A 1,064,754-nucleotide genomic window follows, 5' to 3' on the forward strand; every position below is an offset into this window, starting at 1 on the left:
CCACTGGTGTTGTAAGAGCCGGGCCGGAATTGCAAAAGCCAACAATGCTGACTGAAGGGCCTGAAAAGTTACTAGTGACACACGGTGCCAGTAAACCAGCCCCCACAGACACCATTAAAAAGATTTGCCTTTGCCATTGATTCACGTTACTAGTAGTTGTCCAAACTTGGGGTGTTTTGGTGCAATTGCTCCGTGATGAGCAAAATCTGATTGCTGCCACTTGGGAAAGCTTTGCGAGATACCTTACCCAGCTCTTTCATTTTTTTGCTTGTTAGTGCTTCAGCTGGCATCGAGGAGCCTTGGATGGGGTGTGAACAGCACTTACTGCTCATGTGTAATAGCAGGGGATTTCATTGCAGCCCTTAACTACAGCAGCTGAAATGAGACAAATACAGTCTTGTGGTAAGATCCATATCCACATTTTCAAGACTGACAGTGAAGTAGCATGTGGACCACTTGCCAAATATTATCGAAGATTTTCTATTATTCTTAAATCTTATCACCAAGACTGGTATTTCTTTTTTTTCTTGGAACCTAGCTATAGTTTAGCGATCATCTTGCTCAAGAACTTGCTGCAACCCTTAGAAAAAGATCCACCAAGTTTATCCTAGGTCATAATAGTCCCTCCTGGCTTTGTCAGAGATCCCCCCTCTACTTCCTCTCTTGTCACAGTGAGCTTCTACACTAAAGCCAAGAACTACAGTTCATCAGGAAAACTTATCCAAGTCTACATCTTCTCCATGTAGATTAGGAATTCAAGGAATTAATCCCATGGGATCTTAGTTAAATCTGAATTAATCAGTATAATTCCTAGGAAAAGTGTGGGGTTTGTGTTATTTCTCTTTTCTCTTTTAAAAGCTGCCGCATTGTGTTCTGAGTGTATTTTAGCTCAAGATAGGATGTGACAATTTTCAGCAAAGGTTGAGGTCTCTATAGATCCAAAAGGGAGGAAGCAATATCATGACAGACATTTATGCAAAACATGAAATGCCACTGTACTGTTAAGGATTACTGAGTTACAGAAATTCTCTAGAAGGTGCCATTTCCTTAGGTGTTCTTTAGCAATGCCTGTGAATGTTTACAGACCAGGAACAGGAGAGGTGACAGCAATAACCTGTGATATTTCCTTAACCCTCAACAGATATGCAAGACAGGCAGAAGGGGGAAATAATTTAGTCCAAAACTAGAAAATATTGACTCAGGGAGAATAGTTTATTCTTCCTAGCCCATTCAACAGTGTGCTCTCACATTCCTATTCACTGTTTCAATAGAACATTTTTTTCTTGTAGTATTTATTATGCAATACTGATTGCAGAGTAGGGATAGAGGGTGCTGTCCCAGGGAAGCCTGCAGGGGAAGGAAGGGTGGAGCTCTGGCTGTACCTTTACAGTAAGATGGTGTGAGGCCACACTCGGCTGAGACACTTCTGAAGGAATTAGCTTCCTTTAAAGGAGGGAGTGTGGATATCCGTGTGGACTGACTTCTTCTGCTTCTGGTTCAGATCTCACTGAGGCAAGTCTACACAGTGCAGATCAAGTTGTTTGCTGTTCTGTTCTCCTGCTGAAGAACTTGCAAAACGAAAAAAAAAAACCAAAATAAAGCTCAAGTGCTAGTTGAGAGCCTTGTATATATTATTCTTGACAGAAGAAGAGATTGTGGAATTTAGATAGACTTGCTATAACAATTTCCAGCCTGAAATAATGGAAGATCTCATTGATTTTGGGGGACTTAATTATAAGAAAGTTGAATTCAGTTCCTCAAAATGTAACATTTATAAAGTTGCTGGTTATTGTCAACTGCCCACACAATGCAGATTCCTGTAAATGCTGCTCTTGTTCCACATGCAGCTTTTTGACCTCTTGTTCTGTAAACTGTACTCAAATTGAAGGTTTTTCCATCTTTGAATACAGCCCCACTGCTTGTTTTTTAAATATATTTTTAAGGTAGTGGACACATTGGAAGACATTAATTAAGCACATAAATATTTGCGGTGCATTTTTCAGAGCCAACATAATTTAGTTCCTAAAGAACTAGTTTCAACAGCACATAAACCAAATTGTTTGCTTTTGGTTCAGGTTTTTTTAGTTTCAGTTTGATTTTTGTCTTTAATCTCAGCAGAGTTAAGTTGGCAATTACGTTCTGCTCTTCTTGGCTGATTCTTCTTTACTGACCTCAAGCTAAGGACAAAATGTGACTGTGTCAGGCTTCTCCAAGCATGTGATACAGTGTGAATTAAAGAGTGGATGCCAGAGGTCCGTGTCTTTCCCTTCTGCCTCATAGTGCCAGAGAGGGCTCGGCTGTCAAATCCTGCACCTCCTTACAGATGTGGGATCCTTGGGCTCCCCCAGCAGGGACAGAAGGCACGTATTTGGAGCTAGGCTGGAACAGGTGGAGTTGTGACGTGTCCAGGGCACCAGGGTAACGAGTCACGCTGCCCCTTGCACCCTTTTGCCTACTGGGAAGATGAGTGGTATGTGCGAGGGTGCCTGTGCCTGCACAAGTGGATAAACTCCGTTGCTCTGGAGCAGGGAGCCAGCACAAACAGATTGTGACCTTGGCTGCCAGTGCCCTCACATTTCTACAGGTCATCTGCAGCACCCTGTGTGTGCTGGAAACCTTTCTGTAGATCCCGAGGAGGTCAGGATTGCAGTGACCCATTCTGTGTTCTGTCTCCTACATTTGTTTTGGCACATGCCAAAGAGTACATGACAATACCCTGTCACCATTTGGCAAGAACCATTTCATTGTGAAGCCATGACTGCAGTGATGCAATGAATGTTTTGCTGGGTATGTTTTACTTCTGACCTGGTATTAGACAATAGTTTTCCCTGACTGACATTTTATATTTAGAATCACTCTCACAGTGTTCAAACCCAGAGTAATCATTGTTGCAGTTTCTGCCCTTCTGGAGGACAATAAAATAAATAAATCATAAAAATAAATTCACATTTTGAAGACAGCTAATGCTAAGTCCTTTGAAAAGCAGTTATTAAGCCAGTAAGTCTTTACAAGAGTCACAGAATCACGCAATGGCTTAGGTTGGAAGGGATGTCAAAGATCATCTAGTGATAATTCACTGCCAATGACCAGGGACACCTTTCACTAGAGCATGTTGCTCAAAGCCCTATTATTCAAATCAAAATGGGGAAATCAGAAAAAACACCCTACAAGAATTTTATATAGATAAAAGTAAATATTCATAAGAATTAAAATGAATAATTCAGAGAATTTAAATGTTCATTAGTGGTATAGTAGCTACTCCATGCTTCAAAATCCTTAACTGAGATGCTTGGTCTTCTAGCTTCCATAAAAAATTATGGCAACTTACTGCAAAATTTATTCCTGAAACTATACACTGCATTGAAGACACACATTAAAAATGAGTTAGTTTTCTACTGTTTTCATAACAACTGTACTTTGCTAGTTGTTTTTTTTTTTTTTTAATCAAGTGAGCTAATCTAATTAGTGCACCATAAGATGATGATAGGGCTGATTCTCATAGGCTCATTCTGTACTTTAGCCTTAAGTTAGCAGAGGCAAGACAACTGCTGGTCATAAAGGACATCTTTTCACTTTTTTTTTTTTTTTTGCACTGCACGGTGGATATTTCCAAAAATAGGCTTTTGTGAAATTGCTGCATACAATAATAGGACTGTATATTGCTCTAAATGCTGATATTTGATAGTTTTGCTTCTACATCCTAGTTGGAAGTTGAAAATTTAGTGGTGTACGCTCCAGACTCTGGTTTTCGTATGTGATGAAGGTACTAAAACCAAGAAGCAGCAGTGGAACTGCATGAAGACCTGAGACTGCTGCTAGAATGGGTTTAAATTCTGTTAATCCTCCACAAACCTGAGCTCAATCCTGCACAAACCCGAGCTCTTTCATCATGCAGAAGAACTAAAGCAAAGGAGTAGAATATAAAGTTTCAAGTGGAAGATGCCACATGTCTATAGGGAGTACAGGACAGTTTTTATTAAAGCATACTGTCAAATATATGTTCTACTAAGGAAAATACATATCTAGTAAAGAAAATATATCCCATCTTTTTAGTTTTCTGTTTCAGTTTGGTGATGGCATACTGAATTACTGTGCAACATCCTCAGGAATTGAGAATTCAGTACGAATTATTATAAAGTGACCTAGTCATTTACTCTAGCTAATTAGGTGCCCTCAGGAACTGTACATTTGTCTATGAACATCAAAGGGTTTTTATGTATTATCTCTTTGAAACCTCTTGTGAAAATGTAATGCCTATGGCATTTTTTTACAGATATGGAGGTGGGCCCAGCTAAATTACAGGCCAATGGTCACTTAGGAAGTGCTTAGCAGAGCAGAGGCAAAGCACAGCTTTCTCTGAGGTCCAATTGCTTTCCTTGGCCACTGCCTTTCTCAGGAATCAGTAACTGTTCCTGTTGCCCTCAGAGAGGACAGGACAGAATAAACTGGTAATAACTGGCAGAGGCAGGATTCCACAGGGTAAGTAGAGCTAGCCTCAGACAGATTCTAAAGGATGATGTTTTTACCACTACCATCCTGATCCTGGCCATGCAGTTTCTGCTTGTTGTGCAAGGGGTCTGGTTTTTACTGGATCATTTCTTGAGTCCTCTGAGCTCATTAATATGGCAGAAAACATACCCAGACAAAATAAAAGTGGATTGTTCTCTGCCAAGAAGCTGAATTGACTCACTTGCTGTAATGAGTGCCAGAGCTGGTGGAAAAGCAGAGCTTACCACAGCAAGGAGCATGGGAAAGGTTAAGAATAAGTAGGAGATGATGTGGAGGAGACTGGGGACAGCATGAAATATTCAGCAGCTGCAACCTCTTAGATTGCCTCAGCTGCTGACAGACCTTCAGCCTCCATATCATCAAATCAAATGTTAGCCATCTATTAGGAAATTCTGGAGATGCTAATGGCTGCATTATTATCATGAAGACTAGACTGTACTGTCTGCTTTTGAGAACAGCTTTAATACATTGATGTTTTCAATTTTACATCACAAAACAAGCGTATCTCTCATAAAACTGATGGGAGAGGTCAACTACACTGAGGTCTTCTGGAGATTCTTTATGCTCCACTTACACCAGAAGGCAAAATGGTGTTAGTTACCTGCAGGTGGAGTTCTGGGGGATTCCCAGGTAATGTACAGACAGCTGCTGAGAGAGATGTGTTTGCCTGGCCCTGGGAAGAGAAAACCTAGGGGACATCTCACTGCTGCCTATAACTTTGCCTAGTGGAGAGTATAGAGGAGATGGATCTCCTGGAATATCAGTGAGCATCTTGTCATATGTAAATCACCCACTTTATGTATGCTTTTGTTATTAATGCTGTTTTAACTTTCATTTTCTTATCTCATTGCTGTTCCCAGGAAATCTGAACCTGTAATCTCTGCCTTTTGTCTCTCTTGCTGGAGTGGGGGAAGGGAGTATCTTGTGGTTTTCTTTACAGTGGGAATACTAAATTGAGGAATAGTATTCCTAACCCTTAACAGCTGAAAAATACACCTCACCAAGAACACTGAAATGAACACCAGCCTTGCCGAGCTTCATAAAAGATGCCTTGCTGTGTTTTGTTGAGAATTGAATTGCATTTGAAATGAATCTGAGAGATATTACATATATTTCTTTCCGTGGTTGCGAAAGCAGAACCTCAAAGTTGTGCTCATGGAGAAAGAAACAACCCTGCTCTAGAAAGAAGAAACTCTCAGATGTAATCCACTAAAATACACTCTCAGCAAAACACAGAGAGGAAGATAACTAAGCTATCAATGAAACTGCCCAAGAGAAAAAGGTTCTTTAGTAGTGGAGGATAACTGAGTTTGTGAGGTAAACTCAAAACTATCCTGGGGAAGGTATAAGAAAGCTGTGACATATCTAGTAGATATCATTAAGGCAGAAAGCCCTGTCATCCAAAGAGAAAGTGGATATGTGGAATGATCTTCAAAGACTGAGTTTGGACATTTTGATGATTTATTGCTTGCTTTCTGAGCATCTGCTGAGACCACGTATTTTAAGCAAAACTTAGGAAAGCTGATCTAAGAATGCACTTTCCTGGTGCACTGGTGGAGGAGCATGACACACAAAAAGAAGACGCTTTTCTGAAACAGTGACCAGTTCAGCTCTTCTTGCCCCAGTCCTGGAAGGTGAGGATGAACTGCTGACCTTACTGTCCTGATCCAGCACAGATACGAGGCCTGTGTCAGTCCTGGAAACCCAGGGTAATGCTGGGCTTAACACCTGCCTCTGTCAGACCCAGCTGGTTTACAGCCAGGCCTGCTGGGCAGGATGCTGGAGCAGAGGTGAAGATAAGGTGACTTTCCCTGGGGTGACTGTAAGATAACACTTCAGTGGGAGCATTGCAGGCAGGCTGAGTGCTCAGGTTTGCATTCTGGATTCTAAAGCACAGACACTTGTGCAGCAGGAGGTATTTCTTACGGGCTTATATTTGCAGATGGCTTCACCTCTGCTATCACTTATGGCTATTTCAATAGGTTATTGTGGAGTTCTATACGTGGTCAAATTATGTTGAATTTATACATTGTCTGAATGGTTTCCCAACAGCAGGTTTCTGTTTGTCTTTAATGTACCTCAAAACATAGTTTCCTGCTCGGGTTTCTTGAGGTGAGCTCCTGATAACTGTGGCTCAGGGCCTTTGCCATTTCAGTCTGCCTATCAGTGGTTTGTTAACAGAATGTGTGTCAATCTTCATATTACAACTCCTTATCAACTTCTAATTGCAGTAATGCTCCTGGTCCATTATCAGAAGAGCTTACTCATAGCATTTGGTTCTTTCGAGGTTACAGTGCTTTTCTGCGGGAACAGGAGCTTCTTAGGGGCAGAGGGAGAGCTGGGGTGGAAACTATTCCAGCTGCCTTATTTCTGAGTCATCCCTGTGAGTACATTGACTTCTAGAAGCTGCATTGATTCTTCTGTGTAGTTTAATAAGATTATAATGAATACAAAAGAATGATTTGTCCATATATACTCCTTATTGAGGATATTTGGACAAAATATAATAGAGGCATAGATAAAATCATAAGGCTACACATGCAGGTGAAGAATGTCAGTGTAACACTGGTAAAATTAATCTATTTATTGCAGAAGTGGAAAAATTAACTTTGTAACAACATAAGTTTCCTGTTATTCCAAGATAAATTTATATCTGGCTGTTCATTCTGTATGAAATTATATTTTGGGTATAATAATACAAAGAAATTAAATTACTGACTTTAACCTCTTTTATACATTTGTTTCTACAGAGACTCAGCCTGAGGCAACAAAAATTTCATATGCTATGTATGTAGTTCATTCTTCCTGTTCTATGGAGAAATAATTATCTAGCTAACGAGCAAGACACTGCACAGTGAGTGCACCACAGCTAAATGCTTCAAAAATACTTTAGGAAAATTCTTGCTCCCCCTGCAGTCAAAGGAAGCTTTTGCAGTGCATTTAAGAAGGCAAGGAGATGTGCCCGTCTCCTGTGGATGCTCTAAAATAGGCTTGATGTGTGCTTGCTTTGCTTTAGCACTGCTTACTTAAGAAAGAAACAAGACTAAAATTTTAACATAAAAATGAGTTTCTTTCTGCTATCTTTGCTTACTGTTTTGTTTGCTGTACTTTTGTAAGCAACATGAAAACAGTGAATAGAAAAGACCTACATCCATGGTGTATTTTCTACAGACTTCTCAGATGATGGAGCACCCAAGTCTGCTAAAACAAAAAAGAACTGAGGGTATTAGAAACCTTGGAGGCATATGAAACATCAGGAAATACACTTCTATTTATTCACAATAAATTCATTATGTGAACTTTGAAAAGAAATGGTATGTACACTAAATAATTATAGTTAATACACATAGATATAGATATATACATAGGTATAGATATAATAGATATGATTGAGTAAATGTCTTCTTATATATATATATGTAATAAAAACAGAGATAAAGTTTTGTATTATATAATAATTCCAGATATTACATTAAAATAACATCACAATATACATCAAATAGCATAAAGTAGTAAGTGGCTTTCTAATAGTTCAGTGCCACTATTTTAGTAAAATAATTTAGGTTGGGAGCGAACTTACAAAGTTGCCCCATCACCCTCTTCTAAGGTGGAAAGGACCATCTGTTTTTTGCCTAGACATTCAGTTATTCTATGCCTTAAGTTACCAGATGACACAATATGCAAATAAAAAGGGTTTTTTTTTATATATATTCTCCAAAAAGACTGATTCCTATTTTCTTTTTGCCTCTTCCTCTTTAAAATTTTGTAATAATTAGAAGCCTGATATAAACCACAGAACTCTTCTGTGGCTGAAATGCTGTTTTCCTTATACACATCAGCAGAAGATTTAACTTTTTTGTAGTTTTGACAACAGAGACAGTGTATGTAAAACAAGTGGTCCCAGCTAACAAAGCACATTTCTCCTGGGAGCTTTGTGGGCAGGAGAGGGAGGATTTAAGAATAGCACACTATCTTTTTGCTGTGTGAGAAGCCCTCATCAGGTAGACTTTAAACAATCAGCCTCCTGAGTAAATTTGATGCACAATCACTCACTAAGGAAGAGTTTGTTGAGGAAGAAAGGGAAGAAGATGCTTTCCTTGAATGTGCTGTGGCCTTTTACACACAGAGCAGCAGGTGAGTGGATGCTGTACTTTTCCCACAGTTGCTCTGCCCCTCATTTGTTGGTTCAAGTTCCCAGGCTGTCCTGCTTATAGGGAATTTCACCAGTTGTGAAAAGTTCATTCTGCACTTTCATGAACAGTTCATTTACCTCAGAAGACAAAGAATGAGGAACTGGGCTGTGTTCTGCAATAGAAACAGTTCAAAGGTGGAGTGTCCATTTCTTACCAAATCTTATAAATTAAGTCTTATCTCTTAATTCAAATGTTAACAGGTTCAAATGCTCCTTCTGACCTTTGTGCCTTTAAACATGTAGTGTCACCTGGAGCAGGTCAGTCTAATAATATTCTGTGATTTTGAGCCTGAGGGCTGGAGAATTAAGGAATGAAAAAAAGAAAAGAAGTCTTTCCAGTCTTTGGGTAAAACAAGTTCTCAATTCTCAAGTGGTTTCATAAGAATATATTTTTAGAGGACAGGACAAAACTCCTTCCTTCCTGCTCTACAAAGATACCCACTGTTCCTCATGTCAGGTTGATGTTTATTGCACTGAGAAACATTCCACCGTGTAAGAGGTATGTCCTAATCACTAGTAATTGAATTAAACACTTAAAACAGCAAAAGGGGTTTTATTTTTCCTCTCCTCCCCTCCCCTGCCCTCCATAGCTGCCAGGGCTGTGAGTCAAGGTGCTGGTAGTTTGTCCCTTTCCCTGGGCTGCTCTAAGAACACACAGAGTTAATGGGAAGTGCCCATCCATTGCTGTGCAGGGCTGCTCAGACCTGCCCAGTTCATCCCAGGGGTCACATGGCTTGGCAGCAAAGCCAACAACTGAATGGCCAAAATTGTCTCCTCTCTGTCCCCTCCTTAACCCCAACTGAAAGGCAGCCAGGCAGTGACCAAGCAGCCTCTGCTCTTTAGGAGCTTGTGCTTCACACTGAGGGTACAGCTGGGTCTGCAGAGAAGCTGTGGGATGGAACTGGGGAGATGTGCAGATACGGTATCCAGAGTCCAGTCTTCTCTTTAGAATGACTTAAGTGATTTAAACACTTCAGTAAAAAAAAAGCCCAACCCTCCAGGGTGTCACTGACATATTTTATCAAAATCCTTTTGCTGGGATTTTTCTCCTGCGAAGCTGAGAACCCTCAGAAAAGAAATGTAAACAATAACTATCTGATGGCTGTGGAATGTGGGCTGGAGATGGTTTACCAACAGGTGCATCTTTAATTGGTCTCATGTGAATTGTTTTTACTTGATGACCAATCACAGGTCCAGCTGTGTCGGGACTCTGGTCAGTCACGGGTTTTTTATTCTCATTCCTTTCTAGCCTTCTGATGTCTCCTTTCTCTTTCTTTAGTATAGTTTTCTTATAATATATATCATAGAATAATAAATCAGCCTTCTGAAACATGAGTCAAGATTCTCATCTCTTCCCTCAAACACCATCATATCAGGGTAGTCATTAGAGATCAGGACCACTGACCTTAGCAGCTGTATTTTAGAGCTCCTCAGGGCTACCAGAACACTGTCAGTAATGTGCCCTTTTTTCTCTCCAGTCTGTGGGTGCTAAACAGCCTGCTTTGACAGCGAGCAGCCTTAATCCTGCATTTTGCCAAAGCACAATAATATGGGGTTCAAAGTACTGTTCTAGTAAAAGGCTAGATACAAATTTCCATGGAAATTGATTGCATCATGTATCACACATGGGTGAGTCAAGGATATTGTGAAATATTTCCCACTTACTGGTAATAGTAAATCCATAGCAAAATGTGAATTATGCTCTGTAAGTGCTCCTTATCATGGTATCTGCTATGTATAATTATTTTATTGACCTCCTGTATTATTTTACTTTGCCCTGTCTGACTTAGCATGAATGGCTCTTGAGTTTGATGATACAGATATCTGATAGATCACTATAATTTTTAGGTTACAATTTCTGTGCTGTAAACAATGATGTTTGTGCAGCTTGATGTAGAGTGAGGTTAAAAAAAAAAAGAAGAAATCACACAAATACTAAACATCTCTAATTTCTGATAATTTGTCTCATTCTTCCCTTTACCAGTAGCTTTACCAAGTCATTAAAGATGCCAACTACCTAAGATGAAATAAAAGATAAACAATTTAATGGAAGAAAAGAAAAGGAAATAACCAATTTTACTTGACATTACAGCCTTACATTTTTTCAACATTTCTGTAATGCCCAGAAAGATACAAACATTCCTTAATACTGATTTAGGAATAATCCAGTTGTTCTGATCTATGTTTCCTGCCTCTTACTGGTTTTCAGAAATTTCTCTGCTTTTTTGGGATTCTTGATGCCAGCATTCATACCTTTCACTATGGAAATGTAATTATATGGCCTATGGCCACAGTCTTTGGTGTTTTGCTTAGTAGTTACTGAAATCACTTGAATTTTTTCACCTTTTGTATAATCAAATCCAAGAGATTGTTTTGTTTCCCTGGAAGTGTTATGTAAACCCGTGCTTGCTATTAAGTGATTTTACCAGTTGAGAAAATTAGTCATGTAATATTTATAGATCTCATACAGAAACAGATGATTTTGGCAGTGTTGCCAATACAGCCCCAATTCTCAAATGTCAAATGTTGCTTTGAGGAAAAAAACTTTCTTTACCTTTAGTTTCCATTTTCTTCCTTTGTGGTTATTCTGCTACCTCTTTGTCTAGTTTTATATCCAGCTTTTGTCTATTGTGTCATTGTGCTTACTGTCACACATATTTGTGTATTTCATTGTATTGTATTCACACATCAATGCTCTTTTATGCTGCAGTAGCAGCAAACATTTGCAGAGAAATATTTGTTGATTGTTGTGCCAAATGCTTTATTTTCTGCCTCCTTCCTATTTAGGATCACAGCCCAGCTGAGGTGGGAAGGCATCTGTGAAGATCATCTGGTCCAAATTTCTGCTCAAAGACGAGTCTGTGAGAGCAGATTGCTCAGGATGGTGTTCATTTGGTTTTGAGTATCTTCAAGGCTGGGGCAGAGTGGAAGGATCAGCTCTCTCAAACTGTAGACAATGCTCTGCCTAATGCAGCACAAGATAATATTGGCCTTCTTTCTACAATGACACATTGCTGGCTCGTAATTTAAATTTTTAAATGCTCTTATTTCTAAACCTTTGTATTGTTTCTGTCCCAGTCTTCCTGAATATGTATATATATCTTCCATAAACCCCCTAAATACCACACTAAATATACACTTTTCATTAACTCACTGAGTTCCATCTTAAAGTAAACATGTTTGTTTTCTTCAGAAACCACGCTGGATCCATTTTTCTGAATTTTTTTTGCTCTTATTCATGTAACTAAATAACCTTTCCCTACCAGTCTTCCTTGCAAAATCTCAGTTGCAGCCTCCATCTGAAAAAGCTTCCCTGGTTCTCCATGCCCATCTAATTGCTCAATTTCATGTTTTTCTGCCCTTTTCCTTTAACTATCTCTTTCAAAAGAATCAACTCACTGAGCCTTTGCTTTTAATCTGCTTTTTAGAAAGTTTTCCATTAAAACATTCCTCCCTCTCACTTCCTTTGGCAGGTCTTATGCCCCTGGATAATGCTCAACAGCAGTAAACTGTGCTGAATATAATTTCTTAGCAAATGGAACTAGTGATTTGTCCACACTTGATCCAAACCCTCACATTTTCTGCTTTTCCTGTTTTTCTTCACTCATGGCATTGTTGCCCAGGATTACCTAACTCAAAAAAAAAAAACCTGTGGGCAGTGATGGTTTCTGCTTCGCATGGACCAAAGTGCAGGAGGGTTTTCTATCATTATTTTGTTAAAAGTACTCAGCAGATCAATTGCTTATTCTGTTGCTACTCTCTGACAAAATTTTCAAATGAATGTTACTGACACAGAATTTAGAATAGCTCTAGAAGTTAACTGCTGGGAAGATGGAAGAGTAAGAAAGTGAGGAATGTAGAAATCAGAGTCAATTTAAGAGCCAGTACTTGAGAAAAAAAAAACCATGAAAATCACCCAATTATCATGGGATGGCTCTACCTAGAAATTACAGACATGTGCCAATGCAACTAAAGAAACCAGACCACTGTTACACTTCTTGAATTTCTGCAATTTTTTGTGGTATTTTGATATACTGACAAAAAAAATTCCCTTCTTAGTAGCCTGACTGCCTTCAATTTTATTGTTACACAGATATGTAGTAAAAAAACCTAAAAAAGAAAGCCCTTATCTGTTGCTCAGTCCTGTTTTACAGATAACAGCTCTTTGCCTGACTGTAAAGCCTGACCACTAGTGGGTAGTTGTCACTGAACCAAGAAGTACATTAGCAGCTGGATGCACGATTTATTTTTAACAAAGACCCAATGCAAGCATTGTATCATATGTCAGCATTCTGTACAGGTAGGCAGTCTTTCAGATAATCTTTATTGTTCTTGGAAATGACATTTGAAACTTTTATAATATAATTTACCAGTTCTTCCTTAGGAATATCCTGTTTTATCCTAGAGGGTGTGTGTAGCCTCAGTGGAATCTGACAGAAAGCCAGGAAGAGCACTGCAAGTACTGTAGTGCACTTGTCCTGCAGAGATGAATAGTCTTCCTTGTCCTCAAGGTGCAGCCAGGTGAAAGAACAAGCTCCTCCTCTCATCAGCTGGGATTTGCTGAGGCTTAGAGTTTATTAGATCTAGAGACCTGCTGAGCAGGGAATCATGAGCTCACCCAGAGGCAAGAAAGCAGAAAAAGATTCTTGTGAAAAGGAACTCAAGTTCTGTCAAAATTGGTAAAAACACTTCAGCTCTGCTGCCCTCTCCCTAGGATGGTGTGGGCTGCTGGAATCTCTGCTTTAGACGCTGCAGCTGTAAAAGCACTCCTTCAATAAAAGGTGGAGGAAGCAAATATATTTCCTTCCCAACCTACAGGTTAGTTTTATCAGTCGTCAATGGTTTCCAAAGATTTAACACCTTTCTATCTGATAAGTAGGATGCAATTAGCTTCTACTTAATTAAGTGAGCATGTGTGAGTGATCATTTCAGACTTGTGAAGCCAAGAATGCAGTGTAACATCCCTGTGGGTTTCCTATAGTAGGAAGTGATCTGACATAGTCAGGAACTCAAGACCTTTTTTATTCTGCAGGAGATGCCTTGGGTTCAGGGATTTGGGGCAGCTGTTTTATTTGTGTGATACCTGAAACACTAATTTTCATCATTTCTATTTGCTATGCACACTCAGGTTTATAAAATGTTTATTTTACATTGCTGAAATGATTTATGTTAATTTCAAGCATTTAAAGAACTTTTCAATGTATGAAAACCATTAAATAAACCTAAAATTGAGATAAACCACCAAACCCTCAGTGTATAAGGACATCATTTGAAAATTTAAATACTTACAGAGAAATAATACATCTTGAGCAAAAATCACCCCCCCCCCCCAAAAAAAAGGTAATTACTAAACTTCCTGTCTAAAATCAACTTCTGAAGGAATGATGAGGCCTACCATAACACAAATTCTGTGAAAGGATCAGAACTAATGTGTGCATCCTGGGAAGCTTAAAAAGTGACCCCAGAGTACTGAATAACAAGACATGGAAGGTGCAAGCATGAGAGTTATAGGTGCTGATAAAGCCTTTTGCTGAGCTGGGTGCTGAGCTGGGGAATAATATGCTTCATTGCTTGAGGAGTGGTTGTGGTTTGCACTCTGCACAATGTGCTGAGAGCCAGGCTCCTCTCTGCTGCTGACTGAAGTGCATCAGACCCTGGGGTATTTCAGCCAGCAGCACAGAGCAAGCCATGCACAGTGTCTGTGCTGTACATCAGGATTTCAGTAAATACAGCTCTATGTATCTGCACACTGTAGACCACCTTTTATTCATGTTGTTATTTGAGGGTGCTAAAAAGTAGGTGGCATTTAGATGTAAATATTCTTGGTTGGTTTAAAACCATCCATTTCTAAGTTATCATGGTACTTGTTAGGAGACAAAAAAAAAAAAAAAAAAGATAAGAGAATAAAAAAAAGAGAAGTTTTTGGTTTCTGGCCAGACACAGACAATGGAAAGAGAGGAGCTTGCCCAGCTTGCTGCCTTCTGACTTTACAGGATGATTCACGCTCTGCAGGGCTTAAAGGCTTATGTGCCCATGTGTGGTTATGCATGGAAACCTCAGGATAGTCTCTGCCATCAGTGGGATCACTTGTACAATAATGTGCTTTGTTCAGGATACATCATTTGTGACCATTTGTGACCATTAATACAAAAGGATATGGGCAGAACAGTTTGATTACTCAAGGTAAATAAGGGGCTATGAATGAAGAGAGGTTGAGACTGAAGGGAAAGATTTCTGAACTGTGGCAAGATCAATCTCCTAGTTCATGTAAATGAGTGAGAGAAGAAAAGAACATGAACTGAAAAAGACTTCACTAATTGGCTACTTGTTACTACAAAAGATCAGTGCTGGGAATATAATGTAGATCAGCTTCAATATGCTTTATCCAATACTGTTATCTCCTCCCAAAGCAAACTCCCCTTGGCCTTGGAGATTTTATCAGAGGGTGCAATGTTCTTGCTTATAATTTTCTCATATGAAAGGCCTTGCTTTTGTTTCCTTGATTTGTACATAGATTGAACCTGTAGCAATGTCTGCATATAACTACATATGTATGTGATCCACAGAAGAGAAAAGGAATTTAACACAGGAATAAATTGTATATTAAATGAACTAGAAGGAGCACGAAAAGCAACAAATGTTCCCTATTATTACCCTATTTGTACTTGAATTACAAATGCCTCTGTAGTTAATGAAAAGATTTAGTGGTCACTTTTGTGTGATGAAACAATTGCTTCATTTTGAAGTATCATACTCTGGGTGCAGACCTTGATGGATATAACTACATGGAAGGTATTGTGCTCCTTGAGTTCCTGAGTTAAGGCTCTGGGCCCCAAGGACAGCCAGACTTCTCATTGCTGCATGGGCAATCACTGGCCATGAACAGATGGAAAAAGCAAATATAGGTGGGCACCAAAACTCTTTCACCTTTTCTAGAATGGGAGGGCTCTCTGTGTATCCATGGTCTTTTTTTCCTCCTTGGAAATGCATGGTCAAGAGAATGATGTCACAACCACTTTTTTTTTTTCCACACAGCAAGTAAAGGGCTGGAGTAATTAATCCAGGAGACTCCCTTTGGCCTGAGATATCTCAAAACCAGACTTGCCTGGCACTCATTTGTAAGATAGGAATCCTCACATTTTACCTAGAAAATTCTACTGATCTTTTTCCTACTACCAGCAATAAAGAAAGATGAAAAGTAACTGTATATGATGAAAGTTCTTCCCTGTTTAAAGACTGCTGATTTACTCAAATAATCAATTATATTGGTGCAATGAATGCTTTGAAAACTGGGTTTTCAGTTCAAATCAAGTTAAACTTCCACATACACTGGAAAGCTTGAAATATGTCTGATTTTGCTGCTGTAAGGAATAGAAATAATTCATTATTGTTTTTATGATGGAGTACTGGATAACATGCTTATCTCCTTCCCATAAAATCTTTCCTTCCAAAGATCAAAAGGTTTGAAAATATCCCCTTTGTCCTATTGCACAAATAGGACCTACTTATAAACTAGGTCATAATTTTAAGGTGGTACCTTTAACCTTTTAAATTTCAAAATTTGTGGGTAAAGGTACAGACATACCAATTAAGAGTAGAGCTAAAATAGTTTGACAACCAGAGAGAGCTTACTGTGTACATACCTGCTTGAGTATATGTACAGGCAAATTGATTTATTTTATGCACTTATTCCTACTATTAAATTTAACAAAAAGCTGTGGAATATTGTCTTATCAAAAGATCCCAATTTATCATTTCTAGAATATAAACATTTCACCTGCAAATGACAGGCAGCTGTCTTTGCACTCTCTGACCAAACAGGCCCAGCCTAAGCAGAGGCCAACCAAAGCAGAGTGAGGGCAAAAAACTGGCACATTTGTCTTGAAGATAAACTCTTGAACTGAAATAAAAAAAACCTCAGGATCAGAACTACTTAGGATCAAAATTAAAGCAATTTCCTCAAGGAAATTCCTTATGAGTAGAATAATGAGAGTTGGAAACATGGTAATTTACTTGAAATTTTTTTTGTTTGTTTTTTTTTTTTTTTTTTGGTGGGGGGAGGGGATAGGGTTACACAGTCTTGATATATTGGGTTTCCTGTAGTGAGTTACACTGACAAAAATAATTTGGCATGGCCTCACAATCTAAGCTACATTTACAGACGAAGAGACTGACTGAAAGATTCCCTAAGGTGCTGAAGCTTCCTTTTCTCTCACATCTGTTTCACTGGGCACGGGAGGCACAGCCCACGTGGGGAATCTTTGCAAAAGGGGTCAGGTGCTTGTGTGTTGTACCCAGCCCATTCAGGTCTGGATCTGGCCCTCAGAGTGCTGCACTCAGAGCAGTTTATAAGCCACATGGCAAAAATTCATACAGGACAGTGCTTGTTAGCTGAGGATAACTCTTCCAAGGTCAGGAGTGAATGTGGAAAACGTCATTAGAATATGTGGGTGTCCCGAGAGCCTAGACTGTCAGGATGTTAATGTGCAATTTCAGCGACAAGAAATTACAGTTTTATATCTCCCTTCCATAGGTACACAAAGCTACTGTGCAGAAATGCAGACAATGTTTGAGTTCTTCTAGAGAACTGAAAACATTCCACATGCATGACAAAAAAAGGTCACTTATTTTATGCAAATCTAAGTGCCTGAAGAGAAGTCTTAAATCCATACTTAGATAAATCTATGATAGTAGATTGATTTTACAGTGCTTCTGGATAGCTGTGCTATTCTGGCAATAGAAGCACTTTAAAATATCTGTCCATTTGTATCTTCCTGGTTTTGCATGGATTTAGATTATTAAAAAAATATTTTGAAAACTCTCTGAGGACTATTACAGAAATGCTTTTTTATACTACCAAAGGTTTTCCCTAACAGTCTAATAAGAAATATTGAGCTTCAGTGAATATAGAGCTCTCTGGATCTACAAAAGAGGTAAAACCTCACAGAGATTTATTTCTTACTTTCCTCAATGCATTTCATCCAGGTTAGGAAACATGGGAAAAAATTGTTGGGCCAGTATAAATGTGAGAAGGCTTGAGATTGGTCCATAGTACCAATGAGAGATCAGAGAAAAAATTACAATAATGTATTAATGTTAATGTTAAGCATAAAAGAGTTGGTCTGTTATGACAGTAGCTTTGTTTCCACAGTGTCTTGGTTTGAAAAGACACGTGTCTGCTAAGGAAGGCAGGAGCCTCCCCTGAACTGGAAACTGAAAACCCCCTCCCTCCAAATTGTTATAAATGTGAAATTAAGGGGGGCTCTCAGGCAAAGATATGGGAGCAGGAATAACAGTTCTTTATTAGGGAAGAAAATAAATAAAAAAAACCCAGCAACAAACAATGCAGTAATACAAAACAAGGCTGACAGAGTCAAAATATGGCCTGACACCCTTGGGGTCAGGGTCTTGGTAGCAGTCCAATTGGAATGGTGGCTGCAGTCTTCCTGGAGTGGCAGGTGTGGTTCTGTTGGAGCAGTGATCCTGTAGAAGGGTTTACTCTTCCTGTGAAGATCCAGTGGAAAAGGCAGCTGTTCCTCTGAGAATTCAATGGAAAGGCTGTTCTGGTGTCCTGAAATCTCAGATTATATCCAGGTAGGAATGCTTGGTTCCTTCCTCTGGGCAGAGGTTCTCCCCATGGGATGATTAATTTTATCAGTCATTCAGTGACAGTCTATGGCCTATTAACAGAAGATGTCTCTCCAGAGGGAGGAGTGGTTTGTGGAAGATATAAAGAAAACTGCCCAATTAACAGAAGATAACTGCCAGACCTCTAACAGATGGCAAATAGAATACATATTGCCTTGCAGTCTAGGCCACACAGGGAGAACTTTTACAGCAAAGATAGCTGATGAGACTTGCATTAAACTGCCAGTGTTGTCCAGTTTTTGTGCTGGTCCAGTTTTAGATGCTGTTGATCCTAGCATGGCATATGACTGGGTACAATATCACTTGTTAAACTGCTCTATGAATTAACTACAAATGTGTAGGTAGGGACAGAATGACACTTGTATTTTTTTCATGCCTATGTCTAAGAAGACTTTGGAAGAAGTCTGATATTATCCCCAATCGTATGTTGCATCATAGTAAATAATTAGGAAAATGACATTAACAGAAGTTTTGTTTCTGGCTGGCAGAGGTGGAGGCTTCTGAGAAGAACACATGGTACTGAATGAGGAAGTTACAATTCAGTGAGAATTAAAATATATTTCTAATAGATTTCTCTTATTATTGCAATGTATGGATGCATAATGATGCCTTTTAAAGCAAATTCTGTCTATCCTATTGGGATCAATTCAAACAGTCCATTATGTGTTTCAAACAGTATTTGTCTTCTGCCCATAAGGAATACTCCAACACCAATCTCAAAGCCATATTCACTGTTCTCACACCTTACACTTGCTGGATGAATTCCTACTTGCCCCAGGTATTTTCATCCACTGCCCCTCCCAAGACAAACTTCCTGGCTATGGTACTGAGTGCTAAAACAGACAAGGCCTAACTTTCAGATCTAACTTGTCCTGACAAATGTTGTCAAGTTTGCCAAAGCAAAACCTGAGAAAGACGCTGTGCTGTGCTGCTTGGTGGAAAATTATATGTACAAGGGTCTGCAGACAACAAAGTAGGCCTGCTGTGCAATGCATTTTTGCTTTGGCACCTCACTCTTCCAACCTATTTGGCCTGACAATCTTGACCTGTCAAGATGTCTCGCCATGTCAGCTAAAAGGAGAGTGATGGCTGAAATGGGGTGCACTGTAAGCGGCCAACAGATGAACAGTTTCTCTAAGATTGTTCTGAGTGTTTGACTCACCAGGGCTTTTTTTTCTTACAACAGTCCATCTGCCTGGACTGAGAGTTTTGAAATCAGCTATTTTAACAGTACACAGTTTCACAATGAAGTTTTATTTGGACATAAAAGAGGAAGCAAGTTCAGCGTGTTGCAGTTCAGTCAGTTATAAAACCCCCTCATTTCCTAAGGGACTTTCTTTCTATACTTCTTTGCTATAGAGGTTTAGAAGTAAAACAGATGTTATCTTCGAAGTGCAATTAAAAAGGAAATAAAAACAGAACGTTGCATTTTGGGGTAGGACAGACCCACAGGAAGCTTCAAACTAGTTAGAAGACATCAATTTTTCTGTACCTGGCCAGCTGCTGTATCTTTGGAGGTAAGAACTAAAATATTCTGCATATTATATAAATGTATGAAAATGTTGTCCTTGCTTATCAAAGTGGCTTGGTTCTGTTTGTGTGGCACCACAGTTGATAGTTGGTAGAATGAGAATGCACTTTTTTCTGTTTTGAATGCACATGTGTTTGCAGAGTCTCAGCTTCTGTCCACAGACACTTACTGCTGCCTTAAGAAATGATGAGAACATTTCTAAGGTGCCATTTCTAGGGTGCCATCTTCACAACCATGAGCAACTGTGGTTGCAATGAGACTTCAAAATGATAACAAATTTTTTCCTCTGATACTTCTAAAGACTTTCATAAAATCAGACTAAACTGGTTTTTCAGCTAGTGAGCCTTACTAGCTGTGTTTCTTTTATAATAATTAAGATGTTGTTATTGAAATTTCTGTGCATGTTACTGTACTAAGTAATGTCCTCCAACTGGAGTACTCTATTTGTAGATTATAAATAAAACCAGGCAACAAAATAGGGTAATGTGGGCATCATATTTAAAAAAAAAGTTCATAAGAAGAAAGATGAGACTTCTCTGAGAATACGATGATGTTAAAATTATAAACAAAGAAATTAATTTTTTCCAATTCTCTGTGAATTTCCTGGTTTGCTGCAGATTCACAGCTTGACAAGGGTATACATGCACAACATGCCTCCTCCATTTCTTCACTCTTTCTGGGAAACACTTTCATCCTTTTCTGTCTTTCTTGCTTTACCATTTATTCTTTTAATTTCTAGACAGTGTGTTCTCTTCTGTAAGAGTTCATGTCAATTTATTGCCTCTCTACTTCAAAAGCTTAGATTCAAAATGTTGCAGTACATGTAGTTCAGTCATAACAGCTAACGACTCATTAAAATTAACACAGACATCCAGAGACATGAAATTATTTCCACACCAGGAAGAAAATGATAAAAGCACAGGGTAGAAATATTATGTAGTCAAGTCTTCCTTATCAATGTAGAACCTGATTCTTTCCTGCCTCAGATTTCACGCTGTTGTTTACAGCTGTGGGTATGAGATGTAAAATGCTATCCAACCAGATTGATGGGGTCCTAAACCAACTTTGTATAGACATAGATGATGAAGAAAAGTATGGAAAATTATGAACCAGGCTTGGTCTGTATGATGTTTTAAAGAACTTGAACTGGGTGGAAAAAAAACTTGGGTGGAAAACTTTGAGAGCTCAAGAAGCTATATTTACCAACAGTAAATACAGTTTTCATTGTATTTTTACGGAAGTACGTCCTCCCCAACTCAACTTAAAGATACAACAGCACTCAGAAATACACTGAGAATGTATTTATTTCTAAATTAAAGAAGCTGAATGCTCCTGAAACTCATTGCCATCCATTTAGCATGATCAAAAATTGGTAGGCGTTTGTATAACAAGAGCATTCAACAGTATAGTAGACTTCTTGGGGAAGATGTCTCCCCTCTTGCTTCATTTAGCCTGTCTTTCCAGCAGATTCCCTCATACTCTTGATATACAGGATTATTATTCTTTCAAACCTACTTGTTCCCCTCGAACCAGCTCACATTCCCCCATGGGTGAGGTACTCCAGCTTTTCCACATCTCTTCAACTGTTGACGTGTGAATAAAGACGATGAACAGGGCTTATGTTTTCTCCTGCGGGAGGAACAGAAGATGGGAGTCAAGAGAGATGTGGGGAGGGACAAGAGTGGTTTGGCTCACAATGACTGCTTAAAGAGCCTCTTGGTGCATCTCCTGGTCCCTGGATCTTTCAGAGCAGCAGCCTCAGGGAGAGGAAATGACAAATGTAGTGGGCAGCATTTGGATGCTTGTGCAAAACCACCCTCTGGCTATTCATCTTCTCCTCTGCTGTGGGCAAAGTGAACCACTCCTACATCAAACAGCAGCCACTGCTATTGTAGAATTATAGTCAGAGAGAAGCATAGGTTGGAAAGGACCTCAAAATATCATCTGGTCCAACATTTCATGGGAGAGGAAGCCTAGATGAGATTATGTAGTGTCACTCATGCATTGAGAATGACACAGGAACAGGCGGGAGGCAGTATTGTAGAAAGAGCAAAGAAGCTTTATTCAAGAGAACCGCGTGGTTTATATAGAGTGATACGATAGATTCTATTTGATTGTCTAACCAACAAAAACATCTTCCTCACACACTGTCCTTGAGAAGAGCAGACAGACGAAGTAGAAAAACACCACCTGTAGATTGTTTATACTTAACAAGCTATCACACCCTTACAACTCCCTAAAAATTCTCACAAGCCGCTGTGAGAAACGCTTGCCGTTTCTCTCTCTGTCCCATGGTATCCACAATGTAGAACCTTGTCCAATCCCACCTTGAAAACATCCAGCGAAGGGGACTCCCCCACGTCTCTGGTGAGGTTGTTCCAGTCATTGATTGTTCTCACTGTAAAAATTTCCTTCTCTTACCTCTTTTCCCTGGGAGCACTGGGGACATGGTTTAGCAGTGAACATGGTGGCGCTGGATGAATGGTTGGACTTAATGATCTTAGAGGCCTTTTCCAGCCTATGTGATTCTGTGATTCTATTCCAATGCAACTTGTGCTCATTGCCACTTGTCTTCTCCATGTGGCTGCTTGTGAAGAGAGAGCCTCTGTCTTCTTTGCAGTTGCAGACACTGGAATACTATGATGAGCTGTCCCCTTCCCCACGTTTTCTTTTCTCCAGGGAGAAGGGTCCTAACTCCTTAAAACTTTCCTCACAAGGCAGCTTTTCCACCCTTTTATCATCTTCTTGGCCCTCCATTGGACCATCTCCAGTCTGTCCACATCTTGTCTGAATTTTTTGGAACCAGAACTGGATGCTCCAGGGGCAGCCTGACAAATGCTGAGTGGGAAGATCCTGTCTCTGTCTCAGCCAGCTGTGCCCCCATGGGTGCAGCTCAGGATCTGATTTTCCTCATTGCTGCAGCCCCGCTCTGCTGGCTCAGGGTCCCCTTGTTGTGCTCCAGCTCCTCTCAGCAAGGCTCCCCAGGCACACAAATCCTGTGCTGGGCTCTTTAGTTGTGTCATCCAGTGCAGGAGCTGCCACTTGCCTTTGTTATCCTGATGCTGCTATTGCTGTCCCACCTTCCAGCCTGGGCAGGTCCCTCTGTAAAATGTGTCCATCTCACCACACAATTTGGTGTCATTAACATTCCCTTTACCCAAGCCAAATGAGGTTCAGATACCAAAGATCTGTAGGCTTCAGGCATTAAGGAGAGGCTCTACTTACCCATGTGCACAGCTCATTATACTGCCTTCTTCACTGTCCTGGTTTCTCAGTGCTGGCTGCACTGAGGCTTCCTGGGAGCTGTTCCACACTAGCCCCAGGGGAAGGTGAGATATGGGTCCTGCAATACTTGTAAGCTTGCTCTACAGACTATGCTGCTTGCCAGGACTCTTGCATGTGTGTCTGGCAATCTGAGGTGGATCCCACACCTCACTGAGGGGATTTTTGTATCTCCACAAACTGGAAAAATGTCTCTTAAAATAGGGAAAAAAATCAGACAGATCCATAGGATTTGAGTTCTCTCAAGACAGGGAGACTGTCATCTGGGATCTCATCTAGTAAATCAGCTAGAACTCAAGGTATACTCTGTGATAAGAGCTGAGCTCCAGTCTCCAGCAGCACAACTTTAATGTCATTCAGAGCCCTGGTCAGGGATCTGAAAGCCAGACATATGCAACACAAGATTGTCTCTTCTATGAGTTTCCATCCCCTCCTTTTGCAATGCAGAAGAATGTCTCTTTCCCCACTGAGCTGTGATCTCAGTGGGCATGATGTTCTTTCCATTCTCTCTAGCAACTTTTCATCTTGCTTAAGTTTTTGAACAGGACACAATTTATCATAACTCTGTGCACACTTCTCAGGCTTTCCGTAAGTGCTTATCCATGAGAGCCAAGAACTCCCATTCTGTTTTCCTGCTCTCAGACTGTAATTTGAGTTCTTTATGCAAACATTGGCACTGTCTACAAGCACTACAACCTAGCAAATTTGCTGCCATACACTGGTAATACCCCTGGATTCTCCATGTGACCCTGAACATTCATCCTGCCTTCAGGCTTTTCTTCTGCTGAAGAACTGAACAAAAACCTCGAGGAAGACATATGAGTTTTTAAGATCATCTGACTGTAATAAAGACTATGTCAGATAGAAAAGACAGTGTAAACCAGGCAGTCTTCTCCCTCTATCTCCACTAGGCTTAGACAGAGTGTAGTCAGTGCCCATTGCCAGGACATTAGAAACACAAGGAAAATTCTTTTTGTTCATCTTATACGCAAAATGTGTCAGATCACAATTGTAAAAGGGACTGGTTTTCCTTGTGCAACAAAAAGTTACACAATTATTTTCAGGCAGATGTAAGTGAAATCTGGATTTAAGGAGCATGAAACCCAAATATTGAAAGACATCAGATATAATCTCTGTGCCCTTGGAATCCTGGTGTGCATGGAGAGGGGATTAAGAGAAGAGGCACGAGAAAGCAGAATTAATGGAAACTGCAATCCTTATCAGATTTAAAATGCAAAAATTAAAGGTGGCACAGTTGCATGACAGTTGGAGTGATGGGATAATAACTTGTCAGGCATATATTATATCAAGTACTAGGACAAGAAACACCAGAGATACATGCACCTCCCTTTTGCATTCATGCTCTCAGCACTCCTATCAAAATTTCTCTCAGATTTCCATGCAGAGCTGGGAAGAGCCAGATCAGTGTGGCAGCCTTTGCCAGCTTCAGAGGCCAATCTTGTAACTCATTCAGCAGAACACACAACTGTGAGAACAATGAGACCCTAATATTTTTGAATTTGCCAATTCTTTTGTTTCCACTCCTGTTCTCAGTGTGCTCCAACACTCTTAAAATAAGCATAGCAGAATGCAGTGCAAAGAAATGAAACCAATGGTTTCATTTCCCTCCTGTAGCACCTTATGGCAGAAACAAGTCACATCTGGGGAGCAGGAAAGACCAAAGTGTCACATGCTGCCTGAGCACAACTGCCCTTGCCTATGTTGGTTGAGCAGTGGACAGGCTGTATGTTACATTTCCACTCATTTTTCCAAATCCACCTTAAAAATAACATACAAATGAATGCATAATAGTTCCAGATTCAAGCTAGCCACGGTTAGTAGTGACTTTGCAATAGGGACATCTGGGCCCTGGATAGAGAAGGGAAGGGAGGGAAGAGAAGCCTTTGCAAAAGGGGAACAGAAGCAGAAGACAGAGTTGATAACCTGAGCAGCTCTAACATTTGGGTAAGATTTCTATGGGGGCACCTTAATTACAGCTAAAAGCCAAAGCAAGACAACAGCAGCATACTACAAGAACTGCCAAGCCCCAAACATGATTTTCCTCCCTTATGTGTAAATAGGTCACTTTTAATTAAATGTTACTGACTTTGGGAAATCTCACACAACTGGGAGCAACAAAGAGAATCCAGGGTCACCAAAGCAAGTGTTTGGACACATCTAATTCCCATTAATATTTCTGCCTGAAGGAAGGTTATTTTCACCTTTCTCTTCTACCTTCTTCATGGTGTGGAAGTGATTCCCTTCTCCCAAGGAAAGTCTTGTCTCACACTGTGACATTTATGCAAAGTCTATCTCCATGCTTAGACAGGATTTAGCCAACAATTATTAGTGCAGCATTTTGCATTAGCAACTGTGACACATGAAAACTTTACTAAGAAATGAGAGTCCCTTCACTCTTGGAAAAGACCATTTTTAGTATATATATAAAAAAAATTTAATAATTTTAATTTATTTTTACTTTAAATCTGCCTTCTCTTTGCTGGACCAAACAATTTCTTTAGAACATCTTTCCCATTGATTGTATCCTTGACATCTGTCCAAAAAAAAAAAAAGACAGAGGTGGATTTAAAACAATTTTTTTGGTAGTCCAGCTGCCAAAGCTTGGGAAGGATATTTACAGCATGTGTGTCCTTGCTGGCAAATCCTGTCTTTAATTACTAACATTTCTGTGCAGCTTTTGGGTCTGAGCTGCCTGCTCAGAGAGTGGAGAGAGTTAGTGACTGCTGGAACCCAACTGTGCCTTTGCATGCAATGAAAACTGATTCCAGAGCTGTGGTATGGCTAATCCCACAGTGAAAGAGCAAGCTGGAGTATTCTGAAATGTGCACTTTCCTGTGCATTGCACTGAAATCTGTCTCCTCAAAAGTACCCTGCAGATATCTATGTCTAGGATCTAGTTTAAAATCCTTTTATAGCAACTGGAGAGTGATAAGCAAATCTAGGACACAATTCACTTCATTTTGATTTAGGTGGCTAAACCAGGCCAGATGAATCATGCCTCCAAAACGTTTTGCTTTTTCCACTGACATTTTCACGTATAAAAAGTAGAGACCGTTAATTCCATCCTGATTGCAATGCAGAAGTGCAAAGTGCAAATTTAATGGTCTGAGATTTTTTAATGAAAAAGGAACAACACCTACAGTTGTTGATTAGTCTGGAACAGAAGGGGTGGTACTCTCAATATGAATATCAAATCACCAAAGTTCAGAGGCAGCTAACAAACCACACATAACAAAAGTTGCTTCAAATCATATGAGACAAAGGGGAAACCCCTGACTTCTTAAAAGCATATAAGAAAAAGGGGGAAATCCCTGGCTTCTTAATGAACTCCAGGGCAAAATTAGATGCATTTTAGTGTAAGCTATTACAGCTGCTATTCCACAACAAAAGACTTGTCCCTCTCTCCACAACTCACTATCCATTGGATGCATTGGATGTGCAATACATTGTGTTATACAAGATATGCTTTGGTGAGATTCAGCACAACAGGGACACTGGCTGGTCACTTCACTCACTGACTCAAGTGCCCAGTAAGGCAGAGACACTCCTGCTCATGTCCAAATTGGAGCCGTCTCTTTGCAGCTAGTAACAGACTGGTAAGAGAAATCACAGCTCAGGGAGTTTAAAATGAACATTTTGTAATTAACTTGTTCTTATCATTTTTGTGTCTGCTGGTGGTTCCTTTCCCTTGGAGAAGGATGCTGTCAGAAGGTTACCTTCACAGAATCACCTACCTTTGGGAAGACCTGAACCCTGCGCTCTACGAGAGTTTGCCTGATGAAGGGGTGTATGAAATGAGCTCCATTAGTTATTCTTCCACAGGCGAAGCACAAGGAAAAAGCCTCCTTCAGAGATGCAGATCTGCTGGCAAGCACATTTCCTCAGTCTGCTCTAGAGGCAGCAAGCACAGCAGAAGGCAGAAGGACAATCTCCCACAACCTGTCCAGCACCCAACACCCACAGGGCAGCCACCTCCAGCTACGCATGTCTGTGAGGAGCTGACCAAAAAAGTCACCTACCGGGTTCCACCTTCCTGCAAGAGCATTTGCAAGAACTACAACGATTTGCATATAGCTGGGGACTACGTGGTGCCAATCAGCTCGGTCACCACAGATTTTGCTTGTGACAGTGGCATAGGCCCCTTCTTGGAGTCCTCGGAGATCCCTCCGGCCATGGAGTCCGTGAAGGCTCCCCCCATGAGTGACACCATCCGCAGGCCAGGCCAGGGCCACTCCTCGTGCTGGCGGCTGGCCAGCCTGGGGCCCCACCTGCAGCCCCTCTCCGACTCGGCCCTCAATGACTACCTGGAGCAGAAGCTGCTGGAACTGTACAAGCAGTACATCATGGACAGCACAGCCAACAGGGCATCTCCCACCCAGATCCTGGCCTCGGAGCTAATCATGACCAACGTGGACCAAATCAGCATGCAGATATCCCGGGAGAGGAACATGGAGGCTGTCAAGGCCAAAGACATCGTCATTAGCCGCTTCTTACAAATAGCCAGTGGGAAGGTTTCCTCAGAAATGAGCACACCTACTCTGCATATCTCCCAATACAGTCACATTAATGCTTAGTGTTGGAATGCTAGACAGTTTTTATGTTCTTCAAAGTTGGTTTTTGGTTTAAGATACTTTCTGCTTAATAAAAATTTATTTACCATCCACCACTTAAATAAAACCTTTCAGTACATATTAAACGAGTAAAACTACCTGTACTCCTGTGCTGTGCAGCTCCTACTCTGGACCAGTAAGTTATTTTTTTTATTTTAAGCTTTTTTAATGAACCTCAGACATTTAAAAAAGTTTCACAGAAAAAAATACTTAGAGCATATGAAACTCTTCCAGGTGCTCAGGTGTTCTCTTTCTGCCCCACATACTTGAAGAATCATTTCAAATTTCCTCTCTCTGGCAGCTGCCATCCTACCTCTGGGTCTGTGCTTATGCAGGCTTACACTCATGTGAGGACAAGCAAGCACAGTGATGGCACAGCCACAGAAATAAAGAATTTAGGTTGTCATCCACTTCACCTCCCTGCCCTTAAGGGCTTTACTTGAGGATATTCCTCACAGAAGGTTTTATAATTTGTTCTTAAAGACATTAAGGGATAGACAGTTTACAGCTCTTTCTATGCTAACCCTAATAATTTAATTGGTGTCTTCCTGTTCAAGAGCTACCCTCCCTTTTTGTGAAGCACAAGCTGTTTCCAAACAGACAGCATCCTCTGGAGTGAGTGTGTAAACCTGTGTGCTTTGCACTGGCTTGAACCCTCACAATGAGCACTGGGGACCTGTGATCACAGACAGACGCCACCTTGGCCAGGTGCTTACACACCTGACCCTGTGGAGGGGTCATGTGGGGACAGCAATAGTAATAAAGGCAGAAGAGGAAAGAAAATTGACCTTTGTTATGAGAATTGCATGTTGAAGGCAAATGGCTACTCCAAAGCCAGTTGGATTAATGTGAACAGTGCCCTGGAATGCAGAAGAAAAGCTGAAATGGAGCATTTGACACTGTGACTGAAAAATTCTTTTGTTAGGATTGTTGTATCATAGATCAAGGTCATTTGAACTTGATGTAATAGGACCTTCTAATAGAAGGTCCTATTTTGTAAAATTTCAGCAAGTCTTAACAAAGAAGAAAGAAACAATAACCAGAGCTGCCTTATGGCAAGGGTTGGTACCTACTCTGAGTGTTCATAATGTATATTGACAATGCCAATCCATCATTGGTTGAAATTCTGAGTATCAGTATAATATAAATACTAATTTATACTAAATATTCATGAAATTATTTCATGTTATTGTTTCCACAGTGTTGTTTTGGCTTTTATGTGCTTTTCCCCCATATTTATTTATTGATGTATTTTATTTAAAGCAGATTTTTATATCTATTTCAAATTCCAAATGTAAGGTGATAAACATGCCAGCTTATTCTGTTGCTGCTGTTTTTCCAGAGATTACTGGGATAGCCCAGCATATTTTCCTGCATGTGCAGGTATTAAAAAAAGTTGCCATGAGAACCTGTGATGCTTAAATCCAGAGGGTGTACCTCTATTGCTCTAACAGCCTACCCAAATACTATTATTCAGCAATTCAAGACAGATAATTTCTGTCATGCAATATTTCTAGACTGTGATCAAATGCTATTTACAAATAATAAAAAAGGGCTATTTTTAGGGGAAAATAACAATCATGGTAATGCATAGGCACACACATACATTCTGCATGCAACATCCATTACCAACAACCTGGAAAAATGACTTCCAGAGGAGAGCAAAAGCATGGAAATGTAACAGCTTTTATATCCTACAGATACAGATTCAGGCTTTTCAAAACACTAGGCTTTTGTTCATGCCTATTGACATTCACATCACTGAATTTCAGTTGCAAAGATGTAGTGGAAAGCAACTTGCAGAGTTGAATGAGTAAATCAATACCCTTGCTGAAAGATCTGACTCTCCATTAGAGGCCACAATCAATTCTTGCACTCAGCTCTCCCCACTCCACAGAGCTCGTCCTCCACAAACCGAGCAGCATTTTATCATCTCTTACTCAGAAATCCCAATCTTCATTTCCACCCAGACACGTGGGCAGCACCTGGTCACCATGTCCTCTTTCTCAGAACAGAAACAGCAAAGAGGGAGGGCAGCTGGAGAACAGGGGCCAAGGGCTCTGCCCAAACCCGGGTGGAAACCCCACAGCTGCTGTGCCAGGGGCTGCAGCCAGAGCCAGGGGCAGTGCTCAGAGAACAGCAATGCAGAGCAACAACTTAAATACACACAAACAGGCTCATGCATATGAAGGGCATGTTTGATATTTATCAATCAACTACAAACCATTCCATTCTCAGGCAGCTTTCTTCCAAGCAACTCATACTTCCTGCAGTCATACTGACTTTCAAAAAAAAGATCCTATTTTGTATTGTCAGACTGACATTACTAACTTCATTTTATTTTATAAAAAGGTCATAATCATTGCAGAAGCTGATTTATTCTGGAAAGACAGCATCAGCCATTTCTTCCCCACATACAGTTATTTTCTTTTCTCTGCCTAAATATAAATGCCCATTTCACTCTGAGCCCTGTAGTGTGCCTGTTTCTCACATGAATTGCATACCAGCCACGTGCCATTATCTGAAGCACCTCTTGAATGTCAGGCAGTTTGTACATAAACAACCATTTCTTCCTATCTACTATACTCAGATGAAAGTGCATTTATATCTCTGTCCTTCTTCCATTTAAACCTAATCTTGCTCTGCACAGGTGCCTCTCTAGGTGTGCCTGTTTCCTGCTGAAAGCACTTGGATAGCAATTAGGCTGCTATTAGCATGACTCAGGTTGTTATCTAAAGCGATTATCGTTTTCTCTCTCCCCCTCTCTCTCTCCCCCACCTCCTCTTCTGCCTCAGGGTCAAGCATTTAAAGAGAGAGATCCCAATTTTTTAGTAGCTCTCTTAATTAATTTTTAGTCAGGGGCATACATAATTTCTTGACATGAGCTTGTCAAAATGCTGATCGGAATCCCTGTGTCTAGATAGTGTGTGGAGAGGAGAGGGAGAGGGAGAGGAGAGTTTGAATTCTGCTCTCGCAATACATCCTAACAGTATGGCTATTTTAATATGACTAACATAATTTAAGAAGGCAAAGAAAATTGTCATGAACATTTCAGTAACTCTTTGGTTGAAATTTTGACCAGCTGTCAAGAAACCGTTCTCAGAAGGAGAGTTTATAGCCACCTTCAGCACACTCCAGCAGCTTCCTTAGGCATTTTTTTGCAGAACATATTACTCATTGCTGACAACATGATTATAGCAGCTTGGAATTTTATTGTTTATAGATGTTGTAACTGTGCCTCCAATAGTCTGAACCCATCACTGTGGCAGATGAACATTACTCCTGGACTCCAGGAAGGTTGGACTGTGTAGTGTGACAAGAAAAGCCCTTGGCAGAGGGAGAAAACAGAGGGAAAAGGACTTTGTCAAATTTGTTGCAACCTGTAGGTCCTGCCTTTGATTTTAACCCCTTTGCTGGCCTTGATTTCTTGTCTGTACCAAGAAACACTGGAGGGAAGAAAAATTGATATAAAGTGAAGACTGGGCTTTGTGCTGAATGTGAAAGTGAGCATTTCATGCTCTGGTTGTTAGGTTCAGATGAAGGCAAAAAGCCAGCATTTAAAACTGAAATAAAAGAAGTTCTACAGTGCTGACTCCAGCCAGGCATACTGCTGGAATTTCACCTTGGGGAAGCTGGGACCTCCCAGCACCCCAAGGTTCATCTCATTCCCCTTCTACTGTCCTTTCAAAGATTGAAGCAGTGGGGATTTATTTAGGACTATCCCTTCCCTGAGCTTCTTCCTACCACAGGTTTCTCTCTGAGAGAGGACCTGCTGGGATGTAACCAGCTGCCAGTATAAATGGCTTGGGCAGGAGGGAGTAAGAGGGACTGCAGGTTTTGTTACCTTGATTATCAGAATTGCTGTAACCTATCTTGCTGCTATGGACAGTATGGGCTGGGAGACATCCCTTGTTCTCCCAGATTCAGGAAGGATAATTATCAATTCAGGGAGATCAATCAGCATGTTGCAGTGACATCTCACTGCATTCTTTAAACCAATACTGACATATGAAAGGACTGCCACCCTTTTGGTAACTGGTGAAGTTACTAACTTGCCACACACCTCATTAAATGCAACAGCTGGTGTGTGCCTGCTTGGCACCTCTCTGTTCACAGCAACCCCCTCTCTGACAGACTCACACAGTGGCTATGGACAGTGCTCAGAAGGGACATGAATTTCTCCATCTGCATTAATTACATAGAGTGTTGTAGGGGGATAGAATATAAGTAAATAAAGGTTGTATAGAAAGTAATCTTATGCCCTAAAGAGTTTCAGCTGGGTTAATTATTAAAGATTAGGAGCAGGCCTGACTTTACAGGCCACAGCCAATAAGAAGAGTGTTACAGAAGAGTGGATTGGTTGGTTGAGAGGGATCTGGAGTCAGTTGGCTACTGTGAGAAAACGGAAGAGTTAGTGCCTAGAGGAGATGCCTATGAGAAACATCAAGGAGGTATGAAACTCTAGCAATATGGAACCCTTGCAATGTAATGACAACAATATAATGAAAACAGAGTGTGAGCATGACAGCAGCCAAAATCAATGTATTGGCAACCAAATTGACAGGGCTGGTCTCTAGCTGGTGGAGCCATGCCAGCTAATGTGGACTGAGACCTGCTCACCAATTTGTGTTGTGCTGGGTAAAACCATCACTGTCTTTGAAGGGCATTTGCAGTTTAGAAATGTGTAGCAGAATATGACTAACATGTAAAGGAACAGAAGTTTAGGTCAAACCAGAATTATTCTGTGCACTGCAGCATTATTTCTGCTTCTGCTGCACTGGGAAGAGCTGGTTTGCTGCCTCTCAGGCATTTCTGCTGACAGGATTAGGATGGCTTTTCGGAACATTAGGCAGGTTTTCTAAGGGCTGAAGGGAACAATGCTCCTGAGGCTCATTCTCACACCTTCTTACATCTCTTTCAGGGCAAATGTTGAATGAACTACCTTGCTTGAAGTGGAAATCCCCTCTAGGAGTATTAACAGTGCCTCATTTTGTTAACATCTGGTTATTACTGAACTCTGTGCTGCTGTCCTTCACAATGTGACACTCCAGCTTTAGCTTTCCACACAGCTGGTCACTGAGGGCTCCTGCATTTCTGCCATGTCAAAACCTCCAGGACTGCCCCAGCATTTCTCGCCATCCTCCTGCCATGCAACTCTACATTTGGTGGTTTTGCAAGCTGTGCTCTCTAATCGCCCCTTGCCCCTATAATCCCCCCTCACAGAAGATGATCCTGGCTCCCTTAACAACCAGAACAATCAGTCTGATGGCAGAGTCAGATCTTGAACATCTGGAGGGAACCACTGGCAAAGGGAGATGGGGAGGCAAAGGCTGGTGATGGCCTGAGTTCCTGTGGGAGAAGTGAGGGACTCCTGTGAAGGTGGAGGAAGCCCTTGCAGAGCTGAATTTGTGAAACAAACTGGGAGATGGTGGGCAGCTGAGGAAAGAGGTTTCACAATCTCCCCAGGGAAGACAAGCCTGAGGGATGGCAGCATTTCCAGCCACTCCCTGGATGGAAGGAGTGTCTCTGTACTGTAAAGACAGCAATCTCCCAGCTCCACCCATGGCATTTTTCAAGCATAAGGAGTTGTAGGATCCCAGTTGGGGTTTTGTTCCTTCTCTCTGCAGCCACACCTGGGCAGGACACACAGCAGTGCCCACCAGCTCTGCTGGACAGACGTGTTCCAGCCTCCACTCCTGCTCCTGGGGGTGACTGGAACCTGGGGCTGCTGATGCTGCTCCTGGAGCAGTGGCCACTCCACAACCTTCCTCCAGAGCCCACACTGGCTGTCTCAGCTCTATTTCCCTTCTTTACTGAACTTTGCTTGCTAAACACAAAGTGGGATAGGAAACCTTTCTTAAGAACAAGCAATGGGAATGGGAAAGACAGGAATTACAGAGTCAGGCCATGCAGTGGCTTTTTTTACAAATAAATTTTTCTGTAACCTGAGCTAGACTATGAGAATAAAATCATAGTTGGCAGAGCTGACTTTGGTATTTTCATTGATGCAGTTGTCTAACGTTCATCTTTACACACAAGGTGCCTTGACTGAAAATGGATCCTGTTTGGAGGGTAGAGATGGAACAGATAGAAACCAACCAGTAATAATTTGGTCAGTACCATTTTAACACAGGTGACATATTCCTATGCATTTCTACATAGAAACCATATCAAAAGAAAAAAAGAAAGATCTTAACCAAGATAGGCTTACCAATTTTAAGAAAGAGAGGTTAGAGCTTTTCAGTTACAGCATTTTAAGCCAATTAATCTCAAGGTTTAGGTGACCTATTTAGCAAAAGCTGGCCAAAGTGTTACTAAAGAAGCCCAGTGCTTGACTAAAGTACATTCAAAGCCATACAAGTGTGCAACTCAAATTGCTATTAAGACATTCAATTTTATATAAATCTTCACAGTTCATTATAGACAGATGTGACATTTGGATTGGGTGCAATGATAGAAAGAAATCTATTAGTAGAAAAAAGAACTAGTTAATTATTTTTAATTCACAGAACTAATTTTTGCTTCAATTTACATTCTTCAAACCTATAGCATCCAATTTACAGTTTTAGTTCCAATCTGGCTACCAGCTCTTTGTGTACAATTTGCTTTATCATCTTACCTTAGAAACTCTGATCTGTGAGCACTTAATTCAATTTCCTTTCCTCTGGTCTTGCTATTTTCTTCTTCTGTTACTTTGTCCTTTGGTTGCATCCCTTCTGTCCAGGTGACTTGCAATGTGCTCTCCTTTGGCATAAGGATGTCACAGGGATGTTACACAACTGAATCAATGGTGATGTACAGAGCAGATCTAAGGTAGCTTTTTTCCCCCTTCATCCTACTTTTAGTTCAGGCCTTGACCAGCTAAATTTAGATAAGAAGCTAGAGTTTTAGTCATTGGAAAAACTATTAAAATGAATTGATTACAGCAACATAAGCTTTATAAAACAAGTATAGTAAAGTTTCTTATTTCTGTTAGCCTATGACCTATTGCAAAAAAAAAAAAAAGAAAATCCAGACTGAACATAGAGTCCAGAGCACTCTTATGGAAAATGGAAGGTCTATTAATAAGTGTACTTTTGAAGACTGGAGCAAAGCAGAATGGTTTCTGATGGAATCACATTCATTAAATCAATTTGAAATTATTGAAATGCTAGATTCATCCCTTTGTAAAAAAATATATTGCCTTTCAGTCAGGAAGATGATTATTTACTAATTATTTCATCATATTTCTAAGGTACTTGTGTAATGATCAATTAATCTGATATCAGCTGTCATTGCATACACTATAAAGGTTATTGAACTATTGATGTATAGAAATGTGCAATTGAAGATCAAAGGCAGTAGTAAGAAGATAAACCAGTTTGAGATTGCATTTTGTTTGCATGCCAGTTGTCAAGTACTGTGAAATGAAGTTCATCAGTGACCTGTTTCCTTATTCTGCTTACATGAACAACAGCACATGGGAAAATTCCATTAATTGTATTTTTATCGAATGAAGTCACTGAAGCCTCTGATCCTTGACTGTTAGATGTGATTAACATATTTAAAAAAACAGTAAAGCAAAAGAAGATGAAAAACAGTATGATCTTTCAAATACAAATTTAAAAATAATATTTAAAAGCCAAGTTTTGTTATAGGCAAGTTGTATCATCTTGACTCCAATTAAATAGCACTTTTCTTTGCAAGTCATGACCTCAGTGGACTAAGTCATTAAACAAAGTATTAGTCAGTTTAAGTAAGGTACCAGATGGAAACCTTTAACACAAAGAAGGAAAATTTATCCAAAATATATGAACAGTAACTTCATTGATGTGACTGGGAGAGAAGCTTTCTGTTAGATGTACCAAGTTAGATTGATGTTTTCACAGTGAGATGTTCAACTTTCATAATCTCATGCATGTTTCCATGCATGATTTGTTATTGCTATTATTATTTATTTGTCTTGCTTTTGATAGATAGAATAAGGTAAGGCTGTAAGGAGATGTAACACTTCATTTTTATTCATGTTTGATGATATGAAGGCAGGATTGCAGTGGAAGAATTAAGAGAGAAGATTGATGTGCTCAAAACAAGGAAATAGTAAAACTTTTTTTGTAGAAGGGTGGGGAAGGCAGGACTGAATCAGTCAAGGATTTTGTAGTGCTTGAGAATGCAGAAGCTGAGAACTTGGACAAGAGCCATCTGTGTCTGTTGATGGACACAGCAACAGGTTTGTATTTGGCATGCGGAATAAACGTAAGGTAAAAGGACACTGAAGATGTAGCTATTGTGAAACCAAATAGAATTAAAGGGTTTTTTAAATTGTTGTTTATGCAGAATAGAATAAAACATCTTTGTACTCTGAAGGTAAAGATAAAAAGATAAAAAAGAATTCAGGAGAAATGCAAAAGAAAATATACTGGGGACATGAAGACATGGAGACAGAGGACATTGAATTTAAAAGGAAGGGCAAAGTTTTACAAGAAAAATGAAGACATGAAAAGGTAAAGTGTAATGGAACCAAAAGGTTGAAATGTAATTTGAATTTGGCATGCTCAACAGTTATTTTATCAAGAAAAATAATGAAGAAGGAAATAGGAAAAAGTGTGATGTCAGGTAAAGGATGTGAAAGGATCTAGAGCTGTGGTCAACAGAGTTGCAAAAATCATTTGTCTAGGAAGACTTAGAAGTCATAGCTGAAACAGGGAATTATGCTCATAGAAGAAAGGAAAGGGAATAGAAAGGAGATATTTTAAGATGAAAAAATATCATTGAACTGGAAGGACTGAGTGGGCATATAAAAGTTTGCAGTACTGTTGGCTAGGGACAAGTGGGAAAGAAGCAGAGGGAATGACAAGATTGGTAAGACACAAACAGATCAGAAGAGGCCAGTGTTCAGTGAAAACAGCCCTGGAGAGCTGAGTGGGGCTGCCCAGTGTGTGGTGAAATGTACAGCACTGGGCTTGTGTCAACACCTGCCACAGGAACTGGAGGCAGAGACCAGAGAGAAAGAATGTGAAAGTAGAATGAAATGCGGGGAAAAGACTCATGGGTTCAGATCACAGGAATTAGGAGGTATGAGGAGAGAAAACCTTAAAAAATTGTATTTAGATGAGAAGAAAGAGAGCAAAGAAAGAGAGAACAAAGAAGCAATGAATAAGAGAGAAACCTGAGACTCCCAGGAAGTGCTTTGATCCAGGATGCACAATGACAATTTGCAAGGAAAGACAGTTACTTGAGTGTTGGAATAAATCCACCAAGACTCCATTTTCTTCATGCAGAAAGCCAATTCTTTATTCACAAAGCTCATATTTGTAGGAAATATCAGAAGGCACTGTGTTAAACCTAATTGTAAACTAATGAAACTCACCAGGTTTAACTAATTTAACTAGTGAAACTAGTTAAACCCAGTGAAACTCAGTTCATTGGTCAGAAAGGGCCATTGTATATGTCTATCAAATTTTCTATCTCTAGATAGATTTACATTTTTCCTTTGTGAGGCCTCATGACACAAATCTTATTGTTCACACAGGTGCATTTGTTTTTCACCCTCAGAACTGTTGTGTTAAACAACTTCTCATTCTCAAAATAGCTCCACAAGTGAACTTGCAAATTTCTTGTTAGCTGCACTTAGAAGAGATGACAGGCCAACTTTGGCAATTTTAGCATTTCATAAGGTTTTCCTTTCATAATTCTTCTACCTATCTACGACATCTCACCCTTTTCATTAATTTAAAAAAGGTTTATATGTTCTGATGTTAAAACAGCTAGCTCTTGTGAGGATTTTATCTCATTAAGGTTATCACTGGTTATCTATTAGATATGGGATAAGATATATAAAAGATTACAATCAACCAAACATATCACATTCTATCATGTCATTGGCACAGGGTTTCACAGCATGAGAAAACAAAAGAATAATGTCCAATGTCTCTTAGGGAAATGGAAATAAATTACCATTGTTTTGAAGTCCACGTAGCTGAGACTCAGGAGAATGTTCATTAGCTGGAAACGCTGGTCTTTGACATCACTGGATGTCCTCCTGGATCCTGGAACAGGGAGTAAGGAACCTTCCATGAAGAAGGTTAGTAGGAACACTATACCATCATGATGACATAAGGCTTTTGTTGGCAAATTGCCTCTGCAGTTTTTAGACACAGATATGTCTTGGCAGTCCTGCTTCTGTTCCTGTTCTGGCCACGAAGGCTGCATGGTGATTAGGTTATTTCTCTTTCCACTGGGCCTCATTTTCTTGGAGGTGATTGGTGTCTGATTGAACGAACAGGTGACTGCTTTGAACCTGCTGATGATAAAGCACAAGCACACCCTCTCTTCAAGCCAATGAATCAATTAGGCTTTCACTCAGTTGGGATTTAGATTTGATGATCTTTTTTCTAAATTTCTAATAATGTAAATATTGCATTATTCAAGATGATTTGTTGTCTAAATTTCTAATGCACACATTACATTATTTGGAAGTTCTTAAGGCACTAAATTCTCCTTATTTTGGTTTTCTTAAAATAAGATGCATGAGTTTGGTTATGAGCATGAAGAAACATCAAGGCAAAACAATACATGTAATGAACAAGAAACTGACAGCAATCAGGAATAAGTCAGGTACACCAATTAAGAATATTTCAGATAATACACGTAATTAATAATACATGCAAAATTAGATAATTAGGAATCTCTGGAATACTGCACATCATCTCAGAGTCTGCAAACAGTCGACAAACCTCAATTTAGTGAGGGCTTGGATAATTATTTCCAGATAATAATTCACAAGCTCACTCTAAAAATAGGTTCAGCTGTCATATATAAAGGGTCAAGTTGCCAAGTCAAAGTGATCTGAATTTAGTTTTGATGCAGATAACATCTGGGTGTATTGGCAGATTCTCCATCCAGGTAGAGCCAAGGCCTGGCCACTGCCCAAGCTCCAACTGGGAGGGAATTCCCTGAACACATTTTAAAACAAGGTTCCTAAGAATAGCAGTTATGAGTAAATGCCTTGGGGTTAAAGACTAATCAAACCTTCGAGTACCTGGATCCCTCTGAAGTTTCCTTCAGGATAGAAGTGCTTCAAACACAGCAAACTGCTGGAGTGCTTCTGTAATAATAACTGGGGAAAACCACTTGACTAGCAGTTTGGAGGAGGCTTTCAATGAAGCTCAGATATCTTTTTATCTTTTTTTGGAACTCTGAAAAAAAATTATGAGACAGCATTGGGTCAAACCATAGAGGCAGTGCAGGGACTAGCCAGAGAGCTAACCTGGTCCAAGAGATGCCTAAGCAGCTAGAGAACAAAAAAAAGGATCCTGAAACAACTTATGTCTCTTAGATAACTACGCAAAGAGATGTTAAAGCAAATAAGAAGCCGGCTATAAATACAGTAATAGCATCTTATGAATAATGCCTATAATAAAATCAGTAAATTCACATCATGTATTCGATATATCAGCAGTGACCATTTTAGGAATTTGAAGAATTTGAGATTACACCTTTCTAAACAGTCATGTATCTATGACAGTAAAATGAAACAAAGGAAAACACTAAAACAGCTTACAGTCAGTAACAGGCATAATGTAGAATCATAACTGACTCTTCTGTGTTATCTATGGAAGATCAAACAGAGATTAGATAAGCAGAGATTGCAATGAGCAATGGAATCTTTGACAAAATCAAGGGTGAGCACACTGTATCTTCTTTATCCACAAACAGGTGTTTGTCAGTGTTTCATCACAGCTGTTTTAGTCAGAGTCATCTTATCCTTTAAAAGAAAACAACTATATATCTTACAATGTAAAAAAGTAATATTTAGCTGTCTTAAAATGCAATGCAAGATGTAACCAGATGTATTCTATCACCATCTGTTAAAACCAGGTGGGGCAGTGTTCTTTATCTCTTCCATGACCATCCCATGATCTCTCCCTCATGGAGAGATCTTCTGTTAATGGCCCATTGAGTCTCTCTGCATGACTGATAAAAATTACCTCATCCCATTGTGAGCTGCTCCACCCAGGGGGAGGAGCCAAGCATTCCTACCTGGATATAATCTGAGATTCAAAACATCACAGGCAGCCTTTGCCCACTAGATTCCCAGAGGAAGACCAGACCCTTCTATGCCAACACTGGACCTTCAGAAGAAAACTCCACCTTTCTACAGGATCACTGCTTCAACAGAACCACATCTGTCACTCCAGGAGGGCTGCAGCCACAATTTAATGGGACTGCTACCACCACCCTGACCCACAGGGTGTCAGGTTGTATTCTGACTTTGTCTGTTTCGGCAGTAAAATTTTTTTGGTGAGCTAAGTATTTCTAAACTGCTGCAGACAAAATTCAAGGTTAAGGACTTAAGAACTTAAAATTAATTGCTGCAAATAATCTTGCGAGAAGAGTAAAGAGGGAGAAGAGAGAGCCACAGGCCCATAGGGGAGTGGGGCTGGGTTTGGTTCTGGGGCTTGGAGCTGCTGTGTGCAGCCCGTGTTTGGTGGGGCTGAGGGGCACAGCAGGACCATGGCTCACAATGCAGAGAAGGCCAGGACAGCCTTGGCAAGATTCTGGCAAGCCCAGCTCAAGGAAGGAAAAGTCAAGGGGCAAAGGCCTTTCCTTGCATCAGAGTGCAATGAGCTGCCTGAAGCTGAGAAATGGAGGAGACAGAGCATTGGGGAGATTTCTAAGAAAGTGGCACAGATCCAGAATGCTGGATTGGGTGAATTCAGAATTCGTGACCTGAATGATGAAATCAAAAAAACTTCTGAGGGAGAAAGAACACTGGGAATACAGAGTAAAGGAGCTGGGAGGTCCTGATTATGCTAGGATTGGCCTGAAAATGTTAGATCATGAAGGGAAAGAAGTTCCAGAAAACAGAGGCTACAAATACTTTGGGGCTGCAAAGGACTTGCCAGCAGTTGGGGAGTTTTTTGAAAAGGAATCCCTGCCACCCCCACGGAAGACTCAGGCTGAGCTTATGGAGGACATTGACGCTAAGTACTATGGCTACAGGGATGAAGATGATGGGATTCTGGAGCCCCTGGAGCAGGAACATGAGAAGAAAATTATAGCAGAAGCAGTGGAAAAATGGAAGAAGGAGAGAGAAGCACAAGTAGCAAGAGGTGAGGAGGAGGAGGAAAAAGAAAACATATGCTGTCCATGAGAAGAGTCTGATGAGGAAGGTGGCAAGGAGAGAGAAGGTAAAGATGGCCAACAGAAATTAATTGCACATGTTACAGTGCCAGCTCAACAGGAGATTGAGAAAGCTCTTGTACAAAGAAAGAAGATAGAGCTGCTCCAGAAGTATGCCAGTGAAACCCTTCTGGCACAGAGCGAGGAGTCAAACACACTTTTAGGACTGTAACAGTAATGTTGGGGGTTGGGATTTTTCTGTTTTCCCTTGTTAGTGTGGAATTTTTCCCTATTGAGTTGCTGAGAAGCACTGATGGCCAGGTACTTGAGACAGCGTGAGGGGAACTCCTTAGGGAGTTTTTGGGAGTGTTCTCTTGGGTGGGGCAAGGGAGCAGGGATACTGTGAGAATGGGGGGCAGAGGAGATGGGTTTGCAGGCAGCCCCTCTCTCTTGCTGTACGGCTTCAGAGGAGGATGGTCAGACCTGCAGCCTGGGGAAAGGAGTTGGCTGCCACCACCATAACCCAGTGGGGAACCTTTCTCCTGCTGCTGGGCCCTGCATCCCCCTGCCCTACCAGGACATCTGCAGGTTCCAGCTATTGCCGGGGAATTTTGATACTTTCTCGCCCACTGCCCCAGGATTTCTGCTCATCCCTGCTGTTCCAGCCTGCTGCTTCCCAGAGTCCTGCAGGGGCACTAGGATCGGCTGCCCCAGGGTTTGTGGATCAAAGCCTCTCCTCTCTCCTCCGTCCCTTGCCCTCTGGGCCGAGCCGCCATTGCCGGGTGCTGCCCGAGCCCGCCCCACAGCGCCCCCTGCAGCCGCAGAGGAGGCACTGCACTGGCCCCGCCCCCGGGAGCAGCAGCGCCCCTGCCGGCCGTGCCCGGAACTGCACCCAAGGGGAAAGCGCCGCTGGTTTGTGTCTGTTTGTTAATTCTGTAGCTTTTTTTTTTTGTTTGCTTTATTATACACACTAGTAAAGAACTGTTATTCCTAATCCCATATCTTTGCCTGAGAGCCCCTTAATTTCAAAGTTCTAATAATTTGGAGGAAGGAAGAATTCTCCATTCAAAGCGAGGCTCCTGCCTTCCCTAGCAGACACCTGTCTTGTAAACCAGGACAGATTTTGGCACCCAGCGGTGGGGCCCGAGGGCATTGAGAGAAAAAGGGTGAAAAAAGAGTGACAGCTCTTGAATAATCTAATTTTTGTGTGCTGCAGATAGAAACCTCTTTAGGCATCACCATGTGGTCTATCTTACCCTGGTTTGGGTGGCAGTGGTTGTGGCTACCTTTCCCCCATTTGCAGGCCCATTTCTAAACATGGGTTGTACAACTAAGGCTACTGTGGCTGTTATCTAGTTTGCTTTATGCGTTAATAAGGTAAGGAATTAATGTATTTTTAATTTCCTCTGGAAGGGAGGCACATGGATTCAGAGCTGTCACACACCAACTCTGTGGTTTTGGAATTACTTTAATAATGGTACCCACTGTGAGGAAATGACACCATGGGAAATTTTCTGCCAACCCTTCACCCAGCTCTTTGGGTCTGCCCCACCAGTTTTTGAAGGGTTCAAACCTTCTCTAAATGCTAATGATATCATACAGTGGTTGGTGTTGCTGATAGTCTGATTCTGTTTAGCATTGAGAGATAAGGGGAGATTGATCTGGGTAACCACCCTGATACCTACCCCAGAGACTAGGGATGCTGCCCCAGGGCCTGACCCTGCCCCAGAGCCCACCTCAGAAATGAACCACCCAGATAGGCTGGGGGTTCTGGTAAAGGAGATGCGTGAGATGGGCCAGATACTGAAGGAATACATCTCCCCAGCTGGTGGGAAACCCTCCTCCTGCCTCAAAGAGAGAGAGTCTAACAGTGCAGCAGTAGAACCCGTGGATGTTACCACTGTCCAGGTTCCAGCTGAACCACAAAAGCAGTCACAGCCAGCAGCAGTCACCCCTGCAGAAACAAGGAGGTCTAAGATGAAATCAGGGCACCCAGATAAGGATAAGAAAGGAGGGCCCTTACAACCCACAGGGGAGCAAGAGGTTGTAATCATCACAGAGTCCCTGATGTACAAAAGTCTCCATAATCTGTACAAAGACATTGTATGACAGGGACATGAGGCTTATACAACCTGGCTACTCTGGGTCTGTGTTCTTGTTCTATTTCTAGAGTCCCATACTGTTGTTAATCAGATTTCTGAAGTCCCATACCTCCTTGGTGTGTTCTTATAGCTATAGATCTTCACAGCACAGACTCCTCCTTCTGCATGTTGTTCTTTCTTAGTTCAAGGCTCTCTCTGACTGGCTAACCTGCCCCCTTTTATCCCAGTTATCTTCATTAGTCACAGCTGCAGCCCATCACAGCTGCAGCCTATGAAGAACAACTGGGACCTCCTGGGGCAAAGCCTATATACAGATATTCAAGTGCAATACATTTCCTCTACTATAGGTCTGGGACCTTATGGGTACAGGTGTCCAGCTGGATGGTGGTGAAGCAAGGAATTTGGAACCCTTGACCCACGACTCAGGTATGAATCAGGTATTCATTTGTAAGGGAGCCAGCCAGGGTCCTTCTCCCTCTGGAAGCAGCTTTTAATGAGTGTAAGGAGAAGTTTCTCCACAGGGAGAGAATGCCGGAGCACTACCATAGAATGCGCTGAAGGTCCTTGAGGAAGGGATCCAACAGCTGAGAGAAGTGGCAATATTGGAGGGACTCTTTGGGAGGGATGGACAGGATGATAATGACCCCAACAAGGTCAGGTGCACAGGGCAAATGTTGTGGAGCCTGGCAAATCTGGGGCCATCTCAATACACCACCTTCATTGCAACGATTAATGCCGACACCAACCGAGAGACAGTGGGTTCTGTGGCCAGCAAACTCAGGAATTCTGAAAATATGATCAATGGCCCAATGCAGGCTCATGTCTCTGCTGTGATTAAGGAACTCGAAGAGGAGATGAGGGAGGAGGTGTGGAAGATCAGTGCAGCACCAGTGAGAGTCACAGGCCCCAGAGTCAGAGCCCAAGGTTTCCCAGCTAGAGAGAGATGGTACAGCCCATGGGCTGACCTGTGGCTCTTCCTGTGTGACCATGGGGCAGACATGGGATGGAAAACCCACTTCCATCCTGGCAGCACGGGTGCATCAACTCAAGGAGGGAAACACTAACTGAGGGAGTTCCCCTAAAGTGAAGGTAGCCTCAACCTCCCATGACTGAGCTGCCAGGTATGATCTACCAGATCCCCTTGAAGGAACCTGTAGTATGTATGCCCAGGAAAGAAATAATAATTGTTGGAACCCAGGACATTGCTCTGACTGCCCTGGAGGACTCAAAACCCTGGCAGGGGGCTCAGAGACCTTGACACAGAATCAAAGACACCTGTGCCTTTGATTTTAATCCATGGAAACAATTACCAACTTTGTGCGAGGAGTTACAAACCACAAGAGTTTGAATAGAATGATAGTGAATTTATCTCTGGGTGAAAATGTAGAATTTTGGGGTTTTTAGAATGGGGGTTCAAGAGGCAAGATGGAGGAATCTGGGCATGTCCTGTCCTTCTTCTTCTTGTCCTCCATCTTCTGCTGTGATGGTGGCACTTTTGGATTGGTTTCGAGTAGAGACAGAGTGTCTAACATAGGTGATAGGTATTAGAAAATTATTGTAAATGAAGTACATGTAGTTTTTAGTATAAAAAGATAACACCACCCTGAAGGTGGTCAGTGTGCCTCAACCCAACCCAGCCAGAGAGATCTCAGCGGGTCAGAGAAGGAATGTAATAGATAAGAAATAATAAACAACCTTGAGAATGAGAGCCAAGGAATCCCATCTTCTTCTTCAGTCTCGGGGCTGGGAAAAAGAGACTTTCTAACACCTCGGGGTCATCTTAACACCAGAGACCTCGTCAAATAACCAGGGTTAGAGGAAAGCCAGTCTGGGCTGCTGATGAATGGAAAGACATTGCCACTTGGGTAGAGAAGCTACCTGTGAAAGTCCATCATGTAGATGCCCATGTCCCCAAGAGTTGGGCTAATGAGGAGCACCAAAACAATGAGCAGCTGCACTGAGCTGCAAAGAGAGGGGTGTCAAAGATAGATTTAGATTGGCAACACAAGGGAGAGTTTTTCCTAGTTTGATGGGCCCATGATGCCTCAAGTCATCAGGGCAGAGATGCCACCTCTAAGTGGGCATGAGACGAAGGGGTGGATCTAACCACCCCTCAAAACAGCTTCACATTGGAACTTGCAAATTTCTTGTTAGCTGCACTTAGAAGAATGGACTCTGACCAGCTCAGTGTGTGAGTTTTCAGCTGAAATTCAAGCTGTGCCCACTGATTTACCATATCAATGGAGTCAAGGAGCATTGATTTATCCTCCTGTTTGGAGGCTTTCCATAAGTTAGAAGGACATCAGATCACTCAGAAAGATGCTGGATTGGATTAGGCAAGTTTAGAAGATCTGAAACCTCTCCTGGCCACGCAAACCTTTTGTGAAACATTTTTTCCTAGAAAGAAACAAATTAGAATCAAATCTTTTAGGCTGGATGCAGAGTTTAGGTTTAAATTTCCCCCTGATCATTCCATGCAAAGCAAAGGAATTCCCCTAGCAATATCTGGGCTGTTCCAGGAGCAGATACTTCCCTTTGGGGCTCTGCAGCTTCAACAGCACCTTAAACTAAGTGAGCCCACTCATCACTTTCAGTGATACCGGCACGGATGGGACAAAGGATGGGATAAATGAAAGTGATTAAATTATCTGGCGTCTGGGCGTCACAAAACTGTCCTAAACACTGATCTCTTCTCTCTGGTGACCAGTTTCAGGATTTTAACCTCTTCTGCTTCCTTTTCATTGCATTTGGTATCACTGCAGAGTAAATCTTCACCTATTCCACCTGTAAGTAAAAAAAAATCCTAAATTTGCATAAAAAAGCTAGCTTTGAGTCAAGTATTAATTCAGTATCACACTGTTGCAATGGTAGATGTATCATTGCACACAAGACAAAGTGAGTTCTGACTGAGCTAAATCTAAGTAACAACCACTAAAAAACATGCAAAAGCAAACCAGACAAAGTTATTTATTTCTTCCTTTTTATGTATGACTGAAGAACTAGTGAACATTTAGTATGTGTAAGATTTAAGGTTGAGCAAAGAAAAATGAGAGAAGTTTTCATCAGAGTATTTATGACAGTTTGGTTTTATTCAGTTTTAGGGATTTCTGTACTTAATCTTTTCACTTTTGGGCCTGGGGAACACATTGGACAAAGGGTATCAATATTAAGAAGAAGCAGAGGTTTTTGTCTGCTTCTCAGAAATGGAAAAATATATTTAAAGTATTTTAGCATTAATACATGCAACAGCCACAACTGAGTTTATGAACCAAATGACTGATTCTGAAGAAATATGTAAATAATCTTCCTCATATAAACAGTCTGATTTAATATTGTGGCTATATTTAGGGTAGTGAAATTATATCTCAATGCAAAGCTAAAAATGTATGAGTGCATGATTCAAACAATTTGGTTTTAAATCCTTTTTATAAGGTTTAGGCCATAACACATTTAGGAACTTGTTAGCTAAATTGACATGTGCAGTGGTAATGTTAGTCCAGAGCTCCTGTAATTGAAACACATTGCACAACAGGGCTTTAAAGGAGGAATATTTTTTGGCTTAGACATGTCCTGATTGTAGATCAAACTCGGAGCAATTTCCTTCTGAAGCTTTAATCTCAGATCACAGTTTTAAAACAAGTCTCTTGTCCTCCCCAAAAGCTGGGTGAATTTAACATCCCTTTTCTTATGCACAAGATCATGAAGTAGAGTAGTGGGCATTCTGCTATGATTTATTTATCAACTAAACTGCAAGTTTGACTAAGGCTAAAAAAAAAGTTTGAAAATGTGCAGTGAATGTGCAGTGAAATGAACACAGGGCTGGAGCCATGGGAACATGTCTTAGTCTCTGGTGTGGTCATTCAAGAATGGCAGCCAGCTAATTGAAAAAAAGTAATTTTTTTTTTTTCTAGGAAAAAATTATGAAGGAGAGTTTGAAACTGCATGTGATCAATACTCAGAATTTTCTTATCTCTCTGAGTCTGCTGAGAGTCTGAAACAACTGCTCTGAGCAAAGAAACCAAGTATAAGCCATTTTCAAAAGTTTTTGATGTGAAGAACAGAAAAGGAGAGGAAGAAAATGTCCAGCAAAATTCCTCTGCTGCTGTTCTGCTTCTCCAAACCCGGGAAATCCAGCCCTGCTTCAGAGCTGCAGATGCTCTGTGGGGGTTCAGATGGCACCTCCCTCAGCTGCCCTAGTCCACCTTTAAATGTCCTCATCCTTGTACCCACTCTCGTTTCCCCCCAGCACGGGCAGAGTAGGTCACTGAGGTTTGTATTTGCCCATCAGCAGAGGGGTGCTGGAGCAGCAGGAGCTCAGGGGCTGGGCTGCAATGGCAGGCAAGGTGTGGACAGGAATGGTTGAATGCAAGGCTGGGGAAATGGAGGCAAAAAAAGGTGCTCATTGCATTTTGGACAATAGCTCTGCTCCACTTCAAGATGGGAAAACTGAGCCTGTGCCATCTGATTACCTGCCAGATGCTAGATCAACCCTGGATAATTTTCTGGAGCTTTCTTATTTTGAGGGGAGGAATTCTGAGCTCTAGCAGCTCTTAATTCTAGTTTGAATATTAGTGCCAGGCAGCCCATGGTGAGGAAAGGTCTCACTGTTTTTTTGGCAGGGTTCCACATGTGGCAGGGGCTGTGGCCAATGGAGTGTAAGAGGCTGGTGGAAGGTGCATCATCATCCTGACATGCATTTATATTTGGTGAAGATTTTCAAAAAGATAGTATAAAAATAGTAGATATTGGAGCATAACAAAAATGACCAGATTTGACTTAACCCTTTTTTAAGAACTTGTATAATGATGTAACAATAGCAATAAATATGCTTTATGTTAAAATGCCATTGCTTCTCAAAGGAGTTTTACCTGGCAGTCAGATTTTAGAGGCTTTTTGAGGGGTTGACACACTGTGTTACTGATGCCTGAAGCTTTCAGCCTCCAGGTATTCCCAAAATCTGACCTCCCTGAACCCCTGGTTTATGTGGTGGAGCAATGCTACCCACTTGAGGATTGAGGATTGAAGTGGCTGCAAATCAGAAGATTGGTGTCCCAAGGAAGCAAAAGGTCAGAAGAAACAGGCATTTGGGTACTTTTCAGAAACAGGAAATAAAAATATATTTAAGGGATTTTTAAAAGATTTAGGATTTCATGATCTACTTTTCTGTTTAAGGAGGTAAAACATTAAAAATGCCACAGGTGTCGTTCTCAACAGGGCCAAAGGAGGTTAAATCACTCTTCAGACTCACAATAAGGATGGTTAATTCTCATATGTGAACGGTGAAAGTGACAGTCTTTATTAATTCCTTGAACTTTACAAACAGAAGGTGAGAACAAAGGAAGAAAGGAGGACTTATCTCTTGTTTATTTTTCTGATGTAAAAATTAGTGTTCATCAACTCACTTTAATGAGTCACTGAGACAGAAAGGCAGTAAAAGCATCTCATTTGTTTCGCACATCAGGACACAGATACCCTATCTCCATCACACCATAACGAGGAGTAAAAATCATATCCCTTTTTTTGGAGTTGTCTGGATATTTTACTGTACATAAGCATAATAACTGTTATTTTCTGTCATTTTCCAGCATTTTCTTGTTCTTAAAAACAGGCAGTTGAGCTCCCTTATCTCTACTGAAAGTGCAAACCCAGAAATGGTCCCTGGAGTCAGTGACTGATGAAAACTGAGTGAATACAGAACATGTAAGAGGTTGCTACACGAGGGCAATAAAACATGTATACAATGGCCATGGAAAAACTCTCTCACCTGTGAGCTTTGTAGCACTGCTGGGTGCAAGAAATATTGCAGCATCTGGGTGAGCTGGGATTCAGGTGGGGTGAGAGGCATGAATAAATGAGTGAGAAGAGAATTGGCTGTGAGGAACTTGCCCCTGGCTCTTCTGCAGCTACAGCAGAGCTGGCAAAGCCCAGGTGTAACTGAGGGCTGGTTTAGTCTCTGCCTGCAGAGCAAGTTTGCAGGGACTGAACATGGGAAGTGTGAATGATCACCTCTTTGTCCTGCTGAGCAGCAGCTCCACTCCCATCAGACAAGAGCTCCCTGGCTGCACTTCACCTGCATGAGGAGGTGCAGGATGCCCCTGGCGGGCTGTGGTGTTTGAAAGGTGGGAGATGCAGCTGAGCCAAGGCCTGCACTGCACTCCTGAGACAGCACCGGGATGGGGTAGGGGTTTTGGTTTAAGTTTTGGTTTAATGTGCAATAGAGATGATTTTTTGGGTGTGCACTGCCCACAGCAGCAATCGCTCTATAGATCTTGCAATAATTGGTGAGTACAGGCTCCTTTACAAGAGAGAAGTGATTTCCACATTTTATCTAAGTGCACTATTAGTCATCTGCCATTGCTGATATATTTGACTTATTTGTCGTCTAACGTTTGAGGTAAATGCTATTTAAGATTTATTGTGTAATTTCCACTATGCCAATGTAAAACATATAGTTTGTTGCCATCAGGTTGGGAAAAAAACCCCAACAAAATGATGCAAAAAGGGTGTCAAGATATGAAACTCCCCAGTGACAAATGACAGAGGCACCAAATATACCTTGTTCCTGTATATCACTTCTTTGATGATGATGTGCTTTTTATATAACAATGTGGGTTTCTTTCCTGTCCCCAGAATACCCTTGGAACTGAGTAGTGCTGTCCCAGCAATGTTATTATGCTGACAAAAAGATTTTAATTTTTAGACAGTTATAAAATATATGAATGCAGGCATAATGTTTTAGTTGCATAATGTAATACCAGGAATAGCTCACCAGTCATCTCAATCAGGTCATAATTCACTCAAAATCTGGATAATTTGCAGTGTACCTTGTCTAAATGGAGGTCAGAGAAGATACTGGTAAGGTCAGTATTCAGTGCTGGTACTGAAAGCTGGTACTTGGTAGATAGGAAAATAATTGTGAACTGTATAATGTTTGAAATTTTTTTTTTCAAAAAAACATTTCACTGCAACAATCTTGGGCTCTTTTTCAGTTTGTAGGAATTCTCATCCACTTACAGTCATTTATGCTTTCTGATTTGAACAGATCCACAAATTAAAGGAAGAGCTGCCTTCAAATAATTAACTTTCCAGTCTTTTGGAGTTAATAGGGTTGATGTAAAATCACCATTATCAAACCTTCTAAAATCTGATAAGAACTCTAAAATGACATTGCACCACATCTGTTCCATTCAGTTACACCCATTTAAAATAATTGCAACAGAAAATCCTCATTGCTGAGAAAACTCTGGACAGCTGGAGTCTTCCCTTTAACCTACATGAAGCTAACAGGCATCACTTCTTTCTTGTTAGCAATTCTGCACAACATTTCTCCTGCCAGCCAGTGCAATTTAAATCACCTGATTGCCTGAAGTAAGGTCAGGGGCATTTAAAAGATGAACAATTACTCTGAGTGTTTTTTAACAACATGAATATATTAGATAAGTGAAAAAAATTATTATTCACTGTGAGAATAGTTACAGAAATTTCTTGGAAATTTGCTATATTCCTAAATAACAAGTGTCTAAATTATTCCCATCATTAGAGGGATGCTTTCAAACGTTGTAAACATCAAGAAAAAATTTAGATTAAAGATCTAAGCCAAAACTTGTAGCTGAAAACTCAGCTCATCAATAATTCAAAGTAGTTCTGGGAAATGTAATCAATTTCTTCGCAATGCTTTATCTTAACCTGTGGCTGTGTGGGTTTGATTGCTCTTCTGTGCCACAAGGTGTCATTGTTTTACCATTATCAGCTTTAAAAATCCACACTGTAGGAAAATCTGCAAAAAATTTCCTTGTCTGGCATTTTAAGAACTTGGAAAGAGACACAGATAATTATCTAGGTTTTAGTTGCTTGAGAAACGTAGAAAATAGCAACCTGTCAAAGACTAGATCAGAAAGATCTCTTTGACACCTGCTAATGCCCCAGCAGGCCTTCAAGGTCTTCAGGCATGTTGGTTTTTTGCTTCCCAATATAGAAGGATTTTGTGTGGCCATTTGATCCCCTTACCTGGGCAGGAGGTGAGGAGCTCTAGCTGTGTTTGGGAGGCTCAGAGGATGGGCAAAGCCAGGTTTCTGTGTCCCCAGGAGAAGGGCAGGAGGTGAGGAGCTCTAGCTGTGTTTGGGAGGCTCAGAGGATGGGCAAAGCCAGGTTTCTGTGTCCCCAGGAGAAGGGCAGGAGGTGAGGAGCTCTAGCTGTGTTTGGGAGGCTCAGAGGATGGGCAAAGCCAGGTTTCTGTGTCCCCAGGAGAAGGGCAGGTTCCCTCCTGCCCCACTGCTGGCTTGATCCTGGACTGATTTGGGTTGGAAGGGACCTTTAAGGGGCATCTGGTCCAACCCCTCTGCCATGGGCTGGGACACCTGCCCCCAGGCCAGGCTGCTCACAGCCCCACCCAAACAGGCTCTGAATGTTTCCAGGGATGGAGCTTCCATTACTTTTAGGGGCAACCTGTTCCAGTGCCTCATTACCCTCATCTTAAAAAATTTCTTCCTAACATCCAAACCTCTTTCCATTTAAAGCCATCCCCCCTTTTCCTGTCACTGCAGTCCTTGTAAAAAGCTCCTCTTTGTCTCTCTTGTACCCCTTTAAGGTACTGAAAGGGGCTCTAAGGTCTCTCAGGAGGAGCCTTGTCCTCTCCAGGCTGCACAGCCCCAGCTCTCAGCCTGTGCAGCTGTGCTGGTGTTACCAGAGCAGAGCTGTGTGTGAGCTGAGCCTGTTCCACAGACAGCAGGCAGCACTGCCAAGAAGAAATTCCACTGTCAAGCACATACAGGGAGAGAATGGACTTGAGCATCAGCACTAGTAAGCCCCAGAATTCAGGAGATTTTCCAGATAGATGCCTAGCTGCCAAAACATGGCTCAATTTCTCAGGGAAGGCCTGGGGGAAAGCAGGTATCCATCACTTTTACAGGGCTTGCCTGGGGTGCTGCTGGGAGTTGGCTGCTCAGCCAGGATCCCTCTGTTGGGAATGGGAACCAGCAGGGAGCTGCTCAGCCCCTGAGCTGTTTGCTCTGTGCTCAGGGCAGCCAGAAACACTATCTCCAAAGAGGTCATGATGCAAAAACCTTGAGAAAAGACTGGTGGTGAGAGAGAGGGAAAAGGAGGGAGTAGGATGAGCTGGCTCACAAATACAGCAGGAGAGATCCAACATCCAATTGCAAGACTGGAGGAAGTGCTGGGAAAGAAGATGTAACAAGAGAGTTGTACAGGAATGTTGTGCAGTGAATGAGGAGCTACTACATGGAATTTTTTGCCCAGGTGCTTATGACCTTGGGGAGGACATTTGAGGTTCCCACCATGGGATGGTTTAATAGGAAATGTTGATGTGTCAGTAGGAACCTGTTGGTGTATGACACAGGCATTCAGTGTTGAGACAAAAACTGTGAGTTAAGAAGTCCAGATACAGCCATCTTATATGTATCCATAAGTTATAAATCTAGCAACATATTGCTTAAATAAAAAATAAAATAAAATATACCCAGATATCCTAGGCATCAAATCATATCGCTCTGAGCTGAAAACAGAGGTTTAAAGTAGTGAGTAGGTATTTCATTTTGTAATTGCTCTTGGAAATCTCAGTGGACCTTCCAAAACTTCAAAACCATTGGAAATGTTTCTTCATCCTGGAATGAAGATTACTGACAGAATGGCATGTGAAAAGTTTTCTGGAAATTGCTGTCTAAATCATTACCTTTTCTGTGCACAGAGAGTGACACTCTGAAGAGTGTTGAAGTGTGGAAAAGAGAGGATTTATCCACAGGAGTTTGCTGGATGTCAGAAAGACATTAGGCTGTGTAATTGCCTCAGTCAGTTTGCTGTAGGGAGAGGAAATTATGGCTCTGTTGCATCAACTTTTCTTCCGAATTTTATCACTGGTTGGTTAGAGATACATTTTTTGAGCAGCCAGAGAGCTGTCATTCAGTATTGATACTACAAGAGTCATAAAAAAGCACACACATTATTCTCTTTGGGCCTTCTGCTTTTCTTACCAAACATATCTTTTTGTCTCTCTGATTTAATACAAAACAAGTCCCACTTTTAGTGCAATGTCTCTCACCAGAAGTTCCTGCAGGTGTTGAGCAGTGTGGCATCTTCTGCACTGTGTGCTGCTGCCTCACCTGGCCCTGCTTCCAGCTCACACTGCTGCACATCTTCTCTGATAGGTTTCTCTGTGTTCAGCTTTTTCACCCTGCTTTTATTTCTGCTTTCATTAGGCTTCCCTAGCCAACATCTGCATGCTTTTAAGTATCTAAACTGAAAATCAGTCTTCATAGAACCAGTGTTAAATCTTGTGCTGTCAGTCAGAGCATGACTTGTGTCACTGGGACAGAAGGTCTTTATGATCTTTATGAGGAACACCTTTAGGACCTTTATGCACTGCATAAAATCTTTCCCCAGGCTGCCAAGGGTACCCATCACCTTGGCTAATGATTCCACAAATGTCACCATGTTAATGATCTCTTTTCAGCTCAAACTGTAAGCCATGGATGTCTATTTCTCTTGAGAGAGATAACTTGTGTACAAACTGCACCTCAAACCAAATGGAAAATAATAAATAGTAATAACATTTCTGATGGAAAAGTAACAGTTTCAATGATGTTTCATCCATCACAAAAAACTCCCATCAAACCAGGAGCTTTTACTGTGCCCTTTATTTGCAGGAAGAGGTGAGGCTTCAGCCTTCTCTTTTCCCTCCCTGTGTGCTAGTGCAGATGCAGCAGTGGAGGCTCTGCTCACTGCTCACAGCTGTGGCTGTGATGGTGTTTGGGGGTTTCTGGAGCCAGACCTCAATCTGTTGCTGGCCAAAGGTCTCAGCATGGACCTTTTTCTGCTGCTGCCCCGGGAGAAACAGCTCAAGGGCCCCAGTGCTGCTTCAGCCTCACTGAAAACATTTCTCTGGCCCCCAGAGCATCAAGGCAAAGAAATGCCCTGACTCTTTTCAGGTCTTGAAAATACTCATTTCATAAAAGCTTTTTGCATTTGCCAGATTTTCAGCAGCTGATCAGGAGCTGCCTGTGAAGTCACAGCTTGGTCCTTGAACACCTTCCAGGCAGGAGCTGACCATGTACCCTGTTTGTGTGTCCTGCTCGGTGCACAGTGGGGTATGTGTAGATTCACTGAGAACACTCAAGCTGTCATTAATCAAAGAAAAGGACAAAAATCAAAGTATTTGTCTTTTCAGAATCCTTCCAGGCTAAATGGGCTACCCCTCTTCAACTGCTTAGCAAAACCACTCAGTGCTTGGTCAGATATTGCTTCTGAAATATGTATTCATGTAGAATAGCCACTGGCCATAGTGAAGGAGTGACATGATGACAGAAGTGTCAGTCAGACTGCCCAGTTCTGGTGCTCCCTTTGTCACATTGTGCCAAACATTAGAATAGAGCTGTGTGGATGCTGAATGCAGAACCAGGTAAAATCAAAATTATCTTCAACATGGGGAAGACAAAATCAGTGAGATTACAGGGGACTTTTCTTAGCCAAGTTTTACACTCACCAGGTTTAACCTGAATTTTCAGCTCCAAACCAGACTGTAGTGATTAACTGGACAGGTGAGTCAAGTGCATGATTTTCCTCTGTGGAAAAATTAAGAGAAAAATTATGTGATCCCTTAGAACATCTAATCTCAGTACCAAGAGATACTGAAGACTGTGTAGGAAACAGGTTTCTAGTGACCAAATTATTTTCTATTCTTTCCCACTTTCATTATGTTAATCAAGGATACGGGTGCTCATCTACCAATTATTGTTCAAAGGCTCTTCATTCCTATTTTTGCCTTTGAAATTCTCCCCTCATGGTACTGAACACATTTCCAGCAGTCTGGCTTATTCAGCATTTATCACATACCCAGTAATCCCTATTTCTCCAGCTTCTGTGCTGAAAAACATTAGCTCTATATTTCAAAAAAAAAATTAATAACCACAGGGGCACATTTCAACTTAGCAGAAGCTCAGGATTGCCTTGGTTTCCCACAGCAACCATCAGGAATACTGGAAGAAAATAGGTCAAATGAAAACATTATTCCATGACAAAATCAGAAGCAGAGTTATCATAGTATTATTTCTGAAAGCTCAATGCACTATTGTTAAAATGGTGTGCACTACACACCAATTCTTCTACATTTTTATAATTTAAAAAAAAAAAAAGATTATACTGTAGGAATGTTTGACCCATTTTGATAGAGACCAAAATTAATGGGTCAAAGAAAAACAACATTTTCACCTTTGTGTGGCATTTTATTGACACATTTTCTGGAAACTTACGGATAGAGTTAATTCTGTGTTTCCTGTTTGGGATGTTGCTATAATGATTATAAATTTGACAGCTACAACAATCTACAGTGCAGATGACAACAAAATATTGATCTTGGATCAACAGGAATTTAATTTTGGCTACCTTTCTTTTACAGTTTCCTTTGTTAGTAGCAAGTGGATACATCACAATTTGATGTTGCTTTTTGTGCTGCTATTTGTTATTTCATCCCAGAAGCATTTGGGAGAGTCTCTGATACTCTGGAGAATTACTGTGTAGAACACAGAGCAGAGAAGACTTTAAGATGGTTATGATCCTTCCACAAAGACAATCTGTTCTTCACAAAGGATAAACAAGATATGTTAGCAAATGAGGTGAATCTCTGAGAAAGTGTGAAGCAATACAAACAGGGTTTAAATAGATCACTTACTTTCATAGAAAATAAAGCAGGATTGAATTTATAAACACTTTAGTTAATAAATAGAGAGAAAATCCCAAATTTTCAATCAAGTGGATCAAGTTTGAGAAAATATATGCATTTAACATCATCACCTTATTTTGAGCAGGAATTGATTGCAATGAGGAAAGTAAATGTTCCTATTGATAAGCAGACAAATTCAATTTCAGAACCTAGATCTTTATAAGCTCAGGAGAGCAAACCATTTCTCTGAATATAATATATTGCTTGGATTTCCTCAAAACACTTTCTATGGGAGAACAGAATTCTGCACTCACTGGACTGAATAGTGTGAAATGTTGATGAACGGAAGGGGTTTGGGGTGGTTGGTTGGGGTTTTTTGCCTTTTTTTTTTCCCACTTGGAAGGCAACATAGCACCCAACTCTTCTATTCCTTGTTCCATGCATTGTGGAACCAAGCTAAAGGTTACCTCTTTCTTCTGCTGGTTCTGTTCAAAATCACTGCACGACGAAATGTGGCATTGAAATTTTTAATTTGTTCATTTTGGTTTTTCTGAATGATATCTCCATCCTGCTACTTTTCTGTCCTCTGATCACAAATGCTAATTACTCTCTACAGTTATTCCTCTTCCCCTTTCACCAGGTCCTGGCTTCAAACCTGTGTCCCACCAGGGAGCAGTCTGGGCTGAGTGGTTTCCTCTTCTGGCACTGATCAGCTTGTGCCACCAGACCTGTCCCCTCCATCACTGGGACCTGCTCAGGCTCCATCCCAGCTCCACACAAACCCTGCCTGAGTGCAGCTGAGTGAAACTCTTGCTTCTCACAGACTCTCACCTGGACTGACACTCCTTTATCACAAACAGGAGTCTTTGTACTCATCCGTGCCTTTCAGGCATATGGATTTCAGATTGTCCTCTATGCATAATTTTATACAAAAAGCATGATATTCTGCTTTTACAAATAAACAGGAAGGAAATTAGGCATTAGATAACAGCTGTTGAGCTTACTGTCAGCTATTTTGGAGCAAACTGTGACTAAATCTATGTAACAAAGGGGACTTGCATAAAGGAATTTACTTTATTCTTCATTATAATGCAAATCTCTGTGTCCTATTACTCCAGCTACAGTATATTATATCAAAATAGCTGATGATGCAAACCAGATTTCACTGCTGCTGAGACCTTGCTCTCTGACATTTCTTCATTCATTTGGGGAAAAAGCCCACGATTTCCTTCCAAATATCTCCCCTAAAAGCTTTCAAGAGATAAGCATTTTCCCCCTGCTTTATTCTAATGTAAACTTGAACCCATAAAGTTTCATCAGAAGAGTGTAAATCTTTCCCCTCCAGAAGTTATCTGCCATGTTTCTTCTTATCCTCTGGATGACTGCAGTAATTTTTATGCTGTGCTGTCGGGAGTGTAATGTTAAGTGCTTCATTAATGATGATTTGTGCCATGGAAAAGTTTAAAATGGGCAGATCATGGCAAGGACCTGACATTATTTATTTTCACTCTTTGTATTAAACTCTGCAAAGAACATTTTAAGAGCAGTTTTGCTTCCACTTGGGGATGCCATAAGCAGTATTTCATATGCCATTGCCTCAGAGACAGCATTAACCAGGACAACAATAATAATGGCTGCGCACATTGCTAATAAATATTTGCATTTATTTGTAATAAAAGGGATACATTTCACTGTGTGAAAGGAAGGAGATAAGTAGAGATGCTTGTCTCAATTTGGAATAAATGATAATTCCAGAAATTTTCTGCTTGAAGGGTTAAGAAGTAATCATTGTAACCCAAGGACCCAGGCCCTGCAGAGTGTGGTACAGCAGAGCAGCAAACACAAACTGGGAGCTGGGAATTGCCCTAGGGAACAGGCTGGGGCTCCCTGGGTTTCCCTGCAGGTGAAAACAAGGGGATCTCACTTTAACTGGAGGTGGGGAGGGAGAGGAAGGAGCGGGAGGAAGGAGGGGATGCCTCAACACTCAGATGTGTTGGTGGATTTAGGTCCTGACCTGGCTCTTGGTTTGGGTCCTGTCCAGCTTGTTAACTTGCCTGGAGAGTGAGCCGGGGGCAGAACTTGTGCTAAAATCCAGGTGGGAAAAAATAGTCACAGCACAAATTAATACAGGAAAACTGAAAGGTCCTTTTAGCATTTCACTATCTATTTTTTCCAATCACCACACTATATTAGAATACAAGAGGAAACAGAAGCTCATTTGCTAAGCAAAATTCTTTTTTGCTAAGACCAGCACAGGGTGGTATAATATGGTTTCTTTGCTTAGCTGCAATTTTTGCAACATGTCGAAAAACCATTAATTTGAAACAAATTAAAGGAAGTGTATTTTTTTTGTCTATTTGATATATAAATGGGCATTTTAATACAGCTAAAATCTCACATGACCTCATTTAAACACAGGTAACACCAAACTGTAGGTAATTTCATGTGTGTGCTTTGGCTCATTAGGACTGTATTTCTCTAGGGAGACTGAAGCTTAAGAATGTACATTAGGAAACTGAAGATTCTAAGCCCTTATCTGTGGATTCCAAGGTGGCTTTTGGAAACAAATAATGAGAATAAGCTCCATTTCATAGTAAAAAAAAGGTTAAAAATACAGTATGCCAAAAATCACTTTTAGGAGCAGTATTAAATAAGTTTGTAGGAAAGGAAAGGTCAAACATAGTATTAAAGGGCTCTGAATTAAATACCCTAGAGAAATTAAATTGTTAATAAAGACTCTTAGATCCCCTTTACAATTAACATTTCTTGGAACCTCGAAGAGGCCAGATTGCCTGTGCAATGTAAAATGTCACTGGAAAAATATTCATTTAATCAACATGGATTAAAATATATAAATCTTTGCCTGGTTCTACTCAGATGCAATAATTTTCCAGCACACGGCTGTAGCAGTCAGATATCAGCCTGGATGAGTTTGTGCTTAATAGTTCAATCATTCTTTGGTGTTCTTGTATGGGAAAAATCCAGACATTAGTTTTATAAAGCAAATTTTTTCAGAAATTACAACTCCCACAATAGAAATGAAAACACAAATTAGATGTTAGGGACCCTCACCAGTTTCAGTGACCAGACTGCTGCTTATTTTAATATGTCTGGGAAAAAAACCCCCACACAAATGGGTTTATGACACAGGAATTATTTAGTACCGATTGTATTTAATTTTACATTTGATCAACAAGCAAAATTTAATTTGATGGCAGAGAAAGAGAGTGAACAAGGAGGTGATTATCACATGGGGAGGGAAGGACCTGATGAGGAGAGGAGTCACCAGAATGGAAAAGGAAGGAGGGAAGCCCAGCTGGGAGAGCATGCCAGTGCTGGTGCCTGCTGGGATCCCTCCCATCTACCACCCCTCTCCTGAGCTGAGATAGATCAGCTTCTCACTCTCTCTGCAGGATGCAGCAACCCTGACACACTGGCACTCTGTGGCATGATGTGAAAGACAGTAAAAGAAAGGAATATGTTCACTCTAATTAGCAGGGGGAAAAAATAATGAAGAAGCAAAGATATTGTTGTGAACTAAATCTTGTCAGGGTGCAGGCTCACTTTGAGATTTGTCCAACAAATTTGTCCCAACAAATCAAATTAATCTGAAGTCTTAATGTTTATATCCAGGATTGTGATGACCTCACACGAGCAACAACTTGCTGGCAGTATTAACAATGGAAGAACTGATACTAAGAAATGTTGTCATTATAGTGCAAGGGTTCCACATTGCTAGAGTCTCACACCTCCTTGATGTTCCTTGCAGGCAGCTCCTCTAGGCACTGACTCCTCCTTATCCTCACAGTCACCAACTGACTCCAGTTCTTTTATAACACTCTTCTTATTGGCTACAGCTGCAGCCTGTTAACATCAGGCCTGCTCCTAATCCTTAATAATTGGCTCAGCTGCAACTCTTTAGGGGGTAAGACTACATTCTACACTACCTTTATTTACTTATGTTCTATCCCCCTACAAAGGAACTCCCAACACATTTAAAGCAACACAGATGTCATATGTCTACTCCCAGTTAGCAGTACAAGACATTAGCAAGCTCAGTGATCAATTTTAAAGTTTTATAAATCCTGTATACATCCATTTGCCTTCTGAATAACGAAACTGCCTTGTGGGTTCATTTTGCCCTCCCATTTTCTCCACCTAAAAGCAGCACTTTGGGAGGCTCATTGCCATTACAGATGCTGTATGTGCATAAAAGGAGAGTGCCTGTGGAGAAAGCTCCATTTCAGATGTGCTCCCTGTGGAGTGCATTTTTTATCAAAACCCATTTCTGATAAAACATGCTATTTGAGCTATTTTTCAGTTGTAAAGAATCTCATGCAAAACTGGTGCAGTTGGGCCATAGTATGCAAAGTCTGAGGTGTCCAAGACTTGGTGTATGAGTTGAAGCTGCAGCAGTAAAGGTATGGGGTGCGGTCAGGACACTGCAAATCACAAATACAGCTACGTGGAATTTTTCAAATTTAATACATTACTCTCTTGAAATGTATCTGTAGAGAAATCAAAATAATTTCTCAATATATGCTGAGTTTCACCCTTCCACTTCTTCCCTTCTTCCCAAGTAAAAATGAAAATAATTTTGGATCTAGTTCTACCTAGTTTTTCCACCATAAAACTGTATCTGTTTTCAGATTTCAGATTGACCAACCTGTGGAAATCTCAGCAATTATATTTTCACAAATGAGGGAGCTGGGTAGATGAGGAAAATGCTTTCCAGGCCCACTTGGAAAAAAAGGCTGAAGTAAATATCCAGTTCATGTGAAGTATCTGAGGCTCCATACACAAAGAAAAGTGGATGCCTGTCCCAGAGGAAACATTTCAGGGACAGTTAATGCCTCATCACCTTGGTCATCAGAAACTCAACAAAACTGAAAAGCAATTAATCCTGTGGAAGCCACAATCCATTATTCTCATGACAGTAGAATCTAAACAAAACTTCCTGACTTCTGTGTCAAGTGTTTGTAGAATCACAGAATGTTTTGGGTTGGAGGGGACCTTGCAGATCATCTGCTTCCAACCCTCCTGTCAAGGGCAGGGAAAGCTTCCACTAGACCAGAGCCAAGGCTCCATTAACCTGGCCTGGAACACCTCTAGGGATGGGCATCCACAACTCTGCCAGTGCCCCACCATGCTCTCAGTACAGAATTTCTTCCTGATATCTAATCAAAATCTACTCTCCTCTGCTCCACGCCCTTGTAAAAAACCCTTGTCTCTGTTTCTCTTGTGGGCTCCCTTTAGGTACTGAAAGGAGCTCTAAGGTCTCCCTGGAGCCTTCTCTTCTTCAAGATGAAAACCTGAACTCTCTCAGCCCATCTTCATAGGAGAGATGTTCTGTTCCTCTGATCATCTCCATGGCCTTTCTCAAGACCTACTTCAAGAGGTTCTTCCTGTGCTGGGATCCCAGGACTTCATGGATGACCCCAGGAGGGTCTCACCAGGGCAGAGGGGCTGAATCACCTCCCTTGACCCACTGCTGATGTGACACAGCCCAGGATACATTTGCCTTTCTGGGCTGTGAGTGCACATTGCTGGGTCATGCTGAGCTTCTTGTGAACCTTTGTCACCTTCATTCAGGCAGTAATTATCAGTCTTAAAAATAGCTAGGCTTGCTTTGTTCTTATCAGTGACAGAAATGCTACCCCAGAGTCTCAGCACTCTGGATGAGTGGGAAGAAAGCAAGCAGCAGACAAGGCAGACAAAATTGGAAGTAATCATGCAAAAATATAGGGGATTGAGGGGGTGGAAGGGCGGGAGAAAACATCATCTTCATTTGAGAGGAAGAACTTGAAGAAACTGAGAAAGCATGACAAAGTACTAATGGTCACCAAATGTAGGTGTTGGTGCTTCTTCTATAAAAGGAGAAATTTTGGGAGCTGATCTTTATCTCACAGAATTGTTTAGAGAGAACAAGGCAATAAAGGAAGGAAAAGCAGTGTGCTGTGCTGTGGCCTAAATTGAGTATATATTTTTTCCTTAAATTAAGATGGGGTATCTTTGAATTTTTATTCCCTAATAAGGGAATGTCATGGTTCCCTGGCAAATATGAGTTCCTCTGTCCATGGTTCCTCTGTGAGTTCACATATATTTCATATATGTGAAATATGAGTTTGTTAGCATCAGTGATAATTTTGACAGATAGACTGAAACATTTTCAGTCATACATTAAAGAGAAGGAAGTTTATTAAAGGAATTTTTCTTCCAATCTTTTTATTAGGTCAGCATAAATTCAGAAGTTTTTGGCAGTTTGAATAAAAAAGCCATATACTGTGTGAATCAAACTCATGTCCTCTTTCAAACACTGAGGTTTTTTCTTATGAAAAATATCTATATTTCTGATGCCAGAATATTTTTGCATACTTTGCCTACGGAAAATGCAGGAAGTCACACAGGTGCAGTAAATCAAAGTACCACATCCATGAAATGACCATGTGTGGTATTTTGGTATTTTAGTTTGAACCAGGATTGCATTTTTGTCTCTGCTTGCTGCATCTCACATCAGAAATTTGTTGTGGAGGATGCAAACAGATTCCTTGATGAAAGTGAACTGCAGACACTGCCCGGTGGCTGTGTAAGGCACTTCAGCTGCTAATGAGCAATTAATGCACAAAGCCAGAGCAAAGCTGCTCTGGCAGAGCCCCCCCAGATTCCTGTGGTGTGTTTGACCTGGACTGCTGCAATCAGCAGATCTGCATCAGCAGTCTTGGTGATGGGAACGGAGCAGAAGTGCCAGCACTCCGTGCTCCAGGCAGCACCAGCCCATGGGGATTCAAGTGCATTGCCCAGTCCTGGCTGGGGATGCCCAGCCTGTCCTGTTTGACATCTGGACCCACAGCCAGGGGCTGAGCCAAGGTGCAGCTCCAGAGCTCCCTGGCCTGGACACCTTGGGGGCAGGGTGTTGGGTCTCTTATCTCCTTTCTCTATTGTCCTGATAGAGACTGCTTGTCCAGGAGTGCAGGCACAGCTGGAGAGGAAAAACTGCCCCTATGCTTGGACACTCAGAGGATGAGTTATTTGGGGTTTGTTTTTTATGTCTCCTGAGAGCCCAATGTGTCAGTCTGCATGGTGCCTGTCTGACAAATAGAAAGCCCTGCTTCTGCTGCTTTTCAGAAGTCACATCTGCCTCAGAAAAATAGGATGTCTTCCCTGAATATACATTAACTATTCCTGTAAACTCTGCTTTAAATTCAGGTTAAACAGATAATGCATGAGAAGCCATAAGTTACTGGTAATGTGTACAAGGATGTTGTACCTTCTTCAAGGCAAACACAAAATTAAGGAAAAATGGAGCAAGGAATAGAGAGAAGGGCCCAATTTATTAAAGTAACATTTTCTTTTTTTTTCACTAAAAAGAATGTCTGCTTTCTCAGGTGTAAGGCCTCATTCCAAGGGCTTTATTTTTAATGAGAAGAAACCACCTTGAAAAAATGCACAGTAGTATATAACCACACTAGGCAGACAGCTTTGTTAAGTGATTTTTCCCTTCATAGATTTCTCAGGCTTCTTAGACCATACATGTGAGCAATATAGCACATACAGGAAACATTTTCATTCTGGACACAGAGGTTGGAACACATATCACCATATAGACATTTGCACTCATTAATAAAAGTACATGTATACTCACATGCACAGCCAAATAAGCTTCTGTCTTTTGCTATTCTGATTTGTGCACAGCTATAGAAGTATCAGTATCTATATCATTTTGCCCACCTATATTTCTTTCTATGAATGATAAATAATTAGTGGTGTAGCTATAAAGCTTATGTATTTCTAGCCAATGACACCTTCAAGGTTCCTCTGCTGCCTACTGCTTGACCTTGGTTTAAAAGCACACAGAATGGAAACCTTGAAACCAAGATCAGCAGGATTCATTCTGACAGAAAACAGATGCAGCACAATGGAGAAAAATACACATTTAATTTTAATCCTTCTTTTTTTTTTTTAACAGCCTGACTATTATCAGTTCTTAAAAAAAATCCTAAGGTACAGACTGTCCTTCACACAAGTATCATACATTTAATACTCCAATCAAGTTTTGATTGGATAACATTGTGACTACAGTCACTAGCAATGTCTACATTGTTCCTCCCTTTGGGCAGGGTAGCAGGAGAACAATGTGGAAGTAACGTAACAAAGGGCTGTGGCCTTAAAATGACCCTTCTTAATGGAAGATTCCTGACTCCATAGAAGTACAATAAGAGGCATTTTATTTCATAATATTTGGACAGGAAGGTTACAAGACTGCAATGTAGATAGATGACACACAGTGATGTGACCTTAATGCTACTGCTTTTGTCTTACATTACTTTCCAGTTTTATGTTCTGGCTCAAGCCACCTAATCTTATGTAGGGCTTAATGGGCTCCTTGTTTTCTGAAGGGGAATGAAGACAATTATCTTTACAAAGTGGGGAACAGTGTTTGAGATCATGTCATGTGTCACTGGTGTGGGTCCATGGAAGGGACAAACCCCAGCCTGGCTCTCCAGCTGCATTGTCCATGGGAAATGATGGCTGAAGAGAGAGAAATCTGCTGAAGTCTTCCCACTAGAATGACTGCTTGCCACTGCATTGTTTGGTGCTTGTATAGACAAAAAAATATAAACCTTTGCTGATATTGGTTGTTAATTTGGTGCTTTTATTAGGAAGAAAAGATAAACCTTTGCTGTTGTTTTTGGCAAAATAAAAATGAAGGGGTGCTTAGATAATGAAAAGAGGCAGATTGTGTATTCTGGACTGCTCAAGCTGTTGGTGACTAAAGAAGGAATGTCTTAAAACTGCTAAAGCATAAGGAAAGAGAATATAGGACAGTGTTCATAAAGAAAGCAGCAATACTTAAAAGAAAAATTAACTTAGAATAGTGCTAAAAAGGACTGGCATTGTATTTGAGTGGAAAAAGGGATGCATTCTAAAAGGATTGAAAAAGATGCTTATAATTGTTGTGGGAACAACTGGCAGACAGTGTACATGTCCAGAGTCCATTCTTCATCAGAGTATGCGGGTATGGTTTGTAAAGACAAGAAGATCTTGAAGATGATGTGTGTAATTTAAAGAATCACAGAGTGAATGTTTGAATTTTGGAAGCACATGAAAATTAATGACAATTAATTGACCTATTACTTTGGTTTGGAATTTTCTTTGTCTTACAAAAGTCTTACAATTAAGCACATAATTTAATTACAATTACTAATGCTTGAAGACACAATATAACAACAACTCTTGAGCCAACTTTGACAAAGCAAAAGATGGCTAACAAATTGGAAAAGGGGAGGAATGAATTGTTGTAACAATTGAATCTTTCTGTCATGCCACAAGAATTTCTGCAACAGAAAGGACTATTCCTTTCTTTTTCATGAGCATTATAAAATCTAGTAACACATGACTCAGGCTGCCTCAATTTGTGAAAATAGAACTGTTTTCCAGTGCACATGCACAGACTTTTACTAGTTTCATGTAGAAGGTTAAAGATTGTTAGAGAATTTCTGAAATGGTGCCATTCTGTAAATTACATAAAAGCAGCAAGCAGACATCCAGAGGTTTCTTCATCACACATTAAATATCACACCATCCTCTTTTCTGTAATGGCCATCTTTATGGACCTCAAATCACCAGTGTGGTTTCTTCCCAAGCCCTTTTCCAATGTTTCTATTTATTCAATTTGTTTCTACTCTGATGATGCTCTCAGTCCTGTAATTGGGCCCTGCAAAGGCAGGAATTGCCTGATGTTTCAAGCCTCCTTCTGCTGTTTTCAGGCATCACCATGTCATGGCTGGCCTCACAGTTCAGCACAGAACAAACTTCTCTTTTTCACTTTTAATAGGAGATTCATTCTTCATTTCTTTAGGGATCACTGCCCTCAGGTATAGCTAGACAGTCTTTGTCATGCTGATTTAGTAAGCTCTTTTTCATCTTTGCTTCCCTTTCTCAGTGCACACATACTCAATACATTCATATATCCATACTTGGATACATCAGAAGCTCCAAAATGTTTGATTGTAAAGCTAAGTAAAATATAGGCAAGAAAGTGTGCTTTATTTATTCTGGGAATACAATTATATACAGTTGAATAGGAGACTCTCCTGTATAACTACACGCAGCTTTTTTTTTTTTTTTTCCCTTTTCTATTTTCTTCTTTATAAAATTGAACTTTTCTGAAGGAAACTGTGCTGGCGATAATGAGAGCTCTAAGAACAAAATGTCTGATAATTACAAGAAGCAAGATGGATAGAAGAATAAAGACACTGAAAGAAAGGCAGAAAAAGTCCTGGAAACTGCACACAGGCCTGGGAGCATATTATTGAATCTGAACCATAAACTTTATTTATGTAATTTTATCAGTTACACCTAATTACAAGAGTGAATGCTGGCAGAGACAGAAAACACTTCACTGAATTTTCATGCTTGCATTTCCCTCTTCTTATTTCTTTTTATTGTTAAACAATTTAAATTAATGTTTAGTTAAGATCATTTAATCTATAAAATCATAAATTCCCTATAGCATGTTTTGGAAGGCAAAATAAGCTGCTAACCTGAGAGATGAGTAAGAGGAGCCTGAGGTATTTTTATCAAAGCAGCCTAAGAAATGGTGCATTGCAGACCTCAGCTGAGACAGTGCAATTAAAGGGAAAGTCAATTGATCACAGGAAGAGAAGGACAAATTTCAACAGTTTTTTTGTCATTTAGACTTCTAAATTATTGTGTGGGATTCACAGTTTTAAGGGAAGGTTAAAGCAAGAGACTTTGTAGTGCAAGAACAAATATCTCTTGGGGGATGCATTGCTGATCCTCTGACCAGTTTTCCACCCTTAGGCTGCTGGAGCAAGAGCTGGGGACCAGTGTCCTCAGCTGCCCTGCTGGGTAGGATGTGCCATTGCTTCCTACTGCACTCAAACTCCATTAATTGGGTAGCAAGGGATCTATTTCACTCTTCAAAACAATGAAACCAGTTAGAGATGATGTTTTGGGTTTTTTAACATGAACTGACCTTCACAGGCTTATGCACTTGGCAAAACCTTTGCTTTATATTTTAGTTTTAGAATGATTCTTTAAGCTGCTTGCTCACAAGTAGAAATTTCCCATTGGAAGCTTCTGTTCTTTTTGAAGAACTATTAATGAATGGGCCAGGTGTCATTTTCTTATCTTTTGAAGTGGGGTATCTCAAGGAGTCTGTTCAGGTTTAAATTAACCTAAAGTTCTTGCAGGCAAGCACAAAGCACTGATAGTTCTATGAATAAAGAGAACTATATAAATAAAGAGAGGACAATTATTCATATACTCTGAAATGTATACTGATCACTGAGAAATAAGAAATGAACTTCAGAATATTGAAATACATAGGACACACTGTCTTAATTAGATTTCTGTATCAATTTTGAGCTTAGAAGAACATCAAAAGGCTTGATTCAAAAGGAAAAAAAAACAATACCTTGATTTTCTAAGTAACAGCTGACAGTTTAATTTTACTGCCATCTTCTAGGTTGTAATTTGGCAACAGTTTTTTTTTCCTAATATATTTTAAATGAGGTTCTATAATAAATCCTACATTACACTGAAATAAATAAGGTTTTAACTTTGGCTTTGTTCAAGATCTTAGGTCAGAAATAGAATTTTTTTATGATTTATCTTGAAATTAATATATCCAAGCTACTGTTTAAACATTAAAACTATCTTTCCTTCCATGATAATGTGATTTATGTAATATCTGAAAATATGGAGCAAAGCATGAGGTTCCTGCTTATCAGCTGAGTTAAGCAGTTCAGCAAGTTAGACTTCAAGCATTTAGGAATTTTTAAGAAATGAACAACTTGAATCTACACTTCCTGGCCACTATGTATATCTGGACTTGGCCATACTTTACTGACAGTGCAGGCAGGTGCCTCCCTTGTCAGTGCTCACCTCCAACCAGGTAACAGAATGACCTGGATCTGGGAATCCACAGTTACCCATAGCATTACAGGTATCCTACATTTACACAATAATCATAAGTCACTTTGGGCAGTCCATTTGCAGAAGGTGACTGCCTTGCTCTCCAGACTGAAATCTCTATTCTCTCAGCCTTGTGACTCATAATGCACCTTTAGTCATACTTTAACCTTCAGCATTGCATTCTCTGTCACATTTTATTGCTTAATACATGCTGTTGAGCACAGCAACATCACAGCACCAGATAAACCCCAGTGCCTTCTGCATGAAAAACAACTTCACTCAGCTTTTTAATAAGAGTTCCTTTTAATTTGAATGCTTAATATGAACGTTCCCCTTTGATATGAATGTTGCATTCATGCCCTTGACATACTTGCTCAATAATAATAGCAACAATACTGTCTGTATAAAAAAGGGTAAAATGGATATTTTTTGCCATATTATAAAACCATGTTGGTTCACTGGGTTTCATCTCATTAGGCTTGATACTTTTTTTTTTGGGTCAATTGAGCTATAAAACACAATAGAGTTGGGGATATGTTAGGAATGACTTGAATCTCTTTATATTCAATGACACCTTCCCTACCTTTTTGTATTTTATTTGGGATATAATGAAATAACAGTAGCTGGGGAGAGGTAAAGGAGCCCCAAAATGCAGTTGGTATTTCAGGTGTGGCAATAATTTATTCTATGACTTTATAAACCATATGGATTTACAAACCTACATTCTATGGCAAACAAAATGTCCTGGGCTTTTTCAAAAAAGAGAAGCTATTGAGCAATATGTTATGGAGTTGATAATCCTTACCAGTCAAATATCACATTAATAAAAAGATAATGGGATTTTACCTGATATAGTCATTAAAGGCAATTTTTTTTTCCATTTGTCATTCAGTTGTTTTCACCCTTTGCTCATGTTCACCTCAACCAGGATTCCATCAGATTTCAGAACCTGCTTGTAAGGATTTAGGGAAACTAATTGGAAAACCTCCTTTATGGAGAAGCGTATGAAAGTTTATGGAAGTGAAGAGGTGATCAGCTTTACTCACATCCTAGTGAGGGACAGTGAGAGACTGAGTGGGATATTAGCAAACAGGCTGATCTCTGCAACTGTGGCAAATGAAAAGCATCACTAAATTCTCTAGCTTTTCCTTCATTAATAGCTACTACTTGCTATGACCTTATTTTCCCACCACAATAAGCAGGAATGGGAGCTTGGCCAAACCTCTGGAGAAGTGGGCTGTGCTGTGGGGGCATGGAGCACACTGATTCCCCTTGGGCCAGCAGGCAGAGGCAGCTCCCTTACCTGCATTTGTTTGCACTGCAGTTTCCTCCAAATGAGGGGATTTGGAGGAAAGGAGTGGTGGCATGAAGAATTTATTTCCTGCCAAGTCATTCCAGTTGCATGGTAGCTTAAAGCAGTCCCCAGCCATAAGAGTGAAACTGCAGGGGCTGACAGGCACTGCTCCTTCCCTCTTAACATGGGCTGCAGCACCACTGCATGTGCCCAAACTGAGTTCCTCATAACCTCCTTAGCAGCCCTTCAATTAACTAGAAAATTTGCAAATAGCTTTCAAAGCTTTAATCTGCTTGCTTTCATCCTTTTCCTGCCACTTTGATGAATTGCCAGACAGGATAAGCAAGTGGCAAGACAAATACTTTCAGAGGTGGGAAAGTGTCAGGTTCACAGTGCAGAAAATGCATGTCCCCCAGTGATGGAGTCTAAATTTTAATTTAGTATCTCTTATTTCTGGGAAAGAGTAAAAGGATATCATGTTTCATCCAGTCTACTGGATGTATTTAAATTAGCATTCTAATTTAGATCAGGAGTAAACTCTTGAAACTCTGCACTCAGAGGGTGAATGTCAAGTCTCCAGCTGGAATGGCTTCCCTCTAGGGATTGGTTTCTGTTGCCCTGTCTGACCTGCAGTGTGGCTGTAAACAGGCACAACAACTGAGAATCTCAAAGCTCAGACAGAGCAAGCAGTTCTTGCTGATGCTGCAAGGGAGCTGCTTAGCTCTGCTCATGTATTCTTCTGGTTTGAAAGCAAAACCAGTGAGAGACTCCGGGTCTGAAATACAATTTATTAGGAAAAGTAACAAAATACATGCACTAATACAAAAGAAAAACCACTGACAGAGTCAGAACACAACCAAACACCCTGCTAGTTAGGGTGGTGGTAGCAGTCCAGATGAAATGGTCTTGTTGAAGTGGTGATTCCCTAGAAAACATCTGGTAGCTCTTGTGTTCTGGAAACCAGTGGGTAAGAAAGGGCTGCCTGTTCTGTCCCAAAGCCCAGATTATATCCAGGTGGGGATGCTGAGCTCCTCCCCTGGGCAGAGCATCTCTCAATGGGCTGAAACCGTTCCGAGTCATGCAGTGGTCCTTGATTACCCATTGAACAGAAATGGCTCCTGAGTTATCTCTGAGTCATTGGCAAGGCATCGATGGGCCCATTAACAGGAGATAAGGAAAAACAATGCCCCTCCTGGTTTCAGCAGCTCTTGAGGATGGGAATAGAATACATCTTTATATTGTAACCTTGGACATGTTTATGTACATATTATATATCCTCAGGCTAGAACTGCTTCTAGCAAAGGCAGACTTTAGTAAGACAAAGAAAATTCCAAACCAAAGGGATAATTCAAGATTCCTTCATGGGGAAAGCAATCTGCTTTGCTTTCCACATTTGGAACCAGCAGCATTGCTACCAGTGGGACAGAAGGGCCTGTGCTGTTTTCTAGCTGTGTCCAAAGACTGCACATAGGCACCAAAAAAAAGTTCACTGGTAGTGCCAAGAGCAGCTTCTATTTTCTTACTAACCTTGGAAGACTCCATGAAATCTGAGCTAATTCCAGGCTGCCTTTTTTGATTATTTTTTTTTATTTTATCTTAAATCAAAATAATGTAAACAAATTTACAGTAGAAATTAAAAAATATCAGTTTCCTCTGAGTATGTTTAATGAGGCATATGGCTACTCTATGCAAGAATTTTATCTACATGCATCCTGAGAAGGTGGTAACAAAGTCAGCCTGCATGTCTTGAGCCATCAAGGAGGAGATTGCACAAAGTAGGTCCAGCTCCTCTTTAGACCCACAAGATGTGAGTGCTCAGCAGCTTCTGAAATCCAGAGGGAATATACCAATGTGCACCAGACTTCTGCCTAATTTACTAATATGTAAAGTGACTCTAGAATTCTTTCCAAAATCTGCTTTTGAAGGCTTAATATTCAAGGCTGAAAAGGATTTTGTGTTTTTTTTTAAATCTGACATTCATTAAGGTGAAAAATAGTAAAAGAAACACTAAACATTAAATGAGGATATAGTAAATGTTATTTTATTCAAAGTTTCACCTTGGAGAAAAGCAACAGTCTCCTCAAATCACACAAGACTTGCAAATATTGGAAAATAGAATAAGAGAGAACTTGTAAAAATCATGCAGATGTACTGTTTCACCACATGTACCCCTAATTAAACAAAGGGAGGTAGAAATTAGGGTATTTTTTTCCTCTTCTAGTGTTAAACGAAGACAGATGACAAATAATATTGAACTGGATAAGAAATAATTATCTCTGTAATCCTAAAAATGTCCACTACAATGCCATCAGACACTGTAGCTCCAATAAAGAATTATTTGGAAATATAAACCTATTTTCTTTTAATTCTATGGGACTTTTCTAAAAGTGGAAGTATTTTGATACTATTTAATGTAGTTCAGTGAAGAGTTAGTCTTTTTAAATAAATGTTTCAGGGTATTTAAAGCTATCCAAACATTGATCTTTCATATGACGCATCATTAGCAGAACTAAAATTTCTACAAGGTTTTGGAGCACAGTAGCAGAAATGAAGCAGCTGGTTTCAGACAGAAACTGTACATTTCCCATCTCTATTATTCATAAGGTTGCTTGCTGGAACAGAAACGTTATCCTTTCTGGTGAAGGGGATAACACTCACTTTAAACCCATACTTACATTGTTTCCTGGATCAAGACTGTCACTGGGATTCTTGATTTTCAGCAAAAGATTATTTTTCAGAGGCACACGGGGATTCAGTGAAATGGTATTGACTTTGTAGCAGCTGTATTTATTTAAAAAAAATGCTGCTAAATTATTTTGTCATCTGTGAAAAATAAAATCAAGAAACTTCCCCCAAAAGCCTTTTTCTCAGTAGCCCTAAGTTCTGTGATTTGAAACAGGGCTTCAATAATGTACTCAGCACAGAAAATTCTGAGTATTCCACTGGAAATTGATAAAATAATTTAAAGATTCCTGTTAAACAATGAGATTTTTAAAGATGCAAAGAGCATTCAAGCTCAGTTTATGAGGCTGAGGAGAAACTTGTGAAAGAAAATGCTTACTACGTAACTGTCTTTTTATAGTTGGAATAGTCTCCTGACTTTTAAATAATTTCTTGCACATCACCCTGCTCATGACAGAGGAGAGAGGAAGGAGAGGGAGCTAGCTGATTCCTTCCTTTCTCTGGAACTGTCTCAGTGCACAATCCTAAAATAAACTAAGATGCAAGGGACCTCTGCAGAGCTCCTGGCCCAGGCTCCAGACTGGAGCAGCTGATTTTGGTGTCAGACCAGGCTGCCCAGGCTTGGCCACCCTGTCCTGGGCTACAGCAGCACCAGAGAAGGGGCTGACCCCGGCCCCTCCTAACAACAGTCCCAGGCTGTGGCTGAAGAAAACTCTCACAAAATTTTTATCCCCTTGCCGCAAAGGGTCAGGGAAATCTGAGCCCACTTCTCTCTCCCTGTGAGGGTCTGTCCGAATTTTCCCTCGTCTGCTTCACGATCGTCATTTGAGGACCACTGAAGAGAAGACCCCCCTGTCTTCTCTGTAGGAGAAAGTTACAGAGGCCACAGGGCTCGAGACCTGAGCCCAGTGCTGAGCTGCTGTTCACAGGAGTGTTTGCTGTATGCTACACTGAGCCCAGTGAGAAGAGGAAGGGGCCACTGTGCCCTTTTTGCAACAACAGCCTCGGAAGCTGTCCCACCTCCCGGCCTGGCTGGACTTCTCCTGAGTTTCGGGTGGTCCCCCACAGAAGACCCCTCTCACTCGATTGCACCCGCCGTGAGAGACAGACTGGGATGTGAGAAGCCTCTCCATTAAAAACCAGGATGTGAAGAGGCCCCCTCGCTCTTTCCAAGGACTGGGACTGAAACCCCCAGCCCAGGGGAGCTGTGAGGGGGAGGCAAGCTGGCCAAACCGAGATGTTTGCCTGCAGGTTGTGACCCCTGGACTGCTGAGAACACGGACTACCTGTTACATCTATTCCTTATTGTATCTGTTTCCCCCCCTCACAATTTCCAATAGAATTATCATAATAAAAACCTCTGGTTAGCTAGAGATTTTGAGATCTCCCCTACGTAACAGGCGGATCCTCGACTGGACTGGACCAAAGGACTTTGTCTCTATGTTTGGTAGCTATATCCCCCTCTTTCTCTCTCTCTTTTCTCTCTCTTTCTCTATCTTTTCCTCTCCCTGAATCCCTCTATCCCATTTTGCTGTGGTCATTCAATAAAGGTGCATTTGTTTGATCATCACTGCAAACCCCCTGTGCCGTGTCGGTTCTTTTTGCACCCTGAGATCAATCCACGAATCCCGTTCGTAAGGACGGATCCTGGCACTCCCCAACAGCTCCATGTGGGATATTTCCCTGCCTCTCTGGTCATGTGAAACAGAGACTGGGAGATCCCCCTCCTCTTCCCACCCAATGCAGGAGACCCTGTCCTGCCATCACACAGACCCATTCTTGCAAGCTCAGGTAGCATGGTTTGAAGAGGCAAAAATTGGAATTTTCAAGGCAGTTGTGTCAGTAGGACATCTCAGGGAGTCACACTTCTGCTACAAAAAATACATTTTAAAAATATAGCTACTTTTCCTCAAAATTCATGGCTTTACTGTGCTGCTTTCCTAAGCCACAGACTACCAATATAACTGCAACTGCCTTCTGCCAGGGAAAGTAGAACCCAAAATAGTTTCTCCAAGATAAACAAGACAATTTCTTCTACAAAAATAATGCCTACACCAAAAATTACACTGATGTAACTGTACAGATGGAGCAGTAAGATTTCTCAAGATTGATTTTTCCCTTTCAAGTCTGGCTGCCTGAAGTTAGATCTCTCAATCTATTTTCTGGCATGTAGACAAGTGATCTGATTTTCATGAGTGCTCAGCACTAGGCAGATTCCCAGAAAACAGTTTACTTTTCAGTAACTAATGCCACTTTTAGAAACACTGAAAGACAGACAAATCTGGGTTGAAGGGTTTCCTGCAACTATTTATATATTGTATTTTTATTTTTTGGTTCATCTTGCCTAAAAATAGAACAAGTGCTACCAATTTAATTAATTTTAATTCCCTGAATTAAAAAACAAAATCCCTTGCTTAAACAGCATCTCATATTATGAGTCTTCACTTGCCTCTGGGAAATGGTACAAGCAAAATGACATTCCTATCCCATGTGATCCATGGTTCCTCCAAGGGAAGAAAGTGGAGACCACAGATAACACATTCCCTCTTTCTAGTTTTTGTAGACATTATTTTGCACTGCGTACAACTTTTTGTTCAAGTATTTATAAATGTCTTCAATGATCTTTAAAGAAGAATGCTTTGAAATGAAAAATATGATTACTGTGGTTAGGTAATGGAGAAAAAACTAAGAATCCCAGAAGAAGAAGAGTGGGATTTGTGGATTGCTGGTTGTTGATTAACCAGAACACACACGTGTGCACGCTGTCTCAGGAGGCACAGCCAGGAGGAGCAGTGCTGTGGGGTGTGCTGCCTTCTGCCTTCTCTCCTGCTGTGGGGTATTGTGGCTCGTTTTTCGTTTGTTCTGTTCACCCCCATTGTTCATGTTGAAAGGTCCTGCCCAATCCCAGTTAACTGTCAATCCCCAAACCCCTCCCCAGTTTCTATGGTTATCACATGTATCTTTTTGTTCCCCACCCCCGGTTGCCTGCCTGTCACTCGGCACCCCTGCCTCCTTTTCCAGAAGCTTCTGGGCAGGGTGTCGGGTGATTGGCTCAGGGGCCGGGGCCCCTCCCCTAATTGTACAGGATTCGTTCTACTGTTATGTCAATCCCCAATGTATCCTTCCCTTCCCTCTCCTGATTTGTTACCCCTCACCCCTCCCGTCTCCTTTAAAACCTGAGGTTTTCCCCACCTCGCGGCTCTCAGCTGTCTGTTCCTGGGCTCTGTTTTGCATTGGGAGTGTTTGGTTTCCCCGGGACCTAATAAACCCGATAAAACCAAAGAGACTGAGAGACGCCTTTTCATCCTGCGGCTCGGAGTTTTACAGCGGCCACCGTCCTGAGGGCAGTTTAGTGCCTTAGGCGCAATACCCGGCTTCGTGCTGGGGAAGCGCCCCTTTGGCTGGAGACGGGCTGGTCATTGTAGCCTGGGCGTGCTTTCCATCGGCCACACCGCTCCAGTGGGGCAGATCTGGGCAGCTGCTGTGGGAAGGGAAGCTCAGACTCTTTCTGAGAGGAGCAATGGGTGATGCATGTGGTTGGGATCACCAATTTGCTCTTCACTTGCTAATGTGACACTGTTAATATACATTCCCCTTCATTTAGGATTTCTGGCACTATCACAGCCTAGTCCTAATGAAATATGAAACAGCTCATTGTAGATTTTTACTTCACAGGGATTTTTGGAATGGCACATCCATATCTTTTTATGTCACTTTAGTTGCTGATGTTTGAACACAATGAAGTCTGCCTGCCTGCTGTAGTTAGCGTTTGTAGTAGGGGTTTTTTAAAGTCATTTCTGTCCTTGTTCCTGTTGTTTAGCTTTAATCTTAAATAAAAGCACAAGAAATGCTATGTTTTCAAAGGCACAGCTGAAAAGCCATTGACAACAAATATTTGTAATATTTTTATTCCACTTTACTAAACTCTTCTACTTGTTAGGAGCTCTGATTCGACCAAGTTAACAAGGTTATCAGTTATATGTCCATTGTCTTGTCCTGGCTTCCTCGGCTGAGCTGCTGCAGCAAACAATGCAGGAGTGATGCTTTGTTCGAGCAGCAGGATGGAGGCAGCAGGGAGGGGCAGGGCTGCCAAGGCAGGAGCTGCTCCTGAGGCCAGGATTAATCAGCCTCTGGCTCTGGGGGCTCTGGGCAGCCCCCAGGGGTTCACCTCTGGGAATCTGCAAAGCATCCTCACACCAACGCACAAGCAAGCAGGACACTGCAGGCATGAGTTATCCATGCTGACACATGCTAAAGACCTTGGAAGAGAGGTAATTAAAAGCATTTTAAGGGATTAAATCTATGCATTTACCTTAAAAATACATTTCCACTCAACCTATGGCAGAGTGCCGAAGTTATAAGAATAACTGTTTAAATTACCAGTAAAAAGGCAAGATCATTGCTTGCTCCCTTTTCTGCTCTTCTGTGTAAATGCCAGGTGCATTCAGCTTTCCCCTAAGTACTGTCATAAATTTGCTGTCTCCCTGCTGGCATAATTAATATATGCAACTGTTGCTATCTAAAGAACAGAGGGTGCTAGGGCAGCAGCTGCACAGTTGGAGAGCTCACATTAGCACCATGCCAGTTGGCTGGCAATTCTAATCACTTTTGTACTGTCATGATTCTTTGAGAAGCAGAAAAAATATTAGCTTCTGCTACAGAATTCAGTTGGTCAAATGGAAGTAACAGGAGCACCTCATGTGCGTACTGCAGGATTTACAGCACAGTTCAAGATTCAGTTTTTCCTGGAATTGTATGTGGAAAGTACATCAGACATTATGGAAAACTTTGACACTCTTTTCCCTTCTCCTTCCTGCTCCCAGCACCTTTCAGTGTTACTGTTTATACTCCTACCAATAACTAGTGATTGGTTACCAATAACTAGTGATTGGCTGGAGACATCAGGGGATGCCTTGAGAAAATTTTAGAGGCATTATTCAACACCAGTAAAGAATAAAATCTGAGGTGTTTCTTTGAACTTTTAATAACAGAATGATAAGAAAAATCACTCTGCTCAGTTCTCTACTGACAATTAAGTTGTGGCCAGCATCCTGCTTCTGGACAGCATGGTTCAAAAATTGTATTCAAACATGATGTCAGCTATAACATACCCAAATTACTGCTGTCTGTGTGAAAGCATCCTGCTGGCCAGGACCAGCAGCAGCATAACTCAAACTGTGTGTGAAGCCATCACTTCCAGCAGTGTTTTAGCAGGTGTGAGCACAGTGCCAGGCCCCAGGATCTTCTCCCATAAAGGTGTGTGCCTTCAGCCATGTCTCCAGCACTGCACCCTCCACCTACATCCCCCCTTTCTTCTCCTCCTGTGGCTGCCACTCGCCCTTGCAGTGTCTGCCCAGCCCTGTGTGCTCCTCAGCTCCTCTTACACTTTCTTATTCATGTGCTGATTGCCCACAAGTTACCAGCATGTTTCTTCCCTGTCCTCATTTTCTAAATGATCTCAGTGCTTTTTGTAAATGCTTTTTCCAAGGGATGCTGCCTTGTGGAAACCATGGGCACAGGGAATATTTCTCTGTCTGTTCTGGGGTGCCCTGACCCCCAGGGGAGCACTGACTTTGACCCTCACTCATGGAGAAAGCTTCCTGGACTTCAAGATAAACTAGAATCCAAAAGTGTGAAATAGATTATAGAGAATAGTGTAGGTGCATTTTCTCATCTTGGGTGAGAAATTTAGGTGTTGGCATTTTTAGTATGTTGTGGATGGAAGCAAGATGGAGGGCACAGGGTGTCATCCTGGGTTTCTTCTTCATGCTTCTTCTTCCTTCTTCTCCATGGGTTTGGGTGGCATTCTGTAATTGGGCAGAAAAGTCCCCATTGCAGCTCTTTGGGATCAGTTATTGGGTTTAAAGGGAAAATAATCCAGGTGTCAGTTCTTCATTGGATAGTTCAGTCTTGAAAGCCCTTGTAACAAGAGATTGTTGGCCATTTTGTGCCTGCTAATGAAAAGCTGCAGAACTCAGAGTAGTGAGACTGTGTTACTGATAAAAAATAATAAACACCTGAGTCTGAACATGAACTACTGTCCCACTGCCTTCAATCCAGACCCAGAGAAACCAACACTGCCTCACTTTCAACTTGGGGCTGCTGAATTCTTTGCATGCACCATGGTTCCTTACCCTCTTAAATCAGGTCACACCCGGCCTCTTATGCCACTGTAGCTCCTGGCTTCACTTAGGAGAAAATTCCAAACCAGTGCAACAAAAACACCCTGATGTTTTATTTCAGTGGATTGCCTTCAGAAGGATGCAGCCTGGGAGAGACAGGGAGTGTGGAAGAGCATTGCTTCCTGCAGCTCTTTGTGTGTGCCTATGCACCTCAGAGCTGCTGTCACAGCATCCAAACTCACAACTACCAGCGATTTACCAAAATAAAACACTCAATTGCCTTCAAATCCAGGGGTAGACTGAGGTACTTAAAACCCTTTATGCTCTTCTGTTGTGGGGAGCCAGTGCTGGAGGCCAAAGGTGGAGAGAAGCCACGAGAAAGGATGGTGGATTCCTGCCTATCCCCTTCTCTCCCCACACCTGAGAAAGAGGCAGCAGCTCTGGAACACTTCATGTCCTCTCCAGGTGTGCCCCTTGCTAGGACAAAAGCTTGTCCAGTTAGTATTTAAAAAAAGCCTGCTGTAAAATGCTAATGAGGGCACTTCCAGTCTGCTTTGTTGGGTAGTAAAAAATAGTATATGTGTACCATGGTGTATGTGTACCATGGACGAGAACAGATTCCTAATTTCAAAAAAAATCCTTGGCTCCAGACAAAGCCTTGCTGGGTCACAATCATTTCAGGCCACTGCAGTAAGGTATTTAACTGAGGATATTTGATGTTGGTTGCTTCCTAGTACTTCAAAATCGCTGTAACTTTCAGGTTAAATACAAACAGGGCATGCATTGTTCGTTACAACAAGCATATGTTACTAGAATTCATAGAGAGTCAAATGTGACTCTTTGAAAGAGAAATGTCAGGGGATCCAGAAGGGTTTTTGTCTGTATTTTTCTTCTCAATGCTGGTTTTCATCAGAACTTCACTCTTGGCAGTTTTCTTTGTGCCAGTAAAGTTTCAGTGAACAGAGCTGAAAACAACTCACATGGGGACTTCACTCAAATGTCTGATCCCTACAGGAGCAGGTAACCAGGTCCAGTCTTTGTGGTGCAGGAAGCAGTGATCTACACAAAGGGCACCAGATGCCTCGGCAGAGCCTTTGAGTCTCCAGATCCTTTGAGGATTTTATTTTCAAAATGCTGTTGTGACAGAAACATTTCAGTAACAGAGACACAGGTGACTAATTCACCACTGTGCTGTACAGAGACATCTCAGTCTTCTGGGTTCCACAGGCTGAAATCCCTCTTGAATAGCTGCACTTATAACCTTTCAAATCAAACACTGTGGCATCCCCTACAACCCCTGAGACATGTCCCCACACCGTCCCTCCCCACCTCCCCAAAAAAAAAAACAACCAAAAAGCCAACTCAAAACCCCAAAGGACAAAAAAAATCCAAACCCAAACTCCGCAAAACAGAGAGAAAGAGAGGGAGAATTAATGTTTCACATGGGGAACTCCTGGCTAGCACCAGACCATCAAAAATGTTCTGGGGACAGACCGTTCTGGGGAAAAATTCAGTGTGAGTCAGGAATGCCATGCTGTGAGAAAGGCATACTACAAATTAGGATGCATAAACAAGGCTATTGTATTTAAGGCTTGTCAAAGGCTGTTCCTCCTTTGCTCAGCATAGTGGCTGATCCAACTCTGGACACTGTGCAAAGTATAGAGAGTGTGCACAGAAGGGTAACAGAATGATCAAAGTGATTCTTATATTCCTGGTAGCAAGTGTGAGGAGTACTCTCCATTCTGGAAACAACAAGCACTGTCTTAAATTTCCATAACAAAAGATGAAAAGAGAGGATGGAGAACTGTGTACCAATAAAGCAAATTGTTTTGGTAAGTCAAGGGAATTCCATCCATGTAGCGTTTTAAGAGCAAGATAGCTCTGGTAGAAATTATATATACAGCTTTGGTTTCCTCAGGCAGAAGAGGAAATCTGTGTAATTCCCATTTTCCAAAAGTTTGACTCAACAAACTTCCAGGTGAAAGGGAACAAGTCATGATTTGTGAAGTCTGCTTCTCATGTTCATCTGATTCTGGAAAGGGAAGTGGCTGGGACTTTACTGGAGTGAGTTTTTAGTTTTCAGCTATACACTGTCCAACACAGGGGGTTTTTTGGGCATGTCCCCAAGTAACTTCTATGTTCCTGTGAATAAGTATCCATGAAAGCTCTTAGGTTCAGGTGGTCTCAGAGGTGAGTCGAAAGCAAGCAGGAATTTTGGAGGTATGAACTTTGGATGCTGTTACTTAGCAGAATTTTGGTTTCCCTGCATCCTTGAGAGGAAAGACTTTCTTGGGAAGATGGTGGGGAAGAAGGAAGAGCCAGGGACCCACAGGCTGCTCAGCCTGTCCTCAGTCTCTGGGGTACCAATATTTTTGGAAGTCACTTCCAGCCACATGAAACATGAAGGTGGATTTGCTAAGGGCAGATTATTCCTGACTAACCTGATTTGTCATGGTGGATGTTTACCTTGCCTTTAGCAAGACTTTTGCCAGGATCTCCTATAATATCCTTAAACTGGTGAGTCATGGGTTGGATAGTGAGTTGCAAATTGCCTGGGCTGTTGGGCTAACACTGGGATGATCAGCAGGGCAGAGTCCAGCCAGCAGCAGGGCAGCATCTGTGACCCTTGAGGTTCATAATCTCCATCCTTGGAGAGATGTGGAAGTGCAACAGGAGCCACCTGCTGTAACCACTCCTCCTTCAAGCAGCAGGTTGGGCCTCTCCTGGTCCCTTTTAACCCACAGGGCCCTGTGCAAAACCCTGGGCTGGAGTTTCCTCAGACAGTGTGCTGAACACAGAGGGCTGTGCTGTAGATCAGGATGAGTAAAGAGCAGTTATAGCAAATCCTTCTATTTGAATGAAAACTTAATTTAAATTAATTTAAATGGCCAGGCTGTTGGGGATTGAGATGTTTTCCAGTGTCAAGACTGTGGTCTTGTAGGGTCAGTGAGGAGGGAATCTACAGAAAATCCTGGTGGTACATCAATCTCCCTGGCAGCTCACCCTCCTATCTGCTCCCTAGCTGTTGGTCTGGGAGGTGTGAGAAGAGATCTCTGACAGCCGGTGTTTTCCTTTGATGTTTGATCAGGTCTCCTCGAATTCCTTAGCCTTTTCTCTCCTGGGAGCATGTTGGTGTGCATCCTGTTTTGCAGGAGGCAGTATAAGCCTGCTGAATGTGAGCCTCTCCCTGCTTTCCTTCCATTATGGAACCAGGGATGTGTGAGTCTACAATTTATTTAATACTATTACATATGTTTCACAAAAAAGTTTGGCAGACTTGTCACAGCTAAACTACCTTTCCCCAGGATTCAGCAGAGATAAAATGTATCTTGTGCTTGAAAGGAGTTGTAATTTGAATCACAAATTCTTTTGTGTCTGGTTTATCAGCAGAGTGAATCACTTGGCAATCCAAGTTCTACAGTACTATTGGCCTATTGAAATTATCTATAGAATATCCTTTACGCATTTCAAGTCTACTGCTAGAAACTCAGTGGACAATTCCATACGATTGCCATATTGTTAAGATGAGCTGGTGCTTTATTTGAAGTTCCTGCCTATCAGCCAGAAGGCTCTGAGTGTAAAAAGGATTTTAAAATAATCTTTTTTTAAAAGGTTTTTGAAGGTTTACAGCTAAGTCCTTTGTGGCTGGACATAGCTACCATGCCACAGCCTGATCAGAGAAGGTAACACCTTCATGTACACACTATAGAGCCCAACATCTCAGCTGGGATTTCCAAACCTTTAGGACTCAACACATGCAGCATTTACAAACTGATTAGGACTAATCTAACAGATTCAGGTGAGATCTCAGCTCCTGACATGTCTTCATTCAAAACTCAGACCAAAGGGAAAAATAACCATCCTTCAAGGTACTAGAGTTTGGTACATTTTTGAAAATTTTCGGCATAAATTCCTAGCCAAACATAGCTTTTGTGAGTTTGCCATCTGTTACTCCTCCTTAAACATTTTTAAAATTCAATAACAGTGATAGACATGTCATGGCCTCAGAGATGTTGTGTTTATGTCCATGGCCCACATATGTTATAATTCCAAGCTATTATTTCTGATTGTGCTCATGCAGGATGTGCTCCCAGGGCCAAGAAATGCAAGAGCATCAATTCTGTGAGAAATGACATTGGAAAAACACCCCCAGCAAGTCCCACATGCTATTCTCTAAGACTCAGCCTGTTTTAATATATTTCATGCACACACACACACAAACAAAAATTTTAGTTGTTTCTCAGTGTTCAGTGAAATCTCAAATACAAGATTTAGTCATTACTGTTCCTGGTTTTAGAACAGAACTGCTGTTGGCATTAGATACCAATAAATATAATAATTAAACACTATAAAAATTCTGCAAAACTCTGGGTGATGTCTCTATTGTCAGACCTCCCCTTCCAATTTCTCTCTTTTCTACTTAAATTGAAATTTTTACAAGAAAGGAACTTTCTCAAAATACATTTTTGCAAAACCCTTGCCAGCTTGGTCCTTTGGGCATGAAAATAATAATGAAAAAATCCCAGTAATAATATTTTTTCAGACTATTATATGGGAAAAACCACAAATCCCTTATATGTGTAGGATTAATGTTCTGTTAGGGTGGTAGACTCACAGCTCTATCTCATGTCTACCCAACTCTCTTGACTAATGTGTTTGCTCTACTGAACATAAACAGACTTCTGTAAAATGAACAAAACAGAAATTTTAATTTAAACTTCAAGGAAAAACAAAAATTCACATTCCACCCATTGCTCTCCAATCTTATTACAACTCAAGTCCTTAGGAAAACAAAATAAATCTAGGCAGTCCAGATTGTTTTGCTTCATACTATTACAAAATATAAAAAATGTAGAAAATAAGAAAATGAAGAGAAAATTATTTAATGAGTATTATTCCTTAGAAATCAAAGGCTTTTAATGAACATTTTAAAATTCCTTGGTAATTACCTATAAAAGAGGTGTGCCCTTTTGTGAAATTATGAATTTAATTATAGCAATGTCCTAGGTTTGACCCAATTATGTTGTGTTTTTTTTTGTTGCTGTTCTTTTTTAGAAATAAATTGCTCTTAGTCAGCAAACTCTTTGGATGAGAACTCTCTTGGAGGACAGTGTTTGCAGAGGTTAGCAATAGGCAGTACAAATAATCATAATTTAGCCTAATTTATGCAGTTATAAATAAGGGTGGTTGTTGGGTCATCCTGCCCCAGAAGCATATTCCTTACCAGTGCTGATTTGAAGAATTTTTGGCATTTAATTCTTAATTTTTTTCTGGTTTTCTTGTGAGTCATTTGCCTGGGAAAGATTTCCTGAGGGGATTTGGCAGCAGGCTTGACTGCTGGCCTTTAGGAATGACTTCTTTTTCCCATCAGGGATATAAAGGAACAGGGCAATATGATTTCATGTCTTCTCATTTTTTTGGGACCAGAGCTTGGAAGTGCAATATTCAGGTGAGCTTTCATAACATTACACACAGAAGTTATGTAATGAAAAACCTGTGTTCTTTTATTCTCTCAAGTATGTTATATATGTTCTCTAACTTTGTGTAAGGTATTAAGAAATCCTTGGCTTTTATGATGAGTTAGATGTAGTACCCATGTACACCTTCTGCTGTTGGCCCTTTTTCTTTGAAATTTCACAAGGTGAACCAACAAAAAGTTGCTTAACTTCATCCCTTTTGCCTCCCATGGAAATCTGTAACACACTCAACATAGTCCTGGATTTGAAGGTCTTTCCTGGAAAAGTCTGTGAAGTGACTCCCTGATTTCAAGGTACACACAACAGAAACACACACGACAGAAAGAGCCCAATACCCAGCAAGAGGCACATTTTTATATCTGGCTCCTTCCTGGCAGCACCCCAAGGCAGAGGGTGGAGGATCCTTGCACATTCCAGAGAGGTGCTGGACGTGCCCATGATGTCACTGAGCCAGTGGGGTGCATTTATCAGAGATAACACACTGTGTTTTCCCTCCCCAGATGTGTGCTGTCCCCTCTGTGGTGCACTCTGTGTGTCCTCTTGTCCTTTCTCAACCTGATTGCCATGCTGGCAGCTCAGGCAGGTGGGAGGGGGAGTGCATAGGCAGATAGCAACAAAGTGTACTCGTTAATTTTTCAGTGTGCCCAGTCTTTCTCTGGTGATGAAAATATGGTGATGAATTAAAGTCTTTGGTTTGGTTGTGTTTGGTTTGTTGTTGTTTGGGGTTTTTTTGTGGTTTGGTTTTTTTTTTTTTTTTGTTTTTGTTTTTTTTTTTTTTTTTTTTGTTTTGTTTTTTGTTTTTGTTTTTTGGTTTTCTTTTGCTTGTCTAGCTATGTCTTTTTGAGAGGTATGGTCAAAGGCAGAACTGAAACTGCTTCCCTTTCTCCAAGGTCCAAAGCTCCTGAATTCTGTGCATGCTTAAAATCAAAGCTGTACCTAAGAGTGAAAACAATTCAAATTGTCCAAATAATAAAATAAATAAAGTTTTATGGAAAAAAATTCTTTAAGCTGGAACTATGCACTCTACTGATGTTGGAAATGTTGGAGCTGGGTGAGAAAAGCTGCCTATGGTATCTGAGGACCTTGATCCCATGCTGAAATCCATCAGATTGCAACTTGAAATCCAGATTCAATTTGGTTGCTTGCATTTATCTTACATTTATCTTACATTTTCCATGAGCAGAAGTTTCAAACAGTAAGATATGACTTGACTATCTACACCACAAGTTTCTTTAGTTTCTTGCCTGTTATCAAACTGAACTCCAGTGCTGATTTTGTGAGCTGCAAAGAAATCCTAGTCTCAAAATTCCATCCTGAAAGAAGCTGAAGACAAGCACACACAGACTGTTGGTGCTCTTTATGTCAATATTTACACGTCTTTTGGTGGGTTAATGGTAGCTTCTGAGTGTCTTAGTACTGGAGGAGAAATGACATTGAAGTTAGATTGTCTTCCCTTTATTTATTTACCTCAAAATTCTTTAGGAATAACATTTGTATTTGTTTAAACTGTGAGCAAAATTTACAAAAGGTTAATGAACTATTATCCCATTCTACCACCTATGCTAAGATTTTCAGTTTTCACTATCTCCTGCTTCTTACAAGATTAACCAGAAAAGAATGGATAGAAATACCAAAGCTGAATAGAATACAGTGTTAATCCACTGATTTTTTGTTTGCTCTGCTTCACAATTTTTATTCATCTTAAGAGAGGACAAAAATTCATAGAGATACAAATATTTAAGGCACTGAGCTAGCCTGTAATTTGAAGGCTCTTTCAGCTGCTTGCTTTGAAACACACTTCTATGACCTGGGGCTCTTGTAAAATGGAAATACCAGCACTCTGTAGCTCACAGAATGTTGTGAGAATGAGTACATAAATATTTTGAGATATTTCAAATGGATTGGGATTAGATGGGTAATAAAGGTAAACCAGCAGGTGAATTCATATTTTTTTCTGAGGAGTAAATTAACTCTTTTAAAAGCATTGAGGGCATTATTTCAGGAACCCTCAGTTTTACAGTTTTAAGTTCTTGTAAAGAAATTGGGTGCAAAAATTACATAAATACACAATTATAAGTTTTCAAATATGTGGAAAAATAACCTCTTTCCCCTCCCTTTTTATATAAAATATGAAAGAGGGCTTTATTGCAATGTAAAAATAATTATCGGGATTGTTGAGGTGCTTAATACAATTTCAGATTTCTCAAGTAAGTTTTTCTGTAACACCACAGGTAATTTAAAATATGTTTAGACTTGTGTCTAGGTACACCCTAGGTTGGATGAATTTGAAGATTGGAGTACAAAGGTCACTTTATTTGTTCCTTCAAGCACTAAACAGCAAAGTTTGGAAGATCACAGGAGACTAAAAACCAGCAGATTGCATAAAACTGAGAGTTCAGTGCAGAAGCATAAAACAAATGCCACAATATACTGAAGAATCACAATTTGTTTTAGAGACAATTTCATTTGAAGGAGTCCTGTTAGTACTTGTGATTGATTCAGTAATGGCCTCAGCATATTTGTCAGGGGGAAAAATAATGAGCTTGTTTTCATGGTATCTAGGTGAAGAAGGTCAAAATGAAACATGAAATAAGATAATACCAATCCTAGTGTAAATATGAGAGCACTGTCGAGGCCAGTCCAAATACTATGATGACTTTTCCAAAATGGAGCTCTCCTAGAGGAGGTCTGAGTGGTATTTCTCTGCAGTCTTCAGGAGTATGTATTATCCATAATAAATCCCCAAAATGACCCACAATAAAATGAAGTTGTAGTTCCAGGAATAATCAATATTTCTGGTTTCAGCAGTCAAACCTAGCTGTTCTCTTGCAAAGGAGAAGTGCTGTCTATCTCAAACCCTTTGAATTCTTTACCAAGCAATGCAGCTGATGGTAGAGTAGCAGGATGTGCCTACTGTTACAAACAAGGGAAATAAGAAAGGAGATGTTGTTCCCTAAAATTCACTGTTGAGTATGGCTAAAATTCACTGTTGAGTATGGCTAAAATTCACTGTTGAGTAGGGCTAAAATACACTGTTGAGTATTGCTAAAATTCACTGTTGAGTAGGGCTAAAATTCACTGTTGAGTAGGGCTAAAATACACTGTTGAGTATTGCTAAAATTCACTGTTGAGTATGGCTAAAATTCACTGTTGAGTATGGCTAAAATTCACTGTTGAGTATGGCTAAAAGTCACTGTTGAGTATGGCTAAAATTCACTGTTGAGTATGGCTAAAATTCACTGTTGAGTATGGCTAAAAGTCACTGTTGAGTATGGCTAAAATCCACTGTTGAGTGTCTTAGGGTGGCAGCGGAGGGAGAGCAGCAAGGCAGGGCAGAGTTCTCCCCATCCTCACCAGGGTGCTCTGCCCACAGTGAGCTTCAGGTGAAGCTCCAGTGCTTTGTTCTGTAACATGACTACTATGAGCTCATAATATATCCTGGTGAAAAGACTGAGTTTTTGCATCATGGCACTTATTTTATTCTCCAAATTATCAAGATGAATAATTACTGTAATTGTCATCTCAGCTATGGCAATGGCAAATGCTGTCCTTTGTATGTTGGAGCTCTTTAAAAATGTAAGTAATTTACTTCAAGTACATTCTATTTTGGGTTTATTACCTTGTGCTTTCATGAAGGGCCCTCTTGTCCTTCAAAACAGGAAGGCTTAGTTGGACCCCCCTGTTTTCCTCATTCTATTGCATAACTGGCCCTTACCTGTTATTTTTTTAAAAACAATCTTATAAGTCTTTTTTTTTAAAGGAAAATCATGTCCCCTTCATTTCTGTTCATCATTCCACAGTCTCATTTTTTAATTTATTTTAGCTTGGTTTCCTAAGGCTTGCACGTGAACTCACCTTCTTTGTAGATGCCTCTATACCCTCATATGTCAATTTATAATGATGCTCAGTTCATTGACCAATTTTATCTAAATTTGTCAGGGGACAGACATCTCAAAGACAATTAGTTTCCTATAAATAACTTCTGAAGAAGTGTTAAGAGAAGAGAGCAATGTGACCTCACTTTAGCAGACAGCAGAGAATTCACACCTGACAGGGCCTGAGGGTGCTCCTGGGCAAAGTCTCCTTCAGAGGAGCTCTGATGCCCACTGGCAGCTACCAGGACATCACAGGAAAACCTGTTTTAATCTGGGGACTAATGGAGAAAAGAGGAGAAATTGAGGAGCTTCCAGCACATACTGGAAGAATACTTGCATTTTCCCTCCTCACTTCAAACTTTGAAGAAACTTTGTGCAGTAAGGGGCTAAAGCCACCTATCATCCTGTTCCTCATGGGCTCCTTCCATCTTCCAGGAGGCCCCAGCTGTAGGAGCCCCACGGGGCCACCCTCCCTGTGAGGAGCAGCAAGAGCCCAGAGCAGCTCTGGGGGCTCTGAGCCTGGCACGGGAGGGATGGAGCTGGGAGGGACTCACAGCCCTGCAGCCACCCTGGCTCCTGCTCTGTGTCACTGCTGGAAACATGGACCTGCCCCAAAAACTGCAGGGAGGCTGTGTCAGGGAGCAGGAGCACTGAGCTGGGAGATCAGGCTGTGTCTGGTGTGTGCTGGGAGGTGTTGAACCCCAGAAATGAGCTCTACCTCATAAGCATGTATTTATTTAAGATCAAACCAGGTCACATTTAATTTTCACATTCAATATATTCTACTCTGTTAATCCTGTAATAATGATATTAATTTGGTTTTGTGTGTTCAGAAAGGCAAATAGTGTTTGAATTGGAAATTTATATTGTTCAACTGCAGCCCAACTGGAAATAGTAGAGGAGGTCAAAGAGGATGATAATGGTCTCTGGTCTAATGGTCTCTGTGTTATTTATATGCATCCTTAGGGAATATTTGGCTTTTTGTTTTTTCTTTTTTTTTTTTCTTTTCAACTTTAGTCTGTTATCATCACTACTATGAAATTTCAGCTTAGGGAATATGCTTGATCATTCCTAGTACTGCTAAATGCTTCTTTGTGTTAATCTCCAGTGAAACATAATTCAAGGACAGGGCCTGTGAAACTGAATAATATTCACTCATGTGAGCAGTGTTAGGGAAGCAAATTTTCCTCATAGCTGACTATTCAAGTATTATTTGCTTTGTATAAAAAGAAATTATGTTGTTTGCTTACTCTTCTTCACACTTAAAACCAGTTCTAACTACATATCCTGGTTGATAAGTAACCTGATGCTTATTGAGGGAGGCTGATCCCCACCATACCAGCTGATCAGAGTAAAGAAGATTCCATTTTCATACAATTGGGAAAAAAAGTTGCCTATTTCCCCTTGAACACACAAACTGCTTTCACCTTTCCAGTCACTAACACTCGTAAAGTGATGTTATCAATGGCTAAGGGTAACAGGGATCAAGAAAACATATTTTCTTATCTTTCAAGGCCAGAAGGTTTTATCATAGTTAGGAGACAATGTTACATGAACCTAAACTTTCTGCTGTAACAGAAAACAATCTGAACCATGTTTGGAATGTTTACTATTAGTTATACAAAACCATACAGCTTTAGATCTAATGATATCAGCTGTGAGAAAAACTGGCAATGCAGTGTATTTAAAACTATTCCACCCATTTGTAGATATATTAATAACTGATTTTTTATTTAACATTAAATGTCCTTTAAAAACACATAATTCTTATGTTCATTCAATTCCTATTAGTGCAAAATTTGCCAGTGAGCCCTCCTCAAATGCCAAAGGATGTCCAGGACTGGCCAGGCAGCCTCTACACATGGGTAGGGTGGAGCTGTCAGCCACAGCCCCAGCTGACCCCCTTTGTGCAGGTGATCTGCTGTTTTCAGGGGCTCTGCTGAAATCCCAAAGCCAACCTTACCAGCCTGTTTAACTAGGCAAGACTGGCCCTTCTAGGAAAAAAAGTCAGATTGACTTCTCTAGCAATAGGATTGAAGCAATTTTCATTGTGATTTTTTGTTTTGACAATTCCAATAAATATCTTACCTTGCTTACAGAGATGCTTCTGGAGCCACATACCCTTGAAGAACCATTAAGCAATCCCATCAAAGTGCCCTGTAAATCTTCCTGACAGAAAGTAGTATTCAAAGGAATAAATATAATTATCATGTTAACATCTTCATTGGGGTAAAAAAAATCAAAGGCATTTTCTTTGAAAAATAAGATTAGGATGATGGTTGCTATTGAAGCAATACTTTCACAATTACAGAAATTTGAATGTGGGGGTTCTTTTCTATAACTCAAACAATTTAAGTGATTCTGTCTAATCTCCACAGAATTTAATAAAATCACATACAAAATCCATCACACAGCAAAGTTTTTTGTTTCCATAATTTGACATCATTTAGTCCAGTTTTGTAGAGACAAACGTCCTGCTGCTGCAAGGCCAGAGCTGTCCTAAAGCCAGTACTTTTGTAGTTGAGTCCAGTTGAGGAAATCCTTTATAGCATAGAATCCTGAATTAAACATTAGATTTTTCAGTTTTAGTGCAGAAGTCTGGGGAGAAAAAAGCATTCTGTTATGCCTATGTTAAAATACTTTTATAGCTGTTGACTTGGGAAGATTTATTGCCTGGGTCTTAGAAGAGTGACTTTAATCAGGGCTGGAGGGCAGCTCTTCTGCCAGAGCTCTGCCTACCATGTAGGCATTCCTGAATCTGGAAAAGTTTAAGCAAAGAAGAAATCACATGTGTATGTGTTTCAAAGGTGTGTTGTCCAAACTGGCTTAGTTAGAGATTACCAGTCAGGAAAATCAATTCATTTTGAGGTTTCTTTGTACAATGAGACACTTTGCTGTCAGGAGTTAGAGAAGAGGTCTTCCTGATAGTGCTGGTCTTTGGCTTTAAGAATTCCTTTTCTCTAGGTAAAAAATCTGGAAAGAGGGTGGATACCTCCATTATGCACTCATCCTTCTCCCTGGCAGGCCTCAAACAATACAAAGGAAACAAAGAGGAAGCAGTTTCTCATTTTGCAGCACTTGACAAAGATTTTTACAAACAGTAAAATCTTACATTTAAAGTAAGGAGCATTGAAAAGGATTACATTTATGAAAAGGTGTACCAGCACAATTCTTTCTTTCTCTTTTTGTCTTTTGCCAGAAAACACCAGGAAAGTTCTTCCTGGCTGATGATATTGCTCATCAATTGCTATTGAAAGTCTGATCAGGTGGTGAAGATACCCTTCAGCCTGCAAGAAGGATTACAGTGACAGTGAGTGCTTTTGGGACACAAAGTAAAATTAACTTCTAGGTTATCCCCGTCAAGGACCATTAAGTCCTGAACTATGAGGGACACGGTGAGCAAGTCATATTTTAACCTCCTCTGAGCACAAAAGCAGGCAGGTTCTTTTCCTCCCCCAACAAATCTGACCTTCGCTGAAATTTATGTGAAAATGAAAAAATAAAAGAAAGCTGTAGCCCTGCCAAACTCTGATGATGTGACTCATTTTAATTACTGGTATTTGGAAATTAAATGGCCTGAGTTTCATTCTGTAGTTTGCTGCAGGAAGAATGATTTAAGCAAGCTCCAAACTTGCAGCACCTTTTACAGCAGGTGTGCAACAAGGCATTCATTTTTCTTTTAAGGGTGTCCTTGTAAACATAATAACAATTAGGAAGCCAGGGCTTCACATCAGAATCTCCTGTGCAGTCTGGCATTACCTCCTTGGGCCACTTCATCACTTCTAATTTTCTCAGCAAGTTCCTCAAATAAGAGCTTTGATAAAATGACATTGAACAACATCAGATGAGGACAATTTCCCTAAAAGCAGAACATGAGAGACACAGCCAGAACACATGCACTGCTAAAGGAAACTTCTTGCTTTCCCCTTATCAGCTTCATTAAGCCAGAATATTCACTGCACCCAAGCATGATTCTTCATTCTCTGCCAGCATTGCTGAGGAAACAAGAGCTGTCTTATGGCAGCAGTGGTGGGTTTCCTTGCTCTTGCTGTTTTTTCACATTGTATTCATCTAAAAGAAAAGGGAAAGCATCAGAGGTGTATTATAGCCATGGTGACACTATCAGCTGTGACTCACAAAAGTCACAATACACTTGTTGTTCATTTTACATCTAGCTGTATTTTAGCAGTGACTTTTCATATCTTTAGTCCATCTTTAAAAAGAACAAATCAATTGCAAAATACTCAACGGGTTTGCAGTGCTGTGTCCAAGAGAGGTGGTGAACTCTCTTAAAGGGAATTTTTCTGTCCTGTTCAATGTTTTGGATAATTTTTTTCCAGAAATTTAAATTCATCCTTTTGAGAATGAGTAAATGATGCACAGTTTTCAGATTTGGAGGGTGAAGGGAGGCCTGAAATGTTAATTAATTTGTGATTCCTAAGTTTACTCAGGATCCTGGCCTAATTTAAAATATTTAAAAATATGTTTTGACTTCAGTTTACACTGATCATTTTGAATATGACAGTAAATATTTCTACTATTTTTATTAATGAGGAATATCTACTATTTTTATTGATGAGAAAAATGTACCCTTTTAAACTATTAAGTACATCTTGTTGTCAGTTTTTGAAACTGTATTCTATACATCATCCAATAACAGTAGGGAATAAACAATATATTTAAATCTGTACTTTACAATAAGAGACAATGGAATAATTTCAGAAAGATGCTATTAGAGTGTACTAATCTTTATGCTTTTAAACTTACATTTTGAACACCAGCTAGGAATTATTTATTAAATGAAAACATATTTGAAAAATCAAACACATTTACTGACAATACATAATTATCTCACCATAAAAAATAATATTTCATCCTTGGTTCCACACATTCTAAAATTCTTTTCCTTATATGTTCCCCAATACTCTTGAACCATTTCAAGCTAAATTCTAAACAGGATTTTATGAGGACCATACTGGCTCAAGTAGAAGTCATGAAATAATAAGCATTGTATATGACTGCAATGGACTGCAGAATCCTGAAGAGTCTTCTTTTAAGATAGTTTTTGATATATTTTAAAAATATAGTGCCTGGCTGAGATATTTTCTGCCTTCCCTAGTGTTTCTTAATAGTTAGCAAAATTTCTACCATTATTTTTTCTTTGGGAGGTTCTCCTCATAATACATCTATTTTAAGGGTTATACTACAGGAATACATTTAAAATGTTAGTGTTCTGGTCCCAGCAGTTGTGGTACAGAGAGTTTTGGAATTGAAGTGTACTGTGCCATATCTCAGTTATGGAGCTATCTGGTAAGTCTGCACCCAAATGAAAAATTCAGAATTATTGATGGTCTAGATCATCAGAGCAAAGAATGTCTGAAAAACAAATTACCCAGGAAGGATATGCAGTGTGTACAGATTAAGGGAAGGTGCAAACAGCTGGGCTCTGGAATGAGCAAAGTACATGGTGAACTTTAAAAGGGGGGGGATGAATGTCAAATGGTCAGCAAATATATAAACTGTCATTTTTCACTGATGCATTTCTGTCCACTAATATTAAAAAAATGATGGAAGTGAAGATTATAATAGGAAAAGATGAGAAAGAGATGGGTGCAGCAGCAGTGTTGCAACTACTTTAGTTCTGAATTTAAATTATTCTAAAACATTACCTCATTTTCAGTGAAGTAAAAGCTGGTAAATGAAGAACCAAAACTGTGTTGCAATAGTTTCTAGAGGAGAAAAGATCTCTACTTCTCTGTAGCGTGTTTATTTCCACCGTTATAACTATATCCATTTTTCCATCCTTGCACTTTTGGAGGGCTTTTCCTGGTATACAATATGAATTTTTGGGAAGGCTAGCAGATAAACATAGAGGAGCATACAAACAAAATGAGGAGAGTCTGTTATAATCTGGCAGATTTATGTTGGGTTAATGGCTCCCAGCTCTCAGTGAGCTCCTGGTCTGCTCCCCATCACTACCAGGATTGGGGGAAAAATGCAGAGAGCATTATTTCATAATCCCTTGGCATGGAGATTGATTAAATAGCAGCTTAATTTCCTGTTCACAAAGAGCAGTTTAATCACGGTTCTGATGACTCTGACAGCTACAGGCTCCATTGATTTATAATTTACTGTATTCTTTGGCTGAAAGAAGTTGATACTCAATTTTGAGCTGAGTCTATAGATTGGAAAAAGAGTACTAAGACTGATAATTTTATTGAGCTCAAGATTTATTAGTGTCAGGCCTTGTGATACACACACCTGTCCTCTAAACCTGTGACTCTGCTCTGAAATCAAATAACTGCATAATTCACAAAAAAACACTATATGAGAATCTAAGGAGATGATTTTTCCTTTGTTGACACACAATTTAAGGTTCCTATTAAAAATCTTTCTATCATGTATCCTAGCACTGGGAATATCCAAAGGCTGAAAAATTTACCTTTTTCCACGTTTTCTGTTGACTTTTAAAAAATACCTAATTCAGTTCTTGTTATGCAAATTGTATTGGGAAGAAAAAGTAGGCTGGAGGACCCAGGCTGTGTTATTGACAGAGTGCTGTGATGAGATACAGCCTGTCAATGCTAGGTGCAAAGTTATATGGCCATTCTGATGACATGCACATGAAAAGAATGATTTTGCACATGAGATAATCACCTTGAATTATGCAAAGTGCAGCTTCCTCCTTCCATATCTATCATATATTACTGCTGGGTCAGATAAGTTGGTGTTGGATGGTGGTGACATATTTCAGTCCAAAGTGGGCTTTTAAAGATGAATTATGAACCCCTAAAAATAAAATAGGAGTTTATCACAGGACCTTCAACTACAGAATCACTAGTAAGCATAATTAATACTGAGCTCAAAAATGGGCAATCTGCTGCAGTCCTCCACTGGAGAAGGAACATTACATGAATTAGAATGCCTCAGGTAATGAAGAGAAAGAGATCTATTATTACCATGAACTTTCTGGTTCCATTATCTTCACTCCAAACCTGTATCCACTCCCACAGAGGTACCTATGGAAAGAATATTGCACACCTGGTTGTCTCAGGAATTCTGAAATAAATACAAATCTGTGAAAAAGTTACAATATGTACTGAGACACCAGACTTTATTTAATGATATAAAAAAAGAAATAAGAAGCAGAAATTGATGAGAGGGTAGCATCAATGATGATATTGGCATAATTCTATCTGTGCTATATTTTTATGGAGGAATAAAATTGGACTGGCCTTGTCACTCAAGCTCCAAGGACCCTGATTAGATGAGCTGGGAGCAGGTAACAGGAGAAGTGCTCTTAAGATCAGGCTGAATCATAGCTCTTTGGAAAAAGCCCTTTTAAAAAGGATTTATAAAAGGGGAGCCTCTTTTGTTTGGCAACAGTGGAACACAATGTCAAACCTACCCTGGTTATCCTCTATGGATTCCTGAACAGTGGATTCCACTCATACTTGACCCATCCAAACACAGCTCTGAGTTTTTCCACACAACTTGCATTATTCTTGTGCTCATATTTATAGTTCTATGTGTACTGTCACATATATTACTCACAAAAAACAGAGGCAACCTTTTGTTGTATTTATGAAGAAATAGAAGCACAACTCAAGTTTCTTGCAAATTTCATTTAAGTTACCTTTAGATCTTTATTACCATTCACAAATATTAGCACTGATATGCTAACTGAAATATCTGTGTGGAATATGAACATTTTTTTCATTGAAAAATGACATTTATACAATATAACATAATTATTTTTAAAATGTCTACATATTATTCATATTTTCTTTGGCTTCTCTTTAATAATTAGAGTTGAGGAGAATGGGTGGTAAATTTTACTATTTGGAAAAAATGATAAGACAAAAAAATCTTTCATTTATTTTCAAAAAATAGATCTCTACCATCTGCTTCTTACATCTTCTGCAATCTCCACATTATATAGAGCATGTGGTGTAGGTGTCCCTCACTTTTAAGAATTTATCTGTTTTAAGTGTACTTCGAAAATTTTTCAGTTACTATTTATATTTTCCCTGGCCACAAAACACCAAGATACTCTCCTGTGTTTCAAAAATAGAGTTATTTAATGTAATATACCTGCAGAAAATTTCCTTACATCATTAAACTACAACAACATTGCAACTGCAAATTTACAAAGATGGAAGTACAAGAATGTGCATAAAGAACAAAGAATCTCAAACAAGTATCTGATTTTTGAAGGACATGTTTTATATTTATGATATACTGATTGGCAGGAAATACCAATGTTTATTTATTTTCCCTGACATCCCAGATGGTTGTAGTAAAATATTTTTCTTTAGCACTATGCCTTGCTTTTATCCACTGTGGCCGTAGCGGTGCTACTACTTTTTGAATACAGCCTTCACCTTGGCTGAGCTCCATTTAATTCCTGATTTCTCTGTTCTCACTCTCTTATTGTGCTGTAGTATGAGGAGGGTTGAGTAAGCATAAGGAAGCACATCCAGTTTTGCAGGGAGTAGGGAAGTGAATTCTCAAAGTGAATTCTTACAACAGAAAGGAGACGACTGGGACATTTCAGAGGTTGTGGATCTCTGTCCCTGGGGACAGTTCTTCCTTCAAAGATCCAGTGGGCAAAACCCCTGAAACCCAAAACTCAGTGTTGAACCTAATTTGAGCAGGAGATTGAACCAGATGTGTTTCAAGGGTTCATCCCAACTGAGGGGCTCAGTGAGCCAGAGACAGCTCTATGTGTGCAGCTCTGGTGAGATTTGGTAGCACCAATGGGCCAGGAGAGGCAGGATTGGCTCTGCAGATTGATCTATTTCAGCAGATGAAGCCCTGCCCTTGCCATAGTGATCAGGAAGGCAGTGAGATTACCAACACTGTTGGAAAGGACACTGTTGTGGCACAGGAAATTGAATATTCAAGATGCACTCTATGTATGCAAGGCATTTAACCTGTAGAGGTAACAGGATACACAATTTTCCACTTAATCCCACATATTTTATATCATCTGTGGTCTTGGTGAGATTTTGTCCTTCTGTCCCTGAGTGTGAGGGACTCTGGGCAGACAGACCACCCTCTGCATCTCTGACTCACAGCCCCTTGCTGCAGATGGGCTTATGTGCATTCCTTCTCCATGGACACAGCTGTGGATCACTTTCCTATTTTCTACTGCTTTTCCCTCCTTTTCCCCTGTGCCTGAACTATTGGTATTCTCTTATTTGTGGCCATGCTTTTATTTCTTGACATGTTTTTCAAGTTCTAGGTACTGTTCCACGTAACAGATTCTCCCTTCCACCAGCTGATGTGTTAGTTAGCAATAACTTTCCTTGTATACTTCCCCCCTTCAAAATATGTTTGCTATTTTGTATAATTTAAATTTTTTAAGCTTTATTTTAAGGATTTTGTCTTTTTCTTCAGGTTTCTCTCAGTAATTTTTCAGTCATACCCAAATGTCACAAAGCCAGTTGTGCATAATTGTTACAAATGCAAGAGAGCAGTTTAGCTTGTCACCCTCCTGAAAGCACATCCCCAGCTGTGGGAACAGATTGTGCTGGCCATATGTGGCTGCAGCACTTCTCAAATCTTATCATATCTCAGGTAAGAAACTGAAGCCACAGCCTTGACTAGAAAATTCATAATGAAATGTGACAGAGGAGGAGATGGAGAACCCTGCCATCCTTGTGTGCTATATTACACATTGTCAGTCCTGTCAAGTCAAATCTGATATAAGTGAATCACATTAATCAGAAAATGTGAATTTCTATTTGACAAGCTAAAGGAGCATAACATCTTCAATTAGACTAGCTACCTAAAATTAGCTACTGACACAAGCAAGTATACATGGTCAATTTGCCTGCCTGAAACTGAAAATCAAGCAAGACATGTTAGATAATAGATAGTCCCAGACTGAATGCAAGGCTGTAACTCACTCTATGGGCCACTGACGTCACATGAAACCAAAATTAATTCAGCTATAGGTCCACTGTGGGGTCATCTGTTGGTGTCTGATTTACAGTACATATTTTAACCTTAAGTGGTTTATACTCTTCATCAGTATTTCAGTTCTTTGGTCAGAAAAGATGGTAGAAGCTGAAGTCCATCTTTCAGACATATTCATAAATTCTGTGCTGCTCTGAGATCTCAGCTATGAAGAAATGATAAGAGGCTGCATAGGTCTTTTATTTTTGTTGGTTCAGTGCACAGTAGAAACTTATTTTCTACAAGTTTATTGGGATGGAAATAAAGGGAGGAAAGACAGGGAGAATATACTTCAGAGACACATGGGCAAGGGCAAAAAAGGCTTCAGGAAGGATCGTTTCTAGGTGCCCTCATTCTGAAGCTGAGGCTGGAAATTGCTTAGAACCTCACCAGATAGGGTACTAATCCATGAGCAGATGATTTTCCTGTCTTTGCAGAAGTGTAGGGATGTGATCCCTTTGAAAATGGACAATATGAGAGCAGTTCTTGGCACCCCTGTGCACCTCAGTATCAGTGTTTAGACAATCGTTAGGCAATTGCTGACTTAAAGACACACAAATCTGCTTCTTGAGGCTAAGTTATCTCTTGGCAGAAAGAAATTAAACACACTCTAGAATCTTAGCAAAGATTATCAGATATTTCTGACCTTCTTCACAGGGAATCTGAACTCAATTCAGAGATTAGATTAATTGCTTTTCTTACCAGTTGCCCTGTGGATCTTTAGAAACTTAAACAAAATATATGAAGCTAAAAGTCTCTAGTATTTCCAAGTTTTAGAAAGTCTGTCTTCCTTCCATAAAGATCAGGACTGTAATAATTATAGCAATAATAAGTAGCAATTACAAACAAAATAATAATCCAGGATTTACAACATTAATTTCCTCTAGGCTTGTGCAGCCATGACTGTGTGACTGACACAGAAAGGTCTCTAGCACAGTTAAGTATCTGCTCTCTCTCATATTCCTGGTGGGTTGCTGGTTTTCACCTCTCTTTCCTTCTGAGAGTAAATTCCTTCAAGCTATCTAATATGGACTACTCCTATTTCCATAACAACTAAAACTCCTTCATTACCCTAAACTTCAATTAGTTTGGCATCTTAATCACTTCTAGAGAAATACAGTTCCAATAGGGAAGAATAAGCAGACCAAAGACATGGATTTTGGGGCCTGAGCGGAACATGATCATGTGGTTTGACCTGCTGCACAATGTAAAATATTTTCTACTGATTGCAGCATCTTCATCAAGCTTTAAATCTCTCACTGTAGTGATGTGTTATAGAGTGAAGAGTTTTTTCTCTAGTTAGCTTTTTTAATGTGTCAGCTCTTCGTCTTGTGTGAACCTTGTCTTTAAAAGGGAATTAGATAAATATCAAAACTTGTCCTGTGGCATTTACAGAATGGTCCTGCTAATATATTAGGAAAAAAGAATGACCACAGGCAAAGATTAAATACTTACATAAGATGGAGAGGCAAAACATTGTTTTCCTTGTTGTAACTGGACAAAGACAAAGGAGAACAGATGAGTCCAGAGACAGAATTTCAATACATGATGAGGCAGTACATGTTCATTGGGCAGACCCCCTCTCAAATGTTTGGCTGCATCTGCCACATGACAGAAATGAAGGCATTTTGGGCACAGAACAGGGCAGAAGACATTAGGAAATAACTTCATGTGTCAGAAATAATGCATTAAGCCACCTCTGTCCACTTCAGTACAGTACTGAAGGGACAGGCAGTGAACAGAGCATTAGAGCAGTTGTTTGACAGTTCCTCTGGGGAATTTATCCATTTATTTAAATTTATCAATTTATCCATCCTGCAGGCTGCAGAGCAGTTTGAAGAACTGCTCCACGGCTCAGGCCCATGAATGACTTACAGCAGCCCATCAGGAAACTTTCCAGACTGAGTTCATCATTCCTACCCCAGGACAGCAGTCTAGGATGAGATGAATGATAGCAAAGGGCACCTCTGTCCCTGCATTGACCCTCTGAAGGCAGCCTAAATTACTTTGATTATGCTGCCTTTGGTTTGAGATGAATTTCACCTCATGAGGCGTGAGCTCATCCCCGTTGTACTGCTCAGCCTAAATATCAAAGGTTTGTCCTGAATAAAGGAAGGGCATCATGCAGCAACACTGGCACAGGTGATGAGCAGTAATATAATAGGAAGCCACAATCTGATTGTCAGATCTTTACAAAATGGAGTTCTGAGCTCTTACAACCCTTTGAGAATAAATTGGATCTTTTTCTGTTATGTCATCTTTGCTTTGAGAGCAGAAATTCTTTCTAGATAGCATTTTCAGCCATAATTCATTCAAACACTGTACTAGCAAAATAGCTAATGAAGGCCTTCAAAACTGTATTTGTGATATAAACCCAGAAAGATGCTTTTAATAACAACATTGCTTATCCTTTTCTTGGCAGAGTTATGAAATATATTTGGAAAGCTCCAGACAATCCCACAACTATGGAAAGAGTTTGACCCAGCTTGGATCCCACAGTTAAATCACTCAGGGAATTTCAGAGGAGACTAAAATCTCACCAGAAAATTTGCTTTAATCACAGGTAATTCTTCTTTCCCCAGGTAATTCTTCTTTCCCCATGATTTTCTTGTCTTTTTCCCATTTTTTTCCTTGACTGGGAAAGAACAATAAGTTGTATACATAAAAAGGGAATGGCATCATTTTCTATTTCAGTACCTTTATGGTTTTTAATTGAATAACTCCAGCATCTTTTGACAGTTTTGCTTAGGGTTTTTGACAAGTTCACTGAAAACAGAAACAGGCTTCAGCTATTTTTTTTGTTCAATCCTTTAGACTCTAACTTTTGTGTTTTCTTCTCTTTCCATCTCCCATAAATATAGAAATAGAATCATAGAATATCCTGTGTTGGAAGGGAACAACAAAAATCATCAAGTTCAACTCCTGGGCCTGCACAGACACACCGAGATTCACACCATGAGCCTGAGAGTGTTGTCCAAACACTTCTTGAGCTCTGGCAGGCTTGAACTTGAATAACACTTCTTATTTCTAGTGTTCCTTTGGCAGATTGCTCTCTTATTCTCTCTGAAGTTACAAGAAATCCTATGTGGAAGTGCAGAAGGAGGTGCCAGAAAGTGAACACAATTTATTTGAAATATTTGTGAGCAATGACATTTAATTGTGAGCTTTGCAGCAGAACACTTGAAGAGTTCAGGAGTTTTCTGTTGTATTTCATTCTACCACAAAACATCTTTTCTGTTCAAAACTCTGGGACTTTTCCCAAAATCATAATTAACTGTGTCATTAGCAAATAAAATTAATTTATATTGTTTTTACAATAATTTTTACGAGTAGTAGGAGTTTTTCATGCCTGTTTTCTGAGTGAAAATGCAACACAAACTTCTGAAAGTTGGATAATATGTAAATAGGGTAATGTAAATATGTGGTAATGTGAATATTATGCCTTCAAAGTTTGTTACACCCTGCACAAAGCCATTTGATATTTCATTAAAAGAAAATAGACATGATTATTTGTCAAAATGAAGTTTCTAGTTTTGATTTTCATATTTCTTACACTGATAGTGCATTACAATTTTATTAAGAAAATGAAGAGTTGACATGGACCAGAGCCCAATGTTGTTTGGAGCTCAGTTGTTTGATTTTTTATCACAGATAGAAAGGAGAGGATACTATCTGTACAATAAATCATGCTATTGTTAGCATGGATCATTAAAATACACATATCTTCATACTCCAGATTTTTTTGATAAAAGAAAGGAGATAATTCTTTGTCACTTATGTTCTCTGGTTTTAATCACAAAGTTCAAAATATGAATGTTCTCAATGGAAAAAAAAATTAAATTCAAATAACACATTAAGAAATAAACTATTAACTATTATTTTTTGTCCCACTTAGGTACTGACTGTGTTCTAGACTTTCACAGCTGTGCTGGATACCCCTCACCTAAAGAGGGAAGCACTAAGGACAGTTCTGAGGAGGCCCCCAGATGAGCAGTTATTCCAGTTTCCTGACTGTTGTAATTCTGTTCACATTCTTTTTTACTCCCACCCAATCAGGAAACCTATAATTCAATTCCTTTAATTCAAATCCATTATCACTGGGTCTATCTGAGGATTTTCATTTCTCACACAAACTTGGAATCCAATGACCTCATGGATTAAATAAAGGAAAAAAGGCTGAAAATCCAAAAAAGTAAATCAGCAGGAGCCATCAATACCAAAATAAGCTGTCACACAAACAAAGGAATAAAAAGTAGACACAAAAGTATGTCCAAAGTCACCTTTCATTTGTCAAAGAAACCTGGAACAATGCACACTGATGAAAGATTTAAAAGTGAACTTCACAGACTGGATGCTTCTCGGCCACTGATAATGCAGAAAAGATGCTGGGCTTGTTTGCTGAATAAACATCACAGGAAAATCACAGAAAACCTTGGTTTGACTTATGCAAACATGTTTATTTAGTTTACCTCACTCAGGGATTACCCAGTGTAGGTTTGACAGGAAACAGATTAATTCAATGAACTTTCCATGCATTTACTGTGTAATTATTAAGGGCAAATGAATGTTTCATTTTGTCAGTTTATGTACTTCAGGTAATAACATCTCACAACAGCTGTCAGCTACACTTAGAATATAATCTTTAATTCATAGGAGAACAAATAATGGACAAAAGGTGTAGGTTGCAAATATAAACTTTTTTTGCAACTGACTATTTGTCTGTCTTGTGTGCTGTGACTTCTCTAATGTCTTCACTCTCCAAAAATCCATATATTCTTTGTTCTAGCCTCAATTTTCTCTTGCCACCTTTCAGAACAGAGGGCTGCTCAATAACATCCCTCCACAGGATGCCAGCTCTTCCTGCTGCTTGCTCAAACTGTGATTTCACTCACCTTTAAAATGTCTAATAAAAGCTTCCATGTTGCTCCCAGGATCTCAGCTACAAGAGAGGCCAAACAAAGCTGATTTTGATCTTCACTACTCTGAGGGAATTGCAAAATGCAGATTTGCTGAAGCTCTAATTCTACTTTCACTTTGGAAAAAGCAGTAGGTCAGTCATAATTCCTTATGGCAAGGCTAGTATTAAAAATCATAAGAGAGATTTCTATGTGAAAGAATTTTATAACTTGCAGATTATTAGGAAATTCATAGTTGATACAATTTAATCAGTCTTTCAAAAACAAAGAAATGAGGTTAAAACATATCCATTCTTCTTACCACAACATGTTAGAAAAGGGCAAATTAATGGGGTTTTATTTCTCCTTACTCAGCCTTCTCATTGTTATATCCTGATCAAGTTTTTCTTATCAGCTGCTGAGGAACCTGGCCCAGAGCATGTTGATCTGAGAGGAGACTGAATGGGAGAGGAAATTACAAAAGTTTAGTGGTCTTACTGAGACTGTTCCAGAGCCTCTGAAGAAAACATGCTGTTATGCCATTACTGCTCTTTGCAGGAAGCTTCTGTGAGTAATTTTGAAAGCTTCAAAGTACAGCTTTTCATAGATATATTTTTAGAAATTTTAAATGCTTGGTAAAAGCCTTCAGACCTACCAAGGAGGATGGATAAAGATTTTGTGAGCAGCTTGGAAAAAAAGAGCAGTAGTGATCTGGAGATACAACAAGGGTTTCATAAATGTCTCTGTGAAGTATGTAAAATGCTGTTCTGCAAATTTTATCCAATGCCATAATTCTGTATGAAAATTTACAATAAAGGCTTTTGAAGAACCAGATCTGTGTTTCACAGAAAGTCTATTCTGAAATGGAACTTTAGCTATAGAATCACAGAACCTTTTGATACCTCCATTTCTTTGCCAGTCATCCTCCTCAGCATATTGAAGGACACCCACTCAATCCCTTTACTTTAAATAGGATGACACACATTATCACCTCTTTTTTCCACCCTCTGCAGAAGTTTGGTCCAGCAGAGGCTCAGTTACAGAGGAAGTTACACAAAGAAATTTAGGAAAAACTTTTTTTTAGCTAAAACTCTGACACTATTTTTTGTTTCACACTGATTACTGAAACAGTGTTCAGCATTCATTTTCAAAGACCAAATGGGATATTCTCAATATTTTTATGATTTTTCATCTTGTTTCTAGTATCTCTAAAAAAAACAAAAAACAAACACCAAATGAAAAACCCTTTCAGAAATCACTACACTGTTACTTACATTTTGCTTTCCCCCACCATCACATATATATTATGTTGAGAATACAAACACTTCAGTGATATCTATTCTGTTGTGATATGCAGTATAAGGAAAAGATCTTAACTTGTTTGTGAACTGATGCACTTCCACTGAAATAATGAAATTATGTTAGCTTCCTGTTAATTGTAAAGATTTTTGTAAAGCATACACATGGGAAAGAAATAATTAGGTGCTATTTCTTTCAAATAAATAGCATTGCCTACCCTTAAAATGAAAAGTAATCTACTTTTTTAACCTACCACAGCAGAGAAAGACCTATTTTTAAGATCTTTAAGAAGGAGCAGTACCTGATATACCACAAGGTAATCAGGCTGGCACCATGAAGGTAGTGCCTCCCTGGAAAAATAGTGTTTGTTGATATTGTATATGGGGGAAACACGAGTAGGAACAGGTGACTTTTGAAGGAATGTGCCACTTGCAGAAATAGTTCATCAGTGCATACATAACCTATTGAAAGATAAGAGCATGCAGCCTCCCACAGAAAAATATCTGACCTCTATTTGATTAAGGCCTTTGCAAAGCAAGATTATTTTGTTATTTACTCATTGAAAGAAAATCAATTGCTGCTACATAATCCTATTGACAAAACCTGCATGAATGCATGGCCTATCAACAACATAAACACTTAAAGCACTAAAATAAATAAGCATCCAGTCATTGAAAAATACAAGCTAGTCATTTTGGTTTTACCATTTACACTGTCACACTCTTATGCCAAACACCCACCAGGTTAACAAGTATTTATCTCAATTATTTCATGAGAATGAAAAGAATTCTGATTCATCTCTGCTGCCCTTCAAGAGCACTCCAAGCTGTAACCACAGGACTCTGAGCACTGGTTCCTCCTGAAATGAATGTTTAGTTTGTATCACCAGTCTGTAGTACAGAAAGCAGCAGATGAGGCCATTTTTGCTGCATGCATGCTGAAATAACCAGCATTTCCACATTAGAGTTTCTGGGGTGGATGATCCAAACCTGCTTGCAGCACATAAATTCCATAAGTTATGTAGGACTTGGACACTCCAAGACAGCTCTGTGAGCTTATGCAGAAAAATACTTTCAAGTAGATACATTTTTACTATAATCCAGACAGAGATGTGATGGGCACAGAGATGTATGAAATATTTGCTAGTCATTTATGAACTGTAACTCCACCTGCATTTTAACTTGTATCTCTAAGGGAAAGAATAATAATTAGGCAATCACCCTAAATTTGCTCAGCAATCTGTGTAACTGTTCTCCATCTCAGTAACATTTAAGTCACGAAAGCATCACATTTCTGTAATATGTGAAGTAACTTCATGCAGTGGGAAGGAGCTCTAATAATGGTTCTACTTCAAAAAAAGGCTAATTTACATGTTTCTGTCTTTTTAGGCATCCAAAAAATCTGTACTGGTACCTACTTCTGAGACCCAAAGGCAGACCTTGTTTTATTTTTAGGTGGCACTGAGAACACTGTGTGGGAAGTGTGTGTGTGCCACAAACAGGGAGCATTTAAACATTCCTGGGCCTTTTGCCTTTCTGAGCATTTGAGAAATTCCTCACTCTCTGATAATCCTGGAAATGCTTTTGCAGTATCTGGATGTTGTCCAAGAAACTTTTCAAGCAGCCTTGGAAGAAGTCACCCTGAATTTCATTTTGCAAGACAGACTCAGTATGATACTGAACACATTTCTTAATGCAGTAAATTAGCAATTCCCAATAACAGAAGTTTCAGGACTATAGCCACAGTATTAGAAAATCTAAGAGATGACACTAACTTCATCCCCAGAAGTAGAAGGTTATTGGAGTGGCACTTTGTGAACATCATCTTAGATCCCTGGAACACATTTGCACTGTACAGAACCTATACAAATGTCGTGCATGGATTTAAAACCTGTCTTCACCACAGAATTGTTGTTTGAATCCCTGACCATAATTAAAATATTAATTGCCTTCAGTAAAAAGAAGAAGATTCATGATAAGATTTCCCTGTTCTCTTTTTAAAGAGTTTTGAAAGGGAGTAACATTAGGTTTGGTTACATAGAAAGTAAAAAAGAGTCAGTAGAAGCCCAGCTTTTGGATAAATGGTGTGAAAATTAAAAACTCAACTATTAAGTGCCATCACAAAGGCAAAATTCTTACAAACAGTAGATTATAAGCATAGTTATATCAAATTACAGAATTTATTGTGAATCCAGCTTGTATTCCTTAATTTCTTTGCACTACCTCTTCAACTATGAGTTTGTGGATAATTCAAGAAACTTCTTTTGTATTTTCCACACCATGAAGGGCTTTTGAAACATCATATATCTGTTCACCATGCAATAAAGAATAACAGCTAAGAGAAAAAATTGTATTTAAATAGAAATCAAAGGTTGTGTTGCACCCACAGATATTTCTACATCATCAATAAGAAATAAAAAAAGCTGAACAGGACAGCTGGGAATGCATGAGAACTTGGACAGTGCTGGAAACCAGAAACTTCAAAGAGTTAACAGTGTGAGTAGTGTAAGGGTGACTTTGAGAGTTGTCTTTCTTATTAACTTTTAAAATTAAATCCTGATAAAGTGAATCATGGAAAAGCTTTTAATGACTCAAGTTTAACTGAATTACTTTAAAGTATTGCAATACCAATTTACTCCTTTGTGATTTATTTCATGTAAGAAGCTGTTATGAAGAAGTGTCTGTTGCTCAATCATTGGAGGAATAACTTTATTTAGGGCAATAATCCATTTAGAGGAAATACTGACATTAAAATGTGTGCCTCAGACTTTTAAGGCTATTTTGAATTTTGAATACAGCTGCAGCTGCTTTCCTCTGCAGAGCTGAACCTAAGCCTGAATGCTACCAAAATGTAAGAGAAAGAAAGGATGAAAATGAAGTTTAGGAAAAATAAAGCAAGTTTTAAGATGGGCTATAAAATATTATATAAATAGATGGCATCAAAAAAGAAGTTGGGGAAAATAATTTTAGTTGCAGAAGATGTGTTTTGTTCATGATAATCCAAACTATAATGTCATTGTTTTTTTCACTAATGACAAGTTAGAGTACATTTACTATCTACCTACTGTGCTTACCATTACTATCATTTACAAATGTACATTAGTACATTTACTATCTACCATTATTATCTACCTACTGTGTTTAGTTGAATCTGCCATCAGAAAAGAACATTTAAAAGTAATTCTTATGTAACAGACATCCTCACTATTACAGGACAAAGGCTCTGAGACATAAGCTGATGGCCAGATGAATTCAGATATTAGATATAAATAAAGTAAATTCTGTAGGTGTAAATTTATTTTAGAAAGACATTCTCATGAAAGGGATACCAAAGGCACTCCACATCATGTCCTTTCAGGAAAGAGGGAGGATTTTATACATTTGCAGGATTTTCTATCAATTATAGATAGAAATCTATAAAAATTCTATCAATTGATTTTCTATCAATTATCTATTAAACATTGAGGTCTTTTTCCCTCTGGTAAGATTCTCTTTCCTGGAGAACTTTTCCATGTTCGGTTTTGTCATTAGGGTTTAAAGCACAGCACAGGTACTCTGGGACTGGTGCTTGTACAGGAATATGTGATGTCCGTGGCTTGGGAGGTCACCACACAGACTGACTTTGTGCCTGCAAAAGTGGTACTTTTGTCCCAGCCTTTCATTCAAAAATCTTGCTTGACAGCAAGTTATTTTAAATGCACATTGAGGAAATTTGTAAGAAACTATACACGAGGATTGATGCTGCTGAGGAAAAACTACATGCAGGGAAAGAAGCAATGCCCTTCTATGACTGTCTCTTTTCTCTAAAAACTTTATTTTTTCTAAAACCAAAATATCAGAGGAAGACAAGGGTACCTGGTTTCTACCTGCATCTATGTTTTTTCTGTTCGTTCTGTTTCTGAACACTGGCCTGATCACATAAAATGCTCCTTTTTTGAAAAGCTATCTCTTGCAGGAATCCAGTTTATTCTACTTTTCTCTAAGGATTCTCTATGTAATAGAGCTCCAAGAGCATCTTCCACACAGAGCAATTCCAGTTGTTGAAATGCAGCCTTACCCTGTAGGGGGATACAGGATGGGTAAATGAAGGTGGTATAGAATGTAATCTTATCCCCTAAAGAGTTGCAGCTGAACCAATTACTAAAGATTAGGAGCAGGCCTGATGTTGACAGGCCTGTAGCCAATGAGAAGAGTGTTATAAAAGAGTGGATTGGTAGGATCTAGAATCAGTTGGCTATTGTGAGGACAAGGAAGAGTCAGTGCTTAGAGGAGCTGCCTACAAGAAACACATAGGAGGTATGAAACTCTAGTAATGTGGAACCCTTGGAATGTAATGACAATAGAACCTTTGTAATACAATGACAACATTACTCTTCCTTCCCGTGGAAGAATTTTTTCTCTCATTTGCCCCTTACTGGCACTTGCTGCAGCAGTTTTGTCAGAGCATTGCACAGCTCTGTGTGAAGTGGGAACAGAATCCTGTTGTAGCCACGTTAGGAAGCTCTGCAGTGGGAGCAGGGTGGGGAACAAACAGTGCTGGGGATGCAGCAGTGGAGCCCTCTGGATTCCAGGGGCTTTCCTTTGGGCTGGCTCCACTCTGGTCACCTGAACCAAAAGCACTGGCAGCTGGAGAGCAGCAGGTGCATTTCTGGGGACAATATCTCAGTCTAGCTGCACCCAGAAGAATCTGGTTGGTACAATCCAAAACCACTCTGCAATGCAAGCAGTCTGCAGGGATGTTGAGCTGAACTAAAACGCTGACTAGACTGCTGTATTAAGATTCCCTCTTCCCATGTTTTTTCATTCACCTGAATTGGATATGAAGCAAGCCTTCTGAGATAAATAAATGGAGTATTCCCCCCAGCAATAGCACCTGTGATGGTGGAAGCCACAGCTGAGGTAATATTTTCAGCTCTGGTGCACTTTCCTTCTCTTGATTTTCTGCTTAATATTTGCAGAAGCAGATAGTCAAATATTGTCTTGAATATTTTTCAAAAAAGTGTCATGCAAAGACACACATCACAAGACTAGAAGAAAACAGCTAAATCATTGTGAAAGAACGCACCCAGGAAAGCAAAATATATTTCAAATACCATCTTTGAATTTGACATTTATTATGCCTATATACTATTTTGGGTGTTTCTGAACTATTAGAGGTGGCTTGTTCATTGATATCAGAGAACAAGCTATTTCTTAAGAAATGTGATCAATAAATTGAACTGGCAGAGCTGTCTTAGTTAAAAAAAAAAGACTAGTAAATGCATAACTGTCACCAAAACAAGTTGGGAAGGGAAGAAATAGTATCAACTATTAAATGAAGCAAGATTTTTAAAGAAGATAAGCAAGCCAAATATATTAAATATTTATTCATAGCATCCTGGACAAGCAAATGAATCAAAATTTGCATTTTAGCTGATGACCATGGTATGACAAAAGTAGAAAGTCAGAGTGCAAGTTGAAAATTGTCACTTAGAAGTTCCAGAAAATAAGTATATCAATTAATATATATACAAAGGTGACTTTTAAAGTAACAGTCTGTAGACAGTCTTTAAAAAAACCCTGATCTGTAGTTTCAGAGAGGGGCCTTGAAGCTGTCCTCTGAATGGGTTTGCTCTTCTCACTGAAACTACTGCTTTTACTTTTCACTTCACCTGAAATCAAACACTGAGGAGCCCATCAGGGAGAATGACAAAAGAAAATCCCAGAAAACACAAGAAATAGAGGGGCCATTTTCATCTCAAATCACTGCAAGAGATTGTGAACACACCAATCAATTAAAAATGAATGTGATTATGTTATTCCCTCAAAAAACCACTGTTTTTATTACGATGCCACTGTTTTCATTACAATCTCTTGCTGATAATGCAATTTATTTGTAAACAGCTTTGTAGGAAAAATATCTGAGTTAAAGCAGTAAGGAAAAATAACACATCATGAGGCTGCACTGCAGTAAAATGCTTTGTTCTGGATATAAAAAAAAAAGGAATGTTCAGTGCAAGGCCTCCTTTTGATGATATAGAAGTTGTCAGCAGAGACCCATTATTGAATGCATGCAGGATAAACCTGTATGAAGCCAGTATCTCTTAAGAGTTCAGGAGATTTGGTACTTCCCTTATGATTTTTCTGCCCTCCCTTTCCTTTTTAAATTTCATGGTTTCCAAGCAAAATTTTAAAATGTAAAAATTGCACAGTATCATGGTTTGAACATGTAGAACACCATTCATATTTCAAACTTTCAAAAGCCTCATTAAAACCCCACACATGAGTTTGCTGCTGCCCCTTTCTTGTGTGCATAAAAGGCTGAGTTCAGCACACCCACAAGAGGCTGTGCTGAAGGAGGAAAGGGATTCAAAACTCAGCCTTTGGAAAAAGACAAGACCAGATTCCCAACACAGCAGTGCACATGCACTTCTCAAATGATAAAAAGTATAAATTGGCAATAAGTTTTCACAAGGAAGATGAGGTCAGCTTGCCCTTGTGTGCTGTTGGAAGCTCTCAGTCATACAAAGCTGAGGACACTCTAATAGGTTGAACTTGTTTGGTTGAAAAACTTTCTCCCTCAGTGGATCCAAATTAAGATTTTCCTGACCTTGACAGAAAGAAGCAATTAACTTGGAGTTTTCACTCATCTGCAGCCAACTTAAGGTTGGTCAGGCATGCTGTTATAGTATCTTTGTGAGGAAAACACAGCAAAAATAGACTAACCCCTGAAGAAAAAAGTACTGAATGCTAGGAAATTGCCTGTGTAATTTCAAGACCTACACCTTCCCAGAATTATTTTTTTGTCTCCATACAATTTCAGAGTTAAAGCAAAAAAATTTTACAACTCTATTTAGCCCCAATAATGCTAAGTTTTTTTATGTATAAGAATTTGCACTGTAAACACTGAAAGAAATTAAGATTTCTTATTCCTAATTTCTAATTACTTTGAAATGGAGCAAATTAAGCTAACCACATCCAAGAAAATAATTAGAAAACATACCCCTAATCTAGAAAAGCTGGTGTATTTACTAATTTAATCAACTAGAAAGTTATAAAATAGTAATAAAAAATAATTTCCCTCAGCATTTTATACACATTTTCATTAGTACAGACCTTAAACCATATGTCACTATCTGAGGAAAAAGTGGTCATCCTCCTCAGAAATTCTAGAGCACAGGAGAATGAAGGGGTATGCACAGATATGAAAATCTGAAATGACTATTATGAGCTAAAGGCAGTGTGAGATTAGGTTTAGTGCTCAGCCCAAATGCACCCAGCCCTGAGCTGGTGAGAGCATTTATTTTTAATGTAGTCTTTCCTTAGAGCAGACTTGGAATTTGAACAAAGCTCCCTCCAGAAACTCTACTCAACAATGTTGACAATATAAACCCACAGTCTAAAGGGAAAATACCCCTAAGTTCCACCCAGCCATGGTATGCCAGTCTTAAACTGTAGAAATTCTCAACACAACCACTTAAAATATTTCAGTCCAACCTCCTCCTATGTCCCCCTGACAGCTCATGGTCAAAGCAAGCCATGGATATGACCTTGACCCATGGTACCCTTTGCCTCTCTACTGGTGTAAGGGAATTGGCCTACAGGTGGGAGAAAGATTTACAATACTAAAAATGCAATGAGAAAAGGGATCTGGTGGGGCTCTCCATTGCCAGCTACTTTTAGGGCTATCTGAAACATCTGGGCACATTATCTTTTATGTGTATCTATTTCAAAATATAAACTCCACCTAGATTTGTTTGGAATGCTTAAAAAGAAAGTTTAATGAAAACTAAAAGTTTGTAAAGGTCAGTAACTGAATTTTCTGTAATTAATGGGTCTTCTTTAGCCATTAGGGAATAGTTTGAGATCAGAGCTCCATTTAGAAGCCCACTATGAAGCTCATGAATTTCAGCCTTCAGATGAAGTTCCAGCTGCAAACAAACTACATTAGTCTGAAACATTTGACCAAAAAGGCATTCTTCTCTAATGTCAGTGAAGTGGACACATCTTGCAGAAGTTGCATTTCCTCCTTTCCCTCCTGCCTTCCTTCTGCTGGGGGTAATTTCTGACCCATCCTGACAGACCAGCATTTACTTTGTGTTAGTATTAAGAGATGATTCTTCAACTCTATTTGAGAATTCTCAATCAAGAACAAAAGTATAAACCCTGTAGCTCCTGTTTGGAGTGTACTCTACAAAGACATACTTCTATATTTTGAAATCCATACATGAGCTGTTATCACAAGAAGCTGTAAATAGTTGCCCTTCTATGCTCTTTTTAATTACAATGCAAATCCTTATCCGATTTGGGATTATTTTGATGACCAGGAGATAGTAACACAGCCTGAAATAAATTTTGAAATACTATCTATCTCTGCAGTGTGGCATTATTTAGGTTTAAATGCATTTTTATTATTGGAACACCTGTTAAACTGATGTGGTAGGAGCAGAGCCCTTTCTATTATTGTTATTATGATTTTTATATTATTACTATCCCTTATATTTTATACACCACCCCAACTTTCTTATTGCCAACAACAGCATCTCTGATCTTCCTGCAGCTGTTTTTTTAAAAGATGCTCTCCTTGCAAAACATGAGGAAAGCCAAACAGGACTCTCTGCAGAGCAGCTAAAAACTTTGGCACACTTAGGGAACTGCTCTGAAAACAAAAGGGAAAACATATGCATTAAAAAAGCCATTGTGTTCAGACATCAAAAGTGTTGACTAACACCTATTAAAAGGCAAAGGAATTCTTACTTTTAAGTTTATTTTAGACATTTTCATTGGCCACCACTCTCTTTTACATATTTCAGAAGCTGGGTGTGAAGCAGCACTAAAGCCCAATACTGTCTGATCAGGTTCTTTTAGATATTCCATGGGAGGTGTAATGTTTAATAGCAAATGTACTTATTTAAAGGTTATGCTACATGGGATTTCTGATTTGTCAGAGTGATACAAAGTATATTGCCCAGCACAATAGAAATGTCAGTTCACTTGGCCAAGTGCATGAATAGGAACTGCAATATGGAGTTCAATCACAATATCAGCATGGTTCCCATTGCTGGCCTTTAGGAAATGCTCACCACCATGACAAGGGGGTCCCCAGTCACCAGGAAATTGCAGAGCCCACCACAAGCCTTTTGTTCTCTTTGAAATTCTGTTATTTTTTCAGTTTTTGTACTCTTTGCTGGGGTAAGTCAGGTATTCTCCTGGTCTGGCTAACTCAGGGAGATATTCCCACTCTTCCAATGAGCTCAGGGAGAAACTTTTACCATGCCTGTTGATCCACCCAGCTGCTGACAGCTGCTTACCTGAAACAAAGGCCACCCTCTGGTCCCCTTGGGGCTGAGTCAGCTTCTGTAGAACAGCTTTAGTCAGTCAAACCCTGTATTTTTCCCAAGCTTAATGGGAATATTTCCTTGCCCATTTTCTCTGCACCTTCTTCCCTTTGGGGCTTTATTGGTGAGTCTCATTTAATTTACAGACTTAGAGAATCATGAAGGAGAGTACACTCAAATACAGCTGAAAAGTATGAAACAGAAAGGAAAGAAAATAAGAGAATATTATGACCGTAAAGGTGATGGATTCCTGAGATGCTGTACAGGAGTAACCAATTCTGGCAGGCAGAACCCCCTCCCCAGGCACTCTGTTCACAACCTGCCCCACCTCCCTGCCCTGGGGCTGGTGCAGCTATCAAGGATCCATATACACCTCCCTGAGTAGCTGTTTCTCTGTCATGAATAAACACTCCTTTCAAAACAGACCTCTGCAGCAGGAAGATATTTAGTCCCCTTTCACAGGAGGGAATTGGAGTCTGAGACAGACTGTTTTATCCAAGGTCAGGCTCAGTATCTGCTGTCTGAGCTGGGAATGAGCAGAGACCTGCACCGCCCTGCACCCTCTCTCTGCCAGCATTCCATCCAATTCTATCATTGTGTTTGTATTGAATATGACCTTAATTTGCACTTGCTATCACCTTAAAATAAGCTGCTGCCTGCAAGCCTCCTTGCAAGCTTGTAAGGAGTTAACACATCCAGGCTAAAGCTTTCAGTAAATACGATTTATTTTAATTACAGCCCACTACAGCATGACATTTTTTTCCTCCAAACAACAAGGACATAAGTCTCAATGCAATAACTTTTCAAATGATTAATGAGAAAGTAGGTCAATACCAAGGATTGAACGGTACAGCAACACAAAGTTAATCAAAGTTAATATTTAATTCACCGGGAGAATAATCCTATTTTGTTATGTTCCAGACTATATTTTTAAATATAGTGCTAATATGGAAATAGAATTTCTTTTCAACTCTTCACAATTCTAACATGAGCTCTCTAACTGCTTCCATTGCAATTAAAGCCCATAATACCACAGGTCCTTTTTTCTTATAACATGGTAAAATATGTTAGATTTAACACCTGAAATTAATAGTGTCATACTATTAAGCCATTATTAGACCTTTAAAATCAAGGTAACAGTTACAACATTTTCAGTTTGTATATCCATAATTTTCATTTTCTGTGTCTGAAAAAAACATCAGAAACAAAAATAGCCAAAACCTCCTATGCCATGCTTTAGCATAGTGATTGCATAGTGATTAGCTGGAGAACCATTAACATGTGGAAGAAATAATTTAGCATCTAATGGTAAGCAGAAGGATGAAACAGGTGGCAAACAGAAACACATAAAGGGTTCTGTTAAGAGAGCACAAGAGACAAATTAAATTAACATATTATTGTGAGTTTCTTGAATTGCTTGACTGCACTGCCAGCACTTTTGTTAAACAATGCCTTTTTTTTCATCTCTGAGGAACATTGTATTTCTATTGCCCTTGGTATCTCATCAAACTTTGTAATTATGAAATAATTTCAGAAGAGTGTTTCTAGTGAAAAGAACACTTGGCTTGTCACTGTTCTTTACTTTCTGAATAATGTAATCATGCTTTTAAAGGTCATAGATGGAACTTTTAGTAAACAAGCTTTTCTTTTTCCCCTTACTTTGGTATACCAAGTCATAAACATTTTTGGTTTCCATTTCTGTTTACCTGACAATCAAAGCACAAACACTGAGATGGAAACTGGGCTGTTCTGCTTACAATTTTGCACTGCCCATAACTCCTTTAAAGCTCAGAAGCATAAAGAATTTTCTATACAATCCCTAAGTCAAGGAAAGCAAGGAAATTCAGCAATAAGCAAATACAGGACACTTTTTTTCATTACTGAGTTATGGGGGAAAAGGCAAATCACAATATTGCAAACCAAGTTCTACTCTCTGCTGTCACCATGTTATGGGGATATAACTAAAGGCAGTCACAGGAACTGCTGTGCACAATGTCCAAGCAAAGCTCCATTCCTGCTAATGGAGCTCAGGGTAACCCAGGACACCTTTAACAAATGCAATAAACTCTGGACAGCAGCCTGCAATTCTACAGTTCTGTGAATTACCATATAAATTTATAACTTATGATACCTCTCAGTATCATATGTCAAATACAAAATGTCTCTGCTCTGAATGATTGCTTTTCATTAAAGAAAATGTATCAGGGTATTGTGTCTGGCCCTTTGCTCTTTTCTAAATTCTAAATCCCTACTCTGGGCCTTTGCTCTTTTCTCTCCTGAATCCCTGGGCCTTTGCTCCTTTCTCTTCACAGCACAACACAGTGTAAGTGCATGTGACAGAGTGTGCCTGTGTGGTGTGCTGGAAACCATTACACTGACAGCTACATGTCATAAACAGCAGCCTGAAAACAGCATTGAGAATGTGCTGAAATGATGGCTTTTGAGGTAATTTAGAGCTATATCACATTTCCCTTCACCTTACCTCTGTCTGTGCTCTGTGATGCAGTTCTCAAGCACTGCACTTCCATTGTCCAATGGCCATCACAAAAGAGGGCATAGGGAAAGGTGAATTTCAAGAAAGCAGAATTGAAAAATTCTCTCAAAAAACTGTGTCATAAAAACAATGCATGTGGTGTAGTGGACATGAGTCAACAAGGATGCTGTGAAATGCAATCAGAAAAAAATGATGATTTTATTCACAGTTCATGCAGTATCAACAGACAAAAAAATAGAAGAAATGGCTCTAACATGTAAAAAGAATTTACTTGCCTACTCTGTTGCTTAAATTCTGATACTAATCTGATGTATAAATTTGGCTTTAATGTCATTATAAAGCAGATATACTTTTAAATATCAGATATTATTTTCCAAAGTCAAAAGAGTCCACAGTCCTAGCAATGCAGAATTTGCCATGCTTAGGACTTTAATTATCTAGTCTGAAATAGCATTTGTGAGTATGTGGAGGGCCATGCTGAATATGTTTTCTAATAGTGCTAGCCTCATCACTAGGACCACAAGCTGCTCATTGCATTTCACAAAACATTTCATCCTCCTGTGAATCTACTGCAGCTTTCTTTGGGTATGGGCAAGTCCTTTACAAATGGAATTTCAACAGATAACTTACAGACTATAGCTGTGGAGTACTGGGTACTCAGAAAAGGTGCAAAGTCACCTACAGCTGGATGTATGCTAGCACCATGCAGGTTGGTGGTGTTGTTTTTGCACTTATGAGCATAGAATTTGCCCTTCCTTTGCTGATGTTTTGAGAAAAGTCTCATAGGCTTGTAGGAAAAGCAAGAGAAAGCCAGCACAGTTTCATCATGTGCTGCTGATAAGAATGTCTGAACTATTACAGTCTATTTGGGAATGTCCTTGGAGTTTTAACTTAAGCTTCTCTAGGGGAAAGAGAAGTCCTAATAGATCATTCTTCTAATAGCAAGGATAACAAATAGAGCTGATATCAGACAGCTGTTGTATATCAGGAAAAATTGCCTCCTGTTTATTTTAAAATGACACAGTTGAACCACATCTGCACTGCCTTATCACACATTTTCTGGACAAAAGTCTTCTCCTGCTTATTATCTAGTATGAGGATAATAATAAAAATAAAAATAGTCAGTGGAAAACGGGCAGTAGAAGCTTTGCTGAAATAACCTCTGGTTAGTCACAGTTTCTCTACCCATGACAACACTTGAAGTGCTTGAGACAGCAGATGAAACAAACACTGTAGTCCTGCTTCACCAGTGATGCATGATACAGTCTGTATTTCTGTTTATCCAGTAGTGACAGGAACATATTACTGCCTCTTGCCTGAAAAATGGCCCAGACGCTTTTGTTTGCTGATGAAATTTTATTTAAGGAATATAAAAAACCCCAAACTTCCCTATATTGTGGTAAGATAAATTGCTTTGAGATAGTTGGTGTTAGGCCTGGCTGGACACAGTCTAGTGTCACACAAGTACAGGGAGGGGGAAAGAAACCAAAATCGATTAGGTCTCTAGTTTATCAGTGCTCTTGGATTTTTTCATACAGAACATACTGTGGTGTTTCTATGGTCTGAATTATAAGTCACAGAGTGGTCCAGTAATGCAATGATTATGTAAATTATTGCAGAATGCTTCTGCTGCATTCTTCTGCTAGAGCTCCTTTTGCTCTGAGCCTCTTTATGCCATTCCCATCCATTTCTAACTTCATGAAGCTAGGACAGAAAGACACAAATAAGACAGATTTTTTTTTTTATTTCACTTTATTTCAGTGAAAAGCACTGACAGCAGAAGTGCAGCCAAGAAGGCAGGAATAAACCAAGCCAAGTATCCAAATCTCTTTGAGTAATTTGGTTTGAATTTAGGTATTACAGGACTAAATTGTAAGGTTATGATAAAGAGGTGAACAGACAGGGAGAGGCTTAATTTAATTTATTAGGAGTCAGAAAGGCACATTCTCCAACATTCCAAGGTTTCAAATATTATGCTCAGGGTAGATTTCTTGAATTCATGTAAATAATCAGATTTTTTAAAGTTAAAGCACTGAGTTGAAAGTTAAGCACTGAGAGAACTGTCCATAGGTTTAGGTCTTTTAGTGACGCTGTTAACAACCATGGCAAAACACAGGATGTGAAATGGAAAACCAGGGACTGACTCCACCCTGGAAAGGTAGGATGCAATTTCTATGAACACTGGTCAAGCTTCTGCCCCCTCTCATTACTGGCTGAGCACTACAAAGACTTGGCTCACCTGTGACCTCTTCATAGTGTACAGAATCTGAATGAGAGAATAAAAAAAATCACCTTAACTAGAGGATTTAGTAGAAACTAACTCAAAACCATAAAATATACTAGTCATAGAAGAAACCAGTAGCTATAGAGGGAAAAGGATGGATGGGTGGATGGATGGATGGATGGATGGATGGATGGATGGATGGATGGATGGATGATGAATGGCTTTCAGAGTCAAAATAAAATGAGCTAGAGGGCAAATCAAGGGGGTCACAACCTCTGGAACAACTTTCTGATAAATTATTTGTCGGAATCACACTGTGGGTCATGAATTGTTTTTCAGCCACTCATGGTATGTTGATGCTTTTTCCCATCTCTTAAAAGAATGCATTTTCTTGGACATTTGATTTTTGTTTTTTGATTGTTGTATTTTTTTCCCTTATCTAATTAATTTTCAAAACAGTGGGTTTACTTAAGTGATGACAAATTTTTAACCAAAAGATTTCGAGCATCCTCAGACTGGTAAATTGAACATTGAACTGAAAGGTTCAAGCATTTTACTTGCTCATTTTCAAAAGTACTGGAAAATTGATTTTATTCCTATTACACACTTGCGTGATATAAATGAAAGCAAAAACTAAAGCTGGCAGAGAAGGCTGCATTAAAATATGTGTATCTGATTGTGAGTCAAATGAATCTGTGTTGCTCTGTGATGGCCTCTCTAGCTGATTAGAATGTTTTAAGGAAGCAATTGACTTTTCAGCAGTCATAAAAATCTTGGAACTTTCAGTTCATTAATCTAACCATGGTCTTCAGAAGCAGCTGCATTGTTTCACAATGAGTAAACACATCCATATAGGAATATGTTTGAATAAATATTTCTGAAGTAAATTTAATACCACCCCTGGTATAAAAATTGCTATAATTTTTTGGTGTATAAATTTATTGAAATAGCTTATTTTCTCTTGACACAAACAAAGAAAAGTAGAAAAGCTGGTTTGTTCCTTGAACTGGATATTTTCTTCATTACCCTGAGTTAAACACGGAATTCTCAGCACCAGAATAAAGGGCTAGCAGTGCAAAATCATATGACCATAAAATGATTTAAATTAGAGCACAACTGAAGCATTTTACTGAAAAAAGTCAACAAAAGTATTCAGTCCAAATCACTCATTCAAGGGTGAATTTAATGGAAATAAAAAATCACAGACTTATTTCTTATTATTTACATTTTAATTTAAAAAATCACATTACTCTTGCATTCCATTAAGAACCAAATAAAGCTTTTGATATTTGCAAACACCCTTATCTAGTGGGAAACTGCAGACATGTTTGGCTCTACAAATTTACTCTGCCTGTTTCTACCATCTTGTTTCCATTCCTCTCTGCATGGCTCTTGGTCTGCAATGGAGCAGCTGAGCAGCTGCAAAGCTGCTGAAACAAAGAGCAATGTCTTCTCTATACATAGCTCCAAGATTTATTATTTTTATACCTTTTTTTCATCAGTTTACCATAGGACCATTAAGATGCAGTGTTTCACTCATCAAAATCAGTGGGCTGAGCAGTTACATGCCCTGATAGTACATATGGGATATACAGCAAGGCTTTCATGAAGGTACAACTTTAAATGGGGAAAATAAAGCCTCTCCCTTTTCATTAATCCACTATTTATCACTGGATTAAAATACTGAAGCTTTCACTCCTTTTTAGCAGTCAGATCTAAGATAACAGCATGCAAATTGTGTGTATTAAGTTGGAGTCTCAAAATGTTGGCTTTTTTTTTTCCAGATTGTGTCCTTGAGGATATTAATAGTATTCTTAATTTCATCATAATGATAGGTTTCAACATAGGAAAATTATCTTCTCTTTCACTTGATCTTCTTCCTGCTTGTTCTCATTTGTCACAAAGAACTAAAACACCACTCTGATGGCTTTAGATGATTATGAAGGAACAAGCCCTCCTATCCAGCTTTTCTAAGCATCTTTTCTTCTCCCCAGGCCCCATTCCCCAGGAGCAGTGAAAGCTTTCAAGAAACATGGCACAGATGTGTATTGGTATCTTCTATATTTGGGAAAAACTACTGCAGATATGACTGGATCCTGAACTTAGGGGCCCTGTAATGCCTACAGAAGCATTTTCAGATAAAAACTCAGGATTAATGCAAGTGAAATGGGAAATTTTGCAGAATTGATCCTGCTCTGGAGTATTTACTGGATGGAAAGGGCTCTGGCACATCACCAGTGATGATATAAAGGTAAATGTTCCCAGTGTTGGTATAGTAGCCAGAAATGCTGACTTTTTTAAAGGGCTTTTACAAAAAACCCTTTTATGTTAGTTTTCACTATTTCTCTGAAAGTGGCAGTTTGACCCAGAACATTTAATAGCCAGCATGATCCAGACCTTTGTGAACACTGCTCACATTTCTCAGGGCTTCATGGTGAGGAAATTGGCTGACCTCTGTTTCAGCTGATTGGAGAACCAAGTTTCCAGTTTGGTTTTGTATCTTCAGGGAAATGAACACGCTGTGTTGAACATGGCCTGCAGTATTTTAAAATTAAGGTGTATGCTAAGCCTGGTGTGGAAGGGAGGATAAACTGGGAAATCCATAATATGTGGGAGGAACCTTGGCCTCACTGAACCCAAGGAAAAATTTATTGCTGGCTTAAACAAACCAGCTGATTTGCTTCAGAATTCTGTTTTTGATTATAAATAATCTCAGGAAAAAAAATTCATATCTTTGTTGCTTGTCCTTGAAGTTTTGATCCTCTTCAGCCAATTGTGATAATCCCTGTGCCAAAGTGTTCACAGTCTCTTATTACTAGTCAAAGATCCTAAGCACAATGACACACATCTCAGTCTTTAGTTATCATCATTCCACATAAATGGCAATAAAAAAGCAGGCTGGGTCAGGAAATCCATGAGCACTCCTTATTTTCTCTGGGGCCAGTTGCACAATTGCTGGGGATAATCATGAGTGCTTACACATGAACCCTCACTGAAGAATCTTTTGATGGTTACAGACAATGGTGAACACCTAATACAGAAAACTGAAGTGCTCAGAGACACAGGGCATTGCAAACAGTGTATTGATACAAAGTGCCCATAAACCAGGCAAGGTGAGAGAATTTAGAGCAGGCTCTCTCACTACATTCCCTTCCTTGCACTTGTAGGACGGATTACAGGTGATGTGTCTGTTTCTGTGTCACAAAGCCTACTGAATGACAACACTTACCCAGAGCAGGTCAATTTACTGTTTGAAATATGTCCTTTAACTTTCCTTAATTGTCAGACTTTAACAGTTACCTTAAATTTAATTCTGTTGCATTTAAGGTCTAGCTTTATGATGATATAATTTATTTTGGACATTACTGGTGACATTGCTCTGCCTGTCAATGGAAACACAAAAGAACATCATCATAATGAATATCCATGGACTTATATAAATCACTCAAAATACTTCTGATATGTACAGAGATTTTCCATTGACCCTGTAATGACTTTATTAAAACTGCTTCCACACAAGCTGTGTCAGCAACAGGGACATGAAATGATAGTGCTTCAGCAACATCACCTTGGCTTTTAAATATTTTGGGGAAACACTGTTAATTTTCTTTTAGTAGTGTATCATCCTTCCCAAATTAGTCTCAGAGAACAACACAGTCTCCATATACTGGAAACACATGAGATTTCCTTTTTCTGTTACTTCATAACTTCAGGAGTCGCAGTTGTCACTGGGAACAAATCAAAGTTATTAAGAGTATCTCTACCCATCCAAATGAAGATGTGAAGCCACTGCAGGTTTAATTTAACCATTAGATGAAGGTGACACAGCTGACAGCCTGGAGGACTTGGACAGTGACTGTCATTTCCACCGTGTCATTGCTACTCCTCCTAGACTTAATAAAACTATTCTTGTTTAATTTTGTGGGATGGCAAAAACCTGAGAGGACTTTCTTTGAACAGCCCAAGACACCACAATTTTACATAGGCCCTAACACTGCTGTAATTCCAGAGATCAGAGAAGAATGCCAGGAGTCAGGCTGGAGCTCAACATCTACTGTGGCAGTGGCTCAGACTCTTTATATCCTTTGGTAAGCAGGGCCTTGGAAAAAAACTCACTCAGCCAGTTTCTCTTACAGTAAGGTAATTTTTCTTTTTCTCCTTTAACGTTTTTAATTGTAGCCTGACCTGCTTCCAAGTTAGGCACTCTTTCCTTACCAGGAAAGTCTGTCAAAGATTCAGATCCTGGCCACGACTGAAATTTTTAAAATACCTGGACTGACAAAGATTTTGGAGGTGGAGGGGAAGGAGGCTGATGGGAGAAAAACATCTCCAGGGAACTTCTGGGATTTGTGTGTGTAAAGCACTAAGCCTTGCCAAGTCTGGTAAAGGAAAAAACACAATTTTGCTGCAGGAGAAGTAAAAAAGAAGCTACAAAAGATCAGATTAAATTTTCTATGCTTTCTGTGGAAACTTTAATTGCAAGGATAGAACATAGTTAAGAAAAACTAAAAAGTCATATTTCAAATCAAAAGCAAATATGACAGTTTTAATGAAACTAACCCTCACGTAATTGGTGAAAGTTTGAAATATTAATATCTACAATCAGCAACAGCTTCAATTCTCAGACCTACTGCAGTTCTGACACATTAAAGGACAAGGTAATGATGTGATTTACTGTGCTACAGGTCTACAGAGAAAGCTTGACTGGAAAAAAATGGAATATTTAAACTGAGTACGTTCCTGGATGTAAGAGAGAGATAAAGAAGTGTCAATTATGACATTGTGGGTTTTTTTTCCTTTGCATGGTGCATAAAAGTAAGCAAAAGAAATGATAAAATTGTGATAGAAGGAATTCACAATCTGCCTCTTCTAAGGAACCCAAATTTTCAGAGACAAAACCTAGAAAGACATGCTTTGATATGATAGAGGTAGTAAAGAAATAGCAAACTAATTTGCCAAATATTCTGGCGAAATTTCACTAAAAAGAGAGATCTATGTGAAGTATGATTTGCATGAGAATTAAGGGAAAAGTATTTATCAATCATTTCTTTTTCTATGGGACCAACTATCTTAATTCTGTCTGTTCTTAAAAGGTGTCTATTCCCTGCAGGTCTTTCTGTGTTTTCAGTTCTTTTTCATTTTCTTTTCTTTATTTCTCATAATCTCAAAATTTCTTCTTCCAGTTTTCTAAGCTAAAGTTTTCCTCTCGATGCTTATTTTCTATGTTACATGTTATGGCTACTCTACCACCATCCAATGTACTTCCTTTATTCCTTAATTAATATTCAAGGCAGAACAAGCTAAACATTATTAAATTGATTGCCTGTTACATCCTTATTGAACAATTAACTGCAAAATAGCATATGATCCTTGATTTGGCTGAGGTTTTCAGTGACATTTATGCTACTGATTTCAGTGTTACTACTGAAATAGTAGTATATAAAGGTATATAGAGGTATATAGAGGTATATAGAGGTATATAGAGGTATATACCAGTATACCAGTATATAGAGGTTCCAGAATGTTTCAAGAAGTGGACCTAAAAAAATGCAACTCCTACCACTCAAGTCTTTAGATATGAGAAGCACCAGAAGATTCAAGTTCACAATCTTTTCTCTTATTTTTTTTTTCTTTTTATCATAAAATACTGTGTGCATCTTTTTAACACAACACATTACATGAAAATTTTCAGTTATGAGGAGAAAAATTAAATTTTTATAGTAGTGCACTCTAATATTCAACTCTGTCTAGGCCAAGCCAAAAGAAACTACTCAGATACAATATTCTTTAGAATTCTGGTAATTTTTCTAAGTGACATAACATACCACTTAAAAACATCAGCACTATGCAATAGCAAAAAGTGACTTAATAAATTCACAAAATTACAATGAACAAAACACACTTACTGAGGAAAACAATTTCCATCTCCAACTCAAGAGATGTGTAGGCATTCATGGATGAAAATGGGGATCAATGGTGAAGAGGAGAAGTAATTGAAGGCCAGAAAAGCTCTCCCCTTGGATTGCTGGACCTGTTCTCATGGAAGACATGGTAATGCAGCTGAATGGAGAATTGAAACAAGAAAGACATCCTACCTCTGCTAATAAACAGCTCTGTTCTTGAAAGAAGATCAGAAAGCCATGTAAGATGTAACAGAAGAGGAGCAGTCTGACATGGGTTCCCAGTGAAATATGCAATCCTGACCCCAAAGACTAATGATTCTTTAATGTAGGAGAGTAGAATAATAAATGTGAGTTGGGGAGTTACTGTCTCTCTCTCTGGCACTGGTGGGAACAGCACCAGTGGTACCCTCTGTAAAGTTACGATGTCCACACTTCAAAGGCTTTTAGAAAGTGGCAAAAGTGTTGCAATGGCACAAAGGATATCTAAGAAACAGGTCTAAAGAGAAAAAGGACCTTCAAAGTTTTAGCTTGAAAGTTGTTTATAAGATAAAATATGTTTCACTTATTAAAAACGAGGTGGGTATTGGCAGGGATTATTCCTGTGACTTTAAATTAATAGGGAAATGTGTAATCAAAGCGTAGCAGTTATAAGCAGAATCTGGAAAGTAGCAACACAGTGCTAATTTTATACAGTAAGAGTTGCAAAAACCTGGATAAACAACCAGTGGACTGGTGGGCATTAATGTCTTGGCCTGAGTTTGCAAACTGGGAGGAATGCTGTCCTGCTGGGGCACAGCGCTGAGCAGAAGCTGCGCTCAGCCACAGCTCTGGGTTTAGCAGTGCCCTCAGGAAAGCAGAAAGGGGAGTTGATGGTCCCTCAGCCTCAAAGTCTGAGCTGCAGCCCAGCCAAGGATGCTGTCAGGCTGCAGCTTGGCTAGATTAAGATGTCAGCACTTCCCCCTGTACTTTGGGCTATCAATGACAGCAACTGCACTGAATGTACCAACGGGACTGCTGGGTCACTCCCTAATCCGATTGCGTTGGAAAGATCTGGGTTAGAAAAATCCTTCCTTTAAAGAGGGTAAGCTAACGTGATTGTTTTGACAAAACTAAAGATACAGTCTGCCTTGTCTGCCAGCAGAACAGAATACTAAATGATTTCCCTGCTAGCTACAGAATGGGTAGAAAATTTAGAAACCTGGTGAATGGTGATTGAAGCAAAGAGCACAAGGAACTGCTGAAGATATTTGAAGATCATAAGTATTTGTGATACAGATTGTAGGTGAACCTTTAAATTAAATATTTACCTTTCAAACGCATGTTTGAAGAATAGTAAAAAAGAAAGAAATGCAGCTTTAATACCATAACACAAATTTGACCTAATGAGAAATTATATCACTGATTCACCAGAGGACTGTATTTTAAATACCCAACTGGGATGAAATGTGTCTGAATTAAAACCTATAGAAAGATGTATGGATTTTAAAAACCTGCACATTGATATTCAGATAAAATACATGCCAAATTATAGGCCTATTTGAATGGAAATTTTATTAGCAGAGTATCCTGTGATATTAGTCACAAATGAAAGTGTATCTGTGAACTCACCAGCCTCAGACAATTAGCTGCAGTAACATACAGAACTTTGAACTTAAAAATTGGTGCAATGGATACATAGTATCCTCCTGCCACTGTAGAGCTAGAATGTGTTTTATTCTTTAAGCCACAACCTTGAACAGTATTTAACTTAATTGAGCTTTTTGCCTGTTACCCATCTGTTGTTCTGTATCAGCAATGTGTTCTTCAAGGTAAGTAACTGAAAGCTATTTTCTACACTAGTATTTTATAACACAAGTCCCTTATTCAGAGCCATTAGCAAAAGTACAGATCAATTTTGCATGATATTTAAAAGAATAATTTAAAACCAAACCTTGTTACAAGCCCTCTCCCACAATACCTATTATTTTCTGCTCTCAAGATTTAGGGCTTTACCTACCTGAGGGAGCAGTTCCACTTGGTGGCTGAGTGGAATACAGGTTTGCAGAGGTATTTCCTGCTCTTTCTCCATTTTCCTGGAAGGGTGGTAAGACCACACCTTTCCACCTGCTCTGGCACCCTTTTTAGCCCTAGCTGAATTCAGTTCAGTTCAATTAGCAGATTACTACATGGCTTTTTCCTTGATGCGTCAGTTTTTTGTTGACTGACCAGGGACAATTCTGCTGTATCCCGAGTGTTCCAACTTCTCAGGTGGGGCAGATACTTCAGAAGTGTCACTGGGTGAAATAAAGCATGGAAAGCACATTTCAAGGTACCTCATTTCTCTGCTATTTTTCTTGCAATGGCTGTCACAAAAATGCTACCAGGTTAGAAAGGAGATTTGGTTCACCAAAGGATCAGGTGTGTGCCAGAGCTGGGACAAGGAAAGCAGCAACAACAGCACTTTTGTGGGAGTCACCTCTCAGCTCCAGTGAGCTGCTAGATTGGCTCAGGAGGGATTAGGGGACTGCACCCTGAAGCATTGCACACTGACAGATGTTTGGGAGCCCCATGAACCCACTTTGGGCCAAAATATAAGTTATTACTTATATCTAAACACTGAAACCCCAATAGCATATCTAAATATGCTTATACAGTTTTGGATTGCTGGGGTCCACAGCTCTTTACAAAGCCCAAAGATCAATTAATCTTTTTTTAATGGGAAACAACTGAGTGCCTTTCACTGTAAAAGGTTTACAAGTTTGCTTCTTTGCCTAATTTTGCCCACCCCAAAACCTAGTTAACTCTAACAGAATAACTAGCATTAGGTAAGGTGAATTAGCATATGGGTACATATTAACATAAGGAAAAATATGGGTACATATTAACATAAGGAAAAAGGCCAGGCCTGGGGTATGTGAGGCCTCCTTAAATTTACTATCTGCCAATGGAAATATGACAGTGGAGTGCATGGTCCAATAAGAGTAAATTGATATTCAGAATTGCTATTTCTGCATCCAAACTGCCACGGCCACATTTTACAAAGAACTGACAACAACAACAACAACAACAACTTCTTCTTCTTCTTCTTCTTCTTCTTCTTCTTCTTCTTCTTCTTCTTCTTCTTCTTCTTCTTCTTCTTCTTCCCTTTTGCATGTTCTGGTTTCTTTAAGATGTGTTAAAAGGCTGATTTTGTACCATTACAATTTATACCAGATTAGATATCATCTGCTTTCAAGCATCTGGCAGGAAGGTCTAAACCTGGAATAAACTCCTTTTTATATACTCTGGCTAATTCCATAAAAATGGAATGCTCATCCTGCTCCAGAACAAGCACATACTGTTAGGTGATACAGAAACACTGTCAAATCACAGTCTTAGGGAAGCTGAAAAGTTCTGGAATTTCTGGTCATCATCTCTCTGGACCTGGGTCCACCTCAGCCACCTTTGGCCCAAGCTCCCAGGATGCTCCTCCTCAGGAATCCGTTGTCCCTCCAGGAAGGGGACAATGGTGCCATCAGGAGTGTGTGGTACAGCACGTAGGTAGAACTACTTTTCCCTTAATCCCCACATTTCAAAAAACACCCCAGGAAAAAATAGGGGAAATGTGAATGGTGATCAGTCTAACTAACAGATAGTCACAATGAGAAAAGAATGAAAAGCAGCAATATACTTAAATTCTAAAACCTTGTTTTAACAAAGCATTTATTTTTACATAAGACATATTGCTTATCATATCCTTATAGCAATATTCCACATTATATGTTCTTTTTCTGTAGGAAAAAAGTTAACTTCTCTTATGCTAATCACCACATTGAGTCTGCTTTACATCTGATCTTAAAATCATATTTTATTTTTCAGCACTTACACTAAAAGTAATAGTGTGCATTTATAGGACATCAGGATCAAATTCTATGCTAGAAAAAAGCTTTTCTCAAGCTAATGGTACACTGAAGCACCGATGGCATAAAAACAAATGCTTGTTTGGTCTTGTTCTGAAACTGAATCTTGCCCTCTGGCCAAGAACCAAATGTGCTACCAGATGAGTGATAGGGAGACACTGAGCAGCCACAGGAGTGAGTGAGGCTGCCAAGACTGCCCTGTATCACCTCCATATCCAAGGCTTTGTCTGAGTTAAAGAAACCCTGTAACCACAAACACACACACACACAAAACCAACCCAAAACAAAAACAATCCAAAAAAGCCCCAAACAATACAAACACACAATCCTTTGTCTGGAAGCTTGTCAACCTATTCATGACTGTACCACAAGGAGCTTGGTAATACCCATGTAACACCAGATCTTCCAGCAGAAACCAGGCACTTTCCCTTTATGCTAAAAGGGTTTTCGTGCATTTTCCATCAAACAGTTTGGTTTCTGTTTGGGATTTTGGTTTTGGTTGTGAATAGAATGCTTTGTTGTTAACTGAGTTTGAATGCTATGGACAGACAGAACCCAGATTTGTAAATAAAGACTGAACAAATTGCTAAATACCAACATGAAAACCACAAATAAATATTTATAGGATAAATAAATTAAAACATTCTTAATGTTTTAGCTCGGAAATAGATGATCTACCCTGAATAAAATGAACTTCCATGTGTATCTGAGTACATTAAGAATTGGAATGAGAGAAATGAGTGTTTACATGCACTTGTCAGAGAAGGAAGTACACCTGTAACTGCAGCAATGTGATTTCTGGCACTGCATAGTAAACCAAGTTTTGGTTACAGTGTGGGGTATACATTTTGTTATAATTATCAAAGACAAAGTCTTTTTGTATAAGTTTGTTTAGAAAATGAAGAGTCAGCAAAATCATTATACACCAGACAAACTGCATCTACATTTGAGAGTTGTTTGAAAAAGAAATACCTTGAAAAATTAAACACCTGCAACCAATATTGCTACACTGGGAAAAAGAAATCTATTGTAGACTTGGTATAAAAGTTATATTTACAAATATTTCCTTTGTCTATAGCCCTGTGTAAGCAGCATCCTCCCATAATAAGCAGAACATTCCCACAGTTGGAGTCCAAGGTCAAAGCTGCAAAGGCAATGATTCCAGTCTCAGCTGCACCGTGCTTTCCCATAGATATTTTCCAAGTTACAAATTCATAAAAAACACATCTAGATTCCATGGTCAGGCTAATGATCTGTACCTCATAGGAGAAATGCTGCTAAAGACAACTAAAAGCTTAGCAATACTCTTTGTAAAAATTGGCAAGATTTACCTCTGAAGTTAGTGAACAACCCCTTCCCAAAAAATCTAAAAAGGAAAAAGACAAAAAGGGCTCAAAGAAACCATCTAAAATCTTAATGCAGAAGAAACACTGATGACTAGAAGAGGAAACAACCTAGAATGGCAAAGAAATATTCTAGACAAATAAATGACTGTTTTGTCATTACCAGTGATACTACCCAAATGAAAAAGTTGGTAATATTTAGTATTAGTACATTTGTTTTGTAAATCTAGCATCTTTTCGTTCTTAAAGAATGTTTGGTGAAACCACTGACCTGTCAGCAAACTTTAGACATCACTGAATTGGTTCACTGTAGCAGTTCTCTTCCACTGCAAAGCCAATAAAGGCCTTTATCATCTTTGGGTCTGTGGAAAATGTGTTTCATAGGTAAAACCAAAAGTATGATAACCTAGGTGTTGGACAGCTTGTGTTTGTAAAACAAGGTTTACTCGAGAGAGGTAGCCCATCAGTGTTTTATAAACTTTGTAAAAAAGTGCCTTACAAAAAGCACAAATCATTTTTAAAGAATATCCCCTCTGAGTCCAATTGTGAAGAAAAACTTAGAGGGAAAAGACTGTGTGACTCTATACCTGTGTAAGCTGACAGGGTAGGGCTGACTTCATAGGGAAAAGAAGTTGCCAAGATCCAGCTCAAAATTGTTTAGTTTCTACAAAATCCAAAGCACTCAATGGTATTTGCATAAAAACCCCCAACAAACCAACTAACCAAACAAAACCCAAACCCCCCAAAATTAACAAAAAACCCTCCAAAACCAAAAACAACACCAAAGCAAAAAGCACTTTTATGGAAAGAAAGTGCAGCTTTTCAAGGGTGATTTAGTCTTCTCTTGGTAGCAGATACTGGTGGAAAAGGTACAGAATTTTGCTTAAAACCAGCTACTTTCTCTAATTCTCTGTCAAGTTTCTTCCAGATCACATGAACCAGAAAATGTTTCTGTTTTAGCCCATATGCAGGAGATAGAAGTAATTTCATTTTCTGTAGTGTTTATCCACTCTGCTGCACCCACTTTTATTTAGCCCAGATGAGAAGGTGTTTATTTTTCATTCAAGAATCCATATTTGTCAATCACGAGTCCCCTGTCCCTCCTGTGTAAACATCAAGGCCTGGAGGGATGGGAGGATTCCTTGCTTTGGAGTTCATATGACACTTGGAGGACATGGGTCACAGAAAAGTAAATATCTAAGAGGAGGGATTCATGGAGAAGCAGAGCCTGAAGGGATAATGCAAACGGGTGGAACAAAATGACATCAGAAAGATGGGCCAGGTGCTGACAGGCAGAGCAGGGGAATTATTGATGGGAGTGGTTCCATGGGGGATCCCAATGGGTGCTGCAGCTGCACCAGCCCCAGGGCACCCTGACAGTCCTTGTTTGCAACCCTCACAGAGCACCCATTTGGGCAGGGACGTGTCCGACTCTCCCTCCCGCACGGCAGCACTGTGCAGTTCATTTGGCACACAAGGCATCACTCCTTAGGGCAGGCATTGACAAAAGTCCTCGATGTCATTAGTGGGGTCACCTTTTTCCCCTCCGGCGGGAATTTAATAATTTGGCCCAATTCAGCGCTCCTTTCTTCACCAATGCACCCTTTCTCTCTCCTCCCGAGACCTCTCGGGTTCTTGTGAAGGCAGCGGGGCCGGTTCTCATTTCTCGGTGGGGTCCCACAGGGGCGGGAGCTGCTCCCTACAGTGGCAAAACGCGAGAGCAGCAGGAGCTTCCCTGCCCTGCCTTGCCCTGTCGAAGCATCCCGGGATAACATCAGCCGGGATGGGACTCGGAAAGAGGGGCCGGGAAGGGACATCCCGCGGCCCCGCGCTGGGCGAGGAGGCTGCAGTTTGCCGCTGGTCGCGCCGCAGCCTGCGGGCAGAGGCGGCCGGCTCGCCGGCTCCCCCCGGGTATCGCTGTCTCAGGGAAGGAGGAGGAGGGTTTGGTTTTTTTTTTTCATCTCCTCTCCTCCCCCCGCCTCTTTTCCAGCCAGTAAAGAGTGTCTGCCCCTTTGAGCGGCCGGCACAGCGCCTGCGGCTGCACACACACACACACACACACACACACACACAGAGACACGCACACACCCCCGCCGGCTATAAATAAGTTACGGAGCCGGGCAGAGGGCGAGCGGTGCGCGTCTGCCGGCGGGAGCAGGAGGCCGGGACCGCCCCGCCGAGCCTCCCCGGCTCAGCCCGGCCCCCGCCGGCCCCACGGGTGCCATGGCGTGCCGCTGCTGCGCGGAGGGCCGGCGGCACAGCAGCATCCTCTACAGCATCCTCCGCAGCCAGGAGGAGCGGGCGGCGCCCGCGGCCGGGCCGGCGCCCCGGGGCTGCCCGTGCGGGTCGCGGCGGAGGGTGGCCCTGCGGAGCCCGCAGGTGGCTTGCAAGGCGGCCTCGGCCGTGCTGGTGAAGACGCTGCGCTTCGTGCAGAACGTGCCCTGCTTCCAGGAGCTGCCGCTGGAGGAGCAGCTGCTGCTGGTCCGCAGCTGCTGGGCGCCCCTGCTGCTGCTGGGGCTGGCGCAGGAGCGGGTGCACCTGGAGACGGTGGAGAGCGCGGAGCCCAGCATGCTGCAGCGCATCCTCACCGCCCGGCAGCACGGCGAGCGCCCACCGGCACCGGCACCGGCACCGGCACCGGCACCGGCACCGGCACCGGCACCGGGCCGGCCGCACCACGGCCCGCACCTGCCCTCGGCCGGCGAGATCCAGGCTATCAAGGGCTTCCTGGCCAAGTGCTGGAGCCTGGACATCAGCACCAAAGAGTACGCTTACCTCAAGGGGACGGTGCTCTTCAACCCGGGTGAGTGGCCGGGCGGGGCAGCGGGGTGTCTCTGCCACAGGGGAGAGCCCGCTAGCATCCCCAGGGAAGCGGGGCAGACCCGGGGCTTTCCGCGGGGTCAGAAAGGTGCTGGAGGAGAGGGACGCGGAGCAAAGTTTCACCTTCTGCCCCCTCCGCAAGACCCCGGCCGCAGGCAGGGAGGGAGTCCGGCTGCAGCTCGGTCTGGGGTCCGGAGGGCTGGCGCTTTCCACAGGTGCTTTCCACGAACAAAGCGAATTCCGGGCGCCTGGCAGTCGGTTAGAGAAGGCTGGGAGACAGCAGAGGCTCCTTGCTGTTTCCCTGGAGCGGCGGGATCTCTCCTGCCCGGCCCGAGGGGAGCGGCTCTGCCCGTGCCGTGCCCGGAGATCTGCGCGCCCCGCAGGGCAGGGAAGGCTCGGGGCTTCCAGCAGCAAAGTGCTGCTGTGGCTCTGGGTGTAGCACTTATGATCGGGGTATTATTACTTTTTTTTAATTTTTTTTCTTTTTGCCTTCTCTCTTTGTGGAGAATCGCATAGATGCAGCTCTACCAAGTGACTTATTATCGGGTTGTTGACTGATCTGGAAGGCAGTCAGGCTATGGCATGTGGATATGGCACTTCCCAAGCGTGGCAGTATCCTGTGAAAGCGGGACAGGCTCTGCTGGTGCTCCCGCTGCCAAACTGGGAGTTATTGATGGTTAGGTTCCTGTAGTGGTACTTTGCATTTATCATCCTGCTTTTGTAGCTTTGCTTTCTATACAGATAAGAGAGAAAAGTTACAATAGTTAAGGCGAAGCTTATGTTACACAAGTCAAATTTGGAAGCTGGTGTAATGCAAAAAGACAGAGGCATTGTTCTGGAAGGAAAAATTTCTTCTCTGAAAGGGTGGCCAAGCACTGGAACAGGCTGTCCAGGAAAGTGGTTGAATCACCATCCCTGAAAGTGTTCAAAAATGTGTAGATATGTTGCTCGGGAGAATGGTTTAGTGGTGGACTTGGCAGTGTTAGGTTAATGGCTGGACTCAGTGATCTTGGAGGTTTTTCCACTCAAAATGATTCTATGGTCACATAAAGCCTTAATTCTGCACCTTCCATCTTTCTGTCATTCATTGGGAAACTTCCTGTCTCATGCTGGAGTCAGTACTTCTTGCCACTTATAAACTGGAGTAGAAGCAGTAGTCAAAAGAAGCCTTAAATGTAAACAATGCATTTTTGCAGAAGTGAAAAATTGAAAAAGTTATTTTTCTTGTCTTCCCTGCTGTAATGGTGTTTTGGAGAGCATTCTTCAATCAAAGTTTTTATCAACTAATTTGTTTAACACCTAAGTGAATGTTGACAAACATCATGTTTTAGGTTTGTGAAGAAGAGTATTAAATATCCAGAAAACCAGTATGATAAGAATTTGACCTGCCCAATAAAATTTGGCATGTTGGCTTTGCATATAAGAAGTCCTCTAGCAATTTAATTTGCTTCTTTCCTTGAGTGATAATTACAGTCTGTGAGCTGTTAGGAGTTGTTCTGTAAGAATAATATTGTTTTATAAACAAAAATATATAAACAAAATAATTTATTTTTCTTTTCAGATCTACCTGGACTGCAGTGTACTCAGTACATTGAAGGATTGCAGAGGGAAGCACAACAAGCTCTAAATGAACATGTCAGACTCATTCACAGAGGTGATGAAGCCAGATTTGCCAAGCTGAATGTTGTTCTCTCCTTGTTAAGATCTATTAATGCTAATGTGGTTGCTGAATTATTCTTCAGGCCCATCATTGGAGCAGTGAACATGGATGACATGCTTTTGGAAATGCTTTGTGCAAAATTATAATTAAGATTATAAAGGTGTGTAAAATAATGACAAGAAGTCTGGTGCAAAGGAAGCCCCAGAGCAGGATAGTGTAAAGTATTGTAAATAAACTAACTTATTGTTTTTACATAGATAGTATTTTTGTATTCCATAATAAAATATTCTTCAAATTCTGGAAGTAATTTTTATTAAACACAGTGGTTTTGGAATAAGGTTATGCTCATCAGAACAAGCTTTAAGGTTGTAGAGAATGTTCATATCCAAAGGTGACAGGCTGTTCTTTTACCCTGCCTCTAGAATAAAGAACATATTTACTATATTGTACTTTCAAGGTGAGTAATCCCTGGTTTTTCAAAATAAGCAGAGTCTTGCTGCTATTCTTATTACTTCTATTGACTTTAAAGGGTCAAATCTGTGAAGGTTATTAAATATTCACCCAAGGTTTTCTTCCATATGGGGAATATGTGTTAGGAGTATTTTGAGGCTTAATGAACCTTAAAGTAGCTTCATCAACTCAAATATTTGCAGTAAAACATTCCATTCAATGAAATAAATCTTTTCCCCAAACCAAAAAACAAATAAAAACCCCCTCCAAAAATATCCAAACAGCAAATGTTAATTAGGGTCAGCAGGACTAGCAGGGTGGACTCCACATTTTTATTTAATCTAGATATCTGCTAACTGGGACTTCAAAAGTCAGATTCTCCAGACTACTTATTCCTACTGACAAACCAAATTATTATGCTGAAACATGAGTGTACCACAGGTACTTCCATCACAATTTGTCACAATTTGACATGTGACAGTGCCTTAATTAAGCCTAGAGCTTAACATTTTATTTTATTTATTTTTTTTAATTATTTTTTATTATTTTATTTTATTTTATTTTTCTTGGACTCAATCCTTTCTCCCAAAGTCACTGTGTTTTCATTGGAAAAATACCCTGTTTTAAAAATAAAATGATAAAGGTAAAATCAGTGATTTAAGGGGGATTTGTCTCATAGTTTTCCTTTCTTTGCATTCAATTTTCTAGCTTTTCCCTAGGGGAATATTGGTAAAGAAATCGAGAGTGAAATGTGACAGTGCTCCCAATGTAAAAGGCATCAGTAAGTCCATGTATTGTTCAGACATATATTAACCACCAGCAACAGTGTGTTTTGTTTTTTAAAACACACTTAATAAAGTTGAAGGAGTTGCTCTCCTTGACAGGAGGAGTGCAGGGGAGAGAGGAAGGAGCTGGAAGAGCTTTCTTTTGCTGCCACCTTGCGCAAAGGACAATCACAGCTCCTACCGAGGTAAGGAGCAGGGGCACTCTTGTTGGCTTGTACCAACAAGATAAAACCCAGATAAAACTTATGGGAAGCAGAAATTGTTTGAGAAATAGCCAAACATTCCTAGGTGTACAGGTTCATTCAGAAATATCACTGAGATTTGTATTGCCATGGCACTAAGGATCTCCTCATGGGCTTTGACACTGTCGCTGAGGAAAAGTAACCGAGCAAGAAACACAGCCCCCATCCCAAAAAACAATGGTGGTCCATAAATGAGCAGGGTTCTGGTGCTCACATAGCTCTGTGTAGGCTTGAGGAACTTCCCAAAATTCAAAAGAAGAAAAAAATGTAAGTAAAGTGATCTTTACTACTAGCCCAGACTTCAGATCAGTTCAGACCATAATAGAGCAGGCTTAGTTTTTATATTAGGTTGATCCTTTTATATGTACACACATGTATATGCACACCTATGACAAACATCTACATGTGGATAATATCTATTATGCATGTGTAAATGTTCTGTGAGTTTACAATAGCTTTTGGACTTATGTTATCTCTGTAATACAAATATGCATATATGTTTCCCTCTTTGTAGGCAGCACACCAGCTGACAATAGTTAGCTTTCAAGGATGTCTGACAAAGAAACCCCTTTCCACAAAAGCAGAAAGCATGATGCTAAAACATTTAAAGAGGGGGTAGTGGCAGGTGGTGCATCTTGGGTAAGGACTAGAGTGAACTCCAACAGCCTCAGATTGAAACAACTTCATTGCCACACGGAATTCATTAATACTCACACTAATGTTCAGACTTCTCTCCTAAGTGGCAGAAGAGACTTGTTTGCAGTACTCCTAACAATGAACTTTAATAGCTGAGCCTTGGTCACAGGCCAGCATTTTCACCTGAACAGTCACCTTGAGACATCTTGGGTCTATTGTGCCACTAAATACTGTAGTTTTCATGACTCAGGGGTACCTGCCTACATCCCCAGGTTTGTTGTCTCAACAAATTCTATATTCTGCTCAATTTTCTGAATTTGTAATGAAAAATGTGCACTGCAAATCCACCTTGAACTGTACTCTATCATATTTCTCTTGGACCAGCAATACTGTTAGTCATTCAGCTGTTGTCTATTCTAATGGAAGCACCTGGGAATGGTAAGTAGGAAATCTGAATGTGGAAACAAATTTGTCAAGGTTTTTGCAGAGAACTGTCAAAAAAAAAAAAAAAAGACTTTTTGTAGGCCAGATTAAGAGGAATGACAAAGCAAGACATTAAAAAGAGATTTGTAGGAGGAACCAAGCTGAAGACTTGGGAGAACTGTGCAAGAATGAAGAGTTGGCGTGATTCTGGAATGCAGTGGGGAAGGGTCTGATCTCAGTGTGGGGACAATGTGCTAGGAGCTGAGTAGAAGGAGCTGGAGAGAGCTTGTAATTCACAGAACAAGCCAGAGGCTGGGCAAAAAGGTCACTGTGGGAGCATTCATCTGTCAAGTCCAGAAGATTTGCAGAGCAGGGAAGAGCCCATCCCAGAAGCTGACACTGAAGAGGACACAGGCATCCCCCTGACTGCTGGGACAGGTGCCCTGTTCTGTCCCTGCTCTCTCCCTGCTCTCTCCCTGCTCTATCTCTGTTCTCTCCCTGCTCTCTCTCTGTTCTCTCCCTGCTCTCTCCCTGCTCTCTCCCTGTTCTCTCCCTGTTCTGTCCCTGCACTCTCCCTGCCCTCTCCCTGCTCTCTCCCTGTTCTCTCCCTGTTCTCTCCCTGTTCTGTCCCTGCTCTCTCCCTGTTCTCTCTCTGTTCTCTCTCTGCTCTCTCCCTGTTCTGTCCCTGCCCTCTTCCTGCTCTCTCCCTGTTCTCTCTCTGCTCTCTCCCTGTTCTGTCCCTGTTCTCTCCCTGCTCTCTCCTTGTTCTCTCCCTGTTCTCTCCACTGCTTTTGCTGATGGCAGCTGTGCAGGGGTGAAGATTGAGCTCCTCAGCCTTTGATAGCATGCAGTGCTCACAGAATTAAGCAAAACTCCTCAGATCTTTAGCCCTGGGTGCTCTACAGCAGCTTTTTCTGCTTGGTAGGAGAAGTACTGAGCTAGATCCCTTTCTGTCCTTTGCAGGGTGGGTGAACTCTGGCTCAGATAACCCAAATGGCCATGGCCACTGCTGTGGCACAAGGGGTGATCTTTGTGGTTATCCTGGGCAGCAGGAATAGGAAAAAGCACTGGAGGCCTCGGGGAGGCAGGGTGGGAAGCAAAGTGGCCATTCAAGGATGCTTCTTGGTGATGTAGCCTTTACTAGAAGAAGGGGGACAGGTCAAGACCCTCCCACAGCCTCAGGTAGTGTGTGAGAGCTCTGTTTGTCAGCTGCCTGGGGCTCCTGAGGAGATAAAAGCCTCCAGCCCTGCCTGCTGCTGAGCAGTGCTGTGCTGGGAGCTCTGAACTGTGCTGGGAGCTCTGCACTGTGCTGGGAGCTCTGAACTGTGCTGGGAGCTCTGAACTGTGCTGGGAGCTCTGCACTGTCACATGCAGCTCAGAATTTCTTGTCATGTTCCTAGATGTACCAGTAAAGATTGCTTTTTGTGGGAACCCAGGACATTCCTCTGGCTGTCCAGGATGACCAGGACCCCTGCCAGGGGTCTCAGAGACCCTGGCACAGAGCCCAAAATGCCTGTGGTTTTGATTATGACCCCTGGAGCAAGTTACCAACCTTAGATGAAGATCTGTAAGCCATGACAAATTAGGTAGAATAAGAGTGAATTTATCACAGGGTGAAAAAGTAGATTTTGGAGTTTCTAGAATGGGGATTCAGGGGGGCAAGATGGAGGGATCTGGGTGTGTCCTGCCTTTCTCCTTCTTCTTCTTGGCCTCCATCTTCTGCTGTGATGTTGGCACTTTTAGATTGGTTTAGAGTAGAAGCTCACTGTCTAACGTAGGTGATAGTTATTGGAAAGTAATTGTAAACATTGTATGTGTAGTTTTTAGTATAAAGACATAACACCGCCCAGGGGCAGGCAGAGTGCCTGGAACTGTCCTGCTGGAAGGACCTTGGCAGGACAGGAGAAAGAATTTTATAGATAAGATACAATAAACAACCTTGAGACCAATAAATGAAGAGCTCTGACTCCTTCTTCAAGCACCAGGCTGGGAAAAGAGACTTTGGAACTGTTCTTGGGGTCACTGACCAGTGAGAGATCCTGACAGCTTTTCAGATCAGATATTGACATGGCTTCTGAGGATATTTTAGCATTTTCTCTGCTTGCTCTCTATCCCTGTCATTTCAGGCACCATTTTTTTCCAGCCCTCCAGGGTGTTAGAGGCATTTTAATGAAGAGCAGTGTCCCAAGCAATGTAACCCTGCAATCCCCACCGTGTGTCTCAGGCAGAGGCAGTGCTGTACAAAGAGCCATTCCCACCCAGCTCAGCAGAGATTCCCATTGCTCCTGGCCAGGCCTGCCCCTCCAGCAGCCCAGACAACGGCTTCTAATCACAAAGCACCATGTGCCAGAGCAGCCTTGCCATGCCCTTCTCTCTGAAGAGATCTGAGAAAGGATAATTTAAAAACCAAGCTGCATTTTCAGTTGTATGAGTGCTTCTTTTAGATAAGGAAAAGCATAGCACTTATTTATAATCTTACTTTTCCAAGTTTAATATGTAACCTTTGTTTTGGTAACCTTTCTAATAGTTTGCTTTAAACTTGTAGCATTTTGCTGTTGTGGGTAGACTGTGAACATTGTTAATGCCTAATGAGTAGTAACTTTCCTACTGAAGGTGGGATTCTGCAACTTAAATTTTCTTGGTTTGAATTGGCCTCAAATACTGGCTTGAAATTATGCTAGTCAGTCACTTTCATCTCTTTTCAGACAGAATTTATTCCTCTAGTGGACCTCCAGGGCATTGCAATTTATCAGTTTTTAATTCACTGAAATAAAGTCTTGAATGGTGAAAGCAAATATTATATCCAAAAAAAATTTGAAATTTCGAGATGCAGCTTGAGATTTGAACACATATATTGTCTTAGGACTCCTAATATTTATTTTAGATTATGGAAGTGTAGTATTTTAAATCTGAAAGTACATGAGTAAAATTCAATAGCTGAGACAAGCAGAGACTGTCAGAGGAATTTTGACAAAAATATTCCTAAAATATTCCTAAATCTACAAGCTCTGTGAGGTCACAGGGCTTATAGACTTATCAGTTCTATGCAAATCCACAAATCATTCACATTGTTGATATAGATCACATTGTTGACAGGAATGGGTAGTCATTTCACTGCTTGTGTCAGTATGAAATTGGTCCAGCTTCACTTACATATTCACAACATGCCTAGATGCAGTAAATAACCACACAAGTGTTATGAAAACATATGTGATACACAGACCCTTTTTCTTCTGTGTGTAGTTGTTATTTACTTTTTTGTATAAGGGAAACTATACTCATTTCAGGTTCAGAAAAAAAGAACCTGTTCTTCAATTGTGTAGAAGCACTCACTGTTTAGTCACATGGGATGAATTTCACCTTGCTGAAACTGAGCTGTCTGAAAATTTAACATCCAGTCTTGTTGGGGCATCTGGGCTGTGCTGGAGAGGATGGAGAGACACAAAGATCTCCAGCTTCCTTTTGATCCCAGCATCCCTACTGTAGGGTGGCATCATGGATTTGTACTTTGCAGAATAAGGCTTGATTCAAGTTATACACTGAACTGTCAATCACTACAGTCTGGTAAAGTGAAATTTTAGAGTCCTTACAGTTTGGTAAAGTGAAACTTCTGGGAAAACCGTCAGCCATCTTCTCCCAGCTGAGACCACAATGAAGCTTCTCATGTATGCACATACCCATACACACACACATAGCAAAGTGTAGCAGGACAATTCATATTCTGTTCTTCTAGTGGGGCTGAGTTAATAGAAATAACAAAAAAGTCAGTAAAGCCTCCAAACACAGAGAAAAAGTGTTTAGAAAAAACTACTTTTGTACGTGTAACTGCATTTACCTTAGGAGCAGGCCTGCAGTTCCAAGTTTTAAATCCACAACTAATATCTGCCATCTCTAAGTAAAAACTAGCTGAAGAAAATGAATCTGTTTTTCAGAGAAAGAGACAATCCAGTTAATTTTGTCTCTTTGAAACTGGAATCAGTAGATAGGGTTGACTGATCAAATGATAAAAAAAATCAGTACTGGAACTAGGGGTTTTATTGTTATTATAGGGGCTTTAATTTTTTATTTTACTATTTTTCCCATGCTATCTTTACCAGATCAGGGAGATATAGGAATAGATGTGACTCTGCCTTCAAAATGTTGCAACTTAGCCAGCAGCAGCTGTTCAGTATACTACTTCTTGATGAGTACACTTCAGTGCCCTGAAGAACCAGAGCTGGAGGAGATCTTTAAGAAGATTTTCCACAAAGCTGAGGAGCAGTGCTGCATTTCTAACTCTAGAATAATTAGGTGGAAGTCCTGCCTCTCCATCAGCTGACTCTCAAACAAGGTAAAGAGAACAAAATCCTATTGCAGTAGGATCTGAGGTCATCTGAGCTGGGAATTTCAGCTGTTCCCAAACAAGATCAAATGGCTGACATAGCATTTATGACCTGTAATTTATAAGTTGTTTCTAGCTGATTTCCAGACATACTAATCTGTGCAGAAATTGAAGGAGGTAAGACTGATGCTTGAATGGGTTCTGATAAAGAAGTCCCAAAACTCAAGAAGTTACCACCTTTAAACTGATTTTCAACATGTCCTTCCTATGATTTCTGAGATTTTGAGTTGTGAACAGAAAACTTTCACTGGCATTTGCTATGGTCAAATTATCACAGCCTAGTTAACACTTTGAATTAAGGTGGGTGCATCATACAGCTGAACTCTAAGGCACATAATGGCCATCAGCTGGAATTAGTTATTGTGTCCAGAAATCCTGCTCAGAAGGATTCCAGCTCAATTAGAAGTGTGCCCTCCTGTAACCAGAAGCACACCCAAGCTACAGCCCAGCCCAGCCCTGCTCTGCTCTGCTCTGGGTGGAACCAGAGTGTGATGCTGCAGTCTCCTCTCTCAGCTCTCTTCTTCCCTCCCTCCCAGTGGTTTCCATGGGAAGTGCATCAGACATGTGGGCTGAAAGGAAGTCGTGGCTCCTTCCAGTTAGGTTGTTGCTCTGGACAGCCCCACACACAGCAGCTTGCTCTGCTTTCTCCAGATGCATTGGGGAAGTTGTAGATCACTCCTTTCCTCAGTACTGAGCAATCCATGTTTGTGCTATCCGTGCCTTTCCCTCCTTGTCACTATCTTGCATGTTGGGACAAAAATTTTAAAGTATTTTTTACCTTGTTTATGGGACAAACAGAGAGACCTTGTAAGTGTAAAGCAATTACTGATATCATGAAGGAGGCACAGCTTATTTAGTTTTGCCTGGCTCCTGAAGAGTCCAGTATTCTTGGGGTTGCTATGGTCTCAATGTCTTCTTAATGCAAACCACAGAAGTAATTCAGCAAATAAACCCTTTTTCCATCAGTTATTTTATCACAGAACAGCAAAGGTGACAAGAAAAAAATATGAAGAGAAGCAGTAAAGCTGAATCAGGCCATAAATTACAGTGGGTGTATATTCTGTTCTTCTACATAGTCATATGGCTGGAAGGGATTTCATGGTGTCATCTAATCCATCCTCCTGTCCTGACAGGATGAATTGTACACCATGTCATACATGGCAAGAGCTTGTCTAATCTGTCCTTAAACATTTTAGTGATGGGGACTCTATGACACCTCCATTCAGTCTATTTTTGTGTCACTACCCTTAAAATCCTAAAGTTTTCCAGGCATCTGAGCTGGCCCTTCTATATTGTTATGTAATTTCCCTTTTTCTTAACTTATTCCCCAGCCATGTGGACAAACTTTGTGGCAGAAGACCCTTGCATATTTGAAGGCTGTTAAGTTTACATTTTGTGGAAAGCTTCTTACCAGGATTCTTTCAATCACTCATGTACCCTAGAACCTCCTACACACCCATTTGGTCAGCATCTTTCCTGAACTGCAACTCACAGATTTTCTACTGGAATAGAAAAAAAATACAAATTAAGAATTATAGTCCTCTATGATCCATTTACACTATCTTGTCATCAATCTTTAACCATCACAATGAACTTTTCCTATACATTTTTATAAGTACTTCTTTTATATCACTCTAGCACTTTCTGATAGTCAATAATCAGAGTTAAAAATATTTTCCAACTTCAGTTCTAAACATTCTGCACAGATTTATACTGCATTTATACTTTTCTAATCTCATGGCTGTCGAATTGATGTTATATGCAGTTATATTTGAAATATCTCTTGGACTTTCTTTATTCAAGGTGGTCTTGACACTTGTGAAATTTAAAAATAAGACTGTTCAAAACACTTAGAAATTCCCTAGTGGGACTGTTCTTAAACTGTCAGTGTGGGTGGATGAGCTTGGTGGATGGATAGTTTTCAGTGCCTAATTGCCCTGAATCTATGAAATGCAGTTCATTGCACCATCAGCATATGCCATTGTCTCAATGACCATTATTTTGTTTTCTTGACACAAATAGGTTGCACTTTATGGTGGGTTTTAATTTACTTATTTAAACTGTCTTAAACAAAGAAAGGAAAAGGAACCAAGTGCATGTGTAACATAGCAGTTCCTCTGGAATTAGTATGCAGAGAATATGAAAGAAAAACAGCTAATTTTGTTTGCAACAAGAAGAATGCTTTACATCAAAAGAAACACTATAATTTCTGCAGACCTTTTACTTCACAAACAACACAGGCTTTTCTACATCAGGAATTTTGCTGGAGAAGAGGAAAAATGAAATAAAATAAAAAGAAAGCAGAAAGATTAAAGGAGCATATGATGGCTGCTATAGAGCCTGGCAAAATCTGCTACCCAGCAGGTCTCCCTGTGTCTGCTGTGCCATACTCTGTCAAAAGCAGCTCCCAAGTGTGGTGAAGGAAATGTTAACGTTTCTAATCTTGGATGTATTCAATGGTGCCATCTCAGTTTCATCAAAAACCTGTAATAAAATACATCCAGAACATTTTCCCTCATGAAAGCTTAGTGAAACACAGATGTTGCTGCTCCATATTTTCCCAGAGAGCCTCACTGACTCCTTTCACAGGAAATCTGGGCTTCCCATAACCCCATCCTTGCCTCTAACAGCAGCCTGCCATTTCCATCAACATTTTGCTCTGCAGAATTGCTGTTATCGTGCAACACTGTGCTTCCAGCACATTAAACTGGTTAGAACTGAGGCAGCAGAAACCTATCATTGCTATTGCTGGGGAAGAAAGCAGATGCTGTTCATATGCATACTAAGAAATGAGCAGAAAAGAACCTCAACTGATGACTGTTTTGAAACTTAGAGAAATGTGAGAAAAAGCACAGTCCAAAAGGCAAGGAAATTACCTTTATCAATATTCACCTTAAGCCTGTAGAAGAATGATTGGGATCCATGCTGACATTATCAAAAGCTTTCTTTCTTGCTCATGTAGTTTTCAATAACAGGCTTATTTTCTCTCTCTCTCGAGACTGGAATAGACAATTAAGGTTTTTAAACATCTATGGTTTTTTTTTTTAGTAATCTGCACAATGAATATAAATCATCTGTATCTTACAGTGCTGCTTCATGAAAGTCAGTATTTTAATCTATTTTATTCTGTGACATCCTGTGGTTTTCCTTAAAATCTGATTTTTAAAAATCTCTATTGATAATTTTTTTCTTAATTTTAATAGTTTTCTCCCTAAAAATATTTTGCATACAAATATTATTATGATCCCTGCTGAACACTTTCCAGTACTATCACGGGCACATGCATTCACATAAATTTTGTGTACCTAAGCAAGTCCTCATTTATGTGCCTAGTTATTAACTTTGAAGAAATACCACTTCTAGACACAGAGTTTTGAAAATGATGCTTTGTAACTTGAAGAATCTTCTTCCATTTGTAACTCAGCTGTCTGACATTTCATGATCTAACACTTAAGTGGCAGGGTACATTGAGATGTATTCATGTATTTGAATAGTTTAACAGGGATTTTTAACTCTGCACACTGAGGCTGGCAGCACCAAGTGAGAATCTCATGGCAATCATGGTGACCAGTGGGCTCTCAGGGTAGATATTTCTTCTGACAAGTGAAATAAATCTGTCCCATCAAAGGAAAGGGCTGCCTTCAGGAAGCCAAGCAGCAGACTTGTTAAAACTGCTGGTCATTCTCTTGGAGGCATTTGGAATTGGAAATTCCAAATATATAAAGATAAAGTGTATCAGGCTGGACCTGACAGCTTGAGGAAGACAGGGCTGCTGCCACTCCGTGTCCCCGAATCCAACCGATAACAAGCTGAAAAATTATTGCCAGCAGGCACAGGGCACATGTAGAGAGAGATGTGTGGCAGTGCAGGTCAGTGACAGACACGCAGGGCATTCCCAAGGCACAGGCAGCACCCCCAGCCCTGTCCTGCTCCCTGTCTGGCTGGGCAGGACTGCAGACCAAACGTGGGAGTCCAGGAGCACGAGGGATCCATGCACGAGCTGGATCCAGCCAGCAGCAGGGCTGCTCCTACAGCTGAGAGATTTTCTCAGTCTTACTGAGGGCACCTGCACACGGGGCTCCAGGGATGCAGCCCCACTCCAGCTGCTGGCAGATTCACAGGCAGGCAGGGACACACACAGAGCATGAAAGTCCCTTGCTGGAAAGCACTTGAAGGTGAACTTTAACAAGTAGAGAGGCAGACTGTGATGATCAACACAGGGACAGAGAACTGCACTGACCAGACCTTGCTTATGTGTTAATGGACCCTTTTGCTCCCTTCCTTCCCCTCAAACTCCCCAAATCCTTTCCTTTTTCTCATCTTTGTGTCCTCCCTTAAAAATCCCATAGAAATCCTGTGCAATCCTAAAATATTTTTCCCCTGATGTGCACCACCCCTAGACAGGAGCCATCCTTTGTCCAAAAGATGGCTCAGCCCCCAGTGACTCATGGTGACAGTTTTCACACCTGGACACTGGGACTGAGGCTCTGCTGGGGCAGCCCTGGACAAGGCCCAGACAGGATTCCCTTCCCTCTGAGTCTTGAATTGGGATTTCCCCCCTGCCTGATGTTGTCCCTCTGTGCTCCTCCGGGTTTATGGCTGCAGGGGTGGGCTGGGAACTGGCTGCACAGAGTGTTATTTGGGGTGTCTCTGCTCCACTGTCTCTCTGGGCCCTTTCATGGGTGGGCAGGTGAGCTTTTCTTAGATAACCTAACATGTTCATTTTGTCTTGTAACTACTAAAAACTCAGTAAGGCTGAGAAAATCTCTCAGCTGTAAGAGAATAAAATAGATCTTAAGCTTCTGCCTTCTGAGATATCCCATGTGTTATTTTTTTAGTAATTTAGTAATTTAGTGATATATGATAGCTAGGGCCATTCTACTACAGATATTATTTGCATGTTAGGCTGCTTTATCTCCCATCTTTCAAAATACACTTCCACGACTACAGAAATTATTTTTTTCTGTATTTCTTTGAAGAAGTTCAGGATGATAAAATCTCTTGATTAAATTTTGGTAGATCACAGATATTTTCACCAAAATTACATCAGTTATCATCTTGTCTACATTTGTTAGTTTTGGGGGCGGGTTCCTGAGATGTGATGATGGCGTGTCAATGAGTGCATTTTGATTCCAAAGCACTTTATAACAGTAATGTTCCTCCATGTAACTTCACAGTGCCACCTATACTTCCTCCTTGTAGTATACTATACCTTGACCAACACATTTAAACTGCAAACAGTGTGAAGCAGAAAAAAAGTCAAAGATCCATTGTGCAATTACAAAACAAGGTCATTAGCTTGGCAAATTCAGGCTAGGATGAGGCTCTCAGTTGCTATACATACAATCATGCAACTTCACTGACTTTTCCACAGGCTGGAGAAGCAACTTGAGCAGAACTTGGCCCGTGGCATGAGTGACATTTCACACAGCCATGGTGCCACTTCGCCCACCCCTGTCCCCAGCCGTGTTTCAGCTGAGCTTCTGAGCACCAAACTCACTCCCCAGCTTCCTCACACAGTTGTGGTGTGACAGAACTCAGTAAAAACCTCCTTCATGTTCGAAGAGCTTAACAGAGTTTCCTAAGAGGCAAATGTGTTAGAAATGGATCTGAGACACCTACCCTGGACTGCAAAGTAGTGTTAAAACCAATGGGTAAGAAATGCTGTTAAGCACCTGAAAAAATGGCCTTTTCTACTTTGCACCATTCCATATAAATTCCATATAAATTCTTGTTCAACATTGTGTCCAGTGGGTGAGCAAGTGCTCCATGGAGTACAGAAGTTGTAAGACATGTTATGTTTACCTGCAGAAGAAGCTGAAAATGTTCCCAGCTGCAGTGCTTGAACTTTTAACCAAATTCCTCTAGCACAACTAAAGGTGTAGTGTGAAAACTAAGGCTTGACTTGAACTGCAAGGTAAGGGATAACTTGAAGAGATTATACTATCAAAGTAACTGTCCTAAATTTTTTCAACAGGTATGTATGAAAGGGAGCTTCTGCAGAAGTTTTGATTACTCAGAAAAAAAAAAAAAAAAAACCTTTCTTCTAACACAAATAGCCTCAACTAATTCCCTGCAAAATGTTGTCAAAGCTGTTTTATATTGACAGCAGTCCTAACCTTGCTCCCTTTGAAAATGAAATGGGAAAAGCATACAGAATGTAATGGAATTGCTAGAGCTGGAAGCTAGACATAATATCAAGGTTAGTAGTGGAGAATATACAATAGGATTTTCAACTGTTAAGGAACTTGATCTTAACTCTTATCTTCAAAGGAAATACCTCTAACAAGCTGGCATTTTCCAACATGGTGAAAGGCAGGAATTTAAGGAGCAGACCCGAGGGAAGCGTGCTGCCTAGTGAGTTACCAACACCTACACACTGCAGCATTTTGATTTTTTTGAAAGCTTCTCACCCAGATACTATCCAGCCCCATCTGTGCTCAGCTTGAGAGCTCTGCTGCAGCCAGAGCTCAAAGCTGCAGGCCAAATTGGAGATGCATGAACTGATCAAAATTTCCTCTAATCCTACCTCCAGAATAAGTGACTGAAATGAATTCCATCAGCTCTATACATTTGCAGCACTGCCCCTGGCACATTTGAGTTGATTGGCTTATTGCCATAATGGTTTCAGGAATATACTGCGCTATAAATGCATGAGCTCTTCACAGCAGTGCATTACAATCAAAATTCCTACACATCTACACCTGCTATTATTTAAATTGCTCACTGCAACTTCATTGAACATGGCACTTTATTACAATGGATGCTCAGCAAGAAAATCAAATAGAAGAGGACAAAGGGATAAAATCACAAGAAAATGTGAGCACGTAATCAAAGGAAAAAATATGTAATGCTCTGGGATCTCTACTCTTATCCTCACAATATTAAATCATTCTCTTCTTGTCAGTAAGGGAGAATCTAAATGACTAAGAAGGCTAAATGCAAGTTTGCAATGCTGAAATAGACACTAAGGGGTGAAAGAAATCATGAGTACTTAAAAATCATCATCGAGCCTCCCTGCAAAATCAGCATAACTAGGATTTCATTCCAAGTGACTAAAAGTGTCCAAAAAGAACTCCAAATAAGCTTACTACATTTTTTTTTAATGACTAATTTGGAGCACTATGTAAATCATACAGTGCCTCTAGAGAGGGAGAATATATTCAAAAATATGATGTACCTCAACTGTATTTTTCAGGGCTACACAGTCCAATGTCTCCACGGGGCCCATTCAGCAATGCAGCTGCATGAATCTTCTATTTCTATAGGCAGAACAGGCATGTGGCTCAATTGAGGTTTTTGGTTTTTTTCCTAACATGTGGGCCCTAGTGGTTACCTTTCTTTAGATGCAGCTTCTCAGTCAGAAGAGCCAAACCCTCTGAGAATGTGTGATTCTATCAATATTAAAGCTTCAGGATTTGTGTGCATTTGATAGCAATTTTATTTGAAAGGAAATCTATTCCTTTTTTTATAGTCAAATATCCTTCTTAAAGGCACTGAAATGAGATGCATTTTTTTAAAATTGCTTGTCTCACTTTGCTTTTTAGTTTTACATTTGGCTTTGATGAGCATCAGTATAAAGCAGCAAGATGTAGGTTTGGTTGACAGCATTCCTCTCCTCCTGTAACTGAGCCCCTCTGTAGATCGTATAAAAAAATTGTGTTTGATTTACAATCAAAACAAAGGAAAATTTGAAATTCTCTGTGGAACAGAATTCTCATATTTTGTACAGCTTTACCATTGGATGTTTCTTTCACTAATGGCAGGTGAAATATTTGGACACACTTGGAAAGCAATTTCCATTGGATATTCTCTTCTGGTTAATAACTTTCCAGTAAACCAATATATTACCTTAATTTTGCCTCTCCTAGGCATTCTCAACTTCGAAGAGACTCCTCAAAGTCTCAGAGTAAGAGAAATTGTTTAGTTTAAAATCTGTAATGATGAGAGGGCTTAAACAATAATAACCAACTTTATACTGACTCTTCAAAGTCAATCTGACTGTACTCTTTCCTATTTAACTACCCAGCTGATTTCTAAAAACAAAAAAATATTGTTAGTGAAATCTAAATTCTGTAGAATTCTAGCTTCGGTGCACTTCTTACACCAGCTAGCAGAGAACTGCATGATTGTGTAATAATCTGATATATGCCTCTTCCTTTTCTATCTTCACCCCCCTTGTTCATGGATCCATCCATGTTCTCAGATATATAATGGGAACATATAATTCTGTGATATCTGTCACTGTTACACTGTTGTGCCATTTTTGCTGCTGACTGTTCTTGAAGACTCAAATACCAGAGTCACTTTGTGCCCACATTATAAATCTCAGGCTGAAAGGACTAAAGCTCAAGATTTTTTTTGCATTAAGAAAAACAATTTGCCCCTATCTGGATATCAAATGCAAATATGTCAGCAGAATATGTCAGACTCCTTCTCAATTACTAAAAATAAATTTTTTCTATGCCACATACAAACGTTCTGTATCTCAGCCCTTTTCAAGTCTTTTTCTATAGGCAGTAGTCTCGTTATTCAGAGCTTAAATTGCAGGCATTTATGTCCCAGTAATGTTCAAGTAATCAACTTGAAAACTGAAATACTTCTCAGTTTTAGTACAAGCCTCTCTCCAGGAGCTGAAGTTATGCTGATTTTATATTGCCAAAAAAGAAAAAAACTTAACAGTGACAAGTTGCTCTGTTGTCTTTGTATTCAGTAAAATCTTTGCTACATTTGTTTATTCCCAGCCCTGTCCTCCATTTCTAAAGCACTCATGGGCAGATCAAATACTTGACATCTGAATTATTTAAACTTTGCCATGAAAAGAAGTGATATTAATACTTGAACAAATTCAGTCTGTGACTTGGCAATAAAAAGGGGCTATAACGGAGATATATGAATTGCTAAACATAATTTGAATTATGCATACAAACTTTATGGATCAGCCTATCAACAGATCATCTCCTGTTTGTCATTTGATGCATATTAACTTCATGCACTACTGCTTCAGCTCCTATTTCATGTGAATGTTCACTGATGTTTAAGGTATATTAATTCACAACAAAAATAAAAGTTCTTACAAGCTCATATTCTTTTCCCTTCAGCATTGTAACTTGTGTAAAATTCATTTCCTTCAAAATTAAATACAAGAAGATAATGACTATAGTATTGTAACTTTTGTCATTCTGTAGGTATATTGTTTTATTTTCTTCCAAGTTTTTTAATTTAAAAATCAAAAATGGAAAAAAATGCAGGTTTTGTTCTGAATATTATTTTCTAAAAATGTGTGGTAATGGGAAAATTGGAACCAACAGAATTGACTTGAGTCAGGGAACACATAGACATTATTATTTCAGTCAGAGCTCCTGTATTTTTTAGGCCTGAAGGAGAATTAAATTAGATATGTGGAATTCATATATATATATATATATATATATATATATATATATATATATATATATATATATATATATACCCTACCCAAACAAAGTCCACCCCCAATCCATCCTCAGACTAGTGTAAAATATCTGCAATTTTTGAAGTGATATTTCAAGAAACAAGTGATTTTGCTCTGCGCCTGAAAATCTCTTATTTCTCTCAATATGGTACTGGATGTGCAGTGCTATTTTCAAAAAGAGGCTTTATCTGCATGTTTCTGTGCCTTCACACAGCATAAGAGTCACCATCCTTAGCAGCATCACTTGGATTGGGAGCTTACCTTTGAAAGGGGATTTTCCAGTCACCCCCATTTACCATGCCTTGGCTCAGACCATGGAAAAGTCTTGAAGAGCAGGAGTGGATTCCCTTCAGGTGGAACAGAGCTGGGGGGTGAGCTCAGCTGCTTGTGGACATTCATGTGACTGGGCATGATCTAGCTCTGGAGCCTGGAATCTCTCCTGACACTGCTGGGGAAAACCAAACAGAACCAAACCTGCTTGGTTAGAGTAACTAGCCTTAGTTGGTTAGATTAATGCTTCACTAAATCTGTTTTGGAAAAGCCAACATGTCACATACTCATTGCTCACAGAGATTATTTCTCTCTCTCGGCTCTGATTTTGAGGCTACACCAAGGAAAAGGAAAATTAAAGTTCCTGTGGTATTTGGTGTGCTTGTTTCATGGGAAAGGGAAGGCAGTCTGTGCCCCTGTGTTGTGTTTGCATGGCCAGATTTGGTAATGGAGGGAGCTACAGGGGTGGCTTCTGTGAGAAGCTGCTGGAAGCTTCCTCCATGTCCAGCAGAGCCAGTGCCAGCTCCAGGATGGACCCACTGCTGGCCAAGGCTGAGCCCAACAGGAATGGTGGGAACACCTCTGGGATAACTTATTTAAGAAAAAGAAAAAAAAAATATTTTGCAGATACAATTGCAGCCAGAGAAGAAAAGAGTGAGAACATGTGAGAGGAACAACTGTGCAGACACCGAGGTCAGCGGAGAAGAAGGGGCAGGAGGTGCTCCAGGTGCCAGAGCTGAGATTGCTCTGCAGGCCAAGGTGCAGCCCATGGTGAGGCAGCTGTGCCCCTGCAGCCCATGGAGGGCAGGGGGATGCAGAGATCAACCTGCAGCCCACGGAGGAGACCCAGGCTGGGGCAGGTGGGTGCCTGAGGGGAGCCTGTGAACTTGTGGGAGGCTTGTGGTGGAACAGGCTCCTGGCAGGTTTCCTGGTAGGATTTGTGACCCTGTGGGGGACCCACACAGGAGCAACCTGTCCTTGGAGGACTGACCCCATGGAAGAGTGACCCACATTGCAGCAGTCTGTGGAGAACTGTTCCTGTGAGATGGACTCATGCTGGAGAAGTTCATGGAGAGCTGTCTCCTGTGGAAGGGACCCCAGGCTGATCAGGGAAAGGACTCCTCTCGTTGAGCAGCAGCAGGAACAACCTGTGATGAGCTGACCATGACCCCCATTTCCATCTCCCTGTACTGCTGGGGGAGGAGTTAGAGCTGGAAAGAAGGGAGGGGTGCAAGGAAGGTGTTTTTAAGGTCTTATTTTACTTCTCATTATCCTGCTCTGCTTTTGTTAGTAACAAATTCAATTAATATATCTAATTCTGGCCTGGTTTACCCATGATGGCATTTGATGAGTGATTTCTCCTGGTCTTTATCTCAACCCATGAACATTCTTTTTATTTTCTCTCCCCTGTCCAGCTGTGAAATGGAGTGATTGAGAAGCTTTGGTGGGTGACTGAAATCCAGCCAGGGCCAACCTACTACACCCTCTCTATTTTCCTATTTCCTTCTCAGAACACTCCTTGCAGTTGATATCTTCTATAATCTCCATAACAGTATGGTCCATCTGGCTTAGCACTCAGGCTGGGCCAAAGCACTTGTGAATCTTCTCCTTTATTATGGGTATGATTGGTTATCTCTTAGCATGATGGATGGAAGCTGATGCTTCCAACTGAAAGATTACATGTCCACAGGGAAACACAATTACAACGTCTACATAATGAGATGACATCCACATTTGCATGATTTCCATAAGTAATTAGAATAAAGGACTGTTAGCTACAGCAAATACATAAATAAGGTATGAAATCTGGAAATCTGAGATAACTTGGGGAGAGGAGGGAAGGGAGGAATGCAACTTTCTGTAGTTGGGCACCACCAGTTCTGGGGTTACAGGGCAGGTGCAGATGTGGACCTGATCAATGGTCACCCCCAGGTCACTCAAGTTGGCCAGAGTGGCCAGGTCACCGTGGTTCCCTCCCTAGGAAGTCCACTGAAGGTCATACAGGCTCCCAGATAAACAGAAAGGGACTTTTCTGTGACACATTGATGCTAAAGATCCTAGGAGAAGTAAAAAAAAAAAAAAGAAAAACGACACGAGAAAAGCCTTTTGAAAACTGTTTTATTTTGATTGTTATGCACAAAGCCAGCAGCTCCCTGTATTGCATATACTTCTCCTGTAATATTGGGCATATTCCAGTAAGTGAAAGAAGATGCCATCAGAAATACAAAAGATGTGAAGGGCAAGTTGTTAAATACAATCACTCTCCTTGGAGGAAATTTGTGGTATTTTTCTGTCAGGTTTTAAACCAATACAGGGTTTCTCCTCAAGCAGTGCAATTTGTCACAAGGGAATTTAATTTTTTTTACCAGGCAGTATTTTGTGACTGCTGTTTCCTGTACTTCAGTGGAACACTAAATTTTGTGGAAGTCTGCATTTCCCTTCCACTTGAAATATTAGGAAATAGGCTGTGTAGTCCTTCAGAAAAATATGTAAGCCAAAGAGCTATTATTTTTATTTTTTAGTATTTATTTTTAAATATAGTAATTCCCAATTTTGAAATAAAATTTTATGCTTAAATTGTAAAGAAATATTGTCTGAATTTTCTGCTGTGGAAAAGTAATCTTGAAATATTCCTTTTTACACCAATAATGTTAATAATGTAAGCACAAAAGGCATGCAAGACATAGCAAATCAAACTCCATACCTGGACTGGGAATATTTTAGTTTTAATTCTGTATCCTCCAATGAGCAAACCTGACATGAAATAGTTCTGTCATGGCTACTTCTACTACAGAGAAACACCTCAAATACCATTCATTCAGTGAGTTTCCTATGGAATATTGTTTTTAAATTATGTAGAAAACAAAGTTTTGAAATTTCAGTCATTTCAAGGTGAGTACCTATATTTGTATTGTTATATTTACTTTTTAATAATACAAGTATTTAATGCATTTATGTAAATATAACTATATTGAATTCATATAAAGTTATACCTTTGCATAGATTTACATTAATAAAATGCTCTTGCAGTAAATTTTATTATGGATATAATTTGGATGGTATAATATTTATATGAATAAACATTTATACAATATAAAAACAGTAAGTGGCAGGAATAATTAAATAGCTGAGCTTCTTATTTTGGCCTTTGCAGCCCAGAACACATGCTGCTGCACTGTGATGAGGAGGCCTGGCCCCTTCAGGAGCAGAGCTGCAGCACATCCCCTGCTCCTCTTTCAGCTGCAGGGGATATGCCAGGTCTTGTTCTCTTCACTCTCTTAAGGCCTGAGAGCTCTGTTTTAGTGGCAGAGTAAATTTGGCTTTGTTTTCGTATTGGAGCACCATTTATATTTTACCTCTGTTGAACAGGGACGCAGGATGATCACTAAACTCTCTAAACAAAACTAGGACAGAACTTACCCCCTGCTTGGGGAACCTGAAGCCAGGCATTTTATACACCTACATCTGAAATTTTGGTTCATGTCTTGCTCTGAATCAAGGAGTTACATTACACAGGTAGCTGGGTCTCTCAAAAATGAAGAAATGAGCTGACTGTACACGTGTGTGCTGTTAATCTGAAAGGTAGAATTACATGGCCTTATGTACATAGTTCTGGTAAGGTTCTGCAAATGACACCTGTCTGCAGATGAGCTGCTGAGGAACAGGAAGTTTGTGTTCAAGCATTTGAGGAGGAAGCTGAGGGATGCCTTTGAAATCTCTGCCTGAGTTGTCTGAGGATTCCTCTGAGGATTCTTTTAAAGCACCCATTTATTATATATTTTATTTATATCAAAACCTCTCTGCATACGACATTTTGTGCTCTCACGTCCCAGATATCTATTCCACTGTCTTGCCCTCTTGCCAGTCCTCAGACACTAAGACACCACCTTTAAAACATTAATTTTCTTGTAAGTTGTCCCTAGCCTACAGAGAAAGTACAGCCATCTTTGCTGCTCTTGTAATAAAGAAAACAAAAATGCCTTAAGAAGGTGGCAGAGGGGAGAATGGATCACTGCTTTTGGGAAGCACAGTTAAACAGACTCCTGTGGCAGATGTGAAATGTGAAACTGCTGAAGAACAGGTTTTGTACCCTAGGCAGAGCTTTGAAAACTGAGCAGGTGAAAGAGTCACTGGAACTGGGCTAAAATATTGGAGCAGGGAGCAAGAAGCAGGAGGATTTGCAGTATCAGCTTTTGACTGAATTTGAAAGCCCTGTAAGAGCAATTGTGAGGTTAACAAACAAATAAACAAATATATCCTAAATTATTAAATAAACAGATATATCCTAAAGGATGATGTTTACTGAGGACTGACAAGAAATGCTCATTAACTAATTAAAAAGTTAATATGCTAATGAGAATTTCACAGATACCTGGGAACAAAACCTGTAGTAGTACACAGTATTGTTAGAAAAATTGTTTACCCATCATCTCATCTGATCTCCTGTTTATCTTCCTTGATATTTTAAATGGCTTACTACAGCAATAAATAGGATTTCTGTATGCTCAGAAGGATAAAAACCATCTCTTTGTCTTCTCAATCTTAAGAATTTTTTTTATTAAATACAATAATATTCAGGTCATATTGTTTGTCAAGCATCATTAAAATATTTGACTCCTCACAGGCAGCTGTCCAGATTTTATGCTCACTACTGCCTTTGATCCATTTTGTAAGGTAGGCAGCAAAATTTTTGTTTTGTATTAGCTTCCTAAATACTCAGATTTTTTTTCCCCATAATTTTTTACAGACTTTCTAATAATTTTCTACAGACTCATAATTTTTTACAGACTTTCTAAGGAAGAGTTATTGCAAACTATTACAAGTTATTTTATTGTCTTATATTATTGTCTTCTTTATAAATTACTTAGGGTACTCATAATTTTATTACTTTACCTCAAAGCCATCCTGCTTACACTAGTAAACTCTCCTTCCCCTGAGATAGTACTGTTCCATATCAACTTTTTAAGTCTAAAATTTTATTTGGAAAATTTTGAGAACTCAGTAAGCAATCATTTCAGAACAGTGTGAAGTGTCAAAAACTATCAGAAACCTAAAAACAGTTTATCATTTAGAAGGAAAGCAATCAACCCAACCTACAAAGCAATCACCTTGCTGGCTGCTAAATTTACCAGGCACCAATGAGAAAAGCACTCTGGGAAAATCAGTGTCAGAATACAAAGTTATACTGAAACATTCAGTGACACCTGCAGGGAACCCCAATAAAAGAGATGATACTGGGGCAGAGACAATCTAAGTTTGAGAAATTGCAATATTTGACATGATTATATCACTTTGTAAAATAATCTATTCTATTCTAATTAATTAATCTTTTATAAATAAAAAAAAATTAGGTGACTTAAAAACTTAATTTAATCAATTTTAGTTATGATCCTGGAGATCAACACTAATAAGTCTAAAAGTTTTGGAGCACATTTGAAGGAATATTACGATAAACAAGGAATGTCAATTAAACCAATCTTGTCAGAAAAAGCTTAATTCTTTTTCAGTAACAACAGAATTATAAAGAAAATTAACATTTATTCTATCATTTGATTTAACTCTTTTTTTTCCTGAATATTTCATTATTGGTTAATTATGACTGTCTTATTTTTATAGACTGTAATACATAAAAACTTTTATTACGATTATTAAGTACATTTAATGAGTTTCCATTTTTATCAACCATAGACCCTCTAACTTTTCAGTTTTATGGGTCTTCTATACTTCATTGAATTACTGCCAAATACCTAATCTTCCAGAGAGAAATGTAAACAGTCTGCATTGTATATATCATCACAACAAGGCTTCTCTTGGCTGGTTGACCTGATATGCAAGCTTCTTTCAGATTCCTTGGTAACTCTTTTCATACTGTAAATTAAAAAAAAAATAGGGAAGATAGGGAAAGATATTAGCAATGTATGCTTATTATAGATAGAAAATGTTATAAATTATAGCCTACTAAGCTAAGTCCAGAAAGATTTCTGTGTAGGAATATGTAAATTGACAAGAAAGATATGTAACAATAAGAATATGTTATAATAAGGAGAAGTGCTGCCTTGCTGACCCTGTACCTTTTTAATTTCATATTCAGGCATTTCCTTATGCACATCTCCTTAGGGCATTTGAAACCTCTTCATGGCTGACAAGGGTTCACACTTTCTGCTCCAGAGTAGCCCAGCCACAATGGCTTTATGAAGCTGCATTCTTTAACCCCCACAGATTTCAGCTGTCAAGGGTTACACAGACATGTGCCAGGGAATAATTACCCATTGCTCAGGTGGCACCTAAAAATTACTTTTTGAAGAGCCTTCAAAAACTTCTTTCCTGAGTTCTGTCATTACAGGGTCATGTTACCTGAGGTACCACTGCATCCATGTGAGAAGGAGGGATGTTAAAGATAATTATTATCTGTTCCTGAATGTTTTTTAAAATGTTTGTGCTAGTTACAGTTCCCAGCAGTTTACACTGGGTGCTGTTCCTAAAGATGGCACCTGGCTCCTGGCAGGTGTAGGTAATTACTGATGAGCAGCACAGGCTTGTGTAAGCCAGCGTGCACAGTCTGCCTTGTGAAATGCTGTTTGCTCAGTCCTTCATAACTTTTAAGTCTCCAGCATAAGGAGGGCAAAATTCTGATGCTGTTGAAGCCAAATATCTGTTTTACTTTTCCTCCAGCAGGGCCAGCTGTTAGGGTCCCTATTTCCCCGAGGAAATAGGCAGCTGCATGCCTGCCTGGAACTAAAGCACAGATTTTCAGCTGAACTTTGAGATGAAATTTCAGAAAGAACATGCATTCACACCCACACCCACAAACCCTGCAAACACCCTCACAAAATGAGTGCATATTAAGCATGATGGTGTGGGTCATTTATTTATGGATAATGGAAAATATTTTAAAGAAGATTCTTTTCTGCTGTAAAAATGGAATTGTAGTAATGGGGACAATTACAAGCGAATGGAAATAAAAAATAATAATGACAAGGGAATGGAAATTAAAAAAAATGATGATTAGTCAGGAATACATTTGGGTGTGGTGAAAAGAGATGCCTCTACCATTTATTTCAAGGTTAAACTACCAAATGCTCAAATATGTCTGCAACTGGCTCAACAGCATTATGGATGAATAGGCACTATGCAATCAGAATACATTATAACCCTACAGAGACAGTCCAGGAGAAATGATGCTGATAAACAAGCCCATATTAAGAGGAGTGCCAGAAAGACTAAAAATAAAGCTTTTTGACAATGCAAAATTGCATTTTGCTAAATATTTTATTGGAAGAATGCAATATTGGATCTGCCAGCATGAAAGATTACATAGAACTTTTGAATTTGGTTCTGCTTCTTGTTCTGACAAAGTATCTGGCTAAATTACAGCATGAAACAAGTATTCCAGGACAAAAATCAGGCCTCAAACCAGCTTAAATTGTCCTGGAACACTCAGTGTGATTCTTCTCACTCTTCCCCCACTTTTCCACTCCTTCCCAGGGAGGTTCAAGGGAAGTCTGTGCAGGGCTTTTTCAACTGCCTGTAGGCTGGCTTCCATACATTTGGTTTTCTTTCAATCCAAGCTTCTCTGAATGATACCTTATGCTGCAAAGGCTCAAAAGGGGCAGAATCAACTTCTAAATGTTCTTGTTTTCCGAGTCAGATTCCATAATGTTATCTCTAGTCTGATAGAGAGTATAAAATAAAATAAAGTCTTTATGGGTAGGGTAATTTTGACTAGTGTTAGCTTCCCTGGAAAGTGCAGCAAGAGGAAAGTAACTCCTGTAAATTTTTTACTATTTAAAAATATTCACTATACAGTTCACATGTGAAAGTTTTGCATAAACCAAAAGGATATTACATTAAATTGATAGGAAAAAATGGGCCAAAGGAAAGGTATTAGACAAATGAGAATGACCAGAGCAAAATCACCAGAACATCACTGAGTTTATAAACTCATATTGGGACCACAACCTTGTTCTTCAGCATCTGACCTCTGGGTCCCACATAACAAGTACATTTTCCTTAGACCATTTTGAGTTCAGTTTTGACTCCAGCTGGTTCAGTTTCAGTTCCAGTACAAACCTCTCAGAACTTTGAAATAGGATTTGCTTTTTGTTCTGGTTTAAGCCAAAAATAAAATGGAAAAAAGGACTACTATTTGCTCAGCTCCTTTGCTCCATTGTTCACTCATCCACTGTTCTGAAATCAGACTTTTCAATACATGCATATTTTGAAGTGGACTAAGTGGGAGGACACTCCACTGCTAATAACCTTCCTTTAAAACTTGAGTCTGTGGATTGTGTATATCCAAAAAACACTTTGGGTAAGAGTCAGTGTGTCCCAGCAGGGATGAGATGACTAGATAAGTAAAAACCTCTTCCAAAGAGCAGGTTTTATCATATCTGAAACTGGGTCCATATTTATCAACTTGAAGATAATGGAAGATCCATTTACAGCTCCTGCTTCTATGTCAGATTTTTATTCCTGCACTACACTGAAGCACATCCACACTTCATCAAAGAAAAGTCAAGCTTACACTCGACTTATTTACTGTCAGTTCTCATATTAGAGATTTACCTTTGTATAATACTGAATACTTATAGTGGTACAAGTGATACTATGATCTTGAAAGGGCCAAGGTAAAGCACTGAGCTCTACTTAAATCAAATGCAATAGGACTACTATTCATCTATTTCTGCCCCTACTCTGATTTCTGAATAGTTGAATCTCTAGGATATCTCCATGTTTTAGCTGTTTTCAGTTGGCAATCCCATCTAGAATGGTTGCTATGTTTCCATTCATAGCATCCAGGGAATATGTGAACAGTAGTGAAAACAGCAGCAGGAAATGCAGAAATGATCCTCAGCAGCATATAGGCAGAAAAAGCAGAATTACTTTTTTAAGCAACGAGAAATGTGCATCAAAAATTTAACAAGTCCATATGCAGCAAGCAATGTGGCACATCATCTTTATTGATTACCACTTCCAGAGCAGATATATACAGTTCACAATAGAAAACACACCCTGCATTAAATTTCAGCTTGTTCTAAATCCCTAGCAGGAATAAAACAGTTAGGGAAAAGGGCATACATAGTCTTTGCAATAAAAATGGTCATTCTGTACCCCTGCTGTGTGATCTAATGATAATGTTGAGTCAAACATGAGCAGGGGAACAAAATTGGCCAGGCTAAACAGAGATATTTGGCTGAAACTCAGGACTAAAAGGAGAGTTTATGACTTTTTGAAGGAGCAGGTTATGCAAAAGGACTACAAGGATGTTTTGAGGTTATGCAGGGAGAAAATGAGAAAAGCCAAACCTTGACCAGAAATTGTCTGAATACTGCTGTAAAAGACAATAAAACCTTTTCTATTAATACATTAGAAACCAAAGGAGGGCCAAAGGGAGTCCCCATCTTTTATTGGATCCACAAAGGGGTGGTAACACAAGTGCCAAAGGCTGAGGAAAAGACTGAGGTGCTTCATGCCTTGGTCTGCAGTAGTACCACCGGTTGTTCTCTGGGTGCTGAGCTCCCTGACCTGGAAGAGAGGGAAGGGGAGCAGAATGAAGGCCCTGTAATCCAAAAGTAAATCTTCAGTGGCCTCCTACACCCCTTAGATACACAAAAGTCTATGAGGTCAGATGGGAACCACCCAAGGGACCTGGTGGAAGTGCTCACCAAGCCACTTTCCATGATTTACCAGGAGTCCTGGTAAAGCCCAGGGAGATCTCAGTTGACTGGAAGGGACCTAATGTCCATCTACAAGAAGGACTGTTAGGAGGATCCAAGGAACTACAGGCCTGTCAGCCTGACCTCAGTGCCAGGGAAGGACATGGAACAGATCATCTTGAGTGCCATCATGTGGCACAAATGGGACAGCCAGGGGATCAGGCCCACACAGCATGGTTTTAGGAATAGCAGGTTCTGCTTGACAAACCTGATCTGCTTCTATGCCCCACTTAGTGGGTGAGAAAGAGGCTGTCACTGTTTACTGGACTTCAGGAAAGCCTTTAATACCATTTCCCACAGAATTCTCCTGGAGAAACTGTCTGCACATGGCTTGGAAAGCTGCACTGTTTGCAGAAAATGACATATTGGGCAGGAGTGTTGATCTGCTGGAGGGCAGGAAGGCTCTATAGAGGGATCTGGGGTTGGTGGTCCAAAGCCAATTGCACAAGGCTCAACTAGACCAAGTTTTGCACTTGAGTCACAACAACCCCAGGCAGAGCTACAGGCTGGGGGAAGAGTGGCTGGAAAAGCCTGGAGGAAAAGGAGCTGGGGGTGCTGTTCAGCAGCAGCTGGACATGAGCCAGGTGTGCCCAGGGGCCCAGGAAGGCCAAAGGCACCTGGCCTGGATCAGCAATAGTGTGGCAGCAGGACCAGGGCAGGGATTGTCCCCCTGTGCTCAGCACTGGTGAGGCCACAGCTCAAATCCTGTGTCCAGTTTTGGGCCTCTCACTACAGGAAAGGCACTGAGGGGCTGGAGTGAGTGCAGAGAAGGGCAGCAGAGCTGGGGAAGGGTTTGGAGTCTGATAAGGAGCAGCTGATGGAGCTGGGGATGTTTAGCCTGGAGAAAAGGAGGCTCAGGGGAGACCTTGTCATTCTCTACAACTCCCTGACATGAAGTTGTGGTGAGGTGGGGGTTGGTCTCTTCTCCCAAGTAAAAATGGCAGGAGCAGAGGAAATGGCCTCAAGTCGTACCAGGCAAGATTTATTTTAGATATTTGGAAAATTTTCTTCAAGGAAATGGCTGTAAAACACTGGAACAGGCTGCCCAGGAAAGTGGTTGAATCACCACCACAGGAGATATTCAAGTGATCTGTAGATGTGACACCTGGGGACTTAAATACCTTTTCCAATCAAAATGATTCTATAATTCTATTCCATGATTACCACTGGTGATGATGATGAGGAAGGGAAATAGGGTGACATCTTACACACTGCATAAGGCCATAAAATATTTCTGTCTTGGAAGAGCAAGCTTAGCATAGCCCTTGTCCCTTAGTAGTAATCAGTAGTCCTACTGATGTCAAACTGAGATAGGGCAATAAAATTTGCATTCTTTTGATTAGAGAACTGAGATTAACATTGCAAGTCTCCTCTGATTATATCTGAGAAGATGGGAAGTTGTATGAGAACTCCGGGGGGAATGTGATAGCCCTTAAATGAACACAATTTAAATGGAGGGTATCAGGTCTCTCACTCCTTTGAAGGCAGAAAAAAGAGTAGCTTCAAACTGGTACCATGTGAATATCATGCAGCTTATCTGATATTCACTAACCACTTCAGGACTCTGCCATTCCAAAGGCCAAAGGAAAATGTGATAGTAAGAAGCAAAAGAAAGTGCAAAACACTGGTGATGGGCAGCACACCTGTCTCTGCTCATAATAGGGAAAAAACATGAACTGAATAAGAGAAAAATAGAAAGTCACTTTTAAGATTAGTTGTACTGATCCATACCATGAGTAACAATGAGAATTTGCTTTTGGGGATGAAAGGAAATGAAAGAAAACACATATTTCTTAGCCAACAATTTTTGATGAGGTCAAATTCCCGCCAATTACAGACTCCTCACGAGTTTAAAGAATTGGGGCAAATGTAGGAAAATGCTTAATTGGGTTCTCCCAAAAAGGGACAATAGGCCTATTTATGTAATCACTTTTAAAAATTCCTTTTATCCTTATGCAATATGAGTCCAGAGTTACAATTTACTCATTTTCTCATATCTTCTGTTGCAGCAGGCTTCTCTCCTAGCTTGCTTGTCTAAATTTTGGGCTGTTTTTGGAAACAATCTAGCAAGATAACATGATTTTTTTTGATATGTTACAGTTTCTGATATGAAAGTTTCAGGCATAGCCCATTATATTGCTTAGCATGAATTATGGTTTAGACCTTTATTGGGCTTTTTAAAAATTCCTTTGTATTTGAGATTTTAGTGTTTAATTAGGATTAGTTCCTGCAAGCACACTCGGATATTTCTATAAATAGAACTGTAATGGATGCACTGAGTGAGGTGAAATTCTATTGTGCTTGGTTGTCTTCTCCCTATTGGTAGCAAATACAGCTGACAGAAAACAAATACAAAAAACAGTTCACAAGAATTCACTCAAAGGAGGTCAGACATTTAGAGACTTCCTTGAAAAAATGACCCCCAGACTATTCCTTTTCCTAGCACACAAGGACCAGCTGTTCCCATCTGTGCAGGGGTCTAACTCCTTTCTGAACATATATAAATCCTGGTTCCATGGTAACATCTGGCAGTAAATTCAACAAATCAGTGTGCTTTTTTATTTATTTAATATTCTTCATAGTCATTGCTTTGGCACCTACCAGGGACATTTAGTCTTCTGGTAGGACATCATGGATACACATGGCTCATCTGAAATCTCCTCAGCCCCGAAGATTTGTCTGTATAAATTTGTATTATGGAAAGAAGTATTTTCCTTTCAACACTGAAACCTCTTGCTCTCAGAGCACATTGAAGTCCTGCAGATTTCAATTCCAGAATAAAGTACTCTCCCTTCCTCAGAAAGGCTGCCAGATTTTTGGGCATGCTAGAAAGAGATCACAAGCAGAGGAAAAAATTGAGAAAAAAATTTATTCTGTGCATTCCCAACAGGTAGCCAAATACATATGGCAGATTACAGAGGGACCCTGCTTTATTTATTCATGTCAGTGCTTGAAGGAGAGGACCATGATAAGCAGCCCTGCTGAGGGATGCAGGATGCAGCCCGCAGATGGCACTGCTCCCTCACTAGTTCTCTTCTCAAGCCAGCCGTGACTCACAGTTTGCACTGAAGATATTATTTTTTCTCCTAGGGACATGTTTACTTTGTGCATCCTGAGCCACAAACAGAAAAATGAGCTCTTCTTCAATGCAATATTAGCAATGAAAATCCTGTAAAACCTTTAAAGATCGGGATGGGCCATGTTTCACTTGCCTTTTGCACCAGACTGCTCATACAATTAAATAAAATTGCTCTTCCTGGTTCAGTGGGCTAAAGCCCTTGCCTTCTGTCCAATTTAGTATGGAATTCCTTTGTTTCTAGAAAAAAAGGAAAACAACTAAAAACTTACAGACCTTGCAGTGGCATGAAAACCTGGGTGTCTCTTTAAGAAAAACAAAAATATCTGTCAATTGATAAGCAAACAGGTGAATTGATTAAAGTAATAAATTTAAACACACACACAGACGCACACACACAAAGAGAAAATAAACAAATATGTCCTACTTTGGGAAGCAGCTTATGTTTGATCAGGCTTTCACTGAAGATACAAAGGTAGCAAGTAAATTGGACAAGGAAGAGTTTTCCTCTCTGTTCTCTGCAGTGGCACCTCAGTAAACAATGCTGGGTAGAATTTAACACCAGACTGTGGCAAGGGAAGCAGCATGCTGTAGTAATTTGGTGACTGCATGCTCTCCTTTTATCTATCTGCAGAGACAGCAGCAATGCTTGCAGTTAATGTTTCATAGTGTTTTCCAGACTTAAGTTAGAAAAAAGAAATGGTTTGCCTAAGTTACAGCATCGCCAGTTGTTTCTTTGAAAAGCACTATTTTCTTTGGTTTTTTTAGGCAACAGATTTCAGTTTTCACAGGGGACTAATCTTGAGGACATGAAGGTGGCCATTGCTTCTGCTTGCCTGTTTACACTGATTTGACCAGCCTATAAAGCCTTTCAAAAACCATGTTCTTACATGCTTAGCAGAACTCTTCAGAGACTGGCTGTAAAATCTTGCAGCGTTCAATTTGTGCTAGGCATGCACTCAACTCTACAGAAGGCTCTGCAGGTATCTGTCTTGAGCAAAGCTTTAAAAATAGACTGAATCTTGCTGCTGCAGGTACAGCTCCTAACGCTGCACAGGCTGAAGTGCAAAGCCTGCCCTCAATGAACATACATGAGACAGGACGGATGCCAGCAAGGGATTTCTACACCACAGCAGATCTCAAGGGGTTAATATGAATAACAGCATTTAAGGCCTCCAACAAGGCAGTGACAAACCTATTTGGTAGGGAGGAAAGATGATAACTCTTTTTGCTCCCCACATGCCAGTACTAAGTACTGAAGTTGTAGCCACTTCTCCTTGTTGCGTATCACGAGGAGTTTGCCATGTCTGGGCAAATCCATTTGTTGTTTCTGCTCTTTCAGGTACACAGAAGAAGGGGAAGCCCAAATTCTTGACTTGTCACGTTGTTTTCAAGTCCAGTAAATTGTAATCTGTTAGCAAATTGGGAGGCATGTGTCCTGTTAAAGACAGAAATTCTGATGGTTAATTTGCCCAGAGCTTAGCTAGATACACCTATCACTGAAGTCAACGAGCAGACTAAAGCTCAAAGCAGATTGAATCTGACATATTCCTGAGGAGCTGCTGAATAATTCCATCCTTTGCCTTTTCTCACACTCCTTCTATGCTTTTTCTGCTTGCAGCTTGATTCTCTTTTTCCTTTGTGTTTGCTTAATGATGGCTGCCATTTCCCCTCTCCATGAACAAACAAGCTCACCATTTTCTTTAATGCTTCTATTTGAATTATCCCTGTAAATTCACCAGAATGATAGAAGTGTTATTTTGCTATCTACCCCAGCTGTGACTCTTGCTGATTTAAACTCAAATATGCTAAAATGAGTTTTAGATGAGGATTCTTTGTTCTATTGTCTCTACAGAATTCACCATTCCAAACGTGTTACTTTGAGAAGAAAAAAAAAATTAATATCCTGTGCTTGAAGAATTCTTGGAAAAAACCAGTGGCCTATGCACATAAGGAAGAGATACTTATCTGAATAAAGATATGTCTGTTGGACATATGAAGATGCTCTATATGCATTCTCCTTTGAAAACCTGTCCTAGTCTCACCCACCCCACCTTGTTTCCCTCTGACTCATTCTAATCCGACTCTTCTGAAGTTTCCTTGACCTTTCCTTACTGGTCTTTCTTGACTTTTCCATTTCATGCCTTTATATAAGGTAGATGAGCAGTTTTCTTTGTACCTCTGACAGCTTTTTCCTTATAGCCACCCCTGTGGGTTTGAACAGCATTTATCTCTGTGTAAAAAGGCTTTTACTGGACTATTTAAAACAGAAAAAAAAAAACCCAACACAATTTATATGATGTTCCAAACTGAGTTTTTTAAGCAAGAAAGAGAAGGAAAATATTTATCAGGTCTTAAAATAAGTAGTTCAGGTAATGAAAGCTGATTGACAATTACTTCTGTCCTTTAAAAGAAACAATTGGACTGAGGTATTTGGAACACCTGTTGTATGAGCTAATATTACGAGAGAAAAGCTTGAATTGTTGATTCCCTAACAAAGGTATGTGCTAATTCCCTTTAAAAATGAATAGGTTTTAATACTGAGCAAAATCAAGTTGTCAGAGAACTTGACAAACTATGACACACACAGAACATTGTTTGGTAAGTGCTGTATCTAGGGTTGGCTTCAAGCATGCTATGAAAATGCAGTAGAGCACATCAGCAGAGTAAAAGTAGGGAAAAGGAAAATTGCAAAGTGGCTGTGCCCCCCTGACTGCTCTGCTCTGGTCAAGGTCCTGCAAAGACAAGGATTTGTCATTTGACATTTGCTGTGACTGTGTGAAACTTTGTGGCTGTAAGGCAGTAAACGTGGCTGTGAAGAAGTGAAACTCCTCTTAGAAGTAGCAGTTATTCCTACATCTCTTGCCCTACCTCTGGTTGCAGCAGGAGCAGCAAACCTGGTTCTCCGGAATCCACTTGATCCTGACAGTTTCAGGGAGGAAAATGTTTTTCTCTCAGCCTTCTTCTGATGCCACCCCCACAGTTTTGCCTCAGCCTCTCTGGCTTCTTCTGTCCCTGTGGCAAAGTAGACCCACCTTGGCTGTGTTGCTTTGCAGAAGCAAACCACCAGTTCAGCTTGGCTATGGATATATATCTCTGCAACTACTGTGAATATATTACACACTGTATAGAAACAGATGATCTAAACCTTTGAGTCAAAGTCAAAGACATAATGAAAATTATTGACAATTTTGGACATAAATAATTTCAGAGCTTTCTGTGGAATGGGATTTGGTTCCTTCTCATTTCAGCCACCACTGTGATGATGTGACCAAAATAACTGTCAAGCACTGAGATGCATTAATGCAGATAGCTATAGTAAACCCTCTGAGGAAGTTAATAATACTTTATTTTCATAGCAGGGAATTAATAATGTGCAGTAAAAAAAGACACAAGGCCACTGTTAAACAGAAAATATAAATATATAAAAATGCATGCAGAACACTGTTACACATAAATAAATACATAAATATATCTATAAAATCCTTGATTCAGTTAAAGAATTATCTATTGGTGTTAGTGCAGTTGGGTTCCTTTGGAAAAAAATTAAATGTAAACTTGTGTGTGACATGTGAATAAAGATAACCACATCTGCAACATCCACAGCTATCAGTAGAAAAATAAAACAAAAATGATACCTAATTCTCACTGAATCATTAACAAGGATCTTTTGCATTTTAAATCTTCTTTTGTTGAAATTGTCAATTTATAGAAAGAAGTAAGACAGAAAAACAATCATCCAGCTACTGCGGTCTGTGCCTCTCTTCCAGAGACCGATGCCCTCTGAGCTGACAGAATTTTGGATAGAATAGTTTTCCCCTCCTTGGCAGAGCAACACTCAGCTAGGGGCAAGATGCTCTACAGCAAGTTTCACAGTTATCAGCTGATAGCAGAGAAACCTAAAACTGGAGTCATGTTTTCTGTTCCAGGCTCCAGGCATATGTTCTGCTGGCTATGTCTTCTCCTGCTTGTTTCTCTCTGGTATCATCACCTCTCCTCTGCCTGCTGAATTTCCCTCCCCCAGTCCTGTCTCCTGAGATGCCTCAGCCTCCTTCTCCAGGCAGGGGTCCCCAGAGTCTCTCATCCCATGGGATCCTTCCTTGGTCCTGTGCTGGACTTCTCCCCCCTCCTGCATGAGGCCGCTCTGCATCTGACTGTGCCACAGGACCCATCAGGAAAGAGAATGTTTCTGGGGCAGCAACGTGCAGGTTTTGTCATTCTCAAAAATATTGAGAGAGAGACAAGAGAATAAACTTTCCATATTCAATTTCATTATCTGCAGTACCTCCAGCATCCCAGGGAACTTGGAGGATGCTGGAGGTACTGCAGGATTTCCCTGCAGGAAAGATGTTCCCAAGCCCTCATAGCCCTTTGTTGCAAGCTACTTCTCTTCCTGCAGAGATGATGCACTCACTGTCTTCTCAGCTGTATGGGTTGAGAGGGGAAGAAGTTATTTCCAGCTGAACAACATAAGTATTATATTGTAAGTATAAGTATCTTATTTTCAAAAGCTGATTTTAGTCCAGATGTCACAGTATTTTCATGAGAAGACCACTCCTGATATTGCCAAGTATAAAACCACAGCACAGCCACATAATAATTTGACATTATTTCAAATAAAATATCTGCATATTTTTTAACATTTGCTAAATAATGTGTTTGCCTTAGGTGGAATAAATAAAATGAAGAAAAAATACTGCAAACACCTGAAAATTGCCTCTTTATGAGAAACACTGAACAATTTTAACAGTAGAAGTTTCCACCTCTCCTATGTCTATTAATCAAATTCTCATATATTGATTAATTTTGCTTACAGATTTTTAAAATATTTTCTTTGGTTTTGGAAGATGCATTTCTAAACACAACTCTAAAGCTACTGGTGCTGTCCCTTAGAAAGAAGAATGTAGCTTTGTAGGTAAAGAATTAGAAAGGAAAATAGGAAATTAAGTTTTTAGAGCTCCCCCAAATATAAACCTAAGGATGTCCTTTAATCTTTCCAATCTTTGCCAAAAGGCAAACATTTTTCTATATACAGCTTATGTCAGTCTTCCAAAATAAAGACTCCAATTGTTAAAAGAAGGAAAGACAAGTGATTAAAAACTGAGCTTACTAACAGTTAGATGTTAGGTAACTCATTCCTTTATGTCCTTTTTCAATTTGTAGATCTAACTTGTAAACTTTTAAGAGGAGTTACTTTCTATATTTACTTGTGTTTATTTATTTGGTTTTATTGTTCCACAGCTTTTTGCATTCATAGTAGTAGAGAAATGCTAAGCTTAGACTGACTCCTAATGTGAAATAAGCAATAGACAACTTCCAACTGCAGTTGTAAATGTTGAAGTATGCTACATAAAGTCTGTCCCAAAATGTGTATTTTCTCATAAGAATATGTTTATCTCAAAAATACTGTCATAATTTTTATAATTCTGCCTGTAGTCCTTAATTCCTCAGGATTTTTACTCTTTCATGTTTCAAAATATCTTTCTTTTCTATCTTAAGTTATGGTATGGGAGTCAACTGTACACCATAGTAAGTGGACAATTTTGCAAAATTATTATAAATCAAATTACAATGTGACAAGGTTCGAGGATTTAAACTATTTGACTCCAAGATTTATTTACTTGTCCTTGTGTATGCCCCACTGTGTAATATCTGAGTTGCAAGAAAAGCAAAATATTTCCATCATCCATTTAGTCAGTCAGTTATACAATGTTCAATATTGTGATAGTATCCTTTATAGTTGTAATTTTGTATTATCTGCAAATTAGTTTCTTTGCTGTGCCTTTAATAAACTCAGCAACAATAATGACACATACTGTTTCCCTGAGACAGGCTGAGGCTGAGAAATATGCAGAGCATGATTAATTAACCAAGTGAAAGAAACTACCCAGCTGACAAAAGTAATCATTGGCCCAAATGACCTTTGATGTCTCAGTGGTTTTGGCCAGAGGGCTTGGCAACTGCATGAGGGGGAATGCTAAAATAATCTACAACTAATGAATTAACATTCTGAAGCTGGTCTATTTTCACTGCAGAAACCACAGGCCTTAAAAGAAGCCATTTCTGTTGTTACAAAGCCTGGTGGATTCACTCTTCTGAAATAAAAGATAGAGGCACTGGTGCCTTAGTTTTTAATAATATGTTCTCTTTTTCTACAGTAAAAAAGAAACACCTGGCCTTTCTTGTACTGGCCATGTATTTCTTAGTAAAATTTTTTACAGAGTAATTTTCTGAGTGTGCAGTCCAACTATCATCACATGCCTGGTCATGCAAGTGCTGTGTTGGTCTGACTTTGGTCATTGTCTGGTCTGCACATCCCCCTTTGAACCCTACTGTTTCAGGGGCTGAAAAAGCCCCTGAAGGGCTTTTATAGGGTTGGTACAGACTCAGCTGTTGCTGTGGTGGTGCCCTCTCTACTCTGCCACTCAGCAGTTAACCTCATGCAGGAACAAATCCTTTTCCACCCAGTGTCTCCTCTCCTTTGTGCCCATTCTCTGTTAAATCACAGTTGTGATTATGAAGTGCCCTGAGCTGCTGTGAATCTGCATTGCTCACCACTGTATTTAATAAGAGTCTGTGTTCCTGTTGCTCCTGGCCTCTGCCTTTAGCCTGTGTGGTGTAATGGAGAGACATCCTCATCTGGAAACATTTAAAGATGGGGAAATGGTACCACTGGTGACAAGTGAGAGAAAAGTGTATCTAGCTTAGATTTGGACTGTGAGAAAGAGGTGGCCACTCTTAGCACTCCAGCACCTCCTTGTATATAGAGATGGTGCAGAAAAGCATGAACATAAATGGGTAGATAGCTACATACACAAATTTCAACAGAGTGAAACTCACTTCCTAGGAATGGCTGACTTACAAAGTGCAGCTCAGCCTCATCCTTCCCTTCAACAACTTAGAAACCACTTTCTTGTGAAAATACAAGCTAATCCAAGCACCTAAATGAAGCCTTAATGAGGCAAAAGGCAGACTTTGAGAGAAGAGGTGGCATTTTTACTTAAAACCTGTAACAGGAATCAGCTTTAATCTTTGCTCAGTGTACTGAGGGAGTAGGTCGCTGTCATTCTTCCATTTGAGAGCCCACTGCCAGAGTTGTACACCCTGTGTTATCTTTGCTTTATCATACCCTGGGACATAGTCACAGCCAGCCTTGAGGCCAGCAGACCCTGAAGATATGCAATGCAGGAAATGGTGCCCATTAGCATGCAGCAAAGAGAAACAGCTCTTTCACTTTGCTGCAGAAATCACAACTCTTTAAGGCTGAAAACATAATTATTGTATTATTTGTTAATAAACACAACATATATATTGTTAATAAGATCCTGAGTAGGGCTGGAAGTATAAAAATCAAATGGCATCTGGATGTTTTAATAAACCATCACTTGAGAAATGGTGTGTTATTTTAATATCATTAACTGGCATTTGTGCAAGGAGGATTTTTAATTAGTAAATTGGAGAAATTAAAAATGCAGTGCATCAGCTATTCCTGTTCAACACATCTCTGATCCTTTTTTTGGATGACTTATATCTCTCATTTGCTACCAGATATGACATAGTGATCTCCTTGGTATTTAGATAAAGGCAAAGCACTTAGGTTTATATGGAGGTATTCTTCTCAAAGCTACATTTTCATCAATACTTTTGAAACTTGTGGCACAGCTAACAGATAAGCTAAGTTAAACTAACAAAGCTATTTTCTCTCTGAGCTTGGGAGCACAGCCCTTTTATGCTACCCAATTGACCTTGCTCCTTTTTTTTTTTTTCTTTTTTAGAAAATACCTGAAATTCTTCAAATACTGAGGTCAAAGGAAGGCCGTTATTTCACTAACTTTAATTGTGCTTCTGAATGTCTATTATTAATTCCTTCCCTAAACAAATTGACCCACACCAACCTACTGCTCAGATTTTTTTAATTGTGGGAAGGTGTGGCAGAACATTTGATGTTTTACTGGTTAACCAGAGCAATACTTCAGACATTCTTCCTAATACACCTACAAAGCATCTACCTTGTGAAGCAAGTGAAAGAGCAGAAGGATAATTAGGGTACAGAGGATTCCACTATGCCAGTGTAATCCAGACAGCGATGTCTAATGAATGAGAACACAAAGGCATACAGCAGCTGTCAGTTGAATGCATGCCACAGTGCAGAGCAGCTCTATAAATGCTTCTGAAAGATTTATAGACTTCTGTTTCTATTCTGGTATTCTGAGAGCGTATATTATTTGGAGGATAATGTAGGGGGAGATGGGATAAGGATGGAAGAAAATTAGATCCCAAATTAGATCACAGATTAAGATGAGGAGTAAAACTGCTTGTGAATTATCATGGGCTCATAATAGAGCTACTGTATACTCCACACCCAAGAGAAGCACTTAATACCCTCTGCTTAGTGCCAGGGTGATTTTGGCTAAAAAAAATAGAAATTAAATGGAATTACAGCCTGCCTTAGCTAAGTACACATCCAGTAATTAATGCACATTTGGAAGTGCTGCTGAGGGCTGTGTTGCAGTTGTGAGGCTGCTGGGCTGCAGTTCTGGAGGCCTGTGCAGTGGGGCACACATCCGTGTGTCCGTCTGTGCACGGGGCTGTGTCTGCAGGAGGAGTGAGGCAGCCACTATGACTGCAGCATATGGCTATGGAAGATATATTTGCTTCTTCTGAATTTTCCTTCTTATTTCTGTCTGACATCCTCTGTCAGGTTTCCATGCTTAGCTTCGTCAATCTTCATTTCCCTCTTCAGGCTCTCTGGGAGGAATTCAGCTCTGGAAATCACTCTCTGCAACTTGCTAAATCAGAACTCAAACTAAAACGCCTTCATCTGTGCCTCAACTCTTTTTTTGTGACAATCAGTTAGATAATAGCTTGGGAAGGGTTACCATCACTCTGCACTAGGGCAGGATTTACTCTCAGTGTAAAATCTGGGCATGTTTTTATCTAGTCTACTTTGGAGTATTCCTAATGGTAGTCCTGCAATTACCCCTCTTGGTAGAACTTTCCATTGTCTAATTGTCCTTGTTTCTAGCATTTTTATTCCTTGTGAATAACCTAAATTAATTTTCATTCTTCAAGTTTCAGCCACTGCTTCTTATTATATTGCTCTTATTATAACTTGAAATACTTTCTCCCCATATTTTATGTTACTTCTCCTGAAGGAGTTAGGCACACTTACCATACTTGCTCTTTGCCATTTTTCTCATAGCTGTACAGGTTGCACTCCTTTCCTGTCACTTTTTAGATTATGCTTGCTAAACATTTGTTATTTTTTACTGTTTTCTCTAATTTATTCCTGGATTTTATTCAGTCAGGAAGCCCACCATACACATTCCATTAAATAAAGGAAAAATGATCATGGAACCTAATTTTTAATAGCCATTTTAAGAGTGTTCTGAAGATTTATCAAGGTATTACATACCTAATTAGTCACTTTTACAAGTGCAGAAACACTGTGTTCTGTGTCAGCATAATTAAGTTATGTTAATGAGTTTAATAAGTAGTCTGAACAATCAAACTTCTTAAAAGTAAATATATAATTTCAGAAAAAAAAATTTGTTTGGTGTCCTGACAGAATGAATCAAAAACTAATTTAATCTCATGAATACCGCTGAATTTGTAATTATTCTGAGTTACACAAATAGTCTTGGAAAGAAACAAAATTTCTGTACTAAGAAGGCTGCAGATGACATCCAAGGGGGAGAGAGCAAGTTCATAGGTAACAAAAGCAGTTGATGCCAGTAGAGAGAACTGCACCCCTGGCAGTGAGAAAGCAGCTCTCATTTATGTTGAAATTATCTTTCAAGGTGCTTCAATCTGAGAAACAGTAACCTGTCAGGAGAGGTTTTTATTGAAAAATAAATGCTATATAAAAGCAAAGGCTTGCTAATCTAATTTTGTATGACCTTATTTTGTCCTTGGGCAGGCACTTTCAAAAAGCTGCAGTATATTTCAAAACTGGTAGTTGTGTTTTAGAACCACAAGAACCAACAAGGTGTCTGACCATCAGCACTTAAGGGCCCATAGCAAAAATATTCTGAAGACCTGGGGATTGTTTCTAATGCCTCTTGAGCAATTTCCTGTGATCCACAAGAATTTGGGAAGACTTGATGAGTAAAGTTGCAGTAAATAGGAGCCTGGTGTTATTGAAGGACACCAGCATCGGGCCATGCCCTTCATCCTAAAGTCTGTAACCTAAACATAAGAGGACATTTGGACAAACTGCTGGTCACAGCTAAAACTTATGTCTCTGTAGAATAAGAAAGACAGGCAGGTGCACATCTCTTCCACTTGTAATCTTGGTTTGTGCTTCCACAGGGGAACCATGGTTTATTTACAGTATCTCCTGGTGCTGGAGTGTGACAGAGCCCAGCCAGAGAGGAAGATCTGATCTGTCACCCAAAAGGGTCCAGAAGTGCCACTGTGCCAGTGCAGGGGACGTGGGCTTTGCAGCCAAGTTTGTGAAAGGGACTTCAGGGATTGCTTCGTCTTGTATTCCAAGGGCAAGGATGGTAAGAAGGATGAATCACAGCTTTACCCCCAAAACTGTTGGTTCTAGTGACAGGCTCCAGGAGGCTTCACTGGGTGTCTGTGATCAGAAAAGTGACTGTGTTTTATATTTTAAAGAAACAAAACCAGCAAGACATACTGAAGTCTCGCTAAGCTTTATGAATTTGCATTTTCCTAAATATAAATTAAAACGTTTTCATAAAAATCTTTGCCTTCTTGCATGTTTTAGGTACTTTCACTTTTGAATTTATTTTTTTGTATGTATGTTTGTTTTAATTATTTTTGAGACCTAATGATCATGGAGATTTCCACATTGTCTATCTTTCACCAGAGTCGTGCTCTAAATAACATCACTTAAGCCCCTTACAAAAAGGTGCAAGTGTATTCTCAGTCCTACAGGTCAAAGCATTTGTATAACCTCATTAGGGAATGAATTGTAACTTTAATCTCTGGACCACTTAATAGTCCTTTGGTTCCACTGCCTAGAAAGGGCAGTGGGCCTTAGAAAGGGCCCAGCTGGATGTGACAATGTGTGATTTCTTCACTGAAATCTAGACTACTGTATTTAGATATAGACTACAGTATTTAGATATATAATATCTATGATATAGATATTATATATCTAAAATATAATAGAATATTATAGAGTAGAACTGTGGCTGCTGTGCATGGTGTTGTGACACACTGACCATTCCACTGCCCATGGAGACATTCATTCCATTTATTCCAGACACACATTCCTCTTTGGCTGCTCTAGAGCCAACCTGATCTGAAGCATATGTTCTGTGGATGAGGGAAACGGGATGAGAACATGTGGGTGGGAGACCAGACTGATATTTTCCAAGATTCAGGTCCTTAAAAAAGCAGGGAGAGCATTTCATTTAATTTAGTGGCAGAGTACCATGCTGGCAGCTTGCAGTCACTTTGGAAAACACAGTTGAGAGAAATGAAAAATCAACAAATATTATTGTCCATTTGAAAGCAGCTGTAATTCAGGCAGAGCTCAGCAATGGATTGTTGTTAGTTAGGATCTGGGGAGAGCAGATTGCAATGCAGGGCTGAGCTATACAGTTATTCCACAGTAGCTGATGTGTTTCTCACCTGACCAGATCTAGATTCACTTTCAAGAACAGATAATTCTGTCTATAGCCAACAGGCTGGTGCTTGCTTGCACATGCACTGTTAACGAAATAATGTTTTTCATCACACCCTTTGGAAAACCATCTGATTATCTCAGATATTTAGGTCCCAAAAATGCCCTAAGAGCATGCCATTTTGCTGACAGTCAGAATGAGCATTGTCAATTAGTTTGAAAGAGAAAAGCTTAAAGGGATGAGCAAGAATTCCAATGTTCAGCAAACAGCAAATGTGAAATTTTAATGAGCTGTTGAAATGAGAGGTATGGCTATAACAAAATCAATATATCATCACACTGTTTAGAATAAAAATCTCGACATATGCCTCTATATGTAAGTCTAAGGTGGCAAACCTCATGGAAGAGCCTGAAGGAAAAATCCATACTGGAAAGAAACAGAACATTTAGTGTGTTTCACCAATAAATGATGAAAACACGTGGCCTCCCCTAGGTTAAAAATAACTAATTTGGAAAAATGCTTTATAAATTAATTAAACAAAGAAATTTTTGTAAAACTTCCTATAGATTCATAATTTAGGTAAACAGTTTTACGTGAGAGAACAGGCAGTAATTTCTGGATTAAGTGAAAGAAGGAAAAAAGGTTTTGCTGGATAATGTTCTAAAACTTCTTTAGTTGTTACTGTTAATTTCTTCTGTCATTGTGATCTGGATACATTTTTAACAGAATTTCATTGTTTCATTTCTGGGCACTGGCCCATGTGTATTTCAAACATAGAATATATATTTCCAAACTGTTGTAATTAGTAATGATTTTAAAATTACTTTACTGTTGCTTGTGTCACAATTTTTCCAACATTCATCCTGTTCGGAAATAAACCATGAGTTTAATGTAGATATTTGGAAATTTAGGATTGCTCTATCTTTTCAATGATATAAAGCTGCACTAGAATTGATTTCTTCCAAATTTTTATGCATATAGTTATTTACCTTGTAGTCAACCCTTGTAGTTCTGATAAGTAAATAAATTTGAATTTAAAATAATCTTTGCTGAAGCCCTTGGGTTGGCAAATGATTTTCTTACAAATAACAACTGTTTCTATTTAGGTTTTCATTATTTCTGATAGAAAAGAAATACTAATACATGGAACAGTGATAATGAATCTTGAACAGATGGAATTGGATAAAAATGACATAAATTTTTAAAATTATATCTTTTTTTTAAAATGGAAAGGGTTTAGTTGTTTAGATGAAAACAATGAAGAGGATTTTGTAGAAGATAATGAAATATAACCATATTTAATATGAAATAAAGCACTGTAAATTAACTCAGTTGTCATTGAGAATAACTTTGAAGGGAAGTCCTCCACTGTGCTCTCTTCCAAGAATACTGATAGGGTACAAAAGAAGCAGTCTGTATTCTTGAAAAGTTTGTTGAGATTTCCACAATAAATTTTAATGTGTTCATCAGTTTCAAAATGAAACATCTCATGTTTTCTTTTTCATGTTCCACAAACTTGAAAACACCAATAAACAAAATCAGATTTAGATAGTAAAATCTTTCAGAAAGATTAAGTCATGATTATGCTCTCATTTGTGCCTTTATAACAACATATATAAATCCAAATATCCCAGTGTACATTATTCCTAGCTCATATTACAAAAGAAAAATTGAAAGATCATTTGCAGTTTTTCTTTTTCATACTATGCATTAAGTAGAAGCTTTAATGGTCTATTCCACAGAACGTTTAGAAGTCTCAGTTAGATAAAATGCTTTTGTGTTATGTCCTTACAAACATACTCTTGGAAAAAGTCCAACTCCAAAGGAGCTATCACTCAGAAATGCTTGAGGATGGAAAAATAATGATTCATTTTTTGTAGCTGCAGACACAAATCACAGAAAGGTGATGTGACTTGCCCAGGGATATACATGCAACCTCTGTCAGGGCTGGGATTTACGCTTTCATCTTGCTGCTCAGTGCCTTAATAAGAAAACCTTTATTCCTCTTGCAGTCTGAAAATGACCGGCTTGGCTGCAAAACATTCCTGGATCTGAGGAAATAATATTGTCCAGCCCTTCTGAGTCCAAGTGCTCCATGAAATCTGCCTGCAAGAGCTCCCAGTCTCCAAAATCTCCCTAGCTAAACTGGGCATAATTTAAATTTGAGGGTCAATTAGCAGGATTCACAATGCACATTGTTAGAGACTGAGGCGATTTAGCACAACTGTGACAATGTATTTCCAGCTCGTATCACATACATTAGCTGTAGGTGCTGACTGAGATCTCTCAATCATTACATTAAAAAAAGGGACCAAGTTTATTTTAAAAACATTCTTTCTTTATACTCATTGGTAATAGCTCTTCCCCTGTGTTCTTTGCATGCTATGCTTGTCTTCTGTAATTAATAAATTTGTGTCCTCTAGAATTTAACCGCTATGTTTAGTTCTTGTTATTACAGTATTTCTACTGGTTGCCAGCCATACAATGAGGCTTGATATCCTGTAGGGGTGAGGGGACTGAATTTCTCAATGGGTGACATGCTAAAAGCAAGGTTTGAAAGGGCAAATTTTTAAAACAGTGAGCAAAATTATCCACATGAGACTGAAGGGCAAAGTAATAAAACTTTAAAACCATTAAGTCTGGAGGCCATGTCAGAACTTTGTAGTAGAGGCACAGATGGTGCGCATACTGATGAGCAGGAAAACATAAAAGAGTGAGCAAAACTGTATGGGTAAATGGAGAATTATGTAACACTTACTGGGGCAACAGATATTATTTTTTTAAACCAAAAACCCACTGTAGACAGCAAAGAGAAAATCAGATGGAAAGCTGTAGTAATTTCTCTTCCAAAAGAAAATTGATGAGTAAAGCTGTGCAGAGAACAAATAACATAAATATAACATAAAGATAGTGAAGTGACAATGTGAGATTTTGAGACACAGAAGGGAGTTATGTGGGACTGTCACATCTGGGAGTCTGCCTCTGAGATTTCAGAATCTGCACTGGTGGTATTGAAACTCAAGGTTTGGAGTCCCCTTGTTGTGTTGTCTTGGCTGAATGCTGAATTGTTGCCTCATCAGTCCTGCATCATCATTTGCCTCATCAGTTGCATCATCAGTCCATGGCCTCTTCTCATCTCCTGAACCTGGTGAGCTTCTTGTCCTCTGCCTTTGGTTCTGAACAATGTGTGTTGCTCTGACTGATGACACACAATAATCACTCTGGAGGGAATTTTCTAAATCATCCCTTTATTTGCAGTTCAACTAAAGGATTGATGACTTCATTCATAACAGTAACAAAACATTCTGCCCTCCTACTCTCCTAACAGTGGTATCTTCTGTACTATAAGGTGACAGCTTTTGCAACCTACAGAGGTAAAGCTGTGTACAGCAGCCAAGCTGTAAATTGTCTGCAATTGCCTTGGAATAGCTGTCCCTGAATCTGGGTTTTCATTCTAAAGGTTATGAATATCTGCAACATTTACCATCATAAATATTCCCATTATTAAATGGCAGTAATAAATGTACTAAATGGGATTAATAAAATGGTATTTTTTCTGAATCCATCCTGCCAGAAGGTTCTGTGATCCATGCAGTCCTGAGATGTAGCATGCTTGTCTACTTGAAAGGCTCAGGTCTGGATGGGAAAACACCCCTGGGCACATCAGCAGGACATGTGGGAAGCAGAGCAATGAGGAAGATCAGGCAATCACAGAGGTTGCTGATGCAGCATTTCTCTTGTTTCCAACAGGTGTTCTGAAGCACCGTACAAGCCTCTACTCCTTGGTTAAACACTTAAATGGTTACTTTCTCCAGGGAGCACCATCAGCAGATGCTAATTACAACTCTTGGGTTGCTATTACTTAATCTAGCCTATCAAATGTACCAAATGGAAAAAGAAACTGAGAAAGTATTCCCAGTCCTTCTGTACAAAAGCTGCAGTGTGGCTTTCTTCACAGCCTTTCTTTGACACATCTCATTCTGGTCACCAGCTGTGTTCAGATCCTCAAAATAATTTCCTAAGTTTCCTTCATCTTTAAGTTTATTGCTATTCTGCCAAAATGTAATCAGTTATTTTATTCCCCTTTTCATTGTTCAGTGTTGACAATTTAGAAAACATTAAGCATTAGCAATATTATCCCTTCTGTTCTCAAGCTGACACAGTACTCCTTGACCCTTGGGTATTTTCCGAGTTTCTCAGCTCTGCATCTGAACTCAGCAAAAGGAAGTGCCATGAACAATGGGAGAAGCAAGGAAAGGTGAAATTAATGCCATTTCACAGTTATCCAAAACCATATTGGTAGAAATTGAGCTATGTCCTTGTGGGTGCTGCACTTGGGATCTGCAACTGGATTGTTACCTTATAAAGATGACTCCTGTTTTATTATCCCTTAACTATCTGTGGTTGAAAAATAAATTGCCTAGTATACACATGTGATAAACAATACTGCTGAAATGATGCAAAAGCTTTAGAGATGTCATTGTGGTCTGTGTTAATGGATATGCTTTCAGCAGAATTTTTTTATGTGTGCCTTCAAATTTCACAGCACTTTAAAAAAGATTAACAATCTTAGAAACATGGGTGAAATATACTTAATGAGCTTATTCTGTGCCAAAATTAAATCTCTGCCCTCAATTCAGTGGCTGTAACTTCTGCATCCATTCAGTATTTTAGGCAGGAGGAATGAGACCCAGAGACACGACTTGACCAGTGGCATTTGCTGAACTTTCTTCTACCATGGAGCTGTGTGCTAGTGGTGTGTGTGTGGTCTGACTGCACTTCTGATCCCTGTGTTGACAAAGTCCAGTCAGCTATAGTCCTCTGTCTTCCACACACAGTGAATATGCAGCTCACTGGGCCATAGCATCACTACTCTAGATACTGTGTGGAAGACTTCAGCAAAACCAGTTTTTTTCAGCAAGTTAAAGGAGCCTGCAGTGAGATATGGTAGACAGATATATGAGGTGGGCTTAAATAGCTGAGATACTTATTAAAAATATAAGCATAACTTTATAACTTGCTTGATCTTTCTATGTGGTGCTTCTGAATTCACTAAACTTTGTTTACTGTGTGCTTTACATTCACAGACAACACATTTCTATTCATAAGCTCTCAGTTCTAATAGGAAATACAGAAAACTTCCTCTGAAAATGAAAGTAGCAGCAGTATATCTGAAAAACTGCCAGGTGAATCACTCCTCTACCACAGCACTGACAGCAGCATCTCCTCGTGTTTCTCCCTTTGCAACAGGCTCTTTGTCACAGGCCTCCTCTCTTCCATTTATAAATCACCCTGTACAAGCTGTGTCAGATGCTCCCAGCACCCAGCAGTGCTTTTGGGCAGTCCTGCTCTGCCAGAGCTTCCTTGGCTCAGCTGCTGCAGTGCCCAGTTTAGTGTGAGAGCCTCCTCCCCAGCAGCTGCTGACCCCCTGTCCTCTTGCTGCTGAAGGACATTACCTCAGGGACAGGGCAACGAGCATACTGAGAGTCTTTCTTCCTGCTTCACTTTTTCCCTCCAAACACATTTCTACTCTTTGGGTAGCATATGGTAATCTGTGTTGGCTCATTTGAGAAATCCTGGCGTCCTGGTTTAGGGCAAATTTGGGAGAGAATCTCCAAAGGGGGCCCCTCCAGAAAGCAAACCCACATGGCCCCCTCCCCACAACTGGTTCAGGAAGGATTCCTCAGAGAGAAGTGGAAAGAACCTGTTTATTTAACAGGCACAGCACCCCCCAGCACACAAAATGAACAATACCAGATGACACCACTCTTTCACCACTCTAAAAAGGTGACAAATTCAGAAAGTCTCTCCGGGGGTGGTCGCTCTGCTCTCAGTCCCTCCGGCGCTGGGGCAGCTGCTGCAGCCACAGGGTGCAAACTCTCGGTGTTCCCAGGTGCTGGTCTGGATCAGGTTCGAGTAGGTCCAAAAAAGGGAAAGGAGAAACAGTCCAGGAAAAGAATTTGGACTGTTTAGCTACTAACTAATAAGCAGAAGCAAAAAGCGAGAGCAAAGCAGGAGCAAAGCAGGAGCAAGAGCAAGAGCAAAGCGAAAAGCAAAGAGCAAAAGCAGCACCATGTTCTGCCCTGTCTGTGTGTCCCGCCAGCCGTGGGGGAGCGGCTGATAAGAAACCAAAACAAAACTTTCACTCTTCAGAGCCAGTCTTGAAGGTGCAGCACAAAATATCCAGTATAAACAGAACACACAAATGGGGATACAAGCGCCATAACATCACCCTAGGACACCTGGGTTGACCTCTTGTGTTCACTGATATGTGGGAGGTTCTTGGTGTGCCCCACCACGCCCCTGGCTCAGCTCTGCTCCTCACAGAAGGACAAGGCTGCCAGGGAAGGTGCCAGTCTGTCCCATGGGACCCTTTGCTACCTGCTCTGGCCATGCTGCCCCTCATGGACAGGAGACTCATGGATTGCAGGCAGAAATCCAGAATGGACACAGGCAGCTCTGTGGTCCTCACAGACATGAAGCTCTGCTCACAGTGAAGAATACTCTGTGAGAGTCACATGGATTTGCTTTACCCATCCTTTCATTGCTTCTTATGGTGAAAGGATGATCTATGCAGGCTGGAGATCATAAATACCACACAGAAATAAGAGGCAAGCACTGGGGGCATGGATTCTGGTGGATATTTATGGCAAAAGAATGGCATTTCAGAGTGGATTTTGCTGCTTAGTTCATCCAGCTAATAACCTTCTTTCTCTGCTTGAGCATCTTTCCCAAGAGCTCCTCCAAACCCATCTGCAGGCTTGACAAACTGCTCTGCTGGCAGTGACATCTCATTCTGTTTTTAATTTTTCCTGGGAGCCCTGTGATTGCTCTTGATTGTACAACATGCCCAGACAGGAAGTCATAAATGAGAAAGGAATAAATGACCTTGGGAAAGATAAAATCTAGGAGGGAGCTGGCTCTGTCATTGCCAAAACATTTATTCTGGGTCTTCCCTGCAGTTCCCAGACAGAGGGGGTCTTGCAGCAGTTCATGTGGATTTCTCTGCTGGCTGCAGCTCATTATTGGTTTCTCTCTTCTCTGGTACACCTCAGACATTGTCAGGAATCAATCCTGTGATGAATGGACTTTGCATGGAAGCTCTGGGAATGTTATGGTATCCCTGTGTACAGGGCTCTCCATAGGAAATGGTCAGTAACTCTTTCAGATGAAAATTGAGCAGCATTTGCCTCCAGCAGGCCCTAAGAGCCACCTCCTCTTTAGGTGCCTGCAGTGCCAGGCCCCAAATGTGCAGCCCAGTTTCAGCATTTCCTCAGCTTGTCAGGGGTTCAGTAAATACCTAATGTTGAATTCCCTGGCTGAAAAGAAACTGCACCATAAAATGCTTATCTTCTTTAAGTTGTTTCTAATTACTTAACTATTTCCCACAGACTTTTTTCTCTGACAATAACTGGTAGGTTCCCATCAATTTGTGATGTTTCACTTTTATTGTGCAGTGGTGGTTACTTGGCTTTCATTGATTGGCTAAGTGTTGATGTTTACTTGTTAATAAAGGTTTTCTTTGGCATTAATAAAGTTAAAGTCAATGTTAATACAGTAAAAGCTGTACCTTGGTGATGTGTCTGTGTGTTTGTATTATAAGCATGGTTTTTAGCTTTCAACAGGTAAGTTTAACACAGATATTTTATAGAGGTTTTACTTTCAATTGTTTAAAGATAAATTAATGAGACAAATAACTTTAACACATACAGCAAAACAACTAATAAAAAGGGTTCTCATAGCTAGGGATGATGAAGATGTGGGACTGTGTCGTTTTGAGGAAAAAAGGAATAAAATAGAAAGCCTTGGAGTGAAAATTATTCTTGGATCAGATAAAAGACACAAGGAACTATGCCAATTAAAAAATGAATTGTGCTTGCCTTGTGATTATTCCAAATTCTTTATGAGCCAAAAAAAAATTACATGTCTAATAATTCTAAATATTCAGCATTAGATCACATTGTCCTCTGCAGAGCATAACCAGTGCTTGCAGCTGGTTCATACCATGGCTTCCTAAATGCTCAGCCTTCCACATCTTCACACTTAACAAAGTATATGGAGTACATAGGTTTAATATACTAAATATTTTAGGCTAAATTAACTAATTACCTTTGCTTCATTAGTGTCAAGACATATTTCTATCTATATATTTATATCTATATATCTATATCTCTATCTATCTATCTATATCATCTATATATATCTATACACCAACAATATATATATCCATAACTATATTTATATCTACGTCTATCTATATCTATATCATCTATATCTATATCTATATCTATATCTATATCTATATCTATATCTATATCTTTATCATCGATATCTATATCTATATCTATATCTATATCTATATCTATATCTATATCTATCTAAGTATCTGTCTATCTATCTAAAGTGGTAACTACTGGAAACAGTAGGAGTACTGAGGCCAAGTGTTATGTCTTGGAAAGCACTTTCCACAACTTTTTTAGGTAACACTACTGAATTGCTTACTGAATGTTACAATTACATAAATACTCTGCAGCTGTAGGATTGAGCCTTCTCAGTTCTGGTGCTCCTTTGAACAGTGTATCTCTTCTTAAAATCCAAGAGTTTGAAAAAGCAGAATAAAATATTCAGTAGGAAAAATATTGAAAAATATTGGTTTATGATAACAATATTAATAATTCCAATGCTAAACTAGAACTTTTCATCTCTTCATAAAGAATTCATAGGTGAAAGCAACATTTTAAATTATGCAGTAGTTCTTACCCCTGCCAATGAAAATTCCGTTTGTGCTTTCATGTTTTTACGAAGTACATGCAATAGGGTATCCAAATATTTGAATACATCTATTCATCCTTTATCTGCATCAATATTATCTTGATATTTATTTTCAACCTTCACTTGGCACTTCATTTCTTTCATTATAAACTGATAAAAAAGGTTAGCTTCTTCTATGTGTATTGTTAAATTCATTAACTCAAGTCATAAAATCTTTAGCTTTTTTGCCAGGAAGTTAATTTCTTTAATTAGTTCAGAAGCCTTTTTGGAGGAGGAGTTGCTTTTCTCTGAGTGATATTGCAGAAAATTCAAGCTTTGCTTGCAAAAAGTTTATCACTATTGTCTAAAATTTTTCTTTGTCCTTGTTTTTAAATCTCATAATTAGAAAAATCAAACTCTTTGCCCATTTCACAAGCCAAGATATTATTATCTTCCATTTTTTGATTATTGTGAGAAGCATTTTCTAGCCACCTCAAAAACATTAAACATAGCCACGGCAGGATTGTTGAACAACTCAAATTTCCCACTGAGAGGAAGAAAATATCATTTATGTCAGCCTGTTTCTTGATTTAGATTAGGATGAAGTTGCAGAGGTAACCAACCCTTCTAATATTTGTCAAGCTGTAGGGTGACCTGGTTTATGCTGATTATTGGAGCTGTGGAGTTTGGAGAAGAGGTGCCCTGGTTGCCCTTCCCTGCAGCTGATGGGAGCGACCCAGAGGACCAGCTCGAACCTCTGTGTGCCCTGCACACCACACTGTGGGAAACTTGCAGACAAAAAACAATGAAGGCCTAACAAATTATCCTATTTGTTTGTAAAGGAAAAAATGAAATAGATCTAAAGCACAGAACACAACAGAAATTCCTCTGGTTTGTACTTCCCAGCCCTGCAGACTCATGCTGCTGAGGAAAGCCAGTGAGAGCTGCTATTCATGAAACAGATTAAACAAGCTTTGATACCAGCAGCCACTGCCACACAGCTTCACTGACCTTGTCAGGGAATGTTTCTTTGTCCCAGTGTTAAAGCAAAAATAAGTTAGCCAATCTGTGAAGTCCCTCAGAAGGTCAGTGGGCTCTCAGAAGTATTTTTTGAAGAGAAATGAGAGTGGAGCAGAACATGGTGGTGACTGAGGAGTCAGCTGGTGAGTGGCAGGGCTCCACCAGGGATGAGTGATGCCAGGGCAGTGCAGCACAGCTCAGCCCTGACTGAGGGTCCATGACACCAGTCCATGCCTCACAAAATCACAGGGTGCATACAAGTTGGGAAGGATCAGCAGATCATCTAATCCCAGCACCCTGCTCAAGGTGTGCTCCAGGGCTGACCTCCTGCAGGGGGTGCCTACAGTGAAAACAGCTTGCATGCTGAGATCCTAAGGGATACCTCCTCCTGTAGTTTGTTATAAACTATGAGTTGCAAAATGATTATTCCCCTGTCTGTGGGTTTCTTGGAAGTGGGAACAGGTTTCAGTCCAGTGCCAGGGAGTGGACTGAAATATAATTGCTATGTTACAATTGAGTCAGAAGTTATTTCTAATGGACAGCAAGACTAGTTGTACCATCTCCCAGTTGACACATTCATGATGATCTCAGATTTTGCATGATGTTGGTGGCTGGATTTCCCAAAGGATGTGAATGACAGAATTACAACCCAGTACACTGATTTATGATCTTTTAGCAGGCAGAGCAGGCCAACCAGCACACCTCTTATAGTAATTTTTCCTTTAAGAGTTAATCTTATAACTACCTCTGGACTGAGAGTCTGAGTGTTTTGTGAGACAAGCCACATAAATCCATGTTGCTGGTTCAAATATTGCTGGATGAACAGCAATTCAGGCTGGAGGTGACTGGCAGGAAAACCTGCCTATAGCATCCCCCAGTCAGGAAGGAGCAAATCTTCAGCAATATACTGACCAAGTCCAGAGCTGAAAAGTCCAAGCACAAATCTGTTGGAATGAACAGTGAAGTTTTCCTAGTTCTCCCAGCAGTTCTGACAAAATTATCCATACCAGAATGCTACTTTTCAAAATTTTATTTAGCTTTTTCCATATGCCTGTTGTGTTGGTTCTTCCTGACCAATGGAAAAGTGGGTTGAGATTATCATCTTAAAAGGCAGCTAAAATATATGTTAAATAGTTTTGTTTTTTTCTTTTTTCCAGATTTCTGTGGCATATCTTCTGCATTCTCACAGTTTAAATATGAAGAGTTAAAATCTCTGAACATACTGCTCTTCCAGGTGTATAGCTGAGGCAAAAATAGCTAAATGTCACTTGAAGTAACATCCAGGAGAAAAGTGAGTTTCATAAACCAAATCACCCCCAAGTTCTTGCACAGCATACAGAATTAGTATGCTTAGGTTTGCACTTTTAGATTTAGACTGAGGTCTTTCATCACCTTCTGATGCAGGGAAATCTTTGGTTTGTGCTAGGACCTAGCGTTTTGAGATCAGTCCATGCAAATCTTTCCCATACAGAGAGCTACTTTAAGTTCCAGAAAGATATTCTCTTTTATGCTTGAACTAGACTGATGAGGTTTCTGAGCAGAGAAAACTTATACTAAGTGGTAAGGTAAGTGGAAAAGCCGTGAGAAGTATCCTAAACATGAATCTACCTCTATGTCAGTTCTGTCTTGCTGATTGCTCTCTGTACACAAGTTTGATCTTATACCAGAAGAATTTGACCTTGAGACCTGCTTGATTTACTCCTTGCTGAGAATTTTATTCTCCTGCTACACTTGGCAGCATCTAGAACCATTTGTTTCCTGAGCAAGTTCACTTACCCTCCAGGGTATACCAGCTGCTGATTTTTTAATTTATTTAAGGGAAGTGAGAGGAAACAATCCTGACTCTGTTCACCCTAAACACATTTTTTCAAATAAAATTAATTATATTGTGACTGCTGAGTTTATTTGTGTTTCATGATATCCAAGTGACTTCCCAAAAATATTTATATTCTATTTAAGTCTAAAGCTACCAAAACAAAAGTTAAGCAATTAAAATTTCATTAAATTATCACATTAGGGTTTATCTGTGTTGTACTGAAAAGTGATAATAAACTGACAAACACATGACCAGGAGACCAAATAAGGCTCATTTCTTCAAAACCACTTGCAAAGAAGTGCAGAAGAAAGAGCAGATGAAACAAAGCAAAACCTTCATTAAAGCACTCCCAGTCTGAATACACGCATAAAACCCAATCAACCTGCTTTTTAATTCTACAGATTTTGGTATGATGCCAAGATAATTTCCAGCTCATTTTTTCCAACATTAAAATAAAATTGCTCAGCAAGCTTCTTCAGGGTAATCAGGAACACCTCACATCTGCATTATGAAACGGACAATTTAAAATATTTATCCTAAAGCCACAATGCAAGACAAATGGCAGCCTGTAAAAAACCCATCAAAACAACAGGACACCTGACTAAAAAAAGAGATCATCTCATCAAACAGGACAGCTGGCCATCTTCCTCTAACATTTGAATTGCAGATGTGCTTCACATTCTCAGCATTATCCTGTAGAGGACAGGAAAACCTTCTCTTCTTTATCTTTGGAAATGGGATGGTTTTGTCCAAATTTTAGATGAGAAATATTTCTTGATATCACTTTTAGGCACTGCTTCAGGACATAGTGAGCTTGTGGCTGTGTGGAGGCAGAGGGTGTGTGATTCTACAATGAAGACCAAGTGTAAGCTCTCAAAATGAGGGCATCTCCTCTGGCTTGGAAGTCGCCATCCCAAGCTGAGATGAAATCTCTCACATTCTCCTGGCCAGAGGGACACTCCTTGGCACTATCAGAAAATGTCTCACTAAGACATTTCCCTCGTTCTGCTTCTAGGGTTGGATCAGTATATCTGGGATTTTGTGCTCATCCAGATTCCTTGTCATTGAAGGACAGATGAAAGATCCACCTTCACAGGGAGGCTGTAGGGTCTTAAAATCCTTTGGCCTCTTTCTGCCTAAGCACTTTAGTATTTTTTGAGTTTGAGAGGAGCTTACATTTAGTTACTGTGCATCCTGATACAAAAATAACCTCTCAATCTAGATGGGTTCAAATTTGCATTACAGACAAAAACAGTGTGTGGCGTCACTCACTCGGGGTCACCAATGCTACAGTGTTGTGAGGGTCCTCAGGATGAGGTGAGAGATGAGAATCTGACTCCAAGTTCTCAGAAGGCTGATTTATTATTTTATATTATATTATATTAAAAGAAATTATATACTAAAACTATACTAAGGAAAGAGGAGATATCAGAAGACTAGACAAGAATGATAATAGAAACCCGTGACTGACCAGAGAGTCTGACACAGCTGGACTGGGATTGGTCATTAATTAAAAACAATTCACATGGAACCAATCAAAGATGCCCCTGTTGGTAAGCAACCTCCAGACCACATTCCAAACAGTCAGACAATTATTGTTTACATTTCTTTTCTGAGGCTTCTCAGCTTCTCAGGAGAAAAATCCTGGCGAAGAGATTTTTCAGAAAATGTCATGGTGACAGCAGAATGTAAATTCCAGCCCCAGTTGTCAACACAAATGAGCTCATGGTCAGCCAATTGTCATTGAGTGCTGGAGATGCCCAAAGGGTTTTTTGGGAAATGATCATCACACGTCTAACTTCCTCATGGAACAATTTAACTGTTAAAAAATGTCCATGTCTTAGTGACTATTGGATGCAGAATTGGTGGGACAGGCAGTGTCAGGGGAGTGTGACAGGGACCTCTTGCAGTGGATGCAGAATTGGTGGGACAGGCACTGTCAGGGGAGTGGGACAGGACCTCCTGCAGTGGCCCCATCTCAGCAGAGGTGCTGGGAATGGTGACCAGGGTCTGACAAGGGCCTGGCTGGCAGGAGCACTGCTCAGGCCAGGACCAGGAGAGTCTGAGCTGGGGCAGCTCCTGGGCAAGGAGGATGAGGGTTTGTGAGAGGAGGACTCTGGTCATGCTGGTCAGGGCCATCAAGAAACATTAGTGTGCTCAGGACACTGACAGTAAACTTGGTTCAGAAATACTCGTTAAAGTCAACAAGAAACAAAATATCCTTTTGTCTCCAACCAAAGAGTGATGTTGGTCGGACAGGAAATAGTGCAGAAGGAAGACTGAAACTTCTTGCCACAAATGCAAATTAAAATATGTTCAAAGGAAAACATGTACATTAATAAAACATATCCTACCGAGATAATTAAGCATATGGAATTATCTGTACAAGAATGCAACTAACTTTTTCATTTTCATGCAAAATGAAATAAAAAATGTCCTTTCAGATCAGTATGTAAATCAAAACCTAAATAAAATCATGCAATTTTTAGACCATCTGCCTTCAGAGAATGTTTTTGACTGTGATAAGCTATTTAATGATGTTGCCCACACTAACAATGCCTATGAATTAGAGGAGTCATGTGCCTCGCAACAATTTGCTCTTATGTGTCTTTTCCTAAATACCTTTTATTGCTGCTGTTACACCCTGTCACTGGATTTTATCCAAAGGAGGGTGTAATTAAAGCTGGCTGAGAGCTCAGTTCTCAGAGCAGAATGTTGAGCTTGGTCAGATGGATGCTGTTTCATGCTTTGCCAATGATCACTGACTGATATTCAAGCAAAAGGCAATATTTAAAATTATATAATGCACCTGGTCATGTTTTTCAATATGTTCTATGGCTTATAAATTCTTGTTTGAACCCAATGTGATTTACTTTATCCTCTGTCACATGAATTTTGATTACCCAGCTTATTATGTGTAACTGCAAACATTGCTCATAAGATTATCGACTCCTTAAACTCAGCTGTAGCGCATGAAGGCTTGAGCTTCTCTTCCAGTAGATTGTGAAAAGTCTACCTAAAAATCCTAAGTTATATCCACTTTAAATACACACACTTTTTATTAAATACATAGTATGGCTTACATGATTGCAAGAGAAACTGAATAAGAGATTTTGAGTTTTCATTTCAGGACACAGAATGAAAGAAGGGGATATTGCTGCCAGCACATGGCAGCAGCTGAAGCGAGCCCCAGGCTCAGGGACCCAACTTCCTGGGAAAAAGAGGAATATCAGCTGGGTTTCTGAACTTGTAGATAGTAAGTAGGATGAAATTCTACAGACTTATCTCAAATCTTCCTGTGATAGTTATGTTCGTGCCTATAGAAATCACATTTCTGGGTTTTACTAAAGAGTCCGTTCAGTTCACATTGCTATCAAAGGTGAAATAAAACAAGATGAAAGGTCCAGGAAAACCAATCTCTGAAAGGATTCTGGTGCCAACACCATCTCATGAATGCTACAGTCAAGTCCTTCTGTTGATAATTACTTGCTTGGCTGCAGTAGAGGTGAAGAAAATGTCCCTAGTAGTACTATAAATGATGTGAAATATGCTTGCTTCTTACTTTTCATTGCAAATGAAAGAATTTCTGTAGCTTTGTTGAGATTCACAAAGAGCTTTTGAATTAAAATGGATCTTTGTCAAGAAGAGAAAAATTGGTATTTACAGCAAAAGCATTGAAAAAAATGCTAGTCTTTGCCATTCTCATGTGAGAGACTGTAAAACTCGCCTGAGATTCTTTTTGTATTCTCTAATCCTTAAGATGACTCTCAGGAGTTGTAAATATAGATGGAAAAATGAAACATGAGACTCTAAATGATAACGTATCACATTTCACCTTGCTTTATTCCTACAACTTATGGCTAAAATGGTAAGAGAGGAGAATTAACTCATTAAAGGGGAAGAGATAATGCCTTAAAGAACTTGAAAATTCTCTTTACTTTCATGTAAGATAGAGAGGGCCTGATTTGCATTTATGCAAATCCACTGGAAGGGATGCAATTATACTAGCATAACTTAATGTAAAGATGAATCCAACTTGATGTCTTTCTTTATAGCTTCAGGGCAAAAAGCTGAGTTTCACAAAGACCTTTAAGGTGAAATTTAAGGTTTCTAGTTGATGAGTCGTACCAATGCTTTTGCCTCAGGAAAACATTTAAAATAATCTTTGTTTTATTTCTTTTTGAAAGGTAAATCTGGGGATTAACTGAGAGTTACTTTTCAGTTGTGTGCATATTGGTCATGTATATGCTGTAACTCAGCCTGCTGGTCAGCAAAGCCCAGATTTTTTTGCTTACTGGGGAGATATTATATGATGGTCTTAGTAACAGCCAGTTCTCTAGAGAACTTCAGAGATGGGTCAGAATTTAAAGAGCTGTCAGTCCTTGAAACAACTTCTTACAGTCAGCATACCTGGAGCTATATTATTTTATGCATTTCAGATCAGAGCAGTAAACCCCCATTTCTCAGAACAGCTGTGTTATCACTGTATGTCAGAAGCAAACATTTCAGTAAGTACATTGGGCATACTCTATTCTACACATAAGGGTCAGGGAAAGGATACATTCTTTACAAAAGATCTGACCTGAACAGATGGTGATGTGAAACTGGTTGATTCCTTTTTAAAGACTTTATATATATATATATGAATATATAAACAGGTATGTCAATATCAGCAATTAAATATATCAACATTTATATATATATATACTCATGTATCAACAGGAAAAAAAATATGATAAATGAGAATAGAATCAGCTTTTTTGAGTTAGACATTTTATACAAACCAAAATTCCAATGTTAGTGGCAAAAAAAAAAAGCCATTAAATAATCTCCAGCATAACAGAACATTCAGAAGCCACCTGTGAAGCTCTGAAAACATGATTACAGCAAGAAACCCTAAAAGCCTATGTCTATTCTTCAGTGTCATCAGCTTTATATTAGCTTAGCTCAAGTACCAGAAACAACCTCATTGCCACAATTTGGGATTTCCTTAAGGTGTGTGTTGCTGAAGATACCCTATTTTTACAGCCCATACTCTTGTGTTTATAGCTAGCTCAGCTGTCTCTAGGTGAGGGAAGGCACAGGCAGTTCCATCCTTTTATATCCTTTTATATGCTTGGTTTAATGCATTTACCCTAGGAAAAGAAAATCTAATGGGTACCCTGTCCCTATTGCCACATCACTACAACAGAATCCTTGAAGTTGCTGCAAAACTGAACTGGAGGTTTCTTGTCTTTATTACTAATTCAGCCCGAAATTTTTGTCAGGAAAATTTTAACAGGTAGGTAATCTTGTACATGATTTATACATAATGTCAGAGACATAATAATGTGTAATGCCAGAGGCATAATAATGGGTATAAACATAACTAGAAGAGTACTGTATTTTGTTGCAGTCCGGGAACTAAATGGGGATTAAATTAAGTAACAGCATAAAAATCAACACTAGGAATGTACAAGTCACCTGATCACAAATTACTATATTACCTCTCAGGATAATCTCATGCATAAAATGTCAGATTTAATTATGTTACACTAGTTTAAAACTTCTATAATTTTTATATGTCCTCTTGAATTCATTTACCACTCAAATGTAGCAAACATACTTATGAAATTTTCATAGAATTTCCTGTACTGCCTTGTACAAGTAAACACTGTGTTCAATTGTTTTGGCTTGTGAAATAATAAAATGAAATGTGGAAATCATGGTAGGATAATAAGTGCAGTGTCTTACAATGCCATTTTTACTGAGACTGAGGTTTAAAAATTCCCTGGTTTTGATTTGTGGCAGATAAAACCCAAAAATTTCTTTCCCCAGTGAAATTATTGGTTTTAGGCAACTCTCCTCTGACTACCGTGCTGGCTGTCCATATGTAATAGGGGATTAAGGTAACCTAGGAAACCAGTATTAACAGATGTAAAGGTCTACTATTTTTCATATTTTCCCATTTCTTCTCTTATCTCAGAGCTGTTGATATGGTCCATAATAAAACTCTTGCTATTCTACTGATATATATAAAGACATTATAGTACTCAGGCTACTGGGGCAAAAAGGTCCTTCTGCAGGTGTGCAGAGAAGATATAAAGTGTATGGGGATTCAGAACACACATCTCTATAGCTGCCTCAGGAATGAATAAGGAAGATGTTTTTTAGGATAGCTGCAATAATTGACAGTTCCAGCTACAAATAAAATACTGAAAGTAGGGAACAGAGAATGGTTTTATTTTGTTTTACTGGATGAGAATAGGTATAGGCTGATTAGTTTGCTCATCATACTCTAGTGTGTGGGTGACAATACCTTCCTGTTGATGATAAAGACAACATTCTGTGGTGCATGAGATAAAGAGATGACCAGAATATTTGTTCAAATACAGCTTTTCTTTTCTAAATAACTCTGCCGAGTGGCTTCAATCAAAGAAAGAACTTGGAAGTTTGAGTGAGGGACCTCTTGCTTCAAGTGAAGGTGGAGGGAAGGGAAATGGACAAATCTAAATGTTCCTTTACTCCTCACAGATGAGTTCAAGAAGGGAATAGATAGCTACAAATTTCCTGACTTGTCCTGCCTTAGTGACAGGATGTGTGCAAAAAAGATGCTGTGTGTCCCACAAGGAGACATCTCTGGAAGACACTGCATCTCCATTTTTATGTGCTGGCCAACTTATCTGTCCTTCTACTTACCATAAACTGTGCCACCAGGAACTGACAGCTTACAGCTGGATCCCAAGAGCACACTGACCAATTTCCTTTGCTTAGGCAGAGTTCAGCATAATTTTCAAACTCCTAGCACAATGGAGCTGCATGGTCTACTTTAATGTCTCCAGACCCAGAAAAGACACAGAAAAATTAAAGGCCCAAATGGAGATCATGGCTTGGTCTCCTGCTGACTGTGGATTGAAATGTTGCACTTCAGAAAGTTTGGATCTTCCCTTCAGCCTGAAACTTGAGAAGGACACCCACCAGCATACTGTTCATATCCCAGAAAAGATCTGAGCTTTCCTTGCATCTCACCAGGAAGCTTAAAAAAACCTGGGTTCCCAAGGTTTTCAATTCACCTTAAGAGAATATACCAGTCAACACAGGGGAAAATAATGAGTTCATGTAGCAGTACAACACAAAACCTCTGCTTTCAAGTTAGAAGTCTGGCCTCAAGCATGTTCCACCCAGCACCAACAGAGTTTACCAGTGAGATTGTTTTTATATGAATGGGAGATAACACCTGCAGAAAGCTACAACACCCATGGAACATCTTTGCAGGAGGAACAAATAACTGATACTGGTGTTAATTGTGGGAAAGGAGGTAGAAATGCCATTTCTGCTCCTCCAGAAAGCAAATACAGCAGACTCATGCTCAGCTGAGGGTTTCTCCTTTTTGGTAAGCAAGGCAGCTGAACTAAGCAATGAAGTGCTGCTGGTGTACTTCATTTGACAAGACAAAAAAAAAAAATCCCAGGGAACATGGGGAACCTTTTAGAACAGTGCCAGAAGACAAGTGGGGGAACGAGCTTCAGAATAACCTTCTCTGACCTCCATCTCAAAAAAAGCCACTTCCCACCCAGTAAGAGGAGACTGTGGGAGGAAAGAAAGGTCTGACTCACAGCAGAAACAAAAAAGTACTGCAAAAAGAACAGCCTGCATATGCCTCAATAAAGAGATCTCGTATATCTTTAATTAGCTCATTATAGAAGAGTGTAAAGCACTAAAGGAAGCCAATATGGAATTATCAAATCAAATGGTATTAAAAAAAGAAAGCAGGGAAGGAAGAAGTTGCTCATGCTACAGGTTTGCTGTTAGTGTGCTGTTCTAAGCAAAAGGGGAAAAGAAGGAAGAAATAGAATAAAAAAGTTTGGACATAATCTGCTGTAATAGAAGTGTCCATAAGAGTGAGTGGGGAGATTATACTACTGCCTCCATCATTTTTTGTGTGTCTGTATTCCTGAAGAGAGCTTCTCTTTCCTTATCCATGTTCACTTTCAGCTTTCCAAAAAATCTAATACCCCAGGTTAGAGAAATGTTAAAAATGTACCTGGTATAGCACAATATATAAAAATGTAGACATCAAGTGTAACATTATCCTGACACTTAAAGATAAATTACATTAATTTCACACTGTACCTACCTCAGCCTCTCTGATCTGCAATTCTGCAGCAAAAGAAATGAGATGAGCACTTCAGGTATGGTAAGTGGTGTTGCTGCAACTCACATCAGTGTAAATTTTACTTTGAGCTCTTTTCTCACAGAAATGACTGCTAGATATTTTGGCACATGCACGCTTTGAGCTTCTTTATATTCCCTCAAGTTGCCAAAACAGTGCAAAAAGGCAAATAGGCTTTAGAGACCAAACAAGCTCAGCAGCTTTTGCAAAAACATTCACAGAATAGTGTAAGGAACACAAAGAGATGCCCTTGAACTTATCTCCCCTCGGTGCTAATGGAGTGGAAGTGTGCTATAGTGACTTTCTCTGTGCCTCTTGATGAGAGCTGTGCTAGAGAGTAGTTGGCATGCCTTGGATCCTTAAATGGTATTTACAGTACTCTCTGCTGTCTTCATTAGCAATCAGAGTGGCTGAAATAATGACTAATACTGTAAAAATTATCTAAAGGGAAGAAGAGAAGATGCAAACTCTCAGTCAAAGGTGAGGGAAAGCAGGGGGAAAATTACAACTCTCCTGACCTGGAAATACAGCCATTAAAAAGCTGACATCTTTCTTAAAAGAAACATGGAACTTGCCATATTTTGGGTGCACTTTAAAATAAATAAATACATGCTGAAAAGATTAATAATTATGAAACTGACTTGTAAGGGCCATCTCTTATGTTTCAGCATGTTTGACCCTGTTCCTCTAATGCCTCCCATCTTGGGGAGGGACAATTTCTTGAGAGTTAGCTACATGTGAGCTAGGTGGTTTCTTATGAATCATCAGCCAGGACAGGTGACCCCAACTGACCAAAAGGATATCCCAGACCATGTGACATCCTGATCATTATCCAAAGAGGGGGGGAGAAGGAGGAAGGGGGGAATGTGTGGAGTGATGGGGTTTGTCTTCCCCAGTCACCATTGCCTGTGAGGGGGCCCTGCTCTCCTGGGATGGCTGAACACCTGCCCAGCCATGGGAAGCACTGAATTAATTCCTTATTTTGCTTTGCCTGAGCACGTGGCCTTTGCTCTCCATAGTGTTTAAGAGGAGCTGAGTCATGGTTAAGAGTTTTTGTTATTTTCACATCTAATGACCAGACAGGCCTACCACCCTCCAATTTCCCACACACAGTCAAAATCACTAATCTCTCTTATATAGAATATTGTAAATAATTTCCAAACTTCCTGCAGCTATAGAACCTAATGAATGTATAGAGTTTATTTATAGAGTTCAGTGCCAAGCAAGGACCCAGGTTTGCTGCAGCCCAAAGTGTGGGCAGTGAGCCAGCCCCATTTGCAGAGCCCACGGAGTGAGCTGGGGCACAGCCCCATACCTGCATGTCTGAATGGGGTTAACTTGCATCCTCTTCATTTGGTGCCTGTGCAGAGCCTGCTTGAAATTGTCTACACAAGGAAGAAGCTTGTTTTATCTCAGTGGCTCTGACCCCATATTCTTGGCTTATTCTTTCTTCCTTCTGTCTAACATTCTCACAGATCACAGTGTAGAAGGAACCTGTAGAAAGGTGCCTTGCTGACCTCTCATCTGGCTCACGCTCTAAGGCAATAGCTCATTTACCTTAAAAAAAACAAAACCAAATTCCAAAACCCAAACCTACTGAGAGAGAAAGAAGTGCAACTGCACTTCTAGAAAAAGGAAAAATCCCAGATGCTTTTAGATGTTCAGAATAAAAGAAAAGAATGTAATTTAGTACATCAACTTCTAAAAGTCCTCTCTCTAAAACTGAAATGCAAGAAATTTGCAGTGGCTTTTGAAACCATGGTACAGAGTTATCCTATTTAATGACCTGTGGGATTCAGAATAGCAGTATGATAAATGTGAGACAAATATCAAGGGCTTGATCCTGCCCCTTGGTACACCAGTAGAGCATTACTTCCAGCTGTTTAAAATCAGCTCCTGATTGCATATGGCCTCATAACGTGGGAGGCAAAACAGGAAAATCTCCTTTGGCTGTGCATATTAGCACAAAAGGTGATTTTTTTATTCAGGAATTGCTGCAAGTGGCTTTACCTTATTCTGTTATGTAAGAAATCCAGCACTGGGTTTCAATTTACACTGCCAGCACAGAGCAATGACACCACAGCTTAAATGTAAGAATAGGCTTTGTAAAGAAAAAAACCCAACCATCCAAATGAAGAGTACCCACACAACACATCACCCCTAAAAACCACTGGCACTGTACTGATTTTCTCCCCAGCCTTTTTCAGAGATGCTGGTTAGAATTTTTTATCTCAGTGTTTATTTGCGGCACCACTGAGTTTCACAGAGGTTCGTGTTTTCAGAAAAACAGTTTTAAAATTACTCATAAAAATAGTTTGGAGGCACAACAGATTTATTCACATGCCTGCATATTTTATTTTTTTCCAACCTTATTGACCCAAAGAACTCAAAAACATAATGCTTTTCCTACATGACCAACATTCCACAATATCTGCTTTAGTGGAAGAAATATAAAAGGAGAGAGGAAAATGAATGATCAAAAGGAGAAGGGAAACAGGACATATTCAGACAAGTAACACTAATAAAATACCTAAAGTAAATAAAGGAGAATGAGATGAACAGTATAGAGAGCAGAACAAATTATGTACTGACACAAGCTAAACAAAGGGTTTTAAAATCTTCTAAGGGACCACAGATGACAAAAAATCAAAAGAAAAAGGAAAGAATTATGTAAACAATATCCCAGAGGAGAAGGAGAAATCCAAGTACATCTTCCTTTATTTGTACTTTTTTTATATAAGCACTATTCCCTTATTCTTTTATTTATATAAGCACTATTTTTCCATTTACTTGCATGGGAATCAGATAAGACTCTTAATGAAAAGCAGAGAAATGGAAAGCTTTCTTGAAGATGAAGGAATGATAAGAATGTGTTCCTAGAGAAAAATAATAAGAATTAATTCAACATTTTGAAGATGAAATGTTCTCCAAACATTGTGCAAATTATTATTGGGATCTGTAAAACTCAAGAAATTAGAAAAGAGAATTTATCACTCCCTTAACAACTTACACTAGCTTTTATTTTTCTCATAGAAAAGGGTCCTTGTAGAATCTCTGAAGTCAAAGAATCACAGTTTACAGTTCTGCCTCTTGTAAAAGTTTGCCCTTTTGTCTCTCCTTTCCTCCTGCCATCCCCAATAAAATGAACCTCAAATGGGACTCTGTGTATGGAATTCCCCTGGCACCTTGAGCAACAGGATAGGTGACATTTTCATGCTCCTAAAACGTGCTCAGAGGGCACAGGAGAAATGTTTGCCTTTCTGCTTCTGTGTAGCAAATCTGGACAAAAGATCAGAGCCTGGCATGGCTGTGGGGCTGAAAGTCCTTTAATGATGCCTCCTCTCCTGTGTGGCAGTGTGGCATGTGTGCAGGATGAGGGAAAGGCACTTTCTTACTGTCAGGAGCCTGTGCCATTGTGTGGGTGCTCCAGGTCTCAGGAGTTCAAAGAGAATGTTCAAAATGCACCCCAGCACGACCCTCCCACTTACTCATGGATGCATTTGTGTCTGTTTATTAATTTATATATTTTATATATTTATTATTTGTACGCTCTTATATGTATATCAGAATTTGGTCTTCTTCTTTCCATTGACTTGGCCTCTCCATAATCACAGTTTCCTCTTTTTTTCCTCTTGTAACTGGTTTATTTCTCTCCTAAAGGGCGAGAGGCCACCAAAATAATGGAAGACACAGAGAACTAACCACACCAGAGAAAATATGACATCAACAATTTAGGAAGTCCTCCAGGACTCCCTTGTAGGGGGGAAAGCAATGGACATCATCTGAAAAGTTGAATGCACAGAAGGCAGCAAAGCTTGGGCTGCAGAATGAGGCAGAGAAAACAAAGATGAGTTTAGATCAAGCTCCTTTGCTGAGAGGAATGAATATGAGCTGGGTTTAATGACAACACTATTAAGTGAAATGTTTCTGCTGCAGCAAAGAAGCAAAATGTAGTTGGAACACATGTTTTGCTGGTAGGGACAGAGAGGAATCACTGGATTTCTCAGATATATTAGAAATAGCAGCAGGATTTAATGACAATACAAGGGGAAAAGAAAGGAGGGAGAAGTTAAAAAAAACCAAACCACCAACTTAGTGACACTGATGACTACAGGAGATGAGAGGGTTGCCAGTGGGGACAAACAAAGCAGAGGATTTATGTGAAAAATGTGCAAGTTAGCCTCCAGGAAAATTTGAAGTATCAGCAAAATTTGGGAAAGATCTGTATTGGATGATTCATCTTGCAGGGTATCTTCTAAATGTTGTGGTAACCAACTTGAAGTCCTCAGTTTCAAAATATTTTGAACACTCTACAGACCTTAGTTTTTGCATTATTCCCTGAGTAGCCAAAAAAAACCCAAACCCTGTAACTTGAGTTGTTTTGTTTTTATCTGGGTGAGTTCCTGGAAGCTGAGTAAATTGATGAAAGGAAACCAACATCACATAAGCTTGAACTTGAGAAAGCTTAGTTTGGTACGGAAAGCAATCACTTTAAATAACCCTCACTGTTTTCAGGACATTTGGATCTAATGTAGAGGTTGGCTAACAGTCACCCCTCCTCAGTGACTCGGTTTGTCTGTGTTTCAGGTTCTCCTTGCTGGCTGCCAGCTGCCATTATTCCTGTGTGAACCACTGTCTTGTGACAGGAGAGGAAAGCAGTTATTTGGAATGCCTCAAAATGGTATTTGCTTTTATTCAGGATGCATGCATGAGAGGAAATTTGTGCAAGGTTTGAATAACTAAATCTCATGTAATGAAAAAACATTGGAAGTGATTGGTGCTTTGGGCTTTGGCTCCTTCCATAGTTTGCAGTTCTGGAGAACTATGAAAGCAGTGTGAAATATTACAATCCTTCCTGGGGAAGAGTCCTCTAGAGCACAAAGTGTGGAAATAGTCAGCAGCTCTGTGAAATCAGAAGTTTTAATGACTTCTTCTGCTTCAATTTTCCATTCAAAAAAAAGGAATGTTATTTTACCTGCATTTTAGAGATAGTGTGGGAGGTGACCTACTTAAGGGTTACAAATCATTCTCCTTTATAATTTTTAAACAGTGCTGTTTAGCTGAAATGAGAGCACTTGTGAACAATCGTAACCATGGTCTTGAATTGATAATTGTGAGGCATCTTTTGTTTCATAAATTCACACTGAGAACATTTGTAGCACCTTCAGTGGTTTCAAGCACCTTAGTGAAGTTTCCAGACCAAATATTTGACTTCATCAAAGTGAAAGACCCTTTTTTTCTAAATGATGGCTTAAAATCTACAGAATAACAAGAGTCATAGTAGTAGTAGTAGTGACAGCAATAATAGTAGCAATAAATAATGTCATTATAATAATGATTAACTCTAGTTTTGGTGACTGAGAATTTTTCCATTTATTCCAATGGATGTTAGATATAAGGCCAACTCATCTAGCCATAACCTCCTTGGCTGGAACTTTGTATGGAACTGCTGATGTCACTGTAGCAGCAGGAATTCACAAAATATACCTTTCAAAGTTGAATGACCTCCAAAATTACTAAAAGCCATTGAGTCAATTGAGATATTAGCGTTATGGCATACTGCAGTTTTTCCCAAGCTGTTTCCTGATAACTCAGTGTTCCATAGTTGATAATTACCAATTTCTCTTTTTGTCTCTCAGGAGCTGATGACCTTATCATCTCCTCTTTTTCTAACATCCCCTTTTTCCTGACTGGTGACACCCACATTTTTCTTTCAGATTGTCTAATTGACTAACATAATTAAATTAAATACAGAGCAGGGATTTCAAGTCCAGAACTGCTTTGAAATTGCTAGTTCAGAACTAAAAAGTATATATTATCTTCATCTGATTTTTTGTAGAATAAAGACGGCGGTACTTCAAAATGAGTTGTCACTTTTCTAAAAATAACCAAAATCTCCCTCATTGAAATCATTATCACCCTAATTGTATAGAACAAGAATATAAAAAAAAGACATATTATCCATATTTCAAGCATACTTCTGAGATGTTCTGAAATGTTTTCAATAATCCCAGTTGAAGTCTGAGTACTGTTATTTCAGAGAAAAATGGGAAAGCCCTGTTCTGCAAATAGTCACAGTTTATATAATGCTGAAAAAAACCCCCTCAGAAAATGGAAATGCCTGAAGGTGGTTGTTCAAGGCATCAATTTTCTGCTGAAACCTCAGAAACTCTATAACTGGAGTTTGGTTTTTTTCCTGTACACTAGTACAGTTGTAGAAAGAAAATAATTAGAGGATATATCTAACACAAAAATGCAATCATACCCAATTTAAATGAAAATTCTGATTTAGGTCTGCATGTACAAATGTAGATATCATTTTATTATGCTCTGTTATACTCACTGTGACCTGAAACAAATATTTTCAAAACTGTCTTCTCAGGCTAATGGACAGGAAGGAAATGTAAAAGAAAAGCATGTTTTTAACAAGAAACTGTTTGCTTATTTGTTTGTTAGTTTATTTTCTACATAGCTTTATTTATTTTTTTGGGTGCTACTATTGTATATCAAATTCTAAGTAAATGATCTGGTTTTCAAGATATAACATTTATATTATTGGTTGTCTTGGTTTCCAGGAAATGTTCTTTCTCTGCTGTTCCTTGGGGAAGTTAAAGAGCAGCAAAAAGAGAAGGCGCAGTTGCATTTTGTCACACCAGAGCTCACCCCTGCAGCTTGGGAAAGTGTCTGGCTTGAAGAAAATCTCTGGGAGCAGCATTGTCCCCAGGGGAGGAATTGCCCAGACCTTGTTTATGCCCTGGGCTTGGTGGCAGTTCATGGCAGCTTGGCAGTGCTGCCATCCTGGCAGCTTCTGCAGTCAGCAGATCTCTCAAGACTGAAATACAGCCCTGTGATTACTCTCATTATATCTATTATCCCAGATCCATCCAGCTCAACACAGGAATAGAAAAAAAATTATGTTAATTACTCCCCAGTTATGACTGTTGTGGGGTAACAAATTCTTTCATATAGGAAGTCATATGAGGAAAACTGGTGAAAGTTTGATAATATAAAATGCTGACTTCCTTAGCAAATAAATTGTGTTTTATTCAGCTTTTTAAAGAGCAAAATTAGCAAGAGCAGACTCTCCCTTGTGTGGGATGCCAACTCCATTTGCCTATTTTTCTGGGGAAATTGAATATCCACTAACCCTGTTTCTGAACTATGTTTTATTTTGGGACAGACTTTAGATGGCAGACCTCATTAATAATTTTTCCAGTGTACCATGAATGACAAATATGGGCTCAATATGATAAAAGGCAATTCAGATACTGGTGAACTCACCTATATCAGCCAGGTAATGATTCCCTTCTCCATGTTAAGTTTATTTACATTAATACAAGAAATTGTAATGCACAGATATGGGTGTGTGGCAAACATGCTACAGTCCATGAAGTCACAGACAAGCAATTAATCTGTGCTAACTGCCCTGGGCAAACTCCTCTCACACAATGTACTGTGGGGTAGCAAATGTTGGTTTTGCTCAAAGGCAAGCAACTTAACATGAATTTGCATTTTCCAATGAATAATTGTGCAAATGACCTGGCTCTGTAAATTCACTCTCTATCTTTGTGGTGGGTTGTTCACCACAATTCATACACCAAAGCCTGACTACAAATTAATCTCCACATCTTCATCTCTCTTAGCAGCACAAGTCAATTACACTGGGAAAGTTTGTGTGCTACAGTGGGCAAGTTGTACCAGCAGGAAGCTCTGGTATAACTGCCTGGGATGCAGCTTTATGCTACCAGCCCCTTTCATGTTACAATCAATGCAAGCTAATGTAAAAATTGTGCATAGATTGGATCTAATATATATGCTAATGCACAATAGAAAGCTGCCACTCTTCTGCTTAAAATGATAGAGCACTATGCAGAACATATCACCTCTTCAAGCAAAACCACCATTTGGCTTTTGAAGGGGCCCCATGATTACTAAAATAAAAATGGATCAAAGTTAATTTGCACCATGTCACCTTGATAGAATTGACTGCTTGTATTTTGCATGTACCAAATCTTTTTGTGTCAATTAAATACAGACTAATTTCCTAAAAATTGATGCATACTCTATGACAGTAAATGAACAAACAGCTAATAAGCCAGTCATTTTTTCTCACTGAAAAGCAAAAAAAAAAAAGCAAAATAAATAATTTTCTTTATTGTTTGGAGGGGGACTAATGAACTGGTTCTTTTCAGATTATTTGAAAGGGAAACAAACAGTTTCACTTTACATACTACAAGTACCATCAATTTAGTGATAGACATAGCCCTGATTTCAGCCCTGGTGTTTTGCCAGTCTAGCACAATGCTCTCAAATGGAGAATGATAATGTTTTTGGGCACCACAAAAATGCAAAGAGCTGCAAAATGTAAAATACCCAGTGCTTTTACATTTTCCTAGTGCCTACTATATACCAAGAAGAGGAGAAGTCGCTGCCAATACTAGCTACAAATATTTATTATATAGAGATATGTCAAGGGCAAAGTGAAGTGCCTTGGAGTGCTGCTCCTGGTGTAGAGGCTTGAGCATTTGCAGCCACACTGAATGACTCTAGAGTGTTCTCACTTTCCTGCCCCAGGTGGAGCTGATCTCCAAATTGCCACAGAGAAGCTGAGAAGGGGCTGCTCCTGTGAGGAGTCTGAGATGCTTCACCACAAGAAGCCAGGCAAACAGAGCAAAAAGTCAATGGCAGTGGCAAGTACTCAGCACCTTTGGCAATCAGGCCAGAAGACATTCTCTTCATCTTCCCACAGGTGGATTGAATGAGAAAGACACCACGAATAGTTCAAAGCTTTAGAATGAGCAAGTTCACTTTGTCAGATTTTCAGGTCTGTGCTCTCTCTCACCTTGCATTTTTGACATCTTTTCTAACTAAAACAGTAAGAGAAACAGCCTGCCCTGAAGCTGGTCTCTCTAGTTTAATTAAAAGCTTTATTTCAGCTTTGTGTAAACTGTGTGTGCTAAATGACAGCAATTTCAGCAAAGAAGAATACTGTTTGCCCTCCCACCAGTCATCTCCAGGTCAACTGCAGAGGTATGGCCCAGTGGAGGGACAAGGACAATTGAAATAACTTTCCAGTTCCAGTCACTTTCATCTGTTTCAATGCCATAATTCAATTTTTTCCTTTTCCTTTTTTTTGTAGAGCTCAAAATCTTTATGCTCTGCACTTCTTTTGACACCCACTGCCCCACCAGCATGATCAGTGAGAGGAGTGGAACAGTAAAAGTTAGAGGACCCATGGGTTAAGACAAAGACAGTTTAATTGGCAAAGCAAAAGCCATGCACATAAGCAAAGAGAAACAAAGAATTAATTCACTGTTTCCCATGGGCAGGCAGATGTTCATCCATCTCCAGGAAAACCAGGATCCTTCGTGAGTAATGGTGACTTGGGAAGACAAACTCCATCACTCCAAACACCCCCACCTTCCTCTTTCTTCCCCTCATTTTATACATTGAGCCATGATGCCACATGCTCTGGGATATCCCTGTGGTCAGTTGGGGTCCCTGTCCCAGCTCTGTCTCCTCCCAGCCTCCCAGGCACTCCAGCCCCTCACCAGTGTGGCTATAGGAAAAGCTGAAAAAGCCTTGGCTCTGTGTAAGCCCTGCTCAGCAATAACAAAAACATCCCTAAATTATCATCACCGTGTTCAGCACAAATCCAAAGCCCAGCCCTGTATTAGTCACTGTGAAGAAAGTTAATTCTACCCCAGCCAAAACAAACACATCTGCAGAGGTGAATCTTGCTCTTCTGTATCTCTGAAAGTTTAAAAATAAATTTACCAAAGGAAAAACCAAAAAAAACCAAAAACCCCACAACAAAACAAAAACTACACACACGCATGCACACACACACACACACATATATATATATATATATAAATTTCAATTGTCTTCACATCCTAAATCCTGGTCAATCCTAACAGAAGCTAACTGCCATGTGACAATACTCCACATGGGCTGTATGTGTTAAGAATATCTTCAATGTTTGCAATGATCACATCACAAATGACATTGACAATTCCCCATTTGAGCCCATCACCTTCAATCCTGTGCTCCACTGCAGCTCCATTTTTTCCTGAGCCAGTGCCAAGTTCTCATTCTGCCATTCCTAAAGCTGGATGCCAAGTATCATGGACTATCTTTCTGCTCAGATTTGACATTTTCTCACTCATAAGCATCCAATATTCATAGCTTTGAGTGGTAAGCTCACTATAAAATCATAACTTTTTTGTCCCAAATCTGTTTACTTTAGTTTTAAAAGTCAAAATTAGGCCTTAATAGCAGAGATTAGTTTGAATAGCATTTATCTTTGGATTAATCTCCTGATATGCAAAAAAATTATTGAAAATATTCTTTTGCAATACACAGTAGGTTTTATGACAGGTACAAGTGGACTAAAAGTGGGCATTTTTTGACAGACTAAAAATCAATGATATGTTAGTTATGCAAGTCTTTCTGTTTTGTAATCCAGTCAAAAATTCATTTAGACATGGTCCTGAGCAGAGAGGTTGGACCAGATGGCATCCAAATGTTCCTTTCACCATCCACCATCCTGTGATTCTGCTGTGTGCCTTGCCCCTAACAATACTGGGGACCCAAGGCACTTCATCATATAAATTCAAGAACTAAATGCTGCTTCTGGACTTAGCTGGATTAAACAGGCATGGATGCAGGACACCAAGATTCAAGACCCTGGTTTGAATGACAGAATTAATTCAGAATATCAAACTCTGGGTTTCCTCTCTTATCACTAAGTTACTAACTGCTATGGAAGTGTCTACTGGTGGGTGTTTGGGTGGAGGGGAATTACAGGAGATCAAACACCAAATTAGAAATATTTTTCAACATTTTTAAACCAACTAGGTTGTTTTTACATATCAGCATTTTCTGTTTAAAGATTTATACAATATTTTCTAATTGCTAGATAGTTGGGACTTAGGGTGAGATTGTTACAATAAAATGCATATTGTATACAATACAATATTGTTACAACAATATTAGGAGATTGTTACGAAGACCTTTAGTATTAATTACCACCCTAAAAATTAAATGTGTGCAATTACAGTTCAAAACTAAGACAAACAGGACATTTCCTACCATCACGTGGTATTTATTTAAGACACCAAACAGGTTAATTTTGGAAGATATTTGAAAATATATTCTTTCTAATAACAAGATCTATGGTGATCAAGAACAAAGACAAATATTCTCTGACAAAAACCAGATTTTAGGGCAACTGCAAAATCACTAAAGACAGGGTAGACACACATTACAAAATTAAACAATTAGTAGCAATTGTTACAATGATTTTGGAGTATCTTTTTCTGATTTCAGATTTCACTTGTGATTTTTTTGCGGGGAAAAAAACCCCAAACAAACAAACTTCAAATAAAGACTAAAGAATCTCAATGAATTGCTGCCAAAACAAGAGAGCCACAAAGGTGACATAATGAGCTGCATCTTAGCAGAGTCTTTTTCAACACAACTGCTGTGGCTGAAAGCTCTAAGTGCCACAGGTCAGCAATCCTATTCCATTTAGACCTGCTGGCAATAGCTGAAAAATAGCCATGGTGAATACCTCAAACAAGAACACTTACAGTGCCTTTGATGAGCTGGTTCATCCGAGGCTTACATACACTGAATCATAATTTATTGCAGCTGGTTATTTCAGGAGAAGTCCTGCTGGCCACCAAGGCAGAGCTGGTACATCCAGTGGGATATGGTGGTGTCTGTATGTGCAGCTCCTTGCAGAGCACAGGGGCTGTATTGAAAGACTTTGCTTTCACTAAAAACCATGTTATTAATAGCTGCAGGTGCAAATGAAAAGCAGATATGGTTTTTTAGGTAACAGAGTAAAGAGCAAGGCAAAGTTAAAATATATTTGTGACTGAGATTGTGCCTCACCTCAACAAATTTTGTCCCAGATGTGTAGGTGTGTTTCAGAGAAGTCAGGAAACCAAGACCTGACACTACAGCTTGTCCTGTCTCCAGTCACCAGCCTGTCCTCAGCACTGTTTCTGCTGCAGCCCCGTTGTCAGGTCCCCATTTTGCCACTCCAGCTGTGAGAATCTGTTCCAGTTCTACATCCAAGACAGTTTTATTTTTTTCAGTTTCATCATCTCCAGGTGAGCACATCTCTATTTCCTTTCCTACACATCCTTTGTCTGTCCACAGCAGTTTTCATCAGGGGACTGGAAAGCATTTCTCTCAGCACACAGGTCTCCTCAGTGCTGTGAAAGAGCAACTGTGAGAGCCTTTCACCTCCCACTGGCTTTTTCTCCTAAATGCTGATAACATTTGTATGTTGTCCCAGGCACTGCACATATTTTGTGAGATGGATTGATGGTGAGGAAACTACTGAAGTCCTCTCTCATCCGTCCCTGCTCTGCACTGCTGGTGTAATCAGATGCAAGTTCATTTTCTCCCTCCCAATGACACTGGGACCCACTATTCCTAAGTTTTCTGGAGGAAAGGTTCAGTAAACAGGACATCTGCTCCCCCTCAGCCAAACCCATAGAGGCCATCTTAGGAGCAGGGAAGGAGGGTGGCAAGATCATTGGACTTGGTGCACTGTTCCCAGGGAAATCCATCTGGGAACACTGATTCTGATGTAATCAGTGAGGAATGAAGACTGGTACTAACAATTACAATTGCATTCAATGCTATTTTGCTCAGGAGTAGTAGTTTTTATCTTCACAAAACAATCACAAATTACTCTGTTTAAATAAGTGATTAAAAAGGACCAGGGCATACCATGAAGAAGTGTGCAGCATGTGCTGTGTTGAAAATGCTGCCTGAAATCACAGAAAGGTTCAGTTCAAGACAAATAATACTGAAAAATAGTTCTGACAGCATCAGATAGTCCTCAAAGTGTTTGAGGAGATATAAATTACTTTGGACATTGAAATAAACATTGTTCTTTTTCTCTTTGCAGAATAATTTGTTACTCTCAGCACATAATCAATCTAAAGGCTTGTTTGAATTCATGGAGATGTGCCTTTGCTCTGCATCAGAAAAGATTTCTCATTCCAAAACATTCCTCATTACTCCTCCCTGCTGGGAGGAAAAAGTGGATAGAAAAGCCTTCTCACTGCCTTCTTTCTCTCTCTCTACCCAATTATTTAACATAAACCTGAAGACAAATGATCTGTCTCTTTGTCTCCTCTCCTATCCTCCATTTGCTTTCACTCTGGAGTATATTTGGTACCTGAATGACACAAAAATCCCTAGGATGGTAAAGAAAACACACAGGGCTGTGGGGCTGCCTCAGACAAAATCCTGAGTCTACTCTCATCATTGGTGCAGAGTCCTTTGCACCATATGTACAACAAAAGAAAATGAGACTTGGGAGTGAAAATGCCACAGCTGTGTCAAAAAGGTGCTGCAGTGGGGTGAGGAAGCCATGATCACTGGGACAGGGATTTTTATCTCATGGTTCTGCTCCTCCTCTGTCTCTGCTTGAGTTCCAAAAAGGCTGCCCCTGCAGGGAATTTCCAGCATAATCTTTGTTGGTATGCAAATGTCCTAAATTGTCACAATCCTGATTATGAATATATTTATAAATATGTGAATATATAAATATGGCACCCCATATTTATATATTTACATATTTATAAATATATTTTTATAGATTTATATATTTAATATATAAATATATTTGTACATATTTATATATATTACTATATATTTAAAATATATATAAATTTCCACACGTCTGTGTACACTTTTATGTACATACATAAGTATTTTCTCACACATTCACACATGAGCATCCTCATGTGTCCTCATGTCCTCCCTCTCAGTTGTGGTGGTACAAGTAAACTAACTTTATGACCAGTGAGACAATTTAACCACAGATAACATGAACAGAGGCTTAACCTGATAGAGTGGAACAGGGAAAAAAGGCAAATTTGCCAATCTGAGAACATCTTACTGCACTTAGTATATTAGATAAGCATTTTGTTCCACTATCTCTTCTGTAATGCAGCTAAGTCTCCCATTGATTTGTACTTGGAAATGTCAGAGTTCATTTAAATAATGATATAGAAGGGAGAAGAAACTTTACAGAGATGGGATTTAAAAGCATTTACAAGATAGAATGAAGGAGAGAATGTCAGTCAACAGGATGTTCTACAGGGAGCTGTAATTCCTGTTCAAATGACACCTCCCATAACTGTGAAAAGAGACTTTACAGAGGGAAGGCGCTTCTGCCATGCAGAAAATCAGTTTTTAAAATTGAATCTAAGAAGTTAAATGTCTTGGTCTGGGAAAGTTCTTTGGTAATGTTTGAGGTTTTCCTGACCTTTACTCGCCTAAGGGAAACTGTGTCTGGAATAAGTGCCAACTGTGTATATGTGCATCACCATATATTATGAAATAAAAACTTCTCTTTATCCTTTCAGTTGTGCTTGTAGATTAAACATTTATGAAAATTATACTACTTGATCTGAGGTGTGATTTGTGTCTTGTTTCATGAGAGAGACTGCAGCTCAACTCATGCTCCATAAAGCTGCCAGATTTGTTAATAGAATCTGCAAATATAAGACCCTGGTATGTGCCAGCAAATATTTTTTAGTAGCACAGGAATTTGAATGATAAATCCAAAAGAAATCCTCCTATCCTGCAAATTCAGTAGACTTTACAAACAACCTCATGAAATGTGAAGGCTTTTACTCCCAGAAGGATTTGTGGAATCCCCAGGGCTTTTCCCATGCCAGATGTTATCAGCAAAATACTGGAAAAGGTTGTAGGATAGGGAACAAGTTTGCCTAGATGGGAATAGACTGATAAACTGAATACTCTTTCACAATTCTGATGAGATGCTGCCAAAAACTTCCTGGAGAACACATGATGGATCTAGAACAAAAATACAATTTAAAAAAAAAATAGTGCAGGAAAATTTTGCAATAGATTCCTTTAGTACTGTCTATTTTTTTTGGTCTATAGATGAAAATTTGATGTAAGAAGTGAAAGTCTTACATTAGACAAGAATTATCAGTGAGAAGAATGTCATGTAGAAAAGAAAAAAGAATGTCAGATTTTATCTTTGATTTGAGGAATGAACCTTTGTTGCCTCTAATGACTATTGAAATTTAAGGAAGATTTTTATCCCATTATTTTTAGGCATTCTGAAGACTGTGTTAAAGTTTTAATATTTTATTCTTATATTTGCATATAATATTACTTAATTTCTATGAATTCATGATAAAAATCTTAATGAAAAGCAGAGAAATGGAAAGCTCTCTCCAAGATGAAGGGATGATAAGAATATATTCCTAGAGAAAAATAATAAGAATTAATTCAACATTTTGAAGATGAAATATACTCCAAACATGCAAATTTTTATTGGGAATTTTAAAACTCAGGATATTGGAAAAAAGAATTTATCAGTCTCTTAACAACTTACACTTACAAATTTTTGTTATAGAAGAGTCTTTGTAGAAGTGCTAAAATCAAAGAATCACAGTTTACAGTTCTGCCTCTTGTAAAATTTAGCCTTTTGTCTCTCCTTTCCTCCTGCCATCCCCAATAAAATGAACCTCAAATGGAACTCAAATGGGAAAATGCCATTCCCCTGGCACCTTGAGCAACAGGATATGTGACATTTTCATGCTCCTAAAACGTGCTCAGAGGGCACAGGAGAAATGTTTGCCTTTCTGCTTCTGTGTAGCAAATCTGGACAAAAGATCAGAGCCTGGCATGGCTGTGGGGCTGAAAGTCCTTTAATGATGCCTCCTCTCCTGTGTGGCAGTGTGGCTTGTGTGCAGGATGAGGGAAAGGCACTTTCCCACTCTCTGTGCCATTGTGTGGGTGCTCCAGGTCTCAGGAGTTCAAAGAGAATGTTCAAAATGCACCCCAGCATGACCCTCCCACTTACTCATGGATGCATTTTTATGTGTATGTTTATTTTGAATTTATATATTTATATTTGTATATGCACTTATATGTATATCAATCTTTTGTCTTCTTCTTCCCACTGAATTCTTGCCCCACTTGAACTCTGTTCCTACCTCTAGCCTATCTCCTGCTACTGCCTCATAAATCCTTAATCCTCTCCAAACTCTCCAGACCAGCGCCTGTTCCCCAACAGGAGCTGCCCAAATGGCCTGAGTTTGGTGACACCATCACGGTGCCAGATCACCCCTCACACCCCATCCTGCCCTGCTCCCAAAGTCCCTTGCACATTCTGTGCCACTGTCACCCTCTGGGGAGCCCCCTCTGTACCTGCTGGCCTGCATCAGAGCTCTGTGCCACACAAATCCTGGTGGATGGGTGGTTTTGGATGTTTTATCCAAAACACACACACACACACAGACACCCAGGTACAGTCTGGGGAACACAGGATGTGTGCTCTGCTCTCACTGAGAGGCTGCAGATATATCTGTTTTTCTGTTTTAGTCTGCTCAGTGTCACAGCTTTAGATATTCCCTAATGCCTTTGAAACCTTTTGGTGATGAAGGATATTAGTCTGCATTTTCAGACTTTGGTGCCAGAGTCCAATGCAACAAGATGGAGAGGAGGGACAGGAGGGACAGGAGGGAGAGGAGGGGTAGTGTGGAGCATTAGACACAGTCAGTCCCTGTGCAATGTGTGACAGTCCCCTGGACAAGAAATAAGAAGTTACAGCTCTGTAAGCACCTCCAAACCTTGCAGTGAGTGTGTGCCTGCTTCCTGATGAGCTGTCCACTGCTTTGGACAAAGCTTGAAAAACCCATGTGAGCCACTCACAGGAAATCCTTTTTTCATAATAAAAAAGAATTATCATATAAATTCTACTGTAAGGATGCAGCTTGCATCCTCACATAATGGGATCCTTTAACTTTGGAATTGTCCTGAATAACTGAAAGTGTGTTAAACATTTTCTAGTAATACTTTTCAAAATAGAAGTAAAAAGATCTTAAAGGAATAGTTTGGACTCTCAGGCACATGAGGTGATTCTTGGCATGTCCTGTACAGGACCAGGAACTGGACCTGATGATTCTGATGGGTCCCTTCCAACTTGGCATAATTTATGATTTTATGATTCTATGAAACTTGCATGGTGATACATTTTGGATCAAAACACTTAGCCAAAAAAGGGCTACTTTTTTCTCTGCCATGAATCTTCATACACCAGTTCTTTCAATTCTTCAATTTTTGAAATGAAAGGAAAACAAATGAAATAAATTTATGCAGAAATAAATAAAAAATAAGAAAATAAAAATCAGATAATAATGAGATGGAAAAGTTTGAATTAAACTGTGTGTAAGCATTATTTTTAGTTTGTTTGATTTCTCTTAGAACACATACATATAATCTTTCTACTTAAAGGGAAAGTCACTAGAAAAAGTAAAATTTTTTATATGTTTGAAGCGTTCCTTTTCAGCAAAGTGGTGATGGAAAAACTATAAACATTCCTTATTCTACTGAAGTCTCTACTGCTTAGTTTGAATCACCACATGAATTTTACAGATTAGCTCTAAATTGTCTAAAATAAGCATTTCATCAGTTTAGAATCTGACACTTTGTGTAAGTGACAATAGAGAGGAGTTTTACAATTATTTGCTTTTTTTACCAGCTACATAAGTTTTTATCTTAGTCAGTACATTTACACAAAAGCAGGTTATACTTCTAATTAATCTCTTTGAACTTTTTTTACTTTTATAATGATTCTTATTACTTTTCATGGAACAGCCACAACTTTTGTAACATTTTGTTTAGTTTGGATAACCAGAGCAGTGTTGCAAGTCTGTGATCACACCCCATCATTACCCTTTCTCCCTGCTGAAAACTGACTTTTTTTTCCTACTTAGTTTTCTGTCTTTAGCTCTTCTTACTCCCTAACAGCACTTTATCTTTCATATCATGACAACTTATGTTCTCTACTACCATCTTATAATGTACTTTTTCAGAAGAATTTGAAAATCTGATGAATCACAGATTCAAACTGCTCTCTGAATGTGTAAGGTCCAGGAAACAAAAAGGGAATTTATTGTTTTTTTGAGGTTGGGATTGGAGGCACTTGAGATGGTAGTTTATGTTTGGACTTTTATTATTAGTGTTTATTATTTCTTATCAGTGAAACCTCCTCACAACGATGAGTTTGGTAGCTTTTCATTTGCAATGTACAAAATGGCTAACAATCTTGTGACAAGGTCTTTTAAGACTAAACTATCCAATTAAGAAAGGACACTTAGATTATTTCCCCTTTTAACCCAATAACTGATTTCTCAAAGCCCGCTATGCAGATTTTTCTGTCCAATTACAAAACATCTCTCAAACTCATGAAGAAGAAGGAAGAAGAAGGTGAAGAAGAAGGAAGAAGAAGGTGAAGAAGAAGGAAGAAGAAGGTAAAGAAGAACAACTTGTCTCTGCATTAAAACCTCCATCTTGCTTCATATTTTTTTCTATATTCTAAAACTCCAAACTCTAAATTTTCTACCTTGTGATATTACACACTTTTAACTAACACATCTGTAACCCAGTACTATCAATTAATTTTTGAAGTCTTCTCCACAGCTTCAGGTCAAATGCAGCGTTCTCTTGTGGGTCTGTGCCTTTAAGGCCTTAAAATTCTCAGCATCCAGGGTTCCAAAAGGAATTAGCAGATAAAAGTAACTTTGAGTTACGCCAGTAAATCGTAAACTGATTAGTTTGCTTACTTAAAGAAATACTTTGCCTTCTGCAGGAAAGACAAGGACTCTGACACATGACATGGAGTCTGAGGATTTTATTTTGATGTGCATTAATGCACCAAATTGCTTACCTCCTTAAAAAAAATGAAAAAAGAAAAATACCTCACCTAAATGTTTAAGTTGTTTCTTTGTTTTTAAAGTAGCAGACCTAGGTCTGTGTGCCTGATGAATGGTGGTGGGAAGGGGATGAAAACAGCATGGACACTAAAGAATGGAGATGAAGCACAGTTCTCCTACTGTCTAAGGCTTATGTCCACAGATACTCATGACTGAAAGGCTTTGACAGGAGATTTTCAGAACCAGAATGGGAAATATGATTACTGTTGTGGGCAGGCTGTACCTGACTGCCATGAGATAAACTGCTGATATTTACATTATGGTAGTGCTTGGGGGGGTCCACTTGGAGGCTCAGTTGTATTTCACTGTGTGCCTGCACATAGAAAAGAGGTGTCTTGAGGAATGCTTCAGCCACCTTAGATTTGGAACCAAACCCATCATTGCCTTCTTCCCTGGCACTGAAGTGGGAGATATTTTCTTTGCTGGATTCAGGTGGGAGCTGAGTGTCACCAGAAACCTGGGTGACAAATTGAGCTGATTAGGAAACAGTTACCTTTCTTCATCCCCTTCTCTCACATGTCAGAAAAGCTGTGGCTAAAACCCCAAACATTTACCAAATCCATGAGGAATTAACATGTAGTTTACCATGAGATGATAACACTGTGTCATCTGACAGCTGTAGCTCATGGATGTGAAAGTCTAGGTGACCCTAAAGGAAGCAAATATTAAGCTATCTTTCCCAAATCTACTGTAGTTTCCTTACTGTCATGGCCTCTGAGACATTGCTGCCCCCAAGGTCCTACAACCAGAGTGTGTGAAGGAGAGGGAAACCCAGCACAGAACAATTTGTTCTGGGAATACATTTTTCTTTCTTCTATTTATCCTTCAGGGCAATTTAAAATTTCTTTTAAGCCTTGAAAATTATATTCATCTCCCTTCTACTGTTTCTTTTCTTTTCAATGTTAATTCTGTAATGAGATCTTTTAATACTCCAACTCTCCTCCTTGATTTCCCCCCTGGCTTCCCTAGTATTTATCAATGCAAACTATAAATAAGAAAAATACAGAGATGGCTCTCAAAATAACATCTGCAGTGGAGGACCTGTAATAGCTGCAGATTACATAGGAATACCCAAAGTAGCTGTAAAATTTGCACGTTTGGATGTGGTTAAGACTTATGGAGCAGCTTTTACAGCAGCTGCAGAGCCCTTTGCTGCTGCTGCAGACTCACCCTTGTGCAGTGCTAAACCTGCAGTGAGTATTCAAGTGGACACTGTGCATTTCCAGGAGGTGCAATGGTACCTTCGGCTACAGTGGAGACAGAACCAACAGAGATGAAAAATCATTGCAAGCAGCAAAATTGTCTGGAAGTTAGGAATACAGAATGAAGCTGTTCTCACCTGCAAATTTCCATTACAAGGATGAGAGCTTTTCTAAAACATAATACTCTTGAAGGATAAAAAAGACAGTGGTTCCCATGGTGATGAGAGAAAGGATATTGGAATGAAAATGTGGAGGTCTCTTGAAATAACTAGCAAACAAATCTGTAAAGTTGATAATATGGTGAGTAAACACAGAACTATGGTAATCAAAAGAAAACTATTGAATCAAAAAAAGGCACAAGATATGGGCTGTTCTGAGGGTCAGGAAACACTCTGTTTTGTGGTGGTTAGATATATATGACTTTTATTTGTGGAAAAGCTATATTAAATTTTGAATAAAAACGATGAACCTATTTTTTGTTGCTAGAGACGGTTGTATATTTACCCCAAACTGTTTTGGATTTAAAGAAAAAAAACCCTTAGGTTTCCATGAAAGTGGTTTACATTACCTTGTTAAAGGCCTCTTTTAAGTTTTCAGAAATTGCCAAAATTATATTGCCTTTTTGTAGGTTGTCAAATATATTGAATCTGAATTTATATATTCAGGATTTCAAGAAATCATAGTGGTGGTATAAAGCTTAAGAAGAGTCTTGTATTCTTGAATGTACTAATATTTTCAATGCAGCACATTCAGACTAAATATCTTTGAGCAGATATGTTGTTAAAAGAATATTTCTATAACATAATTTCCTCTTAATTTCCTCTTTCTCCCAAGAAGTTAGTGCATGTTAAAGAATTTATGTACATGGACATTTAAAATAATTCTGCAGCATGGTACATCCCCAGCTAATTTTCAAATTTTCAGACATGTTCAATCATCAAATTTGATGTCCAATCACCAGATTATTTGATCAAATGCCAAATTTGAGGCACAGTGAAAGAATGAAAAACTATTCTGTGATTTTTCCAAAGAAATAAGACAAATGAAATATAAGTACAAAACTATTTGGCAGAAGAAATATATGTCCTATAAAAGAAAATGTAAAAATGCTTCCAGTGTGGGAGAGAATGTGACCTGAGAAAGAAAACAAGGAGATTGAAGATAAGAGCAAGCTGAGATCATATATCTGTATCACTACCTGGTCAAAAATTTTATGGATTTATCTTGACAACATAAGAAAGTTTTGGTAGAAACACAGATCCCTTCTTTTAGTCTCCAACAGCCTGGGAAGAGCACTGCAGGGGGTGGGGTTAGCATGGGTGCTGTATTATGCTTTTTAATTGAAGCTGGATCAAAATGTACCCTTTAAGAAATATTAGCACTTCCTTACTTGCCTTATTTTTCCACTTTGAAAAATCCACTCAGCTTTGTCTCAGTCTCAGCTGCTGATGGATTTAACCAGGCAGCCTTATTCACATCTTCCTGCTTGTGTGTTCTCCAGCTTGCAGGATCTCATGCAATTCCAGAGAGAGAGCATTTAGAATTAAATCTATTGAATGACCTCACACAGGAAATAATCCATTTTATTCAATTTCCTTTGCCATGGATTTAGCTTGCAGACTTGATATACAAAATCCTCATTTTGGTGTACTAAACAAGATCAAAGATGGCTCTGACTATTCCAAATTCCTTTGAAAAGCTAATCTGAGTCATTATGCTTTAGACAACTTCTCTCCTAGGAGGCTCTTCTTTAATGAAGCATTATTCACCATAGCACAGGATCTGCTCAACTAAAATAAGCCCAAGCATTTTAGAATTTTACAGCTGCTGTAATTAAGCAAACATTGTCAGACCAAACTTTTCTAAAATCATGGATCCTAAATTTTCTTTTTGCTATATATATATGCATTAAATTTAGTGGGTCAGTCAAGAACATTTTCAGAAACATTTTAAAGTGGGATATAATTATCTGTTGCCAATATGCAAAAAAATTTAATAGGGAACATAACCAAATTCAGTGCTTATTATGATTAAAAGCAGTTTTGAGTTCATTGCTTTGTTCAAGCAGAAAGCAAGAAATGGTCTTATGAAATGATAGGGCTTCATCCAGTGGAACAGAATTAAATTGAATTGAAAATGAAAGTGAATTGAAATCTTTAGGGTCTTTGTCTTTCAGCAGGTAATGCTGCAGTTAGAGGTAGCATTAAGGGCTCGGATTTCTTCTGACAATATCTCTTGGCTGAAGAATATCTCTTCAGTACTCCAAACATGGTAGCTGTAGGTACTGAAACATTCAAAGTATTTTCATGAAAATATTCATAAGACTACTGCTTGAAAAGACAAGAATCCATCTTCCGTAAGAGAGTCTGATTCCATTATATGATTTCCTTTAAGAAAACGTGGGTAAGTTTTCATGTTTATTTATAGCTGCTGCTTTCATTATATCTTGCTTTCTTATGTGCCATTTCATGCATTATGCAGGAGAGAAAATGAAACAAGACCCAGTGAAAATTAGGCTACAGAACATGCCTGAATTTCACCAACTTAAATCCCCTGAAGTATATGAAAAAGGGTGTATTTGGTGCTGCTGGTGGGAGAGGCATGGGCTGGGCTGGGGGTACCCAGGAGCCGGCTGTGCTTCCTGTCTGCCGAGGAGGAGGAGGAGGAGGAGGAGGGAGGAGGAGGAGGAGGAAGAGGAGGGAGGAGGGCATCAGTGCCCATCCCCAGGGGAGTGAATTGAAGAGGCAGCGTCCAGGGGATTCACACACAGCCAGTGACTCTGTGGCAATACATGGGGAGCCATGCCTGGAATATGATCATTTTTACATCCACAAGGGAACAAAACTCAGTGGCTTTCACTCTCATTATCCAGAAAGCCTTAAAATGTTCCTGCATGTAGTCAGCTGGACGGAATTTCCGGTTGCAGGTAGTTGGTGTCTCCTTCAGCACGCCTCTGATAAAGTCAAATTGACAGGATGCCTGTGTAGAGTAACAGCACTGCTTATGACTGACCAATTCTTACAATTCCTTTTAGAAGTCTAAGGACACCCTTTGATTTTAACATTGCTTTAAAAAATACTTTTTTATCTCTTCTCATTTTCTAACTTCTAGGAATTAAAAAAACATTATCCCCCTGAATTCACATGACTCTATCTATCCTTTTTAATCCATCCAGACTTCAACATAATTTTATTCTTTTAACATTTGGTTTCATCACTCTTCTGTACATTTTCTGTAGGCTGAGAAAGCTCCATAAGGAATTTTATTACAGGCATTAATATGACATCTGATTAATGCAGCCACCATTATAATTAAAAAGCCCTTGTTCCAAGAAAATAATTGCATTTCCTTTTCTTTTGATTCAATTATATTAGTATATTACCCTTACATTTCAAATTTCCATTTTTAAGTTGTAACAAATTTGGATTGCTTTGCAATTTTGAATGTTTTTAAAGATTATTATTGGTCCCAAAAATTAGACAATCAAGAGAAAACACATATCTCTATATAGAAGAAGCTGCTGTTACCAATACTAATACCAAATTTTTTCTCTAATCCTGGACTTCAGCCAAAAATCCACAAGTGGAAATGAAATGCTGAATAGATTTAAAAAATGAATCACTTTCTGCTACATGGCAACTAATACTGAGCTTTCTGAGAGAACCTGTCTGAGGATATGGCAACCTTCACTGTAGCTTCTGTGAACAGAGCAGATCTAAATAATCATTTGGGTCAATTTCTGTTAAATATAAGAACAAAGCTATTAGCATTTTAACATGAGCAGAGTGAAAAAGTTACTGAGAATGATTATCTTCTAACCATGGCTACCACTCTCAGGCAAGAATGGTGCTTCAAAAGGCATATGCAAACATGTTATTTTGGGAAAATCCGAAATATAAATAACTTCTCATACAATCACAGAATAATTGAGGTTGGAAAATAACTCTAAGATCATTGAATTCGACCCCAGAACTGCTAAGTCTACCATCAAACATGTTTCCAATTGCCACAATTACAAGTCTTATAAATACCTCTGGGGATGGTGGTTCAACTAGTTCCCTGGGCAGTCTGTTCCAATACCATACAACTCTTTCCCTGAAGAAAATTTTCCTGACATTCACAATCTACACCTCCCCTGGTGCAACTTGAGGCCATTTCCTCTGCTCTTGTCACTTGTTATGTGGAAGAAGAAACTGATCCCTACCTCCCCCAATCTGAGTGTCCTTTTCTTCAGGCCAAACACCCCCAGCTCCCTCAGCTGTTCCTCATCAGACCTGTGCTCCAGATGCTTCCCCAGCTCTGCTGCCCTTCTCTGGAGACATTCAAGCTTCTCAAAGTCCTTCTTGTAGTGAGAGGCCCAAAACTGGACACAGGATTTGAGCTGTGGCCCCACCAGTGCTGAGCACAGGGGGCAATCCCTGCCCTGGTCCTGCTGCCACACTATTGCGGATCCAGGCCAGGTGCCATTGGCCTCCCTGGCCCCCTGGGCACACCTGGATCATGCCCAGCTGCTGTTGATTGGCACCCCCACATCCTTTTCCTCCAGGCACCTTTCCAGCCACTCTTTCCCAAGCCTGCAGTTTTGCCTGGGGTTGTTTGTAATTCAAGGGCAGGGCCTGGCACTTTGCCTTCTTGAACCTCATACAATTGGCTTTGGACCATCCACACAGCCAGGTCAGATCCCTCTATAGAGCATTCCTGCCCTCCAGCAGATCAACACTCCTAATCACCTTGGTGTGGTCTGCAAAGGCTCTCAGGGTACTTCTGCTCCCCTCCTCCAGATTATCAGTAAAGAGGTGGAACAGGACTGGGGCCATTACTGAGCCCTGGGGAACACCACTGATGCCTGGCCCCAGCTGCATGTAACTCCATCCCCCACCACTCTCTGGGCCTGGTCCCACAGCCAGTTTTTACCCAGGAAACAGCACCCATCCAATCCAACAGCCAATTTCCTATAGGAGAATGGTGTGGAAAATCGTGTCAAAGGCTTTACTGAAGTCCAGGTATACAACATCCATGAAATTTCCCTCCTCCAGTGAACAGGCAGCCTTGTCATAGAAGGAGATTAGGTTGGTCAAGTAGGACCTACCCTCCATAAATCCACACTGGCTTGTCTTGATTCCCAGGTTATCCTACCCATAATGGCACTCAGGATGATCTGTTCCATGTCCTTCCCTGGCACAGAGGCATTCTCCTTCTAGACCTTCTTGTAGATTGACATCACATTTGCTGAGTTCTGGTCAACTGGAACCTTCCTGGTTATCCATGACTGCTGGTAAATGACAGAAAGTGGATCAATGAGTTCTTCCAGCTCCCTCAATATCCTCTGAAGCCAAAGGAGATTTAAAAGACCATCCCTTGGAGGACTCTCAAACAGTCTCCAAAACAAGCCAAAGTCTGCCCTACAGAAGTCCAAGGTGGCAGTTGTGCTGACCATCCTTACTTCTCTGAGAATTGAGAATTTTGAATTTCTGATCACAAGATGGCTGCCAAACCTCATGTCACCCACCAATCCCTCTCTTATCCCAAACAGCAAGTCCAGCAGAGGAACTTCCTTAGGTGGGTCCCTCACCAGCTGCATCAGGAAGTCATCTTCCACACACTCCAGGAAACTTCTACATGATTTCCTTTCTGCTGCGAAAATTTCTGAAGTGTATTTCCAGATATCTTACCAGATGTGGATTTGGTAAGCTGAAATCTTCCATGAGAACAAGGACTAGTGAGACTTCTCACAGCTGGTTACAGAATATTTCATCTTCCTCTTCCTCCTGGGTGGGAGGTCTGCAACAGTTGTGTGAGTCATCCCACCACATCTTGTGATGACAGCTATGTGATCATTTTCCAGTTGCACAATAGTTTCCAGTTTCTCCTGTTTGTTGTTCCTGTGTATTAGTGTAGGGAGATTTCAGCTGGGCTGTTGATCCCAACACCCTTTTGAATGCCTAATTGCCCTTATTCCTGTGTGTTCTATCTCAGGCACTTCCACCATTCCTACCACATCAATAACCTTTGTGTCTTTGCTGTTTCTTGGATCTCCAGCCCCACTGAGACAGCAGACCAAATGACATCACCAGCAACCATCCCTCAAATACTGGTGTGATGTCCCCAAGGTTATCTTGAGTGAGTTTGGTTTTATCCCTTTTCCCCTTCAGATCCATTTAAAGTTCTTTCATTGACCCCTAATAACTCCTGTGCAAAGATCCTTTTCTCTCTTTGAGACAGGTATAACCTGTCAAGCATGCAACCTGAGCTTAAATCTCACTCATTCGTGAGAAACTTCTGACTGTGGCAAAGCTTTGAAAGCTTGAGACCTCATGAAAGTTAGTCTGGGCAGAATCAATGATATGTAGACTTACTTAAATTAGCACAATAGCTAGATTGATGAAATTGAGGTTATAAACATCAGACACAAGTTAGTTATGTTTTCCTTTCACAACTTGAAGGTTTTTCATTTTCCTTCCTGCCCACACAATCATTTTTGTTAAAATTCTTCCACAGGAAGAATTTGTGTTTCTGGAAAAAACACAAAACTGACATTTTGGAGACATTATCATCCCTGCATGTGCACAGAACAAGAATCAGCACACAAACAAAAATACAAGTATCAATGCACTGCCCCAGAAATTAAGTGTCAGTCTGACTCTGAACATTTATAAATCAAAGAAGTATGAGATTATTATCCACTTGGCTCCTTCTCCTTCAGGGTGCCCAGAAGCATGCCAATTAGTGCCAGCTGTGCTGTCAGCTATTCATTAAGTCTATCAGGAAACTGCTCTGAGATTCAGGGGTTTCATTAATTCCTCTAAAATCATCAGAGCAGGTGCTTTACTCGTAGTGGGAAATTCAAATGCTTCCTTTCAAGACAGCTCATATATGTTTAAGTATGGTCAATAATAATGTTTTTGAGGGCTATAAATGGCAGAATGCATTGCCTTCTTTGCTCTTGTCTAATGAAGTAAAGCAAGAGGCACTTACTGGCAGCCATGGCCCTGATGGTGAGTCCTCTCTGAATCTTACCATGCACATCCTGCACCTGGGCTTGTGCTGCAGTCTGGTCAGGTGTAAGTTCAGAATAAATAAGCAAGAAAAATGACAGTAAAAAAATTCCACTCTCAAGGATTTTCCTATACTTCAGGAAAAAGCAGATGGGATTTGCCCCCCTTCCTGCTCCCCAGATGGGTGCCCTCAGCACCAGCCAGCTGACCCTACAGAGCCTGCTCTCCTGAGGTAGCATTTGTCACTGCAAAACTTCAACTATTTTCTGTTCTGGGATCCACTTGGATACATTCTCCCTTAGAAATAGAAATTACTATGGATAATTGTCCTCTTTAGTTTAAGACATTAATATAGAAAGCTAATACTTGATACTTTTTCCTGACTGACACAATCTGGATGTTATTATTATCCTCATAAAAGTTTCTTGCATGTCTTGGATCCCAACAATTGCATCTTCCTTCAGAGAGAAAGAAACTCTTCACATTTTGTTTTATGAAACAGGAATATTTGTAATGGCATCTGTTATTTCATATATCCCTTTCACTATATTTGCTTTGCATGTATTTCTATCATATAACCTTTGTCTTGTAAGCACATTAAAAAGCTTGCCCATTGAAGTCCATCACAAATAATTACGCTATAAATTTTGTAAATATTTATTTTCTCTTAATTACTTTCTTTAGACAGAGTGACAGAACTGGAAATACTACTGGTGCAAGGAAAGCAACAATAACTGTTATAATCTAAGCATCTCCATCTAAGCTCATCTTTATTTTTCTTATTTTCTTCTTCATGTTTGCAGAACCCTAGAGTCAAGACCTGAGACACAGAAAATAGAGTTTGCCTCTATTTTCTATGCACAGGTGATACTTTTTTTTCTTTTTTTTTCCTTTTCTCTTCAATGAAGGCATTTCAATTTGCTTTTATTCATTCAAATACCCAGAAGTGTGCATTAAACAAAGTAGTTCCCATATGGTGATTTTGAATTATCATTTTTTTTCCAAATCTTTCCAAATGGGACAGGCATATTCATTATTAATAACTTTAATTTCACAGTCTCCCCACTTGCACATTGCCATGATAGCTTTAACTGAAATTTGTGTATACACCTATATTCATATGCATTACATGAAATCAAGAACCACCTCATACTGGTGATGCCTTTTTTTCCCCATAAATTTTTAAATGTAGATATCTACCAAATTATAGTTTCAAAAGTAATTGTGTAGCTCTTCAGGATTCACAGTAAAATTCCCACTGACACCGACAAGAGCAGAGTCAGTTTTGTGAGAGCAACACTTCAAAAGCTTTGTGAGGACTCCATGCTGTACAAATGTTTGCAGGAGGAACCCAGGGCTTTTATCTTCCCCATCTGTAATTTGTTAATGTGTTAGACTGTGTTAACTCTGATATTTTTTTTTTCTCTTTTTTGATGTTTAGGACAGATTTTTCTGTCACTTTTCCTCAGCACTAGAAAAATAGACAACTTCAGAAATTTTTTTTTTCTATACAGGCAAGTGTAATTGATATCACTTTTTGGCTAGAAGTTACTAAAGCTTTGAGTTTGCCCCATGACAAATGCTTGCAAGGGTTTGGAATGGGATTGTGTCAGTTTTTATCCAACTAAGAGTAACTTCTGTCCATTTCTTGCCAGCATTTATTCAGCTGTATCCATGTGCTCAGGTGACATCATGTGTCCACAAAAGAATTTGTAATTATTAGACAAAAACTGTGTTCCTACTGAGAAATGTAAAACAGGAACTAGCTCTGAGACTGGCAATGTTTTCTTATAACCCTGAACTTTTCCACTGTAGAACCGTGAGTTTCAGCTGATCAATTTTGTCTGTGAAATACTTCCTTATGCCATAAAGAACCATAGGGAAGGATGGACACTTTTTAAACAACACGTGGGTACTGCTGCCAAAATGTCTTTTACTTAAATAGGATTGGAGTCCACATTTAATGATGAAAGTGCTTATATGTGATGAAAAGGCTTCTATAGTTGCACTGCTTTTCTGATTAACACTTCCCACAAAACGAACCAAAAGTAATGAATTTTATTTAACAGCTCCAAAATTATGACAGAAAATAAGATTTACAGTGCTTTAAATCTTTCTTTTTCTCCTAAAAGAATTAAATGCTTTGCCTAAAATACTAAAAAATTAATTTCTTAAGTTCAGTTGATAAGAGGCATGAGAAATGAGGTTTCCAATCTTTCAGAAGCTAGAGCCATGGGTAAAGTGTCTCATCCTGAGGGTCCCTTGCCACAAAGGGCCAAGGGCTGAGAAGAGCTGTCCAAGGCAGCTGAAAAGAGAAGAGTAGGTGCCTCATTCTGGCTGTGGTTCTCTCTCTTGAGCCTTATTTGAGATGATGAGCTCATGTTGATCCTCTCTTACACAGAAACACCTGTAGCTTTCCAAGGAGACAGATAAGCAGGGATGGGAAGAGGAATGAGAATTTTAGAAACCCACACCACCAGGGTCCACTTTACTCAGGCAGGGACCCTCTGCCTGTGCCTGACTTGGTATAAAAATATGTATAAAAATAACTGAAGACTCAGACCCTCCATAGCCTACGAGAGGTTATGTGCTGATTTTAACGGAAATGGGTTTTCAGTCAGATCTAGGGAACTTTTTTTTCACAAATGCATTTATTAGATTGGAATGTGGTTTACCATAGGGAGTGTCAAATGTAATAATAGAAATTCACTTTGAAAGTTTTTTTCCATTCAGCTTCTGCCATCCTATGAATATTTTGGTTTCCATTTCAATCAAAGACTAAGAAATTACATGTGTGAGGTGCCCTATTTGGACAAACTCTGCCTTATTAAATATCATGTATTTCACCAAATGATGAAAGATTTGGTTTAAATGGTTTAAATGATGCAACAATTTTTAACAACTGTGAAAATAATGAGAAAATAGGTAGTGTATACATTTAAATATATAGCCACAGCTGCATGCTACACCCAACTGATAGGAGAATGTAGTAAAATCACATTTATATTCTCAATCTTGTAGGGAATCATTGTCACATTTCTAAATAAATGCAATAAATGAAGCATTTCAATTTATATTTTTTTAAAAACCAAATTTTTCTGTGGAGGAAGTAATAAAATTTTTTTTCAACTAGCACTACTTCTGAAAACTTCATTTATGAAGACCATTAGTCTGACCTCATTTACCAGCACGGAATTCACTTCAAACTGATTATAGTAGCAACTTATCTGTCATGCTCTTTTGAAATAAAAAGAACAAGAAAAAAATGAATCAATGTAGTAATTATATTAAAATATCTACATTTTTCATAATTGGTTTTATGTGTTAACAAGAAAGAACGATGTAACCAATGAAGTAATTACTTGCTTCTATCTGATCCCTATTTTTGTAAGAAACAAAGTTAAACCCTTAACTAATTATTTTAAAATTCTTTTTTTAGTTACTTTTTCTATTCTGGAGCCCCAAATTGATGTTTTCAGTGGAATAATTAAGCTAAATGCTCCTCTCTTCTGCATGTATTCATGTAATGGGTGTTGAAGAGAGGAAACAACAAACAGGTCAATGAACAGATTACTGCAGAAATTGAAACCTTTCTACTCTTTCCTGCTTGGATGATCTATCCTAGGCTGAAAGGAATTAAAATTCAGTGCCACAGCTTTAGCTGAATTAGGGCAACACTCCTTCTGCTCCCTTTAGCTGTGGCTAAAGGCAGTACTGAATTTTATTGCCTTCCCAGCTGCACATACATGTTAATACCAGAGCCAGGTGAGCCCTGTTTTACTTCTGAAGTGTATAGAATTTGTTTGTGTCCCAGATACACAGAAGGGCTCTCCGAATTCAGCTACAAGTCAGTGTTCTGGGAAGTCTGGTGGCTTGGATTCTATTTCCATGCTTAATAACATAGACTGCCTCAAAATTATTTCTTTGTTCAAGAATGTAAGGAATTAAGACACCATAGTCAATTTTTCAGGTCATTCAGCTTGGAACTGTTATTGAAAACTAACTTAGATTCAATCCTAAGTCAAAATTTAACTCTGTGAATACTTGCATACATGTATAGATACATATATTTTATACAAATATATTCTATACATATATAGATCTTTACATATACACACATGGAATCATGCCCACTCATGCACCACAGACACTGCTATTACCTCAGGATGACAACAAAACTCAACTTACTGATGATTGCCTTTGCCCAAATAGGACCAGCAATGAATTCAAATCAATCATTAGTCCCTGCTCCCCTAAAATGAATTCCTGACTCTGAATTAACTGTCATAACCTTGTGACTCCCATGTGTCTCCCTTAAACATTCCTATTGTCACTTATCCTCAGTTTGGTACTCGAATTTAGGATATTTCCTATGTAGGCACTTGTGGCTGCAATCTACACTGGAGCAAATTACTGCTACAGCAGAGTACCTCATTATCCCCCTGGCTGATGGCAATATATTGTTACAAACCCTTACTTTTGTCCTGTGGTATTTGAGAAAAAAACTTGGCATTTTGGGTTTTGCTGAGTCCTAACTCCAAATCCAACACCAACCTCAGCATGAAACGTCCAGAGGTGCAGTAAGTCCCACCTGCTGTCAGAAAGGTGCCACACTTTGCACTTTCAGAGAGGCCTCGTGTGAGTCCTCCTTCCTTGAGCTTCCCAACAGATGATTGAGGTCTCTTGCCTTTAACCTCAGCCAAACCCATAATGCAACTTTAAGCATAATTAGTCTACAAAACTCCGTGGATAAACAGCATATCCCTGAAAATCAGATTTTGAATTATTTGTTTCTGCCAATGCCTCTGATCCCAGTATTAACTGCTTAAGAGGATACAGAAGTTAATGTACCTGGTCAACTGCTGCTTTCAGCTCGAGAACTGATCCATACTGTACCAAAATCATGGCCTAGTTACACCAATACACATCAGGACCATAAATCATAATCTCAATTCCTGCTGACACCCAGGATCTCGAGTCTATATATTTGGAAGGCTACAGACACAAGCCCAAGTCTCAAACTGTAATCTATCTCTGAACACCAAGTAACTTTCTCTGCTTTTCTGAACTCTAACAGCCTTCCTTCTCCTGTTCAGGACTACCCCTCAGGTTAAAACTACACCACTGCAGCTCAGCCCAATCCTACAAGCCTTGTATCTTGCTTCCCTCAAAAAGCAAAAAGTCTACCCTTAGCCCAGAGATGATCATGTTCATTGTTAGTAAATGTAAAACTTTTTCTGACCATAGCAATAATCGTAGCTACTCAGTTGTTCCTGCCCTGACCCCAGAATTGAAGCTGAGCCACATCTTCTTCATCCAGAATTTACTAAAAACATTAAGATTTTCTGTAAATTTTCATCATCTTAGCCACAAGGATATAATATGATTTAAGCAGTAAAACTATTTATTTAGACATTAAATTTAAACTTTAATATATTTTGCTGACAAGTGAACCCATCCTGGTCCAGACTAAAGTATGATACTTATTTCTCTCCACCAGAGCATTCTCACCAGCCTTGTGTGACTCAGTTTATTCATTATTTTTCTTTTGTCCAAATTGTATCCAAGACATGAACTTTACTGCAATATTTTAAGCAGTCCTGTGACCTAAATTCTCCTAAAATATAACCTAGGCTAGTCCTCACTCTGAAACAATTGCACATGTTAAATCAGTAATTGTCTTTCTCATCTGTGCACATTCTTCCCTCTTGCTTTGGCAAGCAGATGAGCACAGGATAAGAACAAACAAGGTGTTATAGTTGGGAATGGCAAGATTTGAGTTAGAACTAGATTTTGCTTTACCATTTAAGACAGCAGGGGGTGGGAGGAATGAACTTTAATATATGAAGGCCCTAACCTTCAAATTAACCAGCATTAGAGGCCATCTTAACGAGTGATGGCTCAGAAGATGAACAGGAATAAACATATAATCATATGTGAATTTGAAAATGTGTAGATACTTGGTCTTGATTATGTGTCAAAAAATTAGAGAATTAGAGTTTTCTTTTCTTTTTTCCTTTTTTTTTTTTTAATGTGGAAATATTATGGTTTGATTGCTGTTCTTATAGCTATCTATATAAATTTCCAGACAAAGTGATAGAAGTGGAAAACCAATGGGGAAAAGTTTATCTAGTTAGAAATACCTGTGGCTTGCTGAAGAATAAGAATAATTCTTCTATATATAAAATAACAGAGTTGAACATTTCTTTGACCTCTGCAGGAACCAAGGAGGAGCTGGGTGTTTGGTGGAAGGAATGGTTCATTGATCATTTATGAGACTGTAATTTGACAATCCAAACATCACTTTTGATTCATTAAATAAAGCTGACTACTATTTCTATTAAATATTCTTGGTTCCTGCCTTTATGAATGCTGCCTGGGTCTCTTCTGAGACTGAAAATCTGAAAGCACAAGTTTCTGATCTAATGACCTGCTTGATTCTATAATGCCAGTATGATTGCCTCCAGGCCATCTGCGGCCTGTGACCAACATGAAGTCCAGGAACTGATAGAGAACTGGAGATGTTGATGCTAACAGTAGGATTTTATCCAGCAGAATTTGTATTAGAATTTGGGATTAAGACTGGAGCTCATGACTGCTGCCCCTATGAGGGTGGAAGCTGGTTTTCCCCCTGAAGCTCATCAGAGCAAGGGGGAAAGACTGATATTATAAGCATATAAAAGTTACATCCTAACTCTGTGGATCTGTCATGATATAGATACATTTTGTTCTTTAAATCCTATTACTTCTAGTCTTAACCCTAATGAAATTACTGTGCCACCACTCATCAATTCCTAACAGTCTTATAACATTCACTTGTGAAAAACTCCTACCCCAGCCTCACAGGACTGAGTAATAAATCTCCCAGTGCCTTCTTGCTCTCCAGTCCTCTAACTCTAGTCTTAATCTCTTCTTGACAGTATACAGCCAAATCTGTCACTGGCTCAAGAATTAGCATTAAGCTGCACGTTAGTGCTGTGACTGACTCTTCTGAAAACACCCAGCTGGGACACTTTGTCAGACCAGGAGCTGTCAGGAGATCCCTGCTACCACTGCTAGAGCAGCAGTAAAATTTAGAACACGGGAGACAGCTGTATATCTTGGTACTGCTAAGATCAATAAAGGTTGTTGCTGACATGGCAAATATCTTACGCAGAATTCAGGAGGAGAATGAATTAGAGCAGTTTTCATCATGGCTGTGGTTAGGTGTGGAACAATCCCATGTTTCTGCTTGAAAATGCTACATGTCTAAAGGTGGTGAGCAGTCCTGGAACAGGGAAGGTGAATCATGGGGTGTTTGAGGACTTCCAGATCATCCCTGGGAGAGGAGGAAAGACTGGTTTGATCCTGCAAGATTCAGGGGAGGGATTGTTTTAGCCCAGAGTTAGATCTCAGGATAGCAGAGGTTGAAGGACTAATTCCTGATTAATTCTGCTACATTCAGCCTATAATTTATTCTGAGACTGTGAGGGGTGAGTGCTTGTTGTGATAAGGCTATTTTTAGACCTGTAGTGGGGTTTGGGACAGCTGAAGTATGAGAATTCCAAGTATGATTCTGCCTGGCACACAGAGTGGGACTTTTAGATACATTTTGTTCTGGTCCTGGTTAGATGGAGCTAATAAACTCCTGTGTTAAATATAGGTTTGGCATTAGGCTTTAGGAAGAAGAATTATTGTATTTGATCATACTAAGAAGGAGTGAATGCCAGCAGAGGGTTGCCAATTGACTTTGTTAAAGGTAGTGTTACATTTAAGTCAAACTTAGTGTCAGCCTTTGGGAAAACTGGCTGAATTTATCTGGGGTTAGCTTAATTGCTTGACTATATGAGAATAAACTAGCATGAGGTAAAAACCAGGCTTTTTCTTTAGATTGAGATACTGCCACGGGAAAGAAGGTATGACTGGAAAACAACAAATCAAGTGAGCCATTTAGTTGTGATTATCGCTTGAGTTAATCAAGGACATTACAGTACCTTGTTTTTATCCCAATGACAGAATGTGGCTTAGAATTAGAATCAAGTCCGACCACTGTGTTTCACTGAGAGATCCTACAAAGCCTGCAGAGATAAGATGAAGGTCAATGCCAGCAGTGGCATTTGGCATTTGATTGATATCAGGACTGGGGAAGGTCGCTGCACTTGCATTTAATGGTTGTGTTAGGGCAGGCACCTGAAAGAGCAGAGCCAGGTTTATCGATTGAATTTCCGAGATTAGCAGGGCTAGGATGATATCTTAAATAGGTCATACTAAGTGCAGGGACTAACAAGAATTGCTGCTCTTCTGAGTTAAGTTTTTGATTAGAATTTGCTGTGTCAAGAACTAAAGAGCTGAGGCCAGCAGGCTGGAGAGGAGTCAAACTGAGAAGGTAGGCTTGTTTGTTTTGGATGTAATTATCTCTGGGCTGTGACATACCTGATAGGACAACTATGTAGATTAAAAGAAAAAACACAAGGGGAGTGGGATAGTCCAAGTGATGAAGAATTCTCATAATACCCATGCCTTGAAACTCATTGCATAACCTTACCTTTATTGCAATTTATAAAGCTCAGGCTACCACGAGTCCCTTTCACTTTGAAGCTGGAAATGTTGCATAGCTCAAATAAATGTACCAAGAACAGATTTATCCTGCTCAGGTACAGCAGTGGATTTTAGCTAATAAGCATTCTGAAATTTAGAGCGCTGGACAGCTCTGGCTGGGCACAGACTCATTCTGCACCTGAGGCACATCAGGACTTATTATTTCACATATAGATGAGATTGCCCCCAAACACATCACTGTTTTAAAGCAGATCTCAGGAAAAAACAACACAAATCAAACCTCCCCCTCAAAAAATTATAGAAGTCCAACCAAAACACACAAATCTGATGATACAAAAGTTGAGAACATAATTGCAAGAAAATTTGGAATTGATGATCCTTGTGTTTCTTTCCCAACTTAGAATATTCTGTGAACTGGAAATAAAGTTAAGAATATGCTCCTTTGCAACCATGGTGTGAACTATTGTAAATGAAATATGTGGAGTTCAGAATTTTCTATGGGGTTTTGCTTTCCTAATTTTTTTTTAAAAAAACCAAAATAACAAATTAGAAGACATTATGTTCATAATTTCACTACTGGAAATATTAATAAAATATAAATTTTTAGTTTTGTTTCAAATGGAACTCTCAGTTGAAGAAAAGAAAACAAGTTTTTCTAAACTCCCAGAAATTTTAATTTTTATTATGACATAAATATTCAATATGTAGCCATATAGCAGTTGAAAGAATCTAAATTAATGGGTAAACTCATATAAAAACTTTGTAAAATGGTTTTGAACACTTGCTTTAAAGAGGGGTAGACTGAATTAAAACGAATTTACTAAAGTTACTAATTTTCTCCATGAAATAAAAGGAATTACTCTGGATTCAGAATTCATGTGATGCAATTTTGGGAAGGATGTAGCACCTTTTACATACCCTGCTTAGGTGAAGCCCTATTTCAAAACCAGGAAAATTCAGCTGGCTAACTGTGAGGATTTCTTTGCCTTTGGTTCTGTGATGAGTCAGAATGTGCACTTGTACCAAAGCAGCACAGAAACCTCCATCCCTACCCATGGAAACATGGAGTAACCAAAGTTAAACATTCAGGTGGGGCAGTAGGATTTAGTGCGGTGCCCCTGCCAGCAGTGTTTACACTGATTTTACTTTTTCACTTTCTCACTGGCACCCACAGTGTTGCAAAGAGGTTGGTAGAGCAATGAATGTCAGGAAATGCCCTGAGGTTACAATACTGCACAAGCCACTGCTGCCCAAAATTCCAAAACTCTGTTTCTTCTTTGACTGTGGTCACATCTGAGCATCAGAGAGCAGCTGATCTGAGCATTTCTGAGCACTCAGAGAATGAAACAGCATTGACAATTATGCTTAATTAGTGTAGTCTGGGCTCATTCTAGACAAGGACAATGCTGGAAAGGAAGAAAAGCTGATGGTTAATGGTGAACAGCATTGACCTGAGCTCAGAAATCTGATCAAAAACACCCTTTTGTGTCAATGGAGCGATATCATACACACGTATGATCCTAATAAGATAAAAAGAGGAAAGAATTAGGACTTGAGAACAGAAGCTAGCACTGAGAGAAAGATTTTTAAGGGAATTTTTTCATCCACCACAAAAATTTTAAATGAAGACCAAGAATGGGAATTTTCATACTGAACTATTACCTAAATACCTAAATAATTAGCAAATACTACACATTGTAGTTAGGTTACCTAAATAGTCAGCATAGGTTAGTTGTAGGTTACCTTAGAACATATTTAGGTTACCTAAATAGTCAGCATATACTACACATTGTACTCCCTTTTCAACTAGAGAGAGGCTTTTTCACAATGGGAATAATTCCTCCTGTTTTAGCTGTTGAATAATCTTTGGATGGATTACCCTCTGGAGACACCCTAGCCTCCCAAGTTTGTTTAAAGTAATAAGAAAGAATGTGGGTAAGATAGAATGTGTTTTTATTTGGAATTACCTGTTTGTCTGCTGAAATGGGACCATAATATTTCAGTTGCAGGCACTCCAATAATAGAATGGTTGCAAGTTCAAAGAGGTCATAAACCTGTCTCTGACATTTGGATAGTTTTAAAATTAAAAAAAAAATCTGAGCAACAGGAAATATTTTTTTGATCTTTAACTTAGAGACCTAGCTAGATCTTCTGCTGCCTACGTTATTCCTCTCTCACATTATTATTGCATTCATCATCTTACAAGTGCATGCAAGTACTTTTGAAAATACCATATGAAGGTTCATGGGGTCTGCTGTCTGTAAAATCATTCTGTCTGACATTTTTATAAAACCTTCATCAGAAGTGCTCCCATGAGCCTTTACCCATTTAGATGAGGTCAGTATGTTCCTGTTCCTGTCAGGTAAACCTACTCATCTTTCTGAATATGAAATGATTTTCTAAAAAAATGTCAATTGTAAAACAATCTTAACTGCTGTAATGTAGCCTATGGTAAGGATGGCTGTTCTACAACCAACCTTGTATAATCTTGTCCACTTAAGTGAAAAATAACCTGCATATATCTGCTTTGATCTTGATCTTTGAAAAATATCAGGCCAACAGACATTAAGCAATTCCTTGTGAAACTAATTTTGTAAACAGATATTTGCATTTCATGACATATATATTAGCATAGAGTGATTGACATCAAGTTTTTCCAGGGTTCATGTTCTCAGGCATTTACATTTCATACCAACTTTATTTTTTAAGCAGAGAGAAGGAAAAAGAGGGAGTATGTTTCTGTTCCTCCCTCAGATTTAGCAATGTGAACAGCCCTGGCAAGCAAGCTAGACTGAGCACGCCTTGTCCATGGTACACACATTTCAAGCATGGGAGGAAAAGGAGGTTTCAGGCCATGTCTTGTCTGGTTCCATGGCCTGAGCTCCCACTCAGTGAAGACCTGGAGAGTTCATTGAAGTACAGTTCCATCCAAAGGAAGTTCAGATCAAGCATGCTGAGCCAAATCTGTAGTGTGGACCAAAGCATGATAAGGGGGGGCATTGGAGAAATGTTTTGAAATAGTATTCCTGATCCAAGCAAAGCAGTAATCAATGCTCAGTGAGAATAAGCCTCAGGAAAATATTAATGAAAATAAAACAAATGTTGTTTTCACCTGCTTTGAGCCTTGAAGACACAAGAGTCAATTCACCTTTCACCATCACCAGCTGGCAATGGAGATGAAGCAAAGACATTCCTTTCCTGTTTGCTTACAAAAATTGAATTATCCTAAAGTCTGCTTGTGACTGTGTTCACAGGGGTTCTTGGATGAGGGAAGAGACGAGAATGTTGACTCCATGTTCAGAGAGCTTGATTTATTATTTTATGATATATATATATATATATAACATTATAACTATACTAAAAAGAAAAAGAAGGACAGGTTTTCTCAGAGGCTAGCTAAGCTAAGAATAGAAAAGAATGAATAACAAAGATCTGTGTCTCGGACAGAGAGTCCAAGCTATCTGGTCTGTGGTTGGCTATTAATTGTAAACATTCAAGATGGGCCAATCACAGATGGACCTGTTGCATTCCACAGCAGCAGATAACCATTGCTTACATTGTTGCTGAAACTTCTCAGCTTCAGCAGGAAAAATCCTAAGATTTTCACAAAAAGATGTCTGCGACATCTGCTTGCTGGGATTGTAACAGGAAATTTTGAGACTTATGCTAACACTGCTAATTGCAGACATGACACCAAACCATATCCAGGTGTGGAAATAAAGTCCTTATTAAGTGAACAGCTGTGGAAATAATCCCTTTTTGTCTTATTGAACAAATTGCTGATTCAGAGAGTCAGGTTATCCTCTTATTTCATTAGCAGCAGAAGTGTTAAGGGCATCAAGGCACAAAATTACCCATCTGGGACAAAATTACCAGGCACCCAAGCAAAAGTTTTTCCTTTGTGAACTGTTGAAAAGCTAATACCACCTATTCTATCTGTTGTCACAAACCTTTGTTGAAATCACCAAACTGGTAGCAACTAAAGAAATGTGCGATATAAGAAGCAGATTGTCCTTTGAGTTTGATATATAATTATGGCCTGAAAAAAAAATTAAAATATGATAAGATGAATTAAAAATGACTTAAACAGAATAAATCCAGACCATGGAAAATGGCAATGTGAAAAGGCCTTTTACTGATTTAAAATTTAATTGAATTTCAAAATGTTCCACTTCAGTTAAACACTGAGGAAGCTCTGTTGTGTATTCACAATTTCCTGGATGTCCCAGAACTGATTGATGACAAGTGAGTTATCATTCTGTCACAAGAGACAGTTATATATGAAAAGAATAAAGAAATATTTTCTGAGCATGAAAACTGCATGTGTATTTAGCAAGAGACTTGTTTTTAATATAGTGTCGTTGCACTTTCTTAATAGGTAAGACATCTGTGATCTATCACTTGGGCCTAAACACTCAAATAGATTTTGAAATGCTGGTATTCAGCAGTTTAGCCCAAAATTACACTGGGGATATGAGTTTAAATGCTCTCATTTAGGTCACAGTAACATATTATGGTTTAATCAATACACAGAAGCAATTGTTTACTGTTTGTGATAGTTAATGTTGTTTAATTCTGAGAATTAATGACTTGGATAAAATGAAGAGTAAAAGCCATATTCTAATTTGTGAGAAGGGCAAGTTTCAGTTTCAGAGAATTACAAACTGTTAAAAGAATGAAAGACAAGAAAATATCACTGCAATCACTACAAGTACATAATTTCAGCTTGGAGGGCATTTTTTAAGTACTGCAATAGGGAAAAAAATAAAAGAAAATTTGTATTAGTCAAAGCACAAACCAGATTTTTAATGAGGTATAGAAAAGTCTCATAAAAATCACTGGAAGGTTGTTTAAAATGCACAGTTTTGGTTCATAAAATTTACAGCTCTCAAGGGCATTAATTTTTAAGGATTTCACATGACTTACAAGTCATGTAGCCAGTCATAGTCCATCATGAAATGTGAAGCATTAGCATATTTACCAGTTACTATTGGAGACAGAATCATGAGGTTTATAATGAATATACTGGGTTTTGTGTTTGGTTGTTTTTTTCTCCCCTTCTGTGGTAAAACATGCTGAACAGACCATAACCTCAAATAAAATAGCAAATAGCATTACTGTTTTTCAACTACTGAATCAAACTTGCTGCTTCTTCCATTTAAACTTCCATTTTCTCTTCCACAACCTACTGCATTCACTTTTGATTTGCTATGAGCTTGGTTAGCTATCAAAATAAATCAAATGTGATAATGTATTGGTACTGGATTGCCATTGTAAATATAAGTTAGAAGTGCTATTTTTAGTTTTAAAAGTGCAAGTCAATAAAATCAAACTTTATATGCTACAGTGTCCAGAAAAACAGGTGTCTCTAACACAGAAGAAAAATATAAGGTGTCACTGTGTTTAGGGTTCTTCTAATGGACACTAGACCTGTGCTTTTCAGGAACTAATAGATGTGAACCTTTGTGTAATTTTAGATTTGAACTTTAGAAGAATACAATCTCAGGGAATTTAATCAAACCCTGAAATTAAGAGGATTCTGATTTACTTTCTCTTCAATAGAAACAATCTTTCCCTACACCTACAGGTGCTCCACTGGAATGTTGCAAGTCAGGTTCCTGGTAAGAAAAAGCTGATCAGTGTCATGGTACCAGGGTATGTTCTCAGTGTCGTGTGTTTCATTGGATGCTGTGAGTGTCCTTTAAAATGGGAATGGTCATAAATAACAAATTCCACTGGCCCAGGCCATGACTGCCAGCCTTGCTGAGATGCACATAAGGCTTTCCTCAGGATCCTCAGCTTTTGCACAATACCCAAGGGCTAGGAAAAAAGGGTTTCTGAAATTCACTGTGTTCCTAGAAACTAACAGATAGCTTTCCAATTTCCCATATATGCCCCAAAGAGCTAGGTATGCAAAATTTGGAAATGAGAACATATTTAATTTTTTCAAAGCACTATATGTAAACTCTATGTGCTTACATGCAAAAGTTGTATAATTATCCCCATCAGTTTTATCTTCAGGAGAAAGGATAAAGTTGTGAAAATGAGTAAGCATTCACAAGATCACACATTTTCATGATGACCAGGTTATTAATGTTTTTAGAGAATGTCTGTGCTTACAGTGAATACAAATCTAAGTTGAAGAGGACTGTGGGAAAGAGGAGAGGAAGGGAGGGGAAAATTGCACTGTTGCTGCCACTCTTCACAGCATCTGCCCATATCAGAGAGTGGCAGAAATAGGTCTCTGCCTCTCCAAAACCCTTAGGCAGATGTGCACTGCCTTGGGATGCAGAGAGAGGCCTTCTTCAAGGGCCACAATGCAATCTATCCAGGCTTCTGAGCTTTCAAACTTGGATGCTTCCACTCTAATTTGTATGGATGAAGGCAATGGGTTAAACACAACCTCACTATAAGTTCTCTAAAGTGAAAGCAAATCTTTAGTCAACAATTGGAAATAAAAAAGATTTATCCTTTATTTGTGTCTAAATTCCTCCAAAAATTTGGAAAGATTTTTTTCTCCATATAGTAAAGAGAAGATAGTCCTGGAGACAACAACCCAGAGGGAGCAAACTGAAGAGGAAAAAAAGAGATTGGTGTGGAGCTGAGTTTTCCATTCTTTGCAATATATTTGTGGCTCAGCTTATTTTTAGACACTTTTTCTGTTGCTAATGAAATGTTTCTGTTACTCTCGGTAAATCCAAAAATATTACCTTTGTCTCAGCTTCATCATTATCATTAGGTGTTCTTGAGGGATAATTCTCTCTCTGAGGTCCCCATACCATATAAATGGAAGGCTATTGTCATTGAAGCTGAATTATGTTTTATTAAAAAAAGTTATTTATATCTAATCCAATTATATTGATGATAAAATGTATGTCATGTATATTAACCAGCTATATATACAGCCTGACATGCAGAGATATTAAAGAAAGTAGTGATGTGTGCCCACTGTTGGGTGTGTTCCCAAAAAGCCCTGTCACACTCCATCACTCATTCATGGCACACAGCCCGAGTTCAGTGGAGCTCCAGCTGCTGACAGGCCCAGTGCTGCTGCAGCCAATATCAGGGGGTTTCTAGGAAAGGCTGTGACAGTCTCCTGCATCAGGTGCCATCTCTGCAAGGGCATCTGGAGGTTTTGCAGAGTGCCAGGAAAATCCATTTAATAAACATGTGCTGGAAAATATCTCAAGTGACACAATATGCTGGCAGGTTTCCTAAGGAGCCACTAGTGTGGATTATTCCAGAATGTGGCCCCAAAGCATGTTTGAAGAATATAGAAATTAAGTAAACCTGGTAGGTATCCTGTCTGCAAGAAAATTCACACTTTTCCAAAATATGAACATGAAATTAATAATAATAATCAACTCCCCCCTACACACACTAGAGAGTGCTCTGTTTTAGAGACCATGATACTCCATTTCAACTAATCCAATAGCAATGCCTCCTGAAAAACATAAGCAGACACCATTAAAGTTTAGTCCATGATATTATGTACGTGTTTCACCTGAATCTCTGTAGCCATGATATTTTCTGAAAAATCCTTTCCTTAGGATTTTTTCTCCTGAGAAGCTGAGAGGCCTCAGGAACAAAATGTGAACAATGGTTATCTGCTGCTGTGGAATGCAACAGGTGCATCTGTGATTGGTCTCATGTGGTTGTTTCTAATTAATGGCCAATCACAGTCAGCTGGCTTGGACTCTCTGTCCTAGCCACAAGCCTTTGTTATTCATTCCTTCTTTTTCTATTCTTAGCTAGCCTTCTGGTGAAATCCCTTCTTCTATTCTTTTAGTATAGTTTTAATATAATATATATCATAAAATAATAAATCAAGCCTTCCGAAACATGGAGCCAGATCCTCATCTCTTCCCTCATCCTTGGACCCCTGTGAACACTGTCACAAATCTCATTTTCTGTTACCTGCCTGTTGTGTTGGACCCTGAAAGGCTGCACAAATAAGCAGTAATGTGGTTAAGAGTGAGACCCACTGTGTCTTACACTTAGCATAATTTTTATTGTTGTATATATGGAACAACAGGTGCATCTAATTCTTGGCAGAGAAAGAGCTACTCTGTTAAAACTGTCAGTAATTTCTGTACAGCTCTTTTAAAGAGCAGTTGAGCAAATTAGAAGTTTCCAACACTTGGGGGTGGAAACAGCTTCATGCTGAGGATGATTTTCCATTTCAGGTCCTTTGAGTGTTTCTGTCATGGCTGCTCAGAGCCCTCATTCTGTTCTCCCAAACTGGGACTGTAGTGTTTTAATCTGGATGGTGACATGGTTTGTGATACTCACTGCTTTTCTGAATTTAGGCTCTCATCAAAGTGGAGCCCCATTCTGTTCTAGTGAATCTATGTCACCTTCCTAGCAAGGCTCATGTCTGGAGTATGACAGTGACTAAAAGGGAATTTTAGTGAATTCCTACTCTGTTACCTCTCTCTGGATGCAAATCTAAGTGACAACTGCAAAGCAGGGTTTAGTTTGTTGCTGCTTTTTAAAGGATCAAATGCACATAAATAGTTAATATCTAGTACTCCATGTCATTTAGGGTAATAATTTTGAGATATGCTGTGTGAGTAATATTTAAAGTCACTCTTGTTTTGGTTCCACTTTTCTACATTGCTCAACTGAAGTTTGGATTCTTTATTGTTATTGAAAACAGATATAAACACTGATAGAAAATGATTAAGCTATTTTTCTCGGGTAACAATGTTTCAGAATTTTAGAAGGTTCACGTTTTAAATAAATATAACAACTTCTTAAAACTGTATAATTATACATTTAAAATTCTATTACTATTTAAGTTTCAAATTCTAAAAGCAATTAACTTTTCTTAATTTGATAAAAGTAATTAAAGTATTTTTAAAATCTTCTGAACTATAAGAACATGAAGTTTGCTGTTGAAAGAAGTGGGACTACTGAAAATCTTAGGTTGCATGTGTGTTATTAGTTTGAGAAAATTAGTTTGAGACATTCTATTAAAGATGCTGCAGAAACACCATGTACTGCTCATTCATGTGATCACAAGAATGAACACAGAAGGAACTTATGACTTTGTTTGTATTGCTTATGAAGGTGATAATTTAGGTTATGCTTTAAGCTAGCTGGAGAATCACTCTCCCTCTGTTACCAAAATGGATTTTTTCTTACCAGCAAGATGATGATATTGGAAGATACTGAATAGGGAGAGGGAAACAAGGGACAGATCAGAGTTATATGAAAAATCATCCACCTGAAAAATGAATGAACACAATTCTCAACAATAATATCCTATGAATTACCTTCACAGTACTTTGTTGTGAAATTTGTCTCTGTCCTAGATGGCAGACTCCAATGTCAAGCCTGCCCCCAGAAGGTACATGATATTCCTTATTGCTGGAGCAGAACCATCAGACAGAAGAGGAAATCTGGATACTCAGCCTGAATGTGGATTATGAAGATTAGAAAAAAAAAATAAATATATGTATGCATAGATTTTTTAAATTTAGTTTTGCTGATGACTTAATCTAACATGAAATTATGTACCACACATAATATTACTTAGAACTGCTTTAGAGATCTTTATAACATTCAGTGTTACAAAATTACTGTTTCACGCCTAAAATGTTTAGGTTAGTGCTGCATTTTCTCAAATCAGGATTATTCTTTTATTCCCTTGGGGGTTATTTTATTTTTTTTTTTGGTGAACCAGCCTGCTTGTGCTGGTTTTGGCTTGGACAGAGCTAATTTTGGCTTTGGTAAGCTAATTTTCTCCATAGTAGCTGGTATGGGACTGCGTTCTGGTTTCATGCTGGACACAGTGCTGATTACACAGGGATGTTTTGGTTATTTCTGAGCTGTTTGCACAGTGTCAGGACCTCCCCTGTTTCTCACCCACCCCACCAGTGCACAAGATTTTGTGTGCACAAGATGTTGTGTGGTCACGGCAGGGACAGCTGACCCCAGCTGACCACGGGGACATCCCAGACCATCTGGAACGTGTGGCTCAGCACAGAGAGGGAAAAGGAGGTGTTCAGTGATCGTGTTTGTCACTGCATGGTGGAGCCCAGCTTTCCTGGGATGGTTGAACACCTGCCTGCCCGTGGGAAGTACTGAATTAATTCCTTCCTTTTTTCAGCTTTGCTTGTGCGCACAGCTTTTGTTTACTCATTAAATTGTCTTTATCTCAACCCACGAGATTTTCTTACTTTTACTCTTTTGTTTCTCTCCCCCTTTTGACCAGGAGCAAGCAAATGAGTGACTGCAGGGGGCTTAGTTGCCTGCTGGGGTAAACCATGACAGTGCCACAATAAATTGTATATTTGAGAGGTATGTCATGTATTCTGTACCCAATAGATTCCAGAGAGATCCAGCTGAAAGATGGTATGCTGAAAGAACACTGCTGAAAACACTGTGCCATTTTCAAGCTAGGTATCTGTCAGACCTGAACTTGCTTGATAGCACAGAGCCTTGTCAGAGTGTGTTTAGAAGATTGTATGCAAAAGATATGCAAAACCTAACATGAGAAAATTGAGCCTGAATTGAGTCTTTACTCAATTTTCAGGTCTCTGTGGGATTAGTGCAAGTAGTTGCCATCAGCATCAGTACAGCATGACCAAGAAAGCAAGAAGATAAGAATAGTAAAAATAAAGGTTTTTCTGAAGATGTTAAATCAGAAGGAAGAATTTTTGCCCTGTTTTCACAGTCTATAGCACTGTCTTCTTTAGTGCACCTGCCATCTGTACCATGGTAGACTTCAATAAATTTCTCCATGTATCTGAACCAAATAACAATGAAAACCCATTAAAATATGTATCTGGCTCACAATATATTGCAAATTTTATGAATTCACCTACTTTAATATATCAGATATTTTGTTTGTTTGTATAACTACTCCTGTCATATATTTATAAATTACTTGTTCCTGTTGGGCATACTTTTTCTCCTTTAATCTTTCACAAAATTCAGAAAGGGAAAGAACCAACAACGTTAAAATTAACCCATTTAATTCCATCCAAAGAAAAGGGCTAGCAAGAGATTCTGAGACTTAAAGGTAGACAAAGAGAGAACCAGAAACAGTTTTTATTAATAGATGTGAATTGTCCTTAAAGGTATGTAGTCTCAATACAGTTTTCTTTTCATGCCTAAACAACTACTGAATTTTTCTCAATTTAAGAGCCAGTAAATTAATGAATAAGTATGTTTTCCAGGTTTTTATCAAAACATTCAAACTTCACAACAATGAATAAATTAAATTGAAGAAAACACAATAAAGTAGTATAAGGAAAGGAGAAGGACTCTAGGGACTTTCTAACTTTTAATCAAGGCTGCAACAAATCCCTTCTTCTTGAGACGTTCTCAGATATGCTAAAAATAGCCAAAAATCCTACCTAAGGGATTTTCTGGATACTCACCTCCCACTGATATCTTTGCATGGTTAAGCCTCTCTTCTCAGGTATTAAGCTCATATTCTGTCCCATCCATGTATATGTTGTGTGGATTTACAATGAAGTCATGAGGGACTTCTGAAAACTCTACAATAATCTGGTGTCAAATCCTTGAAGAAATTGTATCCAGGTTTTTTTCTCAATCTCCAAGTAGAAACAAACTGTAGAAAAAATCCCCAGTATCACTTTTATCTTGTCTTATAAAAATAAAATTTGCTGTTAGTACTTTACTTGATTGCTTTGGAAAAGTGTATGAAACAATATGTGACTGAAGCAAAGAGCATTGCAAAAAAATATCCATCTACGAAACAAAAGGAAGGCTACATCCACTGAAAAAACCCCTGCCCTGTACATTCTGAAACCCAATGCCTTTGGCTGCCTCATGTTTTTTTGGGAAAATCTAATAGTTAATTTGTTGGAGAGGTTGAAACTGCAAACTTTAGGCAATGTTTGAAAGGAATGAAAAGAGGAAGTATATGAATTTGGGCATCTTCTTTATAAACAAGCTGCTCACCCACAGGCTACAGTCATTTTTCCTTTGGACTACTGAATATTTAATTGCTGTATATGAAGTAGAATGGCTTCAATGGAAGGAATCTACCCAGTTTCAAATATCCTTACCTGATAATGCTTAAATCAGTCCCATTGCCCTTGGCAGGAACAGAGGATGAAAAAGCAAAGCCATCACAACCCTTGCACCAGTTCTGAGTTTGAGAAGGAGTTTTCGTTTACACTGAGCTCAGAGGCTGAATTTCTGCTGGGGACAGACAATCTATATTGACCTCAGGGAAGTGTCTAACTCTGAGAGAAAGGCACATTTTATTATATATGTTTGTTCTCACAGTTCTCTATCCTCTGGCATAAATGCTCATTACTCTGTGTGCTATTTTCTGTGATTTGCCTTCTTAAACACGAGGTTTTATTCCTGTACAGTGCAAAGAACATAAACCCTTAGGAAGGGCTGTGAATGTTGCCAGGTAACTGTGCACTGTAAACCTGGGCATTGAACTGTCAGTCTGCATTTTGAGATTAACTTCTCCTGAGCTGTGCCAAATTCCTCCATAAGGACTCAGCATAAACCTGTGTTTTGACAGGTGCCGGTGACGCTGACACCGAAATATCCAGCGATGGGCAGAGCATGTTGACAAAATGATACTTTTGTTTTTCCTTCTCCATCCAGCTTGAGGTACCAAAATCAGCCCTTTCCAACCTCCTTCATCGTTCTTTGTTCTCCAGGTCAAATCCTACCCCTGTGTATACTTTTGGAACCCCACTTATTTCCCCATTCCCTTGGTGACAGCTGTATAGTCACATTACCTTCATTTAGAGTCAGTTGTGGCACCTAGGCAACCCGAGGGCATCAGTAAATTGGATCATTGCCTCAGATTGCACTCGGTGTTATTTTGTTTATTTCTGGGGAGAAACCTTCATTTGAACACAGCTGTAGCTGCCTCTAGCAGCAGGAGAAACAAAATCTTACATTTTTAACCACATTTAACAGATAATACTCTGAACAAGTAACAGAAATTATCTTGTTTCATGGGTAAAAATGAAAAATTTTTAATTTAGGTACTACTGCAGTCTTGTTCTCTGCCCCAGCACCTTTTCAAGAATCTGATTTAAGCTGACAGAAGATAAAAAGATTTAAAATAATGCCTGACACATCATCCATAATCCTTACTGTGGTGCCATCTTCTTGCCCTCTTATTTAGTTCAATACAGTGGCAGGTGGCAAGGACAAGTCAGGTATCTTCACCTTAGATTTCTGGATTCTCTTAGACCACTGGGGTAATCTGGATTTCATTGGTACATTCCATAGCTAGAAAGGTACTTCTGTGTGGAAAGACAGTACACACAGGCAAAAAGAACCAAGAAAGGAATTCCTGACAGTGGGATGGGGTTAAACTATGTAGGAGCTGAGATAAATGAAAGACGCTTGCCCTGAGTGAAGCAAACCAAAATAATATTGAATCATCTGTGCACAGATTTTAAAAGGGAAATATTGAAGGCTCCAAATTCAGTTAAAAGTACCTGAATTGGTATTTTTTTGGCTGTGATTACTTGGTTGATATTAAACCTAGATAACCAGGGCTTTCTAGAGCGCAGCAATCATCTTTCAACATAATGCTGGCTTACATAAGCACTGAACCTCTGTAAACTGGCATTTTTTCTTGGCAAATACAGGCGATGACAACTTAGAAGAGAAACAGGAAAGCTTTCCAGAGAACGATGAGAGGATCTCCTTGCAGATCACAGTGGTTCAGTGTCGTGGGTGTACCTGGCCAGGCTCTGGTGGCAGGGAAGCTGTGACCCCAGAGAGCCCACGCTGCAGCAGGGCTGCTGGCAGAGCTGTGACCCCACAGAGGATCCACACTGGAGCAATTGATGAGAAACTGCAGCCTGTGGGATGGGCTCACGCTGGAGAGGCTTTGGGAGAACTGCCTCCCATGGGATCTCCATGGGGTCTCCATCCTGGAGCGGAGGAAGAGTATGTGGAGAAAGAAATGGCCCCCTGGGCTACTCAGAGAGAGGAGGTACAGAAGTTGGGAGTGAAGCTGAGTCTGTGAGGAACAGAGATGTGTTTACAGATTTGTTTGTATTTCTCATTATTCTACTTGGATTTGACAATTAATAAATTGATTTCCCCAAATTAAATCTGTTTTGTTCATGACAGTAACTGGGGAGTGATCTCTCCCTGTCCTTATCTCAACAAAGAAGCCTTCCATTGAATTTTCTCTCCTTTCTGTGTTCAGGAGGTGGAGAGAAAGTTCAGCTTGCGGGTACCCAGCAGTCAGCCAAGGTCAGTTCACCAAATGAGAATAGAGAGCAAAACTGAGATTCTACAGGAATAGTTTCACAATAAACAAACAAACAAAAAAAACACACCCAAACAAACAAGAAAACAAACAAAATAATATCACCATAGCAGTATGGATTGAGATATGTGAAATAAGAGAATCATTCAGCAATCCAGAAAATTCATTTAGAATCAAAACAGAATATCTTTAGTGGTCTGTCTTTAAATCTTATCTTGAAGGCTGCTAGTATTAGGAATAGCTGCACAATATAGCACCTCAATAGTTCCACTACAGAGAAATGCCTCATGGGAGAAGAAAACAAAATGATAGCTTCACTTTTTGTTTTTTAACTTATTTTTAGAGTGTTGATCCAGATCAGGAACCTAGGATATTCAAACTCCTTCTCAACAGATTCAAACGGAGTTACTGTAAAAACATGGCATTTTTGAGGCCTAAATCATGTCTTGGAAAAGCTTGTTCAATAGAATAAAAACCCCCAACAAAACAACAAAACCCCCCAAAAAGCTAAAGACTGGCATTTCAAATGTAAAGTGAAAGATTTACTGACATGTATCAGCTTTTTCCTTCTCAATTTTTTCCCCATATTACATTACTAATAATGTATTTTTCTTTCAACTTGTGAATTAGCTGAGTCTCATTTTTAGATGGCACACAATAAATCTCATGCTTTGCTTTCTAATAGTTTTGTTTGTTTGGGTTTTTTTTGTTGTTATTTGGTTTGGGTTTTTTTCTTTTTTTCTTTTAGTTGGCTGTTCTCTCAAACCCATGAAAAGCATGTTTCAAGCATTACTTGTGTTGTTATTTTGTGCTTTCAGTTGATCCATAACCTGTCACGGTTTGATGCTTCATATCAGAAGTTGCTGCAGCCTTTGAGAAGCATATGTGCTGATTCATGTTCCAGCTCTGTTTTCTCCAGAAAAACACTCAAGATTACAGTTAAATTAGGTCATCAGTTTGATTGAAAATGCAGAAGAAATTACCCAAAACACGTTTCTTATTTTGGGTATAGAAATGAGGAGAAAATAAAAATCAGGGTTCAGAATACCTTTTATTGAAAGTCTTGTGTTCAAGTAGTAAGTGATATTTTTTCTTTCTCCACTGGTGAATTAAAGCAAACAAATGAACAAACAAACAAACTGAAACAACAAAACAAAACCAGTAAAAAACCAAACAAAAACCCAAACCAACCAACCGTCCAAAAAAAAAAAAAAAAAAAAAGAAAATTGGATTTTTTTTTTCTAGAATGCATAGTAAAACTATCCCAAAATACTTCTTTTAGAGTATTTGTGCTTTAAGGTATATTCCAAAATATGTGAAACTGATGATAAGATCATGAGAATTAACAACTTTCTGTCCTGGTTTGCAGGAAATGTGCAGGAAGAGCTGGGGCACACAGTGACTCATCTACATGAGTTAATTAAACATTGCCTGTGGTGCTCTATTATCTCACTCTCATGCTGTTAAAAGGGTCTCTGGCACAATTTTACTCTGGGCCACCAAGGGCTCTCCTAGTCAGTGCCTAAGCAAGTCTGCATGATTGCTCCTAATAGACAATTTGGATAGGACACCTCTTTTGGATGCCAGAAGAGTTTTAATTGTACTGATGCACAAGCTGGCCCCAGGGCCAAAGAATGGGCCAGTCACTGCTTCCTTTGCTACTTTCAAGGTGACCAAAGTGAGGAACCCTTGGGAAAATACATTGTGAAAATCTGTAGGGAAAAGCAGTAGGGTCACTGGGAGAATCCCCTCCACATAAAGAATAAACAAAAAACTAACTAAGAAATATAAAAAATGAGATACTTGTAAAGTGAACTTAGAACTGTGGTCAGATAATATCAACAACACCAAAAGTCAAGCTGATTTACAACTTGCAAATTAACTTATACCATAAAAATTGTCATATAAATAATCAATACCAATAAAGGTGTCCCAACTCTACCCTGACTCCTGCTATATGGCAAGGATAGAGCACAAATTAAAGGCAGTGTTGGCATGTACTCAAATATAAATTAAAGCTTTGTCTTTTTTCTGGTATGATTGATGAAAAAGGTTAGTCAACTATGCCCCAAAATAATGGGAGACACAGTAGGCAAGCAGAATTACTAAATCTAAGACTGAAGTAAAACTCAATTTGGAGATATTTCAATTTGGAGATATCCATTCCAGAGGTCTAAAAAATTTGCACATTTAATCTAAGTCAAATACCAAGAACCGTTAATACATTTTTAAGGCTGATAACTGTACCTCTTGGCAACAATTGGAATAGTAGCATCTACATTTAATAAATGGAAAAAGAGCAACAGCTGAATTCAGTCCCTTATCTGACTTAAACAGTAGGCAGGGCTTTGGATTATTTAAAATACTTCTGAAAGGTATGGAAGCAATTAAAATGATGGTGAGTAGTGTGTGTCTATCATCTGTGCATTGTGCAATACCATCGAGGTAAGGTCTCAAAAAATGAAAATGAAATATAACTAATTGTAGAGAACTCAGAAAATAAAATATATGAAAATGAAAATATAACTAATTGTAGAGAACTCAGAAAATAAAATATATGAAAATGAAAATATAACTAATTGCAGAGAACCAGACCTAAGCATGTGTTTTCTCAAATTTTGACTGTTATGACAGGAAAAATGTGATTGGAGCAGGGGGTCCTGTGAAGGTGAGGCAGTGCTGGTCTCAGCTGACTTTGTGCTTCACCTTGAGTCTCATGCTCAGCTCCTGCCACCCCCAAATCACCTCCTGCAAAAGGGCTGGCTGGGCACACATGAACCAAATGCATGAAAAGGCTAATTTTCATAAGAGGTGTGCATCTGGTGAACTAAATGAGGAAGGGGATTGGGCCCTCTCCTTCTCTTTCTTTGTCTCTCAACTCCAGCTCTGGACCATCCACATGGCAGGACCAACATGGGATCTAAAAGCTGCTGACATTCTTTATCTTCTGAGGAAAACATGTCTATCCTATACTGAACACTGTTGTGAGAGCTGGGGGATTATGAAGGTGTTTTGTGACTTGTGAGCCAGGACAGGTGAATACTGAAGGGTACTGTACAAAATTAAGGGCTTGTTTGCCTCCTCTCTTGGGGAAATCTGTTGTACAAATTTAAGGGCTTGTTAACCAGTGTTCTTCAAGTCTAAACAGTGGGCTGGTTGCCAAAGTTATGGTGAATGTATGATAAAGAGTTCCTTGACAATGAGGTCTGGCGTCTTTCTTCAGCCTAATGAGAATTTACCAAACACCACCATTGGGTCGTGACACTTATCAATCCAGATTTCAGTAAAACACACATGGGACATTATTAGACAATACAGAAAAACTGATAAAATAATAGAAAAAGAGGATGATGATATTGAAAGCAAACCTTTTAGTCAGGAGAGGCTGGTAATAAGCTCTTAGATGAGTATTGAGGACAGTCTTTGCATCCTGACCTTGCTTAAATTTGGAAAAGTTCTTATTCACAGCTCTGGGATGCACTGTGCACTGTCAATGAATAAGTCTAAGGATTCCACACACAAACAACAGAGGGCTTAAAGAATTCACTGAAGCCTGGAAGCTGATGAGGGATTGTAAAAATTGCATCCAAAAAAACAACCACTAAAAACAATGAGCAAGCCCAAAACCTTATATATAGTACATTATGCATAGAGCAAGTAGTTCATCATTAGGCAATTCTGAGTCATTGTTCAAAACATTCATAAGAAAAAAAAAAAATAATCAGGAAAACTACATGTGAAATAGAGATAGACATATCACTGACATTTTAGAAAGCCTTGGTGGAAGATTTCTTGTAGATCCTCAACAGCATACCACACCAGAACCACCACAGAGCAACCTTTTAGATGCTGAGGGGGAAGAGAATTATGGGAAGACCAGACTATCTCGTCTTGTTTATCAAAATTTAAAAAAGGCCAAGATGAATGAATGATACATAAATACCTAATATATTCTGAGTAAATGCAAAGAATGAGAGAATTAATTAATTGTACAGAGAAACAAAATTGGCACAGAAAAAATAAATTCAAGGTAAATATATAGTGACTTGAGAATGGTAGAAATTGATGGCCTGGAACAATAAATATAAGAGTAATAATAAAAAACTACTTGGATTTAAGTTTAGGAAATGTACCACATTGGGTACTTAGGGCCCTTATAGGAAGGACTGGCCTTGAAGCCAGTAGCATTTCTCCTAACACAATATTTGTAGGACTGTCCTTTATTTCTCCTCTCTGGCACCTTCAAGAACTATCTGAGTAGATACCAAGATTTTTTTGCACTTCTTTTTTATAAATTTTTATAACTTTTTTAGAGGAGATTTACATTTCTACTTCACACCTTCACAATTTATTTTCCAAAGTGGCTGCATCCTACAAGTTATTTTAAGACAGGAAGATTCTCAAGGGAGAAAAGTTTTCCCAGAAATAATTTCACAATTGAGTAATGGGTGGGGAAATTAATACATCATAACCACTTATTCACAACCACCAATTATTGATTCATTTTTCTGGAAAGAGGGTGAAAGTCTCTCCCTCATATGATTAAGTGACCTACAAGTAGTAGTTAGAAGGAAAATCAACTTGTTTCCTGTTGTTTCTGAGTTGATTTTTTTAAATCAAGACTAATATAGGGATGAACAGTGACAAAAATTCCTGACCTGTGAGAGTAATCTCTTCAGGAACAAAGCTGTCTCTTTCCACACTGAAATAAAAATCTTTGTAACTCTGTCCCATGTTCTCCAGATTCTGCTGATGTATAGAACATATTGGACATCAAATCTTAAAAATTGTCCACTCAAAGTTAAGCTGGCTTCAAACCACAATAGTGTCTATAAAATGGTCCATATAGATTTGAAGACCAGACCTCATTTTTCAGTCTCACATTACAAGCTCTGAAGGGAACTATCAGCAGCTGGCATTTTATTTTATTGAGAAAACAGAAATCTAGGATAGAATATTCTTTTGTTTTTTTATATCTGATGTCTTTTGTCACTTTTGAATCAAATCCTTGATGGTATTTAGTATTTGTTTAAAATGATCTCACTTCTCCCATTTTAATTAAAAGTTATAAAATCTGTTGTTTACCCAGGAGATTAGATCAGAGCCATTTCATCCTATTTACAACAAAGAGAGTCTGTAATAAGTCCTTGAAACCCCTTCTAATCTCTAATATAAATATTTATTTAATCAGTTTAAAAATTATAATTATTTACCAGAGAGACTGAGGCAACTTCTACGAAGTTATTATGGATGAAAACATAGTTTTTGAGGCTTTTTAAAAAACTTAATAGCTTGAAACAGTTTCTTTGGAACATGCTCAAATCTCTTTTGGCAAATGATTGTTTAGGTTGCTACCTTTTGTATTTCACTTACATATAACCTAAGGAGATTTTTTTTACCCAGGCATCTATTGATTACCTTAATTGTTAATTAACTATTTGCTTGGAAGAATATTTTCTGTCATTTCAATCATTAGAATAAATGCTGCACTAATATCCTGGTTTCAGCCTTAAAATCATGACATCTCATGTTACTTCAATTTCAAATTCACACCACTTGTACTGGGTTTGTGTTGTCTTATATGTCAAGAGTTCTATTACCATTACAGTGCAAGGATTCCATACTGCCAGAGTTCCACACCTCCTCAATGTTTCTTATAGGCAGCTCCTCTAAGCACTGACTCTTTCTGGTCTTTGCAGTAGTTATCTAACTCCAGATCCCACCAATCCACTCTTTTATACCTGTAGACAATATTCTCATTGTCTACAGGTATGGCCTGTTAAGATCAGGCCTGCTCCTAATCTTTAGTAATTGGTTCAGCTGCAACTCTTTGGGGGATAAGATTACATTCTACACCACCTTCATTTACCCATACTGTATCCCCCTACAGGTTTGCACGACAAGGTTTTGGTAGCAGGGGAGCCATAGGGGTCACTTCTCTGAGAAGCTGCCAGAAGCTTCTCCCATGTCTGACAGAGCCAAAGGCTACAAGAGAGACCTGCCACTGTCCAAGGCTGAGCCCACCAGTGATGGCGGCAGTGCCACTGGGAAAGCAAAGCAGGAAAAAATCCAAAATGTGCAACAAGCATGAGCAGCCAGAGAAGAGAGGAGTGAGAATATTTGAGCAACAGACCTACAGGCACCCAGGGCCAGTGAAGCAGAAGTGGAAAGAGGTGCTCCAGGTGTCAGAGCAGAGATGAAGGCCATGGTGTGGCAGCTGTGCCCCTGTGGCCCATGGAGCTCCACGATGGAGCAAGTATCACCTGAAGGCCATGGAGGATCCTGTTGCAGAGCAGGTGGATGTTCCAAGGAGGCTGTAACACCACAGGAAGCCAGAGCTAGAGCAAGTTCCTGGCAGGATCTGTGGACCCATGGGGGACCCATGCTGGAGCAGTCTGTTCCTGAAGGGCTGCACCCCACAGAAGGGATCCATGCTGAAGCTTGTGAAGGGCTGTAGCCTAAGGATTCATGTTGAAGAAGTTCATTGAAGACTATATCCTGTAGGAGCAACCCACCCTGGAACAGGATGAATGTGAAGAGTCCTGCCCTTGAGAAGGAAGGAGCAGCAGAGACAATGTGTGACAAAATTACTACGGCCCCATTCCCTGTGTTCCTGCATGGGAGGAGGAGGAGGAATGATGAGTGATCTCTCCCTGTCCTTATCTCAAGACATGAGCCTTTTGTTATACTTTCCCTCCCCTATCCAGATGAGGAGGGCAGTGACTGTGGCTGGGGTTGGCATCTGTTGTCCAATCAAGGTCAAACCACTACATAACAAGATCCCCTTTTTTATACATTCAAATAAATTTATACTCTTTAACTTTACAACCAATTCTTCAAAACAAAAATGTCCTCTTAGACTATTAAAAAGCAGGACATCAAAATCAAAAATCGAAGACAGAAATGTAGTGTATTGATAGCACACAAAATTCTGTGGCCAAGCAGAACTTGTAATAATTAGTTACAGTTAGGGGAGTTTTGGAAGTTAACTTGGAGGAAGTCACCCCTTGCAGTGGGGAGTGTAAAGGTGGCTGAGCTGGTACTGCCTGGAGGTGTTCAAATGTTGTGGCTCAGCATTGCCTGTGGATCTCATTCATTTGGGGCCTGAGAAAGGCCTGGAGGAGGCAACAAGGAATTTATCTATCCTGTGAGATGAGAAGTCAACGAGCATAGGAGCAATAGTCCTTTTTCTTGCATCTTCTTGCATAGTTTATTCTTCCTTTAATGCTTTTTTGTATTCTTTCCATTTCCAGTAGATGTGGTGCTACCATCAGATGCAAGATGATGCTCGCTGGAGAACAAAAATCTTGTGCTTGTTGTTGGCAGTGTATCCAGTGCTGCTGACAGAAAAGCCACAGTCTATTCCCACATCAAATATTTAGGCTGTGTTGCTTCTGACAGCTGTCTCCACCACAGCCAGTACTAAATCTGAAGACAGTCAACACCTAATTTCTCAAGACAGAAATGAGAGTGCTATATGAAGTAATCATAAGGGGCCCAGGCTTTGTCCTAGCTTTACCTTGCTCAGTGCTTATTTCCCTGCAGTATAAGCAGGGAGAACATGCTGACCTGGGTAAGGTTCATCAGCATTCAGAGAAGAAGAGCTATTTGATTTTGTGGTTTGCATATTGATTTAAAAGAATGAATCCATTCTGCATGCAACTGGAAAGTAAAACACTTTAAAGATCTCTGACTAATTTTCTGGAGCCTATTTTTCAATCTCTAGACAATGCATTTGGACATCGCTTCTACATTACTGTTTTATCTCCTCTGTTCACATTATTCTCAGTACTGCAGTTCCTGTTCTGCAGAAAAATATGTTTACTGTTCATTTTACTTTTGACATTTGTTTTCACCGAGCTTTGAAACTAATCTGTGTACAATCTATGAGTCCATTTGAAGTGAGGGTGTATTTCCCAGACCTTTTGGAGCAATTTTGAAAACTTAAGCTACAATTACAGATCTACCTTGCATCATAATGCCTCTTTTACTCAGCATCACCTTTTATAGTATATGACTATCAGGGTGTCTTTTATGTTTCTTGTTTAACAGAAGAACTTCTTTTAAAATTCTCCAGTTGAAATAAAACAGCTTTTTACTTGCAAACAAGAATTTTATTTGCACTTCAGTGGATTCTGTAAATACCTGAGCATTTCATGTTCAGTTATGTGTGTATTTCTTCAGATGACATTTTGACCTCCCTGATCCAGTAGCTGACATGTAGGCTCCCAGTGTGGGAACAGTTGCATTTCACAGGTCTGTTCATAAACCCATGTTTCAATTACAGATACAACACTAAATTCCTAACAACACAAACTTAGTACTGAAATAATACTTTTTTTTTTTTCCCATTAAATACAAAATGCAATTTTCTATGCAAAATAAAATAAATATGAAGAAAACTTGCTCCCAAATAAAAAAAAAAAAACCAAAACAAAACAAAGAAAACATAGGTTAGATGTCCTGGTTTGGGACAAATTTGGAAGGGAATGATGGGGATATCAGGGTACAACATCATAAAGTCACCCCAGGACATTTGGAAAAATAAAAGGTGTAAACAAGTACTCATAAATAGAAGGAAAATTTAATCACTCAATGCAATTGATTATAAGTGGTACATGTCAGGAGAATCCAAGAAAGATGTCCAGAGGTATTCTAAATGTTTTGATCAATATTAATGCTTGTTGGTGCTTTTATTCTTTCTGTTTGTTTGCCTCTTTCTTTTTATTTACTTATTTTTGAAACCAAGACTCCATCACTCTTTAAGCAACATCTTGTTTACTTACTTTTTTCTGTGATTGTCCCTCTTCAAGCATGCAGCCCTATGTGGCTTCCCAGCCTGTTCACACATACATGATTTTGGGAGAGAATACAAGAAATTAATAAAATTTTTGCTCTTGTTCTAGTCTCAGTCATGTGTCTAAGAATTGCAAGGAATTCAGAGTAATGCAGTAAAGAATAGAGAATGATGTTCTTCAATTTTTTTATTAATGTCTGTTAAATAGCAATATTTAAAAAATGTAACTAAATATACATAAATATTTTTTGAATTTACAGTGGATACCATATTTCTGTGCACGTCACATGCTGGTAGTTGAGTAATCATAACTCTTATGATGTCTAATCAAATGCTAAATGCATTTCCTGCCACCATACCAGGCCAATGAATCATGTTAATACTGGTGAAACCATGATCATTTATTCAAATGATCTTACTAATATTTTGTATAGCAAAGATAAAAATCTCATGAGAAGTAGATGAAGCAGACAAAGTTCAAAAGGGTGAATGCCTGTAGAAACAATATTTTTTTAATATAGTTCACCTTGACTTCAGACTGCAGGTGCAAAATACAGTAATATTAAAAATGTATTTAAATATGAGTTGCTGCAGGTGAACCAATTCAGTTGTCACATCTTAAAAGTCTTGTGATACTCATGAGCTACAGAGACACGGGTCTGGCACAGGTCTATGGCCCGGGCTTCTGGAGCCAGGAGATCACCAGCCCTTTTGACAATTTAAACTCTAGCTATGACATAAAATAGACCTTTGTAAGAGCTGCTGTGCACTGGTGCCTGTCTCTTATTGCAAGGCCCCAAATTCTTGTGTTACAGAGGTTCAAATTTGGAGCAATTCCCCAGCATCTGAGGAGCATCACGGCTTTAAAAAATAATAAAAGAGTGGAAACAAGTTTACTGTTTCTTGCATCTTTCAGGACTTCTGAAGGTGAGGGTCTTGATAGGAAGGCAAAAAAGAAGCTGGTTGCAGTTCATTTGTGTGTTATAATATGGGTATAAACACATTGTCTTGGATAATGATTTATGCCTCTGCACTTTAGAAGAGAGCCACAAAGCTTACAGTCTGTTCAGAAACTCAAGGATGGAATTTGTCCTAACCCAGGCATGATGTCATATTCAACAAACTTCAAAAAAGAAGAACATTCATCCAGGTTTTCAGTAATGCCCTTTTTGACATTTTCTTATTAGCTTTCATTGGTGCTGTGATTTGAGCTCCTTCTGCTCCACTACAGTTTCTGTATCAGTCAGGGTCTTCCATGATGCTGCTCACACAAACACACCACACACACACATGGAGTGCTAAAAATGGTTCCCTACCATGTTACTCTGTTCCCCACCATGTTGTTCTATTCCCCTGCCACCCTGTGGTTCCAGTGGAGCTAAACTGTCACAAAACTTGAGCAGTGCTGTAACAAATCAAACAAGTTTGCGCCACCCACACACAAAGTCTTTGCCCCAGAGAGTTGTGAGACTGCATTTCTTGCTTTACAATGGTTAGAACCATAACCCTTAGAGTTTTTAAGAAAAAAAGAGTACACAGGAAAAAAAACCCAAAACATATCCTAAACAAAATATCCTTAAGAAATAGAACAGCAGAACAAGAGGAAACCACAAGAAAGAAAACATTAGAGGTCAGATTCTCAGCTGCTGTGAGCTGGAGCAGCTCCATTGCCTCCAGGGGAGCTATGCCAGCTTATCCAATACATATGCTCTGGCCCAGTGTGCCCTTCTAGTCAAATCTCTGTACTGGTACCTTCAAAGCTTTCCCTATCATGCTATTAAATTTGTATTGCTACCAGCAAAAATTTCTTTTGAAAAAAAAATTTGCATACGCAAATTATTCACATTGCTTTATTTTTTCTTTGTCAGTTCACAAAAAAAAGTATTTCAAGTTGTCATAACCTTGCATTTAGTCAGTGAAAGCGTAATCTTGAAAGGAGGACATTGTTTTACAAATTGGACACATACCCTGTTTACTTTCCTCTAAAATTTGCACACTATAAAGCAAGTGGGTTTTTTTTTGTTTTGTTTTAAAACCTTCTTTGTATATTATCATACAAAAATATTCATATGCAAGTAATAAAGATTTTTTTAAACATCCAACTTTTTTAAACCTAAATCAAAGTCACACCAAAAGGGTTTTTTTTTTGTTTGGCTTTGTGTTGTTTTGTTGTTTTTTTTTTCATCTAGACAAAGTACACCTTGTGCTTTAACAAACTTATGGCATCATGTGCTCTTTACAAGGATTCTATTGAAAAAGCTCATGTGTTTTTATTCATTAAATAATGTAAAACTTGCCTACTTTTGTGGGTTTTATTTCTCTTAATCCTCTTTTACCCCCCTCTGTGTTATTTGTGTTTGTATATATGTGTGGAAAAGTTAAGGCAAGTGCAATCAAAGTTACAAAAATCAATGTTTCTATTGCTAACATGTGCAGCATTCATATTTAGTGAGTGATGTCTTTTCTCTTGTAAGAATAAAATTGATGAAAATACAAAATGCTTAATATGTTGTAGCTATTACAATAAGGTCTTCATTTTTTTTTCCTACCAGTCTTGGTGAATTTTCCAAAAGTTAGGATAACATAAACATGTTCATTTTAAAGCAACATACACTGAAACTAGGTAACATTTTGATCATGACTCTCTTGCTTCTCAGCAATAAGTATAGTATTACTACAAAAATGCAGTTCCTTTTAGCTATGACCTATCTAATTTTTTTTAAAAAATAAATATAAGTAAATCTCTTTAGGTAAAATCTTTAATATACAGTAGGCATAAATATAGGTTGACGTACTTCTACTTAACTTTAGTGCTTATACTTTTAACTTTAATGATTTTGAACAAAGTGTATAAAGGAAGAGACATATTTTCCAATTTATAGTCATACCTGTAGCCTTAAAGAAAACCTTGAAAATAATGCATATGTTAATTTATGGTTTGTATGGCAATAGTTATGGACATTTAGAAAAGGCAATGCCGCTAAAACTTCAATTAAATTGTAGAATAAACAGAAATTCATGTTCATAAATACTGGGCCTGATTCTGCTCTTTATTTTTGCACCATTTATACAGACCTACAGTTAATTCTGCTGACTCCAGTAGAAGTATTTTTTTTACTTTAATTACTTTAAACTATAAAGAGAATTAAGATAAAAGGTGCCAAAGCCTAGCATGGAACTTCCTCGCTCCATTCCATCAATGCAAAATTAAAGATGGTAAGTAGACATTTATCTCTTCAATGTATGTGCATATATTCAACAGGAGCTACAAAGCAATTCCACACTGCTGGTTCCTCAGATTATGGAAGTCCAGCTGAGAGCTTTATTAACAAAGTGCTTTATCAAGATGCTTATCCAGGTGATAACTTTGAACAGTGGGTTCCCAAAAAGGGAATATCACTGCTTGAGTTGTGTTGTGCATTCTGCTTGTGGACAGTCAGCTCCTTCTGAGATGAGTAAAGGAAATAAATAAAATTAAAGAAACGAAATCCCCTAGACAAATTGCTTTATTTGTATTAGTTTTGCAGCTTTTTTAACAAAAGAGTAGGTGATGAATTTTTTCTTCTAGTATTTGAAATAGACATATGTTCTTTCTGTTAAAGATCTTTTTGGTCATTTTGTTTACTTGTCATCTGAAGAAGGTGCAGAATGCACAATATGCTAATAAAAAGATTTACTTATGAAATGGTGCATATGTTTAATTTTATATATTATCAAAAGTTTCATGACATTAGTAACTGCACAGAATTTAATAATGTGCTTTTCTTGCAAAATTCAGAGGTGGCTCAAAACTGCCATGAGTGACAGCAGGGGATATTTAGCTGCATTGTTGGGACATAATCCCTTTTACTCTAAAAGCTAAGATTAGTATTGTTTCTTTTAGCATACTCCACTCACTACTTGTTGCTGCTTCACCACTGCCCAGCAATGGGCAGCTGCCTTCTTTAACTTTATCAGCATGCTGAACATGTACCATTATCAAATCCTCAAACCTTTATAATGAAGCTGTCACAAATTATTTATGAGTTTTCTGAATAATATAAAAATATCTTAGGTCATATTTTTACAGGACATGTAAAATAAATTATAGCAAATTACCTAGAGCAGAAGAAACCATAAGAGTTTGTCATGGTTTGACAAACTGACCACAGAGTTACAGGAAGAAGGGGAGGATAGCTGTGTTCTAGTAAAGTATTTGAAATAACCAATGATAATTTTGTAAGTTCCTATAGATTCACCTTGACTTTGAAATATTTTATTTTATTTATTTTTCAAGACCTTGGAGAGCCTTAGAAAGCCAACAGGTAGCAATCAGAAGGCTGGAAAAAACTCAGCTTTTCAAAGGAAGCTCATTTCTCAGTGAGCAGAGGGAATCGGACTCACTGTGCCTGAGACTCCAGGTATAATAGCACCTGAAAGTACAAATTTCCCTTAAAATACCTATTTTTTGGATTGGCTATGAAGTGGAGAACTGACAGAAGTGGGAGCTAAGGAAATCCAACAGCTCTTTGAACAGTTGCCATGAGCACATTTGTGCTGAAAGTCTCCTGACTTTCAGACTCGTTTATGACTATTTTACTCCAGTTCTCTGGACTTCCACTCCATTCTTTTTAATAAACTCATGTAGTGCAATGGTATCTCAGTCCTGATGTGTCCTTATGAAAACAAAGCAGAACAAAACAAAGCAAGTCCAAGCAAACAAAAACACAATTCAAGGAGCTACAAGGAATGAAAACATTCTTGAAAATTATATGCATGTGCATCTCAGTCTCTGTGAAACTTCCTCTGCTCTAGATTCCTGTCTGAGGGGATCTTGAAAGTTGTATATCTGGTAAGGTGTCCAGGATGACTAAAAGGGAATTTTTCTTCAACATTCCCTAAAGAACATCTTGGTAAGTGTCATTTCAAGCAGATAGCATCTTTGCTGCTGCTTCTCACTCTTCAAACAACTAAAAACATTTAAAAAATGTAGGAATAGTATTTGCTATGTGGTACTGAAGGCTATTCACAAGCTCTTTCGTTTAGAAGAGTGAAGAGGTAATCAGAGAAAATAAGACATGAACTGTACTGACAGCATTATTTGCAATAGGAAATTTGGCAGATATTCAGATAGGTCCTATTAACTAGGAAAAAAAAATCCTACATCTAACAAGGTTCTATAAATGGCTTCAGATAGCAAACAGTTGGTGAAGGAAGTATCTTCTAAACTTGGGTTTCGAGGCAAGAGGTATTTGTAATTTCTGTGGCAGCAGGACTAGATGAATGCTAGTTGTATTAACCTGCCTGGTCATGGCATGACCAATAAAAATCTTCCCGGTACCTCTCCCACCCCGTGTCACCCCAGCAATGTATCTGTGTCACAGCATCCCTAGCAATCCCTTGGTTACAAGTTTGTCATCTCCTTGCAGCACATGGGAAATACCTTGCTATGAAAAAACCCAGATTTTTGGGACTTCCTTGCCTTTTTTTGAGGGCTACTTATTTTATTTTGTTGTGCAGTTCTACGATTAAATGGTTACAAGTTAAAATACCTATGTACAGGAATAAAATTGCATAAAGTGCTTTCTGTGATGTAAGATTTGAGAGTGATTATTGCAACAATTTTGTCCCAGATATCTGCACAGTTTGCAGATTCATGTGTTTTGCTGAGGTAGGCATAGGTTAGTGGTATCAAAGAAGGAGCCTGGTGTCACTGAAATATTTTGCTAAGAGAGATGGAGAGACAGTTTTGTCATTGTTCTCCTTACTGCTTTGTATTTACATAATTGTTCCATATGAAGTTGCCTGGGTGTTAGGATGACAAATGTACAGCATTCTAATGTGGTGCTAAAGGTAAACAGATAATACTAATTGTTTAAGTTTTCTGCTGAAACATTCCTAAGAACTCAATTAGGGCTGCAGTGAGCTGTTCACCAGAGAATATTAACTCTGGCAAACAACTTCTTGTATGTCTGTAAATTCATTGTGACTTGTGTTTTAAATTTACAAAGAATAATGGGATTTTCTAAAGAAATCTCTCTGTGATTTACCTGTCATGCAAAGAATGGAGAGGAAATTTGGAAAAGACTTTTACTTAACTTCCTACAAAACATCAGGGGAAAAAAACCTTCTCTTGAAAAAGACTCCTACAAACCCAGGTTAAAAAAGATTAAGTAATTGCATTGCTAATTTGTTTTTCTTTCTTTATGTTTGTTTTTCAAGTGTGTGTGTGTGTGCAGACTGCAGCCTAATGGAATATCTTGAGCCCATAACTGATATTTTAAAGATTTTTTATCTCAGAGAAGATCAGAATAGTATCAGAATGTTCCTTCACATGAGCATTCTATGTGGATGTGAAAAATGGTATACTGAGAAAAAAAATACAGCCTTTTTTCAACTCAAAGCTTTACTCCTGCAAGTCACAGGAAAAAAGACATCTACTCACCCTAAACACCTCTGCAAAGAGTTTTAGTGTGGACCCCAGCCTGAGGCCTTACAGCAAGCTTTGAGTGCTTGTACTTCAGTCTGCAAGGTAAACAGATATGAGAGGAGGGGATGGGATGGGATAGGATGGGATGGGATAGGATGGGGTGGAAATTCCTGCAAGAGTGCTCAGGTGTGGTGTTACCTGACTGAGATGGCAATTTCCTGTAGCTGCCATTTAGTGCATTGCACACTAACCAAGCAAGCTGACCTCTTCCTATGCTCAGTGCTGGCATTCGCTTTGAACATGGAGCAAATGGGAAATATTGCAAATATTGCCAGCTGTTCCTGCTCTTCCAGCTGCTTTGCCACAGGATATCTGTCCCTCAACATCTGATAGTTCTCATGTTTATTTTCACTAACACCAGTAGCAACTTACTGCCCACCTTCCCTGCGTGTTGCCTACAGCAGGTAGGACAGTGGTGTTACCTTGAGGTTCCTTCTGTGCCTACCTGACCCAGGAGCAGCTAAACATGAGGCCAGAGGGGCCTGTGCTCTCCTTCTCCATGCACAGGAATACACTTTCCCCTCTGTGGAGCTTCTCAGTTGTAGACATGTGCTGCAGCTGCCTCCTCTGGCTTGCATTTCTTTATCTGTCACAAAATGAATTTGAGAGTATGGGCTCAGTAGGTATTAATTGATCCTGGATGAATTTGTATTTTTGAGGAGGGCAGAAGAAGAGCTAGTATTTGATTAACAGAGAAAGAGATGGTTAAAAAACAGATCTATTTTATTTTTTCATGATTTGTTCCTTTTGACATGTTCTGATGCTTAAGAGAGGTCTTTATAAAAGATATCAATAACTCCCTCAAATTCTTAGCTCTCGTATTTTGCTTCAAATTATTTTCCTTATACTAGTGATCAATAAAAATGTTTGTACTCTCTATAACCTCAATACTAGATAAACTATTTAACATTTAGATCCTAGAGAATCATGAAACTCTTAGTCCCCCCAAATAACAATACTTGAATCGACTATTGAATGACTCTGAAATTATGTTATTTAAGGTATTACCTTTTTAATGTTAAGAATGCTGATAAGCTTTTGGGATGAATCTGGTTGTAATTACAGGTTAAATATGTCCCTTTAAAAAGCCTCAATAAAAATATACTCATTTTTCAGTAACCTGGACAGCTTCAGAATTGATATGTTTTCTACATAAGGTATCAGACCTGCCTTTGTAATTTCTTCTCTAACTACTTCATGATGCTATGGACTCTAAACATACACCAGAGCTTATTAATCCAGAGCAAAAGTCAAACTTTGTTAAAATCAGAATTAAAAAAAAAAAAAAAACAAAGCCAAAAAAACCCACCCAACAACAACAAAAACAAAAAAAAAACCCATAGGAAAATTCTTAATAGCTGAAACATTTTTATCATTTTAGCTCCCCAGGGCAACAACTTTGAGTTTTGGATCATCAAGTCAAGGCGGTTTGGTGAAGTGTGATGCTGCCAACATATTGGAGGATAGGGACAGAGTCAATGGGAAATGGCCCAGCAGAATTACATCATGAACAACAGCTCATATCCATGCTAAATTCAGTGAATCTGAAATTAAAGACACAATGGTGTTCTTCAACCTCCACTCAGTGGGCTATTTAGGAGGTGAAGAGATGTGCCTATGCAGAAAAAAAAAAAAAAGGCCAGGGAACTTTCAACCCTCATAATACAAGGAAACATTCTTATGAGGTTGCTTACATTTTTTCTGTTGCCAACCACTTTAACCTATTTCTCAGCTGGATTAGAAAATGTGTCCTAATATCAACAAACCAGATAGGGGGTGGGAGTGAAGGAATATAGTTATTCTAGTTAATAAAGTAAGTCTGATACAGAGATTTTTTTTAGTGCTAACAGATTTTTGCCTTCCTCGTTATAACAACAATAGAAGACAAACAAAAATCTCTCTGTGCTGGACTATCAACAAGTACAAAATCATTCGGAAGTGTATTAGACATACAGGGACATATTTGTGCTGCTGATCTGTCTGGATGGCCTCCAAAAAAGCCAGTTGCTTGATGTAGGTCAGCCAGAGTACAGAGCTTTGCATGACAAAAGAAACCACAACACAGTCAAAAAGCAAGTGGGTATTTTGCCCTTTATTCTCCATTGACCATTGTTCTATTTTGAGCTTACTTTACTACTGTGGTTTTTCTTCCTTCTTTGGATTTTAATTAAATTCTCCTTAGGCTTACTAGCGTGACATTTTCTTCTTTTTTTTTTTTTTTTTTTTTTTTTTTTTTTTTTTTTTTTTTTTTTGTGTAAAAATGAAGGAATCCTTTTTACTAGGCCACTTTTCCCAAATCTCACTGCTCTACCTATAATTTAAATGAGTCATTAATGTGCAATATCCAAATAAAACTTTGTGAATTTGGATCAGACGGGTATAACAAGCTTTCTGACTATTATGGAACTGATTATCACCCATTATGTAAAATACCCATGGTTTTCACAGCTGTGCAGAAATAGAAAAATCTTAGTTTGCATCTAAGCCTGACAGTATTGAACTCTGAAACAGATCATATCGAAAGCGTTTGATGTTGGCTGCCAGGTGAGAACTGGGTCCCCACTAAAATTCAGAAGGCATTTTGCTGTTCCTTTCCTTGCAGCCAAGATTTCAGCTTGTCACAGACTGCAAATATGAATTCCTTTTCTCTTTGTTTTTCCCAGTTTTCTTCTGCCACACAAATCAATCCTGCACTCATTCAGTTTTATTAGATTTACTCTCAAATCATAGTGCTGTAACTGAGAACAGAATCAGACCCAGGAATGTATTTTGCCTTCAAAATAATTAGCTGCATTCTATACATTCTCCCATTTCTTTCCAGCTATATATGCTCTCTGGAGACCCTATGTACTGAATTTACACAAGCTGTATAACAAGAGTCCTTTTATAACATGGACTACCATGATTGGAGAGAGCCTTATAAAGACAGAGCACCACACTTGGATAATTCACGTGCATAGAATCCACATACAGACCCAAAGTTATTGACCAGGCAGAGTAAGTTTTTCTGATCATCACACTGTGCCTTTTTTAAAATAAAGTGCTATTTGCTTATGGCTAAACCTTATATGTGGCTATTGCATGCACATTTCAGGCTGCATTGTCAAAAACCAAAACACCTTCACCAAAAATGATGGAGCCTAAGCACTAGGGCAATGACAATTTTTGTTGGTTTTGGTTTGTTTGCTTGTTTGTTTGTTTCCATTTTATTTTGCATTCCAACAGAATTTTTGTCAAACATAGAGCACGTGAACACACAACACTTTCCTTCACTGTTCCCCACACAGAGCTGTTCACAGAAGAGGAATACTAAGGAGGAATGTTTCTAAAGCCACAGACAACTTTTCCACTTATTTCAGGTTTTGTGGTTTGTTTCTTTTTTTTTGTTTGCTTGTTTGTTTTTCTTATATTTAATATTATGACAAAACATTATAAGAAAATCTTCCTTTAAGTAGTGTGAATATCAAATAGTATTTGTCAATCCCTGAATCATGCTATTCAAAGTGCTTAAATCTACACTAAAAATAGAAGAACAGAAAAGTACTTCCCATGTGGCTAAGAAAAGACCTACCCATTGTCAAATAATTACATCCTACATTTATTCCACATCCCAGTCTTTACACCAGGGCATGTAAAGGGGAAAATAATAATGCATTGCTTTCAGAGGATCCTGGGGTATTTGGGAGTGTTGTGATTTAAGCCCAGATGGAAATTAAGCACCACACTGCCACTCACTCAACCCCTCCCCTTCTCCCACCCTCAGCCCAGTGAAATCCAGGACAGACATCCAAATGAATGAAGGAAAATGCCATCAGTGCCTGACAGGTGTCTGTAAGAGCAAATAAATAATAGCTTTCTTAAAGCAAACGTGCAAAGTTCTCTTAAAATTTTATGTGACCTGGCAGCCTAATTTCCATTTTGTGGATGTTTGGCACATGTCCAGAGACACTATAATAAAGAACAGGTTGTAGAAAAGGACTTGAGCTTAATCTCAGAGAAATAAACATTTTAAGCAAATAAAAGTGTACACCTCAAAGGTCTATTAGCTTCTTATGCAGATACTGAGATTTCTTGACTTTCACAACAGAAGCACAGTCATTTCCTCCCACACTGTCAGTTCTGGATTGCTCCCACAAATATCCCCCAAACTGCAGCTTCTCCACTCACTTCTCATTAAGACCAAAATATTATAAGCTCTACTTTTCTTGTTGTGACAATCATGATGAGCAAACCCCACAACATCCCTTATATTGGCCGATATCATTCAGCTGCCATAAAAACACCTAAAGCTAATTAATTAATTAAATAGACTCTAAGGCCTGTTTGCCAGGACACCAGTTACACTTCTGCCAGGGTAAATCAAACCCATGGCTCTATGACAGTGTGCTGCAACCAGTAACTCTACTCCAGCTCCTCTGCTTCTGCCAGCGGGGACTAGCAGGGAGCTTGGCCTGAATATGTTGTAGAGCCTGCACCACTCATCTCTCCTTCTAAAACCAGAAAGGACTTTCTGTTATTTAAAACATAAGTATGAGTAAGGTGCTTATTTAATTTGTCTCAAAGATGTCTGGATGTAAACACAGTGGTGGGCTTTTATTCTTCCCTGTCAGCCATGGTACATGCATTATTTGCAACTCCTCAAAGATGGAATCATACATAAAAATAAAACTAATTTATTTATTCATTAAAGTGAATAAATTGTTTTTAATACTTCCAGGTCTGATTTAAATATTAATTTTGTATAAATAAAGTTTATTCTGAAAACAGTTATATTTCTGGTAATCACGTCATTTTTTTCTGCCTGAGTTCTTACTGAAATCATGTTGAAATTAATAAAGTTTTATTTATTGTTACAAGCTAAAACCAAATGAAAGAAGATTTCTTAATCTTGAATATATAATTTTAAAGCAAATACAGTTTTTGGAACATTAAAATACAAGGGACTCTGAAATCCACAGGAAAATAATGTTTTGCTCTTACTTTTTTTTTGAAAATAACACTTTCTATAATACAAAGTGACAAACCATCTACAATACTGTCCTTTTTATTCCCCTTTGGTTTGGAAGTCATCACTGTACATATCAGCAGGACTCTGCACTTCGGTGTCTATTGCCTCACTTGTCTTACTCGCCTGACATTTGCAAATGTTATTTGCAAGATTTTGAAAGTTGAAAAAGAAAAAAAAAAAGAGTGCTTAAAAAATAAAATCCACAACCACATTAATACTTTTCCAGGATGTGTTAAAAATAGGGTTGCTTTTATATTTATAAAAGGATACAACCAACTCATTCTTAAAATAAGAATTAAGAAAGAAACCAAACCCAAGAAAGCAAAATCCAAACCGGCTATAGTTTCTACACACTCTAGTGACTACTGTGAAGCAACCGATACAGATTGGGTATTTTCTCTTGTTTGACAGGTATCTACCAAGTTACATGTTAGATGGTCAGACTGTAGTGTTACCCCAAATGGGGGTCTTTGTAAGGGCAGGGAAGGAGCAGTGCACATTACGGGAGTAGAAATGAAACTGGAGCTCTCAGTGAGCAGTGGGGTCCTTCTAAGAACAAAAACTCTCCAAAAGAGGTGAGCTGCAGCAGGCATGGCTAGGCAGGCCAACAAAATGGATGGTGCTTCTGATATCAACATAGCTTTGTCCAAGCATTTTCAAGAGAGGTTATAAACAAACAAACAAAAAGTCTAAAACTATACTAATGAAGCAAAAAAGTTTCCTATCTATACAGCAGTCTCTTCATTTAAAAAAAATGTAAATATACAAATTCCAATGACATATAAAACAAAGTCAAAAATGTGAATGGGAAGAGACATGGGTAAAACAGGAAGACTGATGCTACAAAGAAATTGCAAAAAACATATGTACAAGACCCTGTTTTTCCTCGTTTGTTATCGATTGTAATGCGTGTTTAACAGCAGCAGTCGAGGATGTAGTTCCAGGCACCAGACTGCAGACTCTGCTCCTACTCAAGGGGGTTGACAGCCCCTTGCATGTCGGTCACCAAATGACACTGGATATACTGGTCTCCCGTGGCAGGAGGGGCAGTATGGCACTGTTTGTGTGAGCCTCTTCGGGGTTCTGCTCCCTGTTAGTTTTTGTCTGCGGCCGCTGCCCGTTTATAAGTGTCATGGGGATGTTGCAGTAGGTGTGCTGGTTACCTATTGAGGTAAGAGGCAGGGTGCCAGCAGGAGGTACATCGTACTCATAGCTCCGGTAATAGTGTTTCTGGCGCATCTGTGAATGATATGTGTTATGAAAGGTGGAGCGCAGGTCTGGATGGGCAGTGGCAAGAGCAGTGGAGGTGGCAGCAGCCATGGAAATTGCGGAGACTGTCTGCAGTTCCCCAAAGGGCCCCTGCTCACTGACATCTAAAACCTGCTCATTTGTCATGGGTTCAATCCTCTTAAAAGGCATTTCGTACTGTAAACGTTTCCAGAACTTGGAATTCAACTTGTTGCATTTTGGTCCGTGCCATTTAATGACAGTGAGGAGCTTGATGGTATGTTTTAGGGCCTCAACCTCCTGGTAGTTCATAACTCCTCGTAGTTCACTGCATTCAATCAGTATCACTTTGATTTCTCCCGTGACTAACATATTTCGAAGCCTTGTTTCCAGTTCAAAGATGCTCCAACCTCTTCTTACCACGTAACTTGGAGTCATGACGATGATCAGTCGCTTGCTTTGGTCTACACATCTTGCCACATCTTCAATGTAGGCTACAAAACAAAACAATTGCTCAAAATGCAATCTAAGAAAACAGTCTGCTCTCATAAACTAGTGAGAAAGAACAGAGGCAAATCCCTGCTCCCAGAAGATCTCACTAAAATATGCAAAAATATCATTTATAAATGTGCCAGGCTGGCCCGGCAGACCATGATCTTGAGCAACCTGCTCTATGTGGACCTGATTGAACAGGGAGGTTGAAAAAGATGACATCCACAGGCCCCTTCCAACTTCATACATTCTGTGTTCCTGCAAAAGATCTATTCCCACATGTGCTATGGATTGTGAGTGTTTCTTCATGAGCTGTGGCTTTGTATCATCTATATTGCTATTGGAGCAAATATGCTCATCATGATTTTTACCTTTAAAAAGGCAAAGTCACCCAGTTAGACAACAGAGCAGCAGCCATGTGCTTCAGGACCTCGGTCTCAAACCCAAATGATACTCTAAATTTTTTGGTAGGCTTATATTCTGTTTTTCCTTCATGTCCCTGCCACACACATTCATAAAAAAATATGTAAATTAAAAAAATCCTGTAAATTAATGTTGAGTTTGCTGTAGATTTTAAAGGAAAAATCCATTAGACTGTTTGATGTTCTATGTTGTTTGCCTATACCAGGTATCCTTTTTTTTATCTTTCATTAGAGGTATTGAACTTAATCACTGTCTATATGGTTACACTGAAGTCATGAAGAATATTACAACAACTGACAAAATGTTACTGCACTTATGTTGGAATATGTGAGAGGAACATGAAAAAGATCTACTTGTACCAGCTGGAATCAATTCTAGTATTCAGTCTCTGAGAATGATCAAGTACATCCACTACACAATTGGCTACAGTGGGCACTGACAGAATTCACTACTTTTTTCTGGTGTAGAAGTTATTACTCAACCATTGCCTTAGTCCAAACACAGCTCTTTCCTTCCTGTGTGAATTTCTGTAATACTAAGGAACCGAAAACAAAGAACTTGGTATTCATTCCTAGATATGCAAGTTCTCAAAAAATCTGAAAAATGTTAGTCTCTTTCATTTCCTTTACTTTTGCATCCCCTTTCCTCACTGTTTTATCTTCAATTAAAACAATACAATTACTAAATAATAATCCTCTTATCTGGGAAATGCACATTAATATTTGGTGGTTTATCCTCACCATTCTCTAAGACATGGGAGAAAAGATGACATTCTGAAGGAGTAGCTATAGAAACAAGACTAAAACAATCACTGCAATCATTCATTTTCTCATTCAATATCACGTGAGAATAAAGACATGACTTACTTCCCGTGGGAATCAAATCTCTGTCTGGTATGAACAACTTGTATCCATAATGCTTTTCCAGCATATCTGGTAGAATCTCAAGAGCAAATCTTTCTTCTTCTCCAGTTTCTTGATTCCACTGGTCAGGATCCACTTTGGTATAAGATAGATATGCATCATAGTCTTTGTTATCTAAGGAAAGAGGGAAATTAAGTTAGTTTATTCCTTATTCTAGCAGTTTTCCCAGATATTTCCCCAGATATTATTTCTGGGAGAATTTTCCAGGAAGAGGAAATGGTTTAGATAAAGTGGCAAGGTTTCACCCAGTCTCCAGATATGCATCCATTCAGCTTTCCTGCTTCACATGGTAGGGATAATCCTGAGTTACACAGAAGCAAGGAAGAAAGGCTCCATATCCATAGACAGAAGTCAGTTTATGTAAGAATCTGGATGAAGAAAATCCATTCAACTGCAGGGTGACAGCTCATGAGCACAAAAGTCAAAAGTCACTGAGAAGAATTTGCATTCTTCTCTAGCATAAAAGGAGAATGAAGAGCATGGAAATAACTAGGCTAATGTGCAAATATCTCTGCTGCATAGTAAAAGCATGTCAGTCTTGCCAGAATTTTACTATAAATTTAGGACCTGAGGCTGAAATGCTCTACGTGTACATATAGCATTCCTTTTAAAACTCTCTAACTCTCCAGGTCTGAAATTATTGCCAAGCTTAAATCTTCCCAGCATCAGCTCCTGATAATGCAGTTTAAATTTCTTGAATTCTGTGCACTTAAATTTGCAAATTTAATGTTGCATTAATGTACATTTCATTACTTAACAGTGTGTTACTTCAATATGAGAAATAACCATGCCTGTGTTTTAAATGTGTTTGCTGTGCCTACTTGAAAGACTGAATCAAAAGAGCTGCCATTAATTTTCATTAGGAGGTCAATAATGCCAAGTGCTCTGGAACTAATTCAGTGAAATGAGAGGTCATGTTTTGACTTTTGTTGTGAAGAAAGCAGAGGAAAATCAATGACAAGAGTAATGAAATGTTAACATCCTTCTAACTCTCTTGACAACATTATGAACAGACTACCCAGAATATCAATTTCTTATAAAAGAGATCTGACTGAATATTCTAAATACTGTGTGTCATAAGTAATGTAATATTCAGTCAGTGCTGACTTCATTTATTTATTGAGCAGCTCCTTTCTTCATTTTACACCTTTTTGTAGTCTGGTAGTAGTATTTTGAAAAACCTGCCAGCTGCAGGGAGTATGGAGAGCATGTAAATGAAATTAATGGAGCGGTGCTAATCTTGAGCAGTCCTCTCTCCCTTCTGAGGAACCATATCCCTTCTGAGGAACCATGTGCACTATGCTAATTAACATTTGCAGATGACAGAACAAATGTGGTTGTACTGTTACTACTTTTAAACTTTTAAACCCATGAAATGGCCATTCTGTGCTCATTCTGTGCCCTGCACATCTTTTGTGCGATATTATCTAGTGCATTGTTATAGCCACAGAAAAAAATGAAACAAAACAAGTGAAAAAAACCCCAGCTAAAACAACAGCAAAAAAAAGAAACTAAGAAAAAGAGAAGCACTGCCTTTTTTGGGTCACACTTTCCAGGATTTTTTGGGAGTATTTATGAAAACATGTCCTTTAACAACAGAAAAGCATCTCCTGACTTTTATAATGCCTTAAAATAAGACTGATTTGATCAAGTATGATATAGATGGACATACACTGCAGCTTTTTTTCCTGCAGTCGGACAGTGATAACCCAGCAAAAGAGTTAGAACACAGTGAGGTCAACAATGGGGAAATTATATGGGGAAATTATTTATGTAATTATTTTATATAATTATATATGGGGAAATTATTACAACGGAAAAAGTGCTGGTGCTGCAATGGAATATTCTATTGTCATCCATTAATGGTCATGACCATGGAACATGCTTGAGACAAGTTCTGCTCTGTTCAAAGTCTTTGAGTAAAGATGAGAATGCATCATTTTTCAAAGAGATAAATAATAAGAAATAAAGCAGAATTCTAACTGTTTTAAAGGCTGAGTATTGCCTGATAAGATACAAACACACATTCTTACTTGGAGGGGATTATTTGTGCTGTGACATTGTTTTATTGCATATGCAAATCTCACACTTATGCATTTAGTCAAAGTACACATTTTTCATATCATGGAGGCTCCAGCATCTCAGCATCTCCCCTAGCTACAGCTGCATCACCTGTGTTGCAGGGAAGATATCTTTCCCTCCTAGTTTTACTAGTCTTTGTAGGGCAAAGAATGGTTGGGGTCTAGGGTATATCTGCAGAGATGTGTTCAGGCATCAGGCATGGGGAAGTTCTGGATTAGTTCACCACAGTGAGGTCAAATGCAGCTTGTGCTCAAGGTGTGATTCATTCAGTCCACAAATGTTTCAGTCAGCCCCAAGCCACCAGTACTGCAGGACTTCAGGCAAAACAGACTGTGAGTTACAAACTGTCCTATCAATTCAACCATTCTATGGAGCTGAAAAGGAGAAGTTTGTAAGTGAGCAATGGTCATGGAGCCTCACTCAGCCACAGGTTTAGATAGACCTTAGGGGTAAACACTGAGGGTCAAATCTCATCTTCGTTAAAAACACATGGAAAGATTAGTTCACTTAGTGGCCCAGGTTTCTAGGCAAAGCACCTGTTGCATCATTTTGGAGCATGCATTCTTTAATCCTGCCCATTCCTTTTGGTACTCATCTAAATGCAGAGTATGCTGTCATACTCCCTGTAACTTTCTACAATGTTAATCTAACAGAAGTGATATAAATTTTTAGGGGATGAAGCTGTAAATGCTTCTTGTTATTCCAAGGATGTGCTCAGCAGCAGTCACTTAAAGGCTCAGTGTAAGCATAAAATGAAACCCAGACTCTATATGCATCTACTTTTTCACATGCAAATGGGATCTTTGGGTAAGTAAATTGCTATCAGACATCTAAGAACTCATCTGTATGCATGGTCTCTTAACAGCTACACATGAAGAAATGATAAGCTGGTGCCTACAGAAAGAAAGATAAAACTTCCTCTTCTACAGGGACCACCAAGCACATTTAACATCAAATTTGCATTATAGATGTATGTGTTTTCTAATGATTTCCATGTTACACTGCAAGAAGTCAGCAGTTTGGGCCTTTGAGGGTTTATTAAACTTAAACATTGAAGATATTTCTGCTAATGGGGGACAGAGAAATCATCATGAAAAATTAAAAAAAGACCAAAAAACTTTCTAGAGTATTTTTTTTTTCCTTATCAGCCATGTTCAAGCCAGTGACAAATTCTAACTTTCATCTGGCATTATACATTTTAGCACATGACCGATTAAGAGATCAAAACAAGGAGAAATCCCACAATGTTGTATTTCATAGTGAACCTTATTTCAATGAAGCTCTAAGACCTAGAGGATGGAGTCAGCCCATGTGTCCGTGTGTCCTGAAATCCTCGGAGCAGTTTGTAGTGCCTTCAGACACATTCAGTGCAGTGGAGGCAGCTGGCCATGCACAGGATTTCAGTGGGAAACAGGAGATTGGATCCTTCCAAATGCTGCAGGGAGCTGGAGTCAAACTGATACAGCAAACTTTTGTCTTAAAAAAACATGATCTGTTCAGGAAAGGTTATAAAGAACCTTTCAAAATTTCTCAGAGACTGTAGTTGCTTAAAAATTATGGCATTTCTTAATCTGTATTTGCTTCGCTATTTTGGGGGCTACATTTAATATATACATTGGGATAGTGGTTATCCTTAATATAATGAAAAAATGTCATTTAATGCTGAGTTGAATAAACCATTCAAATCCTAGGTCTTTCAAAATACTTCTACTTTTCTTCACACTATTTACTGTTGCTGATGTAACATTTTCTATTATTTTTAAATGTCAAGCCCTTTTAATATTAATAAAAATTAAGAACTACCCACACAATTTTTTTCCATAGCATAGTATATTTTAAATGTAGCATTCCTTGTGATAGTTCATATTGTTGTGCAAGTGAGCAATGTTGAATTGTATGGGAGTATTTTTTTTCTACTTTGTATCTGAACTTTTTAACCCATAACAATCTCTTAGTTTGAAATCCAAAGATGATCTTGGTAATATTTGATTTTTAAAGATATATATATATATATATATATATAAAATAAATTACACATGCACTTTAAATTCTGTGAAATAGGAAGAGAGAAAAAATAAGGAATTTTCCTTTGAATTAGGACATTTCATGTACAGAATCTAGAAAAATCCCATATTCAGTGGAGACATAAATTGAGTTTTTATTGTTTGAATTATATTTCAGATGTAAATAAATAGCATTAACAAGAAGAGTTAAAAAAAACAGTTTTCCAGCAATAAAATTGTAATTAAATAAGAGAAAAATCCCTTTTTGTAACCAGTAATGTTTAGAAAGAAGAGAGCTTCATTTTTCTAAGGTGATTTTAATAGAATTTTAAATTGATATTCATAGAGCAGGACTTCTTATCGTCACAATTTGCCAATAGCCAATAAGAATATATAAACGAGTGGTGAGACTGCTATTGCAAACTTATTTTGTGCATCCCCAGGGAAGATTCAGTAATTGCAAAGTCACTAACTTCAGCAGTAATTTCAGTCTAGCTATACCTGCATAGCATAATCATTAACACAAGTGCTTTGGTGGTGCTTAAACCAATGGTAAAAGTTATATTTGAAAGTTAATAACTTAGTCACACAGAAACCTGAAGAATATTAAAACGCTGCCATTCCTTGCTGCTTAAGAGTTTCACTGGGATGAAACCCAGGAAACCACCAAGAAGTATTTATCTGCTCTTGTCCTGGACAGTTAATAAGACATTATCTGGGCATTCCCATAGGTTCATCCATGAACCCTACTAGTCTTTTGCAGCTAAATTATAGCAAGGACAAAATCATGATTACATTAGGACTCCCAGGTGCAACAGAACCTACAAGGAAGAACCAGTTTCATCAATCTCCCAATCTGAGCATTGATTTGCTTTCCCTCAGCAAGAAGCAGAAATTCATCTCTCATGAAAGGGCAAACACCCAGACAAGAAACATTACAGATGTCATGCACCAAATCCAAACAAGATTTCTGGAACTGGGAGAGCTCAGCAGTGGCACATTTTAATATTATTAGGAGCACTTTTGCTTTCTTTCTTTATTTCAGCAATGTGGTGGAAAACAAACAAACAAACAAACAAACAAACAAGCAGCCACTTTCCCTCCTCCAGAACTGAAACTCCCCAGCCTGGGCCCAGTGGCCTTCCCTGTAACAGAGCTGCACAGAGGCTGTGTCTTCCTTCAGTTCAACAAGGTTTCCATGGCACAGAGAGCTGAGACTGAGGACACCACAATGAGCTCCTGACCAATATTTTAGAAACATCTGATGGAACCTAAAGGCACCAAGGGTCATTGTGAAGGTCATAATTTCAGCTCTCAAACAAAACTCTCGCTTTCTAGCTATCAGTTGCCTACAGTCTTTTTTATTTCTCGAGCCTAAAGTTTGACTTCTCATTACAATAAATTTAGTCAGGTTTTGTCTTCAATTACTACTTGTTTTTGGCAGCCTCCTAGTGTAAAACTAGTGTAACATTTCTTCTTTTCTCTTTTTTTTTTTAAGATCGTGTTCACCTTTGCTTAGTAATTCCTTGATAAAAAACTTTCACCAATTTAAAAGGTTAAAAATCTACCCAGGTAATGGTAGCAACAGATACTTGCAAACTGTTTCTATTAGCTGTACTGTATGGTCCTGCCTCTGAAACTAGAATCTAAACCACAAACACATGTAGAGTATGTTTGCCTATCTGACCATGTCCAATGGTTTTTAGCTTGTCACCCATAGACTTCTGGATTTATCCATAATGTAAATTAAAACTGGCATACAGTCATTCAGATATGCATTGGAACCTGACAGATCTTGAAATGGCAAAAAAAAAGAAGTCAAAACAAGCTGTTTTGATCACTTTGAGCCTCCTATCCACTCTGAGGCAGGATCATAACTGCACCACTGGGAGAAATTATTCTCCTCTCCACCCTCACTGTGGTTGATGTGGCTGGGAATGCTGGGAACTTGCACAATTTGATGAGCAGGAAAAATAAAACAAGAAAGTTGTCCCAGGTAAAATAATGGGAAAATTTCCACTGACTTTAGGGTGCCTAGAAGTCAGCTTATATTTAAATAAAAAGCAGATTTCTGTATAGTAGTAATATCTCTTCTGATACAATTAGCTTTTAAAGTCATAGAGTGCAAGCTAGAAAGAAGTCAGGGCATGTGTTGATCACTGGTACTTGTAAATGGCTATTTACATTTTCACTCTGTCAGTTAAAGTGCCATACTTCTTTTCATAAAGTCATTTAAAAACCGGGAACAACAGCAAGAGAAGGTCCTTGGAAAGTAAAAAATACATGAAAAGCCACTGCTAAAAAGCTACACAGAGAATGAACGTGGTATAAAATCCTTTTTGTTGCAGCTCAATGTGCAACAAAACAGAAGAAATCATCACTTCTAAGAGTGGCTTTCACTAATATAATTTTAGTCCCTAAAGTGTGCTTTATGGACAGGGCTTTTAAAAACAAGCTTTTAAGTTTAAGGCTGCAAAGCTATAAAGGTTACCTGACATTTGACAAAGATTAGCCCTTAGAAGTTCCCAGTGAAGTATCTATTTCTGAAAATGTTGTTGTTTTCAGAACAGTCAGGACATTTCTTTGTTTGCAGGGCACTTCAAGCTATCATCTTTACTGTGTATGTAGAAAGATCTTAAACTGGATTTTTCCTCCTAAACAGATTTGGGAGTTTCTGGCCACCAAACCAGTAGTGGTGAGTTATGGCTCAGAGATGCAAGGTCATGGCAAACACCTGCAGGTAAAAAAGGGTCAGAGTTTTTCTCTTGCCCCTGTGCTCCAGTGACTGGGGGAGCTGTCAGACATCCACAGTGAGGTCCCAGACTGGACAGGGGCACCCTGTGCTCCTCTGCACTGAAGGACACATTGTGGTGTCCATCAGCCCATCCCCTGGTGAGGAGCCAGCTCCTGTGCAGTTGGAAAGCACAGGCATGGAGTGAGAGGAGAAGCAGCAATGTTACTGTATTCCGAATCAGTAGGAAAGTCAGGGAATCAACCATAAAAATATAAAAGGGGGCTTCAATTCCCGTTCTCAGGACTGAGCAGGAGTGTCTGCAGGAGAGTGAAAAACAGAAGGAGAGTCTTGTCCTTAGGCTGAGAAAAAACACTGAGAAATGCAACAGTGTAAGTTAGAGAAATGAGCAATTGACAGCTGCGACCACTTCTTTAATCTGCAGTATCCATACAGAAAGTAATAAATTGAGTTGCATTAGCTGTGAGGGTTAAATACTTTGTTTTCAAATACTTCTCACAATTTACCCATGCCTCCCACAAAAATGTGTATTTTAGTTAGCTTCAGAAAAACTGATGTGTCTAAGGCTTGAAAAGGAAAAAGAAATTGTGATGAGATTTGACATCCTTAAGGGCTTGTTCTCTGATCAGGGAAGAAATGAAGCATTGAATTTTAAAAGAGATTTTCTACTGAAAATTTTAATTGGACCTCACCTTTAAAGCATTTCAAATCCTCTCTGGGTACAATACAGTGCATACAAAAAAAAGACTGTGATATTTTGATGTTTGCTTATCTCCATGCTGTCCTGGAGTATGACAGAACATGGTGTAAATTATGAATAGAACGTGGGCGCTCTGCTGCTGCACTGCAGGAGGTGTGGTTAGAATAGGATTTTAGAGTTCAGCATTTTGTGTCTGTCAGTAACAAACTAAGCCCAAGGAAGGGATCTCGGTCTATGTCTGCAATTTATTTCTGCACAAGACATGTCTTGGGCTTCTTTGGAACATTTTCTCTCCATCTTCCTTCTTTTGCACGAGTTTAAGTGGAAGAGACAGAGTGAAATGTGCAGCTGTAGTCACTTCATTAGCACAATGGGTTTTATCCATGTTGCCAGCATATTGAACATGGTAGAAGCTACAGGTTTTCATTAGGAATTTATAAATAGTATTTTTCTTTTTATATTGCTGTGGTTAAGCACCCAAGCTATCAGTGTTTACCCTGATCTTCTAAGGAAAATCCATGCTTGACCTTCTTTAACAATGACCTTTGCTCAGAAGGATAAACTGAATGGATATTGGTTTTCCTTCTTTTGAATTATAGTATCTTTTAAAGGTAACTTTTTTTGATGTTTAATATCCATGATTCAAGTATTGCTGTCCCCAAGTGACCAATGTTTGGGATGGGACAAGAGAGAGAGGCAAGAGTATAGGACCTGGCAGAGTAATTCCTCAAAGGAATTGGAATTACTTGAGAAAATGATAAATGACAACTACAAAAGCAAGAATTACTGATAATAAGAGAGAAAAAAATAAGTTACATCTATCTAAACAGTTTTTAAGTGTCTATTTCTGCATATTCTAATATGACTATTAATAAATTCACATAATTTATGGAAGTAAGCGTGCACATTTAAACTGGCAGCTGCTTTGTGGATAGGAGAGGACCTCAGCTTCTGTAAAAAAAGGTGTCTGTCAAAATCCTCCATGACTCATGGTCCCTCTGGGCCTCAGTTTCCTCCTCAGTAAAATAAATAGAATAACCTGACTTTTTTCCTCACTGAGCTGCTACATTAATGCATCTTTTTGTAAATCCCGTAGAAGGTTCAAAATGTTCTGATGTTCTTTGGCTTGTTGTTCTGAGCATTTTCTATTTTGAATCCTTGTGCATTTTTAGATGGGAGGCAGAAATGGGTCATTCCCTAGTGATTTTGTTATGGAAGTCTTATATAAGGACCTGTAATTCTGCAACTGCTCTTTTCCTTATCAGTGACAGATTTAGCTATCACTTGTTTATCAGTACATATTTATTTTAATATATCACAGTGGCTTATGCCTACAGGCTATTATCTTGACCTGTAAAAAAAACCTTTTATTAGTATTTCTGTGGGAAAAAAGGTCCTGTCACCAAAGACATAATGTTAGCCCAAAACATCAGGAAATCTGATCCAAGAAACCAAATCTAACTAATCAGAGCCTGCAGCTCAACCCAGTTTGCTGTTCAACAACAATTTTGATTAGTAAGGCTAGAGGCAAAGATTACCTTTTCCTTCAGTCCTTAAAAAGGTAAAGATGAAAATTCACGCATATGTTTGACAGAGCTGGTGCATATAATGTGGGTTACTTTTGTTTAGGCTGGATGTCCTTGAATCACAGAACAACTTTAATGACCATTTGCAGCCTGCTCAGTGACTAAGTAAATGAACTCAAGCAAATGAACTACTGGGTATATTCCCAAACACTCAGTACAGTTTATTGAAACTGATCAGCTTAAACAAGCAGTAAATTGAGATATACTTCAACCTCTACCTATTTGTTCAACACAATTAGGGAAAACACCCCCTTGCTCACAGAGAAGTAAAGCTGGCTTTCAGTACTGACAGGAAGTGAAAATCTTTAATGCACAGATGTTGGCAATTTACATTCAGTGTTGGGAATAAAAATCTAAAAGACATGGATGTCTTCTGGAGCTCCAGAGAGCAGCACATACACCAGCTCAGCAGTGACTGTGCTTATGTGCTGTATGAGAAATGTATATTCAAGTCAGCACCTGAAATTGCAGTTGTTAACACATCTTGAACTGAAACGAAATTTGGGCCTTGGTGGAGAGAAATAAAAGACAGATATTCTTAGAAAGTAGGAAATGTGCTAAGAATCTGCCTTACCTCCATCTAGTTCTTCAGCTCCAAAATGATTTCTGTAGAAGAGCATAATCTCTATCTTGTAACACTTGTAGATAGTCACTAAACAAACAAGCAGCAGCAGAATAGCACCAAGCCCACCAGCAAGCTCAACTGTGTACATCAGCTCTGCAAAGAATTACAAAATGCAGTAACAACCACATTCCAAACCACAGAAAGATAAGCAGCAGACCTTGCATTTCTGTTGAACATTAAAATAAAATAATGAATGATGGGTTATTTTATGTATTTATTTCATTATAAAGCCCTTGAATGAATACCTAATTGATGGGGTTTTTATTCTTCAATAAGCTGTTTTTTCCCTCTGATACACCATATGAATTGCTCATTTAAAAAACAAATTCTGCTGGGGACGTGTGTGTGTGTGTGTGTGTGTGTGCGTGTGCTTGTCTATCAGTATGTGCATATATGTGATATATTTTGTAACTCTCTTCCTTTTTTATTTCTGTAGATAGATCACAGTTTACTTTACCTAGATAAAGGCCGACATTTGACTTAGAGTGAAAGCAAAGGTGAATGTTTCCTTCTTGAGGACGATAATGCAAAATCGGCTCTTCCCTTATTCCATACACAAATCGAATGTGGGCAAACTGGACAAGATTAAGAATTTCATTATTTTTTCCAAAATAAAAATAAAAATAAAAATAAAAAGACCCCACAAAACACTTGAGAGATGTGAAGACACATTATCCAAGGAACCCTACAACCTCACATCTCAGTTATATTTATGTTAATATTTTTAACAGTTTCCCAGAGGTCTGCATTTTATTCTCACTTTTCCCCCAGTGGGCTTAGCTGATGTGTAGACACAGCAAACAGTCCTGGTTTTCCTGTTGTGACATTCCCATTCAGAGCCCCTGGTGTCTCTGCTGCATCTGCTCACAGGATGGATTGGGATCATCACCATGGAGCTCTGCTCCTGAGGACAGGGTGTGGTCAGTTGTGGCCACCACAAGTGTCCAGCACCAGCAGAGGAGCCACTTTTCAGGCCAAAGGAAACATGCCACCATGGGCTTTTGCCTCCCCCAGTTTGAAGGAAGCTCACAGAGCTTTGTTACTTTTCATTTGCTCATTGACTGAAAACTGGCAGTGACAAAAAAGGAGGGTAGGAGGAGAGTTGTTAACAATTCTGTAATTTGAAATCACTAGATGGCAAGTCTGAAGAGCTTCCATGCTTTTCCAAATCACTCAGTTTTGAGGAATGATGAAACACCAGATCTTGGACATCTGAGGTACAGAGTTTGGTTCATAGAAGATCTGTGCTGGAACAAGTGTTATTTTCACAGGGGGCAGCTTCTCTCTGAGTGATGTAGTGTGGACCTGGAGAAACCTTTTTTGTGTGTGGTTGTGCAGATTTGATAATCCAGCACAATACAATTCAATTAGAGAAATAAAAGGTTAGAGGAAAAAATGAAAACTGCATTTATTTGACAGCATCTACTGAGAATCACACACCTTTTTTTATATTATTATGAGGCAACTGTAAGAAGATTTCATTGCTCTCTAGAAGACACTAAAAGTATAATAAAATAAAATAAAAAGGGATTTATATTCCATGTCATTCGTTCCAAAACTGTGCTGGAAACTCTTTTGTGTTAGATATTTTTAAGACTGGCATGGTTATTTCAAACTCCCAATACTTTTCTGGTCCAGAGAGGGAAATGTTATTAAAAACATTCAATAAAATATGGTTTGCATAGACAAATAATGCAGTATTTTAGAATATAAATGGAAATGGAAATTACTCTGCACTGGCTTACTATACCTGTTTATCATTTTGTAATACAGGTGATGCAGCTCTTCAATGGTAACTAGAAGAAAGGCTTTAATATTTCAGGTTGCTAGGCACAAAGTACTCTATTTATGTGCCTGCTGTTATGACTCACTAAAGGCAAAGAAAAACTTTACAACTGGAAAACAGAAGTTTTTTCTCAACTAATGATTTTTATATTAAATGGAAAGAAATAACTGCAGGTATTCATCTGTTTTCTGTCATTGTGCATGAAATCAGACTAATGCACTGCATCACTTTTGCCATCAGAGTCCCCCTTAGTTATATGTTTCCCCATAAAGTAAGATTATGCCTTTATGTTTGCTTCAGTAAAATCTATCTGAAAGCACATGAAAGTGTCCTTAATTAGGCCATCAAAGCAAACAACAAAATTCTGTAGTCAGCCTGAAACATATAAGCAATTACCTTTTCATGTGTTGCTGCTGAGCCATCGTGATGGTACACAGATAAAGTGGCTCTTTCTTAAACAGATTTGTTTGCAGAGGAAGTTTCATGGTCTATTGATCTAACAGAGCCAGCTTGTACTTTCCTCTGTGCTGGACAGCATCTATCAGCACATGTTCACTCTGTGTTTTGGGTGCAGTTTGTCAGGGTTCAGAGGCAGACAGAGGCAGTGACCAGCCCAGCAGATTGCTGCATCCTTACACCCAGCCCATGAGGTGCCTGAGCTCAACCCAAAGTGCTGGAAGTGGGAAGAGCTGGAAATGGGAAGTGCTGGAAATGGGACAGCAGCACCATGGAGGGCAGGGGGATTGGCCTGGGCACAGTGTCACACCAGGTTGATTGTTTTCAGGCCTTCAGTTTGTCTTTCTGCAGGATGCTGACTATGCCCTAAAAGGCCACTGACTAGCTCTGAGATGCCTCAGGGGTTTTAGGAACAGTATTACTCTGTGTTGAGCTGAACTGAAGGTGGAAGAAGCAGAAGGCACAGTCTTGTCTCTGCTGTTGGCCCCTCAAGTGACTGAAGCCATTTCACATTTCTGTGCCTTGGTTTTCCTAACGCGAACTGGGGAAGGTGCTCTGGCTCCTCCCTAGCAGAGCTTACTCCTGAAAAATGCTCTGTGGGTGCCAAGGGTGTTGGTGATGTGTCTGTCAGCAGTTTCAACAATGATGCAGTGACTGTTAAAGACAAGGTAAAGAGTAGCAGCAAGGTTGCAGCTCATGGCTACCTTCACAATAGCATTTTTTTCTGCTGCTTTATTCTGCCTTTTACAGCGTGATTTGAGCACAGTTGCTGCAGCAGGCATTACACTCCTTTTGAAGTGTGATCTGTTTTTCCTGCTGAAATTCAAGTTTTCTGTAGAGGCTACATGCTAAAAAGATTCCATTTCTTCACAATTCCACATCAGAAGCAAGATATGAGAAGTGCAAACCTTTTAAAATGTAGTTAGCCCCAGCGTTGCGGTGCTCAAATTACAGACCTGTCTCTCCTTAAGGAGCTGAGACTGAATGTAGAAAAGAGTGAAGGAAAATTACTTGGCTAACCCTTAGGGCAACAGGCATTCTGTTAAACACAACAAACGAGCAAGTGCCAGGGAGTTGCATCCAGAAGCACAGCAATCATTTAGTTACAGGCAATTAACAATAGTCTTCCAGTAGCTCAGGAGTAGTTCTACTCTAAGGAAAACACATTGATTGCTGCAGCAGTAGTAGATTGGTTCCTGAATAAATAGCTTCAATTTAAAACAAGATTTGTTACAAGCATTTTGACCAATGGCTGCAATTTTTTTCCTTATCAGGAGGCTTTGGCCAAGCAACTCAGTGAAAGAGACAGCTAATTAAAACAAAACACGTGTCCTCCCCAAATATCAAGCCTATATGGCTTGTAATAAATGCACTTATTTTATACCTTTTCCTTCTTAATTATTGGACACATTTGTAGGTTATGTATTTGATCTTCACCTGGATCTAATATTTGATAAACTTCCTTTCACTGTGTCATACAGGTAATTCACTTATCATGACTGAAGTTGTAAGAAGAAAGTAAATAAAAGTGTTCTGTCAAAGATTCATATCTTTTGACTTATATGACATGCTTCAGGGGCTTTACATTTATGATCTGTAAAAATTTAAAATTAATTTTATTCACTAATTAGGCCTCATATAGCTGAACTGCTAAGAAAAATAATTATATTTCAAACATTCTTTTTTTTTTGTGATTTATAACACTTTGAGCACATGTGATTTATAGCTGTGTATTCAGTTTCTGAGCCTTTTTCAAAATCCAATTACAGTCTATCTAAGGTTTCAATTTTGCAATCACTTACACAGATTGCTCAACTTCATGGACTATAAGTAATCCCTCTGAAGTCAACAGGACTATTCACAGAGCTTCAGGTTAGCACATAAATAAATCTTTGCAAATTTGTGGCCTAAACTGATTTCCATTCTCGACTTGTCTTGGATAATTTAACTCACAAAGAGATGTTTGGTTAGAGGCAGATCTCAGTTTGTTTAGGTATATTTTCACAGACTTCAATTATTAAAGGAACCATAAAGATAATAAATATAATTTGGAAGGGGAGCAGGGACTGCAGTGTTATAACATGCAGGTTTGGTTACAAACAGGGTTCTTTCTTCTAAAGGAAGAAGAAAGTTGCCTAACACAGGAACGCTTGTCTGAGTCTCATTTCAGAGATCAGCCGTAAACAGTAGGCAGAGTTTAAGCTAGCAACAAAGAAACCCATACTCACAGTTTTAAAATTAAGAAGCATGTATTTTTTTTCCTCCTTTTTTTTTTCTGTTGCTTTGTTTTGTTTTCTTTTTTTTTTTTTTTCCTGCTTAGTAAATTATTTGTTATGGCATAGCTGTAAAACAAATAATCTTCCCAAAGTATTTGGAACCACAGCTTTAAACAGCATACACATATCCAATACATGTATGTTTCAAAATGCAAAAAAAAAAATCTGGTTGTGCTAAAGGTACCTAGATGGGTATGTGTGAATATCCTATATGGATATCCTATATGGATACAATTATGAATAATTACTGATTGATTCTGTAGGACAATAGTACTTCTGATTGCAGTAGAAGCAGATTTGGGCTACTCATTAGCTTGATTATGATATAATTTCTTAGCACAAAGTATATGCTTTCTGCCAGCATGGGCCACCCACGCCTGTGGATATCTGCAGAACTGACTGAAGCTGGCTGAATTTAGTTATGGTTTTCAGTATGGTTTTCAGTGCAGTAATTTCATTTTATTCATTAGAACTATTGGGACCTGGTTTTCTTTCTATATTTTTATAACAATAAATCATATATATTCCTGATTCCCTTATGAAAAAGAACTAGTCATGTTTGGGATTATATATACATAAGCATGTATGTGTGCAAATGCAACACAGTGATCTTGTTAATCTATTCATTAGTATGGCAGAAAACATTTCTGAGCCTTAGTGCTGCTGGATTTCCAGTGTTATTAGAAGAGAGATAGTAAATTATTATAATAGAAATATATTCTTAATGGCATTTTTACTTCTGCTGAGAAGTGCAGGATACCTGTTCCCAGTAGCAGAGTAATTACACTGACTATCTCCAACAGTATGTTAGCTCAAAAGAGGATAAGGTTGGGAAAATATGAATGCTGCAATGTTACTGAAGCTTACTACATTTAAATATATAACAATGCATTTTAAAGGCAGTTTATGATATAGATTGAAGGGAAAAAGTGTCATGGTGTGGGACTGCAGTAATCTTTGGTTATCTTCCCCAAATTAATGATATGTGTATGATGAAATTTTCCTCATTAGGAGAGCTTCTTGTCCTTTATGATGATCACATCCCCATTCATCTGTTTAGCCTAAAAATAAGTTTTGCACCTTTAAGACTAGTTCCAAGAGGAAAAGAAGGGAGAGAAATGCAGAGTTTGTTATCAGAAACTGCATCCTTCTCCTGGGCTGTGTTGTCTGCCGCATGAACAAACGGCGGTACAACGCTCTCCTTTGCTTTTAGTTAATTTTTAGCTAGCTAAGGCAGAGAACTCCCCTTGAATGTGGTTTTTCTTTTTCTTAGAATTGTTCAAACCTTCTCTAGACTAAAGACCCAGAAGAGCACCAGGAGCTCACACCTTTGACCACCAGGGCCTGGCCTGGGCCATGGCATTTCCAGCGCCGGAGGGACTGAGAAGAGACTGAGAGAGCCAAGCTACAGCCCACAAAGGGACTTTCTGAGTTTGTCATCTCTTCTGGGTGACAAGAAGTTTTATTGCTTTATACTGTTCATTTTTTTGTTCTAGTGAATATTTTGCCTGTTAAATAAACATTTTTTCCGCTTCTCTCCAAAGAAATCTTTTTCTGAATCAGTTGGAGAAGGGGCTGATTAAATTTGCTTTCTAAAAGAACCCCTTTGAAAATTTTCTCCCAAATTTACCCTAAACCAAGACACTTCTATTTGTTAATTGTACTACAGAAATCAGACAAGCCCACACTATTATTCCACTTAGAATTTCTGAAAGAAATTAATGTAAGAGGCACTGAGGAGTGCTAAAAATGTGGGGAAAAAAATTGAGTACTGAGTTCCAAGGATGTAAGATCATAAACCATACTGTTTGCATTTTTTTTTTTCTGAGGATAGGATTAAAGAATAATTTAGCTATGCATGGATTATGGGAAAAATTTGTGACATTTTATTTGAAAATATTTTCATCCTTGCCAATCAAGGTTAGACTTGCACTTAGACATTACATAGAAGGAAGTACTATGATAAAAGTGGTACAAAAGCTGTTTTAAAAAGTAATCTGTGAAACAAACCAACTTGTTTGACACATTGTCAGCATGAAGAATTGTGAGATGAAAGTTACACGTAGGCATATGCTGAGTAATCTTACAAACTGTTTCACTGGAGTTATCTTAGTCCAGTTTTCTAAAGGATGAGAAAAACCTGACTGAATAAAAGAGTGGTCTTATGAAGAGTTTCTTTCAGGCAGAGGTCTTTAGCATTCTGTTCCTTGACTGATTTTAGATGAGGTTGAGTGTGAAAGGACAGTCATGTTTGGTTAGGTTTGGGACAAGAAGGGAGCTGATATTTGACCTTTGGCCCTGTGTCATGAACCTCTTGGGAGAATGAACATTTGCACTGCTGAGCACAGTGACAACGTGAAGGCTTCTTCAATGGCCATAGGTGAATGAAAAATCAATTCCCATCCAATCCAATTTCAATTCCAGTTCTAAAACCTGATGAGGGTCTTGGAAAAGCCTTTCCTGCAGTGCAGAATAAAAACTGAATACTTTATACAGTGGAAGATAGACTCATGTAAGGTCAGAACTGACCAAGTGGGTTGGAATTCTTCCACAGTTTAGCTTCCACTGAGACTCAGGGATTCACTGGAGTGAACAAGTACTCAGGTCCAGCCAGCAGAAGCTGAAATACAACTCACTGTTCTCATATTTCATATGATGAGTTTCCTTTCAGAAATTTCAGAAGCATTGTGAAGCTTTTTGGTGAAAGGAGATATAACACCTGGGGTTTCTTTGCAGAGGTTAGAAAAGAACTAGTTTCTTTTCTCTTTTAAGTCTTAATTGTCACTCATCACTACCACTGTGTGAAATTGTGTCTAACTGACTGAAAATGCATATAAAACATTCAAGTCTGTAAGTAATAAACCAGATTTACTCTATTATGTGAATGAATGCAATTTAAGGTGCTTGTCAGCCATTCTGTTATCATTAATAACCATATGAAGATAATTTGGAATTAATTTCTATTCAGAATTTTCTCTTACATTGTACAGGAAATATTAATAAAATGTTTATGTATTAAGAAATGATGAGTTTAAAAAAAGGTAGTATTCCTCAAGATGCATTCCCTCTAGGAAATATTACCTTGCATATTTTTCAAACACATATTTTCATGGGCAATTTAAACATACTCTTTCTCTAAACAATATATTTCAGTGAAAATATTTACTTTTCTTGACAGGAAAAAAACCCCAAACTTGTTTTAATTACCCCTCATTAACTTACAATCAACAAGATTCACATATGCCCACTGAGAACACCTATGACAGAGAAAAACAAAGGGAAACCATAAAAGAGGCCAAGGGTAGGAAATTAGATGATAATACTATGTTGATGACAATGGGAAGAAAGGGAATTAGATACTTTGAAAAAATGCATGAAAGAATGTTACCTTAGTTCTGGTGTCTGTCCCAGGAAAAATATCAGTAATGTTATTAAGCTTTTAAAATAATATCCATACTACTTAAAGAATAATGCCAAGATGGAATTTGAGATTATTTTTGCTGTAGAGTTCTACTTGAAGACATACAGAGAGGACTTTAAAAAAAAAATCACATAATTAGATAATAACCTGTATTTACAACACAGTCTGTGATAAGATTATGAAGACTTTGATCCTGCATGAAAGTCATACTTGTCAATACATAATATTGCAGAAAAGCATTCTTTGTCCTCATGCATTGAATTTTTATCTACTACATTGATAGACTGTAAGTTTGTCTTCTTTAATTAAAAAACTTATGAAAAAATGGAATGGTAATCTGTGATCCAACTGTTATATCATCTGCAATCTGGTCTGTCATTAATAAATTTCTGCTTAGCTGCTTTCAGTACCACTCTCAAAATTGATTTCTAGAAGGTTCCTCTACCTAGCTGAAGATTAAACTGTAATTGCTCTGGATGATCAATGCCACCTACCACCAGTAAGTAACAAAATCAACCTTAGATTATAACAAGTAGGTTTTTTTTTCTCACACAGAAGGGAAAATAACTTGATTATTGTAAGGGTGACAGGGATTTGGTCAGAAGGTGGAGGAAAGGGATGAAACTTAAATCTTTTGGGTTCTGATTGATTTTTCCTATTTTTTTACAAATTTTGTTGTAATGAATGAGGAAAAGGAAACAGCATTGTCATTGTCATGGTTAAAATGCTCTACTGCCTTTAGCTTTGAGTTAAATGCTCTCTATGCACAGCATCTGAGGAAATTTAGGACTCTAAAAATTGTTAGCTGCCAGCAGAAAAAATAGATCATAGGGTTTCTCCATTGATGTCAAAAAATAAAAGAAGCTGATGAGAAAATGAGAGCTGGGCTCCCTGAGATAGAGAGCACTGGTGTTTGCACCAGAGGGAGGTACCAGGGCCCCAGCTTTTCCCAGTGCTGGATGCTGAAATTGGCTTCACTTTTCCTGCACAAGTGGTGGTGGAGTCCAGGGGCACTGTGCTCTGCTCCCCTCCTGAAATGAGCTCATGTCAGGAAAGGGGAGGCTCTGGCTTCCCATTCCATCAGGGGAAAAGCAGCAGCCCCTTGTCCCTGGTGAATGTGCCAGGCTCTGCTTTGGGCCAGGACCAGCCTCTGATGGAGCCTGCTCAGGGTTTCTGTCAGGTGAGAGTGTGTCCCTGCTGGGCTGACCAGGGGGATATGAAGGAAGATGCATCCAGGCTTTTTCTGGTGATTTAGCCTGTTGGCTTCCTATGCTTTCAGGGCCTGTGTAAGTGTAGGTATGTCTAAAATCTCCACCTGGACTTTTAAGTGTACAGAGATTCTACTGACCAGGGTGAAGCAGCAGTTGCAAGGGTGTTAGAAAGGCTTAAACTTTGTACCTCAATACCCAGTGCAGCATTTAGCCCTAAATACCTCTTCTCCCAGGAACTCTCTTTGTTCAGCAGCAGAGTTTTCTGCTTTGCTATCCCTTCTGATCCTGGTGATAATGTTCCACACAGGAAGTTGAAGAAGGATTAAAATTTCTTTTTCAGGTATGCAGTGAACATTCCAGATTCATCATTTTTGTACTCTTATACTGCTGGAAAAAAAGGATCACTAGCTAGAAACCCAGCCAAAACTACTACATCTGCAAATATCTTGGTGTTCAGGAAGCAAATTTACCTAATTGTTAGGTCCCTATTGGTCCAAGTCAGCCAAATAATCAGAAATTAATAAACAGCTAACTCATTCCTAGCAGAGGCTAAATATGGATCTAAACAAGGAAACCTAAACTGAAAGGTTGTCATGGTGATGTACAGGAGACTAAGCAAGCAGTGCAAAACTCCTCTTCCTGGGAGACCTGAGAGACTAGCACAAATTTTTATCTGCCATGCTTAATTTATCTTTTCACTGAAACACTTGTCAACTCCCAAAATGTGTAGAAGGCTTGTATCTGGTACCTTTTGTCTTTTGAGGGCACAACAGACTTGGCTTCCAGATCTATTTCAGATTCAGCCTTACTTAAAGAGGAAAAAAATATTTTTGGGAGTTTTTCTGCTATTTTTGTCCTTTTACTATTTATAAGGGCAATTAAATATTGAGATTACTTCCTCTTAAGCATGTTTTCATGAGGCCACATATTTTAGTATGTCTGACTTACTGAGTTCTCTAAGAAAGGGAGAAGGAAAGTAGATTCTTGCAAAATTCATGCATGCACAAAGTTAAATTAGAGATCTGGTTGTCACAGAACAGAGAAGACTTACATGTTTTCAGTCTTGGAGCTACTGCTTGTATGGAAAAGAAAATAAGGACTAAGCATCAGCATGTGACTTAATAGGTGTCAGTTAAATAAGTATTGGTTTTAAAGTAATTTGAGCTTTAAAATATTTTATTTTCAGTATTCCATCAAGTAATTTGATTGTTTAGAGCAAGCTGTTGGATTTCAGTGCTTTTTGGGTTAAGCTCTTGCTCTGAGTTCAAATGCCTCTGAACCAGAGTATATGACTACTAGCTGGTATATTATTGAGGTTCAACTACCTAATAAGTTAATTTCTCATCTCAGAAAATTCAAGAAAATATGACAAATGTCAGGCTAAGCAGAACATCTGGTAATTCACATCTGCATCTTTTTAAGAAGCAATGACAAGAGTTTAGAAAAATGGCTACAAATGAAGTTCTATTCAAGTAATTGGAGGTACCCAACAATACATTTAAATAAATTGGTCACACTCTCTTGATTTATGGTTTCTTTCTAAGCTTAGACAGACTTTGTATACTACAAAACTAAATTTAGGGAAGATATCACTGCTTTGATATAAATTGAGATGCCACAAGTACTTCAGCACCACAGTAAGATCCTGGTTTGCTCACTTTTACAAACAATCTAAAAAAAGCACAGGAATGTCAGCAAAATGCAGACACTGCTCCTGCTTATTCTTTGCTTTCTGAAGTCAACAGGAAGCTACATGAGAGTAGGGAGTGTCAATCCCAGGGATGTGGAGCCCCCTCTGGGAGGTAAAGTGGACAAAATGGGTCTGGGAGCTTTGATTTGCAGATTTTCCATCTCCCTGTAATTATCTTGGTGGGAGATCCCATTAGGCAGGCTGGGATCATGGGATGTGAGTGGTGAGGAGAAACAGGGAGGTTCTTAGAAGCTTCTGTCATGATGTTTCACTTCAGAAATGTTGATGTAAAACAAAAGTGTTGGAAGGAAAATGTCCATGTCAGGCTATGCAGGAACCCCCCTGGCTTGGGGTTTAGGTGGCATTTCTCAGAGATGTAAAAGGTTTTTATTTTTGGTTTTCCTAAAATTTGTAATATTTTTCTTACAGAAAAATATTACAGATGTATCACCTGTGGTTTCCTACTATTCTTTCTCTATTGAGCCTTCATAAATTTTAAAGTGAATGAATTATTAAATGCATCTTTTATAGAGATCTAGTTAAAAGGGGTTACTGTATTTTTTTCCAATGACATCCATAATTAACAACCTCCTTTCTCTTTTATTTTGCAAGTTGTACAAATTCCTTGGGAAAAATAACCATTGACTATTAATTCTTAGGGAGCTAAAATTCATGCTTGCATCAGAGGGAATCTCCACAAACTGACCATCCCTACACTTTACCCTTTCATGGAGAAAAGCTGCATATTTACCCCTTTTGTGTAGCAGAATACTGGCATGGCGGCGTCCGTTCCCATTCTCCACGTAGCAGGAATAATTTCCTAGGTCTGCCTCTTCAACCGAGTCAAGAATCAATGAGATGGAAACCTCCTGTTCCCCAAGATGCTCCTTGAGAACCCTGAGGAAAAAACAACCATTGCTGCTGTTCTGCTTGTACCACAGTGAAGCTTTAGATAATCATGACAGAACAATGCTACTTACAACTCACAACTCTCTGGCTTCAAATCTGGCTATGGTTTGATGCAATCTTAATTTAATTATATCATGCCCTTTTCTTCCTCACTTCTAATAAGGAGTTTTGGCTTTGTAAATGTTAATGAGAGCTGCAGTTCATTGTCTTCCTAAAGAAGAATGATATGCACATGGATAATATATCATTGCACACTTTGATGGAGACTCTGATCCATGAATCTTGGAACAGTAGAAGAGAGAAAACTGAAAACAGTTATTCTGGGGTTTTAGACTCACACCAGGAGTCTGGGCCAAACACAATATTTGTCCTTTTTCTGAGGCTCTTCAACATGCCGCTCAGGAACAACATGTTCATACCATGGTAGGAGAGATAATTTCTGGGATGCATTATAAAATTTTATAATGTTTTATCAAACAGTAGGAAGAACTGGTACACCAGGTGTCACTAGCTCATAGAGATTATAAATAAAAGGCTTCCTGTGTAAGACTCCACCTGTCTTCCCATTACTTTCTTTCCCTCTTAACAAGACCATCAGTGGTTTCAGGAACTCAGGAAAGCAAATGACAAATGATTTTTTGCAGGCCTGACAAATGAAATGGAAATGAGCTTTTCTGCTCCTCCCTCCGCAAAACAAGAAAGTTATAACAGGTTTATTGTCACTTTTTTTTTTGTCAGTCATCAGCTAGTTAAGTCACTGGCTGAAGGACTTGGGAAAGTTTTAAACACAAAATATAGCTGAATTTATTGTCACATGCCATTTAGTTTATTGATCTTGACTTTTGTCGAATAAACTTGAAGTACACTGGGGTGAAACACACTTTCTTCTTGCCTGTGTCTGGGGATCATGACCTTGAAGGTCACTGAGGTCTACTTGATTTTGCTAATTGTGATTGTATTGTGCATAATTTCTTTTTCTTGGATTCTATTCGTCTATGTCTCATTTTCATTACAATTATTATTAGTAATATATGTTTACTATTATAATTAGTGTTATTGCTACTATTATAATCTCTTATTTTGTCTCAATTATTAAACTGTTTTTACCTCAACCCACAAGTTCTATTCTGGTACTTCTCCCCACCCGAGGGGGATAACAGGGGAGTGAGTCAGTGGCTGTGAGGAACTTACTTGCTGGCTGAGGTTAAACCACGACATGCACACTAAGATTTGCCTGAATTTCTGAGTTTCAATTTCTGTGATACATAGAAACAGTGATATTCACACACACAGAGTTTAAATGAATAAGGAATCTCTTCAGATCCAAGCAGATATTTCACATTGGGTAGGATTTAGTAAGCTATGTCAAGCATGTAATTCTCAATACGAATCCACATTAATTTCTAAATGAGGCATCACTTTTAGGAGCAGTAGAAGTATATGGCATGAATTGCCAGATCCTCTCCCAAACAAGTATTTCAGTAGATATAAGCAGCCCACATAACAGGATGCTTGGCTCTCACAAGCCAGATAACATCCCAGGAAACTCAGGTTTTTTTCATGAAGAAATCAAAACATTCCAAAAGGGAAGTCAAACTTCACCATTTATTTAAGGTTTAATGTTTGAAAATACTTTTTAAGCTGATTTTCTGAAGATATTAATTTTTCTTTATTTCATCTTACTAAGTGTCCTCGTGATTGTTTTTGTAGATTGCCACCTTTTGAAAAAAGGTAAATTCCAGCACACATTTTAAAAAAGGTAAATTCCACCTGGCCAACATTACAGCTCTTTTTGGGTAGCTATTCTGCTTTTGCAGGTCTCTAACATCAGATTTGGGTGAGGATGGCATTTTTCTGTTCTCTACTGGTGGAGTCAAATAGCATGTGGATGATGTTGGAAAAAAATATATCAGACCCAATATGCTCGTTGGTTAGTCTGTGATAAAAAGTGTAACATTAACTATCAAAAAAATACAGAGAAAAAAAGAAAAAACCTTTTTCTTTTACCTAATGTCACTTTCCCAGACTCGATTATCATCCAAATCTTCAATAAACTTCTCCCCTTTCATCCAGTAGATTAAAGGACTGACATCTCCACTGTATCCAAAGAAAGCTCTGCAGGTTAGATTAGCAGAACCACCTGTTGCAAAAAACGTAAGAAAATATTTTTATTTCAAAATTTAAAATCAGTTGCTTTTTAAAAACCAAAATATTCAGAGGGTTCCTCAATTTCCAGCTGTTGTTGAAAGTTTCCAAGAGTATCTGCTTGTCTTGACACAATACATTTTCTGAAAATAAATGCAATAAAAATGAAATTAAATCATATGTAAAAACAGGATTAATTTTTTTCAAAACATTTTCTGTTTGGTAAGGACATCAGAGATAATTTCTTTTCAAAAGGAGCTAACTTAATTTTTTTTTTTCTCTGAAAAAGATAAAAGTTAGGTAAAATAGACATGCAATTTCATCTGTGTTAGTTCAGCCTTGCAATGCTTTCTGCAAAGAGGCTGGTATATTCCTGTCCAGTTCCATTCCCAAGGGATTTCTGGTAGAAGGATGTGTGCTCATTGCTACACTTTAGCAGGAAAGTTTGAAAAAAGCTCCTGTGAACTAATTCTGAACATTAAAATCCATTAGAATGGGAAGAACCATTAGCAGAGCATGCAGCAGGGAGCAGAAATTTCATATATATGCACAGCACTACTTATTTAATCATTATAATGAGGATTTTAAAAACTAATATGCCTTCGCTTTATTTTCACATGGAGCCTTACATTGTGTTTGTACCACTTGGCTTTGGGCTTTACCTTGGGCACATACAGGGATTGAAATGGCAACTTGCACAATTTTTGTGTGTTGGCAAGACTGGATAAAGCAAGAGGACAGACACAGCTGAAGATCCCCCACTGGCTGCTCTAAAGATATCTGTCCCAACATGCACCAACTCTTCTAAACTGCCACATGCATTCCTTTAGGGCATAATTACACAGTAACTTAAGGAAGAGTGGGGATTTAAGAAGATGTCTTTTCCCCTCACGAAGAGAGTATTTCCCTGGAGTTTATAATACTGCTAAGACCAAATTAACATTTTATTCACACTTTCAGTTTTTAATTTTTGGACTTTAAAGCTAACAGACCACAGCTCCTGGACAAAAATTAAGAGAAAAGCGTTTTTATCACTACTACATCTGTACCAAGATGCCATAAGCCCATCTGGGTTCAATTAATTTCCTCGAAAATACACTGTTCTTCTAATTTCCTCAAAAATACCAGGTTCTGTCAGGACTTGGTCTTTCTCAAACATACAACATTAATATTTGAATTTCATATTTACTTTTTAGCATGAAAACAAATGCAGGATTCTGTGTAACAAGAAGTAATTATTAAATAAATGTCTTACAAATGACTACCTTGAACTCTCACATCCATGGCATGAAAGGTACAGAATCAAATGTTTTTGTTCCAAATGTGCAACACCAAGGCAAATACCATTTCTGCTACTTTCACAATCTGTTTTGGAACTTTAGGATCTCATTTTATTTTAGTCATTTCAGGAAGGTTTGGTTGCTACCATACCTTTTGCAAGCAATGGCTGCTAAGGAGACAGGAGTATTCCAGTACTTGAAACTAGGATGGAGAGAAGGGTCTCCTTCATAATCAAAAAGTATGAAATGGAATCTCTTAATAATGAGAAATTTTAATAATCTCACTTAGTCTAGAGCAAAGCTGCCACATATAAGTTGAGTTTCTTCAGAGAGAAGGCAAAGACTCTCTTTCTAAAAACAAGCATAGCTCCTGTTTTCAAACCCCAGGGAGCCATGGTCAGGACACCTCCCTGGAAGCTCAATTTCTCAATCTCTTCATGGCTCAAGAAGTGCAATTTGGAACCCCTGGGAGAAAGATTTTTGCAATCTTGAAGCCATTTGAAGGGAGTGAGATGAGCACGGGGACATATTGTGGTTCAAGTGCATGAAAACCTGTAGTGGAACAAGATCAATTCCTTGGTTCCTTGCCATGCAAACCTGGTTTCTTACAGCAGTTGCATTGCAGATATATTCCAAGTAGAGGGTGGGGGGTGGTGGGATTGTTTGGTTTTGGTTTTGGGGTTTTTGTTTTGGTTTTGCATCATAATTATGATGCTTGAATGTGTGAAAATGAAAATATAAAAGCTTAAAGGATTATGAAAGTCTTGGCCACAGTGGGATCTGTGCACTCTTGAGATGGGAGAAGGTACCTGCACATGTGAAGCCAAAGCAGCTTCTGTGATAATTGGAGAACCCCTATGGCATTATCCACCAGACTCAGAGTGCTACCTAATGCATCACTGCCACTTCTTGGGCTTTTTCCAGGGCTTTCCTACCAAGCCAAGGCTTGGTTGAAACTTTATAGCTTTTAAGAGCTGGCAAGATCACAGTTAGAGAGACTGTAACTTCTGGCCAATTTATCCATAATTCACAGAGATTAGACACCACGGGTGCTGGACCATTAAAGCTCTCCAGGCTCCTGCAGCTAACAGGTACCCCTGAGACATGATTTTTGCTCTGGCTGGGCTTCTGAGCCTTTTATAGATGAATGTTATGAGCATAGATTTGTTTTTCAAAAAATAAACATCTTCTGGTAAGAGCAAAACTCAAAACCAGAGAGTTTTTAAGATTAAGGTTGTTTTCTTTATTAAATTCTTAAAGAAGTTTTCTCACTAAATAAAACATGCAACCATATCTTCAAGTGTAGAATCTGAAGTCTCCATTCAACGTGAAAAAGTTGCAAGTGAGAAATAAATTAGGAAGAATGTAATGCCACTTAGTAGTACTGTGTTGATTGCAGGTACCCAGGGAAGGCCATTAGCATGCTGGGGCCTCAGCTATAAATTAACTGCTCTGTCTATCTTGAGCAATCTTCACAATAAGCCAGTGGGATGTTCATTAGCTGGCCATCAAGGAAGATTCAGTGACCAGCTAATGACCAACTGTGACCATTAATAAGGGGCCCTGTTATCCAGAACTCACAGCTCTGTGCAGAGGGCATGGGGCTCCCTTGGAGAAGCAAAGAGGCCTCCAGCTGCAGGCACATGTAAATAAAACCTGACTGCAGGGCCATGCTATGAATGGACTCAGTATTTGGGGAGCACATCTTGATTTCTACTCCAGAGCTGCCATCATGAGAGTGAGTGATTGGGTGTTGTAGGAGGGGCTGTGCTTTTCTCTAGATGTTCAGCTTTGAAGGGAGCAGGCACAATCTCAATTGTGGCACCAAGCAGCTGTTCTGCATGGACAATCTGCTTTTAAAAGTCTGCAGATTTGTAGAAAACATGAAAATTTGTAGGAAACATATAACAAGTAGCAGAGCTGCTTTGCTTCATCTTTAAGCTAAGGTATAAACAACCTGTCAATCAATTAATAGAAATCCCTCACAGTTAACCTTAGGCAACTGTTTCTCTCCATGTCTTTTCTGTACTGAGAAAAACTAGAGGACAGATCTGAAAGTCATACAAGTTTCATGAAAGGATATATAATGATTTCTATGCCATTAGTTTAAATTTTTCTGTAAATGCTGGATTACTACAGTTTTACAGCCTGTTTTTGAAGGATTTTAATTTTGTATTTTAAATTTACTGAATGTTTTCAATTAAATTACTAGGGAAATTAATCTATTTCTGTCCCCTTTGCTATAAGATGTAAATTCAAGTTACATCCTGGGTAAACTGCTTTGTTTTGTTTTGGGTTTGTTTGTTGTGTTGCTTTTTTTTTTTAATTCATATTTTTTTAATGGACCCTGGAAAAATCCAAAGGCGTCAGAATAGAATTATTAAGTGAAACCTACAGTGTTGCTATTTTTATTGGCATCCCCTCGAAACAACAAACAGAAAAACAAAACAACTTAAAGAAAACATCAAGAGAAAAACAACACTTTTGACTTCTCAGTATAATTATAAATTTTTAAACTGTGAAATAATGCACCAAAGACATGCAAGAGGACACATAAGAAGTAAATTCAACTGCACTTTTCTCCATCACCTTTTTTTTTCTGATGAATATGCTCTTAGAGTATTGAGTTTATTTTTGTAAAAATTGGAATGTATAGCCCTACATGCTGCTGCTGCTCCCTGTGATAAAGTCACACTCAGCTCAATCCAACTGGGTTCAAATTCAATTAGTAAAAAGCTCTTTGCCATCCGAACTCAGACCTGTTTTTGTTGCACAGTACGCTTCCAAGTAGAGCAGAATGCAGGAAGGGACCACAACAAGGTATTCTTCCTTGAAATCAGCAAACATCTCGAGCAGAACAATACAGATTTTGTGTTCATTTTCACAAATTACCAACATTGGGGGCTCTTTGCTAAATACTGCTGGGGGAGCCTGTGCCCAGCAGAGGGCACTGTCTAACTTCCAAACATTATTGAAAAAAAAAGGAATTTCCTAGTGAATAACTTCTCATTAAAGACATCAGCCTGCTAAGAACGTGCTAGCTGTAATTAGAAAATAGTGAATGTTTTGTGATTGCTGAAATGCCATTTTGTGTGGTCAGCTGAGATTCCACTCACACAAGTTACCACAGAGAAGGACAGCACCTTCCTCTCCTTTGAGTTGACAGGTTCTTCAGTGAAGGGCAACCATTTTTGGTTGGCAGCAACTGTAATAATAAAGAATGCTCTGCAACCTCTTTTTAGAAGATCTCTCAAAAACATATTATAGAAGTGTTTGAGAGCCATGTTCAACATCTAGTAATATTGAGGGCCAAAAGACTGAAAATGTTAAGTGCACTGAAATGTGGGACTTTCTTTTACTGTAAAATGTAAACCATTTGTACAACTTATGTGCAGGAAATACCTAGGCAATACCTACACACTTACAAGTATGCCATTTATTTGTAATGTTAACTTCTCAAAATGAAATTGTAAAAGGTCAAGACAGATGCAATCAAAATCTTGCACACAGGAATTAAATACTATTATTTCCATTCACATTTGAGGAAAAAATACTGCCAAATTATCAGTCTTCCAAGTGGAGGGCTGTGAAAGCTGGTAACTTCCTAGGTGTGACAGATCAGCAGTGACAGAAACAAGTCAATGACCCACTTGTTTTGCCAATGTCATCTGACAAGGCCAGCGGGCAGGTAGGTAGAAGCTGCTCTCATTTTCAGAGAAGTCTTGTGTCCTGAAACAATTCAACAGTATTTGAAAGCCTTCATGCAAATGTGATTAAGGAAAAAAAAAAGAAAAATGAGGTACCACATAGTTTTCAGCTGTGTGACTTGATCAAATGATCATCTACCCTTGATCTGTAAGGATCCTCTTAGAAGAGGGTGAACTGCAGAGATTCTTTTGGGTTCCTTCCCTGCATGCACAAAGCACCACCTATTGCTATCTGCCCTCCAGTTTCCATACACATTCTTGCATCTTGATAACTTGTACTCCCTTAATATAATGTAAATGTCCTGCTGCATGTTTCCCACAGCGAGTTAGGAAAAATTAAACAACCAACCAACCAAAACAAAACCAAGCAAAACCAAATACTATTTTCTGAAACATAACTGTAACCTGGGAATTGCAATATTCTAATCTCAGCACTGAGTAGTAGTTTTTGCATGTTTTTGGCAAGTCATCAGGTCTTGCTTCCATACAGTTGTGAAGATGCAATGTGCAAATGCTGTTTGTATTTTTAATTCAGTATATGTAATTTTGAGAGGGTTTGACATAATCATTCACTAAGTGTTTTCATGTAAGCATCATACAAAGTGCTGAATGTGATTACACAGCTATATTTCTTCATTAATAGGCCTGTCCATATTTTGCTGTGCTGCAGAGTGGAATTTTGATTGCATTGGAATATAAATCACATTTTGAATATGTCCTTCAGGTCACAATGGTGTAAACTTAGAGTACACACTACATTCCTCCACAATAAAAAAAATCAGGAGAGATCAGGAGAAGGTGCTCATAAAGACCAGAGATTTTGTTTTTGAACTTCTAAGCAAATCCCTTCTTTCCATTTCTGTTTGTTTGGTGTTTTTTTTGGTTTTTTTTTGTTTTTTTTTTTAATTGGAAAGAGAAACCAAAAACCTAATTCCTGTTCATTAGATTTTTCTGTGTTGTTTTTTTTCACCAAGCAGATAGTCCTGGTTCACCACAGAGCTGAAGTCATTCACCTGTTCAAAGTTACCCATTACCACATGAAAAGCCCTTTGCCTTCCAGGGCTTCCATCTGCTGAATTCCAACTCAGCAGCAGGATCCCTGAAGGAAGGGTCTGTATGTTCCTGTCTGTATATTCCTGCTGATCAGCCCTGAGATACTGGAGTGTTCAACACTTTATAGGGTGCAGAACTCAAACATATACAGTGAGATCTAAGATCAACCTCTGCGTACAAAAATTTTGTAGTGGCTTTCTTCATAGCTTGTGAAGGAAAAGAAACCCAAATCCTTTCTGCTTTGGATGGGCTCTTTAGCAGCTGGACTGTCAGAGAAGAGTCAATGAAGACAGCAACCACCAGAGCAGACTGCAGAAAATGAAGTGACATATGCGACTTGGGGCTGAAGATGTCCAGAACATCTCTCAGGTGTGTGGATTGTCAAACTTGCCCTCGTTTCACAAGAGGTAACAAAACCCCTGAACCAATAATCTTGATTTTCCTAACAGCAGGCCTCTCCTCTTGATAGATGGTAATGTCAGGCTGATAAATTAGCTGTTCAGCAAGTATTTTTCACTCCTTCCCCTTCAGAAGTAGAGGCTGGAGTGGAAGACAACTATCACAACATAAAGCAAGTATTGCTAAAGAAAAGGAAAGCCACTGCAATTGTATTACAAGTTTGACTTAACTTTTACTCTAGAAATTCATATTTTAAAGTTTTTTTTGAAAATGCATTTATAGACACTTTTTTACTGTGTCCTGTCTGTGAGATCTAAAGATAATTTCTTTTTTAAAAGCTAAGCTGTTTTTAGATAAAAGTCACAAGAAAATATCCTAGGTAACAAAATATCTCTAATTGAAAAAAAAAAAAAAAGAGGAAGAGGTAGCTCTAAATGTCAAACTTCACATGTTTGTTACCACTTACAGACTTGTGTCTTGGGAGTTTAAATCTGTTCATACCACGCACAGCTTAATATTGTTCACTGTTTTGTTTCTGGATTCTCTTTAAACCACACTGACTTTGATTATGGTGTCCTGGTATTTTCATTTGAATCATGTTGCATGGTAAAAAAAACCAACCTCTGTCCTGACAGCCCAAAGTTCCCATTGCACAAAGGAGTCCAAAAGGGCTCCCATAAGGGACATGTGGTTCCTTCCTGTGCCTGGAGAGAGTCCCCAAGTCCCACACCTGGGGCTGCCACTGCCCCTCAGCAGTCACTGACCTCCAGAAAGGCCTTGTGTCTTTGGCTTTGTGGAGTCCTGCTCTGAGTCCTAGTTTAAAGCAAGAGAGGTTTCTTGCTTAAGGCCTTCATGTTTTGGAGAGTAACAAAAAAAAAAACAAACAAAAAAATTCAATAATGCAATGTGTGTCCCTCTGGTAAAGAATATTTACTGGCAAGAAATGCAATAGGACCTATCAGCTCCTGCAGTTTGCAGTTCCGTAGGTGACTCTGGGCCTCAAGAAACTACAAAGCTAGAATAAGTTCTCTGCTAGTTAGAAAAGACAGTTTCAAGCCATTACAGCTCTCACTGCATATTTATCCATCCCAAACAGAATCCAGAGGTAAAGCAGCAGCAGCAGCAGCTCAAAGCCACTTGAGTGGCTCTCTTGGTCAGAGCACAGCTGTTGCTAGACTTGTTTTGCTGAGGAACTACTTGAATAACACACAGCAGCCCAGCACAGGTCCCTTTCTGCTTTATTTTGCTTGTGAAAACTGTTGATACAATTGCCTTTTTTTTTTTTTTTAACCTGAACAGCCAATAAAAGCATTCAAATGTCTTGCTATGGAGGTTTTTTTATAAATCCTGTTTTCCTCTTCTTTCTGAACAGACTATAGTGGGTTTGTTTAGGCCTCTGGTGGGTGCTAGTCCATGTCAAAAAACTCTGCTCATAAATCATCACAAGCAGTACCTTCTCCCAGCCTCCCTCTCAGGTGCACTGCACAATATGTTCTGTACAAAGAATAGCAGATGATGTTCTGGATTCTAGATAGTGATAAATGACATAGTTATTTTCCCAAACTTTGCAAGCAACTTAATGTCAGATCACACTTAAATATAAATATCAACAATCTTAAGGATCAGCTTTATCAATTCAGGCTAAATACAAATTCAACTTCATGTGGCTCTTTCATCTCCTACCTATTCATCCTGTTGATGTCTTTGGACACAGAATTTAATGAACAGCATTAGAAAATATGTTTTACTGGAATGTCTTATAATAGCTGCTCTTTAACTGCTTTGGAGAGAGGGACTGCAGTGTTTGTATCATCATGAGGTAATTTGAGTGCATACATCAAATTCTCAACTTTGGAGTCATGCTTATATACTAAATAATAAATAGTGTGTTTATTTTCCATTGGTCAACCTGACTATTCTTTTCCTCTCTTTGCTCTTTTTTCATAAACAAGTTTACCACTGAGTAGGACTGAGTAGGCTGCAGGGAATTATTTGGGTAAGGAGGTATTCTGAGAAAAATGCTGTAGAGATGGGCTGCATATTGAAGATATTAAAAAAAAAAATAAAATTAGAGCCTTTGCAAGTAGTATGCACAATGTCACCTACACCTGGGCTCTTATAAAGGGACTCCTGGGACTCCAGGTTACAAGCAACAAGTAATTAAACACTCTGTCTTCCTCTGGTGGTCTTTCTCTTCAGCACACACTGTGAACATCATCAGATCTGAGATTTTAATTAATTAATCTGTTCTGTCAGATCAGATCATGTGACAGAGAATGTCATTTGGAAAAGACCTAGACTAGTTTGTCAAACATTTGAATGGGGAAAACTACTGCTCCCATGAAGCAATGTGGCACAGCAGGATAAGTATAATTGAAATAAACCATATCTATTATGTAAATCAAAATACTTCAGTTTAGTTCTAAAATATGTGACAGCACTAGCCTGTTCAAATTTTCACCAGGAAAGCTTTTAAGAACCTCTGAAAATTGGAGCCCTGGTGAAATGAACCTACTGATTACTAATAAAACAGATAAATAAAATCAGCACCAACTTTCAGTTTACTGCAGTAAAACTTCTGATAGTAGAAAGGGATTTTATGTTTATTCATACTGGGTTTTCCTACTTGAAGAGAAGAAAGAAAAAGAGTGAGATATGTAAATATATATAGTTAAATGTGCTTCTGCTTTAAATCAAGAAGGTGTAATGCAATGGACAGAGAAAATACTAATTCTTAGCATAACTTTAGAAACAATTTGCCATTTAATTAAATATCATATGGACTAGTATCTGTTCATATAATGTTAAAATCCTAGCACATCAAATGTTTCTATTGCATAAAATGGAAATGCATGCTGTTCCTAAGAGCACTAGGCTTTCTGCTTTTACACTGTAGTCATTACATTATGTAGTCTTTCTATTTCTCTCACACATGTTAAGAAATTAACCTTTAGTTAATAAGTGCTTTCCTAAGAAAACACTGAAACAAAATCCATTAGAACAAAACCCTCTGGTTCACAAAGATGCAAATGGAGAAACTCATTTGCTTCCCAGTGACAAATGTGCCATACTCTGGGACCATACACGTGCTGGAATAATCCAATGCTATTGATTGGCTTCCTTTCCACATGAAAGGCACCCAGGTGGTTTTTTGATTATACCTCAGTAAACTGCAGATTGATAGACAATGCTTGGTGATAGGCAGCTGAACAAATATCACAAATGGAATAAAAAAATCCAGCTAGCACTGCATACGTGCTACCTGAAGTTTAAAGAAATCTTGCACTTTAAAGAAGTTTATAAATGGGAGCAAGTTTGAATTCTTGATGCTGTACCCTGCTTTCTGACCTTGGGAGCAGAGGACCTGAGTTACAAGAATTCCCACAGGGGAAAATACGTGTCTGGCCAAAGGGAGGGCTCCTGCCACACATTCCTGAGCCATACAGATCCACCCTGCAGGTCCTCACTCTGTATGAAAGCTCCTCTTCTATGGCAGAGCCTGCCCACTGCTCCCAACCCCTTATCTCTGGTTTTGATGTGAGTGAAGACCAGTGAACTTCATTCCCCTCTGCAAAGAGTAGCTATTCCTGTATCTCTCAGGACAGAGGGGGAGAGTTTCTTGTACTGCTAAATAACACCTGATCAAGGGCTGGCTTCACGTTGGCTTTTCCTCTTTAACAGAAAATGACCTGGCCAAACTGGAGGCACTGTAGGAGGAAGCAGAGCCTCATGTCCCCATCTGTGTTTGAAGTAGGTGCAGTCCTGGGCATCATAAAATGTGATTCTCCCAAAACAACTTCCTTCCCAAGAACAATTAGTCATTAAATTATTCTGGTTTGTTGAATATTTTTGTCAAGAGGAGATGCTCTTCAATACTGGAAAGTCTGAACAGCAGCAAGGCTGAAATGATTTCTCCTCTCACAGCAGCCATGTGGGCCCTGTTTCTCTCTCCTTTAGTTGTCATTTCCATGGTTGCACAGCACAGGGTCCTGCCAGCAAAACTTCTGAGAGGTTTAGGGCTCCTGTGTCTGAAGGCAAATGCTTGAGGTCAGCAAGTAGGATATTAATCCTCTTTACTTACATAATTGTGAATTTCCAGAACAATCTACACAACCCACCCTCCTCGTGCTGCATGCCCACCAATGCTGTAACTTCTCCTTGTTGTGTTTTTTTGTTTTGTTTTGGATGCTATTTTGTTTTTCCTCTTTTTTTGTTTGTTTGGGTTTTTTGTGTGTTTTTATTTTTTGTTTTGTGTTTGGTTTTGTTGATGTTCAGGTGATTTTTTTGTTTGTTTTGTTTTTTGTTTGTTCTTGTGTTTTTCTTTCTATATTTTCTAAGTGTTCTGAGAGTCTTTGGAGTTATGGCATTTCTAAAAAGTGGAGGAAAATGAAGGAAAATTTCACCTTGTTCCATTCAAGCTCTGGGAATACAGAACACTGTCTCTACAATGCCATTTGTGCTTTTAACAGTTTCTGGAGGTCTCAAAGCGAGGACTGAAAGCAGGGTTTGAGTGACAATAGAAATATAAGGCACCACAGCTGCTGGTTACAGGAACAGAGAAAAATATTCATGATGCAATGTTTATGATACAAAATGTCCAAGGAGACATTTGGTGGTTTCAGGAGACAGAGGTGGCAGGCTGGTGTCTGTACCAGCACAGGTCTCTGCAGAGCTGGGTGTGCCACCACTCACCCCGTCCCCTGTCCCCCCAGAGCTGAGGCTGCCACTCACCCCAAGCTGCATGGTGGCTTTTTAATGGGGACACCTGTCCACAGGGGACCAGAGCAACTTTGCAAAACCCATTTGCACTTCTGGCTCAGAGCTAGAAATTTAGTCTGGGGAAGAAGAAGAGGGTGTATTAACCCTTGCACTAAATAGCCCATCACCAGCTCTAAAGAATATCATTGCAGCTACAGGCTTTGATTTTTATTGATGCAATTACTTGCAAATGTTGTTATAAACTACTGGATAGTAAAACATTGATGGATTTTTAGAAAGTGCTTGGTACAGTGTTTGCTTTCTGTCTTTTGCCATCTAAACGACATCCATCCCTTTAAAAATGTGTCATAAATGGAGACATGAAAATTATTTATAAAACAGTCCAAAATGGATGGCATTAAGCATTAAGTACTGCATGATCACACATCCAGCAAGTTTCTTGTATATGTATAGAGTGGACTCTCAAAAATCCATACTTAAGGGAAGTCATAAGAATCATATGAGGTGAGAATAGTGAGGCAAAAAAAAAAACACTTTAAAACACTGTAATGGTAATTTAGGATCATTGATCTACAAACACAAGAAGTGGGAAAGAAAACAATCATCCATACTGAATTAGAGCAAAGATCTACTACCCCAGCATCCTGTATCTGTACCATTCAATAGCATGAGAGGCAAATATTTAGGTATGACTGTCACAGTCCCTGAAAGCAGCCCAAGTTTTATGATGAAAATTTTGACAGACTTTAACTACAGCAATGCAAATAATAAAAAGCAAGGTCGTATATCTGCCCTTTGTAAGCAGTTTGTCTGTCTGTTCTAACAGGATGCGCATATAAAATAGGACCAAAAATATGTTTCATTAGCACTGGGATACAAAAAGAAAAAGAAAAAAAATAGGTCTTCTAATGGAAGTTCAGCAATGTGCTTTTTAAAGAAAGCATGCATTTATATGAGAATTTAAAAGATGTAAATTTATTGGTATAAGAAAAAGCGAAGTGATTTTATCCAATTGAGTGCTTTGTATCCAACTTGTTATCATTTATTTTCTCCACATCTCAGTATAATCAAAGATAGCTAAACCTCAAGTTTGGAGAGAACTGTTAAGGATTTTTTTTTTTTTTTAATGCATTAGATTTTGGATAGCAAGTATGCTAAACTATACTTTACATAACTTGTTGTTCTAAAACATTTTGTAGTGTGAGATGCTAAAGTTCAGCTGATAAATAATGAGCTTATTTAAGAAGCTTGAAAAAAACACAGGAGAATAATAAAAGGCAGAGGGAAAAGAGGCAAAATTGTTCCTGTTCTAGGTCATCATATAAAGATGAAGTGAGGATTTTTTTTCAAGACTGAGATGGCAGGCAGCAGTTCCTTGGTGTCAAAGGCAGGTAATAGGATGACAAAGGGTGTTTGGTCCTGTATCTTTTCTATTTCATTTCAGCCAGTCTCTGAAACGAATACCTGTCCTGATGAGTGTGAGGAAAAAGCTAATTCAGTAGGAACAGCAATAACTTTTCAATGTCCAGCTCATTTTCCCCCCCTTATATTACAATAAGGAATTCTTCTAAAAGCTATTTCCATCTTGAATGTGTCGGTCAGTATTGTGTGAAAGAAGAGGCTGAGAAGCAGAAAATGATTGCTTTTAGGTTAGGACCTGACCTCTTCAGGGGTATGCACATGGAAAGCTGGATGGTGGGAATAAGGAACCTCAGAGATGGGCTACTGGCACCTACCCAGTGACAATGCAATAGCCTAAAACCAGGTTCCAAAAAAGGCTGAGCTGCAAGACAAGGATTTTGCTGTTTCTCCTCAAAACAAAACCCCTCAACACTCCTGCTGTCCTGTTCCCACAGCCAACCTGTGTCATCCCATCCCTCCTTCCCATCCTAAAGGTGTCCTGCAACCTCCAGCACCTCCCTGCCTGGAGACAACTCCAGGCCTTGATCTCCAGCACCCAGGACAGGCAAGAGGCAGCCTGAACCCCGCTAACATGTAAATTCACCTTACACCTCTGTCTTCACACATAAAGTGAGGAAGTCTGGAACCTGCCAGATCTCTAACATAAGAGATCATTAAATATTATGAAATTACTTTGAGGTGTGATCATAAAAGATAACAAAGTCAACAAAATAAGACACTGCAGAAGACGTGTGGGAGAACTGGCTGAGAGCAGCCACTTTCCTTCATCCTTGAGAAAGATTCTTCTGCTGTAACTTTAGGAATGGCATTACTAATAAGAACTAGCTAAGAGCAGCAGTTTGCCATTCTGAATAAAATGAATCATTCCTAATATGATTAGCACATGTTACATATTAGAATGAATATGAAATTTAAGTTTGAAAAGAGCATTTGTCGAAAAGGCAGAAGAAAAAGGTTGACATGACATTTTCTTCATAAATGAATGCTTACAAGGAAAAAAACCCTCTGCTTTCTATGTTCATTGTAGAGGTATTTCTATTAAAAAGCTATTAGTTACTCAAATGTCACTTTTATGAATAAAAACTTGTCTTGGTGCCATAGGAGATGTTGCAGATGAGCTCTTGTTTACGTAAAGAACGGAAAACTCATAGATTTTCACTAAGAAATGAAAAAATGCAGAGCTACTAGCTCACCCTTTCACTAAGTGAGAACATGAAAAGCTCCAATACATTATTTAAAATTACAAAGGCAAATTGTTAAATAAGTTAGACAGGAATAAAATAATCTTTGATATGATTTTTTTTTACAGTTTTATTTATCAACTGCTCATAAATGAATAATTCATAGAGTGGACAGATTGGGTTCAACAGAATTAATTTTCTGTGGCTTAGACTGTGGTATGAAAAGCAGAGATTTCCAGGAGACAGGATTTCTGATAAAAAAGATTTGCCATTTTATTTTATTGATTTTTTTCCCTGTATGCTAGTTTATTTAGTTTGAATAGATCAGCACTTTAGAGCTGTTAGACCAGGATAGTCACAAAAGCAAGGCTGGCCTGCTAAACAAGATTGTGGCATCTCTCCCAGGACTTGCAGAATTTGTATTCAAGTGATGCAGGAAGAAGTTTGGTAACCCAGTTGGACCTTGACCACTTATTTTCCAAGAGTTTTTAATTTTTTTTAAGGAAAGCAAATTACTTGGGGCAAGGGATCCCAAGGTTTTCCTGCTACAAGCTTCATATCAATGATCTTGGAAAATCTTATTTGTCTTTCTGCCTGGAAACACAGTCTTTGAAAGTCCAGCTTGAGCTTCTCAAAGCTGTAGCTTGTAGATTGCCTTACTGTTGACCACCTCAAGACCCAGGATGCACCAAGACCACAGGTGCAGTGGTCATGTTGGACAGGAAGGCATCTTCCAAAGTGACATTTGTAGCCCACAGGAAATTCTGACTTCCAGTTTTATTGGTCAGGTAGGAACCATCCCTCATGGCTATCAGTATGCAAGGTGAGGACTTTGTAATCTTGGTGATCTTTACTGACTTGCCATGGATCTAAGATGTTTGATTTACCAAAATGCTGTGAAGCCCATTTGTTCTGTCTGAGACTATCTTTTCCCAAAAATTACTGACCTTGACATTTAGGTGTAGTTTCAGCTCTACTACCTGTAGGACTTTGGGATACTTACTGTCACTTTCTCTTCCAATTTACCTGCCATCAGGGCTCAGAGAAATTTGTCCCCTAATCCTCTGTTTAGTTTAATTCAACTACAAGGGCAGCAAGTTGATGAAATTCCGCAACAGAGACCCTCAGGATCATGATAGGCCTGAGTATGTCCCACAGGAAACCAATAATCAGAAAATAATAGCTAAAATCCTGAAAGCAATAGAGCTGTAAAATGCTGTATTGGATTGTCTGCTCTGCTTCTGTACCAGAGCTTATTTATTCTGGACCCCATTGGTGTTATAAGTGTAGCCTGCATTGCTTGCTGTAGGTCTATGAACACTGTTTCTTCTGAGCAAATTTGATTTAAATTGCAATGGAACCTCCTTCTGGTGGAGGCCAGTAAATGTCACTGTGATAACAAGCACTGCTAGTTACATTTGTGATTGCTCATTTTTTCCTTCACTATTTCTTCATCTGTTCCTCAAAAAGGTCATTTGTTTTTGGCAGGCTACTTGAAGAAGTGTGAAGAAGGGAGAATATTTATTAATGCATTTACATAAAGGGTGTCAAGTTAAATTCAGTATAATCTGTAGGGCAATATTACTTTCAACTTATTAGGAAAAGAATAAATAAAATCAGAATGGCTAGGCACTGGAAAGGGCTCTAAACAAATTGGTAGTGAAACCTTAGCAAAGCACCCTTGTTATCACTCTTGTCTAGGCTGCACTTCTGCAATGAGGAAACTGCTTAACACTCTGTAAGCTCTGAGATGACTCATATGCTTCAAATTAAGCATTTACATAACTGTTTATAGGCTGGGGGCATTGCATCATAACCTCCATGGGGGAAGAGAATAATCTCTCCCATATTCATTACACACCAAAAATTTAATTCTTTTTCTAGAAGTCTTCCTGCTTCTAGTCAGAATATCTTTGCAGTTTAAGTAATAACATCCCAGGTGTCTTTTTATTTTTTTTTTCTTTTCACTACTGACTTGCAGTAAACATAGTGCTTTTGGGATACTTTTGTACCAGAAAGGCAGAGGAAAAATGAAAAAATAATACCAAGTTGTAAAGGTGCAAATCAGGGAAAACATTTTGCAAGGTAAGTCATTGTATTAGGGAAGGAAATATATGTGGAATAAAAACAGGTGTTGGTCATTGCTCTGTCTTATATTGATATTGCATATCATTAACCTACAATTTAGATGAAAACTATTATATAGAAATAGGTAGATGTTCTTAAATGGATGTTAATGTGCTGTTTAATGCCTCAGGTATTATTTGAATACATCTTTTAAAATACAACCTGTAAGCATAATTCATCTTGTGGGTGGTATTGTAATAGTGATAAATTTGGACCCTAACTACAACCTGATGGGGTTTTATTGGTTAGAGGCAATATTTGCTAGAAGATGATGATGTGAAGGACTGGAAACATTAATCTCAAAGTTAGGACAAACACTTGTCCTGTTCACCTCTAATTAAAATCATTCTGACTTCCATGCTATAAAACTGGTCTGTCTCCCATATTTTATTAATTCATAGAATCATAGGGCATTTTGTATTGGAAGGGCCCTCCCAAAACCATCAAGTCCAACCTCACTACAATGATGAAGGTGGGGGGGGGGTCCTATTTTTTTTCCTGTTTTTTTCCTATTTCTGCAATCCACTGGGAAAATTTAGGTCCCCAAATTACATAAAAATGGGTGGGTTTATGTTTACAAGATGTTTAGTTTCACATCTTATATGGATAGCATTTTGTATTTCTGAGGTGGTCTATATAAAGACCACCTAAATTATTCTGCAGTGTTGTTAAGTAGTACAACAACTTTCCTGATACAAATGGCTGGGTCTATATTTTCTGTTCAGCTGAACACAATTAATACACTTCTATGGTGACTAATATTGTGAGAAACCAACTGCAGAAGAACTATCTGGGCTGCCAGCAGAACTCCCATCCTTGTCTGGGATTTCACCCACTGTCCTCGCAGCACCACAGCATTTTGTACAGTAATGCTCCATCTGTTTGTGGCTGGCAAAATAACCCTCATCATTAGCACTGCCCAGCTCAGCAGCTGTAATAGTATAATGAAATATAAAACCATTTAAAGCTCCTATTGCTGTGAGATAAATGCAGGAGTTCAAGCCACATAACTGGTTCTATGCAAAGGTGCATCACTTTGGAGTCTTTCACAATGAGTGAACAGCAGAGAAATGGAATCTGGTTGTTTTTGTGGACTAAGAACAAGGGGGTTCAGTCAATCTCTCCTCCATGGGTCTCTGGATAATTTTCACTGCTCACAACAATTACTCATGTCCTTCTTGTATTTCTGGCTCATGTTACCAAGAAGAGTCCTGTCCAATGCTGCCTGTCTTCCCCACCAAATGCCATTGTGATGACCACAGACAAAAGAAGAGCATGCTGAACTGGGAAAAGAGCTATGACATTGGCTCCTTTGGGAGCCAAGATGGATAATTAAGTCTTGGCCTAATTGTGAAGACAGAGAAACAAAATCAACTCATACCTTGCAAGAGAGGATTTTATTTCTGGTGTTAGGGGATGAAAATTTCCTGCTAATTTGAAAGGAAGTCATAGAAACATGGTGGCTGCAGCAAAGATCTTTCAGATCCCTGAGTCCACATCCTTCATGCAGGATATAGTTTTCATACTTCTAACATACTCAGTGTATTTTACTGGAGCCTAGCCAAAAGACCAGCAAGAAAGTTGTATAATTTGGAAAGAAGCCAAGACAAATGCTTTTTGATTAAATACTATACAATTAATTTTAATTCACTTTAACATTCTCTAGAATTTATCCCCTTTATTGGTAGATTGAAATATACTCCCTTTGGGAGAGTTTTAGTAGGAATATTTGCCCTCATGAAATAAACATGTATTCCCATTCTCTTTCCAGCTGCCTGATAGAACAGTTGGGGCAATGGTTCCTTTGCCAGTTTTGCCAGTAATCTCTGTGGCTTGCTTGGATACAATCTATATCTTCTTGTGGATGTATGGGTAATAACTCAGTTTAAATGATCTGTCTTCCTCTTCTGATTTCATAGAAAACATAAGGTTTCTACACACTAAAGATATGGTAAGAAAAGCCTTTGCTTTTTTATGCATAAAATGGAGGACTAACCAGAGACTATGACATCGTGGGAATTGACCCGTTTAGTAATGCTTCATAACTAATTCTTATCCTCCTAAGAAAGGCATGTTAAGTCAATTAAAAGATTCATGCATATAAATTGCTTGGAGCTATTCAAGGATGATGATAAAAATATAGTGAAATTTGTAATCCTTTTGGTAAAGAGGGAAACCTTACAAACAGAAGAAACTGGAGTGGGTAAAAAGCAGAAATACCCACTATAGACTCATTTGCAAACAGACACAGCCTAAACAAGGTTCATTTCCTCTCATTTAGAATTGTGATCATCCCAGTTACTTAGGAGATGGCAAGGAACAGAATTCCCAGCAAAATACTATATAGACTATGACTATTCCTGCTTCCTCAGGTCTGCACAAAGCTTTTACACAATGCACTTTGCCTTGACAAAGATTTTTTTTTCAGTGAATGTCTAGTTACAGAAAGGAAGAAAGATGAAAAATTATTTGTGAATTAAGATGAATTTTGGCTAAAGAAGGGTAGAAAATATCAAGGGAGGTATTTCTTATATTTTCAAAAAGAGTTTTTCAATATTTCTTACTTTAATTTATTATAATTTGAGAAATGACCTACCCTGACAAAGGAAGGACTTTTCAAAAGGGATTGAAAAACTGGAGAGGAAATGCCACTTATTATTTTGTGCTGAAAGACATAGTTGGCTTCTCCAAAATGAGACACCGTATGACATCATTGTTACATCTAATATTCCTGAAAAGGTTATCTAATTTCAACCCTAAAAAGTGCACTCATTTCTTAGCCAAGTATTGATCCTTGGCAGATTCAAATCACAAGGGCTGAACTCTGCTAATTATTGTGAGAACAGACTTCTTTAATGTTTTAAGTTCCCATGTCTAAATTGTCCTTTCCTCATGCAAATGGCATTTTTTCACAGCAGGGAGGAGGGGAGGGCTGTTGCATCTCCAGATGAGATGAGTTCTGAGCTCTGTCAAGAGGTGAGATGTGTAAACACTACTTTAACACTTTATATTCCTTCAAGCCCCTTAGACTCAGGTTAGGCTATCTCCTGTGAGTTCAAATTTCCTTTGAACTACACCCTCTGAGTGACAGTGACAGTTTACATGTTTGTGTGGTCACTGTCATCTCGTGTCAATGAAAAGCAGTGTGGACATTGAATTACACGGAGCCTAAAATCATGGAGGAGCCTGCATGGACTTTACTTGACTTCTCAGTATTCTAAAAACAACAGAGTGAACCCAAGAACCTGGAAAGATCACATGCCAAGAAATTTTCTGTGTATCCTTTCTGAATTTTTTTTCACAAAACATTTCCCCAGATGAAACAATTTTTACTGTAAACTGGAGTTTACTGTAAAAATTTTAACAGATAACCAGAAGTTTACCTGCTACCATCTATAACAAAAAATACTCCATCTTTTTTTTTCTTTTGGTGATGTATCAAAACTAAAATGGAATATGATTCCTTTGGCCTGGAACAATATATGCCATACCAGAACATTTTCTATCCAGGTTACTGAGCTTTCAGCAGTTAAGGTCATTTTGACCTTTGTTTTAGTACTTCTATTCTATATAAGGCCAGGAGAATTCCTGTTGCAGGAATAGACAAAAGGTGTTAAAATCTCCTGAACCATTGAGACAATGCTTTGTTTAGAGTTTGACTTGAATTCCAAATTAAAAATTGTTTTCTGCCATATTCCATGTACCTCTGGCATTCAGATGTAATCATCTCAAACAGGGTACTAACTCTCATGAATGACTAATGCCTGCTGTACCCCCACTAGATGAGCTGTATTGAATTACAGTTTATGGAAAGGTTTGTTTAGCTGGTTTTGGTTTTATCGGTGTTTTGTGTCTTGTTTTGGTTGCTTTGTTTATTTGTGGCTTTTTTGTTGGGTTTCTGGTTGTTTGGTTGGTTTTTTGTGTGGGTGGGTTTTTTCTTTTTTCGTTTGTGGTCTGGTTTTTGGGTTTTTTTTAGTGTACAGAGTACTTTGGATTGATATTAGGGAAGCTGAGTTGAAGAAATGTCTCAGGCACTTGGAGGGCCATGCTGGGAATTCTGCCCTGTAATTCATCAGAAAAGTCTTAACCAGAAAGCAAATTTACAAAGAAGCTGTCAGTGTAACCATACAAGTAACCAAGAACATATCACAACTTTCACATATTCTCACATAAACTGAGGTAATTTACTGAAACAAATGGGCAGCTGATATTTTCCCATTCCAAGGTGCTGTGAGGATAACCCCAGGGTCTGGTGAAACTTCCAAACAGCCACAATTAGCCACAGGTGTAGGACAAGATTCTTTCACATTGGCCAAGTCTAAATACTCTGGAGATGAACTCTTGTGTTATATCTGATTGTGGTTTTGATTCAGCACTGTGGTGAAGAACATGGATTACCTTTAAACATTCCACTCCTCTCTCTGCTGCACTCACACAAAATAAATTAGGTAAAAATCACAGGTTACAATAGAAAGTGAATAATTAAGAGCTAAATTGAACTAATATCAAACTGCCTAGGGGGAAAAGATAATTTCCATCCACATCTCAGCGATGGTGTAATAAACATTGTAACAATACCACAGAATTACTGAAAACCCATAGCACATTTTTAACCTTTCTTGTAATGGTCCTTATTACAGGCATTAAACTCATTCATCAAAAGGTTTGACATAAATTATAGAAATAGATTAATGATGTACACAGGTGTATGTGTTTGCTTAAATTTAAGCTGCTCTTACTGACTTATTAAGATTCTTTAGGTTGAACAGAGTTTTGGTTTAGATTTTTTTATATTTAATTTTTTTTTTTGGTTTTTTTTGTTGGACAACTATCTCACAGTTTTGAATTTTCCCAGTAGAGATTCTCCATAATTAAGACTTCATCAGACTTTTCAAATTCAATCATTTTTAACTTCTGGAAAAATAGTTTCATTTGTTTCTAAAATTTTTCCAAGAGCGATCTCAGTGTCACTCATGACCATTACCATTGCCTAATTAAGAATAAATGAACTTTATACATAAAACCAAAAACAGTTAAGCCAACAGAACAGTATACTTGAGAAAAAAATTACAGGTTATTTCCAGCTGTGACAAAAAAAAAGGCCCCTATTTTTAAATTCAACTCAAAAGTTTTTAGTGATGAGCATTTTCATAATTTTTCATTATAGTTTGAATTCCTATAGTGGGAACATATTTGTGAAAAAAAAAAAAAATTAATCACAATTTACCATGTTAGACATACCATATATCTGAGTATTGAAAAGTTGCATAATTTTTCCAAAAAGGATGAATGATAAATATCTGGTAAAAGTTCATTTTTATGATGATAAGATTAATTAAAAGAATTTCAGGTAATAAAAATATATAGAATTAAACATGTAATCTAAAGTAGACCACACTGTTCTTTCATTAACCATGTTTCAGTTGCACAAGTCAAGAAAATAGTGAGAAATACAGTTTCATATTTTAAGCCTGGGCTTACTTAATACAGATTTTCATAATAAAAGGGGACTGTCCTTGCCAATCACCAAGTCCCTCCAAACCTGTAAGTTAATCTTTTTCTTGATTGCAGAGTAATTATTAACAAAAGAATGAATTATATAATACAGTGTCTTCTTTAAAAATATTAGGCTTAGATGTGCACACAAATGGAAATTGTACATGCAAAAAGAAAGACAATCTGCTTACATGCAGTTTACTCTGAAATATTAATTTGTACAGTTCTGGCTTTCAGTGACTACAGGACAAATCTTCAGGTTATAAGTATGTCTGCATTTAATATGCCCTTTATTAAAGTGTGAGACATTTCAAATGACTGACAAAAATGTTATAAAAAACCTATTTAATCCTCCTCTATCTTTCCATCCCACCCTGAAAGATAAGAGTCTATTCAAATACTATTCACATATGACAAAATTTCTGAAAACAGGCACCGTTAGTCTTGAGACCTACTGTCATTAATAAAATTCAAAGCAGAATGTGATATCTATCCTACAAAAAGGGGATTTGAGGGAAATAGATCTAAAAAAAAATCTGTTCCTTGAAAATTATTACTTTTGTTGTTGTCCTTTTAAAAAAAGAATTCTATATAATCACAATCTGGATCTTCTTTTGGTTTTCTATTATTATGACAGGAAGTTTGAAATAGATTGACATAATATGATAAATAGTTACCACAATCCCTCTGGGTCTAAACACTTGCAGAGATGTTCCTGCCCATGCCACAGTTCCATCTGAACACCAGGCACATTTTAAGCAGGCACACACTCACGGGTCCCTCCTCTTTGGGCTCTGCATCTCTTGACTCCTTCCCTGCTGTTTCTGAGCAACTTGTAATGGAGTGTTCCATGGAGGAAAGACTTCAGGCAGAAGTCCAGAGAAAGAGGAAAGGAAAATGTGACTGCTATCTCTCAGCAGGCTCTGGAGTGTGAAATGACAGTGACTAACTACTGTGGCCATACTGCTCATGGGGAGAAACAAAAATGAAATCTCCTGGTATGGAAAAGGGTTTTATTCAAAGTAAATTCTATATGGTCACAGCTTCAACAGTCTTCATTGAAACCATGCTACTGAAACCTCTAAACACAGAGTAAAAACCCATGGATTTAGAGCACACTAACTCTTTTTCAAAGCAGTCTGCACAATCACTGTCAACTAAAGAGAGACTCCACAGTAATCTGAAATCAATTTACATTACAAGAGTCATTGGACATCAGTGTCTCATCATTTGTCACTATATGAAACAATCTAATATTCTGCCTTAGCAGGTGCTCCACTGCAATTATTGAACATAAATTGCAAATCCTTTCCTATTTCTGAACTTCCTTTGAAGTACGAATTCAGAAAAATAGTGATCTCTAGTATTCCAGGATCCAATCCCTTTGATTTAAAATGTTGTAAACACACTGCTCATAAAAATGAAAAATAAAAAGAAAAAAAAAAGCCTCCACAGAATTTACATGAGGGGGAGAGTAAAAGGGGCAATTACATTAAAGAAATCAAAAGAAAATTGTTTTACGTCTTCAAAGATTTGGCTGTTTAGACACTTTTAAAAATGAGGAAATCAGGAATAGAAGAAACTGATGAAAATACCACTTGTTTTCTGCACCCACACATGTGGAAAAACACTTTGACTGATGAAAATTGTTTGTGTGTGAAAGAAGGAGAGCAACTCTGAGCATATTCAGATCTTGTTCTTCCTCATGCCATGAATGTGCCTAAATCTTGTTACTTTCTTCAGTAGCATTTGTGATATCTGTCCTTTCTGGACATCCCTAACCCCTGAAGACCTCTCATGTAATTTCTACATTAGCCTTCTCTCTAGCAGTCCTGTAAATTTTTCTCTAAATTTTTCTCACTCACTGCCATAAAACCTGATTACTAAGATCTGCTTCTTTTAAAGCAGTTTTGACTATCAAAAATCCTTCATGTCTCTACCTTCAAGGCTATCCAAAATAATTTTATTCTCTCATGTTTCAATCTTTTTTTGTTTGTTTAGTTATCTAAACATTTTTCCACTCCTGAATAACTCCAAATAAAAAGTCCAACACAACATTTTAAAAGTGAACTTTTTGCTGGAAAAATAAATGGAAGCTTTGTTTAAAAAAGAAAACAAAACTTTAAAAAAATTCACTCAGAAACTATGGTGAAAAGTTTTGATTGATCTGATTTACCTTCAGGTTTTAGTTCTTGAAAGCTTTTGTGATTTTGATGTTTTTTAATTCCAATTGAATAATATGAGGGAAAAGTCATAGGAGGACATGAAACTGCCTCTCAATAGTTATAGCTCCTAGTATAGATATTTGATTCTAAGTGGGTATGTACATTGCCACTAGACAGAAAGTGATTTTACAATTTTCCTTTCATCTTAATCCTTGCCATTGACCAAGTTATGAGGGGTTTCAGCGGCAGAACAGAAATGATTGATGTATTGCCATGGTTTCAATAGATTCAGGATAAAAGCATAAATACCTAGTTCATAGCTTTAACTTCCTCCCTCCTGCCTCATGCTGCCAATCTAAGGATTTGGAGTGTCAAGTAACTTGTATTTCTGGATAGAAAATTTTTTAGAGTTTAGCTGTGATAAATAAAGTTTAAAAAGGTTCAAGTTTTCAGTGAAGGAAATTTTTAACCAGAGATTTGAAAAAAAAAATAGAAGCATAATTCCAACAATAATTTCATTGCCTACTACTGGGCTTTAATCTTCATCAGCAAATGGATGAATGGGTACAATTTTCACCTATTCATCTACCTTTGCAGAAGAAGTATTCCATGACCTTTGTACTAGCTTTGAAATTCAGGATGTGTTGGGAAGGGTGACAGTTTGACAAGAAAGTCTCACAGATATGTATGTTAGCAGAAAGATTTTTGAATGTAGAATCTGAAGAAGCAATAGAGATGGAAGCAAGTTTTGATATAGAAGAAAAGAATTGCTGAGCCAGTCTTAGCGGATAACCAAGGAGGCAAAGGGTGTGTTAGTTAGAAGGGGTTTTTATGGCTTACAGCAAAGGATAAACCCACCCCAAACAAGAAGATGTTTTTACCAAGCAGGAAGATAGCACAGGCAAACAACCTGCTGATGTTGCAAGTAGAAGAAAGTTCTCAGAATTTTCCACTGCAAGAAAACTGAACAACAATTTCTAGCTTAAACTGTAATGTACTAACTTTTAGAGATTGGAGAATAGTAAAATGAATATGGTAATTCTAGTAGTTATGATAGGCTATAGATAAAAATTAAGGTATAAATTGGTTTTAGTGTATTAAGATGCTCAGCAAAGAAAAGTATATAATGCTTTGTAACCAAAACCAAAGGGTCTCCAGGGCTGCCAACAGCTGGAGCTGACAGCTGTAGGCACAGGCTCTGTTGCCCATGACCCTGGACTGCTGTAACATCTTGGATGGAATAAACTGCATTTTGGAGAGCCCCTGGAGTCCCACATCCCTCATTTCAGCTCTTACAGGATGTTTGCAACATCTTTTCTGTAACTAACACAATCCTTTCTGCAAAGGTGCACACAAGGAGATGTGTGGTAGGCAGAGCTGACACAGGAACACACAGAAGGTGGGGTATTTGGGGCAGCATTCAGAGCCAGCCAAGACAAACCATTCATCTCCATCCTGGATTATCAGTAGACTGTTGCTCAGCTATTGGTACCATAGGAGAAACCAGACCCCAGATCCTGCTAACTAGGGAAGGATTTGTAGTCATTAGATCACCATGTGGTTGTTTGCAGAACTCATCTACATCTAATCCTTTGACAGAGAAGAGGTCGTAACCCATGAGTTAAGATAACATGACCATGTTGGAAACAACCCAAGGAAAAGTGGCATAACCTGATTAGTTCTGATGAGTAGAAATCACTTTTGTCTCTGTGCTCTTGTAAGATGGCAGGCTTATTGTGCCTTCCACTGTTTAGGTCACCCATACTTGGAAAACTAAGACATGGATTTTACCTGAGCTCCTGGTCCTGCAAACTCACGGTGACATTCACTGCACCATTTTCACATGCTCACTGTTCAAAATGGAACAGTATTTTGAGGGTTGTCTCATAAACTTAAAAACTGATATGTTAGGAAAACTTCAGCATAAGCCCCCAGCTGGGTGGTGTTTATCTCTGTCACACCAAATATGTGATATCTCAGTATCCAGCTTCATGCCAGCAACTCTTCACCCACCACTGCCCTCTTAAATGAGAATTAGTATTTGAACTACTTAACTGTATTGGTACATGTGCAGAAATAGATGACATTTTCATTTTTTCCTTCAAAGGATAGCTGTATTGGCTCACTATGGAGTTAATCTTACACAAGTTTACCAAATATAAGATGAAATCGGAATCACAGACCAGAAGTTTTAAAACTGCACTGCTTTAGTTATCCTGAAGTATTGATTTTCCTTCATATCAAAACTCATTCAAGGAATATTAATATTGCCAACTTTCTTTTAACATAAACTTGCAGTTTGAATAAGATGCAAATAGCTACCACTCTTAGAAATGAAGAAAACTATGCTATCCACATATTTTGCAGCACAAAGTTGAAACTAAACATGCCATTTTCCACCAAAATATTGTTTCCCATTACTGAAGAGAAGTGTTGGGCCTGAGGACCTCATGCATTACAAATCTCATGTGCTTTAAATTGCTAGTAAATCACTTGCAGTTTTGCCTTTAGTAGTTTCTGCCGAGCTCAGCATTTATTGCTTACAACTGAATACAGCCACCTAAATCATCCATCACAATTTTATAACCTACTGTCACTTTCCATTTCATACACCAAAGAACTGGCACATCATCAGAATGGCAATGGGTGAGCACACTCCAGACACACTGAATAGCTCTGTGTGGGCAGCTTGATGCAGTGGTTTTAGCAGCACAGGGGGAAACACCCATGAGTTTCTGCCATCAGCCTTTGACCTCACTTGAGGGGACAGAGATCCAGAGCAGAGCCTTGCCCACAGGATGGAGTTCAGAGCTCTTGCTGCCATCATGTTGCTTACAGTGACATGAACATTTCTGCTCCTCATTGACTTCACACAAGAAATGAGGTGAAACTTCACCCAGAGGTGCCAGGCACACCGATGGCCATGGAGCAAGCATGCCTGGACCTGGTTTGCATGACTGACCATGATTTTGCCATGTTTAAGCTTCTGATTCCCTAGGCAGAAGTCAAATATGAGCTAAAGTCTCTCCCTAGATGTAAAGTATGTATACCTGGAGATAGCAAAATGTCTGGTTTTGACATTTAAGTCCCTAAGGAGGTAATACCAAAATGACTAAATTTAGAAAGGGGTTAAAATTCAAATCTGTGATCCAGGCTGGCACCTCTTTATTCTTCTGGGAATACTGAACAGATCATGGTCACAGAGGAGTTGAGAGGTTCAGTGGTCTGGGTTTCTGGATGCTGATGGAGTGGTAAATAGCAAAAATTCAAAAGTTTCAGTGAAGCCAGTGTTGAACCAGGTCCAAATTTGATGTCACTATGTAGTACTTGTAATTCAGCCTCACCACTTGCTGTTGAAGGTTCTCTTGCCATATACATATTTTCTTGGTGTCCAGCCATATTGATTCTAAACCATCTAGTTTATGCATTCATTTCAAAAGGATCTAATCCAAATTCCTAAAATGGATTTTTTTCCCTTCTCAAATTTCACATTGTCCTTGCATAACAGCAGCTGAGTTCAAAACTCTGAAGTTACACCTTATTACTCCAACTCTGGGTTTTATGATGAACAACTCAATCTGTAGAATTTTTTCTGAAAAAATTCTACAAGATTCCTTCTACTGTCTCATCTGTTACCCTGTTAATAGCTGTCATTTCATACTGTGTTGAATTGCCTTTTTTTTCCTTGAATGGCAAACTAAATGCATAACATAAAGGACATTTCCACATGTCTGTTATAAAGTAGCATTTTAGATTATTACAAGCACATTACCTCAACAGCAGAGTCATGTCCTGTTGGCATAGGGTTGGTAAAAAAATCCAACAGGAACTATAGAGATTGTATCCAAATGGATATTACAGACAAACTAAAGGCTCCATCCATTTACCCAACAGTTGTAAAGTCACTTAGATACATTCTTAAGGAGAACAAGGAGCTCATTTCCCTGTAATGTGATTGATCTGCACTTTAGATGCTGTGGGGATGGATGCTTAGGGAAAGGGATGAATAATTTTACTGCAGAAACACAAGAAGTTAAATTTATAATTATAATCAATAATAATGATCACCATTAATCATTAGTCAGTCAATAATTATTTAGTAACTAATCACATCCACCTAAATATTAATTATTCATTAACCGATCAGTTTTAATCAACTAATAGTTTATAACCTATTATTATTAATTACCTAAAGGCAATAAACCTCACAAAAGGATGCTTTTTATATTTTTCAAAAATTCTTTCATATTTATTTTCTTCCTCATACTTTTAAAGAAGGAACCCCCATACTTTTAGAGAACATAGCTCCCAGTGCTATGTTACTGGAGCTTTTCATTTGAGCCAGTACCAGCCTGCCACAAATTAGACCCTTATCCTTAATTTGTCTTGGCTAATTAACTTGTTCCAATGGAAGATGATGCATTTAAAAGAAGCAAAAATTAGAGGTAAAAAAAGAAAAAAGGCCCATCACTGAACATCACTGAAGTTGTACTTCAGTATTTGAATACAGCTTTTGGCTATTCCAAAGAACTGAGTGTCACTTCAGGAAATTTCAAGACACCTTCAATCAAAGCCTTTCAGAAACCTTCTTTTTTCAATGTTCTGATGTACACTTTTAGCTTTCTTACTTTTGAGTGCCAAAGAATGGGATGTGTCACTCAGAAATTAGGAGCCCCTTCTCACTGTGCTGAGGGTCTATCCAGGCAGAGGCAGTTTGATGCATATCAGATCTCACAGATTAATTTGTGGAGAAGCTGAGAATAGAGCTGCTGTTCTAAGTATATCTACAGCTTTGAAGGTAGATGTCAGAGTGCAGAGAGTATATCAGGAAATGCCATCTTATTTTCTCTGGGCATAATACACAAACCTTAAATTTGAGTGAGTCATGCTGAACATTCAGGCTGTAAAGTACATTCATAAGTCCAGGAGTCTTCATCATAAAGGCTTTACTGAGGAAAAATGATACTGAGTTTTTGTTAAGGAAAAATAATAAAAACGATATTCATTTATATTTTTTAGTTCACATGAAACAGGATACAAACAAAAGGAGAGTGGATGTAATAAAACTGGGAACTCTGATTTCAGAAGCCAATATGTATCACCCAAGGTTAGACTGTGTTCATAAATGCATGCCATACACATTTTAATATGAATAACTATAAAACTATGACCTTGAGTTTCAAAAATCAACACAGAAATTCAGAAAGCTATATGATGACTCATTGATTTAGGGAAAAAAAACCCAACAGAACAAAAAAACCAAACCAAAAGCACAAAACCAAACACGCAAGAACCAAATGTGCTCAGAACAAATTCACATTTTTATTTGGTTTTCTACAAGTAAAATGAAGTTTTAAATGCATGTGCCTGTATGTATGGTAGGCAATTAGTAATAGAGGGAGGTCTCTAAATGAGGGAGGTCTCTGAATGTCCAATTAATTGACTTCCAGTTGTAGTTTGGGTCTTCTCTTTTTATTCAAACAATGGAAATGTTATAGCCATGCTGGATATGCTTCCAGCTATGTTTATTCATCTGCTGTTCAGACCATAGTAGCTTTTCTGGCTACACCTTCATTCAAATAGTGGAAAAAAATAGAAGGAATAAACATGCCTGGTCCACAGCTGGTATAAATCAGTGCAGCTTCTCTGTCTTCAGTGGAATGACGCCAATTTATAGCAGCTGAGGATCTGGCTCTTGAAGCCAAGTTATGAGCCAGATGAGCACAATGGGATGCAAAAAGAAGGCATAATGTGGCCATAAATTTGCTCAAAGGCTCTTCACATTTCAATGATAGTCTCTTTGTAGAATTCAATTAGCATTGCTGTTTCTACTCATAAAATATATGCTCTTCCTGAATAATTTTTTCTTCTTTTACACTGTCCAGAGGCCAAATCTTACAGCTGCTGCTGAGGCTAAATTCTATTGATTTCACAACATGCCTTCAGTATGTAAGTTGGACTATTTCACAGAATTTCTGAGTTAAATAATATGAACTTGGAGAGCAGTCTGGAAATATTCTTTGGAGTGCAGAATGTAACATTTTTCAGATGTCTCAGTCCCTCAAAGGTTCAATCCACAGTGCTGCCTCTTCTGTCATTTCATTTTTGCAATTTATCAATTATGTTTTATGTCATGTTAGGTTTTGTGTTCTGATATATTGAAAAAGTGCATTTGTGTGTGTGAAGCATATGCTATAAATCAACAAATAATGAAGAGTCAGAACCAAGTATCTTATTTACTGTGTGGTAGTAGCAAAAAAAAAAAAAAATAAAAAGAGAAAATTACGGGAATAGCTTTTTCAATCTTTGTTGTAAAGCAAGGGAGAAAATAATTTAAAAGAAAATAATTTAAAAGAGCTTTTGTTGTAGTATGCCATTTGCCTTTAAAGTTTATTAGAATTTTTAGTATGTGAAAAGTTCAAAACTAAAAAAAACAGATGCAAACCCCAGCAATATATCACCATTGTATTCATGCATTTTCCTGCCAATTTAATCCTAGTAGCTAGTTTGAGCCTTTTTACTGAGTCAACAGCTTAGGAGGAGCAGCAGTTGTGACAATCCCTTCTCTGTTCTTCCTGGGCTGAAAAGCCATGGCAAGCACAAAGGTCAGATCGTTATTTTCCTTACACTCTGCTGCCACTAGCTGCTTTATTTAGGTGCTAAATCACGACTCCTTGTTCTTTCTACCACAGTAATATCTGCATCCCAAGAGTGGCTGACTTTCTCTAGCCTCTTCTGTGTACCATCCAACAAGTTTTTCAAAAACATACTGCAGGAAAAGGAGAAAACCACAACTCCTTTCACCACCCTAATATTCCCCTGAGGATTTATGTTTGGCATTTTTCCAATTATATCTCAAATTTAATCTTTCAATTTGCCTGTACAACTTTCTCTTTCAGTTATTTTTTTTTTTCACACAGATGTTAAGCAACTTGTGCCCCATCTCTTTCCTTTCCTTTCAGATTGCTCCTTGACATCCCTCCTTAAAGAACATCCACAAACTCTAACCAGATGGATTAATGGTACTACAAAGGAAATTACAGGAACTTAAAAATAGTAGACTAGCATAGTCATCTGGATATGAACCTTTTTAAGAGCATTAGAAAAGAAAATTTATTATAATTTTTGTGTCTAACATGTCTGTTCAGTCATTGCCCATCTACTTTGTCTTAAAATTTTTGGGCAAGACCTTTGCCTTCTTTTATATTCTATGGCATGTGGAGCTGGATGTGAGTGGAACTGGATGTGAAGATCCATCCAAAGATGGATCCTCACAATCAGGTCAGAGTCCTCAGCAGTTCTTGAGCTGGGAACACAAAATTTCAGAAAACAGAAAAAACTTCAGAACATTTCAAAAGAAACTGCAAGATCTGGAGGATGTAATTACACTGCTACAACTTAGGCCACCGAATTGCTGAAGAGAGAATAGATCATAAGGTGTAACATTTAGGAAAAGCAAATCTTTTAAAATAAAAATCTGTAGTGTGTTGGGAAACACTTGCTCAACATAGAAGGCTTCAAAAAGCTAATTTTATAATCAAAACTAAAAAATATGAAAACTTTCTTAGAAACAAAGCCAACTATTTAACTATAATAGAATTAAAAACATTCCAACTGGAAATATAATGAAAAAATTAATAGTGCAAAATTCTTTATTAAAGTCATAGCGAGTTTTGAGATGATCTGTACAAGTTTTTCTGTTTTATTTTATATGAGCACCAAAACTTTCTCAAAAAAATTTTAATCAATGAATATAAATTTCCCTTTAAAACACATCCTCTGATTTGAAGCAGTAAATCTGTCATTTGCTTTTGTGGTTTGCAATTTTTCATTATGACAGATTTTAATTTTTCTAATCCAGTCTTATAATTGTGCAAAACCAGAAAAAAGACTTGCAAATTTTGCAGGTTAATTTAGGCTAAACCAGTATTCAAAGTAAACTGCTGTTTTTGTTTGCTGCTACTGACTTTGAATGTGGCCAGGCAGCTCAAAATTAATTGCAGCAAATTTTGGATGATTTTATGTGGTCAGAAAAATTTCTATCTGATTCCTTTTCCATACATCAGAAACAGAATTTTTTTTCTCTTCTCTCACAATGTCTGTTACATTCATGAACAAATACCTATTTTACCAAACAAAATTGGTTACATACACATGATCTTACGATGGTCTTTGTTCTTTGTTATCTGGGGCCATTAATGTCTGTACAAAATTAGCATAAGGAATCTGTTTCATTTTGGCAGGGCTCTGTTTCTCAGTAAGAAGTCTGTCTGTAAGAAACCAAGGTTCAAGAAAATTCCTTCCTCTCAAGCCTTCTGTGCAGCTAGTTTGCCAGCCTTAAGGACTTTTTCTCTTCAACAAACACAAGGACAATACTTTTAAAAAACTTCCAAAACTGTGAAAATAAAGGTGAAAATTTAGTTTCCAGTTATTTTTATTTTCAGTGATAACTGTTAGGCTTAGAAAATCCAAACAAAAAATGCTTTAGTTCAGTTTCCCACTTTAAAAAGTGGGAAACTTTAGTCCTGTTCCAGTTTCCAACTGAATTTGTTCTAATGTACTGCCTAGATGCCTAAGAGAAATCATAGGAGAAACAAAATATCTGCTCTTCATCAGGCAGAAAAATTATCTTCTTTCCTCTCATCACAACATGAACTTCCTCAACTTCAATGTTTGCCAAAGACTGTCCTCTAAACCCATTTGATTTTTTAAATCCGATTTTCCTAGGTAATAGTTTGAAGACACTAAAAGCAGAAAAATTATTCACCTAAAACATCAAAGTCAGATTTTTCTTCTATATGTCACTGGAGGCTAAGTAAGTCTGTAAATAACATACAGTTAAAAAACTTTCAAATGACCATAGTAAATCATTGGGATTCAATACTAATATGTTCTTATGGCAGTTTTCTATGGGTTTGGATTTTGATCATATGGCAATTTAAAAACAAGAATTTATATTACTTTACCAATTAACTTCCCATAGCGAAGTTATAAATTATTTTGAATTAAGATTTTAAGTGAAGCTAGCAGTTTTTATGTCCAAATTATTAATATTAAGAGGAAATTTCAATATGTTCTTGTGCCTGTCTAGTTACATAGTTGTGTTCATGGTTTGTTCCTTTTCTGTCATTTGAGTGATATTATTCCATAATTTTTCGAAATCATTATATGCCTAATATAATTAATTCCTTCTTATTTGTCAAGGAAAGTTCCTTTGAGCGAGAAGTGCCTTCCTTATGAGGGATACAACATTTTGTATTTTGTGAGCTGAGAAAGAATGCTGTAGGTTATGTGATTTCTTAATTGAGATGCTCTGCTAAATGGCATCTGAAATTCCTATGGCTATAGTAGCATGGTATTGACATATATAAAGGGATGGCTAAAGAATATTGGCAAATATTTTGTCTTTAGAGAGTTTCAAACTTTCAAACAAGAATGAAGGAGGAATGAAACACTGAATTTGTACAGTGATATTTCAGATCATTAGAATATTTTAAGTATTATTTTCTTGTAAATATAGATACTGATTAAGCAATAGTTGGCTAAACTAAAAGTTCAATGATCTTACTAGATAAATAACTGCTTTAGGGAATTTTATTATTTTTTTACTTTGGAATCTTATATTTTCATAGTTTTTGTATCCGATTTTCAAAAAACAATGTCATAAGCCAGCAGCTAAGAATATGTTTAAGTGTTTTCTTCATCAGAGCTCTTCATATACTGTTACAATCACACAACCTTGTACTTTCTGTGCTTCTTTTGTGCCTTTTTCTTTTCTGTTTTTACTCTCAGATCTGTGATGTACCCTGAGAAGTACAGTTAGAAAAAGACAGCTCTGTGACAAAGCTTCCTCTGTGTACTTCTTGTTTTATATTACAATCCGAGCTTTCCTTGGTTAATGGCAATATCTCTATAATGTACTTGCCTATTGCCTATTGCAATTATTCCAGGGCACTAACACAATACAAAGAAATAAATAAATAAACAGGAAATCCAACACTGCAAGTCTGTTCAGATGTTTTAATACGCCTCATTTTTTTAAATCTTGTAGGAAGTTTGGATTAATAATCTATTACTAAAGTTTTGGTTTAGAAATTCAGAGAAATATTCTTGTCCACTGAATTATGTATAAATATGATTTATTATTCTTGGGTTTGAGTCTTGTTGCTTATGCCATCCTGTCTTTGCTCTTTTGTCTTGCAAGGATGGGAACACTGCTTCTACATGTGTCAGTATGATTGTTGCCAGTCACTAAGTGCCACACAAATTGTGTCACCTTGGTGCATTGCACCTTGGTGCATTGCAATCTTTAGGAATCCTGTGTTGAAAATCTGCCTCATAACAGCTGGATTCTATCCACAGGCCACTGATTTAAAACAGGTGTCAGACAAACAGGTGTTTGTCTGACACACTTTGCCTTTTCATCGTTCGTCCTCTTCTGACACTTATCTGCATGAAACACTAGAGACTTCTCCATACAAGCTATTTCATAACTTTGTCTACTTTAAGTATGAATGATGTTCTAGCACTGATTTTTAGCTATAGAAGCAGCCTAATTAACAGACATACGAATTTTTTCCTCTTAATAATTGAAATTCTAAGAGGCAATTTAAGGTAAAAGGATATTCTCTGATGATTAGGAACAGCTTGATATCATCTTGGTTTCTTTCATTTTCCTACCTAAATTATTCTATTATTCTGTTATGCTGCTAAAATTTTTAATTTCAGGGAATTGAAAATTTAAAGACATACTATATTTGATATGAGAATGATGGGAGAGCTTTTGTCTATAACAAGCCAAGAAGTTTTTAAGGAGGTATAGGGTAGTAATACAGACATTTCTTTGATAATTGTTTATAATTCTCATACAAAAGGCTGTTGATGGATTCTCAAGTGATGTCTGATCGTTACAAGAGGGACCATTTGATGAAGATAGGACAAGATTGAGCAATCTCCAATGGCAAGGGCAGAAAAAAATTATGTTAATAAGGTATAAAATTCTGGTGTTCCATGAATAATGCCTAAGATTCTCTATCTTTTATTATGGTTTTGTTTGTTTGTTTAGTTCATTGATAATTTTGGTGATTTAATAAGAGATATTGTTTCTCACTCCCAGCCTTATCTAGTGCTTGATCAGGGCACTGTGAACACTTTCACATGGGGTCCTGTATTCTGGAGGATTCTGCATTCTGGCTTACTGAAAAGAGAAAAAAATCTACTTTGGAGCCTGAGTGGTGGGCTAGTGAAGAAGGATGATATTGAACTCCTCTTGCCTGAGCAGAAAACTTCTGCCTGGCTTTTCCTGGACAGCTGGGGAACTGTGGTAACCAACTTGATATAGCTAAGTAAAGTTAACGCTGCTGCAAGCAGGAAACTCATCCATATCCCAGAACAAATTAATCCAAATTATTGTGGAGCTCTGCTGAAGGTATAAATCTGTAATTCTTATCACAGCTGTCTCTGTGGCCTGTCCTGGGAGGTGCTGTTGGCAGCCTGCTTGTTTATCTTCCATGTTGGCTGGGAAACATCTCTCGTCTGCTTCTCAACTGGTTCATCATGGAAATATTAATTTCAATTCCTCTTTTAAGGCTACTATCATAACACACAAACAACTTGAGGTAATCATTAGAGGTGCAGTTTTGCACCTTTTCTGCAGGGAGGAAAGAACAGGTGGATATTTTACCTCAACAATTTCAAAACTGTTAGTTCTCTTTTGGAAGTCTTTACTTCACTCTATAAAATCTCTGGGTTGATAATAGAGGCTTTAAATGCAGCACTCACTGTGAATGATTGATAAAAGGAATGAGTATGCAGAACAGAAGGATTATGGAGAAAAATACTGAAACATATAAGAGGTCTGAAGGGATTGACATACAAGAATAGATTAAAATTTTAATATGTGTAGAGTAGCTAAACAAAAACTGAGAAGGGCTTGATAGTCATGCAGGGAGTAAACACAATAACTTGAGGCAACTGAAGGAAATTAATCAGAAGAAAAATTAGTCTGAAAAAAATTAGGAAAAGTAGAATCGATTAATTTCCCAGAACAAAAGGGGAATTCCCAGCACTTCAAGCCTTAAATCCAATATAGAGGAAAAACATAAGAGGGTGTTCTCTTGGGAGAATTCCCTCATTGCAAAGAAATATTACTTTCTGACCTGCTAGGTCCTTTTTAGCACCAATTTCTCTGTCTATGTAATTAACAGCAACAACACTGCAGCAAATCCTTAGAATACTGTCTCACATTCACATGAGCAAAGGTGGTAACTATTAACCATGTCATACTGCAGGAAAGTTTTCCTAATTCTGGTTTCTAAGAAAAATGTGTTAGACTGTAAGCTAGGCTAGAAGCTTCATGAATATTGAGATTAAGTTATCTTTTTTCCTTATTGTCCCTCATTTGCCACCTGTACATAGTAGTATATATTGCTCAAGAGCTTATCCAGAAACAGGCTTTGAGAATATATTGTCCCTTGAAAAATGTAATTAATTACTATTGTTTCGGCTAACAGATTTCAATTTCAGATCATTTATTTTCTAGAGTCACTGATGAGCTGACTGGGAAAATGAAACACTTGAGTTTAATTACCAGTCAAAATTACAGCTTTCTAAGCAGGTACTTCATCTCATACCCGTTTTCTAATTGTCTCTTCTTATGACATAATATGTAGTTATATCTGCTGCCTTTCACATTGTTAACATCTTACTACTGCTTTCAAGCCAAAAAGAATATAAGATGATTGTAAGATGACTTAAGTGTGGTTTAGAGTGCACTAAATAGCACAGTTTAATCTCTCACAGATGCTCACTTATTTTCCCATGACCAGTGCAGAAATGAAAAAAGGAAATTGCTTAAAAATAACACACTGACATTAAAACTTTTAGGTATTTTCGAGGATAAGTTTATCAGATATAATGCAAGTGAGACAATGGATATAACCTACATTATTAATGTCAGTGATACACTGCCATGACTGCTGAAAGTAGAACTTGGAGCCAGATTCCCAGTGGAGAGTCCATGCCCTCAAGGACCTAAGCTCTGCTCCAGTGTGAGCATCTTCAAGGTAGGGCCACTTATAACAAAACACATATCAACACTGTCAGCCTCAAAAAACCTAAAAATATCAAGAAGTAATATTTTATCACCACCAGCTTTATAAAAACAGATGCTGTTCCTGAAAAAGAATAGCTTTCTTCTTCTTCTTCACTGGCTTGCCCAGTTATTTGCAGATATTATATTCTTTACATTATTTATTTTGCATAATTAAATGGATTTTCATCTGGTTAGTTAGCTGAACTAATAACTCTTCATATTTGACCTCCATCTTATATGTTTCTACTCCCATATTCTCTGATTTGATCTTTGCAGCATTATTCTTTCTCCTTGGAGATGGGAGATATTAATTCAGTGTAGATGAAAAAGTGAAAATCAAGTTTAGGAATTGACTACATCACAAGTCCAGCTCAAAATGCAATATTTTGTCTATTCCATGTAGGAAAATGTTTATTTCTATGATCTATACCTTATAAATCATCATTAGTTCTCATATGTATCTAAACATGTGTCAGGAGTCTTTACCAGAAATTTTGTTTTTTGCAGTTATGAATTACAATTACTGGAACTAAGCAAGCTGTTAATGGGATTGAGGAGCCATAAAGCTAATAACTGCATATCTTTAAAGATGATCAATATTTTCTTTTTTTGGAATGGACACAATTTATTCTTATTAATTGCAGATGTGAATCAATAAGACAAATACTATGATTTGAAACCATGTTGTGTTTCCATTTATGTTATGTCTTGCCTAGTAAGAGTGACAGAGAGAAGATGTAAGACCAGACAAGTATCAGGTCAATTCTTAGGATGTTGACAAACCATTTGATTATTTAGAGTTTACTGAGCTCTAACAAATGCATGCATAATTTAGAACCACAGATCTTCAATACTGTTGCTGTTCATCTAACTATAAACAACATTCATTTCAAATTATTGTAATAGGAAAAATCTGATGCTCAGTTGTTTCCTTATGTGTCACTGACCACACATCACCTTACTCTTGTCTCCAACAGGAAAATTTTCTGTGCTTTGATTCATTTAGAATCCTCTCTCTCATCCACCAAAAAAATCACTTACATAAATCCACCAAAGGCAAAAATGTCTCTCCACATACTCTCCATAAATTGTTGCACCTTTCCTATTTTCTACTTCTGGTTCATATATGTGGCCACAAAACCATATATAAACAAAAATTGTTTCAGTTATCTCTTGGGTTTTACTTTTATTGGTTTTGGACCAGTAGGAAAAAACTCCCCAAAATGACAACCCAAAAAAGGGCAAAAAAAAATTGCTGAAATCAGCTTTAGAGATGAGCCAAGGCAAAAGTAACAAACACATAAACACACACACTTATATCCTCTGTCTCCATGTTTCTAGGATGCTTATTCCTTTTATTTTGATGGAGATTAAAAGGGGTTTCTTTCAGTTTTGTTTGTTTTGGCTTTGGGTAGTTTTTTTTTTTTTTGGGGTGTGTGTCTCATACACAAGATATTTTTTAAAGTTTTCCACATATAAAATTTAGGTTCTTGTACTTATTTATTTGACTTTCTAGATTTGAGACTGGGTACAGGTCTTTCAAGTGAACAAATGTTCAAAATAGGAAATTTCTCATGATGAATTAGGGATGTTCTGGGTAGTTTTGTTCTCATCTCTTCCTGCCTCCCTGGTCTTCCTTTTGGTCTTTATTACCTTATGTTTTCAAGTTTCTGAAGTTTTATTTTTCCTGACTGCTAATATTTTTGAAGGCAAAAGTAACTTTTTCATTAACATTTATATAATTTTATTTTTAGAAGATGGAAAAGAAAACATTATCTTAGTACTCCAGAAAGGTAATAAAATCTTAAAAATACAGGGATTCAAATTAAGGTGACAAGAAGGAGCACATTACATGTGAATGTATTGAATTAAACAGAATGCTCTGAAACATAAGGTCACAGCATATAATATATCTTATAAAATATTTTGCACAAAGAATGGATTGTGTGTCTATCCTTCAAGATCTTTGTAGATTTCAGATGCAACAGTGAGGACCTCAGGAGTGAAAGCACTGGAGAGAAAACTGCTTAAGATTTTGGTCAGGAGTAATTAATGAAGAGAGCAAAAGAAATAGTTTAGGTCATTAGATTTAATTCTCTCACATTGTCAGCAAATAGAGACAACAGCCATAATGCAACATCCTTTTCTTAGGATGTGCAACACCTGTACCTTCAGGTTAAGATTAAAAGTTTCACTAGACAACAGGGACTCACGAATTCACAGTAAATTTTAACTAAGAGATGGAAATGAAAGAACTGTATATGTGTTTTCTATGTGTTTCCAATCACACCAAAAAACTGGTTTGTCTCAAGAGCTTGTTACTGGCATATTCCTCCTTCAGAAGGCAAGATTTCCATACTTCCATACAACATTTAGAAAGCAAAATTTCCAAAGCAGCTTCTCCCCTTTTCCCACTTCCATTTCACCTACAGTGAATTAGTACTAATCTTTAGAATAGGTTGAAAAAATTTAAACCCCCCCCCCCCCCCCCCCCCCAAAAAACCTCCAAAAAAAACCCCAAAAAACCAAAACCAACCAACCAACCAACCAAACAAAACAAAAAACCAAAACAGTTCTGGTCATTGAGGACACAGAATGCTGGGAAATTTGTCAACCAATTTTGTATTAAGATACACCAATGTCAACTGTTATGCAAGCTAGAATTAGATAGTTCACATTAAACAAATTGTGAGGATTTTCATCTGCCTCAGGCATTTTCCAGAGTTTGCTTAAAACCCTGTATTATTTTTCTCAGTCATAAAATAGGCCATATAGGAATTCAGCCATTTATATATTAAAAAATATAAAATATGTTTTTTCTCATTTTCCCAACATAACAGGGGAAAACACGCTAGCACCAATTTTATCATTATTATTTTTACTGTGTTAGCTAGGCAGGATGATGGCCACATTTCTGTTGGCAATGCATATGCACTGGGATAGCATATTCCCTACCCTTCAACATCAAAAGTCACAAGTCATTATGCAGGAATCAGATCCAGCAGCTTCCCATATCACCAGAATTTCAAATCTGAGGTAAGAGATTCTTTGGCAAAGCTTAGACCTAAAAAGCTTTCCTTTGCCTCCTCTTTAAGGAAGGAAAACTCTCACCTGCTCCAATGTATTTCTGACCTAACTCACTTCCTGTATGGGTCACAGAGAGATGAATTTTCTTTATCACAACCTACTTCATTTGAGTGTGCTGTTGGTGTGGTAATATGCCATTTTCATTAATTCTAAATGAGGTCCATGAGTGTGCTGGTTTTGACTTGGGTAGAGTTAACTTTCTTCCCAGTGGCTGGTATGGGGCTGTGTTTTGGATTAGTCTTGAGCACAGGGTTGATCACACAGGGATGTTTTTGTTATTGCTGAGCAGGGCTTACACAGAGCCAAGGCCTTTTCTGCTTTTCCCACAGCCACACTGGTGAGGAGCTGGGGTGCCTGGGAGGCTGGGAGGAGACAGAGCTGGGACAGGGGACCCAAACTGACCACAGGGATATCCCAGAGCACATGGTGCTCAGCATATAAAGCTGAGGGAAGAAGGAGCAAGGGAAGAATGTTTGAAGTGATGGGGTTTGTCTTCCCCAGTCACTGTTACCTGCAATGGGGCCCTGGTCTCCTGGTTGAACACCTGCCCAGCCATGGGAAGCACTGAATTAATTCCTTGTTTTGCTTTGCTTGCACGTGCAGCTTTTGCTTTCCATATTAAACTATCTCTATCTCAACCCATGAGTTTTTCAGCTTTTATGCTTCTGATTCTTTCCCCAGTCTCTCTGGTGGGGAGTGAGCCAGCAGCTGCCTAGGGCTTAGCTGCTGGCTGAGGTTAAACCATGGCAGTGAGTCAGCAGCTGTTCTGTCCTTTTCCAGCTCAGATCCTGCCCTGCAGAGGCAGCTATTGAGCCATCAAAGGCAGGAAGATGTTACGAGACCTGTAATGCCCCATAACTTTGATATGCAGCTCACCCAGCCACCTCATTCAAGCAATAAATATTTCAGAAGGGCAGCAGACAGATAAGTGAGTAAGTGAATTAATTCATGCGTTCTTATTTATGAAATGCTTGCTCCCAGGTTCTGTTAAAATTTTACGCATTGGAGAAATGGAAATTTACTTTCATGAAATGACCATCAGCTTCTCTCTACTGCAGAACTGGCACTGCAAGCAGCACACAGGCAAGGGCACAACCTCCTTTTGAAGATCAAAAGCCCTGATAAAATTGTCACACCATTTCTGTGAGCAAGATGTGCCTATCATTTAAGAACAAAAAAAAAGTAATTTATTCCATTTATGGCTCGTTTTCCTTGAACTTTAATTAACTTATAGAGGGTCAGAAATCCTGTTTATGCTTCAAACAAAGCTGCTTTTCCCCTTTGAGATATTTGGTCTCTTTCAACTTGTTCCCTGATAAAAATATGGTTGTGTTGAGGCTACCCTGATATGAAATTCTTTTCTCTTTCTCTGTCCATCAGAGACTTCTGTTACTTGAAATATATATTTAATATATATTTTTTCCTGCAAAATATTTATCTATCACTTCGTTATTGTTTTTGATCTGTTATAGAAACTGAATAGATTTTCATTTTTCAATATATTTACCGGTGAGGCCTAATAAAAGATCCTTATTAGAAGCCAAAATAATGCATTTTACACCATTCTGTTACATTAACTGAGGAGAGCAGGCTGACTAGGAGAAGCCTTCCCCTGCCCCCAAAGCAACAGGCATGCCTGCACCATCCAATCCAAGCATTTGGTGTCCCTTCCCAACAGGAGGAGGTATCAGTGTGACAGAGCTGTGTAGGGATGGCAGCTCTTGTCCCAAACGTGTCACAGGCATGTTAGCAGTCTGCATTTGAGGTCTTCAACCCTGAATGCAGTTAGTAATGCTGACACCAGTTCTTGGGCTGGTCCAGGTCAGTTCATGCAGTTCTTGTAACACATGCTCCAAACTGTGCAATTGTGCTCTGAGAAATGCCCTTCCTCCCAGCCAAGGCCATTGCCTGAGTGAGAAGTGATGATACCACAAGAAATGTGTCTGAACTTTTGAATGATTGTGGTAGGCTGACCCTGGCTGGGCTCCAGGTGCCCACCAAAGTCACTCTGTCACTCCCCACCTCAGCTGGACAGGAAAGAGAAAATATAACTAAAGGTTCATAGGTTGAGATAAGGGTGGGGAGATCACTCACCAGTTACCATCATGGGCAAAACAGAATTGGCTTGGAGAAATGAACTCATCAACAATAAAATCAGAGTAGAATAAGTAGAAATAAAGCCAAATTATATAACACATTCCCTCCTTCTTCCCAGGCTCAACTTCACTCCAGATTTCTCTGCCTCTTCATTGCAGCAGTGCAGGGGGGCTGAAAAAGGGGACTATGGTCAGTTCATCACATCTTTCTGCCACTCTGTCCCCCTCAGAGAAGGATTCCTCACTCCTCATTCTGCTCTCTAGCATTGTTCAGTACGTGTTTTGCCTGTTGCCTCTCCCAGTTACTGTCCTTATCTCAAATTCCTCATGCCACATGTTGGGTGCCAAAAGGGAGACTGTGGTGGGTTGACCTTGAATGAACATCAGGGGCCCACCAAGCCCTTATTTTCCCCATCAGCCAGACACAGTAGGGGAAGAAAATAAGAGGGTAAAAGCTTGTGTGTCAAGGCAGCTAAAAAAAGCAAAAGCAAAGACATATGTGGTAGCAAAGGAAACCAGAAGATTTGTTCTTTACTCCCAATCAGCTGGTGGTGTCCAGCCCTTTAACATTTTACAGCAGCATTATGTTTAAGCAGAAACAGATGCATTATTTCTGTAAGCATAAGTCTCAAATTAGAATTTGCTCAACAAGGCATCTGGTCCTACGAGGTATAGGATGTTAAGTTCATGACACATCTTTTGTAGCAAATCTTCATAATAGAAATAACTCTGAACAAAGATTTTGGAGCTGAAAAATCATAAATTCTGAAAAAATTCGGATTTGGGGTTTGGCACATTCTCCAAGTGGGTATTTCAACTTTGCTTTTGGTAAAGGAGTTGACAAATTTCATAATAGTTATTAGTTTTCAGTCATTTTTTGTAAGCCAGTAACATTGAGAAATGCTGGTTCATTTTAGCCATCAGTCCTTCATCAGTCAAAACTTTTTATACTTTGTAACCTTTATTCTTAGATTCCTTTCAATTCCCAGCATGGGCAACAAACCCACATCTTTATGTCTGAATTCTGTGGTTGAGAATTTCTTTTCCTGAACTCATTCAGGAACTCTCATAATGATACAGTGAAGGTTTATGATATTTCCTCCATCATGCTCAAGGTGTTTGTTTCATATCACATAGGGTATAAACCAATATTGTACTTTAAGAAGAAAATAGCATCTCAGAATAAAATCTGGCAACAGGAAGAAGAAGAAAGCACTGCATGTTTTTAAAGTTTGGGCAGGACAGAGATCTTTGCTTCAGTGATATATAAAGTCCTCAGCTGGACCAATATTTTAAGAGAGACTAAATAAAAGGATTCTTAGCCATCTGAAACTATCTGATTTAATTTGAGAAGCAAAGTCTTGGATTTATAGCTACTATGACCAAAAGAAAAGAAAGTTGACTGTTTTTTGGAATAAGTTCTTATTCCTTTTAGCAACATATTGTGTATATTTAAGCATATGACAGTCAAATCAGATAGGCACTATCCTGGGTTGACTGAATCTGGGGACAAGAAATGTTCTACATCAAGAGCTGAGATTTTGAGCTTCCCCTTCCCTTTCTCTATCTTTGTAAGTCTCTGGTAGAAAGAATAACAATCTCATCGCACATTTTGCATAAAATAAATAAATAGATAAGTTATGCAGATGCCATATGTATCATGTATAGGTACTCCAAAATCTTGCACGCCAGCTGAATTTTTAGTGCAGACTCTCTATACTTGTAAAATAAATCTTTGGAAAAAAGCTCTGCTTCCCTTTTACTGTAATACTGCAAAGAAAAATAGGCAAGACATTGCAAAATGCCAAAAAAGAGAGGTGTCACCCAAGAGCATATTAAAGGCAGCAAATAAATTGTTGTGAATTCACAGCTATATTTCATTTCAAACAACTTTCCATTCTTGAGTGCTAGAAGTGACCCATTGTTGAAAAGCAATGTGATTTGTGACAGTGGTGGTGTGAGAGTTCAATGCAGGAATCTGTAAACACACTTTGGTTTTATTTCAGCAATTGCAGAAGCAGACATAAAAGACCATAGTTAAAGATTTAGATTTTAATTTTTTTTTTTAATGTTTCTTAAATCTGTGTTTAAGTGGGCCACAATCCCCCCTTATCCTCATATCGACCTCCTTAAAAATGACACAACACTTCAGGAGAGAATGATATTGACAACTAAAAGTAAACATGTTGCACTTTATTCAGGGATTCAAGCATGTCTCACCTTGTCAGCTTTCAGATGTTGAGCTGAGAAAAATAGGTGCAACTTTCCATTAAAGTTCTGCTTTAAGCCTGGTAGCTAAGAACATAAAAATGATACCTTTAAGAAGATTCCTAAATTCTAGCTGTGAACCACTTAGAGCATTGATTTTCTAAAGTGCTGAGCACTCTGCAGCTCAGGACAAGTGGTGTCCGTGTTCACCTTTAGGTGTCCTTACATTTGGGTGCTTTGGGTATTCAGGCTACATGCATAAGTGCTTAAATAGATTTTACTAAAACTGCTCTACTGGGATTTGTGAGCTAAACACTGTCTTTACCCAGATTTCAAGGTGTCAGATGCTATGGTCTGCTAAAAGACCCGTTAAAAATTTTCAGATGTGAATTCTGGGAGTGTAATCAAGATGAAAACAGGCGATGGAAGCGTAATGGAGAATAACTGCAATGTGTTTCTCTTGTTTACTTTATGATCTTGAGCCTTGACTTGATATTCACACCAGACCAAGCTGCTTATATGCACTTATTCTGAGCTGAAATAGCTCTGTTCTGTGCTTGGTTGGTTACACAATGTTGTACAAATGTATTTCAAGCCATTTTATTAAAGAGCTTCCAGTGACAGCCAGCTCCAGGCACTGGACAGTACTGGATGGGATGGTTATTCATGACAGCAAGAAATCACTGGCTGAAGGAAGCTTGGGAGTGGTCTGTGAATGATGGAAAAGAGCAGCAGAAAAAGGAGGACTGATTTTGCTGGGGGATGAGAATGTGATAGGAAGCTAAGTCAAGAGACGTAGAAATAAAAGGGAGAAGAAGAAGTAAAATATGTGCAGATGAAAAGAAACTAGAAATAGAAATATCAGTGTGATTGCACAGGGTTTTGTCATCAATAATTAATAGTTTTACCATGACAGAAAGGAGAAAAACAGTCAATAAAAGGATTGAGAATGAGTGATGGGATCAGAGTAAGAGATAGGAGAGGAAGTTTTCTTTGGTAAGGACACTCAAATTAAAATGGAACAGAGTAGCAGGCAGTGGGGGTACATAATTTCAGGAAATCAAATCAATATATGCTTAACTCATAAGCATACTTGGATTTCAGCAATGTAGTACTCTAAAACCAGTGACTCCCAGAAACATTAAATGGGAAAAAAAATTGCATATTCTGTCTGACTATATTTTTGCTTTAAAAACACAGTAAAAACATACCACAAGTGTGTCTGTACCTCACTGGAAGACACATTCACAGTGTAAAATTACATTTCTTCCAAGAATCCTAAATGAACTACATACTTCAGGTTGTCAACTCGAACTCTAGCCCTCATTACCTTAATGGATTTAACTTAAACTCTTGATCACATGTAATATTGTCCATTGGTGCAATGATATTCTTCAGTCATAGAAGGAGGGCAGGTAGCTGGCAGCCTGCTCTCAGCACCACTGGCCACAGCAGGCTGCTTTGGCTGCTGCTGAGTTTCTTTGTCATGAGGTCAGGGGGACAGGGCCCCCAGCCACAAGTCCTGATATTCAGCAAGGATGGTCACAAGGAAGCTACACTCTTTTTGGTGGCCTGGTACCTCATTTTTCTATCTGTTAATTACAACTGAATCAGGGAAAGTGTGCAAGAGTTGCAGCTCTTATCTGCAGGATGTGTTGCTGCTGCTGCTGCTTTGTGTTCCTGCTTGCCAGCTGAGTGAGTTCCAGGGAACAGCTACTGGTCTTTACACCCCAGATACCTGCAGCCTTGTATTGATACCACAGTGAGACTTGCCAAAAAGGAAAAAGGCATCAGAGAGGCTAAGTAGGCAAAGAATTCTAAACACTGAAGCAAGTGCCATAATGAAAGCCATTCTAATGAGGCAAGTAGGATGGACTTTGACACAGTGACCACATCAGACAGGTAAAAGTAACTTGCTTGCCTTGATAAATCGTAAAATTCTTTTTTAACTAACAAAAGTCTTAGCTCAATAGAAACCTCCACAGCCATAGATTAAAAGTTGCCTCTTTTCTTTTTATCACTTTATAAAACTGTGTTTCCTGTGCTCTGAGAAAATGATCCACAGGTGAAAGAAAGGAGGATTGTCATTGACTCACGAGCATGAGTCACTTGGAAAAAGATTGGGCTGTTAGAGCTGGGGTACAGATCTTTCTCTTTTGGTGTCTATATAAGACAGCTCAGTGAAATTCTAACACGTAATTTAGCTATATTTTTTGAATTCAGAGACTCTTTTTCATCACAGAAGCATTGCAGTTCCCCTATGATGAATGTTACTATTCAAGTACTCAAAAAGAAATTCAGTGAATTGTGTAAGTATGTTATTTTTTATTTTGTTAAAACACACCCTCTAACTTTTGAGAGAAAAACTGAGAGCAAAAACAACCAAATTCCATCCCCTTTTCAAAACAAATAAAAGGAGTCATTTTAGTGGAAAAGTAAAGAGTGGGAAAAAAACCTATCTTAAAGACCTGAGGGAACTGGCCATAAAATCAGCTACAACAAAAGAATCCAACCAAAGTCTCAGAAGAATCTGGCCTTCACATGTCTAAGTCAATTCAAGACATCACAGAACTTGCAGTGACAAAGCACTCATAGGACATGACAGCTTCATATCTGAAACCCAGTCAGGTTTCAAGGTTAAAGCCATATTTATGTTTTCAGAGTTTTTCTTCCCAATTTTTAAGGTTATATCTATGAATATTATAATATCTAATCTGAAAATTTCTAATAGGTTAAAAGGCAATCTATCATCACCTTTGAAATGTGATGTTAACAGCTTTATAGCTGAATTAGGCCATGAAAAATGGCTAAAGGTTGTCTATGAAAAAGCTCTTTTTTATGACAGAGATAATTGAACCCATAGAGAGGAAAGTATAAGCTGAAAATGATTTAGAAAATTCATCATGAAAGTATGTAATTATATTAATTTAGAGAGAAAATAACTTTTTTTTATTATTTACCTATCTCTAATGAATTCATCTTTCTCTGAACAGACAGGCTAAATGAATGTCAAAATGTTAATGATGAGCAAGTTGAAAGTTAGACTTTAACCTCAGCATGATTCTGAGCAGTTAAAAGAGTATTTCTGATGTCCTTGTAATGCAACGTGAGATGGATCTTTGTCAGCCTTTTTTTTCTTTTTCATTGAAGGATAAAAAGAAAGATGTTGGGGAAAAATTAAATTCAATCAACTTGTTGGCATTTTTTTTCCTCTTCTCATATCAGTGTATTATGCAAAGAAAGTGTCCTAAGAGAAGTGAAAATTTCACTTCAGCCTGCATATAAAATGATTTACATTATTCTCAAAAGCTCATTATTTATCACCTCAAGATAATGAAGGTGAAAGAATGAAATATGAAGAAGGAAATATAAAGTCCTGTTACTGATTTTTAGCTCTGCATATTAGCTGGAGTGCACACTGACTCAAAATTTTCCCATTTTATCAGTGTTTATTGAGTAATTTATAGTCAGTACCATTAATTGCCAAAGTAATGAAACCAATGAGAGCAGCTCTGTGGTGAACAATAACGAGGAAGAACATCCTAAGAACTGGGTGATAACTAAGCTGTGTCAGACCCCACAACATGTAACTGCTTTTTAAAATGAGTGTTCAAATATAATTTAATTGTTCATTTAGACATTTTTCATAATGAAGCTTTATTGTAGATCTTCATTTTCTTAGTGTCCTAATTAAAAAAACCAAAACAATTAGCATCTCTATTTAGTGTTAGGACTCCCCATAATTTTGTGAATTCTCATAAGGAGAAGGCATTTTTCTTTTAGTGAGTTTTAAGTATGGAAAATATTTAAGAGAGAATGAAATGAAAAATTTTGTTGAACCTGCTTAATAATTTAGTGGTGTTCACCATTCCTTAAAGAAATATTTTGCTATTATTTCTATTTTACTGAAGTACAGATTCAGTGAGGAAAGGAGTTCTTGTAAAAAAGGAGTTGAAAGATTTCTCTGGACAGATTTTGTAAAAAAGGGTCATGTTTCAGGATATTTAGGTTTAGACTTGTGTGTCTTGAAAATCTCTTAAGTGTTGCACCAAATTATGGGGAACTACTGACATTTAACAGTAGAAAATTGGGGCTGTTTCTGCTCCCATTTACAAGGGTTTCATATGGGTATATGCTGTTTTCTTCTGTTAAATCCATTTTAATTTACATAAGTGTACTGGAATGGAAAAAAGGGGTCCATTTGGGTTATTTATTTGCCCATTATGTGCATATTTCTATACATTTCATTATAACCAAATCACAGCTGAAGAGCTCTTATAATGGTCTTGGTCAAAGTTCAGAGCTGTTGCTCTGCACCCTTCTTCCCAGTTTGCTAAATAGAACAGAACAAAAAATATCTGTTCAGAAAAGGACATGAAAATACAATATGTTGTTCTGCCTATGCTTCTCTGTCAGTAGCTGAATACAGTGTAAAGGAATAACTGTGGTGATTCTGTAGCAAGTTAGTGTTCCCTCACAGAGAGAAAATCAATATTTCGATCAAACCAGCTATTAGAACAGCAGAGAACAAGCTCCCAAGACACAAGGAGGAAATTTTTTACAATGAGGGTGGTGAAACACAGGGGCAGATTGCCCAGAGAGGTGAAAGATGGTCCAGCCCTGGGAGCACTAAAAGCCAGGGTGTGCAGAGCTCTGAGCAGCCTGACCGAGCTGGGGATGTCTTTGCTCACTGCAGGGGGGGTTTGAATACATGACCTTTAAAGGTCCCTTCAAACCCAAAGTATTCTGTGACTCTATGAGTCCATGAAAAGAAACTGGTCTGAAAAAAGGGCTACACTTTTCATTGCATTGTTTTGGTATGCTGGCATTACAGAGGGACAAAAATAAAAGTACACGTCTTTTGTGTACAGTGGATTTAAATCCAATGCTTGTCACTGAGATATCTAATAAAAAATAAGTTTTTAATCAATTTAAGCAGAAATTCAATAGAAAAGCACATGGAAATCTCAAAATCTCCTTTGGATGAGAATATAAAATGTGTGTATTTGCTTACAGGAAATAAGAAATAGGTCAATAAAAGATTCATTAACTTTTTTTCATAGATGATATTTTGCAATATATGGAGGGTCAAATGAGCAAAATATATTATAGTGAGTATAATTTGGAAACACCTGTGACTTATTTCCATATCAAAGGACTGTGTATTAAAGACAAATGAGATGTTTATGCTACCTGTAAAGGAGAGCTAGCTGCAGATACTGAATCAATAACTCACTGCTTTATGAAGCTGAATTTTAAGTTAGTACATTTATTCAGATATCTATTTTCAGATCTCTACATTAACACAAGAGAACACAGTTCAATATTGTAACCCAAATGCTTGTCATTTCAGATAAAAACAAAAATATTGCTATTAAAACATACTACATGTGAAGTACTAGTACCAAAAAGGGACCTATCCCCCATGCATTTAAATCCATGAGAAATGGTATAATACAAGAGAAAAGAAAATCCAGGATTTTACAATAATTCTCTTGAATATGTTGTCCTTTTTAACCTTACCAGAAACATGTTCTTCAATCATTCAAACTAGTTTTCTCCAAGAAACAAAAGTACTAAATTCTCTGCATGAGTTACTCTCACAGTTCCATCAATGAAGAAGAAAAGGAAAGGTTGTCTTTTATGTTTCATATTAGGCATACTTTGTCAGTGCTGTTAAGTTACATTTCTGTGGATTAGATTCCTGTTAACTGGTTGATTTTTGCCAGTGATTACCTCAGAACATTATTGATATCATGATAAGCACTAGTGAAATAGAGTTTTTTTCATCAATATATTGTCTTGTGATGCTCAGATGTATCTTCTCCTTGGTAATGTCTCTCTCTGTCTAAAATAAGTAAGCCTTAGATGAAGAACAGATAAAAAAACATGAACATGCTCAAATAATTGGAATGTATCCCTTTTATCTATGCCTTCTTTCATAAAGATCAATAGGAAAGTTGAATCTTCATCTGTCCTCGAGAGAGGGAACAGGGTGCACAACCTCTCCTCCCTGGGTACAATTTTGCTGCTAACAGGGAATGTACTTCAGTCTGCAAGTGATTTTTCCAAAGATGCTTTTAGGTGAGTAAAATACATGTTTTGGAGTGTGAAGAAACCATACAGTAATTATGACTCAGATGGTCTCTCCAACAAGCCTTTATGTGTACTTTGGGTATCTGAAAGGGAACATTGAACCAGATGTACATTGACATTCTCATATGAGATTTAGTCTTGTTAGCATAACTACTAGGAGTGATTCCATATTTAAGTAATTTTTTTAAGATTATCTCAAACCATTTAGCCATGAAACATGTCTTTTTAGTTTTCTTTACATCTGAGTGTAATTGCCAAAGGCGTCACTGAATGTATTGATGGAAAAATGGCTAAAATTGCTTAGCATGAAATGTGCCATTGTGGGTAAGCTTCTAGTGAGCCCCCAAAATGGCAGTGCAGAATAAGGGTCCTCTCATGACACATTTCACCTTTCAGAGAAAAAGGAACACTGATCATCTAGTTGTTTTTTTTTCTGAGTCATGAAAAAGGCAGTAGGTATGACTAGTTTGTCCTGGTGTCTAATTAACAATGAGATTAATAATGTATTGGAGTCTACTGTGTTGTCTGCACCTGCACTGACAACAATAGCAAGAGGCCTGGCTCATGTCTAGACATGCACAGGTAGATATCTTAATTTGTAGATTCAATATCAGTAACAAAATTGCAATATCTGAGGAAATATAAGGAGAGAATTTACAATTTATGAGGAGATACTGAGCAAAATTATCAAGCTGTGTAAGTGTTTAGAAAATCAGATAGTAGGTGCAGCATCAGAACTTGAGCAGAATATTAATTTCTGAACCTCTTATATACCAGGTATCTTGTCACAAAAATCAGGGAGATGCAGTACCTGTACATCCTCCGTTTTAACCTACATTTATCTAAACAAACTCCATGTGTATTGTATATTGTTTGATTTTCCCAGGAAGACAAACTAGGTTCATGCCCAGGGTAGTCTGAAGAAACTTATGGAAGAAATCACAGTGTGCAGCATTTTGAGAAGCCTATTGAGAAGCACTGCATGTTTATCATAACCTAAGCATTGACAGAAAAAAATAATAGCAATAGCTAACTCATGTTTTGTCTAATGATTGCATGTATCCAGTGCACTTTCAAATCAAATCTGCTTTTCAGAGGAAGTGTTTGGACATTTTCCTTGTGAAGGTACCTAGAAACGCCCAGATTTTAAAGAGAGGTAGTTGCAAGACGTGTTTCCAAAAGCAAGGTAGCATCAAAAAAGCAAATTGTTTCTTTTTTTTTTGTTCCATCCTCCCCTGAATCCTTCAGTATCCAGAAAAAATGCAGAGTTGATGATCATGTCCAATGCAACGACCAGTTTTTCTCAAACAACTTATTATTTTAACTTTTTGTATCACATTTGAAATACTAATAATTACAATTCTTCACAGTGCCCTGCTTTTTTGTCTTCTTTTATTAAGATTTTATTGCTACATTATAGATAGAGGAAACATTTTGGAGCATTTATTTGAGATTTTTCTTCTATTTATCTCCTGCTGCTCAAAGGGCAGCTTTACTATTCCCCTGCATCACAAATGATAATGTTTTTCCTGGATTTAGTACATTCTTTCTATTTATTTGAGATTCCTCTTTCCTGATCTTACTAAGACTTAGAATGTTCCATTTTATTGGTTGCATTTCAAATTTCAGACCCGTGGTTCTGTTGTTTCAATCCAAGATCAGTCACAAAGGTTTCTATACAAACAAATCACAAAATGCAAATCCTGCTAATTGGGATAAATTAACAGGAATTGGAGTGAAGTGCTGTAGATCTATGCCAAAGTGGCTTTTGTTTTCCATTTCAGATTTTAAAAAAACAGTTGTCCTTTTCAGTTCTCCATGACTATATCAGCAAAGACTTTCACTTTAACTATTACATACAAAATTTTTAGGAGAAGAACATTTAAGTTAAAATATATTGTAACAGAAGGGATTTTTACAACAGTTTTTCTGTTATTGTGTTCACATGGTTCATGCTTAGAAACAGTTGAGAGCCCTAAGCATAACCTTGTGCCTGCTTAAGTGAAATTATCTTTCTTGAATCACTAGCTAAACCACTTCGTGACTTAAGTGACACTTTGCTCTTTTTCACATTCATGTCTTACATTTCTGCTGCATGATCAGCACTTGACCTTGGTTCATTTGCTGCCTGACTGCAGAGGAGTGTTAAATCAAATAGAGAAGGATCTGGGTATTACTTGCTGATGAAAGTATCCGTGCACAACAATTTGTACTTGGCTCTTTTCAGCATTTGACCACTCCACGATGGCAGGAGTGGTGCCTGTGGCTCAGTCCAGAGCACTGCACATGCATCGAGGGCCATTCCAGTTCCACAGGGTGCTTTGTGGGATGGGTTTGGGAGACCTGTGGCCTTGCAATTGCAGAAAGAATGGTCATCAAGGCTAGTGAATCCTTCCCTACCTATCTTACAGGTTCAATTCAAAATCCACAATTTCCTCTTAGTCAAGAGTTGGAATTTGAAGCTGATTCTTCTGCTTACATTGCAGTAATACTTGCCCCCTTATAAAAATATTACTGTTGCTTACATTCTCTTCTAGTGAGGCTTCAGAACTCACCATCATCTCTCCATGGAGCAGGTTCTGGACAATTAACTAGAAAGGTTTTTTGGTTGGTTGCTTGGTTGGTTGTTTGTTATGGTTTTTTTTTTTTTTTTCTGAGACACATGAATTTAAATATGCTGGAAAAGAAATCAGTCAGTTCTGGAACTTTAGTCAAAACACAAGCACTAAGAAAACAGTTTGACTGTCTTCACAGTAATGGGCTACTCAGTTGGTACAGAGTCCAGGATGCTAAATATATAAACATAAATAAATATAAAAATACATATGTATATGTACTCTTGCAAATTTTGGCAGTTCTGATAAGTTCCAGACTGACAAGAAACTGCAATAATAGTGAGTCTTTCAGTGGTAACTGGCACTCTCCACACACATTTAAAAAACTTCTGCACTAAAGGTTACCATGATTGACTTGTGCTGAGACTGCTCATACTAGGTCAGTTCAAAGCTCTCTCTAGCCCAGTGGCCAGGCTTCATGGTGGACAAATAGAAGGCTACAGAGGTTAAAACTGGAGCAGAAACCATGCTTGTTCTGCAATTAAGAAAATATTGCAGTGTATGTTAGGGCATGTAGATTCTTTCTTGACCATGGTCTCAAAGCCTCCTCTTCCCCTGGCATTTAAATCTGCTTGTTCTCAGTTATTTTCTGTAGAGTGAATAAATACAATCAGGATGGTATTGAGAAACCATGAATCTACAGCCCATTAAGAAGTTCTTCCTGTGCATTTCATCAAGCTGTTCAGAGCTGCCATGCAGTTCTACAGGCTATTTTCTCTATTTACCATGTACAGAGGGAGTTTACAGAGAAGGCTTGAATTACCCTCCTTCCAAAGAGAACCCCATGTGTGCCCCAGATCTGCTCCCTGTGGGCAGCTTTGAGCCACACACATGGAGGTGGCATTCAGTCACAAGGATGGGCCTGAATCTATTCTGAAGTTAAACTCCAAAATGTAAAAAGATGCAAAATTCAGGCCTTGACACAAACCAGCTCAGTCTATTTGACTGCTGATATTGCACCAAATTATTTGTTAAGGTAGAGATACTCACTGCCTCCAAGCTTCTGATTTCAGTTTATAAACTCCAGTATGAAAGTGATTTTCGGCTTCTTAAATCTCAGAATTCCCCACACTGGAAGGAAAACATTAGGATTGTGTATGTTGTATCTATCTTTCAACTGTCAGTATTATTAAACCATTCAGGGGCACAAATACAGCTTTTCATTTCAGATCAAAAGCCAAAGCAGATAAGTGGGACTCTTGACAGCAAGTTGTATGCTAATAGGAAACCAAAAGATGTTTATGAGTTGAAGTCCTTCCCAATCCTCTTTCTGATTATTGAATTCACTCTCCATTATTCAGCTTTGATTTGAGCATAAAACACAGTATAATTGTATGGAGGCTGGTAAATTTGTACTTGAACAGAACATTAACTGCAAGTATGGCATCTCTTATGGAAACCAGTTAAAGGTGAAATTGATACATAGGAGACACAAGGGCACTTCATTAAAGCAGGAAAACCATCAATTTAAAAGGCTACACAAGAACACATATGAGTGTTGAAAGAAAAAAAGAAATTAGCATTTCTTCTGGGACGGGCAATATTCTTCTTGGGAAAGGATGGAAAATGTAGTCATTTAAAAGTAAAAAAGACTTCAGATCTTTAGAAAACATCCAATGACATTGGCAAGAAGTGGAATACCAGAGGTAATTATTCTTTTCTTTATAAAATTTTCTAATTCTTACAAGAAGAATGGAAGGTATGGATAGTTATGGATACATTGGTTGCCAGCTTGCCTGGTGGCATGGGGTATTCCAGATATGGCTATAGCATATTCTCTTTCATAAAATTAATTAATACTTCTTAAACCTAAACTAATTTAATTCAGGAAAAGGCCCATGGTTTTCTTCTGAAACGAATCCATGCAGATGCTGGAGGAACTGCAATTGTGAACAATTATAAACATTATTTTAAAATAGACTGTCAGTATCCTGTGGGTATGCTCTGATAGCATGAAGAGGTTTGCATTCCCACTGTTTTGGCTGGTGTTACTTTACAGGGCAATAAAGCAAGAGACATTGCAAGAGAAACTTTGCACGCCAGGAGGAAAAGGTCGCCAAGCAGGGAGAGTTATACAAAAGCTTTTGAATCAAAAATAGGAGAGGAAAACAGGCTGTTGCAGTCCTCAGACTCAAATTCCTCCAGTAACAGAGGAAAAGGGAATGTTAGTAAACCTGAAAACATGAACAGCAGTTTTCTTGGCATCATTGAAGTTGACTAAAATGGTATCAAAACAAAGCTATCTGCTTTTTTTTTTTTGTGCTTTGGAGAAGCAACTCATCCTCCTGTTAAAAATTTGAAATTAATATTAATTGTGTAATGTAACAAGTGATAAACTAGTTTATCTATATCTTGAACATGTGAAAGCTTAGAAACATTTTTTCAGGCATTTTTTTCTCAGAAGAACTCATTATTTTTTTCTCTACCCTTCCTTTTGTTTTATGCTTTAGGCTAGGTCTTATATTGTATTTGGAGAAAAAGAGCATGTTATAAAGTTCTTCAAAGGCAAAAGTTGGAGTCAGTTGTCATAAATGTGGCCATCAGTTCAGAGGCACTAATACACAATCACATCTGGTCTCAGTTATGAGCTCATAATAGAAAAAGTATTAACTTCCTTTATTTGTATAAATGAAGTTTGCAACAATCATAACTGTTGTTTTATATCATTTGATAAATTATGACATTTGATAAATGGAAATAAATGCAAATTAAAATATCTGTATTGCTGTACTAGGTAAGAAAGAACATTTTACTCAGAGGTTAATGCCTTGCTGGTTTGAGGAAGAGGGAGATGTCTGCACTGATCCTGTCCAAACTGCATTAGCATTTAAAGAGAACTAAGAGCCACTGGTGATCCAGGAAAGTAACTTCTGCAAGGTAAGCTGTCTGCCATTGTTCTCAATGACGAGAAAAGATTTTTGAAGTTAAATAACAATGGCATAAACATGCAAGTTAGCATTCTCTCCAAAATATCTTATGAACATAATCTGTAGATGCATAGCTGGCTGGAGATAGAAGTTCCTGAAATTCAAGGTAAGTATGGGTCAATTTGGTACAATTTCTAGAGAGATATTCATCTGGCTTTAAAATTATTTGATTTTGAAATTATACAAATATTTTCTTTTCTGACGCTTCTGTCTTTATAACTTTGGCTCCTCGTTTTTTTGGTTTTGTAAATTAATTGCTTTTCAAAATGGCATGGCATTTATTTAGAATGATTTAAAGATATATGGATCACATGCACTTCAGGGATATAGTTCCAAGATATTCTTACAGCACAGCAAATTTCAGCAGATAATACACAGCATGCTTCTGCACAGGCGAGTTTGAGAGACACTACTGTGATATATAAATGGGTCAGGCATGAACTGGCAACTGCTCTCAGCTGAAAAATTTCTCTTTTCTAAAGGAAGTTACACTTAAGGAGTACACTTAAACCTTGATAGGTCTCATGGAGTTTATGATATAAGAACACACAAAAGAAACTTAGATGAATGAATATCATAAAGACTATATATTTCAAATGTGTTGGTTACTCTTCAGCTAAATCAGAGGACAAAGATGTCACGAATCTGAAATTATATATTGCTAGAGAGGACGTGACAGCTACTTTTCAGCTATGTAAATAATGAATCTACAATACTAATATGAGTGTTTTCTTCTGCAAAGATTTTGTGGTGCTTTTTTTTTTGAATCGTGGTGTTAAAGATGACATAGTAAAACTTATAGTTCTGGGGAAAATTATTAGAGATAAAAGTTATCTCACTTTTTTATATTTCATATGAGCTAAATATGGGCAAAGTACAGTTTTGGCATTCAGAAGCTATAAATTAGGCTGTATTGCAGATCTGTCTCTGATGGTCTAGTGCATGGAATGTGAGTGGGTTTATAACAACTGCTTTCAGAAAAATGACTAAGGATTAAATCATTTTTAGTTAGGAAAACCTGTGCGTTGTCTCCCTAGATATTTTTAGGCTTTTGCTCTTTCGTACAAAGGGAAGTACTAAATGTATATGGGATGAGGCAGATCTATTATCAGAAACACTGATTCTTAAAAGCACTAAATAGTTTGAGTGCCTACACATTTGCACACTCAACTTGCTATCACTTTTCCTAAAGTGCACCTTGTCAAGACTTTCTATAAGCAGCCCTACCATTCCCTTAAGGTACCTTTGTAACCCCTCAGTGTAGACAAAGAACACATAAGTAGATGATTTTGAACATCCAGGTCATAATTTATATGAACACTGAAGTATGGTGTGAATAGGGATGATAGCTCTAAATGTACCAAACTAATTCTATGAAATCACATGTCCTTTTCTTTCTTTCTTTTTTCTCAAGAACTGCCAGTCTTTCACTGGGAGAGACAATGGAAAATAGTAGGTCACTTCTAATCCCAATGGACAGGGATGAACACAGTCAAAATTTCATGTAATAAAATATTTTTTTTAAAAAAGCAGTAATACTAAATTAGTAGTAGCTTCCAATTGTATCCTGTTGCTTTCAGTCTCAGCAAAACTGCTGAGGGAGAAGTGGCCACAAAAGAATGAGAAAATATGAGGATGGGACGATAAAATTGTACCAGTCCTAGAGCAAAAACTTACACTGTGTGTGAGGATCAACAGCTCAAACAACAGAAATAAGCACTATTATTAGCCACAGGTTTCCCAGCAGGATCAGACTCTAAAGCAGATGAATTTGGAACAATGACAGTAGCAAATGTCCTGCAAAAATGCTAGTGACAGGAGGCCTTCAAGGATGGTGTCCTGAGGTTAGCTGATGCTCATCAAAATAAACCATATTCAACACTAATTCTATCTGAGCACTCCCATCCCAGAAAGCAAATCAAATCCAGGGCTGCATCACAAGCAGCATAGGCAGCATGTCAAAGGAAGGGATTCTGTCCCTCTACTCTGCTCTTGTGAGACCCCACCTGGAGTAGTGTGTACAGTTTTGGTGTCCCCCAATGTAAGAAAAACATGGAACTGTTGGAGAGTAAACAGTTCCAAAAAGTAACTCTGTAAATCCAGAGAAGGCCATAACATTGATAAGAGGATGGAATCACCTCCTTTATGATGCAGGTGGAGAAATTTAGGGCTGCTCAGCCTGGAGAAGAGAAGGTTGTATGGAGATCATTGCACTGGGATTAAATCACAATGGAACTGTACTCTAACCAATAGAACAGGGAGTACAAGCCCAACAAAACAGGAACAAATGTTAAGTTGTCAATGTTGATGCATGTGTTGTATGGGAAAAACAAAGATTTATTTGTGAAAGCAATACCATCAGGGTCTAAGACATTTGTCTTTGACACTGAAAAAATGTCATTTTGAAATAGATCCTGACAAAAACTCCTGAAACTGTACTTGTATGTGGTGGAAATAGATGTGTCTGTATGAGAACTATTTGTGGCACTAAACTTACAGACAACACCACTGTAGAGATGAGCAATCACTCAAATATCTGTAATTTTACCAGAATTGTGGGAAGTGACTTTAGTTATTCAGCTCAGGTCACAACCTACCAACTGTTGTAATGTAACTGCACATCATATGATGATTTAGTGCCTACCCCACACTGGAATGAACTTTACATTGGTAAAGAAACTACTGCAACATGATGGCCTGTGCCAGCTGCTAGAACATACTTGAACCAATGGACAGAAAGCTCTAATCCATGACACAGAGAAGATATACTATGTCCTGGAAAGAGTGAAGAATGAAATCAGTGCTGGTGGAGCACCTTATTCCTTATGGTTACCAACAGTAACAAACTCTAAATCAGATGCTGCACCCCATAATCACTTTGTTAATTTCCATTGTATTATACTTGTTGAATACTGTTGAATATTGAATACTATTTTATCTTAAAATATGGAGAAAAGCTAGGGGGTGACATTATTCCAAAGACCACCTTGCATATATATTACTACTTATTCACATTTATACTCACATTTAACAAAACCTGGATAATTAGGTAATCTAACAAAAAAATAAAAATCCCTCAAATTACAAATTAATAGGGCCTTAATCTGTTTAAAGGCACAGAGGCAATCACACTGCCACTCTGTGGAGCAAGATGGACTGAGGAGTTTTTGCAGGTATGCCTTTATGCATTTAAATGTATAGAGTTCTGTGTCCATGTGTAAGTATATATTGATTTAAATACCCTCTAGCTAGTACAGTATGAACGTTGCTGCTCAGATCTATAATTAAATCACTGTTGCAATTGTAGTAAACTCTATCAAAACACTTTGTAAATGTTGAATTAGTCAATGATTGAGTACTGTTAAACCCTTTTATACATTTACCCTTCTGCAACCCCGGTTTCCATGTAAGTCATTCTAAATTGCTTCTAACTTGATTTTCCTTTGCATGTTTCATTATGTAGTAAGTAATAGAGTGAACCTTGCCATTGACTCTGTTAAAGTCACAAATTTATGATAAAATCTGCTTTGACCAGTACCTTTGACAATGATTCTTTAAGTGGCCTAGAACACTCCTTCATGACAAGAGAGGAGAGCCATTGATGGAGCCCAGCATTAATCACACTCGTGATTCCTTAATGAGAAACGTGAGAAGAGCCAGAGAATTTAAATTCTTTTCATAGAAAAGGAAAAACTAGGACTGGATCTTACTCTAACTTTTGCAAACTCTACATTTGCACAGTCTACCTTGAAGATAACTGACCCTTGGTCAATGGAATTAAATTAGCACTTGTAAGATGCAATACATCTGGCATGTTTTGGACACTAATTGTGTTTATTCAAAAGGACATCCAGGTCAATAGATCAGAAAAAAATACCTACATTGAAGATTACTTAAATTTAAAGATGACTTTCACTCCTTTCTTAGGATTGTGTAGAGCTTGACTTCACTGTATGGCAGAGAATTCTGGGCACTGGTGTGTAGCCACAGATGTGTCTGGTAATGAAAACAAAAAACTGCTCTCAAATAAAGCTGAGGCTTCCTGCTAGAGGTAGAAATGAAGTGCTACTTCAAATATTACAATTCTTCCTATAGAAGGCCTGAAGATCCCCTATACCTTTCAATGCCTGACTTCTTATAACAGACTCTATTTTAGGAGGAAGAACAAGATTTTTAAGATAGTTCTTTAAATTTTTTTTTGGTTGGTTTGGTTTGGTTTTGATTTATGGCACCTTATTTTCAATCTGGTGTCATGAATACTCAGAGGTTAATGAGTTAACCATCCCAAATTGTCTTCTGATAAAATTTTACAAGCATGGGTTTTGTTACTTAACACACTTCTAAAAATTATATTTTTTAGTTTTAAGAGCTGAGCTGAAGAAGAGCTATAAAACTCCTCCAGCCACCTGTGTATTTCCTGCTATTATGAAAAATTCTATTTTTTTTATTGTTTTAATTTTAATATGTAATAAAGATTAGGAAATCATATTCCCACAGAAATGAGTGTACTCTAAAATTGGCACATCTAGGGTTTGCTGCAGATTCTAAAGAAGACAGAGCTGACTCATTTGGTTTTAAAATGGACACATTGAATATAGCACATATAGAGAAGAATTAACTAACTGTAGCAAAATGCTTTTCACAACTGCTTCTCTCTGCTGGAAATCCCACAATTATACTTAAAATCTAAGATAATGAGAAAGTCTCTAAGCTGAAAAAGCACTCCCTTTAATAATTTAAATTCCAGTTTAAGATATAATTTTCTAAACAGAACAGAAATTTCTAAATTTTTAAAACCAGAAATTTTCTAAAATATCTTTTTCCCAAATTTAAATTGAAATTCTTTTCACTTGCTAAGATATTATTTCGCTGCAGTTCCTTATAACTCACTGCTACCTGCACTGGCATCTGGTAAGGATAAAGAGTCTCTTGTCCCACTTGGGACAACAGCAGTGACCCCAAAGGTACAACAGCTCACTAGAAAAAGCTGGAGGGGTAGGATGTGGAGTGCCCACTGAGGTGGGACTACAAAGAGCACAGCATTCCAGCAACAGTCAGGGAAGAGATCACAGGGATGGACACAGCAGCAGGATGTAATTTCAGATAGCTGTAGTAAGAAATATGGCCAGCTCCCACAAGAGCTCTACTGAGCTGGGAGGAATTTCCTTCAGATGCAAGCACCTGGTACTCCAGTACTGAAGTTGTGGTGAGCTTCCTCTTCTGCTTATTTCACCATGGGGCACTATGGACAAATACACATGGTATTTGTAGGACTATTTGTAGCACAGGACTTTCCACGTGCTCCTCATAGGAAACTGTGTATCTGGTTCAAAACAATTCTAGGTTCTTTCTGGTATTATTAGCAAACATCTGTTTTAGATCCAGACTGTTTTCCAGGTAGGCGAAAATGGTAAATGCCAGACATGCTATCCTTCAATAATGGACACAAAGGATATAGTTTTCATTGCTTGGTGGCATAAATACTTTTTTTAAAAAATCATATTTTTTGTCACCAAAGGGTCAGTGTCTATAAAAGTCAGATTTGACACTGCATAGGCAGAATTTGCATTACTAAACTTAATTATTGTAAACTTAGGCACAACTATATTTTCTTATTGTCTTGGTTGAGATAAAGTTGACTTTCTTTTTAGCTGCCCATAAGTTGCTGTGGTTTCCAATGGTGTTGAAATCAGAGTTGATAACACTGAGTTGTTTTAGTTGTTTAGTTGCTGAGCTGAGCTCACAGTGTCAGGATCTCCTCTGTCTCTTGCACCATTCCCCTGGGAGCAGGCCTGTACCAGAGGAAATTGTGAGGAGACACAGCTGAGACACAAATGACCCAAATGACCACAGGGATATCCCAGACCATTTGGAGCTCGTGCCCAGCAATAAAATCTGCGGAGGAAAGAAGGAAGGGGAGCACTCAGAGTTATGGTATTTGTTTCTCTGAGCCACCATTGTGTTGATGGAGCCCAGGTTTCTTGCAGATGGCCGAACCCCTGCCTGCTGGAACCCACTGCAAGTGGTGAATGAATTCCTTGTTTTGCTCTGCTCGTGTGTGTGGCTTTTGCTTTACCTGTCAAACTGCCTTTATCTCAGTCCAGGAGATCTCTCACTTCTGTCCTTCACCCCACTGCAGAAGGAGTGACTGAGGTGCTGTGTGGTGCTTGTCTGCCCACAGGACTTTAACCACAACACTGCTGACCATCTCAGGACCACAGAGACAGAAATTTAAAATCCAAACATCCCTTATGGGGGGCAATTTATACTATGAAGGTGTGCAAGATTTTGATGGGTAGATTTCTGCAGACACTTCTCTGTGAAACATTTTAACATGAGTTCATATAATTTCAAATAATTATGTAATAATATCCAGATCTGAAGGTATTATTGTTTAATTGCACAATAAATGTTTAATAGGATTGGATCTTTATGCAATAATTATGCTTTTTGCATTTAGAAAATAAAATAAGGAAATATCAAGTAAACATAAAATTTAAAATAATTTTTTAAATTAAGAATAAAATATACAATCTGAATACCTGAATATATTCTATGTATATGTCTTGGGCTATGTGCTGGTTTTTGCATAGCATGCTTTAGATAGAGCAGCACTATCATGCAAATATAAAACAGAGAGGCAAGTTAATAACATTTGTGCAGTACATTTTTTTACAAGAAAGTATGTGTGCTATTTCAAAAGCATGTTGTCAGTTTGCTAGTTATGCCTTCAGGAAATAGCCCCATAAAATGAGTGCAAGCTGCCCTCTAAATTACAATGCAATTTTCTTATTTTAGTAGAAGGTAAGCATTTGGAATACCATCTTGTTTATCACAAATAGGGAGCACCACATTTGCTCAATGGAAAATTTTAATCAGTTAAGTGACAGTTGTGGATTCAATTTAACCTTTTTTAGGAGTCTGTTTGAAATACTTAACTACAGAATATGCTGCAGTTTAGGTGATGAAAATGACCTGTCTGTAGAATTACCATTATTGCACATGTAAAGTTATGTACTGGAAGAGAATTTTTGTACACTGCAATATCAACTGGATTTATTTTAGCCAGTTAAAAGAGGACCTACCAGAGCATTAAAAAAATGGCTCTCGTAAAGGATAAATATTGTCCTCTGACCCAACTCATCTTCCACCTAGTTTGGGTTATTTTACCTGGGTGGGGGGTGAATCAGGGTTTCATGTATCCATTCCTTCAGTTAGTGTACATTTGAGTATTTACTTCTTTAAGAAGTCTCTAAGATCTATTCGGTCTACTGTACTTATATAACACTGATCAATTATTGTGAATAATTTTTCAGTTGCAGTTAACCTAATATATTTACAAAGGAAAACTTTATGAGCATGCTAAAATGCTTTATGGCAGGCTCACTTTCTTTAAGCATGCTATAAATCACACTAGGTATGACAGAGCCCTCTTCACTATGGAGCCCTCTTTATTTTATGCATGTTTAATATTTAAGAAGTAGGTCTTTTGTGTCCTAGCAAAAAAAGCTCATTATATATGTGCAATTCTCTATATATAAATATATATATATATATATATATATATGATCAAGGTAGAAATGTGGCATTCCTATCTGGAGAAGATGAATCACTGCTCTGGAAGTCATGTTCAGGTCCATTGTAAATGGACCAGAAGAAGTGTCACTAGCCAGTTCTTGTGGCACTGAAGTGCAGAGTGTAGAAAAGGTTACCCTGTAAAAAGGAGGTTCCAGTGGCTTCACTGAGTAGACCTCAGGATGCTTCCATGGATTGAGGAATCCTGGGTAATCAGGCCTAAAAATTCTCCAAGGGTTTCTTCTCAGTGAGCAGAGGTCACTCATGACCCTGCACTAAGATGTGCCAGGGTGGAATGGAGGTGGGCAAATAATGAACTAACACAGCACAATGATTTCTGTCTTTCTGTCACAATCATAATAAACTTAAGGACTACATGTCTTACAAATCCAAATGTTATTTTTCTTACCGGTGCTAAAACAGAATGAAGTTGCAGAGCAGTATTCCTGAGAGCCAGATTCTGTTACACACATTGGACATGAAGTGCTAATGGCTTCAAAAGAGGTTAATTGCAAAGGAAAATAATGTTCATTATGAGGAAGGACAACAGAATATAAGCCTCAGAAGTTTCATAGGATTTTATCCAGAGGGAACCATTATGATCATCCAAATCTGATTTCCTGCAAAACATCTCCAGAAACCTCAACTACTGATTTCTTCACTTCACATCTTTTAAAATGATAGCTAATCTTAATTTACAGAGTTTAAATGCTGGAAGATGCACTACAAACTCCAGCATGTTTTGCACAGTTTAATTAAATTTTATTGCTGAAAAGTCTGCCTCATTTTGACTTTGAATTTATTAAGCTTCTGATTCTAGCCACTGGGTCTCATTCTCCATTCATCGTCAAGATTAAAGAGCTTTCTACCAGCAGAATACTTTCCTCATGTGGGCAGCTGCAGACTACAAACAACTCACCTCTTAACCTTCTTTTTGTTTAGTTAAATAGATTAACTTTTTTTTAGTCTTTTACAGTTGAGACAGGTTTTTCAACCTTTTATTATTATTTGAGTTCTTTTATAAATCATTTCCAAACTGCTGACATTCTTTTTATACTCTTTAAATGAAAACTGTACAAAGAATTTCAGTAAGTTCTTGCTATCATGGATAGCACTAACCACCTCCTTGTTAGTCTCACTTTTATTAAAGGTGAGACACAAAGTCCATGTGTGGCTTCAGAGCCACAAAATCACTTTGTAACCTCAGGTTCAGATGGGTGTGCCCCGTGACCTCCAACCGCTCTATGGGAACTGGTAAAGGTTCTTTTGAAATCTTTTACTTTAGCTAGAGATTCCTTTAAGCTATACTTCTAAATAACTTTCAAACAGAACCAGGTTAAGGAATTCTTGCATATATATCAAAAAGCCACCTTCTATAATGTATGTATTATTCTGGGAATAGAACAATTCAATAGCAGAATAGACAATAATTTAGTCCTAGATAGAACTAATATTTTTATTGATTATAAAATTTAAAATAATTAATCAGAAAAAGATAAAGTAATTATAAATAATTGCTTAATTGCTTAAAAAAAATTCCCCTTGGGTAAATAAGGGGGTTTAAGTATCAGCCATTAATTGTATAAACAACTCTATGCCTACTAAGCTGACATTGAGGGATATGATGAATAGCTCTGACAAAAAGAGTTTTTAAACTAAAAATGCCAGTCCAAGAAATCAGCTTGAAGTATTAAATATCTTCTCTGTATCTAAAACCTTTCTGTTCACAGTCAAACTGAAAGGAAAGCATTACTTTTCCTCCAAGTAAGTAGACAAGCCAAAAAGAGATATTTTCAGATTTTCTCTTATAATATTTTTACCACCCATGTTTTGGTACCCAAGAAGCAGAAAGATACTAGTTATGGTGGTTACCCCTGTTAGGGCTTTTTTTAGAGCATCATTTCTGTCTTCACAGAATTTTGATGAATTACTCTACTTGACAACTGCTTAAATGTGAATTAAAGTTTGAATCAGTAGCTGAACTGGTTTTCTTCCAAATCAATTTTAAACATGATTTTAAAATTCATAGTCTAGTGATAAAAAAACATTGTTCTTGGCATCTGCTGTAATGATTGTCCATTTTCCTGAGGGCTAGACTGATCCTCTCCTCAGCATAATAAAGGTTTCCTTCTTGTGAATGAGGACTCTGGGGAGCATATTTTCCCTTGTACCATATGTCTCCCTACCTCCTTCTCACTTTGCTGCTCTATGTGTTTTGTGGAATGGACAAAGGACAGTAGTTAGTTCCTGCCACAGGTTTGTAGTCTACATATTCTGCTTCTGTGGGACTTTAAACTTGTCAAGACTTTGGACAGAGAGCCATCTCCTTTTCTTCAGATTCCTTATGAACAGACAGCCACACAAAAGAGCTGCTGGGAATGAACATTATCACTTTCCTATTTCTGCTTTCTCTCTTATATTAGATATCCAAGGAGAATGCACAGGCTTGTCCTGATCCATCCTCCACATGTTCAGACTGCTCCTTAGAAAGAAGTGGCTGTTCAGCAGATGGTATTTCTTCAATATAACTGCTGCCTTTTTGATATTCTGAAGTAACCTCTAATTTTCACACAGGTAAGAGAAGCTGCTGCACATCTATGGACCAGTGACATTTGGCAGGTGAACTATATGTTTTATATCCTGCTTCTAAAGAAATTACTAGAAATTGCTTCAGTGACACAAAACTGGGGGTATTTTCCTTACTTTCCTCATGGTGTTTGGCAATTATTTATAAAAAATGATTAGCTGCTTTCTCATTAGTAAAGCAGTGTGAAACTGAAATCCTCACTTGCTGGAAAGTGTGCATTAAGTTCTTGTTTCTTTGACTTTTTCTCATTGGTGTTCTGCTTGTGCGTGCTGAGGAACTTCTGTGAGAGACAGATTATGACAGATTGGCAAATTTTGGTTCACTTTTACGTATGAAACTATGCAAAGCCATGAACTCCTTACAGAATTGCAAATAGCATCTTAGTACACGACTCACATGCTTTTTAGAGCAGAGTCAAATCTGGATGAATTCCCAGGGGCTGTGCAGCCCTCCAGATCCTCTGTTCTCTTACACTGGGTTTAAAGTTTTGCATGGTGCTAACATATAAGCATTTTCATAGACAAAGGTAAATTTGAAGCCCTGTAGAGTTTTAAGATGCTCCATGTGGGGTCGGTTTTGGAAGTATTGATTGTAGTAAATGATGTAAATCACACTTATAAGCATTGCTGTAGTTAGGTATCTTGATCTTGGGTCTCGTCATAGAAAACAAAACATTTCTGCTAGGAAACCTACAAAATCACACAATTAATTCCAAGTACAAATATTTGCTGCTGTTTGTAAGGATTTCTTATCCAAACATCAGAGGACACTCATCTGTTTCGTTTTCCCAGAGAGGTATTCTAGACTGAGTGCGAGTTCTGCACTGCTCCATGCTGAGATATAAATAATTCCTGTCAGGCTCAGAATAGTTTTGCAAGCCTTCTGAGCACCTGTATTACATGGAAGGTTGGCTTCACCTGCTGTCCATCATTATGGTCCCTGGAATACATTTTAGGATGTTGCTAGACCTTGCTTCATGTCTTGAACTGAAAATGTGTTATTTTGCTGGAAGTGCATTTGTTCACATTTTATTTTTCAAGCTGATATTTTTAGACTAAATTTCTAATCTTCCCATAAATACTATATCTCATTATAAATTTTATTATTTCTTTGTAGCAATATTACCACATATTAATTCTCTCTCCTGTTTTATGTATCATCAGTAAAAACCATTCATGTGAGAATAATTCCAGCTTCCACAGCAAAAATTAAGATATTAATCAAGATGGATAATAAAGTCATGTCCTGTGGAAAGCCATTAGATACTTGTAGTCAACAAAATGCTATTTATTATCATTATTAACTTAGGATAAATTAAGCTATAATAAAGGTTAATTATATAAATAAATCAGCTTGGACTTCTGAATAACATAAAGCAATTTGTTAATATTTCCTGCATAGGCTCTTGCCCTCCATAAAACAACCAGTATCCATTGTTAGGAAAGAAAAAGGCAAAAATATTTGTAAGAGTACGACAATGAGCTATTTATAGTTAGTATTGAAACAAAGCAGAATCAAATAAGCATCAGAGCTTGTTTTGTTCATTTGATAGGCTATTGAATGATACATTTGCTCTTAATAGCATTTTTTTTCAAATAATAATAAAATTTAGTGTTATGGATTTCACATTCAGGTGTACCCTATTTGATGACAATAAGTGAAGACATTGGAAAGCTTAAATTTTAATAACCTATAAGCATAAACAATGTGCAATGTAGGAAGTTTTGTTTGTCTAAAAGAACAATTTTCAAAGCAGGCTGTAGAATAGAAAATGTTGCTACTTATTTTCAGATGTTCTTTGCTGCAAAAAATCACCAAACTTCATGCTTTAACTTTTAGTTATGGTACAGGTGAAAATATGGGTTTATGTGTAGGGCTACACACCCAGTCCTACCAAATATCTAAAGATGAAGCAACAAGCAGATCAAAGGGAAGAGGTACTTAATGACATTTATGAAACTTTAAAAAAATGTACCGAACAATTTATTATGTAAGAATGCACTTGTGGTGTTTTACACAGCCTTTAGATTCAAGTAATTAAAAATATATGAATTAATTTGGAAATAATCTCAATTTAAGTTTATTCAAATGCAAAAAATGCATTATGATCAGCGTACTGCATTTCATGTCCAGGCAGGTACAGGATACCTGTCCCTGACATTCAGCACAGGTTCAGATTTATCCCATGGGTTTGCTGCTCTGACTGTTGCTACTGCTCATGGGCACCCAGGAACTTTGCTGTCTCACACACAGGATGCCTATCAGCCTGCCTTCCTGAGACTCATTCTGTGATCATCAGTGGCTTCTGATTTTATCTTTTTTCCCTTCTTGGAGTGGGATGGATTTCACCTTCACACCATTGACAGAACCACAAGGCTGCTGCTGCCCCACTGCTTCAATGCTCCTTCCACAGAAGCTCACAGGAATAAAACACTCCAATGGAAAGACCAAGCTAGGGGTGAAACCTGATGGCCCCACATACAGAGGTCACAAATTGTAATTATAATGGTAGCTTTATGGAAAGAAGAAACAAAATCTCTTGGTTACTGGAGTCCCACTTGCTTTCACAACCAGAAATATTCTGACTAAAACCTGCGCTGTGTTTCGATTGATCACGAGTTCAAAGATCCATTTCAGACATGGAAAGAGAATTACAATGATGGCAACACCTGACTTCTCTAATGGCAAAGGACTTGCAGGTACTAAGACTGCCATCAAAGTTTTAAAAATAGTTTGACAGCATATACATATATGCAAACATATATACATATATACAGACATTTTGACAGCATACCCATATACTGTGGTATGGGATAATCAGCTTTTACTGGTACCACTTTGGAGAGCATCCTATTTCCCTTGCTTCTCTTCATACTGATAAAAACATCAAAACTCAGATTGCTTTTCCTTCACCCAGGTTTTGACTCTAGTTCTTCTACTGGGCTTGTTGTAAGTTCCATGTTTAAATCAGCTTTTCTGCTAAGGAGGAAATTACTTTATGGATGACATCCTGGTTCAATTTACATCAATAGCAATATTTTTGTGGAGACAGAATTTCATAACACAAGCTCAAATTATTTTTAAAATTATTACTGTAGGAAATGCAGCTTCCAGAGGCAGAATTTTTGTTTCCTGATGCTTTTAATAACATAATAATGAACAATTTTTCACACTTTCTTATAAGTAAAGTGTCATCTTTATCCAGAAGAAAAAAAAGGACAATGAAAGTAAAAAAAAAAAATCCCATGGTGATGCAAGCAAAAGGGGAAAAATAATTTAAAGAATAAATTAAGTATAATTGTGTACTACAATGCTATACACTAATCCACCTGATTTTTTTCCAATGTTATTTCAGAAGAATGCTATTCTTTAAGGCTATTTTTAAAGAATGTTTTAATTTATGACATATTTCTATGTGTCCTGCTTTCCATATTTGAAAATATTGGCTTCATTTTCAGTACAATGAGAACTGCTGAATTTTCTCACTTTAGATGTACCAAAAAGTCCTTGTGATGTACTTAGATAGGTTTCCAAAGAACAACAGCTTCTTGAATCTGTAATTTTATTTTGGACTTGAAACAAACATGTTATTATGCTGCTAATTGTTGTCATCAGTCAACTCCATTCTTGAAAAATATGTCTATCATTTTGGTGATTAACTTGCTTTGGGAGAGTTGTTAATACCTTAATAAATAAGTCAATACCAGATTTTTTTTCTGAACTAAAACAGACACATAAAGGTCTTAGAAGTCTTGATATTTAATAAAGATAGATGCATTTTTAGCATCTCTTTCAGGTCTTTTTCACATTTGATTTTCATTTTGCTGCCATCTTTCACTATTTCTGACAATATCATGTTGGATGAAATACAGTGAGTCAGTAAGAGAGAATGTGTTGCAGACTTCTGTTTATAACCTAACATCTGACTGATTCATATTAGAACATCTTGTCAGCCACACAAGAGAGTACAATGTGTTTGTTAGCTGGATTCTTCATTTAGAATGTTTCTGGGTTTGTTGATACAAATTCTGTATCATCAGAGAAAGAGGAATGTTTCCTCTTCCTATTACAATTAAAGGATGCCTTCTGCTGCCAACAAATGCACTTGTGTTGGCTTCTAAAGACACAGTCCTCATGAAAGAATTGCAATAAATACATTTTGGTTGGGTTAAACAACAGATGGCTGACATCTTCTACAGTTTCATTTCTCCAGTGGTATTTTGCCACCCTTTGAAAAGCTTGAATTGTAGCACTTCTTGTGTTATTGTTGATTTTGCAATAGGAACCAATCTGGAAAGCAGTAATGACATCTCCAAGAAGGGTAAATGTTTTTCTGCAGTTCTCTGCTCATAAAGTCTGAGACAAAGAAAAAGAATAGGTAATCTGAAGCGTCCACCTTTAGTTATGTAGCTCATCTGTGAGAGATTGGAGCAAACAAAAACTATGCTGGCAATAAATGTCTATAAATGTCAGTATGCCTCCTTCCTCCTTATTGAAAAAGGTGAGAAATTGTTGTAAACTTCCAGTTCTTACTTTCATGCCAAGACCTTTGACTTTGGAAATAATTGACATTGTAAAAGCTTCTTTTTTCTTCTCTAAGCCATTTGGGAATTGGAAGATGTAATGGAAAGTCGAGTATGGCTGGTAACACTGGAGGGCTTCTAGATGAAACAGAAACATTTGGTCTGAACTCAGGAACACCTTAGGCATGGATTCCCCGGTGAAAACCTTCAGAGCTGCCAGTAGAAGTAACAATCTAAAACTTTCTCTTTGCAAACAAATGTTACCATGACTGACCTTCCTGTGAAAGGAAGAGGGTCATGCTGCACACAGCTCCTTTCATCTCCTGCTTGGGGTCAAGCAGTGCTGTCCTCAGCAAGCAAAGCTCTCCTGCCACTCTCACACATGAGCAGCAGAGACACGCTGGGACAGGCACTGCCTTCATGTCCTCCCACCCCTTACCTTCCCTGTGCTCTGCACCACACCCAAAATACCTTCTGCACTTCTCCAAGGTTTAATCAGTCATGATTATTTCAAATGGATCCTTGGGAGCCTTATACAGACCAGATCACTTGCAAGAGGAGAATAAGTTGCTTTGAAGCACGGTTAGGCTAATATCAAAATGGTTTTTGCAGAGATGAAAAACTGCCCAGAGATATGTCAGTTTAGACAAAGATGAACTTTTAAAAATAAGTGTGTGAAGAGAGAAAGAGAGAAAGAATTTATGGTACAGGCATAAAGATACACACATTCTCATCCAAAATGTTCAGCCAGCCTAATCCTGATATTCAAAAATGTTTAAGGGTTTTGTTCATCTTCCAAAATCAAATTTAAAAAAGAAAACAAAACCCCCAAAAACTGAACAAAACTGAAAGCCCCAACACCTTCATATTAGCTCCTTTCCTTTCCTTTCCTTTCCTTTCCTTTCCTTTCCTTTCCTTTCCTTTCCTTTCCTTTCCTTTCCTTTCCTTTCCTTTCCTTTCCTTTCCTTTCCTTTCCATTTTCCTTTCCTTTCCTTTCCTTTCCTTTCCTTTCCTTTCCTTTCCTTTCCTTTCCTTTCCTTTCCTTTCCTTTCCTTTCCTTTCCTTTCCTTTCCTTTCCTTTCCTTTCCTTTCCTTTCCTTTCCTTTCCTTTCCTTTCCTTTCCTTTTCTTCTTTCCCTTTCCATTTTCCTTCCCACATTTCTTGAGCAGCATTCCTTATCAAAGTATATCATGTCATCTGAGCTAAAGAACAAGCTGAAAAAGAGCTACATATTTATCATACCCTGTATAAGTTTTCTTTGGGGGAAAGCAAACAAGATCAAAGCACACTTCAGTATCCAACACATCCATATTGATTCAATGTAAAGATGTGCTGTGCTAGGAACTATGTTATATGAATTTTTAACTTGGTCAGCAAAAGAAGAAGTATCTTGGAGTCTAAAACTTCCAGTGCTCATTTTTATCACTGCTCACAGATGATAGTGCCATTTTTAAATGAAAACCATTTGGCTTTAAGGACATGGGATAAAGGAGAGCAATACAGTGCACTAATCTCTGAGATAGAAAGCATTTTGAAAAAGCTTTCAGGAAAAGCAGTCAGTCATATTGATTTGGAAGGCAAACAAAGGAACTTATGGATCAGAGAAAAGGCTAAAGAACTTGTACAGGGCTCTTAATGACCAGAGCTGAATGCTGGCTACCCTGTGTATTTTCTTTTTAAATACTGTTTTTCAGGGGGAATTCAAGGTAGATCCTAATGTTTAGTTGAAATAGAGATACTCCTTCAGCATTTGGGTTTGGGCTATTTTATGTAAAGCTGACTTGCCTCCCTTTTTGACAGAAATTGAGAGAATGAAACAGAACTGGTTGTAGAATTCCCCTACAGGGTATCCTGAGTGATGTTTGGCAGAGTGGGAACTTGGAGAGCTACAAGGGGACCATGAGGAAATTCCCTTTTCTTACCAGATGATCTGTACTGGTATGAATTGGCCATCACAGTGATGGAGCAATGAAATGCAATGGGACACAGCCTCTCCTTCCATGGCATACAGAATACAGGCCACTTTGGGAGGTCCTGCCTGGAGCCCCAGGGCACTCCCCCTCTCCCTCTTTTCCTTAGCAGTTGGATACTACTCCAGATGCACTCACTGATGTCCAGTGAAGGGAGAGGATCATTTCCACAGACATGCTGGCTGCACCACAGCCAACACAGCCCAGGGTGCTGGGGCAGCCTTTGCCACAGGCCCCACTGCTGCTTCGTGTTAACCTGCATTCTCTGCACCTCTCCTGCAGAGCTTTCCCCAGCAGTTCTCCCCCGCCTTGGGTTGCTTCATTGTCCTAGGGTGATGATATGATGCTTGTATCCCCAGTAATCTGTTCTGGTTATGCTGGATATTATGTTCTGTGCCTTCAAGACTGGCTCTGAAGAGTGAAGTTTTGTTTTGTTAACAGCTGTTCACTCCCCCACAGTCAGCGGGACACAGACAGGGCAGTACACAGTGCTGCTTTTGGCTTTTTGCTCTTGCTGCTGCTTTGCTCTTGCTTTTTGCTTTTGCTTGTTAGTTAGTGTAGCTAGGCAGTCCAAATTTTCCCTGGACTGTTTCTCCTTTCCCTTTTTTGGACCTACTCAAGCCTCCTCCAGACCGGGACCTGGGAACACCGAGAGTTTGCACCTTGTGTCTGCAGCAGCTGCCCCAGCGCTGGAGGGACTGAGAACAGAGCGACCACCCCCAGAGAGACATTCTGAATTTGTCATCTTTTCAGAGTGGTGAAAGAATGGTGTCATCTTGTATTGTGAATTTTGTGTGCTGGGGGGTGCTGTGCCTGTTAAATAAACAGGTTCTTTGCACTTCTCTCTGAGGAATCCTTCCCAAACCAGTTGTGGGGAGGGGCCATGTGGGTTTGCTTTCTGGAGGGTCCCTGTGGAGGTTTTCTCCCAAATTTGCCCTAAACCAGGACATTCATGCCATTCCAAAGCCAAAGGATTCACCCCTTGCCCATGCAGAGCATCTTTCAGTGCAACACCTTCAGCTTTTCCTTCTCATCTTGAGAGGGGCTCACAGGTCACGTGAAGAGAGGATATGAGACAAAGCAGTGAGGAATGTTACACCAGCCCCTTTCTGAAGATAGAATTGATTTTATTTTTTAAACACCAATAAATTAAAGAGATCAGTGTGTTAAGCATATGGCCTCATTAATACACAGAGCAGAGAGGGGATTTAGCAAACAGATGAAGGGCTGCCTGCTGGGACTTCTCCCCTTATATCTTTCTACATGGCTGTGAAAATGGTTTGTCCAGAAAAGCAGAACCTGCAGCACAGAGGGGAACTTGTCTCCACAGCCACAGACCCAAACCTTTTATGCCTGGGGTCAGTGAGCAGTAAACAAGGGTTTGAATTCATTGCATTGCTACCTGGGCATGAAACTGTGAGTAGGTGAGAGAATGAGAATGAAAAAAGTATTTTCTTTCCTTCCTGTTTAAGCTCAGAACTATTTCTGTCTCTTGTAAAAAGACACTGGATAGAAATTCATAATGCAAATGCTTTCTCTTGGTGGAATAAATGAATCATAAAGATACAGCCATTCTATAGCCACTTTTTCATATTAGGACAGTATTCTTATAAATGTTTGTTTTTAAGTATGAGAAACAATAGAAAACTTTTTTAATTAAGTGGCTGGAGTTATTAATTAAAAATACACGAACTAATAATATAACCAAGAAACAATACTTGAATATAATGCAAAGAAATATTTTGATTCAGGACTTAAAAAATGAACTAAATCTAGTATACAGAATTTATTAAAATGATTAATAATGACATGGAATTGCTATTTTAATTGCTTTGTTAATCATAGGGGCATTATTCAAAGTTCTTTAAGATGAACAACTTCATTTGCATGTGTGCTGTTCCTAATTAGTTTGATGCTTTGTGCTAATAGAATGGTCCCACAGCAAGAATGTATCTTTAGAGTATTTGTAACAAGTAATTTATTAAAGGTTAGTCTTCTACATTTGGTTATGGTGAAAGAGTTGGTGACTTTGTTGAACACTGAATGCTGTTACTGCCTTTTCATGACTATGACAAAGGAGGGAAATGTATTGTCCTCAGAGATGGATGCAAAGAGGTGACAAGAGCCATTTATGTAGTTAGGAGAAAATAACCAGTAGCACTTTGTGAAAATGACATTTAGCAAAAAAATATTAAAAACAATGACAGCTACAGGCTGTCTAAATTCATATCAATAACACCCTTGTTTTCCCCTAGCAACTAAGAAAAAGTGAAGGAAGACATTAAGTTGGATTACACAAAAAGTCCTTTTTAAATCTTTGGATCTAGGGATGAATAACCAGGAGGGTGAAGCAGAGCTGGTAAATTCAAGGCCAGGTTGGATGGGGCTCTGGGCTACGTGCTGCAGTTAAAATCATCCCTGCCAGGGTTTGAAGTGGATGATCTTCAAGGCCTCATTCTAACCCAAACCATTCTATGATTTCATTCTATGAGGACACTCCTCCAGAGCAGTATTTGAAAACATTAAGAAGATAAACAAAAACACCATGGTGCCATTAAAGAGTTTTCTATCTACTTTCAGTTTAACAGAAAGCAAGTTAACATTGAATTAAATATATATGCCTATTATTACTTTGAATAAGGATTTTATTGTTATTGCATTGAATATTTTAATAAACTTCATGCAGTAAACACTGAAAAGAACATTATAAAAAACTCATTCATTTTAATTAGTCCTGTTATAAATTATACAAATGACACTGCTCAGCTGCCTAGCAGTAAGTAAAATGCCATTTCTGAATTCAGATGTAAATAACTGTGAATGACAAGAATATGTTGATAAAGGAGGATATAATTACTGCTATTAGCATTATACCTAAAAAACAATTGAGGAATGAGTTATACCTGTTAAAATAGAAAGCTTTTTTGAAGAGAAACCCCAAAATATTTTTTCACATGCTCATATCAATCCAGTTTATTATATGTTTAATGAATGCACAACACAAATCAGTACAGAAAACAAAGCAATAAGAAAGAAAGAAAAATATAATCATTTTTCTGATGATTACATGCAATGAACTCTAACTTATGGTGATACAGATTTTAATTAGTCTGTGTTTGATGAAAGATGAGAATGAGAGGCAACAGTTATCATTTAAGTTTTGCTTTTTTGTTGATGTAGTTCATTTGGTAATTGTTGGAGTTTGTGAGTAAATATGGACCAAAATTCTGTAAATATGAAATAATTTCTTAATTAATTTTGCGATGGAAAGGTGCTTAGATTTAAAAATGCGTGTGCTTAAAAAGTAAAAATATTTTAAAACATTTTTAACTAGTATAATTTGGATTGATTTGAAGTTTCTTCAAATCTTATTTAAATAAATGTAAACAGAATTTATTAAAATAGTATAATTGTCATACAGCTATCTTGTTTTTTTGGTTAATTTGATCCAAAAGTACTAGTTTTCAGTTTTCAGCAAATTGAAGGATATTGTCAGCAATTTGAGGGATGTTATACATACTAATTTATATATTAAGAGCTCCAAACTTTTACTGCTGTTTACGTAAAAACATGGAACTCCTTGTGTCACTGTCATACAATTGTTATTTATTAAAATGTCATCACATGTGTTGGTGATCTATTGACAAAGTTATAAAGTATTAAATAATTATTTCCTTCATATACTGCCCAGGAAACAAATGCCAGTAAATGGTTTCAACCAGTTTTAGTTTTGTTGTTTTTTTTTTTTTTAATTGCAACATAAGTTAATTTTCATTGGTCACATTACTGATATGTTAATTTTTTCTAGATAATGGGATTAATTAACTCTCTTTGCTCAGAAGTGTAAAATAAATAGATATACAATGGTATCAGGTTCTGCCTATAGTGGCCTCCTCTGGTCATTTCTGTAGTGTGTCCATGGAAGACACAAGTGTTCTACTGATTTTCCTCTCCTTTCCCTCCCTAAGAAGTCAAAATAAAATGAAGCCACTGTGCTTTCCAAAGTGCTCTAAGCCCTTCTGCATTAGGTAGGTCCTAATTGCTTCTCACCATGTCAGAAATACCATCATGACTCACAGGTTATTTATACTGCAACACTTCTGCCCCTTAATTCTGCCAATTTTCACCATCACATCAGGTCACAAAAATACACTGAGGTATTTGTTTGGATGTGCAGCAAGGATAGATTCAGCATGGATCACTGTGTGCCAATAATGCCCTTCACTCATCTCTGAGCCCATTATATGCTGAACCAGCTTTGTTAGTGTGCATCCACTCGCACTTATGGGTCATAAAGCCATGCCCAGTCACCACATTAAACCTGATCTATAGCTGTTCCCGACTACCTAGGGTGTTCTGTCTGAAAAAATATTAGAAACAGAGTAATTCAGTCATTTTCAAATTGCTCTATGCTGATTTACTTGTCCTTAAAACCTGACATCAAATCACCATTGCTGATAAAAGTGGAGAGGAAGAAAATCTGTGCATAGCAGTTCCAAATGGAAGCACTTGAAGTAAAAAGATATGAATGCTGCTGGGAGCACTTGCAGCAGTGACTGATCTGGCTGTAGATTGATCTCTTTTGTTCAAGCCAAGCCTGCTGTCAGCAATAGCTTGTCTCTCTTTCAGCTGATTTTAAAAGCATCACCCAGAAAATTAGCAAAATGAAAAGGGACGCTTCTCCTTTCTGAATCCCACACCATGCATGTACAGAACTTTGTATGGTCTGGCAAAAGAATGCAAAGCAATGAACTCACAGATAAAATTTAAGAATCCACAATGACTTCCAGCTGGGGGAGTACTGTTAAAATTTAAAGTGTTTGTGGAGATAAAACATGGTTACCTATGGCCCCTGGAAATGGGGGAGGGAGAAGCTCAGGAAGAGCTACAGTTGCTGCTGGTGAAATGAATGATTAGCAAGTAAAAATAAATGCAGGAGAGACAGTCTAATATTCACTTTTGAGGACAGAGTGGCAATGACAGTGTCCCTGTGCATCATTAAGCTCCCAATCCGAATCGTGATGGCAGTGGAAGAAGAATTTTGTTATCTTGCTTTTTGACACATAAAAGCCAAGTTTGATGAAAGATTTTGTCTGAAAATTATTTATCTTAGCTGTTCCATCAGATTCCTTCATTTTGGTAGAATTTGAAGCTTTTGGGAGTGGGCATGAATAACAAGTAAACAAGGAATTTAGTTGGCAATGCTCATTTGCCTTTTTCTCTGTTAGGTAACAAATGGTACAAACAGTAACACCAAGATATATATTGCTGCAGTATTCTATCAAATTTCATTGTGGATTCAAATGAAAGGGAAAAGAAAATCAGAAATATTCTACTTGTAAACTTTCTGTAAAAAACAGATGAGATGCCATCCTAAGAACTATAATTTCCATGTTCTTTCTTTTCTACAGAGATGGAAAGGGATCATTAGGAATATATATAGCCCAGCAAGCAGGGGACTGTTGGATATCTCTGCAAATAATGCATAATAAATCAGTGAACAAAAGCCACGAAGATTCCACTGTTCAAAATTTTGTTTTTAAAGCCCCATGATGGGTGGTCTAGCTTAAAAAGAAAAAAATTCCCCCCCCCCCAAAAAAGGTTGTTTCCCAGCAGCAGAGCCCTCTCATTATTTCAAATCTCAGGTTTAAGGCTTGAAGAAGCAGCAGTAGGGTTATTATCCTCTGTAAGATTCAGTCTCCTGTGACAATTTTTGACACACTCTAACAGGATAACAAGGCATGGAAGGCTGACACAGGAGGATGATAATGCACTTGAGATTGCCTTTTGAGTAATTATGTGATCCCAATTAAATTAGTTTAGAATGTCTTAAAAGGCAGGTTAAAATTCAGTATTCATTGTCCATCTTTATCTATGAGTTGAAGTCCTGCTCAGTACCCTGCATAATTGCCATGAAAGCAATGATCAGAGCCTCATTGCCAGGATTCATTACTGAGCTTCCTTTGCAGTGCTCACAGCTGAGGTTGTTCCCCTGTTTTTCTTGCATTTGAATGCATGAGGTTCTGGTAATAAATGTCATTTAGGATATACGTAAAGGTACAGTCACCCCAGTGACAACTTCAATCCTAATTAAGCATTTGAAGTATTTCTAGAAAAGAAAAGGTTATTTATGCTTGTTCTTTTAATGACATATGGATCTGGACTCTCTGCAGTCAAACACACCTTCTGATCATAACCAGAATATGGGTGCACTTTGTGAAAGCTGTCCTTCGGTTAAAAATGAACTGCTTCACCAATTTTCTTCTCAGAAGAATTTTTGCACTAGTATTCCAAAAGTATTTTTTCAAGGAAGAATTATGCAGGCATTTTTGATTATTTTTATGCATGAAGTACATGCATTATTATGCCGTCCTAAAGGATGGCAACTGACAGCAAAGAGACTGTTAAATTTAAAGAAAAGCATTAACACATAGCTGGTCTCCCTTTTTACTGAGACAGTAAATGACTTGTGTTTGAATATATGCATAAGTGCAATTTAATTATTTTGATCAGTGACAAATAACTAACTCAGGCAGGTTAGCAAGAAATGTAGGCCATAATCAGTCAGTTAATTTGTCTTTGTAATTAACTGTACCCTCCAATGGTTCTCTCTCCTTGATTCTATAACCCCAAAGTACCCTTGTAGTTAGCATCAGTAATATAGTTTCTCATTCAAGTAGAAGCAATTGGCCCATTGGTCCAGCAGTGCATTTTCAGCCCAGATATCAGAGGATGAGATGGCACCCAGCTATTCAATAGCAGATTAGATGCAGCTGCCTCTAGGCATGCAGGGTCAAATTGGTCAAGGCCCACAATTACTACTTAAATTAAATTATATCTTTATATGGTTTGAATAAAAGAATATCAAGGCTCCATCAGCCTGACTGTACACATGAGGGTGAACAAGCCTTTAGAAACCCCTCAAACCATGCCCAAGCTAATGAGACCACTTCACTTCTTGGGAGTTTCTGCCCAGTTCATCAAATCAAAACTGCCAGAAAGAGAAATGTAAAAAGAACAATGACAAAAAAAAAAAAAAAAAAAAAAGCCATGATTATTCAGTAATGTTTGAGTACTTATTTAAATTTGCATTAAATAATAAATTCATGAGATTTGATTTTGATTCTTTCTTAAATGCAAATCGCTGCAAATTTATGTGGTCGATGAAGGAAGCCATTGATAAACTGTATGTGCCTTTTGGCCTGAGATGGTCAATGCCTTCTTCTGGAAAGAAGGCTGCAAACTTATTATTTGAATAACACAGTACAACTGACTATTTAAATATACTAAGTTCTCACAAAATTGACTTCAGCAGTTTCTTTTATGCGTACACGTGTATAGATAATCTTACATTACAAACATGATATGGCAATGTGAGATACTGTTCAAGCAATTGCTATCTACAGTGGTTCACACTTCTTAAAAAGATTTCATAATCCCAAATATCCCATTAGACCAAACAAAATAATCACAAGAGCGTATGACCAGAAGCTTTTCAGAGTATAAGTATTTGGGTTGCACAAGCAGAAACTTACTCAGACTCAGACTCAGTGTAAGGAAAAGGCTCCAGAGGCTCAATGACTTGCTATAATCCTTGATAATGAATTGCTACCATTAATTTAATAAGTCAGTTGTGAGTTGAAATCCAGAGGAGAAGCCAAGAGCATCTTGACATCTTCAAAAATGTTAAGAGTTAGAAAGTCAAGTTTGGTCAGCTAGTTTCCATAAATAATTTTTCAATTCTATTAAAAATAAATTAAATCCATCATTTTAGGAGCACATCCAGTGTGTGCAGCTGGAATTTTGTGAAGGAAAAAACGTGGTGTAAAATTTGAGTTGATATAAGATTGGCCTTACCCCAAGAGGAAATTATAGATTTTTCTACCAATCACAAAGTAACACAGAGTTTGCCAGACTTAAAGTGCTTAGCAATATTCTTGGCAAAGGCTGGTATATAATCATCTGTCAATTACACTACTGCTGTGTGTTGGAAAAAGAATTAATTTTGACTCCATTAAAATTTGATCTCCTTAATCCAGGCCTTGATATCTTTTTTCTAGAGGAATACATTTTTCTATGCAGCATAAGGTAGAGATTTCAAGCTTTTCAGATTATTCCCACCATGTATTACCTGGAGTAAAAATTAAAGGGGAATATTTTGCAATTCAAGTTGAAAAAAAAAGACAGCTACTAGAAGCATAATGTGAATTTTCTTTCAACAGAAAAATGCATCAATTTTAGTCCTAGCCTGTCTCAAATATGGAAATCCAAGATCATCCAAAGCTTAAGAGAAAAAAGATGTTTTACTTCACAGGCAGCAGAAGGTTGTCTATTGCAACAATAAAACACATTTGTGATAGAAACAGAGTTTTGGTCCTTCTAGAATTAAAAAACGTTTCCATAATATCATTTATGTCTCTTGGTAGCTGTGGAAAGTTTTGTGTTTTTTCTGATTTTTTGTCTACACATGTGACCACCTTGCTGTACTCATCTCTAATAAACTAAACTTTTTTTCAACTTTAAGCTTGAGCTTCATGTAGTCAAACAGTTTGTGATTCAGTCACGATGGTTCCTTTTTAAAATTCTGATCCAACATTCTACATTGCAAAATATTAATATGTCCTCAATATAGCGTCATTAGGGAATTCAGATCTCCCCTGAGCTTCCCTTTTTTCAAAATTTAGTATTTCCTCTAATAGTCTAACATTCCAGTCCTTGGAGATTTAAATTTTCTTTCTTTAGGCTTCTTGTCTCTGTTGTGATGTTCTTTCTCCTCTTTTCCTTGGGAATCATGGGGCCTCATGAGTCAGAATCAACTAATTCATTTCAGTGATCAGAGTCAAACTGAAAAGGTGTATTTGTCCTTCCCTTTTGCAAGGAAAAAAAACCCAACAAAAACGACTTCAAGCAGTGTCAGACACTTTGTGCTTTGTTGCATTCTTCATCTGGTGGCTGCCTGAGTACATCAAGTTCCCTCTTACTACATATCATGGATTTCTTTAATCAATAGAAAATCTCATCTTCGTCTGTTAGATTCCTCCCTTTATGTGGTTCTCCATTTTATCATAAATACACATCTTTCTTCTATTATACTAAGAAAATGAGAATTCAGTGTTACTTCTAGTGGGGGTTTTCTGACACACAAAAACCCCCAGTGGCTAACTAGAATATAAAAAGATTTTTAGTAAATTTTAAATGTAAATCTGAGTCTTTGTTTAGAAATGAAAAGAAAAAAAAAGTTGCGGAGAAAATTTCTTGCTCTCTCAGTACACTGAAATAATTTGCTTAACAGTCTATTTAATGTTAATCTCACAGACTATTAGCAGTCTTACATAAATATGAGTTTAAATCCTAGAATTTTGTTTGCTTGAACACTGTTCTATATGATACAGAGTTTCACAGATTATTTACATGTTATATAAAGTAGGACCTTTTGTTTTGAGTCTGTTGCATTTTCATTTTAAATGACCTCTTCTCCATTTGGTATTGAAAAGGGCTATAGATTTTAGTCTGTATGATTCATGATTTTGTATATCACATTATGTAAAGTTTTGCTTTTCTTCCCACAGTAATTAGGTTTAGTCTACATATTCTCTTAAAATAAAAGCTTCTGCTATTCCTGTCTCAAAACAGTTTTGCAGTATTTTACTGAATTTTTGAATTCAATATATTTGTGATATTAGCTAAAATAGACTTCCATGTCTAAATCCCAGTGCAAATCACTGAGACCAGCTATTATCAAAACTTCCACCTCACCTGTTCCTCTCTCCTTGCAAGATGAATACAATCTAGCATCTTTTGCCATAGATTATAAACTTAATTGCACAAATAGCATGCTATTTTAAACTGCCTTCTTACTATTAGGCCATCTCTTTTGAAAGGAAAGAAAATTTAAGATATTTAGAAAAACTGGGAAGAAGGATTTCTCCCTTCCTTTTCCCTAAGCTTTCTTTCTGTCCTTCTAGAAGACAGTGGCTCCTTGAGCTCTCAGCTGCATCTCAGGTGTGCTCTGCCATACAGGAGTGTTGGCCACTGAGGATCTGCAGGACATTCGTGTATCCAAACACACCCATGTTTCTGTGCCGTAGCAGAATGTTTATAGTTGTATTTGATCTCAGAGGGCTTTTCCAACCTAAAGGATTCTATCTCCGCACAAAGGATGCGCTACTGAGGCTGGTGCCAGTTAAGGAAGCAGCTGAGGGAGCTGGGGGTGCTTAGCCTGGGGAGAAGGAGGCTGAGGGGAGACCCTATTGCTCTCTAAAGTTGCCTGAAAGGACTTGTAGACAGCTGGGGGCATTGGTCTCTTCACCAAGGGCCAGCTGATAGGCTGAAGGGAAATGGCCTCAAGCCACACCAGGGGAGGTTTAGACTGGATATTAGGGAAAATTTCTTCACTGAAGTGGTAGTCAGGCATCACAAAAAGCTGCCCAGGGTGGTGGTGGAGTCAGCATCCCAGGAAGTGTTCAAAAAAGCATACAGATGTGGCCCCTGGGAACATGGTTTAGTGGTGAACTTGGCAATGCTGGATTAATGGTTGGACCTGACAATCTTAGAGTCCTAAGTGATTCTGTGATTCAATGCAAATTTTTTTCTTCTTCTAGGTGGGTCATGAGGCTTTTGGTGAACCTCACCTAGTTTCAGGAAGTTATCTGATTTGTACTCTTCACAATTTACTGTAATTTAAACTAGTTGTGTTTAGCTGCATTTGTCTCTTTTTGTTCCCTGAAAAAGTGAAACTTGAGGATTTAAGTCCCTGATGTGCAAGTGTATGAAGTTTAGAATATACTGGGGATATATATTTGCTGTCCTCCATGCTTTTGTTATAGTCAGTCTTTGAATGAGAGCAAAGAACTAAAGATCTTTGTTTTGGTGTGGTTCACTCCTGGCATCCTTTTTTTACCTTCTTGAGGCATTCTTCAAATATGCCTCTTAGATATGCCCAAGAACAAGTTAACTGTACAATAAAGGGCAAGAAATACACAACATTTGACTACAACAAAAGGAAAAGAAACAACAGATTGAGAAACTCGCCCTTTCACACACCTGAGCACAAACATGCACAAACTGCAGTGAAAAACTTGGTTTCCCCTTGCAAGTGAATTCCCCATGAACTCTGCAGGATGGCTTCCTGGATGAATGTCTGCATATGTTTTACCTATGCACTTTGTTGGAATATAATAAGAAAACCCCCTCATTACGTGAATTTAGGTAACTCAAAAAATCTGTTTATTGTTTAATATTCTGTCATCACTAATTTTATGCTTCAATTAATTTTCTGCCCTATTTTCTCATGCTATATGAGAAAGCTACTTGTACAAAGCCATCTTTTTAAAATTAATTTCATTTCATTTTCCTTTCTGAAAAAGGCCATCTGCATGGACACGCTGAGAAAATGGAAGGAAAACTTCACATCTTTAATTTTATAAATCAGAATTATTCATATGATTAAGCTTTGTAGAGCTTAAATAACAAACTGACTTGACATGCCCCTAACTTGCATAACCATTGTCTCAGGAAGGTAACTTAGATACAGACTGTCTGACTGTGTGTGGAATTAAGCATAGAAAGCCTTGCCAGAGGTGGGTAGAGGGGGTAGGAGATGGCCTTGCATTCTTTCTCATTGCGCAGGGTTTTATTTTTCCAAGGTGGGTGGTTGCCAGGAAACAGTAAATACAACTGAAAAAATGGATTTATTTGACGTGAATCCCTTAAGCAAGGCGAGGGAACAGAACAAAATGCAAAGACTGAGCTGGGGATCAGTTGGAGAAATCCACATTTGTTCAGGTGATTGCTGAGAAAGCTACACACAATATTTTATTTTTGCATCCCTTCCTGCCCTGTTTCCATCTCCTGCAAGAAAGGAAGATGAGCATAGTGCTGGCAGCACCATGATCTTTGAAGGCAGCTTTTCTGGGGTGATGCCTGCCATCCAAGAAACCTCTGTTGCTCCCACATGGTGTCAGGGAGCCTGGGGGAGAGAACCTGCTGGGCTGTGCCAGTCAGGCACTAGGGTGCTCCCCACAGCCCCAGCTCCACTCCCACCTCCCTGACTCCTTTCCTTCCCCTCCTGTTCGTGCCTTCTTCCCTTTTCCTCCTCCCCCTGTTTACAGCCATGGAATTAACGTCAATTTTCTTCTAGCTCTGCTTACACAACATTCTGTGAAATATTCATTTCCCATGCATGTATTTCATCCAGACTGAAATTTGCTGGATGCAAAGCACATATCCTTCTTGTTATTTGGTTTTTTTCTTTTTGCTTTGTTTCTGTCTGGTACAATCAGGCGCTATTCTTGTTTGTTTCCATGCATCATCACAGCAATAAATATAAATAATAACAGTATGTGCAAATTATCCATGATTAACTGTTTCTGGGATAAGATTATCACTTCTCTGGGATTCACCCCTCCCATAAGAAGTCTATAATCTTATATACATATTAAATCTTTGAAATGATTCAGAAATGTTAAAGCAGGAAGATTTCAACAAGGGAAGCTGAAATCTGCAGCTCCCTAATAACTGCTCTGACATTTTTATGTAAAGATTTTTTCAAAATACATTTTAATTGATAAATTTTGTTATAAAACTTGAGGCTATCCTACCCCAGTAATTATGTGTACTATTAATTTGGAAGTGTGCTGGAGAAAAGAATTAGTGCAATTACCTTCACTGTAAAAACGGGTATCTGTGGACATATAATTTAAGACACCATTCAAACATATCACACTTTCCTTTTTATCTATTCATTTTTGAAGAATGATAATTGGAGAAAAATTCTTATGTCATGGCTCATATTACTGATTTATGTTTGTTGTAAATTTACAGACACATAATATTATAGGAGAGATGTTCTGAGCTGGGTAAAAGATATGTCTACCTAAGCAGCTAAAGTTATTTGAACTCTATTGTTCCCACAGTTATCATATTTTATTCAAAGGTTCTCAGAAGTTTAGACAGAAATTTTGATCTAAGTAGGGGTAATATCATTTATCTATTCAAAAATGCCTATAATTTGTAAAGATTTGAGGAAAGTAGGATATTCTTGACCTTGAATTATTTAAACTCAGAAATATCAGGCTTAGGATGAGTAAAAGCTAAAATTCTTCTCCAGTTAAAAAGAAAAGCCACATTCAGCCTATAAGAAATCAAGTTTTCAGAGAAATTGGGAATTCAAAAGTGTAAGCATATGTTGTACTGTCATCTAGCAGTTCTGACATCAGTGCATGCCCTGTTATACTGCACACATTTTGCAGAGCAAGAAAGATGAAAGCATAAAATCTAGCCAGTACACTTGTACAGCCCAAGCTCCTGAGTACAGCAGGGGAAATGCCTAACCTCTCATGGAGTCTGGCTAACAACTGCAGCTGAAAAAGACACCATTTCCTGAAGGGGTACCTGCCCTGCTGCTGCAGGAGTTTGTGCTATGGAAATCCGACAGATGCTTGCCTTGAGTAAAGTGGATGTCCACCAAAATAAAGAGATTTCATAGAGGTATAACTTACCCCAGTGACTTTCCCTGTGTCAGGGCACATACTGTCAGGGGCACAGTGACCAGAAATCAAAATTTCCTCAATTGCAACCCTGTAATACTTCTCTCAAATCCCATTGCCTTAAATGTTTACAACCTTTGCAGTAAGATTTGCTGTAGGGAAACGCTATGGAGGCAGGTCACACTTCAAGCCTACCAATTCTGACAGTATCCCTTCCGTGCATTTCTGTTTCAAAGGATCAGTGTGAGCAACTGCCACTTCTTATCGTGTAAGAACACTCACTGATCTTACTACTGCCAACTTCTTCACTGCACTGCTCACTGAAAACGTGGTGACAAGCTGGAGCTGTCAGGAAATCGTGTCCTCTACAAATATCTGACTTCAGCAAAGCTCTAGCTCATACCAAATCCATACTATATTTGCATCATATAAATATATATGTTCCAATACATACTTAATAAACTATTATTTATACAATACAAACAGCCATGGAAAGTCTGCTATTTTCACGATGCATATGCGCAGTCACAGAAAAAAAACCTTTATAGCATTTTGCTATTGTTATTTTTGTTGGGCTTTCTATTTTTGTTGCCTTGTTGTTATAAAATATTACTTTGAATTAAAACAACACAGCAAATTGCCTATTTTGTGTATGCATATGTGTGCATATACACAAATCCCTGAAAAGAAAAAAACAAGAACCTAAAAATAATGCTTGAGTTGTTTCAGTTCCTTTGATGTTCTCAGTTTATTACGGTGCTCATCATGTTTTTCAGAATATCACCCATATTTTAATTCTGTTTTTATTATATTTTCAATCTTTAAACATGAATCATTAAACTTTCAAAAAACAGGTCAGTTATTATTACTGTTTTCTTAATAGGAAAATGAGGCAAAGATGAACTAACTTACTGATGGTCACACAATGTCAATCATGGTATTTGTCTTGACAGAAGTTCACTTTCATTTTCCTACACATGGCAAAGTGTTGCTCTTCTCTGACTTCAAGGAACTCAGCATTTCTCTGGACTCTCTAGTGTAATAATTTCTTGAATAAATATTTAGGACAAGAATCATACAGAAAATGGTGGTCTAAGCAATTTCGGTGGGCATTTTACTGATGATTCTGAAGTGTTGGTGAATTACATTTTTTAACCTGACTATAATGTCCTAATTAATTCTAAAAACAATATTTCATCTCTATTTAGATCAGAGAAGGTGTTTATTTCCAGGGAAGATATTTCATTCACATTTGTATATGTTTCCTTGTTTAGACAGAAGGTTTTATGAAGGCTGCAGGCATCAGGCATCTAGAGCAGCATTCATTCCCTGCTTCTGATATTGCTCTTTCCCTAGTGTGTTATGAGAACAAGGCTCTGCATTCTTTCACTCATTTCCCTATTCCTGAAATATGGGAAATACAATGTCAGAGCTGTGCAAAATCATTCCTCAGCCTGCCTGTGATGCAAAAGTCTGAGTAGATTATTGACTTCAATAATCTGGAAATGTGGGTGTGCAGAAATGAAGCAGATGCAGGATGGTGGAAATGCTTCAAAGGGAATATGACAGGAGAGAAGCAGAAGGAACAGGGGTTCCTGTTTACTCTGGCACTTCATTCTACCTGCTAATCCCAAAACTACAGATCCCAATAGCATTCTTGGTCTGTCCATAACAAAGAGATCTATTATTTTCTGTCGTGCCAGATCCATTTAGATCCCAGACAATCTGTTCCTACAGTTATTCCCATTTGTAATTAAAATCTCAGCTATATCTATACAAGCAGCTACATGCCACAAAATAAATGATAATGGTAGCTTTATTCCCTAGTGGCATTTTTTAAGGATTAATTTATAAAATTAAAATAGTATTTGCAATTGTGTTATGAAAAAGTATGATTTGAAAATACATGTTGAGAAAAAGATACTTCTACTTGAGAAGAAACTAAACACAACTACATAAAAACTTAATAAAGGAATATTTTCCCCCCCAACTTTCTTTTACAAATTCCTGAATATCTGTGTAATTTGGAAAACATATGTCAAATCAGGAGCCTCTCCAGGTCAGGACTGACAAGAATGTTGTAGTTCAGTGTGCTTAGTTATCTAACATAAAGAAGAGAAAACTTCATGTTCACACACCATTTCTATGGTTAAACTATGACACTTGCTCTTATTTCAAAGATTATTTAATAGAAAAGTCAGTTAGTGTCATCGTCCACTGACTTCTGACACAAACATCAAATGTTTCTGATAGCACATGCTGACCTTGCATGACATTTTTACTTTTTCCTATATAGTATATAGCAAATGGCTTTAGCATGGTTCCAAAGCAATTTAAACTACAACCTAATTTTAATTAACTAGGGGAAAAAACCCCAACAAAACCAACAACCAAATAAAGTCAACTCTTAACAATTCTTTTTGATGAAATCATCAGTTTCCATCTCAGGTATTTGGAATAGGAATTTAAGATAATTAAATTATTTTAAATACTTAGGGGGAACTAAGATGATTTTTTTTTCAGAAAATTGCAGAATAAATTAAAACATCACTAGACTAAATATAAATACACAGATAAATATATTTGCTTGTATTTCAAAACATCTCTAAAAGCAGCAGCAAATATGTATTATTTAAATATGTTTTGTTTTCAGAAACAAACATAGTAAAAAACTGAACCTGTTAACAACCAACTTTCCTCTTTATTGTAGGCTTAAACTGCTATGATGCTGTAGAGTGTGGAGTGCAGTGAAAGCAGAGAAAGTATAAGCCAGCAAGAATAGTAGAAAAAGTGTATTTGTCTTCTGAGCTCTGCTGAGAATTGACTCTGGACATTGCAGGCTGCCCTCATGCAGTGCCACACCACCAGCTCCATGTGGGGCAGGTCCAGCTCATGGCCCCACTGCCATAAATGTTTGTGTCTTGCTCATTGATGCTGGTATTGGAGAAACTCAAAAAAACATTTGATATAAAACTATGGAGTCCTCCTGGTTTAATTGATATCAATATGGTGTAAAATAAGGAATGCAATGTCAATTTGTAATTCTATTTTTTGGATAGCATTTGAATTTAAAGGCTTGGCTTGTGCAATGGGTTGATGACAGCCAGCAGCTAATCATGGTTTGTATAACTGCTCACTCACTCCTTCCCTACAGAGCGATGGGGAGACAATGGGAAGGCAAAAAGAAAAAAAGGTCTGAGTTGAGAAAGTTTTATAAGTGAAGAGAAAAACCTAAAAGCAGTGTAAACTGCAAAAGCAGAAAGCAGTGACAAACAATCCCTGGAATTGAATGTACAGTAAGAAGAGTGAGGAACTGTAAAGATCTTAAAGATCACAACTGCATTAAGCAGTGCCAGGGCCACGGAGGGAGCTTGCTGTAAGCCACCACAGCAGCAACTTGAGATCTGCAAAGAGAGGAACTTGTAACAGGAAAGCCCTAATTCCAGACCTGGGAGAGGTGGGCATACCCAAGTGAATGCATCCAGACAGTAATTCCCACTGGGGCAGATGGCAGGAAAGGAAGCAATGCTCCGGGATCCACGAGGTGGTAATTATCTTCTGCTTGATCTCTGTCTGTCTCCTCTCTCTGTCTCTCTCCACCCTTTTGCCATTCCCAGTTTATTTCTATCTCTCTACCTCACATTTACTGTTAAAAACCCCTGTACTTTGACATATGATCTCATTTGCACCTTTATTCAGGCAGAGGCATCTTTCAGTAAATTGGATCTTAATTGCTTCTTCACCTCACCTGTTGCTGTTAAGTCAACACTGTGACCAGCAAGAGAAAGTAGCAACCCTCCAAGTCAGAGCAAAACTCATTTAACAGCTTTAAATTAAGTCTAGAACACTTTGATCAGACCTATCATTATCTGGAATCCCTAGAGCCAGATAGATCTGTGTTGGGTTGACACTACCAGCAGCCAAACATCTACACCTGTGCTCACTCAGTCCCTGCTCCAGAAGGACAGGGCCGAGAATAGGAAGAAAAAACACTCAGAAAAGTTTTGGGTGAAGTAAAGACAATTTTTCAAGTGAAAGAGCAGAAAAAAAAAAAAAATAAGCAATGCAAAGAAGATCCCTCACCACCTCCTATAAGTAAACTGATGCCCAACCAGTTCTGAGCAAAGGCCACCTTGGAAAGCAATATGAAAATCCCTTTCTTTTCCTCTACTTCAGTTTTTGTTGCTGAGCATGATATTAATACAACATTGCCCAGTCTAGATCAGCTGCTTAGGCTGTGTCCCTTCCCACCTTCTTACCCACTCCCATCCTGGCTACTTGCTTGGGGGGAAGGAGACAGAGTGGGAAAAAGAGAAAGCCTCAGTGCTGTGCAGTTCAGTGAAAGCCAAAATATTACCAACGAACGCTGTTTTAGACACAAATCAAAAACATTACAACATATGGGCAGCTTAAGGAAAGTTAATTCTGTCCCAGCCAGAGCAAGCACAACTTGCTACATAAGATACTCGACCACTTTTTTGCAAAATTAGAAGAAAGATTAGCCAATATGCCCTTGCTTAGGTTACTTATACCCTTTAATGCAACAGGATTTGTAAGAGGGCCAAACCAAGCCCTGCCTAGTCCCTGGGCAGGTCCCAGGAGTTTCCTGGACAAACCCTGAAACTTCCAAAGGAGGAGGTCATTTGAAGGAAATTCTTCTCCACATGGGAGGTGTTAGGATGATTACAGCATTAGTTGAGTAGATCTCGCTCACATCCTGCTACATAAATGCCTGACTTGATACAGAAGCTCTATTCTGGGCTTCCTGTAATTTGCAGGAATTACACTGGTCCATTTAGATGGGAAATGCAGTGCTAACAGCACCTGAGTTTCAAGTGCCAAAGCTGGCCAATCAAGGATGCCTCAGTACTCATTGAAGGGTATAATATATTTCCTTAGGGAATTCAGCCAATTACTTTACAGCAGTGTCAGGAAGGGATAAATCATCCACTTTAGGTACTTACTGCTCTTCAGGTATTGATGTACTTGTCTAGGTGCCAAAATTCAGCGTCGGAAAGAAGACCTGAATATCACTAATTGAAGAACTAACTTGAAACAAAGCTCAAAAGTATTACATTTAGCAAATCTGCCTAATGCAGTCACAGTTCATAGAATAATAGAATCATCAAGGCTGAAAGGGACCTTTAAGATCATCCAGTCCCACTGTCACCCCAACACTACCTACTGTACCCTTAAACCACATCACCCAGCACCAGAGATCCAGACACCTCTCAAGCACCTCCACACCTCCCTAGGCAGCTCATTCCAATGCCTGACCACCCTAAAAGGGATTTTTTTTTTTCTAATATCGAATCTGAATCTCCCCTGTCTCAGGTTAAAGACATTTCCTCTGGTGCCCTCACTACAGGCATAGTACAAGAGATCTGCCCCCACCTCAATACCTCCCTTCAGGTAGATATAGAGAAATTAGGTCCATGACTGATTATGGGTTCATTTGATGTTACTGACTGGAATGTTTCTTCTCCGAAGAGGAAATAAAACCAAAATACCACCAACAAAACAGAACTAAAACCATCATCAACAAAGATAGACAAAACCAGATGACTGTTGGATGTTTTCAACTGTAAAATAAATTTTGGGCACAATTTTCTGCTACTTGAAAGTGGTTCTCCAACACTAGCAAAATGGAGAACAGTCTTCATATAAAGTGAATTTTCTTCAAACAAACTGAATTGAGAAACTACACAAAACAAATAGCTATAAAAACTGGAGGTGGGGGGAATTATTTTAGGTTTATTAGACAAGCCATAGTATTCCTAAATATTCATTAAACATTTCTAAAAATTAATTGACTAATTTTACTTAGGTTGAATAAGTAAATAGATGACAAATAAGCACTTTGATGGTTCTTATCAGATACCTTCACTCCTGACTCTCCAGTGCATTTGTTGCCATTAATCAGTATGCTGCAGTATTGTCAGAATAATAATTAACTTACACAGAATACAAGCAAGTCTGGTAAATAAAATCACCCACTCTGACAGTCCTGTATGCTACAGTCATTAGTAATTAAAGGCAAGAAGGCAGACAAAATTACAAAATTTTCATCCATGTAAGTAATACATACCCATGCCTCATGAAGAGTGAGGTTCAAGAATATACCTAGGACATACTGTTCTTTCCTAAGGCTTAGGAGATACTTCATTTTCACTACATTGAACCTTTGTTCTGTTTGAAGCCATATTCAAGACCACAGAAGTATCATGTGGTTGTGAAAATAATTTAAATTATTCTAGGGGATTTAGCATGGGGTGGCACTGCCCAACAGTAAGGAGCAACTATTAAAAGTTTATAAATATTACTTCAGTGACCACTCCTTTACTGTGGACAACTTTAACATGACTCCAGACTCCTTTCTTAAGTTGGGATAGTATAGAAATGCTCACAGGAATAAACACAGAGGATTCTGACCCTCACACCAAAGCAATCAGCCTTTGTTAACCTCCTTAGAGGAGAGCACCTCTCTGAAAGCTGTGAGGCAGGAACCCTGCAGACTCCCTTTCCAACCTCCCCTGCTCTAACTTTAAGTCTGTGTCTTGCTAACCTGAATCAGGTGTGCCAAGAGGAAAAACAGCTATGGGCAAGCTTTCTTCTGGTTTTCATTACAATATGAAAATACTCCTTGATAATTAACCTGGATCACTTTTCTAGTAATTTTTTGGTGTCGAAGAAAATGAATAATTCATCTCTGCAATTATAGCTAATAAAACTGCATTAAAAAGGAGATAACAACATTTTTTACAAATTAGAGGTGAATTTTTTCTAGATGATAGTGACACCATAGAGATGCTTTACTCCTTGCAAACATAAAAATACATCACAGCATAGAACTAAGAGATTTTAGTTTTTTTTTTATTTAAGTGAGATATAATTAATATAATTATGCTTATAATTATAACTTCAACACTTTTTTTTTAATTTTTTTGTTCTCTGTTGGGGGGAAAAGGGAATATTCAGTAATAGATGGATGTAAAAAAATAGCAAATTATGATTTCATGTATATGTACTGTTGTCAATACCAGCTCTGGAAAATAGCCCATGGTCTTTAACATAAGATATAATGGGGAAAGTAGAAAAAAAAAATACAATCTTTCCTGTTTCTGTGAAATTTTACACACTTGTTACAGAAGTTTTACATGGTCTGTGAGAGCCTGCAAAAGCTACAGACAAAATATAAATGGTCCAGTAAATCACAAATCTTTTATTTCAGAGACTATCAATTCTCAAGTGCCTAGGCTGAAATATAAGCTATACAAGGCAAGAATTCCATTGCAGAGGGGTTTTTGGTGTGTTTGGTTTTGTGGGGTTTTTTTTTAAGGTGATATTTTACCCATCTTTTTTTTTTTCCCCTCTGGGTAACTTGTGTAAAACTTGAATGCCTTTTCCATGATGCAGCCCCTTTCCAATTTTCCATAAAGTGGTTAATATTATATCTAAAATTAACATTCCTCTTTTATGCAAATACACAAATAATATTTTATAATGAGTGTGAAAGATAACAAAAAACACTTAAACACTTAAAAATTGCATGTATGAGAAAGTACTCAAGGCTCTTCAGACTCTCAGAGAAGCTGTTCAGAAACCATTAAAATAAAAATCAATCCTCTCCATCCTTAAATTTATAGCCCACTGCTTCTGCTGTCTTTGAAGACACCATCCTCAAGGGTCAACACATTCCCAGTGTCAGCTCTCTCATCTGAGAATCAGCTATAGTGCAATTCCTAAAAGAGTCATCTCTCCCATGTGAGGTCCAGTCTTTCTTATTTTCACTACCTGGAAAACCTGAATAATATTTAGAATTTTAAAGGCTGTTTTATAATTATATTTGACAAGATAGATAAGTTTTGCCAATTAACTCTATTTTCAACAGTGGACTTCTGAAAGATATTATGGACGTTCTTCATTTTTGTCCAGTTCGTATACAAAAAAAATTAATATGCAAATGAAGACCATCTTTAAATTTTTGGGCTCACTCCTTAACTCCTGAGATTTAATGGACATGATTGCATTTAAACCTCTAAAAAAGAAAGCAATTAGTATTTCAGTGACTATTAATTCCCTTCCAATGAAAGATGCAGCTCAACCAAAGTCAGTCTAGGTGAAATATTAAGTGGATGGGACATGTACAAATACCTTTATTCCAAGTCAGTCAGGATGTAACCAGCAGGATTCCCAATTAACAAACCACTACCATTTCAGCTAAGAAATGTAATGTCTTCTGCATGGAATTTCTGAAAACTTCAGTGTTTGTCACTATTATTTATATGCTTTTATATAGTTTTCTTTTAATTTTTCTTTATATATTTATTTTCATATGAATTTATAAGATAGAGTTTGTTGCATGATTTTCTGGATTGCACACGTCTCAGTCGTTATTCCTTCTTTTATCAAATACAGTAATTGGTATAAAATATGATATAAATTGGTATAAAATCTTAGCATTCACCAGCAATTAAGGATATTCACACAGTTTGTGATAAAGCAATAGTATCCCCATCTCTGGAAGCGTTGAAGGCCAGGTTGGACAGGTCTTTGAGCAGCATTACCTGGTGCAGTTCAAGATGTCCCTGTCCCTTGTAGGAAAGTTGGAACTAGATGATTGTTTAGATCTCTTCCAACCCAAAACATTTGGTGATTCTATGATTCTACATCTCAGACATCTCAAAAGCAGCGGTCATAGATTAGCATACAAGAATGTATTAAAACAACTTAGAAACATACAAATATGGAATGTTTCAATTAGTTGAGGAATTTCTGGGAAAGATCAATCCAGTTATTGAAAATGAGACTCCACTTTACAAGTTGATTGGAAGGATGTCAACACATTTTCTCTACAAATTGCTTACTTCTGGAATATGTATAGTAACCCATTTTTTAATTCACAGGAATCCTATAAGCCTTCAGTACAGAGAAAACATTGAGTTTCTTGGGTAAGTAGTAAGACAGCTGTGTAAAGCATTTTTCCCAACCAGGCCAATGTGACAAATGAGCTACTCTTTAGAGTATTTTAACAGCTTCAGTGAACTGCAACAGGAGGTGAAGAGACACCCCATTGTCCAACCTGTATATCCTAGGGATAGGCATCAGCTTGATTTATTACAAGAGCTTGAACCCAGCCTGCAGCAAAGGAGAAGCAGTTTCAGATCACTAGGGAGGGCTGGGCTGGGCTAACTACTTCACTGGAGTCAATCACTCTTACACAAAGCATCTGCCAGAACTCTGCTACGAGAGATTTACAAATCAGGGATCATGACAAGTACAGAATGTTCTGTGCTGCTTCTGTTTTTTTTTCCTTGAAGTTAGCAGTAAGATGATTTGTATTCAGTGCTCTTGTTTTTCACCATGTTACAGCCTATTTTGCTTTAAGTGCAGTTCAAAATTTCTCACCATAGCATGGCCAAATTAACTCAAGTTTTTCGCTGATTTTGCTTATGTAAAGGAGCTCCATGAGAGATCACTGGGAGCAGGCACACTGCACTTGCTTAACAGTGCACAGACAAAAAGCTTTCCTCTCCCCTCACTGCCCTTTAAAATGATTTCAGCATATGTCCTGAAGTCAAGCTCTGCCACAGAGCTGACTTTATAGGCTGTGGTTAGAGGAAAACCATGCTTTATGGAAGCCAGTTACTTGACTTCACACTAAATAGATATCACCATTTTGGCAAGCACATTTGCCAAACCCTCTGTGTTCCTCCATGCTTTTGCACAGTATTTTTTTTATGTCAGCAACTTGTGAATGTGATAAAACATAATTATCCATAATGGGATACAAAGTACAGCACTATTACTTTACAATGATTGTCGAAGTTGCATTTAGAAAAGTGTATGGGCTGCATCTGTGAATGCACTTCCATTGCTGCCCCAGTGAATTTGGCAGTAAATTTTGCTAGTCGTGCTTCAACAGAAAATCAGGAAATTTGGTATTAGAGTATAAGCAATTGTAGGATCCTCAAGTAGTTTTGAATGAAAGATGGTGAGCATGCTAGACATTTTCATGCCTAAAGTTTTTATATCATTCATGTATTTTATTGAAGTATTTTGTATCATTCATGGATTCCTAAATAGGTGTAAAAAAGTAAACAAGTCTGAGCCTGGCTGGATTACAGAATAGAGCACAGTTCCTTCAGTGTGTATGATAGCAGCTTTACTCATTCTGACTTTGTAGGAAGGGAAAAGGCGACAATTGTCAGTACTTATGCAACACTTTGTCGAACATGAAATGTGCTCCCTGCCAGGAAGTGTCTTTTCAGTTTAACCTCAAAATGTCAAAATATCTCTGTTTCCTAAGTTTCCTTATCAGCTCTTTTCCCAGTGAAGCCTGTTCACAGCAAAAGAAAGAGTTTTAGTTTGCTGCAGAATGTGTCTAAGAATAAATATTCTAACACTGATTTCAAGAGCTTAGTTATTGGCTGCTTTGCACTGATTTTATGGTAACATGTTATGTTCAGCAGTGATCTTTGGGCCACTAAGTATAAAAGCTTCTAAACTTAAAATATATATATAGATGCCAAAAACCAAGCTTATGGTTGAAATGCACTATATATCTTACCCAAGAGCTGACAAAGAAGAGCTGAAGGATTTGATGGCTTTGTGTTCTAATTGGCAAAAACACAAAGTGTGCCCTCCAATTTCAGGAGCTGCATCCTGATTTCAGCTAAGACATCACGGTAGTTAAGACAGTTACCTAATCAGCCTTCTCCTACTGCAGCCAATGGATGGGGTATTCATCCCAAACTTAGAGGAAAACAAGACTGACAGCCAATAATGCTGTTTAAGGGGTTTCATAATGTATGTTTTTGCTTTGTAATGAGAGTAGTTTTCCTTCTCTTCAATCTTTAGTACACAGGTTATATTGCAGTTAATCTTCTCTGCTGTTAGATTGAGAGAGTAAGAAGTACAAGAAATATCCTCTCAGTGTAATCCCAGAAGTCATTCTGCATACGATTTTATTTAGAAATAAATAAAACTTATGGACATTTCAACAGCTGAAACAGCTTTTCTGAGTAGTTTTGCTTTATCTACATTAAACAAAGACACAGTATATTATTCCTTGTGAAAATGGAGCACATTGAAAGAATTTGCCTCAATTTATCTCTCATATATAAGCTTCAGAATGAACAGAGAAGAAAGAGACATAATTTTAGAGAGGAGATTTGGATTTTTCTGTTGCAAACCTAATGACAGTAGGGACACAGAAATACATAACTAGGATATCAATATCAGCTTTTTACACTGGAGCCAAGAAATTTTACTTCTCACTAGAAACCAGGCTACAGACAAAGTAAACTGTAGTCCATGTGGTGCACAGATTTTTACCAGATGGGAATTTCTACCAGCTTTTTAGGCTGGCAATATTAGAGTTCCCAGTATGCCTCTTTTAGTCTTGGATATGGGCCTTAAAAACATTTCCTTAAACTGCTCCTAAAATGATTTTTCTTTTATATAGCACCTTTTAAAGAGTTTTGAATGGGTGAAACATTATGTGAATTATTCCCAATAGGATATTTATTTTTAGATTTATATTTAGTAATACATTATATGGCATTAGAAGTACTACTACTAGTAGTAGTAGTACTAGTAGCAGTAGAATCATTATTACTATTATCATTAATTTGCACCACCATTAATGCATATTTTTAAACACTTGTGTCTCTATATATACATAAGCTTATATGTAAATAGATATATCTATATACATGTATGTAAACATATGTATATATGTGGTTTTTTATATTAAGTCTATATATATGTGTATGTACACGCATAAATATCTCTTTGGAAAAAACCCTATAATATAACCATGTATTACAGACAGATATTAGGGCTCTCAAAGTGCTTGTTCTCAGAAAGTGTGTAAAAGCAGACACATCATTCCTGCAGCAGCCTGAATTATACCCAGTGCATGGTGAGAGAGCTGATATTACATGCATCTGTGATGTGACAAATCACAGCTTTCTGGGACTCTCAGAGGAAAAATACCATCCATTTTTTATTTTATCTGTTCATAGTATTTAAGTGTAAGGATATGGAATTTCTGAAAAAAGTTAACACTGGAAGATCACCTGCTGACTTTTACAGAAGAAAGTTATTTCTAACAATAAGATGCTTCATTTTCTTCCATTTTCATTTCTAAATGACTAATGCCATAAAAAAGTAGTAAATTTGAAAATAATCATAAAACTAACACACAAAGTAAACCCTCTTGAAAAAAATACATATTATTGATAAAATTTGCCATGAGAGACTTTCAATTTGATATAAGTGAACAATTTTACATTTCATAAATGTGATTTATGAAAACATTTTACAGAAATAAAAAGATGTTATAAATTGAAAATGAATGTATGATAATAAACACTGGTTTGAGTAAATGTTCTGCCTCTATCATTTGCACATATGTGTTTATCTGAGAATTTAATTTAAAAAAGATTTTCTAACTATTAATTGAAATATTAAAAAACCATATAACTCCATAGTAAAAAACAAACGAATGAAAATATTATATAAGTCCTTATTTAAGATGTTCCTTGAAGAATAAGAATATATTAGATAGTCTGTACTGTTTCCTCATAAATTGACGTTCATGTCCAAGAAGATGGAAGCTATGCCACATTGAGAAAAAAACCCAATAGAAGGAGAAAGGGATACATCTGCAAACATAATTTCCTCACGTTCAGTTCCAAAGGGAATCTCTTTTCACACCACTTCATAAACTCTGTTAAGACCAGAGAGCTGCCATGTGACACTGGCAGTAAATAGGTTAATCAGTCTCATGACCTGTTCATGGTGTGACAGGACTTGTTTGGCTCAAACCAGGCAATCAATGACATTGGCTGCGGTTCCATGGGTGGGAAGGGCACATCCTTGTGCACATGCTTAAGGGAATAAAGAAAAATCTCTGATCTTTGGGGAGACAAAGAAGGCTTGGTGGCTACTCTCGTTATTCCACATGTTGTTAAACATAAAACATGGCTAAATTGAATCTCTGTCCTGAGGCTTCCTCAATTTTCCAGTGGTTTCTTTTCCTCCTAACAAGCAAGATCTCCTTTGTGGGAAACTGCTGCTAAGGGAGCCTCACTTTCTGTCTTGTAAAACAGGACACCTGAGTAAGGAGCTAATCCTGGACTCCATCCTGTCTCTGGGGGACTGAGGACCTGTCAGTAGTGAGCAAGGTGGAAAATATGTTATCAGTGTCTGATAGCAGTCATATGCTGAACAGAAAATGCTTGATGTTACTATCAGAACACTCTCTTGTGGGCTCTGGGGCTGCAGTCTGCAGCATCACCTCAGGGATTGCGTGACAAAGGGGAAATGGAAAGAGGATTGTCAGGACTTCAAAGGAAGTTACTAGAGAGGTGCTTTGGCTTGGGCAAATCTCTTGGTCTTGCATAATTGATAAGCTATTTTCTTCCAGTCTGACGAACTTTAAGTAATGGCTTTTAGTTTTAAAGGAGTGTTTTTGTTCTCTGAAGAAGCACGGAGTTTACAAATTGAGGAAGAAAGTGTTGCAACATGTAGTTCTCTACTGTTCAGATTAGTTGATTTCATTTGAGAAGTACTGGACAGAAGTCAATAAATAAAATTTTCCTTCACATAAAATAATAGTCACTTCTGGAGAGATAAGGTGCCTGAGGTCCAAACTACATACAGATATTCCTTATTTTACCCCAGGAAGAAGCCTAAAATTCACATTATATAGCTGAGCACTGGTCAGGGGATGCTGAGGTGGAGGTTTTATATGCTTCAGACTTACCTTCCTCAAGGCTATGACTTCAGATTTAAGAATAATCACGAGCATTAATAAATACATTCTGAATCCTTGAGAATTAGGAGTATCTCAGAGGATACTCCATGAAAAAGGTGAAAAGGATTAGTCCTCTGGGAAGCAAGAGTAGGGAAATTAGAGGATTGTATGCTTTAGAGGAGATATAACTTGTATTCTTGCCTAATCCTAAGGCTGACTCTTTCCCTCCAGGGGATGTTATAGCATTGTGATATACCTTTAATACTTTTTCTTATGGAGCAGCAATGCAAGGAGGCCTTGATTCCTGGATGATGGTTCCAACAGGAATGCAAACATGGATACTGTGGTTATTATGAGACTGACCTATCTTTCAAAAAGGATAAAAGCTCAGAGGTATTTTGTTTAATCTTTTTGACATGTTTGAGAAATACATGGTTGTTTTTCTGAAACAAAAATATAAAAATTTCATTACTGACCAGTAAATATTAACCTGCTCCAAGTGCTTCAAGTAAAGATGATCCTGAAATGTTAGTTATATCAGAGATTATCTGCCTTATATCTATTTCGTATCTTTTCTTTGAATAAGTTGCTTGATGACTAAAGAGGAAGACATTTTCTAAAATCCATCTTCTCTAAAATTCCAATTATCATTTAACTACAGCAAGTATGGATATTTTTTCTCATAAACATCTCCCATTGTTTTTCGGTTGTACAGCATTAACTTTTGCAGATATGGCCATTATTCTAACCCACACATTTTATTAACCTGTATTTCATTTTGTGAGTTTTCTCAAGTGTTTCATTCTCTTACTGCTTATTTCACTTGCTTGAGATCCTGTTGATTATCTGAATTAGTATGTTTATATTCCTCTTCCTGATCAGAGCTGCTAGTTGCTATGCAACTGTTATTCAACCATTGATATTCAACTATTACCACCAAGAAAAACTGAGGATTTAAACAACAGATAAAACTGGTCATTGTATTTATCTGGAAGTGGAGGCTTCTTCACTGTGGGAAACGTGTCAAGCACCATGCATGGAGTATGAGTGTAAGGGGCATCCTGAAGCTGGGGAGAGCTCATTCCCTGGCGCCCTTCAGACCACTCATATACTCCTTGGAGGGCCAAGCACCTCCCAGGCACAGGGAAAGCATCACCAACACCGTTAGGACTTCCTAAACTATCATTTCTCTTGTAGCTGTTGTCTTTTAGCAGCTTGTAATGTCTAGCTGCTTAAGAACTGATGGTGAGAAGCCAGAATTACTGATTTGATTGCAAACCTTTATAAACAACTGATAGCAAAATATAGATGATTTAATAGATTTTACAAATATTTTCTAAACACTCAGTTATCTGTGCATAGCCATTAGAGAGTCTATTATGGAACAATTACTTGAAAGAAAAGCAGCATAATCTATAAAGTCAAGATTGCAGATAACAAGAAAAATACCTGTTAAAGTATTTAATGGGTTTTAACATGAGTTCATGCCTTTTATATTTTTCCTAAATATTCATTAAACTCTGCTGGCAAGCTTTAGAAAATCTTAAATAAATGTAAACAGAAACAAACCCAATTGCTCTACACAATTCACACCTCCCAAGATTTTGTATACATCACTTAGATTTCTGTGCACCCTGTAAAAGCAGGTAGCTGCAGCATCTTCTGTAGATCATTTTAAATTGTGAACTTTTCAAAACACACTGAAATATTTCTTTACTACTGGCTTGAAAAATTCATTCATTCATTCATTCATTCATTCATTCATTCATTCATTCTCTATATATGTACTAATAATAAATTCACATGGTCATGAAAATGATAATAAAATAATAAAAATCTAAAATATTTTCCAATTAGCAAAATAATTTTTTGCTAAGGATATGTATTTTAAAAAAAGGATATGTGCAGGTGATTTTGATATATTCTGCCTGAGGGTCTGAAAGTGTTTTTGGGACATCATTGCTGCCTCACAAGATTGCAACAGCAATAGTAAATTATTTTCCTAATTTTATCACAGAGTAAACAGTTTAAAAAAGATATCATCTATTAGATGACAGAACAATTGCATTACTTTTTGATGAAAGATTTCTTCATCATAATTTTTTAAAATTTTTTGTTTTCTGTTCACCTGGGAGGGTGTCCTTTTGGCCGCTCCTGGTACTCGTGGTTTGCATGCAGAAATAGCATGAATAGAGCTTCATGGTTCTGTTTGATTCAATCTCCTTACTCATGTCTCTTTTAAAGAAATTTTACTGTCTATGAATAAAAATAGACATATTGTTGGATTTTTTTTTAAAGCAGCAATAGGACCCCCCTGTCACATAAGATTTTCATAATGAAACGATTGTGAGTTGACCTGAGCTTTCCTTGTTGCTGTCTTTGCAGCAATGTTATAACAGCTTTCCTCTTTAATTTATGAAAAATATTCTACAAAATAGAATTATAATTTTATATTTTCTAGCTTTTAGCTGTAAGTACAGGGGAAAGAAATCATAACCTCTGGGCTCTGACAAATTATGATAATTGACATTATTATAATGCCTAAGAATTTCAGGCATGTAACAGACCATTATCCTTGCAAACTACAACACTCACAGTTGACCTTTATCCTGGTGTTCCTAAATATATAATATACATTTAAGATGAAAGGCAATAGATTGTTATAGGCAGATGCAAAAATGCAAGAGAAAATGAGATGATGGCATTAAAAAGAGAAGTATTCTCAAAGCAGTTATCTGTTTTCCAAATTTCATCACATTATCACTCACAGCAAAGATTTGGATTTTGAAGGAGAATGTTAGCATAGCTTGTAGAAGTTCTTTCTAGCAGCAAGTACACCACAAAAGAAAGCTGAAAATTCTTACTTGATAACTTGCACCTTATAAGTGAAGCATTCATCTGACAGAAGAAGAAAAGGCCTGAAATAGGCCAAACGTGGATTAGCCTATAAGTCTAGATGGGGCCAGCTATCCATAGATGAGCCTGGGGTATAAGGCTTTCAAAAGAAATCAAAGGAAACAAGTAATGATATGGATTTAAAGGGCAGCACAAAAGGATCAGATTCCAAATGAGAAAACAGGGAATCTTGTTCCTGGTGGATCCCATCCTGCTCCAGAGTCTAAAAATGATGATTCCATCTCGGGTCAGTCTCACCATTTCCCAATGTCTTAAATTTCCAGGCAGATGGAGACTTGCTTTGCTCTTAGGCGTCACCAGCCAGATGAAAATCTACTCTGGATTGAAAGGGAAGATATTTGAACTTCTCACTTACACTGCCACATGTGGCTGCATTTCTGGGTGACGTCCAAGTAACCAATGCTGCAATCCATTTAGAGGAGGGAGGAAGTGGTATTATGCTTCTTCTGAAAAGACTTTCAAGACATGCCATAAATCTCGACTATCTAATGTCCAGCTTATATTGTGCTTGGTATTTGACTTTGCTTGCAAAATAGTTGGCTAGTACTATCAGCGCTCCATCAAAAGCATGCATATAATTTCGCTCCCTCCAATGGCAGGTAATAAAAAATGCTATTCTCTCCACTTGTCAGAGGGGAAGGGTTTGACTTGACTTAGAGATGGAAAGATGGATCACTGCAGTTGAATCATTTCCACCTCTTAGCGGGTAGCAAGGAGCTTCCTTGACTCCCTATGGACTAATTACTTTGGTATAAATACAGGAGGAACTATCTGCCAAAAGGTAATTAGGTGTTTCTATAGGTGTATGTCCTACTTGACAGCTGAGAAAGAATTTAGCTTTTCTTTTCACAACAATAATTAATACACTTTGCAAATGTTTCTCTAGCGCATTCTTTTTCACTTATTTCCTCAAACTACTTAGTCTGACAAACTAGAAAATGTCATTTGGTGTTCTCTGAGGTCCCTCAAAGGGGAATGGAAGAACATTTGGGCAACCTGAGAATATTACCAAGAGAAAGAGCACCCTTGTGTCGGAAGCAGAGCAGAAGTTGCCTTGAGCCCTAAGCATTGTGTTTAGGACTGTCCAAGAGCAGGTGTTGCCATGAAGCCACCCACAAGTGAACACCAGGCTAGATGAAGATGTAGAGGTTTATGGAGAGAGGATGAGCAGAATAAGTGCAGAGCTGTAAAGGAAGCAACCACATTAACCTGTAAAGGTGACCCCCAAGTAATTAGACTGCTTAGGATGTTTACTCAATTCTGTTCTTAAAAAAAAAAAAAAAAATTCCAAGCAAACTCTATGAAGCAACACAAATTTCAGATTTAAAGATACATGCACACAGAAACACACAGAGACAGCAAGTGAGGGTGCAGAGCTCATAAAGGTACCGAGTTTTTACAATATTTGTTGGCTATTTGATATATCCATGTGTGTGAGAATAAAGATGCCTGGTCATCAGCACAAAGTTTATGTGTGTAGTTTTTCAAATATTGATAATATAATTTAATTACCAGGTACATATTTGGTAGAAATATCAATAGAATTGAATTACAACAGAAAAAATGAAGCAAAGTTTAAAGAAATGTATAATTTATGATCATCACTGCCACTGAAATCCTTATTTACATTGGCATTTATCATTTTACTTGAATGATTTCTAATATAAAGCATAGGATATATATATGTAATACAAACCATTCATGTTACTGCTAATACTTAAAAGGCCTCACCAACCAAAATGTTTAACTAGCTTCCAATTTTGATTGCTTTTAATGGAAACTCTATTAGAAGTTATTAAATGCAAAATCATAGTCCGTTAACTCACACTATGGTACTCTGAATAATTCTGAAAACATAAGAAATGTCCATGATTTTTGCATCTAGTTCCACTTATATCTTAAAACCGTGGAATTGTTTTTGTGTTCCAGAGGGTCATGGATGTTAAAAATGCTTTTTTGGTTTTTTCTTTATTGAAACTTTTAGTGAGAAAGCTTTTACAGAATTAATGATTTTACAGATTTAGTTATGAAAATTTCACTTCTGAAATGAAAAGCCTGTGCATTGTTGCTTTATTGTTCTTTAGACACTATACCACGGATCCCTGAATTTTTCTTTCAAGTGGCAAATTTGAATATTTAAGAGCCTGATGGAGTTTATTGCTACCTTGCTCTGCAAATGAATGTTCTGTAAACATGAGCTTGGGTTGTGCATATTACATAGTGGGAACAGATTCTTCTTATGTTTGGAGTGGCTAAGCAAATTGAATACCATCTTGCATCAATACTAATAGGAAAAATGTACAAAAGGTATAAATTGAAGTTGAATGCAAAGCTGCATAAATCAAATTAATTCAAAGGTGCAATTTATGTGAACAGCTTGGTTTTGATACTAAAATGAGAGTTTGTCAACCATTCCAATGGACTTCTTCTAAGAAAGGTGGATCAATTTAAGCTTTAGTCTCTATTCCAACACACTGCACATTAATTTCCTTTTCTAGCATTTCAAAGCTGACATTGGTAAAAGAAGCTTTGCTGGATTCTTACACATGCCTCATTTTCCACTCTTTTCCACCCTGTGCTACTTATCTTCTTTCACAGTATGAGGCTGGTGTAAGCCTTTTAAAGAGAAGTGAATTTACCTTGAGTTAGTCTCTTTTGCTATAAAGGGATGGAAACCTTGCTCTAAGGCTTTCTTTTGAGTAGCTATAGTCCACTGTACTGGGCCAAATTTCAGTCCTAGGTTTCCCTTCTCGTTGGGACCTTGCTTCACTGCTCCTTCAGGAGGCCAGCTGAAGGAGGAGGCATCTCTGTGAGTTCTGTGCAGGAGTGATAAACTCAGGTAACACTTCATTCTGCATCACCAAGGGGTTTTTCCAGCATGGATAGGTATCCTGGAAAGGAGTAGTTCTCCAGATTATTAACATAAATAGATCTGAAATTTAAGGGCAAATTACCTAAATAAGGAGAGTGAAGAGAAACCTGTATTTTCAGAGACAGATGGAGAGTAAGAAATTATTCAAAATGCTCTGTACTGCCTCTGGGAAGTTTTTGACTCATGAAGGAGAGGAGGCACCTTTACAGCTGCACAAAGGAGGAATGAAGAGATATCCAAAATCCTTCTGAGCTCTGAAGAAACAGCCCACAGCACATCCATTGGGAAGAGGTATGAGTGAAAGGTCATGTGTAAAGTAGTGGGTGAAAGAGTTTTGAGTTTTTCTTACAATAATGCAATGAGTTACTGACCAAGGCTAAACAGCTCTTTTTCATCTTCCCTGAGGGCCACACACTAATCTGGGACATTAATCTGTACATCATGAGAAGGCAGACAGACAGCCAGGGCTCCTCTGCTGTGCTAATGCTTCCAGCTTTCGTTCTGAACTGTGAAAAAAGAGACAATCCTCCTTGCAGTGACAGCATCTCCCATAAAACTCATTACAAAAAGCGTATGTGCTTGAGCATTAACCATGAATAATCATTTAAATGCTAAACAAAAATGGAGTTTGACCTCAAATTTGGAGAAAAAAGCTTTTAAGTGCATTATTTATGAGATGTCAAGAAACTGCATATTCTCAGTGATAAAACTATGTTATTATCTAGTCAATGTAAGTGAAGAATAAATACTTCCATTGATTACTGAAATTTATAAACCAAAATCCCATGAAAAGAAAATTTCAGACCCTAATTGACATAATGAAATATGAAAGCTAAAGTGTGTTATCAGAGTAGCAAACAGAGATTTTTCTTTTCTCATCCTGTGTTTTGTTGCAGGACAGCACCACTTAGACATACATCAGTGCCAGGGGGATCATGGAGCAGCTCACCTTGAGTGCCACCCCATGGTAAATTCAGGTCCAGGTCATGTGTAGATGTGGCATTTGGGAATGTGTTTTAGTGGTGGATTTGGCAGTGCTGGGGTAATGATTGGAATCAGTGATTTTGAAGGGGTTTTTTCCATCCTAAATGATTCTATGATTCTAAGGAATCTGGCCTAGAGCTGAGCAAAGAACAACAAAATGAGGAACTGTGTTTTCTTTCAAACTTGTTCTCTTTATGTCTCTTCAAGCTTCATGATTTGTTTCCAGAATACAATACATGCTTATTCTTCCTCTTTGAGAGTTAACATCTAATTTCTTGACACTATAACAAATATACTCTCATAAAATCTATTCCAGTTTTGCTGGCCTTCTTGCCAGACTTTAATACTACAGTTTATCAACTCTTTCCAATCCCCTTGCATGAAACAAAGAAAGGGTGATACAAACCCTTTTTGCTCTTTTAAGAGAAAAAAAGTCTTAAGCATTCCCAGGTGTTCAGGCAGACCTATTCATTGATCAAATGTTTTCTGAAATGCAGAGGCAGCACAGTACCAAGATTCAAGCAGATATTGATCTTGTTTCATTGCTCCCCAGCTCAAATAACCCTGGACCAGAATAAACACAGGGATGATTTTAACAGACACTTCCATTTATATCTTCCACCTCTCAGCGGCAGGGTACTTGTATGAGGCCAGAATCTGTACACTGAAATCCACAGCACTGTGTGAGGAACACTGGATTTGTACCTATAAATTGTTTTAAGCTTGCTACTTAAAGAGATTGTCATCTGCTGAGTGACTCCTCTGGTCTGCAGCTGCCCTGCTGGGGGCAAACACATCAATTGTCCTGGGATATTTGTTTGGGTACATGGTAAAAGGTTTGCTTTCATCAGTGAAGATAAAGTCACAAATACTAGAAAGGGTACAGCTACAATGTGACCACATGTGCATATGTGCTTCAAAGATTACCCTGTCCATTACAGATTGTCCTAAAATACTTAAATGCAATTAATAGAACACATAATCTGCTCAGGTTTTTATATGTCTGCCTGCACATGAATTACATTTGTAATTAGCACATTTTCTGCTAGTTTCATTTACAAAATGAATATATTAATACTGAAATAACAGTATAACTTTTCACTCAACAAGAGAACATCTGAACTTTGACAATTCTGTTCCTATTAGCCAAGAGACAGTACTTCAGTCTCAAAACCAGGGGAAAATAAGGCTGTGTGTGGATGCAATTGGCCACAAAAGGTGGTTACATAAAAGCATTTTGCCTATGCCTACACCTTAGACAACTGAAACTTATCCTTTCTATTAATGCTATTCAGGTAATATAACTGTGCCTATCTCATGGTTGCATGTTTAAGTACATAATAATAAATCAAATAAATACGATCTTTCAAAAAGTGTAAAGAAACCACTTGCAATTATTCTGCAAAATAGACTTAGGTATTGTTATCTTAGCTTTCAAATCTACTGACTCAAGCAGGGAAAGATTCATTAATAATGCATTCTAACTTCATAGATTTTATACTAATTTTTCAGTTATCTCCATACATCAAGAGCATGGGATGAGCTTACAAGAAAAGAAGACCCCTCAGGAAAATAAACCTTACAAACTTAGCAAATGTATCTGAGAGCTACGCTTTGAATTCATGCTTGTGATATGTGTTATTACATCTGCTTAGGCAGCAGTTAAGTCTAATTAATCTTTAATTGCAATTATACAGAGAAAGTAGAAAATTTAACCTGTTTGCCAATGGTGGGTTTCTGTCAGCTTCAGGTAGATTCTATTTTAATGATTTTTTGTTTTTTTGTTTTTTTTTTTTTTTTATTTATTTGTTTAATCTGTTCTTGTATTTCTGTTGAAAAATTAACTCACTGGCCTATTAATAACTTTGACATATTTTCTCCCCTTTGACTTTTAGTTGCACTGGTACTGCTAGCAAATATGTAAGGATTGTGTGCACATAGGAGCTTTCTCTGCTCTTGTAAAAGATTCTTCAACACACAGAAATAGGAAACAAGCAGTTATCTAGAAAAAACTGTATTTTCTTGTTATTCACTTAAACAATGTATTTCATGACACCTTATATTTGAAGTAAAACTTTTTGTTATGACAGCATCCATTTTTTTTCTCTTTTTTTAACCAGGTTTAAAATCAAATTGATTTTGAGAAGTACAAAGTACTTGATATTAGTTAAATGATGGGTGTTTTGTAGTTGTTTACATTTTAAAATTCATATTTTATGGAATGTAATGAAATATGAAATCACTCTCATATAAAGTAATGGTGTGTAGTCACAATGCATTGTATATCTATTTCATTGATCTTCCAACCTTAGTCTGGGTCTATAATGAATTTCCAAAAGGGTAAGTACAATGGGAAAACGTGGAGCATAGATGTTCATAATTTAAAATCAGTAATTGAATAACTCCTTTAGAAGGTCTATGGGATTTTCTTCTAGCCACCATTTTGTTTCTTGTAAATACAATAATTTTACCTCTGTGAATGTTCACAAGAACAACTTGGTAGCATCTGTAAAATATCAGCCAGTACTGCAACTGTAAGTGAATTTTAAGTGAATTGTGAGTGAACTGTGAGCTAACACATACACACAGGAGCTATGCTTCTACTGCTGTGCAAAGACAAGATATTACAGCATAGGAAAGAGACACACAAGAAAGTTATGCAAATAGGAACACCGAGAACCTGTTTTGAAATAGGTTCTTTTTTTCAACTGTTCTGAATAACAACTGCAAAAGCATGACATATCTTCTAAACCTAATCCACGTCAGTAAGCAGCAATATAAAGATGTAATTTAAATATTTACCTCTTTTAACTAACTGTATTAGGTAAAAATAAAAAAACCTCAGGTGTCTCATGGCCTATAAAGTGTTGAAAATTAATTGCCTTGGTGTATCTCAATACACAGATAAACAAAAAAAGGCAAATAACAAGAGGACAGCTAACTACACTGACAAATGGTACTCTTTCCATAATACAGCTCAGTACTGGTTTCAAGGACTCAGAATTCCATCTGAGTTTAATTTAAAGCCACTGGAAGTTAGTCTTGAAAAAGGAAAGTAACAATTACTATTATCTTCTTTTTTATTTGAGGGTAGTGATGTTGGGGGGTGTATTTTACCTCTTTATAACAGAACACAGGAAAAAGAGCCCAAATATTCAGTGAGAAACCTGAAACCTGACTATTCCCTTACAGAAATAAATTTTCAAGTGTGTACTTATATATATATATATTTTTTTTTTTTTTTTAATTCAGGAATTAATATGTTCAAAAATACACAGCTCTCTGTTTTGTTGACCTGCTGATACTTTTGATTTAGCTTTTGATTTTCTTTGAGTTATCCCAGAGAGGGAAAGTTCATAACAGTCACTGCCAACAGGTGGATGAAGGTGTTCCTACTCATGTTCAGTGCTGTCTCTCTTCTCATCCCATTTAACAACACCACAGTGGTCCCACTTGGCATTCCTCCTGCTCAGCCCAGGAATGCACAGGCCAGTAACTGCAATGGCTTTTCAGTGACCAATGTATGGATTACTGAGGATACAGTCCCTGGGAGCACCTTTGTGAATCTTTCACAAGGTAAGGCTGAGTACCCTGCCTCTGGACTGGGCAAGCTGAGGAGATTTGACTTTGCCTTCTGGCCCTGAAAAATGCATGGCTTTTAGACAGATTCCACAAGAGAGATGTCTTTAAAGCAGCTTTTCTTGAGATGGAATTCAGGACCCTGGGGGAAAATAAAAATAGCCAAAGTATAACCTAGAAATGTGAGACCTGATTTTTAGAATTTTGGTGAGTTGGCTGTAAATCACAAAGTTCTACCTGTCTGACAGAGCTGTCCAGTGCCAAGTGTTAGAGCCTCCAAACATGGGCTTTAGGGCAGACTGGACAGTACAGGATAGACCCTGGCCTGTGCAAAAAGCTCAACAGCCTCAGCAGCCACTAGATCATTTTTAAGTCCTTTTTTAGTTTTTATGGGCAGTCTGAGGTACACACAGACACTCAGTAAGGCACAAGCACGTGTCTTTATTTTAGATATGCTCAGGGTAGTGATAGAATGCTGCCAATGAGATGTTACTTGCATGCCCACCCAAACACCCACCCACCAACACCAATGCTTCAGCATTATTTATTGTCATCACCTTCCTGCACAAAGGACTAAGGTAGATCAGAAAATGACTGTGGGACCAAGGCCATGGCTCTCTCATCCTTAATGTCCTTAAGAGCAGAAGATTCTCCAGAGGTAAAATTCTGTCATAACCTATGACAGCACTGGCATTCTCTCCTTTCCTTCTCTTTGTTCAGGTTACTGCACTTCAGAAAATCATCTAAGGACCCAGAATCTCACCCATTGTGCTGCTGATGAGCAACTTTATTGCAGCAATAGGGAAAGAACAAACCTAGCTTTTGTGATCTCAGCTCCTGGTAGGGTGGGAAAGACAGGATTGTTACTCTAGGTACAGGGGAAGTGAAGAGGCACAGGAGAAGGCCAGCCTGCAGGTAGAGTAGGATATGCAAGATGGTTGGGTCACAAAATTGCTTCAGCAATGAGCAAATCTGGTATCTTTCAGCTAATGCAAATTTAAAATTGCTGTGCTATCACCCTATTGATAGATTGCTGTCACCAGTTTAACAGCTTTCTGAGACAAACTATAAAACAAATAATAAAAGAACAGCTTCAGAAACAGCCATATAGGCAGAGAAAACAGTAGGAGTGGAAATAGGATAAGAAAAGAAATATCTTCAGGATGATGAAAAAACACACTGTGAACAATATCATGAAAGCATCCAGCCCTCACTGCTACTGAGAAGTTCATACACACAGCAAATTTCATGGAAGGAAATAGCTACCCATCTGATACAAATATTAAGAGGTGAAAAGGAGGTGGGGCAAAAAATTTAAATACTTTTGAAAGGAAAATGGGGCACAGTGCAATTGTTGATTCTGATAATTTACAATATGAAATTGTTGAATACTTTGAAAGCATAGCTCCTCTATAAAAACTGAAATACAGTATTATTACAGTGTTAACTACTGAGTTGACCCTTTTAAAGTGACAGGCAGTTCCTGTTGCTTTTATTACTGAATGGCCATGTTGGACCTCTCTTCCCAGGACACTCTAAGAGATAACACTATAGACAGATCATCTGGTCTTTACAAAGTAGGTGGATGTATTTGCTACATATAAAAGAGAAACTTTGGCATGAGGTTCTGTGAGAGTACCAGCAGGTAGACTCTCCTGGGTGGAGATGGAATGCTTGAACAAAATTCCTCCATTACCCCCAGGGGCAGAGATGGAGGTGTCACCATCCTGTGTGTGGTGACTGAAATGAGGGGATGTGACCGTGTTCACAGGGGTCTTAGGATGAGGGAAGAGACGAGAATGTTGACTCCATGTTTCAGAAGGCTTGACTTATTATGATATATATTATATTAAAACTATACTAAAAGAATAGAAGAAGGGATTTAATCAGAAGGCTAGCTAAGAATAGAAAAAGAAGGAATGAATAACAAAGGCTTGTGACTGAACGAGACAGTCTGGACAGCTGGACTGTGATTGGCCATTAATTAGAAACAACCAGATGAGACCAATCACAGATGCACCTGTTGCATTCCACAGCAGCAGATAACCATTGTTTACATTTTGTTCCTGAGGCCTCTCAGCTTCTCAGGAGAAAAAATCCTAAGGAAAGGATTTTTCATAAAACATGTCTGTGACAAGGGGACACTAAAGAGGGTCAGCCCCATTTACCCATGGGGATGGCAATCTGAGATATGCAAGAGAAAAAAGCAGATTAAGGTAAGCCTACAAGGAATTCCTTTCCCTGTGTTTTCCACATAGTTTCTTTTACTCTTTCATCACAAATTAGGTATAGTTCTAGTTCTCATGAAAATATTTCCATTACACAGCCTGAAAGTATTTATGGGTTGAAAGAAAATCCTTCTGCACATATCACATGGAATTGGTGCTTCAAATCAAGCTCTTTTATTTGGGTTGTGAAGAGAATTTTTTTTCAAAAACATGGAAGACCTTAAGGTTTTACTTAACATTAAAACCTAGAGTCTCATATAAAAGAGTTACCTTTGCTGCTTAAATAGGTGCAACAAAGTAATTTATATCCCCATGATTCAGGACATAGGAATTAGAAAATCCCAAAGCTTTTCTTATATAAGGGAATGAATTTTGTCAATGCATTTGGAGAAGGCCTATTTCAAATGCTGGGGGCAAAAGTGAACAATAATTATTTTTTCCATGGGGAGGCAGGATGCCCACAGCATCTCTAATGTCTTTCCTTGCTGCATGACCAACAAAGCTTCATGTCCCAAGCTTTCCCAGCACCAGCATGGTAAGTGAGCTTTCTATCTTCCTTTGACTCAGATTTTTATTCTGCCTAAAGGAGAGCACATCTTTCACATACTGTGACTCAATAGAAAATTGCTGTCCTCCCTGCATTTTTTTTGTCCTTAGATCATATTTTAAGTACCTATTTCTCATGCTATGAAAATAATGAAATATCATGGGAAATATAGAATATGAACAAACTATAGCATAGCTGTTCTACCTATAGACCTGCACAAGAAGCCATAAAAGATATGTCTTAAAAATTAAAATAATTTATGAATATTTAATTAAAGCTTATTTTCTAACTGCGTTTTTGAAATAACTTTTTACTGTTGGAGAACATTCCACAATAAGTAGCCACACTGAAATAACCAAGGATTCCCACTGTGCTTTTGCACTATACTGATCTGATGTTAGCCCTTTATCCCTGTAAAGATGCTTTCCTGACAACTCAGTGATTAATGGAAAAGAGGTGAGTTGTTAAATATTCAGCTTTCATGTCTTGTATTCCCTTGACAGAGATCTGTAATAGTCACACATATGTAAAAATCCTTTGAAATGTTGCACTCATTAAAAGATTTTCCAAACCTTTTCAGAAATTAAAAATGGAAAAAACTCCAGTGGTTTTATATACAGTGAAAATGTCAGGAAAGCTAAGAACCCATTATTATGTAGTCCATTATGTCTGAAGCAGGAAGAGTGTTACCAGTAAATATAATATTCTCAACACTAACTCCCACAGCTTTTAATGGAAAAATATTTCCCATTTTTCAAACCTTGCAGGCATAAGAGGAAATGACTACTTAACCAGGATTATCTTGTTTCCTCCCCTTTAAAGATATGTATCTTGATTTTAAAAATATGGCTTTATCATGGTTGTCCTATTCTATTTAGACACTTAGACTTAAGCAGCATTTGTGTTTCTCATTCTGACATGACTTTGACATTGTGCTTCTGCTGCAACCAAATCTCAAGCTATGGGGCACTTTTTCATCAGCATTTTTCAAAATAAGTTGTTACAGGGGCACTGAAGAAACTCCTCCCAACTAATGACACCACTAACCTGAAAGAGACAGCTCTATGCAAGGAATGATCAGCTTTTGGTAACTCTGCAATGGTTCTTTCTGCTCTTTTCTGACAAGGGATAGCCCTGAATGTGAAGTGGAAGTGGAAGTGTGGCAGGGAAGGGAAAGTCACTTGACAACAAAAGACCACCAGGATCACTGAGGAAGTGCCCACAGCTCCTGGCCCATCTTGGGAGGTGAGAGTAATTCCTTTTCTCCAACTAACCCAGGCCTTTGCCTCTCTGTGAGGACCACAAAATGAACATTAGTGGCCTACAGTTAGACCCCATGTAAAAGCCTTGCGTGGTGAGTTAATGAGTTGGATTCACACAAATTACTTCTGGGGGAAAAATTACACATTTCTCAGCCGTTCCGATCAACTGAGCCAAAACTTTAATGAGGAATTAACTCCTGGAAGTTCCAGGACTCAGGTTATCAAAGCTTTGTCAACATGACAAATTGCCTGACAAAATCTCTCTTTATCTAAGAACTGTTTGTGTATATCAGTGGGTGAATGAATATATGTAAAGGGGTGGGGGTGGACACTGAAATGTCAGGAACAGACTCTACCTGATGATAATTTCTAAACGACTTCTGGCCTCTAAAGGCATTCCTGTTTTAGTTGGATTTGATGATTGCACAGATTTTACTAGCAAGCACAGAAAAAAAACGTGAGCAACAGAGAGAATTTGACACAGACTATCACAGACCAATACAGAAACAAAGGCAATGGTCCATGAGAGGTACAGAGAAACAAGATGGCAAGCACACCCTTGTCAAAGCTAGTGCAGACCTCTCCCAGGCAGGATCTACATCATCCTCCATAGCTGATTTTAGTCATGAGCAGTCATTCTCACAAATCTTATGTGACAGTAATAAGCTTAAAACTGAAAAACAATAGTTAAGATAAATGGATATAGAAATGCTAACGCTTCAAAAGGCAAGTGAAGAGTGCCCTATCAATGATTCTCAAAAGGCAGAGCACTTGCTGACCACCTTTTTTCTTCATCTTATCTATTTTTTCTTTGTTTTTCTCCTATTTTCTTGTACATGCATCCTATTTTCTGATACCTACTAATTGAAATCTGCTTTTATGTATAAGCATTCAACAGAAACACAACTAGATAATTATATACCCATCACGGTCTAATATAAGTCACACATTAATACATTTCCTGCAACAGAATTTATTTGCATTTCTTTCAGTTTTTATCTAAGAAACAGAAGAAATCGGTATTAGCTTTGCAGGCTGACATTAACCTAAGTAGAATGTTATTAAGGAATCTCTCACTAAATATGAATTGAATGTTTTTAAGGAATCTCTCACTAAATAAATATGTAATCCTGGCTTCATGAACAAGACAGATTCTTTCTGCCCTTTCATTAGAGTCGTAACCCAACCACACAATACATCCTCCTTCTTTTCTGCATTTAGCTGCTGCTTGTAGCATGTTCCAGTACCCCAAAGAGAGAGTCTGTGGATTTCCCTTTCCTCTGCCACAACACGGGCACCATGTGCTGTCCTAATGATGTTCTCTGTAAAGGACTGAAGTGGTTGTGTTTCACCCCAAGATTCCCTCCTCCTTTCCTGCTGTCTGCCAGTACTTATTTTGTTTTAACTAAACCCCTGTAAAGATTTTGTGGGCTTCCTGAATTCCAACTGCCTGATGCCTGAACTTCTGGTTTTTAACAGGCTGGATTTTTCATTTTGCTGGAGGCTCTCAGTTTATGCCTGTTACACCTACATCTAGTATACTTTTATTTATTACACTAATTGCCACATGTTTTTTTCAGCTTTCTCAAGGCCAGCTGTCTGACTAAAGGTCTTTCAAGGACACTTCAAATTCCTCTGAAGTTATTTCTACAATTTAGTTTGTTCACTGAAAATTGACCAGAACACCAGATCTGACATATCGGACTATTTCTAAATATCACAATTATCATTAAAAATCAGGTGGGCTAAACTCCATAGTATGCATTTTAGTATCAGTCATATCAGACTGATTACTTATCATCTAATCCCTTCCAGAAGTAAGGTAGTGTTTTCTGTGTTGCTAAAACATAAGGAGGCTTCAGCCTGCAAATAATGGGATCATTTGGGATCAGTGTACAGCAGAGTACTAATAAATACTGCTTTGAAATCTGCAATCCCTGCACAGAGATTACAGATTCTACTGCACATTTGCATGTGGAAGATTTTCTCTGTTTTGTTTCCCATTAAAATTGGCAGTGTGGCAGATAGTAGATGCACCCAAACACATGGTCTGAGTCTTTGAAAAGTTGCTGAAATACCAAATGAAAGCTATGCTAAGCAGCATTTATTTGGATCTTAGTGCAAGGACTCATGCTGAGATTACACCATAACCTGAAAGAGTTTTCAGTATCCAGAAATGCCAATCAAATGAAAACTACAAAGGTTCACTGGTAGCTTCCATCTTTTAGAGTCCTGTGGGATGCCTGGCAGTTGTAAAATGTCCTCTAATAAGAAGGGCATTGAATAGATTGTATAGAACTTTTTATTTATCCAGTTTAATTTTTAGTGACACTTTTACTGCATGGAATAAGTTTGCTCTTTCCCTTTCTTTCTCTTCTTGTCTGGGAAGAGTGTGGTAAGGGAATGAGGAAGATGGCAATGTCCTTTAAAGGGTTTAGACCAATATAGGGTTCATGGTGTGCACTGAAGAAGGAGGACCTAAGGAGCAATAACTGTAATCTAAAGCTCTTTCAAAGGAAAAAGCAAAACAATTACTGCTGTTGTGGTAGCAGCTGCCATGACCAGATATGACTAGTTGGTGCAGCTCTACAGAGTCTGTATAGAGTGGAATAGAAGTATTTCCTCAAGAAATTTGCAGTCTTTGTGGTGAGCAAACATATAGAACTTCATGTGGAGACTGTGAATCAAGCAATAATTTCAGTTACATTTTATGCTGTCTGGCCATCGTCAATAAATCTATTTAATTAATAAGTGGTCTGAAAGAGGATGATACTTGTCTTAGCTATATCTGTCATCTATGAAATGCACAAGTGGAGTGTTAGAGGATTCTTGATGTTCAGAGGTACATTCTTGAAGTTCAGAGTTCTTAAATTTCTATGAGTTAAGGTAAGGATGTGGGAGAATGAAGATGTTTCTGAGATAATGACTTTCTTTTGTTAAATGACTGTCACTTTTATGGAAGATACTGGGGAAGGAGAAAGTCTCTTCTACTCTCAGGGTATTTGGGTGAAACTTCAGCAGGAGAGGAAGTCCCTTTCATTACAAGAACTGCCACTTGTGAAGACTCTGCTGTTCCAGAATATGCCCTTTCACAGAAATCTTTCTTGCTTTACTGATACCAGAAGTGCCTGTCCCACCTCTGCTAGCAGTATAACCAGAGACTAATTGGAAACTGAATTCTTTAAAATGCCTCTCAGATAGAAAAGTGGAGAACAGTCCATTGCTGGCAGGTACTGTAGCTCTGCAAAAGGCACAGTGTTTGAATTCCAGGTAATCCTTTCCATTAGTTACATTAGAGTAACTCTTGAGAATAGTGACAGCAAAAGAAGGCAAAACCCAGACTAGAAAACCATAATTATTCAGGACAAGAGATAAATATGTATCATAAAGGTGCTAGAGACTATCTAAATAAAGAAAGCTAGCTATGTTTGAAGGTAAGAAACAGAATTGGAATCCACAAAACCACAAAAAAGGGCTAATGCCCTTTATGGGAAGGAAATAAGTGGTAGCAGTATTGTGTGTAAGTCTCTACCTCCAGTGGACAAGGAAAATTACTAAAGGGAAAAGTGTACAGCCCTCTAGACAGTGAAGCCTGGGAAGGAGAGAAGGTAAATTTTACATGCAGTTAGCATAAAATATTGAGAGTGCTTTTTAAATCTTTAAAGAATCAATTATATTGTTTTTCTAATACAGAATTGTTTCAATTGCTCTCAGGCTTCTGAAACATTTATCTCCATACAGAGATCACAATCTTGAATCTCATCTTATGTACTGAAAAGGGTTTGAATTGCAAAGAGAACTGAAGATGATTGACTTTAGAGAATCAGAAGAAGTCTGAGACAGGAGAAACTCTTAAAATGCCCTCCAATACCATGCTTCTGAAATAAGCTTATCATTACTTAAATATGCCAGACTTCTACCTCATGATATTTTTAACTTATGACTCCAAGCAGTTTGTTTTTAAAAGTGAAATTTTAAGAAAACATGTTTAATTTAAACATTCGTAGTAGTATTTTCTACTTATATCAAAATTAATGTACAGATTTTGACAGTCACTTTTTCCCAGGATTAGTCATTAAAGGAAAAAAATCCTAACATTAATGCAACAGAAGTTATTTAATTTAGCTACACATCAGAGATGCACTTTCAAGCCACCAATTCCTGTTATCATCTTATGTTTATAAGGAGGCAGCACAGATCTTTACACGTTTTGACCTTTATTAATCATTGACTGATTCTTTTTATTTTTCCTTCTCCAGTCTTAGAGCAAATTAAATATTCTTTAGATCAATGTTTTAAGTAGACAGAACTGAGTAGCACAGGTGCATGTGGAAGGATGAAACCTATTGAAAAAACCCTGTCTTTTTATGGTTTTTCCCTTGTTTAAGTTGAAACACAAAATTTAACAATTGTTTAAAAATATTTTTTCTTATCTATTAGAAAACACTCAACTGGTAAAATCCAACTTTTCCTTGTCTTTTGATATAAGTAGAAAATACTACTACGAATGTTTAAATTAAACATGTTTCTTTTAAAACACATTTATGGCTTACTAACATAAGGAAAATGATGCAGGACATGGGTTTTCATCTCTGCATGAGAAAATGTTTGGATTTTTATTTTATTGTTATTCCACACAGCCTGTAAAATCTACAGCTACAGTAATCTAGGCCCATTTATGCCTATAATATGCATAGGTTATATGTGGATGCCAATCAAACATTTTCCCTTAAAAAAAAAAGCTACTTTTAAAGGCAGACTGCTGGCTTTAAAATTATTTACCTTTCTATATATTTCATTAAAAATATGTATGTATAGAATTTACTAGGGAATAAAACTGATGATACATATCATTGGCTTTTAATTCAATAGACTCTCTAGTCCCACATTTTTTTATAGTTGAGACTGTAAAAAATTTATAAAATAGCTTTACTTTTGCTCAGATTTTAATACTTTTGTCTTTTAACCTATTTGCATGTATTTCTGTGCTGCAAAAGATGAACTCCAGGAACAGCTGGTAATAATTTTTAGATTATTGCCTGTGTTGGGTTTCCTAATTAATTTTCAAATAACCCCAGAGTTTTAATCCAAATATAATATTATGTTGTATTTTCAGGAGCAAGGCAAATTCATCTATAGGTTTGCCTATATGATAGATAATGTATTTAGGGGTAGGTAAATTACTGATCATAAATAAATAAACGAATCATTAATAACTGTGAAGAAGCTGTAATATATTGAATAGATAAATGTGATATTAGATTATTTAGTAAGGATTTTATATTGTGCTTTAAATCATAAATGTGGTACCACAGTTCAAAGAATTGCAAAGCATTTGTGCCACAGCAAGTGATAACACATACTTAGAGCCTTTTGGAAAGTAAAGAAAACCCCATAGCCTTAAACCTCAGCAATGATTTACCTTCCATAACCCAGGAAATGGTGTTGGGGGTCAAGAACTGAGACTCAGCTCATCCACAAGTCAGTCCCACTTGTGACCCAAATTAAGTGGCTTTGAAATAACCAGCAATACCTGCACCAGCTTCCCTCTCCAGACACCTCAAACTACTGAAGCCCTTATTTTTCCATCTGTGGGCTGCTTGTAAATTGCTACTGGCAGTTCAACACTTTGTATCTCCTCATCCATTAGGTTAATCCAGAATGAATCATACTGAATTTGGGACACAGATCCTCATGAATTACATTTCATGCCTTGGGATATTATGACAGCTCAGAGGAGTTGGTCCACACCCACACTTGTTAACAGATTGCCACAAAGCAAAATCAGAGATAGGGGCAGGGGTACTGCAGAGGGGTGGGCGATGGATCAGGCAGTGACACCATCTTGGTATAATAAAGATAACACTTCTAAATGACAAGCAAAGTTCAGCAGAGGGGATCCTCAAACTCGGAGAGAAACTGACTTGGTACAGTCTTCTCTTTTGGTCTGCTTCAGGCTGGAACTCTATTTTCTAATTACAGGAAGATGGAGTTGAGAAAAAGGATGCGTGCAAAGACTCACTGAACACAGTGAGAGTGAGGCTTTGGTAGTTTGGCATGAGCAGTGAGGACACAGCAGCTCAATTTTCCTGAAGAAAAATATAGCTTTGACTGAAAGGGAAAGAATTTCAAAATATTACTAATTAAAAATGACTAATTTGGAACCATTTTCACTGATAATTGCCTGCAACATAGTCAGACAAAAGTAAAAATAAGATATCACTCAATCCTTACATTAATCATAACAATGTATTGTACGCATTGTAGTTTTTCAATGTATTGTACAGATAAGGTTGAGTCAACAACCTTACTGTTGCAGTTGTATTCAAATCAATGCATTTTTCATAACAAAGCAATGTTTCAAATGCAGAAACAATTTTATTTTTTCATGCCACTGAGAGGAAAAACTAAAAAAATGCATGATAGCATAAAGAGACTGAAAATGTACCAAATAAAATATAATTTTCCTAAATTAAAATTATCTTTCAATTTTTCTGGGCTGTGGAAGTATGAAAATTATTTGTTATGTTGTTCTGTGTATCATTACTCTATCACGTGCACTTCTGCAGAAAAACAAGAACCATCATCCAATGTGCTTGTTACTCATATTGATGAGTAAAAAGGAGATGGAGCAAGAACAATGGCTAAACAAAGTTAACTTAACATCTAATTAAAAAGTTGATATGAGTAATACCCTTTTTCCTTTTGTCACAGTTAAATGTCTGCTTTGCTCTCAAGCTTTTTTAACTGGATGCCAGATACTCAATTAAGTAGCAGTATGATTCAATATATCTTTAAATAATATCAAAATAATGGTGTCCTCATCATGGTCATGGCAAATCATTAGCACATCTTAATAAATGGAGCTACATTTCAACAAATTTAGCAGTCAAAAATGTAAACACATTAGAAGACTTGGACTATAAATTTCTGTGATATACCACACCTTTTCCTCCTATAAAATTCTTCTTGTTAAATGGCTCAATGTAAAATGTTTGTGAAAGCCATATTTTAATATATTTTTTGAATCTGGCATTCATTCACCTGTTATATCACGGTATCATGAAAGAAGATATTCACACACTCCAAGTTCAGGTATGTCATCTCAGTTGTCTGAAAAAAATACTCTAAAATTCTATAAAGGGAATGGAACAAGTTGTCAGTTTGCCAAAGTCCAGGCATAGCCATTGAGATGGGAAAGATGCAGGTAGCTGCAAAGCAGTTCCACTCTGGTGTGATATGATTTGTGTCATGCAGGTGCCTCTTGATCTAAAGTGACATTTTCTGGGAAGTTACAGTGACCAAGTCTAGACTTAGAGTGATGCTTCATAACCAGTTTGAGCCAAAACACCTTCTTCCACCTTTTCTCCCTGGCTGCAGCTCCCACTCTCACCATGTATTGGCATGAGGGCTTGCTGCACTCATGTCACCATCAGTAGAGAAAGTTATCCAGCTTAAATTGGTTTCCTTTCCTTTAAATTGCTTTTCAGCCCTGCAAGGAAGAGTGCTGAAGCTGGATGAAATAAGAGGAGTGTGAGGGGGGCAGGTGTCAGAGCACACAGATTTGCACCTCTCTACAGCAGTCATGAAACATCACACCATTAATGGCTGGCATTGCTGCCAGGTGAAACCCTGTGTCCTCTCAGGAGACTCTACTGACTAATCCAGGAACCTACTTGAGCCAGAGGTCTCAACTGAAAAAGTGAACACTCTTCATAATGTATAAATAGCAGGAACACAAAGGTATGACAGCAGCAGAAGTTAGGCATCCTAATGGTGTTTGTGCATCTTACTCTAAATGGGAGTTTATGTAGGGGGTTTTTGGGTAATTTTTTCTTTCAAGGTGACTGTGTCAGAATCATTTTAAACAGAAAACAACTAGACCAATGGGTTTGCATGTCCATAAATTGCAGGAAACATTAGGAAAATTTTCCTCCTCCCCAGGCCTCTTTCTGCTGTAAAAGTAGGAGCCTGAAGAGTCACTTCCCTCTTGAACTGCTGGCTCAGTCTGCCCTGGAAACCACACTCCATTTTCTACCTCCATTTTCCTCCTTTCCTCAGGGACAGACTGATATAAGGAACTCCCCAAATAAAACAACTCTGAGAAAAGATGTGAGTATTTATAAAACTAAAATTCAGGCAGTGAATTGTAATGGATATCAGCTCTCAGAAAAGTCTTTCAAATACACTGAGTTATGCCTTGCTTGTGTCCCTCCAGTAACTACTACAATAACATTTTAGTACTCATTTTAGTTTTTGAGGTAAACTAGGTTGAGCTATAATTGTTGATAACACATTTGCATGTGTGTCCACTATAGTAAGTAAATTATTCTGAATGTTCTAAAAAAACCCTAAAGATAATTTATTCCCTAACAGCAGTTCCAAAATATTTTGTCTTGGATTTTGCCTTTCTAAATGTAACTTCTGTTTGTTTGGTTTTGCTAAGAAGAATAATCTTACTGATTTGACTATCGCATAATGGAAAATATTTGCATTTAAAAGCTTTTTTAAGTGCCTGACCTTTCCAAAGCACTGGGAGACTGTAAATGGCACTTTGGATAATGTTGCTATGATAAGATATTAGCTGTGTTAACTACCACTTGACAAAGGTTAAAAAAAAAAAAAAAGAAATATTGGCTACTGTATTTTTAAGTTGCCTTCCTTTATATGAGTATTGAATATCTTTATTAAGAGTTGAAAAGGTCTTCCAAACAGAAATCCTCTAATTTTGACTTAAGTGGGATGAATTCTCTTTTTAATATAAACTTACGGGAGATTAAAACCAGACACAAGAAACCCACAAAAATTCTCTATTATAAACCTGTAGGTATCTTTGTATCAATCTCTAAACATATAAAAACAGCACCAAGAAGCTAGCCCTCCTTTGATTTTTAATGAGAAGAAATGTACCATGCATCCTCTTGGATATCTCATGAAAATCTGACCGTGAATGAATGATTAAAAATTACAAGCATTTATTACTTCAAATTAATTGCTTCGAAAGCTGTGAAAGAAACTCAATTTATAACCCCACAGCCTCACATCTCCAATCTATTCATTACATTAGTGTACAGAGAAGTAATTTTGCAATGGTTGTTATAAATTTTTTTAAATATGCCTAATGTGGTTAACTGAAGTGTGTGCTTCATTTATTTCTGTAGTGAACATGAATAGTTACTTGATATGTTTTATTTCATGGTAAGTATAAAATTCAGCTAATATTTCTTTTCCAATATTTTCAGTTGTTGTAAACTAGCTGTTGGAATGACACCAGCATACTGGTAATATAACACATAAACATAACTAGGTGAAGGACACTTTAAGCAGCTGAAATTACTGATTCAGTAGAAGGTGACATTTGCTGCAGAGCTCCAGCTAAAAGCTCAGGCCTCACAAATACCTACATCCTGTAAATTTAAATTTGGGGTTTACTGAACTGAATGTCTTCTCTCTCCTTTAACTTCCTCGCTCCATGGGTCTCAAGAATTACCTCTGAGCAGTGAAACAAGTGTTTAACACCTGGGGTTTTTTGCATTTGGTCTTTTATCTGTGTATATTTTCAGATTGACATGAAAACTAAGTACTCAATAAACCTCTTGTTTCAGGTGATATTTTACTTTTTTGTGTGGAAAAGAACAAAAGTACCTAAGTAGTCCATTGTCAGAATTTTACCTCAGGCAAAAGAATGAAAAATTAAAAGAGGACACATTGTGGAAAATACTGCTGTGTTACCTTTTGTTTATAACTCTTTAAAGCATTCTCAGACAGATACAGGACACCAGTTATGGTTGGCATGTGAACGTTGAACACGCTGCCAGTCTCATTCGTCAATATGAAATTTATAATTAATATATAACAACCATGTGCATCCTAATATTCTCAAGCCTATCCCAAAACAAAGGTGTGCACTGACCTACAGTTCTTCATGCATTCATTACTAAAAAAATGCTATGTAAAGCTTTATAATACATGCCATATGTAAACTGTTTGAATTATTTTCATTTTTAATATCAATTATGCTGTGTGGCATCAAGTTGATTTTCTGTGAGTATTATTTTTTTTATTTTCAAGTTCCTCAGATATTAAATATGTAAAATTATATAGGTAACAAATTGGATAATCATTAAAAACATGTGTTGATTATATCTTGAGATGATATAGCCTGTGTATTCATCTACAATATCCTATAAAAACAGACAAGAATAGCACTTCAGAATGCACAATCTGGAGTCTCAGTGTTACTCATATGTTAACAAATATAAAAAAAGATCCTGTTCAGCTGATTGCTTCAAAATATTCACACTACTATGTTGTAAGCTTTAAGAGTTTATCAAAAGCATTTAAGCCCTTCAGCCCCTCGGTGTTCCTTCAAACAATCTTCTATTTTCCAGTGACCTGAGAAGGTCTCAAATTCCTGATAATTTTTGCTATTAAGAATGCATGCAGATTTAGATGGATTTTTCAGAATGAAACCTATGTGCAGCACTAATTCTAAATACAAATCCACAGTATGTCTAAGACAAAACCAGTGTTCAATGCAGCTTCATGTAAAATTACCCCTCCATTGAACTGCATGGGCACATGCTGACTTCACCTATAGGGCTGGAAAGCATTTATCCTAGAGCTGGAAAACAGAATAATTCCTGTAAAAACTGTAAATTCCTGGGTAAAATCTGCACTAATGTTTGTCATTTCTCCAATACATTATTCTTGAAATGAGCTTTATGTCTGATTAACTTTGCTGCTCACAAGAGAACTGTATCCCTGTGGCAAGACATTTTGGAGGAGTTAGTTACTTTAAATGCAGTTATAAATGATGGTGCACAATAGTAAACTTTTGAGTTTGACATTTGCTGTTTTACATTTTAATGCTTGTGCATAGCACCACTGTATGATGATTTGGGTTTTTTTTTTAAGCAAAAATAAACACTTGTTTGTTTTTCAGCATCATATATGATTCAGTCCCTACATATAATTAAGAAGCACTAAGTACAGCTTATAGAAAAAATCTGGCAAAAAATTATCACAGAATAATATGATTCCTGATTTTTTAAATGTATAAAATTAGCCTTTCTGGGACTTTAATTTCACATGAAATAATGTACTATATGTGCCTAAATTGCATTTCTTGCTGTAATCAACGATCTTGGTTATAATAATTTATATCCTGCTGTCAGCCACAGAGCATTCCTACAAAGGTTTTGCTGTATCTGAGTATTTTTCACTCCAAGAATAAGGAACATATAATTTTTGATTGTTTAAGTCATAAATTATCCAGGATTATCCAACTGATATGCAAAGTCTTCTCTCATATTATCAAAATAAACTGGGTTGTATTGCACAAGCATTATGAAATAGAATATTCTCATATATCTAGTACATAAAGAATCAAGTTGACATAGTTGCAGAAATACTGAACAGACACTCTTGATTTCATTAAATCCTGTTTAGATGTTTAACACAGATAAGTATGCTATATAGCACTCTAGAGCAGACATTTCTCAATGGATTATAACTTAGCACAAATAAAAAAGGTCCTATTTTTACACCATTAAATCAGATAAATGTGTCCCAGAGAAAACATTGATAAAGTGGGATAAAATTTGAACAAATGCATTGTCAAATTTTGTCCATATGTAAATAAATAAATATAATACATAGGGAGAGATTAGTTATACATGTATATGTATTTATTTCCAGACACACACAAATGCATAAAGAGAGAAAAAGAAGGCTTTAAAATATATATGCTATTTTTAATATCTTTACCATGACCTTTTGGGATTTGATTAAATTAGGTAAAAGAGAGGAAGGAAAATCAGTTGAGATATTGTCACTGGGTTGTAACCACAAACTTTTCCTTAGTGCAGTTGAATGTTTCTGACTCCCTCACTGTCCCTTCAGTAAACTCTATTGGGCCCTTCATGGACAGCCTCAGCTACACAACAGTTGGATTAATGCAATCTGAACGTTAAAAATTTTAAGATTGGAGTGTAGGCTACCTTGAAAAGACTTTTTTTTCCCCCAAAAAAAGTCAGATTTTAGAGATTAAAACTTCTGTTATCACCCTCTTTACTAGATTTTTTATTTTTCCTAAGTGAGGACCCTTGTTCAGAGCCCACTTTCATGTTTTGCATCTGCCTTCGTAACTTGAAAGCTGAAAATGCCAAGAATAAAATTATTTTCCCTGTTTAAAGTAGAACATGTAAAAGAGTCTGTGTGCAATTTTGGTCAGGTTGCATCTGGTTTGACTGAAAAAAACTGTACATACATGCTCAAGCAGGTATTTTGATGTTCTGAACTTCCTAATAGCGCTGCTTCAGAGAAATAAAGAGAACTTTTTTAAATAATTTCTTCCCTTCCAACCAAATGATCCTGTTTGAGCACATTTATAAAAAAACCAGACAATAAGACATTCATTAAATTTGCTTAAACTTAGTAAAAACCCCTCACTGCTGCTATTATTGCTGCTTCTGACACTTCACAGGCTCTCAATTTTCAATGTGTCTCTCCCATAATGGTCCTCAGAGCCTACAACAACAGGGCTTGGGCTGCTTGGCAGATCTAGCTATTATCATTGACAAAAAGACAGCAAAATTAACAGCAAAATGCAAACTTCTGCCCCAATCAGATAAATATTTCCCCTTGTAAGATTTTCCTGAATGGTTGGTTTATATTTTCATTTATATCTTGGTAGGAAAAACTGTCAAAAACATTTTTAGTTTTGTTTCTTTCTTTGTTTTTGTTTGCTTGCTTGAGGTTTTGTCGTGGTTTTATTTGGTTTTTTCCATATGCTGATAGCATATATATTCTCCATCCATTTACACTAGATCTCAAATATTTCACTTTTTATGAACTAGTCTGCAGTTAAGTCATGAATTATATGAGTTTTTCAGCAAAGCTTTTTTCTAATGTTTCACTAGGTGAGTATAGCCCAGGAATTGATATAATATGAAACCAAAATATTTCAGAACAGTCAGGTTATAAAATTCTCAATGAAAAAAATGCTTATTTAAATCTAACTTTTTTGCAATAAATAGTTCGAACAGGAAAAAAAGTATTTTTAATTTTTCTTTTTTTTTTTTTTCAAAGCACTCCAAGTTGTTTTTTGAAAGGATAATCCAAGTTCTTAAATAAATATTAAATAAATAAATTGGTACTCGAGAATTAAATTTTGAATTTACAGTTTTAATTATTCACATGTGAAACTATTGCCCATATAATGTTAATCTGATCATAGAATATATCAAAGACCATGTGTCCAATTGATACATATGATCAAAAATGTTTGATTTTGTTCAAAGACAGTTGATGTCTGTCTTTTATAATTATATAAACTTGAAATTCTTCATATAATGAAAAAAATACGTTTGCATTGCAGATTGAATAGACCATTTACATGTGAGCTGAAGAAATTAAAGTTCTCAATATTCTTTCAATTCAATTTCCATCCTGAAAGGAGTCACTGATTGCCAGTTATTGCATATCACTTTAGTTAATTTATTTATACATCTACTGATAAATCTAGTTAAGGATGGCTTTTGTCATTAACAAGGTCAATTTCTGTTGAAGATTTTTACGACAATGCAGTGCTATAATTGCATCAGCATTCTTCTGTCCCTATTACTACCTTAGAAATAATATACTAAAAGAAGTTCAATGAATTTTTTTCTTGAATTTGTGCAGGGAAAGGTGAGAAAGAAGAAATCCCCAATTCACTATATGATAATTAATTTAATTTTTTCAAAATAATGTTCTAGATAAAAACATTACTTGGTCACAAGTAATGTCTTGGGTTGGATACACTTTAAGAAAATTCACTTTATTCAGATGACAGGGAAAGTCTCCTGGTTCCTGTACAAACTTACCTTTTAGGTCCATTCATATTGTGCTGGAAGTACTTCATTATTTTTTTGTTTGATTGTTTGTGGGGGTTTGTTTTCTTGTTTGTTTGTTTGTTTGTTTCTCTTTTCTAACATCACATTTACTTAGCTGAAAATAATTCAACAATAGCTTTATTTTTCTGGGTGAATTTTGGCAAGTCAAATTGCAGCCCTGTGCAGAACCAGGAGACACACTGAAAAAGTGGGGAGGACAGAGGCCAACTAACTTTGTGAGGTGTTTAAAATAATTATTTCATGTTTTGTAATTTTTTAATCCAAATCCATTATTGTCTGTTGTGGAATCACATTTGTCTTCTTTAATAATATGACATGAACCAACTGGTTCCTAAAGTCAGACTTTTTTGAGTCAAGCTAATAGTATTCTTTGTTTCCTTGAGGGGGGCAGATATCAGCAGTGTTGGTGTGAAGAACACTGTAACCTGAAAGGTGGAACTGAAAAGACTCAGAAGTTACCAATAAAAAGTCCCAGAATATAATTTTAAAAATAAATTTACATATAATGGATATGATATATTTCTTTCATAAATACATAACATCTGCGTGACTCTATAATTAAAAATATAGTTACCCAAAGTTTTAGGATTTCTGATATATAAGAACAATGTTAATTAAATCCTTCCTGAACAGGTTAGGGTCTGTGTTTTCATTATTATTACAAGGGGGTCTTATGTTATCAGGGATTTGTACATTTGATTTGGTTAGCATGTTGAAGGTAAGAAGAAGAATATCGTGGAATGCTGTTCCTTGGTCCTTATGTTCCTCATTCCCATGCCTTGCCTCCCCTGGCTTCCTGCTCATTGCCATCTTTTCTCTCCCTGGCCCATGCTGCTGCCAGACCACAGAGTGGCTCAGAGCTGAAAACACTCTTCATCTTCCTACAGCTCCAAGCTTTGCAGGACACAATCTTTGGAAGAGTGTATTTAACATAACATTTTATCTGGAGATGTTGTTTCCAGAGAAGTTGTTTGTAGTGGGGTGATATATCTACCCAAAAGCCTTTTTAACAGGAGAAAAGCTTGAATGTAATTAGCATTTTTTATCCTTGCAACAGGATTAAGTAATTGATTGTAAAATTGGAAGTGAAGTAACAAACAGAAAACATAAAGTCCAGAAACTAATCTTTCTTTCCTCATCTAGTTTTTTGTACTTCATTCCTTAGCTCTCCCATGATATTTTATATGAAAAACCTTTGAGAAATTAAATTATCCTTCAATTTTTATCCTGTGCTTCTATCTCGTGCATTTCTGGTTACTATTCAGTTAAATAAACAGATATTTCTGATGATATATCAAGATATCTCTATAAAGTGACTCTCTAAAGTTGCTGGTTGCAGCACAGCCATGCTTAACACACTCTCAAATACCAGCTGAAGAGCACCTTTTCCACAGACAGCTCTGGATACCTTGAGCATGATGGGAGCCTGTGGGTTCCGAGGATTGCGGTGTGCAGATTCTGCAGCTCTGCTTTCTCAGCTTTTGCCTTAGCAAGTCTGACTTAAGCCATACCAGTCACTCCTTAGGGAAACTGCTCACATCCTGCTCTGATGTTGTTTTACTGAGGCCAAGCAAGATAATAACCCAACAGGTTTGTGGTCCCATGCATTGGTTTTAACTGCTGTGTATAGAAGAGCCCACTATGCCTCGTGTCTGTCACCTAGCAGTGCTGGAGCCAAATGAGTAAGATGTGTCTTAGATATGTCTTGGGAGCTGGATACACCTCCAGTTAGGTACTGCATGGAGGTGTTCTGTTTCAGAACTGAATCTCAGTAGCTTTTTCAATGGAAATACACTGGTATTACTGAGGTCTTCCTCAGAAGTGTGCCCAGCACTGCTCCACAGGGGAAGATTTGGAGGTGAACCATCACCATTGACCTTTCAGTACATCATGTGCACCTGGAGCTGCACACATCCCTGTAAGGTAGGTATGACCTCCCAGAACATTCCCTGACACACACACATAACCTCTTTCCTTTCCAACTCCAGCTGGAGGACTGCAAGGTGAGAAGGACAGAGATATGGCAGGAGAGCAGGAATTGCCCCAGCCCCTCAGCAATTGATTATCTGCTAAAGAAATCCTGGACTGCCCCAAGCTCCTAGTTCCTTGCTCTATCTTCACTTTGGGAATGGGAATACCACCCATTCCACTTCTCCAGCATCCACCAACACTTTTATTTTCCAAGTAAGGGACAAACACACCATCCCAAATACATTCTGGAGGATTAACATTTTCTGGCAGTGTCTAGAGTGGTCACAAAATGTGGCCACCCCAAGTCTCAGCTGAGTAGGATTCTCCTGGCTTCAACAGCTATCTAAGTGAATCTTGGCATTATTCCAACATTAAAATATTCTTCATCTTTGCAAGGTATGAACTGACCCCCAGAAATGAACGCTGGCTTTCCTCAGGGAAACATAGATCTTTCAAAGGTTATCCAGCAGGACTAAGGCATTAAATCTAAGAGCAGAAAAACACAGTTTTATGTTAGGGAACCATCAGTTTTTTTTTTTCACTTGTTCCAGTTCTCACAGGTTTTTTACAGGCTTTTAAACAACAAATTAATATATTCTTGTAGCTTCTTGATATAAGGCTAAGTACTGTAACATCACATTAATTTATGGTCAGACTTTCCCATCCGTGCCTGAAAGTGATGTTTTCAAGTAAACTCTTTTATATTCACCAACATCTATTTAGTTTTCTGAAAAGTGTCTTTTTCAAACCCAGTTCTTTTCAAATTATTTGATTTTTTTTAGAACTATGAGAATTCAAAACTGAGATTAATTCTAAAACTCATAGACAAAAATCCTCTAGCTGGCCATTAATAATTACACTCTTCTTGAAATAGTCTCACCATAAAGTATATTTAGCAGGACAACATCAAAAGCCAGAAAGGTTCTGCCTTTTGGTTTTGGTTTTTTTTTCATCAAAAATATCTCAATAAGCAACATTAGTTAAAAAACAAATGTGCAGTCACTCTGTTCTCTGTTCCCTAGTCTTGTGTTCAAACAACCTAAAATCATTTAGGGCTGGCATCCAGGAAAGATTTTCTGAATCAGTGTATCAGAAACAATACCTTCAGAACAATAGAAAACTCTAGAAGGAAACATGCTACACGTCTCCTTTTCTATACAATAGTTTCTAAAAAAAAGGGTATATCAGCATATCAGAAATTTACCTGGATAGCCTGAATCATTCAAAGTAATAGTTTACTAATATCAAAGAAAATATGAGATATTCTCTGGCCACTATTAGGCATAAGCTGGTAATCACCATAAAATGCTCTGCCAATGACTGTCAGAATTAATTTGCAAGCCTTCTGCTTTTTCTGATATTGTGTTGCAGAATGTACTGAGCTTTACTTGCAGTATTTTTTTCTATGAGATTTATATATATTTTTTCCTACGAGATTTGTTTCCACCAGATTGGTTTCCATTTTCTCCTGTAGCCAACATGCTAGAAAATCTATCAATAGGTTACTGTTCTGACACCAAAGCATAATTCCAGTGTAATTACAGTTTGTTTCTTACAAGTTGCCCTCATTGCCAATCCACAAAAGAGATAAATTGCTATATCCTGTGAAATTTAGTAACACATGCACTCAATTTTGGAGTCTTCATTACCTCTGCAGGAGTAGGACACAAAAGTGACCAATCATAGCCACCACCCACTAGACTAGAAAAAGTGAAACAAAATGCTTTCTTCATGCCTCAATTTCTCTTCATTCACCAGTGCATAAATATCCATTCAGAATTATCAGATGCTATTATGATAAGACTACTGTTTGCTGGATGATTTGCCCAGCACAACCTTTGCAATTACAGAATATCTTTGCTGCCAATAAAGCACAGACGTCTTCTGAGCAGAACTTAAATCACAAAATCCCAATGAATCCCAGAGTAAGTATGTATAAATATACAGAGAAGGAAAAGTTTAGAAAGAAAAGTTCAGATACTCTGGTCACTGTTTGACTTTCAGCAAGATAAAACCTAGTATCAGTAACCAAAAGCTTAGCATTCAGTATTAATTATTAAGACTTTTTTTGTCAACAACAATTTTGTCAATGATATAGCACACATCTCTGCATGGAAGCCACATGTGTCTAATGTCTTTTCAATTAAATTATTAATGTCAACATGCCATCACATTACCATCATACATTAACACATTGAATTCCTTCATAAAATTTGAACAGAGGTTGTTTGCTACTTACCTAACTGGGTCTCCTGAACTGTTAGCTTACTCTCCAAGGGGTGTAAAAGCTTTGGTGGTTTATCTGTTAGTGGCGCTAGAAAAGAAAGAAATTCACATATGTAGTGTTCTGATTATTATTGGGTAGACTAAGACTTGGTTTTATACCTATTATTTCAAGAAAGCTCTGGTTTTCTTTTGTATTAATAATGTTCATGCCTTCAGTAGTTGTAAAAGTTTTGGCTTAGACAGTAAATGTAGCATCAAAATTAAAGGCCCTTTATTAAGAAAGTAATTTCTTTAAACCCCCACAAAAACAAACAAACAAAACAAAAACCACCAAAAAAGAAACCGAGCAATAAAACAAAACCAACAAAAAACCCCAAACCAACCAACCAAAAAAAACCCCAAGCAAAAATGCACTGACATTGCAATTTTCTCTTTTGGTAAATATTATCCATAATTTCAGTTTGCTGTAGTATTTAATTACTTCTATAAGGTATAGTCATTAAAAGATAAATAACATAAGTTACTGTAAAACAATTTAGAATATTTAATGACAATTTTATTTGAAAGATATTCCCAACACTGAAACTTCGTAAAGTGAAGTACTAGATAAATTTTCAAAATCCAAGGAATGAGTACAATGAAATAATGTCAAGATTCCTAATACCATGGCTTCTCTTTTACCTTTTAGTCTACCCTGAAATAATATTAGTAGACTTCATGCAATAATGGAATAGAATGAGTTTTGTAGTGGTAAAAAACCTTCTGAAGGTTGTTGAAATGTGTTCAAACCATGCATGAATATAAATCCTCCTATTCTACTAAATATAACATCTGCTTACTTGATTCATAGAAGTGACATTGATTATTACTACTTTTGTTGTTGTTAGCAAGTGTACTTTTTACTGTGTCTGAGAGATGAGTACATGCCATATGAAACAAAAAGAATATTTTTTTCCCTTTAATTCTGGTAGTAAATATTCATGGGAAATTTCCAACTTTTCTAGTCACCTGCAACATTTTGATATTCTGCTTTTCAACATCAATTCATACTTCAGTTTTTAACACAGATTATGGGCTGTCACAGATTTAAAATACATTTGACATTTTGATATAGCTCTAGAATATTTGTTCCCTTCAACTTGTCAAAATCAATGCTCCTTTTCTTACTGACACACACACATACCCATATGTGTATGGGCTTAATCTACTAAACACACTTGTCTCCTGTCAGTGGAATAGCAGGAGAAGTTTATTTGCATTCTCTTCATTATGTTTCCTGTGGTCTTTTAGTAAATTATCAACATTCTTTAAAAGGTACAGCATTAATTTCAACTTTGCAACAATTACAGAATGGAACTATTATCAACTTGTGTTTCTGCTTTACAGAGATTATCCTTTATATATAAAAGCATAAACCTACTCAGTTGGTATCAGAGGTGTTAACCCATCAGACCTAGCAATGAATCAAAATTCAGGGGAGTGGTAAAACACGTGTACTTGGTCCAAAAACCCTCTCTCAGTTCATTCTTCTTACAGCTCCTAGTCTCTATGGGAAATCATTCTGCACTACAGGCTTTGGAGAGAGCTGAAAGAATTTTGGGATCATCTCTGGCTTGCTACTTTTCTTTACACCAATGCTAATTCTTTTTATCTGTTTTTCTCTCTTTATTTTTTTTTTTCTTAAAGGCTAAAGTGGGTGGAAGGGAAAAGGATTCAAAATATCTTTTCTTCTTAAACTGTAAAATTAGTCATTCCCATTTCTTAACTTCTCTGTAAAGGCTAATAATTTGTCAGCACATTGCCATTTTTTAAACATCCACTATGAATTTAAATTTAATTTTGCATTTCTGTCATTCTCAACTCAATTATTATTTATCAGATAATGTCTTCTGAGTCACTGTTTTTCTAAATCTGTTTTGAAACCGTGAGCAAAGTTCCCTCATTGTAAGTAAAGATATAGTAACTTGTGGAGTTAATATGAATGCAATGAATAAGTAGATTAAAAACCAGCATTTTTTTCAGTTTAAGCAAAGATCAACATTACTTTTATGATCCTCTATCTCAGGTCTCTACTTTTAAATTAAAAGGCCCAGGATGTGGAGATAACATATCCTTCAACAGAAGTATGAAGTTGTTATAAAATTAATGTCCAGTTTAATTTATGAGATTTAATACATGATTTAAAAATAAAATGCTACTGAAAACAATAAATTAGACACATAACTAATGCATCAGAATCACAGGAGCATGTAGGTGGAAGGATCCTTTGGAAGCTGAGTGACCCAACCTCCTGCTGGAAGTAGGTCCAGTAGAGCAGGTTGTCAGGACCCCCTCCAGTCACATTTTGTGCATCTCTGTGGGTGCAGATTTCACCACTTTGGGTGTTCCAGCTGCCAACCACCCAGTGGCCCTGGGCTGGACTTGGTTCACTATATCTGTCTTTTTGAACAGCAAAAAGCTGAAAATTTCTCGGTGTCCCAGGTGTGGCCTCACAAACACTGCAGAACTGGGAAGGATCATCCTCCTGAACATGCTGGCTAAAGTCTTGCCAAGAGCTGTGCAGTTGGGATTCACCAGCTCATGCTCAATTTATTGTCCACCTGGGCTGACAGGACCATTCATGCAAAGCTTTTTCCTACTCAGTCAGTCCCAGGTTCTGCTCTGCTGCATGGGATTATTCCACTTCTAGACCAAAATGACTTTTGCCTTTATTAGACTCCATGATTTTCTCCAACTTTTCAAGGCTTCCTGAAGGAGCATGTCTGTTCTCTACTTTGTCACCCATTCCTCCCATTTTACTTAGAGTGCACTCTGTCCCATCCCCCCCCAGGAGTACAAAACCTCCCTAATCAATAGTAAAACAAATATTCAATAAAAGCTAATTGTGTCATATGCTTATTTTAAAGGGATAGTTACTAACGTTTGTAACCATAAGAGTTTCTATTTACCATTGTATTCCTTTAGATGTCTACCAATCTCACACTTTTGTATGTCTGTCCTATAAGCAATCACATTTCCCGGGGCCAACTCCTTCACCTGCCTAGAAAAGGAAAAATAACCTTGGGTACTCTGCATTCCAGAGCTTTAGACTGTAGGGAACTGCTGTGACTAAGAGTTATATAAGCAAGGAAGAGAATTTTAATAACTATATGTGCTTAAATATCAAATTTTCCAAGGTGATCTGAAACTTTTCCTCAGTCAAACAGGGCTTTTAGTGTCTGTTATTTGATCAAGTTTTATCTAAGTTCTTTCTGGCATATTAATTCCAGTGAACTGATGCAGAGGTGACAATTTCCCTAGCTGCCTCTACACCTCTCAAGTGTACACTTTCCATCATGGAGAGTCAACATTAATGGACAACACAGAGTTACTGCAATCTTCATTTAGTTTCAGGAAACTCTGGAGTAGACCTATGTATCTCCTATAAACTTTTTCATATCCTTAAAATCATGGGGAATGACTTAACTAAGCCATCGGAGAGTCTGATCAAAATCAATATTATTTTCAGACAGATATATTGAGTCACAGCTATCTACTAAATTGAACAGCAAAAGCATAATTTAATCCTTTCTTTCTAAAATTTTACTAAATAGCAAGAACTCAAGAAAATTTATAAAACTCACAACTACGTCTGGTCTCTTAAATAAGTTAAATACCTTTTATTCTTTTTTTTTTTTATATAAATGCACAAAGGCAATAATTTTCATGTCCTACAAAAATATCCATGATTTGAAAGTACTTCCTGTTCTGTACTGCATGCAAAGAACAAAAATCCTTTGAATATGTTTAAAAATATAAAAAGAAGATCCTCTTCCCACCAGGTAGTACTTATCAACATGGCTGTCACACAGGAGGAACAGAGTGATCGGGTTCCTATTCTTGCATGAGGGAATTCTCAAGTCTCTTGGCAAGAATCTTAGTTCCTGGATATTATTATCTACTCATGCATGGATTCACTTCTTCCTTCCTCCCTCTTGGCTTTCTCTTTCTCTTTCCTTCTCACTTCTTTTTTTTGCTTTTGTTTTTCAACACCCTCGCATGACTCCTCGCCCCTCCACTGTCCACCCCCACCACTTTAGAATCAAGGAATCATTTTAATCAAAATTGGTATATTCCTCTTTAAAAACAATGGGGATTGATAGGTCAGTGCCTTTTAAAAGAAAGCTGCTTGATCATAAATCAAGTTTACAGCTCATCTTATGTTTGACTTCTGAACCATCATTGATGAATGGTTTGAAAACAAATATGTGTCAAACTTGAAGTAAACTAAAGCTAAAAAATAAAAAGGTGAAGTAACCAATTCTGAAGATTTATTAAAAATTAATATACAACTTCAGAAATACCAGTCAGCTGCAGACATATTGATCCTGCTCAGAGAAAAAGTGGCTAAATTCACATTCCGTGTCTATCAGATCGGATGTACATTTAAAATATATTGAACAATTTTTCTGGCGGTAATGAAAGTGAGAGCCACCACAATCAGTCACCCTGCTGGAAACCAGCCAGAAGATAATATTTTTACATCAGCCACTGACTTCCATGCTCCTCTTCCTACGCTGCTGCTTTAGCTGTAGATGAATGTGGTCACATGATAGGTACACACACTTGCTCTGTGCAGAACACCATCATTCAGGGAGACCAGCCAACTGTTAGATTTTAACACATGCAATGAAGAAATCTTAATTCAACCTGTATATCAAAATAGCACTAATCTGGACATCAAAATGGAGCTGCCTCAAAATACACAAACTTAATAATAGAAAAATTACAATTCCAAAAATCTAGGTTTATGCGTGTTTTATGAAGTGCTCTCAGATTCTCCCTTGAAAATAACTACAAAAGGTTTTAATTTCTTAGAGGAAGACAGGGTTTTGTGGAAATGTCTAAAAATCAGAAAGCCAGTTTATTGTCTGGACATTTCATTCCAGGCAAAAATTCACAGGAATAGTTGCCTAACTTGTCCAGTCTGAGTTATATATATTTTAGAACATTTCAGGTTCAAAAGTTTTATTGAAGTAAAAAGTACATTTTGAGGATGAAAATCCTTCTGATCTTACTGAGATTTGAGATAATGCAATGAGATTAAACCTCTTATGTTTATGAACTTAAACCATTTTAGAAAAAATGACTGACATGTCTCTGGAAGATATTGTAACTATAGCACAGGATTAAATAGGGGGAAGAATTCATTGCTATGCAAAGGGAAAATATTCCTACACTTTGAAATCAAAGGACATCAGAGACATGGAGTTCTTTTCATGAAGTCTGTGCTGTTTCTTTGAATTCAACCCACAGTTCAAAAAGATTCCATCTCTTGGTTTGTGTTTAAAAACTTAAGAGAATTCCTCATTTCCATGTACATTCTTGCTAATTTTATTAGCTTGTGTTTCTTTTTCTCCTGTATTTGTCGTGCCAGTTTTGTCATAGACTGATAATTGTGAAGACAAGGTACTTCTGTCAGGGGAGGGATGTCTGAGGAGGATATAGAGGAGGTCTGACTGACAATAAAGCTGAACAAGTTTGCCCACGGAATCCGTGGCTGGAAGTGTTCAAGAACAGGCTGGATGGGGCCCTGAGCAACCTGGTCTAGTGGAAGGTGACCCTGTCCATGGCAGAAGGACTGAAACCAGATAATGTCTGAAGTCCCTTCCAGCCCAAACCATTCTACAATTCTGCAGCAGAGGCAGGAGCTGCCTGCTCCACACGCACTCAGAGCTGTCCTGGGTCTGGCTGTGAAGCGCGTGGCAGTGCACTCACCCTTCCAACTACCTCATCTGAACATTTATTCAAGCATTGTCAAGCATAATTATCTTATGCCCACATCAGTGGAGAAGGTTTGAATCTAGAGTAAAACAATGGATTGGGTTTAGATTGCTATGTTAAAGTGTCATGAGAGGGCTCTGAAAATAAAGCACTGTCATTGGAAAGCCCTCAGTTACGAAAAGTTGCCATCGATGGCCATATTCAGGAACCATAAGTAATTATAATAATAGAAGGAATAACTATAGCATTCCAGTTGATAATTGCAGTGCCTTGAAAAACTCTGATGTATACTTTTATGTTTGGTTTCTTTGTTTCAGTAGAAATGTCTGAAAAAGAAAATGCAGTAATGCCATAGCAGTAGTCTACAGTAGATTGCAATAAAATTATGTCCGGCCTGAAGCTACAGTCTTGAAACATTAATCCACACAGTCACTGTCCAGATGAGTGTTCATATTGAGAACTCTGAGATTCCTGAGAGTAAATGTGAGCTGAGCAAATAAAAAGTAATGCAACACAAGGATGTTGTTTTTTTTCCTTATTTCTCCATATATAGTATAGTCCTATGTATTCGGACCTATCAATAGAGACATCAATGCCTTTTAAAAACTTAATATATGTCAAGGTCTTTCATAAGATAGGAATTCTTTATACCTGCTTGAGATTTAACAACCTTAAATCTCTACTCTCAGTTACATTCAGATTGGTTTTCATTCACAAGGGCATAATTTAAAGTCACATATGCCATGAATTGCATAGCAGCCCTGTAAGAATATTCTGCCTCGCTGTGTGCATGCTGAATCAAGCAGTTCAAACTGGGGGCAGATACATATAAGGACACTGAAGTTATGTGTGCAAAGCCATAGGCGTACGACTGTAAATGAGCTGTCTAATGTGACTTTGTTTCCACTATGACTGACTCAAGATCAGCTTTTATCTTCTGAAATGTTCCCATAAATCTTACATTGCAAGACAAAAACGTCTCTCCTTTCAGTTTATGTCTTTCTCATTGTCTTCTCCTTACCATTCATTAGAAACCCACAAAAACAACAAAAAAACAATTCCTCACCTCTACTGCTTTGGGCATATAAATGAAAATGGTTTTTGTTTTTTCCACCTAATAATTTCTTCTGACGTTTTTTGCAAACTGGCCATAATCTTTAATTTTTTCAATAAGCATTTTTTTCAAAAATAAAAACCTTTATAGTCCTTTGAATAGAATATCAGCCCTTCCTAAAAGAAAGTGCAGAAACAGCTAAACTTGTATTCGATAAAGAGGTTGCAAAAGTTTTCATGATGCATATGGAGAAGAGGCATTACTAAAATGAAATATAAAAGGTGGGAAGAATATTTGCAAGAAGCCTTTTAAAATGTTTTAAACCTGTGAGTCCCCTGAGATTAACAACACACTCAATACTGGAGAAGAGTAAATGAAGCCAGATGTTGGGGTTTTCATTATCTGCTCATCTCTAATTGAATCTGATGTGACACTTGTGCTATACCTATGACTTCAGAGGAGATGTTAGTTTTCTTGAACACACAGTGACATTTCCCAGAGATCATCTCCATGGAAAAAGTACAAATAATCAAAAGGTTGCCATGGCAGATGTTAATGCAGTCTTGAAATACAAAAGAACAAAAGAATATATGTAGTCAAACAATTGAGTGAAATATCAGCCTAATATCTTGAGATGCTCTTGGTCTCTTTCTGTGTGGCAGATTTGGGATTGATATATTGATTTTATGAAGAAAAAGGGAAGAAATAAAGTAAAGCTTTAATTCTAAACTTTTTTTTTAAATTATAGTGACAGGATTCCCCATCTCCCACAAGAAACCCCAAACAAAAAAGAGACCCATAGTACAGAAAGACAAATATAAATATTAAAGTATCTAAAAAATCCAAAATCTTTTTCTCCTTTGCCTGTAGTATCTCTACACTACACCAGTTTTTGTACAAAACTGATTCCTATAGGAAGATAATGGAATGAGATTTCCTATGTAGGTTTATGAAAAGGATGTCATGTTAAAGCCTGGTCTTCCTGCATGTTCTGTTAAATTTTTCCCTTCACTTGGGTCTTGGAGGTGTCAGATCATCTGGAAGAAAAAAGAATGTTGTTGTTACAAAAAATCAGATTATATATTATCAGTGCATTTTTTGAAAATAAAATCTCTTGTTAGAAAAATAATTAATTGATATATCAAGGAGCATTTCCACTAGCAACTCCTCTGATGTTTCAGCCTAATGAAGCAGCTCATGCATGTCATTCAGCAGCAATGCAGTCAGAGCCTGTCAGGGAATCTGCTCCTCTACCTACATGTTAGCTCATGCCTTTGTTTAGAAGAGTCATTAGGGAAGTGGTATCTTTATAACTCTTGTATAACAAGACTTTGTGAAAAAAATAGAAACACACAGTAGCCTCCAATGAGGCTACCTGAAAAGATGTCATATTCACCAAGCAAAACATATTTATATAAATAATAATGATTTAGGCAAACTTATTAGAAAAGCCAGACTAAAAAGTTATCATCAAGCAAGCATTCTGCATCACACTATTGAAATTTCTCTGCATATCATCCTAGATTCTAGGATGATTCATTCCAGGATGAATGAAGGATTCATCCTTCTCATATTGTTACCCTAACCTCTTTTCCTTCCTTTTATCTCTAGGTTTAAACACAGAAAATAAGGGGATGGAAGTATCATAAGGTTATAACTTCTGTGACTAGAAAAAGTACATATTTTTAACAATTACTCCATAATTCTTTCCAGATGACCCCAAGAATCTCTCATTTATACAGCCCAATTATTCAGTGATACCTACATTTTCTTGTTCAGCCCTACCTTCACACTTGTCATTGAATATAAGTATTTACTATTTTTTTTTTACTTATTATTAGTGTACCCTGTCTCAGATTTAGAGTTCAAACCCAAGAAATGGAGTGTGGTTTAGAATCATTTGAATCATAAAGAACCTAGAAAAGAACTTAAAGATCATCATATCCAACTGCTAATCCAGCACTGTGCAATCCAATAAACCATGTCCCCAGGTGTCACATCTACAGGTCTTTTAAGTACCTCCTGTTCCAATGCCTGTTTGTGGACCCTCTCCAGCACCTCCAAGCCTTTTTGTAGAGAGGGCCCAAAACTGGACACAGGATTTGAGCTGTGGCCTCACCAGTGCTGAGCACAGGGGGACAATCCCTGCCCTGGTCCTGCTGCCACACTATTGCTGATCCAGGCCAGGTGCCTTTGGCCTCCCTGCATCCCTGGGCACACCTGGATCATGTCCAGCTGCTGCTGACCAGCATCTCCAGGTTTTTTTCCATCAGGAAGAATTTTCTTTAAAGTACCCCATTGAAGGTAGCATCAGTAGAAGAATGATTTTAGGAAATGAATGGTAATATTGGGAAAGTTGTTGCTGCCTTGCTTTTATTATTTCTTCCCTTTTTTGGAGTTAGGGCAGATAGGTCTTGGATATACACTAGCTCATGACCTTTGAAGACAAATTCTAGATAGTCTATTTTTTTTTTAATAATTAAATCTGATATAAATCTGCTGATAATGCTGACATTTCAAAGTAAGATTTCTTAGCCTCTGAGGAGGCCTTGTAAAGAGAAGAGGACCCTATGCACCCTGACCACTTCAAATCTTCCAGTGAGCTGACATTTAAAGGCCTTACAATTAAAGATTTTACATATTTCATAGAGTTTTCTCTTTCAGAATTTGTATTCAACCTTTTAATTCTGCTGCTCTATTTAAAAATCATCTAATTTAAAAGGTGACCTGCTCTCATTCTCTCTGTTCAGTTTCTGTTCAGTTTTCTGTTTTAGACCTGTAAGATTAGAACAATTACTTTGTTCTCCAAGTAATTTCAGTGATCTAGTCTTCTGAATCTGTCTTTGGTCTGCTAGGAATTTGGACATACTGTCATTTCTTGTGACCTAAAAACTGAAAAAAAAATCCTCTTTCATGAACAATAAGAAGACTTTTTATTTGCTTTTTGTACTCCTTATTTGGTGCACATGTTTTTTTCTATCCTCTCAGGCAGCTTTTTTTCAGCATTTTTTTCTATTGAGACAAGGGTTTTGCTTCTAAGTTGGGTGATTTTGCACTGTAAGAAAGTAAATATCACTCCTAATCTTCAAGAAAGGCTAGAAGGAGCATCTTGGCAGCATAGGCTGGCCAGCCTTTCCTTAATTCCTAAGAAGATGATGGAACAAACAGTCCTGAAAACCATTACTAAGATTATTAAGAACAAGATGATGATTGAGAATAGTCAGCGTGGATTTACAAAAGTAAAATTGTGCTTAACCCACCTGGTAGCCTTTGATGATGAGATGATGGGCTCAGTGGGCCTGCAGGCAGCAGCTGATGCTGTTTATCTTGGCTTAAGGAAGGCTTGAAAGGCTTTTGTCTCACTGACAAACTCGATGGATTTTTCCCATAGGGAGATGGGTTGGCAACTCAGTGAATTGCTGGACTCAGAGGGCTGCAATGAGCAGCACAAAGATTTTGGAGCCTGCACCACTGGGATCAGTGCTGGTGCAGCACTTCTTTAGTGATCTGGATAATAGAACACAAAACTGGGAAGAGTGGTCGATGACCAGCAGGGCTGCTGCCACTCAGGGGGACCTTGACAGGCTGGAGAAATGATCTGACTGACAGGAACATCATGAAGATCAACAAGGTGAATTGCCAAGTCCTGTCCCAGGGGAGCAATAATCCCAAACTTCAATACAGGCCTGGAGGTGAGCAGCTGAAAATCAGATGGTCATGGAAGGACCTTGGATTCACAGCACATGGGTTAGCTGTGAGCCAGCACTGAGCTCTCGCAGCAGTGAAGACCACCTTGGGCTGCATCAAGCAGAGCATGGCCAGCAGGTTGAAGGTGATCCTTCCCCTTTTCTCAGCTGTGATGAGACACAATCTGCAGTGTTGGGCTCTGGACTCTCCCACACAAGAGAGATTTTGACGTACAGGGATCAGGGCAGTGAAGGGCCACAGTGATGACACAGGGATTGGAGCATTTCAGGCAAGGAGAGACCAGAACTTAGACTGCTCAGCCTGAAGAAGAGATTCCTCAAAGGGATCTTGTCCATGTCTAAGCAACCATGATGGCTGAAGTCACGATAACAGGATCATACTCTTCTCAGGGTAAGGGACAGGATAAGAGGCAATGGCACAGGGGAAAAAAAAAAAACCAAACAAAAAAAAAACCCACAGGAAATTCCACTTAAACATGAGAAAAATGTTGTTCACTTCATAGATGGTGACCCACAGGAACAGGTTGCCCAGAGATACTTTATTTTCTTCATTATTGGAGATTTAAAACCCAACTGGAAATAACCCTCAGCAGTCTGCCCTCTCTGTCCCTATTCTGAACAGATGATTGGAACAAACTATCTCTAGCAGGTCTCCACTTGTCATATAATTTTCAGCAAATATTTGTACTGCACAATCAGGTTTAGAAAGCCTGGAGAATTCCCCAGCTATCCTGAGCACTCAGTGTCTGTGCAGCAGGTGGGATGGGGGATGTGCCATGCAAATTGCACTGTAGAGCTCCAAAGCTGATCATACAGATGATGTGCCTGGTTCTTTACTGTGTGTACAGATCCTTCCATTGTAACAGCAGACACTGGCACAGAGGACTTCAGGTTTGCATTATCTCTATACAAATCTTGTCGGAAGTCTCAGCTGTGCAGCTTTTGTTTCCATACCTTTTCTGGTTCTCAACATGGTAGGAAATCAAGGTCTATCATATGACATGAAAACCAAAAAAAAGTTACATAGTCCATGTAAGGAGAGGGAGAAGGATATGAGAACAATATCTGACACATACTGTCCATTTAATGTGCCAAGCTTTAAATAAAGCTCTGTCTACAAGCCCAGTGTGGCAGATGTTATATTAGCACATATCATACGGTTCCTTGGCAACAAACAGAGATTAGACATCATAAACATTTGGTCTGCAGAAATGTTACCAGAGCTGGTGATTACACAACCATATTTAATGCTTGGTGCATAAAAATATCCACCCTAGTTGTGTATATACTAACTGTGTGTAAAGCAAACTCCAAACTTTTTCAGCAAAGGGCCTAGTTAAATGGGTTAGAATTTTCTAATCTCGTACAGAGTTTGTCTACAAGGCACTATTCAGTGTCATACAAGGATTCCCATTAGAAAGGACATGTCTGTGCTAAAATACTCTATTTCAGAAGTTCAGTGATGTGTGTTGGTGAGCAAGGGAAGGGTGCACTGCAAACAAATCCAGGCTGCTTCTAGTGTTTGAGCTCCATGCCACTGCACATGCTACAGCATGTCACCAGGGATTCAGGAGCCTTCATCCAGTTTCCAAAAATGGTGTAGATACTAATGTGTAGATGTCATGTCAGTCCTCAAAAACTTTTTATGGATCCCCTTTGTTTAATTCCTATGCTTTTGTAAATCCTACTTGGTGCCATAATCCTTGTGTAAGTCTAGGAGCAGGAATCTAAATCCCCATAAAACAAGTGACTTGCATGTAAAGTTTTTTGGTTTTTTTTTCTGGAAAATGCAATTTTCTAGCAAGTTAAACTCTTTACAAATGGATAAGAAATCTGGGATGCAGAGTCTGTGTAGAAAGTAGCACCACAACCCATTTTGCATACAAATACTCTTGACTTCTGTTTATATGGCTGACTTTTCTCTGAATGCTCAAAGTACATTACATGCCATGCTAGTGAAAAGAGAAAATTAGCTGTCACCTCAAATTCAAAATACAAAACCCCCAAAGCTGTATGGAACCTTAAAATGTAGATCTGTAGCACTTCTACAAGAAATGAAGTTGTTTTTACAAGTAACTAGAGAAAGAAAAAGATCAAATCAGAAGTGCATCAATTTTTGCGGATGACAAAAATTACAGAGAGAATAGGAAAACTTTGTTTCCATGAGAAAATACTCATTCTTATATTGACTGAGGGATTGTTCCTCAGAAATATTTCATCCTTGTATTCCATTTTGATAGCAAAGAACAAATTTTCTTTCCACAAACAGCTGCGTGTAGTAGCTATTATGTTACATGGCTCTGGGTCTTTTAAGGAGAGAAAAAGGCAAGTAAAAGTTATTACCCAGCAGTAATAGCCATATCTTTTCTATATAGAGCACTGATTGCAAATAGTCTGTCCAAAAGTCTGATATCTCCATTAAACACTTTTAAATTCTTAGTAACAAAAAAGTCCTATAATATTTAGGCCATAAAGATTAGTACACAAGGTCTCCACAGACAGGACAGCAAGCTACTGTATCAGAGGAAGAAAAAAAGATCCCCTAAGTCAAATGAACAACAGATGTGTTTGGGATCCCACCAACACTTGATAAATTCACTTCTATCAGAATAAGTAGTGAAGCAATAATAGGGGGGAAAGCTCCAAGTGCTGCAAGGTGCACTTATACATCAAGCAGATAATTTCACTAGAAATGTGTGATGTTGTCATGTTTTCCTACATTACATTCATACATTACATTCATTACCTTCTCCTACATTACATTCATAGAGCCATGCTGGGTTGGAAGGAATCTCTGAGATCATCTATTTCTACCACCCCTTCAACACAGCAGGGACACCTTCACTAGACCAAGTTCCTCAGAGCTGCATCCAACTCGCCTTGGAGCACTTCTGGGAACTGGGCATCGACAGCTTCTCTGGGCAACCTGCTCCAGTGTCTTACCACCCTCACAGCAAACACAACCAGGTCTATATTTTAATTACTAAAAGATGCAGATGGATTTTCATGATTAGATGGAACTTCAAAATCAGTGGATATCACATTACCATTGTACCCCACAGATATCTGGCATTCAGGCAAACTAGACAGACTTGTCTTAAGTGTAAAGAATCAAAAGGCTTGTCAAAGTGTTGTTAACTATAATGAAAATTCTAACATTTTCTTTCTGACTGAGTTACATCTCTGCTATATATATAATTACAATATTTGTTGTTTTCTTCCATGCAACTTCTTCCAGAGAGGATCCAGAAATTATTGCCTCTGTCAGAGGTTTAATTTACCTGTAACATTTGTTAGTGGCACACATGGAATTTGTCTCTGTGTCTTACACAATACAGGTAAGATGTCATAGGTTTTACTATTGCAAATGGGTTTCACCAGGACTTCAAAAGCTGCCATAAGTCCTTTTCATGCCTGATTCATAATATATAATCCTGGAAAGAAAAACACTGAAAGTAGCAGATCAGTGACACTATTTTTCAAAAAAAAAAAAACCAAAAAAAGGTAAGTATTATCCTTTTTTTTTTTCCCTAAGCTGTTTGAGAAATCCCATGTTCATGGTGTTCTCTGCTTTCTTCCCTTCAGTTTTCATTTTTGTCTAATAAATTCAGGTAAATCTCACTGTAGATGTCCAGAGCTGATTGCTGGGGAACATGCAGTAAAAGATGATGTGGCAGGGAATGGTACCTCAGCTAGGATGGCAGCAAGCTTAGTAAGCTCCAGGGCACTAACTTAAATTAGTCATTGAGTGAAATAATCACAGATTGCTAATGTAGAGCTCACCACAATGGAGGTTTAAAAGATTGAAAAAGCACTCCAAAAAAAGGAAACTCGAGGGTACCTTCTGTGTTAGGACTATGCATCATGTGTATTCAGAGCTAAAAATTAAGAGAAAGGAAAGAAAATCACTCCAAATTCACTTTGCATTAGGAAGAGTGGAGGAAAACATGACAACATCACACATTTCTAGTGAAATTACCTGCTTGAGGTATAAGTGCAATTTGCAGCACTTGGAGCTTTCCCCCTATTATTGCTTCACTACTTATTCTGATAGAAGTGAATTTATCAAGTATTGGTGGGATCCCAAACCAAATCCATATGTATATCTTTATCCTTCATGCATATTGCAAAAATATTTTATCAATATGCTACAGATTAAGTATTCTTCATCCAGACTCATGATAAATTTGAACTCAATATATTTTACTTGTGACAGCAACAGAAATATAAATAATTAAAATAAAAAAAATTATGCTGAGCCAGATAAATTTCTGGGATTTCTTTCTCAGAGTAGAATTCACTTTAAAGTATCAGGTAAATTCAAACTATCAGAAAACAACAAGCAAGAAATTGAAGGAATTATTGGGGTGGAAGAACTCTGGAGACATGACATAGTCAAATTCCAGGGGAAGACCTCATACTAGGGAGCAAATGTGGAAAGCAAAAGGAGTCTCAGTGAATGTGTGTTCCTTGGTATATTCACATCTTTTTTTGTTCCTGCTTTCTTATTTTTTAAAGGGAAAGGCAGGAAAGGAGAATATTTACCCTGGGTACATATTTCAAATCAAACCAAACCTTATTCACTAGAGAACAAAAAAACCAAAAACAATGCAAAGAAAAGCAAAATAATAAAGAAAATCATGATAGAAAATTGTCAAGTGTAATGTTGGACAGATTTCAAAAAACTTATTTCATAAACAAATATTGTAAAAATCTTAAAAGCAGGCTGCATGAAATAAATATTTTTGAAAAGAGTCACTGAAAAATTGTACATTTTTCAATACCAGGAGCCCTATTCAAATATTAATCAGAATACCTCATCAACATGTGGATATTTCAAAGAGTTTCTACGTGTGCATTTATTGTGTGAAATATCAGAATCACAGCTAGGTGAGGCTGCAAAGAACTGCAACCTGGAGGTCATCTAGTCTAAAACCCCTGCCCAAAACAGGGCAAAATTACCAGCTCCTGTTCCAGGAACCTTCAACAAAAATTTTTGTTATATTAATGAATTTTAATCTTCCTTTTCATCTTGCTTATTTTCTTTGATAAAGATGTTTTAGATGAAGAAAGGAGGCTCCTTAGCTCCAGTCCGCTTCTGCTTTGTCCATGGGAGAACAGCCTCAAGCTGGAGTTCTGACATAGGAACTCACGAGTGTGAAACTTTTCCAGACTCTTCTGAAACAGGTTTTTCACTGCTAAACTTTTTGCAAAGAAAATAAGGGCCAATTTCTCTGCCAAGTGTTGTCATTTTTTGAAAAAAACAGACTTACTAAAAGCTGCCTGCAAGTGATAGCCAAGTTATTAATAGATGAGCATTGGCAGCAGACCTAGGAACATTTAAAATATGTTTTTAATCTCAAGAATTATTTCATACTATAGATTTTATTTATCAGCCTTAGAAAATGTTACTTTTCTATCAAGAACAATCAGATATTTTCAAATTATTTCTATGCATGCTAGTTTTTTTATTATTGTAAATGCACTTTAAGATGCACTTAGTAAAATGATTTTTACCTCCTTAATAAGCATTGTACTCTTCTGTATAAACTGTTGTCTGTTTAGTCTGCAGATATGTTTTAGCTTCTGCATCTCTCATCCTTCCCAGATATTTAAGTAGGTTTAATGTGCATTTCTTGTTGTGTTTTGGACATTTGCAAATGGGAAAAGACAGGAATTGAATATGGAAAACATAGATGGATGGCTATATACTTATATCAAAATAAATAAGAAATTTTTGATGGTCAGATGGGGTTAACAATGACAATGTCACATTTCTGTAACTCTGGGATGGCTAAAATTTGGAACAATACGTAGATATATAAACACTGTCTTCTAAAGTAAGTGAGACATTCATGGAAATATAATAGACTCTCTATTATCTTCTGCCTATAAGCAGAAAAAGTGCTGTTTTTGAGAAAATTATAATGGGCAAAACCTGTCCTTCCTCTGTTGACAATTATTTGGTTATAGATAAAGTATTAAACTAATTATGTCAATAAAGTAATGTCTCAAATTATTCATTTTTCTCAAAGATTTTCCTCCAGCTCAGCACTTTTGTCCATATTTTACACTCAATCATTGAACTTCTCAGCAGAAATAATTTCCACAGATTTTTAAATTGTATGAGTATTCAGGAACCAGAGCTCTTTAGCGATGTAGATGACTTGCACTAAAATCATGAGCAGGGCTTACAACTTCCCCAGAGGTTTAGAGAGAGCAAACTCTGCTTCTGGGCCCATTGGTCCAGTCTGAGACCAGTCTCACAATGTGCCAGCTGGTGCAAAACCAGCAGTCTGTCCTTCTGTTTTATCTTTGTTCTATCTTTAGTTAACAGGTCCACCGAGCAAACTAATGCATCATCATGGAGCTCCTCTAAAATCAGTTGTTTCACTAGGAATGGAAGTTGGTTTTTTTTAATTGTATTTGGTAGGCACCACTGGCTTAGATAGTTTGAAAAAAAATCCTTGCATAATAAATGAAAAATAAATACATAATTCTATATTAGAATGAAGAAAAACCATCAAGAGATCCCTGTTTCCCCAAACTGTGAACAATACAGGATATAAAATTTAAAGAAAAATGAAAAAGCTCTCAGTGTGGAAAGTAAGAATATAGGAAATACTATAGGTTTTATCCACAAATTTCTGTATCTTTTCATTCAAGTAATTAACATGATTAAGCACAGTTTTCCCATCTGATTTAATTAGCTATAATCATACCAAACTATTGTAAGTGGGCATTCAAGATCTATGACACATCTTTTCAAATCCGTGTACACTTATTGTGAAAATGAATGTAATAGTAGCACTCACTAGCCCAAGGCAATTACAGTTACAAGAACTGCTTCTTTAGTAAAAGGTCACAATCTGATGTCTTGCATTTGCCTGAAATAGCCTTGTCACTCCACAAATTCTAACAGTGAAAACATATTTTCAATAATCATGATTTATTAATTTAACTTAAGAACTGATTCCATGTTCTTCTGAATATTTTAATAACAAAAATTTAAAATATATATTCTTGACAGAAATGATGGATTAAACCTTTAAACTGCTTTTTAATTTTAATTCAAGCAATTTATACATTTACCTATAGGCATACTGCTGAATAAAGTACTCCAGTTTTATGAAACACCAACGCTCTGACCATGATAATTCCTTAATGCTGTGTGAATCACTGAGAACTTTTTTAATGACCCTTTCAAAATTACATTAATCCTCAAGTTTCTTCCCACTGTCTCCTGATTAATTCACTTGCATTTTGCTGGAGGCAGCATGCATAAGTCTTTGCCTTCAGCTGGATGGCTGGGGAGGATGCTTTTGGTAAAGTTCACATCAAATCAGTCAAGGAGGAGTGCTCTTCCTCTGTCTGGCCATTCTGTGTCAGTGACCTGGCTCCTGAAGCCACAACTCTTTTCCAGAAACTCTTTTTCTTTCCCTTTTTCTTACCCTTTTTCTTACCTGCACTGCAACAAACTAGAGCTGCAGAGAATGCAATGTAATTGGTCACTTTAATTTTTGCAATTCGTCAAGCAGTATTTGGGGAGAGGAAGGGGGATAGTATAGAAATGAAATCTTAAGGATAGATATTTAGGAAAATAAATACTTTTTGAACATTCTGTGTCTCAAGAAGGAAATGGACTGACAATGAAGCCAGCTTTTGTTTGAAAAGCATGTGGAAAATAAAAATGCAGAATGTTCTTGGTTCACATAAATTAACCACAAAACCACACCTACCAAACCTATGAAATATGAAAAATCTACTTGTGGGGGAAAAAAGAAGAAAAAAAGCAGAAAGTATTATGGAATGAATAATGCATCCATACTAAAGAATGGCTATTTGTGACAGACTTTCCCAGCTCTGTAGTAACCATCAAATTTCTTAGGAGATGGTTACATTTCTTGTTTGTCTTTCCTTTGGATTTATTAATAAAAAGGCAAAAAACACATATAATGTAAAGATATCTTTATAAGTTGCTAGTAAAAAAATGCTGTAATGTAGATTTTTATTGAAAAAATATGTTTCTCTCTTGTTGACTACATGTAGAGATGAAATATAATAAAAAGTGCTGTCTTTAAACTAGGTATTTTTTAGCAAAGCACAGTATGGATATTCGGAATGACAAAGTATCCTTGCAAATAAACAGAAGAGAAGAAAGTGAATAGAATTAGACAATTTACAAACCAATTTAGAAAATCCACAGTTTACTGAATTATAATTCTGAATTATAACCTGTCTCAGACAGTGACCTGTGTCATTGTTTCATCTGTGTCATCTTCTACTTCATCTTTCTTTCCAGGTATATAATGAATATATTGAACACCACCTGCTTTCCTATGAAATCCTGTATCTTTTGTTTTTATGAAAACACACAAGCTTCATTTTTCTTTGGAAAAACAATTCATCACTATCTGAAACACCTCTCTAGCTTGAAATCTAGATCTATTTAGCATGCAATATATAAAATTATTTATCTCGTGAACCAGACAAACAGCAAAATATATTAAACCCCACAATTTAAAATTTCCCAGCTATTGACAAAATATGTCCCCTAAGAATTTTCATACAAAGGTATAGGCTTTTTCAGCAGCAAAATTAAACTCGGGTTTTGTTTACACTTATATTTTCTGAAACAGGACCAAGTTGCCATTAAACTAATATAGTTTTCTTTATTTCTTTATGATTGAAGTATTTATTGATTCACAGGCAGACACATTGCAACTAATAATAGCCTTCTACCTCCCTCTATACTTTCCTCCAAATAAAATTATAATCAGGAAAATTATTCAATCTTATAATAATTGGCAATGACATCTGAATGCATTATTACTTCCACAAAAAAAAAAAAAAAAAACAACCTTTTTTCACAGCATATATTCTCCTGCATAAGAATCTATAATCTCTGTTTTACCTAAAAAAATATATTCAGTTCATGCATGACTTATAAAACCTTAGTTGTATTTTGAAAGTATTTGTCTTGTTTAGATGCCTGGAACAAACAGTGATTGGTGTCAATGTGCTTCTCATTCATAAATATGTGTAGCAAATATTGTAGGGCTGTGTGAGCAAGAGCAAGTACGTGAGCAATACAGGAGCATCAGAAGAAAACTACATCAAGCTATTTATTCAAATTCTTCATGTGATATTCTAAGATCGAGTCTCATCTGGAATTGCTGCAAGGGGAACAAGTCAAAACTTTATTTATTTTAATTATAATCAGTTGCAGTCTATCTATATTTGCAACCTTTCCTTAGTCATATATACTTTATTAATCTCTACATTCACAAGAATGTACCTTAAGCTTGCATGTTTATTTACTCTTTCAAGTTAAGAAGCAATTGAAGATGTGATTTCTCAAACTTCATGAAGCAATTAATCTAAGCACAAAGAAATCCTCTCCAAACAAATTTTTGGTACAATGAATATTATCAGAATAACCTCTCCTTCTAAGTAGACAGGTTACAATCTTGAACATGGGGTTTGCTTTCTTCTGTTGCTCAGAGAAGAGAGACAGAACTGCCACATTTGACCTTTGTCTTTTCTTCTTGGAGAGGGGAGGGGGCAAGGCAAAAACCTCCTGTCTAATAATGTTGTCTTTTTCACTGAAATGCAAAAGCTAATCAGAGTGCTGCTTTTTTGGCATTAAAACTTTGAACTTAATTTCATAGGTATTATGGATAGAAATGTCAAATGCAAATGTAAAAGTAAGTCAGAGCAAGTAAAGAACAGAACAACAAACAAAGGAGATCAAAATCCTAATGCGCTTCCTGTTCGACATAAAATCCAAATCCATATTAACATTGATATTCTCAGCTATGGCAGTGATGGAAAATGTCACCAACACATCCACAAAAAATTCTTGGGGCACTCAGCTGTGGATACTTTCATCTGCTTAGTAATAACCAAGTGGTTACATATGGGAAAGGACTTGTGAATTGTTAACATCAGCAACTACCCCTACCTGGTGTGCAGCCAAAGGGGTTTAAAAAAATTATAGATAATTAAAAACTAGAAAAATATATTTTAAAACCAAAATATATTAGGTAGACTTCAGGAGATCTGTTGCTTGAATGTAAGCCCTGCTTTTTCTTTAAAGAGACCCTATCTGAGGTTAGAGGTCAGACCAAACCAAACCAATAATTTTAGTATCTTTCCTGGTAGCACACTTTCACTGGAGTAGTGGGGAAGCACAGACCAGAATCACAGTAAAGAGGTGTGCAGGCACAGACACAGCAGCTTTTTAATCAGACATTTTAAGGAAGGGTTATCACAAATAGGTCACTGCCTGGTTCTGAAAGATGGTCAAATATGAATTCTAATGCATGGATTTCTACCACTGGCCACAGATCTTAAAATGCAGTCAATATAGACAGGAAGTCTCTGTCAGAAGGCTTAACAGGAATTTATAAAGATTTTTCTACTGCACAGTATATATGATCATGTGTATATTTAGACATGTATATATATGTATATTCAAAAACACATTTGCAAATGCAGTTTGTGAATGTGCTTCTCATTCACAAATTCAACTAACTCAACTAACCCATTTTCTGAAGAACTGAGGAGCAGAGAGATTTTAGACTACTGCAACCACTCTGGATTAAGTCCCAAACAAGGGCTATGCTAACCTTCCAGGCTTGTGAAAGACACAAAGCAAATTTTTAAAATGTAAATTTTTTTTTCCAAAGAAGATTACAGAATTAAGGTTGAGATACAAATGCTTCAACATTTTTCTTTACAAATTTTCCTCTCTGAGTCACCAACCCATGAAATAAATATGCTCTTTAAGAGTAGGAGCTCTTTTAGAAGAAAAGAAAGAACTTTCTCTCTCTTGTAATTCTCAAATAATATATGAAATGAATCAGAAGAAAGCAAAGCAACAAATGGCGTCACGCCTCTACCAGCCTGAAATCATAAATGCTGAAAGTATTGTGTGTTCTGATTCATCACAGTGAACTTCCCCAGGAATCTGAAAAAGGTCATTCAAATATTAAACAACCCACTATTTCACTCAGCTAAAAGCACACTGTAGCTCTATGCTGTAATCCTAAAATGGCATCTCAGCTGCCAAGTGCCCCCGATGTGAGCAGTTGCAGCTTAACTAATGGTAAGCTGGTGACAGAGTTTTCTTCTCTACTGCCTGAACTACAGCTAACTGTTATGAGAATGTCAGTGGTAAAAAGTCCTGACAGGAATACCTTGGACATTTAAATGTGGGGTGTTATTTGCAATTAAGAGCTAGTAACTCTTAGCCTGAGGTGCACCTTGTTCCCCTAAGGCCAGGAGAGTAAAGCCTCTAAAGCAGCAATCCCTTATAGGGTTTACTCCCCACAAACTGCCCCCAGTCACCCTGTACACAGAGGAATCAAACATGCTCTGGGCTAAGGGAGCTTGTTCCAAGTTGTGTAGAATTACCATATTCATAGCTGATAATAGATGTCTGGGGCAGGAGCTGTACCCTGGTGTCCATCCTGAGTCCCACTGCCCTTTCTGGCCAGGGGCTGCACGTGGGTGTGTGAAAGGATCAGCTCATTTCCAGCTTTCAGTAGGTCTGCCTGAAGGTGCTGGTCACACTTCATCAAGTGCCCTGTTGACCAGGCTGCATTGTCAGCTCCTGTCTTAGACAGAAGATTAATTTCTTATCACATTCACACCATATCAAACTTTTAGAAAGTCACACAGATGAGATTGAGTATTTTTAATGATGAGATGTTCTTCAGATCATTATGTCCTCATCAAAAAAACAGGAAAAATTTTACTGTCATTTGCTCATCAGCAGGTTGGGATAAAAACAATAGCAAATATCTTGATTTTAACTTTGCTGCTTTCAAATTTGCTGCCATATACTACATGGAGATCACATTCATTTAATCAGCTAATTAGTTGCAAGCAACCTCTGATCTTTGCTAAAGATTAAAAATACATTTGTTAATGAAATCTGTCTTGAATACAGCCTTTTGGAGGGATTCAGAATATCTAAAAGAAGAGCATAATATTTTTATTAAGTTTACCGTGGAGACCGAATTTACGCACTTGTAACACTATTATGACCTCTATTAAAGACAAACTGATAACCATTGCCATGGTAACCAAAGAGATTCAGAGATCTTATAAGAGTTTTCATGTGAGAACTTAAAAAATAACAACTCTACTTTCCTTTTTATTCCAAAAAGTCAATCAACACTAAGCAAACAATTATTTTATATACCTACATATATTTATAAATATAGAAAAAACATGAAAGTTTCTTGCAAAATTAATTATATCCATACATGTAATACTAAAAAGTAGGTAGCTAGGTAAATTCTCCTTTGCAAGAAATCTATATTTTGCAATAAAATCAGAAAATTTATTCTCTCAGTCCAATAGGAAGGTATTTATAATTAACCCAAAGCCTTCTTCCACCACTGGTCTCAAGTAGATGATAATACATACATTATACATAACTTAGATGGTTGTAATGTTTGTCAGCAATTATATCAGCAGGTTACTTTTGTGGGGTTTTTTTTGTTTGGTTTTTTTGGTTGTTGTTTGTTTGGTTTGGTTTTTTGTTTTTGTTTTTTAATCCCAAATCATCTAGGCACTCAGAACCAAACCAAATTGGATGAAGGTGTATGTCTTTGCTGCAAACACTTGGATTCCAATCACTTTTCTGCTTAATGTGACGCCAGTTGTGAAGAAGAAAATTTCAATAATTTGATGTAAAGTTGGTTAGCTCTATAAATCATTAAATTCATTATTTAACATTTTCTCTTGAAGCAACTTCAGACTGTCAGTTATGAAAAATAAAGGAATAGACTGGTTCCAGCCTCTATTTAACTTCAGACAATGTGTAAGCCATAAATATATTTTCAGAAATTCTTTTCTCCTCCGTACGCTGTTCTAATATATATTCTGGAATCCACAAAGGTAATCTTTTTATAAAATCTGCAAAGGAACACATAATCTTTATGAACCTGAGAATTTTTTGCTAAAACCAAGCCTGTATTTGTTATCTATCATACTTACAGCTGTAATAATACACCTCCTGTAAAGTATCTGGAATGTGTTATATGCATTATATTTATATCTCATATAAAATTATCTATACTTACAAGTAAATTTGAAATATTCAGTTTCAATATTTTAAGCATCAAAGCATAATAATTTATGTTAAAGCTCAAATGGATACATGCAATAAAAATTTCAGTGTCATGCAGTGGTTATAGGTTATCTTGTCAAATAACCATTAAATGCCTTGTTATTATGTTTAGGTAATCAAGTTGAATTTAAAAACTTGTGGAAGTTCCCTTGAATGACCACCCAATGTTCCAAATACTTTAATAGAATTAGAAAATAATTCTTTATATTTTCAGTTTTTCCCCATTGCACTTCTGGTTCCTGTAGAGTAAAAAGTTAGGGGAAAATGGTTCATCAAGTATTTCCACAGATACGATGGAAAAGTGGTGGTTTAGAATAACATCCAATAAACGTTCAACATCCAACAAATATTTTAGATTTCCATTGAATCTGAATGATATCTGAACTCTGTGAAAAGCACCATAGTGGTGACTTCTATACACACGATGACTTATGGAATGCAGATGAGTACAGACCCTTCACTTTTTTTTCCAAATCAACAGTATTAAAAGTACTAATAAAAGGAAAAATCATTTAACAACTCTGTTCCTGTACTTCAAGTTCTTCATACAGGTTAAAAATAAGAGCTGTTTCATAGATGTGGGCTTGATGACTTTTTAGATAAGCATGCTGTAGAATGATGTGATGAAAAGCGCAATGAAATGCTGAAGTATTAAGAAATTATGAGTCATTTAAAGAGTAATAGGCTGAAGTCACATTATCATATGTGGCAATTTTATCTAGAGATTTCCTGCATTTTGCTTATAAAAAACTATTGCTGCATACCATCAGGAGTCTAATATAAATAGGCTCCTTAGGTATTCATTAGCTATCATATATGGAAGTAGAAATGAGGAGCTTTTAAAAACATGAACATCTATCATTTTTTGTTAGAAACCCAAAGAGATTTCTCTCCATAGTAGTCATTGAGGATTAACTAGTTTGTAGCCCCATGGACCCCCAGTAAAAAGTCTCCCAGCTAACCAAATCATGATTGCCAAAGAAACCCTGGTCCATCTCAGAATACAATTTTCCAGGGCCTGTTTTCACTTTTGACAAGACTTATAGAACATTTTTTTCTTCTAAACTTGTCCCATCCATTTGTCATGTACGCATCTGACAGTGCGAGAAGGGTAAGTGCTTGGCATGGACACTCAATCACAGTGTCAGTGCTTAGGGCTTACTTTTAGGTGTAGGAACACCTGAACCAGCTGCTCAAATCAGCTATAGTCTGAACAGAACTGTCAGTGCAAAGCCCAAAGTTAGTGAGGTGCCTTCTTCTCAACACCTCTGCTAACAGAAATGAAACCTGGCCCCTAAGCGTCCTTCTTTCTCATTAAAACTGTGGGTCCACAGTCCATACAGGCAAACTAACAAAGGTACATGAAAGATGAAGGTTAACAAAAACACTTGCCTTTAGTTTGGGGAAGTGTTACAAATACACAAACAAAAGATAACTTATTTTCAGAAATGGCTGAACTCCAGTAAAGTACTAAACATTCATTTTGATAATGGGAGGATTTATCAGAATATACATTCTGAAGTAGGGATATACTTATGCTGAAAAGCAGAATATCCCTGAGTGGCTCAACGCACTCTCAATGTGCTCGTGTACTATTGCTCTTTGTAAGTACTATACTAATTACCTAATGATTCTGAAGTATTTTTAAGTGCTATAAAAGAGCCAAGTACTAGCAAAGTTGTATTATTATATTATGGGACAATTAAAATACAGATCTATGCATGTTTTCCTCTGTATATAATTGCTTAGTGGGTTTATTTTCTGATTTACAAAAGAAGAATGACAGAAAGTTGAAGTCCCTCTGAAAACCAGTGAAACCAGTTCTGTTCACAAACCTAATGATGCTTTTCCCAGGATATTTGTTTAATCAGTTTGTTGTAACAGACATATTTGAAGGGGAGTGATATCCTTCTCTACTATGTGCTCTATAGGGCTGAAATTAATACATTTGAAATTTTATTTGATGATAATGCTTATTATAAGAGCAAAGATTCATAGTTAGACATATTTGTGGAGTAATACATTCAGTAAGTCATATCATGTCTAACAAGTGATTATAAAAGAGATAAAAGAGGACATCTATTGGAATATGATCCCAATATTGCCGGATGGAACGTGCCTGGGCTCGTCCGGCCCTTGCTGCTTGACCAAGGGCGGCAGCTGTGGTGGTTTCACCTCAGAGACGCCTTTGGCTGGCTGGATGCTGCAGCTGGGTGCTTGGGACAAGTCCAGGCAAGCAGGAGCTCAGGTTTACCTCTGGTGGAAAGGCTTTAGGTGAGGTGAAGGAAAAGGAGATGGATTCTGCCGGAGGGTTTAATCCAGAGTTTTAATCCATGGTCACAGATCTCTGAATCTTGTAACAGCTCCAACAGAATCCAGACCCCATGGTCCCGTGTCTTTTTAAGGAAAGGGGGAGGGGAAGGGGCAGGTGTGCCACCAACCAGGTGGGAGGGGGCAGTCTCAGGGGACAATGACACCCAGACTGGCCAATGACCCCAGGGATGAGGGGCATCTTTGGAACTGCACCAACCAGACGAGGCCCTTGCTGGAATGTTGAGATTGACGGGGACAGCACTTAGCAAGGGGGCAAGGGGGAGGGGAAGGGAGAGCTTGGCACACCTGAGGGACTGGGAAAGGTGAAACAGGACATTGCTTCACACCACAACAGACATCCTGATTCTAAATTCAGTCCTGCTAGAAGCAGGTTTCACACATGCTCCAATCATCATAAGAAACATGAGTTATTAATTATTTCTTGCTATAATTCTCAATGCAATCAATTTACTGGCATCTTTCCTCTTTGCAAAATATCACTGCTGTTACACTCCTGAAAGTGTGAAACCATCTTTGACCACATGATTTGTGTTATCTGATCTGAGGTGACACACATGTACTGAAGTATTTGAAAAATCAATGTTTTGCATTTATTGGGATGCTGCTGTCATAGTTGTCTAACCCAGGTGAAGGCACAGGACTAGAGTGTGACTAGACAGAGTGTACAAAGATGTGTCTGTATGCAAGCTTTTGTCCAACCCAAACAAAACAGGATGCTTTTTGACTGTCATCACATGCACCATACATTTGTAGTCTATAAAGGTCACTGTGGGACTTTCTATGCAGAGGTCAAGCTACATAAATCTCTCAAATTCCCCCACCAAACCAAAACGTACTTTTACTATATTGATTTTAAATTTTAACCCTATTTTGAAACTAGCTCTACTCATGAGCGTTGCCCTCAGAGTTCAACTGAACAGCATCAGTATTAGAAACCTTAATCCTCTTTTTAGACTATCATAAAGGTTATCAATCCACATATACTGCTATGACAAATTAATATTTTGTTTCTTACTGCTTACAGTGACAGGAGCTTGTGTCATGAACCATATATTGTATTGGCTAAAAGCCTATAAATTGTCAGTTTATGTCTCATAGAGGCAACTGCCTCCCATACCAAATTCTCAATAAATCAGACAAAGTATTTTTAAATTGCAGTATTTGTCTTTCGGAACTTTTGTAAAAAACAACCCAGTAATTTCTAAATTGTATTTCTAGCTGTCTGATGCTTTTGCTGCTCCACTTGGATTGGAGCTATTGATTCCAGATGTGAAATTATAGAGTCTGGAGACACAGGATAGCTCCTTATGACGTTCATCACAAGGCAGGTATTTCAGCAGTACCAGTGTCCCCTTGGCTGTTCATCAGTGACAGCTGTTCTTTCGTAAATGTAACTCTGCAAGATCATTAGAAAAGTAACAGAAGAAAATCTATACAGCAATTTTACTGATAGAAGGAATGATGTCTGCCTGAGAGACAGATATAATGGCAATATTACTTTTATCTGCCATTTGTGACTGATATAATTTTTTTTTTTTAAATTCAGGAACTTGTTGAATGCTGGTTTTTGTTTTGCTTACACCCCTTCAGCAAATACAGTTAATTCCAATATTTGAGTAACTGAAGACAAATAATGATAATTTTTAAAATTACATTGACCTTACAGTGGACAAATTTATTAATAAAAGTCTCACTAATATTGTTCTGGCCAAGATTATGTTGTTAATTTTACCATTTTACTCACTGTGAATCAATGAAGACAAGGGAAATGCAAAGTCATAAATGAAGGAGACTTTCCCCATCACCACAAAATCTAAGACTGAATAAGCTGCATGACTCTAAAGTGAGTGGTGAAAAGATTAAAGATGAACAATAAGCAAGCAGAAAACATGGTGAGATTGCAGAAAATGTCTTTTTTTTGAAGGAATCCTACAACTGAAGGCTCTCTCTGAGACTTATGTAAAGGATATTCATTCATGTCATAATTTTAAAAATTCAAATAAACCTTACAAATGTGGGCTGGGTTTAGGCATCTGATTTTACTTTATGCATGACCTTATCATACTTGGACTTTGTTACAATCTGTATGCAGACCTACAACATACCTACAGTACAGGAGAGGAACCTAAGATGCAAGTCATTACTTTTTTCAGCAACTATGACACATTTTTTAGAATTTTGCCCATGATGATCCCACTGAATTTTGTACCATCTTACTTTTTTTTAATTTTTTTTTTCCTCATCTCTATGCCAGTGAGTAAAAGAATGAGCCTGCCTAGAACAACTTTTATGATAACTACAGAAAAATCTCTCAAGTATGATGGTACATTGGAAATTCAGCAAGAAGTAATCACAGTGTGTGCCTGTCTATATATTCATGCATGTTATGTTGCCCCACGGACTTACTTTTCTTTTTGCAAACCAAACCTAACTCTAATTTTAATTTCTGAATTCACTGCAGTATAACAAATTATTACAGAAACTATGTAATAGAATTTTATAAATGCTATTAGTTCTCTCCAGCCTTTTTTGCAGCTGTAGCTTGTTCCTACAATCCTCTCCTGCTGAAGTCTTGCTGAGGAATTCAGGGGAAAAGAGTGACTAATTTCAAAAGTGGAAGTGATAAACTCAGGACATCATGCTCATACAGCTCTCTTCTCTTGCTGCAGCTAAACAATAAAATTTTATGCCAGTAATTGATGGTGGTAGTATGGCAAAAGTTTACCACATAATGAGCTATTTTCATAGTAAAGTTTTTAATTGTAGTTTATCTATATTAAAACTGTGTTGTAAAGCTCCCCAGCTCGTTTACCATAAAACAACCTTCAGCAAGGGTTGCAGGATATAATCTCTGGATAATCTTTTCTGGAGAATGCATAAAACCCCCCCATCCATTTCAAGTTATATTACTACTTCATTTATAAAATCCCTCAGCCATGATGAACCGTAATCCACTTTACTGAGATGTGCTGCTATTAAACAAAGCCAGTATTACCTGCCTTCTTTGCCTCGTCCCTGGTGTCACCTACACCATCAGGATACTTTGGTGCAGCTCACAGTTCATCACAGCTCTCCAATCAGGTGAAAGGAGCTGCAAGATCTGAGTGTGACCAGAATGGAAATACATGGGAAAACCCCTCAGTTTAATAGTGTTTCTTGGCTACAGCTAATGAAGTTGTAAGCAAGAAGGGTCATATTGCACACATAACAGGTATATTTTGGTGGGTATCATTTTCTGGGGTGTTTCAAAATAACTTTACTGCAAATTTAAAGAACCTACTGCAGTACAGAGAGGAGCAGAAGAGGCTGAAAAGAAGTGTGGAGAGAGAAAATCAAAAACTGAGAGGTCTCCTCCTCAGTCTGTAGAACCTGCTAAACCTTATTGGAGTACAGCTGAGGACATAAAAGGAAAAATGTCTGGTGAGGACAGATGGAGGAGATCTCCTACACAGTAAAGAAGATGTACTTAATTTCTAATCAGTGTAATATTTATTTAGCCAGTATTAACTCATTTATAGTTAGAGAAATTATGTTTATGAAGTCCGAGGAACATAGGGAGCATACGAAAGTGTAAAAGAAAGGTTTGTTTTCAAACAAAATTATTTCACAGTGTAAAATTCACCTGCTGGTGACAGATTATGGCACTCATCTGCTGGATCAGCACCTTAGCACAGTTTGTTTAACTGTGAAAAAATAAACTTTAGTGGGAATTTTCTGTTCCAATGGACTGACGGAAATCATAAGAACTCATGTTTTCTGTTTCTGCAGATGATGGAAGTTCAAGGAAATCTCCATCTGTATATTTCCAAAATAATCTAGCTTAAACTAGGTTTATTTTCAGAATGTAGGCATACACTATGGGACTGACAGCACCAGATGGGTGATTCTCCACTATTTATTAGCTCCTAAAAGGAGGCAAAATTCAAAACTATGTTAACCCATATTATTCACTGGTACCTAGAGGTGCAGTGGCACCTTGATTACATTCTGTGTTGCAGTTTTGAACTAGAAAAGCAGAGAGTGTGTGCCAAAACCAGCAGTGTCGTGTGTCCTGCAGGGTCCTTCATTAAGGTATTGATAGAATTATGTTGAGATAATGAGTTAGCAACCCCCACAGCAGCATCAAGTGCTACCCACATCCTAGCTTCTGTGTTAATCATCCATGCAGAAAAATGAATCCAAATAAAATGCTGTATCTTCTCTTTGTAATGACAATAAGCTATTAATTCATTTTTAGATGAGAGATGCATTTTACTGGTACAGACTGTCTGATAAAATGGAAATAATCAAACACAGTATCAAGATTTATATAAACTCCAGTGAAATGAAAAAGCAAACAAAAAGCACTATTTTCCTCTCAGGAATCAAAGAACACAAAATACAGTTTTATATGATGTGTTAGTTGTTTTTTTTTTTCTTCTTTTAAAGCACATGAGATGCCCCGAATTCTGCATTTTGCAAGTACTTCAGGTAAAAAAAACTCCAAAAACAACAACAACAAAAAAAACACCTCTGCTCTCAACAAAAATTACTTTTTGAAATTTGCAAAGTATCTTGGCATAGTCCATGACATTATGGACAACAGGAATGACTCTCCACTTAGATACCAATTTATTCTATGTATGCTTGAGGCTCTGATTCCATAAATAAACAAATAAGTAATACAATCAGAGTGTATCCTAAGATACAACACATGAGGTTGACAGCTGCATCACCTCCTCTTTGTAATGGCAACACGGACTAAATACACAATTATGATGAGTGCATAAACAAATGTCCCAGAATAACTAAATTCATTTTTATCAGAAAATTTCCTAATTTTCCTTTCTGATGGTATTACTGCAGCCAGAATTTAAACTCATCTCCATTCCTTCACATACCTTAGATCTTTTCCCCATTAAATCTAAGCCATGTCTTTTCTCAATTTTCAAGTAGAATTCTACTAGTAAGTGCTTTATGACTTTCCCTTTTAGTTCCTGAACAGTTCCACCCATGAAATGAAGGAGATGGGGATGCTGTGCAGCCCAATATTCATATTAGTCATGAAGAAAGTGGGTGTATGAAAAGATTCCAGGCACTCTGACTGGAACATCTGATGTGGGCTGGAGCATAACAGGATTCCAAACCCTGTCATGTTAATTACTGGACATCAGTTCAACCAGTGACTCTACATCTGAGAGACAGGGAGACTAATTTTAGTTTAAAGTGAAGGAAGTTTTGTCCCTCCATCCTGGGGGAATTGATATTGACAAATTGTTTAATGTGTACTGTAACTCTTCTTTGATAACTATAAAATATAGAATTTTAGGAATACTAAATGACAGAATAGCATAAAACCAATTGGGAGACCATTGGTCTTTGCTATTTTTGCTATTTTATTGATTTTTTTTTTAACAATCAATACTTATACATAAATAAGGAGCTAAACAAAGATTCTACCAAGCAGAGTTTTTCTCACACAGGTTTCTTTTAAATGCTTGGTTTAAAAAGGCCTGAAACTACTGATATGTGATTTTTAAACAAATTCTGTCTTAATATATTTGTTTTTCTTTACATATAATGTAAAACTACTGAGCATATTTGCAATCCATGTGAAGTGGATACAAATGTAATCTCTCCCTTCAGAAGCCATCATGCATTGAATGGGTTTTTATGAACCATATGGAAATTAGTCAATTATTTTAAATTATTCAAATGTATGTTCAAAATCTCATAATTTATTTGTTTTAGAGACCCATTTCTAGATGTCACAACTGATGAATTTATATCTTCTGTCTAAATGTAGATTTATACTTTATTATTCAATAACCATGAATTTTCTGGTGAATGTGAAGAAGATTGCCATGTGGAAGAATACTGAAGTTCTGCAATATGAAAGTGATGAGGCATCAGTTGTTTTGTCTGTTTGTAACCAGTTTCCATTCTAGTACTGCACCATTCTCACCTGTTTCCTACTTAAAATATTCATTGAAATGCACACATCAGGGCATGCATCTCAGGATTGACAGAAGTGTGAAAATTGAAACAAAAGCTTTATGTTGATGTTTTAGAAAAGAGCAAATCCTTCCAGGAGACTTAATCAATATCAAGAATGATATGGAAATCATAACAGATGAGAGTAATTGATTGAAGGATACAGCAGGATAAAAGAATATTTCTCTTTCAGTATGAGCTGCAGGTATGGAATGCATTCAGCTGAAGCAAATAATAACATTGATTTACATTTGTTTGGATGAACTAATGGAAATTCCCATCAAGGCACTGACATTACCATCTCCTCTTTGACAATACAGCTTTATGTGTTTTGAGAAGGCCTGGAAAAAGGCCAATAAAAAAGATTGCACATTCAGAGCCAGAGATAAATTGTAAAATCTTTGTAGTTATATAATTAAATGGGAAAGTTTCCTTTGTTAGACTAATTGATGAAAAACTCATCATGTGTGTTTTAATCTCTAAATTCTAACAAATAAAACTGGCAAACTCCTCTTTTCCTGCAGTATTCACAGCAAATCAATCCCTATAGGAATTGGGAAAAACACTTGCCAGTCAGGTTCCCAAAACTCCAAAATCCCAATATTTTGAAGATGATTATGGCTAAAAAATTGAGCAAAAATTATTCATAGTTTGGTACAACTAGTTTAGGACACATCATTTTTTCACAAAAATGCTGTGGTTCACTTAACAGTACATAGAAAAGTTGAACACAAAGACTGGCAAGCCAATGTGACAAGAAAGCTGAAGAATGAAGATGACATATTACATATCATCAGTTATGAGGTCCTTTCAACTTTTTAATTTGTGTGTGAAAAATGTCTTGATGCAGCCTAGTTGGAAAAAACAAAATTAGAAAGAACAGAAAATACTTAATTCTTTATGAAAATTCTGACCCAATCGATTAAGCCAAATCATGACTTTCTGCTTTAATCATGGAGCCCTTTTGTGGACCTGACCAAAGCAAATTTAATGGAACAGACAAAAAGAGAAAGCTGCACAAACTAAAGTTAAAAGAAAAAATAAAATCTATGTACAAAATAAATTATTTTTGCCTTTACTAAAACAATATTTTAATCCTAATATATGTTGACTGACAAAAGCTTGACTAATTCATTGGACTCACTGTACAAGTGTTTGTTTCATTTTAGTCAGGAGGGAAGTGCTTGGAAACTGTTACGTGCATTTGCACAGAATTTTCTTAATTAGTCCAAGAAGATAGATTGCTCTGCACTTCAGAAAAGATTATACTGTTATAAATTCACACACACACACTCAACTGTCCCTATTACACTGTCGCAATTTTATGATGATTAAGAGGTTAGAGAGCTCATCTGCATATATTTCTGATTTGTTTTTTACAACCAAATATTCCTCTGTGGTATTGTCCTACACTGCAATACACCAAAACAGCATGGAAATAACTAGCAACAAGAAAGCACTGGCATTTGGACCAACCTATATTTTTCAGAATGTTTCACTCAGTGCTTACCAGATCTGAGTAATCACCAGACATTAGTGGATTTTGTCCTGTCCTGTATACAATATGTGAATATTCTGCCACAATTTCATAACCTGGGAAGATATATTTTGCACAGAAAACATGTTGATGTCTTTCAGCTTACAAACACTACTATCAGAACTCAGTACTACTAAATATTCCTATATTTTATTACACACCTTCTTCCTATAAGATAACAAGGATGAAAACTGAGTTACCACAAAAGGTGGAGATTGCCTTTACACATTTATGACAGCCTGCAAGGAAACTTAAAAAGGGATGGAATTTTTTTCTTGTATGAAAAAACCACAAGCCAACCTAAAGAGATAAAGAAAAATGGAGAGACACAGTCACATGAAACTATAACAAAATTAAAACCATGAAAACAATTCTTCCTCTACCCTCTCAGGTTTAACGATAATTGCAAGAACAATATCAACCCAAATAGAGCTCAAATTGCCTAAGATAGTTTTCTAAAAAATAACAGGAAAATCAAGAGTAAGAACAAAATCAAGGATATTTTCTTCACACTTAGAGCCAGATACAAGTAGGCAACAGTTTAATAGTATCAAATACCACTTATATGAAATGTGATACCAAATACATTTTTGACAAGGAATATGTCAGGTTTTATAAAGAAAGAAGCAATATGAAAATTCTCAGATTTACATAATTAGATTTTTACCAGAATAAAAACATTCTGTACATTGCATTTGAATGCAGCATGTTTATTCCATTTTCTTAATCAAGAACTCACCCTGAACCTATAGGAATAATTATGCAATATTTTTGATTTCTCACACGGAAATGTTTTTTTTTCATGCATATATTGATGATATCTTAGAAATGTGATTTATGATTTCATTAGACTGGCATTGGAATTAGAAGGATGTAGATACCATGACATACATATATAGAGCTTATAGATCATATTCTCTGATATTCTCATGAACACAATTATAAGACAAAAAATACCTCAGAAGAATAATATGTGGCTCTCACACCCCCATGCAGTGTGTCCAGCAAGACCAAATTTCTGCCTTAGCAGAGTAGTAAGACCAGTGTGTGCTACAGGACTCTGCTAATTCATGTGGAGGAGCCAATTTTGAATTTTGAATTTTTTTAGAACATTTAATAATTTTTACTTTGCAGCTGTGCAGCTTGGGAAGATGTATTGCCAAAGAAAACTGATAAAAAATAGAAATTAAAAATAGAAATTAAAAAAAAAAAACCACAAGTGATACATTTTAAGTGGAATTACTACTGCACTCATAAATTCATATTGTCTAAATAACTCTCCTTTAAGAAAAGTTTTTGGTTACTTGTTTGTTGGTTTGGGCTTTTTTCCTTCCTTTAATTGGATAACTATTGATAAACAGTCTCAAGGTGTTTGTATAATTAGATTGATTTCTCCAGTTTAATAGCTGGATTTTGGAGTCATGTCTTGGAGTTATCTTTATGTATAACTTTTTAAACCTATCTCATTTATTGCAGCTGGAGCAATGCAGATTAGACATGCCCTGGATATAAGAATTCTTCTGAGAATTCTCTCGGCACCATTTTTCATGGGCAGAACCCTAAGCCACTACATTTAAGCATGTTTAGTACTCTGTATTTCTGAAGTATCTTGTCTCAGTAGAGACAAGTCTAAAGTGGCATGAAAATAGGATTGTCATTTAGTAACAGCTGGAACATGTCTGCTTCTCTTCCTCAGGTCTGTGATCACAGGACACAAAATTTAAAGGTGCTCATCCCTAACTAATCAGAACAAAATAAATAGAAACAGGTCATTTTTTCCAATTTCATGCTTTAGTCTCTGAAAATAAAATTGTTTGTACATAATGCAAAAGTCATGGAAAACGAAACCAAAGTATTTGTCTGACATAAATGTAAAGGAAAGTCATAAATGAAAGATGATTTAATACAGGAAAGATAGGAAGAACAGCATATATCTTATATGGATTTAATTTCTTCACCCCAAATGTTACATTTATCAAATATCTGCTGTGCACAAATACTTAAATTATTATTTTTCAATTTAACTGCAGGATGACTGTCTCTTAAATAATAATTTATTTGGAAACATATTAAAAGAATTAGGTTTTAATGGGGTTTATGCAAAATGTTACGAACAAAGATTCCTGGCTAATTAAAGATAATAGAAATCTAACTGAAGGATTTTTGCACTAGGTAACAGTGAAATTTTGCCAATTCGTAAATATCAGAATTTTTTTACAAGAACTGCAATTTTTCAAGTTCTAGTTTAATTTATCTCATGATAATTATACATTGCTCTTGGTAAATAACAACCATGAAATTCTCCTATAAAGCAGTAACATTGATATGTCCTCAGTGGAATCCCACAATACTTTCATACACTTTGATTTTATGGATTTTGCTGAAAAGTTAGTTATATCCCTGTAGATAACCATGGCAACAACGAACATGTTTATCCAGCTAACAGGTTCAAAGTTAGAAAACTGTCTTCAGAAGAGAAAAATTTACCCTTAAATCACTAGCTTCATGTTTATAGGAATAAACTCATTAGGAAAATGTTTATATTGAAATGAGAACAACATATGAATGTGCATTCAAACTATAAAAATACCCAGAAAAGTAATTGTATAGGGTGTTAAAAATTAATTGCAAAGTCTCTAATGTTATTTTTATAGGAAGTAAAGCTAAAACACAAAACAGAAGAAAATACTCAATGTTATATTTACAGTTCAGAGCCTTCAGAAATAAACTTTAAAAGACTGCCAGTGTTTCTACTCCTCAGTCTCCCAGTTTCCTTTTGGCAAACGCAGTGGAATGAATGGCTCGTCTATCCCTCACATTTCTTATCGACTCATTAGCATTAAGCGTGAATGGTTGTGACACAGCAGCAGTTAAAGACTAATTTACAAGGACACAAACAGCATTTTATGTAGTAGAAAGACACTAATAGAATAGATGCTGGTTTGCTCAAGTCATTTCCTTATTACTGTACTTACATAAAACATGGCCATACTGTACAAAATTTACATAATTGCTACAATGGGTTCCTAAGTTCAGAAATTATTTTCCTAGGTCTCTTGTCTGTACAATCTAAATTTCATTATTTTTTTGGCTTTCCTTGGGCAAGTTCCTCTTCTAGTAAACATCACAACAACAACAACAATAAATTAAAAAAATATAAAACAATCAAAAAAAATCAAGACATAAATTCCACCAAATAACCACACAAGACGTATGAGATGTACAAAATTAATTTCCACACTGTAAACTTAGCTACACAGGTATTAAAGATAAAAGAGGTAGAGGCAAAGAAGGAAAGTATTACCACTTTTTATTACAGAACACTCCTGATCTACAGGATCTGATACACTGACCAGATAGACCATCACAACTTCCCACTGACACAGACAAAAGAAGACATTGGAACATTTTCTCACCCCTGTGCATACTTGGAGGAAACTGGGAAAGGAATGAGAAAAAGATAAAAATTTCATATACATATGCTGCTGGCTGTTGAAAGAGGGAGGGGTGATGGGGGAAGAGCTGTGGTAGCACTGGCTCATTATTTCCTTCCTGAAGTGTTCTTCTCTCACACATAATTCATTTAAAATGGAGAAAGGTTATCAAAGAATTATTAAGGATAAACAGCAATCACTGTTTTCACACAACCCAAACATCTCTGTTAATACTTTGTAAAAGTTACTCACTGCTCTTTCATTTCTTAAAGGAAAATAAAAAAAAAAAAAACAACCAAAAAAACCAACAAACCACAAAGGCCCTTTTTTTTTATGATTTTTAAGAATATTTCCATTTTGAGCAGGTTCATAACCAGGAGATTAATTCTACTCAGAGGGATATACAGAGTTCTGTTCACATTTTTTCCCTGGTAATTAAAAGCAACAACCAAACAACACAGAATTATTCCATGAAAAGAATGATCCACAAAGGTACCAATCCTCTCCTAAGCATAAAAAATCTACAACCCTAATTAAAAAAATAAATCTCAACATTCTGTATAAATTCACACACTACAGCTGACTGAAAAAACTCAGACCTTGTCCAACCATCCAAAGATCTGTGAAATTTCCCTTTGTTTAGCAGAGATTTGTATACATAGAGTGAATGGAATGGAATAATCTTTCCTAGATAATTGACAATGTGAGAATAACAAGAGGTGAACTGAGAGGAAAACAAAATTTCCTATCAGGCCCAAGTCATAAAAAGCAAAAGCAGCTTTTTTTTGGTGCTGCATGCCACGGAAAGGCTCCCAGGGTCCACTCTCCAAGCACAGAGAGCGAGAAGGCTGCATTTGTTTATGTTCCCTGACATTACAGAGGATCAAAAGGGCACAAGACATCTGTTAAAGCATATGGGGTTGGCAGGAGGGCAGCAGCACACCAACATGTACGTCTGCAAGGCTGGGAGGAGGGAAATAAACCCATTTGTGGGGCACTCACAGAGCCCCCAGAGCTGGGGACAGGTGGGACTGGGAAGGCAGAGGTGGAGAGTGAGGTACCCATGGGGGGTCAAAACCACTGTGAGATGCTGTGGAGGAGATGTTCAGGAGGGATGTAGGGGTGAATGGAGAGAACAGGCAGCCTGAAAAATGGAAAAGGAAGAGGCAGAGATAAGTTTAAAAATGACAGCTCTGGTCTGTAGACAGGTTTAGTGCTGTCTGTTTGCACAGCTATAGATGGGTAGAGAGAGTGACAGCACTGGGCAGTCACCAGTGCTTTCTCCATGCTGGATCTCAGTGCTGAGCTATCCCTACAGCACTTTGAGCCCACCAGAATCAGAAAAGGGCTTAATAGCTCACATTTAAAACAGAATCAGATATGTTATCCTGTGACCAGGGGTCTTCACAAATCAATATTCCCTTATCTCACACATGAGGTATGAAATTATTGCTTTGTAGGTAAAGTGCAGAAACTTTAATTCATGCACCCAAGGTGATACAGTATGCCTTCAGTAATACTGGAAACCAAGATATGTCACATGCCTAGGCTCATGTCCTAACAAACCTTCAGAACAAATGTACCACAAATTCAGTTAAGTGCTCACTTATATACTTGAGGTTTTCCCTCCATGACGTAGAGATATACACTGTAATATATACATAACTATATCTATTTATTAAAGTCATAATGCCATGTAAAGTATGCATAAATGCAAATCTTAAATGGAAATCTGTCTAGAAAATTTTGAGGTAAGAAAAAGAAAAAAGAACAGAATATTATGTACTCTTATGCTTGCACTTCTGATGACCTTATTGTTTTTATGCCAGAAAAAAATCAGTAACTAGGAATTTTCTGACAACATATTTTATAATGAAGCTCTTGTTGGAAAACACTTTTCCTATCAAATGTCTGGTAATGAGCTCTGCAGCCAGAAACAAACACAAATTTGGCACCAACCAAAGATATCAGACATGCTGTATGGATGCCCAGTAGATTTTGTCAGCAGATGATTTGGAAAAAAAAAATCATAAACAAAAAAAATTAAAAAAAGACAGCATTACAAACTAACTGAAAAATTCTCATGGTCTCCAGAATTCATTACCATGTCCTTCTGTCACAGACAAGGGCAGAAAAGACCTGTACCTTCCTCCAGCAGCAGGGCTGGATGCAAGCAGTGCTCTGTACCTGCACAGCTCAGGGAACTGCTGCGAAGGAAAGGTGGAATGGGGATACAAAGGGACATCAGCAGGCAGAACACCATGGCAGAAGGAAAAGGATCTTGCTGTCACATTGAATCAGGATTGAACTGTGGCATATGGTAACTGCACCAGAGATGTTATACCCTTTTGGCATGGACCCTGGATACAGAAGTGGAAAGGGAGAGTCTGTTTAGTCATTAGTCCCTGCTCTGTATCAGGGTTAGAGAACTGGATTAGAAAATAATAACTAGCAGAAGTATTAATATTGGAATATACTTTTTAATCACTGGTAAGTCTAAAGAACTTTTCTAAAAAAAAAAGTCTATTTCTTTTTTGTTTCAACTCAGAAATATTTTACTATTGGATTCTCCCAGCTATTCCACCTCATTAGAGCTTGCAAAGAGAAAGGCAAAAAAAAAGTAATCTTTTGCTCTGTTTTCCCCAGGGGAGTGTCCATACCAACACAGCTTTTGCAGGCAGAGCATCACTCCACCTGAGACTCTTGAAATGAGGCACAGCTGGGTGGCTGAAATCAGCTTTCAAGAAATGGCTGGCAGAGTGGATCTCAGGCTAAGGCAGGAAAGAGCAAGTGAGATGAGAAGTGAACTAAGCCAAAATTTCACTGGAAATCCTGGTTCCTCCATCTGTCTTCTGCTTATCTGCAGCTCTACTTTCATGTTCACTTCAGTAGATATGGACATTCCTTTAAGAAGTAACTCCAGTCATTTTAGTGGCACTAACTTTCTAGCAAGCTTATTTCCTACGGCCTGTGTGCTGCTCTGTTTCAGCACGTGTTTAATACAGCATAGACAAGATTCACATTTACAAAGTCATTTATTAGAAAAAAAGAGAGAAAAAACATCTTAGTAATGTAAAATGTCTGAGGATAAAAGACATAGGGAAATGTAGACAATGAGAATATAATTAGTACTATATGACATGTGGTGAGATTTCTGCTTTTGATCATTAGCATTCCTACAGCTTTGTCTGCCCAGGAATAATGAGGATAATGGGGTGCTTTTCTCTAACTGCACTCATAAGGTATGGAAATTAAAGAAATCTCTACAGAGTCTGAAATCTGAAACTATAAATAATAATGAAGGTTCTCTTGTACCCTGGAATTAACTAATGACGCATTTTCTGAGAGGAAAAAAAAGCAGTTCCCAGCACCATGTCAAGTGTCTGGCTGATGGTGAGTAACTCTCCAGCTCCTCCTCTTATTCTGATCATGCAATGAGCAAAAGCACTTTGAGGGCCTAAGATTTTATGGAGCAGCATTATACAGTTCATATTTTCTGCCCCACAATCATTTTTTCCCATGTAGATTTTGTGCAGGTCATTAGCACAAAGCTTCTCAGAAAGGCAGACACAAAAGGGTGGGACAGACACTCAAGGTAGTTCTGAACATGCCATAAATGAGAGAAAAGGGTTCTACTGAGCCCTCTTCTTTGTTCCCTGAGTTGGAATGACTTAAGGAATTGTTTCAGGGTTAGGGTGAAATCAAGGAAGCAACCCCTGTGTCTCAGGGACAGGGAATGGAGGGATGATAATAGAGTCTTGGGTTGGAGACCTTGAAAAGAAAAATCTTTTTGATGTACAGTGTAATTTTTCTATTTCTTTTATAGGAATTACAACAGCTGGTGGGTTTTTTTCCAGATCTGTTATATACCATTTATTTTAAAACATTCTTTTCATTTCTGAAGTGATTTATTCGCTATAGAATGCAATGGCATTTTTGGTTCTCACAGTAAGAAATAAGGCAAACATATTATGACATTCAAGATATATAAAATTTAATTCTCACTGGACATGCAAAGTGACTTCATTTGTGTATTAATAAATTTTTCCTATGAACAGCAGCAGAAAAGTTAACATTTTCTCACCAAGATACTTATGCAACCCATTTTTTAAAATTCTATCTTAGCAAATAAACAGGAGGTTAACAGTGTATTTTGAAAAGTAAAAGAAAACGAAACTTTAAAGTGCATGTATGTGAAAACAATGATAAACTCCACTTTTTAGACAACAGTAAAAGAAAATAAGTGGATTCTAAACCAGTGACATAAATAGGTTTTCTATTTTTAACATCACAAGGAGGTAGAATAAAAATATTCTCTTGATTCAATACTAAGGTGGAGTTTTTATAAAAGATTTTTTTTGTGAAAAGCTCTAGTTGGATGGAGAAAGTATAAGGATGGAAAGCAGGCATATCACTGAATATACTTTTTCTTTCTCATATCTAGAAAATGCTTTTAAAGGCAAACAAACATCATACTTGGTCATCTTAGGTTATTTTTAAATCTGAATATTGCCTCAATTCACATCTATTTCACAAGACCCAGCTCACTCTTATCACACTAAGCCATCATATGAAGACCTTTAAGCAGTAATTGGAAGCAACTTTTCAATGAGTAAAATTAGATTAAATAGATAACTCCTGAAGATTATTTGAGGTAACAACCCTTTGTGCTCATATCTTTTGCACAGCTTTGAGTTTGGGCAATGGCAGAATTCCCACGTTACCCCCAGGGGTCTCAGAGTTCTTGTTGACAGATCATCTCAGGGTATAAGAATATGCTTGTGCTTAGGAAAAAATCTTCAGTGTTACAGAAGAGAATATGAGGAAAAAACCATAAATGGCATCAGGAAACCATAATGTGCTCTCTGGGAACCCTGTGCAAACCATTGACCTTGTTACCTGTGTTGCTAATTCATCTCTGCAAAGGTTCCCCAAACTAATTGGTGTGTAGGCATTTTGATTGCAAATATACTTGTCAGCAACCTGGATTTCAACAGAGGTTCTGTTTAAATAGCTCTCAAAGAGAGAGCATGTAATTTGTCCATTTTTAATAACCTTCATTGAAAAAGATCATATCAACCGTCAAGAGAGTGCAAAGAGCAAGTGAAATAATGAGGTAATCCAGGAAAACCTTGTAAGAATCACAAGACAAAAAAAAAACCTCTAAAAAAACTCTAATGAATGACTATGTCCTTAAATGATGAGTTATGTTTTAGAGCAATGCATGATTTCAATTAACAGCTGCAATAGAAAATGTAAAATATGAAATAGAAGCAAATATTTATGAATATATTTATGTGTAACTGATATATAACTATATCTGTACATAATTAAGTAAATACCTGAGCTCAATTCTGACATGCAGAGTCACTCTGATATTTTATTTTTCTGATTTTACTCTCATCATAAATCAACTTATATTATTGGAATCTGACATATTAAGCATGTACCTCAAATAAATTATTCAAAGGCATTCCATTTGAGATATCACCGCTTTAATTTATGCTTCTATGCTCACATGCTTAAAAGAGCTAAACAGATCTCAATATTAAGATTTTTGAAAAGTGCAATAAATAGTGGCATTTGAGTATAGAAAATAAGAGAATAACAATTTCTTTAACTGGACATGCTTTATGTGGAAATTGCAGAAGGTGTAGATGAAATTGAATTTTCTTCACCACTTTATTTTTAATTAGCACTTATTATTGTTTATTCTTTTCCCTATCCTCCTTTTTCAACTTCTGGAGTATTCAGATATTAATAATTTATTTCACAAGTCTGGAAATTTTGGTAACATTTTGTCTGATCTCCTAAATTCATAGGCCAAAAACACCACCAGCATTTTCTGGAAATGCTTTATCTAAAAAATATTTTTATATTGCTGTTGAAAATTCACACTATAGTATGAATTATTGGAAAGTACTGTTTGATACTGAATAATAGGGAATGGAAAGAAGAGTTGGCCAAGCATTTATAACAGTGCTAATGGAAGGAAAGTTTCCTACTTAATTTCTGGCTTGATAAGGAATGGAAATAAAGATAGAGATTTTGAATATATTATAATTTAATCAAATTTAACAGCTAGTAAAAGAATTTGAAGTTTTGTCTTAGTTTGACCTTTCTCTTGTCTGTCTTCATGGTATTATCTTTGTAAGTAAAATAATTCACTGAAGTTCAGGAAGATTACTTTTGTGCAACAAGGATTTAATCATGTAATTTTTCTGAATCATAACTCAGTCAAAAAAGATATATAACACAGAGAAACAGAAGGAAGACAGAATGAAAGAACAAATTAATCTTTTTTGTGAAGGCCATGTAGAACATCATAATAAATACAAAAAGTAAGGATTTGCTGCACTAATAATTCCTCTTACTAGCCTGATAAGCATTTAGAAAGGTCAAGATTTTTCTATATACCATCCAAATTACCCTCTACTGATACAAAACATGAAAATATTATTTGACATGCTGTTTTGTCACCATTTTTAACCATTTTTAATAATTTAGAATACCATATTTTGTCTAAGGGATCTCAGGGGATTTTCACGGAGACTTCACTTTTAAAATTGAGTGCAGAAGTGACCAAGAAAGAGATACTGCACTATGGATATGAAATTATTACTAAAATTTTAATAGCAAGAAAAACTTCACTTCAAAATGTAAATCCAGATATTTTTGATTAAATGGACAAAACCCTTAACTAAAAGCAATTAACAACCACTGAACAAAAAAAAAATATTTTTTCAAGAGAGCTGAGAAGCTCTGCCAGAAGCTCTTTGCTGTATGTTTTGAAAAGTGTATTGGCCTCATTTAAATTTACAAAATAAGCTCAAAAATTATATAAAATATCATCACAAATAATTCAGTTCAACTGTTCACTCCATGTAGGATTTTAAAAATACCTTTAGTTTGTTTTATTATGTTTATGGGTTTTATTTGATTTTTTAATTTTTTTTTTTTATTGTTGATAGTTTTAACATGACAAAGCATGCCCCAGGTATTTTTTGCCTTCTCTCAGTGAAGAAGGAACCAGAAATGTGTTTCAGAAAGTGGAGGAATTAGTTTGAGGTTGGTGGCTTCAGTGATTGATCACTCTGAAGATATCTTTGGAGAACTGAGTAAGGCCATTAAAATTTTCCATCTAAATTAAGTGCAGAAATACAAAGATTTTTAACTGGGCTGAGAACAATTCACCTTTGCTTGAACATAGAAATGGAAATTCCTGAAGATTCATGGCTTTGTCTTTAGATGCCTAAATGTGTTAAGAATTAAATTCTGTCAGACTGTTTCAGGAAATCAGTCAGAAAACTTGTGGCAGACCATGGCATTGTGCCCAAACACCTGACACAGCTTTGTTACTTCCGTCCAGCAGAAGTAACAGGCAAAATTCTTCATGACGTTATGGGATTTGTACCTTTTACCAAAACTGCTGAAGAAGGTAACACTTAGTCATCTAGACATGTGGGTCTTCACAGTCATATAAATATAGTTGTCTATGAGCAAATATAGAAAATTCTTCATATTCAGACTCTTGATGGATTATAGGAACCAGTGCTAAAAATAGTTAATCACTTTCTACTCTTGTGCAACTGCCAGACCAAATGTGACAAAGATTAGCCGTCATAATGTGTTCAACATGCTTTAAAGTTCCTACTGAAATGTATGATTCAGCTGCTTTGATATGCACATTTTGCTGAAACAGCACAACTATTTATCTTCAGAAAAGTGTACAATTGAAAGAGCAAAGTCTGCTTTTGATCACCGCTTTGAAATCTTCATTAGCACAATTTTATTCAGAGCTGCAGCTGCTTCTCTGCTGGTGGAAACTAATCAATCAAACTGCAAACTTAGTTCTGAAAGAGTACAAAGCAGCAGCCAAGTATCAGTGTATTTTTGGTGTGGCTTTAAAGCACACTAATAAGGAACAGAATATGTAATTCTCTTTATACTAAATACACTATTCACAGCAATGACAGTTAATTAGCAAGTAAAATGCAAAAGTAAATATTTGGCAAGATTACAACTTTTAAGCAAAGGAGTGTAAATGAACTACTGGGGCAAGTAACAGATGTTTCCATAACATGTACCTATCAGGAGGGCTTTTAAAATGAGACCAGCAACAAATTCTTTCAATTATATTTTTACTTTCATTCTAGTTAGAAGGGATTAGTTAGTAACTCATCCTCTGTCATAACCTGCAATTTATTAACTGGAAGCTTCTCTAAAGTTGTTTTTTTTATCTCTTGACTGCCTCAGGCTACAGGCATAATTGAGACTGCCAAACACCAGAATTGATTGAAAGGAAGTTTTGAAAAACTTTGTCTGGTTTTCCATTAGCAAATGCACTAGCATGGCCAAAAAACCTCAATGTGAATTTTGGCTGGACAATGTTGTCTTTCATCACTGTTAAGGAAGATGATAACCCTTTATACAATTTTCATGAGAATTTATGAATATGTAGCAAGCAGAAAATTCTATCTTGCTTACTCCTTTGCATGAAAACGTTATATAATCTCAATTAGTTCAATGGAACAGAGCAGATGTCGACACTGGGTATGTATTTATTGGTTAAAATACATATGGGACAAGTACAGATGCCTCTCCCTGGCCATGTGGTGCACAGTGAAATGACACCCTATTCCAGAGAGAATAAGGCTGGGAGTAAGGACACATCTGGGGATGTGTCAGTAAAGACACACGCCACATTCCCAGAACTGGAAATTATAAATTATTCATGGAGGAAAGTATTGTAATTTTTGAAAAATTAAGAGAGGCAGAATTAGCTTGCTAAGCCAGGGTTGCCTTAACCCTTCTGCAGCACTCAATTGACACTACTTTGCCAATAGGAGGGCAAACGTGGCCACAAAGGCAACTTGTGATGATGTAGATCCCAAGCTGCACCAAGCTGTGCGCAGACCAAGCTCACATGGGCCTGCCAGGTATCCCTCAATCACCCAGGCCCCTCCAGGAGAAAAGGCCAGTGGGATCCACCCTGGCTCCAGGATGTCCTGCTTGGATGGGATGCTGCTGCATTACAGCTGCCCATTTCATCTGGGGTCTCAGCCCTGTACTCCATACAGAGACATTTGAAGCAGTGAGAAACAGCAATAGGAAGGACATTAGGCAATGCTACCAAAGTATCAAACACAGTAGATAATCAGGGCAAAACCACTGCTGCATGGAAACTTGAAATAATGTATTTGGTTGCTTGTTTTACTTACACGCATCCCAAATAGGTACAAGAGGAATGAAAGCAGCAGACATATGACATAGTCTTTTTTCCTAGAGAATCTTTAAAGATGTAAAAGAAGCTGGTATATAAATTGATCGTTTTTAGGCTGGGAACTGAAGAGTTGCAATGATTTTTGTAAAATCCTTAACATCCTGCAATCGTTGAGTTAGTTGACTGTGTCAATGCCATGTGAAATAATACAAAATGACAATAAATTATTTTTTATATATTCAGGACAAAATCCTGTGTATCCTTGGCTCTGTTCTCTGAAAGCAAACTGTAAACTGATGAAATTTTCCTTATGGTAATCTATTTTATGGTAACAAATGTACAAACTGGTGAGATTTTTGTGGAATTTTTTTGCAGCCTCAACAAAGAAGCCATAAGAAATCACCTGAACTTAACAATTCTGGTTGGCACATATTAGGAAGTTACAAGACACTGAAAAATGCCTTTCAAAAAGGAAACAATCAACACAAAATTCAACAATATTTTCTGAGAAGAACATATGCAAGTGAATAATCCTTGTTCTGATATGTAGTTTGGCAAGCCTCTAGGAAAAGTAAATGCTTTGTGAATGAAGAAAAATTTTTAGTTTCTCAGAGAGTGATTTTTATAAATATAAGGAGTATGCGAACAGAGGTAAAGTCCTCTCTTTTATTTCCCTCAAGATTGTTTTCAAGCAGTTATTTAGTTCTGCCATAGACAATCTAATAAAAGAAGATATATTTTTCTTCAGACACTATTAAAGTAGCCTGTATAATTTTTTAAAAGCAATTTGCAACAGACATTTTATTGCTCCAGAATTTTCATAGATGTCAGCTACTATAAAATAATGGGCACATTACTCACAAACACAGGCTGCAGAAAGACAGTTTTTCCAGATATCCTGATCTCATTCTGTCATTCAGAAAAAAATTCCCATTTTTCTAATATGTAGAAATCTTCAAAGTTAGCACAACATGTACACCTGTGATCAGAAGATGTGTTAATTTAAATGAACAGCAAGAGGTCCAGCAGACTTTGACCCTTTCACTGATCCTCCTTTGAGGATTACATAAGAAATGAATGGGTGGTGATTTAATTAAAAAAATGAACTCTTTCTGGTTATGCATGAGTAAGTTCACAGACCAATAAAGATTAACACTTAACATTTGCTTGTTTTAACAATGCTCCATGGGCCTGTAGAACTGCATGAGGAGAGCTTTTCCTCCTGTAAAAGCTTACAGTATTACAGGGGTAGATCCAGAATGACTCTGAAAATGGCTGGTGTGTAGAGAAGATTTTTAAGTGAAAAGTAATCACAGGCAGTAAAAATCACTCTAAGAGTTTCAAATGAGAAAACCTAAACCAAAACAAAACTTGTCAGGTTTTTAGTGTCATCCTTCCCCTAATGCCTCTCACCACAAAAGTTACAGCACACAAAACTGTGTCAACAGGGTAGGAGTTTTTAATATTTTCTATTTATTTGTGATTTCATATGCGCTCTAGCAAGTCTGGATAAAGAAATTAAACCTTTTTTCCATATATATTCAGTATACACATGACTCAGAGAGAAATTAGATTGCCCCTGGTACTGGAAACTAGTAAACAGAAAAATATTATCCTGGTTTAGTTTTTTAAACATATATATGAACAGGTAATTGTGTTCTCAATACATGCATATAAGAAGGAAGGAAGGAAGGAAGGAAGGAAGGAAGGAAGGAAGGAAGGAAGGAAGGAAGGAAGGAAGGAAGGAAGGAAGGAAGGAAGGAGAAAGAAGGAGAAAGAAAGAAAGAAAGAAAGAAAGAAAGAAAGAAAGAAAGAAAGAAAGAAAGAAAGAAAGAAAGAAAGAAAGAAAGAAAGAAAGAAAGAAAGAAAGAAAGAAAGAAAGAAAGAAAGAAAGAGAGAGAGAGAAAGAAAGAAAGAAAGAAAGAAAGAAAGAAAGAAAGAAAGAAAGAAAGAAAGAAAGAAAGAAAGAAAGAAAGAAAGAAAGAAAGAAAGAAAGAAAGACATTCTCCAGGTGAAATAAAAGTGTTATTAACCTCATAAACTACAACATTGACACAGAACTCTAAAGCTGCAGCAAAAAGCCCTAAAGTTAATGTAGCATTTGTGCCATTCAGCTTCAGAGATGCAAAAGTTAAGGAAATAACTATTGTAACCAGCTGATTTTCTCCTGGAGCTCCTATCATAGCATCCTATCATCCTAGCACTGGTACAATAGTTAGATGTGATGAAGGACTTTTAGAGATTCTTATCTGCCTTTCATAAATATTGCAGGACTTAGCCCCTAGATTTTTGTTCAATTGACATCATAAAAAATAGTCCCTGACTCCTCAAGCATATTAAAACAAGATTGGAAAAAGCCTTTAAGGATCACCTGGTCCAAACTCTCTTGGTTAAACCACACATACTCATTGATGAAATGGGAGGGGGGACAGGAAGTGAAATGTTTAAAGAATAAAGCAAGTTTTGATAGAGACATTAGAACTTTAAAGGGATAGAGATTTCATCAGAGTTCTCACTTCCTCATAAGAAGAAACTCCACAGCAAGAGCAGAATAAAGTTTTGCTGATGTGGCAGGAAATGCTGGAAAACATTTTGCTGAAACAGAACCAATAGTTGTGACAGGAAAGCTGACAAGCCCAGTTACACAAACAGCCTCCCTCTATCTTATGTGTTGAGGCAATGAGAGGAACTATTACCTTCCAAGTAAACTAGTAATTTACTAAAAGTTACAATATTAAGTTACAACATTAAAACAGAAGTTTCACTTCTCCAGCTTTGACTTATTTACAAATAGAAATATGTATAAAATGGTGCAAAGTTGCTTATCAAAGGTTTAGATGTGGACAAGAGTACAAACACTAAGATTTTCTATTTTATTTTCTGTCTGGGATGTAAAATAGCTGCTATAATTTAAATTTACTCTAAAATGTGCGACATATTTCAAAGAAATATGTCGCCTATTTGATCAAGTCCAAACAAATTGCTGAAAGCATAAATTATTCATTACCCATCTGAAATCAATTTTAAAAAGCCCAAACTCCTCCCCATAATATAAGTAACAGAGTTGACTGATGTATATCTCCAGAGGATATCCTTCTGTGAATTCATTTAAGAACTATTCCTACAGTGAAGGAAGATGATTTGTTCATATATGTACAGATTTTACATACCCACCAAGGTAATTTTCTCTTGTAGCTTGCCCTTTTCCCTGGGAATATTGAAGCTGATGAGAAAAAAAGTGCTGTGGAAAAAGAAATCCCTGCATGAAAATGAAAGTTTCACTGACTGCAATATTTAAGAACTGAAGGCTGAAGGCACAATACTTAATGCTCCAACCAAAGTAACCCTTTCTATAGGTGGTTTGAATCTTGTATTCCTTTAAATAAGTATCTCCTTATTTAAAAAAAAAAAATGTCTAGTTCTACCCAGAATTCAGAAAGGTGGTCAGATAAACCTGCTGGCATGTCGTGTATGAGATCCCATAGAGGTTTATTGACTTAGTATCTTACAAAATATTATACTTTTGGCTTCCTCTCAGCTTCTAAGGAGTCTGTAGGAGGTTAATGACCTCAAAAAAACTTGTTATAAGTCAACCAATCTGTGACTTCATTGACATTTTTGGAAAGAGTAGGAGATATTTTCTATGACTGTGGTTATGGCCTAGGATGGTTATGACTCCATCTGTCCACTGAAATCTTAAGGATAAGTTGAAGGGTTTCCTTCTTGATTCTGCACTAGTAAAGGCTGCTCAGGTACCAACAGCCCAGGCCTGGTCAAGACTTCACTCCTTTTCATACAAATTCTGAGCAGAACAGGTATTTTGTGCCATGAGACTTGATCACCCCAGCTCAGGTACAAAAGCACCCATCAAGAAGAACAGCCATAATTAGCACAAAATGCAAAAGGCCATCTGCCAAGCAGCCATGGAACACATTCCCCACCTTGGGCATGCTTTGGCCCATATGAACTGAGAGATCAGCTCAATCCCTCCGCTCTGATCCCTAAAGCCATTGGCAGCAGTTGCCTTCCCCTGGCTGGCATCATCTCTCCCCTGGTAATTTTCTGCTGCATTCTCCCCTGGAATCCATCTGCTGACCCCCACAGAGCCCCCTGAGTGCAGGGGGCAACCTCTGCATTTCAGAGAGAGTGGAGAAAGACATTTCTGTTCCTAAGGTACAAGGACACTGATCTGCACAACTTCCAGAGCTGAAAAGTTGGCATTTCCAAAATGCAACAGTCCTTTCAAGAACTGTATATAGAATAAAACCCAGGCTCATCTTCCCTGATATAAGTGATCAATCAATGAACTATTAAAGCTAATTTCCTAGGCTAAAGATATTCCTAGTATAAATCCAGACAGCAGAACTTTGCATAATATAATCTGACCTTTTGTACAATGCAGGGCAGAGGATTTCTGCCCTGACTGATTGTGTTTCTTTACACTTGAAATAAAATTATCTTCTCCACATGTTAAAAAGCAAAACCTCATTTAAATGGTATTAAAAACAAACAGACAAATTTGGTTTTTACTGTTTCTAGTTAAAAATTGTTACATTTGCAGGAATTCAATGCTCTGATAGAGCTTAGATACACTTTATTCCCCACATCTCTTACATAAAATATTCTCTGCCAATTAAGAGAAGTATTAAAAAATTATTACTTTGTAATATCAATTTTGTATAAGCTAGACTTCTAATCTACATCCATTCTGAACTGGCAGTTCAGAAATTATGTGGAAACAATACTAAATTAGTGGCAACAGAAGTTTACTTCTTTATCAGACAGAGAACATAATTTTTAATTATATGTGCCTGTACAAATGTAATGATGAAGCCATTTATAATGAGGTACAACCAGCAAATTTGAAAACATTTTAATTAAAAGGCATAATGGTGAGAATTATGTCTGTCTTAACTAAAACATTTAAATTATAAACAAAATGTTGTAGTAAATGTCTAGACCCAAATACATTAAGCTCCCAAAAAACCACTTACATCCACTCATTCCTCTCCAGCTCCCCCGTTTTTAGACTCAAAAGTGCTTTGCTTTATTAGATTAACACTAGAAGCTTTAGATTTTTTCAATGAACAACTTAAAGTCATTAGGGAAGACAGAGCAGCAATAGCAGTGGCAGTTTTCACCCTTCTGTGCATGGCAGAGAGCTCTGTATTTCCCTGCCTTGGTCCAAGGAAATCCCTCCAGTGAGGGGATGTTCTGCTCCCCATGGCCCCAGGCTGTGCTGGGGGCTGAGGCTCAGCTCCTTCCTCTGCCCAGAATGCATCAAGGACCTCAGCAAAGCCACCAGCAGCTCTCTAGAGTTTCTATACAAAAGTGAAAATACACACCCATGCACTGCCACCTGATAAATGAAAAGTCTGAGCTTATATTTCACATTGGTCTTTTTGCCTGATTTTTTAAAAATGTATGGTACTGCCAATTGAAAAAATCCTTCATCTTCTGTATTTCTCTGTAGATAAAACTTTCCAGATTTTTATTGTGAGGATTTAAAACTATGGAAACATTTGCTCAAGAAAAGAAGCCTTACAACCTTAGTATCTTTATTTATATTGATACTGTGTTCTTGTTGTACAAACACATTAACTATAAACACAAATGAGCCATGTTTTACTGATTTACTGAAGATGTTTTTTGTTATAATATCCCTGCTTCCATTTTTAAGAGTTTCATGAATCATTAAATCATCCAACAGTGCATATACAATAGAACGTCAAGTAAAAAGAAATAATTTAAAAGACATTTAGTTTTATTAATAATAGCAACAACAACAGAAAACTCACTATAAATGTTGACTTCTCATTAAAAATTGATTTTATCTCTATACTGAGTTTTATATTTCTCCTGTGCATTGCATAGTCACATACCCATACTGACAGAGGATGCTGTTCTGATTGCTGCCCCATTTACAATCCATGGTATACTAAAATGTACTCAAATCATAAGTAATAAGGATGCAGTTTTTACACAAACTCAGTAATATAGTTCAAATCTTAGAATATTCTTATTTAATTCCTTAGGTAATTAAGCCATACAGTATGATTCAGTTTAAGTACTAGCAAATGGGATGTAATAAAGACTGCAAATGCAAACTGTTTAGATTAATGTAATACCAAGGGTGTTGGTTAAGCAATTCTATTTTGCAATCAACTGTCACTTGTTTCATTTGAGATAAGTAAAACATCTAATAACTTTATATACAAAATACAAAATTTTGGGAGAAAAGAAGCAAGGACAAAGACTTATAGCAAAATACAGAGGTAAAACTTGTATGGTGATGGTTATTTCTTTTATTAAAAATTCTGGCAACACATGTCATTTAAAATATTTATACTGATATATGAATATCAGATGCCAGTATTTTGGTTCCTTAATAAAATATACATTTTAAATATGAAAAGGAAAAATAATTAAATTAGCTATAATTTGATCAGAGGGATACACTTCTAAAAAAGTGTGATATTTCTAAATAGCCAACTGTGTGATTAGTACTATATAGAAGTATTTGAGGATTCTTCCAAGATTTTCTGGAGGATATATTAAAAACTCCTTGTGATTTTGTAGTTAGTTTTTCATGTAGTTCCTATAAGTCATTCTTTTGTATAAAAACCAAGAATTTGGCAAGCATACCATGATGTAAAAATATGCGAGGTGAGTCCTAGTAGGAATTTAGGCAGAGGGCTAAGTGAAATATAGGTTTGGGGGAAAATTTGCAGCGTAAGAGATAAGACCAGAGAGAGATTCAGCAAAGACTAAAGCCATTTTTATATGTAAAGAAGTGCTTGCAATTAATGCAGCCTTGAAGAAATGTGTGTTAAATAGAAGCACACTCATCTAAATTAGCTTAGGAAAAATGTTTTGTATGCTGGGGATGACTTGGGAGAAAGTATGTTGTACTTCCAGACTGATGCTGTGCCTGGAATTCAGAAAAGGGAATAAATGATACTATGAGAGATTGCTTAAGTGCCTTTTCAAGTGTTCCTCATGAAAGTACCTTCACCAGACAAAAAAAAAGTAAAATGAAGTGTTATATATAATAATTACATTTGGAAGGCAATTGGTGCTGGAGTGAGTTTATTTATAATAGATTATTCTAAATGGTAAATGGAGGTGTTTGTGTAAATCACGGCATAGTTTAAGCTTTTTTTTTAATAGAGAAATCTGCATTGATCTAGATGGGAATGTCTGAGATATAACCAAATACTCTATAATCATTTTCAGTCTGCATCAGATTGTCTAAATTTTGGTAGATTAATCACATCAAACAAAATCTTAGATACTATAGATATTTTCATAGAATCATAGAATCAGTCATAGAATCACAAAATGGTTTGGGTTGGAAGAAGCCTTAAAGTTCATCTCCTTCCAACCCTGCTGCTGTGGGCAGGGACACCTCTCACTAGACCATCAGAGCCCCATCTTGAGCACTTCTAGGGATGGAGCATCCACAGCTTCTCTGGGCAAACAGTGCCAGTGTCTCCTTCACAGTAAACACTTTATTCCTAATATCTCATCTAAACCCACTCTGTTTCACTTTGAAGCCATTCCCCTTGTCCTGTCACTCCAGGCCCTGGCAAAAGTCTTTCACCATTTTTCTTGTGGACTCCTTTCAGGTACTGGAAGGCCACAAGTAGGTCATCCCTAAGCCTTCTCTTTTCCAGGCTGAAGAATCCAAATTCTACCAGCTTTTCCTCATGGGAGAGGTGCTCCATACTGTTAATTATCTTGGTGGGTCTCCTTCTCCTACAAGTATTTTCATGCATTTTTCCTGTTGCATTTACCTTATCATTAAAATAATCAAAGTATAGTTTATATATGAATGCAGTTGAACAAAAATAACAGGAGCAGTAATTACAATTAGCCCTATTCTGATCCCAGAGATCTATCAGTGACCATTTACAGCTTTTACAGCTGGTGTGTATTAACATGTGCAATGTAATGTGAGAACTGATGTTTATGGGTTGGAAGACTACTTAAGATCACAGCTCCTCAAGGTTTATTTTAAGCCTTTTCTCATCAGTGTAGCATTTAAACTAGGTAAGCAGCATTTAGAAGTCATTTTGTTGGTTTCCTTTGAACTAAAATGCTTTGGAAGTTTTTAGCATGATTCTGTGTGGTGTCTCAGACTTCTAGGTTACTGCTTGATCAGACACAGGTCAATAACTTTATAAAAACACTAATGGCAATTTATTTGGCAGTGGAGCAGATCAGGGTCTCTTCTTCACACATTTACAAACCATAAAGAATTATGAAAACCTTTATGGTACTGTAGTCTAAATACAGAAAACTACTGTGAAATTTGTATTTACATGGCACATTTAGTTCAGTGCCTGCTTAGTGAATTTTCTATTTTATATTCAGAAAACAAGCAAATAACTTTATTATAGTTTTGCATAACTTTAGATTTCATCAAAATAAACTTAAATAAATAAATTTTATAAATATAAATCCTAAAATAAATAACACTAAATAACTTTAATTCACTGTGTTTACTGTGTAATAATCATTGCATTGATATGTCTGTTTAAAAAAATATCAAATTTAAAAGATAATTTGAGAAAAGAGAGCAGAGAATAATATACACAAATGGTTACAGAATGAAAGAAGAGAATAAAGAGAAACAGAACCAGTTGTTTATAAATTGCAGCTATTTAAATGTGAGATGATTGATAGCTGAAACATGTAGAAGATATATCCCTCATTAACACTTGAAACATAGTTTTAGGGAGAATTTCCCCTGAACCCACTCCTTTAATTATAATATACTTGAACTGCAGAACATGTTAATTAATGTCCACAGTTCATTGCAAACATAATATTTTTGTAAATTAATAAAAAAATGGGAAAAGCTTTAATGTTATTTTGAAAATTTTTCACTACACCTGTATTCATTAAAGCTTTTTGTGCATACTGGATTATATAGGCATACAGCAAAATAATAAGTAATACTGATCTAAAAGCCAGCATATAATACTTGAAACCACTTTCCCTTATTTCCAGAGAGACTACTTTACTGTAGTGTCTAAATCTTCCCTCCATCTCATCTAAACCCCTGAGGTTAATCTAGCAGTTATTTTGAAGCTGTATTCTGCTCTGGGTTTACAGGTCTTGAATAGTCCATTGTGTTGAACAAGAAGAAAAAAGAGAGATTTATCAAGTGTGATATTTTGAGATTGAACTGATTGCTTATTCAATAAGCACTGCACTAAAGGCATGACTATTATAACTCTCACATAACATCAGCTCCCAAAAACAAATAGTTTTCTGAATACATAAATTAAACTACAGGACTGATGCAGACAAGTTTAAGGCAAGACACATATGAGGAAAAGGGGAAAAACCTCTAACTTTTGAGAGAAAACATCTCTTCTACATCAGTGTAGAATATTCTGCTAACAAGCAGGATTTCTCCCATCTCCAGCTCACTTTCCCAGCAGCCCTCTCTTTGGCTTTCACCACACTCCTGTTCAAAGTGGTAGTGACTGTCCTCAGCACCTATCAGACCTGTATCAGACTGTCCGTGATTTTAGCATTTTAAATTATTCTGCTTTAAATTGATTGCAATACTTTTGCTGAACAATGCGTGGATGGGTTCCATGCACTCTACTGTTCCATTGAAAATATGAGCAGGAATACACAGATTAAAAAAGAAAAAGGCATTTGAAAACGTTATTTCAAAACAGTGAAATATTTCCAAAAGCTATGGAAAGATGGTAGTTGACACAAAGCTCCATCTTTCAATATGCTTTTAGACTTCAAGTTTTAAAATGTAATTATTTGCACTGGCTTAATCACTCCATGGTCTTGTTTTCACTAGCTCTGGTTATTATTACTAAATATCACCAAAACATTATTGTTTCAGAAAGCTTATTTAAAATAAATAAAATCATAATAATTTATCATTTAGGGAATAGTGTGGACTAGATTTTTTGTTGTATTGACTATATATAAGAAATAATTTATGCCAAAATGCAAATATGTCTTGATCTTATTTCATTACAAGCTGTATCATTACAGAAGTGACTGCTTATAACTAGTTTCAAGTTAAATCTATTCAGCAAATTAACATCTCTGACATCCCAAGAATCAAAATATGTTAGAGGCACACAACAAAAACTTTTCTTGCTGCAACTTCTGAAGATTGTTGCATCCAGCTACAACTTTAACCTGGATTCTTGACAAGTGCTGTGCATCAGTTCATAGGAAAATCACAAAAGCGATGATAATAATCTTTTAAAAATAAGTATTTTTTAAAATTAATAAATGTTTATACTTAATGTTAACTTCAGCTATTTAACTGTAATTGTACTCATAAGGTATGAAAAACCATAAACTTAGCTTTGCAAAAATGGAATCAAAATTCAAATGTACCTTTTAAGATTAATCTTTATGACTATTGAAACTACCCTTCAAACTTTATGAACCTGGATAAGTTTTTTTCACAGTTTCCTGACTGAGTTAAATAAAGTACTCAGCCAAGAGCAGATGTGTAAGTCTGCAATGGAAGAGGGGGCAGGGGAACTGAGAAGTAACATTATTTAGTTTGTTTTCTCGTTCATAGTCTGAAGAATAAAGTCTTTCATTGACTGCAGTACTCATGACTCTTTCAGAATTTTCAATGCTCATTATTTAACAAATGATTTAATAAGTAATTCAGACATTAGGCTGTACAATGCATTCAAAACCCAAGGATGGAAGAAACTAAATATTTTATAAGATAGAGAAATTTCTAAGTAACATCAGTTCCATTGTGATTTCATACAAATTTGCTTTTTTGTGTACATTTAGAAATAGGTATCCTGAGATACAGCCATCCTCATTAAAAAGTCACAAAAAATCTGCATATATTGCAACTTATATTCTTGATACAGCAGCTTACCAAAGCATTGCACAGAAATCGTTCTAAAAAAAAAATTGCTTTAAGTATGCCTTAGGAACATTAAAAGTGTAGCTTTAAAGCCTCCATTCAGGGTTACAATAGTTCATGCATCAGCAGATGTTTTCCCTTTGACAGGATGCTTATACTCCAAATACGACTGCTAGAGAGAGTGAAAGAATACACAGTGCTTTAGTGCTGAATACTGAAACCCGAATGAAATTTATATGGGTTCATGCCCTATTTAGGAGATGCATTTTTAAAGGGGACTTGGAAATAACTTGGAAATAACTAAAAGGATCTTGAAAGACAACAACATTCAGTGTCCCACCACTGAATAATGAATTATTCAGTAGCAGGATACTCTAAAAGACCACAATATATATAGCCTAGATGAAACCTGAGCTGGCAGGGTGCTGTAGGGCTGCCCTGTGCAGTGTGGGTGTGCGCATATGGGAAAGAATTTGAGAGATCCCAGCAAAGGCTCACACCAAAAGCATAATGTGTCAAATTCTATGAGGTTTTCCAGGAAGAATTCACCTTTCCATTTTGGTGCTTCTCGTGAAAGCCAGAAAGAGACAGAATAATGGACAAAAAATATTGGAAAGAAGTTGATTTGAGTTTGGTTTTCCTGTGGTGGGGAGGAGAAAACCCCCAACAAACAACCACAAATGAAGCATGGAGGACTTTAAATCCCACATTATATTACTCTACCTGGGTCTGCCAGAGCAAAAATCCTTGCTGTTCCCCACACAGTTCATTGCTGGACTTTGAGGAACACCCATGGTTGCCCTCTCCCAGGTGCCACATCCCGCGTCTGGGACAGGGCAACTCTGAATGTACATACAAATGAGAGGCTGGAGAGTGGTGGTGTGGAAAGGGACCTGGAGTTCCTGGTTGATGGAAAGCTGGATGTGAGCCAGCAGGGCCCTGGCAGCCAGGAGGGACATCCCTGTCCTGGGGGCATCAGGGACAGCATGGCCAGCTGGGCAAGGGAGGGGATTGTCCTGCTCTGCTCTGGGGGGAATTCACCTCGAGTGCTGGGAGCAGTTTTGGGTGCCACAATACAGAAAAGATATTGATGTCTTTTCTCTATGACCAGTGACAGGACCCAAGGGAATGGCCTGCAGCTGTGTCAGGGGTGGTTTAGTCTGGATATTGCAAAAAGGTTCTTCACCCAGAGAGTGGCTGGGCACTGGAACAGGCTCTCCAGGGGAAGTGGTCACAGCACCAAGCCTGACAGAGCTCAAGAAACATTTCAACAATACTCTTGGGTATGGTGTCATTCTTAGGGTTATGTTGTGTATGGCCAGGAGTTGGATGTGATCCTTGTGAGTCCCTTCCAGCTCAGGATTTCTATGATTCTATGAGATTTTGAGGATTATGGGGTTTTTCTTAGTTTTTAAGAACTGTTTGTATCAATAAGGTTACTGGGCAATGAAAAGAGAGAGTCCTGTTTTGTTAGCTAAGGTACCTCATTAAAAAGACAAAATGTCAGCTGATTGCCTTATTTTGCCAATTTTATATATATATTTGGCATTTAAGAAGGAATGAGACATACCTCTTCCAGAACAGCAAATCCCTTGTGTTTATGTAGGAAGCTGAAGATGAAATCCCTGATTTGAATTTCTAACACATCTTTTAGTCATTTTCTTTCAGTAAATCTTGTCCTGCCCTTGGGGTCCACTAGCACAGTAACTTTCCAGGGACTGAACATTTTCAGTCTTCCCCAAGTGTAATTTTCTAATCCTCTCCATATATGTTGGATATGTTCCAAGTTTCCAGTTTATCTTGAAACATAGACTCCTAGAATTTCTCTGTTCTGTTTTCTTCTCCATCTACTTTTAAAAGGACTCAAAGGAAACAGACAGTAATACTTTCATTATCTGTCCATATTCTTGTGCTACTAGGAAAGTTTTTCTGGTTCCCATTAACCTTTCCTCTCTCTGGGTGGAGATTAAGCACTCAATCCCTTTCCCTAACACATATTTCTTCTTTCTTCCACTCTGACAAAAGAAAATGTAGCAACTTCCTTATTTTTTTAATAATTGCTAAGAGCTAAATCAGTAAAAAATGGCCACGGAAAAGACTGTAAAATAGTTCGGTTTAAGAAAATTTATATATACCATTTTTATCTATTGGAGTTGTAAAGCCTATAATAAAATATTATGGCAGGATTGGTAAAATGCTGATATTATATACTGTTTATGAGGAAAATTTTTAATACAAAATGCTTTTTGCCATCATCTCTTGTTAACAGCTACCATGTTGATTCATTGGTCTTTTTGTCTAAATTTCATATCAGAAAAAAAACATTTCAGTAATTATATGTTCTCTGGGGTGATTTCCAGAATAAATGTGCTCTGTTGAATTAAGAATCTGTTGGAAGATCGGTGGACTGGAGTAGAGGAACGGGGAATAAAGCAAGCTTGACTAAATGTGTTTGCTTGTCAGAATCTCATGTCCTTTCTAGAAACTTGACTGGAAAATAAGATAAGTGCACACTTTAATCTCAACATATCTGTACAGTGAAGATAGCTGCATATTTTCTACACTTAAATGGGCCTCCTATAAATTATTCAAATATGTTCTTTCCACTCAAACTTTTCAAAAATATGTCTTTGTAGAAACTGAGTACTACAGACTAGATTGCAATACAGCCAGACCAAGACAGGCAGAATTTCTGGGTCCATCAACTATATCAAATTGCTAATTCTCATCCTTCCAGTTTTGATGATCAATTACATAAGAATATTTTTAGGTGATTTTTAAATTATTATTATTATTATATCTTTAAATGAAATCAGAAGGCAGTGGAGATAAGCTAATAGCTTGGTGTTTACCATGTCCCTGACAGATCCATGAGACCAAAGCAGACCAAGGCAGTGCACCCAGGTCAAGGAACAGCCAAACCATTTCAGGACCACTGTGTGCATACAGCTACACAGTGCATCATGTGTGCATCAGCTGTCGTTATGTTTGCCAGTCATGTCCATCAGAATCTCTTCTTTCCTATGATTCTGCTAGAACCTCTGAACTTCTTTCCCTTTCCCGCTTTTCATCATTACTTGTGATTCATATTTACTGTGTATCTCTTTGTCCTCAATATGTGTTTTAATTATCCCCCAATCTGCCACCAGAACATTAATGAAACTTGATTTTACCACTATTTTTTCTGTAGCTTCAAAGACCTCACTCTAGAAAAAAAATCTTCCTGATTTTCACTCCTGCTCCATGGCAAAGGTGATTTTCCCAAGTCTCAGCTTTGTCTGTCCTTTCTCCTACTCTTACAATATTTTCTCTTTGAAGAGTTTGATTCCTTTACATTCAATTCACACACTTTCCTAACAATGCATTAAATTTTTTCAAGTTTAAATCCATTCTCTTATACCTTTTAACACCTGCCAAATCCAATTCTGTTCATAAGGTGCTATCGTTTTTTTTGTAGTAGTACCATTTTTTCCCCTATAAACAGGATCACTCTGTTTTGTAGATAAAATAAAAGAATACATAACATTAGCCTTTTTTTTGCTTTCTTCTATTCCTCATTGAGACACAGAATTATCTGTTTATGCCATGCTTGCCTCAATCACTCTTTGTATTTTAATAAAAATAAATTATATTAAATTATAAATAATATTAAGCCTCTTAATGCTGATATTGGGGGAGAAAATTTTATAGGTATTTAAGGAACAAAAATGTTTATACATGAAGCACATATGCATTTAATTCCAACAGCTTACATAGAATGCACTGAGCAAGCAGACCTATAACGGTTAAAAGTTATATCAACTACTTTTCCTTAAATTTCACAATCTGTGACTGAAATAACTTTGACTTGACAGAGGATAACTCTAATAAGCTCAGAGGCACACAGTCATGATGAGTATTAGTATTGTAGTGCTGTGGTTACTGTAAGCATGATCGGATCCTTTAGGATGAGCAGTTTGGGTTTCCTGAGTTCACCTCAACCTGCAAAGGACAGCAAGATCTCTTGGTCGGCCCTGCAAGCCCACAGGTGTCCTGCTGGTGTGCAGAGGCTGCCAGGAGAAGGTGTTCAGCTCCCTGGTACCAGCTGGTGCTCACAGCCTGGCTCTGCAAGGCTCATTCTCCTCTGCTCTTCCCTTCTCTACCACAGCGTTTGGGTGGCCTCGCCAGCTTCCCTCCCTCTCTCTGGGACCTGCAGCTTCATGTCCTCCCCCAGTTTCTCCTGACAGATGGCTCACTGCTCCCAGTGAGACACCTCTTACTGTGATCCATCTCCCAGTCTTGGCTGCAGTTCTTCATCTGGGGGTTGCAGCTCCAGGAGTGATCTCCATAGATAATGAGTTCTGAAGCTGTTTTAGCCACAATGGTGTCATGCTATTAATGTGTAACCCAATGAATTGGTATCTATGTTCATTCAGTAATTCAACAGACAAAGGCTGGATTCTCTCTTGCCACAAGCAATTATAAGTTTGTGCTGGGTTGACAATTTGTTTCCAGACCCTCCTCACCTCAGCACCTGCCATTCCTTCAGATATGGTCAGAAGCCTTTCCTGACATGAAAAAAGATTTAATTTTTCTACTGCAGCTTATCATGCCAAATCTAAATTACACCCCACATTTCTCTTTTAGTTTTCACTCTCCTCAATTGCATTTTACTCTAAGAGCATAATAAATATCCAACTGTGTCGGAAAATATTGCTTCTAGCTCTGAAATCTGGTTTCATCTAGCTGAGAAACATCAATAGGAAATGTTATTAAAAGACTTGACACTTTCTGCAAACCATTCTCCCACAGAGTTATCATCCTTTGTCCCCTTTCATTTAGTACGAATATGGTCAAGTCACCTCCATTCTATAAAAAAAAGACATGCAATGTTCCTCTCCAGCAATATTTTTTTTGTCCTTTCTCTTCAGTTACTGTGGGCACAGAATATTACAATAGTTATCCCTAGCTGAGTTTCCATATGTTTTCCAGAAACCACTAAAACAAAGTCCTTGGTACACTCTGCAGATTAGATGAAAAGAAATGCCCCATTTTATTTTTTTAATTTTTTATTTAATAGCTTCCTTAAGACAAATTTTTTCCCCCTGTCTTTGTCTTTCTTCTGCTATTTGGTCCTTTCTCAGATTTCTTTTTACTCACCTGAATCACTATTTCAGTCCATTCTAAACATAAAAATATGATCTCAAATCCTGTCATAATTTTTCTCCATGGTTACCAGAGTCCCCTTGGCCTTATGCATTTTCCTTTTAAATTATTTATTTCATGAAACCTCTCCACGGAAAACAAATTTTCTTTCCATTCTTACAACACATCCCAGAACTGTATTTTTGCCAAAAATTTACCACATGTGACTTCAGGACCTTATACCTGTAGTAGAAAACCACATCTCTCCTAATATTTATTGCAGAAAGAAAGCCCAAACAAGCACAGTGTTTGCATTGATCTGTTTCAGATGACTATTTTAGAAAGCATGGCTTCCTAGTTGTGTCTTATTTCAGCTATGAAAGAGTTTGGGTGATTACCCATTAGAGCCATGTATCCCTATTCAGGATATCAAAGCTAAGATCTTCATTTGACTTTTGATTGATATTTTACTGGATGCCCAACTGTAAATTTAATTTCAGTTGCCTAAACCATGTTTTTTTCACACTGTTCCTTCTTGCTGCTTTGCTCTTATCACCAATAATCTCTATCCATCTCCATCCATCCAGACTTTTTTCTTGGATGTCAACTTCATATTTCTTACTCAAGTCATCATATCTAGGTTATCTATATCTTGACAAGTTTTATTTTTACAACTGAGACAATGAATGTCCATCATTTTAACCTTTATTAGCTTAGTCCTTTTTTGTTCCATCTCAAATTAAAAGCTATTCAAGATACACAGGACAAATTCATAATTCACTCCTATTACTTTGATGATACAAATTCCCTCTTTTTATTTCTCTGTTGGATTCCCCTCTTTATCATATCATAAATGAAAGTATAGAAAAAAAAAAGGCTTCACAGTATGTCAATAGTATTTTCATTTATCCTTCAATATCAAGGTTTCACCTTGCACTTGCCACTCACAAAGTGCTCACAAAGTAATTCCCTCTCCATGTCCTCAAGAGCAGTTCCCTATTTATAATTAACAATGAATTATTGTTTCCTTGTGATTGTTTATGTATTAATCATAATACCATTATGGGTTCTTTTTCACACTTGCATTGCAAGCTATTTAGGGAAAGAAGAGCTTTGCTTCATTGTACAAACCCCTCTCAAGTGGGGTCTGGACAAGACCTTCTTCTATTGTGCAAATAAAATTATAAAATGAAAATTATATCCTTTTTAATGCACAATTTTTGGGTGTATGCTTTGTATAACAGGAAAGTTTCATACCATAATGTCATGACAAGACACGGGGAGAGATTAGCTCTCTTCCTCAATGGATGTTCTGTGACCCACAATTAAATGAATTAGTTCAATAAATTCATATCTCTGAATCCTTGTTATTAAATTCTCAATTGCTATCTAAAAATTACTTTAATTGAAGTAACACTAGCAAAGTACGGTCCATTGGTATTCTGTGAGCTGTACTGTCATATTATGACAATTACTTTGATGTAAATATTAGATATTAATATAGTCATGAAAAGTACAACTATTTTCTATCATGAATGCAGCATTTTTACTTTCTAGGGTTCTTCTCATTCAAATGGAATGAAATAATTACAATATTCTGACAATAAAGTGAAATGTAAGTTCTTTTTTTGGTTTTTTTTTGCTAATAGTTGTGATTGAGTTTTGAACATTAATGCAAATGGTAAAATGGGGAAAAAACACATAATTACTTGATTAATTTAATGAAATCAAAGGAAACAATCCAGAAGCAACAAAATGACTTCAGAGTGATGAAAGTTGTTATCATCTATGGGTTTTTAATGTCATCAGAGGGTACCATAAAGGTGGATTATTATCAATAGGCTGAGATAATGAAAAATTTGAGTGTTGCACAGGAAGTTGATCTGAAATATTTGTATCAGGAATTAATCTACCACTCTGCCATGGTATGATGCAGTACATGAGACTTCCATGTAAGGCCACAGAAAGGGCAAGTGAGTGTACACTTAGCTCACCTCTGACCAAATTCACAACTGCACCCAGTGTCAAGGCACCTAATGCAGCCTCTGAGAAAACATCTACAAGATTATCAGCCTAGACATAAATGTAGCAGAGGAACCATGCACAAAGAGCTGATATCACACAGCTGGTGCACGAGGCACGTGTACAGAAGGTACATCCATGTTTCACAGCAACAGAGCGGGAAAAGAAATTTTAACTAAGAACCCCAGGCATCATTCTTGAAGGACATTTTCATGGATCTTTCTATTTTCTAAATTCTAGTCAGCTGCTATGAGCTAAGGAAGAGTCCACCTGTGCAAATCACCTCAATTTCTAAACTGAGGTTATGTGGGACATATAATTAGTGAATCAATTGATATTTTGCCCCTACAATTTTTTGAGTAGTTTGCATAGTGTATGAAACCATCTCTGGGGATAGACTGTGGAGGCAGGAGGTATGTGAAACCCAACCTACAAGTCTGAATTTTCGGGAAAAATGAATATAAAACCCATGACTGGTTACAGATGTTTCTTTGCAAGTTCCGGGCTGAAACATCTTAGTGTACTAAAACAATGAGGGCATTCCTTAAAACTTACAATTACTATCATTCTAAGGTTGAAATTAAAAAAAATATTGCTTTCTTTAAAATGTTTTTTGCTGTACATATAAATTAACTTTTATCTCCATGACAGCTTGTTTTCACAGCTGGTCTTTTAAGTTTTAATCCTCAATTTGGCTCCTGAACAGAATCCACACTTCAGGTTTTTATTTAATATTCAATCCCCTTCCTAACACCTGTCAGAAACCAACTTTTGAACAGGAAAGCATAAAGAAGTGCACTTTAATTGTTCATTAAAAGCCTTCTGTGCAATTTTTAAGTGCTAGGAGATCAGTAAGAAAACCCTGAACAGTCATACCTCCTTCCATAATTCTGGATTTGTGCACAAAAATATTTTCACAATCTTTTCTACCTCAGTTTTCAGAAACATTTGTCAAGGGTAATGCTCTATATTTAAGAATACGTGTAAACAAAAAGGTGTTCTTTTCAAGTATTTAATTTATATAAAACGTGTCTACGTCCCTCAAGATGAATTAACATGGGTAGAATAATGAGACTTCATAAAATATGCTCAACAACAGTCAGAGCCAAAGTTCACAAAACAAAGAATGATTAATCCCTAGTAATTACCATTCTGTAAAAACCTGTTGTGGCATTGTAAGACAAAGGACTTGAAAATGTAAGATTTCAAAATGAAAATAAAACTAATTATTAAAAAAATATTATGTTTTTTGTTAGTGGCAAGCAGAGAATCAAGAGAAATACCAATATGTGAACCTTACCAAATCTCACTTTTACTTATATGGAACATATCAATACATATACAGACACAAGCTATTGCATTCTTACACTAATGAGCTCTTATAATAATCATTTTTGATGGGATACATGAACATCAGCTCTGTCTTGTTTCAATTTGTTAGTTCTTCCTTTACACCATCAGTTGTCAAATTAGAGCAATAATAAAAATGCATGATGTTACTTTTCTCTATATGAAATATGTTAAGTAACTTGACAACTTCTTTCAGATGATGAAGAGACATCCAGAAGAATCAAATATTGCCCTTACTTATTTTAATGGTATTTTTTTCTTTAATGAGCTCAAAACCAGCTGCTTTAATTTTAATTATTCAGTGTTAATTTCCATTTTGTTTGAGCCACAAACTGGGACTTCAAGAACAATTGCCCATTCTTTTAGCTTCAACATCTGAACAACATAAAAAATTATATCATGTAGAGGGAAAAAAAAGTTTTTAAGTATATTTTCTTTCATAATTATTTTTCTGTTTGTCAAGGTTGCTGAATTTTGCTTGCTTGCTTTATTTTGGGTAGGTTTTTTGCTTGTTCATTTGTTTGGTGGTTTGGGTTCTTTGTTTGGTTTGTTGGAGTTTTTTTTAAGTGTAGCTATTGAATAAAAATAAATCTACAGCTTTGTGCTTTGCTCCTCCAAAGGAAGTGTAAGACCTGAAACTCATTAATCATGAAGGGCTGTGCTTTACCTTGTGACATTGATCATGCCAGCCCCTAATCGATCAAAAGCATCGTAGGGGCATTTAACTCAGTTTGAGGTCTACGAAGAAAACCATACATTATTCAGAGATGTCTGGAACTCAAGGGCCAGGAAGACTGATTGCATAAAGAACTGCAAAACTAAAGGAGTTTTAGGTTCTGACATGGATGCAATAACTTCAAAGAAGATGAAAAGTGTGGAATAACAGTAATGGAAACTTTATTTACCAAAACTACTGTGGTACAAGTTTCTTATCTCAGCAAGATATCAAATAATAATGATCTTCAGATGCAATTGACCTGTGTGAATTTAAACTCATGACCTGAACATGACAGATCATATATCCCCCTATGACTTCTTGAAGATAGCAATTTGGCATTTGGAATTACTGTTTTGAAATAGATAAAAGCATAGTGATCTTTGCACGGCATAAACATGGATCAGAAAATATATACTAAAACCTTTATGAAAATACCTTTATTTTCCGCAACTCTTGATAAAAAGATTAAGAAATCGATAAATGGCCATCATGTCATGGAGTCATTAGATATCTGGCTTTGTAAGCTATGAAGAGGATCCAAGTTGACAAGCATTCATAAATGCAACAGCTGAATTCCATTTCCAATTCTATCACTGAGGTATGGAGAAATATCTTAGAAAATTAAAGAAAATATTAAAAAAAAAAAATACAATGCAGACATTTTGAAGGAGATACATTTTGATCAACCATCATTCCAGACTAATAATATAGACTTCTGGTAGTTTTAAAATAGATTCATGGAAGATTGCTGGCTCCTCTCTTTTTTAACTCTGTTTTTTATCTTTTCGTAAACCCACAGAATTGTTAAGTTTGGAAAAGGCTACTAAGACTATTGAGTCCAGCTGCTAACCCAGCAACACTGTTTTCACCACTGAACTTATGTGCCACACCTACAAATCTTTTAAACGTCTCCAGGGATGGTAATTCCATCAGTTTCTTGGGAAGCTTTGATAGTCCCTTTTCCACGAAGAAATTTTTTCCTAATATCCAATATAAACTTCCCCTGGTGCAACTTGAGACCTTTTCTTCTTGTCCTATTACTTTGAGCTTGGGAGAAGAGACTGACCCCTGCCTTGCTACAGTCATCTTTCAGGTGCTTGTAGAGAGTGATAAGGTCTCTCCTGAACCCTTCTTTCTCCAGACTAAACAAGCCCAGCTCCCTCAGTTGACCTTCCTTATAGTAGAGGAAATGTATTTAAATATCTGTATAGAGGCTTTGCCCTGGAGGTCCTGGTTGTCCTTGATGGGCTGCAGCTGCGATGTCCTTAATTGGGCTGCAGCTGTGACCAATGAAGATGACTGGGATAAAAGGGGGCGGGTTAGCCAGTCAGGGAGAGCCTTGGAGGAGCCCTGAATTGAGAGAGAACAACATGCAGCAGAAGGAGTCAGTGAAGATCTGCAGCCATGAGAATACACCCAAGAGGTATGGACTTTAGAAATATGAGAATATCATTATGAGACTCTAGAAATAATAGAACAACAACACTTCCTAGCATCTGTGCTTCAGACCCTTCTCTAGCCCCTCAATGCCTTTCCTGTAGTGAGAGGCCCAAAACTGGACACAGGATTTGAGCTGTGGCCTCACCAGTGCTGAGCACAGGGGGCAATCCCTGCCCTGGTCCTGCTGCCACACTATTGCTGATCCAGGCCAGGTGCCTTTGGCCTCCCTGGGCCCCTGGGCACACCTGGCTCATGCCCAGCTGCTGCTGACCAAGGTCCTTTTCCTTTGGGCAGCTTTCCAGCTACTCTACCTCCAAACATGGAGCATTGTCTGAGATTGTTGAGATCCAAAGAAGGATCCAGCATTTGACCTTGTTGAAACTTATGAAATTTGCTTCAGTCTGTCAATCCAGCCTGTTCAAATCCCTCTGCAGATCCTTCCCACACTCCTGTCCAGCTTGTGGTCATCTGCAAACTGTGGGTCCCTGGATCTCCTCATCCAGATCATCAAAAGAGATTCAACAGGACTGGCCCCAGTGCTGAGTCCTGGGGAACACCAGGGTGTCCGTCTCCAGCTGGATGTAACTCCATGTCCCATCAGTTTTTGGGCTCAACAATCCAGTCAGTTTATCTAGGAAACTGGGCACCTGTGCAAGCTATGAGCAGCCAATTTCTCCAGCATAATGCTGTTGGAAATGATGTCAAATGCTTTTCTAAAGCCAGGGAAGCAATATTCACAGCCTCTCCTTTACCTACTAAGTGGGTCATGTCATAGAAAGAGATCAGGTGAGTCAAGGGGACTTGCATTAAACACCTCAGCCTTTTCCTACTACTTTGTCATTATGTTTCTCTCCACACATAAAGGATGAAGAGTCTCCTTAGCCTTGCTTTGGTTGCTAATGTATTTATAGAAATATTTTTACTGCCTTTTACGACAATAGCAAAGTTAACTTCTAGTTGGCCTCAGCCTTTCTGATTTTATGCCTCCATAACCTCTTGACACCCTTGTAATACCCCTAAGTGGCCTCCCCCCTCTTCCAATGGTGGTAAACTTTGCATCCTGAATTCCAGCTGGTCTCCAGCCAAATCTTTCTGTTCAGCCAAGCCAGTCTTCTTCCCTGTCAGCTCACCTTTCAGCACAGAGACACTCCTGCCCCTTGAAATTTTCCATCTTGAGCAGTCTCCAGCCTTCCTGGACTCCTCTATCCTTCAGTACTACCTCCAAAGGGACTTTGTCAAATAGTCTTTTACACAGACTCCAGAAGTCAAAATAGCAGTTCTGCTGACCCCCCTCCTTTTTTCCACCAATCATTTGTCTGATTATATTGAATTGTTTTACTTCAGCATGAACAACCATTCTGTAATGCCAGTTATTATGCTCCTACATCCAATTTATTTAATTGACTAAAATGGGCAGAAATTGGCTTTTTCAGCCTCCAGAGAACATTCAACTTCCAAATGACTTGGTCTGGTTTCTGAGTGAAAAATTGATGTTGCCAGCTGACCAGTCATCTCTGATCAGGTAGCTCACATCTAAACAAACAACCAAAGAACATTCTTCAGGAATATTTACACAAACAACAAATAGCAATTATCTTTATGATTACTATCACATTAACGTGTTTTACAAACCACCAATATAAGCTGGCATGCAGAGAGGGGGAAGACATGCTCCTTTATTCATTACTACAGAAAGCTTAAATGAAATGCATGACCAAGTCGTTGTTTGCATGGGACTGAAGAATACGAGATGCATTTCTCCATTTCTTATAGTGGGTGCCTTATAATGCCTTTGTTTAAAAGATTTATTCCTTCTTTGTTCAAAAAACCAAATTCTTCTTAAAAAAGACATTATATGATATTATTTAAAGAGTTCTAGTTCAGAGAACATGAATGGCACTAAATTCATCAGTGCCTCCCTATCAACTTTAAGCAGAAGGATTATAGCAAAGAAATAATTTTTTCTGTGCCTTATCTTCAGTCTCAGAGGGAGAAGACTATGGCAGACATAATTATATTCACAATGAACTCAGAGGAAAGTAGTTCTGAGGTAAAATTTTCATTAAAACAATTACTCATATCTCCATATGTTAATTTATAAACAGATGCTGAACTGTAGGATGAGGAGTTTCTCCTACGTATCAACTATATTAAGAGGTAATGAGCTTTTTAAATAGTTGTCATGAGAAGTCATGTACCCAGAAATTTCTGATAAATTTCAGTGACAGAGAGGAATAGACCCATTCAGACAGTGAGCCTTCAAATTATATCCAAAGCATGACATTTTCCTCCATGCTGTATCTGAATTGCCCATTAACCAAGATAAGTGGAAACAATCTGACACCAAATGTCATCAGCAAGATACATAAAGGTCATTAACTTATTAATGCTACACTCAGCACTTGTGCAACATTGGATGGCATCACTTTCCTTACATGACACAAGAAGGGCAATGATACAGAACAATAAACCATCATTTGAGAAGACTTGCAGGTGAGTATTCAACAGTAGAAAATAGAATGAAAACAATTGTCTTATGTTCAGAAGTCAAAATTTAGGGCATTTTTAACATGAACCTAAAGTTAAAACATTTTTAGCAGCTTCTTCATGGTTATCTTGGACAGTATGCAGTAATATCTAATACTGCATGGCAACTTGTATATTTTTTATTACCTTTGAAGCTCAGCTCTAAAAGTTATTTCTCATTGACATGACTAGGACACTGCAAACTTTAACATCTCTCTTCAAATCAAGTAATCCCTTCAGCCTAGTTGATATTGCAAAATGTGCTCCAGGCATTTTCTTTTTAGCACCATAAATGAGATAGCGTTCAGCTCTCTTGCATACTTATGCTGCATATGAAAGTAAGGAACATTTATAACTATTGCTGAAATAGAGTGATGCTAAAAATCTAAATTTAACCTTCAGAAATGTGAAAAATGATGCATCTATTTCTATATTTTCACACAGATTAAAAATGCTTACAAAATAGAGAAGATCTGCAAATGTCTGAGTTCATGAAGAATTAAAGTGTTCTGATGTCCTTAGCTGTACATCTATGACAAAAATCATAAATGAGATTAGGTTACCAAGGAGGCAGAAAAATAATTTGCCCCTACTTTTGGTTATTGTCAAATGCATATTAGATTACTGGAAAATATGCCATTTATTTTAAAATAAAATAATGATTTATAAGGTTTTTTTCCACAACCATTTATGCTCACATACTCAAATGTAATAGGTATCTAATATTAAACTCAAGTCTAAGCAACTGTCTCAGTAAATATAGATTGAATTGAAAGTCGGGCATCTCAATATCATTTGGGATTTGACTCATGGTAAACAATGAAAAAGCAAACCAAATGAGGTTCCTGATGTCAATGTTATTTCAGAGGAATAGGAAAAAAACAACCCAAGACTGTGAATTTTGACATATTCTATTAGTTTTTTTCCAGTAAAATCAGTATTCTTACTTTGAGACTCTATTGTGAGTGCTTAATCAGAAGCTCAAGCCAAGAAGTGGTTTCAGTGAGTGAATTATATCTTTGGGAGGAAGAACAGAGGCAAATTTCAGAACAGACCTGCAGTTACAAGCTATACAGTAAATTTTTCTTTATATTCATCTGTGTTGGAGGCTTCAATCTCATTGAAAATGACAAATTACTTTTCCCCATCAGCCTCCCCTACATTTACCCCTGCAAATCAGTGGCTGATATGTATGTCCTCTCTGCTATTTTGATTTAATTTTTATCTTGTATTAAGAATATAATCTGTACATCTATAGATCTACCTAGGTTTTCTAGATTTCTGCAGTATTGCCAAAGTAGTGCCCTTTAAATATCAGTTCTATCAGCAGAGGCTTAAAAGACTTTGAAGTGGCTGGTGAGATTAGAGAGGTGACAAAACACACAACTTGCATTTTCCACAAAAATGCTGTCAGTGTGACACAGCTATAGTATACTTCTACCACTGAATGTAAGGGAAGAATCCCATGCCTTCCTCTACTGGAGAGCTAAGACATCAGCTATTCTACTTTCTGCTCTCTCATTCTCTTTAAAATACTTAGGAAAGCAGCGAATCTGAAAATTATTAAACCACATATCATAAATAACTGATAAGCTATATTACAGTCTTTATTTAGCAGGAGCATGTAATAAGAGGAGCCAATTGTGTTAATAAATACGCACACATATATGCAGAGAGGAGGAGGGAAAGGGAGGAAGAGGGGGAAGAATAATTTCATTTTCTACTGAAATACTGCATTCTCTGGTATAAAATGAAGCAATTAACAACAGTTCACAGAACTGCATAAAACCGGAAGTGATTATTACAGCCAATTAAAAGTGCAGAGGATAATTACATTTGGCAGACTGCAAACCCTTGCTGGAATCTGTCCAGAACACAGGTCCAGACCAACAGCTCAGTTAGTCTGGAAGCTGGTTCCAAAGAGCAAGTGCCCAGGGTGAGTGTGCTGAACATTGGCTTTCACACAAGCAGCTGCTTACTCATGAGCTGGCCAATGAAGCTGTCACAAGAATGGTGCAGCAAAAAGAGATTGTCAGCATCTACCAGGCCATAATTAAACCTCATCTCTGTACTTTTTTTCAGGCATGTACTTCCTTTCTGTGTATCAGCTGACTAAATAATTGTCACAATTAAAGGTGCTTCAGTCAATAGAAATTTCAGCTGATTGGCAATTTCAATGAAGCTTCAAAAAACCACCACTGACATAACTTTATCTTTTTCCAACTGGCATCACCAAAATTCCAGAAGCTATTATATTGACAGTCAAGTTTAACTTGAAATTTTCTGAATAAGCCTGTCAGACATCTATTTTTTATGACATTGACATCCTGTTTGTCCTATATATGGCTACGAATGCTGGTAAAGAATTCACCAAGTAAAAAAGGAATATAAAACTTTAAGGTATAACCTAAATTCAGAACTTATGCTTTTTCTACCTCCTTTTGTATTCTCTTGCAATGACCTCAGCAGCCTCTCAGTAAATAAATGAAATGGATGAGGCAAGAAGCATGGGACACAACAATGTTCAAAAAAGGCATTCATTCTTATCCACATCTATTCATGTTACCATGTTTGGTTCACTGATATATTCTCAAAGATACAGGGACTGGGTGAGCCTGGGAGGCATCTCTGGACATTGCCTGGCCCAAGTTCTGCTTAGAGCAGGGTCCATGACAGCAGGTTGCTCAAGTGGAGTTTTGAACATCTCCAAGGATGGAGACTCCACAACATCTCTGGGCAACCCATTCTTGTCTGCAATCACCTTCATCATGAACACTTTATTTTTTTTAAATATTGAAGAGGAATTCCCTGTGTTTCCATTTGTGTCTCTTGCCTCTCATCTGCCTCTGGGCACCACTGAGAAGAACCTGTCTCTGTTGTCTTTACTGCTCAATCACATTTTTATGGGCATGTATATGTCCCCCCTGAGCCTTCTCTTCTCCAGGATGAGCGGTCCCAGCTCTCTCAGCCTCTCCTCATTTGTCAGATGCTAAAGATCCTTAATTTGGATCCTTAATTTTAGGATCCTGATTTAATAGTTAGGATCCCTAATTTGGATCCTTAATTTAAATCCCTTCCCTGGGCTTGCTCTACTAAGTAATGTCTCACTTTAACTGGTAAGCCCATTCTTTTAGCTAATTTTCTGAGATTTATTTTCTAAGAAAAGAAGTACAGCTGTGCTGTCACATCCATTTGAGAAGTAGCTACAATTTAATTTTATGGTCCAAAAACAGCAGCAACACACCTTAAATACAGATCCTGAAATTTATTATCATTGTCAGTAAAAACACCACAACATTTACTAAGGAGTTTTCTAAATAAATGTATGAACGTATTTCGTACATAACTAAGTTCTTTAATTCAGTTTCTATTTTTGCTATCCATAATTACTCATTTTACTGTGAATCTCCCATAATTTTGTAGCTTAATTTCAGTTTGCTTCTCAATGGAAGAAGTTCTTTTGATACCGCTGATTTCTACGTGCTTTTATATACGTAATTAGTTATTCAAACCTAACTAATTCATTTTTTTGCAAGTAAAAAAACTTTACAGAACAAAAGGTTTAAAGGGTATTGAGTCTCAGGATATATTAAACTGTTTATGTGTTTTTCTCCAGCTTGTTGCTGAGGTAAAAGAACATTTGTAATGAATGATGAATGGGCTTGTCCCTGTAAAAAAATATGGATAATATAATTCCTTAGGGTTTATTACTGTATTTAATGCTTGTATTTACTAGTTAATACATAAAATCACGGAAATACTTATATAATTTTCTCATCTAAGTCCAAAGTTTGTTTGCATTTAATCCCAGAAGTTTCAGCATTTCCAGAAAAAAAGAAATAGATTTGAAGATTAATGATAAAGGAATGAAAATGCTTCCTATAAAGTAATAGTACTGATGTATTCTAAAGTATCTAAGAACAATATTATAGTCATGCCTCTTTCACCACGTTTATCCAAAAAATATTGTCAAGATTAATTACCATAAGACCATTAAGAAGTACTGTAAATGCATTTAGGAAATTAGGTGTTTAATTGAATCAACTATGTGAAGTTTTCTTTCTGGTTCTGTGTGGGTCCAGCAGAGACTATTTTGGAAGACATAGTGGGTGAAGGGGCGCTGCCCTATCTGAACCCCTTTGACCACAATGGGAACGTATTTAGGTGAAGATGTAGAATCACAGAAGTAGAGCAACAATGTCCAGTGTCTATTTCATGTCCTTCTGAGTGTTATCATCAGTATGAAAAAACATAAAGAAAGAAAGTTCCACTGAAGGTTTTGGAACAATCATCAGCCTCAGGTGCTGCAGACTGGACTCTCTCTGTGTGTAGGAGTTAAGTGAGAAAGAGGAAGAAGAAATTAAGAGTAAGGAAAATGAACACACAATGGGAAAATTGATGAACCATTTGAAAACTATCAGTAGAAAATTTGCTGCTAAACATTTCTATAATGTTTATGGAAAAATTATTCTCTTCAGTAAAAAATTATTTCACTTGGCAAATTCAAGCCCAACTACTGATGACTTAATGTAATATTTCAGGAGGGCATGGAAACTGTTTAGAAATAAGCAGGAGAGCTGAGTGTTTTATGACTCTCTGGGACCTATTGCTTTTATTTCCCAAGCCATCACACCAATTACAGACCCTTACTGGAGACTGAATGCTCAGTGAGAATAGGAATAGATATATTGGCCTCTATAAAAAAATAACTGATTTTCTGTAGATGGCGTCATCAAAAAAAGAGTCACAACTCCCATCTCCAAATGATAATACAGCTCATCTTGGATGGATCCAACAATGGATCCATATAAATTTGTTGCTACATAATATATTGGATTCACTGAGTATCTCCAAAAGTCACATATAGTTCCATTTGGCACTACTAATTTGATCCTATTTTCGGTCACCTGAAAATTTCAGCTTTCTTGTAGAGCTTAAAAAGGACATAAACTGTAATCATAATGATCAATCAAATCTTAGGAAAAATATTTAAATTATATTTAAGATATCACTATTATAATGGAAATACTTTGTAATTCATTTGACTTCTAGTTAAAATAATATCACAATTTGATTTGAATAATTAATGAGAATTGTAGCATAGGAACTTCAAAATATTAAATATATTGTACACTGAACAATAGTATCCCTCACATCACATTTTATTGTATTTCATACTGGGGAATGACTTTCAACCCCAAACTACTTCTGCACTTCTGTAAAATTGTATGAGAAAGAGGGCCCTCTTGACATCATTCAAATCCCAAACAGGGCTTACATTCTGATAACTTACTCTTTGCTGAGTAATTTACAGCTCAGACAGAAGATGCTCCTCCTACCATTTAAACCGTAAAATCACTGTTTAATTGGTAGGAGAGAAGAGAGAGATCTTCTATTCCTTTTAATGTGGAGCTGGATCCTCAAGAAATCCTATTAATCTCACACCAGGACCTATACAAACAGAGAGGAGAGTTTGGAAATCTGGGCTACTTATGTTGGCGTGCAAGGAGCTGAAGGCTGCTGCATGTTAATGGGCACAGTGAGTTTCAAAAGGTGCTGCACAGAAATACAGAAGGAATCCCCTGGGGTAAACCAGTGAGGAGTTACCTGGGATTCTGCTGCTGGTGTGTTATTGCTTTACAAGTTAGCAGCACTTAAGCTAAAAGTTTGTGTCAGCTGATGATATCCACTTTGATTTGAAATAGAATTACAATAAATAGAATTATCTTCTATGGAGATACCAAAGAAGAGACCTCAAAACCTTTTTTTCCTGGCAATGTTTTATACTTCATTGGGTGAAAGGAAAATATGTATATGGGTTAACTGATCTCATTCCATAAGAGTTCAATAGAATTCAGCAATTGATTAACTGTTCCTAAAAACCTGCAAAACAGTCTTTTCCTTATCAGGATGAAACTCTTAAACACTCCTCCAGCTATCCAAACTCAGTCTTTGCAATTTTATTGAACCCACTAAATGACTTCCACTGTTTACTGTTTCAGGGGGTAGATTTACAGAAGACAGCAGATGGAAATGTGAAGTAGGAGTTCACTGGTTAACCACAGAAACCAAAGGTAAATGGATAAACTTAAGTTTTTTGTGCTCATACCATTGTCTCCAGATGACTATTAAGGAGTCATAACTAAAATTTACACTCTGTCAACTATCTTTAATTCACTAAATTCTTTTCTTTCATTCTACTGAAAAATCAAAGTTTTTACAAATCAACCAGTTGTTGCAAAAGAGGATGAACTAGATTTAAATAAAAGATAGCACAAAGTGGTAAACTCTAAACATCTTTAAGACTGATAATGGTAAATGTAAAGGTTCACAAGGAAGATACTTTGAAACTTTCATATAAACTTGATTTTCTGCTTTCATCAAGTCTTCAAAATTTCTCCTCCATCACCTACTTTATGGATCAAATATTCCATCCCATGCAAATAAGCACAGCACAGGAAAATAGTGCAGAGAGAGATGAATTTGAGCACCATTCTTAACACTACCTTTGATTTTTAAACCTTCTGAGCTTCTGAAAACTCTGCATGTTTTGGTACTGTTTACAATTTTGTAGCCAGAAAACTCTGAGAGACATGGTGCAACAGTCAAAAAATATGATGAATTCAAACTGGAGAGAAAATATGAATTCTCTCATTGCAGCCATATTAATTCAGCAGCAAAACTAATAAGAGAAATTTATAAGTAGTTTCAAAAAGTAAAATACATCAGATTTTTAATCCTTGAAACTCTTCCTATTGCCTCAAAATTTATTTAGAACAGATTTAATGTTTCCATAACAGAAATTCTCCAATATTACTTGCATCAAGAAGCGTATTTTATAGTCATCAGTGTTTAATTTTCAGCCAAAAAAAAGCCTAACTCTATTCACTGAGTGTTTAATGAGGTGAAAATACATATTACCAGATGAGAGTACTTCTTATTACCATTCTCCTCATCCTAATCGTGCTGTACAACAGAGGCACAGGAAATTGTTGATCAGTTTCAAATCCTGGCCTAACATTCTTTCTGAGTAGTCATTTTATATGACAAGATCCTTGTAATTATGTGATCAGGTTTTAATTCCTGTGTGCTGTGGCCCCTCTACATGAGAAGTGCATGGCCTTCATCTCTCCAGGGTGACACTACAATTATTTTACACTGGTATACATTCAAGTATGACAGGAAGGGTAGAGAGGAAGAATCTGATCAAACAGAAAAACTTGTTCTAGTTTTACCAGATGCTGGACCTCTTTTACCTTGCTTAATGACAACTGTGCATTGGTCATTTTTATTAAATTAAAAAAAAAAAGTGCTTTATTTTTCTTCATTTGATGAGGAATAATATGAAATCCTTACATGTGAGCAATTGAAAGCTTATTTTGTGGATTTGGAGATTTAGGTATCCATAATTTGCTATGAGTAACTAGGTATCTAGTTTGCTGTCCTACTAATTTCTGGATTGGCAGTGACAAGGAAAAAGGGTTAGATGCAAAAGTGATGATTTTTTAAAAAGACTATGTGTCTTAAATCTGGCATATCTCATAGGGAATATTGTCACTTGCAAGAGAATTCAATACACAGTAAAAAAGAAAAGAACAATCTAAAGAGATATATTGGGTGAAAAACAAAAAAAGGAAAGTGCAATTGTGTCCTCTTTTCAAAGGAAAATGAAGGTACGCGTAAGGTAAATGTCAGAATGAAAAACAGCGGTGAAAAGCTGAGAGCACCTGGGCACATCAGCCATGAGTCTGCTCTTTGCCTCATCCATAACTGTTCAGCTGCCTCCAGTTCTAGGAGACTACTTGTATATGCTCTTTGTTTTGTAGCTCTAAGAGCAGTACCCTTGGTCAAAAGTATCAAGGTGGTCTCTGCTGACCCTGAATGGATCTGATCTCACCAATACTGGCTGCTCTAATGAAGTAAGCAAGAAAGAGACACTTCAGTGTGAATCAGCCAGTCCCTGATAGGGGCAAGAGCCCAGGTGAGCAGCTCAGATCAATCACTGGTGGTTTTCTGGCCCAATGGCTATAAACTGGTGAGACAAAGCTGTGTACTGGCCACCAGCACATACATTGTGTGTTTGTCTGTGCTTTTGTGAAATTTACTTCTTCTGAGGGTCTTCAAGATAACTTCACACTTTGGGAGTGTATCTAGGTGAGTGCCTTACACAATTGGTATTTTAAATTGATCACTGGCTTATCTGTATGCTTAAACTTCTGGAGCTGTAAAATAAAAACCACTTTAAGTATAGCTAGGAATAAATACTGAAAGGTTGAAGAACTCCAAAGCAGCCAAAGTCTGACTTTACATCCTTCTTGAGCAACTTAAAATCCCAGGGTGCAGAATTTTTGAGTCCTTTTGGTAACTCTGAGAATTATGAACTATTTTCATTGGTTTGAGTTACCAATGCATTCATTACCTTTGCATTACCATTTAGTTGGAAAATTTGAAATCATATACTTTTATATTTGAGAACAGGAATATTCAACAGCATAACAACTGCATCTCTTTTTTAACCCTCTCTGTTAAAACTTTTAAAGCAGATTTGTTCTTGGTTTTCAGCAATGTTACTTAGAATAGAATCAGTCACTAACTACTAACAGAAAAAAGTTTCAAACCAAGAAAAAAATACCATTTTTCACACAGTGCTTGATTGCAAGAGTTGAATTCCTTCCCGCAAGATCTTGTAGAGGCTTTAAAGGTACATAGAACTGTAAAAAATTGTGAAATGGAGTTTGGAAAAAGACTATTATTGCAGACAGCAGTGGAAAAATTCCCTGAACTCCAAGTAAGAGAAGACTGAAAGTTATTCTTGGGAAATGTCATGGTCATGACATTCAGTTCTTTCATTTCTCCTTACGTAACTACTATAGACCAAATGTGGATATATGGACCCTTTCAGGGTAGAATTAGTACCTTTAACAAGAGCTTCTGAAAAGTTCTGTAATTAAATCCCAGAATCCTCTAACTAAAAACCATTTCCCAAGACTAAATATAAGAGGAAAGCTTATTTCCATGAGCTACAGTACATGATAAAAGAGCTTTTAAATATTAAATGATATATGCAACCAATAATAAACATATTCTGTATGAATGTGTCCTATTTAAATTTCTCAGTATTTGCCTTCTGTGCAGAATTCAGTAGCTACTTCATTTGTCTAAGAGAAAACATAAATACATACAGTAACTACTTTCTTATTACTTCAATGAAAAATTCATGTCTTAGGCTACAAATCTAAGTTTTGTTCACTAGGTTTGCTATCTATTGGGAAATCAGTGTTGCAATTCTGCTTTTTGAAATTATTTGGGTGTTCAGGGAGCGAGAGAGAGAACATGAAGGAAAGCTGATTATTCATCTTGTTTTACATACATTTAATCCAAAACTACTTGTATATGCTATTTGTTTATAGCTCTAAGAGCAGTACCCTTGGTCAATAGTATCAGTTAAAGATGAAATCACTCCTTATTTAGTTACTACCACAACACAAGATTTCTTTTCTTTTTTCTTTTTGCATTTTAATTCAAAGTATTCAGAATTCCTCAAATATTTTTATCTATGCTAAAAACATAGAAAGCAGGATATCTGTCTATTAAGAAAGTGATAAATGTGCTCATAAAAGGTTAAAAAATAAATTATATTAGTTGAAACACTCTTAAGTTAGAGTGATGAATATGCCAGGAAAACTTTACAAAGATAAAACAAAATCTTCAAGAAGTTTTGGTCATTACTAAATTAGTATCTCAGTAATAATTATATATTTGGGTTTGTAAAAGAATATGTTGGGTCTGTAAGTCATGTCACACCTACTCTTCTGGAAACTACTAATTTAATAAAGATATTCAGTATTAAGATATATCCATTTTTATCCTATAAATTAATTATTTAAAAGCAAGAGCTGGGCTAGTTTTGTTGTATTTCTTCTTTCACTATTTAATGCACTCCTACCATTTCAAAAGCAGAACACACATCCATGTTTTTACTACGATACATCTAAATGTACCCTTTGGTTTTGAATTAACTAAGAGATGAGACTGGATGACTACAGGAAAAATGAGGAATGTAAAAAAAAGATGAACACAGAAAGCACATAATGAATAGAAATGTCATGCCCCATTAAAAGTTACTCAAGAACTAAAATTCAGATACAGCCCAAAGTGATGTCAGCTATTGGCAGCAGGCTGATAACAGGGACTTCCAGGCAGCTGGATCATGGATGTATTTCCCTAGAGAGGATCAAATATACTGTGAGTACCTGATAGATGTAAACATAAGGCAGTTCCAGTGCCAACTAAAACAGTCTCACATCAATACAAACCTTTAAATACTCTTTTGCATGAATAATATCTTTTTCTTAGGAAAGTTTATTTGAGAGTGGACATTCTGATGGACAGAAATGCCTCATGGAGGAAGCTGAAAAATGTAGCATGGATATCAAAATAAAAAAGCAATTTATGAGAATTTTTTCTCCCTTCTTACAGCTAAACATGATCTAAAATCACAATTAGGCCTAGGGCTCATAATGCTTTGGACCATAATTCTGACACATGCTGGGCAGTAATGTCAGTGCTTATAAGAAGACAATTAATTGTGTCAGTAAGGTTTGACTTGCCAAACCACAGCCCTACTGCCCAAAATTGGCTTTTCTTCCATAAACTATGATACTAACACCAATGTACATTAATCTGAGAGGCAGCATCTTTCAATTCTTTTCAGAGAGGAGATATTCTACTGACCTCCATCTCTCACTATGAAGAAAGAAACATCATTTCTCATGTCCTGTGAAACAGTAATACAGAAGAAGCTGCTGTCAAAGGGCCCTGTAATGCCATCCTATATTTGTCAGGGTACATTTCTCTTCTTTGAGAATACAGCTAAGATTATACACAAATTCATACTCCTCTTTTCCCCATTTCTTGGTCTTTGTCATTATTACTTTATATCAAAGATTCTATATCAAAGATATCTCAAAGAAAGAAATTAGAGAAGAGACTGCTTGGAAAACATGCTGCATAGTTTTCCAATAAAAGTATTAGCTCAAATTCAAATAGTTTTTTGTAAAAAATAACAAACCAACACAAACAAACAAACTTTCTTGGAATTTCTGTGATAATGATTATTTTTAGAAACAATTTCAGCAATAGATAATATCTCTATATCTGATAGGCTGCAGCCTATCAGACTAAAAAAGCTTTTGCCAATCTGAGACCTGTTTTAAATGCCAAATGCAAAGGAAATATCCCTCCTACCTCCAAGAAGTTGCTTCTGCTTCATATTTCCACAGTTAATGACATTTATTACAATGTTTGCGTAGGGACCAGGAATAGAAATATTTTTCCTTTAAAGAACAGAAGTGTTAAAGAAAATGTATTTATTCCAATTTCATAATTTTTTCTCTGTCATTCTATTTTCTTTTTCTATTTTAAAATTTTTTGACAAAGAATGAGAAACTTGCAAATGGCTAAAAAGATAAGATGTTTTGAAAGGAATCTCATTCTAAGGCCATTTTGCTGCACAGTCTCTTTCCAAAGTAATTTTTTTGGTTAATTAATCAGCTCATGCCATGTTTTAAAAAGCTTATTTATTTAAGTACGTATTGAGAAACAAATTAAAAAAGATCAGTCTCTTTTTAAAGCAATGGAGTGCTACTCCGGTTTGATTATATTCTGGTTATATTCTGGTCCTTCAGGTGAACACACTTCTAATCTGATTCATGCAAATTTATTTCAGTGAAATCATAAGAGAACAGAGCAAAACAATTTTATTTTCATAATTCTTATTTTTCTGGGAGGTCACTCTAAACGAGGCAGCAGTGCTGTATTGAAGGAAATCACTGGAAAGAACTGGATATTTATAGTTTAAATGCTGAAGGTGAGAATTGTTGGCAATTAAAAATTGTAATCAAGAGCCTGATGTACCATAACTAGCACCAGAGGTGACCAGGAAAGACAGTCTTCAGTTTTGGTCAAAATTAGGGGGAAAATTGCATTCATAGGAATTATGTCTCAGGTCTGAACAATCTATTATTATTCTTACTTCCTCCCATCATGTGTATACCTATGTACACACACCTGGTTCTATGAATGCCACGCCTATTTTTCACTTCGTAAGGTGTCTAACTCCTTGGATAAGCAAGAGTCAGAGAGGAAAAGTTTACATGGGGAAAAGTCAGAGTTTCAAGACAGCTTAGTCCTGCTCCATGGGTACTTTTTTATTCTGAAGAAGCACTAATGGTAGATAGAGACATCATCTAACACTAAGTCTTGACCTCCTGGGGAAGCAGAATGGCAGTCCCATTTGACCCAACTTTTCACTGCCATGTGAGGGGAAGGGAATGTAATTCTTAAAATGGTCTGAGGGTCAGTGAGGAGCTAATGAAAGTTTTCCATGAAAGATGATAATTCAGGAAGGAACTTTAGCCTGCTTTATTATCCAGAGAGTACCTACTGGGTAAATAAAGTTGCATCTACCTATTGTGGAGCTCTACATGTTTCACAGGTATGCTCTTCTATGTCTACAATTATGAAACTCAGAGCAGTATTAATTCAAAACATTTTAATTTTTAAAAAGCTAGTTAAAAAAAAAAAAATCTTTCTATAAATCATTCAGGGTGACTGATGCATTCCTCTGATGTCCAAATGCTGTTTGGCACATAATAAAATTATGAACCAAGCTGGAATTACAGAATCTGAAGGGAATATCTGAAGACTTTTCTGTCTCTCAGAATGTGATCAGAAGAGTTTGTGACCAGGAAGGCAAGCACACTAAGTGTTGCATGCCTCTAATTGTAATAAAGAAATTGGAAAATGTGTTTGAGAACATTTTCTGCATTTTACTGAGTACGAAGCTAAAGATTGGTCCCAGCAGTGCCACATCCAACCTGTCTTCAGTTTACTAGAAAAATCTAGATTAGCTGGAAATGAGCAGCTCTTACCTGCCAACACCACTCCGGGAGATTTGACAGTCACAGGCAACCGAGGATTGTGCAGTTTTCACTGCCAGTTGGATATGTTGCCTGGTTTAGAAGCACTGGAAACTTTAGACAGAAAAACAATTACCAAGTGGGTGCTGCTGCAAAGCATTTTGCACAGCTCCTCTTCAAGGAGCAGGGCTGTGGGCAGCCTGAGATCCAGCAGGGAGGGAGACTGGTAGCAGCACAGGAAAATTTCAGCTGAGCATTATGGAAAATTCCAGTGTCTGCCTCGGCTCTCGGAGCAAAGTTCAGTGTTTAATTTTGCAGCAGGTTTGATGAGATAGGAGCTGTAGAAGTGCAGTGCTGCCGTGAACTTAAAAGCAATGACTTGAAATTTGGGCAGGATACTGACAGCAGAGTGCAAGTGCTCTGCTTTCCTTTCACATTTTGGGATAGGCAGAACAGGCAACACTGATTTCTGCTGTGGGGTTTTTAGCTGGTGGGGTTCTGTTTCTTTGTTTTGAAGTAATACTGCCTTTCTGAGTGCAAATACTGATTTTTACCCTATTAATTGCTATCTGAAAACAATTATCCATGATTGAAGCAAAAAGTACTTGGTTTCATGACAACTGTCTCCAACTTAATTTTAAACGTCCAAAATATTATTTGAAATTAGAAAAATATTCAGAGAATACTAAGTGAAGTCTGGGATCCTGACAGAGAAATGATGAACTTCAAATGCAAAGAGCAAAGAATCACCTTCTATTCAGGACCTTGGCAAGAGTTAGAGCACACACTAATACTGATACCTACTGTCAGCTGCTGAACTATGTGGCTCCAAAATACAGCTGGGCTGAAGGGATCTTGTAGTGACATAAGAGAATACCACAGCTTTTTTCATAGAAGCATAGTGTCACAGAATTGTTTAGGTTGAAAAAGATGCTTAAGTTCATCAAGTCCAAGAGCTAGAAATGCTGTTAAACAAATTAAAATACATCACAGTCCTTCAACATAAAAGTTTGCAGTTTAGCCCAACTCTGGCTGATCCCCAGGCAGATCATCTAGGAGTAATTTGGGTATCTCCTTAAGTAGGGATCAATACATTTAAGTTAAATTCTAATTCAGATAATCCAATCTTCTTCTTTTCTGTGTACAAAACATACAAAAAAACCAACCCAATTTGAATCTAGGCAACACTTCAGTAACCATCTTGATTTGCCATTCAAGCATTATTTTTTCCATTTCTATATCAGCCGCAGGCAAACTATTGAAAGATATCTTGAAGTCAGACAGAGACCATTTAATTTCAAATGAAGTTATTTATCCTGAGTGGCAAAGAATCATGATGTCATGAACCAAATTCTTTATCTACAAACCAGAGCAGAGAGGTTTCTTCATCCTCCCTGCACTCTTAATGTATTTTTGGGACTCTGCCCAATAGTGAGGCTGGTAGTGCAACCTCCAAAACCATCCAAGTCTCATCTTCTCTGAGATGACCCAAAATGGTGCCAATTATTGGTCACTGTAATGGCATTTTCTGTGATGTAGACATTGTCAGACAGGAATCACAATGAGATATGCCTGTTAATTTATAAATGGGAATTTTGTGTGGTTTTGTCCCTCTTCTCATGAATCTAGTACAGATGACTGAGAGATTAAGAGAGATTTTGAGTTCTGAGACTTTGAATTCATCAGCAGTGAAACTATTGTTTTGTTTTTTTAAATATCTCCAAACCTGGAACTGTCTGAGGACACCCAGAAAGCTCCTGCCTATGACTGCTCTTGTAATGCAGTATTGCAGTATCTGTTTAGAAGGTGGTTTTATTCATTTTGTTGGTAGCCTGTTTTTCAAGAATGACTGCCAGACAGGGGTGACATTTCACCAACTCCAGCAGTGTCACAAAAATCATCATTTGATGGAACTGCAATGCAAGTAACAAAATTATGTCATTCAGAAATAAGATTTTGTGAACATTGTGATCTTTTAGGCAGCACATCTTCCTAGTTAATTCCCACAAGTACTACTAAGAGTTTTTGAGCCTCATTTGCTGCAATATCTGCCTTCTCTAACATTTCCTCCTCCCACATTTCTTCACTTCCACACAGTCTAAGTTCTCAATTATATATTTTCATTTACTTATGCATTCGTATTTCATTAACCATTAAGATTTTGCTCTGAAAAAAAAAAAAAAGATATTCCAAATAATTTTATTTAATTTTTCCTGTATTAGGCAGAGGTATATTTTCCAGAAGGAAAACAAGGGGATAGCAAGCAACTGTTATAGGTTTGATTTCTAATGTAACCATTCACTTCTTAACAGATGACATATGAAAAAAAGATTAGAAGAATTCTAAATGCTTGTCTAGTTGTCAAACTGCCTCAGACTCACAATTTCAATATTTACAGCCTGCACTCTAACCTGTTTAACAATGCTTGGTGAAGTTCCAAGCATGTGGATCAAGTCTCAAAGGACAATCAAGGTTATTTAAAAACAATTTGGTATGTGGATGCAAAAGTCCCACCTTAGATTTAGCAGACAAAACTAAAGGTATTTCTGATTTTTCCTAGCTAAGGTGTTCTGCTTTTACTCAGTGCAGCAGGAGGAGGAGGATTTACAGGCTGTGACAGATTATTTGTATAATAAAGCCATATTAAATGTTAATTTAGTTTTTTACAAACCTATTCTAATATTCTTCATACATTTATATTTCAATATTGTTTACCATTTGTGCATAAGATGCAAAGATATCTCTCAAATGTCTGTATAGGTAGCTAACATAACCTTAGGGAGGGAGAAAAATGGGTTTATATATTTGACAGTGTTGTTTACTTTGCTATAATGCCATTTCTAGAATAAAAGCAACAAAGCAAGTAAAGGAACATCATGCAGTGGATTATGTAGTAATAGCTTCAAAGGCAATTTGGAGCCTCTCACTTTCTTTATTCCTTAGAATGAGCACAACAGTTTTAAAGGTTTTCAAACAGGAAAAGGCTGCATGCTGCAGTTGAAGTATTTCATGATGACAGGTAAAGGCAAAGCTGACAGGTAAAGGCAAAGCTCTTCAACGTATTTCATACAAATTCCAAAACGATTTTGAGAGCTACCCTTTGGAGGGGGAGAGGGAAATCATGATTTTTTAAACAAGTAAAGGATGTCTAGATTTGTTTTTGGCTGATGTTTTCACTGTATCATTCTATACACACTTGGGCAGCAAGCTCTCATGAAAGCATTATTTCAATGATATTCAGGTACAGTACATTCATCACCAGCTAATTTAGACAGAAATATATATTGCAAAAATTTAACTAAAAATCTATCACCTTTGAACTTCTCAGCAGTTAGAATCGAAATACTTACAGCTTAAACTGAACAAATCTTGTATAACAGTTATACAGCCCGCTGGTACATAAATGATAAATTAAAAACCTCACATAACCTTATTTTTTAACAGAAATTAGAAACAAAAGTCAGCGCAATAGCTATGACAATGCTAATGATATAAAAATACTCAATTTTAAAAAATCCATTTAGTAGTTTAAATAGTGACCAATATTCTCTATCATAGCTGTAGCTGTATTTTACTCTTCCCAATTATTAATATCTTTAATTACTTTTCACAGTGGTTTGTCTTGTTTTTCTCTCCCTCTGCTATTTCTTTTTATAAATCAGTTGTACTGAGTAAAAAGAAATCTAAGCGTATTCATTCCACTTCTATTGTTTTCTTTCATGGAATGTCAACAACTATTCCAGTTCTGAAGAGTTCCATTGTACCATGGAATGTTGAAGCCAACAGTGGGTTTTAAAAGCTGTGATTATAGCAGCAATTCATGATGACAGATACAACTGTATTCATTTAAATATATTCAGAACTTCTGACTACCTCACCAGTCTTTAGTGTCAATACTATCTCGTGAAAATCCCACAGTAGGGAAAATCATACTTGCATTTACATTGGGCTTCCTGTAGAAAAAAAATAAACCACTGTCTTTTCTACGTGTATTTTTCCTTTCTCTACTGGTGGAAGCCTATTACTCCCTCTATATTTGCATATTCACTTTCTCCCGTACACCACAAATGTGTTGCAGTCTTCTCAGGCTCCCATTGCACAGTAGAGAGAAATATATGCTTGTCTTAAATAAATGCTCTATCCACAGCTATTCTGCTGCCCTGGTTTGAATTTACAGCTACTCTTCTCCTGCACCCAGGAAATCCATCATCTTATTTAGGAAAAAGAGTTGGTGTATTAATTACTATAGGAATTAATAGTCTGCCTCTTATTTCATAGAAGAACTTCCTAAAAACACAGCAGGATTTTAAATCATCATTCTCTTGTTAAAAATGAATTTTCCTTCCAGGCAGAAAGTTCCATATATTTCTTAAACTACGTGTTACTCAAAATTTGGTAAAGGTCACATGCAGCAAAGCAGTTTTAAAAGATTTTTTTTTCTCCTCACAAAACAAACAAACAAAAAACCACAAAAGCAACCTGTGTGATCCACTCCTCTCAAGATTTCTTTCTTTCTGGTAGTCAGCAAACTCCATTCAAATTTAATGAATGTGTGTATGCGTATGTTTAATTAAAAGACTTGAATATTTACAATTAAAAGTAGAAGAGGTAAAACTGATTTTAATACAATGTGACTATTATTTTTATTAGAGGTAAAATAGGTAAAAAATCACCAAATGCCTCTTAGCTGTAGATGAGTACACTTTTCACCCTCTTTCAAATTTTTAACATAACAGCCCACCAATCCAGTACAAATGATTTTTTTCTTTTCTCAAAATCCCTTACAGACTACAGGTTTAGCACTGGGTTAGCTTCTCTTTTAATGTCTGAAATGGCACAAAACATTTTTTTTCTGTCCTAACTTGTTGACAATGTTAAAAGGCCTCTAAAAGAATAAATACCCTTTTTCTATGCATGTTGAAGGTACAATCCACATCCTGAAAATTTAACAGTAGTTCAGTTAATTTAACTAGATGTTATCAATTGCCATAAATGAACAAGAATTAGGACCACCTCCAACTGAGTTTTTGAATCAGAATTGCATTTCTTACTCTACTAATTTTATTTCCTCTTCCATAATATACATGAGAAGGAGCTACAAGGACCTTCCACACATGTAGTTATCATTCTGCAACAATTAACTTATTAAAAAAACCCTCCTTTCAGCCCACAAAATCCTTTTAAAATTACAGAAGTAAATTTGTCATTTTTTCTCTTGACTCTGTATAGTATTTTTAATCAAGTTAATGCAAGTTTTCTGCCCTTTGATACTCTGAAGCACTCAGTTTAATAAGGAAACCAGATCAGCTCATGTTTTCTTAGAAGAGTGACTTTGTCGTACATTCAAAAGTGGAAAGATAACTTTCAAGTTGTGAAAATCTTTTAATTTGGCCTGAAATGCCCAACCCTCCCACAATTTATCTTGTTTGGATTAGTTTTCTTTTTTAATACAGTACATTTTTAAGAACTGCTGTTTTCAAAGGATGGATTATAAAAAAACAATACTGACAGTTATCATGTGTCTTATGGAACTATTAAGTAAAAACAAGACCCTGAACTTGTATGTATAATATTTTATTCCAATTTATTTATACTATAGTCTAAAGTAAGACACCTTCAGTGCTTCATGCTTTGTGCCCACCCCTAGCAGGCAGTTCTACCTGTATGTCTTTTGAGTGGAGTTTATAAATCCTTGTTCTCTCAGCTTTCTGTGCATATCAAAACTACTCTGACAGATCACAAAGATGTTTTTGAACCACGTAGACAAGAAGACATCTAGAGCAGAACAGTACAGACATTAGCTTTTGAAAATACGAGATGTAATCTGCCAACTACCATTTATAATATATTAGTGTAAGACATTACAGAATACATGCAGAAGCATTTTGAAATGTCCTTGACTTTTCAAAAGCCAGACTAGATCTTCCAAGCATTTTTCTTCAGTATTTGGAGCTTCTCTTAGTAAGAGAAATAGCTGCATAGGGCTATTTCCTATATAAGTGTACAGCTTTTTATTTGTGGATGAGAATAGGAAAAACAATAAATGCTTTTCCTCGTGTGATCACATAATCTCTACTAAATGTCACATTATCCACATTTTGCAAGTGTCTTTTCTTCCTAAATCTCTATTCCTGCCCTCCCATTCATCCTAATAAACTGTCACTGCTCAAATGTAAGCAAAAAGTCTAGACAGGGCTAGTATGAAAATGACAAACAGCTCACCTAGCCTTAATTTTTCGTTTTTCCTGATAGTGTCAGAGTAGCTCCTCAGAAAACTGAGTTTACTCATAAAAATCTAGATATTAAATTAAAAGAATAAAAAATCATATGCAACCCACACAAAGGAATGAGCCTATTTCTATTTAAATGAGCTTATCACAATGCATTTTTTGCCCTTTGCCTCTTTATTCATGAGTGACTTTTTGAATTCTGAACGCTAACTCAAAAATTCCAATGGAATTGTTTTGAAGGAGCAAAACACCTGAAAATTCAAAACAGGATGTCAGCAAGGCTCTGTTGCTGCATGGAGGGGTGGCTGCTGGCCTGGAGGCTGTGGCCAGGTGGGAAGGTGCTCACTTTGGCCCCACAGGAGCAGTGGCCCCTGCTCCCTCCATCTCGGGGGATTATTGTTGTGCTGCCTTTCTTGCCAGGATTTGGCTCTTCCACTGCCACTACCCACATTGTGCCCAGGGTGGGATGGGCAGATGGGTGGTTTGCTGGAGGGCAGGAACAGCCAGAGTAGTGTTTGTGGGGAGGCAGTGTGGCCCCTCAAATGTGCCTCCTGCTGCTGCACCTCGTAGATGTGACACCAAGACCCAAAATGCATCACTGGTTTGGGCATTCATGGGGCAGGCTGGGCAAAGAGGCTTTGAGAGAGAATGGCTTGGGCCACTGAAATCACAAACTGGGAGGCAATTACAAAGACATCTGCATTTTCATTTCAGTGAAAATGCAAAGAGTCAGAGGGTCTAACCAGTTCATGTTAGAACAGGTCCAGCCCAGGATGCCATAAGGCAGCTGGTGCTGGGGCTCTAGTGCCAGGCTCAAAGCTCTGAAGGAACCAGATGTTCATGGCAAGTTGTTCTTCTCACTTGGATGTGCATGGAAGACATGAGGTTTCCTGGCAGAGCTATACAACAAGACAACAAAAATCACCTCTCTCCTCAGTTCTTTACTCAGCTGGGCATTAGAGACTATTGACAGGAACATTAAAAATGCCCTGTTAGAAGATGTGTGTAAGTACTGAACAGAAATAGGAGCTTAAAATAAATTTTCCATCTCTACACTGAAGTGTCGTAACCCACCTACTTTATAATAAAACATTTATTCTGTTTACTGCAGCTCTCAAACCAAAACCATTGTTTTCAAAGAGGACTCATTTTTCTTTATATTTAGTTTGTGCTGAATTGGGAATAGTGAAGTATAAAAGGAAAGCTTCCAGTTGTCTTGCAGTCACTATCATCACTTTCAAATAAAGCACAAAATGAAAAAGGGAAATTTGGTGTAACACGAGTAACACACTGCAGCACAGTTTATTCCAACTGCCAAAATTAATCAAAACAGAAATATTTTAATAAAAAACCCTATACTTATTTTGCACACTGCAGCTAGCTTAAAGAAATGCATGCTGTGATTCCATCCTAAGAAAACTTAAATACCATGAAAAATAATAACAGTAATTTTGCTTTAGGCGTATCAAGGTAAAAGCAATATATTTTATTAGACCAACTGGTACATTAAGCTCCTGAGATTTAAAGATGCCTTGAACATCCAAAAGCTTGTGCTTTTTTTTTCCTCAGCTGTACATCTTGTTTAAAAAACAAATAATATTTCTACTACAGATTTGTACTTGTCTGCTTTAAAAACCTGACATGAAATTTTACACTTATTTTATAACAAGAAAATATAATGTAGAGCCAGCTTGCCATTTCCAAAGGTTATAACCATAACAACCGTGAAGCCTTAGAGTAGGATTCATGTGATTTAGATGCCTGTATTATAAATCTACATTTAAGTTTGTCAACTAAAGCCTTGAATAGTCAAGAGATGGAAGTGGAATTCTGTAAAACTCAGCTCATCTGATGTTCCACACATTGGCATAAAGAGGATATCAGTCACATCACAGAATTGCCAGGAGGAGCAGCCAGCTCATGTGCCAGTGGGTATAAATATTAAACTTAGGTGAGAGGAGTCTTACCTCTAGGGGAAAAAAGCACACAACAGGTCATGTATGCACCATAAATAAACCTTCCACAACTTGAGTAAAATTAAGCTGTGGGACTAGTAGCTCCACAAAGGGCTTGTTAAGGGCTGGAAATGTTCGTTGTCATATCAAGTGTCTGGAGAAATATAATCCTCTTGTTGAACATGGAAAGAATGCAGTGAGGTGAAACAGAATGATTTAGAAAGGGGGAAAACTCACAGGCATCTTTCTACTCTAGTTCTTCCATCTTTACTTTGTTTAAAGAATGTGGAGGAAATTCACTGATTTATATCACTCCTCAGTCATATTTCTATAAAGTTATAGCTAATATTTTTAAATTAATCCTGTTCTGGGTGTGAATATAATACTCCAAAGCAAAAGGAAAAACTGCAATGTAGAAATGGAAAAATTTCAGTGCTGGTTCCAATTTCTTTTTCATATTCAAGCAATTATTATGTGTTATCACATTCACACAGAGAAAAAAAAAAAGCTGGTGAAATTGTTTTCTTACCTTAAGCTCTCACATAGATAAGTAAAGCATCAGAAGTTAAATTCTTACACCATTTTGATGTAGTAATTTCTATTCCTTTTAACATATCTTTAAGTTTTAAACTTTTCAGATAAAGTACCCTAGAGTTATTTCTCTTGACTGCTGAATTTTAGTTCTATTTTTACAGTAAGTCAGTAGGTGTTTTACCCAAATTTATTCCAGTAAGGACTGAAACAAACTGTTTACCAAAGTGAGTACACTAGGAGGAACTATAGTTTCAGTAATTCAGAATTAAAATTTGTACTTTATATTCATGTAGAAATAGATGCGTAGGTTTTTCCTTTTTATTAATAAAAAATAAAAGTTAAAAAAAATCTCTTGTTCATCCTGTTTTGGAGGATCACTATGCAGCTACCATACATTTTGCCTGTTCCTAAAGCATGAAGAAAGAATATCTAAATTACCTTTATAAAATTGTTTCATTCATCAATTGAAAAAAATTGCATGACAGAATAACCAATAAAACATCAGGGTGATTTGCAGAGCTGGATTCTTTAAAAATTGTTTTTAATTTTTAAAATTAACATCAGTTCTGGTCTTTCATAACCAGAAAGTCAAAAAATGAAAAATTGACTCTTTAAGTCAAAGGGCAAATGGACACCAATCTCAGAGAAACTAAGATTTCAGTCTTGATTCCCACTTGTAATAACAGAATTCTGTCACATTCACATTTTCTAAAAATCCCTTCACCCAGGATTTTTCTCCTGGGAAGCTGAGAAGCCTTGGAGAAAAATGAAAACAATAATTATCTCATTTGCTTCTCCTCTGTTTTGCTCATGTGGAATGTGTTTGGAGATTGTTTATCCAACAGGTGGTTGTTTCATTGGTTTCTGGTGTCAGTTGTTTTCACTCGTTGGCCAATCAGGGTCAAGCTGTGTCAGGACTCTGGAGAGAGTCACGAGTTTTCATTATTATCGTTTTAGCCTTCTGTCAGTATCCTTTCTGTATTCTTTAGCATATCTTAGTATAGCATTCTTTTATATAATATAGTATCATAAAATAATAAATTAGCCTTCTGAGAACATGGAGTCAGATTCATCATTCCTTCCTTCCTGCCACGGGGGTCCTTATAAATACAATAGAATTCCAAGTAAAACTTGTTTCTTAAATTTGGTATTGACTGTTTTTCTATTGTTTATATACTATGATGTTTTGGGTAATTTATTAATACTTTGAGACAACAGCATTAAAAAAAAAGCCTTTTTTTCCCTTGGGGGGCTGGTGAACGGGAGATGACAATATTTTGGAGGATGTCAATACTCTTTAAAAGAAGTTACTCTTTTAATATACTGGAACATATATTAGATACCTTCTAGATGATTTTGAGGCTACTATTCTATTAACACACATTTCCCCATGTGATATTGCTGCAGTCAAAATGAGGTGTCTTTCCTTTTCTTCTGTAAACAAAAATTTCCTGCTTCTAAAAACAATTGCAATGATTTCAGGTACATGTATTGTCTGGAATTTCTCTTTAAGCATATGTATTACCAATATAATTTTGCTTAGTAGCTCTGAGATTAGAACTTGCCTAAGCCATTTAAAAGACACTGAAGGCATTGGAAAAATTGTCTCCACTTTAAACCTAAATATTCAGTCAGTCTAATTGTGTATAGACTGTTTTTAAGAATGCATACAGATTGTTTTTAGGATGGGGGCAATAGAAGGTCCTTATGCTATTGTACTGGTACATTTTATACTCTGGTTTATTAAAGTACCATCCTGGAAGACTCCACTGTACATATAAATTATCTAAAGCAGTATAAGAAAAGCTTTGGAAATGACAAATGTTTAGTTAGGACAGTATAGGTGGATTTAACGTACTCTAGGGGAATGTAAAAGTAAAATGAAGTCTTCTGATCCCATAGCAATAATGTGAAACATTAACATTCAGTGTAATTTATCTACTTTTTCAAAGGTTGTTTAACAAGCATCTTGGGTGCCTTAACAACAGATTTATTTAATTTTGTGAGATATTATTAAACTACAAGTTTATAAGTCTTTTATATCTTTAGTAGTCACTAGCACTTTTTTGTGATAAACTTTTGTCTGCAAATTCTTTCTCTCTGTAGAATTCATCTTAACAACTTCACTACACTAAACTGAAACAATGATCCTGGTAACAACATACATTCACATTGTTTTTATTTCAGTATTCTCCTATGACTCATGAAGAAAGGGAAATTGACTCAAACAAATAAACTTCTATTTTGGAAATGTCATTTCTCTATTTTTTTCCCCTCACCTGATATAGAAAACCAACTTTTTTGGACTTATTATTTTACATTAGTCTTTAACCTTACACACAAAGCCAAAGTTGAAGAAAAAAAAATCTTCAGGAAAAAAGTAGTATAAATTAAAAAATATATCAGGTTTATAATAACACATCGAAATAAGCAAAATTGTTGTAAATTTAACAACAGTATGCATGGTAATGCACTGCACCTCTTGCATAATATCTAATTTTTTAATTTAAGTGGAATTCTTCATTGTGATTGTGGACTAAGATTTCTTCTATTTCTTACCAATTATTGAAATATCCCCCTCACTTTTGTTGTCACTGTATTGTCCTCAGGGAGTACAGGGCTCCAGCAGAAATCATGACTACATCATCAACTACTAGTGGCCACATCCTGGAGGACTTTTGGTAAATAACAGAAAGAGAGCAGTATCCTGTGCATGAAATAGAACATTGTCCAGAATGATGAGCACATAAACACATCACCCAACGGGAACAAGTTATTCATCAGGTCTTTATTCATCTGACCACCCTGCTTTTCCTAATTCTTTGAATTACTTTCTGGAGGATCTTCTCTCTACCCTAATTATGATATGAATAATCTCTAATAATTAAAACTGGTCTTTGTGAGCAGCATAGGAAGACAAAGGAAGAAATGTCAAAAGGTCACCAGCAGCAAGGTTGAAAATCTGGAATTTTTTTCTCACTTTAACTTTTGCATCTCTTTGCCAAAGTGCTGAAGCTGGTTTTCTAATTTATCAATGCAATTTATAACACAGAGTACATGACATCATCTTCACTTCCTTTGAAGTAAAATACATAAAGCTTTGGTCATTGCTGTTTTCATATAAGCCTGTTTTTGAATGATCCTCTAAACCCATTTACAATAAATATGTAAAATGAACATTTATAGAGAACATTTTATCCAACATCAACATAATGTTTTGATTATTATTGCTCAAATACACACAGGAAATTAATTTAGATCCTTGTTTTCAGGTGCATTAAAATGATTGCAAATCACTCATTTCTAATTTACAAAAAAAAATCATCCTACTCTTCAGCCATAACTGTGTAAACCTACAGGATTTTATGCATTTTAAAATGCTAGGTTAGTATTTTGAACATGCTGCTTTCATAATGAGTCTATTGTTTGCTTTATATTTTATTAGTCTTTGCACAGAGTACTGGTAAATAGAACTTCTATCTGAGTATGTTCTGGAATTGAATTAAATTAATGATGAACGAAAGGAATGAACATCAGCTCTGATAATTATGGGATCAGCTGAATCAAGTAGTCACTGGGTACATTCAATATGGTTCATACCAGTCAATAACTTCAGAAACGAAGCAGAGTCTGTGCTAAATCTCTAAATGCTTGGAAAACAACTCTCTTTGTTCTTTAATACTTTTCTCACCTAGCACCTGCTAAAAATAAAGAGGAACATCCTAATGGCAGCACCTCTGTGCATTCTGAATGTGAATTGAATGTGAAAGAGCAGCACACCTGGAAGAAATTGAAGCCAAATTTTTGGGGAAAAAATAGTGAACATTTTGTCTTACACAGTTAAAATACAGACCACTAAGAGCAGGCTATAACCTTCAAAGTATGTGTGCATGTGTGTCCTCTTCAGGACTTTTTTGGTTTTGTTTTATTCACAATATATGGTGGCTAGCTGTATATAAAAGATTCACATGTTTTGAGCTGTGAGGCTAGGTATATAATTTAATTATAATTATTTCTTCATACTATTTATTTTTAATCTCTGATCTTTTAATCTCTAAAAATACATACATACATGTAGTCATTTAAGATTTCCCATTATGCTAATGAGGACTAAATCTGTCAGAAAGCAAAAGAGACAAAGCTTATTTGATATGACCCAAACTTTTAACAGCACTAAGAGTTGACTACAGCATAACTGAATGAGAAAAAATGCATTCCTTTTTTTATTGCCTAAAAAAACCTAGAGATGAAAAAAGTCATGGGTTGAAGACAGAAAAATTTAAATAATAGCAAAAAAATTACTCTGACAATTTATTATTCCTATAGCTTGATTGTAAACATGTTGGAATCTGTAAATCTAAAATTGTGCTCCTTCCAGCGGGAGTTGTTTCCAAGGGAACTTCTCAGGGTCTAATCACTGAACAAAGAAAACAAAGGATATCTCTGAGGAAAGGTTTCAGGATTAAGGACCTACTGACTAGCTCTGGTTCCATCTGCAAGGTATAAGGTTTTCTTACTTCTGACAGAATAGAAAAAAGTGTTCTAATATTTAAAACTAAAACAGAATAAGTAAAATTCCAACTGCAAGTATGATAGGGTCTTTTTTTTTATGATGTTCATGGTGGAGAACGATATGTTATTGCAGTGGGAATGGGTATATTCTTTCTGACACAGGCTGGACATCATTTGACCTGAAGGAAACCCTTCAAAAGCAGAAAGAGTTTGCAAGTGACTTAGAGCATACATATGACAAAAAGAGCATACAAATGACTTAGTACTATAGCTAAAAAAAAATAAAAATTGTTAAACCTAATATTTAAATAAAATAAATCACTGAAGGAAAGTATTTTTGACCCATGTTGTGCATTATGACTTAATTAATACTGTACTTTTCTAATAGGCTTCTTTCCCAACACTCAAAACATTCTTAATTAATTCTGTCAGAGACAGCAGGAATGCCTTAATTAAAATTCCACGTATAAAATTCCATGTATATATTCCTTTGTACATTGCAGGACATTATGGAATGTGTAATTGCATAACCAAAACCCAAAAAGCCTACCAATTATGCTTTTTATGTGAATATTTTGATTAATTACAAGCTAAAATAATCAGTATATATTGTTTTGCAAAACAGAGAATTTCTAGGTCCCATCTCAGAACAATAAAGAAATTGATTCAAATTGCTTATATTTTTTCAGCGTGAGATAAACATCTTCAAAAATTTGAAAAAGTTTCCATTAAGATCAAAGAAAAAAAAAACTAAACAAAAAAACCCAAAACAACAAACAAAAAGAAAAAGGAAGCCATGAAATAGTTGTTACTCTAAAGGTGTATTATAAAGTTGTACCCAAGGTGACATTGAGTACTTATAATTTAAGCTTAAAAGGGGAATTTCTTTTCTCATTTTTTAAACAGAAAGGAAATGATATTTTTCCATGGCTTAGGGGTTTTCAACTGTTATACTTAGATGAGATGGATACTGCCTATTAAGTGAGTTTGATCTTTTTCTAAATGTGTGGATTCCCTTCTTATTTTTCAACTTCAATGATAAATCAGAATACGAGCCATTCCATGTTTCACTCTGAGGCACACAGATATTTAAGGTCTAAAGCACAGAGGTTATAACAAGAATATACAACACCAATATTGAAAAGAACATGTTTATAATTGCATCCATAGTTAATGGTCTGTAAGAGCAGCAGGTTTCCCTAAAGGAGACAGCAATTCTGACAAAACACATTGTGTGGGAGAAAGGAAGGGAGTCCTTAAATGGTGACTGTCCACAGTTGCCCAGAGAGAAGAGGTAGTAAGGAACAGGTGTAAAAAAATTAGTACTATGACTAAATCTACCTGCTTGTTCTGTTTATTCACATAATATTATAAAGATGATATGGGGTTTACTAATTTGGAGGTTGTCCTTAAATCTGCTGGGGTTTGCAGAGGTGGAAATCGAATGGTTCCCTCCCTATGAATTCATTCATTTTTAGCACATCAAAATCAGCCTCTCTTTCTGTCTTTGTCTAGTTAAACATTAAATAGTGAACTCCTACCTACACTACAAGTGATGAATTACATTTTTTAAAAACTATTCCTACAAATAGTAACATGAATATGCTTCCAATGCTTTTTTTCTTTTTCTTTTCTGTCAGTCTGAGCCTGTTGAAATACTGCTGTGCAGTGGAGCACCAACCAAAAGGACAGAAGACATCACTTAAAAATACAGTAAATATGTACTTTTGAAATCCAGGTACCAAATATAGCAAAAGATAATTGACATTATTCTGGTATAAATCACACACTTGAAGAATCTTTCTCTGCTTTCTTTATATCAGAGTCAATCAAACAGAATATATGGATGTTTATTGTGAGGTTAATCACTTGACAGTAATTGCCTATCTGTACTGACCAAACAAATCAATGTTGTACAACAACAAAGAGATCCTGGTTATTGAGTTTAAATAAATATTATTGATTACTTGAATTTCCCAAAACAACACAAACAATATGATTTCCAGACATATCCCACAGTGGAAAATTGCATTCCCTAATTGACCATAATTTCTGTTCATGTGGAGGGAAAATGGGTTACAGTGAATGAGAAAACAAACTTTTTACCATTAAAGAAAACTGTTGCAATTCAACATAATGCTTAACATCAGTGTGTTACAAGTTGCTGCTGTGCTTTAGATTTATATATTATATACAAAAAAAGGATTAAGAACAACCCACATAATTATTCTGGAAGACTTTTCTTGGTTTACTAGATATTTTGAAGGTGCAAGAACTTCTACACACAAGCCTCTTTGTCAACCATATGGATCTAGTTCACCTCGAATTTCCCAGGAAAATCCTCATTCTGCCTTCTTTTAGGAAATATATCATGGAACTACACAGCATTACTTAGATCATGATGCACCCTGCCTGCCATTGTAATCCTATAATTGTAAAAGCCCATTTTTTACCTTACATGTATATTCAGCTCTATGTTTTACATAATTGTAAAATGGAGGTTAGAGGTCTGATGAAGACTTGAAAATTCAATGGACCATTCTTCACATTGTTCTGCTGCTGTGGATGCTACTATTACAGTATATATTTTGCTTTCATTCATAATAGATTTTAAATATTGATGTGGTAGTTTTAAAAGCAGGTTATATTTAATGCATCTGTTTGCTGAATTATAGAGTTTATTCATGTGACATAATTACTATGTGACTCTTAATACTTCAAAATGTTTTCAAAGCCAAGACTAAATGGATTAAAAAAATAATCAGACTAATGAAAACTAGATTAATTGGTAACTACAGCGCATGATGATTGAGATCAGGAAGTTCTTGAACTATAAACTAGAGAAAGTACGGAGTGAATAACAGGGGAAAAATGCTCCTGTCCCTCATCATGCACTGCTCAACACTTGAACTGGTCTCACTGGGACAGAGCTACCTCTCTTGGGTTGTGGCTACAGCTGCTCTCATGTCCAAAGACAATGAGAGCTTGTACCATGGAGTTATAGCTACAGGTTTTTTTATGTCCCAAGTAATTTAATAACATGACAGAATATGATAGACATTTTTTTTTTTTCTGTAAGAGGACATGTTTTCTGAATCTACCTGTTCCTTGACTTTCCACTAAAAAAAAAAAAAAAAGAGCTAGCTGCCCAAAAGCTTTTCAAACAGAACAAAACTCAGACTTGCCAAGGTATTACGGTATTACAGATACCACTGTGAAGTATTCAGGACAGTTTTAATGTATCAACCATTCATACCTGGGCACGCAGCAAAGATGTGTGCTAATGGTATGACTCAAACCCACACAACTTGAACCACAATATTCAGTGGTTTTTTCCAAATATAAGAGATAGAAAAAGCCTGTAATTACCTGTAACTGTCAACTCCGTAGTTCTTCTGACAACAAAGAATCCATATTTTAGCTCACAGGTGTAATTTCCAATGTCATCCTCTCTAACTTCCCGAATGACAAGAGTGTCCTTTTTAAACACAATACTTGATCTCCATGTCTTTGACTTGCATTCCTGTTTAAAGAGAATATAAAACTTCAGGGATTGTGTTCTTACACTTAAAATGGATCACTGTGGACAATGCTGCCCAAAGTAAAGTTGGCTAGACAAGAGCCCAGGCCAGATATAAATGTATATAAACTAAAGATGTAAAAATCCAGCCCATTTAGATATTGGTTAAAACTAATTTTATCACCAGACTTGATATTTATACCTCTGGCTAGAAAAAGGAGTTGATTCCTTTGGTGGTTTTTTTTTTGACATTGGTTTGCTGACTTGCTCATATTTAATTTACTTATTTAGCATTACACTTATGTCTGCAATCTATGACTTTTTTATTGCCAGTAGCTCAAGCTGCAGGGGATAATTATTTTTTTAATTCAAATTTTAAAAAACATTATAATTAAAAAATGTAGAGAAACAGAAGATTAGAATGAGAAATAAGTATGCTATATATCTCTTTCTAAAACAATCTTAGAATCAAAGCTCTCTGTACCTAGAAAAGATGCATTCTTAATATAAAAAAGTATTTTATTAAAGACACAAAATCCAAGATGAGAATAAGAAAATAGTTGGCTACACTTCTCCTATCTTAGATATGCTATCAGTTAATTTGGACATTATTATTCCAGGCCACAAAATTTTAAATTTTAAGTTGCCCAGTCTTGTATACCATAATTAATTTTACTGCACTGCCCACAGGAAACACTACTTGCAAGAACTTGGCCCTTAAGTAATGATCTAGAAAGCATAATACAATATTGAAGTAAAGTTATTGATAAAAACAATGAAATTATATTTGCAAATATAAATTTAAGTATATATGTACAGAAATTTTGGTAGCATTTGCTGAATTTTATGCTGCAAAATTAAGCTGTTTATTCAGGTAAAGCAGACATAGATTTCCCATACAGTTTAGTAAAGAAAGCATTTTAATTTCTCAATTAGTTAATTCTTTTCTACCATTGGTTCTGTTGTGTTTTCTTGACAAAATTAAAAACAACCCAAGCTTCATAACACACTTAGATCAAGAGAATCATAAAAACATTGCATAATACACATTTGAAGGTATAAATCTCTTGCATTCCTTACCTTATACCACAGAATTTCAGGCTCCCTAAATGGAAATAAAAAATCTTCAATTTCAGGACATGAGATTTCCTTGCTTTTGCTAAGTTCAGCTTTTTCAAAATATTTCATCTTTGAATTGTAGCAGAGCCCGGTGTCGTTTTCACCCACCGTCAGCGAAATGGACACTTTCATACAGTAAGTTGAGTTTCTGTAATGCAATAAAAATAGAAAGAAAAGTCTAATAAAGTGGAACTCGAGTAAAACACCAAGAACCACATATTCATCAGCACTGAGTATGCCTTAAAACGGAAGTGGCAACATTTTACAGACGTTAATTAAAGCTAATCCTGTGATTAATTATAGAATAAAGGGTGTTTCAATCTAAGACACTGCCAGTTTGTTGACCATAGCTTTCAGTGCCCATACTCCCAGGACAAAATGTTCTGCATTACCTACAGACTTCATGAGCTTGTGTTCTCTCCTGAAACTTGTTGCTGCATCTGCTTCTGGGTGTTGATAAGCAAGGTAGGCAGAGACTAGGGAACCTTGTCTGCCTTCCCACATTCCACTGTGTGATTCAATCGGACAAAAAGACAAAACTGCTTGAATTTTTTTTTTTTTTCATTTGAGTTTCCAGGTGGGGAGCAAATGAGTGAATAAAGTTGAGTACTCCCCAGGAGCAGACTGTGATGGTGTAAGACTTCTCTCCTACTGTTCTGTAAATGCATTTTACCCCTGGCCTGCTGACAGAGGATCCTGCAGAGAGCACTGAGGAAAGATTCACCTCCCTATCACCATTCTAATTCTCTATGAGCTGATTGCTTATTTATAATGGACTTGTGTGTATCAGACATGGCAGAATCTCAAAGATCAATTTCTTGATACCTGTTTCCTTTTTCTGTTCAATAAGAGGGAATAGAAATACTTTGGGATAAAGAAGAGGAAAACTTAATTTACAAAACACTAGAGTCCAGTTTTCTACAGAAAATGCAACCCTGTAAGTAACTATCAAATTAGAGAATAGTGTTAGAAACATACATTTTTAAACAGAATGACCCTTAGCTGTTGATCTAATTCATGGACTTGTAAGGCAATCCAACACAAAATTATTTCCTTATAATGAAGAAGCATAATTTGTTACCATGTTTGAGAAACTGGCTGTATAAAGCAAATAAGGTTGTTTAAGCTTTATGCAAGTCAAAGATAGGATCTACTGAATATGGATCACTCTTGCTGCATTTAAGCTGGTAAAGAGCCAATTCCCATTCTTACCTGTATATGCAACTGAAAATCCCTCACTTTTTAAAGAATATTTTTTCATTAGTGTAAATGATGTAATTTCTCCATTAATTTGTTACTTGAAATATTTTATTCATTTGGATTTTTATCATGTGTCTTGAAAATATCATAAAAAGTCACTTAATTCTGCTTTTCCAAATTCGTAAAATGCTTTTTTGCCTTTTTTTTTTTTTTTTCCTTGGGAGACTCATCCCCTGGAAACAGGTTCTGAACAATTCATCAAACTCTGAGGTTTAGGAGTAAACTAACTAGATGGGAATGTCCTCTTATCAGATGACAGGGAGCAGTATATAGGGAGTTGTTTGACTACACAATTTTCACATTTAAATATTCTCTTTAATTCCTTCCTTGTTCCTATGTTTAAGCATCATGTTTAGTTCATATTACTGAATCTCATTATTTAAATATTTCTCGGAGAACATGGCAGGGGAAAAAAAAGGGAGGACACTTTACTGTCTTCCCAGTCTCTGAAGAAGCAAGGTTAGTAAAATTTTTGCATAGGCATCCTTCAGTATTCGGAGTGAATTTTGCAAAAATTATGATTAAATGTTTTGATCCACTAAAGAACTCTGTTCTGCAACAGTGACAGTGTCAATTGCCAGAGACAGAATTTTGTCTGAGGCACATCCAAGTTTCCATCGCAACAGCAGATCCTTTAGCAGATGCAGCTAAGGCTTCCTGCTCCATAAGAGAAGAATTTTGGAAATATTTCAGAATGTTTAAATTCATTGTTTGAAGTGGATATTTCTAAACTGTTAGATACAAAGTACTGAAAAATTTTGGGTGGATTTTTGTCAGCTGAGCCCCCCAACAGAATTTTCTTTCAAAAGCTCAAAACATTATCAAAAAACCCCTACAATTCCAGATACCCACTGGTGACACAGACTTCCTTATTTCAATTCTAAATACTAACTGCACTGTCAGTCTGACTCATCTCATGCTCTGTGTCACAAACCAAGGCTGTTGGGATGAAACAAAACTCAAAGAGGCAGGTACAGGAAGCAGAGCAACACAAAGAGGATGAGGTAAGAAAACCAAGATAATGGGTTCACAGTACAGAAAGAGAAAAAGAAAATTAAAAAGTCCCCAGGTAGGAATGAAGAAGAAGAAGAAGAAGAAGAACAACAACAACAACAAGAAGGAGAAGAAGCAGAAGTAGCAGAAGAAGAAGAAGCAGAAGAAGCAGAAGCAGAAGTAGAAGGAGAAGAAGAAGAAGAAGAAACAGAAGGAGAAGGAGAAGAAGAAGAAGCAGAAGGAGAAGAAGGAGAAGGTGAAGGAGAAGGAGAAGCAGAAGGAGAAGAAGAAGAAGAAGCAGAAGAAAGAGGGGCTGAGTTTGCTGGTTACACTAGAGCATGAAGGATACAGTAGATGTCAAACCTCTCAGGCACAGAAAATGTGGCAGCAGAGCCCTCTGGAGCATGCACATACAGCAGAGGGTAAAAAATGCTCATGTGTTAGAAGTAAAACAGTTTTCCCTATGTCTCTCACTTGAGGGACCAGATAAGTAGCAAATAAAACAAAATAAAAACCCTACAGCATGAGTTTAAGGAATTTTAAAAATTGGTGTAGGCCAGTTAGCCCCAGCAGGTCACTGCCCCCCCAGTGGCTTCTGGAGCATTTGTTCAGGACAGCAGTTCAGAAACTTCATATGCAGGATTTCCTTTTACTGGATTTGGGTTTTTTTATGTTATTTGGGGATTCTTTTCCCCAAAATATATTTCCCCAAACTGCATTTTAACTCACTTATCACATGATATTTTTTGGACATTTCTTTTGTTTGTTTGCCTTTACTTTTTCCTGAATATGGTGATAAGAAGAGGTGACAAATTATTAATTTATCCCTAATATGACCAGTCCCAAATGTTCACAAATATAAAGTTAGCAAGAACCTTTTTGCATATATAAGTGAAGGTTTTCATTTTCATCTGTTATTCAATAGATTTTCAAGTACTAAAATAATGAGATCTTAAAGTACAAAATACAATAAGAATGAGCTGTTTGGTGTTTTTTATTTAAGACACCAAAGCCATTTAACTCAAATTTATCTTAAAGTTAAATGAACAGGTAACTTTTTAGAGAGAAAAGGAGGAGACACAAGGGGGAAAGCTGACAAGAGAACACACACACACTAAGAGTATCTTCTCTAAGCTTTAGCTTTTACAATATTCCCATCTACATTTAAAGGAGTTGCTTCGAGAATTAAGTACTTAAAGCATGGTTTCTGTATAAATACATATCTGAAATGGGCCAGATGGGTTTATGCTTACAAAACTACTTTTTTTTTCTCAGAAAAAGACCTCTGATAATTGTCAGTCTCCAGGCTCATCAGAGAGAGCTCAGTGATGGATTCACAGAGCTCAGTACTGTCGAGGCAGCATCCCTCATCATCCCTATTCATGACAGAAGAGAAAGTGGGACTCTTCCTGTTACTTGTCCACTCCAATGCTTTGCCATTATGCTATTTACAGAGTAAACAAACTAGAGAGCAAACAGGAAGCCAGAAAATCTCTCTTATGTTTCTCTTCATCATACAGAGTTGAGAAGTATCTTTATTTCCAACTGAGTTGGAAAAGTAACTTTATTTCCAATTCCTTCAGAACTGGAGATTTAAAAGAAAGTTTGACAAAAATCTTTTTTTTTTTTTGCAGTTTTATTTTAAATTTTAATAAGAGAACTTAGCCAGTGGTGTACATATTCACTTTTGAAAAATGATTCGCTCCATTTCTGGGGAAAACTTTTGTTGACATCATTAATTATTTTTTTTCATGATTTTGCAGACACAATTTTGTCCTTTTTCAGTCCAAGTAACTTCTGTTACAGTTATTTGGATGCCTGAAAGCTGGAGAGCAAAGAATTCATTCAAGACAGAAACAAAACCACATTATTGATAATCTACTCGTGCTCCTGGCCTGTGGCTCCAAAGGCTCTTTGTGAGCTTTTAAACTTTCACACAAAAATTTTTAAAGCCTCTACATAGCAGCAGGGTTTTCTGAGGACACCCCTGAGGCCTTGGGCACGTGGTGAGGGGGGAAGGCCAGGGCACCTTGGGGCAGCCAGGATTACTCTGGTGCTCTGGGGTCCCCTTGGTGGCAGGATCCGATGCCCCAGCAGGTCACTGCCCCCCAGGGGCTTCTGGAGCATTCATGCAGGACAGCAGCTCACAAACTTTATATGCAGGATTCCCTTTTATTGGATTTGGGCTTTGTTTGCTATTTGGGTTTGGTTTTTTCCCCCCAGGCTCTGGAATGGCTGACTCCCACACTCACTGGTTCTGATATCTAGGATCACAGATTGCCTTTTCCACAAAGCTTCCAGAGCCAGCAGAGCTGCAAGTGCTGGGGCAGTGCTTCAGGCATGGGGAAAAGAGAAGAAAAGTGGAGGGAGATGGACAGAAGCCAGCTGGAATTTTCCTCTGTGCCTTAGAAATTATCTCCTGCTTCCATACCCTGGGGGGCCAACCCAGTTTGGAAACTGCTTTTGACCTCAATTGAATTACATAAGCACAGATTTCTTCTCTCAAGGGTCACCTAATTATGTGCATGACACTATGAAATAACCCAGTGCACAGGAGCCTCCAGCACTATTTGAATATCAATACTCTACAAGATACTTGTTCCAACGGGTTTGAATTAGACACACCAGGAAATATTGTTTAGTTTTAATCCCTGCTTCCATCCTTGGAAGCCAAACCTTCACATTTTATCTTTTTCTGACACAAGTGGTACACACTGCCATCCTGAGTTTCCCCTTCACTCCAAACCTGTCAAAAGAGAATGTCAAAATGCAAAGTCTAAATGCACTAGAATAATGCTTTCCTTGTGTAAGAGGGAGCTAGTGACTGATATGAAAGGGCTTTTATTGATGTTCTGAAAAATATAAACTAAATTAAATTAGACTTTACAAAAGGAATTTAATTTTCTCATCCTTATAATACCTTAAGGCTTCTTTTTTTTTGGGTAAACTAGAAAAAAAGGTGTAAATGTTTATGTTACTGATTTTTCTGTATGATCTCTGTCTTTTTTAAAGTCAAAGTGAAACATTTCTTTATAAGAACTGGAATCATACTGATATTGATTTCCATATTTTAATAAAATTTTGCTTTCTTAGTAAAAAATACTCAAAAAATTATTGTAATAACCTTAATTATGAAATTGTACTGGCAATTACATGGAAGGCAAAATTACATAAAATTAACTAATTTCCCTAATTTCCCTATCAAACATTTTCTTTCACATTAAATCTTGCTTTCAGATACATTAAAAGAAAAAAAATCCATAATCTTAGTGTACAGGTATACAAAAATATTCCTATAATGTAACTCTGTCTGCACTCCTACAGTATATGAATTTAAATCTAAATAAAATTAACTTATTTGAAGTTAAAAATTTCTTACAGAGAAAATGTGTCTATGTGTGTATACATATGTGTCTATAAATCAGTCATATGAGTATGTTAGAGATTCCAGTGATTGTAAAAATAATACTAGAGGTATGTGATTCAAAAAAGACACTATAAAATTTTAAAAGCATATTTATAGTATACCTATATGTTATTTAGTATGAGAAAATTTTGATTTTAAAAATAACTTTCTATTAAAATATTTGGTATCAAAAATTCAGAGAATAGCACTTATGGATTGAAGGTAGAAATGTTAGAGGTAGTTAAAAAGGATAGTAGTAAACCAAAAAAGCATTGTACTTCACAGGGCATATAGGGTGAGTAAAATATGGATTGCCACTAGTCTGAATTTAATTGCATAGTTGATATTTTAGTGCTAGTTACAAATTTAGTGCTAAATTAGCTCCTCATTTCAGTAAGGCTTCCCAGGATCATTAGTGAAGAAATTTTGGGCTAGTGAGTCATAAAGTGCTACAAAGGAGATGTGTCAGAATGATACTAAACGTTTTCACTGCAGCAGATCAATGTATACTCCCAGAGGAGACAGAAGTATGAAGAGCTGTTCAAAAGTGTACCCTTACAGATGAAAATCCCTTTAGCTTTCAACAAACTGCAGTAGGGAGATAATACCAGAGCATGAAATTCCTCTAGGTATGGTCTGTCCTCAATACAGGAGCTGATGGCACTTGCTTTTTCTTGGGATCCTGAAGGATCCTGAACAAGAGTAATTTTTGCACCCTTACTTAGCACCATATGCCAGAATAGCAGAAGCACTTCTTTCAAAAATTGCAAGGAAGTAGAGTTATATTAGTCCTCCCATTTCTTTCATTTATAGAATCACAGAATCACAAAATGTTTGAGTTCAGAAGGGAACTCTGGATGTCATCTTGTCCAACCCCCCTGATCAAGGAGAGCCACTTAGATCTGCTTGCCCAGGAGTGTGTTCAGATTGCTTTTAAATATTGCCAAGGATGGAGACTCCACAACCTTCCTGGGCAACCTGTTCCAGGGTTCAGTTGCTCTCATGGTGAAAAGTGTTTCCTGATGTTCAAATGGAATATTCTGTGTTCCCGTTTGTGCCCATTGTCTCCGGTCCTGTAACCAGGCAACACTGAAAAGAGCCTGGCTCCATGGTCCTGGCACATTCCCTCAGAAATGTATATCTGCCAGTGAGACTCTCTGTGCCTTCTCCAGGGGAAAGAGTCCCAGCTCTCTCAGCCTGTGCTCACAGTAGAGATGCTCCAGTTCCTTTATCATCTTCATGCTTCTTCATTGGACTCTCTCCATGTTTCTCTTGCACCAGTGAGTCTGGAACTGGACACTGAGCTCTAGTGGTCTCACCAGTGCTGAGTGAAGAGAAAAGGCCACCTCCCTTGGTGTGCTGACAATATTAATACAGCACAGCTCATCATTCACCTTTTTTGTTGCAGGGGTACATGGCTTGTTCATGTTCAGCTTGCTTTTCACCAGAACCCCCAAGTCCTTTTCTTCAAAGTTGTCTATATTTTTGTTCATGAAACATCTGTTTTCTCAGGTGGTTTTTCACCCACAGGGGATGGAGGGGAACCGTTAAACAAAATAAAATACTTTTCCCAAGTAAAAAGGACAAAAAAAAAAAAAAATAGGGCTGAAAAAATGCAGACTTTTCGGAGCCTGTTCCAGCAGCTGTGCTTCTGTGCTCAGGAACAATTGAGTGTTACTGCATCCTGATGACTCAGAAGGTCAACAAATACTGGAATGTCTTTATCACCAAATCATCCCTTTTGCAAATGCCTTCTTTTATAGTACTAAAACTGAAAACATTGAAAATGCAGTGCTGCTAAAAGGTTCTCCCTTGTTCCCTCTCTTTGCTTGATGAACTCACACAGTTCTCAGATAGAGACAGATCCTGTCTCAAATGTTAAGTTAGTTTTCTGTTCTGCTGTCAAGCAAATGCATAAAGAATATCCCATGAAGGTATCTGTCTTGTTTCCAAATGATTAGATATTTATCTGTTGCTAACTCTGCATGAGTCTGTTATTTTCTGAATAGAAAAATTACTCATTAACAGTAGATATGGACCGAGATATTCAACAAGTACAACATTTATGATAGATATTAGAGTAATGACATTTGCACATGAATAAGATTCCCTCAAAAATCTCTCCATAACTCTTTCCCATATCTACCCAGTAAAAATGGGAATGCACAAAAAAAATCATCACATTTAGTAGGTTCAAGGCTGTTTCCTAACATACTGATGACACTTTTCCAGACTCCTGAAAATTCTCTAATGGGATTTAATGACAATTCTGAATTAAAAAACCTAAATAATTCCTAGAATTATGACTCCTACATTTGTTAAAATAAACAAAACAAAGAAACAAAAAACCTAAACCCCTCCCCCCAAAAAACTGAAACAACCCCCCCCAAAAAACCCCAAACCCCTACAGTTTTAATTATACTTGTTTTATACCTACTTTCCTAAGAAGAAACAATTCATATACCAGTCAGTCTTCCTTAACAATCACAGGATTAAAAGGAAGACAGTAGTAGGACACCTCAGTAAGAGCATTGCTGTGAGCAGATTGAGCCAGAACTCAAATGAAAGCAGCAACTTTCTGCAGAAAAGTGAGTTTTTGGAAAAGTTGCTACTGCTTCTACTAAAGCAGAAATTTAGAAATGTGCAAGAATTTTTATGAAATTTATACAACTGAAGACCTCCAAGTAAGTCCTGAATTTCCAAAGGCAGCAGGATTTGAAGGAACAAATCAATAAACAAAAGGATAAACAAGATTTGGATTTGTCTTTCATTTGAGCACCATAAAGGACACAGGAAACTTAGCTTTTAACCATTTTGACTGTGTTCATATGAACACAGCTTTACAACAAGCTTTACCTCAAAACAGTTTCCAAAATTTTCTCAGTGTGATTGGTAACAATGTAATAAATATTTTTATTTCACTCAAATTTTAGGCTCTAAAATGTGCTCCTGACACCCTTCAGGCAGTAGCTGAAGATGACAGTTATGGAAGCTCAGGAAATATAAACCAGTATTTACACTATATTCATATCAACAGCATCCCTGAAGACAAACATGGGCAAGCAATGACTTCACCCACTCGAGCTACCAACTCTGCCCAGCACTGAAAGTGTTCTCAGTTCAGCCTCCAGAGCTTCTATCCAGTTTGCATTTCTGCCCTTAAATGTACTAAACACCATCATTATGTCCATACAGTGAGGGGACAAAATAATCATCTTTACAGAGAAGATAAAAGAACTCAGTGAGCCAGTTCAGGTTAACATTATTTGAGATCTTTGGAAATATTTCATTGAAGAGGCTGGGACAGCCAGAAGGACACACTCTTTGTTGTAAGCATGAGTTGAGAGTCCATGCTAAAGAATTATTAATTCCTTTCTTCTACAGAATCCCCAAATAAATTATTTTTTCTTTTCCTCAGCATAAAACCAATACCTATGGACTTTCACTCCTAATGTCACATTTCCATCTCCAGTGACTGAGCCTAAGTACAACACAACACATTTGAGAATTCAGCAGAGACAGAGGTCAGTATGTATTCAGCAAGTATATGAAATTATACTATTATTTGTTCCATGTTATTGTCTACCATCAAAGTAAACAACTCTGATGTGACAAATGAAAAGGTTTTGGCTGCCCAAACAAACAGAGTGTGAGGATAAGGCACAGGCAGGTGCCAGACACTATTGCTATATATTTTCATTTCTTGATTTAGCTTTCAAGCTTGCTGCTACGTGTCATCCTCAGAAGCATGAATCACCCAGAACATGCAGACATGAAAATCCAAAGTCATATGAACAGCAGCAAAATGAATGTATGAGAGCTTTCTACAACGAAGCTTTGAATAATTCCACCTAAATCAAGTGTGCTTGTGTAAGCTATTTTCATTTCACGAAAATGAGGTTTGCTTTACACATTTTAATTCATACCTCAAACAAAAAAGGTAAGTTGAACAAGTTTAAATACATTGCAGATAATTGAAAGTCACTTCTTTTTCAGTTGGACTATGATGTAACATTAACGTTTCAGAGTCTTTATACAGCACTTTTCACTACAGATGCAGTAGGGACAGTAGGAGACACATCTCTCTCAGACATATTTTTTTCTTGGTGGTGGACTCATAGAAAAGTCCACTTCATTTGTCAGAAATGCAGAATCTCCACTTTGGCTTGTCTGCCTGCTTCCTCCTATAGCAGGACACAGCTTCCAGCTGGGCTGGTGCTGGTTCCTTAATCATCTGCTGTTCTTTATCACCTAGCTTCACCCACAAATTCCCCACTATCTAAATATAGGAATAGCTATATAAAAAAGTTCAATTCCATTTATAAATACACTTTGACTCAAAACCCTGCCACCAGTTTTACAATACGTAGAGAATGAATGAATATATAAACTATTTATGAGTAGAAAAAACCTATATTGTCATTTATGTACCACATTTTCTGGTTTCTATTTTTGTTTCTGCAATCTATTTCAGTCACATTTTTTTTTCTCCATACCGGGAAAGAACAAAGAGAACCTGTGAATTCCTGTATTGATTAAACACTTTGTCACATTTTTCATGATGTGGATGAATTAATTTGCAAGCATTTAATATTCAGAGCAATTTGAATTAAATAGCTATTTTCTTGACATTTGTTCAGAAACATGACTTCTGCTTATGCTCTTGATGTTAGAGTCAGGTGAAGCTAAAACCAGAGGGATGAGGAGAGGCTGCAGGTTCATCCAGCAGCTGGGCTAAGCACAGGTACCCACAGGTGGGCGCACAAACACACACGCACAGGAGCTCACAGGGCTGCTCACACACACACACACACAGGGCTGCTCACAAACACACACACAGACACAGGAGCTCACAGGGCTGCTCAAAACACACACACACACACGCACACACAGGGCTGCTCTCACACACACACACACAGGGCTACTCTCACTCACACACACAGACAGACACACAGACACAGGAGCTCACAGGGCTGCTCACAAACACACACACACACAGGGCTGCTCTCTCACACACACACACACACACACACACACACACACACACACACACACACACACAGACACAGGAGCTCACAGGGCTGCTCACAAACACACACAGACACACACACACACACACAGAGGAGCTCACAGGGCTGCTCACACACACAGACACACACACACAGGGCTGCTCACACACACACACACACAGGAACTCACAGGGCTGCTCACACACACACACACACACAAACACACACACACACACAAGGCTGCTCTCACACACACATACAGCCACACACACCGGAGCACACACACGCCCACACATACCCACACACACCTATCTGCACAGATGCCCTGTGCTTGCTGAAATAATGAACTGCAGAGCTGTCCCAGCCCAGTGCCTCCCCTCCAACTGATCAAGCAGAAGCCAGCCAGTGGAATACACAAACAGTGTGGGTGCTTCCAGCCACTGCCTTCAGCCTCTCATCCCAGGAGCTGGCCCAGGAGCACTGCTTGCCCCAGCTGCTGGCCCTGGCACATGAGGCTTGCAGTTCCCATCAGCTGCTGGTCCTCAGACAGCTTACCCTGCTCCCCAGCCAGGCCAGCTCAAAGCTCACTCGCATGCACCAAGCCATGCTTAGTGGAGGCAACACACCCACAGGGAGAACTGTTGCAGTGTGTTTTGTTAAGTTATTAGGTTGGTTTGTTCTAATCCCCTCCTGTCTGAAAATGGTTCTGCCCCAGTTCTCCCTTCCCGCCTTTGGAGCTGTCTGTCTTCCTGGCTCCAACCTAGCCAACAATGTATCCCCTAAACTCCGCCCTGGTTTCCCTGGAAACCCTTGTATTTTTTCTTCTGATCCCTCCCCGGTACCCCGCCAATCACTCTCACTGCCCACCCTTACTGCTAGAATGTTCCAGCAGGGGAGTTCGATGGTTGGCTGAGGAACCGGGGCCCCTCCCCAGAATGTTTTCTGTTGGTGTTGGCCACGTGTCAATCAATCCCTTGGACCCCACTCCCCACTGCACCCCCATTGGCCCAATGCCCGGCACCTCCCTACCCCTAAAAACCTGTTGTCAGCCCCCCCCCCACCCCGGCTTCTCCTGTCGGTCCCTCTGGGGTTCATTAAAGTCTGGATTAAGCCACAGTTGGAGTCTGCCGTCTTCTTTCCTCTGGTTGCAGCCTTTACTAGACTCCGTCCTGCACAAGGTGTGCCTACAGCCGCAAGCTGGACACTGCCTGAGGCGCTATCCCGAAGGCAGCTCTCGGGAGAAGGGCCCCCTGGGCTGCTGGCAGTGCTGGAGCTAGCCGGACGCTGACAATAGAGTCACACTGCTGCAGAGAACTGAACTGAACTGAACTGCCATTTAATGAGAAGATGGGACAAATTATATAGCTCAAACTAGAGTACTTACCATGAGCATATTTACACTGAACAGCATTTTATCTCCTTTCCCTACTATCCTCTTGCCTTTTATATTCTACTCCATTTCGTTCCTGCACATTAGTCTCTCTATCTCTGGTTCTTCTCCTAGATAAGATTAATGCATCCTCAGAATCACTTCAAAAGATAATTTAGCAATAATTTTACATAAACAAAAAAGCTTTTCCTCTCTGCATCCCATAGGAGGCCCCACACACTATTCAATCCAAAGGCCTTTCCAGGAGGGAGCATCTCCAAGTGATTGGGTGGTTTTATGCTTACAGGTCATGGGGATTTGTTACCCATCTCTGCTTCTCTAACCCCTCACTGAGCCTTTGTGTTTTCCACAATCATCTTTAGGCACTAGAGTGTGACTAATTTGGCTCTACATGTGTGGTAGCAGACAAGGATTCATTTTAAAACAAAGACCATCAGCCAGTTTTCAAAGACCATACAGGGTAACATTCTTGACAAGTTACTGATTTCTTCCCAGTATCCCTTGTTTCCCTTGCTGGGTCTTTCCTTGCCTCTCTTTATAAATGCTCTTCTCTACTCACTTAGTCACTTTCCTGGAAAAGATCCCATGGGGTTTCTCTCTAAGACTATTTTTTTATAAAGTGTTCACTGTCCTTTCTTTGCTACTTAATCTAAACACTTCAAAATCACTGCATGTTGTGGCAAATGTAGTTATATGTAATCATAACTACTTTTGAATGCTTCATATTCTGTAATACTGTTCTCTAAGGATTTTCTGAAACTTTCTATAATCCAAAGCAAATGCACACAGAATATCTAATCAGTTTCTGAATCTTCCTAAAAAATTTTAAATACAACTTCTATTTTCTTAAACTTGAGTTTTACAGCAGTATTTCTTCTACCAGGTTTTCTCTGAAGTTTTAGTTTCCTTTTACCTACCATTTTTACTCCCATTCTAATATATTTCAACCACAATTTTGTCTACACCATGTAAGCATTATATTTACATCAGTATATAAATAATTATAAACACATAGATAATGTACCAATATAAATTCCTTAAATCCTAGATATTCTCAAAACTTTTTTTTTGTGTTTTCAAGAAAAACCCCAACAAAACACAGAAATATTTATCTCCTAAGCTAACCCATTTTGGAGCTACCACAAAAAAAATAAATCTAAAATACTACCAAAAATGCCAGATAAAATTTCAGGATAGAGAAATTATAACTGTCACCAAAAAAACTGTACTGTGATGAGGGACTGAAAGCACACAAAAATCAGAAAAGTCTTTTTCTTTCTGAGCCACTTAGGAGTTTGGTTTTTTAACAGAGATTGTTATGGGAAATCTTCCATTGTAATTATGCATCAGCAACTGCCACTCCATATAGAAATTGATAATTTCTATATAATTTTTCCCTTTCGTCTTTTATTTTGAGGATAAAAATAACTCATAAATATTTCAATTTCCAGTTTCTGAAAGATGTAGAGCAACAGTGAAATGCTGAGGTCTTTAAGAGCACAAACCATAGTACACCAAAGAAAATACCCAAGGAGAGTGTTTTTTTTTAACTGTACAAGACACTCAAGTGACACAAATGTTTGAGAAACATGACTTTGAAGCCCTCATATTTTATTCTGCTTCCTTCATCTGCAGGTAGAAATGAATGAGATAATCTTGATACTATAAAGAACAATAGCAGAAGCCCTAAAGACTTCAATCTACAAAGGCAGATTTTTTCCATGTTTCAATTTCCTGCTCTATGATGTTAGTGACAATACTGTTATTGTTGTTATAAAATGTGTTGACAATAGAATATTTGGCCCTTAAGAATTTATTTCCACCATCTTTAAGGGTTCGCTTTAAGTTACCAAGTTTTCTGTTATTTTATTAAATCATTTTCTAAATAGATAATTTTTGAACATGTCACAAAATACCAATGACGCTAGTACAGTTAAGTGCATACATATATGTATATTGAAAAGTAAATTGCCTCAGAAATGAAAGCTATGCTATCAAAAGTGGAATGATAAATAGAAGTTTTCTATGTTTTATATATGTTTGAATCAGAAAATGAATTAGCTCATTTCTCCTAAAGTCAAAATATTTGAAACATGGGAGTTTTATGTAGAAGGCCAGGACTCAAAAATATGTTCAAATATATTGCAACATAAAGGTAACCAGCAATTTTGATGTATGATAGCCCTGATAAGCATCAGAGTTTCTCCAGGATCCCTTTACCATGAAAACAACTCAGTCTATTGGTTTTTAAAATAAAGAAGTTATAAAACCAGTTTCCTTCACACAGTAAAAGACACTAATAGGAAAACAGAGAATATGAGAATAGCTTTCTTGGATTCATATATGGTTTTTTTTAGTTTTCCAGCTATTTCACAATGCATACTAATGATATTACTCTTTCACAGTAAACACAGGAACTGTAAAAAACCAAACAAACCAAAACCAAACTTGCACTGGAAAGTACTACCAGCACATGAATTTTATCTGTGACAGCAAGATAAAGGTTCAGTAGAAATAAAATATTTGGTTGTTCCTTATTCCTCCTCAGACCTAAAACAAACTAGTAGGATGACTTAATTCCACAAATTGTGGGGGTTTTGTGTATTCTTCCTTCAGAGCATCAGCATACACAATTATCCAAAAAAGATGTGTACTTGAAGAAAAAGCAATATCCAGTGGTTATACTGGTTTAGAAATAATTGAGGCTATGTCACTATCTATAAGATAGTCCCAGAAAGCTCTTGAATTTTGGGGGAATGTCCCTCCTTTTTAAATTTCTTGTAAACTATCATTTCCAGAGAAGCAAGATTAGACACATAAAAGCAAGTCTGGTTTGGGAGGATTTTACTTATTTGAGCAGATTTTCTCAATTTTTGCGCAAGCTAATACAGCTTCCTGTCAGGAGTTATGAATCTCCCTGCAGAGAACAGAATTGATTTTTTTTTTTTTTTTTGGTGGGGAAAAGCTGTGCAATGGAGTTCTGTTCCTGTATCAGCTCAGTGACAGCTCATCATTACTTTGTGACTGAAGGCTGTGCTGAACACTTGGCAGAACTGGCCTTATTCTGTTGACAAAGCAGAATTTTGCCACAATCTTCAGTAATGCCTTGCCAGAGGAGGGATAGGCTGCCTGTTCCAGCACACAGATTCCTCCAAGACACTTCCCTGGTGTAGCTCCCTGCACAGCTAGACTCAAGTCTCAAGTAAAAATATCAGTGATGGTTTCAGCCAGCAAGATGATTTTTGATATTCAAAAGCAGAGGGAAATCCCTACAGCAGCACGCAGCATATGCACATTTATGTATAGATAATGTTTTAAAACTAGGAGAGGTTTTACAAATTTCTTTATAAAGAAATTGATATTTTTCTTTGCCTTGATTATGTCATTAAAACAAAAAGTAGCAAGTCCCTGACTTTAATGATTACTATATGCCTTTCACTCTACCTTTCTGTGTACTTACATTATAAGTAAGTTATTAGCTATATAATTATACTTTACTTTTCATTGTGAATTTAACTTATTTACATGTCCAGTGTAGACTAGTGTTTCCCAACACTTGACATTTCAGACTATGAAACATGGCTTCAATACTTTCAAACATTACTCCCAATTACAAAATCTCATTGGATGGGTTGAGATTCAGAGATGTTGCTATGAGGAGTGCCATGGAGAGCCCCTGTATGCAGCATGGTGTAATCTGACACAGGAAAGAAAAAGGGAAAAAAGGAAAACAAAAAGAAAAGAAAAAGAGAAAATAGGAAGCTACTTCAGGGCAGAGAGAAAGTCACATCATTTTCCTCAATGTCCCCAAGGCTACTGAGGCCCTCAAGTTAAAATACAGGCATGAAGAGATCTTGTATATCAAGTGTAGCTCAGAAGAGAAGAGAGTTGTTATATAATCCCTATAGCCTCTCTCCTCACAAAAAAAATCCCTGAATAAGATTGGTTTTGTGGGGAAAGTGTCAGATTTGACTGCAGCACTACTAAAATATCATTCTTTTATCACTTGCCCTCATTTCAGTTTTAATAAGCTCTCTTGGCTCTCTTATCTTTTTATGTTCACTCCAGAGCAATTAAACAGAAATGCAAATGTCATACTCATTTTTATAACAGTGTCTCTTATAAAACTACAATGAAGACAGCAGATTATATATCTGTTGAATGATCTATTTTCTTTTTGTCAACAAAATCTACCCAATATGAAGAAAATGCCTCTATGTGTACCATATGTGTGTTTGCATGTTTTATGAACATGGGAAGATTATTGCTTACAATTCAAGCACAACTTCTAAGGAAACATTAGACTTTGAAAGCTCAAATCAGTTAAATCAGGCAGGGAGAGAGTTTATGAATATTCAGTTTGGATTTCAAAACAGCTGCTCTATTTGACCATTATAAAAATTACCAACTTTTTTATTCACTAAATAGAAACACCCAGTAAAGTGATATTGTGTTACACAAATATCTCATAACTACCTTAATCCAGATGTATTTCATCGAGCCATCTTTCCTCTTTAAAGAGAAATGTCACCAAAGAGGAAAATAAAAAAGGAAGAAAATTCAGATTTATTTTTCTCTGTTTGTCTCTGAAACCAATCCAGCAATCCAATGGAGACACAGAGAGTATAGCACACAAAATAATTCAGTAAGCATCCATCCTGAACAATGAACAACATGCTGTCACAATGAAAAACATCTGATCATTACCACCAGTAGAAAAAAAATCTCCCCCAAACTAAGTGGGGTACACTTCGCCACTAGAGGTTTTCTGACACAGAATGCCATCCATCTTCTGCTCAGGTATTTGCCTGTGACCTCAGCCACAGGCAGCCAAGTGTTTCACACTCTGCAATACATTTACCTCATCATCTGTGAAGTGTAAAAGTGTCATTTTGCAGAGGAGGAACCGAAACAGAAAGACTACTTCCCCACTCCTCACAAATAGCAATATGACAAAATATCATAAAAATAATTTCAATCCAGGCCTAAACATTTACCCTCCAAAATCAACCCTATTTCTAAATTAACACACCACAGGATGAAAAAGCCAGAAAGAATATATGAAAGAAAAAGCTATGATCTTCCCACTTTATTTGCAGCATCCTTGTGACAATACCATTTTTCGCTCCACTTGTTCCATCTTTATACAAACTATTCACAGCCATGTGTAAAAACAGGCTGGTAACATCAGGAAAATAGCAGGAGTATCTGCATCTATATCTGCATATATAATATATATATAATATATAAATATATTATATATATTTTTATATATAATATATGCAATATATTATAATATATATGTAATATATTATTACATATGTATTTTTATTATATATGCATTATTATATATGTAATATAATATATATTACATATATAATATATGTAATATATTATATATTTATATTATTATATACATATATAATATACATATAATATAACATATATAATATATATAAAATATATAATATATATAATATAATATATAATATATATAATATCTGCATCTATCAAGATGCAGATAGACTAAATAGCAGGGACTGTGGCAAACAGCAGACAGCTTAGGAGAAGGGCAGGCAGGTAGATTAGAAGAAGGGCAGGTAGATTAGAAGAACCAGACAAAATAAAGGGCTCTGTTGGGTTTGTATGGTGAGGGGTCAGCAGCAGAGGGTTTCAGAGGTGACCTGTGTGAGATGAGACCAGGGCTGAGCCACATCAGACAGACCCTGCTCCAGCCACCTCCCATAGATCTGCCTCAGGACACAGCTGGGCTCAGCTGCCAAGAGGGCCATGTCCCTAGGAAAGCTTATTTAAGAATGAATTTCAGAAAAAAACACACTGCAATTGCTGTGGGACAGGACTTAGAGAAAACTGGAAGAAACAGCCTTGCAGACTCTAAACATGGTGAAAAAGGGAGGGGTGACTAGTGGGTTAGCTGGTGTAAAGTTTTCTGGGTCTCCTAGGAGGTTGGGGGAGAACAGGGCCAGAGAGATGAGTAGGGAAAGTATTAGTACAAATCCTAGAATGTCTTTAATAGTATGGGTGGAAAGGGATTTTGTCGCAGTCTGAGGGGATGCCTAGTGGGTTATTTGAGCCTGTTTCATGGAGGAAGGTGAGATGGATGAGTGTGAGGCCTATGATGGCAAATGGGAGGAGGAAATGAAGGGCAAAGAATCGAGTTAGTGTGGGGTTATTGACAGAGAACCCAACTCAGGCCCATTTGACTTGTGTTTGTCCAATGTCGGGGATAGCTGAGAATAGGTTTGTGATTACTGTAGCCCCTCAGAATGACATTTGACCCCATGGTACTCATAGATGTATTTCATAGAGCCATCTTCCCTGGAGCAGAGAATCCCCTGCAGATGGGGACACAGGCTGTCTCCCTGCATCTCACAGAGGATCATGTTGGAGCACACATCCACCTGCAGCCCATGGAGGGTCCCATGCTGGAACAGGTGGACTGTCCTTGAAGGAAGCTGCAGCCTGGGGAGATCCTGTGCAGAAGCAGGGTTTTCTAGCAAGAGCTGCATTTCATGGGGTGTTGGGAAGGATGAAAGTTTGACAAGAAAGTCTCACAGATATGTATGTTAGCAGAAAAGATTTAAATGTAGAGTCCAATGAAGGAATGGAGATGGAAGCAAGTTTTGATATAGAAGAAAAGAATTGCTGAGCCAGTCTCACTGGATAACCAAGGAGCCAAAGGGTGTGTTAGTTAGAAGGGGTTTTTATGGCTTAGAGCAAAGGATAAACCCACCCCAAACAAGAAGATGTTTTTACCATCTTCTTTTTTACCAAGCAGGAAGATAGCACAGGCAAACAAGTCAGCAAAGCTCCAAGTAGAATAAAGGTCTCAGAATTTTCCACTGCAAGAAAACTGAAAAACAACTTCTAGCTTAAACTGTAATGTACTAACTTTTAGTGATTGGAGAATAGTAACATGAATATGGTAATTATAGTAGTTATGATAGCTATAGATAAAAGTTAAGGTATAGATTGGTTCTACTGTATTAAGATGCAAAGGATCTCCAGGCCTGCCAGCAGCTGGAGCTGACAGATGTAGGCACAGGCTCTGTCCTCCCTGACCCTGGACTGCTGTAACCTCTTGGATGGAATAAACTGCATTTTTGAGAGCCCCTCGAGTCCCACGTCTCTCATTTAGGCTCTTACAATGGGGGACCCATGCTAAAGCAATCTTTTCCTGAAGGTCTGTACTTGTGGAAAAGACCCATGGGGAGTAAATCTTGAAGAACCACAGCCCACAGAAGAAGCCACACTGGGTATCCTCATGAAAGACTGTATCCTATGGAAGAGGGCCCCATGCTGGAGCAGGGTAAAAGTGTGAGGAAAGAGTGGCAAAGATGAACTGCTGTGGACTGACAGCAACCCTCATTTCCCATTCCCCTGTGCCACACTGGATTGGTGGGGATGAGACAGAGAACTTGAGAAAGAGGAATGAAATCGAGTCTGGGGAAAAAGAGGAAACTGAGGGAAGCTGTTCTTAGTTTTGCTCTTTTTTCCTCACAATCCTACATTTAATTTTCTCCCAATCAAGTCTGATTTTGCCATGAAGGTAAATGGTAAATGATTTCCCTGTTTTTATCTTGACCAACAAGCTTTTTCATCTTATTTTTCCGCCCATCCTGTTGAGAGAGGGGAGTGTGAGAGCAGTTGGGTGGGCATATGGCAGCCAGCCAAGTTTAACACATCACAAGGGCAAATCATTAACTTCCTAATGGTACTGAAAATAATTTTGAATCCCAAAGCTATGATAAAATATTTGAGTTTAATTTTTACTGCCGTTTAATTCTCTCATGATATTTTATTAGTTATACCATCCTCCTCAGCAATACCTTCATATATTAAAAAATGACTTTGTTTTAGATAGGCTATTATATATTGTAAGCTTGAAAAATTAGACATGACTTGCATGATTTTCTGCAGGGTTACAGAATGAACACAAAGATGACATGGTAGGCAAGAGCATTACTTGTTTGAGCATCACTTCTGAAGACTAGACAAGAACATCACTTTGATGTACAATATCAAGTTTTCTCCATAATAAAAGCAGAAAAAGACCATAAAATGTAGCATGACTGAAAAGCTGTCTTTAGGAAGACCAGAATAAAACTGCATTGCAAAAGAAATGGTCTGAAGAAACTTGGGGGGTCATATAGGAAGGATTGTAAAAGGACTATATCTACAGCTGAGTGAAGCCAGAGATCTTTTCTAAATTTGGAATAATTTATCTTGTCTATTAATTTTCAGACAAGATAATTATCTTAATCTGTCATATAAAGCGATGAACAAACAAATAAATGCAGACTCACACAAGTTTTCAATTCTCAAATGCTTTCCAAAACACTAGTAGTACTGGCTCAAAGGTGATGTGTCTTGAGATAGAGGAGTAGCTGCAGGCACAGTACAGAGCCATCTCTCCAGTATGCAACAGCATATAGTTAGAAAACATCTTTTTTATAGAATACTTGGCGCTTTTCAAAATTACTTTCAACCAACACTGCTGTAAGTATAGTATTAATAATGATAACAACAGCAATAAACAAATAAAAGGGATAAAAATAATTTTAATTGATGGATTATTCAAAATAAATCACTCCGAAGGACATGGAGCAATCCTCCTTAGCCATACTTTGATGTTGCTATTCAAACACATTGCATCTCTCTGTGAAACTTCTATTTCATTTAATCTTCTATTCTAATTAGCACACAGGAGTAGCTGGAAAGGAGGCCAAGCAGCATTAGTGCACAGCAGAGCTAGCACAGTTACTGCTCCAGGTCCCAAGAGGGAGCGGTGTTACGCTGCATGCAAACAATCTGGCCTGCTCCCTAGGGAAGAGGACTGAATGGGACATAGCATTCTGTACTTCTGAAAGGTTGAATCAGGAGTTTGGATGCTTTCATTTCCTAGCCAGCTGAAGCAACTTGGATGCAGCTGCTATTTACTAAGCAGGCTGGCCTCTATGATCATTTTAATGGGTCAGGGATACCCAACATTAAAGGCATAAATGTAACAGAGCACAGATTTTACAAAATCTGTCTCTCTACACACCAGTTTTAAACCCAGTCTTACAAACTCCTTTATACTGAAAATTAAGAGAAATCCCATCTGTTTTTCCCGTAGTTCAAGTCTTAGCATTGTAATGTATTATTTGTATTCTAGTAGCATCAAATTCGCCAGTCAAAATGAATGCCTCCCTATTTTAGGTGTTGTGTACAAACACTCAAGAAGAAAACACATGACTGAAGGCCTTATACAAAAGAAGAATAGACCTTTCATAAAGAGAAGGAAGAGTGTTTAGGATGAAAAGTTACACTTTTTTTTTTTTAACTTCTTGTTTCAGAAAATTTACCTTTTTTATTCTAAAATTGAAAAAATAAGTAAGATGAGTGTGCTTAGACTGTAACTGGTGACAGGTAGATCACCAATGAAAAGAAAAACCTGGACTTCTAAGGAAGTTTTTGAAATCATTTGTATCTTAAGGAGAAGCAGAATGTAGGCAGAGAGGGCAGAAAGCCTGACAGGAAGAGAGACCTAGAGGAAGGCCAGCTCTGAAATGAGTGATCTCTGAAGTGTCACAGAAAAGTTCCTGATCTAAAGTTACAGTGAACAGAATTTTTTACACTTAATTGCATAAGTTAATAGCAGAGCTAGGGTATCTTTTGGTTTATTTTCTGTCTGAGGAGGAAGAAAAGGTGGATTAAATTCTTTAAGAAATCAATCAGCTTCTTACCATGTTGCTTCACAAGGGCTTAATTAGACCCCAGGTCTCCTCTGCTCACACCACAAGAGCTGATATTGAAAACAGGAGTATAAAATCTCCTGAGTGATCTCTGTGCAACACTGGGAATGGCATGGCTTTGGTGAGCAGGAGCTGCTCCACGAGCAGGGTTATCCAGCACTGCCTCATGGAAACAACACCCAGCTCTTGAGGCCACTTCTCAGACTGCTTTTCTGAGGCCTTCAATACCCCAAAGTGAAAAAAAAAAATCTTGTTACAATTGATACAGGGTTAGGGAATTGCATTCCTAAGGAAACTATTGCAGGTAGTCAGAAGTTGGTGCATAATATCATAATTTCCAACAACATTTTTGTCTGAAGAGCTGAGGATAGAAAAAGAAACCCCTTAAAATAATATTAGTGATATAAATCCATAAAGAGAGTGATAGTGATATAAATCCATAATATAAATCCATGAAGAGAGCATATGAGACATATTTTAAGTAGATAGGAACGGGATAAGCTGCAACACGAAGTGGACACCGTGCTTCAGAAACTATCAGTAAAATACATATTTTTCTGGGTCTTTAAGTTACAATCAAGTCAGCATCTCATGAGATATAGGTTAAAGAGATATTTGCACTTCCAGATAGTATATTTATAAAATGGGAAAGACAATACAGAGAAGATGTGGCAAAAACACCCAAAACCAGCCCACCTCTGTGGAATTAATTTCTAAATACCTTCCTTATCACACTGGAGAAAATGCTGTGATGGTACAATTTCTTGTTTTCAGAGAAATTAAACAAAATAGCCTTGAGATCAGAGAGAAAAAACCTCATTTTAAGAATTATTGCTTTTGTCAGCAGCTGTTACTCAAATTTCTTACATATGGTGCCAAGAAAAAGTATGCTTCTTCAGATATGGTACAGTACATTGTAATTTTGATAGTTAGAGATTTATTTCTTGAATTCTGTTCAGAAGAATACAGATACTAAAACTGAGTAGAACCTAAAGTAACTTAAAAGAGTCAAAGCTAACAGAGTAAAAACCCATATGTCAATATAAAACCCACCCAAAAAAGTAACAGTTGTGTACACAGAAACAAAATCACACAGGATGTACTATAATAAACAATCTCTAGTGACTGCAAGCAGACACTCTTTCAAAGAAAATCAAAGACTGAAAAGAAAAATCTTTTCCATGTAAAACGAATTCTGCAATTACTTTAAGGCAAATGAAATATTTACATTAGTAAAAAAAAAATCAACCAAACAAAAAACACCACAGACTAACTATCCAGTAGTCCACCCAAGTACACCTGATTTACCTGTGTAAAGACCTTTTCCATGATTTGCCACAGAAGGTATCCTCTCTAGGGAAAGTGGATAATTTCAGTGACCTGGGATTACAGGAACATCAGGAGCATGAATCTCAGCTATGGAACTAATCAGATATGAATGAAGATTATGAAGCAAAAATTAAAAGTTGTGACCAAGTAGACAAGGGTCAGGAAGCACAAGGGCCTCAGCCAGCCAGTCACCAGGGGTGCTCCCAGGGCTAAGTTCTGGGTCTGGTCCTGATTAACACCTATAATATCTGAATGTGGGAATTTAATGTTCATTATTTCACTGTATCCATTCCTTGGATTTGGAAAACTTAGCCTTTTTCTACTCCTCCACAAAGTTTCAGTGTTAGTAATATCTTTTCAAATAAAATTTTCCTCAAATATTTGGAATTCCTTTACAGTAATGTAGTTATGTTATTTATGCTTCATGATTTGTTTTCACATGATCTGATACTAGATCTGTACATTTCTATATTAAATTTCCTGCTCTTCAACTTAATAAATAGCAATTTATACCTGTAGATGCAAGGTTATCTTCTCATTCTGGTTTTAAAAGTCAGCACATTTTCATATGACAATGTGCAATTATTAACTGGTCAGAGAATATTAAGGATAAATTCCATAGCTAGGGGACTAATAGAAGTCATTAAAGAGATAAGACTGACATTGTCAGAAGAGCAATATTAAAAACTCACTCTGAAACCCTTCAATATTTAATTTGATATTTTACATAAAGAACAAAACTGACATTTTATAAGCATAAAAATGGCATTAATGTCCATAGATAATTTATATCAAATATAATAAATTCAGTAAAACGAGTAAGAATCTGAGAGGTGAGGGACTTGAATAAGTTTAACCAGGATGAGTTAAAAGTAAGGTTTATTTGTCCCTTCCTGAGTATTTCCATGAGTGTGCATTTTTCACTGTTACAACCACAGCAGCTGAGCTATCAATACAATTTTGTACCATGAAATCCATATTCCACTCCCAAAAAACAACTAAATCAAAAGATTGCCTATAAAGCAAAATCCTCAGTCTTTTAAAGTCTATACTGGGGATTTGATACCCTCTTTAGCAGCTTTTTGAGTGTTGCTATTATTAGATGGAAACATTTCAGAAGGAATGGTACATTAGGAAATCTCAAAGATAATTGAAACACATTCCTTTCCTAACTCCTAGTGTTCCTCATTGGCTTGTGAATTCCTTCTGGGAGAAATTTGGTACATGGATGATGGTACATGTACTTCACTAACACACATTTTGTTTGGATATCCCTGCCCTCCTCAGAGCAGGGATTCAACTATCCAATCCACAGGCATGCATGTGCAGTGCAGCTCTTAAAGATGTCTTACATGGAGAGGATATGTGTTTGTATCAATAAAACTTTGGAAATATATTGTATTTTAAATTTAAATGTAGACTGCCTAGAAAATAACCAACAAAATCAGAATCATTTTAGTCCACTATGTAATTATTTTTACTTTTCTTTCTTTCTTTTTCATAAATAATAAGCATTAAAAGATCCTGAGGACTATATGCTGGTTCTTTCTATTGAAAGAGAGAAAAGTAATAGGATGAAATAAACCCTGAAAGATATCCTGCAAAGTAACAGAATGTCATCTGCCTTAGAAAAGCTTGTGCTGACCGAGCTGCTGTCTACCTTTGCAGAAGTCATCAATATATATATCAAATTTACTATATACATCAAGTGGTGTGCTTGTGTATTGTGCTCCATGAAAACTGGTTCTTCTGTTATTATTCTTCTCTGAGCATACACTTGTGGCTGTAACTCCTATTGATTTTCTCAGAAAGGGATAGCAACCAGGCTGTATAAAGAAGTGCTCTATTATTACTGCTGGGAAATGAGCTGTTTCCTACTCCATCTTTTATATAACCATCCACTGAAACATCCATCCCCAGCCACCCCTGCACACACTTCTCAGTTCAGGAGAGTCATATTCTGGATAATTTTTTAGCTCCTTACAGTAATTTCAGTCACACAGGAGCAAATAAGAATCAAAGGTGAAAGGCTCTAAGTGTCCATAGAAAACCTGGATTCCCGCTGAGCTGGTTTTCTATACTGTGTGTCCCTTTGGAGCTGCTGTGTGTTTTGGCTCTACATAAGATGCCTTATATAAGAAACCAACTCAGGCCAAAATAAAGCTTTTTTTTTCTCTGACCATTTCATAAGCAAATATTCTTATCTAATCACACTACCTAAAGCATTGCCTGCACTGCCAGACACAGGACATACATTCTTGAAATTCGCGTCGTGCTCTTGTCCAATTTGTGATATGTGCTAATTGATTCTATATTTAGTATATTTGGTGGTATTTTTATATTACTAAAGTCATCTTCAAGATTCCCACTGAGATTTCTACTTACCCATTATAATGAAGATATTTTTTTAAATCACAGTGGGGTTTTTTTGCACAAGACCGAATGCCAAATATTTAACTTTTTTAAAGTTAATATAAAGACTCTTTAGTAATCCCTATCAGGAGTATACTTTTAATTTTGTTAATATCATCTGGCCATGGCTACCCTAGTATAGTAAATATAGTAGAACAGAATATGGCACTGAATAATTAAACACATACACTAACAGATGTATGCTGTTTCTTTGATTTTCAAAATGAGAAATTTTAATTAATTATTAAAACATTAAGAGGAATCTGATCTCTCTGCTGTTATATAGGTAAGTAGATCATTGATAGTAAACAATCATAAAATTGTTTTTCACACACAGAGGCAATTCTACGCTGCAAAACTGCTTCTATACTGAAATAAAGATCAGATTTCCCTTGTGTGATTGTGTTTAGGAAATGTATTGAGTGAGAATAACTGACTGACAGACTCAGAAGCTCTTTTTGATTATATGAAACAAAATTTTCTGTAGGTTATCAAGTGACTCAAAATTATCCCTTCCATGGTGTTCCTGGTCATAAAAGAAAACCATATAGATTAAAAAAGAACCAAGTAGGGTATTAAAGCCACTACTGCACTGATTGGCACTTTAGGTGTGGATAAAAAATAATGAGTGTATTCATTGTGATGAGAAATTCACAATAAAAGATAATTAGGAGATAAAAATCTTGATGCAGCACCTAAGGAACAGTATACAAATAATGGAAAACAGGATTCCAGGTTTGCATCTCAGCTGTTCAGTAGCTTAACTTCACTGAGCACTAAAAATTTCAGCATGAGAAAAAAATAGTGTTTTTGCTTGCTATTAGCCATTGCATTTGAATAAGGTGTCCTGCAGGACAAGCTCAGATTTAAACCTGTATTTAGGGTTTACCAAGTAAGCTAAAGGTCTTTTTTTTTTTTTTTTTAGTGACAGAGAAGAATACTGGAGTGATTAGTATTAATAGTCAATATTTTTCAAGTGTCTGATCATGAAACACCCCAGAATAGCACAGTTCTTCACTCTGACGAGTAAAATAACAACTAAAACCCTAAACTATAATCCTATAAAAGGAATGCATGAGAAGGATAAACATAAAGATAGATAGATAGATAGAGAGAGAGAGAGAGAGAGGTAAAATATCATAATTTAAATTAATTATGATGAAAAAGTTTCCTTAAGATATTAAGTCAAATCCTGTCAAAATATTACTACTGCTTGTGCCAGGAGAGACAGCAGCTAGGCCATGCATGGCTTCCTAAAAGTGGTCTCCACCATTACTGCAAAAACAAGACTGCCATGGAATATTTCCAAAATTGAACCATTCATTTTCCAAAACCTCATAAAACTGCTTCTAATCTTCATTTTTTCTAGGTTTCCCTCAAGATCAATAAATTCTTAAGGCTCTTGTATGATGAATTAAAGATGAAATTTCTGCTATCTGATCCAAAATCATAAAAATACAGGCCGTTTGCAAGTAGATATACATGGAAAGGGTTGTGAAAAAAATCTGAAAACTGCAAAAAACCACTTTATACAATTGATCTAAACGCCTCCGTTGACCATACAGGCAATGTCATTGCAAAATTATGGAGACATAATTATTTGCATGTCTTTTAGAGCCATTTTCATGTAGTGCTATGACTGAAAACAATTAAAATTCAGATCTTTAGGGACCCAATGGCAATGCTGTCACAATACAATTTTAGACAATTTAATTTAGATGCTGCAGCAGCTGCTTTTCAATGAGATTTTGATGTTTACCCAATTTTGCTGCTGGGTTAATTGAGTCATATTGAGGTCAAGTGGCTTGTCTGCAATCACCCAGATGTAGGCTCACTGAGGATTACAGCTCAGGACTATCACATCTATAAACCTCTGTTTCCCCCAATAGGGCAAAAATACAAACAGAAATAAACTAATCAATGAAACACTCTCAGTAGGAAATTATGTCAGCAGCCACAGCAGCAGATGACTTGGGTTACTTGTGTTACTGAAGAATAACCATTAAGTAAAATGGAAGAAAATACATTAACATGAAAATGCAAATAACAGAAGAGTAAAACATTTTAGAATTGATCTCATCTTAACAAACTGACTTATTTTAAAAATACCAACAAGTTAAAATTGAATAATAACCCAAGCAGTAAAGTTTAAATAAAACCTCTTGCTTTTGCTACAGAACAAAATAATTTCTTACTGAACTCATTACATCAACTGACTGCTTCTCTGTCTCAAAGCCATATCCAGAATTGCAGGCAATGTGGAAAAAACACTTGCCCAAAGAATAACCTGAGCTGTCAAACCATTAATGGATTCAACTCAGCTGAAACTATTCTGGGGAAAGGTGTCATGGAAAATGGCCCTAGTGCATCTGCAATCTCAGCTGCAGAAATAAATAATTTAAAAATTGTAACTGTCCAGGGGCACTCATAAATAATTAAAATTAGTGTATTTTTACTTGGAATATCACATTCCTCTTTCAAAACCATATTTCAAACTGTTATGTAATCCTAGTTTGGAACATATGTATCCATGATTTAGCTGCAAGTTACAGTAGGAATTACTAGAGCATAACTCTGCCTTTAGACTCCTTTGTAAACACTGTCTCAAAGGTGATGTAGGGAATTAAAATATACACCATACAGGACTAAGTAAAAAACAATAGAGTTTTTGTATGTGACTAAAAGAAAAAAAAAATTACCACTAGTTTAGGTTTGGCTCATGTTGTTGTGAGGGGAACATATTTCAGAAGTTATTCTCTCTCTGCATTTTAAAGATGGTATCTCCCCACAGCTGGTATTTCAGCTGGTCCAGCAACTTTCTTCTCTGGAGTTATTTTGAACCAGAGACACAATCCTCTGATTTCCAAATACAGCTTTAAAATTGACATCTCATCTTCATATTTAATTGTTATATGGCAATTTGAAAAATACCATCTTGTAGTTGTGTTGAAAATCTCCATTTAATACAACACATTGTTCACCATTTAGATTTTGGCAAAGAAAAATGATGGCAAGAGGACAGATAAATGACAGCTAGAAAATAAAGCAATTCATTCTGATAATATTAAAGTCAAACAGGGAATATAAAGCTAAAAATTTATTAATCTGACACAAAACTTCATTAATAAAATAAATGTTTCTCTTTATTTTTTTTTGTTTAGAATATTTTATCAGTTGAAATAGTCATAACCAGATATTTTAGCATTTACTGGCAAGCATGAATAATAAAGAGAAACAACTAAGAAGCCATTAGATTTTCCTGTCTTTTCTACCTTATTTTAGAAGGCACTTTAAGAGTTATTACAATGATTTTTTGGGGTGGAATTGGAACTGGCAACTGATAAAACCAAGTTCAACTACTTCCTAATTGTCAGAAAACCTCCATGTGTGTCAAAACTTGTTATTGAAATATGCTTCTCAACATTTTCTAGAATTTTAGCAATTATAAACATCTGAATGAGTAAACTCTAAAATGCTTCTATCACAGGAAGAGATGCTATAATATCATAGAAGTTTGAAATATCACATAGAGCAAGAATATCACAACTGTATATAATGTGGAGGAAAAACTTTCAAAAACTTTTGCTTTTCTCCGTTTGTATTTCCTTTGGTTAGTGTTAGTTTTAGTTATTTAGAGATGATTTTTCTTGAACCACAGAAATAGAAGTTGTCTAAACTAATCCTAAATTTCTTATTGTTCCTTTGAACACAAAATTTCTCTTTTTCATGTTTTCTACATTTAAACACCATCCAAAAATCTTTATGGCAAGGTCCTGGATGTTCCTATTGGGAAAGACAGACCAAAAATGAGAGAAGGAAGCAGATCAGAGACATTACAGACTTCAGATCAGAGACTGATGATACACAAGCAGATTTGTTAGTGTGATAATTATTTCACCAGGAATTTATGATTGTAAGACAGATAATCAAGCTTTCAAACATTGTATGGCCCTGTTTCGTTTTTCCAAAACCTTCTGTGATTCCCTAGTGATTTTAGTTACTGATAGAGGAGAGCTTGAAACTGTTGTTAATAAACACAGGAAAAAAATCTCAAGTATTTGCACAAGAAGGCCTTATTGATAGATGGGGTGCTATTTATTACACACTTTGTCACAGAGTTCAGATTTCATGACAGAGAGAAAGAAGAGGAATAGAAAGAACTGAGCCCCTCTCAGTGAATCAGTCTCTAAAGAAAATATTAGGAAACTCAGACTAAAATAACAGTGAGTTGATAGAAGACCAATTATAAGCTTTTAGTTACTTTGTTTAACAAATGGGCAATCTGCAGGAATACCTTATTATTCATATCAGGTCTATTATCTGGTTCATATCATAATAATATTATTCATATCAGGTCTATTATCCAGCTCAACAAGGATAAGTCCTGCATCTGGGAAGGAGCAAAGCTGGGTACAAAATTGTGCTGGGAGACACCCAGCAGCTTTGGGGCAAAGGACCAGAGGGAAATTGATGTCCTGGGGAACATCAATTTGAACATGAACCAGCAATGTGCCCTTGCAGAAAAACAGGCCAATGATATCCTTGAGTGCATGAGATGGAGCAGTGCCAGCAGATGGAGGTGGTGCCACGCCTGGAGCAGTGTCCAGCTCTGCCTTCCCCGGGTCAAGAGAGACAGGGACACTCTGGAACAGCCACTGAATTGATTGGGAGACCTGGAGCACTTCCTCATGTAAGGGAAGGCAAAGAGAGCTGGGGCTTTCTAGCCAAAAGAAAAGTCTCAGGGGGATCTCACTGATGTATATAAATACCGGAAGGGAGGGTGTGAACAAGATGGAGCCTGGCTTTTTTCAGTAATGCCTTGACACAGGAAAAGAAACAGAGAAACTTCTGTCTGAATGTCAGGAAGCACCTTTATCTACTTCTTTTTTATGTCCTGTGCTCTTGAGAGCAGGGCTGCCATTATGAGACAAGTGTTTGGGGAAACACAGCAGCTGCCACAGGGATTAGTTACAGTGGATTAGGATCTTCTTCTTGCAAACAGTTCCATGTCAGCAGTTTATAAATGTAACTGCAAGAAAAATGAAGCCTAACATTAACTACTTGTTCTTAGAATATCATATGCACTAATTTCCATGATACATGCTTTATATATTTTTAGGGGCACTCTGGTATCAAGGAAGAAATTCAGCTCTTCTAGATGAGACAGGATAAGATGCTATTTTATTTAGTTTTTGTCCTTCTACTCACAGGGCTGATGCCTCAAGACTTGGATGGGTGCCCCTTCTTTTGTCATCGAAATTAAGTCATTAATTCCTGTGTCAGAAGAATCCAGTTTCAACAAGGAGATGCAATTGATCACAATTTTTAAAAATGTAATAGGAAATGGTGTGGAAAGCTTATCATTCTGACCTTGCAAAGGAATCATTAAAATAATGTTAAAAGGGATCTACGAGTACTGTGTTACATAGTGCATACTGTGATTTTTTAAAATGGTATTATTTATATCTGAATTTAAAATTTCAACTACAATTTTTGAGCTTTTATAATGAGAAGTATGTTAACAGTAGGAGACAATTCCTCAAGGAGAGTAGTTGACTTCATGAATGCATCATGATAGCCCAATCTTATCTTGATTTTATGTGCACGTACATGAACACACAAGCAATACATGTACATATTAAAACACCTCCGATTTTTAGTTTGCTGACTCCAAGAACATTAGCATTTTCTTTGTTTATATTAGCAAGATGAATAGATAATATTCATGTTGCTTGCCGTATGCTAAGTAATAAATTTTTCTGGCAGTTCATTAAATACTAGACCAAAGCAAATAAACTCAATCATATGCAGTCAATGCATAAAAACCTTGAATGTTGTCTGAACATTTCACTGTCATGGATGCTAGTGATACTCTGACAAAAACAAAATACTTATGGACAGCATGATCCTATAAACTCCCCCTATTCATACACTCCTTTTCTTATTTTCCAAGATTTAAATGTGTGGTGGCAGTTACACAATTCTGCAATGCAACCTGCAACGTTCTTCACAATCCAATCTTATCTACATACATAAATAAGATTTATTAATTGGTTTCACATTATTTTTGTTCCTCATACATACTCTCTCATGCAGAAAAAAGAAATAAAGTTCATTTTCAGATAAAATTACAATTAATCAACACCATCTTATTTACATTATTTGTTTCATTTCAAAAATTCACAGGCCACCTTGGCTGCCTATTAACTTCAGTGAAGCATCTTGTCAAAATCACCCATGCAGTCTTGTCTTTTCATATATAGTGTGAATTATGTAATCATCAAACTAACATGCAAGACTAGACAATGATGATAAATTCAAAATCTGATAAACAATAATACAATAATCTGCCTTAAAATTCCTTTATTTTTTCAAAGCACATAAAGAAGTATATCCTATGTTCTGGAATTCTTTGGAACCTTTTTTTTTTTTTTTTTTTTTCCTGTTCATAACTTCTTTTTCTTTTTTTCATCTTGTATGACTGGACATTTAGATGTTATCATGCACTCATCATGCCCTCTTTCACTACAATATTACAAAAATTGAATGAAAGAACAGTGAAGAATGAATAAGCATGAATGGCATGAATAAGGCCATGGGTCAGATACAAACACTTATTTAGCACAATACAAACCCCAACTATTTCACAGTATTAAGCTCATGATTTTCTTAAGGTCTATCAAGGCCTCTTGTTAAGATTCCTGGATAACTACTTTAGGCTCCTTCTCAGGGAAGGATCTATTTCTAAATAACAATATTATGGTGCATCCTGAGGAATAAAAGCTGTGGTTCCATTGCCAATTTTTTTTTTCCCTACATCTGAAGGAGTCATACTATAACCCTGTAGTCTAACCACCCATCTGAAGTACACTATGAACTGCATAGTTTTAGTTCTGGAATGTAACTTCTGTTTGAGGTGTAGCATGTATTTTAAAAAGATAATTTTATTCAGTTTTAATGTTCCTGCAAATGAAGGATTCACCAAACCAAAGGCTCTGACTATACTAGCCAGAAGTCAATCATTTCTTCTAGCCTGAGTGCATGTTGCTTAACTTGCTGGCCACAAAGCCTCATCCTGCCTTTCACAGAGCAATTTGACTTGATGTTCTTGTCCTCTGTCACATATTTAGGATAACAGATGCAGAAATAAATCATGAGTTCAAGTCTGAGCATTATTTAAAATGACTACATAGGCCTTTTCTCAGTCACTTCATTTCTGGGCAGAGTTCCTCTTCCTGTGCATGTGAAGCATTCTCTGTTCTAGAAATTTTAATGCATATACAATGGGATTAAATGGTCACATTTTGGAATAGGCTTACATTATGAAAATTAAAATCAGTGTTTACACTAATCTAATTTATCATCTGCCAAATGTCTCACTAGTATAAATCTGCCAGGAGTAGCTGTATATTTTCTCCAGGAAAAGGAGATCTGTAATGGCCAGAGAATGGATTGAAATGTTTAAAAAAAGTGCTAACACAGTAGAGCTGTCTCTGGCTGTTGTCTGTCAAGGTTCTCAACCTTATCTCATATCATCCTGGATGCCATTTGGCTCATTAGTTACCTCTGCTGGACATGGCATAACTGATGCAGGGGTGCACATATTTCAACTAATATTTGCTAATTTAAAAAAAAATGCATATATAATAATAATCAAGTAGCTACATATTTATTGACTTGACTACACACTTAAACTTTTCAAGCTAAAACAAAATTTTCAGGTAATGGCAAAATGCTTGTCTGCTAGTGTTTTGTGTTTATAACAGTAGCAGCTACAATAGTGTTTGCACAATAAAAGAAAGCAGAAAAACCTGGATCACTGTCATGGTTTGGTTAAATAGCTGGTTTTATACTGCACTTCTTTATACTTAATATATTGCATTCTTGACTTTACTTGGATTTAGGATGGCATTGTATTGATCAGAGTGTTTTTCATAATATTTTACTACATTTAGTCAGATATTTTTGTTTTGCTTCCTTTACTGAAATTAAAAATGCTTTGAAAGCATGATTAAGTTAGTTAAAATATGGCTTTAGGTTTCCTAAAGCTCAAAATTTTTAGAATTAGATAAACCAGTGATCTCTAACTGTGTCAATCCACTTAAACTTTCTTCACTGAGGGTACTACATAATAGAAGAACTAATGGGCTATGAACTGGAAGAGAATACCTTTAATTGCCTCTATTTCACTGTGTTAAGAATATATTTTTAATAGAAAATATATTCTTATATTTTCTAGAGAAAGAAAATATATTTCTTATATTTTCTATTTCTATTCTTATATTTTCTAGAGAAAGGTCTAAACATGTCTCTCCTCCTCTTCCTCCTTTCTTATGCATACCACAGAGAACTGGAAACATATTACATTACTTTTTGCTCTCTAAGCTGTAAAAGTTTAATAGGAGACACATAATTTTCATTGTCTCTGTAGAGAAATATATATCTTCAAGACTATAAGATCAAAATTCCATGGTGATCATGGTACCATGGATTATCTCAAATTGGAGAGGACACATAATGATTGAGTCCAACTCTATTTCTCACAGGGCTACCAAAACTACATTATGTAGGGATACAGTGCTAAACACAGAAATTTTGAGTAAATATAAATTATGTGAATCATGATATCCTTGTTTATTTGTCATCTTCGTATATTTGACTCATTTTAAACAAGATGGAGAATTTTTTTGCATAATTTCCAGTTCTGTTTCTTTTCTAAATGCACTAATTCATATAAAGTTCATGACCTCATTAGGATCATAAAGCTTTTTCACATGCTCTGCATGTCAACCTCTAACTTTTAACTGAAGTTGTAATTTGCCAATTAATGAAGCTGAAATGACTGAAATAAATATACCCTTTATGCACTTAAAAAAAGTATAAAAAAAAAAGCTGCAGTAATTCTGAGTGTAGTACACAATAAGCAAATCACCCACATTTGATTGTGATTTTTATCTATATCGTGACACCAAATTTACTCTAAACACATAAAAATTACTTCCTTGCCAATTTTTATCTAACAATTAATGAGTGCCTAGCACTAAATATTTTATCCTTTGTTTTTTGTTTTTTTTTGGTGACAGAAAATCAAACTCATCATACAATTCTCAGTGACTATTTGTACATTTTCAAGAAATATCGTCCACTGTATGATTCAGGTTTATACAAAGATATATCATTTATGCATTATAACTTGCAAAATCTGCAAATTTGATCTACAGTGCTTCAGGAAACATTGACTCTCACACGTCCTCCAAATAGAAATATTGAAGAATCAGAAGGAGCTAGATACTGGTTCATGTAAAATGTTCAAAACTCTATTAATCATGTAGCTGTTCACTCAAAAACATTACTTCCCCTTTAGCACTCTTCACTGTTGAGAGTCTATAATAGTTATTCTGTCACTCAAATTAAATTTCTTTGCTGCATTTTCTAAACACCAAAGAGCAAAACATGATGGTCAAAGTAAGTACTGCATGTCAATGAGATTCTCAGTGGCAGTAAAAGTACTGAAACACAAGCAGAATTCTCATTTAAAGCCACATTTAAATGAGACTTTGAGAGGAGAGACTTGAATTTGCTGCAGTTTCCCAGAGTTAAGGTTTTAATGCAGTATCTGCTGTTCTGTCATACACAAACATTACTCTGCAGTCTGCTACAGAGCCTCATCCATATATTTATCCCCCCTCCCATCATTGTAGAGAGAAGACACACAATGCTGGGTACCCTCCACACCCCACCTAAGACAGCACCCACTGTCCTGTGTAAATGACTTTATGTCAAGTCTTTTCTGTAGATACATAGCATATCTCTATATCCTAGGAATACACTAGGAACCCACTGTCCAGCCCAGCTTATCTCACCTGTCAGCCAGCCATGACTGTTCTGCCCTGATGGGACTGAGGGACTCTGACTTTCAGTGCTTGAAGAACATATTCCGAAAATCTGGGTCGGAAGATATTTTCCTCATATGCAATTGCATCTTATCTCTTTCACTGACACAATGTAACTGTCATTAAACCTGGCAAAATTCATGTCTTCAGACCATATCATGTCCAAAGAAATGGCACTTACTGATTAATCATGTTGATCATATTATTTTGGCTATAAACACATTAATCCAAACTCTTCCATTTTAGCTCATTTAATTTCATTTTAATGATTTTTCTGATTTTCCTCATCTGCTAAACACCCACAAGATTTGAAGGTGTGGCTCTATTTTTCTCATAAAGAATAGGAAAGCACAGCTTAAAAGTACCACTCTAACAAATTGTGCATTATTGCATACACTATCAGTTTATTGCCCTAATTAACAACTGGGTATTTTCTCTCTGGTGAGCAATATGAGAGATTAACAGAGTCCTTGTTTTCATTCATTCCCTATTGAACACTTCCTGCAAGCAACACGTTAAATTCTAGGACCTTAGATTGATTTTGAAATGATTCCCTAAATAAAGTTCCCACCAAAAAAAAAAAAAAAAAACAAAACAAAAAAAAAAAACTGCTATGATAAGGAAAACTATTTGTAGTAGGAAAGCTGAAATTGTTTTTTCAAAATAGCTGAAAATATTTCAGGCCAGACAACTTTTCTAATATAATACCTCAAATAATGAACAGGCTTGAGTTTGAGAGAGGGTTCCTGAGGCCCATAAAGAGTCTGCATGCTGTTTTGGCTTCAGTACTTGAAAGCCAAATGGAAAAATTAACAATTTCAAGAAGCACAAATGGAGCATTTACTGTCAGCGTATCATAACAGTCCAGTAGATCTCACATTGTTTGAGGCCATTCTTCTTCTCGGTTTGAGTGATGAATGGATCAATACAACATTGCTGCTGCAGAAAAAGGAACTGTCACTCACCAAGAAAAGAAGCAATGCTACTGTGGAGGAAATCTTTTGGGGAGAGGGTATTTTGGCCCGTAGCAGCAAGTGTTCTGCAGCAGGGAGATTGGACACACACTCAGTGTCCCCTCAGCATCACCTCTGCCTGCCTGGGGGCACTTGGCCCTCTCACTCCTTACCTGGGAGACTAAAAATGGTACACCCTAAAAAGGTGAAAGCTGTGCATGTCCCTGCCAGGTCTCACTGCCATCTTAGAGATGTATTGGACAAGGACAAGGATTCAGTATAATTTTGTATAGCAGTAAAGCCATACAATTTATTAATAACTTTTATACCTATAGTGCTATGGAGCCTAGGGTAAAATTCATAGGAGAGAAGAGTGGGAGATAATATATTAATTTTAGCAAGGTATGCACATCTCATTGAAATTAAAATCATAAGACCCTGCTGCCATGTAATCTGTATATTTTAAATACCTGAACAAAAAATATGAAGTAAAAAACCTAGATGTAAAGGAATGCAGTAATTAAAGGTTCCTTAATCCTGCCACCCTGTGTGCCTATATTACAATGTTATCTTTAAATAGCATGAGAACTTCTTTTTCCCCAGTCTTTCCTCCCCTCAGCCACTTTCTTTTCAGATCTGGCACTCTGGATGTGCAAGCCCCAGTAAATGTTCTCTGATCTCATCTTTCTTCCTATCTGACTGCTCAGTATGCAGGTCCTGGTTTGACTTACTGCATATCCTGAGCTGAATACAAAGGATTTCATTTCCTTATAAACTCATATATAGTTTTATCACTTCACTATCCAGGTTTTTCATTAAACTTTCACCTTTCAAACTAGCATATTTGGCTGCAATCTCACAGGGAAAATATTTTTCCTTTTTCTGCCAAACCTGAAAACTTTGGCCCAACAATTCTTAAAGAGATAGTTTTATGCACTGCAAAATTAACTGAAATTTTTGATCCTTAGATTAACTTCTCTCAAATAAGCCTTGACTGAATGAAAATGACTATTAAATGACATGTACTTGGAATGACTGTATAGGCAGCTGAAAAAGCTTACTCCATGGGTAAATAATGTAGACTCAATTCCTGAGTTCCAGCTGCTTAACTGTGTACTCAGTGCGTGTTGTGAGGACTCTCACATTCATGTTTAGACTCTAAATGGTTATGAAGGACATTTCCAGCAACTCTTGAATTTTACCTCAAATGAAAACACATTAGTGTGATAGAAGGAAAGAAAGTGTTTGTAGTTTTTAAGAGCTCTGAAGCTTTTAATACAAATGGATAACTGCAAATCCAGGTCCCACTGGAGTTATCAGCCATTTTCCAGTGGCTAAGTCAGAATCTCAGTCAAAAACTCAGACACTTTGAGAGGGAAGAGTTTTATATTGAAAAGTACTTGTATTTTCTGCACTTTGGTAGCAGTGTAAGCCCTTTCCTGCTGGGGAAAGAACTGCTCCTAAAGCAAATGAGATTCAGATGCCTTGAAGCCAGAACAGTGGCTCAGTTAAAGCCTTTTTTTTTTTTTTCGGTATTAGTTTAAGTGCTAATTCTCCAGATACTCTTTTCCAGCTCAGCTGAGAATAGTGACAAATCCAATGCCTGTCAGTCCTGGAATATTGCCTATCCAGGGGTCCTGAAGCAAATTAAACAAAGATGCTGGTTTAGAAGCCTCATCTTTTGGTTTTTACACCTTGTTATTCGCCTTATGCAGAATCATACTGCAGGACAGTGTATCACTCATATGCCTTGCCTGTATTCTGGTAGAAAGATCTGGGGGTTTCTGAGGCTGAGAATCTTCTCTGTTCTGCTGCTGAAGAGATACAAGGCCGGAAGGTCTGTGCACCTTATCCTTCTTTCCTCAGCATTGAGAGTAAAGGGATTCTGGAAGCATACTTTCATTAAAAGATGAGATCAAGGCTTTTATTTTTCATTTACCTCAACATATAAAATGTTATGCTGAAATAAATTTAATTTTTATTAAGCCTTGCCTTTTTCCAAGGATCCACAAACAGACAGTACAAGAAAACTATAGCCAAAAGCAAGGATGTTACTAGCAAAGCTAATTTTAGTATGTAACACTGATAATGAGCACACAAATTTGAATACTTTTTGATTAAACTTTTGCCTGTAAAGTACCATATTAATAGCCATACTTTAACCAGCACTAATGATAACATGAACAATAACTATTTCAGTAGATATAATGTTGCACATAGAGAAACTGCCTGTAAGTGTCATTACTCATTATCAACCACCACAAGGGTGTATTTGACTATGTGCTCTTTATTTAATAACATACCATATCTGAGGGTTACTGACTGCTATTTGAAACACATAAGACTTACATTCATGGTATCTAGATTGAGAATAGCTCTGAACCTGAAAGTCATTAATCCCATTATATCCTGCATCTACAGATACATGTATGGTTGAGGCCTCTAGCACAAGAGAGATTTGAGAGGTTAGAGAGGGTAGGAGAGAGTCCAGAGAAAGTCCATGAAGGTGATCTGTGGCACCTCTGCTTTGGACAGGCTGAGAGAGCTTTGTTAGTTCAGCCTGGAAATGAGAAGACTCTAAGGAGACTTTCCAGTCTCCTTGAAGGGAGCTTCAAAAAAGATGGAGAGTGACTTTTGCCACAGGCAGATAGTGATATGACAAGGAGGAATGGTTTTAAGCTAAAAGAGGGTAGGTCTAGTTTATGTGTTAGAAAGAAATTCTTTATCCACGGGGTAGTGAGGCACTGGCACAAGTTGCCCAAAGCTGTGGATGTCCCATCTCTGGAAGTGTTCAAGAGCAGGCTGGATGGGGCTCTGAGCAACATGGTCTCATGGAAGGTGTCCTTGCCCATGGCAAAGGGTTGGAAATAGATAATCTTTAAGGTTCCTTCCAACCCCCGTGATTTTATTATTATATACAAAGAGATATATCTTCAAATATTGCACATATTTTCATATTCAAATCTGTATGTATGCTGAGCATAGATGAGCAACTATGCATGTGTGTGTGTATTTACACGCACAAACTAGCTCTTGCAAAAAATGAAAAAAGGAGCCCTTCTCACTGTCTAATCTTGATTAATTTTCTAAATGAAGACCAAATTTAGCACTCAAATGCTAAATGCTGTATCATAATGCTTGCAACATTAAAAGGCTGAAGGAAGATTACAGAGACATCATTGACCTTTAATCTTCCCAGCTTTTGCAATTATATACCACAAGATTTGTTTGGTCACTCTCATCTATTGAAATTAGCACCACCAGGCTATACTACTTTGACAGATGGTAACACTAAACATGCACCAAATATGCAAATTTCATTATTTTCTCTCTATAGTGGGGAAATCTGAACAATATTTTATTTCAGTGTTACAAATAAGTTCTATCTGTTAAGTCTGCCTGTAAGCTTTAAAAGACAACATTAAAAAACTGAAGCAAATTTATTTTTTTCATAGTACCATCAATTCAGGATACATTTACTAAAAAAGTGTCACTCTTTAGTCATTCTATAGACACCATTGGAACTGAAGAAACAATTCATTATGAAATGGAATCTTTGCAAGCATGGGTTGTTATTTACCTCTTGCTTATGTGTGAACTCTGATTTTATGATAATAGAACAAGGAAGTGAGATATTTTAATCCAAATGATTTAGGTGTTACAAGATGTCATTTTATTACTTCTTGCACATCAAATCTGGAGTCACTTTGAGTCACTTCTCCAAGTACTCTACTCTCTTCACAATGAACTATTGAATCATGTGCATCAGCAATCCTTTGAAAAACCTGCTATTTTGACATTGCCAGACTCAGCAAGTAACTTGCTTCTTTCATGCCCTACATTTCCCAGGCAATATTTCATTACCATCAGTATCAGTATTTTTTCCCTCCAGTTCCTTCCATACTCTCTCTTACTTGTGCTTTTGACTAGGAGCCAGAATTCCTATAAAATTATTTACTGGATGGCCAAAAATAAAAAGAATCTCTTAGATGTATTGGAAAACTTCAATGAAATAATTTCATTAATTAATTAAATTCTATTTAATTGCTGTCTACTTATTTTTCACTGCTAACCTTACCACTGTTTTCTCCTTCATTGATTTTGTTATGACTATAACAAGTTTCCAAATGTCCACCTGATTTGCATCCAAATTTTGCTGAACACTTTTCCTTACACGTATAAAATAAAAAAACCCCTCCAACCATTTTTTAAAATATTTTTCTCACCATGACATCCTCTTATATTTACTCAATTTTCTGTAGCATACACAAACAACTCCTAGACAAATAATTAATCCTAAGAGTGAAGACTTGTGACAAAGATGTTTCTTCTTTCTTTCTATATCAGATAAAGATGATATCCCAGCTTTTTCTTTTTAATTTTTTTTAATAGAGGAGAAGATTGAAGAGAAGGGAAAGAGGAACGGAGGCCTTCACCTTTCCACTCTTCTTTATACTGGGAACTACACAACCTTTTCTTCATTACTGGGAATGTTGGCTGCCTGTCTCTGCCTTGTGAAGGAAGAGGAGAGGGAAGGAAGGGTCAGAAAAAGGACCATGGAAGAGCTTCTCCCTGCTGCTAGGACTGCTTTAACTCAGTACTGTCCTGGGGGAAATAGTCTAATTGCTGTGGGAAGTAGATGTTAATGGAACTGTTACAAAGACATCCTGAAAACACAGCACCTCCTTCCCAACTCTATGTACTCTTACCATAGTGGTGGCAGAAAGTAGTCAGTAGGGAAATTCCCTACAGTGTCTCTGCTGTATTCCTAACCTTTCTGGGTCACACCCCCTTTTCCGATTGAACCCTTCTGGAAAAGTCATGAAAACATCATCTCTCTTCACCAGAGATCATCTGATATTTGATACTTCTGGGAGCCTGACTAAAGGCTCACAACTGCTGCTTTTCTTGCCATTTTCTAAAGTATTATTTGTAATAATTTTTGGTCAGAAATCTTGGAAATACTGAACTAATTACTAAAAGACATTTGTTGTACTGATGTCTTTTAAGTCAGTTTGATAAATTTTGTGAGCATCAATCACTATTTTAGATTTGCATTTCAGAAAAAAAAGATAATAAATTAATTCAATTCCATTACTTTCTTGTATTATAAACTCACCCAGTGAGTTTAATATTTTAAAATGCCAGCTTCATGTCATAGCATTAAAGTACAGACATATGTCCCTTGACTTTTATATCAGCCACTGCATTTCAATGTATGTGATGGAAACACACAAAGTTAATTTATTTTAGAATGCAGTTTAAGACATTTCAGTTCTGTCATCCACTTGCATTCATACACCTGTGTGCTACATCTAAACTCCTACTGTAGCTGTCAGTCTGCCTGATGGAGCCTAGAAAATGGTTTAGCTTAAAAGCCACAAAAAGCTCATTTTATTTACCTTAGAGTGGGTGAGTAGTGGCATGTGGCTTACCCAAATGTATCCCACATTCAGCCTCCTCCAGATCTAGTGTCAATATGTCATTCCCTTGGAAGTGTCCTGGAAATGCTCCTAGAGCCTCTACAACAGCACTAGACACCTATCCCCGTGTAATGGAATCAAATCTTAGCTATATTCTAACATCACTTAAACTGCCTTCTGTCCTGAGAACAAGGAGAATTAAAAAAGGAAACAACTGACATGCAGCTTTTTAGAACCTAGATGCTTAAACTGAACTTGATGTCCACAGACAGCTTATATACAAAGAGGTAAGCACTTGCATGGCAGATTAAAAATACAATATTAGATATTAAGAGCAAACTTAAATGACCAAGTAGGTGGCCCATATTACTACTAGCAATACAACTTGGTTGTTTTGAATTCTATGAGAGAAAACAAAAAATAAAAAATATCTATAAAAATTTGAAAAAATTAAAAGCCACTGTTTCGAAAATGAGTGAAAATAATTTTAGTTCTTGGCCTTTGTCTTCCATTTCTTGTAGCATTGTGAAGAAAACAATTGATCCCTGACTTAAATATCTATTATATGGAATTAACTTTATTTGTGTTTTCTCTTTCTCCTGCATTTGCTAAAGAGGCAGCTGTAAAGCCACTTCTTCCATTCTGTTGCAAGTTTTTTTGACTTTTTCTAAGATGGATGAAGTTAGAAGCAAAGTGTAAAACAGAAAAAATACTGCTTACTCTTTAATAAAAAAGAAGCTATGGGGTTTTTTACTATGAACAATGCACAGCAATACAACCCGACTATCTTTTAGGACTTTCCTCTGTTAAATTACCTATGCAAAACCAGACATCACAGTCATATTTTATTTTGTTGAAATGAGATCTGAAGTGTTACTTTTTTTGGTCAGAATTATTAATTTAGTTGTGAGCAGAAGAACCTTGACAATCAAAGGGCGAATCTAGTTTGCTGAAAGTGTTCTTAAGGAGAAACTAACGAACCTCTAATGAAACAGTGGAAGAATTAGCCAAACTGCTATTTGTTACACTGCTTAATTTAAGCAAATATCTCAACAACAAAAGAATTAGCAGTAAAAGAAACTGGATATAACATAAAAGGCTTTTTTAAAAATCTTTCTTCAAGTATTATTTACACCAGTCCTATAAGTTGAGAGATGTGAAAATGACATATTTATTAATGTTAATAAATATTAACAATGCCTTCTGCTCACTTCAAATACACTATTTTTTTCTTCTTCTTTTCCAATATCCAAATTCTTCCCCTATTCTGTGAAAGCATAGGCATTTGCTATTTTGCTCTCATAAAAATTAATATAAGTCTTTATAGAAACCTTTAAGTCCTACATAAAAGAATTATCTGGACTAACCTTTTCAGTTCTAGCCCATCAAGACTCCTTACATACATATTCATGATTCCACCCACTGACCATAAGGGTCATATTGCTCCTTTTTCTACTCATCATCATGCTTGTTTGCTTGTTCTTCATTGTTGAGTTCTCACTCAGCCAAGCAAATAGCAAACACATGCTGGAATTTAGCTTTATGCAAAAGTTATACCAACTCCCCAATGAGAAAATGTACCCTGCACTCACCTGTTCATCTCCTCAGTATGAGGTGTTTGCTTTGCCCTAACACACGTGGAAGGTGTTTATCGTGTACAATGCTAATGTCAGACAGCTGACCTCCTGCAGTGTCAGGACAGGGGAGTGCAGACTGAGTATATTTCAATCTCCTCACTTTCAACAAGCATTAACTTCAAGAAAACCCCACATTTATTTCTAGGAGCAACTGCTTTTGCCATCTGTACAGAGCACTTAATGTAAGCTCCAGCTACCCAACTTGTATAAATTCCTAATGTTAGCCCGAAGGCTTTTTCAACTCACCAAGCCTCTCTAAGTTGCAGTCAAAAATTACATGGATATTTGACTAGCCTACCAAGCTTGCATTTGAAAAGGAGATGGAGCAAACATAAGAAAATAAGAGCCAGATAGCTTGTGATGGTTACCATCTTCAAAAAGAAGAGACCTTAGAAAAAAACTGACAAAACTTACAAGCTTACAAATGGAGTGTAAAAATAATGAAGACACAGTTAACTGTCCCCCATGCTCTCTATAAACCAAATGACCACAGAGGCAGGGACTAAGGAAAGTCCATCTCATGTGTTGAACAAGGTTCTCCTGAACTTGCACACCACTTCAAAAGGCTGTCAGAGTTGTTGTTTTCTTAAAACAATAGGATTGCTAAGGTTGTCAAAGACCTCTAAGATGCAGGAGTCCAACTGTTAACACAGCACTTCCACAGTCACCACTGTGCAGCTGTGTCCTATCACTTGTTACCCAGGACAGTGAGTGGTGATACTGTCTTAAAGGAATTAATAGAATAACAGGCTCTTCTGAGACTTCCTTCTTTCTGAGTATTGCTAGCTCACCTGGTATTCCTTTGAGAAAGCTTATTTCTCTTATCCATTGTCAGATTCTTTTGTCAGTAATACACATAAACCTAACCAAAGATCTCATGCAGGTCTAGGAAACACCATGATTATAAGCTTTAAAGACAAACTGGTTTAAGACTTCATTTTCAGATACTTTCTCCCTGGGGAGGAGGGGGTATGTTTGTTTTGTTTTTTTGTTTTTTGGGGGGTTTTGTTTTGTTTTTTTTTAATTGAGATTTGATATGTAGTTGTTATATGAATGCTTACTCTTTTCTTAAGATAATTATTTTTAAAAACTCTTTAAAGAAATAAAAATACTTATAAGCATATATAGCCAGGATAAAAAGGTCCTCATTGGGTAAGACAGATTTCAAAAATGGTTGGTACCCAGAAGTAGCAATTCCCATTTGTAAACATGTTTTACGTTATTCAAAATGTTGAAGAAATGATGCTTCCACCCGGCTTATGAAAAATTCATGCTATTTCTTTTCTTTGCTCACCATTTCCTTCAGTACAGCAAAGATTTCCTTATACATTGTGCGTTCAAGATTTCTGAGAATTAATTAAACAATTGTGAATAAATTAAATATGTAAAAACATATGTTCTTCTTAAATTGAATTGGTAATTGAGCATGTTCCTACTGTGGATGGTTAACCTTCATGGCAAAGAAAGCAGGAAAGAAAGAAAATGAGAAAGAGAGAGAGAGAGGAAGGAAGGAAGGAAGGAAGGAAGGAAGGAAGGAAGGAAGGAAGGAAGGAAGGAAGGAAGGAAGGAAGGAAGGAAGGAAGGAAGGAAGGAAGGAAGGAAGGAAGGAAGGAAGGAAGAAAGAGAAAGAAAGGTGGTTTTCACTAAAAATTACACATTATTTTAAAATTCCCATTTATTATTTCAGATTTATTTAAAGAATAACTATGTGTTGACAACAATGCATCATTCATATAACTGTGATTATTTTTTGTTTGTCAAATAAAATATATATATATTAACCATATAGCAGGGAACTTATGTGATTCAATAATGTAATATCTGTATGTTTGGATGCATGTACTTATCTATGTGTAAATATAAAAACAGAAAATACAACTGCTATGAATTTGAATAGTGATATTTTAAACATGCCTAAACATGTTTAGGCATGTTTAAAATATCAGCAAAAATAAAAGCTGACCTTAAAAATTACTTAGAAATACTGCTATATTTGAAGCCTCTTCCTTCAGACATGCAAGACTATAGGAAGGGGAATGGAGCTAAATGCAAGAGTAGACAATAATCTGATTTCCTTCCTTTCCTTCCTTCCTTCCTTCCTTCCTTCCTTCCTTCCTTCCTTCCTTCCTTCCTTCCTTCCTTCCTTCCTTCCTTCCTTCCTTCCTTCCTTCCTTCCTTCCTTCCTTCCTTCCTTCCTTCCTTCCTTCCTCCCTCCCTCCCTCCCTCCCTCCCATCCATCCATCCATCCATCCATCCATCCATCCATCCATCCATCCATCCATCCATCCATCCATCCAAAAATTCTGTTCACACGATTTCAGACTTTACCTCTTTGTCTAAATTCTCGTACTGTGTGTTACTAATGGAAACAGTTAAGCATACTGAAGCAGGTGCTCAGGTTTTTTACCAACTGGGGATGAAAATAGATTTGAACAATCTCCATAGATGCTGTTATTCCCTGTTTGAACCTTGTTGTCATCTGAATTTGAATCTTCAAAGCTGAATATCACTAAATTAATTATAGGCAGTATTTTTATGGCTAATAAGTATCTAATGAATTTAAGTATGTTAAAGATGGAGAAGGTTTTTCATCTATAATATAATTTGCAATGCTTTATTTAAACTTCTATTGTTATCTCTATTTGTCTATATCCTAAGCATTCTTTATAGATACTCCTATGTTTCTGAACAAGAATTGTTCATACTGTTCATTTTTCTCCACTAAATGTTACAGCTTAACAAAGGAATTAATGTTCATAAGCATTAAACACATTCATAAATATAAACCATGGCTGGATGGCAGGATCTCAAGGGTCATGGTGAATGGTGCTACATCCAGTTGTTGGCCACCACTAGTGGGGTTCCCCAAAGTTCACTACGGGGCCAGTTTTGTTTATATTTTTATCAATGGTTTAGAAGAGGGCAATGAGTGCACCCTCAGTAATTCTGCAGATGACAGTGAGTTGGGCAGAAATGCTGGTCTGCTAAATGATACAAAGGCTCTGCAGAGAGTTTGGGACAGGCTGGATCAATGGGCTGAGGCCAACTGCACGAGATTAAAAAAGGTGAAATGATGGGTCCTGCACCTTGGTCACAACAGCCCCATGCAGTGGCACAGGATGGGGAAAGAGTGGCTCAAAAGCAGCCCAGCAGGAAAGAATCTTGGAGTTCTGCTCAACAGCCCAGGTGACCAGCCCAGGCCAATGGCACCTGGCCTGGATCAGCTACAGTGTGGGCAGCAGGAGCAGGGCAGAGACTGTCCCCTGTACTGAGCAAAGGTGAGGCCATTCCTCAAATCTTAGGTCCACCTTTGAGCCACTCACTGCAAGAAAGACATTAAGCAGCTGGAGCATGTCCAGTGTCCAGGGAAGGGTTGTGGAGCTGGTGAAAGGTCTAGAGAGTAAATCATATGAGGAATTGCAGAATGATCTGGGATTGTTTAGTCAAAAGAAGAGGAGGTTCAGGAGAGATCTTATCTATCCTGATAAAGGAGGTTGTAGCCAGCTGCATCAGGGGAAGTCCAGGTTGGACATCAGGAATAATTTCTTCCCTGAAAGGGTAGTTAAGCACTGGAATGGAGTGCCCAGGGAAATGAAGTCACCATCCCTGGAAGCATTCAAGAAATAACTGGATGTGGCACTTTATGCAGTGTTTTAGTTGATGTTGAGCTCTTCGTTGAAATGCTGCAGTCTGTGATCTTGGAAATCTTTTCCGACCCAAATGATACTCTGATTCTGTGATTCTCAATCACATAAATGTTCACTAACATCTAACTATGCAACTCCAGTTCCACTGGTCTATGCTGATATTATGTTGGGTAACTACTAGAGACATTGTAATTGATGTTTTCAGGCAGGGAAGGAAAAGAATACATGAAGGAAGTGTTCTCTTGATAGGAACAGTATTTCAGCTATTTTTGAAATTTTAAAGGCAGAATTTTTGACAGAAACTTCTTATTATTTACTATTATACCAGGTATATATAACATATACATAATTTCTGGGAGCTGCACTTGAATATTTACTTTAACTCTTAGTGCAGCTTATCCAGCTATATTCACAGTCCATGTATGATAAATAACAAGAAACCTTGTGATGTGACATCCCTCTCTTCATGAAGGGGGGGGGTGTCTAGGATTGACCCCATCCTCTATACTGCCATCATCAATCCCTTCCCGTTCCTCAGGTGTGGCTCTGGGATGGGGTTCTGACCAGCAGCAAATGCAGCCTGCACCCCAGTGGGGCAGAGTGGTCAAAAATGGCAGTGCTGGTGTGGGAAGCAGCTGCAGGGAACAAAAAAGCAGCTAAACTGAGACAAGAGGAGCTGAGCCCAGAGCAACAGAGTGGCAGCACAGTGAGACATGAGCAATTTAGCTGTCAGAGGTTTGTCCATCATTGTTTTCCATTGTCTTTGACTTAGAGATGGGGAAAGCCATCTGTGGGAAGCTCCCACCAATTTGTCTTTGTCCTGGTGGCCACACAGAACTAGGTCAAGGTGATGGACACCCTTTGAGTGTAAACACTGTCTTAGGTTGAAAGATGTGGCTGGGGATGTGTATTCTATTGCCATCTGATAGAGGTGGGGCAGTTTTCTTCTGTTAAGTGGGTCCCCTGTTAAAAGCAGGTGGGGCAGTTTTCTTTACCTCTTCCACAATCAATCCTCCCTCCAGGAGTTATATGCTGTAAATGGGCCATTGAGTGCCACAGCATGACTGATAAAATTACATCATTCAGTTGTGAGATGCTCCGCCCAGGGGAGGAGCCAAGCATTCCTGCCTGGATATAATCTGAGATTGGAACACCACAGGCAGCCTTCTCCACTGGATTCCCAGAGGAAGACCAGGCCCATCTATACCACCACCGGACCTTCAGAGGAAAACTACAGTCTTGTACAGGATCACTGCTTCAACAGAACCACATCTGTCACTCCAGGAGGGCTGCAGCCACCATTTCAATTGGACTGCTACCACCACCCTGACCCACAGGGTGTCAGGTAGTATTCTGACTCTGTCCATGTTGTTTTGTATTACTTTATTTTTTATTTTTATCTTTTTTTTTTCCTAATAAAGAACTGTTATTCCTACTCCCATATCTTTGCCTGAGAGCCCCTTAATTTCAAAATGATAATAATTCAGAGGGAGGGGATTTACATTTTTTATTCCGAGGGAAGCTCCTGCTTTCCTTAGCAGACACCTGTCTTTCCAAACCAAGACAAGTACCTTTTTATATGTTATTAATATTTCTGCTATTGCTGTGCATTTCTTACTCCACTGCTGTTTGCTTTCAGTAAACAGTTATCTCAACCAATGGTCTCTGCCTTTGCCCCTCTCTTGCCATAGGGGGTGGTGGGAAGAGGAGTGGTTTATTTGTAGGTCTAATTTCTGACTGGTAGCAAACCACCATAGTAGTTTAAAGCAGATTACATGGTCCTACATACCTCTGGATTAAATGCAAATCCATGTAAAAAAAGCCATTAATACAGGTTGAGATGATAAACATAAAGTATGTTGAGTAGCTAAATTCAGCATTTATCTATACTTGCTGGATACTGCAACATCAGATAATTAAGGTTTTCTTTATATAAACAGAGGAGATTAATTATGGTATTTTAAATAGCATTATGGAATAATTGACAAAACTGTTTTCATTTTCATAGCTACGGTTACACACTTATCAGAATATATTAATCCACATATAACTAAAAATTCTCCCACAGGAGCTTAATTTGTAGGTTTTTGTGGTTTTCTTTTAAAGAAAACTGTCATCATCAGAAAAACCATGTTGAATATGCTATTGGCCAAACAATGTGATATGAAATGTCTCACAGGTTATATAAAGAGCTCATAGAATAATGTTTTTATAAACACATTATTTAGTAAAAATCTCCTTCAGCACACACAAACCAGACAGCATACCTGTGCTCCCCCTCCCTCTTATCCAAGACAAATACCAAAACCAAACAACCAAAAAAAAAAACCATAAAAAAAAAAAGGCAGACAGTAAACCTTTCCAGTTTGTTGATAAAACAATTTCCACCTTTTCCTTGCATCACTGTTCTATCTTCATTGTGCATTCCTTTTCTAGCCACTCAGTCGCTCTACATTTTGCTTTTTGACTCTTTCTATTATGTATTAGTAGCAAGAACACGTTTATAGTTATCCAGATAGAGAGGAATGCTGTAAAGGGCTGGAAAAATATCTCTGTGTAAACCATATTAAAGATGCAAAAAGAAGCTGAAACCTGTTGCAGAAAGCAGAAGCAGAATCCAGTCCAGTTTCTGGTGATAAAACTTGATGAATCAGAAAGTTAAATTTTTTGGAAGACATCTGGCACACAGCCTCTATTATCAGGTTAAGCCAGATGTAATTCTGAAGGATGTATGCAAAAATGCTGAAATTTCACCTTCTGTTTTTTCTTGATGCAACTACTTTACATCAAATAACAATTTTTTTTACAGAAGAAAAGTCAATTCAGTTAAATCATTTCATGAAATTTACATAAAATTAAATCTGAATGTAAAAAAAATGAATTTTTTTTTTACGCTGGGATAGTGATTCCAAGAGTAAAACCAGAATCAGAGAAAGGAACAGATGACTTATTCATCCAGTCCCAACCACCTTATAAATTTTAGATTTTAGTATAAATTACTAAATTTATACAAAAGCAAGTTTAATACGTTCAAGACATTCAATAGCAATTTCCAGTCAGGCATAAAAACCTTCAGGGAAGGGAATGCCAGGAGGAGAAGAAAAAAGAAGACAGTCAGAAAAAATTTCTTTGGCATTAAAGTCTCACTATTAAAAGCCTTGTTTCACGTTTGGTCAATTAAAATGCAGTATAATAAAATATAGTACCTTATAACACATGCATAGAGCCCGCTGTCTTGTACCACTGTTGGTCTGAACCAAATGGAGTCTTCTTCTTTGCTCATTCTGGTTCCATCAAAAGCTATAGGTTCCTCAAAATCTCCAGGTCCAGAGCTTTTGTACCACATCAAACTAAGTCCAGCACTTTGGGCTAGGGAGTAATTAGCTCTAATATATCCATAAAACAGTGCACATTTTATACGAACAGGTTCTCCCACTAGAACTTGATATTTCTTGTAATCCACAGACCAGTCAGTGCATCCATCAGCTACAAGAGAAGAGAAAATGACAAGAGATTGTCAAAGGTTTTGGAAAGCACTATTCACACAGCAGTCTTTATTGTGGGAAAGTATTGTACTTGAAAAAAAGTCCATTGAGGGACTAGCAGTATACTTTTTATCCCTGAAAAATTAACTGCATTTTCATGATGTTTATGTCTTGTACTTGACTATAGTGGACAGAGCCATTAGGACATACATTGCTAAATGTTGATAATCTCTGAGCACTAACTGAGCAATTGCTCTTTTATCTTTCGTGGAACTCCAGCATGACCAGTTATAAAATGCTGAAGTGAAATTAGTGCAACACAGAGGGCATGTGGTTCACAGGGTATCACCATCTAAATTGCATCAATCAAATATCTTCAGTGTTACCATGTAAGTGAAAGCCTCAGAAGATATTAGGACAAGGAGTTGTGGTCTGAACCAAATTGTATGAAATTTTGGGATAGATTTGAAGGAAGAGAAAAAACTGCCTTTACAATAAGACCAAGTGCACAAAAAATTACTTCTAGGAAAATTACTATCAATAATATAAATGGATTATTCAAAAATATGTTAGACAGATCTTAGTTTGAATTCCTGACTTTCCAGAACTACATTACAAATTATGGTTATTAATATTTTCTTTTTTTTCCTGTTGAATAACATCAGCCCTTACCAATACTGTCCCACAATAACTGCTCATCAGAAAGCAAAACTAAATTTATTTGACATGCCAAACTCCAGTAACATAGCTAAACCCCAAGGCCAAAAAAAAAACCACCAAACTCACAACCTTGTCCCCTGTATTTTTAGTTAAGAACACAAAAACAACAAAAGGAAAAGAGCTATTTTCTACAATGCCTTCCTTAACAAAAGTTTGTATTTTTTAAAAGCAATTCAACCATGAAAATTCACCATTAGGTTCATACACTAAAAAACTCAGTGTCCAGTCTCAGCTGGTTAACCAGGCCCTAATCCAGTCAGTAGAAAGCAATCAGTACATCCAAAGGACAATTTATTTCTTCTCAATACTATGTCTCATATAAATATTTTGTCTTTGAATTTGACACTTTATTAACTTTGAAAGAGCTCAGGTAGCTAGATAGCCATCTTAGAAAATCAACTTTTGAAAAGCTCTATTTTCATTCTAGAATTGTTCTGACTTTAACAGAGAATTCCAGCTACTGTGCAAGGTAAAGCAGTATTTGCACTTTAAACTTAGACAATATTCTGATCTGCTACCTGGGAGAAAAATATACTATATAGTGATTTTTTGAATCCTGTATTTAGGTAATGCCACAGTACTTATTGTATATTGCAAAATAAGAAAGAATCATACATTTTCACACATCCCTGTGTAAGCAATACCCTAAGTTGATCCAACATAGAAAGCTGGGGCAAAAGTGAGTGAATTGAGTGAGTGAAAATTTAGAGTGAATTTGCATTGTGAACAGAATTCACACAAACAGATATTTCATATATCTTTGGACCGTCTCCTCCTGCATTAACTTTTATGACCAGGAAGGGAAAATAATATGTCCCTGTTCCAATTTTCCTACACAACAGTTCCTAAAGATTAGTAAGTGTTGTTACAAGGCCCTAATAAGACTTGTACTCATGTATAAATTGAAGTGAATGGAAACAAAGCTACACTATTAGCTTCCCCTTAGGACCAAAGAAACTAACTTTCATGTAGTCCAGGATTCAATTACATCTTTTATCATTTCATTTTTACCTCTCTGAAAAAGCATTCTCTCTCACCTGATTTTATTTCTCTCTGCTTCTAAGTCCCAATGCCAAAAAAGAATTAACAGCCAGCTCTAAGCAGTGTTAATTTCATTATATGAGTTACCAGGTAATAACTTCTTCATTATACTTTATCATCAGATTGTAATCTTGCTTTTCACTGCTTAATTTAGCTAGTACAGGATGGTTTACATTATTAGTTTGTAAGTTATGTCTTCTCTCTCAGGATATTCAGTTCTAATTGTTCCCAGTTCCTTTAACTTGCAGAATCCATGAGAATATATTGCTGAATAACACCAACTCAAGCTCTTTGTATTGGAGGAAGGATTAAATATGCAGGGCAGGTGCCACTGGCTTTGTTTCAGCATGACATTTCTCATAAGGGACCTGGAGGTCCTGGTTGGTGGCAAGATGAGCCTGAGCCAGCAGGGCCCTGGCAGCCAGGAGGGACATCCCTGTCCTGGGGCCATCAGGGACAGCATGGCCAGCTGGGCAAGGGAGGGGATTGTCCTGCTCTGCTCTGCATTGCAGGGGCCTCACCTCAAGTGCTGGGGACAGTTTTGGGTGCCACAATACAGAGAAGACATTATACTGTTAGAGAATACCCAAAGGAGGGCCATGAGGATGGTGACAGGACTGGAGGGGAAACTGTATGAGGTCACTTGTCGTGCTTAGCCTGGAGAAGAGAAGACCAAGGGAAGACTTCATTGGGGTCTTCAACATCCTCATGAAGGGAAAGAGAAGGGCAGGTCCCAATTTCTTCACTCTCATGACCCGTGGCTGGACTTGAGGCAATGGCATGAAGCTGTGTCAGTGGAGGTTTAGGTTGGATATTGGGAAACTGCTTCTCAGCCAGTAGCTGGGCACTGGAACAGGCTCCCCAGAAAAGTGGTCACAGTACCAAGCATGACAGAGTTCAAGAAGTGTTTGGACAGTGCTCTCAGGCACATGCTGTGATTCTTGGGGTGTCCTGTGCAGGGCCAGGAGTTGGTCTCCATGATCTGATGGGTGCCTTCTAACTCAGAATATTCTATGATTCTAGAAAAGCCTCCTAGGGATCACTTGAATTATCTATATATTCATGGAACTATTTGTTCATTTTTTGGCACAAAGCCCATCAAAATGTCCCACCATATTTTAAGATAATGTCTACTTGTCCTGTATTCAGCTGGGAGAGAGTTAATTTCTTTTCAGCAGCTGTTATAAGTGCTGTGTTTTGGATTCAGAACTAATGAGCACACACCTGGAGTGCTGTGTCCAGCTCTGGGCTCCTGAATACAAATTATATGTACAGACAGCAATGTCCAACAAAGGCCCACAAAGCTGATTAAGGGACTGGAGAATCTGTGCTGTGAGCACAGGCTGAGAGCTGAGACTGTTCTGCTTAGAGGGGGCTTAGGGGGGGTCTTAGTAATGAATACAAAAACCTGAAGGGAAGGTGCAAAGAGCCAGCCTCCTTCCTCTGGTGCCCAGTAATAGGACAAGAGGCGACAGGCACATATTGAAACACAGCAGGCTCTTTCTGAACACCAGGAAACACTTCTTTTCTGTAAGGTTTACCAAAAATTCACACAGGAGGTTGTGAACCCTCCATTCTTGGAGATATTTAGAAGCCAGAGAGATGTGGTGCTGAAAAACCATTTCTGGTTGGACCGTATGACCTACAGAGGTGTCTTCAACCTCAATCATTCTGTAATTCTGTGCTTTATTACAGTTACACTCAGTGATAACCTTAAAGAAACATATGTCCTCTTCTCAAAGTGGTCTTTGAATGAAGTGAACATGAGAGTGTTTCTCTTCCTGCTTTCAGAAATATTATACCACTTAAACTGCCAACACTGACATTCAAGTCACTTAGAACTGTGTTAACTGAATTACAGCTGGAAGGCTCAATGCCCTAAAAATCTTCCAGGAAAATCCTCACACTCAGCCAATGTGCTAATCTATGTGAAGGTGCTAATTCAATTTTGTCAGATATAATAGAAAATCATCATTCCCATCATAAGACACGCTGTGATATTTTCTGATAGCTGATATTTCAGGAGATAACAGTCGGTCTCTGCATAAAATGCTCCCAATTTCACAGTAACTTAGAAACATAAACAGAAGCTTAAAACCACATAATGAAAAGGAAAACAGACTGTCATGTCCTTAAAAATAATACTGTGAACATTCAGATGATGATAGCATGCATGCACCATAACCAGCACTTTCTGCATGTGGTGTGTAGAGCACGCATGCTTTTTTCAGTCTTGAAAAGCTTGGATGTATCAAAAACTAATTAAAGCCCAATTTCTAGATTCCTTGAGGAACGTAAAGATACATTTAAAAAGACCCAAACATATATTCAGAAAATTCTTTTGATTTTTATATTGACATTGCTACCTTAAAAATGTTACATATTTACATGTTAAATGTGTGCTACTGGCTTTGCAAATAGGGACAGAAAACAACAAAGTTTTAATATACATTCAGATTTTTTAATACTAAATAGATTGAATATTTGTAGTCAGTTTCATATTGTAACTGTGTCCATTTCTACCTTGACTGGAAGTTTTTTTTTGTTTGTGCAAAAGTAGGGCATTGACCAAATAAATTGTCTAATGTTTCTTCTCTTAATTATGGCTGCTACTGACACAAAATCAACACCTCCAATTACAGTCATTCAAAACAACTATGGGGAAAAAAAATAGACTCCATACTTTTCAATGTTTTTACTTATACCGTCACATCATCAAGCAGTCAATCATGTTTTATAAATTGAAATATACTTGAATAATTCAACAGCTTTGAAATTTCAGAACTGCCTTCAAAAGAATGGTTGTAGTCCCTAATCTCTATTTTAATATGCTGCCTGTTATTGCTACACATAATAGCACAATACAGAGTCCAGGATAAATATAATCCACTCAGTTATTTCCTTGAGTGATTTCAGGGTATGAAATAAACCACACTGCATCACTCTCCTAATAATGAGATCGTTCTGCTCAATACACAAGTGTCTTGCAGGCTGTATCTGGATAGGAACCAACACACAGAATATCTAACATTACTAAGAAGGCCTTCCCCTTTATTTTTGGCATCATATGTATCATTTTCAAGGTAAAATTCAGTGCTGAAAAGGACAAAAATATAAAGTTAATAACTCCTGGGTCTGCTATTACAGCCTGATCTCATTTAAAAGCTTCAATTAAAGGGCTAGAAAAGATCTTCACTTTTTCAATACATTGGTTAAAATCTGATTTCCAGATAGAAAATAGGTCTGATGGTTAAAAGCAGTTCTCCTAAAACATTTATAAAAGAAATAGCAAATTATCCTAATTGTTTTTCATATAATGATATTTAATAAAATAAAAATTAGCAACAGATTTACTTTTTCCCAGTCACCTGTGTTCCTAATTCTGCTCTGAATTTTATATACAAAGGATTATGCAATATCACCGTCTCTTCTATTTATTTGTCAGCTACTTTGGGGTTTTTTAATTAGGCATTTGCACACCTGACAAAGAAGTGACATCATAAATCACAAAAAATTCTGAAAAGTGGGCATGTAAAGGAGAAAGCACCAGGTCTTGCTTCTAAAGCTTAAAAAGTTGTCAAGGAGGGCACTAAGGGATGCAGAAATAAGAGAGCATCTTATTTAAAAGAGTATAGGGAGAGTAAATATGATGGGTAGAAAAATCAAAGGATGCTGTATACGTGCTGTAAGATTTTTGGGTAGGGTGGCAAATAGCAAGGGCAAGAAAGCAGGCTTTCCTTAATTGGCTGCTCATAAAACAGCATTTTAAAAGTTCATAAGTGATGCATAAGACTCAGGATTACTTTCTTTAAAACAATTTCCACAACAAAATCAAAATCACAGTCAGTTCTGGATTACTTTACTCTTTATCATCCTTGTTACTTTCTGCTTTTTGCTTAGACTAGCTAGCATTAAAATAAAAAAAATAAAAATTAAGATTTTATAGTTTATAGCACCCTCATTACAGTGCCTGAGCCAATTACCTCTATCCAACATAACACATGGTATTCTAGTGTGGGTTCTCATTATGAAGACATGCAAAGATTGTCTATTTTTGGTTTGCGTATGCTTTTATTTGATACAAAAATAAGCTCTGACAGGAATGAAGAAGCAGAGCTTAGAAACAACACATTATGGAGATGAGAGAGAACATGGCCAGTTCTATTCTTAGACTCCTTATATTTTGTTTTTTCAAAGTACTACCAGCACGAAATTGGGAAAATGAAAAAAAAATATATTAATATTAATGTTATCAAATGACCACATCAGGTATTTTATATGCAATTAAATTTCTTTTTGCGCTGACTGCTGTTACAGCTTTACATATTGCTATACTGCACTTCTGGTGGATACAGCATTTTCATTTTGAAAAGGCATTTTTCATTCTCCTGAAAACTCATGTAAAATTATGGTTTAAGATAAAAACACATATTTTGTTCTCAGTCTAAAACTGTGTAGTGGCTGTCAGGAGAGGGTGCCAGTAATGGAAAAGATGTTGAATGACATTTCAGGCAAACAGAAAAATTATTTTGGATATCATCATCTATTAAAGAAATTAGTTCCTAAAAATTGCACTTTTCCCAACACCAGACAAGTTGTGAAAGGGGTAAATGTGGTGGTTGAGGAATTTTGGCAAATGCATTAGCTCACAGGAAGAGGAATAATGAAAAAATAAATCTATGTCTTGCCATAAATTAATTAAAAATACTGCTTTTCAGCTCCAGAGTACTGCACTAACAAAAAACAGGGTATATATGCCTAGGTACTGGGCTACTTAGAGACATAATAAGCATGAAAATAGCTTTATGTCAATCTGGTGGGAAGGTTTTTTACATCATTCTCTCTTTTACCTAATCCAAGCCAAATTAAATAGAATTCTTGTCTGAACTAATACTATTCCTTTAATTGCCACAAGTATTTTGTAGAAAATGTTAAATCACAAAGCTATTTTAAGGAAAAAAACCTGTTCAAGACAGACCAATGCAGGAGCAAATGCTGCACTTCCTAAGTTCCTACTCTAAACAAAGAGATTTTCCCAGTTGCTTATTCAGTCCCTTTTGCATCCTTCCAACCCTCCTATTCTGTTTTACCATGTCATATAAATTAGGAATCTCTGTAAACACACACTTTAAAGGTGTCCTGGCTGGACTGGACTGATCAGGTTCTGCTGGATTGACCCCAGGACAGCAGCAAGAACCCACATAGCTTCTCAATTACTAAGCCACACATGCAACAGAACAGGGGAAAGAATAGGAAAAGCAAAAGAAAAGTCATTGGTCAAGATAAAAGTAGAAAAGAGAAAACCAACAAGTGATGCATAACCACTCCCTCATCATTATCTCCCGCAAGCAGAGCAGTGCCCAGCTGGTGTCTGAACAATGGCTACCTCAAAAGCCATGATGAATGAATTTATTTCTGGTCATATTATTTGGCATGGAATATCCCTGTGGCCAGTTTGGGTCAGTTGTCCCAGCAGTGTCCCCTCTCAATCCCTTGTCCCCCACCCTTGGGGAGTAGAATAGGAAAAAGAGAATTCTTGTGGTGCAAGCACTGCTCAGCAACAGTCAAAACACTGATGTGTTACCAACACTTTTTTAGTCACAAATCCAAAACATAGTGCCATAAGGGCTGCTGTGAATAAACAAAACTCCATCTTGCCCAGACCTGGTGCACAGATCCTTAATCTGTTTGCTTCTGTCTACTACCTTCTTTCAATTATTCATTTCCAGCTCAGGGACTGTCTGTACATTTACAGTTACAGCATAGGAATGGAGGCATAATTTAATCAACAGCCACAAAACACAAATTTGTTTACTAGATTAATTTCCAAAGCCTAATATTAAACTGCATTAATTTCTGTGCCCATTTGAAATGAATTGGTTCTTGTTATATTTACTATAAAACTTGATTTGAGGGTGGCTCTACATCCTCTGTTTCTTTCACAGAATCACAGAATAGTCTGAGATGGAAGGGACCCTCAAGGATAATTGAGTTCAGCTCTTAAGTAAATGGCCCATATTGGGATCATATCCAAAATTTTGGTGCTGTTAGCAGCAAATCCTTATGTGGCTATACCAGATTATCTGCAGTCCTTTCTGAACTTTAAGAGTTCAAGTTTCTTTCCTCCCTGCTCCCCAAACATGCTGTCCTGCTAGACTGTTATGTTTTTAAAGACAACTTCCACCCAGGCTCACTATCACACAATTTCTATATAATGTATAACTTTTTATGTAATCTTATATATATATATATATATATATTACACATACATGTTTAGATATAGAATCTCAAAATGAGGATGTGAAGTCAAGTCTGGTACATGCTGGTCTTAAAACTCCTTCTGGAATCACTAAACAAAGTGACTGAAATAAAATAGTAACTCAGCCTGAAGAGAACTGGGGAGAGGTTGAACTAATTTCTAAAAATTGAACAAGCACATGTAAGGGTAGGGTTTTTTCCCTTTAGAAAGGAGATTTCCCAGAGAAAAGAATCTCTGGGCCATACTGGGGTATCATGTTGCATAGCAGATGTCAAATTATTTCATCTCTTCCATAATCTCTCAATTATTGAAACTGCTTCTGAAAATACATTCTGTTCACCAGTAGCTTCATTTTGGAGATTATGAGGAAGATCAAGGATTTTTTCATGTTGGAATTTCAATAGCACTCGAGTAACAGCTGCACTGTATACCTCTAAACTATTTCCACGAAGAACTCAACCACTTAAATCACAAAGTTGCTGAATATCAGCTGAACTGTGATAACTAAATATGTGAGAACTGTCCACTTGCAGTAAATATAAGAAAAATCAGCAGATTAGTTCATAACACAAGAGGATTAAAATTAATCAAATGACAACATGTGCATAGGAGAGTACAATTACCCTGTTGCTGTGACTTATCTAGTGGAAATTTCTTAAACTGCATTATCATGGCTATATGACTAATACTGTGCAGAAATGCAAAGGATTGCAGTGAGAGCTCCAGAAAGAGCTAAAACCCAAATGAACTTTGAATCAAAGTATCATTGTTTAAAATTTCAAAGATTAAAAGGCCTAACCATATAATCATTAAGTAGAAATAGGCCATGATGTTACAAGGAATATGCATATTTTTAAAAATTACATATTTCTGTCTATCATTCTGTTCTACATTACTTTAACTTCTAAAATACTGGGAGAAATTTAATATATGGAAACTGGGATCTAGGATTTAAGATATCACTATTCTTTGTGAAAGAATATGTTAACTGCATACAAATCCCAGTGGTTTTGATGGCTGTTTCTTGTCTACAAATAGTCCTGCTAGACTGAAACTGCAGATATGGATTTATTTAAAGCCATGTATCTGTCAGACAGCTATTTGTGTTTAGAACTGCAATTAAATAGAAGCTAGAATGCAGTATAGCATTAGAGAGCACAAAGAAGCTCTAGGAAGTTTTTATTTTTCTTTACTCAATATGACAAAGTAACTTATTTTTCCCAGAGCTGGGAAGAATTTTTTTAATAATCTGTAGCATATATCACTGTTTCAATTTTAATTACTGTGTGTGTGCATGTGAAAATAATTGACCTAGTAATTGCAGTGTTCTTGATATGGATGATAAGGATATGATGTCAATATTTATATCAATATGTTAATACAAATGGATGGTGCCATTAGGAACCTGCTAAGCAAGGCTTTAGTAATCATCAGCAGTTTTGAGGCAGTCCAAAAATGTCGCAGACATCTTTCATGAAAAATCCTTTCTTAGGATTTTTCCTTGTGAGAAGCTGCAGTTTCAGCAACCAAAGTAAACAATGGTTATCTGCTGCTGTGGAATGCAACAGGTAGACCCGTGATTGGTCTCCTGTGGATGTTGGGATTTCCTGACCACTCAGGGCAGAGCTGGCTCTTGCTCTCTGTCTGAGACACAGATCTTTGTTATTCTTTCTTTTCTATTCTTAGCTTAGCTAGCTTCTGAAGAAACCTTTTCCTTTCTATTGCTTTTTAGTATAGTCTAATGTAACATATATCATAAAATAATAAATCAAGCCTTCTGATCATGGAGTCAACATTCTCGTCTCTTCTTCATCCTGAAAACCCTTGTGACCACAGTCACACAAAAACATTTAAACACTTGAAGAGAGAACAATGTCTTCTTCCCACAGATGTTTTGGGGCAGGTCAGTGGAGCAGAGCTGGACGGAAAGGCTGAGTCTGGGAGGACTCAGGAGGCCCAGGGCAGAGAGGTCTGGCAGGGCAGTGGCTCTGTGGCCTGGTTGTGGCTGTCAGGGCACCCTGGTGGCCTGGGAATGACCAGCAAAGCTCTGGGAGACCAGAGGGATTCTCCACAGCACAGGTCAGCATTGTGCTGCCACCAGACAGGGGCAAATAATGACTAAAGATGGGGGAAAATCCCCACAAGCTGCTCCCTCCACTAGGCTGTATCTTCAGCAGGTGGCATTTTTAAGAATTACTGCCCCTGTAACAGTCCATTCTATTCTGTCATTACATATATTAACCAGTTTCAAAAAATCTGGCAATGCAGTATCTATTACACTGGTAATAGGTACTGGAACTCTGGTTTGTGTACATGTGGACAAGCATCCAGCTTCTGGGAAGGACACATTTCCCTTCTCTTTTGCATTTCTTTTCAGTCCCAAGAGCCCTTCAACATTTTCTGTGTGAATGACTGAAAGGAAAAATAAATTCTTGACATTACCCTGAACCTCACTACCAGCCCACAACACAGTACCAACTATCATGATTAGGAAATATGTATTAACCAAATATAAGAAATGTAGTCATTGTCAGTTTGTAGACCCTCTTTTATACAAAAAACCCATTATTTAATGGCTACCAAAGACTCTGAGACTACTAACAGACTCTGGGAACAAGAAAAAATGTATTCTCATTTCCCAAAACCACAAAAAAACCTTCTATGAATGTATAACAGTGGCATAATTTATCATCAAATGCCTAAAGAAAGGACATATTTTCTTATGAAACAGAAACTAATTTTTAATTTAAGATGTTTCTATGATGTATTCTCTTTTCCTGCAGATGTTACTAAGTACAAGCATGGTAGTTTAAGCCAAAAGGAACTTCATGAAAGACTTAGCAAGAAACAACAATATTAACTGAACTTTAAAGAGAAAATATTAACTATAGTAAATCTGCACTCCAGGATTACAAAAAGTCATTATAAATCTGTTTGTACACTTTTTCTCTGTTTTAGAAGAACCCATATTATTACAGCATCTGGCATTTTCCTTCTTTTTTTTTTGGGTCCATATTAAGTCAAGAAGCTAAAGCTTATGAAAGTTATTAAATTTTGTAAATCTTTGCTCCTGTCTTTGACATTTTCTCTCTTCCCACATCCACATGCCACATGTTTGCCACACTTGAGACAGCTTACCAAAGAGAAAGAGGTCACTAGAATAATACAGTAGTTCACTACCTCAATCTCATTAGGCAAAGGAAATTTAAATCACTAATATTTGAGTTTGAGCAGAAAACTTTACACCTTTCACCAAAGTTTACTTTAAGGCTTACTATGAATGTTTTGGTTGAAGCAAATCTAAAGAAATAGAAAGGATTTAATTGAGTGAGGAATCCAAATCCCACAAGATTCAGATAAAAAGCTTCCTCAGGTACCTTTGTGGATCAAGTAAGCACACTGATGTGCTTAGCTGCATTGAATTTCAAAGACAAAAATCAAAACATCAGAGCACTTCCTTTTCTCTACTTATGCTATATTCTAGAATACATTCAAAATTAAACTCATTAGATAAAGCAAACAAAATGCATTGTTACACTGAAATACATTTTTGCATCCTGATTCTATGAATACCATAGAATTTTTTTTTTGACTGAAATTCTGAAAACGTTTTAAATGAGAAAAATATGTCGTCTTCAACTGAAAGACAATTTTTTGATATGTTATAAAACGAATTTTTCATTCTGGTTAAACAAACAGACACAAGAATATTTATTTGATTGTAGAATTGCTTTTTCCTTCAGTTACATTGGGACTCATTATCAGATTGGATGGCTCAAATATGCCCTAGCTAGAGCTGTCCCAATGGGAAATGGAGTACCCAAAAGCTGTACCAATGGGAAGGTGGGATACCAGGACCCGTCCCAGTGGGAAAATGAGACACACCAAGGGTTGTCCCAAAGGGAAGACAATGCCAGAAAGAAATTCATAAACTCAACTCCCTGACTGGATAACAGGAGCTTTTGGCAGGGGTTGTTCATGGCCATGGCTCACCAATCCAAGGAACCCACTGACCTTAGGGAAGAGGAAGACTGAGCAAGCAGACTAATTTGCATAAAATAACGAGGCAATCTTTTAAACAATATAAGATGGAATACTAAATACTTAGAGAGCCACATAATTGGTTTGTTAATATATGTAAATAATGAAAAGCATTGATAGTCCTCGTGCTGGCTTTGTGGATTTGCCATCCAGCAGCCCTTTCTGTGCAGAACTGAAAATAAATCAAATACTTCCACTCTCTGGGGTATTATACTTCCACTCTCTGGGGGATTGGCTTTCATGCACACTGTGGGAAAGAGCAAATTTTGGGATAACAGCTTTGCCATGGAAACGTTAATAAAACATGATGGTTTTCCAACCATGCTAGCCTGTGCCTAGTCCATATTGGGTGCAAGACAGGTGCAGACAAGAAAACTGAGATTTCAAATTTAATTGCTGCACAGTTGCTGTGGCCAAGATGGTCACCATTCACCACTTCACCAACAAGAGCCTCTCTGGGAACAAGTGACAAATCACAGAGGTCACCTCTCTGAGTCAGCTCCCTGAGTCCTGTACCAAAAAAGCTGTCATTCAGCTGTTTTAGGAATCTCCTGGACCTCTTTCTACCAGTTTTCTGGTGTTCTCAATTAACACCCACAAGCTTAATTCCCCCATAAGGACAAGGGTGGTTGATTTGGAGGCATCCCTTGGGTTCTTAAACAAGAAATTTTTGGTGCCACTGTCTTGGCTGCGTGGCCAAGAGCAGCTTCCCATGACGACAGTCACATTTGTTTTTCCCTCAGTCCTTACACAGAGGTCTGGACATTGCAGCCCCTCCATTACATCTGACAGTCACAACAGTGCCCTGCAGACTCACACCCTGCAGCAGTGCCCTGCACTCACACCCTGCAGCAGTGCCCTGCACTCACACCCTGCAGCAGTCCTTGCACACTCACATGCTGCAGCAGTGCCCTGCACACTCACACACTGCAGCAGTGCCCTGCACACTCACACACTGCAGCAGTCCTTGCACACTCACACCCTGCAGCAGTGCCCTGCACACTCACACCCTGCAGCAGTCCTTGCACACTCACACACTGCAGCAGTCCTTGCACACTCACACACTGCAGCATTCCTTGCACACTCACACCCTGCAGCATTCCTTGCACACTCACACACTGCAGCAGTGCCCTGCACACTCACACCGTGCAGCAGTCCTTGCACACTCACATACTGCAGCAGTGCCCTGCACACACACACTGCAGCAGTCCTTGCACACTTGCACACTCACACACTGCAGCAGTGCCCTGCACACTCACACCCTGCAGCAGTCCTTGCACACTCACATACTGCAGCAGTGCCCTGCACACTCACACCCTGCAGCAGTCCTTGCACACTCACACGCTGCAGCAGTGCCCTGCACTCACACCCTGCAGCAGTCCTTGCACACTCACACCCTGCAGCAGTGCCCCACACTCACACACTGCATCACTGCCTCAGGCAATCACAAGGAAGCCTTGCCCACTCCTCTGCTGGCACTGTGCCCTTCACACCACACTGCAGCCGTGCACTGGTGCTCCCAGCAGTGAGCTGTGCACACTCACACTCACACTCAGTGGGGCTGTGTCTCTTTGCACACTCACGGGGTGCCCTGCTTGCACACCCCACTCATGCTCACAATCCTGCCCTGCACACACACCTTTCTGAAAGAACCCAGCCTGCAAACCCACACTGCGCCTTTCCAGCTGCTGAAGAAATGAACATTTGTACAAAGGAATTCAATGAAATTAGAAATGGTTGTAAGAGCACCTTATAACCCAAATATTCCTCTGAGACTCACTTTTATTGAGTGATGCTTCACTCTGTTTGATCTCTGTATAGTCTTTTTGCTACCTCTAATGCACGGAGGTAAAGAATATGTATATTTTTCAAGATAAGGTCACAGAGCTGAAATAGATTTTGATCTGTGATTATTTAAAACTTCTTCAGGGATTTTTCAATTTTAGAATGGATTCACCTTCTATGTATCTTCACTGTCTTCCTCTACACATATAGGCACATTTAAATATAAATTTCAATTATTAATGATGAATTTTCTTGCACGATATAAGAAATGCCAATGAGAATAAAATCTGAGTGCAATCTGGAGCTGTGCAATTTGAGGGTCGCTGGTGTCACCGCCCTCTGCTAATACTGTAGGAAGGCAACATGTGGAATGTACAAATATAGGATCAGATCTATGTCAGAAGAAATGAGACGTGACTGAAGTAGACAAATAGATATAGATACCCTCATCTGTATAAACAAACATGAATTTCTGGGTTTATGTCCAGATGGAGCAGAGAAAAAAGACCAGGGACTTTTTCTACTAGGAAAAAAAAAGACACTACTTCCATCTTTTCCTCTTCTGAACTAAAAGAAATAAAATTAAGGGTAATGGAGTAGAAAAAAAGAGTATATCAAAAAAATGAGAAAGAACCAAGACTGGATAATCCTGAAAAGCTGAGAAAACATATGAAGAACAACATATTTGATAAAGTTTCTTATGCTTTTCATTAACAGAGCTGGTTATATAGCTCCTTGTTTTGTCCTATTTTGTCATGTTCCTCCTCAGCATTCAAGTCTTTTTCATGTGAATACAATAGCAAACAAGTGAATTCCTGTAATAGTTCATATTATCCCCCCATACTTTCCTTCTGGGGTAAATAATACATGTCAATTTAGAACATTTTCCAGCACAAAGTTCATGCATGAACATGTTTGACTGTTTTAGGATGTGTTAAGGTCTGTTTCTTCTTGGAAAGGACTGAAATTTCTGGAAGACAGATAGAAGAAGATACAGAAAAGCCTGAAATTGCAACACCGACTTCTGAATTTCTAAGCAATTGAAGCAGTGGGGAAGAAATTTAGCCTGAATACAAGTTCCCTTGTGATAATCAAGTTTTTTATTTTGCTTGGACTTCCCACAGCCTTTATGCCTCTGGATAAAAGTTCTTGGTTCATTCTAGTGTCTTCAATCTGTGTTTAGACACCAGGTTAACTGCCTGAAATAGGGATACAGCAGGAGAACAATAGTCTACCAGGACTCTCTAGGAAGCCAGGAGAGAAAACCACAACAACATACACAGATATATGCCCATAAACATTTTTCTTCTTTTTTTTTTGTTTGTGTCTTTTGGGGGTTTTTTGTTTGGTCTAGATTTTTTTGGTTTTGGTTTTCCTTGTTGTTTTTTTTTTTTTTTTTTTCCCTGTCTTGAGTAAGAAAAAGATATATATCCTTATAAGTACAGGTATACACAGCTTACATATATTTATAAGGCAGGATCAGGTTGGCTCACTTTACCTGGCCTGCACTGACTGGGCATGAAAGAGCCCAATATTAGCACAGCAGTGCACAAGCTGTTAAGTTTTGTACTTGAGGTTGGGAGCAGCTCTGTGCTAATGAGACTGCACAGCTTCCAGCCTGGAGAGCTGCAAAGCTCACAACTGTCAGTGTGGGCATCTCCAAGTAACACAGAACTTCTACTTCCCCTTTCCAGATGAGCTCAGCCTCTCAAAGCAGTCAGAGCAGTTACAGCAACCCCTCATTCATTTTTTCACACACCTTCCCCAGGGTTTCCTGAGTGCTGCCATTCATGGTCCCATTTTACAGCAATAAATTAGTGCCACTCCAGCAGCTCGGGCTGGCTGCTCACATGGATTTTCTCAGCACATTAGCCAAACAGTAGGAGAAGCCACACGTGTCTCTCATTTGACACTTGAGTCTCATTTCCCACTTGGGTTTGCCAACAGAGTAAGAAATAGTATTTATCAAGCTTCTCCTCAATACAGTCTTCTTAGTATCAAGGGAAAATTGTCTTTGAGAGTAAAGTTGTCTCCAGTTGAGAAATGTTTTCTGCACTGCTATGTTGAGAGTGTAAGTAAACTTAGCTCTCACACTGGTCATCAGCAGATTAATTAGCACTGTCCTCTAATAAGGCTTGATCTTTAATGATGAAAAGTGTACCCAAGGAAAAGGTTCAATTATTTTTTTAGCTTAACCATAGCAAACAACCAACATGAATAAAAAGATTATAGCTTTACAGAAAAGTCTGATTAATACAAATGACCCTGACATAGAATTTTGAAACAAATCTCTTTTACTTTCAGCTAACCTTTGAAATTGAGGCCAACACTTTTCTAAAGGATTTTTTTATTTAGAAAAAATCATATCATGATACACAAACCTACTAGCAGCAAGACAGAAAAAAGAAAATTTAAGGTAAGGTTTTATGCCTCCTTAAATGGCAATTGCAAATCCGTTCTTTAATGTGCCACTAACCCAGAGGGGCAGGTAAGGAAATAAAATCAACACTAAAACACAGCCACTGTAGACTATGTGTGAAATTTGATGTGATTAAACCTCACTGTATGGCACATGCTGTATGATTTCACACATAATAAATTAAATAAACAGGATAAGGTATGCAAATATTAATCCCAAAATTCTCACAGACTTGATCCTCAGGAAGCTGTTTATCTGTTTCCTCAGAAGAGATTTTTAAAATGATGATTAAAAAAGAAAGAAAGAAAGAAATTGAAAGGAAGAAACTGAAAGACTATTTTTAGTTATAGAAATTGAATGATCAAAATTAAAATCCAGGTCTCCTATTTAACTTGGCCTGCTTTAGATGATTATTTATGAACTCTAGGTGATATGACATTTTCATTATTATAAAAATATTATTAGTAACTCCATAGTTAAGGACACACTGAGATTTTTGCTGAAAGTGATTAAAATTCTTCCATTTCACACTTCATTGGTTTAATCTTTGGTTTAGAGTTATCACAGTATCTTCATAGCAGAACTGATTTTCTTTTTTTCAAAAATATCTCTCAGAGAAAAAAAAAACAAACCCAAACATTAAATCAATTCCTTCTCGATTTTTCTTTTATCACATTATATAGCTTTGTATGTAACCACATTTTAGACAGGTTACATGTCAAAATGTTTTATTCCATTTATGCATTATATTCCCCCTCACAAAAGTTGAATTAGAAACCTAAACCTTCCTTTCTCTTTACTACAATTCAGCAACTCACCCTATCTCTATCATTACCTTTTATCCAGTTTTTTTGAAGAAGAGATAACTACAGAAACCAGCAAAATTATCTGTTCAATTCACTGAAATCAGGGTGCCTTCAAGATTGAGTCAGTCTTAATAAAAAATGCTTTTTGGAATGGAAGCTGGAAAGTAGAACAAGTGGATAACATTAGAATAAAAAATATATTCACTTTTTCCTGACAAATAATTATATTTTATATTCATACTACTACACAACAACATAGAACTTAATGCAAAATATCAGGACTTGAAACAAAATATATACAAAACTTCATTTTTTTAACTTTTGCTTATGACAAAATGGTAAAATACTGCTATTCATAGCAAATCCAGATTTTAAAATGAACACTCCTCAGCAAAATTGTATTACCAGCCTCTGGATCTGCCTTACTATAGTAGAGGAAATGTATTAGAATATCTGTATAGAGGCTTTGCCCCAGAGGTCCTGGTTGTCCTTGATGGGCTGCAGCTGCGATGTCCTTAATTGGGCTGCAGCTGTGACCAATGAAGATGACTGGGATAAAAGGGGGGTGGGATAGCCTTGAAGGAGCCCTGAACTGAGAGAGAGAAATATGCAGAAGAAGGAGTCAGTGAAGCTCTGTGGCTACAAGAATATGCCAAAGAGGTATGGACTTTAGAAGTCTGATAACAACAACACCTTACGTAGGGAAAAATCCCTGTTTTCTTTCTGTTGGAAAGCTCCCCTTCTCTAGAGAAGCTCCCTGACATGATGCTCAGTCAGGAGTCACTCAAGAGCCTGCACGTGGGCTGCTGTGATGGGTTAACCCCAGCCAGGTGCCCACCAGAGCTGCTCTATAACTCCCTCCTCAGCTGGACAGGGAAAAGAAAATAAACATAACAAAAGGCTCATGAGCTGAGGTAAGGACAGGGAGAGATCCCTTAACAAATACTGCCACAGGCAAAACAGACTCGGTGTGGGAATATTAATTTATTGATGATCAAAATCAGAGTAGGATAATGAGAAGCAAAACAAATTTTAAAAATGCCTTCCTCCCACCTCTTGGTCCTTTGTGAGCTGAACTTTACTCCCAATTCTCTACCTCCATGGCCCCAGTGGCACAGGGAGATGGGCAGTGGAAGTTCATCACCTGTTGATTGCATCTCCTGCTGCTTCCCCCCCAGGGAAAGGAGTCCTGCCTCTGCTCCAGCATGGGTCCCTCCACAGGAGACAACCCTCCACAAACCCCTCCAACGTGAGTCCCGTGGAATAAAGCTCTTAATGAACAAGAGACCTGTTGGTCTCTCAATAAATGGCTTCTTCTTTCCCTCTCATCACTTTCCTGTCTGGAGTGTGTTTTCTCATTCGTGGGAAAAAGGCCATTCAAATTTTGTGTCTAGAGATGTCAGGTTAACCAATCTCTTCTTGGTTATCTTAATTTTTTTCCTGTTCTGATGGTGCTGGAGGGGGTCAGAACAACAGATGAACTACACCCCGGCTAACTGACAAAGGTATTAAAAGATGTATTTGTCTAAAAAAGAGCAGAATTCACTCCACTGCAGCCAAGTATAGTAAAACTGCCAGAAAGGATCAAATTAGTAAGTGCCCAAAACACTCATGAGAGAGTGGTTGTTTCACTCCGCCAAAAAGATTTTAGAAACATGGTATTTTTTGCTGTTCTCTGATTTCCAGGCATACTGGAAATTTTCAGCCCGACTAGAAAATTAATTAATTTATAAGGTTTTTACTTCATCTTTGATTTGGCTGCTTTCTATTCAAAGTATTCTGTCTGGGGTTTTTTGTTTGGTTTTTTTGTTCCTTTGGTCGGTTTTTTCTTTTCTTTTTTGTTTTTCTTTGTTTGGTTTTGATTTTGTTTTTGTTGTTGGTTGAGGTTTTTTGGTTTTGTTTTGTTTCATTTTTTTATTTTGCCACATGTATCCAACATCACACCACAGTGTTAATAAATAGTCTGCTATGGAAAACTTTCAGTATAATATAAAATTGTTCCTATTATGATACAAATAAACCTCTGAACGAGGAAACAGAAAAAAAAGTTTTCAGAACTAACTCATAATGTTATGCGACAGGTATTTTGTTTCCAGTGTGAAATATCCTGCAGATCTATTGTGAAAAGCATATTTTAAAGATCATTAGAATATCAGATTACACCAAAGCATTCAGTGATGTAGAATTATTAACTTCTTTGTGAATCAAGCCCTGTTGAAAAGGTGGCTACATAATGTAATAGTAAAAGAATTAACCACTGTGAATAAAAGACATTGAAATTAAATTCTAAAATGTTAAATCAAAAAAGTTACATAGTAAATATAAGGTAATGAAAAACCATCCAAAAGTAAATAAGGAACTGAAGATTTCATAAGTTAGTATTTTGATCTATCTGCATATAAATGCATTATTCTATCTTTTATTAGAAAAATCATAAGAACTATTTCACTAAAATAAACATGTAGAGATACTGGAGGTTAATGAAAATAACCTTTCATGGGGAAATATGTGATATATACTTGAATACTAAAGAAAATTAATTATGCACAAACAAAAATGGAATTCATCAAGTTTTATCACAATAAAACTACTCCTAAACACTCTTGTACAGCGCACCTAGGTACAGACTTTGAAAGAATTTAAAAATGCCCACTTTTTCTCTTCCATTATAAAGTAATCTAATTTTTTTAATGGCAAAGCAGGGCCAGGTCTTCTGAGTCGATGTTTCTTGTTGTTTATCAGATCTACCAAAGGAAGAAATAGAGATTCTTATAGTAATTCCAATGTTAAGACCACTTTTGTTTGGTTCTTTTTTTCTGAAACTCCTACTGGAAATTGCTGCAGAGTCTCTGTCTTTGATTGTTTAGAAACTCTCTTGTATTTCAGAGCCCATATTTAATTTATACCTTACATCTACCTGTGGTCAGTTTATATCTACTCTTGTTTGTGCAAGTGTACTTAATTTATTATCTCTTATTTGTGACTCGTAATTTGGGAAAGCCCTACAGCAGCTTATGGTCATCTCCTATGCTCATCTGAAAGCAAGAGGAGAGAAAAAACAAAAAAACAGTGACTCATCTACATGTGTCTTGATCACTGTAGTACAAGGAACACTCCCTTTTGAACTTGTAGAATATTACTAGTAGTACTAAGAAGTTTCATTGTAGCATCAAATTATACTAACAAAAATATTTTATTTTTTGAAGATACATTAAAATATTGGAACTAGTGCACTTCAAAGGCAGAATTAAAAAACTGCAGCACTGAAAATAATTGCTTCAGCTATTGATGCTATAAGTTGCTTCCAGATGGGTCTAGCATTGTCAAAAAAAATACAAATTTATTAATTTCAATAAAAGGCTTCAAGAAAACTTTATCAATATCTTTATCAATATTCAATATGATCACATCAGACTATAGTCAGTTATTTCCTTTAGGTTTTCTCCAGTTTGACTAAAACAAGTATATGCTGCCTGAGAGAATTTGAGATCACTCCGAGAACCATTACATTCAATTTTCATTATCCATTTCCTCATTATAATTTATTATTGACATTTTACATCTATTGCTAAAGTACACACACAGAAGCAGTGAATCTCAATACAACAATATCAAAGATTGGAGACATGCTCTTGTAAGAAAAAAAATATAAGCATTCTTTTTTCTTCATTTTGCCACAAGGTGATTATTAAGAATTATTTAATTCATATATTGTAAAACATATGGAAAATTGAGATTTTGGGTGCTGACTACCCAGAATGTCTACTTTAGGTATCCGATTTGAGTGCCCAACAGAAACTTGGTTTCCTGACTACTCAATAGAGAAAGGTTAGCAAGGAGGCAACCTGGAATGTGAAAATTAAACAGTTAAAATTAGGTGGTGACTAAATTGCCCATGTTTGCAGATGGAGACCTTGAGCACTGAATCCTGGGAGGAGAGACCTCACCACAGGGTTGCAACAGCAGCACCCGCCCTTCCTGTCCTCTGCATCTCTGCTGGTGGGTCAGGTCATCTCCCCGAGTAGAAGCCAATGAACAAGGACGAGTTACAGCACAAGAGATGAACTGAAACCAAGATTGCTTCCAGTTTATCCAATGCTATGAGATCTGGAACTGTGGTGGGCCCTGTAATATGGGTGGGAAAACACAAAAGAATATTTTGCTACATAGGCACGGATAAGAACCCCTACAATTTCTAAGACAGAGGGTCACCACTTGTACAGCAGAGCAGACACCCATGTTTGCTAAAGGACTTTTTGCTGTAAGGACACAGCAACCCCCAGATTGCCAGTGAAAGAAAATCATATCTCCATACCTTGGTTTTGTAGTCTGTACATAGTCACGAACAATATCCTTCATCCTCCCTTTCCCCACGCCCCTGACAAGAGCAGGGCTAGAGAGGAAGAGATAAAACCAAGGTGGCATTGCTTCTGAGCACCACTGGCTAAGCATATTTCCCCTCCTTTCAGCAAGACAGAAAAGGAGTTTTCCCACCTCCCTTTCCCACTTCCAGAGAGTGTAAGTTACCAAAAATCAGCTCTCAGCAGCTGTAAAGCTGGAGCCAAGCAAGCTAGCCTATGTGAAGAAATCAGACAACTGAACAAACACATGGGCTGGAATCAACCCCCAGCGCTTCACAGATATTCTGCTCAAAAACATTTCAAAATATACACATAGATGCATTACAGCAGATCAGTTTCACCCAGTGAGAAACAAATTAACATCTGTCTAGAAAATGATGCTGTGTTGTACACTTTGTCTTTCTCTGCAAGTCCCCCTCCAGTTTTCATTCAATTTTAATTCCTGCTCAATTCTGTTTTGCTGAAGAGTGAACAACTCGGGGATTGCAACTCTGAACTGCATGTTTTCTAGCTAGTGAAAAATGTATGTGTTCTAGTAGGTGTTCTTGCCAAGACAAATAAAATGTAAAAACATAGTGATTTTTATTATTAAGCCTGCTTTCTCAGATATGGGAATTTCAGAGTCCCTGAATTCAGTAATAATATCTGCTATAAGAGATTAGACAGGCAAGTACTAATTAAACTGCTGGGCAACAGCCATGTTATCATTGCTAAACAAGAAATACCTGAACAGATGTGTCTCAAACAAAGGAAGGAGATGCTACTTTAAATAATTCTATGGTTCTTCAGTTCACCAGACCTTTCAGATGATAGAGTCTGAAGCTTACAAAGATAATGGCTTTTGTCTTTTGGTTTTGGAAGAAACTAAGAAAAGATTTGAACTTCAAAAAAAAAAAAACAGAAAAACAAACCACAAAGCATACTCTAAGTGGCATAAAAACTGCAACACAACATAAATGTGTTTTCTATTAATTTCATAAGTTTCTGCAAGATAATTCCAATACCTTGCCCCTTTCCCCTGCAGAAAGAGTTTATCTTTCACCCACCTGTAGATCAATGTAATGTTAAGAGAGACTGATGATGTTAGCTGCTAATTTTGATTAACAGTAATGGTAGAAGTAAAACTTAACAGTAGTAGAAGTAGTAGTAGTAGTAGTAGTAATGCTATTTATAATAATATTTTTTTAGAAGGAAAACTATAGGATAGCAAAAGCAAAAAAATGAGTTTGACAGACATAGAAAGTACCTCCCTGTCTCTCACTAACCATTTTCCAGGGGTTATTTGGTCAAATGGATTCAGAATCTAAACTCTGATTAAAGTGAGTGAAGTGTTATAGACAGTTTTCTGTTAGCCATTGTGAAAATCAGAAAAGGAATTTCACCACTATGATCAAGTCTTTTAAAGGTCATTACAATTTCCAGCTGGATATTCACTTTGATAACAAGACCTGTTCAGCACTTTTTTCATTCTTTTTACAAATGTGATGCAGTGCTTGTATTGTTGAAAAGGAGTATTTCAAACATGTGCTAGCTCTCTTCTCAGAGAGTAAAGTAGTTACATATATTTTTAAAGAGAAGTCACTGCAGCATCATTAGTTTATAATTAATTAGTTTGCAATCAAAGGCATAACTGGAAATAAATAAAATCTTTATGAGCATTGATGTTTACTGTTTTGCACAGAAGACATAGCCATGTCCATACATATTTTGGCATAAAAATTAATTTTTCCTGTTGGTCTCCTGCTGGCACGCAGTTGAGGGGAAATCAGATTTACTGTTGACTAAGAAAACAAAATTTGTAGCAGACTTTACAAAGCAACAGCACTCCAACATATGTGATTATTGCAATATTAATTAACAATATTAATAATTAAATATTAAAAACTGCATTATATTAAATGTAGGGCAGAATAAGCATCACAAACCATATTTTCTCTCCTTTGACAGAGATCTTGAATTTTACAGGTATGGTGTTTTAAGTGAGCTGATGAAAAAACTCAAAAGCTCATAACTTTTCCTTATTACCTACACTTTGCACACAATTACTTTTGTCTTCTGAGTGTTCAGAAGTCCCTTAAATGAGCATTCCTCACTCTTCAGTTTCAACACCTTTTTTGCTTAAAGATAAGTGACCACTTATATCTTGGGGTACTTACTTGGCTATTAAACAAAAAAATTAGCAGTGCAGGTAAACAAGCTTTATCTGTATTCTGTTTCACTTTTAAACAAGAATGATTAGCTCAATTTTCATAATTTCAGATGACAAGTTGTCAAAAATATGCTTTTCCCCTTCCTGCTGTGTCTTGAAAAAGCACCTCCTCTCTTCTGGTAAATTATTCAAAATCTCTTACCAGAATATTTAGTGCTCTTTAAAAACAAAAAGAAAAAGAAAACAGAAAACCTGCAGTTGTGCAGGACAAAGCTGTGCATGGTGTACATGTATTATAGGAATTCATTAAAAGTGCCACTTCTCTCACACATCAGATGAAGTACTCCAGATATATATGTCAGGATTCTCAAAGAACAGCAAGAAAATTTCTATAGAGATAAGGTCAATTAATGTTTTAAATCCCCAAGCACTGATTTATAAATCTAGTAAAAAAAATCAGTGAAAGATTTCTTGAAATAATTCGGATCATGCTTTTTTTCCCTACATACTAAAAAGACATTTTAGATATCGGATGGGGCACTGTGCCATTAATGTGTTCATGTAGGGAAAAAAACCCAGTCTACTCCCACTACTGCCCTGTCTGGCCATCCAGGTGCCACTCTGACAGCCCTTCTGTCACCACCTGCCCTGGAACCAAGGACCCTTCCCAGTGACACAGACCACACTCCCAGCCAGACAAGGTTTCCTTACTAGCTCGACCCCAGTTTTCCCAGATCAGAGTCTCAGACACCTTAATTCTTAAAATAATTTAATCATGTGCAGGAACAAAATGATAGCTTGAGCTGGGTACCTCTGAGGAGGGACCTTGACCAGAGGAAACTCCAAGGTTCTAAACCCTCACAGTCTAAATGCTGGAAAGTCTGGGGCTTGGTGGCTCCTGACATGTCTCTGGGTGTCTCTCACCTGGTCCTGGGCCATTTATTTGTTAAACAAAGGGTCATCACCCCTTCACAGACCCTTTCCTCATGATCCTGACCCCCAAAGCTCAGCCTGCTGCTCTCTCTGCAGCTGCACTCTGAGCTACCTGCCCTGAATATATTCATTGACACCACTTCCACTGCACTATGCTGGTAGTTAAAGTTCAGGAGACATAAAAAAATACTTGGTTTTCACTTTTATTTTCCTTTCCAAATTTCTTTCCATTCACTTGAAAGTTTATTTTTCCTTACTGAGTTCTATTCTTAGTTATAAACATTTTTATTAATGTTTACGGTCTAGCTTTGCCACTTTGGCAGTTTGCTAAGGGCTCCTCCAGGGAGAACTGAACCTGACAAGGAAAAATCATAGAATCAATAAAGATTGGAAAAACCTGCATTATCATGGAGCCCAAACCTTGACCAATCACCTAGACTCTAAACCTTGTAAATTAGGCCACAGCAGTAAGTGCCACATCCAGTCATTTCTTGAACACCTCCAATGGCAGTGACTCCATTACTGTCCTGGGCAGTCCATTCCAATGCTCAACTACCCTTTCTGTGGAGGAATTCTTCCTCATGTCCAGGCTGAACCTCCCCTGGTGCAGCTTGAGGCCATTTTGTCTTGTCCTGTCTCGAGTTCTCAGGGAGAAAAGGCTGATTCCTGTCTTTGTTATAACCTCCTTTCAGGCAGAGGGCAATGAGGTCTGCCCTGAGCCTTTCTCCAGGTTAAACACCCCCAGCTCCCTCAGCTGCTCCTCATGGGACTGACTCTCCAGACCCTTCCCCAGCTCTGCTGCCCTGCTCTGCACTCACTCCAGCCCCTCAATGCCTTTCCTGTAGTGAGAGGCCCAAAACTGGACACAGGATTTGAGCTGTGGCCTCACCAGTGCTGAGCACAGGGGGCAATCCCTGCCCTGGTCCTGCTGCCACACTATTGCTGATCCAGGCCAGGTGCCTTTGGCCTCCCTGGATCCCTGGGCACATGCTGGATCAAGAAGAGGAAGTGAAGGATGCACAGCTATCAGCAAGTGCCACTTTATGCTGACTGTTGTATTCATGGCATAATTCAACCTTGATTCTAAAATTCTTTTATATTAAAGAATTTGATGACGAAAATTAATAAGACCTCCCACATGCTGAGGGTTCTTCAGACGTCAAATGTCAGCAAAACTGAGACCAAACAGTCCCTTTTCAACTTCTACTTCTTTTCTACTTTTTCACCTTCCCTTCAACCATTTCAAGCAGGTAAGAAGCTGTGAGGCAGATTTTTATACAGCAAAGCACACGAAGGCAGAGACAGGTTATTGAATTGTATTTGCAGTTTTAATTTGCTAGGCAGAAGCTAATCTTCCTCTGTTGTATCCTTGGCTTACAGAAACCCACAGTGGGATTAGTGTGCCTTCCCAAGTGCCAGTGAGAAGTCCCATTTTCTGAAGCTTTTGTCAGAGTAGGTAGAAATGAGCCAGCATCTTGCAGCACAGAGACTCTCAAAATCTTTCAATGCCTTAGACATCAGTAATTATTTAGTCAGGAAGCATACAGAGGAATTAATCCCTACCTGAGAACCATTTGTTGTTGCGGCAATAAAACCCCTTATATCAGCATGAGTCGTCCATACTTTCATAATAGAGCTCTTTTTCCTCCCTCTAAGCTTCATGTAATTACATATTCAGAAAAATTCAGTGCAGCAGACTTCAGATTTACCTATCACATGTCTTACAGACCTCATTAGGGGAAAAAAGGAATTGTGTAAGAAAACCAATTTATGTTATGCTTTCAAACACATTAAATTTGCAAGTGAAAGTTAGAATTTCATATCATTTTTCTTGGGCATATAATTCATTGTGTCTGTATAAGCATAAGTGTAAGTATATGTATGACTGAGTGTTATGGATGCTTCTAATCTGGTAACAACAAACATTAAAGATAGCAGATTTTTCTATTTTCTTCTATTTACTTCCTCATTTCAAAAAGGCCTCCTTTCCCCCTTGTTCAAAAGGAACAAGAAAAAAACTTGCCAGGAAAACAAACACATCATGCATAGACCAAAAAAAAAAAAAAAAAAGATCCAAACCAGAAATTGTTTAAAAAAACAAACCCTGGTCTGAGACTCAAGAAAAAACAAGCAAAAACAAACCACAAAACAAGATAAAATAAAACAAAACCAACAAAAATTAATTTCAACCAAACAAAAAACCCCTATGAAAATAATCAACCAACCAACAAACCACCCAATACCCCCCTCAAAAAAAAACCAAAAAAACCAAAAAAACCAAAAAAAACATGGAAAACAACTCAAGAGCATTAAATGGAAAACACCAAGTCATACATGACCTTTTACTTTCTTGGTGCTGTTTCACACACATATGTTGGGTTAATTACTTTTTCATCCTCTTACTATATTTACACCATGACCCATTTTTTACTATTCATTTTAACCTAAGTCATGAAAAATCCACAGGATTCTTATGAAGTATAAGAAAAGATGGTTGGAAGAAAAAAAAACAATTGAGTTTGAAGTAATTGATTGATCCAACTTGTCCAAGCTGTTTTTGTCAGATACATTACAGAGGTATCAGTAGCAACACTAGAGTTAATGCTGTATTGAAATGAGCACTTAAAGCAGGATTAAAATTCTCCCGTTTCATCCTTCAGTGATTAAAATTAGACTCCAAATGATGTAGCAACTCTTCAAAAGATAAGTACATACCAGGCAAATTACAGATGAACATTTGAAAATAATGCCTTATTAAACATTCTCCCCAAGAGCCTTAGCGTGCTGGTATCACCTTAATATCAGAAATGTAGAAATGTTTCAGAAATTTACCATACCTTTAGATACTTTCAAATTCAAAATGCTTTTTAGATAAGCAATTAAACATTGTTATTAGCCTCATTTCTTTTTGTTCTTGTATGTCAAACAAGATCATGTGCTGAACCTTTCAGCAGTGCCTGGGCCATGTAAGCACTTGTGCTTTCTTTGCACTAGTGCCTGCTCAGCTCCAGAGGTCTGACTATTATTTTTACTATAATCTTTCTTCAGATTGATTATAAAAATAAAAAATTCATGTCAACCCTGAAAACTTCTTGTTTTTGTTTTTTTTTTACTGGAAAACAGAAAATTCGTGCAATTCTTTAACTCAGAAGAAAAAAATAAATTCATAATAAACTGCTTTCAATTAAAAATAACAATAGTCGTGCATTTTATATTGCCTTCCTCAGGTCCCTCTTCCTCTCTCAGGTGAGGGATGCTCTGAGATGGTTACATGTGAGCACAAAAGGGCTGTGAGAGCCCAAGGGGAGCTGCAGGCAGCCAAAAGAAACCAGAGCAATTGCAGTTCACCTCAGCCACCAGGTCATATATTTCCCAGGAAACAGCTATCACAATACCATGAAAATCAGTTCTGACACATTTAAAGAAACAAATCAATGCAGTATTTCCTAATAATGTTTAAATATTTAAACTTGTTACAGAGTTTGTCAGATGATGGTATTGTGTTCAAGTAAAGAAGGAAGAAAGACTGGATAAAAGCCAAGTTCTTATATTAACAACATTTACACAAATTAGAGGCATTGAATAGATCTTTGTGAATAACTTCAGCAAATCTGTGAAGTGCTGGTAAAATAGCTACAAATAACATAAGGTATATTCTAAAATAGTTTTTTGTCCTATGACAGAAGTTCTTTTTCCCTCAGAAGGACCTTATTAGTTTTATCAACTTACTGTGAAGCACATTTTTATGTGATTATTGTTTTAATTTATGGATCCCAAGATCATTCAAATGACACAAACGTGGTATTGGATTTGTACTGTCCTTTATGTTGAAGCCCTAAGGTGGTTGCCAAAAATATTTTAAAAAATTAGATCAAAGTAATATATTCTTGCAGAATGTTATTTAGTTGAGTTACCAACAGCTCCTCGAATATAAATCCTAAATTCAGTTACGCTGTACAAACTGTTATTTTAAACACCTTAGTTTCTTTCAACAACTTAACATGCCTGTATTATTTGTTGAAACCTCAACTAGTTTTTCTCTGGGTGTTTTTCAAGATTGCATAACAAAATCTTCACAATGGCACCTTACTGTCTAACATATGAATTTTTATCATAGAAAGCAGTATTTTTTCCCAGTATGCATTGCCTCACAAGCAAGCATTAAAGCCAATAAAAACTCTGTGAATTTTCCATTGTTCTTTTGTCATAAAATAAAAATTATTTAGTTTAGACAATCTTGTGAAAATTACAAGTAGAATGCAAAAAAGCCCAACATAAATATTTGCAAGACCAGTGTATGCAGCAGGTTAAAGAGAAAAATGGTGGGAAAGATGGAAGAAAAGAGCCATTGTAGGTTCTGAATCTTGGTTCTGAATCTCTAAGATCTCCAGTTATTTAAAAGTCATTACTTGTCTGACAGCTCTGCTGGGCAAGCCCACCAAAAGGACTGAAAAGCTAACTGGTTAATACCTGATTGTTGTCAGAGGCAGCTTTTTGTTTGCATGGGAACTGAAAAATTCAGCTTTGGACTTCTCACAGTGGTATCATTCATGGCTTCCCCCAGAAAATTGTTCTGAAGCAAAATAACGTAAACTGAGAGACAGTTAATTTTATTCACTTTATTTAATTTGCATTTGATTTGCGACCTGCAGAGGTACTTGGATCATCTCTTTCTCTGAGATAAAGTTCTCTGAGTATAAATTAATTGGAAGTCTTGCCATGCCATTCTTTCCAATGGCATGGAAATTTTGAATTTTGCACCTTGTTTTAGGTCTGCGGAAGCTTTGCGTTACCCCCAGGCACCTACAAAGTCTAGTGGTAATGAACCTAACATCAAGGCAAATAAGGATGTACTTTACTCAAAGAGTACTCTAAGGTGTATTTCCTCTAGCTCTTCCACAACAGGGAAGCCAGACAGTTCTCTGATGAGTCATTCATGAAACTTTCCAGTTGTCCCAGTCTTCCTCCCAACCCATTCAAGTGCCACTGATTTTGAGTATAGCAAAAAAACTCCACTCTAAAATATGATCAGAATTAGACACACATGATTACTAAAGCTCTTAGCCACCATCAAAATAAAAAAGAAAAAAAGGTTTTGGTTTATTTTGCTGTTTTCAGGAAATCCTGCTGCCAAAAATCAAATGACACAGCTGGAAATCATAATGCTCCATAGAGATGGAAGGCATTTTTTTTTAAATTTCATTTAGAGAGAAGTAATTGTGGAGGCTGCTCTGCTTTCTAAAAATAGATAACTGCAAAACAAATTAATTTTACATTTGCATTTTATAGGCTCTTCACTTTCCCTAAAAATATATGAATTCAAGAAAAGGAACACACTATTAGTCACTTTTTAAACACACCAAATACACAATTTATATTATCTAAAAGCCTCTATTTTCCATCTTCAAGTTTCTTCTTTGAAATGTTTTACATGAAATACATGATAGAATTGTCCCCTTATTTTGGAGTTTGTGATATAAACAAGGTCACTGTATAATTCAGAGCACAAAAACCTTTCTGATGGTGAAAAAATTGAGTCTTAGTACCACGCTATAAAGTTAATTGGGCCACTGGGAAAAGATATTTCAGGTAAGTAGCTACAGTAGATATTTCTTTGCCACCCTGTAGAGATATTTTTCTCTGACTCCATCAGTTTACTTGCATTTTCTCTAAGAGAGTAACTTAAATTATGGATAAAGCTTCTCTCTAACCTATTTTATACTAATATCAATACACCATTCAATCTTCAGCAAAATGCTCTTGCTGGAAAATAAAGTTCACTGTAATAGGCTCCTAACAAGGAATTTTTCAGGCCTGTTTCTTGTTTTCTGGACCTGTTGTTCTCAGCACTGATCACTTGAATTTTGTTTTCACTATTCTGGACAGGAAAACTGCTATAGTATGCTGACTTGAAGGGCTTTGCAGTTATTCTAAGCAGAAGCACGGAGGTCACAACCAGATTAAGTCCAGAGCAATTGTTCCTCATTATTGCTTTCAGTACTAATGTGTTCCACTTAAGGCAGAGCAATTGATTATTGGTCAGGTCTTTTGGTAAAGTTGAAAACCACGGAAGAAATGATTCAAGCTAAGACAGGTGATGGAATCCTGACAGGGATGATTTATCCATGGATAATGGTATATGGTATTTCAGTCATTCTATGATGGAATGACTGGAACAGTAAGTAAAGACTGATGTCATCTACCCAGACCTCTTCAAGGCCTTTGGCATGGTCCCACATGACATCCACATCTCTAAACTGGAGACAAATGGATTTGAAGGATGGAGTATTTGGTGCATAAGGAATTGTCTGGATGGGTGAAGAGAGCTGTGATCAATCTTTCATTGTCCAGGTAGAGGCCAGAGACCAGGGCTTTCCCTGAGGGCTCTTCTTGGAATGGACGCTCTTTAATATCTTTGTCAACGACACAGAGAATGAGATCGAGTGCCCCCTCAGCAAGTTTGTAGATGATGAAAAGCTAAGCAGTGCAACTGGCACACCAGAAGGACAGGATGCCATCCTAAGGCCCCTGAACAAGCTCAATTAGTGGGCCCAGGTCATCTTCATGAAGTTCAACAAGGCCAAGTGCTGCACCTGAGTCAGGGCAACCCCAGACATGAGTACAGACTGGGAGAACAACTCACTGAGAGCACCCTGTGCAGGTGGACTTGGGGTTCAGGTGGACAAGGGGCTGGACATGAGCCAACAGAGAACAACCAGAGCCAAGAAAGACAATTGTGTCCTGGGCTGCACCCAGGGCAGCAGATCCAGGGAGGGGATTTGTCCCTCTACTCTGCTCTAATGAGACCCTACTTGGAGCGCTGTGTCCGGCTCTGGGGTCCTCATCTTAGGAAAGTCCTTTTGGAGCAATTCAGAGGTAGACCACAAAGGGGATCAGAGGACTGGACCACCTCTCCTAGGAAGACAGGCTGAGGGAGTTGGGGTTGTTCAGCCTGGAGAAGAGAAGGCTCCAGGCAGATCTCATAAAAACTTTGCATTTGGGGCCTAAAAAAGAACTGGAGAAAGACTTTTTACATGGGCATGTGATGATAGGACAAGTGGGTATGGCTTTAAACTGAAACAGAAAAGATTTGAGTTCAATGTTATGAGGAAACTCTTTACGCAGGAGGTGGAGAGGAACTGGAACAGGTTGCCCAGAGAAGTTAATGCATTATCCCTGGAAGTGTTCAAGGCAGGTTGGGTGGAGCCCTGGGCAATTTGGTGGAGTGGAAGATGTCACTGCCCACAGCAGGGCTTGGAACTAGGTGGTGTTTGAAGGTTCCTTTGGTGCCAAACCATTTTATGATTCATTCTATCATTCAATGACTCTTGTGACTAGGATTAAAGTTTACAGTGATGAAATCATAGGGTGACTCTGATACTGTGATGCATAGTTAAACCAGAAATGCTAGCTTAGGCTGAGGCCATGTGGTCAAGCTTTAAAGTTCCTTTAGATCTACCTTTTGATCTGACCTTAGCCTTTGCTTACTTGCTTAACTTGTCAGATGTAAATAAATAAATTCTTAAGGAATGAAAACTACAAGTTTTATGATTTTAGTAAAGAAGGAGATGGAAATGAGGATAAGAGAACAGGATGGATTGATTACTTTTTTTTTTTTTTTCCAAAGCACTGCCATACCTCTTTGTTGAAAGCCCACATTTGGGCAGAGTTAAAAATATTTCTGTTCTCCTTTTAGAAGTTATGCCACAATCTGTACCAATACAAGCACATATTACACATGAAGCATTTCTGATGCTAATTGTTTCCATTAGATTTTTCAATTATAATGTTGGTATAACATTATGAGGTACAATCTGGAATAAAAAGAATGACTGCAAGAGTGAATAGTAAGTTACATTAAAATGTACTTCCAGCTGGCAATGTTTTGCTTTAAGTGACTCCTTGAAAATACAATGCAAATTAAAGACCAGCTTGTGTAACAGAACTTGATACCAGTTCATTGATATTTTTTTAATGCAAAAAAAATCCTGTCTATGAGACCAAGCATTTATTTTTAGGCAAACATTATCATGCATCCTCACAGCCACAAAAATTAGACAGGAAAACAAAATATCATAAAGATTTAATTTACATTCCATTTTCTGCACATATATGGGAAAACCACAAATTGCTCTACATAGGACAGTCCTTTTTATATGTGCTTACAGATAAGAACAGCTTTTTAACATCTTTCCAGATGTTGTTCCCCACTTCACACAAATGACATCTTTAAACATTAAGACTGAACTATCAGACAGTGAAGGTCTAGCTGGCTTGCTAGAACCATGATGCATGAATCCCATGGATAGGCTGCAAACATCTGCACAAGCAACATTTATTCTGCACTTTTGAGCTTCTCATCTGCATTATAAACATTAATATATCTTCCCCTCTCTCAATTGTTTTAATAACACCAACCTCTGCATGTGTTCAGAAGCATGTTATTACCAAACTATCTGGCTTTTTCTCCTCCAAATGCTGATTTTTTCTCCCCCACCAGCTTACATTATTGTGAGATCTAGGACAGGCACTACTCAGTCCTAAGCCTGAAAAAAACAGAGGATCTTTGGATACTGCTGAGTCAGAAAGGGTTTCTTTATGCCACAGGAAGGCAGTAAATGACAGCTTCATAATAGAATTCACTACAGGAGGTAAACACAAAGTACAGGAGTTATGCTAGGTATACTAGTTTGCTAATTTTGATTATATAATGTTATTGGCACATAAACAAAAAAAACTCAAAGGTAAAAAAAATCTTTTTAAGATTATCAGAAGATATATTTGTAATTAACTACATTCACATAAGGAAAATTCACCATTAGTGCCTTGCTGTGAGACAACAATAAATTAAATCAGGAAGCTCAAGGTTTGAACAGAGAACAAAAAAATCACATTTTATGTTAGATGGTAAGTACAAGAATAGCAGAGGTACTTTTGATCTTATTACCTTCAGAAGGATGTCACTGGTGTCACTCAGTATAGTCCAACTATTACAAACTTACATTGCAGCCCTTAGCAAATTCTGCCCTTCACCAGTTCTTCATATTGGAAATTGTTCTCTCATAGCTTTCTTTCAATTTGTTCCATGGAATTTTCAAGGTATTTAGGGCTGGGATAGTGCCTTTATGGACATGTACACGCAGTGCTGACCACTGCCAGACTCTGGCCTGTAGCAGAAACCATTGTGGTTCTATGATTATGACTTATCACACTCCTTTCATCCATGAACAGTCTTGCAAAACGACTTCAAATTGGTATTGCTTTTGATACATATTTTTTTATTATGACAAATATGAGAAGACACTTTTAACTTGCTAACAGTCTCTTGAGATTTAAAAAAGAGCTAAAACCTCAAAAGGCACAATTAAATGCTGCCTTATGATAAGAACACAGGTGGAGAATTATGAAGAATAGAACACTCTTTTTATATCTCTGTCAAATATGAGAATTTTTAATAATTATTTAGGGAATAGAGATGAGAACTATTACTAAACCAAGGATGAAATGCCTATTAAATGATATTTCTATAAAAAGAAAGCCTAGGTTAAAAAATAGTGCTGAGAATTGTTGTGTAACATGCAAAATTTTTTAAAAATCAATTTTATTTTCACACTCCTTAGTTCCAGTAATGTAAGAAATCAATCTACAGCTCTCAATAGGATTGCAAAATTTTATCAAGGACTTGTTTGCAACTAAAAAATAATGTTGGTTAAGGGCCTCCTTAGTGCTCTCTTATTACCCGCAAAGATGATCTATTTCTGCAAGTCAAGCTGTACATAATTTGTGCTCTGTCAGAAAACAGACTCATGTACTCACACTATGCCACATAAGTAACCAAGATTAATTATAATAACAATCCTGGAAATACCCCCACTTATTAGTATTTCATTCTAATCTAGTTTCTCCCTAGATTTTCCTTAAAGGAAGTGAAAAAAACCCACACTAGTTATTGGTTTTTACTGTGATTTTATTATGATTTTGCTGTTACTTTCCCATTATCAAGAGCATCAGTGCTGTAAAAAATTCTGCTTATCACAGTATATATTTCTGTAATCTCTGACCTCTTTGTGTTCTGAGCCCAGGATAGTCCCATGACCCTCAGCAGTAATTCTGAATTTACTTTCACTAGATATGACTGGGATGAACCTTTCTGGCAGCCTCTGACAGACTGCTCAGTCACAATTTTAACTTGAACAATTAATCTTTCTTTAAAAGGTATTTGTTTAGCTTACGTACTCAACAAGTTGTTGGAGTTTGGTTGGTTTGTTTGTTTGTTTTCTTTTTCCCTCCCCTCCAAAACAGAGAAAGTCTGGAATATGTTAGCTGTAAAGTCTGTCAACCTTATTGACAGATATATAACACTATGAATTACCTTCACTGTCATATGTCATATTAACCAGACTTGTTATCTTTTTCTTGGCTCTCCTTATAGCTTGTTTTTTTTTCAATAATGTCCTGCTTTCATATTTTGGACTTTCAACTCTGTGAGTGTGACCATCTCTCCATGTACATGTTCATGCCACTGTCCCTTTCAACTGTGCATGTACTAACACAATATAAATATCAAAATGTAATAGCAATATTTAAACTGCTTTTAACACCTTTGACTCCTAATTCTTTTTTCTCTTTGTCTATCCAAATTCAGTAAAGCTGATGGTTTATAAACTGTTTAGGTTATGAGCTTTATCACAAGCAGTTGTTCACAAGTACAATCAAAAGCACTGATAAAATAAATGTAATGTCATAATTTTGTAATTTTGTATTAACAATCTTTTATGAAATTAATTTTAATTTCCTGAAAAAGGGAATCTTCCCTGCTTCTCCCTATATTTTTTTCAAGAAATTTTTCAGTTTCCAGATAGTATAAAAAATCTACTAAATCTTTCTTCTGTAGCTTGAAAGAGACGCCAACTTGGGCTGAAATTTGACTGGGTATTTTAAGGCAAGTTTGGAAATTTCTCATCATTGCATTTGTAACTGGGTTGCTGATGCAAATTTGAGTAGGCAAATCTAATTTGAAAGGCAAAACATTTGTCTGTCCAAAGTTCATTTTATCAGCACATAAATTAAGGTCAAAAGGAAACTGCCATTCCTTCTCAAGTCTCAGAAAACATAATGTTAATAGTGCCTTCTCCAGCTGACTACAAACCATTACAAATCCCATATTTTTACCAGGATGCTAACCCTGCAAAACATAAAGTCACACAGGCAAGTAACTGTACTAGAGTTCTGAAGTACTACAGTTACCCAGATTCCCAATTCTCCTTGTTACCAGATGCTAAGCAGTAATTCTGCAATAATTTGTCTATGTAACTTAGAGACCCATTAGACTCAATGCTCATTTCTCTTTCTATGTAAGAATAATATGTACTGGGGAAAAATATTGGCAAGTTTGGGATTTTGACATGTGTCCCAAACAGAACTTGTTACCTACTTGCAAAGGATACTTCCCAAGCCAACAGTCTTGGTGGGTTTATTCATTTCTCATACTTTCCTTTTTCTTCCTGATCAAGTCTACTTTCTTAGCCAGCTTACGTCACGATTTATCTACTGCACTTATTTTTGCCTGTATACAATTCCTTCCTTTCCTAAGCTGCCTTCACAAGACAACAATAGTTTTCTAACGCCACATACTATACTATCTGTTATCTCAGCATTTTGGCTACAAGTTTCAAAATTAACACCCTGGAGAAAAAGAGACTGGAGATTGATGCAAAACATATTTGTAGTAAGACATACCTGTAGAGTTCACTTAAGGCCCATCTATCACTCCATCAAAATTTTATTAAAAATTCAGAAAGATAAAATGATTGCCTGACATCCTCTTACATAACATCTTCTGATGTTATCTCCTGATAACATATTTTAGTTACCAAGATTTTTCACATGGTCTAAACCTCAATAATTGAATTTTTCCAAACTATATCCATAAACTGATCACTCTTGAAAAATCAAAATGGGTAAATTAAATACTTGATGATAAAAACATGGCTTTCTTTTCCACAATCATGTGAAATCATTAGATACATGCCTAGAAATTATCCAGATAACCTCTTAGGCAGATTAGTCTGTGTAAGAGGTTACTTTTCATCATTAGTGTAAGTGTGCTACAGGAAAGCACCTCCACCACGTTTGGATTGCTCGTATAAATTTCTTGCAGGCACACTTTAAAAAAGAAGTCCTTATTCTCAAACCTAAACTGCAAATGGGAGGACAACTTTTTATATTAAAAAAAAAATTCAGAGATCTAAAAAGCTGATAACCAGCTGTTGAGACATCAGTTATAGCAACCAAGAGGTTTCCTCATTGCAAACAGCAGAGGACTGAATGTAATGTTCTCTAAAGCAAGACTAGGAAAATGAAATGCTTTGAGCAGAAAAGTGAGAAAATATCTACTGCAGCTTTTGGGGGCTCATATTTTTCCTTTTCTCTTGAGAGAGAAAAAATAAAAAGGTCTAGGAAACAATGTACCATTCTGCATGCATAGAGGTATTCAATGGGATGCTCATAAAAGAACTGATAAAGAACAACTTGTCCTACGCAGCAAAATAAAAGAGCATAAATAGGCTCACACGATGAATCACAGCATTTGTGCAGGCCAATCTACATAGAATTAAAAGGAGCTATTATAATATTCCATCTTGAATCTAGGGGAAAAAAAAGGAAGTGACCTAGGTCAGTTTTTTTCTAGGTAGATTCAATAGTTTTGTCCTTGAAAAAATGGGGAAAAAATAAAGATATTAAAATTACTACTTGATAAATATTTTCTGGGTTTTTTTTTTCAAGATTATGTACAAAGAAGCATACTTGTTTCCCTCCATCTATGTAAGCCTGGATACTTGCAACTTTGACCTCATCTTTTTAATATACTCACAGCAAATCTGTCAGCCTGTCTGTTTCTGCATAGCTTTAACCTTAGACTACCCTGTCCTGTCCAGAAAAAAACATTAATGCTTTAAAGAAAATATGTAACTTGTATTTATATTTATTTAACTATGCCATTGCTTTTCCTCATGTATACTAGTCTGAGACAAAATTTTATTCTTTCCTGTTGGGAAAAAAATACAGGCTTTTTTTTTTCTTTACAGTAAAATACATATGTTCTGGTAAACTGTGTGGCTGTCATGAGAAGATATACAAGGAGGGCAGGCAGATCAGAAGTTTGACTCAGAAATGAGCTATGATTTCTTAATTTCAAGCACCTCTTTATAGCTCAAGTGTACCAGCACTATTTTGGGGTCCATCTTCCTTTTTCTTGTAATAGAGCTCTTCTAATTCAAGCTCTTCAGTGCTCAGAAGTCTCCACATGATGGCACCATAAATACTTTAAACTGTTTTTCTTGACTGTGAAACAAGTTGGAAAACCTGTGCCAGTGCAATGAGATGTTGACATCATTGCTACACTACACTTGTACTCCACCACATTTTACCAGCTAATGGTTAGTTCCTATTAGTAATGATATTAAACACTTTCTAATATCTCTCTCTAGCCATGAAGCTGAATATGATCTTGTTCAAAGTTTTTTGTTCTTTGAGCAAAATATTTGACAAGTAAAAATATTTCTCTTCAAAGACAAATAATTCTGTTGTTAATATGAAGATTGTTTTAATAGCTGTTACTAGCTCCAAGATTTTTGATCAAATCAAAATACCAAGAGGAATAGCTTACATGTAATTTGAATTATGCAAGAATATAGTTTTGTCTTTTTCAAGAAAGAAAAGTTGTTAAAAATTTAGTTTTTATCCATTTTATTTAGTTTTTTTCATCCAAAGCACCAAAGCCAGCTGTAAGATGGCTTATAACTTTGTACCTTTTACAAGCAATAAGGAAGAGCTACTTGTCCTTCTATCTGACAGTTAGGAAAACTCAATAATATTTGCTTGTTAAGTTCTTTCTGATAGCAAATTTTTCCTTCCTGAAACTATTTTAGAAGTCCCATGAATCAGATCTTATCCAAAAAAGATTTTTTTTATTCATGCAAAGTCTGAGAATTTCAATTTTGGTAAAACAAGAGGAAAGATTTTGAAAATGAAGCATGGAAGATTCATGTATTTATAACAGGCTCCAGGCAACTTCAGGGAACTTTCATCAAAGTTATGGAAGAGGATAACTTTCACTGAATTTTCTTAGTCACTTTCACTTCCTTCATTTTCACAAATAGAGCCCACCTTCCACACTTATCTTATAGAAGTTAAGGGTGAATAAGTAAACCAATTTTAAGATGGAACCAGAAAAATGCCATCAATGGCTTGGAGAATTTATATTATACTGTTCTAAAAATGCTGAATGCATCAGCAATATAAAGCATACAACTTACTTTAATGAAATTAGAAACTGGTTTGAAAGAAATCCAACAGTCTACTTTAGTCCAATGACAGAGAAATGGGTCTTCTGATGCTCTGTCATTTAGGGATGTAGAATGAACAGTTGGTCTTCTCTTTTCCTTCTGTTTTGTTTTTTTTTTTTACTGTTTTGTTTTTGGGGGGTTTTATTTCGTATTCTCAATGGGCTGTGTGAAATTCCCTGTTGTAAAGATGAGCACCTGAGAACATATATTTCAAGAAGGAAGTTGAATAAAATTATTGTCACACAGTCCTTCAAGATTACCTACTTGTGTGAACTCCAACATCAAACTACCCTGCCCCCTCTCCCAAGGCTGAGGGCATAACTCTCCTGTTGACTTTAAATCTCAAATCTTACAGCCCTTTTACTTGTTGAATTATGCAGGTATTGTACATGCACCTTACAGAACAAAGTACATTATAATTTTTATCTGCACTGAGGACCATGTCAAAATTAAGAGAAAAGTTCTGTGTATTCAGCTGGTTTCTGAAAAGTAACATGCAGTTGTTTTCATCAGAGGAGCTTTTGGAGAATGCTCTGGTCATGATATACAGCACCATTTTACCTCTCAGTTATGGCATAATTTTGAGGGCTTTTAAACATAGCCTACAAACAAGATCCACTAGAATTTCCACCCTGAATATATTTATAAAGATTTCTAACAGCCACATCTAAACCCAGATGTGACATTTACTGTTTCATAGATCTGAAATGGGCTCCCAGGCCCAAGCCACAAAGAGCAGTAACCCTGTCTCTTTGCTAATAATCTGCATGTCTTTCCCTACTGAGAGCCATGTGTGAAAGCAGCAAAAATGTTCAAACTGCTCCAAGAAACTATTCAATTCTTTTACTTGCCTCTGGTGTGTCTGCAAGGCAGCAATCTCTTTAAATGCCTGTGATGATTTGGAATATAAGAGTAACAGCCAAAATGGGGAAATAGGATATTTATTAACTTGTTTAATATATTTTCATTATTGTCAATTGGAACCCATTCTAAGTGTAGTCCTCTACCTCAATATACAAGGGTTTATCACAATATGTCAGAACAGAAAGCACAGTAAAAAGAAATTACTGTCAGTAAAAACCAGTACAGCTTATTATAAGCTCAGAGGCAATTTGGAACAAGTTTAAAATAGATGCTTTCAAATACAGTTGGTCTTGAGTGACTTATTTTATTTTTGCTAATGGAACAAGGTTAAAATGACATGATGATAAGGAGTCTCAACTTTTTAATTATGTATCTCCTTTCATTTTAAGCCTTCATTCTAATATAATTTCTCTTCACTGACAGAGGCTCTGGCACAACTGGTGGAAGCATCCTCCACCTGCTGGAATCCATCAGCTGCACAGTCTCTGCCTGTGCCTGGGCATGGGAGGGCTGCTGCCACAGGGATTTGAGAGTGTGGCTCTCTCCTGGAAATACAGCCTTGTTCCAGTCATGCCAGGGCTTCTCTAGGGACACCATCATCCTCCTCCTCCTCTTCCTCATCCTTTCCTCTTTCTCCTCCTTACTGGACCAGAAACTAAGAACTAATGTACTCCCTTAGGTAGAAACCTCATACAGTTCTCCTTGCTGGAGGGTGTATGTAAAATTATCATGCATTAAAAATAGAAAGGGTTAAAGCAGTGTTACTTTTATGTGCAACACAAGCACCTAATTTTATATTTAGTGACAGAACATCTATGATTGGGTATTTAAGTGAATTAGCATATTTCTAAATAATTTTTATTCATATTCTTGAATGTTTATGATTTATAGACTTCCTCATTTACTAACAATAATCGCTGAAATACTTCCCTTGCTAAGTGGCAAATGGCATATTTAAGTTGAAAAAAGATAAATTCCCAGACATTTCTGACCTTCCCTTCAAGAAGTTGAAGGAGAGAGGGACATCAAGGGTGTCTTTGCATTCCACATTTTTCCTCTTACATTTTGGGTCCCCTGGTACCCCTGCAGGGACAAAACAGATTCTTAAGTCATCCTTAGGGAAGTCCCCAAGTGTGGGAATGTAGAAATGCTGGTAAGAGGTAGTGGGACTCAAGTGCTTTACTTTGCAGATGCTGGGATTACGCAAGGGAACTTAATTCTAACACAGGACATGAAGCAGCTGAGTGATGGCATGTGGAAATCCTCAGCTTTGTCTCTTCATGCCCCACAGGGTCTGTGCTGATTTTGACAGGCCACACCATGGAGCAGTTTGTCAAGTCAGTCTGTCAAGGTGTCTCCTAGGATGCTGTTCTAAACTTACTTAAATGGGAACAATTGTGACCTAGAAATAGCAAAACTGACTGCTGTGCTCCCACCCAAGACACCTGTGATCTCACAACATACTACTGATATATTGGCTGTTAGAATGTATGTTTCAGTAACGTGTTCCTTGAAGTAATATCTGCTGTCTCACGTGTCAGGCTTCTGTTGCAAATGCATTCAGCGTGGCTTCTCTAGAAATCAATCCATATCTGAGAAAGCCAGAGGAACTAAACACAATGCAACCTTCATGACTGGAATCCCTATCTCCTTTCTTTACAATATGATGAAATAAGTCAGTTATTAGTGCTTGTCAAAGGATAATTCCACATCTCTTTTATCTGCTCCAGAGAAAATGTATTCTTTTCTGTGAATGAAGGGAAAACCAGAAGCACTGGGTATGTGATGTTATTGCTATGGTTGGTGGGAGCTGCATCTCAGAAAACAGCCACAGAGCTGTGAACAGCTGTTCCCAGGTGAAAAAACATCCCTTGATTTACAATGAGCTATGGGAGATACAGAGGATTCCAAACTCAGAATAAAACGGAAATAGTTGTATAAGATGGCATGAAGATCAGCATAAATACATACACCACATTTGCTTATGTATATATAAACATTTTCCACAATCAGCAAAATTTGCATTTGATATTGTGAAACTCTGAAGATCTGTATTGATAATTTGGGTTTCTTTTTATGCTCATGTTTTCCTTAATAAAAATAAGTTTAGCTCTGAATCTACTTTGTCAAATATCACTATAAATTAATAAAATAAAATATCAGCTCTACTTTAGAATACTTGAGAATAATTTCATAATTTGTTAAGACTTTTTATTCATCCATGCATTTCTAAATATCATAGAATCATATAAACGCATAATACTTTCTGTTAGAAGGGAACTTTAGAGGTCCTCTGTGGTCCAACCCCTCTGCAATGAGCAGGGACATCCCCAAAGAGATCAGGTTGCTAAGAGCCCAGTCCAACCTGACCTTGGAGCATTTACTACTTTTTTGGACAACTTCTTCCAGAGTTTTACCAGCCTCATAGCAAAAAATCCCCTTCTTTCTTATATCTAGCTTAAATCTAACCTCTTTTGGTTTAAAACTGTTATCTTCTCCTTTCGCACTACCCCTGCTAAAAAGTTGCTCCCCTTTTAAGCCTCCTTTAAATACTAAAAGCTGCAACGTGGTTTCTCTGCAGCCTCTCTCCAGGCTGAACAATCCCAGCTGTATCAGGCTGTCTCCATAGCAGAGATGTTCCAGCCCTCTGATCATTTTTGTGTTCTCCTCTGGATTCACTCCTGCAGCTCCCTGTCCTTCCTGTGCAGGGACCCCAGAGCTGGGTGCAGCCCTGCAGGTGGGGTCTCACCAGAGCAGAGCAGAGCAGAGCAGAGCAGAGCAGAGGGGCAGAACCCCCTCCCTCCCCTGCTGCCCAAGCTGCTTTGGATTCAGCCCAGGACACGTTTGTTTTTCTGGGCTGCAAGGACACAGTGCTGGCTCATGTCCAGCCTCCCACTCACCAACACCCCCAAATCCTTCTCAGAGGGGCTGCCCTCTCTCTGTTCACCCCCAGCCTGGATGGACATCAGGTGTGGGATCTCAGCACATCGTTCCCGATGTCCAGAGATGCCAGGAGAACCCTTGGGGGTCTCGGAAATCCTGGAATGTTGCCAAGAGTGCTTGGTGGCTTGATTTTGCTCCATCCACAGAAGTGACAGCAGTTTGAGGACATGAGAATCACTTTAGAGTGAAAGGTGTAAAAGGGACACATTTAGAGGGTGAAATATAAACTTTAAGGTTTTTGGTACAGGGGGGTTATGGAGACAAGATGGAGGGATCAGGGCGTGTCTCGTCCTTCTTCTTTCTTCTTCTTGTCCTCCATCTCCTGTGATGATGTTGGCACTTGGGGATTGGTTTATGGTGAAAGTGCACTTGCCAACATGGGTGAAAAGCATTGGGAAATAAAGGTAAATATCATGTACGTAGATTTTAGTATAAAAAGACATGACCACCCCATGGGTGGTCAGAGTGCCCTTGGCTGCCTTGCAGATCAGACGTCTGTTGGGCAGACAGAAAATTCTGTAGATAAGGAACAATAAACAATCTGAAGATCGAAAAGCTGAAGAGTCCAGACTTGTCCTTTGAAACGTGGGCCACCCAAGAACCACCCTACCCGTGTCGGGGCAGAGACAGACAGCCGGACCCAACAATCAGGGCTTGCCCAGACCCAGGCTCAGGTCTTGTTGAACCTCATGAAGTTCCCATGGGCCACTTCTGGAGCTCGTCCAGGTCCCTTTGGATGGCATTGTGTCCCTCAGACATGTCATCCACACCACTCAGCTCAGTGTCAGCTGCAGACTGGCTGAGGGTGCACTCAATCCCACTGTCTATATCATTGCTGAAGATATTAAACACTATTGATCCCAATACCAGTGCCAGGAGGTCATAACAATTTGATGATTTAATTATGATTCTTATGAGATGTCAGTGACTTCAGTGTGAAAAACCCAGCATGTCATATCAAATCATTTCTGGTTCGTAAAAAATGAACTCCATTTGTCATGGAGTTTAAATTCATTTAAATTCATTTAACTCCAATCAATATATTTACAGCTTTTAGGAAAATTTACTATTTTAAAATTTTTCTCCCATGAAACAGTAATCTTAATCTTGACAGGGGAAGAAATATCTCTACCAATAGCAGTAATAGCAGTTCCACTGATGTCAACAGTCATTTTTCATTATTAGCTGCATATATAATTTCAGTTATTTAAATTTAGATGTTCTTGACCTAGTTTCCTTTTATTTTTAACCTAAATAGCTCAAATATCTAGGAAAAGACTAAAATGTTTCTGTAGAGATTGACAGCTTTGAGCACATGATGATATGAATGCTGCATACATGTATTTACTTAAATGTTACCATCCTGGTTCAATATAAAAAACTGAATCAACTGAGGAAGGTAAGAAAAAGGCAAAGCTTATTTCTTAAAAAAAAATGTCAAGGATGTCATTGCTGTGCTGTTTCATGAGGGGCATGAAATAAACCTCAGCCTGACACCTGCTCAAGGCTGAGTTGCAAGCAGTCCATTGAAAGGCAACATCAGCCTAATCAAGGAAGATGAGATAAATTGGTCTAAAAGGAATTGTCAAAAGCACACAAGGAAGTATCTCAGTTTAGGCATGAGATGCAAGTATTCTGTATTTTTTGGTTTTAATCTCTTTCTTGTCTAGGTTCTATAACTTGGAATGGATTAATAAACTATACTTTTTGTGGGAAAATCTTATGGTTTTTTTCTCTGATGAAGAAATTGTTTCATCACACATTTATTTTTTGAAGGCTCATGGGCCTTTGATTTGGCCTCAGGCTAACGGATTTTAGAACCAGCAAGATTTCAGCCTAATGATGCATTTAAAAGTGGCTAGGTGGTATGGCTTCTACTCGGAATGAGGAGCAGAAAACAAGATTTGTCATTAGAAGGTGCACTCAAGAGTAATTAAAACAAATTTGAAGTACAGTCCTCCCTGGTACTATAACATCTGTTTTGAATTACCACATATTTGGAGTAACAGTTGGTCTTTGCTCTTTATGGCTTCATAATGAACTAAACCTTAAGAACTAATTCCTAAACATCACTAGCTTGGATTCCTAAGCATGCTCAATTATATGCTTTGTCATACCCAGAAAGGATTACTGTCTTTGTATCATGGATAAAATATAAATATGGAGGGGATTGCTGCTTTTTGCCAAGGCAGAATGTTTCAAAAGAGTGTTTCATATATAATTTTTTCTGCATGCTACAGCTGCAACTGCAAAGCATCAATAAGCACTTAAATCTTAACCACCCTGTGTTTTGTTAATATGAGATGGGAATAACCTGTCAGTTAATCACATAAGTTAGAGTGGAGTATGTTCTGGTAAAGCTTAATATTATTAAATAATGCAAGTTCTTGGGTCTTAATTGATGTGTATGTTAAAGTTAGTTTATGCAGCATTTGATTTTTGTCTCATTTGAATGGATTTTCTTAAACTATGGGAACCTGCTGAATTCATGGTTCTTTGTAGAAAGCCTTTTGTTTTTAGAATATACTGGGCATCCATCCATATAAATTAAGTACAGTGTTTCATACAACTTTTTTGAATACTAATGAATTGCAAAGGTGACCTCTGGAAATACAAGAATATGGTGCTTCTGCTAAGGAACCATAGTTCAGCTTCCAGAACACAAAATATTTAAAGAACATTAAAGAAAGTAAAGAGAAAATGAGGTTATAATTTTAAACTGATTTAGTTAGAACTTTATTTTATATTCATTGAACTTCACAGCAAACTCCCACTGGCATCAGTTTTATTGGATTAGATATTAAGTGACAACTCTACACTGCAGTTAGACTGCCAAAGCCAATGTGGTTTCCTACACTGCTTTTAATCTTTATTCCATTATTTCTGACCACTTCTTTTTTATATTCCTCAACTACCAATAATAGTTTCCCAATTTTTTAATCGCTGTGGTCCCAGGGGCTTAGTTTTAAATATTATTACTCTGCATCAGTTACCAGCTCATCTGTTCCTCTTTTTCTGTTACATTCCGGTGAAAGTTCTGGAGGAAAAGTCTTATGGGAACTGGGGTTGTTTAAACTGGAGAAAAATAAGCTCAAGGGAGGCCTTAGCACTCACAAGTGCTTGAAAGGAAGTGGTAGCAAGGAAGGCCTTGGTCTTTTCTGCCAGGTAACAAGTGACAGGATGAGAGGGAATGGCCTCAAGTTGCACCAGAAGAGGTTAAATTTAATTATTAATTAAATTCTTCTTTGAAAGGGTGATTGAGCATTCAAACGTGATGCCTTGGGAAGTGGTGGAGTCACCACCCCTGATGCTATCTGAAATATGTGTAGATGTGGCACTTAAAGACATGGTTTAGTGGTGAACTTGGCAGTGTTACATTAATGGCTGGACTCAATGATCTTAAAGGTCTTTTTTAACCTAAACAATTCCACAATTCTATGCTATCGTCACACATTTTAAGGTACTTCGGACAAATATTTGCTTCTTGCATTGCTTTGATTTTTTAATTCAGATTTGAAATTTCCTGGATGTAATTTAAAATTGTTGGGATGCAATTTCACAATGATAAATCTAACTACAGATTTATTGGTTTTGCTTTTCTTCCTCTCAAATGAAGAATTATATCCAGAGTGGAAAAGATTTTTACCCCCACAGACTGCCTTGGTGAGACTTGTTATAGTCTAATAAAATAGAAAAAAGACAAAAAAAGAGAACTGCAGACCAACGTGTCTCACTTTGGAGGCCTGTAAAAGACCCTCCTGGAAACTATGCTAAGACAAATGGAAAACAGAGAGGGAATCCCTGACAGCTTTCATGGCTTCACTGAGGGCAAATTGTGCCTCTCAAATCTGGTGGTCTTTTCTGGTGGGTTTACAGTATTGGTGGATAGGGGAGACCCACGTGTGTCATCTACCTGGACTTGTTCAAAGCCTTTCCTACTGAGCCACATGACACAGTGGGAAAATCCTTGTCTCCAAACTGCAGAGACATGGGTGGAGTGGAGCTCTCAGTGGATAAGAAATTGGCTGGATGGTCATACTCAAAGATTTCAGCCAGTGGGTTGATGTCTAGGTGGAGAATAGCAAAAGAATAGCAAAGAGTGATGTGCCTCAGTGATCCGTACTGGAATCAGTATTATTGAACACCTTTGTCAGGAAATGGACAGTGGGCTTGAGTGCACACTCAGGAAAGCTGCAGATGATGCCAAACTGAGTAGTGTGGCTAATAGTCTAGAGGGAAAAGATGCCATGCAGAGGAAAGATGGGCCCATGATCATTGGGACACTGATCATTGTCCAAAGCCCAAAATAAAAATTTATTTTGGGCCCAAAATTTTTAAAAGCCTTGAAACATTAAGCCTTCCTGGACAGTAAATCCTGAGATATTTTTGTATTAGCTTTCTTGGTTGCCACTTTTAACACTAAAGGCTAATACAAATTGTTTCTTTCCCCCACCATCATAGAAAGCATTTCTGTGACAAAAGGATAAACCAAACTCTTTCTGCTGTCAGCTAATCAGTACTTCAAAATGTTGTCTGCATAAGATATCTGCACTCCAAGGAAATCAAAATCCTAACACTTTGTGATGAAAATTAAAAAACAGCTGTCCAAAATCTACAAAGTTTGCAGCATGCACTATTTTTACATGCATGCTTCAATTAGCTGCCAAATGCATTGATTGAAGTTCTGAGAGGTTTTTTTTTTGCTGTTTGTTTCTAGCATATTCTACAAAAATATCCCTACTGGGAAGACTTCAAGTGAGCAGATATATAGAGTCATGAGTAAATACCCTGTATTATAGAGACTGAAATTTCTATGTTGCAGGGAAACAGGGAAAGACGTCTGGATGTGTGTGCTGTGACATTAGAGATTTGCAGAGGAGTTATGTAGGACTGCACTGAACTTAACATATTTGTTGGAGGACACAAAACTGGTACATGGCTTTCAGGGGAATTTTAAAAATGGGCAAGAAATATGAATAGCAACTTTCTACTGATATAGACAGCCAGAAATTACTTAATGGAGTGTCATGTGGTTTTCTGTTCTAACTCAGCAGAAAAAAATTCTGTGAATTCAGGATGCACATCAGAAGTACTCAGTTTCCTCAGCAAAGAAAGACATCACTTTCCAGTCTCTATCTCATCTTCCAATACCATGTGACAAACATGGAGTTTACTTGTTTATATGTTTTTTATCCACCATACATTTATTTTTATGAAAACTTCAACGGCAGAAAAAACTCATTCTTTTCCCTCTCATTTATTTTGTACTTTTACATCACTCTATTCTTTTATAGTTTATTCCAATCTAAGTCTCCACAGCCAAAGTGATTTCCTCCATGTTTTCTTATTGTGAAAATCTTTTCCTAATTATATCTTAATCGAGTCCAAATTTCTTTGTCTTCTTTTCAAAGCATTAAAGCATGCTAACAGAGTTAAAACAGAGTCAACCCCCATCCCCCCCTACATAATGCCATGATGCCCAGGACACTTGCAGTATTATTTTAAAAAATTCAGTTTCTATGTGTTCTTCTAAATTCTGTGGGTAGGTTTTAAAAGGGGAAGCTCCCATGCATGCCATTTTAATTCAGCAACTGCTTAGGTGTAAGTCTACCCCCCACTCACTTAGAGCTCCCTTGTTTCTCAGAAGTTTTCTGAAAGAATAACACATCATATGCATCCTCAGCTAACTGCAAGTCCAGAGCTTTTAGCAGTACAATTCTTCAAAAATGTCAAGGAAAAAAAAAAATCCTCATCTTATTAAAAGTACTGGTAGAAATCACACAAATTTTTCATGAAACAGATTTTCACAAAAAAACTAATATGTCAGTTAGCAGGTTAAAGAGCAATGGTTTAAAAGCTTTGCTCACATCATACTGTGTTCGTTACATCCTAGTCCAAAACTGTTGCATGAACTGAAGTTAAATGCTTTTATTTTCTGGTACCAAAACACAGTATCAACAAAATGTTCTTTGAAATCTCAACCTAAAATCAGTGTTGTTAGTAAAGTGTGAGAGGAAAGAATTCAAATATACATTCTAAAATTACTGTGCCACAACATTTTTTTCACCCCAGTATTTTTATACCTAGACACCCCGTAATTCTGGAAATAAAAATACAAACAGTTTGAACAACCTTCTCTGAAGAGCTGAGTTTCAAACTTAGCATGATTGTTCAGTCCTTCCTGGGGTCACTAACATCAGCATAAGAGTTCTTCAGATAGTCTTAGTAACACTTTTGTCTTTTTCCGGGGCAAAATTTTATATTGTGTTCTGTTGTGTCAGGAATGGTCATACTAGTGGTCTTCAGCTTGGAAAGAAAAACATCCCTTAAAATTAAAAATTAAAATCCATGATTGATCCATCGCTGAGTTTGTAGTAAAGAGGTATTGGGGAATATGATGATGAAAAAAGGTTAGGAAAGTTTAAGAAATGTCTTTTGTGAAAAAAATTCTTGATTGTTTGTTTGACTTCTTGTCTCTCAACCATAGTGTTTTTAATGTTCCTAAACATTTAGCTTTTTATTAGAAAAGTCATAGTAAGATCAAATTTGGCTTTTAAATCAATGGATTATTTTTAAATTCTAATTTGATATAACTTTCAGAAAAAAAGGAGAATTCAAATGTTATACTTTTTAGTGTTATAATTATTTTGAGTTTGTTTTGAACATAGAAAAAATGGCATATATCTTATTTTAAAAAGGATCATTAAACATGTCCATAAAGCGAAATAACCAGTCTCTAAACCCCAGTTGTTACACAAATAGGAACAACAATGAAAGTGGCAGCATACCTCTTTCTACTTTAATTGTTTCACTTAAAGGTACAGGCAAATAAGAAAATTAATTACACACCACAAGTGGGTGTGAATAACTTCTCAGAAAGTTCCTTTCAGGATAATCCTTCAAAGGAAACCGAGGAGATGAGTACAAAGCTTCAGAGATATTAAGATGGATATTTAATATATCTCTGTCTGACTTGTATTTTAAACTGTAGAATAAATGAGGAACTTAAGCATTGTAGCAAAATTTATGGCCAAAGATGCACAAGCTTTTAAATACCCCTGATGCATGTGCATGATGATATACAGGATTTTCCCTTACAGAGCAGAAAATCTGAATTCACTAGAGTGATAGCTAGCATTTTGAGGAAAGAACAAACTTCTCTTCAAAAAACCAGATAATTATTTCTGACATGACAGATAGGTTGCCAAAATTTTATAGCCAAAAAAAAATATGTCTCAAAATATCACCACAGGAAAACATACCCAGAGCATTACTGCCCCAGAAACTTTATGTTGACTAGTTTTATGTTTAAGCATTTGCAGAAGACTGTTATTTAAAAAGCTCTTACTAAATTTTAGTAAACACCTAAAACAATTTTCTTCTGCATTATCAATTGAACTGCCTTCTACATTCTCTCCAGGATGAGTATAGACTGATCACACACTCAAAATCAAATTCTAAGGAAGTGATAGTGGAAATAAATCCCATCTTAAAGAAAGATAGTTTCATTTTTCTCAAATCATAATGAATTGGTCAAAGAAATCCTAAAAAGAGTTTCATGATTAAGGAATTTATAAGTAGGAATGAGTTTATAAGTAGTAGTGAATCTTTGCAGGCAGAAAGAAATTTTTTGGTAAAAGTTTCACTGGACTAGTTTTTGTTAGCAGCTTTCTGCAGCTTTTACTGGAAAAATATGTGTTCAAAATGTAAGTATTACTTTACATTTTATTTTCACACCAAGCCCCCACCAAAACAGATATTTCTCTGCCTTTTCCTGAAATAAGCAGCTCAGAGACCTCAGTGAGTGCTACAAACATGCAGCCTGATGGAGCCAGCCAGCTCTGAAGTCACACAGTCCTTCAGGGAGCTCCTGCTCTGAGCTGGCTGGGATGCAGTGCAATGCTGGGAGCAGAGGCAGCTCAGAGATTTGCTTCCTGAGCTGAACTCAGTGTTTCCTGTGGAAATGTCTTGTGGGGAGGTGTTAGGTTTGGGCTGTGCGTTTCCCTACCCAAGATCAAGTGGATTGGGCTGGAACCAGACTTATGGATGCTGCACAAACCTGGATGGGGGTTTGTGCCAGAGGACCAGGTGATATTAGTGACTTTTCTGTAGGGGTGATCTTTTCTTTCTCCTGGTATTCTGATTACTTCTTTGTCAAGTAAATCCAGATACTCAACATTTCACATGTGATCATGCCTCCTGCTTTAACTCCAGCAACTGACACAGTCACTACTGGGTTGGTACCACCCATAACAGTCCAAGATCTTCTCTAGGTTTGACTGCATAGTCCCCATTAAATCACACAATGTACTTCATCCCCCCGCTTAGTTTATGTATTAATTTATTCCCTTGCCACGTTGTGCAAATGTGACAGCACATTATGAAACCTGAAAGAAAATCCAAACTCTAAACACGAATTTCACAGGACAGTACAAATAGGCAGATTGAGTGCTCTGATATATGTGTAGCTCTGCTTATTAAATCAGAGAAGGCAACACTTTGAATGGGCAGCTGGGCAAATCTTATGTTCTGAATACCAGAAGGATACCTTGAATGAGATTCTTTTAGCTAGGAAAAGGAATAAAACCTGCAGGTCAAAGGAAACAGTTGAACAAGTCCAACTGAAAACTCAGAATGTCCAGTTTACTGGAAAAAAATTTAAAAAGGAAGTGACTAAAGATTGGTACTTTGATACAACTGCACTCTCTTACTATGATTTTAGTATGAATAAGTGACTCAGTATTAAATTCAGAAAATAAAGGCAGTCATGATAAATGGGGGAAAAAGGTGTACTTCATCCCTCAAAAAAAGTCTTTGTTTTCATGGATTCTTTTAATGGAAATTTTCCATAGTTTGCAATGCCATGTTGTGAAGTAGATGAGATTCATCATTTGTCCTGGTAAATGAATTTTCTTGCAGTGAGGAGTATGTAAGCTTTCCTTACATCTACAAATTCTGTGGCAGAGAAAAGACTAAATGTAAAATGAGAGCCCATATTGTATCTCATCTCTAGGAGCAATTTCAAACAAATGAAAGTACAAGACTACATTGCTCTAGTTCTAATTTTAAAGCTAGAACTACACTTTTAATGCAGCTGAAGTCACAGAAATTACAAAATTCGTCCTTTTAATATATTCTAAGGAAAGAAGAGTGGCAAATGTGTTAATGTTAAATTAAGAACATTATTAACCTTTTAAAAGAGAGAAAAGCTATCTTTGAAGGTTAGCATCAGTGTATAAAAAATTGTAGCCTCTCTTTTATTTTTTAATAAATTTGAGCAATAAGTTAAATGCTTATGATTGGGTATTTTTTCAGCTCTCTAATTTCTGAGCCTCCTTCTCAAATGTGCTACTAGTACTGATGCCTTGTGAAGGCTGACCTAGAACAGAGACTAGATGGTGCTAAAGAAGAAAAGTAGGGATTTATTAGAAGGCCTCAACAGATCTAACTTGGGCAGCACAAGAGCCCAGCCAGGGCTACACTCAAGATGAACCAAAATGGTCACAAAATGCACAACTGGTCACAAGGTCTCTCACTTTTGTAAGTTCTGGTCCATTGGCACATTGGAGTTAATTGTCCAATTATAGCTTTAGGTTATGAAGTCCCTCCTGCTTGTTTTTCTCTCTTCATTCCACCATTGTTTATGCTCCTGGGCCTGAGATATGCATCGATTGTCTCCAGCTAGAGAAGGAATTGTTTTGTCTCCCTACTCTGTAAAGAGAGCTTACTATCCCCTAATATGGAGCTAGACTTAGACACTAAAGCAGAACAGAATCTGAAAAATATAAAAATAAAGCCTGAGGCATCAGTGCTACTGACAATAAAAACTAAAATTCTTGTTTTAGTAACAAAGTTAGAGATATTCTATGATCATAATTTCCAAAATAGTATTAGAAGTCTACGACATGAAAAAAAATTCAGAAAATGATAGCATAATTTTTCACTTCTAGACATTGCTGCCTACATGAAATCTGTCTGCTTACCAGCAACCCATTAGTCACAACTTTATTACTTTTCAAGGGTTCAGGACCTTCCTCCCCAGGATACCAGAAAGATTATATACAGACCATGCTACTGACATGCCCAAAAAAAAAAATCACTTGACTGAGAAACAGAAGATTCAGACAAGTTGTTCATTTTATCATTACCAGTGTAACAGAAAATTAAGCTGCCTTGATTTTCAATTTTTTTGCAATTTTCCTTTTAAAGGCACATGCATTGTTTAACAAAAGAAAAAAGAAAGAGAAACAATGTAAAGACTGGAGAAATTTATTGCCTCAGTGATTATTTAAGAAAACTGAAGAACCCTACAGGCACAACTTCTACCTGCACACAGATGTAAGTTCATCCCATATCTTAGTTACTGATGGCCAAGTCTTCAATTGAACAATAAATCCTATTTCCTATAGAAATTAGTATGCTTATAATATAAAAATTATTCTTTTAGACACACATTTTTTTACATGCTAAAAATCTTTAAAAACTGACAGAAATGTTTTCCAACAATGTTTGAAACATGGGGACTCAATCCAGGTTTTAGACATACCATAAAAATTCAGTAGGAGTTAAGTGTTCCAAAGCCAAGCAAAAAAACACAATCCAAACCCTAAACTAGTATGTTTAATAACAGAAACTTTATGGAAATAGAATCTATAATAGAATCTAACTAGAGTCCATGTCAGCAGATTAAAATATTTTAAATGCAAATTGAACTTACAATAAGTCGGTCTGATAAAAATTATAATTAAAAATGCAACCTTAGCAATAGTTGAAAATAATCTGCGTATACATTATTCACTTCCCAAGCACACTTAATTGACTAAAAGTAGAGGGCTTTTTTAATTAAATGTGTGTGTATATTTATGTTTTTGTGTGGACACATAAAATTCTCTTAATTGAAATATGCCAGTAAAGAGTATTTGAAAATTTGTAATTAAGCCAGTCTAATATTAGAAATATAATTACAAAATGCATCCTTCGAAGTAATGTGATATATTATTTTATTAAAGTAATATTATCATTAAATAAGAATCACTAACTACCTAAAAGAGAAGGAGTAGCTATAGTGCAAGGTTGCAATATATTTTTTTAATTATTCTTATAGGGAAGAAAAAAAGTTACATATAGCTCTTTAGGACAGAAACAAAACAAAGTTAATAAATTGCCTAAGCTATATTCTTCCCCTTCCTGCATCAGATCTTGCTTCTTGTAATATTCTAGCCAATGCTCCAAGATTGAGACCCCTATGCAATTACAAGCAGTGTCAGCTGGCAGTGATCTGAGTGAAGCACATAATCCTGGTTCTCTCCTATTACAGCTAAAAATATACTTTTTTTTCAATTTCTTTTCTTCAATCAGATGCTCTGTGTCATCTCAAGAAAACAATTTGATCGTGCAGGAATGGAAATCACTATGAAACATAAGGCATGGCAAATGAAACAGACAAGTTCCTCTTTTATGAATATTTTATAACAGCTTGACTATCCAAGCAATGTCTTTCACTATTTTCTCAAATTTTCATATTTCTCACTTTTCCTTTTTTACCCCATTTATGTTTTCTTCTCTTCATGTCTTTATTGCTAAAACAAGATCACTCAGAAAAAAGCCCAACAAAACCAAACAAAACAGAACCACAAAAAAATTCCCACTAAAACCCCAAATCCAGCATCAAAACAGTACTGGGTGCTTGTTGGTGAGTTGTTTCATGAGACAATGTTTTATATACCAAACACAGATAAGAGAACTTGCACAATTAATAATTTTCTGAAATGAAGCCTCTGTAAGCCAAATATCAATTATTTAGCTATGGACCAAATCAGTGCATTTTGCAGATACCTGAAACAGAAGCTTGCAGGGGTGGTGATGCCAGTCCCAAATGTATTCCTAATGTTAGGATAGACACTCTATCCTGCTGTTTTTGAATAGGTTGAAGATGTTGACAAAAAGTTTAATTCTATTGAATTCTCAATAGGTTTTCTAATATTGAATACCAGTAATTTCACCGTTCTAGTTTTACCTGCTGTCTTTGAAAAGGTTTTTCACCCAGAAGGTGGTTGAGCACTGGAAAAGGCTCCCCAGGGAAGTGGTCACAGCACCAAGCCTGACAGAGCTCAAGAAATGTGGCCAGGGACTCTTGGGGTGTCCTGAACAGGGCCAGGAGTTGGACTTAATGACCCTGATGAGTCCATTCTGATTCACTTTATTCTATATTCACTATGATTTTATGATACAGAGGCTTTGCTTGCTTAATTCAATATCATTTAAGGGAATCTCCAGTAATACAGTCTTTCAAAAGAGAGAACAAAAATTTCTTCCCCTCCTGCCATCATATCTGAAGAAATGCTAAGATCTAGGAATATAAATTTAATGTTAAATTTTAAATCCTTTGTATAGTAATGTATTTAAATATCTGTATAGAGGCTTTGCCCCAGAGGTCCCAGTTGTCCTTGATGGGCTGCAGCTTCCATGTCTTTAATTGGGCTGCAGCTGTGACCAATAGAGATAACTGGGATAAAAGGGGGTGAGTTAGCTGGTCAGATAGAGCCTTGGAGGAGTCCTGAACTAAAAGGGAACAAGATGCAGAAGAAGGAGTCAGTGAAGATCTGCAGCCATGAGAATACACCAAAGAGGTATAGACTTTAGAAGTCTGATAATATCATTATAGGACTCTAGAGAAATAGAAGAACAACAATTGGTGACCCCAATGTGATAGTTAACAGAAGATAAGACAGCCAAGAGCTGTGGTGATAGTTAGTAGAAGATAAGACAGCTGAGAGCTGTGGCAGCCGTGAGCTGTGACAGAACATAGCTTTTGAGTCAAAGAGCCGTAAAAGAATATAGCTTCTGAGCAAGGAGTTATGTGTGTTGTACATAGCTTGTGTGTCATGAGAGAATATGTGAGTTGTACATGGCTTGTGAGTCATAAAGAAATGCATGTATTGTACTTAAACATCTATACAACTGTTAACAAGTAAAAGAAAAGGGGGAAATATAGTAGAGGAAATGTATTTAAATATCTGTATAGAGACTTTGACTCAGAGGTCCCAGTTGTCCTTGATGGGCTGCAGCTGCCATGTCTTTAATTGGGCTGCAGCTGTGACCAATAGAGATAACTGGGATAAAAGGGGGTGAGTTAGCTGGTCAGAGAGAGCCTTGGAGGAGCCCTGAACTAAAAGGGAACAAGATGCAGAAGAAGGAGTCAGTGAAGATCTGCAGCCATGAGAATACACCAAAGAGGTATAGACTTTAGGAGCCTGATAATATCATTATGAGACTCTAGAGAAATAATAGAACAACAACACCTTTGCATTTGCTCTTTGTCACTGTCAAAATATACCAAGATAACATTTATCTAGAGGGCAGATATAAATGTAAGTTAAGTGCAGTGTGTTTCAGAAGTAAATCTGTAGTTCATCAAAAGAATAATAAATTTAGAAGTATATTTAAAAATCCTAACACGAATTGATGAAACAATTTAAGATTTATATAATCTTTAAGTACAAACATAATTAAAAATTTTCAGTGTTGTTCTAAATAATATTTTCAGTTGGTCTGTTTATCTTGTGGAATATGCACTATTGCTAATGAATTGGTTGATCATAAAATTAGGTCTAAGTTCACCAAAACTTTACCATCCTAGGAGCCTTTTTTTTTTTAAATTATGTAATCATATATGAAGTTGTAGCGGGCACTAATTCCCCAGGATGTCAGAAATATTATCAGTTTTCCAGAATAAGACTTTAAAACAAAGCAGAACCTAAATCTATAAGACTAGAATACAACAGAAATTATGCTCTTGGATCTATACACTTTTTCATCCAAAATCCAGTATTCAGAAACTTGCTTCTAAACACAGCTCCAGTAGAGGCTAAAAGCAGCATTTAAAAAACCGAATTTATCATTCATCATATAGTGTTTTTTATTGAATTGTATTCAGAAGTCCTGTAGATTCCTTTCAAAATTACTAGGTTAAATTTGCCCTGTAACATGTGTCTCATTAAACCAATACAGACACTTTCTTCAGTATGTCATTCACCAAATATTGGAACAAGATGTTCAAGAAATCTATATAATCAATAATGCTTCACTTGATGTGTTCCACCACTGAGTCTTGCTAAAGCTGGGGCTTCAGTGAGTGACCACTGACAAACCCCAGTTAAAAACTCTGCCTTTCTGACAGCTCTGAACAAACTTCTGATGTAAAGGAGCAGTCAGTCACCATTAGAATAATTATTACAAATCTTAAGTTACTATTTTAAAAATATGCATTTTTATTATTATTATTAAACAACCCTGCCAAATATTTACTCTGCATCAGAATCTGGAGCAGGTTAGCATGCCACTTACAGTTATCACTTAATGGATCTCTGCTTTGTAGGATTTGTGACTACTAAGGTCTTAAACATTCAGGGAAACATTATAGTTTCCCTGCCAATAGCCAGGACATAACATATATAAGTAGAGCTTTTCCTTCCATAGAATAAGTGGTTAATAATTGTTATAAGGAAAACAAACCAAACAAACAAACAAATACACTAACAAAATCTTAGTACACAGACTGTAGTGTAATATTAGGCTCTGTGAATTAAAATATTTTAGTTGATACTTCCTAGCTTAAAACTAATTGTTTAAAATTATGTCTTCAACACAGATTGATCTGTGGATACCTGAGGTTTGTGAAAAAAATCTAATGAGAATAAATACACCATGGTAAATGATGCTTGAGACTATTGTATTTACTCCTGCTTCTGTCAAGATCTGAAACCCAAATGCAGATACAGTTCACATATTTCATGCCACAAGTGTTAAAATATAATGACTTCAATTGCTACTGTTTATTTAATTAAAATATTTTTGGTGAAGCTACAAGAACACCCTTAAAAAAAAGGTTTATCAATGTTTATATATTACAAATAATCATCATACACTGTCTGTAGTTTTCCATAGAACCTCATATTTTTTAGTTGACCAAAACATTAAACATATTTTTTAGTGTTGCACATGAAAATAAATGAAATTTTTCATTTTATTTGGAATTAATTGATTTACCATTATTGTAAAATATTAACATATTATTTAGATGTCAATGAACTGAGCTGAACAATTAGAAAAAATTATCCTCCACCAGTTGTAGCAAAAGGCAATTATAACTGAAATTTAAAACCTTCTTGCATTATGGAGTTTTTTTGTTTTAATTTTTTTTGTTTGATTGCTGGTTTTCTTTTTTTCCTGTTTCTTTCTTAATTAAAGCTTTACCAAAGAAAACACTTCTCACATGTAGAACAAAAGGACTGTATCTTCTTAGCACCTCAGGCACTTCAATGGTGCTGCACACTCACGACCTTTATTACAAAAGCTACACTAACACAAATGATCCACATAAACAAATAGCTGAATAAATTTTTGTACTAGTTCTGCTGAAAACTCTGGAGTAAAACTCTATCCTGGCAGGAAGCTTGCCATGAACCTTAATAAGACTCATAGATTCATCTGTTTTCATAGTCTTAAGAATTTCAGATACTTTAAAAAAATACAGAATAGTTTTTTATTAAGCGTCATAAACAGTGCTATTATTTCATAACTCTGAAAGTGAAACAAGAACCATTTCTTTAATTTGATAATTAGCTTTGAAATGCAAATTTCTGAGTCCCATTTTTCTGAGAAGCAGGGTTTTAAGGACAAACATGAACAGAACTTGTATAAATGAGCCATAAAGTGACCAATATCCATTATTAGGTATCACATCAAAACTGTTGTACCTCCTATGGAATTCAGCTTAAAGATCTGAGAGATTATCTTTATACAATTTTAGGAACAAAGCTCTCCTTTATCCCTTCAGTTGTCTTTGAGAAAATCCCTACCTTGTTAGCTGTAGCCAGGTACACAAAACCCAAGATCAACACTACTCTCAAAGATTATTCAATTACACCCTTGAAAAAAACATGAAAAATAAACCTTTGTCATGACACAGGTCTCTTCAGAATGAGCAAAAGAAATAAATAGAATATGGGATGAAATGAAATATGTACTCTTCCATGCAGGGCGAGGCCTACTGGTACTTTTGAGATGAAAGTGCAAAAGGGAGGTAGGCTGACCAAAAAAAAGGAGCTTCCTACTGTACATCTTCACATGCATGTGATTATTGCACATGTACGTTTGGCAAAAATAGATTTTACACTTTGCATTTCAATTCTGGCTGTTCAAATGTCCCTCAAACCTTTCTGACAGATTTTCATTGCTCAGGGTATTGGCCAAGGCTCTATTATTTTTTCCCTGTGGCTTTCATTATCTAACCTAGATTTATTAACCCAGATAGCAGGATTCCTGGCACCCCCACCTGGACTGACCCAAAGAGTAAAAGTGAGTTCAGGGAGCTACCAGTTGTAATGAAGGGTTATGAAAGGAGATGGTCATGGCAAATTTCTGTAGATGCAGAGAGTAGATTAACTTTTTTTACATAATAAAATCTTACCCAGAATTCTGTTCATCTTTTTATAAATAAGTGTATGTTTGTTAATTTACCCTTATGTGAATTCATTGATGAATAAAAAATAGTTTGATGTCATACAAAAACTTATTGAAGTTCTAAATTCTCAGTGGGGTGCTATTCATCCCTCCATTAATACAGGAGTAGGATGTAGCGTATGTTTTAACTACTCAGACCAGTCGGACTGTGAAATCCAGATACAAAAATCATATTAAAGCTGTAAAGCAGAAATGTAAATGAAAGATGACTGCACATCCTCTACAAAGTAATCTGGAAATTGTTAAAAACAGGTTGTCATCCAACTGAATTCACTGTAAATTTCCTAATTGATTTCAGTTTGAGTGGGTTTTAGAACCAGGTATTTAATGACTGGTCATGCTTTCAGTTTGGGGATATAAACAATAAAGGAAATATTCAATTTTATTTTAAATTATGCAATGATTTCTATTGAAAATTGGCAGCTGCCAGCATTCCAGAAAATGAGACTGCTAATTTATATGCCAAAATAGAAGCATTTAGCTTCTGAGAGACTTGATAAAACTATCTCTAAATGACTATTTGCAAAATCAAGTGCATATTTATAATTGTGTAAGATTATATTATTTCTTCCAGCTTAAATCTGGGAATATGAAGTTTTCTGCATAAAAACTGATTCACTGGATTTAATCTTTCTCCTTAATAGATACTATACTGCTAAAAATGTTTTAATTATAAGGTCCAGCCTGAAGTTACCCAGATCTTATTTGTCTGTCAAAATAGTCAAGGAACACTTTATTTTAACAAACAAGACTGTTACTTAATTGGGAAAGATTCAACTTAGAGATCATATCTAAGGAATAATGCTAAAAATATTAGTTTACTGTCAAACTGTAATACCCAAGAATACACCAAAGGAAATTAGAATGCATTTACCATGTAAGGTACAATAAAATTTATCTGGATTTTTCAAGGCTAAGTTTTCATTTGCTAAGAAATACAAATAAAAGAACCTAAGTTACTCTGGAATTCCAAAAAGTGACAGAAAAAATGTATTGTACCACATTAAAATTGCTAAATTAAAACCTTTTATTTGCTATTACTTCTTCTAGTGATTCATGTCTGAATCATAAATTGAAGTTAACGGGATAAATATACAAAATCCAATTTAGTTTTCATATATGTAATAATTTCACATCAAATTATGATGGTACTCATGAATGATAAAATTCTAATCAACTTAAGTTAGTTTTTATAAATCAAATATGTTTAAGTTGTCAAAAAACAACACTGAAATATTTTGTCTCACAGCTTCAGATGAGGGAGTATTTTGTTTTCTCCAGTCATATTTTTAAGTGACATCTGATGTAAATGGTAGTTATAGGAACCTTAAGAAAAACTTTTCAATAAGCTGGAACTGACTAATTTTCATCTGCACTTAAGTTACAATACCTTTTTATTGCTTTTCTTTTCATGGCTTAATTATGGTCCTTGAAAGCTCCTAACTCCTAAGTTCTTAGTTTCACCAAACTTCTTTCACTTCAGATCATTCCATACTTATAAGAATGGAATTAATATTAAATATGAGAAGATAGGCTTATAGTAAAGCCAAAGTTCCTATGAAATTATTTCAATGAAGTCAGAGATAATACCTTTACAGTCATTTTTCTGGGAAAACTATTTTTTGTCACCAAGCTTGACTACAGCAGTAGTTTTCATAAGTGTGAGAAAACACAGATGGTATAGTAGAGTGACTTGATATAAATAAGCTACCTTGCCTCTATGTATTGATTTTGACAAGTTTCCCCTATTTCAGTTCTTTTGAGAGAGTCAAAAATAAGTGGTGATCCTATGATTTCACTTGTTTGCATAACTAAAGGCACAGCCAAGTCTGATAATCATGACTGGCAGTTGGTAAATTGATGTCCTTTCTTGCAATGATTACTGACACGGAGAACAAGAAAAGCCCAGCACATTGTCCCCTCTCTCTTTCCAAATGGATCTCTCATTGGCTCATCAATTGTACTCCAGTTTGTAAGATCACAGCTTTTATTGTACAACAGAGAAGCAGTTTCATAATTTCACTAGCAAACAAATAACACCTCCAATAAACACATACACAAACACACTAAAGCGGACAAAACACAACTCCAGAAGAGACTGCAAGAAAATGCAAAAAGAATGCTGCATGTGTATACAAGTTTCACCCTTCTACTAAGGATTTATGGAACCTTTCTTCTTCAGGCTTGATGGCATAAATGAGCTTGATAATAATTTGTTGAACATCTTAGTGAACATGAAGCTCTGAAAGAAATGGATTGACAGTACTGAACTCGCTGGTTTGAGTATTTTGATGAATTTATGCAACAGTTTAAGTAAGAATGTTACAAGATCTCATTAAATTAAATTAATAATTACAGACTGAGGAAGATTTACTTCTCATAAATGCTTCAGAATTCATACTAGAAATTTGGAATTCACAGCTCTTGGCATTGCAGCAAATAGAATGGCAACTCCGAAAGTCACTCAGTGCATGACACAGCATCACAGAACATCCTGAGTTGGAAGGGACCCACACAGATCATCAACTCCAACTTCTGGTTTTGCACAAGACAACCCCATGAGTCACCCCATGTGCCTGGGAGCATCCAGACACTTCTTGAGCTCTCAGCTTGGGGCTGTAACAACATCCCTGGGGAGCCCATTTCAGTGCCCAGCCATCCCCGTGTGAAAAACCTTTTCCTAATAAAGAGAAACTTCATTCTATTCAGTTTCAGACAAATTTTGACTTTGTTTGTTTGTTTTGACTGATCATTTTCTCTAAAATTTAATAAAGTACCGTTTTACACGTTTTATATATTTTTAATTTTTTTATTTGGAATACTTGTTCTACTTCTAACACACAACACACTGTTTCATCTTCTGTTTTCCTTATCTATAACTTTGCGGGATTTTTCACCTTCTTATTGGATGTTTGCAGTACCAAATTTTTTCTTAAAAGATCTCCCTCTTTCCAGTCTCCATAACCCTTGAAACCCACTGAAAGATATCTTACAAATAGAGCCTTGAGTGTCTGACTATTCATCTCATATGTTTTCTCAGTCTTATCTAGCAGTGTCTTTTTTCATGTTCTTACTTTCCACATTTCTCCATTTTGTGCTTTCAAAGCTTTTAACCCAAAATTTCAAAAGAAACAACTTTTGACAGCCTATGAAAATCACTCAAATTTGTAATTTCTCTGAGAATTTAATGTTATTCTAATTAAGCTGACCTAATTATGACAAAAACTAATGAGAAAATACTTCTCTTTTTGAAGTGTCTTTAAGGCACTTCAGCATGAAGCTGGTATTTAACTAAGGTATTACTGATGAATTCAGGTATTTAAGCCCACCCTAACCATTCAGGAAGTTTTAGGAGCTTAACACCTAGGCTCAAGCTAGTTAATTCTCACAGAATTAATCCTTTTATGAAAGCCCTTTAGCTAACATTGTTTCAGGTTAGGGTTTTAAGGAATCTCTTTTGATTTAAATTAAATGAGTTCTTGAGTATTTAAAGTAGTTTATCTGTTATTTTTCTGCTTCTGGGAATTCCAAACTTGAATCTCTTTAAATAACAGTTACTATAAATTACAGAAAAGGTTTGATATATAGGTCAGGTTACTTAAACCTCAAGTTCTATCAGCATCAAATAGATGGAAAATAAATTCACCCTGCCTCTTCCTACTATTAAATTGATCTTTACCCACAAAGACACAGCCTGTTAATGTTGAGCAGTGCCCTCTACACCTGTGGAACCTTAGAAAAACATTTCAGCAACACCATATGGGGACAACATGAAAATAAAGAACCTTTGACAATGCTAACAGGAACTGGGTGATTCATAAGCTAAAAGAAAATTCTTCTGAGCATCCCTGAGCTGAGCTAGATCTATAGAGTTGTTTAAGTGATAACTAATAATAACATGTTATTTCTTTCCCAAAGAAACAAGATGTGATAGACACTATACAAGGAGAAGATCTGATACTGCTTATGTAGGACATTCTTAATTAGGTCCTGCACTGTGCATCTGCTTAGTTTAACATGGTGAAACTCAATTAAGCTGCTTTAACTCAGACAAGCCCTTGAACCAGTTGATGTCCTTAGAACAGTATACAATTTGCTTTAAAAGTTAAACGAGTTGTAGTGATTCAACTTCTAAAATGTGTCTATTGACGTTTGACATTGTTCCTCTGAATGAGTGTGACAAATATAGAATTATAATTTATCCACTCAGTTTAATGACTAAGCTAGTTTTACTTTTTTTTCCTGTTGATTTCTAATGGCCCTGCATAGCCAATTTGCTGATGTGAAAGACAGCTGGAACCTCTCATGTTTTATGAATGGTAAAGCAAAACTCTGACCTCAGTTTAAACTGCAGGATTACTGACAGCAACAAGAAAAGTGGGAACATAATTTTAAGAAAAATGTTCTGAATTTGAAACAGAATGGTTAATTTAGCTTTTTATCTGTTTTTTGTCACAAGGTTTTGCAGTTTTCCGTGGAATACCACAATTTATTTTGAATCATGCTTCCCTTCTCCAAGAGAACACCCAGAAAAAAAGTCAAACTGTTGGAAGGGAACACAAGCTACTTTGAAAAAAAATGTGTGTGTGCTTCTATATCTAGTCATTAAACATGATGCCAGTTGTTCTAGGTTAGTACAACAAACTGCTTTGCAAAACAAGTCAGAACACAGCACGACTTTGTCTTGGTTTTCCTGCAGGAAAATCAGTTTAAAAACTTCATAATATCAAGTGCTAATTCAAACAGCTTTGAGCTGAAAGTCAATGATATGCAGCAAATATGCAAACCCAAAAATACTGAATTAGGAAACACTTTTGGATAAGAGTACTTATGAGCAGGAAATGCTGTCTTAGGAGCTAAAAAATAGTACAGCTTGTATTGAAAATTATTAGCTTCTTCTGAGGACCTAATAAAATTTGAGACCACAGGACTGAAAGATATAATTCAAAATACCCATGCACGAAATGATTGAAAATAATTTCTTCAGCCTTTTTTTTTTGTTTTCCCTGCGATAACTCAGATTTTCTGATTTATGTTTTTCCTTCAAATTTTATCACTTATAGACCTCAGGTGTGTTACTCACCTGTTAACACCTGGAGAAGACTATGAAGCTTACACTCATTAAATAATAATTTCTGCTGTCTCTCTCTGTCTTCCTCTCCTCCTATCTTCTGAGCCTACTGAGAACCTTCGACCCAACTGTGGAGAGAGAGCAGCGGGAAGCGAAGTGAAGGGACGCACACAATTCTTCTAGTCCCCTTAAGAAATTGCTGTGACTACCACAGCTCACATCATCTCCATTCATAGCTGAAAAAATGCAGCAGTCAAGTCTCTAACAGGACTGTTTCTCTGGAGTTGCAGGACTTATTTACTAAGGACCAGTCACATCCAACCTGCCACATTTATCAGGCTCATGAAGCTATAAGGCATTCCTGCAAACATCATACTCAGCACAGCTCTGTAGGAAACAATAGCAAGGCTTCTTAACCATTCATTGTCACAATTTAGGTCCAAACTAGAAAGTTTCACCAATTTTCTGAGCTAAAGGCTAAAAATATCAGACAGAGTGTGGCTGGGCACTGGAACAGGCTCCCCAGGGGACTGATCATGACCAAGCTTGACAGACTGCAAGAAATTCTCGGCCAGGAGGTGGATTCAGTGATCCTTGAGGGTCCCTTTCAACCCAGGATATTCTATGATTCTATGGGCTGAGGATTTGCAGTATGAAAAAGTAAAGCATGTTTTAATTAAGACCTACAGTGGTGACAATTTTAAGTCACAGAACTTAGACAGGTTCTTGAGCTTTAAATAAATTTCTCATCTCATTTTGAGTTAGAAGACGACACTGAGTGTACCTAATGTCTTACAAAATCTACCCACCTACAGCAAGTTCCAAATTTATAAGACTTCTTCAATTGTGAAAAGAATTCTTACTGAATATGCTGTATAGCTGCATACCATGTGCTCTGAGGGAAATTAATGATTTTAGAAGAATATTTTTCTAGAAGCAGAAATAGAAGGAAAGATGAAAGATTGCATTAGAAGAGTCCAATAAAAATAAATATATTTTTTTTTTATTTTATTTGTATAATCTCTTTACTTAGTAGGAGGATGATGGGAAAGAAAAAAAAATATCCTCAGGACTTTACCAGCACTCAGACTTCTTCATTCGTTTGCTTTAGTAATTAGCGACATCACAATGTTGACAAATTCCTTATACATAAAACTCCCAGGTCTTCTTAATGCAGTAAGAAATTCCAGACAGAGATATATCTTTATCATGCTAATATCGTGTTCCTTGGAAAATGGGAGTGGGGAATGAGTATTACACTATTTTTAAAACGTGTAAGAAATTAGTGGAACTCTTATGGGTTGCACGGACTTGTGACTTTTACCTGGCATTTTAACCACCAACTTTATATGACAAAAGTGTCAAATAAGATATTTGTGTTTCATATAGTTGGAGTCAACATGTAACCTGTGTGAGTACACTAAACCAAATAGTAAAATGACTAACCTTCTGAGGAGAAAGACCTAAAATCACACTAAATGTAAGCCCTCAGTTCTTTTATCATAACATGCTTCCTCTCCGGAGCTTTAGATTTTATTCTTAATAGCTCCAAGAAGTAAAGCTCTGAAAACAGTCTCATCTTGAAGTCTTATCCTATATTCTGTATGGTTAAAACATCTTCAGGAGGTTAAAGGGGGTTTAAGAGTCCTTGTCACAGATAAGAACCAAGACACAATATAGTCTTCACTTTAGCTGCCATAAGGATAAAGAAATTGAGATTTTTGAGATTTTTTGATCCCTTGGCAACACTTTGAAGAACACTGGGATTATTAGACTGCTTCAAAGAGTTGCAAAAGGCTAATAAAGATAGATAAAGTTTAATTTATGCACACACATACATGCATACTTATATGTATACACATACACACATATACACACACAGAATAAGATTGTAGGCAAAATATGGAAAAAAAAGACTAATAAGTCTACTAAGGGCTGAATATACATATTTAGATCTAAAAAATCAGGGTTTACATCTCTACCACTGGTTAGAAAGGTTTAGAGCAAGTAGGCAGCATACATTCTGTTTTATTAATTACCTGAGTTTGCCCTTTTATCTTCTGTTTGCTCACAGCAATTTGTTAGATCCATCTACAAAATGTCAAGGCATTGAATCTCAGATCATGAAACCACAACAACATGAAATTCTTCCCAGCTGGAATAAACATTTGAACTGCTTTACAGATGGTCAGTCAGTCCCCTATTAAAAGTTCTTGTGCTGGAGAGGAGGGAAATGATCTGATGAGAGTGAAAACCTCCAAGGGACATGAACAAAGATTTCAGAGAACAAGAAGTCAGCACTCTCTTTAACATGTCGCTCTACTGTTGACAAACGAAAAGGTAAGCATCCACTGGACCTTGAAAGAAGGTCCAGTATCTCCAGGCCTCCAAATGTCCTTTTAGACCAAAACTGACAGGAGCAGGACAGCTCTCTTTCTCTTCTGGACAGCTCTCTTTTTTATTATTTGTAACAACACAAACTAATTTTCCCCCCTTACCCACACTTCAAAATGGCTTTTACATGTGAATTACATGTTTTCCAGTATTTAGTCTTTCCTTTGTCATGGGAAGAATTATGGGATTGAAGATATTCATAATGGAATAGCCTGACAATGGAACATCTAAATATTCATAGATGATAAACAGAACTTCTGTCTGATGAAATATAAGTGTAAATGTAATAAACGCCTGCCTCTGCAACAAAATGAGTTTAAAAGTGAAGCTCATTTTACTGAAAATTCCTTCAAAAGGGCAAAGAAAATAATGGAACTTGGCAAATGTTCAGCATGTATTGGACTTCTGTTATTACAACAATTACATATATTATAATGTAAATCACAAACTCAAATCTCAAATCACAAACCCTTTTTAAATAAAATTACATGTACGAAAGCAATTTAAAGCAGAGTTTGGCATATGTCTTGAAATCTCCAATATTTTAACTGTATTTTTCTTGAGAAAATACTGTGAACCACCTGTCTTAAACTTTTTCTCTTTTTCAGTATGTCATGCTACAACAAGGCTACTTTAGTAATCATTTTTACTATACAATAGTCTTCAGATTGTGTTTAAGACCAATAAAATTCTACATCCTTATAAAAAATTAAATAATCTTGCTTCTGTAAAATTTGAGCATTTTTGCAGGCCTTTCCATACATTTCAGTTCTTGATGGCCACAAAGGGACGATCTAGTAACCACAAAGCAAGAAATATTGTTATTTACTTAGTTTAAGAAGAACCTGCTTAATGAAAGCCAAGAGGAGATTCAGACTGCTCTAAAGGGAAAAATTAGGAGAGCATTGAAAAGAGAATGTGTGGGTTTTTTGCTTTATCACAGCAGAGCCAATTCTCAGTGTGAAGCCTTAAAAAGCAGTGGTTGTTGAACAACTGACTAGATGCGGTAGTTCAGACCAACTCCAGGGAAGCAGAAACAATTACTTGTCTGACATAAGAGTTTTTATCTGAATTACTATTTAAATCTAGAAATAATATATAAAAGAAATAACAGTAAGAACAATCACAATGTTTTACCAGTTTTATGAGGCACAATTTCCAATGCATCTCACTTTAGTCATTCTAATAGAGAAGAATTTTTACTTTTCCTCCCCTGCCTATAAAATAATAGATACTTAATTTCTAGCATTTTCCTTTAGCAACACTAACTCAGAAATGCTTAAGAGGATGCATATTTCTGGATCACCGCTCTGTGTGGTGTCACCTTCAAGACCTACCATAGTTTGGAAGGTCCCACCAGACCTTTCCAATTGCAGATTAAGCACAGCTATGGCAGAGAAAGGCAATAAATTTCCAGTCAGTCTTCAGTTGTGTAAAAAGTCTCAAATGCATGAGTAGAAGGAGCAATTTTCCCAAGGAGAGTTTGAACTTCTGTTGCTGTTCATAACCTTTATCATGTCACATTAACTCCTCTGTGAGGGAACAGAATGAATGCTCTGCCTTTGGCATTACAGGCCCCATTTTGTTGTCAATGGTCAAGGTCCTTAATAGAGTCAAAATACACAAAAATACACTGTAGGATTAAAAAGAAGTTGAATTAATAAGTAAACAGGCACTGCAGATGGCATGTGTCTGCATCATAATATACATCATTTTAGAAATAGTTTAAAAGAGTACAGTCCAGTTTTACTGCTTTCCCAGATGACAGAATTTCCTGCACACATTTTTTATATACAAAAGAGACAATTATTGCATGGTAAATTCTCAAAAAACAGCCTACAAATCGAATTCTAGGGATGTAAGATTTGTCATCACAAATATCTACGTGATGTTTATATGTAATTATTGCTTGTTAACATCTTATAAATATTTAGTGACTTGATTTGCATGCTTCCATAGACATCCTGAAATGACCTGACTGTAAATCTGGAGGGAAGCTATAACATTTGTTTTCCCAAAATATAGATGAGTTTTCATCTCTTCCATCTTTTCAACTTTTTGACAGCAAAGAATGTTTAAAAATGTGGTTCTATTATTATCCACCAGTTCTATTAGTCTATCTCTTTGGAAAGTACTTTCACTCAGACTTTCTATAAATCAGAAAAAAAATTATTCTCTTCTATCAGAGTAAAAAACATTTTCCCCCTTCAGTGAAAATTTGCATTAAAATTACTTAAAAAGCAACTGCATTGCTGTCACTCAGTTTTCTTTGTCTCAGTTTTGAAGATATTTGGAGGCAAGCATTATTTTATTAACATCTATCCATGCAGTTATTGCATTTCTAAATGATAATTTCTTGATATATATATACATATATATATACATATACATATATATTTGTATGCATGGAATGGAGAAGTAATGATTAAAGAAAACAGACAAATTAGGATGGAGAAATAGCATTCTAGGAGCAAAAGTCTGTGTGTATTCTAATGTGCCAGCCTTGTTATAAATCTACACAGCAGCTGGACTGTAAATGGTGTATGGTCACACAGTTGACAAATTAGACCTGCCAACAGCTACAAAGAGAGGAAAATGGAGGGAACTTCACTGCAGAACAAAAAGGCAGACTTTCTTCTTTGATTTAAATTTGCATAAAAACATAGTATGTTTTTTGAAACAATCACATGCAAATAAAGTACGTCAGAGAAAACAGTCCTCAGACAGGAGCCCTCAATACAATAGCCCAGTGAATGGAACACTGAATCAGCCCATGCACAAAGAGCTTACTCCCAATCTCTCTTTCTTTTCCTCCAATCCACTGAAGCAGAATAATACCTCATTGCCTGTACAGTCTTTCCTGTACATTCTAGGCCAGGAAAAACATATACTACCTGACAGAGCCCGAGATTCCCTGGTGCCAGCTTTCAATTTAATTATACAGACAGAAAGGATTCTGAAAAGACTGATGTGTCAGTAGCTATAAAGATCATTAAATCCTGTTCCTGTGGACAAAATCTTGAGTCATTTTCAAGAGGCTAAAATGGAATGGCTTCTGGCTTTTATAAACTAGTTTTGAATCCATACCAAGGCTAACTCTGCTCATTGCATACAGAATATGCTTTCATAAAAATCTGGGTTGAGGAAATTTGGGCCCATGTGAAGAACAGGCTCCAGGGCTGTAGACTGCATGCTGACAAGCTGTTCACCAGGTTTGCTCTATTTGCATCCCACACTTAGATGAGCTCATTTGGTAGCAGAGCTCCCAGGTGTACATTACTTTGATTTCTGGACCCTGTGACTAACTCACATGCATCTGCTAAAATAAATTAGTCTGATACCATTTCCTCCCTTTAACATTTCCAAAACTAATGCAAATTCATTGTTGATTAGGTCATGGTCATGAAGGAATTTTGAATCCTGATTCTAGTCTCATTCTCGGGTTTCTCCAGTACATGGCCCTTAAGACTATTAGAGTCACTCCTGATTTATACATAGACATATAAGAAGATTACTGATGCTGTGTTAAGAGCATATGTGAGCATTGGCCAGAAAAAAAACTATTTTCATGCACTTAATTTAATTGAAAGCATCCAAGAACCTATTGGCTTTTAAGCATTGATTCATTTATATGCATCCAGAAGCCTGAGAATATGTAGGTTTTTATTTAAGTGAAAAACTGAGTACCTCACAGCATCACAGAATTCAGTAGACCGTGTCCTTATTTCAAAGCTTTAAAATGCTTTAACTAAACACATCAGTAGGGAAAGACAGTGTAAGGAAGAGTATGGGGATGTTTTCTGAAATGTGAGAAAGAAGGCAGTCAGTTAAATTTTAAAGTTTTTACATCTTGTCATGCTCTGTTGCTGCAATTTCTTTTCAAATATTTTTTTTTAAAAATTACCTTGAATATATTTGAATGCATAGCTTCCTGTTTTCCCACCACAATTATCCTACCCAAGATTTCAGTTCTCAGCTTGAAGAAGATTTAAATGAAGTTGTGGTCTAATTTGAATGAGAATCTCCAGAATTCCTGAGAAGATCCAGAGCTGAGTCAGTACAAAATAAGCAACAGTCACTATAACACAAGCAATAATCAGGATAATATAAGATGCACACATATTACTTGAGGCCATAAATGGTAAGATTGCTTCAAGACCTCTCTACGAAGTGAATACAACAAAAGAAGGAATGAGCACAATCAGATCACATCCTTTTTCTCCTTATCTTGTGAAATGTGTCACTCCGGTAACAAACCATTAACATGAACTAAAACAGAGGCTACATAGTCTTGGTGTGAACTCTTGGTAGATGTTCTTAGTCTATGGTATCTTCATACTCAGTATGAGAAATTCCAATATGGGTTATTCTAGTTAGAATAAGACAAATTTTTGAATTCTAATAGGCCCATAAAAGTAAGTAAAACAAATACTGATAATGATCATGGAGATATTTTTGTGATATGTTTTTGTCCCAAACCTTTGTTTTATTGTTCATGCAATGAAAGCATAACAATATTTTTCTATTTTATAAAGACTATAAGAGGTTATAGAGATACCATCTGAGCTACAGGATTTGGAAGTTTGCAGCAACATTCTGTTTTCACTTTGGACTAAGCCCCAAGTTCATCAACCTCTCAGCCGAACTGTGGTTTTGATAGAAAGGAAATGCAAATGTGTGCCTTGGATAGAAATCTCAGCACGTACATGCAGTTCCAGTTAAAAATGTTAAATAAAAAAAATCATAAGCGTCTGGAGACACTGAAAAAGAAAGTTGGTATCATGTAAACCAAGTTCAAAGTATATTCTTTTGTATGGATGAAGAGCAACTTGAAGCAAGTGGAATTTCTCCAGAATTAAAAATGTGTGAGAGTACAGTTAGTCTTTCTTTGTTCTCTGTAGTGATTTGCCAAAATAAAAACTATTAATATAGCTTTCACTTTAAATGCAGGCAGCTGAGTTTACAAAGTGTGCCAGTCTGTAAAGCACCATCACATAATTAATGAAAATTAAGTGAAGGAAGAACTTTGTATATCTGGTCAAATCTCACTTCAATAATGTATTTATTTCCTAAATTTAATAACTTTTTGGAAGTTTCTTGAGTAGATAAATACACTCAGTATTGGTTTCTTGAGGTTGGGATTTCAGGCACTTGAGACAGTATTTCATGTTCAGACTCAGGTGTTTATTATTTCTTGTCAGTGAAATAGTCTCAGAACCATGAGTTTGGCAGCCTTTCATTATCAAGGCACAAAATGGCTATCTCTTGTTACAAGGCCTTTTAAGACTGAACTATCCAATTAAGAAATTACACCAAGATTATTTTCCCTTTTAACCCAATAACTGATCCCTCGAAGCCCACAATGCAGACTTGTCTGTCCAACTACAAAACATCACCCAAACCCATGAAGAAGAAGGAAGAAGAATGTAAAGAAGAATAAACTGCCTCCACCCTAAAACCCCCATATTGCTTCATATTTATTTCTATATTCTAAAACCCCAAACTCTATGTGTTCCACCCTGTGATGTTACACACTTCTAAGCAACTACACACACATAATCCCAGTGCCATTGATCAATTTTGGAAGCCAATTCCATGGCCCCAGGTCAAATGCACTGTTCTCTTGTGGGTCTGTGCCTTTAAGCACAGAAAGTTTAAAATTCTCAGCATCCAGGATTCCAAAAACTCAGTATTAAAAACAACAGGCCTTATTCACTGTTTGAATTTTGCACTAGCTTGTAGGCGTTGACTCTTTTTATACCTTTCTCCCTTACAATTATTTCTATATTACTTTTCTCCATAAATGGCTATTGGTGAAATAAGGTCTTCATTCATTTCTTTAAAAACAAAAAGGAAAACCTGGATGAGAAGTGCTCTTTCTTAATGACATTTTCACCAGGTTTGCTGGCCTCTTAGGTGGGTTTGTTTCTACTTCAGATTTTCTATAAATCTATAAATTTTAGTTCCAAATATTGTGTCCCTTTAATCTTTCAATTAAATAAAAATGTGCTGTGGGAAATAAGAAGTGAAAAAGAAATTTTCAGTGGTCCAGAAAATAATCTACATTAATATAGGCATATTCACAACATTTTCTCTCCTAGCTGTGTATTTGGTGATTCTTCTGCTTCACTGTAAAGGTGTTAATGTGCCAGAACAATTTCACACCCAGTTCCAGGAGCCAAACTCTTGCATTTCCTGTGTGTCACTCCATTCTTGCATGTACTTCCTCCAAATGCTTCTGGTCCTCACCTCTCCCCATCAGAAGCTTATATCAATGAGTCCTCTTTGGATTTCTTCTAGACTGGTGAAAATAAGGGTGATACACCTTGGCTTCACTATGGAAAGCAAGATCCTAATACGCAGAATTTGAACATTGCCATCTGCCTATCACGCTTCTATCTCATTTCTTTCTCAACTGATAAGTCTTTCTGAAACTAAAATATGATACCAGGCTATTGTAAAAGTGACAGTTAAAGTCTATTTTTTGATATAGACTCTTGTACTGACCCCTCAGAGGCCTTCTCTCATACAGGTTTCAAGAATTTGTAACTTGCTTTACACTCACGATTGTAAAATAAAGTTCATTTCCTACTTCATCTTATTGAAAATTATCTTTTAGGTCTAGAGAATTTGGATTTCATTAAATTGGAATCTTAGAATAAAAGTTTCAAGAAATTGTCTTTCCTAAACCAAGATAAATGGGAAGATTAAGTAAATAGGAAGTTTCTAAAACTAAAAGGCAAAACTGAGGACATTTCCATTGCTGTAAAGTTTGGGAATGATTCTATTATAAAGAGGAAGAGAAAAGTGCAATCTCTTGAAAAAAAAAAAAACAGTAAAAAGAGGTGAGAAGATAGAACATGGAAGAACTTGTGATATTAATTTTGTTATTTAGGCATTAATGATCCAATTTCTGAAACAAAATTCTGAATTAATGTAATGAGTGCTGCAGAATGAGTATTCATTCTGTATTATGTTCTCTTTCCTCCTATTGAAACAATTCTGTATAGTGCCAAATGAAGACCTTCGGGCTACCTTACATAACCTGACTAGAATATTAGAGTTTCTCATGCAAGATAAAGCACGTAAATGTATTTTGCTTTTTTTCCACTAAATCTTTCTGCTTAAGTATAGATCTACTTGAATTTCAACATACATCCCTTTTACAAACATGATGAAGATAAATCATGTCTATTTTTATGCCTTTTTTGTTTTGGGTAAAAGTATCTATTTTTTTCATGATTTCCCCCCCACCCTCCACACAGGTAGAATTTGGTGTGAGGGCTCCAAATCCTGAGGTCAGGCCAGTCTGAAGAAATCTTTAACTCCCCTTTTCTTGAGATTAATTGGAACAACTAGATGGAGCTAAGAACAGCACTCTTTCATTTCTTTTCTCCTGGAAAATGTTTTTTGTTATCTATGTTTATAACAAAAAGTACATTCACACTGATCTATTTGATAAACCAAAGCAAAATGAAAGCTATTTAACAACTATATATAAACTAGTTTGCACTGATAGGCTGTATCATTATAGCTGTGAAAACAGTACATTCACATTTTCTGTCTTGTAAATGACATCTCAGGTTTGAAGTTCACCATGTTATTTTAAAATGTACTAAGCTTTTGCTATTATTTCATATGAGTTACTTATCTGTGCACTAATCTTATATAACATTGCTGTTTAATGAACAGAAAGAACTCATGCTCAAACAACATTTGGAAAACCAGCTTGCTAAATGAATGTGATTCAATTACAGTATTAGTAGCTATTTGTGATATTTTAAATAGAAACTGTTCTGGAAGAATCTCCATTTTAAGATGTTTTGACAGTACTGCACATTCTCCAATGAAGGTCTCAAATTAATTATAATACAGATAAATGCAAGTTTTAACCAAATCATAAGTTACCAACAACAAGGTTTTAGTTTTTGTATTCAATTTTTTTTTCTTAATGTATTAATTTCTTTCTCTTTTTCATAAATAAAAATTATAACATTTTAGAGACATAAGTCCTTCTAAAATTTTGATTTTCTTAAAATATGAGTGCCTTCTACATTGTAGTACAATTATTCCAGCATCTCAAGGACTAATTTCGCTGTTTAATAAATATATTGCCACACACTCCCAAATCAAGGGAATTCATCTAATTTACTCTGCCATTCAAGTTTCTCGTGAGGTCTGATACATTTTACATGGATGGCAAATTATTCAGTGATTCTGATTATGACAAACTCTTGCATCTAAAAAAGTAATTTTCTGCCTACAAATTTTCTGCTAATAACAAAAGCATTCATTTGAATAAGTTCAGTGAATGAGGAATGATCTTTTTCTTTTGCAGCATGAACGGTGCATCTGCATTAACAGGAAGTTCCTTCATGACTTTTGGCATTCATATTGACTGTGTTCTTTTGATCCACCCCCTCCAAGAAGCTGAGGGAGTGGGTCATGAACTCCCCTGTACTGTTAGAACTTGCTATGTATTTTATAAACTATTTTCAGCAATACTTGTTTCTGTTACTAGTCTTTTATGTGGGTTTTTTTTCAATTAAGCCTTGCTGAAGATACTTGCCTTAATCTTTTGCTGTCTCCACAAAGCCATCTGAGAGCTGAAGAAAAAAATAGCTCATTCTGAGAAACACCTAGTTCTGGGTTTTTGCTTGCATTCTGCTTTCGTCTTACTGAGTTTCTTTCCATTAAAGCTATTCATCCTTTTTGTTTCTCTATAGGGGACATTTTGTTACCATCTCCCCTTAAAAGTCCTTCATCAGATAGAAGGGGTCAAGTCACAAGGACAAATGGACCAACACACAACTCTAATTTGAGACCAGAGCTTTGCTGACCCTCATTATTTTTCAGACATAAATGTTTTGCTTTCCTTCACTCTTTCATTCTCTTCTATCTGCCCCTTAGTGTCGAAAGGAGGATGTTCTCTTATCTGTCTCATTAATCATCTCTGACAGCTAGAAGCCTTATCCACAGCAATCTTTCTGTAGGATGCTGAGTTCACCTCGCCGTAGAAGAGGACTGAGCTTTGACACTGTGATCTGCAGGCACAGCCTAGGTGCATTATTCAGCCTTTTCTGTGGTTTTTATGGGGATTCTTCATCATACGGGGGCTTGTCAACCTACATTACTTAAGTGTGACAAGATGAAAGGACATCAGCCTTGAGCATGATGGACAGGAACTTTCATGCTCTTGTGGGATGACACTGACTGATAAAACTGATATAATGAAAATTATCAAGTGTTGTCAAAGTAATTTAAAGACAATTTGTGCTGCACCTTTTAGTGTACTTGCGTATTTTTTCATCTTACAACTAGGTAAATAAGATGCAAAAAGAATGCTCATAGCTAAAGGTCAGTAGCTGTTTACACCAATCTGCCACAGGCACTGGAGAAAAGCAGCAGTGCTTACCTAGTCCACTAATCAGACTTCCTGGTGGGACTGGCAGGAATGGAGCTACAATAGAAATAACTTTTAGACACAGTATTGTGATTTTTCATGTCATGTGGAAAATTGCAAATTCATTATTAGTCCCAAGAGGCAGAGGAAGTTTAAGGATCACCTGGGTTTGGTAATCATGAGTCAATGCATTTCCTAGACATTATGAAATCTAATAATTTTCATATTTGTGCAAATAATTTCTAATGGAAAATACCAATTGCTGCACCCAACATTCTATTACAATGTGCTGAATACAAGGTAGTTTTGTACAGACCTCAATGCAATAGCACTGTGTTGGCAATATTCTTGAAAACATAAACCAGGAAAGTTTAAATGTTGGGGTTTTTTTTCTGTAAGTATAGATTCCATCAAGTATCTTTAGATTGATAACTTAGTAATTTTTTTAATGTAGCTCATAATAATCCTTCAGGATACACAAGGCAGATGAAAATAAATAACAAATGGCTATATGTGGCAGCATTTACCGTGACTGAAAGACTGAATACATTTTTGATGTATCTTGAAAAAAGGCATCATTTTCTTTCGCATACAAAAAAAAATTCTTACATTAAAATTTTCCTTTCACTTTCCCTCAGGATACTCATATAATCTATGAAGAGTTTCAAAAATTACTGTATTTAGAAAAAAATAAAGACAGAAAAAAAGAGCACAGTTACAGTCATTTAATGATAACAAAAATCATAATCTTTGTGTAAACACTCATCCAAAATTGACCTAAATATCTTCTCCTCTCAGGTCCTGAAACCTCAAATTAATATGACAAGTAGCCCACACTGAAAGCAAGCAAGCAAGCAACCAACCAGACACAACAACAAAAACATGAGACTCTGTATTGGCAAAGGGAAGGAAGAGAAGGGACTGTAACTCACTGGGATATTAGGACTGTTTATTTCTAAAATATATCATGTCAGAGCAGCCAGACAACCACATTTATCCCTTTGAAAGAAGAAAATACATAGGGCATAACAAAAAAATCTGACTCATTATGGACCTATCAAAATGTCATTTAGAGTTGCAATGCAAATAAAAAATATGGCCTGAAAGTGAGAAGAACTCCTCATGGACCATATTAAATGCAAAAATAATGCTAAACAGTGATAGAGAATCTGAAAATCTGCTTTCCCACCAAGGATATGACAAAAGAAATATATACTCCCTAAACCCCATAACTCATCATTCACAGAATTTCTGAAGTCTTTGTATTTTTGCAAAGTAGAAGATGTGTTGTCAGTTCCTTAAATATATTACAGAACTAGGCATCATTTTGGAAATATGCAGTCATTTTGAAATGTAGTGACCTATGGCATATTGAATCATGAACGTTTTGGCCTTTGGTCTATTAAATAATGCATCCTCTGTGTAATGCTTTTGGACAGTGTCTCCAAAAACTGTGTATACAAGGGCATATGTTTAACACTAGAAAACAAGACTTTTAAAATTTAGACTTAGTATTATGGAATTTATCAAATAATTAGGAAAATAATGGGGGAAAATCATGTAACAGAAAAATAGCAAAGATTTTATTGCCTGTAAAATTGATGTATTACATTATAAACTGTTCACCTAATGTGTATTGAGCATAATAACTGACAACAATATAGGATTCAGACTTCACTTTTGAAGTTTTAGTAGGTCAAAGCTTTGTGTCCTGTTAATACTTTGACAAAGCACCTGTTATCTGAACTATCCTTATAGAGGATAAATTCCTGTATAATTTTAGCAGCCATTCCAAAATGCCCCAGTCTCCCACAAAACGCCCCAGGATCTGACAGAACATTTATATAATCCATCATCAAAACCTGATGACTGAGATATTGCCCAGAAAAAAATTGTTTTGATGGGACACATCTCTGGTAATGCCTCAGCACAGCCTTGTGAGTACCATCACTCCCACACAGCCATGCTCCCAGGACTGTGGCTCTCAGGAGTTCTTACAAGAAAAAAAATTACTCTCACAATCACTCTCAGCCTGGCTCCAGGCTTTATCCATTTTATTTTCCTTAGTTTCTCATGTGAAGATGTTCTATGGGAAAATCAATAGGAAGTCCAAAGATATGATGCAGTAGGATCAACAAATTTGGCCTTCTTTACCTGAAAAAACCATGTGCCATATTTTCTCTGTATAGCTGTGCAAATGGACCTGCAATCTGGTCTAACACTTGCAGGGGACTCATAAATGACTCAATAGAAATACATTTTTGTGTGCTGTTTTTTCCTGCAGTAAACTGATTTTGTTCCTTTAAAAAGGTCAATGTAAAGTGTTTGCATTGCTGTATCTTAATATTTCCCACATGCTTCTCCTAAGAGGATGAAGGAAGTAACAAAGTGTCACCTGTGTTGCAGCCCTCAGTAAGATGTTATTTCAGTATATATATATTTTTTTAACAGGAGAGAGTTTCATTTCCCAGGAAATGGAAGCAGAAGTAAAATTCAATGATGTTAGGTTTAATGTATGAGTCATCTAAGCAAATTAACTATTTCTCCTGTATATAAAACATTACTCACTTCAAGCCATAAATATATAATTAAAAATATAACAGTCTACAAATAGAAATGCAAGCACATACTTAAAGTTTTCTCAGATAGCTACAATGTCTTACCTTCAGCACTTCAACAAGTCAGTCCAGTAATTTAAAAGTCTAGTTTTTCGTCTGAGTATTATAATTACTGTAAGGAAATCTATTCAGGGTGTTGCATGGCCAGTAGCTAACCATTAGTGTGAACAACTCTAGTCATTTGTCAGAAAGCAAAGAAACCCCAGAGCACACCTGTGTTTCAGTACAAAAATGTAATCCTGTAGCAATAAACCTAAGCCTCTATTATATTCAATGAGTTTTGAAACCACAAAAAGGGGCTAGAAAACTTGAGCCTTTGCCTTTTCAAGAACCATGTAATGACACAGCATCAATGCCTATCTGTCAGCTATGGGTTTCTAAAATTCAATTCCCCTGGGGTAGAGTGCCCTGCAGCCATGGGGCATGACATTGTCCAGGCAAGGAGAGCCAAACTCAGGACCAGGTAACACAGGTGTGAGCAGTGGCACTGTTCATGGAGGCATGTTTCTTTTTTATGTTTCTTCATCCCAAAGTCTCTGCACTGCTCCCTGTTTTCAAGCAGTGAACATGAAGGGTGGAATAGGAATCAGCATCTTTCTCTGCTGTCCCATCTCTCCCTTGGCTAGCAGAGGTGCCAGACATACTGACAGGGCACACTGCACCGTACCAAAAGGTTAATGATTCCTCCTTGTGTTCCCTGAGCAGCTCAGGGTGGTGTTATAATCTTCCAAAAGCAGTAACTCCCAGAGGCTCCACAAGGCAAGCAGAGATCTGCATGACCCTGACTGGATCCATCCAACAGTCTAGCACCCCAACAACCTGGAAAGTGACCTCCAGAAAGCGACATTAGCACTTCACTTCAGAGAAAGTAACAGATTTGTATAATTCATGAAGAAAAAATGAGGTGAGAAATTCCCACAAAAGAGGGTTTCACTCCAAAAAACACTAGTAACCCATGCTCTCTCTAAGCCAATCCACACCAGGCAAATTATGTCTGAGTCTTGTTAAAGAAACAAGCTTTTCTGAACAGCTTGATTGCTATTATGAACCTTGCAGTGGGAGTTTGGCTTTTAGCATATGTGAAAGTATGGTGTGCTCTGCTTTATGTATATAAACAATTTCCCCATAGTAACATAGTAAACATTGCACAGAATAGATACGGCCACAAAGCCCAAGCACCTCCTTTTGGTGCCTAGCACTTTCAAATGACTCTCCTTGTGGAACGAGTTTTCAAACAAACAAACAAGCAAACAAAAAATCTTTCAATAAATCTTAAAAAAAAATCTTTCGATGTTACTAAAGTTATTGAGATTTTAGAAAAGAAGGATATATTTGGGGTAACAAAAGGGGAAGAAAAGAAAACATAAGGCAGATCTCTAATGTTGTTGTGATTTAAGCAACAGACCAACTGCAGAGAAGAGGAATAAACAGCCCATGCTGTAGGATCCAGCACATTTAGAGGGTCTGGGTATGTCAGTGGTACAGAAGGCCTTTCATGCTGTGCAAGAGGCAAACCCATGTGCATGGCATGCTGCTGACTCTGCAACACAAAGCTTGAACAGAGAATACTCTACAGGGTCCTGAAGGAAGCTGCACTTGTTTTCTAAAAGAATTTAGAACCTCAAAATTTTTAAGAAATGCAGGACACCCTGATATAGGGAGTGTTCATTAAAAAAAAAAAAATACAACCAAACGAAGAAGCAAAACCAAACCCCAAATGAGATTCTTTAAAGCACTTTTTGTGCCACCCTACATATTTCAGAAGTATTGGAACACTGTCTTGAGGGTCAAGAGTCTTGTTCTGCTTTACTGGAGTGCCCTCATAAAAGGGCAAGGAGAGTGATCTCCAGTGGCACTGTCAAAGGGTGCAGGAGCAGATCACAGTTTAAGGCTCTGAGGACAAGAATGCACATGATTTTGAAGTGAGGTAAAAGATCTTTTTTTAATAATCTAATAGGCATCTATTCAACTTGTGAATGTGTATTCAATCTATTCTGTTTACAAGATGTTCTGTCATAAAACCCAAAACCAGATAACTTCTAAGAATTTCATAATTGCAACAACAAAAAAAAAAAAAAAAAAAAAAAGAAAAAGAAAAAGAAAAAAGGAAAAGTTTTTTTTCATCCCAGAGCAAAAAATTGCGCTAAGATAATGGAAACTTTTATACTCTTGACACAGGGGCCTTCTGGGCCTTGGCAGATGCCTACAAAGCCCTCTTCAAAAAGGCTGCTTACAAAGGATTGAGACTTAAACATTGTGAAAACAAGATACCATTACTCTTTGACTTGTAAAATCAATCATTCACTGTAAAATATTGTGGCCTCTCTATCACTTTTCTCTTTTCCATGACTTTTATTTACCACACAAGCTTCTTTCCTTTTCTTTCCTTTTTTTTTCTTTTTTGTTTTTTCTTCCATAGTCTCAAATAGCTGTAAAGGATTTAAACATGTCACCTAATCCACCCTGTTGGGGCAGTGTCAATAAGCCCATCCCTGTGAGCCACATTTTCTTCCATTAACTGCTTCTTTTACAATCTGCTTTATCGTCCTCTAGATTGACCAGGAAATGTTACAGCTTTCCAAAACTTAATAAAGCTTTTCAACCACTTGTCTGCATATTGCAAAAAACAAAAACAAAAACAAAAACAAAAACAAAAACAAAAACAAAACAAACACGAAAAAATTAGGTTGTCAGAAATTCAGCATCCAAAGATTCACATGGCTTGTATTTTATCAAACCAATCAAAACAAAAACCCTCTGAAATAGGAATTAATGCATTTCATGCATTTTCCACACATCTTTCCTGTAACACAGATATTCATTAATGTGGACCTACCTGGTTTCTAAGGAAATGTTCTACAGACCTTGCATAAAAAGACTTTGAATGTGTTATGCTGCCCCAGTATCTTCAAGCAGTAGAATAACCAATGATTTATGGACTGAGAGAGTCTGAAGGGCTTCCACAGAAAACAGAAAGGAATAAATAATGACAGAAAATGTCGACAGTGATGTATCAGTCAAGGCATTTTTCTTCTCAGTAGACAAGGGACAACCATTTTTTTTGTAAATAGGAATTTCATCATGTTTCTGGTCAGCCTGGTGATATCACCCTAGCCTTGATGAGAATTCCAGAACAAGCCACTAAATCAAGGTCCTTTTATGACTACATTGTAAGGCAATAAAGTATAATTAGAGCAGAATTTCTGATTTTCTTTTCATATTTCTAGTTCTTTGAAACAGAATAATTTGGATTTGTTAGTTTTTTTGAGGGTTTTTTTTGTTTGTTTGTTTGTTTGTTTTTTGTTGTTTTTTTGCTTTTTTTTAAATCTACCTTTACAATATTTGTATGTTTTCAGCAACTGTAAATCAGAAAAAAATGAATATTTTTTCTATATTTTGTGGAAGATCCAACTTTTCAAAATTTTACATAAATACAGGAAAATTCAGAAAACTCACTTTAAACTTTACTCAGACATTTTTCTTTTCTAAAAACACCCCACTTGTGTGAACTCGTGTCCACATGCTTGAAATCTTGATGTATGCATAAGCTTTATGATGGATTAAGGCTGTGATTAATTAAAGCTGCAGGTTTAGCTAATCATCCCGAAATTTAATTTTCTTCAAAATCCCTCAAACTTTAATATTAATATTGGAAAGAAAAGTAGAAGCGGCATCTTTTCATTCATTTCCCACTCAGCGAGAATGAGGGCCTTTTATCAGCACTTTTCAGGCAGGGAAAATTGATGAAATGGAGAAAGTTTGGAGCAATTAGAAAAGTAAGTCAGTCAGATTTTTTTTAGACAAGTCCACAGAGATTATGTTAGCCCAAGATACAAAGAGGCAGATAAATTGGGCTGTCTGTGGGCTATGCCTTGTTCTTCATTCATGTAAGCAGCAACACTCCCTCTTCTCTGCCTGTGTGCCAGCAGTGGTCAGCCTCAGCCTCAAGGGTCAGGTGGACAAGGTTCTTGAGACAGGATTTGGAACAGTTCAGCTCCTCAGAATAAAGGAAAAAGTAATTTCTCTAGAAATTGCATTCATTTGACACATACAAGAGTCTGAAAGCAATGCAGAGCATCCTTATGTGTTTTTTTTACATCACATGTAGGTCTGTATTCTATGCCAGGTTAGATATGCATTAAAATGATAGCACAAATTCTGATAGGTCAGTGATCATTAAAACAGTGGAATATTATGCAAAATTACATTACTTTTTTAAAAGAAAGCAAAAAGGTTGCATAAAACATTAAATCCAATTTTGCATTGGATTTAATGAAAGTTTTCATTGTATAGAATTATAAGGTACTAATTTGTTTTAGTTTTGAAGACTATTTGTACAAATCAAAAACTGTGTGAGTTTTCCAGCTAACAAGAAAAATAAAGGAAAGCAGATTTAGTGACAATCTAACATAGTAACATTAGGATTAGTAGGATAAACTAGAACTAAGTATTTTTTCTACCTAATAAGATGGTTGTAAGATCAAAGTAGTTCTAGAGAGAAATATTTTTGACCTAAAATTTTAATTAATTTTGATTAGTTCAGAAGAAAACCTTTCTTTTTTTTGATATGCAGAAAATGACAACAGAGAATGTACTGGCACTAAAGGGAAAAAAAAAAAAAACATTCACTTTCTGCTACATTCTTTACTTTCTGAGCCCAACGTGACTATAATTTAGGTGTCAAGTAAAATTATGTTAGAAAGGTTTTCCTTGTCCTTGTTTGTTCACATCATAACATTGGCATGTTTTTACAGTTCAGCTGGAAAGAAACAAGAGATTTGAACTAAGGGACTCAGGTTTGAAATGACAGCAACAGAAGGAAAAGTCTAAGCAGCATTTTTCTGCACCGTAGTTATCTGTAAGTATCTTGCAGAAATATATATTTTATGGACAAAGGGCAAGTTCAGAATGACAAATAATTACATCCTGGGTCCTTGAACGAGAGGAAAAATATGACCTAAATACTTTCTTTGACCCCATAGCAATGGCAAGGTTTTTATTCTCCCCTCTCCTCCCCATCCCAGAGCTGTGTAGCTGAAAGCACACAGTGCTTGGCAGTGGCTCAATACAACATATTGTTTCTCATCCCACCTCCAAGCTGGATTTGAAGGAAGGTTTTCTGTTTTAGACATACATAGGGTAGCTGTGAGGAAAGATTCATTTTAAATCTGCAAAATAAGAGAAAGTCTGACTTATGTCCTATAGCTTGTTTTACCCATTTCAATATCAATAGTATAAGTTTTAATACCTAAAAGTTTTGCATTCCATATCAATTATTACAATTTTTTCTAAATCCCTGATAAGACACAGTGACCATTAATTGCACATTTTGTGATGAAAATGCTTTAAAAAGTATTTCTTTTTTCGATTACTGTGATCACAGAATCACAAAATCATTATGGCTGGAAGGAAGCTCTGGAGGTCACCCAGTCCAAGCTCCCTGCCAAGGCAGGGTCACCTGGAGCAGGTGACACAGGAACATCCAGGTGGGTTTTGAATGTCTACAGAGAGGGAGGCTCCATGAACTCCCTGGGCAGCTGTTCCAGTGCTCTGCCATCCTCAATGGAAAGTTCTTCCTCAGCTTCAGGTGGAACATCTTTTGGTTTAGTTCATGACCATTAGTCTTTCACTTCCTGCTGTTATTATGGGAAATTTATTCTTTATCCTTCTATTTTGTCTTTCTTCTTTCTAATGAAAAATGGCACCTTCCCAAACTTTATTATATATCTCCTTTTCCTCCTAATAATTTTATTCTGATTCTCTGATTCTTCTACATATATCTAAAGATCTAATAACTGCAAAACATTTGAAGTGTGAATTATGAGGACTATTGATTTATTGTTTATTACCTCCACAACCCCAGATGATCTTTATGTCACTCATGTAGTATATCTTGGGGATGACTGTAACATAAATTAATTAAGTTTAGTCTCATGGAGGTTCTTTCCCTATCACCTAGATAGATCCTATATGGCAAGGGAATTTTCTGTGTTTGCTTCACAGCTTATACATTTTCAAAAAATCATTATTAACAGGGAACAGAAACATTTTAAGTATATGTTTACTAGGAGGAAGCTGCAATGACATTACAGGAAGAAAAGAGCAGATTTGCACTGAAATATCATATCTGAAAGACACCATAGGGATTTGGAGCTGCATAGAAGTTGATGATATAGAGATAAGTATTGCAGATGGAAATAAAAGTTTTAACTGAAATATTTTAAATCTATTTTTTTGTTTGATTGTTGCTATTTTTATAACCTGAAAAGAGAAATCTTTAAATTCTAATATTAAATTGTGTAATGGCTTTGTTCCTGTACACTTTTCATCCGTCAGAAGTGATGTTTTCCCTCAGCATTGCCAATGATTTCATAATTCCAAGTCCCTACATTGGAGGTTCTTTGCATTAAAGATATGTTCTGGAGGGTGTGGATAAAACTGTGACTCAGACAAGACCTGAAGAGGAGGTATAAAAGAAACTGCTGCTCCAAGACATGTTCTGAGCTGTCACCCTTCTTAGACAAGTCTGTAGGCCACGAGTCTTCCATTTTTTGCCAGATTTAAATTATGATGTGCAAATTGGGATTCATCTCTTTGAAACATGTATAAAGTTGGTTAAAGCCAACAACTTTCTGTGTGTACACTCTAAAGGGACCTCTGAGGGCACATGCCTGAGATGCACAGCTCAACTTGCAATCTAGACCTTTGAATGCATCAGAAATAGTGAACTAAGGTAGAGACAAAACTTTGCTTCTAGTTCTTTCAATCAGCCTCTTTCAGCAGCTTAATACACAGGCTTTTGCACACATTTTAACTTTCTGCAATTTCCTTTCCTTATCTGCAACACAGAGGTAGCAGCAGATGTATCACAGGCTGAATGCAAAACAAATTCTTCTGAAGAACTTTTTGAGATTCTAAGGTAGAAGGCATATTGTAAATGCTAAACATAATTATAATTATACATACTAATATATATTTTCGTCACTCTGAAATTACCTTAATAGAGCAGAATTTTCTTAATTGCAATATACCCCTGTGGAATCAGGAATGTGCCATTTGACCAGTTGTCCTAATAATTTGAGATCCTGAGAAATACATCACACTGGGAGATTTTTAAAATTAGTACAGAAACAGGCTTAGGTGATGGAACAAATCTCCCCCTATGTAAATGCTTGATAACACTATTAAAAAAATCACATCAAAAAATGAAGTTAGAAACAGTAATGCATTATGGAACCCTAAATATGTTATTCAATTATCTTCTTGACAGGGTGAGAAAAAGCTGAAGTAAGAGGCCAACAAAGCAGGGTATCTCTGTAGAAAGCTGTTCCTGTTAACCTCAATGAATTAAATTTTGCCAGGCCAATTCTTGTGCCACTTAATCAGACCAACCACTACCTTTATCCACTGCTTTTAATTAGAATACCCACTGCACTTTTACTTCATTTTGCCACTTCCCTTTCGTTTATTTCTCCGGAGTGTTTTGCGTAGACGAGGAGTTTTCTTGTTTAGATATCTTTAAAGCACTGGCCATTGCAAACCCCTGTCATACTACATATAAGCACTTGTAACACAAATAAAAACACTGCTGGAGTACCTTAATCTCTTCTAAATAGTCCCCTTTATCAGAATATTGCATCACCTTAATTATTTTATTCCAAAGGACACAGATATTACTCTAAATAGAATTAATACCATTTTGTATTATTACCACCTTTCTTCTACTATTATGGTAGCAATCCCCATGGCTCCTTCATCTCTCCCTCCCTCCCTCCCTCCCCACTTCCTCCCACCCCACTTCCTCCCTTTATTACTACTACTAATAATACTAATATCATCCTTACTACTACTACTACTACTACTGCTACTACTACTACGGACAGTAATTTTAAAGCAAGAAAACTCATTTGTGTGTCATATCCTAAATTAGACATTCTCCTAAATTCCACTTGGCATGACCTCACCCCTTCCCAGCAGGTTGGATAAGTGATCCTCTACTAGTTGCAGACAGCAGTAAAATCCAGAAGTGACGGACTGGATAGCACTGCTATAAATAATTCTAAAATTATAGTTAGATAAATATTACATTTCACTAAGAATGAATAGGCATCTGTGTTAACAATAAAAGCAAGTTAAAAACCACACAAGTTACAGACAGTATCACAAACTCCTTCCCATCCAGCTTTACACATGAAAGGATGGGTATCAAAGAAAGCAGGCAAGGGGTCATTTAGGAATGAGGCTTCATACTGCTGCTCGGTGATGGGGCTTCTCCTTCCAAACACATGACATGGTGCTATTAATTCTTATTTCCCCTTTAAGAGTCATGATGCAGCCTTGGTCACAAATTTGCACAATTTGTTATGGTATCTGCTCTCACAGATTAAAAAATACCATTATGTTAACTATAAAAAGAAAAAGAAAAAAAAGAAAACAAAGAAACAAAAAAGTGGCAATCACATATGTCCATGAGCTCCACAATCTATTTCTTTAAGCTCCCAGTTTACAGAGGACCAACCCAGAGGCCTGAGGTCAATATGAAGTGCAATAAAATATTCAAGAATCACACTTGTCCCTGTGATGAGAAGAAAAATACCCTGGCAGCTTCCTAAAGCAGCAGTTTCCTGAAAGGGGAAAACCTTTCCCCAGACAGTTTGATTTCTGCTGTGTCAGGGGAAGTTCAAAATGAACATCAGGAAAAGGTTTTCCACTGGAACAGACTCCCCAGGGAAGTGGTCATGTCATCAAGCTTGTTGCAGTTCAAGGCATGTCTAGACAATGCACTTTGTAATATGGTTTAGTTTTAAGAAGTCCTGCAATGACTACTTGATGATCCTTGTGGGTTCCTTTTACCTTGAGATATTCTAAGTTTCTATAAAATCCTGTCATTTCAGTCACACCTCAGTGTGAAATTGCACCCCTTTTCCTGGATTTAAAAATACATTACTTTTGAGCCCATAAGTATAAAATGTGCTTTTTATGTGTTAGCAGGTTTTTTGGGAGCAAGAATGTCTAATGCCTGCAAAGAAAATTTTCACTTTCCTTCTATCAGATATTTGCTGTTGCTTACCAGCCACATAAAGCTGGCAAGCCCAGTACCAGCATATCTCTGGCAATTGGAAATATGGATTTTAATGCAAGTTAGTTAGAAAAAAAAGACAAATAATTTCTAATGTGCATAGAAAGTTTATCATTATACCTTCAATCTAAAAATACGCAAAAATTATGAACATAAGCAAGCCTAAAAGATCACCTGTTGTCTGTAGAATACAAGAACAGGAATCCCTGAAGCTATGTACAAGCCACTTCTACATTATCTAGCTAAGGACCTTTTCTTCCTCTGCATATCATTTATTACATTCCTTTTCTTCTTGTAATTTTGAATTTTAGCTCAATTCCTCTCTGTTTGCTTAAAGCTTATATTAAGGATTGAGTAGATCTTCCAAAATGTTGCACAAAATAATTGCTTTTCATTAGGAAGTATCTGGTGAATTAGCTAGTTATATTTCTTCAATTCCAAACATTAGCTAAAATATGCAACTAGTTAGTTAATTCTAATCTACTATTTCACACAGTTAATGAATTATTCATAGGTTCATGCAGCTGCTGAAGTACTGCAAAAGCTTAAATTTAGCACTCAGATGGCACACGTGGCAACTTGGCAATTATTATTTTTTGGAATATGGCTTTAATTTAAATTCATATGTGATTGATGTGATATGACATGCTGGGAGTACAACAGATAGTTTAATCAACAAATGGTCCTTATGAATAATGTTGATGGCAAAAAGTTCTATTCAGTTTCATGTCACTTTCCTTATCCTTAAAATGAATTTCAGTTCTTGTTCAGCTCTTGATATTCAATGTGTTTTCTTTCATTAGAAATACTGAAGGGGGATGGACAGAAATGCAAATAGGAAATAGATTATGATAATATTTAATTTTTCTGTGAGTTTCATTTCCATTTATACCTATTTATCTTCACTGCCTTGGACTTGGTCCAACATTTTCTACCAATACTAGTAAAGTTTTAGATCAGAACAATGATCTACCAATATATTAAAAAAAATATGGAACAGTGTTGCCCTAATTGGCATGAATATTTTTTATTTATAAGAAGAAATTCTAATGACAGTAAATGAAGTTTCTTAATTCATAATGATTGAAATATTATGAAGAGGAATTGTCATGACACTTGAGAGGGCTTTCCTTTAAAGATTCTATGGAAGCAAGAAACAAATTTGTAATAAGCTAGATACTTCCACAGTAGCATGGAAGTGTCAAATATCTTTCACAACAAATTTTACAAACTTTTGTTTTGTAACAACTGAAATTCAAGTAGCTATTTTTGGAAAAGTAAAGGAGAAAAAAAAGGTAGGATTATGGATATTAGCTTGGTCTAGAAAAGGTAGATATATGATCTCACATATGCAGATTGCTGGAGATGCAAAATGTTGCCTCCAGCATAAATGTTATGCTGCCATTCATAACTCAGTAAATAACTGTCAATCCTCACAAACATGGCTCCAAAAATGAAGATGAATTCAGGAAGAAATATCACAGAAAGTGATTTCCAAGCTTTGTTACCATGATTTTGCTCACTGGGTAAAGACATTGGGGTTTACTTTGCCCCAATGCCCAAAAGGTTCCTCCTGAACCACCTTTCCCCCAGTGGGAAGTTCCCACAAGCACACATCTTTACATCCTCTCAAACATTGCTGCAGGTAGCAGCTTGCAGTCCTGCTTGCTGACAGTGCTGGATGCACTTCCAATATCTTTATTTCTGTTATCCCTCTCTTACCCCCCTCCCATTGTACTCTAAGGCATGTGACCTGCATCTTTCTCCAAAATGAGATCTAGGATCCACATATGTCTTTGTTTTGTTGCTTTATGTTCCAAGTGTCCCATTAAAAGCCATCTTATGATGTTTCCAGCATTAATGGAGAATAACATAGATCACTTTCTGAGTCACAACAGATAAAAGGAAGTAATGGGATTTAAGGACATTACAGTGAAGATAAAATCATTGCTGAGGGTAGATAAAGGCTGACAGCCTTTTAGGTATTATTTCTTTCACTAAATGTCTAGGAAAATATTTTCAGTTAGTCATCTCATTGTTCTGTTCCTCTGTAAAATTTAACAGTTCTAGGAACATTCTACTCAAATCAGTGATGTTGACTGGGAAAAATATTCCGTGATCTTCCATATAACTAAATTTAATGAATATAGAGCCTAACCTTCCACAAACCCATCTTTCTTTCCTTGTTACAGGTCATCTAGTATTTGTTCCTCTGGAGCAAGAACTTAAAGCATGGATGCTCTTCTTATATGCCTTAGAAAAAAGTTCCTATTTGAGACATTGAAAAAATACATGCTGTTTAAATTGACTTGTTGAGAATTCACATATGACTAGAATAAATAAATGTTCCACATGGGGAGCACCTCTGAGACTCAGAAATTCCCCAAGTGCATGAGCAGATGGCACAAGGGCTGCATGCTCTGCTGAAAAACATTAAGGTGTACTTGTTATGTTCAAAATATTGATTTCAACAAAAAGAAAAAATACCCATCTTTTTATACAGTATCATTAATTTATTTAGCTGTGTGATAGAAATTAAAAGAAAAAAAAAAACAGAGAAAAGTATTTTAGGGGAAAATCTCAAAAATAATACTGTTATAATTGTTATGCAGAAACTTGGATTTTGTACTCTTTTCTGTGGGGCTGTTCTTCCTCCTCCACTGCTACTATAGGTCTTAGAGTCTGCAGCATCATAGCAGAAGTGGAACACTGCAGCATGCCATCAGCTATCCATGTCCTTCTCTCAAGTGCATCATGTTGATGTCAACAGTTTCTTGCTCCTCATTTCAGGCCAAATGTGTATTTCTAACAGTTTCTCCCCCTCATTTGGTTGCGGTGTTTTATTGCTTGTTTTTGTTTTGGGTTTTTGTTTGTTTATCTTATTTGTTTGTTTTGGGTTTTGTTGTTGTTGTGTTTTGGGGTCTGTTTTGTTTTATTTTTGGGAGTTTTGTTTGGTTTTTTGTTTTGGTTTGATTTTGTTGGGTTTTTGTGGTGGTTTATTTGTCACTAATATATCTTAATTTCCCATATGTCATACAAACATCTTTCCTATCTGGCATGCTTGCTCTGTTCTCCTGTTACTTCTAAAAAGCTGGTTTTACACAGGTGTGAAGGCAATATTTCTCTATCAATAAATAAGTGACCACTCATGAGTTTTTTATAGCCCTCAGGGTCCTCATACCACCAGGTGCCACCTCTGTCATCATCCCATCCATGTATGCCCTCTACACTGCATGATATTCCCCCACATTCCCAGGGGGCTCTGCGTCACTCCCAGTCTTTTATTCCATTACATTCTGCATCATTATCATAAACAGCTCATTCTACACAAAAAAATTACTTAGTAGTACTATCTATACAAAAATTATACTACTTGGTTGCAAAAAGCTCAGCAAAAGTAAAACAAATTAGGAAACAGACATTAGAAAATACGTCATTAGAATATTGCTTTTACAGCTGAACATTGTCAAACATAGCTCTGAGCAGGCCAAGAGAAATCCTGACAAAGCCTAAAAAGTCCTGAGGATTTGCAGAGCTACTGTGAAGCCTGAAATCTGTCATTAGCAACGCCAATAATGTATTTATTGGGTTACAGGGCTCAATGCTTAGATTGTCTCATAAACATGCAGAATAGCAAGACTTGCCTAGAACTTATGATGGATTTTTGCAGAATAATATAAATATATATTAATTTATTTGTCAGTGCAATGGAATAATACACAACAAAGTTACTGGAGGTTTATAATTTATGATAAGCTACTTAAGGAAGAGAGATAACTGAATGGCTCATCTAAAATATAAACTGAGTAATCATAAATGGATATTTTTTCCACAGAAGATGATTTTGATTAAGGGCCAGGCTTTGCCCAAGTTACATATGCACAGCTGCTACTGATGCCAATTGTAGTTGTGGTGGTGTGTATCTGAGTGAAGGATCTGTTTATGGATAGGGATGGAACTTGTATTATTATTTGCTTTCTAGAAATAATAGGACTCTGGAACCTCATATTTTTCATATATATATATATATATATATAAAAGAAATAAATTTCTTGATAGGGCTAAAAATCAATTGGAACAGATTTTATCACTTCTGTGGAGTAGTACCTACTTGTCTATCTGATATACAAGCTTCTTGATTCTGTAGAATTATATCCTATATAAGAAGTATTCAACATAAATAAAGAAAAAAAGTATCTTAGAATTTATAAACAATTCCCAAAGTTCAAGATAAAATATTCTACAGAAAAAGCAGAATACTTTAGGATAACTCCTTTCTGCAACTCATTTTATGAATGACATTCTTTTTATCAATGCAGGTTCTAATATTTTTAGATTCAGGTTGCACTCCCATCAATTTAAAGAATTGCAAACTTGAAACAAAATCACTTTGCCACCCTCATTATGAAAAATTGCCAACACATATGTGAGATTTCTATGGAAAAACTATTAATCAGAAACTCAGATGACCAAAAGACAATAGCACAAATAACTCAAAAGATCTTTCAATTAAATCCACATGAACTTTTTCTGACTTGCATTTCTGGAGTCTAAATAATACCACATATATGTTCCTTTCTTTCAAGATCTACTTCCTTTCTCCTTAATATGTTCCAAAACTCTGAACTTTTCAAATTCCACTTGAAAAGTTCATCCACTCATGCAATTTCATAGGAATAGACACAGTCTAATGTGCAGCCTATATCTTTATTTTCTTGTAAGTTAACCCACAATGTCAGCAGCACAAGAATACCTATTTGTAGGTATTATTGCGGTGCATTGTAGTAAAATCAGTTTAGTAAAAAACAATCAAATACTCATTTTTTAAATATAGAAAATATTTCTAACTGCATGCATCACCACCTAAATCATTTGAATCTAAGCATTTTAGAAAACACCACCATGATTTTCCTGATTATACAAGCTTTTGGCAAAACAGCAATTTATTTCAGTTAGTAGCCATGAAGTTGCCCACAGATGAACTATATAGTCAGTGGGCTGCTTCTGAAATTCTCCTTAATATTAATTTATCCTCTTAATCTCCTGAGATAGCTAAAAGTAAGAAGTTTTAAGAGTTTTAGGGCACAATTTGTGTTTTATTACCTTTCTAAGATATACCTACGCTGCTTTTACATACACTTTTGACATAGAAGCATGGGGCCCCAAATTTCCTGTAAATATTCCAATAATATTGAGAAGGGAAATGTGGAAAGGTAGAGTGTGAGGTTCAGGTGAAAGCATTGTCCTTATCCCTCTCCTGTGTAATAAATATTAAGTATCTAATAAATTTTGTGCTCATCATTAAAAAAATCCGATATATATTTTCAATTTTTTAAGGTGGTCATGAGAATGAGAAGGACCTCTCTGTATTCTCAGTGTAGGAAAGTGCAGCATTGTCACATGAAAACAGGCAGGCTGCTGCCCTCTCCCTTCAGTTTCATAGGACTATGACAGAAGTGAATGCAGAACTGCTCTTTGTTGTTTTCTGCTCTTTGCCTGGCTCTTTGTTGCAATCTCAAGTTATTTTTACCTCCTGTCTTTCTAAGTGGGAATTTATTTTAACAGTAGTGTCAAATGGTAGAAATGAAGCAGGACTTCAGGGCTGATACCAGTGAAGACAGAAGGAGCAACAGGATTTCAATAGCAGCAGTGAGTTATTGCAGCAGCTCAGTTTGTGCAGCCAAGTTCTTAGTCAGCAACATGCCTGGGTTGACATGAAATTTGATGGAAATAAATAAAACTACTCTGTGAGTAGTTGTCAAGCTGACTGACACAGATGATTCCAGGACTATTGGCTTTATGTCCCATTAGAAAAGGAAAAAAGGAAAAGGAAAAAAGAAAAGAAAATAGTTTAAAGGAGTGCCACAGTGAAAGGGGGATAAAAAGAACAGTCAAAACATGTTTGCCATGTTGTTATGAAAATGTTGACCTGCAGCACTGGAGCTCACAGACAGTGCATAACCAAGGCCAGGTCACTCCACTGACACCCAGCAATGCTTTAGCTTGTCTCTGCTTCCTCTGTGTTTTTCAGACATGCCTTCACTCAGGAACAACATAAATATTTTCAATCCCAAAAGTAAAAATTCCAATTTCAGTGAGTCCCTCAACAGAAGTTTTTATCAGCCAGAGCTGGTAAAGTTTTTCAAGGCATTACATCCATTAAGTAAGAGAATTTAAATTTGGGGATTTGTTGGTTATATTTTTCTGTCTTTTTCAGCCATCTAGATTTAAGGATGATATATCCTATTTTGGAGGAAATGAAAAAATCTGTGGTGATACCCACAGGAAAAAAAAATAATTATCAGAAGAAAAAAGAAAAAAAGAAGACGGAAAATAAAGAGGAAGAAGAAGAAAAATAAAAAAGACTAGACATTAGACTCCAACTAAGTTTCTGGGTTTACCAGCACCCATGTTTAAAGCAAATGGATGTGTATATATAACCTCAGAATTTGGAGCTCTCTACTGGCACAGCATTTTGAAAGCAATTAATTTGTTCTAGGTTTTACTACGCTGTGCCAAAAAAATGGCATTACTCTTCCATGACCTACTTCTGACTTCCCATTAGGCTGATGGGAATGTTTGCTGAACTCTTTAGAGAATTTAAAAAATATATAATGATTGAGAAAACGTATAATTTTGACTGAAAACAGAAATGGGATTTTTAAAAAGAGAAGGGATATTTACTACTTAGAATAAAGTCAGTGGGCTGTTTCTGAAATTCTCCTTAATACTAATTTGTCCTCTTACTCTCCTCAGATAGCTAAAAGTAAGAAAAGCAAAACAGGTTTTGTATTGTTTAAGTTCTGTTTGGTTTTTTAGCCTGCCATACCTTCCTATAGTTTTTCAAGAAAATAATTTCATAGCTAAAGTGAGATCCTTTATATACTTCTAATTCTTTAAGGCATTGACGTTAATAAATTCACAATATAAAAGAGTTAGATGTTATAAAATAACCTGTTATTGCTGTGATCTGAAACACACACACACACACGCACACAAAAGATTCCCATATGTATTTCTAAAGCTGAAAATCTAAGGCTCCAAAATTGCATTACAGTCCCTTGTTTAGAAAATTGAACAGACACATATCAAGATGAGTTCTTTTGAAAAAATATTTTTTTCTCTGATCCTAATATGATAAGGCTAGGCAAAAGAGCAAACAGGTATTATTAAATATTCATGGTAGCTGATTATGGGGGGTGTGGTGGTTTGACAGGAAATGTGTTTTCTGGGATGCTGTGGTTAGGCCAATGGATGTTCAGATTTTAATATTGGCACCTAATGTGGCCATTAGGACATGGATCCGCCTCTGAGAGCACAGGGTTAAAAGCAGAGCTCTCCCCTGGGAGGGTCCTTTTGGGTTTCCGACGGGAAAGAGTTCGGGTCTCTCCCCCGGCCCAGCTGCTGGCTGGGTGGCGGGAGGGGAAAAGCCATGTAGCCGGGAGAGGTAGGCCTGAGCCCGGGGGTGGGAGAGAGAGAGAGAGAGAGAGAGAGACACCGGGAGCCATCAGGCAGCCCCCCCTGAGAGAGACAGAGAGAGAGAGAGAGAGCCGCTGCCTGCGCTGCCTGAGACTGTAACCTTGAAACTGGATAAACATGGGCCTGTGCCGGCAGCACGGCTGGGACGGAGAAGAAGCGGGGGGTGCAGCCGGCCACTTGTAGGAGCTTTTAACCCCTTTTTGGACAATGAAAACTTTACAGATCATTGACCTTTCCTAGAAGAGAGATAGAGTGGAAGATGAAGAAGGAAATGGGCAAGTGTGAGAGAGGTCTGGGCAAGTGAGAGATGTTGGAAGAATAGAGAAGAATCTTAGTGAGAAGAGATGATGGAGTGGCTTTTGCTGGACTCTTTTTGTACAGCCATGGACAGAACCATGTTCCTTGTGATACAGAGACTGCATCTAGGGGGAGGCAATGCCTCAGAACCAAAAGGGTTTGGTGTGGGTACACCTTGGCCCCAGGAGGTGAAAAATATGGGGGGGACAGATGTCCCGAAGCTGAGACTGTGCTGTTTTGGAGTGAGATGAAGCATCCTTAAAAGTCGACCCTAGAAGCAGCTCTGGTCCGTGTTCAGTGGTGAGAGCACTGGACATGAAAGGAAGAGGTCACCATTGGCACAAGAAAGACTCCTTCTCCTCTTGATGAACTGAGGATTGAGTATTCTGAAGGGTGGTGCTGGACCGAATCGATGATTTGGGGGATGTATTGTATTGGGAATTTGGTGGGGAGGAGGAGGAGATGTGTTTGTGAAGTTTTCATTTCCTTGTGTGTTTCTTTTTTTTTTTTCCTCCCTTTTCAGTGTAGTTTAGTTAATAAATGTTTTTCTTAAGTGGGAGCCTGCTTTGCTTATTCCTGGTCACATCTCACAGCAGAAACCAGGGAGAGGGTATCCTCATGGGGGCACTGGCATTGTGCCAGTGTCAAACCATGACAGGGGGACATTGTGCTATTTTAAGAACAGAAAATTTGTATCAGGAAATCTTGTGCTCTGAAGAGAGCTGTGTCATTCTATTAAACAGTAGAGAATAATCAGGCTAACATCCCACTTGGTAGTAAGCCACTTATAGATGTCAGCAAATATATTTATCTTGTTAGGGAGATTGCCTCGAACAACAGTGATCCTGAGATACAGAGCACAATATCCCTGGACTCAGCTGCTTTTAGAAATCCTGGAATCATCTACACACCAGCACATCTAAGTGGAGAGTGAGTAAAGACATATTGGACACACTTCTTGTGTATTTAACAGTATAGCTTTATTAAAAAGATACTGAAGGATAAACAACAGCTGCTGGTTTTGGAGATGGAAACTAAAATGCTCTAAGCTGCAGACATAGAAATATGTGGTGCCATTCTGTCCTTCTCCCATTTGCACCCAGAAAATAGTCTCTATCTGTGATGATTTGTATCAACAGGCATAAAAGCACATCCTTTTTATGTATATGTAAAGGTTGTATGGACCAATCTCAATCAAAATGCAAAACCTCAAAAAATGGCACTGAAAATTCAAGTCTGGGTGTAGCTTGATATTCTTAGGTTTGTCTCTGCCCTTAAAAGCATCTCTTAGAAAAAAAAAAAAAAAAGAATTATCTAAAACCAGCTCGATACTAAGTTCTGTTCCATACATTAACAAGTCAGAAAGGTATGGCAATGAGGAAATAAATATTTAACCAAAACAGAAGGTTCTCACTCTGAGAAAAAACAAAGGAAATAGAGAAAAAAAATTCCAAACCAATGCTTTGTAAGAGTTTAAAAAAGTAGAGTTCTTTGCAAAGGTTTATACACAAAAAGTGATAAATATGCAATTCTGCAATTTTTTGTAACTTTCCCATATAAGATTGACAAAATTCCTTTCATAGGGAAGAATGAGCATCAGAAAACTACACTGAGTTACTTTTTTTTCATTTTTTTCAGATTTGAACAGCTAATCACTACAATGATACCAATATTAATACATAGTCAAGTTGACTTTCTCCCTTGGAGAGACAAGACTGAGGGCTAAGATGTATCTAAACCACCATAATAATCCATAAACCTAATCCAGGTCTTTATGGTATTTAGGCACAATGATCTTGGATGACCTTACAGTGCAAAAAAAACTTATCAATGTTTAACAGGCCTCAGTACAATATTTAATATAGGATTAGAGACAAACAGGAACACACATCACAAGATCCTTGGGCTTTCTGGCCACCAGAAGTTAAATTTGTTTACAATTGGTGCATATGGAACAAAACAGAATCATAAATCATGTTTATTCTCCTTCTGTTTGCTTCTGTTTGCTTTAATCAAAAAGCTAATTTTATCTAGAAATTATTTTATCCTCCACTAATTTTTCACACTTTTCCCCAAAAGAGTTTTCAGGCAAGAGTGGACAGTGGTGGAACAGCTGATCACTTATTGTTTTAAACAACAACAAAAAAAAAAGTAGCTTGAAGATTTGTCACTTTTCAGACTCAGTTTCGAAGTAGCATTTATTGAAGGCTCTCTTTAACAAGGGTATTTCAGTAGAGCTGGATAGCAGAATGCAATATATTTTACCTTTGACCACTAAAAATACATTTTCAAAGGATATAGGACTCTTTGAAATAATAATAAAGCTGAATAAATCTATTTTCTCTGCAATCAAGTAAAAAAAAAAAGGTTTGTTTTTTTTTTTACTTAATAAAAGAGTAAAGAGTTTTCAGTTTATTTGAAGCATTTTCTAAATGTTCTATGCTATGTTGTCCATCTCTTAACTGTGCCAAAACTAGGTTTTATTTTTGCATTTGAAATGCAAAGTTATGTGTTTCTTTCATTAGCTATAACCAGTCTATGTAGATTTTTCTAAATGCTTGGTATTTGACACTCACAAAAGGATACAGTCCCAAAGTAAAAAGAGTTAAATATGTAAAAAGGTTGAAATTACAGCAGAATTATTTCAAATTAAATTATATCTTTAGGGCAATATGATAATAAATTAAATTTCTGAACACATAAGAGGGGACTGAAGTTCCAGGAAATTTGCTGAATTCTCCTAATATGCATGCTGTTTCTTTTCAGGCTTTATACACTTCTCACTTTTGGCAGGAGGCACAAGTGCTGCAACTGCTGTAAAGGACATTTCCACAGTGTTTTAAGTTTGACCCTAATGTTATATATCACTTGAATTAATCCACCTAACTTTTTAGCCTAGTTTTGAAAACTTTATCAACCTGTGATCTTTGGGTATAATTAGCTGAAACTGCAAGCTTTGGATCAATACTTTAAATTGACATGCCTTTGAGATTTGTTAAATCATTGTCTTCAAATACCATAAAAACTGTGAAGTTCTTGGTGAATAATTTATCCAAAGTGACTTCAGTAAGTCATTCTATAACAAGTCTTATTGATCTTGATAGCATTGCATGAGGCATGACTTGGCTGAACTGATCTAAGGGATACCTCAGAAGCCGGAATGTTTCCTCTTCCCATTCTTCCCTGTTTGGCAAAGAGATGAACCTTGCCAAAATCTGTGTTAGATTTTATTTTTGATAGCAGTCAAGTATTCCATTTTTCATATTTTAAAACAGAAGTTCAGTGTTAAAGGAAAAGCTAAATGGTGATTTGACTATTTCAATGTATACGAGTGAAGGAATGCAGGGAGTGCCCTATAAGGGCTTATCCTTTTATCTCTTCAAGAATTACCATTATCAAACTGCAATCTACAGAAGAAAATAGATATTGCACATAAAAGCATAAAAGAAGACAGAATTAAAATGAATGCTATCATTATTATGTGGACTTTTCCCCTAAGAACTTGAATAAGTTTCCTTTATATAATTCAATATAATCCTTCAGACAAATATGTGAGTAGAGTGAAGAAGTCCAAGAGAATGTATTTTAGTCATTTAAGGTTGAGGGTAAAGGGAAGGAGCCAGCCAGAATACTTATTAATGTCTTATAGATGTAACGTTGTCTCATAAGCTTTTGCAATTTTTCATTTTCCAAACTTACAATCCAATCAGAAATATAAAAATAGACTCCTTTCTTAAATTTGAAAAAAATAGCTTTTTAGGGTAAAGTTTGTTTGTGACCTACCTATGAATGAGAAAAAAAAAATGCTCATAATGGCTGTCAATTTGGCGGCACAAAAATTTGGGAATGCAGGAATACCTTTAGCTCTAACTTTCTAAAAGGAAAAATCAAGAATGAGCACAGTGCCTGGAAGGGCATCCTCTCACATTCACTGCCATTCAAGAGAATCATAACTTTTGAACTATTCTTGACCTGCTGGAAAGGAATGATGAGGGCTCAGACAAGCTGCATGACTTCCTCAGCATTGATATTGCTGGTGGCATGCACAGCTCTTGACTTTCTTCATTACTGCACTTGCATGCTGTGATAGAGATAGAAGGAATAATTAGGAACAACTGCTTTGATTTTCACACTTTTCAAGTTTGTAGGATGCCTTGTCAAAATATAGAAACATACAAACACAGAAATATAGTATATGCATGCACAAGCACACACATGCAAACAAACACAAAAAAATTCATCCATAATATGAAATAATGCCAAAACAAAATTCAATTACTGCTGTACAGAATATAGATTTCATTTTCAATGTCCCTGTATTTGTTCCATATCAGAAAAAAAAAGACATTTTGCTGCATTCCTTCTGAATACCTAAGAACATCCATTGATCCAGAAATCACAGCCTGATAAACATTGCTGTACACAGTGTCATGGAAGCAGCTCATTATTTTTCCTATATGAAGCCAGTACACTGCACTGTCTATGTACATCCTCTAGAACTGTGACAGATCTTTCAGTTGACATTGCTGAATGGTATTCCTGAGGTTTCACCCAAAAACAAGCTTATCAAACTACTTGGAAACACAATTATTGTGCAAGCCCTGCAGGCTTTTCTGATTGCACAGACTACGACAAAGACCAATTTTTTAGGCACAAGAGAGGGAAAGGAAATGAACTAGAGATTAGAGGAAAAGTGGAATTTTGAATATTTTGTCGTTTGAAAATTTCTTTTAAACTTTGCAGAAAAAATGCTGAGTGACTTAATTTACAGGAAAAAGCAAGACATATAGTTACAATGTCCATGAAAATAGAGCTACATTACTACAGTAGACTGTGCTGTTATTAACTGATACTTCATTTAATTATAAATTTTTAAAAACTGCATTTACTCTGAGCAAAGATAGTAGTGAAATTTACGAGCTTGAGTTTTTCCCTCTCTCCTCTTTCCCTTTTTTTTCTTTTTAGATCAGGAAGATAACAGCATACAAGTATTTTTAAGAACTTAAATATACAAAAATTAATATTAGCAATGATAGTACACTGTCTGTACTTCTCTGTCTGCACATTTCCTATGTGCAGAGCCACTGGAGCACTCCAGGGGAGGACTCCCTGATTTATTTATGAAACAGAAACAGTGATCAAATGGAAGAAGAATGATACTGTGTCTGGAAGACTAATGGCATTATAAGGCTACAAAACCAATGAGGGAAGATGGCTTGTGATATTTCCTTCTGGCAGGGAGGAAGGACAGGGATTCAGAAAGGGAAGACAAAAGAACAGAAAGTTAAAACTCCTCTTTAAACTGAAGGACCAGACTGACACAAATATAAATGGATACAAGTAACCAGGAAGACAGAAGTGTGATTTTATAGTGCAGATGGACAACAAAACTAAGGTGGACTTTTGCCAATTGCTGAAGGTGTGATATCCCAGAGTTAAAAAGAATTAGACTTGACTACCCTGAATGTCCTCTTGTTCTGAAGAAGCATGATTAGCAGAGTGTCTCTTTTAGATGGCAACAGAATCATAAATATTATCTGGTTAATGCTTGAACTCAATGACCTTTGAGATCTTTTCCAGCCTTAATAATTCTATTATTTTATGATCTATATGCTGATTCAAGTATGTTTGCAGATCTATACTTATCAAGTATATGTGAAGCATTACAGTGGCAATTTCCTAATATGTTTTTCTACCTTTAGTGGTTGGATCCTATCTGGCCAAAAGTCATGAATACAAGAAAACAGCAATACATTGTGCACTTGGATAATACATGCCTATGAAATAACAGTTTCCAAGAAAAAAAAAAGGTTCATGTGGACATCAAAGGAGCAGGGCTTACTTGAAGCTTGATGCTAAAATATTTTCTGATGTAGTTTTAGCAGTATTTACAGACATACAAACACTTCCTTTTATGTTTGCCATCCCTTTCCTTTTTATCACCTTATGGTCTAACACATTGTCACCCCTGATAGAGAAATCTTTGCTAATGTTCGATTTCCAAGGGCACAACATGAACAAGAGTAATAAAAGTCATTCAAGAAGACAGCAGCTGAATTTTAGTCTAGTGCAAGAGCTCTAGCAGGTAGCATAATGAAGTTTAATTACTGAAACATCATTGAACTTCTTGAAGAACTGAGCAAAGTAAATACAAAAGTCTTCTGAACTAAAAAATAGAGTGACCACTAAGGTTTGAAAAGGAAGACTAACATAAACTATAATAACTTGTCTGTTTGTCATTGGACAATGATGTGCCTTTTAAATAACTATCTACTGAAAACTTCAGTACTGAAAACTCAAATTAGGTTAATCAAAACAAAGTCCAACACAAAGAGATGAACAATATTATTCAAGATTTTCATAGCTTAAGATCAATCTCATGATAATTTAAACATTGGTAGGCTTTGTTTTTTAAACATTATTTTTTTCATCAATAAAGAAAAAGAATTTTCTTAAAAATAGATGAAGTGAAAAAGACAACTCAAAAAACTAATGGAAACATTATGATCTGATAGTCAAGATGGTAGGAAAGCTGTTGAGTGTCTGAATGTCTGAATATAACTTTTTTCATAAGCAATGAATATCAGTTCTACAACATCACGCAGATTCTCCCTTGGGTAATTGTAATACTGCCAATACTGTTCAGCATTATAATTAATGATCCAGATGATGGGATACAGCCCACCCTCAGTGATTTTACAGATGATACAATACTTGAAAGAGTGGCTGATGCACCAGATTGGTGTCCTGTTATTCAGGAAGACCTCAAGAGGCTGGAGCAATGGACCAAAAGTTTTAGAGATCAACAATGGTAAAGGCCATGTCCTGACCACGGAGATGAATAATCCAAGCACCAGTGTATGCCCCACCTGGAAAGCAGTTTAGCAGGGAATGTCCTGGGTGTCCTGGTGGACACAAAGTCTGGACATGAGTTTGCAGTCTGCCTTTGCAGCCAAGAAGGCTAAAGGAACCCTGGGCTGCATTATGCAAGTGTTGATAGCAGGTTGAGGGGAGTGATCCTCCTTCTCTACTCTGGGAAGACAAATCTGAAGTGCTGGGTCCAGTACTGGGCTTCCCAGTATGATAGAGATGTGAACATACTGGAGTGAGTCCAATGAAGGAGCTCAAGGACTGGAGCACCTGGCATAAGAGGCTGAAAGAGCTGTGACTTGTCAGTCTGGAAAAGAGAAGGCTCAGAGGAATCATACTCCCTGATGAGGGACTAAAGGGGACAAACATTTCTCAGGCAGAGGGCACCAAATGAGACTTAAACACAAGTAAAATCTTCTTTGAGAGGAGGAAGGTCGCATCCAGAAAGGTTGTCTAGAGAGGCTGTAGAGTCTCTTCAGTCAGAGATATCAAAACCCAGCTGGACACACTCCTGGCCACCTGCTCTTGCCCACCCTGCTCTGAGCAGAGGCTTGGACCAGGTGATCTCCAGAGGTGCCTTCCTGCCCCAGCCAGGGTGGGAGTTGGTCATTCTGTGTTTCCATGAACAAGTTATGCGGCTCAAACTTTTTTCCCAGGGATCTAATTGTATCTCTAGATTGCAATCTTTTCTTCCATGCCTCCCTCTCATTAAACTTGACAGCATGACAGATGTTTTTATACTGCTGATAACAAATTTCTACCTGCCTAATGCACACTGCATTGTGCAAGTCCAGAAAGCCAATTCCGGTAAACAGAGGCAGCTCCACAGCCACTAAACTCTTTATGTCTTCAGTCATAAAAATGAATTCTGATGACTTATTGCCTAGAGGGACACAAAGTAAAACTTTTCAACCATCTTTTCTTTATGCCTGAAAGTGTGTGTGTGCACATAGAAGAGGGAGTGCACTAGTTGGCTGTTAGGGAGATTTATATGAGCATAACTTGGATGTTTCTCAACAGATTTAGTTGCTAGTGTAATAAGAGTGCCCAAAGAGTTACTGTCCCTCTAATGAGTCACAACACAAATAAAGGCTTTGAAAAAGATCCATTGTTTCAGACATTTTTTGAATACCTAGAAAATGTTTTTTAAAAAATCCCATTGATCCATAGATTCAGAGTTAGGTATTATATATATGTGCGTGTGTGTGTGTGTGTGTGTGTATGTATGTGTGTAAAATATTCCAAAGTCATGGAAAAATCCTGGAAATGTAACTGGGAATTTCAGTACTGCAGCTGTTTGAAGACTAGAAAGAGATTTTTAATGTAATACCATACTCGGGTTTAGTGGGGTTTTTGTTTTGTTTTGTTTTTTATCTGAATGGTGTATACTCAAGAAGCACTTTATTAAAGATTCAGGATTAGGTTGTTTTGTGTCCATGTGACTGATACTGGCACATTGTCTTGAGGCTGTTATTTCCAGAGGAGCAGAACTCAGCTTGATCTGACTAGAGACTTTGTGCTGGCTTGGACAAGGGCAAGGTAAGTTTCTCATGTGGACATAGTCCAAGTCTCAGAGCAATGTAAATTATCTTGTGCATGCACCTGCTAAAATAAAATCACCTTGTCCAACACTTGGAAACAGCTGTTGCAAGGGAGCAAGTGAGATTTGGATGCCTGTCTTCTGCAACAAGCTCTAAAAATTGAGAAAGGTAAAGGACAACCTCAGCTGTGTATGAGGCAAACATAGAGACAAGTTGTGAGAAATCCAGGTTAGTCAGGACAAGATGATTCCAACTATTAGGAAGCTGTTCATAAGTTTACCTGATAGAAGAACTGCTCACAGCTTGTCAGAACTTCAGAGGTCTGTAACAGAATTGAAATGAATATGTAGCAGCTTTCATTACACAGAAGCAAAAAATAATTGACATTGACCACCTGCTGAGAGAACATCAGCACTAATGTAATGAACTTCAATTTGCAGAAGACAAAAAGTGCTTTGTCACAGTGATGCACAGATACTACTGTACACTAGACTTCTGAAAGTGTCGTGAAGAGCTGGAGTCCTTAGAAAGAGCACCAAAGGAAAATCATGTTTTGTGATAGTTGTATAGAGCTAGCCACTCTGGCAGCTAGGGCCTGTCTGCCTCCTTCATGCCTAAATATGCCAATATGAATATCCATGTATATATAAATTCTATATATGCTATGCATACCCATATGAGTCTGTATACATACTTGTTCATATGCATATGCCCATATACATGTGCATATACAAACACACATGTGTATATCTGCACACAAACTTGTGCAATTGCAGTATATATTCATCCAAGATGGCAAACTGGAAAGCACAATGATTGATCATGAAGGATCATAAGAGAAGAGCTCATAGTTCCTAGAAAATCCTTGAAAAAGAACTAAAATATGTACAAAAAATATAGGAACCCTCAAAAGAGATGAGAACAATTACGCAAAGCTTTTCAAAATCTCCAAGTGCATTAAGAGTTCCAGTAACAAATATAAAAAGAATAAAATAGCATCAATGTTTGAAAATTGGGCATGCTCTGATAAAAGAAGGAAGAATCAGGACAAGTGCATTCTGCATAGCTTCCCAGAGCTGTCATGCAAATGCAAAATTAACAAATCTACAAATTGGTCTGTGGAAGATATTGAGAGAAATGAATCCAGGGCATAAAAGGTCAATAAAGCTCTTTAAAAGCCAGTAATTTCTTACACTAATGGCAATCAGAGAGAGAAAGTATATCAGTACTTATCTACACAGGCTTATGAGCTGAATTTTTTGAGAAATTTAGATGATGATGAGAACTACATTTATATCACAGGAGCACTGACTTCAAAACAAAAATGATTTGACCTGCTAATGCTGAAAATGTCTCACTGTGGATGAAACTGAAGAATTCTATTTGCTAGAAAGTCAGAAATTTTAGAAAAGAATGAATTACAGTTTATGTCTTTAACAGCACGCTGTCATGAAAAACATTCCTGCACTTCTGACAGTAGACTTTGATGCAAGAGTTGCTCAGAGCCACCACCATTCTGGTGAGCACTTCTGGAAAAGGACTGAAGAAACGAGAAAAAATGTAATTTTTATTTTCTTACCCACTAGTATTTTTCTTCCTTATCTGATGTGCGTTTCTTATTCAAGCTGTCCTGCTTATTCTGCTTTATACAGATGAAAACATCACATCAGGAACCTCCTTTTTTTTAAAGAAATATCACATACACACACTTTTTGTCCTTAAACACATGCAGGTGAAAGCAAAATTTGGTTGTATGTTTTCACCTGCAAAGGAGTTTAAATAATATTTTTATATTCTATGCTCACTGCTGGTTGAAAAGGCTTGAGTAAGTCTGATAGTTAGGGTACCTTTTAGTGGAAGACAGTGAGAATATATTTGAGTAGAATATGCTTTTTTCTGTGCACTCAGTGTAAGAAAACAAAGTTCCTGTGATTTATATCTTCAGCAGAATCACAAAGAACTCTGAAAACTAGCAAATAGAAATAAAGCTAGGATGTTATATAAAAATGTACAATGAAGATAATAATTAACATAGTGAGTATACAGAGTTTTATAGCCAAAAAAATCACAGAATTATATCAGCACTGAAGCGTTAAGTGACAGCATGATCAAGAAACAGACACCTTATTTACTGGAGACTAGTAAATCCCTTCACAGGGATACCTAAGTCTATATGGCAATGATATCTGGAAGTGGCATTGATTTGGATTACCTTATTATCTAATATTTAGGATACTTTTCAAAATTTTAAATCGGTCATGTGGCAATTAGAGGAATATCTATGTAAAAATAGGGTCCACCATTTCTGTGAGTCCACACTTCATTAAAAAAGGGGTCAATAGTCTCAGAAGTTAAGTGCAGAACTGGACTGCTCCAACCTTCCTTAAATGTCTTCTAAATTATTTTCTACTTTCATAATTATAAAAAAAATAAAATTTAATGTACAAGAGGCATGAAGATATTTTTTTGAGTTAAGGAATAGTAAATTTTGATATATATATATAACAATAAACATCTAAATTGTTGAATGAAATAGGAAAGAAATAACTTCTTCAGGTACATGTTACCTGAATTTTTTCAATTCAAGTTGAAGGTATTCAGGTTTGGAAGTTATGAGTTACATTTATTTCTAGAGTAAGAGAAACTGAACTGATAGACTGAATCCATTAAAAAAAAAAGAAATCATTCTTAAAAATATAACCCTAAGAAATTTGATGGTACCCATGTGAGCCACCTTTTCCTCCTGCAAAATTTTCAGTTTGTATGTTTGATGTGTTGTTCTACATTGTGTAGGGGAAAAAAATTATATAAAAAAATCTTCCCTCAATTCCTGTAATTGACACACATTCCACAGAAAATGGTATATTCTCTCCAAACTAGAGTCTTTTTGAAAAATGTGCACTAGCCAATCTACAAGTCATCCTCTTGTCAGACAAAATTTAAAGTATTTCCTGCAGGAGTATCTTGATATATGGCTTCTAGACAGTTACATGAAATGACCTAATGGTTTTAACTCTGTAAGAGAATGAAAACTATAAAACAATTTTAAAAATAAACAGATGATTCAAGAACACTTCAAACACTCTGCATCTTATTCAAAATAGAGTCCCTAAAATATGCATGCTATCAATACATATTTGATTTTTCTAGTGAATCAATATCTCTTTTTGTGAAGCAGTTTAACTAAGGGACAGTTGAGGATTTTAATTGAGAAAACTGCTAGATTAGGATTATCACTGGTCTCAGATCTTTAATTAGATAACCACTTACTGTGATTAGTGGTTTTAGTCCATCACACCACCTCTGTGAGTTAGAAAGAGATCATTGTTCCTATTTTCAGTTGTCAAGAAAGTGCCAAATGATTTACTGAACAGAGAATGGACATTTACTCATGATGGTGCAGGAAATCAAACTGTCCCAATTTTTATTTGGTTGTTGAAAGTATTTTGCACTCAAAGAACAGTTATTATTTTCACTGATCAGGCCAGCACTTTTAAATTAAAGAAAAGGTAACAGCAATCTGCAATTCCAGTCTGCTGGAGTTTTCTTCTCCATTCCACAGAGACAAGAAAAATATTTATAAAAACAATTCAAATAGCTGATGTCATAAAAAAAAGCTTTTTGAAAATTATTATAACCTTCCCTTCCAAGAAAAAACAGTCATGAATACTTACACAATTTGAATCAAGGTTATGAAACCCAGTATTGTATATACTGAATTTCATACCAGCACATATATTTACAAAGGGATAAGGTATAAAATGACCTACAAGTACAGTCAATTGGCTTTTTTGACATGTATTACTATGAATTTTCAGATGGAATTATGTACTATTGACAGGAAATTCTGTACTCATTGTGGATCATCTGTTATCTTCCAGGATCTGCTGTGCTGGAGCAGACCTGTGATTAGCTCAGCACTCTATCTCTAACATGGGCCAGGGCCACATACATCAGAGAAAGATGCAATGTACTTGTGTGGAAAATGATGGAGCAACCTGCCTCCCTAAAACATGGCTTTGTGCCCTTGTCAGCTAAAGATTACCTTGTGCCCTGAAGAGAAATGGAAATTACCTAAAGGATGAAGGATTGAAGCTTCTTGTTTCAAGCTGTAAAGTCAGATAAACACAAAAAAAAATACACTCTCCAAATGGGTTGTTGCAAATATGTCTGCTACAGCACTCTTCAAAACATACTATCTGCAGCAGCACCAGAAAGAAAATGCTGGATTAGATGGACTGCCAGATTGGTCATATCTGCTTTCTATTTCCTTTACAATAAGGAGAATTTCTTACTATCCTTCAGCTATTTTACTATACAATTTTATACTGATAAGGGTAGCCAATTGTGAGGATAATTATTTTGTAAACAACTGTGTTCTAGGAATGTACCATATTCTGTGGAACAAATGTGTCAATGTCAGAGTTAAAACATTGAATATTTTTACTTGTCCCAACCTCAAATGAACATTTTTTTTCTATTAAATGAGCAGAGGGTTGGGAAAAGTGTCAAGAGGTGAAGAAGAATAACATGACAGTACTTGGTAGTACAATGGCTAAACCAATACTAAACACATTGAACTGGTTTTTTGGTTTTTTTTCATGGAAACAGTGAAAAGGAGTTACCACTGTGTCATGGTTTGATGCTGGCGCAATGCCAGTGCCCCCATGAAAATACATTCTCCCTGGTTTCTGCTGTGAGATGTGACCAGGAATAAGCAAAGCAGGCACCCACTTAGAAATAAAGAGAAAACTTTAACTAACTTACAACTATATGTAAAAAGAAACACTCAGAAAAAATGAAAACCTTCCAAAAACATTTCCTCCTCCCCCCACCAAATTTCCAATACATCCATCCCTCAGATCACCAGCTCTTGATCCATCACCACCCTTCAGACAATCAATTCTCAGTTCATCAAGAGGAGATGAGTCCTTCTTGTGCCATAGGCTTCCCCTGGAAACAGCATTGAAACCTCGTGTGTTTCCATGTCACTCGTGGCACTGCCCGGAGAACATTTGCCATCATGACCTCTTCCTTTTCATGTCCAGTGCTCTCACCACTGCACACGGACCAGAGCTGCTTCTAGGGTTTTCCTTTTAAGGATGCTTTGTCCCGTTCCAAAAAGAGCATAGTCTCACCTTTCTCACTAGTCTCACCTGTCCCCCCCAAATTTCACCCTCTGGGGTCTCAACACTGAACCCTCTTGGCTCTGAGCCATTGCCTCCCCCTGGATGCAGTCTCTGTGTCACAGGAAACATGGTTCTGTCCATGGCTATACAAGAAAAGTCCAGCCAAAGGCCACTCCATAATCTCTTTCCACCTAAGATTCTTCTCCACTCTTCCGACATCTTTCACTTGCACGAACTTTCATCACACTTGCCCATTTCCTCCTCCATTTCATCTCTATCTCTCTTCTCATTCAGATCCAGGAGGATCAGAATTTGTAAGGTTTCCATTATTCAAGAAAAGGATTAAAATCTCAGGCTCTGCCTGCCCAGAACTCCCACGACTTCTCACCGTGTCCCCGCTGCACTCCTTCCTTCTCCTTCTCGGCCAGGCTCTGCTGCCAGCACATAATATCAAATCTCAAGGTGGCACAGGCACAGACACCGGCTGTCTCTCTCTCTCTCTCCTCTCTCTCCTCTCTCTCTTTCTCTTTCTCTTTCTCTCTCTCTCTCTCTCTCTCTCTCTCCTGGGGAGGGGAGTGGCTGCCTGATGCCTCTTGGTGCTCCTCCACCCTCCCATCCTCAGCCCAGGCCTACCTCACCCGGCCTCATGGCTTCCCCTGCCCCGCCCAGCCGGCAGCTGGGCCAGGGGAGAGGCCTGAGCTCTTTCCCCACTGGAACCCAAGAGAAAGGTTTCCTGAGCGTTCTCTGCTTTTAACCCCTGTGCTCTCAGAGGCGTATCCATGTCCCCAGTGCCCACACCAGATGCCAATACTCAAATCTGAACACCTATTGGTTTGATCACAGCATCCCAGAAAACTCACTTCCTCCCAAACCACGACACACTGGTAGTCAGAAAACACCAGTTTTACCTTACTACTTAGTCAATGATTTGCAATTATAATGAAGAGTTCTATGAAAGTATTATCTAAAGAGGAAAGAGTAAAAGGGCAAAGTGAAAAATAAAACCAAAACATATAAAAAATGATAAGGAAAGGAAGACAGTATAAAATACTTATGATCCACATATCCCAAAAGGATAATAAAATTTGAAAAGAAGTGAAAGGCAGAAAGAATTCTCAAAGATATACAAACACTTCTGAATGAGATCTGACCTTTACACCTCAGGCATGCAACAGAAGTCTCTGAAATTGTGGATGCTAAGAAAAAGGTGAATAAGGAATGAGTGTTTAGTTCTTGTCATAAAGCAAAAATGGAATCAAAGGACTGAAATCATCAGACTAGAATTTCAAAACAGGAATTTTGTATGCTATCACTTTCCTCAAAGTTGAACTCTGTGCATGCTGGTAAATGATTGCCTCAGCTTGCATAGGCTCAAAACATTTCTCCTAATTCGTGGGAGAAAAAAACTTTAAGGAATGAGTCAAGACAGTAATAGCTGAGTAACAGAGCATATGAGTACACCTAAACAATATAATCATATGGTTGTCCCTTGCTGCTTCTCTGTCTGCTACAGACTGGGATCAAAGCTGAGGTACTGAAATAGATGCAACTATTTTTTGACTTGGTATTGCCAATTTCATACAATCCAATAGTAAGCTCAAACTATTATAATGTTTTCCCAATCTCTCCATAATTGCTTCCTCTATCTTGCAATCTACTATTATACCATCATCCTTGCTTTATTTGCTTCTTATTAAGGGACTGGTTTTGATTCCATCTTTAGTCATGTCCCATTTTCAAATGTTCCTATACATTTAACAATACATATGTTGTGTATATGTATATATATATATATCACATATTTATATCTATCTATCTATCTATCTATCTATCTATATATCACACATATATATATATAATATATACACACAAAATTTTATGTACAGCTTTAATATAGTTATTCTTAGTACTTTTCTGCTTGGCTCATGGGATATTAGGAACTACTAGATAATTTCACAATAGTGGGTGGTGTGGTTCTAGAATTAATTTCTGAATTTTAATGAGGAATTTGTATCCTTTTAATACTTTCTACTGAATTCCAGCTCAAGAAACTAACTGAGAAAAACAAAAACTTTAGTCATAAGAAAGTTTTGGATTCAGCTGCAAAATATGACACTGATTTGAGGCAAAGCATTTTCCCTTCTGGCAAAATATTACTGCTCCAAAATAACAACCATGAATGTCTTCCAGCTTCCTGCAACAGATTTTGTCCTAAATTCTGACAAGACATGAGACAGAGCTGATTTATGACTTTCCTTTTTTATTATATAGTCATGTCTGTGATTGATATTCTAGGCCAATATTTAAAAATATAAACACTTGTTTTTACATCTCTAAGTGTTTTAATATAATCAGTAAGTAGAATAAAAGGTAATATACTTATTCTGATGACTGGACTTCAAGAAAAACAAAAAAAATATTGTGAACTTTCTTCTTTTGGGTAGGAGGCCCCAGCATTTTCCATTGTTCTCTTGGAATAAGAGCCCATTTTTAAATAGAAAAAACACATAGTTATAATCAGATTATACAAATGTCTCATTTTCCTTCTTATTTCTCTGGTTTATATATTTAAATGGCTGTGGAACTCATAGAAGTTCCAAACACATTGCTCTGGAGGTAGTGTTTGAAGGTACAATTTCAGTGTTCTCTTATCCTATTTATGGTAATCCAAGACATACTGTTCCTTCCTGCCTTAACACTTTGAAGAAGCAACAATACCTTTTTAAAAAGCCACCAATGCAAACTTTTCATTATAGGCAGTGAAATGATGATCTTTAGAGAACCTCTAGAGAACCCCATCAATGCAGGATAGTGCTGCTTGTTTCGTTTACATAAAAATAGAAATATATGTGTCTTAGACACTGTTAAATTATAATGATGCCTAGCAATCTGTGAATTCACTTAAAGTTTTATGGAAACAAACCATTTGGCATTATCAAGAGGCCATTCTCAAACACACTTTGAAGCACAACTTCGATTAGGTGAGCAAAACACCTAACACTTATCCATAAGTGGCAAATTATACATTCAAAGAACATTTTCAACTAAGACTTTAATCCAAACACAAATATAGAAAATTATGAAAAATAAAAAGAATAAAAGGTAAGAACATTACTTGAATTCCATTTTGTTCATACCGGAATGTAACAAGACATAAGTAACATAACCATGTTTTTCACAATTTGTAGTTTAAACTTACTTGTAGAATTTCTACATTAAACAAAACAAAATTCCACACCAATAATTCAGTTATGTAATATGTTTATTATATGCATAGTCTGAGCTCAGCTCTATCCCACCACCCTTATCAGGAACACCCAACTCTAGGAACAAACCCAGGTGGATCATAAAAACCCAGCCCAGCAGGGTCTACACTTCAGTGTAAAAAATCCTTCCTTATTCTCCTCTTTCCATCTCTTCTACTAACATCCTCAGAATATACCAATAAATTCCAAACAAAAGCCTGTTAAATTCTTGTCCTTATTCAGCAGCAGAGCAGGAGTGCACCAGTGGTAACCATGTCCCTCCAAACGCCACTCCAGTCCCAGCCCAGCCCAGCCCCAGAACCACACTCTGCATCCCCCGACCTCTGTCACCTGTGTGTGGGTGAGCTCACCCAGAAGAAGGGCTTGTGTGACATTTCCCACATGTTCTGCTTGCCACTCCTTGCCTTGATTTTGCCCTTGAATGTACTGATTCCTTGCAACCATTTTCTGTGGCACAGCAGAAATGTTTTGGTTTGTTTGGTATGGTTTTCTTTCCAATCTTGTTGAAACTGGGCAAACTTATAAAAAGTTACTTCCCCTGTTCTCACTGAGAATATGCAAGAACATATGAAGAGTCCACAGCAGGAGTGTTTTTCTCTGTAGATATATGCATGAAACATTGCCAAAAGTAAACAACAAACAAAAGTACAAAACAAATAGCAAGGAAAGAAGACACCCAGAACCATTCTAAAGAAGTCTTTTGTTTTTTCAACATAGTCATATTTATAGAATGGCTCCTTTATTGCTATTTTGTTTTGATTACTTTCCAAAATAAAGTTGAGAAGTCCATCTGCTTAGTTACCTGGATTGTTTCTTCCTGGTTTCAATTCAGCTAAGGATCATTTTCCAAGGAAATATGTATTACATTTTATCCTCAGTAAAGATTGAATGATGTTTCTTCCTCAGCCCTGACAACCCAACATGACATCTGAGTGCCTGCTGCAGGAAAAAAAATGACCATTGTTTCTTTGCCAGGTGTCCTGTAGCTTTCCAGTTCTATTTACCAGTACAAGCTTTGCAGCAAGGCTGCTCAAGCTGCACGGCATAAATGGGTTTGTAGAAACTCCTTCCAAATCAATTGAGCTCTTTTTCTTTAAGAAATATCAGTCACAGACTGGTGGACATGGTCTCACAAAAGACATCCTAGACTAGATTTTATGGCCAGCCACCATGGGTTTTGAGTTGGATTATGCTGGATAGGTGATAGTGCTTAAAGCAACACAGTGGAGACAAAAAACCCCAATGCTTATTTTCTAGCTCTAAAGATTTCTTTTTAAATGGTTGTTTGTTGCTTTGCCCATTCGGAGGCTTTACATTTCAGTGGAACACAGAAGAAAATGTAAGCATATCAGTAGTGCTAGGTTTGATAATACCAGAACTCATCTTCCCTAACATAATTTTACAAGATTTTCTCCAGTTGAAAACCAGAATTATCCCTTAGAATTAAATAGCTTATATTTGAAGTTGTTAATAAAGCAGCTGTTTTATTCTGTAGTAACTTATACCAACAGCATTTCCAATACTACAGCATTGCTGTCTCACACGGTAACTCCCAGAAACCAACCAATAATACTCTAAGATAGTGAATGATTAAGGTCAAAAAATCATGTATAGAAATCCAATGTAAGGGATTTAATGATGGTAAAATGAGAAGGTAAAGGGTTAAGAAAATGTGATTCCTTCCTCTTCCACTACCCATACAAATTGTAGCATATAAACCTTAATATTGACTGTTATATTCTATACTCCTCATGACTTACATAAAAATATGTAAAGTTTTATAAATAATGTCATCATATAACAAACATTATTGTAGAACAAATTTTACCTTACATTTTACTCTACTCATCTTTAACTTTGCTGGGCAGTTGAGGACATCAGCATTCCCAGGACAATACAAGCTTTCACTCCAGAAGCCTTGATCAGCACAAAATCAGCTGCCACAATGGCTATTGGCTGTTGCTTGACAGATTGAATTTTTTGTTCAATCACTTGCACAGCACAGAGTGGCAAAAGATTTTGATTGCAAGTCCTATTTCCAGTACTGACACAAAACCAAAATGTGTTTTTCACCATCACAAAGCTAACAGTAGGAGAAAAAGCACTATTATGCAGAGAAATGTACTGATTAAAAGGGAAGGTTAGATTAGAGCCATCTCAGTTCTGTCAGTGCAGCAGTTTCCAGCACACGAATTTCTGATACTTAATACTTGTAAGTATTTGCTGTTAAGTATCTAATAAAAGTCACTGATTAGCATGTCATGAAGGAAAAGATTAGACACCATTTCTTTGATTTCTCACTTCTAACATAATTTCAGCATTTAGATTACAATGTTCCTTTTGAAAATTTAACTTATGGCTCAGAATGAAAGTCGTGGCGAATGCATTTGTATCTGCTGTCCGTATGAGAGTAATTGGTAGTGTGCCATGCTATAATTCAGCCCTTTAAACCTCAATAGTCACTAAACTACTCTATTATTATTATTATTATTATTATTATTATTATTATTATTATTATTAGTGGAAGGTGAAAGGATATGTGCACAGAGATTGGTACCTTACACGAACAAAGAAGAAACTGCAGGTGATAGTGTATTTTAGAAACATCTGGGGAGCTTATTCAAAAACTCTCAAAAATGTACCTAAGAAGAGACAATCACTTAAGTATGCACTTATAGTAAATGATTTCTAGGAAATGAGTATGAGCAACTGATGTCAAAGATTCATGATCCTTATTTTTGTAATTTAATCTGCAAGTTTTTTTCATTTGAAACACTCCAAGAGCAGGCTAGGATTTCCATGTTGGTCACTATTTTTTGCATTCTGGTCTATGCAGTATTGCTTAATTTAAAACCCACTTTCAACAAACAGAAATCTGCAAATAAAAAACATAAACTTCTATTTCCTCATCACACTCAAAAAACCCAACAAACAATTTATGGTTTGTCCTTCAGAGGATACACCCTCATCTCTGCCATCCCTGCCTGGGACAGGCACTGCTGCTGCTGGGATACAGGAGACAAAGTGGAACTTTGTCACTCTCCAGTCACAGGACAGATCATACACAGGATTGTGACAGTTAATTACAAGCTCATGATAATGAGATGATAACTAATTAGAAAAGTGGATTACTTGACCTTCTGGAAGACCCTTCAGGATTATGAATAGTGTTAAAAAGGTCCTGTGGAAGCAGAAGCAAGTTCTAGGCCACTAACAGACTGCTTTATTATAAGAAATGTTGCATTTATACATTAATAAATCATTAGAATTCTATAAACTGTCTTAAGAAAAAGATAAACAACTTTTTTACAATTATTCAAAAAAATTAGTTAAAATATCCCCAAAATAACAGTCATATCTGAAAGTACCTTTTCTTCCCAGTACTGATGTTTTCATCTTAACTGAGCTAAGCATTGCCATATCTCTTTATGTTGATTAACTATATTAAAGCAAACACAAACAATCCAACCTTTGAAGGAGTAATTGGTGAAATTCTAATGATGCTAAAATATATTAACATTTATGTATTTCTTTCTTTATTTTGATGCATAAAAATTCTTTAGTGATTTAGAAATATTGTAGCATGGCAAATTATCATTCCTGCAGATAAATGTTTTCAGCATCTTATACTTTAAAGGACATATTACTAGACCACATTATATTTCAGAGTTATTTATTAAAAATACTTTATTCTTGGGTTTTAAAAACTTTGTTTTGGGAAATGTTATTTCTTGTCATGAACAAGTTCTTCATACTGTTTTAGTGACTTGTGATAATAAAGCAGTTATAGACAAATCTGATAGAATTAACATCACAATATTTTGATGTAAAATAGCCAGGCATTTATTTTCCACAACTTTACTACTGTAAAAGGAAGTCATAACTTTTTTTCCTATTAAGTTTTCCTTTGTGGCTTTTTGCAAGAAAGTCTTTGTATGTTCTGAAAGTTGAAAAAGACTTTTTTACTTCATTAGCTCTTCATATTTTTATCACTCTAGCAGAGACAGGAAATGAATTGACCTCAGACAATCTTAAATCTTCTTTCTAGAACTTTTGAGATACATACTGCTGTTACAATTAATATATGGTTCAGGTATGTTCAGGACTCCATTCAGTGAACCAAACCCAGTCCCAGACAAATGGAAGCTATGTTTAGAAGAAAATATTTCATTTTCCAACATTAATTGTGAGGATCTTTAAGACCATGGACAAATGGTCCACAATAGATCTTCTGCCTGCTTCAAAATATACAAATATAATTTGAAGAAAAGAAGGACAGCGACTAGGAAGGAATACAACAAAAATTCTACATGTTGCATAGTAAGTCTCTCATGATACTGGAGATACCAGCTAAGCTCTGGATGAAACACAAACCAAAGAAAATATCCATAGCAAGCACCCACTGATGCATAACCCATTTCGAACAAGAGCTTTTGGGGCTGAGGGCAGTGCCAGAAATTCCTTCCCTCATCTTCATCACTTTATTGCTAATATGGTCAAATTGTAAAGGCAAAAGTCTCACAGTCCTCTGAGGGACTTGAACTTGCAGCTGGGGTAAGAAAGCAAGGAAGCAAGAGAGAATACAAAATTCCCTTTCTGCTGTCTTGATTTTCAGATTTTGGAGTTATTACACATTAATGTTTTCCTTCTTGGTGCATGTTTTTCTTTAGGACTCCCTAGAGTCTTACTAGGTATTCCCAAGACACAGCATCTCTGCCTGACGCAATCCTGCAGGAGTCATAACATGGATACAAACAGTCATATTTGTACTTAGGATTCTGGAACTATTTAATAGCATAATCATCTAAAAATGCATTTTATTTTATTTCAGGATCCCATCTTTAAATTTTTTACATCAATATCCCCGCAAAAATTCTTGTCTTTCAGCAAACACACTGTCAACCACTTAAAAAGTCCAATTTTTTGAAGGGTTACTGCTATCATGCTGTTATTCATGTGAGAGCTCAGCTGTTTTAGAAGTGAAAGAAGAGAAAGAAAAAAGACTGACCAGCAAAATAAACAAAAAGTAGATGCTTCTTTCATCTACCAAATTTCCTACCTTTCAACACTTATTTACATATTCTTTCCCTCTCTCCTTGTATTCACTATCCCACTTGAATTGTACACTGACTTCTGAATTGGTCCCTCACTTTCTGTAAGGAAATGTGCAATTATGCCCCAGGTTAACCATTTCCATGCTGAAGTCAGCACATAACAGCTTAAAGAGTGGAGGATCTGAGATAACCTATCAAGACTAAATCAAGGATTATCTTGCTGATGCTTCCAGTTCTTTGATAAAAACTCTCCTGTGCTCGGCCAAGTAATTGTTTTGTTGTATATTTCCATGTCTTTATTTTAGAATGTAACACACTATAAAAATTTGTGAGATTTTGAAGATTGTGATTATTGCATCTTTCTCTAGGTAGTAGGGAAATCATAATTAAATCCTAAAATAAGGTTTGCAGCCTGGGCTCTCTTTTTTTTTTTTAATTATTATGTTAGTAGTTGTCAAAAATACTGCAGACTAAAATGTGAAATCATGACTCCTTTCTACTTTGCACACCAGGAACTGCAATGCTTAACAATTCTACCACAGAATTTCATGTACACTGCATTTCACATCTATGTATATCATCAGGATCAAGTTTAATAATATAGAAATGTCTCCTCCTGAGCACAGGAAGGAACAGATCTGCAAATAAGGCATTATTCATTATTCTCAAGTCACTCTAGACTCAGGAAATTCTCCTTCTAAACTTTAGTCTTGCCTTCATATGAGCCACACTTTCCTCTGATGTCACCCCCTGCTACATTATGCCTGATTTCTGAAATAATGTCCTTCTGCATAGTTTTGTTGTTTTGTGTTGTTGTTTTTTGGGTTTTTTTTTTCCCCAGAGGGAATAAAACCACTTCCTTATAAGAACTATAATCTAACAACTTTCCTAATCAAGATAAGAACAACTTTTTCCGTAGTTATGCACTAGATTTTTCAAATACATACAGATCTAGTTGATGTTCCTCTATCAAAATTGTTACTATGTGGGTTCCAGCACTTTTTAACTTGAATTATAATAACCCTGAAAGTGCATCCTGTGCTTTAGTAGACAAAATGTCATTCATTTACTTTGGAGAATAAATCATACCAGCCTACCCTTCTGACAAGCAGATAGAAATTCAGTAGATTTAACAATACATTGATTAAAGTGTCCTTCTCATGAAAAAGTTGTAATATAATATAGCACAAAAATGCATCAATTTTTTATATACCCAGATATCTCAGGGAAAGCTCAGTTTCTATCACAGTTTTGCATTGGGTATATTTTTTTGTAGGAAGTGGATGCTGAAAAAATCCAGTGATGAAAATGATCAATAAATGACATTCATTCCTCCTAAATGTCCTTCTCCTGTCATTCAAAGATGGGAGAACAGATGCATTTTACTTAAGAGATAATGCACAGACAGTAAAAAAAACCAAACCCCTACTTTTTCAAATATTATTTATATTCATGAAACTATCAAGGAAATGAAGTCTTATTATTTTACATCACATATAAATGTGATGAACTGAAACAGGAAATTTCAACCACATTTAAGTTTAAAAATTTCCCTCTGAAGATAATTAAGCAATGATTTGGGTTATCCAAAGGAGCTGTGGAATATTCATTCTTGGAGGTTTTCCAAGACCTGGCACAACAAAGCCCTAAGGGCCTGACTTGAATTCAGTATTGTATGGAGCTCCTGGCTGAGCAAAGGTTGTGTTAGCAACTTCTGTGGTCTCTTCTCTCCTGAGTGACCCTAAGGCTTGTCAGTGCAGCAAACTGCTCAGATCAGGACTCATATCAGGATTTGGAAATCATTCCATAGCTCAGCATGGCATCAGGGGTGAGCTGCCGTGCTTGGATTATACAAAAGAAAGCTTTCCTCCACCTCTAAAGTCAGTATGATTTTAAGGATGTGTATTCCCTGGACCAGATAGTTATTTGCACGTGACTTGCTAACTCATAAAATTTATACTCATGTTTTTAAAAATTTTAAAAACCACACTTCAAAATAAAAGGCAAATAGAAATGCATTAAGTACTCATTTAGCATGCTGATCTTTGTAATGATTTAAAATAAGTTGGAAAGATTCTTGAGATCTGAAGGTCAAATTTTTGCATAGACTTAGATGACTACAACATAGTTAGATACTGGGCTGTTTTCCAAAGTGCCCAGTTACTAAGCTTTAATGAGAATTATTTGCTCACCCTATTTCACTTCATCTGAAAAATGCAGCTATCCACTTACCTTAATTTTAGTGAATGCATATGCATTTCAAATTAGCCTTAAATTGACTACTCTTTGAATTGAAGGCTTAAATTTTTATTACTCAGTCTAAAATCCTTTCCAGAATATATATATTTTTAATCACCTGCTGTAATATGTAGCCTTTCTTCTGTCTAGCATTCACTGTTTAATATGAGTCATCAAAAATACTACTTTTCAAAGAAAATAGTAATTATCTTGACCTTTTAAATTAGGCCTACCTGAAACACAAGTGACCAAAAATCATGATTTACGTGCATTTTATTGTCCTACAATAAGCAAAATATGGTCCTATAAGCCAGCCATGGTAAATCTTGTTATAATTGATATCTTGTTATAAATATCTGTGTCTTGTTAACACAGACACAAGGTTGAATCTGATGGGGGGTACAGCTGCTCACACACAGATTAGGTAGGTTTGATGCTGTTTCAGTTTGTTGAGGTGTTTGGTAAGCATGGATCACAGAAGTATTTGACCTTCTGGGCAGGCAACTGGAGACCAGAAAAAGCACTTTGGAGTGTCTAATAGAATGCTAAATATTTACACTACAGAATTGCTTCCTAGTAGCCCTTATGCAAGATTAACTCACTAAATAGTAGAATGTTAGCTGACAGACTTTGTGTCTTCACAACTCTCTTTTTTTAAATTATGGTAAAAAAACCCTAACCTTTTATACTACCTATGTACATTCACTACAAAACAAGTAATATACCTAAATAAAATATTTATCATTGGTTTATATCATTATTTACATATTAAATATGAAATAATGACAGTCCAGAAAGAAGCTATTCAATGACTTTTCAACTGGTGCTAGATATTCCATACAGTATTCTCCCTTGTAGGCATCTTTTGTTACTCTGGTGAGTTTGTGAGGGATTGATTTGACATGGTCCCTTAAGGATGACATTTATTCTAAAATTTCTGTCATTACACAGAATTACATTGCAGTCCACAATTGCTCCAAGGAACTGTTACATTTAATTCTGTCAGTCATACCAGTAGATTTTGTTCTTTGGTCAACATTTTGTCCACAAAAACTTAACCACCAATTGCAACCCCCATGGGTGCATCCAGGGGATAACACATGAAGCTCCTCTTTTCATGAGGTGGAAGGTGCAGCAAAGTCCTCTTCCATTAATAATTCCTGCCATGTTTTATGGGCTTGTAGCATATGAACAGCAACTAATTGGCACCTCCCATATGAGTTTGATGTCACATAATTATGTGGGTCCAGCCCACAGAACAGAATATTACAAGAAATGTTGCCTCCTTATAAAGCACACAGAGACACTGAGTGAGGTTCATCTCCCCTGCAAGAAAACCATCCAGGGCTGAACTTTATAAGAGGTGGAGAGAAACAGTCAGTGACTCTGCTCTCCTTTGTTTCTTTATCTCCCTACCTTCAACTATTGACACCACTGGAATACACTATAGATTACTCACTTCACATTTATTCAACTGATGACAAAGAATGAGTGTTAAAAAAAATTCCAGCCAGTTTCATGCAGGGTCCACACTCCTCACACATTCATTATTGAGGTGTGTATATTTCTTTGATGTTCATGTTTACAGGCAATGATGGATCCATGTCAGAATGGGTCATGTTAAGTCAACAATGTCTGCTAAGGTTATTACTTGAGCTTTTTCAACTAAGTTATCTTCCCAAATCAATTTACCTTGATGCTCTTATTTATAACAAATCTATCATGTCTTAATTTATTACTCCACAAAACCTAGCAAACCAATTATTGGCAATAACAGACATTTTTCAAAGTCCCTTTTCAAAGGGTGTTTCTTGTTCCAGGAACAACCACCAATTAATAAAGTTGTTAAGGGAAAGTAGATTTCTTCTGTCTCCAATGAAGAATGCACCTGAATAAAATTATACAGGCTTAATAAATGTAATGTAACTATGTCCTTTCAAATATAACTCAAAAACTGAAGAAGATACTGCTTAAGCAAATGTTTAATGATTTCTATTGAGATTTGGAAATGTTTTAGTTATTTTTAAAATAAATATAATTTATTTCAATTATGTAATTTACCTGATTTTGGGGGTGGTGTTTCTAAGTGATAGTGATTTCTTTCCTACCAAATTAAAATGCTCTTTTTTTCTAAATGATGATTTTCACATTAGAATCTGTAAATCGGAGCAATATTGATTTTTCTTTCCAGTGATGTCTTTTTGAATTGTATTTTAATTGCTATCACTTTCCTTTAAATAAACAAACTGCAATCATTTTAAATTTAATCCGAATGCAAATCTATTTTGTCATTTGCTTAGATGTCAGAGCCTTTATTTATGGTAACATTGAGGTCTGACCTTTAGTTCTTTGGGTTGGAAAAATTGTATTTCCCTGAAAAGTTTTGTAAGTTCCTAAATATTTCTAAAAAGAAAGTGGACTTGAAGAATATAAACTCCTTAATGTTAATGTTCACTGCTGAAAAGGATAAGGACATTTTTTTCCAGTGAGCTACTTATCTGATAAAAGTATTAATAATTATTTGCTCAAATGTGATGTATCCATTTGAATCTGAATATTCTTTTTAAGCTTTAGAGAAAATCATAAAATGAGGAAAAATATGTTAATAAACATTTTTAATCACACAATCATTACAGTAGCATAAGGTGAAGTAAATTTTCTGTGTTTAATAGAGAAGTAATCTTTTCACAACTCAACCTACCTAATACATTAGATAATACATTAGATATTATGTAAGCATTGGATAAAGTTAGGTATGACACTACACCTTTGAATACACATGAAAATATGTAGGAACAAATCTGTGATTTTAGAAAGAGACTGTAAGTGAATCTATAGTTTATTAAAATAAGTAATTCATAAATTGACATGTTCCCTCAACTTTCATAATTTCTCATTCCCATAAATTACAGAGACACACCATATATTCTACCTCATTTTCTGGGAAAATAAGGAAAAGATGCTTTCAGAAATTAATTTTCTAGCTCACCCTTGGCACAAAACCAAGTTTTTCTACAGAAAGCATAAGCATTAGTGTGCAGTTTCAGAGAAAATCATCAAACTCAGGTTTACCCTAACCCTCTGACAGATACTGGAAGAACTTTACAGAGGTGAATATATGTGTATCTCACTACCATATTCTGAACAACAGCAAGTCTTTCTTTCTACAGAAATTTTAATGAGCAGGAGATATTTTGTAATTTTTTTTTTGCTTTACTCAATTGCTCAAATAAACCAAATAGCAAGAAAATTACTTTTTGTTCTAGGCAAAATATAACTTGGAATTTGTATTTTCAAATTTTTGAATCAGAAGAATGAAAAATTTTGGAAATGATTACAAAATTAAATTAAAAGGAGACATTTCAGATCAAGACAACACTTTCAGTATATTCATCATTTTAAAGATTGATTTGGATCAATTTAAAGTTTTCTTATACAGTAGATAAGGATGACTGGTAATATGTATGGTCCAGAATGAGTAATGGGAGCAGTGGACTCTGCACATACTTGCAAATGCCATTAACTGAAATAAATGCCCCAATTTTTACAAATTCCCTCTCCAAAAACTCTCTTCAGAGAGGAATAGGTTTGATTGTAGCATGCAAAGAGTACTGAAAGTACAGCCCTAAACATGTAATTTCAATTTCCACCACTGATATGGAAGCACTCAGCTCCCACTGCGACAATATTATTAAAGCAAGTTGGGGCTTTTTTCCCCCTAAATGTGCAGATTGTTTATGCTCCAGAGAGTCTGCCAGGTGTACTGGTGGCAACATGAAATGCAAGAAGCCAGGAAAACCATTTTAACAGAAGAGGGAGTCCTGCAGTTGCCTGGCTGGAAACAAAGCTGCATCTGTGCACCTGATTTCAAGTGCCTCTGCTGCAGAAAGCTGGGTAGAACCTGTGAGTACTTATGTTGTACTCTATCTTACTGCTTCTCCTGGAAAATACACATTGTTCAAGCTAATTTACAAGGAGTTCTGGCCTTTCCACATAGGATAACAAATTAGACATGCTCTACACATATGATCACTGCAGATTGGTGCTTTTCCAGCTGGGTAGTTGCTATAGCAGAGTACCAATTAATCAATTAACTTTAATTAACTTGGAGAGAAAAGAAAAGACAACAGAATAATGAAAACACACTTCTGCAAAATCAAACAGAAGATCATGAGGGCTTAGCAGAGGATTTTTAGGTTCTTTGTGTGTGCCTGCCTAGAGTATATAGGAGGACTGGAGGCTGAGGGGGGCTGTGAACCCCAACCAGGCAGATTTCCCCACAGAACACACCAGCTACAGAATATTAAGACTTGAGATAGAGGTGGAAGTTGGAATGAAGGAGCTCCTTGCAATGCATTCATTTTGTGCCACAGTGGTGGAAATCTTGGGAGAGGAGATGGAGACAAATAAAAGAGACAAGGGATACAGACTAATGGGACAGAGCTAGATACAAGGGAGGGGAATGACAGCAATGATCAAAAGAGTATCTGAAAACTCCTTTGACAGGAACTGCTCCTGTTGCTTTTTCTCTTACACCATGGGCAATAATTTTTTTTACTCTCTGAAAACCAAGAGGATTTATCCCATTGAAGCCTTTCTGTAAAGCTTATGTGAAAATGAACATCTAGGATTCTCTTCCTGATAGCAGAATTTCTATGCATTCCTGCTCATAAGCCTTGTATTTCATACAAGCTGCAGGAACAGTAATTTGTTTAGATAATCTAAAGAAAAAAAAAAAATCATCAATAAAATCCTTGTGGAAGGAATTTCTTAGCTGAAGGCAGACTTTTGCATTCTGTAAGGTCTGGATCACACATCTAAGAAACATTATTTCTCTGTTTCATGTAAACTCACTAAGATTTGATGAAGTTGTACTATTTTTCACATTCACAGACAGAAAAAGTACAAGTAATTAAAGATTACATTATAATTCAGCTATTACAGAAAAGCATTTCTAAAGAAATGCTTTACTTTTTACTTCTCTTTGCAACTATATTAACTTTTTTTTTCACTCATCCTAAACCAACTCACTGTGCTCTCCATTCCTGTGCTACCTCTTCATAACTTGATCTAGAGCTGCTTCTGTCACAGAAAAATATAAGAGAGTTCCAGTGGGCAAATCAACAACAACAACATTAACAAAAAAAATAGAAAAGAGAAAGCCTGCAAGTACACTAGAGAAGAATTGTGAAGTCTTTTAGCACTGGATTAAATACTATGATACTTGAAATATGGAGAGCTGTTTGTTCATTCAACAATATCAATTCTAAGACTAAGGATAGCAACTTAAATTCTACTCTTTAAAAGCATGGTGTTGATACTCTTTATTTTCTTCTTCTCTAGATAACTTTGTTGAGAAATTTTTATACATGCTCACAGACACACACAAATTGTGTGTAAAAGCCACTATTGCAAACTGGTATTTTACTTTTTAGATTCCTGAGATAAAAGATCCTTGGTCTATTCTTCCACAACTTCTCTTAGTTCACTTACAGCAGGAGTACTGGTGTTTTTTCTTGCATAAAATTATAGTGTTCTATGTAACAGCTGGGAGGTTTTCTCATATTTACTAAGAATAGGGATGAAGGAGTGTCAGTGTCCCTGATTTTAGTCACGAAGATGAAGGAGAATTTTGTGAACTGTGTTCATGAAAATCAGTATCCTTCTAAAAGACCTCACTCTAGTTTGTGTTGTGACAAGCAAAAAGCAGTGTTCACTAAAATAGTTGTCGTACATTACTCACAAGAAAGTGAGGGAAAGTGCACAGAACTGTAGGGCAGAACTCAAGTACAAGTGTACAGCTGAAAGCTGACAGATAGAGTGGAACTGAGAGAAGACATATTTTGACAAATGAGAAATTTTCCACATTAAGATGGTCTTGGATAAAGATTTCTCTGCAGCCCTGTTGCCAAAATTGGCAAATATGCAATGAAATTTTGTGGCAGTTCATATATGTTAATGACAACCAAACACAATTTTGTGCTGAAGAAATGTCAGTACCTATATTTGGCCCACTCTCCAAATAAGATATTGAGTAGCTATTTTAAAATACAGCGTGCACTGGCAGTGATCTGATCCTTTCAAGTATTTTGCTTTCCAAAATGTATAAAATCCTAAAGCATTTATATTTTGTGAAGATTTTTTTAAAAAATAGTATAAAAATAGTAGATATTGAGGCATTACAAAAATAACCAGATTTTTTACTTAACCCTTTTTAAGACCTTGTATAATGATGTAACAATAATAGCAATCAAATGAAAATATATTTATTACACTCCAACTCAGTTGAAAAACTGTAATGAAATTGAGGTCATCCCTGATACTTTCCATACAATCTCTTTCTGAAATGAAAAGTTTATAGCAAGGCAAGATGAAATTTCTGTTTAATTTGCCTAATATTTCTTCAGTAGCGCTCTGTGGAGAGCACCCCTTATTTCTTAAATTTCAACAGTCATCTGACAGACTGATGAGTAAGTCCTGTACATAATTCATGACCATTTTAGGACAAAGTTCTAAAATTCAGGCTTGTTCTTGACTGCATTTGGCTTATTCAAGCCTAATATTAATACACTTCCAGTGGTGTACTGAACGCTGCTTCTGGATTTTTGTCTTCTATACACACACATACACACATTTATATGTTTTCAGTGCTCACTAAATCATGAAATATAACAATCTACAAGGAAAACCCCTTATATCTATAGTAGCCAGAAGCAAAATAGTCACATATAGTTCCCTAAAATATGTTTGTTCCAAATGCATCAAAATGTCTTGAATTCTCTCTCAAGCAAGCCCATCAATCAGTGTGGTTGCACCTCTGAGTAATAACATTTATAATACATGTTATTATCAGTTTAAACAAAACTGCCTTTTCCTTGTATTTCCTTGTATATTTTCCACATTTCTTCATAAGCTTTTCTAGCCAGAAAACATAACTAATTCATGCAATCCCTTAGCAGAGGCTGTTAAATTATTACTGCTTTTATGTGTTAAATTTACGACTTTCTGACAGCCTGGATTCCCCAAAAAAGATGAAGAAGCTGCCATCAACAGGAAGTTTGTGAGCTTTTGAACCTCCTCTTGTTCCCAGTATCGCTTCCAGAGGGCACAGAGGAAGGAACAGTGCTTTCTCTGACCCCATCTTCTCAGAGCTCTCTTGCCTAAACTGAGGTACCAATGGTGCCCAGGGAAGGAGAGAACAGCGAAGCTGTTTGGCCATGAAGGTATTTCCACAGTGTGCAGGAAAGAGCATAAGTAATTGAGCAATACTAATAGTGGGGAAAGGTGTCAATCCATATATCAAGTCTTACAGAATAAATCTGTGGCTTCCCTTAATATTTCATATTCTGTTTTTTAGAAGTTTAAATTCAATGACTGCTTGCTCTAAAAGTGGGCAAGACATGACTGAGGAATTTCCATTGTGTCAACAGCATTTTACAGAGCATTTTATAGTAATTATTAGAATTACAGACTTTTATAAGGTTTTTAAGGTTTTTTTATAAACCTTTTTTGAAGGTTTTTTGCAGCACAATGTGCTGCAAAAGTGATTAAAGAGGAATGTTATGAAGCTAGTATTACTTCATATGGCAAGAGATTCATATTTTTGGAAGGTGCTGCAGAGCACATGATTACATGATCAACATTAATGGTTGTGATGCTGTCCCTTATAACCAAGCAAACTACTGAACTGAGTGCTCAGATGCACCTGAGAAAATGCAATTTTACACTGTGATATATGGACTGAGAGTAAGTAAGGGAAATAACAAAATGCTCATCATCCAGGAAAAGGATAAAAATAGCTCCCAGTTCCTTGCTAACATTTCCTTGCTTGCATGATGGTAAGGAGCAGGCACTGCTTTTTTCCTTTGGAGGTAAAAAGTGATCTTGTCAAATATATGCGGATGGGAACAATTTCAGACATGGACAAACACCTGTAGAGCTGAATGAAGGATCAGCTTTGCTGCAGAAGAGCAGCTAGAAGGGGGTTAATAGAGAGCAGAGAAGGGAACCAATGTATCAGGGATAATAATTAGGCACTTCTGTTTCTAGGAGATTCTTGAATATTATTATTTTCATGTTTTGGTATGATTTGGAACAGTTCAACTCAAGTTTTCTGAAAATGTGATTCTCTGTTTTAACTTGCCATCTTTTTGTTATCTCCTAACGGTTCAAATTTGTAGAATGTCACTGTCAAACAACTAACTCAGGATAACTTCAGGGAGTGACATATATATCGTGCATTTAGAGACATCGATCATATAGATATAATTATAGATAAAAAATTTCTATTTTTTTCCTTAAAAATATATTTTCCAAATATTTGCAAGCACTTTTGAATCCTTTTATGAACTTGTCATAAAAGAAGTGGAGAAGTGGAGTCACTTCTCTGAGACCACTGCTGCAGTCCTGCAGAGGAGCCAACAGGTACTTCAGACCCGGCAGGTAAAGCAAAAATAGAACACACCAAATATACAGAGGAGGGAATGTATTCTGCTCCAATGTGAGTTGACTGTATGTGTCTTCTGGTTTCTCCTGGCAGGTTTTTTTCCCCTAACAAATGTGTTGGGAGCATTCTATGAGAAGTCAAAGGCTGCTTGATGGGATAAAACCTTGGGGGTTTTTTAGCTTCCTAGGGTATAATACACAGGAACAACATTCTCAGAACATGAACCCTGCTTTAGTATGATTCACTGTGACAAACTTGCTTAAATACAGTATTTTTCTAAAATTAACATAAGAAAAATCTTAACATACAGAATTTAATCCAAACTTTTCTGACAAATGCAATTTTTCAAACTTTTTTCATAAACTCTATCAAGTTTCATAGAAATTTATGCAGACAAAAAATATTTCATTATCTTAGTTATTTTATAATGCTCTAAACAGAGACTGCTCATAAAAATTTGACCTATTATTTTCTCTTCTTAGCTTTTCTTTTGTCCCTCAGATTTATAGTGCCCTCAGCAAAAAGGCTGGGAAAGTTGTCTGTCCCAAAAGAGTATGAGATCAGCTATGGCAAACTGCAAACTGCAAAAAAACCCAAATAGCAATTCATAATTGTATGGTACTTGAGTTCAAAAATATTTCACATAAATAATTATCCTTTTGCTTCTCTTTATTCAAGCATGCACTAACTATGCTGCCAAGTTAAATGCGATGTGGAGGAAAATTAGCCTTTCATTCTGAAAAAGAAAAGTCCTCATTTTCATAACATAGGACTTTAAAATTGTGATTTGAATTGAGTAAGTTAAATAAAAATGGCTGTTTGAATGACTACTATCTCTTATCCAATTAAAAATTTACTTGAAAAATTTCTACATATCTTTCATCCAATGATCTCTTCCTTGCCCTGTTAATTTGTAACACTTTTTTCCCCACTATATTAAACTTCTATGAGATGGTAATGGCTTTCAAATTATTGAGGAGAAGAAATGGCAGAACTATACTCAGAATACTGAAAGAATAATGCATGGTTCAAAGAGGAAACATGCAACTTTTCACCATGAATTCCTAGACTTTACTCCAGCTCTTCCAGGGTATGCATCTATGTTCCACTTGAATACCGTATTGAATCTCACATAAATGGAAAACAGAAATATGAAGCAATAGAAAAGTATAAGTTGCTAGTTTCAACAGTTCTTGTAGTTTTCTTTCTTGCATTTTTTCTTTTTTTTTTTTTGCAGATGCGCTTTATATATGACATAAATGCAATCAGTCTTAGCAAGAGGTCCTTCTGAGAGGTATCTCAAATGTACTAGAGGCACTTATGAAAGAAGAATGTATTTTCCACTGAAAATTCATTGGATTTCATTGGATAAGGGAATAGATATTTGTGGTCTTACTATTCATGAGAATTCTGCTCTAAACAGAAGTTTCTAGCTTATTTTCAGCCCATGAAGTCCCATTGATGCAATGTAGTTTTTTTAGAATTCTTACTGGGAGTCTAATATTTTCACTGTCCTCAAAAATCACCTTTTTGCAGCTGAGGTATTTTTCAAAATGCAAGCAAGACACCACTGTAGAACTCCAAAACACCCCGTTTCTTGTCAGCTTTTTCTCTCAGTAATGGTTTGCACCACTTTTGACTATCAGCTTGTTCCTTAGACAGCATGCTCTTTGAGAATATTTTGGCATAAAATACAGCTCATAAGGAAATAATGTACATTAAAAATAGCAGGGATTTCACATACATGAAAGGCCTGCACTCACTTGTGTTTAGGTGTAATTACTTTTGGTCTTCACTCCAAGATATAGAAGCTTTTATGAAATACAGAATGAAGAACTTACCAGCCACCTCTCACTGCATGTACCCCCACTATGTTTCATACAAGGCTATTTCCTATAGACACTAACTGGATTTTTTTCTTTTATATTTTCCTTAATACATCTTTTCAACCCACCATGGGAAAAATGAAGAATGTTATGTTAGTACCTCAAAGTCATTAGCTCAGAGTCTGTCACAGCAAAACAGTGTGGGTTTTTTTGGAAAAAATTCCTAAATCTAGGGTACCTCACAGAAAAATACAAATCGTCCTGAAAAGAAAATTAATGTCATGCTACTTGTGTTTCATGTTGAGTGCAGAATGGAAATAATGATCTATTTATTCAGTAAATAGAACAGTTGGCCTTAAAGGCAATTTCAGCATGTGAGGGTTATAATATAATCTTTTCCATTTGACATTTTGTGTTCTTTGTGAGTCAAAAAGGATTTGTTTGTTCTTCTCTTTAATTTTTTCCTTTGCTTTAATATATCTTTGGATGCATTTTTTTTTCTATTCTGATGGGCAATAGTTATTGATTTTGTGATTACTACTGGTCACAAGAGTTGGTGGATGGTCACAAAGTAAGTCCCAGGATTGTGTGGGGGCCTGGACCTACCACTGAAGTTTAACTTTTTTTGTCTTTCTGAAACTTTTTCAGAACTACCTATAAGGAAAGACTACTGCAGACATCTATCCTTTTCAAAAAGTATTGAGAAATAAAAAGGTATTTAAAATCTTATCAGGACATTTACGAAACAAGAAAAAAAGAGAAAGATTGAATTGCAAGATCATGTATAGAGGCAAAAAAATAAACCCCATTGGTAGCAGAAAAATGCTGGGCTACATTTAATTATTAATCAAGATCCAATGAAATATTTTGACTTGTCCCACATATTTTAAACACATTCGATTAAAACAAAACTTTTATGTCTCTGATATGCTTTAAAACATTGAATTTTTTTAAAATGTAATCCTGAATTCTATATGTTGTCACTGAGTTTTTCTAGCATAGCAACACAATGTTTTTAGATACAAGGCTCTTGGAAAGATACTTTTATTACAAAAGCTTGTGGTTCTAGAGGTCATGGTAGAGTCAAGTAGTCCCAGCATCCTTTTGTCTTTTCTTCCCAGTTGGGGAAAAAAAAAGACTAAAACTGTAAATTTTAATATGATGGTCACAGATAGCATTTAGCCAGGCCCTGCTGACAGTTTTTTGGGAGCATGGCACTGCTGAAAAGGCTCAGCTAACCTAACAGAGTATGGCTTCAGGCAGTTGGTGTTCTCAGCAGACACTGAAAGGGAGTAAAACAGATTCTCTAAGCTCAGATTTAACCTTCCTTTCTCTTTCAATCACTTTGATCCATATGAGCTCTTGATCACTCCTGCCCTGTGCCTTGCAGAGTGCACCTGGTGCCACAGCCCCCAAAGAACAAGGTAGACACAGTGGTGCACCACCAGCAACAACACCTGGGAGACAAACCTGTCACCTGGTCACCTTCTGACACCTCCTGGGCATTCCCCTCTTACTCAGCATGCCAGCATGCTCTGTACCTCTCTGAATCATTGACTGAATTATCCTAGTACCTATCCTTTTTAGCAAAGATTGATCAGTTTTAAAATAAAGAAACTACATTATTATTATTAACACAAATCACTTAGTTTCCTCTAATTTCATCAGATTAAACAGATTACTGTGTTTATGCCTATTTCCCCTATTTTAACCTGGTCACACAGACATGCTGACATAGCATTTCTGATTATGCATCCTCTGAATATTTTGCCTCTGAATACTTCCTTCTTTGCCCTTTCTTGCTCTGCAAGTTTGCCCAGCATCTTAGGAAATGTTGCACCTGACCTTTTCAAAAGGGCAAGGCTATATCTTTGTTTATACTACAGATAATCACAGACTTCAGACTAAATGTCCACCTCTGTTTCAACATTGCTAGACATAAATATCCTACAAGTTTTATCAACACTGTTCTTCCAGCTGGTAATCAAACTGTGTTAGGGTGCTGAGGTGAAGTCAGTCTTTGTTTCTCCAACTACAGAACGTGCTTAGCACAAATTACATTCTTCCACAACCCATGAATCTCTTCAACTTTGTCAAATAAATTTTACCCTGCAGTTCTTTCTGTCAGTTCTGGTATTTTTGCAGGTTCAACTGTTTGCATTGCGTGTACAAAACTTCTGCATTTGCAGTTTGAAGGTGTTTGAATTTTCCAGGGTAAGTGTGCATCAAAATACAAAGTTTAGTGAAAAACAACCCTTCGGTCGAACAACCCCTAAAATGTTCACAGATCAGGTGAGCTTTCTTTTTTGTCCTTCAGGTGTTGAGAGTGACAATGCATAATTTGAAAACTGTTTTTATTCAACTAGAGTTGAAATATATGTGTTTGTGTGTGTGCCTGTGTGTGTGTGTGCATATGTGCATGTTTGCATGCATGTGAATAGAGACGCATGTCAGTTGAGAAAAAAAAATTAATTTATCCTCATAGAAGATTACAGCTAATTATATACTAACATATTGAGGAAGAAGTCAGTTTAGAAACTCATGACCTGTAAGGTTAGGTCAAATATACAACATTAAAACTGACCAAAATGTACATTTAATCTTGATATTTAAGATTTATATAGGTCACTATCTTCTCTAATTTTTTGCTTTTTCTCACTTGATAAATAATATGAAATGCAAAAAGGAAATAGTACCCCAAGGTCATTCCAAATGATACTCAATGAAATTAACCCTCATACTTGGGCTTGCTTATCATATGTTTCTTAAATATGCTATTTCACTGGAGGGACAAGACCTTGTGTTCACATACAATGATGTGACCTTTAAGCCTCAAGAAACTTTCTCATCTATTGGAAAATATTTCTCATCTGCAGGAAAATACCTGCAAAAAAAAAGAAAGTCAACTAAATGTGATACCAAATAAGTTGTTCTATTTGTTAAAACAACAACAAAAAATGGTTGGAAAAATGGATTAGTCTTCATTTGCATGAATAAATGAAGTTACAGTCCAATTACCATGTTAATCTAATTACTACTGGACAGATTTCTGAGTACATCTGCAGACTTTTTTTTGTCAGAACTGAAAGAGAAAAACAGAGAAAAATGTGATGATATTTGTATTGTCTAAATCCCTTCGGCAGCTGCAGTCTAATTTGTTTTGTAAGACAGAGCAACCACAAAACTGCTTCAAATGGTTTTGCCTAATGATTGTCTCACAGGGGCCATTACATTGTCCTCACCTATCAAAGCACACAAGATATTAGCTGCAATGCCTTCATTTTAGCCTAGTACTCTGTGACCTCTAAGGAATCCTTTGTTTTCCTGTTTAGGAAAATTTCTGGCTCCATTTGCCATCAAGATTTGATATAATTTTGGCCTATTTGACATAATCTCTCTTATAAACTTTCATTTCATTTCTCTCTGTGAAAATGGAAATAGGGCAAAAGAGAAAACTAATTCTTCTTTGTCATACTGAACAATATAATTTTAAGTGCTTAACCTTTCCTAATATGCTTAAAGCATCAAAAAATAAATAGCTGCTGTCCTTGTTTTCACCATTCTTTAATGAGATAGAACACTGTACACAAACCCATATTTTATATGAGATGGCATCACATTAAATGATTCTCCAGAATACTGCATATATTTTAAAAATATTTATTTTTTTCCTAAAGTGAAGAATTTACCAAAAAGTTCAACACATAGAAGATTTAGAGCACATATTTAAACCCAGATTGTACTAAACCTTTTGGATAACATCCATTTGCAGTCTCCAAAACTGATTTCTAACGTGATAACTCTAAAACTTGGATGTCACATTTCTTTGTGTGTCTTGGCTTTGGCACACCATAATTTTCATTCTTGCCTTTTGGAAACCCAATCACCCATCAGAGCTGAATTAGAGCCCCCAGCTCAGAACAAAGAGGGGCAGGCATGGGCATCAGCCTCCTGTAGTGCAGAGGGCAGAGCACAGGGGTGCCCCAGGGTGAGTTACTGCAATGCACCAAGAAGCTTTCAGATGATAGCAGGGGTACAGGGGTCTACAGAAAAGCAGTACTAAATTCCCACTGAGGTTAAGAATAGAGATATAATCACTGTTCCATTTTTAAAATAGATAACTTAGGTGCCTAAACAGAGACAACCCAACAACACAGGGCATTTCCCCACTCACAAGTTCTATACTGAAGACACTCAAAGAGCAAAAGGCACTAAGATGTACTTCTGTAATCTGTATTCAGTATTTCCTATTGACTGAAAACTTAGCATGCAATTTATTATGACTTTCTCCCTGAAATAACACTCCCCAGACCTTGTACAAGAAGGATTCCAGTCAGCCTAGACATTTCATAGATACAGAGCCCAATTTCCCAGTGCTTTGGAAACAGTCTGACCAAAAAAATACTAAAAGTCATCTTCTGAAGGCAGGAAGGGTTTCTTGAACTTGCTCAGCAAATACAGATCTGTTGTTGTCCCAAACTTTTGAACTCTTCCATGAGGTGTGGAGCACTTTGGCCTACATATCTCCATGTCCTTTCCACAGAAACTAGGGCAAAGAGGGAATGTTATCCAGTCTTGCTTGCATGGGGGCAGGATGCAACATTATTTCAAGACATAGGAGAAGGCAATTGTTCCAATATTCAGAGTCAAAACATAATCTTAGAGAGTTGGATTTTCAAAAAATGTTATAGAAATATGACATTATTAGACCACAATGGCTAAAATTTCAGTATTCTAAACTGAGAGGTGAAACTTCAGGATTTCATTTTAGCTTAATACTTCTCTTATAAAGTTGATATAATATGATTCTAAAGCAAATGTACTGCAGAGGCTAAAAGCTAGAAATTGATTTGTATGCTATCAGATTCTGTTAAAAAGGAAAGTATTAACAAATTTCTCACTTTTATCTAGCTGGCATTTTAGCCCTGAAATGTGAGATTACAGTTCTCTTAAGAAGTCTAAGTATGATCTAATACCCAGTGAGGGACTTGGCAAATACAGAAAGAAAAACTGGGACCAGTCATAAAATCAATATAAAAACAGATTTTGCCATTACAGTTCCTACAAATCCTTCCAGGCAATGACAAATTCAGTAATTTGATATCTGACCTTTTCCATTGTTCACACTACTGAGTGTTAAACTTTCCACATTACATATAACTGTTATTTTTTTAATGATTAAGTGACATTACATATTACTGTTATTTTTAATGATTAAGTGATCTAGATGTTCAGCATATTAACATTCTGCCTAAGAATCAGTGTTCCTTCTTTCACACACCCTATTTTCAGTAGTTTATCCATTTGCATATGACAATATTCCATTTTTACATGAAATGGCCCATATTTTTTGCTCAAATTTGCAATCATTTAGAATAAATTTCTTGTGTGCATTGTTTCATTGCTGCAAGGTGTTGATTCAGAGAAGAATAATGAATTGGAGATTAGCAGAAAATATTATAAAAATAGAAATCATTCATTCCACTCTAAACCCCACACATCATGACTAGTTTAACGGTGCAGCATATAAAGTTTGTTTCCCCAGTAATTTCTTTTCAGCTGAAAAAGTTTTCTGAACAAACAGGTAATAATTGTCATGAATAATAATTAATATTATTCAGAAAGTAGAACCTGCAATAACAAATGTTGTGTATGTCACCACATTAGTATGAAGGACCATTAACAGCAAGGAAATGCAAGAGTCCTTCCAGCTGGGCTGGAAACATGACTTACAATTTGCACAATGAGGAAACTTTTTCAGCAGTAGAAGACAGAAGGGGAATATATATTGCGAATTAAATGGGAAATTAAAAATAAACAAGCTGTGAAGAGTCTTGCAATCTATTTTGTCCTTAAACCTCAAGCCCTTATCCCCTTCTATTTTCCCCAGCTTGTGTCGCTGCAGCACTGAGGACAGGCTGTGCCTTGTGAAGGGAACAGTGTGTGCATGATGTTCAAGTTTGTCTGGTTTCTTTTATTGTCTGCAATGCTACTGAGTTTAAGGTTTTCTGTACGGACAATTATTCATGTTGTAGACCGACATATTTATTAAAGGGAGCAGGAGGCTTAACGAGATTGATCCACACACAAAAGTGAATAATGTTTTCCTACATACAGTTTGACCTTAAAAGTTCATTATTTTTGAAACCTAATATCGCTGGAAACATGGAACTCTTTTATCTTGGCCACACCTACGATTTTGAATTTTTAAGCAGCATACTTCCTGAAATGGAAAATGTAAATGAACGAAGTTGTATTTTGTTAATTTGATTATATTTCTTTGAGTTTCTGTATGAGTTCACCCACACATACAGATATCCACCTTCGTATGCCTCATTTTCATGGACACCCATTAAGATCAATCAGAATTATCTTTAAAAATGGATTAGTTAAACTATATTAAACTCCTGCCTGGACACTCTCATTCAGAATTAAGGAGGGCTTGCATTTGGTTTAATTTAATTTATTCAGGATGTGAATCCACTAATCTACTTTAATTAATGATGCTCTGAATTCACGACTTTAGTCAATTTGGGTTAACTTTCACAATTGCATTAATGTAGACAAGTCCTAATGCAATTCCAAACATAAAGCAGTATTACCCTAACCAATCTATATATGTTGTGACTCTACATCCAAAGTCAAGATAAATTTCATGACTTCCTGGATGAATTTCATGGGTTTGTGCAGCTAGAAAGGCCAAGAAAGGCCATAAATTCTCAGAAGACGCAGCTTTTCTTTTGAACGCACAAATATCCCAAACCTGTTCTAACAACTGGATGGAGGTAAATGCTTCTAGATGAAAGATAGGTTACAGACTCTTTAAGTGTGTGGGTCACTAAGTATCCCACAACACTTTTCACAGGATTAAAAGTGTTATTCCCAAGACACCCTGAGTAAATACCTCCTCTCTTTCTAGCTCCACTTGCAATTTAAGTTGGCTGCAGAATTCTCTGCTTGTCAGTGTAAGAAAGGGAATTCTGCTCAGAGCTCCTGAGCAGCTGCCACTTTGCACTTCAGTGATGGACCAACATGTATAATCTGCAATGATTAACAACCTTGGAATGCTCAGGAAAAAAAAAAAAAAGTTTATGTTCGGTATGTTTCTCCTTGCATTTGCTATTTTCCCTGAACTGGAGGGCACCACATATTGGCATTCCAGTAATGGGGAGACTTGAGAGACACTCTGCTTTACAATATACCAAATACTTGCATGAAAAGAAGCCTTAAGGAAGTCACATTAAGGAAGTCACATTTAGAATAATATTAACTGACTGGAAATTTAGTTAACATTTTAGTTAACGTTTTAATTCTGTAAGTATCAATGCTTAAATTTGTTAAATACTTACTTTAGGAAATTTGAAATGTTTAAAAAATTATTTTAAATTCCACAAGTGTAAAGGTAACTAAGTTCTTCAGCTATTGAAAATTAACATTTTTCTTTCATGCCTGCATTTTTCGGTCTGTCACTGTAACAACAGATTTTTACGTTTTCTTAGGACAAAGCTTAGCCATCACTACACCTTTTAGAAATAACCAGCAGGTGCAATTGCTTCTAAGTCAAAAGATATTTTTATTCTTGCAGCTAATAATTTCCATTGATAACAGAAATATGATGGTATATAGCTAAGTGTAATGGCTAAATAACTGGGCAAAATTGTTTAAAAATTACCTATATCTACTGAAAGTATGATTTAAAAAGTAAATTACTGTATACATCCTCAGAGACTCAGGCTAATATCCTTCCCTTCCCCCCACCCCATACACACATACACAGTTTCGGCTTTGTTTTCTATAAGAGCCTGTTCAAAACAGTAGAAAATCTGCTTTCTCATTTGAAATATAGTGCAACAATTTCAGTGAACTGTCCTACAGTATAGTGTAAAGTTTGTAAATGTGTAAGTTTCTAAGTTGAGAGACAACTTAATACACACAAAATTTCATATACATTTTTGTTTTAATCAAAAAACAAGTAAAATGCATGCTTTAAAATTATTTTGGATAAAAAGCAGGTTTTGAGTTCATACTTGCAAAAAACTCTTGCATGTTGCCTATAAAATTACCTGGTGATTTTTGTCTTTTCTTTCTTCCTAAGTATTTACTTACTGCCACTAGAGTAGCTTTTCTGATTTTCATCCAAGAAGCAGTCAGGAAGTTTTTGAATTGCAGCTAAAAGTATGAATAACATTAAGTACAGCTTCCTTTTTTTTTTTTCCTCCATAATAGATGATGACATGGACATCACAGTATGGTGGCATTTAGAAAATCAGTTGGGTAGCAGGCAAATGGAAACCCTAAAAGCATAATAAATGCACTACCTTCCTTTGAAATTGCTACTCAGAATGTCTTTCCTCTCTACATGCAGTGATGGTGAATCCATTACACGTGCACTGAGAGAGGATGCAACGCTCCTACTTGTACAGCACATTCTGGTCCAGAGTTCTGAATACAACCCACAAAAATGTGTAAGTAATCTGTATTCTCTTTTTAAAGACAGAACAACTGCTGCATGGAGACACTGAACATTTCACCCATGGTCACTGAATGGCTTATTCTCCATCACAGCAGGGCTCAGGGGTGCTGGTGGAACGGGGCACATTAGCCCATACAGCAAGAATGTTCATTTTCACGTGTAAGTTGTTATCATCTACCTGTTACAAAAAGTTGCTACCAGGAAAACTCTTCCAATTTGAAAATCTCAGGATGTAAACATTATTCAGTTGAAAACCTGTGGAAACTGCTCTATCAGCAGAAGCTCAGAAAGATAATTTATAATAGCACTTGAGCAGGTCAGGTCTGCTAAGGACCTGCAAATCCTGTGCAGAACAGCTAAATAGGTCCCTTATGAGAGATCAGGAGGAATCCATGAACATAGTGCAGGGATAACTGAGGATTTGTAATTGGACTACTTGAAGGATTATGAGTCTACAAAAGTATTGTTTCAGGTGTAGGGTCTAAATGCAGGACTCACTGAAAAAGCCAAGAGACATGACAAGAGCTGATATTTTGAGTATAAATTCCTGAGGTGGATGATATTGATCCTGTATTTTAAAAAATAACGGGGGGATTTTTTCATATTCTTGTCATTCTACTACTTATTTACCTCTTCCTGTAGCACTTGAAAGATTTACAAGGAGGTTCTGCTAAACACTTCTGGTTTTGTCAGTCTGAAGTTTCCATGCTCTGAGGCATCTCCAGGCATTGTGGGGTGATTGATTAGTCTTTTTTGGAGAAGGACCGTGAACAGCTGGAACAGTTAACAACGTAAAAAATCCTTAAAGTGCAAACTAAATAGGGAAATATGTTTCTATAACAATCATATATTTGTAGTGACTCTTTGAATAGGACATTAAGTTTGTATTACAAACTCAGAAGTATCTATATGCAATAAGGACAATCAACCCATTCAAAGTGTCAAAAAAGCATAGATGACTCTGCTGATAAAGTTAGAGCCACTCAAGTTGGTTTTAAAATTGTTAAAATTACCAAGAGGCAGCTGAAGCAAGCTTTTGAACAATTATCTGGGATACCTCAACACTATTGTTAAAGTGTCGAATCTAACAATATTCCATTCATGATTCTAAAAAAGCCTATCCCTGAAGCCCTCCAAGATTGACCACAAGGGTTTTCCAGGAGAAATACAATTTCATGCAGCTCTGTTAAGAACACTTTTTATTAGAGCAGCAGGCAGGAGGAACTGGTTGCTTAGCAATAGTAACTTGGAAGAAAAAGTGCCTGGCCCTGTAAACATATGTAGGGGTTCATTTGTATTTCTGAGGGTGCCTCCATTCATCCATCCATCTATCTATCTATCTATCTATCTATCTATCTATCTATCCACACATATATACTCTGATTAATTGTGTATGATTCGCATTTTTAAAGAGAAGAAGGAAAAAAAGAAAAAGAAATAAACAATCTTAGTTCAGACATGATTTAAAGTAGTTTTCTGAAAAGTAATTTAGGATGCTCATCTACAGCAATGCTATAGACTATGACAGGAAACCCAGTAGGTTTACAAAGAAAGAAAAGTAAAAGCCAAACTGAAATACAAGGGTGATGAGTTTTATCAGCCACAACAACCTCAGGCAAGACACTTACTTGTCTGTCACAAAGAGTTCTATCCATATTGAATGCTACAAAGTTATAGATAACACAGATGGCTTTTCCAAACAGTGATTGTACAAATCCAAGTTTTTAGTGATGGGCTGGAAAAAATGAGGCTGTTTATCTAATTTTTTCTGTCATGCTGTTTATTGCTTTGTACTAGAAAAAGTTAAAGATGAACCCTTCCTTAATATCTTCCCTAAATTTTAATATTTCAGGACAGAAATTATATCTAGGGTTAGCATCCTCAGATTAAATTATTTTGTTTCTCATTTTACAAAATGGCTTTGCCGAGTCAGCATTCATATTCAAATTTGTATTTGCTTATTTCTTTCAGACAGTCACTCATTAGGAGTCGATACAGAAGGCTAGACATAATGATGCTGCTTAATCTCACAGGTTTTATTGCAAACTATTAAATGTTTACCAGCTTGCTGTACTTGTATCTGCAGATAACAGACTTTACATCTCTGTTATTTAAATCCAGAGCTGATTTTCAGGCATAATTTTGATATCATGTCTGCAAAGAAGTCCCAAGTACTTCTGCTAAAACTGACCTGCAGTGAATACTTTTTCTTCTAGATCCATGAGTAAATGACCTTAAAGCAGCTACTGAAGACCCTTTAAAATATAAAGAAGCAAGCTACCATCTTAATGCCTCATGACTCACTGATGAGGCTCAGATATTTGAGATTCAACTAGATAATCAAACCCATTCTTCCAGTTTGTTCTAACATTGTTCAGTGTCCAGTTCTTCTACCTAAATGGCTTTCGGTTGAAACTGGAAGATAAAGACTTAGAGAATTTTCTAGTAATAGAGTAATTTTTTCTGCCTTGTCCCATGGGTTTTGTCTTGACATGAGAGTACATAATTAGAAGGCAATTAGAAATATATGGGGAAAGCAGAAGTAGAGACTCTACCATGCCTAGAAAAAAAGAAGGCTTTGGGGTGATCTAACTGCAGCCTTCCAGTACCTGAAGGGAGCTTGCAGGAAAGATGGAACAAGAGAATTTACCAGGGCACATAGTGACAGGACAAGGCAGAATGGCTTCAAACTGAAGGAGATTGGGTTTAGATTAGATATATGAAGGTATGCACTGGAACAGAGAAGCTGTGGATGACTCATCCCTGGAAGTGTTCAAGGCCAGGCTGGATTGGGCTCTGACCAACCTGGTCTAGTGGAAGGTGCCCCATGGCAGAGGGCTTAGAACAAGGTGATCTCCAATGTCTACTTCCAACCCAAACCATTCTGTGGTTCTGTTCTCTTGGAAAGTTGTTTATTGTTCCTGCTGTAAAAATTTCTTTCTTATGTTGAGCTAGTCTGTCCCAGTGCAACTTGTACCTGCTGCTCTTACCTTGTTCCTGTGACTCCTTGTGAAGAGACAGTGTTCTTTTCTAGCTTAAGAGACCAGAATATAAACAGTTCTATAAGTGAGGCCCTATGAGTGAGTAAAATCAGGACAGACTGTTCCAGAGGTATATAATATTTACAGTTTGGTCATCCATAAGAGACTGATTCAAGGAGAGATATTTCCCGAATTGCCATTTCTAACTGATAAGCTTTTGGGTTGTATCATTATTAGCTATGAACTGCCCCAGTTCTTTTCAATACCACCAAAGCTCCCTTTGGCATATGCATATTTGTCATTCTTCCTGTAATGTCATTAATCAACATGCTAATGAGGATGAATATGAAAAATTATCCCTGAAAAATGTCATTACTAGTCCTTCTTTAGAGAACTCTTAACATAAACATTTTGCAGTCTCTTGGTTAGCCAGTTCTTTATCTTTCTTACAGCTCTTCACTTTATTTCTGTGAGGTGCACTTAAAGTCACTCTATTGTAGCAATTGAGTAAATTATTGATTTAAATCTAGGTAAGTCAGAAAACACGTATATTTTTTTTTATAAGTCTGAATTTGAGGTTTTTATTTGCTATAAAATAATGTTTAAATAATAATGTTGATGATTAATAATAATAATAATAAACCTTTGATAATAATCTTGTATATTTTATCACTATTTGTTTCCCTGTGCTAATTTGCTGTCCTTGAGAATATATTAAAACACATTTGAAATTTGGGCACCAAAGTTAAGGCCAGTTAATTTTTTCCTCAGTTACAGAGGCTGAGGTGAAGAGTTGCAGAAGGGCTTGAAGAAGCAGAAAAATTTTTTACATATTATTGCCTCAATACCTTACACTCAAATACTGGACAAAGTAAATTGAATATTAAGTAATAATGCATAATTACACATCCAGAGAGATGATAATGAAGAGTAAAGTACAACAAACTGTAATCCAATCACAAAGGCAAAGCATGCAAATGAAACAATCAGGTTAAAGATGCTGAATTGGCAGCGTTTAATAAAGATTTATAAAGAAAAAATATAATTTAGCATACCAGAAAAAAAAATCTATTAGCAAATATAATCTCCCTGATGCAATTCCTTTTTGGTACATGTTAATTGTTCTATTAACAAATGTCCAATGATTTTGCATTGAATATTCAAGGGAACTGAGTCAATATTAGGGAATCATATAATTCCCTGCCAGAAAGGAAAGGATTCATTACAGCTACTGAGAATTCATTTGAACAGATGAAATAAAATATTGCCAAGTATTAAGTGATACAGGATCCAAGTGCTTGAGACCTATGGAGTTTTCATGGTAACCACCACCCTTGAATCTAGGACACATGATGTCTGATCTGGAAGCTGTCTGCCCCATTGTTCCCATCTTAATTTAGATTTTTGTTGGTTTCATCCAAATATTATGTTACAAAGTACAATACTTTGTACAAAGATTTATGTATACAATAAAACAAGAAATCAAAATATTTTATATTTTATCCTAATGAAGAACTACCTTAGTCAGGAGTTGTGTGAGGGGCAGTACCATGCCCTGTTTCTGGTCTGAAAAGCTTCAAAAGAGCCTTACCAACTGCAAAATGACTGCCTACTTCTTAAAATGAGTACAACTAAAGCACTTTGTTGAATAGATATTGAATAGATGGAATAGATATATTTATTGATTGTCTTTGTGCACACATAAGATGAGCATAATTTTACCTTTAAATTAACTTTGTTTTTTTATTTAATGAAATACAAATGTAGGAGTTCAATATACATCTGTTGACTATTGACATTCTAGGAAATCTAGCAGGAAATCTTTCCTCTTTAGTGTGATTCTGTAACTAGATTTTGACTCACCACAATTAAAACATACTAAGTATCAGCACACAGAGTATAATACAGACAAATTTGATTTTTAATTAGCAAAAATTACCAGAAAACATTTAGATTTTTTGATGATGTCTGAATTATTCATAAACACTGCAGTATGCTTCTCACCATTCATGATTCCTACACAAAATAACCATTCATTACATTCTGAAAACATTTACTATGCAGCTATTTTGATTCTCTGCTCATAAGTAATATGCACTGTCTACTCCTTTAAAAATGCTTTGTGAGTTAGGGAAGGGGCCTGCTCTGTAAAGTGTTGGCATTTGAGCTCTGAGCCAATAACCACAACAGATTTCCTGATGTCATCTGTGTCACAGTTACAGAGGGAAGATGATTTCAGCTAGAATCCCAGCATTTGGATCCGGAACACAAACTGGTTTATAGCCAGAACAGATTTGCAAGCATTTAATCTTCCTGAGGGACCAGAAATTGTATTAGCTGTTCACATAGTAAAACATTGCCAGACTGGAATTACTGCTGAAGGGCTCAACACAGCACTTGAGCCCCTTGAAACCCAAGGGCACCATTGGGCACCAGTTGTGCTTTGGGACTCCCCAGATGGGCCTTTTCCCCTCCCTGGTGTTTTCAGCATGCTCTCATTCCTCTCATTTCCTATTCCACACTTAAACAAGAACCCTCACTTTAGCACTTAATGACTAGGGAAACAGGGGAGTGAGGAGCAGAGAACAAAACTAAATATGTCCCTCTGCTAATTTAATAATTTAAAATTTTCCCTCTACAACCTTGTTCAGAGCAGCACTTAAGTTCCTCTGAAATCTGTGGCTTTATTCACATTTTAAAGTTAAGTGCTCTGTTAGACAAGGGTATTCATATAGATAATAAATGTACTTTTCCTATTCCCATCCAGGAGTTCAAGAACATTTTTTTGCAATAACTAAGAAAAAACTTTTAGAAAGTCTTTTTACTATAACAACAAAAAAGTTATTTTGACTTTGAAATAGGATAGGAAATTTCTTCTTCCAGTGGAAAGGCTAAGCATCTCATCAGGAAATCAAAAACCAAAACCCAGATACTTTTGCTCCTGTTGCTTTTAGATGGCTGTTTTCTGTACATCAGAAGAAAGAAAAGTGTTTAAAGACACTTTTTTTTAAATATTCAGCCAAAATTTACATTTCCTGGGAAGGAGGGAACAAAATGATCCAATAAAGACCTGCATCAATCAATGAAAAATTCTAGATACTGTTTTATTTTGTGAGAAGGATTTTCAATGGGGCTTGTTTCCTTATAAAAACAGTCTTAGCTCCTGTAAGTGTTGCTGCATTGCTGCCATGGTGCATGTGTTTGATATTCTGCACGTGCTTCCTGCTTTTCTTTCTTGGTGGGAAACAGGAAAATTCTGTGCTGTGACAGCTCAACTATTTACAGTCACCCTGGTGTCACACACACACAGAGAAACAGTGTCCAGGTACCATCAGGAACAACTTTTCTCTCCAACTACTGAGTTGCTAAAACCAGAGTAGTAATGTGCAGTCACAGAGAGAGAGGATCAGTGAACAGTAAGATATTGGGATATTGAAGTAATTTTTCACACCTCTAGTAAAGTGAATACATTACATTCATTCATCTGTGTCGAACCTTAATTGTCAAACTGAGTTTATGGACTCACAGGACTTTTAAAAATACTTGTCATCAGAACATGTGCACTATTACAAATTTCATAAAAGCATATTTAAGGCATGCCAAACTGTGTTTTTCATCACCAAAACTTAATGATCCATTGCATATTAATTTTTGCAGCCAGCTAATGAAATGCAAAGAAAAGTGACACAGCAATGCCTAGTTGCTGACAAGTGCATGTTTTTTTCAGGATGAATAAAGTTCTTACAAAGCTGACTATTGTCAGATTTAGCTAGTGATCAGAATTTTAAAAATCATTTCTCCTTACTGGTGGGGAGTTTTAGTCACATTCATACATATGTGTTTTAATAACCTGAGTTCTCTGTTTCATCTCAGATGTAATTAAATCATAGTAAGCTGGGGATATTTGAGGTGCTCTTCACAGAAATATGTAGTATTTCTTCAAATAGAGATGGATCTCCTAACTGGTACATTTTTTGCCCTGTGCACTGTGTTCAGTGTACTGTGGTAGTACCAATTCTGTAGTGCAGTGTACAGTGGATTACGTAGCTTTACATACTGTGCTAGTGCAAGACAAAAAATAAGAACAAAAGAGAAATATTTTCCTGAGTTAGAAACCATAAAATCATTAATAAATGTCAGTATATTTCATACTCATAGCTGTGATAGCATTCTTCTATCATTGGATCTGGGCTATAAACTCCGTGGAGGAACCTCTCCATCAATGAAACTCCTTTGACCTGATATTCAATCAGCGCTGTGGGAAAAAGCCTTGGCAGTGTGCACTCTTTGGACTCACAGTTGTGAAAAAAGTAACACAGATGCAATTTTCTGTATGTTTTTGTAGGCAGCCCTAGTCTAGCTGTAGGGCAGATTTCAAGTCACTCAACTTCAAGGCAAATCAAAGCAGAGAGGAATAATTTCCTGCCTCTTTGACAGGGACACAAACTCTGAGCAGAGTAGTCACATTCTGCCTGGAAATTGTAACAGCTGCAGCAAACATATGGAGCTGCCATGGAAGAAAAGCTGTTTGGTTTGTGGAGTGAGACCCTCATCAAAGTGATTGATGCTGGGTATGATGCAGAAATGCAGCAGATATCCCTTTTGAAGGAAGATACTTGAGAGATAAATACAAAATGCTCTAATAAATGAAACAGGCTGAAACACCTGTAATACCTCAAGGATAGATGTTAAAATCACTTAGACTTATATTAGCAATGAGTCATTTCCCTTAATACAAAATATAGAAGATAAAGAGTAAAAATGGATCACTGGTTCAATATTAACCCTGACATATCTGATTTTTTACACTGTGTGTTTTAATAGGATACAAAAGTAGGGTATAGCCAACGAATCTCTTGTCAAAGGCCAGTTTCTGTTAAACTTGCTTGCAATGAACATCAAAGAGTAAGTATTTTTAAGTCATTGGATCTTTGCCATTGTTATTGAGGGAACTGTCTATTTGTTTTTAAGTAATTAGCACAGGATATTCTGAAGACATACATAATTTCCTGCTAATGAATCAACAATATACAAGTATGACAAGTCTTGCTATTTTCATCTTTGCTACCAGACAGTGGTATGGGCAATAGAGGTTGAAGCTTCTGATATTCTTTTGAGTCTAAGAGAAAAGCTGAGAAAAGTTTTTTCTAACTCATTATTTTCATGAAGAGCTGGTACACCCTTGTTCCAAACATGTAAACCGAAAATAGTCATTTTGGGGGTGAAAATGACACAAGCTTGTTTTTAAAAAGAGTTTTGATTGCCTTTCATGCTACTTTTCTTTCCTGACATCTTTTATTTATTCTCATATGCAAGGAAAATGGTAAATCATTCTTATTAGATGTTCATTTGAGTGGGTAGCATGATACTTAAAAGAATATTTGGGAAAGCTATATTCAAGCAACATGGTTTTTTTAGTTTCCAATATTATTTAGAATACTTCTAAGCTGTAAGTGCCAGACCTTAATCTAAAAATAAAAAAAATTACGTTAGTTCAAGCAAATGATTAAATAAAATCTCAAGGGTAACAGAAGCATTCTACATGTTTCAAATTGACAGATGGGTCTAGATCCAAGCTGCCAATGTCCTGTACATCCTCAGAATCTAGAAATGACATCTAGACAGTACTCCCATTGCTCTGTTAGCAATAACATGTGAAGAAAAAAGTACACATAAAAACTTTGGGGTAACTAAAATGAGGGAAATACCTTAGAAAGGACAACTAACTTATAAATATGTCAATTCACAGGAGATTTTTCCCAGCCACTATACCAGAGTTTTCAGCTGTCTGCAGACAGTTTTCTGAATGGATGAACAAGTTTTCTGTTAGAATAGTCCAGGTGGTAAAGTGACTGGCAATAAAAAAAACTTGTGCTTCCATATACAGTAGATCTCTTTTATATATTTATGACATTTGGCAAATGTCCTGCTCTTAAAATCATGAGTGCATTTACCTCCCACTGAAGTAATTGAAAGCCAACAATTCTCTGGATCAATACAGCCAGGATCAGTAACTACAGGACTATAAAATTATTTCAGTCAAATCCTTTCTTGTATAAGCAGGCTTTGCAATAGATGAAATGAATTTTCTTTCAGAAATATTTTAATTGCATAGCAATCTGTTTGATATCAAGACTTTGCCATGAAAAGCAGCAAAGGCTTTTTGGACAATCACCAAAGGCTCAAAATTTTCCTTGCAATAACTTTACTGTATACTCCCAGCAATTACATATAATTTAACACATATTACATTTTGAAAGGAAAGTCAATAGCTTGCCTATCATCCTAACCTTTAAAATCTGATGAAAAATATCCATGACAGTGGAAATAATCCTGTGTTTGTCCAACCATGTATTTAGAGACAAAATTACAAAAGGGTTTATGTTGTAATTTTCCTCCACTCCATTGCTCAAGAGAGAATGATTAATTTAGTTTAGGTAAATGCAGTTGCTGGTGCCCCCTCTGCTCACACAGTCACACACTGTCCTCACCTGAGCAGAGAGCAGGGACACCAGCTTACATCCAGCTCCTCCCTTCGCATTCTGACAGCAAATTCAGTGTCCACATAACAGCTGGAACTGACCCACATACCCTGTACATTGTATTATTTTAAGTAAAATTGTATATATAAAAAGAAAAGCCCTATTACACTCAGGGGTAGTTCTGCAAAGATTTCTTTTATCCTTCATGTGATTTATCACTTTCAAAAACTGTGAAGACTGTCTTAGAGAGGAATGTTGTGTTAAAAGTTTGTCTTCCATACATTTATTTTAGATACTCTTTAGACTTTAGATATATTAGAACTCTTGAAATACTTCACTCTATATCAAGATAGAACCAAATTCTGAGGAATAGTCATGAGCAGGCTGGAAACTCATGGGTAAGAGTCAGAGACCAAGGCAACAAAGGGAAACCAGTGTTTGGAGTTTGCTGCAGGCTGCTCAGCCAAGGGGGGTCTGTTGCCATCAACCACCTCCACACCTGCTGGACAAGTAGCCCATGAGCTGCAGGCATTCCAGAAGACTCTTGGGATGCATGGAGAATAACTTCCTAAGCCAGATAATAGGCCCACCAGAGGGGATGCCGTACTGTAATTTAGTAATATGAGGGAAACTCATAGTTCAAAACTTTCTTTGTGTACTATTTTTTAAAACTAGATTTTCCAGTTCCTGCAACTCTTGAGGCAACAAAGAATTCAGCAAACATCACAAGAACCTCAGAAAAAAAAAAAAAAAAACAACCAAAAAAAAAACCAACAAAAAAAAAAAAACAAAAAAAAACAAAAACAACCAAAAAAAAAAAAAAAAACAAAAACAAAAAACCCCAAAAAAACAACTAGATTGTGTACCAGGATCAAAAACTGGGATCAGAAAAACAATGTCCTCTGCAAATCACTAGAGACTTTAACAAACTCGGTTATAAACCACTAACTTTAGAATAGAGTGTATAAAAGAAGTTACAAGGGTCACAAGAGTTAGACTGTGAAAAATAAAAATACTTGGTTTAATTTCACTCCAAAATATCTATTTCCTCTGCCAACATATAGTATACAGATGTTTTTCCAATGTTTTACATAATCTCCATGCCCAAGTTAAAATTGGTCTTAAAAAAGACAGCCAACCAGTACTTCTTAGATTCGGTATGACACTCACAGATTGATATATCTTGATTGTCCTTAAGAACATGAATTAACTTTACAGTGAAAACATAACCATAGAGAAATATACCTTTTTAAAAGGGACATACATTTTCAAATTACATATGTCACAAAATACTTCACTATATTCTGACTGTATTTAGACATGACCACCAATATGATAATATGCCCACCACCAGATAACTAAGAAGGTGATGGACATATCTCTGAAATGAAAGATTCATATTTGCTTATTAAAAAAAAAATATCAAAAATTTTTGTTTAATCAAAATTACAATTAAAAACACAGCTTTGAAACTACACAGTTCAGATTTTAGAGAACTAAGTGCAGAATGTGCAATAACTAAGTATCAAGTATGTACTGGAAGGAGTACTGGTATTAGCAGGATGCATAGTAGAGTGACTGGAATTCTTCCCATAAAAGATAAATATTCACAGTTGATAAAGTAACCAAGTCTTGTTTAATCTTTCTTTCCAAAGGAAAAGGAAAGATTAGGAAAATCTTTCTTTCTTTTCTGTCTTTCTCATAGAGGAAACAGTTGCTACTAAAATCCATTTCTCTGTTTCATTGTCTTTCCACAATCTGAACATTGTATCTTTCTACTCTTACAAGTCCCCTAACTCAAGGTGCAGTTGCTGCTGTCTAATTATGTTGAAGAAAGTTGTTTCCTTCATCTTCTACAGGATACAGATTTTTTAAAATTTATTTTGCTTCATTCTAGCAAATAAAACTACTGTATTACTGATTTAGTAAAAGGTCTCAATAAATCAAGAATATTCTTCAAGAAGAAGGAAGAATAATCTAACTTTCAGACATCTAACTTTATATTTAAAAGTTCTTACTCCTCTCAGAGTAATATGTCTGTAATAAGTTGTCATAGACAAATGAACTTTTAGGGAGCTGCATCAAATTCATTGACAGGTAGAAATTACAGTTGTGACCCTATCTAAAGCCTAATCCTTTGCTAAGTCAGTTCCTTCTCTTCCTCCTCTTATCTTTCAGTTTCTTATGCAGGCTCCTGTAGCTTGCATTGGATTGATTTCCTACATACAAGGTCTTCCACTTTTGCAATATAGCTTTTTATCCCCACATTTCTTTAGGCTTGCCATCTTGACTTGTCCTCATTGCCCTCTAAATGTTATTCATCATATTCCTTAGTAAAGTTCCCAGCTTCAGTTGGACTTTTAGTTTCTTCAATTTTTATCAGTCCTTGTCTCTCAAATATCATTTACTCTCCCAAATCAACACAGTGCCAAAACATTGCAACCTTGCAGTAAGATCTTGTCAACTCCTCCTCTTTCCATCTTGAGTGGTCTTGGGATTATTCTCCTCTAAAGTCACATGAAGTTTAAAGACACAAACCTGGACTCAGAGAAGTTTAGAAAACTGCTATCTTTTCTTAAGTACTGCCATATGACAAATATAATTCTCAGACATTAATCAGTATCTCAAAGCTAGAGATTATTCTGATGCTAGAATATCAGTGGGTATATTTAAAATTTGCCAATAATGACTGTTTGAGCAACAGGTGAATACAGCTGATATTTGATTCTCCTTTATTCTTTGACTGGAGAGATGTAAATTCCAAGGAAAGCCTAAACCTGAAGTGAGTCTCTTTTCCTCTCTATTTCTATTAGAACAGCTTCCTATTCAATCACTTTCTCCTAAATCTTTATATTTTCCTCTTAAGTGGAGTTTTTATTTTGAGTGATTAAATATCAGATACATAATTGCATTTTTGAATTAACATTTGCTTGTCTCCCATGACTCATTTGTGTTCTAGAAAATTAGAAAGCTGAAGAACTATACCAAGTATTGAAATGCATTATTTCTCTCAAAGGAAAGAATGTAATATTATCATAGTTTTTATTGATATGATATATTATCATATCATGATCATAGTTTTATGTATATACTTTATGTATGATTATTATGTGCATTTAAAAAGATGCTTGTGTTCAGTGTTTAAAAAATAATAATAAAAAAGGTAATTATTCCTTTCCTAATTTCCTGTAGAAAACAAATGTATTGGTGACTTTTCAATGGAGTTAGTACCAGAAAAATGGAATGTGAAACTCATAACCAGCACAATGAATGAAGATATTTATATTAATTTCAGCAGGAAAAGAGCTGGACCTAAGTTTGATAAACAAGTAAATACAAGATATAATCAGATAGAGAATTCTCAAAGAACATTGAAATCAAATGTCTACTTGTTTCCATCTATTTTGTTTACTTAATTTCACTCATCCTCTCTTGAAACAGAAAGCAAAATCAGTATAAAATTTTCTAAACCTGATCAAGAAACTCATGTGAAAATAAACATATGAAAATAGCCACACTTTGATTTGGAACAAGTTTTCTGCACACATAACTGAGAAGATAATAACTTTTACTGGGAAATTCAGCTGCATTTATTTCTTCTTCAAGATTTTGCACAAAAGAGTCTTTACATTTATAACAGTTTTTAACAATGCAGTATCTGTATTTTAACACCACACAGATAATTAGCATTCATTTTTAGCCACAAATACAAGTCATACTGCTGAATATATCAAACCCTGTAAATTCTACTAATTAGTAACATTGGCAGTTGTGTGATATTTTATTGTCATTCATCAGACAGCTTTATTTTGGTTTAAAAATGATAAAACTAAATGGCTTTTATCCTCTGTCATTTTTCATTTACAATCTGATGTGGGGACAAACCCACACATAAAAACCCACACATAATATGGTCTTATTAACTGAAAGCAAATGCAACTGAAAAAATCTCTGCTGATAAAATTATGTTTTTGCAATTTCTGACAACACAAAATACAAATTGGCAGTCCAGTAACTCAAGACAATGTGCATCCTAGAAAAAAAGTGATATCTGATAACATTATAAATCTTATATTTCTTTTGAAGTAACATTTACAGAAGTTCTTATTATCTTTACATAAACTCAAACATCACAGCCTGACATCATTCTAACTGTAATAAAATCAGATATTTCTTTCTGTATCCATTAGAAAAGTTTGCACCTGCTTTATTTACTTGGCTTTAGTAATTTATCATCTTACCTTTAGAAATAGATAAAGAGCAAAATAAAGTACAAAGTATTCTAGGTCTAGTCAAGTACCTCAATGTTTGTGCTAAAAGAAAACTAAAAAGGCAAAAAAGTCAGTCCCTCAGTTTGAACACGAAGTTGGGAATATAAACCTATGCAAACATGAGAAACCAACATTTAGAGATGCTTCAGCATGCACTTCTCTGAAGTACTCATACACCTCGATGTTGTGGTGTGATGTCATAGCCTGTCCATCCCGGTTCTTTCCCCAGGGGTGCCAATAACCTCTCCCTTCCCCTCCCCTTGCCCCCTGCTGCTGAGTGCTGTCCATCAGCCTTGCCATTCCAGAAGGGCACTGTGTGATTGGCAGAGTTCAAAAGATGCCTCTCAGCCCTGGGGACATTGGGCCATCCAGGTGTCATTTGTCCCCTGAGACTCCCCCCTCCCCTTACCTGGTTGGTGGGATCCCTACCCCTGCCCTCCCCCTCTCCCCGGGGTTAAAAGACACGGCAACCACGCGCTTTGAAGAGTTCTGTTGGAGCTGTGGCTGCATTCAGAGGCCTGTGTGCCAGGAATAAAGCTCTGGATCAAAACCCTCCAGCAGAACCAACTCCTTTCCTTCACCTCGCTTTGAATCCTTTCTGCCAGAGGTAAACCTGAGCTCCTGCTTGCCTGGACTTGTCCCAAGTGCCCAGCAGCAGCATCCAGCCAGCCAAAGGCGTCTCTGAGGTGAAACCACCTCAGCTGCTGCCCTTGGTCAAGCAGCAAGGGCCGGACGAGCACAGGCACGTTCCACCCAGCAATATTGGTATTTAATCCCAATACCTCTCAAGTCACAAACATCTTTCACTGGGAGAAGAATGAACTTGTTTAACAAGAAAAGCTTCTACCCCAGAATAGCAAAATACCTTTAACCAGATGTATTAGGCAGCAATATTGAGCAGTGTGTCCAGCACTGCACCAGAAGCCTGGTTCAGGAGCCTGAGCAGATGCACAAATTGCCAGGTGAAAGGGACCCCTCCCTCACATCACCCAGAGAGCTGCAAGTCTCTGCAGGCTGTGCCACACAGCAGCATTGGGGTGCCTCAGCTACCCCAGCACACCCCAAATGACAACTGGGGGCCACCTGGAAATCCTACCCCTAACCAATACATTGGCCTGAGGCAAGAGATTCATTTCACTGCTCAATGTGACCACTTCAGAAGGAGAGCAATTGCTTTTTAAATATTCAATTTAGCAGGTGCCCATTTATGATAATGAAATTCTGAACACAGGGCAGAGCTGTGGTTATTCATGTAGACACCTGAAGACAGATAACTTATTCCAGAATGGTATCCCTGCCTCAGACATTCAGTGTCACAGAGTCCCCAAAATAAATACTAGTGCCAGCCAATTGATCTTAAATGCAGTAAAGACTAATGAAATGTCTTTTCAAAGAGGTGTCAAAAAGTGAAATTATACAGATTGTAATCTCTATTAAAATCGAGTATGAAAGCCTAAGTGAAATTATTAGAAAGTAAAAAGAGCCAAGAACAAGTGATTTCCAGAGTATGGAAAAAAACCTGCTGAAAATTACCACTTATTATTACCAATTATTACCAATGTAATAGCTGAGTTCTGAAGGAGCTGGGAAAATGTATTCTTTTGAGGGGCAAGAAATGTTATTTTTTTCTATTTATCTTCAGAAGTCCTAAAAATATAAGCATTTAGAGTTTGAAAGGTCAAAAGTAGACTCCCCAGGGCCTTTATTTTCCTCATGAAGAAGACAAAAATTTGATTTACCATTTTAAGTCTAAAGGAAAACTTAATTCTGAAATATCACATCAGAAGTTCATAAGAGAAGCTTGATTTCAGAAAAGTCATATCACTATCATTTCACAAAAAAAAAGCTTTCAAATTTTATTTTAAAAAAAGCTTTATTCTAAGGAGTAGAAGCACCTAAAACATGCATAAAATCCAAATGGTGAATAAGTGTCATTCTGACACAAAATTTAGATAATTTGGTGAGAACAATCAGCACCTAAAACAGGCACATCCATATTGAGCTAGAACTTGCAAGAGCTCTTCCTCTGTAGTGTGAAGAAAAAAAATATTTCTGCTAGAAATAAAATATTTCTATTTACACAGTAGTTAAACTACCATAGCAGAAGGAGACTTATATTGTTTAAAAATGTGTTCTTACACACAGCCAAAAAAAAATCAGTCCTAGTTTAATTGTTCTCTATGTTTTGTTTAACAGTTCAGCAACTACCAAAGTAATATTTGAGGTTTCATTTCATAAACACTGTTTACTCTCAGGTGGCTGTTTTATTTTATGGAATGTAAGAAATTAACAGAATATTGCCTTGTGAATGTCTGCTTCACTGGGAGTTGTCAGAGGAAAGACTGAATGTCTAATCTTGCATAGTGACATTATACTGGCTTGTTTTCAAAGATGAAAATCTTGAATTCTATTTTAAAATGAGATGATGTTCCATGGCAATATATAACAACCAGTCTACTGGACAGGTGGAAGAAAACAAAGGCATTCATCACAAAGAGATCTGACTGCTTAAAGAGAAAAAGGAAAGCAGCACAGCTACATGGATTTATGTCTGTCGGGCCAGAAGCAACAGCATTTTTGCTCATGTCACAGACTTTGAATTTGAGTTATTCCTAAAATCAAATGATGAAGTGGAATCATGATCCAAGGCTTTCTAAGCTTAATGTACTTCACTGTTCCTAACTACCAGCATTTTTTTCAGTCTGTCTCTTTATTTATGATAGAGGAAAGGAGATGGAAAGAAAGACATTATTCTTTCAACAACTAATCCTTGTCTTCCTACTAGAAATCACTTAAGTTGACTGAAATTACGAATGTTAAAAAAGGGCAGGCCAAGCCTATATTCTGCTGCAATTCTACAGAGAAAAAAAACCTAGTGAAGAGGAGCAGAGGCACTGTCATGTAGGCCATAGCATGAATTCAGAATTGATTTTCTTTACTTGCTGGACAAGAGCACATTTTTATACAAAGCTCTGTTCATGTCCCAAAGCTATTTAGGGTCTGTAGGAGGAAATGTTGACAGTCTCTTTCTTAAGCCTTCTTGTAGCTAATACTGCAGCCTCTGCCAACTTGGCATTGCAAGGCTTCTATTGGACTCTGTGTGGGATTTGTAAAGCCCAACAAATCGAGAAAAATACTTTCCTCAGAGAAACCTCAGGATTTTCTCTTAGGAGATTAGTATTATGAAATGCATGTTTCTTTCATGATTAGAATTTTCGAGCATTTAGATGGGACAAAAACCTATGGACCTACAGCAATTAAAAATCTATACTTTAAAACATATATTTTTGTTTGAAAGGACATTTTTATATATTTTAATATCTCTGAAATGAAAATATGTGAAGATTTGCAGTGACTCTCCAGAGGAAAAAACAGGTATCATTTCAAGATGCTAAATTATGTATTGTTTTAATTAGGTTTACAATTAACATTATAATACAATTTATAAAGTTTTAACTCTTTCTCTTGTCAGTAATTCTAATCAAATGGACCCTTCCAACAAAGAGCAGATGCAGTTTACATACTGCCACTAACAGGCAGTGTGCTGCAGGCATCATTGAGCTTCAGAATGGTTAAGCATTTTGCATTTTGAATAGACATGCAAGATTCATGAACAAGGAGAAAGTGGGAAAAAATTAATGATATTTTTGCTGCAGAATTTTCTTAAATATTTCTGGACTTTCATTTCATGAAAGAGCTGTTCATACTGTATTTGAGACATACTGTATTTTGAAGGTATAAAAGAACACAGAAATGGCTTGTGTCAGTGTGGAATCTCGTCAGGCCCAGTTTCCTTCCCAGAGTGGCCAGCAGGAGATGACTAAATAAGAAAAGCAGCATCCCAGCACAGTGTGTGCAGCACTGTCCCTGTCTCCAGCTCTGCTATTCTACAAGGAAACTTTTAGTTCAGGTTTCATGAGATAAGAAGAAATGGTTATATAAGTATATGAAGCCATTTAAGTATTATTGCCACAAAGCAATTACTGTCCTCTTTAACTAACTGTAAGATGGAATTGAACATCAATAAGTCACAAGAACAACACTGTTTATTGTAAAGTGGAAGGAAAACAGTTTTGGAAAAAGACAGCTGTGTTTAGACTTTGTGTACTGCAGCAGATTCATGTGCACAGGTTTTTATTTACCTGGAAGAAATCAGGGGGAGAAGCCACAGCACCAAAGGGAGGAGAAATGCTGATGGTGGGTGTACAAAACATGAAGTCTGTGCCTTTCCAGGCACTGCATTTTCATTCAGGTGAACTTTTAATGTAGCACAGTACTACTGCTAATATTGTTTAGAACAAACTAAAATCAAGTCACTGAGAACTGTGGCACATAGTTAGAACATTAATCCCCCCTTTTGTATTTCAGTGAATTCTAGAAGGTAAAGCTAATCCTGTACAGTATTTTCAGCTACAAAACTGTCATTTTAAAGTACTGGTCTATTGTCATGCACAGAGAAAAGCCATCTTCTGAAATCTTTACAACTTCACAATATGTTTTCAGTTACACTATATTAAAAGATTTCTCAGATCAAAAATTCCTGTGCTGATGATTCTCCTATTAGTGTTAACATTCGGGTTTTTTTCCTCATTTTTGTTAAAATTGCTGCTGGTATAAAAATGACATCAAACCTTTAGGCACCTTAGGCACTGTATTTTGGATAGAAAATCAGCTGCTGCTTTTTCTTACCCTTGTCTCTTTCTACAGAGTGAAAATCATTAGAGGCAAGAATTCACCTTGACATGCACCTCTATTTTCTTCACAACAGAGTTGTTTAAAAATTTAAAATGGCAATGATTGGTGAATTGCAACAGCAAGTGAAATCGATAGTGAAAACAGCTTTATCAGCTCTCTAACTGCTCCTGTCTATGTATCTTCTGCAAACTTGTAACTCTTTCTTTTAGGTTCTAGAAGGATATTTCACTTTGGGGGCAGGAGGGGACACAGCTTTTCATCCTGAACTAGGTGCCTGAATCAGGAAGTGTTTCCATTTTGATCGTGGAAGTGATTCTGGCTTTCCATTGTCTATAGAGAGACTGAAATTACATTAGACTCATAGTTCCATTACCAGGAGTTGGGCAGTGGGAATATGTAACACTTTGAAATCTGCTTAAACAACCCTGAGGATGACAAAGATACTCATTAAAGTTCCATACATCTTACAGCCCATTACAGTTTCTGGGCACCCAGCAGTCTTGTTCAATTGTGCATATGCATGTTTACAAAAGATGAGAGCTATAAAAAATAGGAAGGAGAGATTTAGTGTCTGCAGTAGTTTAAAATGGAAGGAATGACTCAGGGCTGTAAATTTACTTATATGTATAAGATGATTTGACTACAGATATATAGAAATCTATGTGATATTTATGTTCAAGCCTACCCCAAAAAAATTATTCAATGAAATAGTAATTTCAGTGTTTTCAATCCAAGCCTTTATGCTGAATCTGCTCTCCAAAGACTGTAAGTACATTATGGAATCTTTGCTTCATCACCTTGTCTAATAACTAAAGCTAATTTAAGAATTCATAAGTTCCAAAAACCTCGTAGAGTGTCAATAATGCATCAGAGATTTGCCTTTATAATATCTAACTAATGCAATAATTGCATTTATTCCTTTACTGCTTGTGTGGACAGGAACAGATTTAATTATAAAAGCAAAAGTATACAGATTTTAGCAAATTGCTAGTTTCGTTCATCAAAGAATATAAAAAATACAATGTAAGCCAAGCCCTCTTGACATCACAAATTCCTGGTTTCTAAATGCTATAATAAATAAATACAGTATTTAGTGTACATCCATATGGACCACTGAAATTGATGTGGACAGCAAAAGAGTACTTTATCTCTCTGATATACATTTTTCCAGGTTTTACTTTAGACTGTTTTCTTCTAGCTTCACAGACTGAACACAAAATCATGACTAGGGATTTGGATGTAGTTCCATGCAAAAGAAGCCAAACTATTCATTCCAAGAATGTCCAAAGACACAAATCAAAGTACAATGAGTGGGGAAAATAAGGCCCTTGACTTAATGATGTAACATTTATTGCTGCTTTAGCACTACTCTAAAATGAGATGTCCTCACTGAGTTATTTAATTTAGCTTTGGTATCCATAATGAAAGGGGAATATTCTATTCAATTAAAGTACACAGCATTGGTTAAGCAGCTCTTGGCTATTTTCACCTCTTTGAATGCTATGTTATCAGAAGCTCAAAGCCACAACACCAAAGTAAGCATCATCTACATTAAGAATATATGATCCACATGCTATAATTGTGGGGTGTCCGAAGAGTTGCAAATTTGAAAAGAAAAACTTTAGAACCACTTTGAAAAAAAATGTCGAATTTTATTTGCAATCGGAATCAATTATCTAAATATGAGAGTAAAGGAAGACAATATAAAATATATAAAAAGATAAAATATAATAATAAAGAATAAAGAATAAAGAATAAAGAATAAAGAATAAAGATAATAAATAATAAATAATAAATAATAATAAATAATAAATAGAAATATAGATATAATAAACAATAATAAAAAATATAATAAGAATAAAAGATTATTTCTTCTTTCACGGGTTAAGAAAAGTTTTAAATTTACAATTACTGAAACCATTTACCTATTTTCAAACATATATACAAAAAAAAAAATCCTGGTACGTTCATCTTCCCCTGAAAAGATCAGTAAATTTTCTGGAATAGTTTCTTCTAGCCAGGCATGTGCCCCAATTCCTAGAGCACATTCCCAAGACGTGCCAGCCTCCCCAAGGTGCACCCATGCTGTCAGTTTAACCTAAGGCCTGAAATGGTGTGCACATGCTCTTATAATTGGAAAGAGTAATGTGATGTTCCCTCTTTTATTTCATTGCCAATAGTGCTCCAACTCTCAATATTCTTTTAAATGAAAGGTCTACTTAAGCTGAACAAAATCACATAAATCTCTGCTTTAGTAAGACAGAAGCAAAAGGAAGTCCAAACATTTAGTGAAATGAGTCATCATTATCTGCATCAAAAATCATATCAAGGACTGAAGAAAATGCTTACACTTTCATTTTACTATTTCTACACACTAGGATATGATAATTTGAGCAATTTTAGCTTGTGTGAGTTTATTTGGGTAAGGAGACAACACCAGAACTTCCTATTTAATAACACTCTGGTGAACAGACAGAACCTGTTGGTAGCACTGAGAGAGACAAATCTTTCCACAGGAAATAGCAGGGTCCTGATTCTACTCCATGTCCAGGAAAGTTGGAATGGCATGTAGTTAAATGCCAGTTACAAAGATAGAGAACTGAGATCAGTTATTTTTGTTTGACCATGAACATTTCAATTGCTTCCAGATCAGTACATCATTTGGGGCAACTGATCCAGAGAAAAGAAGTGATTGACTATAATTACTTTAATGATGACACAAAACTATGCAACTCACAAAGACAGGAGACTTTCTAATGAAAAAACCCAGAAGCTGGAAGCCACAGAGGCCCCAGTGACTTACAAGCCTTGACATAGGATATTTAGGACCTGTGCAATGAATTCATGCTTAGACAAGCCTCTAAAACTAAAATTCTAGACATAGACAAATTTGCCTTTTTATTTTGACACACCCTGTAGGGCAGCTGTGTTCACTTCCACACCCCATGCTCTGAGAGGGGTGATCTTCCTCTCAGCCCAAGAAGCTGACACTGAAACCAAAACACTGAAAGTTCTGGATGAATTTCTAGTGCCCACAGATCTTGGAAAGCCCTGACATGCATGTTTTCTTGGCATTTAATCTTATAGCTGATTCCCTGCTCTATCCTTCCTCTCTCATCTTCAGCTGTGGCAAAAAAGTTCAATCAGGTATTTTCATTACCCATTTTCCCTTTCAGAGCTATGACGCTCAGTCCACATATTCAAATAAAGGAGAAAAGATAGCATGGAACTACTTCTGAACAATTAATTTAAAATTCCAGATATTTTTTTCATAAAATAGTATAGATTTTATAAAAGAAACAGATTGAATTCATATTGCTTTCTATAGCTTTGGAGTACAATATATTAAGACTGCAATATTAGGCACCTATTTTGTTCATTTCTATTTTCCAGGTGAACATACTAATACTATATACAAATAAGATGCAATAAATATACAAAGCTAGTATAAAGTCAGTGCACACAGTAAAACATACATAAAGAACATCTTCCTTGAAAGTGACACATTGCAGTTTCTAGTAATACAAATCTGCAACACTAATTTCTTCCAGAATATAAATGCATCATTCATATACACACATACATCCTTTAATAATATTGGTTTCCTTTTATTCAGCCAATTTTCCTGGCAGAAGACTTCCATATGTGACTCATAGTTAATGGGTAAAAAAGTACTAAATATTACTCCATGTGATAGTCAGATTATAGCTAGGGTGAAATTAACATATATTAATGTCAGAATAAAATTTAACAAACTACCAACCTGAAATTTTATTTTTGTACAATGCTGAATCACTATTTTTGCTGGTTATTATCTGTATTCTAGACAAGATATTCTACCCCTACATTAGATTGCACTTCAAAAGAGGGAGAAAAGACATATGGAATTTTAAAATGAAGAACAATGCACAGATTTGAAAGATTATACAGATACAATTATGAAAATGTTTTCTGATTTTATGTTGAAAAATTCTATTCTAACATGCCATGCAGAAAGTTATTATGAAATAAATAAAAAAAAGTCTGGTGCCATCCCAAGGTTAGCTACCCAAATATTTAATTATTATTTCTAGAAAAATAACTAAAAAGTTATTTTATCTGGCCTGAAAATGCACTAAGTGTAATCTTTATAATCAGCTATTATTTTATTGCTTTTTGAAGGGTCATTATTGTCTGACATCTCTTTTGCACAAGTACACAACTTCCTTGTGAAGGACAGTTATCTTACATATCTTTTGGATTAGTAGCTTCTTTATTCTCCTACTGTTTCTTTCTTTTCACTTTGTCCAAGACCTATCTAGACATGCAACTTTTGAGTAGCCTGATTTTATTTTTTTTTAATATGTTACTATATGAAAAGAGTAGTATCTCTGAGTTTGTAGGATATAACTTAAAAGCTCCAAACTCATGGCATGTAATACTTTCTGACAAAAAGAATTCTGAATAGTTAAGTCTACATTAAGCATTCATGACCACACACTATATTTTCATTACTCTGTTTGATACCCACAAAAGCTGACTTAGAAGCAGGAAATGCACAGAAGGACAATTTTTTTGTACTTATCTTTCAAGTACACACCAGTCTTGGATAGTTTTAAAAGTCAATTGCTAGAAAGGCTATTCCTGCCTTTAAACTCAACCAGCTTATGTGCTAACAGCAATTGATATGCAACCTAGTGATCCTGTTGCATTCCAATCAGTAGAATTATTATTAGTTACTTGAAGTGGAAATGGATCGAATCTGGAATAAACATGCTGTAGAAACAGATTTTACATGCACTACTGAAACTTATGAAATGTTTTAGCCTCATACAATCACTAGAAGAAGTTTACAGAATGGTACAATCCAGTGATTTGCACTCCAATATTTATAAAAATGTGGAGAAGGAAAAAGCCAATCAGTTATTTTTTTATGCAGGTGCAATATCAAAAAATGTTCCATCATCTCCCCCTTTTTTGAGAGTTGTACTCTGTTCTATAAGTAATAAAAACAATATTTCTTTGAAGATTTAAATCAAGACATTCACTATTCAGTTTTTATATGTGTAGGAAAAACTAGGAGTTTGCTGCTCTATTTCTTTCCATTTGCAGATGCATAAAGCAGTTGCTTTAGAAGCTGAACCCTGTTAAATTTATAGCAAGTGTGTTCTCATTTAGTCTAATCTCTGCTGGCTCAGCGTAACACGCTGTCTTTACAGAGAGCCTACCAGAAAAGGAACCTTAACAAGTTTTTTAACAGCTGAGGAAGAAAAGTAAAATCTTTTCTTTAAATGTGAGTATATTTTATAGAAATATATTGGTGTAATATTTGCATAATAAAAGCATCATAAAATAAATAAAGGTATAATGCACTTTTCATTCAGTAGCTGAGCACCTGACCACAGAATTGCTTCTTTCGTAGCAGATTGATGACCATGTTTACCTTTTTATATTAAAAAGGAAGTAATTAATTTTGAGAAATCATTAAATACCCAGATAGTGTCCTGTCAATTGTCTCTTGATCTCAGATAAAATAACTGCAAGCTTACATCAGCTATAACCCCTGGAAGTACCTTTCATAGTTCTACACTGCAGTGCTGGAAAATTATCTCAATGCATTGATTAAGCTGAATCAATTCAAGATGCCAGGCTGAACTGCAAAGCAAAGTCTTCTTCCAGCCTCGGAACATGAAGAATGTTCACATCTAAATGGTTTTAATCCCAATGTACTGAACCCCCACGCAGGGTGGTGCAATCAGGTCTTGGATTATCAACACAAAAGGGACAGGGCCCCGTTGGAGTGAGCCCAGAGGAGGCACAAAGATGGATCAGAGGGACTGAGCACCTCTGCTATGAAGAAAGGCTGAGAGAACTGAGGACTTTGGGGTGACCTTATAGCACCTTCCAGTGCCTAAAGGCAGCTACAAAACAGCCATGGATGCTTTTCACAGGGGCATGAAGTGACAGGACAAGGGGAAATGGCTTCAAACTGAAAGAGGGCAGGTATAGATCAAATATTAGGAAGAAATTCTTCTCTGTCAGGGTGGTGAGACACTGGCACAGCTTGCCCAGAGAAGCCCTATCCTTGTCACTGTTCAAAGCCAGGCTGGACAGAGCTCCCAGCAGCCCAGTCTAGTGGAAGTTGTCCCTGCCCATGGCAGGAGAGTTAAAACTAGATAATCTTTAACTAGATAATCTTAATTTCCTAATTCTTAACTCAATGACTGCTGAAAAACTTTGAATTTTAGCTATTTTTTTTTGCACACTGGAATGTTTACCTTGCCCAAAAACATGTTTAAATAAGCTCATGAGGCAGCAGTGACACTTGAAAACAATGTCACTGGTTGGATTAAAAGCAGGTATTAGTAAAAAGATCATTGTTGCATGAAGATAAAAAGCTCAGCAAATGTTAAGCAGGAAATTAGGTTGAACTTCAAAGTTTTCTGACTGCTGCCCATGTGTTTCAGACCATACAATTATGAACTCACATTACTACAAATCCCCTTCTGCTATAGTAAATTGCTGTGAGCATCTTGGACTCAAGCCCTAGCTAAAATTATATTTCCTTCTTTATGCCCCAAGCACTCAAGCCAGTTTTGAAATTTTCCCCTTATTTTCTTCATAAAAAACTCAACTCCAAGATCTGATGGAGAAATCACACCTTATAAAGTGCAAATCTCTTATCACTAAAAAAATGACAATCACAGGAAAATGTGGTGCTCAGTATGAGACAAGTCTCTGTATATTCATTTCAACATTGATGATCCATTTACAGCTCTGATGATTTTCTCATAGGAATCAGAAAATATAGTTAAACTAGTAATTTACTTTACATTAAAATTGATGAAAAATTATAGTCTAGATTTTGTACATGATTGTAGAGGAAAAGTCTGAATCTCTTTATCTGAAGAAATTGTAGCTTTAAAAACAATATGAAAAGAAAGAACAAATAAATTAACTACTTTAGCTTGAAGAGAAAGTGTTTTTTTTTTTCCTGTCAGAGAACATAGACTATGAAACAAACCTTTTCATTTTTCCTCATATGTAATATTGAGGGTAAGGAAGGTAACTGTGCAGTTCTAGGTCTATGAGTAGGTTAAGTAAAAAATCTATAGCAACAAGAGCAAAATCCATCTTTCTACACTATAGGATTTTGACCTTGTAAATAAAATTTCTCAGGCATGCCTTCCTGTTATTTTCCACATTTCTGTACTGAAACTGCACCTTAAAAATATGAACAGTTTTTGTAAACCTATGGAAGTGATGCTTGACTGGCAATGGAACACTTTGTGTCACTTCTCCATTTCTTTCAATAGAAAAGAAAGGAAGGAAGGAATTTCTGTAAGGAAGTTGAGTAATTGTTAACTAAAACATTAAAATAATTCTCTAATTTTGGAGACTATCTGTATTAACCAATGCACGGACACTTCAATCAATTAAATTTTACTCCGTTTAGTTTTCTATTCTTGAAATCTGTAACAATCAGACAATGTTTGATTAAAAATACAATATTTAATAGATTAATTATCACTATATCTTTGTTCTTACATAATCACAATTATTTAAGCCTAGTAAAAATGCAAGATAAATAGTAGCCTACTATACATATTCTAAGTAGTGGCATAGAAATTAAATTAAATTTTCAATGAAGTATGATAAGTCTAGGAGAAAATACATGAGCTGTAGCAAACAAAACTCGAGTATGCCTTTAAGAGAAGTTTTATATCAATTTCAGGTTTTTTGTCCTCATATAGTTCTCCTTCAAAGGGTTAGTTAAAAGTATTACAGCAAAAATGCACTAGAGGTTCAGGGTGACATCAAGACATGACAGAAAAGAAAATCCTTGAAAGCTGCCAATTCTCTGATCTGGACCTACCAAAATATTGTCTTGTTGGGGTTGTATGATTTTATACTGGGTTCAACAGCCAGGCAATTACAGGGAAAGAAGGGGCAGCACCTTAAGGTGAAGGAAGAAAGAGACCCCAGAGGCACATCCACACCCACATTTCCCCCAAGCTCCCAAGCAAGGCAGACATGAAGAAAAGCAAATGTTGAGTTATCTTTGTCATTTCTTTCCCTAATTTGCTAGTCCATTGCTGGGAACATACCCTGCATGTTTCTGTTAACTTCTCCTTAAAACAGCTTCCCCTCGTCTCCAATACACAAAATTGACACATCTGAATTTTTGTTTACTTAATTCAAAGTTAAGTATAGAGATTGACTTTTAAATGGTATCTCAACTTGTTTTTTTAAGAGAAGCACTACAGATGTGCACCTTTAGGGTGAGGTAAGTTCTGCTATTAAGCAGATGCATTTTGATATCAGTGATATAGAAAGACTATCTCACCCTTACAATAGTTAGGAAGGTTTAATTTTGGCAATGCTTTTGGATTATTACATAATGAATAACTTCTAGAATAAAAATATCTCAAAGAAGAACTTCAGGAAATCACTTGACAAGGCTATATGGATAATATTACAGGATTGCAACAAGATAGAACTAAATAATATTACAACCCACATTTTTAAAAACAGAAAAATCTATGTATGATGTTTTACACCACATTCTAGGTCCTCAGACTTGTGAATAAAGAAAAATTGAAGTTATAGTGATATGGATTGCCATAGTGATAACAATAGCAGCATCATAACAATGTTATTTGGTTCTTATCTTCCAAATAGGAATTAGGAAGAGGAAAGGGAAGAAGGAAAGGCAAGAACAGAAGAAATAAAGCTCAACACATGGAAAATATATTTTTACCTCAGTAGTCTGTCTCTCAAAATAGTTTGACCTTTATTCAATGTTTTTAAAAGGTCTGCATACCAATATATTGTGACTGCTTTTCTCTTGTTCAATAGAACCATCTGCATTGTTTTAGGCAGCTTTTTGCTGTCATTGAAATATTAGATTTCTGAAATAGCTGAAACAGAAAAATCAAAAAACACTAGATATTTCTGTGATAGCAAACAAAAACCACAAAGCCTTTTTTTATGAGAGATGTTAATCTCATTTTATTTACCTAAATTAGATGAAATAAGCCCTTTGAATCTGAAAAACTGAGTCACAAATCTGTTTCCATAGTGATCATAACTGCAGTTCAAATAATGAGAGTGTTGACATTATTAAAAAGTTTAACAGTTTAGAAAAAACAATCTTATGATTTTGATCAATACACTTTGGAAAGTAAGAAATTTTAGAAATATTTTCCAGCATAAGTAACCATATATTTTGAACTAGGGATCTTTCAGATGTATAATAGTTGCTCTGTGAAAACCCTCAGTGGCACATATATCTCCAACCTTTAATAACTACTAGTATATTTCATTTACATATAGCAGTTAGACCTTAGTGGATAAGAATTCTGCAGAATATGTGTACTCAAGAAAAAAACAAAAACAGAAACAAGCAAAAAAATTACCCTGACCTGGGAATGTCAGTTCTCATTATTTATCCCAGGTTTATAGTATATATTTCTTCTCACTGATAGCATTATACTGAGAGAGGTTTTGTAAAAGAAAAAATGGAAATAGAACCTGAATACAATGAGGCCTTTAGAAGGACAACAAGATGTGGAAAAACCCTCAGGGTTAGAAAGGAACATTTTGTTGCTCCTAAATTTTGATACCACTGCAGTGTGAGACAAAGCTTGCATCTAACTTAAATGGCAGGATAATTCCTTTAATTTGATGGCAAAATTCACTGCTGGGAACAAAATTTCTGAAGAGTGAGCAGTTCTGGGTTGCCTAAAGTGGTCTCATTATTAGTATTTTAATTCCAGATCTACTTGCTTATGATAACTTTAGTTTGGAGAGAATTATGTAGCATTCAGAAACCAAGTGGACTATTTAAATCCGTAGCTATTCTAGTAGAAGCTTTCATTATTTAAATTCTATTCTGTATTGTCTTTTAGAAGTTGTAATTTAAACTGAAATCTCTGGATGTTTTTGTTGTGTTTTGGGGTTTTTTGGGTTTTTTTGTTTGTTTGTTTTTGTTTTTGAAAAAGCTGGTATTTTCATGATGCTAGCAGAACACAAATGTGTCTTTTCACTTACATCATCTGGTTTTCTCACCTGGAGGCTTGCAGATAGCCTTACCAAGTGGAACAGATGCAGGAACAGGGAGCCATGGAATGAATTTAGGGCATTCACACCTAAGCCTTATATAGTTCTGCTTTGTAGCAGCTTCTTTCCTTAAGGGCTGGAGTAAAAAAAAAAAAAAAACAAAACAAAAAAACAAGCAGCTAAAAACTGAATCAGATGATTTATGAATCCAGGATGTTATGGCTGTTAATGGCCTTCAACAGGATTTTTTTCAGCTTTGGCATTGCTGCAGGGGTCACAAATGATTTACTTGTATCATCACTCATCTTGGAAAGGCATGTTCTGAGTTTGGCTGCAAGAATGAGAGAAATGCCTAGACACTGTATTCCTTGGAATATGTTGGAATATAGTTTCTACAAAGAAGGCTTGGGAAGCCTGCCACCAGTTTGAGCAATGTGGATAGTAGACCTAGCAAAATCAGAGAGTAGTTCAACAAACTGAGATTGAAATTAGCAATAAAACAATGAAATAATACGAAACATTCAAACAGTTTCTAGGAAGCTTGCTCTCAAGCAAGTATCATGACATCATGATCCCTGAAAGAGAGGCATTAAATAGATCACAAAATGGCACAGAATATTCTGAGTTGGAAGGGACCCACAAGGATCATCAAGTCCAGCTCGTAAGTGAATGGCCTGTACAGGGACTAAACCCACAAACCCAGAACCATTTAGCACCATGCTCTGAGCAGCTGAGCTGATCTTGGGGACAAGGAAGCCTTTATGTCACCAGAAGCAACAAAGATGGACAAAAGAACCTTAAAATAATGCATTTCCTTCTGCTAAAAAAAGGATATTTTCTAGCTACCACAAAATAAGAAAAAGAATGGGAAGAGCCACAAAGTCAAATTGGAAATGTAGAACTTAGCCAGACCTGTTTAAAAAGGGGTAATGGTTTTAAACTGAAAGAGGGAAGATGCAGACTAGATATAAGGATGAAATCTTTTACAATGAAGTGTGTGAAACAGTGGAACAGATTCTTCAGATAACCCAGAGAGGCAGGTGGTAGGTGCCCCATCTCTGGAAACATTCCAGGCTGGAGGGGCTCTGAGCAACCAGATCTAGCTGAAGATGTCCCTCCTCATTGCAGGGAGGTTGGACTAGATGCCTTTTAAAGGCCCATTCTGATCCAAAATATTCTGGTTTTTTCTATGAACACAGTATTAATTGCATCTCACATGGTTATTTTTTTTTTTTTAAATCCCCTTGGTAATCAAAAATGAGACATAAGTGTGAAGTTTTCCTAAAGATGAAGAACAGATAAGTTAGGATCTCAGACTTGCACCTACAACCAAATTTCCCAGCTGCTTCCCACACTGACCTCCTCCTTTCCGCACTGTGAATGAGAAAAAAAAATTATATATTTAATAAACAAACCAGTGTCTGGTTACTTGATTAAAGAAAAAGCCTTATATTTTACACCCTTACTTTTAGCACATATATACATTTATGGTAACATTGGCTATTACAGCTCTTTCTCACAAAAAATATTCAATGTCAAATGGAAAATATTACAGAATTATCCCAAAACATTTATCTTTCTGGGGTTTTTTTTTAGGTCCCTGTTAAGTCTGACAGACTATGAAATATTGCAGATGGAAGGTTGTTAATTTTCTTAACACTTTACTATAAAGAAAAGAAGGATGTTCTCATCTGAAAAGTTTGGAAAGTCTGTGAATGTTATCTGAAATAATCAAATGAGAAGAAAGAGAAGCAGGCAATTAATGATATCTTCCCTGTGGACTGAGAAAGCTTCACTAAAGGGAGAAAGTTATCTTTCCCTTTATCATTTTGTGGAAAGATAATTTTAATGCATAGAACTACAATTAATTTTCTCTGGTTGATGTAGTACTAACAAAAACAAAATAATAATTTTTTTACTAGGTAAACACTTATTTTTTCCATGGAACTATACACCATCCCAAAAAAACTCAAACCGAAGCTCTGAAGCTATAATAATGGATTGCATTTTGAAAAGTACAATATATTAAAAGAATCTTGGAAACCTAACCAGACCAAAATGGCTTAAAAGAAAATAAAAATCCGGTTTATTTCAGGAAATAAATTAATCATCATTTGAACATTTTATCAAGATAAGCCTAGCTTTTAGTTCAAGTCTTTCAGTGTAAATTAAGGACGTATAAATAAAATAGAGAAAACTTAATGATGTGAATCTGTTGAACATTACTCCCTTAGCTATGAAACAGAAAGTCAGAGAGTTCAATGGACAAACTCTAATAAGCAATATCAATATGACCCTGTTGATATCCTTCCTTCCACTTCTCAGAACAAACATTTACATTTCAAAACCTGAAAATGTATAAAATTATTTACTGAGATATTATGGTGGTTCCAACTCTCTCTGCAATGCACATGAACTGTCTGCTAACACAGCTGAAAGTCCATGGACAGACTCTCCCCTGCAGGTAACAAAGGCTGGTTTTATGGTGACATTTTAAGGTAACTAATTATATGGCAAAAAGAAAGCCATGCTCTGATTGCTACATCATGAGAACAGTCTCAGGTGTCTTTCTAAAGTCACACCTTAACAGGTATGATTCTGAGATATTTAACTTATCTTCTGAAACTTTGTACTTAGTCATTAATATCGTTACTATTACCTGAGGAACTTCAAAGTGGCTTCTTGTTCTGATGCTCTTTCTACATTTGAACTTGTTCAGAAATACTATGATCCTAGATCAGGAAGAAAATAGAACATGATCCAGGAACCTAAATTTTCAATCCTAAGAGAATACAGTCTGGTAATATTACAATTTGCAGTATCCAATAGAATTGTATTTTAAATCAAAGCTGTAGGAAATGTTTGTAACCACGAATTATGATTGTCCTATAGAGGAAGTCAGAATTACTCCTCTGCTTGAAATTAAAGGTGGGTCAGCTTGCTGAAGGAAACTCCAGTATCACGTTTAGAAACAGCAGAGAAACAGGAACTTGACATTGTTTCTCAGTGGTATATCTCTTTATCTGGAAGGATGGGGGTGTGGGATCTGATTCCTGGCCCAACTTACTAAATTTGTACAAATATATTGATGCCTATAGAAGAAACAGGTAAAACTTATGATTCCAAACACTTGAATTGTCTACTGGGAAAATTACTGTCTTTCATGTTCTTTTCCACACCTAATGAAACTTCCCTTCTTGTCCAGTACAGGAGAGCTGCACAGAGGAAGTGCAGAACCTTTTTGTACAGATGTGGGACAAAAGCCCTCTGAAAAATTCAGACACATAAATGAAAGCTCAAGATGTACAAAGGAGTTATCTAGACTCTAGAAAAAAAGAATGATAAAACAAATGTCACATTTCTGTCTTACTGGATATTTCTAATAAACACACTCATTTGGGACTGTTTTCAGTTGGCTTTTTGGTGGTCTATAATGCTACTCCAACATTCACAGAATTCACAGAATCACAAGGTTGGAAGAGACCTTAAAGATCATTGAGTCCAATCCATAGGAATCAGATCCCTAACACCTCAACTAAACCCTGCTCAACTAAAGCCTGCTCAACCATTCCCGTGTGATGTATGACACAGTTATTTAAAAGAGGGCTCTGAATTGTGTTCAAGTGGTCAGACTCTGTATGTGCTATCACAAGCTTTCACAAGTACACGATACAGAATCTTCAATGGACATAGTCCTAATCATTCCTGTACTGAATGGCATTAGAGTCTGTCCTGCCGGAACTGCAGTGAGCCTACAGCAGACCAGACAGCAGTGATAGGATACTCATCCCAGTGGGATGGTGCATCGCCATTCTGTTGTTATCCAGCTACATGGAAAAAATTATGGAAACCCCAGGAGCTGAGTATCTTCCTTATCCCTGATATTTATCACTGTATTCATGTAGACCTAAGCTGAATATTCTTGCTGAATAGACTGGCCCTCCCAATAGCAGGCTAAAGGATGATTGTGTACTCTCTGAAGGTACTGACCCTTTCTCTAGTAAAAATTAAACAGCTTTTGTATGATTTTGTTCCTGTATCCTGCTGCACTACAGATGGAAATACAATGAATATTGAAAACATCCTGGTCATTTGCATTCTTTGCTTGCTTAGGACATCTGGAAAATTTATAATGTCTTTCCATGCACTTAGGCTTAAAAGTATGAATTTATGTGAAGAGATTATTTTCTTTTCCAGTCTTAATGTTTTTTTTTTAAGATATTTAGGGGTTTTGAAGTTAATTCCCAAGTTTACAGTCTGCTGTTAAGAGAGTGCTTGGAATAGCACACGCTTTGTCTTCCACACTGTAAATCTTAACAGTGCAGAGCACTCCATGTTTCACAGACAACGTGAAAGATACATCACAGCCATTAACCTTCCCCTCAGCTGCTGATAAAGTAAAATAGGCCCATTCTTTACAGTAACAGTAATGTATCTGTTCAGATAAATATTCCTCTTGCTGCAATAAAGTGCAGCATTTTACAGCTGCATACCATCTTTGCAAACTATAACGTGGCAATTAAAATTGAGTATGAACAGAATACTAAGTGAAGATTTGAAGGCAAAAGGGGATGAAAGACCTTTCCCTAAAACTTTCCTCAGCAAAATCTGAAGTTCAACATATAAATCAACGTTTTCTTATGTGAATTTTTAAGTCTACAGCAAAGATATAATATTAAATTAATTTCTGGTAATTACTTCTTGACAGTTTTTAATTTGATATAGTCAAGCATGCATTTATATGCCTGGCATTTTTTAATTGCACACAAGCTAGCAACATCAGGAGGCTGCAACTGAAAGACTCATGTAACTTAAGAAGCTATTTTATAAATATATAAGCAGAATTATACTAAAAATATCAATAATTTAATAAAATTTATTATGATTTCATAATAAGAGATTCAGAAGCTCTAGTCTTGTCTCATTTACTGTGTAGCCTTGTGCAAATCACTAACAGTCATTTTCTCTCCTTTTCTCACACCCACAAGACAGAGTTTTGTATTTCCAAACCGAGAAGAATATTTAGGATTAGATCAACACTGACTGGGAGGACTGGTTCATCACATTTATGTGAAAGAGTTTCTTAGTGGCCTAAAACAGTGAGATCCACTTACAGAGTGCCTTGTACATTTATGTGGACGTTTATCCTTGACTGATTCCAGATAAGGACTTGTGATGCTATTACCCCGGAGGAGACAGTCAGGATTTGCACTTTACAGTAATACTAACACTTCTGAAAAAATAAATCCATTGATGAATCTTATCATACAATCTTAGAGCCACATTATTTTTTTACTGGGTAGGGCAGGAAAACAATACTTGCACAGTCTTCTTCATGCCTCTAACTCAGAAAGAATTTTTTTATTTATTTCTGTGAGAGAAAACAATAGCTTCAGAAACATAGCAGCATAGGAATACATGCCACCCTATCAGTTTTTGAAATTACTGGAAAATAAGTGTTCAAATACTGTTTTCAGATATCACTCTTAGCATCATTTTAATCTCATGTATCAAAATCCACTTCAACCAGCCACATTTTTAGAAACAATAATTTATCATAAATTTCATGAACAACAAAGTAAGACAAAGTCATTTTTCTATGACTCTCTAGCTGCTTATCCCACAGGACCACAGCCTCCATGCCACCCAGAAACTCCTAGGAACACAATTTTTGCCTAAATAATTGCACCAAGAGAAATTTATAGGATTAGAACCTAACAGTCCAACCATTTTTTCAAGTGTATGGACATGAGATAATATAATTAAATAGAAGGCACAACAACAAGTAAATTAATGCAGTGAGTTTGACATATTCTTGGGTTCAAAGGCCATAAAATAACTTAAGTTCTGCATATACCCATGTGTTTCAGAAAAGTTGTGAAGTTTAAAGCCACGCTGAATTAAGTGCAAAGCATTTCTAATCCCATTTGCGCTCTGAAATTTGTAATGCCCAAAATAACAGAACAAAAAAACATAAAGTGAAATGAGCTATACATAGGTCACTGCCAAAGTTTTAATTTTAAAAAAGAAAAAAATATGAAAAGATCTATTTTTGTCAGTCGAAAGTAATTCAATCACAATGCTGTTATGCTTCTTCCCACACTATCAGATGAAGAGTGAGAAAGCAAAATAAAAATCTTTACCTGCTCAATCCTCTCAGATTTTAAATATTAAAATAACCTGAACTGGAATGAAAATTATCAATATAAATTTCAGCATTATTACATGATTCAATCTATAAATATCAGGATAAAATAAGATGACATGCTTCCTAAAATGACACTGATTTTTAGGCTTACAGCTGCTGAACACTTAAATAGTGAAATACACTTTTAGACAATTTCTGCTTTGCAGACAAATACTTTCCAATAAGAAGTAAGACATAGGAAAGTATCAGGTGTCTGAAGGAAGATTAAATCCTCATGAGCACAGTTAAAGGGACATGGAATATGATGCATATACTTATTAAACATGCATGAAATAGATATGAACATGGTGTTCACATGGATGGTACCCAGGCACACCATGAGATGTTTGTGTGGAGCATTACAAACAAATATGCAGGAGTAGCTCAGGCATCCTGCACAGTTTTAAATTGCCCCCAAGCCCTGCTAAGCTGATTCACAGAGGTGAATGTGGCAGAGCACTGGGGCTGTATGCAAACCAGCACAGGGTTGATGTTTATTTTTACTGTTATTTTACCTTTGTTGCAGTTATGAAGTACTGCACATAAAGCAGAATTCTAGGAGGGGATGTAGATTTTACTAAAGTGCATAAAGGTACTCTCAAGCCTTGGTGTGGATATTATTAAACTGTAGAACTTGAAATACTGTAGAACTTGAAATACTCAAAGTGTTGGAATACTTATTTACTTATACTTATTTACTGTTTTACTCATGATTTTACCTGATATTTTTTCCATTGCTGTGCTTTTAAGTGCCATGAATACTTTTCTGCTTTAACCATATGTAAATGCATATCTTAAAAAAACTACAAAACATACAAACAAAGAAACCCCAAAAACCCCCCAAACAAAACCCAAACAAACAAATAAACCAAACCTCCAAAACCCAAACCCAAGCCAATAAACTGCATACCTACCACAAAAAATGACCACATCTTTTATTTTTAAAATACATAAATGAACATAGTAGTAGCAGTGGCGTCCTTATAAACAATAGATAGCCATGGTCCTGACTGCCAGAATTTTCACTATGCACCTCTCCTTCTTTTCCTACATCATGTGTGAGGGCTCTGGGAACAGCTTCTCTTTTTCTCTTTTTTTTTTTGCCTAGCTCTGAGTTTAGTTTGTTACTAATCTTGCAATTTCAGAAACAAGACAAAATACAAAGTAAAAACTGCAGTTTTAACAGTAAATGCTAGTGGAACAACTGGGAGCAAATTTCAGCTTCTGTGCATCAGCTGTCACCTTTTCCTTAAACCTTCAACTAATATTATTAAAATTCTACACTAACAGTTTTCTGTTGATCATCTCCCAGCACTGCTGTGGAGGCTGGAATGTTTAGGTACTAGCTTTTGTGAATTTTAATAATGCCAAATATTGTAATATCTGTAGTTATAAATCTCATGATTGATTTACACTAATTTCAGCTGTGAGTGACACTTTGCTTGCAGACAGTCAGATCTGGCCACTTACTGATGGTGGCTGCCCTATTGTTTGAAGTTCCTCTACCCCTACAACTCTGACCCAAAGGTAAAATTTCACTTATTCCCTGGCACAGGCACTTGCACACCAGCCCACTGAGTCAGATTAGAGATTTGACATGGTATCAAACAAATCTTCAATTCCGTTCCATTTCTTATTTAGTTTCCAATTTAGTTTTTCTAATAAAGTCTCTTCAGATTAATTAAAGTTAAAATGATACCCATGAATAATACAAAATTCAGCTATAAATTCTATGCTGTTTTTCCTTCCTAATTTGCAAAATGTTATATGTGTTAATCCCAGACAAAACTGCACCCCAAAGAGTTAGGGAGGATCACTCCTAATGTTCTTATGAAAGCAGACAAAGACAATGAAAAAGTTTCACAAACTGGTAAAGGGCTTTGGGATATATTGCATTATATAATTACTGTGGAAATACTGAACATCTGATTGGTAAAAAAGCCCCCAAACTTTTACAAGGTGAAAATTGTGGCAAGCACTGAAGGGAAGAGGAGAAAGCAATTGTGAGCACTGAAATGGGAGACAAAAGAATAATTTCCGTGGTTAGTACAGCAGTTTTGATGAATGCTGCCAGCACCTGGAAAGCCTTTCTTGCTTCAAGAAAGGAGAGGATCAATACAGAAAGATCATCCAGAAATTTGTTCAGTGGCATTGCTCTTTAGATGCTGCTGCAGACTTGTGTAAGGAAAGTCTGATTAAATGCAACTGTCTCTCAGTTTAAATATTATATACAGGTACACAGCTGACTGTTAGACAGCTTCTGTATAAAAGTTAGATCTAACTTAGTTCCTCAACTCCACTAATGTCTCATTTTTGGCTTGTAAAAGGCAGGGTCTTGATGTTAAAATTACTTAATAAAAATCCTACTTTGAGGTAGCCTTGAGAATTTCACTCTTAGAAAGACAGATATTTGTATGAACAAAGAATTTTTGCTCTGGAATTTCACATTCCATACTTTGACATGGGAAAGCCAACTGTCTACCAAGCTACTTGAACAATCTTCCAACTTATTTGAACCCTATTATTTTAAAAATTTCTCATAGCATATTCAATGTTAGTTTGTTGAAAGTCATTTTTTTGCGGAGCAAGCAGAGCATCCAACCAAATATTGTTTTAATGTTCAGAGAAACAGGAAATTACAAGTTATTTTAGACCTATGTTAATTCCATAACAAACTTTTCTGAAATAAATGTTTAAAAAGATTTCAATGGATCTGTAATAATGTTCTAATTTATTATGTAAATGTAAGTTTTTAGCATTCATTGTGTTAGTCACACTTTATCTCTCAAAGCACAAAGAGAACTGAGGTAAGTATTTAGAAAAGAATCTGATTCTTTCTGAGTCTTTACTTTTATGAAAAAAAAAATTGCCTCTGAGTGATCCTTTTACTGACAGTGATTAATTGTACATGCTATTAGAAGGAAATTTGGGGAAAACAGTTCGAAAGAATCCTCATTTATAAAGATTTATATAACTTTGTATCATTAGTCACGATGTGTGGAAAAATACTGAATTGTAAAGAATGGCTTTTAATGAGAATTAAATGTTTAGTCATAGTTTGTAGGCAGTACTCACAATCTTTTAGCACCTTGGATGCTTAGTAATCTTCCTCATTTAACAAGATATTTTCATATATTTCAAAACAAAATAATAAAGTAAATTAAAAAAACAATTAAAAAAACATAAGCTCTGCAAATTTCTTTTATTCCTCTTGCCATTACCTGTCAATATCCTAAATGTTCTGGAAGCATTTCTATCACTGTACAACAGGAATCCTGCATGGACGCAGGACAAATGGCCAGTGACTGACAGGTGAACAGCTAACTAGTAAAAAATCTGCTCTCTGCACATCTGCTGAAGAAAAGCAAAGGTTTTCATTTAACAAAAGTCCAGATTAGATTTGCAGAAAAGGGAAATGAAAAAATGGCAGAGAGATCATCTGCTCCCATGGAGATGGGAAGAAGCTTCATACTTGTACTGCTTTGTCAAGGTTTATGGAGTTCACAGGAATAAGCACTCTATTCTATGTTCAGTTGTGAAAGTAGTATCATTAGCAGCATGTTAAATTATTTTAAAGAAGACTATTTTTAATCTCAGACACAGAAATTTTCTTATTGTTAGGTATATTTTATTATGGTTTATATGTATTTAAGTAGTTTTTTTATATATCTTGAAAAACAATTATGAGTCCGATTGTAAAAGCCACTACAGAGATAATGAATTTTAGCAAATACTAAACATCAAAGTACACAACATGCCAGTAGCTAGGAATGTCACTTCACCGTGTGAAGTTTCTATCATTGTTTACCTCTGAATTACCATTTTTCATTCTAAATAATCCTAATGTTTATTTCCTATGACCAAAATCTGATTTTAGTAACAGTGTTCAATAGTAATGACAATTTGCTCGTTTTTGCTGATTGCTCCTCTTTTGTTTCTCTAGTTGTTGAAAAATGGGTTTATTTGCCATTATAAAATCTGTTACCACAGTTGTTAGTTTACTTTATTGCAGAAGATAGGGAATGACAGAACTCTTCCAAGTAATGACTTTTTCAAGGAAAAAACATCTTCAGCCAAGATTGACTGTTCATGTAGTGTTTGCTAAGAATGAAAACAAAATATTAAAATATCAGTGGCCCATACCAGGATACAAAGCTAATGGGGCAAGGGTAAGGGAGCCATCATGATGCACAAGACATAGGAGTGGGCTGTAAATTATTTGTGATGCAGAGCCCTTGCCATTCAAAAGAAGCACAACAATTTTTTCTTCAGAAAGAAACTCGAATTCTGAAGAAATAAGATAGTCTAACTAACATTTTTTCATGAGGCGTGAAAAATAAGCATTCCAAATATATTTAACATATGTGGGGAATGGTAGAAATGTTGTAACAAAAGAAAAGAAGTATCTGTGATGGTATACAAATCTAATTTATAAATCAAAACTGAAGTACCTGCAGGGAAGGCTCCATTTAATGTCTAATATTGAAGAACTGCAATTTACACAATGCTAGGAGAAATCTAGACCTGAGGTCATACAGTCAAGAAATGTAAATGAAGAATATACCTGAAGGAGTAACTGGTCGAGCTGAGGTGTTACCCCCCAAGGGTCTGAAGTTTTGCCACTGCAAAGCAAAAGTCCTGTTGAAATTTTTTCCAAAGAAAACCATGCAATTCTCTCAGTACTGGCAATAATTTACATATTTTTTATTAAATTATTAGAATTATTTCACTTCAATTACTTAGAACCATAAAATGGTATGTGGCTAAGAATAACACTCACAGAGATTGAAAACGAAAAATGCAAAAGTTTGAATTTTATCACCACAGACAACAGCAACTAGTTAAAGGAGCAATATCATACCTGATTTGTTAATAATGGGAACATTTGCATTATATTTATTGTTCTTGTGTGCCTTTATCACTTTTATTGTTGTGCTGCAGTGTGGCCCTTTGAAGGTCTGCCAAACCACTGCGGCTTACTCAAATGCAGGGCTGAATTTTAATTAAGCTTAGCAAAATACTCATTGAATTTGCTGAGCCTGATTAGGCCAGTCATCCTGATAGACGTGCAGAGGGCATCTTGCTTACTTATTTTAACTGACAGAGGCAATTAACAGATTCTTGTAAAATAGTTAAGTGTGAAAGAACTGAATGTCATCACCTCTTTTCGTTGGCAGTCTTGTTGTTTCATGTATTCAACACGGCTAGAAAAGATTTCTTGGTATTGTAATAATGAAGTACTGAAGAGTAATTCAGTATTCATATTAATCAAGATTAAATCACCAAGATATGAATTTTGTTCCACTAAAGTGTTCCCCCATAAAATCACAGCCCAGTGAAGAGAAGTTTCCATGGTCTCTGCGGGTAACATTAAATATGTGTTCAAGTGGATGCCTTCTTACAGATGACTTTTTGCTTTTTCATAGAAAAGATACTGGGACTTCTCTCCAGTTTATGACATTAGAATATCCTCTCTCTCTCTCTCTTTATATATATATATACATATATCCTATATCTTCAATCTTTCCTGTGAAGCATGACTATGAATTGCAAACCCAAATATTCTTTGTCTCTCTTCTCTGTGAGAGTGGCAGTTTAATTTCTGAGAAGTTTAATAGTCAGGTGGATTTTGACTTAGTAGCATTGTCCTTAGTACAGTCCTGTGCATTCCTTATGCTTAGGAGTGCTGGTTTTGCTGTTGTCTCTTACCTATTAACACAAGATTGGGGGGGAAAAAAAAAGCTTGTAATGTATAATGAAGAAATGTGTAATACCTGTCATGTCAACCAACCTCTAATCCCTAGGGAAAAGGAAGAGTACCAACAAAAAAGGCAAACAAGGTGAATAAAACCATTGATATTCTTTGGATGTAACTTAAATTTTTTGGCATGAAAGGATTTGAAGAGTTCAACAAAATTAACAGAATTTGCATTCACTTCAAGTTGTTTAGTATCAAGCTAGTACACAAACAAAATTTTAACTACAAAGATAAAAATTCCTTATACAGTGACTGAACTTCAATGATCAAAAAATCCCAGAGTAAACAAGAGTGACTTGCAGCAGAAGCAAGAATAGTAAATAAATTACCACAAACCACAACACTTAGAGACTGAATTGCAAAGACCAAAGAGCTGTTTTCTCTCTAAGTGAAAAGGTGTGGAAAACAGAAACGGGGAAGACGTACTGTGTGAAAATGGAATGGGTACAGTGAAAAGAAGGGTAGAAAATTTGTGATTTAGTGTCTTTCAGTACAACTAATACACAAAAGCAAAGGATGAGAAAGATGGTGCTAATATTTGATTTCACTGCAAAACAGCAATTTTCATGGGTTTTGGCGTGCTAGTTCTAGGTTGAGGGTAGCAAAAATACAGAAGTACCTGGGATAAAAATTGTCTTAGGGGACTTTGTCTCTGTCTACAGGTAAAAGACAAGGAAACAGACTAATTCAACACAGAGTTAAAAAAAAAACATTGTTGATTACGCCCTTCCCTCAGTCTCTTGTAATTACTCTTCTTTGTTATTAATCAAGTTAAGAAGACAACCCCCTCTAGTATCCTTACTATTTTCTTATTAATTGGTATATTTTTATGTCTAAGAAAAGGATTTACTCTAAATTAGCATATCAGAATTGGATAAAAACAAAATCAAAAAACAAACAAATTGAAAACAAAACCCCAAAAAAACCCCAAAAAACTCCAAACCAAATAACACAAAGCCCTTTTACTGCTTACTTAATCTAACTACAAAGAAAAATCATGTGCAGTATGCAGAAAATTTCAGAAACATTAGCTACCAAAATTTTTGCTTAGAGTAGAAGTATTTAAACTTCTTTTCTGGAGTGTTACTGACACATAAAAGGGAAAAGAACACTTACATGCACTATCATCACTGTGGTCACTGCTGCTATCCACAGCATTTTCACATTGTCACTTTTACAAAGGTCAGTCATATCCCCCAGGTGGTGTCTTATTTAGGATGAAATGTTCATTTTTCAAAGAACTGATGAAGTGTAGAAAATAATTAGGATATTCCAAAATCTGACTTTATGATGCTGTTTACAGGAATTTCCCTTTGACTGCTGTACCTTTGTTATGCAAATTCTTTCCTGAGTAACTGCCTAGCTTCACCCATTTCAATCCATATTTATAAAGCAAATCCCACAATTAGTGGGTTTTTTTTTTAATCAAGATATGTAAGGGTTATTGAGTTTAAGGAAACTCATTATTCCAATTTTTCATCCTATATCTTTTTGCCACAGAGATATTATGTTTTAGGTTTTTTTTTAATTTAAAAAAAACCTACAGAATCAGGATCAATATTACATTAGATTGTCCAGCAGACAGATCAAGGTCACAAAAGAAGTAAAAAAGAGACTAAGTAATATTCAAATATATAATAATTGTTTAGATTTATGGATGCTTTTTTTCCAAAATGATCTGAAAATTGCTAGCATATTGGGTCTATGTCTAGAAGAACATGATGGGCATGAAAGCATTAATAAAAAATATTTACAATAAAGTTATAGATAGCTTTAATTTGATACAATTATAGCTACCTCTATCAACAGTAAGGATTTATCATTTGTTTTTCTACAATTAAAAATAAACATTTTTGGAAGAGATTTTGTAGGTTCTATTTCAACATCAAAGTAGTTGTCTTTTTTTTTTTTTTTTTTAATCCTAAAGGAGCACTGTTAATGGCAATTTTTTTGAAACCTAGGCAGCTATCAAGGTATTTGTTCTCAGCAGGCCCCTGCCCATCACTATCATTATGATTTTGGCAGCTTTCCAAGAGAGATACCCTCCATCTGTTACTGTTTTACAGAAATGGTACCTTGAGGTCCACTTGACCTACGAGCCCTCAGGCTCTCCAGCAATTTAATAATAAATTTTTCTCAGTCAATTAGGTTGACAGAAATTGCTGCATGGAAACATTTCAGGTTCTACGCTTTTTTTCCATGCAGTTCTCTAATCTTGTTTCTTTCACAACTTCAGTTTCAAGATAAGACTTTTAGACTTTTCCTTGTGGCAAGATTAGGGGAAAGACCCATGAAAAGAAAGTGCTGAAATTTTCCCTGAACCCTAGGAAAAAAAAAAAAAAAATAAAATGTTGTAAAGGCTGTGGCTCTCATGATCCAGGTCTGTGATCTCCAGTGAGTGAAGATGGTAATGCTGAGGGTGAGAGACTCAGGCTTAGAGCCCTCCTTAACAGACAAAGGTTTGAAGATCACCTTTGACAAGGGGAATAAATGTTGTAGTTTCAAACCCCAAGCAATTTTTGGGACTACTCGAGGGTCACAAATTTAGAGAAACCAGCACGGAAAATTCTGCTACCACAAGCATAAATAATTCACAAGTGTGATGTCATGTTCTACTTTCCAGTGGGTAACAAGGCATCAAAATTATTTTTTTATTCAAAATATTTTATTCAAAATATTAATAATTAAAATATTAATTATTATTTATTAATTAAATAAAAATATATTTAAGATGTGACACCACAGAAAATATGTTTTTTATTACTCTGAGAATTAAATTAATAAGGTTTCTGCATGAATGACCGATTTTTCTGGTCATCATTTCTTCTGTATTTATCACAGAGAATCTATTGATAAAGAAATACTGCAGAATTCTTCCTATTTTCAGCAAAATCACTATGCCACAGGTCCAACAAACAAACTCTAAACAGCTGACACTTCTACTTGGGACATCCCTATGTTAGATCTGTGATTTGTTGGCAAAGACAAATTGTTTGATCTGATTTGTTGACATCCCTATGTTAGATCTGATCTGTTGGCAAAGACAAATTGTTTGATTGAGCCATTTGTCATAGACTATGTCTTGAGTTGTCTGGTTATCTAATGTTATAAGTGATATATCTAACATATAATGTATATTTTAAAAGTTCCAGTTACCCAGAGCAAAATACTAGGAAGAGAAAGCAAACAGTAGGAGTGAAGGTTGATTATTTAATTCTTGTCTTTGCTCGACTCTGGAGCTTGGAAAAATACATTGGATGGGGAAATGAATAAAAAGGGAAGGGAAAAAGTTGCAGAGTGGAAATAAGATAGCCATTTCATCTCATAATTTAGAAATATTCTATATTCCTACCACTAGATACAAGTTCTGAAAATAGCATCTGCATTTTTTACCACATCCAGTTTGTGTCTTTTAGAGTACCTATTGTAACCCACTTCCAATTATATTAATGAGAAGAGAAGCAGTCACTGACATTCTGATATATCTGGATATCACCAAATTTACTGGCAAACAAGCAAAGGGAATTTGCATTGTTTCAGAACAGCAAGAAACCTTAAGGAGGGAAAAGCTCACACACACAGGCACACACAGATGGAGACAGTGATGTTCTGCAGTTAGAAACTGTATTAACAGAACATTTGCTTTCACAAGTAATTAACACACATCTTCATGGACAGTACATTATCTACTGTTTATCCAAAAAGGGAAGCCTTAAATCTATGAAATGAACGTTTCCTTCAAGTCACTTTTCTTATAAAGTCACATGAAATGAATAAAAGTTATTCACAAATATTTATAAGTGTTTTTTACCTAATGAAAATAATTTTTTACTTATGAAATAATATGCACAAATCAAGCTGAAGTACATAAAACAAACATAAGTCCAGCTGAAGCAAAAATTAGAGTAGAGAGACTATTGGGTCATCTATTTTTATAGATGTACTTGCATGGGTGTGCATGTCTTTGTGCACAGAGAAAGAAAAAGAGAAATGTTACATTGCAGCAAGCTTGTTCTGAGGAGACATGTGGGAAATCATCACTTAAATTGCAACAGCCATGTAAGAACTGCTCTGGATCTACAAATTATGTCCACAGGTCTGACATAAATAGAAGCTAGTCTACTTTCCCTGGATTATTAGGGTTTTCTTGAAAATACCAAAGAAGTGCACTGACATTTAGAAAGTTTACACAATAAAGCAATAAAACTTATAGCTTAATTTTCAAGTTATAGTTAATTTCCAAGTTTTTTCAATTATAGTTAATTTTCAAGTTTTCTTGTTATATCAAGTCCTTTTACTTTAGCTCTTAAAATCAAATGTCTTGTTGATCTGGCAAATACATGAGTACTACTGAAATAAGCTGAGGAATCTAACTTTATTTAATGAGGATGGCTGGTTTTGGACTTTATAAAACAAATAATGTGCTTCTGAAATGATATTTAAGTCCCCTGCAAAATGTTGTGTGAATTCCTTGTCATCTTCGTACCCAAGACCCTTTTCTAAAAGCATTATCACAGACCAATAGATCCCTACAATGGAAGGAGGTGTAGAGGTGATGGGTTAGGAGATATTCCACGAAGCTCAGAGCAAAATGCAGGGTTTGACTGACCAAAGCTGTTGTTATACAGAAGCTGACTCAGCACAGAGGGAACCAGAGTTGGCCTTTGTTTCAGGAAAGCAGCTATCAACAGTTGGGTGGATCAACAGGCATGGTAAAAGTTCATTAGAAATGAGTGTGAATGTCTCCCTGAGTTGGCCAATTTAGCACAGGTGTGATTGAATATCTGAGAAAGAGAAGCTGAGGATTAGCCCAGCAAAGAGTATAAAACCCAAGAAATTAACAAAGGGATTTTGAAGAGCGCCACAGGCTTGCTTGAGTTGACTTAACCTACCCATATGCCTTCCTGATGAGGGGGGATGCTCAGCATGGTGGTGGTGAGAGTATTAGAGACTTGTGACTGGACTGTAGATATTGCTGTATTTCATGCAAATATTAGATATTGCTGTATTGCATGCAAAAAGAAGGTAATTCTCAAATGAGAAAGACAATTATTTACAAAACATGCACCCTCAATTTGTCATGCAGAACAGTTACAGCACATCTAGGTGTTTTAGTAAAGTGTCATGGACAAGACAACTCATTCCTTGAAGAACACATGTCAAGAAGAGCAAGCATTTCTATTCTGAATGACAGAAACTGATGTTAGTCAATGGGTAATGCCTACACATTATACAGCAAAGGTTTGTTCATGTTATCTTTGCAGAGATAAAAGTGGAGGGCATGAAACAATTCTACCATGTTGGAAAATCTGTAGTAAACATTGATGCTTGTTATTAGCATGAGAAACAAGGAAACAAAACCTAGTGTACTGTTTAAGTGCCTATATAGAAACATTTTTTTTTTCTTTTCTCTGACCTCTAGTTATTGCTGCCTGGTTATAGACAGAGTGGAAAACCAGGTCTTTGAGATCTTTCAAAATGAGAGTTCCATTCTATTTCAACTGAAATCAGATTAGAATATTATACCTGACATTAATATGAACAGCATCAATTCCTCAGAGAAGGAGTTTTGAGGTGTCTCAGAAGAGTTGTGTATCACTATAGACTTCCTCATTTCTATTCAAGATTCACTTCTAGTTATAATAGTTTAAATTAAATATAAACAAATCACAAAGAAATTGTGGTTATGAGTAAATTATAAGAATAATGCTGATTGACTTCAAAAAGACATAGCTCCTTTTTTATCTATCCTGTGTCCTCTTTATCTCCTTAGAATAAATGTTAAGTTATAGTAAAATATTACTAAAGATTTTTTTAATGACTTCATAAAGAATAATTTTCAGGTAAATATTAATCCTTACACTTAGCAAATTACAAAAAAAATCTTGCAAAAAGTGGCAGTGTCCTATAATTCAAAATCTTACACAACATAGCAGAAAGGAAAATTAAATCTCCTAATAGCCTATAATTTTTCTAACACAAACTTATGACTGATTTTTTAAACAAGAAAATTAGCAAGATGTTAATAACATGAATTTTCACTCTATGTGTATTTCATTTGATCTTTTCTGATTATGGCTCTTTAGCCTTTTATGATTTTCAAGAATCCTGAAAGTATCAATTATGGTGGATTTTTCTAATAATTTAAGCACTACATCATTTGAAATACTACTGCTATTTCTTATTTTAGCTACGGAGAAATACAGCAAGTATGATTCGGGGGTAATTGATAGTAAATGCTGACATTTTAATAGCAGCTACAAAAACATGTGATATTAATCCCAGAATGGATGCCCTACTACCCCTGAAGCCCAAGTATAAATGGTATTTCTAAGATTTATGAGTAAATTTAATAGCTTTCTTCTATACTGTGCTTGACAAGTAAGGGAAAAGTGAAAATAGAAAAAAAAAAAAAGCAAAATTCACACCAAACAATGCTTTCAAAAAAAAATCTAAAGCTAGTGTTATCATATCCTTTTAGGAATACAAAGTGAGATGAGTGTATTTAGTTTTCAACTGCAGGTTAGAATAATGATTGCTTTTCAACTTATTCATGACAGATAATTGGGCAAAATTTTCCTTTAATTTGTTTTTCTAAAAATAAGACATAATGAATATATTCCATACACTGTTTAGTACCTGGTCTGAAAACCTTTTGATTGCTCCTTCTTTAAATACAAAACATTCTTAGAAAATCTCTCAGGAAAACTGCTTACAAATGTAGAATTGATGCACAGTGTCATACTTGCCTGCACACTCAGTTTCTGTCCCAATGCTTGTATAAAGGCACACTCAACACATGACTGTGAATGCACAGAGCTATTGGCATTTTTTCCCTCCACTATTTTTTTTCTGTGCCTGAAGTTTCTGATTTGATAATGAAGGGAAATAAAATTCACAGCATACCTTACTTTACTTTTCAAAAAAGTCACGGTGCGTGACTTGTATGCATGTACATACATGGTGCATCTACCAACTCAAAGGCAAATAAAAATTAAATCCATTGTCTTCACCACCTAGGCCCCAATAGAGAGATGAACTAACTGGCAGTGAAGCAACATTTGGTCTCCAAACACAATAATTTCATTAGGCCTCCTGCCATTTGAAAATTTGTGACCACTTTTTCTCTGACAAACAACAAGTACGTGACAAGAAAAACAAGAAAACAAAGAGCAACAGGTGTGATCCTCCCAAAGCACAGAAAATTAAGCCATATGGGTAAGAAGACAAAGGCATTTTTAACAGGGACAAAATACTGCCTCAGTTCTGATCAGTCTTTCACAGAAGTCCATGGCACAGACTCCCAGAGATAATGAGGCAAATCCATGGATATTTTAGCCCGATCTTGTGCCCAGAGCAGCATCCAGAGCAGGCTGTGTCCAGGGCTGGATTTTAAATATCTCCAGGGATGGAGACTTCACACAGCCTCTCTGGGAAACCTGGCCCACTGTTTATCCTCACAGTATAAATCATCTCTTGTGTTCACAAGGAATCTCAGGAGTTTTGTTTTGTGCCCACTGGCATCTGCCTTGTCAGAGGGCACCACTGAGAAGAGTCTGGTTCCCTCTGGATCCCTTCCCATTAAATATTTGCTGAGCTGCCTTCTAGCCATCCCTGGTCTGCACTGGTGGCTGGGGCTGTTCCACCCCAGGGCAGGACTTGGAACGCTTCCTTTTTCTGAATATCATACAACTCTTCACAAAACTCAGGGCACAGATGTTCAGCTGGATTTCAGTCCACCTCACTGTCCACTCATTTCAGCCAAGCTTCATCAGCCTGTGTATGATGATGCTAAGAGGCAGCCTCAAAAGTCTTGCTTAAAGTCAAGACAAATATTACTCACTCTTCTACCCTCATCCACCAAACCTGTCATCTCATTGTTGAAAGCTGTCAGACTATGTAAATGGAAGGAAGAGTTTATTTCAGGTCTTTGGTTTCTAGGTGAAAGGAAATGAATGGATGAGTTAAGGACAAGAAAAAGAAGATTTAAACCAATTGCATATTTTGCGAATAGAATTTTGCATTGTTAGGTTACTGATTACTGTTTTTTGCACTCAAGACAGTGAAGAAATTGGCTTTCTCTTAGCTCTATTCTTCTCATTCTTCTTCCTCTTTTTCTCTCTTAAATAAATAACCAGAACATTGAAGTGCTCAATACATATAATTCCCCAAATCAGTACTGTTTCTGACACGCTCCGCTGAATTTCATGTGTTATGAACAGTGATAGAAAAATGTCTCCCTGTAAATTAATGTGATTTATTTATGTTTTAAGTGACATTTCATGTATTAAGTTGCATAGGTAACTGTTTTGTCTTATTTCAACAAATTCAAACTATTTTGCTGGAAAAACAATAGCATTCTGTATTTTTTTAAAAAGAAGAAATAGTGAAATATCACTTTCAAACATCTTTGAAACAGAAAAAAAAAATAAAATTTCAATATTTAGAGAAAAAAAACCTCACCAAAAATCCCCCTAGAATTTCCAGAATCAGGTTTGAAATATCTATTTTTTTTTATTTTTTTTTTTTTTTTTTTTAGTGCACATACAGTTCAAATATTCACAGTATATTCCACTGATTTTTAACTTCCTGTACTTTCTACAGTGTAGGTAACCAAGGAAAAAAATAACCATCTATCTGTATTTTAAAGATATATATATATATATATGGTAGCTATTTTTCTTACTGGAATTAGAAATTATTAGAAATGGAAAAATTTAAAACTTAAAAAATTTAAAACTTAAAAAAGATTTTTTACCTGAGCAGCATCCAAGACTCAGTCTTGTTTATTTATTTAAAACATAAAATGTTTAATTCCTGTGTCTAAAATCAGTAAAGAAAAATGAATAAAAATCTCTTGGAGTGCACTAACTTGCTTCAAGTTTCCCATGGTTATCAATGGACTCAGGATCTATAAGTGGGGTATTAGCAGTTCCCTCTGTTGCACATGTATCTGCTTAGCTGTGCCTTTAGTTGTGCCTGCATAAAGAAGAAATTAATTTTTCCTCCATTGAACTTAAACTATGATTAAAGATTCACTTATTAGAAACTAATGAACTATTCTAAAATAAACCCCAGAGTACTGATAAACTAACTGAGTCCTGAATATTCTTACCCCCTTGCCCATGCATGTTTTATTGACATAGTAATACATCATCTTTTCCCCTAGAAACCTGCTGCATTCAATCTTATAATGGGTGGTACTTGTTTAATGACAAATCACTCAATATCCTCTTTCCTCTTCATTGTTAGATGCTTCAAATCATTTTCTGCAAACAAATTGCAATATCTCATAAGATTTTTTGACTCTACATAGCTATCAATAAATTAATTTCTGCACTGTTATGAGACAAGAGTTCATTACTATCCCATTCTACAGAAGAGAAATAGAAAAACAGAAAGAAAATTAGAAGTGTCTTCTAATTTCAGGTGTCTAAATTTACAACAAGCACTTGATTTTTTCAGTTATATGCTCCCATTGGTGAATAATCAGACTGCAAATCTGAAGTTCAAAATTTGAAAAGAAACCTCATTATTACACAGAAAAATGGTGGTTCTGAGAATCTATTTACATAGAAATTCTGGCAGAGAGACAGAATCTAGCTCTGCAGAGCAATATTTGATTTAACTACCTCTACTGCTATTTTTTTCTTGGGACTACTTTTTCAGTACCAATATAAACCCAAAAACCTGTAACTATTTCCTTTTTTTTCCTTCTTTTTTTTCCTAGATGAAGAAGGACCTCTTATTTTAGGAACTGTTTACTCACATGCTCTTACTCCAACAATCATGAAAGTCAGGTACTGTATAAATGCCTCCTCTTAATATATTTATTCTTGCTCCTGTATGCAGGAGCTCAAATTAGACCAAACTGACCACTCAGATCTGTACAGATTTAGTGGTTTTATTAAATATTTATGATAAGTATGTAGATGCAGCAGCACCAAAGCTGTGAACTTCCTAATGACTTCTTGTATTTCTACAATATTAACTAAACCAACATTTAATCTGTTATTTTAGTGCATGCTATACATTTAATTTCTAATATTTTAATAGCAAATAGCTGGACAAAATATATCAAATTAATCCTAACTAGAGATATAAATTATTATTGACAGATATATGAAACAGAGAAACTGAGAAGAGTAGCAATTTACTGCCTCCAAACTACATAGTGAGACATGGCTTGAAAAATACATATATTTTCTAACATCAAAGGAATGCTTAAATGTGAACTTGCCTTCAAATACAAATAGATTTTTCCTACCTATTCTGACTTTTCACTCAAGTGTCCACTCCTTGCCTCAGACTCAGGCATTTTGCTTTACATGCTTCATCCAAACACCACCTTTCAAGATAAACTGTTTCATAGTTTCTCCCCTTTTCTTTTACAGTCATTGCCCTGGTTTTGTCTCAGATTCCTGGACCCATGTTCACTGGCCAGATGCCCCATCTCTGCATCTGAGTTCCCAAAACCAACTCCAATAGTCATGCTGCTGCTCACATCTCCCCTTCCAGGCACTACTCCATGCCCATCCTCTAACACCAGTCTCAGTCCTTTCAGTCCCATTGTCTGCTTGGGTCTCCCCCAGACCCACCCTCCTGTTTGCCATCTCCACCCTTTTTCCTTCTTGTGCTCAAGTTTCTCTCTCAGCCTCCCAGTGGGATTTGAAGGATGCCTCCCATATCTACCTGCTCCAATTCACTTCTCATGAAAAGGGCCAAGGTTACTTCCTGAGCTTTTCACTCCCTTAAACATTGTGCATTCCTTCACACCACTCCCCCCCTCTTTGGGGCCTCTCTCTGGGACTCACAGACTCCCAGTCACATTTCAGAGGGATGCATTAGTGGATGCAAGAGACAGGAAAGAAGTCAGGACTCTCATATTACCTTATCCTCCTATGGGAAAGGAGCTCCATGGTAACCCTACAGAGGTGGGCTGGGTTTTGCTTTGGATAACAGGGAGACAATGCAGCAAAAATACAGAATTGCTGAAATCAGGCCTGGGAAAGTACAGTAAGAGAGCAAGATGACTGCAATTAATAATATTTCATTATTAATAGTGTTGATATCTAATGCACCAGACTGTCATTAGTATTATGTACACACAGGGTGAGGATATGAACACATTGGCTACATGATGCTACTCTTTACTTAGGGCAGGAGGCTCTTATTTACAGCACAGAAGAGTCTATTTCCTCCTTTCACTTGCTTTTGGTTCAGGTGCTGGAATCTAGACTTAGTCTGCCCCAAGGAAAGCCTGTTCCTGCCCCACAAGGTCACACTCCAGCCATCCAGGGCTCCCACTGCACCAGCACCTCTGTCACACCTTCATCAGCTGGGCTGTGACATCCTGGGAAAGGCAAGAGAGACACCCTGAACAAAATCCCTGCCAAGGCTCAAGTGCCTGTAACACGTGCCAGACCTTTCCAACAAACAGCTGCTGGAATGAGTACATTTAAGAGGGGTAAATCTGCATCTTTTCCCTGTTATTCCTCTTGAAATCTGCTCGCCAGTTGGGCCCCAAATGAGTGGAAACTGCCCTGAGGTGAATCAGCAGTTAAGCACTAATCCCTGTGCCAGAGACTGAGAAGTAAGAAGGTGAGGAGAGAAGGTCCTGCTTAATTACAGAGCAAATTTAATTTTCCTTAGGTATTTACTGCATACATTACCCCTGCACACCTGTCAAACCTGTGCACCCATCTGAACAGTCCTGGCTGCAGGCTGGATCAATACCTGCTGATCTGAAGGGTCTCGAGAGGTTTGCTTTACAGCAGCTTTACACAGAGACAAAATGTTAAGCTTCATTTCTTTGTTTTCACCTAAATCTCTCCATTTCAGAATCAGGGGGATACACAGACCTGAAATAAAGGGTTTTGCTTCTTTATTTATATATTTGGAGTACTCAGCAGAGTAAGAGAAATTCCATGGTTTTATTTCCTTGGCTAAAGTAAAAATTATGAAACATAAAGCATATTCTCCTCAAGTCTAGAAGACTGTTCATCCTCACAGCATTAACATTAATCACCAAAACTGACCTAAATCCCATAACCACCCTGCCATAGGCATTTTGATTTGCCTAAATGCTCATGAAAAACTTAGAAATTTCCAGATATTTCCATTATTGTCAGTAAATTCAAAGTTGCCATAGAAAAGGAATTAGGTTTCTCTCTACTCCTACCATTATTTTAATAGTCTATATATTTTAATTTAATATTTTCAGGTTGAATAATTTCAAGTAGACATGTCCTATGACTCACTAATGGTTAACAATTCAAAAAACAGTAATTAATATTCTGCAAATCCCAATGACAATTCCAATTATATAGCACTATATTCTCCTTGGAATACATTTCAGATTATGAAGTGGAAGGAAACTCTGCACTCCTTATTCTTACATTGTTTTGGGTTTAGGAGGAATGAAAAGGTGGCTACATATTTATACCATCGTGATGCCATAATTTATCAATCCCTGTCTGGAATGTAAATGATCAAATTTCTAATTTCAGACTTTCTATATTTTTGCTTATCTTCTCAGAATAAGAAAGGCACTTTGGGACCTTCATATAATTTAATATTGTTGGTCTATTTTCTCAGTTTACCGGTCTTTAATGTTATTTTCACTATCAATGGAATCTGTTGAGATTAGTCAAAAAGAAAAAGTAATTGTGGCTTTAAAATGAAATTCAAAACACACTAACATGTAATAAAAATAGATATACTGACGATCAAATAACATTTTTAAAAATATGTGTTTTCAGTGTTTGTTTTCTGTGTGTCAAATATCGAATTTTCACTATGAATCCAGAATTATTTTTTTTTTAATTACTGTCTTCATAAGCTATTAGTGCATACAGTGGGCAAAAAGCAGGATTTTTTATGTGTGTGTGTGTGTGTGTGTGTGAATGTGTGTGCTTGAGCCTACTGATGATGATGTCTTGGGGACTTTGTGAATATTTCCTCTGCATTGCACTAAGTTTTACTCTGATGCTTGTCTGGCTCAAGCTTTTGTTGTTCTGTTAAGATGAATAAAGCAAAATAGTTTTCTTTCACTATTTGAACATAATTTCCGGGAAGTTGGTACAATTTAGGATCAGAGAACAAAGCTGCAAAATTTTCAATTATGAAAATTGCTCCATGTTATTTCATCCAATACTTCAGAATAATTACAAGAAAAATGTACATAAATATATATATATATATATATATATATATTTAGCTATAAATACTAAAAAAAATTGTCACTAAAGTGAAAATTACTATAATTTTAGAAACTCAAGGGTCACTTTTTAATCTTGTTAATGTTAACAAACATTAAAATCACCAGTGAGGTTAGCGAAGTAGGCCCAACTTATATTAGTCAGTGCTTTACCTATGAGAAGAACCATTTTCTTACATAAAATCTCATAAATCCCATGGAAATTTGCCATAATTATAAATGAGTCTTACAGTTACTTTCATAATTATTAAAAGGAAAATTGCACATAATATTGCCTAAAGTTCAGGAAAAATGCCAATGTTTTGTGGAATTCTCTGGTACTTTGTTTAAATCCAGTGACACCTTTGGCTGGTTCTCAAAATATTTTCATAAAGTTCTTATATTTCCATTAAATCCTAAAGCAACACAGAAAGATACAAAAACCCCCCAAAATAATTTTCAAGCCATAAAATTTTTTGGCTGTAAGTATATTTCACTGAAACACTAACCAAACATATTCATGCAAGATAAATATTTAGCCAGCATTTGCATACCCTGAAATACTGGTGCTCTTTTTTTATTCTGTTTCTACTGGCAAATGATTTAACAAATCTACATTTAAATTAGGAGGGTAAAAAGTCAGAGGTGTATGAGTGTGTTCTGCTTGTCTCATCACAGTAGTTTACATGTAAATGCAGTGATAATGAACCAAATTTCTCCTCCAGAAGGTACCTCACTGGTTTCACCTCATAGCAGAGATGCCAGCACTGTTCTATACTTCTCACATGAATTTTTACTTAAGATGTTGTCTCAGAGTAGCACAGGCACTTGAAAAAACATTGCACTTTGCTTCTGAGGCTTTTCATTGCCTTTCTGATACATTTGCTTAAAAGTCAGGGGTTGAAAATGCCATGGACACGCATCACTTTGTATTGAGGACTGTATTCCTAGTGAAGTTAGATATCCTTAAGCTTGACTGTAGATATTTGGTGTTTGGAACTTTTTGGCTGAATTTTATTAAGTGTAAGTTTTACTTTGTGATGCTTGGTTGCATAGTTTATAAAAACTACAGAGGATTTAGACAAAATGCAAAGAACAGCAACCATAAAGGATAAAGAGGATAAAAAAGATAAAATGTGCAAGGAAAACTGAGAGATAAAGGAACAGAGTAGTCTCTACAAAACCTGAAAACTCCAGGGAATGGATCATATCTGCAAGGTAAGAATAGAAATGAAATTGCACTTTTTCTGAAACAGTGAAATGAAGAACAATCACCCTTGGAAGAAAAAGTGCGGATTGGGATAAACTAAAAAAATAAAAACATCATAAATGAGGGTTGATGAGAAGCATCATACAGAACTATTTGCAAGCAACATGGATGTATTTGCTTAACTGATAATATTGGTGGTCCTGCAGTGGCCAGGACAAATCACATTATCTATTATGTTCCAGATAATCCTCTGTAGGTACCACAACCTTCAAGCTATGGCAGTTCCCACTGGGAACAACAGCATCTCTAGGGAACAGGAGTCTACAGCTGAGTCACAAATACTTGCCTGTTACTTGAATCAGTTCAAGCAGAAAACATGAAATCTCAAAATGTAATGACAGTTCATAACCTTTCTCACAAAATCATCTGAAAGCACTTTAATGTAATTGAACAAAATGCAGCACCTTTTGGGGACTAGAAAAAGACTGATTTCCATTTCATAGTTTAATGATTCTAGAAGAATAAGTCTTCTAAAAATGCTTTAAAAACTAAACACTTAAATACACTCCTGAAGCCTTCTCTTATTTTATCACTAGATGTTTATCACACTAATGTTTCAACAAATCTGATACACAAAATGTGCCATTCTGGACTGTGTGCTCACTTATCATGATGTCAGTATTTCTATTATAAGGGTCACGGGGAAGAAAGAAAAACCCCAAACAGCTCAAATTTTGCATGCCTGTCTTCTCTGGAATTAAACTTCCTCAAAGTGATACATCAAAAGCAGCTCAGTTCTAAAAAAACATGTGATTCTGAAAATCCCTGACAGTGTAGATTTATCTGCTTATATTTTCTCTTCAACTTCATACTGACTTTTACCTGTGGAAAAGATAGTGAGCTTTTCAGGCATTTAAATAATATGGTAAGCAGAAAAGAACTGCAATACTATTTTCTACAAGAAATAAATTTTTAAATTAAATCATGCCTCTCATGCATGCAATCTTATTCTATCCATTTCACCTGGACAATCTTTCACAACATCTGAAAGGAGTACTAATGACTAAGGCAGAAAAAATCAGTTTTAAGGGAAAATCTTATGAATGTTAAGAAATAGTCTCAGTTTAACTTAGAGCTGGTTGATAGTTACCTGTCAAGATGCAGAAATAACTTCCTTTCAGCCTCACCACACAGCTGAGCTGTGCAGGCAGGACACTGGAGAATAAAGTGTGAAATATCCTGAGAGTTCTGCCCTGCTTCCTTCAGCTCCCTCCACATCCACATCAGCACGACAATCTCTACTCATAAATACAAGATATTTATTATTCAAAGTAGCTGCCCAGTTGCAGTTCACTCTGTTGAATAATGAACTAGAGCCTTTCTAAAGTAATTTTAATTCTGCATGAGATAATCTGCATATGTTTAAATACGCTTAAATTTATGTATGTTTACTTCATATCTTGAGCATTTAAAATAATTTTAATCAGATTTTACCTGTGAAGGTGATCCGCCTGATTTGTCTGAATCTTGGTCTTAGTAAGACCAAGCAGCAATGTGTGTTAACATTTATTCTCCTCACAAGAGAATAAGGGCTAAAATAGTGAATCCTATAATTAGCCTCATAGGTGATGAATTATACAGCAAATGTGGAGGACTGGATCTGAAGAAGTGTCATGACACACAGTTTAAACCAGTATCAATAGAAATATATTTATAGAAAGAGAAGAGTATAATTAAAAGGAATAGATCAAGCATGCATGCACTTTTTTCTTCTATGCCTCAAAAATCTAGCTATTCAGAAAAGAGATTTTCTTCCCAGTTTTTTGAATGAATTGCTAATTACTACTTGTTCAAGTTGCAATTACTATATTCACCAGCTATATTGAGGAAAAGAGAAAATCTATTTGCTTGAGATTAAACTAATATAACTTTCTATCATTTTATACTTACAATTTATTTCGAAAATAACACAAAACATAAGAAATCTTCTCCCTATGTCAACTGTTTAGGCTTAAGGATTCCTCTGGTAATATAAATTTCCAGGTGGGTATTTTAAGACATGGCATAAAAACAGCTCAGAGGAGATGTTCTCACCATATTTTCTGTTGAAAGAATAAGAATGTCCCTCAAGTAAGTAACATCAAGCCCTAACATTTTACTGGCTAGGGGAATATCACTCAATTATATGAAAGCTATGAGGGCTTGAAACACATTAATATCCCAACCACAGTAGAGGGGGGTAAAAAAAAGGAAGCGTGAACCATCTCCCAAGCCCATCTTCCAACCACCACAGTGAAGGATTATGGAATATTGTCACTTACTCTCAATCAACTCCTCAGTCTTTTTTACTCTTAGGTTACAAAATTCCACATTGGACCCAAGAAATGATCCTAGCATATGCAGAAATACATTTATGTAAAGCAAGTTGTTTGGTAAAATGGAAGTTTGTAATTCCTGTCTGAATTCCTTGCTTAATTCTTAACTTCACTACTTGGCTTCCAATCTCAACACTATCAGAACCAGTCAGTGAGGTTTAAATAAATGCTAAATAAATTGATGGTTTTTCTCTTAAAAATTTTACAGGTTAATAATTTATATATGACTTCTGATTTTTATATGCTTTCTTATACAACTATGGAGGGCTGCATGAGTTTTTACCTAATCTACAAAGAGAACAGGATGTGAAAAATGAAGATTAGGAACTCTGAATAATAAATGAACAACTTATCAGTGATTCTGTCCTTCTACTTCACAGAGTGAAATGCAGATCAATGGGTATCCATGGCTCTCCACAACTTTCAGTACCAGATTTCCAATTATTAATGTCTAAACATCTGAATGAAAGAAGGGAGAGGTTGAGCTTGGCAGTTTGTTAACTACACAGGTATTATGGATCATTCTCTTTTGAATTTTCTTTGTGTAGGAATCATAAAGGATCTCTAAAGTCCTTGTGCATAAATAGATGAAATGTCAAAATTCCTATATTGAGATTTGCAAGGCCAATTAAAATAAAGTATTTTTAAAGGATTTGCAAGCAAAATTGGACTCAAAGATAGGAACATTCTATTTATTTTGTAAGAAGCACAGCATGTTAGCAATAAATCTGGCACAAAAATTATGCCAACTGACCTTTTGTTTACCATAAATTTAAACATAAAATATGTTGTTGCATATTCTTTGCTGGCATTTTGATCCATTTATTAAATATCAATATTTTAATCTGTGAGGCATTTTTTATGTAGCAGAGTGTACATATTGCATCAAGGATAGATATTCTAATTCTGTTAACACCAACACTGCAGCTCATTTAGCTGTGCAAAACACGTCCTTTCATATGTTGTTCCTTCCTTACAATTTACCCAGTAGCCCACCATCAGCAACAAGAAAGAGAAATTCATTTTTCAATTAAACACTAGGTAACAAAACATTGCTAGGGATTTACCCTAAGGTTTGAATTCCTTGCAAATCTAGGCCTTGATCTTATTCTTCAGAATAAGTCCATAATTACAGGACTTTGTGTACTCTGTCTACAATAATTCCAGTATTTCAAGTATTTGAGCTTTCTGAATTTACAGGGAATTTCCTATTAGTGTAAAATTATTTTCTGTGATTATAACCACAGTATTTGAATACTTTACCCAAAATGATGCAAAGCTAAAGAAAAATCTTTTAAAAAGAGTATATTTGATCATAATTTCATTATGGAAACTCACCCCCTGGGAAGAAAAAAATGTATCATTTTCTATTTTCATGCTGACTTTTTTAAAACCAGGCTTTGAATTATGTTGGTTCAATTCCCAGACATACGTTAAAAGGTCTTTTAACCTATATAGTGTTGTAAAAAATACACTGTATCCCAGAGAAGACATATTCTAAAAGAGTAAGTTTTGAGGGAATCTTTATTAGCTACTCTTAGTTGTGCCACCAATCCATTCTTTGGCTTTGGGCATGTAAAACTTGTCTGCTTTGTAATTCCCCACACATAAACTAGATTGCAAGCAATCAGGGGTTTGGTGGGTTTTTTTCAGTTTGTTTGGGTTTGGTTTTTGGTGTTTTTTTTTTTTTTCTTGTATTTTTGGGTGTTGTGTTTGTTTTTTTTGGGGGGGGGGTTGGGTTTTTTGCTTGTTTGTTTGTTTTGGGGGTTTTTTAGATTTTTCTGCTATTTTAGACATGAGAGATCAATTTCTGTACCTATTTTCTATAGCTCTTTAATTTTAAAGTGCATATAATGCTCTAACACAATAACAGCTCTAATTCCATCTTCAGTAAAGTCTTTCTGGACCTTTCAAAAATAGATTATCGGGGGTTTTGTTCTTCTTTTTAATTAAAGACAGAGAAAGAAACTTACTACAGTCTGTTTTCAGCACAGAAGATTTACTACAAAGTTATTGGTATTTAATATTTTCATTTCTTCAAGCTAGACCAATATGGAAACAAAGGAGCCACAGCCATTCATAAGTGATCCAGGAATATGTCTCTGGCCCCTCTGGACTGAAGGGATCTGCAGCCACCTACATGGTAATCACAGTAAAACCTGAAGAGAAAACAGACACAGGGCAGAATCAGTGTGGGGGGGAGAGCCTAATGCTAGAATTTCTGGATTTGGCTTTGCTTTCTAAATCTTTCATCCTTGGAAAACAACAGCAAAAAGCCAGAGAATTAAAAAGCATCAGAGTGATTCAAAATTAATTTTCTATCTTCACCATAAGAGTTCATATTCTGTTTTCAGTCTAGGGCTACAAATAGCTGCAGTCACTGTATGTTCTACTATTGATGTTAATGGTGGGGGGGTGTTATTATATTTATGCATTTGAATGTTCCTTACTAGCACCAAGACAGCTGCACACTATAAAGAAATCCCTCATAAAATATGGCTCTGCAATATGTGAGCAGAGGTTGCCAGAACCAAGTTCTGACAGTATACTTGACATATAAGAGTCTAAACATTACTGATTCTTCTCTGTTTCACCAGGGCAATGAAGATCTGTGTAAAACTAGCAGATAAATTATAGGCAAATCCTTAGAGGAAAGAAGAACATGACCACTTGACAGTTCCACAGGGAATTACTTTTCTTAACTCAGATTTTCCAGACTGGCTTGATTCTTTTTGTTGGGTTGTTTTGTTTGTTTGTTTGTTTTTTAATTTTTTTTTTCTTTTAAAATGTGATAAGGTTCAAATATTGGGGATTTAAACTGAATCTGGGATTCTCAAGTAACTATCAATTGGTCTTTCAGTTTAATGCGCATGTAATATCAAAGTGCTCTTATACTTAACTTGAATTCCTAATTTCTTATTTAAGGTTGTTCTTGTTCATTGGAACAGAACAAGAACTGCTCATTGGGCTGTGCATTTTTTTGTTGTTGTTGTTTTGCTTTGGTTTTTGTGTTTTTTTTTTTTTCTTTTTGTTTGATTAGTTGGCTTTGTGGATTTTTTAAGGGGTTTGGATTTTTTTTAATGACTCATACTCCAGCTCCCTTCTTAAAGTTAAATTTCCAGAAGTTCACAATTCATTAAAAACTTTACAACTGTACCATATTGATTAAACATAATTTGAAGTTTAAACACACTATGCAATGACTAGAGGTAACAAAACTTAGTGCTTTTAAATGTCATTTTAACATTCACTGCATATATTTTGAGCAATGAGTATACTTACAAAGGAAGAGAAAAATAAGGTTTTATTAGAGGTTTTGAAATGAGAAGGCTTAAATGTAAGTTTCTTTTTGTAATCCTTTTTAAAAATACACTTCTATTTGCCTAATGATGAATGAATACACTAATAACCCAAGAAAAACACGATATGTTTTTCTTTTAACTTCCCTCTCTTCCATTTAATTTCAACTTTGTTGGGTCAAGGTTGATTTAGTTTTATTGTTTTTTGCCTATGTAATATATGGGAGCACCCAAGCGTGCTTATATTTGTTTCTCCAGAATGGTTCTGAAGTGCCCAGCTGTACATTTACTTTCTGTTTGACCTCATGCCTAGCTTGTTAATTCACTTTCCTTCAAGGGATTTCTTCTGCTTTTGTTTCTGGTTTATCCTAAACTAATTGAAAAGTAAACTACATCAAGGATATGAAGTCGGAAAAATCATTCTGCCTCAGAAATAATAAAACATTCATGTGCAATCAATAATCTGCATACACAGAGAGCAAAATTTATGGCCAGAATTATTCTTTCCCATCTGCCCATTCTTGTATAAATAGTTCACTTTAAAGAGATCCTAGAAAGACCAATCCAGAAAAGGCAGAGGGATAAACATATTAATGAAATATATGTGATTCTCACAATAAGTCTCTCTGAAAAACATGATACTGAAATTATACTGCAAAATTTAACAACTGAAATTTAACGCACATACAAATTAAGCAAGGGATTCTGAAACAGATAATTACAAAAAACCAAGCAGAACAAGGGATAGGCTTCAACACACAAGTTAGAGAGAATTTCACAGTTTTCAACAAAGATTTTGAAGAAGAATTAGCATCATCGCTGAATCTGGAAAAAATATATCAGAAAAAAGTAATGTATGAACTTTATAGTTTTATATGTAAATTTGCTGATAAAAATAAATCACCACTTCTACAACAAAGTTCATGGGATGCGTGTGTCTTGAGCTTTGATGTCTTTGCAAACTTGTTAGGATTCAAAACTTAGGAAAAGCCTTCTGCAATTGAAATATGTAAAGTTTTCAGCTGGATTCCACAAGAGCATAGCTCATGGATACAACCTGTGATGTGGCAAGCAGCATGAACAAATATTGTTGCATCTCACAAAGCATTCTAAGGCTCCCCAGCATTAAACTGCTTTGCAAAAGTTTTCAAGCTTCAGCAAATTCTGTGTATTGCTGGTAGAATGTGGCAACTGTGTTTCTGGGTTAAAGATCTCTCCACGCAGAGAATGGACAAAGCTTTGGGAAAGGACACCAACTTTGTGGAAACCAACCACACCTATCCCATTATGGAAAAGGTCACAGGTACTGTACAGAGTAAGTCTCTATGTAGCTAATAATATAGTGATATTCATACCAAGAAAAAAAACAAAACCCCAGTGAAAGGTAACGGGATTAAACACTATGGAGGTGTCAGTTAGGAAAAATACACTGGGACTTTGCAATAGTACATAACAAGTATGGATTATTGGGATAACATTATGTCATAATTCTTTGTTTCACTAAAAGGATGGTTCCTTTTTGAAATGTGTTACAAAATTCACGAGACAGGAATACTTCCAGATATCACTTGGAAAACCAGGAAACTTCATTATTATGCAGAAATGGAAAGGTCCACCTTCCTGAAGTCTAATATTGCTTTCCTTCCAACACTAATGCTGTCTGTTTCTATTGCTAAATAGGTGCTATGTTTAAGTGACTATGAACCACTTGGCACTATTACTAGAAAGCAGGGCAGCCAGCCTCCTCCCAGGCTGGAGACAAATATTTCTTTGGAACTACAGAATTTGAGAGTTAGGCTTCAGACACTTGCAACACAAAGGAAACAATAAAATCTCTTTGCTTTGACTGTTATTGCCTGTAATACCAGTTATGATGGAACACTAAAGAAAATAAGTAGGGGTAGCAATAAAGAATGCCCCAGACACTGTGCTTGCAACCCTTTCATCAATTTAACAGACACACAACAAAATAAAAGATAGATTTTTACTTAAAGGCACTATGTTATTGTCTTAAAATGCTGTAGGAAAAAAAAAAAGTTTAAAATCTATGGAATTCACTTGAATAGGGAGAAATAAAATAGTGAGTTAACATTTCATACTGGCCTCAGAAAAAGTAGTGTTTTGAAGAAAAGTACTTGTTTGGTGCAAGCAGAATTCAAACTACATTAATGCCACGTTCCTGGCATGCAGCAATCAAGGTTATACAAGACTGTTCCTTCACAGCAGCCTCTCCTGACTGACACAGGGCAAGTGCTGAATATTAGTGTCCTTTTTCACTTCTGGTCTTAATCTTTTATTATAAAGCGGCCATCCAGTTAATAGACAATCTGAAAACTCCATTGTGCATACGATTCTCAAAGGTTAGTAGAGTTTTTAGTCTTCAAACCAAAGTTTCCTATTTTTTAAATACTGTTAAATATAAGTTGAGGTTTCAAAAAAAAACCTAACAGTACTTAAGCTGAAGCCTTCAATGAAAGTCAGCCATCAGCATTTCATGACTCAGAAACATCCCTCAGATAGAGTTTTGAATGGATCTGATTAGTTAAAATGCATGCTATAGCAGTATTTAATTTCCAACATCAGAAACTGCTTCCTAGAGAGTGACTCGTATAAGAATGCTAAAATGACAGTCTTTTTCCCCGATAGATTCCTCTCTCCTAATGAACACTGCAGGACTCCAAATGGGTAATGTGCAATAAACAAATATGTTTAATAGATAGGGCATGGAGAAAAGGCAGAAGTCTGGGCCTACAGTTTGAATTGAGCAAAGATTTACTCCCTGCCAGGAAATAAATGCATTGCAAAACCTAATGAAATTGACAACAAAACACCTAAACTTTATGCTTTCCACATAAATCAACATGAAGGTTCTGGTTTGTTTTTTGGGTTTTTTTTTTTTTAGGACTGCTATGTTAACTCATAACTTATATACAGTCTTAATGTAATTTCTTATAAACTCAGGTAAATATTTCATTTAATGACCAGGTTGGTGAAGACACTTGGCTATTAATGAACTTGAGGGGCTGTGACCCTCAGAGTAATGATGAAGAAAACCCAGACTAAATATTCACAAACTGTGAATATTGAAAAGACAAGTCTGCTCCTCCACCTGACTCTGAAACACTGCCTCTTTGAGACACTGTTTTGGCCACACAGTGCAATTATTTTCCTATGAATTCCTCCCTGTGATTTATAGTTGTACTAATCTCTGTTGAAACTTCCAGAACAGGGAAACGAGAATAAGGAAGAGATATTTATGTTTTTGGAAAGTCTTGCTTTAGGCAGAATTGAAGACCATTTTGCTGAAATGACAAGAATCAAGCTAGAACCTGCAACATTCCAATTTCCAAAGGAAGGTGTTAACTAGCAGCTATCAGTTACTAAAGTTGGAAATTATACCCTCTTTACCACTATGTCAAGAGATATGCCTCATCTGATGGGCAGCTGGGATGTTATGATATCTGCAGCGAAATCACCTACTGAATTAGTCTAAAGTGTCTGCTTTTTAAACATCTGGTCATCTTTTAATTTTTAGGATTTTCTCAAAATTATTTGGTGAAGAAGTGAAACCTGATGCCCAGTCATGTTGCTGGTTTAATTGTGCAGCTAAAAATCAATAAATAACAGGCATCTCTGGAGGAAGGAGAACACTGATCTGCAGAGAATATGGATGATAATTCTGGATGTCCTGGAAACATCTTAACTTTCATTGAATGCCAAACAAATTTACACACATTGCTATGCAGAAAATGTGATATTGCCAAATATCCTTCCACTTTTTGACTTAGCTAGCAGTGCTTATGTCCTACCACACATACTATGGTGCATTCTCACACCTTTCATCTCATATGCTTCTTCAAACTGAAAATCAAACCCCTTATACCAAAACCTCTGAGTGCTCCTCTGGCTTGGAAAAATCCAGCATGATGCCTCACATCCCATCCTCCATCTCCCATGAGGAACTAGAAATTCAGGCCCCAGAAAGACATATTAAAGGACAAAAGTACATCCAGGCAAATGAAATGCAAAATGAAAGGACCAAAGTTGTGCAATTTGCCATCTTATGCTGATTTTCCTCACAGATGCAATTATGAATATCTGTCTTCTTTTTCCCTGGCTAAACATTTCTAGGAACTAAACATTTCTAATTTTCTTTTCTGAAATTGTGAATAAAAAAGCTATATAAAATCAGTCTTCTTCATTTATATAATTTGTAATAGATTATGGTGTCTTTATTCTCCCCCATTTTAATTTTTAAAAGGCAAAATATGTATTCCAGACCAGAGAAATGCTTCCTTTAATAGATTTTCTCAATCATTTTAGAGTACATAAGCTCATTTTACCCTAATCAATGCAAACAATTGCACCCTTCAAACGCCTTGAGGAGAAAAAATTCTGACCTCGTGTTGCAAATCCATGATGAAAGTGAATGATTATCATCACACTCTGAACCGAGTGATTGCTGATTACAGCCATGTTTTGAGGACAGGATGTTCCCTGACCTCAAAGAACAAAGATTCTCAGCTGTTCGAAATCAAGAGTCCCAACAGCCAGGCACAGGATCAGTGGGGCACTGAGAGCTGGGCTTCTTCCCCCATGGGAGAGGTCTTGACTGTTGGAGTGTCCCACTGCAGGAACAACCCTACCCCAGCACATCCCCAGTCAGCCCCTCCAGCCACTGGTGGCTCAAGGACTCCCCAGGACAGGGATTATAAACTCTGGTTTCAATATCCCTTATTGGACCCTTAATTAGCACTCTTTCATGTGCTAATCATCTGGCACCCGCTTTAGCAATGATCTCTAATGAATTGCTACCTGTACCTTTGTTCCGTAATAAAAGATTTCTAATGCTCTTCGAGAAATCAAAGAATATAACATTTCGTAATTGAGAATCCAAACATAACGTTTATAAAAGCATAACATTTAAATTTGTTAGGTTAGGAATGCAGTATGAAATGAACAGAAACCCAAATAACATTCAGACATCCAATTCAATTAATCTGAAGTTGTGAAATTTTAAGAGTATATTTTCAGTTTTATATAGCTGCACTTTCTATGATGTGGGAGTTACAGAGAACATATTTATAATTAGGGAAACTATTACATGAGTTAAAAAAGATCTTTCTTTCAATGCATTAATGGAGAAACTCCATGCTTTATTCTGAGACAAAAATTTAAAAAGTAATTTGATTATTCTTTTCTGAATAAATGTAGTTTCATGATGTACCAGTCTGTATTTAGAAGCAATCTTAAGAATTTTTAATAGAAAAATAATTTTGAATTATTTAAAATATGACAGGGATTTTTAGCTATCATTTATAGTAATGAAAATCATTGCTCTCCTTCTTTAAGACCAATGCTGATTATTTTGATTACTAAGACTTTCTAAGCAAGGTTTGACATGAGTGATATGATATAACAATACACATTTTAAAAACTGTCTAACATGTCTGGATCAATGAATTAATTTTACTTCTCTAAATCTTTATTAAGTAAGTAATGCAGTATGTAACTTTATGACTTACTAAAACATGTGCAAAGGAAAGATTCAATTTCTGTTTCAGCCTCCAAAGACAGATAAATCAATGAATAAAAGAAGGTAAAGATGAGGTTAAAAATGAAAGACCAGTGCAAAGTGTGCCCTGAATAGCAATATATTTACTAAAGGGCTCTTCTGTCTTTTGATGGGACAGCTTCAAGGACAGGTGCATTTATTAAAAGCAAACAAGATTCTCAGTTTTAACTTGGTATTTCACAGCATCTAATCAGAGCTGACTGACAGAACGTGCTTATCTCACGCTGAAATTCTGAGAGTGCACAAGATATTCATAACAAGGTGGTGGCAAAGCAATTAGAGAGTCACAGAATGTCTGAGGTCAGAAGCTGTCTCAGGAGATCAAGCAGGGACACACAGAGCTGATTGCCCAGGACCGTGTTCAGACAGCTTTTAAATATCTGAGTTATAGAGATGACAAAATTAAATAAACTAAGAGGGTGAAAGTTAAAAAATACATTTCAACGGTATTTTTTTCATCAGTATTTTCTTTTATTTCAACAGGAAATAGTAATAAAATGTGGGCATTTGGTTTCTTAGGGTTTGTTTTCTTTGATGACTGGAAAAGCCAAAAGTATGACAGGACTTCAGCAGACTTGCAGGATAGTTTAGCTCATAGTGTCATCAAAGTTGAAATCCTATGGTAGCACTGATGCAATGAACTAAATAGAAGCTTTTTTTTCTCTCACTGATTTTGAGCATAAATTGTACTCAGAGAATCTGAGAAAATTCATCCCAGAAATCAAAAAATTCTCTCTTAGAAAATTTTTATTTTAATAAAATTAATTCTCAGGTGAAAATTCTTAATGTAAAGAACAAACCAAGAAAACTGAAGCCAACTCCTCCAGCATAGTCTATGCAATGGTTTAATGGAGTAACCCCCAACAGATGCTATTTCCTCACCTGCCACAAATTATCAAAACACAAATGTAAAGAAATACAAGATGATTAAGATAAATTAAATAGAAAGTACCAAATAAAAGCATAAATAATGGTAGAGAGGGCTTTGGGCAAGTCAAATTTAATATGGTATACTTTATCAGAGCTTCAATTGTCTTCTCTCATGGACAGTGAAATATGGCAGATATGACATCTTCTAATTACTTCTTGGGCTTAGATAGGTTATTTTATTATGCAAAGTGTTATATTGTTAAGGTGTGTTTCATACAGTTTTACGGATCATTAGCTAATTATATCTAATATGAAACATGGTGATTAAATTTTCATTAATGACATTTAATTGGATGTTATTAAAAAGTGATAATTTTATTCTACTTAATTTTAATGCAGAAATGAAGTGCACTATAGCTTAATTACAGCTATGCAAATAATTTAAATAAACTAAGTTAGAAGTATTCTAATAATAGTATTTTTTCTCCTTTTAAAGGTACATTCATTTACTTTGGTCTTAGTCTGAAATTCAATAATTTGCATTATGCTTCCTTAATTAATGAATACTTCAAGAAATCACAGAGCAAGTAGTACTGAAAGCATTGGAGATGAAGCATTCTGGTATAATGCATTGCTTTAAGCATTTCCATATGGTAGGGAACAGAACAGATACATCAGCTCTATAATCTGTGACTTGGAAAAGATTATTCCAAGCAATACTCACTTCTAAAATGAACAAATATATCATAGTAATAAATAGAGAAAACAATGTAGATAGCACTTAAAAATTCTACATCATCATAGCCATTGATTATTCCAGGAAACTCCTTGATGTGCCCTAAAAATTTGTATTTATTTGTTTAGGATTTGACTCTACTCTTCTGAGGAGCAATGACGTGCTCCTCTACTTATCTTCCTAATTTCCAATTTAAAACGCTCTTAATCTGAATGTGCACATCAACTTTACCTAAATAAAACAACCCAAACTCATTAAACTTAGACAGAAAAATACACTTTAAGCTTTAAGGATGCAATGTTTCCCTTTTCAGAAAAGGATTTTTCCCAATCTGCATAACAATACAAATACTTCAGTGCTCATAGTTAAATAAAATATTTGATCTTGCAAATTTTTTTTCCTCTAAATTACCAGTGGAGATTTTCAGATCATTCAATAGCCAAGTCTAGGTAAGACTGCTCATCCCAAACCAGAATGGTCAGGTTAGGGGCTAGCAGAATGGGGTAGTTTTCTCCCTGAACCAGTAAGGGAAATTCTTTTCAGACTTCAGGACCTGTGGGCTGTGGTTTTTCTTTCATAATGTAACTCAATTATCTAAATTTTTTCTACAGAACAACTGGAAGCCATGAGGAGTAGAGTAGTACCGCAAACTTATCAAAAATCAAGTGTGAAGAGTTCCTTGATTTAAAAAAGTTGGTGATCGTGACACCTGAAATTGGAGAATAAACTTTATACTGTTGGCAACAGTATGATGTTGAAAAATTTTAGAAAGCAGAATCACATGCAATTTCTTGAAACTTAATTGGCAAAGCACTTGCAGTTTAGTTAATTTTGCAACTCTGCTGAGAGGTCTCTACTGTGAAAGCAAACACATTTTCAAGCACAAGAGGAATCCCACTGGTTAGGTAGAAATGTGAATGTTGGGTATACAGTGCACTTTGCAGCTAATTCACAGAAGGAAAAAAAAATGCATATTAATAATGTGGCAAAAAATTAGAAAATAAATGCACCTTTACTTTCTTCAATTTTTACCTATTTCTTTCCCCATATAATTTGAATCAAAGGCGGCTTGGCCAGATCCTGATTCATTTCAAAATCAACTACAAAAATCTGTGCTACAGACAGATCCTCCTTCCTTACTATGACCGAGCAAGAAAAACAAAGACACAAATGGTGCCTTGTCTAACACATTCCATCCAGTGAGACACCCCTGTGCAGTGCTGGGAAAGCTTAAAATGCAGGCACTGCAAGGATGCAATGGGAAGAGAACTGTTCCAAATTCATGGGGCTTGGTAGGGCTGAGCTACATGATCTGTACTTTAAATATTGCAGAAATATGGAGATAACTCCTTGGAGAAAAATAAAAGCCACCTGCAGAAGGATTTTTTTATTTCCTGGACTGAATTGTCTCTACTTTGTGACTACTGGCAGAAAAGGGAGGATGAAAAAAAGGTCACTAATAAATGGATGTGTTCTCATTCCTTTTTTTTTCACAGGAACAAAAAAAAAGTCCATAATAGATTTTTGCATGCAAATCTTGGCAGCATAGTTTAGGAGTCTGATTATGGAGTTCACCCAGACTCCAAAATATAAGAATACGCAATAGGCTTTCAAAATGCTCTGTTCATCTTGCTATGATATTTATTTTATAGTTAATACTTCAGAGAAATTATTTTAAATACTTAAGGCTAAATTAATGCTTTTATCATGCCATTGTAATTTTTTGTGCAGTATTGGTGTTAATTTAGCAAGTTAAAAGACAACTTCATTACTTTATCATAATATGAAAACTAAATTTGTCAAAGTGTAATATTTTCTAAAGTTAGTTATGTACTCATGAAATATACTAATGAAGGTCATCTAACAAGAGCCTAGGAGTGTTTTCAAAGTTTTGGAAACTTCACCTTACATGCCATAATATTTTCATCCTTTAACTAACAGAGGGATCATGCACCCCTCCAATAAATATATGCACCTTTATATGATTTTTGAACACATTACAGAATTTTTTTCTTGAGTCATTTCACTACAACTATTTCTTTCATTAGATAAATTCTGGACTAAAAAGACCAAGACCATTAAAGACATTTAGGTATTTCATGATGAAGCTCAGCCCTTGCTGGGTTTTTGAGGGTGTGCAAGTCAGACTCCTACATGCAGACCTTACAGCACAGCATTCCAAACAGCTGCAGAGTATTCAGAGAAATGCAGTGCTAAGGGCAGGCTCTGACACATGGTATTTCTCTCCCATTTCTAGTTTTTCATTTTAAGTAAAGAAAAATCTAATATCTTGTTGTAATGGCATCATAAGCTTCAGCCAGGTATCACCTGAGTGGGAAGGTCTAACCCAAACACAAACTTTTTATAAGAAAGTTGGAGTACTTGATAGAAATGAAAAGAAACGCTGATAGAAAGCAAGAGAAACTGCCCATAGCTATATGTAAGTAGCAAAAGTTTCTCTGAGATGTAAATAGATTTTTTGCACTGAAATCAACTATCTTGAAACCCTATTGTCATAACTAAAGAACAAATAAAACACAAATTATGGTGAAAAACATCTCAGATGGCAAGGCTTTGGGTTGAATGGGGTGTACTGAATATCTACTGATATTCACTGGTTCCTAGAAGTTCACAACTGCTCACTAAGGTTTGGCCAAAGGAAGATCTGTCATCATGCATGTATTTTTCTACTTCCTACAGTCTTAAAATTAAGAATATAAATTAGGTATTTTGCAAATATTTAGTGTATTAATTTTATACTGATATTCTTCAAATGAGTTCTTAAGCAGAGATTGAAAGGCAAAAATTCACTAATAATCATAAAGCATAGTAAGTGAGGGTAGGATAAAAGAGAGAGTAATGGAAAGAGGAAATTGGTAAGAATCAAATTTTGCTAATGACCAGCTCATTTTTGATTTTTTTTTTTACTTCCATATGTGTCCATTTGATTAGCTGACCAAGACAAATCCCTAAAAGAAAATCCACCTATCTCTACTGACACCAGTTAGACTTTACAGAAATCATAATCAGAACCTCATAAATCTTATAGCAATTTCAAGTTGGTGCTTTTATAAGTGTAAATTGAAAGACATAAAGATTATTCACATTTTTTAATGTCCTATTTATGAGAAAAGGAAGACTGGGTATGTAAGAACTTGTCAGTTTTCAGCACTCCAAACTGTCCTGATGGAAATATATGCCCTGTATCTGCTGTGAAAACACAGATATGCAAACACACAAACTGGGCTTTTATCTAACACACTGACCACCAATCATAAATCAACTCACCTAAAAGGTTTTACAGATCAGCAGAATGAAGGGTTATCTACCCAAGGTAAATGGGTTTGCTTAACAGAAACAAATACTGAAGATTCAGATGAAGTCAAGCTATTTTCAGTAAGAATCCCAAATCAAGGTAATTTATCCAGAAATACTGTAATTTGCTTATTCAGCAGTCAGTGATGGAACCATTGGGGCAAAATGAAGTAGCAATATCCGTGATACAAGTATTATATAAAAGACTGCTTTGAAATGGTACATTATATAGAAAACATACATTGGGCATTATGATTACATGAGTATATTTTTCGTTTTCATATAAAAAATCTGTATAATTCATTTTATTCTGTTTTCCTGCTAAAGTGTTAATTTTATTTCTCAAACTATAGTCTGGAATGTATATATGGTAAGTAATTTTTACATGGTTTCTCTTGCATTTTTTTCATTTACTTAATTAAATTTCAAATGTAGAGGAATTTAAAAGAAACAACTGAAATTGAGGAGATACAGAGAGTAAACTGGAAGAACTATACTTCATTTCTGGAGGATTTTTCTAGAATTGTTTCAGACTTTTACCAAGTTATCTATGGTTCATTTCCCTTGTATATATTTGTCATTAGAACACAACATTTTAGAAGATGTGTTTATTCTTTAAAGGAATTATTCCTCAGAGACAGAATTGCTGGAACTTGTAGCACAATCCTGGGCATGAATCCTAAAATTTCTGATGGTTTAGCATATTCCAGGATTTGATGTGTGTGGAAAGAGCCCAGGTTTTCCTTAGGTACTGATTTGTTTGGGTTTGATTCAGAATTAATTGTGACTTATGAAAATTATGAACAGGAGAATGACATCTTGTTTTAAGCTAAATATTTTCAAAAGGCTTCACCAAACATAAAAGATTTCTCATTCAATTAATGGGAATTCCTGTATATTTGTTCATTTATCAGCCATTCTATTTTCACTTACATCATTTCATTCTGATCAGGTAAAACCTTGACTATATGGAAAAAATGTAATGATGTTCATTTTTCAGGAAACTTCTTTTGAATTTATGCAGCTCTCAGAAATATATTGCATTTATCCTGAGTTTTGTCATCTTTTTGCAGGTTAGTGCTGATTTGTGTTACTGACAGAACTTCCACATTTTACTAATAGGATGAAATTTTATTCTTTGCAATAGCCTTTTCAAAGACCAAAAATGGAAGAGATATTCAGAGAGTTAAAAAAAGTTATAATTTGAAAAATTAATAAATCATACATCAGCAGGGTTACATGCACTGATAGTCCTTGTTCCCTGATAGCAGAAATTAATTAATTCATCTAATTTATTGATCAATTTAGATGTAAAAACACATCAGAGCTAAACTTAGTCTTTCAGTCATCCTGAGTTATGAAATATAATTTATTACATAACTTCCATAAGAGGGAAATTAAAAAAGAAACACCTATCAGTCACCTAAAAGGTGCTACGTGCTTCTAAATTTGTTTCTAAAAGCTGTACCAGTCTGGGATTTATTGTGGTTTTATTTCATGTCAATTTGTAACAGAAAGAAATCTGTAAGATTAATTACTTTCGATACCTTCTAAAATGTATGGATAACTGGGATCTGCAGTTTTATTCACGTTTTCCAGTTAGGAGAGGAGGTTAAACTCAGAGGCTTATAAAACAAGAATCCCTGAGTTATCTGAAGTTTTAAATCATACAGCGACAGAAGTGGTTTATTTCAGGTACTTCCTCTTATACTCAGAAATTCTCAAGAGAAACAATGAAACCACATGTTCCAAGACACCCTGACACCTTAATAGAACAGAGGTTGTAGTTTAAGAGAATTCAAGTCACAGCAATTTCATGTACAAATAAGTCAAATAAATTGCTATATCATGGTTCATTACCATTTATAAGATATTTTCAAAAGATGTCTTTTATCCTGGACAAAGTCTATTCCACCAACAAAAAGACTGCTTAAAGTACCATAAGTGATCTTGACATATATGAAGATACGATATACTTACCACACACAGAGAGCTTTGTATATTAGATTAACACAAAAATAGATCCACTTGCAGAAACCCAAGTCTGAATTGAAATTTGTCACTTTTTGTCTTTGTGTGCTAAAAGAGCAAGAGGATTAAACTTATTTTCTTCTCTCACAGGTATCCTCTTAAAAATACATAAATACTTATTAAGCAGGATTTTACTGGGTGTCAATAGATGACTCTAGCCCCAGCAAGGACTCAGTCCTTTAAAACACAGCTCATCTTTCCTATGTAGAAAGAAAGCAACTTTTAAAGCACTGTGATATTTGTGATATTTCAGTGAGGTTAGTATAGAAATGTAGATCTGTAGAAGCATTCTTCTTCATTTGATGCAAAAGATTAAGATTTCTTCTACACTAATAGACCATTCAACTGGAAGAAAATGGTTGGAATTCTAGCACAGTATAGAAAAAAATAATCTCTCTCCATATGTTCCCTTAATTACTTAATTATTTTTTTCAAGGTCTATGAACAGAAATGAAATTGAAATTTTGCAGGTTTGAAAATGTGATGACAACGAATGCCGTAAACAGAAAGTGAAAGACTGGTAGGATGATACTTGGTAAAAATAAAGCATATCCAAGTCAGGAATACGTCTGCTAAAACCAAGAAATGGAGGATAAAAGTATGAATGTACAAAAGCACAACTTTGCTTTGGATCTTCAGAGAACCAATCAGTAAGAACCGTCTACATATTCAAGCTCTGATAGTGTTATTACATAAAAAAATGCAGAATTATAATGAGACTAACAGAAAACTAACAAAAAACCAAATACTTACATACATACATACATACATATATATGTATATGTATATATAAGTACTGTATACTTATAAGTATAGATACATATTTTCCTTTAATACAACTGGAGGAAGGAGAATGCTGCTCCCTTTACAGAAGAACAGAAACCAAATATAATTTTGCATGCATAGTGAGGAATTTTTTTTTGAAAACCAAAATTTATAGCAAGTTTAATTGTATATGAAAGATAGATTTCCCTGATTTACAGTCACCTGCATTTGGAGATTATGAAAGTGGGAAAAGCATGGGCGAGTAATCATTTAAATAATGTACCTTTTACTTGACTGAACATAAAGTAGAGCCCTGAATCTTAAGTTTTCCATCTGCCCCTGTTTTCTTCAGGGACTGTCGCAGACATCTTTTCACTAAAAATCCTTTAGGATTTTTCCTTCTGAGAAGCTGAGAGGCCTCAGAGACAGAATGTAAACAATGGTTATCTGCTGCTGTGGAATGCAACAGGTCCACCTGTGATTGGCCCATCTGGGATGTTTATAATTAACGGCCAATCAAGGACCGAGCTATCTCGGACAGAGTCTGAGAGAGCTGCCTTTGTTATCATTCTTTTCTTTTCTATTCTTAGCTTAGCTAGCTTCTGAGAAAACCTTTCCTTTCCATTTCTTTTTAGCATAGTTATAATGTAATATATATATATCATAAAGTAATAAATCAAGCCTTCTGATCATAGAGTCAACATTCTTGTCTCTTCCTTCACCTGAAAACCCCTGTGACCACGGTCACAAGGGACCATCTGAAAAGGCCAACTGGATTTATATAATACTTAAAATCAGAAAGAAAATAATTTTATTTTCTTTTTCTTAATAACTATGCCCTGACACACAATTTCAGTTCAAGCAAGATAAGTAATCTCTTTGATTCACCAGTTAGCGCTCCATACAGAGAGAGAGGCCTTTAGCACTTGCAGGTTATTAAAGGATTTCCTCTGGTCCAGGAGAGTTGCAGTTAAATGACAGAAAGTAAATGCCAGAGGTAGTTTTCAAAGGCACCCCTAAAAGAATTAGAGGACTTTGTACTTCTAGTTATATAATAGATTTACTTAACAGCCTTAGGCATGTACGATTGGAAAAATTCTGCTTTCTTTTGAGGCATTTTCTTTCACAGAATTGCTTCCACAGGAGCTAGGAAGAAACTGTGGGATGCATTTTTTTGAAAGGAAGCCTACAAGGTAAAAAGGTAAATTCAATAGAAAAAGTAGGCAGGAAAATGGAAGGAACTTTATCTTCTGAAGGTACGTCTTGCTCAGAGCACAGCCAGAGGAGCGCCTGCCTGGCTCTGCACAGCCAGGTCCCAGCTGTGTGCTCCAGGCTGCCTTGATTTGCACCAACTGTGGATTAACAGTGGCATGACGCTGGACTTAAGGTCTTTCAAACTTCAGTTTGTGTGTATCCTGCTACATACTAATAACACAAACACTCAGGTCAGCAAAACACTCCTGGGCCTGCGGGGAAGAGAAAAACTCAGAGCAGGATGTCAGAGGCTGAGTTTCAGGTGTGTATAAAGCAAGATCAAGGTGGAGCTCCATCTGAAACCCTGCCACTTCAGGAGAAACTTATAATCACTTATCTTTTTAATGGACTATGTCTTTATTTTCTTTTAGACTGTGCTTTTCTTTCTTTAGCCTTCAGCTTCCAACCACTGTTAAGTATTTGTTCAAAATGTGCGCATTCCTATATGAAGTATCGGGAAAAGCAAAACTTGCCTACAGAAGTTGGTCAATAAAGCATTCTAAATCAGTTACTGAAATTAAATAATAATAAGAGATATCAAGCACAGCTGCACTCCACCATAAAACCTATTTTATCTGGTAAAGTTTTTTAGATACCCTTTGAAGTCAGAGCAAACCACTACTCCTCTGTCTTTGTATACTATATGTGAAGATTTAAAAGGGGATTCCTTCTAAAAGATAGAAGGAAAAAAAAGATCACTCTTACCATATTTTATAAGCAATAAATAGTAGACTAATAAATGTTATTTAGAGTTAAAATACTTCATATTAAATAATATGTGTCTTTCAGAATGCAATTACTCAAGTCCCTGATTACTTTTGCTCTTTTGTTGACAGAATTTATACACTCAAACAGTAACTTTAAGAATTCTTGACTATGGAGCAGCACCATGAGTATTAAACAGAGCTATACCCCACTTTACAGAAAATACAGTCAAGGGAATCATGAAGACAAGCAAATAAATTCTTTCATGATGGCAGACAACCACAGCAGCCTACACATCAGGATTAAGACAGCTGATGTCCATGGAGAAGCTGGGCTGACAGCATCAAGAACAGAGCAGAAAGTGATAAACCTTATGCAGCTTACACAAAAATCTAATGGGAAAGAAAAATGATTTGGTCAAGAAACCTGATCTTTTCTTTTTTCATTTTTTGATGTTTCACTTACCAATGGGATCCTCTTTCATAGGACATTACATGAGATATTTACATAAATGTAAAGCCACAAACACATACATAACACATATTAATTTACACAAAAATGTATGTCATATATTGTATATAACACATATGGAATTTTTTTCTCAGTATTGCTTTAGTCTCTCATGATAGCTTATGAATTTCAGAGTTGCTTATGACAAGGTACAAATATTTACTTAAAAAAAGAAGACAAAATTTTACAATTTTAAAGTTTTCCCAGGAGTTCTGGATGCTCCATCCCCTGAAGTGTCCAAGGCCAGGTTGGATGGGCCTTTGAGAGAGCTGGCCTAGGGAAGGTTGCCATGCCCATGGCAGGGGGTGGAACCAGGATGATCTTTAAGGTCCCTTCAAATGCAAAATATTCTATGATTCTATATACAGTGTAATAGGTATCCAGCCATTCCCTGAATATAATTAATTGTATTACCAGATTTAATGACAATTCCTTCTTCAGAATGCAATGCCTTTAGTTACATGGATTCTTGTGTTTTACCATGGTTTTGGAGACCTACTTACCTTAAGAAGGATTTACAATTAAATTGCAAACTAATAGTCCAGAAAATTTATTATTATAAAAGATAAACTCCTAAACATTAGAAGACAAATCTAATAGCAAAATGCTTTCTTATAAATTTGTATCTATTTTTCTTCAGAACAGATATAAAATGCAGTAGCAATTTCTGTATTGGACAATGGACACTGAGTATGCTGAAAACACAGGCCAAATGTAACCAGTATTTCTATGAAGAACAATTTTTTCATAGTAAAGTGATTATTTGAGGAAGGATGGGACCATAATAAAGAAATGAGACGGAAGAAATGCTAGATTTACTGAAAATATGGAATAACAACACATAAACAAAAAGCCTGATAGTCTGATTTTCATAGATTCAGAAAGAATATGTGCTGGTGCTAAATATGATTGAAATGGAAAAGGTATGGAGAAATGAAAGTGTATCACATTCTTTTTAAAAGGCCATTTATCTTATTAAAAAACCAAAATTTTATTTTATTTTATTTTATTTTATTTTATTTTATTTTATTTTATTTTAATCTTTCCAGTGAGGAAAACTTCCCAATTTTTTTTCTTTTTTTTTTTAGGTTTTTTTTTTTTTAGTTTTTTTAGGTTTTCTTGGTTTTTCTTTAAAGTGTTATGGAATAACATTATGATATGAATTTGACATACAAGCACACCAAAGTTCTGAATTTATCTGCCCTTTTTATCTTGAACACTAATTGGAATGACTAACTTTTATAAAAAATTAAGCACTAGCAAAAATCTGAAAGCAAATTTCATCTTCACAAATGTTCAAGGAGATATTTTTTCTTGTCCTACACTATTTGGAATAAAACATGCTTATCATAAGTAAGAAAGCTGCTTTGGAAGCATCTCCTGCAGAGGCAACCCACCAAACATTTTGCTGAACTGTTGCTGCCATTGCAGGAGACTGCCATAGAACATCCTCACTGACATTCCTGGAAAGGCTTCTGTTGACTGTCCATGAAAAAAAACTAATGGAAACAGAATGACAAGTGGCAACTGAAGTTTACTGATCACTGAAAAGTGAGATTTTGTTCGTGTGCTTCCCTGGCTGATAACAGACAGACAACTTAGAAGAGGAGAAGAACATCTATCAATATCTTGGAGAAATATAAAAGTAATTCTAAACATGTTCTTAAGCTATTTGTTTCTTCCTAACATTGTGAATTCATATACCACAGTGTCAGACATATCATCTAACCTGCACAAAACAGCAAAGGTGGCTGCAATGAAAGATTCTCTTGCTATGATTCAGTACAGGGTAAGAAATTATTGGTGTTTGATAGGCCTGCTCCCTAAAATAGAGCTCACATCTGATGTTCTTTTGCCAGTGTACCTCAACCCATAACTGCCCAAACAGAAATCACTTCAGGTGGGATATCAGCAGCAGTGATGGATCCCTGGAGCTCTGATTCTTGTATCACAAGTCAAGGCATCAGTTCTTCTGTACAGGTGTAGCTGACTACAGGAATCATTTCCCCACATCAAGGGACTAATGTACATCCCATTCTCTTCATAATGTAGTCTCCCAATACCTTTTTTCCCCAACATAAACCTGAAATAGAATCTTTTCCTGCAGATAATTTCTACTAGCATAGTTGCACATAAGATTGTTTCTTTACATATATATATTATATTATATAATATATTATATTATACATACACATTAGCACAATGAAGTTCATACACTTGAGAGCACTACAATATTATTCCACCAATATATATTACCCCATCAGAAAACTTTTAAATCAAAGCAAATTTGTATAATCCAATAACAATTTAAGCATTTTATTTGCTCCCATGAAAGCCTTTCCTTTCATGTCTGTTTGAATATCAGGTTTTTCTCTCTCGTTATTGCCTCTTATTCAAAATATATTTAGAATAAAATTTAATTACTGTAGGGAAATACTAATAATGTTGTCCTCTGATATACTTCTAGGGTTTTTATCAGCAACTGTAGATGCTTGGATACAGGTATAAGAATGGTTCCATTATGTAGCTTTGTAGTCCATAAACGAAGTGAATTTTTTGTTGTATTCTTGACATTAAACACCAAAATAAAATTTAAAAAGCAGCTGAAAATGCCTCATTGTTTTCCTCAGCTACATTGTAAGGTGAACCCTGGGATTTCATTAAAAAAAATTAAAATCACATGTTAAATACAGGAATTTTAAGAAACCAAAGTAACCCAAATCATGATAATTAAAGCAATATTCAGGACCACCAGAAAACCACAATCTTGTCATAGAGGATCTTGCATGAACAATAATGACCTTCTTCTTCATGTTGGGGTGCTTTGCTACACAGCAGAATGCAGCACTGTGGTATTCCAGTTTTGGAAATTTCATATTTCATTTTCCAGATTAAGCCCATTCATTTGGCCTGTTGGTGATATACTAGGGTAGAATTCTGCACTCAGTGAATCTCAGCAGCTATTCAGCCCTGTCCTATGTCTCTGGAATTTTCTTTTTGATATTTTCCCTTCTACAAAATGAGTAAGAGTTTAATTTCAGGAAAGGATAATAGCCAGAGAAATAAAAAATGTCTGTCATTAGAGAAGAGATAAAGCCAAAAAACCTATTGGCAAAGAAGAAAGGAAAGGCTGAATAAAAAGAAATAAAAGTGCAGGACCTAAGGACATTTTCAGGTCACTCAGGAAAAACATGGAAGAGAAGCTTCTAGATTTTCAATTTTAAGTGAATTATAACCTTATGGAGGAAAAAAAGGAAAAGGTATTCCTTACCCCAAATTCTTTGCATAACACATAGAATTAAACATTTCAATTAACAAAAAAGCCTAAACACCACATGAAATTTTGAATTATCTGTTTAGAGGACTAACAATTGTTCTGCAAAAAGGCTTTCAAAAGCAAACAAAAAAGAGTTTGTAAAAAACATAGAATCTCTTGACACCAAGAGAATACAAGGATGAACAGAGCATTTTTTGTTCATTAGCTTGTTTTTTGTTTAGGACATCTGTGTCTGGTATAATAAGCTGCACTGAAGAGACTCCTTACTGTAACAGAAATTTTAGAGATATTAATGAAATCCCAGGCTTGTGTGTTATGTATATACTTAGTCAAGGTACTAATCTGCTAGCAGCCCACACACATACATCACACACAAGCTTGTCAGCAAGATGGTGATTAATTGAGTGCTTCTTATTAGCATTGGGCTGCTAACTTTTTCTGACTCATGTTGGCAGGTGCGCCTCTGTTGCTGGAGGCAACTGTGATGAAGACAGGGAGATCTGGAAGAAATCATTGAAACAGCCAGGTTTGGGAATTAAATAAGAGATTTGAAATCTGTTATTATGATTTCAGTCATGAGGAAAATAAATCCAATCATGTGAGTTTGAACTTTCGCACCATTCACAGCTCTTATCAGTATGAGAAAGCAACACCCTCAGAGATGGGTATTTTCACACGCAGGCATTGTGAAGCTTTATTGTTGTGTTTGATAGCACAGTGATTGTGAGACTCCATGTGGCTCTGCCCCAGAGGCAGCTCTCAAAGCCCTACTGTCTCAGCTCTGAGTCACTCAGACTGCCTCTGGCACTCAAAAATCAGCAGTGCTGATGATGCCACGACTCTTTGCCATCCAGATGAGATCAGTCCTCCAGACTGATGCAAAATGGAAAGAATGAAAAGTGTTTTCACTAGAATCCTCCTTATGTCTCACTGCACACACTGTGCTCCCAGGCAGGAAAAGCCAGAAAATGTCCTGAACAAGCAAATGAAAAGCAGGAGTACTTTTAACATAAAGAATTAAATCACAGTAAGCAACATATCATCTACATAATGTAACATAATGTATCAGCTATTCTTGCTATTCTACTCTTATAATTACATTGGAAGGGGACTTCTGATGCACATAGAGAGAGAATATTTCTGAATAATTCAAGAGGGACTTTTTAAATGCCAAGTTGACACTCATTTGCCCTAGCTGGGCACAGGAACCACTCATTTTGTTACCAAGAACACAATGGCTTGAGCAACAGCTGGATTTAACATGGGGTGTTAATCCTACAAATAGTAACAGATAATACCACCAGTCTGGTGGTTTTTCCTGAGAGATGCAGCAGGCTGCTGGCACATCAGACAAAGACAGTCACACTTCTCTCCCATGCTCAAGCTGTGCTTCATAAGCCATATTGCCACTTCACAATAAAAAATAAACTGAGGTTATATTCAGTGCCGTGTACCAAAGATATCACTTATTGTTTTTCTCCATTTAAATTACAGGGTTTATGTGGGAACATACAGTGATAAAGGCATATATTTTCTTAGATATCTGAGGAAGTGCCATGGCATCCTTAGGAATGTTAATCCAATCAATAAACTCAAAATGTCAGAGGACTAAAGGAAAATTGTGAATCTTTAGTATAACAGTGCCCGTACAGAAAAAAAATAGACTGTCAAGTGCATGATAAAAGGTGATTGAGATTGAAAGACTCCCAATTAACATACACTGCTGGTATGCTGTTATAATCTTATATTAAAAGGGCTTTTTTACTGTTCAGAAAAACTGCAGGATTCAATGTGCAAAATATATCCAACAGAAAGTTTATACACTCGTACAAAGATCTTAGAGATATATTTTAACTGTATGCCCATGTAATTGTAACCCATGAAAAATTTGAATATACTTCAATTTTTAAATTAATTCATATTTCCTATCATAAAGGAATTATAAGAGTGAATTATTTTTCTTTGTCCTTGCCCAAAGACAAAGAAATAATCAGGAACACTGAATGGATAAACTTCTATTTACAACCATCAAATAAAAACCACTAACAGTTGCCTGCGGGCATAAAAGACACCTTTGGGATTAGCACTTTGTAAAATTCTTTTGGCTTAATAGACACATGGCTGTTTATATATGATATAGATAAGGTCCTATTCCTCAGACACTTAAATTATCTACTCAGAGAAAAGGTACACAATTTGTGATTACATATCCATTGGCACAATCACCAAGCAAATGATCATAAATAAGAGTGGGAGAGAAGAAAGGCTGTGTTTCAGGCTTGCAGATGTTACCCAAATTTAGGGCTTGATTTGAGCCAGTTACAGTTTTTTTTTTCCCTCAAAATATCTATTTGTTTTTACAGAAATTGATTGCATGCCCTATATTTAGCCCTGAAACTTTTTTGCCAATGTTCTTTGCAAAACTATAGCAAAGCTAAAATACCAAAAATACCAAAAACTTGAACCATTTATCAGACCCTGAATTCCTGAAGTCAAATGCTTTGAAAAGAAAAGAAAGAAAAGAAGACAGACCTTTAATCTGTCTGAGATAGGGAGAAAGAAGGGAGTGACAGGGAAGAGGATAAATTCTTAGCCGAAGTCTAACAATGCATTTAGTCTCTTGCATTTGGAAATACAGAGGAATGTAGGGATTAAGATGAAAAAAGGAGAGACAGATCAAATGAATCCAGATAAAAAATCCAATAGAATAAATAGCAAAAGGCAGATTTATTTTAAGTCTAATATTTCTAATAAAAACTTTAATTTCCAAAGGTCCATAAGATAATCGCAGAGCTTTGAAAAAGTACTGAGACTATCAGGGTAGCATTTATTATGTATCTTAAATATAAGTATACTTTTTAAAAAGATTAAAAGACTGAATTGAGAAATAAGAAATGTTCTTTGATAACTAGAAATATTCACACTGAAAATTCCCAAATAGAATAACTGTTTTGTCAGATCAGCTGAAACTCTTCTATACTTCTCAGGCAGAGTAGACAAAACAATGTCATATTCATTTTATCTTTAAAAAACTAACATAATGTTAAAAATATTCAATGGGAAGATATGCATAAATGTAATTTTGTAATACTGTGCAGTACTTTCTTTAGCTTTAAGAAGAACTGAAATCTGTTAGTGTACTTTTGTGCTGTCTTTATCAACAGTTCAAAAATCCCAAAACAAAAAAGGTCCATTAATATTACAACACATACGTAAGAGTAGTTAGAAGACAGTTTTAAAATTATTTTTATTCAAACTGGAAAATATTTTCAGGAGGAACAAACTCCTTGTGGTGGGTTGACCTTGGCTGCCTGAAACCCACACAGCAATCTTTGTTAGAAAAAAGAACCCACCACAATCGTTCTTCCAAAGGTTAAACAATCACTCTATAAAAATGTTTGCCTGACAGCTAATCCAGTTTTCTAGCTCCCACTTCCAGCCATCTTGGAACTTCCAGTATTCATGATTTTTCCTCCTACATCATGGATATTTGCATTAATGTCAGTGGGTATTAGAAAGAATGATGACTTTAAGCATTCATTTGCATAATTTCATTTTCTATTCGTTGCAATAATAGCAGTTGAATTTTTTTTTGTACTAATGTGGATGTCATACCTATTTCCAAAAAACTTTCTTCTAATCTACACTGGTTTACGATTGAAATTAGGCACCACCACAAAATTTATTAAACATTTGTATTGTAGACATGTAGACAAGCTTAGCAAATAATTGCCTGATTATTCATTAAAAAAAGACTCCATAGAGGCTGCGTAGATCATCCCAAAATTCACCATCACCAGGAAGGTTTAACTGATTAAATTCTGTAACAATATCCTGTAATAAGTAAATAAACTCCACACTCAAAAATCCATCCCTGACTGTTCAGCTTCTGCCTAACAAATCTCCAACTACATATAGAATGATCAGTTGGTCAGTTTTGAAATAATAAAATGCAGGACACCCTTTCTTCTGAGGATGTAATGAACAACACCAAGGATTCCTTCTCACAACAATCATATCCACTATAATGGAAAAAGTACTCGTTTGCCACAAAAAACCCTTTTTGTTTATGTTGTTTAAAGCACAACAAAACAATCAGATAGAAAACTAAAAATAAAATTTGTTTAAGAAAAAAAGTTATTGAAAATGAAGGAGTAAGGATAACTATACCTCTTGTTTTATAGGATTCTTTTAATATCACAGAAAAGTGCCGACAGATCTCTGACATAAATTTTTGGAGACTTTCCAATCTTGAAATTTATTCCAGTATTTCAACATACCTTTTAAACTTTGTCATTAAAAAAAAAAAGTGAAGAGTGATTAAATGCCAGCAGAATAGAAGGTTTTGTTTGTTGGCTTGTTTTGTGGGGTTTTTTAAATACATAATTATCAGTTCTTCAGAATTATTTAAATGTCAGTGTCATACTTGTTTTAGCTAACTTGTTCACCATCATGCAGTAAGTGAAGGAGGAATCAGTTTGCAAAATAAATGAGGATAAAACTGCCCTCTAACAGCTGTTTTGGTGATTCACTGATTAAAGGTTTTTAAAAACAGAATAAACCAGAATTTCATGCCAGATTGCTCAGGTTAATTAGTCTCTCTGAAGAGTCTAACAGTATAACCTGAGTGACAGCATTTAGAAGGAAAAGTTGTCTCTTTACCACGGTAAATCATTAGGACACAAAAATATATAAATATTATGCATGAATTTAGACTGACAGGAAGTGGCACTAATTTCACAAAAGGACAGATCAGTCCATGCAAGAACCAGCCCAGCAGACAAACCCTAATGTACCTCAGAGACCCAAACATTCATTGAGATCAGCTCTTGGGGGTAGGGGAAGGAATAGAGCAACAATCAAAAAATTCTCACATTCAGAATGTGAGTGGAAGAGAATTTTTACAATGGTGAGGTTGTTGACCTGCTTTCCTGGAAGGTTTCCAAAGATGAGGATGTCTCCACTGAGCAGGAAATCTACCACAATAAGATGGAAGCAGAGCCTTATCCAACAGCCTCCAGGAACACTTCTTTTACTCCAATTTTCTGTGAACATTTTTGATTGACTGAACATCTGCATCTTTGAGGATTTCTTTCCCCTTGGAATTCATGGAAATAAGCAGGGTTAACTAAAGATTTTGCTAACCAAGCAACTTGACTGTGTCTCAGGAGGATCTATTCGTACTTAGGAACACCATGTGTAATTACAGAATTCAGATTTAATACTGCTTGTGTGCCTGAAGTTCTTAATAGCCAATGAACTTAAATGTCTAAAATTTGAGTTTCATAATTTTAACATTAAATGTCCACTATTCTAGTGCCTTAGCTGTGCATTGCCAGCCAATAGTTTTGTAAGAAATCCATTAGCTGCTGAAAGGATGAAATCTAGACCTGAGGGACCAGACTAAACAGTTTTTGTTGCTTAGAATGCTGATGATTTAGGTTTCCTGTTAGTGGCTAAAGCATCAGAATTCCCAAACCCAGCACTCTATTCTCTGCCAAGGCATGACAAATGATAAAATAAGATGTTCTGAGTACTGACATACTCCATGTCCCAGAGATCACAGAGCAGTACTGTCACCCCTCAGAAACATGTTTTTAAAAGTCATGGTGTGCTTATTGCAAGAGCTCAAGACTTTGAGTCTCAGCTTTGAGTTGATTACCTATTTTTAGAGGTGAATCTTATTAAAATGGTTTGTGGTTTTTTTTTGGTTGGTTGGTTTTGGGGGTTTTTGTTTGTTTCTTTGTTTGTTGTTGGGTTTTGTTTGTTTATTTATTTTATTTTGGTTTTGTTTGTTTGTTTGTGGCTTTTATTTTCCATAAGCCATCACCTGGACATAGAGAAACTTTCTCCTTCATGGTATGTAAGATCTAATGCCAAATTGCTAAGATGTGCAAGGAAAAACGACTTGGCCAGAGTTTCTGTAAAATGAAAAATAATAGCAAATTAAAATACTACTGGCTTAGCCCAAAATATTGAAAACAGACTACATTAATAGCAGTAATAGGCAAGACATTAATCAATAAAAAATTGTAAATAAATTTATGGTACTCCTGTTTTAGATTTATTAGTACTCTGTATGTCATTATGAAAAGTACATACAGAATACAAAATATATTACCTTTGATGAAGATAAATGCTGTTGGGTCACAATATAATTTTATGGGAAGACAATCTAATTGACATGTACAGGCATTTCAGATTTTCAGTAGAACTCTAAGTAGCATAATTTCTGTGGTTTCACAACAAACAAGGAACAAAGAAGCCAGAATATATTGTATAAACTGTTCATTTGGATCACTGTCTCTTGTCATTTCTGCAAAGAAACCTATCAAATACCATACATAATTCTCCCTCAAGGAAAATTAAGTCAGAACCCCTTAAATTTAGATATCATTCTCTTTTTTTGAAAAGAATTCTAGTGTTAAAGACAAATGGAGGTATTGAATAAAAAGATGTTTGCCTAGTTTTCTTTAGGAATGAAGGACTTACTAATGAACTTATTACAGAAGGGAGAACTTATAATTGATAAAGTGACAATTATTTGAATACAGGATAATTTCAACAAATCTATCTATATTTTATTTTTCTTTATCCTTGTATTTTGTTTCTCATCTGATAAAAATTAATTTCTATGACACATTCAATTTTTAAAAGCCAAGATATCTTTCACAGGTGACAAAAGTCTCACTTAAACTTACATACACACAGTTTCAGTATAAAAGCCTTATGTTTAAAAATCCCAAAACAATGATGTTTTCAGTTTGTCTGAATAAGTGCAGAAATTTCATCACACACAAATGAAACCTGACCAGAAGACGTGTCAAGCCTTGATGCATTTGTCAGAGAGAGTGCATGATTTGGCTTCATAACTGAGACCTTATAGTGATCCGTAAAAAAATTGAAGGAAAAGTTAAAAAATTGGAATCTGAGCACATTTTCTCTTTGCTCTCTGCTTTTCTTCCAATGGAAGTTAACATTTGATAGAGAGCTATCACCTTCTAGTAATAAATGAACCACAGAAATGCTGTCTCTAGTGAGGTGAGATGCCTCAAAATGGACTATTACTATTTTTCCTTCTATAATTTAACTGCCACTGAAGGCGTTCTGTTTCTGATCAGGTGTTTTTTATAAAATGCCTTTTTAACACCTCAGTGATGTCAAAACAAAAGGAATTTAAAAAACTAAACATACTCAAGCTAAGAGAATGTTGGAGGGAGAAAACTGTAGTTCCATTTAGGGTTTCCTCCCTAACTTTGGAGAGGAAGTCCAGTAAAAGAGGGAGGCATGAGCTAACCACCAGGTTGGTTGGCACTACTCAAATTACTGGTGAAGCTGTGGGATTTTAACAGGTTAAGCAAGAAAAAAATAAGAGAAATTTGGGTCATAGGAAAAGTACCTAGGCTGTCTTAAGGATATTTATTTTGAAGAATGAGAAGAATGGCTGCTAGAAACAGATGTGGATACGGTTTGGGTTAATCACACTAGGTTTATTTTAAAATACACATAGTTGGTGTAATCAAATACAGCCTATCAAACAGACACAGCAAAGGTTTAATTACATTAAAATGTGAATGGACTTTAAGAGTGTGAACTGAAGCACAAATCCACAGGGAAAATATGTGATTATGAGCAGTCTGATGACATCTCAATAACTAGTCCTCCTGCTTGTCACAATTGATTCCTCCCATGGTGTTTAGCATGAGTTATACTGAAAAATACTCATTAAGTTAGCAACAATGCTGAAAAGTTGATGTGAACCTTTTGAAAAGGTTCCCATAATTGTTTTTAATTTACTCCCAAGAGATATACTGCTATCACACTTACAGAATCTGTCCTGTACTTAATAGGTTTCACTAAATTTCAGAGGAAAAAAAAAGTCTATGATTCGTTCAATTTTTCAGGATAAATACTTCACTGTAAACCGTCATTGCATAGATAAACTCTATGCAGTTACTTCTTGGAACCAGGTTATCCAAAAATCAGACTAATACACTTTGCTTTCAGTTCAGGTGTTCCTGGGAAGAAAGCTTTAGAGAGGATGCTGGTGGGTTTTTTTGTTTTGTTTTTTTTTTTTAATGCTTTAATGTATGAAAAACAAATAACAGTGTTCAACACCCCATTGCCATGGGAGGAGGTGAGGGGGTTGGAGGGTTAGAAGGGATCTCTGCTCCACTACTGATTGTACTAAAGTAATCAGTTCTGTGGCATGATCCAGTAAACCCAAAGAGTTTGCCAGCTCTCTTATGACAAGGATTTGGAAGACAACTTTCTCACAAAGCAGTGAGAGTTAGAGGTTAAACATTTCAGTGTACTGAAGACTTCTCTCTTCCTCAACCCTTTAACTCAAAATAAATAGAAGGGATTGTGGCATGAATATGCCTTATGGTTTTTTTGAGTGTTCAATTACCTATTATTTATGAGAGTAGCTAGACACCCAATCTACAGCATCAAGTCTCACAACCAACACTATTCAGGAGGGAAAAATGGGTCCTAGGTAAGAGGAGTTAATAACAGTCTCATCTAGATAAACTACAAGCTGTGGATCATAACTTCTTTCCCAACTCTGTAGTCCAAGAAAGATCCCTTTCCCAAAGAACTTACACTCCAATCTGTGTTTTTTATAGCACTGTTTAATATTTCCCTGCAATAGCATTTGTTGCAAGCTGATAATAGTTCTGTTCAAAGACTAAGGTTTTCAGCAGGACTTGTTCTTACATTTATTTAGATACCTTTAGAAGTTCCATCTTCACAGCAATTTGATGCATGGGTAATGGTATCAATATTCACAAGAGAAAAGCACTGATACAAAAACCAGCACTCTAAGCAGGCACACATTATTTTGCAAAACATAATGAGATACTAGGCAAGAAAGTGAATAAAAAAAAAAAAAGGCAAAAAAAAAAGCTAAAGATGCAGATTTCCATTTGACTGGAGTTCTACAGAAAGTCGAAATAAGAAATGAGGGTTATGTAACTGCTTAGCAAAAGCAATTTTTTGGCCCATTGGCTCTGTATATTTTATTTTAGAGTTCACAACTAAAGAACATAATTTTTTCCTCTTTTTCAGGCTGCCTTAATTTAATTTTTTTTTGTCTTGGTTTTTATGTCTAAGTAAAATGGGTAGGTAATTATTAGTAATGGAAGAAATAATTACATGTTCACAATTACTTCAGTGAATAAACTGTAATCATTGAGCTTTCTATGAGAACACATTGGACATTAAGTTCTTCAAGTGCAAGTTATACCATGTACTCTTAGACTCATGATTATATTTCTTTCTGAAGAGTAAAGGGAAATGTTGATTGTATTTACAGTCTATCTCTTTTATTATTACAGTGTATTTCCTATATTTACAATGAAGGAAAGCTCACTCTTCAGACATTTAGTGATATAAATTGCAAATGTTTATTGCAGTCAATAAGGACAGTGAATTTATACCTACTAAAGTTGCATTCTACCTTTTTTAAAGGGTGACTTGTAATGTGTAAAGGAATGAAGGTAAGCTAGTTGTAAACTTTGTTTAATGTTTTAAAAATATACTAGGCTCTTCTGTGAGAAAAGAGTAGTGAAAATTAACAGAAAACCCAAATAGAATTAGTGATGCACTTCATCAGCTGAACCATAATACAGTAAAACCCAGGTACCCTTTTGGGAATAGAAGTTTTTAGTAAATAGTTTCCTTTAAAACAGACAGATGCAAAGGAACATATTTTTCATCAGTTACTTTTGTTTCCTATGCTCTCCTTACTTCAAAAATACGTTGTAGATGAGCTAATATCTTAGATACTGTCTGCAAGCCTGTTCTTTTTCTGTTCTGCAAAATGAAGAGAAACAATCAACTTGAATGCATTCATTTCACAAAGACATCCTCTACTACCACGTAGGAAATGGTACTTTTTTGAGTAAAATTCTGTAAAGCTTGTGCTCTGATAAATTTCTTTGGAAAAGAGAAAATATTATGCATATGAAAACTGGATGCTTTAACACCCTGGTTTTATAAAGATAACCTAATTTAAATGTTTAAATTATGGCAAACCTATAGCTGGATTAAGAAGAAGGTTTTAACACTAGTAATGACATTACAACAGTACATTGTATGTACTATTATTTAAATAAAGCAGGTTTTCTTTGATCCTTACCCTAGAAAAGTCTTAAAACCCAAACACCCTGATCATGTTCATACTTAACCCAGCCAATAAGCCTTGCAAGCTCTTCCTCCTTCTCTGACCTTTTCTCAGCTTTCAAACAGAAAAAAAAAATGCAGGAAACAGAAATTTTGACTTCTAGAAATAATTTGCTTCACATATAGAAAGCTTTTGTGACACACAAGAGGGTGGAAAGGGGAGAATGCATAACCTCAGCTGGGGGTTTTCTCTAAAGGGTATTCCTTCATTGTACATCTATGGGGTGCACTTGGCAAGTTTTTGGTAGTGGGAGAGGCACAAGGCTGGATTCTGTGAGAAGATGCCAGAAGCTTCCTCCATGTCCAACAGAGCCCCAGGACTGATCCATCACTGGCCAAGGCTGAGCTTATGGGCTACGCTGAGAGTGCCCATGGGATAACATACGAAGAAAGGGAAAGAATGATACACAAATGTAGCTGGGAAAGAGGTGAGAGGTGAAGATATGTGAGAGAAGTAGTCCTGCAGAGACCAGAGAAGAAGGAGAGCAAGAGGTGCTACAGGCACCCAGGAGCAGAGATTCCCTGCAGCCCATGGTGAGGAAGGATGTTCTCCTGCAGCCCACAGAAGTACTCAGTGGAGGAGTTATCCACATGCAGCCTAGGGAGGATCCCATGACAGGGCAGGCAGATGTGCCCTGCAGGAAGCTGTGGCCCTGTGGAGAGCCCACATTGGAGCAGTTTTCCTGGGATACCTTTGGCCCTGTAGAGAGGAGCCCACACTGGAACAGGTTTGCTGACATGGCTTGTGATGCCATGGGGGATCCAGGCCAAAGCATTCTCTTCCAGGAGGAATTCACCCTGTGGAAAATTTTCCTGTTGGGGCAGTTTGTGAAGGACTGTGTCACATGGGAAGGATACTACACTGGAGTGGGCAGCTTGAAAAGGAAAGAGTGACAGTGTGTGATGAACTGACTACAACCCCCATTCCCTGTGCACCTGCACTGCCTGGGCAAAAGCGGTGGAGGAATCAAGAGTGAAGTTGAGTCTGGTAAGAAGGGAAGGAGGGAGGAAGGTGCTTTTTAGACTGGTTTTTATTATCCTATTCTCTCACTAATTATCAGTAAATTCCATTAATTTTCTCACTTCAAGTCTGTTTTACCTATGACAGTCACTGATAAGAGATCTCTTTCAGTCCCTTATCCTGATTCATGAGCTTTTTGCCATATTTTCTCACCCTATCTATTTGAGAAGTGGTAGAGCAGCTTGGTGGGCACCTGGCCTCCAGTCAAGGTTAATCCACCACAATATCATATTTATTTTTGGCATGTTCCTGTTCTGTGTTCAATTATTTTATCTGTTGTTATGAGATGCTTTTCACATTAAATACACATTCCTTTACCACCACTTTTCACCATGCAAGCTGTCATCTCAGAGAAAGCATTGAAAAGTCTGATTCTGTGTCTGGTGCCCTCAGTTTGAAACTTTTGTTTTTTGCTTGAAACAAAGATGAGTTTTCCACAAACCTCAAAGTGAACATTTTAAATACAGGACACACACCACACCCTGGAAAAGAAATTCCTCAAGCCCGACAGCTGAGGATGGGGAGGGAGCCAATTACTTTGGAGTATAAATACTAAACACTAGTCAAGAAGAAATGAAAAACGGACATAAAACTAGTCATGTTTACAATGAATTACCAATTATTCTATTTCAGCTCATGCTGCACTGGGCCTTAGTTAATAAGTAGTGCCACCAAGATGAATTCACTAAACACTTAGAAGGACTATTAATAAGACTGAATTTTCTTGGCAGCAGAAAAAAAACTTGGCTTACATTCCTCTGCTTTTCCAGAACCAAATGAAATGGAAAGTAATGCTTTTCTCACCACCAATCTCTCAATGTATTTTATAAGCCATTTGCACATATTGAGTAAGATAGGAAAAGCACAAGAATCACCCTTTCCTTCCCTAGGTAATGATGAAATCCTAGGATGCCTTCTTAGCTTCAGAATTGCAGTGACTGAGAAATGTTCACAGCATTTCTGCATAAAATAGTGAGAATAAAATATGTAGAGAAGTCATCTTGCCTCTCTGATCAGCAGGGAAGGAATGGTGGATAGAAAAGCCACAATAATATTTCTTCATTCCATCAATTTATATAAAAGTCAAACCCACAGCCGGCATTGATGATTTTGATTTTTAAAAAAGCCAACAAAGTTACACAGATCAAACTCTACAACACAAAATGCAAAATTTCCACATTATGGATGAATTGCCCACCATTTTGCACTAGTGAAACACCCCTGAGTGGAAAGTTTTCTCATTGCCAGGTCATTGAGCTAAAACATATATCTTTATTTGTTTGTTTAACATTCATTGTATAAGTGCTGATTTGGCATTACTTTTAGGTGTGAGACAGGATACCCAGAAAGGTCATTGGCTTTATTCTGACTGCTGCACAGTGGAGATGCCTCTGGAGTAAAAGGGAATAGTTCCCATCTTGAGAGTAATAGTGTGGTCTCAGAAATAATCTCTGAGTGCAAATGCACAGCTCAGAACAAGACAATCATGGGATCAATAGAGCCGTGCAGCTGACAGTGAAGGCCAGCAGTCCCAGAAGTTTCAAAAGTATATCAAGAATGCAAAATTTTCTTAGAGATACAGAGAAGACTACAATTTTTTTGCAAACCAAGGAGCCACTGAAAACTACTGGAATGAGGACCTACCCTGGTAGAACACATAGCAGAATGGGAAGACCTATTTTCAAACATTTTGTATTAATCTGCCAGATCCAGAATATCTAGAATCTGTTGATGAAGAAAATTGTCTTCAGAAGTTGAATTCCACCACAGATGTACCTCTGGCCATTAGCTCCTTTCACAGTGTTATTGGATGGGGCTCTTCCCTCTCACTGGTGATTCATTATTCCATCCACATAAATATTTGTAGGACAAGAACTTTCTTAACGAACTGGAAAATTTGGTAACAGTTAACAGGTGCTCATGCTGCTAAAAGAAGCCTGTCCAGAAAATGGCTGTGAGAAATTAAGTGGAAGAATCTGTACTTCTAAAAACAGAAATTTTCCCTGTATTATTCTCAATTTTTATTTCCTTAGTTAAACAAAATTAAATGTTTTGGTTTTTTCCATGAAAAATAACATCAGTTTATGCCTTTACACTATACACAAGATCACTATTTTGTAATGAAGGAGTTGCAGAGAGCTTTGATGTCAAGCTGAGGACAATAAGGAAAATGTGTCAAAATTACAGGATGACACATCAAAGGATAACCAGTTTGAAAGCTGGGAACTTACAGATAGAAAGTAGAAAATTGATTGAGAAGGAAAGTTAGGGAAAGCAATAACCTCTATGAATACTGCTGTTGGTAAAGCTCTCTCTTATTATTTGCTTCATCACAGTACTTACGTAGCCCTTTTTACTAAACATCTCTGTAATTTTATTAAATTAAGTCCTATTCTATATCCAAATGACAATAACCTGAAACACTACCCAAGAAGAGACCTTCTGCATATCTAAGTATGGAATGCTGACTTTTTCCTAATTTAAAACTAAAAGCAATTCTGTCCATAGGAGTTCTACCATATCAAAATTCTATGGAGAACAAGTCAAAGGTACTCATGAGGCAGATACACTTTTATTTCATTACATTTGTTTGTCCACAGCAGTCATTAGAAAGCCAGACACTCTGTCATCCAACAGGGAGGAATAGCAAGTTGTGGTACCTCATTGTACTACCACACAAATCTACCACATTGGCCTCCTCTGCAATAAAGGAAATAGATTAATTTATAGAATAGATTTTTTCCAATGGGTTTAATATTTCTCACAAAATAATATTCTGCATCACATTTTTTATACAAGTGTTTCACATTATAAAAGTGTTCACATCCATGAAGCATAAATGTGCTGCAATATGTATCAGCTGAAGCCAAACATGGGCAAGATCTTGAACTTTTGCAAGCCTAACACCTTCTTAGATACCAATGTTTTAGCTGATACATAATATATTGGCAAACACTGTGATCTGCACTGGAAGATCATGAAATTAACAACATGAGCAGAGAAACAGTTTACAGGAATAATCACCACTGGTTGTATTCTTCAACCTGGCATCCAACCTGAAAAGCCTCAGGCTGAAGGTTCCTTGCAGTTTATTAAATGGGCATAATAGTTCACATGCAAGCCTTACAAGGAGTGACACAGCCTTACTGCTGTGTTAACAGGATTTGACTGTCTCCACTTTTGTTGGGACTCCTGTTTTCCTAGTCTGTATTTTCCATATATTCATCTGTACCTAATGTGACCTTCAAGTAGCATAATGAAAAAAGGCTCTAACAAAAGACTCACTTCATCCTGAGAGTATCCACCTCTGGATAGAATTCTCTCTCCCCAGACTTCAAACAGGAAGATGGAAGGACTAGAATAAACCAAAATCAGGAGAGATCAATACAGAATCAAAGAATCACAGATCACTAAGGTTGGAAAAGACCTCCAAGATCATCAAGTACAACCATTAACTCAGCACCACTGGAATTCACCACTAAACCATGTGTCCAAGCCCATAATCACATTTTGAACGCTTCCTGGGATGATCACAACCCTGAGTATCACCACTCAGAAACACCTGTTTACATGAACAGAACAAGTCAGTCATGAGACGTCCTGATTAAGGTATGGTTTCAAATAAATGTACACAGTTTCAAATACACACTTTAGACATGATGCCTCTGTAGCTGAAATATTTCTTTTACATTTTTATTTTAATTTCAGGCTATTCTGGGATGTTGGCAAAGGAACCTTCCTGAGCAAACTCTCAGTTCACTAAACTTTTCCTGAAAAAAGAAAAAAATAAAAAAATGCTTCTCTGCCTTACTGATAAGCCTTAGGGTTCATTCCTATCAGCCGTATCTGAAGGGGATGGGTGCATCAGTGCACTGGGTAGAAGATTCCTGGCACCTTTTAAAGGCTATTTTTAGAGTCCCTGTTTGCTGGGAAGTGGGCTCTCATCTGTACATGACAGTAAAAAACTGCCACTTCTGAGTCATCAATAACTCAGCAATGTAGGAAGTTCAACTTTTCTGTGAAAGATGTAATATATGATTATGATATTTAGGTTAATCAATAATACTTTAAATATTTTTTTAGGCAACCTGAAAGGGAAATAAAAACAACTTTTGAGCATTATACCATGCTTTTCACTGATACAGGCAAACCTATTAGGAAGTAAATATTCATGGCTTACTCCCATGTGAGAAAAAATATGAGTACAGGTCTTAGGTTGCAAGATGTGGCTGGGGGTGTGTATTCTAATGCCACCTGTTAGAGGTGGGGCAGTTTTCTTCTGCTAATTGAGCCACCTGTTAAAACCAGTTGGGGCAACGTTCTTTGACTCTTCCACAACCAATCCTCCCTCCTGGAGGTATCTGCTATAAATAGGCCATTGAGTGCCACATCATGACTGGTAAAATGACATCATCCCATTGGGAGATGCTCTGCCCAGGAGGAGGAGCCAAGCATTCCTACCTGGATATAATCTGAGATTTGGAACACCACAGGCAGCCTTCTCCACTGAATTCCCAGAGGAAGACCAGGCCCATCTACACCACCACTGGATCTTCAGAGGAAAACGCTACCCTTCTACGGGATCGATCACTGCTTCAGCAGAACCACTGCAGGAGGGCTGCAGCCACCATTTCAATTGGACTGCTGTCACCACCCCCAAGGGTGTCAGGTCATACTCTGACTCTGACAGTGTTGTTTTGTATTACTGGTTTTTTTTTTTTTTTTTTTTTTTTTTTTTTTTTTTTTTTTTTTTATAAAGACCTGTTATTCCTAGTCCCACATCTTTGCTTGAGAGCCCCTTAATTTCAAAATGATAATAATTCAGAGGGAGGGGGTTTGCATTTTCCATTTCAAGAGAGGCTCCTGCCTTCAGTAGCATAAACCTGTCTTGCCAAACCAAGACAGTACATTAATGCCACAGAAGGATTGTTTGAGAATTGAGTCATGAATGAATGAAGAAGAAAACATAAGATATCCAAAAAATGCTGAGAATTAAGATAACACTTCAAGCACTATTATCTCATTACCTTTTCGATAGATGTACAATGTTGTTGCACCTCTCCTAGTACAAAATGATAAAAATTCCCTTAAACACTTAGATCCCACAAATAAGCAACCTAAGCAGTGTGCATTATTGAAAAATGAAATAGTTTGCTTTATTTTCTTTCTTCAGCCACACAGATATTTGATCTCAGCAAGTTGTACATTTGCATTATGTCTAGCATATAAAAAATAAATACAATAGATACCATTTACATGCGTCCTCTCAGCATTTACTGGTGATAAAAAGCTGAACAAGCCACACTTAAAGCTGTTATTGATATTAAATGAATAGTCTGTTTGAGATAAAAATAATTAAATTGCACTTTACAATTCAAGCTGACCAGATGTTTATTCACTATTGTGAATAAACACAAAGAGTTCTTTTTGGTAAATAGAAGTGTCTTCCTCCAACATTTTCACACACCTCATTGCCCATCTACACAATCTTCTTCAGATGCCAAAATGTTCTGAAGTACAAGATGCATTTCCTCTTAAAAATCATTTTGGCATGAGGAACCTTACTTGCCAATTTCAGGCTGCAAAGCCACACTGTATCTTAATAAAAGGAGACAAAAATGTTCTCTTTACCCATCAATATAACAAAGTAAGAAGCTGCTTACCAGGGATACCTGTATGTAAGGAAACAGATAACACCTGATGGTGAAATTCCACGACATATTCAATTCTTTTGTTTAATGCTGTATTTTCATCAATGTTGGTAAAGACAGTAGAGTAAACATTTTGACAGGCATCACTAAATACAGCCCTCAGAAGTATTACAAAATCTTGGAGGCTCTTTAAAGTCTAGAAATCTTCCAAGAGGCCTCTATTATATTTTGGATCCATAGCTAAATGCTTTTTGGAACAGTGACTGCCAGCTGCCAATATGCAGATGGTGAAAACCAAGAAAACTAAGAAAAAAATAACAATTTAAGTACTTGGGTTTTAAAAATACCAAAAAACCTGCAATCAAATGAAATTAAGTAACACCCAAGTGAATCTATAGGAAAAGAAATCTCTACTTGTTTAATGAATACACTCCACAGGACTTCACTTAGCTGGTAATCCTGAACCTTGAATTACCATTAAGTAGTTATGTTAGACATACTGATTTTGTACAAGTCTATGTCAGTATTAGTTTCAATTACAGTGCATATTGACATCAAAGCAGCATGCAGAAAACAACTTACAAAGGAAAAGAACTGACACAAAGCCTGGATATTTTAACTGTTGGCAGACCCATCAGTGCCTGGTATTTTTTTCCTTTTTTTCCTCATTGATCTTTAATGACTCTTTCTTTCATGGGTTAGATGGTGTTATTTTCAATGACTGAAATCAATAAAAAATGTTAATTCTTTCACAAATATCTATAAAGATGAATAAAGAAAGAAAATTTATTTTCATTGAGATCTTTTCACCAGTAAAATTACTGCTTATATTTACCATATTTGACTTTGAAGGCTCTGAACACGCACCCACTGAAATATACTATATAGATGTTCAACAGACTTGACTTTAGCTTTTAGAAAATTGTCAACTTTTACTCAGAAAAATGAGTGCATGGTTGAAATTACATTAGAGGCTGCTGCACTCCTCAGCATACAGGTTCACACAGACATTATTGTGGTGCCCAAATGCAATCAGGAGAGAGTGGCCCTGTGATGTCAGTGGCCAATGTGGAGCAGGCAGCAGGTGACAAATGCACAGCCTCCTGGAATACACCTTAACTCTGTGAAGTAAACAAGGAAGTAGAGGGGTAGCTCAATCCTAATTTAGGGGACAAATTATAGGAATAGTCCTTGAAAGCAGAAGGAATGTCATGACATGGGCACAGATACAAAATTATATAAAAGTATCTTGATATAATTCTTTCCAAAATCAGGATCTTCGTCATTACTTTAAAAAAATTGAGTTCATCTATATAATCCAGTTCCATAAGTAGCTCAATAAAGTCCAGGAGCATCTTGTTATTGACTCCAGAGAATATTGTAAGAAATATTTACAATAGATGGATTTTAATATTTGTATTCAATATAGTTACTCAAAGCATGTAAATATCAGGAAGTTCTTTAATCATCATGAAGGGTACTCAATTTGAAAAAATCTAAATTAGACAACTGGAAAGTCTTAACGATTAGGCTTGAACAAGAAATATATTAAACTGCAATATTTCAGTGAGAATATGTCTATTAAATGATTAAATTCTATTTCTTGTAAAATATTCTATTATAACAATATTTGAATATGTGTAAAACATAAAAGTACTATGAATCTAATATTAGAAATTTCATTATCTACATTATATGCTTTTATATAAAATTCATTTAGAATTTTTTTTCCCTCATAATTTCTTTAGCAGTTATTTCATTGGACAATGGAATTTATAGCAGCCTCCTTAATGGTCAATGTAAAAGAAATCCCTAAATTCCTGGCTTCATGGGAATTTCTGCTGTGACCACATTCACTCCAGGGACTGACAGACATCTGGCAGCTCTGTTCTCTTATGAACAATTTCTTGTGATCACTCTATCATGACTGATCTATAAAGCATGTATGCACATAGAGTACAAGCAAGTAAAGAAATTAACAAAAACCTAAAAATTGTAATTAAAATTAATTTACAAACATTAAATCTTCTGAAAAACAAAAATAAGATCACAATCGGAGAGTAGTCAAAAACTGAACAGCAATCATCAACTAATTACAATGAATGATAGGGATTTTGGGATTATACTTCTTCATATCTAATTAAGTCATCTTAGTTTTTCTCAGTAGTCTTCACAGACTTTCCTCCAAAATTCTTTTGTTGCCTAAATATAATTAAGATTTTTTTTTCCCTTCAACTTTCATATAAATGATATCCTTGCTTTCATCAGTCTCTTAACTTTTGTAACATGTACTCAGAGCTGGAAAAATGGCATCACAGAGAAGAAACATGATTTGACTAATTTGATGTAATTTGCATCATAGATCTTACATAACAACAGCTAACAATTACCACTTATCCTTAAAAATGCATTGCTTTACTTGCTTCCAACAGGTAGCACCCTAAAAGGGTTGAGTATTCAGTCATCTTTAAAGGATACTGCCACAGCAAAATGCAGTATCCTAGTATTCAGGTACTTGTTTCAGCACATAAATCTGGCATATACTTGCTGATATTTTCTTGTTGAGTTGATTTTTATTTTCTTCTCTTATATATAAATATTGCTACTATAATTTACAGTATGGCTAAGTATGACAGTCCTCAGAAAGAAAATGTCACCAGTCACCAAATGTTACCACTCTGGCATGTCTACCTCCTTATATTGACTTATTTAGATTCAGGTGCCAGAACTTCAGGTCAAAGGGGAGACCTTGAGGCTTCTAAACTTCAGTGTGTTATTTATGGGCTGACCACAGGGCCATGCACTGCTGTCCCCTTTCTCAAGAAAGGAAGAAAAGGGAGGTAGGGAGGCAGTAATCACTAAATGTAACCTTGTTTTGTGGGGGAAAACTATTCCGAATTTGTGTGGTATAGTGAGAGAAATAACATATGGGAGTGATCATAAGGGAGTGATCTATCTATATTAATTAATTAATCTACATTAATCAGATAACATTTTAATCATTACATGATTCTACTTAAGACAGCAATTACTTATGCTTAGGGATAAAGGTAAACCAGCAAAATAAATACTTTCCACTAGCTCTAAAGAAAAGGTTTTTACAGTGATCTATATTAATGTAAGAGAGCAACTATTGACAGCTGTGAACAATTCTATTGCTCTTTTAAATGTAATTCTTTGCATTTAAGCCATCTGGACCAAGAAGAAATCTCCTAAAGTTCTCCTGTTGTTCATTAAAGCAGGGATTACTAGATTTCACATATTCACTCATCCACTCAAATGTGTCAGAATCATAGAGATAACTTTCTGTAGTTTTAATAGAATTTTTATTGAAGTAATTTATCCTCACTGCACTAAGCCTGAAGAGCTCAACTCTACCTACAAAACAATTATCTAGAAAAACAGAATGTAGCAGACTCAGTCTAGTGGTCATAAGTAATTTTTTAACTGCTTTGATTAGGATCTTAGGACAGTATCGCACAGAGTTTGCCCCTGCCCCACATTCCCCAATTCTTCCCTTGTTACTCAACAAAACCATTACCTGACAACTGAATTACCAAGCGTGCATTCCACATGTAATGTGTTGCTTCCTCACAGGAAATATATTATTGATATCAGAACTGTATTTTATTCCTTGATTCTCAGCCATTTCTTGATAATGTGACACGTTCATTTAATTTCTGCTGAAAATACACAGTGAAATTACAATGCAGGAGCTTTTAATATTAATGTTTCCATCAAGGGTCACATTTACATGGAGTTACACATAATAGAGGTCCTCACAAATATTTTGGAGTATTATAGGAAAGGAAGGAGAATGTTTTCTAATGCATTTGTACCAATAAATCTACCAAAGAAAAGAGAAGCAAGGTCAATTAGAGGCAAAATCCAGGCAATGAGAAGGAAAATTAGGGCAAGAAGTCTTGGTATTTAAATAAAGTTGAAGAAACAGTATGAAATGAGTGAGAGACTTCAATAAGTAAATTTTTAAAGTGCACAGTCTGTATAAAATCAGATGGTTATTTTAGTAAGGTTTTCAACAGAGCTTGCTTATTTGATATATGGACCAGAAGAGGAATTGAAGTAGTGTCAAAACAGTTTACTAAAAAGAACGTTAAGGAATGGAAATTTGCCAGAATACTTTTTACTTCAATATGTTAGAAACTTGAGAATTTTGCTATGATACAAAACTGCAAAATTATCCAACAGAATATGTAGCTATTTCACACTATTTTTCCCCCCAGATATTTCAGTTGCTTCAATAGTCCAAATACCATAATGCTGCATTTTTATCTAACTGAAAGACCTCATTTTTTTGCTGGTTGGATTCTGCTTATTCTTGTGATGACAGGAAAACCACACATTCCCAGCCCCTCCCCAATAATATTATAAAGTCTCAGTTTTCATCAAGAGGAAGAAAAAAAAGAAACAAAAATATTTAGGAAATCATGCAATTCTGTTCTATTTATTTTTATAAATTTTTAGGAGCAACACCTACAACACCAGCAGACAGATAACACAGAACAGATCAACAAAGCTAGTGAGACATTCAAAGGATCCTTGCCACATAAAGAATTTAAAGGAAAGTCATTAAAAGTAAGTTTAACTTGGTATAAGTTTCAGTTTAACAGATTAACAGTTTAACAGGACATGAAAGACCTATCAACATTGGCAATGTTCTGCCTTTATCAGATGTGCTAAGATAACACTATTAAGTTCAGTACATTTTCCTGATCTTTAGTTTGGTATTTCATTAGAGGTTAGTGTTAGGATAGCTGATTCTTGTTTTTTTAAATATAATTAGACACTTGGCTAGATTTAACAACCTGCCACACTTGCAGAATAAACAATTAATTTTCACACCTTTTATTCATCAAAGTTGGCAAACATTATCAGATATTCTGGTTAAACTTTTGATTTTAGCAGAATACCTCTGCTTTTGGATGAGTTCATCAACAACCTCAAACTTATCCAGATTTATTTGCTTTGTGAACAATCCATGATTTCAATTCCATCAACTTGTTCAGGATTGGAGATACTGAGTCACTTATCAGCTCTGTTGCAAGTAATTCGACTATCCTCCTTATCTTCTTTTTTTGAGAACTTCACATATTGCAGAGTTCTTCAGGGATATTTCCTGAGCACTTACAGAATGCTCTGGAAATCCCATTTTAACATGAAAACCAATCCATTGCCAAGTTATTGAGTGTCTTATTATCAATATAGATTTTTAAAAAATATACAAATGCTATTCATTTGGCCCAAATATGTAGACTTGTTTTCAATTAATGATATGTGAATTCTAAAACATCTATTTAAATAGCTTAGGTCTTAGTAAACTACAAGTTAAATGATTTTTTAAGCACTTCCCTGAGTTAAAACTCTTAATATTTATCTCTGAGAATGATTCTACCTTTCTGGTGCAGGTGGAAGGAGGACCAAAAAATTTAATAATTTTACTGAAATGAGAATATATGCCAGCAATGGCAACAATTTCCATTTCAATCATTTTATGCAGTCTTCCTAAAATGAAAGGATAATCTGAGGGCATGCTTCGTTAAGATTTTGTTGTGGGATTTTTTCTATCTAAAAGGCTGTTACACAAGTCATAAGTTTGACAATGTTCTCATTTTTTTAATGCAGAACAACCTATATTTTCTTTTCTCTTTAAAAGTCATGAATATGGCCTTGCTTTCTTTATTCCCAACATGATCACAGCAAAGGTAAAATGAGTAATCAAGAATGATGTGAAGATAATTGTAAAACTGAAAGTAAAACTACAGCTGCTTTGAGGAAACAAAAGACACCATATGCTCATTAATTTATCCTCTATTCTCATGGGAAATTGGTTTTGCTACCTTTTTTGCCATAAGAAAAGACTTCAACTGGAAAAGTTACAAGAAAATGACATCCAAATTGTAGCTTATGTAACTTATAGTCAAAAGAAAAGTTTTACTCGTGTTCAACTGAATATTAAAAATATTTCTAATGACTTCAGGTAATCAGTAGAAGAGTTTAATTGAAGTGGAAGTTATTTTTGTACACTAGTTTTAGGATCTTAGCCTCTTGGGTCAATGACTACTGAAGTGTCCTAGATAATAAAGATGAAAATTATAACAACAATGATAATGTTTATCATCATCATCATCATCATCTTTTCAAAGCATAGAATTGTCAGCATGATATTTCACTACTTGTCACTTACACAGATGTAAAACAATGCTCAATTTAATTCAGAATACAGTGTCAGAAAGTAGGTTTTGCATTCTTGTACTGAAGGGCTCTTTCCCATTTTGTGATAGAGATTGCCAGCCATATTTATTAGGTAGATAGATCTACTAGTGCAGCTGAACTGTAAGAAAATGTGTCCACACATTTCAGATTCCCAGTTGGAACTTGGCAATGAATGCAGGAAAGTATTCAGCAGTTAACATTTATTTCCTTTCAGGAAAGATAGTCCAGTAGAAATTAAACATGGGTCCCCTTAAACCAATTCTTTTGAAAAGACAGCCTAATAATGAAGGCTTTGCAAACATTCTAGAGACCTGTGACCTAAAGGAATGGAAAAAGATGTTCAAGGAAAAACCTAATTAGGAAAAACCTAATTTTTAAATTACGCCCTCCACCACTCTTGAAAGAATCGTGGAGTTTTTATGGGCACAGATATTATTCCACTGAAAAGAAATAAAAGCAATATATTTTCAGAGTGTGAATATCTTCAACATCCTTCCTTTTCCAGTTTTTTTCTTTTTAAGTTTTAATCTAGCAAGACCTTTCACAAAGATAAAACAAAAGGGATTTCTAATTCACAGACACCACCAAAGATTGCATACTCATATCACACAGCTAAATTATTAGAATTTCTCTGATAATCATTGGCTCCTTATTTCATTGCTTTGTCTGAAACTACATAGCACTTCCTGTCTTTTTGGAATAAAAGTCAAACAAAAAAAATCATTAATTCCTTCTTAGTTCCTACAGCAACAGGAAAACCACTTGGAAACACTCAGGGTGCAATAATTCCTGTCATGCCCTTATTTACAACAGTTTTGAAAATCTTCTCTATTTGAATAGCATGCCTATGATTTAAATGTTTTATGTAAATTAGACACAAATTAGCCAATCCCAAGATCTCTCTTATCACACATTTCAGAACACAACTGATTTTTTTTACTACTCCCTTCAACTCCTTCTTTCCCGTAATTCAAGAATGAGTAATGGGAAAAAAAAGAAAAAAAAAACCACTGAGGCTACAATTTGGCATAAATGTAGTTTTTCATTGTCCTTGGAGGTCCTTGTGAATAAAACTAGTGGAGAATGTGAGAACCAAAGTCCATAATATTTGCTGGAACTATCTATATCATTAAGAGTCACAAAGATTAAGGAGAGAAGTTTAAATATTTTCTTGTAAAAAATAAATTTTAATTTCCACACTCCTAAGAGTAAGAACATGCTGTCTGTCTCAATCCCCAACCATTTTCATACAACACCACTTATAAAATTTAGAAACTCAGTCTTTCACACAGAATTTCAAACAGGTCTCCTACTAATGTCAGTGAATCTTCACTTTGTTTCAATATTAATAAATTTATTGAAATAAAATAACTTACTTTGTTAAAAGAATTTTGTAACATAGGAAGCTTTCTAAATGTTTGTTTCTAAAATTGCTAAAAAATTTCTAAAATCAGAAATACACATAAATATCAACTGTCACTTAGCATGATCTTAATCCCTTGGTAATCAACATATGACTGTTTCATTTATATTTATTTCTGCTGACCTACACCAACACAGAGACACCACAGGGAATAGTCCAATGGTTTGGGTAGATGGATATTTTCTTCAAAAACCCAGTTTGCTTTTAGGCATTAATTGGGTTAAGATGAGTCACACAGAGTTTGCAATATTGATGTCATACAAAATACCCAGAGAGAATGAATGTTATATTATTTTCAATGTATATTATTAATATATTAAATATCTATATTATATTCAAAATTAAGTATAGTCAAATCATCCAAAGGCAACAAATAAGGGAAAATGTGACAGAAGTTGAAAGCATAAGTCATTTTTATATATTTTTCTTTTTTAAAGGTTGCAAATCCAAAAAAAGCAATAATATTCAGCATCATGAATAGTGAATTACCATGCAAAAGAGATTCAAACTGCTCCCAATGAAGACTTTTGAGACTTTCTAATTTCATTCCTTGCATTATTCACTGGCTCTGCAGCTTATCTATAGGTACAGCAGCAATAATTTACCTGAACTTAGAATTTCAATCATTCTACATTATTTTAGTTTGTGGATTTAAAAAGGAATCATTAATACTAAAATAATATTTATTATGGATGTCTGAGTAAGAATAAATCACTGTCTCCATATGGAGTCAGCAGTTCTATTACCCTGAAGAAAGCTGCAAGTAAATTTTGCATAATACAGCCATGAGTAATCTATGGATCTGATGTGTCTTTTCAAAGGGCATAATATTTTTCTCTAATTTTAGTGCCTGCACAGTACCTGTTGGTGTAATCTCTAAGTTCTGACAGTAAAATTACTGATTGCAGATTGGTATTCTCTGGAGTGATTCATGCTCACATTAAATTTTTCATTATTTCCTCAAGCTCCCATTAAATGTTCCAAGCCAACTGTGACATTCTCAGTTTGCCTTCTAAGAAAGTTAACTGGATTTTACAGAGGCTGCTTTGTAAATATTTATGTATGGAATACCTGTACTTCTTTAGATCTTACTGTAAAGAACTGACATAAAAAAACCAATAATCTTTGGCAAAAAAAAAATAGCAGATAGATCCCCATAGGATAGTGCTGGACTAAGGGAAGCATTACATGCTACACCACTGCAGGGTCACAACCAGAAGTGAAGCTAGAAATTGATTTTAACTACACAAATCCTTCAGAAGTAAGCCAAAGCATGGATGAATGGTTCACTGCAACTCATAGCCATCCTAACTGATGCAGAAGGAAAGCAGTTGTTATACTTCATTTACTCCATCCTTGTTTATTCTTCTCTTAAACTCCCAGTCTGGTGCTTCCTTTCCCCATTAACCAGTGATCTGGGCAACTCCAATCTTCCTCTGAGGCTGGTAAAAGCCAAGGTCAGAATTTGCTTCTGAAATCAGGAACTGCAGCAAGCATTTGCTCTCAAGGTAAAATATGCTTAGTGCCTAAATCCTACAGTAGAGCATGGCAGCACAAAGCTTCCTCAGTCACCAACTTGAAACAATGCCCAAGGGTGACTTGAGTAACTGCAAGTGTGTTGGCTTGGTAGCCTACTGGAATATTAAGCATCACATACAACAGATACAATAGATGCTGAATAAAGGAGATTTTGGGGTTAAAAATAAAAAGGGAAAAAAATGAAGGTCGTTCTACTCAGACGCTTGAAGTATCAAAAATATTAAAATCATTATATTTCAGACAACACTCCAAACACTATTTTTCATATTATTGAAAAGTTGTCCTTTCCTTAAATACTTCTAATAATTTTCTCACATGTCACAAGCAACATAAGAAACACAAAGGAAAAAGAAAATCATTTGGTAAAACAATATGACAGCACAGGCAACATGAAAACATGCCTGAAATACACAAGCCTCTGACACAAAGTGCATAAATAACATGCAATAAAAAAAGGGAATTTATCACATTTGTTTGCACATATAGGCAGTTTTCATCTAACTCATCAATATTCCTTTTAATAATGGCAGCATTATTGCTGGATAAGTGGTGGCTATGAATAAATCATGTATGAAGGGTTCTTTATTGTAGGAAAATTAATTTCATCTTTGTAATTGGAATGTAGAACAATAAATTCTACTTATGCCTTCTATTTTTAAATGCTTTTGTGTCAAATTCTAGTAGAACTGAAATTTTATCCATTTGTTACAGAGTGGTTTCCTTTCATAGTGAAAGAATATGGTGCAGTTATTTTAGATTATGTGTGTCCTATCCAGCCAGAATACTCCAGCTCCTTTTTCGACCCTGGGAAGTAAAAAATTCTCTGAATAGGGCCTTCTAAACACATATGATTACAAATTAAAAAAATGGCTAATCCCTTCTTCACTAGTTTTATAATTATTTCCTTCAATGGGAAAAGTACTTAGTTAAGATGGAAATATCCAGGATACTTTATTTCCTAAATATTTCTGGTTTAATACTTTGTTGTAGAGTTTCATACAGTCATATATTTGCTGTTCCACTCTTATGTTCTGTTTTACACAGTAAGCTTCCCAGGTATTCTACATTTTATCCCTCCATGAATTCTGGAGATGCACAGTTTGACATTTTGAAAAAAAGAAGATGATTGGATTCAGAGTAAAATATAGGGACTGTGTGCATGATTAATATAGAAGCACAGATCCTATAAACTGGCAAACATCAACAAGAAAATCTTTTTATGCTTTGACTGTCATATTCTAGGAGAGGAACATTTGAAACCAAATATGCCTATATATGCAGACGTACAAATACATGGTTCAGCAGAAACTTAGATCTAACAAGCTTCATTAGGAATATGCAAATTTAAAAAAAATAGAATCAATATTCTGTCACACAAATATCAAAGCTTCAGAACTTGTTATAAATTGTTAGTAAGAGAAAACCAGGTTTTGATTTGAATTCATCCTTCTGTAGAATGACTACTGCCTACTACCTCAACCCTGTACATCAAACGTAAGAGACTCAGCTAAAAAAAAAAATAAGAAAAAAATGCCAGATAAGGAGATAAAGTATTCCTGACTTCTAGGATTCTGTTCAAATGACCTTAATCTGAAATCATAAAATATATTAATATGCATCACATTTATGCTGATGCAGGTTTCACAGTAATTAAATACTTGAATTTCTTCTTCTGATTGCCTCTTTCTCATATAAAGAATGCCCCACTGGGGATTGTTGTTGTAACTGAACAGTACAGTGTTAATTTTAGGTGGTTTTCTTTTTTCTTTTTTCTTTAATAATTTTCTAATAATTATGTTTTCTGAGAAAGTTATTTCTCATATATGTGTTCAATTACATGTAATTTGATTATCTATTTACCAATTTTTAAACTGGGATACCCAAGATTTGGTAACTATTGTATCTTAAATTCATAGTTAGTGTATATAAAACAAATTATTGCTTTTTGCAATGGAATTTGCAAGTAGAGACCAGAGGATGCAGAAGTTCACATACCTAATATTATTTCTTTCCCTAGTAAGTTACATGGATCTAGTCTTGTGGAGATATTTACTTACATATTTCTCATCTGTTTATGATTCTTTAAATCCAAATATTAATAAACTGGATTAAATTACACTACTAGTAGAGGACAATGGATAATTCTTTGATGTTTAATTGCTCTCCCACACAATAGTACTCTTCTGTAGTACTTCATATTTTCAAGGACCTTTACGTCTTTCATCCTTCCTACAACATTACTTTTAAGACTGTGTGTTGTGCATTTCTGTTTTAAATTCAAGGTGTTGAATTTGAACTTTGAATCCATGCATAAAAGTAATAAAGAAATACTTGTCTGAATAATTTCTTTCAAAGACCATAGCTCTTAGGTGAAAATATTGTCTTCCTTTCTGTGTTTCCTATTTAACAAAAGTTAACTAACGGAATCAAAAATATACAGAAATTTAGAATAACGTAGCTGGATAATATCTTGATGATGTGAGTATATCTATGGATGAAAAGGCTAAAAGTGAGTATTAGAGTAAATGACAGGACTGTAGACTTTTAGTGAAAATTACTCAAGAGAAATACACTTAAATTATCATTAAGTAAATTAATTGGAAAATATGTTCTGATTTAAGAGTACTGTACAACCACAAGAACCACTAAATGGTTTAGCCACAGGCTCTGCAGAGAGCAGAGTATTGGGTTTGCATGGTAAGGTTTGGTAGTGGGGTACCGCAGCGAGGGCTTCTCTGAGAAGCTGCCAGAAGCTGTCCAAGAGAGAAACTGGCCCCAAGATGGACCTGCTGCAGCCAAGCAAAGCCCATCAGCATCGGTGGTAGTGCCTCTGGGATAATGTGTCAAGGAAGGGGGAAACAGCCAAGCTGCTGAAGAGAGGAGTGTGGGAACGTGGGAGCAGCAGCCCTGCAGACACCAAGGTCAGTGCAGAAGGAGGGCCAGGAGGTGCTCCAGGCATCACAGCAGAGACTCCCCTGCAGCCTGTGGTGCAGACCAGCTGAGACAGCTGCGCCCCTGCAGCCCATGGAGGCTCACAGCAAAGCAGAGATGGAACTGCAGCCCCTGGATGGTCCCACACTGGAGCAGGCAGTTGTGCCTGAAGGAGACTGTGGCTCGTGGGAAATCCACACTGGAGCAGGTTCCAGGCAGGACCTGTGTCCCTGTGGAGTGGGGAGCTCACAATGGACCCGGTTTCCTGGTAGGAATTGTGACCCAAGGAAGAGCCACACTGGAGCAGTTTGTGGAGAGCTGCAGCCTGTGGGAAGAACTCTATAGGAGAAATGAGAACTGACTCCTGTGGGAAAGACCCTCCACTTGGGCAGGTCGAGAGTGGGAGGAGTCCTCCCCCTGCAGAGGCAGGAGTGGCACAGACAAACATGGCATGAACTGACTGCAAGCCCTGAGTCTGTGATGGCAACTGGTGAGTGATCTCAGTGTCTTTATGTTGACTCACAAGCCTTTTGCTACATTTTCTCTCCCCCATCCAGCTGAGGTGTGGAGGGACAGAGCAGCTTTGGTGTCTGCCATCCAGCCAGGGTCAACCACCACAGTTCCTTACACAGAATCACAGATTCACAGGATTATAGAACAGTTAGGGTTGGAAGGGATCTTAAAGACCATATAGAGACAATGACCCTGCCATGGACACGGGCACCTTTTATTAGATCAGGTTGCTCAAAGTTCCATCCAACCCAGCCTTGAATACCTCCAGGGACACAGCATCCACAACTTCTCTGGAAACCTCTTCCAGTGCTTCACAACCTCACAGTAAAGAATTTCTTCCTAATATTTAATCTAAACCTACCTTCTTTCATTTCAAGCCATTATCCCTTGTCTTGTGACTACTTGCCCTTGTAAATAGTCTCACTCCATCTTTCTTGAAGGCTCCTTTCAGGTACTAGAAGATGCTCTGAAGTCACCCCAAAGCCTTCTCCTGTCTGAACAAACCTAACCATTCTCAGCCTTTCCTCACAGGAGAGCTGCTCCATTTTTCTAGTCATCTTGGAAGCCCTCCTGTGAACTTTCTCATGAGTAGTGTGAAAAATGAAAAGCCAATTTTTTTTTTCTTTTTTTTATTACTTGCATGAAGTGTGTTTTTTTTTTTTTTAATAAAATGGAAAATATCAGAATTGTTACGTCTTCCAAGTATTCATTTTTGTGCTATAAAACTACAAAAAAAGTAATACTGGAAACACAGCCTGAGTTTCAAACATTCTATCTGTACTTAGATTTATTTCTGGTTTCACTTGTAAAATATAGAAATAATTAGAAAAAAGTAGATACTCTTCATTCTGATTTGTAGGACTACATTTTTGAGATGTGCCTTGCTCTAAGCCTTATGTCTCCCATCACTTAACCAAAGATGCAAGCTTTCAGACAACAGAAAAGTACAGCAATATTAGTCTGTGACATTACATGCAAAAATGCTGTTTTACTAAAGTATGGCTGGTACTAAGATAATTTTGTTTCTGTGTATTTTGAGACAAAGTTTAACAAATGGCTTGATATTATCTATCTGCAATCTTTCTTCTCCTTATTCCCAGCCCTTGTCCATTTATTCCCACCTTTGACTTGTTTTGGACATTTCCCTTCTGTCAGATTTGTCACCCTGTGTGACTCTCTGCATGGACATGTAATCGCCAGGGCTGATACAGGAATTGTCAGGTGGGGCAAATTTCCTTTGTCACCAGCAGCTTTACATCACCAAAGCCACTCAAGCTTTAGCTGTGGCATCAGGGACAAAAGCATAAGCAGAAGAAACATTGAATTCTCTAGGGCATTTGTAAAATCCCCCTCAGAGTAATATGACTGATGGCTATTATAATGTGTTTGCTATACAATAAAATAATGAATCAATCCACAAGTTATATTTTCTGCATTAAAAAGAGGCATATTTCAGAAAAAAAATTATAAACTACTCTCTTACAAGCAAATCATTGCATAACCCTAAACTCTGAAAAGTTTATATGCACAAACACAAATATAAAATTGAAGTTACACACATATACACGTGTGCCAGCTCCTTATATAAATACAATGGTAACTTTCCTACCAGATGTATTTGATACTTGGAGACTAGTTAAAATTTTAATACAATATAATACAGAAAATATCAGACTTATCCTCGTTTCCAACATTTTTTTCTTTAGTACATCATGCCAGATGGTCAGGCAGAAGCTCACACATTTAGAGACTCAAAATTTCCCGCTTGCACATGGTTGACAGATGTGATGCTGGAGTGAAGGAAGGCTCTGCATGGGCAGCTAGGGGCCAAGCTGGATTCCTCACAGCATCTCAAACAGTGCTACACACTCATATTTAGGCACCTGAGTGCCTGAGCCCTGAAAAACTATTCCACCACTAACATAAGAAAATAAGTTCTTAACTTATAAATAAGAAATGTCTCACCTTTTGGTTCACCAGTTTAAACACTGAAACTTAATTTTCTTCATGGAGCACCATTACCCCTTATATTGCAATATCCACGTGAAAAATGGAAATGAACAACACACTCTTCTAAAAAATATTTTACCACCACTAATTACAACTAGCTTGAGGTGTTTAAACAGCTTCGAAAAATGGCATTTAGATTGCCAGATCTGCCATAATTCACACAAGCAGCCCAGCAAAAGGAGGAGGCAATCAGCTCCAGGTCTCCTTATATCCCGGGCTGGTTCTCAGATACTGATTTCCTCATTCCATTCCAACAATTATTGCAGTAAATTGTCACTCTCAGCTCTGCAGTGCTGGTTCACAGACTCATAGAATCTTAAGAGTGGCTTGGGTAGGAAGGGACGCATGAGATCACACAGTTCCAAAGCCCAGCTGTGGACAGGGGTACCTCTCACTAGGCAAGGCTGCTCAGAGTCACACCCAGCCTGGCCTTGAACACTTCCAGGGATGAGACACCCATAACTTCTCTGGGCAACCCGTGCCAGTGCCTCAGCACACCCACAGTAAAGAATTTCTTCCCTACAGCTCATCTAAACCTACTCTGTTTCAGTCTGAAGCCACTTCCCCCTTGTCCTGTCACTACACGCTCTAGTAAAAAATGTGTCTCCATGTTTCTTGTAGTCTCCCTTCAGGTACTGGAAGGCCACAATTAGATCCCCTTGAAGCCTTCTCCAAGCTGAATAATTCCAATTCTCTCAGCCTTTCCTCATAGGAGAGGTTCTCCATCTCTAATTATCTTGGCCCTCCTCTAGCAGTGACCAAAGGGTGACAGCAAAAATTTTAGAAAATGGAAACCTATCCCTAACAAGTTCTCTTTTGGTAAGTGGCTGACAATGAAGTTGTTTGTTTTGTTTAAGAAGAGAATTTCCTCAGGAGAACATTCTTGTCACTTTTAATTTCAGGAGGTATAAAAATAGTATGTGCAGAACTATGAGTCACTTCTATGCCACACTAGGTAAATTTCAGTTTATCTTTCTCCCTATCTTAGTATTTCTCCAGTTACACATACAGCTTCAGAAGTTTGCCAATTTTTTTTCCATATTGTGTCTTTTCAATTATTCATTTCCCTGCTAATAAATTCAGATATGCATTTGTATACAGTGTTTACAGCAGTGAATTATTCAGCTTATGTACTTAAATGGCAACCAATACTAATAATTATAAATGTACACACATATTAATAGAAATACTGAATAATAGGAAACATCCACAAGTGATACAGCATCTCCACTACAAGAGAAAGGCCTAAAAACTAGGAAATCAGAAGAAAGTTTTTGGCATACTTTCTGTCAGCCTCTAGTAATGACTATACTCATTCTGAATTGCCTTCACCACACTCATGTAAGGGTTACATTGAGATTCCTGGATTCTTTTTAATCCATCTGAAATAATGTATGTGCTTGTATTTGTTACCTTCACAGTGGCATTTCTAGAAGAAAGCTATTTGTTTCAGGGTTTTCTTAAAGTTCTGCTGCTAAGAGTATGTCCCAATTTTTATCTTGTTGCATCATCATATAATGTTCAAAATTAGGTTGTGAAAGGTCAAGGGAATATCTGACATGTTTAACTAAAGAGTTATTAAACTGGATGACATTAAACTCATATTTTACCTAGGAGCTTTTCACAGTCAGTGCACCATTTGTCATTGTTCTCCTGAACTGGCTCCAATCCCATGGGATTCCTCTATGACACGAAAGAGCTCAATAGATGATTGCAGCAATGAGCTATTAAGGAATAATACAGTGAAAAGCAGAAAAATCTATATAAGACAGAATCTACATAAACAACATTTTCTATTAAATTATCCAACAGTTATATTTTATATGACTATTGATAGGAGATGAAAACATTTCTGAAACACCCGCTTTAGTGACCTGAGTGTTTTTTGCTGTAAAACTGCAATACAAACACTAAGTCATAAATATTTTTTGAAAAAATGGTTTCTGGGTAAAGCCAATATTTATGATAAAATACCTGCCCATAATGTGTTTATTTTTTTCTAGATAGGCCATATGGAGCATATTCATGCCTTTTGTTAAAACTTTTGATTGTTCTTACTCCCTGTTATTACTCAAAATAATATTTAAATTTATATGCTGCCTACCTAGACAAAAAAACCCCTAAGCCTGGAATTCTTTCAAAGCATTTAATATGCATGGTGGCTCTTTTTATTTCTCTAGAAAAGTCTTGTACAACATACCTTAATGTTAGAATTTTCAATATGTCAACCTACATCAAGTTTCACCTACATGAATCAAGATCAAATAGTTAAATATAAGGGGGGAAAAGTTATATATAAAATCAAACGGTAACATGTACAGAATAATTGACTCGCTTCAGCCTGCAAAGTTTGGATTACTTCCTTTTATTTTATTTGTCCGTGACTTCTCTTTGGTTTCTGTTCATGTGTTTCAGAAAAAGCTCTTATTTGTGCCCTCTGTGAGATGACAGGGTCCCTGCTCTGTTTGGGCCTCCAGCTCCAGGGCCAACACCTCTGGCTCCTGCCTGGGGTCCTCTGTCATCCCAGTGCCCCCCTCTCTGGTTTTGATATTTAGCTGTGTGAATGAGGGAGCAAAGAAGGGACTTGGGCAGCATGGAAAATCAAGAGCATGGAAATCAGGCAGCACAGGCCTTTGGCAAAGCATTCTTTCATCAGCTCAGCACAAGGAGAGGGTTGACAGAAATACAGTTGTGTGTTCATCTCTGCTATGGCTTTGTACACTAAAATGTTTCCTGGCTTTGCCTTTGCCAGTTACACTTCCTAGGGGGGAATTAATTCATTTTATTAAATAGTGCTTTATGGAAGCAGGTATTTTCACGTGGGACCAGGAATTACACTGGTACACAACAGAATTTTACTTAGGAAAATCTTTCCATATTCAGGCTTCTTCAGCATGAAGGAAAAATAAATTACACCTCTGTTTAAATTAAACAGCAGCACTTCAAGTGTAGACACTTCATTTAACACAAGAAAAGGAAAGGGATACAAGTTGATAAGTGAACTAAGCATTGAGTTTGTTAATAGGACCTACGGGAAAGTAAAAAATTTTTATGAGGTCATTTGATTTTCAAATTATACTATCTTCATAAAAGTGTAATTCCATTAACTGAGACCCACCATAAATAAAAAATGAAACAATAAATCTTTGATTTCTATTTTAAGAAATACATAAAACATCCTTCCTTAGCAAAAAATAATATTGAGGCTTTAGAAAAGAAGCATTTATAACATATGGTAAAAAACTCTTTTTGGCTGTGGTAAATCTGTTGAAGGCACAGATTAATTCAGCTCTACAATTTTACAAGACAATTTAAAATATCCTCAAAATGATTGTTAATATTGTTAATCCTTCCAGTTATTCAGTTGCATTTACAGAGGGCTACTTCCCATTGACCTAACCCACCTTATCCTCATGGCAGGAAAAGTAAGAAATCAAATTTAGTTTTGAGGACCCTAAGCAAAAATTGAAAAAAAAAAATTTAGGAAAAAAACTTATAGCAATATATTCACAAATAATGTCAAAATGTATGCATTTGGTACTGAGTTAGGTAGGCTCTTAAATTCCCAGACCTTCTTGAAACCTTCAGAGCTTATTCCTCCTTATGGCACTGGCAACCTTTTAGATGAAAACTTTCACAAAACGTGCTGCAAAATATCCATAAGAACCCAAAAGTTTTTGAGTAACAACACCATCATTTGGCCCAGGCAATCCTCAAATAACTTTATGAGTACAAAAAATGCACAGTTTATTAAGCAGTTAAATCTCAGGCATAGTAGGCATAAAAATAATCCAACTATCTTTAATATAATTTCTTCACAGAAAAGTTTTCACTTTGTGCAACATTTGGGTAAGACCACTTCTGCTGAACATAGGGCTTATAATTTTGTCATCTTCAATTAAAACAACAACAACAACAACAACAACAACAACAAAAACTAACTACTAAAAAAAACCCAAACATAATTAGACAGCATATTTTATGCTTTCTGGGTTGATTCAAACACTGTCATAATCTGAGTTGTTCTGTTTTACAAAAAACAAATAATTATTACCTAACCAAGACCAAAATTGCAGCACATACTAAGGACAGAAAAAGTATCAGTTCTAACCATAAGAATTATTTGTAGAAGGGAGTTCTAAACAAAATTCAGTCTGAATTCTTTCACAAAAACTAGTGTTTATTTACTTTGTCCTCCTATGGCACCTCAGTTGCACTCACAGCTTGTTACATCAAGAAGCTATAACAAAAATAATTCATTACAACCTTTGTGAGTGAAGTAATGCATGTTTCATGAAAAATTCATAAATTAAACAAGCTCAGTTACATTATCTAATTTCACACAACCCAAAATATCATCACATGTCAGATTTTACAAGTTTTGAGAGCCTCAGAAGGGGAGCATGGAGGATGCCCCACAGTTTCCAAGCACTTCCAGAAGTATAACCCCATGTGGGGAAAGACCCAGGTAAAGGATACTCCATCTATTCTCAGCAGGGGTCTCAAAACACAAGTCTTGGAGGAAAGCACAATCTGGAATTAAGCATGAAACACTAATACAACACTAATACAATGTTGTCTAATTGGAGTGAGAGATAAGTCATTCAGACTTGCTGAAGAGAATGAGAACTGATGCAAAGGTGACTGCTGGAGAAACCTCAGTAGTTTTTGGGGGAATGTTTCAAGTTGTTTTCTGTAACAACTCCTTCTTCTTTGGTGTACAAGCATGTATGTGTGTGACTTGGCTCCAGAAGCCACATCCTGACACACACAGGAACCCTCTGACAGTGCATCCAAATCAGCTGGACTAAAATGTCTACAGAACAGCCCTGAGTAATTACAGAGAAGTTAAGCAATTCTCTTTGTCTCTCATGTGGTAAGGGTTTGTGAAACACCCATGAATTTGGTGGATTCAAAACCAGTGAATTTCAGCTCCTTAGCTAAATTGAATTGGCTAAACTTTATTGACGGAATGATTTCAGTGTATAATAGCATCATACACTGTTCTCTAAAGCTGTGTTCACACCAACAAAAAACACAAAGGAAGGCAGAGTATACCTTTAAGTAATTAAACTTGCACTACTAAAGCAGTGTCTTGATCCCAGCTACATGCTTTGGAGGTTTTATAAGTTAAAATAGTTAGACTAAAAGGAAATTAAAATAGACTAAAAGTCATCCTACATATGTGTTTAGAACATATTTTGACCCTTTCTATGTTTGAAAAAAAAGTAACTGCTACTGCTAAAAATATTGGATTTGAGAAGCTGCTGAGTATATTGCTTTACTTGATTTCATAATTAAAGGAAATGGTTTGGAGTTGTGGAAGTAGCAGGTTGAACCAGACACTGGTTACAATGTGATAGTAAAGAACTAGAAGTAGGGGAGGTTTTTTAGATTTCTTAAGTGACAAGTATGAAAACCCTATTAAACTTACAGTAAGGTTGTGTTTTGTTTGTTTGGGTTTTTTTTCTTATAAGAAAAATAAGGCAAAATGATAGAAGTGCCTAAATAGACCCATTAACAGTTCTACAATAAATCAAATCCTCATATATTGACCTATGTAAAAACGTATCTCAATTTAAAATACAATGCTTTTGTTTTTCAAATGTGAAAAACCAGCAGCTTATTAGTTGAAAAGCTTACTGATTAAAGTATTCATAAAGAAGCAACATAATTTAACTTTCTGCTACTATTTATACAAGACTGCACCAAGATCTGCAGATGTGTCCCCTCAAGAAAATAAATCAAACTGAAACCCCTTTTTGTTTGCATGATCTGTGACTTTTAAAATTATTTTACTCCTTTTTAACTTGTTAGTGGAGCATTAGAAGATAAAGACTATACTTTCTTTGTCCCTTGATTCATCAGTTCATTTTTTTTTCTTTTCCTCAAAGCTCAGCAATTTTAAGATATAAAGTCTTTTTTCTTTCCTTAAAATAAAAGAAACCACAAAAGCAAGAAAACAAAACAACCTGAACATCTACTTCTGTTAAGCTTAAACACTGAAATCTAAAACTTCAGAACCAGAGATGAAAAAACTGTAGTTATGATTCTGAAAAATACATTCTCTGTATGCAAGTATGCAACTGAGTGCAGAAAGTGACAACATGGAATTTTAAAGTTTGCACCATAAAAGATCAGATGCAATATTCCCTCTCAGGCTTTAATTTAATAGATTTTATTAAAACTAATCTTTTATTACAAAATTTTGTCTGGTCTCATAGGAATTATTGGGATTTCACACAGTTATCTAGAGCAGGCCATTCTTAAATTATTCCATTTAGAAGTTTATTATTAAAATAAAAGTATCAGTTGAGGACTTCCAAGTTGGACTGAATCTGTTCCCTCTGCAATACTAGATGAAAAAAAATCAGTAAATGTATTTTGATTGTCATGAAAGATGACAGGACTCTAATTAGAATGAAAAGATGGGAAAAGGAGACACCACGAGAATATTTTTTTTCACATTTAAAAAAAGAAACCACCCCATGGTCATTACTGGATTTATTAGTACTTAATGAGATATTAATTACTGCATCTGACAAACAGTGATTAAGCAAGTTACTTTTACTTAAACTAGGAAAAAAAAAGAGAGAAAATATGCTAAAATGCCCACTTGATTTAATAATCATAGAAGGAGATGACAGAGTCTGCATTGTACTCACTTTTCTAACTTTATCCTAGCTGCACTTATCGATAAGTAAGTCCTTTCAATACTGCTGACAGGTAGATTTCATTAAATACATGTATAACTAGGGCACATTATAAAATGTTTTCAAAGACCTTGCCAGTAAATGTAAAGTGATGGGACCTTTTTTATTCCAGATTTCAGGGAAACTATGAAAAAAGATGAAGATGCCTTCATATCCTTTGATTTTAACAAATGTTTGAATAATTCAATTAGGTCACACAAGCTCTCTGTGTGCCGTATTGAGTCTGCTCTTACTACACATTAAATTCTGAAACAGAGCTCTTAAAATATAAGTAAACACTCTTTATTTATTAATTGCATGTGGGTTGTCAATTTTATATTGTAGTAGCAAGGTCTGAAAGGACAGGAAAGGCTGATTTACTGCTGCACAGAACTCACGCAATCAAAGCTACTTAGAGACTGCCAAATTCTGAATTCAGTCTCAATGAGACATTCAAAAACTGATTTTGATGCTGATCCTGACAAAAAGTAAGTAAGTCTTAAAAATTGCATTATGTTATCATGTATAAGATTCAGTTTGTACTAGAGTAACTTTTGTTATGAAAAAATGCTGTGATATAGTCCTGAAGTATTTCTGGACAAACTTGTTTATTTCCCAAATGAACTGACTGTATTTAAAATTCTGGATTTCAACAAGTATTGGCTGCAACTTTATTTATAAACTAGCTCAGGGTATCAGGCCGTATACAGGAATGATTTTCAGTCCATGAAAAATGTATTCATAGAATGAGAGGTACAATCTTAGACAATACTTGACCTTCTTAAAGCAAATCTTGCTGAGCTATTAATTTTCCAATGGAGCTAAAATGCATTGTCTGTTTCCTGGCAGAACAAAGAACCTTTTACATTAGTGAGGGTTTGCAGTGCAAAAGTCCTAAGATATATTCTTTAAACCTCAGGAGAGGTTATGAGGATCATGTAGCTACACCAAATTGGCTACATATCATTTGAGATGCTGCTAAAGAGGATGTGAATTTCAATTTTTCCAAGAAATATTTTTGTAGTTTCCCCTACCTTCAAGTTACCTAACATTTTAAATTACTCTGGCACTATTCATTAAGCGTAAAAGAATAAAATATTTTAAAACATGATAAAACAGCAACTTTTTATTTTTATTTCCATTGAATATAAATAGAAACATCTGAAATATTTCCACTCTCAGAAAAGTGTATACCAACAACAATACTATGGATAACATCCATATAGTCAACACTGTAAGTTAAAAGAATCTTTTTTCTTGAGAATCAGCTAAAGAATATCATATTAACCATCTGAAAATCTTCTGTATGATTTTGGAGTGGCCTGGGATTCTAACAAAAAGAATCTTCTTACCTTCTTGCCCCCAAAACTCTACAAAACAAACAGTAGTGCCACAAGTTGTTTGTATTGTACTTTTTCCTCTCTCATGTGAAGTGCTGAGATCCACAAAGACCCCCTGGTAACCAGACCTCACACTATTGTTCTACTTATTCAAAAGTTGAAAAAAAAGCCCAAGTCTCTCTTTTTTACAGGAAATTATTTCCTGATTACTGGTGCTCATAAATCTCGGAAAACTAGGGTCTAATAAGAACACAGAGCATAAACATTTTTATTGCAGCACCTCCAGCAGTTCCTTAGGAGTTGGAGGATACTTTGTGAAATATCTGTCTTTGCTATAATTGCATTTTCACTGTGCTTTACTGATACAGCATATGGAAAAACAAAAATAAAAAATGATCCTCCAGTCATTTTCCACAGTTTTATCTTACCAACCTCTTGGAAGGTGCAGGTACACTATTATGATGTAAGCAGGAGAATTGAGATTGTGAGCACACACTGTGCCCTTGATCAAAGCAATGGAACAGTAGAGAAGGGATTTTGTGAGCTATAAAAAATACATTCTGCATCTATTTCCAAATTTTATAAGGAAAACTGCTATAAATTTTGTAAGAAGCAAAGGTTACCATGTTTTTAATTATAACAGCTAGAATAGAATTTGGAAATCAGAACAATCCAAATTCCAGTTTTTCTTATGTTTAATTTTACCCGAAACCTGAGAGCACTGCCATCTACCAAAAATTAATCTCAAAAACATAATAAATCAGTTAAATGAATAAAATAATTAATTATGCATTCATAGCCCAAATAATCTAATTTTGTTTTACAGTAACGATAAATACTCATGTAAATACATTCTAGTGTTTTGTTTCACAGTCTGAAAGACAAGAGAAGATGGATAACTAATATATTTTCATTTAGTGACTGTTTTTTAATGACTTTGATACAAGACATACAATCTGTTGTGAGGTTTTTATCTTCAGTATTCACATATGCGTGTATTTTTTTCTGGCATACTAAATCTTCTCTACCTTAATAGAAATCCTTCAGCTTCTAACACACCCTTCCCTTCCCTTCCCTTCCCTTCCCTTCCCTTCCCTTCCCTTCCCTTCCCTTCCCTTCCCTTCCCTTCCCTTCCCTTCCCTTCCCTTCCCTTCCCTTCCCTTCCCTTCCCTTCCCTTCCCTTCCCTTCCCTTCCCTAATGATCTTTACCATTAAAAAGATGAACCTGAAACTGTAAGTCCTGCTAGCTTTGAACTGGCTAAATGGTACCTCCAGGTCAGGTACAAAGGCTCATATTAAACTGTATTTACTCTAATATTCTGTTTCCTTCCTTTTCTCAAATGCTTTCATTTTCACAGAGACAAAAAGACAAAATTGGCTTAGAAATATGAACACTCTTTGCTGACAAAACCAAAGACATGTTTCCATTCAAACATATTCAGCCATGTCCTGAATTGCCCTACTACTATTGCGAAGTTTTACATTTGTAGGCTAGAAAATAAGAAATTCTGATTCTAAAAAAATAAAGCATTATTTTGACACAAAATTATTAATATGCTCTTTTACAAATACAGCATTGTTTTATTTGTTTCTAGGAATTGCTTTACTGTCCTGTTCCCCTTAATTTATTTTTTTTAATTCAATCCTTGAGAGGAAGCATTCCTGTGAAACAATCCTTCATTTAGACAAATAGAACAGTGACAAGGTCAACTTTATTGATCTCTAAAAGCACAAAAAAAAAAATGCTCCAGAGATAAAGAGTCTTGATTTTTCCTCAGATTCTTTAAATTCTGCAAACTTTTCTGCTTCTCTCAGGTGACTTCAGGACCTTTCATGTTAACAGGTATATGACGATTCAATTGTGAAGACCAAAATCGGAATTATTATCACAGAAAAAAATTAAATCTGATGCACACATTAGTGGACAGCTTACATAGTACCAGTTGTGTGACTAACTGCATTTCTAGAAGAGGAACTTAGAAATAAGATGAATAATCTTAACACATAACAACCTCAGAAAAAGGAACTAAATGAAGAAAAAAATGGAGCAAAATGTGATTTATTCTTCCTGTAAATTTAAATTAGTCTTTGCCTTAATGAATAACATGCAGAGACGCTACAGTATTCCATTTTCCAATTTCTATTAGCTTTGAAAGACATTTTAAAAAGGAGTAGTTCTATTGTTAAAAAAAAGTTATTTGTGTTTCCTGTAGCATCTCTTATTTCACTACATTATGAACAGCTAAAGAGCTAAGAATTGTTTTGTTTCTAGAGTTACACAGAGATCTTACATTACTTAAATCTGTTGGAAACAACAAACATCACACTGCAAGACTTCTTTGCTTGAAGATTAAGGAAGTATTTATATTCAAGTATCCTTTACACAATTTCCTTGTTTTTTCTAACTACTCTAACAGATACACAGATTACTTTTATCATTAACGTGTGGGCAAAATGACACTGGAATGTAGCTTTTGTAAATGTTCATAAACACCTCAATGCTCATTTCAAAAATGCTTTAAAGGAAAAAGTAGCTTACTGAATTTGGTGTAAATTGTCAAATTAAATGAAAAATACTCATATTCCATTTCACTATTCTGTGTCTTGTATCATTTGTTCCTCTGAATCTCAGACAAACCCCTGAAATGCCCTATGGAATGCTGAAATCACTGAACACCATTGGATTGCACGTCATTCTAATTCATTAAAAACTCTATGGATTCTGGTGAGACCATTTTCTTCACTGAATCACTGTATCACAGTAATTTCCATTGACTTGTCTCTAGCACTTATTAAAATACATAATATAACAATTTAGTTTCTGATTAGCATTGCCATGTCAGACCTTTGTCTGAGGGTCTGACTCACAAGTAATCAGGAGATAATAACTCTTTGAGAGTCAGAAAGACCTTGTTACATTGGTTCAAATCAGAAGAATCAATCTACACTAGACTGGTCATTTAAAACAAGCTTGATTTATTTTTCTTTTCAATTCTCTGAAGCTCTAAGGAGAGCAGAAATCAGAAAGCTAAGTCTAGTTTCCATTACAGGATAATAAACATGAAAAATCTCCATGTGTTGAATGAAAACATTGGAAATCAAAAATTGCCAGAAATAAGAGCTGAAATTATTGAAACTTACTTGAGTGTATTTAGAAATATAAGTAAACTGTGTTGCTGAAAAATTGTTCCATTATTTTAAGGGAATGTACCTATGTGAAAGGGTGTGCTAACACTGACTCATTCCAGAATATGGAATCAAATGCCATAGCTTGTAGAATCAGACATCACATAAAGTAAAACTCAATTTCCATAATGTCAGCATAGTCAAGGGAAAAAATCTAAAGAAATCATAATTCTGTGATTTTTTGTATACTTATTTTGACATTAGTGAGAAAACATGTTTATCATATCCTCTCCAGCATTTATTTTATAACTCAGGCGTTTTTCCAAGAAGACTGAAAGGATATTTCCTTTGAATTGGATTTTTCAGTGTCTACAAATTTTTCAGTGTCTACAAAATTAAACAGGAAGAACAGGGTTAATCTATTGATTAACAGTTAAACCAAGAAACATCCTGCTTTCTATGGGCTAGAAGCTAATGAATGCCTAATTAACTGTAAAATATCATCCCCACAGGACTGATTCAGATGAATATTGCTCTTGTGATGAAGCTAAATTGGCTAAAGAGAATTTTAAAGAATTAAATAAGATTCACAATAAATTAATGGAAACTAGAATGGTGGTGTTCTGCATTCAACAACTGAATAGGTTTCTATAGAGGATGTGACAGAATGTGTCAAAATTGAATAAATTGTACTTTTATTTTTTTTTACTTCTGACTAAAATAACGTGTCAAGTGATTCTCTGATGAATCCCTGTGGCTTCAAGTATTTGTATATTTTATTTACATCGGTGCTCAGATGTTGATTTTTGTCTTTGGTTTAACTTCCACCAAATTCTTTGGGAAAGATACAAAATGCCTGTGAATGTTCAAGTGTATGCTCCATTCTTGCAGGTAAAACACGCGTCACCCTATTGAAGATAACCTTGTTGCTTTCATTCAAATATATGGGTAAATATACAACCACAGACAGATATATTCTTCTGGAAACTTCAAGGTAAATGCCTAAATGAGTATGGTTAAATAAAAATGAAAACATTTTTTTTCCAGAATTTGATTCCCTTTGAGGTGCTATTAAGACTTGTGTTGGGAACATAAACATATGCTTCCCTTTCTAAAGGACAGGACTAAACTAAAGGCATCCTTGTTCTTAACAAAGAAGTGAGAAAAGACTGGCAGTTACTCCCAGAATACACCAAAATATACATGATTGAGCAATATAATACTAAAGATGCAAATGGGACAGAAATGTGGATGGACTGTAAACCTACTGGAATTTTACATACAGTAGCACCTTAAGAAGCTACTTACAGTGTTTGGAAGTAGAGAAAGAACTATAAGCACCAATTTTTAAAAAAAGAAAATATACTTTTTGTAGGTGTTTTGTTTTCTATTTCATATGTGGAATTTAAAACCTGACATTTTTAAATAGAAAGATGTACAGAGAGATTCTCTGGGCTGATTCAACCCCCTGATTATTACGCACTGCTGATACTCCAGGCTGGCAGTGGTGAGATTGATTTAGAGATTGAAAAGAGGAGCATCAGGGCAATTAAAAGGGGCTTTAGGACACTGGGTCAAGTGGTTTACAGGGCAGGAGCATAGGTAGGGTTCTGCTCAGTCCCTTTGGTGGCAGAGAAAAATGATGAAAGGAGCAGGAGAGCCCCCATTATCAACAAGTGGCTCAAGGGTTGGTGCCATGGGCAGAATTTTGGGTTCTTTGATCATGGGGCAACTTTTCTGGCACTTGGCCTGCTGGAACTGGATGGGCTCCATCTCTCTGTTAAGGGCAGAAGGTTTTTAGCTTGTGAACTGGCAGAACTCATTTAGAGGGTTTTAAAACTAGGTTTGAAGTGGGTAGGGGATGCAGCTGGCCTCTCTGGAAGCAGGCCCAAGGGTGGTAAACCTGAGTTAGGGGTGAAATCAGCAGCCCAGCTGAAGTGCATGTATACTAATGCACACAGCACGGGTAACAAACAAGAGAAGCTGGAGACCATGGTGCAGCAGCAGAGCTATGATGTAGTTACCATCACAGAAATGTGGTGGGATGACTCACATGGCTGGAGTGCTGCACTGGATGGCTACATGCTCTTCAGGAGAGACAGGAAAGGAAGAAGGGGTGCAGGGGTGGCCCTTTATACTAGGGAGGCTTTTGATGCCGTGGGTACTGAAACTAACGATGACGAAGTTGAATGCTATGGGTAGGAATTAAGGGGAAAGTCAAAAAGGCTGACAACCTACTGGGAGTCTGTTATAGACCACCCAACCAGGAAGAAGAGGTGGACATTCCATAAGCAGCTGGAGAATGTTTCAGGATCACCAGCCCCTTGTTCTTGTAGGTGACTTCAATGTACCAGACATCTGCTGGGAACTTGACACAGCAGAAAAGAGGCAGCCCAGGAAGTTCTTAGAGTATGTGGAGGATAACTTTTTTTGCAGCTGCTGGGTGAGCCCACCAGGGGAGGGACTATGCTAGATCTGTTGTTTGAAAACAGAGGTGGGCTGGTGGAAGATGTGGAGGTTGGAGGCCGCTTGGGACACAGTGATCATGAGATTACAGAGTTCTCAATGTTTGGTGAAATGAGGAGGAACATCAATAAGATTCTTACATTGGACTTCCAGAGGGCAGACTCTGGCCTATTCAGGAGGCTTATTCAGAGAGTTCCTTGGGAAGCAGCCCTTGAAAACAAAGGAGTCCAGGAAAGGTGGGTGTGCTTCAAAACAGAGATCCTGAAGGCACAGGAACAGACTGCCCCTGTGTGCCAAAAGATGAGTCGACAAGGCAAACATCCAACCAAACACCCAGCCTGGATGGGCAATGGGGTCCTGAAGGAACTTAGGAATAAAAAGAGGATGCATTATCTTTGGAAGGAGGGTCAGGTCTCTCAGGAAGTTTTAAAGGGGTTTGCTAGGGCATGTAAGAAAAAAATTGAGGAGGCCAAAGCTCAGTTTGAACTTATTTTGGCAAGTTTTGTAAAAGATAGTAAAAAATGTTTTTACAAATATATAAATGGCAAAAGGAAGGGTAAGACCAACCTTTGTTCTCTACTGAATGTGGGAGAGAACTTAGTAACTGCAGATGAGGAGAAGGCGGAAGTGCTTAACCCCTTCTTTGCCTCAGTCTTTAGTGGGAAGATGGCTTGTCCTCAGGACAGCTGTCCTCCTGGGTTGGCAGAAGGTGTCAGGGGGCAGAATGGTCCCTTTTATCCAGGAGAAGGCAGTCAGAGAACTGCTGAATTCACAAATCTATGGGACCAGGGTGATGAGGGGACTGGCAGATGAGCTTGGGAAGCTGCTCTCCATCATTTCCCAACAGTCCTGGCTCACTGGTGAGGTTCCAGAGGACTGGAAGCTGGCCAATGTGACACCCATTCACAAAAAGGGTGGGAAGGAGGATCCTGGTAATTATAGACCAGTCAGCCTGACCTCAGTACAGGGTAAGGTAATGGAACAGTTTATACTGAGTGTCATCACACAGCCCTTACAGGCTGGCAGAGGTATCAGACCCAGTCAGCAGGGTTTAGGTTGTGTTTGACCAACCTGATGTCCTTTTATGACCAAGTGACTCACCTGGTGGATGCAGGAAAGGCTGTGGATGTTGTGTGCCTGGACTTCAGCAAGGCCTTTGGCACTGTCTCCCACAGCACTCTCCTGGAAAAGCTGCAGCACATGGCTTGGACAGGAGCACTCTGTGCTGGGGTCAGAACTGGCTGGATGGGCCCAGAGAGTGGTGGTGAGCAGTGCTGCATCCAGCTGGGGCCAGGCACCAGGGGTGTCCCTCAGGGCTCTGTACTGGGGCCAGATATGTTCAGTATTTTTTTTGACGACATGGATGAGGGTATTGAGTCTTTCATTAGTAAATTTGCAGATGACAGTGAGCTGGGAGCGTGTGTCCATTTGTTGGAAGGTAGGAGGGCTCTGCAGAGAGACCTGGAATGGTTGGATGAATGGGCAGAGTCTAACAAGATGAAGTTTAATAAGTCCAAGTGCCAACTCCTGCATTTTGGCCACAATAACCTCTGCAGTGTTACAGGCTGGGGATGGTGTGGCTGGACAGTGCTCAGGAGGAAAGGGACCTGGGGGTGCTGGTCAACAGCCAGCTGAACATGAGCCAGCAGAGTGCCCTGGTGGCCAAGAAGGCCAAGGGCACCTGGCCTGTGTCAGGAATGGTGTGGCCAGCAGGAGCAGGGAGGTCGTTCTTGTCCTGTACTCGGCACTGGTGAGGCCACACCTTGAGTGCTGTGTCCAGTTCTGGCCCCTCAGTTCGGGAAGGATGTTGAGACACTTGAGGGCATCCAGAGGAGGCAACGAGGCTGGAGAGGGGCTTGGAACACAAACCCTGTGAGGAACGACTGAAGGAGCTGGGGGTGTTTAGCCTGGAGAAAAGGAGACTCAGAGGTGACCTTATCACTCTCTACAACTTCCTGAAGGGTGGCTGCAGTCAGGTGGGGTTGGTCTCTTTCTCCAGGCAGCAACTGACAGAATGAGAAGACAGTCTTAAGCTGCACCAAGGGAAATATAGGATGGATATTAGGAGAAGTTTTTTATGGAAAGAGTGATAAAGTACTGGAATTGTCTGCCCAGTCAGGTGGTGGAGTCACCATCCCTGGATGTGTTTAAAAAAAGATTGGATGTGGCACTTGGTGCCATGGTTTAGTTGAGGTGTTAGGGCACAAGTTGGACTCAATGATCTTGAAGGTCTTTTCCAACCTAGTGATTCTGTGATGTAGCTTTTAAAGACAGTTTTGTAGGTCTGCTTACTTCAAAGATAGATTAATTCAGTAATCAAAGAAATTAAAATATTGACTTAATTCTCAACCTTTTGAAGAAGTTTGAATATGAAGGTAATTATACAAATTTCATAAATTTAAATTCAACTTCTGAGTATTTGAAAAACTGATAGGAAAAATAAGGTACTTTCAGTGATTTATATCTTCTCTTCACTCTGCATACTTCATTTAAGCAAGTAGGAATGGATGCATTATTAAAGTTATATATTACTATATAATTAGAGTCAAGAAAAATATTTTAAAATAATATAGTAAGCAAACTCTGATAACTCTAGCTGGACAAAGGTACATAAATATATTTAATGGTCAGTTTCTGTCTGGGGAAAAGAAATGTGAAGCAATGTGCAATGCAGTCAGGAGCTCAGAGGAGGAGAACAAAACTATTCTTTTCCTTGGAACACTGAGATTAAATACTACATCATATTACTCAGCAGAATGTTGCCTTCATTAGACCACTCTGGGTTCTTAAGTACAATGAGAAAAATGTTAGATGCCTTAGAAAATTCTAGTAGGGATACAGTTCCTGAAAAGATGAAAAATAAGCTTGAATAAAGACCATTGTTTTCTGCTCTGCACATACATCATGGAAGAAGTGTGTCTCCTTCACAGACTACCAGACAGTTTTATCAACTGACTAGATATTAGAGAAAAGGAAGGGAGGGAAGTGTTTTAAACCATTAATGGAAGTCCATGGTACTGGCATCACTGAGGCTTAGATTTCCTAGGGGATGTTGAGAAGCCTCTAAGGCTGAAGATCCATAGAGGTGTTCTCTCATGTGCCCTTGCAAAGAGGGCTCCTCTCCAACAGCTTCTCTTCTGTTTTGTGGAACTAAATGTCAGGGTATAAACTGGTCCTATGCTCTTGATGCTAAAAAAAAAGTGCTTCCACAAAACCACCATTGCTGAGACCTCAGTCATGTTTCTCTGCAATTTTTAACATTCTCTGTTAAAATAAAGCCAAAATTTCAAAACGTGTGCAAACATTTTCACATAAATGGTAGCCACATGTATTAAAAATAGTTAACCACACTCAGACCTAAAAACAGGATCACTGCCTTTATGCCAAGTAATTTTTAAATCTATTCTCAAAATATAAAGTGTTTAGGTAAATAGGAAGACTTTACTTAACTATGTTATGCTGGTTTAATACAACTTCATAAAAGAAAATCTGCTTCAACACTATCTGCTTAACTTTTTAAATTTGAAATGATGAAATTTATCTCCAGAATAAAAATAGTCCACACCCCCAAATCCTGAAAATAACCCACAGAGAAGTAAGAGAATTCTGAATTATGTTAAAAATGGAGTCGAACAAGATTTTTTCCTCAATGCATTAATTAACTCAATACTATAACAACATCTGTTGGGTTTAGGATAGTTTTTACCATTTCAGTTAAAATCCACGTTTCAAACTTCCTTTTTCTGCTCTGTTGAATGCAAAATCTGAATTGACTGCCACATCTATTTTTAAAAATTACTATAAGTCAACTTTTTAGCTGGTAATTGACAGCATCTCTACCATATGAGGTCCCATGGCAGAAAAGGTTCAAAACTAGTTGAGACACATGTTCTATCTGAGATAATTAGAAGAAGAACCTGAGACCAAAATGCTATGTGACATGTAACTTTTAATATCTAAATTTTTGTCTCAGAGTATTTTGTAAAACCTGAAATCAGCTAAAAGGTCTTTGCTTAACTTCATTCCTTAGTAATATAACACTACACTGTCACGGCTTTGAATTATGGTACATTTATAAAAGTCAAACATCAGAAAAGAAAATTAGTCCTCCCCGTGATCATAACATAAATTTAAAAGTTGAGCCAAGTTTTATGGGATTGAAAATGATGTGGCTATTAATTTAACACAATGATTTTGTAGAAATGCCAAATATACCATGCAATCTGCCTGACTGCTGCCCTGCAGTCCTCTCTATCATCTATCACACAGGTTATCCCATTGTGTTATTTTTGATCTACTAACCTATTTCAGACTAGATTGCACAAGCATACACTTCACAGAACAGAAATAAATGTGATGTTGTATAATAGAATCTCTCCTAGAACCAAAATATTTCAGGAAATGTTCTATTACTTTACAAAAAGTTCTCAGTCAGAATATCAGGGATGTGAAGCACAGTAAAATAAATTAAAAGGTGTATAGCCATGCATAGAGAAACAAACAATTAGAAAAATCCTTTTTGATGGTCAAAATGAGAATTCTGGAAGTCAAATTCTGACTTCTGACATTTGATATTTATTTTTTTAAAAGCAATCCATAGTGTCACTGATTTTTTGTTGTTGTTGTTGTTTTGAAGACACTGAAGGAAAGCTGGCTGCCACCAAAAGATTAGAAATTGTCTTTAAAACATTAAGTAAACACATGAAAAGTGTATATGAAAAGCTGAACTACCAGCAAAACTCATTTAACATCACTGCTCTATTGTTTGTTGGTTTCTAATATGTACTCATAAATGTCAAAACACAACAGAGCTCCTACAGGAGAGAGATGAAAATTGAAGGGCTCAGCTGCTCCTGAACAAGGCACTTCCTTACCACTAATGCAATGAAACATCTCCCTTCATTCCTTGTTCAGTCTGTCAAAAACTTGGATCAGTGAGCTTTTCCTGGCCAGAGAAGTGAAGCTACACAGATAAGAAGAGAAGGTAGGGAGAAACAGGAAACTTTGAGCAAGTAAAATTGGGCCAGCAGCAAATTGCTACCTCCTTGCCCAGAGCAAGAATGACACTGTGACTCAGAAAGGTGTCTGAATTTTGATGGCTTTAGGGCATCTCATGAAATAATGTAGTTTAACTGCTGCACTTTCTATGCTTAATAAAGGCAATACAATGCTAGAATCAGTTATTGGGAGAAGCTATAAAAAACCTCAGGTTGTTTTAAAATATACAGGGGACCATACCAATGTAAGTATCTGAAGGTAATTCTACCACAAGTCAGGCGAGGGGCCTCAGCCTCCTGGACACAAAGATTCTATGATCTTTCTTGGGAGAAAAAGACTGGCCCATTGGTAACCAAAGCCCACAGGTGACAATAATAGTGTTATTTATCACATGAAAAGATGTGGGGCTGTTCACATAACTCTTTCCAGCTGCTGCTTAGTGTGCAAACAGCACCACTCTATAACACTGAGGGAAGGGAAACCTTTTGTTCTCTGAAAACCAACAAAACCTCTGAGTTTGACACTGCTGTCTTTGGTGGGCTGAAGAAGAACACCTCTCCTTCTCCACTCTCCCTAAGTTCCCCTTTTTTGCCCATCCTTGGAAGTGCTCTCCTTGCTCTGTTCTGCCCATTCTGGATGGTAGGGCAGGGTGTGCCTTCAGCGAGTTTGATGCTAACACAAATCTGTGTTTCCCACCAGGTGTCTCCAGCTGCACCAGGGGTTAATGTTTTCTCATGTCCATTTATGTTCTCTGCATCTTCTGGCAATTCCCAACCTGTAAATGCTGAATGGGATTGTAACACCTGCACAGGGTCCCTTCCAGGTGCAAGCATTCCATGATTCTGTCAGCTCCTTGCTTCCCTTTTCTTCTTCCCTCTGCTTCAAGCTGGGAATGTGCTTGAAAATGCCCAGCAAACAAGCATTTGCTGTCTGCTTTGGGAGCCCACAGAGCTTTGGGACTTTGTCACCTGCACTTGCACAGCTCCCTTGGGAGGCAAGGCAGAAACAGCACCCCAGGAACCTCAGTAATTCCTCTCTGTGATCCATAGGACACGCTGCGATGGTCTGGAATTCCAGTTTTCAGCAAGGAAAAGCTCTGAAAGGGCCAAAACCCAAGGGGAGCAAGATCTTACAATGACATTTCACAACCAGCCTTCATAACTTAATCAAGCAGTGATTAGCACGTGAATTGGGAAAATGATGCGGTGAGGGCCTTTGGCTGGAGCTGCCATGGGTACAGATAGACACTAGGAAAGAAACAGAGCAGACAAAGGAAGGAAGAAGAGGGAAAAAGAAGACACAAAGAGCACTAAGCTGAGAAGGTGGCACTCTGAAAACCAAAGCAGAACTTACTGAAAAGGAATGGGACAGAAATAAAGAATTCTGAAACTTTTATTTTCTATCTAAATCTAATTTCCTTCCTTGATCACAAACCTCCTCCTGATAACAACAGTCATCCAGCATGGTTTTCAGAAAGTCCTTAGTTCTGAAAGGATGTTGCAGGCTGCAGATACAATGAAACATGGAAAGGTATTTTTCCTTATTCTCCTCAGCAGGGGACATGATGAGGAACCTGGAAGAAAAGGGCAGCTTGCATTCGCCCTGCAGTGGGATGCAGGGAGGGAAAAAAGGTCTCATAATCTCTGCAGCTGTTCCCACAGTCATGTGAAGCCTGATCCCAGGCCCACAAGGGTCACTTTAATGGGTGCCTTAATGCAATGCTCACTTGGTATGGAGGGGCAGCATGGCAATTTTTTTCACTGGCTCTTCTCAGTGATGCCAAGCTCAGGACAAGAGGCAACAGGCAGAACCTGATGCACAGGGACTTCTACCTGGACATGAGGAAGAACTTCTTCACTGTGCACTGACTCTGCAGAGAGGTTGTGGAGTCTCCCTCACTGGAGATATTCAAGAGCCAACTGAATGCAGTCCTGTGCCATGTGCCCAGGGATGGCCCTGCTGGAGCAGATGGCCAGATGTGGCCCCTTCCAACCTTACCCATTCTGTGATTCCTACAGACTATAACTGAGTCATTTGCCATTTTGTTTCTTCTGCTGGTGTTAAAGATCAAAGTGATGAATTCACCAGAAAGCCACTGAGTTTCTATAAGCTGAAAAGCTTTACATCTGTTCTGAACATATTCTGAAGATTTTTGAGGAGTTTGATTGTCAAGAACACTGATCTCAAAAATGCATCTAGAGGAAGTACTATCTAATCACAGAGACTGTCAATGCCAGAAGCTAAATAACAGTCTAAAAGTGAAGATGGAAACTTGCCAAAAATTGGATTGTTGGGTGGAAAGAAGGGAGGGTATCCAGAAAGGAGGAAATAATGCACTCAAAAAGGTAAAGAATTCCAGACTGCATTTAGTTAAAACCTATAAAATTATCTTGGTAGACTAAAGACTAAGAATTTTATATTTTTATTTATATTTTTATAAATATATGGTTCTCATGGAAGCTAACATTTTTCCTATAAAATATTTCATTGTGGGAATATATTTGCCATGCTTAACTATATTAAATTCAATATTTAGGTTATATATTTTACTTGTTCAGGGTAAATATGTTTCCCAATTCTTCCAATATTTGAAATAAACTGTTGGCTTTAAATAAGGAGGATTTGACTGTTATATGCAACTGACTGGAAGATTCCAAATTATCATATTTTGAGATCTCTTCAGACTGATGCTGCACTTTCATTTCTCCTGTTGCAGCTAGTTCATTGTGTGGATCTTTCACATACCTGAAGCAGATTCATGGCACTGTGTAGGACTTGCAATTCATTGCAAGGTTAATTTAAAGTTCCTCATCCAGATTTTGTTTTAAACAAATTAGCTCTCCCTTCATCTCAGAATGCTTCACCTCTTTATAATCCCATGTTAGCTGCAGGCAGACAAGACTAAGAGAAATTCAGTAACTGAACACTGGTAAAAACCAGTTTAAAGTCTCAGTGTTAAACATGAACCACAATGCTTTAGAATTATATTTGCATTTTATTTTAATTATCCTTTCAGATACAGCTATATAATTGTGTTGGGAACTGAAGAAAATAGAATATTACATAAAACAAAATGAATTCAGAACTTAGGGGTTTTTTTCATTTTGTTTGGGGTTTTTTAGTTATTAAATTGCCTCATCTCCTATCTCCAGGGCTCTATCTCCTTTTATTTCCAGTGGAAGCAGTTCAACCCTTCTTTAAGACTCGGAGTTCAGCTGCATACGAATCCATCTAATTACCTGTGATTAGCTTCTGACATGACACATTAATCCATTTGCATGCCAACATCAGAAGGAAAAGAAAACAAACAAAGAAAGCCCTACATAATCTGACCACTGTTTGAAGGGTTCATCCTGGAGCATGATAGATACCCTGCAGAGTCCTGAGGAGAGTATTAGATACTGTCATATCCAATTCAGAAAATTTTTAAAAGGCTCTTTTCAGCTTTAAAAGAAAAAAAAGTTTAAACTACAGACTAAAATGGTATTGGAAAGTCAATTGTAGTCAAGGAGATTCATCTGCAAATGTTTTAGTGCTTACCATGAAAACATTATCCATTGATGCAACCTGAAACAGATAACATCACTAACTATGCTGGAAGTTCTTGAATGCTTAAAAGCGTGTGAGTTAGAATTTTTGTGCCTATATCCCAATTAAAAGGAGTAATATGAATTAAAACCATACAAAAAGTTGTTTTGATTTTGTGGTTATTTTGGATAGGGTTTTTTGGTTTTGTTTTTTTTTTTCCTAAGGAGCAAAGTATAACAAGTATTATTGCCCTCTTTCAGAAAGTCACAAGCTAGCTAATGAAAATTGGTGTCATTCATTGTTTCAGATGTGTATTCCAGTAGACTCAATACATATCAATTGAACAGTTTTCTGATAGTAGAAGTTTTGTTGACAGGGTTAGCTATGCTTCATAGAATTCTTCCCAATTACAGAGTTTCTTTCAAAGGTCTTACTCTAACCACTGATATATTAGAGAAATCAGAGTTGCAATTTATTTTAAAAACCCTTCACTTCATATAACAAATTTTGGAGTTATTGCAATGAATTTAAATAACTTTATATGTAAACAAAATAAAAAATGGATGGGTCTATCACATTTCCATTTACATCTGGAACTTAATCTCCACTAGCCTTTAACAGAAGCAGTAAATTGCCTTAAGGAAAAAGAAAAAAAAACTAGATTAAAGAAAAGCATACATATAGAAACAAGTTATGCGGAAAGTTGAATTAATTGAATATTAAATTATCTCTTTTTATTTCATGGTAAAGCCTTTTCTAAGATTTTTGAAGGATTGTTTTATTTAGATGAATTATTTTTTCATAATTTTGCTGCAGATAACCAAGCCTGTTATCAACTTTGTCTTTTTTTCTCTTTTCTCATATTTTTCTTAGGATATTGAGTCTAGCAGGTTTGGTTTTTAATTCAAGCATTATGTCATTCTGAACTATAAGAGTATTTTGAGACCCCTAGCAGAAGGCAAGAGTCAGTCAATTTCTTAGAGAATTTGTGCAAGTTCCGTCCCTGGAGGTTTTAAAAGACTCACATGGATAAAGTCCTGAGCAATCCAGCCTGATGTCAGAGCTGACCCTACTTTAAATCTGAGACATGCAAAGATCTCTTCCAACTTGAATTATGCTACCAACGAAAGCTGAAAAAAATCAAAACTATTACTTGGCTCAGCCATCTTCAGTTCATGACTAAATCTTTGTGTTGACAAAATCACGTAAATATGAAAAACATCTCCAGTTGTGGTCAAAAAGCACTTCAATATTATTCTACTAACAACTGTAACAAAGGTAATCCACACCAGTTATTGGAATGGTAGATTCCAGCAATGGAATTTGCCTCCATATTTGTTTATATTGCATATTCACAGGCAACTTTAATTATTCGTATTTCGATTATGTCATTATGCTACTGCAAGTCAAATAGAGACTTACTCAGCAGGTATTCTAACTTCACCCCAAAATTTAAGAAAATATACAGCATTGTACTACTTATACCAAAACTAACTAACTACAGTAAAAAAATCAAAAAGCAATCCACAAACACAATAAAACTCAGCAAAAGATGTCTTCAAGAAAGGGGGGAAAGGCAAGAAAAAAATGTAAGCAAAAATTACTCTCGTATGTGACTGGTCATTCAGAATTGCTTAAAGCACTGAAATACTGTGAAGAAAGCATAACATAACACATTATTCTTCTCTCTAGAGCGTGATGGACCTTGATGCCTGACCTTTTCCCTAAGCAAGAGACGAGTTTTAAGGCCTTTATTAATATTAAATTTGGCATAGAAATTAAGATCAGGCAAATGGGAGAGAAAATAAAGAGATATTTTACTGGGCATTATAATTGAATCAACCTAATAAAACATAAATTAAATTAAATTATTTTTAATAGCTGCAGGTAGAAAAATAAAGGAACTAGGAGGTTCTCAGAGTATAACAAAGCATCTTCCATGCAAGCAAATACTTAGAGAATCAGATTTAAAATTACATAGAATGATAGAATCATTAAAGTTGGAAAAGACCCCTAAAAACATTGAGTACAGTCTTGGACCGAACATTATCATGTCAACTAAACCTTTGCAATAAGTGCCAGGTCCAGTCACTTCTTGAACACCTCCAGAGATGGTGATTCTACCCATCCCAGTGCTTCCCCATCCTTTCATTGAAGAAATTGCTCCTTATGTCCAGCCTGAACCTTGGGGCGCCTTGACCCCCACATGTCAACTCCTCCTTTCAGGTGGTTGCAGAAAGCAAAAAGGTCCCCCCTGAGCCTCCTTTTCTCCAGGCCAAACACCCCCAGCTCCCTCAGCTGCTCCTCATCAGAGCTGTGCTCCAGACCCTTCCCCAGCTCTGCTGCCCTTCTCTGCACTCACTCCAGCCCCTCAATGCCTTTCCTGTAGTGAGAGGCCCAAAACTGGACACAGGATTTGAGCTGTGGCCTCACCAGTGCCGAGCACAGGGGGACAATCCCTGCCCTGGTCCTGCTGCCACACTATTGCTGATCCAGGCCAGGTGCCAGGGTATCCTGCTTCATCCATTAATAGCCCCATCTTGCTAAAAATTCACAGAAAATATACACAAAAAAAAGAAATTGTGCATATTTGTAAATTTATACCAGCTAGCATTTCTGCTGAATAATTGTTTCAAAAAGTGTTTATTACTGAACTAGAACGCCTTGTTACTGACTCATTAAATTTCCTAGAAAAATTCAAAGTTTAAAATATTTTTTTGTTCTCACAGACAACAAAAATATAAACTGCATTTAAAACACTGCCAATGGCAAAAGTAAATGTATGATACAAAAAAGTGGTTTTTTTTCAGAGTGTGTGAAGTGCCTGGCACAATCATCAGAAGGAAAGCAATGAACTGACTGGCCTCCATGCTGGCCTGACCCCTGTGAACCCAGGGGCTATGCATTAGTCACTTCTAGAAAAGGCAGCTTGACTCCTTCTCATACCTGGCTCAGATTGTTTGATTAGAAAGAGCTCAGAGGTTAACACTATTGTTCCATGTTTTCCCTCCTTTGCTGTGCTGCTCCCCAGCAATCACATGTGTGAGAGCTTAACAGCCTCCCTGTGGGCTCCATGGTCTGCAGGAAGGAGCTGAGCCTTCCCTCAGAGAACAGACATCTCAACATGTACAGGGATTTTCCATTATTCTTCCCTGTCTCTCAGTTTTGGCCTCAGAGTTCACTCTGGGTTATACCAATGGCATTCAGCAGAAATTTTGGAATTTAAGACAAGTCTACCTTGTATTCTTTAAAAAAATAGTATGAACAACAGCTTTACTGCTGGCTGCTCTCTTTTGGTCTGACCAAGCCATGTATGTTGCTGTTATTTTCAAGAGAGTAAAAACTGCTCCTTTTTGTCAAGGATGAAAAAGAGTGATTTGTGGAAGTGAGCTAATCCATTAAATGAGTTTTCAGATCACTTCAGCACAATTGTCTGTTTTGCATCTGTACAACCAACAGTTTCCTGAAATGAGTTATACCTTCAGAGCAAGGTGATGAAATTACAGGAGTACTCACCTCTCAACTAACATAACTGTCTTGTAATTTACCATTACTGCAGTCTGATAATTCTCCTTATAATTGCAAAAAAATGATTTGAAAAAGAAATTAAAAATACAAATCTTGCAAGACTTTGTGTATCCTGCTTTTGAAGCGAAGACCATAACAGCTGAAACAAGTCTGAGCGAGAACGTCTGAAGAATTCAGGATTGCAATCTAAAGGACAACCTCTTATTTTCATGGTAAATTGGTTCCCACATATCTGTGTATATAGCACTTACAGCACTTTCTCCCTCCAGCCTTCAGGAAGAGCAAGTCAGGAAGTATTTTAATAGGACAGATTTCATCAATTTTAATGTCCTTTAAGTATGACAACAAATTATATTCTAATGGGCAGAATTTATTTTCATGGCTATTATTTTTATATTTTAATAATTTTCACTACTGAGTACACTTAAATAAAAAAGAGAAATATATCAGATGGTCATTACTTGTCCTTGAGGGGTTTTTGCCTTCTTATTTTCCACAGTCATTATTCTACATAAAATTGACAAGATAAAATTCAAATAAATAAATCTTCTACAACAGTGATTTCTGATCAAAGGTCACTGGCTCTTTTAAATCTTTTAGGCTGTTTACCAACAGATGCCAATCAGTAAAACAATACCTAATGGCTCCCCAGGGAACATCGGGACTGGAAGAAAAGAGTCAACTTTTCTAAGCAGCTACTAAAACTCAATGACCAAACTATGTAAGAATATCTATTACTGTCCTTTTGGCTTCTGATTTTGTTTTGTCTCCTTTCCTATCATTAGTCATTTCTTAATATATATTGCACACTCTAAAACATTGACCCTTTGCCAAAACACAGACAGTCCTTTCACATACTGTGGTATAATTCACAATCTCCCAGGACTCTGAAAAGTATCAGGATGGATCCTAGAAACAACAAAAGGTCATATAACTATTTTTAAAATGCCAGCCATCCTGTTCATAAATGCTCACAGGACAAGTAACAGTTACTGCTTTCATAGTGTCTCCAAAATAAGTAATGTGTCACAAAGGATTTATGCTTGAGATGCAATCATTCCTTACTGCCCAAATCCTCCAGTGGACAAGAATTATATTTCTTTCTTTCTTTCTTTCTTTTCTTTGCAGTACAGTCTCTCTGCCACCCCTTGGTATACAATCCTCATATTTGCTGTTCATCTGACATATTGAATAGCATCCTTCACTTATAAAAGCAGAGTAGAGACCATTGGAGCCAAACCATCCCCTTGCCCAAGCACAGGTAACCAGCAAAACTTGGTGTTCTTTCTAGCTACACTATTATTCAGCATTTTTCAAATGAAAACTGGACATTGAAAATTACTTCATTGTAGTGCAACACATGCAACATTCTGTAGTTAAATAAATATGCAGTATTGTAAAAGATTATTCTTTTAAAAAAATCTAATGCTTCCCATATACTGTTGGCATAAACAACCAAACAGAAAACAAAACAAAACAAAACAAAACAAAACCCAGTTTCAAAACCATATTCTAAAGGAACCCTCTAACTTCCTGAATATACAGAAATTTACTGAATAAGTTGATTCTTCACTCCTACTTTCTTCCAGTATCTCTTGATTCCCAAACAACAAGTCATGCCTTTTCACCTTCCAATAATCAACTGGAGGTTTACCTCCATAAACATGGAAAGAAGTTGAGGATCATACCAAAATTGGTGTAAATGGCTTTGTCAGAATTGCTGCAGGATGGGGATATGGATACTTTTGATGTCTAAATAAGGTGCTAAAGGACATTAATTGCTCTTCTGACACCCTGGTGTCATGTAGTAATAGCAAGATGCAAAAATTTTCTGTGGGTTATATTATTTACAGAAGGCTTCACAATTCCCTCCAGAATTAGACAGATAGCAGAAGTTCAGGACAAAGAGTGCAAGTGTTGAAGAAGGAGGCAGAGCATTGACACAGTCTTTGCATCTCTAGATCATCTAGGCTTCCCTCCCAGCAGGCACAAGAAATCATTCATCTCAGCTGACCCCATTACTGTACTGCTTTTGAAGGTTTTTATCATTAAAAGAAATGTGCAAGTACGAAAGCGAGAAACTCCCTCCTCCACTGACATACAACTGTATCTTGCAGAGTAATTAGAAAAAATCCAAGAAAGTGGATACATTCAGTTAATTAATTCTTCAACTGTGAAGATGAAGTTGTAGCATTAAAAATTAAACAGTGATTTCTACTACACATTTAAATGGGGAGGAATAGCCATCTATAAATAAAACAGAACAGGTGCAAAAAGAAAACTAAAACATATTTTATTCTTAGGATGAAAACCTGAAGAATATTAGTGTTAATAAAATCAATATGGAATAATTATTAGATCACAATATAAGAAAGTTGCTTGAGAATGAAACAAGGATTTCTGTTTATCTCTATTTTAACTGTAAAGATTCACCCTCATCTTTTTGTCTCTTCTCTCTCAAAAAGAAAAATATTTCACAGTTTTCCCCATTCAGCCCCACAGCTACAACCATAAACTAGGTTGCATATTTATATGCCAATTCAAAATGAGTTTTTTGAAACAATCCTCATAAGAAGCAAGGTTCACTTCTTAATCAGGTCATGATGCAAAAATAATTCCATTCCCAGTGCAATAAGAAAGGTACACACATATTTGCTTAGGACTGGTATTCACTCTATTTTTTTCTTCCTGTCACCAAACAGAGAGATAGAAAAAGTATTTTCATAGTAGTAACAGTAGTCTTGATTGTTCCAGTTTAAAAAGTCATTCTCGTGGAAGTTAATCTTGTACGTCAAATAGACACAGACTCTAAATATTATTTTAATTTCTACATAACCACACAACAAGCCACGAGTCTCATCAATTAATAATGGGAAATTAACATTCTGTAACGGAGTGAAAACAACAGCTAGGAGCCATTAATATCAATTGACATAAACTCCTCTGGTTTACAAGAAGCATATCCTTTATTTATATACATATTGCTTTGCTCCAAGTGTGCAGTACCTGGAATGCAGCAAATATGAGTGTTCTGTTCATAAATTGTATAAGAAAAAAGAACAACAGGTATATTAATTTATTTTTGAACCTTCTTATTACTATTCAGTGCATACCAGATCCAATATGACATCCATCAACTAATTACCTTTTGACAAGAAGCCAAAAGGAAAATACTTAGGCAACCAAAACACAAGTAGAATTAAAAACAGAATGGAATTACTGAAAGGGAGATACTAAGAAGAATAGGACTATTTATGTAGTACTACACAATTAGGACACCAAATCTCACCTGGAAGGGTTACAAAAAATAAATTAAAAATACAAATGCTCAAATACTGGGTACCAGATCTCTGCTAAGGCTCAGCACTTAATTATGTGCAATTTCTCAAAGTGTTTTTATAAGCTGGATTATATATATATGTTCTATAAAAGAGTGACAGTTCAATTATTAAGTAGAGATGAGTAAAGTCAATTCAAAAACTCTTCCTAGATGCAAAGTGTTCTCACACTGACTTACTTATATTCCTTACTCTTTTTTTAACTACACTGTTGAGTTCTCATTATGACATTCCTCATTAGGTGTAAAACCTTGGCTTTGTTGCTGGTAAGGACCGTATTGCACAGGTATGTTCCTTTTCCAGTTAAAAAAAAAGTCAGAAAACAGCAACTGTATTTTTATTCAGAGATATTTTTTATACAACTGCTATAATTATCTAAAATATACTTATTATTTCATGAGCAATAAATTCTAAAAAATCATGGATGGCAATAATTTGGAAAAATATAACCTTATATTTCTTAAAGCATAACTACTTGAAATTTTATTATATATTTCCACTTTGTTCCTCAGAGTTCCACTATTTTTTACAAAAAATATGGAATAATTTTTACCTCATTAAAATTAATATTTTGCTCATACAAAAATAAAATTCAAAAATAGTATCTCAGTGTCAAAGTCATTACTACCTTATTTTCATAATATTGATCTTTCATCCAAGTACAAGAACCACCCATACTGAGTAATAATAGCTAAGGCAAAAAAATACTAGACCTTAAAAAGAGAAGCAATCTACTGTTACACAAGAAAATACATATCTAGACTTTAATCTCATCATAATGATGCAAAGGATCATATGCATATCCAAAAAACCAATCACTGGAAAGATTTTCCTTCCAGTTAAATCATTCCATCATAGAATAAATTTGATCTAGAAAAGAAAATTTCTATTCACAATAGCAGAACTGAACACAGAATATTAATTAACCAATAATGCAGAATAATATGTAGAAAAGCAGAAAACTAGAGGTAGTAATAGCAACTCTCACCTCTTTGATACAAGGCAGCCAGATTGTTATTAAGCCATCTAAGCATGAAAAAGAGACTACAATAATACTGTCTGAATAAACTGATCAGCTCATAACTGTTTTATGTAACGAGATCTCTTTTCATACTTTTTTCCACATTTTCCCTTTTACCACATTTGTGGGTTTTGGTTTTTTTCTAAAAGAAAAAAAAATCCCAAACCTTTCTTTCTTTTGTCTACTCAGCATCCTTGGAAAAAACCACCAGATGGCAATGCAGTGTTCAAGTATTTCATTTAACATATATCTTATAGGGAAAAAAGTCTGTATGCATCAGCATGAGGCTCTCTTTCCTAACCTACTTCCTCTTTGATGAATATTAAATAATTCATAAGCCAAAATTCTGTTCAGCAGAAGTAAGTGATTAAATACCATTCAACCTGTAAAGAAGAGACTTTTTGAAATCTAAGTTCTATGAATGTAAAACCACATGACAAAAAAAAAACCAAAAAAAAAAAAAAAAAAAAAAGAACCAGCAATTTAGTTCAAACTATGAAACTGGATAATTTCAGGAAAAGTCACTGAAAGGAAAACATTTAGAAATGCATTACCATAAAGTTCTCAAAATACTATCAAGGACAGAACTAAATTGCACAAAAAGTAAATCTACACACTTAGGCACAGCACAAATTTATTTGTAGTTTGGTTTCATGCTAAGAAACAGGCATTTTCTTCTAAATTTTTGAAGTTTAATTCAATTCCTGTAAAACTCAAATCCTATAAAACTATGCACTGAATGAATCAAAATATGTAGGCTTTAAGTATTTATTCTTCTTTTGCATCAAACAGATCACTGTGATCAGACAGGAACTGTTTCATGAAGGAAGATGCTTTAAGACATGTAAAGGAGCTGAGAAGTAGTGCAAGAATCAGCTTCTCATTTAGCAAATCTTATCTGAGATCTATTATTTGATAAAAGAAAGTTCCTCTTTGCAGTTACTGTTGTTTTGCTCTGAAGCTTCTACGGTTCAGGGAGACTTCACTGAATACCTGAAACACCCAATTAATAACCATGATGTCCACTGTGCAGTTAGTGGTTGGAACAGGGAAGCTTACAGCAAAGAATCCTTTTTTTCTTTCTTGAGAAGGCATTACAGCCTGTAGGTGTTGTATGGTCAACTCTACTTGACAGGAAAAGTTTAGGTGTGCTTACAAGTCTTTTGCATGCACGGATTAGGAAGAAGTTTCTTGTATCATCTATATTTAGTAATGCAATTTTTACTACAACTGCTCACCCATCCATTGTCATGTAACAAGCACAGTCATCACATGGTCTTAATGTAAAAGAAATCCAACATAATTAAAGAGCAACTTGAAACTGTTCAGAACTTATTTTAAATAGTAACTGGAAAAAAAAGTCTCTTCTGTCAGAGAGACACAATCATACAAGATAAAGTGTTAAAAAAGTAAGTTAAAAAGCTGTGACCAAATTAATTTAAAGTATGTTTTCTGTGTAATGTAATATTTGATTAACACTGTTCCCTTTATTCTCTATATTATTATATTTATTTTATTCATAGCACACAGTGGTAGAAAGATTCAAAGACTACCTTGAAGTAATTTAAGAGCTTTGTATGAGAACTGCTCTCATGACCAGAGATAAAATCCAATGCAGCACAACCTAAGCTTTCTTCTGTTATAAAGTCTTTTTAACCCTCTTCTCAAAAAAACAAAACAAAGAATAATATATTGATTCTAATTGTGTCCACATATGGCTAATTACTTGATATAACTTGATACTTTCAGTCCTGAAAGCCAATAGATGGCCAGACTTGCTATGGATTTTTAGAAAGTGACTTTCTGAAGTTCTTGAAAAATCAGAGAAGTTGTTGGAAATGTATCTCCACCAGACTGACAAACTCATTATTTTATTTATCACTATCTTTTTAGCAGAACTGATAAATAAACAGAAAACAGGTCAAGTACTCTGACTATATTGACATATTTTCAAGGACAGATCTCTTTTTTATATTAAATACTGAAAATATAAAAATAAAAGTAAAATAAACTATATAATATATTTAATAAATATAGTAAAATAGCTAATATATATGAAAATATATGCATTGGATACATAAATAAATAAATAGATAAATAAAGAACACAAGTTCTGTGGTTTTAGGTTTGGTCATCAGAAACAGGCTCAACAAAAGTGAATTAGAAGGAATAAATATCAATTAAAACAATAATTTAGCCTACTGATGTAAACTTTTTAACTTTATTACATTCCTGTAATTTATGACAGAGAAGGAAGTAAAGAAAAGCAGTACATCTCAAAAAGGTGGATACTGCAACTTCATATTTATAACAACTCATAAGTACAAAATATTACTTTTAAATTTTTTTCTTTGCTTTCATGGTGATATTTCAAGTACAAAATGCACTCACAAGTGGAACTGACTGAAGAGATTTAAACCATGCCCTCACCACGTTCTGCCTCTGGCTAACATGTTCACATAAAACTCAAGTTCCACTTTTCAAGTCGATATTTTTACCTACTCACAATTATGAGTTGCACTAATGTTGGGAAACCATTTATATTTTCACAGTACACATAAGTCAATCTTATTTTGTTAAAACTCCTGTTAAATAAGGTTTTCTTGGTAGAAACACTTCAGCATTGCAAAAATAGCCCTCCTGAGCATCCAAGGGATGTAAAAACTAAACCAAGCCAAACCAAATCAAACAAACAACAACAAAAGCAAACCAAGAACCATCACACACTACTACATTCCACCTAGCACTAAAGTTCTTCAAATCTTAAATCACAAAGCAGCATGACCAAAGGCAGAAGGATCTGAGATTTCAGTAAATGAGAGATTTTTTCCTTTTCACATACAGCATGGCAAACTGCCCCCTTGGTGATACATCTAATTGAAGCTCTACACAGGAGAAGCATGCAAAAACCTCAAGACCCCATGTTACAGTAAGATATGATACAAAGATTTCCATTATAGTTTTTCCTTTTCCTTACAGCATCAGGATGAGAACAAATTCTATATATTTGAAAAATTTTGAATGTTTTTTCTTTTGCCGGACAGCAATTACTTTCCCAAAAATAAATTTCGTTGTATATTTACCATTTTTTCCTTGCATTGGTTAATCGGATGAAGAGCATATGGACAAAAAGTTATGAAATAAAATGCAAAGACAACCCAGTTTATCATTGTCACTTTCAAGTAACAGGTGATAGCTGGACTTCTTTTAGTTCCTTAAGAATGGATGTCTTTGTAAAATTTACTTTAAGATCAATAATGGTTTTACTGTATTTAAATTAAGGGGCCTTGACTTCAAGCTTAAAAGTATTAAATCTTAATCAATCAGGACAATGTTAGCCAGACATATTCAAAGGATATCTATATTATCTATCAAGGCTACAGCAGCTTATACACACTTCCACCTATTGCCAGATCCTTTGGTCTGCACTCAGTCTGTGTATTTCAGTTTTCTTGAGTTTAAATAACCCCAAATATACTTTATTCTTGAGTTTTCATTAAGGAGTACTTTACTTTGTAGTAGTACTCCATGTTTGCCTTTCCTACGTCAATATTTCCAGCTACTAAAATATTGGAGATACAATCTATTTCATTTTGCTGTTACAAATATAATCCATTGAAAAGGCAAGGTATAATTTAAGATGTTGCCAAAAATGTATAAAGAGCTGTGTTCTCCCCAAGCACCAGTTTACAACTACTACCAACCAGAAGACAAAAATAAATCAGAGACAGACTTTTGGAAAAGCACAACAAAAGCTACCCAAAACACTCCAATGCCAAAATGAAACTTACAACTAACAACAAACCCAATTAACTAATTCAATCAACATGGGATTAAGACTTTCATTAATCCACCAACAAGGAATTAAGGATTTCATTAAGGATTTCGTTTTCTTTAGTGCAGTATAGCAAGATAGGTTGCAGAAGTAGAATTCTATTTTTTTTCATTACCCAGTGAAAAGCCAAAGAGAGTAAAATTAGAATTTCAGGGTGACAGAGAAAAAATGAATCCAACTGTCTGAATACCAACTATTTTTCTTTGCTGAATTAGACTCTTCAACTACGTATTAGCTTAAAACCACATTTTGCTGTTCACTTTTAATGGTTATTAAATTTAATGTGTTTGATCTATTTGTTGTTGTTAAATCCAAACTCTATGATCCTAATTTTCCAAAGTATATAGTAAAACAGATAAATCCGGTAACCCAACAACATTGACTGCAACGTAGTCTTTTAAGTTAAAAAGTTCTGGGAATAACTTTCCTTCAACAGGTGAAAGGTTATATTCATTTCACATTACACATCTGATTTTTTTTTCATTAAGTCCACATAAAGCAATAGTCAAAAATATATAGAAGCTGCCAACTCTTCTTGCTGCAGAATGTGAAACCCTCTTAACTGTATTCCAAACCACCATAACAACATCCTGGTGTATGCTTGCAAACACTAAGCACTTCTTTCCAAGCCAGACTGTAACCACAGAGATAAAGATTTACTTACCTGATCCCCTTTTGGTTACAACCTTCAAGCTCTGAGTCAGAGTAGCATACAAGAGAATCAAGTTGGGAATAGGAGCTTTCATCTTCTGTCTTTCCGTGGCTGCTTCCTGGAGTACCAAAAAAAATAGAAAGAAACACTGGTTGTACACTGGTGCTGAAACAACAAACAACCTTGAAGTAAATAATCATAATAGTGACATTGTGGAAAAGCTAAATACAGTTTTTGTGAGCAATTTAAAGCACTAAAAATGTTTTATTCTTTCTTTTAAAAAGTATGCAAACCAAAATCACTATAAAACAAACACATGTACATACTACATTTAACCTTGGAACTTAAGCTACAACTTTTTCTACATATTGAAAATCCATGAGGTCCCTGCTAAAACTTTATAAAAGACCTCCTGAAACTTCTTTTTATCATACAACCTTTTCCACCCACCAACATGAAAAAGAAAAAAATGCCCTTCATTACTTTTGCTCTCACTTATTAATATCACAAATTGAGCAGAAATTCACAATAAAATGAACATTTGATTTAAAAAAAAAAAAGATCATCTTCTTGGGAACAGAGAAAGGGGGGAAATAAGAGAACATCAAAGTAACCAGCATAGAAACTTACAACTTCCTTTTAGGTGAGCAACTTTCCATGCAAGTTCAAACTAACATATTCACTGCACTAAATCAGAAGTGAATGTTAATTAGAATGGAGATAAGCAGAGCACAGACTGTGCTTTAGCCTTCACCTCCAACATGTGAATAAAAGATTTGTATTTCTATTTATTTACTCTGGGTATTAAGTGGTATGAACTGGTGGAGAAAGCAGGAACTAAACATTTTGTTAATTCCTCATATAAGTAAGAGGAATTAATGTCATCTACTCGTGATGATTATCAGCTTTCTTCAGAATAAGTTGATAGGGCTAATATCTTGTATTTCAGTGTGTTGAAAGAGGGAAGGAGGACAAATCTGCCTATTCAAGCTAGACAGCAGCCTATCTATGCTATCTATATTCATTAGAATAGCTTACACAAAAAAATCTTGTCTAATGGGGATGAGAAAGGGCTGGGATCAATGGTTCTTTAATATTATAACTAAGACCCAGACTAAACCAATGTGGTTTTGATATTCACCTCCATTAATCATAGGACTGGACAGCAACTGAAAGAAATTCTCAGAAGGGGCCACATAGTACAAGTTTTGATTTCTAAAGAGACTGTGAATCTTTTGTGCTTTCATTGATAATCAGGTTACTGAGTACCTAAGACATTTTTTGAAAGCAGTATCATAAAATATCTTCATCTTAGAAGAGAACAGGTTAGAAATAAGAAACATCAGCAGCATAAAAAAGGACATTATAGGAAAAATTGCTTAAAAAATTATGACTTCATATATATTTTGTATTAAAGCTTTACATTTCATGACATTTTAAAACTAAGCACAAATCTACTACATTCATTACTATGCATTTAGTAAAGATGAGAAAGTGAGATAATATATTTTGACAAGTTTGTATATCTTATTTTTTTATAAAAATATTTGTACTCACAGAGAAATACACAAATGTTTGTTCATTCATGGTCTTTGACAAGCTTCAGCATTCTAGAATCAGTGAAAGACTCACCTACATTCAAATGCTACTTCAGAAAATTTAGGCAAATTAGAAATTAAATATGAAATATGGGATTGCTAGGAGGTAAATTATGTGTAATACTAACATTTTTAGTTAACTTTAAATTTTAACAAAGTAGCATCACCACTGGCAGTTATAAATAATATAGATCTTAAGAAATTTAGAAGCTAGCAATAAAGGTTAATTTTCCAGGAGCACAGTGAGTAGATACCAAAATGTGTTATGCCACATTTTACTGCAGACCTTAGTCAAGCTTTCTGAAATCAAAATCTCATTTCTCAGTCACTGCACTAACTGATGCCGCAGGAAATCCTGAAGCTGATATCTTCAGCCTCCAGGGAACTAGCAAGAGTCTGTGTGAGCCTAATAAATATTGCCCAAAGAGCCACAGGATCTTACTACGCAATTACAAATCCAGTAAATAGGTTCTGACTGTGAAAGCATATCCAAATACATCCTTTTTGACCATACATCAAAAGATAATATTGCTGATCACTGTGAACAAATGCAAATATATACATATATTTGCATATGTATGTGCATGCATGTATTCATTTGTATTTATAGGTATTTGTGTAGGGAAACCGTGGAGCAGCTATAAAGATTGATTCTATCAAAGCAAGACTTGGTAAATACAATAATATCAATAAGAAACTGTTCAGTAAATGAAAATCTTTTCTTGGTCCATGCATATATCACTAATTTAAGTTGTCAAGACAATAAGGGGAATATTATTATAATAATATAGCAGGAATTGCATTTTAAAAATATCACCATGGAAGACGTTCTCATGTGCATTTATTCTCAGAGATTCAGGTCTAACTTAAAGGCATAAGCTAAACTGGCTGCTGCCTACATGACTTGTGGTAAATCCCTAGAAAGTAAAGTCTGCTGCTGTCTTTGGAAACATCAGAAAGAACTTACTGCCAAAGGGAAAAAAGAAGGGAGGGATGACTCCCAACAGCAGCCACTGCCTCCTTACAGCAATATAAGCAACATATCAGATCCTACATAGGCTCTCCCCAGAGCCTTCCAACCCTTCTCTTCTGTTTACACTCCCTTTTGTGAAGGAGGAGAACTATTTCTGGTCTTCTCTACATTTTAAAAACCAAATGCTCAACCAAAGAAAATGCAAAGAAGTAAAGATCAGTTTACTGGAGCTGGTGCCTCACAGCTCTGGAAGTTGTCTGGGCGGTTGGGAAATCTGCCTCCGGTTATTCATATGAGTGATTCAAAACAGATATTTAACATCTCTTGTCCCTTGCTCCGGGTGAATGCCTCAGAAATTGACTATTCTAGAAAATGTCACCCTTGTGAAATTGGTTGTGAAAACAAAATAAGCAAGTCAGAAGAAAATATAAAAGGAACATCCCAAGGGGAATCTCACAACAAGTCAACAAAGTCAACAGGAAATGCCTTCACTACTGCAATGAGTATGCCCGAGGCCTGGACACTGTAACATACTCAGGTAGCTTTTAAACTGGAAAACAAAATAAAAGGCATAATTCTGTGAAGTCAAATTCTTATCACTAAGTAGAGCATGATATCTCATGCATTGGAAATAGCCTTCTTTCAGCAATTATTTTTTTAAGGAAGAGACTATTTTACTAGTTGCTTAGCTGGAATTTTTTTTTTTTTTAAATAACAATAAGAAATTCTGATTTTAACAAGCAGGACAAGTCTGCTGTTTCTTTAAGCAATAGTTAGATAGACAGTTTACATATACATCTACAAAAGTAATTTTTATGGTTGTTCCTTTTTCTGATTTTCAGTTACTTCCACTAAAAAGCCAAGACAATGTATGGTCTTTATAAACTTAATTGCTGTTTTTTAAGCTGAATCTATTTTAACATGTTTTACATACCCTTTGTGTATAAGACTGCTATACTCCAAGGGTGAATAGTAGACTAAGAAAGTCTTTTAGAACCAGGGATTTTTGGCTGCCTTTTCTTTTTACAATACCAAAGATGAAATATTTTTTCATCTATAAGCAGTATTTACAACTTCAGATTTTCAGTAGTGTGTTGTTTGTTTGTGTGAACCAAAGCACTGAAAAAACGTTAAGTATTTCTGCAGAAATATATTGCACACAAATTTTAACTGGGCATATGAATAACTTTTTTAAAAATTCTTTTCTGTAGAAGGTGTCACTGCTTGACACAAAAGTGCCATAGCATAGCATTTGCATCAGAAAGTATCTAATTTTCCAGTTGAGACAGAAATAGAAATACAACTGTATATCAAGACTAACATTCTTTGGGGAAATGCCAAGAATGCTTTTTCTCTTCAATTGTCATAAATACTCGCTGTGAGGAAAATGCATACACATAGACACATCCTTCCCAAAACAGCTCAGCAGACATTGAATTAACTATAGTAAAGCAGTTCCTGATAAGGCAGGAAAATAGAAAAGAAAATTTTGATTTCCTCATTGTACTTACTATGCGCCTTTCCCAATACTTGAATCAAACTTAACTGAAGTAAGTTTTAGTAAGTTTTCCATGGGCTCTTCAAATCCCTTAAAATAACTTTAAGGGGATGATTCTCAGTTAGCCTATAACTGCTAGCTGATGTCTGTTGACTAATTAGTTGAAAACCATTTTTCTTCCCATACTGCTATTCTAACTTTGAAGAATGTTTTTTTATACATGTTACAAACTGCTGCATTAACTTTCTCCATCATATGCCCTTCAAAGAAAAAGAAAAAGCAAAAGAATATTGCAGCATCCTCTGAAATCTTCAAGATATTTCATGACTGTTCTGCAGTAATAACAAAAATGCCTGTTCAGTAATATTCTCTTTTTAAGTGGTAGTTCTTTACAAATCCCTGAACAGAATGATATTAGATCTCACAAAGTGTAAAGGACAGTTTGGTATATCCAGAACACAATTCAAACATCTTGGAAAAAAAAAAAAACAACAACTTTAAATTCCTAAAATGCAAGGAAAAACTAAATTAAGAATCACTGTTATTTCATAAACATGTCAATTCATTGTCATGAGCTGACCTAGAACAGTAAGATAACCCTAGCAACACTTAAAATGGCAGCTAAAAGAAAATATACCTGTTTCAAATACACAACTCCACAAAATTAGTCCTTTCCAGAGTCCCAATAAACAAAAGGATTTAGTAATCAAATTATGAAGAACTCAAGAAAAACCAGTCAAAAGCAACAGGAAGAAAATAAACTATTGCATTTGCTTTCCAAATCATCCCTGTTCCTCCAAGCATTCCTAAGTTCAAGAATGTTGTGGTCCATGACAAAAAAAAAAAAAAAAAAAAAAAAAAAAAAGGAATGAAGAAGACTAAGCAAGCAGTAATGGTTGAAGGAATGGTGACAGTACTTTAAACTGAGATAAGAAAAAGCCAATATGCCACCTGTCCTGCAGGGCACATTGTGAATAAGAACTCAATGGAGCCTTCCTTTGGAGGGGTTTCCAACCAACAGCATTATGACTTTCCCTATTAAACCTGGTACTCTTTATTGCCTTCCTTTAAAGATACCTTTTATTGACTCCGTCTGTCATACAAGGTATAGTAAACCAGGCAATCTATCTGGAGAAATTTGAGATTATTCCATATATCTCTGTATATGAAAATATAATCTACTTTTCCCAAAAGTTTCCATTAAGAAACATGCATCACTTAAATAAATAAAATAATTTCTACAATGAAAAAGAATCCTGATATGGACTGAATATTTATTTTCTTAGCCTTATGGAAAAAAGTAATGTCAACAATAGTATTTGAACAGAACATGGACTAGCAAACATTCATATTTTGCATACTGTTTAGATTGCTTAACGTGTTCCTAAATATTTCACTAAGTGGCTTTTTTCTGTACTATGTAATGAATAAGATTTCTGGTTAGTGCTTTTTCCATTATGAGACAAATAAATTGTAGCAGATTGCAGATATCTGAAATTTAACATGTCATTTGCTTGAGGAACCTCTTTTGAAGAAACAGTTGGACATGTTGTCCTTCTGAACCACAGCATGAAATAGTCACATAGCTGAAAACTATACAACACATATTTTGGGGAACTGCAGGGGCTAAGAAGAGGAAGTAAAGATTCAGCAAAGACATACAAAAGGGAGATGATGGTCTCTTTCCAATGGTCTCATAGGACCTTGTGGGATCCAGGTCAGCAGGGTACCCATGACAGCCCCAGATAATTCACCAAGGTGGCTCAGTCAGTCAGAAGTACTGATGCAAACAGAGCAAGAAAATCCTTGGATAGTGAGACAGCGAGTAATTTACTATCAAGGTAAGGGAACAAAGGATGGAGAGAAGTCTCTGTTCATTTCTAGGAGCCTTTACTGGAGATAAAAAATACACCAGTCTAAGTTTAAAAAAATCTTGTATTGTTATTAAAAGTAGATAATAGTTCACAACTCATGATCATAAAGAAATTAGGATCTGAAACTAAGGAAAGGTTTTTTTCAACAAAAAATATAACAAAACTGGATTAACATACTTGATGTTTCCAATATATCTAGTAGGATACATAAGAAATGTGTTCTCATGATGCAAATTAGGTCAATGGATTAATGAAAAGTTTGAAACCATAATTTCTTTTTCCAGACAGTAAAGAAAAAACATTATAGCAACCTGGCAGCAAACTTAGAGTTTTCAGGAAGTTTAGGTCAACAGCAATGTTTAAACAAAGATAGTTGGAAGATGATTGCTGTGTTACATAACTTTTAAAGGGAGATGTAGAAGATAATAAATGAAACAGTTATCCCTTTTTATAGTCTTAAACACATAAAGTCAGGTGAAGAGGAAAAATTTAAAGATATCAGTGTGATTTGAAATGCTGCCCTTCCAAATAAAGAAAAAGGCCTTCTTTTCAAATCTGTGTGCATTGGTGACCATCACTGAACTTATGGCATCATTTTGGCATGCAAGATACCTAACACCACTTATCTGCTCTCGTGTTGGTTCCTTGACCACTCTGTATCTTTGCTTTTTGAGGTTTACTAGCCTTGCTCTTGCATCAATATGAAATTCCACCTCTGCCTAAACTGACAAGGTTTTTATACTGCAAGTATAATTTTGTTGGATAGTTATGTTTGTGTTTTCAGGCAACTAAATGAGCTCCTGAAATATTTACAATAGCAGTAGAATAAGAGAAACATAAAATCACACAATGGTTTATAGTAGAGGAAATGTATTTGAATTTCTGTATAGAGGCTTTGCCCCAGAGGTCCAGGTTGCCCTTGATGGGCTGCAGCTGTGATGTCCTTAATTGGGCTGCAGCTGTAACCAATGAAGATGACTGGGATAAAAGGGGGCAGGTTAGCCAGTCAGGGAGAGCCTTGAAGGAGCTCTGACCTGAGAGAGAACAGCATGCAGCAGAAGGAGTCAGTGAAGATCTGCAGCCATGGGAATACACCGAAGAGGTATGGACTTTAGAAATCTGATAATATCATTATGGCACCCTAGAGGAATAATAGAACAACAACAATGGTTTGAGTTGGAAGGGACCTTAAACTTGCTGACATGTCCATGTCACCAATGAAGATGTTAAACAACGCTGGTCCTAGTACCAACCCCCCAGGGAATGCTGCCTGTCACTGGTCCCCACTTGGACATCAAGCCACTGACCACAGCTCTTTCAGTGACCCCACGCAGACAATTCTTTATCCACTGACTGACCCACCCATTAAATTAATGTCTCTCCACCTTAGAGACAAGGACATCATGTGGGACAGTGTCAAATGCCTTGCACAGGTCCAGGGAGAGGACATGAACTGCTCTTCCCCCATCCACCACCACTGCAAACCTGACATAGAAGACCCTCAAATTTGTTAGGCACGATTTGCCCTTAGTGAAGCCATGTTGGCTGCAAGCAATCACCTCCTTATTTTCCATGTGCCTTAGCATAGATTCCAGTTGGATCTGCTCCATGATCTTGCCAGGCACCAGGGTGAGACTGACCACCATAGAGTTTCTGAGGTTTTCTCTATTTCCCTTTGTAAAAATTGAGAATATATTACCCCTTTTCCAATCTAAGTATATTCACTTTATGGTTTGTGGAATTCAAACTCCTGTTTATTGCAAGTTTTCAAAGACTAGCCATTTGCAGCAAGATCATGGCAGAACAGCTGGATTCTCTAGTTTCCTATAGGAGTACTTTTCCTGCATTTTCTAATTTATGAATAGTAGCAGTTTTCTAACAACATAATATATTTGAAAAATAAATTTGCAAGATGTAACTTAAATTAACTCTAATTTTGAGTTTGTTACAATAAATGCATTTTTGAAAAAGTTCAGTCTTCATAAAATTTTCTACATAGTTACTTGATAAAATAAGCAAGCTCTTTTCCAGACAGTAACAGAAGTTTTTAAGTATTTTGCCTATTAATAAACATTAAAAGAATGATTTCTTTCCAAAAATTCCCTGAATAGTATTGATGCCTAAAGAAGTTACCTAGAACAGAGGCTAGACAGTGTTAAAGGAATAAAGTAGATATTTATTAAAAGGCTTTCAAAGGATACACCTTGGGCAGTACAAGAGCCGAGCCATGGCTCCACCCAAGATGGACCCCAGATCATAAGTTTTCACACTTTTAGAAGTTTTTGGTCCATTTACATGTTGGGGTTAATTGTCCAATTACAGCTTCAGGTTATGAAGTCCCACCCTCACAGATTGCTCTCCTCAATTCTCCATTGTTTACACTTTTTGGGCCAGAAGCTGCAATGGTGTCCTTGTTTTTCAGGCTGGAAAACGATGGTTTTGTGTGACTAAACTGTGAAGAGAACTTATTAAACTTTATATGAAGCCCAGGGTTGCACACTAATGCAGTACAGAATCTAGAAAATATGAAAGCTGCAACTTAAGGCATCAATATCTATCAGTATCTATCTGAGTAACTAATAAGAAAAATATTATCCCTCAAGATGAAGGACAGAAGGATGTGGAGGATGGAGCTCCACTGTGGATATTCTGACAGAATGTTTATACACAAAATAATAACCCCCTCCTTACTATCACTTGGGTTATCAGTTTACATCACACATCAATGGTTTTTCCACAGCTGATACTTGAAACACAATTTTGCTAACACAAGGTAATCTGAGAGCCTGACACATGACCTGTTTCTAATTTAATGCTTGCCCTATCCTGCCATTTGAGATGTTAGGGAAGTTGTGTAAATTTACATTACACTTCTTACTATATGAGCTCCCTCTGCACTTTAGAGCTGTGAAAAGTGAGAAACAAGTGTTTCATTTATCCCCTCTCTCTCACAGACTAACTGACAAGCCCTTTACACTTCTTCAAACCAGATTTTGACAACCTGCTGTCAGGTCCTGAGATCAGTAGTGGACCTGGGTGTCCCTGCCCAGCCTACCCTGAGTCCTCCTCCCCTGCTGGGCCCGGGACAAGCTCATTCAGGGATGTCAGTCTGTGACACTGCAGGACTGCTGGGCTCCAGCTCCACCTCTGGCCCCACCTGGATGCTGCCAGCACTCGAGGCAGCCCGTCTCAGCATGGATTCCTCACACGTGTGCTACCCCCAGCCCTCTCTCATGTCATCTTCTGCTCCTGGCCAGAGCCCCTGGCTCACCATGCCATGCCAGAGGCTGCTGACAGACCCCATAATTACCCCCCAATATTCAAAGACTGTGAAACTGCACCCCATGGGTGAGGGCACGGGCTACCCCAGTGTCACTCTTGGGGCTGGACAGTCCACCTTCACCACACCCTGACACCTTGCTCCACAAAAAGGTCTGAAATCCAGAATAACCATTCACCAATGTCTGTCTCAAACCTGGTCATTTCAAATGGGAGAAAATTTCTCACATTTTAATACTATAAAAAACCTGAGAAGAGTTGATGCTTCCCCTTGAAAATTAATAGATTGAAAACAGTTTTGTGTTTAGAGAAATAATGATAAAACACTTTAGAAGTTCACTATTTTATTAATCATTTATGATATAATTATTTTAAGATGTCAGCAGACAGCAAGATCACATATAAAAACATTTGAGTAGCAGCAAGTCAGTATGTGAGTGAGATTTCACAGGAAAGTTACTGCCTGACAAAGACAAGAGTCCATATGATGAATTTGCCATTTGAATATGAACAAGGACCTGAAGAGAAATATGCATACAAAGAATAAGGCAGCTTTACCATTTTGATACATCACCCTGTGTACCATAATTTAAAGCAGAGCAATTTCTACAAATATTATCACCATTTAATTGGTTTGTAAAGAATTCAAGCATTGATGATATGCAACTACAGTAACCAGTGGTGGGTATAGCAGAGCAGCTCTTTCTGCTCTGTTCTGCGCCCCATCAATGTAAGCCAGCTTTCCTACAATACTGACAATCACATCACAATTTCATAATTCCTGATCTATTATTATGAAGAAGAGTAGAAGTGTAAAAAGAAGAAAGGATTGCAAATGGGACTAAAACTTCTCCTGTTAAAATTGTAGAGCATTTAGCTGCACTGAACAAGACAACTTTGAAACTGCCCAGACCCATCATTCCATGTGGGATGGCATTCCTTAGCCCTGCTTCATTTTTACTTGTTGCTTTGGTTAGCTGGTTTTTGATAAGCATATCTCAATGCCTTTTAATTTCTAGGCAAACTCTGCTTGCTATTTCACTGTCCTAGCACCAACCAGTTACCTAATAATCCCAACACAGGAGAAACTTTCACTGCATCAGAGGAAAGTAGCAGATCTATGACTATTGCTTACCTTCAGCTGCAATCTCAGCCTGTACTGTACACATCTCAGCAATGTGACTGGCCTAAATAACTACTGAATTTAACTTCCTCACAGACATTTACAGTTTTAAGCTGCTGAACAGTACTGTTTATTAATAGCTGCATTTCATGGTTTGACAAAAATAAGCTCTTAGATAGTTTCAGAAGAGGCAGAGCTTCCAGTTTACCAATTATGTATTACTAATAAGAACTCATTAAATACATAATATCTGACCTTAATGCTGCAACATCCTGATAATTAACTATAGCTGTTCCAAAATTAAAATTTCAGACTATAACAGTGAAACATATAAATCAAGTTAAGATTTACATATATTCAGGTCACAAGCAAAGTATCAGGTCACAAACTAAACTGCAGTATATTTAGTATGTTGCTAGCAATTTTCATAGCTGGGAGATATATAATGACATTCTTCAAAATCTTGATTTGAGAATAATATTCAAAAATAAAAAACCTTCTCAAAAATAACTTCTCTGGAAAACAGTAATATTTTCTCCCACCATGACAAATATTTGTGTAGCCTTTCAAAACTGGAATTTCAAATACACATGGACTGAGAATCACTCTGGTCTTACCTGTGGTAGATCAGGCTTGGGGTTCCAAGCCTCTAATTCAAAATCTTCTGTCTTAAAATGGATGAAATGCACATCAGAAATAACAGGAGAAAACACTGTAACCCTGGGACTCTTTCTTTTCTATGGAAGTGTTAAAACTATTAAACCTGAACTTGTCTCCTTTTGCTTCTTTTTCCAGGCCCCTGGATTTAGCATGCACAGCTGCACTCCACCTTGTTTTCTCCAGAAATTATAGAGATTGGTGTCATCGAAATAATTGGATGAGGCATTTGGGACATGTGGGTTCAACTCCTTCAAATCAAGAAGACTTACAAAATAATGCTTCCATTTCCTGGGTATGTGCTGTACTTCCATAACACACACACACACACATTGTGTGCTTTCAAAGGAACAGTTTGCGACAAGCAAAATGTTAACTTGTAAAATAAATGCAGCAAATGTTTATGGGTAGCTCATTCAAAACTATTCTGTTAATTTCTGCCCTGTTGTACTGGGTAGAATGATTCCCATCATACTCTAAACATAAAAGTGGAGCATTCCATAAAATTTTATCAGCTCCTATTGTGAAAGCCCCCAGGAAGCTTTAAAAGCTCACCAGAAATGCATCTAGTTTCTGCAGAATTCAAAACTTAGCATAAGTGTATTTGCCCATGAATCTATGCTATTGACTGACTACTTTTATACCAATAAATCATAAATACAAAATCTATATTAGAATAACACTGCTGAGGTTTTACTTCCTTGAGAAATTATGTCTAAAATAAAAAAATTCTTGGTACATTCTAAAAATACATGCAGCAACAGTTGATGCTTATATTATTTACACAGGGTTTTGGATTCTAGTACATACTCCTCACAGGCACTCTGAGAAAGAACATGATCACTCCCTCTCCAACAGCAGCCAGCCCAGCCTCTCTAAATGAACTGGGAACACAGTATTTTTTGGATTACTTCTGACCCACAAGAAGTTACAGTCCCCTGTCTGTTCCTGCCTCCCAGTTGCTTGGGGCTGTTGTGCTCACACATCGATTGAGGGATTAGATGTGGATGCAGATGCAAGGTAAGTTTATTTCACAGGCAGTGAATTTCATACCACACACACAAATCTTATTAACTCTTCATTGATTATAACACCAGGAGATTAATAAGAGCTATAAGAGGTATTAAGTAAACCAGAAGTAAAAGTTTATGGGGTTGCATTACTTTCTTCTTTTTTTTATTTTCTTTTTACATTTAGTTAAAGGAGATTATTCTGATGAAGAATTGAGAACTAGAGCTTCCAAAATCAATTCTGTAATGAAACTCTCCCATTGCTTCGTTAGGATGACCAAAGGCCAATACTCTGGAAGGCCAGATACCAAATGGACTTCTACACTTCCTGCTGTTAGCTCAGCATTATTTAATAACTTTTTACATGATGGGAAAAATATTTTGATTGTTACATTTCCAGATTAAACAAGGTGGGATGAATTGCATAACTGTTTGAAGTCAGTGACAGCATTGAAAATTATGCTGACAGACTACAGAAATCATGTGAAAAAAAAAAAAAAACTCCAGAGAAACAAATGTAAATTGTCAAATTAAGAAGATCTAATCAACCAAATGCAGGGAGGATGAATAATAGCTGGCCAGGTACTGGTTCTGTAGGAAAGGATCTAACAATTACAGTAGATTAGAAGCTGAATACCAGTCAGCCTATACTTCCTAAAATAAAGTTGACATCCTGAGATGTGCACAGAGCAGGGTAATTGTAAAACCTTTATCTTTAGGCTCTAGAAATCTTTTAAAAATACATTTAACATTTATACACAATGACTGAGTACAGCGGGAATAGTTTCATTCCATACTTTTGATTGCATGAAACTTCCTCTGAAAATAAGAGCTGGATGTATATGAAGTCCACACATTCTGGAAAACACTTCAAAATAATAAAACAAACAAGGAATATAAGAGTTGTTTAAGAGAGAGAGCAAGAGTGTAAAGCATAGACAGTTCACCAGTACTGGCAGTAGCCACTGCCCAGAATGTGTCATTTTGAAACAAATGATGGTACTATGAGGGTTCATTCAGCAGCCAGTGCAGTCATAACAGGTAGAAATACTGATTTTGTTTCATCTGTTCAACATTATTTGGAGACAATAAGCATTCCTAGAACAAATACTGCCATTGCTGACATTTGCTCACCATTTTGGGATAAGAAATTCTGAAGTGGATCTAAAAGAAACGTATGCTTCATTTGCTATGGCATTGTGGCTCATGATGGTGTGAAGAGCTTAAAAAAAGAAGAAGGGAAGTTCCAGGAAGGGAAGGGAAGGGAAGTTCTGGGAAGGGAAGGGAAGTTCCGGGAAATTCCAGGAAGGGAAGTTCCGGGAAGTTCCGGGAAGTTCCAGGAAGGGAAGTTCCGGGAAGTTCCGGGAAGTTCCGGGAAGTTCCGGGAAGTTCCGGGAAGTTCCGGGAAGGGAAGTTCTGGGAAGGGAAGGGAAGGGAAGGGTTTAGAGGAGGTGAAAACACACTCATTACATCAGTGTCATTGATTTATGATAAAATGCGATTTCGGAGAGTGAAAAAAATCAGAACTAAAAGATCTGTTAAATTAAATATTTTTAGTTGCTGGTATTGTGTCAAGCAGAGACAATCATGCTTGAAATGTCCCCAGAGTTTAGTCTCACTGGAGAGAATACAAGGAGAATGTAAAAACTCAGAGTGAGGTGCTTTGGAGATCTGCATTAGATCCCATTTAAACAGGAGATACAGGTACAACATCCTTGCTCCAGCCATTGACCATTATTCATTGCCTTACACATCCTGCTTTACTGCTGTGTGATGCCTAATAGCTGCAATCATTGCATACGATGGGGCTCCAGCTAAAGGAGTCAGGACATTCTTTACTGAGGTTTGTCCATTTAGGACAGAAGCCTATTTTCCGTTTAATGGGCATGCATTGTCAGTAATTATGTGCAAATGAACAGTTAATGAAAACAAGTGTAGTAAGAAAACCTAAGGTTTTAACAATTGAGGATCTTAGCACAGCTCTAATGGAACAAGTATTAGCTGTTCACCAAGAAGCTTTTAGCTCTATTGTATACAAGCCATTAGATACTGACAGAGTTTTGACTATTATCTTGTCTCAATCAACTCCCTTGAACTGCTTCATTGTAAGAATGCTGAGGCACCTCAGCCCAGAGAAGCTGTCAGTGCCCATCCCTGGAACTGCTGCAGACCAGGCTGGACAGGGCTTGGAGCATCCTGGTCCAGTGTAGTGTCCTTGCCCAAGGTAGGGCTGGATGAACTTTAAGGTTCTTTCCAACCCAAACCATTCAATGACTCTATGAACTTCAATTTGTAATATAAATATATTTTTGAGATGTGTTTTGGTCCCATTTAAATTAATTTCCAGCTTTTAAAGTAGAAGTCATGATAAGCATTTAGCATTCTCTGGCATACTCTGGGTTTTGTATCTGCTGTCAGATAGTCACTGAAACTTTTCATTTTTTATGAAATTTTACAAGCATATGCAGCATTTCAAGATAATTCAGTCTATAATATCTAAAAATTAATTTGCTACAAGGATAGGGGTTGGTTTTTTTAAGTATGTATATTGGACAGGCAAGGTGATTCCCTTAGTTTAACTACGCGTACAAATTTTAGTCTTTCTTGTAAACTTAAACAGAATATCCAAAAACTTTGCTGAAACATATAGTAGGTTAAGCAGAGCACAGTTCCCAGAGAAATGGAGATGCTGTCTTCCCTGACAAAAACCCTAATAGTAAGGTTATTTTTAAGCAAATATTAGGTCTATACATGTTCAGTGTGACCAGGGCAGAATATATCCCTTTCAACACTACTGATTTGAGGGCTTGTCAATGCTAACTACTTTGTCCAGAGAGTGCAGAGGTAGATGTGGAACTTATGACTCCTGCTTACCATGAGAAAGGAAAGCTTATTCTTAGCAGTGCTACTAAATCTTTAACCCACACAGATTCATGAAAGCAATTTAATTAGATATGAATTATCAAGGGTTCTCAATTGTTTACTTATTGCAGCTCAGGCAACTAGTAAAGAGGCTGCTTCCTGCACAAAAACACCTCACTTTTTTTTTTTTTTGAAAACGGGATTCTGTAGGCCCCCTGACAGGTAATAATTAGTATTGACTCTATGATTTATGATTCTAGAAGGCTGATCAATTACTTTATTATACTATACTTATTAAGAAACTCATTGCCCTTATTGACAGTTACAATACAGGTGGACCCAACTGGTCCTTCAATCTAAACACCATCACAATTGGTTAATTAAGAAACCACCACCTTTTGATAAACAAATCTCTATAACACATTCCACATGTTCACAACAACAGGTGCAGCAAGTGAAGAAAAGAATTGTTAATTTTTTTTTTCTCTGATCTTCTCAGAGCCTTTCCCAGGACAATGCCTGGGAAAGTTGTGTCTTTCATTTTACTTTTTTAATATTTTTTTTATATAGCTAATGTAGGGTGAAGCTATGGCTCCAATGGTGAACAGAGCACCCCAGCTTGCATTATGATAGAAATCCTGACTGCCTCCTTCTCAGTTTATGACACAAAGCCTAGAGGAACATATATGACAGTATAGGGCTAAGGAACATCAAAATAATCTTTAAATCTCTTACTGCATTGCATTTATTTTTTTTTCTTTAAAACCGTTAAACAAATCACAGAATTACAGAATAATGAGGTTGGAAGAGACCTCTAAGATCACAGAGTCCAACCTATGCCCTAACACCTCCACTAGACCATAGCACCAAGTGCCATGTCCAGCCTTTTTTTAAACACATCCAGAGATGGTGATTCTACCACCTCCCTGGGAAGAGCAGTCCAGTACTTTATCATTCTTTCAGTGAATTTTTTTTTCCTCATATCCAACCTACACCTCCCCTGACATAGCTTGAGACTGTGTCCTCTTGTTCTGTCAGTTGCTGCCTGGTGGAAGAGACCAAACCCCACCTATCTACAAGCTCCCTTCAGGAAGTTGTAGAGAGCAATAAGGTCACCTCTAAGCCTCCTCTTCTCCAGGCTAAACCATTGTGTGAAGCAGTGTCTTCTGCTCTGAGCAGACTCACTGGGGGCACCATGAGGGCTGCATGTCCCCATGGGCTGGGGCTATTGCAGGGCTCCCCACGTCCCATGCCCCAGCCAGGAGCAGCTGTGGCACCAGGGCAGTCCCAGGCACTGGGCACCTCCTGTGGGGCCACTCTCAGGGCCAGGTAGTGGAGCTTGAACCCGTGGCTCAATTCCTCCACAAAGCTGCGCACATGGCACTGCACAGGCCTGTGTACAGAGTAGCTGCACATGAGGTAATGAAGGCTCTTTAGAACAACACCAAAGTATCATGGAAGTTTACAATCCACTACACTCTTCTATAGGAATAATCTTTTCAAACCACATAAAAACAGGAACTTTTCATTACTTCTGATAAAAATCCAATATAAAAGGTAGATGAGTGTATGCACTGAGGAAAATATATTTCCAAATTTCAGTTTGATCTACTGAATCAATAGGGTCTTTATTTCTAACACTATTTTTACTCTGTCCTCCATCATGCTTCATAAGCTGAGACAAGACTTGTACCAAGGGTATTCTGAAGGACTATCCTGACAGAAATATCAGTATATTCTCATACACTGGAGATCTGAAGCACTACTCAGGAGCTAGGAGAATTAAAGTATTTACCACATTTGAGAAAAAAACATATTTTCTCCACTCTATGTTTGGAAGTACAGGGAACTGTTCCAGGGACAGCAGTTCCCAAAGTAGACTTAACAAAACCACTTGTTTGAAACAAAAGACAAAGACATCCCTCCTCATTAAAAAAAAAAAAAAAAAACAAACTATAGGACTTGAAAAGGCTGAGAGAAAGAACTCTAACAGCATAGGGACAAATACAGCAGAATCAGAGGAGGAGCAGATGGAGGCTTGAGGCACTGCTGCAGACACTGCACAGTCAAACAGGGGTCTTAAAATGTTGTCTTGCTCCACCACACCCTGTCTGTGGTTCCCTTCATCTTTTATATGCATTTTGTGCTAGTTAAGAAATTCTAAATGTTGTATTTTCTTTGCTGGTGCATCTCCCAAGACAGGACAACTGGGATCAAGGTGGTGGTGTGGTAACTTAGAAGCTTTGCAGAGAGTTCCAAAGAGAGGGTGAAAGGCAGGAAAGTCAGGTTACAATACTCACTATAAATGAAGTGGCTAATTAGCTCTGCATGAAACAGAAGGTATGGTGGAAGTCAATGCAAGATGCCATTCAGACTCTTCAAATTTTAAACACAGGGACTTAAAATAATGAAACTCTACAGCAGTTTGACAGGTGTCCACCAAAAGAAATTTAACTTCAATTGTCACAGGTAGATGAAAAGATTGATTTGTTAAAGTAAAACAAGTCAGATCCAATATGAAGATTATAGTGTAGCTAAATCCTTATGCTTACTTCATCAAATATTTGTCTTTCAAACACATTGAAGGCATATAAATCTTCCCTAGATTTTAACTCCTAATGTTTTCCTGGTTTGGTTCTACAGTTGAAAAATATCTAATGAGTTGTTCTACTTCCACTTTTGCCTCTACCTGACTTTGGGCCAGCACTGAGCATACATTTATCTCCCTGAACTGTGTGGGCGTGCTATTCGCTTTTGCTGTAAACGAGGAATCTTCAATGAAGCATGAGATGATGTGGGAGAGAAAGATGAAAGCAGAGCTACAGACATCATCACTTAGGTCTGCTAGGACTCACTGAACCTTTGCTCTAACTTGCTTACGAAGTTCATGATGCCATCCTTTTATCTTGCTGACTAACCTGACTTACTGCAATGTCTGAGTGTAGTTTTGCATCAGCAAAGCAAATTAGGGGACTGGGCAATGCATTTGGTAATTCTGGATTAATATCCTGGGATATCAGGCAGCAATGAACTGTCTGTATATTCACAAACAAGTAGTTCTCTTCAGATAAAACAGTCACCTCAGCAGAGAATTACATTTTTAGCTTGCTGAGAGGTCCTGACTCCATACATACAAAAAGAGCTCTCCTCAAATATCCAGTGTTTGTGAAGCAGTTTCTGAATTTAAAAGACTGCATCTGAACCAACAGAGCAAAGACCTTGAATTTCAGGGTATGCTTAATAAGACTTTTACTAAACAAACTAAATCCTAGTTTGATTAGTCTACAGTATTTTCATCTTGTAAGTAGACGAGGGAAAATATTTTTCAATAAACATGGCCCAAAGATATTTTGTAGTAGTATGAGCCTGACCAAATCAGAATGCTGTCAAAGTCATGTTTTTTTTTTCTTTTAAAAAGTAAAAATAAAGAGATAGAAACACCTTCTCTGACCTGCTGGTCCCATTTTTCTTGATACAGCCCATGACAGTTGGCTTCCTGGGCTGCAAGCACACAGTAACAGCTCATGTCGAGCTTCTCAACAAGCAACAACCCCAAGTCCTTCTCCTCAGGGAAGCTTTCAATCCATTCTCTGCCCAGGCTTTATTGGATTTCAGTAGGTTTGCACAGACCCACCCCTCGAGCCTGTCAAGGTCTCTCTGGATGGCATCCCTGTCCTTCAGCACACTGACCACACAACACAGTTTGGTGTCATGGGCTGACAAACCTGCTGAGGGTGCCCTCAATCCCACTGTCTGTGTTTAAATAAGGTGTTGAACAGCTCAGTCAGTCCCAGTTCCGACCCCTGAGGACACCACTGGTCACTGGGTTACACTTGGATGTCAAGCTGCCAACCACAACCCTTTGAGTGTGGCCACCCAGTCAAGTTGTCAATTCACCAAGTGGTCCATCCATCAAATCCATGTCTCTCGATATAAACATGTGTTTAGAGAGGGAACAGAGATTGTGACATGCACCTAAAGTTGTTGCTGTTATAAGAAGCTTTAGCACATGTCAATACTTACAATGAAAATAAGCTACAAAAACTTTACTGTAATAATTTAGTAATCCTTTACTGACATATTTCCTACTGAATTATTAAAAATATATCATCAAAATTAAATATACAAGATATATACAATATACAATGTTTTTTTTGTTTGGTTTACCTTAGCTAGAACGTTTCATGCATCTTTTCCTCTAAACTGAACATTGAATGGCAGCTTTGCAATGATGTCCACATATTATCTTCTCTGTTTCATCATACACACCAATCTGCTAATAATTTTGTCTCCCCACTGTGGAAAATATCAGTATTACAGCCAAGAAATGTTGCTAGTTTAGAATTATTTGGTTTACAGTTTTCTCAACAAGGCTAATTCTCCATTATTCGAGAACATTTGTAATTCCCAATGGGAGTTTTTTTAGATAACAGGAATGACATCCTTCAAGTTGTAGTCCCTGTTCATCTCAAGTAGTTGAAAGTTTGGACTGAAGAAGAGCAGATTGTAGGTCTCATTTAAATTCATTAATGTTGTTTTGAAATAATTTAGCTGTTTTATGTATTACAGCAGCTGCTAGTGTAGCTTAAAATAAAATGGGAAGGGACCAATCTGCTTTCAATAGAACAGTCTTTATGGGCTTGAATTTGGTAGAGACATCATGCTATCTTTGATGACTGTTCCCTGGATGACTATCTCCCCAACAACAGATGATGCTTGTGTGATATTGTCTGAAACAAAAGGGCTTCAGTTTGTAATCCTACTCTCAGCACAGTTTGAGTACCAAAACAGGCAGGACAAGGATCCAGATCACAGAAAAGAGTTATCCTCTCCACTCCACCATTCCAAAACCAAATCTGAGGATTTTACTCAGAAGAACTCTCAGAAAAGACCAGTTTTAGGATTAATAGTTCTCTCTTGTTTTCCTTTGCCTTTTTTTACAAGGCAAATTGTTTCCAAGAAGATGAGAATTCCTGTTTTGTCCCCAGAAGCTGAAGCGCTGACCAAAGTCTCTGAAGATAATCATCTGTATAAACTCCATCAGAATAAACTCTCACTTTGAATGAGAGTACAGACATAAAAACTCAAGGACTTCTTCATAATTTATTTTCTTGTCATGATGACCTTCACTCATTACAACTCATATAGATCCAAAGATGTACTCTCAAGCCACTAGCTCATAGGTCTGTTGCTGAGTACTGCTCTAGATAAATATAACATAATGTTTGTTGTTTAACAAATAAAAAACCAAATCATTTGTTGATGTATATATAAGGGCAGACTCTATCCAGAACATGAAGGGCAGACTTGGAAAGAGAGTGGAAATACTCTTTGACAGCTAAACAAAGGTAAATTAAAACCAAAAAGAATGAAAAATAAAATAAAAAAAAACCACTAACAATAAACCCTGAACAAAAATATTTGCCAGTGTCATGCCTATTCAAAGGTTGAAAAATAGAATCAAAGCTTATTTGAATATATTCTGAAATAACAGGGCTTTCTGAAAGCCCTTGTGAGGGTCTGAAAGGAAACTATGAAATTTAATAATTAACCTTCACAAGGGATGTGACACCATGCCTTCACATTTTTATAGTTTAGGCAAAAAAAATCAAAAGAAGGTACTGATCTCTCTGAGAACCTGTCTAGAGATTCCATTTTCACAGAAAAACACATTTGTCAAACAGCATCACTTATTTTCAAGCAAAGAATAATGAGTCATTTAGGAATCTGAACCAGAAAAGATTACAGTAATAAAATCTTTTCAAGCTCTCACAAACTTCAGTGTTTGGGCATATGACTTCTAGGAAGGTAAACTTGGAAAACCCTGAATAATTCTGCTAAAATGCTGTTTTGAACAATCTCTGACCTTTCAAACAAATCAATTAGTTACAAAAGTGTGAATGCTTTGTTTACAATTGCATCTATATTTTTAGGAAATGCTACAGTAAACATAATTTTGGTGTTTAACACCAGCCTAATAAATTTTGAGTGATACAGCAAAGTGAACAAGAGAATAAATTCACCAAAATTGTAATTAAGCACTAATGTGTTTTAAGATCCTAGAAGTTAGTGTGCGTGGAAAGAAGAGATATCAAATGACAAAGGGGCCCAAGAGGAGGGATATGCTGAGCCTCGCAGGGAATGTCCATTACCGTGCATCATTCCTTGCAGGCTGCACTATGGAATCAGCAAGAATGCACTCTGATCTTATCTTTAATATGTGGCATAATTCTGAGTACACCTTCTCTGCTACAAATGGAAGAGAATTTTTCGATTTATGTTTGATTGACAAATTTTGACCTAAATTTAGGAAAGATTTTTGCATTTAGAATAATAACAATAAAAAGCAAGTTTATTTTCTTCTTATTATCTTAACTTATTAACTTCTTAACACCTTAACCTTTTATTCCCTATTTCTGCTTGTCAAAAGGAAAATGAAGAAATGCTGAATTGTTTAATGCTTAAGATGACAGAAAGATTAAGTTTTAATTACTGGTAAAATTGTTCATATACACTCATCACTTATTCATTTTAGCATTGAGTGTTTCCCTGTTTTCCCATGCTTTAGGATTTATTGAACATCTCTTCAATTAAAAATTACAAATTACATATATTCTTAGTTTTTCTAGAAGAAAATATTTCCTATGCATGTGTAAAATAAAAAAAGGTACATGAGCTAAGTGCTAGTCTCTTTAATTTGCTGATACTCAGCAGTAAAAGACACAGTAAACAATAAAAACCGGAGTGAACACAAAAACTCTGTAGTCAGAATTTGCTTGATCTCTTCCTCCACCATTACAAAGGGCAAAACAATGGGCTGGCAAAGAATAAATCTGTCAGCTCACAGCAACTGGGAATCAAGGGAATTAAGAATGACCTCCAAAGCATACCTTATTCCTAGATGGTCCCTGCTAAATTGAAATAGTGTTATGCCATTTGGGTTTTAACACAAATCACGTTTTGTATTTCTTCTCCAATATAGCAATAAAAAGAATATGAAAATTACTGGGCTGAGCTTTCAGGAAATCAGCAGTGACCCACTTTATAAAAGAATGCTGCCACATTGTCTTGAAATGATTGCTGGGCTTAGAACTTTGAGTAACTGTGGTGATTTTTCTAAGGAAGTGTTAGTTTAAATTGCTAAACCCACTGAATAGCCACAAATCATTAAAGGGTTTTTTTTAGTTTAATGACATTATTTATCTTCACACTATGAACTGTACTTGGCAGCAGATTTCAAATGTTTAAAAGATGCACATCTTCCCATAAAAGTAGAGAATAATCTAATACAGAAAATGTCTGACTTTTATACTAGCAGCTGCATACTCTTTCAAGGGCTATTGCAGAAGGTTGAGACTGGAGAAATCTAATCTAATAACAGAAACAAAGGAGATCAGTTGGAATCATGACATTCCACAGACTTTTTCAAAATGCCTCTTTTCACAGGATTATAAAATAAAATAAAATAAAATAAATGCAATGCAGAGAGGAAGCACTAGTCTTTTTAAAGCATAATCTCTATGGCAGCACTAACAATAGCTGTTCATTTCAAAGAACAAATAGTTTCTAGGCAATCTGATTTTGTTAATTCTTCTTTTTTTCTTTCCCAAAGAAGATCATTATGTCTTTACACCCCTGCAGCAGATTAAAAGTAGTAAAAAACCATGCCCTTAGTATACTGAGCTTGGTGTGGCACAGCACTTGAGATGTTTCCCCAATGGCACCTCTTGGGTGACCTCTGGATAATACATTCTTCTAGGTAAGGCACCAATATAAATATATTCCTCTACAGAATGCCATAGAGCAAATTTCTTGAGTGTTTTCCTTTTTCCTTCATTTACATGGGAATTCAGTGAGAAAGATTTGCTTTCTCCTCTCCCTGTGTATTGTCCCAAGGAGACAAGAAAACTAAAATAATGTTTAAACAGTTAGACCTCCCTTCCTGCTTTTAAAGAACTGAAACCTTTGGATGGGAGTTGAGTATTTTTGAAAGTCAATAGAATATGAGATTCTCCAGTAACTTTGTTGGTTCCTAACCTAGAAGAATAAACCACACACATCTCCAGTGGATCTTTGCAAATGAAGGGCTGCTTCCCAGTTCCTGGGCTAGCAGTTGTCTTCATTTCTGGCTATGTTACTTAGAACTTGTTTCTATGAAATATAATTGCTCCTGTACTCCCCAAATATTTCCATTCCCAGACTGACATCCCTGGTAGTATATGTCCCATAGGTTAGTGTAAAATAGTCGTGCTGCTCCATGAAATACGAAATGGAAAAGGACCAAAGAGTAAAATCCCTTCAGAAGGGATATACTTGTCATAGAGGTAGGAGGCTTATAAATTGTACTTAACTGTCTGGCATTTAGTAGAGAAAAGCTTCATCAGGAGCAGAATCAAGCATTTAAGCTATTTCAGCCCTTCACCCAGTGCCACATGTCTCTGTCCAACATGTTAGACATTCACAAGTTAACACCCTATCCATACAGAAGCCCAGTCTGGAAAATGTAACTTTTTCTTTCATTTACTTCTCATCAAATAGGCTGATATTCTGAGATCTATAATGAGACGCTCTTTTTTCTTAGTAGAAACATGGAAAATTACATTATTTACAAAGTTACATTACTTTCTTTTCTATCCATTCCTTCTTAAAGCACTGAGAAGGACTATTTAGTAGCCACACCTATCTTCTTTTAAAAAATAAAAATAGAGAAAGAATAATAGCATAAAGGTAAATATTCTTAATTGTTCTTGCAGGCCTATGGCATTTACTGAAGTTTTAAAGGCAAAGAGAGCTCAATCTCACAACCCTTACAAAGACAGGACTCCTATTTAGGTGAAGTTTGTGGCTGGCTTTTATTTTAAAAGAAATATGCTAAGACTGCTTAAGAAATTCTGCTGGCCACAGTGCTCTGCAAATTATGTTTTACAAGCTGTCTAATGCAGATGAGACAGAAAAAGTTGTGTCAAATTATTTTTAATGCATATAAAGGATTCATATAGAACAAATAAATTAATCCAAGTGAATGAGACCTGACGAGTGTAAACAATGTAGTTGAACTATCCTCATACGGTATTTCTTCCCATGTTATAGTCAATTTTCTGACTATTATAATAAACTCTTCATGAAGTAAATAAGTAGCTAGAAGGTTTTCATTTATTTGTCAATTTATTTTCAAAAAAAAGTGTTTGGAGCAATAAAATATGTCTAAATTACAGAGGAGAGTACATTGCAACAATAGCAATTCAGATGGGCTTTATCATACCAAAAAAGCTAAGTTGGTTTTGTGGGTAGCAGAACTGCAAAAGAGAAGAGAAGATTGGTAGTGTTACACATGACATGGAGCAGAGGAGTGCAATTTTTTCAGCATTGCCCTTACTTGTAAACTGGCAATTTCACCTCAGGAAGACTGTTGCAAATGTGCACCAGTGTAAAAGAAGTAGCATCAAGTTGTTCTTTTGTTTTCCTTATGTGGGAAATGGAGTAAGGGAACAAAATCTTATCACCTTAGACCAAGACCTTATCACCTGTCTTTATGCATACAGCAGTAATTATACAGCCTGCTAAAAAGACACATGGGCTAAACAGCTGAAAAATGCTACAGCCAGCTGATATTAAAAATCCACAGTAGCAAGTTAGCAGCTAATGAGGTGACACGTACAAGCTTAGCTAGTATTTGGGTCACAGTGTTACTGGTATAAATTTGCCCTATTTTGCTCACTTGCATGGAGCTGTGGAAATTCCTGTGGCAGAGTGTGAGCAGAGGTACATGCTCATTTTACAGTGAAGAAATACACATTTGATTCAAATGGCCATGCAAATACCACAGATGTTTTATAGGCTGACTTTACAGAATATAAATAGATAATAGATTTAATTATTCTGCTTCCACAACATTTTGACTGATGTACTTCTGTGTTATTCTTTTGGAATTGGCTTAACCAGGAATGATGTTCAGATACCCCAACATAATTCCCATGCATGATAACACATCTTTGCAAGGTAAGGGCACAGTGGTTTTCTCCATCAGCAGTAGATCTCTGTCTAATACTGAGATCCCATATGCTACTTGCAGCTCCTGCCAAAAATCCCACTGTACCGTGGAGAGAAATTCAGCATGGAGAATTGGAGCTCCCGAAGGACAATGCTTATTACAATAATACTCTGAGGGGAAATGCTTTGTAGAGCTGGGTATTTGCAGAAAAACACTCATTAACTCAGTTTGTTCAAATAACAACGAAGACACCCCCACTCCCAGCATCACTCCCTTTTTGTTTCATGCACACATACACTCTCTCATTCACAAGTGTAACTGTTTTCCAAAGACTCCTTGACTTAATAATTTTCTAAGAATAATTTAATTACATTCAGTGGAAGATAAGGATATGGTTATGTAGTTAAGTAATTCAAAGGAGGGGAACTAAAACAGGAAATTACATTCCTTCAACTGGCAGCTTTGTTTAAATGTAAGGCTGCATGTGAAGCACATCCAAAGCCAGATTATGCAATTAGCTAATAGCCACTATTGACATGTAAAATCAATTTATGACAGCTATCATAGCAAAGCCAAGCCAGATAATGCACTAGATTGTGCACCATTCACTTTGAAAGTTTTATCATTATTAGTATCATAGGGAAGACAAATTCTGTGTGCAGCCTGTTTGTATATGTACTGTAGGTACCCAGCAGTCATGACACAATATAACCCAGAATGCAGCCAGCCTACTATTGTCCTTAAAAGACTAGAAAATTCAGCTCTGGCACTGCTGCTTTGCAAAAAGTTGCCTCCAGTTTTGAGAGCAGAATTCTTTGGTAAGGTCTACTCTGGGACAGAGCACTGTTGCAGAACAGTCTGGGGCTAAGTGCCAAATATGACCTCAGTTCTTGCCCCAACAACGAAAGTCATTGTTAAGACTGTTATTGAAAATGTTCACATCTTCTTTCTTCTGCCATCAGCAAGAAATCTATAATCAGACATTTCTTCCTTGAGAAAAAATGCTATAAAGTGAGGTAAACAGAAAAGCTCAACAGCATTGAAAAGAGAGTTATAATATTAAAAGCTAGATAGATTTGTTTTTTCATAAAAAACCTGTGGCAGTTAATAATTGGCTCTCTACTTAAGCCATACACTTGCCAGCTTTCGAAATGTATATTCACAGCAGGGAGCACCCAGCTAGAAGGTTTTATCAGATGAAGCTAAGGCAAACCTTTAGCTGCAAGGCAGAACACAATTGTCAAGATCCATGCAACCTTAAAGCACGTGAGTAATTGTGTTGTATCTGGGAGTTTTAGCTTCAGCAGGACTGTTTGTGCAACTAAAGATTATACGAGTGGATAAGCATGCGAGTGTCAGCCCCGGTATGTGCATTCTTTGAAGTGTACACATTTCTAGAACAGAACTGGGAACATGCCTCTTGCATACACAAGTAGACTATAGGTTTTTATTTTGCAACACTGAGGGTGTGCTAAAGACAAAATGAAATTATCACAAAATGATATTAAATTATCATGTTATCAAAAACTGTATCACTGAGAATTATTTTCAAGCATGTTATAAATATTCTCTAACAATTCAGTATTACAAAAGTTATTGATACAAATTTAATATCTCCAGAATTACACCTATTTCAGTGAGAATGCAGAGTATATAAACCAGCACAAAACATGGTTTTCTGCATTCTGTAGGCATGAAATGATAGTATCAAGGAGACAGGAATAAAGTTTTTGAAAGGAAACAGGAGAAAGAAATAGATATAGATCTGCTTTGTATGTTAGAATCTTTACATGACTGATAAGATTGAACAAGCACTGAATAAATCATTTCATTTTCTGTGTACATTGATTTTACTCAGCTTTCAGATTAGTGTAGATAACACAGCGAAAGATTTCAATGAAAATTAAACTAAAGAGACAATGTCTCCCTAGTGTGGAATAAATTAATGCCTTCACTAGTAAAAGCTATATAGCATTCAACAGAAAGTAAATCCCTCACCTTGAAACAGCAATACAAGGTGAGTATACAGAAAGGTGAAAAATAAGAATCAATATAGTCAGACAGAAGAATAAGAACTAAAAAGTATCATGTGCTGTGGTAGAACTCTCATATTTTCCAATGTTTTCGCAAAATTCTCATTTTCCCTGATTTGTTGAGAAATAAAGTTTGCCTTTGCTTCTTTTTATGATTCATGATGAACAATTTGCATCTTTCCTCAGAGGTAAATATTTTTCATGAAGCAATTCTACAAAGGCAAAGGAAGAAAAATATTTTTCTATCCATGACAGCTGTTGCTTCCTGTGACCAGGAACATCACAAAGAAAAGAAGTACTTACCCCAATTCTCCCTGACAGGCACAAAAAGCAAATAAAAAATATCTACTGCATGAATTCTGAGACACACTGGAGAAAACCTATCTCCAGACAACTACAAGAGTTTAAAATTCATATTCTATGCTTCATGTCTGTATGATCCATCATTTCCCCAAGACCTCCTCCACTCTCATATCCCCTTGGAAAACATGCCTCCACAGCACCTCCTGTAACAGCTTGGAGCAGCTGAGAAACAAAACCACCCACAGTGTTGGGATGTCCCTTAATCTTGCAGGTGAGTGTGTGCGATGGGGGGACTTTAATTCAAACTTAACACTCTCTAAATTTGCCAGAGATGATCTATGGCTGTCTGAGAAATCCAGTAAAGCCTAATTATGTTTTCTGTGTCCTAAGGGTACACCTTCAGCAGCGCCACTTGCAGCTCTCTGGCCCCCCTACAGTTCCCTGCCAGCTCCCACCAGAGCTCCCTGCAAAGCGCTGGAGCAGGAAGGCAGGTTAGAGACTCCACACAACACCTGGCCTTCTTACCTCAGCAGGGAGGCTCTCCAAATCTGTGTAAATGGAACTTGCAAAGCCAATGCTACCTCTTATTCAAAAACCATTTGGAAACAGGTAAAAGAATTAGTTTTTCATGATGAATACAGGTACTAGATATAAGTGAAGATTGAACATTTGGCTATATTCTTGAGCAGTGTAAGATTTTATTTATTCATGGTAAAAAAAACCCAAAACTCTAATATTGTTTAAAAAGACTCAGGGATGTAGAACTTACATTCCTTTTTCTCTGTTTTAGGTGAAATGAAGAAGAAATGTTGACTTTGTTAGCACATAATAATCAGGTCAGTGGACTTTATGTCAAAAAGGCAGTAGTAGATAGCAGTACAGAGTTGCTGACTTCTCTAATAGAGATTTACTGGAGTGGCAACATGAGTTTTACCAGTATATATGACAGCTCTTTAATGAAACTATTCACAACTCCACACTTCCATTACTTGCAAGCATCAGTGCTTTATTATTTATAGAATAGTTTCCTTCTCCTCTAACCTTTTCTGACATCCATAGTTCCTGCTTCAGCTGTGTCATCTGTGCTCCTTAGTGTTCTTTACTTTTGACTATCTTCCCAAAACCACTTGCTGCAGGTCTTATTTCTTTCTCCATCCACTGTACTCTTCATATCTCTTCCCTTCCCTCTGGCACTACACAACTACAGGATTTCTGTGTGACCATACATGTCTTTGCCTATACCTTCAAGCAATGCAGGACCTCCTGGGGGGAAGATCTGCAAGGAATTCCTGTTCAATTCCTGCAGTTAGAAGCCATGTGAGGTCAGAATAAAAATGCTCTATAAAACATGAGCAGCTTTGCAGCATATGCAGACTGATTAAACCTAATATGCATTTTCACATAGGATATGCTATATATAAGAAAAAGCACACCTACTGAACTACAGATTCATCTTGCAAAGCATGGAGATACTATAAAATTTAAAAACATAGGCAATTCTTAGCTCTTTTCTTTTAACTGACTGTTGCACAACCTTACTAAAGGTGATGTTCATTGCCAAGATAATTTAAATAATTTTATAACTACTTGTATCCAGGCTCTCAGATATGACTCTCTAGGACAAATTGGTGATAAAAGTTTCACTAGCTAAGCAACCATATTCAGCAGTGACATGCAAATAGTATCAGCAATTCCTTAATGTTTTTTACATTGTGAACCATTTCCAAACATAGTCTTTTAATATATTGTAATTCTACAGAGTTTCCTCTCCTCTAATATGATCAGAGAGATCAAAGTAATACAAAGTATTGTGATTTTACTCAGTTTCTGGAAGCAAAACCAGTATTTGTAGAGCTAGAGGTGCATGAGCTCTAAGTACTTTCTTTAGCATATTTCATGCCACAGTTCAAATATAGAATCTGAAAGCATTGACCTGCAGTGGTTGATGGAAACAGAAATAATTGAATTCACATATATATAAAACACATTTCTTATGTATATAAAATCTGTTTTCTCCATAAGAAGCCATCCACGTACAGATTGGTAACACTTTAAGGATAAGTTTATTGAAAAGAAAATGAGTTTTCTTTCCTTACAGCTTAAGAGCTATTATCACATTTTCATACACACCGTTTGACTTCCATTTAGACTTTACAAATCCTGTCCCTTTGAGTATGAGTTCTACTCTCTCCAGACTGTTTTCTCCTTTCAGAGCCTCTAAACATTTCAAGTGTCAGAGGTGCAACTGAAGCTAAATCAATGAACTCTGAAATTACATTTAGACTGTTTTGCCTTTTTTTTCCAGTTCCGCATACTTGGTTGGGAGTGTAAGAGCTGGATGGGAGAGAAGAAGGAAGAAAGAGTAAAGCAGGTAATTTAAAAGCAATGCCTTCTGTCCAGGTGAGTAAGGAATCATGAATTTTCTCAGTCATCAGATCATAATTCACCAATGGTTTTCTAGATAGCTTTATTCCCTGAAGGAGAGCATATTGTTGCCTTACTTTTACTGCTATTTCAATGCTTTCTTTTTTTTTTTTTAAAACTAAGCCTGAAGGTTATTACAGTCTGCCATGCTCCTCATTGACAACAAAAGGGCATAGGGACAACCATAAGCCTTCAAGTCAGGCCCTTTGCACTGTTCACTAACTTACACTGATATTAACACACAACCAGATAGATTTGCAACCTCAATTCTTACAGATAAGGCTTGTTTAAAGCAATTTCTCCTTGTGCATTTTCCTGCTGTACAGTGTCACTCTCATTTCAGTGATTTAGAATAATAGAGCTTTATCTTAAACCGTGGCAGCTCAGCACACACTGCAGGAGGATGACAAGGATCAGCAGACAGTGACAGCAGCGGTGCAGCCTTTGTTCATTACTAAAGTCATTCCTGTGATTGAATACAAAATGGTTATGAGAGGGGGAGCCTACACAGAGATATGCTAAAGACAAGCAGGGAGACGACTTGTTATTATCTGTCAGATTTTTTTCATCCAACAAATATTCATAAAGGTGAGGAAATGCATTCTTTCCTTCCCCTGCCTATGAAAGGCCTGAGTCATTGCACTTGCTAAACCTTCACCTTCTCTCCCAGAGACTTCCACCTGTCTGATATCCTCTTTGTTTCTGATGTTTAGAAAGAAGAGCAGGAGCCCAGAAAGTCTCTAAACATATTATTCAACACAATAGAGCAAGAGCAGAGCACACAATTCCCACTGAAACACTAATTTTTGAAGTACCTTCTCATAATTTAAGATACACACCCCAGTAGAAATATAAAAAATTAAGTTCCACAAATTCTCCAAGCAATTATGCAGGGAATCCTGGTAAGCTCACAGTGGAGCCTGGTAAATGCTGCAGCGCTGTCAGCTTCTGGACCTGCCCACTCTTAGAAAGGTGAAGCCAGACCTGCACTGTGTCACAGACATTTCAGGTCTTGGTAAGATGCAGTGGGAAGGTCAAATTCAGAAGTGATTTATCAACCAGCATTATTGAGCTGGTCATTTAATCTAGATCCAGCTGGTACAGCAACTGCTGTAACAACCTGCTTGCTTGCAGCTCATTGTACCTCTACTGCATGTTTAATTCTACACAAAAAGATGCAAATAGCAGCACAGCCAAGGACTGGCTGTTGGTTTGCTCCTTCCACTCTGCTCCAGCACCAGAGAGGAGAGTTTGCTTCTCTGAGAGCAACTTTGCCTCCTCCCTTTGGAGAAATCTGCTTGGAAGGTACAATGAGCAGGTGACCTGCACTGAAGATTTAGACACTACTGAAGGGCTTCAGGATGTAAAGTTAAACCTTGTGTGCACTGCTGCTTCCCTTTTCCTGCTGCTGCAGGGAACTGGGACACTTTTGAGGGAAACAGAGTACTGCTTGCAGCTGGGAGCAAGTCCACAGCAAATGTTCAGAGGCAATGGAAAGACTGCAGGATCCTTATGGATTTCACCAGCGTTTGATCAAACTAGAAACTCACAGCAGGTTTTCAGGCTGACACCCAGCCTGAAGGAATGGATTTTCCTTGCAATGACAAAGCTGGCATGGGACAGGCTTGTTCACAAACTTGCTACTATTATACACAACAAAAGGAGAAAGAGATCCTTCAATGAACTCCTTGCTCAACCAAAATTTTAAAGCTAAAGTGAATGGAATGTGTTCATTGCTGGAGTACCATCCACCCCACTGCTATTTAGGTAGCAACAGTGCTGAAGAAATAGAAGAAATTGAAACAATACCCTATTTTTCTTCCCAGAGACTGAAAAAAAAAATCAGTTATTTAATTATGGAAGTGGCAGGATGACTCATAGTAGCAAAAAAAACAACAATTGTTTTTTGTTAATGACAGTAAAATTTTCACTGTGTCCTGAGTATAAACAGGTAAAAAAACCTAAACTATTCTCTTCTTCTAATTAAATTGCAGCTATTTCAGCTAATAGTGTTGAAGAAAAAGAGAGATCAGAAGACTGCTGCACTCCTTTATATAATTCTAAATCACAGCTCTGTAACAGCACATCTAACTTTTTAGTTGGCTTCGGAAAAGGCCAAAGGAAGGAAGACAAATTAACTCATATTTAACTCTCAATGATGTAAAATGTTTCCCAGGAAAGTGTGACATCTGTGGAATATGGTAAAAAGCACTGTGGTGCTTTCACACTATTTTATACATTATTATTTAATACCATTATGTTAATTAATTGCAGGTTCATTAATCATTCTTGCAGCTGGAGTGTTGAACCTAAATTATGCCTAAAGTGAAAATGAAGTAATTAAAGTAAACAGTTGCAGTGCTTTTGTGAAGTAAACAAGTTTAAAAAGGTGCTATGCATATATACAGTGACTTGGGTGCTTTGTTAATTCAGTGATGTGTTCGTGAACTGTGGTTTACAGTTCTGTGACCTGTTTTACTGTTACATCCAATGGGCAACTACAGCTCACTGCTAAATCCCTTCAGTACCCCTGAGAGACATAATGATGTTTATTAACCAATAATGCTGTGCACGAGCAGTATTCTTTTATGTATTCAATTTCTGGGATTTTTTTCTTTTTCTTTTTTTTTTTAATCCCCAATATATCTCCTGTTCCCCTAGTTCTCTTCCTGGGTAACCATATCACCTGGATCTTGCCAACTCTTCTATGCAAAATGCACTGTTTTCCTTATTAAAAGATATCAAATGTTTGAAAACACTTGCTCAGAGATAATGATAATTACTTGTGTAATGTTATCAGTATACGACACATGTAGAGAAAGTCTTCACAGAGGCAGAACAGATTAATTCGTATTTCTTGGAGACACTTTCAGAAGTGCTACATTGTTATTCCCTATTGTTAAAGAGAAAACAAAAGAAAAACAAAAAGTAACCTTGTCCAACCTTGAATTTTGGAATGCAAACCAAGCTTAATCCTGACAGGTACTGAGCTCATCTGCCTCTTGACTGGAGCTACTGTTAATATTGAATTCTCAGAACCTCCCAAAAGCTTAAGGACTGGAAATTTTTTTTGCTGAGAAGTAAGTGTTCTCCAAATAGCATCGTGCCAGTCAGTCCAAAACCATTATTATTCTGTTTCTACAATAAACAGAACATTCATCAGTGATGTTTTATGATTGCATACAAATGTCAAAATCTTTTAATAATGATTATGCATCTGATTTCATAAACATGGAATTGCCAGGGTGCCATCAGCTGAAACCAAAGAATGAGGGAATTATTCACAGCCAGTCAGTTGCAGCAACAGACACGTTTGGTTTTATTACAAAACAATTTGAGCTACATGTAGCTATTAATGGGCTTTTTATTCCTATGCAACAATTTCTTGTCTAAACTTTCTACCAATAGGAGATCTATGAACTTTAGGCTTTTTTCTTTTTCTTGTCTACAGCTATATGTTCCTATAAATCTTCATTTATTCCTTCAAACATTTCTTTAATGTTTTGTTTACATAAAACAAACAAAACCCAATGAACCAAAAAAAAAAAACAAACCACCAAAACCAACCCATAAAGCAAACTAATCACTGTAGCTTTCATTTGAATCCAACTCCTATGGTTAGAAATGCTGCAATTCATCTTGCTGTTGAAATGTGTGCTGTCCACAACAGTTCACTCCCTTTCTCTCCCCATGTAGGCTTATTTGTTATATTAATTATTCTTCTATTTACACCTCTTTTACCACCTCCTTGCCCTGTGACATACCTATTGCTTTCCCTCCCACTTCTCCTGCTCCATCCATTACATTTTTGAACAGTCTATGACAAAACTGCTCCAGAGACAACTGCACTCATACCCATTGCTGTGTGAGAAGAATTGCAATATATAATTAATAGCTTATAATGACAACGGAAATTCAGTTTTGTTTTTAATAATCTGCTGAAGACATATGCATGGTTAAGAAGCTTAATTTACACTCAAATCCTGGAACATACTAATCCTTTGAAAGAATAACTCTACAACTAACTTTCTTTCTTTTTCTTAGTTGTGATCCCACTGGGGACAAGCCTGAAACCCAGAAATGAGCCCTCCATATCCATATGAGTTGAGATGTGAATATAACCCGTATTTCAGTTGCTGACCATGCTTGTTTACCCATTCTCAAGTACAAAGTTTTCTTGCTGAAAGATGCATCTTTCCTTGCCTTTCTTATGGTAAATTATAACCATAATATTCATTCTTCTGTAATTTCTGTCATATTATGGTATTATGTCATATTATGGTAAATTATAACCATAATATTCATTCTTCTGTCATTTCACCAGCCACTCTGCATTTCTTTTCACGTGCAATGCATTAAAGTTTTTATTCAGAACTGTGAATGAAATATATCTCCATTAAGTTATCCTAGGTATATAACATCCTTGATATGATACCTGGCACACAAGCCTTTTGGGCAGAATTGTATTGTGCTTTTTGAAGTCCACATTCATTCTGCCTATGGTCTCCTGTGCCTGTGGTAACTTTTCATATGCACATGGAATCATTTAGGTTAGAACAGACCTACAAGATCGTGGAGTCCAATTGCTAACACAGCACTGCCAAATCCACCACTAACACATCCCTAAGGCCTCGTCTACACATCTTTTAAATACCTCCAGGGATGGGGATGCAAGCACTTCCCTGGGAAGCCTCTTTTCAATGCTTGGTAACACTTTCTCTGAAGATGTTTTTCCTAATACCCACTCCTAACCTCTCCTGGCTCAATAGACTCCTGGCCTTTTCCTCTTGTCCTATTGCTTGTTGGGAGATGAGACCTCCCTGCACCTCTCTACAACTTCTCTTTGTTTAGTTGAAGGGGGTGATAAGGACTGGTAATGAAGCTCCTTTTGTCCAGGTTAAACAACCCCAGCCCCCTCAGCTCTTGTGCTCCAACCCCTCATATCCACACACATACACAAAAGCTTTGTTACACACGAGTCTCTGAGTTAATCTTGCACCCCTTCACCTTAATTAAATCCTCCCTTTGGGAGAGAGGTGGAGCACTGTGGTCCATGGATATTTATTCCTTCCACTCTACTGCACTTAAGGGTAACCCTGCAAATGTTTCATTGCAGTGAAATTCTGTATACATGGGTAACTCCCAAAGCAGTTGCTGCAACTTTTTTCGCATTCTGAATGTGCCTCATCTATCTTTGTCAATCATTAGACATTTCTTGATCACCATTTTTCTTCCATGAACCTGACTGCTGTAATTATTTCTCCATACTTTTCTCGAGTCAGGTATTATCTCTTTTTAGTATATGTCATTCATCACTGAAATTTCCAAATACCACAGCAAATAACTTTCTATTTTTACTCCAATAAGTAGCTGTTATGTTTACATGAGAAGAATCCCAAAGCAACTAATCTATAAAACAAACTATAAGTCTGCATATAGGCAAGAATTCTTTTCACAGTGGACAAAACATCCACAGAAAACTAGCAATCTGCTGTAAATTCTCCTTTTCCTCAAAGACTCAACTTTCATTGCAAAAATAAGTTATTTTAACATAAGATCACTGCATAGTCATGACCATTACTCTATGACATGACTTCTATACAGTAAAATTTTTATAATCATCTACCTAAGACAATTGCTTTTCTCCTCCTTTCCAAGTTGCATCCAGATGTGCAATACTTGCTCCATGTGCTTAATTTTAAACCCTGAATTAAGAGCCACATGAGTGCCATTTATTTCACAAGTATAACAGCTTGGTAAAATAACATCCTTCATAAATTTCTGAGAAAATTTGAAAACTGAAAACCTGAATTCAAATTCTCTAGTAGTTTTACAATGTATGATATCAGAAATTCACCAGAATTCTGAAGGTCATTTTTCAGGCTTGTTTTTTGTGACAATGCAATTTAACTGAATCTGTTGTTCTTAGCTGATATGTATTTTAAGGAACATAGGAAAGAAATTAACTTCATCAAGAGAAAAAACACGAAATGACTGAAACCAGGAGACAATTTAGCAAGGCTGAATGTAATTAACAGGGTGACTAGGAACTTCTTTGAAAACTGCCTGGAGATGTCTACTAGTTTGTGTCAAGTAACCTTTTCCTCATTATGCTGCTTTAACTCTGAATACTATTTCTGTTGGGAATCCTACTGACTTATTGCAGTAAGATAAACTGTAGAATTTGAATAGCTCTAAATTATTATAGAGTAACACTTTTTTTAACTTACTTGCTTAAATGTATGTTGAACACTGACTATTTTTGAACTGCAGTTTCAAATAATACTTTCCTTTCCATCTCTTGCATGATAGTCATGGGAATTGAAGTAAGAAGAAGGTCTTGAAGAAGAAAAGAAGGTCTATCTTTTTTTGGACATGCAAAAGTTAAGTTTGATACTCTGTAACAAGTTATATACACTTTATTGTGACTGACTCTGAAAGGTGAATTACTTGAAATCTATAACAAAAGGGGTCCAAACTCCCTACATGTGCCTACTTCCCGTGAAGTCACTCTTTGCTGGTGTGGCTGACAAGGTCCACCAAGCCACAATATCACACCACACCCAACAAAGCTAAGAGAGAATATTCAACAGAAGGCTTGTGAGTTGATACAGGGACTGAGGTATTACTTATCAAGTACCATCATGGGCAAAACTCAGCTGAGAGAAATTAATAGAATGAATTACTGATTGATAAGGCAGTAGGTTACTCCCTTATTAATCAGTAATTCATTGATAATTAGGTAATTCATTGATAATGATAATAAGAATCAAGACCACAACTAAAAACACCTCCTTTTTTCTAGAGCTCAACTTCACTCCCAATGTCTTTATCTCCTTCCCCAAGCAGCAGTGCAGGGGCAAAGGGAATGGGGGCTGAGGTCAGTCCATTGTACATTGTCTCTCCTGCTCCTTCCTCCTCAAACTCTTCCTTGCTCCAGCATGGGATTCCACTAATGGAAGGCAGATCTTCTGGCACTGCCCCAAGGTGAGTCCATCCCACAGGCTGCAGTTCTTCAAAAACTGCTCTAACAGAGGACACAGTCCTTCAGAAGAGGCTGCTCCAGTATGGGTCCCCTGCCAGGTCACAAGCCCTGCCAGCAAACCTGCTCCAGCATGGGCTCCTTTCTCCTCAGGTCCACAGGTACTAACAGGAGCCTCACTGCCACTTAAGCACTTCATCTGTTAACATTTACTGCTCTGAAACACCGAGAGAGGTCTGCTTTCAATTACTCTTACTTATTCTTGAGCTGAATAGCCATTAAAGAATTTTTGAAAATGTTTCTATCCAGGGAGAATGTCTGTTTTACACAAGTCTATGAGGCATATATTATAAAGATTATATATACCAAATACCAAAAGTAAACTTTGTGATAATTAAACTGCAGCTATAGGATGTGTAGAATATAGACTAAACATTTATTAAAGTCTTGAAAGAAGAGCTGTAGAAGGTGCACCCAATGGTTCATGTAATCATTTGGAAATCACTCATTAGGTTTTGTCACAAATCTATGTTGCCTTAATAAGGAAAGCTTTCCTTCCCTGAATTTCTTAGAACCTGTATCTGCATCTTTTCCTTTATTTTATCTTCTTTTCTTTAACATTTTGAGAGATAAGAGAAATTTTTTATCAAAGATGCTGTTCTCACCGAAATGTTTTAGAATGATGCTTTATTGTCATGAGATATATTCATTTAATTTGAGGGGAAACTGTCCAGGAAAAAATCCAGAATATGGATCCCCATCCTGAATGGGAACATAGTAACTAAGGACAAACAAAGAACATATAATTCCTATAGGTAATCCTATATTTCCTCTGGTTATTCTACTCTTTCAGGAACAGCTGCCATACGATGCTAAGTTCTGAGCTGGGAAAATAAAGTGTGTTGTGGCCATCCTGTGAGAGGTTTTTATATTGAATAGACCTAAGAAAATATTTTTACAATGATTCTTATTTTCCCTATCTACTGTAGGATGTCTTCTACAGATGGACTTGATATTCATAATATCCTTCCCTTCTTAAGTCTTCCTTTCTTTCCCACTGAAGGTGGGACCAGATGAACATCTGAGGACTTTCTGACCTGGGGTAATTGATGGTTTTGAGGTTCTAAGTCTGAAGGAGAAGTGCAATAACCTGAACAAGAAGTTGAACAGACAGCACCACTACCTGGAGATCAGATGCAGTATTTGATAGAGCCTAGTACAGAAATGCCCTTTGAGGAGAAGGTGAAAGGAAGCTCTTAGAAGTCAATCAGCTGATCTTTAGGACCTACCATGGGGTTGCATTTGCACAAGTGTTAGATCTAAAGTTAGCAGTATGAAAACAAACTGGTCAAGATACTGGAGCAGGAGGTATTTGACCACAGAGAAGAAAGGTGAGCTAAAAAGACACAGAATTTCAATGGGGCACAGCAAAAGAAGTGTACGGCAGGAAGACACTGATTCTGAAATACCATTCCTAGAGAATTCATGCTTGAAAAGCCAGTGCTCAGTTAATCTGATGATCTGAATTGGCCATCCTATACATGTAGGAGGCTTACTTGTATCCAAATACCTTTGGTAATTTTTCCTCTCAGCAGATAATCCAAGCACTCTGTGTAGAAACTGGAAGACGGGGAGAGGTAGCAAGATAGCTTATGACTTCTGCTGTTTGGGTGCCTGCCTGCCCACTCCTTTCACAAGCATTTCCCTGTGGCAAGCAGCTCCCTGAAAGCTGGTAAAAGGCTTTGAACTGTTTTACAAAATGCAGTTGGCAGAGGAAAAGTGCTTTCCATCAAGAAAGCTGGAGCACGGTGTTTTCCCAGCTGCTCTGAGGCACCATATGTTTGCAGCATGGCTACTAATGCTACTTTTATTTCTTTAGGAGATGTTACAGATGTAAGCCTCTCTAGTGATAATTGCATGAGGATAAGCAAACTGCTGGTATGTGGCAGTGTTTCACTGGGGTTAATGTCAGTGTCAGCCCTGTCACAGCAGCTGACACCACAGTGCCTTGAGGAATATGGAGATCAGGACCATCAGTACCACCAGTTTCATTTGACACTGTAAGACCTTGGGTGCAAGACTTTCAAATCTCTCTGGCGTGGTCAGCACTGTAACTGAGATTCAGCTGACCAGGATACTAGAAGGATGCTCTTCCAATGGCAGTTTAGAAGTTGCCATTGCAATTTTTGTCAACAACAATTAGAATTTAGTACAGTGAAATCACATTGTGTATAACCAATCATATTTGCCTCGCCCATGCTTCCAAACCTTTACTGGGATGGCTATTTGTCAAGCAGTCAAATCACACCTCCTCAGGGTGTGAAGGCACACTTTTCTGTCCCAACTAGCAGGCCAGAAAATAAACAGGAATTCACAACACCAGATGGGGAATAAGGTGCTGAGCAAATGCAGGTAGGGATCTGGTTCAGAGCTCTCCCTGGGCACTGGCAGGATGACAATCACCAAGAAGAAAAATAGTGACTAACCAAGCATGTGGGAGAGTCAGGGTGAATGGCAGTTGCTTAGGGTTTGAAAAGGAAAACAGCCAGAAGAATAAAAGACAAATACAATAATGTGTTGCAAGAAGTGTTGACAAAAATCTCTTTAAAATTTTCCATAAAACCAGACAAATGAATCCTCTCTATTGGCAGGCTTTGAGACATTCTTATATAGTGTAACATGAAGAGACCAGATGTCATATTATGGTTAGAGATTTGCAGTCAATGGAAGGGCTAAAAATAAATAAATAGGACACAGAGAGAGTATGGGGAGAGTTACCTAGAGGAAGGGAAATTAGCCAATGTCTTAAAGTTGCAGGGCTTAATTTTAGAGAATAGTACTGTCAGGGGGGTCCACATCCATTTCTTACTTCTATAGATTCTCAGTAAATTATGTCATTCAAAACTGTGATTCAATTGAATCAAACAATGATTCAAAACTGCTTTAGACTATTACTCATCTCTCATTGACTTGGTTGCAGTTACAATCAGGAATTGGGGTTTGGTGACCCCAGAGCACAGATGTTCTGCTCTGCTTCCTACAGAACTCAAACACAGGTCTATCCTTTAATCTGTTTGTATGTCAGATCTCCAGTAAGCATCCTGGGAGAAGGGCTGGACTTGCTGCAGTCAGAGTATTCTGGAGGAGGAGAAAGTAAAATAGGAAAGAGGAAGGCAACTTTGAGGAGACAGCACAGAAGCACTTATGCAGGAACAGGCTCTCACTGCCCAGTGGACAAACTCCACCTTCTTCATGATGCAAATTAAACACCTGATTTTCAAGGTAGAAAGCAGTTAGGAAACTCTTCACCAGCCACATTAATGCCTGGTAGTGTCACCTCACTAGGGCAGTCACTGCAGAATACAGCTCTTGCACAGGCATACACTGTCACCTCAGAGTGACCAGAGCTATGAATGATGATAACAAGAAAACATGAGCCAATATAGTAGTGTTATTATAAAATAATAGCATTCTGTGTAACAGAAGTCAGACTTGAGTAAGGAATGTGGAATTTTAGGTCATGCTGGACTAAATTTCTAAAAATCAATGATCTCATAAAAGGCCAACAGTAAGCAAAGTGAATCAGAGATATTTTTCTCCATTTAACAGGAAGGTTACCTTGGTATGAAGAACCGAACTGAAAACAGAAAACAAACAAGCAAACAAACCAATCTCCACACCCTCTTCTTCCTCTAACATAAGTAGCAATGTGGCTATGTGGCTGGTGGGATCACTCCTTCATCAAATGACAGGACAGCATCAATATTTGCTGCCTATAATTGACACAGGTATTCCATGGATTGAGGAAAACTTCAGAGAGCTTACTGGGATGGAATTCCAAATTCTTTGACAGAAACAATAACAATTTCAATATTTAAATGCCTGCATTTTCCAGCTGCACTGGGGTCCCAGCTGAGGCAGGGAGCAGGGCTGGGTGCTCTCTCCTGTTGTCATTATAGTGCAGGAGTTCTACTGTCATTACATTGCAAGGGTTCCACATTGCTAGAGTTTCATACCTCCTTGATATTTCTTGTAGGCATCTCCTCTAGGCACTGACTCTTCCTTGTCTTTGCAGCAGCCAACTGACTCCAGTTCCCTCAATCACCCAATCCACTCTTCTATAACACTCTTCTGATTGGCTACAGGTGTGGCCTGTTAAAATCAGGCCTGCTCCTAATCCTTAATAATTGGCTCAGTTGCAACTCTTTAGGGGGCAAGATTACTTTCTATGCTACCTTTATTTGCCCATATTGTATCCCCCTACACTCTCCCATATGGAGCCTGCTCGAGGGCTCGGTCCCCTGGGGCTGGAAGCTCAAGCACACATGTGGCTCTGATGGCATTGTTGAGGCATCCCTGGATCTGCCCTTTGATAGAATAATGAAATCCCAGGGTGATTTGGGTCAGAATGGACCTTAAAGATCATCCATCCCCCTGACACAGGCAGGGACACCTTCCACTTGATCAGGTTGCTCCAAGCCCCATCCATCCTGCCTGGGACACTTCCAGGGCTGGGGCAGCCACAGCTTCCCTGGGCAACCTGTGCTGGGGCCTCCCCACCCTCACAGGGAAGAATCTGGAATTAAGTGGAATAGAAAAGAAAGTTTCTGGATTGCTCTGGACGGATTATATTGGTGCCATAGTATCTAACCTAGTCAGCAGTCCAGTTGAGCAAGGTAGGTACTGTGCTTCGTGACAAGGATTCATCAGCAGAATGTGCCAAGCACTCGATGAATAAATTGTAAATATGTCTGGAAGTACCAAAATAGTGTGCATTGGAAAATACTGTGGCTGAGTAAATTTAGTAAATGGATTTCATCTATCAGATATAGATTAAGAAAAAAAAAAACCAAAAAAACAAAAAAGAAAATCAACTCTTCAAATTGTGTATTGAACAATTTAACTTACTAAACACAAGGAAATAAAAAATTAATGTTGTCCAAGCATAATGTCTGTCTATGCATACAGTGCATTTCAGATAAATAGCAAATGGTCAGCCCTCACAAGTAAGAGATTCAGTGATAGATTTATGAGACACAATAGAATAAAATGTTGAAAAATTGAGCAGTGGATTTGCTTGCTGGAAGTAGAGGAGAGGAAACAAATCTGAGGAGACACGTGGCCCAGCTTTTCAGCTCTATTAATCATTTATGGTCATTCCATAAGACACATGATTGCTTGGCTACATGCATATGATCATAAAGCTGCTGACTGCAACAGTCACACCTTAGTTTGTGTCATTCAGTGTTTGATTGTCTGAGTCAATGGCTGTGAAGACTTAAAGCTAGTCGTATAGAAATGTGGATTTTCCTCAATCTTCTAATTAGATGTTTATTTGCTCATCCTTTCAGACTGGCTAAACTAAATATTTTGAAACTGTTCCTCTTTATTACATATATTAACTGACCAGGAAAAACAAACAAACAAATAATCAAACATAAATCTATGTATTTACTATGAATTACGATTGAGAGGTATCCATGCCTACAAGACTTAATTACAGTGCTGAAGCAATTAGACCTTTCATATTTACTTCTGCTTAAAAAGCTAAAATTCAGTGTGAAAATCATGGGCTTCCGTTGCATCTGCACAAGAACAAAGCACTGAAAAACTAAACATCAATACATACCTATCACATATATTAAAAAACTTCAAAGAGACTATACCAAACATGTTGAGCACAACCATCAATAAATGCAACCTCTTAACAGGATGAAAATCTTACTATATTGTCTATAAAATCTTCATATGCAAAGTCTTTAAGTCAGCTTGGGGGAAAGTAGAGTAGGAGTAGGAGCTATTTTAACATTAAAGTATAATTAATTTGAACTTGAACAACATCCTCCAGGCAATAAGGGGTGTGGAGTAAGTTTCAGTGAAACACTTAGAAGTTCAGCTGTTTCCATGTCAGCATTTTAAACATTCTGAAACTTACAAGGTTTAAGCACTTGCAAGCAGAAAGTGGTAGGGAAATACCTTCTCCAAATTAAGTCCTTCAGAAAACTAACAGCTGCAAATTGTTCATGAAGAAATTGAGACTAAATTTTTGCAAAGACCTCTGCAAGCTGTACTTGGAGCTCAAAAGAAATGAGATATACCTTGACTATTTAAAAGGTTATAATATCCTTAAAAACTACAGTTACTGTTCTTGCAAACAGAGTCTTTGAAGGCCTATTTCCAAAAATGAGTCTCCTAAGTATAAAGGAAAGAAAGGATGTAAAAAATACCTTTTCCTCCATAGCTCCTCTTTAATTTATGTTCATAGCTCAAGGATTAGGAATATCATTTTTTTTTACCAGTCTGATTTCAGGCTACTATTGTTATAGGAGGGATTGTGAAGAATCTTCTCCCTGTGCTTTTCTCACCTCTTAGATTCTCTGCTGGAATAAAATTGATTGAACATAGAAGAAAGTACACAATAAACCTTTAAACCTTAAGCAGTTGAAATAAGGCTGCATGTATGTTTTAGAATTTGCTTCTCTTTCAAACTAAATGCTTTGTGTGATGCTAATTTTGTACTGCAGTTTTTGAAGTACCCTTTGGCAGCACTGTGGTTACATGGATATATCCACAGTCTGCAGGGGGAAGGTTATAAAAATACTCCTTCAATTTATTCTAGCAAATGAACTTAATATATTTAATGTTTTAGTAAATGAACTTAAAACATTACACAGGGATTCTTTGTTCTTTGGTAATGTTCAAGAAGTTCCATGAGCCAGCAATGTGCCCTTGCAGCCCAGGCCAGACTGGATGGGGCTTAGAGCAACCAGGCCCAGTGGAAGTGTTTGAAAGTTAAGGGGAGTAGAACCAGATGATCTTTACAGGTCCCTTCCAACCCAAACTACTCTATTATTCTATGACTTCAGAACATTGCATTTCAACTGTTTTAATTAGCACACTCAAATATATTTGGAGACAACCATAGCCCATTTTGGTTACAAAACCAGAGGCTTAATGAAAACAGTTTACATAGCATTCTACAAACAGAGATACTAATTATGCTGAATTATAAGGTGAATAACTAAATCAGGAATATAACCTGTAGAAAAATATAATTTGCTTTATAAGTATAGGAAGGATAGCTTTCAGGTAACAGTGACATGCTAGTGATAACAATGAGTAATAGTGTGAACCTAGTGAGATCTTGAAAACTGAATTGTCAGTGAAGAGAGGCAGTGAGCAGGCTCACTGTGCTGACTCTCAGCTGTTAGAACTCCACAGATACTTTACAGAAATTTGATGAATTGTTACAGAAGGGTATTTTAGGCCATGTATTATTCTTTACACTGTGTCCCTGCTGCCCAGATGTAAAGAAACATGCAGCTAAGCCATGTAATATGCAATATGTAATATGTAACTGAGTAGATCTTCTGAAAATATGTAAAAACACAGGAAATAAAAAAAATCAGCTAGTAGATCAATCCCAAGGAAAAAGCAAAGTACTATAGCTTGATTATTTTAAAACAAAGAAAAGATAAGTAATACTCAAAGCTTTACTCACAAAAATTTGAATTATTTTACATGTGCTGGTATGAACAAGCTTTTATTGATGAAGTTTTGGCTTTTAGGCAAGATGAGTTTCAACTTTACAATCAGGTTTTTTTTCTTTTAAAAAGTAATAAAATGACAACAGAAAAAGAAAATAAAGAATAAAGGAAATTTTAAAAATACAAACTTAGTTAACATTATCTTCCAGAGTGAGAAAATTACCTAATATAAAAAAGTGTTCTTTATGATGCAAAGCCTCAGTTTTGAAAAGCTGGAGAGTGCTCTCTCCTGTCCCTGAGACAAGGTGAAAAGAAATAATAAAATCTTTAGTGGGCAAACTCTGTTTTGTTACTTCATGCTGACACCGCTCTATTGAAGTTTTCTTTTTATTCAGTGTAGGGCGACCATGTACTAACGTTGCTTCGTGCTGCTGCAGTCTGTGCAGCTTTTCAGCTTCTATTTGAAGTATCATCTGATGTCTCTTTTCCTCTTCTCACTTATGTCATTTTACTACTATTCTCCTTAAAGAGACACTTGTCTCTTGATCACTCCTTTAGGCACATGTCAGAAAAGTGAAGAAGGGAAGGTCTGTGAGAAGTGACATGCTGGATATTTGCTTAAATCCCTGCTACTGAAGAGCATGCTCTCTGAATCAATTTTATTATCCAAATGCTTTGCTCCACAGGTAAGTCAGAGACATGGAAATGCACCTGCATTTGTGCATGCATGTTTGCATATAACCAGTTTAGGCTGGCAGATGACACTGACCCACTTTGAGGATAAAAATCCAGTTAAAAGCAGAAATAATCATTTGACTGGTAAAGTGCTAAAGCAGAAAGCTGCAGAAATTCTTTTAGGTGCTAATCTGGAACACAGGCTAAGGGGCAATGTTTGCAGAAATACTTAGAATTAGGTCAAAAAAAGGGTCATTTAGCAAATAGAAGTATCACTATGAGTTAATTACTGGAACAACAGATAAATAGGAAGAAGAATGGACTTATCCTAATAAAAAGCAAAGCACTAATAACTCTGATTTTAAGCAGATAGACACACTAATGCTTGCCATGCCCCATCAGTGCTCATCAGCTCTGACCTGCTAATGTCTTAACACTCTTAACACTGAACCTCTGTTGAGGAGATACTGCCAGGAGAGTCAAGCTGAGTCACATTATGTTCCAGTCTTCTGAAAGTGAGCACACAGGAAGGAAGCAGAGATAAAGTGACCTAAATTAAAAGCTGAATTTGTGTTTTCTGAAGTGAAACCTCTGTTTGCCAATTTCTACATTTAACTTCAAAACCAACTGACTAAGGATACTCAGATGTTAGAAGGATTAATTAAAAAAAGAATACTAAGTGCTCTTTCTTATCAAGTATCCCATCTGGAATAGTTTGTCACTTCTTGCACAATATCTCAATTCATATAAACCAGAATAATTCACTCTTTCATGCAGGAATATTGAAAATTCTGAATTTAAAGTAAGTTATATTTTTAAGTTTTAAACAATATTTAGTTCCTGAAATAACTAGCTGCAGTAATAGTAGAAAGGGAAATCTTAGCTAGCTCTCAGGTAGATTTGTTATATCTGGATAACTTGAAGCATGAAGAAAATATGGATTAGTGCACTTTAAGCAGTAGTCTGGGTTCTGATTTTCAGATTTGGCCTTTTTGTTGTTTTGTTTTTCTAGTTAAAAAAACCCCGGTAACTCAAAACTCCCCAAACTCTGTGTCCCTTCTGGTCTGGTGCCAACTATTCAAGAGGGCTTCTCAGTGACTTGGCTGCACTGCTGATCAGCTCCTCAGTGAGCCTGGAAATCTTAGTGATGGCACAGAACTTTGCTGATTCCAAATGAAAGGTTGCTTTCTTTGGTATCTGTTTGACTGATGTGAAGCAAAATACCTCAGACATAGACCAAGTTTTTTTTTTTTTCTTTCCAGCTGGTGGCATGATATGTCAGATGTTTGACACATCACGTCTTCACTTCATAATAATTTCTCTATTTTCTCCAGGTTCAAACATATGTACCCTTGAATACCTGTTCAGATCAAACAGATTCAAGCAGGTGCTCATTTTAGGTGTCAGGGGTAATAGCAGAAGTTAAGGTTAAGTTTCTGTCAAATCTAAGATAACTATTCAACATTGTTGGCATTTGTGGTGCTGTGCAGGTAGATTGTAAAATAGTGAGTGTTAAATGAATGCACAATGAATGCAAGGAATGCAGACTTGACTATAACCAGCTCCTCCGAATCACTGGGGGCAGTTTTAAGAAGTGTGAAATGCTTCACACACTACTTCATTCCCAAGGAATCTACAATTTCAAACCTTTGAAAGATCTACAGAAAGACTGAGGTAAGTCCAGCTTTCTTTTTATTGTGACAAACAGAAGCATTTAATAATAACCCAGCTATTCCTCATGACAAACTCAACGACCAATGTTTTGAAGGCAATGAAGAGCGAGCACAGACAGTGCCCTGATGCTTGATCTTGGTTAAGTCCCATTTATGAAACTCCTGGGTAAAAGAAATATTTTTATCATGCATTAAAAAATTGAGAGGTAAAGGAAACACCATAATATTTTTAATGCATTGAAAATTGGAATCTAAACATTTTATAGGAATGTATTTTCACTTGGGAACTGTGATACTATCTGTTAGAATTCTAGACTACTATTACTTGTAACCTGCTTAGCCTTATGTAATATCTCATGTTTTTCTACTTATGGATTTGAAGGTTGAGAATGCCAGCAAAAGGAGTATTTATGAGAACAGAAAGCAAAGTGTCCTGTGGTGAAAAACTTTATATGGATTCTTATTTCTTTTTGGACCATTTTGCATTCAACACTTATTCCTACATGAGTAAATCATCTGTGTGAATTTTCAATGACTGGACAGTATCACACATAGCACAGAAGTCAATTTTCTTTCCAAAACAAATAAATGTGCTATCTGTATTTTTACCCATCTATGTTGTATTTCAAAACTTGTAATAGACAAGTGATAATCAACACGTCAAGTCACCCAATTTAAGTTTTCTTCCTTACCATCAAAAAATAATGATTAACAAATAAAGATAACTTGACAACAACTTACCCTTTCTTAAGAAGGGGAAATAATTTCAGCTGTGATTGCACCATCAATCCAGGCCCTAAATTGTATCAGGTTCTGTAGGCCAAGGTCAGCACCCCAGCCTCCATCCAAAATGTATTCATCCACCAGAGAAAGCTCCACAACATTGTATGAAGCAGACTTTAGAAACTGGCCAGTTGTATTCTTGACTTTTTCTATTTCCCAGACAGTGCCAAGATGGTATCTAATCACTTTGTACAGAGAAGAGAGAAAGGTAGTACAAGTATATTGAACTCTGAATTCTTACAGCATGAAAGCAACTATTTTCCTTCAGTACTTCGCTGACCATATAGTGGGTATTTTCTGCTAGTAAAACAACTGATAGGAGTAAAAACAGACTAGCCCAGCTCCTACATTTATTCAATTCATTAATCCTTCACTTCTCTTAAATGTTCATATGAAGGGAAGAAAATAGGTCTTAAAATGGAAACTTAGTTAAGTAAGACTAATTGTATAAGAGAAGGAATAAATCTCACTTTGAAGCACATTTTCTCTGGAAAATTAGCTTGAACAAAAGTGTGCATTTGTCCTTGAAATAAAACTATAAGACTGCAAATCATAGTAATAAGAAGACATTTTCCAAATATGAATTTTAAAAAAAAAGTGCTCTTCAATAGGGAAATTATGTCAATGCCTAGAGGAGTAAAAGAGAACTGTCTGTATAATAAATCTCATTCTCACTTCAGCACTATTACTATTGGAGTTGTAATTCAGTTAAGCCACAAGAACACCAAAAGGGAATGAAATGGCAAATCTGCAAAAGATTTGTCATGGATGAATAAGGCCAACAGCCACATTTAGTCTGTGAATTCTACCAACTACCAGAAGAGCCAGACTGGGAGATACACAGGAGCCATGCTGGAAACTTGATTATGGTTTGTACTGACATTTCATCTACCTTGGGACCTCTTTCTGGGCTCCTCCCAGAGCACTCCACTGGGTCATACCTCATCCCAGGGTGCACCAGTGCAGGAAAGCTGTATGTTTCTTGCTTCTTACAGCACCCGTAAATACATGACAAGTAAAATAACTGAGATGAGCAGACAAGAGAAAACAAAATGTAATGGGCATTATTTCAAAGCTGTATGTGTGTAAATGTGCATTCATTTCTGAGAACACATGCATCAGCACTAAAGTTTTGTGTCTTTGATTTGACCAGTCCCAAGCATCTTCTGTTTATTATACTCATACTGTCTTTTACAGATTGTCTAGTTAAATAAAAATACAACTGTCTACCAAGTGTTCAGGTCTGTGAAAAAGGCCTGAATTTTTGTTAGTTTTGAGAAGTGTTTGTCAGCTCTTAAAATGTCAGATCATTTTGATTACTTTGAGGCAAACACACTGTTTGCCTAAGAAAATGTGATTTTTTTTTCTAAGAAAGGGTGAATCTAGGTTATTCAAGTCCTATCCAGACACAAAAAACAATGAAAAAAAACCACTGAGCTTTTGTAATCCACTCATTCTTCAGTGATGCTAAAAAACCATGATACATGGTATCTTGACTAGAGTGTTACAAGGACCTGCATTTTCTTAAATTCCTTGCAATAACTGTAGAGAGAGAATGCCATTTTTTCAAGAAGAACAACGATTCTCCATATTTTGGAAAAGGAATGATAACCAACTGACACAACTGAGGAAATGGAAGTCAGTAGAGTACAATTTTATGATATAGTAATTGTTTAGGGGAGCATGGTTTGCCTCCCATCCAATGTAGAACAACCACTTGAGGGCACATCTTTATAGTAAGGTCGTTTTAAAAGGTACCAGCTTTAAAAAGCAACTTAAGAGATTTTGGTGCTGAAAATATTCAAAGGAAAGAGTGCCACCTACTGAACCTTTCTGTCCCTATTCTTCTAAGCCCCAAGAGCCTTACCCATCCTTTAAGCACTGGAAAGTACAATCTTTTCTTTGCTAAACTTATTAATCCAGTAAGATAATATCAACAGAAAAAGAAAAAAGATTTTTTTTATCCTAATGGAGCTACTATAGTACTTAAATATTGGACATGTGACCTTGGTTTTCAATTTCTCCTTCATGACTTTTTTTTTTTTTTAAAACACTACTTCAGGATGTAGATACATTATGTGCTAAACACAAATACTCTCAGTTACCTGAAGCTAAGAAAAGCCTTTCAAAACCATAGCACTTCTACAATAACTTCAAAGACAACCTTACCAAAAATCCCATTTAGAATCTGTATTTGTTTTCCAGGTTTCCAGAATTAGGCCAGGGCCATTTTTTTCAATAGTGGCTTGGAATATTGTTCACTTTAAATTCTTAAAAGAACCCTCATAGCTTCAATAGAAATTATTACATTATGGCTCCTTAGCAGTAGGACAACAGCAAGATCATCAGAAGCCACTACATAAATAGTGCCACTATATATTTTTGCCACTACATAAATAGTGCTTATCAAAGGCAATTGAAAGTACAAAATGCATTATATCCTTGTAAGATGTTAGCTAATGCCCCCAACCTAGAGATTACTGATCATTTCTCAGGATTATACAGTTATAGAAAAATATCCAGGGCTGTTACTGGGTTGATTGAATACACCTTGACCTACAAAACTGGGGGAGTATTTTTTATATTTCAGACTGTTAGCCCTCAGGTAGATGTGCTGAAATGTTCAGTCCTCCATAATTACTATTAATTATTTATTAATCATTTATTTATTTTCGAACATAAACCACATAGTTACAAAATTGCTTGAAACTGGTTCACATTTAACTATATTAAAACATTTTCACAGGAAAGGCATGATTAATCCCAACAAATTTGTAAAGCTGGATCTTTGTTTCCACCCCCTGTGTTTTATCTCTGATATATCCATATTTAAAGGAAGAAGATGCTTCCTTACTGTCTAATCTGAACTGAAACATTATGAAGCTTTTCTTAGCATGTTTTGTCTCCACTAGTGCTTAAACAGCTTGGATGAAATTAAATAATTTAAAGAACTGTTTTCAGTCAAAACAAATTAAATATCTTTTTTGTTACTCAGCTTTTCTCTAGTTTGCAGCCTTGACATTAATGAGGAGACCACAGAGTAAGCTTCATAGCTGAGGAATAACAAAGACTAGTTCTACTTTTTTGTTTCACCTTGTACTTATATTTCTCATGATTGCATAGCTCCTTTACTTAAGTATAGGCTGCATGAGGCAATGTCTATACAGAAAAAAAGATACCATTATTTTCTGTGGAAGTTACATCTCTTGAATAGATGGTAAGACAATTTTCATTCTTGTCATTAGGAAAATGTTCTCTTCCAAATGTTAAATAGTGTCAAGGAAAGGGTAGACAGTGTTCCCAAAGAAAGTTGTAAGAATGAATGAGTATGGAAGACCAGAGAGGACAATGCTCCACTTAATTTCTAGATTCAGCAATGGTCTAGCAGCATTTCTACTGGGACGTTCATTGGAGAAGAGCTTTGTGTGTAGTACCTAATCTAAGTCTGGAGTTGAATCCCATACCCATTGCCTTTTTTTTAGCTGGCTACTAAGAGGTCTTATATTGGTGGGGGTGGTGTAAGGAGGGAAAGGGAAGGGCTCTGACTGGCAACCTATCAGTCACCATGAAGGTCACAAGACTTTTTTGAAACTTTTCAAGAAGTTAGCCCATTAATAAATATTTCCTGTCATAACAATATAAGTTGTTTAACCTCAAAAGACTTCTATTTCATAAATATAAATTTAAATGTAGGTGTCTCTAAAATTTGACATTGCAATACTGTAGGTGATTTGTAGATAAAGGAATGAGTTTCCATTAATTGCTAGATCTAGTACATCTACATAAGTCCACCAACATATCACCAATAACTGTGTCAACTGTAACAAAAGACCATAAAGGTAACATAAAGTAGAAACAAGACCATACAAGAGACCCTATACACAAATATGTGATCAGCTCATGAACATTGTTCCAGTCTTATCAAACTCTACATTTAAGGGGGACTAAGCAAGGTACACGCTGTATTGTTGGCAAATGCTTTGTTCAGGAGGTTGGAGCTGGTATCTGGAGACTGGCTGGTATGACCTGGAAGGTGTAAAGAGTGTGAAAGGACTTTAGCACTGTGTATTTGGAGAGAAGGTAGATGGTGCCATACCAAAAAGCAGAACCAAATAGGATAAAAAAGCCCAGTCAACAAAGATATTCAGTCACTGCAAACCAAGTTTTATAGTTTCCCACCTGGCCACCTCTGGCCTAGCAGTGTCTGCACACCTGATTTAACTGAACAGATTCCTCATGAATGCAAGAAGATGCTTTCTGAATCTTAAGCCTTGCATGCAGGATAAGGTAAGAGGAAGATATAACTCTTAGTCTGCTCTTGGATTTAGGGACCACAACTAAGGCAAGATTTTAAAATTGAAATATGGAAGCTGCAGTTAAAAACTGGCAAGAACCAGGTTTTGATCCCATCTCTGCTTAAGCTGGAGGACAGACTGAATTTACATCCCTTTCCTGCTAGATGACTGGTTTAATCACCAAACTGTAATGTTTCTTTGACCATTTTTCCCTACAATATTCTCATATTGTTTAAAATATACTATATATGACACACTGGGCAGGACAGATAATATTTTTAACCACAGTACACATCTATAAGCCCAGAATTTCAGGCTTTGTTACAAGGAATATGTCAGTGTTTCATCCAGTAGAGATTAAATTTAAGAGGTACCACTAAAGAATTATTACTCAGAATACCCTGCAATGCAGTAAACCATTCAGGATATGAGTGATCCAGTTCAGCCACTTGCTTCACAGTACCTGCTCCTTTACCTATTCAGAAGGAACATGAAATGTTAGTTCTATATGAATGCCTGAAGCACGGCATGAAGAAACTCATCATATACATCTCCTGAATGTTGGTGTCTGGGTGAGTCATGTTCTCCTTGAGGGGCATGCAAGAGGAGCAAACTGAAACACAGGAGGTTCTCCCAAACCCTCTCACTCTGAGGGTGACTAAGCTCTGGCACAGGCTCCCCGGGGAGGCTGCAGCATCTTCAACCTTGAGGTACTAAACAGCCATCTGGACATGGCTCCAACTCACCCTGCTGGAGCAAAGATCCAGCAGTTCACATCCACCAGTCTCTTCCAAATAGCATTCTGTGCTTCTGTGATTTCTTACCATCAAATTTGCTTTCTCTACAGATGAGGTGAAGTGTCTATCTTGTGAATTTTGACACCAGGTTTCCATGGCAGGAACATAAGCTTCAAGATCATACTTTTTTCCAAAGTATTGTGCTATTTTCAATTTCTCACCACTAGGTTAATGTTTTGAAAAATCTTAGAAATATGCAATGCTGCAATAAGAGCTTTAATATGGTAGTTATATATATGGGTTTAGTGTATTTATTTCGAAATGAATGACACAGAAATCAGAAATATTTATTAGAACTCAGTCTACACAACTGAAGTACAGATGAGAAAATTTATAAAACACTTTGATAAAGATGGAAAGTGGATTTTAACTTCAAAGATCCTTTCTGAGACATAACACAAAACAAAGGACTATTAAACATATTGCAGTGGTCAGAGAGATGATGTCCCTATTACATTTATCTATTCTCTGGTCTGATGTGCTCAGTCCAGAAGAGATTTGTGTTTGATGACAACAGCCAGTGCTAATGATGTCATACTAGAGTATTGTATTTCTGTATTAAACAGCACCTTAAAATTACAATGGGGATTTAAGATGAGTTTTTTAGCAAGACTACTGCTAGGAATAAAGGCACTATTGCTTTGGTCATTCCCCAGGCAGTGAAAGGGCACAGCACTCCCAGGATCATGGAAGGCTGCTGCAGACCTGACTGTGATCCTTCCTCCAGTGAGATTTTCAGTCTTAGAAACCGTTTCACATACCAGTTAACTGGCAGAAGCTGGAATTCCCAAGGATGAAATGTAATTACCTGCTGTTGTGTTCTGCTCCCCTCTCATTACAAGACACACAAATTATGTCTGAAACTCAAGGATAATGACATGAGTGCAAGAGAGTGACAATGTTCCAATTGGTACTTCACTTAACTTATGTTTTCCTTCATGCTCGCTTTTCATTCTTTCTTTCGTTGCCTCCTTTTATTTATTTCTTAATTCCCTTCTATCTTTACACCTTGATTACTTAAGAGATATGCAAAATTAAAGCCTTGAGCACTAAATGATGCATGAAAAAGAAATTAAAATATACTTGCCTTCTATGTGGTGTGCAATCACTGCTTTGCTCTTACTGCTCTTGGTTCTCACACTACTTCATGTGTGTATCTCCAATATTAAGCTCGGATCCAAGCAGAAAGAACATAACTGTAAATATCCCCTATCACAAGCAGCCAATCTCAGAGCCCACTCTGAAGTGATCCAAGCAACGCAGCAGTGCCTCCAGTTTGGTGGAAGTACATAAATCTGAGACCCTTCTACAGGTAAAGAAGGCAGTGACACTTCTTTCTTTCTGGTTAAACATTATGAGAAGTACTTTTCATGCTCATATTTTGAATTTGGTTCCATTCCTAGCTAATACTAGAAACATTCATACTCTCTTCCTTCCAAGTGAACAGTGACACAGACAAGTTGTTTGGCTACTCTGCAAGAAGGGACCTTTCACACCTTCATCTGTTGTTGCATCCATCCGTGACTGTCTGACCTGTTTGATGAGCATGGAGGAATAAAAGACTAGGATTCTTTTTTTCTTTTTTTTTTTGGAAATGCTATTAGCATACCAGCATTTACTTATCTTGATTCTGACTGCAGTCAGAACTATATAATTATATGTTATTACAGCTCTAATGACTTCTATAAATTCTCTAACAGATGTGGAAATCTATATTTCTCCCTGTCTTCCTTAGCTTGATGTGATGGAATTTCTTGTACTAAAGTTGAATTTAATCCAGGATAGTAAGAATAATGAGTAAACATTTAAAAGTTTATATGTGACACCACAAAAAATTTTTGACTGAATAGAAAAAAAAAAGAAAATATAATATCTTTATTCAAACAATAACCTTTCAATCCATGTGTTTTCTTCTTAGCATTCAGAAGAACACAGCCTATTTTGTAGAACATGCTCATTCTGTACTTCTTGCTTTAGCTTCAAGCTGAAGTACAAAGTACCAGAGGTTTATTACATTTCTCATTTGCTGACTAGACCAGCAGAAGCAGAACGCATTAGTAATCTGGTGATATTCCCACACCCATCAGCAGGTCTGAAAGGCTTTGATAAACTTTTACAATGGGCTTCCAAAAGATGTAATAAACATGACCTTTAGAAATCCAACTATACCCAAATACACAACATCCATTACAGGCACTTGATAAATTACAGTCGATTTGTAACAGGTACTTAGAGAAAGATAATAACATATGTGTGAGGGAAAACAGTACACTTTGTTTGTAAACACAGAGAAAGCACAGAAATAACCTCTCAGGGGTGATGTTCAGGTAGTGTTATTTGTGTTCATTCAGAGAGACATGAGGGATGATGAAGTACAAAAAGCAGTAATCAGGTAATATGTTATTGTCATGAGAGAAGAAGGTGTGGAGGGGGTGTTGTTTGTTTGTTGTTGCTGCTGTTGGTGGTTTTGCCCAGAATTACCTCTTAAAACAAATGCTGAGAGTTTGGTACCTTCATAAAGAACGTGTCTTTGTAGCACAGCCTGTGTTTCTGAAGGTCTTGACAGGAATTTCTTTAAATATGCAATAGAGCATTCATTTCTGGAATTATAAGTACACTGAAAAATCCTTCTGGGAGAAAAAGAAAACAGTGGTCCATAATGCTCCTCTTGCTATGTGAAAATAAAAGCATCTGGTAGTATAATGAGTGTGTTGTTGACTCAGTGCAGTCGATCATCTCTGTTTTCACAAGCTCATGTACTCCAGTCAATGGAAATCACTGCAGGAAGTACCTGGGGATGCAATGACAATTTTTCCACTCAAAATGTGTATTTTATTTAATAAAAGGTAAATGTTATGAGAAAATACTGGAACCCTGGCTAGCAAGTTCCTCTAAAACTCAGGTTCTAAAAAGCTTTGCAAGTGGGAATAACTGATATCATCACTACTATTCCTATTGAGAAAAATCAGAGAAGTTGAGCTTTGAAAGTTTTAAAGATAAGTCAACTAATGAATGGAAAAGTAAAATAATGAAGGCCATAAGTCAGATGAGTCACCTTTAAACCAAACCTTGGAATTCTGCATGGAAAGGTGTATCCATGGGAATAGAGGAACATCTCTATCAGCTGAAATGCAGTTTACCTTTTTTCTAATTTTTTGTAACTAGGTATTAGCTGCTTGTATGCACAACTTAAAAGATATCTCTAGTCCAAAAAGTTATTTAAATATTGTGATATGCTTATAATTTTCTTATTATAGGCTCAGGTCAAAGCCTCTTGGATTTAAACTAGAAATAAGATTTTTTGAATTGCCAGCTATGCAGATACATTCCTGACTATGCAAGTCAGTCTGTTCCTCTCCTCCTCCTCTCTTTATGATCATCAAAATATAGATATATTTTTCCTTCCCTTACTTACTATCTTTTGCAGTAACAGTACCTTATCCTGAAGTTAATTTGAAGGGCTTAGAATGGAACCATGTGGCTTTGCCTGAATTGTACTGAACCTTTAGTGCCAGCAGAAGTGATAAGTAGCCAAAATTATCTCAGAGAACTCATCAGAGGTGACACACATAAACACAAAGGTCAGGCCTGTTGCAGATGATTCACTTTTCTGTAGTGTATAAGGAAGCAGAATCTTCTTTAGCAAGAGCTTGGACTAGATGACCCCCAGAACTCTCTTCCAACCTCAACCGTTCTGTATTTCTTGGAACAAAGGATGCAAAGGGCAAAAAATTTAAACTAAAAGTGAGTACATTTAGATTGCAAGGATGATCTTTTTTGGTTTTGGTTTTTTTTGTTGTTTTTTTGGGTTTTTTGGGTTTTTTTTTTACAATGAGAGTAGCAAGACATTGACAGTTTTCCCAGAGAACTTGTGGATACTCTACGACTTGAAGTGAGGCTGGGTGGGCTTTGAGCAACCTAGTCAGGGTAAAGATGTCCCTGCCTATGACATTGCCCTAGAAAACCCCAGAAGTTCTCTTACAACACACACCACTCTATAATTCTGTGCTAAAATGGAGTTTGTAAGGATTTTACCTGTCTCCCAAATGTTATCTCTGCCAACACTATGCGTATATATTGATTTTTATATAATTTTAGTTTTACCATCTAGCTATACCCACATTTACTCTCACAACATGCCAATGTTGATTCAGAATGCAAAGAAATCTAAGCATAAACTTTTCTGGATCCTAGCCATAACTCTTTTAGGTGGAAATAAGCCTTTCTGATAAAAGCTCTTTGATCAATAGAAGGAAAAAAATGTTCTCCTTGCCAGCTCTCAAAGTGGAGTTTTTACCTACAGTTGTAATAATAATTTTTTTATGTTTATAGGTTCAAGCCCTTATGGTTGTGAGGATGACAGCTGTGAGGATAGCCTAAGATGTTTACCAAACTTTGGGGACCCTGTCCTTGGAGAGCTGCTGTTCTCCACAGGAGTGTGTGGTCTACTGGCTCTTCCACACCCACAGTCAGGTCTGATAATTCTAACCCACAAACAGTCTGGTCTGATACGTCTATGAAGCCTCATACCTTAAAGCAAACAATATAAATTGTACTGAAATCCTGATGCCCCCACATTAAAAATCATATTTGCCCTGTGTAAAATATCAAGTAGGGCATTTTAATATGTTGAAACCGAAATGAGCCATAGAGCACAGCAGACAGGAAAATGTTAACATATGCTGAAATAGAAGTTTTATCTAGAAGAAGATAGTTCAATATTTGCAATTGTCATGTTCTGGCATGGAAAAGTACATATTTTTCATAAGGGAAAAAATTAGAAAGCCCAAAATAAACAGCAAGCTGATTAAAAAAGTGGTGAGATGGAAACAAACATCAAAAATCAACCCCTATATGCACAAAGTGTAAGCAAATAATAAAATTTACATTATCTCTTTAAAAAAGCAGTCTACAAATGTTTGCATTTGGGAGAGGTTAATTCCCACCTTACCTAAGCCCGGGAAAAAACATCTCAGTGTTTTGTGTTATTTTGAGTTTGATATGATCTGTGTAACTACAGCACTTTGAGAATCCACTTTTCTTTCTGAAATTCCTCAAACCTGGAGGAAAGTCTTAACTTGTTACTGTGTGGAACAAATCCCTGCTATTACTTATACAATTTCTATAAATATAACATCAATCAGTACCTAGGTGTGCCAGCTTCAATTTCTGGCACTTTCTAGAAAGATGTGGGAAAGCCTCTCTGACTCCAGAGCCTATTCAAAAATGTACATCATGGTAAAAGAACAGCAGAAGATATCTAAATTCTGATAAACTACATGCCATATGTTCCAGCTGAAGTACCACTCTAGGGCCTAGGTCACTAACAGGAGACACATCTCCCTCTTTCCAAAATCTGCATCATCAATTTCATGATACTTTGGCTTGGTATGCAAGATCCCTTTACATTAAAACGAACTCTAGCCTGTAATTTTCCACAGAATCATTTAGGTTGGAAAAGACTTAAGATCTATCTAGATTAATTGTTCACTCAGCACTGCCGAATTCATCACTAAATCATGTCCCTGAATGTCACATCCAGATACCTCTTGAACACACTCTTTAAGTGTCTCAGCCACTTCCCTGGACACCGTTCCAATGCTTGACAACCCTTCCAGAGAAGAAGTACTTCCAATGCTTGACAACCATTCCAGAGAAGAAGTACTTCCCATAGCCCAATCTAAAATTCACTGGTGAAATTTGAGGCCATTTCCTCTTGTCCTATCCCTTGTTATGTGGGAGAAGAGACAATCCCTACCTCATTAAACACACTTTTCAGGTAGTTGTACTGAGTGATAAGGTCTCCCTGAGTCTCCTTTTCTCCTGGCTAAACCCCTCCAAGTCCTTCAGCTGCTCCTCATCAGACCTGTGCTCCAGACCCTTCCCCAGCTCTGCTGCCCTTCTCTGGCCCCACTGCAGCATCTTCATGTCTTCATTGTAGAGAAGGACCCAAAACTGAACACAGCATTTGATGTGCAGCCTCAAGAGCACTGAGTACAAGGAGACAGTCCCTGCCCTGGTGCTGCTGGCCAGACTGTTTCAGGCCAGGATGCCACTGGCCTTCTTGGCCCCTGGGCAGCCTTCCAGCTCACAATCTGTCACCTGTTGACCAGCCTCCCCAGGTTATTTTCCACTGGGCAGCTTTTCAGCCACTCTTCCCCAAGCCTGGAATATTTCATGGGTTTGTGATCCAAGCGCAGGTCCGAGTGTTGAACCTCACGCAATTGGCCTTGGCCCATTGCTCCAGCCTGTGCAGATCCCTCTTCAGAGCCTTCCTGCCCTCCACAGATCCACACTCCTGCCCAATGTGGGGTTATCTGCAAACTGACTGAGGGTGGTCCCGATCCCCTTGTCCAGATCATTGATAAAGATGTTAAACAAGAGTGGCCCCAGTGCTGAGCCCTGGGGAACCAACCATAGCTGGATGTAATTCCATTCCCCACCAATCTCTGGGATCTGCCATCCAACTATTTTCTTACCCAATAGTGAGCACAACCCAGCCATGAACAGCTAGATTCTCCAGGAGAATGCTGGGGGACACACTTTTTAAATGCTTTACTGAAGTCTAGTTAGGCAACATCCACAGCCTTTTCCTCATTCTCCAAGTGTCACCATACCATAGAAGGAGACCTGTTAGTCATGAAGTGCCTGCCTTTCACAAACTTTCATAAATTTCACACTGGATGCTTTGAAAACTTAAGCATTAATATCCAAGTATGGGAATAATACAGAGGTTTATCTAAACATCAATAAACATCAAGGAAAATATTATGAGATTGCTTACTTCAGAATTGTCTGTATGGTACCCTGTAGAAGTTACATGATTGCATGCCTTTGAAAGCTGAAGCTTCTTGTTGTCCATGAAACCTGTACATATTTTAAATCAGTTGCTAAATATTGATCAAATTTTACATGAACTTGTAGATAAGGTAGGATAAATAAGCATATTCCTGGACAACAAAAACTACTAAGCAGCTTTACAATAAATTTGGAACCAATGAAGCATAATGATTCATTAATATTTTAGTGCATGTTACTAGAATTTCTCTGTTGCAGCATAGATATCTTGACCTGTTCTGCTTTTTTTTTTTTTTTTGCTACAAATGTTCATTTAAAAAACTGTAAACATATGCTGTAGAATAAAAATAATATGGAGAAAATGTTGGAGACCACTTCCATCTTCTTGTTTGAAACTTTAAATGGGCACATTTGAGTGCTTGAGCATCTCAATTAAATGTTTGATTCTTTTTAAATATATTTTCCTATTTTCCAAAGTACCAATAATAAAACATTATTAAAAAAAAAACATGAAAACATGCTCTTTCTTCAAATATTGTTAGTGCATAAGGTGCACCATCATGACAGGCTCTCTACAAACAGTTTGTCCTCATCCTCAGATACTTTTCAGTCTGAGCATTACCAATTTAGGCCCACACAAAAGAAACCTAACTTGCACTAAACTTCAATTAAGCTGTTTTGTGAACCTAGCCTACAATAAAAACAAACAAACAAACAAACAAACAAACTCTCTGCCATACTGTTGCACTAATTCTTGCAACCCAGTTAAATTACTGGGAGGAAGGAACAGCTATCTTTTTTGTTTCTTGTCTTTATATTTTTTCTTTTACCACTGATGAAAGGTAAACACAAACGCACTGAATACAAAAACTGAATATTATATTCTTTCTGCATGAAAAAAGGGAATCTCTCACTTACTAAATGCCATTAATTATCAAATCCTATCAGCTACACCAATAACTGTTAAAGCAGTCAGGCTGGAGGCACTGTCTGTGAGTTCTGCCATTGAACCTCTTCTCCTTGACCCTATACACTTATCCACATGAATAACCTCAGCTACATGAGAGAACCTTATAAACTTGGCAGCATCATTAAAAACTCACAGAACTGGCTGCAAGCCAACACATGAAAGCCAAGCTGATATTCATATGTTGATAGTAATGATCCTTGCAGTTCTTCAACAACGTCAATGAAAAGATGAACATATTTACCTAATCTATAAATAGATGCATCTGACAGACACTGTCTTTTGTTTTAATTAAAACTGTCTTTTCCTACATCATCTGTCATGCTACAAGTGAGCTCCGGGGATTCCTGGGGATGCTCCTGCCTGGGTGGGAGGAGGAGTGAGCCTGGTCTCCTTCCAGCTCAGATCACAGCACTGCTTTGCCCTTAGCCCTTCCTCTCTCACACTGTCAAGTGCAGTGAAGAAGGCACACACAGCACGGTCCTCACCTCTTCACCTCCTGTTTGGCTTTCCATTACCTTGTTGCACTGCCTCACTATCTCTGGAAAGAGATAGATCTACATTGAAAAAGCAATAGCAAACATAGATACTTATATATGTATATATATATACACATATATATACATATATATACAGATATGTATATATATATACATAGATATAGATATATAGATACATCTGTCAGACTTAGATGTATGGCAAACTATTGCAGCATAGAGATGATAAAACCAGCAAGAACAACTAATTGCAGGTGTCATTCAAGATTTTTAATAATAGGATAATGGGGGCTATTTCAAGGCACAGAGAAAAAAAAAAATCATAGCAGATTAAATCAGGAAAATTGTACCCTTTTGAGGTCTGGGAACAAAATTTAAAATAAACTTTGTCGTTTTGTAGAACTTAAGTGTCCACTAGTTTTTATATCTATCATTAACGGAGACGTTTTGCATTTCCCATAAGCTATACAAATAAAAAAACCTTGTCAAATAATATATTTGAATAATTTTTGAGAGCATAAACGGACCACCTCAAACATTAAATGCAACTTGAGTAAGAAATACTTGAGAAAGTCTTCTACAAACTCTTTCCAATCTGAATACTGAAAAAAATAATGTTCTCCAGGATCAGATATTGCAAGTCACTTGCTCTGTTTTGTGATAGTAACAGTGAACCACCAAAAATATCCCCATCCTTGATTAATCAAAATCAAAGAAGCTACAGTGATTCTGTCAAATGGCTCACCCTAAGGCAATGAAGTAAATAAAACAAGCTTAATCCAGCACACTCATTTACAGAGAAACATGCTAGGATGATTTATTTATATCTCCAGCAAAAATGTTCTTCATCTGCCTAACTCAAACCAGCAAGAACAACTGAAGGCTTGAGTGAAGGCATTTAAGGACTTGAGCATGTGCTTTGTTGCATGAATGCCAGAGCACTTGGCAACCTGTTGAATCATTTCACCTGTAAGAACAACAACAAAATCCCTTGTTCTACTCAACAGTTACAATCAACCTCAGTTACAGCTAAAAATCAAAAAGAGTTAACTAGGAATTATGAACCCAGACAGGCTGGCGAAGTTCAGACTGCTACAGTGTTATCTTTTGTTTCAGGACTGCAAACTGATTCATCACCTCTTTCTAGATTGCTCATTGTGAAGCACAATGAATATTAATCAACCTTCGTCTAGAATATTGATCAAGTACAGAGTTCTCTGAATGGCTATTAAATAGTTGTGCACAGATTCTCTATTTTTGATTTGTGAACAAGACCAAAAAACCTATTCATTAGAACTATTTTGTATATTTTGTGTAATACTCAAACATGTTTTCATTCTTACTCTACAAGACTTTGATGAAGTTAAATTTTGTTCCTTACTTTTGTATAAAATAATCTTAAAAAAATATTTCCTTTTGGTTACCATGAATTAGCATTATTTAAGTCATTAAAATGGTTGTCATGATTAAAATTCTTCTTTGGAAATACATCATACCAGGATGCCAAGATTCTGACAGCACTAAGCAATATATCAAGACATATAAAAAAGGTGAAGAGTTTATGATACAGGTAAATTTACTTATTTTTTGGCTAACGCAAACAGAGTTTAGCTAATGCAAAATCTTCTTTAGAAACTAAACAAAGACAGAAAGAATCAATCTTGCAGACTTTTTAGCTCCTGGAGTTATTCCATAGGGTTGCAAATTTCACTTCCAGCAAGAGGCCATGGAGTGTTAAACCCAGACCTACTCACAAGAGCTCCTGCCAGCTCCCTCACCAGGCCGGGTGCCCCTTCCTGCTGCACTGCAGTCCAATCCAATGGAGCAGCACCCACCTCCTGGGTGGTTTTTGTATTTTGGAAGAGTTTTGTAGTATTTGCTCAGGAACTTGTTTAGTGAGACTAGAGGACGGCTGCAAAGCAATAGGAAACAGGCTGGAGAAATGAAGGGTGACTGAGCAGGCCACTTAATGGGAGCCCTGCACATGGGGAAGGAGGTGCCAAGGAGCTGCTCTGAACTCAGGGCTCAAGAGCTGTTATTAAGGCAATAATAAAGTAAGCATTGTTTGTCTATGCAGCTGGTGAAATCTCCTCAAGTCACCATCTTCCAACTAATCTAACATCTCTTCCCTTCAGTAAAGGAATGACCATCAACTAACCTTATTAAGACAAATTACAGTTTAGAGTTAAGCAGTGAACAGAATTTATGTCAATAAATTCTAAGCATTAAATTATAGTCCTCTATCTGGACTCTACTTTGCAATTACTGCAATTAAAATAACAGGGACAAGTGCCACTTGAAAAAGTAATGTAATATACATTTACAGAAGACATTGTATAACATCTGCATTGTATTTTTACTATTAAGACACCATTTGCTATTAAGACAGCATTGAGTATCAACTAGTTCTTAAATTCTACAGACCAATTTAGAATTCCAAATTTAGATCTGGATATTAAATGTATAATGCAATAAATGCAAAGTCATTGTAATAATGGTGTACAGATCTTCAAAATTTCTTAGGTCTAATAAATGGTGCTACTTTAAAAACAGTCAGAAACAAAAAACAAGCAGATACAATTTTGCCAGCAACATATTATTGAAAATATCATAGTTCAGCTGTACAGAAATTACAGCTGCCAAAATCTGTTGTCTTTGTAGTGACATAACTCCAGTGTTGCAGGTCAAATCCAACAAACAGCTGTTCAATATCTGAGGATTTTACTAAATAATGCAATACTACACAAACAATGGGATATGTACTGAACCAGCCTCAGAGGAAAGCAGAACATGGGAAAACAATTACTTTTAATCTTGTTATGGATTAAAGGGCTGAATTATATAATACATTTCTTACAAAACCTGACAAAATAGTGCTATGAAATGTGTAAATCCCCTCTTCCTATTTTCAGGGGTTTTTTTCCCTTTCTTTTCTTCTTGAGCCAAAATGTCATTTCAGCTCTTTTAAAACTATTTGCAAAACTGGGCCAAATTCCTAAACCAAATTCTGCTTAAGAAAATTTGTTGTCAGATTTACAGATCATCTAAAGAAGCATAAACCTCCTTTAACCTGGAAGGGCTGGATGAGGAGGCTGGAACATGCATGCCCACAGCTGATGTTCCTGTTTTAACAGGAGCAATGGCAGCTCTAGAAAAAAAAAATTGGGCTAAGCACTCAAAAAGATTAGCCCACATGGCAGTATCTTGTTGAAATTTACTTATTTACTCATTTTCATTTTTTTACTAGGAAGGTAATTTCTGCCAGAAAGGTAAAGGTGCTTCTTATTCAACTCAATTCACTTTATTTTACTGATCTGCATATGATACCCTTCATGCATTTACCAGTATCCACATAAATTACCTTCTCTTCATTTATTCTGGTTTCATATCATTGGGTTTTCCCCCACCTTTTTAACAGCAACAACTAAAAATAACCCAAAAAAACCAAACCAAACCCCTTCCATATTATCTGCTAATTAAATTCCTGGCGAAGAGAGTGAAACAATAATTAGATCACGTGCCATGTAAGCCCTGATTTCTGCACTGTGTAGTTGACTGCACTTCAGAATAGGTTTTATCTTGTCCCTGGAACCAGCTCCAGGCTGGCTGGAAGTTCAGCCTGGGGCTTTTACCCACACACGCCTGATGGGGATCAGAACTCTGCTGCTGCAGAGGGGAAGGGAGCTGCCAACAGTGCTCTGCTCTACAGGGCCACCTGTTTCACATCATACAAAAGCTGCCCTGGAAACTGAACTGACATGTGGGAAGTGGGAACAACCAAGGGATTTCCTTCAAGATTGTGCTACTGCTTCAAACAAAAATGCTAAGGCAGACAGAGCCCACTGCAACTCATGTAATTGAGAACATTCTCAAACACTCAGCTTAATTACCATTCAGCCCAGAGCAACATTCACTCTGACCCAGATGTACTGGGTTTAAGTGGCATGGTTTTGGTAGTGGGGGGGATACAGGGGTGGCTTCTCTGACAAGCTGCCAGGGCCAAAGCCAGCCAGCTACAAGGCAGACAGACCCACTGCTGGCCAAGGCCAAGCCAACCAGTGACAGCAGCAGCACCTCTGGAATAACACATTTAAGAAAAGGGAAAGAAAAAAAGCTGTGCAACAACAGCCAAAGAGAGGAATGAGAATATGTGAGAGTAATATCCCTGCAGGCACCAAGGTCAGTGAAGAAGAAGGGGCAGGAGGTTCCCCAGGTGCTGGTGCAGTGATTTCCCTGCAGCCTGTGGGGAAGAACATGGTGAGACAGCTGTGCCCCTGCAGCCCATGGAGGTGCCTGATGGAGCCAAGATCCACCTGCAGCCCACTGAGGGACCCCACACTGGAGCAGGTGGATGCCCCAGGGAGATTGTGACCTTGTGGGAAGCCCAGGCTGGAACAGCAGGCTCCTGGCAGAACCTGCGGACCCATGGAGAGAAAAGCGCCCACTGGAGCAGCCTCTTCCTGAAGGAATGCACCCCTTAGAACAGACCAACAGTGGAGTGCTTTGTGAAGAACTCACCCGTGGGAAGGACTCACATTGCAGAAGCTTATTCAGGACTGCACCTTGTGGAAGGGAGCCCACACTGAAATAGGGTAAGAGTTTGAGGAGGAAGGACCAACAGAGACCACGGCTCCCACTCCCTGTTCCTTTCTGCCACTGGCAGGAAGGAGGCAGAGAAATCAGGAATGAAGTTGAGCCCAGGAAGAAGAGAGGGGTGAGGGGAAAGTGTTTTCTAGGATTTGGTTTTATTGCTCAACATCCTACTCTGATTCACCTAGTAATAAATCCAATTAATTTCCACAAGCTGAGTCTGTTTTGCCCATGACAGTAACGTGTGAGTGATCTCTCCTAGTCCTTATCTCTCAAGCCATGTGCCTTTCATTTTATTTTCTTGTCTCTGTCCAGCTCAGGAGGGCAGTGACAGAACAGCTTTGGCATCAAGCCAGGGCCAACCTAGCAAAAACTAAATAGGTTTGGGGTTTTTTGTTGGGTTTTTTAGTTGTTCTTCAGATGTTTTTCCGTTGCTCTTCTGTTCATTGTTTTTATGAATTTTGGAGAAATTATTTGAGAGAAAAGTGCATGAATTCTCTTTGGAATCTTGTGTACAAAGAACATCATACTTCATCAAAAATATAACATTTCACTTTTTTTTGTATACAAGGGTGGATTAAACTTTACTTCATGGAGCAATATAAATCCTCTCTTTTTAGAAACTGGAAAAGAAATATTGTAAAATTACTGCTTGGGGAAACATACTAATTTCCTGTGTTCTACGTGTAGTTTGTTTCCTCTAGTGATACAGAAATGTGTATTCTGTTTACCTTGAAAATATTCAAAATTATGTGTAAATGTTTTGAATACATTAACCTCACATTTATTAACTTCACTAAATGCATAATACTAATTTCTGCAATGCAAAGTAAAATCAAACCAAAATAAAATTTAACAAGCATCTATTTCTTTCCTGTTATTTTTCTTCAGGTGGTGTCTAGGGAGACTCATTTGATGTGGGTATATTACAACTGGCAAGTGCCAAGCAGTTTTACCTAAGGTGATGGGGAGAAGACATAAGCCTGAACAATCAGTGGCCTTGCTCTTCTGGAAATAATGTCTCACCCCTGGCTAGCTCCTCCAGACTTCTGCAACTGCCTTAAAACAATCCTTCCTCCTCCTGCTGCTTCCTTGGGCAATTATTACATCTTGTGCCAGGATGAATACACTTTTGCCTAGCTGATTAAACATACCTGAGATTAGTAAGAGAAGCAATTTTCACTACATGCCCAGTGGTGAGACAGAAGAGCCTGTGAAGCTGCTCCCCACCTAGATGTGTCTCATTTGGCTCTCCTTTGTCTGATGTAGCTAATAACATATTGTTTCTGGACTGCTTTTTTCCTATCTGTCCTTTCCCATCTTACACATTAATGAAGAAAAATTATACCATTTTTATGCAACATGGGACTTGTTCCTATATTATAGCTTTAGTAATTTCTTCTTTTAAACTTCTTAATTTACTTTAATAAAGGATTTTATGTCCGTACTCTCACCATTGCACCATATATATACTAGGACACCCTTAATGCCCTTGATTTCTCCTGCTCTCTTTCTGTGGCACATCATAATTTCTAGGGCTTTTTTTATTCTAATTAATTATAGGATGTTGGGAGTTATTAGCTTGGAACTTTTGGTGTGTAAGTGGTGTGGGGTTGGTGCTCTGAAGTCCTTTTTAAACTAGCTGTATATTACATTTTTGCAGCCAGCTAGACTCCCTGGCTGCACCAGTACAAAAGGGAATAAAGCCAGCAAGAAAGCTCCAGTGCTGGATCTGCAGCCATTCCCCTGCTCCCCTGCTCATGCTCTCCCTGGCAGAGCTGTGTTTTGGGGGGGGACTGAAGTGGCCCATGGATCTGCTGTATTCACCACTGCAGGCATGGCTGCTTATCCAGATGGTTTCTGGCATCTTGATCCTACAATTTAAAATTATCTGGTGCCCCCTCCCAGCCTCACTCCTGTGCTTAAAGGCCATTCTGAAATGCTAAGTGCCTAACATAACTGGATTTTTTAACACTGGTTATGCAAATGAGGTGATACAATCCTGGCTGGGGGTTCATAATGAAGTTTTATTCTTGTGTCTGACAGATGTCACCATCATTGATGATCCTATTTCACACTGGCTATACTGTAATTTTACGTCCTCAGTAAAGCTTAATTGCATGTAAGTTGAAGTGTTTTTTCACAAAAATTTGGTATATGATGAGGCCATAAGGCTGAGGAGCCACAAACAAAGTATTTAGGACATTGAACACAGGGTTTGCTCTACAATTGCTCTAAACATCAAATTGCTCTACAAAGGCTCATTTACATTACTCCCAAATAAACTTAGCCAAATCCTGGGGGTTTATTACTTAAAATTATGCTGATATTACACTTTACCATCGCTTGACTTTCCTAGAATCCATTTTTTTTTGAAGGCTAGTACTCCTCCTATGCCAAGTGGATTGTTCTTCCCTTTCTTGACTTTTTAATAATGAAGTATCTGAGTATTGCATCTCTAAACATATGCCATGTGAAGTTTCTGTAGGTCTGAAATAAAAAAAAAAAAATACATTTTTTCTTAGCTGAATTTGTGACTTGCATTAAAACGCCAGATTCTCTGGCATGGTTTTAGAGCTGAGAGGAGGGGATTTTTAAATAGTATCTGATAACTATAGGAACCAATGAGAAATTTAGTGTCTTGTTATGGGAAAATAAGATACATTCAATGAGGTCTGAGCTTCACACATACTACTATTTCTGGTGATCCAGTGAATGTACTCAGATTCCATGAGCAAGAATGACCTGTTCAGTCTTACATACCTATAAGCTAGTAGCTGCCATGATATCCTACACAATATATGCTATGAAATAGCATTGAAATGTTCCATCCTTCTGGTACCAGGATGAATTTTAAGCCAATTTATGAACAATTAATTGCATTCTCACGTTGCCAGAAGAAAGCCCACCCTTAAGGACACTTACCAGAGCAGAGAGGGCAATACTTTTTGCTACTGTTCAGATTCTAGGTAGATTCTCAGCACTAAATACACACTTTAGTTAGAGTGGTAAAGCATCAGAAGCTGGGGCAGCCACAGACTGAGAGCAAAGCACGGCTGTCAGAAAACGTGCTCGCAGTGAGTACAGTATCCTAAGTGACAAATCAGAATGAGATAGTACTGAAAAGCTGCAAATTTAGCATCTGCCTTTGAAGACAGGTGTGTGGGAGAGCTACTGCAAATGGCACCAGCACCAGCCAGACGTCCTCTAGCACAATGCAGAGGCTTCTGGTCAGTATTTTCAAAAGAACTCAGACCACAAGTGCAAAGGCAGCTGTTTGAGCACATTAGGGGAACAGAAGTCTAATTGGAGTAGAATATTTTAGTTTTCTTATTGTGATAAATATCAGAGAAGTTATGATTTCTTTCTGTATACCATCAGAGAACAGACATGAGGCAGAGGAAAAGTCATGTCAATTAAAGGGTATTGAATCTGAGCTGTCCAGCAACTATTTTGGCCCTGAAAGCAGAAAACAGATTAGAAGGACAAGCCTAAAAGGAAACTGTTTTAAGGGAGACTAGGCACTGCATAACAATAAGGCCCTGTCCTCTATTCCTAAGAATGGGTGTATATATTAAAAACTGGAGTATATCCTGAGAAACAAATGATAAAGAGCTGGAAATTAAAGTTTATGGATCACTGTAAAATAAACCTTTAAAAATAAATACAAAGATAAGCTGTTGCAGCAATTATCTGCTGAACAATTTTACTGTATTTGGGTAAAACTTAATGTGGCACCGGGAACATGTAGCTATAAATTCATATGGTGGTTAGTATTATGTTCCAACTGTGTCCTGTCTTACATGGAAATAACTAGACAGAAATAAAGAAATTAAATATATCTCATATGTGATTTATGTTAATTCATGCTAGAAATAGAAAACTGTATTTTTTAAAAAAGGATCTAACAGGAAACCTTTAAAAAGAGGCTCTGAATAGCTGCTTTCTTACTCAGCTTTACTGTGCAAACACCCATCATTCAGAAGACATCTTTCTACAAATTTCTTCTGGCAACTCCTGTCGAGTCTGGGGATGGCTACTGGAGGACAATTTATAGGTCAATGCATTTTTCAGAAGCAGAAATCATGATCTGTGAGCAATACACACGATTCAATTAATTATTTCTGACTGATAAAGGTAATAATGATGATGATATACTCAATTTAGATTGTCATAAGGTGTTTCATTTGGTACCATGTGACCTTCTGATTATTAAGGAAGTAAAATGACACAAACTACATTAAAAATTAAAAACCCTTCAAATTAAATCTTGCTTATTAATATGAGGTCAGAAGTCCAAATTCAAACTAAGAGCCCAAGTATTTTAAATACACTCAATGCTGTGCAGTATAAAATTATGTTTAACTCCTCATTAGTGATAGCTTAGTTTTCTATTTTCTAAACTGAGATTTCACCAACGGGGGTGTAATTTATGAAACAGAATTCTGAAAGGCTCATAGAGATTTTTGCAGAAATTTATTCTTCTGTAGCTAAAATCAACTCACAGAACCATCATGATTTTGAGCAAGTTAATTGTTTTGATAGTCCAATGAAAATTGGGCTGTGTTCTTCTTAAGTGAAATCTGCAGGTGGCCTGGCATTGCTGAAGCTTTGTGCTCTTCCCACAGACAGACAATTTGTGAGAATTGGCTACTATGAAATTAGGCCTGAGGTGGCTTTTTATAGCCTTCCTCAATCATTTGAGCAGACTAAAAAGACAATGAACTCCATTCTCTGTTCCTTCAAATCCCTTCTCCGCTGTGATGCCTACGAAAAATTGAGAAGGAAGTGGTAGCTGATGGCCACTGTCAAGAGTGCTGCCAATATGGTTTTGTTATTACCTTGTGCTCCCCAGCTGCCCCAATCCAATTTCTCTCCCTTGTATGCCCTATGGCATGGGTTCTGAGCATGCACAACACAGAGAGAAATGGAAACTGGGTGATTATGGGCAATCCTTTAATAGAAGGAAGTCACAGTAATTCCTTCACCAGCATTAAGATCCCTATTCCCATCCAAACCCAAACTACAATGTCTGCTTCCTCCCACATGCAGACACTATTTCCAATTCAGACAGGGCAAGGTAAAAGAATTTCTTCCACAATTTAATCACAAAAGCTTTCTAAGGGTATAGGCAGATGCACATTTTGTCTGTACAAAGACATTTTATGGAGCTGTGTATGGAGTGGAAAATAAAAAATCTGCTCTGGAAGAAGTCCAGCTTGGCCTCTGAAAGCACTAACACCTTTAATTGAAATATGCTGAACAAACATGATCTGCTGAGTGCTGAATGCAGTGCAGTTCTCCTACAAATGGAAAGAATGGCTGTGTCAAATGGGATTATTTCACCAAACCTTTGTTTCACCAGCCCTTTTTTGGCAGGGCAGTTTGTGGAAAGGAGTGTACAAGACCAAGAAGCTTTGTAGCTTACTTCTCAAGAGTATCTGTGTTACAGAGTGATGCCCTGAATGGCACCTGCATTGGAGACCCATTTGCCTTCCCAGTCCTGATTCAGAGAGCAGCAGGCACACACCTGACCAGCCTGATGGAGAGAAATAGGCAGGGGGAGTGGTACTCAGCTCTGCATAGACCTGTCTCCACAGCCTGTCAGGGATGACAGTCATGTTCTGGGCTTTTCAAAGGGCAGTAAAAAAAAAGATGCATAGCTATCTCATAAACTCAGATATAGCCAGACTGAGCTTCTAGATGTAAGGCTGAGAGTGAGCTGATTTATCTCAGGGGAAAAAAAATCTGTTTATAAAAATGCTTTTCTTATTCAGTAAGATTACCCCTCTCCATTTCACTATTCCCTTTCATGTGTGCGTGAGTCTTAAAATGTGATAATCAGAAAGTACCATCTGCATAACAAAATCCCCAGGAACAACTGCAGAGCCTGTGACAACCAGCTCGCATTTCAGAGGATACAGCACATATTAATGCTTTACTGAAGGGAACTCATCCATCTTCTCAGACAGGAGTCTGTCATTTGCACCCTCATCACACCACAAAACACCGCATCTTACCATATCTTCACATCTCACAGTCTCTAATGTGTCTGTTCCCTCAGTGTGCCAGGGAGGTGAGAAATGCTATCACCCCATTCTGCTCCTGGGAATCCACGTCAGGCAACACGTCTGCACTGCCAAGCAGCTCAGCCCTTGAGTCAACTCCTCACAGGGATCATCTACACTGCAGGGTGTGAGTTCACTGGAGTCAACAGGTGAGGGAAGGCGGTTCACTCCACAGATTGCCTCTAGCACCAAGGTAACAAGTAGGTTTGGTCTGTACTGAACATTCAGTCCTCTGATTCCATCCTGTCCCTAAGCTTATCCCTGCACGTAGCCCAGGACACACAACATCTACCAGTTTTGTGTCTGAAAAAGCTACAAGGCAGGGGAGGCTGTACTTCACACAAACAAAACTAAAAATAACTCCATAAACCTACATTAAAAAAACCAACTCTAAGAGTAATAACTAAGACAACAAGTCCACCACAGGTGGCTGAGAAGGAACCCAAAGCCAAATGACAAATACCGTAGTCCCAGGCAATCTGTTTGAGAGAGTATGGGCATCAGGCACTGTGGCTATAACTGCTCTCCACCACTGCAGAAAATGATCTGTATTGCAGCCAAAACCAGCACAAGTTGGTCCCCCTTCCTGCCACCTAGCCAGCTGACCCCAGAGTACAGCAGGGGGGGGACAGCCTCCCAAGCTCTCCTTCACTTGGGAGCTGACGTTAAACTAAGGCATAACATTGGCCAAGGAGGCCAAATCTCTCCTTAGGGATGATGTACACAACAGAAAAGATGTGATCAAACCAAAATCATGCCAAAGGACACTGACCAACACCAAGCATTTCTCTGTCTTCACTATTCATAGCTTTCCTTTAACACCCATCCTAGGAGCAGCCTTCCCCATGCCTGCCTGTCAGCTGCTGCACAGGACACGTGGTAACTTCAGGGCTGCACAAGATGGGAAGGCAGCGCTCTGCTGACCACTCCTGTGCCCTTCCAAGCACCCTTCCTGCTGCACTGCCTGCACACCCTGTGCCCACCCACCTGGGGCACCCCACATGCTCCCTCCCAGCTCACAGTCTGCCTCTGGAAGGAGGCTGAATTTCATCAAAAGCTGTCACACAATCTAATTGCAGAGCTCAGTTATCTTAACTGGCAGGTATACAGCTAATTGTTCACCTGTGGTATGAAATCTCAGGAACAACGTGCTACATAAATAGAGAATTTTTATACAGTGTAAGCAATGTGTGCAGCAGGGTGTCACAATCACTGTCAGTGACTGGTGACAGCTAGACTGTCTCATCTGATAAATAAATTTCACATTGCTGAAGGTAATTCATGGATTTATTTGTGTATCACAGCATATAAAATAAAGGACCATTTAAGGATATTTTCTCCTCTATGCCTTTATTTTCAAATAAAATTTAGTTTTCACTAATAAAAGAGGTGTGCAGAGCCATTTACTCATGGGAACTGAGAAATTAGTTCCTGTTTCATGTGTGTATTCACCATGACAGCTATGCACCACACACACCATGAAACAGAAAAAGTGAGCTAGAATTCCTCACATCAACAAAACACAACCCCTGCTAAAATCAGTTATTCCATAGGTAAAACTCCCATAACTCTTGTTATAAAACTTCTGAGTTCCATAAACTACATTTTATGGAAACCCCTTGGAGAATAGTATATCAAAATATACTGTTTTGATACTGAGAACAGTGATGGTTCTCTGCTTTATTTCTGACCATCTACAGGAAAGTGAATGTTGATTGACAGCATATTTTATTTAATTTTATTCTTTGATAAGGACTGAGCAAAAATTGTGCCCCTTCATAATGAAGCTATTTTTAAAATAAGCTTTAAATAGTAAGAGGGTCTGTCTGTCCTCTAAGATAAGCAGAAAGACAATTTGTACTTTAAAACAAATTATGGACTTAAATAAATGGTTATCTAAATTTAAGTAAAAAAATTTATTTTACTTTCTGGTGTGTCCTTTCTCTTTTTTCTGGGGCAAGTTATATGAGTTTTTTTTTCTTTTTAATTAGAGCCTTAATAGATAATCCTCAAAACAAACTATAAAGTTTATAGATGCAAAAAATTGTTATTATATGAACACAGGATTACTGTATTATATTTTTATTGTATTTTTCCTCTATCCTACGATAACCTTTATAGTATAAATTTCCAGTAAGAGAATAATAAAGAAAAAAACATTCTTTTTTAAGCTAAGAATATTGTGCCAATCTTGGTAGAAAAAATACAAGATAATTCTATAGTAAACTGTCTCTAGTTGAAAATTCATTCATCAAAACAAAGTATAAGGTTGAAAGCTTATTTGAGAGCATTCTGAGAGGTCAATAAAAATGACAGTAAAAGTGAGGACTGTAGAACTAGAGTCCCTGCCAAATAAGCAATAAAGTCTCTTATTTACATATTTCAGGTGGCACTGATACAGCCTGATACACTTTGGGCTACATTAGACATTTGCATTCCTGCATTCAGGTGTCATTATTAGATAAACTAGAGTCTGGCTTATATTTATACACATATATATTGCTTTCAAGCAATGGTTTTCATACTCTGTCTCAGTGTGGGATTAAACACACCAAATATATGTTGAAATCTTCACACCAACAGTAATCTAAAGCCATCTACACAGCAAGCAGCTCCTGCCAAACTATTAGATGCACTGCCCACAGCTTCCCCTATTACGAAACACAGACTCCCTCTGAGTTATGAATTCAGGGCTAGCACAGAGACAGCAGCCTGTCTTGCACATGACAAGATACGGCCATTCAGGTGACTGGTGGCTCCTTGACTCCTTGACTTCCAGAAACATTGAACCAGCTCCTGTGGCAATGCTTGAGGGAGCTTGGATAGAAGAACATGTGTAGGTGTAAACCACACATGCAGGTGGGACTGCCCAGCGAGTCTTGGTGGAGGAGGCAAACCTCCAAGAGAGTGCTCTCGCATTCCCTAAGAACAAATTAAAGGAGCACTTTCTATGTAGTTGGACCAGGCAGGAAAGCACAAGAAAAGTAAAACTCTAGTGGTTAAACAGTCCTTAACTGTGCAAATAAAATGATAAAATTAATGGTAAAAACAACATAAGAAAATTGGCATAATGGTTGTGTTTTCAACATTAACATCTATGATTTTATAACAAAAGTTATGTATGTACATGCATACCTCTACTTATATCTATATATATGCTTGTATATATACACCATTATTATCTGAAACCCATCTAAATGGACACAAATTAAAGCTAAAAGATTAATTTTAACACAAGGCATTTGAGATGGCTGGCGAGCCCTATTTACACATTTCCTGTATTTTTATATATTTAAAGAAACATCAAAGGTTTTTAACAAGAAAATTATATTCTCATAGCCATAAAGTATACTCCTGTGATTGCATTAGAGTGGCTGTGCAGTATAACTTCTTTGCTTGTTGACAATGGTTTTTGCTATGTTAATTAAATAAGTCTGTGATCTTTATTCATTAAAATTAATGCAATAATATCTATGTTGAAGGTTCACATTGGACTCAATCTGGCAAGCCGAATGAAACAGCTTCACTGGAGTTACTCTAACATTACTCTTGACGAAACAGAGCTCTGACAGGAGATTCTGTGTGAAATCGGTTTACCCTTGCTTCACTTAATATTATTCCAAATCAGCGAGCACGAGTATCTTCAGAGCAGACAAAAATGTCTTCTATTAAACAAAGCTATGGAAACCACAAGTCTCCAGGCGACAGGTTGTGGCGGGCACGGAGCCCGCTGGCTGGGGCATTCCTGCTGTGATGGGGAAATGCCGCCGGCGTCACCGCGGAGCTCTGCGGTCCAGCCCTGGTCCAGAGCCGTCAGCTGGAATTAGCCCAAAGGATGGCACTGAGCACGGCTCGTCAATTCCAGTAACAAGACCTGAAAAAAACAGCAAAGGTTTCATGTACGAAACCCGAGGTGCCTTCAGCGCTGGGATTATCTCCCAGAGGAACAGGAGCTGCCCTGCTCCGGCGTTCCCGGCGGCAAGGCTGCTCTGCGGAAGGCAGCGGTACCTGCGGGCAGGCAGCAGGTGATGGCTCTGCGCCGACAGGCGAGCGCGCCGCAGGGAACAAGAGAACCTCGCTGCTAGGATTGAAAATTCCCAAATCTAATTCACTCCACGCTGAGACCAACAGCGGCCCTTCCCACAACACCCGGGGCACTGGATTAAGACTTGATGAGCAAGAGCCAACACAGAGTCGAAGTTCAGCATCAAAAGCAGAAACCATCACTAATAACATTTTTGTTCTGTTAACCAGGTAGGTTACACCTGAACCTTGGCAGAAAGGAAAAATACAGGTTACATTTGATTCGTGACCATCTATATTTTATATATAATTAATTCAGGCAACAGGGAAAAATTAGAAGATGAATAGTGAAGTAATATCAAATTAAAAAAGATTGATTAATATTTAGGAAACAGGCAGCTGACCCAGCCACCCCCAGTAGTATGACTCACAATACTATTTTCATATTTGTATTATTTAGCATGTAAAGACCTTAGCTGAGAGTCCTGTTCTGCTAAGAACTTGCATTAAGTACTCTGAAAATATCTTCCCTGATTAATTTTCTACTGAGCAAAAAATGTTTTCATTAAAATTTTATGTCTAAAATGGCATCTTTTGATTCAATCCTCCCAAAATCTAAGTGCTAAATAAATAAAAAATATTAAAAAATCCACCCTCCAACCAACATGGAAATTACTTATTTTCTGGAGGCTGGAAGAATGGAAATACTTTCTATGATTTCCAAGGGCTGGCAAAAAAATTAATTTCCACTGAGGCAGGAAGAAGAAATTGACATTAACTTTTTCTCTAGCCCTGCTTCACAGATAATAAAATAGAAATATTAAGCAAAGAGTTTATATTATAAATAGATGAAGCACTTAAAAAGACATGAAGGCAGAATGTGTTTATGTCTTTCAGTCTTTAGAGACAAGAAATTGAAGTATGGACAAATTTAGCAGAATTTTACAGAGAAGCAATATTTGGAACTAGTGAAAGGGCCTGATTTCAGACACCAAAGAAATAAAAGACATACATTGCATTAGCTAATATGGAAGTCTTAATCATTAAGTGATACTACAAATGGACAAAATCCAGAGAAAACAGTAATTAAGGAAGATCCCTTGTAATTGAGCAGCCAGAAGTAGAAGTAGAGTGTCTGTCCATTGAGCCACGTGACTGTCCTTTGACAGAATTTACATTATATATAAGAAATTTATAATACATCATTATACATATAAAGTAGTGAAGAAGCAATACAAAGGAGGTTAAGTTAAAGTTAAACTAACTAAAGACTGAAACCTATCTGTATTTTGATTAACCTGACAAATTTTTAGAAAGAACTAGCTCTGGATGTACACTAACACTGCATATATTTTTAGGGATTGATTTTAAAGATCTGAGTTTTCCATCACAGCAACTGAAAGTACCAGAGACCAGGGATGGTGTAACAACCTTTTAAGAACTGAGACACTCCCTTCAGTGACTGACCGAAATATGGGGGTTGCATATCCCTTAATGATGGAAATTACTAAGACCATTTATACTGTCAATAATATAGATGTAATATAAGCTTTATTGGATTCTGGTAAAGTTTACAAGATTTTCTTTTTGTAATCAATTTTAACCTATTAAACATAAGCAGTATGAGAGGTTTTTTTCACAGAAAATAACAAAAATTAGGAAATTAGATGACAAAGCTGGAGAATGATCCAATACCTACAGAGTGCAGTAGGCCTCGTTCCATTTCCAACACTGTGTTTTGGACCAGGACTTTAGTAATGAGGACTTAAACAGCAAAATTAGGCTGTTCAGTCAACATTAATAAATCTTTATTAAGCAGTACTACCATTGCTGGGTTTGTAAAATGAACAGAGAGTGAAGAACTGTGGCCTCCAGAATGCACAGTCCATCTCAGACAGGAGACCTCCAAGGGAAGCCAATAAGAAATCCTTTGGAAGAAGCCCCCTTTAACACTTCAGAAATTACAGACAAATACATCCACTGACTACACCACAACTGGGGTACACAAGGTGAGAGCCCTCTGTTACACAGCCTGATAATCTTCTTACCTAGGTATCTATTACAATGCAACACTTCAAAACTTTGTCTTTATCTAGCTGCTCTGTTCTACTAGAGCTTTCTCTTCAGTGTATCCTTGTCCATATGAGACAAAGGATTTGAATGAACTATGTAAAGGAGTGTTTTCCTTAACTCATTTTACATTTTCCACAATTAAATTTTACTGGTCTTCAGGAAAACAACATATAAAATAAACCAATGTATCTTTCCATAGCCTTCAATATTCCCTGCATCATTTGTTCTTCCACACTGTATCTTCTTTTTTTTGAATAAATAAAACCTTCACCTCTTTCTTCACATGGGAATCTTTTCATATGGAAGACTTCTTTGTTTTTTTTCCTCTGGTCTTTTCTTCCTACTTAATAGGTTTCTGGATTAGAAGTTACCAAAGCAGATGGATTATTCATACTGAGAATGACAGTGAAGAGTTCCTAAGCATTATACAGGAAATACTACACAAAGTCTTACATTTCTTTTATGATACATATAATACTTTCTTCTATGAACTATGAACTGAGAAAATACCCTGGGCTGAGCTTCTTCACAACAAGGGGCAAGATTTTTGATGGTATCCTGTTCTGTTAGGAGAGATATACAGGAAACATTTAGATTGTATCTTTCAAAGTTTTGCCATGTAGATTTCTAAAATTACATTTGATACCAAATAGTCCTTTCAAAGTATGTGTCTGCTTTGATATTCCAAAATACATTTGTGTTGTCTTCAAATGTGCTGCATTTACAGATCATTAAAAATAAATACTAAATCAACCCTAAAAACCAGCTACTGTCTCATGGCTTGTTTGAATGATGCTTGTTTTCCTTCATTTAGCATAAAGAATAACTCCAGTATTTCCTCTTCATGGCTCGCTCTCGGCCTTCCTTTGGGTGTAGGAGTGAGTGCACAGGTAAAGAAAGGCATGTGCATGCACAGGCACACATAGGTACCTGTATTTGTGCATGTGTACAGGTACATAACTCTCCTCTAGTGACCAGCTACAGAAATGATCCCTGAAAGTGTACATTAAGGTATTAGAGAGCCTCCAAGGTAGGGATACAAGGGTGGTGAAGGGTAAACCTTATGAGGTTTACAGAAGGGGAAACCTTATGAGGAGGGGCTGAGGGCACTTGGTCTTGTTCAGCCAGGAGGAGACTGAGGGGAGACCTCACTGCAGTCACAGCTTCCTCCTGAGGGGAAGTGGAGGTGACAGTGATGATCTCTTTACTCTCATGACCAGTGACAGGACTCCAGGAAATGGCCTAAAGCTATGTAAAGGGAAGTTTAGGTTGGATATTAGGAAAACATTTTTCACCCAGAGGGTGGTCAGGCACTGGAACGGGCTCCTCAGGGAAGTGGTCACAGCACCAAGCCTGACTGAGACCAAAAAGCATTTGGACAATGTTCTCAGACACATGGTGTGACTCTTGGGGTGTCCTGTGCAGGGCCAATGAGTTGGACTCAATGATCCTGATGGGTCTCTTTCAACTCAGCATGTTCTATTGATTCTATGATAACTAAATATATATGTATGTGCAGAGAGATAGTACAAATCAGCCAACCTGATTTAACATTGGTGTAAGCACACCACTTTCAGCTATGGGATCCCCCAAAGAAATGTCTAAGAGAAAGTTCACAGGCCCTGTCTGCTCTGTAAGAGATGTTGAATTAAAAAAAACACTGTGTATACTGAACACAAATCTTAGTGACAGATAGGTACACAAGCATACGTATCTCCATCACAGTCACAACTTGCTGGAAAGGAAATGCCATGCATTTCCAGTTACATTACTCTAAAATAAGCAAAAAAGTTTGGGGGGGAGGGGAGGGGGGTGGGAGAAAAAAGTTTTAATGTGGGAAGAGACAGAAAGCATTAAAGGAAAATTGAAGATGCAGAATGCCAAGGTGCTGTATGGTAACAGCTGTGCTCTGCTGCCATCCTGAAATTCTGTGCACTGAGCAGCAGCCTGACAGACACAGGGCTAAAACTGCTGCCAGGGATCAGTGCCACACAAAAGCATCCTGGCCAAACACATTCCTGTGCAGACATTGTGGCTCTATCCCAAGGTTTCCATCATACCAACAGATCTTGGTGTAGGAATTATCCCTGAGGCATATGATCTGAGCTCAGAGTCAAATCCAGTAAAGGTGCACTGTCAAATGGATGTAGGCAGGGCACAGATGTACTTGCAGGTTCCTTACACCATTCAGGCACAGCAATCCTCAGTCAGATGCAAATGGTCTGGGAACTCAGACAGGTCAGAGCTGGTTAAGCCCACTGGGAACTCAGAGTGGTTAAGCCCACTCCTAACCAGCCTTTCCCTGCACATGACAATGGATGCACATCACTATGACTTCATTTTCCCTGAAACAGTCTAAACTTTTGGTTGGGATTGAAAAGAAATTGCTACTGACACTCCAAGCAGAGCAGCTGCACTACCTGGGTGTCAGTCTTGTAAGAGTACTGTGAAATCCTAGTTGGAAATTCAAAGTATGTACTTTGTCAGAACAAAGTATGATTTCTGCAAATTATCAGCCTTTTCTAAAATTATAGGCCTTTTCAGTCTTTTCATCTAACAGAAAACATTCTTTCTCTCATGTTCCTGACATTAATTTATTATTTTGTGGAGAAAGACCTCAAGTTACCTCAACTGAGAGATCACCATCTCATTGGGTGACTGGAAACAGGAATGAAAACATGAAAACAAAAAGTCGATGGCCCTTGCACTGAAGATTTTAAGGATTTTCAAAAAAAAAAAAAAAAGAGCAGTGGGCGTTGGGAACTGCAATAACTTTAAGCAGCTGGGTATCCCTAGTAAAGAACAGACAAAAGGAATACAGAAATATATTACATCTCAAGATAGAGAAGATACTTCACCACTGTCTGTACATTTACAAGCTTTTTTGCCCCCTCTTTTATTAACCCATTCTGCAGTCTCCATCTTCTTCCTCTTTCACAATGCTCTATTCACCATGGTCAGCTGTAAAGGACCAGAGAACAGAAAACTTTCTGACACCACTACCCCTTGTCTGCCTGCTGATTGTATAGATTTGTATAGATGGTATTGGTCTTCTCAACACATGAATTAGCTTTCTGTAGTTCTTTTTGGAAGCTACACTGAGAATTTCCTAAATTATTCCCAGAAGTAAAAAATAAAATGGAAACAATATCTACTGCAGTGGCAAAAATCTAAATGTTTTCATGTTCTCCCTTTCTTTTCCTTCATTCCCAATTGAAAAATCTTTGTGAGTAAATGCTGCAGTTGATGCTACAACTGTTCAAGGATTATCCTTATGTCCTGTGTGCTGTTCCTACAAACATGAAACTTTAAAGCACATACAGCAGTAAGACTGAGTGATGCCCTTGGTTCGTTTGTTCAGACCCAGTTATTGAGGCATAAATAGTGTGCTGTGTAATACCATGAACTGACCCAGGAGTGCCTATAATACACAGGTACAGTGAGACCTAGAAAAACTGAGTGCTCAATGTTAAAACAGAGAGCCAGCACTACCTGATTTCCTTGCCCAGGTCTTACAGAGCTGTGACAAATGACACAGTACTTCCCCTTCTGCAGGATGGAGTTCCATATGTGACTACCTCAGGGGAATCTGCAAAGCTTGAATATTAACATTCAAAACCCACAAATTCTCATCTTCATCATTCTCTCCTTCCTCCCCGCCCCCCCAAAAGAGTTTTCACCTAAATGCAAATTAATTTTAAGCTGTCACAAAAAGAATTAATTGCTGCATTTAATCTGTTTTTGTTTTAGGAGTATGAAAACTTCATGAAAGTGCATTAAAAAATGATATGTTAAATGCTCCCTCCTGAGTCACTAAGTCACTGTGGTCCATCATTGCATATTTAATTACATTTAAAATAGAAGAATATACTTGAATTGATAGAGCATAATGGCTGCTTTGGTGCTGCTGTAGATATTCATATAAAGACTTAAAGAAACACATGGATTACTGACCTGACAGGCCACAACAGTAACCTAAACAGCATCATAATCTCTATGATGAGAGACTTTGAATTCTTCATATTTCATGGACCCCCTGACACAAGGGATGGAAACAGGATAGAGGTTTATAATAGAAATGCTGACACAACCTTACCTATAGCTGTGCAAATGGTGCTTCTATAATTAAACTTTACAACTTCAGCACCACTAGATAAGTTGCTACTTTTTAATCATATTAATCAGAGCTTCATGTTTCAATTGCCATATATTATCATGCAGTGTGAACTATAAAAATAAAAAGATTCCCAGCCGCTAAATATCACAGCTGTTATGAAACACAGAAGTATATTCAAACACTTCTCTGTAAGTGCAAATACACTGAAGGAAAGCCTCAGATGATTATCCATTTTTTTGGTTTTTTTCCTAACACATGGGTTCAACATAATGGCCACAGAAAGTACTCTGAATGCATTACAAGAATATCACTGAACAGTAAAAAAGTTTCATTAATATCTGCCCTGTTTCAAATTTTCCTATCAGCAGTAAAACAAGTCTACTGTTTTCTATGACAATGACAGCCAGAAGCCTGCTCTGTCAGAGGAAGGCATTGAGATTATTCTTCATGCACTGCTGTTTTCTTTAAAAGCCAGCTCTCCAGCAATAGCGAGGAGTGGGTGGCCAAAATCTCACTGCTTTCAGTGGTCTGAGATTTGGAGCCTGGGAATGTTTTATGTAAATATTTCTCTTCACATTTTCTCTTCATTTGTCCGAGTGATTTACAGCTTTACTTCAGCAAGGAAAGTTTCCTCTCAAAAAAGCTATATTTGGTGCAAACTGAAGAGATATTGCATTGGAGCTGAAACCCTCTATTTTTACCAAGTGGGCATGGCTAACTACAACAATAAAATTAATCTATAAATAAAACTTGGTTGCTTACCATTCTCTATTGTCCTGAATTTGCAAATCCTTGCATGCTGCATGCCACTTTACATGTACCATGTGATAAATTCCCACACTGTCAGTGCCTACTCCTCTACAGCACCAGTTTTATAACACCTTCTGGAGACAATTGTGCTCTCCTTTGAGATGGGTGGTTACAGGTATGTGACCTGTGTGTCACAAGGGGTCTTGTAAGCAATCAGTGGAAAGAGCATGCCTGTAATTCTCTGTGGGGGAGACTATGCAATGGACATTTCTGAAAATTATAAGAGCTGTAGCAATGCATAGGAGTTGCCATAGTGTTATTCTGACCCCTGAAGGATGGAAACAGAGTTAACTTCATATCCTTTTTTTCTCAATTTACTCAGTATACTCTATGAATGTCAAACTCTAAACTGCATTAGCAGGATATTTTAGTGCTTGCCCAGACCTATCCTCCAGAAATATGAATATAGTTATGAACTAATAGTGAATGTACTTTAAAATACTGATGTTTTCAGGCAAGCAGGAAAAAATGATTTTTCAGGCTGCTGTAGGGTAAAATTACTGTGAGTTTGATAGTGCATTAAATCTAGTAGGTATGTGAAGATCATGTTTATCAAAAGATGTAAAACCCACTCTGCCCTCACCTCTTCTTAACTGAAAAGTATTTTAGTGACATTTTGCTGGAATGGATTCAGAGTGAAGTGGGGAAGGACACAGGTCAGTGATGATAAGATCACTCATTTCAGCTGAGTTAAGATTTCATCAGGCTTACATTTTTCAGAAAATGCATGTGTTAGAGGTATGGGCCCTCAGCAGTGCCTTTGTGAGCTTATCTATCTTCAAGGAGTGCTCTTCCCCCTCCTCCCCCTGAACAGATAGGAAAAGTGATTCAGGATTCTAAAAGGGGCATTAAGGCATATCCTGATACTGCTATCTTTGAGGACAATTTGCTAAAAAAGTCTGAGTTAAACCAATGGGACTCCTGTTACACCTTTGCTCTTCACCCACTCACTTCTAAGCCGCCTGAAATGCGTTAAGGGACCACCTTTTGTGTTCCTGTCAATGTAACAGGTGTATGAAGCTGCTGTATCTGACAATACTTTTTCCCCACGTCAGTCACGCTGTATTGTGACACAGTGGAGCAGCACCCTGCCAAAGCTGCGAGCAGTCGCTGCTCGCACCGAGAGAGACTCAGCACACAGCGCTGGCGGTGCTGGGCGCCGCGCACGCCCGGCCGAGCGGCACCGGCTCTGCCTGGAGCACTGAGGGTCAGCAGAACGCCGTGCAAGGAGCCAGGCCACGGCCGGGGAGAGGAGGAGGAGGAGGAGGAGGAGGATCAATTTTAATTTCGGTTTTGTTCCTCCTCCGCTCAGCTGTTGCCATGCACCCAAGTCCCAGGTTGCGGTGTGACCTTGCGAAGGAGCCGGGGCCGCTCAATGGGACCATTGTGCAGCCTGGCCGGGGCTCCTCGGGAGCCTCTCCCGGGTGTGGCTGAACCAGCCCTCGGCAGCCTCCTCCTCCTCCTCCTCCTCCTCGTCCTCCGTGAACTCCCTGTCCCGGGGAAACTCCGCCAGCAGCACGCTGATGCAAAAGGCAGCCTGCAAGAGGCAAACCCCTTGTCAGGAGCTGAGCAAGGATCTCCCCTCCTCTGCCCAGGTCTCCATCCCTCGCTGCCGGGAGCGCTACAAAGTTAAGCCAAGTGATCGATACGCTATAGGAGAATATTATTCCACTATCGGCGACTGATGCCACTGATGTAATCAAGTTACATAATCACCGTCTTTGCACAAATACATCCATCTTCCTACAGACAGATCTGCATATCTTCTTCCATCCATTATGCATGAACTCACCAGCAGTACATAAGGGTACATATTTTCGCACACACTATGTAACTTTAGCATTGCAGTGCATTGCACTGCACAACGTCATCACTATCGATTCCCTCAACCTTCCCCCATTCCCTCTTATCAGAACTGATTTTGCAGAGAGAGATTACCAATGTGCATTGCTCGGATCCCTTTAAATCTTTAAAGGCTGAAGTGCTTCCCTCACTCGCTTCTGTTCTTAAGAAGATGATCTTTCCTTTTTCTCTCGTCTCGTTTCACACCACAAGTAACAGGAATGAATTCCCACACAGTCCCTCAGCCAGATGCATGTATGTATGAAATACCGAAGATAGCATCTCTGTTTGCACATCTTCCAACTCCCATACACGTGGTCTGAGATTTCAGTAGGTAAGTTATTGGGTAAAAAAGATATTTTGTAAGAGCAGCTGGATGAGATATTTTCAGGCTAGTGACATTTATGGTCTTTCTCTACTATGAAACTGAGGGGATTCTGTCCTTAGCACCTCTCAGTTTATAATTTCCTTGCAGGATTTACAGGAACAGTTGTAATCCCAAATTACCAATGGCATTTAACCCCTTTAGCACCAGTGCACTGTACCACGATCAATAAGGATCACCACCTTAAAGTTTAACAACTTGAAAAGCAGATTTTCTCTACCTCCATTGCAGCTATGAAATGCAGCAGAACGCTGCACAGAGTTGGAAACATCTTTTCAACCAGAGGATGGGATCCGATCTCATATTAATTAGATTCCATCACAGAGAGCTTCTTAGCTGTCACATAACCTTTCCAGTCAAATATATTACAACCAGGGAAATAAAAAAAAATGAAAAGAGGGAAAATTAAAGATTCCTTGCTCTTACAGTACTCTCCTAAATCCAGAGGATGCATAAATACAGAGGGAGGAGATTTTTTTTTTTAATTTATCGCAAAAAGCACTCACCAGAAGACCCACTGCAGTTATTCCACTCAACTGCCAATAGCGGCTGGAGCCCCTCGCATCAGGGTAATGCAGCAATCCCGAAAGTGCCCATTTCAGTCACCCGCCACCAAGTTTAGCAATGCCGGGCTTTTGCCTGGATAAAATGACCTTACCCACAGGAGTCTCCCGAAATATTCCTCCGGTGCGATCAGTCAGCGAGGCGAGTGCCGGTCACCACACTGCGCACTCGGCCGGAGGAGCCCCGTGTTTACTCCTGGGGCTCAGCTGGCCGCGAGTGCCGCGGACGCGGCGCCCATCCATCCACCGCTGCCAGCTCCGCCGGGGGCGCAGGTAATTCCATACAGACTTCGGCGCCCCCCACCCCCCCCGAGTCGCCCCTTCCTTCCTAGTTCAGAAAGTGCCCGCGTCGCCGGCGGGAGGTACCATCCAGGTGCGGCGAGGGGGGGCGGGGGGAAGGGGGCGGCCGGCCTGGGGCCCCCGCGCCGCCCGCGGGCAGCTCCGCGCCCAGCGCGCCGGATCCCGGCTGCCCGCACAAGTATCCGGCGATCGACGATCCGGAGGGGGTTCCTGGGTTCCTTTCCTGGTGCTGGGCGAATGTGGGGAAAACGCTCCGGAGGGGGGGGGGGGGGCCGGGGGAGGGTGCCTGACGGGTCCTAGCACCCGCACCGCAGCGCCAAAAAAAAAAAAAAAAAAAAAAAAAAAAGGAAGGAAAAAAAATAAAAAAAGGAGGGGGGGAGGTTTTGGGGGAAATTCTCCAAATGGAAAAGAAGAAAGGAAAAAAAAATCAGTTGTCCGCTTGCCCCGAACGATACTAATCCCCGGTGAAAATGACAAGTGATCAGCAAAGAAGAAGAGGAGGTCTTGATTGATAACCACAATCCACCCAAAATATCCTCGGGAGCAGAGGAAGAGAGGGAGGGAGAGAGGCGAGAGAAACTGCAGTGCATGAACGATCCCTGTGTTCCTACGAGACGGGCTCGCTCGCTCGCTCGCTCGGCGGAACGCGCCCTCCGCCGGGCCGGCAGGAAGGGGCCGGCACTGCCACCCGATGGACAGCGCCGCACTCGCCGCGCTGCGGGGGGAGCCGCCGGGGAGGGCCCTTCCGAAGGGATCCTGGAGAAACTCCTGGCGAGCGGGGCCTCCCTCCTTCTCTTGTCTCCCTCCGCCCCGGCGCCGCCCGCCTCCCCGCGCCGCCTCGGCCCGCAGCGCCGGGGCCGCTCCGCTCGGCTCCGCTCGGCTCCGCTCCGCCGGGGCAGCGGCGGGGGCACGGCCGGGAGGGGAGCGCCGGACGCGCAACACGCGCGGGGGTCAGCCGGCTTCGCTTCACCTCCTGCGCTTCATTTTATTTTTCTCCCCCCTCTTCCCCTCCGGTTTCCCAAGCGAAGTGTTTTAGGAGAGATGATACATTATCTATTCTTGGATTTTTATAAGGCAAACTGTGGGCCTCGCTGTTGCCATGGGATCTTCTTTGTGCGAACTCTCTGAACTGTGTGGGAACAGTTTTATTTCCTTCCCTTCAGATTTTTGTCTTTATTTTTTTTTCCTTCTCTTCTTCAACTCTTCTGAAGATATGTATCAAAATGTAACTGCATTATTGCCAATTAAGATTAACAGCAGCTGCAAGGTGCATCTAATTAGGAATGTTAATTACTTCATGAAATAAATAGTCATTTGCGGATGTTTATTATACTAAACAAATGTTCTGTAAAACATAACTCAAATTCTGACACTCCCCTCAATACATTTGTTCCCATTCCTGCACAAATGTGCAGGGAAGTAGGCACCCCTTCTTCCAATGCATTTACCTTCCAGGTGCACACACACAGGGAAGAGATAAGAGTTGCCTGTGCATAGGTACAGGGTCAGATGGGAGGCATTTTGAACTCTTATAAGCCATTGTATGGGGTGGGAGTGTGGAGGAGCAGGAAATAGCTGAGCAATGTGAGATAAATGTGTACAGTTACGTATCTGTTTATTTCTTTGTAAAACTCTCCAAAACTGGGACAAAGAGACTATGCAATGTTTACTTACCTCTTCATCCATCCTGGCTCCTTGTAGGGTCACAGAGAGGAATCCAAACTGCTGCAGTTATTAAACCCCCAATATCTTACAAGAGAAAGGAGAAAAGAAAAAGCAGCCCATGGAAGAATATGATTTTATTATGGAATATGATAAAGGATTATCGATAGGCAGATAACATGCCATGCAGAGTCAGTGGGTTGCAGGAGGGGTGGGAGCTGTTGCAGAATTTGTGGAACTTGCTCACACCCCACCCCACCTCGCCTTATAACAGAATGGCGTTCTTTATGTCAGATAAAAAAATAGATGAAACTACAAATGAGTGCAGGAACCAGAAGTCAAAATCCAGTGTTAAAACAAAACAATTAATGTGACTGGTTAAACCATGCATTCAGCTACTACTATGATGAGTGATCCATATGCGTGGGCAGGTAAAAGAGACATGAGAAACTTTATGGGATTCTCTTTGTGGATCAGTATAGGACATTTTATGTTAGCTAAGTGACTCATACCATATACTTTAGAGAGCAGGTTTGGGTGCTTGATTTAGAAGGCTGGGCATCCTAGCTGTTTGACAGAGTGAGAGGGAAAGACAGAGGGGTTCCCAACTTTGATTCTCACCATTATCCTTTGGGAGAGCTGCTTTCTCACCATGGGGATGTGACAACAGACTCCCAGCACAGGCACCTCCATCACGGGAATTCCAAGAGTCTCCCTTGTGCCTTGACAGAGCGACAGATGCTTGAGGCTGCTCATAGTCTGCAAAGGGCAGAGAGTAGGAAGGAGGTGCTTGGGCTAGACCTAACCATTTACCTTCAGTTCCTGACGCTTTACAGATTACTCTTCCTCTGATAGCCAAGTCATTTAATGTCTCCATCCTTTTGTTCCTTCTCTGTATAAGGTGAATTAACACTGTTCCTACTCATAAGGGTGCAGTGAAGATAAAAAGGCATTAATGTTTGTTAGGTGTTCTTACACAGTGGTCATGGGAGCTATATAAGTTCCCAGAGAGGCTGATTAAGTGGCAGAAGAAATGGAAAATGAAAAAGGGTGGAAGCCAAAAGCTGTGAACAAAATACAATGGAATTGCTAAAATGGCTGAAACCAGACTAATAACAAAGAAAAGCTGTAGACCATTCACATGTGCAGAATACAAACCACCTGTGTTCTTGTTAAATTTATCCCAGGGTTAAAGAAACTAGATTCCGTTCACTTCTCAGTTACTGAATTGCTATGAAGAGCAATGCAGTTGTATGGATACAAGCATAAGAGATTTTAAATTTAATTTTTTTTTCTCAGCCACATACTTAATCTCTAATTGACTTCATCCTCCCTTAATAGGTATGGTTTTTATAATATAGAAGGGGATCTCCTTTGTCCTCATCATGACTTGTGTTTTCAAGAAATTTCACCAAAGAGCATAATCTTGTCTGTTTTAATTCCACGGCGTTCAGTGCGTGCTGAAATGTTTAATAAGAATGAGTAGTGTATCTTGTACCTGAACCATATGTGTGATCTTGATGCTTTGTGTCCCTTGAAAAAAGGAAGAGGCACAAACCACATCCTCTTATATACCTCAGTGTGTTTCCTTAAGAGGACCATCACATTTGGCGTGTATTAAGTGAAACAGTGCAGTCAAAGTAAGCTTCCTTTTCTAAAAGTAATACATATCTAAAATGAAAGGGCTGACAAGAGTTTATGGGTCTGAAGAACGTTAACTTCATGCAGAATGCTCTTGGTAAATCCAATCTGCTTGAATGGGTACTGCCCAAGAGCTGATATCCACAACCCCCTTAGCTGCCAGGGGTTTTACAAAACATCATGGCCTCATGCATACTCTGCCAGCAAATCTGTCCACAGGACCCAAAGACTGACAGGTCTTGATTTCTTGCTACCTTCCTGTGGATTTTAGGTAGTAAATATTGTTTCCATTTGAGTATTTATTTTCCACTTCTTAGCAAATGCAGGGAGAAACAGGGTAACACAAAACACCAGCACTTGCACATTCTCTTGCTGAGTGTGCATACACAATAGCACTATGACATGATATGAATCTGACAGCATGGAAAACAAGCATAGATTTTTAGATTTAAAAAGTAATGAAATCACAGTTTCCAAAATATGCCTTCACTCCCCCACTAAAAACACCAAACAGAACCCCTGCTCATGTAAAAATCTGCTTCTGAGCCCTTTGGTCATGTAAACTACATCCTCAATCTAATCACTAAATAGTTTCAGTAAAGAAAAAAGATCAGCATTTTGCCTAGCTTTTTTCTTTTCCCCTTTTCAAAACACAATTGCATTGATCTTATTAGAAGTAGGTTCCCTTTTGTCCACTTCTGGCAGACTAAGTAGTCTTGAATGCTTCAGAGATGAACAAAGGAAAACCTGAAATATGCTATGTGATTAACTTCCTAGTTCTTGAGTTCTTGTGTATGTTTTATCTTTTTAAATTTTGTATATTTTACAGTATATATAATTGCATTTTATTTGTTGAGTGCTTTATATATTGTACCTTACTTACTACCATACATATTCTTTTCATAAGTCTAGGCAAGAGTGTTCAAGAAAGAAGATATTTTAGAAAGAATAATCCCTAATTCTGTGTCATGTGAAAATTTTGAAAGCAATTTCCTTTACAGAGGAGCCTGACTCTAACGAGCACATATCTAGTCAGGGAATAATACTCATCTAATAATGAAGAGATTTAATCACAAAAATTCTTGCTTATAGTTTTAATTGCAATTATATTTTTCTTTTCCTGAGCCACTGTTGGGTTTGCATGGTCAGATTTTGGTAGCAGGGGAAAGAGCTACAGGGGTGAGAAGCTGCCGGAAGCTTCCTTCGTGTCCAGCAGAGCCAATGCCAACTCCAGGATGGACCCACTGCTGGCCAAGGCTGAGCCCATCAGGAATGGTGGGAACACCTCTGGGATAACCTGTTTGAGAAGAAGAAAAAAACCAAGTTACTGTGCAGCTGTAATCACAGAAGAGCAGGGTGAGAACAGGTGAGAGGAGCAGCTCTGCAGACCCCAAGGTCAGTGGAGGGGAGCAATAGAGAGGCTTTAGTGGGTGGGTGGCAACCCACCACAAAAACATGCACCTTTCCCTAGGTACAGCATGCTGTGCTGATAGCTGAGCTGTGTTGTCCCAAATGCTACAGTTGCACCATGCTTTTCTTGTTGGTGCCATTTTTGTGTGACTAATTTGGCAGCTTTGTGCAGAGCGTGTCAGACAGCCCAGGCTATGTGGTCCCAGCTCTGCCAGGGCCTTGCTGCTCAGACAAACCTTCTTTGTCAGGCACTCATCAGCTGTAGGTGGCCTGAGCAAAGCATTGCAGAACCTATGGATGAAAAGTGACGTTGCATAAAAGCTAAATATCTTGTTACTACTTTAACACATGCACTTCATTGAATTTTAATGATTAAAGAAAATAAAATTTGCATATCTATATGTATATGTATAAAAATATAAATATAATATTTGAAATATATATATTAGCTTTGTTGTCCTTCAACTTACTGCTTTAACCTAATATAGCAAAGGATAATGTCAAGGTAATTAAATGTTCATCTCTTTCCCATTTTTAATTTTGTAGAATAAATGGTTACTTGTTGTTCCCCTAGTCTCTCATTAGAGTATCTCAAATGAAGATAATACCCATCCATAAGCTGCTTAGAACATATACCTCATCTATTTAATTAAATAGTACTCTATCACAAGATGAGAAAAGTAAAATGATCGGGTGCATTCATGCATTTAAAAAATTCTGTATGTTTCAGTTCAGAGTTGCTTTATTTTTTTCCCCCGAGGAACTAACAGAAGGCAGCAATAAGGGATTATTTTCCTTTGCGAGTCTGTTTAGTTTTAAAGTATTCAGTAATATAAATATCATCCAATTCCTATAAAGTCTATAGAAAGACTCCTATTGCTTCAGTAGGTGTTACAGCAGTCTTGCACTACTGTTGTCTAACCAAAAATCATATATTTGAGATTTTAAATACCAACATTATTCAGAAAAAAAAGTTGCACAAGAACAAGTGACCCAAATTATCAGAGTATTCCTTTAGGCAGTGATGTGTCCCAGCAGTGGCCAGGGCTGGATGGCTGCAGGTGAAAATGGCAGGGCTGGTGACAACAAAAGCAATTCTCATGTAATGCCCCTCCCAACTTCTGACAGCTCCCAGTACAGGGATTTTCACTTTTCATCATGAGAAAATGCTAGTCACAAATGTGAAAACTGTTAGTACTTAAGAGACAAATTGATCTGAAAAAAACCCCAAACAACCCAACAACCAAACCCTAAAGGAAAAAGTAAGACCACAAGCAAAACTTTGTTGAGTCATACAGCTGTTTTCTGAAAAAAAAATTAATATATTAATTTTTGTTTATTTTTTTCATTCTAAAAATTGCCAGAAGGTGAAAAAGAGCAGCTCCCATGGGCTGCTGCTCCCTCCCTGCTGTGCTGCTCCCACTGCCCAGCACACTGCCCAGCACCTCCTTCCCAGCCCACTCCAGCCAATGACCCCCTCTGTTGCTGAAAGCTTTTCTCAGCAGGACAGGGATATTTCCATGGCCTCCTGCCTGCCTGTGGGATGGCCATGGCTGGCAGTGGCAGGGCCAGGTGTCAGGGACCTTTCCCAGCAGCCCTGTCCTATCCATCCATGTGGAGACTATGCATAATTTAATAAATATCATTTCTATGCACTCCTGGATGTCTGTCACCACCTGCCCATTCTCGCTCTGAGATGTGGTATCAGTCCTGTTTGCATAAATGGGGTGTATGTGGTCATCATGTCATGAATGGGTGCATAATACAATTTTTTTTTCTTTGACTGCAAAGTCATTTGTTTGTTGGAGCATTCACTCCCTCACCACTGAAATTACTTCTGCAGCCTTGGTGCAGGTTGACCAACCAAAATGTGGAGTCAAGCAGGCCAGGAGAGCGGTGGGACTGCCAGGAGCAATAACATGCTCACTCAGATACAGCTCCATATGAGCAAGTTCCCAAACAACCATGGCTACTTTCATCCTGATGTACATTAAGTACTAAACTTTCATATATCAAAGAGCATGACTGACAAAAACAAAATGAAGTCCAGAAATTGCCTGTGTAGATGTAAACCACTTTGACAGGAACAGACTAAAATTTAACTGGTTTAATGTTCCTGAGTAAAAATATCCTTTGGAAAGTTATGAAGCAGAATAAGAGATTGCTAAAATCAAAGATGTGTGAATTATCTACCTCACAGAGCTAGTGAATCAATTACATATAAAGCTATGCATGTCAAAATTAATTAACCTAAGAAATGTTTATTATTCAGTGTGGTTGATTTTCTGCCTCCCCACTATACGCGCACACGTGTGCATAGCAAGGAACTTGATTTTGTGGTTACCAATGCATCAATTTAGCAGCTGCAAAGGTTTGTCCCAGTTATTAATATAAGTGATTAGAGTCATCTGCAGTCAATGTTTTGTAGCTTCATTTTGCTATTTGGATGCCATGGGGAGATCAAGGCCTCTAACAGACCTGGGCTGCACATGGGGGAATAAATTACTGAGGGCAGGCAGGGGAAAGGGGGAGGGAAAAATCAACATCTTTATTTCATGTATGACAGATCTTGATTGCAAAACCTGGCTGAGAAGAATGTATCAATACAGGTGTACTATGGATCCCCTAACTAAGGTGGGGAAAATGACCGTAAAGGAGATTAGAAAGATTTTGCAGGCAAGCAAAAAAAAATAAATTTAAAGATGATAGTGATACAGAACTTCACCTTGGGTCTTATGGTGGAACATGGTGATTAAAGTTTAGGACATAATAAACTCTTTCTCTTTGGAACAGCTAGAACTCACAAGAAGAGAAGCAGCTCTTTACCTTTCAACAGTGCTCAAGACTCAGTTCAAGAGCCAATTACTTAAGTACCACTGTACAATAATCATTGTGAGGTATGCAGATGCCTGAAGCAAATCAAAATAATCTCACCTTCTCTTACTGAAATATTGTTCTACTGTAAAGAGAGGCAATACGTAAATATAATGGAAGTTACTTAAAATTAACTTTAAAAAATACACTCCAAACAGCAAAATATCAGTTGGTGCAAAGGATGCTGTTCAAAGACATCATGTTACAGTTTGGTGAAAGAGCCCATCAGATCCTTATAAAAGGGCTAGCTTGATCCTGACAAGTAGTAAAGGGTCTTCTGGAGACTAAAATAAACCCCTTCTTTCCAACATGAAAATTACAGCCAAATAATTGGAAATGATATATAGTAAATTAAATGTAAAGCTATAGCAACTCAGCCCTGACAAAAAATGTTGAGAATCAAGCCACTAACAGCATATAACATAGAGAAAAAATATTTTCGAGCTCATTAGAAGATGGAGTTTGCCATCATTGATAATAGCAGATGATTCAGTAGGATGAGAATTAGCGGAAAAAACCTCCAGTCAATAGAGCAGTAACAAGTTGAAAAATAGTCAATTTATAGATATTGTTCTAGTACATAGGAGATGTTTTAGCATCTAAGGATGTTAAAATGATTATTGCTACCCTAGTTTAAAGTATTTTTGGTTTCACAAAAATCTTGTAGTACAAAGGAAACTATCAATATCACTATCAAAGTTTCTCAAGAATGTCAGATTAATATTAAACAATTTCCAATAATCAATCAAAACATCAAGAATGATTGGGACTAGAAAGGAAAACAAAACTGCAAAGAAGCATTATACCACAGTACAAGTCTATAGTGAATTTTTTTTCTGTAATATGATGCAGGATTGGGTCATGATGTCTCAAATAAAAAGTCTTGATTGGTCATTAGTATTAAGCAAAGTAACTAGCAAGGGAGTAGTCAAACAGAACATGTTTGCTCAGAGAAGTGGAGGATGAACAGAGCAGGCTTATTTGGTTTGCAAAATTTGATACAAAGAGAAATATGTGAGATCTGTAAATTTACAGTGTAAGGACCACTGTTTTTGGTACACAGGAATGAGGAGTCAGCCAGTGAAATTATGCTACGACATTTTCAAAACAGATGCATAACAAATAAGTAAATTGTATAATTCATTTATTGCCTCAGGACATGTTGAAGGCCAAAGTATAAATCACTTATGAAAGATTAAGTACATTCTTGCTGGAGAGCCTCTCTTTTGTATTAAACAATAATCTGACTACAAGTTCCCAGTCAGAAAATGCCTAAACTCTGTGCAGCCAAGGCAGAAGGGCACACCAGAGAAAGACAGTCTGCTTCACTTGTTTCTTTCACCCTTTGCCTAGGTTTCTTTTACCAGTCATTCTTAGAGATGACACATTGGGCTAGCTGGGTCTCTGTGCTGAATCTCCATGGATATGTTTTCTTGTTTTCTGTTTTATGGTACATGGAACTTGAAAGTTTGCATTATTGAAAGAGTTAATGCATATTATGCATGCTTAATGCAACACAGAATCTGGAAACAAATGACAAGGAATGTCATTTGCCTGGGTTAATGTAAAGAAATGTCATTTTCCATGGGTGTTTACTTCTATATAAAAAGGGAGTAAAATCTGCTACCAGGTAAGAATTCCTAAATTTATTCAATGCTTATGTTACAGGTATAAGTAAGCAGACATTATGATGCAATAGGAAGAAAGATGAGAGATCCTGAAGAAGCAGGAAATTCAGGTTCAATTTTACTTCTGCCTATGAGGCACTGTTAATAATGATATTGAGCCATATTAACTGTACCACTCCTTTCAAAATGGTACAAACCCCCTCACTTTTACATATTTTGCTTGAAGTTTTTTTTTTTTTTTAATCAATTTATTCATGGCCTACAACCTGTAACTTTACTAATAGAGCTTCTAGTATTTGAGGAAGGTTAAAAAATCTGTTCATAGGACAGAAACCTTCCTAACATCCCCTAGATCTGGAGTGACTAAAAATGTGTTTGTGGGTGATGGCAGCATGGCAGGACCTTTGTATTATTGGCAGCAAAGGGGTTAAAGGAAATGGGCTTTATTATGGACGTGTGGGGGTTCTGTTTCTTTCTGAATCTTTCTTCAAGTCTATACAAGAAGAAGAGAGCCTTAGTAGGAGAGTATTGTACCCTCCTGAAATGCTGTGTAGCTACAGGAAAACTTTACAGCACAAACAGATTTGAGGTCTCACACAGCTCAGTAAGAGTGCCAGCTTTTCCTGATGTGGATCTGTAAACAGTTCTGACTTTTGTTATCCATTGTGTAAAATTTATATTTCCCACGTCCAACATTTTCATCTTCTGGCTTTTTTTTTTTTAACATTAAATATTCTCTTGAAATAAACATCAAAAATAAATGCTACAATGTTAGCATGATTGTTACAGAAGGTCTGTGACAGCACAGAAAGCAAGCTGCAGACAATGAAAAATGAAGGATAGGCAATTACTAAGATTTAAAAGAACATTCCTGTATAACTTTCTTCAAGGGACCTGGAAAAAATGTGACTTTGATTTCAATGTGTAGTTTTGCCTTGCTTGATCTTAAAATGCCATTTTTTTTTCCTATGGCCTGGATTCTTTCTTCTAACAGGACAACAATCTGTCCCTTATGAGATCAACAGTGACGGCGTAGCATTTTGTGAAAGAAGAGAGACAACTGTCAAAGCAAAGGAGAAAGTTTTGTTTTCAACCATGAAGAGAGAGGAATCCGAGTAAGAAAAAAGAATGAAGGCAGAGGATAGTGGCGAGGTCTGAAATGAAGGCAATGTGATCTGAATGTTGATGAAGAGGCATTGACAAGATGAAAGATCTCTCTCTGTTGCGCTCTCGCTCTCTCATTTCCAGTGTGTAAAATCTGTCCTGTTGACACGCTCCTGCACTCTTTTTATATCTCAAAACTGGAACAAACAGGATTCACAATCAGTGGTGGTGACACAGCCCCTGTGAAATATAGTTGCTAAGGGAAGGGCTCAACACTCTCTCCCACTTTTTGCGACCCTTCAGTCCATGTAACTGGACTATATCAAGGTTTGAGGATGTTTCTCTGAGTAATTTAGACTGATTACAAATACAGGAGGTCCTTGAGGTACACACAATTCACACCCACTCTCCAGGGCATACACTATAGTTAAATATTCAGGTATTTCTTACTTATATGTAAGTACTGTGTTGGATGTCAGTGCTCACAGGAAATCCTGTTTTTCAAAGCAAAACAACAAAAATAAGCAGACCTATTATGTTTGAAAATAGAAGTTTGCCAAACTTTAAAAATCAACCCCCCCCACTTTTAATAGTAGACTGTCTTTGAAAAGACAGGTATCCGCTGAGGATGGCAGGAAAACGTAAAACCCCTCCCTCCAAATTATAATTTTGAAATTTTGAATTAAAGGGCTCTCAGGCAAAGATATGGGAGTAGGAATAACAGTTCTTTATTAGGAAAAATAAAATTAAAAGTGCAGTAATATAAAACAACACTGGCAGAGTCAGAATATGACCTGACACCCTTGGGGTCAGGGTGTTTGTAGCAGTCCCATTAAACGGTGGCTGCAGCCCTCCTGCAGTGCCAGGTGTGGCTCTGTTGAAGCAGTGATCCTGTAGAAAGGTGAAGTTTTTCTCTGAAGGTCCAGTGGTGGTGTAGATGAGCCTGGTTTTCCTCTGGGAATCCAGTGGAGAAGACAGCTGCTCCTCTGGGAATCCAGTGGGCAAAGGCTGGCTGTGGTGTTCCAAACCTCAGATTATATCCAGGTAGGAATGCTTGGCTCCTCCCCCTGGGCAGAGCATCTTACAATGGGATGATGTAATTTTATCAATCATGCAGTGACAGTCAATGGTCATTAACAGAAAATATTTCCCAGAGGGATGATTGGTTGTGGAAGAGATAAAGAAAACTGCCCACCTGCTTTTAACAGGTGGCTCAATTAGCAGAAGAAAATTGCCCCACCTCTAACAGGTGGCAATAGAATTCACACCCCCAGCCACATCTTGCATTTCCAACCTAAGACATGGATACACTGAGGTCAGCATAAGTTCTTGCTTCAACACATGCACTGGGGAAAGTGTCACTCTCCAGCCATCAAGCCATTGGTTTCGATGGCAGTTCCTTCCAAAGAATCAGCTGTTGCTGAGGTTCAGAACAGTGGGTATTCTCCCAGAAAATACTTTTTTTGCAGTGTAGAACAGCCTATAGTGGCAGATATCAGTATTTGTATAACATGGACCTAAATGTGTTGTCATATTGTGAAGTATGCAATATACAAACAAAATTGTGCCTTGAAATTAAAAAAGAAAAAATCTAAATTTTATGTTGTATCTGAGGTAGTACTGGCTTTGTTGTCCTTCTCTATAATGACTTTTTAAAACCAGTATATAAGAAGCTTTTTATTTTTTCCCTCTTTATAGTACAGCTGGAGGGAAATTGTGATTTCTCTGAGATCAGTGAAGAAAATCAAGGAAGCCAAGGTCCTTTCTCAAATCCTTCACTCTTTAGTAAAAGGCTTGTTCACTATTGTAGCTAATTTGACTAAGAAGAGTAAAATTAAATTATACATTTATCTGAATTATATATAGGAGTCATGAGGCTTAGTTAGTTAATGCTTCTGTAGCTCTTCATAAAGGTAAAGCACATTTTATTATTGTTGAATATTTAACAGCAAGTAGCATGCAGAACAGTTTTATTAGAATTTTTAGAGGCACTCCTGGAAGGCTTCCTTGAAATTCAGTAGGTCTTGAATCCACTGTGATCTATTGAGATGCTTGAATCAAAGCAGGTTTGTTACCTTGATGTATATCTGTGAGTATACTGTTATTTCACCACTAAAAAGAAAAGGTCGTTTAAATTTGCCCATGTGCAGTTACAGAAAATAAATATAACTGCTGAGGATGCAAAATTGCTAGGACATCTCAAACAAAATTGTTAGCTGGTAGGCAGTTGCCAGGAACATCAGACTTGTGGGTACTATAAAATGGCTGTAACCTTGCTTCCTGCTCTGCCATGTTAGAGCCTCAGAAATCCAAGTTTGCTGCTGATAGTGACCGTGCGGGAGCATGGATTTGTGGAAATGCATTGAATCTTGACTCCTCATCTTCTGAGAAATAAAATTCAAAATTAAGTATTCCACTGAGAAGCACAAATTTGCTCCATAAGAAATGATAACTGCCCAACCTCACCTTCATCTGCTTCCATGCAAAGATCAACATGTCATGGCACTGTCACTGCTATCACATCTTAATCTGATCACACCCAGGCTGAGCAAAAGGCAAACATTGCAAAAGAAGCTGATAATGGTAATTCAACACTAATCTGTGAGGATAATTAGGAAATTCCAGTCTTTGTTGCCAACCATGTTATGAAGATAGGGAAAATACAGAGAAAAAACAAGCAAAATCATAAATTAGACCAAGTTTCTTTGAAAATTCCCATTTTCAGTTCTGAACAGAATACCTGACAGGTAGAAGGACAAATTCAAATATTAGCGTTCAAAAGCAGAATGTCTTTGAATTATTTGCTGTTACGTTTTCAACATCAATGTATTTTATGGACAATTAAAATTCCAAACCAGGCTGAAAACACTTACTAACAATGCCCCATTTAAAAAAATAGTGCATAAATCACATATTAAAAATGTACATCTCTTTTATAACTGCATGTATTATTAGGGTTTGGTGTTACAAGCTGTTAATAAGCAATGTATTTTCTCAGGAGACAGGGGTTTGGAATTCATGGGTCAATGAATACTCTGTAAATTTCCAATAATTTTACTATCTCTGGTCACTAGTTTTACACTATATCACACACATTTTCATGCTTTGTAGTAGGGGCATCTTCCTGCTGATACAGACAGATACAACAGTGAATGATTTAAACTTAATTGAAGGATTACAGATTGAGAGGTTTTTTCAGGTAATTTGTTTCCTCTCTGCTGTTTCATTTCCCTGCAGTTCTTCCCCACAATAGCCTCTCTCTCACATATTTATTTTGTGTGGCTTGACATTAAATTTTAAAAATCCCACTGAAATAAATGACCAATATGTAACTGTCAGATTATTCTAGATCTGTGGCTTATGTCTGACTGCATATTTATGAATTTTTAACATGGAAATACTTATGGTAAAATCTCCAGAAAAAGATTGGGAAAAAAGCAAAAAACCTCCTGAAAACCAAACACCTAACCAAGCCAAACTTCAACTCCTATACAAATCAAAATCTGATTTAGTGATATCAGCAATGATGGAACAGTTTCAGGTGTTTCCACAAGGACACATATACATATACATATACGTATATATATATATATGTAATATATAAGACAGTCCCTTAAGAGAAAAAGTAAAACATTCTTAAGCTAGTCTTTGGTTTTAAATAGAGGTCTGACTGCCTGTCATTAATGACTGTGAAAACATTCATCTCTGTCAGAGGATCACAAATTGAATACTTATATTGGGTTTCAAAGATTTGTCTGAATCAATACCAAGACAACTTTGCAATGTATTGTAACAAATTAAAACAAAATTTATGCCACTGCAATTTGTGATGCTAACTCTGATAATTAGGGCAGAACTAATCTTCCATAACTTTAGGCTCTCATCATCATCATCAGAGCGTCATCATCATCCTGAGCTCCAGACTGCCTTTATAGGCAGGGGGAGAAACAGAAGCTGCATTAGAATGATTCAGCTCATTCTAGTGTAGACATCTTAAGTGAATCTCACCTTTGAAGGATCTATTTCACTCTCTCAACTAGACAGGAAAGTGGATTAAAAGCTTGGAAATAGAAGGTATATGACAGATGCCTAAGTCTGCATGAGGTTATTCCTGTCATTAATATGTAAAGAGGATATAAAATAATAAGCAGAAGTGAATTTCTAAATTTAGAAAGTACAACATTGCACAAAAAAAGTGATTTTTCAATGGTTACAATAGTGTTTGCAAGTAAAATTTTAGTAAAATTTATGCAGATTAAAATAAAAAACAACCCTATCTTTGTTGCCATGAATGCAATACAAGGATTCCAAGGGGTTGCTGGAAAATCCTGCTCACTTGCAGGAATAGCTTTTTACATAGCTAGGAACATTGAAAAAGAAAACCATATTTTTTGTTGGGTTCTTGTGATGCTTCATAATAGAGTACTTATACACACACTCAATTACTCTTTCAAAAGAGGAACTCTGTACTAATATCGTGAACTCTCTAAACACCTGAAGAGCAATTATGGAATTGTGACTAATAGCCATCAGCTCTAAAAATAAACCTAAAGGCACTTCTTTGTAACCCACAAATAGATCCCTTCTTGTATGTTCTGCTTGCATCTGACTTGATGATCAAAGCCTTATAGAAGGAACCTATTTATTTCTTTTAAAATGAGAATAAAGTGAAAATTATAATAAAGTTTCTAAGGAAACTCACTGATGAAATGTGCTCCAGCATCTATTGTGCTCTGTCAGCGATCATCAGTAAAACTCAGGTCAAAAAATGTCACTTGTCTTTTTCAGTGAATATTGCATCTCCAAATGGAGAGAAACAAGTGAAGTCCCTCTCTTTTCAAGAACAAGCTGTTACATATAGTTTCACTGGTTTCTTCTACTTACCTGTGGCCAAGGATGATAAAGCATATGATGGATGGTTTACATCGGAAAGTAGGTATTAAATAGTAAATATTTCTGGTTTTGCATGGGATTATTCCTTGGGGACTTCAACTAATTTCCTCTAAATTTGAAACTTAAGTTGTTTTAACTTTTATGGGTGATTTTTAGTTAGGGAGGATAGAAAATAGAACTGGAGAAAGACTTATGCATCTCTTATGCTTGCTTCTCAGGACATAATCCAAAAAAACCCCAACAAATATTTCTTTTCCCCAGGGTTATGCCACTTTAGCTAGTTTTTTTTTTTAATCACTCATAACCAGATTAAATTTTTTTCTCTCTTCTAACTGGCAAGGTGCTTCAATTTTCAATTGCTCAAGAAAACAAAATTGGAAAGTTTCAACAATATGGAATATTTATCAAGTCACTTTTCCCTCTTTTCCAGACTGGACTTGGGCTTGCACTTATAACATTTATTTAGCCTCAAAGATTAACACTGTTTGATTTTATCAGGCAATAAGGGTGTGACTGGCTTATAAAAATCTACCCATATAAACAAGGAATGATACTGGAGATTATAATTCCATAAAATGGCATCTAAAGGCATATATGGCTACTGTTTAATTGTGAAGAAAGCAGCAATTTTGAAGAAGTTTTATTGATTGAGGTTATTAATTTTGACACTTGTACCTGTAATTTTTCCCTGCAACCATACTTTTGGATGTTTTCACAGGCAAATATAAGAGAAAAGAACTCAGTTTTTAAGGGGAATGTCACCTTTGTCCATTAAAGCCAAAAGGAAAAAAAAAACCCAAACTTAATTAAAAATCTTTCCCCAAATTTCTCTCCTTGCCAAAAGGACAGCGTGACATATCATGAATAAATTCTTAACTAAGCTATAGTCTGCCAATAAAATTCCAATTTAATGGACACTGAAGCAAAGAAACATCAGAGCTAAGGTTGTAGCTCATTTGTTTTGTCAAGCAGTGGTTGAAATTGCTTAAGATATCTTTGAATTGTAATCAATGTCCTTTTCTCTTACAAATACACTTCTTTTTTTTCTTGTGGTTACAACTATTTGATCATTAATTGATTTTTTTAAAGGTTGGTTAATTATAATTTGACTGTTAATGGAGCAAGTTTAGCCTAAGATAGAGAGAGGCTCTTCAGTTATACAGGAGACAGCAGAGAAACAATGACTTCTTGTAAAAGAGGTGTGCTCATTATCAGGAGAAGGGCTCTAGAAAGACAGAAGGAAATTAAGGAAATTCCCAGTTCACATTTGAAATTTTTATAAATTAGAACTTTCTCCTTACAGTTGGGACTCCGAACAAACAAACACACACACACACACACACACACACACACACACACACAAACATTATTTCTCCATATTACTCCAATCTGATTTTTCACCAATTAGTGGTAGAAAGGACACTTTTAGGAGGACCTGCACTTTTTTTTTTTTGTGGGAGAAGCTGATAGAAAATTAGAGGTGTAACCAGGACTATGAGACAGAGTTATGGTGAGGGTACAGGTCATCTGCTTGCAATGTCTATCAATTATTTCTTAGAACACCTGGTCATAAAGAAAGTTAACAGGAATCATGTTGAAAAAAAGTACAAGGTCTATTTCAGAAAATGATTTGTAAGGTCTTCTTCCAACTTATTGAATGCAGAAGTGACATGATAACAAAGTGGCAACAATGTTGAAATTTGGTCTTTCCCATTAATTGTATTTAGAGTAGATACATATGTGTCCATTCCCTTCTCAGGCTCCTGAACCTTCAAATTGCTATGATATCTAAATTTTCAGCTGACTTTGAGAGTCCTGAGAATGCTGAAACTTTCCTTTCATATCCTTAAGGACATATCATATGATTTGCACCTCTCTTGTTTTGGTATTTTTTCATAATTACTGTGTGCTGTTCAGAAACTCCCATGTTTGGCTCTCTGTATTTAAAATGGAGCTGAAATTTGTTCAGAGACCTCTTATGTTTCACTGAATTTGCCTACAACTCCCTTAGGAGCTTCTGAATAGGAGGAGGGCTGGGGGATGACACCAGTATCTTTATTTGTACAGCCAAAATAATGAAAGAATTTGATGTCACCAAAGTAGAACCAAGTATTCCCCATGTCAGGTAAGCTCTGAGTAGGCAATCTCTGCTTACAAGAAAAGGATTTAGCCAAATCCTTATCACTCTTCAGCCAGCACAGGGTAACTTAGGATATTCTTGGCCCAGTTAAGCAGTCGTGCCTGCCCTAGATCTGGGGGAAGGCTGAAGCCAGAATGGGACTTCTCATTCTTGTGATATTTAAAATAAACTACATTTTGAAAAGAGGAGTTGTAACATTTGTTAAAAGGCTGTATTTGAACTGCTGAGCAGCAAAGACCTTTTAATACTTTTTTCCTCATTTTCCCTTGGAATTGTTAGATAAGAACAGGCAACAAAGAGGAGATATAAAAAATCCTTCCACTTTTCTGTGAGGCAGCGGGGTTGCCAAAAATTCATGCTCAATCCACCCCCAAATAATCCTCAGTAGAGCAGTCTTATTATCACTGATCCCTGAGGACAGCAGAGCTGAGAGGAAGGCAGTTACACAGAAGCTCCCCCTCCCTCAAGGTGTCTTTAGAAATTTCTCATTACAAGAACCAGGTCTGTGTGACCAGAGGATGAAGACAAAATGCATGGCTTCATTTGGCTCCATGCTATGGATCTTCCTAGCCCCAGGATTTGTTCCTCAGCCATTCAAATTAACATAGCATTAAATATGGCAGGATTATGTTCTATGGACTCATTAACACATTCCTCTGGTGCAATGGGAGACAAGGGATGCTTGAATGTTCAACCACCCGAGGCATGTATTAATGTGACTGACACCCCCTGCAATGTCTCAATACATTGAAATAAGACTCCTACTGAATACAACTTTGCAATTTACATGCAATTTTTCAAATGTACCATGAAAATATTTATCTTTTCGTCCCACCAAGTAATTTTCAGGTTTGTGATGGGAGAAGTTTTCTCTATAAACCTACAATTAGATTGTGATATTTTCCTAATTCATTTGCTCTTCCTTTATGTCATAATTTTATTGCCTAACTCCATGAATTTAGCAAAGCAAACTAGGATACTTCAGGATTTTCATTTTTTTTCCCCATGATGACTTTTCCTCACTGCTGCACTCAAAAACCTTTCAAAGGCAGGTTGAGATGCTTTCCAGATTCTTTATTGTTAGAAAGCCAAATGGAAAGCTGCTCACTGTTCCCCATTCAGTTTTTTAATTCAAGCAGCTCCACAGTTGTGTTTGCAAATACAACCAACCATAAAAGTGACTGTCCACCCCTGGATATCTATTAAGCCTACCAGCAGTGGAGGATGCAAAAACTTGGAACCAAAAGATACCAGCTGTAACCTGCACTCACCTACAGATCATTAGGTGGCAGTCTTCCCTCTGGCTTAGCACTGAAACCAGAAGAGCAGAAAATGAACTTTGGTTTTGGAGCAGCCATTGTTTTAAAACTGATAAGATACAGAAACTGAGACTATTGAGGTGTGTAGTCATTAAAAATGTGCAAAAAAATTTGAAAAAATAATGTTGTTGGGCACAATAACTTCACTACATTCAATTAGAAAGGTTCTTTATGTTTAGACTTTTTGTTCTGGCCTCAGCTGTTGGAGATGCTACAGATCATCATGTAACAGACAAACACATAACATAGGGAGTGTAAAAAAGCATGGCTGTACCTTACAGCCTAAGTAACAATTGTTATGTATGCCTACTGTGACATTCATGTTCAATTTCTTTTGTTATAAACAAGAGAAATGAGAGAATTTTGACCCACAGAAAAACAAAAAATAAAACAAAACAAAACAAGGAATTTCTTTCTAAAGGCCCAAAGATATTTGAAAACCAAAAAGTTGGGTATATTTCAGAAGTTAGTTTAATACACTTGTGCATGCATTTTTCTCTATATACACATGTATGTACAGAGCAAATCAATTACTGTTGATCAAAATTTTCTTTCAGTATGGCATATTTTAAAGCCTAAGTAATGCAAGAGCCTATCTTCTTCTAGTCCTTAGGAGGTAAAACAGATTATCCCTATTTTGTAGCATGTTTAAGCATTTTACCAGTGGTCAATCTGATAGTTTGTAGCAAGGCCAGGAATGGAGGAAGATCCAGGTCTTCATGTCTCTCCTTTCCTTATCTGTTATTCCTTAGGACAAGAAAGCCTCAGTGCCCGCTCTAAGATGTTATTTAGGTAGGATTTTATATCACTTGAACTTTAAACCTATGTTTGACACCGTAGGTATCTACTGAGCACTTTTATTCAAGACTGAGAAGGAGAGCTCACTTGCTGTCTTTTGCTATAAATGCTGAAATTTACAGCTGTCTGAAGTTTAAAATTCAGTGGAAGCTGAGAAGTGGGTTGTTTTTTTTTTTACTAGATCTTGGACCTTTACCTGTGAATGCAAAAGGCAGGGAATCTTGAGTCTTCTGGTAAATTCTAGCGCTGTGTTTCTGTGTCAAGAAAGTTTTTCAATAATTTGTTTTCCATAATCACCTCTTATTCTGCTCTGCAACACAGTCTGTTTGCATCTAGAAGACTGCATGGCACACAGCATCATACTCTAGTGTTCCTTTGGGTTCATTTTGGCCTTTTTAACTTTGTGGGGCTGTCAGTTACACTGGAGAGTTCATGGACTGAGCATTGTCACCTGATTGAAACAAAGTACCTGGAACATCTCTTTTCAACACAGATGGAAAGCTGCAAGTTCAGCTTCAGAGGAAAATGGGATAGGACAGCAAAACTGAATAGGGTCCTGTAATTTGAGTGAATAAAAAGCTGAAAGACATCCCAAGTCCAGTGACATTTTTGCACTTGGCTTCCCTCATGCTACATTGTTACTTGTGATACAAATACACAAAGAACCATAAAACCTGTGATGGAATCAATGATTTGATTTACTTTTAAATGTTTTTATTCCACCATGAGTCTGTGCATGAAGTCAAAAAGCTGTGGCACTGTTTGCACGTTTGAGGCAAATGCAGAACTTAAAGATTTATGGCTTTCATTGCACACTGAAAATGTTTAGCCATGTCTCTCTACATTTCAAAATAATGAAGGTGAGAACCTACCCTTTTGCCATTAACAGGTGCTCATTTTGCAAACAGCTGCTTCAGTTAAAGTCTTTAACACCATCCATATGCCTATCATCTTCAGCTGTGATGGGAGAAGGATCACAAGAGCCGTTTATAACCTCATTTACATGAAGCCAGGCAGCTGAGTTTTTTATACCAAATAGCTATTTTGATTCTTTTGCTTGATTTTGTCTGAACTACTCACAAAAGTTTTTATGCCACCAAAGGTATTGAAGAACAACATCCTGTAGTCCATGGTGTACAGAAATCAAAGTAATAGCTTTACTCAGCCCTGTATCTTCAGTAAAATGTCTGTTTGCTGAATTATTTATCCTTTGTTATTATTCATCTGACTGCAAATAGGGAAAGTAACAACTTATCCTGACTGAAAAGTTGAAATTTTTACTTCAGGGTAAGGTATTAATTTAATGTTAAGAAATGTGAATACATTGCTTTAATCTATATGAAATTGTCAAAGACCTTTGCTTGGGCTTTAATTCATTACTCTGTTATAATGCCTAATGACTTTAATTTGTTTTTAATGGAGAAATTTAAATAATTTTAAAAGTACTGTAAATAAACCTTTATGTAACAATGAAAGTTTGTATGCTGGACTGTCTACCCATTATCTCAGGGCTCTTCTATGATAACACATCTTCCCCCAGTTATATAAAAGTATTTAAGATAAAGGAAATATCAAAGCAAGCCTATACAGACTTAGCTGTTCTTTTAAAGGTTTTCTTGCTTTGGGTTTTGGTTTGATTTTGTGAGTTTTTTTTTTTTTTTTTTGGCATATGTATTTGTTGTTTTGTTGCGGTTTTTTTAATCAAATATTGAATCCTTGAAGTTACAGGACACCAAATATCCAAGGGCAAAACTGGTTCTAATGCTTCTTGAAATGAAATTATATGGGCTTAATGTTAAAGGGCTGAAATAAAGTCTGAAAATAGGCAAAAAAAAAAAATTGCATAGAATGGAATACTAGATGCCTTTATTTTTTGTCTACTGTTAGACATTGAGCTGTTTTCCGAAATGACATGACCTTGAATTTATGTGTCAGTTGTGCTTCCTGCCCACAATCTAAAACAGTAACCAAGAAATGTCTTTTTTCTGACTGGTTAAATTAATTGGAATTAGCCCAATTAAAATGTCTGTTTGTCACTAAATATACATACACACCTTGTACAAAGCAATGTTGGGAATTATACATGATTACAAATCATGGCTGTGGTGCTCTTAAAGTCAGTACTATGAGACCCTGGTTATTCATGTACACCAGTGGTTTTAGTGGTTTCCTCTACAAAAACATCTGAGTTTATTTTTGCTAATAGCAGAAGCAAACAGTATTGAGGGAAAAATGTTTGTGTTTGGGGAAATACCACTATATTTGTTCATATGTGGTTAATATTTTACTTTTTTTTTTCTTAAGAACATAATAAAATATATTTTTGTGTTTCTGCACCATCTTTTTCTTAAAGATACTTGAAGTTATATTCTAAATGAAATTAGGCTGCAATCTGACTGAAGATACTAAATCCCTGAAGTTTAGTCCATGGATATAAAGGCTTTTCCTCACTCACATTAGGAAGAAAATTTTTTTAAAAATTATGGAAGGTTTTCAGAAATAGTCACAAAGACATGTTCTTTACTAAAAATATTATTACATAAGCACTAAAGATTAAAAAAATGTCTTTTTAGGGTTATATATATATATATGTTTGTATATATACACAAGCTTATCCCCTCCTTTTGTAAGCAAGGAAAGTAAAAGAAAAAAGGGGGAATAAAAAAAAGAGAAGTATTATTGCTTGCTTGTCATAATTTCTCCCAGCTAAAGCACTATGATCCTTCCTGTATTTGCTGTACATTTTGAAATACAATAAATAACATTCTCAAGGTTTTAGGAAGAAAAATAAAATATTTAGTGAGTATAAGATAAACAGTTTTTAGAGAAACTTTGCCCTCACTAACCTGGATTTTTAATTGGTATGTTTAACCATATTTAGTAGAAGTATATAGCACAAAGTATCCTGACAAGCAATAGACCATTTAGGCATTCCAGTGCTTTTATCATCTTGAAAACAATGCTGCTCTGGTTATGAAGAAAATTTCATCTCTGCTTCTTTATTCATCAGATTGTTTCTTCGAGAATGTTTGGAACCCCTATTCTCTCAAAATTTCCCTAAAACATTTATATTTGTAATGTGCAAAATAGCCTCTCAAATATATGTGCTGAAGGAAACTACAAAAGGCAAGATTTGGCTGCCTTCACGTGACTGAATATTTACTCTATAAACCATTTTTGTAAATTTGGTGAAATTATATAATGACCAACATTATTTTAGGGAATAGAGGTTGTAGAAACTCAAAGTGCAGAAGAGGGTATGCAACTTTAGGTACAAAATATCACAGTGTTCACAAGTGGCATTTTTCATCTTTCTTATTTAACTTGAAAGAGAGAAAACATGAAATAATTCCATAGAAATATAGAAAGAAAGTTTTGATTACTTAATTATACATCTGCAATGTAAAAAATCATAGGCAATTGTGATATATTTTCATTTTTCAGAAATGCAATATTTTCTGTGGCCTGATATTCCACCCCCTGGCCCCATAAACAACATTCAGCTTCTTGCTCGAAGTTAATGAAATTCCTGTGCTTTTTGTTTGTATCAAGGCATAAATGAGCAAGAGAAAACAGAAATATAGTTATTTCCTTATATACATATATGTTTAGCATAAAAATATGATAATTCTGTTTTTTCTGAAAGATTTCTTGGAGCAATTTTCAGACCTGTCATTATATACTATTTCTCATTTAGTCAAGTTAGCCCTCCATATTTCCCATTCCTTCCGTGTTTAAAGAATAATATGCCAGAATGTTTCATTACACAGCATCGTTTCTTAAAGCAATCATGGTAAATTATGGACCTCTTCAATCTTCCACCAAAGGAAAAAAAAATTAGAAAGGAAAGATTACAGTTCCTGCCAGGGATCTGACTAAGTCTCCAGCTGTTAGGACAGATGGAAAATTCTGTAAGTCTTTACATGGTAGCCCAAAGAATTGTAAATTTGTAGTCAACTTTTCGTATTTCGTTATTCAGCTATCCTTGAATGAAAAAATGAGAAAGACAAAAAGAGGGATATTTGGTATTGTTTCTTTCATGCCATTGTGACAGATGGAGTAGAATGTTAAAGCTACATATAAATCCTTTACTTTAGGGTGTCTACTGTTAATTTCTAAATTAAATTTTTTCTAAGAAAGCTCATTTTGGTTTATACATAGAACAAGCAGAAATTAGCTTTAATTGAGTCATATGAATATTTACCTGATGAGGGTATATTCCATTGGAAAAAATTTCTGGTCTTGTGCATCAACAATGTGTTTCTAGAAACTATTTCTGCTGGAAATCAAAAAATTACAGAAACATAACAGGAGATAAAACAGAAAAATGAAACAGATTCTACATTCCACCTCACTGTGAAATATTAGTTGCCTATTGGTCTGGAAGTCACATTGTATAAACATCCAACTATGCTCAGAATCTAATATCAGCTTTTGTTTATATTTCTCATTCCATATTCTTTATTCTAAAAAGACTCTTGATTTAGTAAAGCTGAAAATAAAAGAAAGAGAATGCATATTGTTGTCAGATAAAATGCAGAAAATCTTGCAGTTAGTGGACTGTGACATGCTAGTAAGGATACTGCTTTGTTGCTTTCTGTGTGTTTTTATTGGAACAGTGTGATTTATGTTGGGGGTTGTGGAAAAAAGAGAAAAAATGTCATGACTATAATTTTTTTAACAGACCAAGTACTTAAAATATTATTTCTGCTTCGTACATAAACATATTTTTGATGGGTGAGCTTATTAATGCTCTTTTCTGGTCCTTGCATTCTCAAGTATTTTACTGAATATCCAAAATAACTTGAAGTCCACCTTGGACAAAGAAGGTTTGCTTTAAGACCATGTTTTTAGTCTAACTGGTAGATTTTTACCATATGAAGTTGTGTCAGGACAGGTTTAGGTTGGCCATCAGGAAAAGGTTCTTCATCCTGAGAGTGGCACTGGAACAGGCTCCCCAGGGAAGTGATCACAGCACCAAGCCTGGGGTCAAGAACTGTTTGGACACAGGGTGTGACCCTTGGCGTGTCTGTGCAGGGCCAGGAGTTGGACTTTTTTATCCTTGTGGGGTCAATTCCAACTCAGCACATTCTGTGATTGTTTAATTTTAGACCATCTGTTCATATACTGGGCACTTAAATTTTATTTCTGAGTACAGAAATTCACAGGAATTCATAGATGATTCTTTATTGGACAATTTACTGGACATGCATTTTCCTTGTCTCTTTAAAGGCAATCTAAGGTCATTAGTTTAGACTTTGGTATTCAGTTTCATTGGCTATTCTGCCCACTCTGATAAAGGAAACAACCACTCCTAAGTGATTTTCCTTAAAAAAATCTCAAATTTGCCCCCATGTTCCTAAGAACCTTTAACCAAGGCTCATTTCTACCTTTTTGTTGTGTTGCGTTTCACTTCTCTGTTTCATTGGAAATTGTTACCAGATCAACACTAAACCTAAGAATTACTAATACCATTAATTGCTACTATTAAAGTGTTCAAGGCCAGGTTGGAAGGGAATCAGAGTAGCCTGGTCTAGTGACAGTTCTTCCTGCTCATGGCAGGGAGGTTGAACCTAGATGATCTTAAAGGTTCTTCCAACCCAAACCATTCTATGCCTCTACCATTGTATAATAGCTGTAAAATTTGTCAGCCTAGTCTGGAACTCCAGATTTATTACAAAAGCATTATTGTGGGTATACAGTATCTCTGCTGCTTTGTGATAGTGCAGACTCTTTCTGTAAATTACTTTGCCTTCATGATTTTTCTTCTCCCTTTTATAATATGTGCTGTATCTACCCTGCTCATCTTTCCCCATTTTTCACCACAACAGAGTTTCTGCATGTAAGGGAGCAAGAAGTGCACTGCTACAGAAATCCATTAACTAACTTGAACTTCTTTCATTGTGCATTATCCAATCATCATTCCCTCAGGTCAAATATATAAACTTCAAATTCTTTAACTCTTTAAAAATCAAGATGGTTTAAAGACTTTGGTTAAAAAACTGAGCAAATCTAAGTACAAAATTGGCTCCTGGAGGTTACCTTGTCCTGCACCTGCTCAGGCAGGGCCACTTAGAGCTGGTTGTCCAGGACAGTGCAGAGAGAATTTTGAATATCTCCAATGACAGAGACTCCACAACCTCTCTTGAGCAGCCTGTTCCAGGTACCAGGGCCCAGTCACCCTCACAGGGTGACAGGATCATCACGTCTAGAATGCTGAAGATTTGAATGCAATCAATTAAAAATGTATGAAGAATGTAATCAATTAATAGAGACACATAGAATGGAATAACAACAACAACAACAACAACAACAACAACAAAAATAATAATAGAGCAGCAAATCCAATACGTACTTAAAGAAATAAAACTTTATTCAAGCTCAGTCATCGTTGGGATCTCATTGAGTGTTTATGTCACAGATAGCACTGTGCAAAAATAACCATATTTGCCCTTATAAATTGAATAATTTAAGAAAAATAGTGTGAAAAGAAAAAATAATAAAATTAGCGCAATATCTTTGTTTATGTGTCCAGGAAATCTACCTCACTGTCAGGTTTAGCAGGCTGTAATTCAAATCATAACATATTGAAATAAATTTATTTGCAAATATCAAGTCTGAACATGTCACTAAAAATCTATTGGACTATCTGCAGGAAACTGAAAACCTCTAGCCATTAAGTATTCTTATTGCACCTCAGTTCAGAACCTCTTGAAAGTTTATACACCTTCACTGTTTGTGTGAATAAGTCACACAAAACATTTTTTGAGACTATAAAATGGAAAGAGAAGAAATATTTATAATTAAAATCTTACCATTTCTTTTCAGAATCACACAATCTTCCAAATGTTCTTCATATACCTTCTCCATTATTACAAAATATAAAGAAATTTGTTTCTTTAAACATCAAAATCTACTCTATTAAATGACAGCAGGATTTCTGTATTCAATTAATTATTGTAGACAATAAAAAGAGGTCCCATGGAAATGCACTGCAGCCTCATCTTAAGCAGCACAACTGAAGTCCCAGCAATGCTCAGAATCAGGAAGATGCTTCCCTTTGATGCTGGACTGTGCCTGTTTTATTCTCTCCTTTTACCTTGTTTCTTGCTGACCAGTGAGTACAATGCATTGTAAAAAATAGAAGAAGGAAGGCTTCTTGTTAAATTCAGAGTTTTCATGGCATCTTCCCAACCTCTTTGTCTATTAACTGGGAGAAAGAAAGGTACACCAGTGTTGTACTAGAATTGCTGCAGAATTAGCTGTTTTCACTCTCTTGTTGTCTCAACACCTTCTTAAGGTTAACATTTTGCCTGTAGCATGTGCACATTTTCAGGAAACTGTAAATGTGAGAATGGGAAAAAATTAGTTCTCTTTAGTTCTAATAACATCCTCAGTACATGAGTGAATGGGTACCCATCTTTATTTCAAAGATGGGTACCCATTCACTCATGAATAATTTCACTCAACACATAATTTTGTTTTACTTGATTTTTAGTAGAAAAAAGTTTTCAGGATATCTCAAAAGTGAAAGAAAAGAAAAAAACAAATCACCTCTTTATTAGCCATTTCTTACTCTCAAGACTTCTTTAGGAATGGGAAATCTATTTCCAGTGAGTCCAAACAACCTTACTTTTATATAGAACCTTTTATCTTTGGGGAAAACAAGTCCTTGAGAGTGAAGGACAATACAAAACTTAAAAGATTTCTTTAAAGTATCCTTCTTCATGTTATTTGAAGGTGATTGAAATTTTTCCAAAGGGAGGAAGAGACTAAAGTGTTGTCAATTTTTTAAACCAATTGGAAATAATAACAATGTGGTTTTCTACATAAATGTCCCCGTAAACTGCCTTGTCATGTTTGCATGTAGGTCTACATAAGCCATTTTTTTATTTTTTTATTACAGATGAGGAGAAAATTAATACTTGTTCTACTTGAGTATGTTTAATGGAATTAATCCCTCTAGTGCTTGATATATTTTTGGAGGTATCTATTGTGTAGGCTATGTAGCATGGTACAGTGTTAATATTTGGAAAAAACAAACAAACAAAAAAAAAAGGTCCAACATATTAAGACCATACCTATTGCATTTCCATTTCCCTTGGAAGTAGAGTATTGAAAAACTGTGAAAGTGTCAAGGACAGGGAAACAATATTAAAAAAAAAAAAAAAATAAAATAAAAAGACAGAAAAAGCCCTGGGAGCACAAATGAAGAGCAAATCAAGAAATTTCTGTTGTTAATGCTCAATATTCCAAACAATCTGAAATACCTGTTTTGATTGTATAAGCAAAAACATCTGAAGTGCTACGTCAGAGAGGGACTTAATTACTGTAGGCAGAAAAAGCTACTCTAATTTTAAAAGCATGAGAATTGACGAAATGACAAATAATTATAATGCTAAAAAAGCCTTGCACACATGTTTAGTAGACCTGAAAAAAAGAGCTTTCTGTCCAAAGGAGGGTTTTGGGGTTTCTTTTACAATTATCTCAGCTAAACTTATAAAAAAACATTACTAACATTTCAGTGTTTAGTTTAATGAGTTCCCATGACACTAGGTACAGTTAATCAGGGTGAGGATACTTAACTATTTTCTAGATTGAAACCTAATATGCAAGCAAGGGGCCAGCATAAAAAATAGTTTCAAATGCATTTCAAAGAGCCATTTCAAATTCTCTGCAGTTCCACTGCAGAGACTAATACAAAGAAGTAAGAAGATAAAATTAAAAATACAAGTTTTTGAATCCTTCAGCGAGATTACATTTTTCCCCAGGTTTGTGATCATTAAAGTTACTAGAAATTTATTTTTGGTTTTTAAAAGAGTTCAGATTTGGGCACTGCTGCTCCACTGCCCAGGAGGTCTTTGTTATGACAATGTGGAATTCTACTGCGGGTAAAGGATGCAAAACTGCACTGGGAAGAAATTTTATGTGGCTCTCTGTGACTCTATTCTGCATCTCCAGTACACACTGGTATACAATAATGCAGACTATTACTTGACTTAGAAAGCACATTTACTAGGAATAGATTAGAAAGTGACGTGAAACCAAGAGGAAGAGAGCTGTGTAGAGAAATATTCACATAGGAGATTACAAAGCACTAACTGCACAATTTTTGAAAAGCAGTCTTGTGCTTGAAAATGTGTGGCTGAATTTTCATAATGGTTGGAAAAGATGTTAAATGCTTTTTTAAATCCATGACATAATAGCTGTAACAGGATGCTATTTCTAATACCAATATGTCTGTTTGAATCCATTATTGCCACCGTGTATCAGTGCTCCAGAAGCTACACACCAAAATTGCAAATTGTTTGATTGAAGCAAATGCTTTAAAGTATTAGACCATGATCTAATTGAAATGTTATGTCCTCTCAAACAATGTCAAGATATGTTTATAGAGTCAAGACTGCTGTGTCTGCTGAACAGGTACACAGGTTTACAGCAATGGTAAGCAAAGGTGTTACACCCTCCCTAGACAGATGTGTGTAGGCATTTGTCATTGCCATTGGCTCACTCCCAGACAAAAGGCAAATTAAGAGCCCCATTTCCTCCATTTTGTGCACTCAGCCCTTTATAGCTCCTTATATAAGGAGCACCTCCACATTCAGGGGTTCTAATCCTCTCGTGGGGAAGTCTGCCTTTAATTCACAGTTTCACCCACCTTTGTGTGGCTTAAGCAGCAAAGAATGCTTGTGGAAAGATACAGACATCCAAAGTGGAAAACTTGAGACAGAGGACCTGAATTAATAATTCATATCATTTTGTGTCTTACTGATATTGAATCTTCAGACTTCTAATGAAGTCTAAGTTGTTATCCAGAAACAAATACAACAACAAAACCCCCAGAGATTTCTTCCTCTATGTTTAAAAACCCACAAACCCACAAAAACCCCCTTTAATTCAATTTCATGTTCTATGGGGCCAAAAGTCTTGGTTAAACAATTTTTAATGTAATTTATATGCAAATAAGGAAATCATCTGTGTCTCAATTTCCTAAGCTAAGAAATAATATTAGCTATATTCCTTCTAAATGTCATTAACCTAATCACCTTTGCAATATTGAAATATGGTTTTTGTGTTTAGCTTTCAAACAGCCACACTGACGTTTTTCCCCCAGAGGATTTCCCTTAATAGGTTTGTATTTACTGTTTTTTGAAGGACTTTCACTTGGTGGAGAGTATGAGACACAAGCCTGTGTTGTAATCCTCACTAATATATTTTATAGTCTTATTTACTTGTGTTTTGGAGAAGGTCTGAATCAGAAATGTTCTCTTTCCACAAGAGGTGAACCCTGAATCACAAAGTGCAGTTACACTTGCAGTTACTCTTTTCTTGTACCAGCTGCTTTGCTTAAAGGCTTTCACAAATGGCAGTCCTAACTGCACACACCCTCCCTTACTTCTGTGCTTTGGCCTCTTGTTATGCTAACAGTTCCAGAGAAATTTGTAAACCTCTTTCAGGTTCATTCTTTCTATAGCAAATAAAAGTGGATCATTCTGTACTGATCACATGTGTACCTCCTGATCCCTTCATTACTGTCTTTGTCCTCACATTTCTGGACAAGAATTTAAGTGAAATAGCTACCCTGACCATTTTCTGGATGGCATTTAAAAATAGAAGAAAAATAAACCCCTGCTTTTCAAGAGGATGTTCCAGGTTCTGAACCTGGCAACTGCATTTGAGTCAACCTGAATTATGGTGATTGAATGCAGCAGAGCATTCACTGGCAGATGAAAGACTCTGCAACATGATATTAGAAACAATCACTGAAGGCTTTGGGTGAATAAGTCAATGAAACTGGCCCAATTTTATTTTAAGAACACCTCCTTTCTGATCCTCTGAAAGGCATCATCTTCTCTCTTGTCTGCTTGTAGAAAGCAGACATTTTCACATAAGATTTGCAGTTACCTGCTAATGTTTTCAAAACACTATTTTTGCAACTTTTTCCACCCCCAGATTTTAAGGCAGAAAAAGGTTTAATTGGGATATTAGAAATAATGCTCCTGTTTTTAATTAAACAAAAAACTGAATGTTAAATCCTTTACAATATCTATTTTCAGGCAGGTAGTTTCTGAACAGAATTTGGCTTTGTTCCTGTTTGTTGAAATGCTGAGCTCATAAACCATGAAACAATTAGTTGGGCTACAAATTAAGTAAGACTTTCTTTGCGTTATGGCAGATAATTCGTGAATACCAGCCCAACAGGAATGAAAGTGGCTGGTAGCACACCTGCTGCAGACAGTGATAAACTATCTTCCAGCCTTTTGCCTTGCACAGTTAAGATTTAAGAAGCTGATTTGGCCAAGCCTGTTTAAAGCAATGACATCTTTTTTGCAGGTAAAACAGTGCTTCATTCCACATTAGCAACAGACTGTTTCACTGATTGTGAGGAGGAGAATACCAATGAGTTTTAAAAATACATTGGAAATCTTTTACTGGACCTTAAAATAAAGCATTAAACTCAAGAGTTGCAATCTGCTCCCTTTCCAGCATTCATTGGGTTAGATGCTAAGAGGTTGCTATTGGATGCAAAATGCTCATTTATGTGAATAATGACAATACACACAGGGTCTTTGCACAATACCACCCCTAACAAACATTAATAATTTTTGCAACATTTGGCAAGAACAGGAGCCTCTTCTGTCCATAAAGTGTCAATATTAATGTGTTTTCATACTTAGATAAAAAATCCAGCAATAAATACAACTGTTAGGTGGCCTGATACTTACAGTGACATGCTAAAATGTTTACTTATAAACCCAAAATCATTCCCTCTAATCCCCAGCCCCCTTTGTATTTTATCTCAAACCACATTACTCACTGTGTGATTCAGTTTAAAACGTGCAATGTTTAAATTTATTATTATGCACCTCTTTGCAAAATAAATTTCTACAATATTTGACAGAGAAAAAGACAAAGAAGGCACAGAATATTAATTTCTGAATCACTTCAAGCAATTTGTACCTAAGATCCATGAAGCTGGATAGAAAAGGGTAAAAAAAAAGGGTAGAAACCCTTTTTTCATGGTAGCTTTGGGAGTCATGCTATCTGTAAATTAAAAGCTCAGGTATGAATTTGATTTGTACCAAAAGGGCCATATTGAGGATGGTCAGTGTACTGGATCCCAGAAATAAATATCAGACCTAATCTAGCTCTCATAAATGTGAATGGAAAGCTTCCACTTTATTTTAGGAGGAGATCTATCAGGCCCATGATGCTAATTTCATTTTAGCCTCGAGCAATATTGGCCTGAAAGTTTCCCCTGGGCCCTGCAGAACTCCATTGTGTAACTCTAGGAGCTCTGAGACTTGGATGCACATATTTTTATCCATTTTGACACAGATAAATTTATGATTAGTTTCATACAGAAAACTGATTGTCTGTAAGCCTTAGAATTCTGGATTCTTTGTTATTCAGGATTATATCCCTTGGCAGGGAAATTTACTCCCCTTGTCTTTGGCATTTGTCACCTCTTGGTCATGATTTTACCTCAGTTTTTATCTAGTGATTTTTAACCTCTCTTCATCTATGCGTTTGACTTTCTCTCAGTTCAGATGTCATTTTTTGTGACTAGGTAATGAAAGCTCAGCTGCCAGCTTTTATTACAAGAAAATGCTCTGTTGTATGTATTCTAGTATCCTGCAGCAAAGCAGACTTTTATTTCAGAATCACAGTAAGATGCACCTATTTTTTAATCCATCTCTCTAAATCAAGAAAGTATTCTATACTCCTTTCTGACAAAAAGGGGCAAAATTAAATGTACACCTTTGAGCAATGCCTGCTGCTTCAAGAAAGTCTAAGCTAGTGTTCAGTGAGGGCAAATTATGCAGAGTCTTAGTTTTTGAGCATGTATTAATTAAATATGAGTTCAGACGAAGTGGAAAAAAAATCTCAAATTACTTGATTTTAAATCCTTAATATTAAACAATAGGAAAAAATCCGAAGAAGCCTAAAGTAGAGAAAAAAAGAGGAAAGGAGACCCCCTCCACAGGTGCTACATCAAGGGAACTACCTCTTCAAAAATTATGTGATTAGTCTCCTTTCAATCTAATCGGCACTCTTCTCAATCAGTGTATAATTATTTTATCACCTCATTTAACCTGCTGTGAACTGGGGAAAAATCAGGTCCATCTGTCAGCACAAAAAGGTTTTGATTGAAGACTAAAATATTTATTCAAAATGAAAAAAAGAAAAATAAAAAATAACAGAACAAAGTTCCTATGTGTCTCACATTGCTAGCTGTTCTAGCATTAATATATAATGTCAAGATTTTTTTTCCTGTAACAGCCAGGTAAATAGACACACTTTCTGCTTTTTCTGCTTTTGTAAGAGGAACAAGTGGAAGAATCTTCCTGAACTGAGCTCCGAAGGGGCTGCAGAGGGAAAACTTAATTTAGCAAACCCAAAATGAATTGAGAATGAACTACACTGGGACATGTCATCATCTGTAAAGGCTGAATCATATTTCCAGGCTCGTGCAGAAGCAGAAACTGATATTTCTAGAAATTTGTTAGAAAACTTTAATGCATCAGGATGACTGCCAAAGTCACTTTCTCCCTTGTGGTACCAAAGTGTTGCACGTCACGCCGATGCCTGTTGGTGCCACACATTCACATTTTTGTTCTCCAGGTGTAAAGGATCTGTAAACTCAGCCTAACTTGCATTAGCAACCTCCACTCTTCTGCAACAGCTTCTACACCACAGATTTCTGATAGCACGGTTTAGCAAATGTAGTCCTTTTACAAGCAAAAGAAACAGTTTGGGGCAATATAGTGCACCTTCTGAGTGATAAATTTGCTAAGCTGAGTTGCTCTGGTCTGCCTCTGTGGAGCTTTGATTAAGTCAATTTGCTACTTAAAGAGAGGAAGGGTCCTTGTCCCCTGCACTCAAGAGTAACTCTGAGTAGTACAGAGATCTTATAATCTATACTTTCCCTACTCCAGTCTTAATGTCTAATGCCCCTGCTTAAAGAGGAAAAAAAATCCCATTTTCCATATTCATTTTTGCACTTGATGATTTGCTTTCTCATTTTAGCAAAGCACAGAGAGCTCTCCTGATGAAAATCAGCCTAAATAAGACTGAATAAGTATAGTTGCCTGACAAACTGATGAAGTTAGTTTAGTTTTTGTCAAAACTAAACTCAAAAATCTATTCTGGCTGTCTGACTCAACAAATGACAGAAGTACATACTCAGATTTCTAAAATATCCATTGCAGTAGGCAGTGGTTACTACACGCCAACAAAAAGCATTGGTATGTTCAGCTAGGATACAGAAGGCTAGATTCTCTTTCCATTTCTCCTTAATTATTCATGTGTGGTTTTTTTTCTAATGAACAGGAGTAACCTTAAAAGACTTTGTAAAAGGTTATGGCCCCACAGAGCTCTCCACAGCTACTCTGTTTTGTACAGATTTAAAGCGTTTATTGAAAAGATGTTTTTTCTGTTGTCAGCATGCCTAGTATAATGTAATTAAACTGGGAATTCAAGATGAAGAGAGCACCTTCTGCCCCACAGTTTCAAAAATCTAATTCCAGTAAAATTTTTCAGCTGAGCCTTTTTGGCTCACTGAAGCCACATTAACTAATAGATTCCAAGGAAACATTCCTGGTTTTAATAGCAGAAAACTGGAAATGAGTTAGCTGATACATGTTGTCCTGTGTTAATGTGACAACAAAAAATCGATCCTTGGCAGTCAGAAATGTTAGATTGTTGTAAAATGGATGAGGTTGTGTACTGCTTCTTCTTTCTGTCATTTTATTACTCTGTATTCATGCCATTGATCATTTTCGATGGTGCTCACAGTTACGTTTACAGGAAGCGGCAGAGCAGCAACTCTACTGCAGGGTCTGTGTAAAAGAATGCAGCTCAAGTCAGATATTGTTCCTTTTGTTTCCATCAGCTGTGGTAGTGGCTGAGACTAGGAAACCCTCCTCACTATGGACAGCTGCTTGAAGGATCATACATAATGAGTTTCAAAGCTGAAGTAGTCTTCAGCTCTTTTTGACTTCTGACTGGAATTCTCAGAATCAATCTACTGCCTTTTGGATGCACTGGGCTACATGTGCTGACACTGAATGAACAACCTTTTGTCATGTATTGGTTCATCTAGAAATCTCAGAACAGTGCAGCAGCAGAGAGGAAATGGTTCTTTTAGCAGCTTTTATTTGGACATACATAGCTTCCTAAGAGTTCCCAAGAGTGAACTTGGCAGCTTGCATCTAATGGAGAATAATTGCATTCAACTATTACACCTAGAGCAACTGAAGTCTTTGAAAATTTCTACTTCACATTGAATCAGAGTTGATTACAACCATAAAAAAATTGATCTGTAGATATCTTGTGTTCATTCTTAAAGCAAATATCTAAGCCCTACATCTTGTTGGGTTGCAAAGTAGATATTTATAAGATCGAGGAATCATTCACTTTTTTAAAGCTCAAATTTTTTTAAAAAGAGTATTGCTTACATTTAATGGCAAATGTAGTTTTAAAAACAATGCAATGTAGGTATACAAACCAGGAAAAACTGTGCTAACACCACTTATTAATAATAAAAATACCTAAACAAGTTTACTGGGGTAAACTTGTACATGTGCACACACACACTACTGAACAAAGGGTCAATTATCAGTTCAGGTAAATGCTCAAAACGTGGGGTTTTTTTCTACTAACAAACTGCTGCAAAAAAAAAATATTTCCTTCTGGGATAGATTGTCACAACTTAAAGTAGTTCTCAGTAAGCCCAAGTCAGGTTCTTCCAGTCTATGAAGCAGGTAGAATCTGAAAACCTAGCCCTTGTATGGATGAACATTTAAAGTTTATAAAGGTAAACTTCAAAGGACTTTTGCATGACAGAATAGTTATCAATAGCTTAATGCTGCACTATCAACCCTTCCTCATCTCTAGAATATGATGGTGTTATTGCTGATGCTTTTTTGTTATTGCTGATGGTTTTTTGGTGGCTTTCAGCTGCTCTCTGCATCACAGCAGCTTGCAGTGCTTCTGTTGCCTTAGTTTTCTCAAATATCTTCCTGTTATATTAGTAACTGCAGGGGAAAAGAGGTCTCAATAAGAGCCAGCACAGCATTAGTTATCTTTAGAATTTCATTGGAATATCATTAGCATTGTAGTCTGTGACTTTCAGGTTGTATTTAAAAAGTGCTTAAAAGCCACAGTTTTGTTTTGTAGATCTGTTTTCTCCTGCAGTCCAACAGCTCTCAGTTTCTAAGGTCTTACCCATGCAAATATGGAAAAGAAAACAGTGCAGGCCCAGTGCTTTTCCCTTATATGTCTATGCAGCACATCCTCTATTGCTTAAAAAAATAAAATCTAGAAGAATATAGTATAATCCTCTGCAGAATTACAAGTGGAAGCTTTAAAAATGCTTTGGTGTATCTTATCCAGTGAAAAAATCCTTTGTATTTCTATCACACAACAGATCTCTTCAAATACTCCCCTTAAATACTCTTAAAGATTTTTTTTCTCTGATAGCACTGTGATGCTGCTACCATCTCAAAAGTGAAATGGAATGTATGTTTTCTCTCTGCTGGAGAGTATTAAACACATGCATGCACATCCAATAGCACATCACAAAACCACATCTTGCAGGACTTTTTTTTTTCCCCCTATGGTTCTTTGTCTTAATTAGCAAACTTGTCTTCACATTCTAGGTCAGTGAGAATATTTTTTTGTTTTCTACAGTTGCAGCATCAGCCCAGTAGGCTGGTGGCTGACAAAAGAAGCTGTCATTATATGCTTTTCTCCCTAGAGCAAAATTTATTCATTTTTCTTGGCTGCTTTAAATTATCCACAGACAATACTGTGAGCATTAACATATTATCAATAGACAATACCACAAGGATTAACATGACTTTTCTTCCAAAAGTACATTAATCTGACTTAAATCCTTCCTGAAGTTCACAAGTGGTGCTCACAATATGTGTGCCCAGATTGAGGGTATATAGGAAATGTAACTGATGTCAGACAGAAGCCAAAATACCTGATATTAGACAATGCTAGTGACCAAAAATTGCTATGGTACAACTATTTGCTTTTCTCAGATTCTTGTATCTTTTACTGAACTTTTCTAGTTCTGGGAGTAAGTACATGTGCACTACTAACTCTGTTGCCTGACACAGGTTACTAAAACACCTCCTACATACAATGGACAGAGAAAACCATGCCTACAGCTACAAAAGGCAGAACACAAAGATCAGCTCAGTAGTATCTTCACCTTTAAGCAGCATAGGGGTATCTTCTGAGGTCACCTCCTTCCACTCCTTCCATAAAATGCTTTAGAAATTATAGTCCTGACTGTGACACATGAGTGAAAATAGGAAGTGCAAAGGTTTGCCTGTTTGTCCTTCCACCACCAGGCCCAAAACTGAAGGAAAGAAAAGGAAACTGAAGGGAAGGACCATGACTCCTAGGTTTCTAATGAAAAACTGTGGAGATTAGAGAGACCCCACAAGGACCAGGGGAGCAGTGACAGGTGGAGGACGTGTAGTAGCCTCATCAGTGAAAATGACAGAACACTGAATCAGCTGTCCTTAAAATTATCAAAGAAGAAGGACAGGACTGCTGAATCTGGTTTATAACCTAAAAATATGAATCAGAGAAAGAAACTCTCTTTGCACCATCATGTAAACCAAAGTAGACTCCTGCCTATGAGATCCAGGATGCAAGAGCATTTTGGCATTGTGTAAAACCTTTTGTGGCAGATTTTAAAGATTGTTTGGGGGAAGGAGCTAAGCAGGTACAAGAGGCACAAATAGGAGAAAATAAAAGGAAAAGGAGATTAAAAGGAGCTAGTGATGCCCAACAGGTTACTGCAGCACAGTTCATCCTATCCTCTCACTGAATCCCATTTCTAATTGTTTCAACTGCATGGGCACTCAGTGATCTGTGTGCAGACCACAGATGAACAGCAAGGCAGCTTGGCTGAGGGGTCTGAGGTTATGCCAAGTGCCAGTCTGCAAGAGAGGCATGAGGTGGAAGGGACTGTGGGGCTCAGGCCAGCTGCTGCAGATGTGCAGCTCCAGGGACAGCAACTGGCTGCAGTGCAGGTGAGAGACCACAGAGTCCTCTGTGTGAGTATGCTCTTGATTTAAAGTGAAGCAGGAGGCTTCAAAGACTTCAGTTTCTCTCAGAGTAACAGTTAAAGGCAGTCATTTGATATCAGATCCAGCAGCCAAAGGGGCTACATGTCCATCAAAACTGAAACATCAAAGCTAGAAGGGGCTTTTTCTCTCAGCTACTCTTTTGAGAATCTTATATGAACGATCAGATGGGGGTGGGAAATACCTGCAATGTCCTGAAATCCCCTGGGTCTGGATACCTCTAGCAGTAACAAGCCTGTACAATTGCTTCAAAGGGTAGTATTGGGGAAAACTGAACCTCCAGGCTTCCAGCTGATACAATGCCATCAATGTAATTATTCTACTTGAGGCATTTATTCAGCAATATCCTTAAATACACAGCAAAAATTAAGCAAAGGTTAAGCTGGGATGTGCATTGAATCACAAAGGAAATATTAATCTTATAATGGTTTATGCATATGTTTGTACTTGGGATGGACATTCAGTAAACCTTCATCTGGTGTGTTATCTATCCTTAAATCTTTTAGGGTGTTAAATCTGGGATATTTTGCACAGTGTAGTGATCTCTTTTCATTATAAAAATAGTGTATTGCACCTGAGTGATTTTTAGGCACTACAGTTTAAACATCTGAGACAATTCTCAACTGCCAGGTCTACTGTCCTGTCTCTCTGCACTTTCGAATCTTGCTGATATTTTTAACACTCACTTTGGTTTTATATTTTAAAAGGGATTTTTTGCAGTTCTTAGAACTAAAAAATACTATAATATAAGTAAAGATAAGCCTTGGTAGAGCACCTGAGGCTTTAAAATACTAGCCTGATAAGATTACTTACTTTCAGAGCATTTTTGAGTTTTGAATCTAAATGTACAACTCAGAGATTCCAGTGCAGTCATTAAGACTATGTGTTCTTAAAGATGTGCCACTTAATACTTTGTCAAGGGAAATATTCCTTTTCTCCAAGGACCTTTCTGTGAAAGGAGTCTTGGTTTTGAGATACAATATGTTAATATATAAAGATATTAAAATCCAATGCTGATGTGGTTGTTATTCAGTTTTGGGGGGAAACATTGGTATCTGAAACTCTGTCATTTTTCAATGACCAGATCTAAAGTGAAGGTATTACCTCTCTCCAGAACATAACATACTACCAGTGTGTTGTGTCCTTTCCTGGATGACACAGGTTAACCACAATGTTCTCACTCAACTCCTCTCCACCTGCACACACATTCTTATATATATGCATATATGTATACACACACACACACACACACACACACACGCACACGCACACACAACCCCTAAAATTGGACAATGTTTAAATAAAGACAAATAATACCTCTGCTAGTTCTTCTGCAAAATGCTCATTACATTTCTATATTTCATGTAGAGTCTGCTCAGATTGAAATAGGATGCTCTTTAACTTTGCACAAAGCTAACAAATAGACACAGCTTGAAGTACATATCAATATAAAGAACATCTCATACACTGATTACAAGATAAAATATCATCATTAAGAGGTAGGAGACCTGCATAGGAGTTGACTGATTAAAGCAAAAAGACAAAACAGTTCTAAGACATAATTGCTTTCAATTAATTTCCCAAAATGAGCAGAAGTCCGGAGAGGTGGACATTTAATGGAAACAATTCAGTAGCCTGGAGGATAGCCTTAATTAAATGTTTTTTATTCAATATTTTCTACTAGGGGGCAGGAGGAAAAAGATATTGCTTCTTACTCAACATCAAATAATTTCCAGGCACCTAATCTGTAGTAACAGAATTGTTCAATTTGAGATCATGATATGGCCTTGGCCTTTTGCAATTACCTCATTTTTTCAGACACAGTGAATACTTGCCATTCACATTAATACAGAAAATAAAAATAAACCAGAAAAATAAAACTTGCCAGAGTATTTAATAACATAATCTCTTCATTAAGCAATAAAACCTATTCATGCCCATTTGGTCAGATGAGAAACAGTACACTGGTGCAATTGCTGTGCACAGCACTCAGGACACTCACCCAGGACTGTCCTTAGCTGATGTGCTAGAGCCTGACAAACACATTACTATCAAATCCATCTGCAGCAAGGCAGCTCCTAGGAGAATTATTGTAACAGTTTATGTTGTCACCTTCCACTGTCACTTTTAAAGCTGCTCAGGGCAGAGTGGAAACACCCAGATTCCTTTGGGTTAAAAGCAGTGTGATTTCAAGGGCAGAGAAAAATTTATTTATTCTCCTGTCCATTCTTATTTAAGGCAGTGAAACTGTTTACAGAGAAGAAGCAGGATGGAGACATATAGACATCCTAATGTAGAAAAAAAACTTAACAAAAACTAAGGTGATAAGTTTATCTTTTCCTCTTAAATTGTGGAGTAACATATGCAGAATGCAATAACAATTTCCAGAGTGAAACTTTCACACAGAATGGCTTATCTGCTGTACAGAAATAAAAATGCACTGCCTGGGTGTTTTTCAAATGCTGCTTATTTTCAACTTGAGTGTGAATAGAGAAAGAAGTAGCAAAAACTTTTTTTTTTGCTTTTTTTTTTTTCACAGAAAAAGAAGGTGAGAAGGAATTTGCTTTCTTTAAATACAGTCTGTGCAGCTATCTTGTTATCAGAGGGTGAAACCACAGGGTTTGTTACTTACCAACCCACTTTTCTGTTAGATATCTCTTGCCCTTTGCTTACAGTAGTAATATCTGGCATTTAAAGATTGTTATCTTTAAATTATTCCATAGTTATTCATCTGTGACATTAATATTCTTTGTTATGTAGTACTGATGCTGTGTAGCAATGAAGACTGCAGAAACAATTTTGTCTGACAGAAACTGTCACACCAGTTAATGGCTTGGTTAAAATTAGATCTTAAAGGATGTTGGAAGTCAAAACCAGGTATATTTCCAGATTGTACTTAGGTCAAGACATACACCTCTTTACTGTAAAATTTTCAATTAAATTTGGAGATCTAGTCTCTGCAAATACAACTACACATGAACACTCCTCAACACTTCAGGGATTATTGTTCCAGTTCCTCATTTTGCTTGTGACATTTTCCACTTTTAACAATCTAATTCTATTTCCAAGTTAGTTATTTTAATTGTGTTCCACAGATAAACTTTGTGGATAGTAAAAAAAAAACCAAAAACCAAAAACCAAATCCCCAAAGCAAACTTTAAAAAAGCTGAATTTTTACAATATTCTATTCTTGCAAATAGAGCTGTACTCAGCAGTATATATCTATCCTCTAATATAATTGTAGATCTTGTTCTATTTAATTTAATTTCTTTGTTTCTTGTGTAAAAGAAGCTCCAATGGCTCTTTCATAACTTGCTATCTGATTGAGATATTTGACTGACCCTATTCTATAACTTTGACCATCATATTGATGGTTCTTAGACTTCCTGTATGTCAAAATATTTCTGTCATCTTTATTATCTGAATTCTATAAATGTTGGGTGTTTCTAACACCATCCTTTGTATCATTCAGGCCTGTAATTGACTTGGTTTTTTACCTGAACTTTGCCTTTGAAATACATGTCTGTGTGATCTTTAAGTATTTTTGATCCATTTCCCCTAAGACCTCCAACATATGAAATTTCTTCTTTATGTAATAACTTTTGCTCTATTAGAAGTGTTTTACACTTAAAACACTGTTTAAAGTGTTTCTGGGATCACACAATCTCCTGTCCTTAACTTGTCTTTAGGAAGTTTGTTTTTTTTTATAAGATGTTGAAAAAGCCTCCATGAGGCACCTGTTGAGCATCCATTTCTCTCCTCTCTCAGCACACATTACTCTCAAACTAGAGTTCCCATGGCAGCTTTAGCAGATGTTTCTGCCTTCACTCAGTATTCAGTGGAGACTGAATTTTGCCTGAATTACAGGCAAGCACGAACTTCTTTAACACTCTTTCCTAACACACTGAGTGCCCATTATACTCCAAAAAGCAGCCCAAAGCTGCAATTCTCTCCAGGGCTGGTATGTGCCACATCAGCCTTTGTCAAGTGCCAGGAGACACACCCTGTCACTCACCTTACCTCGCTACAATCCTGACTAATGATTTACCTCTAAAGGCATCTGAAAAGAAAAGAATGTGTTTTTCCATTAATGACTGCTAGGACCCATGAGATTAAGGAAGGAGAGGAGTTGTATCGTTGCTTTTGTTTTTTCCTATTCAGTTGTGACCTTTAGTTCTGCCTTAGATAAACTCTGTGGATAGTAAAAAAAACAAACAAACAAAAACCAAAAAACAAAAAACAAATCCCCAAACCAAGCAGCAAAAACTGTGCATTTGTCCATATAGTTAGTGCTGTAGAAGCCTCTTTCAAGGAAGGAGGAGAAGAACTCCTCCTTCCAGAGGAGATGTGTATGCGCCCAGTTATTATTTTATTAACTCATCACGTCCCTCTCTACTCCGCACTGGTGTGGCTTACCTTGAGTCCTGTGTGCACTTTTGGTTACCACAATACACAAAAACACATTCAGCTGTCAAAGAGCGTCCAAAGGAGGGCAATGAGGATGGTGAAGGGCATGGAGGGGAAGAGGTGTGAGGAGGGGCTGAGGGCACTGGGTCTGTTCAGCCTGGAGGAGACTGAGGGGAGACCTCACTGCAGTCACAGCTTCCTCCTGAGGGGAACAGGAGGGGCAGGCACTGATCTCTGCTCTGTGTGACAGTGACAGGACCCGAGGGAGTGGCCTGAAGTTGTGTCAGGGGAGGTTTAGGTTGGGTATCAGGAAAAGGTTCCTCACCCAGAGGGTGGCTGGGCACTGGGACAGGCTCCCCAGGGAAGTGGTCACAGCACCAAGCCTGACTGAGTTCAGGAAGCGTTTGGAGCATGGTCTTGGGAACATGGTATGATTCTTGGGGTGTCCTGTGCAGGGCCAAGAGTTGGACTCAATGATCCTGATGGTTCCCTTCTAATTCAGCATGTTCTGTCATTCTGTGATCACTGCACTGGAAGCATTGTTTTACTATTTCATAAAATACTCGCAACAAATTTCTGCTTCTTGGAATCAACTGAAACAGAAGTCTTGGCACCTGGAATTAATGGTTTCCTTGCTAGCAGAAGGCTTTAGGCAGGCTGATATCACTGGAGCTGTCTGACAGGAGAGTCCTTTCCAGCATCTTCACACTTAGTGGACACAGGTCCTCTGCTCTTTTTGTCTTTTTAGTGAGACAGAGGTGTAGAGCAGAAATACTGATCTTTGAGGCATATCTAAGGGCCAAGATCTGCTGAAATGTCTTTAGAAAAACTTGGTCACAGCAAAGTGGTTCCAGGCCTGCTTCAGTCAGGTTCATGCCACCCAAAAAGGGGTAGTGAATTAGTCTCTCCACCATGTGCAGGTTCCTCTACCAAGAGAAGTTAAAGCAGAGGCCAAGCACCATGTCAGACAGAAAGTGTGCATGACTGGACAATCATGATACAGCTGCTTTGAGGAGAAAAGTCATACTATATTTTTTATCCTGAAAGATGCAATCTGTATTGCATTTAACCAGATAATAAAGTAACTTGTACCTAAAAACATAGCTTCAAAATTTTGTTTGTATGGGAAAGTCTCCAAATCTTTAGTGTATTTCACTCCTTAGAGTCTTAAGGAGTTCTTAAAGATCCAGGTGTGTCTTTAATACCAGAGAATTTTTTGAGTTGAAGGTAATCTTTGAGTTGAAGGCAATCTCTGCCCCATAATTCAAAATGGACTTTCAGTGGTCTCTTCTGTTCCCCCGCCTTTCTGTACTTGCTCACCCTAATTGTCATAAGATATTTTTAATGTAATGCACCAAGTGCTTTCTGACACATACTTGATGAAACACAGGACTCCTAAATTATATTTAACTCTATTTCATAGCTATCTGCATGGCAATTGGCATTGTATAATGCATGAAAACACAGTTCACTGAGCTGAAGTCTAGTTTTCAGTATGGTTCTGACATATATTTTATTATTAAAATGATTTTAAAATGCCCTTTGTGCATTTGTCTAACAGCTTTTTCACAGCAACAATCTGAGCTTCAGCACTGCAGTGGAAGCTGTGGCCTTGTGGAATCCTGCAGGATTTTTTTCCCCTTGACCTTATCTTTCCTCATGGTTGCACTTAATACAGCACAACAAAGGAATTCCAAATTTCAACACAGCATAACACATATTGTTGCTTTCCTCACAGGCCTTTCTTTCCTCTTGAGATTTGAATAAAGAAGAGCCATATAATGGCTGACTTCAAGAAAAATTTCTTAGCTTCTGAATGCTGAATGTAGTGCATGAATAACTGATTTTTTTTTCCTGCACTGGGATTTGAAAGATGGAGTGTGCTGACATGGGTATAATGTTAAGCTTGTGCAACGATTTTTGTATTTTGAAAGTATATCCAGTATACTGGGCATATATATATATATAATAAAGTCAAATAATCAGTTATTTTCCCAGGCTTCTGACTTATCACGAAAATGAACACAATTGCTATATTTTCAGGACAGATATGCCAGTAAGGAAAAGGAACTTGAGAATTTTCTGTGTTAAAGGAAATGGCCTCTCAGCATTTTCCTTATACCTCAGCCTCCATTCCATATAAAACACTAAAGAAGATCCTATTTGAATATCAGATGGTGAGAGGAAAAAGCTTTTTTCACCTTTCACTGTTGCCACTTGTTCTGCTGGGGGAATCTGTACAACTCTTAGACATTTGTCTTTATGAGTAGGGAGCTCTCTTAAGCTGAGCAGCTGCCTTACTGCCCTTCTTTTGGAAAACACTGTGACATTTTTGCTATGTGACAGCACTGGCCAACACTGAGATTCCAGATTTAGGGAAGAATTCTATGAAAGCAGCATGTGTAAGATTTCCAGTGGTTTTATTTAGATATTTATTTTTATTACCTATTCTCCTCAAAGCCTATGCCCAGTTATTCAGCAGCAGGAATTGAACTGAAAGTTTGCAATCTGATAAAAACTGTTGGATTTTTAACAAGCTGATGAATCAGGTCCTTATACCCAGAATCTCAGTGTGTTTGCCTAGATCAGTAAGCAGTTCCTCTGGCTGCATTCCTAGATGTGAACTTTATTTTTCTGATCCCTTTATGACAAGGAGACTCCAGGGCTGACTCCTCAGGCTCCTGTGGAGCTTGCTGCCTTGCTTTCCTCAGCTCACTGTAGTTAATGTTGCTTATGTAGGTTCCATCCATGAGGATGTTCTGATTTATGGTTTAGGAACAGGCTCACAACCTAAAAAGAATCCTCAATCATAATCACTTTCCCAGCATTAACTCTGTTGAGAGTTAATCTGAATTACATCTGAATCATTGGATGGAGTTGTACTCTTAAATAAAGGGATTCTGCTCTTCTCTGAGATGAATGATAACACATGGTAATACATGTCCACAGTGCATGGTGTTCAACTGTAAGTCAGTGCCCCACATGCTGCTCCATGGCTCTAATATATAAGTAATTTCTGTGACTAGTTTGTTCAGTCCAAAATACCTGCAATAATGTCAGCATAATGTCACAGCTTAGCAGAGTGTTGAAACAAAAGGAGGGAATGCAGTTGTGTGCTAAGATACCAGATAATATTAGAGGACCTCATACAGCAAAAAGAAACAAAGCTGGTGCACATTTTTCCCCTATGCCTGTGGAGTTCATTGGCCCCTAATGGTGCTCTTGTCTGGATCATGGCCAGGAACTGTCCAGCAGAAATCTAGTTTGCTTCAGCCACAATTGTGCCTTGTGGAAGTGTTAAAAATTAGGTTGTAGGGATGATCAGCCCCCAGCATTCAGCTTGGTTTTGTTTCCAATGTAACCACTGAGCCTGTAGCCTGTCTCAGTGCTGCACCATCTTCTCCTGGCAGGTGGCTGCTCAGGCATTACCTGGATGTGTGAGTCACTGCTCAGCCTGGGATCCTGGGCTCCCACTGCCCCTGACAGCCCCTTGTGGCCCCTGCATGCCTGGAGGAAGGTGGAGTTCCCTTCTGCAGAGCAGAGTGTGAAGAGAGGAGTGGAGGTGCTAGACTTTGTCCCTGCAGTGGGAGCAGACACAGACAGGGTATGTCCCTGGAACCAACAACAGAAAAACACATCCAAGCCCAGGGGTGAAGGCACTGTCGCAGTTAATCACTGTAAACTTGTGCAGACTCCTTCATTGCCCAAAGCTTCCTGTCTTACTCTGCCAGGCCCTTGGGTCTCTGACCTGTCATGCACATTTCTTTCCTTTTTTTGCCCTTTTGCATTTTCTAGTGTCATTTCCTTTCCCTGTAGAGAAACCAGGGAACAGCATCTCCTAGATTAAGCTGACTCATTACTTCAGAGTCTTTCTACTGAACAATGTTGCATTATTCATTTGCTGCTATTCACACCTGTGACACACAAAATCTGAAAATCCTCCTCAGAGATCTTCTGAGTTGCAGCATTATCTATAACATCAGTAAATCTCTGTAAGTTGCCAAAAGGTATGTTATCAAAAGCCTTAAAGTTTCAAAAATTATTAAAATTATTTCTCCACAGGTTGTGCTGTGTCCTTAGTCTAACTACAAATGCCAAAAGATTCTACATAAATCTTGGAAGGATGGGCCACCCTGATTTTCTCTAATAAAATGAAAATTTGAAATGCTAAAACATTGCACTTTTAAATCCATCCCTGTGCCTGCATCTCAATTTCTTTCACATTTGTTGAAATAATTGTTTTTTCACTTAAAACAATGTGAGCATGGTTCAGTGTCCCTCCCCACCTCTGACACCACTAACCACTGGCATGTGACTCCTCTCCAGTGCTCAGGGACGCATCCTTGAGAGCAGCCTTTTCTTGGCACCATCACACCATTCCTTCTGGGTGAATTATCATCAGTGCTTAACTGTGAGTGGATACTTTCAGAAGGGCTTATTTACTAAATTGTGGAACATTTTGAACTTTTAAGTTTCACCATCATTTCATTTCACCAAGGACAGCTTAAGCATAGTTTCTGACTCCACAACTGCTGAGCAGGAATTTTTAGAGGATCAACACTTTGTGTTTTCTCATCACAAAGTGTGCTGCTGTTGAACTACACACTGTCTCCAGACAAGGATTTGTCTTCATTGCTTTGGGAATTTTTTCATGTGAATAATATTTTTGGCTTAGTTGAGCACAATCTTTGTTTCCTAAGTCCCAGGATGGTTGTCATTCTGTGCTAACATAACCCTCTGATGTATCTCTCTGAAGATAAAAATTATAGTTGTGCGATATGAGACATCTAAAGATATGGCAAAGGTTTTTTAGAATGTTTATTGATGACAACCGAACAATATTTTCTGTAGTGGTGCAGTTTTCTTTCTTTGTTGGATCATATAGCAAAATTTCCCCCAGAGATAATAATCCCTAAAACGTTCTTTTCTTTACTGATTAAAAAGAAGAGCAGCAGTTGCATGAAATCTTTAAATTGATTAGTATAGGATATTTATCAAATTGTATTCTTTGTTCTAGAGTTCCCTTTTTATTAATATCTGTCAGGAAAGAGAGAAAAGATATTAAGGTGAGTAATTCTAAGCATTCTTTTTTTTTTCCTGGATTGTTTTACACTGTCATGATGAATTTTGATGTACAGGTAATAAACTAGAAATTGTGTTTGACCAGCTCTATGTCCAGCCAAAACAGTTCCCAGTGGGTAATGCACTTGCCTGAAAAAGACAAGAAGTACATCTATTTATTTAGAAGTACATCTAATTATTCACATTAACATAGAAAATTGCTAGGTATTCAGTTACCTGAATAGAGAGAACCTGGGAGTAGTAGCTCTGTCCCAATGAAAAATTGCAATTATGAGAAGTAAACTCTGGGTGGTATGGTTACTATTAGTAAATTAATTGACCAATACTTATATTGTGTAATCAGCAAATTCTTGTTAATATTTTTTATGTGTCTGAGAGGCCAGGCAAAGTGAGGCAGTGGCAGACTGAGAAATTAAACGAATGAATCTTATTATAAGTTTTCTCTGACTGGAAATTAAATGCCAAGTAAGTGAATGGAAATGTCTGATGAAGAGAATTAAGAAGTAAAATTTATAAACAATATGGCTGTGTTTACACTTTTCATTCCAAATACATTTCGCACCATAGTTGTTACAGTACTAGAGGTGTAGAGAAAATGTTCAAATAAAGAAAAAAATCCAGACACACCTGCAGAAATTTAGTGAAGAGATGCAAGTGTCTAAGAAATTGAAAGGCTTTTATGCCTGAAAATTTCATGAGAAGTAATTTTTTTTTAATTTAGAGCTTTTATATATATATATATAAATATATTTCTGAGTTTGTTATCTATTTTTTGGAGTGAAAAAAAAAGAAAGCTCTTAAAAGGCCATTTGAGAAAGAAGGTAGAAACTTTCAAAGATGAAGGATTTTTGGAATATAAACAGATTATTTAAATTTTAGTCTTCGAATTACTGTATGCTGGACTATATTCTTAGCTGCCATATTTCAGTGAGACAATACTCTTGGCTTATAAAGGTCATAGAATCCAATTTATTGAAAGATAAAGGTGCAAATAATTACAAAAACCCCCTGTTTTGGCTGTGGGGCATCTCAAGGGCAGTGCTGATGCTCCTGACTCCAAACAGAACATGTTACAGCATCTGTTGAGCATCAGCTGCTTCAGCATCCATTTGATCCAGGCACCATGAACTTCTCCAGCTCAGAGGCAGGAAGTGAGAGCTTTGTTTTGATGTGAATTTCTTCATCTTCCATCAGCAAAGTTATGGGTGGTAGCCTTGCACAGTTAATGCAACCAACTCTCATTAACATTTCAGTCATACCCAAGGCCAGAGGCATTTTTACAGCCATTTCTTCACCAGCTGGAGGAAGTGTGGCATCTCCTTTTCTTCTTCTCTTTAATTTTATGGCCTATTTATTACCTGTTTTCTGTAAGTACATTTTTTTGAGGTTGGCCAATTGCCATAACAGTGTTATAACAGAATACAAATATGAGTTTTGTGTGTCAATAGTGTCTTTATTCTGTTTTCTGTATTATTAATCAACTATTATTGTTTACATAGAAGAATGTATTGCATAGCTCTAAAATTCTGTCTGATCCTTCCATATAATCTTCATATACTTTCATGCTGTGTCTTCAAACATATTGTACAGCTGTTATTTATTCTTTTTACTTGTATTTTCCTGATTGAAAATTTTTATTATATTTTTTTTCTTTAGATTTTCTAATCTGAACTATGTTGGGTAGGTGGAAATGCTTGACTTCTGTTCAGTGACTGGGTAAGTAGGTACAAAACTGGGATTAGAAGCAGACATTTCAGATGGAAGGGCTATCATACAGGGATATATTGACAAGCTGAAAGATCTGCAAACCATTCAATGCATGATGTTTGACAAAGAGAAATGCCAGTCTGGGCTGAAATAATCCCAAGCAGCAGTAACAGCTGGGGGATGGATGTCTGGGATGTAGATATTTTGGAAAAGACTTAGAGGGCTGTGAGGAACAAGCTGAACATGGGTCAATTGCAACAAGCTGTGAACCCTTGAAGCAAACTCTGGTTTTGCTGCATGGATCAGTAAGAATATATGCAGCAGGGGATAAAGTGTGATTATTTAGGCCAGACATGAAATAGAGTGCTCAGTTTTGGTCCACCCTCCATTCAAAAGACAAAAACCAGAGTCCCCAAGATGGGTGAAGCACACATGTGAGAAAAGTTTGAAAAAGTTGTGATCATCCAGCCTAGGGAAGAGAAAACTTAGGAGGGGGATCTAATCACAGCCTTTCAATACCTCAAAAGTAGCAACAGAGAAGGAGAAGCTACTTTCTGCACAAGGAAACATGGAAAAAGATGCTGTAGACACAGGCAAATTCTGTCTTGGTACATTAAATAAATCTTCATGGTGGGAACAATTAAACATTTGAATAAATTCCACAGAGAACTGGTGTGGTCTCCTTCACCAGAATTACTTGTTCTTATCTTGCCAGGGTCACAGATAATCTGATCTAAGTCCCTGCTTTCACCAAACAACCAGACCAGGTTCCCCCACTGTCCTGTTCTGTGATCCAGAGCTCAAAGTAAAGCTCTGGCAGAGAAAAGGTTTAAGGAATCCTTTTAGGGCTTTTATCTATAAGGGGAGGTGTCAGATAATAAGGATTAATGAATTTTTTAAATGCTCAGAAACTTTTCCAGTCTGAATCACTCGGGTCCTGCTTGAGGCACCAATCCTGGAAAAGAGAAAGTTGCCGTGTTTATTGGCAGCACAGTTTAAATGTAATTTCTCTTGTCTCACTGAGGTAAAATAATTGCTTGCACATTCCCTTGTTGCAAACGGTTTAGTAACGTTCTTGCCTGGCTAATTGTTTGATTCTGTGCTAATTCTTTGGCAATGACAACAGGACCATATCCCCAGTCTGTACAGTATGTAAAGCAATTTTCATCCAACAGATATATCAAGGGTGTTTCATTAGTCAGATTATGATTTTCTGTCTTTATCACAATCATTGATACAGAGTAATTGTATCCAGTTCTTCTGGATGTGGCTGGCTCCTTGCTCAATTTAATCAACTCTGTGTAAGTATAAACCTAGCATTTTTTAAATTGTGTAATTTAAATGTAGTTTTCATGTTGTTTTTGGAAGAAATGTTATTTTGGAAGAAATAAGAATAGCAATTTAAAAATTATTTTAAAAAAGCAAAATCTCTTCTATTTTGAAAGGTTCTTCTCCTATCAACTTGTATTTCACATTGTACATATTTTGGAAAATAGCCTTGATTTTTTGAGTCAAGATTTTTTTTTAGGGTTTTTTTTCCCCTTTTACCATGTATTCTACTTTTCACCTTTTAGTACAAATGAAAAAAAGGAAAAAAAAAGAAATTAACAAAAAAAAAAAAAAAAGGCTAAAAACCCATAAGCATTATAAGGGTGGAAAATAATCTTTTTTCCCTCACTTTAATATTTAAGGAAACACTTTAAAAAAAGTGCAACAACAAAACAGGGAACAAGAATGGATCTGTCCAGTTTAATATTTCTGTCAACAGTCTGGATGGTGGCATAAAGGACACACGTCAGATTTGCAGATGACATCCAACAGGAGGGAGCAGTAGGAAGAGTGGATAAATTCAAGGGCAGAATTTCTGCTCTGAGAAAGCTCCAGGTCAGAGGGATGAGAACACAAAGGCCTTAGGAAATTCAACCAGGAGTGCCAAGTCCTGCCCCAGGGCTGAAGGACCCACAGGCTTGGAGCTGCTCTGTGGGAAATGCTCTGGGGTTCCAGCGGGCACCAGTGGGACACTGGGCATGACCTGGCAGCTCCCTGGGCTGCTGTAGCAGCACCACCACCCCCAGACTGAGGGAAGGGACCATCCCATCCCTCCGCCTGGAGTCCTGCATCCAGTTGGCTCTGCCAGTAAAAACCAGACCTTGATCAGCCAAGGCAAGTCTGGGAGGACCCTCAGGATGGTCAGGATGGGAGCAGTGGCTGCATGAGAAGGTGCCAGGGAAGCTGGGCTTGTTGCAGGGTCCCTACAGCCACCTGCTTCTATCCAGGCCAAGAATATCATAATTTCTCATCTCATCTGTTTCCCCAGTGGGCAGGAAACACTGGGAGTCCAGGCTGGCCCAAGTATTTAAGAAGTGAAATGTGGTCCAGGGAATTTGGGCAATCACCATTCTTGTAGGTCTTTCAAGAAAAAGTCCAGGAAGCCTGGTCTGATCTCATGCCTAACAATGCTGTGAGCACAGGCCTGGACTAGAAAGCTCTTGAAGCCTCTTCCCATCTGAATTATTACATAATTTTAAGATGTGCAATATAAAGGGACCACATTAAAAGTGAAAAATGGAAGAGAAGAAATTTAAAACATACTTATATGCACATATGTCCCCACCCCATAAAGGAAATAGAAATTAATTTCTGCTTTAATCTTTAAAAAACTTCAACAAAGCTTCATATTCTAATAAAAAATGGAACAAAATTTTGGTTTTTTTTAATTAAAGCAATACTGAAGAAAAAAATTCTTTTGTTCAGTTCTAGTTTCTGACTGCTTACTAAAACCTCTGAATATCTTATTGGATTCTTGTTTTGCTGTTAGATTAATACACACTGAGCTGATCATGAATAATCTGAGACAAGATCAGACTCTTAAAATTGGGTGCCTCTGCATGTTCTGGCTGTTAACCAGGTTCTTATTTTCCTAAAAATATAAGTGGCTTCGTTGAGAATTTGTACTGCAACATATGCATTTGCACAAAATGAAATTTTTATTTTTTTTTTTTTAAGGAGTTGAATTCATAAATCTCAGTGAATCAAATATTCTTAGCAAAGTGGAACAAGCCTCAGCTTTCCAAAATAAGCATAGTGAATATTTGAATGAAGATAAGTGGTTTTTCTTTTAATCTTTTTCTGTTTGCTTGTTTGTTTGCATGATAGCGCTCAGCTGCTCAGTAGAAATTGATAATATTTAAAACTGATAGATTTCATAGACTTAGTCACAGTTGGAAAACAAAAAAATATCAAATTGAACAAAATCAAATTTTTGGGATGAGCTTGATAAACCTTGAGCTCATTCCACTGAGCTCATTCATACCTGGCATGCATCAGGTATTGGAAAGTTAGACAGATGGCATTGAAATGATATCTTGATGATTACTTCTCACAAGTTTTTTAGAAATTTTAAGTTTGTTGAGGTTTTTTGGGAGAGTTGGTTTGGTGGGGTTTTTTTTTACAGAGTATGATTTTTATGGAAACCTCCCTTACTGAGTCATTTGCAAGTAAATATCTAATTTCCACACCAGAAGTGTGGTGGTCCTAAGACAATTGCCTGAAGATGTGATAGTGCTTCCAGTTTGTGCAGGGATTTCACACAGATTTTTACAGAGTTTTGAGCTCCTTCTTCTTCTCTTTTGTATGAAAATGCCTTCCAAACATATGTCCTATATCTTTAATAAGCAAGAATCTTCTAAAATCACTCTATACCATCAAAAGACAGAGAAAACAGAAAAGTGAATTTCCCAGTGGAAACTTACTTAGATGTATTTCATATTGTTGCAATTTATCATACAAATTCTTTGCATAAAATTTCACAGGATGATGTGAACTGACACTAGATTTTATTTAATAAGGGCCAATTTAGACTTATTAAAACTGTCCAGAGGCTTCTTGTAAATTCATGTATCCTCCTGTAAATATTATGATTTACACTTTCACTCTGAAAAAATTTATAATGAAAAATTTTGAAAGAAAATATCTCTTTTTTTTTTTGAGGACAGAATTTAAATTAATTTTCCAGCTCTGGCATTTGATTTAGGGAGGAACTGATCTTAGTGCATAAAATAGAATATTGGCGTTTTTTAACACCACATGTCTCATGTTGTGTCTGTGGGTAAACATGTATCATTTCCAAAATCTGATGGATTGTTTTTACCTTCACAAAAGTCAGTATCTCCTATGAAAAATTCTCAAAAACCTTTAAAGGGAAAGTAGTGTAAAATTATCTTATACATCCAACACCATGTTTTGAAGAAGAAATAAAGAGGTATAAATGAATATTTATGCCATTTAGAAAGTATTTTTTAAATCTTCAATTTTTCATAGAATCACAGAATCATTTAGATTGGAAAACACCTTTGAGATCATTGAGTCCAACCTTTGGACTTGTCAACCGGGCCATGGCACCAAGTGACACATCCAGTAGTTTCTTGAACACCTCCAGGGGTGGTGACTCCACCACCTCCCTGGGAAGCCCATTCTAGTGTTTAACAACCCCTTCCAGGAAGCAATTCCTCCTGATGTCCAGCCTGAACCACCCCTAGCATAGCTTGAGGCAGTTTTAGAGATCAATAAGGTCCCTCCGAGCCTCCTTTTCTCCAGGCCAAACACCCCCAGCTCCCTCAGCTGCTCCTCATCAGAGCTGTGCTCCAGACCCTTCCCCAGCTCTGCTGCCCTTCTCTGCACTCACTCCAGCCCCTCAATGCCTTTCCTGTAGTGAGAGGCCCAAAACTGGACACAGGATTTGAGGTGTGGCCTCACCAGTGCCGAGCACAGGGGGCAATCCCTGCCCTGGTCCTGCTGCCACACTATTGCTGATCCAGGCCAGGTGCCTTTGGCCTTCCTGGGCCCCTGGGCACACCTGGATCATGTCCAGCTGTCACCTAGCATCCCCAGGTCCTTTTCCTCTTTTCAGTTTTCCAGCCATTTTTCCCCCAGCCTGCAGCACTGCAGGTGTTTATTGTGGCCAAAGTGTAGGATTCAGCACCTGATCTTCTTGAACGCCATAGAGATCTCATTTCCTCTGTTCAGGTTCCTCTGCAAAGCCTTCCTACCCTCCAGCAAATCAACACTCCCACCAAGCTGTGCGCCATCTGTGAATTTACTGAGGGTATACTCAATCCCCTTATCCAGATCATCAATAAAATTACTGAGCAGCACTGGACCCAATACTGAGCTCTGGAAACAACCACCAGGGACTGGCCACTGGCTGGATGCAACACAAATTCCCACCACTCCCTGGATCTGGTCATCCAGACATCTCTCATCCCAGTGAAGGGTTCACCTGTCCAAGCTGTGGGCTGCCAGCTTTTTCAGGACAATGTTGTGGGAGACAGTACCAAAGGCTTTGCTGAGGCCTGGGTAGACAAAACTCACAGTCTTTCATCCACCAGGAAGGTCACCTGGTCGTGAAAGGAGATCAGGCTGTTCAGGCAGGACCTGCCTCTCCTAAATCCATGCTGACCGGGCCTGATCACTTGGTGGTCCTGTATGTGGCGTGTGATCACACTCAAGATGATCTGCTCCATAACCTTGCTGGACACTGAGGTCAGGCTGATTGGCATCTATGCTCTTCAGATCCTCCTTCTGGGAGGTTTTGCAAGGTGTTTTTTTAGGTTTTCTTTTGGCCAGTAGAAATTCTTTGAATGCTTTCTGATAGACAAAGGGAAAAAGCGTTCATTTCACAAAGACTAAATTAAATCAAAAATCAAAGCAGTTTATTGATTTCTGAACAATATGCAAATAATTGGCAACTGACAAACAATACATCTGGGAGTCATATCTAATACAGTAGATAATCTGCAAAAGTACACATTTTCAAAAGAAATAACAAACAAATACTGACAATAATGCCGATAATGATAATAATGATAATAAAACAAACATCCTAAACATTCTTCTGTAACTAGTCCTAAGATCTTCATATCACATATGCACACATGCAATGTTCATACCCCTCACCAAGACAGGGGTGTAACCAGTAACCCTCACTCACCCAGGCCCTGCCTGCATTGTCCTCCTGTGGAGGAACCTGGAACCTGACACTGATGGGAAAAGCTCAAAGAGGTTGTTTGCACATACCTGCAATGGGTCCCACCTGCAGGAGCAGCTGCTCACCAAGTCAGGACCCTCCCAGCATTGGGCAGGGATGGGGACAAGGACAGGGACAGGGACAGGGACAGGGACAGGGACACCCCTCTGGGCTGGACAGGGGCTGTGATGCCCCAGGGCAATTTCTGTCACTGCCAAACCAGGTTTCATTTCTGTCCTTTTCACTGAAGTCTTTCCCTCTGGTTCTGAATTTTTATGCTTCTTTTATACTATTCCCAGTGACTGCTTCTTTGTGTCAAATCCTCTTTATAATTCCCCCATTACTATTTAATCCAGCTGACAATCATTTTCTTCTCGAGCATGATCAGTTTGGGGTGAATATTCTAAAAACCAGGTTTCTGTATTCAACACATCCACAAAAACACACATACTCACACATCCCTGGTACTCACACTCTCATGTTCTCACCAGAACAGATAATTTGCCAAAAGTGGGTTGTGCAGGCACCCCTGCATTGATCACCACAGGAACAGGGTGTGACTTCTCACACTGTGCTGAGGTTACCAGCATGGACATTTGTGGCCACAAGTAAAGTAGCTAAAATTGTGAATTAGTTAAAATATTTCTTTTGAAACCAGAATTTTCATCTCTTTTATTCTTCTCAGGATAAAAAGAATATTTTTTACCCCTGCCTGTTTCTCTTTTTTTCACCAAGTCACCCCAAATTTCAGCAAAAGATTCAAGAATATCTATATATATATATATTTTTTTTTAATTTCAAGAAAATGCAAGGGGGAAAATTTTGTGACTGGCTCCCAAGTCAATTTTACCATGAAGCCAGAGCAAGAGCTTGCAGGAAGACCAGCAATACTTTGTTGCAATCTGGTCAGTATGTGTTCCACGGGGAGGGGACAGGGGGCAGCTGAGACTCCTCAAGGGGCTGCAGAGACTCTGTGGAGTCTGATTGTCTCAGTTGCTATTGAAGCCTGCATTGGTTTGTGCTCACCCCTAGCAGTTCTGGGCCAGGTTATTGAAAAAAGCAATGTGGGTAGTTGATATATACCTGACTTGCTGCTCTTTTCCTGCATTCAGAACAGACATATCCAGGGCAATTTCATTGCAGAAAGGAGGTCAAATGCAGCTGTGGGATGGAGTAATTTATACTGCCTGGTGGGCTCTTTAGGTAGCTGGTAGGAAAACCACATGAATCTGTTCATCTGTCCATAACATTTTGTTTCAGATCCTAGTGGTAACTGGCATCACATAAAAATCAGTTCTTAAAATTCTTGTGATTATCTCCATATCAAGAACTGAGCGGTGAGGCAGCTACAACACTTGACTGGAAGGCATGGATTTTTTAAAAATCTTCTTCTGTAGGACTTCAAAGTACATTGTAATGACTCACCAATTTCTTTCTATCGCAGATCAAACAACATTTAAAACCCCTTTCCGTGTGCATTGCTGAAGTGAGAGGCTTTCCATCACTTTCCCCAAGAGAACATTCCACTGTCTTAAAGTTCTTATTGTTAAGAAGATTATTTTCTTCATGTTTAGCTTAAATTTGACACTGTATTTTACCTTTAAATCCTAGTTCTGTTTGCTCCATCTAATTTGTTCCAAAATGTGATAGTCCTCTTCCCTCTTTGGATTTTTAGTGATGCCAGAGGTAAAACTTGAGTACTAACACATTTACCTATAGTCTTTTGTAATTCAACTAGAATCATGACCAGTTGTGAACCAGTGCTTGCCGTATTCCAGTTTAAGATGTATCATGGTGTTTTATATCTGTTTTATATCTATTTTTCTCAAGGTCATCTTTGTTTCATCCTAGGAAATTGCCTGTTCATAGCAATGGGTAACTACCCACCTCTAAACCAAGAGCTAGAGCCTCCTGTCTCTAAATCACAGAATGGTTTGGGTTGGAAAGGACCTTAAAAATCATTTAGTTCCAACCTCCCTGCCATGGGCATGGACACATTCCACTAGAGCAGGTGGCTCAAAGCCCCACCTGGCCTCGAACATTTCCAGGGATGGGGCACTGACAACTTCTCTAGGTGTATCAAACATTTGATCCATGGAGGTGTGCCAGGGCCTCACCTTCCCACAGAAAAAAAAAATTCTTCCTTATATCCACTCTCTTATACCTTTTTAGCTACCCTTTTTTAGTCTAATCCCATTAATCCTTCTACTGTTGCTACAGGCCTTGGTAAAAAGCTACTCCACCTTTCTTATCTATTGAAATAAATCTTTATACATTGAAAGGCCGCAATAAGGTCTCCCCAAAGCCTTCTCCGTGCTGAACAATCACAGCTCTCTCTGCTTGTCTCCAAAGGAGAGATTCCCATCAAAAATCAATTTTGTGGCCCTCCTCTGGCCTCCCCCTTAGAGATTAGTGATACTCTTTTACTAGGAGCCCCTGGACCGGACTCAGTACTCTGGATGTGGGTTTTGGGAGCAGAGGGGGTAAATGATTTCTCCTGACCACTGGCCACACTTCTTTTTATGCAGTCTGGGATGGGCTACCAGCACATACTGCTAGCTCATATCCAGTTTTTCACCCACCAGAATGCCCCAAGTCCTTCTCTGCAGGGCTGCTCTAAACCCATTTTTTCCCAGTCTGTGTTGATACCAGCAGACCCTGACCCAGAAGCAGCACCTCGAGTTTGGCCTTCATGGGCCCACATCTCAAGCTTGTCAAGGTTGGATCTGAAGGCCACAGTCTTTCACCTGTTTTGACACTTTCACTTTCTCATATATTCCAGAGGAGAAGGGAGTTTGACTGAGATGCAGGAAGGAGGTGGTTTGAGTCTTACTCTGTATACTAATTGCCTCTAATTGCCATACTGGAGTGTGGAGACTGGGGTTGAAGTGGGGGAAACATATCAAGAAAGTGGGGCATAAAGAGTGGTGTGCATTTTACAGAGCTTGATTGTACATCTAAATCTACTTTTACAATTACAGAGACTAAAGAACAAAGGAATATGTTAATTAGATAACGTGCTGATTAAAGTGAAAGATATGCAGCTACTTTTTTTCTTTTAGTAAATAACTATTCTCTGGAATCATATTTTTCATTCATTTTCATCACAGTACCCAGATTCAAAATATATTCAATTTCCTGAGGCCTAAATCTCATAATATTTTGATGTTTATAAAAGTATTACTAAAATTTGACAAAATATCAGAGCCACTATTCTTCACAAGACTAAAGGAGAAATGATTCCACAGTAAAAACATCATAAGAATATAAAATCAAACTTAGTGCCCCAAAGAGCAAAACACTAATGTACAAATAAGATTTGTCTGGTTGCTTCCAAATCTGAAGCCACAGGGGACTGGTTGAAATACCAGCTGATGTTTGCTGCACCTGCTAATTGCCATACATACTGTTGAATCTGTGCTGTTTCATCTTCAGTAGCAGGCTTTATTCTCAGCAGGGATCAGGGTGCTCCTAGATTTTTAGTGAACATGGCTGGATCCTGCAGCAGACTGTGTCCCCCAACAAGCTTTGTTTAGCATTTGACTGCCATTCATTACAGTATTTCTGAAATTTCTACAAACACAAACTGCCCTGGACATGCTGTATTAGTTTCTCCACTTGTCTGAAGCTGGGAAATGGGGACAGTGGAGGCAGAATCCAGGGGCTGGGGCTGGGAGCTGGGTCACACTGGCCTTGCAAGGGTGTGTGAGCTGTTGTGCTCACCTCGTGGCCAGGGAGACAGTGCATCAGCAGCAGGCTGAGGGGTGATCCTTGTCCTGCACTCAGCCCTTGTGAGACACATCTGGGGATCTGTATTCAGTGCTGGGCTCCCCAGTACAAGAGATAAACGTATTGGTTTTTGTGGTGGTTTGACAGGAAATGTGTTTTTTGGGATGCTGTGGTTTTGGCCAATGGATATTCAGGCTTTAATATTGGCATTTAACCTGGCCATTGGGACATGGACACGCCTCTGAGAACACGGGGTTAAAAGCAGAGCTCTCCCCTGGGAGGGTCCTCTTGGGTTTCTGGCGGGAAAGAGTTCGGGTCTCTCCCCCGGCCCAGCTGCTGGCTGGGCAGGGGGAGGGAAAAGCCATGTGGCCAGGAGAGGTAGGCCTGAGCCCCGGGCTGGAAGGGTGGAAGAGAGAAAGAGAGAGAGACACCGGGAGCCATCGGGCAGCCCCCCCTGAGAGACAGAGAGAGAGAGAGAAAGAGAGAGCCGCTGCCTGAGACTGTAACCTTGAAGCTTGATAAACATGGGCCTGTGCCGGCAGCACGGCTGGGACGGAGAAGGGGGGGGGGGGTTCAGCCGGCCGCTTGTAGGAGCTTTTAACCCCTTTTTGGAAAATGAGAACTTTACAGAACATTGACCTTTCCTAGAAGATAGAGTGGAAGATGAAAAAGGAAATGGGCCAGTGTGAGAGAGGTCTGGGCAAGTGAGAGATAGTAGAAGAATAGAGAAGAATCCTAGTGGGAAGAGATGATGGAGTGGCTTTTGCTGGACTCTTTTTGTATAGCCATGGACAGAACCATGTTCCTTGTGATACAGAGACTGCATTCTAGGGGGAGGCAATGGCCTCAGAACCAAGAGGGTTCAGTGTTGATGCCCCTCGGCCCCAGGGGGTGAAAAAATATGGGGGGGACAGGTGTCCCAAAGGAGAGATTGTGGGGACAGGTGTCCCAAAGGAGACTGTGCCTTTTTTGGATCGGGACAGAGCATCCTTAAAAGACAACCCTAGAAGCAGTTCTGGTCCGTGTGCAGTGGTGAGAGCACTGGACATGAAAAGGAAGAGGTCACGACAGCAGATGTACTCCGGGCGGTGCCACGAGTGACACAGAAACACACGAGGCTTCGATTGTGTTTCCAGGGGAAGCCCATGGCACAAGAAGGACTCCTCTCCTCTTGATGAACTGAGGATTGATTGTTTGAAGGGTGGTGCTGGACCGAGAGTTGGTGATTTGAGAAACAAATGTATTGTTGGAAATTTGGTGGGGGGAGGAGGAAATGCATTTGTGAAGTTTTCATTTTCCCTGTGTATGTGTGTTCCTTTTTCTTTGTAGTTGTAGTGTAGTTAATAAAGTTTTGTTTTCTTTTTTCCCTAAGTAGGAGCCTGCTTTGCTTATTCCTGGTCACATCTCACAGCAGAAACCAGGGAGAAGGTATTTTCATGGGGGCACTGGCATTGTGCCAGTGTTAAACCATGACAGTTTTTTTTTTTTTTTTTTTTAATTACAAAATTCCTTGGGTAGAATACAAGAAAAAAAATGGTTAATAATTAATAAAAGGTATTAAAAGTTGCAGCAAACATTTGATCACTCAGCTGTGTTCAAGAAAAGAACATTTATATGAATAAAACTTATACACCTTATGCTTATTGTAATTTCTAAACATATTTTATCATCCATTCGTTTTGATTTTCATTGTGGTTAACATCCACAAAAAACATGATGAATGCTATTTATTTCTCGATGTAAAAGAAAGGGCAATTGTGTCAGTCCCATTCAATTTATTTTATGCAAAGAAGCAAACTATTATCACAGTAGCATAGAAATATTAAATATTTAAATTGGTGGGCTATGGCCTAGTCCATAATACCCTCTTGTAAAACAATACTGTGTTGCACATGCTGCTCTTACATTGCTTCTCTCATATTCCCATTAATTTTATCAAAATGTAAAAGCTACTTTGTTGGAATTATCAAAGGAAGCAAATAAGCCAAAGAAAGTTATTATACAATAGTTGTGTGATAATACAGGTTAATCCACTTGCCTTGGCCTTACCTTGGAAAGAGTTGGGGAAAATAATTTACATACATTTTGCAGAAGAGAAATTAATAGCTGATGTGACATTCAATATATGTAGTGCAATTAAAATTTTGCAGGAAATTCAAGAAAAAGTGGTACAAGAGATAGTTTTTTGTATGGCTCATGTACATGTTTCCCACAGCACAGTAGCTATCTTTTTTTTTCTTTTTTTCTTCCTTCTGTGCATTGAATGTGTCACATGTACTAATCTCTCCATTGAAAGATTATAACTTCTATCATGATGACTTGGCTTACAGGGAACATGTTTTTATCTGTTGTTTTGACCACAAGTTGCTAGAAATTTATCTTATTAACCCAGATGTTAATACGATGCTGCTTTGATTTCAGCAGTAGATGCCTTCAACTTAATCAAGGACAAATTTTTCTCCGAATGTGTCTGTAGAGATGGTTTCCCAAACACCTTTCAGTGTTCCACAGTTACTGTTAGAGGGCTAAGTATAGAAAAGGAATGTACAGGTGCACATGGATTCCCAAGAGCTGGCATGGAGGTCACACTTTTGGTAACAAGGAAAACAAAGGAAAGGTGGTGTCAGAGTAGAGTTGTGGCATACCCTGTTCTGAGTCACTGCCATCTGAAAGGCAGTTCAACAGGGTTGGGAATTTAGTAGACCCAAGCACAAAGATACCATAAAAATTAAAGAATATAGCTTTAATATTTTCACCATTCCTTCATGAGTGTGTACACCTACTTTTCCCCTTAGAAAGAGAGAAATAATTTTTGTGCCATAGGAAGGCATTTAGGATGTCCTAGGAAATATCAGTGAGTTCAGCAGTCTCATGTGCTCCCAGCAAAGGAATTATGGCCTTCCTCCCTGTCTCCCTGTCTGCCTCATTTTCTTTGTGCTCACTCTCTAAAGGAATTGTATTGCTGCATTGAATAAGAAACAGCAATGTAAAAAGAATGATTCCCCCACATGTAAGATAAAGGACTATATGACCTAGAATATGCTTCCTATTTTTCTTGCCGGAGGCAAAAATATATGAAGACACCTTCCACTGTTTCTCCTTTAAAAAGACACCAAAATTCTTGACTCTCCCCGTTGAATATATTTATTTAACACATTTTACTGTGTTTTTTTCCTAGATGTTACATAGATATGAATATTCATGCAAACATGACATGTTTGTCTCTAGTCATTAACACAGGTGAATCACCCTTTTATGAACTCAACCTCCTCTTTAATGGTTTTCTTTTGCTGTTGTCCCATTTGATTTCATACAGTGGAAAGACCGAAGAGTAACAGAAATTAAAACAAGTAATGTAATGCTGCACATTTCCCCTACTCTTTAGCAACACTCTACTACCTTGAAGGTTTAGAGAAAATATGAAATTATGTATGATAAAAATCTCTTGTGTAAGCCATTCATATTCACTGTGCTCTGTGAATTCACCTCCAATGCTGCAAGCTCCAATGTTATACACAGAAGGATTCAACTTCCTGCTGACAATACTGAGCTCATCCCATCTTTTTAAATGAGTTTGGAAAAATTCCCCAGTTACACATATGCCTGCTTTTCTAACTCATGCACCAGAGGGTTAGGCTGGCTCCATGTATTCCTTGAGAATTGACTTCTCTCCCTCTCTTTCCCTCTTCCTGCTGAAACATCTGCGTTTGATTTCTGTTTATCATCTGGCAAAAGGAAGCTGAAATACCTCTGTGACACTTATTCACAGATGCACAATTTATATGATCCATCTGCAAAAAGTATCATGTGGTATCTGCTTTCCACCACGGGCCAAAGAATCAGATTTACAAAATTATGGGGGTATTGAATTCACACTGTAATCAATGATTTTTAGGGTTACAAATAACTGTCCCAGATATCTTGAGTTTATACTTGATTACTACTTAGATTTCTACTGACACTGCTGTGTAAATTTTGCAGGATTTGTATTTCTTCATGTCAAAGAAGAAAACAGAGCACAGGATGCAGAAAGGGTGAAAGAACATATCTGATAAGAAGTGACACTCATGACAACTACCATGTGTTGATGGTCACAGAGTGTAAGTAGTTCTGAAGTAAATCCATGACTTTCAAAAAAAGGCTGAGGTTCTATATTTGTCTTGAGTAGTGTTAAGGTGAGTAAAGTTTCCACAGGGACTGAATTTTCTTGACAAGAAGCTTTGTTACACTTTCTATGACCTTGTGCTCACAGGGTAGAGTGAATGCAAAACTTTTTTGCAATGCTCACTACATCCCCAGTGAGGACAAAATTCTACCAAAAATCACAATGAGCAGGATCCTTCCCTCATAGACTTTTTTAATGACATACAATTCCTGTTTCAAATCCTAAACTGGGTTCAACAATTTTGGGTGATACCTAAGTGTGAATAATAATTTTAAAAAAGGGTAAAAGGAAGCAGAAGGAATGTAGAGTTCTCTATCTTGCAAAGTTTGACTGGATTGAGATGGGGAAATGGAGAGTGAAAGGATGCATATATGAATGTCAGAGCAAAGAAGTTAGAACAATGCATGGAAGGGAAGTGTCCTTGGAGCTGGTGATGATGAAGCAGCAGCCAACCCAGTGACAAGGCTGCATAGCTGATCATTGCCAGGTTCTGTTCTGTCTGGTATGTTAGTATAAATCTATAATAAAAGCAATAATATGTTGTCCTACAGGATGTTATCTCTGAAATAAATATTAAGCTGTCTTCTAACTTAGGTGCAGGATCATTATTTCACCAAAACAAATTGTACTGATGTGGATTCTCAGTGGACAGAGAAATTATCACAGTTTTACTCCTTGACTCATGCTGTGGGAAAGTCTTGGAAGTGGCAACAATAAACAAAACACTAAACACAGAACTGAATATTGACTAAGATTCAATCATCCCATTTTCTAACTGGGTGTTTCCAAGCCTTTAAAATTACCTAGCTAAAGGAAACGCTACCAAAAGTGTCTATATACAGTTTAAATTGTATTGAGCTGGACTAGGTACTTGACCTCCAGCTGCTGCACATCCTTGATTTTATGTTAGTTGACAATCTGGGTGTATCAAACATTTGATCCATGCCTGGTGTTTTAATTTTTTGACTTTTAGTTTCTTTTCTTGAATGATGAGCGCAGTTGGTATTTTTGTTGCATCAAAAATGTACAAGAGAAAGGACTGCTTCAAGCAAGCCTATCTTCTGTGAAATAAAGTTGTAAATTGCTTTTCTAAGTATAAATTATTTACCATGATTCATTAATATATACATTCATTAATATATACTGTCATAATTTTCATTTGTGCACATTTACTTTCAGAATCAGGTATATTGTTCTGATTTATGTATACTGCATATAAAACTTATTTAAAAATCTTAAATTTTAGAGTTCTGATTTAGTATGTGAGTATATAAATCTTTCTGTTAAACTTCCAGTTTAGTTTCCTGATTTATATACACAAAATTTCATGGATCATAATGTTGAAATTCTAATTTAATACTCTAGTTACAGTAAGAAGTACAATAAAATATGCAACAGTTAAGATGGTAGGATGAAAGTAATCAATGATTTTTGTAAATTGCACCTCTGGCCCAACTTAAGCTGGTGTAAATCAAAATAACTTCTTCACTTCAGGAACTTTCTCTGACTCATTATATTTATGAATCTTGCTCTTTAGTCATAATATGCAAATATAATTAGAAGCATTACACTTGGAATGGTTTAATGAAAGGGGAAGTTATATCATAGAAATAACTTTTCTTTCTGATCTCAACTCTCTACAATCTTCATTTGCTAGTCATCAAGAACAATATACCTAGCAGAGATATGCTGTTACAGATGTTCTCATGAATGTCTTGGTACATTAGCATATACTTCATTTCAGATAAATCAGGTGGTTTGATATTCATCAACTCTTAAAAATAAAGTCATAATATAGTTCAAGATCACAAGTCATTGTAATGTTCCATTTCCCCATGAGTTCAACTGCTATATTGTTATCTTTCCTACATAATGTAATGCAGTATAATATAATAAACTATCACACTTTGTTTTAAATAGGCAATACGAGGTAGTCAAAAAACCAAACATGAAATCATCTTTCTAGGTAAAGAGAGTTATTAAAAGAGTTTAAGTTGAAATGCTGGTAAGATTTATTCCCAAAAAGCAGCTACCTCTTTTTACAAACCCATTTCCCAGCCTGAGAACCCAAATAGATGAGAGTATGATGAGCAGCTGTGAGGTCTCCAGGCTAGAAGGACCCTCCTTTCCCTAGCAATAATGTGCTCAGAGACTGATGCAGAAGCAAAGTATCTTCCATTTCCAAACAACTATGTGTTATCCAAATTATGTATTAGGTTGATGTGGCAAGGCTTTGGAGCTTGGCTGTGGGTGGAAGCAGGGGGAGAGTGTGAGGAGCTCTCCCCCTGAGGAGGAAGAAGAGACAGGGACAATGTGTGATGAGCTGACCAAAGAAATAGGGAATAAAGTTAAGCCTGGGAAAGAGGGAGGGAGGGAGGAAAGTGTTTTTAAGGTTTGGGTTTATTTCTCATTATCCTACTCTGATTTCATTTTGGATAAATTAAACTAATTTCCCCAAGCTGGGTCTGTTTTGCCTATGATGGTACATGGTGAGGGATCTCTCCCTGTTCTTATGTTGATCCCCAAATCTGTTGTTTTGTTTTCTCCTCCCCATCCAGCTGAGACAGAAAGTGACAGAGTGGCTTTGGTGGGCACCTGGCTGCATCTGGCCAGGGTCAACCTAGCAAAAATGGTCAAGAAAACTAGGCTTTATTCCTGACCCATAAAGGATCATAAACTTCAACTTAGTCCTACTGTTATTCTGTGTGATAGGTCTGCTTCCTCTGTATTCTGCTGAATAAAATCACAGAATCGGGAGGAAGATGTGTCTCAACAAATTAACACTTCAGAGGTGTACATAGCTTAAATTTTCCTGTGTCATTTAATTTCGATTGCCTAACTGAAAAAAGAGCAAAACTGTCACAACAACATATTCCTTAACTCCAATATTCCATTTTAATATATTTTCTACTTAGGATCTTCTTCCTGATCCCATGGAAACTTCCTGTATTGGTATATATATATATCCTATCTTTTCAGTAGGAATCTGAATTGCTTTGTCTATTTCTAACCCCTGGAACAGATCACCTGGCAGGGATATCCATAAACATTATGTTTCTTGCTGCATAAATATAGTCTTCCACTGTGGGACTTGAAGGCTTCCTACAATGACCAAGTGTGAAAGTTCCTCTCCTTCTTGAGTGGAAGTGCAAGTGACAGAAAATCTTTACAGCCCTTCACCAGTGAGGGTGTAGGTCTGCAAGCATCAGGAAGTCTTGTCTGTTAGACTAAACCTGAGGTCCCGGCAAAAATATTTTTAAATCCAAAAAGAAATTAGCTGCCCAAATGTGGTTTGTGTAGTTTTAACTAGCAAGGATAACTGTAAGTGGCTATGATACCACTGGGTTTTTCAATGTTAAATCTTTGCTGTAAACAGTCCATGAGTGATGTGAAGGATGGTCATTATCAAGGGTGCACTTATGAGCAAAAATACAGCCAGCAGAGAGTATTGATACTTGGGCAAACTTCCTGACATTTTTCCACAAACCAGTGTTTAAGTCATCCTTTGAATAGTAGATTTGAATGTCTTCTGCATTAAATTCAGAACTTCATGTGAAAGTCATAAATCATACATACAATAATAGTGCTTCGCTGTGGTTAACAACACCTCAGAACACCTCCATTGCATGAAGTCTTTTCAGACACTGCCATGCACAATTTCAGGACCAATAATTTTGCCATTTAACAAAAGCCTTATTTAAGTGGAGAAAAGTCCCCAAAGCTCACAAAGTAACCCAGATTATAATAAGTACATGGGTTTAAAACACTTTCTTTGTAGGCATGATCTGATGATGCAAGTAACGACATGGGCACAAAGCAGAATTTCTGAGAAATATTTATCCATGATTTAGATGTATAAGATTCCAGTAGAAAGTGTAATAACTCTGCCCTGCCAATATCTAACAGACTTAGTAATGCATATGCAAATGTAATCTGAGACTTAAGAACAGGTTCCAGATCCTCCTTTGAGGGTTAGTTTTAGAAAGCCAGCACATTGCCTTTTGTGTTAGAGCTAATTTTCAGCAGTTTTCACTGATTCAGAGCTCCAGGTTTCAGGAAAGCCAAGTGTCAAAGCCTCAGAAACCTGGTCATGCATCACCCTGACTCCTCTGGATCCTTCAATATCTGGAGGTGCTTGAGCCAGGAAGCTCCTTTCCTATTGTCCATCCAGAGACAATACTGGATAGTGTGATTCCAGGCACTGGTTGGTTCTGGAAGGAGAAAAAACACACAAAATTTGGCCATTGAGAAGAAAAAACAACAAGAGAGCTTCCAGAAAACCACAAACTGAAGGATATGAGATTGATGTATGAATGTGTAATGAGGGAGAGGAGAGGAGAGGAGAGGAGAGGAGAGGAGAGGAGAGGAGAGGAGAGGAGAGGAGAGGAGAGGAGAGGAGAGGAGAGGAGAGGAGAGGAGAGGAGAGGAGAGGAGAGGAGAGGAGAGGAGAGTCAAAAAGAGGATTAGGTAAAAAAACATGCATATGTTGACTTTATTATTAAGTCACATTACTTTCATTCCTAGTAATTAAAACTTACAAACTTCTCAAGAACAGGAATTTGTGAATTAGGTTTAAACAAAAACAATATTTTCACCAAATTTGGAAATGTTTTTTATTGAATTGTTTTGTGAAATTCTGAAGAATTCCTTTAATAAAGCTGTTGGTCCAAAAGCAACCCAACAGTTTTTAGGTAACTCTAAGCAAGTAAATATGTGTGATGATTTGATGGGGGAAGGTGGGAAGGTCATATGTTAAATCAGTATCTGAAATAATGAATAAATTAATTCTTATATTTTGTTCTGGTTTCACTTGCACATTTCCTACACAAGGTAATTCAAGATAGCTAATTCCAGTTAACATACTGAGCAAATAACGGGTGGTTTAGTTAAACTTCATAAAGTCCCTGTGTGAAAGCTATAATGAAAATTAACTATGGTTTAATTCAATGAGTTCAAATTGCTTCCAAAGTAAATCAAGCCAAATCAAATTAAGGTCATTACAGTTTTCTGTGAGACAGTCCAATCAGGGGTTGAACACCAGTTACTCATATGACTTAAATAACTAATTCAGAATGATTTTTTGAGTGTCTTTCCCCATGCAGTCCAGCCCTTAGACTCAGTCAGTGACACCACCTACAGAGCACTCATGTGGGGGCTGCCCAAGAAGGCAGCAGCCTGCACTGGCAGAAATGTTTGCTGCCTGCCAGGTCCCCAGCACAGGAGGGGATGCCACAGGAGACAACGTTGTTCTGGCAGCTGAGTAAAGTTCACTCAGAATATTGACATGAGTGCTGGCATGCCAAACTCACCTACAGTTAGTTCCCCTTTCAAAGCTGGACACTGCCTGAAAAAAGGCTTAAAAATTAATCTAAGATGACAGAAATGTATTTGTAATAGCAGAGTTATTTAGAATCAGAGTGTTACATTGGAAGAGTTTTTCACCAAATACAAAAAAGTATATAAAAATCCTTTCCCTCCTCTAAGAAATAAGCATTTCATTAATTATCTTTTATTCATTTCATGCTGGTTTATCACTGGTAAATGTTACCAAAAAGAAAAAAATATGCAGTCATTGGTTACAACCAGCACAACTTCATGTGAGGGGAGACCTGCTTGTTGAATGTGATTTTCTTCTCCAACAAGGTAACCCGACTAGCTGATCTAGGAAAGCCAGTAGATGTGATCTTTTTGGACTTCAGCAGAGCTTTTTTTACTGTCTCTCACAGGATGCTTCTGGAACAAATGTCCAGCACACAGCACAGAGAGTGGTAGTCAATGACATCGGGCTGGTGTCCAGTCACTTGTGGAGCTCTGCAGAGCTCCATCCTTGGCCCATTTCTCTTCAATAGTTTCATTAATGACCTGGGCACATGACTTGAAAAATCATTAAATTTGTCAACAACACTAAATTGGGAGGAGCTGTCCTTGAGGGCAGAGAGGCCCTGCAGAGAGAATTTGACAAATAAGAGAGACGGGCAATCAGCAACCATGCAAAGTTTAACAGGGGCAAGTGCTGAATTTTGTACCTGGGATGGGGCAGCCCTGGATGTGTGTGTGAGGATGGGGAATGAGAGGCTGGAAAGTGGAAAGGCACCAAGGTATTCTGGTTGATGGCAAGCTAAACATGAGTCAGCAATGCCCTGGCAGTCAGGAGGGCCAACTGTGTCCTCCTCATGAGGAGCATCTGAGGTCACTTGGCTTGTTCAGCTTGGAGAAGAGGAGACTGAGGGAAGACCTCATTGTGGTCTTCAACATCCTCATGAGGAGGAGCAGAAGGGTAGATACTGCTTTCATCTCTCTCATGGCCAGTGACAGGACTTGAGGCAATGGCCTAAAGTTGTGTCAGGGCAGGTTTAGGTTGGAAATCAGGAAATGCTCTTCACCCAAATGAGGATCAGGCACTGGTACAGGCTCCCCAGTGCAGTGGTCACAGCACCAAGTCTGAGTTCAAGTGTTTGGACAGTGCTCCTGGAACATGGTGTGACTCTTGGGATGTCCTGTGCAGGGCCAGGAGTGGGACTCAATGATCTCTTGGGTCCCTTCCCACTCAGCATAGTCTATGAGTCTATGATTCTCTTGCCTGAGACATTTTATCTGTCAAAGACACAGATATATACTTTGACCTTGAGGATTTTCCATTCTGATTCTAATCTAGCTGAACAATTTACTTTTGCAAGGGAGGAAAAAGGTCAGTTCCAACAATCTGCTGAATTTGAACAGAATTTTAGTGAAACTTGTACAGCTGTTTATTCACACACTTTACTAGTCATAGAAATCATGTACAATTTTATTCCTAAAAGTTAGCATCTACTGAGCCTAAGTAAACAAAAGGATGTCAGATAAACGGAATTCTAAGACAAATTTAGAGCAGAATAAAGTGTGTCATTGTACTACATTTATGACAGCCAATCATTTCTGCTTTTGCCTAAACTGATCACAAGTAGCAGTCATCAACATTGCAGATTGTTAGAAACTACTTATTTGATATCAAAAAATCTGTGATGAAATAACTCAAGCTTATAATACATAATATAATGATATAGAAATCAAAATTTGTGTTTAAGAACTGTATCAAGGAATCATTGAGACATATGGGCAGATCTCGCACTTGACTAATTTTTGTTTGGAGCTTCTGAGTGAAATTCTGTGGACTGCCTTGGCCAGTATATTAAAGTGCTTAACTTTTTAATCTTAAAAGCATTCTTATTTTATATTCAAAATTATTTTATATTCAAAATCTTTCTTGGCTAAAATATGGTTGCTACTGCCTGTCCTATTCAGAAGGGCTCATGGGCAGTGGTTTCTTTCTTTTGTCTTTACAACTGTTTTTATCATATCCATGTTGTAATTCCTCTTCTCCAGACTAAACTACCACAGTTTCTTTCTCTACAGATTTTTTTTTTGTTAGATCCTGCACTAATTAGACTACACTGAATGATTAGGATGCCCGGCTTTGCAACTATTTTCAGTTTACATGACCCTTTTCCAGCAGCATATCCTAATCAAGAGTAATGTAGAAAGGCACAGCCATACTAGAATTCAGATATATATATTTCAACTGTAATTCATTTTTTATAGAACATTGTGGTTTTCTGCTTACTGGACATTCTGCAACATGCTAGGTTTTTGATTTTACTCTAATCCATATCTTGAGTTAATATCACTATGATGGAGTCTCATCAAGCTGACACAAGACAACTATTCTTTGTGGGATGCTCTTTGGCACAATTTGATATGTTCCTCTTCTTTGACCACTGAATCAGGGGAAAACAAACCAGCATGTCAAATAGCATTGAGTAAACTATTACAATACATGGATGCATTCTTTATTTTATGCTTCCTATAATGAATGGTTTGTACACATGACAGCCAGTACATTCCACATTTGAAAGAAGTCTTTGTCAATCATTAAAGAGAGAAGAATCAGAAACTAAGATCTGAATAATGTGTTTGCAAAAAGAGCCTGTGCCAATCTTGTTTTGATTTTGAGCTTTCTATTCGCTAGCAACTGTAAGTCACAACATTACACCAAAGAGCAAAACAAGAAGTTCTGTATATTCAATGCATGCAGACCTACATGAATGTATCAAAGTGCTTTCAAATGCATTTTGAAATTTTTTCTAATATATTTTTTTTCCAAATGCAACTGCAGAAATAAAAAATTACTATCCTGTTTTCATGTTTGAGCATAAAAGAGGTGCTAATGATTATGCAATTCTTCAGGAAATATGGGTTTATTTATAACTAAAGGATATTTTTCAGTAATATGCTTCCAAAAGTCTTTTTCATGTTGTCATGTATTCTATTTCCTTTAAATGTATTATATAGTATATAAATAAAAATTGCAGTTATGCATTTAGGGATAATCCTTTTTATTGCTACTATTATTATCATCATCATCATCATTAATAATGTTGATTACATTTACAGATCAGCCTCTCTCTTAAATAAGTTCTCAGCTAGAGGTCATATGATGACCACATTCTGACATCTCTGAGCTTTTCCCTCTTTACATCAAATCATTTTGCCTCACTAATTTTGTCTGTGTTTCTTTGTGCTGTGCACTCCTTCTAACATACCTACATCACATTTAGTGCTGCAATTAAATATGGATTTTTCTACAAAAAGAACTATGAATGAGCCCTGAATGATAGAAAGCAGTTTCCCAAAACATTTAAGCAGTCTAAATCTCCAGTTTTGGAGTTAGATCCTGAGAAGTTTTTATGAAATAGGAACAAGAAACAAAAGAATCACAGATGGGTACAGCAAAGTCTTTTTTTCCATCTCTAGTTAGCAAGGTTGTTATTTATGTTGATGGATTCATTAATTGATATGCTGTTTAGCAGTTTCTCTGCCTTTTTACCCAAGTGTAAGCCAAAATTACATCAGAGGAACAAATGCATCTGTTCCATTTTTTGCAGTGATCATAACACAGAAATAACAATAATAATAATAAACTCTAGTACCTTTTGATAGTGATGATGGTGGGAACTGGTTACAGATTAGTGTCTTGATTAAGAGGCAACACTAAGTATTCAATAAGATTTTTGAATATTTAAGTCCATTGGCATAATTTATGTTATTTTCTTACAATCTGTAATTTTATTTCCCTCACCATAAATTCTTCTCCTATAATAAGATCTGACATGTTTTACTCAGGACATTTAATCATTATGAAAGTTCCTGAAGAAAGAGGAGATAATTGAAAATAGGATAGTATAAAATTAATGATACAAGCACAAGAGATACAAAACTTTGCTTTTAGTCAACTAAATATCCAGTACCTTGAAACTGCAGCTATTGGATGATATTCTCAAAAGCACCTAATGATCCTCATAAAAATCAATGCTAGTATTACAGTACAGAGAGCATGACAATCCTCCATAGATTACATACCCTTAAAGCAAGTGATTTAGATTTTATATATCTTTTCTAAAGCATAAAATATACTCATGGTTTTGTATGTAAATAAACAATAGGAGTAGTCAAAAAGATTCAATGTTTCCCTGTGTCAAGGAAAAGAATTATCTTAAAAGTACTCTAGTAAAAAGGCAATTAAAGTACAAGTCCAAACACCTGGTAACAAAATATTGAACAATTTCAGGAAATCTCATTGCATATGTTTCGTTCAATTTTTGGAAATCATTATAAAAGAAGCATCTATGACTATGCATATTTTCTAAGTCAGACATAGTTTTGCTTACTAAATGAAATTTTATTTAAAAATCTTGATTTTTTTTTTTTGTTGATGAAAGATAGATAAGCTGTGGCCCACAAGTTCAAGTTGGAAAAATACCAGAAATATAGGTTTTAATTAAGAATTTTTTCTTAATGATAAAGCCTTGAAGAACATTCAGATACATCAAGACAATGTAGTAGCTAGTCCTGCACCAGAAAAATTTGAAAATGTGCCTTTTATATAATTAAAAATAGCAAAAACAAGCAACATCAAAACAATCAAAAAAAACCAAAAAAGCCCCAAATATGAACCCCAAGGAAAACCTAACAACTCTAAGTTACTTTCTGTGTATGGCAAAACAAATGCACTTGATTGTTGGACAGTACTTCAAAACCTATATAAAATCTATCATAAATTCACTTTACAAACACAAAATAACTCCTCCAATTCCTATAAAAATACCCATAAATCTCACCAAATCGCAATTACTCAACCAAAATACATAAAAAATCACAATAACACTGAATGAGGCAAAAAAGGTGACAAATCCTAAGTTAAGACCAATTTCAGAAAGATGTATGTGTATCTAAGTAATTATACAGCTAGCAGCATTAAAAATAGAAAAAAGTTCCCATTAAATGTATAAGAACAGTCTAAAACTTAGGGAATCTGATTAAATCCTTACTTTGTCATTATTTTTTGGGTGAAGTTCTTTAGGCAAGTTCTTTAGGATTAAGAGACTACCTAGGTAACCCAGTCAATATTTGAACTGCTTTAGGAGGGTAATAACAAGCCTTTGAGGGAACAATTCTTTTCACTGATTAAAAACTTAGATCAGATGGAAAACCTTCAAAAAGCTGGATTAAATGAGTTTGCATTCAGGATTAATCAACAGTTGAGTTATTGAGTCAATGTTCACAATTTATTAATCTAACCTAAAATTAAAGGATTTTATTTAGAGATCCTTATTATTACAATCTTAATGTCATAGGCAAAAACATCTTGTCTGATCTGATTTCAAGGTTTACAGACAGATGTGACTTTTGACATAACTATGAATGGCTACTTAGGTTTATGTAATAAAACCTGAACATTTAATTTAAGAAACACAAACAACTAGACCACCAACCCCAAAACTTGTCTGCTCTCCCTATTTCTTAAGCCAAAATAATGAATTTTAATCTTTCCGACTACATTTGATATCACTCATTTTTTAAATTAAGGTACTTCCTAAGCAAATTCACACACAAAACCTCGTATAAATTGCTGAGAATATTTGTTGATAATTTCTTAATATGAGTAGGTTCACTGTGTGTTCCAGTTTTCCATCACATAATAAGCTTTTGTTTCCTGATATTTTGTGCAACCAACTTCTTACATTCCTGGGTTAACGGAAAAATTAAACAGCAGAATTCTCATCTGTTCATTGTCCTTTCCAATAATGGATATTCATTTGCACTAGGCTAAAGTTATATTTTCAATGAATGAAAATGCTTTGCAGTGATGATGTAGCATAAATAAGACAGAATGACTCATCAAATAGAAGTATAACAACAAACTCACCAGACATCTATTTATTGTTTTTATTCCCAAGTTCTCAAAAATCAAGATCCACCAAGAAGTATATATAGAGTTATGTTGGTGTGTAAATCCTTGAAGTTGTCTCCATGCTCCAACCTCCAAAACCTGACTTTCATAAAACGTGTCCCCACTCTCCAGATAGTCAGTATCCTGAAGGAGACATTGGTGAAACTAGAAAATTCCTGATGAACACTGAGAGAAAAAAAATTACCACCTTAAATATGACACAATGCTTTTGGGGTTTTTTTCCACTTGTTGCGAAAAAAAATCAACAAAAAACCAAACTAAAAACCAAACAAAAAAACTACACCAAGGAAAAAAAAAAACTAAAAACTTAGTTTATTGTTTAATATCCCCACAAAAGAAGGAAAAAAGAGACTGATTTTCTCTCCCAGCGCTCTTTAATTTTTAGAGAGTATCAAGTTCTTCCCTTCTAACCTTTGTTTATAGCTCAGTCCTTTGATAGTCATGATGAAACATCATTCTAATACTGTTATGCTCTTTCATTCAGGAATAAAAAGCTGAAAAAGGTATACACAAGAGACTGCACTTGTAGAATACCACTGCATTAATTAGGATATGCCTGACCAATCATTCTAAAGAAAAAATCCCAAATTATGACCTACTTAAACCCATTTAACTACATTAATTTGCTGTTCTTGGAGCTCATTTCATTACAACATGAAATTTCCAAATTTTTTTCCATAGATTATACCAATCTGAGGATATAAAATATATATATAAATATAACAGCAGTATAGCTTTCAGGGAGCTGTCTTAAAAGTACCTCAGGTAGAGAACTATACACACCAAAATCAAGTGATATCTAAAAAAAAAAAAAGTATTTTTACAGCTGCTGCAAAGCATTTGGTAGAAATTTATGCCCTGCTAATGCAATCTCTGCAGGGTTAGAAACTGCAGCATTTTCATCCTTTTTTTTCTTTGTCCACAGGGGTAATTTAACTGTTAGTGAGTTGGTGAGGAAGAAAGAGGAATAATACAAAAATTGTTTCAGAATATTGAGAGCAAGGTTCACATCTTATTCTGTCTATCTCAAAACTTAGTTACAGTTTGAAATCAAAATTTGCAGTATTGATAAACTTGACACAGTTACCTTGGGGCAGTAAAGTGCATGTTAGAATATCAGCTCTCTTACTGCGCTGCATGCGTAACCAGGCAAACCCCAAATTCTGTCTGCCAATCATAAAGGGAATGAGAAAAAATAAACTCTGTAGTGCCCAGAAATGAAATAATCTCCCTAGAGGTTACTTTTCATAATCCCTATCAATTAATAGAATTTTTAAAGTGTAAATCCTGTCTAAGAAAAGGTAAATTAATATATGTGAAATAGCAATGAATGTTCTTATTATCCACATGTGTCTAATCCTTCACTGAATCTTGCTAAGCTCTTGGCCTCAATTATATCTCAAGACAATGAGTTTTTAATGTATCAATTTCCATTTACACTAATTTTTTTTTTCATTGTATAATGAAAAGAGTTAAAAGAACTAGATTCAGATTCACCTGTAATTTCTGAATCTCTATAGCTTTATAGACATCTCTACATTAACAATTTAAAATGAGGCAAGACTCTGGTTTTGAAGAGAATCCTGCCCTGATGCCCCTTTTCTGCATTTGGTTTGCAGACTGTTTTTGCAGAGCAGCTTTTCTCTTTTGCACATATTCCCTTGTGAAGAAGCCTAGCAGGAATCTCCCCACAAGACCCAAATATTCTCTCCTGTTCCAAGGAGGCATCAAGTTGTGAATTGGGTCATGGACAATAGCCAATGGGTACCATGACACAGACTCTGTTCACGTGCCAACAGCAAGGCTCTTGAGCTACTCTGACCACCTGAAGTGGTCCTTGTGTGTCATAAAAGGGGCAAGCACTGCACTCAGCATCTTCCAGCTTTCTGCTCATAAGCCTGGAACTCTCTTCCATCTCAGAGACCTTGGTCATCACTTGAACTAAGATAGATTTGCCCACTCGTATCTGGTTTGCCACTTCATGATAAGTCATGGGTTTCAAAATTCACCTGAAGAGCAGCTCTCCCCCACTCTCGATTCGAAGATGAATGTAGGCTCTGAAAATTGGAAGGGAGGATGCCAAAAAACAGCTCATGGTAGGGCATCTGAGCTGTTCTCTCATCACCAAGCATTTCTGCATGAACTGGGACAGTTCTTCAATAAACTCACTAGAAAGGAAGAACTGGCAAATACTGGTTTACTTTTCAAACTGGAACCATAGCAGAGCAGGCAATCCAGTGTTCTGCATTAATTGCTGCAGTCAAAGGATGAACACTCCACTCTGACACTTTCTGTGGACATTGAGAAAACAAAAAGGACAGTTGGTTGGGCAGCAGCCACTACACAATACAATTTTGAAATATGGTTTAGCAGCAGCAACATCATGAATACAAATTATATTTTATTCTTATATGGATTACAAAGGTAAAGGTTGTAGGAACACACAAATGCAATAATGTCCTAGTTATCCACATAAAATAGATGAAATGAAACTGTGATTCCTAAGCATATATGTGGAACTGTGTGTAGTCAAAGAAACAAAGGTTTACTGAATAAGTTTTCATCAAAGAACTTGAAACCAGATGTATATAGGCACATTTGGCCCAAGTATCCAGATTTATTTGATGTAAACTCCATGAACCACATACAACAGAAATATGAGGAACAACAGAACCGTCTATTTTACCTCTTGGTCTGCTTCCATTGAATCAGGAGGAAAAGATTTTAGTGAACAGCTAATTCAACCATAACCTGCATCAGCACCTCTCTGTCTTTGTGGTAAAAATATCAATCTTCCCATTTTCTGGAGATCCTCTGTGCCTTTATTCATGGCACATGATCCTAAAACATTTTAATTTTGTTTACCACTTTTCCATAAAATAGAATGAGAACCAAGCAATCAGTTTCAGATGCAGATGTCTCATAATGGAAAAACTTGTAGTACTATTACTATTAGTTTATATTTTCTTCCACATCTGTCCTTCTTATTATGACAGTACTGTCATATTTTCTTCTAGATATGCAAAGTAATTTTAAACAAACTTCTAGATCCATGCTGAAGACTCTTGTATTTCTCCAGTTTATGTTAACTGACAGTTTTCAGTATTCTTTCCAATATGAATCATCTGGCATGCCTAAGCCCCTTTTACATGCTGTGATGATATGCATGTAATTTGTGTGGGCCACTCAGATACTGTGAGGATTTGACTTGGAGCAGTGGCTTTTCCACAGTGCCCAGTATGGGGGCAGTGTCCTGGGAGAGGATACAGGACCAGTGACCCCAAGTGACAAAGGGGATATCCCAGAACATGTGACACCACGCTCAGTATGTGGAGGGAAGAAGGAGGTAGGGCAAACATTCAGAGTGTGGTGCTCTTCTTCCCAAGCCACCATTACCGGGTGGGGCCCTGCTCTCCTGGCAATGGCTGAACACCTGCCTGCCCTTGGGAAGAGGTGAATGAACTCCTTGTTTTGGTTTGCTCGTGTGCTCAGCTTTTGCTTTCCCTATTACACTGCCCTTACACAGCCCACAGGTTTCCTCACTTTCGCTGCTCTGGTTCTCTCCCCCAGCCTGTGGCTGTGGTGGTTGGCAGCAGGTGTTTAACCACAGAGCTTACCCATCCAGTCTGACTTTTCCTTTTGTTTCATTGACTGTGTCACCCGTCACTTACTTTTGCACATTACTCACAAATGGCAAGCAGCTTTACCGCTACAGAATCAAAAGGTATGTTTCATTTTTCACAGGTAGAATGGTTCTTTTTCTTTATTTTCTATCTGCTACAATTGCCTCTTATACCTCCACATTGTACCGTATTGCATTTTATTTTCCTTAATCTATTATTTTGCATTATGTCAAAGTCAAAAAAAAAAGGAATTGTCATCTTTTCTGAGCACACTTGAGTGATTTGTCAAATACTGCTGGTTCAAAACATTATTTTACTTCCGTCAAAGACTACATTTTACCCCACTATTTTTTTTCCTTTTTTCTACTCTGTGGATGGCTTGAGTTGAATTCCCACCTTTTCACGAAGCTGGACTAAGTCTCTTAAGGGCTCTGTCAAGTCTTTTCAGATGCCATTGGTGACATCCAGAAGTCACAACTATATTTTGGAAGTGTAAAGAATAATCTTTCTTTTAGACATAGTCTGTAGTCATGTATCAATCTGGATTCATGCTTTTTCATGTTTAATGAAAATGTCAGATTAACACAGTCTAAAGCATTTCTAATAGTGTGACTAAGGAGGTATCTAAGTATTTATTATATGTACTTAACCCTTATGTGTTTTTGAAAATGACATGTCTTAAATTACAGCAATTTTGTGCTGGCAGTGAGGTACTCTCTTACAGGACATTACATAAATTGTAAATGTCTTCCCAAAGCATGATCATCAATCAAAACTAGCAATGATAATGTTGCCAGCAAAATTAGAAACAAGCTGTCAAGAAGCAAATACAAAAATCATTATGGAAGAAACTCAAATTTATGTTTAGCTCTAAAAATTACGTTTCTCCAGCAAAGGAAGATAATATTTTTTGTCTTTCCAGTCACATTTAGGGACATTTCTGAATAAAAATTTAATATTTACAAAAATTTAATATTTACAAAATTAGTAATTGCACTTACTAGATGGATCTATTATTAACCAGTGGAAACCTGGTTAAAAAAACAGGCAGGAAGAAAAGGAACGACTATGGGGTATCACTTGTCATCAAATCCTTCAGATAATTCTAAAAAGATTATAGAAACATTGTTTGCAATTTAAAAAAAAGAAAGAAAATGAAAAGACATTGATTCATTCTCTTCTCCCACCAACTGTAAAAAGAGTTTTGATTAAAAAGATCAAATTTTCAAAATTCAGTGAAAGAAAGAATCCAAACTGATTCTCTGCTATTAATAAAACAATAATTTTGGAGACTCAAACTACTGTCCATCAAATTGGCATTGAGAAATGATTAAGCGTTATATATGAGAGGTGTAATTTTTTTTTTCTTGTTTCAAAATGTCTTTTGTCTTACAACTTTACTGTTACATATACTAAAGAATGTCATTTCAACTAAAAGAAGGGAAAAAAAAAGGAAAAGTTAAAAGAAAAAAAAAATAGAAGGCTTATTATTATACTTGTTACACCTATCACTTGAAAAACAGTTTATGAGGCTTGACATTTTTCATGGCTTTAAATAATTAACTGCAGACTAAAAGGCTGAGCAAATATGATTAGTCAATTAAATGTTATTGATTTAGAAACATAATAATATTACACAGTGCTAGACCCATCTATTTTACATGACATAAATATATACATTCTAAGTAAACATTGCTCCCTAAAATTCCTTTCTCCCTTAAAAATTAAAATAAATTGCAATGATAATTTCTTGATGAAGCATGTACAAATATTCAGTTTCTTTTTGGATTACTAGCTAGCTAGCATACTGCATGCCTTATGGGTTGCTCAATCATAATAAAATCAATTTCACCTTTCCAATGTGATATGCAAAGTTATGGCTTCTTTTTAAAATTGCAACCTTCTCTGTAGTGCTTTATTTAAATAAGTATCTATTAAGAAGCTGAAACATTTTGCCAGTTTGTGCCTATAATTAAAATAAGTAATAAAGTAAGCATGTAAAATAAGTTCAGTGAACTCATTTTTGGAAGACCTGTTAGCATCAGCTTTAAAAAAGATGAAAACAAAACCTAAAAGAAAACAAAATCTAAAAGAAAACAATTTAAAGAAAAAAATAAGCAAAGACAAATTACCCTGTTATCATTGCTGCAGTTTTTATCTCAGTTGCAGAGATGTAACATTTGAACTCATGTCAGTTTTACATATTGAGGAAGATTAAATGTCTTCTCACTTCTTCCCAAAGCAAAAAGTGTAGTAGTTACACTACACTGCCAGTGAAAGATGAGAGGAATGATAGTATCTGACTTTCATTATAATGCTGTCTTTGTGATAACAGCTCTTTACCAAACATTCATACAGTAACCTTATATCTAGAAATCTAAAATTGAATGGCTATGGAGTGATGCTGCACACTGACAACTACTGTAGCATGATTTAGCTAACCAACATCAATTTCCTCCCAGCCCATAAAGCAAAATCCATCCAGCTTTTATGTTGAAACATCTGCAAACAGCAGCCCAAGATAATACAAAACCAATGAAAAAAAGTCCCAAAACATTCTCTACAGAACCAATAAATAAATACACAAAAAAAATAACCTATGAATAAATAGAATTACTTAAAAAGGTGAAATCAAAAAACCACCCTCCAATCAGATTCTTAAAGACATTCTTTCCAGCTAAATCTTCTTATTAATAGTGCCATTATATTCTGATGTCTGGAGTTACATTTGCAGCATTGATGCAAATTTCCCATTTTCTAAGTATTAGCTTTTCAAGTAATATTGTCTGGTTCTTGCCTTTTTGACCCATCAGCTGCATAACAGTTTAGACTCAGACTAAGGGGTGTGGCACATTGTTTCATTTACTTGCACTGTACACATGATTTAGACTCATATACATAATAAACCACCAATATTTAGCTGAATTCTTGGCCTACTTCTTCTCAACAATTTGTACCCTTCTTGCAGTGCCTAGTCTTAGACAGCAGTCAGGATTCCAGAACACAGGCAGTGTTTGCCTTGTCTTGTAGAGGGATGAATACAGAAGGGCTGTGCTCTTGAGAGAATGTCTGAGCACTCGGTGATGAAGATTTTTCACTTCCATACTGCTCCTAGAGTATTTCTTCCCTTAACAAACTCTTTGTCATCTCACCTGATTTGCAGCCAATGGATGTGATTTCTTTGTGTTTAGAACATAAAGAAAGAACATGGTGAGCACAAGATTACTGTTAAGTGCAACACCATCATAATGAGGTGCATCCATAACTGTTTCATTTCTATTTGATAGTTCTCTTTTTGTTCTGTTAAACAGGTTTTAAAAAAATAGTGTGATGTATTTGTTCCTACAGTGTAGTTATGTAATGTATGTACCCTAATGCTTTAAACACCCCTTTCAAATCAAAGCACAGTAACTTTGGAAAATACGTACTTTCATGGACTGTTGATGACATTTTTAGCCTCTCTTTATGAAATTGTGATAGCTATTTTGCTCTCTAAGTTCTGAGATAGATGGTCAGTGAGGTTTGTAATGGTTTAGGTTCCACTCTGCCTAACCCTAAATAGGGTATTAGCATAATTGCCTTTCTCCAAAGGGCATGAAAAAGTAAGATAGGAGAGTAAGACCTTCACCAGGATTGTGAAAGAGAAGGAACTACTGAAAGCTGATTTAATGACACAGACAGTAAAAGGAAGCTACAAAACACAGATACTGTGATTTTTCTATTTTAAAAAGCAGGGGTTGTGGGGTTTGGCACCTGGAAAATGGATTTTTTTAATATCTGGAGAGATAATCACTGAAAGACTGAATAATATGTAATGGCTAATAGATATGACCCATGAGAAAAAGTGCAGTGATTCTGTGAAGTGTAACAGTAACTGAAACTTAAAACCTCCCATGCAGTCACCCAGCAGCTCCTGATAAACCATCAAGACAATATTTTTTAGTGTGTAGAAATTCTATGGAAAAAAATCTATTTCCACAGCAACTGGTGGCTGCAGAATATTTCCACATTTTTAAAGGGGGTAAAAAGGGAAAATATTTTTGTACATATGGTGAAATTGAATAAATTTAAAGTGTCCTGTCAGTTTTATACAAGGTTCTGATAAGGTCAAAAATTTATACTACTCATGGTGGAGTCTCTTCCTGGGCAGAAAATAGAATGGACCTATCCAAATTTTTTTATCCAGCGAATGTGGTCTGGTGAGAAAATACATTGCAATCTTGGTGCTTTGGAGTGTCTTAGTACTGAAGAGGCCAAGTTGTTGCCCAGTAACCCACAAAAGATGAATTCAGGTGATGCAGTGGAGATGATACCAATAGTAGCAGGAATTACACTTCAATTCCCTGTTTATCCCACCTGATATCTCCACCCTCTGAACCTCATAAAATATTTTTCTTGTTCATTAGACATATATATTTATCACAATTATTTTCTCCGACTAGGGTGTTGCTTGACTTCCTACTGTGTCTTCACTTATCACCGCCACAACCATCATCATCATCATCATCATCATCATCATCAACATATTTCCCAGCACCTAATCTGTTTAGAATAGTTCAGAATCTGCTCATTCTTTCTTCTGCTTCCAAGGTGCATTCTCTGGGACTAAAACCTCTCCTCTGACTTTGCCCAAAATCTTCTCAGCTTGTCAAGTGAACACACAGTCACATAATAAAAGAGAAAAAAGAACCAAAACTATACCCACTGACAAATGCTGCAGGCCACAGAGTCCAAGCTAACACTGAGCATATGAGGGCCACAGATCAGCTGGCAGAAACCTCAACAATTTAGACAAAATGTTTGACAACAGTACTAAGTAGAACAAGGAAAAATTAAGAAGAAAGATGAAAAGTGAAACAGAACTTCGTGATAAGTTTAAGTGAAAAAGCAGGTGAAAAAGAAACTGAACTTTCAGCTATGTCAAGGAGAGGGATATACTCAGAATATCATCAAAGTCAAAGCAATTCTAAAAATCATTGAAGAACATTTAACAAAATATCACCAGCAGAAAAATGCAAAGATTCAAGCAGAGCAGCACTCCCCATGAAGCCATGATATCAAACAGGGCTTGAGGACAACAAAGGAAAGACATCAATAGTGTGGAGCACTTGTTAGATCAGATGCACAACTCACCCACTGCAAGGTTAGCACAGAGCTAAGGGAAATGCCAGATAAAAAGTGAGTATATTAGCTCTGCTGTTCACAGAACAACACTGTAAACTTTGCATAAGGGTAAAAGTATAAAACATGGAATCAGCTGGATGTGGAACAATGAGGAAAAGAAGAGAAGGGGGGGGAAGAGAGACAGAAATAGGGAAAAAAGCAGAGGAAAGGAGAAAGGGAGGAGGGGAAAAGGAAAATGGGAAAGGGAGGGAGGAAAAATTTTTGTAATGCAAAAAATAATTAGCTCAATTTGGTAATTTTAGAATTATTTCCCATGAGAAAAATAAAAATATTTAGAATAACATTGGTATTTATCCCAAGGGATAGGCAAATTCTTTCTAAACATGATCCTGCTTCTTGCTTAAAGATCTCATTTATTTCTTGCCCCCTCTTTTCACCAGGCTGTTTTCTGGCTGACTTGGGAAGAAAGGACATAGCCAGATGATGACATGAGAGAAAATAATGTTGTGTTTACAGTGATATGTTTCAGTAAATCTTATTCTTCTAAAAATCTGTGCAAAGATTGTTAAAAAATATACAATTTAAGTTCAGATGTGGAGACAATGAGAGAAAGAAACAATATGACAATGAAGAATGAAAAAGGAGGTTTGCTGGAGAAACAGAAAAGGACAAGAAATAAGAAAATAAATAGAAACAGAAGTGGGAAAAAGAACAATTTTGAAGAGCTCTGCATGGTCTATACCAGTATCTTTAACAAGATATGAGGCATTTCTACAAATAACCCGTAGGGCTATGTTTTCTGTGTTTGCAGTAGGAACACTTTGGGCAAAGAAGATCTAATGTGCAATATCCGATTTTCAATAGCCAGTCCAGGGATCTTGCTGAACATTTGCATCAGCCAGCAGCAGTGTTTCCATGAAGGCAGCAGGCAGAGTCCATCTGGACTTCTAAGTGGGATCATTTCATGTTTAAGGACTATGATTTGAATTCAGGCCATTTCTGGCTACTGAAAAATACATGGTAGTTCATGGCACCAGTAAGATGATTTGCCCTGAATTCCTGTATCATGCTATTGACAATAGAAAGAATAAAGACAAATTTTCTAATAAATACTTTCTTTAAATGCTGTCTTTCTAATTAAATAATCTATACCCTGGACTCCACAAATTTTATATTAGCACACTTCTGTTCAGCCATTAATGTAATGCTAATCACATTTCTTTGTCTGTCACCATCTAGACTGTTGCAAATAAGAAACAATACAAGGAAATGAGACTATATGTAAAGGGGGGAGAAATAAATTTTGTTAAAGTTCTTCAAGCAAATAATAAACAGTGTAGCAAAAAACTAAATTGAAGGAAAATGGAAGAACAAGAGAGAGAGTGACATGAAAAAAATAGAACAATAGAGAAAGCAGTAAGAGGTGAAAATGATACCCTGAAGCATGATTAAATATAAGACAGGATGTCAATAATTCATAAAAAGAAATGGCTACTTAGAAATTCAAAGCTTACCTCAGCTTGGTTTGGAGATATTGTCAGTATACAGGTGTGAAAGGGGTCTGTGATCTGCCAGTAATCAATCAGTATTTTATATTTAAAAAAAAAAGGACTTGAATAATTTATACTGAATTTTTCATTCTGCCTCTAAGAATTGAACATAGTACCTGGAAACAGCTAGGCCAATGATCTCATGACTAATAAGGAAGGTGCAGACCTGAATGATGCCAATCTGATTCATAAGACTGCCTGTCTATAGCCAGGAACATGTATGGTTGTGACAGTATTTGAAGAAAAGAAAATGGAAATAAATGTCTACCCTGGACTGAGCAAAGTCTGAAGGCTGTCAAAAGAGATGTTGGCAGTGTGCCCTATCTGTGTAGGGATATATTACCAGTTATGAATCTAGACTCTAAACTCTCAAATTAGCACCAATATCTTCATTTAAATGTTCCCTTCTCATCAGGTAAGGCATTATGCTGTTCAGAGAGAAACAAAGTGGGATATTGTTTTCAGAAAGGTAATGGTGTAATCACTTGTCATTCTCTAATGAAGCTAAGAGAGCACTGGTAGGCTGGATGCAGAGTAAATCACAAAATGTTACCAACAGTCTAAAAAAGATATTCTCATTTAGCCTGTATTCTGAAAATATCTTGCTACTGAGACAGCTGCTTTTATGTATTTGTCCTGGAAAAAAAAAAAAAAAACAACAAAGAAAACCAAAAAAGCTTTCAAGGGTTACCAGGGCACATAAATCCCAGTCAGTAGAATATGAGGAGAGGCATCCTGACACTGACTGGAGTTGCAATAGAGGACATGGAGACACTAGCACTGCATGATGAAGGTCTCAGCCTTCAAGGGCCTTCTCTCCTTACAATTCCAGGAATGGTTGAGACATCAGTCAATCAAGAGAAGTGGCACCAAGGAAAGTGATGCTGTCCCCTCTCCTGGTTTCCCCTGGAACTCTCCCCTGGGGTGTTTTCTGGACTCAGTGCAATCACTTTGACCTCACTCCTTAAATTAAATATTTTCATTTTTATGGTTATAAATATCTCTCACACACCTAAGGTAGATGTAAAGAAGCAAAGCATGAACATTATCAATACATGTATTCAACATTTGCTGTTGTGCTTCACATAATTAAACAGGGGTTTTAAAAGACGTGATTTAGCTCATTATTTGTGTTGTAATTTTTGACAAAAATTAATTGTTCTGAGGGAGCAACTCAGAGACAGAGTCCTAGAGAAAGTATTATGGTGACACAGTAAGTGCATTTAATATTTTATTGCACATATTCCTGAGAAAATGTTTCTTTTTGATTTCTCTTTGATTTCTCTCTGGTTTTGGCGTTATATTAACAATTCCACAATGTATCTCTGAGCAGCAGTTTTGTGGGTGTCTTCATTTTTCTTGTCAATTCTTCTGCTTATCACATGTGAAACAAATGAAGAGCACCATGAAATTTGATAGCATGATATTTGTGCAGCGCTCATCTTAGAATAGTCTTTCCTGCCCCTTGTTAGTGCCCCCATTCTCCATCAAGCTAAGTAGAATATTAAAACCTTCCATTTTCCCAATATTAACTACGTGACAAAAGTCCTTACAAATTAACCTTTTGAAAAAAATGCATTCCACCAGCTTTTGTAACTTGGTTGCCTGAGACTAGTACTGACAGTCTCCTACCCCTCCAAGCTGCACTCTAAATTCATAAGCAGTTAGATTCTGCTTTCAATCCCTGAGCAGATTTCAAATTAAATATTGCTCTCAAACCATCTAATCACAACAGCCACTTGGTCTAGTTCCTTCCATGCTGAGGGAGACTTTTAAATTTTATTTGGTATTTAAGTCTATCATGGCGCAAATCTCCTCCATCGGTGCTCAAGCAGGGTCAGTGTTGTCCTGCTAGATCATTTTAGCACCTATTGAGGCATACTTGTTTTCTGAGAGATAAAAAAATTAAATAAATAAATAAAACAGGTGAACAGAATGCTTCAGATGATTCATAAACATGTGAGTTATAGTTTCTGGGTTGTTTTTGGTTGGTTGGTTTGCTTGTGGGTTGTTTTTATGTTCTCAAAAACTGTCTCAAAGTCTTTTCCTGAAATCAGGTTTGCCAGTCCCTTTCAGAGGAGTTATGTTGATGCACATGCTTGGGAAAATTCTTACTGGCATTTTGAAAGAGACTGTTTTTTTCCCAACAGGAAAGGTGTTGTGTAATTAACTCTTTCTAAGTCAATATTTGTCCTCTAAATCATTAGAAAGAAAAGCTTCTTTTTCTAAGGTGCAAGACACAGATAATCTACAGACTATACTGGCTATTTTTAACATATTATCAGAAAGAAGGATATTGTCAGAAATATATTTAATAGAAAAATCGTGGATTTGGTGATGGTTTGTATAAATCACAATTAAAATTTTAAGAGACTCAAAGTGTTATTTATTAAATTCATAGCAAAAGGTTTTCTGAATCAGCTGAGATGGGACATGAATATCCATGAGTGTCCAACATCAATCATTCTGCTAATAGAGAAGAAACAAAATTTGCTTTCAGAAAATTTATGACTGACCAGATAAATATGGGTATAAGGAAATCTTTATTAGTGTTATTTATCATCTTTTGAATTAATTTCTTTCTTTTCCTGAACTGTAACACCTTCTTGTGAATAGTATGTCCTAGAAACGTACATAAAAAAAACCCTCCACTTAATCTCATTGTAAGAAACCCTTTGGTTTCTCTCATATTGCTGACCTAAGGTCTAATGGCTTAACCTGATCTACAATTTCATTTAGTAATGGTCGTAGTTGAAAAATTATTTATCTTCTATTACTATTCATATCCCTGCAAATGTGTCCTCCTGCATTTCTTTCACTTCCTGTCTTGTTCCCCAAAAATGCAGTTAGACACTTTGAGTTTACAAATGAAATACATCTGTAATAGTCTGAAGACTTCACTATGAATCACCATACACAGCTGTGATCAATGTGTAACCATTACTCTATGTTAAATCCTTTATAACTAGCTCTCAGGGCAGGACCAGTAGCTGGAACTGGTGGATTCTTACCTGATCTTTATCATAAAAATATCTATAATATCTAAATCTATAAAAAAATTTCAATCTTATCTATAAAGGACTTTGATTTTTTTCTCCTTTTAAATCTTTGTGAATTACTTATTTTCCTATCTACACCAATGGAAACCTTTTCTCACAGCTAAACTTTTAAGTGTGTGACTAATTCTTTTGTGTTTGCACTTAGCCATATGCATAAGTGTTCAGCATGATGTAAAATCTTCAGTTCTTCTAAAAGCAGGAAATAATAATTTTCTTGTTTCTACAACATGTATAGTGTTTTGCCTTTTTTCCATACAGATTCTAGTCTGGAACTGGGGATTACAGAAATATAAAAGCTTAATGAGCATCAGTCTATCCAATGTCAGAATTAATTTAATTCATAATAAAATCCTGCAGGAGGACAATTGCTATCTAGAGGAACTAAAGCCTGGGAAAATCAAATTGCCTTATCACTTGACTGTTTTTTGTCAGTCAGATTTGTCCTCAGAACACTATAGTTCATTTAGAGCTCAGACTAACTTAAATTTCTAGTATCTCTCATTTTTTCAGGGGATATATTTTTTCAAATAGGGTCAAGGATACTGCTCAATTCTTATGGGCCTTAAATAGTCATTGTATGCTAACTTCAGGCACTAACATGAAATGGTTTGGAAACCAAGATATGAGAGAAACTCCGTTTGGTTCATGATCCCTTGAGTCATCAAAATGCCTTAGAACACCACTTTCCTAAGATAATAAATCCACTGGAGAATTATCTAAACCCACCCAATTCTCATTAGGATTTTTTATTAATTTTATGTCTGCTGCATTGATAATAACAGCACTTAAATTTTTAAAAAAATCCTATGGGACAATGTATTAAACATAATATCTGAGGCTTATCCTTTTGACTGTCAAGTTTAATATCAATAAATAATATTCAAGTTCAATTACCTCTTGATAACATATTGCAGCACATTATAGATTTCCAACATTGACTACTAGGATTGCAAGTCCCCAGCAGCAAGTAACATCAGAATGAAAAAGGTTTTGTGTCTGTTCTCTGGTTTGTACACTTCTAGGAATTGACAGGAAACTTTTTGTCCCATAGACTCACCTCCCTAGGTACAGGACATGTAGAATCCCTCCTGAAGGCATTGGAACTCCTGGTAATCAGTACATACAAGATCACTCCCATGATATCACTTCAAATTACTGAAAAAACTTGGGAAATACAGAACTAAACTTATTCTAGTAGTCCTGGGAATTTGTATCTTCCTGTGTTTCTGATTGCCTATTAGACAACGGTAGTCTTAATTTCCATTTAATTTTTATTCATGTACTTTTAAAATGCCATTTCTTTTAATCTAAGATGTTTGCTGGCAACTAAATTCTAATTGCTTGAAAAACAGGTTCCAGTGCAATTATTAAAGAAATCTTTGATTGCCTGAGGTAGATAGATATAATTTTCTAGACTGTACAAATTAATTATCATTGATCTGCTTGACATTCTATGCCTATCTCTATATATGTGCATATATATGCAAGATAGATATATATATATGTGAGATATATATTTATATATACACACACACGTGTATATATATAACTTTAAATCTTGCTTAATAGCTGAGTGTTTTTAGAATAGTTTCTGATCACGATGATTCATGGTACACATTGATAAGTTTTCTCGGTAAAAACTGACACTGATTAATAGATATGCTAAGTTCTTGCTATTATAAATGTGTCATAAAGGCAGCAGATGCCTTTTGAAGGTAAAATAAAGTTGGGGAATTCAAGGTCCTGAAACAGAAGCAGACTGGATAACTTAGTCTTTCTTCCTACTTCTCTACAATTTTTCTTTGGAAATGCCTTTAACTTTTGATGTCATTTCTGGCAATGTGTTGGCATAAAGACCGCTAACACCAGACCATTTTTCTGTGCTGTATGTGAATTTCCTAATTGTCTTCAGAGGTGAAAGGTGAGGTGCAGTATATGTACCTCATTTATTTTTCTAGACAAATATTAACTATTTAATTCTAAGTCAGTACATACTCACTTCTTTTATGTTAAATTCTTTTGTCTTTGGCCATCAAATGAGCAGAATTTTTGAGAATTTAAACTTTTGGTGCTTAAGTTCTACCCATAGTCTTGCATGGATTTGGTCTGAGTGAATTTGGCAAGGTCACAGAAGGAAACCAAACAGGTCAGGAATTCTTTCCACTTTTAGACTAGTGACCCAAACACAAAAATGCTTTGATTTTTCTTAGTTCAGTTGAACTCGGTTTTTTTATAAATTCTGTTTTGAATTTGCCAGTTATGGCTACTTGCAATGGTGAATTTGAGGGGCCTATCCATTGATTAAACATGTGATAAAACATTTTTCCATAAAACCCTGCGACAATCATCAAAACGCTACAAGCTTTTAGATGCTCCCAGTCTATTGTAGAATCAATGCAGACGGTTTCCAGTCCATTGCAAAAGTGACATTTTGGAACTTGCCTTATTTAATGCTCACTTGGAAGGCAGAAAAAGTGTTTCCCATTAGTTTTTGTCTAATGCCTTGTGCTAGCTGTCTTTTACAAGGTTTCTAATCTGTCTCCATTCCATATATCCCCTTTTAAGATCTGAAAAGGACTTCTGAAGAATTTCTGATATTGCTTGAGTTACACACACATAGATCCCAGATAAGCTTTGTAGATTCTGTTTTCTCAGTGACAGTCTGAACATTAAACAAATGCATTTTACTGTTTCAACTGCTTATTTTCCTATCTCATTGGTTGGTCTCTATATTAAAAAAGAAAAGCCTTAAGAGATTTTCAGAGTCAGAGATACTATATTTTTTCAAAGTTTGATTTCATGAAAGCTTTTAATTTGGGTTCTGTGTACAGATTATGATGGGCAGTCTTATTTGATATATGCCATAATCAAATTTCAGTCTGACTATAACCTGATGGTTGTAGTTTGTTGGTTTGTTGTTTTTCTTCTTTTTCAGATTTATCAGACAAGTTCTTCTGTTTATATGTCCTGATTTTATTTGCTCTCATGTGATGTTGTGGAGGTCTTTTTGCTTGCTCTAATGGTTTTTCTTTCTTTGGCTGTCACAAATTCCATTTTGGGAAAAATGTCAGGCTTTACCCAAGCTTTTCATGCCAGTGTAATCTTTCTTGTCTTGAGTCAGGCTATTTGAGTGATTTATGTCAAAACTTTTACTAAGTGTTTTATTGCAAAGTATTAATTTATTTTTCAATGAGAAATAATGCAAAGATGACCTATAACTGCATTTATATAATTTATATTTATTCTCTATTATTAATGTAACCATGGAAAATTCAATTTAAAAAAAAAATGAAACAAACAGATTTTGTTTCCTATTTATTCCAGGCTCAGGTCCAACTGGTTTGTCTTTGTCTTTTTTTGGGGGGGGGGGGGAGAACAAAACAATCTAAAGGTATGTGAGAGAGAAATTTCTAACTGAGATAAACTGACCTATTTCCATGAATACAGGCTACTTAAATGAAAATTTAGTGTTTGCAGTAATCCAAAGAGGGCTCCCATTTTTTTTAAATGAATATTGAAAGTTTCATTGATAATGAAACTTGAATACAATACTTGAATGATAATGAAACTTGAATACAAAACCAACTTCATACACAATGAAATGCTATTTAACAAGTTGATTGCTTCTATTAAGTTGCCAGTCATAAAGATAGTGTTAACTTGAACTAGCAGGACTATTTCATCAACATAAGCTCTATGATTTTTCTCTGTATTATTTATTTCTTTTGTCTTTCATTTCCTCTTTCATTTTCTACTGGCATAGTATTTTGTAGTAAGTGAAGCATGAACACTCATTTTCACTTACAAAGCAGACCATTTACCTACTTGGAATATAAAGACATTTAGTACATTTGCCACTGTGTTTTTCATGTAGCAGACATAAAATACAGTGTGATTACAGAGAAAAGATGTGGGCTACATACTTAACACTTAATGTCTTGAGCAATTTTTATGGAAATATATATTCTGTTCTGCTTTCTCTCCTCTTCATGACTGTAACATTGCAGAATAGCTACAAATTGTTGTCTGTAACCCTTTGAGAATATTTTTGACTGATGAAATTTCTAACAGCAGATTATCAACATATATTCTAGCTTTGAAACAATACTGGAAGAAAAGAAGCATAATAAGACCTCTATTTTTGCTTTGTATAGTCAAGTATATTGTTTCTTAGATAGTAATTTGGCATAGCTATGAACAGGAGGTTCTTGTGCAGTTTGCGATACTGGAAATATTTATTTTTATCATTGTAAGTATCCTTATATGCATTTTCTATTTATTTTCCGCAGTGAAGATGGTCTGCCTGCAATACATATATATAATTTTATAAAGATCAATTCCAGTGAAGGACAGTCAGGGTCACTATTATTTATATTATTATAAGCTTTTTCTCCAAAGGCCCTGCCTGAGAACTCTGTACCAAAAGGCCTTTAGCCAGGTTTCAACATGATCTTCACTAGCATTCACACAGTGAAATATAGGCTGATAAATGGGTCCAAAACTGGCAAAAATCTCAGGTTTAAAGCTTATTTTCATCATTGGTTCAATGTCCAAATGGCAGCCATTCATGGATAGGCATTGCAGCAAATACTGTTTGTTAACAACCTAGGTGATAGAATGGTGTGCACCCTCACCCAGCTCACAGATGGTATCAAAATGGGAGAAGTGGTTCATTGCTGCCTGAAGTGACCTCAACAAAATAAATAAAAAAAAAAAAAAAAGAAATAAAAAGGCATAAAAAAAAAACAAGCAAAGGAGAATGCAAAGCTCAATAGGACAAATTGCCTCATTCACCAGTACAATCCAAGGCAGACTGACTAAGAATTAGTTTTGCCAAAAAAGACCAGGTAAACATCAACCTGCACCAAAGAGGGCCAATTTCATTGTTGGTCTAACCCCACCCAGCAACTAGATACCACTCAGTCACTCCCAGTCCTGAGTGGAAACAAAAGTAAATACTCATGGCTTGAATTAAGAGCAGTTTAATAGTTGAAATGCACTAAAATATAATACTTATAATTATTATTTTATCTTAAATTATAATTGTAATGGAAAAGATAAAGAGAAAGGAATAAAATCCATATAAAACCCATGAAAAACATGGTGAACAATGCAATTGTTCACCACTGACTGATTCTCAGCCAATTCCTCAGCAGCCATCAACCTCTCCCGGCCAACTTCCCCCTGTTGATTGATTTGGCATCATGTTCTGTGATGTGGAATATTCCTTTGCCCAGTTTGGGTCATCTGCCCTGCTCCTGCTCCTTCCCCCCAGCAGCTCATGCAGCCCCTCACTGGCTGAGCATGAGGCATGGAAAAGTCCTCGGCTTAGAATGGGCTCTGAGAACTGCTAAACCACCAGTGAATTATCAGTGGTCCTTACATGTCCCAGCGAGGCAATCCCATAGCCCTGCCTGGCCCAAATCTGTGCAAGCTCATTTATTCTGCTCCTCAGTGCCTTCTCACAAGGTGTTTATGGGTAGGAACACAAAACAGCCATTCTCAGTTTCACACTATGCAGTCATGGGTTTCCATGGGGTTACAAGAACAGAGTAAGAATCTATCACAATCTTTGGCTTTCGCCTACACCCTTGTAAGAAACTTGTAAGTTTCAAGATCATGAAGCTAAAAGGTATTTGAACTCTTTCTGAGTTCAAAATGTATTCAAAAAATGTGATTCTTGAATTTCTCTCTGTGTCTTAACTATGGAAATCTTTGTACAGAGTCTGCATGGGCAGGATACTCAAACAAAAGGCTTCAAAGGCTTTGTTAAATTTCTGCCCATCAAGTCACCTTACACACCATTTTGTTACAGTTCTGTACTGTAAATGGTGTCTTTATTTCATGGGACTATTTTCTATGCTTTTTACTTGGTGTTTCAAAGCACTTTGAATATGAGTAAGTGGTAAATACACTTAAGCCTGTGTAAGTAGCCACTTTGATTATGTAAACTCCCGTCTTAAGAGATTTCTAAGTATCTCCATAAATAGAAAACAATTTGCTTCTAAGAAAAAAACGTTTTGTGTTAGTCCCTAGAATGCTATAGTTGAATGTTACTTGTTATGTTAATTGTCTGCTTGCATATCTATTCTCACTTCTCAATAATTCAACACGAGATGAATTATATGAGCCAGAACTAATAAACTTTCGAGATAGCTCCTTGTTCCCAGAAAGAAGTAGACATTTGTGCACCAGAAGTTCTAAGCAACTTGACAAAGAAAATACTTCTTGCCAAAAAAAATACTAGGAGACATTCTACTGTAAGAACTGGTAGTTTTGACTGCAGAACATTTTTATCCATATTAGCAGAGAGTTTTTATAAGAAGAACTTTGAAGTGTTTGTTGTAGCTTGACCCTAGCCAGCAGCCAAGTCCCAGGCAGCTGCTCACTCACTCCCCTCTGGCAGGATCAGGGAGATAATCAGAAGGGTAAAAGCTGGAAATCTTGTGGGTTGAGATAAAGACATCTTCATAGAGAAAGAAATACCTGTGCTCACTAGCAAAGCAAAACAAGGAATTCATTCACTGCTTCCCAAGGGCAGGCAGGGGTTCAGCCATCCTGGGGAGAGCAGAGCCCCATCACACCTGACAGTTACCTGGGAAGACAAACACCATCACTCCAAACATTATCCCCTTCCTCCTTCTTCTCACCACTTTAAATATTGAGCATGATGTCCCAGGGTCTGGAATATCCCTGTGGTCAGCGGGGGTCACCTGTCCCAGCTCTGTCTCCTCCCAGCCACACCAGCCCCTCACCAGTGTGGCTGCAGGAAAAGCAGAAAAGGCCTTGGCTCTGTGTAAGCCCTGCTCAGCAATAACAAAAACATCTCTGTGTGATCAACCCTGTGCTCAGCACAAATCCAATACACAGCCCCATACCAGCCACTGGGAAGAAAATTAACTCTACCCCAGCCAAAAGCAGCACAGTGCTGAATCTTTAACCTCATGAGAAACTTGGCAAAATTCTCATCTAGACATCAGTACTATTTAGAAAACCCTGCAAGCCTATTTCCAGAAAATTAAATGCTTTTCCTTTTCTAAGTATAGACTTGTCCACAAAATAAAATATCAACTAGAACCCAAGGAAATTTTAAATTGTGCATAAAACAAATTCTATGACATATCACGCTTCCAAGTTCAAGAAAAATAGTGAAAATGTACTCACTCTTATTATCCCCATGCAGAGTATAGTGCTATTAAAAATCTGCCATATTTACTTCTTGACTTTTTAGAAGATCCCAAAGAAAACTAAATTTACCAGAACAAGATATTTGGCCTATTTTTCACCTTCACTATTCAAAATGGTCATCACAACTGTCCAAAATTTAGTAATATTACAATACATCCGGGGAAAAACTTAGAAAAGGAAGTTAATTTAGGAAAGAATTTTTGTAACTACAAGTTTCTAGTTCTCTTAGAGCAGCTGTATGTCTTGGCTAAAAAACGACCTAAGAAAGAACAATCTTTTCCTTTTATATATAAGGATCCTATTATGATTTTAGATAAGGAAAGATTCACTGGATAGCTGTATTGCTTTTTTCAATAGCATGCCTTCTTAGAGGACATTGCTGGCATGAAATATGTGTGGTTGTTTTCCCTCATATAAACTGCCATAGAAATCAAACAGTTGATAAACTGCAGGTAAGTGATGGTCTTAGTTTGCTCGTTGCTTTGAGAATTATTTTACATGCTATAGCTGTTGCACACAGAAATGCCTGTATTACACCTTTGTGTTTAGCTTGCAGATTTGTCCAGTTCAGTACAGGTTGTGAAGATTTTACATGTTAGTGACCTGAGTAGAGTTTCATCCTGATGTCCTTAAACTACTCAGTGCTGAGGTTACAGTTCCCCAAAGCAGTTTCATTTGCTGATATTATCATCTTCACAGCATCTCAAGAACTGTATACTATGTTTAACTTATTATTTTAGTACCAGAAAGATTCCCATTACCATTGGAAAAGCTTTCATTTTCTTGTCCTCTAACTTTCACTCCCACAAGTATGCATATTTGCTGAAAGTAAACTTTATATGTAAACTTTCCTGTAACAATGTGTATCCCTAGACCGTGATGGAGTAAGGGTTTGGATTTAGCACTTTTATCATCTTCTGAATCATTCCCATCTGCAGTGCAAAGTCCCTCACCATCTGTACCGTGCCTGATAACTTATGCAGGCAATACAAATACTCTTCTCTTATTTCCATCAAGGGCATTTTTTAAAACATGAGCCATTTCTCTTGCAGGTCCTAATTCAGCAAAATACAGGACCTATACGTAAAAATCAACCATTTTTCATCAAACTGAATGACTGATGACAAATTATCTCAATTTCTTTTGGGAATGTTTCTCTCTAGGAATGAGACTGGCTAGATCTTGCACCCTCAGACACTGCAGTGCTGGCCCACCACACACAGCCCTTGTGAGCTCAGGCACTACTCTGGCTGCTTTCACTCAGAAATTCCCATGGTCTGGTGCACACAGGTAGAGAGCCTGTATTACCCAGAAAAATAGTCAGAAATTAAGTTTAATGAGAAGAAATGACAGACTGAAATGTCAGGAATAGACCTTTTTTAATGTTTAATGGAAGAAATGACAGATCAGGCACAGGGCACAGCCATTCAAGCACTGTAGCCAGCTGCTGCTTACATGACTAAGCTCTTTCATCCCCTTATCTTTCTATTTCTCTTGTTCCTTCTCCAGCCACTCTAAATCCCAAAGGTATCTGCAAGTCTTCCTCTGGCCCCATGGTAATGGGTGTCCATCCTGGCCGTGGGGCTGATCACTTTCTGTAGCTGAGACAGGTTACCCTCAAACCTCTGCCCTGCTTTGTTTGTATGGCAATTCTTTATCACCTAACAGAATTCTTTATCCCATAACAGTGCTATCCATGATAATTTAGGGTAAATCAAAGCCTTTGAGAAGATAAAAATATTATCTTCTGAAGCACAGGGGAGAATAAAGTGTTGCAATCTTAAAAGGCACCAGAACAGAGAAGGAAGAAATGAGATAAGGTGTGCATGGATTATTCCAGTTGGTGATCTGCACAGATCATGTCTGTGCTACTCATGGAGAGAAAGCCTTCCAAGGTAGCCAGCAACAAAACTATTATTTTCTTCTACTCCAAACATCAGTTTTATTCTTACACTGTGCATTGGGTTTGTGTGGCAGGTTTTTGGTAGCAGGAGTGGGACTACAGGGGTGGCTTCTGTAAGCAGCTGCCAAAAGCTTCCTCCGTGTTGGACAAAGCCAATGATGAATCCAGGATGGACCAGCCTGCTGCTGCCAATGCTGGACCAATCAGAAATGGTGGTAACACCTCTGCAATAATATATTTAAGAAGGTGAAACATTTATTGTGCAGAAGTAATTGCATCCAGAGAAGAGTGGAGTGAGAATATACGAGAGAATCAACTCTGCAGCCACCAAGGCCAGTCACCAAGGAGGGCCCAGGCCCAGGGGAGAGATTCCCCTGCAGGCCATGGTGCTGGATAGGGTGAAGCAGCTGTCCCTGCAGCCCGTGGAGCTCCAGAGGAAAGAAAACATCCACAGGCAGCCCATGGAGGAGATCTATGCAGGAGCATGTGAGTGTCTGAAGGATCCATGGGGAAACTCATGCTGGAGCAGGCTCCTGAGAGGGAGCCACAGACCTGTGGAGAGAGAAGCCCACACTGGAGCAGGTTTCCTGGTAGGACTAATGACCCTGTGGAAGGGACACAAGCTGGAGCTGCTCATGAGGAACTGTAGCCCATGGGAAGGATCATGCTGGAGAAGTTCACAGAGAACTGTGGGAGGGAAGAAGAAGAAACCCTCTCCTTGAGCAGTGGCCCAAGCAACCCATGATGAGCTGACCATAACCCCCATTCCCATCTCCCTGCGCTGCTGGGGGAGGAGTCAGAGCTGGGAAAGAGGGAGAGGTGGGGGGAAATTTTTATAAGATTTGTTTTACTTCTCATTATCTTACTCTGATTTTGGTTGGTAATAAACTCATTTTGTATCTCTAAGTCAGGCCTGTTCTGCTTGTGACAGTAACTGGTGAGTGATCTCTCCCTGTCCTTATCTCAACATATGATTCTTTCAATATATTTTCTTATCCATGTCCAGCTGAGGAGGGGAGTGACAGAGCAGCTTTATTTGTAGTAATTTATTATATAACAAATACAGCATTGATAAAATGAGTACATGTGCTAAAGATCAGGATATTGCTGATAGTGAACTGAAGATAAATATCTCACTGCTGGGCTGCATCATATATGCATATACTGGAAAGATATAGTTAAAAAAAATCTTGCCAACTTAAATTGTCATAATTAAAAGATACTCTAATAACATGGTTGTAAAGAACATTTCCTATGCTAAGAAGATAATAAGCCTTATTTTCAAGACCAATTAATCTAATTTCAGTGTTCAGATATTTCTATGCATTTGTCAGAAAGGTTGAATATTTTTCTCATAAGTAGATGTAATTTTCACAAAGAAATCACCTTCAAATATTCTCTCAAATAGTCAAAGTTGATTTTCTTAAATCTAACATCTCAAGCTTTATATTCTTAGCCTTTCAACCACTATTTTCAAAATTTTCTGATTGTTTTATAAAATTTTTCACATGTACTAAAAACAATTGACATATAGTTGTACAGATTTGCCATTACAAAAGCTAAAAACCCCCAGACTATGCAACATATCTGTACTGGTTTAGATAATACAATACTTTATTGGTTTAGCTATGTTTAAATTGGAAGTAATTAATATTAATTCTAAATATTTTAAATAATTATAATATTAAGTCTTAAAAAAATGTAATAAATTTTGGAACAATACTGCCTCATTTGGGACAGACCCTCTTTCTTAATCTGAATGGAGAATAGATATTTAACATTTTCCTAAGGAGATTTCCATTATATGTATTCTGAGCTTCTTATGTAATTCATAATGTCATCCATAATGGATATATACTCACATTTTCATTCAACTAGAAGTGAGAGATTTTTGCTTTACTTCTTTCAATTTTATGATCTACAATTTGCTAGTTCTCTAACAGGACCAAATCTCCATTTGATTTTATTCCGTCTGAAAATGTATTTTGGTTTTCCTTAACTCCATTAGGCATTGCTTTACCTTCGCTTTTGTTTTTCCCCCCTCCTCTGCCTCAGGAATTTTTACATTATTTTTATTGATTTTTTTTTTTTTTGCATTTGCTGAACAATGCTTGAGTATGTCAGCGCTTGCTTCTTTCTTTAAATTTCATGTATTTATGGAAAAGTTACTTTAAACTCTATTAAAACTGTTTAAAGTTCAGAAAATATGTATTCAATGAGTGTAATGAACTTCAGATCCAAGTCAGTATGACTAAACCATAGACAGTATAAGAACTTCACCGCTGTAGAAAATTCCCTTTTCTCTTCTTTCATACTTTTGCCAGTCCAAAGTCTTATTTCTTTGATCAGATTTCAGGTCATCTTGACATTTTTTTTGAAGTCTGTGTCTTCTGAAATGATGACTGTTTTTATCTTTTCACCTCCATACATAAGTTTTTTTGGTTATTTAGTTTTCGGTTTTTTTGTTTGTTTTTCTCTTGGTTCGTTGGTTTTCTTTTCAATTTCAATCTCTCACTTTGCTAGCCAAAAGTTTCACACCAAAATTTCCACTTCTTCCTTTATTCAGCCTACTGAAATACTGCTGATTTAAGTACAGATAGGAAACTACAGCTCTCAAGGAGTTAAGATTAAACTATAGTTTAGACCCCATTCCAAAATACACATGTGGATATGCTGTACTGTGTTTGCCAGTAGATAAAAAAAAGTGCAGTAAATACATGGGAATTCACATATCTAGTTGGACTCCTGCAAACTCTGTCCTTTTGATCCCTTGCTATGTTTGGCTAATATGACTGGAATTACCAACATAAGAAGGATGTGGACTTACTGCAGCATGTCCAGAGAAGGGCCATGAAGGCATTCTGGGGGCTGGAGCACCTCTCCTCTAAATCTGGGACACCTGGGCTTATTCAGCCTGGAAAAGAGAAGGCTCCAGGGAGGCTTCTTTTCTTAGCAGCCTTACAGTAACAAGTGATCTTCCAAAAAGGCTGGAGAGGGATTCTTTGCAAGAGCAAAGACAAGGACAAGGGGGAATGGCTCTGAACTGAGAGGGGGCAGGTAAATGTTAAATGTTAGAAAGGAAATTTTAGTTTATAAGGGTGGTGAGACACTGGCACAGGTTGCCCAGAGAAGTGGCTGATGCTCCATGCCTGGAAGTGCTCAAGGCCAGGTTACAGGAGCTTGAGCAACCTGGTTTAGTGGAAAGTGTCCCTGCCCATAGCAGGGAGGTTGGAATAAATGATCTTTAAGGCTCCATTCAGCCCAAACCATCCTGGATCTGTGATTATTCAACAGCACCATTTGGATTCTGAAATTTCTTTTCTGCAAGTCTTTGTGTGAGTGTATGAAGTGCTGTCATTTCTCAGATCAAGATGTGTTGTTTGTTCATAAATTACACTTACTCTTATAAACATAACATTTTAAATAGTCAGACACCATCTTGGCAGGGTTTAGAAATACTGCTTGAAGAAATACTGAATGTCTGATGTCTTTCAAACACTACTTAGCATCTCATGAGTTTTAATTGTCTAAAAAAGACAATGTCAATCTCTGACAGTTTCAAGAATTCATGTAGAAAGTGCCCAGATCTTTATCAAATGAATGAATAAATAACATATCAAATTTTCAATGGCATTTTTTCTTAAACGATTTCAATTGTTTTTCCAGAATACTTTGTTCATTCAGAAATTACTGTTTTCAACTGTTTCTTGAATTCTAACATTGTCAGAACTAACTTTCCTGTGCCATTAAATAAAAAAAAAAATTAAAAAGGCATATGGAATAGGCATTTTCCCATGAATACTCAGATATACCTGGGATTTTTTTTGAACTAGATAGCTTCTTTTTACCTCACTCATACACAGTGCATAAGTTTCTTCTTTACCAGAAGTTCTTTGTGAAGAAGCATTTGATCGTTAATCTGTGTACAGCCAGAAAAAAGGAAAGCTCATTCCTGCATTAGCAACCTCATTTCCAAAGAGGATTACTCTCATATGCAAAGATCAATGAAAGTATTATTAAATCTCCCAGCCCTCTTGCCTTCCTGTGCAAAGCTGATATTACCAATTATTTTAAATATGTCTGACTCTAATTATAGTGAAATATTTTTGGCATGAAGTGGACGGATGTTGAATATTTTATATCAGCCTGATCTCAGAAGGAGTTCTAAACTATTTAATACCTTAGAAGATGTCATTGGGCTAAAAGGGATCACTTTAATAACAATCCATCTCACTATCATTTTTGTCAACTGTATGTACATTTAATTTTTCTTCCTAACAAATGATTTACCCTTTTTCTGTCTGATAAAACAATGGATCAGTTGACCCTGGGTTACTAAATTTCCATACTTATTTCAATTCTGGAGCTTTTGAATGGTTTAATTTATCTCTTACCTCAGAAGGTGCCTTAAGCTATTTTCCTCTACTATGTAAAAAAAGTTCTTGTGTCAAATATGCTTGAGCAAAAACATCAAAATACTTATGGCAGCAGAGCATTTGGCCAAACATTTAAATGACTGTATAATCTGTGGCATACTTGGAATAAACTTCTGCTATAAAAACAATTCTAAAATCAGTGAAATCTAATAAAAAATGACACTTGGATACAATAAACTAAGAACAGTAGCTTTAATGAAAAGTATCCAAAATATACAGTTGTGCATAGAGAAATAATTTTGAATTTATGCTTTGCAGATAGTCATATCTCAGATGTTGGAGGATAGCAGGAAACAAACAAGCAAGCAAATGACATCCAAACATCTCGTTCAGAGAAATGAAAAAAAAGCCAAAACAAAACAAATCCTGTGGATCTTGACAATTATACTTTCATTGTATTTCTCTGATTCTATTCTACCATATTGCCTTCCCATTTATTTAACCTGGCATGTCCTCCCTTGCAAAATACATTGCAATATCTGTAGAAATGGCAATAATTTCCCACAGGACACAACATTTCCACCATTTCAGGACTACATTTTAAATTTACATTTCCCTGGGGCTGTAAGTATTGAGACAATTGTCCAGATGCAGAACTGCAGACAATGTCTGTGGTGTGCAGCTTGAGACGAGGTGTCCTCAATCAAGTTTTAGCATAGTTCTGGGTTATCAGAGGAAATGGGACCAGCTTTGCAACCGAAAATAGGTTCAGTGGAGAGCCACTGACACCCATCTTGATTTACAGCACATATCTTGCAGAAGACTCTGTGGCATGGTGCCCACTCCAATCACCTTTTGTTAGCTTGGAATTTATGTTAGGAAAAACTCTGCTGGAGGAGAAAAAACAAGTTAATGGATCATCTGAGAATCACAAAATAAATAGAACAAAACTGAATTGTGATCTATTCTAAAGTTTTTTCTTAGTCTGTATGCAGAATACAATTCAATTCTTAATTTTTTGAGTAATTTGGGCTGGAAATTTTCATCATTGTCTACAACATACTGATTGTTGTTTGACTAAAGAAGAAAATTAAGTAATACTAAAATAAAAGTCTGATCATGCTTATAGTCATCTAGTTTTTTGGGGTTTTTTTTTCTTTAAGAAAAGGAGAAAAATGCTATTATTCCAAATGTAGCAGGTTTGGTATCCTGGGCTGTATCAGTAATTGTGTTGCCTGCAGGACCAGGGAAGTGATTCACCCCTGTGTACTTGGTACTGCTGAGGCCACACCTGGAGCCCTGTGTCCAATTCTGGGTCCCTGAATTCTGGGAAGATCTTGAAGGCCTGGAGCAAGTCCAGAGAAGGGTGATGAAGCTGGTGAAGTTTCTTGAACACAAGTCCTGTGAGGAGTGGCTGTAGAGGCTGGGGTTGTTTAGCCTGGAACAAAGACAGCTCCAGGCAGACGTTATCACTCTCTACGGCTCCCTAAGAGGAGGTTCTAGCCAGGTGGGGTTGGTTTGTACTCCCAGACAAGCAGCAACAGAACATAACCTCCAAGTGGATCAGGGGAGGTTTAGGTTGGACATTAGAAAAATTTCCGTCACAGAAAGGGTGGTTTAGACACTGGATTGGGCTGCCAGGGAGGTGGTGGAGCCACCACCCCGGAGGTGTTTAAGGAAAGGTTGGATGCAGCACTCAGAACCATGGTCTAATTGGCAGTTGGTGTCTGGTCATGGGCTGGACTTGATGTTCTCAGAAGTATTTTCCAAGGATTCCATGATTCTGTGTGAAGTAAATTAATAACTTAATTTGTGTTTTCAGGAAGGAACCTTTCCATTCCATTGACCTATGCTAACCAACAGCTCTTCTTATAGCAATAAAATGTTTCAAAGGAGAGTTGCAGACCGAGACAAAATAACTTGCCCTAGTAAGAATACAATTAGCCTTAAAATGTGTCTTTCAAGAGATGTATTCTCATAATTTCTTTTTTCTTTTTTTTTTTTTCCACAAAGAAGAGGTCAGTTGCTCCATTCTTCAGGTGACAACCCATCACCTTCTCAGTAAGAAGAAAAAAGGTAAGATCCTTGCCTGATAAGAGCAACATATACTTTCAAGGGATAGGAAGATGAAAGCAGTAAAGCATCCAGAGAAATGTGTTCTCTTGGATCTGAATATTTGTGTCCCATTTAATTCCCAGAGTAATGTGGTTTAGAACCACTCATAAGCTACAATTTATTTCCTTTTTCTTTGACATGTTGCTAAAGGTATTATTATAAAATGATACTAAAAATAAAGGAGTATCATAGTATTTAACTATATACTTATAACAGAATGTAGATTCTAGCCATTCTATTTTATGGTGTCAGGGTTTTAACATAGATGGACAATCCTCTGCAGTACTTAGGCTGTAGTCAATCTTTGAGTAAAGAACATCTTGCAGAAGAATGTTGCCTAAATGATATTAAATATGAAAAATAAGGAGTTGTTGCAGGTTATTCAGCTTTTTAGGTTTTTCTAAACTTAACTGACATTCCCAGTTCATCTCTGGTAAAAGCCCACACACAATATAAGCTGTTTTGTGGATTAGCTGAAATATTAGTGGTTTAGAGCAGTTAATTAATGATTATTGAATGGAATGAATAGTAAAATATTGTTTTCCTGTGATAGCCTAAATTAGGGAGCAATTTGAGATTGAAAGCTTCTAAGCAGGAGTCTTGAATAATTCTATTCACTCAAACTATGCATGGGGCATTTAGAAAATGTTTCAATGTTTATCACAACACTGTTACAAATTTTTAAGCTTGATTAGAGCCAAGGTCATTGCAAGTTACTGCATAGCAAAACTGTTGCCAAACTTATTCTGTAAAATAACATGATAGAGGTTTTTATTCTTTCTAGAGGATTATGTAAAAGGAAATTTTTGGTGGCAATGGTCATCAAAAGAATGACATTTTCTTGTGCAGAAGATCAGTTCATACTCTGAAAAAGCCTCTTGTTGCATTTAACATGATCATCACATTAACAATGGATGCACAGCACCTACAGACAGATGAAGGAAAGTAGTATGGCTTAAAAGCTATTTATTTAGCTGCACAGTGTTCCCTGTTTCTCTGGCCTCCTAAATCAAAGGTCAGACTGAAAGCCAGATACTCTTTGACTTAGTTAATGGTCATATACAGGACAGGCTTCAAGAGAAGTTTAAAAAAAACCCCAAAACTATCAAAACCACCAAATCCCAAACCTTCCCCAAAAGACAAAGATACCTAAAATACCACATCAAAAGGCTCATTTTAGCAACTCTAAGGGTACTAAAGTCCTCATGAGAAAAAGGGTGAGGAAGAATATTTTTCATCATTGAGGGAAAACAAAATTTTAGGATGGGATTTAGCTACTTTGTAGTACATTTGGTCTGTGTCATGGATTTTAGCCAGGTCTTTTTAATTCTCCATGCTTCAGGTCCTGCCAGATATGTGTCACATTCATGCTGCCCTTGCCCATCTCTATTATCTTTACCAAGACTATGAAATACACAAGCCAGGAAGACTTACTATTTCAAAAATAATATATATATATATATATATATCTGTAGATCCTGTCCTGCATTGCTTAGAGTTCTTCAGAGCAGTCTCAATTATTTATGGAGTTTACACTTTGTCTAGAAGCAGAGCTATTGTTTATGTAGCCTGCAGAGTCTAAGTATTTCTCTTAGTATTTTTCTTATGAATGGATACCTCAGACTGCTTATCATTCCATGCTCTGCTGCATCCTACCTCATTAGTCCTGGAGGAGTGTTGGCAGAATTAATAGGAAAGACTCCAGGAATTTTCACTGTTGCAGAGCCACTTCTGCACATCGTGCAGGATGCATCCAAATATCTGCAGTGCAGCTTCATGGACTTGGATAAGCCTTTTTTTTCTTTTTTCCTAGCTAGAGAACTGAAATGAAGTCAATATTTTATTTTGGTGGCCTTTTGGTTTTGTGCTTATTTGTTTCTCAAGTAGCTAAATGGAAAAATGTAACTCAAAACCAGTGGAATTCTGTCTGCCATTTAGTGAGTAGTACAGAGACCTTCTGCTCCACAGCAGAATTTTCTGCATACTGGACTGTCCCACTCACAGATTACTTCAAAAGCATTTCTCCCCTGCTTCTTGTAGAAAAGGATCACACAATTGTTTTCACATGATTTCTAAAAGGAGACCTTAAATATTGTTCTATAAATCTATTATTCAAAATATAGAATTTAATCTTTTACACTTTCATGGAAATCTCTCAAACATGTCTGAGAGTCTTAGCCATTCAAACTTTTTATTATTAGTTAATGCACTGATCTTGACTGCAAGTGTATGGAAGGTGAACATTTCAGTTCAGCATAGAAACCAAGATGAGGTTCATAAATCTGTTCAGGTTTCTATCTCTAGAGCTCAGACCCTGCAGAGAGGTCACCTGCTGTCAGCTGCAATTATGCAGCCAGGAACCTGCATCAGCCAGTGCAGGACAGAGAAATCAACAACTTGGGAATGAGCCAGTCTATTTTGTTTAGGAAAAAAAGTTGAAAAAGCATAGGGGTATGTACTTGAAGGGACTTCTCCTAGCATGCTGTAAATGCATACTTGAAGAGTGTTTACATACTGTACTTATTGAATTCTTCTGGAAAACTGAGAAAATATTTCTAAATGTCACTTTGTGGTCATTTTTGGCAAAAAACCCCCAAAACCTAGATAACAGAAAGAATTAAAAAGCAAAGGTTTTTTTTGTATACATATTTAATGTGAAGAAGACTCTCCAACAAGTTATTCTTTCAGAAGCTGTTCAACCACATTATTGTAAAGGAGAAAACAAGGAGAAGTGGTGCTAGAATGTGGAGAGGGAATCAGCCCACACTGTATGTGCACACAGGCATGGACACCAATGATCTGATCCTGCCTGGAGGGAGACTCCCAGTCCATTGCTGTCCAAGGCATTTTCATGGAGATAATAGAGTCACTAGCAGATCAGCAAGTGTTTCACCTGGTTTTGGAGTGCATGTGGAAATAAGGCAGGAGAATCTAGTGGTACTGGAAGGCACAGCTTAGGTTTAGCAGATCTCAGATCAAGGTATCTGTATGTGCTTCCATGCATGTGTGGACTTCATGTGCCTGGTGGCCTTTTTCACACATCCTAATTCAGCTACCCCAGAGCAGAGTACAGTTCATTCAGTTTCTGAGTCATACCAGTCAGGGTCACATAAAGTTCTTGGACTCCCAAGGATCTTTCAGAAAACATTAAATTCCTCTGGGCAGCTAATTTGCAATCTGAGAGTCTTCATGTGGTCTAGGTCCTATAGAGTTCAATAGAGATATTTTTGATGCAGTAAACAGATAATTTTATTGTAGACCAGACCCAGCTATTTCCTTTAGTGTGAGCTGAAATATGCTACAGACTATAAATTCACTGAGTAGCTCTTCATGACTTTATCAAGAGCTCAGAACTGTGGAGGCACATATGATCTAACATGATGTCTCAAGAGTTTTTTACCAACCTCATATACTTGTGAAATGGCAACAAAGTTAATAAGTAATAATGACAATTTTAAAAAAAACCCAAGACCAAAGATCAAAGAACACATTCCCAGACATTTGCTGCTTACAAAAATTAGCACCATGGGACTTGATGTGGCAACTGCTTCTTGATCTGTATTTTCAAGAAAGGATATCTCTGCTTGTCAGAAGTCTAACAAAGTATTCAGTCTCATAGACATGACAGTGTCAAAACTGTAACTCACTTTTATCTTCTAAGTCTTGTACGTGTCTTCCATATACCACATATATTTCCAGGAAAATCTATCACCCTTCATCCTTCGGAGCATGTGACATTTCGTTCAGCATTTTTTGGGCAGAAAAGTTCTATGGAAAAGAAAGCAAAATACATTTCAATCACATAGCCTCGTAAGGAATATGTACTTAGCAACTGCATTACTTGCCATAGAACTGCAAGTTTTTAGTCAAAGAAACGAGTCTGTGGCTTTATAAAACAATTTTTTTTTCTTTAACAAAAGAAAATAAAAAAGCAATAAAAATTTAAAACCTAGTGGTGCTGATGAAAAAATCATGAGGTTGGTTTTGTCTATTTCATTCATAAGTAGATAGATTTAGTTGAAAATGATTAGATTGCAGAACAGAGTCCTTCATACAATAATATAATCAGTATAAAAACTTGCACAATTTTGGATTCCTACTGCTGCCACCAAAATATTATTGTGATGTGTCAATGGCCATGCAGATTTAAGAAGAATGCCCTAATTAGCTCGTAATTATGTAAATATGTGTTTTTTTTAATAGCAAATAAGTTATCATGTGATGAGTAAAGGTAGTTTAACTTTCCTCACTTCTAATAATTTTATTAAGTATTCACAGCTTGCATGTTATGGATTCAAACTTCCTATAGCTTTGATATACAATTTAGCATTAGGCAGTTGGAGTGCTATCTTTGAATTTATCAGATGAATTGCTTGAATTTAATTTGGGCAGAAAGACACCTATTGAGGAAAACTATTTTCAGTTAGGCAATGAGCTGTTAACAGTAATGTTTGGAATAAATACATTTTATCAGCATTTACAAAGGCACCCTACTAGGTAGCAAGCAGAATAGTACATTTCATGGTGCAATGTAATTTCTTTGCCCTAAAAATAGCATATTTTTCCTCTTTCAAATTCAAGAATCTTGTAGGGACAGTATTACATTTGTTTTGCCTCCAAGTACAGTTGCAATACTTTAAAGGGATGACATTTTGCAAACAAAATGTATTTCTTTACCTTACAGAAACAAATGTATAAAGCAGTTCTCTTTTAAAAATGTGCATTTGGTAATGCATATTTTGGAACATATAGATTTTTTTGTAGGTGTTTAGAAAGAAAGGGAAAAAGTATGGTATTGTAAGGCACTACAAACTGTAGATCCTCATTAACAGTCTCTGAAGGCACTAGAACTCCATGGCATTGCAAAAGAGATGTTTGTTTTTCTTTTAGAGGATGAAAGCTTTGACACAGATGCAGCCTTGGAAACATGAGTGGCAAAAAATCTCAGAAGGCTGAATGCTTGAGACAGGAGGTTCAAATAGTGCAGTATTTAAATAGCGATATTTAAATATATCTTGGTATGAAAGAGTTAGAAGAAGCTAACCAAGTGTCACAAAGACTGAGGAGATAAAGACAGGCCAGCATCAGCTGCTGTATGAACTGCTGGTGACTCAGACTTTGCCATTATTTTTTTTTAGCCAGTAATCCAAATACTTTCATATGCAAATACATGAAACAGTATGGTCAAACATTTTGTCCTGCATGGACCCCAGCATGGACCCCAACACGGACCCCAGCAAAAGTAATCAAAATAAATAAACATAATTAAAATAATATCATTTAAAAAGTAAGGAATATAGAAATAAAGACTTATAATTCAATGTTTTTTCCAATTCTTGAAAGCACAGTCTAATAAAATTGCTGAAGATTTTTAAGTAATAAAGTACCAACACAAACAATGCTAAAATCCTGCAAAACTCATGTTTCATATTCCTAATTTTGAAAATGCCAAATTTCTTGGTAAGACACTGTAGATGTCATATTCACAGAGGTCTGCAATTCATTAAACTTCCTATATATGTTTTCATATATACATAAGTAGGAACTAGAGCACAAAGCTCAATCTCAGTTCAGCTGTCTTTCAGATCTGAACATGTGAGTACTTAATCTTACAGCTATGTTATGTTTTATTTTAGGTTAATTTTGTTGAAATTAAAATATTATTTCACATTCACAAAATCTCCAAATTTTGTATGCATAATGAATATTATTGCCTGTGATCTTCTCAGGGAATGTGACAAATAAAGTCACAGAAAAAGTCTAGGAAAAGAAGTAGCTTACTGCTTTTATTACTTTTGTGAGGATCTTTATTGGTGGTTGTTTATTCTTTGTCTATGTTGCAGTTACTGTATACTGAATTTATTGAATTACAAGCAAGACTAGGATGCTTCCCAGATGAATGATTCGTTGCCATATTTAAATAAAAAATGTAATTTTTTTTGTCTGAAAAAACATAATTGACATGTAAATGAAGCTATCACAATGACAGTCTACAAATGGATATTAGAAAATATGTATAATGTTGCTACAAGGATCTTTGTGGCCCTTCTCTGAACCCTCTGCAGCCTGTCCACAACTCTTTTGTGTGGTGGGGACCAAAACCGAACTCAGCATTCCAGATGTGGCATGACAAGCACTAAGTTAAGGAATTTATGAGACACAGCATCCTGTGTGGGCTGGGACTATGGTGTGGGAGCAGTTTATCTCTTTCTATTTTGGCTTTGTTTTCATCCTTGTGGGTGTTTGTCTTTTCTAACATGTCTGTTCTTTGCTTTCTGTAAGCTTTTTTTCTCCTTTGTTTTGTTTGTATTGAACCAACACTCAATTTTTACTTTTTTACTTATTTATATGCCTTGGAAGTTAATAATTAGCAAAAAGCTAACCTGAGAAAATACCATCATGTATTCAGTATATGTATATGAATAAAGAGGTGAAAAGCAGGGGTAAAAAAAAGAAATGCAAGAACATATTAAAAAATGAAATACAAGAACATGTTAAAAACAGTAGGCTTGTAAAGCTGAAGAAAGTAGAACAAACAGCCAGAAGGATCAAATTGCAGTGAAATAAAATTCTTGTATTGGAAATACTACTCCTGTATAAGAATTTTATTCTAAAATTGTATTTCTTCTTGAAAAAAAAATTTTATAAATGACTCCAAAATGCTTTCATGCCCAAAAAAATTCGAGAAAGACCATTTGAAAATACAAAGGCTTATTTAAGCAAAAGAAACTGGATACAAATATTGTAACTGTAACTTAACTCTAAAATGTGTTTTATTAAAACAGGGAAAATGAGACTTTTGAAACATTATGTCCTAGGAAAATATTTAACCCCTATAACAATGCATTCAAAGAAATTCCAATACCAAAACCAAGAAGTCTTCCAAGATTCTGTATGGCCATAAATTGATATAAAGGATTTTTGAGAAAAAAGAAGCCATAGGACAAAACTAAAATGAATTAATCTCTTCACTGTACAAAAGTTTAGGAGCATCACACATTAAAGTTTATTGTAGCAAAAGTCACTGCTCAGAAACTGTCTCATATAAAATGTTAATAAAAAGATTTTTCAAATAAATTAATAAAATTAATACCAGCAAACTTCCAGAACCAGATGGTATTCACATAGAGTTCTAAGGAAAATGAAATATGAAAGTGCTGAGTTATTAACTATAGTGTGTAATTTATCACTTAAAATGTCCTTTGTACTGGAGGAGTAGAAAATGGCAAATGTGATACAAATTTTTTAAAAGGGCTTTGGAGAACTATAAAATGGAAAGTCTATATCTGCTCTCAGCAAACTGTTGAACTTATAATAGAGAATAAATGACTAAATATGATGTAGCAGAAAATCAACACATTCTGTGGTTATGCTGCACAAATATAGTGCAAATTTCGAAAAAGGTGATAAAGTAGAGAGAGATAACTGTTGATATATTTACTTGGTTTTCAAAAATAATTTTGAAAAAGCACCTCTGTAAACAGGGTGCTGTGGTAGAAGGGATAAAGTCTTCCTGTAGTCATTAATATGTGGTTAAAGAAGAAAAATAAGCTGTTGGAAAATGTGGTAATGCTTTACCATTATTGAAAGATCCTTGGGAGTTGATGCTATTCAACATATCCCTGAGTGATGTGGGAAAAAGTATGATGGTTACCCAGTTAATTGACACAGTGTTTTTCAAGGAAGCAGGAACAATGATTCAGTATGAAAGTTTATGAAAGATATTATAATAGTGATTGAGTGAGGGATGAAATGCCTGAAATAACTAAAACAAAATAATGTGAAATCAGAAGTTCTATACTAGCTACTGGCATCAGGAAAGATTTGAACAGTTGTGCTTAGATTTGCAAAATAACAGATAGATGCTCAAAAATTAATAGGAAAAGAAGGAATAAAAGCCACCATGATATGTCTCACTGTATAAATCCATTCATCACATTCCTTGTGCAGTTCTTCTCCAGGCATTTATTATTCTTCTATATCAGGAAGGATATAGTACAGCTAGACACAGTACGGGAAAGAGAATCAAGTGTGAAATGGGTTTTGACTGAGAAGCGACAAAAAAGATAAGAGGTCTTTAGTTTGAAAAATAAAGGACTACCACAGGATAGAGCTGCATATAAAATCATGAAAACCAGGGAAAACGTAGTCAGGCTTTCTTATGCTGTAGTACACAAGAAGGACAGTAACATTTCCATCTTCTTTTTCTAAACAGTTGCTTCAGCTCGTTGTAGTTTTAAATGAACTTTCTGACCAGTTTAGTATGGCAGCTTTTGTGTTGAGATATGAGGATCTGACAAAATGAAGGTACTGTTTGATTTCAGACTGCTTTATAGTTTCTGAAAGATTTTCTGGTGTTAGTTCCATATCTTTCTAAGCTTTCCCAGTCCAGTATGCCTGACCTGAAGAACCATGTCTTTTGGTACAATGATCTGACTACACTCTGCACATACACTCCATCCTCCCTTAAGGCAATCAATATACTACCCTCAGTGCAGTGGGATTATTTTTAAACCACAAAGGCCACTAATTCCAGATAAGGCTTCTTTTTGAATTTGGAGCTTATTAAGCAACATGAAGGGAAAAAAGCTAACAGAACTTTAAATGCAAACCCCATCTGAACTTTCTATCCTGACAACAAACAGATTGAATTATTAACCAAAAGTGATGTTAGATAGCCGGAATTAGCTTATTTGCTTAGTTTTAACACATACAGGTTAAGAAGATACAAACCTATTAAGATAAGAAGAACTAATTTTTTCCAGTTTGCAAAAGGGATGTGTGGGTGCTGTTTGACAGCTGGCTCAAAAGAGGGGATCATTCTGCTATATTCAGCATTGGTGTGGCCTCACCTTGAGTGCTGTGTGAAGTTCTGGGCCCCACCACTTAAGAAGGATGTAAAGGTCCTGCCCAGCCAGGGAGGGAAGGAATTAAGCTGCTGAAGATGTGGCTAAGGACTTTGGGGTTGCCTAGTTTGGGGAAAAGGAGGCTGAGAGGGAACCTCATTGCTCTCTACAGCTTTCTGAGGAGGGGAAGTGGAGAGTGAGATGCTGATTTATTCCCCCTGGGTTCCAGAGATGGGAACAGTTCAAAGCTGCATCATCAGAGGATGTTTATACAGGACATTAGGAAGGATTTCTTTACCAAGAAGAGAGTGGTTAGATAGTGATAAGCTTTCTGATGAAGGTGTTTGATGCCCCATGCTTCTCAGTGATTAAGAGACATTTGGACAATGCCTTCATCAACATGCATTAACTTTTGGTCTGCCCTGAAGTGGTTGGACAGTTAGAATAGATGTTCCTGTTAGGCCCCTTCTAGCTGAGCTATTCTATTATAGATCTATTATATAGATTATATAAATCTATTATATGTTATTCTGTTCTATTCTATTCTATTCTATTCTATTCTATTCCATTCCACTCCACTCCACTCCACTCCATTCTAAATGCAAGCATGTCTATAAAATTTCTAATTAACACCAACAGAAAAAAGCTTTCTAAATTTTGGACATGTTTTGAAATCATACTGTTTGGCTGTGTCATTCAAGGCACTGCAAATGGGAGAAAGCATAGAAGATTTTATGAAGGAAATGTTGATTTTGCTAGATGAAGACAATGGAATTTCTGATGCTCTTTGTTCACTGTCTTTATTTTAGGTCTGAAAAAACCTTTCTATTTCTTACATTGGATGTAAATGCATAATGTAAGAAGAATTTCTAGGATTCTATCTCCTACCAGTGCATTAATTTTTTACCTGCCTAAACATATCTACTGTTTAAGCTAAAGATCTCCTGGGTGAATACCAGCATGTTGGCATCCTACCATTGAAATACTTTCTTCTACTGAGTGATAAATTATTCATTTGGATATGTCAGCATATGAGCCACTTTGCAGTCCCATTTCAAATTAAATTGAAAGCTTTTATGCAATAACTATTGATGCTAACGTGGTAGGTTCTCAGCACTCTGTGAAGGTTTACATTCTCAGCCATATTACTAACTTTCTTGGGAAAAAAAAAAAAGCTTTTGCTCCTAAATATGGAATTAGAAGGAAAAAAAGGAAGATGGTAGGTTCAAAATGGAGTGTTTTGTTTATTTTTACTGTATAGCTCATAGTATGTCTTTGATACAATATTCTTGGCAGTAAAAATAGCTGAAGCATGCACAATTAAATTCTAGAACCAGCAGTTAGGTAAAATAGCCAATATAAGACAAAAATACCCAACACCTATAAAAGGCACAAGTGTAATTGAAAAGATGAAAACCCAAAAATTTCCACATTTATATTTTCTAGGAGAAGGGTAATTTTTAATGCCCAAAGGATGGGAAAAAACCTGATATATGACAACAATATGAGAAGAGGAAAAAGTCCACCTCAACTCTACATATTTGGTATTAGCTTCCAATTCAAATTTGTAAGCAGGATGGAAGTGATCTAGTGGGATTTACCCCCTTTAGAAGTAACTGTTCACAGCTTATATAAATGTAGTCAATAGTGAAGGCCTAAGAGTTTAAAAAAAAAAAAATCAAGAGAAACCTCACCATGTATCAAGAATAGGAGAATTCCTTCTTTGTCAGAAGGCAACAAAAAAAACCTCTGAAGAACAGAGTAATTTGAGTAATTTGTGAAATCAGTGGAGACCACTTAAGGACTAGTCCAAGGTAACACCACAGTAGAAATATCCCACCATCAGACAATCTCTTTTAAAGTATATGCACTGTTCTCCCTGAATTTGCCAAGTTACATCTTGAAATGTATTTAATGCCTTGCTCCTACCATTTTAATTAAAAGACTATTCCACTACTTGAATGATTAAAAACCCATTTTTCTAATGCCAAAATACTTCTATACCTTTGTGTTGAAAGGAGGTAAAATACAGCATAATCTCCCTTCTAGGCTTGTTTGGTGTGGCTTAACTGAGGCGTTGCAAATGAAAAATTTAATTACAATTCTCTGCCTTTTTTGAGAGCAGGTGTGTTTTAATCAACACCAGAAGTGTAGCCATACAATTTAAATAAACAACCAAAATTTTTAAAATGCATTGTAAGATGAAATTAGTAGTAATGTATAAAATTAATAGTATTTATGTGAAGCAAGGCAGTATGAAAATGTTGTGGGCAGCATGTATTATTCTCAGGAAGAAAGAGAATGAATGTGTTGAGTGCAGCAAAAGGCAGACAATGTTTGTACCAATCAGACAGAAACCCATGTTTATGTCAGCCATTAAGGAAAGAGCCTGCTGCACTTCAGTAAGAGCAGAGAAGTGGAAAAAAGGTGTCTACAATCAAAATTAGCTTCAAAAAACATCTCCAAGGTTTGGGGAAAATGACCTGATTGTATCATCTGCTAATATCTCATATTCTGTCTGGTCTTTTTTCCTCTGATTGCCTGAAATAAATTGAGATTTCTTCTGAATATTTTTCCTGAGTAAACTAACCATCTAAAATTATACCCTGGGGAGTAAATGGACCTCATACTCAGTTCCACAGAGAACTCAGCTAGGGGTGGGACAAAATGAAATGGCTAAAGAAAATTATATTGATAATCTCACAGGAACCTTTAGGAGATCAGGCTTTTCTCTCACACTGTGTACACACTGGTTAACACTTGTGGAATTATCCTTGACTTGCCTAAGGAAGACAGAAAATAGGCCTTTGATCTTGTCAAAATTTGTAGCGTTCTCTTAAGCATTCGAACTAATTTAAAACTATACTTTATTTTCTCATTTCAAAATAAACTCGGGGTCAGGGTTCTTTTAAAATTATTATTTTTTTGGTTTTGTTGTTTTTTAAATTTTTTTTAATCCAGTTAAAACTTAGAGGAATTATTCAGGGGAATGGGAAAAAAAATCGCAAAAAACTGCAAAATATGTGGTAGTGAAAAGTACTAGTTTTTTTGTACTAGTCAAGAATTTGTCGACCTCTTTCCACTTAGCATCTCAGTATCCTATTTTCTCTCCTGAACTGACTATGCAATATGTTTTTTCTAAATTATGCTAATCTTGTCTATAAGATAAGCAACATCACAAAAAAATAAAAACGTATTTTGAAAGTCTCATCTCCCTTGCAAAATATGCCCTTTGTGTTGGCAAGTGGACATATCATTGAGAGTTAATTTGCTATGAATTTGGGAGGCAGTTTGCAGTTTAATAGATTTGTAATTTAATATGCCACAGGGAATAAGATTGGTTCTGTGCCTATTACCTTGAATGTTCTGAATATTTTTATAGATTTGGATCTTAACAAAAGGAATTTTTGTATAGATTTCAACTTAGAAAAAATCTCAAACTTTACTTCTTGACTTTTTGGATGTCCAAGAATATTAATAATAAACAGGAGATTTGTATAATTGTCAAATATTTACTTTTTAAAATCATAAATTTAATTAATATAAAGGAATAAATTGAAAAAAGGTGTAATACCTACAGCAGCAAGTAGTAGTCTAGATCTTCCAGTAGACAGAAAATTTACCAGTATTTTACCAGGGTAGCTCTCTTAACTTGCTCTGTAAGTTGGAAGAAAATTGAAAACTTTGATAGAATACGTAATTATTATTCAAGAAAAGGACCAAAAGTGATCTTTTGTGTCTTTTTTACCTTTTACCATTTGCTATAATTATTTCTATATGTAACTATTGTCACAAAGATCTCAAATACACACTCATGAATATGATTTGCAACTCTAATATTTTCAGTCTATTCACAGCATGTCCAAATGGAAGCATTCATCAAATTTTCGCTTTGACTGATGGTTATCTTGAGCAGGTCAAATTTATTTAAATAAAATCAAACTGTATTATAGTGTCTACCTATTAAGTCCTGAAAGTATTATAATGCGGACATGCAGTACAAAAAATATTAAAATATTATAGAGAAAGGAAAGTTGACTGTATCTCTTATGAAAAGAAAACAGAACTCATCTGGAGATCAAATACTGGAAGAATCTAAGCTTCATAATTCACACCCTCACTCTGTTCACTGCACTTCTAGACTTGTTCATATTGCTGTAACTTTTTTGTTACTTAAGTTCCTTGCTCACCAAAGTAATCCCTAAACCTGACACAAACACAAAATAAAAGCATAGGAACATCTGCATCTTTATCTCCAACATGCATTCTGCAAAATCTCACAAGGCAGTTCTCACTGCCTTGGAACCACCACATTATTTTATTATCAAAAGATCCAACTTTATCACAACAGACAGAATAAATAAAAGTGTTTTGATCTTCTCACTCCTCTTAGAACTGTAGAAACAAAACAAGTCACACAGAATAAGCAAGCCTCTGTCTATCTCATTTGCCAGTAGCAGAGCTATTAAATCATGCTAACAATGGCCCCAGCACACTTCTCTGCATTGCAGCCAAGGGCAGGATTTGCAAAGGTTACACACAGAGTCATGGGGTGATGTAAGCATTAAAATTGTCTTTTTCATCATACTGAATAATGTAGAAGGATGTAATGAGACTCTAATTTGAAAAGCAAAAATGAAGGCAACAGGATCACCAACAGAACTCAATTTTACTCAGATCACAAAACTCACTGAGAATTCAGTAGTGAAATTTCTTCTATGTCTTTTTTTCTAAAAAGCAAAAATCAAAGAACTTCAATGAACTGTGACCAAGGGCAGTATTCCATAACTGATGTTCTAAGCCTTTACAGTTTCATCACCTGTAAGTTGTTGTATTAGAACTCCCTCTCATTTCACAAAGGAACAGCAAGTAACAATTGTAACCAATACAAAGAAACATAAAACACAAGAATGGAGATGAAACTGGGTTCTGCTTTACCTGCAGAACGTGTGAATATCAAACCAAGGCAAAACAAAATAAAGCCCAGATGCTTCTGGCAAGAATTTCTGAGCAACCTTTCTGAACCCTGTATTTTCTTTCTGAGCTCATTTCCTACTACTTATAAGTTGCAAAAATGCATATCAATAAAAATTTTGGTATGAATGGTATTAGAAATGGTATGATTTTAGCTGGAAATAATTCAGACACACCAAGATAGGATAAGGAAGTATCAGATGAACATTATACACTTTTTGCTTATCTGCATGGTTCTGTGGCTTTTGACAAGGTGACAAACCTCTGAAGCCAGAGGAGATGTAAAATACTTCAAGGTTCAGGTATAAAAATAATTGAATGACTTGTAGTTGAACTTTTTCAGAGGTGTCACAAGCTTCTTTTACTCAAATCCCCACACTCAGAGAGCCTTAGGGGGAAAATAAGAGAAGACAACTGCATTTCCCCAGTTTTGTCTGGATCATGTTTCAGTGTTTGCATTCTGGCTTTTGCTCTAGGCCAGACAGAGGGATAAACAACAGTTTTACTAACACCAGTCACATTCCTCTCTGCTATTCTGAATTATCTGTCTCAGACCATTACCTGATGTAGGTTAGGCATTCAAACAGTGTCTGAGCCTTCACTGGGTTCTTGCCTGGTCTTCCCTTTCTTTTTTTACTGCCTGTGAGGGGCTTCTCTCACTTCAGTCTGGGATGCAGCTGGCCAGTGGCAGAAGGGGATGATGTTTTCCATCTCTCACCTCTCTAGACTGGTACATGTAGAGGAGTAAACTCTCACCTCCAGACTGAGAAATCAATTTAATATTACTGTGCATTTACACAGTGCTTAGTGCCAGGAGACAGAATCTCAATAGAATCTCTAAAGTACATGTATAATGAATAAGAAATCAAGATTCTACTTGTCAGGGAATTCTGATCTATTAAGAAATCCTATTCCTGAATATTGATCTTTTTGTCAGATGACTTCTATTTTATATTTCTTAAAACTATTTCTTTTTCAATTTTCACTTGCTTGTTTTTATTTCTCCTTAAAACTTAGCACTAAAATGTAACTCAATACTTATTAAAATGTTTTATTTACATCACTTGAGTTGTAGACTATTGGGAGATTGAAGACAATTATAAAATTATTCTCATTTTATCTGTGTCTCAGAACATACATCATTCTCCTTTGATCCTCTTTCCCTGAAGGCCTTTACTTTCAGATCAACAAAAGGGGAAAAAAGAAAAAGTCAATCAAAACTTCATAAGTGATTAGAAAACACAATATTCTCTGGTCACCCTCTGTAAAAATACAGCATTGTGCAGTAAAAGACAAAGCATGCAGGTTGGGTTGGAAACTTTTCAGTTTCACATTACTGAAAAGAATACTGTTGAAGAACAGGCACCCTTAGAAACTCTTTTTAATACAGATTTAACTGATAAATATTATTTAACTTAGATTTAATTCTGCTGTTTTTTCTACTGCACTCCTCCCCTTACAATGAAATACTAAAAAAAAAAAAAACCAAAAAACCAAAACACCACCACACAAAAAAAACCCCAAAAAACATTTAAAAAATCCCTCCTCACAATAATAATTAAAAAAAAATCCAAGAAACCATGCACAAAAACCCCTTGAAGCCACAAACCCTATGCCTAGATATAATTCTAATCTCATAGTCAGGTAGGACCACATTTTACCTTGTCTCCACAGAGCCTTTACACATCATTTATATATATATATATATATTATTAATCTGCTACCCAAAATTCTTTCCTATCAGTTTTTTTTTCCTAAGCCCTTCCCAAATCCATGTACCAAGTCAACAGCAGTACAAAAAATAATGATGTAAAATAAGACTCAAACTGTAAATTTAAATGCAAAGTTAAAAATTATAGTTGGTAAAAATCAAATGAAGATTATGTTTAATTCTTTCAGTCAGAAAAGATATAGAACCTTGCAGATATATTTTATTGTGTAGTTAATTAATTATGAAAATGCAGAGACATTGAGTTCTACTGAATGAGACAAGTAGGGGAATAAAAAGTATATAAAATAAATGAAATAATTCCCTTATGAGAAATAATTCCCTTATCATGTTCATAATTCCCAAGAATCCTTATGTACCAGGAGAACCCTGATTCAGTCTAGTCTACAAAATGGGTGGATATGCAATATACAGTGAATTAGTCAGAGGTGCATCATCATTTTAAGTACTGTGTTACTTTGTGCCACTTAACAATGTGTGTACCAGGAGAGGATCCCTACCTTGTGCAGGTTCTGGCCATTCAAGTAAAAGGCAATTTGCAAGTTGTCTGCATTTTTTTAAGTTTGTGGTAAAATGAACAATACATTTCCTAAAGAAAGTTTTCCAACAGAAACACCCATGTAAAGAAAGCTATCTTTATTTTTAATGAGAGAATGTTAATTTCAGAAAAAAAAAAATAAAAGACATTCCCATATAAAACAGTAAAGCACATATTTCATGTCAGAGTAAGGGTCATTGACAAGACTATTTTGAATGAACTTGAACTAAACCTTTCAACCACAGACTGCATAAATCTAAAATAGATATAGTTTCATGGGAGTAGATAGCTGGATTATTTAATTCTAATAGAGCATAAGTTTTTGTTGGACATTTATCAGCAGGTATAATCACAGTTGCCATCAAAAGAATAAAATAGTTAGAGTACTACAGATAAGCCAAGGCTGATTTTCAGAGCCCTCATTATTCAAAATGCACAGATAAGGTGTTTTTTTCTGAGCATTGAGAAAAAACCAGCCTGATCCAGGAAGAAAAGTGGAAGAGTGAAGTAGAAAAGGAGGACAAGGAAATATTTGGATGAAGTACTTTTTCTGTTACCTGAGTTTATATAATATCTGAAGAAGAGCCAAAAACTATGCCAAATTTAGACATATATATATGAATGTGCATAGATATGCTTGTGTGTGTACAAAATATTTGTTTATGCATATATAAATACATACTCATACATATATGTTTATCTACATGTGTATGAAACCAAATATAAATTCAAAACAAACAAACAAATAAAAACCAAAAGAAAACAAACAAAAAAAACCCAAAATAAAACAAAAAAGACAATGGTACAGAAGCAATTCATATCCTACTTGGAAGAAAATAATTTTTCCTGAAAGTGAACAGGTAATTTGGGTGGGTGACCAGAAAGAATAAAAATCCAAACTAATACTAAATGTCCTGGATGAGCTGTAGGAACCAAAAGGAATTGCACTGTAGGAATCAAGCTGTGGGGGCTAAAGTATGTGTCTGGGTTATCCAGGTCAACCGCCTTATCCTCATCTGACTGCACCATGAAGGATGTGTTTACAATCAAACACTGATGTATTTCCTCTTTTGCAGCCACCACTGAATTTTCAGAGATGGCAAAACTGACAGGCACTGTCTTTTAAGGAAATTCCAATTACTAGCAGGTACAACAAATGCATAATTATGAAAAAAGCTAGAAGAGTAAATTACATGTGTGTCAGAATAAATCATTAATTTTCCAGCTATTTTTTTCTGCTTTGACACAGCTTATTTTTTTAAAAATCGTGACATATGAAAGTGTGAAGAAAAACCATACAGGATTTTTTTTTTAATTTAAAAAGATAGTCCATAGATAGAAAAATGACAAGCTGTGTAATAAAATGCTATTCTAACAAAATATCAGACTGATTAAAAATACCAGGGGAACAGAACATTGTTTCATAAGGCCCTCTTTTCCATGTGGATCGTTAGTGTGGGAGAAAATCCTTGTAATTCTTTGCACTGCTCCCACACATACGCCTACACATATCATCACTTGACTTTCAAACTAACAATAGAAGTGTTAGTAGAGCTATCACCATCTGCAGAATGAACTGTGCATTTTTAAGGCTGCAACAGTCTCAGACATTAACAGTAGTAGTCATATAGATGGTAAGTAATACCCTCTTTCCACAAGAACCATGTAGGGGTCAGTTAATGTATTTCCCCAGAAAATCACAAATATAAGGTCCTTTACATTAAAAAAAAAAAAAGAGTAAGTTGGGAAATCTTTTTCTGTTTCTTGGGTTTAATATGAGATAAAGGGCATTCATCTAGTAATGGTGGGAGCAATGAGATACTCCACTGTAGTCACACATGTAAATTATTTTTGTCAGTGTTTTAATAACCTTGGAGAATATCTCACAAGGATCAACTAGGATTTATTGCTGATAATATTTGTGGGATGTAGAAGGTCAAATCAATAAAGGATTCCTCTATTTATTATATCTTTTTTACCCCTCTTTTCTTTCTACTTAAGAATTCTGACCAAAATTAGAATGCTACACCCAAAAATAAATTCTGTGGTCATCATTCTTTCATTTAGTGTCTATATCCTTTGATTATTTAGAAGAAAAACTTTGGGCTTCACATTTGAGTTTTCTAACTGTACAATTGTTGCAGGAGCTTTATGGTGCAGATTGCAAGACTACTGGTGTGGTAACATAGGCTGCTTTTTTTCCTTGCTATATTGAAACCATCAAGAAATCCTCAGAGGAAACAAATATTGTCAAAATATTGGAGTCGTGCAGGAAAGGATTGCTCAGAAGTTTGCCAAGATGATTATACAGGGAAAAAAGATCAAGAAACAGAGGACAAAGCTAAAAATCAGGTGACAGAATAACAGAACTGGAACATAAACTCAGTTACCAAATGCTAAATCAGTCCA

The 1,064,754-nt window shown here is 37.1% G+C and overlaps 3 protein-coding genes and 1 pseudogene across 5 annotated transcripts; 3 read left to right on the forward strand and 1 right to left on the reverse strand.

The window, feature by feature from the left end:
• The first annotated feature begins 19,709 nt into the window (after positions 1-19,709).
• On the forward strand, positions 19,710-29,013 carry TASL (TLR adaptor interacting with endolysosomal SLC15A4). The gene is made up of 2 exons (XM_054628179.2): positions 19,710-19,866; positions 26,881-29,013. Exon 2 carries the CDS (start codon positions 26,882-26,884, stop codon positions 27,755-27,757), a length of 876 nt encoding a protein of 291 aa, XP_054484154.2. The 5' UTR covers positions 19,710-19,866; position 26,881; the 3' UTR covers positions 27,758-29,013.
• Positions 29,014-40,273: 11,260 nt separating this feature from the next.
• LOC129117529 (pre-mRNA-splicing factor ISY1 homolog pseudogene) lies at positions 40,274-41,129 on the forward strand (annotated as a pseudogene).
• Positions 41,130-130,311: 89,182 nt separating this feature from the next.
• On the forward strand, positions 130,312-133,310 carry NR0B1 (nuclear receptor subfamily 0 group B member 1). Its single transcript, XM_054650943.2, has 2 exons — positions 130,312-131,177; positions 132,756-133,310. Exons 1-2 carry the CDS (start codon positions 130,598-130,600, stop codon positions 132,998-133,000), a joined length of 825 nt encoding a protein of 274 aa, XP_054506918.2. The 5' UTR covers positions 130,312-130,597; the 3' UTR covers positions 133,001-133,310.
• Positions 133,311-254,017: 120,707 nt separating this feature from the next.
• On the reverse strand, positions 254,018-943,607 carry IL1RAPL1 (interleukin 1 receptor accessory protein like 1). 3 transcript variants are annotated; one of them, XM_054654990.2, is made up of 11 exons: positions 943,132-943,607; positions 857,999-858,104; positions 573,765-574,044; positions 523,410-523,596; positions 522,179-522,332; positions 422,441-422,515; positions 290,229-290,361; positions 288,064-288,209; positions 276,422-276,565; positions 266,668-266,838; positions 254,018-265,380 (listed from the first exon to the last, which is right to left on the reverse strand). In XM_054654990.2, the coding sequence occupies exons 2-11, from the start codon at positions 858,078-858,080 to the stop codon at positions 264,662-264,664; spliced, it is 2,091 nt and encodes a 696-aa protein (XP_054510965.1). In that variant the 5' UTR covers positions 858,081-858,104; positions 943,132-943,607; the 3' UTR covers positions 254,018-264,661. The 3 variants fall into 3 exon arrangements, with proteins under 3 accessions (XP_054510965.1, XP_077028198.1, XP_077028202.1); XM_077172083.1 differs by having other exon boundaries at positions 942,980-943,607; XM_077172087.1 differs by lacking the exon at positions 857,999-858,104 and having other exon boundaries at positions 943,132-943,606.
• Between the last annotated feature and the right edge of the window lie 121,147 nt (positions 943,608-1,064,754).

This window comes from Agelaius phoeniceus, chromosome 2, assembly GCF_051311805.1.
Source record: "Agelaius phoeniceus isolate bAgePho1 chromosome 2, bAgePho1.hap1, whole genome shotgun sequence".
NCBI classification, from domain to species: Eukaryota; Metazoa; Chordata; class Aves; order Passeriformes; family Icteridae; genus Agelaius; species Agelaius phoeniceus.

Bases quoted from the DNA above. Each gene is read 5' to 3' on its own strand.
- TASL (XM_054628179.2), top strand. From the start codon at position 26,882: ATGCTGTCAGAAGGTTACCTTCACAGAATCACCTACCTTTGGGAAGAC.
- NR0B1 (XM_054650943.2), top strand. From the start codon at position 130,598: ATGGCGTGCCGCTGCTGCGCGGAGGGCCGGCGGCACAGCAGCATCCTC. The intron at 131,178-132,755 runs GTGAGTGGCCGG...TTTTCTTTTCAG, and splicing joins GACGGTGCTCTTCAACCCGG to ATCTACCTGGACTGCAGTGT.
- IL1RAPL1 (XM_054654990.2), bottom strand. From the start codon at position 858,080: ATGAAAGCTCCTATTCCCAACTTGATTCTCTTGTATGCTACTCTGACT. The intron at 523,597-573,764 runs GTACTATATTTT...ATTGCATTACAG, and splicing joins CTCTATGCATGTGTTATAAG to AAACTCAACTTACTGTATGA. The intron at 276,566-288,063 runs GTAAATATGCAG...AATTCTTTGCAG, and splicing joins TATTCTGCTACACAAAAGGG to AGCTGATGTACACAGTTGAG.